This window comes from Gasterosteus aculeatus, chromosome 21 (assembly GCF_964276395.1).
Source record: "Gasterosteus aculeatus chromosome 21, fGasAcu3.hap1.1, whole genome shotgun sequence".
NCBI lineage: Eukaryota > Metazoa > Chordata > Actinopteri > Perciformes > Gasterosteidae > Gasterosteus > Gasterosteus aculeatus.
The window spans coordinates 1,655,694-2,630,868 of record NC_135708.1 but is presented as its reverse complement, the minus strand read 5'-3'; the positions used below and the strand labels follow the sequence as shown (position 1 = coordinate 2,630,868).

The 975,175-nt window shown below is 45.2% G+C and overlaps 23 protein-coding genes, 14 long non-coding RNA genes and 1 pseudogene across 62 annotated transcripts in view; 9 read left to right on the top strand and 29 right to left on the bottom strand.

Annotated features, from left to right (window-relative positions):
- The first annotated feature begins 243 nt into the window (after nt 1-243).
- Nucleotides 244-442,758, top strand: LOC144390310 (dual specificity calcium/calmodulin-dependent 3',5'-cyclic nucleotide phosphodiesterase 1C-like). Of its 3 annotated transcripts, XM_078096801.1 has the most exons (14): nt 244-1,229; nt 77,689-77,739; nt 78,225-78,374; nt 78,946-79,054; nt 79,885-80,067; nt 171,756-171,822; nt 172,714-172,830; nt 403,915-404,055; nt 405,273-405,373; nt 405,581-405,709; nt 406,119-406,220; nt 406,363-406,483; nt 441,945-442,026; nt 442,334-442,758. In XM_078096801.1, the coding sequence occupies exons 1-14, from the start codon at nt 965-967 to the stop codon at nt 442,456-442,458; spliced, it is 1,743 nt and encodes a 580-aa protein (XP_077952927.1). In that variant the 5' UTR covers nt 244-964; the 3' UTR covers nt 442,459-442,758. The 3 variants fall into 3 exon arrangements, 1 of the variants encoding a protein (XP_077952927.1); XR_013454341.1 differs by lacking the exons at nt 244-1,229; nt 77,689-77,739; nt 171,756-171,822; ... (6 more) ...; nt 441,945-442,026; nt 442,334-442,758 and having other exon boundaries at nt 77,769-78,369; nt 78,946-80,623; XR_013454340.1 differs by lacking the exons at nt 244-1,229; nt 77,689-77,739; nt 171,756-171,822; ... (6 more) ...; nt 441,945-442,026; nt 442,334-442,758 and having other exon boundaries at nt 77,769-79,054; nt 79,151-80,623.
- LOC120813551 (protein NLRC3-like) lies at nt 44,037-282,390 on the bottom strand. Of its 3 annotated transcripts, none has more exons than XM_078096703.1 (9): nt 282,091-282,390; nt 281,889-282,002; nt 280,063-280,176; nt 278,006-278,084; nt 243,592-243,802; nt 241,634-243,434; nt 203,171-203,344; nt 45,597-45,770; nt 44,037-45,260 (listed from the first exon to the last, which is right to left on the bottom strand). In XM_078096703.1, exons 1-9 carry the CDS (start codon nt 282,177-282,179, stop codon nt 44,999-45,001), a joined length of 3,018 nt encoding a protein of 1,005 aa, XP_077952829.1. In that variant the 5' UTR covers nt 282,180-282,390; the 3' UTR covers nt 44,037-44,998. The 3 variants fall into 3 exon arrangements, 2 of the variants coding, with proteins under 2 accessions (XP_077952829.1, XP_077952830.1); XR_013454320.1 differs by lacking the exons at nt 44,037-45,260; nt 45,597-45,770; nt 203,171-203,344 and adding exons at nt 236,164-237,460; nt 237,607-241,014; nt 241,370-241,543 and having other exon boundaries at nt 282,091-282,387; XM_078096704.1 differs by lacking the exons at nt 44,037-45,260; nt 45,597-45,770; nt 203,171-203,344; ... (4 more) ...; nt 281,889-282,002; nt 282,091-282,390 and adding exons at nt 150,798-155,654; nt 156,002-156,175; nt 156,799-156,972; ... (3 more) ...; nt 160,170-162,102; nt 162,191-162,975.
- On the bottom strand, nt 45,897-49,667 carry LOC144390307 (NLR family CARD domain-containing protein 3-like). The gene is made up of 2 exons (XM_078096798.1): nt 47,780-49,667; nt 45,897-47,689 (listed from the first exon to the last, which is right to left on the bottom strand). Exons 1-2 carry the CDS (start codon nt 49,300-49,302, stop codon nt 47,506-47,508), a joined length of 1,707 nt encoding a protein of 568 aa, XP_077952924.1. The 5' UTR covers nt 49,303-49,667; the 3' UTR covers nt 45,897-47,505.
- Nucleotides 49,671-52,768, bottom strand: LOC120813195 (uncharacterized). Its single transcript, XM_078096833.1, has 4 exons — nt 52,632-52,768; nt 52,143-52,256; nt 50,104-50,182; nt 49,671-49,950 (listed from the first exon to the last, which is right to left on the bottom strand). Exons 1-4 carry the CDS (start codon nt 52,697-52,699, stop codon nt 49,699-49,701), a joined length of 513 nt encoding a protein of 170 aa, XP_077952959.1. The 5' UTR covers nt 52,700-52,768; the 3' UTR covers nt 49,671-49,698.
- LOC144390458 (protein NLRC3-like) lies at nt 96,919-99,691 on the bottom strand. Its single transcript, XM_078096954.1, has 4 exons — nt 99,524-99,691; nt 99,160-99,370; nt 97,199-99,002; nt 96,919-97,108 (listed from the first exon to the last, which is right to left on the bottom strand). The coding sequence occupies exons 1-4, from the start codon at nt 99,614-99,616 to the stop codon at nt 96,919-96,921; spliced, it is 2,298 nt and encodes a 765-aa protein (XP_077953080.1). The 5' UTR covers nt 99,617-99,691.
- LOC144390374 (uncharacterized) lies at nt 101,089-103,102 on the bottom strand. Its single transcript, XR_013454408.1, has 3 exons — nt 102,720-103,102; nt 102,518-102,631; nt 101,089-102,145 (listed from the first exon to the last, which is right to left on the bottom strand). It is a non-coding gene; the product is annotated as an uncharacterized LOC144390374 (long non-coding RNA).
- Nucleotides 130,587-139,113, bottom strand: LOC144390323 (uncharacterized). The gene is made up of 5 exons (XM_078096832.1): nt 138,393-139,113; nt 133,559-133,883; nt 133,070-133,183; nt 131,025-131,103; nt 130,587-130,871 (listed from the first exon to the last, which is right to left on the bottom strand). The coding sequence occupies exons 2-5, from the start codon at nt 133,624-133,626 to the stop codon at nt 130,620-130,622; spliced, it is 513 nt and encodes a 170-aa protein (XP_077952958.1). The 5' UTR covers nt 133,627-133,883; nt 138,393-139,113; the 3' UTR covers nt 130,587-130,619.
- Nucleotides 167,455-169,919, top strand: LOC144390373 (uncharacterized). Its single transcript, XR_013454407.1, has 3 exons — nt 167,455-167,915; nt 168,403-169,183; nt 169,280-169,919. It is a non-coding gene; the product is annotated as an uncharacterized LOC144390373 (long non-coding RNA).
- LOC144390352 (uncharacterized) lies at nt 188,815-201,820 on the bottom strand. Its single transcript, XR_013454378.1, has 2 exons — nt 201,495-201,820; nt 188,815-190,239 (listed from the first exon to the last, which is right to left on the bottom strand). It is a non-coding gene; the product is annotated as an uncharacterized LOC144390352 (long non-coding RNA).
- LOC120815236 (tRNA (cytosine(38)-C(5))-methyltransferase) lies at nt 219,301-224,049 on the bottom strand. 2 transcript variants are annotated; one of them, XM_078096815.1, is made up of 11 exons: nt 223,914-224,049; nt 222,713-222,822; nt 222,514-222,590; nt 221,845-221,916; nt 221,473-221,538; nt 221,280-221,349; nt 221,120-221,200; nt 220,471-220,796; nt 220,287-220,344; nt 220,023-220,152; nt 219,301-219,761 (listed from the first exon to the last, which is right to left on the bottom strand). In XM_078096815.1, the coding sequence occupies exons 1-11, from the start codon at nt 224,032-224,034 to the stop codon at nt 219,661-219,663; spliced, it is 1,212 nt and encodes a 403-aa protein (XP_077952941.1). In that variant the 5' UTR covers nt 224,035-224,049; the 3' UTR covers nt 219,301-219,660. The 2 variants fall into 2 exon arrangements, with proteins under 2 accessions (XP_077952941.1, XP_077952942.1); XM_078096816.1 differs by having other exon boundaries at nt 220,471-220,751.
- Nucleotides 224,480-233,874, bottom strand: LOC120815230 (collagen alpha-1(XXI) chain-like). Of its 4 annotated transcripts, XM_078096805.1 has the most exons (12): nt 233,730-233,797; nt 231,090-231,162; nt 230,858-230,941; nt 229,494-229,611; nt 229,204-229,340; nt 228,839-228,958; nt 227,813-227,929; nt 227,399-227,585; nt 226,733-226,898; nt 226,436-226,655; nt 225,605-225,778; nt 224,980-225,301 (listed from the first exon to the last, which is right to left on the bottom strand). In XM_078096805.1, the coding sequence occupies exons 4-12, from the start codon at nt 229,570-229,572 to the stop codon at nt 225,050-225,052; spliced, it is 1,452 nt and encodes a 483-aa protein (XP_077952931.1). In that variant the 5' UTR covers nt 229,573-229,611; nt 230,858-230,941; nt 231,090-231,162; nt 233,730-233,797; the 3' UTR covers nt 224,980-225,049. The 4 variants fall into 4 exon arrangements, with proteins under 4 accessions (XP_077952930.1, XP_077952931.1, XP_077952928.1 ...); XM_078096804.1 differs by lacking the exons at nt 230,858-230,941; nt 231,090-231,162; nt 233,730-233,797 and adding exons at nt 224,480-224,551; nt 230,720-230,749 and having other exon boundaries at nt 225,224-225,301; XM_078096802.1 differs by lacking the exons at nt 231,090-231,162; nt 233,730-233,797 and having other exon boundaries at nt 224,986-225,301; nt 230,720-230,859.
- On the bottom strand, nt 259,573-261,572 carry LOC120813270 (uncharacterized). The gene is made up of 2 exons (XR_013454427.1): nt 260,826-261,572; nt 259,573-260,628 (listed from the first exon to the last, which is right to left on the bottom strand). It is a non-coding gene; the product is annotated as an uncharacterized LOC120813270 (long non-coding RNA).
- LOC144390391 (uncharacterized) lies at nt 283,735-287,446 on the bottom strand. Its single transcript, XR_013454429.1, has 2 exons — nt 286,877-287,446; nt 283,735-286,037 (listed from the first exon to the last, which is right to left on the bottom strand). It is a non-coding gene; the product is annotated as an uncharacterized LOC144390391 (long non-coding RNA).
- Nucleotides 295,057-296,488, bottom strand: LOC144390389 (uncharacterized). Its single transcript, XR_013454426.1, has 2 exons — nt 295,785-296,488; nt 295,057-295,391 (listed from the first exon to the last, which is right to left on the bottom strand). It is a non-coding gene; the product is annotated as an uncharacterized LOC144390389 (long non-coding RNA).
- LOC144390259 (protein NLRC3-like) lies at nt 313,261-380,346 on the bottom strand. Of its 4 annotated transcripts, XM_078096721.1 has the most exons (9): nt 357,922-358,407; nt 357,433-357,546; nt 321,453-321,531; nt 321,089-321,299; nt 319,128-320,931; nt 318,186-318,359; nt 317,652-317,825; nt 314,649-314,695; nt 313,261-314,504 (listed from the first exon to the last, which is right to left on the bottom strand). In XM_078096721.1, exons 1-9 carry the CDS (start codon nt 357,987-357,989, stop codon nt 313,909-313,911), a joined length of 3,267 nt encoding a protein of 1,088 aa, XP_077952847.1. In that variant the 5' UTR covers nt 357,990-358,407; the 3' UTR covers nt 313,261-313,908. The 4 variants fall into 4 exon arrangements, with proteins under 4 accessions (XP_077952847.1, XP_077952848.1, XP_077952849.1 ...); XM_078096722.1 differs by lacking the exons at nt 357,433-357,546; nt 357,922-358,407 and adding an exon at nt 323,467-324,259; XM_078096723.1 differs by lacking the exons at nt 321,453-321,531; nt 357,433-357,546; nt 357,922-358,407 and adding an exon at nt 354,725-354,947.
- LOC144390233 (uncharacterized) lies at nt 412,522-557,994 on the bottom strand. Its single transcript, XM_078096675.1, has 14 exons — nt 557,783-557,994; nt 427,211-427,352; nt 427,009-427,122; nt 425,650-425,769; nt 425,161-425,274; nt 424,266-424,344; nt 423,902-424,112; nt 421,947-423,747; nt 421,680-421,853; nt 420,943-421,116; nt 420,159-420,332; nt 419,643-419,816; nt 413,919-413,965; nt 412,522-413,774 (listed from the first exon to the last, which is right to left on the bottom strand). Exons 2-14 carry the CDS (start codon nt 427,297-427,299, stop codon nt 413,170-413,172), a joined length of 3,876 nt encoding a protein of 1,291 aa, XP_077952801.1. The 5' UTR covers nt 427,300-427,352; nt 557,783-557,994; the 3' UTR covers nt 412,522-413,169.
- Nucleotides 431,074-439,946, top strand: LOC120814081 (uncharacterized). The gene is made up of 5 exons (XR_013454373.1): nt 431,074-431,237; nt 434,620-435,939; nt 436,036-437,295; nt 439,200-439,316; nt 439,475-439,946. It is a non-coding gene; the product is annotated as an uncharacterized LOC120814081 (long non-coding RNA).
- Nucleotides 455,768-462,611, bottom strand: LOC144390285 (NLR family CARD domain-containing protein 3-like). Of its 3 annotated transcripts, XM_078096769.1 has the most exons (9): nt 462,318-462,609; nt 462,128-462,229; nt 461,539-461,752; nt 461,311-461,445; nt 459,914-459,992; nt 459,550-459,760; nt 457,589-459,392; nt 457,325-457,498; nt 455,768-456,991 (listed from the first exon to the last, which is right to left on the bottom strand). In XM_078096769.1, exons 4-9 carry the CDS (start codon nt 461,367-461,369, stop codon nt 456,718-456,720), a joined length of 2,601 nt encoding a protein of 866 aa, XP_077952895.1. In that variant the 5' UTR covers nt 461,370-461,445; nt 461,539-461,752; nt 462,128-462,229; nt 462,318-462,609; the 3' UTR covers nt 455,768-456,717. The 3 variants fall into 3 exon arrangements, with proteins under 3 accessions (XP_077952895.1, XP_077952893.1, XP_077952894.1); XM_078096767.1 differs by lacking the exons at nt 461,311-461,445; nt 461,539-461,752 and having other exon boundaries at nt 462,318-462,611; XM_078096768.1 differs by having other exon boundaries at nt 461,311-462,229.
- On the bottom strand, nt 478,727-489,366 carry LOC120811372 (protein NLRC3-like). The gene is made up of 7 exons (XM_078096772.1): nt 488,817-489,366; nt 488,325-488,438; nt 486,168-486,246; nt 485,804-486,014; nt 483,846-485,646; nt 483,582-483,755; nt 478,727-483,204 (listed from the first exon to the last, which is right to left on the bottom strand). The coding sequence occupies exons 1-7, from the start codon at nt 488,882-488,884 to the stop codon at nt 482,931-482,933; spliced, it is 2,721 nt and encodes a 906-aa protein (XP_077952898.1). The 5' UTR covers nt 488,885-489,366; the 3' UTR covers nt 478,727-482,930.
- LOC144390377 (uncharacterized) lies at nt 524,259-525,706 on the top strand. The gene is made up of 2 exons (XR_013454413.1): nt 524,259-524,895; nt 524,975-525,706. It is a non-coding gene; the product is annotated as an uncharacterized LOC144390377 (long non-coding RNA).
- A 21,130-nt stretch (nt 557,995-579,124) lies between the features above and the next one.
- On the bottom strand, nt 579,125-580,395 carry LOC144390457 (stonustoxin subunit beta-like; the record flags this gene model as incomplete). Its single annotated transcript, XM_078096953.1, has 1 exon — nt 579,125-580,395. A coding segment is annotated over one exon (624 nt), but the record flags the coding sequence as incomplete, so codon positions are not given.
- LOC144390289 (protein NLRC3-like) lies at nt 579,125-623,384 on the bottom strand. 3 transcript variants are annotated; one of them, XM_078096776.1, is made up of 8 exons: nt 622,915-623,384; nt 594,896-595,338; nt 592,929-594,738; nt 592,664-592,837; nt 592,135-592,308; nt 587,861-588,034; nt 587,333-587,506; nt 579,125-580,555 (listed from the first exon to the last, which is right to left on the bottom strand). In XM_078096776.1, the coding sequence occupies exons 2-8, from the start codon at nt 594,930-594,932 to the stop codon at nt 580,462-580,464; spliced, it is 2,637 nt and encodes an 878-aa protein (XP_077952902.1). In that variant the 5' UTR covers nt 594,933-595,338; nt 622,915-623,384; the 3' UTR covers nt 579,125-580,461. The 3 variants fall into 3 exon arrangements, with proteins under 3 accessions (XP_077952902.1, XP_077952903.1, XP_077952904.1); XM_078096777.1 differs by lacking the exons at nt 587,333-587,506; nt 587,861-588,034 and having other exon boundaries at nt 622,915-623,383; XM_078096778.1 differs by lacking the exons at nt 592,135-592,308; nt 592,664-592,837 and having other exon boundaries at nt 622,915-623,382.
- Nucleotides 615,246-621,610, bottom strand: LOC144390299 (protein NLRC3-like). Of its 3 annotated transcripts, XM_078096787.1 has the most exons (4): nt 619,809-621,610; nt 619,544-619,717; nt 618,747-618,920; nt 615,246-618,398 (listed from the first exon to the last, which is right to left on the bottom strand). In XM_078096787.1, exons 1-4 carry the CDS (start codon nt 621,329-621,331, stop codon nt 618,125-618,127), a joined length of 2,145 nt encoding a protein of 714 aa, XP_077952913.1. In that variant the 5' UTR covers nt 621,332-621,610; the 3' UTR covers nt 615,246-618,124. The 3 variants fall into 3 exon arrangements, with proteins under 3 accessions (XP_077952913.1, XP_077952914.1, XP_077952915.1); XM_078096788.1 differs by lacking the exon at nt 618,747-618,920 and having other exon boundaries at nt 616,730-618,398; XM_078096789.1 differs by lacking the exon at nt 619,544-619,717 and having other exon boundaries at nt 616,730-618,398.
- A 26,947-nt stretch (nt 623,385-650,331) lies between the features above and the next one.
- Nucleotides 650,332-892,809, bottom strand: LOC144390308 (NLR family CARD domain-containing protein 3-like). Of its 2 annotated transcripts, XM_078096799.1 has the most exons (6): nt 891,005-892,809; nt 890,741-890,914; nt 888,822-888,995; nt 888,313-888,486; nt 687,923-687,969; nt 650,332-651,571 (listed from the first exon to the last, which is right to left on the bottom strand). In XM_078096799.1, exons 1-6 carry the CDS (start codon nt 891,460-891,462, stop codon nt 650,979-650,981), a joined length of 1,620 nt encoding a protein of 539 aa, XP_077952925.1. In that variant the 5' UTR covers nt 891,463-892,809; the 3' UTR covers nt 650,332-650,978. The 2 variants fall into 2 exon arrangements, with proteins under 2 accessions (XP_077952925.1, XP_077952926.1); XM_078096800.1 differs by lacking the exons at nt 650,332-651,571; nt 687,923-687,969 and adding an exon at nt 883,876-885,308.
- LOC144390281 (protein NLRC3-like) lies at nt 654,191-666,217 on the bottom strand. 2 transcript variants are annotated; one of them, XM_078096763.1, is made up of 8 exons: nt 665,885-666,217; nt 665,689-665,796; nt 665,200-665,313; nt 662,093-662,171; nt 661,732-661,942; nt 659,771-661,574; nt 659,507-659,680; nt 654,191-659,150 (listed from the first exon to the last, which is right to left on the bottom strand). In XM_078096763.1, exons 1-8 carry the CDS (start codon nt 665,971-665,973, stop codon nt 658,877-658,879), a joined length of 2,853 nt encoding a protein of 950 aa, XP_077952889.1. In that variant the 5' UTR covers nt 665,974-666,217; the 3' UTR covers nt 654,191-658,876. The 2 variants fall into 2 exon arrangements, with proteins under 2 accessions (XP_077952889.1, XP_077952890.1); XM_078096764.1 differs by lacking the exons at nt 665,200-665,313; nt 665,689-665,796; nt 665,885-666,217 and adding an exon at nt 664,032-664,201.
- On the bottom strand, nt 670,191-671,948 carry LOC144390399 (uncharacterized). Its single transcript, XR_013454437.1, has 2 exons — nt 671,397-671,948; nt 670,191-671,308 (listed from the first exon to the last, which is right to left on the bottom strand). It is a non-coding gene; the product is annotated as an uncharacterized LOC144390399 (long non-coding RNA).
- On the top strand, nt 673,908-675,666 carry LOC144390412 (uncharacterized). The gene is made up of 2 exons (XR_013454450.1): nt 673,908-674,852; nt 674,930-675,666. It is a non-coding gene; the product is annotated as an uncharacterized LOC144390412 (long non-coding RNA).
- On the bottom strand, nt 690,998-809,568 carry LOC144390277 (protein NLRC3-like). Of its 3 annotated transcripts, XM_078096756.1 has the most exons (8): nt 698,828-700,468; nt 698,339-698,452; nt 697,558-697,636; nt 697,194-697,404; nt 695,233-697,036; nt 694,968-695,141; nt 694,171-694,344; nt 690,998-693,822 (listed from the first exon to the last, which is right to left on the bottom strand). In XM_078096756.1, exons 1-8 carry the CDS (start codon nt 698,893-698,895, stop codon nt 693,549-693,551), a joined length of 2,898 nt encoding a protein of 965 aa, XP_077952882.1. In that variant the 5' UTR covers nt 698,896-700,468; the 3' UTR covers nt 690,998-693,548. The 3 variants fall into 3 exon arrangements, with proteins under 3 accessions (XP_077952882.1, XP_077952884.1, XP_077952883.1); XM_078096758.1 differs by lacking the exons at nt 694,171-694,344; nt 698,339-698,452; nt 698,828-700,468 and adding an exon at nt 809,344-809,568; XM_078096757.1 differs by lacking the exons at nt 697,194-697,404; nt 697,558-697,636; nt 698,339-698,452; nt 698,828-700,468 and adding exons at nt 806,793-807,003; nt 807,154-807,265.
- LOC144390455 (protein NLRC3-like) lies at nt 794,309-806,639 on the bottom strand (the record flags this gene model as incomplete). Its single annotated transcript, XM_078096952.1, has 5 exons — nt 794,309-795,538; nt 795,683-795,729; nt 798,740-798,913; nt 804,567-804,740; nt 804,832-806,639. Coding segments are annotated over 5 exons (2,787 nt in total), but the record flags the coding sequence as incomplete, so codon positions are not given.
- On the bottom strand, nt 829,441-847,456 carry LOC144390254 (protein NLRC3-like). Its single transcript, XM_078096714.1, has 11 exons — nt 847,068-847,456; nt 841,816-841,941; nt 841,614-841,727; nt 841,127-841,240; nt 838,442-838,520; nt 838,078-838,288; nt 836,117-837,920; nt 835,248-835,421; nt 834,719-834,892; nt 830,828-830,874; nt 829,441-830,683 (listed from the first exon to the last, which is right to left on the bottom strand). Exons 2-11 carry the CDS (start codon nt 841,902-841,904, stop codon nt 830,088-830,090), a joined length of 3,402 nt encoding a protein of 1,133 aa, XP_077952840.1. The 5' UTR covers nt 841,905-841,941; nt 847,068-847,456; the 3' UTR covers nt 829,441-830,087.
- LOC144390405 (uncharacterized) lies at nt 875,638-876,092 on the top strand. Its single transcript, XR_013454444.1, has 2 exons — nt 875,638-875,869; nt 876,019-876,092. It is a non-coding gene; the product is annotated as an uncharacterized LOC144390405 (long non-coding RNA).
- Nucleotides 882,437-883,221, top strand: LOC144390102 (uncharacterized). Its single transcript, XR_013454171.1, has 2 exons — nt 882,437-882,998; nt 883,149-883,221. It is a non-coding gene; the product is annotated as an uncharacterized LOC144390102 (long non-coding RNA).
- A 9,213-nt stretch (nt 892,810-902,022) lies between the features above and the next one.
- On the top strand, nt 902,023-902,988 carry LOC144390411 (uncharacterized). Its single transcript, XR_013454449.1, has 2 exons — nt 902,023-902,091; nt 902,675-902,988. It is a non-coding gene; the product is annotated as an uncharacterized LOC144390411 (long non-coding RNA).
- Nucleotides 902,989-903,492: 504 nt separating this feature from the next.
- On the top strand, nt 903,493-908,680 carry LOC144390229 (uncharacterized). Of its 4 annotated transcripts, XM_078096666.1 has the most exons (4): nt 903,493-903,673; nt 903,760-906,651; nt 906,718-908,359; nt 908,498-908,680. In XM_078096666.1, the coding sequence occupies exons 2-4, from the start codon at nt 904,003-904,005 to the stop codon at nt 908,599-908,601; spliced, it is 4,395 nt and encodes a 1,464-aa protein (XP_077952792.1). In that variant the 5' UTR covers nt 903,493-903,673; nt 903,760-904,002; the 3' UTR covers nt 908,602-908,680. The 4 variants fall into 4 exon arrangements, with proteins under 4 accessions (XP_077952792.1, XP_077952790.1, XP_077952789.1 ...); XM_078096664.1 differs by having other exon boundaries at nt 903,493-903,621; nt 903,760-908,359; nt 908,498-908,679; XM_078096663.1 differs by having other exon boundaries at nt 903,760-908,359; nt 908,498-908,679.
- Nucleotides 908,681-918,748: 10,068 nt separating this feature from the next.
- LOC144390305 (NLR family CARD domain-containing protein 3-like) lies at nt 918,749-934,381 on the bottom strand. The gene is made up of 10 exons (XM_078096796.1): nt 934,254-934,381; nt 934,052-934,165; nt 933,563-933,676; nt 931,526-931,604; nt 931,162-931,372; nt 929,264-931,005; nt 929,000-929,173; nt 927,081-927,254; nt 926,552-926,725; nt 918,749-920,201 (listed from the first exon to the last, which is right to left on the bottom strand). The coding sequence occupies exons 6-10, from the start codon at nt 930,427-930,429 to the stop codon at nt 920,108-920,110; spliced, it is 1,782 nt and encodes a 593-aa protein (XP_077952922.1). The 5' UTR covers nt 930,430-931,005; nt 931,162-931,372; nt 931,526-931,604; nt 933,563-933,676; nt 934,052-934,165; nt 934,254-934,381; the 3' UTR covers nt 918,749-920,107.
- An 18,059-nt stretch (nt 934,382-952,440) lies between these two features.
- On the bottom strand, nt 952,441-963,370 carry LOC144390249 (protein NLRC3-like). Its single transcript, XM_078096708.1, has 9 exons — nt 962,769-963,370; nt 962,405-962,615; nt 960,445-962,248; nt 960,181-960,354; nt 959,305-959,478; nt 958,429-958,602; nt 957,902-958,075; nt 953,518-953,564; nt 952,441-953,373 (listed from the first exon to the last, which is right to left on the bottom strand). Exons 1-9 carry the CDS (start codon nt 962,859-962,861, stop codon nt 952,775-952,777), a joined length of 3,450 nt encoding a protein of 1,149 aa, XP_077952834.1. The 5' UTR covers nt 962,862-963,370; the 3' UTR covers nt 952,441-952,774.
- Nucleotides 963,371-964,631: 1,261 nt separating this feature from the next.
- LOC144390369 (uncharacterized) lies at nt 964,632-966,024 on the bottom strand. Its single transcript, XR_013454403.1, has 3 exons — nt 965,328-966,024; nt 965,126-965,239; nt 964,632-964,750 (listed from the first exon to the last, which is right to left on the bottom strand). It is a non-coding gene; the product is annotated as an uncharacterized LOC144390369 (long non-coding RNA).
- Nucleotides 966,025-972,335: 6,311 nt separating this feature from the next.
- Nucleotides 972,336-975,175, bottom strand: part of LOC120812006 (tRNA (cytosine(38)-C(5))-methyltransferase-like) — a 5,229-nt pseudogene continuing 2,389 nt past the window's right edge. The window contains exons 5-11 of the transcript XR_013454344.1: nt 974,880-974,945; nt 974,685-974,754; nt 974,525-974,605; nt 973,479-973,804; nt 973,317-973,374; nt 973,053-973,182; nt 972,336-972,799 (exon numbers count right to left, since the gene is read on the bottom strand). The product of XR_013454344.1 is annotated as a tRNA (cytosine(38)-C(5))-methyltransferase-like (transcript). The remainder of the gene's footprint in view (nt 972,800-973,052; nt 973,183-973,316; nt 973,375-973,478; nt 973,805-974,524; nt 974,606-974,684; nt 974,755-974,879; nt 974,946-975,175) is intronic.

The following is a 975,175-nucleotide window of genomic DNA, read 5'->3' as shown; positions in this document are numbered from 1 at the left end:
CGAGCCCGTCTGGATTCACATCACATCTGCGTTCAATTCCAAACAAACCTCCTTCTGTTTTATATTAACCATTATATGGTTTAAAGGATTCATGGGTTCATGCATTAGCATCATCAACAGAGGTGTCAAGTAACCAAGTACAAATACTTTGCTACTGTACTCAAGTAGAAATGTTGGGTATCTATACTTTACTGCAGTATTTCTTTTTCAGACCACTTTTTACTTCAAGTCTTTACACTTTCACGCAAATATCTGTACTTTCTACTCCTCACATTTTAAAAACAGCCTCGTTACTTCCGGCTTGTCGCAGTTCAACAACACAAAGACAAAAAAACGAGATAAATCCAGATAAACGTCGCTATGCGGACAGTGAGTGTGATTGTGGTTGGATGAGAATATAAACATTTAGCATCCAGACACCCGGTTGGTTTTCTCCTCCTCCTCTTCCTCCTCCTCTTCCTCACGCAGAGTCCATGTAACGTTAGATGAGCATCTTCATGACCGTGGGTTTGTCCTAAATGTTTGATTGAGAGTCCGGCACAACACAGCGACTTGCAAGCAGCGTATTAAATAAAGTGACGTGTGTCTTAATGCGGCTTTGGAAATGAACACAAAGGGATTCTGTATTTGCTCGTGAAGCCTGAACATTCTGCTTATGTTGTAAACTTGTAAATATAGTCAAGAAGAGTGCTTTGCAAAGGCATCTGTTCTCTAATCTCTGTGCTGCTGAGGGAGAAGAACACACTGGGCTACTGGACCATTCTGAGGTGCGACGGCTTTCACGGGGAACTACGCAAATCTATTGGGGAGTTTTTACTTTTCCAAAAGCGCACAGAGCTGGCTGCACTTTTCACTGACAATGTGTCACCAAACTTTCATATCTTGCTGACGTTTTCGCTGAGTTGAACCAACTAAACAGTTCCATGCAAGGTGGCAATACACACGGCATCAGCTGTGTGACAGAATGGAAGGCTTTCTCATCGGGGAGGGAATATCTTCCATGTTTCTGTCAGTGGATGAGCTGGGGGATTCTGCTGTGCTCTCGCCTCCCGCAACACGCGCAGTTCTTGTGGAGGCGCTGGAAGGACAATGTGGGAAGTACTTTTCTGAGGCTGACTCCCGGCGCAGGGACAAGGCTTGGATACAGTTTCCATCCAGAGACAACGCAGCAGACGGCACACGCCTGACAGTGACAGAGGAGGATCAGCTCATCCAACTATCCACTGACCGTACGTTCAGAAACATTTACCAAACCACACAGTTCTGGATCTCTGGCCACAAAGACTTTCCACAACCAAAAGCAATGATGAGCCTTTTGCCCTTTGCAACAACTTATCTTTGCCAAAGTGGATTTTCCTCCCTCACCTACCTGACAAACCAATCCAATCTAATAGTGATGAGATGTCGACTAATTCATGATTGACAGACTATGCAGACAACCCCCCCCAGAGACAACAACAACAACAAGTCAAGAGTCAGAATCTCCCGCAGTGGAGGAGGAGAAAAGCTGGAAGGAGAAGGCGTCCAATCACAGATGAATACTGGCGAGGCGCAGTAGAAGGAAACAAAGGGCCCCTTGCAGCAGACTCAGAACACACTGTGTGATACGCGGCGTAACGCAGTGTGTGTTCATCTGCAGCTACACTTTGGGCTCCGACGTCTTGGTCCAGGGCTCTGTTCCGCCGGAAATCCACAACCATCTCCACTGTCTTTAGAGCGTTGAGCTCCAGGTTGTTCTGGCTGCACCACGACACCAGATGGTCAGACTCCCACCTGTAGGCGGACTCGTCCCCACCAGAGTTTAGTCCAATGAGGGTGGTGTCATCCGCAAACTTCAGGAGCTCGACGGACTGGTGGCTGGAGGTGCAGCTGTTGGTGTACTGGGAGAAGAGTAGAGGGGAAAGAACGCAGCCTTGAGGGGAACCGGTACTGATGGTCCGAGAGGCTGAGACATGTTTCCCCAGCTTCACGTGCTGCTTCCTGTCAGACAGGAAGTCTGTGATCCACTTGCTTAAGGTACTTAAGGTATTCATTTGTGTTTGTTTAAAGTAGAAAGGTTATGATCACTTATTCATCAATTCATGACATAAAATGTACTCATACATGTTTAAAATATGTTTTTATACACATTAATGATGAGTTTTAAGATCAATCCACGAGTTTAGAGGTGGAAGATCACATGACCAAGAGTATGTTGTTTTGATTTAAAAGCATGACTCGCTGATTATATCTCTGAGGGTGTAATGGTCTGCCTAGAATCTCTGTCCTCACACTCAAACAGTCACTGCTGCCACTTGGATTTGTTTGGGATTTCTGCTTGCAGTCTATGCTGTCACTCAAAAACACTTAAAGTCTAACAAGCTGGCTGGACTCGTCTCACTTACATACAAGATAGATACAATTGAGTATCGTCAGCATAACAATGGAAGTGTATGCAGTGTTTTCTGCCTAAAGAAAGAACATACAAGGGAAATAAAATTGGTCCAAGTACAAAACCCTGTGGGACTCCGTGATCAACATTGGTCGTCATCAAGGTTTCAGTAACATATAAACTGATCTCAACACACAAATCCATAGATTTTGCAGGTGCAGGATAACAAAAGAAGCTAGAATTCAATAACGAGTTCCCAGTTGTTAAAATCTATATCAGTACAAAATCCTCCAGACTAAATTGTAACTGGTGTGTTTATGTTTTCTTTTCGATGGTACCTTAACAAAGGAATCCTAGAAATGAACAGTTGAACCGATATGTGGACATTCACATGCTAATAAAGCTTCTGTGTGTCTTTTCTAGAATGTGGACATGTGGTCTTTTGATGTGTTTGCACTGAACGATGCTAGTGGGGACCACGCTCTGAAATTTGTCTTCTATGAGCTATTTACCAGATATGACTTGATCAACCTTTTCAAGGTATGTTCATTTTGACAAGACGCTGTGTATGTAATGAGCACAATGTCAGTGACAGCAGAACTAAGTATTGATGGGAACGTACTGGGTTCAACAGAACAAACTTCTCTGTATTGCTTCTACAATTCTGCAAAGCAACTGGTTGTTCCTTGTCAGTTGAAGGTCCCTGTTTGTGCCCTCATATCCTTCGTGGACTCGTTGGAAGTGGGCTACAGCAAACACAAGAATCCCTATCACAACCTGACGCATGCGGCTGATGTCACACAGACCATTCATTACCTGCTCCTCAAGACCGGCATGGTGGTACGTTCAGGGTTGGGTAAAAGCACAATGCAATACGCTTTTCAAAAGTGCCTGCAGACTTCCTCAGTGGATCTTACAAGTCACTCATCACAGCTTTCCTACCACAAAATCCAATCGGGACGGGATGAATGATGACTGACAGGTAGATAATAATGATGCAATAGCAAAGTTAGTGTTGTCTCTTACTGTAAATGGATGAAAGGCTGCATGACAAACTGGAGCTTTAAGTGACTTTGATGACTTTTATTGATGTAGGTTGTTACAGCAAAGAAAGAACAACAGAAGAAAGAGTTCAGTGAATCAGTAAAGTAAAGACAAAACATAGATTTAAATCATGGTTAAAACCTAAATGAGACTCCTTCTCAGGTAACCAAGGCCGCAATAAACAGAGGATCCTCCCCCAAGCACAAGCACCACCCAACTTAATTTGTGTTGAAATAATGCATCAACAATCCCTCATGACGGCTGTCTAGGGACTATAGCAGCACCACATGTACAATGCAGACATTGTGTTGTTAAAAGGTACAAGCCCCGCCTCCACGTGCCTTTGGGTCACTACGGGGGTCAGAAAGCTGCATGGGGGCAAGGCCGGGGCTGGATGGGACTCGCCGTGAGTCTACATGTGCTTTGTGGACGGAGAAGGCTTTTGACTCTCCAGTTGGTGACTTTCATGGACAGGATATCTAGGCGCACCCGGGGGTGGAGGACCTCGGGTCGGGGGGTCTCCATCTCCTCTCTGCTGGTGCTGATGTGATGTTGTCCTGTTGGCCTCCTCGCACAGTGACCTCCAGCACTCAGTGAGGCACTTTGCACCAGATCCTCTTGGTGAAGAGCTCTATTTGCTTTCATTTGAATTAAGGTGCTACTGGAAAACAACCGAGGTGGTTCAGGCACACTGACAACTGGCAAAGAGACTCTGTGCTGGTTCACTTCCAGCAGGAGAACCGCACAACGTTAAGCTGGACGGTTTTTGATCTTCATCTCCCGATTGACACGTTCCTCCTCGTCTGTCTGCCTCTCTCCTTCAGCACTGGCTCAGTGAGTTGGAGATCTTTGCCATCATTTTTGCAGCTGCCATTCATGACTACGAGCACACAGGGACCACCAATAACTTCCATATTCAGACAAGGTAATTCCCACGTAGCATCGTTTGTAGCATTTCAATCCCTGCAGTCTCTGAGGACAGTGGACAACACTGGAGCATGAAGAGATATCTAACAGGTGACCTAATAAAAAGCCTACTATGAATGATAGCAGCTTTACCTCATACATTGTTGGCATTATCACGATGACGGTGAGGGTGATCATTCCTGAAGTAGCCGTGTCGCATTCGCAGGTCAGACACCGCCATGTTGTACAATGACCGAGCTGTTCTGGAGAACTACCACGTCAGTGCTGCATATCGCCTTTTACAGCACAGTGATGACATGAACATTCTGTCTAATCTCTCCAAAGACGAGTGCAGGTAAGAGAAGAGCGCTGCAGCTGAAGGGACGTCCTTTTTTACCGCTGTTTCCATTCAATGACTTCAAATAATAATTCACTGTACAATACAACCCCCAGATTACAGTGCAAGTCATTGCTTCTAAAATACTGCCTCCTACTGCTGCTTAGAGGGAGCTACAGCTGATGATACCAGGGAGTAACACATCACCTTATTTTACAGTCAAGCAGAATCAAATGACTCTCATTTTAGGGACAAGTTGAGTAGTTTGGGGCAGAGTTGCATCGATCTGGCACTGCATTGCTGCAGAAATATAGAAGTGACAGCAACAGGATGAAAGCATCTCAGTCTCCTCTGATTAAACTTTCCCCAAGCTTCATCTAAGATTCCTTCTGTAGGGAGCATGAATGTTTTACTGCCTGCCCTCTTTCAGAGAGCTTCGGGCTCTGGTGGTGGAGATGGTGTTGGCCACAGACATGTCCTGCCACTTCCAGCAGATCAACGGGATGAAAAGCCACCTGCAGCAACATGAGGCGTGAGTGTTTCACGTCTGGGTCCGTCCCGCCTCATGCTGCCAGTCACTCCAGTCCTTCACAATGCTGAAACTATCAAACCATGATTGTTTCTGCTTTACAACCCTTCACGCGCCGCGTCCACTAACTGGACTGGACTTGCAGGCCCGTCAAAGCAAAGGCCTCGTCCCTGCTACTGCACACTGCTGACATCAGCCACCCTGCCAAACGCTGGGACCTCCATCATCGCTGGACCACATCCCTTCTGGAGGAGTTCTTTAGACAGGTGACCGCTTTGAATCAATGAGCGGCCTTTTCATTTATGCAGTACTCCACATGGCTCTGCACTAGTGACGAATAAGAAGAAGACAAAGTTTGGACCTAGTTTGTTTTCAGAGGTAAAATAAGCAGACGAGTACTCTGGGTGTAACATCAGATAAACCAGCGCTGCCGCTCGCAGCTCACCACCTGCTAACAATAGTTGATTGTATACATTCATTAGAATAAGGTTTAGTCTTTGTACATGTGAATTAGTAATGAGGTAGTAGAAGACGCTCAGCACCTTCTGGTGGACTTGTCCTCCAGTAGCAGGCAGTCAGTGGTTGTTCATGTGAGACAATGACTTAGGAGGAAGGCGTGTAGGGAGGGGAGGAGATGAACTGTGGCTGAAAACATGTCGACAGTCCGAATACACTCAGCGAGGAAACATTACAACAACAGGATGATTGTACATGTAGTCTGAAGTGCTGAAGCAGCCATGTGGGTCCAGATAAGATCATTGGTCACACTGAGACCATCTTAAGTACAAAAGGAAGAGATACTAACTAATAACGCTGCGGAAGTGCTACTGAAGTGACATGTACTACATGTAAAGGCAAATCCACATTCTATGTACAAATGACACACTAGTGTAAGAAAGGAATAAGAAATGAGCAAACAGATGGTGACGTGTTGTGTTGGTGAGCCTTGATGGCAGCACCTTGTAACGCTGCTTTGTCTACTCGTTTTTAGGGGGATAAAGAAGCGGAGTTGGGTCTACCGTTCTCTCCTCTCTGTGACCGCAAACCCACCACGATGGATTTGCGGTCTGCAGTCTGCTCCAGTGTACCTCTGTTATGGAAACCGTTGTCCCAGTATATCAATTCATTTGGGAGAAAAGTTCAGATGTTTATACGCTGGACCAACATTCGTATCTAGTTGTTGTGCGTGTGGAAGTAGCATAAAAACTAAGTGATTATTTAGTTACTATCAAATAGTAAAAACATGTCAACACAAATTAGAATCAACAAGGTGAAGTGAATCTGTTAAGTGGGCGTGTCTTCCGTATCCGGCAGGATTCATTGACCTCATGGTGGAACCAACATTTACAGTGCTGACAGAAATGATGGAGAAAACTGTGACTCCGCTTGTTGAGGAGGCATCGCGATCTGGAACGGCTGCCTTCAGACGCTGGAGGTGACAAACAGAAGATTACAAACACTTATTTCAGATGATCCTGTGGTGTAGATCAGCCGTCCCCAACCTGCTCCCGTCTTCCCCTCACGGACCATCGGCTGACGTCCTCATCTCATCAGATCGCACCTACCAAGACAGGAAGTCACAGATAGAAACTAAAACAGACCTTCAAAAGCCCCAATTCCAAGTGTTTCCATGTGTCCATTCTGGGCCACCGTAGGAACATGACCACCCCTCCCTAGATAGTTTTAACACTATTAAAAACCAGCATATAGTAAGAATCTATTCAATTTCCATCATCAGATCCCCGATACGCTACACACTGTTTATTTAAGGAAACTAGTACTTTAATACACTATAACCTTAAGCATGAACAGCACAGCTGCATTATCATCTAAACACGCTAGGAAACAATATTTACAACACGTTGATGCTTTTACTTTGAAGGGTAATGTTGACGGCGTTGCTTTGTCCAATAAGAGGCACCAGCTTTCTACCTCAACACGTCTGACAGGTCGTGTGTTTGTGTGCACATGTCTACACTGTCCACAGTGACCACAGTGTCAGTGGCAGTGATGGAAAGAGGTCCAGTGTGAAGAGTACAGGCTCAGAGGGCAGCTGCTCTCTGACCACGGTGGACTTCAAGGGCTTGAAGGTCACATGGAACAAGGAGATTCACCACAACAGGGAGACGTGGAAGAACCAGGCAACCAAAGGTGCCCATACTTACCACCTGGTATCATCTGTCACTCTCTACAGGGCTCCTTCCAGTCCGGGGGGCCACATTATCAAACACACATCTGAGAAGCAGCTAAGCGTATTAGCTGTGAGAAGACATTGTAGCACTGCTTACTTTATCATGTCCTTATTTAATACATGCATGTCCATGGACTAATTACCTTCTGACAAATACAGGTACAGTCTGGGTTTTACTTCCTTCTGATAATCATGTGAATCAGCCTGTGAGCAGCAGCAGCTTCATCCTAAAGTCTTCTGAGTGCTGCAGTGATGTCAAATGAAGCAACATCATAGAGAATATTGCTTTTGTTAATGCGTGTTGGTGTTCTGGGAGACCTGGAGGAAAAGGTCCAGAAGGAGGCAGGGGAGAGTGGCCGGCAAGAGAAGGACACAGCAGAGGAGACACAGCCAAAGGGACACAATTCAGGGCAGGAGATGAAGACAGAGGTGGAGGGTCAGGTGGTGTTGGAGAGCAGGGTGCAGCAGGAGGTACAAACGCCCAAAGAGGAGGAAGGAGGAAACAATCCAGGTGGACCTTCAGCATCAGGCCCAATGAACACAGAGGCAAAGCCTGAGGAGCACACTGAGAAGCAGCCGTGCCACAATGGTCAGCATCCCCACAGTGTACTTAGTAGTACTGTGCTCAGGTACACTAAAACTAGTAGGACTATACTTTGACTCATTTTCACAGTATGTATTTGTTCATTCAGGAAATTAGTAAAAAATACTGTAAAAAGGTATCAAACTAATTTGTAGTTCAATATTCAACATTTACACACAAATGTGGTGAATAAAAGTGTAACAATCTTATTTGTTATCAAATTATCACACATTATTAAAGTTAAAAAGCAATGGCACCTGTTGACATCTGGCAGGTTCCAGCTTATCAGCAGGTAGAAACGTTAAATTAATCAAATTAATAGTATTTAATAAATAATAACGGGGCACCACCCTGGGATCAGGGGCCAATAACCAGACTATAAATGAGTTGTCTCACTGTTGGTGTTCACCCAATGTGTCAATAGTCAAAGTTCTGTTTGAAGGTTTGAATTCGAGCACCAGATCGTCATCAGAACAGTGCAATTTAATTCAAGCCACATCCTGATAAAAGATGATTATTGTATCAGGGGGATGAAGGACTGCTGGAGAAGAGCTTCTACTTCATTCCTGCTCCACTAGTGATGGACAAATAGATGCTCTGCAGAGACCTTTATAGTTCTCACAGAAAATCTAAACTGATGAACCATTTCAACTATAGCACAGAGTTCTCTCGCCAGCCCTTCATCCACCTGAAGGAATCTTACCCCAGAACCCATTAACCACCTTAATTAGACCAGAGACCTGGACGGTCCCACATCGGATTCCCACCGGCAGAGACTGTGTCTCGTAGAAGAGTTTATTGATATCCATAATAACCGCTTGTCCCCAAAGCATGAAAGATCTATAAAAAGACACCTATGAAGTGATTAGGAACATTTTATTAATCTAGTGTTATGCTTTTCTCCATCGACGTTGATTCTCTCTACACCAACGTAGAGACCCAACTGGGTCTGAAAGCGATAAGGGACATTAGAAAATATCCTCATCCCACTGGGCCGGATGAGGGCCTCCTCACCCGTTCTACCAGAGAGGACTTTGTGTGGGTTTGTAGTTTCCTGCCTCTTGTGTCCCTGGGTTAGCTTCACTTCCTGCCCTGCGATTGTCCGCTGTGTCCCTGATTGTGTCCACCTGTATTTCCACCTGTGTCCAATCACCTGCGCCTTCCCTGTGTGTTTAAAGCACGTGTGTCTCTTGTCGTTACGTTGAATGTGTTTTGTATGTCGGCCTCGTAGTGCGTGCACGTCTTTTGATTGGATTACCAATATTGAGAGGCGGGTCCTATGTGAGCAGGTCCATGCAGAACCTCAGAACTAGGAAACTGAATTAATTTGTGTACTACTATTAAATCTTAATTCCAATGAACAGTTTAGTAGTCTACTAAGCTGTTTTTCTAACCCACAATGGCAGAAGGAGGAGAAGATACCGATTTGATACCGAGAGGTCGCCCGATGTCGACGCTACAAAGCCCGTCACAGGCGGGAAAGGGGTTCGTTCGCCACTTTCTTCGTTCCAACTACGAGCGCCATCAACGGCTCACAGGCCCCGAGAAGCTCTGCAAACTGGACTGCTGGGAATGCCTGTTATTTGCCAGTGATGGAGTTGGTGTTTGGAGCCACACTGGCTTTGCTAACTTGAGTTGTCTAACCAAGGCAGCAACCAGACACCAAAGTACGGCTGGACACTTACAAGCAACGGTGCTTTTCAAAACCTTCAGGGACACCCGAGTGGATGTACAGCTCAACGAACCAGCGCGCAGGGCAACGGAGCTGCACCATGAAGAGGGGAAGAAAAATAGGGAAATATTGAAAAGACTCGTTGATCGTGACGTTCATTTAGGGGACACAATGAAAGTGTGACTCCACAAACAAAGGGAACTACGTGGAGCTTCTTTCTTTCTTTTCTGAAAGCAACACAGATTTACGATAGCACCTGTCCACTAAGCAAGTCTTCATTGGGACGTCAGGCAAAATGCAAAATGACCTAATTCATGCTATTGCTGAAGTGATGGGAGAAGAGATCAGAATGGGGATTAAAAAGCTCCCTTTGTGGCTGTTATGGAGGACCAGACAACAGATGTGAGAAATGCAGCACAGCTCCCACTCGTCCTGCGTTATGAGACGGACACAGGAGTCAAGGAGCGATTCATCCCATTTCAAGATGTGACAAGCGGCCAGCGGGCTGATGACATTGCCGCTCTTATTTTCCGTTTCTTGGAGGGAAATGAATGTAGTGTGGATAAAGTTGTGGCACAGTGTTTTGATGGCGCAGCAGTCGTGGCATCTGGCCTCAATGGGGTGCAGGCTAAAGTTAAGGAGAGGGCACCGATGGCCTTATTCATTCACTGCTATGCACATCGATTCCATTTAGCACTGACTCACGGAGCCTCAGAGCTTAAAGAAGGTCTTCCTGGCCAACCTCAACGGCCTTGCGGCCTTTCTCTCACGATCCCCTAAGCGCACACAGCTGCTGGATGACATCTGCAAGCGCCGTCTTCCTAAGGCTGCACCAACGAGGTGGCAATGTTCATCTAGACTGGTCAATGCCGTCTTTGAAAAGAGAGCTGCCCTAAAGGAGCCCTTTACCCACTTACTGGAACACCATGACGACCACGACGGGGACGGGTCCTCGTGGCGCAGGGGGTACAGCGGGAGTGCTGCGAAGCGCAAGGTTGGAGGTTTGAGTCCTGGCTGCCCCGTGTCTCAAGGCAAAGTGTCCCTGAGCAAGATACCTGACCCCTCATTGCTCCCCGGGCCAAATGTAAAGAAGAAAGTGTAACGTAAGTCGCTTTGGATAAAAGCGTCTGCTAAATGACCTGTAATGTAAATACTGTGCTTATGGCTGATGGATTTAACATCTGGATGAGTTTGAGTTTTGTTTCTTGCTTGAAACATTCAATGGGATTTTTTATTATTCGGATGTGCTTTTTGGAATCCTACAGAAACAAACTGGATGTACAATTCTGCCCGACAAGGTGAAGGTGTTTTGTGACACGATTGAGCGAGAGAGGCGCAGGTTCAGTCCGATCTACGATGACACAGCGTCTCCAGTTCACCCAGCACAAGGAGACCGCACGTACCGCCAACAACTCCACAGCAATATTCTGGACAACATTCTTATACGAAACCGGTTTCAAGACCACGAAAAATGAATGTTCCTCTCCCTCCTGGACCCCCAGCACTTCCAGACCTACCGGAAGAAATCCCCGCAAACGGCCTCCTCCAGCTTAACAGGGAGACACGGAACACTGTTCGACCTGTCCAAGCTAAAAACAGAAGTGACTGTAATGTGCGCTGTTACTCATTTTGAAGGGAAAAGTCCGTCTGATCTCCTTGATTTCCTTAAGCAGAAACATCTGAATGAGGACACGGGGCGACTTCACACACTGGCATGTGTGACAGTGACTATCTGTGTCCACGGCTTCTGTCGAGCGCTCATTCTCCGCCTCAAAGCAAATCAAACCGTATTCCAGAAATGCTGCTGGACAGACTGGGCTTTCAGCATCAACCTCCATGTCGAGAGAAAAGGACTTATTGGTGGAACTAAACGCACTGATAGAGTCATTGAAGTCTTCTTGAGGAAAGAAAGGAGGATGGATTTTGTGTTCAAATACTCAGTCTTTGGTGAGTAGGCATACAATGCATTTTATTTTTTATTAAATGTGTATGTATGTTTTATTTCGTTCATATTAAATAGCCTATATATTAACAAAATAAAATGGCAAATAGCCTACGTTGCAAATGATTTATTTTCTTTTTTATTTCCAGTGAATAGTTGTGTGTCTTTATCATCACGGTGAAACTGCTTTGGGTGCGACAATAAATATTTATTTATTTTTGGATTTAAAATATAAATCATTGACTTGTTCAAGTCAATGTCAGATCCATGCTGAGCTCCTTTGACTTTCCCATTGTAGCGTTTGTGGGCGTTTGTATCCAATGAGCTCTATTTAAATGCCTCAGAGTCACCAGCTGTAGTCACTCATAAGCACTCACAAGAGGTTAAGAGGCCATGAAGCTCATTGCATTGACACAACGTTCTAAGGCACCAAAACTGCTAATTCATGTTGCTGTATGTATATTTTACACCCAGCAGATTTGATCACTTTTATTTATATATATATTTCTGTCCAACACACACTTTCAATACTCCACTTTGTGAGGAGATAAACTCCACCCTGTTATCAAATGTGTGCTTGTGCTTTGTGTGTTTTTGTTGGTGACTTAAGTGTGATATTTGGTGCAGAATGAAAGCTTCAAGTTGCACCTGAAGTAGCGAGCTCAGTAGTTTGTGTTGTTGTGAGACGGCTCTGCGTGAAGGTTAATAAGGTTAATAAAGCAACTTATTCATTACTCATTTCTTTATTTACTCACTTCCTTCTTCAACATGCTGCACCACCAATGTTTCCTCTGTGCTATTGACACAGCAACAGGGCTGTAGAATAAATACAGATATTATGGAGGAAATAGTACAAAAGTCAATAGTACAGCATCTTTAAAAAGGATCAGAGTATTTCATGTCAAAAGAAATAACACAGCGTGTTGAAAGCATCTTTATTTGATGGCCTGTTTAAACATGTACAGTTGTTTCCAATAAAAGTCATTTATTAACATTAGAGCCAAACAATTCTATTTCTGTTAAAGTAACACATGGAGTAAATGTTGTAAATGACATTATAGGGAATAAAAACACAAGTAACACATATTCAATATTTCCTTGAGAGGTTTGCTGAACCATTAAAAAGCTTCTTGTTCAAAACAAAGCTGATTATGTGAAATTAGATTTGATTTCACTCAACAGATTTAGAAAGATTTGAAGTTAAAATGGGCTCAAAAAGAATTACACATTCATATTTTCCTTCTTCACCTTGTTTTTATTATTGCTGATGAAGCGCACACACACATAAGGACACATTTGTCTCATATGGGGGGACAGATAAAAGACGGTCTTATAAAATGTCTTCTTGAACACATAAAGATGAAGATTAAAGCCTAATTAGGAGCCAACATCTAAATGATCATCTATTGATTGAAGGAGCACAGCAGCATTAAGCTGAGCTCTTTCACACTTCCATCTGAGTCCCAGAGAGCTGTGGACCCCCCAGAGTCCAGACCAGCTCAGGTACCCCTCACCTGCTCCACCTGCATCTACACCCACATGAACCACCATCAGCTGTACAGACTGAACTATGTGGTGAGCAGAGAGGAAGGTTCTCCACCAGGAGGAGACTCTCCCTCCTGAAGAGGACACAGAGACACTGAGGAACCAGGAGGCCTGAACCTGAACCCAGGATAAAGAGGTTCAGTGAATGTGGTGCTGAAGGTGTGGAGGTGGATCAGTGTGTCAGAGGAGACTCTGTAGAAGGACAGAGAGCCAGCAGGACAGTCAACATACACTGCTACTCTACCAGAGGAGGAGGAGGAGGAGGAGGAGGTGATGAATCTTACTGTCTTATTGTGACGGACAAAGTAACCTTTATCAGAGCACATCAGACTCCAGGACTGATCATTGTATCCAAACAAACAGTCACTGTTTCCTTTCCTCCTGATTCCTCTGTAACTCACTGATAAATTAACGTCTCCTCTCCACTCGACCTCCCAGTAACAGCGACCAGTCAGACCAGTTCTACACAGCAGCTGAGGCCTGTAGTCAAATCTGTCTGGATGATCAGGATATGACTGATCCTCCTCCTCATATGTCACCTTCCTGTTGTTGTCAGACAGTTTGAGTTGTGTGTTTACTGTGTTTGTGTCGATTGTGAGTTCACAGGAATCTGATGAGAGAACAAGACACAATACAGCTGCAGTTATTAATCATGTGTTCATCTACTGACACGTTGATGATGACGTCACAGAGGTGAATGAGTGATGTCACAGTGTGAAGATGGTTGAATCTTCATGAATCAAAGCACACTTACACTTCCTCAGACCTGGTCTCAACCATCGGACTCCATCAGGCTCCACCCTGAAAGGAGGAGGGGGGTCAGAGCAGCATGGAGACATGGACATTACATCACTCTCACACACAGCTTTGTCCTTCATGTCCACATGGAGCACCTCTTCTTCTTCTACCACTACTTACAGACGACCACAGACTGTCAGTCAGGCGTCACACAGCGACGAGGTGCTGGAATATATTCATGAAGAAGATGAATGGATAACAAATAAGAAATGGACCTGTCACTGTACTTTCACCAGATGTGAATTCAAACGGGAGAAATGACGTCATGCTACAGATCAAGCTTCATGGGACGTGTGCAAAGGAACATTCACATTAAACTGTTTCATAAAGATAAAGCAGATACAGACCATTCAGTATTCACACAATGTGCATGTTTCCATGTTTCAAAATGAACAATGAACCAACAACACATGTACTATGAACACAAACAAGCAGAAGAAACGCACTAGTTAGTTTATTTAGTTCCCTGTTTGGTTTTTCACACCACAGAGGCACCGACTGCTGACGTCACGTTCTGCATTATTACTTTGATATTACAGAACATCCTTATGTAAATGCATTCAACCATCTTCAAATGGATCCCTGTTGTTTTCATCATGAGACTCTAATCCATGAAGCTCTGTGATCCTCATCGCTGCTGTGAGATGCATGTACTGGTAAAATATGTTATAACATTGTTTGTGCTAAAGCCGTGTCTCAAGTGTCCTGTATTTGACCCTGATGTGCAAAGAGCAGCATGATACAAAATGTTGCTTTGCAGCTGTGTCCTGAGAAGGGAGGACGGTCAACTCGATCTCATAGACGCTTCAAAACAAAGGACTTCTGTTCATGGCCTTGGTTCATATCTTATTCGGTACGAAAGTTCCGGATCCACGTTTTTACTTTATGTCAATTAATAATGATTTGCACCGGCCACTGAGGAGGATCTTGTGTGTGTGTGTGTGTGTGTGTGTGTGTGTGTGTGTGTGCTACGCACACTATGCACTTATTGTACGTCGCTTTGGATAAAAGCGTCCGCTAAATGACATGTAATGTAATGTAATGCTGCCCTCAGCTTCACCTGGGTTCTTATCTCAACCTGCTTTGTAGCTTCTCGTAACTGGCACGGAGAATGTTCTTCACATGTGTATAAAAACTCAGCGTTTTTACTGCTCGGAGACGTCATTACGCCGAGCGCTGAGATACGTGCTGCTGTGTTGGACCTCCTGCTTGCAAGCAAACAGGATGAATAAATGTTAACTTTTTGACTTTAATTGATCAACGTGTTGCGATCCTTCTCATCAGCCAACTCGGGGGGATCGGAGATCCTGACACTGCTCTAACAACTCGCTCAAACTGCGTCGCAGAATGTCGACTTTCTCTCTGCTGTTTTCTCTCTCTGAGCTGCTTGTGAACCAACGGGTGTCGCTGCTGAGACGCCAACTGGCACCCAGCTGCCACTAAGGTGCCACCAAGGTGCCACTAAGGTGCCAAAGACCAGCCGTTATGTGCCAGTGAGCGCGAGCCAGCAGCACGGCACCAAGACGTGAATCCTCTAAAGTGGAAGTGAAGCTCAGGGAGAATGGTGGTGTGATGGAAGTTGTGCCGTTAACTCGGCCGATGTTAGCTTGCTCTTCACAGATGAGGTAACGTTCCCTACGAGCTAGCCGAGCTAACGTTAGCTAGCTAAATGCCCAACATTGAGACCGTATGAGTCAAATATCGTCGTCATGGAGATGATGTAATTCAACATGTCAGCCGCAGTCACTTGGTGACAATCGATGAGCACGCTATCCATGGTGGAAGCTGTAAAGAGGGAAATCTAACATGCAGGCAAAGCTTTATGAAATATAAATATCAGAATCAGGCTCAGGAGATCACTCTCTCAGCAGCACCTTCTCCTGCTGATACTCAGACAGATGTTCTGCAGATGCTGCACAGTGAGACCATCATAGACGCTGTTCTGCTCTCCTTGTGCGTATTTAGCTCGCTACACAATTCAGCAGTAAGACAAACTCCTTTTAAACGAATACGGGAGTCAGGACATAGCGTCCAAGCTCCAGATGCACTGAACTTTGACAGAATTTACTAATGGAGAAAATAGGACTAAAATAGGACTTCTATGCTAAACAAATACTTGCAGACTTTTGAAGGCTTTAACACATGAAGGACGGCAGCAGATGAATTTCCTGAGAACTTCCTCTTTAGAGCCAATGTCGGGAACATTCATTTTGAAAGGGGCAGTGTGGAGTCCACAGTGTTGAGATGCTACAGTAAATGGACACCCACCTATATTCCATTATTTATGTATTTGATTTTCTAATTATTTGTTCATTAAACTAGCATATGTTCTTTTGCGAAGAGATACTCTGTAAATCTGTTGGTAAGTGAGAATGAGTTATGCTCAAACAAGCACTGAGGTCACCTAAGGGGTCCTTGTTTTAGGAGTCAAGCGGGAGATGATTTCGCGCGCTTGGGAGAAGTAAGGAAAGAAGGAAAATAGTGAGCTGAAGTTTACCTGTGTATCTGATCTGATTCTTACCTGTTCTTACGGAGAAATAAAGCACTTCTTAAAAACTAACGCACGCCTCACGTTTGTCCATGTGTGCTACATTCCTACTGTGATGATCCTTCAAGACACTTTGAACAGATTGTTTCTTTTTGTTGTTTATTAACCAACATGCTGTCTGTTTGATTGTTGTTACTGTTAATTAATAGGACAACACACACTGGGGGAAGATGACGAGCAACTAACCATCCAATAGCCTTTCATCAAAATGTTTCTTATTGTCCACCATATGCTCATGTTATAATCATGTCTAGGGAATTTTGCAAGTAGGGATATAGCTATATTTATATATCCAGGTAGTAATAATTTGTGTTCTATGGGTGTGTGTTACTAAATGTCCCTGGTCTGTGAGGATGTGATGTGAATGGTTAAAAACTACGAATAAATGAATCAACATCATTGATTAGGCTCATTAAGGCTAATGTTCCCTATCTACTTCTGTCTGTATTTAAGGTCTGATGTGGGACACAAACAGTTTGATGAGTCTCTGGTAGTTTGAGGTCAGCTTGGTGTGTCTGGGTCACATTAACCAGGCTGAGAGTTTGACAGAGAAAAGGTTTCCAGCTCTACCTCCTTTAACAGACTCATGGTATGTGACTGCAGCAGGCCTCTTCATACCTGAGAGTCTCCAGTGTGCAGTGTGGACTCTCCAGTCCAGCAGACAGCAGCTTCACTCCTGAACGCTGCAGGTGGTTGTTACTCAGATCCAGCTCTCTCAGACTAGAGGACTGGGAGCTGAGAACTGAGGACAGAGCGTCACAGCTTCTCTCTGAGAGGTTACAGCCATCCAGTCTGAAGAGAGAACAATCAACAAGAAGAAAGATAACATTATTGTTATGAAATGAAATCTTCTTTGATGTATTTGAACTAAAATAAAATCAGTAGGACGAAAGAAAATGTAATTAGCTCCATATTAAACAAGAGGAACAATTTACAGTAAGTACTGTAGTATCAATATCAGGATGAGGCAGGGATAGTTATTGTTGTTGTTAATGTTTATTAGAACCTAAATACAGAATTAGGCTTCTCTATCCTCTATTTGACTTCTTTTAAAGAAAGATGAAGAGAGAGAACAAAGTGAGTGTTAATGAGAAATTAATCTTTTTTGTGTGATCTTGTGTTTTTTACATCCTTAATTACAAATAAACAACCATCAGACAAAAAAGTATTGAGTCCTACTCTACTATTATCCTTTTCATCCATTAAATACATCAAAACAAAACATAACAAAGCTTGAGAGGAACAACAGGATGTACCTGTGATGTTGATTTGTGAAGGAACATTGTCTTTCAGACTGTCTATTTTTTAAGCTACTGAATTTGTTTTGTCTAACAGGTTCTTGTAATGTCAGGGAAACAAACATACATTCACAAAAAGGGCCAAAGTTTTGTCCCTGAGATTACTTCCTCTGTTTACAAAGTTCTGGTTTATTTCCTGAAGAAAAAGATTTTTATGAAACCTGAAATCTTAAACAAACAATTTTAAGAAGGGAGCTGATAGTTTAGACCCACATTTAAATCATTGAAGACAAACCCATTTTTCTCAATTAGTGATATTATCACGTAGCATAAATAAGAAGATTAATAGGATGACCCTGTTATGTTTTATTGTGAATGAACATTGTGTTTCAATTCCATGTAGCATGGATGTAAATAAAGACACCAAGTGGACATTAATTGGATCCTGACCTGAGAGTCTCCAGTTCACAGTGTGGACTCTTCAATCCAGCAGACAGCAGCGTCACTCCTGAATCCTGCAGGTGGTTGTTACTCAGATCCAGCTCTCTCAGACTAGAGGACTGGGAGCTGAGAACTGAGGACAGAGCGTCACAGCTTCTCTCTGAGAGGTTACAGCCACTCAGTCTGAAGAGAGGGATGAAGAACAAGCAGTAAGTATAAAAGATGGCAGAATATTTAAGTTCTGATGTATGAATCTTATTCTCTCTGTACTTACAGAACTTTGTGGCAGGCTTTGACCACTGGCAGCAGCCTCAGAAGAGCCTCCTCTGAAGCAGAGTATTTCTTCAGGTCAAACACCTCCAGATCTTCTTCTGATGACAGTAAGATGAAGACCAGAGCTGACCACTGAGCAGGAGACAGTTCTTCTGTGGAGAGACTTCCTGATCTAAGGGACTGTTGGATCTCCTCCACTAGAGAACCATCATTCAGTTCATTCAGACAGTGGAACATATTGATGCTTTTCTCTGGAGACACATCCTCACTGATCCTCTCCTTGATGTACTGGACTGTTCTCCGATTGGTCTGTGAGCGACTTCCTGTCTCTGTCAGCAGGCCGCGTAGGAGAGTCTGATTGGTCTCAAGGGAAAGACCCAGGAGGAAGCGGAGGAACAAGTCCAGGTGTCCATTAGGACTCTGTAAGGCCTCGTCCACAGCACTCTGGTAGAGACGCATTGGTTTAGGATTGGGTTTAGAGCGTTTAGACCACCGGGAGGTTGTTTGTTGTTCTGACAGCAGATTGACACCAGAGCTGAAGAAGGTCAGATGGACATGAAGAGCAGCCAGAAACTCCTGAACACTCAGATGGACGAAGCAGAACACCTTGTCCTGGTACAGTCCTCTCTCCTCTCTGAAGATCTGAGTGAACACTCCTGAGTACACTGAGGCTGCTCTGATATCGATGCCACACTCTGTCAGGTCGGATTCATAGAAGATCAGGTTGCCTTTCTGCAGCTGATCAAAGGCCAGTTTTCCCAGAGACTCGATCATCTTCCTGCTCTCTGGACTCCAGTGTGGATCCGTCTCAGCTCCTCCATCGTACTTGACCTTCTTCACTTTGGACTGAACCACCAGGAAGTGGATGTACATCTCAGTCAGGGTCTTGGGCAGCTTTCCTCTCTTTATGGTCTTCAACACCTCCTCCAGAACTGTAGCAGTGATCCAGGAGAAGACTGGGATGTGGCACATGATGTGGAGGCTTCGTGAGGTCTTGATGTGAGAGATGATCCTGCTGGCCTGCTCCTCATCTCTGAACCTCTTCCTGAAGTACTCCTCCTTCTGGGGGTCAGTGAACCCTCTGACCTCTGTCACCATGCCAACACACTCAGGAGGGATCTGTTTGGCTGCTGCAGGTCGTGTGGTGATCCAGAGGCGAGCAGAGGGAAGCAGCTTCCCCCTGATGAGGTTTGTGAGGAGCACATCCACTGAGGCCGACTCTGTGACATTAGTCAGGATCTCATTGTTGTGGAAGTCCAGAGGAAATCGACACTCATCCAGACCGTCAAAGATGAACACAATCTGGAACTTCTCAAACCTGCAGATTCCTGCTGCTCTGGTTTCACTGAAGAAGTGATGAACAAGTCCCACCAAGCTGAACTTCTTCTCTCTCAGCACATTCAGCTCTCTGAAGGTGAATGGAAATGTGAACTGTATGTCCTGGTGATCTTTGTCTTCAGCCCAGTCCAGAGTGAACTTCTGTGTTAAAACGGTTTTCCCGATGCCAGCCACTCCCTTAGTCATCACTGTTCTGATTGGTTCCTCTCCTCCAGCTGAGGCTTTGAGGAGGTCTTCTCGTCTGATGGTTGTTTCTGGTCTGGCTGGTCTCCTGGATGCTGTTTCAATCTGTCTGACCTCATGTTCTTCATTGACCTCTGCAGTCCCTCCCTCTGTGATGTAGAGCTCTGTGTAGATCTCATTCAGTAGGGTTGGGTTTCCTGCTTTAGCGATCCCCTCAAACACACACTGGAACTTCTTCTTCAGGTTGGATTTGAGTTCACGCTGACAAACTGCAGCAAGAAGTCCTGAATGAAGACAACAAAGAAGATCAATGAGTCAAAGAATAGATTTCAACATGTCCTTTCCTCAGAGAATGACTATGAATATATTCTGTCCATCTCTTGAGACATTAGTGAAGGTCTCATGTATCAGCATGGTAAGTCTGTAGAGAAATCCTCTTACTGCTCTGCAGACGCTCAGCCAGCTGCTCCTGCTTCATTCTCCTCAGGAAGTGCACTGAGATCTTCACAACGGCCTCTCTGCTCCTCCTCTGCTCTTCATCCAGCACCTCCTCATCCTCTTTCTCTAAGCATTCTGGGTAATCTGAACTCACAACCTTCTGGATCTTCTTCAGCTCGTTCTTCACAAAAGTGAGGATGTTCTCTTCCAGCAGCTGGAACAGAACATTCTATGAATGACACCAACTAGAACATGGAAGCCACCATCAGGTCCATGTTGGACAGACGGACAATCCACTGGTCTACAAAGTGCAGCATGGAGATGATGGTAACCTGAGAGATGTTAAAGTAGTTGTTCATGTACACACCATGAAGATGGAGTCCAGGTGTGTTTGATGCTGCTGGGCAGACGGACCTGTGGGAACCTCTGAGCTCTCCTGGTCCTCTCTGTGGAGGTACATGAACCATCAGCTCACATGATGTTTGGACCATCAACACCAATACAACATTAGTTAAAGATATTGGCATCTGTCATGATGGATCATGATGAAAACCAGATGCTGAAGACTGTCGATGATGACGGACAGTTTATTAGTTGAGTGACAGTTAGTCACCAGTTTCATCTGGTTTTAGTTCTTACTGTGGGTCATAAAAACAACGTGTGCAGACCTCTGCATCTGGTACAAAGTCCTATGGAACTCCTCCAAACCTCTTTAGTCCGTCCCCTAACCTCTAGCAGTCTCCTTAGATCTTCTGAAACTAGTCTTTGGACCTTTTCACAGAGTCTACTGACGATACTTTGTCCAAACCTCTGCATGGAGTCAAGAGACCACGTCAGCTGGTCCACAGAGCACTGAGTTTATTCATATCACATGTTCAGTCCCAGTCATCTGTCTCCAGAAACCTGAGGCTGTCTCCAGATGTGACCTCTGCTGATCCTGATGTGGAGGAACTAGCTCACATTGTGTTTACATCTGAGGATGTTTACAGTTAATGATTCACACAAAAACACACACAGACCAGTTAGATGAAGATAATGAGTTCTGTCATGAAGACAACACTTTAAACAATGAAAAAACATTTATGTAATTCATGGCTGAGGATCAGAACAGTTCTTCATCTGTTTAAGAACTTACTCTGTGTCATAAGAACGGCGTCCATCTTTGAAGTCAATATATCGATCAATAGACTGATCACTCTTCATGGACAAACATCTGGGTTCAGGAGACTTTCCTCTCTGCTGATGTGAACTGAAAGAAACACTGAGATTACATCATCACGTCATCATCTAATCATGAAGCATCAGCTCACATGGTGTCCGTCCTCACAGAGACCAAAACAAGGTAAAGGTCCATGACGTGAGGCCTGGATGTGGACCACATGACTCCCTGTAGTGGTTTAGGTCTACTGGTCCTGCTGGTCCCACTGAGAATCAACAGCTCAGTCTTTCAGCTCACTGTTTTTTTCACCAGTCAGTTTGGTTTAGTCCCAACAGGTCTCACCAAGTCCTCCATGGAGCTCTCCCTCCCTCACTGGACACTGCTGAAGGGCCCTGGAGCAAGAAACCCAGAACCTCCACCAGAGAGTCTGGTAGAAACACCTCATCATCAGCCTGAGACCCTCACCTTGCATCAACAGAGGGACCAACGTCTTTGAATTTTAGAGGAGGATCCATAGACTGGTTACTCTTCATGGACACACAGCTGGGTCCAGGTCCAGGTCCAGGTCCTGGTCTCTGATGGATCCTGGGTCACACATAAAGAGTCAGAGTCTGTCCAACAGAAAGTCTGATGGAAACATCTGGGCTCTTTCTCAATATGCGGCCTGTTCTCGGGGAGTCTTCTTGAAATGACCCGCTGGTATTCAAGTTATACATGAGATGAAACTATACTATAATTCAGCTTATACACATACAGTATATATGTATATATACACATGAGATATAGACTATAACTAGGCTGCGTGTTCATAACGTTTAATCTGTTGTCAGACTGATGTTCGTTCACCAGTAACGTTTCGTCTCTTTGAGATCAGAGTTTAGATTCATATCTGTTTAAATTAAACTTTAACATCTTGTCTGTATGCAGCTTGTTATTGTCTATTATTGTGCATTCAAAGGGACTCTGAGCTGTAATAATAATAAACGCATTTTTTCCAAATATGAATTATTGAGTATTTCTCCGTAAGATCTTTCACGTGTGGTCATCTACATGCAATGAAGTGAAAATATTTCTAGTTGTTTCCTTGTTTGACCGTGTAAGTGTTCCCCTGAGGTTAATCACTAATGATGTCCCCCATCTTACTGCAGCCTCATTGATCACTGTATCATAGACATTAAATACTATGAGGTTAATCACTATTGATGTGGACACACAGACGAGGTTCAGCTACAATTTAAATAAAACTTACATTCATTTACAGTTGTGTGTTTGTGCATTTAACTGGACGAGGACACTGATTATCACCCTCTTCATGTTTGAACTGTAGGTTATATTAACTAAAAGAACATTAATTGATTCATTGTTGTTGCTCAAACCGTCTCTGTACTTTATGAAACATTTATAAAGCTGATGCAGTGTGATGTGATACATCATCATCCGTCATCATCCGTCTCAGGTATTGAGGAAGGACCCTCATCATCAGCCTGAGACCCTCACCTTGCATCAACAGAGGGACCAACATCTTTGAAGTCTGGAGGAAGATTCATAGACCGGTTACTCTTCATGGACACACAGCTGGGTCCAGGTCCAGGTCCTGGTCTCTGATGGGTCCTGGTCACACATGTAGAAGCAGAGTCAGTGAGTCAGAGACGTTGGGACATGGAGACGAGTGGAGGACAGTTGGAGATGGTCCTCTCACCTCTGAGCTTTGGTCTGGCTGTCATGTTCCCCACACAGAGGGGCTTCAGAGGGAGGGACTCCGTCCTCTGGGTCCTCAGCCTGATTCATAGCAGAGTCCACACCTTCACACCTTCACACCAACCTGCTGGCAGAGCTCACACGTTATTATCTTCATCAGGACAAACACACAGAGCTCATTCACCTCAACACTAAAACTCTCATGGGACACTTTGTGTTGTTGTCTTGAGACAACGTGTCAAGAGACGTCATTTTAAATTCTCATCCTATAAATGTCGTGTTTCTTTTAAGCGCTTTCCTTTGGCAGGAGGCAGCGGTCCATCAGGACGTTATTTATGTTAAATCACTATATAGGCTACTAAAACTCAGCATGCAGAATGACAACATGAGATATGTATAGTTTTATAATATCAATATTATAAGTAAGTATAGGTGGAAGGGAACCAAAAGTGTGGTGCAAAGATCAGTCCTGTAAAACCAAACAAAAGGTTGTTTATACTCAAACCATACAACATATTTTATATTAGTAAGATTTCTATTATAGACCTTGTATACATATATATATATATATATATATATATATATATATATATATATATATATATATATATACGGTCACACAGAGTTGAACAACGTCTCACTGAGCAGCTATTAAACCAGGAAGTGTGAATGTGTGAATATATTTCCAACTTTAGCGAAGTGTAACCGTCGTACGTTCGATACCCGCTCACTCCTCTCTCATAACAAACAAGACGTCCGACTTTTAGCGGAGTCTAAATTATCTTCCGTATTTCCGAGTCCGAAATAAATCGAACTTCTAGGGAGATAAAATACGTTCCGGGTGGTATTTATTACGTAGTTATCGTGATTAGTAACGATTGAAAAGTTCTTCTCTCTTTATTGAACCAGTATTGGCAATTTCTCAACGAGGAGAGACGCTGCAGAATCGGCGGCGGCTTTGCGCATGCGCGCGTTGATTTCAGCCTGCACGTGACGTGTGTCTCCTCTGACTGCAGCTGGACTGCTGCGAGCCGCCGGGTTCCTGCTTCAGTGACGTCACGCCACGTCAGACACCACAGAAGTCTCCAATAAAACCAGATAAGGTCGCTGGTCGCTTTTGACCAGAAGTCGCCAAGAGGGTTTATAAAGTCAACGTACCAAACAACGAAGGAGCCTGCGCATGCGCACATCTCAAGTCATAATGTCGACTTTCTAACTCTTTTTTGTGGCGGAAATGGACTTCCATAAAAATCACCGTAACTAGCAGAAAGAAACCTGTCAGCGGACCTGACAAGCGCCGCTTCAAGCCTTTGCGCATTAACTCTGCGCAGACATGATCCCCTTGAGTACCGCGACGTGCTAGTTTAGCCGCTACAACAACAACTAGCCAGTAACCGCAGATTCCATTTCAACAATAAAGATACAAACTTCTCAGTAGTAAATGAATTCACGTTTCAACTGCTCTATGCTGTGTTTACTCAGGTCGGTGATGTTTTAACGTGTGTGGTGGAATAAATAAAACATATTCCGGTGGTGGCTGTGTGGCAACGAACAACACTCTGAACGGCGGCCGCCATTTTGTTATGCGCACACGCCGTCTGCGCATACATGCCCCTTCCCACGTGATCCCGTTTTTCCTTCAGCAGGAAAAGTAGAAGGCAAAAATGCCACCTAAGAAAAAGATGAAACCTCTCGCTGACCAGAAGACTATTGCATCTGTATGTTCTGCTCCATGTGCCTCTGCACCCTCCCTGACTTTGATCCGCCTCCCGACAGTTCTGCTTAGTATTAAAATATAAACACGCACACTTAAGCCTAGTTCATGCTTCTGCGTTTCAGTTTGTTGTCTGTTCAAGTTTAGACTTCTGGAGAAAGACAAACTTCCTTTTACCTTTTTAAACTCTGTTAAAATGCTCATCCTATAAATGTAGTGTTTTACAAGATGAATGTTATCACTCTTCTTCCAGCAGGTGGAGCTGTGCTGTTTCTCCTCTTCAGAGTCCAGAAGTCAGTAAAACACAGACCAGTAAGGTGACCTGTAGCTGTCCTGATGGGAACACTGTGGTTTCCATGGTAACATGGGGAAGCTTTCTCCTGATGGGATGCTTCACTTCACCATGTGATCAGTTAGTAAAAGGTCGACTACAACCTGCTGATCAATGAGAGAAAAACTGAAGACTAAAGAAAACAAACACAGTCAAACACTAAAAAGTGACTAAATGTGTTTAAAGCAGATGAAGAAATGAACATGAAGCTTTGTGGACTTAAAGGACTGAAGCAGCAGGTGAGACAAACAGAGCGTCTCTCAGGTGTGTTTCAGGAACAAAGGCCCAGGTGAGCTCTGTGGTCCCTGCTGGGTCCTAGTGCCCCTCCGTCTGCTACCTTCCCCTCCTCATCAGTAACAGTCCTCACAGACCCCAGATCAGACTGAGCTCCTCTTCTTCATCACAGCGTCATCATTCAGACTAACAGCAGCTTCTCTCTGCCTGCTCACACAGGCGCCATCTTGTTTCCCAGCTTTAAACAATCACACCTTCACGACCATCAATGATGTCATTCAACCAATCACAGCTGCACTTACTGAGCTCGTAGACATGAACTTCCTCAGTGAGCAGCTCTCTTCTGTCCTCAGCAGGTCCGTGTAGAAAAGGAGCTCCGTGCTTCACTTCAGCTTTCACCAGACAGAGTGAAGTGTTGCAGCTTGTTAGAGCTTGTTGTCCTTCATCAGAGAGGGTGTGTCCTCACGTCACCATCAAAGTATGCAGCTCAGACTGCTTGACTCAGTCTGAGCTGTTTTAACAGGGTCAAAGGTCTTCCCCTTCAGGGACTCGCGGTGCGTGCTGTACTCTGTAATCACACCCTAGGAAGTAAAATGTAAATATGTGTTCACAGTAAAATAACACAACTCTTCCCAGACATTTATCGCTGTTGAATTAAATCTGACTTTACTTTTGAAACACAACAATATCTGCAACAAAAGTCGCGATGTTAGCCTCGTTGTCGAGACTTAAAAGAGCCCGACTGTTCCCCCCAAAAGTGCTTCTAGGAGCCCAAGAGGTGAGGAGCGCTTGGTTTTGTCGCTGCCTTCGGGTCAGCAGAGGGTCAAAAAGTGAAGACCCCCGCAGAACATTTTTCAGTCAGATGTGTCTGAAAGTTCAGTGTCGTCTCCTGTGAGGCTCCAGACAGGGTTTCTAAAAACTGTAAAGCAAGAATGACTTCAACCAAGACGACAGGAAACTTTCCCATTAAAGAGAAGGTTATCGTGGGGGGGTAGAGAAGGTGCTGGGAAGCACAAGGTTGGTGGTTCGAGTCCTGACTGCCTCATGTTCCATGTCGAAAGTGTTCCTGAGCAAGACACATAACCTCTAATTGTTCCCTGGGCAAAATGTTAAAAGCCATGGGTTAAAAATGTATCGTAAGTCGCTTTGGATAAAAGCGTCAGCTAAATGACCTGTAATGTAAAAGATCGCAATGCCCAAATCAGAATTCAGAGACAATAAAAGAAGCCTTTATTAGTAAGGCTTTTACTGTTGAGCGCAGCAGGTTGCTAGGCAACGGGAGCGGTGGAGGTACAGCTGATGACGCAGGCAGGAAGTCCCCCGTAGGACACTCTGTCCCCTTTCAGAGGCCGCTGGGTTCAGCCTATGCGGCTGTTGAAGGACCAGAAGGCTGGAGCCTACGATCCTTTTAACAATAACCAAGAAACCAACAGATATCTTACAAAGAGGTATTCTTCACTTTATGTGCAATTTTGTACAAAAGTCCAACAAATCATTAAATACACTAAGGGTTTTAAAAATAAACTTTACAGTAAAAGATCCTTTCTGATGCCGACTCTGATTCTGTGCATCATCAGTTGTGGCTAAAAGTCGGATGATCTAATTTACTAAAGTGGAGGTCTTTTTTTTTTTTACCATGATCCATATCTTTAGAGTGTCCACTCACTGTGACAATAGTGATATATTAATATTATTCTGGGTAATGTAAAGTGTGTTGATGTGGTTTCAGAACACACACACATGCCTGCTTCTAAAAACCACAGTAAAGTTACTCTGAGGATCCTCTCAGAGACCAACATGAGATGTTTAAATGTTTGTGCGATCTTCTTGTAGCTCTAGCTGGTGCACCGATCTTTCTCTGTCCCTCCTCTTCATGTAGCCCTTCTCCTTTGACCGTATGACATGTACATGCAGCAGATGTGGCACTGCTGACAGAAAGCAGGACATTTGTGGCGTGGCTGCCTCCACAGTTTGTAATGGATTTTGCATCACGTTGGCCTGCTTGAGGTTCAAGTCTCGACCTGTTGTGCCAAACACGGGAGTTTGGCTGAATTGCTCAACAGCGGCAGCTGTTTGGGGCTGGACTAGAGCCTTGTTACTCTCCTCAGGCATATCATATATGCAGAGATTGTAGTAGCTTTGTTCAGGGTTAATTCACTGCAGCAAAGCCTTTCTCATACAGTCATTTCTGATACCACACTATTCTGTCACAAATCAGTTCATCTGTCAGATCTCCAAAGTGACAACTTTTAGCTGTGATCCTCACGTCACTGATGTAGGATTCAATAGTCTCGCCTTGCTTTTGATTTGGTGAGTGGACCTTGTGTCTCTACGTAGTCTGGTTTTTGTGGAGTCCGGGTCGGTTCGCTCCACACGCCGCATCTGGTCGGCGCGTGTCCGCTGTGCCTCGTGCACGTTGTAAACACCGACCAGGATGAATGAAGCAAACTCACGGGGAGTAAAAGGGTTTACGGTTGATGTGGAAGGATTCCACATCAGGAGAACAGTGTTGTAGGATCACCGTTACGTTGCACCAGCTGCTGTTGCGTTGGAGAGAAAGATGCCCGACATCGAGGACACACGCTTGTGGAGTCGCACCAACGAGCCCGTGTTCCTCTCCTCACCGCGTGAGTAAAGGTGTAAAAGGAGTAAAGTGAATCCCCAGCAGCCTCCTCCTGCCTGATCCCACAACGTCCTAAAACCTCTCAACAGTTTCTACTGGGTGTCGCTGCCGACCTGGACTTTCTCGCCTGGAATCGCCTGTTCCTTTGAAAAGCAAAACAGAGTTAACAATTGTCATGCACATATATGTGAGAGAAAATGTTGAAGCGAATTGTCTCATTGTGAAATGATGCTTTCATTCAAACCGTATGCGATTCTTAAACTTGGTGGAGAGGAAATGCAACCTGTGGATGGATTTATTGGCTCCAACACGTCCCCAAGATACCAGTTGTTGTTTTAGGGAGTCCTGCTTACTCCCTCCTCGACCACGACTCGTCTTCACCTTTGACCTCTGTATCTCCTGCATCTGCTTATTGTTCCTTCACAGAGAGCTAAACACTCCACAAAGTCCTCCTTTGTCCTGGCTCCCAAATGGTGGGAGGAGTTCCCTAATGATATCAGTTAGAATGAAGCCTGTAGAGCTAAACACACATATCTACCCACTATAGCTGAAGTAATTAGCACGTGGATGACACTCGTGAATGTTGCTTTCTCAAAAGAAAAATCCCTTCTGCTGCTTCTGTTCCCTCTTGTTTGAATTCACTTACTGCAAGTCGCTTTATATTAGAACATCTAGAAAAATGTGATGCATGTGATATAAAGAATGCCTCTGCATATCTTTATCTGCCCCTACAGTATTTACCTACTGCTTTGTAAATTCTCAACCAGACTCGTTTCCAACGGGTTTGAGGAGCCATTCATTCCTGTCAAATCACAAACAGGGAACACAGATGTTGTCTTGATGTCCCGATGTTCTCTGTGCGTTCTCACTTGTAAGTCTCATCCTCATGGTGTCATATGACGGTTCCATGTCTTCATCAACTAATTCATCAAGTTCTCTTTGTTATAGAGATATAAGTAATATATATATATAAGATATATAAGTAATAGATCCGCTCACGCCAGGATTACACACAAATACGCCCTCACATTTCTCCACCCGTACAGTTAATTCTTTCTCCTTTTGCCTTCAGGCTGTCTGCGCTGTCATGATATGTGATCATCTGTTAGAAAACTGTGCATTACTGTTTGACTCTTCAACCTCTTTTTCCATCTTTACACTTCCACTTACCCTCTGTCATACTTTTAAACACTTTCTTTTCACTTCTTTGTTTACTTCTCTCTTCCTTTCCCATCAAAATAAACCATCTGATGGCCTCACTGAGGGCCTCCATCACTACAGTCACTTCATGCTGACCTTTGTAAAGTACCGTCCCAAGTTGTGTCAGTCATCATAGACTAAAAGCTAGAGCTTTAAACAGTAGATCAGAATGTTAACCTCAAACCCGCTGATGTAAACAAAAGCTTCTCCAAACACTAAGTAAGGGCTCATAAAGCAACAATGAAGAGTGAGAGTCCGTTGATCCTGAACACAACCAGAAGATAATAAATTAAACCCCACTTCTTTCCCCGTCCGCCTGAGTGTTAATCTCCACTTTTATTGCTCTTCAGCCCAAAAGCAAAGTTCTGTTAGCTGCCAACACAAACTCAGCTCATGTTTAACTTATGATCAAGTACATTCATTCATTCATTCATAACAACACTGATAGATCACCAACCTCTCATGTTTAACTTATGATCTAGTACATTCATTCATTCATTCATTCATAACAACACTGATAGATCACCAACCTCTCATGTTTAGCGTATACAAATGTATGTGTGTACTACTTGTTGTACCATTACAGGATGACCGTCTGTAACAAGTTTCCTATTTCATGTACTGCTGCTATCAATGTTCCTTTGATCAGACGTTTGCTTCCATCATCCAGATACTGTATCAAGTGTATCGTGCACTTTACACTCAATAGCAGCACTCAAATATTTACAGCCCATCTCTGAGTTTAGGAGGAGACTAAAAAACTACAAACATTAACACAAAAAACTGACACTATTATCACGATTGTCACCGTGGTTTGTATTTTTCTGTCTCGTCTTGTCTGTACCAAGTAGGCTGTCTGGCCCTGTGGACTGAAGCCCCGCCTACTTCCTGGTTTCGGTGGAGCTCTGTCAGGTTCACTCCAGCTCCACCCATTGGTCCACCCTGTCCCAGCGCACCCAATGGCTCGTCACCACCTCAGCCTTACCTCCAGCTCTTAAGGAGAGCCCACCAGTGGCTCGCATGGCCAGTTGACTCGTGTGCCTTCTGTGTGTGTATTTGTGTGCAACTGAGTGAAGTACTGCGTTTTGGTCCTCGTGTGTTTTTACCAGCACGGGGCTGACAAAAGGGGGGAGTTGGGGCAAGAGTCTGTACTGATTCACCACACATAGTTTCTGTGCCTGTTAGCTTCATAGGTGTAGTGGGTGCTGTGCTCTTTGTGTTTTTTGGTAAGCGCCTACTGTTTGTTTAAATGTATATTCGGGCATAGTCCTCCTTTTGGGGATCTCTTTTATTTACCTTGGTTTGTCTTTTTCACAGCACCCTCATCCACCCTCCTTTTGTTTGTTGTTACCTGCCTGTCTACCTCTGGTTCGCAATAAACAGTACCTTTTACAAGCGACCAGGTTCTGCCCATATGTTTATGGTCCCCTCACCCCTAGACCATCCGGGGGTCGTAACACTATGTACAACAATTCTCATCACCTTCATTCCTCATTTAAATCTTTCACAACCTTGTTTCATTTTTACTGACAGTTTCCCTCTATTAGTAAATCAATGTTTCGTACTGTTTTGGTCGTCTGCCTCTGCGCGGTGGGGGCTACTGGAGACCCATTGAACGGTCTCTCCTTGCTGGATATTTGTCCTCTGGGGGGACGGGGTATTGGGGCTGTTTGTCTCTCACCTGCAATCGTCTCCTGTCTTGCTGTCTCTTGTTTGCTTCTGCTGCTGCAGACATCAGAGAATGTCTATGAGGAGGACGTCCTCCAACAGCAGCTTCTCCTCCTTCGCCGTGGTTTGGATGGGTTCTCTGCACAAGTGGTTTGATGGACAGGAGTCCTGATGTGATGGACAGCTCTTCTGTGGCCCCCTGGTGTTCATGTTCACAGCTACCTGCTTCCTCTTCCTCTTCTCCTATTTCCACCACCACGCCCTCGTGACCCTCATGTGATGATGTCATCTTTTCTAAGTTGTTTCCCTCAGGCTCATCTTCTCCATCGCTCACGACTTCCCCCGTTCCTCCTCTCAGATGGAACAGAGGTTCTTGTTCTGGATGCTGGGTTTCACAAAGGGACTGTTTGAAGTTCTCCTTTTCTCTGCATGTGGCGGGAAGGACCTGGCCTCTCCTGTGCAGCTGCTGTCATTTCTGGGTACAGCTGAGGGGGGGCATGGGTGTCTGCACTGAGAGGGGTGACATCTTGACCGGGCTCACAATCTGCTTCTTCTTCCTCTGCCAGTCCAACAGCAGGTTCGGGGGTGTTTGGGTGGACTGCCCTCCAGTAGGCGAGCAGCCGCTTGGTGCAGACACGTCTCTTCTTACTTATCTAAGCGGCCGGCTCCCACATAAGCCGTAGTGGCTTGGTTTCCTGCTGCTACAGTCTCCCTCCACACCTTGCACCTGTCTTCACCCACAGGTGGTGACCTGGTTGGGAACCACCCATTCTTCTGCCATCTTCTCAAGCATCTCTTCATCCTCCTCCACTCCCTTTCTCTTTCTTTGGGCTCCATCTGATCTTCATCTGCTCTCTGGTCCTTGTAAAAGTAACCATGATGCAACCTGGTGTATCTAAAGAACCCTGAGCTGTCCCTTTTGTCCCAGGAGCTATTGTGTCACTGACTATGAGGAGACAAATGATGTAAAGTCTAAACTAATGAAACGTACAAAACATGTTGAATCAGATTGACAACTGAAATCAGCAATGCAAAGTAAACTACTGGATCTGAAAGTGAGACAGTCAATGAAAACGCTGAGTCAAAGTAATAACTACAATACAGGTCAAAACGCTATCAACACAGGTCAAATTATCCAAAAAAATCTCAAACTGCTCCAAGAAAATCAAACCAGTTATGACTTGAGCAAATTCAAAATAAAAGTCCAACTCAATGAAACCTGAGATTAAACTTATACAATACGGCGTAAACACTTCCACAGGAGAGAGAAGAGGAAACCCCAAAAACCCATCATCTTAAGGTAAAATCCCTAAAGTCATAATTAAATTCAAACTAAAAAGCCAATTAAGAAAGTAAAAGTCTAAGCCTGTAATGATAATCGATCAGGAATTAAATCCTTATATGTTTAAACGTTGAATGTGTCTGGCCGTCTTGCTTAGGGAGGTTTTGACTTGGGATTTGAACCACCAACCCTGCGGTTTGCAGCACACCCTCTGTACTCCATGTGCCACGGTCACAATGATGGAAATCACAACAAACTCTGATTTTAAAATGTAAGTTGTATCTTTTACCTTCACTCTGTATATCAGTGTTGAACTAAAGAGAAAGTGAAACTGTTCTCTCTCCCTTTGACTCTACATCATGTTCTTACTCCTCCAAACCATATGAGGCTGTTAACAGCTGATGATCTAACAGTTTTTCCCCACAGAGGAAGTAACTCACTCTGAGCACATGGGAGGTAGAAATGCTGTGCTGCTCAGGTCTTAACGTTACATTGTGGCTGTTCATGTGTACAGTAATTATATGACACAAATGACTATTGTGTTTGATTCATATTACAACTATTTTATTAAACATGCTAATTGTAGTGGCCGTTTGTCCTTGTTACCAACACATCTTTGAATCAAAGGGTCACTGCTGCACCTAGTTTTTGTTTTCTGTCACGCAGTAAGAAAGCGGATTGTCTGGCCGATCTTTTCCTTTGTTTCGCCTTTATTCCACAGGATCCACAACACATACGATACAACTTGTCTGCCTTCCTATGCAGTGCTCTGTCTCACTGTCTCACTGCTAAACACTATTAGTCACCCAGGTGCATGCTGGTCCCACCTGGCTGTGCCCCTAAGTAACCTCCAGGTGCAATTAGTGATCCAATTACCCAAACAATTAATCCAACTATATTCAAGAATAAATAACTAAATAATAGCTCCCACATCAAGCTGACGATAAACCTGAATGAGCATTAATGCAACATCCTGAAATGAAAATAGATGAACACTAACAATCAGATGCATCTACTCAATTCACATGTGGCCCCCTGGACATGTCTTCATTTAGTGTGTAACACTCACTAAATGACTTCAGCGCTGGAGTCACATTCTAATACTTCCTTCTGCATGACAACAGGAACTTGTTCTTTGCTCCTAAAAAGCCCAGAAATATCTTATGGAGATAAATATTGAAGGTTACCCAAACTCTGTTATATACATACATATGACACAGATACATATGAAGTGTGCATTAGTGTCACGGAAGTCCAAATATAATATGTAATACTGTCCCATGTGAGCTTGTTTTGAGCATTAATCAGTCAGTAGCATTTATTCATAGAGAGATTGATCCCGATCGTCCTCTCATTGAATCATCTTCATGAATCCATTTCACTGACGACACAAATTAAAAGCATTCACCTCAAAAAGAGAAGCATCCGGAAGCTTCCCATCAGGGAGCCAGGAAGTAGTCGGTGACGGTCCTCATGCGTTTGTGCGTGAGGAGGTCAAGCCGAGCCATGAAACCTGGAGAAACGTCCACATAGAATCACCTTGGACCTTCATATCAGCCCTGGACATGGCTGGAGATCAAAGTGACCTACGATGAGTTTGACACACCTGCTTTAGAGCAGAATGAGGATGTACTTTATTGTAATCATTTCTTTCAGCTACAATAACCATGTTATTAAGAGATGGAAAGTTAAAGCCGTTCCTCTTTCTGTCCACGCTGCACAACGCGTGTTTTATTGCATTTAGTGGCAATGCTGCTGCTGTTTGTCTTTTATTTTGGCGGGAAATCCCATTTAACACTTTCAATACTCCACTTTGTGAGGAGATAAACTCCACCCTGTTATCAAATGTGTGCTTGTGCTTTGTGTGTTTTTGTTGGTGACTTAAGTGTGATATTTGGTGCAGAATGAAAGGTTCAAGTTGCACCTGAAGTAGCGAGCTCAGTAGTTTGTGTTGTTGTGAGACGGCTCTGCGTGAAGGTTAATAAGGTTAATAAAGCAACTTATTCATTACTCATTTCTTTATTTACTCACTTCCTTCTTCAACATGCTGCACCACCAATGTTTCCTCTGTGCTATTGACACAGCAACAGGGCTGTAGAATAAATACAGATATTATGGAGGAAATAGTACAAAAGTCAATAGTACAGCATCTTTAAAAAGGATCAGAGTATTTCATGTCAAAAGAAATAATACAGCGTGTTGAAAGCGTCTTTATTTGATGGCCTGTTTAAACATGTACAGTTGTTTCCAATAAAAGTCATTTATTAACATTAGAGCCAAACAATTCTATTTCTGTTAAAGTAACACATGGAGTAAATGTTGTAAATGACATTATAGTGAATAAAAACACAAGTAACGCATATTCAATATTTCCTTGAGAGGTTTGCTGAACCATTAAAAAGCTTCTTGTTCAAAACAAACCTGATTATGTGAAATTAGATTTGATTTCACTCAACAGATTTAGAAAGATTTGAAGTTAAAATGGGCTCAAAAAGAATTACACGTTAGTATTTTCCTTCTTCACCTTGTTTTTATTATTGCTGATGAAGCGCACACACACATAAGGACACATTTGTCTCATATGGGGGGACAGATGAAAGAGCGTCTTATAAAATGTCTTCTTGAACACATAAAGATGAAGATTAAAGCCTCATTAGGAGCCAATATCTAAATGATCCTCTATTGATTGAAGGAGCACAGCAGCATTAAGCTGAGCTCTTTCACACTTCCATCTGAGTCCCAGAGAGCTGTGGACCCCCCAGAGTCCAGACCAGCTCAGGTACCCCTCACCTGCTCCACCTGCATCTACACCCACATGAACCACCATCAGCTGTACAGACTGAACTATGTGGTGAGCAGAGAGGAAGGTTCTCCACCAGGAGGAGACTCTCCCTCCTGCAGAGGACACAGAGACACTGAGGAACCATAAGACCCGAACCGGAACCAGAACCCAGGATAAAGAGGTTCAGTGAATGTGGTGCTGAAGGTGTGGAGGTGGATCAGAGTGTCAGAGGAGACTCTGTAGAAGGACAGAGAGCCAGCAGGACAGTCCACATACACTGCTACTCTACCAGAGGAGGAGGAGGAGGAGGAGGAGGAGGAGGAGGTGATGCGTGTTTCTGTCTTATTGTGACGGACAGAGTAACCTTCATATGAGCATCTCAGACTCCAGGACTGATCATTGTATCCAAACACATCATCATTACTGTTTCCTTTCCTCCTGATTCCTCTGTAACTCACTGATGCAGTAACTCTTCCTCTCCACTCGACCTCCCAGTAACAGCGACCAGTCAGACCAGTTCTACACAGCAGCTGATGAAAGAAGTCAAATCTGTCTGGATGATCAGGATGTGACTGATCCTCCTCCACAAGTGTCACCTTCCTGTTGTTGTCAGACAGTTTGAGTCGTTTGTGTACTGTGTTTGTGTCGATTGTGAGTTGACAGGAATCTGATGAGAGAACAAGACACAATACAGCTGCAGTTATTAATCATGTGTTCATCTACTGACATGTTGATGATGACGTCACAGAGGTGAATGAGTGATGTCACAGTGTGAAGATGGTTGAATCTTCATGAATCAAAGCACACTTACACTTCCTCAGACCTGGTCTCAACCATCGGACTCCATCAGGCTCCACCCTGAAAGGAGGAGGGGGGTCAGAGCAGCATGGAGACATGGACATTACATCACTCTCACACACAGCTTTGTCCTTCATGTCCACATGGAGCACCTCTTCTTCTTCTACCACTACTTACAGACGACCACAGACTGTCAGTCAGGCGTCACACAGCGACGAGGTGCTGGAATATATTCATGAAGAAGATGAATGGATAACAAATAAGAAATGGACCTGTCACTGTACTTTCACCAGATGTGAATTCAAACGGGAGAAATGACGTCATGCTACAGATCAAGCTTCATGGGACGTGTGCAAAGGAACATTCACATTAAACTGTTTCATAAAGATAAAGCAGATACAGACCATTCAGTATTCACACAATGTGCATGTTTCCATGTTGTCCCCATTTGTGGACAATGTCTCTCCCTTTGGTTCGCTGGAGTCCCAAAACTTTACAAATGGCTTTGTCACCTTTTCCACACTGATGGATCTCAATGACTTTGTTCCTCATTTGTTCCTGAATGTCTTTGGATCGCAGCCTGATGTCTCGCTTGTGAGGATCTTGTGGTCTACTTCACTTTGTGAGGCAGCTCCTATTTAAGTGATTTCTAGATTGAGAACGGCTGTGGCTGGAGAAATGGAACTGGGCTTTCCAAAGATGTGATGAACCTCACTTCATTTATGTTTTTATCACTTTTTCACACAGGGCCATTTAGGTTTGGATTCTTTTCTCCCCTTAATGATACAAACTGCATTTTGTGTTTACTTGCGTTATCTGTGTCTAATATTTACATTAGTTTGATGATCTGAAACATGTAAGTGTGACATGCAGGCATGAAAACGGGTCACGGGTGAAAAAGGTGAGACGGATGTTTCCCCTCTAGGGGTTTTCAGCTGGTTTTGTCCCAGGGACCAACATTCTGAATAGAAAGTCACTGGCCTGTAACCGCCCCCCCACATATTCCGCCTGTAGCACTTGTCAGTGGAATCTCTTCCATATTCTTCTGGATATTCAAGTGACTGAATGTCTTCAGCTGGACGCATCGGTCTTAATGTGCCGGTAATGATGGTAAATGATGCTTGTAGCTGGTTGTCATCTACGCTCCACTACGGTTACATAAAGGTGGCGTTTGTGTTTTCACAACGTTTTATCTCATAATTTAGACTTTCTATCCCCTTTCTTCAGTGCGGAAATGGGCTTCTATAGTTGTGTGAATGCATCACTCCAGCCAATCCAAAGACGGTTTGTAGCCAATCAGGTGTAGAGACCATGGTGACTGGCTCCTCCCCCTTACTGTCAAAAAGAACAACAGCGAGCGCGTAGAAAACTCCTTCGAGCGCGAGCAGAGATTCTCCTCGCGAGCAACGAAGTTCACGTTCAAAAGTCCGTCTCACGAGAGATATTTATTTATTAATTTATTTATTTATTTATTTGCTCGCGGATGTTTGATTTACGCATCAACCTGATTTGCGCTCTGGAATTTTGGAAGTGATTTGCTGCCATACCCCCCCCCAAAAAAAAGGTGAGGGATTTTCATGCCTGAACATGAAAGAAATGAGGAATCAGGAAGGCAGCAAACACTTTATCACACAACTGTAACACATAAAAGCAGAAGCCATTTTCCAGTGAGGCTGAATGAGGCGAGTCGGAGGACGTCCACGTTGTCCCATTGATCAGGTGGACTGTAGTGTCTCCCCGTTGTACTACTTCATGGGGGGGCACCCCTGTTATAATGATGGAAACACTGAACTGGCTTCGGTCGCTTATCAAAACATCGGCCAAATAAGCCGTTTTTCAGACTTTATGAGCAAATACAGAATCCCTTTGTGTTCATTTCTAAAGCCGCATAAAGACACACGTAACTTTATTTAAGGCGCTGCGCTACTTGCAAGTCGCTGTGTTGTGGCAGATTCTCCATAAAGGTAGAAAACAACAAACTCATGGTCATGAAGGTCCTCATGTAACGTTACATGGAATCTGCATGAGGAGGAGGAGGAGGAGGGTCCATGTCGCTAAATACCAACTGAGATCGGCTTGTGGCTTCTGACAAAGGATCCTTCCACCGACCACTTTTCACACCCGCCGTCGCTCTGATCTGCAGGCGCATGGCGGAGAAAACCAATCGGGTGTCTGGATGCTAAATGTTCATACTTCTGTTGGGCCTCCACCCTGCTAATGAACCTCACCACGTGTTTCTTCACTGAGGACAAAGGAAGAACACAAACATATAGGGGTCCCCCGTGGCCTGATGCCAGGGGCTGATAACAGGACCCCTGCAGCTCTCAGGACCCCCTTGGCCATAAAAAGAGGACGTACCAAAGAACACCGAGCGCTCCCATTGGCCGAGGACAGTGACATTTATTTATGGACCTCAAGTTCATAGGAAGAGATTGCGCCAAAGGATCGATCTCTTTCGCCTGACTTCCCGTTAGTGACAGATCGAGACAACACAACGTTGTTTTGTTTCTTTTCTTTCCCTCCAATTCCCAAGTTTCAGTCTTAATCTCGCTGGACGAACTCAAGACTCGCGCTCCACTACGTCCCGCTTCCTTTTCCCTTTTGATTTCATTCCTGTTGACTCCAGAGGACCGGAGAGACAGCTGCTCTCTGACCCCCCGCCGCCTCTGTTCCCAACGAGAAGTTCGGACCCCACGGCCGAAATCGCCTTCATCCACTGAGTTTCCCTACGCGGAGCTCAACTGTCCTCAGTCAGCTGGAAGCTGATGACCAACGCCCATCAAACAGTAACACTGGTTTTCTGGGCAGACTAATTTAGCGTGTTGATATGAACTTGATGTTTATTTGATTTGTTCAGTCATAACGTGGTACGATAGAGTCCGGATCAACGAATCCGCTACCTTTGATTTATGTATGAATGTGTACCTGCAAATGTCGTAATGTCCCCTGTTGATCTGATGCTGTGATACGTTTGCTGTAAGAGAGTGAAAGCGCCGACTGTGTTACGCTGCTGAATGATGTCTCATGGTCAGAATAGTTCCTTATTTTCTTTTCTTTTCCCGGGTCGCCGCCGTGAGATCCGTTTGCCTGTGGTTTCATTTCGTATCGCCAGCCACATCGTTGGTTCTGTAACTGCACACACATGGATCCGACCATCCTGATTCACGTTGCTGATCTACGTTCCGCTGGTCGCGGGACAGAATCTCCTCGCGCCGCGTCTAAGTATCCCCCCCCTCCTTCGTCCAAGCCGTAGTCCCTAGCAACAGATAGCGTTGCCATAGCAGTGCAACTGTCGTCTTCCTCGTTGCTTTAATACAGGGGTGTCCAAAGTACGGCCCGCAAGCCAACTGCGGCCCGGGATCAATTTTTTATTGGCCCGCAGCAAATTATAAAAATAGAATGGAATGTGGCCCACACATGAAACTTGCCCTTGACTGTATTGTAGTTCTTAGTTTGACCAGTAGGTGGAGCTACTCACTAGCTGCAGTCCTAATGCAGCTTTTCCACAAAAAAAATGTTTCAAATAAAAAAATTCCGCGACGACAAAATGGCAGAAGCAAAGAAACGCAAGATAGCAAGTGAATGCAGAACATTTCAAACACGGTGGGAAAATGAATATTTCTTCAAAGAAGTCAAGGAGAAGTGTGTCTGTTTGATTTGCAATGAAACGGTTGCAGTGATGAAAGAGTCCAATGTACGACGACACTACGAAACCAAGCATCCGACCTTCACGTCCTACACTGCTGCTGAGCGAGAGGACAAAGTCCAGCACATGGCAGCTAACCTGCAGGCTCAACAACAGTACTTTTACCCTGCTAACAACACACAAGAAAACGCTACAATAGCTAGCTATGAGGTAGCTCAACTCATAGCGCGCCGCGGGAAAGCTTTCTCAGACGGTGACTTGGTTAAACAGTGCCTCATTAAAGTCGCTGGAATAATGTGCCCGGAAAAGATGCAGGAATTCAACAACGTGAGCATGTCCACAAACACAATTGTGCGTTGAATCGAAGACTTGTCAGCTAACATACAGAATCAAGTGTCACATAAAGCTTGTGCTTTTGACTTTTACTCCATTGCATGTGATGAAAGATGCAACAGACGCCGCACAACTGTTCATTTCTTTGCAGGGAGTTGACGATAACTTTTGCATCACGGAGGAGCTGCTTGATCTTCGGAGTCTAAAGGGCACAACAACGGGTGAGGACATTTTTGAAGCCGCGTCAGGTGCAATTGACAAGATGGAACCTAAATGGGACGAGCTGTGTGGAGTTGCAACGGACGGGGCTCCCGCTATGACAGGCGAGCCCAAAGGAATGGCATCTATGGTGTGCGCCAAGGTGCCAGAGAGTGGAGGCGAGGCTGTAAAATTGCACTGTATCATCCACCAAGAAGCTCTCTGTGCCAAGACAGTCCAGCTTGGCGATGTGATGACCACAGTTGTGAAAACTGTCAACATAATTCGAGCACGAGGGCTCTACCACAGAGAATTAAGCTTTCCTATCTGATGTCGATGCTGAATACGGGGACGTACTCTATCATTGTGACGTGCGCTGGCTTAGTCGTGGCTCCGTGCTGAAGCGGTTTTATTCCCTTATTGCCTTTCTAGTTGATCTTACTGGTCATCTGAACTCACTGAACAAGAGCCTACAAGGCAAAGACCAGCTTGTACCACAACTTTCTGTGCGAAGCTTCGTCTTTTTGAGACACAACTACGCAACTTCAACCTTGCGCACTTCCCTACGCTGTCCGAAATCAAACGTGCTCATCCAAAGGCCGACCTCTCTGCTAAAAAGGGGAAATATGTTTCTGTGATCACAACTCTTATGACACAATTCAATCAGCGCTTCCAAGATGTTTCTGTCATTGAGAAAGAAATCAAGCTGTTCTCAACTCCCTTCCTGCTGGATGCAGAAGAAGTGGAAGAGAGTCTGCAATTAGAAGTCATCGAGATGCAGCTCCTCTCCCTACCCGACTTCTACCGGAGCTTGGAAAAGGCCAAGTTTCCTCTGATGCGACGCCACGCAAAAAGAATGACCAGTCTGTTTGGCACAACATACATATGCGAGCAAACATTTTCTCTGTGAACTCTGAACAAAAGCAGATTGAGAACCAAAATGAGCGACAGCCATCTCTGTGATGTCCTTCACATCTCAACCAGCAAACTTACTCGTGACCTGCCAGCCGTCCTTCAGTCCAGAGCAGCATCACTGCTCCCATTAAGTGCAACACTGTTCCCATTGTAGGCGAGTTCAAATATATTACACACTATTCATGTGTTCAAAAGCCCAATTACTTAATAAATGCAGTCAATTAAAGTTGATAACATTTTCTAAAACACGTTAGCTGATGAATGATTTGCATAAGTAGGTTAAATAAAGCCTTCCCTCTTTATACAGGGCTGTGAAGGGGGTCCCCATCCTGACGAAGAAGCAATCTGAGGATGAGCTGCCAACCCTTTTTGTAAAAAAAATGAAAACCCATTAATGGAGAGATGTGATTTATGCAGTTTTTTCTGTAAGTCTAATAAATTATCAAGCATAATTTACCTAGATTTGATTGATTGATTTGTATTACTGTTAATACACTAGAGGTGATATACCTTAACTTTAGTGAGCGGCTCAACCTTTCACATATTTTTCTGTCTGTGGCCCTCAGTGAAAAAAGTTTGGACCCTCCTGCTTTAATACGTGGAACACTTCCTGCATCTCGCTCTCGCTCGCCCCTCGTGTCCAGTAGTCGTATTACACTGGCCGTTTCTCAATATGCGTTCTTGTGTGGACTTTTGTTCTCGTGGACTCGTGAAACGTCATCAGTCACAGCCCGAGTACTGTTCCAATTCTCAAGTCCGCATCTGGCCGAGAACGGTCATAATACCCGGATGTGACTCGCCCCGCCCATTTTCCCGGGCATGCATCGAAGCAGGCTCGTCTGTTCTTGTGAGAGACATATATCCCAGAATGCATTTCACCTCAGCAAGCTGCGATGGCAGATGAGAAAACGCACAACTGTAAGTCGTCTTTTATTAACCACTATTATACCACTTTTGTTAATTAACGGAATGTGATGTGAACACTTTTTAAGGATACAAGTTAGCGGTTTAAGCAACACATGTGTGGTCAACATTCAGCCTATTTAATAAAAATGCCTCCAAATCTAACGGAGCCGTTATAACGTAACCTCTCGCGCACCGGGCGGTCAGCGCTCATTCCAGCCGCCTATTCTCGAGAATCATCTTCTAATGTGATGCTGGTATTAAAGTAGCAGTTAAACATGACACATACAATTCGTTTTGCTTTGTATGACGTCTACTGTTAGTTTATTTTTCGGTCATTTAACGTTCGTTAAATATGTTAAAGTACGGAGTTTAGATTCATAGCGGCATGTTTAAATTGAACTTCATGGTCTTTATATCTTAGACCAAATTGTTTGGCTGTCTATCCATATTGTGCAGGCTTGTAATAATGGGTGTCATTGTGCATTTGAACTAATATGACCGTGATATCTTCAATAAGGGACAACTGAGGAAACCCAAGCCCTCATAGAGTGGCGTGCGGGCAACGAAAGCCTGTTCACAGGCCAACGAAACTCCAGCAAGACTGGATGGGAGTGAGTATTGAGCTTCTATCAGTGTGTAATTATGAGGAGGGCCAGGGTCTTGGGCCATCTCCATCTGAAATATTGATGGGGACATCATTCTTCATCACAGCATATTTAGTAACAGGATGTTTGTTCTGTAATAAACAAATGCAACAACTGTATTAATATTGTTAAATTGGTTATTCAGTTCGTAATATTAAAGAGATGCTGCATTTTACGATTATGCTTTGACTATTTCATATAGTTAATAAAAACGTTTCCATGGATTCCATAATGAATGAGGTCTTGCTGCGTTTTGCAGTAACGCATAATGATGTTTATGCCTCTGTCCATCTGAATACCAACCTCTTAATGTTTGAATACCAAGACGACCATTGGGTGTGTATGCTTTAGTAGGCTAATCGATGGTCAGATGCTGTTACTGTATCAAACCTCCTCTGTACCTGGTGGTTTATTAGGCCTGGATTAAGCTAACCTTGATACACATAACAACTGCCCTATCATTAATAACATCTGTAGGTTTCGTATGTAAAAGGTATCTTTTCTGTAATGTGCCTTTGAGGGCATTGCTCCAAACAATCTGTATTACAACCACCTTGCAGTATCAGCCACAACAGTCAAACAGCAGAGAAAACCACAGCTGACATTAATATAAATGATTACATATCATCAATGCTTTATACTGAATTAAACTTACAAAGAAAGCGAGACATGCTATTATGGCACGTCTCCTCGCCATCCTTCGCCTCATCTTGGATTTTCGCTTGCGTATGTTTCTCCTGAGTTGGGCAGCCTCCTCTTCAGCTTCTATATACAGTTTGCCGACCGCAACAGCAATATGTATCGGATCCATGTAGTTACTACTCAAATTAATGAATTATTAAATATAATAATACCAATATGTTTTTATTGTGCTCTTCGTTGCCAGCTACTCAGTCAGAATACTTTTGCAATTTCAACAAACACCTTCCACAACCGTTAACACGCTGCTGGCTTTTTATACATTTCCACTTGCGTGCGTAAACAAAGACCGCCTACTGTGGTGACGTCATCAAGTCAGCTGCTGTTCCGATTGCGGAAATGTCCGTTCTCCGTTCTCCCGTACCCGTGAGTCAGGACTCCCGAGTCTGTCTCCCGAGTCTATTCTCGCGGGAACGCGAGTCCGTTCTCGCCGTCTTAGGTATTGAGAAACGGCCTTTGTTTAACGTTCCCGTCTTCCTCGGTGGTTTGATTTAACGGTCTCACTTCCGCCCGCTGCTCTCGCTCGCCCCCTAGTGTGATAACCGGCACTCCGCTTGTTGTTGCGCGCAACCGCACCGCCGTTCCTTCCTTGCACCCCCCTCGCCTCCCCCCCTCTCTCTCTCTCTCTCACCCCCTCTGTGCTCACACACACACACACACACACACACACACACACACACACACACACACACACACACACACACACACACACAGCTTGTTTAGTGAGTAGGTTTAAAATAAGTGTTATGGGGATTGTTGGTTGCAGTTATAGGTGATCTTGATCGGTGTTCCTGTGAGTTAATAAACCCTGTTATACTTTAAAGAACCGTTTTCCTGTGTTTACTTGTGCATTTATATGGTGGTGACCGTTGACATACATCGCCAGTGCTCGAACTTAACTCCTTCCAACATCTTCACCCTCAAGGAGTGAATATCAATTATGAGACTTGATTTATAGTATTGGTTATTGGTCCCTGTTAGCTCAGGGTGGTGCCCCGTTATTTATTCATTCTGAGAAGTATCTTAGTGATTATTAATAATTCTATTAATGTCCATAAGTTAGTTCCTCATTTGCTAGTAACCTAATACGACCCCCTAGCCGCTCCCAACACTTCTCATCCAACCACAATCACAATCACTCCATCCGGATGGCAACATTTATCTGGATAGGGTTTTTTTGGTATGTTCTGTTCATTTCTACGATATAGTTGATACTAATTCCAGGTCCACCATCAGCTGTTGGTTCTTCACTGAGCATCTGTGGCCGACTGTCACCTGTAGCTTCAACAAGTCCACTCTTATCATCCAGGGAACCGTCTCTCAGTGCAAAGCACCAAAAGCAGGTGAAGCTGAACTCCTTTAAAACACCAAACGTTCCTCCTGTGATGATCCATCAAGACGCTTTGAACAGATTGTTTCTCTGACTGTTTGTCTCTTAATAATAATGTCTGGACTAAAGGACAAACACACACTGGAGGCAGAGGACCAGCATCTAAACATCCAAGTGTTGTTTGAGTTGTTAAGAGCCCACAAACCTGCAGCGTGACCACGTTGACTCATATCAACCCACCATGATGCCGTCAACGTGTCAGGAGACACTGTCCTCTCTTATAACGTGGAGACAAGACAAAGCTCCAGAGAAACAAGGTTTTCATCACCTTCCTCCCTGTTCAGGCTCATCCTGGCTACTGTTCCTCACTACTTCTGTCTGTGTTGATGGTCTCATGTGGGACACAAACAGTTTGATGAGTCTCTGGTAGTTTGAGGTCAGCTGGGTGTGTCAGGGTCTTATTAACCAAGCTGACAGTGGGACAGAGAAAAGGTTTCCAGCTCTACCTCCTCTACAGACTGATGGTCTGTGGCTGCAGCCTCTTCATACCTGAGAGTGTCCAGTCTCCAGTGAGGGTCCTCCAGTCCAACAGACAGCAGCTTCACTCCTGAGTGTCCTGGATGATTGTAGCTCAGGTCCAGCTCTCTCAGATGGGAGGGGTTGGAGCTCAGAGCTGAGGCCAGAGAAGCACAGCCTTCCTCTGTGATCAGACAGCCTGACAGCCTGCAGACACACAGAATAAGAACACATGTCACATGATCTGAGGGAGCTGTGAGGGCTGGAAGGTCACTGCAGTACTGAGATCCTATCAGGTACAGAGGGGTCACATTAACATGGTTACTGACTGGTTTCCAGTCACAACTAAACACCCACTAATGTACATCAACAACCTGATAACATTACTACTAACTCTATAATGTCAAATATTTACATTATATTGAATATAAACACATTTTATGGAAAGAGTTGGAAAATACATATTTGATTTAAATCATGCAAGCAGAAAGAATCTTATGGATGTAAATAAAGACACCAAGTGGACTTTAATTGAATCCTGACCTGAGAGTCTCCAGTTCACAGTGTGGACTCTTCAATCCAGCAGACAGCAGCTTCACTCTTGAATCCTGCAGGTTGTTGTTACTCAGATTCAGCTCTCTCAGACTAGAGGACTGGGAGCTGAGAACTGAGGACAGAGCGTCACAGCTTCTCTCTGAGAGGTTACAGACACTCAGTCTGAAGAGACAACAATCAACAAGAAAAATAACATTAATGTTAAAATTAAATCCTATTTCATATAAAATCAGTTAAGTGTTTATACAAGTACTAGTGTAGAATAGACTATTAAAACAGGAAAGTGATTAAAAAGGATCTTTATTTGCTAATTTAATGTCAGTTACCATCTACACCTTAAATGAGCAACCATCAAACTCCAAGCAGATTGTCACCGAAGCGCCAGAAATCCAAGTTTCAGTCTCTTTTACACCTCTGCTTTTCCCATTTTCCTCAATGAACCATATTAAAATAACATCACGCAGCATGAATAAGAGGATTAATAGGACGGCCCTGTGATGATTTATCGTGAGCCAACATTGTGTTTTAATTCCCTCCGTATCAAATGTGTTGGTTCCACAAGGATCCGATGATGTGATGGAAACATAAACAGATTGTTGTCCATAGTTTAGTCTCTTAGCTTATGGCTCCATAGATAAGGTTCATCTTCTGGTGGAAAAAGGTTTTTATGAAGTCGGAAATCCTGATGAACAATGATGATGTTTATGCTGTGGAGTAATTGACTTTGAAATTAATATAAAAATATTTATGATGCGGCACATTAGTTATGTGAAACATTAATTGATGAAGCACAAACAATTTAAACGGACAGATTAATAAAACAATAAGGCTCTCGCTGGAAACGGCTGCTCTTGTCCGCCTGTCGTTGGTCAACAAACGGGGCGCCCTCTTCTAGTATTAAAGTCAATATACCGCATTGTCCGCACTCCAAGGGGCAGTTAAAAGGCTTTAATTTCCTCACAAACGACAGTGCCTTATAATCCGGAGCGCCTTATATATATATGGATCAATTGGTTAATCGGTTGATCCATACACGGCGCTCAAGACGCTTTGCCAAACACGCCAAAGCTCGTCTACGACGGCGAGATGCTGAGCGGCGCTCAAGCGCGTGAGATATGGAGCTGCTTTCAGGGCGCGTCGGAGAAACAAAGCTGTCGTTCTCACCGAGCACTTTATGAGATTAAAGAGCGAGAGACGGCGCCCTTTTCTCTACAGTAGCTGAACCATCTTAACGGGGCAAATAAGTTATTCTAAAAGCAGCCGAAGATTTAAGGCGTGGATGGCGAGGGGGGCAGCGGGAGCGGACGCACCTCGCAGCATCGATCGGACCCTGAATGCACTTTCTATCCCCTTTCTTCAGTGCGGAAATAGGCTTCTATAGTTGTGTGAATGCATCACTCCAGCCAATCCAAAGACGGGGTTTGTAACCAATCAGGTGTAGAGACCATGGTGACTGGCTCCGCCCCCTTACAGTCAGAAAGAACAACAGCGAGCGCGAGCAGAGACTAACCTTGCGAGCGAGGAAGTTCACGCTCCGCGAGAGAGCAAATATCTCACGTGAGACAGACTTTTGACTGCGGATGTCTGATTTACTCGAGCGCATCGACCTGATTTGCGCTCTCGAATTTTGTGTCAGTCGATGAGCCATAAACTGCAGTATCTTATGCGCCTTATTGTGCGGAAAACACGGCACATGAGCTCCGGAGAAAATGGTATACAAAACATACATTGTCGGTTAAAACATTTACGTTTGGTTAAATTATTAAGGTCATTTAATCATTATGTTTTGATCAGAGTTGTAATTAAAGGTTTAGGTGGCCCGCAAAAGATTTTCAAATTGGGTCACGGCATTCTGGAGGTTGGGAAGCGCTGGTTTAAGACATTCAGACAAACTAAATTAATTTGACCTCAGAGTCTCCAGTTCACAGTGTGGACTCTTCAATCCAGCAGACAGCAGCTTCACTCTTGAATCCTGCAGGTGGTTGTTACTCAGATCCAGCTCTCTCAGACTAGAGGACTGGGAGCTGAGAACTGAGGACAGAGCGTCACAGCTTCTCTCTGAGAGGTTAAAGCCACTCAGTCTGAAGAGAAGGATGAAGAAGAAGCAGTAAGTATAAAAGATGGCAGCATATTTAAGTTCTGATGTATGAATTTACTCTCTCTGTACTTACAGAACTTTTTTGGAGGCTTTGACCACTGGCAGCAGCCTCAGAAGAGCCTCCTCTGAAGCAGAGTATTTCTTCAGGTCAAACACCTCCAGATCTTCTTCTGATGACAGTAAGATGAAGACCAGAGCTGACCACTGAGCAGGAGACAGTTCTTCTGTGGAGAGACGTCCTGAACTAAGGAACCATTGGATCTCCTTCACTAGAGAAGCATCATTCAGTTCATTCAGACAGTGAAACAGATTGATGCTTTTCTCTGGAGACACATCCTCACTGATCTTCTCCTTGATGTACTGGACTGTTCTCCGATTGGTCTGTGAGCGACTTCCTGCCTGTGTCAGCAGACCTCGTAGGAGACTCTGATTGGTCTCTAGGGAAAGACCCAGGAGGAAGCGGAGGAACAAGTCCAGGTGTCCATTAGGACTCTGTAAGGCCTTGTCCACAGCACTCTGGTAGAGACGCTTTGGTTCAGGTTCGTCTTTAGAGACTTTAGACACCGCCGAGGTTGTTTGTTCTTCTGACAGCAGATTGACACCAGAGCTGAAGAAGGTCAGATGGACATGAAGACCAGCCAGAAACTCCTGAACACTCAGATGGACGAAGCAGAACACGTTGTCCTGGTACAGTCCTCTCTCCTCTCTGAAGATCTGAGTGAACACTCCTGAGTACACTGAGGCTGCTCTGATATCGATGCCACACTCTGTCAGGTCGGATTCATAGAAGATCAGGTTTCCTTTCTGCAGCTGATCAAAGGCCAGTTTTCCCAGAGACTCGATCATCATCCTGCTCTCTGGACTCCACACTGGATCCGTCTCAGCTCCTCCACCGTACTTGACCTTCTTCACTTTGGACTGAACCACCAGGAAGTGGATGTACATCTCAGTCAGGGTCTTGGGCAGCTCTCCTCCCTCTCTGGTCTTCAACACCTCCTCCAGAACTGTAGCAGTGATCCAGCAGAAGACTGGGATGTGGCACATGATGTGGAGGCTTCGTGAGGTCTTGATGTGAGAGATGATCTTGCTGGCCTGCTCCTCATCTCTGAACCTCTTCCTGAAGTACTCCTCCTTCTGGGGGTCAGTGAACCCTCTGACCTCTGTCACCATGCCAACACACTCAGGAGGGATCTGATTGGCTGCTGCAGGTCGTGTGGTTATCCAGAGGCGAGCAGAGGGAAGCAGCTTCCCCCTGATGAGGTTTGTGAGGAGCACATCCACTGAGGAGATCTCTGTGACATCAGTCAGGATCTCATTGTTGTGGAAGTCCAGAGGAAGTCGACACTCATCCAGACCGTCAAAGATGAACACGACCTGAAACTCTTCAAACCTGCAGATTCCTGCTGCTCTGGTTTCACTGAAGAAGTGATGAACAAGTCCCACCAAGCTGAACTTCTTCTCTTTCAGCACATTCAGCTCTCTGAAGGTGAATGGAAATGTGAACTGTATGTCCTGGTGGTCTTTGTCTTCAGCCCAGTCCAGAGTGAACTTCTGTGTTAAGACTGTTTTCCCAATGCCAGCCACTCCCTTAGTCATCACGGTTCTGATTGGTTCCTCTCCTCCAGTTGAGGCTTTGAGGAGGTATTCTTGTCTGATGGTTGTTTCTGGTCTGGCTGGTTTCCTGGATGCTGTTTCAATCTGTCTGACCTCATGTTCTTCATTGACCTCTGCAGTCCCTCCCTCTGTGATGTAGAGCTCTGTGTAGATCTCATTCAGAAGGGTTGGGTTTCCTGCTTTAGCGATCCCCTCAAACACACACTGGAACTTCTTCTTCAGGTTGGATTTGAGTTCACGCTGACAAACTGCAGCAGGAATTCCTGAATGAAGACAACAAAGAAGATCAATGAGTCACAGAATAGATTTCAACATGTCTTTCCTCAGAGAATGACTATGAATATATTCTGTCCATCTCTGGAGACATTAGTGAAGGTCTCATGTATCAGCATGGTAAGTCTGTAGAGAAATCCTCTTACTGCTCTGCAGACGCTCAGCCAGCTCCTCCTGCTTCATTCTCCTCAGGAAGTGCACTGAGATCTTCACAAAGGCCTCTCTGCTCCTCCTCTGCTCTTCATCTAGCACCTCCTCATCCTCTTTCTCTAAGCATTCTGGGTAATCTGAACTCATGAACTTCTGGATCTTCTTCAGCTCGTTCTTCACAAATGTGAGGATGTTCTCCTCCAGCAGCTGGAAAAGAACATTCTATGAATGACACCAACTAGAACATGGAAGCCACCATCAGGTCCATGTTGGACAGGCGGACAATCCACTGGTCTACAAAGTGCAGCATGGAGATGATGGTGAACTGAGAGATGTAAAAGTAGTTGTACATGTACACACCATGAAGATGGAGTCCAGGTGTGTTTGATGCTGCTGGGCAGACGGACCTGTGGGAACCTCTGAGCTCTCCTGGTCCTCTCTGTGGAGGAACATGAACCATCAGCTCACATGGTGTTTGGACCATCAACACCAATACAACATTAGTTAAAGATATTGGCATCTGTCATGATGGATCATGATGAAAACCAGATGCTAAAGACTGTCGATGATGACGGACAGTTTATTAGTTGAGTGACAGTTAGTCATCAGTTTCATCTGGTTTTAGTTCTTACTGTGGGTCATAACAACGTCAGCAGATCTCTGCATCTGGTCCAAAGTCCTATGGAACTACTCCAAACCTCTTTAAAACGTCCCCTGACCTCTAGAAGTCTCCTTAGACCTTCTGAAACTAGTCTTTGGACCTTTTCACAGAGTCTACTGACGATACTTTGTCCAAGCCTCTGCATGGAGTCCAGAGACCACGTCAGCTGGTCCACAGAGCACTGAGTTTATTCTAATCACATGTTCAGTCCCAGTCATCTGTCTCCAGAAACCTGCAGCTGTCTCCAGATGTGACCTTTGCTGATCCTGATGTGGAGGAACCAGCTCACATTGTGTTTACATCGGAGGATGTTTACAGTTATTGATTCACACTTAAACACACACAGACCAGTTAGATGATGGGTGTCTAACTCAAGGCCCGAGGGCCAAATCTGGTCTGCGGGGGTCCAGTGCAGCCCGCTGGATGACTTTACTATTGTGAGAATTACACAAAGACACAAATAGCTTTTCTATAAAAGTAGCTGCTATTCCTAATCAGTCCACTGGGGGTCGCACTCTGTGAGTGAGCGCATGTGTTGGACCAGGGGGACCAGGGGCCTCATTTATAAAAGCTTGCGTAGGATTTGCTCCAGAAGTGTCGTACGGATGAAACGTAGGACATGCGTACGCACAGAAATATTCAGACTTATAAAACGTCCTACGCAGTTTTCCCTTAATAAATCACAATCACTTCTAAATGCAGCGCAGCTGTTGCGGCTTCGTGTCACGCCCATAGTTGCCCATATATAGTCTGTGGAACGCCCACAAATGAATATTCATCGATTGGGAAATCATGACAAACACTGAGAGGAAAACGAAGAAACGTAACTTCACTCAGTGTGATGTGGAGATGATCATTGGGAGGTGGGAAGGAGAAGTAAGATGCTCTTTGGAGGACACAGTGTGGACATCACTGATGCCAACAAGGCACCTGAGGGGCAAAAGGTTGCAGAGCAACGCTGCAGCTTCACGACCTCGGACCCAAATAAAGAAAAACTGGTCTGACATCAAAGTGGAAGCAAAAAAGCGTTTAGCCATCGCCAAGGTGTGTCTGCCCGGGTGGGAAAGGGACACCGGAGCTGTCCCCTCCTGATGAGAGACTGGCGGCAGTGATTGGGGATCGGGGACAGGGTCTGGGCCAACATCGGCGTCAGGGGGTCGAGGCACGTTTGGAAGCTGAGCCACATCATGTAGCACAGCACACGCAGCACGATGTTTCACACCTTTTCAGGAGTAAACAACAACCTCCCTCCAGTGCAGTCGAGGCAGCGCCATCTGCCCTTAAACAGGCCGATGGTGCGCTGCACTACATCGCCAATCCTTCCATGTGCCACGTCTTCTAAGAGCGCAAGATCAGCCATCAGCGTCATCACGCATTGTGACGGCATCATGGCGTTTTATTACCGTCCATCTGATTGCATCTGACAAGCAACAGCTGTGTTTAGAGGATGAATTTAATAACATGCCGATATTATTGCAGAACATATTACCACCTTTATTATATAACCAGATGTGACCTCTGCTGATCCTGATGTGGAGGAACTAGCTCACATTGTGTTTACATCTGAGGATGTTTACAGTTAATGATTCACACTTAAACACACACAGACCAGTTAGATGAAGATAATGAGTTCTGTCATGATGGATTGTCATGGAAACAACACGTTAAACACTGAACAAACATTTATGTAATTCATGACTGAGGATCAGAACAGTTCTTCATCTGTTTAAGAACTTACTCTGGGTCATAAGAACGGCGTCCATCTTTGAAGTTAATCCCAGCATCTTTAGACCGATCACTCTTCATGGACAAACATCTGGGTTCAGGAGACTTTCCTCTCTGCTGATGTGAACTGAAAGAAACACTGAGATTACATCATCACATCACCATCTAATCATGAAGCATCAGCTCACATGGTGTCCGTCCTCACAGAGACCAAAACGAGGTAAAGGTCCATGACGTGAGGTCTGGATGTGGACCACATGACTCCCTGTAGTGGTTTAGGTCTACTGGTCCTGCTGGTCCCACTGAGAATCAACAGCTCAGTCTTTCAGCTCACTGTTTTCTTCACCAGTCAGTTTGGTTTAGTCCCAACAGGTCTCACCAAGTCCTCCATGGAGCTCTCCCTCCCTCACTGGACACTGCTGAAGGGCCCTGGAGCAAGAAACCCAGAACCTCCACCAGAGAGTCTGGTAGAAACACCTCATCATCAGCCTGAGACCCTCACCTTGCATCAACAGAGGGACCAACGTCTTTGAAGACGAGAGGAAGCCCCATAGACTGGTTACTCTTCATGGACACACAGCTGGGTCCAGGTCCTGGTCTCTGATGGGTCCTGGTCACACATGTAGAAGCAGAGTCAGTGAGTCAGAGACGTTGGGACATGGAGACGAGTGGAGGACAGTTGGAGATGGTCCTCTCACCTCTGAGCTTTGGTCTGGCTGTCATGTTCCCCACACAGAGGGGCTTCAGAGGGAGGGACTTCGTCCTCTGGGTCCTCAGCCTGATTCATAGCAGAGTCCACACCTTCACACCTTCACAACAACCTGCTGGCAGAGCTCACACGTTATTATCTTCATCAGGACAAACACACAGAGCTCATTCACCTCAACACTAAAACTCTCATGGGACACTTTGTGTTGTTGTCTTGAGACAACGTGTCAAGAGACGTCATTTTAAATTCTCATCCTATAAATGTCGTGTTTCTTTTAAGCGCTTTCCTTTGGCAGGAGGCAGCGGTCCATCAGGACGTTATTTATGTTAAATCACTATATAGGCTACTAAAACTCAGCATGCAGGATGACAACATGAGATATGTATAGTTTTATAATATCAATATTATAAGTAAGTATAGGTGGAAGGGAACCAACAGTGTGGTGCAAAGATCAGTCCTGTAAAACCACTTAAAAACCACTTACCTACTCAAACCATACAACATATTTTATATTAGTAAGATTTATATTATAGACCTTGTGTATATATGTATATATATATACAAGGTCTATATATATATATATATATATATATATATATATATTATATGTATACGGTCACACAGAGTTGAACAACGTCTCACTGAGCAGCTATTAAACCAGGAAGTGTGAATGTGTGAATATATTTCCAACTTTAGCGAAGTGTAAACGTCGTACGTTCGATACCCGCTCACTCCTCTCTCATAACAAACAGGGACGTCCGACTTTTAGCGGAGTCTAAATTATCTTCCGTATTTCCGAGTCCGAAATAAATTGAACTTCTAGGGAGATGAAATACGTTCCGGGTGGTATTTATTACGTAGTTATCGTGATTAGTAACGATTGAAAAGTTCTTCTCTCTTTATTGAACCAGTATTGGCAATTTCTCAACGAGGAGAGACGCTGCAGAATCGGCGGCGGCTTTGCGCATGCGCGCGTTGATTTCAGCCTGCACGTGACGTGTGTCTCCTCTGACTGCAGCTGGACTGCTGCGAGCCGCCAGCTTCCTGCTTCAGTGACGTCACGCCACGTCAGACACCACAGAAGTCTCCAATAAAACCAGAGAAGGTCGCTGGTCGCTTTTGACCAGAAGTCGCCAAGAGGGTTTATAAAGTCAATGTACCAAACAACGAAGGAGCCTGCGCATGCGCACATCTCAAGTCATAATTTCGACTTTTTAACTCTTTTTAGTGGCGGGAATGGACTTCCATAAAAATCACCGTAACTAGCAGAAAGAAACCTGTCAGCGGACCTGACAAGCGCCGCTTCAAGCCTTTGCGCATTAACTCTGCGCAGACATGATCCCCTTGAGTATCGCGACGTGCTAGTTTAGCCGCTACAACAACAACTAGCCAGTAACCGCAGATTCCATTTCAACAATAAAGATACAAACTTCTCAGTAGTAAATGAATTCACGTTTCAACTGCTCTATGCTGTGTTTACTCAGGTCGGTGATGTTTTAACGTGTGTAGTGGAATAAATAAAACATATTCCGGTGGTGGCTGTGTGGCAACGCACAACACTCTGAACGGCGGCCGCCATTTTGTTATGCGCACACGCCGTCTGCGCATACATGCCGCTTCCCACGTGATCCCGTTTTTCCTCCAGCAGGAAAAGTAGAAGGCAAAAATGCCACCTAAGAAAAAGATGAAACCTCTCGCTGACCAGAAGACTATTGCATCTGTATGTTCTGCTCCATGTGCCTCTGCACCCTCCCTGACTTTGATCCGCCTCCCGACAGTTCTGCTTAGTATTAAAATATAAACACGCACACTTAAGCCTAGTTTATGCTTCTGCGTTTCAGTTTGTTGTCTGTTCAACTTTAGACTTCTGGAGAAAGACAAACTTCCTTTTACCTTTTTAAACTCTGTTAAAATGCTCATCCTATAAATGTAGTGTTTTACAAGATGAATGTTATCACTCTTCTTCCAGCAGGTGGAGCTGTGCTGTTTCTCCTCTTCAGAGTCCAGAAGTCAGTAAAACACAGACCAGTAAGGTGACCTGTAGCTGTCCTGATGGAAACACTGTGGTTACCATGGTAACATGGGGAAGCTTTCTCCTGATGGGATGCTTCGCTTCACCATGTGATCAGTTAGTAAAAGGTCGACTACAACCTGCTGATCAATGAGAGAAAAACTGAAGACTAAAGAAAACAAACACAGTCAAACACTAAAAAGTGACTAAATGTGTTTAAAGCAGATGAAGAAATGAACATGAAGCTTTGTGGACTTAAAGGACTGAAGCAGCAGGTGAGACAAACAGAGCGTCTCTCAGGTGTGTTTCAGGAACAAAGGCCCAGGTGAGCTCTGTGGTCCCTGCTGGGTCCTAGTGCCCCTCCGTCTGCTACCTTCCCCTCCTCATCAGTAACAGTCCTCACAGACCCCAGATCAGACTGAGCTCCTCTTCTTCATCACAGCGTCATCATTCAGACTAACAGCAGCTTCTCTCTGCCTGCTCACACAGGCGCCATCTTGTTTCCCAGCTTTAAACAATCACACCTTCACGACCATCAATGATGTCATTCAACCAATCACAGCTGCACTTACTGAGCTCGTAGACATGAACTTCCTCAGTGAGCAGCTCTCTTCTGTCCTCAGCAGGTCCGTGTAGAAAAGGAGCTCCGTGCTTCACTTCAGCTTCCATCAGACGGAGTGAAGTGTTGCAGCTTGTTAGAGCTTGTTGTCCTTCATCAGAGAGGGTGTGTCCTCACGTCACCATCAAAGTATGCAGTCTGACTGGTTGACTGAGTCTCAGTCTGAGCTGTTAACAGGGTCAAAGGTCCTCGTGAACAGAATCCTCCTCACGGCTCAACAAGAGTCTTTCAGGATGAAAACCAGCATCTGTGGAACGATCCTTCCACCTTGTAAAGAGTTGCTATGACAACAGACTGGATGCTGTTGTTGGACCAGATGGTTCAGAGGACCCGTGCACGCCCCTCTTTGTCACCTGGTCTTCTTCTACATGTAGACTAGTAGGGAACACGTGATGAAGCAGAAACCTTTGTAAGAAATGTAGTGAAGAGTTTATATTGAATAAAAACATCCACTAAGACAACAGAGTCTGAGCTGAGAGTGTTTTTATTCTTCACTCCACTTTGATGATCAGGTTGAACCTGTTGGGGCGGAACAACTTCCCCACGTATCAGTCTGAAGCCGCCTGCCAAATCACAAAGGACATGTTGTTACATGCAGTGTTCTACTTAACGCACCACAAGAGACCAGAGTGAACTCAAGCGCAGAGCGCAGTTTTATTAGCGGGGTACAGACAAGGATGAGGCGTGGTAGGGTCCGGTGAACAGGCAGGGGTCGAAAGCCGGGAGCGCGGAGGTAGGCAGAGGTACCGTCGGGGGTCAGGCAGGCGTGAACGAGGTCTGGGACAAAGGAGAGGTCAATAACAGGTAGGCAGAAACAGGATAGCAAGAGACCGCTCAGAATGTGATGGAAACATGCACAAGACTTCGCACCGGCCTCTGAGACTTCGGGAGCTTAAATGCCCAACCTCTCCTGATGAGAGACGAGCCACAGGTGCGTTGGTGGGAGTGGCCGTGAGCGCTCAGTGGGCTGATCCTGACTGGCCCAAACCATTGTCACGTGCCACAGAGGGGTGACTGGGATCCCGAGCTTCGGACCTTAGTACTCCGGAGACGGGGAACGTCTGTTTGTGACAACATGGCACCTTGAACCCTCTGGCTCATATACCTGCTGTGCAAAGGATTGTGGGTAAGAACAGCCAGTAAAGCAGCCTGCTTGCACACAGTAAGATGTGACTGAATGTAGAACACAAACTGTAATTCCTCCAGCTTCTGTCATTGATCATCATGAAAACCAGATGCTGAAGACTGTCGATGGACAGTTTATTAGTTGAGTGACAGTTAGTCATCAGTTTCATCTGTTTTTACTTCTTACTGTGGGTCAGAAAAACAACGTCTGCAGACCTCTGCATCGAAAATACAAATTGTAATGAAAGTACTGCAAAGCTCTTCAGACGGTCCTCTGACCTGTAGAAGTCTCCTTAGATCTTCAAACGAGCTCAGAGAGGATTTCCTCCTCCGGTTCCCCAGAGTCTCGCAGCTTCCTCCTGCATCGTCTTCCTCGTGAGACATCAGAGACCACTTCCTGTCTTAGTTTGACCTTCAGTGCTGTTTGTTCGTCCTTTTGTGTGATTGTTGAAACGGCAAAATGTGTCTTTGATGCTTTGTGTTTGCAGAGGGCTTGTTCACATGTGACCATGACGTTCTCAGGAGAAGACAACCCTGTAGGTCCCAAGTCCGTCTCCTACGCAGTCAATCAATCAATCAATCAATCCATCAATCAATCAATCAATCCATCAATCAATCAATCAATCAATCAATCAATCGCTCCATCCATCGATCCATCAATCAATCAATAAATCCATCCATCGCTCCATCCATCTCAATCTGTTGGTTTATAGCTGCTTTTAGCTGCTTGGACAATAAGAGCCTTGTGAATACGTCCATTTCTTACTGCATTAAACAATAGAATGATTTCATTCAGGAAACCTTTAGTTTTTGCAGCCGCTGAGATCTCATGAAGAAACGTCACATTTCTTCCTGCGTTTTTACAGATGTTGATATTTCTGCGCTGCACACTGATGATGTCATAGTGACGTTTATTTAATCCATCACAAGCTCGTCCTCTTCTTCTTCTCCTCTTCTTCTTCTTAAGCGTCTTTGGGTACCAAGAAAAGTGCTATAAAAAGTAAAGTATTATTATTTCTCATGAACTTTGCTGCCTGATCATTTGATGATGAAAGTAATCAATCACACGCGTCCTGATTAACAGCACAAACTAATTGTTACGTTTTGGGGGTGTTTGTGTTGGTTTGTGTCCTGTTTCTCCATGTACAGGAAATCTGCAGGCAAGATGGCTACCCTTCACCCAAGGTGCAGCCGATTGGACACGACCGACCTGGACTCCTCCCCTTGGGGAGGAGTCGCTGTGGGTCTCCTGCAGAAAGACAATGTCTAACCTCTTTTGTTTGATTATTTCTGCAGTGACCGCTCTCTTCTGGCGGTCCCTCCCACCATTTATGTTTAAAGAGCCCAAAATCACCTTGTGCATTAGAAAGAGAAAAGAAGCAGTGACGCAGACAAAAACAGGAAACTGTAACACAAAAAAGGAGTGCAGCACATTCATCCCAAAATCAATCACTGGTCCTCAGCCTCTTGGAACCCTTCACTCCGTCTCTCTCCATTATCTTCCTGAGAATAGTTACATGCTTCTTCAGTCTGAAGCGCTTTTTCTTATCCAGAGAGTTATTATCATAAACTCTCTGCAAAAGCACAGCAGTTCTGATGAATTTAGCACCGTCTGGGAAATAATCTAAAACCTTGATGGACTTCCCAAACGTGTCATCCAGGAAGCTGTTTATCTCTTCCAAAGAGTACACGTCTCCATCTGCAGACATGGAGCCCGAGTCAGAGAGGTTATCTGATTCACTGTCGCAGTCCATCGCCTCCTCCTCTTTCTCGGGCGGTGCCCCTCCACCCATTCCACCTGGGGGGTCAGCGCTGCTGCCTACTTCACCTGCTCTGTTACAGTGTGCAACACCTTCAGTCTCTGCCCCCTCTTCCCCCACACAGTTCTTTTCCTCAGCCTTTTTCCCATCATCCTTTTTTCCTTCTCTCTGCTCCCACCTATTGTTTGTTTTCTGAGACTCTTCCTTTCCCTCCTCACTGGTCTTGTCCTCAGCTCCAAGTCTCATCTCCACTCCTGTCCTGTCATCTTCACTCGTTGTTTTGGCCTCTTGATTCTCATCCTCTTCTGCTCCTCTGCCTTCCTCTCTGCACTTTGTGCTTATTCCCTCTGCCACACCTCTCTCCTCCTCCCCTGTCGTTTCCACTGCAACGTTCAGCTCCTCTGCTCTTGTATTTTCTATCTCCCTTTCCCCGTTTTTCACTCCCTCCCTAACTTCCGTCCTGTCTTCCGCTCCTGTTTCCTCTGCTCCTTCCTTCTCCTCCACCCCCCTCCTTTCTGCTGTATTAATACCGGTAGTTGGGCTCTGATCCCTCTCATGTGAGCCCACCTGTCTGCCGTGACTCACCTCCACTCCTGTCTCAGCCGGCGGCGCATCGCCTCCCGCTGGCTCGTCATCCATCGGCGCCCCGGCGTCACCGAGCCCTTCTGCCGGTGCGGGCTCCGATTCTGCGCGCTCTTCGGCGGGCTTGTGAGGACAAGCGTCACGCTTGTGCCCCATTCCCCCGCACAGAAAACACTTAATGCTGCCCGTATTTGCGTAGATCATATAGTGACCCTCGCCGTGCTTCACTCTGAAGGACACCTCTAGCGTCTGTGAAGGACATGTGAGGAACATGGACACTTGTCTCCTGAAGGATTGGACATGTTTAAGTTTATCGCTCTTGCAGCCCAGTCCCACGGACCGGAAACCACTCGCGAGTTTTCCGAAGCGCAGTAGCTCGCGCTCCAGCACCTGGTTGGGTATGAAGGGGGGGACACCTGACAAGGTAACCCGCGTAGAGGGCACCGCGAGCGGTGACACCTGCAGGTACACCCCGTCTACGGTTACGCCGCTTGCCACTAGCTCCGCCACCAGCCGCTCCTCCTTCAGGAACACCAGCAACCCCCGGTTCATGCGGGAGGCGTGGGACAGGTTAGCGTGCCCCACGCACTCCCCGATGGCCAGCAAGACAGCTTCTACCGGGACGCCGGGGTCGGGCTGGACCCGAACCCCATGCCTCAGAGACGGCGTCTCGGAGGACGCCATTCCCGACACGAGGCACGGTCCTCCGTCCCCTAATCACCACCAAAACCCCAGAACCACTACAGACTACCGTTACTCACTCACCCTGTGAAATAAGAGGAAACGTAGAAAGACAGTCCTAGAAAAGTCACCAAACTCTCCACCAAACTCACCAGCTCACCACGCACCCAACCGCCATAGAGAGAGAGAGAGAGAGAGAGAGAGAGAGAGAGAGAGAGAGAGAGAGAGAGAGAGAGAGAGAGAGATTTGATTTCAAAGGGTCTTTTATTACATCATTTCGGTTAAAATTAAACGGTTACATATAAACGGTCAATGAGGATCTACAACAAGCCTAAATCATGTGAAGAGAACAACATAAATCACAGATGGATGACCAGAGCGTTCTCGCTGACTGAACACAGGAGGTTCTCCAGACCCCAAATGGTAACAAAGAGTTCGGTGTTGTTGGTCAGTTTGTAGTAGCCAAACTCCACCCTGAGCCGAGCGGCCAGCAGCCCTGTCAGCATCAGATTTGCGTCCTCCGACCCTCCACCACGCACACGGTTCTGTCTCGTTTTCCAAATGGCCAGTTTGGACATTCCTGAAAGGAAGTTTAGCAGAGTGTGAACGTTCTTCTTGCGAGCAGAATATTTTGGTCCGTAAATAAATAGAGGTAGAGAGAATTGTTCCCCTAAGCCCCGAAACCATGCCTGTAAACGTTTGAATAGTCCCTTCAGTCTGGAGCACTCAGCAAACAGGTGGTAGACGGTTTCTGGCAGAGGACAGAAAGGACACTTGTCCCCCCCTCCCGGGTCCAGGTGTACCAGATATTTGTTGGTAGCTATGGCTCCATGCACAACCCTCCACTGGAGGTCCCCTGTCCGTTTGTCCACAGGAGGCTTGTACAGAGACCGCCAGCAGCCCCCCGGGGAGCACTTCCTGCCAAAAAAGTCGACCCACCTTGACACCTTCACCCCCGTTAGAGAGCGCAAGTTTGAGACCTTCACGGAGACCTGGTATACTGCCTTTCTCCCCAGAGACTCAAAGTCACCCAGTTGTGGTGTCTTCAGGGACAGCAGGGTATCCTCACCTGCTGTCCACTGTCCTGCAGCCGCAGAGACATCAAGGGGGGGGAAGGCGTACTCACACCCACCGTCCCATTGGTCAGAGAGTGATCGGTCTTTTACAAATGACCTGAAACCTTCTGGCAGGGAAGCACAGACCTCCTCCACCAGCCTGAGCAGGAGCCTGTTGGAACGGATGTGGGTCAGCTCTGCCAGGTGAGGGATGGAGATCTTCACCAAGTGACCCAGTTTCACACAGCCGGCCTCTCTCAGTCGGGTTCTTAAGCTGACGGATGTCAGGGCTTGGGATGTGATGAGCTTGCCCCCAAGCAGCGGCTCCTCAAAAAGCCACATCCCTGGTGTTGTCTCACCACTCCGCTTGTGAGTGAGAACCTGCCACGCCTGGAGGACGGACTCGTAGAACACTGTCAGACCAGTTATATCTACTAGCTGGGGCTCAAGCAGGAAAAGATGCTTATCATACCCCATGCGTCCAGCCCTCCTTAGTAGTACACATGCAGCATCAGTCCATGGCAGGCCGGAACTGTAGAGCAGTCTCTGGGCGGTCAGTAGTCTAAAAGCTGTCACCCGTGAGGCGATGTCCACCAGGCCTTGACCCCCCTCCTGGATCGGTAAATACAGCACAGCAGCTTTCAACCAGTGAAGGCCTGACCAGAAGAAGTCCACAACGGTCCTCTGGATCTCAGCAATCAGGTCCCGGGGTGGAGTTAGAGCCGCCAGCCTGTGCCAAAGGGCCGAGGCGACCAGGTTGTTGACAACAAGGACCCTCCCCCTGTAGGACAGCCGAGGCAGCAGCCACCTCCACCTCGACAGTCTAGCGCGCACTCTGTCCAAAGCCCCTTCCCAGTTCTGTTTCTGAAACTCCTCAGTTCCTAGAAAAACACCCAAAACCTTTAACCCCTGCCTACCCCATCTGAGGTTGCCCGGTAGTTTTGGTGCTTCTCCATTGGCCCATTGACCAACCTGCAAGGCCTCACTCTTCCCCCAGTTCACTTTGGCTGAAGAAGCCCTCTCGTAAGTGTTAATACAGCTGCTTAGGAGCAGGATATCCCTCTGATCCTTCACAAACACGTTTACGTCATCAGCATATGCTGACACCATCAGGGGGGGGCGCTGAGGCAGTCCAGGCAACACGACTCCAGACAGACGAGATCTTAAAGTGTTGAGGAGTGGTTCAATGGCTATGGAGTACAGCTGCCCAGAGACGGGACATCCCTGTCTGATGCCTCTCTCGACCTGAACTGGACCGCTCAGCGCGCCCCCCGCCTTCACCAGACAAGCGGCTTTTTTGTACATCGCACCCAACAGTGACATAAACCCTTCACCAAAACCAAAAGCTCTTAAAGTGGAAAAAAGAAAATCATGGTCCACCCTGTCAAAGGCCTTCTCCTGATCTAGGGCAATGACACCAAAATCAATATTACACAGTTTACCAATGTCCAACAGGTCCCTCATAAGAAATATATTGTCCATTATGGATCTGTCTGGCACGCAGTAGGACTGGTCTCTGTGAATAATACAGGCGAGACATTTTTTAAGCCGGTTGGCGAGCACCTTAGAGAAAAGTTTGTAGTCTGTGCACAACAACGCCACCGGTCTCCAGTTCTTCAACAAGGACAGATCTCCCTTCTTAGGTAGCAGGGAGAGTACTGCGTTTCGGCACGATGTTGGTAGCAGGCCTGTCTGCGAGCTCTCCTGCAGCACCTGCCACAGGTCGGCTCCCAAACAGTCCCAGAAGTGTTTATAAAAGTCTGCAGGCAGTCCGTCGAGTCCAGGGGCCTTACCAGCAGCCATCTGACCCGCCGCAACAGTCAGCTCCGCCAGGGAGATGTCAGCATCTAGGAAGGCCTTGTCTTCTGGGCCCAACTGTGGGAGACCTTGAAGCAGTTCTGCAGCACTCTCGCAGTGGTCGGCCTCTTTCCTGTAGAGGGCGCTGTAGAAGGCGACGGCGTGCTGCCTCATCTCAGTCGGATCAGCTGTCATCTTGCCGTCAGGGAGGCGGAGACACACCATTTGTTTGGCCCGAGAGACAGACCGCTCCAGGTTAAAGAAAAAGGATGTAGGGGCATCCATGTCCCTCACACTTATAAACCTTGATCTGACTAGAGCACCTTTAGCCTGTTCCTTTAGGAAGGACCCCAGTCTGTCTTTTTTCTGCTGAAGCTTGTGGGCATCTGTGCTAGTGTGGGGGAAAAAGCTGTGCTCCATGTCCCTGATCTCCTTCTCTAAACACTCAGTGACTTTCTTGACTTTGTAGGTGGAGCCGCTAGTGTACTGCTGCACAAAGACTCGAATGTGGGCCTTTCCCACATCCCACCACAGACTAAGTGACTGAAATTCGCTCTTCCTCTTCCCCCAGATCCCCCAGAAAATCTTAAATTTCTCACAGAAGTCCCTGTCCTGCAACAGCTTCACATTAAAGTGCCAGTAGGAGTTGGATTTTTTGGTTGGTGAGATATGGAAGTCTAGGGTGACCAGGTGATGGTCTGTGAAACCCACTGGGAGAATGTGGCAGTTTAATAGGCGATTACCATAACTGGAGGACACGTAAACCCTGTCCAGCCTGGCTGCTCTGATGTTCCCCTCCAACATTTTCACCCACGTGTACTGCCTCGCCCGAGGATGTTTGACCCTCCATGCATCCTCCACACCTGCCTCAGCAATCACCCGGGACAGAGTGGCAGATGACTGATGGTGAGGCTCCTCCCCTGTCCTGTCTAAAAAAAAGTTAACAGTACAGTTCCAGTCTCCCCCCATCACTATACACTCGTCTTGGTCGTAGTGCAGCAGGGCATCCCTTAATTTGAGGAAGAGGTCTGTTCTAAGAGGGCCTTGATTCGGGGCATATACGTTAATGAACACAAAAATGATGCCAGCTATGGATGCTTTGACCACTAGTGCCCTGCCCGCCTCCACTTCTGTAGAGGAGAGGATGCTAACGTCCAGCCCAGGTGAGAAGAGGACGGCCACACCTGCAGACAGGTTGGTCCCATGAGACAGGACATACTGCCCCCCCCACCACAGACCCCAGTCCACCTCGTTGTGAGGGTCGCTGTGGGTCTCCTGCAGAAAGACAATGTCTAACCTCTTTTGTTTGATTATTTCTGCAGTGACCGCTCTCTTCTGGCGGTCCCTCCCACCATTTATGTTTAAAGAGCCCAAAATCACCTTGTGCATTAGAAAGAGAAAAGAAGCAGTGACGCAGACAAAAACAGGAAACTGTAACACAAAAAAGGAGTGCAGCACATTCATCCCAAAATCAATCACTGGTCCTCAGCCTCTTGGAACCCTTCACTCCGTCTCTCTCCATTATCTTCCTGAGAATAGTTACATGCTTCTTCAGTCTGAAGCGCTTTTTCTTATCCAGAGAGTTATTATCATAAACTCTCTGCAAAAGCACAGCAGTTCTGATGAATTTAGCACCGTCTGGGAAATAATCTAAAACCTTGATGGACTTCCCAAACGTGTCATCCAGGAAGCTGTTTATCTCTTCCAAAGAGTACACGTCTCCATCTGCAGACATGGAGCCCGAGTCAGAGAGGTTATCTGATTCACTGTCGCAGTCCATCGCCTCCTCCTCTTTCTCGGGCGGTGCCCCTCCACCCATTCCACCTGGGGGGTCAGCGCTGCTGCCTACTTCACCTGCTCTGTTACAGTGTGCAACACCTTCAGTCTCTGCCCCCTCTTCCCCCACACAGTTCTTTTCCTCAGCCTTTTTCCCATCATCCTTTTTTCCTTCTCTCTGCTCCCACCTATTGTTTGTTTTCTGAGACTCTTCCTTTCCCTCCTCACTGGTCTTGTCCTCAGCTCCAAGTCTCATCTCCACTCCTGTCCTGTCATCTTCACTCGTTGTTTTGGCCTCTTGATTCTCATCCTCTTCTGCTCCTCTGCCTTCCTCTCTGCACTTTGTGCTTATTCCCTCTGCCACACCTCTCTCCTCCTCCCCTGTCGTTTCCACTTCAACGTTCAGCTCCTCTGCTCTTGTATTTTCTATCTCCCTTTCCCCGTTTTTCACTCCCTCCCTAACTTCCGTCCTGTCTTCCGCTCCTGTTTCCTCTGCTCCTTCCTTCTCCTCCACCCCCCTCCTTTCTGCTGTATTAATACCGGTAGTTGGGCTCTGATCCCTCTCATGTGAGCCCACCTGTCTGCCGTGACTCACCTCCACTCCTGTCTCAGCCGGCGGCGCATCGCCTCCCGCTGGCTCGTCATCCATCGGCGCCCCGGCGTCACCGAGCCCTTCTGCCGGTGCGGGCTCCGATTCTGCGCGCTCTTCGGCGGGCTTTTGAGGACAAGCGTCACGCTTGTGCCCCATTCCCCCGCACAGAAAACACTTAATGCTGCCCGTATTTGCGTAGATCATATAGTGACCCTCGCCGTGCTTCACTCTGAAGGACACCTCTAGCGTCTGTGAAGGACATGTGAGGAACATGGACACTTGTCTCCTGAAGGATTGGACATGTTTAAGTTTATCGCTCTTGCAGCCCAGTCCCACGGACCGGAAACCACTCGCGAGTTTTCCGAAGCGCAGTAGCTCGCGCTCCAGCACCTGGTTGGGTATGAAGGGGGGGACACCTGACAAGGTAACCCGCGTAGAGGGCACCGCGAGCGGTGACACCTGCAGGTACACCCCGTCTACGGTTACGCCGCTTGCCACTAGCTCCGCCACCAGCCGCTCCTCCTTCAGGAACACCAGCAACCCCCGGTTCATGCGGGAGGCGTGGGACAGGTTAGCGTGCCCCACGCACTCCCCGATGGCCAGCAAGACAGCTTCTACCGGGACGCCGGGGTCGGGCTGGACCCGAACCCCATGCCTCAGAGACGGCGTCTCGGAGGACGCCATTCCCGACACGAGGCACGGTCCTCCGTCCCCTAATCACCACCAAAACCCCAGAACCACTACAGACTACCGTTACTCACTCACCCTGTGAAATAAGAGGAAACGTAGAAAGACAGTCCTAGAAAAGTCACCAAACTCTCCACCAAACTCACCAGCTCACCACGCACCCAACCGCCATAGAGAGAGAGAGAGAGAGAGAGAGAGAGAGAGAGAGAGAGAGAGAGAGAGAGAGAGAGATTTGATTTCAAAGGGTCTTTTATTACATCATTTCGGTTAAAATTAAACGGTTACATATAAACGGTCAATGAGGATCTACAACAAGCCTAAATCATGTGAAGAGAACAACATAAATCACAGATGGATGACCAGAGCGTTCTCGCTGACTGAACACAGGAGGTTCTCCAGACCCCAAATGGTAACAAAGAGTTCGGTGTTGTTGGTCAGTTTGTAGTAGCCAAACTCCACCCTGAGCCGAGCGGCCAGCAGCCCTGTCAGCATCAGATTTGCGTCCTCCGACCCTCCACCACGCACACGGTTCTGTCTCGTTTTCCAAATGGCCAGTTTGGACATTCCTGAAAGGAAGTTTAGCAGAGTGTGAACGTTCTTCTTGCGAGCAGAATATTTTGGTCCGTAAATAAATAGAGGTAGAGAGAATTGTTCCCCTAAGCCCCGAAACCATGCCTGTAAACGTTTGAATAGTCCCTTCAGTCTGGAGCACTCAGCAAACAGGTGGTAGACGGTTTCTGGCAGAGGACAGAAAGGACACCTGTCCCCCCCTCCCGGGTCCAGGTGTACCAGATATTTGTTGGTAGCTATGGCTCCATGCACAACCCTCCACTGGAGGTCCCCTGTCCGTTTGTCCACAGGAGGCTTGTACAGAGACCGCCAGCAGCCCCCCGGGGAGCACTTCCTGCCAAAAAAGTCGACCCACCTTGAGACCTTCACCCCCGTTAGAGAGCGCAAGTTTGAGACCTTCACGGAGACCTGGTATACTGCCTTTCTCCCCAGAGACTCAAAGTCACCCAGTCGTGGTGTCTTCAGGGACAGCAGGGTATCCTCACCTGCTGTCCACTGTCCTGCAGCCGCAGAGACATCAAGGGGGGGGAAGGCGTACTCACACCCACCGTCCCATTGGTCAGAGAGTGATCGGTCTTTTACAAATGACCTGAAACCTTCTGGCAGGGAAGCACAGACCTCCTCCACCAGCCTGAGCAGGAGCCTGTTGGAACGGATGTGGGTCAGCTCTGCCAGGTGAGGGATGGAGATCTTCACCAAGTGACCCAGTTTCACACAGCCGGCCTCTCTCAGTCGGGTTCTTAAGCTGACGGATGTCAGGGCTTGGGATGTGATGAGCTTGCCCCCAAGCAGCGGCTCCTCAAAAAGCCACATCCCTGGTGTTGTCTCACCACTCCGCTTGTGAGTGAGAACCTGCCACGCCTGGAGGACGGACTCGTAGAACACTGTCAGACCAGTTATATCTACTAGCTGGGGCTCAAGCAGGAAAAGATGCTTATCATACCCCATGCGTCCAGCCCTCCTTAGTAGTACACATGCAGCATCAGTCCATGGCAGGCCGGAACTGTAGAGCAGTCTCTGGGCGGTCAGTAGTCTAAAAGCTGTCACCCGTGAGGCGATGTCCACCAGGCCTTGACCCCCCTCCTGGATCGGTAAATACAGCACAGCAGCTTTCAACCAGTGAAGGCCTGACCAGAAGAAGTCCACAACGGTCCTCTGGATCTCAGCAATCAGGTCCCGGGGTGGAGTTAGAGCCGCCAGCCTGTGCCAAAGGGCCGAGGCGACCAGGTTGTTGACAACAAGGACCCTCCCCCTGTAGGACAGCCGAGGCAGCAGCCACCTCCACCTCGACAGTCTAGCGCGCACCCTGTCCAAAGCCCCTTCCCAGTTCTGTTTCTGAAACTCCTCAGTTCCTAGAAAAACACCCAAAACCTTTAACCCCTGCCTACCCCATCTGAGGTTGCCCGGTAGTTTTGGTGCTTCTCCATTGGCCCATTGACCAACCTGCAAGGCCTCACTCTTCCCCCAGTTCACTTTGGCTGAAGAAGCCCTCTCGTAAGTGTTAATACAGCTGCTTAGGAGCAGGATATCCCTCTGATCCTTCACAAACACGTTTACGTCATCAGCATATGCTGACACCATCAGGGGGGGGCGCTGAGGCAGTCCAGGCAACACAACTCCAGACAGACGGGATCTTAAAGTGTTGAGGAGTGGTTCAATGGCTATGGAGTACAGCTGCCCAGAGATGGGACATCCCTGTCTGATGCCTCTCTCGACCTGAACTGGACCGCTCAGCGCGCCCCCCGCCTTCACCAGACAAGTGGCTTTTTTGTACATCGCACCCAACAGTGACATAAACCCTTCACCAAAACCAAAAGCTCTTAAAGTGGAAAAAAGAAAATCATGGTCCACCCTGTCAAAGGCCTTCTCCTGATCTAGGGCAATGACACCAAAATCAATATTACACAGTTTACCAATGTCCAACAGGTCCCTCATAAGAAATATATTGTCCATTATGGATCTGTCTGGCACGCAGTAGGACTGGTCTCTGTGAATAATACAGGCGAGACATTTTTTAAGCCGGTTGGCGAGCACCTTAGAGAAAAGTTTGTAGTCCGTGCACAACAACGCCACCGGTCTCCAGTTCTTCAACAAGGACAGATCTCCCTTCTTAGGTAGCAGGGAGAGTACTGCGTTTCGGCACGATGTTGGTAGCAGGCCTGTCTGCGAGCTCTCCTGCAGCACCTGCCACAGGTCGGCTCCCAAACAGTCCCAGAAGTGTTTATAAAAGTCTGCAGGCAGTCCGTCGAGTCCAGGGGCCTTACCAGCAGCCATCTGACCCGCCGCAACAGTCAGCTCCACCAGGGAGATGTCAGCATCTAGGAAGGCCTTGTCTTCTGGGCCCAACTGTGGGAGACCTTGAAGCAGTTCTGCAGCACTCTCGCAGTGGTCGGCCTCTTTCCTGTAGAGGGCGCTGTAGAAGGCGACGGCGTGCTGCCTCATCTCAGTCGGATCAGCTGTCATCTTGCCGTCAGGGAGGCGGAGACACACCATTTGTTTGGCCCGAGAGACAGACCGCTCCAGGTTAAAGAAAAAGGATGTAGGAGCATCCATGTCCCTCACACTTATAAACCTTGATCTGACTAGAGCACCTTTAGCCTGTTCCTTTAGGAAGGACCCCAGTCTGTCTTTTTTCTGCTGAAGCTTGTGGGCATCTGTGCTAGTGTGGGGGAAAAAACTGTGCTCCATGTCCCTGATCTCCTTCTCTAAACACTCAGTGACTTTCTTGACTTTGTAGGTGGAGCCGCTAGTGTACTGCTGCACAAAGACTCGAATGTGGGCCTTTCCCACATCCCACCACAGACTAAGTGACTGAAATTCGCTCTTCCTCTTCCCCCAGATCCCCCAGAAAATCTTAAATTTCTCACAGAAGTCCCTGTCCTGCAACAGCTTCACATTAAAGTGCCAGTAGGAGTTGGATTTTTTGGTTGGTGAGATATGGAAGTCTAGGGTGACCAGGTGATGGTCTGTGAAACCCACTGGGAGAATGTGGCAGTTTAATAGGCGATTACCATAACTGGAGGACACGTAAACCCTGTCCAGCCTGGCTGCTCTGATGTTCCCCTCCAACATTTTCACCCACGTGTACTGCCTCGCCCGAGGATGTTTGACCCTCCATGCATCCTCCACACCTGCCTCAGCAATCACCCGGGACAGAGTGGCAGATGACTGATGGTGAGGCTCCTCCCCTGTCCTGTCTAAAAAAAAGTTAACAGTACAGTTCCAGTCTCCCCCCATCACTATACACTCGTCTTGGTCGTAGTGCAGCAGGGCATCCCTTAATTTGAGGAAGAGGTCTGTTCTAAGAGGGCCTTGATTCGGGGCATATATGTTAATGAACACAAAAATGATGCCAGCTATGGATGCTTTGACCACTAGTGCCCTGCCCGCCTCCACTTCTGTAGAGGAGAGGATGCTAACGTCCAGCCCAGGTGAGAAGAGGACGGCCACACCTGCAGACAGGTTGGTCCCATGAGACAGGACATACTGCCCCCCCCACCACAGACCCCAGTCCACCTCGTTGTGAGGGTCGCTGTGGGTCTCCTGCAGAAAGACAATGTCTAACCTCTTTTGTTTGATTATTTCTGCAGTGACCGCTCTCTTCTGGCGGTCCCTCCCACTATTTATGTTTAAAGAGCCCAAAATCACCTTGTGCATTAGAAAGAGAAAAGAAGCAGTGACGCAGACAAAAACAGGAAACTGTAACACAAAAAAGGAGTGCAGCACATTCATCCCAAAATCAATCACTGGTCCTCAGCCTCTTGGAACCCTTCACTCCGTCTCTCTCCATTATCTTCCTGAGAATAGTTACATGCTTCTTCAGTCTGAAGCGCTTTTTCTTATCCAGAGAGTTATTATCATAAACTTTCTGCAAAAGCACAGCAGTTCTGATGAATTTAGCACCGTCTGGGAAATAATCTAAAACCTTGATGGACTTCCCAAACGTGTCATCCAGGAAGCTGTTTATCTCTTCCAAAGAGTACACGTCTCCATCTGCAGACATGGAGCCCGAGTCAGAGAGGTTATCTGATTCACTGTCGCAGTCCATCGCCTCCTCCTCTTTCTCGGGCGGTGCCCCTCCACCCATTCCACCTGGGGGGTCAGCGCTGCTGCCTACTTCACCTGCTCTGTTACAGTGTGCAACACCTTCAGTCTCTGCCCCCTCTTCCCCCACACAGTTCTTTTCCTCAGCCTTTTTCCCATCATCCTTTTTTCCTTCTCTCTGCTCCCACCTATTGTTTGTTTTCTGAGACTCTTCCTTTCCCTCCTCACTGGTCTTGTCCTCAGCTCCAAGTCTCATCTCCACTCCTGTCCTGTCATCTTCACTCGTTGTTTTGGCCTCTCGATTCTCATCCTCTTCTGCTCCTCTGCCTTCCTCTCTGCACTTTGTGCTTATTCCCTCTGCCACACCTCTCTCCTCCTCCCCTGTCCTTTCCACTTCAACGTTCAGCTCCTCTGCTCTTGTATTTTCTATCTCCCTTTCCCCGTTTTTCACTCCCTCCCTAACTTCCGTCCCGTCTTCCGCTCCTGTTTCCTCTGCTCCTTCCTTCTCCTCCACCCCCCTCCTTTCTGCTGTATTAATACCGGTAGTTGGGCTCTGATCCCTCTCATGTGAGCCCACCTGTCTGCCGCGACTCACCTCCACTCCTGTCTCAGCCGGCGGCGCATCGCCTCCCGCTGGCTCGTCATCCATCGGCGCCCCGGCGCCACCGAGCCCTTCTGCCGGTGCGGGCTCCGATTCTGCGCGCTCTTCGGCGGGCTTGTGAGGACAAGCGTCACGCTTGTGCCCCATTCCCCCGCACAGAAAACACTTAATGCTACCCGTATTTGCGTAGATCATATAGTGACCCTCGCCGTGCTTCACTCTGAAGGACACCTCTAGCGTCTGTGAAGGACATGTGAGGAACATGGACACTTGTCTCCTGAAGGATTGGACATGTTTAAGTTTATCGCTCTTGCAGCCCAGTCCCACGGACCGGAAACCACTCGCGAGTTTTCCGAAGCGCAGTAGCTCGCGCTCCAGCACCTGGTTGGGTATGAAGGGGGGGACACCTGACAAGGTAACCCGCGTAGAGGGCACCGCGAGCGGTGACACCTGCAGGTACACCCCGTCTACGGTTACGCCGCTTGCCACTAGCTCCGCCACCAGCCGCTCCTCCTTCAGGAACACCAGCAACCCCCGGTTCATGCGGGAGGCGTGGGACAGGTTAGCGTGCCCCACGCACTCCCCGATGGCCAGCAAGACAGCTTCTACCGGGACGCCGGGGTCGGGCTGGACCCGAACCCCATGCCTCAGAGACGGCGTCTCGGAGGACGCCATTCCCGACACGAGGCACGGTCCTCCGTCCCCTAATCACCACCAAAACCCCAGAACCACTACAGACTACCGTTACTCACTCACCCTGTGAAATAAGAGGAAACGTAGAAAGACAGTCCTAGAAAAGTCACCAAACTCTCCACCAAACTCACCAGCTCACCACGCACCCAACCGCCATAGAGAGAGAGAGAGAGATTTGATTTCAAAGGGTCTTTTATTACATCATTTCGGTTAAAATTAAACGGTTACATATAAACGGTCAATGAGGATCTACAACAAGCCTAAATCATGTGAAGAGAACAACATAAATCACAGATGGATGACCAGAGCGTTCTCGCTGACTGAACACAGGAGGTTCTCCAGACCCCAAATGGTAACAAAGAGTTCGGTGTTGTTGGTCAGTTTGTAGTAGCCAAACTCCACCCTGAGCCGAGCGGCCAGCAGCCCTGTCAGCATCAGATTTGCGTCCTCCGACCCTCCACCACGCACACGGTTCTGTCTCGTTTTCCAAATGGCCAGTTTGGACATTCCTGAAAGGAAGTTTAGCAGAGTGTGAACGTTCTTCTTGCGAGCAGAATATTTTGGTCCGTAAATAAATAGAGGTAGAGAGAATTGTTCCCCTAAGCCCCGAAACCATGCCTGTAAACGTTTGAATAGTCCCTTCAGTCTGGAGCACTCAGCAAACAGGTGGTAGACGGTTTCTGGCAGAGGACAGAAAGGACACCTGTCCCCCCCTCCCGGGTCCAGGTGTACCAGATATTTGTTGGTAGCTATGGCTCCATGCACAACCCTCCACTGGAGGTCCCCTGTCCGTTTGTCCACAGGAGGCTTGTACAGAGACCGCCAGCAGCCCCCCGGGGAGCACTTCCTGCCAAAAAAGTCGACCCACCTTGAGACCTTCACCCCCGTTAGAGAGCGCAAGTTTGAGACCTTCACGGAGACCTGGTATACTGCCTTTCTCCCCAGAGACTCAAAGTCACCCAGTCGTGGTGTCTTCAGGGACAGCAGGGTATCCTCACCTGCTGTCCACTGTCCTGCAGCCGCAGAGACATCAAGGGGGGGGAAGGCGTACTCACACCCACCGTCCCATTGGTCAGAGAGTGATCGGTCTTTTACAAATGACCTGAAACCTTCTGGCAGGGAAGCACAGACCTCCTCCACCAGCCTGAGCAGGAGCCTGTTGGAACGGATGTGGGTCAGCTCTGCCAGGTGAGGGATGGAGATCTTCACCAAGTGACCCAGTTTCACACAGCCGGCCTCTCTCAGTCGGGTTCTTAAGCTGACGGATGTCAGGGCTTGGGATGTGATGAGCTTGCCCCCAAGCAGCGGCTCCTCAAAAAGCCACATCCCTGGTGTTGTCTCACCACTCCGCTTGTGAGTGAGAACCTGCCACGCCTGGAGGACGGACTCGTAGAACACTGTCAGACCAGTTATATCTACTAGCTGGGGCTCAAGCAGGAAAAGATGCTTATCATACCCCATGCGTCCAGCCCTCCTTAGTAGTACACATGCAGCATCAGTCCATGGCAGGCCGGAACTGTAGAGCAGTCTCTGGGCGGTCAGTAGTCTAAAAGCTGTCACCCGTGAGGCGATGTCCACCAGGCCTTGACCCCCCTCCTGGATCGGTAAATACAGCACAGCAGCTTTCAACCAGTGAAGGCCTGACCAGAAGAAGTCCACAACGGTCCTCTGGATCTCAGCAATCAGGTCCCGGGGTGGAGTTAGAGCCGCCAGCCTGTGCCAAAGGGCCGAGGCGACCAGGTTGTTGACAACAAGGACCCTCCCCCTGTAGGACAGCCGAGGCAGCAGCCACCTCCACCTCGACAGTCTAGCGCGCACTCTGTCCAAAGCCCCTTCCCAGTTCTGTTTCTGAAACTCCTCAGTTCCTAGAAAAACACCCAAAACCTTTAACCCCTGCCTACCCCATCTGAGGTTGCCCGGTAGTTTTGGTGCTTCTCCATTGGCCCATTGACCAACCTGCAAGGCCTCACTCTTCCCCCAGTTCACTTTGGCTGAAGAAGCCCTCTCGTAAGTGTTAATACAGCTGCTTAGGAGCAGGATATCCCTCTGATCCTTCACAAACACGTTTACGTCATCAGCATATGCTGACACCATCAGGGGGGGGCGCTGAGGCAGTCCAGGCAACACAACTCCAGACAGACGGGATCTTAAAGTGTTGAGGAGTGGTTCAATGGCTATGGAGTACAGCTGCCCAGAGATGGGACATCCCTGTCTGATGCCTCTCTCGACCTGAACTGGACCGCTCAGCGCGCCCCCCGCCTTCACCAGACAAGTGGCTTTTTTGTACATCGCACCCAACAGTGACATAAACCCTTCACCAAAACCAAAAGCTCTTAAAGTGGAAAAAAGAAAATCATGGTCCACCCTGTCAAAGGCCTTCTCCTGATCTAGGGCAATGACACCAAAATCAATATTACACAGTTTACCAATGTCCAACAGGTCCCTCATAAGAAATATATTGTCCATTATGGATCTGTCTGGCACGCAGTAGGACTGGTCTCTGTGAATAATACAGGCTGTAGGTCACATTGTTAAAACTGTTTCCCCCCCAGGACCAAACATGAGGACGCTTTCACCAACAGCACCTTCATTTTATTGTTTTAGTACCAAATGTTCATTGTGTGAAGTGAGGAATAATGGAAGAATGAAGCAGATCTTTTCTCCAGCTCTCTGATACATGGAGCATATGTCTTAGTTTCTTAGTTAAATATTATATAAGTGATGCATGAAAGGAAAAGGGTGAGAACGTGAACGTTTGAAGCTGTGAAGATTATCTGATGAATAAAACCTGTAAGATTGTGTCACGTTCCAATTAATGAGAAGCAGCCAATCGTGACGCAGCAAAGTCCCAGCTAGAGGAGGACACGCAAACCCGTGAAGCGTTCCTCATTGTCTTTAGTTATTAATTATGATTTTCTATGGTTATTAAACCATTAAAGACGTTGTGACTTGTGGTGAAACGGCGCCACCGCGGCCGCTGTCGGTACTGCAGCAGCAGAGCGGCGTCTCCCTGTGAGTTAAAGTCTTTATTAAACCTGTCCAACCTCAACGGACACCACTGTCTTCTGAATAATAAACGTGTCTGTCCTCATCCCTTCATAATGAGAGTCTCTGTCCTCTCCACCAGACCTCCTTGTAGAAACATCTCGTTTTAGCAGCTCCGTTCACCGGAATATGGAGGAGAAACACACAGAAACGGAAGCGAAAAGACTCCGAAGGCTCGTGTTGCTGTAAACGTCTTCCGGATGTAAGTTAGTTCAACGTGAGAGCCGATAAACCGCTACGGTCTCCTGATGAGACAACATGTCCAAAGGGCTCAGAGTGGGATTGTTATCAGACACGTTGGTTCTTCAGGTGATTCCGTGTTGCCGAATAACAGATGAGCTCCGCGTGGTTCACAAAGGCTCTTCTACTTGATGTTAGTGGTGATGTTTGGGCCGGTTAGGCAGCAGCGTTTGTTTAATTCAACCCTTTCTGAACAGAGTTCTGCAGCACACGTCACCGTCAGGCTGAGCGCTTATAAGCAGCTGCTTGGTTTGCCCACGTGGGGGCGCTGTGGCCCACAGAGCCACCGGTTAGTTCTGTGACGTCACATAAGTGCGTTTTAAGTGTTGAAAAGACACTAGAACACAACACACTGAACTAAACCAGAGACGTGTGTGGGACAACGTCCTGTAAGAGGACAACGAGGGAACTCGTGTTGATGTCCAGCAAGGGGACGTTGTCCCTCCAGATGTTAGTCCATCGTGTCCAGAGGCGCTGACGTTCTCAGTGAACTACAAGCAGGAAGTGAACTAATCCCACATGTGCTGCTGCTCGATGACTGAACCCGTTGTTGTGAACAAGAAGAGGCTCTTTAGTCACCAAAGAACAACAGTTACTTCATTATCGTGGCTCCACTGACCTGTGATTGACAGGTGACATCACGTCACTACCTGAGTTAAGACCATGACGTCACTACAAGGCTCACCGCTACTTGAGCTTCTCTGCATGGCCTCAGCGCGCTGCATCGTGCCGCCTTCATTCACGTGTCATTCAACATGATTGACAGCTGTATGAACAGCAGCTGAGGGGCGCGGAGACGTTCCTGCAGCAGGAAGAACGGAGAGAACTCAGAGCACCAGTAAAGGTCTTCAGGGAGCCCCGGTGGTGGAGCTCAGTGGTTCCATTAGCGCCTCGGTCCAGGGGAAGCTTCAGGAGAACGGCTGGTCATGGACGGGTAATAAGCAGCAACAGAAACATACGAGAAGACTGTCCACAGCTGCATCATGAGGGACCTCTGTCCTCGTGTCCCCTGTTGACTGGACGACACGTGGAAGCAGCTGAAGGTCCTGATCTCCACGCTGCTCGTATTAACCTCCCAACGTGGGGCCCTTTCTCAACGATGGGACGCAGAGGACGGACTTGCGTTCTGGGGAGAACAGACTCGGGGGTCCTGACTCACGGGGACAACAGAGGACGCTCATTTCATGGGACAGCAGCTGCCTCGATGACGTCAGCTGCTCTGAAACATTTGAATACGCTTCTTGACTGTCGGGTGTTGAACTATCACGCTTTTGTTTGCTTCTCATTTCAAATAGAAACGCTGTGTGTGACGGAGCAGCAGAGGAAACTAATTCACAGTAAATATAAATATCAGACATGAAAGTGTCTCAATGGAGCAGATCAGAGTTGTTAGAGCCTCGAGGGGCGAAGAGCAAAGAGGAAAAGGGCGGCGTTTACCCTGAACACCCGTCCACAGCAGCACAGAGAGAACGGCCCCCCCTCACCCACTGAGGGACACCGTGCACATCAGGAGCCCAACGACACGACCAACGTCCAACAAACAGGCGTTTAAAAAGGGCGGCAGTGCTACTTTCTGCACGGACGCTTCAGCTTCACCATTGGTGAGATGCTCTGTGTTTCAGTGTGTGTGTGTTACTCAGCTTCATTGTGTTCTATTTGTAGCCGTTTACCTGCTTCATCTTCCTCCGTCTGGATGTAGCGTGTCCTTCAAGACAAACACACAAAGTGAAACTATGTCTTTGTGATGACGGCTTTAAAGCAACATTTAGTGACTTCAATGAAACGTCTCACTGTCTCTTGACTGTAGAACACGAGACATAATCTACACGTCCACAAGGAGACACGTCCTGGCTCGACTGCTTTCTGTCCCGACATGTTTTACTGCTCATCAGTAGCTGAAACATGCCTCTGAAACAGCTCATAGGATGTTTAGATCAGACGGTTTGGTTGTCAACGTGTCACTGGCAGTGATTGACAGCTGTGTTGGAGACTCCAGGCTCTGATTGGTGGCTTTCCTTTGGGCGCAGTGAAACGTGCCAAAGGCCATTAGGAGCACTAAGCGCAGGCCGAGCATCCTGATCAGCATCACTTTTGCCTTGTTGACAAGTCGTCTTTTCCTCCTGCAACCAGCTGACAGCAGCTCCGAGAGGAAACGCTTCCCCACTTTGTGTCTCCTTGTTTGTCCCCGATGGCACGGCCGCAGTAGGAACTGCTCCAGGAGACATCGGGATGGACTGAAGTCCACAGCCGGCCTCATCACAGCCGACGTAGCCCGGCCCACTGTGAAGAGGGCGTAGTTACTGTCTGATGGAGTCCATGTGATGAGTACGGAGAACAGCACACAGCGTCGTGTTTACAGGCTGCTGTCTCCACGGCAACCAGGAGACTGGGAGGTGACGTCATGTCGACTGGTGTGTCGTCAGTTGTTGGGCAGCGGAGCTCAGGGAGTCATTGTCACTAATGAAGTGGCTGCTTCTTGATGTCCTCCTTCACTTCCTGATTCCAGCTGCACCCCCATGACGCACACACACACACACACACACACACACACACACGCACACACACACACACTCTGATCCTCTGACCAGTGGCTCTGGGTTGGGAAGGTCAGGTGTTATGTTTCCTTTTACTGATTCTATTCTTGTTCTTATCACTTGGTTGGAAACACGTTTCACACACAAGCAAGTTTACTTCCACGAGCGGCTGAACAACACAAACAAAACGTGGGGCTGCAGGTTGGCGTCTGTGACTAAACACAGGTTGGGTAGAAGTATCCTGGGAATGAACGAGGTCACTAAAGTGGACGTGACTTTAGAGACGAACGTCCCCACACTGTACCAGGTGGACCAGGAGAGTAAGCACAGTGTGTGTCCCCAGCACCGCGCCGTCATTGGACAATAGAAGTCATGCTTATTGGACCCAAATGACCAGTAAGAATGTCAAAGGACAGAAATTCTCCTTCTTTTGTCCAGTTGCCAACGAGGCGGCGCCGAGCTCCCGCTTTCCACCGGCCCACTTGGCACGTGAGTTCATCCAACTTGTGTTTCAAACAGCGACCTCTGTAATGCAGGTAAATACCGTGTGACGGGGTCTTCTGTCCACACGTGAGGGGCACATGCACATGTGACCCGCCATGAATACGTCCCCTGCAGAAGGGGACACTGAGCCGGCTGTCAGTCCAAACAGTCGCACAACTGGAGGCAACAACAACTCAGAAAACTCTACTGATTCTGTTCAGACTTCATTCTTTAACTATCCCCACTTTCTTTGTGCAGCATCAGGATTTGCTCCTCTGACGTGTGTGTTTTCCAGCAGTGGGTCTAAGCCTCCTTTGTAGTTGACACATCTTTTTCCTTCAACTGTGTTCACTCCTCCGTGTCCATTCAAACACGTCCTCGTCTCTCCGTCTTACGGCCGACTGCGTCAATGACTTTGGTCCCTGATGGATTAAAACATGGACGCTGCACACGTGGAAATGCTAGCAGGCGCTTTTGTGTCCATCGTTCAGGCTCACGGTCCCAGAATGCACTGCGCACTGCCGTCCCAGCGGCTGTTGGCATCACTGAATACAAAGGAGTTCAGAATGAAGAGATCCTGAAGGATGAGCTGCCGGTCCTTGGTGCCCCGGACACCATGGAGAAGACTGCCAGCAGGTCACACACACACACACACACACACACACACACACACACACACACACACACACACACACACACACACACACACACACACACAGCGGCCTGTGCTTCATGTAAATGTATCATTCACATGCCAAATGAAGCTGTGATGAAGGGAAACGTGGAAGAGGAGCTTTGCTTGCTGCCTTTGCTAAACAGATGGTGTCCTTTACTTTAAGTTTTACTCGCCACACATAGAACAGGCTTTACACTTCCTGTCATGGCGTTCTAGCCAATTGTTTAGAAGGTGCTTTGAGACGGGACTTCACCCCACAATCTACGTCCACTGAGTGAGACAGGACCCAGTTAGAAAAGAGCGCTGCAGCTTTCTTTGCAGTGACATTAACTGTGAAACTGCTGATTTGACTTTGACATTACCAACTGCACTGCCATGTAATATGGGCGCACGTATTATACAGCCCAGATTGTGCTAATCACTCCCAAACCATCTGTGGGAGATATATTCTATCTACAGATTGTACAGCTCCCCAATCCAGCGTTTGGGACGGTCTGAATGGAGGGCAGATGCTGCTGGGCCTCTATGTGTTGCAGGTTGTCTTGTGAAGCAGCTGGAAAGGGGGGAGGCATCTGTGGTGGAGCTGAAGAGAAACCTGGACTACGCCGCCTCAGTCCTAGAAGCTCTGTGCATTGAGGAAGCCAGGCGAGAGATTTCACTTCTGCTTTTCTCAAATAATCCATGAACATGAAGAAAAAGGGATTTTAAAATGATTTTCTTGAATTCTTTCACGATCGGCAGCTAAATAGACCTTTGAGCAGAGGTGGAGGAGCACGTAGAGAAATGGCCAAACGCAAACGTTTGTCTTAAAAAACCAACCTGTGGAGCAGAGGAGTCCACAAAAGGTACAACAATCCAAAGAATCCAAGGGGAAACATTGAAGTGTAAAAGGATAATTACAACATACATTATCATTTATTCATATTATTTTACTACTAATTAGTATTTAAATGATTCCATTAAGTCTATGTGTATGTTAGTAATATATTTAATTTAATGAGTAACTCGTGGCTCAATACGGTTTCCAAGTTTCTAACCCAGAATTGTTTAAATTCTTGCTGCACAATGTTGCGAGCCTTATTCCTTATAGGACAGTGGGACCCTGCACATGAATACAGGAGACCAGCAGGCAGTTACTAGTTAGTTACACAAAAGATGGTCGACCTGAAGGTAAACCAGTAGTCAACTCTCGTCTTGTGGAAGTTGTAACAAAATGACGGCAGGACGTTTCAGTTAAATGTGAATGTGTCTGAACGCTGGTAAATACGCGTCACATCAGCCACGTGGTCAACGTGTGACACAATCGGTTGGGAAAATCTGACAAGCCGCGTTCTACACAATAATTGAATTGTGTGCTCATCGAGTAGTGAATAAGACAATCCTTCAATTTGTTGATGAAGATCATCAATCAGCAGCTTTGGCGAGAAGGTGTGATCTTTTTTCTGGCTTTTAGTCTGATGCGTGTCTCCTTGCAGGCGGCTGGTGGATCCAGAGGACCAGCTGGGTGACATCCGGTCGGACTCGGTGCCGTCAGAGGTTCGGGACTGGCTGGCTTCCACTTTCACCCGGCAGACGGTTGTGATGCTGCGCCGTAACGAGGACAAGCCACGCTTCCGCAGCATCGTTCACGCAGTGCAGGCCGGCATCTTTGTGGAGAGGTTTGGCTTGTTTGGTGTATTTGATGCAACAGTCATGTGGAATATTTGGCCCTTCATAGTGGTTTAGTCATGATGTGTGATGTTTGTTTCAAGGTTTTCCCATTTAACATGAATGATATAACACAGATAACATAAAGGGTTCATTGGTAATAATAATAAAACTCTGCATTATCCTCGTAGCTGAATAGGGTACAAACATGGTGGACTCCACTGGGTGATTGTTTGCTGTTGATGGTCAAAGCCAGCAGGGATACGCGTTACTTGTACGTGGTGCAACTAAGCCAATCAAATGTCCTCTTAGCTCAAACTAACCCGCTGACTGAAACCATGCTAGCTGATCCAGCTTAATGTCATTAACTGGAACCAGACATCAGTCATCAGGATAATTGTGTGTCCGCGTCCTACTTCAAAAGGGGGAAGAGTCGATCAAATCAACTCAAAGGAAGAGGCTCTTTTTTCTCCGCTGACGAGCAGGAGGGGATCATGAACGCACCATATAGAACCAGGAGTTTGAATATGTGTGTGTGAATCAGCATGTATGTGTGTATTCCCTCTATTCTTATCTTTGCCATCATTTTTGCAGCTGCCATTCATGACTACGAGCACACAGGGACCACCAATAACTTCCATATTCAGACAAGGTAATTCCCACGTAGCATCGTTTGTAGCATTTCAATCCCTGCAGTCTCTGAGGACAGTGGACAACACTGGAGCATGAAGAGATATCTAACAGGTGACCTAATAAAAAGCCTACTATGAATGATAGCAGCTTTACCTCATACATTGTTGGCATTATCACGATGACGGAGAGGGAGATCATTCCTGAAGTAGCCGTGTCGCATTTGCAGGTCAGACACCGCCATGTTGTACAATGACCGAGCTGTTCTGGAGAACTACCACGTCAGTTCTACAGCACAGTGATGACATGAACATTCTGTCTAATCTCTCCAAAGACGAGTGGAGGTAAGAGAAGAGCGCTGCAGCTGAAGGGACGTCCTTTTTTACCGCTGTTTCCATTCAATGACTTCAAATAATAATTCACTGTACAATACAACCCCCAGATTACAGTGCAAGTCATTGCTTCTAAAATACTGCCTCCTACTGGTGCTTAGAGGGAGCTACAGCTGATGATACCAGGGAGTAACACATCACCTTATTTTACAGTCAAGCAGAATCAAATGACTCATTTTAGGGACAAGTTGAGTAGTTTGGGGCAGAGTTGCATCGATCTGGCACTGCATTGCTGCAGAAATATAGAAGTGACAGCAACAGGATGAAAGCATCTCAGTCTCCTCTGATTAAACTTTCCCCAAGCTTCATCTAAGATTCATTCTGCAGGGAGCATGAATGTTTTACTGCCTGCCCTCTTTCAGAGAGCTTCGGGCTCTGGTGGTGGAGATGGTGTTGGCCACAGACATGTCCTGCCACTTCCAGCAGATCAACGGGATGAAAAGCCACCTGCAGCAACATGAGGCGTGAGTGTTTCACGTCTGGGTCCGTCCCGCCTCATGCTGCCAGTCACTCCAGTCCTTCACAATGCTGAAACTATCAAACCATGATTGTTTCTGCTCTACAACCCTTCATGCGCCGCGTCCACTAACTGGACTGGACTTGCAGGCCCGACAAAGCAAAGGCCTCGTCCCTGCTACTGCACACTGCTGATATCAGCCACCCTGCCAAACGCTGGGACCTCCATCATCACTGGACCACATCCCTTCTGGAGGAGTTCTTTAGACAGGTGACCACTTTGAATCAATGAGCGGCCTTTTCATTTACGCAGTACTCCACATGGCTCTGCACTAGTGACGAATAAGAAGAAGACAAAGTTTGGACCTAGTTTGTTTTCAGAGGTAAAATAAGCAGATGAGTACTCTGGGTGTAACATCAGATAAACCAGCGCTGCCGCTCGCAGCTCACCGCCTGCTAACAATAGTTGATTGTATACATTCATTAGAATAAGGTTTAGTCTTTGTACATGTGAATTAGTAATGAGGTAGTAGAAGACGCTCAGCACCTTCTGGTGGACTTGTCCTCCAGTAGCAGGCAGTCAGTGGTTGTTCATGTGAGACAATGACTTAGGAGGAAGGCGTGTAGGGAGGGGAGGAGATGAACTGTGGCTGAAAACATGTCGACAGTCCGAATACACTCAGCGAGGAAACATTACAACAACAGGATGATTGTACATGTAGTCTGAAGTGCTGAAGCAGCCATGTGATTGTCTGATTGTTTCCACCTGTGTCCAATGACCTGCACCTCCCGAGTGTATTTAAGCCATGTGTGTCACTTGTCGCGTCATTGTTGAATGTCCGGAAGTCCATGTCTGAGTTTCCCTGGTTCCTGTCGCCGGTCTTGCCATTTTTTGCTTTTGGAATTTTTGACCATTAATGTCTCTTTGTTTTTTGAAACTCTGCGTTTGAGTCCTGCCTTTCCCGCCATCCTGACAGAATGACGTGACCTTTCAAGGACTCAGCAGAGTTTGTTCCCCAGAACCAGTTGTGGGGAACTCGTGGGAGAACGCCAGCTGGCTTCCTGGCAGACGCAGTCGGCTCTCCTAGCGTCCCGGGAAGGTGTTCGGGTCGCCATTCTCGCCGCCCGTCACGACAAGCTTAGCCTAACCAGAAATGACTTTGACATTAATGGCCAACAGTACCTACAGATTAGTGGAGCAGCCATGGCAAGACATTTGCCCCAGCCTATGCAGATATTTACATGGCCACTTGGGAAGAATCCATTCTCCCTTTGCCAAACGTCCCAGTCCTTACTACAGCTATTTGGATGAAGTCTGGGTCTGGCCTCACTCAGGAAAGGAGTTTGACTTCTTCCTCCAGACCTTCAATTCACACCACCCGGTCCTTAAACTTACAGCCGTCACCAACTAATTGGAGCTTTTTGGACTTTTTCACTTCAAGGGCCCCAACTTCTCATTGTCTCCCTTTAAATGAAAGTGTTTTTGTTTTTTAAACCAACAGATTCACACATATTGCTATATCGCACCGGTAACCATCACCCTCACAACTTCATTCTGAAGTCCCAATTATTGAGGTTTGAACGGATCTGCTCACGGGCGCAGGACTGAGGCTCGGCCACACAGATCTTATTCAAGGCCTGAGGAGAGAGGGGCTACTCCCGATCCCTTCTTAGAAAAGTTAGAAAGGAGGTTTGTGCAATATCTCCGCCGTTGAACCCCCGCTCTCCCAGGGGGGCAGGACAACACTTTGATCCGCTTCATTAAAACTTACAGCCGCTTTTCAGCATGAACGACCAGGAACACCAGAAGGAGCTTTGACCGGCTCTTGGGTCCCACATCACTGTTTCCGTTGTTGGACATTGTCTCGGCCCACGTGAGAAACACAAACTGGATGCAGGATGCATTGGTACACCTCTACCAGAACCGCAAGTCACCACCAGGAACCCATTGATCAAAATCCCAAAGGACATCATGTTGCGACACAAAAACTGGTTTTAACAGATCGGTTGTACCGGTGTGGTGACAGATGGCTGTCACCACACCGGTACAAGTCCTCAACTCCTGGTGTCACACTTCACAAGGCATGGGGTGCACAAACTATTCCTCCAGGACCCGGCAAACCGACCCAACTAGTCCACATCTGAAAGAAGGATGGAACGTCAGCGGATAGCTTACCTGCTTTCGGTCCACCCACATGGCCTTAATCTGGGGGTCTTCTAAAGACGCTCGGGAACACGTTAAACCTCTGGGGGCGCGAATTATCCCCCAAAACATAATTACCATGGGAATTGTTAAATTACTATTGATTAGATTGAACAGGATTTGTTCAGTAGCGGCGGATGTCGAGTTGGCCACAAGGATCCTCTTCCGGGTAAATGTCGTGTCCTCAATGAGTCTACAGCATTAAGTATGCAGAACTGGATCGAAAGAGACAAAATGTACAGAATAGAAAAATGAAACGTAGTGACAAACAAGAATACAAACAAAAATGCATCAAAATTTGGAGAGCTACCAGAATGCATGTGCCCTGCCTCTGCAGTAGAATATAACTTCCATTTCTCCGTCCCAGCAGGGCCTCAGCCTGACCGCCCTCTGATGCATTACACCAAGAGACCCAGCTACTCCCGGATGGTCAGGTCAAAGGTCAATGAGATGCGGCCCATTGATGCCAGGGGGAAAGCTAGGAGACTGCAGCGCATCTCTCTGCGTCGCCGGAAATGAGCCCACGGTATAAAGTCCTCAATCCAACGGGTCTCCTTCATTTCAAACACGTATCCTTAACTGTTTCTGCATCACCCACTTTGTTCTGCTGACGTCCCTCTCCTTTTTTCCCTTTTGGGGACCTGCTGCTCTTAAATGACTTCTCACATCATTTCCTTATGTATTTTTGGTTTTATTATTTAAATGTACGTTGATGAAATTAACGTATAATACTGTACATATTATTCTGTATATAGTAGGCTTTCCTATTGTTTTTCCTGTTCAGTAATATTCTCATTTTGTGTCACTGCTGAATCTTCTCTCCTGATATTGTCTGAAATCATCTTGTCTAAATAACTCATTACAATGTTAACAGAGTATATTGTGGTTATATGATAATCAAATGTTTACATCTGATCTCCATCAGTTTACTGTAAAGATCCTGTAGTTGTACACAATGTGTCAGTAAACAGCTGGCTCTGCTAATTGTATTTAAAAACTTTGATGTGATTTATGATGTAGAGAGAGAATGTAGAATAGGAGATGATAACAAGAACTGTGCCAGTGGGCCTCCAGCAAAGTGCCTGTGACAGAGCCAGTGATGAGGTGGCGTGACAGGAAATCAGCTACGCTCATCAACGGCCTCACATGTGGATATCAGGACAGCATGAAGCCTGTAGAGCTAAACACACATATCTACCCACTACAGCTGTGGTCAAACGTTTACATACACTTGTAAAGAACATGATGTCATGGCTCTCCTTGAGTTTCCCCTTATTCCTACAAGTCTGATTTTCCTCTGAAAGAAGAATCTGTTCCAATCACTCGGTCACAAAAACATTCATGAGGTTTGGTTCTTTTAGAACTTAATTATGGGTTAACAGAGAACATGACAGAATCAGCTGGGTCATAAATATACATACAGCAGTGATAATATTTGGTCACATGTCCTTTGGCCATTATCACTTCTATTAGGCGCTTTTGGTGGCCGTCCACAAGCTTCTCGTTGAATCTTTGACCGCTCCTCTGGACAACAGAATTGGTGCTGTTCAGTTAGATGTGATGGCTCTCTGACATGGACTTGTTTCTTCAGCATTGTTCACATCCACCAGCACCAGATCCACTGGCAGCATAATACTACCACCACCGTGCTTGGCGGTAGACATGGGGGGTATTCCAGAAAGGAGGTTCAACAAACTCTGAGTCTATCCCTGAACTCCGAGTTGACTTACTCTGAGTATCCGCTTCCAGAACAGCTGATCTGCGTTAGTTCATTCATTTTTTGGTTTCGTCTGACCACAGAACTTTCCTCCAGAAGGTCTCATCTTGGTCCACGTGATCAGCAGCAAACTTCAGTCGAGCCTTAAGGTGGCGCTTTTGGAGCAAGAGCTTCCTTCCTGCACGGCAGCCTCTCCGTCCATGGAGATGCCAAACACGACTGTGGACATGGACACTGTGTTCCAGCAGCTTCTACTTCTTGGCAGATCTGCATTTTGGTGGTTCTCTGTTAACTCTTCCCCCTCCTGACCAATGTTCTCTCAGCAGCAGGTGATAGCTTGTGTTTTCTTCCTGATGGTGACAAAACAGCGTCTTGCACTTTATACTTACAAACTACTGTTTGCACTGTTGCTCTTGGGACCTGCAGCTGCTTTGAAATGGCTCCAAGTCACTTTCCAGACTTGTTCAAGTCAATGATTTGCTTTGTCAGATCCATGCTGAGCTCCTTTGACTTTCCCATTGTAGCGTTTGTGGGCGTTTGTATCCAATGAGCTCTATTTAAATGGCCTCAGAGTCACCAGCTGTAGTCACTCATAAGCACTCACAAGAGGTTAAGAGGCCATGAAGCTCATTGCATTGACACAACGTTCTAAGTCACCAAAATTGCTAATTCATGTTGCTGTATGTATATTTTACACCCAGCAGATTTGATCACTTTTATTTATATATATATATTTCTGTCCAACACACACTTTCAATACTCCACATTTGATGGCCTGTTTAAACATGTACAGTTGTTTCCAATAAAAGTCATTTATTAACATTAGAGCCAAACAATTCTATTTCTGTTAAAGTAACACATGGAGTAAATGTTGTAAATGACATTATAGGGAATAAAAACACAAGTAACGCATATTCAATATTTCCTTGAGAGGTTTGCTGAACCATTAAAAAGCTTCTTGTTCAAAACAAACCTGATTATGTGAAATTAGATTTGATTTCACTCAAGAGATTTAGAAAGATTTGAAGTTAAAATGGGCTCAAAAAGAATTACACATTCATATTTTCCTTCTTCACCTTGTTTTTATTATTGCTGATGAAGCGCACACACACGTAAGGACACATTTGTCTCATATGGGGGGACAGATGAAAGAGCGTCTTATAAAATGTCTTCTTGAACACATAAAGATGAAGATTAAAGCCTAATTAGGAGCCAATATCTAAATGATCATCTATTGATTGAAGGAGCACAGCAGCATTAAGCTGAGCTCTTTCACACTTCCATCTGAGTCCCAGAGAGCTGTGGACCCCCCAGAGTCCAGACCAGCTCAGGTACCCCTCACCTGCTCCACCTGCATCTACACCCACATGAACCACCATCAGCTGTACAGACTGAACTATGTGGTGAGCAGAGAGGAAGGTTCTCCACCAGGAGGAGACTCTCCCTCCTGAAGAGGACACAGAGACACTGAGGAACCAGGACTGAACCTGAACCAGAACCCAGGATAAAGAGGTTCAGTGAATGTGGTGCTGAAGGTGTGGAGGTGGATCAGTGTGTCAGAGGAGACTCTGTAGAAGGACAGAGAGCCAGCAGGACAGTCCACATACACTGCTACTCTACCAGAGGAGGAGGAGGAGGAGGAGGAGGAGGAGGAGGTGCGTGTTACTGTCTTATTGTGACGGACATAGTAACCTCCATCAGAGCAGATCAGACTCCAGGACTGATCATTGTATCCAAACCAACAGTCTCCACTGTATCCTTTCCTCCCGATTCCTCTGTAACTCACTGATACATAAACGTCTCCTCTCCACTCGACCTCCCAGTAACAGCGACCAGTCAGACCAGTTCTACACAGCAGCTGAGGTTCGGAGTCAAATCTGTCTGGATGATCAGGATATGACTGATCCTCCTCCACACGTGTCACCTTCCTGTTGTTGTCAGACAGTTTGAGTTGTTTGTTTACTGTGTTTGTGTCGATTGTGAGTTCACAGGAATCTGATGAGAGAACAAGACACAATACAGCTGCAGTTATTAATCATGTGTTCATCTACTGACACGTTGATGATGACATCACAGAGGTGAATGAGTGATGTCACAGTGTGAAGATGGTCGAATCTTCATGAATCAAAGCACACTTACACTTCCTCACAGCTGGTCTGAACCATCGGACTCCATCAGGCTCCACCCTGAAAGGAGGAGGGGGGTCAGAGCAGCATGGAGACATGGACATTACATCACTCTCACACACAGCTTTGTCCTTCATGTCCACATGGAGCACCTCTTCTTCTTCTACCACTACTTACAGACGACCACAGACTGTCAGTCAGGCGTCACACAGCGACGAGGTGCTGGAATATATTCATGAAGAAGATGAATGGATAACAAATAAGAAATGGACCTGTCACTGTACTTTCACCAGATGTGAATTCAAACGGGAGAAATGACGTCATGCTACAGATCAAGCTTCATGGGACGTGTGCAAAGGAACATTCACATTAAACTGTTTCATAAAGATAAAGCAGATACAGACCATTCAGTATTCACACAATGTGCATGTTTCCATGTTTCAAAATGAACAATGAACCAACAACACATGTACTATGAACACAAACAAACAGAAGAAACGCACTAGTTTATTTCGTTCCCTGTTTGGTTTTTCACACCACAGAGGCACCGACTGCTGACGTCACGTTCTGCATTATTACTGTGATATTACAGAACATCCTTATGTAAATGCATTCAACCATCTTCAAATGGATCCCTGTTGTTTTCATCATGAGACTCGAATCCATGAAGCTCTGTGATCCTCATCGCTGCTGTGAGATGCATGTACTGGTAAAATATGTTATAACATTGTTTTGTGCTAAAGCCGTGTCTCAAGTGTCCTGTATTTGACCCTGATGTGCAAAGAGCAGCATGATACAAAATGTTGCTTTGCAGCTGTGTCCTGAGAAGGGAGGACGGTCAACTCGATCTCATAGACGCTTCAAAACAAAGGACTTCTGTTCATGGCCTTGGTTCATATCTTATTCGGAGCTTTCGTTCCGGATCCACGTTTTTACTTTATGTCAATTAATAATGATTTGCAGCGGCCACTGAGGAGGATCTTGTGTGTGTGTGTGTGCTACCCTCAGCTTCACCTAGGTTCTTATCTCAACCTGCTTTGTAGCTTCTCGTAACTGGCACGGAGAATGTTCTTCACATGTGTATAAAAACTCAGCGTTTTCACTCAAAGAAACATGATGATGTGGAGCACACGGGACACGCGGTGAGAAAGGCGCTGGTTTGGCGGATAGAGCGTCACTGAGACTAGAGATTATAGACTGCTGAGAGTGTCAGCTGAAATTAGACTTAAAATCGTAGGAGAGATTGATTTACTAAAAAGAGGGGAAACGGGCATTGAAAATTAAGAGATGAGAAATAAGGAGAATTGTTGTATATAGGGTCCGATTTCTGTATTAATGTTTGTAGTTTTTTGAGTCTTCTAAACTCAGATGGGCTGTAAATTGTTGAGTGCTGCTATTGAGTGTAAAGTGCACGATACACTTGATACAGTATCTTGATGATGGGAGCAAACGTCTGATCAAAGGAACATTGATAGCAAAATGTGAGAAGGTGAATGTTTGGGGAAAAAGGAAACTTCACAAAGAAATTGACAAAATAGAGGACTTGAGGTCCGTATGGTTTTCGTGTTGGATAAAAAGTAAAGCGTAGACAAAAACTGTGATGTCACAAGAGGCTCGGTCTTGGGAGGGAGATGCGTTCACCGGCGATGGCTGTAACCACTATGGCTCCATCTGCTGGTGGAGTTAGAAACTCCACCCCAAAACCCCGAAAGAGCATTCCCCTCATGCCTGAAACCCACCAGGGTGTGACGACCTGGAGGCCTCCATGAGGGCGGAAGACACACCGCTGAGGGAGGAGAGACGAGCTGCAGAAGAGCAGACCAAGACAGAAGGATTCCCGGAGGCAGGAGAGACCGAGAGGTTTTCCGTTTCCCCTCCAAAGACAAGACATTAGTTAAGTTTTACCGGCACAGATCGACCGAAGCCTGAGTTACTCCCTGTTTTGACTGTTTTCTGTTGAATCTGAAGGACGTAAATTAAAACCTTTGTTTACATTTTGAACCCGGTGTCGTCGCACTATTTGAACTACCCCGGAGAGAGCGGCGGCGCCTCTCGTGAGATCACACAACCAAGAACGGTGTAATTTGGAAAAACCGCCTCCATACGAGGGTAGAAAAAAAAAAAAAGGAGAGACTGATTCTCAAACAACAAGCCTGCTGCTGCAGAGGCTTTTTTTTAAGCTCTCCAAGCTATTACTAAGCTTTTGATTTAAAAATAGTAGAATTGTAGACATGCATTGAAGAAAGAAAAAGAAGATTTAAAGTCTTTAAAGCAACAACGGCTAGAATAAGCGTAATTTATCTCTGTTGAAGCAGCGGGGGTTTTATGGGAGTAAAAAGGTCACAGCAGTGAGAAGATGTGTGGAAGCAACGGTGGAGGCCAATAAGGTTTTATACCTCCTCACTTTAAGAAGCTCACACACATACTGTTGAATAAAGTCAATCCTGAGTGCCATCATTTAGTGATATAATTAGGTTTATGAATCTTTCTTGAATACCATGATATATAAAGAATAAAGAATAGATAAATGGTCCGTTTGCTTTTCAGTTTAGAAGAATAAGCTCATCATTACTGGGCTGTCAAAGGTCGGCCAAAAACCTTTACATGAACAAGCGGGTTGTAGGGGGGATTTTATGAAATCAACTAACAGGTTGATGAGACATTGCAACTTTTAGTTTCGCTGAACTACTTTCTTTTTAAGTGTAACACTTGAATCAAGGATTTAAAATATGATGAAAAATTATTAGAACAAATAGAAATAAACATGAAAACAAATTCAGCGCAGCAGGAAAGAAAGTTGTTTTGGGGAAAAACACAGCGCGCTTATTTGGACGAATGTAAGGAAACATGGGTGAAACACACAGGTCGTCACCCAGGCACTGCGGGAGTGCACAGGGAATGGTTTAGACAGGCGGTACTGGAGGGCGTACCAGAGAGTGTGAAAGCTAAAATGATGACTAACACAGACCTGCCAGGTAGTGACTCTGCTGTGTGGGAGAGACATTTGCTACACCATTTACAAGACGCGACAGAAGAAGCGACAGGAGAAGATAAACAGTTAAAGGAGCTGCAGGCTCGACTGCTGAAGCTCCAGCTCGCCAAAGTAAGACAGGAAGTGAGCGACAAGGAGCAGAAAGGGAAAGACGAGCGATAGATGGTTGCACAGGCTGCCCCAGCTGGAGGTAACGCCCCTGATTTGTATCCACTCCCACCATGGGAGGAGACGTCGTATGGGACAGCCCAAGGGGGTGGTTACAGGGGAGGCTATGGAGGTAACTGCTGGGGAGGAGAGTGTTGAGGAGGTCCATATGCAGGGGGAGGAGGAAGAGGCAGACGCAGATGGGGAAGAGGTAGTTTCCACTGTGGTATGGAGGGGCACCAGGTTAAGGAGTGTCCTGGTAAAAGAAGACAGGGGAGGGGTAGAGGTGTCCCACCCCAGGAAGCATGGGCTCCCAACGCACATGCTGCACCGCCCCCTGGAGGACAGTACCCCACACTGGAGGACTGGGGCTATGAGGCAGATGCCTCTCAGTGACACACCCCCGAGAGAGACCTGGACAGCAGGGGCAGGGCAGACCCCATGCTGTCACTCACGGTACTACAACAACAACTGCAAAAAAAACAAAATGGATGGAACGGTTCTGCATTGCAATGACAATGGACAAACGAATGGTCAGTGGGTGGTGCAGCCACGAGACTTGAGAACTCCAACAGTATGGTGGCCAAGGGAAACCAGGCAGCGGACCAAGCTGCAAAACAGGCTGCAGGTTACCAAATTGGGCTCCAAACGGTAAGTGCAGAAGATGAGGGACAGTTGGGGCCACAACTTAACGAGGAACAAATTAAGGAAGCCCAAAAGGGGGCGTGTCCTCAGGAGAAAACGGTGTGGAAGCAAAGAGGGGCTACAGAGGTTGGAGGCCTCTGGAGGTCCCCTGATGGTCGCCCAGTAATGCCGCCGGGCATCAGAAACAAGTGTTCACAGGAGGCACATGGGATGGCTCATGTGGGGTACAAACAAAAATTGGCTAAAATCTGTGCACAGACAAATTTAACCTGGGTTCAAGCGCTCCCACTCGAGTTAATGGCCATTAGAAGATCAGTAAATCAGGGTACGAACTGACCACCGGGAGACAGTTCCCTGGACCCAGTGCTGGCCTGAAGATTAGGCCCAACCCGGAAGCTCCACCAGGTGAGTATGCATGTCGTATAACGATCTACGAGCTCCTGTTTCAGATTTTGCGGACCAGGTGTGAGACAAAACGGGATCAGAACGCCCACAACCCCCAGACGGAAGCCTGGGTCCTCCTGAGGGTGATAAAGAGGAAGTGGTCAGAGCCGCGGTGGACAGGACCATACCAGGTGGAGGAGAGATCCTCACATGCAGTGAAGCTGAGAGGGAAAGGTGATACCTGGTACCACTGGAGCCAGTGCGCCACCGCAGAGGAACCTGCTCGCACTCTCCAGGACGTCCTGAAGGATCAGGAGAAAGAGGCGGCAACGGTCCCCAAACGCACTCTCAACGGGCAGTTGACTGACAGACACCCAGAGCATGGTGATCTGTGTCGACTGTCTACAACCAAGAAGACCAAGAATAAGTGTATAACTATCCTCTCCTCTGTTCTATCTTTCTCAATTCTCCGCTTTAGTTTAGCAAAAAAAAAAACCCAAGAACAAGACACGATCCCATTATTGGCCTGGAAAGGAGGCAAGATGAGGTGGCTGATCCGGCAGACGTTCTCCAGTAGCTGGGGTGATCTCTGAAGAGATCAAAAGGGGGAATTGTGAGATGCATGTACTGATAAAATATATTATAACACTGTTTTGTGCTAAGGCCTTGTCTCACGTGTCCTGTATTTGACCCTGATGTGCAAAGAGCAGCATGATACAAAATGTTAGTTTGTTTAGTTAGCTGTGTCCTGAGAAGGGAGGACGGTTAACTCGATCTCATAGACTCTTCAAAACAAAGGACTTCTGTTCATGGCCTTAGTTCATATCTTATTCGGTACGAAAGTTCTGGATCCACGTTTTTACTTTATGTCAATTAATTATGATTTGCACCGGCCACTGAGGAGGATCTTGTGTGTGTGTGTGTGTGTGTAATGTAATGCTACCCTCAGCTTCACCTAGGTTCTTATCTCAACCTGCTTTGCAGCTTCTCGTAACTGGCACGGAGAATGTTCTTCACATGTGTATAAAAACTCAGCGTTTTTACTGCTCGGAGACGTCATTACGCCGAGCGCTGAGATACGTGCTGGTGTGTTGAACCTCCTGCTTGCAAGCAAGCAGGATAAATAAATGTTAACTTTTTGACTTTAATTGATCAACGTGTTGCGATCCTTCTCATCAGCCAACTCGGGGGGATCGAAGATCCTGACACTGCTCTAACAGCTCGCTCAAACTGCGTCGCAGAATGTCAACTTTCTCTCTGCTGTTTTCTCTCTCTGAGCTGCTGTGACGCCAACTGGCACCCAGCTGTCACTAAGGTGCCACCAAGGTGCCACTAAGGTGCCAAAGACCAACCGTTATGTGCCAGTGAGCGCGAGCCAGCAGCACGGCACCAAGACGTGAATCCTCTAAAGTGGAAGTGAAGCTCAGGCAGAATGGTGGTGTGATGGAAGTTGTGCCGTTTACTCGGCCGATGTTAGCTTGCTCTTCACAGATGAGGTAACGTTCCCTACGAGCTAGCCGAGCTAACGTTAGCTAGCTAAATGTCCAACATTGAGACCGTAGTGATCCGGTCAAATATCGTCGTCATGGAGATGATGTAATTCAACATGTCAGCCGCAGTGACTTGGTGACAATCGATGAGCACGCTATCCATGGTGGAAGCTGTAAAGAGGGAAATCTAACATGCAGGCAAAGCTTTATGAAATATAAATATCAGAATCAGGCTCAGGAGATCACTCTCTCAGCAGCACCTTCTCCTGCTGATACTCAGACAGATGTTCTGCAGATGCTGCACAGTGAGACCATCATAGACGCTGTTCTGCTCTCCTTGTGTGTATTTAGCTCGCTACACAATTCAGCAGAAAGACAAACTCCTTTTAAATGAATACAGGAGTCAGGACGTAGCGTCCAAGCTCCAGATGCACTGAACTTTGACAGAATATACTAATGGAGAAAATAGGACTAAAATAGGACTTCTATGCTAAACAAATACTTGCAGACTTTTGAAGGATTTAACACATGAAGGACGGCAGCAGATAAATTGACTGAGAACTTTCTCTTTAGAGCCAATGTCGGGTCAACATTCATTTTGAAAGGGACAGTGTGGAGTCCACAGTGTTGAGATGCTACAGTAAATGGACACCCACCTATATTCCATTATTTATGTATTTGATTTTCTAATTATTTGTTCATTAAACTAGCATGTGTTCTTTTGCGAAGAGATACTCTGTAAATCTGTTGGTAAGTGAGAATGAGTTATGCTCAAACAAGCACTGAGGTCACCTAAGGGGTCATTGTTTTAGGAGTCAAGCGGGAGATGATTTCGCGCGCTTGGGAGAAGTAAGGAAAGAAGGAAAATAGTGAGCTAAAGTGTACCTGTGTATCTGATCTGATTCTTACCTGTTCTTACGGAGAAATAAAGCACTTCTTAAAAACTAACGCACGCATCACGTCTGTCCACGTGTGCTACATTCCTACTGTGATGATCCTTCAAGACGCTTTGAACTGATTGTTTCTTTTTGTTGTTTATTAACCAACATGCTGTCTGTTTGATTGTTGTTACTGTTAATTAATAGGACAACACACACTGGTGGCAGATGACGAGCAACTAACCGTCCAATAGCCTTTCATCAAGATGTTTCTTATTGTCCACCATATGCTCATGTTATAATCATGTCTAGGGAATTTTGCAAGTAGGGATATAGCTATATTTATATATCCAGGTAGTAACAATTTGTGTTCTATGGGTGTGTGTTACTAAATGTCCCTGGTCTGTGAGGATGTGATGTGAATGGTTAAAAACTACGAATAAATGAATCAACATCATTGATTAGGCTCATTAAGGCTAATGTTCCCTATCTACTTCTGTCTGTATTTAAGGTCTGATGTGGGACACAAACAGTTTGATGAGTCTCTGGTAGTTTAAGGTCAGCTTGGTGTGTCAGGGTCACATTAACCAGGCTGAGAGTTTGACAGAGGAAAGGTTTCCAGCTCTACCTCCTTTAACACACTCATGGTATGTGACTGCAGCAGGCCTCTTCATACCTGAGAGTCTCCAGTGTGCAGTGTGGACTCTCCAGTCCAGCAGACAGCAGCTTCACTCCTGAATCCTGCAGGTGGTTGTTACTCAGATCCAGCTCTCTCAGACTAGAGGACTGGGAGCTGAGAACTGAGGACAGAGCGTCACAGCTTCTCTCTGAGAGGTTACAGCCATCCAGTCTGAAGAGAGAACAATCAACAAGAAGAAAGATAACATTATTGTTATGAAATGAAATCTTCTTTGATGTATTTGAACTAAAATAAAATCAGTAGGACGAAAGAAAATGTAATTAGCTTCATATTAAACAAGAGGAACAATTTACAGTAAGTACTGTAGTATCAATATCAGGATGAGGCAGGGATAGTTAATGTTGTTGTTAATGTTTATTAGACCTAAATACAGAATTAGGCTTCTCTATCCTCTATTTGACTTCTTTTAAAGAAAGATGAAGAGAGAGAACAAAGTGAGTGTTAATGAGAAATTAATCTTTTTGTGTGATCTTGTGTTTTTTACATCCTGAATTGCAAATAAACAACCATCAGACAAAAAAGTATTGAGTCCTACTCTACTATTATCCTTTTCATCCATTAAATACATCAAAACAAAACATAACAAAGCTTGAGAGGAACAACAGGATGTACCTGTGATGTTTTTTTGTGAAAGAACATTGTCTTTCAGACTCTCTATTTTTTAAGCTACTGAATTTGTTTTGTCTAAAAGGTTCTTGTAATGTCAGGGAAACAAACATACATTCACAAAAAGGGCCAACGTTTTGTCCCTGAGATTACTTCCTCTGTTTACAAAGTTCTGGTTTATTTCCTGGTGAAAAAGATTTTTATGAAACCTGAAATCCTAAACAAACAATTTTAAGAAGGGAGCTGATAGTTTACACACATTTAAATCATTGAAGACAAACCCATTTTCCTCAATTAGTGATATTATCACGTAGCATAAATAAGAAGATTAATAGGATGACCCTGTTATGTTTTATTGTGAATGAACATTGTGTTTCAATTCCATGTAGCATGGATGTAAATAAAGACACCAAGTGGACATTAATTGGATCCTGACCTGAGAGTCTCCAGTTCACAGTGTGGACTCTTCAATCCAGCAGACAGCAGCTTCACTCCTGAATCCTGCAGGTGGTTGTTACTCAGATCCAGCTCTCTCAGACTAGAGGACTGGGAGCTGAGAACTGAGGACAGAGCGTCACAGCTTCTCTCTGAGAGGTTACAGCCATCCAGTCTGAAGATAGAACAATCAACAAGAAGAAAGATAACATTATTGTTATGAAATGAAATCTTCTTTGATGTATTTGAACTAAAATAAAATCAGTAGGACCAAAGAAAATGTAATTAGCTTCATATTAAACAAGAGGAACAATTTACAGTAAGTACTGTAGTATCAATATCAGGATGAGGCAGGGATAGTTAATGTTGTTGTTAATGTTTATTAGACCTAAATACAGAATTAGGCTTCTCTATCCTCTATTTGACTTCTTTTAAAGAAAGATGAAGAGAGAGAACAAAGTGAGTGTTAATGAGAAATTAATCTTTTTTGTGTAATCTTGTGTTTTTTACATCCTGAATTACAAATAAACAACCATCAGACAAAAAAGTATTGAGTCTCTTTTCCTACTCTACTATTATCCTTTTCATCCATTAAATACATCAAAACAAAACATAACAAAGCTTGAGAGGAACAACAGGATGTACCTGTGATGTTTTTTTGTGAAGGAACATTGTGTTTCAGACGGTCTATTTTTTAAGCTACTGAATTTGTTTTGTCTAAAACGTTCTTGTAATGTCAGGGAAACAAACATACATTCACAAAAAGGGCCAAAGTTTTGTCCCTGAGATTACTTCCTCTGTTTACAAAGTTCTGGTTTATTTCCTGGTGAAAAAGATTTTTATGAAACCTGAAATCTTAAACAAACAATTTTAAGAAGGGAGTTGATAGTTTAGACACACATTTAAATCATTGAAGACAAACCCATTTTTCTCAATTAGTGATATTATCACGTAGCATAAATAAGAAGATTAAAAGGATGACCCTGTTACGTTTTATTGTGAATGAACATTGTGTTTCAATTCCATGTAGCATGGATGTAAATAAAGACACCAAGTGGACATTAATTGGATCCTGACCTGAGAGTCTCCAGTTCACAGTGTGGACTCTTCAATCCAGCAGACAGCAGCTTCACTCCTGAATCCTGCAGGTGGTTGTTACTCAGATCCAGCTCTCTCAGACTAGAGGACTGGGAGCTGAGAACTGAGGACAGAGCGTCACAGCTTCTCTCTGAGAGGTTACAACCACTCAGTCTGAATAGAGGGATGAAGAAGAAGCAGTAAGTATAAAAGATGGCAGCATATTTAAGTTCTGATGTATGAATTAACTCTCTCTGTACTTACAGAACTTTGTTGGAGGCTTTGACCATGGGCAGCAGCCTCAGAAGAGCCTCCTCTGAAGCAGAGTATTTCTTCAGGTCAAACACCTCCAGATCTTCTTCTGATGACAGTAAGATGAAGACCAGAGCTGACCACTGAGCAGGAGACAGTTTCTTTTTGGAGAGACGTCCTGATCTAAGGGACTGTTGGATCTCCTCCACTAGAGAACCATCATTCAGTTCATTCAGACAGTGGAACAGATTGATGCTTTTTTCTGGAGACACATTCTTACTGATCTTCTTCTTGATGTACTGGACTGTTCTCTGATTGGTCTGTGAGCAACTTCCTGTCTGTGTCAGCAGACCTCGTAGGAGAGTCTGATTGGTCTCCAGAGAAAGACCCAGGAGGAAGCGGAGGAACAAGTCCAGGTGTCCATTAGGACTCTGTAAGGCCTCGTCCACAGCACTCTGGTAGAGAGGCTTTGGTTCAGGTTTGACTCTAAAGACTTTAGACACCAGGGAGGTTGTTTGTTCTTCTGACAGCAGATTGACACCAGAGCTGAAGTAGGTCAGATGGACATGAAGAGCAGCCAGAAACTCCTGAACACTCAGATGGACGAAGCAGAAGACCTTGTCCTGGTACAGTCCTCTCTCCTCTCTGAAGATCTGAGTGAACACTCCTGAGTACACTGAGGCTGCTCTGATATCGATGCCACACTCTGTCAGGTCGGATTCATAGAAGATCAGGTTGCCTTTCTGCAGCTGATCAAAGGCCAGTTTTCCCAGAGACTCGATCATCTTCCTGCTCTCTGGACTCCAGTGTGGATCCGTCTCAGCTCCTCCATCGTACTTGACCTTCTTCACTTTGGACTGAACCACCAGGAAGTGGATGTACATCTCAGTCAGGGACTTGGGCAGCTCTCCTCGCTCTCTGGTCTTCAACACCTCCTCCAGAACTGTAGCAGTGATCCAGCAGAAGACTGGGATGTGGCACATGATGTTTAGGCTTCGTGAGGTCTTGATGTGAGAGATGATCCTGCTGGCCTGCTCCTCATCTGTGAACCTCTTCCTGAAGTACTCCTCCTTCTGGGGGTCAGTGAACCCTCTGACCTCTGTCACCATGCCAACACACTCAGGAGGGATCTGATTGGCTGCTGCAGGTCGTGTGGTTATCCAGAGACGAGCAGAGGGAAGCAGCTTCCCCCTGATGAGGTTTGTGAGGAGCACATCCACTGAGGAGGTCTTTGTGACATCAGTCAGGATCTCATTGTTGTGGAAGTCCAGAGGAAGTCGACACTCATCCAGACCGTCAAAGATGAACGCAACCTGGAACTCTTCAAACCTGCAGATTCCTGCTGCTCTGGTTTCACTGAAGAAGTGATGAACAAGTTCCACCAAGCTGAACTTCTTCTCTCTCAGCACATTCAGCTCTCTGAAGGTGAATGGAAATGTGAACTGTATGTCCTGGTGGTCTTTGTCTTCAGCCCAGTCCAGAGTGAACTTCTGTGTTAAGACTGTTTTCCCTATGCCAGCCACTCCCTTAGTCATCACTGTTCTGATTAGTTCGTCTCCTCCAGCTGAGGCTTTGAGGAGGTCTTCTTGCCTGATGGTTGTTTCTGGTCTGGCTGGTCTCCTGGATGCTGTTTCAATCTGTCTGACCTCATGTTCTTCATTGACCTCTGCAGTCCCTCCCTCTGTGATGTAGAGCTCTGTGTAGATCTCATTCAGAAGGGTTGGGTTTCCTGCTTTAGCGATCCCCTCAAACACACACTGGAACTTCTTCTTCAGGTTGGATTTGAGTTCACGCTGACAAACTGCAGCAAGAAGTCCTGAATGAAGACAACAAAGAAGATCAATGAGTCAAAGAATAGATTTCAACATGTCCTTTCCTCAGAGAATGACTATGAATATATTTTGTCCATCTCTTGAGACATCAGTGAAGGTCTCATGTATCAGCATGGTGAGTCTGTAGAGAAATCCTCTTACTGCTCTGCAGACGCTCAGCCAGCTCTTCCTGCTTCATTCTCCTCAGGAAGTGCACTGAGATCTTCACAAAGGCCTCTCTGCTCCTCCTCTGCTCTTCATCCAGCTCCTCCTCATCCTCCTTCTCTAAGCATTCTGGGTCATCTGAACTCACAACCTTCTGGATCTTCTTCAGCTCGTTCTTCACAAAAGTGAGGATGTTCTCCTCCAGCAGCTGGAACAGAACATTCTATGAATGACACCAACTAGAACATGGAAGCCACCATCAGGTCCATGTTGGACAGACGGACAATCCACTGGTCTACAAAGTGCAGCATGGAGATGATGGTGAACTGAGAGATGTTAAAGTAGTTGTTCATGTACACACCATGAAGATGGAGTCCAGGTGTGTTTGATGCTGCTGGGCAGACGGACCTGTGGGAACCTCTGAGCTCTCCTGGTCCTCTCTGTGGAGGAACATGAACCATCAGCTCACATGGTGTTTGGACCATCAACACCAATACAACATTAGTTAAAGATATTGGCTTCTGTCATGATTGATCATGATTGAAACCAGATGCTGAAGATTGTTGATGATGACGGACAGTTTATTGGTTCAGTGACAGTTAGTCATCAGTTTCATCTGGTTTTAGTTCTTACCAGTGCTGTAGTGGTAAAATTAGAGGTGGGTAAACTCTGAATTTTGTGATCATACAGACCTCGACGCGCTGCGAAGCAACGCAACACAAAGCGTCGCGACTCTGTAAGGCTGTCCTGGCTATATTGCATTATGTTATCAGTAAAAGTCATATACAATTACATTACAGGTCATTTAGCAGACGCTTTTATCCAAAGCGACTTACATTAGTCGCACACTGTAAACCCATGGCTTTTTCACATTTTTGCCTGGGGAGCAATTAGGGGTTAGGTGTCTTGCTCAGGGACACTTCGACATGGAACATGGGGCAGCCTGGAATCAAACCACCAACCTTGTGCTTCCCAGCACACCTTCTCTAACCCTTGCGCCACGACGACCCAATATATTGCATTACAAATTCTTTTATTTTTATTACAGGTCATTTAGCAGACGCTTTTATCCAAAGCGACTTACATTACACTTTAAACCCATGGCTTTTTCCCAGCACACCTTCTCTAACCACGACGCCCCCCAAGAACAACGATTGTGTGAACGCACATAGAGAATGGATGTTGATGTTTTCCTTCAGCAGTCCAACGTCCCATTCGTCCTTTCCAAATAGAGTGATGACGCCCAACCTGGGGCTCGAACCTAAGAGTCTCATGCTCTACCGACTGAGCTAGCCAGGCACTGTACAATCAATGCGATATACAATCAATGACAATGAATACATGTGTTAGTAGTTTGTAGTTTATTAAATTTAAGAAAACAGTAAAGAAAAGTATGTCAACACAACACAACAACACAATTGCAGATTAAGAACTATCTGCATACGGAGTCTCATTTTTACAGTAGTGCCCAGAGGGCCTCCCTGTCCTCCACGTCAGGTCCTGCCTTGCACAGAAGAGCCATGAACCATGAGCCATGGCTCCTCTGTGCTTCTCTCTCTATTGGACTTGGTGTTTCTCCTCTCCCTGTGCTCTCTGCATCATTGCCTGTCCTCTCACTGCCTGAAAAAATATGTTGAATTTAAGAGTTAACCAGTTAAGCAGCCTGTCAATTACACTGACAGCATAAGCTAAAGGAACACTCATGTACTACCTATGTCATCATAAATAGCCTATACAGCATGTTTTTTTCACATTGAGAACTGACTTGTTTTCTACTCTACGCGTCACCAGGCGTTTTTCTTGTCCTTTTACCGTGCACGACCAGCGAACACAGAGCGCGCGACTACTACCCCCCCCCCGTCGGTCGTTCCGCCCGCAACGACGACTACCCCCCCCCGTCAGTCGTTCCGCCCGCAACGACTACTACACCCCCCCCCCGTCGGACCTTCTCGACCGGTCCGCGAAATATTGTCTGACATGAAACCGGTCCGTGAGGTAAAAAAGGTTGGGGACCTCTGGGCTGATCCACAACGTGGATCCTGAGTGGTCGCTGCTGCAGCCGCAAGGCGCTGATTGGATGCTCACAGACCGTAATACAGCGCAGATGAAAATTATTCAGACTATGGCGTTTATATGTTCAACAATAGGAAACGTAGTCTTAGCTGTTTTAAAATTACACCAAGTTTATTTGGGATTATTCCAACGGAAGAATACAAGGCGCAGGGAACTTTGAGGTGCGTAAACGCCACTTAGAGGTGCGTAAACGCTATTTATAGGTGCGTAAACGCTATTTCCAAATTCTAGAGGTGCGTAAACGGCGTTTACGTGCGTTTACCCTCCACTACAGCCCTGGTTCTTACTGTGGGTCATAAAAACAACGTCTGCAGACCTCTGCATCTGGTACAAAGTCCTATGGAACTACTCCAAACCTCTTTAGTCCGTCCCCTGACCTCTAGAAGTCTCCTTAGATCTTCTGAAACTAGTCTTTGGACCTTTTCACAGAGTCTACTGACGATACTTGGTCCAAACCTCTGCATGGAGTCCAGAGACCACGTCAGCTGGTCCACAGAGCACTGAGTTTATTCTAATCACATGTTCAGTCCCAGTCATCTGTCTCCAGAAACCTGCAGCTGTCTCCAGATGTGACCTCTGCTGATCCTGATGTGGAGGAACTAGCTCACATTGTGTTTACATCTGAGGATGTTTACAGTTAATGATTCACACTAAAACACACACAGACCAGTTAGATGAAGATAATGAGTTCTGTCATGATGGATCGTCATGGAAACAACACTTTAAACAATGAACAAACATTTCTGTGATTCATGACTGAGAATCAGAACAGTTCTTCATCTGTTTAAGAACTTACTCTGTGTCATAAGAACGGCGTCCATCTTTGAAGTCAATATATCGATCAATAGACTGATCACTCTTCATGGACAAACATCTGGGTTCAGGAGACTTTCCTCTCTGCTGATGTGAACTGAAAGAAACACTGAGATTACATCATCACATCATCATCTAATCATGAAGCATCAGCTCACATGGTGTCCGTCCTCACAGAGACCAAAACAAGGTAAAGGTCCATGACGTGAGGTCTGGATGTGGACCACATGACTCCCTGTAGTGGTTCAGGTCTACTGGTCCTGCTGGTCCCACTGAGAATCAACAGCTCAGTCTTTCAGCTCACTGTTTTCTTCACCAGTCCAATTGGTTTAGTCCCAACAGGTCTTACCAAGTCCTCCATGGAGCTCTCCCTCCCTCACTGGACACTGCTGAAGGGCCCTGGAGCAAGAAACCCAGAACCTCCACCAGAGAGTCTGGTAGAAACACCTCATCAGCCTGAGACCCTCACCTTGCATAAACAGGGGGACCAACATCTTTGAAGACGAGAGGAGGCTCCATGGACCAGTTACTCTTCATGGACACACAGCTGGGTCCAGGTCCTGGTCCTGGTCTCTGATGGATCCTGGTCACACACATAGAAGCAGAGTCAGTGAGTCAGAGACGTTGGGACATGGAGACGAGTGGAGGACAGTTGGAGATGGTCCTCTCACCTCTGAGCTTTGGTCTGGCTGTCATGTTCCCCACACAGAGGGGCTTCAGAGGGAGGGACTCCGTCCTCTGGGTCCTCAGCCTGATTCATAGCAGAGTCCACACCTACACACCTTCACACCAACCTGCTGGCAGAGCTCACACATTATTATCTTCATCAGGACAAACACACAGAGCTCATTCACCTCAACACTGAAACTCTCATGGGACACTTTGTGTTGTTGTCTTGAGACAACGTGTCAAGAGACGTCATTTTAAATTCTCATCCTATAAATGTCGTGTTTCTTTTAAGCGCTTTCCTTTGGCAGGAGGCAGCGGTCCATCAGGACGTTATTTATGTTAAATCACTATATAGGCTACTAAAACTCAGCATGCAGAATGACAACACGAGATATGTATAGTTTTATAATATCAATATTATAAGTAAGTATAGGTGGAAGGGAACCAAAAGTGTGGTGCAAAGATCAGTCCTGTAAAACCAAACAAAAGGTTGTTTATACTCAAACATATTTTATATTAGTAATATTTCTATCATAGACCTTATATATATATATATGTATGTATATGTATCCATGCGTCCTGAATGCATGAAAAATGAAAATAGGATAGTGAAATGATGACTTAAGAAAGTGGAAATTATGAGATAAAAAGTGATAAGAAATGATGACTTGGTTGGTGACTACGTGTATGGTATATATATATATATATATATATATATATATATATATATATATATATATATATACGGTCACACAGAGTTGAACAACGTCTCACTGAGCAGCTATTAAACCAGGAAGTGTGAATGTGTGAATATATTTCCAACTTTAGCGAAGTGTAACCGTCGTACGTTCGATACCCGCTCACTCCTCTCTCATAACAAACAGGGACATCCGACTTTTAGCGGAGTCTAAATTATCTTCCGTATTTCCGAGTCCGAAATAAATCGAACTTCTAGGGAGATAAAATACGTTCCGGGTGGTATTTATTACGTAGTTATCGTGATAAGTAGCGATTGAAAAGTTCTTCTCTCTTTATTGAACCAGTATTGGCAATTTCTCAACGAGGAGAGACGCTGCAGAATCGGCGGCGGCTTTGCGCATGCGCGCGTTGATTTCAGCCTGCACGTGACGTGTGTCTCCTCTAACTGCAGCTGGACTGCTGCGAGCCGCCAGGTTCCTGCTTCAGTGACGTCACGCCACGTCAGACACCACAGAAGTCTCCAATAAAACCAGATAAGGTCGCTGGTCGCTTTTGACCAGAAGTCGCCAAGAGGGTTTATAAAGTCAATGTACCAAACAACGAAGGAGCCTGCGCATGCGCATATCTCAAGTCATAATGTCGACTTTCTAACTCTTTTTTTTGTGGCGGAAATGGACTTCCATAAAAATCACCGTAACTAGCAGAAAGAAACCTGTCAGCGGACCTGACAAGCGCCGCTTCAAGCCTTTGCGCATTAACTCTGCGCAGACATGATCCCCTTGAGTATCGCGACGTGCTAGTTTAGCCGCTACAACAACAACTAGCCAGTAACCGCAGATTCCATTTCAACAATAAAGATACAAACTCAGTAGTAAATGAATTCACGTTTCAACTGCTCTATGCTGTGTTTACTCAGGTCGGTGATGTTTTAACGTGTGTGGTGGAATAAATAAAACATATTCCGGTGGTGGCTGTGTGGCAACGAACAACACTCTGAACGGCGGCCGCCATTTTGTTATGCGCACACGCCGTCTGCGCATACATGCCGCTTCCCACGTGATCCCGTTTTTCCTTCAGCAGGAAAAGTAGAAGGCAAAAATGCCACCTAAGAAAAAGATGAAACCTCTCGCTGACCAGAAGACTATTGCATCTGTATGTTCTGCTCCATGTGCCTCTGCACCCTCCCTGACTTTGATCCGCCTCCCGACGGTTCTGCTTAGTATTAAAATATAAACACGCACACTTAAGCCTAGTTTATGCTTCTGCGTTTTCAGTTTGTTGTCTGTTCAAGTTTAGACTTCTGGAGAAAGTCAAACTTCCTTTTACCTTTTTAAACTCTGTTAAAATGCTCATCCTATAAATGTAGTGTTTTACAAGATGAATGTTATCACTCTTCTTCCAGCAGGTGGAGCTGTGCTGTTTCTCCTCTTCAGGGTCCAGAAGTCAGTAAAACACAGACCAGTAAGGTGACCTGTAGCTGTCCTGATGGAAACACTGTGGTTACCATGGTAACATGGGGAAGCTTTCTCCTGATGGGACGCTTCACTTCACCATGTGATCAGTTAGTAAAAGGTCGACTACAACCTGCTGATCAATGAGAGAAAAACTGAAGACTAAAGAAAACAAACACAGTCAAACACTAAAAAGTGACTAAATGTGTTTAAAGCAGATGAAGAAATGAACATGAAGCTTTGTGGACTTAAATGACTGAAGCAGCAGGTGAGACAAACAGAGCGTCTCTCAGGTGTGTTTCAGGAACAAAGGCCCAGGTGAGCTCTGTGGTCCCTGCTGGGTCCTAGTGCCCTTCTGTCTGCTACCTTCCCCTCCTCATCAGTAACAGTCCTCACAGACCCCAGATCAGACTGAGCTCCTCTTCTTCATCACAGCGTCATCATTCAGACTAACAGCAGCTTCTCTCTGCCTGCTCACACAGGCGCCATCTTGTTTCCCAGCTTTAAACAATCACACCTTCACGACCATCAATGATGTCATTCAACCAATCACAGCTGCACTTACTGAGCTCGTAGACATGAACTTCCTCAGTGAGCAGCTCTCTTCTGTCCTCAGCAGGTCCGTGTAGAAAAGGAGCTCCGTGCTTCACTTCAGCTTCCATCAGACGGAGTGAAGTGTTACAGCTTGTTAGAGCTTGTTGTCCTTCATCAGAGAGGGTGTGTCCTCACGTCACCATCAAAGTATGCAGTCTGACTGGTTGACTGAGTCTCAGTCTGAGCTGTTCACAGGGTCAAAGGTCCTCGTGAACAGAATCCTCCTCACGGCTCAACAAGAGTCTTTCAGGATCAAAACCAGCATCTGTGGAACGATCCTTCCACCTTGTAAAGAGTTGCTATGACAACAGACTGGATGCTGTTGTTGGACCAGATGGTTCAGAGGACCCGTGCACGCCCCTCTTTGTCACCTGGTCTTCTTCTACATGTAGACTAGTAGGGAACACGTGATGAAGCAGAAACCTTTGTAACAAATGTAGTGAAGAGTTTATATTGAATAAAAACATCCACTAAGACAACAGAGTCTGAGCTCAGAGTGTTTTTATTCTTCACTCCACTTTGATGATCAGGTTGAACCTGTTGGGGCGGAACAACTTCCCCACGTATCAGTCTGAAGCCGCCTGCCAAATCACAAAGGACATGTTGTTACATGCAGTGTTCTACTTCCTCATCACATGGCACCTTGAACCCTCTGGCTCATATACCTGCTGTGCAAAGGATTGTGGGTAAGAACAGCCAGTAAAGCAGCCTGCTTGCACACAGTAAGATGTGACTGAATGTAGAAGACAAACTGTAATTCCTCCAGCTTCTGTCATTGATCATCATGAAAACCAGATGCTGAAGACTGTCGATGGACAGTTTATTAGTTGAGTGACAGTTAGTCATCAGTTTCATCTGTTTTTACTTCTTACTGTGGGTCAGAAAAACAACATCTGCAGACCTCTGCATTGAAAATACAAATTGTAATGAAAGTACTGCAAAGCTCTTCAGACGGTCCTCTGACCTGTAGAAGTCTCCTTAGATCTTCTGAAACTAGACGTTGGACCTTTCACAGAGCTGCTGGCAGTGACGTGCGGTGAGGTTGGTGGCTGGAGGCTCTGACTCTTTCAAAGTCAGATTCACAAACATATGAATTCAACAAAGTAGCATAAATTCACCATCAACTGGCTGCTTGCACTTGGACTACTGGTTATGTTTCATGTCCCGTGTCGTATATTCTTTTATAATACGGGTGAAATCAAGCGCTCTGATTGGTGGAGAGTGAGTCACGAGCTGCACTGAATTGAGCCATAATGTGATGTTACCTGTTTACATCGACCTGAGCGTTCATATCAGTGCGGTGATCTAAATAACAGCTGGACTTTGAGCGACCGTTGGTTCTCATTTCAGTCTTTAGCTCGGTGGCGATCGACTAAAAACAGCGCGGAAACGCCGCTAATGAGCAGTTTCAGGCAATGCGAGCTTTCCCAACCGATTTAGGTCACTTTTTAGCCAAAGAGGAACATTCAGGTGGACGTCATGAGCCAAGTGAATGAATGAGACGGTGTGACATCGAGCAGGGAGACCTGCCATGTTTTCACACCACAAATGAATGTGAAATCCCTCACTGACATCACAGTATATTTTGGCCCAATCTATGATTATGAAATGTTGAACCAATAAATCATCTAATAAACACATGGATTCCTATATGAATAAAACTATTGTTTTCAGGTTTGACTTGTGTCCTTGTTTGTGTATTTCAATTCTCTGTACATTAACAAGAAGTGGAACACACACTTATCTATGTCTTTCTGCACCTTTGTGCATCATATACATACTAATATATACAAACAAAATATATATATATATATATATACAAACCTTTACCCGAAGGACAGAAAGCACAAGACCCACCAGAGAGTCACCAAATAGCGCTTAACTACTACCGGACTAGGAGAACACCAAAATAGCCGGGGCTACAATTAGCGTAAACAAAACGCTAATCCTCTTCTCGCCTCCTCTGATTGTGCTTCCTTTCCTCTTGGTCTTTCCTCATTGCTCGAGTCACGCTGACACGCTGCCCGGAGCTTTCGGGCCTTTCGTATCGGGCGAGCAATGGCGCTCTGACGCCGGTGTCAAGTCTCTGACGGCGTCGGACCCTCTTCTTTGGGATGCGCCCTTTGGATGAGGACGTTTTGTCCCAAGAGCTTTCATCGTCATCTACACATGAGGAACAACAGAAGGGAACATTTGTAGTGAACTAAAGCCACCGGCTGCGTTAAATGGTCTTATTTCATCCTTTCATGGCTCAGACACAAAAGACACCGTAAGAAAAAGGTCCCAACAGCGTGAATCAGAGGTTTATCTCCAGGTACCCACTTCTCCACCTGACAAGTCCAGTAAACCACCAACACCAGTTAATGCAGACGTCTGTCTGGATTCCCCACTTACCTCGAGTCCTTTTAGGGCCACAGAGTCATTGTGGCCTTTTCTCAATGTTCGCCCACTGCAAAAAACCTGTGTGCAGTTCCAAGGCTGCTAACTACCTGACCCGCGAGTGTTCTTAAGCTGTGGAGAACGGAACATGGACATGGAAGTTAGAACACGGAAGGTGGAACGTGGAGAGTCAGTGAGGCCTTCTGGAATATGCAAATGACCATTCAGAGTGAGTTATTTTATGGAGAGGTATAACTTTATTTGCATTGCTCTAAAAAATATGGCTGTACGTTTCATTTGTTTTTAGCTGATGGAGCCATCTGCTTACTTGAATTATGTTTTTGTTTCTTTATTTGAAAAAACATAGATGGAGGAGCCACAAAATTCAACATGGACCATTTTGTTGGGGCATCAACGTCTTTTTTCACATTTCCAAAGTACTCATGGACACGCAGCCCTTCAGTATTGTGGATGATTCAGGGCATTTGTGTCCAAACTGGATCCTCATCATGTTCTCCCTACAAGGCAGGTATGTGTGGGTGCATGAAACACATGAGTACTTCATTGTCTCACAGTTCAGCACTAGATGTGTTTTCCTTTAGGCTCTGCAGGCCGTGGTGGAGGCTGAGTAGGAGTCAGCTAAGGAGAAGGCTAAAGTGGAAAAGGTGGCTGCTGTTAGCCTTACTTCTGACATGTGGACATCCATCAGTATGGATGCCTACCTGGCTGTAAGGTGCCACTTTGTGGGGGAGAAAACCACACTGGGTTCAGTGCTTCCCCCGATCACACACTGCTGAACATATAGGTCGTGTGAAAGCCTCCCTGATGGAGGAATGGGGAATCGATCATAAGGTGACGTGTGTGGTCACTGATGGTGCTCCCAATATGGTTTCCTGTGTGAGAGCTGAAGCTCCGGCACCATATTTTATGTTGCACACTGAATCTGACAGTGAAGAAGGGACCTGAGCAGCAGCCGGTGCTCTCTGGCATCCGGGCCAAAGCACGGAAGCTGGTTGGCTTCTTTAGGAGCAGCACCACTGCTAAGGTTGTGCTACGGAGATGGACAAATACCTAAACACATGCACCCCCCCCCCCCCCCCCCCCCACACACACACACACACACAGGAATGTGCCCTGTTCTTCCTCCTTTCATGTGAGTAGCGCTGCACTGCTCTCTGATGGAGGCGGATACTGAAACTCCTCTTGTGCCTTGTAGATATTTACAGTTTAGTTCCCACAGATCTTCACTCGTCTGATGCATCGGACCGGAGAGGAACACCAGCATGATCTTCGCTAAAATACCTTCTCTATTTAGTTAAAGTATAAATGAACGTGTTGTCCGTCTCCAGCTCCCAGCAGCATCGGGTCCGACCTCTGTCTCCACGGGTTCAGCCTCGTGTACCAGAGCACGCCGACGGCCTTCAGCCCAGAGACACCAGGTACACACATGAACTACAAGCAGACGACACGAGCAGGAACATCCATGTTTCACTTTCACAATCCCTTGATGATCTTTAGTTCATGTGCCGTGGCAGTGACGGGGACCCTCACCGGCTGTATGAGCCGGATGTCTTTGCGTACGACTTGTACAGCCGCCTCGGCCCGTACGCCTCTGTTCCGCTGTTAGTGGCCCACAAACCAGACCGGACTTTGGGTGTTCTGGCTGAACGCCTGAGACGCTTGTTAACGTGGGTCACAGCGTGTCGGCTCCTCGGGCGAGTATTGTTCCTGTGTGCTTCTCATACAGTATCTGGTCCTCGGTCAGAGAGCTTCTTCTTTCAGCTGCGTAGTTCATCCCGTTTGTGTGACTGGGAACGATTGATCCGTCCTGCAGACTTTGCTGCTGCTTTTTGTCCTCCTGCTGGCAAACAGCCAATAAACCCGTTTATTACTACATTTATGTTGGAAAACATATAGAAATGCACATTTAACCACTTTACAAACCCCTCCCTCTCTAAGCACGGCCAAACTCCCCCACTGAAGACGAGGCGCATGGAGCCACAGACTGACAGAAAGAGGTGTGATGGACAGCGTGGTTCTGCTCGGGCCCGGTCCACAGCAGCTGTTCACCCAGTACACAATATATTGGACTATTTGCATGTGGAAAGAAACCCCCCACAACAGGATTAGATAAGGATGATAAGGACGCAGCGTCAGATATCAGGTTGTTTACTGTTTATTGTGTCTTGTATGTTGCAAATTACACACATTAATGAGAAGGAACACGATGCTTTCTGTATCACTTCCCCTCTTAGTTTGTTTCTGCACATGTTGACAATATTCACATGATCCATAAGTCACGGCTACTCGTCTCTCCTCCCTCTCTCAGGATATCAAGCCCCGCCCCCTTTGTTTCCTCTCGGGTACCACCAGAGCCGCTGGATCTACGACGAAGAGGCTGACGTGAAGGCTGTGGACGCTGGATTCGACCGCCACGACATCCCGTGCGACGTTATCTGGATGGATATCGAGCACACGGAGGGGAAGCGTTACTTCACCTGGGACGCCGCGCTTTCCCCCCAACCGGCCAACCTGCAGCGCCACCTGGAGGAGAGGAAGAGGAAGGTGAGCTTCTAGCGTACATTGTCGGCCTTGTTTGTTTTTGGGTGTCACGAATCATTATGGTGCATTTTTTTCTTCTCTGTCAGCTGGTCGTGATAACCGATCCTCACATCAAGATTGACCCCGGTTGGTGTTTGTCTAATGAGGCCAGAGATGGGGGGCACTTCATCAAGAACAGAGACGGGCAGATCTATGAGGGGTCTCGTTGGCCTGGTAATGTTTCTCTGACTGAATAGAGTTTATGTCTAAAATGGTCAAATGAAAGTAGAGTTGCTGCCAATGAGGGACTTTGGTGCTGTAACATTGGACTGGAATGTTCTGTCCCGGTGTCAAACTGTTGAGTGGTTGAGGCCTCTCTCTTGCAGACATTTTAGGCCCTTTATAAAAACGTTCCAGAACTCTGCTGTGGTGGTGGCCGTGGCTTTTGCTCGTCTGCAGAGGGGGGAGAGAGAGGGGGAGGGGCTCAGGGAACGTGGCAGGTGGAGGCAATCGGCCTCAGCTGAGCTGAATGTGTTTTGATGGTGTTGGTCTGGTTTTAAAATGCAGTAAGGGCGATCAGGAGGAGAGAGCCGCAGAGCGAGCGAGACGCCGGGAGCTCTCGCTGCGTTGACAACTGAAGCAACGAAATAAAAGGATTGTCTACCAAACCTGCTGTGTCCTGCCTGTACCCCAAAGAACATACACCGTGACATCTGCATTTCTGCAGACGTGGTCTCAGGGAACTGCAGCAATGTGACATTAAACACAGGTTCATTCATCTAAGCCGGAGACCGATGAGGACAGATCAACAAAGAGGATATAAACAAGTAAATACATTCTCTTCTTGTGAGGCGAGAGCCTAATCAGGCAGGAAAGAATATACAATAAACCCTGACGATTCTACATGCGATATTGTCGAGGTAACACAGCAAAGTGCTCTCTCTTTGCGGCCTGAGGGGGGCGCTGGTCTTGGGCCGATGCCTCACCTGGCGTGCAACGTGACCCGGAGCCGGAGATGCTGCCGCGCTGGAAGCAGGCGGCCGCCCTGCAGCCGTTCTTCAGAGGTCACTCTGCAAAGGGGACGAAGCTGTTTGGGGAGAAAGTCACCGCCGCCATCCGCACTGCGATCCAACAGAGCTTCTCTGACTGTTTCAGTCAAATGAGTCACAGCCATTTGGATCCACCAGGAACGACTGCTTTCCCTTAATGAATATCATCTCCTAGGTCTTTTTTCAATTAGCGTGAAAAAACAATAAACATGATGAATCGTCAAAATGTGTCTTAGTGGACAAAGAGGAGGTGGCCTTGTTAAATATCAGCGTGGACGTGCACAGTCCTCTTTGTTCAGTGTGTAATGATCCGAGTGTTGCCTCTTGTGCCCTCAGGTCCTGTTTGCTGCCTTACTGGTTCACTCTGTTCCACCTGGCTCACACCTCCGTCTGCCTCCCTCTGCTGCCCAGTGGAAGTACTGCAGGCTGTTTGTCCACTTTACCTTCTGCTTTCTGACACTAGAGCTCCATGTTTGTCATGTTTTAAGTTGGTCATTAAAACATCAGTAGATCCACTTTTTAAGAAGAGCTTATGGAAATGCTTGTTTTATTCAAACGCGCACAGACCTCTCTGGGTGGAGTTCCCAGGAGAACAGAGCACCTTCGCTGTGGACCACCAGTATATGATTGGTGATAAATACCTTTTTTTACTGGGTGAAGTTCTCACTTTTATGATCTTAACTGTCTTTGATTGTATGTAGGTGGAGCACTGCTGGCCAGTCCTGTAACCAAGCCGCGTGTTCAAGCTGTGCGAGTCCTTCTTCCTGGATCTGGTGAGGTAAATCAAGCAGCAGGTAACAAACGTCTTCTAGTGACTCACAAGTCACCTCATGGCGCCTGTTACATGAAGGGCTGTTTGTGTTTTAGGTTTGGTTTGACGTCCTCACTGCAAAGGCGCATAAAGGAGGCCGGACTCTGGGTCTGCCCGTCACCCTGGACACAGTTAGTGTTAAAGTCTCAATTCACACAGCGAGGGTTACTTCCTATGTCATATTCTATATGAAACTTGTGTTTTCCTCTCAGGTTTGTGTGTTCCAGCGTGGCGGCTCGGTGGTCTGCAGGTCAACAGGAAGTGGTTCCTGCACAGCCGAACAGCAGCAGCTCCCCCTCTCTATCACGGTGGCCCTGAACTCTGAGGTGAGCATCAAAGGGTTTCAGGTAGGCAAATTAAATACAGGTGACTTTCTGACCAATAGTGATACAGAACAATGTCATTCAATGTCTTGTATTAAAGTCTTTGTTAATGGCTGAAATTTTAGAGACGTTGTTGAACGTGCTGCTTATGAGATGTGTGTATATACATATTTTACTGTGCGCCGTGTTTGTACCCCGTCTCCATGGTGACGGAATGCTCGCCCCACATGAGTGTGTATTATTCCAACATTCATTTGCATACGGAATCAGAATATTTGCAAACGGAATCAGATGTTTCTGTTCATTGTCTTACTGAGTTCAGAGGGAGCAGTTCAGATATTTTCTCCAGAGAATTTATCAGCGACATCTGTCCGTTACAGAGTTAAGTAGCCTTTTGAAAGATTAACACCCTTTTTCACAGACCACATTCAGTCAGTCATTTACCATCAAAACAAAACCCTTTTTCAAGGATCTTAGCCTTTTTACAGGCTTTCCACCGGTCTTTTTAAAGACTACACTGAGTCTTTTACCGTCTATCAAACGCCTTTTTACAGGCTTTCCACAAGTCTTTTTATTGATATTCACCATGTACCACGGAAACAACCGGAGACCCGGAGCTGGCGCTTCACTGCTCTGGACTCCTCCGACAGGATACAACGTGAATATGGCACTTTCTCGTGCCCCCAATGAAGAGCACTACCTGAAAAGGCCAGTGAGCGAGCTGCACGCCTTCATTGACACTGAGGCCAATATGTGCCGCCGGTTACAAGATCAAGAGCCGGCCTACGATCGCATGGTTTGTGAGCACACAACAATGCTTTCAGACCACAAGATTCACACCACTAGCTGTGTCCTGAGAAGGGAGGGCGGTCGACTCGATCTCATAGACGGTTCACATCTTGTTTGGTATTCATATCCGCGTTTCTTCTTTTTTGGTCTATTAATTATAATTTGCACCTGCCACTGAGGATGGCCTTCACATGTGTATAAAAACTCTTACTGCTCGGAACAAATTCCATCCAGGATTTTAAAAAGGGTCTCCGAAAGACTTTCGACCAAGTCTCAACGGAGTGAGAAAGGGAAAGAGAGCTGAGTGGGCTGAAACAAGGACGACCATCTGTTTGTTTACGCCATTCGCTTCCAGTGTGTACTACTTGTTGTACCATTACAGGATGACCGTCTAACAAGTTTCCCTATTTCATGTACTGCTGCTATCAATGTTCCTTTGATCTGACGTTTGCTTCCATCATCCAGATACTGTATCAAGTGTATCGTGCACTTTACACTCAATAGCAGCACTCAACAATTTACAGCCCATCTCTGAGTTTAGGAGGAGACTAAAAAACTACAAACATTGATACAAAAAACTGACACTATGAACAACAATTCTCATCACCTTCATTCCTCATTTAAATCTTTCACAACCGTGTCTCATTGTTACTGACAGTTTCCCTCTATTAGTAAATCAATGTTTCGTACTGGTTGTAAATCTATTTTCTGACACTCTCAATAGTCTGTACTCTCTATTCTCCCTTCTTCTACCTGGAATGTGAGTCGTAAACTGGGGAGACTAAGGCTGCTTATCTGGGCTGTTGGGAAGCAGTGGGCGTCGGTGTGTCACCAGTTAGTTGTTATGGGGGTTGTATGAGGGGGGAGGTGGACCCGTCCTCTGGTTCTGCCGGGCTGCGTTGTATAGAACAGCCGTGGTGGAGCGTTTGGTCTCATGTCCCTTTCATAACTCCTGGGACACTCTCTGCACCAATGGTCCTCCTGTCCACATATATAACATCCATGTCCTCTATTGTCCCCACGTTGTCTGCTGGAGACCCATTGAACGGTCTCTACCTGCTGGATATTTGTCCTCTGGGGGGGACGGGGTATTGGGGCTGTTTGTCTCTCACCTGCAGTCGTCTCCTGTCTCGCTGTCTCTTGTTTGCTTCTGCTGCTGCAGATATCTGAGAATGTCTATGAGGAGGACGTCCTCCAACAGCAGCTTCTCCTCCTTCGCCGTGGTTTGGATGGGTTCTCTGCACATGTGGTTTGATGGACATGTGATGGTCCATAGGCGTAACCACGCATTCTTTTGGGGGGTCGTGTCCCCCCCAATATTGAAAAGGTACCAATCTGTCCCCCCCCAATATACAGCAGAAAATATGTAAAATATATCTATGTACATACATCGACGTACCGCCGGCCGGTCGGATCGTCACCGCCACCCTTCCCTATCATGTTAATGGTTTGGCCCGCGTTCGGTCGAAGTGGGCAGCACGAGTCGCTGTTTTTCTGATAAAATGACATGTGGTCACAATGCAGGCGTCACAGAGACGGGGAAAGAGACAGGCAAGTTAAAAGCAGTGGCCACACAGGGACAAGCTCTGGACATGCAGATGATCAGGTGAGAAATTAATGTGAAATGAATGCAATTTAGTGTTGCACATAGACAGTCATTTTAAGTATGTAGCTAAGTAAGGCATTGCAGGTACCTGCATCTTGTGTATGATTTCTTGGTGGTTTTTCCAACGCTACATGTTACGTACATATATTTCAGGAGACTGACCGGGAAAGAGAGACAGAACCAGGCACAGGAGGCAGTGGTTTAGATCAGCGTGAGGAGGAGCTCGGTACCTGCCCACACCAGCCCAATACCCACTTTATTGAAACTCAGTCCCTGAAAAAAAAGACACTCAGATTTCAGGACAATTGGTTTAGGCAGTACAAATGGCTTCATTACAGTCCCTCACTTAAGGGGAAGAAAAAAAAACATAGTACAAGTGTTTCAACTGTGACGGCCAAAATAGTTTTATTTATTGCTGTGGACTACAAATGTAAAAAATAAAAACACTTTCAGGATCTGTAAAAATTGAGGCATATAAAGTGCATGATAAAACTGAGGTAGATTATCATTATTTAATTCCTCTGAACATTTAACGGTTTAACTTTTCTTTAAAACATGGTCCATCAGCACAACATCAAGTCATGGACGGCATCTAGATATTTCCCAGTAAAATCACCATGTGCTTTCCTGTATTCTGATCTCTAAACTCAGCAAACCTTTTCAGGGGCAGCAATGGAAATGAAACTGTGATCCACTCCCACTATTTAGCCTCCATTGTAGCCTACACCCTGTACCTGTTAGCTACATCATGTAGTGTCCTACCTAGAGGACCGTCTCTGTGTTCCTGCTTAGCCATTGAGTCCCTCTATAAGACAAAGATGGTCAGACACAAAGCATTCGCTTTGATTACCTCTTTGCCTCCAAACTTGCTCCTTAATGCTACGCCTCTTTCTATGTGCTGTGTGTGGGCACCTGTTTGGGCATCTACATGCCACCTTGCATGATTCAGTCATATGATTGTAGCCAAGTGCATGCAGGGAACGATAAGCACGCCATTCATCACTAATGATGTTTGATCCTATCCTGACATGATGTGCATTCAGTGGGACAAGGTCCTCTTCTTTCTACAAGGCGCAGCACCGGCTTCGCTCTCTTGCTCCTCTGCTGCTGCACACCAAGCACGCCGAAGACCCATTTCCGTCTTCTCCATGCCACCCATTCTTCCTCTCCATACTGTTAAAAAACAATGCAAAGAAACATAAACAGCTCATGTGGTGTATTGACCAACTACATGATGACCTGTGATGAACTAAATGTAAGAAATCAATGTATTTTTACTTTTTGCAGTGTCATCATATACAAATTACATGATAACGACAAAGGTTGTTTTCTTTTTCATATATGAAAAACAATATGAGAATACTTATACATGCAGACTGAAAGTAGACTGAGAGCGAAAGCTTTATGGTACAAGAAACCAAAAACATTCATTTTAATGAAAATGCTGTCCAGCCACTAATTGAGATGGTGTTTTATCACTTAGCATCACAAACCATTTACAGCAAGCCTTTTATTGCAGCTCTACACACCTTTCTCTTATGGCGGAAAGGACTCATCAATTACAACAAATTGCCGCCGTCCACCGATGAGCTGTCCTTTTTGTCCTTTTTGTCGTCTCGTCCTCTCAACAGCCCGTCTGCAGACCTTCCTTAGTTTTGTGCCCATCTTGGAGAGGGTTGCAGCAATATCGTCCTCCACCATATCAACCTGTCTGAGACGAAGGCCCTGTGCAAATCTATAGAATACGTCACACACACATCATGAGTTTACTTACATTGTTTTCAACAAAGCTTTTCCTAAGTAATGTAGCACTTTGAGATGTATCACCTATAAATGAACTGCATCCACTGAGAGAGTGAAAGTGTGGACTTGCTGAAAAGAGATTTGTCCCTAATTGATTTCACTGTCTTGGTCCTTAATAAGAGCACACGGTAAATAAACAGGTTATTGATCTGATTGAGAGAATATCATTACTGTGCATCAATCACTGTAAATGTTACACACACATACGGCAAGTGGATGTTCACATTGTACAAGGCATTGAATAGATGACTGTGTGTTTGGCTGGTAAGTGAAGGAAATGTCACTTGCATATTTCACCAGCATTTGGCTGATCGCTGGTTTAATTGTGTGCACTAAATGCATCCAACAAATATGTTGGTTTAGGATCCGTCTTCCAAATCTATTTGCATCCCTTATAATGGCTGCTAAATAATGAGAGAATAAGCACAAAACTGCTCAGTCAATAGCGCTGTTTTATAAAAATAGTTAAAAGGTTATTACCAGCTGTAATGGTCTCTGTCCTCCTTCTTTGTCAACTTCATCCTCTGCTGACAGATGCGGCATTACGCATTTTTTTCTGAAGGAATTTAATTAGCATCAAAGTTTTTCTCCAATTGAACAACCTTCAAAAATCAGTTTTCTGACTCTGTCTTGGAGTGACATCCTGCTAAACTCACTTATTTGTCCTCTTCCTTCTCTTTCCGCTGCTTTAGAAGGCTTTTGACTCTCCAGTTGGTGACTTTCATGGACAGGATATCTAGGCGCACCCGGGGGTGGAGGACCTCGGGTCGGGGGTCTCCATCTCCTCTCTGCTGGTGCTGATGTGATGTTGTCCTGTTGGCCTCCTCGCACAGTGACCTCCAGCACTCAGTGAGGCACTTTGCACCAGATCCTCTTGGTGAAGAGCTCTATTTGCTTTCATTTGAGTTGAGGTGCTACTGGAAAACAACCGAGGTGGTTCAGGCACACTGACAACTGGCAAAGAGACTCTGTGCTGGTTCACTTCCAGCAGGAGAACCGCACAACGTTAAGCAGGACGGTTTTTAATCTTCATCTCCCGATTGACACGTTCCTCCTCGTCTGTCTGCCTCTCTCCTTCAGCACTGGCTCAGTGAGTTGGAGATCTTTGCCATCATTTTTGCAGCTGCCATTCATGACTACGAGCACACAGGGACCACCAATAACTTCCATATTCAGACAAGGTAATTCCCACGTAGCATCGTTTGTAGCATTTCAATCCCTGCAGTCTCTGAGGACAGTGGACAACACTGGAGCATGAAGAGATATCTAACAGGTGACCTAATAAAAAGCCTACTATGAATGATAGCAGCTTTACCTCATACATTGTTGGCATCATCACGATGACGGTGAGGGAGATCATTCCTGAAGTAGCCGTGTCGCATTCGCAGGTCAGACACCGCCATGTTGTACAATGGCCGAGCTGTTCTGGAGAACTACCACGTCAGTGCTGCATATCGCCTTCTACAGCACAGTGATGACATGAACATTGCGTCTAATCTCTCCAAAGACGAGTGGAGGTAAGAGAAGAGCGCTGCAGCTGAAGGGACGTCCTTTTTTACCGCTGTTTCCATTCCATGACTTCAAATAATAATTCACTGTACAATACAAACCATGATTGTTTCCACTAACTGGACTGGACTTGCAGGCCCGACAAAGCAAAGGCCTCGTCCCTGCTACTGCACACTGCTGACATCAGCCACCCTGCCAAACGCTGGGACCTCCATCATCGCTGGACCACATCCCTTCTGGAGGAGTTCTTTAGACAGGTGACCACTTTGAATCAATGAGCGGCCTTTTCATTTATGCAGTACTCCACATGGCTCTGCACTAGTGACGAATAAGAAGACGACAAAGTTTGGACCTAGTTTGTTTTCAGAGGTAAAACAAGCAGATGAGTACTCTGGGTGTAACATCAGATAAACCAGCGCTGCCGCTCGCAGCTCACCACCTGCTAACAATAGTTGATTGTATACATTCATTAGAATAAGCTTTAGTCTTTGTACATGTGAATTAGTAATGAGGTAGTAGAAGACGCTCAGCACCTTCTGGTGGACTTGTCCTCCAGTAGCAGGCAGTCAGTGGTTGTTCATGTGAGACAATGACTTAGGAGGAAGGCGTGTAGGGAGGGGAGGAGATGAACTGTGGCTGAAAACATGTCGACAGTCCGAATCCACTCAGCGAGGAAACATTACAACAACAGGATGATTGTACATGTAGTCTGAAGTGCTGAAGCAGCCATGTGGGTCCAGATAAGATCATTGGTCACACTGAGACAATCTTCAGTACAAAAGGAAGAGATACTAACTAATAACGCTGCGGAAGTGCTACTGAAGTAACATGTACTACATGTAAAGGCAAATCCACATTCTATGTACAAATGACACACTAGTGTAAGAAAGGAATGAGAAATGAGCAAACAGATGGTGACGTGTTGTGTTGGTGAGCCTTGATGGCAGCACCTTGTAACGCTGCTTTGTCTACTCGTTTTTAGGGGGATAAAGAAGCGGAGCTGGGTCTACCGTTCTCTCCTCTCTGTGACCGCAAACCCACCACGGTGGCACAGTCTCAGATTGGTAAGATAGAATAAGAATCATTTACACCACAAAGCTGCTTGTTTGTTTATCTGCTATCTAATGAACAGTCTGCTCCAGTGTACCTCTGTTATGGAAACCGTTGTCCCAGTATATCGATTCATTTGGGAGAAAAGTTCAGATGTTTATACGCTGGACCAACATTCGTATCTAGTTGTTGTGCGTGTGGAAGTAGCATGAAAACTAAGTGATTATTTAGTTACTATCAAATAGTAAAAACATGTCAACACACATTAGAATCAACAAGGTGAAGTGAATGTGTTAAGTGGGCGTGTCTTCCGTATCCGGCAGGATTCATTGACTTCATGGTGGAACCAACATTTACAGTGCTGACAGAAATGATGGAGAAAACTGTGACTCCGCTTGCTGAGGAGGCATCGCGATCTGGAACGGCTGCCTTCAGACGCTGGAGGTGACAAACAGAAGATTACAAACACTTATTTTAGATGATCCTGTGGTGTAGATCAGCCGTCCCCAACCTGCTCCCGTCTTCCCCTCACGGACCATCGGCTGACGTCCTCATCTCATCAGATCGCTACTACCAAGACAGGAAGTCACAGATAGAAACTAAAACAGACCTTCAAAAGGCCCAATTTCAATTGTTTCAATGTGTCCATTCTGGGCCACCGTAGGAACATGACCACCCCTCCCTAGATAGTTTTAACACTATTAAAAACCAGCATATAGTAAGAATCTATTCAATTTCCACCAACAGATCCCCAATACGCTACACACTGTTTATTTAAGGAAACTAGTACTTTAATACACTATAACCTTAAGCATGAACAGCACAGCTGCATTATCATCTAAACACGCTAGGAAACAATATTTACATCCATTTACATGTCAACACGTTGATGCTTTTACTTTGAAGGGTAATGTTGAAGGCGTTGCTTTGTCCAATAAGAGGCAATGTAAGCAATAAACCAATGTTTCCTCTGTGCTATTGACACAGCAACAGGGCTGTAGAATAAATACAGATATTATGGAGGAAATAGTACAAAAGTCAATAGTACAGCATCTTTAAAAAGGATCAGAGTATTTCATGTCAAAAGAAATAATACAGCGTGTTGAAAGCATCTTTATTTGATGGCCTGTTTAAACATGTACAGTTGTTTCCAATAAAAGTCATTTATTAACATTAGAGCCAAACAATTCTATTTCTGTTAAAGTAACACATGGAGTAAATGTTGTAAACGACATTATAGGGAATAAAAACACAAGTAACGCATTTTCAATATTTCCTTGAGAGGTTTGCTGAACCATTAAAAAGCTTCTTGTTCAAAACAAACCTGATTATGTGAAATTAGATTTGATTTCACTCAACAGATTTAGAAAGATTTGAATTTAAAATGGGCTCAAAAAGAATTACACATTCATATTTTCCTTCTTCACCTTGTTTTTATTATTGCTGATGAAGCGCACACACACATAAGGACACATTTGTCTCATATGGGGGGACAGATGAAAGAGCGTCTTATAAAATGTCTTCTTGAACACATAAAGATGAAGATTAAAGCCTAATTAGGAGCCAATATCTAAATGATCATCTATTGATTGAAGGAGCACAGCAGCATTAAGCTGAGCTCTTTCACACTTCCATCTGAGTCCCAGAGAGCTGTGGACCCCCCAGAGTCCAGACCAGCTCAGGTACCCCTCACCTGCTCCACCTGCATCTACACCCACATGAACCACCATCAGCTGTACAGACTGAACTATGTGGTGAGCAGAGAGGAAGGTTCTCCACCAGGAGGAGACTCTCCCTCCTGAAGAGGACACAGAGACACTGAGGAACCAGAACCAAGCAAGAACCCAGGATAAAGAGGTTCAGTGAATGTGGTGCTGAAGGTGTGGAGGTGGATCAGTGTGTCAGAGGAGACTCTGTAGAAGGACAGAGAGCCAGCAGGACAGTCCACATACACTGCTACTCTACCAGAGGAGGAGGAGGAGGAGGAGGAGGAGGAGGAGGTGATGGGTGTTACTGTCTCATTGTGACGGACATAGTAACCTTCATATGAGCATCTCAGACTCCAGGACTGATCATTGTATCCAAACAAACAGTCTCTACTGTTTCCTTTCCTCCTGATTCCTCTGTAACTCACTGATACATTAACGTATCCTCTCCACTCGACCTCCCAGTAACAGCGACCAGTCAGACCAGTTCTACACAACAGCTGAGACCAGGAGTCAAATCTGTCTGGATGATCAGGATATGACTGATCCTCCTTCACAAGTGTCACCTTCCTGTTGTTGTCAGACAGTTTGAGTTGTGTGTTTACTGTGTTTGTGTCGATTGTGAGTTCACAGGAATCTGATGAGAGAACAAGACACAATACAGCTGCAGTTATTAATCATGTGTTCATCTACTGACACGTTGATGATGACATCACAGAGGTGAATGAGTGATGTCACAGTGTGAAGATGGTTGAATCTTCATGAATCAAAGCACACTTACACTTCCTCAGACCTGGTCTCAACCATCGGACTCCATCAGGCTCCACCCTGAAAGGAGGAGGGGGGTCAGAGCAGCATGGAGACATGGACATTACATCACTCTCACACACAGCTTTGTCCTTCATGTCCACATGGAGCACCTCTTCTTCTTCTACCACTACTTACAGACGACCACAGACTGTCAGTCAGGCGTCACACAGCGACGAGGTGCTGGAATATATTCACGAAGAAGATGAATGGATAACAAATAAGAAATGGACCTGTCACTGTACTTTCACCAGATGTGAATTCAAACGGGAGAAATGACGTCATGCTACAGATCAAGCTTCATGGGACGTGTGCAAAGGAACATTCACATTAAACTGTTTCATAAAGATAAAGCAGATACAGACCATTCAGTATTCACACAATGTGCATGTTTCCATGTTGTCCCCATTTGTGGACAATGTCTCTCCCTGTGGTTCGCTGGAGTCCCAAAACTTTACAAATGGCTTTGTCACCTTTTCCACACTGATGGATCTCAATGACTTTGTTCCTCATTTGTTCCTGAATGTCTTTGGATCGCAGCCTGATGTCTCGCTTGTGAGGATCTTGTGGTCTACTTCACTTTGTCAGGCAGCTCCTATTTAAGTGATTTCTAGATTGAGAACGGCTGTGGCTGGAGAAATGGAACTGGGCTTTCCAAAGATGTGATGAACCTCACTTCATTTATGTTATCACTTTTTCACACAGGGCCATTTAGGTTTGGATTCTTTTCTCCCCTTAATGATACAAACTGCATTTTGTGTTTACTTGCGTTATCTGTGTCTAATATTTACATTAGTTTGATGATCTGAAACATTTAAGTGTGACATGCAGGCATGAAAACGGGTCACGGGTGAAAAGGTGAGAAGGATGTTTCCCCTCTAGGGGTTTTCAGCTGGTTTTGTCCCAGGGACCAACATTCTGAATAGAAAGTCACTGGCCTGTAACCGCCCCCCCACATATTCCGCCTGTAGCACTTGTCAGTGGAATCTCTTCCATATTCTTCTGGATTTTCAAGTGACTGAATGTCTTCAGCTGGACGCATCGGTCTTAATGTGCCGGTAATGATGGTAAATGATGCTTGTAGCTGGTTGTCATCTACGCTCCACTACGGTTACATAAAGGTGGCGTTTGTGTTTTCACAACGTTTTATCTCATAATTTAGACTTTCTATCCCCTTTCTTCAGTGCGGAAATGGGCTTCTATAGTTGTGTGAATGCATCACTCCAGCCAATCCAAAGACGGGGTTTGTAACCAATCAGGTGTAGAGACCATGGTGACTGGCTCCGCCCCCTGCACAGCGAGCGCGTAGAAAACTCCTTCGAGCGCGAGCAGAGATTCTCCTCGCGAGCAACGAAGTTCACGTTCGAAAGTCCGTCTCACGAGAGACATTTATTTATTTATTTGTTTATTTATTTATTTATTTGCTCGCGGATGTTTGATTTACGCATCAACCTGATTTGCGCTCTGGAATTTTGGCAGTGATTTGCTGCCATACCCCCCCCCCCCAAAAAAGGTGAGGGATTTTCATGCCTGAACATGAAAGAAATGAGGAATCAGGAAGGCAGCAAACACTTTATCACACAACTGTAACACATAAAAGCAGAAGCCATTTTCCAGTGAGGCTGAATGAGGCGAGTCGGAGGACGTCCACGTTGTCCCATTGATCAGGTGGACTGCAGTGTCTCCCCGTTGTACTACTTCATGGGGGGGCACCCCTGTTATAATGATGGAAACACTGAACTGGCTTCGGTCGCTTATCAAAACATCGGCCAAATAAGCCGTTTTTCAGACTTTATGAGCAAATACAGAATCCCTTTGTGTTCATTTCTAAAGCCGCATAAAGACACACGTGACTTTATTTAAGGCGCTGCGCTACTTGCAAGTCGCTGTGTTGTGGCAGATTCTCCATAAAAGTAGAAAACAACAAACTCATGGTCATGAAGGTCCTCATGTAACGTTACATGGAATCTGCATGAGGAGGAGGAGGAGGGTCCATGTCGCTAAATACCAACTGAGATCGGCTTGTGGCTTCTGACAAAGGATCCTTCCACCGACCACTTTTCACACCCGCCGTCGCTCTGATCTGCAGGCGCATGGCGGAGAAAACCAATCGGGTGTCTGGATGCTAAATGTTCATACTTCTGTTGGGCCTCCACCCTGCTAATGAACCTCACCACGTGTTTCTTCACTGAGGACAAAGGAAGAACACAAACATATAGGGGTCCCCCGTGGCCTGATGCCAGGGGCTGATAACAGGACCCCTGCAGCTCTCCAGACCCCCTTGGCCATAAAAAGAGGACGTACCAAAGAACACCGAGCGCTCCCAATGGCCGAGGACAGTGACATTTATTTATGGACCTCAAGTTCATAAGAAGAGATTGCGCCAAAGGATCGATCTCTTTCGCCTGACTTCCCGTTAGTGACAGATCGAGACAACACAACGTTGTTTGGTTTCTTTTCTTTCCCTCCAATTCCCAAGTTTCAGTCTTAATCTCGCTGGACGAACTCAAGACTCGCGCTCCACTACGTCCCGCTTCCTTTTCCCTTTTGATTTCATTCCTGTTGACTCCAGAGGACCGGAGAGACAGCTGCTCTCTGACCCCCCGCCGCCTCTGTTCCCAACGAGAAGTTCGGACCCCACGGCCGAAATCGCCTTCATCCACTGAGTTTCCCTACGCGGAGCTCAACTGTCCTCAGTCAGCTGGAAGCTGATGACCAACGTCCATCAAACAGTAACACTGGTTTTCTGGGCAGACTAATTTAGCGCGTTGATATGAACTTGATGTTTATTTGATTTGTTCAGTCATAACGTGGTACGATAGAGTCCGGATCAACGAATCCGCTACCTTTGATTTATGTTTGAATGTGTACCTGCAAATGTCGTAATGTCCCCTGTTGATCTGATGCTGTGATACGTTTGCTGTAAGAGAGTGAAAGCGCCAACTGTGTTACGCTGTTGAATGATGTCTCATGGTCAGAATAGTTCCTTATTTTCTTTTCTTTTCCCGGGTCTCCGCCGTGAGATCCGTTTGCCTGTGGTTTCATTTCGTATCGCCAGCCACATTGTTGGTTCTGTAACTGCACACACATGGATCCGACCATCCTGATTCACGTTGCTGATCTACGTTCCGCTGGTCGCGGGACAGAATCTCCTCGCGCCGCATCTAAGTATCCCCCCCCTCCTTCGTCCAAGCCGTAGTCCCTAGCAACAGATAGCGTTGCCATAGCAGTGCAACTGTCGTCTTCCTCGTTGCTTTAATACAGGGGTGTCCAAAGTATGGCCCCCGGGCCAACTGCGGCCCGGGATCCATTTTTTATTGGTCCGCAGCAAATTATAAAAATAGAATGGAATGTGGCCCACACATGAAACTTGCCCTTGACTGTATTGTAGTTCTTAGTTTGACCAGTAGGTGGAGCTACTCACTAGCTGCAGTCCTAATGCAGCTTTTCCACAAAAAAAATGTTTGAATAAAAAATTTCCGCGACGACAAAATGGCAGAAGCAAAGAAACGCAAGATAGCAAGTGAATGCAGATTTCAAACACGGTGGGAAAATGAATATTTCTTCAAAGAAGTCAAGGAGAAGTGTGTCTGTTTGATTTGCAATGAAACGGTTGCAGTGATGAAAGAGTCCAATGTACGACGACACTACGAAACCAAGCATCCGACCTTCACGTCCTACACTGCTGCTGAGCGAGAGGACAAAGTCCAGCACATGGCAGCTAACCTGCAGGCTCAACAACAGTACTTTTACCCTGCTAACAACACACAAGAAAACGCTACAATAGCTAGCTATGAGGTAGCTCAACTCATAGCGCGCCGCGGGAAAGCTTTCTCAGACGCTGACTTGGTTAAACAGTGCCTCATTAAAGTCGCTGGAATAATGTGCCCGGAAAAGATGCAGGAATTCAACAACGTGAGCATGTCCACAAACACAATTGTGCGTTGAATGGAAGACTTGTCAGCTAACATACAGAATCAAGTGTCACATAAAGCTTGTGCTTTTGACTTTTACTCCATTGCAAGTGATGAAAGATGCAACAGACGCCGCACAACTGTTCATTTCTTTGAGGGGAGTTGACGATAACTTTTGCATCACGGAGGAGCTGCTTGATCTTCAGAGTCTAAAGGGCACAACAACGGGTGAGGACATTTTTGAAGCCGCGTCAGGTGCAATTGACAAGATGGAACTTAAATGGGACGAGCTGTGTGGAGTTGCAACGGACGGGGCTCCCGCTATGACAGGCGAGCCCAAAGGAATGGCATCTATGGTGTGCGCCAAGGTGCCAGAGAGTGGAGGCGAGGCTGTAAAATTGCACTGTATCATCCACCAAGAAGCTCTCTGTGCCAAGACAGTCCAGCTTGGCGATGTGATGACCACAGTTGTGAAAACTGTCAACATAATTCGAGCACGAGGGCTCTACCACAGAGAACTAAGCTTTCCTATCTGATGTCGATGCTGAATACGGGGACGTACTCTATCATTGTGACGTGCGCTGGCTTAGTCGCGGCTCCGTGCTGAAGCGGTTTTATTCCCTTATTGCCTTTCTAGTTGATCTTACTGGTCATCTGAACTCACTGAACAAGAGCCTACAAGGCAAAGACCAGCTTGTACCACAACTTTCTGTGCGAAGCTTCGTCTTTTTGAGACACAACTACGCAACTTCAACCTTGCGCACTTCCCTACGCTGTCCGAAATCAAACGTGCTCATCCAAAGGCCGACCTCTCTGCTAAAAAGGGGAAATATGTTTCTGTGATCACAACTCTTATGACACAATTCAATCAGCGCTTCCAAGATGTTTCTGTCATTGAGAAAGAAATCAAGCTGTTCTCAACTCCCTTCCTGCTGGATGCAGAAGAAGTGGAATAGAGTCTGCAATTACAACTCATCGAGATGCAGCTCCTCTCCCTACCCGACTTCTACCGGAGCTTGGAAAAGGCCAAGTTTCCTCTGATGCGACGCCACGCAAAAAGAATGACCAGTCTGTTTAGCACAACATACATATGCGAGCAAACATTTTCTCTCCCTTTTGGTTAATGGAGAGATGTGATTTATGCATATTTATGCAGTTTTTTTTCTTTAAGTTTATTCAATTATCAAGCATATTTTACCTACATTTGATTGATTTTATTTGAAAATAGATAAATGAAAACCCAAACATAGAAATATGTGATGTATGCAGTTTTTTCTGTCAGTATAATAAATTATCAAGCATCATTTACCTACATTTGATTGATTGATTTGTATTACTGTTAATACACTAGAGGTGATATACCTTAACTTTAGTGAGCGGCTCAACCTTTCGCATATTTTTCTGTCTGTGGCCCTCAGTGAAAAAAGTTTGGACCCCCCTGCTTTAATACGTGGAACACTTCCTGCATTTCGCTCTCGCTCGCCCCTCGCGTCCAGTAGTCTACACTGTTTAACGTTCCCGTCTTCCTCGGTGGTTTGATTTAACGGTCTCACTTCCGCCCCGCTGCTCTCGCTGCGGAACCGTCTCTCAGTGCAAAGCACCAAAAGCAGGTGAAGCTGAACCCCTTTAAAACACCAAACGTTCCTCCTGTGATGATCCATCAAGACGCTTTGAACAGATTGTTTCTCTGACTGTTTGTCTCTTAATAATAATGTCTGGACTAAAGGACAAACACACACCGGAGGCAGAGGACCATCATCTAAACATCCAAGTGTTGTTTGAGTTGTTAAGAGCCCACAAACCTGCAGCGTGACCACGTTGACTCATATCAACCCACCATGATGCCGTCAACGTGTCAGGAGACACTGTCCTCTCTTATAACGTGGAGACAAGACAAAGCTCCAGAGAAACAAGGCTTTCATCACCTTCCTCCCTGTTCAGGCTCATCCTGGCTACTGTTCCTCAATACTTCTGTCTGTGTTGATGGCCTCATGTGGGACACAAACAGTTTGATGAGTCTCTGGTAGTTTGAGGTCAGCTTGGTGTGTCAGGGTCTTATTAACCAGGCTGACAGTGGGACAGAGAAAAGGTTTCCAGCTCTACCTCCTCTACCAGACTGATGGTCTGTGGCTGCAGCCTCTTCATACCTGAGAGTCTCCAGTCTCCAGTGAGGATCCTCTAGTCCAGCAGACAGCAGCTTCACTCCTGAGTCTCCTGGATGATTGTAGCTCAGGTCCAGCTCTCTCAGATGGGAGGGGTTGGAGCTCAGAGCTGAGGCCAGAGAAGCACAACCTTCCTCTTTGATCAGACAGCCTGACAGCCTGCAGACACACAGAATAAGACACATGTCACATGATCTGAGGGAGCTGTGAGGGCTGGAAGGTCACTGCAGTACTGAGATACTATCAGGTACAGAGGGGTCACATTCACATGGTTACTGACTGGTTTCCAGTCACAACTAAACACCCACTAATGTACATCAACAACCTGATAACATTACTACTAACTCTATAATGTCAAATATTTACATTGGAAAAATGTAAAAAGAAAGAAACACATTTACCTGAAAATATTTGGAAAATACATTTTTGATTTAAATCATGGAAGCAGAAAGAATCTTATGAAAGTCATTAATGTACCATGGATGTAAATAAAGACACCAAGTGGAGTTTAATTGAATCCTGACCTGAGAGTCTCCAGTTCACAGTGTGGACTCTTCAGTCCAGCAGAAAGCAGCTTCACTCCTGAATCCTGCAGGTGGTTGTTACTCAGATCCAGCTCTCTCAGACTAGAGGACTGGGAGCTGAGAACTGAGGACAGAGCGTCACAGCTTCTCTCTGAGAGGTTACATTCACTCAGTCTGAAGAGAAGGATGAAGAAGAAGCAGTAAGTATAAAAGATGGCAGCATATTTAAGTTCTGATGTATGAATCTAACTCTCTCTTTACTTACAGAACTTTGTTGGAGGCTTTGACCACTGGCAGCAGCCTCAGAAGAGCCTCCTCTGAAGCAGAGTATTTCTTCAGGTCAAACACCTCCAGATCTTCTTCTGATGACAGTAAGATGAAGACCAGAGCTGACCACTGAGAAGGAGACAGTTCTTCTGTGGAGAGACGTCCTGATCTAAGGGACTGTTGGATCTCCTCCACTAGAGAACCATCATTCAGTTCATTCAGACAGTGGAACAGATTAATGCTTTTCTCTGGAGACACATCCTCATTGATCTTCACCTTGATGTACTGGACTGTCTCCTGATTGGTCTGTGAGCGACTTCCTGTCTGTGTCAGCAGACCTCGTAGGAGAGTCTGATTAGTCTCCAGGGAAAGACCCAGGAGGAAGCGGAGGAACAAGTCCAGGTGTCCATTAGGACTCTGTAAGGCCTCGTCCACAGCACTCTGGTAGAGACACTTTGGGTCAGGATTGACTCTAAAGACTTTAGACACCAGGGAGGTTGTTTGTTGTTCTGACAGCAGATTGACACCAGAGCTGAAGAAGGTCAGATGGACATAAAGACCAGCCAGAAACTCCTGAACACTCAGATGGACGAAGCAGAACACCTTGTCCTGGTACAGTCCTCTCTCCTCTCTAAAGATCTGAGTGAACACTCCTGAGTACACTGAGGCTGCTCTGATATCGATGCCACACTCTGTCAGGTCGGATTCATAGAAGATCAGGTTGCCTTTCTGCAGCTGATCAAAGGACAGTTTTCCCAGAGACTCGATCATCTTCCTGCTCTCTGGACTCCAGTGTGGATCCGTCTCAGCTCCTCCATCGTACTTGACCTTCTTCACTTTGGACTGAACCACCAGGAAGTGGATGTACATCTCAGTCAGGGTTTTGGGCAGCTCTCCTCCCTCTCTGGTCTTCAACACCTCCTCCAGAACTGTAGCAGTGATCCAGCAGAAGACTGGGATGTGGCACATGATGTGGAGGCTTCGCGAGGTCTTGATGTGAGAGATGATCCTGCTGGCCTGCTTCTTGTCTCTGAACCTCTTCCTGAAGTGCTCCTCCTTCTGGGGGTCGGTGAACCCTCTGACCTCTGTCACCATGCCAACACACTCAGGAGGGATTTGATTGGCTGCTGCAGGTCGTGTGGTGATCCAGAGGCGAGCAGAGGGAAGCAGCTTCCCCCTGATGAGGTTTGTGAGGAGCACATCCACTGAGGCCGACTCTGTGACATCAGTCAGGATCTCATTGTTGTGGAAGTCCAGAGGAAGTCGACACTCATCCAGACCGTCAAAGATGAACACAACCTGGAACTCTTCAAACCTGGAGATTCCTGCTGCTCTGGTTTCACTGAAGAAATGATGAACAAGTCCCACCAAGCTGAACTTCTTCCCTCTCAGCACATTCAGCTCTCTGAAGGTGAATGGAAATGTGAACTGTATGTCCTGGTGGTCTTTGTCTTCAGCCCAGTCCAGAGTGAACTTCTGTGTTAAGACTGTTTTCCCAATGCCAGCCACTCCCTTAGTCATCACGGTTCTGATTGGTTCCTCTCCTCCAGCTGAGGCTTTGAGGAGGTCTTCTAGTCTGATGGTTGTTTCTGGTCTGGCTGGTCTTCTGGATGCTGTTTCAATCTGTCTGACCTCATGTTCTTCATTGACCTCTGCAGTCCCTCCCTCTGTGATGTAGAGCTCTGTGTAGATCTCATTCAGAAGGGTTGGGTTTCCTGCTTTAGCGATCCCCTCAAAGACAAACTGGAACTTCTTCTTCAGGTTGGATTTGAGTTCACGCTGACAATCTGTAGGAAGAAGTCCTGAATGAAGACAACAAAGAAGATCAATGAGTCACATAATAGATTTCATCATGTCCTTTCCTCAGAGAATGACTATGAATATATTCTGTTCATCTCTGGAGACATTAGTGAAGGTCTCATTTATCAGCATGGTAAGTCTGTAGAGAAATCCTCTTACTGCTCTGCAGACGCTCAGCCAGCTCCTCCTGCTTCATTCTCCTCAGGAAGTGCACTGAGATCTTCACAAAGGCCTCTCTGCTCCTCCTCTGCTCTTCATCCAGCTCCTTCTCATCCTCCTTCTCTAAGCATTCTGGGTAATCTGAACTCACAACCTTCTGGATCTTCTTCAGCTCGTTCTTCACAAAAGTGAGGATGTTCTCCTCCAGCAGCTGGAACAGAACATTCTATGAATGACACCAACTAGAACATGGAAGCCACCATCAGGTCCTTGTTGGACAGACGGACAATCCACTGGTCTACAAAGTGCAGCGTGGGGATGATGGTGAACTGAGAGATGTTAAAGTAGTTGTACATGTACACACCATGAAGATGGAGTCCAGGTGTGTTTGATGCTGCTGGGCAGACGGACCTGTGGGAACCTCTGAGCTCTCCTGGTCCTCTCTGTGGAGGAACATGAACCATCAGCTCACATGGTGTTTGGACCATCAACACCAATACAACATTAGTTAAAGATATTGGCTTCTGTCATGATGGATCATGATGGAAACCAGATGCTGAAGACTGTCGATGATGACGGACAGTTTATTAGTTGAGTGACAGTTAGTCATCAGTTTCATCTGGTTTTAGTTCTTACTGTGGGTCATAAAAACAACGTCTGCAGACCTCTGCATCTGGTACAAAGTCCTATGGAACTACTCCAAACCTCTTTAGTCCGTCCCCTGACCTCTAGAAGTCTCCTTAGATCTTCTGAAACTAGTCTTTGGACCTTTTCACAGAGTCTACTGACGATACTTTGTCCAAACCTCTGCATGGAGTCCAGAGACCACGTCAGCTGGTCCACAGAGCACTGAGTTTATTCCAATCACATGTTCAGTCCCAGTCATCTGTCTCCAGAAACCTGCAGCTGTCTCCAGATGTGACCTCTGCTGATCCTGATGTGGAGGAACTAGCTCACATTGTGTTTACATCTGAGGATGTTTACAGTTAATGATTCACACTTAAACTCACACAGACCAGTTAGACGATGGATGTCTAACTCAAGGCCCGAGGGCCAAATCTGGTCTGCGGGGGGTCCAGTGCAGCCCGCTGGATGACTTTACTATTGTGAGAATTACAGAAAGACACAAATAGCTTTTCTATAAAAGTAGCTGCTATTCCTAATCAGTCCACTGGGGGTCGCACTCTGTGAGTGAGCGCATGTGTTAGACCAGGGGGACCAGGGGCCTCATTTATAAAAGCTTGCGTAGGATTTGCTCCAGAAGTGTCGTACGGATGAAACGTAGGACGTGCGTACGCACAGAAACATTCAGACTTATAAAACGTCCTACGCAGTTTTCCCTTAATAAATCACAATCACTTCTAAATGCAGCGCAGCTTTTGCGGCTTCATGTCACGCCCATAGTTGCCCATATATAGTCTGTGGAACGCCCACAAATTAATATTCATCGTTTGCAAAATCATGACAAACACTAAGAGGAAAACGAAGAAACGTAACTTCACTCAGTGTGAAGTGGAAATGATCATTGGGAGGTGGGAAGGAGAAGTAAGATGCTCTTTGGAGGACACAGTGTGGACATCACTGATGCCAACAAGGCACCTGAGGGGCAAAAGGTTGCAGAGCAACGCTGCAGCCTCACGACCTCGGACCCAAATAAAGAAAAACTGGTCTGACATCAAAGTTGATGCAAAAAAGCGTTTAGCGCGCCATCGCCAAAGTGTGTCCCCACGGGGGGGAAGGGACACCGGAGCTGTCCCCTCCCGATGAGAGACTGGCGGCAGTGATTGGGGATCGGGGACAGGGTCTGGGCCAACATCGGCGTCAGGGGGTCGAGGCGCGTTTGGAAGCTTTGCCACATCATGTAGCACAGCACACGCAGCACGATGTTTCACACCTTTTCAGGAGTAAACAACAACCTCCCTCCAGTGCAGTCGAGGCAGCGCCATCTGCCCTTAAACAGGCCGATGGTGCGCTGCACTACAGCGCCAATCCTTCCATGTGCCACGTCTTCTAAGAGCGAAGATCAGCCATCAGCGTCATTACGCATTGTGACGGCATCATGGCGTTTTATTACCGTCCATCTGATTGCATCTGACAAGCAACAGCTGTGTTTAGAGGATGAATTTAACAACATGCCGATATTATTGCAGAACATATTACCACCTTTATTATATAACCAGATGTGAGCTCTGCTGATCCTGATGTGGAGGAACTAGCTCACATTGTGTTTACATCTGAGGATGTTTACAGTTAATGATTCACACTTAAACACACACAGACCAGTTAGATGAAGATAATGAGTTCTGTCATGATGGATCGTCATGGAAACAACACGTTAAACACTGAACAAACATTTATGTAATTCATGACTGAGGATCAGAACAGTTCTTCATCTGTTTAAGAACTTACTCTGGGTCATAAGAACGGCGTCCATCTTTGAAGTTAATCCGATGACCCATAGACCGATCACTCTTCATGGACAAACATCTGGGTTCAGGAGACTTTCCTCTCTGCTGATGTGAACTGAAAGAAACACTGAGATTACATCATCACATCATCATCTAATCATGAAGCATCAGCTCACATGGTGTCCGTCCTCACAGAGACCAAAACAAGGTAAAGGTCCATGACGTGAGGTCTGGATGTGGACCACATGACTCCCTGTAGTGGTCTAGGTCTACTGGTCCTGCTGGTCCCACTGAGAATCAACAGCTCAGTCTTTCAGCTCACTGTTTTCTTCACCAGTCAGTTTGGTTTTGTCCCAACAGGTCTCACCAAGTCCTCCATGGAGCTCTCCCTCCCTCACTGGACACTGCTGAAGGGCCCTGGAGCAAGAAACCCAGAACCTCCACCAGAGAGTCTGGTAGAAACACCTCATCATCAGCCTGAGACCCTCACCTTGCATCAACAGAGGGACCAACATCTTTGAATTTTTGAGGATGATCCATAGACCGGTTACTCTTCATGGACACACAGCTGGGTCCAGGTCCAGGTCCTGGTCTCTGATGGATCCTGGTCACACATGTAGAAGCAGAGTCAGTGAGTCAGAGACGTTGGGACATGGAGACGAGTGGAGGACAGTTGGAGATGGTCCTCTCACCTCTGAGCTTTGGTCTGGCTGTCATGTTCCCCACACAGAGGGGCTTCAGAGGGAGGGACTCCGTCCTCTGGGTCCTCAGCCTGATTCATAGCAGAGTCCACACCTTCACACCTTCACACCAACCTGCTGGCAGAGCTCACACATTATTATCTTCATCAGGACAAACACACAGAGCTCATTCACCTCAACACTAAAACTCTCATGGGACACTTTGTGTTGTTGTCTTGAGACAACGTGTCAAGAGACGTCATTTTAAATTCTCATCCTATAAATGTCGAGTTTCTTTTAAGCGCTTTCCTTTGGCAGGAGGCAGCGGCCCATCAGGACGTTATTTATGTTAAATCACTATATAGGCTACTAAAACTCAGCATGCAGAATGACATGAAAAAGTTACGAAAGTGAGTGTCAACAGGAAACGCAGCAAAATCTGGACACATGTCAATGACATTGATCCATCTAATGCAGAATGTAGAGTCTGCAAGACTAAAATCTCTATCTTCTCCAAAACAGGGCAGATAATTTCAGAGAGAAGAAACAGGATCAGCCCCTCAAAGCGGAGCCACTTGGTCTCAATGTAAATCTTCCCTGAAGGACAAAACTCTGCATGCTGATTGTTTTTTCTTTTTGTTTTACACATTTTAATTTATATTTTGTTGTGTGATTCTGTAAGCTTCTGTATGTTGTTTCACTTTAAATTTGTTAAGTATTAAAAAGTTTAAAACAATTAAAAGTGAGTTAAGTTTATTTGTAAATAGTTAAACGTTTGTTTTTGCACTAATTTATTTTTTATCACTCTGTAGAGTGAATAAATAATAGTGTATTTATATAAAAACATTTGACAGTGTTTTTTTAAATTAGTAATTCATATTGCGCATAATTTTACATTATTGTTGGTGATAAATTAATTTAAGCACCAAAAAAATCAGAGGAGCCATTTGGGAGCCGAAAGAGCCGATTCTCTAAAAAGAGGCGTAATTCCCATCACTACCGGGTAAAAGAGGACGTCTGCTTTGTCTCAGACTTCTGGCCCTGATCTGCTTAGAGGGCGTGGCATCACGTGAGGGGCGTGTCCTCAACTGTGTTGCTTTCAGGAAACGTCGGCACTGTGAGAACTATGAATCCACACTTTCTATCCACCATGTTCTATTTCAACTTTGATAAACACGACCTTTTTAAACAGATGTGAGGAAAGAGAAGAACGTTTAATCTCACAGAACCAAAACACGTGATGGTGGGCTCGACATGTGGACGTAAAACCGGACCAGAACCAGTACCGGTGTTACGTGCCTACTGGTTTTTGAACCTACTGGTTTGTCTACGTTGTTTGTTTCCCTCTACAGCGGCAGATGTTTTCCGCCTCAGTCACCTGATTCGTCACACCTTCGCAAACATATTGCTGAAAATGTTCAAAAGTCATCACATATCCATTGCAGCGATTACGATCGTATAAGTGAGCACTACGTCACTGCCACGTATGAAGAAATACATTGAAGAAAATAAATTTATTAAAAGATCGCCGCAACCTGGATTCGATCCCCCGCGAGCAAAATGACAAAACGTCACAAGACGGACGCGTTACGCCGTCGGCCCCTCGAGCTCACTGATGTCGCCGCTGTTTCCTGTACCTATCATCACATTGTACATCGGCAGTGGCTAGAAAACCATTTGGTTCAGAGGGAACCAAGACAACTGGTTTTGGTGGCGTATCGTTCAACTCTCCCAAACATGTGTATCGATACTTTTTCGCGAGGCTGCAGCTTCCACCACCGACACATTTGGACAAAAGGGGGGATTCTGCTCGGACGGTCATCGTGCATCACAGCCACTTAAGAACCTCATTTAAGAAAATATAGATTAAAATATATTTTAATGAAAGATCGCCACAACCTGGATTCGAACCGTGTCGAACAAAATAACAAAGTTTCGGGACGTCTGCTCTAAGCGGTGGGCCACTCGAGCTTGATAATTGATGTTGAAAATTTCCTTATTATTTTATTAAATTGTATACAGTTGTAAACCTCTTGGTTCAAGGTGGACCAAGACAACTGGTTTTTGATGGCGTGTTGTGGAACACTTCCAAACATGTGTGTTGGTGCTTTTTTGCGATGCTTGATACAGTTATTTACACATTACACCCACACCGTTAAAAAATGTGCTTTACAGACGTGAAATCCGAAAATACTTCGGGGATTAAGCAATCACGTTAATTAGCAACATCAGTATGGGAGAATTGCAAAGTTGGTGCGACCTCTGCTCAGTAGAAATATATCTTGAAAAGCTTTTGAACAAAAAGAGCACCGATGGACCCTCCCAAAGTGAACGATTTTTTTTGTCATATGCATTTAGATGTTATTGAGAAAGTAATCAGACTTGTGTGCTAGAAAACCTGACAGAACTATGTAGAGAATGTGGGGATGCACAGCAAAGTCCAGGGACAAAGGTCATAGGCAAGATTAAACTGACAGTTCTGTAATCTTACAAATATAATATATTACTCGTCAATGCTTCTTCTCAGATCCAGTGTACAACATCTGAACATCTCCTTCCCATTGGCAAAACTGAGACAATCCAATCAACAAGGGTGCTAATGAACGTTTGAACGTTTGAACGAATGCGTTTCCTCCGAGCGACCACCCCCCCGATACGTCTCACCTCTGATAATCATCTTGCTGAAAACATGGTGTCCTAAAACATTAGTCTTATCCGGGTGGAATTGAAAGGGTCTAAATACAGATAAGTCTAACATTACAAACAGGGAGATAAGTCATATTGTAAACGTAATAATACGGTGGAAATTTGCCATCACTGCTCCCACTGTCCACTCTGCACCTACTGCATGCCAGCCTCAGTCTTTGTGCTTTGTGTCCTCACAGGTCACCATGGATCATGGGTCTGTCTGGACCCTGGTCTTGCCTCTGTGGTTCTGTGCATTGACTGTTTTGTAGCTCTTATGATGATCATTCTGTACATCTATTGCACTTCTGTCCATCTTGGGAGGAGGATCCCTCCGGGTTTGCTCTCCCACAGGTTTCTTCCTCTTTTCTCTGTTAAAAGGGTTTTAGGGGAATTTTTCCTGTTTCGATGTGAGAGTCCTGGGACAGAGGATGTCGTAAAGCCCTCTAATGCTAAAATTTGTTTTTGGGATGGACAAAATAAATGTAATCCAATTATAATTGCTCCTGAGTTTTTGCTCTTGTAGATATTCAGGCATGGTGATTTTTTTATTTGTTGACAAATTGTGAGCCATCAAACAATTACTTATAAGACGATTAAGGCCTTAAGGTTTCTACAAAAACTCTAATCAAGCAGTGTTTACATTGGCTGTAAATCTTGACGTCCATTTCTTCATTTTGTGGATAGAACATTACTAATATTACATCCTTCTGTGCTTAGTGTTAATAATTATTGAGTATTTTCACAGTATAAAGCATCACGAAAAAGCCCCCACAAAGTGTTCAACGATACGCCACCAAAACCAGTTGTCTTGGTTCCCTCTGAACCAAATGGTTTTCTAGCCGCTGCCGATGTACAATGTGATGACAGGTGCAGGAAACGGAAGTGACATCAGTGAGCTCCAGGGGCCGACGGCGTAACGCGTCCGTCTTGTGACGTTTTGCCATTTTGCTCGCGGGGGATCGAATCCAGGTTGCGGCGAACTTTTAATAAATCTATTTTCTTCAATGTATTTCTTCATACGTGGCAGTGACGTAGTGCTCACTTATACGACCGTAATCGCTGCAATGGATATGTGATGACTTTTGAACATTTTCAGCAATATGTTTGCGAAGGTGTGACGAATCAGGTGACTGAGGCGGAAAACATCTGCCGCTGTAGAGGGAAACAAACAACGTAGACAAACCAGTAGGTTCAAAAACCAGTAGGCACGTAACACCGGAGCCACCAGACCAGCTGAGAACCACTGCTTTAAATAGTCGTATTCTGCCCCCTAGTGGTGGAGATGTGAACACGTTTACTCTCCTTAAAGTGTCTCTGAGCACTGAAGCAACACAACAATACTGGAAATAAATATCAGAGCCAACAGCAACGAGTCTGCCACCACAAACTGTGTTATTACCTACAGTAATAAATGTGTTGTTACTATATTAATAACTATATTGCATCAAACAGCGCACAGATGAATGAGTATCTGTGTACGTGGATGAATGTAAATGTGTCTGCGTGTAGTCAACTGCTGTTGTTAACACACGATGACGTTTCATATTCATTCTTCTAATGTTACTCTGCTATATTATAGATATTGTTGCGTCACAGACGGATTTCTATCGTACAAACGTTCTATTGCGTTTTACTGTTAAAATGTGCGCACTTCCGGTTTAGCGGCTGCGCTTCGGTTTCGTTTTAAAAGGAACAAACAAAAAGGGATTTACAGAAAAACAGATCGGTCGTTTTTTCGTGTTTGGATTTGGACAGAAAAGGACATTTACTCCTTTGGTTTGAAGCAAAAAAACTAAAATAAAACGGTGTTATTTCCGTATTTTCGTTTTATTTCCGTATTTTCGTTTTATTTCCGTATTTTTCGTCTAAACGGTAAAGGAACTTTGCGAAGGTTGACGGCCCGTTAACACACAAACACACAGTAAACACACGCTGTGTGCCACGGGACATACTCACACGATGTGAACACTTTAAGACGTTAAAGTGAAGCTTGGTGACTTTCTACGCGTCTCCCGCGCTTCTTCTTCTTCTTCTTCTTCTTCTTCCGGTTTGTGCTGGCGGGTCGCAACCAGCGTCACGTGACCAGGTGCATCGCGCCACCTGCTGGACCGGAGTGTGCAGGTTCAGGGTTTATTGCTCAGCCTGCCGCTGTTACCTGGATCCTACGACCTGGTCCCGTCTCTTCTATGAGACGCATCAGGGGTCTAAAGCAGTCGGGCCCACCCTGCTCCACTGACACGACTCCCTCCACACTCCACTTCCGTCCCCGGTGGACAATTTGAGCCTCCAATCGGTTTCTTTCGTTATTGTATTTTGACCCTTCGTAACGACGCGCTCCACATCTTCAGTTTCGTTGCCATTACGAACAGAGTTGAGTTCAGACCTGTGTGACTGAGTCGTGATATGATGACCTCCTCTCTCCGCGTACAGCAGGGATCCAACATCTCTTCCAGCATCCATAAAAAATGTCATTAATCATAATATTATAGTAATATTACAATTACGTTTGTCCTCTGAATAATAACCATGTCTGTCCTCATCCCTTCATAATGAGAGTCTCTGTCCTCTCCACCAGACCTCCTTGTAGAAACATCTCGTTTTAGCAGCTCCGTTCACCGGAATATGGAGGAGAAACACACAGAAACGGAAGCGAAAAGACTCCGAAGGCTCGTGTTGCTGTAAACGTCTTCCGGATGTAAGTTAGTTCAACGTGAGAGCCGATAAACCGCTACGGTCTCCTGATGAGACAACATGTCCAAAGGGCTCAGAGTGGGATTGTTATCAGACACGTTGGTTCTTCAGGTGATTCCGTGTTGCCGAATAACAGATGAGCTCCGCGTGGTTCACAAAGGCTCTTCTACTTGATGTTAGTGGTGATGTTTGGGCCGGTTAGGCAGCAGCGTTTGTTTAATTCAACCCTTTCTGAACAGAGTTCTGCAGCACACGTCACCGTCAGGCTGAGCGCTTATAAGCAGCTGCTTGGTTTGCCCACGTGGGGGCGCTGTGGCCCACGTGGTCACCGGTTAGTTCTGTGACGTCACATAAGTGCGTTTTAAGTGTTTAAAAGACACTAGAACACAACACACTGAACTAAACCAGAGACGTGTGTGGGACAACGTCCTGTAAGAGGACAACGAGGGAACTCGTGTTGATGTCCAGCAAGGGGACGTTGTCCCTCCAGATGTTAGTCCATCGTGTCCAGAGGCGCTGACGTTCTCAGTGAACTACAAGCAGGAAGTGAACTAATCCCACATGTGCTGCTGCTCGATGACTGAACCCGTTGTTGTGAACAAGAAGAGGCTCTTTAGTCACCAAAGAACAACAGTTACTTCATTATCGTGGCTCCACTGACCTGTGATTGACAGGTGACATCACGTCACTACCTGAGTTAAGACAATGACCTCACTACAAGGCTCACCGCTACTTGAGCTTCTCTGCATGGCCTCAGCGCGCTGCATCGTGCCGCCTTCATTCACGTGTCATTCAACATGATTGACAGCTGTATGAACAGCAGCTGAGGGGCGCGGAGACGTTCCTGCAGCAGGAAGAACGGAGAGAACTCAGAGCACCAGTAAAGGTCTTCAGGGAGCCCCGGTGGTGGAGCTCAGTGGTTCCATTAGCGCCTCGGTCCAGGGGAAGCTTCAGGAGAACGGCTGGTCATGGACGGGTAATAAGCAGCAACAGAAACATACGAGAAGACTGTCCACAGCTGCATCATGAGGGACCTCTGTCCTCGTGTCCCCTGTTGACTGGACGACACGTGGAAGCAGCTGAAGGTCCTGATCTCCACGCTGCTCGTATTAACCTCCCAACGTGGGGCCCTTTCTCAACGACAGGACGCAGAGGACGGACTTGCGTTCTGGGGAGAACAGACTCGGGGGTCCTGACTCACGGGGACAACAGAGGACGCTCATTTCATGGGACAGCAGCTGCCTCGATGACGTCAGCTGCTCTGAAACATTTGAATACGCTTCTTGACTGTCGGGTTTAAAAAGGGCGGCAGTGCTACTTTCTGCACGGACGCTTCAGCTTCACCATTGGTGAGATGCTCTGTGTTTCAGTGTGTGTGTGTTACTCCGCTTCATTGTGTTCTATTTGTAGCCGTTTACCTGCTTCATCTTCCTCCGTCTGGATGTAGCGTGTCCTTCAAGACAAACACACAAAGTGAAACTATGTCTTTGTGATGACGGCTTTAAAGCAACATTTAGTGACTTCAATGAAACGTCTCACTGTCTCTTGACTGTAGAACACGAGACATAATCTACACGTCCACAAGGAGACACGTCCTGGCTCGACTGCTTTCTGTCCCAACATGTTTTACTGCTCATCAGTAGCTGAAACATGCCTCTGAAACAGCTCATAGGATGTTTAGATCAGACGGTTTGATTGTCAACGTGTCACTGGCAGTGATTGACAGCTGTGTTGGAGACTCCAGGCTCTGATTGGTGGCTTTCCTTTGGGCGCAGTGAAACGTGCCAAAGGCCATTAGGAGCACTAAGCGCAGGCCGAGCATCCTGATCACCATCACTTTTGCCTTGTTGACAAGTCGTCTTTTCCTCCTGCAACCAGCTGACAGCAGCTCCAAGAGGAAACGCTTCCCCACTTTGTGTCTCCTTGTTTGTCCCCGATGGCACGGCCGCAGTAGGAACTGCTCCAGGAGACATCGGGATGGACTGAAGTCCACAGCCGGCCTCATAACAGCCGACGTAGCCCGGCCCACTGTGAAGAGGGCGTAGTTACTGTCTGATGGAGTCCATGTGATGAGTACGGAGAACAGCACACAGCGTCGTGTTCACAGGCTGCTGTCTCCATGGCAACCAGGAGACTGGGAGGTGACGTCATGTCGACTGGTGTGTCGTCAGTTGTTGGGCAGCGGAGCTCAGGGAGTCATCGTCACTAATGAAGTGGCTGCTTCTTGATGTCCTCCTTCACTTCCTGATTCCAGCTGCACCCCCATGACGCACACACACACACACACACACGCACACACACACACACACACACACACACACACACACCCTGATCCTCTGACCAGTGGCTCTGGGTTGGGAAGGTCAGGTGTTATGTTTCCTTTCACTGATTGTATTCTTGTTCTTATCACTTGGTTGGAAACACGTTTCACACACAAGCAAGTTTACTTCCACGAGCGGCTGAACAACACAAACAAAACGTGGGGCTGCAGGTTGGCGTCTGTGACTAAACACAGGTTGGGTACAAGTATCCTGGGAATGAACGAGGTCACTAAAGTGGACGTGACTTTAGAGACGAACGTCCCCACACTGTACCAGGTGGACCAGGAGAGTAAGCACAGTGTGTGTCCCCAGCACCGCGCTGTCATTGGACAATAGAAGTCATGCTTATTGGACCCAAATGACCAGTAAGAATGTCAAAGGACAGAAATTCTCCTTCTTTTGTCCAGTTGCCAACGAGGCGGCGCCGAGCTCCCGCTTTCCACCGGCCCACTTGGCACGTGAGTTCATCCAACTTGTGTTTCAAACAGCGACCTCTGTAATGCAGGTAAATACCGTGTGACGGGGGCTTCTGTCCACACGTGAGGGGCACATGCGCATGTGACCCGCCATGAATACGTCCCCTGCAGAAGGGGACACTGAGCCGGCTGTCAGTCCAAACAGTCGCACAACTGGAGGCAACAACAAGTCGGCCAGAAAACTCTACTGATTCTGTTCAGACTTCATTCTTTAACTATCCCCACTTTCTTTGTGCAGCATCAGGATTTGCTCCTCTGACGTGTGTGTTTTCCAGCAGTGGGTCTAAGCCTCCTTTGTAGTTGACACATCTTTTTCCTTCAACTGTGTTCACTCCTCCGTGTCCATTCAAACACGTCCTCGTCTCTCCGTCTTACGGCCGACTGCGTCAATCACTTTGGTCCCTGATGGATTAAAACATGGACGCTGCACACGTGGAAATGCTAGCAGGCGCTTTTGTGTCCATCGTTCAGGCTCACGGTCCCAGAATGCACTGCGCACTGCCGTCCCAGCGGCTGTTGGCATCACTGAATACAAAGGAGTTCAGAATGAAGAGATCCTGAAGGATGAGCTGCCGGTCCTTGGTGCCCCGGACACCATGGAGAAGACTGCCAGCAGGTCACACACACACACACACACACACACACACACACACACACACACACACACACAGCGGCCTTTGCTTCATGTAAATGTATCATTCACATGCCAAATGAAGCTGTGATGAAGGGAAACGTGGAAGAGGAGCTTTGCTTGCTGCCTTTGCTAAACAGATGGTGTCCTTTACTTTAAGTTTTACTCGCCACACATAGAACAGGCTTTACGCTTCCTGTCATGGCGTTCTAGCCAATTGTTTAGAATGTGCTTTGAGACGGGACTTCAACCCACAATCTACGTCCACTGAGTGAGACAGAACCCAGTTAGAAAAGAGCGCTGCAGCTTTCTTTGCACTGACATTAACTGTGAAACTGCTGATTAGACTTTGACATTACCAACTGCACTGCCATGTAATATGGGCGCACGTATTATACAGCCCAGATTGTGCTAATCACTCCCAAACCATCTGTGGGAGATATATTCTATCTATAGATTGTACAGCTCCCCAATCCAGCGTTTGGGACGGTCTGAATGGAGGGCAGATGCTGCTGGGCCTCTATGTGTTGCAGGTCGCGCTGTCTTGTGAAGCAGCTGGAAAGGGTGGAGGCATCTGTGGTGGAGCTGAAGAGAAACCTGGACTACGCCGCCTCAGTCCTAGAAGCTCTGTGCATTGAGGAAGCCAGGCGAGAGATTTCACTTCTGCTTTTCTCAAATAGTCCATGAACATGAAGAAAAAGGGATTTTAAGATGATTTTCTTGAATTCTTTCACGATCGGCAGCTAAATAGACCTTTGAGCAGAGGTGGAGGAGCACGTAGAGAAATGGCCAAACGCAAACGTTTGTCCTAAAAAACAAACCTGTGGAGCAGAGGAGTCCACAAAAGGTACAACAATCCAAAGAATCCAAGGGGAAACATTGAAGTGTAAAAGCAGAAAGCAGGTGAGGTTCAGGTTAACACATCATCCTCATGCACGCAGGACTTTATGGACACAAAGGGTTTCTTCCCGTCGGCAGTCGCTCATCAACAGAGCGCGGCTCCCCCAGCGTTTTAATGGCACACGGTACTGGGCCATTCCAGTAGCACGGTGGCTTCCTCACTCATTTATAAACCACAACGGGATCGTTTACACACAAGCTACATCGTCTTAAGCATTTTGAAGCTAAAGTAAAGCACTCTAAATATCTTAAGACTATATTAACGGCAATACCCCCTAAATTGGTGAAAGGCAATTAAATATTGTATGTTAGTAAGTAAGATCGTCCATGGATGATAAATAAATGATAATTACATTATCATTCATTCATATTATTTTACTACTAATTAGTATTTAAATGATTCCATTAAGTCTGTGTGTATGTTAGTAATATATTAATTTAATGAGTAACTCGTGGCTCAATACGGTTTCCAAGTTTCTAACCCAGAATTGTTTAAATTCTTGCTGCACAATGTTGCGAGCCTTATTCCTTATAGGACAGTGGGACCCTGCACATGAATACAGGAGACCAGCAGGCAGTTACTAGTTAGTTACACAAAAGATGGCCGACCTGAAGGTAAACCAGTAGTCAACTCTCGTCTTGTGGAAGTTGTAACAAAATGACGGCAGGACGTTTCAGTTAAATGTGAATGTGTCTGAACGCTGGTAAATACGCGTCACATCAGCCACGTGGACGTGTGACACAATCGGCTGGGAAAATCTGACAAGCCGTGTTCTACACAATAATTGAATTGTGTGCTCATCGAGTAGTGAATAAGACAATCCTTCAATTTGTTGATGAAGACAGAGGTTTGGCTTGTTTGGTGTATTTGATGCAACAGTCATCTGGAATATTAGGCCCTTCATAGTTGTTTAGTCATGATGTCTGATGTTTGTTTCAAGGTTTTCCCATTTAACATGAATGATATAACACAGATAACATAAAGGGTTCATTGGTAATAATAATAAAACTCTGCATTATCCTCGTAGCTGAATAGGGTACAAACATGGTGGACTCCACTGGGTGATTGTTTGCTGTTGATGGTCAAAGCCAGCAGGGATACGCGTTACTTGTACGTGGTGCAACTAAGCCAATCAAATGTCCTCTTAGCTCAAACTAACCCGCTGACTGAAACCATGCTAGCTGATCCAGCTTAATGTCATTAACTGGAACCAGACGTCAGTCATCAGGATAATTGTGTGTCCGCGTCCTACTTCAAAAGGGGGAAGAGTCGATCAAATCAACTCAAAGGAAGAGGCTCTTTTTTCTCCGCTGACGAGCAGGAGGGGATCATGAACGCACCATATAGAACCAGGAGTTTGAATATGTGTGTGTGAATCAGCATGTGTGTGTGTATTCCCTCTATTCTTAACATGAGTCCACCTTAATCATATTCTATAAAGATGATAACGGGATGAATGATGACTGACAGGTAGATAATAATGATGCAATAGCAAAGTTAGTGTCTCTGACTGTAAATGGATGAAAGGCTGCATGACAAACTGGAGCTTTAAGTGACTTTGGTGACTTTTATTCATGTAGGTTGTTACAGCAAAGAAAGAACAACAGAAGAAAGAGTTCAGTGAATCAGTAAAGTAAAGACAAAACATTTACATCATGGTTAAAACCTAAATGAGACTCCTTCTCAGGTAACCAAGGCCGCAATAAACAGAGGCCCACGGGGCCTTTTTCAAGCCCCTCCCCCAAACACAAGCACCACCCAACTTAATTTGTGTTGAAATAATGCATCAACAATCCCTCATGCCGGCTGTCTAGGGACTATAGCAGCACCACATGTACAATGCAGACATTGTGTTATTAAAAGGTACAAGCCCCGCCTCCACGTGCCTGTGGGTCACTACGGGGGTCAGAAAGCTGCATGGGGGCAAGGCCGGGGCTGGATGGGACTCGCCGTGAGTCTACATGTGCTTTGTGGACGGAGAAGGCTTTTGACTCTCCAGTTGGTGACTTTCATGGACAGGATATCTAGGCGCACCCGGGGGTGGAGGACCTCGGGTCGGGGGTCTCCATCTCCTCTCTGCTGGTGCTGATGTGATGTTGTTCTGTTGGCCTCCTCGCACAGTGACCTCCAGCACTCAGTGAGGCACTTTGCACCAGATCCTCTTGGTGAAGAGCTCTATTTGCTTTCATTTGAGTTGAGGTGCTACTGGAAAACAACCGAGGTGGTTCAGGCACACTGACAACTGGCAAAGAGACTCTGTGCTGGTTCACTTCAAGCAGGAGAACCGCACAACGTTAAGCAGGACGGTTTTTAATCTTCATCTCCTGATTGACACCTTCCTCCTCGTCTGTCTGCCTCTCTCCTTCAGCACTGGCTCAGTGAGTTGGAGATCTTTGCCATCATTTTTGCAGCTGCCATTCATGACTACGAGCACACAGGGACCACCAATAACTTCCATATTCAGACAAGGTAATTCCCACGTAGCATCGTTTGTAGCATTTCAATCCCTGCAGTCTCTGAGGACAGTGGACAACACTGGAGCATGAAGAGATATCTAACAGGTGACCTAATAAAAAGCCTACTATGAATGATAGCAGCTTTACCTCATACATTGTTGGCATTATCACGATGGCGGTGAGGGTGATCATTCCTGAAGTAGCCGTGTCGCATTTGCAGGTCAGACACCGCCATGTTGTACAATGGCCGAGCTGTTGGAGAACTACCACGTCAGTGCTGCATATCGCCTTCTACAGCACAGTGATGACATGAACATTCTGTCTAATCTCTCCAAAGACGAGTGGAGGTAAGAGAAGAGCGCTGCAGCTGAAGGGACGTCCTTTTTTACCGCTGTTTCCATTCAATGACTTCAAATAATAATTCACTCTACAATACAACCCCCAGATTACAGTGCAAGTCATTGCTTCTAAAATACTGCCTCCTACTGGTGCTTAGAGGGAGCTACAGCTGATGATACCAGGGAGAAACACATCACCTTATTTTACAGTCAAGCAGAATCAAATGACTCATTTTAGGGACAAGTTGAGTAGTTTGGGGCAGAGTTGCATCGATCTGGCACTGCATTGCTGCAGAAATATAGAAGTGACAGCAACAGGATGAAAGCATCTCAGTCTCCTCTGATTAAACTTTCCCCAAGCTTCATCTCAGATTCCTTCTGTAGGGAGCATGAATGTTTTACTGCCTGCCCTCTTTCAGAGAGCTTCGGGCTCTGGTGGTGGAGATGGTGATGAAAAGCCACCTGCAGCAACATGAGGCGTGAGTGTTTCACGTCTGGGTCCGTCCCGCCTCATGCTGCCAGTCACTCCAGTCCTTCACAATGCTGAAACTATCAAACCATGATTGTTTCTGCTTTACAACCCTTCACGCGCCGCGTCCACTAACTGGACTGGACTTGCAGGCCCGACAAAGCAAAGGCCTCGTCCCTGCTACTGCACACTGCTGACATCAGCCACCCTGCCAAACGCTGGGACCTCCATCATCACTGGACCACATCCCTTCTGGAGGAGTTCTTTAGACAGGTGACCGCTTTGAATCAATGAGCGGCCTTTTCATTTATGAGGTACTCCACATGGCTCTGCACTAGTGACGAATAAGAAGAAGACAAAGTCTGGACCTAGTTTGTTTTCAGAGGTAAAATAAGCAGATGAGTACTCAGGGTGTAACATCAGATAAACCAGCGCTGCCGCTCGCAGCTCACCACCTGCTAACAATAGTTGATTGTATACATCCATTAGAATAAGGTTTAGTCTTTGTACATGTGAATTAGTAATGAGGTAGTAGAAGACGCTCAGCACCTTCTGGTGGACTTGTCCTCCAGTAGCAGGCAGTCAGTGGTTGTTCATGTGAGACAATGACTTAGGAGGAAGGCGTGTAGGGAGGTGAGGAGATGAACTGTGGCTGAAAACATGTCGACAGTCCGAATCCACTCAGCGAGGAAACATTACAACAACAGGATGATTGTACATGTAGTCTGAAGTGCTGAAGCAGCCATGTGATTGTCTGATTGTTTCCACCTGTGTCCAATGACCTGCACCTCCCGAGTGTATTTAAGCCATGTGTGTCACTTGTCACTTGTCGCGTCATTGTTGAATGTCCGGAAGTCCATGTCTGAGTTTCCCTGGTTCCTGTCGCCGTTTTTGCCCCTTTTTTGCTTTTGGATTTTTTTGAACATTAATGTCTCTTTGTTTTTTGAAACTCTGCGTTTGAGTCCTGCCTTTCCCGCCATCCTGACAGAATGACGCGACCTTTCAAGGACTCAGCAGAGTTTGTTCCCCTGAACCAGTTGTGGGGAACTCGTGGGAGAACGCCAGCTGGCTTCCTGGCAGACGCAGTCGGCTCTCCTAGCGTCCAGGGAAGGCGTTCGGGTCGCCGTTATCGCCGCCCGTCATGACAAGCTTAGCCTAACCGTAAATGACTTTGACATTAATGGCCAACAGTACCTACAGATTAGTGGAGCAGCCATGGCAAGACATTTGCCCCGGCCTATGCAGATATTTACATGGCCACTTGGGAAGAATCCATTCTCCCTTTGTGCGCCAAACGTCCCAGTCATTACTACAGCTATTTGGATGAAGTCTGTGTCTGGCCTCACTCAGGAAAGGAGTTTGACTTCTTCCTCCAGACCTTCAATTCACACCACCCGGTCATTAAACTTACAGCCGTCACCAACTAATGGGAGCTTTTTGGACTTTTTCACTTCAAGGGCCCCAACTTGTCATTGTCTCCCTTTAAATTAAAGTTTTTTTTTTTTTTAAACCAACAGATTCACACTTATTGTTATATCGCACCGGTAACCATCACCCTCACGACTTCATTCTGAAGTCCCAATTATTCTCAGCCTGACCGCCCTCTGATGCATTACACCAAGAGACCCAGCTACTCCCGGATGGTCAGGTCAAAGGTCAATGAGATGCGGCCCATTGGTGCCAGGGGGAAAGCTAGGAGACTGCAGCGCGTCTCTCTGCGTCGCCGGAAATGAGCCCATGGTATAAAGTCCTCAATCCAACGGGTCTCCTTCATTTCAAACACGTATCCTTAACTGTTTCTGCATCACCCACTTTGTTCTGCTGACGTCCCTCTCCTTTTTTCCCTTTTGGAGACCTGCTACTCTTAAATGACTTCTCACATTATTTCCTTATGTGTTTTTGGTTTTATTATTTAAATGTACATTGATGAAATTAACGTATAATACTGTACATATTATTCTGTATATAGTAGGCTTTCCTATTGTTTTTCCTATTCAGTAATATTCTCATTTTGTGTCACTGCTGAATCTTCTCTCCTGATATTGTCTGAAATCATCTTGTCTAAATAACTCATTACAATGTTAACATTGAGTATTTTGTGGTTATATGATAATCAAATGTTTACATCTGATCTCCATCAGTTTACTGTAAAGATCCTGTAGTTGTACACAATGTGTCAGCAAACAGCTGGCTCTGCTAATTGTATTTAAAAACTGTGATGTGATTTATTATGTAGAGAGAGAATGTAGAATAGGAGATGATAACAAGAACTGTGCCAGTGGGCCTCCAGCAAAGTGCCTGTGACAGAGCCAGTGATGAGGTGGCGTGACAGGAAATCAGCTACGCTCATCAACGGCCTCACATGTGGATATCAGGACAGCATGAAGCCTGTAGAGCTAAACACACATATCTACCCACTACAGCTGTGGTCAAACGTTTACATACACTTGTAAAGAACATGATGTCATGGCTCTCCTTGAGTTTCCTCTTATTCCTACAAGTCTGATTTTCCTCTGATAGAAGAATCTGTTCCAATCACTCTGTCACAACAACATTCATGAGGTTTGGTTCTTTTAGGACTTAATTATGGGTTAACAGAGAACATGACAGAATCTGCTGGGTCATAAATATACATACAGCAGTGATAATATTTGGTCACATGTCCTTTGGCCATTTTCACTTCTATTAGGTGCTTTTGGTGGCCGTCCACAAGCTTCTCGTTGAATCTTTGACCGCTCCTCTGGACAACAGAATTGGTGCTGTTCAGTTAAATGTGAAGGCTCTCTGACATGGACTTGTTTCTTCAGCATTGTTCACATCCACCAGCACCAGATCCACTGGCAGCATAATACTACCACCACCGTGCTTGGCGGTAGACATGGGGGGTATTCCAGAAAGGAGGTTCAACAAACTCTGAGTCTATCCCTGAACTCCGAGTTGACTTACTCTGAGTATCCGCTTCCAGAACAGCTGATCTGCGTTAGTTCATTCATTTTTTGGTTTCGTCTGACCACAGAACTTTCCTCCAGAAGGTCTCATCTTGGTCCACGTGATCAGCAGCAAACTTCAGTCGAGCCTTAAGGTGGCGCTTTTGGAGCAAGAGCTTCCTTCCTGCACGGCAGCCTCTCCGTCCATGGAGATGCCAAACACGACTGTGGACATGGACACTGTGTTCCAGCAGCTTCTACTTCTTGGCAGATCTGCATTTTGGTGGTTCTCTGTTGACTCTTCCCCCTCCTGACCAATGTTCTCTCAGCAGCAGGTGATAGCTTGTGTTTTCTTCCTGATGGTGACAAAACAGCGTCGTGCTCTTTATACTTACAAACTACTGTTTGCACTGTTGCTCTTGGGACCTGCAGCTGCTTTGAAATGGCTCCAAGTCACTTTCCAGACTTGTTCAAGTCAATGATTCGCTTTGTCAGATCCATGCTGAGCTCCTTTGACTTTCCCATTGTAGCGTTTGTGGGCGTTTGTATCCAATGAGCTCTATTTAAATGCCTCAGAGTCACCAGCTGTAGTCACTCATAAGCACTCACAAGAGGTTAAGAGGCCATGAAGCTCATTGCATTGACACAACGTTCTAAGACACCAAAATTGCTAATTCATGTTGCTGTATGTATATTTTACACCCAGCAGATTTGATCACTTTTATTTATATATATATTTCTGTCCAACACACTTTCAATACTCCACTTTGTGAGGAGATAAACTCCACCCTGTTATCAAATGTGTGCTTGTGCTTTGTGTGTTTTTGTTGGTGACTTAAGTGTGATATTTGGTGCAGAATGAAAGCTTCAAGTTGCACCTGAAGTAGCGAGCCCAGTAGTTTGTGTTGTTGTGAGACGGCTCTGCGTGAAGGTTAATAAGGTTAATAAAGCAACTTATTCATTACTCATTTCTTTATTTACTCACTTCCTTCTTCAACATGCTGCACCACCAATGTTTCCTCTGTGCTATTGACACAGCAACAGGGCTGTAGAATAAATACAGATATTATGGAGGAAATAGTACAAAAGTCAATAGTACAGCATCTTTAAAAAGGATCAGAGTATTTCATGTCAAAAGAAATAATACAGCGTGTTGAAAGCATCTTTATTTGATGGCCTGTTTAAACATGTACAGTTGTTTCCAATAAAAGTCATTTATTAACATTAGAGCCAAACAATTCTATTTCTGTTAAAGTAACACATGGAGTAAATGTTGTAAATGACATTATAGGGAATAAAAACACAAGTAACGCATATTCAATATTTCCTTGAGAGGTTTGCTGAACCATTAAAAAGCTTCTTGTTCAAAACAAACCTGATTATGTGAAATTAGATTTGATTTCACTCAACAGATTTAGAAAGATTTGAAGTTAAAATGGGCTCAAAAAGAATTACACATTCATATTTTCCTTCTTCACCTTGTTTTTATTATTGATGATGAAGACACATAAGGACACATTTGTCTCATATGGGGGGACAGATGAAAGAGCGTCTTATAAAATGTCTTCTTGAACACATAAAGATGAAGATTAAAGCCTAATTAGGAGCCAATATCTAAATGATCATCTATTGATTGAAGGAGTACAGCAGCATTAAGCTGAGCTCTTTCACACTTCCATCTGAGTCCCAGAGAGCTGTGGACCCCCCAGAGTCCAGACCAGCTCAGGTACCCCTCACCTGCTCCACCTGCATCTACACCCACATGAACCACCATCAGCTGTACAGACTGAACTATGTGGTGAGCAGAGAGGAAGGTTCTCCACCAGGAGGAGACTCTCCCTCCTGAAGAGGACACAGAGACACTGAGGAATCAGAACCAGACCAGAACCCAGGATAAAGAGGTTCAGTGAATGTGGTGCTGAAGGTGTGGAGGTGGATCAGTGTGTCAGAGGAGACTCTGTAGAAGGACAGAGAGCCAGCAGGACAGTCCACATACACTGCTACTCTACCAGAGGAGGAGGAGGAGGAGGTGGTGATGCGTGTTTCTGTATTATTGTGACGGACATAGTAACCTCCATAAGAGCAGTTCAGACTCCAGGACTGATCATTCCATCCAAACAAACAGTCTCTACTGTTTCCTTTCCTCCTGATTCCTCTGTAACTCACTGATACATTAACTCCTCCTCTCCACTCGACCTCCCAGTAACAGCGACCAGTCAGACCAGTTCTACACAGTAGCTGAGACCAGTAGTCAAATCTGTCTGGATGATCAGGATATGACTGATACTCCTTCACACGTGTCACCTTCCTGTTGTTGTCAGACAGTTTGAGTTGTTTGTTTACTGTGTTTGTGTCGATTGTGAGTTCACAGGAATCTGATGAGAGAACAAGACACAATACAGCTGCAGTTATTAATCATGTGTTCATCTACTGACACGTTGATGATGACATCACAGAGGTGAATGAGTGATGTCACAGTGTGAAGATGGTTGAATCTTCATGAATCAAAGCACACTTACACTTCCTCAGACCTGGTCTCAACCATCGGACTCCATCAGGCTCCACCCTGAAAGGAGGAGGGGGGTCAGAGCAGCATGGAGACATGGACATTACATCACTCTCACACACAGCTTTGTCCTTCATGTCCACATGGAGCACCTCTTCTTCTTCTACCACTACTTACAGACGACCACAGACTGTCAGTCAGGCGTCACACAGCGACGAGGTGCTGGAATATATTCATGAAGAAGATGAATGGATAACAAATAAGAAATGGACCTGTCACTGTACTTTCACCAAATGTGAATTCAAACGGGAGAAATGACGTCATGCTACAGATCAAGCTTCATGGGACGTGTGCAAAGGAACATTCACATTAAACTGTTTCATAAAGATAAAGCAGATACAGACCATTCAGTATTCACACAATGTGCATGTTTCCATGTTGTCCCCATTTGTGGACAATGTCTCTCCCTGTGGTTCGCTGGAGTCCCAAAACTTTACAAATGGCTTTGTCACCTTTTCCACACTGATGGATCTCAATGACTTTGTTCCTCATTTGTTCCTGAATGTCTTTGGATCGCAGCCTGATGTCTCGCTTGTGAGGATCTTGTGGTCTACTTCACTTTGTCAGGCAGCTCCTATTTAAGTGATTTCTAGATTGAGAACGGCTGTGGCTGGAGAAATGGAACTGGGCTTTCCAAAGATGTGATGAACCTCACTTCATTTATGTTTTCATCACTTTTTCACACAGGGCCATTTAGGTTTGAATTCTTTTCTCCCCTTAATGATACAAACTGCATTTTGTGTTTACTTGCGTTATCTGTGTCTAATATTTACATTAGTTTGATGATCTGAAACATTTAAGTGTGACATGCAGGCATGAAAACGGGTCACGGGTGAAAAAGGTGAGAAGGATGTTTCCCCTCTAGGGGTTTTCAGCTGGTTTTGTCCCAGGGACCAACATTCTGAATAGAAAGTCACTGGCCTGTAACCGTCCCCCCACATATTCCGCCTGTAGCACTTGTCAGTGGAATCTCTTCCACATTCTTCTGGATATTCAAGTGACTGAATCTCTTCAGCTGGACGCATCGGTCTTAATGTGCCGGTAATGATGGTAAATGATGCTTGTAGCTGGTTGTCATCTACGCTCCACTACGGTTACATAAAGGTGGCGTTTGTGTTTTCACAACGTTTTATCTCATAATTTCTAAAAATTTCTAAAAAATAAATTGTCTGTTTGATTTGCAATGAAACGGTTGCAGTGATGAAAGAGTCCAATGTACGACGACACTACGAAACCAAGCATCCGACCTTCACGTCCTACACTGCTGCTGAGCGAGAGGACAAAGTCCAGCACATGGCAGCTAACCTGCAGGCTCAACAACAGTACTTTTACCCTGCTAACAACACACAAGAAAACGCTACAATAGCTAGCTATGAGGTAGCTCAACTCATAGCGCGCCGCGGGAAAGCTTTCTCAGACGCTGACTTGGTTAAACAGTGCCTCATTAAAGTCGCTGGAATAATGTGCCCGGAAAAGATGCAGGAATTCAACAACGTGAGCATGTCCACAAACACAATTGTGCGTTGAATGGAAGACTTGTCAGCTAACATACAGAATCAAGTGTCACATAAAGCTTGTGCTTTTGACTTTTACTCCATTGCATGTGATGAAAGATGCAACAGACGCCGCACAACTGTTCATTTCTTTGCGGGGAGTTGACGATAACTTTTGCATCACGGAGGAGCTGCTTGATCTTCGGAGTCTAAAGGGCACAACAACGGGTGAGGACATTTTTGAAGCCGCGTCAGGTGCAATTGACAAGATGGAACTTAAATGGGACGAGCTGTGTGGAGTTGCAACGGACGGGGCTCCCGCTATGACAGGCGAGCCCAAAGGAATGGCATCTATGGTGTGCGCCAAGGTGCCAGAGAGTGGAGGCGAGGCTGTAAAATTGCACTGTATCATCCACCAAGAAGCTCTCTGTGCCAAGACAGTCCAGCTTGGCGATGTGATGACCACAGTTGTGAAAACTGTCAACATAATTCGAGCACGAGGGCTCTACCACAGAGAATCAAGCTTTCCTATCTGATGTCGATGCTGAATACGGGGACGTACTCTATCATTGTGACGTGCGCTGGCTTAGTCGCGGCTCCGTGCTGAAGCGGTTTTATTCCCTTATTGCCTTTCTAGTTGATCTTACTGGTCATCTGAACTCACTGAACAAGAGCCTACAAGGCAAAGACCAGCTTGTACCACAACTTTCTGTGCGAAGCTTCGTCTTTTTGAGACACAACTACGCAACTTCAACCTTGCGCACTTCCCTACGCTGTCCGAAATCAAACGTGCTCATCCAAAGGCCGACCTCTCCGCTAAAAAGGGGAAATATGTTTCTGTGATCACAACTCTTATGACACAATTCAATCAGCGCTTCCAAGATGTTTCTGTCATTGAGAAAGAAATCAAGCTGTTCTCAACTCCCTTCCTGCTGGATGCAGAAGAAGTGGAGAGAAGTCTGCAACTAGAAGTCATCGAGATGCAGCTCCTCTCCCTACCCGACTTCTACCGGAGCTTGGAAAAGGCCAAGTTTCCTCTGATGCGACGCCACGCAAAAGAATGACCAGTCTGTTTGGCACAACATACATATGCGAGCAAACATTTTCTCTGTTAACTCTGAACAAAAGCAGATTGAGAACCAAAATGAGCGACAGCTATCTCTGTGATGTCCTTCAAATCTCAACCAGCAAACTTACTCGTGACCTGCCAGCCGTCCTTCAGTCCAGAGCAGCATCACTGCTCCCATTAAGTGCAACACTGTTCCCATTGTAGGCGAGTTCAAATATATTACACAGTATTCATGTGTTCAAAAGCCCAATTACTTAATAAATGAAGTCAATTAAAGTTGATAACATTTTCTAAAACACGTTTGCTGATAAATGATTTGCATAAGTAGGTTAAATAAAGCCTTCCCTCTTCCCTCTAAAACCTGCAGCGTGACCACGTTGACTCATATCAACCCACCATGATGCCGTCAACGTGTCAGGAGACACTGTCCTCTCTTATAACGTGGAGACAAGACAAAGCTCCAGAGAAACAAGATTTTCATCACCTTCCTCCCTGTTCAGGCTCATCCTGGCTACTGTTCCTCACTACTTCTGTCTGTGTTGATGGTCTCATGTGGGACACAAACAGTTTGATGAGTCTCTGGTAGTTTGAGGTCAGCTTGGTGTGTCAGGGTCTTATTAACCAGGCTGACAGTGGGACAGAGAAAAGGTTTCCAGCTCTACCTCCTCTACCATACTGATGGTCTGTGGCTGCAGCCTCTTCATACCTGAGAGTCTCCAGTCTCCAGTGAGGATCCTCCAGTCCAGCAGACAGCAGCTTCACTCCTGAGTCTCCTGGATGATTGTAGCTCAGGTCCAGCTGTCTCAGATGGGAGGGGTTGGAGCTCAGAGCTGAGGCCAGAGAAGCACAGCCTTCCTCTGTGATCAGACAGCCTGACAGCCTGCAGACACACAGAATAAGACACATGTCACATGATCTGAGGGAGCTGTGAGGGCTGGAAGGTCACTGCAGTACTGAGATACTATCAGGTACAGAGGGGTCACATTAACATGGTTACTGACTGGTTTCCAGTCACAACTAAACACCCACTAATGTACATCAACAACCTGATAACATTACCACTAACTCCATACTCCAAATATTTACATTATATTGAAAATAAACACATTTTATGGAAATAGTGGAAATTACATATTTGATTTAAATCATGCAAGCAGAAAGAATCTTATGTACGTCATAAATGTACCATTGATGTAAATAAAGACACCAAGTTTAACTTAATCTGACCTGAGAGTCTCCAGTTCACAGTGTGGACTCTTCAATCCAGCAGAAAGCAGCTTCACTCCTGAATCCTGCAGGTGGTTGTTACTCAGATCCAGCTCTCTCAGACTAGAGGACTGGGAGCTGAGAACTGAGGACAGAGCATCACAGCTTCTCTCTGAGAGGTTACAGACACTCAGTCTGAAGAGAAAACAATCAACAAGAAAAATAACATTGGTGTTAAAATTAAATCCTATTTCATATGAAACCAGTTAAGTGTTTATACAAGTACTAGTGTAGAATAGACTACTAAAAAAGGAAAGTGATTAAAAGTGATCTTTATTTGCTAATTTAATGTCAGTTACCATCTACACCTTAAATGAGCAACCATCAAACTCCAAGCAGATTGTCACTGAAGCGCCAGAAATCCAAGTTTCAGTCTCTTTTACACCTCTGCTTTTCCCATTTCCCTCAATGAACCATGTTAAAATGACATCACACAGCATGAATAAGAGGATTAATAGGACGACCCTGTGATGATTTATCGTGAGCCAACATTGTGTTTTAATTCCCTCCGTATCAAATGTGTTGTTTCCACAAGGATCCGTTGATGTGATGGAAACATACAGATTTTTGTCCCTAGTTTAGTCTCTTAGATTAGATCTTCTGGCTCCATAGATAAGGTTCATCTTCTGGTGGAAAAAGGTTTTTATGAAGTCTGAAATCCTGATGAACAATGATGATGTTCATGCTGTTCATGATGTTCATGAAATGTACCATGGATGTAAATAAAGACACCAAGTGGACATTAATTGAATCCTGACCTGAGAGTCTCTAGTTCACAGTGTGGACTCTTCAATCCAGCAGACAGCAGCTTCACTCCTGAATCCTGCAGGTGGTTGTTACTCAGATCCAGCTCTCTCAGATTAGAGGACTGGGAGCTGAGAACTAAGGACAGAGCGTCACAGCTTCTCTCTGAGAGGTTACAGCCACTCAGTCTGAAGAGAGGGACGAAGAAGAAGCAGTGAGTATAAAAGATGGCAGCATATTTAAGTTCTGATGTATGAATCTAACTCTCTCCGTACTTACAGAAATTTGTTGGAGGCTTTGACCACTGGCAGCAGCCTCAGAAGAGCCTCCTCTGAAGCAGAGTATTTCTTCAGGTCAAACACCTCCAGATCTTCTTCTGATGACAGTAAGATGAAGACCAGAGCTGACCACTGAGAAGGAGACAGTTCTTCTGTGGAGAGAGGTCCTGATCTAAGGAACCATTGGATCTCCTCCACTAGAGAAGCATCATTCAGTTCATTCAGACAGTGGAACAGATTGATGCTTTTCTCTGGAGACACATCCTCATTGACCTTCACCTTGATGTACTGGACTGTTCTCTGATTGGTCTGTGAGCGACTTCCTGTCTGTGTCAGCAGACCTCGTAGGAGAGTCTGATTAGGTTCCAGGGAAAGACCCAGGAGGAAGCGGAGGAACAAGTCCAGGTGTCCAATAGGACTCTGTAAGGCCTTGTCCACAGCACTCTGGTAGAGACACATTGGGTCAGGATTGGGTTTAAAGCGTTTAGACACCAGGGAGGTTGTTTGTTCTTCTGACAGCAGATTGACACCAGAGCTGAAGAAGGTCAGATGGACATGAAGAGCAGCCAGAAACTCCTGAAAACTCAGATGGACGAAGCAGAACACCTTGTCCTGGTACAGTCCTCTCTCCTCTCTAAAGATCTGAGTGAACACTCCTGAGTACACTGAGGCTGCTCTGATATCGATGCCACACTCTGTCAGGTCGGATTCATAGAAGATCAGGTTGCCTTTCTGCAGCTGATCAAAGGCCAGTCTTCCCAGAGACTCGGTAATCTTCCTGCTCTCTGGACTCCAGTGTGGATCCGTCTCAGCTCCTCCATCGTACTTGACCTTCTTCACTTTGGACTGAACCACCAGGAAGTGGATGTACATCTCAGTCAGGGTCTTGGGCAGCTCTCCTCCCTCTCTGGTCTTCAACACCTCCTCCAGAACTGTAGCAGTGATCCAGCAGAAGACTGGGATGTGGCACATGATGTGGAGGCTTCGTGAGGTCTTGATGTGAGAGATGATCCTGCTGGCCTGCTCTTCATCTGTGAACCTCTTCCTGAAGTACTCCTCCTTCTGGCGGTCAATGAACCCTCTGACCTCTGTCACCATGCCAACACACTCAGGAGGGATCTGATTGGCTGCTGCAGGTCGTGTGGTGATCCAGAGGCGAGCAGAGGGAAGCAGCTTCCCCCTGATGAGGTTTGTGAGGAGCACATCCACTGAGGAGATCTCTGTGACATCAGTCAGGATCTCATTGTTGTGGAAGTCCAGAGGAAGTCGACACTCATCCAGACCGTCAAAGATGAACACAACCTGGAACTCTTCAAACCTGCAGATTCTTGCTGCTCTGGTTTCACTGAAGAAGTGATGAACAAGTCCCACCAAGCTGAACTTCTTCTCTCTCAGCACATTCAGCTCTCTGAAGGTGAATGGAAATGTGAACTGTATGTCCTGGTGGTCTTTGTCTTCAGCCCAGTCCAGAGTGAACTTCTGTGTTAAGACTGTTTTCCCAATGCCAGCCACTCCCTTAGTCATCACGGTTCTGATTGGTTCCTCTCCTCCAGCTGAGGCTTTGAGGAGGTCTTCTTGTCTGATGGTTGTTTCTGGTCTGGCTGGTCTCCTGGATGCTGTTTCAATCTGTCTGACCTCATGTTCTTCATTGACCTCTGCAGTCCCCCCCTCTGTGATGTAGAGCTCTGTGTAGATCTCATTCAGAATGGTTGGGTTTCCTGCTTTAGCGATCCCCTCAAACACACACTGGAACTTCTTCTTCAGGTTGGATTTGAGTTCACGCTGACAAACTGCAGCAGGAAGTCCTGGATGAAGACAACAAAGAAGATCAATGAGTCACAGAATAGATTTCAACATGTCCTTTCCTCAGAGAATAACTATGAATATATTCTGTCCATCTCTGGAGACATTAGTGAAGGTCTCATGTATCAGCACGGTAAGTCTGTAGAGAAATCCTCTTACTGCTCTGCAGACGCTCAGCCAGCTCCTCCTCCTTCATTCTCCTCAGGAAGTGCACTGAGATCTTCACAAAGGCCTCTCTGCTCCTCCTCTGCTCTTCATCCAGCACCTCCTCATCCTCTTTCTCTAAGCATTCTGGGTAATCTGAACTCATAAACTTCTGGATCTTCTTCAGCTCGTTCTTCACAAAAGTGAGGATGTTCTCCTCCAGCAGCTGGAACAGAACATTCTATGAATGACACCAACTAGAACATGGAAGCCACCATCAGGTCCATGTTGGACAGACGGACAATCCACTGGTCTACAAAGTGCAGTATGGAGATGATGGTGAACTGAGAGATGTTAAAGTAGTTGTACATGTACACACCATGAAGATGGAGTCCAGGTGTGTTTGATGTGGCTGGGCAGACGGACTTGTGGGAACCTCTGAGCTCTCCTGGTCCTCTCTGTGGAGGAACATGAACCATCAGCTCACAGGGCGTTTGGACCATCAACACCAATACAACATTAGTTAAAGATATTGGCTTCTGTCATGATTGATCATGATGGAAACCAGATGCTGAAGACTGTCGATGATGACGGACAGTTTATTAGTTGAGTGACAGTTAGTCATCAGTTTCATCTGGTTTTAGTTCCTACTGTGGGTCATAAAAACAACGTCTGCAGACCTCTGCATCTGGTCCAAAGTCCTATGGAACTACTCCAAACCTCTTTAGTCCGTCCCCTGACCTCTAGAAGTCTCCTTAGATCTCCTGAAACTAGTCTTTGGACCTTTTCACAGAGTCTAATGACGATACTTTGTCCAAACCTCTGCATGGAGTCCAGAGACCACGTCAGCTGGTCCACAGAGCACTGAGTTTATTCTAATCATATGTTCAGTCCCAGTCATCTGTCTCCAGAAACCTGCAGCTGTCTCCAGATGTGACCTCTGCTGATCCTGATGTGGAGGAACTAGCTCACATTGTGTTTACATCTGAGGATGTTTATGGTTAATGATTCACACTTAAACACACACAGACCAGTTAGATGAAGATAATGAGTTCTGTCATGATGGATCGTCATGGAAACAACACTTTAAACAATGAAAAAACATTTATGTAATTCATGACTGAGGATCAGAACAGTTCTTCATCTGTTTAAGAACTTACTCTGTGTCATAAGAACGGCGTCCATCGTTGAAATTAATCCAATGACCTTTAGACCGATCACTCTTCGTGGACAAACATCTGGGTTCAGGAGACTTTCCTCTCTGCTGATGTGAACTGAAAGAAACACTGAGATTACATCATCACGTCATCATCTAATCATGAAGCATCAGCTCACATGGTGTCCGTCCTCACAGAGACCAAAACAAGGTAAAGGTCCATGACGTGAGGTCTGGATGTGGACCACATGACTCCCTGTAGTGGTTTAGGTCTACTGGTCCTGCTGGTCCCACTGAGAATCAACAGCTCAGTCTTTCAGCTAACTGTTTTCTTCACCAGTCAGTTTGGTTTAGTCCCAACAGGTCTCACCAAGTCCTCCATGGAGCTCTCCCTCCCTCACTGGACACTGCTGAAGGGCCCTGGAGCAAGAAACCCAGAACCTCCACCAGAGAGTCTGGTAGAAACACCTCATCATCAGCCTGAGACCCTCACCTTGCATCAACAGAGGGACCAACGTCTTTGAATTTTAGAGGAGGATCCATAGACTGGTTACTCTTCATGGACACACAGCTGGGTCCAGGTCCAGGTCCAGGTCCTGGTCTCTGATGGATCCTGGGTCACACATAAAGAGTCAGAGTCTGTCCAACAGAAAGTCTGATAGAAACATCTGGGCTCTTTCTCAATATGCGGCCTGTTCTCGGGGAGTCTTCTTGAAATGACCCGCTGGTATTCAAGTTATACATGAGATGAAACTATACTATAATTCAGCTTATACACATACAGTATATATGTATATATACGCATGAGATATAGACTATAACTAGGCTGCGTGTTCATAACGTTTAATCTGTTGTCAGACTGATGTTCGTTCACCAGTAACGTTTTGTCTCTTTGAGATCAGAGTTTAGATTCATATCTGTTTAAATTAAACTTTAACATCTTGTCTGTATGCAGCTTGTTATTGTCTATTATTGTGCATTCAAAGGGACTCTGAGCTGTAATAATAATAAACGCATATTTTCCAAATATGAATTATTGAGTATTTCTCCGTAAGATCTTTCACGTGTGGTCATCTACATGCAATGAAGTGAAAATGTTTCTAGTTGTTTCCTTGTTTGAGCGTGTAAGTGTTCCCCTGAGGTTAATCACTAATGCTGTCCCCCATCTTACTGCAGCCTCATTGATCACTGTATCATAGACATTAAATACTATGAGGTTAATCACTATTGATGTGGACACACAGACGAGGTTCAGCTACAATTTAAATAAAACTTACATTCATTTACAGTTGTGTGTTTGTGCATTTAACGGGACGAGGACACTGATTATCACCCTCTTCATGTTTGAACTGTAGGTTATATTAACTAAAAGAACATTAATTGATTCATTGTTGTTGCTCAAACCGTCTCTGTACTTTATGAAACATTTATAAAGCTGATGCAGTGTGATGTGATACATCATCCCTCAATTAAATGTTTACCTCAGTAACGTTTTGATGGGTTTCTTCCATCCAATAATATATTAGATCTACACCTGTCAGTGTGATCCAGTAACGTTCAGCAGCACCACAAACTGCAGCTGGTCCTCTTCATCATTAGGAAGATGTTCGATTGGACATATATATATATACATATATACACGCACAATCAGACATACAATTAGCTCAAATATCTCAGTTATCAGATCAGACTTGCTGTCCAATCAATAAACAACTCAGCTGCTGTTCCACATGTGGAAATGAACGTTCTCTTGTACCTGTGAGTCCGTTCTCTCCGTCTCAGGTATTGAGGAAGGACCCTCATCATCAGCCTGAGACCCTCACCTGGCATCAAAAGAGGGACCAACATCTTTGAAGTTTCGAGGAGGACTCATAGACCGGTTACTCTGCATGGACACACAGCTGGGTCCAGGTCCAGGTCCTGGTCTCTGATGGGTCCTGGTCACACATGTAGAAGCAGAGTCAGTGAGTCAGAGACGTTGGGACATGGAGACGAGTGGAGGACAGTTGGAGATGGTCCTCTCACCTCTGAGCTTTGGTCTGGCTGTCATGTTCCCCACACAGAGGGGCTTCAGAGGGAGGGACTCCGTCCTCTGGGTCCTCAGCCTGATTCATAGCAGAGTCCACACCTTCACACCTTCACACCAACCTGCTGGCAGAGCTCACACGTTATTGACAAACCAACAATTTGGGTTTTTCCTATGAAGCCAAATGGAAGCGCAGCAGATAAACCAGAAGTGCACATTTTCACAGTAAAAGTCCTGGAATGGAAGGTTTGTAGGGTATAAATGCGTCAGTGATCCAGCGTATAGCAGGGTAGCATATGAAGAAACGTTAGCTAGTGAATATAAATGGATCTCGGTTATTACAGATGTTTTTGTAGCCCAATTCAGTCCAAAGGTTTGGACACTTTCTCATTGAATTGAATGAGTAAACGTGTCCAAACGTTTGACTGTTCATCTCATTTAAGAACCAATCAGTGTGGTTGAGGTTTGGGCTTTGGGCCGTTTTACAACACGAATGCTTTGATGTGAACTATTCCATTGTAGCCCAGGCTGCATGTTTAGGCTCATTGTCCTCTTGTCCTCTATTTGGCTCCGTCCATCTTCCCCTCATTCATTGTCTCCTGGTCCTGCATGTCAGTTTGGGTGGACTTCCTCCTCTTGGCAGGTTTGTGGCTGTTTAATCCTTCATGGACTTGAAAGCTAAAGAAGTACTGCAGGTGTTGAGGAGCAGGGGGTGTCAGACCCAACTGCTCTGTGGAGGAACCGAACATGTTGAGGGAAAGAGGATGTTACGCTCAGCTAGTGTGGAGACACTCGTCTACAAGTATTTGTAGCTGTAAAACATTTGCCATATGAAACTCATAGAGGTGGATTTGACTTTGTTACCTTGAAGCTAAAGGAGGGGAATGATTCTGCTTTCATAGAAGCACAAGCACTCACTACCTGGAAGGGGATCAGATCATTGAAGCCTCTATTAAGGCCACCACAGTGTTCTCAGGATCAATGGACCTTTGACAGCTGATGAGAGGAAACTAATCAAAAGTACGCTGTGCATCCGCCCACAGCTCCAGAGGTCCCTCTGAGGTCACAGGTCACATGGCAGCACAGAAGGAAAGAGAACCAATCCTTCTCTTTTCTGCTCTCGTCTCGTGACATTTGGGAAAATGTGTCAAATGTTCTAGAGTCCAAATGTCTGAAGGCCGTAAAGTCACACGAGTCATTTTCTTTAGACCAACATTATATCTTCTCATCTTGGACCTTTGAGCTCTTTGGTCTACAGCTTGATTTAGGATGGAAGTGTGACAAACAAAGAGACGTCTCTATTTTTATATATTGATCCATGAACAACACGTGTTCACTCCTCCACGACATCAACATACATGATGTTTACGACTAAGCATGAAAATCAAATGAAGGAAACACAAGCATTCAATGCATCTGTCCCAGAAACAACAACCGTTCAATATGATTCAATCTGTGGTTTGAATCAGTGGTTCTCAACTGGTGGGTCGCGGACCCCTTTTTAATGGCCTGGGAATTGGCGTTTTCCCCTTTGCCTGGGAAATAAAAATTATAATTAAAAATAAAATTGGGGAGACTTTGGGTTTTTGGGATAATTAAACCTCCTACTTAGTTTGAAAAAAGATCTCTGTGTGGGCAAGTCATGCTTCCAGAAGCCGACTCGACGTGTTCCCCAATGCCTGTCATGAGGGACAGCAGCTGGACACGGCAGACAAGAACGTACTGGAGAAACAATCACGGTGCATCTGAATAAACTTCTGGAGCCGTTTAACGAATACTTTCCCCAGAAACAGAGGGACGACCACTGGATACGTGACCCGCTTGGAATCCACATAGAAAGTGTCACGTTGCCAAGCAACGGAGAGTCAGCTGATGGAGCGGTCATGTGACCGTACGCGGAGGTGAGCCCCTCCCAGTTGTGGTGCAGCAGCGTGATCAGCGAGTGTCCTTCCCTCGCCACTCGAGCAGTCAAAGTGCTGCTACCCTTCAGCACTGCCTGTCTCTGTGAGTGCGTCTCAGCTCTGGTTCAGCTGGAGACTAAACACAGGAAGAGACTGGACATCGAGCTTGACCTCAGACTGGCCTTGTCCACTAGAACTCCAGACTTTGAGACTCTTGCCAAGAGCAAAAAACATGCCCAGTTCTCCCAGTAGAAATTCCTCCAGACTCAAGTCACTTTTCACCTCAGGTTGAAGTGAGTGCTGCTTAATTTCTGTAAAGCACAAAGTTTTTCAGGATTTACCTCCTGATGAGGTAATCACAAGAAACGCTCATTTTCTATATCTGAATCCTTTTGAATTGCACTTTTTATTTAATTTATTTTGCATTTGTGCAAAAGCTCCTCAAGACACAGTGTTTGTCGTATCTGTTAAAGTCATTTGAGTCTTTTTTGTTTGAAATGGCTGAAGATTCTTAATTGTTGTATGTTGTAATACCTCGTGTCCTTAAGATGCACTTTGGGGTTTTAGCTACTTTAGTGTAAAGGGAATAGTTCCCTCTCTAGCGTCGCTACCAGCTGGCTGTTTTCTCATTAAACTTGTTTTTGTGTGGTCATACGTGTTCTGTCTCCACACTCTCTCAGGTTCAAACTGCACCATATTTTCATTAAATACATCTGAGAAGTGAAGGATGTCCCTCGATTTGGGTCGGTTGTCATTGAGGGGTGATGGTGGGTCCCGGAGCCACCAGACCAGCTGAGAACCACTGCTTTAAATAGTCGTATTCTGCCCCCTAGTGGTGGAGATGTGAACACGTTTACTCTCCTTAAAGTGTCTCTGAGCACTGAAGCAACACAACAATACTGGAAATAAATATCAGAGCCAACAGCAACGAGTCTGCCACCACAAACTGTGTTATTACCTACAGTAATAAATGTGTTGTTACTATATTAATAACTATATTGCATCAAACAGCGCACAGATGAATGAGTATCTGTGTACGTGGATGAATGTAAATGTGTCTGCGTGTAGTCAACTGCTGTTGTTAACACACGATGACGTTTCATATTCATTCTTCTAATGTTACTCTGCTATATTATAGATATTGTTGCGTCACAGACGGATTTCTATCGTACAAACGTTCTATTGCGTTTTACTGTTAAAATGTGCGCACTTCCGGTTTAGCGGCTGCGCTTCGGTTTCGTTTTAAAAGGAACAAACAAAAAGGGATTTACAGAAAAACAGATCGGTCGTTTTTTCGTGTTTGGATTCGGACAGAAAAGGACATTTACTCTTTTGGTTTAAAGCGAAAAAACTCAAATAAAACGGTGATATTTACGTATTTTCGTTTTATTTCCGTATTTTTCGTCTAAACGGTGAAAGGAACTTTGCAAAGGTTGACGGCCCGTTAACACACAAACACACAGTAAACACACGCTGTGTGTCACGGGACATACTCACAGGATGTGAACACTTTAAGACGTTAAAGTGAAGCTTGGTGACTTTCTACGCGTCTCCCTCACGTCTTCTTCTTCTTCTTCTTCTTCTTCTTCTTCTTCCGGTTTGTTCTGACGGGTCGCAACCAGCGTCACGTGACCAGGTGCATCGCGCCACCTGCTGTACCGGAGTGTGCAGGTTCAGGGTTTATTGCTCAGCCTGCCGCTGTTACCTGGATCCTACGACCTGGTCCCGTCTCTTCTATGAGACGCATCAGGGGTCTAAAGCAGTCGGGCCCACCCTGCTCCACTGACACGACTCCCTCCACACTCCACTTCCGTCCCCGGTGGACAATTTGAGCCTCCAATCGGTTTCTTTCGTTATTGTATTTTGACCCTTCGTAACGACGCGCTCCACATCTTCAGTTTCGTTGCCATTACGAACAGAGTTGAGTTCAGACCTGTGTGACTGAGTCGTGATATGATGACCTCCTCTCTCCGCGTACAGCAGGGATCCAATATCTCTCCCAGCATCCATAAACATGTCATTAATCATGATATTATAGTAATATTACAATTACGTTTGTCCTCTGAATAATGAACACGTCTGTCCTCATCCCTTCATAATGAGAGTCTCTGTCCTCTCCACCAGACCTCCTTGTAGAAACATCTCGTTTTAGCAGCTCCGTCCACCGGAATATGGAGGAGAAACACACAGAAACGGAAGCGAAAAGACTCCGAAGGCTCGTGTTGCTGTAAACGTCTTCCGGATGTAAGTTAGTTCAACGTGAGAGCCGATAAACCGCTACGGTCTCCTGATGAGACAACATGTCCAAAGGGCTCAGAGTGGGATTGTTATCAGACACGTTGGTTCTTCAGGTGATTTCGTGTTGCCGAATAACAGATGAGCTCCGCGTGGTTCACAAAGGCTCTTCTACTTGATGTTAGTGGTGATGTTTGGGCCGGTTAGGCAGCAGCGTTTGTTTAATTCAACCCTTTCTGAACAGAGTTCTGCAGCACACGTCACCGTCAGGCTGAGCGCTTATAAGCAGCTGCTTGGTTTGCCCACGTGGGGGCGCTGTGGCCCACAGAGTCACCGGTTAGTTCTGTGACGTCACATAAGTGCGTTTTAAGTGTTTAAAAGACACTAGAATACGTCACACTGAACTAAATCAGAGACATCAGGAGACACGTCCTGGCTCGACTGCTTTCTGTCCCAACATGTTTTACTGCTCATCAGTAGCTGAAACATGCCTCTGAAACAGCTAATAGGACGTTTAGATCAGACGGTTTGATTGTCAACGTGTCACTGGCAGTGATTGACAGCTGTGTTGGAGACTCCAGGCTCTGATTGGTGGCTTTCCTTTGGGCGCCGTGAAACGTGCCAAAGGCCATTAGGAGCACTAAGCGCAGGCCGAGCATCCTGATCACCATCACTTTGGCCTTGTTGACAAGTCGTCTTTTCCTCCTGCAACCAGCTGACAGCAGCTCCAAGAGGAAACGCTTCCCCACTTTGTGTCTCCTTGTTTGTCCCCGATGGCACGGCCGCAGTAGGAACTGCTCCAGGAGACATCGGGATGGACTGAAGTCCACAGCCGGCCTCATAACAGCCGACGTAGCCCGGCCCCCTGTGAAGAGGGCGTAGTTACTGTCTGATGGAGTCCATGTGATGAGTACGGAGAACAGCACACAGCGTCGTGTTTACAGGCTGCTGTCTCCATGGCAACCAGGAGACTGGGAGGTGACGTCATGTCGACTGGTGTGTCGTCAGTTGTTGGGCAACGGAGCTCAGGGAGTCATTGTCACTAATGAAGTGGCTGCTTCTTGATGTCCTCCTTCACTTCCTGATTCCAGCTGCACCCCCATGACACACACACACACACACACACACACACACACACTGATCCTCTGACCAGTGGCTCTGGGTTGGGAAGGTCAGGTGTTATGTTTCCTTTTACTGATTCTATTCTTGTTCTTATCACTTGGTTGGAAACACGTTTCACACACAAGCAAGTTTACTTCCACGAGCGGCTGAACAACACAAACAAAACGTGGGGCTGCAGGTTGGCGTCGGTGACTAAACACAGGTTGGGTAGAAGTATCCTGGGAATGAACGAGGTCACTAAAGTGGACGTGACTTTAGAGACGAATGTCCCCACACTGTACCAGGTGGACCAGGAGAGTAAGCACAGTGTGTGTCCCCAGCACCGCGCTGTCATTGGACAATAGAAGTCATGCTTATTGGACCCAAATGACCAGTAAGAATGTCAAAGGACAGAAATTCTCCTTCTTTTGTCCAGTTGCCAACGAGGCGGCGCCGAGCTCCCGCTTTCCACCGGCCCACTTGGCACGTGAGTTCATCCAACTTGTGTTTCAAACAGCGACCTCTGTAATGCAGGTAAATACCGTGTGACGGGGGCTTCTGTCCACACGTGAGGGGCACATGTACATGTGACCCGCCATGAATACGTCCCCTGCAGAAGGGGACACTGAGCCGGCTGTCAGTCCAAACAGTCGCACAACTGGAGGCAACAACAAGTCGGCCAGAAAACTCTACTGATTCTGTTCAGACTTCATTCTTTAACTATCCCCACTTTCTTTGTGCAGCATCAGGATTTGCTCCTCTGACGTGTGTTTTCCAGCAGTGGGTCTAAGCCTCCTTTGTAGTTGACACATCTTTTTCCTTCAACTGTGTTCACTCCTCCGTGTCCATTCAAACACGTCCTCGTCTCTCCGTCTTACGGCCGACTGCGTCAATCACTTTTGTCCCTGATGGATTAAAACATGGACGCTGCACACGTGGAAATGCTAGCAGGCGCTTTTGTGTCCATCGTTCAGGCTCACGGTCCCAGAATGCACTGCGCACTGCCGTCCCAGCGGCTGTTGGCATCACTGAATACAAAGGAGTTCAGAATGAAGAGATCCTGAAGGATGAGCTGCCGGTCCTTGGTGCCCCGGACACCATGGAGAAGACTGCCAGCAGGTCACACACACACACACACACACACACAGCGGCCTTTGCTTCATGTAAATGTATCATTCACATGCCAAATGAAGCTGTGATGAAGGGAAACGTGGAAGAGGAGCTTTGCTTGCTGCCTTTGCTAAACAGATGGTGTCCTTTACTTTAGGTTTTACTCGCCACACATAGAACAGGCTTTACACTTCCTTTCATGGCGTTCTAGCCAATTGTTTAGAATGTGCTTTGAGACGGGACTTCAACCCACAATCTACGTCCACTGAGTGAGACAGAACCCAGTTAGAAAAGAGTCCTGCAGCTTTCTTTGCAGTGACATTAACAGTGAAACTGCTGATTTGACTTTGACATTACCAACTGCACTGCCATGTAATATGGGCGCACGTATTATACAGCCCAGATTGTGCTAATCACTCCCAAACCATCTGTGGGAGATATATTCTATCTGTAGATTGTACAGCTCCCCAATCCAGCGTTTGGGACGGTCTGAATGGAGGGCAGATGCTGCTGGGCCTCTATGTGTTGCAGGTCGCGCTGTCTTGTGAAGCAGCTGGAAAGGGTGGAGGCATCTGTGGTGGAGCTGAAGAGAAACCTGGACTACGCCGCCTCAGTCCTAGAAGCTCTGTGCATTGAGGAAGCCAGGCGAGAGATTTCACTTCTGCTTTTCTCAAATAATCCATGAACATGAAGAAAAAGGGATTTTAAAATTATTTTCTTGAATTATTTCACGATCGGCAGCTAAATAGACCTTTGAGCAGAGGTGGAGGAGCACGTAGAGAAATGGCCAAACGCAAACGTTTGTCTTAAAAAACAAACCTGTGGAGCAGAGGAGTCCACAAAAGGTACAACAATCCAAAGAATCCAAGGGGAAACATTGAAGTGTAAAAGCAGAAAGCAGGGTGAGGTTCAGGTTAACACATCATCCTCATGCACGCAGGACTTTATGGACACAAAGGGTTTCTTCCCGTCGGCAGTCGGCTCATCAACAGAGCGCGGCTCCCCCAGCGTTTTAATGGCACCCGGTACTGGGCCATTCCAGTAGCACGGTGGCTTCCTCACTCATTTATAAACCACAACGGGATCATTTACACACAAGCTACGTCGTCTTTAGCATGTTGAAGCTAAAGTAAAGCACTCTAAAGATCTTAAGACTATATTAACTGCAATACCCCGTAAATTGGTGAAAGGCAATTAAATATTGTATGTTAGTAAGTAAGATCGTCCATGGATGATAAATAAATGACAATTACATTATAATTCATTCATATTATTTTACTACTAATTAGTATTTAAATGATTCCATTAAGTCTATGTGTATGTTAGTAATATATTTAATTTAATGAGTAACTCGTGGCTCAATACGGTTTCCAAGTTTCTAACCCAGAATTGGCTTGTAGCAAGGTTTGGCTTGTTTGGTGTATTTGATGCAACAGTCATGTGGAATATTAGGCCCTTCATAGTTGTTTAGTCATAATGTGTGATGTTTGTTTCAAGGTTTTCCCATTTAACATGAATGATATAACACAGATAACATAAAGGGTTCATTGGTAATAATAATAAAACTCTGCATTATCCTCGTAGCTGAATAGGGTACAAACATGGTGGACTCCACTGGGTGATTGTTTGCTGTTGATGGTCAAAGCCAGCAGGGATACGTGTTACTTGTACGTGGTGCAACTAAGCCAATCAAATGTCCTCTTAGCCAGCTCAAACTAACCCGCTGACTGAAACCATGCTAGCTGATCCAGCTTAATGTCATTAACTGGAACCAGACGTCAGTCATCAGGATAATTGTGTGTCCGCGTCCTACTTCAAAAGGGGGAAGAGTCGATCAAATCAACTCAAAGGAAGAGGCTCTTTTTTCTCCGCTGACGAGCAGGAGGGATCATGAACGCACCGTATAGAACCAGGAGTTTGAATATGTGTGTGTGAATCAGCATGTATGTGTGTATTCCCTCTATTCTTATCATGAGTCCACCTTAATCATATTCTATAAAGATGATAAGCTGCGTAATGGATAGTGATAGGAACGCCTTTTCAATAAGTGATGAAACACCGAATGACTCAATTACCTGCAGTTCCATAAAAGCCCTCTTTGATTGCACTTACTGGGACATCGGCAGGGAATGTAATGAACCATCCAGAAGTTTCTCAAGCGCCAAATAAACTTCAGGAACAGCGCGGCGTGCAGCGGCTCTCCCCATGTTCTCCGCATCCCAACAATGTACACAAATGCACCGTTGAGACACATCGTCCTGCCTGGAATGCAAGGACTCGATTGGTCGATTGGTATCACGTGGGACGACTTAACTCTGGACATAATGGCGAGGGACACTTGTTAGGATTTTATCAGCTACTGTCCATACTGCTTATCGGTCAGGTTCCTTATTGATACTATATGAATTATTTAGTCACTAATAGAAGATAATAAAAAATCCACATGCTTAATTGATTCCCTGTTGCTGGTAGCGTGAAGGGACTTGATGTGGGACCAGGAACGGTAGAGGGGGGGTTGGACGTGCTGGGTCATAGCTGCAGCCTCAGCCCAAAAACTCTCCATCACCAAAGCCATTATCTTAAGTTCCTCTCTAAGTTTGTTTGTCTTATACAGAGAACTCTTCCCTTGAACTCAGCCGTCCACCTTTTAAAGCATGTCCACAAAAATAATAAGAAAACAGTATCCAGTTCAGCAAAAAAGGGACAAGTTGTGAGACGCTGTAAGAACACGGAGTCAAGGACACAATGCTCAAACATAGATATTCAGATTATATTAAAAGCCCCAGTGGGTGATATTCCACTGGAGTCAGTGGAAGTGGTGGTGGATGGTTAGAAGTCTTAGAAGTTTACAATCAGCCAATTAAACGTTAAACATTGAACCGTCCAAAACCGATGCTCAAAAGGAACTTAAAGCATCATCATTTTAGGCTTCCTCTAACACACTAAGGAAGCTTATTATTTGACTATAATAAGCAAGAATATGTGCACTGTGTATTTTAAAGCTCAGCCAATGTGGTCTCCAGCTTCTTGCTGTACAGAAATAGGACTGTGACATGAAATAAACAATCATCCAGAAACTCAGAAGACTGAAAATGTGAGCAGAGTTATTGTGACAAGACCCACTGCTTACGTATAACCTATTGCTAATGTAAAGTCTGCAGAGAGGAGACTGTGACACTGTGTTATGGAATGTGTCTGTGTTATATCTCTGTGACAGGATGTACAGACGGACCTCCAACATCGTCGGTCTTAGTTATCCACAAGATGTCATCACTGTTCTTAAGGTATTCATTTGTGTTTGTTTAAAGTAGAAAGGTTATGATCACTTATTCATCAATTCATCAATGACATAAAATGTACTCATACATGTTTAAAATATGTTTTTATAAACATTTAATGATGAGTTTTAAGATCAATCCATGAGTTTAGAGGTGGAAGGTCGCATGACCTTATTCAAGAGTATGTTTTGTTTTGATTTAAAAGCATGACTCTCTGATTATATCTCTTATGGTGTAATGGTCTGCCTAGAATCTCTGTCCTCACACTCAAACAGTCACTGCTGCCACTTGGATTTGTTTGGGATTTCTGCTTGCAGTCTATGCTGTCACTCAAAAACGCTTGAAGTCTAACAAGCTGGCTGGACTCGTCTCACTTACATACAAGATGGATACAATTGAGTATCGTCTGCATAACAATGGAGGTGTATGCAGTGTTTTCTGCCTAAAGAAAGAACATACAAGGGAAATAAAATTGGTCCAAGTACAAAACCTTGTGGGACTCCGTGAGCAACATTGGTGGTCATCAAGGTTTCACCGTTTACAAACACAAACTGGGATCGATCTGATAAATACGACATAAACCAGCCGAGTGTGGTTCCATTCGTGTGGAATATTGCTATATTTCTTCAGCAGTAACATATAAACTGATCTCAACACACAAATCCATTTTGCAGGTGCAGGATAAAAAAAGAAGTCCCCACACACACTGCTAGAATTCAATAACGAGTTCCCAGTTGTTAAATTCTATATCAGTACAAAATCCTCCAGACTAAATTGTAACTGGTGTTTTTATGTTTTCTTATCGATGGTACCTTAACAAAGGAATCCTATAAATGAACAGTTGAACCGTTATGTGGACATTCGCGTGCTAATAAAGCTTCTGTGTGTCTTTTCTAGCATGTGGACATGTGGTCTTTTGATGTGTTTGCACTGAACGATGCTAGTGGGGACCACGCTCTGAAATTTGTCTTCTATGAGCTATTCACCAGATATGACTTGATCAACCGTTTCAAGGTATGTTCATTTTGACAAGACGCTGTGTATGTAATGAGCACAATGTCAGCTCAGCTCAGCTCAGCGCAGTAGCTCTGCTCGTGTTGTCCAGCAAACTCCTGCTCTGTAGTTCTTTCTGTCTGACTTCAGTTCCTCTGTGCACATTCTGCTGTTTACTAGTGACGGCCAGATGAAGCCAGATGAAGCAGTGAAGCTTCATGAAGCTTTATGAAGCAGTGAAGCTCTATGAAGCTTTATGAAGCAGTGAAGCTTTATGAAGCAGTGAAGCTTTATGAAGCAGTGAAGCTTTCCAGCCAATCGTATCGTAAAAAGGTTCATTCATTCAATGCATCTCAAACTCTATGATGACGTCTGCTGTTGAAAACTTGTAGTGCAAATGTATCGAACAGCCCACCAGTATATTTTGGCCCAATCTCTGATTATGAAAAGTTGAACCAATAAATCATCTAATAAACACATGGATTCCCATATGAATAAAACTATTGTTTTCAGGTTTGACTTGTGTCCTTGTTTGTGTATTTCAATTCTCTGTACATTAACAAGAAGTGGAACACACACTTATCTATGTCTTTCTGCACCTTTGTGCCTTATATACATACTAATATATACAAAACAATATATATATATATACAGGAAGCTGTTTTTAACAAAAGTTAATGATCTTTTAGATGGCTGTGCCCCGGAGGATTTTTTATTCTTGGGGGGGGATTTTAACTGCACAGAAGATGCGACCATAGACCGCAACCACGCAGAGCCACATCCAGCTTCCCAGCGCGCTCTGAGGCAGCTGGTCCGGTCTCATGGCCTCATGTGTGGAGAAGGATGCATGCAGACTGCCGACAGTACACGTGGTCCCACCTCAGAGAAGGTAGAATCTCCTCAGCCAGGCTTGATCGGTTTTATGTTTTTCGGGTAAAGCTTTGTATATATATATATATATATATATATATATATATATATATACAAAGCTTTACCCGAAGTACAGAAAGCACAAGACCCACCAGAGAGTCACCAAATAGCGCTTAACTACTACCGGACTAGGAGAACACCAAAATAGCCGAGGCTACAATTAGCGTAAACAAAGCGCTAATCCTCTTCTCGCCTCCTCTGATTGTGCTTCCTTTCCTCTTGGTCTTTCCTCATTGCTCGAGTCACGCTGACACGCTGCCCGGAGCTTTCGGGCCTTTCGTATCGGGCGAGCAATGGCGCTCTGACGCCGGTGTCAAGTCTCTGACGCCGTCGGACCCTCTTCTTTGGGATGCGCCCTTTGGATGAGGACGTTTTGTCCCAAGAGCTTTCATCGTCATCTACACATGAGGAAAAACAGAAGGGAACATTTGTAGTGAACTAAAGCCACCGGCTGCGTTAAATGGTCTTATTTCATCCTTTCACGGCTCAGACACAAAAGACACCGTAAGAAAAAGGTCCCAACAGCGTGAATCAGAGGTTTATCTCCAGGTACCCACTTCTCCACCTGACAAGTCCAGTAAACCACCAACACCAGTTAATGCAGACGTCTGTCTGGATTCCCCACTTACCTCGAGTCCTTTTAGGGCCACAGAGTCATTGTGGCCTTTTCTCAATGTTCGCCCACTGCAAAAAACCTGTGTGCAGTTCCAAGGCTGCTAACTACCTGACCCGCGAGTGTTCTTAAGCTGTGGAGAACGGAACATGGACATGGAAGTTAGAACACGGAAGGTGGAACGTGGAGAGTCAGTGAGGCCTTCTGGAATATGCAAATGACCATTCAGAGTGAGTTATTTTATGGAGAGGTATAACTTTATTTGCATTGCTCTAAAAAATATGGTTGTACGTTTCATTTGTTTTTAGCTGATGGAGCCATCTGCTTACTTGAATTATGTTTTTGTTTCTTTATTTGAAAAAACATAGATGTAGGAGCCACAAAATTCAACATGGACCATTTTGTTGGGGCATGAACGTCTTTTTTCACATTTCCAAAGTACTCATGGACACGCAGCCCTTCAGTATTGTGGATGATTCAGGGCATTTGTGTCCAAACTGGATCCTCATCATGTTCTCCCTACAAGGCAGGTATGTGTGGGTGCATGAAACACATGAGTACTTCATTGTCTCACAGTTCAGCACTAGATGTGTTTTCCTTTAGGCTCTGCAGGCCGTGGTGGAGGCTGAGTAGGAGTCAGCTAAGGAGAAGGCTAAAGTGGAAAAGGCACGGTTCGACCTTTTTACTGTTGTTTTTATTGATGTGCTCCAACAATCGGTGCAGAGAGGAAGCTGTTTTTAACAAAAGTTAATGATCTTTTAGATGGCTGTGCCCCGGAGGATTTTTTATTCTTGGGGGGGGATTTTAACTGCACAGAAGATGCGACCATAGACCGCAACCACGCAGAGCCACATCCAGCTTCCCAGCGCGCTCTGAGGCAGCTGGTCCGGTCTCATGGCCTCATGTGTGGAGAAGGATGCATGCAGACTGCCGACAGTACACGTGGTCCCACCTCAGAGAAGGTAGAATCTCCTCAGCCAGGCTTGATCGGTTTTATGTTTTTAAGCAACATTTTAATATTTTCAAAATGTGTACCATTGTACCGGCTGTTTTTTCAGATCATTCCCTGCTAGTGTGTAATGTTTTTATTAGGAACATTTTGCCAAAAAGCGCGTATTGCCATTTTAACTCCGGTTTAACATTTGGAGGAGACTCTCCCTCCTGAAGAGGACACAGAGACACTGAGGAACCAGACCTGAACCAGAACCAGAACCCAGGATAAAGAGGTTCAGTGAATGTGGTGCTGAAGGTGTGCAGAGGAGACTCTGTAGAAGGACAGAGAGCCAGCAGGACAGTCCACATACACTGCTACTCTACCAGAGGAGGAGGTGATAGGTGATTCTGTCTTATTGTGAAGGACAGAGTAACCTTCATCAGAGCAGATCAGACTCCAGGACTGATCATTGTGTCCAAACACACAGTCTAAACTGTTTCCTTTCCTCCTGATTCCTCTGTAACTCACTGATACATAAACGTCTCCTCTCCACTCGACCTCCCAGTAACAGCGACCAGTCAGACCAGTTCTACACAGCAGCTGATGAAAGAAGTCAAATCTGTCTGGATGATCAGGATATGACTGATCCTCCTTCACACGTGTCACCTTCCTGTTGTTGTCAGACAGTGTGAGGTGTTTGTTTACTGTGTTTGTGTCGATTGTGAGTTCACATGTTCTGACAGCATGGTTGTACATTTTGTTTTAGTTTGACTTCGCAACCTGGTTTACTTGAAATGGATTACAATTTTTCCATTATTTGAAAAAGCAAAATGTCGTTTTAGTAAAAATAAAATGTACAATTTGGTTGGGGCGGTGGGGCGTGAAAATGTATTTTCCTGTGGGTGGTAACAGAAAAAGTTTGATAACTCCGGTTACCAAGCAGTACCACTGCTACTACTACAGTACCAATCAAAAATTAAGACACATTTTCTGTCTTAATGCCGATTGTCAACTGTGAGGCCAGTGAGGTCACATGTTCTTCTGAGGTCTTTTATGCACTCCTGGATGAGTCGTTGATGTGCTCTTGGAGTAACTTTGGAAGGCCAGCGCCTCCTGGGAAGGTTCACCACTCTTTTCTCCATTTGTGGATGACGTCTCTCAGCATGGTTAGCTTCAAAGTTTTTGAAATGGCTTTTTGGCCAATGGTCTTTTAGCCTACTTCACTCAGACAGGTTCACATTTTCTCATTCAATTCTATGCAAAAGTGTGTCCAAATATTTGGCTGGTACTGTGTAGGCTTCGTTTAGGCAATATAATGTAAAACCACCGCTGTGGATGATCCTATTTGTGTTACTGTGTGGAAGTGTGGGGTAATACCTACAAAAGCACCCTACAGGCAATATGCACAATTAAAAAAAAAGCAATACGGATAGTTAATAAGGTGGGGTACTATGAACACATACACGTACCCTGTCTATCGCCCGAAGTTGGCTGGGATGGACTCCAGCCCCCCCGCGACCCTGTGTGCAGGATAAGCGGCTTGACAATGGATGGATGGATGGATGGACTATGAACACACAAACACATTATTTCTGAAATTAAATATATTAAAATGTATGGACTTAAAAGATTTTAAAACGTTACAGATTGTATTTAAAGCAAGAAACAGCCTACTCTCAGGAAACATTCAAAGTAGGTTTAGCGACAGACTAGGAGACTATAATTTAAGAGGGAGACTGAAACTGAGGCAACCAAAGGTGCACTCTACACTCAAAAGCAGGTGCATATCGGTCTGTGGGGTGAAGTTGTGGAACAACTTACCAGATAAGATCAAAGATTGTTAACATATTGCACAGTTCAAAAAACATCTTAAATTATACACATTAGGCAAATATGAGATCTGTGAAAATATTCAGTGACGGAAATTTAAATTGTATTTATTTGTGCGTGTGAGTATGCGTGCGTGTGTGTGGGTGAGAGAGTGTGTGTGAGAGAGTGTGTGTATGTATGTATGATATCAATCTTCAAAGTAATATACTGTATTTTAAAAATTTTAAAATCAACATAGACATAGACCACAAAATTAGAAAAGTCACCTTTTGTTCAAGAAAAGGAGTAGAAGGAAGCAAAAGCTTATAGATACCCACCCCTATCTTATCCATATTCTCAATTAGTATACAGTATATTACTTTGAAGATTGATATCATACATACATACACACACTCTCTCACACACTGTTCTTCCCAGGTGTGGTGAGTTGCTGCTGACGATGCAGGCGTGGCCAGCTGTTCCTCCAGCCAATCCAGCTCTCAGCTCTGCTCCTTTAAAAATGTTTGTGTGTGAGAGCTTGAAAAAAAGAGGGGGGCTTGTGTTTTGGGAGAGATTGAGAGTGACATTGATTTAGATATTGAAAGAATATATGGTTTATGTTGTTTGTTAAACTGTGGTCTATTGTACACCCAGGTCTGTGTTTATGTACTTACCCCAAGAGCGCTGTGGAGCAGGGCTAGGTAAGATACCCTGGGGTCTACATACACCCGTAGGGAAAACCTCTGTTAGATAAACTAGATTAGAAGCCAGTGGCTGTCACCCAGTGTATTGTAGCAGTGAGGTAAGTGGTGTGATAGGTTAGATTGTGGTAGGTAGGTTTAGAGGATTAGGGAAGCTCAGGGTCCTTTGTTTTGTTTCTTTGCTTTGACAGACCGCTGGCACCCCCCTACTCCACAGGCCTTGCTACCTGTTAGTCCTCCTATCCCGTGTCTTTGTACTTGTGTGTAATTGTTTGTTGAAATGTTTGTGTTGTTATTGTAGGGGAAATAAACCCACCATAGCCATCAATTGTAGTAGTGTCCTTTACTTATTGTGGTAGCAAGCTGGGGCCTTCGCACACGGGTTCAGAATCATCCAGAGGGCGTGGTCTTGGGCAGTTACGCCTTCCTCCTCTCCCGAGCCGGGGTGGAGGCGTAACAGATGCCATTTCAGCTATCAGGCCTTTGCTCTGTTGGGGCCAGTGAGAGAAACGGTGGTCCTGACTCAGTTGTGCCTGGGGGAAGTGGTTATTTTCCTTTTGTTACGGATGGGTTAGTTTCACTGGTGGGTAGTTCCAACCAAGTGCCAGTTAAGATACTTAGGGACACAGGTGCGTCAGTCTTTTATCTTGGAGTCTGTATTGCCCTTTTCTGCAGACTCTAGTACTGGGAACAATGTTTTAGTCCGGGGGATTGGGTTGCAAGTTGTCTCTGTTCCATTGCACAGGATTAATCTGCAGTCGGATTTAGTGCAAGGGGATGTAAAAATAGCAGTTTGCCCTTCTTTACCAATAGAGGGCGTCCATCTTCTTTTAGGTAACAACCTGGCTGGAGAACGTGTCTGGCGTGATGTACTGCCCCCTGTAATTGTTAACGGTCCTTCAATTCCAGCCGACAGTGACGTTGGTGGTCAGAATTTGACTGTCTTTACAGCTTGTGCCGTGACACGTGCTATGAGTCGTGCCTCTAATGATGATGTTTCTCAGAGTAGAGAGTTTAAGTCTGTTGTTGTGCCTAATTTACCACCATCTCTCTCTCATAGTGATTTTGTTGCAGCTCAAAAGGAGGATGCAACATTGAAAGATCTGTTCGTTGGGGTGTTAACGCCTGTGGAGTTGCGAAATGCATCGTGAGGGTATTTTATTCAGGAGGGGTTGTTGATCCGGAAGTGGTCCTCTCACACTGACGACGGGGTTGATGATCCAGTGTTTCAAGTGATAGTACCATGTAAGTTTAGAGACCTGGTCCTACAGACAGCTCATGGGAATGTAGCTGGGCACTTGGGGGTTAGAAAAACCTATGACCGTCTTATGAAGTACTTCTATTGGCCTCGCATAAAGAAGGATGTGGCAGCCTTCATTAAGACGTGTCATGTATACCAATTGACGGGGAAGCCAAATCAGGTGTTATAGCCAGCTCCACTTTACCCTATTCCAGCTCTAGGGAAACCATTTGAAAATGTGTTAATTGATTGTGTAGGACCATTGCCTTCATCTAAGTCAGGGGGTGTTTACCTGCTGACGGTAATGTGTCAGTCTACCCGGTATCCCGCTGCCTATGCGTTGCGTACAATCACAACTAGGTCGGTGGTGAAAGCCCTTTCACAGTTTATTTCCATCTTTGGTATCCCTCACACTATACAGAGTGATGGAGGCTCTAACTTTACGTCACGCATGTTCAGAGAGGTGCTCGAGCAGTTGCGTGTGAAACATCAGCGTAGTAGTGCCTATCACGCCCAGAGCCAAGGTGCTCTGGAGCGTTTTCATCAGACACTGAAGTCGCTTCTCAGGGGTTATTGTGTCGAGCTTAACAGAGACTGGGAAGAGGGACTCCCATGGTTGATGTTGGCGGCACGAGAGGTAACCCAGGAGAGCACGGGTTTCTCGCCTAATGATCTGGTCTTTGGACATAGAGTTCGGGGGCTGAAATGTCCTGAGTCTCCTGTTAATTTGTTGGACTACGCAAATGGTTTTCGTCGTAGGTTGTTTTTAGCCTGTGAGATGGCGACAGACAAACTTACAAAAACCCAACAGAAAATGAAGAGTTGGTATGACCGTCGAGCTGAGCCAATGGTGTTCAGTCCTGGGGATCAGGTATTAGCATTATTACCGATAGCAGATTCTCCGTTCCTTGCAAAATATACAGGTCCTTATAAGATTGTTCGAAAAGTGTCAGACCTCAATTATTTACTTTTTACACCCAATCTTAGGCGTTCCACTCAGCTCTGTCACATAAATCTGTTGAAGTCCTACTACAGCAGGTTTCCAGTCTCTGCGGCAGCAGAGTCTAGTGACCTGGTTATTCCAGTTTCTTTAGCCGCAGTTGTCGGAGCTCCTAGGGCCATTGAGACTCCCTACATGGGGGGCAGAAAGTAGTGGTGAGGATGTGGTAGGACCTGATGACTGTGTGCTGAAACCTCGTCTGAGGAACTCTGAGAAACTGGCAGAGTTAAATACATTGTTTGGACATTTGCCAGGGGAGCGTGCATCAGAACTGTCGTCTTTGTTGTCTGATTTTCCTTCTCTATTTTCAGATACACCATCATGTACTCATTTAATTGAGCATAATATTGATGTTGGTGATGCAGAACCAATAAGACAGCGGTTCTATCGGGTGTCACAAGACAAACAGCGACACCTAGAGGCAGAGGTGAAGTACCTGTTGGAAAATGGTTTGGCTAAGCCTTCCTATTCAAGTTGGGCTTCACCCTGTATATTGGTCAGTAAACCTGATGGGACTAATAGATTCTGTACCGATTATCGTAAATTGAATAACATCACAAAATCAGATTCTTTTCCACTCCCAAGGGTTGAAGATTGTGTTGATCGGGTAGGATCAGCAAAGTTTGTGAGTAAATTTGACCTATTGAAAGGATATTACCAAGTCCCATTGTCATCTCGAGCTCAGGAAGTTTCAGCCTTTATAACACCATCTGGGTTATATTCCTATTCGGTTATGAGTTTCGGGTTACGAAATGCTCCAGCCACATTTCAACGACTTATGAACCGTGTTGTTTCTGGGTTGCAGGGATGCGCTGTGTACCTCGATGATGTGGTTGTGTATAGCGAGGAGTGGTCTGAACATCTGGACCGTATTCGGGCTCTCTTTTCAAGGCTTGTTGATGCTCGCCTCACTGTAAATCTAGCCAAGTGTGAGTTTGCCCAGGCTACAGTTGCATACTTGGGGAAGATCGTAGGGCAGGGGCAAGTGAAGCCGGTCCATGCTAAGGTGGTGGCTATTGAGAAGTTTCCTGTCCCTACCAACAAAACAGAGTTGCGGCGGTTTTTGGGCATGGTAGGGTATTACCGCAGCTTTTGTTCAAACTTTTCTACAGTAGTAGCCCCTTTGACTAATCTGTTAAAAGATAAAGTGAAGTTTGAATGGACTGTGACCTCTCAAACTGCTTTTGATAATGTCAAGTTGTTGATGACTTCTGCCCCAGTTTTGATGGCACCCCGTTTTGATCAGCCTTTCCAGATGCAGGTTGACGCAAGCCATGTGGGGGCTGGTGCGGTGCTCCTGCAGAGTGATGAGCAGGGGGTGGATAGGCCAACATGTTACTTCTCAAGAAAGTTTAATTGTCATCAGTTGAATTATTCGACTATTGAGAAGGAAACATTGGCGTTAATCTGGGGTCTACAGCAGTTTGATGTGTATCTAGCTGGGGGCGCTTTTCCTATCACTGTCTACTCGGATCACAATCCACTGACATTCCTCCACACTTTAAAGAGTCCTAGTCAGCGCCTTATGCGTTGGGCTTTATTTTTTGCAGCCATACAATTTGCACATACGGCACATTCGGGGCGTGGACAATGTCATGGCTGACGCTTTGTCCCGTGCTCCGGGTGGGCTGGAGTGAATGCTTTGCCTTGGCCTCTATCTCTCTCTCTTCCTGTTTCTCCACTCTTCTTCCGCTTAATCTCCTTAAATGTAGCTTTCCAGGTACCGGGATTTGCGGGAGCTCTTGGTAAGCGGGAGGGTGATTGGAGCTGCTGGAGAGTAGAGTGGTTTTTGGCCTGTGGACAAAAGGGTTCCTGTGTCCAGTCCATGTGAATGGGCTGTCAACATACCGAAACGAAAGTTAAGTGCTCATTTTGAGTTTATAGAAATCATTTAAAAAAAAATTAAGAATGTTTTGTTATTTTGTTGTGTGGGGTTTCGAACATTTTTTTTGCAGAGGCCTTTAGGAGCCTCTGTCTTAAGGGAGGGGGTGTTACGGACCTGCCGGCTCCTCCTCCTCGTTTTGTCTATTTGCATCTCCCCTACAGGTGAGCGGAGCACAGGTGTGACGGGTTTCCTATGATTCCTTCCAGGAACACCTGGGATGGCTTTTTGTATCCTGAGGGGTTTAAAAGCTGGGGAGACCTGGTGGAAGGAGGGCTGCCGCTTCTCCTTCTCTCCCGCACCGTTTTGCTGATTTTGTTTCCTTTTACATGACTTTTCATATACCCTGATTTCATACGCTTTCAGTTTTCCTGACTAACACTTATACTGACTTTATTTACTTTACGTTGCTCATTCGTTGTCCTTAATAAACGGTATTTTCTTTCAATCAACTCATCCGCGTGGTCTTCCCTCTCTGTTGCATGGCCAGGCACAGGCAGAATGTAACACATGTTTTAAGTTGGTCATTAAAACATCAGTAGATCCACTTTTTAAGAAGAGCTCATGGAAACTCTTGTTTTATTCAACGCGCACAGACCTCTCTGGGTGGAGTTCCCAGGAGAACAGAGCACCTTCGCTGTGGACCACCAGTATATGATTGGTGATAAATACCTTTTTTTACTGGGTGAAGTTCTCACTTTTATGAGCTTAACTGTCTTTGATTGTATGTAGGTGGAGCACTGCTGGCCAGTCCTGTAACCAAGCCGCGTGTTCAAGCTGTGCGAGTCCTTCTTCCTGGATCTGGTGAGGTAAATCAAGCAGCAGGTAACAAACGTCTTCTAGTGACTCACAAGTCACCTCATGGCGCCTGTTACATGAAGGGCTGCTTGTGTTTTAGGTTTGGTACGACGTCCTCACTGCAAAGGCGCATAAAGGAGGCCGGACTCTGGGTCTGCCCGTCACCCTGGACACAGTTAGTGTTAAAGTCTCAATTCACACAGCGAGGGTTACTTCCTATGTCATATTCTATATGAAACGTGTGTTTTCCTCTCAGGTTTCTGTGTTCCAGCGTGGCGGCTCGGTGGTCTGCAGGTCAACAGGAAGTGGTTCCTGCACAGCCGAACAGCAGCAGCTCCCCTTCTCTATCACGGTGGCCCTGAACTCTGAGGTGAGCATCAAAGGGTTTCAGGTAGGCAAATTAAATACAGGTGACTTTCTGACCAATAGTGATACAGAACAATGTCATTCAATGTCTTGTATTAAAGTCTTTGTTAATGGCTGAAATTTTAGAGACGTTGTTGAACGTGCTGCTTATGAGATGTGTATATACATATTTTACTGTGCGGCGTGTTTGTACCCCGTCTCCATGGTGACGGAATGCTCGCCCCACATGAGTGCGTATTATTCCAACATTCATTTGCATACGGAATCAGAATATTTGCAAACGGAATCAGATGTTTCTGTTCATTGTCTTACTGAGTTCAGAGGGAGCGGTTCAGATATTTTCTCCAGAGAATTTATCAGCGACATCTGTCCGTTACAGAGTTAAGTAGCCTTTTGAAAGATTCAACACCCTTTTTCACAGACCACAATACAGGATGACCGTCTAACAAGTTTCCCTATTTCATGTACTGCTGCTATCAATGTTCCTTTGATCAGACGTTTGCTTCCATCATCCAGATACTGTATCAAGTGTATCGTGCACTTTACACTCAATAGCAGCACTCAACAATTTACAGCCCATCTCTGAGTTTAGGAGGAGACTAAAAAACTACAAACATTAATACAAAAAACTGACACTATGTACTATTCTCATCACCTTCATTCTTCATTTAAATCTTTCACAACCGTGTCTCATTGTTACTGACAGTTTCCCTCTATTAGTAAATCAATGTTTCGTACTGGTTGTAAATCTATTTTCTGACACTCTCAATAGTCTGTACTCTCTATTCTCCCTTCTACCTGGAATGTGAGTCGTAAACTGGGGAGACTAAGGCTGCTTATCTGGGCTGTTGGGAAGCAGTGGGCGTCGGTGTGTCACCAGTTAGTTGTTATGGGGGTTGTATGAGGGGGGAGGTGGACCCGTCCTCTGGTTCTGCCGGGCTGCGTTGTATAGAACAGCCGTGGTGGAGCGTTTGGTCGCATGTCCCTTTCATAACTCCTGGGACACTCTCTGCACCAATGGTCCTCCTGTCCACATATATAACATCCATGTCTGTTGCGTCAATCTCCGGTCACAAGCCGCACAGAGAACTCAAGGCCCATGTCCACCCTGGACAGTCGGAGCGCACCCAGACTGCAGGGGGCGACGATGCGGCTAATGGAGATTCCACCCACAGGAAGTGTCTGCGTACGAACAGGAAGCGCATGGCATGAAATGTTTGTGGAGAGCTCAGATGGCCCTCTCACTCGGCCCTGAGGAAAAGGACACTGTGGCCACGGCTCCTAATCTCCCAGAGATGCAACTGGTAGGACAGTATGATTTATTGTTTGTTCATGCTTTGCTTTACTTAGTGAAATGTGTCATTTAAATTAAGTAATGGGGACTTATCCTAGGTTTATCTGAATAATTTGGGTTTGGTTTGGGAATTCAGTCGCATTTATTTATTATTACTTTAAGAAAGTGATTATCGAAATGTACTCGACTAATTCATGGGTTTTGCTTTGTCTGAAAGGTTATCAACCTGCTCTGTTCTTTGTCTGATCCACCAAACCACCCTTAAGAGGAATAAAGGATCATAAAATAAACAGTTCTCGAGTTGTCCTTTGTGTCCACCGGAGAGAAAGCTCTTTTCAAGTTTGGGCAGAGCCGTGATTAATCAGAAAAACACACGAAACTTGACAATGTCCTCTATTGTCCCCACGTTGTCTGCTGGAGACAGATTGAACGGTCTCTACCTGCTGGATATTTGTCCTCTGGAGGGACGGGGTATTGGGGCTGTTTGTCTCTCACCTGCAGTGGTCTCTTGTCTTGCTGTCCCTTGTTTGCTTCTGCTGCTGCAGATATCTGAGAAGGTCTATGAGGAGGACGTCCTCCAACAGCAGCTTCTCCTCCTTCGCCGTGGTTTGGATGGGTTCTCTGCACATGTGGTTTGATGGACAGGAGTCCTGATGTGATGGACAGCTCTTCTGTGGCCCCCTGGTGTTCATGTTCACAGCTACCTGCTTCCTCTTCCTCTTCTATTTCCACCACCACGCTCTCGTGACCCTCATGTGAAGATGTCATCTTTTGTTGTTTCCCCCAGGCTCATCTTCTCCATCGCTCACGACTTCCCCCGTTCCTCCTCTCAGATGGAACAGAGGTTCTTGTTCTGGATGCTGGGTTTCACAAAGGGACTGTTTGAAGTTCTCCTTTTCTCTGCATGTGGCGGGAAGGACCTGGCCTCTCCTGTGCAGCTGCTGTCATTTCTGGGTACAGCTGAGGGGGGGCATGGGTGTCTGCACTGAGAGGGGTGACATCTTGACCGGGCTCACAATCTGCTGCTTCTTCTTCTGCCAGTCCAACAGCAGGTTTGGGGGTGTTTGGGTGGACTGCCCTCCAGTAGGCGAGCAGCCGCTTGGTGCAGTCAAAGTAATAACTACAATACAGGTCAAATTATCCCAAAAAAATCTCAAACTGCTCCAAGAAAATCAAACCAGTTATGACTTGAGCAAATTCAAAATAAAAGTCCAACTCAATGAAACCTGAGATTAAATTTATACAATACGGCGTAAACACTTCCACAGGAGAGAGAAGAGGAAACCCCCAAAACCCAATCATCTTAAGGTAAAATCCCTAAAGTCATAAAGCCAATTAAGAAAGTAAAAGTCTAAGCCTGTAATGATAATCGATCAGGAATTAAATCCGTATATGTTTAAACGTTGAATACCATTCAAACGTTAACTAGTAGTGATGCTGTAACCTTAACTCAAAGCATGATGCAATAATAACTACCTTAGATCAAATCAACATAAGGGCGCCTGGGGAGCAGTTAGGGGTTTGGCCGTCTTGCTTAGGGACGTTTTGACTTGGGATTTGAACCACCAACCCTGCGGTTTGCAGCACACCCTCTGTACTCCATGTGCCACGGTCACAATGATGGAAATCACAACAAACTCTGATTTTAAAATGTAAGTTGTATCTTTTACCTTCACTCTGTATATCAGTGTTGAACTAAAGAGAAAATGAAACTGTTCTCTCTCCCTTTGACTCTACATCATGTTCTTACTCCTCCAAACCATATGAGGCTGTTAACAGCTGATGATCTAACAGTTTTTCCCCACAGAGGAAGTAACTCACTCTGAGCACATGGGAGGTAGAAATGCTGTGCTGCTCAGGTCTTAACGTTACATTGTGGCTGTTCATGTGTTCAGTAATTATATGACATAAATGACTATTGTGTTTGATTGATATTACAACTGTTTTATTAAACATTCTAATTGTAGCGGCCATTTGTCCTTGTTACCAACACATCTTTGAATCAAAGGGTCACTGCTGCACCTAGTTTTTGTTTTCTGTCACGCAGTAAGAAAGCGGATTGTCTGGCCGATCTTTTCCTTTGTTTCGCCTTTATTCCACAGGATCCACAACACATACGATACAACTTGTCTGCCTTCCTATGCAGTGCTCTGTCTCACTGTCTCACTGCTAAACACTATTAGTCACCCAGGTGCATGCTGGTCCCACCTGGCTGTGCCCCTAAGTAACCTCCAGGTGCGCACAGCATCAGCCAATTAGTGATCCAATTACCCAAACAATTAATCCAACTATATTCAAGAATAAGTAACTAAATAATAGCTCCCACATCAAGCTGACGATAAACCTGAATGAGCATTAGTGCAGTGGTCCTGCTGTGCGCCTGGCTTACTACTCACAATTACTTGAATCATTTCTGTCATAGGAATTGCATGTATTATACATTGTTCATTCTGTACACATGGCATCCATTGTAGTCTGTCCATCCCGGGAGTGGGATCCCTCCTCTGACGTTCTCCCTAAGGTTTCTTCCCTTTTTTTCCCTCTTGTAAGGGTTTTTTCATTTTTTGGGGAGTTTTTCCTGTGCCGATGGTGGGTTTTGGGGCAGAGGATGTCGTATGTGTACAGACTGTAAAGCCCTCTGAGGCAAATTTGTAATTTGCGATTCTGGGCTATACAAAATAAAATGACTTGACTTGACTTGACATTAATGCAACATCCTGAAATGAAAATAGATGAACACTAACAATCAGATGCATCTACTCAATTCACATGTGGCCCCCTGGACATGTCTTCATTTAGTGTGTAACACTCACTAAATGACTTCAGCTTTGGAGTCACATTCTAATACTTTCTTCTGCATGACAACAGGAACTTGTTCTTTGCTCCTAAAAAGCCCAGAAATATCTTATGGAGATAAATATTGAAGGTCACCCAAACTCTGTTATATACATACATATGACACAAATACATATGAAGTGTGCATTAGTGTCACGGAAGTCCAAATATAATATGTAACACTGTCCCATGTGAGCTTGTTTTGAGCATTAATCAGTCAGTAGCATTTATTCATAGAGAGATTGATCCCGATCGTCCTCTCATTGAATCATCTTCATGAATCCATTTCACTGACGACACAAATTAGAAGCATTCACCTCAAAAAGAGAAGCATCCGGAAGCTTCCCATCAGGGAGCCAGGAAGTAGTCGGTGACGGTCCTCATGCGTTTGTGCGTGAGGAGGTCAAGCCGAGCCATGAAACCTGGAGAAACGTCCACATAGAATCACCTTGGACCTTCATATCAGCCCTGGACATGGCTGGAGATCAAAGTGACTGTAAATGACCACTAGCAGTGTTCTTTTATTTTGATGATCCTGTTTCCTACTTCGATTTTATGTAACTTTTATTTTGACATCATGTTATCCGCTCACGTGATTAATCGCCCGCGCTCGTGCTCACATCTGTTTAATAGAAGACACGAGAAGCTAGCTAGCAACTTAATACATTAAGCTAATGGCGGCGGACTTCCCTGGATTACCACTTTTTAGCACCCTTTGATATGCGGAGCGAGGTATGTGGTTCATTTGTAATTGTATTTCATGAAAATTCATTTTATATAATGACTGTTGCCTGCTATGCGGTTATCCATGTATGCTAAAGTGCATTTGTCAAAGGATTATTTTGTATCTGGCTAAATTGCCTTTGTTATTTCCCTTTTTAGTTTTCACGGTGTTGATGTTGGTGCTATGCACACTCATCTGAATTAAAGTACACCCGTCTGGAAAAACTCCCAAGCCTGTTTATTCCAAGTTGAAGGGATGCTACAGTGACCTACGATGAGTTTGACACACCTGCTTTAGAGCAGAATGAGGATGTACTTTATTGTAATCATTTCTTTCAGCTACAATAACCATGTTATTAAGAGATGGAAAGTTAAAGCCGTTCCTCTTTCTGTCCACGCTGCACAACGCGTGTTTTATTGCATTTAGTAGCAATGCTGCTGCTGTTTGTCTTTTATTTTGGCGGGAAATCCCATTTAACACTTTCAATACTCCACTTTGTGAGGAGATAAACTCCACCCTGTTATCAAATGTGTGCTTGTGCTTTGTGTGTTTTTGTTGGTGACTTAAGTGTGATATTTGGTGCAGAATGAAAGCTTCAAGTTGCACCTGAAGTAGCGAGCTCAGTAGTTTGTGTTGTTGTGAGACGGCTCTGCGTGAAGGTTAATAAGGTTAATAAAGCAACTTATTCATTACTCATTTCTTTATTTACTCACTTCCTTCTTCAACATGCTGCACCACCAATGTTTCCTCTGTGCTATTGACACAGCAACAGGGCTGTAGAATAAATACAGATATTATGGAGGAAATAGTACAAAAGTCAATAGTACAGCATCTTTAAAAAGGATCAGAGTATTTCATGTCAAAAGAAATAATACAGCGTGTTGAAAGCATCTTTATTTGATGGCCTGTTTAAACATGTACAGTTGTTTCCAATAAAAGTCATTTATTAACATTAGAGCCAAACAATTCTATTTCTGTTAAAGTAACACATGGAGTAAATGTTGTAAATGACATTATAGGGAATAAAAACACAAGTAACGCATATTCAATATTTCCTTGAGAGGTTTGCTGAACCATTAAAAAGCTTCTTGTTCAAAACAAACCTGATTATGTGAAATTAGATTTGATTTCACTCAACAGATTTAGAAAGATTTGAAGTTAAAATGGGCTCAAAAAGAATTACACGTTCATATTTTCCTTCTTCACCTTGTTTTTATTATTGCTGATGAAGCGCACACACACATGAGGACACATTTGTCTCATATGGGGGGACAGATGAAAGAGCGTCTTATAAAATGTCTTCTTGAACACATAAAGATGAAGATTAAAGCCTAATTAGGAGCCAATATCTAAATGATCATCTATTGATTGAAGGAGCACAGCAGCATTAAGCTGAGCTCTTTCACACTTCCATCTGAGTCCCAGAGAGCTGTGGACCCCCCAGAGTCCAGACCAGCTCAGGTACCCCTCACCTGCTCCACCTGCATCTACACCCACATGAACCACCATCAGCTGTACAGACTGAACTATGTGGTGAGCAGAGAGGAAGGTTCTCCACCAGGAGGAGACTCTCCCTCCTGAAGAGGACACAGAGACACTGAGGAACCAGAACCAGACCAGAACAAGAACCCAGGATAAAGAGGTTCAGTTAATGTGGTGCTGAAGGTGTGGAGGTGGATCAGTGTGTCAGAGGAGACTCTGTAGAAGGACAGAGAGCCAGCAGGACAGTCCACATACACTGCTACTCTACCAGAGGAGGAGGAGGAGGAGGAGGTGATGAATGTTACTGTCTTATTATGACAGACATAGTAACCTCCATCATAGCACATCAGACTCCAGGACTGATCATTGTATCCAAACAAACAGTCACTGTCTCCTTTCCTCCTGATTCCTCTGTAACTCACTGATACATAAACGTTTCCTCTCCACTCGACCTCCCAGTAACAGCGACCAGTCAGACCAGTTCTACACAGCAGCTGAGGCCGGTAGTCAAATCTGTCTGGATGATCAGGATGTGACTGATCCTCCTCCACACATGTCACCTTCCTGTTGTTGTCAGACAGTTTGAGTTGTGTGTTTACTGTGTTTGTGTCGATTGTGAGTTCACAGGAATCTGATGAGAGAACAAGACACAATACAGCTGCAGTTATTAATCATGTGTTCATCTACTGACACGTTGATGATGACATCACAGAGGTGAATGAGTGATGTCACAGTGTGAAGATGGTTGAATCTTCATGAATCAAAGCACACTTACACTTCCTCAGACCTGGTCTCAACCATCGGACTCCATCAGGCTCCACCCTGAAAGGAGGAGGGGGGTCAGAGCAGCATGGAGACATGGACATTACATCACTCTCACACACAGCTTTGTCCTTCATGTCCACATGGAGCACCTCTTCTTCTTCTACCACTACTTACAGACGACCACAGACTGTCAGTCAGGCGTCACACAGCGACGAGGTGCTGGAATATATTCATGAAGAAGATGAATGGATAACAAATAAGAAATGGACCTGTCACTGTACTTTCACCAGATGTGAATTCAAACGGGAGAAATGACGTCATGCTACAGATCAAGCTTCATGGGACGTGTGCAAAGGAACATTCACATTAAACTGTTTCATAAAGATAAAGCAGATACAGACCATTCAGTATTCACACAATGTGCATGTTTCCATGTTGTCCCCATTTGTGGACAATGTCTCTCCCTGTGGTTCGCTGGAGTCCCAAAACTTTACAAATGGCTTTGTCACCTTTTCCACACTGATGGATCTCAATGACTTTGTTCCTCATTTGTTCCTGAATGTCTTTGGATCGCAGCCTGATGTCTCGCTTGTGAGGATCTTGTGGTCTACTTCACTTTGTCAGGCAGCTCCTATTTAAGTGATTTCTAGATTGAGAACGGCTGTGGCTGGAGAAATGGAACTGGGCTTTCCAAAGATGTGATGAACCTCACTTCATTTATGTTTTCATCACTTTTTCACACAGGGCCATTTAGGTTTGGATTCTTTTCTCCCCTTAATGATACAAACTGCATTTTGTGTTTACTTGTGTTATCTGTGTCTAATATTTACATTAGTTTGATGATCTGAAACATTTAAGTGTGACATGCAGGCATGAAAACGGGTCACGGGTGAAAAAGGTGAGACGGATGTTTCCCCTCTAGGGGTTTTCAGCTGGTTTTGTCCCAGGGACCAACATTCTGAATGGAAAGTCACTGCGGCCTGTAACCTGGACCTCAAGTTCATAAGAAGAGATTGCGCCAAAGGATCGATCTCTTTCTCCTGACTTCCCGTTAGTGACAGATCGAGACAACACAACGTTGTTCTGTTTCTTTTCTTTCCCTCCAATTCCCAAGTTTCAGTCTTAATCTCGCTGGACGAACTCAAGACTCGCGCTCCACTACGTCCCGCTTCCTTTTCCCTTTTGATTTCATTCCTGTTGACTCCAGAGGAGCGGAGAGACAGCTGCTCTCTGACCCCCCGCCGCCTCTGTTCCCAACGAGAAGTTCGGACCCCACGGCCGAAATCGCCTTCATCCACTGAGTTTCCCTACGCGGAGCTCAACTGTCCTCAGTCAGCTGGAAGCTGATGACCAACGCCCATCAAACAGTAACACTGGTTTTCTGGGCAGACTAATTTAACGTGTTGATATGAACTTGATGTTTATTTGATTTGTTCAGTCATAACGTGGTACGATAGAGTCCGGATCAACGAATCCGCTACCTTGGATTTATGTTTGAATGTGTACCTGCAAATGTCGTAATGTCCCCTGTTGATCTGATGCTGTGATACGTTTGCTGTAAGAGAGTGAAAGCGCCGACTGTGTTACGCTGTTGAATGATTTCATGGTCAGAATAGTTCCTTATTTTCTTTTCTTTTCCCGGGTCTCCGCCGTGAGATCCGTTTGCCTGTGGTTTCATTTCGTATCGCCAGCCACATCGTTGGTTCTGTAACTGCACACACATGGATCCGACCATCCTGATTCACGTTGCTGATCTACGTTCCGCTGGTCGCGGGACAGAATCTCCTCGCGCCGCGTCTAAGTATCCCCCCCCTCCTTCGTCCAAGCCGTAGTCCCTAGCAACAGATGGCGTTGCCATAGCAGTGCAACTGTCGTCTTCCTTGTTGCTTTAATACAGGGGTGTCCAAAGTACGGCCCGCGGGCCAACTGCGGCCCGGGATCCATTTTTTATTGGCCCAGCAAATTATAAAAATAGAATGGAATGTGGCCCACACATGAAACTTGCCTTTGACTGTATTGTAGTTCTTAGTTTGACCAGTAGGTGGAGCTACTCACTAGCTGCAGTCCTAATGCAGCTTTTCCACAAAAAAAATGTTTCAAATAAAAAATTTCCGCGAAGAACAAAATGGCAGAACCAAAGAAACGTAAGATAGCAAGTGAATGCAGAACATTTAAAACACGGTGGGAAAATGAATATTTCTTCCCTGCTAACAACACACAAGAAAACGCTACAATAGCTAGCTATGAGGTAGCTCAACTCATAGCGCGCCGCGGGAAAGCTTTCTCAGGCGGTGACTTGGTTAAACAGTGCCTCATTACAGTCACTGGAATAATGTGCCTGGAAAAGATGCAGGAATTCAACAACGTGAGCATGTCCACAAACACAATTGTGCGTTGAATGGAAGACTTGTCAGCTAACATACAGAATCAAGTGTCACATAAAGCTTGTGCTTTTGACTTTTACTCCATTGCATGTGATGAAAGATGCAACAGACGCCGCACAACTGTTCATTTCTTTGTGGGGAGTTGACGATGACTTTTGCATCACGGAGGAGCTGCTTGATCTTCGGAGTCTAAAGGGCACAACAACGGGTGAGGACATTTTTGAAGCCGCGTCAGGTGCAATTGAGAAGATGGAACTTAAATGGGACGAGCTGTGTGGAGTTGCAACGGACGGGGCTCCCGCTATGACAGGCGAGCCCAAAGGAATGGCATCTATGGTGTGCGCCAAGGTGCCAGAGAGGGGAGGCGAGGCTGTAAAATTGCACTGTATCATCCACCAAGAAGCTCTCTGTGCCAAGACAGTCCAGCTTGGCGATGTGATGACCACAGTTGTGAAAACTGTCAACATAATTCGAGCACGAGGGCTCTACCACAGAGAACTAAGCTTTCCTATCTGATGTCGATGCTGAATACGGGGACGTACTCTATCATTGTGACGTGCGCTGGCTTAGTCGCGGCTCCGTGCTGAAGCGGTTTTATTCCCTTATTGCCTTTCTAGTTGATCTTACTGCTCATCTGAACTCACTGAACAAGAGCCTACAAGGCAAAGACCAGCTTGTACCTCAACTTTCTGTGCGAAGCTTCGTCTTTTTGAGACACAACTACGCAACTTCAACCTTGCGCACTTCCCTACGCTGTCCGAAATCAAACGTGCTCATCCAAAGGCCGACCTCTCTGCTAAAAAGGGGAAATATGTTTCTGTGATCACAACTCTTATGACACAATTCAATCAGCGCTTCCAAGATGTTTCTGTCATTGAGAAAGAAATCAAGCTGTTCTCAACTCCCTTCCTGCTGGATGCAGAAGAAGTGAAAGAGAGTCTGCAATTAGAACTCATCGAGATGCCGCTCCTCTCCCTACCCGACTTCTACCGGAGCTTGGAAAAGGCCAAGTTTCCTCTGATGCGACGCCACGCAAAAAGAATGACCAGTCTGTTTGGCACAACATACATATGCGAGCAAACATTTTCTCTGTTAACTCTGAACAAAAGCAGATTGAGAAGCAAAATGAGCGACAGCCGTCTCTGTGATGTCCTTCACATCTCAACCAGCAAACTTACTCGTGACCTGCCAGCCGTCCTTCAGTCCAGAGCAGCATCACTGCTCCCATTAAGTGCAAAACTGTTCCCATTGTAGGCGAGTTCAAATATATTACACAGTATTCATGTGTTCAAAAGCCCAATTACTTAATAAATGCAGTCAATTAAAGTTGATAACATTTTCTAAAACACGTTAGCTGATGAATGATTTGCATAAGTAGGTTAAATAAAGCCTTCCCTCTTTATACAGGGCTGTGAAGGGGGTCCCCATCCTGACGAAGAAGCAATCTGAGGATGAGCTGCCAACCCTTTTGTAAAAAAAAAGAAAACCCATTAATGGAGAGATGTGATTTATGCAGTTTTTTCTTTAAGTTAATTCAATTATCAAGCTTAATTGACCTACATTTGATTGATTGATTTGTATTACTGTTAATACACTAGAGGTGATATACCTTAACTTTAGTGAGCGGCTCAACCTTTCGCATATTTTTCTGTCTGTGGCCCTCAGTGAAAAAAGTTTGGACCCCCCTGCTTTAATACGTGGAACACTTCCTGCATTTCGCTCTCGCTCGCCCCTCGCGTCCAGTAGTCGTATTACACTGTTTAACGTTCCCGTCTTCCTCGGTGGTTTGATTTAACGGTCTCACTTCCGCCCCGCTGCTCTCGCTCGCCCCCTAGTGTGATAACCGGCACTCCGCTTGTTGTTACGCAACCGCACCGCCGTCCTTCTCTGCACCCCCCTCGTCTCCCCCCCTCTCTCTCTCACCCCCTCTGTGCTCACACACACACACACACACACACACACACACACACACACACTGATTGCTTGTTTAGTGAGTAGGTTTAAAATAAGTGTTATGGGGATTGCTGGTTGCAGTTATAGGTGATCTTGATCGGTGTTTCTGTGAGTTAATAAACCCTGTTATTAGGGATGCACCGATCCACATTTTTTTACTTCCGATCCCGATACCTAAATTTGGATATCGGCCGATACAGATAATATTCCGATACCAGAGCTGTGTTTCAGAAAGAATTCTGAAAACAAATTTGAAACTAAGGGTTTCAGATTGATTGTTATGTCAATATTTATTTAATTTCATAAATGTCATATACTTGAGTCTTAAAAATTTAGTGTGCAAGTGCACACACACACATACACACTTGACACCAAGTCTCACTCACTCGTTCACAAAAATAATAAACAAGTAAACTGACTCTTGTATCATGAACAACATGTCAAATATCTGAAGAAAAGTGCAATAAAATAACTGTAAACATCTTACACACATACACACTTGACACAGTCTCACTCACTCATTCACACACGCAAACACACTTACTCTCTTTCTCACACACACACACGCACACACACACAAAATAAGTTTTAAAACAGTGTGCATCAGAACAGCACTTAAGATGACCTGGAATAAACTAAACACCAGAGTCTAACTATTCTTTAAAAGAAAACCTCAGAGTCAACTTTGAGACAAATGAATGTCTCAAAGTTGACTCTGAGGAAGTGATGTAGTGTTCAACAAATCTTACATCGGCAGGTTCTTCTTGAGGAAGATGAGCATTTCTGCTCTCTGCAGTTAGACGCTTCCTTTTTTCATCCACGATATTGGCTGCCGTGCTAAACAGTCTAGCCTCAGCGCTAGCCTGCTATCCTGCTAGCCTGCTAGCTGGCTGCAAACTGTGGAATGAATTCCTGAACGGATGCGCGGCTCAATGAGACAGTTATGAGACACGTTCAGGAAATCCGTTCCACAGTTTGCAGCCAGCTAGCAGACTAGCAGGCTAGCAGGCGGGGATCACCTTTGGAGTCATTTCAGCAGACGACGTTAAAGCGCAGACATGGCTCATTGATATCGGGAATCTCCAAAGGTTGAATCGGAAAATCCGATACCCGAATTTCTCTTCTATCGGGTCCCGATACCGATACTGGATCGGATCGGCCCCATCGGAACGGCCCCTACCTGTTATACTTTAAAGAACCGTTTTCCTGTGTTTACTTGTGCATTTATATCGTGGTGACCGTTGACATAAGTATCTTATGGACATTAATAGAATTATTAATAATCACTAAGTTAGTTCCTCATTTGCTAGTAACCTAATACGACCCCCTAGCCGCTCCCAACACTTCTCATCCAACCACAATCACATTCACTCCATCCGGATGGCAACATTTATCTGGATGTTTTTTTTTTGGTATGTTCTGTTCATCTCTTCTACAAGGCCACCAGACATCCAGGCGACCTGAAATCGGACTAAGTATCTCTTTCTTTAAACCAAGCTAGTCTGCTAAATTTGCTGTTGATTCTAGTGTCTTAAGTTAATTTGATTGCTGATTTGCTTTAGTTTTTTGTCGTCTCACGACCAGTTCTCTTTGTTTGAAGTTATCTTGGTTGCTAGTTTGCTCAAGCTCTTTCAGTCTTTTAGTGCCAGTTTGTGTTCTAGATTCTACTATTAAGTTAACTGCCAGTGTGCCCTCCTAACTCTGCTAGGTTTTGACCTGATCTAAGTCTGTCTTGCCTTGTTTTCTGAAGCAAATAAGACTTGTATCCTTAAACTCTCATTTTGTCAAAAGACCACATGGTGTTTGTTCACTGATTAGGGTGTCAAGCTATTGGTGCTTTGCATTTTGAGGAGTTTCTGTCGAGGCCAATCGACCTTTTGTCTCCTAAACGACGGGGGAGCGGCCAGCGCAGCCGTTCAGAGGTTAAATTCCCCTTCCCAGACCTGAACTAGCCAGTGTGCATCTCTTCTACAAGGCCACCAGACATCCAGGCGACCTGAAATCGGACTAAGTATCTCTTTCTTTAAACCAAGCTAGTCTGCTAAATTTGCTGTTGATTCTAGTGTCTTAAGTTAATTTGATTGCTGATTTGCTTTAGTTTTTTGTCGTCTCACGACCAGTTCTCTTTGTTTGAAGTTATCTTGGTTGCTAGTTTGCTCAAGCTCTTTCAGTCTTTTAGTGCCAGTTTGTGTTCTAGATTCTACTATTAAGTTAACTGCCAGTGTGCCCTCCTAACTCTGCTAGGTTTTGACCTGATCTAAGTCTGTCTTGCCTTGTTTTCTGAAGCAAATAAGACTTGTATCCTTAAACTCTCATTTTGTCAAAAGACCACATGGTGTTTGTTCACTGATTAGGGTGTCAAGCTATTGGTGCTTTGCATTTTGAGGAGTTTCTGTCGAGGCCAATCGACCTTTTGTCTCCTAAACGACGGGGGAGCGGCCAGCGCAGCCGTTCAGAGGTTAAATTCCCCTTCCCAGACCTGAACTAGCCAGTGTGCATCTCTTCTACAAGGCCACCAGACATCCAGGCGACCTGAAATCGGACTAAGTATCTCTTTCTTTAAACCAAGCTAGTCTGCTAAATTTGCTGTTGATTCTAGTGTCTTAAGTCAATTTGATTGCTGATTTGCTTTAGTTTTTTGTCGTCTCACGACCAGTTCTCTTTGTTTGAAGTTATCTTGGTTGCTAGTTTACTCAAGCTCTTTCAGTCTTTTAGTGCCAGTTTGTGTTCTAGATTCTACTATTAAGTTAACTGCCAGTGTGCCCTCCTAACTCTGCTAGGTTTTGACCTGATCTAAGTCTGTCTTGCCTTGTTTTCTGAAGCAAATAAGACTTGTATCCTTAAACTCTCATTTTGTCAAAAGACCACATGGTGTTTGTTCACTGATTAGGGTGTCAAGCTATTGGTGCTTTGCATTTTGAGGAGTTTCTGTCGAGGCCAATCGACCTTTTGTCTCCTAAACGACGGGGGAGCGGCCAGCGGAGCCGCAGCCGACTTCCACTAACGAGGGAGTATTTAGCTAGAAATCGTGGGAAGCGTTAGCTTCAGCTTATCCTCGCAGCACGAAGACGAGCAGAACAAAGACAAGGGAGTCTTTCGTGGCAGTCTTCGGGGCGGCTGAATGCGGCGCCTTCTTCTGCTATTTTTAATAATGTGTTTGACCCCTTCACCCGTGCCTGTTCGAATCTCTTCCCGCAGATACTACAGGCCTCGGGCTCGATCTGCTCTCTATCGTAACCTCTCCTCTCTCTCCTATCCCACCCGCTCCTCACACGTCCAGCACCTCGTCACAGGAGGTCTCTGGAACTGCCAGTCAGCGACTCGCAAGGCTGACTTCATCTCCGGCTTTGCTATCCAGCAGTCACTCGACTTCCTCGCTCTGACCGAGACCTGGATCACACCCGAGAACACATCCACCCCAGCCGCTCTCTCCTCCGCCTTCTCCTTCAGCCACACTCCCAGGCCCACTGGTAGGGGTGGTGGCACAGGTCTACTCATTTCACCCAAATGGAGCTTTTCTCTCTACCCTCTACCACCAGCCACCCCATTGTCCTTTGAATTCCATGCTGTAACAATCACTCACCCGGTACAATTAACCATCATTGTCCTCTACCGTCCGCCAGGCTCCTTAGGTCATTTTTTGGAAGAATTGGACATTCTCCTGTCTAATTTCCCCGAAAATGGTCCTCCGGTCATCCTCCTGGGTGACTTCAACATCCAGACAGAGAAGTCATCTGACCTCTTACACCTACTTTCTTCCTTCGCTCTGTCACGCACTCCCTCTCCTCCTACTCACAAAGCCGGCAATCACCTTGACTACATCTTTACTAGAAACTGCTCTACCACTAACCTCTCTGTAACTCCACTTCATGTGTCTGATCACTTCTTCATCTCTTACTCCCTTCCACTCTCTATAACTAACAAACCTCCTTCATTGACTAACTCTATACCGGCTCGTCGCAATATTCGCTCCCTCTCTCCCTCCTCGCTGGCATCCTCTGTTCTATCAGCTCTCCCTTCAACTGACTCCTTCTCACTCTTGCATCCGAACGCTGCTGCAGAGACTCTCCTCTCATTTCTTTCCTCCTCTCTAGACTCTCTCTGCCCTCTTACGACACGACGGACTGGCAAATCCCCTCCGGCTCCGTGGCTGTCTCAACCGGTCCGTGCCATGAGAGCCACCATGCGAGCGTCGGAAAGGAGATGGCGTAAATATAAACGACCTGACGACCTGCTTGAATTTCAATCTCTCCTCTCCTCGTTCTCTGCCTCTATCTCTGCTGCCAAAAGCTCTTTCTACCAGTCCAAAATCGAATCCTCATTCTCTAACCCCAAAAAACTCTTCTCGATCTTCTCCAATCTCCTCGAACCCCCTACCCCTCCTCCCCCCTCCACCCTTCTTCCGGGAGACTTTGTCAACTACTTCACCAAGAAAATAGCTGACATACGCTCCTCCTTCTCAAACCCACCACCTACTTCTCGCGTCCCACCGACCTCACCTCTTTCGCCCTCACTTCCCTCTTTCACCGCCCTCTCTCCTAACCAAATTCTTACCCTAGTAACCTCTGCCCGTCCGACCACCTGCCCTCTTGACCCCATTCCATCACATCTTCTACAATCTATCGCACCTGACCTTCTTCCGTTCCTTACCTTTCTCATCAACAACGCTCTGTTATCTGGCTGTTTTCCCAATTCTCTGAAGGAGGCAAGAGTCAACCCTCTCCTGAAGAAACCCACCCTCAACCCTTCTGAAGAAAACAACTACAGACCGGTCTCTCTTCTTCCCTTCTTGTCCAAAACCCTTGAACGTGCTATCTTTAATCAACTCTCCTCTTATCTCCACTGTAACAACCTCCTTGACCCCCACCAGTCAGGTTTCAAGGCAGGCCACTCTACAGAGACTGCTCTCCTTGCTGTCTCTGAGCAACTCCACACTGCTAGAGCCGCCTCTCTCTCCTCTGTCCTCATCCTTCTGGACCTCTCTGCTGCATTTGACACGGTCAACCACCAGATCCTTATTTCCTCCCTTCAAGAACTCGGTGTCACAGGCTCTGCTCTCTCCCTTCTCTCGTCCTACCTCGATGGCCGCACCTACCGGGTAACCTGGCGAGGATCTGTGTCGGAACCGTGTCCTCTTACTACTGGAGTTCCTCAGGGTTCCGTGCTGGGTCCCCTCCTGTTTTCGCTTTACACCAACTCTCTTGGCGCTGTCATTCGCTCGCATGGCTTCTCTTACCACAGCTATGCCGATGACACCCAACTAATTCTCTCCTTCCCTCGCTCGGACACCCAGGTGGCGGCTCGGATCTCTGCCTGTCTAACTGACATCTCTCAGTGGATGTCCGCCCACCATCTGAAAATCAACCCCGACAAGACTGAACTACTTCTCTTTCCCGGAAAAGATTCGCTTACCCAGGACCTGACAGTCAACTTTGGAAACTCTGTGCTAACGCCCACTTCGACTGCTAAGAACCTCGGCGTCACACTCGACAACCAACTCTCCCTGACTCCCAACATCACTGCGACAACGCGATCCTGTAGATACACGCTCTACAACATCAGGAGAATACGTCCCCTTCTCACTCAGAAGGCAGCGCAGGTACTGATTCAGGCTCTTGTCATCTCCCGCCTGGACTACTGCAACTCCCTCCTGGCAGGTCTCCCTGCCACCGCCATTCGACCTCTGCAGCTCATTCAGAATGCAGCAGCTCGACTGGTCTTCAACCTTCCGAAATTCTCCCACACTACTCCACTCCTCCGCTCTCTTCACTGGCTACCGGTGGCCGCCCGCATCCAGTTCAAAACACTGGTGCTCACGTACCATGCTGTGAATGGATCGGGTCCAGCTTACATCCAGGACATGGTCAAACCCTACATCCCACCCCGCACTCTCCGCTCTGCATCTGCAAAACTACTCGTCCCTCCCTCACTGAGAGCAAAACACTCGACTAGGTCTCGACTCTTCGCTGTCCTTGCGCCGAAATGGTGGAACGCGCTCTCTGAAGACATCAGGACCGCAGAGAGCCTTCACATCTTCCGCCGCAAACTAAAGACACACCTCTTCAGACTCTACCTCGACTAAAGACTAACAAATTGCAGCACTTAAATTGTACTTGTGACGTCACTCATCTATAGCAAATTGTAAATTCGCTTATTTGAGGAAATTGCACTTTCTTGTTTCTTGTTCTCCTGAGTTTGTACCCTATGGTTGAATGCACTTATTGTACGTCGCTTTGGATAAAAGCGTCAGCTAAATGACATGTAATGTAATGTAATGTAATGTAATCTCTACGATATAGTTGATACTAATTCCAGGTCCACCATCAGCTGTTGGTTCTTCACTGAGCGTCTGTGGGCGACTGTCACCTGTAGCTTCAACAAGTCCACTCTTATCATCCAGGGAACCGTCTCTCAGTGCAAAGCACCAAAAGCAGGTGAAGCTGAACTCCTTTAAAACACCAAACGTTCCTCCTGTGATGATCCATCAAGACGCTTTGAACAGATTGTTTCTCTGACTGTTTGTCTCTTAATAATAATGTCTGGACTAAAGGACAAACACACACTGGAGGCAGGGGACCAGCATCTAAACATCCAAGTGTTGTTTGAGTTGTTAAGAGCCCACAAACCTGCAGCGTGACCACGTTGACTCATATCCACCCACCATGATGCCGTCAACGTGTCAGGAGACACCGTCCTCTCTTATAACGTGGAGACAAGACAAAGCTCCAGAGAAACAAGGCTTTCATCACCTTCCTGCCTGTTCAGGCTCATCCTGGCTACTGTTCCACTACTACTACTTCTGTCTGTGTTGATGGTCTCATGTGGGACACAAACAGTTTGATGAGTCTCTGGTAGTTTGAGGTCAGCTTGGTGTGTCAGGGTCTTATTAACCAGGCTAACAGTGGGACAGAGAAAAGGTTTCCAGCTCTACCTCCTCTACCAGACTGATGGTCTGTGGCTGCAGCCTCTTCATACCTGAGAGTCTCCAGTCTCCAGTGAGGATCCTCCAGACCAGCAGACAGCAGCTTCACTCCTGAGTCTCCTGGATGATTGTAGCTCAGGTCCAGCTCTCTCAGATGGGAGGGGTTGGAGCTCAGAGCTAAGGCCAGAGAAGCACAGCCTTCCTCTGTGATCAGACAGCCTGACAGCCTGCAGACACACAGAATAAGACACATGTCACATGATCTGAGGGAGCTGTGAGGACTGAAAGGTCACTGCAGTACTGAGATACTATCAGGTACAGAGGGGTCACATTAACATGGTTACTGACTGGTTTCCAGTCACAACTAAACACCCACTAATGTACATCAACAACCTGATAACCTTACTACTAACTATAATGTCAAATATTTACATTGTAACATTATATTGAAAATAAACACATTTTTATGGGAATATTTGGAAAATACATTTTGATTTAAAACATGCAAGCAGAAAGAATTTTATGGAAATCAGAAATGTTCCATGGATGTAAATAAAGACACCAAGTGGACACCTTAAATGAGGAACCATCAAACTCCAAGCAGATTGTCACTGAAGCGCCAGAAATTCAAGTTTTCAGTCTCTTTGACACCTCTGCTTTTCCCATTTTCCTCAATTAACAATAATAAAATAACATCACACAGCATAATAAGAGAATCCGTAGGATGACCCTGTGATGTTTTATTGTGAACAAACATTGTGTTTTAATTCCCTCCTTATCAAATGTGTCTGTTACACAAGGATCCTATGATGTGATGGAAACAAAATTATTTTTTGTCCCTAGTTTAGTCTCTTAGATTAGATCTTCTGGCTCCATAGATAAGGTTGATTTTCTGGTGAAAAAAGTTTTTTATGAATTCTGTATTCCTGATGAACAAAGATGATGTTCATGCTGTGGAGTAGATAGTTTAAGACATTTATAACATTTCAGACTAACTAACATAATCTGACCTGAGAGTCTTCAGGTGACAGTGTGGACTCTCCAGTCCAGCAGACAGCAGCGTCACTCCTGAATCCTGCAGGTGGTTGTTACTCAGGTCCAGCTCTCTCAGACTAGAGGACTGGGAGCTGAGAACTGAGGACAGAGCGTCACAGCTTCTCTCTGAGAGGTTACAGCCACTCAGTCTGAAGAGACACCAATCAACAAGAAGAAAAATAACATTTGGGTTAACTAATTCTACATGAAATAGAATTTCATTTTAAGTGTTTATACAGATACCAGTGTAGACTAGACTACTAAAAAAGGGAATTCATTAAAAAGGATCTTTATTTGCTAATTTAATGTCAGTTACCATCTACACCTTAAATGAGCAACCATCAGAAATTCAAGTTTTTCAGACTTTTTTACATCTCTGCTTTTCCCGTTTCCCTCAACTGACACATAGCATAAATAAGAGGATTAATAGGATGACCCTGTGATGTTTCATTGTGAACGAACATTGTGTTTTAATTCCCTCTGTATCATATGTTTCGGTTTCACAAGAATCCTATGATGTGATGGAAACAAAATTATTTTTGTCTCTTAGATTAGATCCATAGATAAGTCGGATTTTCTGCTGAAAAGGGGTTTTATGAAGTCTGAAATCCTGATGAACAAGGATTTTGTTCATGCTATGGAGTAGATTGTCTGAAATTTCATAAATGTCTTAAACTAACTAACTTAATCTTACCTGAGAGTCTGCAGTTCACAGTGTGGACTCTCCAGTCCAGCAGCCAGCCACCTCACTCTTGAATCCTGCAGGTTGTTGTTACTCAGATCCAGCTCTCTCAGACCAGAGGACTGGGAGCTGAGAACTGAGGACAGGGCGTCACAGCTTCTCTCTGAGAGGTTACAGCCACTCAGTCTGAAAAGGGGGATGAAGAAGAAGCAGTAAGTATAAAAGATGGCAACCCATTTAAGTTCTGATGTATGAATTAACTCTCTCTGTACTCACAGAACTTTGTTGGAGGCTTTGACCACTGGCAGCAGCCTCAGAAGAGCCTCCTCTGAAGCAAAGTATTTCTTCAGGTCAAACACCCCCAGATCTTCTTTTGATGACAGTAAGATGAAGACCAGAGCTGACCACTGAGCAGGAGACAGTTTATCTGTGGAGAGACATCCTGATCTAAGGGACTGTTGAATCTCCTCCACTAGAGAACCATCATTCAGTTCATTCAGACAGTGGAACAGATTGATGCTTTTCTCTGGAGACACAATCTCACTGATCTTCTTCTTGATGTACTGGACTGTTCTCCAATTGGTCTGTGAGCAACTTCCTGTCTGTGTCAGCAGACCTCGTAGGAGAGTCTGATTGGTCTCCAGGGAAAGACCCAGGAGGAAGCGGAGGAACAAGTCCAGGTGTCCATTAGGACTCTGTAAGGCCTCGTCTACAGCACTCTGGTAGAGACGCATTGGGTCAGGATTGGGTTTAAAGCGTTTAGACACCAGGGAGGTTGTTTGTTCTTCTGACAGCAGATTGACACCAGAGCTGAAGAAGGTCAGATGGACATGAAGAGCAGCCAGAAACTCCTGAACACTCAAATGGACGAAGCAGAAGACCTTGTCCTGGTACAGTCCTCTCTCCTCTCTGAAGATCTGAGTGAACACTCCTGAGTACACTGAGGCTGCTCTGATATCGATGCCACACTCTGTCAGGTCGGATTCATAGAAGATCAGGTTGCCTTTCTGCAGCTGATCAAAGGCCAGTTTTCCCAGAGACTCGATCGTCTTCCTGCTCTCTGGACTCCAGTGTGGATCCGTCTCAGCTCCTCCATCGTACTTGACCTTCTTCACTTTGGACTGAACCACCAGGAAGTGGATGTACATCTCAGTCAGGGTCTTGGGCAGCTCTCCTCCCTCTCTGGTCTTCAACACCTCCTTCAGAACTGTAGCAGTGATCCAGCAGAAGACTGGGATGTGGCACATGATGTGGAGGCTTCGTGAGGTCTTTATGTGAGAGATGATCCTGCTGGCCTGCTCCTCATCTGTGAACCTCCTCCTGAAGTACTCCTCCTTCTGGGGGTCAGTGAACCCTCTGACCTCTGTCACCATGCTAACACACTCAGGAGGGATCTGATTGGCTGCTGCAGGTCGTGTGGTGATCCAGAGGCGGGCAGAGGGAAGCAGCTTCCCCCTGATGAGGTTTGTGAGGAGCACATCCACTGAGGCCGACTCTGTGACGTCAGTCAGGATCTCATTGTTGTGGAAGTCCAGAGGAAGTCGACACTCATCCAGACCGTCAAAGATGAACACGACCTGGAACTTCTCAAACCTGCAGATTCCTGCTGCTCTGGTTTCACTGAAGAAGTGATGAACAAGTCCCACCAAGCTGAACTTCTTCTCTCTCAGCACATTCAGCTCTCTGAAGGTGAATGGAAATGTGAACTGTATGTCCTGGTGGTCTGTGTCTTCAGCCCAGTTCAGAGTGAACTTCTGTGTTAGGACTGTTTTCCCAATGCCAGCCACTCCCTTAGTTATCACTGTTCTGATTGGTTCCTCTCCTCCAGCTGAGGCTTTGAGGAGGTCTTCTTGTCTGATGGTTGTTTCTGGTCTGGCTGGTCTTCTGGATGCTGTTTCAATCTGTCTGACCTCATGTTCTTCATTGACCTCTGCAGTCCCTCCCTCTGTGATGTAGAGCTCTGTGTAGATCTCATTCAGAAGGGTTGGGTTTCCTGCTTTAGCGATCCCCTCAAACACACACTGGAACTTCTTCTTCAGGTCGGATTTGAGTTCACGCTGACAAACTGCAGCATGAAGTCCTGGATGAAGACAACAAAAAAGATCCATGAGTCAAAGAACATATTTCAACATGTCCTTTCCTCAGAGAATGACTATGAATATATTCTGTCCATCTCTGGAGACATCAGTGAAGGTCTCATTTATCAGCATGGTAAGTCTGTAGAGAAATCCTCTTACTGCTCTGCAGACAGTCAGCCAGCTCCTCCTGCTTCATTCTCCTCAGGAAGTGCACTGAGATTTTCACAAATGCCTCTCTGCTCCTCCTCTGCTCTTCATCCAGCACCTCCCCATCCTCTTTCTCTAAGCATACTGGGTAATCTGAACTCACAACCTTCTGGATCTTCTTCAGCTCGTTCTTCACAAAAGTGAGGATGTTCTCCTCCAGCAGCTGGAACAGAACATTCTATGAATGACACCAACTAGAACATGGAAGCCACCATCAGGTCCATGTTGGAAAGACGGACAATCCACTGGTCTATAAAGTGCAGCATGGAGATGATGGTGAACTGAGAGATGTAAAAGTAGTTGTTCATGTACACACCATGAAGATGGAGTCCAGGTGTGTTTGATGCTGCTGGGCAGACGGACTTGTGGGAACCTCTGAGCTCTCCTGGTCCTCTCTGTGGAGGAACATGAACCATCAGCTCACATGGTGTTTGGACCATTAACACCAATACAACATTAGGTAAAGATATTGGCTTCTGTCATGATTGATCATGATGAAAACCAGATGCTGAAGACTGTCGATGATGACGGACAGTTTATTAGTTGAGTGACAGTTAGTCATCAGTTTCATCTGGTTTTACTGTGGGTCATAAAAACAACGTGTGGAGAACTCTGCATCTGGTAGAAAGTCCAATGGAACTACTCCAAACCTCTTTAGTCCGTCCCCTGACCTCTAGTCTCCTTAGATCTTCTGAAACTAGTCTTTTCACAGAGTCTACTGACGATACTTTGTCCAAACCTCTGCATGGAGTCCAGAGACCACGTCAGCTGGTCCACAGAGCACTGAGTTTGTTCTAATCACATGTTCAGTCCCAGTCATCGGTCTCCAGAAACCTGCAGCTGTCTCCAGATGTGACCTCTGCTGATCCTGATGTGGAGGAACTAGCTCACATTGTGTTTATATCTGAGGATGTTTACAGTTAATGATTCACACTTAAACACACACAGACCAGTTAGATGATGGGTGTCTAACTCAAGGCCCGGGGGCCAAATCTGGTCTGCTGGGGGGTCCAGTGCAGCCCGCTGGATGACTTTACTATTGTGAGAATTACAGAAAGACACAAATAGTTTTTCTATAAAAGTAGCTGCTATTCCTAATCAGTCCACTGGGGGACCAGGGGCCTCATTTATAAAAGCTTGCGTAGGATTTGCTCCAGAAGTGGCGTACGGATGAAACGTAGGACATGCGTACGCACAGAAATATTCAGACTTATAAAACGTCCTACGCAGTTTTCCCTTAATAAATCACAATCACTTCTAAATGCAGCCCAGCTTTTGCGGCTTCGTGTCACGTCCATAGTTGCCCATATATAGTCTGTGGAACGCCCACAAATTAATATTCATCGATTGCGAAATCATGACAAACACTGAGAGGAAAACGAAGAAACGGAACTTCACTCAGTGTGAAGTGGAAATGATCATTGGGAGGTGGGAAGGAGAAGTAAGATGCTCTTTGGAGGACACAGTGTGGACATCACTGATGCCAACAAGGCACCTGAGGGGCAAAAGGTTGCAGAGCAACGCTGCAGCCTCACGACCTCGGACCCAAATAAAGAAAAACTGGTCTGACATCAAAGTGGATGCAAAAAAGCGTTTAGCCATCGCCAAGGTGTGTCTCCACGGGGGGGAAAGGGACACCGGAGCTGTCCCCTCCTGATGAGAGACTGGCGGCAGTGATTGGGGATCGGGGACAGGGTCTGGGCCAACATCGGCGTCAGGGGGTCGAGGCGCGTTTGGAAGCTGTGCCACATTATGTAGCACAGCACATGCAACACGATGTTTCACACCTTCTCAGGAGTAAACAACAACCTCCCTCCAGTGCAGTCGAGGCAGCGCCATCTGCCCTTAAACAGGGCGATGGTGCGCTGCACTACAGCGCCAATCCTTCCATGTGCCACGTCTTCTAAGAGTGCAAGATCAGCCATCAGCGTCATTACGCATTGTGGCGGCATCACGGCGTTTTATTACCGTCCATCTGATTGCATCTGACAAGCAACAGCTGTGTTTAGAGGATGAATTTAACAACATGCCGATATTATTGCAGAACATATTACCACCTTTATTATATAACCAGATGTGAGCTCTGCTGATCCTGATGTGGAGGAACTAGCTCACATTGTGTTTACATCTGAGGATGTTTACAGTTAATGATTCACACTTAAACACACACAGACCAGTTAGATGAAGATAATGAGTTCTGTCATGATGGATCGTCATGGAAACAACACGTTAAACAATGAACAAACATTTATGTAATTCATGACTGAGGATCAGAACAGTTCTTCATCTGTTTAAGAACTTACTCTGTGTCATAAGAACGGCGTCCATCTTTGAAGTTAATATATCGACCTTTAGACTGATCACTCTTCATGGACAAACATCTGGGTTCAGGAGACTTTCCTCTCTGCTGATGTGAACTGAAAGAAACACTGAGATTACATCATCACATCATCATCTAATCATGAAGCATCAGCTCACATGGTGTCCGTCCTCACAGAGACCAAAACAAGGTAAAGGTCCACGACGTGAGGTCTGGATGTGGACCACATGACTCCCTGTAGTGGTTCAGGTCTACTGGTCCTGCTGGTCCCACTGACAATCAACAGCTCAGTCTTTCAGCTCACTGTTTTCTTCACCAGTCAGTTTGGTTTAGTCCCAACAGGTCTCACCAAGTCCTGCATGGAGCTCTCCCTCCATCACTGGACACTGCTGAAGGGCCCTGGAGCAAGAAACCCAGAACCTCCACCAGAGAGTCTGGTAGAAACACCTCATCATCAGCCTGAGACCCTCACCTCGCATCAACAGAGGGACCAACATCTTTGAAGTTTCGAAGAGGACTCATAGACTGGTTACTCTTCATGGACACACAGCTGGGTCCAGGTCCAGGTCCTGGTCTCTGATGGGTCCTTGTCACACACATAGAAGCAGAGTCAGTGAGTCAGAGACGTTGGGACATGGAGACGAGTGGAGGACAGTTGGAGATGGTCCTCTCACCTCTGAGCTTTGGTCTGGCTGTCATGTTCCCCACACAGAGGGGCTTCAGAGGGAGGGACTCCGTCCTCTGGGTCCTCAGCCTGATTCATAGCAGAGTCCACACCTTCACACCTTCACACCAACCTGCTGGGAGAGCTCACACGTTATTATCTTCATCAGGACAAACACACAGAGCTCATTCACCTCAACACTAAAACTCTCATGGGACACTTGGCACACACTGTGTTGTTGTCTTGAGACAACGTGTCAAGAGACGTCATTTTAAATTCTCATCCTATAAATGTCGTGTTTCTTTTAAGCGCTTTCCTTTGGCAGGAGGCAGCAGTCCATCAGGACGTTATTTATGTAAAATCACTATATAGGCTACTAAAACTCAGCATGCAGAATGACAACATGAGATGTGTATCATATATCGCTACGTTTAGCCGCTAGCAAGACACCTCGTTAGCAATGTTAATAAGCTTGTTCTAGCACGCTCGTACATTGATGCTAGTATTAAGGGCTCTCGCGATGGCTTCTTTGTAATGTTACTGTGAGCTACAGAGCTGACACTTTTTCACTATACCTTGGAGTGAGATGTTGTCAGGGATGAAGCTGCAGCCGACAGCAGAAACATGAACATGCAAAACAACCTACAATCTCACTCATGTGGGCCTTTATGATCATGAGGTCAGAATGCACACAATTGTACCAAATACACACCTGATGCAATAGGCTACAAGCGACTAGATCACCACTCTTTGCTGTCCTGCTCCTAAATGGTGGAAGGAGGTCTCTGAAGACATCAGGACCACAGAGAGCCTTCACATCTTCAGACTAAAGACACACCTCTTCAGACTCTACCTCCACTAACACACTAACTAACTGTACCACTTACATTGGACTTATAATGGTTCTTATCTACAGCAAGTTGTAAAGCGGCTTATTTGATGAAAGTGCACTTTGTTGTTTCTTGTTCTTCTGGGTTTGTGTCCTTATAGTTGAAACGCTCTTATTGTAAGTGGCTTTGGATAAAAGCGTCTGCTAAATGACATGTAATGATTTAAAAGATGAACATTAGCACTCATCTTCCAGCAGATGGAGCTGTGCTGTTTCTCCTCTTCATCTCCTTCAGAGTCCAGAAGTCAGTAAAACAGTCCAGTATCACATGACATGTGTCATGGTCAAATATGTTAGAACATAATGATCACTTTTAGCATAAGATTGTCTATATTGAAGCTTGACGTGTGAAAAGCAGAATGACCCAACGTTTCCATTTGCAGCGGAGTCTAAAGAAAGGAGGGCGAGTCAACTTGCTCTCACTCAAACGCTGGAACAAAGGAACTGTCTGTTACTTCATCTCAACCTTCATATCTCACTTCGCAATTTGTCATACTGGCCACTGGAGACGACCTTCATGTGTGTGTATAAAAGCTCAGCGCTGCTCGGAGACGCGTCTCCACAGAGCTCTGTAATACGTGCGCGTGTATTTGACCTCCTGCTAGCAAGAAATCAATTGACTTTTACAACTTTGATCATTCATCAAGACTTTGTTTTTATTAGATAACCATAGAAATAAATGATTCTCTTCTCCCGAACTAGTTACAATGAAATATTCCACAAGAGTGTTGCTCGGTGTACCGGCACTAGAAATACTAGCGACGTGTCGGTCGCCAACGAACCGGCTCTGAGAGCGACTCTTTGACGCGAACGACGGGAGCCGCGTTGTTTCTCTCTCTCTCTCTCAAGCCGCATTTGATTGGTCAATATGTGTGGGGGCGTGTCCCTCTCTCTCAAGCCGCATTTGATTGGTCAATATATGTAGGGCTCTCTCTCTCTCTCTCTCTCTCTCTCTCTCTCTCTATTTGATTGGTCAATATGTGTGGGGGCGTGTCTCGCACTCAAGCCGCATTTGATTGGTCAATATGTGCGCTGAGCAAAAGTTACGAAAGTGAGTGTCAACAGGAAACGCAGCAAAATCTGGACACATGTCAATGACATTGATCCATCTAATGCAGATTGTAGAGTCTGCAAGACTAAAATCTCTATCTTCTCCAAAACAGGGCAGATAATTTCAGAGAGAAGAAACAGGATCAGCCCCTCAAAGCGGAGCCACTTGGTCTCAATGTAAATCTTCCCTGAAGGACAAAACTCTGCATGCTGATTTTTTTTCTTTTTGTTTTACACATTTTAATTTATATTTTGTTGTGTGATTCTGTAAGCTTCTGTATGTTGTTTCACTTTAAATTTGTTAAGTATTAAAAAGTTTAAAATAATTAAAAGTTAGTTAAGTTCATTTTTAAATAGTTAAACGTTTGTTTTTGCACTAATTTATTTTTTTATCACTCTGTAGAGTGTATAAATAAAAGTGTATTTATATAAAAACATTTGACAGCGTTTTTTTTACATTAGTAAATCATATTGCGCATAATTTTACATTATTGTTGGTGATAAATTAATTTAAGCACCAAAAAAATCAGAAGAGCCATTTGGGAGCCGGAATAGCCGGTTCTCTAAAAAGAGGCGTAATTCCCATCACTACCGGGTAAAAGAGGACGTCTGCTTTGTCTCAGACTTCTGGCCCTGATCTGCTTAGAGGGCGTGGCATCACGTGAGGGGCGTGTCCTCAACTGTGTTGCTTTCAGGAAACGTCGGCACTGTGAGAACTATGAATCCACACTTTCTATCCACCATATTCTATTTCAACTTTGATAAACACGACCTTTTTAAACAGATGTGAGGAAAGAGAAGAACGTTTAATCTCACAGAACCAAAACACGTGATGGTGGAATCGACATGTGGACGTAAAACCGGACCAGAACCAGTACCGGAAACCATTATTTAGGGTATATATCATGATAAAATACATCAACGCATTATCTTTTTTTAATTCGGCAGAGTCCTGACTACAATAAGCTGGAATCCACATTAAAATACTCCAAACACACCTTCAGCTGGTGGGGAAGAGTCACATATGACGTGCAGGTTTGTCCACAACCTTTGGACCGAGTGGGACATTTTGTCGGTGCTTGAAGCTCGCGGACGTTGGAGCCAAAGAACAGCAGCGAATCGGTGGATTATGAATCATTGAGTGAGACAAAGCCTGCAGAGTTACTGTGAAACACACAGCGAGCCAGCAAAGACACACACACACACACACACACACACACACACACACACACACACACACACACACACACACACACACACACACACACACACACACACACACACACACACACGTCTTACCTCAGCCGCTTCTCACGGGAATTATGGATTTAATCTGCTGTTTCTGCAGTGAGGAAAGTCCCCGAGCCGCTTCACCTCCTGCTTCAGGTGTGAGACGTGAAACCGCCTCTTTCTCATGACGCGCTCATGTGTGGACTTTTGTCCTCGTGGACTAATGGAACCATTTCTACCACACAAACAAGAAGGGTCAAAGTCCAAATGATAAAGAGTGGAAGTTATGACTTGAGATATGCGCAGTAGTGATGGGAAGTTCGGATCATTTTACTGACTCGGTTTTTTGAATCTCGTTCAGTAAAACGAACTAATCTTTTTTCCAGTCATTCGGTCATTTCGGGGGGGGTGGTAAGATAAATTCCTGCATTAAAATAATGTATCATGACAGTCTGGATGATTTGAAGTGATCCTTTTTTTCACACTAGCATTCAATTATCACGGCATAATGTGGTAGAAGATTTTGCACAGACAATCGTTAAGTAAGAGACAAAGGCTCTGAGTCAAGTATGTCTTTTCTCCGTTTATTTCCTTGCAAGGGAAAAAGGGTCACAACAGCTACGTGGTCAGTAGACTGTCAAGAACCTCCTTATTCTTCCCAACACATCGAGGCAGTTCTTATACCTAAGTTTAGATATCGGTGGCGTCAACAGAAACCTTTGACCATCTTGTTGAGTATCTATAGCCAGGGTACTGGGAACACCTTGTCCATGTGAGACACGTCAGTTCTTTGACCGTGTCCCTGCTCTCCCAACATGCTAAAACAAAGGTGGTCATAGACATAACAAACACTTTGTTCAGTCTCTACAGCTATGACGCTGGAAACATCTAATCCAAGAGGGAGACATCAGTTCTTATGTCAGGGCCTTTGTGACCTAAGCACTTGCAACTAATAAACTGGTTATACGAATGAAGCATTTAAAAGGGTCACATATCATTTTCCCATTACATTCCACTCTTTTGATTACATAATAATCACAAACTATGCATCAATTTAGAATGACTACTCTAAAAATGTACCATCTGATATTTACCTCATCAAATATCACAAACATGAACATCTGGACATCGCTCACAAAACTTTGCCTGCCACAGAACAAAAACTCCCTAAAAAACCCTCCGAAATGGGAAAATAGGAAGAAATCTGTTAGGAGAAGAAGACTGGAAACCTTCTCACAGGATTTGAGCGTTACACCCCAGATGTCATGTGTACAGTATTGAAATAAAAAAGAAATGAAAACATGTTTAAATCACAATACGGGAACTTGATTCCTTTCACACCTTGCACCACTCTTTAGGCAGCGGACTACGGAATCACAAAAAGATGCTGAGATACAATGAAACTGAAGCAAACAATAATATGAATAAAACTGTCGTGGCACAAACGACTACTGTGTCTATGTGGAGGGGTCCTGGCTTTACTGTAATTCCACTACTTTTAGCGGTAACGAGCATGTAACGAAATATTTTAAATACATTTAAGTTAAATTTAAGTTACATCCATCCATCATCAAACCGCTTATCCTGCACACAGGGTCGCGGGGGGGCTGGAGTCCATCCCAGCCAACTTCGGGCGATAGACAGGGTACATCCTGGATTGGTCGCCAGCCAATCGCAGGGCTACACAGAGACGCACAACCATTCACACTCACATTCACACATCTACGGGCAATTTAAAGTCCCCAATGAACCTGATCCCCAGAGCATGTCTTTGGACTGTGGGAGGAAGCCGGAGAACCCGGAGAGAACCCACGCAGACACGGGGAGAACATGCAGACTCCACACAGAAAGGCCACTGGGCGGAATCGAACCCAGGACCTTCTTGCTGTGAGGCAACAGTGCTAACCACCACGCCACCGTGCCGCCCTAACGCAGTTACAATTACTGAGATTGAAACGAGTTTGTTACTCGCGTTACTCTGTTTTGTGACGCGAAGCGGAGGGCGAATAGTAAGTAAACAGCTGCCTGTCAGCACTAAATAGTTGTGGCCACCAAACGTTGTGTGTCACAGAAAAGTCGCGTACGTGCACGTAAACCGCATCGCGTCGCTCATGATGAAAGAGCGCAGGATGCTGCATGTTGTGACTTTATGCTACATGTACAATCACTGTTATAGTCGTATCCTATACGCGGGTTATCTAAATGGATACAAATGCACGGAGACGAGGATGCAGTACACGTTAGCCCAGTGAGCACAAGACGTAATTTCAACGTTGAAATATGGTTGAAATCGGGTTGAAATGAGGTCTGAACGTCTAAGACCTCATTTCAACGTCTTTTCAACCGGCTAAAAATGGGATGAAACATCAACGTGCCAGAAAACGTCAATTTGTTGATAAATGTGTCATGTTGTAACGTAAGGTTGAACGACAGACGATATTGATGTTAAGATTTTCATAATAATTTGATTAGACCCGTTTTCAACGTGATTTATAATATCGGTGGTAAACTTACAAATGTGGACGTAGTTTCTTTTTAACCCTCCAAAATAATGATAGAGCACACAAGAGAGGACGAAATATTACCGTATTAAAAAATCACGTTGAAATGTGGTCTAAACAAACATCTTTTCAACGTCTACGAATAGACGTTGAAACAACTTTCACTTTTGAACCAATTTGCAACGTGTTTTCAACGTCGGGCCACAGACGTCTTTTAAACGGTGTTTCAACGGATAAATTGCTCGCTGGAAACTTACAAGTTACAGACTTAGTCACAGTTGTCATGTTAACAGCCCTTAACAAGGAGAAACACATTTTTTTATTAATTTGCATTTATTATAAATATAACACTATACATATAACACTTTCCCTAATTAAAAACAATACAAAAATAAAATATATATTTCAGGGAAATGAACTATGGATTTAAAAGTGCAGAAACAACATTTCTGTGTTCAACAACAACAATTCTGTGTTTGTAGACCATTTTTCGGAATTATTGGATCTTAATTTTCAGATTCTGTAACAAGATGTGGCTGTGAGTCACTTGAGTTGGGATAGTATACCTGAAATCATCTCCCTCATCCTCACTTGAGGATTCTTTGTGTAAAGGGAGTCAGAGTGCAGAGAACACCCCTCAATTGCAGATTCCTCTGGTCAACGTGTTTATTCAATTCAAATCATTTTATTTTGTTCAGCTTTGCAATCTGTAAACATGCAACATCCTGTCCCCTAAACCCCAAAATGTAAAAAACCTTCAACCTGGAGAAACTTGAGGGGAAAACAGCAGGGAAGTAGGTGTGTAGAGTATGAACAACTTAAAGATGTACAGTGCTTTCAAATCCTTTGACAGAAATGATTCTAATATTGAGAGTAGTAAGCCAGGTGTAAGGCAGGACCACTGCAGGCACAACCTCCATCAGATGTAACCTCCGTCAGATGCAACCACCACCCACAGAAACCTGTGAGGAGGGAAAGCACAAAGACTTCAAAGAAAAGGCAAAGTTGGTCATTTGGGTTTATGATGACAGTAATAAACTAGTAATAATAACAGCAGCAGGTGTGTTAGAACCCTCATTTATAGATGGTTTACTTATTACATTATAAACAAGATAACAATTCATCTGCAACTTATGGTATTTCTGGAGTAACATGTCCAGGTATATTACACAGTATCATGCTTTAAGCAGCAGTAACTTACAATGTGTTGGCCTCTTGTTTACAGAGCACAACTTGTTGAATTCAGCCCTTCACCCTTGCAATCTGTATTTAGCCCCATTGCTTTAAAAACGTATCTTCAGTGTGAAATGCAATAATATTTATGGGTACAGCAACAATCTAACGCATTAGCAACACCAAACACACGAAAAATATTCTGGGATGTTTACTTTTGGTCCAGGTCATCATGCTGCACGCTAGCATGCTCCAAGCTGGCATGCTAACTAGCAAACTACCTGCGCTAACGCTAACTAGCTTAACAAAAAGGACCGTCTTTCCTGTATCGGGTGGGCAGCACAAGTAAAACACCCGGTTATAGTTCCATGTGTTCTTCATCCAAACACTCCCGTACTTACAGAGCAGTGGAGCCGGTAGTCGTGGTTCTATCAGCCCGTTCATGTCGCTCCGCTGCCGTAACTTCGCCTCGTGCTGCGTCCGCTCGGAGCTCTGCAGTCGTCTAAGAACTCGCGCATGCGCGTTACAGATGTGAGTGGAGTCACGTGTTTAGTAAAGTAAAGTAATGTTTGAACCTGCCCGCATTATTATGTCTTAAACGCATCTTATTAACAGCACGCAGTCCGTAGTTTCATATTCATGACGTTTTAAGTGAAATATTAAATACGTTGAAATTACGTCTTCGCGTAATTTCAACGTATTTCGCCGACCAGTTCATTAATTATTATGAAAATCTTAGCATTAATATCGTCTATCTCTCAACCTAACGTTACATCATGACACATTTGTCAACAAATTGACGTTTTCTGGCACGTTGATGTTTCATCCCATTTTTAGCCGGTTGAAAAGACGTTGAAATGAGATCTTAGACGTTCAGACCTCATTTCAACCCGATTTCAAACATATTTCAACGTTGAAATGACGTCGTGCTCACTGGGTGATGCATCCTGTCAACTGTCGAGTCAGTTGCCTCAAACAGTGACTTTTGTATTAAGTTAAGTATTAAAAAGGACTTTTGTACTACTGCTTGATTTGAAGGCCTGTTGCCCCGTTGATTACAATAAATAGGTCTATAAAATATGTTTATTGAGCACAAAAGTCCACACAGCTCATGTGTGGACTTTTGTCCTCGTGGACTTATGGAACCATTTCCGCCACACAAACAAGAAGGGTCAAAGTCCCAATGATGAGATAAAGAGTGGAAGTCATGTTGACTTCTTGAGGTGTGCGCATGCGCAGGCTCCCTGGTCGTTTGGTACAGTGACGTCATGAACCCTGTCGGTGTCTTCTTGTCAAAGCGACCAGCGACCTTATCTGGTTTCACTGGAGACTTTTGTGGCGTCTGACGTGAAAGCTCGTGTTGTTCTGCAGTTTCTGTCCTCAGAGTCTCACAGGAAGTCCGCATCTGGCCGAGAACGGTCTTACTACCCGGATGTGACTCGCCCCGCCCATTTCACCCACAATGCATCGCGGCAGGCTTGTCCGCGCTTGTGAGCGCCAAATATCCCAGAATGCATTTCACCTCAGCAACAGGCAGCGACGCCAGAGGGAAATAATACAACGTTATATTTAATCCACGTGATGTGACTTTGGGACTTTTCAGGCAGCGAGTCAGTTGTTTGAGCGACTCGTCTGTAGTCAGTTTGTCCACATTGAGAACTATGACCTCCAGCAGGTGGGAGATGTGACGCGCGGCTCCAGACGGACCGTCTACCAGCTTACTGGTGCGTCTTCATTCAGCCGCACACACGTTCTCCCTCGCGCCGCCTTTAACGACACAATGTCACGGTCATTTGTTGATCACGCGCCATATTCATTCATATATATATACTATGTAAATCATTTAAAACAAGCATGAGGTGTCGGTGAATAATACAGGTTATAGTTGAAGCACAATTATACTGTATATTAAAATCTAATGAAAAATGTTTAAAGTGCTTCACTGCTGCCAAAGTAAAACATTTTACCCAAATGACACATTTCAAAGTGCTTCCCTGAGCTGAGAGCTAACATCTCATGTCTTACTGCAGGTCCCCCCTTGCTGTCTGGGTTCAATGTGTCGGCTATTAACACAATAAACTGGGCGCGTGCAACGTCACTGCTGTGCGTCGGTTTTTCTCCATGAGAACTATTTCTGGTCTAAACTGTGATTGAGCTGTTGAGGGTGAATGAATGCATGTAGTTCTATTTGTTCAGCCTTATATGTCATTGAGTCACGTGTGACTGAACTTTACCACTAAAATAAACCTCGTGTTTGGGCCCATTGACCCGAGTCGGATGGTTCCCCGCGTTTCTGCACAGACCAACGTAAGTGAAGGCCGTCACGTAGCAGAGCCGTTTCCGTGGCCTCGTATGGAGGACGGTGCAGACCGTATGGGTGCAGATACCTACGTCACAACGCTGGACCTGCTGGAGGGACACTGGCAGGTCCCTCTTACGTCCAGAGCTTCTGACGTCTCTGCTTCTGTCCCACCTGATGCCTTTTGGCTGCGCAAGGCCTCAGACACTTTTCAGAGACTCATGAGCCTGCTACTGGCTCGGGCGGCCAAAACTGCTCAAACACGACATAAAAACACATTCTAATATATTAAAATATCTGGTTGAGCATCAGACACGTCAATAACTGGACAAATGGAAACAACGGGACACAACTACTTGTAAAGATCATTTAAGTTGAAACATATTACCTACACAAAAATAAGTGAATGAACTGAAGACCGCAGATCTCTCACAAACGCGCTGATCAAGAGTCGTGATTCTTGTCCCTCATGCGTCAGGCTTCATTCAGTCATTGAAACTGAAGGTTTCACAGTACCCACATCGAACGCTCCGAGCGAGCTGTGCTGTAATGGTAGTGGTGTACTCCTCCTGCTGGACCGACCACAGATACCCCAACAACTGTGTTTGCCAAGCCAGCTCAAGCATCGCTGACTTGAACCTGGCAGAATGGGAGTTTGGAAAGGCTGTGGTGACCTATGTGGGAAAGTCGCCCTGTGACGGCAGGTGCTCTCCTGTCCTACCCGGCACCCTCCACCACACGGGGACTCCGGCGGTTTCTAGGACTGGTCGGGTATTACCGACATGTTTCTGTGCTAGTAGCACCTCTCACTCGTCTGTGGGGTGCAAAGCAACGTCTTGCATGGACGTCTGACTGTCAACATGCCAGAACCTCCCCTCTGCAGCGCTCCGGTACTGACTTCACCAAACCCCTCAACATCCAGGTGGACCCAAGTGCTGCTGGAGCTGATGACATCAGCCATCCAGTCTCGTACCACTCGGTCAAGTTCACAATATTCTAATTTGAGATGTAGAATTTGGGGTTTTCATAAGCTGTATGCCATAATCATCCAAAATGATATCAAATAAAGGCTTGAAATATCCCACTTTGCTTGTAATACGTCTATATATTAGTTTCACCTTTTAAGTTGAATTACTGAAAGCAATGAGCTTTGATATTCTAATTTTTCAAGTTTCACCTGTATTTGTCAAGAATAACCAAAATGTGACAAAGCACAAAATACAAGACAACAGATTAAAAAATGAATGGAATAAAAGATCGTCTATCAGGAGAAAGACGATGACTTGAATAAATCTCGGTTTTATTTGTAAAAAGGTCCCTGGTCCTTTAACGTAGATGAATAAACGCAACCCAATCAACCACCTGTCCCCCCAACGGTCAACGTCCTCTAACGTTTGTGGTCCTGTCAAATCAACCTGCTCCAGGTGGCACCAGGTGTACGGGTGACACCCATTACGACAGACCCCTCCCCCCTATACTTGGTCCAACCCGATGATGTCACCGCTGACACCCTCCCCTGTATAAACGGAACGGACTCCCGACTCACGGGACCAGGAGAACGGTCATTGCCACAAGAGCAGCCGACTCGATGGCGTCGCCACGTCAGCTTGACTGAGCCCAGAGGCCGGCGCAGCCCCCCCTCTGTGGGTCAGGCACGCTGATGATGCCCCCGGTACCTCCTGCTGTCCTACAGAGAAGGTCCTCTTCAGGTGAACACCCCCAACAACAACGGACGCCACAGATTCTTTATTTGGATTCATAGGACAATATTCAATTGGGTTTACGATAAATAACCATTTATGGCAGTTTGGGTTCGTGGATTAGGGTAATAAATGGTTCTGGTTTAGCCAGATGATCTTCACACATGAACAGAACCTGTAGCAGGACACACGAGGACAAGGACTCCTCGTCTCTGATTGGACTCTTAACTGAAGGTCTTATTGGGTCTCTCGCACGCGGCCTGAGAGCAGCGATGTGTCACCACCACCAGGTCCAAAACCACAGGAAGCGCTGCGTTGACCCGGGGCGGGTCCTCCTGCATGGTTCCTGGTTAGATGTCGCCTTACACGCGGTCCACGAGGGCTCGAGGTGCTAGGAGACGAGCAGCCGGAGCAGCCGGGCCACCACCACCACGTTGAGGCTGTTTCCCAGAACTCTGTACTGCTGCTTGGTGCTGATCTGCTGCGGGAAGGCTGCAGAAGAACCAGAAGATCCAATTCACCTGGAGGAGAACCGCTTCCCTGCTTCTGCACATCAGTCATCCCGCCTTTAGTCCCGCCTACTTTCCTATTCTCCACCTCCATCAGAAGCATTAAACTCTCTGCTGAACAACACGACTCCTTTAGGGTCACACACACACACACATCTACATATACACACCTACACACACCTACACACACCCCTACCCCCCCCCCACACACACACACACACACACACAGCAGGGAGTCACTCACAGAAGCTCTGAGGGAAGCCCATGAGGTTGGCCACCTCTCGGGGGCTGAAGTAACGCAGCTTGAGCTTCAGCAGCTGCTGGAGTTTGTCGTCTTCAGACATCTGGTCCAGACCTGCAAACACGCTCTCCATCTGGAGGACGCACAGCAGAAGAGCTTCTGCTCTGATGATGTCACCCAGGAGGTCGTGAAGCACGTTCTCACCATGAAGCAAGCACACACCTTCTTTCCTTCATCTACGCCCAATACCCTCCATGACAAACCTACCTCCGTCTCCACGCAGCACTGCAGCACTGAGCCCGTCCCCTCCACGTAGCGGCCGTAGCTACGGAGAGAAGACATGACACCATCACTAAGGACTCGTCCTCACAGCGTCCTCCAACGGTAGTCCAAACAACAAACAACCCTTTACCCCACAGTCGGGTGACTGTGGGGTAAAGGGTGTCCTTACCCTTTAGTGAAGCACACGGACCTCCTGCAGGTGGGCTGAACGATGTCCAGCAGCAGGGAATATCTCAGCAGGGTGCCGGGGGGCAGGAGGTAGTGCTCCATGTTCACGTCCCCTGGCGGTTCCAGGAAGTCCCGGATGCGCCTGACGGACAGGTCCTGGTTCTGACTGGTCTTCCGCTGGGCCTCCCTCTCGGTCTCTTGCTTATAGAGGACATGACCCCCCTGCGTGTCCTCGTCTGGCCGTCCCGTAGCTGCACTGGGAGGACTGGAGACGACGGTGTGCTGGTGAGGAGAAGCACCAGCAGGATGTGGGAAGGCCTCTGGAATCTGAGACGACATGAACACCACCAGTCCTGTGAGGTCCTGACCTCCAAACACTTAGGGACGCGCAGGCCGAGGGGACGCGCCGGCCGAGGGGACGCGCAAGATGACGCGCAGGCCGAGGGGACGCGCAAGATGACGCGCAGGCCGAGGGGACGAGCAGGCCGAGGGGACGCGCAGGCCGAGGGGACGCGCAGGCCGAGGGGACGTGGCTTCTGCCCAACTTCTCCAGGGTTGGAGATGGTGCAGAGCGACCATTAGTGTCTTTGTGTGTCCTCAGAGCCCTGTTGGGTCAGCTGGTTTATTCCCTTAGATGATGCAGGACTCACCTTTGAACTCTGGCTGCTTTCGTTAGCTGTTGACAACTTAGCAGTCAGGAAATAGCGCAGCCTGGAATTCGGGATCCCGACCTGGATTCATGGACAGAACAGTGAGACAAGCACAACTCGTAGGGCGGGTGCATCCCAGGACGCCGCCGGTCTTTCTTACACTTGTGGGTGAGATCATGGTTTCCTGGAAAGTGTAGCCGCATTCCACGAGTGTCTCCACCAGGCGCTGCCTAGAGAGCACACGCAACACGAGGTGAGACCACGCGTTCCCGCACTGAGAGCAGCAGAACACGTCAACGAGACCAAGCAGTCAAGTGTCTTCTGCGTGCACGCTGTCCCCCCCCCCTGGTTACCTGGCAGAGGACACCTCGAAGCCCTTCACATTCTCCAGCAGGATGAAGCGGGGCCGCCGGCACAGCCTGCAGAGGAGGGGGGTTACGGACTCAGAGGATCGCATACATCCTCCCTGCGCACAAACACTACTGAAGACTTATGACGCCGCCTCACATTGCTAACTGAAGAGCTTTAATAAAGACCGGATGAAAGCGGTTTATTTTGGGTGCACACAAGGTGACCTGCTCCACCTGTTCCATAGGGTGAAATAAATGATGTTCTATGCAAAGGTCAATGAGGTACTTTCACCCAAAGACGTCGTCTTCTGTTCTTTAAATAGCTTCCGTTCAGGCTGAAATCAGGGCTTCATGTTTCATGTGCAGACTAAACACCTGGGCAGGAGGTGGAGGATGTGCAGGAAGCTCTTGGTTCTGGAGTCGGCGATGTCCCCCTGAAGTCCGACCCTAAAGAACACAAACAAAGTCATTCACCTTCGAGCGCTTGTCGGGGTCAGGGGTCAGGGGTCGGGGGGGCAACAGTTGCATCAGGGACCCCAAAGTCAAAGAGACGTCCCTGTAACTGGGCTCTATACATCTCCATCTGCTCTGTTGCTTACAGTACATCAGTGTTGGTCGCTTCCAACGGATTGTCTAAATGTTTGAGTCGTGGTGACGCTGTAATTCACACCTCCATAAGTTCTGCTTCCTGTCACCCTGTTCTCTCTGAACGCTCTTAACTAGTGCGAAAGACTCATGACACGGGTTCAGACCGGCCTTTGCCTTAAACTAATAAAAACTAATTATCCAACTGCATATTCCTCCAGTGATGACATGAATCCCTATCATCACCATTCCAAGTCATATCTCTATCATTCAGTGACTTAATGAAGAGTCTTTTGAGTCAGATCAAGTATCATCTGAGACATATACACTATCTTCTTCTTACTGTTGGTTTTTAACACAGAACGTTGAAGTAAGGATCAGACAGGGTAAACGCTGTTACTCATCCATTCATAAGAGAGTAACGGTGACGTTGTGTGACTGCTAAACAAGGAGACGTACCTGGTGAAAGGCTGGCATGGAGGGCTCATCACAATCATGTCGACGGGTAATTTATCAAAGTCATCTAGAGTTATGCCCTGAAGATACACAAAGGGAACACGTTGCAGAGGGAAACGTGATTATCTGTGAATAGAGTCAGTATATTCAGAGGATGTTGGTCTGACGCTCCGGTCGACTGGTCCCCCCAGACAGCACCCACCTCAATGGTCTTGTTCCAGAGGGTGGTGTCGGGGAAGTTGTGCCTGTAGATTTGATTGGCCGTCGTGTTGACGTCGATGGCAGCCACCACCTGGGCAGGTATGCCGCTCTCTAGAGGAAGATAAACACGTTAGCCGCTAAACATGTTAGCCGCTCTCTAGAGGAAGATAAACATGTTAGCCGCTCTCTAGAGGAAGATAAACATGTTAGCCGCTCTCTAGAGGAAGATAAACATGTTAGCCGCTCTCTAGAGGAAGATAAACATGTTAGCCGCTAAACATGTTAGCCGCTCTCTGGAGGAAGAGAAACACGTCAGCCGCTCTCTGGAGGAAGATAAATACGGACTTAGAGAGAGGTCAAAGAGCTCAGACGTCTGAAGGGAAGTCAGAGTGCAGCCACTGCTGCTTCACCTTGAAACGCCTCCTTTTTGACTTTTTACGGGCGAGTCCAACTGGTAAGATGCCCGAGGTGGGCCGAGAACATACTGGAGGAACTACGTATCTGGTCAAGACGCAGCAACTTAGAGATCCCCAGAAGAGCTGGAAAGTGTTGCAGAGGTGAGCGGCATCCTCGACCTGCCTACATGATGACCTCTGACCTGGATGAGCAGATAGATATTTCTACCTAAAAGCTGCTTATACAATAAACATCACTTGATTACGCTAAATTGTTGAAATGGACGGTGTGTTTCAGTACTTCATATTCAAGGAACTCACCATAAAGTACACCAGGAGATTCCAAATACCTCTCTGGGTGAACATTAGAAGTGCATCACTCACAGCAACTAGATGTCCTTAGAGGCCATTGGAGGACAGAAGTTGAGGTTGGGAAAAGTACTTTTCTGCTATGAAGCAGCATGTTTTCTAGTTTCCTGTGTTCCATTTGAGGATTTGTCTTCCTCTCCATATACTGTACGTCAGTACATTCCAGTTTGTACATAAACACTAGTGGTTATGATAACCTCCATTTGAATGATGCAGCATTGACTCCAATAGGAGCGGATGTATTATTGCCACAAAAGAAATGTGTGCACGTTGTGCAAGAACTGCATTCCGTTCCGTCATTTCAAGAGTTATTTTTTATCTGAATACTCTAATAACAAAGTAACAATAGCTGTGGTTGTATCAGTACTGTCCATTATCTCCTTCAGGTGACGTGTGGGTGCACGAGTACACGAGTGAGGACGTGTGCGCACGTCTTACCATGGGACCGGGCGCCCCACGCTGCCCTTGTGGTCCAGTCTTCTTTGTCCGCGGTGGCTGTTCGATTCAGAGGACACTGAGGAGACACAGTCCAAGCTTCATCGTGAGGACAATAAAGCATCAGGAGGACACCAACAGGAAGACTTATGGAGTCATTTCCACTCTGCACTCACCTTTGCTTCACACGATCAGAAAAACAGTGTTGTTGTTTTGCCGAGGAGAGTTTTAGATGTATTATATTAGGATTTATTTGTTGATATAAGAACTAGTGCAGGTCGATTTTTATGCACAAAATTCAAATGAATTCAAAAGTAGTGCACTTTTGTTAAAAAGTACTACTTTATGAACAAAAGTTGAAATTAATAGAATAATTTGGTTTTAAACAGCAGTATTACTTTTACACTGTAGCAGCTCAAATATTTATTGTACATCCCAATTGAAACATTAATGCAATCAAATCAAATATAAAACCTGCATCAATACTGATTGACGTGGGTGACATCCAGCCTTCATAAGAACACATTCATATTCCTCCCCGTATCATTATTAATGAGCTCTTCTCGTTTTCTTTATCCAGCATGTCAGTAATTTGCAGAAGGAGAACAGAGGACAGACACTGCACTTACCCTTTCATCGTCCTGCATGAGACAGAGGACAAGAGAAAAAAGTGATTCTCATTATCATCATTGTAGCCTCTCACACGCAGATACATGCAGAAGTACACAATGTGACCTTTACAGGGCAGATTACAGTGGATAAGAACGCATTCATCTCTTGATCTGTGGCGCTCTGGTTCCCCTCCAGCAGGATACAGGGACAGCTCGTCACTGTCCACTCCTTAGCTGGTCTCACTTCAGCGGCTGCGTCCTCACGAGGACCGAAGATCACCTTCTCTATCTGCATGTTATACATTTTTGTTATGAGGCTTTTACTGTCAAGGCAACGGGGGCAGTGGAGGTAAAGTACCCCCTCAGGACAGACCGTCCCGTTTCAGGGCCGCTCTGTTCGGCCTATGCGGCCGTTGGAGGACCAGACCAGATCTACCGTGAAGGCTGGGAAAACGTCCTTCTTCAGAGGACATTCGGTTATGGCGTCATGGAAGGACAAATGCCTTTGGTGGGCGTGAACTTGACTGACTAATGAGCCACGAGGGTCACATGACTTCCATCAGTCACGACTGTGAGACAGCTGTGTGCTGTGTGGACCGTGTGGCTCTGGATTGGACGCCGGCAGGTGGGTGAGGACCGCTGCAAGGCCGTGTGCTGCACACCGAGGGGCCTACATGTGGTGGGAGGTGATAGTTGTCTCACCACAGAGTAGATCTCACACGCCGTTTCTCTCTCGCTCTGATGAGGGTCACAGTACAGACGAAGCTTCTGAATCTCCACCTGAATAAAAAGACAAGTGGTCAGAAAAATGGAAATGTGGTTTGGGTAAGAAGTAGTGGATTATTAATGAAATGACTTCATTATTATGAGAGCCAAACAGATGAGCTACAGAAGGACAAATAAGAGATTTCACCTATTTCATCACAGACTAGTCAGTTATTCACTTTGTATAATATTATCTAATTTCCTCAGTTTAAATGTTGCTTGATACACCTGAATCCGTCCCTCTGATTGACTCCTCCGTGAGTCAGACACACGTGTCCCGTGCACTTTGAGTCAAAACGTTGGCTCGTTTGTACTCACGGCCACAGGGAGGTCGGTTCCCCGTCTCTTAGCAACCTGGGTCTCCCCATTTATGTAGATGGGCTCCACCGGCTCCAGCAGTTCTTCCTGGATCAGCAGATCGTCCAGGAAACTGCTGACCTGACGTGGTCTCACCAGGACTTTGAGCTGATGCCACTTTCCGTCATAAAGAGTCTGAGATGAGGCACAGATATTTCATAAATACATTATTTCTTAAGGTCCTCTCAAGTACAACAAATCCTTAACTGGGAGTCATTTCATCTGAAGACTGAAAGGAGCTGAGACATAATATGCTGGGATACCTGGCTTAACAAGACCCTTCAAAATCATACGCGCTACGTCCAAAATACTGTACATTTTGAAGTAATACATTAGAATAATTTGAGTGATTTAGACGATCGGGTTTGATTCATGCATCAAACAGACCGTATAATACAGCACGACTCATAATACATACTGATTGAAGGATCCTACCACAATGCTGCCACAGTGTTTGGGCTTTCCTCTTTTAGTTCCTATTTCCCTGCCTTGTGTTCCTGGCTTAACTTCCCTTGCTGGAGGAACTGTAGCTTTCTTCCTTCCTCCTCCAGCTCTGACTGGAGAGGGAACCACAGCTTCATCACAGGCTTCTGCTGCCCAAAGGTCACGTATGTGACGAATGAATATTCGGGGAAGACGTAATATATTACTACATTTTGTCAGAGGACCGTTGACATAAAATAAAAAAATGACATGCAACGGATATTACAATACTTTATTACTTCATCGTTCAGTAACATGTTTTGTGTTTCTGGTATTTTGTCGTATTTATAAACTCCACCCGACACCAACCTGGACGCCTCTGAAGGTGACTCTCTGCTCCTCTGCAGTTAAGCTAGTGGTGGTAAAGACGACACTTTTGTCCTTTCCACTCAGTGTCACTGCGACCTGTATCTCCTTATCCTTGGACAGCACCCTCCAAAGGTCAAAGGTCAGCCGGCTAGAAGTCCCCTTTAGACGCAGGGTGGCTATGAACACGTAGGAAGGAGGGAGGCCTTCTGGGAAGATGTCCCTGGTACGAGGAAGAGGTCGACATACTAAATACACACAACAGTTGATGGAGTAAACTGATAGATTTGTAAATTCTACCTGGTGTCCTCAGTAATGTCGGTGGAGGCCGTCAGAGCGTAAGCGGCCTCCGAAATCAAAGAGCCAGGGATCTTCTTGGCCTTCTTCTGAATGTTCATGCCCAGCAGCAGCTCAAAGCCTTTCTCATCCCGAGAGGCCACCGGGATTCGTGTTGGACAAACAGACTCTAGAAAGAAGAGAGGTCATTCGGTCAGCTACGCAAACCTCACGCCAAAGCCTGAGCTCAACCCATGACGCAAACATGGAACGTCCAGGGAAAGCAAGAAGATGAAGCCCTTATTGATGTCAAGTCCTGCTTCTCCTACATGGGGACACAATGTCTGCAGCTACTCTCTGCTTCCCTCTGCTCTTCCCTCAAGTCAGTGAGAACTTAGAACATATTGACCTAATGCAAGCGGACGAGGTACATGATTAAGTGCTTGTTAAAGGAATTAACACACGCATAGTAATGTAGTGTAATGGGAAGTGGGAGGAACTACCAGGTACCCAGCGCTCCTCAAGTCCCTTATGACTAAACTCATTGACTCAACTTCAACCTGCATGATGGAATGTATCTGTCAAGTCACATCGAGGTTATTGTTTGAAGAAAGGCGTGAACTTGTAACACAGAGAATTGAGAAGAGTCCTTATAGACATGTCAAGTACAGAGAGGGACTAGATATCAACCTTCACAGAGCTTCTGCTCCATGGAACCTTGAATGAGGTCAATGGTGGTGTAATCTTCGGCGTATAGGACATAGGCAGATGACGGCCTGTTGGCGATGGATACCAGCTCTGAGGTGGTGATCTCACTGCCGACTCCAACAGCAAACACTGTAATGCCCTGAGCTCGGGCCTCCACACTGGCATCCACCTAAGGAGACACAGGCAGCAGTGAATGGTGGAGAGGCTTCCATTTAGACCGTAGAGTGGATGCTGGAAAAACAGTGCCAGAGATGTAATATTAATAATATTACAGCTTTCCCCAACATGCTGGGAGCTGCTCCCTCCTTGAGGTTCCATGGCTTACAAATATGGGTCACCCAAATAACCATGACTTGGTTTCACTGAGGCACCTGAACGCAGCAATGGGACATTTACCACGTCGTCCTGAGATTTGCCATCAGTGACCACGACGGCAATGCGATTTTTGACCTGCCTGGCTCTGTTGGAGGAGGCGAAGACGTGGTCCACGGCAAACTTGATGGCCCTGCCAGTCTGGGAGACAGTCAGAGAACAGTGAGGACCTGGTAGAACCGACGGAAAAACCCACAACGCTGTGAGGGATTGTGTGTGTGTGTAAACTGGTATGCTCACCGGTTCCCACCCATTGACAGCTGCATCACATCAGAGTACAAATACAATTATAAGGACACAAAAATGCTTTTAAAAGTCTCCGTAGGAACAGCACAACCTGTAAACAAGTGCTTGTGGTATCGCTGTGTGGTGCACCTGTGGTGACTGAATGTTTGCACCCTTTGACCTGCTCGAGTGGAGTCGCTCCTTTTTAGAATGTTTTACAAGTAGCTCGCTGTCCGTCTTCTGCATGCGAGGCCCCGATCAACCCGGGGAGGCAATTGTTGCAGCTACCAGCTCATTGAGGACATATGCACATATATTGCGTCAAGTGTCAAATATCAATTGAAATAAGTAGTATTATTCATTGTCATGAAATGTTTTAATTATATTAATCATCTAAATGTAATAATTGCATTTTTTAAAGCCATTGTGATATTTTTCATACAATTATATACTATGTAAATCTTTCCATTCCCCAAAGAGCCAGAAATTGTACCATTTTGCCACCAGGTCCAAATTTGCTTCAAAGCCGCGTACTTCTCCTCAGGACTCGACCTCATAAGTCGCAACGAATGTGCGAATTATTTAATTATTTAAACAATTAATAATTGTTTTGATAATAAAACGGTTTCACAGTCCATGAACACTGTCCAGCTGTGGTTTTTCCTTTCTTATCCCTTAGTGTGATTTATTCATCAGCCCTTAAACAATGTGTCAAATCTGTTTTTATCCAGAAGACTGGAGCCCAACACTTCCTGATTGTAGAATATTCTTCTAACACCTGCATGCAGATGGGCACAGAGGTGCAGAGAGAGCATGCTGTCCTGCCTGTGTGTTTCCTCCCAGGTAGCTGATGCTCTGTATGGCCTGGATGAGCTTCGCTCCGCTCTGGTGTTGCCCCAGAGGAATCTCCATTCGAGGCGTGTCACTGTACTGGATCACAGCCACCTGCAGCAGACACAAACAAACCCGATATTGCTCCGAGGCGCTGGGAACGCGACCACGACGGAGCAATGGAATGTTTTTATCCATCAAAGCTAACAACCGAAACAGAATGACAGTGTTCCTGATTCGACAGGAGAAGACAATCCATTGAGCAACCGTAAGCAAACTGAGAGTTAAAGGAAGGTTACCGCTAAATGTTAATTGCAATAACAATCTTGTCACAAGGTTTTCCACATGGTTTAAATGACCTGTGTGTAGTGGGAGCTGACGTCAAACCGCCTGGTGATGTTGATGAGCCACTGCTTGGCCGTGTCAAAGTCAGAGAAGCCGACACTCCATGAGCCATCGACAATATAGACCAGGTCATTGACAGCTGTGCTACAGCCTACACACACACACACACACACACACACACACACACACACACACACACATACACAGTGTAATCAAAGACACATCTTAACAATGCAGGGACAGATGATCAACATTTCAGACTCAAGAGTTGAGTGTCTAACGCGTAATAATAAGTGAACTCTACCTGCTCGGACATTGTCCTCCTCTGCAGCTTCAAGGGGGACCAGCAGCAATATCGCACTCCACAGTGACCACAGCAACATCACTGCATAGGACAGCCGTCTACCTTGGTCCAGTCCAACCTTGCAAAAAACAAGAATTTCAAAAATGGCCTTAAGACGTTTTATTCCGCCCCCATGAGGCTGACCTTTCCAACTGACCAAACCTTTCATTGATAATGTCTTTGACCAATGGTCAAAATAAAATACAATCACTTCAAATGAGTCCTTTAGCAGACTCCCCCTGCCAGCCGGCTCCTGGCTAATATCCAGTCACAGGACAACTCGGGCGCCCCCGAGAACAGGAGGTCGGTGCCCACGTCTTCTCAGAGACCTGGCCGGTTAGTTAAATATATTAAATATGGTTATTGCTGTGCACTGACTGTCTCAGACTCGTTTGGTCTGCAGAACATTTGAAAGCTGCTTGTTTTAAACCTCATAGCAAACCTCACCTCAGTGACTCCACCACTTGCTACAAGTCTGTTGAGTTGTGTGGAAGTAAGCGTACAACGGTCACACTGGAAGTGGTACACATGAAATGGGCTCAGACCATGTTGCTACGTGGATTTGAATGGAAATGTCCCTTCTACGCCAACACTTGTGGATACCCAACCTAACCTATGTAAAACTGTACCCTGTTGTTCGGTTAGACAAAACAAGGTACTCTGCTTGTGTCAAGTTATTCTTCATGACAATAGAGATGTGATAAACTGTCTCTGCTCTGACCCGACTGAGAGGTATTGATAGTTAGAGAGGGAGGGGGGGGCCAGGCCCCCATCAGGAGTGCGTTGACACTAGAGGACAAACAATAGTAGGCAGTCGTCCATTGGCTCCAGCTCTCCCTTTGGTTCTCCAACATGTCCTGGGCGGGTCTGGGCTTGTCTCTCAGCCACCTGGCTCTGTCCCACAGGGAGGTCTGCAGGGTCTGCTGGAGTTATGAAGAACTACACATTTTTCCCCAGATATTTCTCGTGGCCTTACATTTTTGTTAGACTTCCTGTATTTTAAATTACAGTTGGTTTCTTGCCTTTTAAAATCATCAAGTGCGTTTGATAATGAAATAGCATGAAAAATGGTAAAAAACGTTCAGTGGCTTGGAAGGCTCTCCTTCAGCGCCGGTCTAGTTCCTAGTGCCGGTTAGAGTCCTAGCTAGGCTAACGTTATCCTGGAAGGGTATAGCCAGTCAGCTTACCGTAGGGGGGGTCATAGACACGAAAAGAGGGTCACTTCTTTTCTCTCCTACATACAACGGTCAGTTCATACGGCCATGACCCCGATAGGACTTGCCAAGCCAAGTCGGCCTATATCTGGTATCTCCATCGATTGTCACCTTCTTAGTCTTGATGACACATCCCAACGCCTGGCTCTCCGAAAAGTTGCAAAGACCCAGATGGTCGGTGGTGCTGAGACGGGCCTGGGCAAGGAGGCAGAGGAGACAGTTAGCGGCAGGCGACGCTAGAGAGCACCTCCCTCTCCATGAAAGTGGCCACTCCCTTTGTTCTGTAGAACTAATGAATACGCTGCGTTGAAGCTTTGACTTGTCGCATTTAATATAGGAATACCTTGTAAAAGCCTTTTCCAAGCTTCCATATTGTGCCACGCAACGTATGGTCAGCAGCGTAGTGCGTTTTCTCCCTGTGTTCATTTTGAAGCACAAACATGGTTCCACAGACCACAAGGTTAGGCCGGAAAATACCAACGTGAGCACTATGCTGGGATGGGAAACGGAAAATATAAGCAATGCAGAGAGGGCTGCAGTGTCTGGCAAAGGCTTTAAAGACAGGGGAGGATCAGTCAGCTGAAGAGAGAACAGCCACCACAACCTTTCTGTGACAGTCTCCTCCCAGCTCGCTCTCTCTCTCTAGAGTCACATTACACCAAGCTGCTTCTATTTCTGAATTCATTTGTTTCCTCCAAAACAATTAGTTAACAGTATAAAGCAAACGTCTCAATGGGAAAAGACTGCAGTTGAAATAATACAAAACCTGTTGAGAATGGTTTCCTGCTTATAAGTGCATTAAGAAACTAAATAAATGAATTTATGAATGATATCAGGTAATGTTGGTGACCACTGCCTAGATGTGGTGAATAAATCTATAACACCAACTATCTTTGTCATTGTAGTGTCTAAATGCACAGTCAACCTGCTCCCTCACAAATTGCATGTGGCTAAGATGGGCTTTAAACAGGTGAACAGTGAGGCCCCCACAGGGCCGAACTGCAGCCTGTGTGCACGACTGAGGGACCATATGTGCTCAAAATGGGATGATTGAATGGACCCCTACTGGGTTTTATGTGTTTTAAGGACGTGTTGGAAGATGATTGACAGTGACTCGGTTTCCATCCACTTGTTACTGCCCCTAAAATTCAAATAAAGCTGTGAAGAAATCTTCCACATGTATGTTTCTATCCCTCCAGTACCGTCATGCAATTATTTGCAGTAGGTCCTTTGAGATGAGCCATTTTAATCCACCACTATTTGAGATGACATGAGCAGAGCACAAACCTCAGTGGATGTTGAAGTCACATGATCAGTTCCTTTGACTCTCTACCTCAGCCAAGCGTTATTTCTGAGTCCATATCATTTTCTCTCGGGTCTTTTCCATGCGTGTGTGTCGCAGGTGGATGGAAACACACTTTGTGTCTTTGGTTGAGTAGCATTTAGCATTTAGCTCGCCCTCTGAATTGGCCCCAATGACACACTCTAAAACTATAAACCGTGTGTGAGAAATGGACGTGGTTGTCGTGGCGTGTTTGTGGTTTTCTTCTTCTTCTTGACTTCTTTAGGTCTCAGTGCAACACACCGTCCTCCAAGTGTCACATGAGAGCTTGGAAAACAGAACTTGTGCTCCTGAAAAGTCACATGTCCTCTGGTTGGTATCCAGTGTCTCCTACAGGTGTTTGTTGCAGGACAGATGGGTCCCAGTGTGAGAGGAGAACATGGTGTAAAGCAGCAGGAGGCCCAAAGAACAACACTGAGACAACACAGGAGAACCTTTTCTACAAATGTCTCCAGCAGGATCCTTCCTTTGATCCATCTCCACGTCCTCTCCTCAGCGCCCCACTCTTTCATTTTAAAGCAGGCTGCTTTTCTAAATACACACAGTGGGGATCTGCAGGTAGTGAACCCAAGTTCTTCCAAACCACAAGTGCAGCACAGCAACCACATCCAGCATCCCCGCTGGCTGCAGCACCACACAGCGTTCCTCCTGCACACATGTTGGTGGGATTGCTCAACGCCTTTGCTGGCTTCACAGAACAAAGAGGACTAAACATTTATTCCTCACATGTATTTCTGACTGACGCCTGAGAAGATCCTTTGGTCCTTGTGGTGCATTAGAAGATGTACGGTCCGTCAGGATATTACTGTGTGATCGTAGTCAAATTGAGTCCAATACCTTTTCAAAAGATCCGTGTTGTTGCAGGTTGAAGCTTGTTTACTGTCATTTACACCGTTCTTTAGATGATGCTGTGATTTCACAACTTGTATTTGTCACAGATGACAGTTTGAAGGGTGAGTGAAATGTTCTGTCCTTAAACCGTGTGACGATATGCACGTAACATGTTGACGCACATCACCTATAACTGATGCTAGAGGGGTAAGAAGTGGCTCCATCGTACTTTCTGTCTGTATTCCATTCATTTCATCAAGCTCAGAATGACAAAGTACATCCTGTACACATGCGACATCCTATTGGCCAGACAGAACTATGCGTCCTGTAGCAAAAACAGGTCCACTTCTAACATCGTCTCCATCCTCTCCAACTAGTTCAGTCGTTGAACAGTTATTTCAGACTACACACTTAAGGAACAGCAGAGCTTGAAAATGGCAAAACACACAGAGAGACACTGAGGCAGACAACTCGCTGACCCATAATCACAGGCCCTATACTGTATATTTAGCCTTCTCTTTGTGCTGATGGACAGTCACTGGTGGACAGACCAATGGCGCGCTGACATGAAGTCCAGAACAGGCTACTAAACACATACATGTCACACGCGTCATACACGTCATACATGCAGCAGCATGTCAATCAAACAACAACCGACGTAACAAGTGTCCAAACTCTGTATTAGCCATATAACTTTGATACTGACGAGCCTGAGATGTTATTTTGTGCTGGATACATGCGTACAGTTTATATAACATCTAGGTCTTCACAGCAGCACATACAGTGAAGTAAAGGATGGCAAAGCCTTACCTTCCTCTGTCAGCCCGCAGCAGCAACCGTGAGGGAGAGTGAGGAGGGTGAAGTCCTGCCTCTGGTTGGCAGTGGGAGGGGTGGGAGGCTCCAGCCAAGCATTACAAATGGTGGAGGGGACGCCACTGAGAGTAGCACCTCATGTGGACGCACACGTCCAATGTGTGGGCGGAGCACAGCGTTGAAATGCAAAAGGCTTTTAAAGAGTTTTCAGCCTTTTCGATCACTGTTCACTTGAGCCCTTTAATTATCCCAACACACAGGAATAGTAGTCACATGGTCAGGTGGCACTGCAGGAGTTTAACTAACGCGGCGACACCCGACAGAGCATTTGTCGCACACGTTGGACCTCTGACACACTCCAGGATGAAGCCTTGACTGAAACACCAGCGTTTGCAGTGACAGGTGAGATGGTCCTGCCTGCACGTAGAACACGCTTCAACTAAATGAAACTTCTCTGCATCGTCTAACCAGCGGAAAGGATGTTCACAGCTCCATATTGTCTTCTATTGTTTGTATCTTCTGCTGAGGGACTTCATTCAGGCAATGAACTGTCATGAGCCTGGTCACCATCCTGGTAAATTGGGAGAATTATGGAGGCGTTATTTTACAAATGTCTTCTTGACAAACTAATCTCAAGAGAAGACACAAAATGATGAAGGTGTCCTACCAGCAAGAGTCGTGTGTTTCTTATGTGTGAGATATGTTCTTCGTACAGCACTTGCTCCTCCAGATGTTCTCGTTCCATCATTTGTCTCAATGACGTGTGAGCACAGGGACAAGGCGCCCCCTGCTGGAGCTGCTCAAATTGTACTTGTAACGTCACTCATCTATAGCAAATTGTAAATTGGCTTATTTGAGGAAATTGCACTTTCTTGTTTCTTGTTCTCCTGAGTTTGTACCCTATGGTTGAATGCACTTATTGTACGTCGCTTTGGATAAAAGCTTCCGCTAAAAGACATGTAATGTAATGTAATGTAATGTGGAGGTGACCAGTAGGAGCTGATCCAGCGCCCCCACACCTCCCCCAAGGACAGAGATGTTTGTCACCTTAGACTATATAACTTGAAGACTTGTACATGTCAACTCTGCAAGCGTTTAATGAACGTCATGTTCAATGATTTTACCGGCGTTGAGTGAAACGTTTTCTAACAATGGTGGAGCAAATCCATCAAAGTTCTTGCACATTCGTCACTTGTGCCTGGTATCAAAACGAAGAGGAAAGTTGGTTGATTCTTTCAACTTTTAGATGACGCAAGCAGGAAGTCCCCCGTAGGACAGACCGTCCCATCTCAGAGGCCGCTCGGTTCAGCCTACGCAATTGTTGGAGGACCAGACCAGGTAGACCAGAAGACTGCTGAAGGCTGCAGGCTACAAGGATGCAGCCTTTGAGACACACACACTTATCTTTCTGTTTGTCTCCACCCTGATGACCTCACAAAGGTCCTCTAGCTCCACCTTGTGGTCGCACTGCAGGTTTAAACACACACACGGCGGTCATGCGTCACGGGGGGTTCTCATAAACAGCCCTGGCAACAGGCGGATGCTAGCGTGCATCGCCATGGTAACCACTTTACTGGTGAGAGTGAGAGATGTAAGAAGTAGAAGCAGAATGAGCTTCTTGTCGGTCAGGTGAGCAGCAGAGGGGCTGTTCATCAGCTTCAGGTGTTGATGGAACAAACAACAACAAGGTCACTAGAGGATCAACAATGAGACGACCCCCCAAACAGGACTGGTTTCTCCCTCTGGATCTCTGACTGGTTTCCCACCAGTTGTCTTCATCTAGAGTCACCACCACTACTGGAGAGAGGACACCTCTGCACATTATGTTTGGTCCATCAGACCTGTTATCTGTCTCCTACATTATCAACATCAACATTTGTTTGAATTAATCACACAATAAAGTGCAGCACCTTTTAGAAATCTGACATTTCTTCATTCATCTGGACTTTATTTAAATAATCTTTTGGGTTTTTTTAAAAACGTGATTTTCTTTTTTTAACTTTTATGTTTTTAATCTTTTGGTCAGTAAATCTAATGTATATTTACATGTTTTTGTGTATGTTTTATTTTTTTATTTGGATTAAAGTATAATCCACCTTTACCTGTTTGGTTTAAATCACCATGTGAGGTTCATGTGCAGCATTCTGACTGAGATGTTGCTTCATATTTATTTCATGACAAACTCAACGATTGTTGTGAGTCTATTTTATTTGATGTTGCGATGAAGAATTCACTGACACATTCAGATTCCTGTGGATTTGAAGCTTGGGAGAACTTCCTTAAATAGACGCTGTGAGGTCAAAGGTCGTCACGTTTGGTTAAAGGTTGAGAGAGAAAAGAGGGAGAGTCGTGTGAAAGCACTTGTTCCTGTTTGTGTTCAGTACGACATCAACAAGTTATTATCACAAAGAAATGAACATGAACGTCTCTGTTGGTGTTATTTGGTCTTTATTATATTCACACTGTGATACGTGTTGGGAATATGAATCATGTTTACTGGTTTAATCCCATCGCTGACGTCCCCCTGCTGGCCCGGACCAGTCACTGCACCACATGTTGTTTCCAATAAAAGTCATTTATTCACATTACAAACATACAATTATATTCCTGTGAAGCCAAAGTAACACATGGAGGCACTAAACGTTGTACTATTATATACTAACGGTAATAAAAACACAAGTACCTGATATTATCTGTCATTAAACCTTCTTCAGAGGTTTGCTGAAGCTTTCAAAAGCTTTTTGTTCACAACAAACCTGATTACGTGGAATTAGATTTCACACCAACAATCCTTGAAAAAGCAACGCCTTGATTTTATTAGAATGAATGCTAATGAAGCCCACACACAGATAAGGACAATTTATCATCAGAGACATTTGTCTTATATGGGGGGACAGATGAAAGACGTCTTATAAAATGTCTTCTTGAACACATAAAGATTAAGATTAAAGCCTAATTAGGAGCCAATATCTAAATGATCATCTATTGATTGAAGGAGCACAGCAGCATTAAGCTGAGCTCTTTCACACTTCCATCTGAGTCCCAGAGAGCTGTGGACCCCCCAGAGTCCAGACCAGCTCAGGTACCCCTCACCTGCTCCACCTGCATCTACACCCACATGAACCACCATCAGCTGTACAGACTGAACTATGTGGTGAGCAGAGAGGAAGGTTCTCCACCAGGAGGAGACTCTCCCTCCTACAGAGGACACAGAGACACTGAGGAACCAGAACCAGACCAGGACCCAAACCCAGGATAAAGAGGTTCAGTGAATGTGGTGCTGAAGGTGTGGAGGTGGATCAGTGTGTCAGAGGAGACTCTGTAGAAGGACAGAGAGCCAGCAGGACCGTCCACATACACTGCTACTCTACCAGAGGAGGAGGAGGTGATGTGTGTTGCTGTCTTATTGTGACGGACATAGTAACCTTCATCAGAGCATCGCAGACTCCAGGACTGATCATTCAATCCAAACCAACAGTCATCACTGTCTCCTTTCCTCCTGATTCCTCTGTAACTCACTGATACATTAACGTATCCGCTCCACTCGACCTCCCAGTAACAGCGACCAGTCAGACCAGTTCTACACAGCAGCTGAGGCCTGAAGTCAAATCTGTCTGGATGATCAGGATATGACTGATCCTCCTCCACACGTGTCACCTTCCTGTTGTTGTCAGACAGTTTGAGGTGTTTGTTTACTGTGTTTGTGTCGATTGTGAGTTGACAGGAATCTGATGAGAGAACAAGACACAATACAGCTGCAGTTATTAATCATGTGTTCATCTACTGACACTTGATGATGATGACATCACAGAGGTGAATCAGTGATGTCACAGTGTGAAGATGGTGGAATCTTCATGAATCAAAGCACACTTACACTTCCTCAGACCTGGTGTCAACCATCGGACTCCATCAGGCTCCACCCTGAAAGGAGGAGGGGGGTCAGAGCAGCATGGAGACATGGACATTACATCACTCTCACACACAGCTTTGTCCTTCATGTCCACATGGAGCACCTCCAAGAAGCATACAATTGCCTTGAATGCACCATTTGTCACGGTGTGGTTCACGTCCGCTCTTATTTTGTAGTTTTCTGCCACTCGTGTCCCCGGGTAACTTCACTTCCTGCCTTGTCCTGTCGTCCCCTGTGATTGTCTGAGCATTTCCACCTGTGTCCAATCACCTGCACCTCCCTAGTGTATTTAAGCCGTGTGTCTCTTGTGTCACTTGTCGCGTCATTGTCGAATGTCCTGGATGTGTCTAGTTCGTGCCTGCTTTTTTGCCCTGGTTCGTGTGTGTTTTTTTCCCCTTGGCCTTTTACTTTTGGTATTTTTGACTATTAAAGTCGTCTTTTGTTACTTGAACTCTGCATTTGAGTCCTGCCTTCCCACGCACCCCAGACACCAATTGCAGAGCTTTCCATTGCTGCCCCTGAAAAGTTTGCGGAGTTTACCTCACCTCTTCTTCTTCCACAGCTCATCATCTTCACTCATTCATCACCAGCATCATACTGACCATCATCTTCATTTCACACTCAGCTTCCTTCAGCAGTCAGTCAATCAAATGTTTTAACCTGCATCAAGTGGTTTCTTTGTCCACTTGTGCTTAAACACAACATGTGACATGTGATCATCTTCTACAGTAGTTCTGTGGAACATGAGATCAAGCAGCTGCTTCCACATCCAGCAGGTCCACGTCCACATGATGGTCCATCAGGAGTCTCTGTGTCTCCTGATGGATGAAGTCCACTATTCTCTGTGGTTCATCTCCACCACAGTCAGCTGATCCGTGGTCACTGTAGAAGTATTGATTGTTGGACCTCTTGTGTTGGTTTAATAAGGACTGTTGTCTCTCTGAAGTAAAGGAGAAAGTATCCTGAGATCACTACAGCACCACAAAGGTTTGGACTAAAGGACAAAGACACACTGGAGGCAGATGACTAGCATCTACACATCCAGGTGTTGACAGGTGGTGTCTTTCAGGAAAGAAGTGGGTTTATTCGAGTGCTGTTGCTCCAATAAGTGTCTGAAGTGAAGGATGAGATGTGCAGTGTGTTCTGTGTGTTACTGAGAGTCCCTGTGAGGACGCGTGGGTCCTCATCACCAGTCAGATAAAGTCACAGTTAAATAGTTCAAATAGGAAGAAATGAATCCACCACATCTGGCGAGCTACCAGCGACCACGAGCCGGACCGACACCGGAGCTGCTGCTCCTCTCCTCTCACCGACCCAACGCCAAGACCTCATCAGAGGGAAGCAGGGAGACCTTTTCTAGTCCTCTGCAGTGGTGCTGTCGGTCTGTGAGGGACGAGGAGTGCTGCTGAGGGTGGACGTTGTCCCACAGGAACCTTCCAGAGGACCATGGACGTGAAGGACGGTGTTTGTGTGAAGTAACTGTTTGTGACCCCAAAGACGTAAGTACGAGTAATGCTGCTCAGTGATTGTCATCGCAACGGACGATGCCACTGATTACGTGACATCTTCACAGGGGAAATATACCATGTGTGAGCACACTATGCTGTGCGTAAAGGGCTCGGGGTCAGAGCCATTGAAATCCCCGTTAGTGGGCTGAAAGTGGCAGCAAATGTCCCGGCGACAGATACCTCCTCCAGCAGGAACAACAACCTCTAGGATTGAAAAGGGAGAAGCTGATCAACGACTTTCCAACGCGATGGAACAGCACATATGAAACGATCTGCGGCGCATCGGAGCAGCAAGCAGCTGTGTCTGCTGTCATCTTTGAGAAGAAACTGTCAAGAATGGAGCTGAGCACAAGCCAACGGTCCCTAATGGAAAAGGTGAGCAGAGTGTATGAAATATGTACCGTGACAGGCTGGACAAATGCAAACGGTCCTAACAATAGGTAGAAGGACGGCCCCCATTTATTTACTGTGTGTCAATATTATTAACACATGGATAAATGCAAACCTGTCAATCTAATATCAACGCATATTATATTCACTTATTCATTGCAGGTACAAGAGGTCCTTCAACCCTTTAAAGGGGCAACAGAAGCACTTTTAACTGACAAATGTCAAACTGCCTTTAAAACATGTTGTGAACAAGACAACGCAGGAGAACCAGAACCAGATGAAGACATAGACCATCACAGATGTGGAGAAGCGGTACAGCGAGGAAAAGGATGCATTTAAGCTGCTTAACAAAGCCAGTTATCTGGATCCAGGCTTTCATGGCCACATTCATTTAAAAGAGCAGCAGGTGGCTCTACTGGTGGAGATGAAACCAGTGAATGTGGCAGGCAGTGAACCCCGTGATCAGCAACCCGCTGAGAAAACTGCTTCAACTGCTGTGGGGTGTCTCTTTGGAGACACGTCCTGCAGGGACAGCCCAGACCAGGTCATCAATCTGCTGCTTCAAAAAGAGAGTCTCCAATAGCTGCTCAACTAAATCCTCTCATGTGGTGCAAAGCTTTGGGCTGTGGGAGATCCCCTCACGTCGCCCAGATGGAAAGAAATATCTCTCCATCCCCTGATCCGCAGTCCGCTCTGAACGCTGAAATTTAGTCAATAAAAAGAGGTCAGCACTCGCCCCTTCAAATGTGGACGGCAAAGAGAGAGAGAGAGGACAAGGTCTTGGCCATTAGTTCATTTACTTATTTTTGTGTAGGTAATGTGTTAAATATGTTTAATCTTAAATAAATTAACTATACATGTATTTCTGTCTCTTATTCATATGTCCTGTTATTGACGTGTCTAATGTGCAACCAGATATTCAAATATATGTGTTTTTTTAAAGGGAATATTCAAAGATCATTTTTGAGCATTTTGACGGCCTTAGTGGACATTGTTTGTGGACAATAAGGACGCGACCATGAGAGTTTAATTCTAGTGTCAGGGGCAGCGTTGAGGCCAAAGCTCTGAAGACTGAGGATTATTTAAAGGAAAAGGAGAAAAGTGTCAATCCAGGTGGACAGAGCTGTGATAAGTGCACGTCCACGGCTTTCTTAAGTGGACCACGGTGTCCATCACAGATCTACTGACGCACAAATGGAGCGCGCAGCATATTTTGTCAGGGTCTTATTAACCAGGCTCACAATGTGAGGGAGAGAAAAGGTTTCCAGCTCGTTGGTCTGTGGCTGCAGCCTCTTCATACCTGAGAGTCTCCAGTCTCCAGTGAGGATCCTCCAGTCCAGCAGACAGCAGCTTCACTCCTGAGTCTCCTGGATGATTGTAGCTCAGGTCCAGCTCTCTCAGATGGGAGGGGTTGGAGCTCAGAGCTGAGGCCAGAGAAGCACAACCTTCCTCTGTGATCAGACAGCCTGACAGCCTGCAGACACACAGAATAAGACACATGTCACATGATCTGAGGGAGCTGAGAGGACTGAAAGGTCACTGCAGTACTGAGATACTATCAGGTAAAGAGGGGTCACATTAACATGGTTACTGACTGGTTTCCAGTCACAACTAAACACCCACTAATGTACATCAACAATCTGATAACATTACTACTAACTCTATAATGTCAAATATTTACATTATATTTAAAATAAACACATTTTATGGAAATAGTTGCAAAATACATATTTGATTTAAATCATGGAAGCAGAAAGAATCCTATGAAGGTCAGAAATGTACCATGGATGTAAATAAAGACACCAAGTGGACTTTAATTGAATCCTGACCTGAGAGTCTCCAGTTCACAGTTTGGACTCTTCAGTCCAGCAGACAGCAGCTTCACTCCTGAATCCTGCAGGTGGTTGTTACTCAGATCCAACTCTCTCAGACTAGAGGACTGGGAGCTGAGAACTGAGGACAGAGCGTCACAGCTTCTCTCTGAGAGGTTACAGCCACTCAGTCTGAAGAGAGGGATGAAGAAGAAGCAGTAAGTATAAAAGATGGCAGCATGTTTAAGTTCTGATGTATGAATTAACTCTCTCTGTACTTACAGAACTTTGTTGGAGGCTTTGACCACTGGCAGCAGCCTCAGAAGAGCCTCCTCTGAAGCAGAGTATTTCTTCAGGTCAAACACCTCCAGATCTTCTGATGACAGTAAGATGAAGACCAGAGCTGACCACTGAGCAGGAGACAGTTTATCTGAGGAGAGACTTCCTGAACTAAGGGACTGTTGGATCTCCTCCACTAGAGAAACATCATTCAGTTCATTCAGACAGTGGAACAGATTGATGCTTTTCTCTGGAGACACATCCTCACTGATCTTCTTCTTGATGTACTGGACTGTCTCCTGATTGGTCTGTGAGCGACTTCCTGTCTGTGTCAGCAGACCTCGTAGGAGAGTCTGATTGGCCTCCAGGGAAAGACCCAGGAGGAAGCGGAGGAACAAGTCCAGGTGCCCATTAGGACTCTGTAAGGCCTCGTCCACAGCACTCTGGTAGAGACACTTTGGTTTAGGTTTGTCTCTAAAGACTTTAGACACCAGGGAGGTTGTTTGTTCTTCTGACAGCAGATTGACACCAGAGCTGAAGAAGGTCAGATGGACATGAAGAGCAGCCAGAAACTCCTGAACACTCAGATGGACGAAGCAGAACACCTTGTCCTGGTACAGTCCTCTCTCCTCTCTGAAGATCTGAGTGAACACTCCTGAGTACACCGAGGCTGCTCTGATATCGATGCCACACTCTGTCAGGTCGGATTCATAGAAGATCAGGTTGCCTTTCTGCAGCTGATCAAAGGCCAGTTTTCCCAGAGACTCGATCATCTTCCTGCTCTCTGGACTCCAGTGTGGATCCGTCTCAGCTCCTCCATCGTACTTGACCTTCTTCACTTTGGACTGAACCACCAGGAAGTGGATGTACATCTCAGTCAGGGTCTTGGGAAGCTCTCCTCCCTCTCTGGTCTTCAACATCTCCTCCAGAACTGTAGCAGTGATCCAGCAGAAGACTGGGATGTGGCACATGATGTGGAGGCTTCGTGAGGTCTTGATGTGAGAGATGATCCTGCTGGCCTGCTCCTCATCTCTGAACCTCTTCCTGAAGTACTCCTTCTTCTGGGGGTCAGTGAACCCTCTGACCTCTGTCACCATGCCAACACACTCAGGAGGGATCTGATTGGCTGCTGCAGGTCGTGTGGTGATCCAGAGGCGAGCAGAAGGAAGCAGCTTCCCCCTGATGAGGTTTGTGAGGAGCACATCCACTGAGGCCGACTCTGTGACATCAGTCAGGATCTCATTGTTGTGGAAGTCCAGAGGAAGGCGACACTCATCCAGACCGTCAAAGATGAACACGACCTGGAACTCTTCAAACTTGCAGATTCCTGCTGCTCTGGTTTCACTGAAGAAGTGATGAACAAGTCCGACAAAGCTGAACTTCTTCTCTCTCAGCACATTCAGCTCTCTGAAGGTGAATGGAAATGTGAACTGTATGTCCTGGTGGTCTTTGTCTTCAGCCCAGTCCAGAGTGAACTTCTGTGTTAAGACGGTTTTCCCAATGCCAGCCACTCCCTTAGTCATCACTGTTCTGATTGGTTCCTCTCCTCCAGCTGAGGCTTTGAGGAGGTCTTCTTGTCTGATGGTTGTTTCTGGTCTGGCTGGTTTCCTAGATGCTGTTTCAATCTGTCTGACCTCATGTTCTTCATTGACCTCTGCAGTCCCTCCCTCTGTGATGTAGAGCTCTGTGTAGATCTCATTCAGAAGGATTGTGTTTCCTGCTTTAGCGATCCCCTCAAACACACACTGGAACTTCTTCTTCAGGTTGGATTTGAGTTCACTCTGACAATCTGCAGGAAGAAGTCCTGAATGAAGACAACAAAGAAGATCAATGAGTCACAGAATATGTTTCAACATGTCCTTTCCTCAGAGAATGACTATGAATATATTCTGTCCATCTCTGGAGACATTAGTGAAGGTCTCATTTATCAGCATGGTAAGTCTGTAGAGAAATCCTCTTACTGCTCTGCAGACGCTCAGCCAGCTCCTCCTCCTTCATTCTCCTCAGGAAGTGCACTGAGATCTTCACAAGGGCCTCTCTGCTCCTCCTCTGCTCTTCATCCTGCACCTCCTCATCATCTTTCTCTAAGCATTCTGGGTAATCTGAACTCATAACCTTCTGGATCTTCTTCAGCTCGTTCTTCACAAAAGTGAGGATGTTCTCCTCCAGTAGCTGGAACAGAACATTCTATGAATGACACCAACTAGAACACGGAAGCCACCATCAGGTCCATGTTGGACAGACGGAGAATCCACTGGTCTACAAAGTGCAGCATTGAGATGATGGTGAACTGAGAGATGTTAAAGTAGTTGTACGTGTACACACCATGAAGATAGAGTCCAGGTGTGTTTGATGCTGCTGGGCAGACGTATCTGTGGGAACCTCTGAGCTCTCCTGGTCCTCTCTGTGGAGGAACATGAACCATCAGCTCACATGGTGTTTGGACCATCAACACAACATTAGTTAAAGATATTGGCTTCTTTTATGATTGATCATGAAAAACCAGATGCTGAAGACTGTCGATGATGACGGACAGTTTATTAGTTGAGTGATAGTTAGTCATCAGTTTCATCTGGTTTTAGTTCTTACTGTGGGTCAGAAAAACAACGTCTGCAGACCTCTGCATCTGGTACAAAGTCCTATGGAACTACTTTAAACCTCTTTAGTCCGTCCCCTGACCTCTAGAAGTCTTAGATCTTCTGAAACTAGTCTTTGGCCTTTTTCACAGAGTCTATTGACGATACTTTGTCCAAACCTCTGCATGGATTCCAGAGACCACGTCAGCTGGTCCACAGAGCACTGAGTTTATTCTAATCACATGTTCAGTCCCAGTCATCTGACTCCAGAAACCTGCAGCTGTCTCCAGATGTGACCTCTGCTGATCCTGATGTGGAGGAACTAGCTCACATTGTGTTTACATCTGAGGATGTTTACAGTTAATGATTCACACTTAAACACACACAAACCAGTTAGATGATGGATGTCTAACTCAAGGCCCGAGGGCCAAATCTGGTCTGCTGGGGGTCCAGTGCAGCCCGCTGGATGACTTTACTATTGTGAGAATTACAGAAAGACACAAATAGCTTTTCTATAAAAGTAGCTGCTATTCCTAATCAGTCCACTGGGGGTCGCACTCTGTGAGTGAGCGCATGTGTTAGACCAGGGGGACCAGGGGCCTCATTTATAAAAGCTTGCGTAGGATTTGCTCCAGAAGTGGCGTACGGATGAAACGTAGGACATGCGTACGCACAGAAACATTCGGACTTATAAAATGTCCTACGCAGTTTTCCCTTAATAAATCACAATCACTTCTAAATGCAGCGCAGCTTTTGCGGCTTCATGTCAGGCTAATAGTTGCCCTTAAATAGTCTGTGGAACGCCCACAAATGAATATTCATCGATTGCGAAATCATGACAAACACTGCGAGGAAAACGAAGAAACGTAACTTCACTCACTGTGAAGTGGAGATGATCATTGGGAGGTCGGAAGGAGAAGTAAGATGCTCTTTGGAGGACACAGTGTGGACATCACTGATGCCAACAAGGCACCTGAGGGGCAAAAGGTTGCAGAGCAACGCTGCAGCCTCACGACCTCGGACCCAAATAAAGAAAAACTGGTCTGACATCAAAGTGGATGCAAAAAAGCGTTTAGCGCGCCATCGCCAAAGTGTGTCTTCACGGGGGGGAAAGGGACACCGGAGCTGTCCCCTCCTGATGAGAGACTGGCGGCAGTGGTTGGGGATCGGTGACAGGGTCTGGGCCAACATCGGCGTCAGGGGGTCGAGGCACGTTTGGAAGCTGTGCCACATCATGTAGCACAGCACATGCAGCACGTTGTTTCACACCTTTTCAGGAGTAAACAACAACCTCCCTCCAGTGCAGTCGAGGCAGCGCCATCTGCCCTTAAACAGGCCGATGGTGCGCTGCACTACAGCGCCAATCCTTCCATGTGCCACGTCTTCTAAGAGCGAAGATCAGCCATCAGCGTCATTACGCATTGTGACGGCATCATGGCGTTTTATTACCGTCCATCTGATTGCATCTGACAAGCAACAGCTGTGTTTTGAGGATGAATTTAATAACATGCCGATAATATTGCAGAACATATTTCACTTTTCTTTTTGAAAATGTGTTAAATTCTATTTCTGTTTGTTTTACGCTGCAGATCGATCAAACGGGTGTTTGTGTTATTTATAAGAGAAAGTATTGGCATTTCTTTTACAACAGTCTAGTTTTACACACTTTCACACACGTTTTGTGTGTTTCTTGGATTTGCCGACGGTTCTCATTTCACCCGTTTTTGTGCGTACGCATCGGTCCGAGCTTCCGTCAAGTTTGCTTTTTATAAATACCAATTATTGCGTAGAGAGCGGCATACGCCTTCTTTTGTGCGTACGCAACATTTATAAATGAGGCCCCTGGTCCTTCACCAACGCAGTGCAGGTAGATCACCGAACATTGAAGAAAGAACCACGTCAGGGGACCACGCATGCATCAGTGCAAGTCATGGAGTGAGGTAACGACCAAGAACGTCTGCAGTAACTTATTGTTGCTTGTTTCTTTACATGGATTCGTTTTGTGTTCTCCCGGTCTGCAGCGATGTTGTTGCCTTGGTTACCGCTAATGCTCGTTGTCATTATTTGGGCGATCGCCATGACTTGGATTGAAGCGTTGATGACAAGTAGCTTGCGAGCTGATAAAGTGTGGGCTCCCCTGTGTTAGACCTTTTAGACCACAGCGTTCCTCCAGGCAGCAGCGCCCGCTTGGAAATGACGGCCCCCCTGTCACGGTGTGGTTTCACTTCCTGTTGTATTTTGTAGTTTTCTGCCACTCGTGTCCCCGGGTAACTTCACTTCCTGCCTTGTCCCGTCATCCCCTGTGATCGTCTAATAGTTTCCACCTGTGTCCAATCACCTGCACCTCCCTTGTGTATTTAAGCCATGTGTCTCCTGTGTCACTTGTCGCGTCATTGTCTTTTGCCACGCATGTCCTTGTTTTTCGTCGCGGAGTTTCCTGCCTGCTGTTTTTCCCCCGGATCCTGTGTGTTTTTGCCCCTTGGACTTTGCTTTAACGTTTTGACAATTAAAGTCCCTTTTTGTTTTAAAACTCTGCATCTTGAGTCCTGCCTCCCACACGCACCCTCTGACAGAATGACGCGACCAAGAAAGGACTCAGCAGAGTTTTTTCCCTTGGACGAGTTCAGGGGAACCCGTCTGGCAATGGGCGGTCCACGGAGTCTCCAGCGGGCTGCCCGTAGTGGGGGAACGGTCCTCCCGGGGGTTCCAGCTGGGTACTTGTACTACTCCGTCTCCCCATCTGGAGCCCTCAGCAGGCATCTGGGTCACCATCCACCGCCCACCACATGGTCCCCAGAAGAGGAGGCCATTTCGTGGTCGTCCGGCGGCGATTCTTCCTGGGAGCGGGTGATGGACCTTGCGGTCCGGCTCCAGGCTACCTACGGTCCCCACGCGCGGCCGCAGCGCACAGTGTCCAGCACTGGGCCGCGACGACGTTCCGACCCTGCTCGGTCGCAGCGCACAGTGTCCAGCGCTGGGCCGCGACGACGTTCCTACCCTGCTCGGTCGCAGCGCACAGTGTCCAGCGCTGGGCCGCAGCAACATCCCGACCCTGCTCGGTCGCAGCGCACGATGTCCAGCGCTGGGCCGCAGCAACATCCCGACCCTGCTGGGTCGCAGCGCACAACGTCCAGCGCTGGGCCGCAGCAGATTCCCGTCCCGGCCTCCCGACTCAAGCCCATGACCCCTGATCCGACGCCCCGATCCATGCCCCCGACCCTCGAGCCTGCGCCACGATCCATGCCCCCGGTACCAGTGCCACGATCCATGCCCCCGGTACCAGTGCCACGATCCATGCCCCCGGTACCAGTGCCACGATCCATGCCCCCGGTACCAGTGCCACGATCCATGTCCCCGACCCGACCAGTACCGGCCCCACGTTCCATGTCCCCGACCCGACCAGTACCGGCCCCACGTTCCATGTCCCCGACCCGACCAGTACCGGCCCCACGTTCCACGTCCCCGACCCGACCAGTACCGGCCCCACGTTCCACGTCCCCGACCAGTACCGGCCCCACGTTCCACGCCCCCGACCCGACCAGTACCGGCCCCACGTTCCACGCCCCCGACCCGACCAGTAGTGGCCCCACGTTCCACGACCCCGACCCGACCAGTACCGGCCCCACGTTCCATGACCCCGACCCGACCAGTACCGGCCCCACGTTCCATGACCCCGACGCGGCCAGTCCCCGCTCCGAGACTCTCGACCCCGACGCGGCCAGTCCCCGCTCCGAGACTCTCGACCCCGACGCGGCCAGTCCCCGCTCCGAGACTCTCGACCCCGACGCGGCCAGTCCCCGCTCCGAGACTCAGGCTCCCTCCCTCCCGTCCCATGGTCCTCACCCACCCTCCCGTTGGTGATTTGAGGGCTGTCTGGGATCCAGCCCTTGAGGGGGGGGCCATGGGGTGGGTTATGGGGGGGGCTGAGCCGCCGCCGACTGCGGAGGTGTTCCGTGTCCCCGAGCCGGAGCCGACTGCGGAGGTGTTCCGTGTCCCCGAGCCGGAGCCGACTACCCCGGAGGTGTTCCGTGTCCCCGAGCCGGAGCCGACTACCCCGGAGGTGTTCCGTGTCCCCGAGCCGACTACCCCGGACGTTTCCCGTGTCCCCGAGCCGACTACCCCGGACGTTTCCCGTGTCCCCGAGCCGACTACCCCGGACGTTTCCCGTGTCCCCGAGCCGACTACCCCGGACGTTTCCCGTGTCCCCGAGCCGACTACCCCGGACGTTTCCCGTGTCCCCGAGCCGACTGCCCCGGACGTTTCCCGTGTCCCCGAGCCGACTACCCCGGACGTTTCCCGTGTCCCCGAGCCGACTACCCCGGACGTTTCCCGTGTCCCCGAGCCGACTACCCCGGACGTTTCCCGTGTCCCCGAGCCGACTACCCCGGACGTTTCCCGTGTCCCCGAGCCGACTACCCCGGACGTTTCCCGTGTCCCCGTGCCTCCAATTCCAGAGAGGTGTTCCGTGTCACCGAGCCGACTACCCCGGACGTTTCCCGTGTCACCGAGCCGACTACCCCGGACGTTTCCCGTGTCCCCGAGCCGACTACCCCGGACGTTTCCCGTGTCCCCGAGCCGACTACCCCGGACGTTTCCCGTGTCCCCGTGCCTCCAATTCCAGAGAGGTGTTCCGTGTCACCGAGCCGACTACCCCGGACGTTTCCCGTGTCACCGAGCCGACTACCCCGGACGTTTCCCGTGTCCCCGTGCCTCCAATTCCAGAGAGGTGTTCCGTGTCCCCGAGCCTCCAATTCCAGAGAGGTGTTCCGTGTCACCGAGCCGACTACCCCGGACGTTTCCCGTGTCCCCGAGCCGACTACCCCGGACGTTTCCCGTGTCCCCGTGCCTCCAATTCCAGAGAGGTGTTCCGTGTCCCCGAGCCTCCAATTCCAGAGAGGTGTTCCGTGTCACCGAGCCGACTACCCCGGACGTTTCCCGTGTCCCCGTGCCTCCAATTCCATAGAGGTGTTCCGTGTCCCCGAGCCTCCAATTCCAGAGAGGTGTTCCGTGTCACCGAGCCGACTACCCCGGACGTTTCCCGTGTCACCGAGCCGACTACCCCGGACGTTTCCCGTGTCACCGAGCCGACTACCCCGGACGTTTCCCGTGTCACCGAGCCGACTACCCCGGACGTTTCCCGTGTCACCGAGCCGACTACCCCGGACGTTTCCCGTGTCACCGAGCCGACTACCCCGGACGTTTCCCGTGTCCCCGTGCCTCCAATTCTAGAGAGGTGTTCCGTGTCCCCGAGCCGACTACCCCGGACGTTTCCCGTGTCCCCGAGCCGACTACCCCGGACGTTTCCCGTGTCCCCGTGCCTCCAATTCCAGAGAGGTGTTCCGTGTCCCCGAGCCGACTACCCCGGACGTTTCCCGTGTCCCCGAGCCGACTACCCCGGACGTTTCCCGTGTCCCCGAGCCGACTACCCCGGACGTTTCCCGTGTCCCCGAGCCGACTACCCCGGACGTTTCCCGTGTCCCCGAGCCGGAGCAGACTACCCCGGACGTTTCCCGTGTCCCCGAGCCGGAGCAGACTACCCCGGACGTTTCCCGTGTCCCCGAGCCGGAGCCGACTACCCCGGACGTTTCCCGTGTCCCCGAGCCGGAGCCGACTACCCCGGACGTTTCCCGTGTCCCCGAGCCGGAGCCGACTACCCCGGACGTTTCCCGTGTCCCCGAGCCGGAGCCGACTACCCCGGACGTTTCCCGTGTCCCCGAGCCGGAGCCGACTACCCTGGACGTTTCCCGTGTCCCCGAGCCGGAGCCGACTACCCCGGAGGTGTTCCGTGTCCCCGAGCCGACTACCCCGGACGTTTCCCGTGTCCCCGAGCCGACTACCCCGGACGTTTCCCGTGTCCCCGAGCCGACTACCCCGGACGTTTCCCGTGTCCCCGAGCCGACTACCCCGGACGTTTCCCGTGTCCCCGAGCCGACTACCCCGGACGTTTCCCGTGTCCCCGAGCCGACTGCCCCGGACGTTTCCCGTGTCCCCGAGCCGACTACCCCGGACGTTTCCCGTGTCCCCGAGCCGACTACCCCGGACGTTTCCCGTGTCCCCGAGCCGACTACCCCGGACGTTTCCCGTGTCCCCGAGCCGACTACCCCGGACGTTTCCCGTGTCCCCGAGCCGACTACCCCGGACGTTTCCCGTGTCCCCGAGCCGACTACCCCGGACGTTTCCCGTGTCCCCGTGCCTCCAATTCCAGAGAGGTGTTCCGTGTCACCGAGCCGACTACCCCGGACGTTTCCCGTGTCACCGAGCCGACTACCCCGGACGTTTCCCGTGTCCCCGTGCCTCCAATTCCAGAGAGGTGTTCCGTGTCCCCGTGCCTCCAATTCCAGAGAGGTGTTCCGTGTCCCCGAGCCTCCAATTCCAGAGAGGTGTTCCGTGTCACCGAGCCGACTACCCCGGACGTTTCCCGTGTCACCGAGCCGACTACCCCGGACGTTTCCCGTGTCCCCGAGCCGACTACCCCGGACGTTTCCCGTGTCCCCGAGCCGACTACCCCGGACGTTTCCCGTGTCCCCGAGCCGACTACCCCGGACGTTTCCCGTGTCCCCGTGCCTCCAATTCCAGAGAGGTGTTCCGTGTCCCCGAGCCTCCAATTCCAGAGAGGTGTTCCGTGTCACCGAGCCGACTACCCCGGACGTTTCCCGTGTCCCCGAGCCGACTACCCCGGACGTTTCCCGTGTCCCCGAGCCGACTACCCCGGACGTTTCCCGTGTCCCCGTGCCTCCAATTCCAGAGAGGTGTTCCGTGTCCCCGAGCCTCCAATTCCAGAGAGGTGTTCCGTGTCACCGAGCCGACTACCCCGGACGTTTCCCGTGTCACCGAGCCGACTACCCCGGACGTTTCCCGTGTCACCGAGCCGACTACCCCGGACGTTTCCCGTGTCCCCGTGCCTCCAATTCCAGAGAGGTGTTCCGTGTCCCCGAGCCGACTACCCCGGACGTTTCCCGTGTCCCCGAGCCGACTACCCCGGACGTTTCCCGTGTCCCCGTGCCTCCAATTCCAGAGAGGTGTTCCGTGTCCCCGAGCCGACTACCCCAGACGTTTCCCGTGTCCCCGAGCCGACTACCCCGGACGTTTCCCGTGTCCCCGAGCCGACTACCCCGGACGTTTCCCGTGTCCCCGAGCCGACTACCCCGGACGTTTCCCGTGTCCCCGAGCCGACTACCCCGGACGTTTCCCGTGTCCCCGTGCCTCCAATTCCAGAGAGGTATTCCGTGTCCCCGAGCCTCCAATTCCAGAGAGGTGTTCCGTGTCACCGAGCCGACTACCCCGGACGTTTCCCGTGTCCCCGTGCCTCCAATTCCATAGAGGTGTTCCGTGTCCCCGAGCCTCCAATTCCAGAGAGGTGTTCCGTGTCACCGAGCCGACTACCCCGGACGTTTCCCGTGTCACCGAGCCGACTACCCCGGACGTTTCCCGTGTCACCGAGCCGACTACCCCGGACGTTTCCCGTGTCACCGAGCCGACTACCCCGGACGTTTCCCGTGTCACCGAGCCGACTACCCCGGACGTTTCCCGTGTCCCCGTGCCTCCAATTCTAGAGAGGTGTTCCGTGTCCCCGAGCCGACTACCCCGGACGTTTCCCGTGTCCCCGAGCCGACTACCCCGGACGTTTCCCGTGTCCCCGTGCCTCCAATTCCAGAGAGGTGTTCCGTGTCCCCGAGCCGACTACCCCGGACGTTTCCCGTGTCCCCGAGCCGACTACCCCGGACGTTTCCCGTGTCCCCGAGCCGGAGCAGACTACCCCGGACGTTTCCCGTGTCCCCGAGCCGGAGCAGACTACCCCGGACGTTTCCCGTGTCCCCGAGCCGGAGCCGACTACCCCGGACGTTTCCCGTGTCCCCGAGCCGGAGCCGACTACCCCGGACGTTTCCCGTGTCCCCGAGCCGGAGCCGACTACCCCGGACGTTTCCCGTGTCCCCGAGCCGGAGCCGACTACCCCGGACGTTTCCCGTGTCCCCGAGCCGGAGCCGACTACCCCGGACGTTTCCCGTGTCCCCGAGCCGGAGCCGACTACCCCGGACGTTTCCCGTGTCCCCGAGCCGACTACCCCGGACGTTTCCCGTGTCCCCGTGCCTCCAATTCCAGAGACGTTCCGGAGCCGGCCAAATGGCCGTCCGCCGGGCCGACCACCGGAGGCTCCCCGGCAGTGTGCCTGTCCGCCGGGCCGACCACCGGAGGCTCCCTGGTCGCCTGGCCGCCCGCCGGGCCGCCCGCCAGAGTTTCTCGGGTGGTCCGACCAACGTCTCGGGTTTCCCTCCCCCCCACCCCTTGTTTTGCTCTAGTGTGAGCCGCCTGGAAGTCGGCCCTTGAGGGGGGGGGTACTGTCACGGTGTGGTTTCACTTCCTGTTGTATTTTGTAGTTTTCTGCCACTCGTGTCCCCGGGTAACTTCACTTCCTGCCTTGTCCCGTCATCCCCTGTGATCGTCTAATAGTTTCCACCTGTGTGCAATCACCTGCACCTCCCTTGTGTATTTAAGCCATGTGTCCCCTGTGTCACTTGTCGCGTCATTGTCTTTTGCCACGCATGTCCTTGTTTTTCGTCGCGGAGTTTCCTGCCTGCTGTTTTTCCCCCGGATCCTGTGTGTTTTTGCCCCTTGGACTTTGCTTTAACGTTTTGACAATTAAAGTCCCTTTTTGTTTTAAAACTCTGCATCTTGAGTCCTGCCTCCCACACGCACCCTCTGACACCCCCGTCGACCGGACCATCGCCTAAGATTTTAGAAACACTTCATCAGCCTGAGACCCTCACCTTGCATCAACAGGGGGACCAACATCTTTGAAGGCTAGAGGAGGATTCATAGACCAGTTACTCTTCATGGACACACAGCTGGGTCCAGGTCCTGGTCTCTGATGGATCCTGGTCACACACATAGAAGCAGAGTCAGTGAGTCAGAGACGTTGGGACATGGAGACGAGTGGAGGACAGTTGGAGATGGTCCTCTCACCTCTGAGCTTTGGTCTGGCTGTCATGTTCCCCACACAGAGGGGCTTCAGAGGGAGGGACTCCGTCCTCTGGGTGCTCAGCCTGATTCATAGCAGAGTCCACACCTTCACACCAACCTGCTGGGAGAGCTCACATATTATCTTCATCAGGACAAACACACAGAGCTCATTCACCTCAACACTAAAACTCTCATGGGACACTTTGTGTTGTTGTCTTGAGACAACGTGTCAAGAGACGTCATTTTAAATTCTCATCCTATAAATGTCGTGTTTCTTTTAAGCGCTTTCCTTTGGCAGGAGGCAGCGGTCCATCAGGACGTTATTTATGTTAAATCACTATATAGGCTACTAAAACTCAGCATGCAGAATGACAACACGAGATATGTATCATATATCGCTACGTTTAGCCGCTAGCAAGACACCTCGTTAGCAATGTTAATAAGCTTGTTATAGCACGCTCGTACATTGATGCTAGTATTAAGGGCTCTCGCGATGGCTTCTTTGTAATGTTACTGTGAGTTACAGAGCTGACACTTTTTCACTAAACCTTGGAGTGAGATGTTGTCAGGGATGAAGCTGCAGCCGACAGCAGAAACATGAACATGCAAAACAACCTACAATCTCACTCATGTGGGCCTTTATGATCATGAGGTCAGAATGCACACAATTGTACCAAATACACACCTGATGCAATACGCTACAAGCGACTAGATCACCACTCTTTGCTGTCCTGCTCCTAAATGGTGGAAGGAGGTCTCTGAAGACATCAGGACCACAGAGAGCCTTCACATCTTCAGACTAAAGACATACCTCTTCAGACTCCACCTCCACTAACACACTAACTAACTGTACCACTTACACTGGACTTATAATGGCTCTTATCTACAGCAAGTTGTAAAGTGGCTTATTTGATGAAAGTGCACTTTGTTGTTTCTTGTTCTTCTGGGTTTGTGTCCTTATGGTTGAAACGCTCTTATTGTAAGTGGCTTTGGATAAAAGCGTCAGCTAATTGACATGTAATGATTTAAAAGATGAACATTAGCACTCATCTTCCAGCAGATGGAGTTGTGCTGTTTCTCCTCTTCATCTCCTTCAGAGTCCAGAAGTCAGTAAAACAGTCCAGTATCACATGACATGTGTCATGGTCAAATATGTTAGAACATAATGATCACTTTTAGCATAAGATTGTCTATATTGAAGCTTGACGTGTGAAAAGCAGAATGACCCAACGTTTCCATTTGCAGCGGAGTCTAAAGAAAGGAGGGCGAGTCAACTTGCTCTCACACAAACGCTGGAACAAAGGAACTGTCTGTTACTTCATCTCAACCTTCATATCTCACTTCGCAATTTGTCATACTTGCCACTGGAGACGACCTTCGTGTGTGTATAAAAGCTCAGCGCTGCTCGGAGACGCGTCTCCACAGAGCTCTGTAATACGTGCGCGTGTATTTGACCTCCTGCTAGCAAGAAATCAATTGACTTTTACAACTTTGATCATTCATCAAGACTTTGTTTTTATTAGATAACCATAGAAATAAATGATTCTCTTCTCCCGAACTAGTTACAATGAAATATTCCACAAGAGTGTTGCTCGGTGTACCGGTACTAGAAATACTAGCGACGTGTCGGTCGCCAACGAACCGGCTCTGAGAGCGACTCTTTGACGCGAACGACAGGAGCCGCTTTGTTTTTCTCTCTCTCTCGAGCCGCATTTGATTAGTCAATACGTGTGGGGGCGTGTCTTTCTCAAGCCACATTTGATTGGTCAATATGTGTGGGGGCGTGTCTCTCCCTCAAGCCGCATTTGATTGGTCAATATGTGTGGGGGCGTGTCTGCGCTGAGCACAGGGCGGAGGGGCGGGACTTACACACACAGCAGCGAACAGGAGGGAGGAAAATATGTAAATAGTAAAACGTTTGTTTTTGCACTAATTTATTTTTTTATCACTCTGTAGAGTGTATAAATAAAAGTGTATTTATATAAAAACATTTGACAGTGTTTTTTTTACATTAGTAATTCATATTGAGCATAATTTTACATTATTGTTGGTGATAAATTAATTTAAGCACCAAAAAATCAGAAGAGCCATTTGGGAGCCGAAAGAGCCGGTTCTCTAAAAAGAGCCGTAATTCCCATCACTACCGGGTAAAAGAGGACGTCTGCTTTGTCTCAGACTTTTGGCCCTGATCTGGTTAGAGGGCGTGGCATCAAGTGAGGGGCGTGTCCTCAACTGTGTTGCTTTCAGGAAACGTCGGCACTGTGAGAACTATGAATCCACACTTTCTATCCACCATGTTCCATTTCAACTTTGATAAACACGACCTTTTTAAACAGATGTGAGGAAAGAGAAGAACGTTTAATCTCACAGAACCAAAATACGTGATGGTGGGCTCGACATGTGGACGTAAAACCGGACCAGAACCAGTACCGGAAACCATTATTTAGGGTATATATCATGATAAAATACATCAACGCATTATCTTTTTTTTATTCGGCAGAGTCCTGACTACAATAAGCTGGAATCCACATTAAAATACTCCAAACACACCTTTAGCTGGTGGGGAAGAGTCACATATGACGTGCAGGTTTGTCCACAACCTTTGGACAGAGTGGGACATTTAGTCGGTGCTTGAAGCTCGCGGACGTTGGAGCCAAAGAACAGCAGCGAATCGGTGGATTATGAATCATTGAGTGAGACAAAGCCTGCAGAGTTACTGTGAAATACACAGCGAGCCAGCAGAGACACACACACACACACACACGTCTTACCTCTGCCGCTTCTCACGGGAATTATGGATTTAATCTGCTGTTTCTGCAGTGAGGAAAGTCCCCGAGCCGCTTCACCTCCTGCTTCAGGTGTGAGACGTGAAACCGCCTCTTTCTCATGACGCGCTCATGTGTGGACTTTTGTCCTCGTGGACTTATGGAACCATTTCTACCACACAAACAAGAAGGGTCAAAGTCCAAATGATAAAGAGTGGAAGTTATGACTTGAGATATGCGCAGTAGTGATGGGAAGTTCGGATCATTTTACCGACTCGGCTTTTTGAATCTCGTTCAGTAATAATGTGGTGAAAGACTTTGCACAGACAATCGTTAAGTAAGAAACAAAGGCTCTGAGTCAAGTGTGTCTTTTCTCTGTTTATTTCCTTGCAAGGGAAAAAGGGTCACAACAGCTACGTGGTCAGTAGACTGTCAAGAACCTCCTTCTGCCCCCAACACATCGAGGCAGTTCTTATACCTAAGTTTAGATATCGGTGGCGTCAACAGAAACCTTTGACCATCTTGTTGAGTATCTACAGCCAGGGTACTGGGAACATCTTATCCATGTGAGACACGTCAGCTCTTTGACCGTGTCCTTGCTCTCCCAACATGCTAAAACAAAGGTGGTCATAGACATAACAAACACTTTGTTCAATCTCTACAGCTATGACGCTGGAAACATCTAATCCAAGTGGGAGACATCAGTTCTTATGTCAGGGCCTTTGTGACCTAAGCACTTGCAACTAATAAACTGGTTATACAAATGAAGCATTTAAAAGGGTCACATATCATTTTCCCATTACATTCCACTCTTTTGATTACATAATAATCACAAACATTCAATTTAGAATACCTACTCTAAAAATGTACCATCTGATATTTACCTCATCAAATATCACAAACATGAACATCTGGACATCGCTCACAAAACTTTGCCTGCCACAGAACAAAAACTCCCTAAAAAACCCTCCGAAATGGGAAAATAGGAAGAAATCTGTTAGGAGAAGAAGACTGGAAACCTTCTCACAGGATTTGAGCGTTACACCCCAGATGTCATGTGTACAGTATTGAAATAAAAAAGAAATGAAAACATGTTTAAATCACAATACCGGAACTTGATTCCCTTTCACACCTTGCACCACTCTTTAGGCAGCGGACTACGGAATCACAAAAAGATGCTGAGATACAATGAAACTGAAGCAAGCAATAATATGAATAAAACTGTCGTGGCACAAAGACTACTTTGTCTATGTGGAGGGGTCCTGGCTTTACTGTAATTCCACTACTTTTAGCGGTAACGAGCATGTAACAAAGTATTTTTTTAAATAAATGAATAAAGTTACAATTACTGAGATTGAAACGAGTTTGTTACTCGCGTTACTCTGTTTTGTGACGCGAAGCGGAGGGCCGGCAAATAGTAAGTAAACAGCTGCCTGTCAGCACTAAATAGTTGTGGCCACCAAACGTTGTGTGTCACAGAAAAGTCGCGTACGTGCACGTAAACCGCACCGCGCCGCTCATGATGAAAGAGCGCAGGATGCTGCATGTTGTGACTTTATGCTACATGTACAATCACTGTTATAGTCGTATCCTATACGCGGGTTGTCTAAATCGATACAAATGCACGGAGACGAGGATGCAATACAAGTTAGCCCAGTGAAAACAAGACGTAATTTCAACGTTGAAATATGGTTGAAATTGGGTTGAAATGAGGTCTGAACGTCTAAGACCTCATTTCAACGTCTTTTGAACCGGCTAAAAATGGGATAAAACATCAACGTGCCAAAATACCGTCAATTTGTTGACAAATGTGTCATGATGTAACGTAAGGTTGAAAGATAGACGATATTAACGTTAAGATTTTCATAATAATTAATGAACTGGTCGGCGAAATTTGGACTACGCAAAAACGTAATTTCAACGTATTTAATATTTTACTTAAAACGTCATGAATATGAAACTACGGACTGCGTCCTGTTAATAAGATGCGTTTAAGACATACTAATGCGGGCAGGTTCAAACATTACTTGTAAACACGTAACTCCGCTCACATCTGTAACGCGCATGCGCGAGTTCTTAGACGCCTGCAGAGCTCCGAGCGGACGCAGCACGAGGCGAAGTTACGGCAGCAGAGCGACATGAACGGGCTGATAGAACCACGACTACCGGCTCCACTGCTCTGTAAGTACGGGAGTGTTTGGATGAAGAACACCTGGAACTATAACCGTGTGTTTTACTTGTGCTGCCCACCCGATACAGGAAGGACAGCCCTTTTTGTTAAGCTAGTTAGCGTTAGCGCAGGTAGTTTGCTAGTTAGCATGCTAGCGTGCATCATGATGACCTGGACCAAAAGTAAACATCCCAGAATATTTTTCGTGTGTTTGGTGTTGCTAATGCGTTAGATTGTTGCTGTACCCAGAAATGTTATTGCATTTCACACTGAAGATACGTGTTTAGAGCAATGGGGGCTAAATACAGATTGCAAGGGTGAAGGGCTGAATTCAACAAGTTGTGCTCTGTAAACAAGAGGCCGACACATTGTAAGTTACTGCTGCTTAAAGCATGATACTGTGTGATATACCTGGACATGTTACTCCAGAAATACCATAAGTTGCAGATGAATTGTTATCTTGTTTATAATGTAATAAGTAAACCATCTATAAATGAGTGTTCTAACACACCTGCTGCTGTTATTATTACTAGTTTATTACTGTCATCATTAACCCAAATGACCAACTTTGCCTTTGTGCTTTCCCTCCTCACAGGTTTCTGTGGGTGGTGGTTGCATCTGATGGAGGTTACATCTGACGGAGGTTACGTCTGATGATGGTTGTCCCTGCACTGGTCCTGCCTTACCCCTGGCTTAGTAATCCACAATATTAGAATCATTTCTGTTGTAGGAATTGGATGTTCTGTACATCTGTAAGTTGTTCATACTCTACACACCTACTGCCTTGCTGTTTTCTCCTCAGGTTTCTCCAGGTTGAAGGTTTTTTAGATTTTGGGGTTTAGGATATTGCATGTTTACAGATTGCAAAGCTGAACAAAATAAAATGATTTGAATTGAATAAACACGTTGACCAGAGGAATCTGCAATTGAGGGGTGTTCTCTGCACTCTGACTCCCTTTACACAAAGAATCCTCAAGTGAGGATGAGGGAGACGCAGCTGATTTCAGGTATACTATCCCAACTCAAGTGACTCACAGCCACATCTTGTTACAGAATCTAAAAATGAAGTTCAAATAATTCAGAAAAATGGTCTACAAACACAGAATTGTTGTTGTTGAACAAAGAACTGTTGTTTCTGCACTTTTAAATCCATAGTTCATTTCTCTGAAATATATATTTTACTTTTGTATTGTTTTTATTTAGGAAAAAGTTTACCACCGATATTATAAATCACGTTGAAAACGGGTCTATACGTGAACGTCTTTTCAACGTCTACAAATAGACGTTGAAACAACTTTCACTTTTAAACCATTTTGCAACGTCTTTTCAACGTCGGGCCACAGACGTCTTTTAAACGTTGTTTCAACGGATAAATTGCTCGCTGGAAACTGGAAAAGTTACATACTTGTACATACATAGTCACAGTTGTCATGTTAACAGCCCTTAACAAGGACAAACACATTATTTTATTAATTTGTATTTATTATAAATATAACACTATACATATAACAACACTTTTCCTAATTAAAAACAATACAAAAATAAAATATATATTTCAGGGAAATAAACTATGGAATTAAAAGTGCAGAAAAAACATGGACAGGTTAGTTAGCCAGTGTGCATCTCTTCTACAAGGCCACCAGACATCCAGGCGACCTGAAATCGGACTAAGTATCTCTTTCTTTAAACCAAGCTAGTCTGCTAAACTTGTTGTTGATTCTAGTGTCTTAAGTTAATTTGATTGCTGATTTGCTTTAGTTTTTGTCGTCTCACGGCCAGTTCTCTTTGTTTGAAGTTATCTTGGTTGCTAGTTTGCTCAAGCTCTTTCAGTCTTTTAGTGCCAGTTTGTGTTCTAGATTCTACTATTAAGTTAACTGCCAGTGTGCCCTCCTAACTCTGCTAGGGTTTGACCTGATCTAATTAGATCAGGTCAAATTGTAAGTGGCTTTGGATAAAAGCATCAGCTAAATGACATGTGATGTGATGTAATGTCTCAAGTCGAAGTGTCCCTGAGCAAGACACATAACCCCTCATTGCTCCCCGGGCCAAATGTAAAAAAGAAAGTGTAACGTAAGTGACTTTGGATAAAAGCGTCTGCTAAATGACCTGTAATGTAACAGTGGAGGTTTTTACACAGTAACACTTTAATTGGTTTCCTTCCTTTTAGGCAGCAATTACTGTCAGTTCATTTCTATGAAACACAACTTGCAAAGACTTCAGGACAACCATGTCTGAGCAGTACTTGCTTATGCAGTGATGTCGGTTTAACTTAAAGGGAGGAAACCAGTGATCAATAAGTAACTTCACTTTAACCAAAGTCTGCATGAGAGTAGAAAACGCATGTCATTTCTGAGAAAGTCACTAGTGTGAGTTCACGGGGTCACTGACCTGTGGTGTGCGCTGTACATCACATGCTCTTGGAAAGAGGAGGGGAATTGTGTCTTTCCTCTCAGTTAGCAAAGGCCAGATCAGCGTCTCTTTTAAGCCCCTTCGTAACTGTTTAACCCGTCTTGAGCTTCTTCCAAGTTCCTGCAAATCATTTGCATTACGAAAAGGAAAGCCGCCTTACTAATCTTTAACTACTTAACTAGCGCGAAACAATCAACTCACCAACATCTGTGTGAAGCACAAAAAAGACACAATGTGAACATTGTGAGTGTGAACTTCAACGCTCATTTGTCTGTCTGGTTGAAATGATCTGTTAAAGTACAGATGAGAATACTCACTGCGTGGAGCATCAGCTTGTCCAGCAGCATCTTCTGTTCTCACATGTGACTTGAGGCAAATCCCAAGACAGTGACAACTCATTAGTATTGTTCTTTCCTTCAGATGACAATTCTTCTGTACCCTCCAGCTAATAAGGACCATTAGAATAGATTGTCTCATTTCTCAAGATTTGCATTATATTCAGAATCTATAGAATAAATTGCGATAGAACAACTTGTCAATAACCTTCAATTACACGGCTGACAACAGCCTGAGATCTTAAACCACATGTAAAATAATCTCATTTCTCGTCACATCCTCAAAAAACACATTTTACTTAATTATCAGTCACTATAATTACGTGCTTTAAATATTGCTTCAGCACGCTGGTTTAAATGAGCAAACAGTGTGATTTTAGTGTTATATATCTGACATCCAGTATTACTTGCCCCAAATCGGTATCATTCCAATCTTTCTGTAAAAATGTACATTACCACTTTGACTGTCTTGCGGATATCGAGGTCAGCACAGTCCTTGATATTTTCATCATGACTTCTTCTGGGCTTCCACCAAAGAGCACATGCAGAACAGCTGGGCTGAGTCCTCCAAGGCCCGGCCCATCATGGAGGAACGAATGAGCAATCATTCAGCCAGCAGCAACAAAGAAGTCACTCTCCAAAAGGCACCGCGAGGTGGAGGAATCAGGTGATCTTGTTCACCCTCAGAAAGAAGAGCTCCTCCTGGTACTTAAATGAGAAGAGAAAAGGAGCATCGAAAAGGGCAGAATGTAAAGAACATCTATATTCAAACTAATTTAATGTTCGGGGTCAGTAGACAGATCAGTTATCAGCCTGATAGCTGACAACCACCCATCGGTCAAATAGAATCTTCACCTGCCAAAATTGATCTCAAAACCATATTGAAGTTTGGACATGATGGTTGCAAAGAAACGTCGAGTCACGCCATCACCAATTGCTGGATTCCTGAAAAATGAAAATACACAGTATCAGTTAGATTCATATATGATACTTTCTATCTTTAGTTGTGTCTGTAACCAAATTCACCCTGGAGTGTGCATGTCAAGGGCCGCGCCCACTCAACATTGGCCACCTTATAAAAAGAAAGCAACGCCCTTTCCCCGTCCTCTGCGTGTCTCCCACATCCATGGTCAGATATAAAGACTTTCCAGTTGCACGCTGCCTTAAAATGTCCTCTTTGAAGGTCTTTGCTGCATCACTGGGATTTGAAAGAACTTTCCAATCTATAAAAAGTTTTGAAGTTGTTCAAATGAACACTGGATGAATTGACGATGAATGTAGAGACCAACGTGTGTGTTGCAGTACATTGTTGCATGTTTAAATGATGTAACACACCTGGGAAGCCTCTCTCCTCACTGGGAACTAGGTGGACTCTCTCAGGAGCAGCCACATGTCCCTGAGGTGGAGTAGTTTGTGCTGCTGGCCCTGGTTGTCTCACTTCTGTGCTCTCGTCAACATGCTCACAAATCTACCTTCACTTTCTGTGGTGGTCGCCCCAATGGCCGCCTCATCATTGCTCTGTGAAGTTGGGTCATTGGGGCTATTGATGTCATATTACACGTCGACAAAAAGATCACATAAATAGAATAAATCCATTCATATACAACTTTCCCCTGAAGACCAATATTTAGGATGATATCCTCTATATTATTATGCATTATTAAGATAACAAATAGGTCCCATAATTAAGACCCATCAGACGTCTTTTCATGTTTGCACTGCATTTTTACTGTTGTCTTCACCTCGTAGCAAAACGTATGTGCTTTAGTGCAAGTAGTGGTAAAGAGGACAAGAAAGGCTGTAGACAGGTACAGTGTGTTTACCACCAGCACGTCATTATAAAGAGTCATTGTAAAATGCAAAGGACAGTGCTGAAGACAAATTGAATCACGAATAAAAGTCCAATCAAGCTTTCGATAATGATCTATGACTCACTGGAATGAGTCACACAACGTTCCTCCCGTCCTCAGTGGACATGCTGACCCTACAGCTCTGTTTCGCCCCCCACGAGACCCTGGAGGAAGTCATGTCACATTATCATGGACCCTGGTCATGAAGGAACTTTGAAGCTCACCCATATTATAGGAGCACACTTCTAAATGAGTGCCATGTGTTCTACATGTACTTACTACTCAGTGATGACTGTTTCTAATTGAGCTCCACAGAAGTCTTTACCTAGAACGGTAACGCTGTGTATTAAGGTCCTTGTAATGACCGTTAATTAATAGGTAATAAGGCCCTTGTAAGTCCTTACAAGATGCTTATTAACATTTATAAGCCTGTATAAGTGTTAATAATGGCATTATAATACAATTAATAGCAGGCTATAACACATTTATAAGCATCTTTGCCATGCCTTTATTAATCCTATTTTGTTTGCTTATTGATATTAAAATAAACTTTATTGCTCGTCTATTATAAGTTAACAATGCACTTGTTAACAGTTAACTATTCTTTTTACAGCTACCAGATCTAAAGCGAGAACAAGCCTCATTAAGGCTAATACATATTTTATTACGTGTTAATTACTGGTTAATAATTTTCACAACCTCCACATCTAAAATGTGGTCGAGGCTGATATAATGGGAAGAAAAAAAACATAGTACAAGTGTTTCAACTGTGACGGCCAAAATAGTTTTATTTATTGCTGTGGACTACAAATGTAAAAAATAAAAACACAGGATCTGTAAAAATCGAGGCAAAAACATTGAAATGACCTTAAAGTGCATGATAAAACTGAGGTAGATCATCATTATTTAATTCCTCTGAACATTTAACGGTTTAACTTTTTTTTAAAACATGGTCCATCAGCACAACATCAAGTCATGGACAGCATCTAGATATTTCCCAGTAAAATCACCATGTGCTTTCCTGTATTCTGATCTCTAAACTCAGCAAACCTTTTCAGGGGCAGCAATGGAAATGAAACTGTGATCCACTCCCACTATTTAGCCTCCATTGTAGCCTCCACCCTGTACCTGTTAGCTACATCATGTAGTGTCCTACCAAGAGGACTGTCTCTGTGTTCCTGCTTAGCCATTGAGTCCCTCTATAAGACAAAGATGGTCAGACACAAAGCATTCGCTTTGATCACCTCTTTGCCTCCACACTTGCTCCTTAATGCTACGCCTCTTTCTATGTGCTGTGTGTGGGCACCTGTTTGGGCATCTACAGGCCACCTTGCATGATTCAGTCATATGATTGTAGCCAAGTGCATGCAGGCAACGATAAGCACGCCATTCATCACTAACGATGTTTGATCCTATCCTGACATGATGTGCATTCAGTGGGACAAGGTCCTCTTCTTTCTACGAGGCGCAGCACCGGCTTCGCTCTCTTGCTCCTCTGCTGCTGCACACCAAGCACGCCGAAGACCCATTTCCGTCTTCTCCATGCCACCCACTCTTCCTCTCCCATACTGTTAAAAAACATGTTGTACAATGACCGAGCTGTTGGAGAACTACCACGTCAGTGCTGCATATCTCCTTCTACAGCACAGTGATGACATGAACATTCTGTCTAATCTCTCCAAAGACGAGTGGAGGTAAGAGAAGAGCGCTGCAGCTGAAGGGACGTCCTTTTTTACCGCTGTTTCCATTCAATGACTTCAAATAATAATTCACTGTACAATACAACCCCCAGATTACAGTGCAAGTCATTGCTTCTAAAATACTGCCTCCTACTGGTGCTTAGAGGGAGCTACAGCTGATGATACCAGGGAGAAACACATCACCTTATTTTACAGTCAAGCAGAATCAAATGACTCATTTTAGGGACAAGTTGAGTAGTTTGGGGCAGAGTTGCATCGATCTGGCACTGCATTGCTGCAGAAATATAGAAGTGACAGCAACAGGATGAAAGCATCTCAGTCTTCTCTGATTAAACTTTCCCCAAGCTTCATCTAAGCTTCTGCAGGGAGCATGAATGTTTTACTGCCTGCCCTCTTTCAGAGAGCTTCGGGCTCTGGTGGTGGAGATGGTGTTGGCCACAGACATGTCCTGCCACTTCCAGCAGATCAACGGGATGAAAAGCCACCTGCAGCAACATGAGGCGTGAGTGTTTCACGTCTGGGTCCGTCCCGCCTCATGCTGCCAGTCACTCCAGTCCTTCACAAGGCTGAAACTATCAAACCATGATTGTTTCTGCTTTACAACCCTTCACGCCGCGTCCACTAACTGGACTGGACTTGCAGGCCCGACAAAGCAAAGGCCTCGTCCCTGCTACTGCACACTGCTGACATCAGCCACCCTGCCAAACGCTGGGACCTCCATCATCGCTGGACCACATCCCTTCTGGAGGAGTTCTTTAGACAGGTGACCGCTTTGAATCAATGAGCGGCCTTTGCATTTATGCAGTACTCCACATGGCTCTGCACTAGTGACGAATAAGAAGAAGACAAAGTTTGGACCTAGTTTGTTTTCAGAGGTAAAATAAGCAGACGAGTACTCTGGGTGTAACATCAGATAAGCCAGCGCTGCCGCTCGCAGCTCACCGCCTGCTAACAATAGTTGATTGTATACATTCATTAGAATAAGGTTTAGTCTTTGTACATGTGAATTAGTAATGAGGTAGTAGAAGACGCTCAGCACCTTCTGGTGGACTTGTCCTCCAGTAGCAGGCAGTCAGTGGTTGTTCATGTGAGACAATGACTTAGGAGGAAGGCGTGTAGGGAGGGGAGGAGATGAACTGTGGCTGAAAACATGTCGACAGTCCGAATCCACTCAGCGAGGAAACATTACAACAACAGGATGATTGTACATGTAGTCTGAAGTGCTGAAGCAGCCATGTGATTGTCTGATTGTTTCCACCTGTGTCCAATGACCTGCACCTCCCGAGTGTATTTAAGCCGTGTGTGTCACTTGTCGCGTCATTGTTGAATGTCCGGAAGTCCATGTCTGAGTTTTCCTGGTTCCTGTCGCCGTTTTTGGCCCTTTTTTGCTTTTGGGATTTTTGACCATTATTGTCTCTTTGTTTTGTGAAACTCTGCGTTTAAGTCCTGCCTTTCCCGCCATCCTGACAGAATGACGCGACCTTTCAAGGACACAGAGTTTGTTCCCCAGAACCAGTTGTGGGGAACCAGTCATGACAAGCTTAGCCTAACCGGAAATGACTTTGACATTAATGGCCAACAGTACCTACAGATTAGTGGAGCAGCCATGGCAAGACATTTGCCCCAGCCTATGCAGATATTTACATGGCCACTTGGGAAGAATTCATTCTCCCTTTGTGCGCCAAACGTCCCAGTCATTACTACAGCTATTTGGATGAAGTCTGGGTCTGGCCTCACTCAGGAAAGGAGTTTGACTTCTTCCTCCAGACCTTCAATTCACACCACCGGTCATTAAACTTACAGCCGTCACCAACTAATGGGAGCTTTTTGGACTTTTTCACTTCAAGGGCCTCAACTTCTCATTGTCTCCCTTTTAAATTAAAGTTTTTTGTTTTTTTTAAACCAACAGATTCACACTTATTGCTATATCGCACCGGTAACCATCACCCTCACGACTTCATTCTGAAGTCCCAATTATTGAGGTTTGAACGGATCTGCTCACGGGCGCAGGACTGAGGCTCGGCCACACAGATCTTATTCAAGGCCTGAGGAGAGAGGGGCTACCCCCGATCCCTTCTTAGAAAAGTTAGAAAGGAGGTTTATGGGATATCTCCGCCGTTGAACCCCCGCTCTCCCAGGGGAGCAGGACAACACTTTGATCCGCTTCATTAAAACTTACAGCCGCTTTTCAGCATGGGCGACCAGGAACACCAGAAGGAGCTTTGACCGGCTCTTGGGTCCCACATCACTGTTTTCGTTGTTGGACATTGTCTCGGCCCACGTGAGAAACCCAAACTGGATCCAGGATGCATTGGTACACCTCTACCAGAACCGCAAGTCACCCCCAGGAACCCATTGATCAAAATCCCCAAGGACATCATGTTGCGACACAAAAACTGGTTTTAACAGATTGGTTGTACCGGTGTGGTGACAGATGGCTGTCACCACACCGGTAGAAGTCCTCAACTCCTGGTGTCACACTTCACGAGGCATGGGGTGCACAAACTATTCCTCCAGGGCCCGGCAAACCGACCCAACTGGTCCACATCTGAAAAAAGGATGGAACGTCAGCGGATAGCTTACCTGCTTTCGGTCCACCCACATGGCCTCAATCTGGGGGTCTTCTAAAGACGCTCGGGAACACGTTGAGCCTCTGGGGGCGCGAGTTATCACCCAAAACATAATTACCATGGGAATTGTTAAATTACTATTGATTAGATTGAACAGGATTTGTTCAGTAGCGGCGGATGTCGAGTTGGCCACAAGGATCCCCTTCCGGGTAAATGTTGTGTCCTCAATGAGTCCACGGCATTACGTATGCAGAACTGGATCGAAAGAGACAAAATGTACAGAATAGAAAAATGAAACGTAATGACAAGAATACCAACAAAAATGCATCAAAATTTGGAGAGCTACCAGAATGCATGTGCCCTGCCTCTGCAGGAGAATATAACTTCCATTTCTCCGTCCCAGCAGGGCCTCAGCCTGACCGCCCTCTGATGCATTACACCAAGAGACCCAGCTACTCCCAGATGGTCAGGTCAAAGGTCAATGAGATGCGGCCCATTGATGCCAGGGGGAAAGCTAGGAGACTGCGGCGCATCTCTCTGCGTCCCCGGAAATGAGCCCATGGTATAAAGTGCTCAATCCAACGGGTCTCCTTCATTTCAAACACGTATCCTTAACTGTTTCTGCATCACCCACTTTGTTCTGCTGACGTCCCTCTCCTTTTTTCCCTTTTGGAGACCTGCTACTCTTAAATGACTTCTCACATCATTTCCTTATGTGTTTTTGGTTTTATTATTTAAATGTACGTTGATGAAATTAACGTATAATACTGTACATATTATTCTGTATATAGTAGGCTTTCCTATTGTTTTTCCTATTCAGTAATATTCTCATTTTGTGTCACTGCTGAATCTTCTCTCCTGATATTGTCTGAAATCATCTTGTCTAAATAACTCATTACAATGTTAACATTGAGTATTTTGTGGTTATATGATAATCAAATGTTGACATCTGATCTCCATCAGTTTACTGTAAAGATCCTGTAGTTGTACACAATGTGTCAGAAAACAGCTGGCTCTGCTAATTGTATTTAAAAACTTTGATGTGATTTATGAGGTAGAGAGAGAATGTAGAATAGGAGATGATAACAAGAACTGTGCCAGTGGGCCTCCAGCAAAGTGCCTGTGACAGAGCCAGTGATGAGGTAACGTGACAGGAAATCAGCTACGCTCATCAACGGCCTCACATGTGGATATCAGGACAGCATGAAGCCTGTAGAGCTAAACACACATATCTACCCACTACAGCTGTGGTCAAACGTTTACATACACTTGTAAAGAACATGATGTCATGGCTCTCCTTGAGTTTCCCCTTATTCCTACAAGTCAGATTTTCCTCTGATAGAAGAATCTGTTCCAATCACTCTGTCACAAAAACATTCATGAGGTTTGGTTCTTTTAGGACTTAATTATGGGTTAACAGAGAACATGACAGAATCTGCTGGGTCATAAATATACATACAGCAGTGATAATATTTGGTCACATGTCCCTTGGCCATTTTCACTTCTATTAGGCGCTTTTGGTGGCCGTCCACAAGCTTCTCGTTGAATCTTTGACCGCTCCTCTGGACAACAGAATTGGTGCTGTTCAGTTAAATGTGATGGACTCTGACATGGACTTGTTTCTTCAGCATTGTTCACATCCACCAGCACCAGATCCATTGGCAGCATAATACTACCACCACCGTGCTTGGCGGTAGACATGGGGGGTATTCCAGAAAGGAGGTTCAACAAACTCTGAGTCTATCCCTGAACTCCGAGTTGACTTACTCTGAGTATCCGCTTCCAGAACAGCTGATCTGCGTTAATTCATTCATTTTTTGGTTTCGTCTGACCACAGAACTTTCCTCCAGAATGTCTCATCTTGGTCCACGTGATCAGCAGCAAACTTCAGTCGAGCCTTAAGGTGGCGCTTTTGGAGCAAGAGCTTCCTTCCTGCACGGCAGCCTCTCCGTCCATGGAGATGCCAAACACGACTGTGGACATGGACACTGTGTTCCAGCAGCTTCTACTTCTTGGCAGATCTGCATTTTGGTGGTTCTCTGTTGACTCTTCCCCCTCCTGACCAATGTTCTCTCAGCAGCAGGTGATAGCTTGTGTTTTCTTCCTGATGGTGACAAAACAGCGTCGTGCTCTTTATACTTACAAACTACTGTTTGCACTGTTGCTCTTGGGACCTGCAGCTGCTTTGAAATGGCTCCAAGTCACTTTCCAGACTTGTTCAAGTCAATGATTTGCTTTGTCAGATCCATGCTAAGCTCCTTTGACTTTCCCATTGTAGCGTTTGTGGGCGTTTGTACCCAATGAGCTCTATTTAAATGGCCTCAGAGTAAACAGCTGTAGTCACTCATAAGCACTCACAAGAGGTTAAGAGGCCATGAAGCTCATTGCATTGACACAACGTTCTAAGGCACCAAAATTGCTAATTCATGTTGCTGTATGTATATTTTACACCCAGCAGATTTGATCCCTTTTATTTATATATATATTTCTGTCCAACACACACTTTCAATACTCCACTTTGTGAGGAGATAAACTCCACCCTGTCATCAAATGTGTGCTTGTGCTTTGTGTGTTTTTGTTGGTGACTTAAGTGTGATATTTGGTGCAGAATGAAAGCTTCAAGTTGCACCTGAAGTAGCGAGCTCAGTAGTTTGTGTTGTTGTGAGACGGCTCTGCGTGAAGGTTAATAAGGTTAATAAAGCAACTTATTCATTACTCATTTCTTTATTTACTCACTTCCTTCTTCAACATGCTGCACCACCAATGTTTCCTCTGTGCTATTGACACAGCAACAGGGCTGTAGAATAAATACAGATATTATGGAGGAAATAGTACAAAAGTCAATAGTACAGCATCTTTAAAAAGGATCAGAGTATTTCATGTCAAAAGAAATAATACAGCGTGTTGAAAGCATCTTTATTTGATGGCCTGTTTAAACATGTACAGTTGTTTCCAATAAAAGTCATTTATTAACATTAGAGCCAAACAATTCTATTTCTGTTAAAGTAACACATGGAGTAAATGTTGTAAATGACATTATAGGGAATAAAAACACAAGTAACGCATATTCAATATTTCCTTGAGAGGTTTGCTGAACCATTAAAAAGCTTCTTGTTCAAAACAAACCTGATTATGTGAAATTAGATTTGATTTCACTCAACAGATTTAGAAAGATTTGAAGTTAAAATGGGCTCAAAAAGAATTACACATTCATATTTTCCTTCTTCACCTTGTTTTTATTATTGCTGATGAAGCGCACACACACAAAAGGACACATTTGTCTCATATGGGGGGACAGATGAAAGAGCGTCTTATAAAATGTCTTCTTGAACACATAAAGATTAAGATTAAAGCCTAATTAGGAGCCAATATCTAAATGATCATCTATTGATTGAAGGAGCACAGCAGCATTAAGCTGAGCTCTTTCACACTTCCATCTGAGTCCCAGAGAGCTGTGGACCCCCCAGAGTCCAGACCAGCTCAGGTACCCCTCACCTGCTCCACCTGCATCTACACCCACATGAACCACCATCAGCTGTACAGACTGAACTATGTGGTGAGCAGAGAGGAAGGTTCTCCACCAGGAGGAGACTCTCCCTCCTGAAGAGGACACAGAGACACTGAGGAACCAGGAGACCTGAACCAGAACCCAAACCCAGGATAAAGAGGTTCAGTGAATGTGGTGCTGAAGGTGTGGAGGTGGATCAGTGTGTCAGAGGAGACTCTGTAGAAGGACAGAGAGCCAGCAGGACAGTCCACATACACTGCTAGTCTACTGGAGGAGGAGGAGGAGGAGGAGGAGGAGGTGATGCGTGTTACTGTCTTATTGTGAAGGACAGAGTAACCTTCATCAGAGCAGCTCAGACTCCAGGACTGATCATTGTATCCAAACAAACAGTCTAAACTGTTTCCTTTCCTCCTGATTCCTCTGTAACTCACTGATACATCAACTCCTCCTCTCCACTCGACCTCCCAGTAACAGCGACCAGTCAGACCAGTTCTACACAGCAGCTGATCCCAGTAGTCAAATCTGTCTGGATGATCAGGATACGACTGATCCTCCTCCACACGTGTCACCTTCCTGTTGTTGTCAGACAGTTTGAGTTGTGTGTTTACTGTGTTTGTGTCGATTGTGAGTTCACAGGAATCTGATGAGAGAACAAGACACAATACAGCTGCAGTTATTAATCATGTGTTCATCTACTGACACGTTGATGATGACGTCACAGAGGTGAATGAGTGATGTCACAGTGTGAAGATGGTTGAATCTTCATGACTCAAAGCACACTTACACTTCCTCAGACCTGGTCTCAACCATCGGACTCCATCAGGCTCCACCCTGAAAGGAGGAGGGGGGTCAGAGCAGCATGGAGACATGGACATTACATCACTCTCACACACAGCTTTGTCCTTCATGTCCACATGGAGCACCTCTTCTTCTTCTACCACTACTTACAGACGACCACAGACTGTCAGTCAGGCGTCACACAGCGACGAGGTGCTGGAATATATTCATGAAGAAGATAAATGGATAACAAATAAGAAATGGACCTGTCACTGTACTTTCACCAGATGTGAATTCAAACGGGAGAAATGACGTCATGCTACAGATCAAGCTTCATGGGACGTGTGCAAAGGAACATTCACATTAAACTGTTTCATAAAGATAAAGCAGATACAGACCATTCAGTATTCACACAATGTGCATGTTTCCATGTTTCAAAATGAACAATGAACCAACAACACATGTACTATGAACACAAACAAGCAGAAGAAACGCACTAGTTAGTTTATTTCGTTCCCTGTTTGGTTTTTCACACCACAGAGGCACCGACTGCTGACGTCACGTTCTGCATTATTACTGTGATATTACAGAACATCCTTATGTAAATGCATTCAACCATCTTCAAATGGATCCCTGTTGTTTTCATCATGAGACTCTAATCCATGAAGCTCTGTGATCCTCATCGCTGCTGTGAGATGCATGTACTGATAAAATATGTTCTAACAATGTTTTGTGCTAAAGCCGTGTCTCAAGTGTCCCGTATTTGACCCTGATGTGCAAAGAGCAGCATGATACAAAATGTTAGTTTGCAGCTGTGTCCTGAGAAGGGAGGACGGTCAACTCGATCTCATAGACTCTTCAAAACAAAGGACTTCTGTTCATGGCCTTAGTTCATATCTTATTCGGTACGAAAGTTCTGGATCCACGTTTTTACTTTATGTCAATTAATTATGATTTGCACCGGCCACTGAGGAGGATCTTGTGTATGTGTGTGTGTGTGTAATGTAATGCTACCCTCAGCTTCACCTAGGTTCTTATCTCAACCTGCTTTGCAGCTTCTCGTAACTGGCACGGAGAATGTCCTCCACATGTGTATAAAAACTCAGCGTTTTTACTGCTCGGAGACGTCATTACGCCGAGCGCTGAGATACGTGCTGGTGTGTTGAACCTCCTGCTTGCAAGCAAACAGGATAAATAAATGTTAACTTTTTGACTTTAATTGATCAACGTGTTGAGTTCCTTCTCATCAGCCAACTCGGGGGGATCGGAGATCCTGACACTGCTCTAACAACTCGCTCAAACTGCGTCGCAGAATGTCGACTTTCTCTCTGCTGTTTTCTCTCTGAGCTGCTGTGACGCCAACTGGCACCCAACTGTCACTAAGGTGCCACCAAGGTGCCACTAAGGTGCCAAAGACCAGCCGTTACGTGCCAGTGAGCGCGAGCCAGCAGCACGGCACCAAGACGTGAATCCTCTAAAGTGGAAGTGAAGCTCAGGGAGAATGGTGGTGTGATGGAAGTTGTGCCGTTTACTCGGCCGATGTTAGCTTGCTCTTCACAGATGAGGTAACGTTCCCTACGAGCTAGCAGAGCTAACGTTAGCTAGCTAAATGTCCAACATTGAGACCGTAGTGATCCGGTCAAATATCGTCGTCATGGAGATGATGTAATTCAACATGTCAGCCGCAGTCACTTGGTGACAATCGATGAGCACGCTATCCATGGTGGAAGCTGTAAAGAGGGAAATCTAACATGCAGGCAAAGCTTTATGAAATATAAATATCAGAATCACTCTCTCAGCAGCATCTTCTCCTGCTGATACTCAGACAGATGTTCTGCAGATGCTGCACAGTGAGACCATCATAGACGCTGTTCTGCTCTCCTTGTGTGTATTTAGCTCGCTACACAATTCAGCAGTAAGACAAACTCCTTTTAAACGAATACGGGAGTCAGGACGTAGCGTCCAAGCTCCAGATGCACTGAACTTTGACAGAATATACTAATGGAGAAAATAGGACTAAAATAGTACTTCTATGCTAAACAAATACTTGCAGACTTTTGAAGGATTTAACACATGAAGGACGGCAGCAGATGAATTTCCTGAGAACTTTCTCTTTAGAGCCAATGTCGGGAACATTCATTTTGAAAGGGACAGTGTGAAGTCCACAGTGTTGAGATGCTACAGTAAATGGACACCCACCTATATTCCATTATTTATGTATTTGATTTTCTAATTATATGTTCATTAAACTAGCATATGTTCTTTTGCGAAGAGATACTCTGTAAATCTGTTGGTAAGTGAGAATGAGTTATGTTCAAACAAGCACTGAGGTCACCTAAGGGGTCATTGTTTTAGGAGTCAAGCGGGAGATGATTTCGCGCGCTTGGGAGAAGTAAGGAAAGAAGGAAAATAGTGAGCTAAAGTTTACCTGTGTATCTGATCTGATTCTTACCTGTTCTTACGGAGAAATAAAGCACTTCTTAAAAACTAAAGCACGCCTCACGTCTGTCCACGTGTGCTACATTCCTACTGTGATGATCCTTCAAGACGCTTTGAACTGATTGTTTCTTTTTGTTGTTTATTAACCAACATGCTGTCTGTTTGATTGTTGTTACTGTTAATTAATAGGACAACACACACTGGGGGCAGATGACGAGCAACTAACCGTCCAATAGCCTTTCATCAAAATGTTTCTTATTGTCCACCATATGCTCATGTTATAATCATGTCTAGGGAATTTTGCAAGTAGGGATATAGCTATATTTATATATCCAGGTAGTAACAATTTGTGTTCTATGGGTGTGTGTTACTAAATGTCCCTGGTCTGTGAGGATGTGATGTGAATGGTTAAAAACTACGAATAAATGAATCAACATCATTGATTAGGCTCATTAAGGCTAATGTTCCCTATCTACTTCTGTCTGTATTTAAGGTCTGATGTGGGACACAAACAGTTTGATGAGTCTCTGGTAGTTTGAGGTCAGCTTGGTGTGTCAGGGTCACATTAACCAGGCTGAGAGTTTGACAGAGAAAAGGTTTCCAGCTCTACCTCCTTTAACAGACTCATGGTATGTGACTGCAGCAGGCCTCTTCATACCTGAGAGTCTCCAGTGTGCAGTGTGGACTCTCCAGTCCAGCAGACAGCAGCTTCACTCCTGAACGCTGCAGGTGGTTGTTACTCAGATCCAGCTCTCTCAGACTAGAGGACTGGGAGCTGAGAACTGAGGACAGAGCGTCACAGCTTCTCTCTGAGAGGTTACAGCCATCCAGTCTGAAGAGAGAACAATCAACAAGAAGAAAGATAACATTATTGTTATGAAATGAAATCTTCTTTGATGTATTTGAACTAAAATAAAATCAGTAGGACCAAAGAAAATGTAATTAGCTCCATATTAAACAAGAGGAACAATTTACAGTAAGTACTGTAGTATCAATATCAGGATGAGGCAGGGATAGTTAATGTTGTTGTTAATGTTTATTAGACCTAAATACAGAATTAGGCTTCTCTATCCTCTATTTGACTTCTTTTAAAGAAAGATGAAGAGAGAGAACAAAGTGAGTGTTAATGAGAAATTAATCTTTTTTTGTGTGATCTTGTGTTTTTTACATCCTGAATTACAAATAAACAACCATCAGACAAAAAAGTATTGAGTCCTACTCTACTATTATCCTTTTCATCCATTGAATACATCAAAACAAAACATAACAAAGCTTGAGAGGAAAAACAGGATTTACCTGTGCTGTTTATTTGTGAAGGAACATTGTCTTTCAGACTGTCTATTTTTTAAGCTACTGAATTGGTTTTGTCTAAAAGGTTCTTGTAATGTCAGGAAAACAAACATACATTCACAAAAAGGGCCAAAGTTTTGTCCCTGAGATTACTTCCTCTGTTTACAAAGTTCTGGTTTATTTCCTGGTGAAAAAGATTTTTATGAAACCTGAAATCTTAAACAAACAATTTTAAGAAGGGAGCTGATAGTTTAGACACACATTTAAATCATTGAAGACAAACCCATTTTCCTCAATTAGTGATATTATCACGTAGCATAAATAAGAAGATTAATAGGATGACCCTGTTATGTTTTATTGTGAATGAACATTGTGTTTCAATTCCATGTAGCATGGATGTAAATAAAGACACCAAGTGGACATTAATTGGATCCTGACCTGAGAGTCTCCAGTTCACAGTGTGGACTCTTCAATCCAGCAGACAGCAGCTTCACTCCTGAATCCTGCAGGTGGTTGTTACTCAGATCCAGCTCTCTCAGACTAGAGGACTGGGAGCTGAGAACTGAGGACAGAGCGTCACAGCTTCTCTCTGAGAGGTTACAGCCACTCAGTCTGAAGAGAGGGATGAAGAACAAGCAGTAAGTATTAAAGATGGCAGAATATTTAAGTTCTGATGTATGAATCTTATTCTCTCTGTACTTACAGAACTTTGTTGGAGGCTTTGACCACTGGCAGCAGCATCAGAAGAGCCTCCTCTGAAGCAGAGTATTTCTTCAGGTCAAACACCTCCAGATCTTCTTCTGATGACAGTAAGATGAAGACCAGAGCTGACCACTGAGCAGGAGACAGTTCTTCTGTGGAGAGACGTCCTGATCTAAGGGACTGTTGGATCTCCTCCACTAGAGAACCATCATTCAGTTCATTCAGACAGTGAAACAGATTGATGCTTTTCTCTGGAGACACATTCTTACTGATCTTCTTCTTGATGTACTGGACTGTTCTCTGATTGGTCTGTGAGCGACTTCCTGTCTGTGTCAGCAGACCTCGTAGGAGAGTCTGATTGGTCTCCAGGGAAAGACCCAGGAGGAAGCGGAGGAACAAGTCCAGATGTCCATTAGGACTCTGTAAGGCCTTGTCAACAGCACTCTGGTAGAGACGCTTTGGTTCAGGTTTGACTCTAAAGACTTTAGACACCAGGGAGTTTTTTTGTTCTTCTGACAGCAGATTGACACCAGAGCTGAAGAAGGTCAGATGGACATGAAGAGCAGCCAGAAACTCCTGAACACTCAGATGGACGAAGCAGAACACCGTGTCCTGGTACAGTCCTCTCTCCTCTCTGAAGATCTGAGTGAACACTCCTGAGTACACTGAGGCTGCTCTGATTTCGATGCCACACTCTGTCAGGTCGGATTCATAGAAGATCAGGTTGCCTTTCTGCAGCTGATCAAAGGCCAGTTTTCCCAGAGACTCGATCATCTTCCTGCTCTCCGGACTCCAGTGTGGATCCGTCTCAGCTCCTCCATCGTACTTGACCTTCTTCACTTTGGACTGAACCACCAGGAAGTGGATGTACATCTCAGTCAGGGTCTTGGGCAGCTCTCCTCCCTCTCTGGTCTTCAACACCTCCTCCAGAACTGTAGCAGTGATCCAGCAGAAGACTGGGATGTGGCACATGATGTGGAGGCTTCGTGAGGTCTTGATGTGAGAGATGATCCTGCTGGCCTGCTCCTCATCTCTGAACCTCTTCCTGAAGTACTCCTCCTTCTGGGGGTCAGTGAACCCTCTGACCTCTGTCACCATGCCAACACACTCAGGAGGGATCTGATTGGCTGCTGCAGGTCGTGTGGTTATCCAGAGGCGAGCAGAGGGAAGCAGCTTCCCCCTGATGAGGTTTGTGAGGAGCACATCTACTGAGGAGGTCTCTGTGACATCAGTCAGGATCTCATTGTTGTGGAAGTCCAGAGGAAGTCGACACTCATCCAGACCGTCAAAGATGAACACAACCTGGAACTCTTCAAACCTGCAGATTCCTGCTGCTCTGGTTTCACTGAAGAAGTGATGAACAAGTTCCACCAAGCTGAACTTCTTCTCTCTCAGCACATTCAGCTCTCTGAAGGTGAATGGAAATGTGAACTGTATGTCCTGGTGGTCTTTGTCTTCAGCCCAGTCCAGAGTGAACTTCTGTGTTAAGACTGTCTTCCCAATGCCAGCCACTCCCTTAGTCATCACTGTTCTGATTGGTTCCTCTCCTCCAGCTGAGGCTTTGAGGAGGTCTTCTTGTCTGATGGTTGTTTCTGGTCTGGCTGGTTTCCTGGATGCTGTTTCAATCTGTCTGACCTCATGTTCTTCTTTGACCTCTGCAGTTCCTCCCTCTGTGATGTAGAGCTCTGTGTAGATCTCATTCAGAAGGGTTGGGTTTCCTGCTTTAGCGATCCCCTCAAACACACACTGGAACTTCTTCTTCAGGTTGGATTTGAGTTCACGCTGACAAACTGCAGCAAGAAGTCCTGAATGAAGACAACAAAGAAGATCAATGAGTCACAGAATAGATTTCAAAATGTCCTTTCCTCAGAGAATGACTATGAATATATTCTGTCCGTCTCTTGAGACATCAGTGAAGGTCTCATTTATCAGCATGGTAAGTCTATAGAGAAATCCTCTTACTGCTCTGCAGACGCTCAGCCAGCTCCTCCTTTTTCATTCTCCTCAGGAAGTGCACTGAGATCTTCACAAATGCCTCTCTGCTCCTCCTCTGCTCTTCATCCAGCAACTCCTCGTCCTCATTTTCTAAGCATTCTGGGTAATCTGAACTCACTACCTTCTGGATCTTCTTCAGCTCGTTCTTCACAAAAGTGAGGATGTTCTCCTCCAGCAGCTGGAACAGAATATTCTATGAATGACATCAACTAGAACATGGAAGCCACCATCAGGTCCATGTTGGACAGACGGACAATCCACTGGTCTACAAAGTGCAGCGTGGAGATGATGGTGACCTGAGAGATGTTAAAGTAGTTGTTCATGTACACACCATGAAGATGGAGTCCAGGTGTGTTTGATGCTGCTGGGCAGACGGACCTGTGGGAACCTCTGAGCTCTCCTGGTCCTCTCTGTGGAGGAACATGAACCATCAGCTCACATGGTGTTTGGACCATCAACACCAATACAACATTAGTTAAAGATATTGGCTTCTGTCATGATTGATCATTATGGATACGAGATGCTGAAGACTGTCGATGATGACAGACAGTTTATTAGTTGAGTGACAGTTAGTCATCAGTTTCATCTGGTTTTAGTTCTTACTGTGGGTCATAAAAACAACGTCTGCAGACCTCTGCATCTGGTACAAAGTCCTATGGAACTACTCCAAACCTCTTTAGTCCGTCCCCTGACCTCTAGAAGTCTCCTTAGATCTTCTGAAACTAGTCTTTGGACCTTTTCACAGAGTCTACTGACGATACTTTGTCCAAACCTCTGCATGGAGTCCGGAGACCACGTAAGCTGGTCCACAGAGCACTGAGTTTATTCTAATCACATGTTCAGTCCTAGTCATCTGACTCCAGAAACGTGCAGCTGTCTCCAGATGTGACCTCTGCTGATCCTGATGTGGAGGAACTAGCTCACATTGTGTTTACATCTGAGGATGTTTACAGTTAATGATTCACACTTAAACACACACAGACCAGTTAGATGATGGGTGTCTAACTCAAGGCCCGAGGGCCAAATCTGGTCTGCCGGGGGGTCCAGTGCAGCCCGCTGGATGACTTTACTATTGTGAGAATTAGGCAAAGACACAAATACTACAATATACTTTTCTATAAAAGTAGCTGCTATTCCTAATTAGTCCACTGGGGGTCGCACTCTGTGAGTGAGCGCATGTGTTAGACCAGGGGGACCAGGGGCCTCATTTATAAAAGCTTGCGTAGGATTTGCTCCAGAAGTGGCGTACGGATGAAACGTAGGACGTGCGGACGCACAGAAATATTCACACTTATAAAACGTCCTACGCAGTTTTCCCTTAATAAATCACAATCACTTCTAAATGCAGCGCAGCTTTTGCGGCTTCATGTCACGCCCATAGTTGCCCATATATAGTCTGTGGAACGCCCACAAATTAATATTCATCGATTGCGAAATCATGACAAACACTGAGAGGAAAACGAAGAAACGTAACTTCACTCAGTGTGAAGTGGAAATGATCATTGGGAGGTGGGAAGGAGAAGTAAGATGCTCTTTGGAGGACACAGTGTGGACATCACTGATGCCAACAAGGCACCTGAGGGGCAAAAGGTTGCAGAGCAACGCTGCAGCCTCACGACCTCGGATCCAAATAAAGAACAACTGGTCTGACATCAAAGTGGAAGCAAAAAAGCGTTTAGCGCGCCATCACCAAGGTGTGTCCCCACGGGGGGGAAAGGGACACCGGAGCTGTCCCCTCCTGATGAGAGACTGGCGGCAGTGATTGGGGATCGGGGACAGGGTCTGGGCCAACATCGGCGTCAGGGGGTCGAGGCACGTTTGGAAGCTTTGCCACATTATGTAGCACAGCACATGCAGCACGATGTTTCACACCTTTTCAGGAGTAAACAATAACCTCCCTCCAGTGCAGTCGAGGCAGCGCCATCTGCCCTTAAACAGGCCGATGGTGCGCTGCACTACAGCGCCAATCCTTCCATGTGCCACGTCTCCTAAGAGCGCAAGATCAGCCATCAGCGTCATTACGCATTGTGACGGCATCATGGCGTTTTATTACCGTCCATCTGATTGCATTTGACAAGCAACAGCTGTGTTTAGAGGATGAATTTAATAACATGCCGATATTATTGCAGAACATATTACCACCTTTATTATATAACCAGATGTGACCTCTGCTGATCCAGATGTGGAGGAACTGGCTCACATTGTGTTTACATCTGAGGATGTTTACAGTTAATGATTCACACTTAAACACACACAGACCAGTTAGATGAAGATAATGAGTTCTGTCATGATGGATCGTCATGGAAACAAAACGTTAAACAATGAACAAACATTTATGTAATTCATGACTGAGGATCAGAACAGTTCTTCATCTGTTTAAGAACTTACTCTGGGTCATAAGAACGGCGTCCATCTTTGAAGTTAATCCGACGACCTTTAGACCGATCACTCTTCATGGACAAACATCTGGGTTCAGGAGACTTTCCTCTCTGCTGATGTGAACTGAAAGAAACACTGAGATTACATCATCACATCATCATCTAATCATGAAGCATCAGCTCACATGGTGTCCGTCCTCACAGAGACCAAAACAAGGTAAAGGTCCGTGACGTGAGGTCTGGATGTGGACCACATGACTCCCTGTAGTGGTTTAGGTCTACTGGTCCTGCTGGTCCCACTGAGAATCAACAGCTCAGTCTTTCAGCTTACTGTTTTCTTCACCAGTCAGTTTGGTTTAGTCCCAACAGGTCTCACCAAGTCCTCCATGGAGCTCTCCCTCCCTCACTGGACACTGCTGAAGGGCCCTGGAGCAAGAAACCCAGAACCTCCACCAGAGAGTCTGGTAGAAACACCTCATCATCAGCCTGAGACCCTCACCTTGCATCAACAGGGGGACCAACGTCTTTGAAGAGTAGAGGATGATCCATAGACCGGTTACTCTTCATGGACACACAGCTGGGTCCAGGTCCAGGTCCAGGTCTCTGATGAGTCCTGGGTCACACATAAAGAGTCAGAGTCTGTCCAACAGAAAGTCTGATAGAAACATCTGGGCTCTTTCTCAATATGCGGCCTGTTCTCGGGGAGTCTTCTTGAAATGACCCGCTGGTATTCAAGTTATACATGAGATGAAACTATACTATAATTCAGCTTATACACATACAGTATATATGTATATATACACATGAGATATAGACTATAACTAGGCTGCGTGTTCATAACGTTTAATCTGTTGTCAGACTGATGTTTGTTCACCAGTAACGTTTCGTCTCTTTGAGATCAGAGTTTAGATTCATATCTGTTTAAATTAAACTTTAACATCTTGTCTGTATGCAGCTTGTTATTGTCTATTATTGTGCATTCAAAGGGCCTCTGAGCTGTAATAATAATAAACGCATATTTTCCAAATATGAATTATTGAGTATTTCTCCGTAAGATCTTTCACGTGTGGTCATCTACATCCAATGAAGTGAAAATGTTTCTACTTGTTTCCTTGTTTGACCGTGTAAGTGTTCCCCTGAGGTTAATCACTAATGATGTCCCCCATCTTACTGCAGCCTCATTGATCACTGTATCATAGACATTAAATACTATGAGGTTAATCACTATTGATGTGGACGCACAGACGAGGTTCAGCTACAATTTAAATAAAACTTACATTAATTTACAGTTGTGTGTTTGTGCATTTAACTGGACGAGGACACTGATTATCACCCTCTTCATGTTTGAACTGTAGGTTATATTAACTAAAAGAACATTAATTGATTCATTGTTGTTGCTCAAACCGTCTCTGTACTTTATGAAACATTTATAAAGCTGATGCAGTGTGATGTGATACATCATCCCTCAATTAAATGTTTACCTCAGTAACGTTTTGATGGGTTTCTTCCATCCAATAATATATTAGATCTACACCTGTCAGTGTGATCCAGTAACGTTCAGCAGCACCACAAACTGCAGCTGCTCCTCTTCATCATTAGGAAGATGTTCAATTGGACATATATATATACATATATATATATATATATATATATATATATATATATATACATACATACATACATACATACATACATACATACACGTTGCTGTCCAATCAATAAACAACTCAGCTGCTGTTCCACATGTGGAAATGAACGTTCTCTTGTACCTGTGAGTCCGTTCTCTCCGTCTCACGTATTGAGGAAGGACCCTCATCATCAGCCTGAGACCCTCACCTTGCATCAACAGAGGGACCAACATCTTTGAAGTTTCGAGGAGGATCCATAGACTGGTTACTCTTCATGGACACACAGCTGGGTCCAGGTCCAGGTCCTGGTCTCTGATGGGTCCTGGTCACACACATAGAAGCAGAGTCAGTGAGTCAGAGACGTTGGGACATGGAGACGAGTGGAGGACAGTTGGAGATGGTCCTCTCACCTCTGCGCTTTGGTCTGGCTGTCATGTTCCCCACACAGAGGGGCTTCAGAGGGAGGGACTCCGTCCTCTGGGTCCTCAGCCTGATTCATAGCAGAGTCCACACCTTCACACCTTCACACCAACCTGCTGGCAGAGCTCACACGTTATTATCTTCATCAGGACAAACACACAGAGCTCATTCACCTCAACACTAAAACTCTCATGGGACACTTTGTGTTGTTGTCTTGAGACAACGTGTCAAGAGACGTCATTTTAAATTCTCATCCTATAAATGTCGTGTTTCTTTTAAGCGCTTTCCTTTGGCAGGAGGCAGCGGTCCATCAGGACGCTATTTATGTTATTTAGCCACTAGCAAGACACCTCGTTAGCAATGTTAATAAGCTTGTTAAAGCACGCTCGTACATTGATGCGAGTATTAAGGGCTCTCGCGATGGCTTCTTTGTAATGTTACTGTGAGCTACAGAGCTGACACTTTTTCACTAAACCTTGGAGTGAGATGTTGTCAGGGATGAAGCTGCAGCCGACAGCAGAAACATGAACATGCAAAACAACCTACAATCTCACTCATGTGGGCCTTTATGATCATGAGGTCAGAATGCACACAATTGTACCAAATACACACCTGATGCAACAGGCTACAAGCGACTAGATCACCACTCTTTGCTGTCCTGCTCCTAAATGGTGGAAGGAGGTCTCTGAAGACATCAGGACCACAGAGAGCCTTCACATCTTCAGACTAAAGACACACCTCTTCAGACTCTACCTCCACTAACACACTAACTACCTGTAGCACTTACATTGGACTTATAATGGTTCTTATCTACAGCAAGTTGTAAAGTGGCTTATTTGATGAAAGTGCACTTTGTTGTTTCTTGTTCTTCTGGGTTTGTGTCCTTATGGTTGAAACGCTCTTATTGTAAGTGGCTTTGGATAAAAGCGTCAGCTAAATGACATGTAATGATTTAAAAGATGAACATTAGCACTCATCTTCCAGCAGATGGAGCTGTGCTGTTTCTCCTCTTCATCTCCTTCAGAGTCCAGAAGTCAGTAAAACAGTTCAGTATCACATGACATGTGTCATGGTCAAATATGTTAGGACATAATGATCACTTTTAGCATAAGATTGTCTATATTGAATCTTGACGTGTGAAAAGCAGAATGACCCAACGTTTCCATTTGCAGCGGAGTCTAAAGAAAGGAGGGCGAGTCAACTTGCTCTCACACAAACGCTGGAACAAAGGAACTGTTTGACGCGAACGACGGGAGCCGCTTTGTTTCTCTCTCTCTCTCAAGCCGCATTTGATTGGTCAATATGTGTGGGGGCGTGTCTGCGCTGAGCACAGGGCGGAGGGGCGGGACTTACACGCAGCAGCAGCGAACAGGAGGGAGGAGTCAAGTGAGACACAGAGCGGTAAAATAAAAGTTAATAAAGTGAGTGTCAACAGGAAACGCAGCAAAATCTGGACACATGTCAATGACATTGATCTATCTAATGCAGAATGTAGAGTCTGCAAGACTAAAATCTCTATCTTCTCCAAAACAGGGCAGATAATTTCAGAGTGAAGAAACAGGATCAGCCCCTCAAAGCGGAGCCACTTGGTCTCAATGTAAATCTTCCCTGAAGGACAAAACTCTGCATGCTGATTTTTTTTCTTTTTGTTTTACACATTTAATTTATATTTTGTTGTGTGATTCTGTAAGCTTCTGTATGTTGTTTCACTTTAAATTTGTTAAGTATTAAAAAGTTTAAAATAATTAAAAGTTAGTTAAGTTCTTGTAAATAGTTAAACGTTTGTTTTTGCACTATTTTTTTTTTAACACTCTGTAGAATGTATAAATAATAGTGTATTTATATAAAAACATTTGACAGTGCTTTTTTTACATTAGTAATTCATAATGCGCATAATTTTACATTATTGTTGGTGATAAATTAATTTAAGCACCAAAAAATCAGAAGAGCCATTTGGGAGCCGAAAGAGCCGGTTCTCTAAAAAGAGGCGTAATTCCCATCACTACCGGGTAAAAGAGGACGTCTGCTTTGTCTCTGACTTCTGGCCCTGATCTGCTTAGAGGGCGGGGCATCACGTGAGGGGCGTGTCCTCAACTGTGTTGCTTTCAGGAAACGTCGGCACTGTGAGAACTATGAATCCACACTTTCTATCCACCATATTCACATTTCAACTTTGATAAACACGACCTTTTTAAACAGATGTGAGGAAAGAGAAGAACGTTTAATCTCACAGAACCAAAACACGTGATGGTGGGCTCGACATGTGGACGTAAAACCGGACCAGAACCAGTACCGGAAACCATTATTTAGGGTATATATCATGATAAAATACATCAACGCATTATCTTTTTTTTATTCGGCAGAGTCCTGACTACAATAAGCTGGAATCCACATTAAAATACTCCAAACACACCTTTAGCTGGTGGGGAAGAGTCACATATGACGTGCAGGTTTGTCCACAACCTTTGGACCGAGTGGGACATTTTGTCGGTGCTTGAAGCTCGCGGACGTTGGAGCCAAAGAACAGCAGCGAATCGGTGGATTATGAATCATTGAGTGAGACAAAGCCTGCAGAGTTACTGTGAAACACACAGCGAGCCAGCAGAGACACACACACACACACACACACACACACACACACACACACGTCTTACCTCTGCCGCTTCTCACGGGAATTATGGATTTAATCTGCTGTTTCTGCAGTGAGGAAAGTCCCCGAGCCGCTTCACCTCCTGCTTCAGGTGTGAGACGTGAAACCGCCTCAGGAGTCTGGCAGGTGTTTTTTGAGCCAATCAGAAAGCTTGAGCGTCATGTGACCGGTTTTTCCTGCCTGGGGAAGCTGGCGATCGTGTGCGTTACACAGTTCAGTGACATGTCTTCTTTATTTTGGCTACAAAGATGATGAGATGACTATTGAAACAAGGAACATCCTTGTTTCAATAGTATATGACACTCAAAATGCCCTTTGTTATTAACATGACTAAAAAGTAGTCAAATGTTTCATATTTTGTTCATCATTTTGGAAATTATATTTGACTAAATTATATTTTTAAAAGCTAACCTCACCTTTTATTTTCCAAATAATAACATACACTCTTACCAGCGGTCAAAACAATGCCATTTACTGCTTTTAATATAGAAATAAAGTGTATATTGCATAATTAAACATTACAAAAAGAGTTCAAAAAAATGCATAGTAATAATGGGTGAAGGCCGCTTAAAGGCCGGATGGCACGAACAACATGTATTTCAAGTTACAAAACCAGCACACGAACATGTTGAAAAGAGATGCAGCACTATCTGGATCAAATGCAGTCCAACTGGAACCACCTGTTCCCCTTTCTAAGAATAACATGTCCACACCTAGAACTACGCCTAGCGCTCATATGCAAATCATCATGCACACATCTGCCAAACATCCTGATAAGAAGAACTCATGAACAACGGAGGCGTGATGATCCGAGAGCCCAGAGGGATGGACGTCCCTGTGCTCCAATGAGGCTCTCTGAAGGTTCTAAGCAGGAGCCGCCTCCATCTTAATAACCAATCAAAATGCTCTTAGAGACCATATAATACGAGCGCACTTTGTATTATGCGCCTTTTTTCATGTCGTTGTTGAACTGCCTGAAACAGGTCCGTGCACGTATGACTGCAGGACACAATACTCCTTGGGTTAAAATAAAGTATCCGCTTTGACTTTAAACATTCAGCTGTAGTTATTTTTGTCTGTCTCAACACTACCGTCCCCCTTCAGCACAGCAGACACACTACGCAATAAGCATCAGGAAAGCCGCTGCTCCAGGGTCAGTGAGGCCGGGGGCAAAAAGTGGTCGGTGGAAGGTTCCCTTTTCGGATCGGCAGGTTTCATTGGTCGGTGGTCGCTTCTTCCGGTGGTCGGTGGAAGGATCCTTTTTCACTAGAGACATGGACCCGCCTCCTAAAGTTAGTTAGTAAAAATGACTTACGGCAAACCCATGGTCGTGAAGATACTCATTAACATGTCATTTGCATGAGGAGGAGGCGGGTCCATGTCTCTACTGAAGAAGGATCCTTCCACCGACCTCCGGAAGAACCGACCAATGCAACCTGCCGCTCTGAAAAGGGAACCTGCCACCGACCACCAGAACCTGCCGTCCGGACAAAGGAAGCTTCCACCGACCACTTTTCGCACCGGGCGTCACTCTCCAGTGTTTAAAACCAGAGAGGAACGTATGAGGGGCCGTGGGGGACATTAGTCACAATACCCTCTCACACACACACACATGTGTAATGTGCTCATACACACAACTGCAATGCTCTCGCATGATAATGTGGAATATAACGGTTCAGTGGAGAATACGAACATTACAATTAAAAAGGAAGGACTTCCTTTCAACTGCAGGAAACAGGAAGTCCACACCAGGAAGTGCATGTGCTTTTACTGGATTTGAAGTAGTACTTCAACCACAATGCATGTTCACCTGATCCTCCTCATCCAAACTTTATTCTTTGAGGTGAGAGGCAATGAAAGTCAAGTCAAGCAGAGGTGCCTTTGACATCTCGAGGTCCTCAAGGGTTTTACTGTCAGATACCGAGCATCACACGGAGTATAAGGAAAAACAACGAGGGAAATACACTTTACCGTCTACAGCAATAGTGGAGGAATTCAAACTATAGGAAGTGAGCATTTAGCAATGAGCAGACTGGGCTGGATTGGTTCTCCCTCTCAAAACGCCAAGAGAATATTGTAATGTGACCTAATTCTAATGCAGGATAACAGTTAAACTACCAACTGACCTTGTGACTCTTTGTCTTGTAGCTCTGGTTTTGCTGAAGCATCAACCAGAAGAGAAAATCCTGTTGGTGAGAGGAGGTTTGTTGGCGGAGCGCCATGTACCAAGCTTACAGCAATGGCTCTGCCAGCTGTGTCGTACCGTCCCCTCTTAGAGCTTCAAACAGGATAAAAGGAAATGTGATATTGATAAAGACATAAAGACCCACTACCACATCACATCATGGCTTTCATTGTGTTGTGGCTCAGCTGCCTTTTTCCCTTCCTGTGTGTTTGTATCTTTTCCCCTGTGTGTCTTTCTGTGCTGTTTGTCTCCACCTGCAAGGGGCGTGTCTAGAGGAAGCAGGTGAGGAGGCGTGGCCGTTCATCCTGCTCCATTCCTACACAGCTGATCCACATTCCATGATCCACCCCTGCAGTATTTAGAGCCGGGCTGTTCACCTCTCCAGTGGCACCTTGTTAATACTCCTACGTGGTAACGTGGCTCAGTAGCTCTGCTCGTGTTGTCCAGCAAACTCCTGTTCTGTAGTTCCATAGATATATATATAAAGGCTAGATGTCTCGTCTGCGTTGCCAGCCAACGCAGTCGAACCGCCACACGTGGCGGCCATCTTGCCACAGTCAGCTCGCTCACCTAACGTTGTTGTTGTTCCTTGCATTGCTGTAGGCCTTTTAACAACACTCCTGGGGCCTGTTTCAGAAAGGAGGTTAAGTGAAAACTCTGAGTATGTTAACCCTGAAATGAGGGAAACTCTGAGTTTTCTGTTTCAGAATGGGAGGTATGTTAAACCTGAGAAAGCAGAGTAAGTCAAGCCTGTTTCAGAAAGAGAGGTAACTTATACTCAGAGTCAGTTACCATGACAACTTACTCTGTGAACCTAACCTGGTCGGGAGCAGGTTTTCTTCGGGAAACCCAGAGTTTATTTCGTCTCCTCCCCTTTTTTAAAGAGGAAGTGGTATTTAATCACCTCATTCATTCTTTCGGTATTCATTCATTGCGCACATTTCAGTCACGCAGAGCGCATCAAATCGACACTGGATGCTATTTAGTTATTTACATGTCAAATGTTTGTAAAGTCAGGTAGACTACAACCATGATATGTTCAAGCCTTACCTGATTGAATTATGTTTTTATATTTCATTTTCAGCTGCTGCCATGTTCTTTTAATGCCTGCAGGATTGCACCTACATGAAAATTAAAATTAGGTTGAATAACACACTGTTCTTCCAGTTTCACTTCTGATATTATAACAGTTGGGCAAGTCACTTATATTACTAACTACAACTGGCTTCTTCAACAGTGTAATTAGATTAATGTAATAATGACTATCTCTAGAAAGTATTGGTCTACTTATTACTAATTACTTTCTAAATCCCATATCAACCTCAACCACTTGAACAATACAAGGAGAGACAAGAAACTGCACTTTTAATGCTTTCAAATAAACATTATACAATTGCATGAATTATTCTTGAAAAAATATATCTTTTAAAATTTGATGTTAAATCCACTATTGTTTTATACAGAATTGCTTTATAGTTTATGCAGCATTTAATGCAATTACATCAGATTTTACTTTAAATTACGGAATTAAATTACAGTTTTTAGATTACATAGAAATTAATTACACACAACACTGTATAACAGTAATTCAAATGTAAACTTACGCATTGACTCGAGCAGCTATTTTCTCCCAAGCTCTGTCCTTCGCCGCTGCAGCCGTGTTGCTTTTTTTTTTAAATATATGTTCGTACTCTCCATATGCTTGCATAAGCACATCCAGTTCTGCTGGTGAAAAATATGAAGACCTCTTTTTGTCTGGCGCTGTTGCCATGGTGTCTCGTAATATCTGCGCTCCATTGATAATGGCTTTTTATAGTTGTGGTGCACGCGCTTAACTCAGGGTAGGTCAACTCAGAGTTGATTGAACTAACTAATTTCAGCTGTTCTGTAACCGAAAACTCAGAGTTTCCCATCTCAGGGTAAGTCAACTCAGAGTTCAAGTTTTAACTCAGAGTTGGTTGAACCTCCTTATTGAAACAGGCCCCAGCTGTAGTCACTCATAAGCACTCACAAGAGGTTAAGAGGCCATGAAGCTCATTGCATTGACACAACGTTCTAAGGCACCAAAATTGCTAATTCATGTTGCTGTATGTATATTTTACACCCAGCAGATTTGATCCCTTTTATTTATATATATATTTCTGTCCAACACACACGTTCAATACTCCACTTTGTGAGGAGATAAACGTCCGGGTTACGTATGTAACCCTAGTTCCCCGAAGGGACGGACGCTGCGTGTAATCGCAGTGGGAACGCCCTCAGCGTGACGCGTCTGAAGCATGAATGAAATCAGTCAATGGAGAGAAAGAGCGTACGGCGAGTGACGTCATCGACCAGGAAGCTATAAATATCCCCAGAGCACACAACACGCCAGCTTAAAAGTTACTGAAGCAGCGACCCAAGGGGATGCCGAGAGTATGGCAGGACACGCAGCGTCCGTCCCTTCGGGGAACGTCCGGGTTACTTACGTAACCCGGACGTTCCCCTTCAGGGACTACCGCTGCGTGTAATCGCAGTGGGAACGCAATACCCACATCCCCATACGACCAAATCCCCGTTGTGTGTCATCAGGAGACACAAACCGACGAGAGAACCTGAGCCCCTGGAGTGGAGCTAAGGTCAAGGGAATAAAATCTGACGAAAGTGTGCGGTGAGGACCAGCCTGCCGCATCACAGCAGAGCTATAGGTCCAACCAAATTGGTTGGCACCTTAGGAACATAACCTGGTCTCGGACAGAGAAAGGCCTTAACCATACCAGGAGCAAATTCCAGACACGAGGGAGCCACCGAAAGTGCTTGAATATCACCAATCCTTTTTAGAGATGAAGGATAGTCTTAAGAGTAAGAAACTTTTCCGAAACTTCCTCGATGGGCTCGAAAGGAGCAAGGGAGAGACCTCCTAATACGATGGCCAGATCCCAAGCTGGTACCCTCGTGCGAACTGCAGGCCTCAGCCTCAGGGTGCCACGAAGGAAGCGAGATATAAGTGGGTGTCTCCCAAGGGAACCTCCACTTGAAGGGGCGTGGTAAGCAGCTAAGGCCGCCACATACACCTTCAGTGTGGAGTGGGATAACCCTGTGGAGAGACGGTCCTGCAGAAAATCCAGCACTGTACCAACCGGGCAGTTGACTGGGTCCTGCTGGCGCTCTCCACACCAAGAGGTGAAAAGTTTCCACCTCGCGGCATATAACTTCCTCGTGGAGGGAGCTCTGGATTGGAGGATGGTCCCAACGACCTCAGCCGAGAGACCAGAATCTATGAGCTGGCCCCCTCAGGGGCCAAGCCCACAGCCTCCATAGCTCTGGACGGGGGTGAAGGATCGACCCACTCGCCTGAGAGAGCAGATCTCTCCTGATCGGTATCTCTAGGGGAGAGCCGTCGAGGAGAGATACTAGGTCCGAAAACCATACTCGGGCCGGCCAGAACGGGGCTATAAGCAGGAGACTGAGCCCGTCCCGGCGAACCCTCTCCAGAACTCCTGGGAGCAGAGCGATCGGGGGAAAAGCGTACAGGCGTGACCTCTGCCACGGATGTACCATAGCATCCAACCCCAGTGGGGCTGGCTGGCTGAGAGAGAACCACAGTGGACAGTGTGATGTCTCTCGGGACGCAAATAGGTCAACCTCGGCACGACCGAAATGTCCCCATAGGAGCTCCACCACCTCGGGGTGAAGACTCCACTCCCCGGGCCTCGGCCCCTGCCTCGACAGGATGTCTGCCTCCTGATTCAAATACCCCGGGAGATAAATAGCTCTGAGAGAGAGAATTTTCCCCTGGGACCACAGAAGGATCTGACGTGCCAGCCTGTAAAGCGGGCGAGAACGCAGACCCCCCTGGTGGTTGATATAGGAGACCACCGATGTGTTGTCTGTCCGGACAAGAACATGGTGGCCTCTTAGGTCCGGGAGGAAATGTTTCAGGGCCTGAAACACTGCCAACATCTCTAGACAATTTATGTGCCATAGACGGTGATGGTCCTCCCACAGACCCTGAGCGGGGCGACCGCTCATGATCGCCCCCCAACCCGTGAGAGAAGCATCTGTCGTTAGCATTACGCGACGACAAGGAGCTCCCAACACAGGGCCTTGGGACAGAAACCAAGGATCTTTCCACATAACCAGGGCGCGATGACACCGTCGCGAACTCATGATCATGCGAAGCGGATTTCCCCTCGGGGAGAATCCTCTGGTTCTGAGCCACCACTGTAACGGTCTCATGTGCAGGAGGCCAAAAGGTATCACGTTGGACGCAGCCGCCATGAGACCAAACAGTCTCTGGAACTGTTTTACAGTGGATGACCGGCCTAGCTTGACTTGATGTACTGCGGCGAGAATCGAAGCAACACGAGCAGGTGACAATTGTGCCTGCATCGTCGTCGAATCCCACACTACACCGAGAAAAGTGGTTCTCTGTAATGGAGAAAGAACACTCTTCTTGGCGTTGAGTCTCAACCCCAACCTCTTGATGTGAGCAAGAACGACATCTCGATGCCGAACCGCCAGATGTTCCGATTGAGCTAGAACTAACCAATCGTCTATATAGTTCAGAATACGGATGCCCTGCAGCCTGAGCGGAGCTATAGCTGCATCCATATACTTCGTGAACGTGCGGGGTGACAGTGCTAGGCCAACTCTCTTCTTATTCTTTTTCTCTCTGACCCACTGAGAAACATTGGGAAGCATTTCCCATTCCGCCATGAACTCTACTAAGGGAACCAGCCTCTCGAGGCTGGCCTCTGGATGAACATCCCGAGTGACAGACACAGCGCCCTGTAACATACTGGCAGGAAACAGCTGGTCTGAATACTCCACAACCCTCCTCGGAGGGGGCGAGCGTCCCTCGGGAAATCGCTCGCCGAGCCTCTCTACGCCCTGTGTAGGCAGGGTTAGTAGAACAGACCCCTGAGGGCATCGGGAAAGACAGGGCACCGTGTTCTTGTGCGGTGAACTCAAGTCTCTCCCGATGGGGACCACCCTCAGAGTCCTGACGTTCAGCCCGTCAGGACTTTTTCGACGCGGCCTTCCTGGCGACAATGACTGTCCTCAGATCAGTCCTGCCCCGAGAAGGCCGTCTCTCTAGATGGAAGAGCCGGTGCTTTAAGTGAAACCGAAGAAGCAGGAGAGAGATAGCTCGCGAGCGTCTCCTCCGCCTTCGGCATTGTCACATAACCAGCAGATTTTGCACCAAAAAAATGTTTTTTTTTTTTTTTTTCATAAGCATTATTTTGATTCGTGCAAATTCTGCTAGAAACCGGTCTAACCCAGGTCCTTGAAACCTCATCATGAAGGTCTGGGAAGAACGGTAAGCACCGGCGAGAAGGTTGAGGTCGTGCAGACAGAAATCTATCATCAAGTTTGCTTCTAATTTTAGAATCCTGTCTATCAGCTGGCCACTCGATACTGAGCTTTTCAACAGCGCGAGATAACACATCCATCAAACCTTCTTCATTCGCAGTATAATGTGAGACACTAGTTTCCTCTGATGCAAAACTTTCGACATCCAGATCCTCAGAACTGGATAATCTCAATTCAACATCATCATGTGCCTCCACCTGGGCAGAAGTAACCGCCGCAGCGCGTGCTTCCGAAACCGGGTGAAAGGCACTGGATCCCGCCGGAGAAGGCTGAGATAGGGCGGGGCCCGTCTCAACATCGCCGGTGAGATCCATCTGCGAACCCCAAGACAAGCGCCGCCGCTCTGCCTCAACAGAAGCGGGACCCGAGCCTTGGGGAGCTCGCAGCATACCACTCTCCTCAAAGAGCGATCGCCGCGAGCGCAGAGTTCTAAGAGGAAAGCGTTCGCATGAATCCCCACCCGTGATATATCGAGTACAGGGAGGAACACACTTCTTATACTGCTCGCTCATATTGGTTTTTTTATATATATATAAATATATAGTGATAAACTCCTGACAGAACAGACAAACACAAACGACAGATTCAGACACACATACCGAGCTGCTGAAGTAAAAAAAGCTGGCGTGTTGTGTGCTCCGGGGATATTTATAGCTTCCTGGTCGATGACGTCACTCGCCGTACGCTCTTTCTCTCCATTGACTGATTTCATTCATGCTTCAGACGCGTCACGCTGAGGGCGTTCCCACTGCGATTACACGCAGCGGTAGTCCCTGAAGGGGAACTTACAAATGTGGACGTAGTTTCTTTTTAACCCTCCAAACTAATGATATAGCACACAAGAGAGGACGAAATATTACCGTATTAAAAAATCACGTTGAAATGTGGTCTAAACAAACGTCTTTTCAACGTCTACGAATAGACGTTGAAACAACTTTCACTTTTGAACCAATTTGCAACGTGTTTTCAACGTCGGGCCACAGACGTCTTTTAAACATTGTTTCAACGGATAAATTGCTCGCTGGAAACTTACAAGTCACATACTTAGTCACAGTTGTCATGTTAACAGCCCTTAACAAGGACAAACACATTATTTTATTAATTTGCATTTATTATAAATATAATGTTACGACCCCCTGGATGGTCTAGGGGTGGGGGGACCATAAACATATGGGCAGAACCTGGTCGGGTGTAAAAGGGTAGGATTTATTGGCAACCAGAGGTAAACAGGCACGTAACAACAAACAAAAGGAGGGTGGATGAGGGTGCTGTGAAAAGACAAACTAAGTAAAATAAAAGAGATCCCCAAAAGGAGGACTATGCCTGAATATACGTTTAAACAAACAGTAGGCGCTTACCAGAAAAAAACACAAAGAGCACAGCACCCACTACACCTATGAAACTAACAGACACAGAACTACGTGTGGTGAAATCAGTACAGACTCTGGCCCTAACTCACCCCCTTTTGTCAGCTCCGTGCTGGTAAAAACACACAGAACCAAAGCACAGTACTCTACCCAGGTGCACTCAATCACAAACACAACAGGCACACAAGTCCACTGGCCAAGACAAGCTGCCTCGAGCCACTGGTGGGCTCTCCTTAAGAGCTGGAGGTAAGGCTGAGGTGGTGACGAGCCATTGGGCGCGCTGGGACAGGGTGGACCAATGGGTGGAGCTGGAGTGAACCTGTGGGGCTCCACCGAAACCAGGAAGTAGGCGGGGCTTCAGTCCACAGGGCCACACAGCCTACTTGGTACAGACAAGACAGAAATACAGACCACGGTGACAGCCGTAACAATAACACTATACATATAACACTTTTCCTAATTAAAAACAATACAAAAATAAAATATATATTTCAGGGAAATAAACTATGGATTTAAAAGTGCAGAAACAACATTTCTGTGTTCAACAACAACAATTCTGTGTTTGTAGACCATTTTTCGGAATTATTGGAACTTAATTTTCAGATTCTGTAACAAGATGTGGGTCTGAGTCACTTGAGTTGGGATAGTATACCTGAAATCATCTCCCTCATCCTCACTTGAGGATTCTTTGTGTAAAGCAGGGGTCTCAATCGGCCCGCGGGCCAATTGCGGCCCTCGGGCCGATATTTTGTGGCCCCATCCTTAATATGAAAGTGTAATGTTAGTGCGGCCCGCAAGTTTTATACTGTAACCCCACTATCAGCTGCTGTGTGGGACATGTTATGATGTTCTGGTTTCCTACTGTGTGCTTGTCCAGTGAACGTGGCATGCATGTGACTGACATGGGGGCGGGTCGTGTGTGTCGGCCGAGGTGCAGAGAGCAGGAGGGTGAAATTCAGTTTCCTGCCCTCTTTCGCGCAGGTGATCATGTGACTAACCGTTAGCATCGCTCGTTTAATAAAGTTTTCCTTTACGACTCACACTAACAACACATGAAGCATCTGACGTCACCGACGAGCGTCTCCGTCCATTACTACGCAGCTTCGATTCACGTAACTTCACGTTTGGCTATAAAGGAATTCCACGGTCACATGACCTTAGGTCTCCCCCGCTGAGTTAAAGGAGGACTAGTGTTGTAGTCTCATTCGGACCGATCCCCCAGGGTGGGGTTCAATGACTGCTTTTGAAAGTGAGTGTTAAGTTGTGTTATTGTCGACCATGCCGTTCGGACGCTAGTCTGGCCCGCGTTCGGTTGAAGTGGGCTGCATCTGGCCCGCAGCTGATTTGAGTTTGAGACCCCTGGTGTAAAGGGAGTCAGAGTGCAGAGAACACCCCTCAATTGCAGATTCCTCTGGTCAACATGTTTATTCAATTCAAATCATTTTATTTTGTTCAGCTTTGCAATCTGTAAACATGCAACATCCTGTCCTACAACCCCCAAAATGTAAAAAACCTTCAACCTGGAGAAACCTGAGGAGAAAACAGCAAGGCAGTAGGTGTGTAGAGTATGAACAACTTAAAGATGTAGTGCTTTCAAATCCTTTGACAGAAATTATTCTAATATTGAGAGTAGTAAGCCAGGTGTAAGGCAGGACCACTGCAGGCACAACCTCCATCAGACGTAACCTCCATCAGATGTAACCTCCGTCAGATGCAACCACCACCCACAGAAACCTGTGAGGAGGGAAAGCACAAAGACTTCAAAGAAAAGGCAAAGTTGGTCATTTGGGTTTATGATGACAGTAATAAACTAGTAATAATAACAGCAGCAGGTGTGTTAGAACCCTCATTTATAGATGGTTTACTTATTACATTATAAACAAGGTAACAATTCATCTGCAACTTATGGTATTTCTGGAGTAACATGTCCAGGTATATTACACAGTATCATGCTTTAAGCAGCAGTAACTTACAATGTGTTGGCCTCTTGTTTACAGAGCACAACTTGTTGAGTTCAGCTCTTCACCCTTGCAATGCAACTTAGCCACCATTGCTTTAATGGGCAGCACAAGTAAAACACCCGGTTATAGTTCCAGGTGTTCTTCATCCAAACACTCCCGTACTTACAGAGCAGTGGAGCCGGTAGTCGTGGTTCTATCAGCCCGTTCATTTTCGCTCTGCTGCCGTAACTTCGCTTCGTGCTGCGTCCGCTCGGAGCTCTGCAGGCGTCTAAGAACTCGCGCATGCGCGTTACAGATGTGAGCGGAGTCACGTGTTTACAAGTAATGTTTGAACCTGCCCGCATTATTAGGTCTTAAACGCATCTTATTAACAGCACGCAGTCCGTAGTTTTATATTCATGAAGTTTTAAGTGAAATATTAAATACGTTAAAATTACGTCTTCGCGTAGACCAAATTTCGCCGACCAGTTCATTAATTATTATGAAAATCTTAACGTTAATATCGTCTATCGTTCAACCTTACGTTACAACATGACACATTTATCAACAAATTGACGTTTTCTGGCACGTTGATGTTTCATCCCATTTTTATCCGGTTGAAAAGACGTTGAAATGAGGTCTTAGACGTTCAGACCTCATTTCAACCCGATTTCAACCATATTTCAACGTTGAAATGACGTCGTGCTCACTGGGTGATGCATCCTGTCAACTGTCGAGTCAGTTGCCTCAAACAGTTATTTTGTATTAAGTTAAGTATTAAAAAGGACTTTTGTACTACTGCTTGATTTGAAGGCCTGTTGCCCCGTTGATTACAATAAATAGGTCTATAAAATATGTTTATTGCGTTTGACTGTTCAGTACCATTTAGCACAAAAGTCCACACAGCGCATGTGTCCTCGTGGACTTATGGAACCATTTCTGCCACACAAACAAGAAGGGTCAAAGTCCCAATGATAAAGAGTGGAAGTTATGACTTGAGATATGCGCAGTAGTGATGGGAAGTTCGGATCATTTTACCGACTCGGTTTTTTGAATCTCGTTCAGTAATAATGTGGTGGAAGACTTTGCACAGACAATCGTTAAGTAAGAAACAAAGGCTCTGAGTCAAGTATGTCTTTTCTCCGTTTATTTCCTTGCAAGGGAAAAAGGGTCACAACAGCTACGTGGTCAGTAGACTGTCAAGAACCTCCTTCTGCCCCCAACACATCGAGGCAGTTCTTAGATCAAGTTTAGATATCGGTGGCGTCAACAGAAACCTTTGACCATCTTGTTGAGTATCTACAGCCAGGGTACTGGGAACATCTTGTCCATGTGAGAGACGTCAGCTCTTTGACCGTGTCCTTGCTCTCCCAACATGCTTAAACAAAGGTGGTCATAGACATAACAAACACTTTGTTCCATCTCTACAGCTATGACGCTGGAAACATCTAATCCAAGAGGGAGACATCAGTTCTTATGTCAGGGCCTTTGTGACCTAAGCACTTGCAACTAATAAACTGGTTATACAAATGAAGCATTTAAAAGGGTCACATATCATTTTCCCATTACATTAGTGAGGTGTTTGAGGCCTCTCCAAACCGAAGCAGAGTCACTTGCTGAGAACTGGTGTTGGAGTTTCTCAGAGTACAGTCGTTTAGCGTCTCTCACCGCCTTGCTAAACTTGTATTTTGCCTCTGTGTACAAGTCTTTGTAGTAGTAGTAGTGTTCTGAGCTCTGCTGTGAACCAGGGTTTGTCGTTGTTGTAACTCACCCTGGTGCATGATGGTACACAGCTGTCCTCACAGAAGCCGATGTAGGAAGTTACAGCCTCTGTGAACTCATCCAGACTGTCAGTAGCCGTCCTGAAAACATCCCAGTCTGTGCAGTCAAAGCACGCCCGAAGATCCTCCAGCGCCTCACTGGTCCACTTCTTGAATTCCCTCACCACAGGTTTGCAGAGCTTTAGTTTCTGCCTGTATGCAGGAATCAGATGGACCATGACGTGGTCAGAGTGTCCCAGTGCAGCACGAGGGACGGCGTGATGAGCCCTGCTTACTGTGGTGTAACAGTGATCCAGCGTGTTCTCCTCTCTGGTGGGCATTTAATAAACTGTCTGTATTTAGGAAGTTCATGGCTGAGATTTCCTTTGTTAAAGTCCCCGAGGACAATAACTAAAGAGTCCGGGTTGGTCCGCTCCACACGCCGTATCTGGTCGGCGAGTGTCCGCTGAGCCTCGTGCACGTTGCCCGCCGGCGGCATGTAAACACCGACCAGGATGAATGAAGCAAACTCACGGGGGGAATAAAAAGGTTTGCAGTGGATGAAGAAAGTTTCCAGATGAGGAGAACAGTGTTGTAGGATCACCGTTACGTCGTTGCATTCTGGATCACACTCACTGTTTGAGTTCCTTTGCTCTCAGTGAGGAGGAACAAGCAGTTTATCACATGCAGAGCGGAGAGTGCGGGTCGGGATGTCGGGTTGGACCAGGTCCTGGATGTAAGCTGGACCCCATCCATTCACAGCACAGTACGTGAGCACCATGTTTAGAGGACTTAGGAAGGTTAAAGAGCAGTGGAGCTGCTGCATTGTGGATGAGCTGCAGAGGTGGAATGGTGGTAGCAGGAGACCTGCAGGAGAGAGTTACAGTAGTCAGACTGACGACGCTTCATGAATGAGACCAATGGATAAAATGCATTTAGTGTCCACCAGGATACAGCCCTGATTCTGACACTATGTGATCAATAAAGACATGAGAATAGTGGGACACCGCTGTCATGTTGACACTAATCAATAGAATAACACCAATGCACAGCTATGATTGTGTTCAATGTAATGTAACCAATCAAAATGCATTCATGTAATACTTTGCACCACTTATATTGACCCAGAGAGTTACAGTGAACGCGCCATCCAATGTAATACCTCATTGCACCACTATATTCTGTAAATAACTAGTCAACTTGAACGCACCAGGAGGCGTCACGTGTCCAGGGGTGTGGACACTGCTTCTCACACCTTTACTGAACTCTATAAATATCTGTAAGCACCCATTGTTCTTGATTGGTTGGTGGAAGCAAGAGGCGGTCACTATGTGATAGTCAATGAGCTCCTCTGTGGCCTGTTGATGCACAAACCAGCGGATCCTCAGCTGAGATCTTCTTTTTAGCACAACACCTTTTCTTTTATTAAAGGCTTTTCATTTGAAATTTTCAGTCCAACATGTCTTCTGTCTGTCCGGAGTTTGAACACAAGTGAGTGCGGTGCGTCACTGGGAGTCACTGGGAGTCACTGGGAGTCTCTGGGGGTCACTGGGGGTCACTGGGGGCTCCTGAAGGTTCCCAGCTCGTGTGAAAAAGTGAAAAACGTCTACAACACTGTCTAGTTCCTTTGTCAGCGTTTATGTTCTAAGTATCTTTGCATCAGCAGATGAGAAGATTCAAATCCAACTGCCTGCTGTGGTCGACCCATTGCCCTGAACATCATGATGCACAAGACTGTCGGACTTTGGCAAAGACAACAAATGTTATGGTAAAATGATGAATGATGAAACGTCAGGTCCTGATGAAAGACACGAGTGCACAGCCACAACAAAGGCTCAGCAGCATCCCTCTATGGTGGAAAGGGTAGTAGAGTCCATCTGCTGTATTCTGACTCTGCAGGGACCCTGAACCCCCCACATTGAACACTGAGCCTTTATACACACGCTACAACTTCCTTTGCATTCTCATTTTCAGGAGATGCTAAATTTGATCTGCTGGCAGAATAATGCACAAGTTATTAATGAAAATAGCCACAGTTAAGCTGCAAATAAATAATACCATGTCTTTGGTTACCTTTGAATTATGTTAACTAAAACGTGTTATTATACATATTGCAAACATCTCACAAAAACCAAGATATTAAAATTTAGAAATGAAGACATTTATAAACAAGATATAAAAATGCATCATTTGTGTGTAACTCATAACTGAGGTGTTGAAATGTAGCACATACTTGGTGCTTTCCTTCTGTGGAGCATCACATACGTGCCGTGATCAACAAATAAGGTTTTCACACATCAGCTCAAGGACAGAGGGATCAAGGGGGGAGGAAGAGGAGAGGAGGAAGCGTGACAGGAAACTACAGTAAAGACACAGCGAGCTGAAACTGACGTCCAGATGAGGTGATGTCACTGAATCAATGCAGCAGGTTTTTGCATCTTAGAGTTGAGAAGTTCCCACACCAGAGACAACGTTTATTACTGCGTGGGGACCAAAGTGGAGCATTTAGCAGCTAGAGAGACAGAACAAAAAGCAGAGTGAATATTGGACAAAGCATCCGGTTGACTGGAACAGGACACTAGTGGACACTTAGTGTTGGTGTTGCTCTTTGGCTCAGGTGTGTACTGACTGGCAACCGTTTGGCTTTCATACCTATCAATGTTTTCTTTACAGCTCGTCACACTGTGGCCCAAAAACCCAGTGATGCACTTTTCTCCATCCTACATTTGTGTTGTGGCCAAAGTAATAATAAGAATAAGAATAAGAAGAAGTGACGCTGCATTCATCCCACATACAACATCACAGGACGAACACGGCAAGACTCACAACACACAACTCCTCACAATGACATGATCAGAAAATATGACACAATCACACCAGCTCAAAGTAATAAGCAACATATGTGCAACAGTCCATCTTACTCCAGTGTCCCTGAATCATAGGAAAATGATACAATGCATGAACGTAACCGTTTATCGCTCTAAACAAGAAATAAAATACATGAAACCTGAGAGACAAAATGTCTTAAAGTCTCTGTAGCTGCAAAGAAGTTCTTCCTCCTTTCATGTGAGTAGCGCTGCACTGCTCTCTGATGGAGGCGGATACTGAAACTCCTCTTGTGCCTTGTAGATATTTACAGTTTAGTTCCCACAGATCTTCACTCGTCTGATGCATCGGACCGGAGAGGAACACCAGCATGATCTTCGCTAAAATACCTTCTATATTTAGTTAAAGTATAAATGAACGTGTTGTCCGTCTCCAGGTCCCAGCAGCATCGGGTCCGACCTCTGTCTCCACGGGTTCAGCCTCGTGTACCAGAGCACGCCGACGGCCTTCAGCCCAGAGACACCAGGTACACACATGAACTACAAGCAGACGACACGAGCAGGAACATCCATGTTTCATTTTCACAATCCCTTGATGATCTTTAGTTCATGTGCCGTGGCAGTGACGGGGACCCTCACCGGCTGTATGAGCCGGATGTCTTTGCGTACGACTTGTACAGCCGCCTCGGCCCGTACGCCTCTGTTCCGCTGTTAGTGGCCCACAAACCAGACCGGACTTTGGGTGTTCTGGCTGAACGCCTGAGACGCTTGTTAACGTGGGTCACAGCGTGTCGGCTCCTCGGGCGAGTATTGTTCCTGTGTGCTTCTCATACAGTATCTGGTCCTCGGTCAGAGAGCTTCTTCTTTCAGCTGCGTAGTTCATCCCGTTTGTGTGACTGGGAACGATTGATCCGTCCTGCAGACTTTGCTGCTGCTTTTTGTCCTCCTGCTGGCAAACAGCCAATAAACCCGTTTATTACTACATTTATGTTGGAAAACATATAGAAATGCACATTTAACCACTTTACAAACCCCTCCCTCTCTAAGCACGGCCAAACTCCCCCACTGAAGACGAGGCGCATGGAGCCACAGACTGACAGAAAGAGGTGTGATGGACAGCGTGGTTCTGCTCGGGCCCGGTCCACAGCAGCTGTTCACCCAGTACCAGTGTGCAGCACACAATATATTGGACTATTTGCATGTGGAAAGAAACCCCCCACAACAGGATTAGATAAGGATGATAAGGATGCAGCGTCAGATATCAGGTTGTTTACTGTTTATTGTGTCTTGTATGTTGCAAATTACACACATTAATGAGAAGGAACACGATGCTTTCTGTATCACTTCCCCTCTTAGTTTGTTTCTGCACATGTTGACAATATTCACATGATCCATAAGTCACGGCTACTCGTCTCTCCTCCCTCTCTCAGGATATCAAGCCCCGCCCCCTTTGTTTCCTCTCGGGTACCACCAGAGCCGCTGGATCTACGACGAAGAGGCTGACGTGAAGGCTGTGGACGCTGGATTCGACCGCCACGACATCCCGTGCGACGTTATCTGGATGGATATCGAGCACGCGGAGGGGAAGCGTTACTTCACCTGGGACGCCGCGCTTTTCCCCCCAACCGGCCAACCTGCAGCGCCACCTGGAGGAGAGGAAGAGGAAGGTGAGTTTCTAGCGTACATTGTCGGCCTTGTTTGTTTTTGGGTGTCACGAATCATTATGGTGCATTTTTTTCTTCTCTGTCAGTTGGTCGTGATAACCGATCCTCACATCAAGATCGACCCCGGTTGGTGTTTGTCTAATGAGGCCAGAGATGGGGGGCACTTCATCAAGAACAGAGACGGGCAGATCTATGAGGGGTCTTGTTGGCCTGGTAATGTTTCTCTGACTGAATAGAGTTTATGTCTAAAATGGTCAAATGGAAGTAGAGTTGCTACCAATGAGGGACGTTGGTGCTGTAACATTGAACTGGAATGTTCTGTCCCGGTGTCAAACTGTTGAGTGGTTGAGGCCTCTCTCTCGCAGACATTTTAGGCCCTTTATAAAAACGTTCCAGAACTCTGCTGTGGTGGTGGCCGTGGTTTTTGCTCGTCTGCAGAGGGGGGAGAGAGAGGGGGAGGGGCTCAGGGAACGTGGCAGGTGGAGGCAATCGGCCTCAGCTGAGCTGAATGTGTTTTGATGGTGTTGGTCTGGTTTTAAAATGCAGTAAGGGCGATCAGGAGGAGAGAGCCGCAGAGCGAGCGAGACGCCGGGAGCTCTCGCTGCGTTGACAACTGAAGCAACGAAATAAAAGGATTGTCTACCAAACCTGCTGTGTCCTGCCTGTACCCCAAAGAACATACACCGTGACATCTGCATTTCTGCAGACGTGGTCTCAGGGAACTGCAGCAATGTGACATTAAACACAGGTTCATTCATCTAAGCCGGAGACCGATGAGGACAGATCAACAAAGAGGATATAAACAAGTAAATACATTCTCTCCTTGTGAGGCGAGAGCCTAATCAGGCAGGAAAGAATATACAATAAACCCTGACGATTCTACATGCGATATTGTCGAGGTAACACAGCAAAGTGCTCTCTCTTTGCGGCCTGAGGGGGGCGCTGGTCTTGGGCCGATGCCTCACCTGGCGTGCAACGTGACCCGGAGCCGGAGATGGTGCCGCGCTGGAAGCAGGCGGCCGCCCTGCAGCCGTTCTTCAGAGGTCACTCTGCAAAGGGGACGAAGCTGTTTGGGGAGAAAGTCACCGGCGCCGTCCGCACTGCGATCCAACAGAGCTTCTCTGACTGTTTCAGTCAAATGAGTCACAGCCATTTGGATCCACCAGGAACGACTGCTTTCCCTTAATGAATATCATCTCCTAGGTTTTTTTTCAATTAGCGTGAAAAAACAATAAACAGGACGAATCGTCAAAATGTGTCTTAGTGGACAAAGAGGAGGTGGCCTTGTTAAATATCAGCGTCGACGTGCACAGTCCTCTTTGTTCAGTGTGTAATGATCCGAGTGTTGCCTCTTGTGTCCTCAGGTCCTGTTTGCTGCCTTACTGGTTCACTCTGTTCCACCTGGCTCACATCTCCGTCTGCCTCCCTCTGCTGCCCAGTGGAAGTACTGCAGGCTGTTTGTCCACTTTACCTTCTGCTCTCTGACACTAGAGGTCCATGTTTGTCATGTTTTAAGTTGGTCATTAAAACATCAGTAGATCCACTTTTTAAGAAGAGCTTATGGAAATGCTTGTTTTATTCAAACGCGCACAGACCTCTCTGGGTGGAGTTCCCAGGAGAACAGAGCACCTTCGCTGTGGACCACCAGTATATGATTGGTGATGAATACCTTTTTTTACTGGGTGAAGTTCTCACTTTTATGAGCTTAACTGTCTTTGATTGTATGTAGGTGGAGCACTGCTGGCCAGTCCTGTAACCAAGCCGCGTGTTCAAGCTGAGTCCTTCTTCCTGGATCTGGTGAGGTAAATCAAGCAGCAGGTAACAAACGTCTTCTAGTGACTCACAAGTCACCTCATGGCGCCTGTTACATGAAGGGCTGTTTGTGTTTTAGGTTTGGTACGACGTCCTCACTGCAAAGGCGCATAAAGGAGGCCGGACTCTGGGTCTGCCCGTCACCCTGGACACAGTTAGTGTTAAAGTCTCAATTCACACAGCGAGGGTTACTTCCTCTGTCATATTCTATATGAAACTTGTGTTTTCCTCTCAGGTTTCTGTGTTCCAGCGTGGCGGCTCGGTGGTCTGCAGGTCAACAGGAAGTGGTTCCTGCACAGCCGAACAGCAGCAGCTCCCCCTCTCTATCACGGTGGCCCTGAACTCTGAGGTGAGCATCAAAGGGTTTCAGGTAGGCAAATTAAATACAGGTGACTTTCTGACCAATAGTGATACAGAACAATGTCATTCAATGTCTTGTATTAAAGTCTTTGTTAATGGCTGACATTTTAGAGACGTTGTTGAACGTGCTGCTTATGAGATGTGTATATACATATTTTACTGTGCGCCGTGTTTGTACCCCGTCTCCATGGTGACGGAATGCTCGCCCCACATGAGTGTGTATTATTCCAACATTCATTTGCATACGGAATCAGAATATTTGCAAACGGAATCAGATGTTTCTGTTCATTGTCTTACTGAGTTCAGAGGGAGCAGTTCAGATATTTTCTCCAGAGAATTTATCAGCGACATCTGTCCGTTACAGAGTTAAGTAGCCTTTTGAAAGATTCAACACCCTTTTTCACAGACCACATTCAGTCAGTCATTTACCATCAAAACAAAACCCTTTTTACAGGCTTTCCACCGGTCTTTTTAAAGACTACACTGAGTCGTTTACCGTCTATCAAACGCCTTTTTACAGGCTTTCCACCGGTCTTTTTATTGATATTCACCATGTACCACGGAAACAACCGGAGACCCGGAGCTGGCGCTTCACTGCTCTGGACTCCTCCGACAGGATACAACGTGAATATGGCACTTTCTCGTGCCCCCAATGAAGTGCACTACCTGAAAAGGCCAGTGAGCGAGCTGCATGCCTTCATTGACACTGAGGCCAATATGTGCCGCCGGTTACAAGATCAAGAGCCGACCTACGATCGCATGGTTTGTGAGCACACAACAATGCTTTCAGACCACAAGATTCACACCACTAGCTGTGTCCTGAGAAGGGAGGGCGGTCGACTCGATCTCATAGACGCTTCACATCTTGTTTGGTATTCATATCCGCGTTTCTTCTTTTTTGGTCTATTAATTGTAAATTGCACCTGCCACTGAGGATGGCCTTCACATGTGTGTATAAAAACTTTTACTGCTCGGAACAAATTCCATCCAGGATTTTAAAAAGGGTCTCCGAAAGACTTTCGACCAAGTCTCAACGGAGTGAGAAAGGGAAAGAGAGCTGAGTGGGCTGAAACAAGGACGACCATCTGTTTGTTTACGCCATTCGCTTCCAGTGTGTACTACTTGTTGTACCATTACAGGATGACCGTCTAACAAGTTTCCCTATTTCATGTACTGCTGCTATCAATGTTCCTTTGATCAGACGTTTGCTTCCATCATCCAGATACTGTATCAAGTGTATCGTGCACTTTACACTCAATAGCAGCACTCAACAATTTACAGCCCATCTCTGAGTTTAGGAGGAGACTAAAAAACTACAAACATCAATACAAAAAACTGACACTATGTACTACAATTCTCATGACCTTCATTCCTCATTTAAATCTTTCACAACCGTGTCTCATTGTTACTGACAGTTTCCCTCTATTAGTAAATCAATGTTTCGTACTGGTTGTAAATCTATTTTCTGACACTCTCAATAGTCTGTACTCTCTATTCTCCCTTCTTCTACCTGGAATGTGAGTCGTAAACTGGGGAGACTAAGGCTGCTTATCTGGGCTGTTGGGAAGCAGTGGGCGTCGGTGTGTCACCAGTTAGTTGTTATGGGGGTTGTATGAGGGGGGGGAGGTGGACCCGTCCTCTGGTTCTGCCGGGCTGCGTTGTATAGAACAGCCGTGGTGGAGCGTTTGGTCGCATGTCCCTTTCATAACTCCTGGGACACTCTGCACCAATGGTCCTCCTGTCCACATATATAACATCCATGTCCTCTATTGTCCCCACGTTGTCTGCTGGAGACCCATTGAACGGTCTCTACCTGCTGGATATTTGTCCTCTGGGGGGGACGGGGTATTGGGGCTGTTTGTCTCTCACCTGCAGTTGTCTCCTGTCTTGCTGTCTCTTGTTTGCTTCTGCTGCTGCAGATATCTGAGAATGTCTATGAGGAGGACGTCCTCCAACAGCAGCTTCTCCTCCTTCGCCGTGGTTTGGATGGGTTCTCTGCACATGTGGTTTGATGGACATGTGATGGTCCATAGGCGTAACCACGCATTCTTTGGGGGGGGGTCGTGTCCCCCCCAATATTGAAAAGGTACCAATCTGTCCCCCCCAACATACAGCAGACAATATGTAAAATATTTCTATATACATACATCGACCTTACCGCCGGCCGGTCGGATCGTCACCGCCACCCTTCCCCATCATGTTAATGGTTCGGCCCGCGTTCGGTCGAAGTGGGCAGCACGAGTCGCTGTTTTTCTGATAAAATGACATGTGGTCACAATGCAGGCGTCACAGAGAGACGGGGAAAGAGACAGGCAAGATGAAAGCAGTGGCCACACAGGGACAAGCTCTGGACATGCAGATGATCAGGTGAGAAATTAATGTGAAATGAATGCAATTAGTGTTGCACATAGACAGTCATTTTAAGTATGTAGCTAAGTAAGGCATTGCAGGTACCTGCATCTTGTGTATGATTTCTTGGTGGTTTTTCCAACGCTACATGTTATATACATATATTTCAGGAGACTGACAGGGAAAGAGAGACAGAACCAGGCACAGGAGGCAGTGGTTTAGATCAGCGTGAGGAGGAGCTCGGTACCTGCCCAGACCAGCCCAATACCCACTTTATTGAAACTCAGTCCCTGAAAAAAAAGACACTCAGATTTCAGGACAATTGGTTTAGGCAGTACAAATGGCTTCATTACAGTCCCTCACTTAATGGGAAGAAAAAAAAACATAGTACAAGTGTTTCAACTGTGACGGCCAAAATAGTTTTATTTATTGCTGTGGACTACAAATGTAAAAAATAAAAACACTTTCAGGATCTGTAAAAATCAAGGCATATTATCAAAAACATTGAAATGACCTTAAAGTGCATGATAAAACTGAGGTAGATTATCATTATTTAATTCCTCTGAACATTTAACGGTTTAACTTTTTTTTAAAACACGGTCCATCAGCACAACATCAAGTCATGGACGGCATCTAGATGTTTCCCAGTAAAATCACCATGTGCTTTCCTGTATTCTGATCTCTAAACTCAGCAAACCTTTTCAGGGGCAGCAATGGAAATGAAACTGTAATCCACTCCCACTATTTAGCCTCCATTGTAGCCTCCACCCTGTACCTGTTAGCTACATCATGTAGTGTCCTACCAAGAGGACCGTCTCTGTGTTCCTGCTTAGCCATTGAGTCCCTCTATAAGACAAAGATGGTCAGACACAAAGCATTCGCTTTGATTACCTCTTTGCCTCCACACTTGCTCCTTAATGCTACGCCTCTTTCTATGTGCTGTGTGTGGGCACCTGTTTGGGCATCTACATGCCACCTTGCATGATTCAGTCATATGATTGTAGCCAAGTGCATGCAGGGAACGATAAGCACGCCATTCATCACTAATGATGTTTGATCCTATCCTGACATGATGTGCATTCAGTGGGACAAGGTCCTCTTCTTTCTACAAGGCGCAGCACCGGCTTCGCTCTCTTGCTCCTCTGCTGCTGCACACCAAGCACGCCGAAGACCCATTTCCGTCTTCTCCATGCCACCCATTCTTCCTCTCCCATACTGTTAAAAAACAATGGAAAGAAACATAAACAGCTCATGTGGTGTATTGACCAACTACATGATGACCTGTGATGAACTAAATGTATTTTTACTTTTTAGAGTGTCATCAAATACAAATTACATGATAACGACAAAGGTTGTTTAGTTTTTCATATATGAAAAACCATATGAGAATACTTATACATGCAGACTGAAAGTAGACTGAGAGCGAAAGCTTTATGGTACAAGAAACCAAAAACATTCATTTTAATAAATTCTGTCCAGCCACTAATTGAGATGGTGTTTTATCACTTAGCATCACAAACCATTTACAGCAAGCCTTTTATTGCAGCTCTACACACCTTTCTCTTATGGCGGAAATGACTCATCAATTACAACAAATTGCCGCCGTCCACCGATGAGCTGTCCTTTTTGTCCTTTTTGTCGTCTCGTCCTCTCAACAGCCCGTCTGCAGACCTTCCTTAGTTTTGTGCCCATCTTGCAGAGGGTTGCAGCAATATCGTCCTCCACCATATCAACCTGTCTGAGACGAAGGCCCTGTGCAAACTATAGAATACGTCACACACACGTCATCCTGCTAAACTCACTTATTTGTCCTCTTCTCTTTCCGCTGCTTTTGGCGTCCGCTTCTTTTCCCGCTACTGAGCTTTTATTTTGAAGGCAGACAGTAAAACCGAAGAATCCGGTTTAAGGTAGCGGGCGGCTAGGGCACCCTCCCTAGATAGTTTTAACACTATTAAAAACCAGCATATAGTAAGAATCTATTCAATTTCCATCAACAGATCCCCGATACGCTACACACTGTTTATTTAAGGAAACTTTGTGTACTTTAATACACTATAACCTTAAGCATGAACAGCACAGCTGCATTATCATCTAAACACGCTAGGAAACAATATTTACATCCTGTTTACATGTCAACACGTTGATGCTTTTACTTTGAAGGGTAACGTTGACGGCGTTGCTTTGTCCAATAAGAGGCACCAGCTTTCTACCTCAACACGTCTGACAGGATGTGTGTTTGTGTGCACGTGTCTACACTGTCCACAGTGACCACAGTGTCAGTGGCAGTGATGGAAAGAGGTCCAGTGTGAAGAGTACAGGCTCAGAGGGCAGCTGCTCTCTGACCACGGTGGACTTCAAGGGCTTCAAGGTCACATGGAACAAGGAGATTCACCACAACAGGGAGACGTGGAAGAACCAGGCAACCAAAGGTGCCCATACTTACCACCTGGTATCATCTGTCACTCTCTACAGGGCTCCTTCCAGTCCGGGGGGCCACATTATCAAACACACATCTGAGAAGCAGCTAAGCGTATTAGCTGTGAGAAGACATTGTAGCACTGCTTACTTTATCATGTCCTTATTTAATACACGCATGTCCTGTTGACATCTGGCAGGTTCCTGTTTATCAGCAGGTAGAAACATTAAATTAATCAAATTAATAGTATTTAATAAATAATAACGGGGCACCACCCTGGGATCAGGGGCCAATAACCAGACTATAAATGAGTTGTCTCACTGTTGGTGTTCACCCAATGTGTCAATAGTCAAAGTTCCGTTTGAAGGTTTGAATTCGAGCACCAGATCGTCATCAGAACAGTGCAACTTAATTCAAGCCACATCCTGATAAAAGATGATTATTATATCAGGGGGATGAAGGACTGCTGGAGAAGAGCTTCTACTTCATTCCTGCTCCACTAGTGATGGACAAATAGATGCTCTGCAGAGACCTTTATAGTTATCACAGAAAATCTAAACTGATGAACCATTTCAACTATAGCACAGAGTTCTCTCGCCAGCCCTTCATCCACCTGAAGGAATCTTACCCCAGAACCCATTAACCACCTTAATTAGACCAGAGACCTGGACGGTCCCACATCGGACTCCCACCGGCAGAGACTGTGTCTCGTAGAAGAGTTTATTGATATCCATAATAACCGCTTGTCCCAAGAGCATGAAAGATATATGAAAAGACACCTATGAAGTGATTAGGAACATTTTATTAATCTAGTGTTATGTTTTTCTCCACCGACGTTGATTCTCTCTACACCAACGTAGAGACCCAACTGGGTCTGAAAGCGATAAGGGACATTAGAAAATATCCTAATCCCACTGGGCCGGATGAGGGCCTCCTCACCCGTTCTACCAGAGAGGACTTTGTGTGGGTTTGTAGTTTCCTGCCTCTTGTGTCCCTGGGTTAGCTTCACTTCCTGCCCTGCGATTGTCCGCCGTGTCCCTGATTGTGTCCACCTGTATTTCCACCTGTGTCCAATCACCTGCGCCTTCCCTGTGTGTTTAAAGCACGTGTGTCTCTTGTCGTTACGTTGAATGCGTTTTGTATGTCGGCCTCGTAGTGCGTGCACGTCTTTTGATTGGATTACCAATATTGAGAGGCGGGTCCTATGTGAGCAGGTCCATGCAGAACCTCAGAACTAGGAAACTGAATTAATTTGTGTACTACTATTAAATCTTAATTCCAATGAACAGCTTAGTAGTCTACTAAGCTGTTTTTCTAACCCACAATGGCAGAAGGAGGAGAAGATACCGATTTGATACCGAGAGGTCGCCCGAGGCCGATGCTACAAAGCCCGTCACAGGCGGGAAAGGGGTTCGTTCGCCACTTTCTTCGTTCCAACTACGAGCGCCATCAACGGCTCACAGGCCCCGAGAAGCTCTGCAAACTGGACTGCTGGGAATGCCTGTTATTTGCCAGTGATGGAGTTGGTGTTTGGAGCCACACTGGATTTGCTAACTTGAGTTGTCTAACCAAGGCAGCAACCAGACACCAAAGTACGGCTGGACACTTACAAGCAACGGTGCTTTTCAAAACCTTTAGGGACACCCGAGTGGATGTACAGCTCAACGAACCAGCGCGCAGGGCAACGGAGCTGCACAATTAAGAGGTGAAGAAAAATAGGGAAATATTGAAAAGACTCGTTGATCGTGACGTTCATTTAGGGGACACGATGAAAGTTTGACTCCACAAACAAAGGGAACTACGTGGAGCTTCTTTCTTTCTTTTCTGAAAGCAACACAGATTTACGATAGCACCTGTCCACTAAGCAAGTCTTCATTGGGACGTCAGGCAAAATACAAAATGACCTAATTCATGCTATTGCTGAAGTGATGGGAGAAGAGATCAGAATGGGGATTAAAAAGCTCCCTTTGTTGCTGTTATGGAGGACCAGACAACAGATGTGAGAAATGCAGCACAGCTCCCACTCGTCCTGCGTTATGTGACGGACACAGGAGTCAAGGAGCGATTCATCCCATTTCAAGATGTGACAAGCGGCCAGCGGGCTGATGACATTGCCGCTCTTATTTTCCGTTTCTTGGAGGGAAATGAATGTAGTGTGGATAAAGTTGTGGCAGTGTTTTGATGGCGCAGCAGTCTTGGCATCTGGCCTCAATGGGGTGCAGGCTAAAGTTAAGGAGAGGGCACCGATGGCCTTATTTATTCACTGCTATGCACATCGATTCCATTTAGTACTGACTCAAGGAGCCTCAGAGCTTAAAGAAGGTCTTCCTGGCCAACCTCAACGGCCTTGCAGACTTTCTCTCACGATCCCCTAAGCGCACACAGCTGCTGGATGACATCTGCAAGCGCCGTCTTCCTAAGGCTGCACCAACGAGGTGGCAATGTTCATCTAGATTGGTCAATGCCGTCTTTGAAAAGAGAGCTGCCCTAAAGGAGCCCTTTACCCACTTACTGGAACACCATGACGACCACGACGGGGACGGGGCGTCATGGTGCAGGGGGTACAGCGGGAGTGCTGGGAAGCGCAAAGTTGGAGGTTTGAGTCCCGCGCCCCCGTGTCTCAAGTCAAAGTGTCCCTGAGCAAGACACCTAACCCCTCATTGCTCCCCGGGCCAAATGTAAAAGAGAAAGTGTAACGTAAGTCGCTTTGGGTAAAAGCGTCTGCTCAATGACCTGTAATGTAAATACTGTGCTTATGGCTGATGGATTTAACGTCTGGATGAGTTTGAGTTTGAGTTTTGTTTCTTGCTTGAAACATTCAATGGGATTTTTCATTATTCGGATGTGCTTTTTGGAATCCCACAGAAACAAACTGTGGATGTACAATTCTGCCCGACAAGGTGACGGAGTTTTGTGACACGATTGAGCGAGAGAGGCGCAGGTTCAGTCCGATCTACGATGACACAGCGTCTCCAGTTCACCCAGCACAAGGAGACCGCACGTACCACCAACAACTCCACAGCAATATTCTGGACAACATTCTTATACGAAACCGGTTTCAAGACCACGAAAAATGAATGTTCCTCTCCCTCCTGGACCCCCAGCACTTCCAGACCTACCGGAAGAAATCCCCGCAAACGGCCTCCTCCAGCTTAACAGGGAGACACGGAACACTGTTCGACCTGTCCAAGCTAAAAACAGAAGTGACTGTAATGTACGCTGTTACTCATTTTGAAGGGAAAAGTCCGTCTGATCTCCTTGATTTCCTTAAGCAGAAACATCTGAATGAGGACACGGGGCGACTTCACACACTGGCATGTGTGACAGTGACTATCTGTGTCCACGGCTTCTGTCGAGCGCTCATTCTCCGCCTCAAAGCAAATCAAACCGTATTCCAGAAATGCTACTGGACAGACTGGGCTTTCAGCATCAGCCTCCATGTCGAGAGAAAAGGACTTATTGGTGGAACTAAACGCACTGATAGAGTCATTGAAGTCTTCTTGAGGAAAGAAAGGAGGATGGATTTTGTGTTCAAATACTCAGTCTTTGGTGAGTAGGCATACGATGCATTTTATTTATTATTAAATGTGTATGTATGTTTTATTTTGTTCATATTAAATAGCCTATATATTAACAAAATAAAATGGCAAATAGCCTACGTTGCAAATGATTTATTTTCTTTCTTTTATTTCCAGTGAATAGTTGTGTGTCTTTATCATCACGGTGAAACTTCTTTGGGTGCGACAATAAATATTTATTTATATTTGGATTTAAAATAAAAATCATTGACTTGTTCAAGTCGATGATTCGCTTTGTCAGATCCATGCTGAGCTCCTTTGACTTTCCCATTGTAGCGTTGGTGGGCGTTTGTATCCAATGAGCTCTATTTAAATGCCTCAGAGTCACCAGCTGTAGTCACTCATAAGCACTCACAAGAGGTTAAGAGGCCATGAAGCTCATTGCATTGACACAACGTTCTAAGGCACCAAAACTGCTAATTCATGTTGCTGTATGTATATTTTACACCCAGCAGATTTGATCACTTTTATTTATATATATATTTCTGTCCAACACACACTTTCAATACTCCACTTTGTGAGGAGATAAACTCCACCCTGTTATCAAATGTGTGCTTGTGCTTTGTGTGTTTTTGTTGGTGACTGAAGTGTGATATTTGGTGCAGAATGAAAGCTTCAAGTTGCACCTGAAGTAGCGAGCTCAGTAGTTTGTGTTGTTGTGAGACGGCTCTGCGTGAAGGTTAATAAGGTTAATAAAGCAACTTATTCATTACTCATTTCTTTATTTACTCACTTCCTTCTTCAACATGCTGCACCACCAATGTTTCCTCTGTGCTATTGACACAGCAACAGGGCTGTAGAATAAATACAGATATTATGGAGGAAACAGTACAAAAGTCAATAGTACAGCATCTTTAAAAAGGATCAGAGTATTTCATGTCAAAAGAAATAATACAGCGTGTTGAAAGCATCTTTATTTGAAGGCCTGTTTAAACATGTACAGTTGTTTCTAATAAAAGTCATTTATTAACATTAGAGCCAAACAATTCTATTTCTGTTAAAGTAACACATGGAGTAAATGTTGTAAATGACATTATAGGGAATAAAAACACAAGTAACGCATATTCAATATTTCCTTGAGAGGTTTGCTGAACCATTAAAAAGCTTCTTGTTCAAAACAAACCTGATTATGTGAAATTAGATTTGATTTCACTCAAAAGATTTAGAAAGATTTGAAGTTAAAATGGGCTCAAAAAGAATTACACATTCATATTTTCCTTCTTCGCCTTGTTTTTATTATTGCTGATGAAGCGCACACACACATAAGGACACATTTGTCTCATATGGGGGGACAGATGAAAGAGCGTCTTATAAAATGTCTTCTTGAACACATAAAGATGAAGATTAAAGCCTAATTAGGAGCCAATATCTAAATGATCATCTATTGATTGAAGGAGCACAGCAGCATTAAGCTGAGCTCTTTCACACTTCCATCTGAGTCCCAGAGAGCTGTGGACCCCCCAGAGTCCAGACCAGCTCGGGAAACCCCTCACCTGCTCCACCTGCATCTACACCCACATGAACCACCATCAGCTGTACAGACTGAACTATGTGGTGAGCAGAGAGGAAGGTTCTCCACCAGGAGGAGACTCTCCCTCCTGAAGAGGACACAGAGACACTGAGCAACCAGGACTGAACCAGAACCTGAACCCAGGATAAAGAGGTTCAGTGAATGTGGTGCTGAAGGTGTGGAGGTGGATCAGTGTGTCAGAGGAGACTCTGTAGAAGGACAGAGAGCCAGCAGGACAGTCCACATACACTGCTACTCTACCAGAGGAGGAGGAGGAGGAGGAGGAGGAGGTGATGAATGTTCTTGTCTCATTGTGACGGACAGAGTAACCTCTATCAGAGCAGATCAGACTCCAGGACTGATCATTGTATCCAAACACACAGTCTCTACTGTCTCCTTTCCTCCTGATTCCTCTGTAACTCACTGATACATCAACGTCTCCTCTCCACTCGACCTCCCAGTAACAGCGACCAGTCAGACCAGTTCTACACAGCAGCTGAGGACAGTAGTCAAATCTGTCTGGATGATAAGGATATGACTGATCCTCCATCACACTTGTCACCTTCCTGTTGTTGTCAGACAGTTTGAGTTGTGTGTTTACTGTGTTTGTGTCGATCGTGAGTTCACAGGAATCTGATGAGAGAACAAGACACAATACAGCTGCAGTTATTAATCATGTGTTCATCTACTGACACGTTGATGATGACATCACAGAGGTGAATGAGTGATGTCACAGTGTGAAGATGGTTGAATCTTCATGAATCAAAGCACACTTACACTTCCTCAGACCTGGTCTCAACCATCGGACTCCATCAGGCTCCACCCTGAAAGGAGGAGGGGGGTCAGAGCAGCATGGAGACATGGACATTACATCACTCTCACACACAGCTTTGTCCTTCATGTCCACATGGAGCACCTCTTCTTCTTCTACCACTACTTACAGACGACCACAGACTGTCAGTCAGGCGTCACACAGCGACGAGGTGCTGGAATATATTCATGAAGAAGATGAATGGATAACAAATAAGAAATGGACCTGTCACTGTACTTTCACCAGATGTGAATTCAAACGGGAGAAATGACGTCATGCTACAGATCAAGCTTCATGGGACGTGTGCAAAGGAACATTCACATTAAACTGTTTCATAAAGATAAAGCAGATACAGACCATTCAGTATTCACACAATGTGCATGTTTCCATGTTGTCCCCATTTGTGGACAATGTCTCTCCAAATGCTACAATAGCTAGCTATGAGCTAGCTCAACTCATAGCGCGCCGCGGGAAAGCTTTCTCAGACGGTGACTTGGTTAAACAGTGCCTCATTAAAGTCGCTGGAATAATGTGCCCGGAAAAGATGCAGGAATTCAACAACGTGAGCATGTCCACAAACACAATTGTGCGTTGAATGGAAGACATGTCAGCTAACATACAGAATCAAGTGTCACATAAAGCTTGTGCTTTTGACTTTTACTCCATTGCATGTGATGAAAGATGCAACAGACGCCGCACAACTGTTCATTTCTTTGCGGGGAGTTGACGATAACAAAAAGAATGACCAGTCTGTTTGGCACAACATACATATGCGAGCAAACATTTTCTCTGTTAACTCTGAACAAAAGCAGATTGAGAACCAAAATGAGCGACAGCCATCTCTGTGATGTCCTTCACATCTCAACCAGCAAACTTACTCGTGACCTGCCAGCCGTCCTTCAGTCCAGAGCAGCATCACTGCTCCCATTAAGTGCAACACTGTTCCCATTGTAGGCGAGTTCAAATATATTACTCAGTATTCATGTGTTCAAAAGCCCAATTACTTAATGAATGCAGTCAATTAAAGTTGATAACATTTTCTAAAACACGTTAGCTGATAAATGATTTGCATAAGTAGGTTAAATAAAGCCTTCCCTCTTTATACAGGGCTGTGAAGGGGGTCCCCATCCTGACGAAGAAGCAATCTGAGGATGAGCTGCCAACGCTTTTTGTAAAAAAAATGAAAACCCATCAATGGAGACATGTGATTTATGCAGTTTTTTTTCTTTAAGTTTATTCAATTATCAAGCATAATTTACCTACATTTGATTGATTTTATTTGAAAATAGATAAATGAAAACCCAAACATAGAAAGATGTGATGTATGCAGTTTTTTCTGTAAGTATAATAAATTATCAAGCATAATTGACCTACATTTGATTGATTGATTTGTATTACTGTTAATACACTAGAGGTGATATACCTTAACTTTAGTGAGCGGCTCAACCTTTCGCATATTTTTCTGTCTGTGGCCCTCAGTGAAAAACGTTTGGACCCCCCTGCTTTAATACGTGGAACACTTCCTGCATTTCGCTCTCGCTCGCCCCTCGCGTCCAGTAGTCGTATTACACTGTTTAACGTTCCCGTCTTCCTCGGTGGTTTGATTTAACGGTCTCACTTCCGCCCCGCTGCTCTCGCTCGCCCCCTAGTGTGATAACCGGCACTCCGCTTGTTGTTGCGCGCAACCGCACCGTCGTTCCTTCCCTGCACCCCCCTCGTCTCCCCCCCCTCTCTCTCTCTCACCCCCCTCTGTGCTCACACACACACACACACACACACACACACACACACACACACTCTGGTTTTGATTGCTTATTTAGTGAGAAGGATTAAAATAAGTGTTATGGGGATTGTTGGTTGCAGTTATAGGTGATCTTGATCGGTGTTCCTGTGAGTTAATAAACCCTGTTATACTTTAAAGAACCGTTTTCCTGTGTTTACTTGTGCATTTATATGGTGACCGTTGACATACATCGCCAGTGCTCGAACTTAACTCCTTCCAACATCTTCACTCTCAAGGAGTGAATATCAATTATGAGACTTGATTTATAGTATTGGTTATTGGTCCCTCTTAGCTCAGGGTGGTGTCCCGTTATTTATTCATTCTGAGAAGTATCTTAGTGATTATTAATAATTCTATTAATGTCCATAAGTTATTTCCTCATTTGCTAGTAACCTAATACGACCCCCTAGCCGCTCCCAACACTTCTCATCCAACCACAATCACATTCACTCCATCCGGATGGCAACATTTATCTGGATAGGGTTTTTTTGGTATGTTCTGTTCATTTCTACGATATAGTTGATACTAATTCCAGGTCCACCATCAGCTGTTGGTTCTTCACTGAGCGTCTGTGGCCGACTGTCACCTGTAGCTTCAACAAGTCCACTCTTATCATCCAGGGAACCGTCTCTCAGTGCAAAGCACCAAAAGCAGGTGAAGCTGAACTCCTTTAAAACACCAAACGTTCCTCCTGTGATGATCCATCAAGACGCTTTGAACAGATTGTTTCTCTGACTGTTTGTCTCTTAATAATAATGTCTGGACTAAAGGACAAACACACACTGGAGGCAGATGACCAGCATCTAAACATCCAAGTGTTGTTTGAGTTGTTAAGAGCCCACAAAGCTGCAGCGTGACCACGTTGACTCATATCAACCCACCATGATGCCGTCAACGTGTCAGGAGACACTGTCCTCTCTTATAACGTGGAGACAAAGCTCCAGAGAAACAAGGTTTTCATCACCTTCCTCCCTGTTCAGGCGCATCCTGGCTACTGTTCCTCACTACTTCTGTCTGTGTTGATGGTCTCATGTGGGACACAAACAGTTTGATAAGTCTCTGGTAGTTTGAGGTCAGCTTGGTGTGTCAGGGTCTTATTAACCAGGCTGACAGTGGGACAGAGAAACGGTTTCCAGCTCTACCTCCTCTACCAGACTGATGGTCTGTGGCTGCAGCCTCTTCATACCTGAGAGTCTCCAGTCTCCAGTGAGGATCCTCCAGTCCAGCTGACAGCAGCTTCACTCCTGAGTCTCCTGGATGATTGTAGCTCAGGTCCAGCTCTCTCAGATGGGAGGGGTTGGAGCTCAGAGCTGAGGCCAGAGAAGCACAGCCTTCATCTGTGATCAGACAGCCTGACAGCCTGCAGACACACAGAATAAGACACATGTCACAAGTCACATGATCTGAGGGAGCTGTGAGGGCTGGAAGGTCACTGCAGTACTAAGATACTATCAGGTACAGAGGGGTCACATTAACATGGTTACTGACTGGTTTCCAGTCACAACTAAACACCCACTAATGTAAATCAGCAATCTGATAACATTACTACTAACTCTATAATGTAAATATTTACATTATATTGAAAATAAACATATTTTATGGAAAGAGTTGGAAAATACATATTTGATTTAAATCATGGAAGCAGAAAGAATCTTATGAAAGTCAGAAATGTACCATGGATGTAAATAAAGACACCAAGTGGACTTAATTGAATCCTGACCTGAGAGTCTCCAGTTCACAGTGTGGACTCTTCACTCCAGCAGACAGCAGCTTCACTCCTGAATCCTGCAGGTGGTTGTTACTCAGGTCCAGCTCTCTCAGACTAGAGGACTGGGAGCTGAGAACTGAGGACAGAGCGTCACAGCTTCTCTCTGAGAGGTTACAGCCACTCAGTCTGAAGAGACAATAATAAACAAGAAAAATAACATTTGAATTCATATTGAATCATCTGATGATGAGTTTGGACTAAAATACGATCAGTTAGAACGTGAAAAAACATGTTCAGTGAAAGTGTTTACAATTATTTTTGTTCTACATAGAACAAGGAGGTTTATTGTGCTCTACTGTTTACAGGAATTACTGTGGTATTAATATCAGGATGAGGCAGGGATATTTATTGTTGTTTATTAGTTAAATTCAAAGTTAAGCTTCTCTATCCTCCTTCTGACTCCTTCCATAGAAAGAAAGAGAGAACAAAGTGAGTGTAAATGTGGAATGAATCTTCATCAAATCAGAAATAATCAACCATCACTCAGCAGATCATCACTGTAGAGACACACATTAAAATCTTCAGTCTCTTCCCACCTCTGCTTTTCATTCATTCATTATATGAAACAGGACATCATAAAGCCTGAATAACAGGAACAACAGGATGAACATGTGATGTTTTATCGTGAAAGAACATTGTGTTTCAGACGGTCTATTTTCAAGCTACTATGTGGTAAATATGCCTTGTCTACAAGGTTCTTGTGATGTGATGGAAACACACATATTAATTCACAAAAAGGACGTTTAGCCCCATGTTTTGTCTCTAACAAACAACTTCTCTCTGAGAGGTTACAGCCACTCAGTCTGAAGACAGGGATGAAGAAGAAGCAGTAAGTATAAAAGATGGCGGCATGTTTCAGTTCTGATGTATGAATCTAACTCTCTCTGTACTTACAGAACTTTGTTGGAGGCTTTGACCACTGGCAGCAGCCTCAGAAGAGCCTCCTCTGAAGCAGAGTATTTCTTCAGGTCAAACACCTCCAGATCTTCTTCTGATGACAGTAAGATGAAGGCCAGAGCTGACCACTGAGCAGGAGACAGTTCCTCTGTGGAGAGAGGTCCTGATCTAAGGGACTGTTGGATCTCCTCCACTAGAGAAATATCATTCAGTTCATTCAGACAGTGGAACAGATTGATGCTTTTCTCTGGAGACACATTCTCACTGATCGTCTTCTTGATGTACTGGACTGTCTCCTGATTGGTCTGTGAGCGACTTCCTGTCTGTGTCAGCAGACCTCGTAGGAAAGTCAGATTGGTCTCCAGGGAAAGACCCAGGAGGAAGCGGAGGAACAAGTCCAGGTGTCCATTAGGACTCTGTAAGGCCTTGTCCACAGCACTTTGGTAGAGACGCTTTGGTTCAGGTTTGTCTCCAAAGACTTTAGACCACAGGGAGGTTGTTTGTTCTTCTGACAGCAGATTGACACCAGAGCTGAAGAAGGTCAGATGGACATGAAAAGCAGCCAGAAACTCCTGAACACTCAGATGGACGAAGCAGAAGACCTTGTCCTGGTATAGTCTTCTCTCTTCTCTAAAGATCTGAGTGAACACTCCTGAGTACACTGAGGCTTCTCTGATTTCGATGCCACACTCTGTCAGGTCGGATTCATAGAAGATCAGGTTGCCTTTCTGCAGCTGATCAAAGGCCAGTTTTCCCAGAGACTCGATCATCTTCCTGCTCTCTGGACTCCAGTGTGGATCCGTCTCAGCTCCTCCATCGTACTTGACCTTCTTCACTTTGGACTGAACCACCAGGAAGTGGATGTACATCTCAGTCAGGGTCTTGGGCAGCTCTCCTCCCTCTCTGGTCTTCAACACCTCCTCCAGAACTGTAGCAGTGATCCAGCAGAAGACTGGAATGTGGCACATGATGTGGAGGCTTCGTGAGGTCTTGATGTGAGAGATGATCCTGCTGGCCTGCTCCTCATCTCTGAACCTCTTCCTGAAGTACTCCTCCTTCTGGGGGTCGGTGAACCCTCTGACCTCTGTCACCATGCCAACACACTCAGGAGGGATCTGATTGGCTGCTGCAGGTCGTGTGGTTATCCAGAGGCGAGCAGAGGGAAGCAGCTTCCCCCTGATGAGGTTTGTGAGGAGCACATCCACTGAGGCCAACTCTGTGACGTCAGTCAGGATCTCATTGTTGTGGAAGTCCAGAGGAAGTCGACACTCATCCAGACCGTCAAAGATGAACACAATCTGGAACTCTTCAAACCTGCAGATTCCTGCTGCTCTGATTTCACTGAAGAAGTGATGAACAAGTCCCACCAAGCTGAACTTCTTCCCTCTCAGCACATTCAGCTCTCTGAAGGTGAATGGAAATGTGAACTGTATGTCCTGGTGGTCTTTGTCTTCAGCCCAGTCCAGAGTGAACTTCTGTGTTAAGACTGTCTTCCCAATGCCAGCCACTCCTTTAGTCATCACTGTTCTGATTGGTTCCTCTCCTCCAGCTGAGGCTTTGAGGAGGTCTTCTTGTCTGATAGTTGTTTCTGGTCTGGCTGGTTTCCTGGATGCTGTTTCAATCTGTCTGACCTCATGTTCTTCATTGACCTCTGCAGTCCCTCCCTCTGTGATGTAGAGCTCTGTGTAGATCTCATTCAGAAGGGTTGGGTTTCCTGCTTTAGCGATCCCCTCAAACACACACTGGAACTTCTTCTTCAGGTTGGATTTGAGTTCACGCTGACAAACTGCAGCAGGAAGTCCTGAATGAAGACAACAAAGAAGATCCATTAGTCAAAGAACAGATTTAAACATGTCCTTTCCTCAGAGGATGACTATGAATATATTCTGTCCGTCTCTGGAGACATTAGTGAAGGTCTCATGTATCAGCATGGTAAGTCTATAGAGAAATCCTCTTACTGCTCTGCAGACGCTCAGCCAGCTCCTCCTGCTTCATTCTCCTCAGGAAGTGCACTGAGATCTTCACAAATGCTTCTCTGCTCCTCCTCTGCTCTTCATCCAGCACCTCCTCGTCCTCATTCTCTAAGCATTCTGGGTAATCTGAACTCATTACCTTCTGGATCTTCTTCAGCTCGTTCTTCACAAAAGTGAGGATGTTCTCCTCCAGCAGCTGGAACAGAACATTCTATGAATGACATCAACTAGAACATGGAAGCCACCATCAGGTCCATGTTGGACAGACGGACAATCCACTGGTCTACAAAGTGCAGCATGGAGATGATGGTGACCTGAGAGATGTTAAAGTAGTTGTTCATGTACACACCATGAAGATGGAGTCCAGGTGTGTTTGATGCTGCTGGGCAGACGGACCTGTGGGAACCTCTGAGCTCTCCTGGTCCTCTCTGTGGAGGAAAATGAACCATCAGCTCACATGGTGTTTGGACCATCAACACCAATACAACATCAGTTAAAGATATTGGCTTCTGTCATGATGGATCATGATGGAAACCAGATGCTGAAGACTGTCGATGATGACAGACAGTTTATTAGTTGAGTGACAGTTAGTCATCAGTTTCATCTGGTTTTAGTTCTTACTGTGTGTCATAAAAACAACGTCTGCAGACCTCTGCATCTGGTACAAAGTCCTATGGAACTACTCCAAACCTCTTTAATCCGTCCCCTGACCTCCAGAAGTCTCCTTAGATCTTCTGAAACTAGTCTTTGGACCTTTTCACAGAGTCTACTGACGATACTTTGTCCAAACCTCTGCATGGAGTCCAGAGACCACGTCAGCTGGTCTACAGAGCACTGAGTTTATTCTAATCACATGTTCAGTCCCAGTCATCTGACTCCAGAAACCTGCAGCTGTCTCCAGTTGTGACCTCTGCTGATCCTGATGTGGAGGAACTAGCTCACATTGTGTTTACATCTGAGGATGTTTACGGTTAATGATTCACACTTAAACACACACAGACCAGTTAGATGATGGGTGTCTAACTTAAGGCCCGAGGGCCAAATCTGGTCTGCGGGGGTCCAGTGCAGCCCGCTGGATGACTTTACTATTGTGAGAATTACAGAAAGACACAAATAGCTTTTCTATAAAAGTAGCTGCTATTCCTAATCAGTCCACTGGGGGTCGCACTCTGTGAGTGAGCGCATGTGTTAGACCAGGGGGACCAGGGGCCTCATTTATAAAAGCTTGCGTAGGATTTGCTCCAGAAGTGGCGTACGGATGAAACGTAGGACGTGCGGACGCACAGAAATATTCAGACTTATAAAACGTCCTACGCAGTTTTCCCTTAATAAATCACAATCACTTCTAAATGCAGCGCAGCTTTTGCGGCTTCATGTCACGCCCATAGTTGCCCATATATAGTCGATTGCGAAATCATGACAAACACTGAGAGGAAAACAAAGAAACGTAACTTCACTCAGTGTGAAGTGGAAATGATCATTGGGAGGTGGGAAGGAGGAGTGAGATGCTCTTTGGAGGACACAGTGTGGATCACTGATGCCAACAAGGCACCCGAGGGGCAAAAGGTTGCAGAGCAACGCTGCAGCCTCACGACCTCGGACCCAAATAAAGAAAAACTGGTCTGACATCAAAGTGGATGCAAAAAAGCGTTTAGCGCGCCATCGCCAAGGTGTGTCTCCACGGAGGGCAAAGGGACACCGGAGCTGTCCCCTCCTGATGAGAGACTGGGGGCAGTGATTGGGGATCGGGGACAGGGTCTGGACCAACATCGACGTCAGGGGGTCGAGGCACGTTTGGAAGCTGTGCCACATCATGTAGCACAGCACATGCAGCACGATGTTTCACACCTTTTCAGGAGTAAACAATAACCTCCCTCCAGTGCAGTCGAGGCAGCGCCATCTGCCCTTAAACAGGCCGATGGTGCGCTGCACTACAGCGCCAATCCTTCCATGTGCCACGTCTTCTAAGAGCGAAGATCAGCCATCAGCGTCATTACGCATTGTGACGGCATCATGGCGTTTTATTACCGTCCGTCTGATTGCATCTGACAAGCAACAGCTGTGTTTAGAGGATGAATTTAATAACATGCCGATATTATTGCAGAACATATTACCACCTTTATTATATAACAAGATGTGACCTCTGCTGATCCTGATGTGGAGGAACTGGCTCACATTGTGTTTACATCTGAGGATGTTTACAGTTAATGATTCACACTTAAACTCACACAGACCAGTTAGATGAAGATAATGAGTTCTGTCATGATGGATCGTCATGGAAACAACACTTTAAACAATGAACAAACATTTATGTAATTCATGACTGAGGATCAGAACAGTTCTTCATCTGTTTAAGAACTTACTCTGGGTCATAAGAACGGCGTCCATCTTTGAAGTTAATCCGACGACCTTTAGACCGATCACTCTTCATGGACAAACATCTGGGTTCAGGAGACTTTCCTCTCTGCTGATGTGAACTGAAAGAAACACTGAAATTACATCATCACATCATCATCTAATCATGAAGCATCAGCTCACATGGTGTCCGTCCTCACAGAGACCCAAACAAGGTAAAGGTCCATGACGTGAGGTCTGGATGTGGACCACATGACTCCCTGTAGTGGTTTAGGTCTACTGGTCCTGCTGGTCCCACTGACAATCAACAGCTCAGTCTTTCAGCTCACTGTTTTCTTCACCAGTCAGTTTGGTTTAGTCCCAACAGGTCTCACCAAGTCCTCCATGGAGCTCTCCCTCCCTCACTGGACACTGCTGAAGGGCCCTGGAGCAAGAAACCCAGAACCTCCACCAGAGAGTCTGGTAGAAACACCTCATCATCAGCCTGAGACCCTCACCTTGTATCAACAGAGGGACCAACATCTTTGAATTTTAGAGGAGGATCCATAGACCAGTTACTCTTCATGGACACACAGCTGGGTCCAGGTCCAGGTCTGTGATGAGTCCTGGGTCACACATAAAGAGTCAGAGTCTGTCCAACAGAAAGTCTGATAGAAACATCTGGGCTCTTTCTCAATATGCGGCCTGTTCTCGGGGAGTCTTCTTGAAATGACCCGCTGGTATTCAAGTTATACATGAGATGAAACTATACTATAATTCAGCTTATACACATACAGTATATATGTATATATACGCATGAGATATAGACTATAACTAGGCTGCATGTTCATAACGTTTAATCTGTTGTCAGACTGATGTTCGTTCACCAGTAACGTTTTGTCTCTTTGAGATCAGAGTTTAGATTCATATCTGTTTAAATTAAACTTTAACATCTTGTCTGTATGCAGCTGGTTATTGTCTATTATTGTGCATTCAAAGGGACTCTGAGCTGTAATAATAATAAACGCATATTTTCCAAATATGAATTATTGAGTATTTCTCCGTAAGATCTTTCACGTGTGGTCATCTACATGCAATGAAGTGAAAATGTTTCTAGTTGTTTCCTTGTTTGACCGTGTAAGTGTTCCCCTGAGGTTAATCACTAATGATGTCCCCCATCTTACTGCAGCCTCATTGATCACTGTATCATAGACATTAAATACTATGAGGTTAATCACTATTGATGTGGACACACAGACGAGCTTCAGCTACAATTTAAATAAAACTTACATTCATTTACAGTTGTGTGTTTGTGCATTTAACTGGACGAGGACACTGATTATCACCCTCTTCATGTTTGAACTGTAGGTTATATTAACTAAAAGAACATTAATTGATTCATTGTTGTTGCTCAAACCGTCTCTGTACTTTATGAAACATTTATAAAGCTGATGCAGTGTGATGTGATACATCATCCCTCAATTAAATGTTTACCTCAGTAACGTTTTGATGGGTTTCTTCCATCCAATAATATATTAGATCTACACCTGTCAGTGTGATCCAGTAACGTTCAGCAGCACCACAAACTGCAGCTGCTCCTCTTCATCATTAGGAAGATGTTCGATTGGACACACACATCTATATATATATATATATATATACATATATATATATATATATATATATACATATACATATATATATATATACATCTAATTATATATATATATATATATATATATATATATATATATATATATATATATATATACACACACACAATCAGACATACAATTGGCTCAAATATCTCAGTTATCAGATCAGACTTGCTGTCCAATCAATAAACAACTCAGCTGCTGTTCCACATGTGGAAATGAACGTTCTCTTGTACCTTTGAGTCCGTTCTCTCCGTCTCAGGTATTGAGGAAGGACCCTCATCATCAGCCTGAGACCCTCACCTTGCATCAACAGAGGGACCAACATCTTTGAAGACGAGAGGAAGCCCCATAGACCGGTTACTTTTCATGGACACACAGCTGGGTCCAGGTCCAGGTCCTGGTCTCTGATGGGTCCTGGTCACACACGTAGAAGCAGAGTCAGTGAGTCAGAGACGTTGGGACATGGAGACGAGTGGAGGACAGTTGGAGATGGTCCTCTCACCTCTGAGCTTTGGTCTGGCTGTCATGTTCCCCACACAGAGGGGCTTCAGAGGGAGGGACTCGGTCCTCTGGGTCCTCAGCCTGATTCATAGCAGAGTCCACACCTTCACACCTTCACACCAACCTGCTGGCAGAGCTCACACGTTATTATCTTCATCAGGACAAACACACAGAGCTCATTCACCTCAACACTAAAACTCTCATGGGACACTTTGTGTTGTTGTCTTGAGACAACGTGTCAAGAGACGTCATTTTAAATTCTCATCCTATAAATGTCGTGTTTCTTTTAAGCGCTTTCCTTTGGCAGGAGGCAGCGGTCCATCAGGACGTTATTTATGTAAAATCACTATATAGGCCACTAAAACTCAGCATGCAGAATGACAACATGAGATGTGTATAGTTTTATAAAATCAATATTATAAGTAAGTATAGGTGGAAGGGAACCAAAAGTGTGGTGCAAAGATCAGTCCTGTAAAACCAAACAAAAGGTTGTTTATACTCAAACCATACAACATATTTTATATTAGTAATATTTCTATTAAAGACCTGTGAATGTGAGTGTGAATGGTTGCGTGTCTCTGTGTAGCCCTGGGATTGGCTGGCGACCAATCCAGGATGTACCCTGTCTAAAGTGATAAGAAATGATGACTTGGTTGGTGACTACGGTCACACAGAGTTGAACAACGTCTCACTGAGCAGCTATTAAACCAGGAAGTGTGAATGTGTGAATATATTTCCAACTTTAGCGAAGTGTAAACGTCGTACGTTCGATACCCGCTCACTCCTCTCTCATAACAAACAGGGACGTCCGACTTTTAGCGGAGTCTAAATTATCTTCCGTATTTCCGAGTCCGAAATAAATCGAACTTCTAGGGAGATAAAATACGTTCCGGGTGGTATTTATTACGTAGTTATCGTGATTAGTAACGATTGAAAAGTTCTTCTCTCTTTATTGAACCAGTATTGGCAATTTCTCAACGAGGAAAGACGCTGCAGAATCGGCGGCGGCTTTGCGCATGCGCGCGTTGATTTCAGCCTGCACGTGACGTGTGTCTCCTCTGACTGCAGCTGGACTGCTGCGAGCCGCCAGCTTCCTGCTTCAGTGACGTCACGCCACGTCAGACACCACAGAAGTCTCCAATAAAACCAGATAAGGTCGCTGGTCGCTTTTGACCAGAAGTCGCCAAGAGGGTTTATAAAGTCAATGTACCAAACAACGAAGGAGCCTGCGCATGCGCACATCTCAAGTCATAACTTCGACTTTCTAACTCTTTTTTTGTGGCGGAAATGGACTTGGATAAAAATCACCGTAACTAGCAGAAAGAAACCTGTCAGCGGACCTGACAAGCGCCGCTTCAAGCCTTTGCGCATTAACTCTGCGCAGACATGATCCCCTTGAGTATCGCGACGTGCTAGTTTAGCCGCTACAACAACAACTAGCCAGTAACCGCAGATTCCATTTCAACAATAAAGATACAAACTTCTCAGTAGTAAATGAATTCACGTTTCAACTGCTCTATGCTGTGTTTACTCAGGTCAGTGATGTTTTAACGTGTGTAGTGGAATAAATAAAACATATTCCGGTGGTGTCTGTGTGGCAACGAACAACACTCTGAACGGCGGCCGCCATTTTGTTATGCGCACACGCCGTCTGCGCATACATGCCGCTTCCCACGTGATCCCGTTTTTCCTTCAGCAGGAAAAGTAGAAGGCAAAAATGCCACCTAAGAAAAAGATGAAACCTCTCGCTGACCAGAAGACTTTTGCATCTGTATGTTCTGCTCCATGTGCCTCTGCACCCTCCCTGACTTTGATCCGCCTCCCGACAGTTCTGCTTAGTATTAAAATATAAACACGCACACTTAAGCCTAGTTTATGCTTCTGCGTTTCAGTTTGTTGTCTGTTCAAGTTTAGACTTCTGGAGAAAAACAAACTTCCTTTTACCTTTTTAAACTCTGTTAAAATGCTCATCCTATAAATGTAGTGTTTTACAAGATGAATGTTATCACTCTTCTTCCTGCAGATGGAGCTGTGCTGTTTCTCCTCTTCAGAGTCCAGAAGTCAGTAAAACAGACCAGTAAGGTGACCTGTAGCTGTCCTGATGGAAACACTGTGGTTACCATGGTAACATGGGGAAGCTTTCTCCTGATGGGATGCTTCACTTCACCATGTGATCAGTTAGTAAAAGGTCGACTACAACCTGCTGATCAATGAGAGAAAAACTGAAGACTAAAGAAAACAAACACAGTCAAACATTAAAAAGTGACTAAATGTGTTTAAAGCAGACAAAGAAATGAACATGAAGCTTTGTGGACTTAAAGGACTGAAGCAGCAGGTGAGACAAACAGAGCGTCTCTCAGGTGTGTTTCAGGAACAAAGGCCCAGGTGAGCTCTGTGGTCCCTGCTGGGTCCTAGTGCCCCTCCGTCTCCTACCTTCCCCTCCTCATCAGTAACAGTCCTCACAGACCCCAGATCAGACTGAGCTCCTCTTCTTCATCACAGCGTCATCATTCAGACTAACAGCAGCTTCTCTCTGCCTGCTCACACAGGCGCCATCTTGTTTCCCAGCTTTAAACAATCACACCTTCACGACCATCAATGATGTCATTCAACCAATCACAGCTGCACTTACTGAGCTCGTAGACATGAACTTCCTCAGTGAGCAGCTCTCTTCTGTCCTCAGCAGGTCCGTGTAGAAAAGGAGCTCCGTGCTTCACTTCAGCTTCCATCAGACGGAGTGAAGTGTTGCAGCTTGTTAGAGCTTGCTGTCCTTCATCAGAGAGGGCGTGTCCTCACGTCACCATCAAAGTATGCAGTCTGACTGGTTGACTGAGTCTCAGTCTGAGCTGTTAACAGGGTCAAAGGTCCCCGTGAACAGAATCCTCCTCACGGCTCAACAAGAGTCTTTCAGGATCAAAACCAGCATCTGTGGAACGATCCTTTCACCTTGTAAAGAGTTGCTATGACAACAGACTGGATGCTGTTGTTGGACCAGATGGTTCAGAGGACCCGTGCACGCCCCTCTTTGTCACCTGGTCTTCTTCTACATGTAGACTAGTAGGGAACACGTGATGAAGCAGAAACCTTTGTAACAAATGTAGTGAAGAGTTTATATTGAATAAAAACCTCCACTAAGACAACAGAGTCTGAGCTGAGAGTGTTTTTATTCTTCACTTTACTTTGATGATCAGGTTGAACCTGTTGGGGCGGAACAACTTCCCCACGTATCAGTCTGAAGCCGCCTGCCAAATCACAAAGGACATGTTGTTACATGCAGTGTTCTACTTCCTCATCACATGGCACCTTGAACCCTCTGGCTCATATACCTGCTGTGCAAAGGATTGTGGGTAAGAACAGCCAGTAAAGCAGCCTGCTTGCACACAGTAAGATGTGACTGAATGTAGAACACAAACTGTAATTCCTCCAGCTTCTGTCATTGATCATCATGAAAACCAGATGCTGAAGACTGTCGATGGACAGTTTATTAGTTGAGTGACAGTTAGTCATCAGTTTCATCTGTTTTTACTTCTTACTGTGGGTCAGAAAAACAACGTCTGCAGACCTCTGCATGGAAAATACAAATTCTAATGAAAGTACTGCAAAGCTCTTCAGACGGTCCTCTGACCTGTAGAAGTCTCCTTAGATCTTCTGAAACTAGACGTTGGACCGTTCACAGAGCTGCTGGCAGTGACGTGCGGTGAGGTTGGTGGCTGGAGGCTCTGACTCTTTCAAAGTCACATTCACAAACATATGAATTCAACAAAGTAGCATAAATTCACCATCAACTGGCTGCTTGCACTTGGACTACTGGTTATGTTTCATGTCCCGTATCGCATATTCTTTTATAATACGGGTGAAATCAAGCGCTCTGATTGGTGGAGAGTGAGTCACGAGGTGCACTGAATTGAGCCATAATGTGATGTTACCTGTCTCAAGCGATTTAGAGCACTTTTTAGCCAAAGAGGAACATTCAGGTGGACGTCATGAGCCAAGTGAATGAATGAGACGGTGCGACATCGAGCAGGGAGACCTGCCATGTTTTCACACCACAAATGAATGTGAAATCCCTCACTGACATCAATCCATATTCACTTAATGTTACAATACAACCAATCATCATGTTCTTCATCTGGTTCTTCTGTTCAAGAGCTTAGTGAGGCTCATAAGAACCACGTCCATCTTTGAAGTCAGTCGACCTTTAGACCGATCACTCTTCATGGACACACAGCTGGGTCCAGGTCCAGGTCCTGGTCTCTGATGGATCCTGGTCACACATGTAGAAGCAGAGTCAGTGAGTCAGAGACGTTGGGACATGGAGACGAGTGGAGGACAGTTGGAGATGGTCCTCTCACCTCTGAGCTTTGGTCTGGCTGTCATGTTCCCCACACAGAGGGGCTTCAGAGGGAGGGACTCCGTCCTCTGGGTCCTCAGCCTGATTCATAGCAGAGTCCACACCTTCACACCTCCATTACATCACATGTCAATTAGCTGACGCTAATAAGACGCTTTACAACTGTAGTAGATAAGTAGTAGATACAACTGCTGTAGATAAGAACCATTATAAGTCCAATGTAAGTGCTACAGTTAGTTAGTGTGTTAGTGGAGGTAGAGTCTGGAGAGGTGTGTCTTTAGTCTGAAGATGTGAAGGCTCTCTGTGGTCCTGATGTCTTCAGAGACCTCCTTCCACCATTTAGGAGCAGGACAGCAAAGAGTGGAGATCTAGTCGAGTGTTTTGCTCTCAGGGAGGAGGAACAAGCAGTTTATCACATGCAGAGCGGAGAGTGCGGGTCGGGATGTCGGGTTGGACCAGGTCCTGGATGTAAGCTGGACCCCATCCATTCACAGCACGGTACGTGAGCACCATGTTTAGAGGACTTAGGAAGGTTAAAGAGCAGTGGAGCTGCTGCATTGTGGATGAGCTGCAGAGGTGGAATGGTGGTAGCAGGAGACCTGCAGGAGAGAGTTACAGTAGTCAGACTGACGACGCTTCATGAATGAGACCAATGAATAAAATGCATTTAGTGTCCACCAGGATACAGCCCTGATTCTGACACTATGTGATCAATAAAGACATGAGAATAGTGTGACACCGCTGTCATGTTGACACTAATCAATAGAATAACACCAATGCACAGCTATGATCGTGTTCAATTCAATGATGAAAACCCCAGTGACATTGAACGCACCATCCAGTGTGATACCTCATTGCACCACGATGCTCCTCTTAATGTAGTGATGAAGTGGTGATCCAGAGGTTCTACAGAGGTCTTCACCTCCTTCAGAGACTCATTTATTACATGTAGTAATAAAAACATCTGATCTTTTTATGGAGGTAAAAAGACGGAAGAGAAGCAGAGTTGTTGTTTGACACTAAACTCAAATCTCACTTTTAAACCTTCAAACGAGCTCAGAGAGGATTTCCTCCTCCGGTTCCCCAGAGTCTCTGTTATAGATGAAGTATGCTGATGTCCTCCTGTCTTGGAAATGAGTAGAATAAGTATGGTGGCTTGATGGGGGATGGGCGGATGTGCGTGCACAATATTCACATAGTTAGTAACATGTGTTATCAGAAATGTCTGTGACCTTTTAATGCAAAGGGGATGTTGGGCCTCCACCCTGCTAATGAACCTCACCACGTGTTTCTTCACTGAGGACAAAGGAAGAACACAAACATATAGGGGTCCCCCGTGGCCTGATGCCAGGGGCTGATAACAGGACCCCTGCAGCTCTCCAGACCCCCTTGGCCATAAAAAGAGGACGTACCAAAGAACACAGAGCGCTCCCATTGGCCGAGGACAGTGTCATTTATTTATGGACCTCAAGTTCATAAGAAGAGATTGCGCCAAAGGATCGATCTCTTTCGCCTGACATCCCGTTAGTGACAGATCGAGACTACACAACGTTGTTTGGTTTCTTTTCTTTCCCTCCAATTCCCAAGTTTCAGTCTTAATCTCGCTGGACAAATTCAAGACTCGCGCTCCACTACGTCCCGCTTCCTTTTCCCTCTTGATTTCATTCCTGTTGACTCCAGAGGACCGGAGAGACAGCTGCTCTCTGACCCCCCGCCGCCTCTGTTCCCAACGAGAAGTTCGGACCCCACGGCCGAAATCGCCTTCATCCACTGAGTTTCCCTACGCGGAGCTCAACTGTCCTCAGTCAGCTGGAAGCTGATGACCAACGCCCATCAAACAGTAACACTGGTTTTCTGGGCAGACAAATTTAGCGTGTTGATATGAACTTGATGTTTATTTGATTTGTTCAGTCATAACGTGGTACGATAGAGTCCGGATCAACGAATCCGCTACCTTTGATTTATGTTTGAATGTGTACCTGCAAATGTCGTAATGTCCCCTGTTGATCTGATGCTGTGATACGTTTGCTGTAAGAGAGTGAAAGCGCCGACTGTGTTACGCTGCTGAATGATGTCTCATGGTCAGAATAGTTCCTTATTTTCTTTTCTTTTCCCGGGTCTCCGCCGTGACATCTTCACTCTCAAGGAGTGAAGATCAATTATGAGACTTGATTTATAGTATTGGTTATTGGTCCCTGTTAGCTCAGGGTGGTGCCCCGTTATTTATTCATTCTGGAAGGATGCCCAGACATATAACTGTTATCAGAAAGTAGTTTACAATGGGGGGGGGGGGGGGGGTGAGAGTGTGGCAGAGAATCTGGGTGCTACATCTGCTGAACAAGGTCTGGCTTAAATACAATGTAGAGATTGGTTATGGCTGTCAGACAAATAATCCCAGTCAGAAAAAACATCCTTGTTTGGAGCAATGCGACTGCTTCTACCAACTACACTTTGAACCGATAATGAAAAGTTTGCATATCCGCCGTCTCCCTGTTTATGGCTGTGGATCATCTTCATGTCGACTAGTACCACATCCAGGAGGCTGCGGAAGTTCTTTTAAACCATCTGAATTATGTGGACAATGCGTATGATACCATCCAAAAAATGTATGAGACAATGGACGGGGAAGACAGACAAAATGAATCAACTAACAAAGCTTGACAAGTGGTGGGAAGAAGTACGAGAGCAGAAGGAGGAGTGGGAGGTACCCGATGATGATGAGACTGACGTCGACGTGTAAAAACCAAACATGCTGAGAGAAAAAATGAAGTGAACATCTTGAGTGTCCTGTAACATGATTTTAAAAACGAATGTTATTCTTCAGACTGCCGCTGATATGTTTTGTATAACAGAAATAAAACACATTTGTGCTCATTGGTACTTTGACACTATCATGGAAGGGACGCTGCAGATGTATTATGATCCAGCACATCCCGAAGGATTGGGCAGTGTGGCTGAACTGCCGTTAGAGAAGGAACCGGGGCGACGCCGTCAATGTCCGCGGTGAATTCATTTTTATTGGAGCAGGACGCGTATCCGCTGCACGCTGAGGCAGCCGTACATTGTCCGAGGAACAGGGTGTTGGTCAGCGGTATCGACAGACAGTTTCAGATGGATCCTGTTGATATGGGAGAATATGCAGAGTATCGATATATTTTCCAAATACGTGTGAGTTAGATGTCTTTCTAACAAATCAGGCTCCACTGTCGCCAGAGCCTCTAAAGACATTCTGAGTGAGGGCCGTATACCAGTGAGACTGCAAACTGACCAAGGGACAGAGTCTTATAATAAGCCGTTTAGGAGACTGTTGGATCCACATAAAATGACACATTTTTCAACCTCAAACGAGACCAAAGCAAGTGTGGTGGACATACAAGACACGAATGTGGAGATATTTAACATCTGTTCACTCAGATATGTGGACGTGGTTCTAGATCTTGTAGACGTGTAGAACAACTCTCATCACAGATCTATAGAAATGGCTCCATCGGCTGTAAACAAAGACAATGAAAAGGTTGTTAGCTTCAAATTAAAGGGGGACACCGTGAGAATATCAAAACTCTGAGGTGTTTAGGAAGGGTTATAAACTAACATTCCCCGATGAGCATTTTATAATACCAGTGTATGGCCAGAGATGCACCAGTTTATAAGCTTACACACTGTGCGGGTGAGTCTGTGAAAGGGGCGTTTTACGAGAGGGAGCTGCAAAAGGTAATTATAGGTAAAAACAAAGTCTTTAAAATAGAAAAAATCCTGGACAGAAGTTAAGAAGCAGGTGATGGTAAAATGGAGAGGCTGGCCGGATAAGTTTAATACGTGTGTCTTAGAAAAAGACATTGTGGACGTGTGATTAAAAAGACAAACGCACACACCGTAAGAGGTCACTCTTTATGTCACGCTACCAAGTAACGCCTCATTCCAGGTATATCCTAAGAATGAGATATGGAATTATAGGTGGGGTGGGGGTTTGTGACTCTATACAGGCAATAACTAAAGCGATTCATTTACCACTTAGTAGTTACCCTCCTCTGGCGGGTGTATCGATGCATTATAGCCGTGTTATAAATCCCATCTACTTCCTGCGAGTGGCGTCGGAGTCAACTATGACCTTTGAAGGACATCTGGCGGCAATACTGGGCTTTAAACACAGGGAACCTTTTCCATTACCCTCAAATACCAAATCCCTTTTTGCCCCATTCCCAGCAGACGTTCATGCAGCTTGTTACACTTTATACGTATTCTCTCTGATGACTGCGGCAGCTGCACACTAGAAAGACAGACGGCTGGCAGTAACACGGAATGACTTTGGCCACCGATACTCCCTGTTCTGTTTTAATCTGGAGCCTGGCGACGGCCACTCGGGGAACGGGTCACTAATTAAGACAGGAAATGTTCGATTGGAGGTCCGTTTGAGAACAGCTCTGCCCCGGACTATAAATCTCATTTGTTATTCTGTTTTTGACTCATGGAGATATTAAACCAGCGACCAGTGTTGATAGATAACTTCTAAAAAACCCAACGAACACCGTAGAGTTGACAAGCGTTGGTAATGGCACAGATTTTATGGGAGTTCTAGCTTGTGATCCACTTCCTAAACGTGCATTGCACAAGTATCCGGCTATGATGATTGTAAACACGCACCAGGTTGGCTCTTTATATCACAAAGCACATGCACGGTTTTTCTTTGATAGTTTTGGAAACCCTCCAAATTATGAAGCATTCCCGCATGAAATAGTTAATTTTCTCAATTATAACTGCACAGACGTGTCTTATTCTAGAATAATCTTGCTACGGAATCTTGTACGGACATAATTTAGTTAATAACGATGCAATGGTCTGTCATTTTGTTCTCAAAATACACCCCTCTGTGTGCTGTGGGGATACTTTTTCATGTCTACAATGTGCGATCTAATGTCGAAATATAATTTTATTCATTTTATCAGTCTTGTTGCCGATATAATACAATACATAAAACAAAAAAATGTGGATTAAGTATATTCAAAAGTGGCATAAAACACAATAATAGGCATTCACTACATTTGTTATAAAAAAACAACACAATTACACGTCAAAGAATAATTAAATCTTAAAGGTTTAACCATGAATAACCCATCAGCCAATGAGATTTAGCCTTTTTGGCCTTTGGGGTCCTAAAGGTTCTGCTATCTAGAGACCGACTAGTCTAAGACCTCGGACTGAATGAGGCCTGAAGGGGTGTTTTTATACAAAACCTCCACCCGATGGGTGTAGAAGGGTCTAAAACATTATACAGTGACACTTTTCACCAGGTCATACAAACGTTGCCTTTGATCGTTTGATCACTGATGATAATCTCGCCCTCGTCTGTCCATTATGTGCATTCAGCATGTTTCCTACTTTTTTTAGGCACGTGTCGGATGACATTACTCCAAATCACATCTCTTCTGAGCCCTTCATCAACATCTGTTGAGGCACAGCTGCTTTCATGGGGTGGTAGTGATGGAGACAATACGCCCGTCTCCCGCTCGCCCTGTCGCACCACAGACAAGTGTCTCTGTAAAATACCACCATGTGTTTGGGCCTTTTCATACATGTCGGCGTCAGGTTGCTTCAATACATCGGTTCATTTTGCACGGCCGGTCTTATAGAGCTGCGCTGCTCATGTTGCTGCTGCTTCATCCATTCAATCTGCTGCAGGGGACCAGAGACATTATTTGAGCGTGCTCCATTTGACTTCCCCCGGTTGACGAGGTTAATTATAAAAGTAACGGTAATAAAAATCCCCCCGTCTGATTGAGCCTCTTTTCCTTCTTGTTGAGTCGGATCTTTTTATCGGCTACCAGTCTGATGAGATTCTTCTTCTTCTTTAAAAGCACAAACTGTTTGTCGGTCAACGGGATCTGACCTCTTAACACGTTGATCTCACACAGTGCATTAATCCAATGTCTGTTTGCATCAGCCACAATGACTCTCCTCACACGGGGAGAGGATTCATACATGGATTCTAACAGAGTCACATTCCTCCACATGCGTGACCACATTCTGTGTCTGAGCGACAAAATGAGATAGTTAGTGTTTAAACTAATAGTGCGGCTAACTTCACCCTGAATAAATACATTCTGCACTAAATACATACAGCTGAGATTTCTATGATGTACGTATTTGGTAAAAACATTTTGAACTTCTATATCATTACTGCTGGCATTCATTAAATGGTCTCTGATGAGTCGGTTGTCTTTGTCCTGTGGTAGTAAAACATCATCACAGAGACTCTGGTAAGCCCTCTACAACGTATATAAAGGCTGCCAACATGAATAAATGTGCACCATGTTATCAAAACGCTGTGAAATATTCTTGATAAAGAGTCTTTGCTGGATTCGATGGTCCTCACTACCAAACTAAAGGGATGTTGTAGCCGCGCATCAAACCCTTGATCCCCATTAGTAGCCAGAGGGCAGCGTGGTGTAATCGGGCAACACCCGCCGCTTATTGTTCACCACTTGGACTTTCCTTTTTAAGACGGAACCTCTTCTTGTCCCGTTTGATGGTTTCAGACAGTCAACGTATGTGTGCTGTGATTGGCTACAGCAGATGGAACGAGACCAATCAGCGCGTGGGGCGGGACAACAGCCGCGTCACGGCCATTTAACGCGACGCCTTTGCATGTGACGCTGGTTTTACCTTGTAGCGTGTCGTGTGCGTAACATACAAACTGTGTGACGTCGTCTTCTTCGGCCCGGACACACACATCACATGTTTAGTTGGTCAGTCACCAAGATGTGGCCCGAGGGGGGGAACCCGATCGCCGGCCCCTGATGTAAAGACAACGCTGTCTGTGTCGCAGTACAACAGCCTCTCCTGCAGCTTATCTAGCAAGTCGTAAAGCATCAACCTGGCGTGGGCCGTTGTCATGGCTCCTGTGAAGACATTTACGTCTCTTACAGCAGAGTTGCTGCTGTCTGCATGACGCCGCTGCACCAAAGCCGCCTCATCTGGGATCAAACAGAATTGTCTCACATCAAACTGGTCGTGAACATGAACTGTGATCAGCTCACATGTTACTCCTCATGCTAAACCGGCCCCACAGAGAGTTTGTTACAGCTCCTCATGGCTTTGTGGACACACATTTAGTCTGGGTTTAGCTGAATGTCCTCCTTTTTTTTCTCCCCATCAGCCTGTGTTTTGACGTGGCCCCGATAGCCTGATGCCTCCTGCTTGCATTTCATGAACGTCTTCACATGTCCACTAAACAATGTGCTTGTTTTGTTGGGAGAATGCCAGACTTCATGGGTGGACACAATCCGCTGACCCTTTTCCACAGACGTCTGTAGCTCCAGGGACCCGAACCCCAGACAGCTGCCTCTCTCTCTCACTGTGAACACACTCACAAGGTTGGTTCAAAGTGTCAGCACACAACCCGCACAGCGGGAACATGAGCTTTCCATGACATCTGTACGGCAAGACGGGGAGAAACAGCCCTCGGGGGGGGGGGGGGCACTGTGCACTCTATGAAGCCGTAGTAATTATCCATGGACTCAGAATCCCTGGCGATAATCTGGAGGTGGCCGACGGGATGCTGTTTGTTTCTCTGTACAGTTGGATACAGACTTGTAAAGTCCTAGTATCTGATTTTTTCATCATCGCAGACCTTGTGGTACAACTTCATAGCATCTGTACGCCGGCCAAAGAGCCTTTGTAGGATCCAGACGTTTGTGCTGTTTGTACGTGGCCATAAAGGCCTGTACAGAAGCGCTGGATGGTTCTGATGAGGCCCACTCACACTCCCACATCAGCACAACGTTCAAACCCTGTTGTTTCTGCAGGGCATCTGTTCTCTCCATAAGCGCCTTGTGTTGTTACCATACGGGACTTTGGTGACGGGGTTCATGTCGCTCTGTACGCGACATTTGACACATCCGGGAAAAAAACAACCGGCCGATTCATAACAAGCGAATTCTAACCGTCCACATAGAACGGAGCAGACTGGTGCTCCCCGTGGTTGAGTGCATGTCTGATGTCAATATTCTCCGTGTGGGACACGTATTCAGGCCACTGCATGGAAACATCACAATACGTCTTCTTGTGTCTTGTGGAGCCCCTCGTGTGTCAGAGCCACCGTGTCCCGCGGGAGGAACAAGGTTCTGAACACACCCAAACAGCTGGATGGCAAAGTGGTGAGAGGAACAGGGTGGAGCTGCGTGCGTTCTAGGAATGTTCCACCATGAATGGAGCACGCGCTCCACAACGCCTCTACGTCATTGACACAGCAGGCTGAGCTCTGCCTGGAAATCACATTTCTCTCCACAAACTGTGCTGCACCACCTCATGAATGGAGTTTGTTCAGTGTCACACGTCTCGTACCCGTAGTAAGACGGGTCGGGGTCTCTGCCAACGTCGTATTCATTCACCCTCGTGTTGAACTTGTGTGGAAAATAACCTTTTTCCACATCCTCAAACCCCAACGCCGCGGGTGTTTGTGCCAAACGCATGCGTAGAAAACTAAGTGAGTCTTCTGATGTCTGCAGGTCTGCGTTGTCATACATCAGCGTGACTCCCACTCATGACCACCGTGGGCCGGATCTTCTGTTTTACAAGATACTCCAGGATGATAGAGTTGTCAAACCAGATGCATTGTGGGCTATGGATGTATAAGCTGTGTTTTCTGGTCTTGTGTCGTTCCTCACAAGGTGCTTACCGTTATGAACGCGTGTCTCACAGTCATACAACATGTGTGCTGTTTGAGGCTCTTTCTTTTCACTGGGTTGAATGAAGCATTCATGCTCGTCCTCAGCCTCCATTTGTGGCTCCACAGTGGAAACACACGTCGGCTTGCATGTGTGCGCTTTTTACCGCCTCTGTGTGTTTCTCCACACGCCTCACAGTATTTCATAGCGTCACACGGTACGACAGCGTGTACTGCTTCTGGACGCTTGTGCTGATCAAAACCATATTTAGATTCACATCTGCGTTCACAGTCGCTGCGTTTCTGTGTGTTGGTTGTGTGTGTTGGACATTGTGTTGTATAACAGCTGTTTCCAGTGAGCCGGGTCTCATATGTCTGGTACCAATACTGACATACACATGTAGCCCAAACAATCCGGTCTTATTTCCAATCCTGTGCTGGTGCTCATTGTATAGATGGAGCCACACTGTCTGCAGGTGGGGTGTGTCGTGTGTTCTGAAGCCCTGCAGGCGTTTACGACCTGTCACATGGTGGAAGATGATGACCTTCAGCCCCAGATACCTTTCAAAAGCCGCTACATCGGCATGTGTTCATTTAGAAGGAGCGTCCTTGTCTGGGCGGATGAAACGTGCTAAACACAGATTGTTATCCCTGTTGTTTGCTGCGTACAGAAGACAATATCTGATCATAGGGGATGTTTCCTAGTTTTAAACGGGCCCCACCGCCTCCGCTTCCATTTCCTGCCACGGAGACCACGATGTCCAGTTCATGGTCCGTTACAGAGTCATCGTCACTTTGCAGCACATGAACAGATCTACATGGTACGAGTCGTCTGCGTGGAGAACGGTTTGCACGTCGCTGGCCAACGACGCTCCATGTGACACAACATGGCGAACGCCGCCTTCATCAACACGGACTGACTCTGACGTTCCACCGCTCACTTTATTTCTCACCTCACTCGTCACTTTCTGTTGGCTGGTGTACTTTATCTTAAAGTTGAAATGTAACTTTTATTCCTTTATGTTTAAACTAACCCATCGCCTTATAGGCTGTACTTCATCCTCCAATGATGGAGCAGTTCTCCGCTGCGCGTCGGGCCTAACAACGCCCCCCAACTCTTACATTATTGGAGATAAAGTGCTGCTTTTATAATACGGTTACCAGCCACATTATGAATAGTAAGTAAATAGCTGCTTTCAGCACTAAACAGTTGTAGCCAACAAACGTTGTGTGTCTCATTTCAGGAGTCTAGAGACAAAATAGTCCCCGTACGTGCAGGTAAACAGCATCGGGTGCTGCAGCGTCTCCTTCATTCACACCGCTCATGACGTCCACCTTCATTGTCCGGTTGTGGAAGCTCGCGTTGACCCAAACTGATCATTTGTGGGATTTCTGGTCTCTTCTCGGCGATCGCCACTGAGCTGAACACTGAAATGTCAACGAACGGCACAAAATCTGACCTGTTACTTTGTGTGCAGTGATACGGAACGCTCGGGTCAATGTGACCAGCAACTGTACATTATGGCTCAATAATGCACCGCGACTCACTCTCAACCAATCAGAGCGCTGCATTTCATCTACCCGTATTATAATATGCTACAAGCTGCTAGAGGTTTAGAGCTTAACAACAGGAATCCAAAGGGATGCATTTTACTTCAGGAGAACCTGAACGTGTTTCTATTTAGTCTCTAAAAAATGTCTTGTCTTCTATGAGGTCAAACACTACGTTGTGTTACCAGAACCTGCTGCAAACCCACAACTGGTTAATTACTATATGTTCTGTCTGAGTCAATTGAAGGTATAAGGGCCCATTATAAATGCCTCTCATCCTCTCATCAGCAGATCTCATGTCATGGGAGGAATAGGTGCATGGGAGTCCTCACTGAATGATGTATGATCAGTGTGTACAAATACATAAAATGAGAATTCGCTGCCTTTTAGGCATTAGGCTTTTATTTTGTACAAGCTTTTATTCTGAAATGGTTTCATGCCTTAGGAGTTCCGGGGTTAGTTTCCTGTTAGTGGTTAGAGAAAGATGGTAGAATTAGCCAACATGCTTTCGTCATCCATGGCAATCCACATCGTAAATGCTGCAGAAGCAACGTCGTAAGTTGATCATTTCATTGTTTTAATTGTAATGTAAAAGTTAAGATGCATATTTACAGTAAAAGGGGATTTGATGACTGTAATTAAAAACGTTTTATTCACATATGTCTACGTAGGACTAAACTATTGTGTACCTGGTGTTTGTTACAGTTTTTCACTCTTCTGTCTGTGACATGATATAAAGAGCCACAGTAAACAGCTTGAGAAGCTACTACGACTCAACGCGTCATTTGGAGGAAGAGTTTAGCTAGTTGAATAGCCGCGGTTGCTACACCGTAGCGAAGACAACATAGAGCATATTGGATACAGTTATACAGTATATTCATTAGGTATTTATAGACCTCTTCACGGATGACGTCACAGGAAAATGTGCGTAGTGCGTAGTGCGCATGTCAGGGTCAGAAAGTTCCGTGAACTTCCAGCGGTCGTGTGTAAACGAAACATTTTCTCTTCAAAATCCTGCTTGCGTCGTGGACGGCTAATTGACATTGCAGGTCTTTGGTCTCTTTGGCTGATGTTCCCGTTTATTACTCTTCACAAATGACAAAACCACTCGATGTGACTTGGCTTCCTGGTCTGGCTCGGTGTGTCTGCAGTAAAAACGCTGTGATCTCCCCGTCAGCCATGCATCATTACCTGAGTCAGCACTTTAGTTGGGAGTGAAAAGCTACGGAAAGGTGACAGCAGGAGAAGTGACAGGAGGCCAGCCGGTAGTTGATGTGCTCCACGTAGCGTGTGAAGGGAGTGGTGTGTTTGGCTGCTATGAAGTGGACACAAGCAGACTGCAGCTGCACAGAGAACACGTACTAGTTAACTAAAAGTCATTTCACTCACTTACACTTTCATATAAAAGACTGAAAAGACATGAACTAAATACACTTTCAGCTGAAATACGTGTGTGTGTCACAGACAGACAGCAACGGTCTCACATGTTTTCACCAGGTCGCTGACGGTCAACCACCTTAATCACATTATTTAAACAAAGTGACCTGTTCAAACTATTTAAGAGAAGCGCTTCAATTTCTACCTTCTACACGTTATTTATTGTAATCAAATCCTCTGCAGTTCATCGGTTGGTGTTTGTCAGCCTCTGTGGCTGTAACACACTCGTCTTACCAACTTAATAACACAAGTTGACCAATGGTTGGGGACCATTTAGTGGCCTTCATTAGTCTCTGGATACTTGGGGCACATTAGTATTTATAAAGCCCATCCTTGGCCTGCTCTCCTCTTTTCTTACTAGCTACTATATGTTCTCCCCTAGAAATCCATCAAAGTAGCATGAAAGCCTTGGGAGTTCAGTCTGTAGTGACCCTGAGTATATGAACCATGAATGTAGACCTTGTGACGGCACCACAAGAAGAGATTTTGGACATTCAGTCATTAGCGTTGCCAGGCAACAGCCTTGTTCTCACAGATGGTTTGTGTCATGTGACAGTGTTTGGTTGTTTTGGTGGGGACCAATAATTGGGACTATCGTCGTCATCCACACACACCTGGTACAGACACCTGTGTCCTCCCATGGTGCAGCCAGCCATGGTTCTCCACATGTTAGTCTGTGACAGCAGGGATTCATAAACCACTCTGCAAGGTGTCCCAAAGTACCTGCGTGAGAAAATACAGCACCGTGCTCACTGAACGTGTGTTTAGGTGCACGGGACCACTCGGCTTGTCAACACGCAACACTCCATCCATCCATCCATCTTCAACCGCTTATCCGGGGTCGGGTCGCGGGGGCAACAGCTCCAGCAGGGGACCCCAAACTTCCCTTTCCCGGGCCACATCTACCAGCTCTGACTGGGGGATCCCAAGGCGTTCCCAGGCCAGTGCAGAGATATAATCTCTCCACCTAGTCCTGGGTCTTCCCCGGGGCCTCTTCCCAGCTGGCCGTGCCTGAAACACCTCCCTAGGGAGGCGCCCAGGGGGCATCCTCACCAGATGCCCAAACCACCTCAACTGGCTCCTTTCGACGCAAAGGAGCAGCGGCTCTACTCCGAGCTCCTCGCGAATGGCTGAGCTTCTCACCCTATCCCTAAGGGAGACGCCAGCCACTCTCCTGAGGAAACCCATTTCGGCCGCTTGTACCCGTGACCTAGTTCTTTCGGTCATGACCCATCCTTCATGACCATAGGTGAGGGTAGGAACGAAGATTGACCGGTAGATCGAGAGCTTTGCCTTCCGGCTCAGCTCTCTTTTCGTCACAACGGTGCGGTAAAGCGAGTGCAATACCGCCCCCGCTGCTCCGATTCTCCGGCCAAACTCACACTCCATCTTCCCCTCATTCGTGAACAAGACCCCGAGGTACTTGAACTCCTTCACTTGGGGTAAGGACACATTCCCTACCTGGAGTAGGCAATCCATCGGTTTCCTGCTGAGAACCATGGCCTCAGATTTAGAGGTGCTAATCCTCATCCCGACCGCTTCACACTCGACTGCGAAACGCTCCAGTGAGAGTTGGAGGTCACAGACGGAAGATGCCATCAGGACCACATCATCTGCAAAAAGCAGCGATGAGATCCGCAGCCCCCCGAACTGTAGACCCTCCTCCCCCCGACTACGCCTCGATATCCTGTCCATGAAGACCACAAACAAGATTGGTGACAAGGCGCAGCCCTGGCGAAGGCCAACCCCCACCGGAAACGCCTTCGACTTACTGCCGAGCACCCGAACACAGCTCTCGCTTTGGGCGTACAAGGATTGGATGGCCCCAAGCAAGGACCCCCTCACCCCGTACTCCTGCAGCACCTCCCACAGTATCTCTCGGGGGACCCGGTCATACGCCTTCTCCAAGTCCACAAAACACATGTAGACTGGTTGAGCATACTCCCAAGCCCCCTCTATGATCCTGGAAAGAGTGAAGAGCTGGTCCGTTGTTCCACGACCAGGACGAAAACCGCATTGTTCCTCTTCAATCCTTGGTTCGACTATCGGCCGAACCCTCCTTTCCAGCACCTTAGAGTAGACTTTACCCGGGAGGCTGAGTAGTGTGATACCCCTGTAATTGGCACACACTCTCTGGTCCCCCTTTTTAAAGAGGGGTACCACCACCCCGATCTGCCACTCTTTTGGCACTGTCCCAGACTTCCACGCAATGTTGAAGAGGCGTGTCATCCAAGACAACCCCCCAACACCCATTGCCTTTAGCATCTCTGGACGGATCTCATCAATCCCCGGGGCTTTGCCACTGCGGAGTTGTTTGACTACCTCAGTGACTTCCACCAGGCTAATTGACGATGATCCCTCCTCCGCCTCCAGCTCCGCCTCCACCACAGAGGGCGTAGTAGTTGGATTCAGGAGTTCCTCAAAGTGTTCCTTCCACCGCCCGATAACCTCCTCAGTCGCGGTCAACAGGGTCCCATCCTTACTGTACACAGCTTGGATGGTTCCCCGTTTCCCCCTCCTGAGGTGCCGGATGGTCTTCCAAAAACACTTTGGTGCCGACCGAAAGTCCTTCTCCATAGTTACCCCGAACTCCTCCCATACTCGCTGCTTTGCCTCCATCACGGCAGAGGCTGCTGCCCTTCGAGCCTGTCGGTACACTGCAACTGCCTCTGGAGTCCCACCGGATATCATAACCCGGAAGGCCTCCTTCTTCAGTCGGACGGCTTCCCTGACCACCGGTGTCCACCACGGAGTTCGAGGGTTACCGCCCCTTGATGCACCTAAGACCTTGAGGCCACAACTCACCGCCGCGGCTTCAGCAATGGAGGTTTTGAACATAGACCACTCTGGTTCAATGTCCCCTGCCTCCACAGGAATGTGAGAGAAGCTCCGCCGGAGGTGTGAGTTGAAAATCTTTTGGACCGGGGCCTCCTCCAGACGTTCCCAGTTCACCCTCACTACACGCTTGGGTTTACCGGGTCTGTCCCGAGTCTTCCCCCATCCTCTGACCCAGCTCACAACCAGATGGTGATCAGTTGACAGCTCTGCCCCTCTCTTTACCCGAGTGTCCAGAACATGCGGCCTCAGATCAGACGATACGATTACAAAATCGATCATTGATCTTTGGCCTAGGGTGCTCTGGTACCACGTACACTTATGAACATCCTTATGTTCGAACGCAACACTGCAGCTTGCAAATGAAACGGCGCCATCTAGTGGACATTAGCTGTACATGTTGGTCTGAGGCTTCATGACAACTGTGTCTCATCTTTATTAGGAAGCCTTTAAAGGCTACAGGTCACATTCTAGTCACAACACAACATATATGTATATATATATATATATATATATATATGTTCAATTCTGTTCGGCTTCCAAACTCTCAGCCAATGAGTGTCAACAGAAGACGACATGTCCCACCACATGTCCCTTCTGTCTCAGGGACTGTGAGAAGAATGAAGATCACAGTTAAACTCTTTCTCCCTGTCGCCCTTCACTCATGTGTCCCTCAACAAAACATCTCATGGTGGAGCTGAATAAGAATTCACTTCATTATTCTGATGTTACCAACGATGGCTTGACAGAGAAGCACCATCTTCTCCAGTATGGTCTGGTATGTATGCTCCAGAGTCCAATCTCACATGTTGTACTAATGGACACTAGAAGACCACATGTACATTACATAGCTCTTAATCCATGGACAGGATGAGACGTTTCACCATTTCCATCTTCATCAACATCATCGTCGTCATCGTCTCGATCTTCATCATCTCCAATTCATCTCCAATTCTTGGACGTCTGGTTCCACTTCATCTAAAGAAAAGCATGTTTGATGAGCACACTCACCCCGTCACACTGCTTGGTTGTTGAATTTATCTTCCTGTAATTCTCTTTGTAACCATTTTTAAAATAACCAATAAAGTTCATAAATCTGGTAGATGCCTTCGATCTCAATCTCCTCAAGAGATTTTCCTTCTTCCAAGAGATCCTTTCTCCATTGGCAGGAGAAGCTTTGAGATTTTTGACTTTTTCTCAGACACCCTGAAAAGACAGAAGTGTCCTCTGACGGGTAGAAACACACCATCAGCTTGTGTTTGTCCTCCAGTGTGGAGAAGTATAAAGTGAATGTGAGACAGTCGTGTACTACTGTATTCTCCCAATGAGCCACATGTAGCGTCTCGCTGTGTGAAAGAAGAATACTTTCTAACTCACATGATTGACACAAAATGCACCCAAAGCATCTTCTGCTGTTGGAGCAGCTAAATACAGAAGGTCAAATGGCTCTGCTTCACTTTCACTGGGACTTTAAGGGCCGGTTAACTTGTAAAAACACACATATGGGGAATAAAAGGGAACATAAAGGCACCATTGAGCGCCACGGCCAACAAGAATCCCCATATTGTACGTTATCTCCTGGCCTGAACATCTCTCCTTCACAGCAAACAGGCACACGTGTGGCCTTCCTTTGACACTCATGTTTGTAACTCTGCAGCTGCTTCATGTGCTGGAGGAAGGAGGATCATCCAGAAGTTCTACATTCAGGCTGCCTGTAGTATTGTCACTAACTTCTTTGTTCCCCACATGTCACACTTGCTGATTGACTGAGCTTCAGATGCACGGACTCACTGTGGAACTCAGGCCCACATGGGCAATGAGTTCTTTCAGTTTGGATGCTTATTGAGAGGAAACAGCAGAGAGCCGGTTAGCTGAGCCGTGAGGCACAGGCTGAAGTTCTGTACCACAGCCTCACCAGACACCGACTTTGGTTTACATCCATAGGTTGGCCTTTCCCTGCCATTGCACATCTGGATGAGCAGATGTACCAAAGGCATTACATCAAGTTGGATAATCAGTGTAAAAGCATCACTACAGAATATAGTGCAGTGAAGGAGCAGCAGGATGCACAAACCTACATATCCATGAGAGATGGATCTCACAGGTTAGTCGGCCTTTAAAGGTCAGTTACCTTTAACTCTTCAAGAACGTTGCAAACCAGCATCCGGAAGCTTCCCATCAGGGAGCCAGGAAGTAGTTGGTGACGGTCCTCATGCGTTTGTGCGTGAGGAGGTCAAGCCGAGCCATGAAACCTGGAGAAACGTCCACATAGAATCACCTTGGACCTTCATATCAGCCCTGGACATGGCTGGAGATCAAAGTGACCTACGATGAGTTTGACACACCTGCTTTAGAGCAGAATGAGGATGTACTTTATTGTAATCATTTCTTTCAGCTACAATAACCATGTTGTTAAGAGATGGAAAGTTAAAGCCGTTCCTCTTTCTGTCCACGCTGCACAACGCGTGTTTTATTGCATTTAGTGGCAATGCTGCTGCTGCTTTTATTTTGGCGGGAAATCCCATTTAACACTTTCAATACTCCACTTTGTGAGGAAATAAACTCCACCCTGTTATCAAATGTGTGCTTGTGCTTTGTGTGTTTTTGTTGGTGACTTAAGTGTGATATTTGGTGCAGAATGAAAGCTTCAAGTTGCACCTGAAGTAGCGAGCTCAGTAGTTTGTGTTGTTGTGAGACGGCTCTGCGTGAAGGTTAATAAGGTTAATAAAGCAACTTATTCATTACTCATTTCTTTATTTACTCACTTCCTTCTTCAACATGCTGCACCACCAATGTTTCCTCTGTGCTATTGACACAGCAACAGGGCTGTAGAATAAATACAGATATTATGGAGGAAATAGTACAAAAGTCAATAGTACAGCATCTTTAAAAAGGATCAGAGTATTTCATGTCAAGAGAAATAATACAGCGTGTTGAAAGCATCTTTATTTGATGGCCTGTTTAAACATGTACAGTTTTTTCTGTACATGTTTAAAAATGGGCTCAAAAAGAATTACACATTCATATTTTCCTTCTTCACCTTGTTTTTATTATTGCTGATGAAGCGCACACACACATAAGGACACATTTGTCTCATATGGGGGGACAGATGAAAGAGCGTCTTATAAAATGTCTTCTTGAACACATAAAGATGAAGATTAAAGCCTAATTAGGAGCCAATATCTAAATGATCATCTATTGATTGAAGGAGCACAGCAGCATTAAGCTGAGCTCTTTCACACTTCCATCTGAGTCCCAGAGAGCTGTGGACCCCCCAGAGTCCAGACCTGCTCAGGTACCCCTCACCTGCTCCACCTGCATCTACACCCACATGAACCACCATCAGCTGAACAGACTGAACTATGTGGTGAGCAGAGAGGAAGGTTCTCCACCAGGAGGAGACTCTCCCTCCTGAAGAGGACGCAGAGACACTGAGGAACCAGAAGACCAGGACCTGAACCCAAACCCAGGATAAAGAGTTTCAGTGAATGTGGTGCTGAAGGTGTGGAGGTGGATCAGTGTGTCAGAGGAGACTCTGTAGAAGGACAGAGAGCCAGCAGGACAGTCCACATACACTGCTACTCTACCAGAGGAGGAGGAGGAGGAGGAGGAGGTGATGTGTGTTACTGTGTTATTGTGACGGACACAGTAACCTCCATCAGAGCAGATCAGACTCCAGGACTGATCATTGCATCCAAACACACAGTCTAGACTGTTTCCTTTCCTCCTGATTCCTCTGTAACTCACTAATACATGAACTCTTCCTCTCCACTCGACCTCCCAGTAACAGCGACCAGTCAGACCAGTTCTACACAGCAGCTGATCCCAGCAGTCAAATCTGTCTGGATGATCAGGATATGACTGATCCTCCTCCACATGTGTCACCTTCCTGTTGTTGTCAGACAGTTTGAGTTGTTTGTTTACTGTGTTTGTGTCGATTGTGAGTTCACAGGAATCTGATGAGAGAACAAGACACAATACAGCTGCAGTTATTAATCATGTGTTCATCTACTGACACGTTGATGATGACGTCACAGAGGTGAATGAGTGATGTCACAGTGTGAAGATGGTTGAATCTTCATGAATCAAAGCACACTTACACTTCCTCAGACCTGGTGTCAACCATCGGACTCCATCAGGCTCCACCCTGAAAGGAGGAGGGGGGTCAGAGCAGCATGGAGACATGGACATTACATCACTCTCACACACAGCTTTGTCCTTCATGTCCACATGGAGCACCTCTTCTTCTTCTACCACTACTTACAGACGACCACAGACTGTCAGTCAGGCGTCACACAGCGACGAGGTGCTGGAATATATTCATGAAGAAGATGAATGGATAACAAATAAGAAATGGACCTGTCACTGTACTTTCACCAGATGTGAATTCAAACGGGAGAAATGACGTCATGCTACAGATCAAGCTTCATGGGACGTGTGCAAAGGAACATTCACATTAAACTGTTTCATAAAGATAAAGCAGATACAGACCATTCAGTATTCACACAATGTGCATGTTTCCATGTTGTCCCCATTTGTGGACAATGTCTCTCCCTGTGGTTCGCTGGAGTCCCAAAACTTTACAAATGGCTTTGTCACCTTTTCCACACTGATGGATCTCAATGACTTTGTTCCTCATTTGTTCCTGAATGTCTTTGGATCGCAGCCTGATGTCTCGCTTGTGAGGATCTTGTGGTCTACTTCACTTTGTCAGGCAGCTCCTATTTAAGTGATTTCTAGATTGAGAACGGCTGTGGCTGGAGAAATGGAACTGGGCTTTCCAAAGCTGTGATGAACCTCAGTTCATTTATGTTTTCATCCCTTTTTCACACAGGGCCATTTAGGTTTGGATTCTTTTCTCCCCTTAATGATACAAACTGCATTTTGTGTTTACTTGCGTTATCTGTGTCTAATATTTACATTAGTTTGATGATCTGAAACATTTAAGTGTGACATGCAGGCATGAAAACGGGTCACGGGTGAAAAAGGTGAGACGGATGTTTCCCCTCTAGGGGTTTTCAGCTGGTTTTGTCCCAGGGACCACCATTCTGAATAGAAAGTCACTGCGGCCTGTAACCTGGACCTTAAGTTCATAAGAAGAGATTGCGCCAAAGGATCGATCTCTTTCGCCTGACTTCCCGTTAGTGACAGTTCGAGACAACACAACGTTGTTTGGTTTCTTTTCTTTCCCTCCAATTCCCAAGTTTCAGTCTTAATCTCGCTGGACGAACTCAAGACTCGCGCTCCACTACGTCCCGCTTCCTTTTCCCTTTTGATTTCATTCCTGTTGACTCCAGAGGACCGGAGAGACAGCTGCTCTCTGACCCCCCGCCGCCTCTGTTCCCAACGAGAAGTTCGAAACCCACGGCCGAAATCGCCTTCATCCACTGAGTTTCCCTACGCGGAGCTCAACACAGTATTCATGTGTTCAAAAGCCCAATTACTTAATAAATGCAGTCAATTAAAGTTGATAACATTTTCTAAAGCACGTTAGCTGATGAATGATTTGCATAAGTAGGTTAAATAAAGCCTTCCCTCTTTATACAGGGCTGTGAAGGGGGTCCCCATCCTGACGAAGAAGCAATCTGAGGATGAGCTGCCAACCCTTTTTGTAAAAAAAATGAAAACCCATTAATGGAGACATGTGATTTATGCAGTTTTTTTCTTTAAGTTCATTCAATTATCAAGCATAATTTACCTACATTTGATTGATTGATTTGTATTACTGTTAATACACAAGAGGTGATATACCTTAACTTTAGTGAGCGGCTCAACCTTTCGCATATTTTTCTGTCTGTGGCCCTCAGTGAAAAAAGTTTGGACCCCCCTGCTTTAACACGTGGAACATTTCGGGCGGCACGGTGGCGTGGTGGTTAGCACTGTTGCCTCACAGCAAGAAGGTCCTGGGTTCGATTCCGCCCAGTGGCCTTTCTGTGTGGAGTCTGCATGTTCTCCCCGTGTCTGCGTGGGTTCTCTCCGGGTTCTCCGGCTTCCTCCCACAGTCCAAAGACATGCTCTGGGGATCAGGTTAATTGGGGACTTTAAATTGCCCGTAGATGTGTGAATGGTTGTATGTCTCTGCGATTGGCTGGCGACCAATCCAGGGTCTATCGCCCGAAGTTGGCTGGGATGGACTCCAGCCCCCCCGCGACCCTGTGTGCAGGATAAGCGGTTTGACAATGGATGGATGGATGGACTTCCTGCATTTCGCTCTTGCTCGCCCCACGCGTCCAGTAGTCGTATTACAGTTGTTTAACGTTCCCGTCTTCCTCGGTGGTTTGATTTGATCGCTCTCGCTCGCCCCCTAGTGTGATAACCGGCACTCCGCTTGTTGTTGCGCGCAACCGCACCGCCGTTCCTTCCCTGCACCCCCCTCTCTCTCTCACCCCCTCTGTAACCTAATACGACCCCCTAGCCGCTCCAAACACTTCTCATCCAATCACATCCACTCCATCCGGATGGCAACATTTATCTGGATAGGGTGTTTTTGGTATGTTCTGTTCATTTCTACGATATAGTTGATACTAATTCCAGGTCCACCATCAGCTGTTGGTTCTTCACTGAGCGTCTGTGGCCGACTGTCACCTGTAGCTTCAACAAGTCCACTCTTATCATCCAGGGAACCGTCTCTCAGTTTAAAGCACCAAAAGCAGGTGAAGCTAAACTCCTTTAAAACACCAAACGTTCCTCCTGTGACGATCCATCAAGACGCTTTGAACAGATTGTTTCTCTGACTGTTTGTCTCTTAATGATAATGTCTGGACTAAAGGACAAACACACACTGGAGGCAGGGGACCAGCATCTAAACATCCAAGTGTTGTTTGAGTTGTTAAGAGCCCACAAACCTGCAGCGTGACCACGTTGACTCATATCAACCCACCATGATGCCGGCAACGTGTCAGGAGACACTGTCCTCTCTTATAACGTGGAGACAAGACAAAGCTCCTCCCTGTTCAGGCTCATCCTGGCTACTGTTCCTCACTATTTCTGTCTGTGTTGATGGCCTCATGTGGGACACAAACAGTTTGATGAGTCTCTGGTAGTTTGAGGTCAGCTTGGTGTGTCAGGGTCTTATTAACCAGGCTGACAGTGGGACAGAGAAAAGGTTTCCAGCTCTACCTCCTCTACCAGACTGATGGTCTGTGGCTGCAGCCTCTTCATACCTGAGAGTCTCCAGTCTCCAGTGAGGATCCTCCAGTCCAGCAGACAGCAGCTTCACTCCTGAGACTCCTGGATGATTGTAGCTCAGGTCCAGCTCTCTCAGATGGGAGGGGTTGGAGCTCAGAGCTGAGGCCAGAGAAGCACAGCCTTCCTCTGTGATCAGACAGCCTGACAGCCTGCAGACACACAGAATAAGACACATGTCACATGATCTGAGGGAGCTGTGAGGGCTGGAAGGTCAATGCAGTACTGAGATACTATCAGGTACAGAGGGGTCCCATTCACATGGTTACTGACTGGTTTCCAGTCACAACTAAACACCCACTAATGTACATCAACCACCTGATAACATTACTACTAACTCTATAATGTCAAATATTTACATTGGAAAATTGTAAAAAGAAAGAAACACATTTACCTGAAAATATTTGGAAAATACATATTTGATTTAAATCATGGAAGCAGAAAGAATCTTATGAAAGTCATTAATGTACCATGGATGTAAATAAAGACACCAAGTGGACTTTAATTGAATCCTGACCTGAGAGTCTCCAGTTCACAGTGTGGACTCTTCAGTCCAGCAGAAAGCAGCTTCACTCCTGAATCCTGCAGGTGGTTGTTACTCAGATCCAGCTCTCTCAGACTAGAGGACTTGGAGCTGAGAACTGAGGACAGAGCGTCACAGCTTCTCTCTGAGAGGTTACAGACACTCAGTCTGAAGAGAAGGATGAAGAAGAAGCAGTAAGTATAAAAGATGGCAGCATATTTAAGTTCTGATGTATGAATTAACTCTCTCTGTACTTACAGAACTTTGTTGGAGGCTTTGACCACTGGCAGGAGCCTCAGAAGAGCCTCCTCTGAAGCAGAGTATTTCTTCAGGTCAAACACCTCCAGATCTTCTTCTGATGACAGTAAGATGAAGACCAGAGCTGACCACTGAGAAGGAGACAGTTCTTCTGTGGAGAGACGTCCTGATCTAAGGGACCGTTGGATCTCCTCCACTAGAGAAACATCATTCAGTTCATTCAGACAGTGGAACAGATTGATGCTTTTCTCTGGAGACACATCCTCATTGATCTTCACCTTGATGTACTGGACTGTCTCCTGATTGGTCTGGGAGCGACTTCCTGTCTGTGTCAGCAGACCTCGTAGGAGAGTCTGATTAGTCTCCAGGGAAAGACCCAGGAGGAAGCGGAGGAACAAGTCCAGGTGTCCATTACGACTCTGTAAGGCCTTGTCCACAGCACTCTGGTAGAGACGCTTTGGGTCAGGATTGGGTATAAAGCGTTTAGACACCAGGGAGGTTGTTTGTTGTTCTGACAGCAGATTGACACCAAAGCTGAAGAAGGTCAGATGGACATGAAGAGCAGCCAGAAACTCCTGAACACTCAGATGGACGAAGCAGAACACCTTGTCCTGGTACAGTCCTCTCTCCTCTCTAAAGATCTGAGTGAACACTCCTGAGTACACTGAGGCTGCTCTGATATCGATGCCACACTCTGTCAGGTCAGATTCATAGAAGATCAGGTTGCCTTTCTGCAGCTGATCAAAGGCCAGCTTTCCCAGAGACTCGATCATCTTCCTGCTCTCTGGACTCCAGTGTGGATCCGTCTCAGCTCCTCCATCGTACTTGACCTTCTTCACTTTGCACTGAACCACCAGGAAGTGGATGTACATCTCAGTCAGGGTTTTTGGCAGCTCTCCTCCCTCTCTGGTCTTCAACACCTCCTCCAGAACTGTAGCAGTGATCCAGCAGAAGACTGGAATGTGGCACATGATGTGGAGGCTTCGCGAGGTCTTGATGTGAGAGATGATCCTGCTGGCCTGCTTCTTATCTGTGAACCTCTTCCTGAAGTACTCCTCCTTCTGGCGGTCAGTGAACCCTCTGACTTCTGTCACCATGCAAACGCACTCAGGAGGGATCTGATTGGCTGCTGCAGGTCGTGTGGTGATCCAGAGGCGAGCAGAGGGAAGCAGCTTCCCCCTGATGAGGTTTGTAAGGAGCACATCCACTGAGGCCGACTCTGTGACATCAGTCAGGACGTCATTGTTGTGGAAGTCCAGAGGAAGTCGACACTCATCCAGACCGTCAAAGATGAACACAACCTGGAACTTCTCAAACCTGCAGATTCCTGCTGCTCTGGTTTCACTGAAGAAATGATGAACAAGTCCCACCAAGCTGAACTTCTTCCCTGTCAGCACATTCAGCTCTCTGAAGGTGAATGGAAATGTGAACTGTATGTCCTGGTAGTCTTTGTCTTCAGCCCAGTCCAGAGTGAACTTCTGTGTTAAGACTGTTTTCCCAATGCCAGCCACTCCCTTAGTCATCACTGTTCTGATTGGTTCCTCTCCTCCAGCTGAGGCTTTGAGGAGGTCTTCTAGTCTGATGGTTGTTTCTGGTCTGGCTGGTCTTCTGGATGCTGTTTCAATCTGTCTGACCTCATGTTCTTCATTGACCTCTGCAGTCCCTCCCTCTGTGATGTAGAGCTCTGTGTAGATCTCATTCAGAAGGGTTGGGTTTCCTGCTTTAGCGATCCCCTCAAACACACACTGGAACTTCTTCTTCAGGTTGGATTTGAGTTCACGCTGACAATCTGTAGGAAGAAGTCCTGAATGAAGACAACAAAGAAGATCAATGAGTCACAGAATAGATTTCATCATGTCCTTTCCTCAGAGAATGACTATGAATATATTCTGTCCATCTCTTGAGACATTAGTGAAGGTCTCATTTATCAGCATGGTAAGTCTGTAGAGAAATCCTCTTACTGCTCTGCAGACGCTCAGCCAGCTCCTCCTGCTTCATTCTCCTCAGGAACTGCACTAAAAATCTTCACAAAGGCCTCTCTGCTCCTCCTCTGCTCTTCATCCAGCTCCTCCTCATCCTCTTTCTCTAAGCATTCTATGTAATCTGAACTCACAACCTTCTGGATCTTTTTCAGCTCGTTCTTCACAAAAGTGAGGATGTTCTCCTCCAGCAGCTGGAACAGAACATTCTATGAATGACACCAACTAGAACATGGAAGCCACCATCAGGTCCATGTTGGACAGACGGACAATCCACTGGTCTACAAAGTGCAGCATGGAGATGATGGTGAACTGAGAGATGTTAAAGTAGTTGTTCATGTACACACCATGAAGATGGATTCCAGGTGTGTTTGATGCTGCTGGGCAGACGGACCGGTGGGAACCTCTGAGCTCTCCTGGTCCTCTCTGTGGAGGAACATGAACCATCAGCTCACATGGTGTTTGGACCATCGACACCAATACAACATTAGTTAAAGATATTGGCTTCTGTCATGATTGATCATGATGAAAACCAGATGCTGAAGACTGTCGATGATGACGGACAGTTTATTAGTTGAGTGACTGTTAGTCATCAGTTTCATCTGGTTTTAGTTCTTACTGTGGGTCATAAAAACAACGTCTGCAGACCTCTGCATCTGGTACAAAGTCCTATGGAACTACTACAAACCTCTTTTGTCCGTCCCCTGACCTCTAGAAGTCTCCTTAGATTTTCTGAAACTAGTCTTTGGACCTTTTCACAGAGTCTACTGACGATACTTTATCCAAACCTCTCCATGGAGTCCAGAGATCACGTCAGCTGGTCCACAGAGCACTGAGTTTATTCTAATCACATGTTCAGTCCCAGTCATCGGTCTCCAGAAACCTGCAGCTGTCTCCAGATGTGACCTCTGCTGATCCTGATGTGGAGGAACTAGCTCACATTGTGTTAACATCTGAGGATGTTTACGGTTAATGATTCACACTTAAACACACACAGACCAGTTAGATGATGGGTGTCTAACTCAAGGCCAGAGGGCCAAATCTGGTCTGCTGGGGGTCCAGTGCAGCCCGCTGGATGACTTTACTATTGTGAGAATTACAGAAAGACACAAATAGCTTTTCTATAAAAGTAGCTGCTATTCCTAATCAGTCCACTGGGGGTCGCACTCTGTGAGTGAGCGCATGTGTTAGACCAGGGGGACCACGGGCCACATTTATAAAAGCTTGCGTAGGATTTGCGCCAGAAGTGGCGTACGGATGAAACGTAGGACGTGCGTACGCACAGAAACATTCAGACTCATAAAACGTCCTACGCAGTTTTCCCTTAATAAATCACAATCACTTCTAAATGCAGACAGCTTTTGCGGCTTTATGTCAAGCCCATAGTTGCCCATATATAGTCTGTGGAACGCCCACAAATTAATATTCATCGATTGCGAAATCATGACAAACACTGAGAGGAAAACGAAGAAACGTATAACTTCACTCAGAGTGAAGTGGAAATGATCATTGGGAGGTGGGAAGGAGAAGTCTGATGCTCTTTGGAGGACACAGTGTGGACATCACTGATGCCAACAAGGCACCTGAGAGGCAAAAGGTTGCAAAGCAACGCTGAAGCCTCACAACCTCGGACCCAAATAAAGAAAAACTGGTCTGACATCAAAGTGGATGCAAAAAAGCGTTTAGCGCGCCATCGCCAAGGTGTGTCTCCACGGGGGGGAAAGGGACACCGGAGCTGTCCCCTCCTGATGAGAGACTGGTGGCAGTGATTGGGGATCGGGGACAGGGTCTGGGCCAACATCGGCGTCAGGGGGTCGAGGCACGTTTGGAAGCTGTGCCACATTATGTAGCACAGCACATGCAGCACGATGTTTCACACCTTTTCAGGAGTAAACAACAACCTCCCTCCAGTGCAGTCGAGGCAGCGCCATCTGCCCTTAAACAGGCCGATGGTGCGCTGCACTACAGCGCGAATCCTTCCATGTGCCACGTCTCCTAAGAGCGAAGATCAGCCATCAGCGTCATTACGCATTGTGACGGCATCGTGGCGTTTTATTACCGTCCATCTGATTGCATCTGACAAGCAACAGCTGTGTTTAGAGGATGAATTTAATAACATGCCGATATTATTGCAGAACATATTTCACTTTTCTTTTTGAAAATGTGTTAATTTGTATTTCTGTTTGTTTTACGCTGCAGATCGATCAAACGGGTGTTTGTGTTATTTATGAGAGGCAGTATTGGCATTTCTTTTACAACAGTCTAGTTTTACACACTTTCACACACGTTTGCGTGTTTCTTGTGTTTGCCGACGGTTCTCATTTCACCTGTTTTTGTGCGTACGCGTGGGTCCGAGCTTGCGTGAAGGACATTTTTCCGTCAAGTTTGCTTTTTATAAATACCAATTATTGCGTAGAGAGCGGCGTACGCCTTCTTTTGTGCGTACGCAACGTTTATAAATGAGGCCCCTGGTCCTTCACCAACGCAGTGCTGGTAGATCACCTAACATTGAAGAAAGAACCACGTCAGGTCACCACGCATGCATCAGTGCAAGTCATGGAGTGAGGTAAAGACCAAGAACGTCTGCAGTAACTTATTGTTGCTTGTTTCTTTACATGGATTCGTTTTGTCTCCCGGTCTGCAGCGCTGTTGTTCCCTTGGTTACCGCTGCTGCTCGTTGTCATTATTCGGGCGATCGCCACGACTTGGATTGAAGCGTTGATGACAAGTAGCTTGCGAGCTAATAAAGTGTGGGCTCCCCTGTGTTAGACCTTTTAGACCACAGCGTTCCTCCAGGCAGCAGCGCCCGCTTGGAAATGACGGCCCCCCGTCGACCGGACCATCGCCTAAGATTTTACTGGTCCGGCCCACTTGAGATCAAAGTGGACAGTATCTGACCCAAACCTAAGATGAGTTTGACACCCTGGAGTTAGATGAAGATAATGAGTTCTGTCATGATGGATCGTCATGGAAACAACACGTTAAACAATGAACAAACATTTATGTAATTCATGACTGAGGATCAGAACAGTTCTTCATCTGTTTAAGAACTTACTCTGGGTCATAATAACGGCGTCCATCTTTGAAGTCAATCCATCGACCAATAGACCAATCACTCTTCATGGACAAACATCTGGGTTCAGGAGACTTTCCTCTCTGCTGATGTGAACTGAAAGAAACACTGAGATTACATCATCACATCATCATCTAATCATGAAGCATCAGCTCACATGGTGTCCGTCCTCACAGAGACCAAAACAAGGTAAAGGTCCATGACGTGAGGTCTGTATGTGGACCACATGACTCCCTGTAGTGGTTCAGGTCTACTGGTCCTGCTGGTCCCACTGAGAATCAACAGCTCAGTCTTTCAGCTCACTGTTTTCTTCACCAGTCAGTTTGGTTTAGTCCCAACAGGTCTCACCAAGTCCTCCATGGAGCTCTCCCTCCCTCACTGGACACTTCTGAAGAGCCCTGGAGCAAGAAACCCAGAACCTCCACCAGAGAGTCTGGTAGAAACACCTCATCATCAGCCTGAGACCCTCACCTTGCATCAACAGAGGGACCAACGTCTTTGAAGGCTATAGGAGGCTCCATAGACTGGTTACTCTTCATGGACACACAGCTGGGTCCAGGTCCTGGTCTCTGATGGGTCCTGGTCACACATGTAGAAGCAGAGTCAGTGAGTCAGAGACGTTGGGACATGGAGACGAGTGGAGGACAGTTGGAGATGGTCCTCTCACCTCTGAGCTTTGGTCTGGCTGTCATGTTCCCCACACAGAGGGGCTTCAGAGGGAGGGACTCCGTCCTCTGGGTCCTCAGCCTGATTCATAGCAGAGTCCACACCTTCACACCTTCACACCAACCTGCTGGGAGAGCTCACACGTTATTATCTTCATCAGGACAAACACACAGAGCTCATTCACCTCAACACTAAAACTCTCATGGGACACTTTGTGTTGTTGTCTTGAGACGACGTGTCAAGAGACGTCATTTTAAATCCTCATCCTATAAATGTTGTGTTTCTTTTAAGCGCTTTCCTTTGGCAGGAGGCAGCGGTCCATCAGGACGTTATTTATGTTAAATCACCATATAGGCTACTAAAACTCAGCATGCAGAATGACAACATGAGATGTGTATCATATATCGCTACGTTTAGCCGCTAGCAAGACACCTCGTTAGCAATGTTAATAAGCTTGTTATAGCACGCTTGTACATTGATGCTAGTATTAAGGGCTCTCGCGATGGCTTCTTTTTAATGTTACTGTGAGCTACAGAGCTGACACTTTTTCACTAAACCTTGGAGTGAGATGTTGTCAGGGATGAAGCTGCAGCCGACAGCAGAAACATGAACATGCAAAACAACCTACAATCTCACTCATGTGGGCCTTTATGATCATGAGGTCAGAATGCACAATATCAGAATGCAATAGGCTACAAGCGACTAGATCTCCACTCTTTGCTGTCCTGCTCATAAATGGTGGAAGGAGGTCTCTGAAGACATCAGGACCACAGAGAGCCTTCACATCTTCAGACTAAAGACACACCTCTTCAGACTCTACCTCCACTAACACACTAACTGTAGCACTTACATTGGACTTATAATGGTTCTTATCTACAGCAAGTTGTAAAGTGGCTTATTTGATGACATTGCACTGGGTTTGTGTCCTTATGGTTGAAACGCTCTTATTGTAAGTGGCTTTGGATAAAAGCGTCAGCTAAATGACATGTAATGATTTAAACGATGAACATTAGCACCCATCTTCCAGCAGATGGAGCTGTGCTGTTTCTCCTCTTCATCTCCTTCAGAGTCCAGAAGTCAGTAAAACAGTCCAGTATCACATGACATGTGTCGTGGTCAAATATGTTAGAACATAATGATCACTTTTAGCATAAGATTGTCTATATTGAAGCTTGACGTGTGAAAAGCAGAATGACCCAACGTTTCCATTTGCAGCGGAGTCTAAAGAAAGGAGGGCGAGTCAACTTGCTCTCACACAAACGCTGGAACAAAGGAACTGTCTGTTACTTCATCTCAACCTTCATATCTCACTTCGCAATTTGTCATACTGGCCACTGGAGACGACCTTCATGTGTGTGTATAAAAGCTCAGCGCTGCTCGGAGACGCGTCTCCACAGAGCTCTGTAATACGTGCGCGTGTATTTGACCTCCTGCTAGCAAGAAATCAATTGACTTTTACAACTTTGATCATTCATCAAGACTTTGTTTTTATTAGATAACCATAGAAATAAATGATTCTCTTCTCCCGAACTAGTTACAATGAAATATTCCACAAGAGTGTTGCTCGGTGTACCGGTACTAGAAATACTAGCGACGTGTCGGTCGCCAACGAACCGGCTCTGAGAGCGACTCTTTGACGCGAACGACGGGAGCCGCTTTGTTTTTCTCTCTCTCTCAAGCCGCATTTGATTGGTCAATATGTGTGGGGGCGTGTCTCTCCCTCTCAAGCCACATTTGATTGGTCAATATGTGTGGGGGCGTGTCTCTCTCTCAAGTCGCATTTGATTGGCCAATATGTGTGGGGGCGTGTCTGCGCTGAGCACAGGGCGGAGGGGCGGGACTTACACACAGCAGCAGCGAACAGGAGGGAGGAGTCAAGAGAGAAACAGAGCGGTAAAAAAAAGTTAAGAAAGTGAGTGTCAACAGGAAACGCAGCAAAATCTGGACACATGTCAATGACATTGATCCATCTAATGCAGAATGTAGAGTCTGCAAGACTAAAATCTCTATCTTCTCCAAAACAGGGCAGATAATTTCAGAGAGAAGAAACAGGATCAGCCCCTCAAAGCGGAGCCACTTGGTCTCAATGTAAATCTTCCCTGAAGGACAAAACTCTGCATGCTGATTTTTTCTTTTTGTTTTACACATTTTAATTTATATTTTGTTGTGTGATTCTGTAAGCTTCTGTATGTTGTTTCACTTTAAATTTTTTAAGTATTAAAAAGTTTAAAATAATTAAAAGTTAGTTAAGTTCATTTTTAAATAGTTAAACGTTTGTTTTTGCACTAGTTTATTTTTTATCACTCTGTAGAGTGAATAAATAAAAGTGTATTTATATAAAAACATTTGACAGCGTTTTTTTTACATTAGTAATTCATATTGCGCATAATTTTACATTATTGTTGGTGATAAATTAATTTAAGCACCAAAAAAATCAGAAGAGCCATTTGGGAGCCGAAAGAGCCGGTTCTCTAAAAAGAGCCGTAATTCCCATCACTACCGGGTAAAAGAGGACGTCTGCTTTGTCCCTGACTTCTGGCCCTGATCTGCTTAGAGGGCGTGGCGTCACGTGAGGGGCGTGTCCTCAACTGTGTTGCTTTCAGGAAACGTCGGCACTGTGAGAACTATGAATCCACACTTTCTATCCACCATATTCACATTTCAACTTTGATAAACACGACCTTTTAAAACAAATGTGAGGAAAGAGAAGAACGTTTAATCTCACAGAACCAAAACACGTGATGGTGGGCTCGACATGTGGACGTAAAACCGGACCAGAACCAGTACCGGAAACCATTATTTAGGGTATATATCATGATAAAATACATCAACGCATTATCTTTTTTTTATTCGGCAGAGTCCTGACTACAATAAGCTGGAATCCACATTAAAATACTCCAAACACACCTTTAGCTGGTGGGGAAGAGTCACATATGACGTGCAGGTTTGTCCACAACCTTTGGACCGAGTGGGACATTTTGTCGGTGCTTGAAGCTCGCGGACGTTGGAGCCAAAGAACAGCAGCGAATCGGTGGATTATGAATCATTGAGTGAGACAAAGCCTGCAGAGTTACTGTGAAACACACAGCGAGCCAGCAAAGACACACACACACACACACACACACGTCTTACCTCTGCCGCTTCTCACGGGAATTATGGATTTAATCTGCTGTTTCTGCAGTGAGGAAAGTCCCCGAGCCGCTTCACCTCCTGCTTCAGGTGTGAGACGTGAAACCGGCCCTTTCTCATGACGCGCTTATGTGTGGACTTTTGTCCTCGTGGACTAATGGAACCATTTCTACCACACAAACAAGAACGGTCAAAGTCCAAATGATAAAGAGTGGAAGTTATGACTTGAGATATGCGCAGTAGTGATGGGAAGTTCGGATCATTTTACTGACTCGATTTTTTGAATCTCGTTCAGTAATAATGTGGTGGAAGATTTTGCACAGACAATCGTTAAGTAAGAATCAAAGGCTCTGAGTCAAGTATGTCTTTTCTCCGTTTATTTCCTTGCAAGGGAAAAAGGGTCACAACAGCTACGTGGTCAGTAGACTGTCAAGAACCTCCTTCTGCCCCCAACACATCGAGGCAGTTCTTATACCTAAGTTTAGATATCAGTGGCGTCAACAGAAACCTTTAACCATCTTGTTGAGTCTCTACAGCCAGGGTACTGGGAACATCTTATCCATGTGAGACACGTCAGTTCTTTGACCGTGTCCTTGCTCTCCCAACATGCTTAAACAAAGGTGGTCATAGACATAACAAACACTTTGTTCAGTCTCTACAGCTATGACGCTGGAAACATCTAATCCAAGAGGGAGACATCAGTTCTTATGTCAGGGCCTTTGTGATCTAACCACTTGCAACTAATAAACTGGTTATACAAATGAAGCATTTAAAAGGGTCACATATCATTTTCCCATTACATTCAACTCTTTTGATTACATGATAATCACAAACTATGCAATCAATTTAGAATGACTACTCTAAAAATGTACCATCTGATATTTACCTCATCAAATATCACAAACATGAACATCTGGACATCGCTCACAAAACTTTGCCTGCCACAGAACAAAAACTCCCTCAAAAAAACCTCCGAAATGGGAAAATAGGAAGAAATCTGTTAGGAGAAGAAGAAGACTGGAAACCTTCTCACAGGATTTGAGCGTTACACCCCAGATGTCATGTGTACAGTATTTAAATAAAAAAGAAATGAAAACATGTTTAAATCACAATACCGGAACTTGATTCCCTTTCACACCTTGCACCACTCTTTAGGTAGTGGACTACGGAATCACAAAAAGATGCTGAGATACAATGAAACTGAAGCAAACAATAATATGAATAAAACTGTCGTGGCACAAACAACTACTGTGTCTATGTGGAGGGGTCATGGCCGTGTTACAAAGTAACGCTTTACTGTAATTCCACTACTTTTAGCGGTAACGAGCATGTAACGAAGTATTTTTATAAATAAATTAACGGAGTTACAATTACTGAGATTGAAACGAGTTCAGTACTCGCGTTACTCTGTTTTGTGACGCGAAGCGGAGGGCCGGCGAATAGTAAGTAAACAGCTGCCTGTCAGCACTAAATAGTTGTGGCCACCAAACGTTGTGTGTCACAGAAAAGTCGCGTACGTGCACGTAAACCGCATCGCGTCGCTCATGATGAAAGAGCGCAGGATGCTGCATGTTGTGACTTTATGCTACATGTACAATCACTGTTATAGTCGTATCCTATACGTGGGTTATCTAAATCGATACAAATGCACGGAGACGAGGATGCAGTACAAGTTAGCCCGGTGAGCACAAGACGTAATTTCAACGTTGAAATATGGTTGAAATCGGGTTGAAATGAGGTCTGAACGTCTAAGACCTCATTTTAACGTCTTTTCAACCGGCTAAAAATGGGATGAAACATCAACGTGCCAGAAAACGTCAATTTGTTGATAAATGTGTCATGTTGTAACGTAAGATAGATAATATTAACGTTAAGATTTTCATAATAATTAATGAACTGGTCGGCGAAATTTGGTCTACGCGAAGACGTAATTTCAACGTATTTAATATTTTACTTAAAACGTCCTAAATATGAAACTACGGACTGCGTGCTGTTAATAAGATGCGTTTAAGACATAATAATGCGGGCGGGTTCAAACATTACTTGTAAACACGTGACTCCGCTAACATCTGTAACGCGCATGCGCGAGTTCTTAGACGCCTGCAGAGCTCCGAGCGGACGCAGCACGAGGCGAAGTTACGGCAGCAGAGCGACATGAACGGGCTGATAGAACCACGACTACCGGCTCCACTACTCTGTAAGTACGGGAGTGTTTGAATGAAGCTTTTTGTTAAGCTAGTTAGCGTTAGCGCAGGTAGTTGGCTAGTTAGCATGCTGGCTTGGAGCATGATGACCTGGACCAAAAGTAAACATCCCAGAATATTTTTTGTGTGTTTGGTGTTACTTGTGCGTTAAATTGTTGCTGTACCCATAAATATTATTGCATTTCACATTGAAATATGTTTTTAAAGCAATGGGGGCTAAATACAGATTGCAAGGGTGAAGGGCTGAACTCAACAAGTTGTGCTCTGTAAACAAGAGGCCAACACAATAATTTCTGTTGTAGGAATTGGATGTTCTGTACATCTTTAAATTGTTCATACTCTACACACCTACTGCCTTGCTGTTTTCCCCTCAGGTTTCTCCAGGTTGAAGGTTTTTTACATTTTGGGGTTTAGGATGTTGCATGTTTACAGATTGCAAAGCTGAACAAAATAAAATGATTTGAATTGAATAAACATGTTGACCAGAGAAATCTGCAATTGAGGGGTGTTCTCTGCACTCTGACTCCCTTTACACAAAGAATCCTCAAGTGAGGGTGAGGGAGATGCAGCTGATTTCAGGTATACTATCCCAACTCAAGTGACTCACAGCCACATCTTGTTACAGAATCTAAAAATGAAGTTCAAATAATTCAGAAAAATGGTCTACAAACACAGAATTGTTGTTGTTGAACACAGAAATGTTGTTTCTGCACTTTTAAATCCATAGTTCATTTCCCTGAAATATATATTTTACTTTTGTATTGTTTTTATTTAGGACAAAGTTTACCACCGATATTATAAATCACGTTGAAAACGGGTCTATACGTGAACGTCTTTTCAACGTCTACGTATAGACGTTGAAACAACTTTTTTGCAACGTCTTTTCAACGTCGGGCCATGGATGTCTTTTAAACGTTGTTTCAACGGATAAATTGCTCGCTGGAAACTGGAAAAGTTACATACTTGTACATACATAGTCACAGTTGTCATGTTAACAGCCCTTAACAAGGACAAACACATTATTTTATTAATTTGTATTATATATTATTAGTATTATACTAAAAATATATATATTAAAAATGTGTGTATAACACTATACATATAACAACACTTTTCCTAATTGAAAACAATACAAAAATAAAATATATATTTCAGGGAAATAAACTATGGAATTAAAAGTGCAGAAAAAACATGGACAGGTTAGTTAGCCAGTGTGCATCTCTTCTACAAGGCCACCAGACATCCAGGCGACCTGAAATCGGACTAAGTATCTCTTTCTTTAAACCAAGCTAGTCTGCTAAACGTGTTGTTGATTCTAGTGTCTTAATTTGATTGCTGATTTGCTTTAGTTTTTGTCGTCTCACTGCCAGTTCTCTTTGTTTGAAGTTATCTTTGTTGCTAGTTTGCTCAAGCTCTTTCAGTCTTTTAGTGCCAGTTTGTGTTCTAGATTCTACTATTAAGTTAACTGCCAGTGTGCCCTCCTAACTCTGCTAGGGTTTGACCTGATCTCTGTCTGTTTTGCCTTGTCTTCTGAAGCAAATAAGACTTGTATCCTTAAACTCTCATTTTGTCAAAACACCACATGGTGATTGTTCATTGATTAGGGTGTCAAGCTATTGGTGTTTTGCATTTTGAGGAGTTTCAGCCGACTTCCACTAACGAGGGAGTATTTAGCTAGAAATCGTGGGAAGCGTTAGCTTCAATGTTTGCATATCCTCGCAGCACGAAGACGAGCGGAACAAAGACAAGGGAGTCTTTCGTGGAGTCAAGACGAGCAGAACAAAGACAAGGCAGTCTTTCGTGGAGTCAAGACGAGCGGAACAAAGACAAGGGAGTCTTTCATGGAGTCAAGACGAGCGGAACAAAGACAAGGGAGTCTTTCGTGGAGTCAAGACGAGCGGAACAAAGACAAGGGAGTCTTTCGTGGAGTCTTCGGGGCGGCTGAATGCGGCGCCTTCTTCTGCTATTTTTAATAATGTGTTTGACCCCTTTACTCGTGCCTGTTCGAATCTCTTCCCGTAGATACTACAGGCCCCGGACTAGATCTGCTCTCTATCGTAACCTCTCGTCTCTCACCGATCCCACCCGCTCCACACATGTCCAGCACCTCGTCACAGGAGGTCTCTGGAACTGCCAGTCAGCGACTCGCAAGGCTAACTTCATCTCGGCTTCGCTATCCAGCAGTCATTCGACTTCCTCGCTCTCACCGAGACCTGGATCACACCTGAGAACACATCTACCCCAGCCGCTCTCTCCTCCGCCTTCTCCTTCAGCCACACTCCCAGGCCCACTGGTAGGGGTGGTGGCACAGGTCTACTTATTTCACCCAAATGGAGCTTTTCTCTCTACCCTCTTCCACCATCCACCCCATTGTCCTTTGAATTCCATGCTGTAACAGTCACTCACCCGGTACAATTAACCATCATTGTCCTCTACCGTCCGCCAGGCTCCTTAGGTCATTTCTTGGAAGAACTGGACATTCTCCTGTCTAATTTCCCCGGAAATGGACCTCCGCTCATCCTCCTGGGTGACTTCAACATCCAGACAGAGAAGTCATCTGACCTCTTACACCTACTTTCTTCCTTCGCTCTGTCACTCAGTCCCTCTCCTCCTACTCACAAAGCCGGCAATCACCTTGACTACATCTTCACTAGAAACTGCTCTACCACTAACCTCTCTGTAACTCCACTTCATGTGTCTGATCACTTCTTCATCTCTTACTCCCTTCCACTCTCTATTGCTAACAAACCTCCCTCATTGACTAACTATACCGGCTCGTCGCAATATTCGCTCCCTCTCTCCCTCCTCGCTGGCATCCTCTGTTCTATCCTTCTGGACCTCTCTGCTGCATTTGACACGGTCAACCACCAGATTCAGATTCCTCCCTTCAGGAACTTGGTGTCACAGGCTCTGCTCTCTTCCTTCTCTCGTCCTACCTCGACGGCCGCACCTACCGGGTAACCTGGCGAGGATCTGTGTCGGAACCTTGTTCTCTTACTACTGGAGTTCCTCAGGGTTCCGTGCTGGGTCCCCTCCTGTTTTTGCTTTACACCAACTCTCTTGGTGCTGTCATTCGCTCGCATGGCTTCTCTTACCACAGCTATGCCGATGACACCCAACTAATTCTCTCCTTCCCTCACTCGGACACCCAGGTAGCGGCTCGGATCTCTGCCTGTCTAACTGACATCTCTCAGTGGATGTCCGCCCACCATCTGAAAATCAACCCCGACAAGACTCAACTACTTCTCTTTCCCGGAAAAGATTCGCTTACCCAGGACCTGACAGTCAACTTTGGGAACTCCGTACTAACGCCCACTTTGACCGCTAAGAACCTCGGCGTCACACTCGACAGCCAACTCTCCCTGACTCCCAACATCACTGCGACAACGCGATCCTGTGGATACACGCTCTACAACATCAGGAGAATACGTCCCCTTCTCACTCAGAAGGCAGCGCAGGTACTGATTCAGGCTCTTGTCATCTCTCGCCTGGACTACTGCAACTCCCTCCTGGCAGGTCTCCCTGCCACCGCCATTCGACCTCTGCAGCTCATTCAGAATGCAGCAGCTCGACTGGTCTTCAACCTTCCGAAATTCTCCCACACTACTTCACTCCTCCGCTCTCTTCACTGGCTACCGGTGGCCGCCCGCATCCAGTTCAAAACATTGGTGCTCACGTACCATGCTGTGAATGGATCGGGTCCAGCTTACATCCAGGACATGGTCAAACCCTACATCCCAACCCGCACTCTCCGCTCTGCATCTGCAAAACTACTCGTCCCTCCCTCACTGAGAGCAAAACACTCGACTAGATCTGGACTCTTCGCTGTCCTTGCGCCGAAATGGTGGAACGAGCTCTCTGAAGACATCAGGACCACAGAGAGCCTTCACATCTTCCGCCGCAAACTAAAGACACACCTCTTCAGACTCTACCTCGACTAAAGACTAACAAATTGTAGCACTTAAATCGTACTTGTAACGTCACTCATCTATAGCAAATTGTAAATTGGCTTATTTGAGGAAATTGCACTTTCTTGTTTCTTGTTCTCCTGAGTTTGTACCCTATGGTTGAATGCACTTATTGTACGTCGCTTTGGATAAAAGCGTCAGCTAAATGACATATAATGTAATGTAATGTAATAATCCGATGTGCCACATGATCAGAAGCTCAGAACTGAATTTCTTTCACTGCGATCAGCAGTTTAAATACAAAGATCAGAAATCCATTGGACCAGCAGAATGATAATATATATATATTTGTATATTTGGCTATTTGTTATTTAGTGTTACTTTCGACCAAATTTGAAACGCCGACAGTCCCCATGTGCATGGCTAGCTATGCCGCGTTAGCGTTAGCTAACGTTAAGTTGTCTCCTTTTGCAACCTGCCAGATAACCTGCCGATGTGAACGGTGAGTTATTGTTAATGACGAGGTAATGTGTTAGCAATATATTCCATGGTGTTCACGACTAGCTAACGTTTACTAAGAAATAAATGCTAATGCTGTTAGCATACTCTTTGTAGAGTCCAATTAGCGTGCTGCCGCTTAGCTAAACTGCTGAATTTGAATGAAAATAAATGACTAAGCACGCGTTTCAATATTTCACTGTGTTGTCTTCATACAGGATCAATAAACACCAACATGAGAAATGATGCACTGAAGCATCTGTTGAATCAGCTTCTCATTTATCTGGATCTTCTGAGTCAAGTTCTTTATCCTCTACCAACCCCTCCTCAGACTCTTCTTCCTCTCCAAGCTCCTCAAGCTCGAAGAATGGAAAGAAGAAGATGAAGAAGTCAAAGAAGAAGAAGAAGGGAAAGAAAGTAACAAGGGAGAGAGGAAGCAAAAAGATCAGATGGAGCCGTGTTTCAAGGGGTAATTTATGTAAATGAAAACTCAGATTCAGAAGATAGTTACTGGCTTCACCATCAGCACGTGGTCCAGATGAGGCCTACAAGAAGAAGCATACAATTGCCTTGAATGCACCAATTGTCACGGTGTGGTTCACGTTGTAGGATATTAGAAACAAATATACGATCCGGTTCATAAAATTAATAAAAATGCATATAGTGTACACCAGAATACAGCCATGATTCTGAAAGTAATGACAATATTGTAAAACCACTGTAATTCTGCAACTGTAATAGAATAATACCAATGCAGTTATGATTGTATTTAATGTAATGTAATCAACTGGAATGCATACATGTAATACTTGCACAACCACTGATATTGACTAAGGATCATTCGAAATCCGAGTTACATTGAACTCACCAGAAGACTCCCAGAGGTGTGGACACTGACTTTCACACCTTTAAGCATTGTTATAAATACCTGTAGGAACCATTGTTCTGGAGTTCGCTGGTGGAGGCGACAGACGGGCACTAGGGATGGTCAAAGGACTGACCTGGGGCCTGTTGGTTGCTGAGACCAGCGGCTCCTCAGCTGAGATGTTCTTTTTACTACAACGCCATCTAATTTATTAAATACATTTGATTTAACCTTTTGATCAGCGATGACCTCTGTCCGTCCGGCGATTCTTCATTTTTCAACACAACAACGTCCTGTCTTATTTTTTAGTTTTCTGCCACTCGTGTCCCCGGGTAACTTCACTTCCTGCCTTGTCCTGTCATCCCCTGTGATTGTCTGATCGTTTCCACCTGTGTCCAATCACCTGCACCTCCTTAGTGTATTTAAGCCGTGTGTCACTTGTCGCGTCATTGTCGAACGTCCTGGATGTGTCTAGTTCGTGCCTGCTTTTTTGCCCTGGTTCGTGTGTGTTTTTGCCCCTTGGCCTTTTACTTTTGGTATTTTTGACTATTAAAGTCTTCTTTTGTTACTCGAACTCTGCATTTGAGTCCTGCCTTCCCACGCATCCCAGACACCAATTGCAGAGCTTTCCATTGCTGCCCCTGAAAAGTTTGCGAAGTTTAAGGATCAGCATACAACAAAGCACAAGCTCTGTAGGATTTCACTGGGAAATGTCGAGATGCCATGCGTGACTGTCCAGATATTGGTGACACAGTTCGGGCACTGAAGGAATCAGGGAAACTGTATCAACCTTGACCACATTAGATGTGGAGGTTGTGAAAATCATTAACCAGTAATTAACACGTAATGAAATATTTATTAGCCTTAATAAGGCTTGTTCTCGCTTTAGATCCGGTAGCAGTAAAAAGAATAGTTAACTGTTAACAAGTGCATAGTTAACTTATAATAGATGAGCAATAAAGTATATTTTATATTCAATAAGCAAACAAAAAAAGATTAATAAAGGCATGGCAAAGAAGCTTATAAATGTATTATAGCCTGATATTAATTGTATTACAATACATTATTAACACTTATATAGGCTTATAAATGTTAATAAGCATCTTGTAAGGACTTAAAAGGGCCTTATAACCTATTAATTATTGGTTATTACAAGGACCTTACCGATTTCTTTATTTATGTGGACTTTTCTTTATTTAAATAAATTTTTTGGATTTGTTTAGAACAGATTTTTCTTGTTTTCTCTTTCGTTTTAATTTTTTTGGTCAGTAAATTTAATGTATATTTACATGTTTTTGTGTATGTTTTATTTTTTAGTTGGATTAAAGTATAATCCACCTTTACCTGTTTGGTTTAAATCACCATGTGAGGTTCATGTGCAGCATTCTGACTGAGATGTTGCTTCATATTTATTTCATGACAAACTGAACGATTGTTGTGAGTCTATTTTATTTGATGTTGCGATGAAGAATTCACTGACACATTCAGATTCCTGTGGATTTGAAGCTTGGGAGAACTTCCTTAAATAGACGCTGTGAGGTCAAAGTTCGTCACGTTTGGTTAAAGGTTGAGAGAGAAAAGAGGGAGAGTCGTGTGAAAGCACTTGTTCCTGTTTGTGTTCAGTACGACATCAACATGTTATTATCACAAAGAAATGAACATGAACGTCTCTGTTGGTGTTATTTGGTCTTTATTATATTCACACTGTGATACGTGTTGGGAATATGAATCATGTTTACTGGTTTAATCCCATCGCTGACGTCCCCCTGCTGGCCAGGACCAGTCACTGCACCACATGTTGTTTCCAATAAAAGTCATTTATTCACATTACAAACATACAATTATATTCCTGTGAAGCCAAAGTAACACATGGAGGCACTAAACGTTGTACTATTATATACTAACGGTAATAAAAACACAAGTACCTGATATTATCTGTCATTAAACCTTCTTCAGAGGTTTGCTGAAGCTTTCAAAAGCTTTTTGTTCACAACAAACCTGATTACGTGGAATTAGATTTCACACCAACAATCCTTGAAAAAGCAACGCCTTGATTTTATTAGCATGAATGCTAATGAAGCACACACACAGATAAGGACAATTTATCCTCAGAGACATTGATCTCATATGGGGGGACAGATGAAAGAGCGTCTTATAAAATGTCTTCTTAAACACATAAAGATGAAGATTAAAGCCTAATTAGGAGCCAATATCTAAATGATCATCTATTGATTGAAGGAGCACAGCAGCATTAAGCTGAGCTCTTTCACACTTCCATCTGAGTCCCAGAGAGCTGTGGACCCCCCAGAGTCCAGACCAGCTCAGGTACCCCTCACCTGCTCCACCTGCATCTACACCCACATGAACCACCATCAGCTGTAAAGACTGAACTATGTGGTGAGCAGAGAGGAAGGTTCTCCACCAGGAGGTGTCTCTCCCTCATGAAGAGGACACAGAGACACTGAGGAACCAGGCCAGAAACTGAACCCAGGATAAAGAGGTTCAGTGAATGTGGTGCTGAAGGTGTGGAGGTGGATCAGTGTGTCAGAGGAGACTCTGTAGAAGGACAGAGAGCCAGCAGGACAGTCCACATACACTGCTACTCTACCAGAGGAGGAGGAGGAGGAGGAGATGAATGTTTTTGTCTTATTGTGACGGACAGAGTAACCTCCATCAGAGCACAACAGACTCCAGGACTGATCATTGCATCCAAACACACAGTCTTCACTGTCTCCTTTCCTCCTGATTCCTCTGTAACTCACTGATACATGAACTTCTCCTCTCCACTCGACCTCCCAGTAACAGCGACCAGTCAGACCAGTTCTACACAGCAGCTGAGGCCAGAAGTCAAATCTGTCTGGATGATCAGGATATGACTGATCCTCCATCACAAGTGTCACCTTCCTGTTGTTGTCAGACAGTTTGACGTGTTTGTTTACTGTGTTTGTGTTGATTGTGAGTTGACAGGAATCTGATGAGAGAACAAGACACAATAGAGCTGCAGTTATTAATCATGTGTTCATCTACTGACACGTTGATGATGACATCACAGAGGTGAATGAGTGATGTCACAGTGTGAAGATGGTTGAATCTTCATGAATCAAAGCACACTTACACTTCCTCAGACCTGGTCTCAACCATCGGACTCCATCAGGCTCCACCCTGAAAGGAGGAGGGGGGTCAGAGCAGCATGGAGACATGGACATTACATCACTCTCACACACAGCTTTGTCCTTCATGTCCACATGGAGCACCTCTTCTTCTTCTACCACTACTTACAGACGACCACAGACTGTCAGTCAGGCGTCACACAGCGACGAGGTGCTGGAATATATTCATGAAGAAGATGAATGGATAACAAATAAGAAATGGACCTGTCACTGTACTTTCACCAGATGTGAATTCAAACGGGAGAAATGACGTCATGCTACAGATCAAGCTTCATGGGACGTGTGCAAAGGAACATTCACATTAAACTGTTTCATAAAGATAAAGCAGATACAGACCATTCAGTATTCACACAATGTGCATGTTTCCATGTTGTCCCCATTTGTGGACAATGTCTCTCCCTGTGGTTCGCTGGAGTCCCAAAACTTTACAAATGGCTTTGTCACCTTTTCCACACTGATGGATCTCAATGACTTTGTTCCTCATTTGTTCCTGAATGTCTTTGGATCGCAGCCTGATGTCTCGCTTGTGAGGATCTTGTGGTCTACTTCACTTTGTCAGGCAGCTCCTATTTAAGTGATTTCTAGATTGAGAACGGCAGTGGCTGGAGAAATGGAACTGGGCTTTCCAAAGATGTGATGAACCTCACTTCATTTATGTTTCCAGCACTTTTTCACACAAGGCCATTTAGGTTTGGATTCTTTTCTCCCCTTAATGATAAAAACTGCATTTTGTGTTTACTTGCGTTATCTGTGTCTAATATTTACATTTGTTTGATAATCTGAAACATGTAAGTGTGACATGCAGGCATGAAAACGGGTCAAGGGTGAAAAATTTGAGAAGGATATTTCCCCTCTAGGGGTTTTCAGCTGGTTTTGTCCCAGGGACCACCATTCTGAATAGAAAGTCACTGCGGCCTGTAACCGTCCCCCCACATATTACGCCTGTAGCACTTGTCAGTGGAATCTCTTTGATATTTTTCTCGATATTCAGTGACTGAATCTTTTCAGCTGGACGCATCGGTCTTAATGTGCCGGTAATGATGGTAAATCAGGGGGGCACCCCTGTTATAATGATGGAAACACTTAACTGGCTTCGGTCGCTTTTTAAAACATCGGCCAAATAACCCGTTTTTCAGACTCTATGAGCAAATACAGAATCCCTTAGCCCGTTTTTTGTCTCTCAGTGCAAAGCACCAAAAGCAGGTGAAGCTGAACTCCTTTAAAACACCAAACGTTCCTCCAGTGATGATCCATCAAGACGCTTTGAACAGATTGTTTCTGACTGTTTGTCTCTTAATAATAATGTCTGGACTAAAGGACAAACCCACACTGGAGGCAGAGGACCAGCATCTAAATATCCAAGTGTTATTTGAGTTGTTAAGAGCCCACAAACCTGCAGCGTGACCACGTTGACTCATATCAACCCACCATGATGCCGTCAATGTGTCAGGAGACACTGTCCTCTCTTATAACGTTGGAGACAAGACAAAGCTCCAGAGAAACAAGCCTTTCATCACCTTCCTCCCTGTTTAGGCTCATCCTGGCTACTGTTCCTCACTACTTCTGTCAGTGTTGATGGTCTCATGTGGGACACAAACACTTTGATGAGTCTATGGTAGTTTGAGGTCAGCTTGGTGTGTCAGGGTCTTATTAACCAGGCTGACAGTGGGACAGAGAAAAGGTTTCCAGCTTTACCTCTTCTACCAGACTGATGGTCTGTGGCTGCAGCCTCTTCATACCTGAGAGTCTCCAGTCTCCAGTGAGGATCCTCCAGTCCAGCAGACAGCAGCTTTACTCCTGAGTCTCCTGGATGATTGTAGCTCAGGTCCAGCTCTCTCAGATTGGAGGGGTTGGAGCTCAGAGCTGAGGCCAGAGAAGCACAGCCTTCCTCTGTGATCAGACAGCCTGACAGCCTGCAGACACACAGAATTAGACACATGTCACATGATCTGAGGGAGCTGTGAGGGCTGGAAGGTCACTGCACTACTGAGACGCTATCAGGTACAGAGGGGTCACATTAACATGGTTACTGACTGGTTTCCAGTCACAACTAAACACCCACTAATGTACATCAACAATCTGATAACATTACTACTAACTCTATAATGTCAAATACTTCAATTGGAACATTATATTGAAAATAAACACATTTTATGTAAATAGTTGAAAAATACATATTTGATTTAAACCATGCAAGCAGAAAGAAATCCAAGTTTCAGTCTCTTTTACAACTCTGCTTTTCCCATTTTCCTCAATGAACCATATTAAAATAACATCACACAGCATGAATAAGAGGATTAATAGGACGACCCTGTCATGATATATCGTGAGCAAACATTGTGCTTTACTTCCCTCCGTATCAAATGTGTTGGCTCCACAAGGATCCGATGATGTGATGGAAACATAAACAGATTTTCAACACACTTTTCTACATTAGACACAGAAATTTTAGATGATGTCACTTAATTGCCTTTTTAGACACTGCCTTAAAAAACGCCACAAATGTGAACACACTGATCAAACTCGGGCGACATTGAGAGGCTGGACAGAGAGTTCAGCTCAACCTCAGCCGATTTACTGTTCAACATCAGTAATACGGACATTTCGCCAAGAGCACAGGTGAGAATCACTTTTCTCTACTGTCTACAGTACAGTAAAATGCAGCTTATAGGCACTACATCAGTATTGTTTGTACCCATTCACTGCAGTCCATGATTGAAACAATGCCTAGAAGTCTGGCCTGTGACATTTTACATTTTGATTGTTTGACACAGGACTGAGGCCTGACAACGTCATGGAGGAAGGGGCCGAATATTCTCAGACGAACAAGAGACAGAGATCATAAACATGGTTTTAGCCAATAATGACAAACATCCACAATGACCAAGCGCTTTTCAGTAAGGTCAACCAGGTCTCCATATCAACACTGAATCCTTAAGAAACATCATGTACGGATGAAACCATTGTACAAAGTGCCATTTGAAAGAAATTCGGAGAGCATGAAAAACCTGCGTGGTTAATATGTTGAGGTAAGTACAGAAATGTACACTTTTGGTGGGTTTTTCACCGGGTGCGTTCAATGTGGATGCAGTACAGTTACAGATGTTTTTTGTTCAAACTAACTACTACAGTGTGGTAGTACAAAGTGTGGGCCGCGAAGGTACTGCAGGTGGACCGCGATAGGTCATTTACAATAAATAAATAAAGTTTTTAATTTTCAATTTTGAAAAGTTTGAAATTAATATAAAAATATTCATGATGCGGCACATTAGTTATGTGAAACATTAGTTGATGAAGCACAAACAATTTAAATGGACAGATTAATAAAACAATAAGGCTCTCGCTCGAAACGGCTGCTCTTGTCCGCCTGTCGTTGTTGAACAAACGAGGCGCCCTCTTGTGGTATTAAAGTAAATATACCACATTTTCCGCACTCCAAGGCGCACTTAAAACGCTTTAATTTCCTCACAAAACGACAGTGCCTTATAATCCGGAGCATTATATGTGAATCAATTGGTTAACCGGTTGACTGGTTGTACGCACCTCGCAGCATCGATTGGACCCTGAAAGCACCGTCTCCACCCCCCCACATCCCCCATCCACCCGCCCCGACACCAAACGTTTGACTGCTACGGCGGCAAATCACCTGCCGGTCTGCGAGCTGGACGCATCGGTCTTAATGTGCCGGTAATGATGGTAAATGATGCTTGTAGCTGGTTGTCATCTACGCTCCACTACGGTTACATAAAGGTGGCGTTTGTGTTTTCACAACGTTTTATCTCATAATTTAGACTTTCTATCCCCTTTCTTCAGTGCGGAAATGGGCTTCTATAGTTGTGTGAATGCATCACTCCAGCCAATCCAAAGATGGGGTTTGTAACCAATCAAGTCTAGAGACCATGGTGACTGGCTCCGCCCCCTTACTGTCAAAAAGAACAACACCGAGCGCGTAGAAAAATCCTTCAAGCGCGAGCAGAGACTCTCCTCGCGAGTAACGAGTAAGTTCACGTTTCGCAAGCGAGCAAATATCTTGCACGAGACAGACTTTTGCTGGCGGAAACGGGCTTTTGTCTGCGGATGTTTGATTTTCACGCGCGCATCAACCTGATTTGCACTCTTGAATTTTGTGTCAGTCAGTGATTTGCCGCCATAAACTGCAGTATCTTATGCGCCTTATTGTGCGGAAAACACGGCACATGAGCTACGGAGAAAATGGTATACAAAACATACATTGTCGGTTAATACATTTTAATTGGTTAAAAAGGTCATTTAATCATTATGTTTTGATCAGAGTTGTAATTAAACGACCTGACGACCTGCTTAAATTTCCATCTCTTCTCTCTTTTTCTACTTCTATCTCAAGTTCAAGTTCTTTCTACCAATCCAGAATCGAATCTTCATTTTCTAACCCCAAAAAACTTGATCTTTTTTCGACCACCTCGAACCCCCTAGTCCTCCTCCCCCCTCCACCCTTCTTTTTCAAAATAGCTGACATACGCTCCTCTTTCTCAAACCCACCTCCTACTTCTTGCATCCCACTGGCTTCACCTCTATCACCCTCACTTTCCTCTTTCACCCCCCTGTCTCCTAACCAAATTCTTACCCTAGTAACCTCTGCCCGTCCGACCACCTGCCCTCTTGACCCCATTCCATCACATCTTCTACAATCTATCGCACCTGACCTTCTGCCTTTCCTCACCTGTCTCATCAACAACGCTCTGATATCTGTCGGTTTTCCGAATTCTCTAAAGGAGGCAAGAGTTAACCCTCTCATGAAGAAAAATACCCTCAACCCTTCTGAAGAACACAACTACAGACCGGTCTCTCTCCTTCGTGGCTTCCACTACCACAGCTATGCCGATGACACACAACTAATTTTCTCCTTCCCTCACTCGGATCTCTGCCTGTCTGACGGACATCTCTCAGTGGATCCGCCCACCATCTGAAAATCAACCCGACAAGACTGAACTACTTCTCTTTCTGGTAAAAAGATTCTCCGAACCAGGACCTGACGGTCAACTTTGGCAACTCCGTGTTAACGGCCACTTTAACTGCTAGGAACCTCGGCGTCACACTCGACAGCCAACTCTCCCTGACTCCCAACATCACTGCGACAAAACGATCCTGTAGATACACGCTCTACAACATCAGGAGAATACGTTCTCTTCTCCCTCAGAAGGCTGCCCAGGTACTTATTAAGGCTCTTGTCAACTCACGCCTGGACTACTGCAACTCCCTTCTGGCAGGTCTCCCTGCTACCGCCATTCGACCTCTGCAGCTCATCCAGAATGTAGCAGCTCCACTGGTCTTTAACCTTCCTTAGTTATCCCACAATCCTCCACTCCTCCGCTCTCTTCACTGGCTACCGGTGGCTCATCCAGTTCTAAACACTGGTGCTCACGTACCATACTGTGAATGGATGGGGTCCAGCTCACAACCCGGACATGGTGAAACCCTACATCTCGACCCGCACTCTCTGCTCGGTATCTGCAAAACTGCTCATCCCTCACTCACTTAGAGCAAAACACTCGACTAGATCTCCACTCTTTGCTGTCCTTGCTCCAAAATGGTGGAAAAAGCTCTCTGAAGACAACAGGACCACAGAGAGCCTTCGCATCTTTAGACTAAAGACACACCTCTTCAGACTCTACCTCCACTAAAGACTAACAAATTGTAGCACTTAAATTGTACTTATAACGCCACTCATCTATAGCAAATTGTAAATTGGCTTATTTGATGAAATTGAACTTTGTTATTTCTTGTTCTTTTGGGTTTGTATCATTATGGTTGAATGCACTTATTGTAAGTCGCTTTGGATAAAAGCGTCAGCTAAATTACATGTAATTTAATGTAAAGGTTTAGGTGGGCCGCAAAAGTTTTTCAAATGATTCCTGATGAACAAAGATGATGTTCATGCTGTGGAGTAGATAGTTTAAGACATTTATAACATTTCAGACTAACTAACTTAATCTGACCTGAGAGTCTCCAATTCACAGTGTGGATTCTTCAATCCAGCAGACAGCAGCTTCACTCCTGAATCCTTAAGGTGGTTGTTACTCAGATCCAGCTCTCTCAGACTAGAGGACTGGTAGCTGAGAACTGAGGACAGAGCGTCACAGCTTCTCTCTGAGAGGTTACAGCCACTCAGTCTGAAGAGAGGGATGAAGAAGAAGCAGGAAGCATAAAAGATGGCAGCATACTTAAGTTCTTATGTATGAATCTTATTCTCTCTGTACTTACAGAACTTTGTTGGAGGCTTTGACCACTGGCAGCAGCCTCAGAAGAGCCTCCTGTGAAGCAGAGTATTTCTTCAGGTCAAACACCTCCAGATCTTCTTCTGATGACAGTAATATGAAGACCAGAGCTGACCACTGAGCAGGAGACAGTTTTTCTGTGGAGAGACGTCCTGATCTAAGGGACTGTTGAATCTCCTCCACTAAAGAACCATCATTCAGTTCATTCAGACAGTGGAAAAGATTGATGCTTTTCTCTGGAGACTCATTCTCACTGATCTTCTCCTTGATGTACTGGACTGTTCTCTGATTGGTCTGTGAGCGATTTCCTGTCTGTGTCAGAAGACCTCGTAGGAGAGTCTGATTGGTCTCCAGGGAAAGACCCAGGAGGAAGCGGAGGAACAAGTCCAGGTGTCCATTAGGACTCTGTAAGGCCTTGTCCACAGCACTCTGGTAGAGGCGCTTTGGTTTAGGTTTGTCTCTAAAGACTTTAGACCTCAGGGAGGTTGTTTGTTCTTCTGACAGCAGATTGACACCAGAGCTGAAGAAGGTCAGATGGACATGAAGAGCAGCCAGAAACTCCTGAACACTCAGATGGACGAAGCAGAACACCTTGTCCTGGTACAGTCCTCTCTCCTCTCTGAAGATCTGAGTGAACACTCCTGAGTACACTGAGGCTGCTCTGATATCGATGCCACACTCTGTCAGGTCGGATTCATAGAAGATCAGGTTGCCTTTCTGCAGCTGATCAAAGGCCAGTTTTCCCAGAGACTCGATCATCTTCCTGCTCTCTGGACTCCAGTGTGGATCCGTCTCAGCTCCTCCATCGTACTTGACCTTCTTCACTTTGGACTGAACCACCAGGAAGTGAATGTACATCTCAGTCAGGGTCTTGGGCAGCTCTCCTCCCTCTCTGGTCTTCAACACCTCCTCCAGAACTGTAGCAGTGATCCAGCAGAAGACTGGGATGTGGCACATGATGTGGAGGCTTCGTGAGGTCTTGATGTGAGAGATGATCCTGCTGGCCTGTTCCTCATCTCTGAACCTCTTCCTGAAGTACTCCTCCTTCTGGGGGTCAGTGAACCCTCTGACATCTGTCACCATACCAATACACTCATGAGGGATCTGATTGGCTGCTGCAGGTCGTGTGGTGATCCAGAGGCGAGCAGAGGGAAGCAGCTTCCCCCTGATGAGGTTTGTGAGGAGCACATCCACTGAGGCCGACTCTGTGACATCAGTCAGGATCTCATTGTTGTGGAAGTCCAGAGGAAGTCGACACTCATCCAGACCGTCAAAGATGAACACAACCTGGAACTCTTCAAACCTGCAGATTCCTGCTTCTCTGGTTTCACTGAAGAAGTGATGAACAAGTCCCAACAAGCTGAACTTCTTCTCTCTCAGCACATTCAGCTCCCTGAAGGTGAATGGAAATGTGAACTGTATGTCCTGGTGGTCTTTGTCTTCAGCCCAGTCCAGAGTGAACTTCTGTGTTAAGACTGTTTTCCCAATGCCAGCCACTCCTTTAGTCATCACTGTTCTGATTGGTTCCTCTCCTCCAGCTGAGGCTTTGAGGAGGTCTTCCTGTCTGATGGTTGTTTCTGCTGTGGCTGGTTTCCTGGATGCTGTTTCAATCTGTCTGACCTCATGTTCTTCATTGACCTCTGCAGTCCCTCCCTCTGTGATGTAGAGCTCTGTGTAGATCTCATTCAGAAGGGTTGGGTTTCCTGCTTTAGCGATCCCCTCAAACACACACTGGAACTTCTTCTTCAGGTTGGATTTGAGTTCACGCTGACAAACTGCAGCATGAAGTCCTGAATGAAGACAACAAAGAAGATCAATGAGTCAAAGAATATGTTTCAACATGTCCTCTCCTCAGAGAATGACTATAAATATATTCTGTCCATCTTCTGAGACATTAGTGAATGGCTCATTTATCAGCATGGTAAGTCTGTAGAGAAATCCTCTTACTGCTCTGCAGACGCTCAGCCAGCTCCTCCTGCTTCATTCTCCTCAGGAAGTGCACTGAGATCTTCACAAATGCCTCTCTGCTCCTCCTCTGCTCTTCATCCAGCACCTCCTCATCGTCTTTCTCTAAGCATTCTGGGTAATCTGAACTCAAAACCTTCTGGATCTTCTTCAGCTCGTTCTTCACAAAAGTGAGGATGTTCTCCTCCAGCAGCTGGAACAGAACATTCTATGAATGACACCAACTAGAACATGGAAGCCACCATCAGGTCCATGTTGGACAGACGGACAATCCACTGGTCTACAAAGTGCAGCATGGAGATGATGGTGACCTGAGAGATGTTAAAGTAGTTGTTCATGTACACACCATAAAGATGGAGTCCAGGTTTGTTTGATGCTGCTGGGCAGACGGACCTGTGGGAACCTCTGAGCTCTCCAGGTCCTCTCTGTGGAGGAACATGAACCATCATCTCACATGGGGTTTGGACCTCCAACACCAATACAACATTAGTTAAAGATATTGGATTCTGTCATGATTGATCATGATGGAAACCAGATGCTGAACACTGTTGATGATGACGGACAGTTTATTAGTTGAGTGACAGTTAGTCATCAGTTTCATCTGGTTTTAGTTCTTACTGTGGGTCATAAATACAACGTCTGCAGACCTCTGCATCTGGTACAAAGTCCTATGGAACTACTCCAAACCTCTTTAGTCCGTCCCCTGACCTCTAGAAGTCTCCTTAGATCTTCTGAAACTAGTCTTTGGACCTTTTCACAGAGTCTACTGACGATACTTTGTCCAAACCTCTGCATGGAGTCCAGAGACCACGTCAGCTTGTCCACAGAGCACTGAGTTTATACTAATCACATGTTCAGTCCCAGTCATCTGTCTCCAGAAACCTGCAGCTGTCTCCAGATGTGACCTCTGCTGATCCTGATGTGGAGGAACTAGCTCACATTGTGTTTACATCTGAGGATGTTTACAGTTAATGATTCACACTTAAACACAAACAGACCAGTTAGATGATGGGTGTCTAACTCAAGGCCCGAGGGCCAAATCTGGTCTGGGGATCCAGTGCAGCCCGCTGGATGACTTTACTATTGTGAGAATTGCTTTTCTATAAAAGTAGCTGCTATTCCTAATCAGTCCACTGGGGGTCGCACTCTGTGAGTGAGCGCATGTGTTAGACCAGGGGGACCAGGGGCCTCATTTATAAAAGTGGCGCACGGATGAAACGTAGGACTTGCGTATGCACAGAAATATTCAGACTTATAAAACGTCCTACACAGTTTTCCGTTAATAAATCACAATCACTTCTTAATGCAGCGCAGCTTTTGCGGCTTCATGTCACGCCCATAGTTGCCCATATATAGTCTGTGGAACGCCCACAAATGAATATTCATCGATTGCGAAATCATGACAAACACTGAGAGGAAAACGAAGAAACGTAAACACTCAGTGTGAAGTGGAAATGATCATTGGGAGGTGGAGAGGAGAAGTAAAATGCTCTTTGGAGGGCACAGTATGGACATCACTAATGCCAAAAAGGCACCTGAGTGGCAAAAGGTTACAGAGCAACGCTGCAGCCTCACAACCTCGGACCGAAATAAAGAAAAAATTGTCTGACATCAAAGTGGATGCAAAATAGCGTTTAGCGCGCCATCGCCAAAGTGTGTCTCCACGGGTGGGAAAGGGACACCGAAGCTGTCCCCTCCTGATGAGAGACTGGGGGCAGTGATCGGGGATCGGGGACAGGGTCTGGGCCAACATCGGCGTCAGGGGGTCGAGGCACGTTTGGAAGCTGTGCCACATGATGTAGCACAGCACATGCAGCACGATGTTTCACACCTTTTCAGGAGTAAACAATAACCTCCCTCCAGTGCAGTCGAGGCAGCGCCATCTGCCCTTAAACAGGCCGATGGTGCGCTGCACTACAGCGCCAATCCTTCCATGTGCCACGTCTTCTAAGAGCGCAAGATCAGCGTCATTACGCATTGTGACGGCATCATGGCGTTTTATTACCATCCGTCTGATTGCATCTGACAAGCAACAGCTGTGTTTAGAGGATGAATTCAATAACATGCCGATATTATTGCAGAACATATTTCACTTTTCTTTTAACAATGTGTTAATTTGTATTTCTGTTTGTTTTACGCTGCAGATCGATCAAACGGGTGTTCGTGTTATTTATGAGAGGCAGTATTGGCATTTCTTTTACAACAGTCTAGTTTTACACACTTTCACACACGTTTGCGTGTTTCTTGAATTTGCCGACGGTTCTCATTTCACCCGTTTTTGTGCGTACGCATGGGTCCGAGCTTGCGTGAAGTACCGCACATTTTTCCGTCAAGTTTGCTTTTTATGAATACCAATTATTGCGTGGAGAGCGGCGTACGCCTTCTTTTGTGCGTACGCAACGTTTATAAATGAGGCCCTTGGTCCTTCACCAACGCAGTGCTGGTAGATCACCTAACATTGAAGAAAGAACCACGTCAGGTCACCACGCATGCATCAGTGCAAGTCATGGAGTGAGGTAACGACCAAGAACGTCTGCAGTAACTTGTTGTTGCTTGTTTCTTTATATGGATTCGTTTTGTGCTCCCGGTCTGCAGCGCTGTTGTTCCCTTGGTTACCGCTGCTGCTCGTTGTTATTATTCGGGCGATCGCCATGACTTGGATTGAAGCGTTGATGACAAGTAGCTTGCGAGCTGATAAAGTGTGGGCTCCCCTGTGTTAGACCTTTTAGACCACAGCGTTCCTCCAGGCAGCAGCGCCCGCTTGGAAATGACGGCCCTCCGTCGACCGGACCATCGCCTAAGATTTTACTGGTCCGGCCCACTTGAGATCAAAGTGGACAGTATCTGACCCATACCTAAGATGAGTTTGACACCCTGGAGTTAGATAAAGATAATGAGTTCTGTCATGATGGATCGTCATGGAAACAACACTTTAAACAATGAACAAACATTGGCCTGGCCTGGCAGCTCTGCAAATCATTCTCAATTGTGACATTACATTACATTACATTACATGTCATTTAGCGGACGCTTTTATCCAAAGCGACGTACAATAAGTGCATTCAACCATAGGGTACAAACTCAGGAGAACAAGAAACAAGAAAGTGCAATTTCCTCAAATAAGCCAATTTACAATTTGCTATAGATGAGTGACGTTACAAGTACAATTTAAGTGCTACAATTTGTTAGTCTTTAGTCGAGGTAGAGTCTGAAGAGGTGTGTCTTTAGTTTGCGGCGGAAGATGTGAAGGCTCTCTGCGGTCCTGATGTCTTCAGAGAGCTCGTTCCACCATTTCGGCGCAAGGACAGCGAAGAGTCGAGACCTAGTCGAGTGTTTTGCTCTCAGTGAGGGAGGAACGAGTAGTTTTGCAGATGCAGAGCGGAGAGTGCGGGTTGGGATGTAGGGTTTGACCATGTCCTGGATGTAAGCTGGACCCGATCCATTCACAGCATGGTACGTGAGCACCAATGTTTTGAACTGGATGCGGGCGGCCACCGGTAGCCAGTGAAGAGAGCGGAGGAGTGGAGTAGTGTGGGAGAATTTCGGAAGGTTGAAGACCAGTCGAGCTGCTGCATTCTGAATGAGCTGCAGAGGTCGAATGGCGGTGGCAGGGAGACCAGCCAGGAGGGAGTTGCAGTAGTCCAGGCGGGAGATGACAAGAGCCTGAATCAGTACCTGCGCTGCCTTCTGAGTGAGAAGGGGACGTATTCTCCTGATGTTGTAGAGCGTGTATCTACAGGATGTGTATGACATGGATGAGATCTGCCTGCTAGAAAGAGAAGATGGGTGCGCTTCCTCATCGCAAGGAGTTTGTGGAAGCTAAGGCTCCGAGTTGCACTTGAAATTGAAGTTTACAATGTTTTTGATATTTCCACCAAAGTTAAGTTGAATTTTCAAAATGTTTTATTGTTTACTGCACGGCTGTTGCAATTGTTATGCACCTTTGTTAGTAGATATTGACAGGACTATTCTTACTTAGTTTGATCTTACAAAGAACTAACGGCATTTTTTGGTTAGTCATGTATTTTGTTTAATTTAAAACAACAAATCTTATTTTTTTTTGAATGACTGTTCTGTTTGGACACAAGAAAATATATTGCCATGTTTTTATCATGCAGCATGTTTTTGCCTGAAATAAGGTTCTATGTATGGAAGTTTTCAGTTTTAACTGAATATATTGTCTACATTTTCTTAATTCATTGTCTCTGCGTAAAACTTTAAAAACCAAATTCTCAAAAATTAAAAGACAAAAAAAAATTGTGGGGAAAATTAAACCGGAATTTGAGAAAAAATGAAACAGATTTTATAGGGCCCTACTTACTCTGTGTCATAAGAACGGCGTCCGTCTTTGAAGTCAATATATCGACCAATAGACTGATCACTCTTCATGGACACACATCTGGGTTCAGGAGACTTTCCTCTCTGCTGATGTGAACTGAAAGAAACACTGAGATTACATCATCACATCATCATCTAATCATGAAGCATCAGCTCACATGGTGTCCGTCCTCACAGAGACCAAAACAAGGTAAAGGTCCATGAAGTGAGGTCTGGATGTGGACCACATGACTCCCTGTAGTGGTTTAGGTCTACTGGTCCTGCTGGTCCCCCATCACTGTTTTCTTCACCAGTCAGTTTGGTTTAGTCCCAACAGGTCTCACCAAGTACTCCATGGAGCTCTCCCTCCCTCACTGGACACTGCTGAAGGGCCCTGGAGCAAGAAACCCAGAACCTCCACCAGGGAGTCTGGTAGAAACACCTCATCATCAGCCTGAGACCCTTACCTTGCATGTACAGAGGGACCAACATCTTTGAAGTTTAGAGGATAATCCATAGACCGGTTACTCTTCATGGACACACAGCTGGGTCCAGGTCCAGGTCCTGGTCTCTGATGGATCCTGGTCACACACATAGAAGCAGAGTCAGTGAGTCAGAGACGTTGGGACATGGAGACGAGTGGAGGACAGTTGGAGATGGTCCTCTCACCTCTGAGCTTTGGTCTGGCTGTCATGTTCCCCACACAGAGGGGCTTCAGAGGGAGGGACTCCGTCCTCTGGGTCCTCAGCCTGATTCATAGCAGAGTCCACACCTTCACACCTTCACACCAACCTGCTGGGAGAGCTCACACGTTATTATCTTCATCAGGACAAACACACAGAGCTCATTCACCTCAACACTAAAACTCTCATGGGACACTTTGTGTTGTTGTCTTGAGACAACGTGTCAAGAGACATCATTTTAAATTCTCATCCTATAAATGTCGTGTTTCTTTTAAGCGCTTTCCTTTGGCAGGAGGCAGCGGTCCATCTGGACGTTATTTATGTTAAATCACTATATAGGCTACTAAAACTCAGCATGCAGAATGACAACACGAGATATGTATAGTTTTATAATATCAATATTATAAGTAAGTATAGGTGGAAGGGAACCAAAAGTGTGGTGCAAAGATCAGTCCTGCAAAACCAAACAAAAGGTTGTTTATACTCAAACCATACAACATATTTTATATTAGTAATATTTCTATTATAGACCTTGTGTGTATATATATATATACGGTCGGAGTTTAACAACGTCTCACTGAGCAGCTATTAAACCAAGAAGTGTGAATGTGTGAATATATTTCCAACTTTAGCGAAGTGTAAACGTCGTACGTTCGATACCCGCTCACTCCTCTCTCATAACAAACAGGGACGTCCGACTTTTAGCGGAGTCTAAATTATCTTCCGTATTTCCGAGTGCGAAATAAATCGAACTTCTAGGGAGATAAAATACGTTCCGGGTGGTATTTATTACGTAGTTGTCGTGATTAGTAACGATTGAAAAGTTCTTCTCTCTTTATTGAACCAGTATTGGCAATTTCTCAACGAGGAGAGACGCTGCAGAATCGGCGGCGGCTTTGCGCATGCGCGCGTTGACTTCAGCCTGCACGTGACGTGTGTCTCCTCTGACTGCAGCTGGACTGCTGCGAGCCGCCAGGTTCCTGCTTCAGTGACGTCACGCCACGTCAGACACCACAGAAGTCTCCAATAAAACCAGATAAGGTCGCTGGTCGCTTTTGACCAGAAGTCGCCAAGAGGGTTTATAAAGTCAATGTACCAAACAACGAAGGAGCCTGCGCATGCGCACATCTCAAGTCATAATGTCGACTTTCTAACTATTTTTAGTGGCGGAAATGGACTTCCATAAAAATCACCGTAACTAGCAGAAAGAAACCTGTCAGCGGACCTGACAAGCGCCGCTTCAAGCCTTTGCGCATTAACTCTGCGCAGACATTATCCCCTTGAGTATCGCGACATGCTAGTTTAGCCGCTACAACAACTAGCCAGTAACCGCAGATTCCATTTCAACAATAAAGATACAAACTTCTCAGTAGTAAATGAATTCACGTTTCAACTGCTCTATGCTGTGTTTACTCAGGTCGGTGATGTTTTCTTCTTCTTCTTCTTCTTCTTCTTCTTTTTCGTGTACTGGCAGATCGCACCAACTTAAAGGTGCATATACCGCCACCTACTGCACTGGAGTGTGAGGCCGGTCACGGCCTCCCTTCTATATCCTGCTGTACAGCCCCGTGTTCCTAAGAAAAAAAAATACTGCCTTCATTACTGCCTCCTTCCCTTTTCCACCCCCAAGCACCCCACCTAAGTCCCAGCCCCGCTTTGTCTCCCTGACACTATCATACAACACCACCCCTTCCTTATCATACCTCCCACAGACAAACAGTACATGCTCAACTGTTTCCACCACCTCACATCTATCACACAAACCTGTGTCATGTTTTGCCACCACTCTCAGCGTGCCATTCAACCCTGTGTGCCCATACCTTAACCTACTCCACACTACCTCTTCCCTCCTGCACCTCATCATTCCCCCAACCTCCTTCACTGACCTATTTATACCCCGGAAGTGCCTCCCTTTACCACCTTCACCCCACTGTCTCTCCCACTCCGCAATCCCTGCTTCCCGTATCAACGACTTAACCTCCCTGCGCCTTAACGACACCCTTACATCCACCTGAGTCCTCCTTACAGCACTCTTTGCCACCATGTCAGCCACCTCATTACCCTCCACTCCAGCATGCGCAGGAACCCAGCAGAACCTCACCTCTACTCCCTGTCTCTCCAACCCCAGCAATATCCCCATCAATTCTCCCAGTAGGTCTTCCCTGTCAGACCTACCATCCATAACACTGCTTAACACTGCTGCTGAGTCTGAACATATCAGCACCCTACATGGTGTCACATCCTCCACCCATCTCAACCCAATGATCATAGCCACCATCTCTGCTGTATACACCGACACATTATCAGTGACTCTTTGACAGATACTCACACTGAACTCAGGAACATGCACTCCTGCACCCACTCTACCACCATTCACTACCTTAGATCCATCAGTATACACCCTTACAAAACCATAAAACCGTTTACAGACATACCTCTCCACACACAGACTCACGTCCCCCTTGCCCCACTCCCTCCATCTCCTCCAAGCCATACTCTATCACTTTCTGCCCAATTGTCCACCCATACATCCTCAAACTACTCTTGTCCCTCTCCCAACACTCCCAAGTTGCCACAACCGCCATGTGGCTTTCAGCACACCCCTTCAGCCTGCCCCAATACGCCAGCCCCAACTTGTCCCTCCTCAAGCTCAGTGGCAATTCCCCTGTGTCCACCTGCAACACCACTACAGCCTCAGTGCTCGTGATTGCACCCTGCCCAATCGCTGTATCACCGTCTTGGCCGCAGCTCCATAAATAAAACACCCATAGTCTATCGTGGATCTAACCAGTGCCTGATACATACACAACAGTGTCCTCCAATCTGCCCCCCAGTCTACACCTGCCACAGCCCTCATCAGATTCAGCACCTTCCTGCACTTCTGTTCTATAAACTCCACATGTTTCCTCCACGTGAGCCTTTCGTCAAACCATAATCCCAAATATTTAAACTCTAACACCCTTCCCAATTCCTGTCCATACATATGTAACCGAACCTCCCCCACCCTCCTTCTCGAGTACACCATGAAACACGATTTAGTCACCGGCAACCTAAAACCCCATCTCTTGGACCATTCCTCCACCACATCCACCGCCTCTTGCATCTTCCTCATTACAAACTTCTCATTCTTACCTCTCTTCCACAAAGCCCCATCATCTGCATATAGTGCCATACCCATACCTCTACCTACATGCCTAAACACATCGTCTATCATGATTGTAAACAACACAGGGCTAATCACACTGCCCTGTGGGGTGCCATTAGCAACCTCATACCTCTCTGACAATATTGTCCCAACCCTCACCTGTATGTACCTGTCAAACAAGAAATCCAGAATCCAATTATACATTCTGCCGTCAACTCCCAATGCACTTAACTTCATTAACACCCCCTCTCTCCACATAGTGTCATACGCCTTCTCTATATCAAAGTACACCACCACCATCTTCTCCTTCATAGCAAGTGCCTTGGCTATCTCTGTGCTAACCACCACCAGTGCATCCATAGTAGACCTTCCTCTCCTGAACCCACTCTGTGCTTCACTCATCAATCCCTTACTTTCCAGGTAGAATATCAATCTTTTCACTATCATCTTTTCCATCAGTTTACATAGGTTTGAGGTCAACGCTATTGGTCTATAACTATCCACCTTCCCTGGATCTTTTCCCGGTTTAGCAAACAGCAGTACTACCGCCTGCTTCCACCCGTCCGGCAGCACCCCAGTCCTCCACACCTTGTTAAACAGCCCTACTATAGCTTCCATTACATTATCAGGTGCCTTTTTCACCATCTCATAGCCTACCCTGTCCTCTCCCCGTGCCGAACGCCTGCATCCTACCAGTGCCTTCGTCAGCTCAAACTTAGTGAATTCCGCATCCATCACTTCCTCCGTCCTTGCCTTCTTATGCAACACATCTCCCTTTTGTTTTATTATCTCACATCTCCTCCTCTTACTCTCCTCACATAGGTGCTCGCCACTGTGAACCTTCGCAAATGCTACCCCCAACGCATCCGCCTTTTTCTTACCTGTCATAGCAATTGCATCCCCCACCACCAACACTGGTATTTCCGCATTTTCCTCCTTTCCCCAACATTTTCCGGAACATTTTCCACACCCTGCCAATGTCCGTCCCCCTCCCAATGGTAGAGCAGAACTCCCACCATGCTTCCCTTTTAGCTCTCTTTATTGTTCTCACTCCCTCCTTGTATTGATCACTCCCTACAGTGGAGTCTCTCATCACTCGCCACTCACACCTCCCTGCCATAGCCGCAGACACCCACATTAGATCTAAACAGGACTCAGTCCCTTTCCCTATATTTACCCTAGTACCGCCCCCCTCATTAACACATACCATCCCACAACCCTCCATATATTCCTCCACCACTGCCCCATTACCATCCGTGTGTCCACTTCCCCATATCTAATTATGTGCATTAAAGTCCCCACACCAAATCATCTTTCCACCCCCACCACACTTACCCATTACATCTAACTGCTCTGCACTTAGAGGCTTACACGGGTTGTAAAAATTTAACACCACTATGCCGCCTTCCTTCCTGCACACCTCTATCCCGACACACTCTGCATCATTTACCTCCACTACTCTGTATGCCAGTCCGTCCTCAACAAACGTAGCACATCCCCCACCTACACCCTCTATCCTATCCTTCCTTACCGCATGAAACCCTGGAATTGCAAACTCTAGCATTGGTTTTAGCCACTTTTCCTGCACACAAATTACATTTGGCACTACATCTAACCCATATACATATCTCTTAAAGTCCTGCCCGTTAGCTACTAAGCTTCTTGCATTCCATTGTAACACCACCAGTGACATCATTTACTACTGCTATCCATATCCCCACTCTTGGGCTGTGCCAACATCCCATGTAACATCTCCCCTGTTACTTCCATAATCCCCATAAACTCCTTAGCAGCCCTAACAACCATCTCAATCCGTGCCGACTTTATCTTCACCTGTTCACTCATATTAAGAATACGACACATAAATGCCAAAAAATCCACCGGTTTCACCACCAGTGTCTCTTCTGTAACTGAGCATCCCCCATGACTACACTTCTTATCTCCCCCCTCAACCACCTGCCCCTCCCCTCTCCCTGTGATCACTCCTGGCTGTTCCTGGGCTCTTATTTCTTGTTCCCTCCTGCTGCCTTGGCTTTTCCTTGCTGCCTCTGCATATGTTACCTTATTTACTATCTTGTATCTCTGTACTTCTGCCTCTTTTCTCTGCACAATACACCCCCCATATGCCGCACTATGTTCCCCGCCGCAGTTACAACACCTTATTTTAGCCTGTGCTTCACATTTCCCATACTCATGTGGGCCCCCACATTTAGCACACCGACACTGCCCCTTACACACACTGGCCACATGCCCCATGCGTTGACACTTGAAGCACCTTAGTGGCGCCGGCACATACTCCCTCACAAAGTAGCTCACATACCCCAGACACACTCTACTGGGTATATGCCCATCAAACTCCACCATCAAAGTAGGGCTCTCCTCTCCGTTCCCTTTGTTTTTATTTGTCATTCGTTTTGCCTCCACTACCCGTCCTCCCTTTACTTCTTTCTTGAATTCCTCCATTGTTATATCCAGCGGTACCCCCGTAATCACCCCCCTGCTCTTAGCCCTTCCACCCGGTACGTGACACTTCACCTTCGCTCCATTCAGCGACGTCAACGCCATTAACTTGCCTTGCTGCGCCCAATTAACAGCAAAAATCAACACTCTCCCATGCCCAACACACCTCGCATCTCTAACATGTCCCACCTCTGCTTCAATAGCTTTAGATAATGCTATCGGGTTCAATACTTTCCTCGTAGGCTCATCGAACACAGCCATAACTTTCCATTCCTCCACCTGCTCTCGCCTCTTATGTCTTCTCATTCTCTCCGCATCCCTCTGGTCTTCCCCATCCGACATTGACTCCCCGTCTTTCCTATTACGTTTCTTCTCATTCCTCACTTTCCACTTTACCTTATTACCCGCATGCATTTCTCCCTCCTCATTGTCCGACCTCTCACTGCCCTCCCGCATATCCACCTCGCTTCCACCCGAACTACCCGCCATGCCAACCTCAGTCACAGCGCAGCTGTGCAATCAACCAACTCTGGACACTAGCAAAGTCATCACAGCACTCGTCCACAGTCCTCCAGCTAGTCGCTTCGCAGCCTCATGTGTGGAACTCGCTCATCCCCTCGGTGATGTTTTAACGTGTGTAGTGGAATAAATAAAACATATTCCGGTGGTGGCTGTGTGGCAATGAACAACACTCTGAACGGCGGCCGCCATTTTGTTATGCACACACGCCGTCTGCGCATACATGCCGCTTCCACGTGATCCCGTTTTTCCTTCAGCAGGAAAAGTTGAAGGCAAAAATGCCACCTAAGAAAAAGATGAAACCTCTCGCTGACCAGAAGACTATTGCATCTGTATGTTCTGCTCCATGTGCCTCTGCACCCTCCCTGACTTTGATCCGCCTCCCGACAGTTCTGCTTAGTATTAAAATATAAACACGGACACTTAAGCCTAGTTTATGCTTCTGCGTTTCAGTTTGTTGTCTGTTCAAGTTTAGACTTCTGGAGAAAGACAAACTTCCTTTTACCTTTTTAAACTCTGTTAAAATGCTCATCCTATAAATGTAGTGTTTTACAAGATGAATGTTATCACTCTTCTTCCAGCAGATGGAGCTGTGCTGTTTCTCCTGAGTCCAGAAGTCAGTAAAACACAGACCAGTAAGGTGACCTGTAGCTGTCCTGATGGAAACACTGTGGTTACCATGGTAACATGGGGAAGCTTTCTCCTGATGGGATGCTTCACTTCACCATGTGATCAGTTAGTAAAAGGTCGACTACAACCTGCTGATCAATGAGAGAAAAACTGAAGACTAAAGAAAACAAATACAGTCAAACACTAAAAAGTGACTAAATGTGTTTAAAGCAGATGAAGAAATGAACATGAAGCTTTGTGGACTTAAAGGACTGAAGCAGCAGGTGAGACAAACACAGCGTCTCTCAGGTGTGTTTCAGGAACAAAGGCCCAGGTGAGCTCTGTGGTCCCTGCTGGGTCCTAGTGCCCCTCCGTTTGCTACCTTCCCCTCCTCATCAGTAACAGTCCTCACAGACCCCAGATCAGACTGAGCTCCTCTTCTTCATCACAGCGTCATCATTCAGACTAACAGCAGCTTCTCTCTGCCTGCTCACACAGGCGCCATCTTGTTTCCCAGCTTTAAACAATCACACCTTCACAACCATCAATGATGTCATTCAACCAATCACAGCTGCACTTACTGAGCTCGTAGACATGAACTTCCTCAGTGAGCAGCTCTCTTCTGTCCTCAGCAGGTCCGTGTAGAAAAGGAGCTCCGTGCTTCACTTCAGCTTCCATCAGACTGAGTGAAGTGACTTCTTATCAGCTTCTTATCTTTTATCACAGAGGGTGTGTCCTCACGTCAAGTCCAAAGTCGACTGGTTGACTGAGTCTCAGTCTGAGCTGTTCACAGGGTCAAAGGTCCTCGTGAACAGAATCCTCCTCACGGCTCAACAAGAGTCTTTCAGGATGAAAACCAACATCTGTGGAATGATCCTTTCACCTTGTAAAGAGTTGCTATGACAACAGACTGGATGCTGTTGTTGGACCAGATGGTTCAGAGGACCCGTGCACGCCCCTCTTTGTCACCTGGTCTTCTTCTACATGTAGACTAGTAGGGAACACGCGATGAAGCAGAAACCTTTGTAACAAATGTAGTGAAGAGTTTATATTGAATAAAAACATCCACTAAGACAACAGAGTCTGAGCTGAGAGTGTTTTTATTCTTCTCTCCACTTTGATGATCAGGTTGAACCTGTTGGGGCGGAACAACTTCCCCACGTATCAGTCTGAAGCCGCCTGCCAAATCACAAAGGACATGTTGTTACATGCAGTGTTCTACTTCCTCATCACATGGCACCTTGAACTCTGGCTCATATACCTGCTGTGCAAAGGATTGTGGGTAAGAACAGCCAGTAAAGCAGCCTGCTTGCACACAGTAAGATGTGACTGAATGTAGAACACAAACTAATTCCTCCAGCTTCTGTCATTGATCATCATGACAACCAGATGCTGAAGACTGTCGATGGACAGTTTATTAGTTGAGTGACAGTTAGTCATCAGTTTCATCTGGTTTTACTTCTTACTGTGGGTCAGAAAAACAACGTCTGCAGACCTCTGCATCGAAAATACAAATTCTAATGAAAGTACTGCAAAGCTCTTCAGACGGTCCTCTGACCTGTAGAAGTCTCCTTAGATCTTCTGAAACTAGACGTTGGACCTTTCACAGAGCTGCTGGCAGTGACGTGCGGTGAGGTTGGTGGCTGGAGGCTCTGACTCTTTCAAAGTCACATTCACAAACATATGAATTCAACAAAGTAGCATAAAAACACAACTGGCTGCTTGCACTTGGACTACTGGTTATGTTTCATGTCCCGTATCGCATATTCTTTTATAATACGGGTGAAATCAAGCGCTCTGATTGGTGGAGAGTGAGTCACGAGGTGCACTGAATTGAGCCATAATGTCATGTCACCTGTTTACATCGACCTGAGCGTTCATATCAGTGCGGTGATCTAAATAACAGCTGGACTTTGTGCGACCGTTGGTTGTGATTTCAATCTTTATCTCGGTGGCGATCGACTAAAAACAGCCCGGAAACGCCGCCAATGAGCGAATGAATAAGACGGTGCGACATCGAGCAGGGAGACCTGCCATGTTTTCACACCACAAATGAATGTGAAATCCCTCACTGACATCAATCCATATTCACTTAATGTTACAATACAACCAATCATCATGTTCTTCATCTGGTTCTTCTGTTCAAGAGCTTAGTGAGGCTCATAAGAACCACGTCCATCTTTGAAGTCAGTCGACCTTTAGACCGATCACTCTTCATGGACACACAGGTCCAGGTCCAGGTCCTGGTCTATGTTGGATCCTGGTCACACATGTAGAAGCAGAGTCAGTGAGTCAAAGACGTTGGGACATGGAGACGAGTGGAGGACAGTTGGAGATGGTCCTCTCACCTCTGAGCTTTGGTCTGGCTGTCATGTTCCCCACACAGAGGGGCTTCAGAGGGAGGGACTCCGTCCGCTGAGTCATCAGCCTGATTCATAGCAGAGTCCACACCTTCACACCTTCATTACGTCAATTGGCTAACGCTAATAAGCGGCTTTACAACTTGCTGTAGATAAGAACCATTATAAGTCCAATGTAAGTGCTACAGCTAGTTAGTGTGTTAGTGGAGGTAGAGTCTGAAGAGGTGTGTCTTTAGTCTGAAGATGTGAAGGCTCTCTGTGGTCCTGATGTCTTCAGAGAGCTCCTTCCACCATTTAGGAGCAGGACAGCAAAGAGTGGAGATCTAGTCGAGTGTTTTGCTCTCAGTGAGGAGGAACAAGCAGTTTATCACATGCAGAGCGGAGAGTGCGGGTCGGGATGTCGGGTTGGACCAGGTCCTGGATGTAAGCTGGACCCCATCCATTCACAGCACGGTACGTGAGCACCATGTTTAGAGGACTTAGGAAGGTTAAAGAGCAGTGGAGCTGCTGCATTGTGGATGAGCTGCAGAGGTGGAATGGTGGTAGCAGGAGACCTGCAGGAGAGAGTTACAGTAGTCAGACTGACGACGCTTCATGAATTAGACCAATGAATAAAATGCATTTAGTGTCCACCAGGATACAGCCCTGATTCTGACACTATGTGATCAATAAAGACATGAGAATAGTGTGACACCGCTGTCATGTTGACACTAATCAATAGAATAACACCAATGCACAGCTATGATTGTGTTCAATGTAATGTAACCAATCAAAATGCATTCATGTAATACTTTGCACCACTTATATTGACCCAGAGAGTTACAGTGAACGCGCCATCCAATGTAATACCTCATTGCACCACTATATTCTTTAAATAACTAGTCAACTTGAACGCACCAGGAGGCGTCACGTGTCCAGGGGTGTGGACACTGCTTCTCACACCTTTACTGAACTCTATAAATATCTGTAAGCACCCATTGTTCTTGATTGGTTGGTGGAAGCAAGAGACGGTCACTATGTGATAGTCAATGAGCTCCTCTGTGGCCTGTTGATGCACAAACCAGCGGATCCTCAGCTGAGATCTTCTTTTTAGCACAACACCTTTTCTTTTATTAAAGGCTTTTCATTTGAACTTTTCAGTCCAACATGTCTTCTGTCTGTCCATGGTTTCTTCATTTTTTGAACACAAGTGGGTGCGGTGCGTCCCTGGGAGTCACTGGGGGTCACTGGGGGTCACTGGGGGCTCCTGAAGGTTCCCAGCTCGTGTGAAAAAGTGAAAAACGTCTACAACACTGTCTAGTTCCTTTGTCAGCGTTTATGTTCTAAGTATCTTTGCATCAGCAGATGAGAAGATTCAAATCCAACTGCCTGCTGTGGTCGACCCATTGCCCTGAACATCATGATGCACAAGACTGTCGAACTTTGGCCAAGACAACAAATGTTATAGTAAAATGATGAATGATGAAATGTCAGGTCCTGATGAAAGACACGAGTGCACAGCCCAACAAAGGCTCAGCAGCATCCCTCTGTGGTGGAAAGGGTAGTAGAGTCCATCTGCTGTATTCTGACTCTGCAGGGACCCTGAACCCCCACATTGAACACTGAGCCTTTATACACACGCTACAACTTCCTTTGCATTCTCATTTTCAGGAGATGCTAAATTTGATCTGCTGGCAGAATAATGCACAAGTTATTGATGAAAATAGCCACAGTTAAGCTGCAAATAAATAAAACCATGTCTTTAGTTACCTTTGAATTATGTTAACTAAAACGTGTTATTATACATATTGCAAACATCTCACAAAAAGCCAAGATATTAACATTTAGAAATGAAGACATTTATAAACAAAATAGAAAAATGCATCATTTGTGTGTAACTCATAACGGAGGTGTTGAAATGTAGCACATACTTGGTGCTTTCCTTCTGTGGAGCATCACATACGTGCAACAACAAATAAGGTTTTCACACATCAGCTCAAGGACAGAGGGATCAAGGGGGGAGGAAGAGGAGAGGAGGAAGCGTGACAGGAAACTACAGTAAAGACACAGCGAGCTGAAACTGACGTCCAGATGAGGTGATGTCACTGAATCAATGCAGCAGGTTTTTGCATCTTAGAGTTGAGAAGTTCCCACACCAGAGACAACGTTTATTACTGCGTGGGGACCAAAGTGGAGCATTTAGCAGCTAGAGAGACAGAACAAAAAGCAGAGTGAATATTGGACAAAGCATCCGGTTGACTGGAACAGGACACTAGTGGACACTTAGTGTTGGTGTTGCTCTTTGGCTCAGGTGTGTACTGACTGGCAACCGTTTGGCTTTCATACCTATCAATGTTTTCTTTACAGCTCGTCACACTGTGGCCCAAAAACCCAGTGATGCACTTTTCTCCATCCTACATTTGTGTTGTGGCCAAAGTAATAATAAGAACAAGAAGAAGAAGAAGTGACGCTGCATTCATCCCACATACAACATCACAGGACGAACACGGCAAGACTCACAACACACAACTCCTCACAATGACATGATCAGAAAATATGACACAATCACACCAGCTCAAAGTAATAAGCAACATATGTGCAACAGTCCATCTTACTCCAGTGTCCCTGAATCATAGGAAAATGATACAATGCATGAACGTACCCGTTTATCGCTCTAAACAAGAAATAAAATACATGAAACCTGAGAGACAAAATGTCTTAAAGTCTCTGTAGCTGCAAAGAAGTTCTTCCTCCTTTCATGTGAGTAGCGCTGCACTGCTCTCTGATGGAGGCGGATACTGAAACTCCTCTTGTGCCTTGTAGATATTTACAGTTTAGTTCCCACAGATCTTCACTCGTCTAATGCATCGGACCGGAGAGGAACACCAGCATGATCTTCGCTAAAATACCTTCTATATTTAGTTAAAGTATAAATGAACGCGTTGTCCGTCTCCAGGTCCCAGCAGCATCGGGTCCGACCTCTGTCTCCACGGGTTCAGCCTCGTGTACCAGAGCACGCCGACGGCCTTCAGCCCAGAGACACCAGGTACACACATGAACTACAAGCAGACGACACGAGCAGGAACATCCATGTTTCATTTTCACAATCCCTTGATGATCTTTAGTTCATGTGCCGTGGCAGTGACGGGGACCCTCACCGGCTGTATGAGCTGGATGTCTTTGCGTACGACTTGTACAGCCGCCTCGGCCCGTACGCCTCTGTTCCGCTGTTAGTGGCCCACAAACCAGACCGGACTTTGGGTGTTCTGGCTGAACGCCTGAGACGCTTGTTAACGTGGGTCACAGCGTGTCGGCTCCTCGGGCGAGTATTGTTCCTGTGTGCTTCTCATACAGTATCTGGTCCTCGGTCAGAGAGCTTCTTCTTTCAGCTGCGTAGTTCATCCCGTTTGTGTGACTGGGAACGATTGATCCGTCCTGCAGACTTTGCTGCTGCTTTTTGTCCTCCTGCTGGCAAACAGCCAATAAACCCGTTTATTACTACATTTATGTTGGAAAACATATAGAAATGCACATTTAACCACTTTACAAACCCCTCCCTCTCTAAGCACGGCCAAACTCCCCCACTGAAGACGAGGCGCATGGAGCCACAGACTGACAGAAAGAGGTGTGATGGACAGCGTGGTTCTGCTCGGGCCCGGTCCACAGCAGCTGTTCACCCAGTACCAGTGTGGATTAGATAAGGATGATAAGGACGCAGCGTCAGATATCAGGTTGTTTACTGTTTATTTGTCACACCTGTATGTCAAGTTGCGTTTTTGTCCTGTCTCCAGTTGTTTTTTGACTTCCTGTTTTATTTTGGAAACTAACTCCCTCTCGTTTCAGGTCCCTTGCCCTTCCTCATGTGTCACCAGTCTGATTGTCTCCCCTGATTCCTGATTGTGTCCACCTGTTCCCACAACTCCCTCATGGGTACTTATAGTCTGCGTCGCCCCTTGTCCTGTGCCAGTGTGTCTTGTTGTTTTGCCCTGCACACCAGCCCTCACGTCACGAGTCAAGTCAAGTCCGATAACGTTTGTCACGTCCTTTTGATCCCTGTTACATTTCCTCGTTTAAGAGAGATTTTGAGTTTTTGCCTTTTGAATTTTGATCTCAACCTTTTTCCTCATTAAGAGAGATTTTGAGTTTTTTCCTTTTGAACTTTGATCGCGACCTTTGTTTCCTCGTTAAGAGAGATTTTCAGTTTTTTCTTGTTATTAATAAAAAGCAATATCAGCTGAACCCTCTGCATCCGAGTCCTCCTCCTTCCTGCCTGACAGTACACACTGGCCAGAATGGACTCGGCAGAGAAGGACCAGCTGACGGAGGCGCTGCGCGCTCAAGCATCAAGACTGGCGCAGCATGAAGACCTTGTTGCTGACCTCGATCGAGGGGTTCGGGGACTTGCTCAAAGCCAGGAGGGATTTAAGACTGCCATGACCACGCAGGTGGGACTCCTAAACAGTCAGGTAGAACAAATTCTCACCTTGCTCTCCAGGAACCCCGCGGCTTCTCCCGAACAACCCCCCACGCCGTCTGAGCCCCCTCCCGTAGCCACACCAGCAGATGCGTGCACGAGGCTGGCACCTCCGGAACGATACTCCGGAACCATCGGACAAAGTAGGTCCTTCATCATTGAATGTGAAATGCACTTCGAGCACTCTCCGATGCACTTTCCCACAGAACGGTCCAAGGTTGCCTTCATGATGTCCCATCTCACGGGAAGGGCCAAGGCATGGGCCACCGCTGAGTGGGCTAGGAGTTCGGCAGTTTGCTCATCACCAAAGAAGTTTGCCGACGCTCTCAGACTTGTTTTTGACCCTGTGGCAACAGACCGAGAAAGGGCTCGTGAGCTCAGTCAGATAAAGCAAGGTGGACAGTCCGTTTGTGAATACGCCATACGTTTTCGCACCCTGGCGATGGAGAGTGGGTGGAACACCACGTCCCTCTACGATGTTTTTCTGAGTGGGCTCTCCGACCAGATCCAGGACCTCTTGGTCCCATTGGACCTGCCTCTGGACCTCGATTCCCTCATCGCCCTCGCCATCCGCACCGACAACCGCCTACAGGAACGGAGGCGGCAGCGTGGGTCCAGAGGGACACCCGCTGCACCTGGCTCTTCCCCGACGCTCTGGGGCGCCGCATCGCGTCAAACCTCCCCTGAGCGACTCTCAAGAACCCGTGCCGGAGGCGAGGAGGAGCCCATGCAGATGGGGAGGGCCCGGCTCTCTCAAGAGGAACGACAGCGACGCTACCAGGAGGGCAGATGCTTTTACTGCGGCGAGCGTGGCCACCTCATCACCGCCTGTCCAGTAAAGGCCAACCAGTCGGTGAGTCAAGTCGCCGAAGTAACTCCTACTCCACGCCGATTGACCACAGTGAGGATTAAGCACCGGGATAAGAACCTAGAGCTGGGGGTATTGATTGACTCAGGGGCAGATGAGAGCCTAATCGACTGGGGGTTAGCACAAAGACTGGGGCTTCGGGTTGACCCATTGAGTAAACCGGTTAAAGCGAGCGCACTTAATGGAAGTGCATTGTTCACTATAACCCATGTTACAGAACCGGTGGAGCTTCGCATCACCAATCACTGGGAGCGCATACAGCTGTATTTAATACACTCACCTCTGCACCATCTCATCCTCGGGTTCCCATGGTTAATTCATCACAACCCACACATAAACTGGCGCACCGGGGACATTATGGTATGGGGGGAGGGTTGTAGGACCCAATGTCGGGAATCATGCCCCCAAGGGAAGAACCCCACGCTAAACCGTGTCGCCACTCACCCTGTCACAGACTCGGAGATCACCAATCTGACTCAAGTTCCAAGCTGCTACCACCACCTCGCTGAGGTTTTTAGTAAGAGCAAGGCCACAGCTCTACCACCTCATCGCCCGTTCGACTGCGCCATTGACCTTCTGCCCGGCTCCACCATCCCGAAGGGCCGTCTTTACTCTGTTTCCGGGCCCGAGAGGCAGGCCATGAAGGACTACATCGAATCCTCCCTGAGGGCGGGGTTGATCCGACCTTCCTCGTCCCCAGCAGGGGCAGGTTTTTTCTTTGTGGGAAAGAAGGATGGAACCCTTCGCCCCTGCATTGACTACAGCCCGCTCAACGACATAACCGTTAAGAACAGATACCCTCTACCTCTCATGACCTCAGTATTCGACCAGCTTCAACAGGCGCAGATTTTTACCAAACTGGACTTACGCAACGCCTATCACCTGGTTCGCATTAGGGAAGGGGATGAGTGGAAAACGGCATTCAACACGCCGTCTGGACATTATGAATACCTGGTCATGCCCTTTGGTCTCACAAACGCCCCAGCAGTTTTTCAAGCGATGATAAACGATGTGTTAAGAGACTTTTTAGACCAGTTTGTGTATGTGTATTTAGATGACATTCTGATTTATTCCCCCGACCTAAACACCCATAGGAACCATGTTGAACTCGTCCTGCAACGTCTCTTAGACAACGGGTTATATGTGAAGGCGGAAAAGAGTGAATTTCATGCCGATACTGTCGCCTTCCTGGGCTTTATCGTAGCCCCTGGGAGGGTTCAGATGGATCCGGCTAAAGTAAGCGCGGTAGTAGAGTGGCCAACTCCTGATAGCCGCAAGAAGGTACAGCAATTTCTCGGTTTTGCTAACTTTTACAGGCGGTTTATCAGAGGCTTCAGCGCGACAGCAGCCCCGCTCCATGCTCTTACCTCCCCGCAGGTGGCGTTTCACTGGTCCGCCGAGGCAGACGCAGCCTTCCAGGAGCTTAAGCGGCGCTTCACTACAGCACCCATCCTCACGCTCCCTGATCCGGCTCGCCAGTTTGTGGTGGAGGTGGACGCCTCCAATAATGGGATCGGGGCCATTCTCTCCCAGCGAGCAGAGTCTGACAACAAGCTTCATCCTTGTGCCTTCCTGTCGCGACGACTGACTGCAGCGGAGCGGAACTACGACGTGGGAGATCGTGAGCTGCTGGCAGTGAAGGCGGCGCTGGAGGAGTGGCGGCACTGGCTCGAGGGGGCACAGCACCCTTTTTTGGTTTGGACAGACCACAAGAACCTGCAGTACATCAAGAAGGCCAAGCGTTTGAATTCCCGTCAAGCCCGCTGGTCCTTGTTTTTTAACCGTTTTGATTTTTCCCTTTCCTACAGACCGGGATCAAGAAATACCAAGCCTGACGCCTTATCCCGTCTTTTCAGCCCGGAGCCCGTGGCCAGGGAACCTGAGCCCATCCTCCCACTACACTGTGTGGTTGGAGCGGTTACCTGGCCTATAGAGACCAAGGTGAAGCAGGCCAACGGTGAGACCCCCCCACCTCGTGGGTGCCCAGATAATCGTCTGTTTGTCCCTATTAATCTGCGCCCACAGGTGATCCACTGGGCTCACTCGTCTTTGCTCACCTGCCATCCGGGCGTACGTCGGACCATGTTCGCCATCACGCAGAGGTTCTGGTGGCCGTCCATGGAGCCGGAGGTCAGGGAGTACGTTGAGGCATGCTCCGTCTGCGCCAGGAACAAGAACTCCTCCAGAGCCCGCACAGGCTTGCTACAGCCGCTGCCCATCCCGTCCCGGCCGTGGGCAGAGATCTCGATGGATTTTGTCACGGGGCTACCGACCTCCAAGGGGAACACCACGGTGTTGACCGTGGTGGATAGATTTTCAAAGATGGCACACTTCCTAGCCCTACCCAAGCTGCCCACCGCTAAAGAGACCGCTATCTGCATGATGAACAACGTGTTTAGGATCCACGGGTTCCCCAGAGACATTGTGTCCGATAGGGGGCCCCAGTTTGTCTCGCGGTTCTGGCAGGAGTTCTGTAAGCTCATCGGAGCCACAGCTAGCCTCACATCGGGGTACCATCCCGAGGCCAACGGACAGACGGAGCGCCTCAATCAACAACTGGAAACCAGCCTCCGGTGCCTGGTGGCCCAGAGCCCTGCGTCATGGAGCGAACACCTGACGTGGGTAGAGTACGCCCATAACTCCCTTCCCACCTCCGCCACTGGCATGTCTCCCTTCCATTGCGTTTTTGGTTACCAACCCCCTGTGTTTTCCGAGTCCGAACCAGAGGTGTCTGTGCCCTCCGCCCAGGCCTTGGTCCGCCGCTGCCGCCGCATCTGGGCAGCGGCACGCCAGACGCTGATCAGACAAGGGGACAGAGTGAAGAAAGCAGCGGACCGCAGGAGGAGACCGGCCCCAGTGTACCAGCCCGGCCAGCGAGTATGGCTCTCAGCCAAGGACCTACCCTTGCAGGTCGAATCACGAAAGCTGGCCCCTCGCTTTGTCGGCCCGTTCCCCATCTCGAGGATTATCAATCCAGCAGCTGTGCGCCTCCGTCTGCCCCGGTCCCTGAGGGTACACCCAACTTTTCATGTCAGCAAAATCAAACCAGCGAAGGAGAGCGCAATGGTGCCAAACCCCAAGCCACCCCCACCCCCTCGAATGGTCGAGGGGGGGCCGGTCTACACGGTGAGGAAACTGCTGGCGGTACGTAAGCGGGGACTGGGCAGGCAGTTCCTCGTGGACTGGGAGGGCTACGGCCCAGAGGAACGACAATGGGTCTCGTCTAGCTTCATAGTGGACCCGGATCTCATTCGAGATTTTTATAGAGCACACCCGGACATTCCAAGGCCGCCTGGTATTCGGCCTTGAGGGGGGGGTAATGTCACACCTGTATGTCAAGTTGCGTTTTTGTCCTGTCTCCAGTTGTTTTTTGACTTCCTGTTTTATTTTGGAAACTAACTCCCTCTCGTTTCAGGTCCCTTGCCCTTCCTCATGTGTCACCAGTCTGATTGTCTCCCCTGATTCCTGATTGTGTCCACCTGTTCCCACAACTCCCTCATGGGTACTTATAGTCTGCGTCGCCCCTTGTCCTGTGCCAGTGTGTCTTGTTGTTTTGCCCTGCACACCAGCCCTCACGTCACGAGTCAAGTCAAGTCCGATAACGTTTGTCACGTCCTTTTGATCCCTGTTACATTTCCTCGTTTAAGAGAGATTTTGAGTTTTTGCCTTTTGAATTTTGATCTCAACCTTTTTTCCTCATTAAGAGATTTTGAGTTTTTTCCTTTTGAACTTTGATCGCGACCTTTGTTTCCTCGTTAAGAGAGATTTTCAGTTTTTTCTTGTTATTAATAAAAAGCAATATCAGCTGAACCCTCTGCGTCCGAGTCCTCCTCCTTCCTGCCTGACAGAATATTTCTTCAGCAGTAACATATAAACTGATCTCAACACACAAATCCATAGATTTTGCAGGTGCAGGATAACAAAAGAAGCTAGAATTCAATAACGAGTTCCCATTTTTTAAATTCTATATCAGTACAAAATCCTCCAGACTAAATTGTAACTGGTGTTTTTATGTTTTCTTATCGATGGTACCTTAACAAAGGAATCCTAGAAATGAACAGTTGAACCGTTATGTGGACATTCACGTGCTAATAAAGCTTCTGTGTGTCTTTTCTAGCATGTGGACATGTGGTCTTTCGATGTGTTTGCACTGAACGATGCTAGTGGGGACCACGCTCTGAAATTTGTCTTCTATGAGCTATTCACCAGATATGACTTGATCAACCGTTTCAAGGTATGTTCATTTTGACAAGACGCTGTGTATGTAATGAGCGCAATGTCAGCGACAGCAGAACTATTGATGGGAACGTACTGGGTTCAAAAGAACAACTTCTCTGTATTGCTTCTACAATTCTGCAAAGCAACTGGTTGTTCCTTGTCTTCTGTTGAAGGTCCCTGTTTGTGCCCTCATATCCTTCGTGGAATCGTTGGAAGTGGACTACAGCAAACACAAGAATCCCTATCACAACCTGACGCATGCGGCTGATGTCACACAGACCATTCATTACCTGCTCTTCAAGACCGGCATGGTGGTACGTTCAGGGTGGGGTAAAAGCACAATGCAATACGCTTTTCAAAAGTGCCTGCAGACTTCCTCAGTGGATCTCACAAGTCACTCATCACAGCTTTCCTACCTCAAAATCCAATCGGGACGGGATGAATGATGACTGACAGGTAGATAATAATGATGCAATAGCAAAGTTAGTGTTGTCTCTGACTGTAAATGGATGAAAGGCTGCATGACAAACTGGAGCTTTAAGTGACTTTGGTGACTTTTATTGATGTAGGTTGTTACAGCAAAGAAAGAACTGAAGAAAGAGTTCAGTGAATCAGTAAAGTAAAGACAAAACATAGATTTAAATCATGGTTAAAACCTAAATAAGACTCCTTCTCAGGTAACCAAGGCCGCAATAAACAGAGGCCCCTCCCTCAAGCACAAGCACCACCCAACTTAATTTGCGTTGAAATAATGCATCAACAATCCCTCATGCCGGCTGTCTAGGGACTATAGCAGCACCACATGTACAATGCAGACATTGTGTTATTAAAAGGTACAAGCCCCGCCTCCACGTGCCTGTGGGTCACTACGGGGGTCAGAAAGCTGCATGGGGGCAAGGCCGGGGCTGGATGGGACTCGCCGTGAGTTGCTGAAGGGGATATCACACTTTCACCTTTCTGGGGAAAGACTATGCTGGGGAGGCAGTGACTCATATCACAGCATATGGAACCTTGGACTCAAGCAGAGTAGTGCTCATTCCGTCCCGGTCTTGGACCAGTGGACCAGCTCTTTACCCTCCCGAGACTACTGGGGGGGTCCTGGCAGTTTGCCCAACCAGTCTACATGTGCTTTGTGGACGGAGAAGGCTTTTGACTCTCCAGTTGGTGACTTTCATGGACAGGATATCTAGGCGCACCCGGGGGTGGAGGACCTCGGGTCGGGGGTCTCCATCTCCTCTCTGCTGGTGCTGATGTGATGTTGTCCTGTTGGCCTCCTCGCACAGTGACCTCCAGCACTCAGTGAGGCACTTTGCACCAGATCCTCTTGGTGAAGAGCTCTATTTGCTTTCATTTGAGTTGAGGTGCGACTGGAAAACAACCGAGGTGGTTCAGGCACACTGACAACTGGCAAAGAGACTCTGTGCTGGTTCACTTCCAGCAGGAGAACCGCACAACGTTAAGCAGGACGGGTTTTTAATCTTCATCTCCCGATTGACACGTTCCTCCTCGTCTGTCTGCCTCTCTCCTTCAGCACTGGCTCAGTGAGTTGGAGATCTTTGCCATCATTTTTGCAGCTGCCATTCATGACTACGAGCACACAGGGACCACCAATAACTTCCATATTCAGACAAGGTAATTCCCACGTAGCATCGTTTGTAGCATTTCAATCCCTGCAGTCTCTGAGGACAGTGGACAACACTGGAGCATGAAGAGAGATCTAACAGGTGACCTAATAAAAAGCCTACTATGAATGATAGCAGCTTTACCTCATACATTGTTGGCATTATCACGATGACGGTGAGGGAGATCATTTCTGAAGTAGCCGTGTCGCATTTGCAGGTCAGACACCGCCATGTTGTACAATGACCGAGCTGTTCTGGAGAACTACCACGTCAGTGCTGCATATCTCCTTCTACAGCACAGTGATGACATGAACATTCTGTCTAATCTCTCCAAAGACGAGTGGAGGTAAGAGAAGAGCGCTGCAGCTGAAGGGACGTCCTTTTTTACCGCTGTTTCCATTCAATGACTTCAAATAATAATTCACTGCACAATACAACCCCCAGATTACAGTGCAAGTCATTGCTTCTAAAATACTGCCTCCTACTGGTGCTTAGAGGGAGCTACAGCTGATGATACCAGGGAGAAACACGTCACCTTATTTTACAGTCAAGCAGAATCAAATGACTCATTTTAGGGACAAGTTGAGTAGTTTGGGGCAGAGTTGCATCGATCTGGCACTGCATTGCTGCAGAAATATAGAAGTGACAGCAACAGGATGAAAGCATCTCAGTCTCCTCTGATTAAACTTTCCCCAAGCTTCATCTAAGATTCCTTCTGTAGGAGCATGAATGTTTTACTGCCTGCCCTCTTTCAGAGAGCTTCGGGCTCTGGTGGTGGAGATGGTGTTGGCCACAGACATGTCCTGCCACTTCCAGCAGATCAACGCGATGAAAAGCCACCTGCAGCAACATGAGGCGTGAGTGTTTCACGTCTGGGTCCGTCCCGCCTCATGCTGCCAGTCACTCCAGTCCTTCACAATGCTGAAACTATCAAACCATGATTGTTTCTGCTTTACAACCCTTCACGCGCCGCGTCCACTAACTGGACTGGACTTGCAGGCCCGACAAAGCAAAGGCCTCGTCCCTGCTACTGCACACTGCTGACATCAGCCACCCTGCCAAACGCTGGGACCTCCATCATCGCTGGACCACATCCCTTCTGGAGGAGTTCTTTAGACAGGTGACCGCTTTGAATCAATGAGCGGCCTTTTCATTTATGCAGTACTCCACATGGCTCTGCACTAGTGACGAATAAGAATCATTTACACCACAAAGCTGCTTGTTTGTTTATCTGCTATCTAATGAACAGTCTGCTCCAGTGTACCTCTGTTATGGAAACCGTTGTCCCAGTATATCGATTCATTTGGGAGAAAAGTTCAGATGTTTATACGCTGGACCAACATTCGTATCTAGTTGTTGTGCGTGTGGAAGTAGCTTGAAAACTAAGTGATTATTTAGTTACTATCAAATAGTAAAAACATGTCGACACAAATTAGAATCAACAAGGTGAAGTGAATCTGTTAAGTGGGCGTGTCTTCCGTATCCGGCAGGATTCATTGACTTCATGGTGGAACCAACATTTACAGTGCTGACAGAAATGATGGAGAAAACTGTGACTCCGCTTGTTGAGGAGGCATCGCGATCTGGAACGGCTGCCTTCAGACGCTGGAGGTGACAAACAGAAGATTACAAACACTTATTTTAGATGATCCTGTGGTGTAGATCAGCCGTCCCCAACCTGCTCCCGTCTTCCCCTCACGGACCATCGGCTGACGTCCTCATCTCATCAGATCGCTACTACCAAGACAGGAAGTCACAGATAGAAACTAAAACAGACCTTCAAAAGGCCCAATTTCAATTGTTTCCATGTGTCCATTCTGGGCCACCGTAGGAACATGACCACCCTCCCTAGATAGTTTTAACACTATTAAAAACCAGCATATAGTAAGAATCTATTCAATTTCCATCAACAGATCCCCGATACGCTACACACTGTTTATTTAAGGAAACTAGTACTTTAATACACTATAACCTTAAGCATGAAGAGCACGGCTGCATTATCATCTAAACACGCTAGGAAACAATATTTACATCCATTTACATGTCAACACGTTGATGCTTTTACTTTGAAGGGTAACGTTGACGGCGTTGCTTTGTCCAATAAGAGGCACCAGCTTTCTACCTCAACACGTCTGACAGGATGTGTGTTTGTGTGCACGTGTCTACACTGTCCACAGTGACCACAGTGTCAGTGGCAGTGATGGAAAGAGGTCCAGTGTGAAGAGTACAGGCTCAGAGGGCAGCTGCTCTCTGACCACGGTGGACTTCAAGGGCTTCAAGGTCACATGGAACAAGGAGATTCACCACAACAGGGAGACGTGGAAGAACCAGGCAACCAAAGGTGCCCATACTTACCACCTGGTATCATCTGTCACTCTCTACAGGGCTCCTTCCAGTCCGGGGGGCCACATTATCAAACACACATGTGAGAAGCAGCTAAGCGTATTAGCTGTGAGAAGACATTGTAGCACTGCTTACCTTATCATGTCCTTATTTAATAAATGCATGTCCATGGACTAATTACCTTCTGACAAATACAGGTACAGTCTGGGTTTTACTTCCTTCTGATAATCATGTGAATCAGCCTGTGAGCAGCAGCAGCTTCATCCTAACGTCTTCTGAGTGCTGCAGTGATGTCAAATGAAGCAACATCATAGAGAATATTGCTTTTGTTAATGCGTGTTGGTGTTCTGGAAGACCTGGAGGAAAAGGTCCAGAAGGAGGCAGGGGAGAGTGGCCGGCAAGAGAAGGACACAGCAGAGGAGACACAGCCAAAGAGACACAATTCAGGACAGGAGATGAAGACAAATGTGGAGGGTCAGGTGGTGTTGGAGAGCAGGGTGCAGCAGGAGGTACAAACGCCCAAAGAGGAGGAAGGAGGAAATAATCCAGGTGGACCTTCAGCATCAGGCCCAAAGAACACAGAGGCAAAGCCTGAGGAGCACACTGAGAAGCAGCCGTGCCACAGTGGTCAGCATCCCCACAATGTACTTAGTAGTACTGTGCTCAGGTACACTAAAACTAGTAGGACTATACTTTGACTCATTTTCACAGTATGTATTTGTTCATTCAGGAAATTAGTAAAAAATACTGTAAAAAGGTATCAAACTAATTTGTGGTTCAATATTCAACATTTACACACAAATGTGGTGAATAAAAGTGTAATAAGCTTATTTGTTATCAAACTATCACACATTATTAAAGTTAAAAAGCAATGGCACCTGTTGACATCTGGCAGGTTCCTGTTTATCAGCAGGTAGAAACATTAAACTATTCAAATTAATAGTATTTAACAAATAATAACGGGGCACCACCCTGGGATCAGGGGCCAATAACCAGACTATAAATGAGTTGGTGTTCACCCAATGTGTCAATAGTCAAAGTTCTGTTTGAAGGTTTGAATTCGAGCACCAGATGGTCATCAGAACAGTGCAATTTAATTCAAGCCACATGCTGATAAAAGATGATTATTATATCAGGGGGATGAAGGACTGCTGGAGAAGAGCTTCTACTTCATTCCTGCTCCACTAGTGATGGACAAATAGATGCTCTGCAGAGACCTTTATAGTTATCACAGAAAATCTAAACTGATGAACCATTTCAACTATAGCACAGAGTTCTCTCGCCAGCCCTTCATCCACCTGAAGGAATCTTACCCCAGAACCCATTAACCACCTTAATTAGACCAGAGACCTGGACGGTCCCACATCGGATTCCCACCGGCAGAGACTGTGTCTCGTAGAAGAGTTTATTGATATCCATAATAACCGCTTGTCCCAAAAGCATGAAAGATATATAAAAAGACACCTATGAAGTGATTAGGAACATTTTATTAATCTAGTGTTATGCTTTTCTCCATCGACGTTGATTCTCTCTACACCAACGTAGAGACCCAACTGGGTCTGAAAGCGATAAGGGACATTAGAAAATATCCTAATCCCACTGGGCCGGATGAGGGCCTCCTCACCCGTTCTACCAGAGAGGACTTTGTGTGGGTTTGTAGTTTCCTGCCTCTTGTGTCCCTGGGTTAGCTTCACTTCCTGCCCTGCGATTGTCCGCCGTGTCCCTGATTGTGTCCACCTGTATTTCCACCTGTGTCCAATCACCTGCGCCTTCCCTGTGTGTTTAAAGCACGTGTGTCTCTTGTCGTTACGTTGAATGTGTTTTGTATGTCGGCCTCGTAGTGCGTGCACGTCTTTTGATTGGATTACCAATATTGAGAGGCGGGTCCTATATGAGCTGGTCCATGCAGAACCTCAGAACTAGGAAACTGAATTAATTTGTGTACTACTATTAAATCTTAATTCCAATGAACAGCTTAGTAGTCTACTAAGCTGTTTTTCTAACCCACAATGGCAGAAGGAGGAGAAGATACCGATTTGATACCGAGAGGTCGCCCGAGGCCGACGCTACAAAGCCCGTCACAGGCGGGAAAGGGGTTCGTTCGCCACTTTCTTCGTTCCAACTACGAGCGCCATCAACGGCTCACAGGCCCCGAGAAGCTCTGCAAACTGGACTGCTGGGAATGCCTGTTATTTGCCAGTGATGGAGTTGGTGTTTGGAGCCACACTGGCTTTGCTAACTTGAGTTGTCTAACCAAGGCAGCAACCAGACACCAAAGTACGGCTGGACACTTACAAGCAACGGTGCTTTTCAAAACCTTTAGGGACACCCGAGTGGATGTACAGCTCAACGAACCAGCGCGCAGGGCAACGGAGCTGCACCATGAAGAGGTGAAGAAAAATAGGGAAATATTGAAAAGACTCATTGATCGTGACGTTCATTTAGGGGACACGAGGAAAGTTTGACTCCACAAACAAAGGGAACTACGTGGAGCTTCTTTCTTTCTTTTCTGAAAGCAACACAGATTTACGATAGCACCTGTCCACTAAGCAAGTCTTCATTGGGACGTCAGGCAAAATACAAAATGACCTAATTCATGCTATTGCTGAAGTGATGGGAGAAGAGATCAGAATGGGGATTAAAAAGCTCCCTTTGTTGCTGTTATGGAGGACCAGACAACAGATGTGAGAAATGCAGCACAGCTCCCACTCGTCCTGCGTTATGTGACGGACACAGGAGTCAAGGAGCGATTCATCCCATTTCAAGATGTGACAAGCGGCCAGCGGGCTGATGACATTGCCGCTCTTATTTTCCGTTTCTTGGAGGGAAATGAATGTAGTGTGGATAAAGTTGTGGCAGTGTTTTGATGGCGCAGCAGTCGTGGCATCTGGCCTCAATGGGGTGCAGGCTGAAGTTAAGGAGAGGGCACCGATGGCCTTATTCATTCACTGCTATGCACATCGATTCCATTTAGGACTGACTCAAGGAGCCTCAGAGCTTAAAGAAGGTCTTCCTGGCCAACCTCAACGGCCTTGCAGCCTTTCTCTCACGATCCCCTAAGCGCACACAGCTGCTGGATGACATCTGCAAGCGCCGTCTTCCTAAGGCTGCACCAACGAGGTGGCAATGTACATCTAGATTGGTCAATGCCGTGTTTGAAAAGAGAGCTGCCCTAAAGGAGCCCTTTACCCACTTACTGGAACACCATGACGACCACGACGGGGACGGGTCCTCGTGGTGCAGGGGGTACAGCGGGAGTGCTGCGAAGCGCAAGGTTGGAGGTTTGAGTCCCGGCTGCCCCGTGTCTCAAGTTGAAGTGTCCCTGAGCAAGACACCGCACGTACCACCAACAACTCCACAGCAATATTCTGGACAACATTCTTATACGAAACCGGTTTCAAGACCACGAAAAATGAATGTTCCTCTCCCTCCTGGACCCCCAGCACTTCCAGACCTACCGGAAGAAATCCCCGCAAACGGCCTCCTCCAGCTTAACAGGGAGACACGGAACACTGTTCGACCTGTCCAAGCTAAAAACAGAACTGACTGTAATGTACGCTGTTACTCATTTTGAAGGGAAAAGTCCGTCTGATCTCCTTGATTTCCTTAAGCAGAAACATGTGAATGAGGACACGGGGCGACTTCACACACTGGCATGTGTGACAGTGACTATCTGTGTCCACGGCTTCTGTCGAGCGCTCATTCTCCGCCTCAAAGCAAATCAAACCGTATTCCAGAAATGCTACTGGACAGACTGGGCTTTCAGCATCAGCCTCCATGTCGAGAGAAAAGGACTTATTGGTGGAACTAAACGCACTGATAGAGTCATTGAAGTCTTCTTGAGGAAAGAAAGGAGGATGGATTTTGTGTTCAGATACTCAGTCTTTGGTGAGTAGGCATACAATGCATTTAATTTTTTATTAAATGTGTCTGTATGTTTTATTTCGTTCATATTAAATAGCCTATATATTAACAAAATAAAATGGCAAATAGCCTACGTTGCAAATGATTTATTTTCTTTCTTTTATTTCCAGTGAATAGTTGTGTGTCTTTATCATCACGGTGAAACTGCTTTGGGTGCGACAATAAATATTTATCTATATTTGGATTTAAAATAAAAATCATTGACTTGTCAAGTCGATGATTCGCTTTGTCAGATCCATGCTGAGCTCCTTTGACTTTCCCATTGTAGCGTTTGTGGGCGTTTGTATCCAATGAGCTCTATTTAAATGCCTCAGAGTCACCAGCTGTAGTCACTCATAAGCACTCACAAGAGGTTAAGAGGCCATGAAGCTCATTGCATTGACACAACGTTCTAAGGCACCAAAACTGCTAATTCATGTTGCTGTATGTATATTTTACACCCAGCAGATTTGATCACTTTTATTTATATATATATTTCTGTCCAACACACACTTTCAATACTCCACTTTGTGAGGAGATAAACTCCACCCTGTTATCAAATGTGTGCTTGTGCTTTGTGTGTTTTTGTTGGTGACTTAAGTGTGATATTTGGTGCAGAATGAAAGCTTCAAGTTGCACCTGAAGTAGCGAGCTCAGTAGTTTGTGTTGTTGTGAGACGGCTCTGCGTGAAGGTTAATAAGGTTAATAAAGCAACTTATTCATTACTCATTTCTTTATTTACTCACTTCCTTCTTCAACATGCTGCACCACCAATGTTTCCTCTGTGCTATTGACACAGCAACAGGGCTGTAGAATAAATACAGATATTATGGAGGAAACAGTACAAAAGTCAATAGTACAGCATCTTTAAAAAGGATCAGAGTATTTCATGTCAAAAGAAATAATACAGCGTGTTGAAAGCATCTTTATTTGATGGCCTGTTTAAACATGTACAGTTGTTTCCAATAAAAGTCATTTATTAACATTAGAGCCAAACAATTCTATTTCTGTTAAAGTAACACATGGAGTAAATGTTGTAAATTACATTATAGGGAATAAAAACACAAGTAACGCATATTCAATATTTCCTTGAGAGGTTTGCTGAACCATTAAAAAGCTTCTTGTTCAAAACAAACCTGATTATGTGAAATTAGATTTGATTTCACTCAACAGATTTAAAAAAGATTTGAAGTTAAAATGGGCTCAAAAAGAATTACACATTCATATTTTCCTTCTTCACCTTGTTTTTATTATTGCTGATGAAGCGCACACACACATAAGGACACATGTGTCTCATATGGGGGGACAGATGAAAGAGCGTCTTATAAAATGTCTTCTTGAACACATAAAGATGAAGATTAAAGCCTAATTAGGAGCCAATATCTAAATGATCATCTATTGATTGAAGGAGCACAGCAGCATTAAGCTGAGCTCTTTCACACTTCCATCTGAGTCCCAGAGAGCTGTGGACCCCCCAGAGTCCAGACCAGCTCAGGTACCCCTCACCTGCTCCACCTGCATCTACACCCACATGAACCACCATCAGCTGTACAGACTGAACTATGTGGTGAGCAGAGAGGAAGGTTCTCCACCAGGAGGAGACTCTCCCTCCTGAAGAGGACACAGAGACACTGAGGAATCAGAACCAGACCAGGACCCAAACCCAGGATAAAGAGGTTCAGTGAATGTGGTGCTGAAGGTGTGGAGGTGGATCAGTGTGTCAGAGGAGACTCTGTAGAAGGACAGAGAGCCAGCAGGACAGTCCACATACACTGCTACTCTACCAGAGGAGGAGGAGGAGGAGGAGGAGGAGGAGGAGGAGGTGATGAATGTTTCTGTCTTATTGTGACGGACAGAGTAACCTCTATCATAGCATCTCAGACACCAGGACTGATCATTGTATCCAAACAAACAGTCTCTACTGTCTCCTTTCCTCCTGATTCCTCTGTAACTCACTGATACATTAACTCTTCCTCTCCACTCGACCTCCCAGTAACAGCGACCAGTCAGACCAGTTCTACACAGCAGCTGAGGACAGTAGTCAAATCTGTCTGGATGATCAGGATATGACTGATCCTCTATCACATATGTCACCTTCCTGTTGTTGTCAGACAGTTTGAGTCGTTTGTTTACTGTGTTTGTGTCGATTGTGAGTTCACAGGAATCTGATGAGAGAACAAGACACAATACAGCTGCAGTTATTAATCATGTGTTCATCTACTGACACGTTGATGATGACGTCACAGAGGTGAATGAGTGATGTCACAGTGTGAAGATGGTTGAATCTTCATGAATCAAAGCACACTTACACTTCCTCAGACCTGGTCTCAACCATCGGACTCCATCAGGCTCCACCCTGAAAGGAGGAGGGGGGTCAGAGCAGCATGGAGACATGGACATTACATCACTCTCACACACAGCTTTGTCCTTCATGTCCACATGGAGCACCTCTTCTTCTTCTACCACTACTTACAGACGACCACAGACTGTCAGTCAGGCGTCACACAGCGACGAGGTGCTGGAATATATTCATGAAGAAGATGAATGGATAACAAATAAGAAATGGACGTGTCACTGTACTTTCACCAGATGTGAATTCAAACGGGAGAAATGACGTCATGCTACAGATCAAGCTTCATGGGACGTGTGCAAAGGAACATTCACATTCAACTGGTTCATAAAGATAAAGCAGATACAGACCATTCAGTATTCACACAATGTGCATGTTTCCATGTTGTCCCCATTTGTGGACAATGTCTCTCCCTGTGGTTCGCTGGAGTCCCAAAACTTTACAAATGGCTTTGTCACCTTTTCCACACTGATGGATCTCAATGACTTTGTTCCTCATTTGTTCCTGAATGTCTTTGGATCGCAGCCTGATGTCTCGCTTGTGAGGATCTTGTGGTCTACTTCACTTTGTCAGGCAGCTCCTATTTAAGTGATTTCTAGATTGAGAACGGCTGTGGCTGGAGAAATGGAACTGGGCTTTCCAAAGATGTGATGAACCTCACTTCATTTATGTTTTCATCACTTTTTCACACAGGGCCATTTAGGTTTGGATTCTTTTCTCCCCTTAAAGATACAAACTGCATTTTGTGTTTACTTGCGTTATCTGTGTCTAATATTTACATTAGTTTGATCATCTGAAACATTTAAGTGTGACATGCAGGCATGAAAACGGGTCACGGGTGAAAAAGGTGAGACGGATGTTTCCCCTCTAGGGGTTTTCAGCTGGTTTTGTCCCAGGGACCAACATTCTGAATAGAAAGCCACTGGCCTGTAACCGCCCCCCCACATATTCCGCCTGTAGCACTTGTTAGTGGAATCTCTTCCATATTCTTCTGGATATTCAAGTGACTGAATGTCTTCAGCTGGACGCATCGGTCTTAATGTGCCGGTAATGATGGTAAATGATGCTTGTAGCTGGTTGTCATCTACGCTCCACTACGGTTACATAAAGGTGGCGTTTGTGTTTTCACAACGTTTTATGTCATAATTTAGACTTTCTATCCCCTTTCTTCAGTGCGGAAATGGGCTTCTATAGTTGTGTGAATGCATCACTCCAGCCAATCCAAAGACGGGGTTTGTAACCAATCAGGTGTAGAGACCATGGTGACTGGCTCCGCCCCCTTACTGTCAGAAAGAACAACAGCGAGCGCGTAGAAAACTCCTTCGAGCGCGAGCAGAGATTCTCCTCGCGAGCAACGAAGTTCACGTTCAAAAGTCCGTCTCATGAGAGTGAATGCAGAACATTTCAAACACGGTGGGAAAATGAATATTTCTTCAAAGAAGTCAAGGAGAAGTGTGTCTGTTTGATTTGCAATGAAACGGTTGCAGTGATGAAAGAGTCCAATGTACGACGACACTACGAAACCAAGCATCCGACCTTCACGTCCTACACTGCTGCTGAGCGAGAGGACAAAGTCCAGCACATGGCAGCTAACCTGCAGGCTCAACAACAGTACTTTTACCCTGCTAACAACACACAAGAAAACGCTACAATAGCTAGCTATGAGGTAGCTCAACTCATAGCGCGCCGCGGGAAAGCTTTCTCAGACGGTGACTTGGTTAAACAGTGCCTCATTAAAGTCGCTGGAATAATGTGCCCGGAAAAGATGCAGGAATTCAACAACGTGAGCATGTCCACAAACACAATTGTGCGTCGAATGGAAGACTTGTCAGCTAACATACAGAATCAAGTGTCACATAAAGCTTGTGCTTTTGACTTTTACTCCATTGCATGTGATGAAAGATGCAACAGACGCCGCACAACTGTTCATTTCTTTGAGGGGAGTTGACGATAACTTTTGCATCACGGAGGAGCTGCTTGATCTTCGGAGTCTAAAGGGCACAACAACGGGTGAGGACATTTTTGAAGCCGCGTCAGGTGCAATTGACAAGATTGAACCTAAATGGGACGAGCTGTGTGGAGTTGCAACGGACGGGGCTCCCGCTATGACAGGCGAGCCCAAAGGAATGGCATCTATGGTGTGCGCCAAGGTGCCAGAGAGTGGAGGCGAGGCTGTAAAATTGCACTGTGTCATCCACCAAGAAGCTCTCTGTGCCAAGACAGTCCAGCTTGGCGATGTGATGACCACAGTTGTGAAAACTGTCAACATAATTCGAGCACGAGGGCTCTACCACAGAGAATCAAGCTTTCCTATCTGATGTCGATGCTGAATACGGGGACGTACTCTATCATTGTGACGTGCGCTGGCTTAGTCGCGGCTCCGTGCTGAAGCGGTTTTATTCCCTTATTGCCTTTCTAGTTGATCTTACTGCTCATCTTAACTCACTGAACAAGAGCCTACAAGGCAAAGACCAGCTTGTACCACAACTTTCTGTGCGAAGCTCCGTCTTTTTGAGACACAACTACGCAACTTCAACCTTGCGCACTTCCCTACGCTGTCCGAAATCAAACGTGCTCATCCAAAGGCCGACCTCTCTGCTAAAAAGGGGAAATATGTTTCTGTGATCACAACTCTTATGACACAATTCAATCAGCGCTTCCAAGATGTTTCTGTCATTGAGAAAGAAATCAAGCTGTTCTCAACTCCCTTCCTGCTGGATGCAGAAGAAGTGGAAGAGAGTCTGCAATTAGAACTCATCGAGATGCAGCTCCTCTCCCTACCCGACTTCTACCGGAGCTTGGAAAAGGCCACGTTTCCTCTGATGCGACGCCACGCAAAAAGAATGACCAGTCTGTTTGGCACAACATACATATGCGAGCAAACATTTTCTCTGTTAACTCTGAACAAAAGCAGATTGAGAACCAAAATGAGCGACAGCCATCTCTGTGATGTCCTTCACATCTCAACCAGCAAACTTACTCGTGACCTGCCAGCCGTCCTTCAGTCCAGAGCAGCATCACTGCTCCCATTAAGTGCAACACTGTTCCCATTGTAGGCGAGTTCAAATATATTACACAGTATTCATGTGTTCAAAAGCCCAATTACTTAATAAATGCAGTCAATTAAAGTTGATAACATTTTCTAAAACACGTTAGCTGATGAATGATTTGCATAAGTAGGTTAAATAAAGCCTTCCCTCTTTATACGGGGCTGTGAAGGGGGTCCCCATCCTGACGAAGAAGCAATCTGAGGATGAGCTGCCAACCCTTTTTGTAAAAAAAATGAAAACCCATTAATGGAGACATGTGATTTATGCAGTTTTTTTTCTCTAAGTTTATTTAATTATCAAGCATAATTTACCTACATTTGATTGATTGATTTGTATTACTGTTAATACACTAGAGGTGATATACCTTAACTTTAGTGAGCGGCCCAACCTTTCGCATATTTTTCTGTATGTGGCCCTCAGTGAAAAAGTTTGGACATGAAATTTAAGCTGGTCATCAGGTCGTTTATATTTACGCCATCTCCTTTCCGATGCTCGCATGGTGGCTCTCATGGCACGGACCGGTTGAGACAGCCACGGAGCCGGAGGGGATTTTCCAGTCTGTCGTGTCGTAAGAGGGCAGAGAGAGTCTAGAGAGGAGGAAAGAGTTGAGAGGAGAGTCTCTGCAGCAGCGTTCGGATGCAAGAGTGAGAAGGAATCAGTTGAAGGGAGAGCTGATAGAACAGAGGATGCCAGCGAGGAGGGAGAGAGGGAGCGAATATTGCGACGAACCGGTACAGAGTTAGTCAATGAGGGAGGTTTGTTAGTTATAGAGAGTGGAAGGGAGTAAGAGATGATTCCTTCCCTGCACCTCCCTGGTCTCCCCCCCTCTCTTTCACCCCCTTTGTGCTCACACCCACACACACCTGTGTTCCTGTGAGTTAATAAACCTTGATATACTTTAAAGAACCATTTTCCTGCGTGTACTTGTGCATTTATATGGTGGTGACCGTTGACATACATTGCCAGTGCTCAAACTTAACTCCTTTGAACATCTTCACTCTCAAGGAGTGAATACCAATTATGAGACTTGATTTATAGTATTGGTTATTGGTCCCTGTTAGCTCAGGGTGGTGCCCCGTTATTTATTTATTCTGAGATGTATCTTAGTGATTATTAATAATTCTATTAATGTGCATAAGTGAGTTCCTCATTTGCTAGTAACCTAATACGACCCCCTAGCCGCTCCCAACACTTCTCATCCAACCACAATCACATTCACTCCATCCGGATGGCAACATTTATCTGGATAGGGTTTTTTTGGTATGTTCTGTTCATTTCTACGATATAGTTGATACTAATTCCAGGTCCACCATCAGCTGTTGGTTCTTTACTGAGCGTCTGTGGCCGACTGTCACCTGTAGCTTCAACAAGTCCACTCTTATTATTAAATCTTATTATTAAGATTTTAATTTATAATTTTATTTGCTGTTTTTAATTGTCTTAATTCCTGCATTTTATTTCACTTTATTGTATGTGAAGCACTTTGAGTCTGCCTTTTGTATGAAAAGCGCAATACAAATAAAATGGCCTTGCCTTGCCTTATCATCCAGGGAACCGTCTGCAGAGCATCAAATGCAGGTGAAGCTGAACTCCTTTAAAACACCAAACGTTCCTCCTGTGATGATCCATCAAGACGCTTTAAACAGATTGTTTCTGACTGTTTGTTGTTGGGGGAAAATTGTTGAGCCTGCTGGGGTGAGGCTCTACGGAATGTGACCTTTGATGTGAGCCGGTGACTTAAGGCAGTCCAGGGTGAGATAAGACACAGATGAAACCATACGTGCCCTGACTGACCTTTTAGATGTTGTTGATTGTCTGGGTCCATAAAGGGAGGGTCACGGGGTCACCCCTACATCATCTGGTACTTTTCCAACACTCCTCTTTGAGGGTGGGCTCTCCTGTGCTAAGGCAGCACAAACCTCCCTGAAGTGTATATAAGCTCCTGTTCTCCTCTTCAACTTTGTCAGATCTTCCTGCTCCTTTTGGGGGAAGGAACATCTGTCCCTTTTCAGCTGAATTGTAGTCATTTGACTTCTGTCTGTGCTTACAACTTGTGCTGATGATTTCTGTATTCTTTATCTTTTTTCTATATTCTAGTTAGTGATATATACTTAATCACAAAGCAAGCTCAAGGTAATTTTGATTTCTCACATGGGCTAAATCCACAAATTTACACCACATTTGTCTCTTAATAATAATGTCTGGACTAAAGGACTAACACACACTGGAGGCGGAGGACCAGCATCTAAACATTCAAGTGTTGTTTGAGTTGTTAAGAGCCCACAAACCTGCAGCGTGACCACGTTGACTCATATCAACCCACCATGATGCCGTCAACGTGTCAGGAGACACTGTCCTCTCTTATAACGTGGAGACAAGACAAAGCTCCAGAGAAACAAGGTTTTCATCACCTTCCTCCCTGTTTAGGCTCATCCTGGCTACTGTTCCTCACTAGTTCTGTCTGTGTTGATGGTCTCATGTGGGACACAAACAGTTTGATGAGTCTCTGGTAGTTTGAGGTCAGCTTGGTGTGTCAGGGTCTTATTAACCAGGCTGACAGTGGGACAGAGAAAAGGTTTCCAGCGCTACCTCCTCTACCAGACTGATGTTCTGTGGCTGCAGCCTCTTCATACCTGAGAGACTCCAGTCTCCAGTGAGGATCCTCCAGTCCAGCAGACAGCAGCTTCACTCCTGAGTCTCCTGGATGATTGTAGCTCAGGTCCAGCTCTCTCAGATGGGAGGGGTTGGAGCTCAGAGCTGAGGCCAGAGAAGCACAGCCTTCCTCTGTGATCAGACAGCCTGACAGCCTGCAAAAACACAAAATAAGACACATGTCACAAGATCTGAGAGAGCTGTGAGGACTGAAAGGTCACTGCAGTACTGAGATACTACCAGGTACAGAGGGGTCACATTAACATGGTTTCCAGTCACAACTAAACGCCCACTAATGTACATCAACAATCTGATAACATTACTACTAACTCTATAATGTCAAATATTTCAATTATTGAAAATAACCACATTTTCACGGAAATATTTGGAAAATACATTTTGATTTAAATCATGCAAGCATAAATAATTTTATGGAAATCAGAAATGTTCCATGGATGTAAATGAAGGCAACAAATGGACATTAGTTTAATCCTGACCTGAGAGTCTCCAGTTCACAGTGTGGACTCTCCAGTCCAGCAGACAGCAGCTTCACTCCTGAATCCTGCAGGTGGTTGTTACTCAGATCCAGCTCTCTCAGACTAGAGGACTGGGAGCTGAGAACTGAGGACAGAGCGTCACAGCATCTCTTTGAGAGATTACAGCCACTCAGTCTGAAGAGACAACAACAAACAAGAAAAATAACATTTGTGTTAACTAATTCTATATGAAATAGAATTTAATTTTGAGTGTTTATACAAGTACTTGTGTAGACTAGACTAGTAAAAAAGGAAAGTGATTAGAAATGATCTTTTTTTGCTAATTTAATGTCAGTTACCATCTACACCTTAAATGAGGAACCATCAAACTCCAAGCAGATTGTCACTGGAGCGCCAGAAATTCAAGTTTTCAGTCTCTTTGACACCTTTGCTTTTCCCATTTTCCTCAATTAACAATATTAAAATAACATCACACAGCATAATAAGAGAATCCATAGGATGACCCTGTGATGTTTCATTGTGAACAAACATTGTGTTTTAATTCCCTCCTTATCAAATGTGTCTGTTACACAAGGATCCTATGATGTGATGTAAAAAAATAATATTTTTTGTCCCTAGTTTAATCTCTTAGATAAGATCTTCTGGCTCCATAGATGAGGTTGATTTTCTGGTGAAAAATGTTTTTGTGAATTCTATAATCCTGGTGAACAAAGATGATGTTCATGCTGTGGAGTAGATAGTTTAAGACATTTATAACATTTCAGACTAACTAACTTAATCTGACCTGAGAGTCTTCAGGTGACAGTGTGGACTCTCCAGTCCAGCAGACAGCAGCTTCACTCCTGAATCCTGCAGGTGGTTGTTACTCAGGTCCAGCTCTCTCAGACTAGAGGACTGGGAGCTGAGAACTGAGGACAGAGCGTCACAGCTTCTCTCTGAGAGGTTACAGCCACTCAGTCTGAATAGACAACAATCAACAAGAAGAAAAATAACATTTGTGTTAACTAATTCACATGAAATAGGATTTAACTTGAGGTGTTTATACAGATACCAGTATAGACTAGACTACGAAAAAAGGGAAGTCATTAAAAAGGATGTTTATTTGCTAATTTAATGTCAGTTACCATCTACACCTTAAATCAGCAACCATCAGAAATTCAGAAGTTTTTCACTCTTTTTTACATCTCTGCTTTTCCCATTTCCCTCAACTAATGATATTAAAATAACATCACATAGCATAAATGAGAGGATTAAAAGGATGACCCTGTGATGTTTCATTGTGAACGAACATTGTGTTTTAATTCCCTCTGTATCATATGTTTTGGTTTCACAAGAATCTTATGATGTGATGGAAACAAAATAATTTTTGTCTCTTAGATTAGATCCATAGATAAGTCGGATTTTCTGCTGAAAAGGGGTTTTATGAAGTCTGAAATCCTGATGAACAAGGATAGTGTTCATGCTATGGAGTAGATTGTCTGAAATTTCATAAATGTCTTAAACTAACTAACTTAATCTTACCTGAGAGTCTGCAGTTCACAGTGTGGACTCTCCAGTCCAGCAGCCAGCCACCTCACTCTTGAATCCTGCAGGTTGTTGTTACTCAGATCCAGCTCTCTCAGACTAGAGGACTGGGAGCTGAGAATTGAGGACAGAGCGTCACAGCTTCTCTCTGAGAGGTTACAGCCACTCAGTCTGAAGGGATAGGGATGAAGAAAAAGCAGTAAGTATAACAGATGGCAGCATATTTAAGTCATGATGTAGGAATCTAACTCTCTCTGTACTTACAGAGCTTTATTGGAGGCTTTGACCACTGGCAGCAGCCTCAGAAGAGCCCCCTCTGAAGCAGAGTATTTCTTCAGGTCAAACACCTCCAGATCTTCTTCTGATGACAGTAAGATGAAGACCAGAGCTGACCACTGAGCAGGAGACAGTTCCTCTATGGAGAGATGTCCTGAACTAAGGGACTGTTGGATCTCCTCCACTAGAGAAACATCATTCAGTTCATTCAGACAGTGGAAAAGATTGATGCTTTTCTCTGGAGAAACATTCCCGTTGATCTTCTCCTTGATGTACTGGACTGTTCTCTGAATGGTGCGTGAGCGACTTCCTGCCTGTGTCAGCAGACCTCGTAGGAGAGTCTGATTGGTCTCCAGGGAAAGACCCAGGAGGAAGCGGAGGAACAAGTCCAGGTGTCCATTAGGACTCTGTAAGGCCTTGTCCACAGCACTCTGGTAGAGACGCATTGGTTCAGGATTGGGTTTAGAGCGTTTAGACTGCCGGGAGGTTGTTTGTTCTGACAGCAGATTGACACCAGAGCTGAAGAAGGTCAGATGAACATGAAGAGCAGCCAGAAGCTCTTGAACACTCAGATGGACGAAGCAGAACACCTTGTCCTGGTACAGTCCTCTCTCCTCTCTAAAGATCTGAGTGAACACTCCTGAGTACACTGAGGCCGCTCTGATATCGATGCCACACTCTGTCAGGTCGGATTCATAGAAGATCAGGTTGCCTTTCTGCAGCTGATCAAAGGCCAGTTTTCCCAGAGACTCGATCATCTTCCTGCTCTCTGGACTCCAGTGTGGATCCGTCTCAGCTCCTCCATCGTACTTGACCTTCTTCACTTTGGACTGAACCACCAGGAAGTGGATGTACATCTCAGTCAGGGTCTTGGGCAGCTCTCCTCCCTCTCTGGTCTTCAACACCTCCTCCAGAACTGTAGCAGTGATCCAGCAGAAGACTGGGATGTGGCACATGATGTGGAGGCTTCGTGAGGTATTGACGTGAGAGATGATCCTGCTGGCCTGCTCCTCATCTGTGAACCTCTTCCTGAAGTACTCCTCTTTCTGGGGGTCAGTGAACCCTCTGACCTCTGTCACCATGCCAACACACTCAGGAGGGATCTGATTGGCTGCTGCAGGTCGTGTGGTTATCCAGAGGCGAGCAGAGGGAAGCAGCTTCCCCCTGATGAGGTTTGTGAGGAGCACATCCACTGAGGAGGTCTCTGTGACATCAGTCAGGATCTCATTGTTGTAGAAGTCCAGAGGAAGTCGACACTCATCCAGACCGTCAAAGATGAACAGAACCTGGAACTCTTCAAACCTGCAGATTCCTGCTGCTCTAGTTTCACTGAAGAAGTGATGAACAAGTCCCACCAAGCTGAACTTCTTCTCTCTCAGCACATTCAGCTCTCTGAAGGTGAATGGAAATGTGAATTGTATGTACTGGTGGTCTTTGTCTTCAGCCCAGTCCAGAGTGAACTTCTGCGTTAAGACTGTTTTCCCAATGCCAGCCACTCCCTTAGTCATCACTGTTCTGATTGGTTCCTCTCCTCCAGCTGAGGCTTTGAGGAGGTCTTCTAGTCTGATGGTTGTTTCTGGTCTGGCTGGTTTCCTGGATGCTGTTTCAATCTGTCTGACCTCATGCTCTTCATTGACCTCTGCAGTCCCTCCCTCTGTGATGTAGAGCTCTGTGTAGATCTCATTCAGAAGGGTTGGGTTTCCTGCTTTAGCGATCCCCTCAAACACACACTGGAACTTCTTCTTCAGGTTGGATTTGAGTTCACGCTGACAAACTGCAGCATGAAGTCCTGAATGAAGACAACAAAGAAGATCAATGAGTCAAAGAACAGATATAAACATGTCTTTCCTCAGAATGACTATGAATATATTCTGTCCATCTCTGGAGACATTAGTGAAGGTCTCATGTATCAGCATGGTAAGTCTGTAGAGAAATCCTCTTACTGCTCTGCAGACGCTCAGCCAGCTGCTCCTGCTTCATTCTCCTCAGGAAGTGCACTGAGATCTTCACAACGGCCTCTCTGCTCCTCCTCTGCTCTTCATCCAGCACCTCCTCATCCTCTTTCTCTAAGCATTCTGGGTAATCTGAACTCACAACCTTCTGGATCTTCTTCAGCTCGTTCTTCACAAAAGTGAGGATGTTCTCCTCCAGCAGCTGGAACAGAACATTCTATGAATGACACCAACTAGAACATGGAAGCCACCATCAGGTCCATGTTGGACAGACGGACAATCCACTGGTCTACAAAGTGCAGCATGGAGATGATGGTAACCTGAGAGATGTTAAAGTAGTTGTTCATGTACACACCATGAAGATGGAGTCCAGGTGTGTTTGATGCTGCTGGGCAGACGGACCTGTGGGAACCTCTGAGCTCTCCTGGTCCTCTCTGTGGAGGTACATGAACCATCAGCTCACATGATGTTTGGACCATCAACACCAATACAACATTAGTTAAAGATATTGGCATCTGTCATGATGGATCATGATGGAAACCAGATGCTGAAGATTATCGATGATGGACAGTTTATTAGTTGAGTGACAGTTAGTCATCAGTTTCATCTGGTTTTAGTTCTTACTGTGGGTCATAAAAACAACGTCTGCAGATCTCTGCATCTGGTCCAAAGTCCTATGGAACTACTCCAAACCTCTTTAGTCCGTCCCCTGACCTCTAGAAGTCTCCTTAGATCTTCTGAAACTAGTCTTTGGACCTTTTCACAGAGTCTACTGACAATACTTTGTCCAAACCTCTGCATGGAGTCCAGAGACCACGTCAGCTGGTCCACAGAGCACTGAGTTTATTCTAATCACATGTTCAGTCCCAGTCCCACGTCAGGTCACCACGCATGCATCAGTGCAAGTCATGGAGTGAGGTAACGACCAAGAACGTCTGCAGTAACTTGTTGTTGCTTGTTTCTTTACATGGATTCGTTTTGTGCTCCCGGTCTGCAGCGCTGTTGTTCCCTTGGTTACCGCTGCTGCTCGTTGTTATTATTCGGGCGATCGCCATGACTTGGATTGAAGCGTTGATGACAAGTAGATTGCGAGCTGATAAAGTGTGGGCTCCCCTGTGTTAGACCTTTTAGACCACAGCGTTCCTCCAGGCAGCAGTCATGTATTTTGTTTAATTTAAACCAACAAATCTGATTTTTTTTTAAATGACTGTTCTGTTTGGACACTTAAGAAAAAAAAAATGCCTACTTACTCTGTGTCATAAGAAGGGCGTCCATCTTTGAAGTCAATCCAATGCTCAATAGACCGATCACTCTTCATGGACACACATCTGGGTTCAGGAGACTTTCCTCTCTGCTGATGTGAACTGAAAGAAACACTGAGATTACATCATCACATCATCATCTAATCATGAAGCATCAGCCCACATGGTGTCTGTCCTCACAGAGACCAAAACAAGGTAAAGGTTCATGACGTGAGGTCTGGATGTGGACCACATGACTCCCTGTAGTGGTTTAGGTCTACTGGTCCTGCTGGTCCCACTGAGAATCAACAGCTCAGTCTTTCAGCTCACTGTTTTCTTCACCAGTCAGTTTGGTTTAGTCCCAACAGGTCTCACCAAGTCCTCCATGGAGCTCTTCCTCCCTCACTGGACACTGCTGAAGGGCCCTGGAGCAAGAAACCCAGAACCTCCACCAGAGAGTCTGGTAGAAACACCTCATCATCAGCCTGAGACCCTCACCTTGCATCAACAGGGGGACCAACATCTTTGAAGTTTAGAGGAGGATCCATAGACCAGTTACTCTTCATGGACACACAGCTGGGTCCAGGTCCAGGTCCTGGTCTTGGTCTCTGATGAGTCCTGGGTCACACATAAAGAGTCAGAGTCTGTCCAACAGAAAGTCTGATAGAAACATCTGGGCTCTTTCTCAATATGCGGCCTGTTCTCGGGGAGTCTTCTTGAAATGACCCGCTGGTATTCAAGTTATACATGAGATGAAACTATACTATAATTCAGCTTATACACATACAGTATATATGTATATATACGCATGAGATATAGACTATAACTAGGCTGCGTGTTCTTAACGTTTAATCTGTTGTCAGACTGATGTTCGTTCACCAGTAACGTTTCGTCTCTTTGAGATCAGAGTTTAGATTCATATCTGTTTAAATTAAACTTTAACATCTTGTCTGTATGCAGCTTGTTATTGTCTATTATTGTGCATTCAAAGGGACTCTGAGCTGTAATAATAATAAACGCATATTTTCCAAATATGAATTATTGAGTATTTCTCCGTAAGATCTTTCACGTGTGGTCATCTACATGCAATGAAGTGAAAATGTTTCTAGTTGTTTCCTTGTTTGACCGTGTAAGTGTTCCCCTGAGGTTAATCACTAATGATGTCCCCCATCTTACTGCAGCCTCATTTATCACTGTATCATAGACATTAAATACTATGAGGTTAATCACTATTGATGTGGACACACAGATGAGGTTCAGCTACAATTTAAATAAAACTTACATTCATTTACAGTTGTATGTTTGTGCATTTAACTGGACGAGGACACTGATTATCACCCTCTTCATGTTTGAACTGTAGGTTATATTAACTAAAAGAACATTAATTGATTCATTGTTGTTGCTCAAACCGTCTCTGTACTTTATGAAACATTTATAAAGCTGATGCAGTGTGATGTGATACATCATCCCTCAATTAAATGTTTACCTCAGTAACGTTTTGATGGGTTTCTTCCATCCAATAATATATTAGATCTACACCTGTCAGTGTGATCCAGTAACGTTCAGCAGCACCACAAACTGCAGCTGCTCCTCTTCATCATTAGGAAGATGTTCGATTGGACACACACATATATAATATATATATATATATATATATATATATACATATATACATGCACAATCAGACATACAATTAGCTCAAATATCTCAGTTATCAGATCAGACTTGCTGTCCAATCAATAAACAACTCAGCTGCTGTTCCACATGTGGAAATGAACGTTCTCTTGTACCTGTGAGTCCGTTCTCTCCGTCTCAGGTATTGAGGAAGGACCCTCATCATCAGCCTGAGACCCTCACCTTGCATCAACAGGGGGACCAACATCTTTGAATTCTGGAGGATAATCCATAGACCGGTTACTCTTCATGGACACACAGCTGGGTCCAGGTCCAGGTCCTGGTCTCTGGTGGGTCCTGGTCACACATGTAGAAGCAGAGTCAGTGAGTCAGAGACGTTGGGACATGGAGACAAGTGGATGACAGTTGGAGATGGTCCTCTCACCTCTGAGCTTTGGTCTGGCTGTCATGTTCCCCACACAGAGGGGCTTCAGAGGGAGGGACTCCGTCCTCTGGGTCCTCAGCCTGATTCATAGCAGAGTCCACACCTTCACACCTTCACACCTTCACACCTTCACACCAACCTGCTGGCAGAGCTCACACGTTATTGACAAACCACCAATTTGGGTTTTTCCTATGAAGCCAAATGGAAGCGCAGCAGCTAAACCAGAAGTGCACATTTTCACAGTAAAAGTCCTGGAATGGAAGGTTTGTAGGGTATAAATGCGTCAGTGATCCAGCGTATAGCAGGGTAGCATATGAAGAAACGTTAGCTAGTGAATATAAATGGATCTCGGTTATTACAGATGTCTTTGTAGCCCAATTCAGTCCAAAGGTTTGGACACTTTCTCATTGAATCGAATGAGTAAACGTGTCCAAACGTTTGACTGTTCATCTCATTTAAGAACCAATCGGTGTGGTTGAGGTTTGGGCTTTGGGCCGTTTTACAACATGAATGCTTTGATGTGAACTATTCCATTGTAGCCCAGGCTGTATGTTTAGGCTCATTGTCCTCTTGTCCTCTATTTGGCTCCGTCCATCTTCCCCTCATTCATTGTCTCCTGGTCCTGCTTGTCAGTTCGGGTGGACTTCCTCCTCTTGGCAGGTTTGTGGCTGTTTAATCCTTCATGGACTTGAAAGCTAAAGAAGTTCTGCAGGTGTTGAGGAGCAGGGGGTGTCAGACCCAACTGCTCTGTGGAGGAACCGAACATGTTGAGGGAAAGAGGATGTTACGCTCAGCTAGTGTGGAGACACTCGTGGTGCTCTACAAGTATTTGTAGCTGTAAAACATTTGCCATATGAAACTCATAGAGGTGGATTTGACTTTGTTACCTTGAAGCTAAAGGAGGGGAATGATTCTGCTTTCATAGAAGCACAAGCACTCACTACCTGGAAGGGGATCGGATCATTGAAGCCTCTATTAAGGCCACCACAGTGTTCTCAGGTTAAATGGACCTTTGACAGCTGATGAGAGGAAACTAATCAAAAGTACGCTGTGCATCCGCCCACAGCTCCAGAGGTCCCTCTGAGGTCACAGGTCACATGGCAGCAAAGAAGGAAAGAGAACCAATCCTTCTCTTTTCTGCTCTCGTCTCGTGACATTTGGGAAAATGTGTCAAATGTTCTAGAGTCCAAATGTCTGAAGGCCGTAAAGTCACACGAGTCATTTTCTTTAGACCAACATTATATCTTCTCATCTTGGACCTTTGAGCTCTTTGGTCTACAGCTTGATTTAGGATGGAAGTGTGACAAACAAAGAAACGACTCTATTCTTATTTATTGATCCATGAACAACACGTGTTCACTCCTCCACGACATCAACATACATGATGTTTACAACTAAGCATGAATATCAAATGAAGGAAACACAAGCATTCAATGCATCTGTCCCAGAAACAACAACCGTTCAATATGATTCAATCTGTGGTTTGAATCAGTGGTTCTCAACTGGTGGGTCGCGGACCCCTTTTTAATGGCCTGGGAATTCGCGTTTTCCCCTTTGCCTGGAAAATAAAAATTATAATTAAAAGAAAATTGGGGAGACTTTGGGTTTTTGGGATAATTAAACCTACTTAGTTTTCTAATTAAACATGGCGAAACGGAAGTACGACACCGACTACGTTAGATGTGGGTTTTCTTATATTGAGGACAAAACAGGGCAAAAACCTCAGCGCGTTCTGTGCAGCGAGGTTCTGGCACAAGAAGCATGAAGCCGTCCAAACTGAAGCGGCATTTGGAAAGTAAGCGCTCTTCTCACAAAGAGACCTGTGGAGCCCTTTAAACGGATTAAATCTGTCTCTGCAGCGGAAGGGGAACAACATTCATCAACAGCAGGACAAAATCAATGCTTTCAGAAAAAAGATCTCTGTGTGGGCAAGTCATGCTTCCAAAAGCCGACTCGACGTGTTCCCCAATGCCTGTCATGAGGGACAGCAGCTGGACACGGCAGACAAGAACGTACTGGAGGAACAATCACGGCACATCTGAATAAACTTCTGGAGCCGTTTAACGAATACTTTCCCCAGAAACAGAGGGACGACCACTGGATACGTGACCCGCTTGGAATCCACATAGAAAGTGTCACGTTGCCAAGCAACGGAGAGTCAGCTGATGGAGCGGTCATGTGACCGTACGCGGAGGTGAGCCCCTCCCAGTTGTGGTGCAGCAGCGTGATCAGCGAGTGTCCTTCCCTCGCCACTCGAGCAGTCAAAGTGCTGCTACCCTTCAGCACTGCCTGTCTCTGTGAGTGCGTCTCAGCTCTGGTTCAGCTGGAGACTAAACACAGGAAGAGACTGGACATCGAGCTTGACCTCAGACTGGCCTTGTCCACTAGAACTCCAGACTTTGAGACTCTTGCCAAGAGCAAAAAACATGCCCAGTTCTCCCAGTAGAAATTCCTCCAGACTCAAGTCAGTTTTCACCTCAGGTTGAAGTGAGTGCTGCTTAATTTCTGTAAAGCACAAAGTTTTTCAGGATTTACCTCCTGATGAGGTAATCACAAGAAACGCTCATTTTCTACATCCGAATCCTTTTGAATAAACTTTTTATTTAATTTATTTTGCATTTGTGCAAAAGCTCCTCAAGACACAGTGTTTGTCGTATCTGTTAAAGTCATTTGAGTCTTTTTTGTTTGAAATGGCTGAAGATTCTTAATTGTTGTATGTTGTAATACCTCGTGTCCTTAAGATGCACTTTGGGGTTTTAGCTCATTTAGTGTAAAGGGAATAGTTCCCTCTCTAGCGTCGCTACCAGCTGGCTGTTTTCTCATTAAACTTGTTTTTGTGTGGTCATACGTGTTCTGTCTCCACACGCTCTCAGGTTCAAACTGCACCATATTTTCATTAAATACATCTGAGAAGTGAAGGATGTCCCTCGATTTGGGTCGGTTGTCATTGAGGGGTGATGGTGGGTCCCGGAGCCACCAGACCAGCTGAGAACCACTGCTTTAAATAGTCGTATTCTGCCCCCTAGTGGTGGAGATGTGAACACGTTTACTCTCCTTAAAGTGTCTCTGAGCACTGAAGCAACACAACAATACTGGAAATAAATATCAGAGCCAACAGCAACGAGTCTGCCACCACAAACTGTGTTATTACCTACAGTAATAAATGTGTTGTTACTATATTAATAACTATATTGCATCAAACAGCGCACAGATGAATGAGTATCTGTGTACGTGGATGAATGTAAATGTGTCTGCGTGTAGTCAACTGCTGTTGTTAACACACGATGACGTTTCATATTCATTCTTCTAATGTTACTCTGCTATATTATAGATATTGTTGCGTCACAGACGGATTTCTATCGTACAAACGTTCTATTGCGTTTTACTGTTAAAATGTGCGCACTTCCGGTTTAGCGGCTGCGCTTCGGTTTCGTTTAAAAGGAACAAAAAGGGATTTACAGAAAAACAGATCGGTCGTTTTTTCGTATTTGGACAGAAAAGGACATTTACTCCTTTGGTTTGAAGCAAAAAAACTAAAATAAAACGGTGTTATTTCCGTATTTTCGTTTTATTTCCGTATTTTCGTTTTATTTCCGTATTTATCGTCTAAACGGTAAAGGAACTTTGCAAAGGTTGACGGCCCGTTAACACACAAACACACAGTAAACACACGCTGTGTGTCACGGGACATACTCACACGATGTGACACTTTAAGACGTTAAAGTGAAGCTTGGTGACTTTCTACGCGTCTCCCTCACGTCTTCTTCTTCTTCTTCTTCTTCTTCGTCTTCTTCCGGTTTGTTCTGGCGGGTCGCAACCAGCGTCACGTGACCAGGTGCATCGCGCCACCTGCTGTACCGGAGTGTGCAGGTTCAGGGTTTATTGCTCAGCCTGCCGCTGTTACCTGGATCCTACGACCTGGTCCCGTCTCTTCTATGAGACGCATCAGGGGTCTAAAGCAGTCGGGCCCACCCTGCTCCACTGACACGACTCCCTCCACACTCCACTTCCGTCCCCGGTGGACAATGTGAGCCTCCAATCGGTTTCTTTCGTTATTGTATTTTTGTCCCTTCGTAGTTAATACCTGTGTGACTGAGTCGTGATATGATGACCTCCTCTCTCCGCGTACAGCAGGGATCCAACATCTCTTCCAGCATCCATAAACATGTCATTAATCATGATATTATAGTAATATTACAATTACGACTGTCCTCTGAATAATAAACGTGTCTGTCCTCATCCCTTCATAATGAGCGTCTCTGTCCTCTCCACCAGACCTCCTTGTAGAAACATCTCGTTTTAGCAGCTCCGTTCACCGGAACATGGAGGAGAAACACACAGAAACGGAAGCGAAAAGACTCCGAAGGCTCGTGTTGCTGTAAACGTCTTCCGGATGTAAGTTAGTTCAACGTGAGAGCCGATAAACCGCTACGGTCTCCTGATGAGACAACATGTCCAAAGGGCTCAGAGTGGGATTGTTATCAGACACGTTGGTTCTTCAGGTGATTCCGTGTTGCCGAATAACAGATGAGCTCCGCGTGGTTCACAAAGGCTCTTCTACTTGATGTTAGTGGTGATGTTTGGGCCGGTTAGGCAGCAGCGTTTGTTTAATTCAACCCTTTCTGAACAGAGTTCTGCAGCACACGTCACCGTCAGGCTGAGCGCTTATAAGCAGCTGCTTGGTTTGCCCACGTGGGGGCGCTGTGGCCCACAGAGCCACCGGTTAGTTCTGTGACGTCACATAAGTGCGTTTTAAGTGTTTCAAAGACACTAGAACACAACACACTGAACTAAACCAGAGACGTGTGTGGGACAACGTCCTGTAAGAGGACAACGAGGGAACTCGTGTTGATGTCCAGCAAGGGGACGTTGTCCCTCCAGATGTTAGTCCATCGTGTCCAGAGGCGCTGACGTTCTCAGTGAACTACAAGCAGGAAGTGAACTAATCCCACATGTGCTGCTGCTCGATGACTGAACCCGTTGTTGTGAACAAGAAGAGGCTCTTTAGTCACCAAAGAACAACAGTTACTTCATTATCGTGGCTCCACTGACCTGTGATTGACAGGTGACATCACGTCACTACCTGAGTTAAGACCATGATGTCACTACAAGGCTCACCGCTACTTGAGCTTCTCTGCATGGCCTCAGCGCGCTGCATCGTGCCGCCTTCATTCACGTGTCATTCAACATGATTGACAGCTGTATGAACAGCAGCTGAGGGGCGCGGAGACGTTCCTGCAGCAGGAAGAACGGAGAGAACTCAGAGCACCAGTAAAGGTCTTCAGGGAGCCCCGGTGGTGGAGCTCAGTGGTTCCATTAGCGCCTCGGTCCAGGGGAAGCTTCAGGAGAACGGCTGGTCATGGACGGGTAATAAGCAGCAACAGAAACATACGAGAAGACTGTCCACAGCTGCATCATGAGGGACCTCTGTCCTCGTGTCCCCTGTTGACTGGACGACACGTGGAAGCAGCTGAAGGTCCTGATCTCCACGCTGCTCGTATTAACCTCCCAACGTGGGGCCCTTTCTCAACGATGGGACGCAGAGGACGGACTTGCGTTCTGGGGAGAACAGACTCGGGGGTCCTGACTCACGGGGACAACAGAGGACGCTCATTTCATGGGACAGCAGCTGCCTCGATGACGTCAGCTGCTCTGAAACATTTGAATACGCTTCTTGACTGTCGGGTGTTGAACTATCACGCTTTTGTTTGCTTCTCATTTCAAATAGAAACGCTGTGTGTGACGGAGCAGCAGAGGAAACTAATTCACAGTAAATATAAATATCAGACATGAAAGTGTCTCAATGGAGCAGATCAGAGTTGTTAGAGCCTCGAGGGGCGAAAAGCAAAGAGGAAAAGGGCGGCGTTTACCCTGAACACCCGTCCACAGCAGCGCAGAGAGAACGGCCCCCCCTCACCCACTGAGGGACACCGTGCACATCAGGAGCCCAACGACACGACCAACGTCCAACAAACAGGCGTTTAAAAAGGGCGGCAGTGCTACTTTCTGCACGGACGCTTCAGCTTCACCATTGGTGAGATGCTCTGTGTTTCAGTGTGTGTGTGTTACTCAGCTTCATTGTGTTCTATTTGTAGCCGTTTACCTGCTTCATCTTCCTCCGTCTGGATGTAGCGTGTCCTTCAAGACAAACACACAAAGTGAAACTATGTCTTTGTGATGACGGCTTTAAAGCAACATTTAGTGACTTCGATGAAACGTCTCACTGTCTCTTGACTGTAGAACACGAGACATAATCTACACGTCCACAAGGAGACACGTCCTGGCTCGACTGCTTTCTGTCCCAACATGTTTTACTGCTCATCAGTAGCTGAAACATGCCTCTGAAACAGCTCATAGGATGTTTAGATCAGACGGTTTGATTGTCAACGTGTCACTGGCAGTGATTGACAGCTGTGTTGGAGACTCCAGGCTCTGATTGGTGGCTTTCCTTTGGGCGCAGTGAAACGTGCCAAAGGCCATTAGGAGCACTAAGCGCAGGCCGAGCATCCTGATCACCATCACTTTTGCCTTGTTGACAAGTCGTCTTTTCCTCCTGCAACCAGCTGACAGCAGCTCCAAGAGGAAACGCTTCCCCACTTTGTGTCTCCTTGTTTGTCCCCGATGGCACGGCCGCAGTAGGAACTGCTCCAGGAGACATCGGGATGGACTGAAGTCCACAGCCGGCCTCATAACAGCCGACGTAGCCCGGCCCACTGTGAAGAGGGCGTAGTTACTGTCTGATGGAGTCCATGTGATGAGTACGGAGAACAGCACACAGCGTCGTGTTTACAGGCTGCTGTCTCCACGGCAACCAGGAGACTGGGAGGTGACGTCATGTCGACTGGTGTGTCGTCAGTTGTTGGGCAGCGGAGCTCAGGGAGTCATTGTCACTAATGAAGAGGCTGCTTCTTGATGTCCTCCTTCACTTCCTGATTCCAGCTGCACCCCCATGACACACACACACACACACACACACACACACACACACACACACACACACACACACACTCTGATCCTCTGACCAGTGGCTCTGGGTTGGGAAGGTCAGGTGTTATGTTTCCTTTTACTGATTCTATTCTTGTTCTTATCACTTGGTTGGAAACACGTTTCACACACAAGCAAGTTTACTTCCACGAGCGGCTGAACAACACAAACAAAACGTGGGGCTGCAGGTTGGCGTCGGTGACTAAACACAGGTTGGGTAGAAGTATCCTGGGAATGAACGAGGTCACTAAAGTGGACGTGACTTTAGAGACGAACGTCCCCACACTGTACCAGGTGGACCAGGAGAGTAAGCACAGTGTGTGTCCCCAGCACCGCGCTGTCATTGGACAATAGAAGTCATGCTTATTGGACCCAAATGACCAGTAAGAACGTCAAATGACAGAAATTCTCCTTCTTTTGTCCAGTTGCCAACGAGGCGGCGCCGAGCTCCCGCTTTCCACCGGCCCACTTGGCACGTGAGTTCATCCAACTTGTGTTTCAAACAGTGACCTCTGTAATGCAGGTAAATACCGTGTGACGGGGGCTTCTGTCCACACGTGAGGGGCACATGGACATGTGACCCGCCATGAATACGTCCCCTGCAGAAGGGGACACTGAGCCGGCTGTCAGTCCAAACAGTCGCACAACTGGAGGCAACAACCAGTCGGCCAGAAAACTCTACTGATTCTGTTCAGACTTCATTCTTTAACTATCCCCACTTTCTCTGTGCAGCATCAGGATTTGCTCCTCTGACGTGTGTGTTTTCCAGCAGTGGGTCTAAGCCTCCTTTGTAGTTGACACATCTTTTTTCTTCAACTGTGTTCACTCCTCCGTGTCCATTCAAACACGTCCTCGTCTCTCCGTCTTACGGCCGACTGCGTCAATCACTTTGGTCCCTGATGGATTAAAACATGGACGCTGCACACGTGGAAATGCTAGCAGGCGCTTTTGTGTCCATCGTTCAGGCTCACGGTCCCAGAATGCACTGCGCACTGCCGTCCCAGCGGCTGTTGGCATCACTGAATACAAAGGAGTTCAGAATGAAGAGATCCTGAAGGATGAGCTGCCGGTCCTTGGTGCCCCGGACACCATGGAGAAGACTGCCAGCAGGTCACACACACACACACACACACACACACACAGCGGCCTTTGCTTCATGTAAATGTATCATTCACATGCCAAATGAAGCTGTGATGAAGGGAAACGTGGAAGAGGAGCTTTGCTTGCTGCCTTTGCTAAACAGATGGTGTCCTTTACTTTAAGTTTTACTCGCCGCACATAGAACAGGCTTTACGCTTCCTTTCATGGCGTTCTAGCCAATTGTTTAGAATGTGCTTTGAGACGGGACTTCAACCCACAATCTACGTCCACTGAGTGAGACAGAACCCAGTTAGAAAAGAGCGCTGCAGCTTTCTTTGCAGTGACATTAACTGTGAAACTGCTGATTTGACTTTGACATTACCAACTGCACTGCCATGTAATATGGGCGCACATATTATACAGCCCAGATTGTGCTAAACACTCCCAAACCATCTGTGGGAGATATATTCTATCTATAGATTGTACAGCTCCCCAATCCAGCGTTTGGGACGGTCTGAATGGAGGGCAGATGCTGCTGGGCCTCTATGTGTTGCAGGTTGTCTTGTGAAGCAGCTGGAAAGGGGGGAGGCATCTGTGGTGGAGCTGAAGAGAAACCTGGACTACGCCGCCTCAGTCCTAGAAGCTCTGTGCATTGAGGAAGCCAGGCGAGAGATTTCACTTCTGCTTTTCTCAAATAATCCATGAACATGAAGAAAAAGGGATTTTAAAATGATTTTCTTGAATTCTTTCACGATCGGCAGCTAAATAGACCTTTGAGCAGAGGTGGAGGAGCACGTAGAGAAATGGCCAAACGCAAACGTTTGTCCTAAAAAACAAACCTGTGGAGCAGAGGAGTCCACAAAAGGTACAACAATCCAAAGAATCCAAGGGGAAACATTGAAGTGTAAAAGCAGAAAGCAGGTGAGGTTCAGGTTAACACATCGTCCTCATGCACGCAGGACTTTATGGACACAAAGGGTTTCTTCCCGTCGGCAGTCGGCTCATCAACAGAGCGCGGCTCCCCCAGCGTTTTAATGGCACACGGTACTGGGCCATTCCAGTAGCACGGTGGCTTCCTCACTCATTTATAAACCACAACGGGATCATTTACACACAAGCTACGTCGTCTTAAGCATTTTGAAGCTAAAGTAAAGCACTCTAAATATCTTAAGACTATATTAACTGCAATACCCCGTAAATTGGTGAAAGGCAATTAAATATTGTATGTTAGTAAGTAAGATCGTCCATGGATGATAAATAAATGACAATTACATTATCATTCATTCATATTATTTTACTACTAATTAGTATTTAAATGATTCCATTAAGTCTGTGTATGTTAGTAATATATTTAATTTAATGAGTAACTCGTGGCTCAATACGGTTTCCAAGTTTCTAACCCAGAGTTGTTTAAATTCTTGCTGCACAATGTTGCGAGCCTTATTCCTTATAGGACAGTGGGACCCTGCACATGAATACAGAAGACCAGCAGGCAGTTACTAGTTAGTTACACAAAAGATGGCCGACCTAAAGGTAAACCAGTAGTCAACTCTCGTCTTGTGGAAGTTGTAACAAAATGACGGCAGGACGTTTCAGTTAAATGTGAATGTGTCTGAACGCTGGTAAATACGCGTCCCATCAGCCACGTGGTCAACGCGTGACACAATCGGCTGGGAAAATCTGACAAGCCGTGTTCTACACAATAATTGAATTGTGTGCTCATCGAGTAGTGAATAAGACAATCCTTGAATTTGTTGATGAAGATCATCAATCAGCAGCTTTGGCGAGAAGGTGTGATCTTTTTTCTGGCTTTTAGTCTGATGCGTGTCTCATTGCAGGCGGCTGGTGGATCCAGAGGACCAGCTGGGTGACATCCGGTCGGACTCGGTGCCGTCAGAGGTTCGGGACTGGCTGGCTTCCACTTTCACCCGGCAGACGGCTGTGATGCTGCGCCGTAACGAGGACAAGCCACGCTTCCGTAGCATCGTTCATGCAGTGCAGGCCGGCATCTTTGTGGAGAGGTTTGGCTTGTTTGGTGTATTTGATGCAACAGTCATGTGGAATATTAGGCCCTTCATAGTTGTTTAGTCATGATGTGTGATGTTTGTTTCAAGGTTTTCCCATTTAACATGAATACTATAACACAGATAACATAAAGGGTTCATTGGTAATAATAATAAAACTCTGCATTATCCTCGTAGCTGAATAGGGTACAAACATGGTGGACTCCACTGGGTGATTGTTTGCTGTTGATGGTCAAAGCCAGCAGGGACACGCGTTACTTGTACGTGGTGCAACTAAGCCAATCAAATGTCCTCTTAGCTCAAACTAACCCGCTGACTGAAACCATGCTAGCTGATCCAGCTTAATGTCATTAACTGGAACCAGACGTCAGTCATCAGGATAATTGTGTGTCCGCGTCCTACTTCAAAAGGGGGAAGAGTCGATCAAATCAACTCAAAGGAAGAGGCTCTTTTTTCTCCGCTGACGAGCAGGAGGGGATCATGAACGCACCATATAGAACCAGGAGTTTGAATATGTGTGTGTGAATCAGCATGTATGTGTGTATTCCCTCTATTCTTATCATGAGTCCACCTTAATCATATTCTATAAAGATGATAAGCTCCGTAATGAATAGTGATAGGAACGCCTTTTCAATAAGTGATGAAACACTGAATGACTCAATTACCTGCAGTTCCATAAAAGCCCTCTTTGATTGCATTTACTGGGACATCGGCAGGGAATGTAATGAACCATCCAGAAGTTTCTCAAGCGCCAAATAAACTTCAGGAACAGCGCGGCGTGCAGCGGCTTTCCCCATGTTCTCCGCATCCCAACAATGTACACAAATGCACCGTTGAGACACATCGTCCTGCCTGGAATGCAAGGACTCGATTGGTCGATTGGTATTACGTGGGACGACTTAACTCTGGACATAATGGCGAGGGACACTTGTTAGGATTTTATCAGCTACTATCCATACTGCTTATCGGTCAGGTTCCTTATTGATACTATATGAATTATTTAGTCACAAATAGAAGATAATAAAAAATCCACATGCTTAATTGACTCCCTGTTGCTGGTAGCGTGAAGGGACTTGATGTGGGACCAGGAACGGTAGAGGGGGGGTTGGACGTGCTGGGTCATAGCTGCAGCTTCAGCCCAAAAACTCTCCATCACCAAAGCCATTATCTTCCTCTCTAAGTTTTTTGTCTTATACAGAGAACTCTTCCCTTGAACTCAGCCGTCCACCTTTTAAAGCACGTCCACAAAAATAATGAGAAAACTGTATCCAGTTCAGCAAGAAAGGGACAAGTTGTGAGACGCTGTAAGGACACAGAGTCAAGGACATAATGCTCAAACATAGATATTCAGATTATATTAAAAGCCCCAGTGGGCGATATTCCACTGGAGTCAGTGGAAGTGGTGGTGGATGGTTAGAAGTCTTGTGAGTTTACAATCAGCCAATTAAACGTTAAACATTGAACCGTCCAAAACCGATGCTCAAAAGGAACTTAAAGCATCATCATTTTAGGCTTCCTCTAACACACTAAGGAAGCATCGCTATTTGACCAGTAATAAGCAAACACAAACTGGGATCGATCTGATAAATACGACATAAACCAGCTGAATGTGGTTCCATTTGTGTGGAATATTGCTATATTTCTTCAGCAGTAACATATAAACTGATCTCAACACACAAATCCATAGATTTTGCAGGTGCAGGATAACAAAAGAAGCCAGAATTCAATAACAAATTCCCAGTTGTTAAATTCTATATCAGTACAAAATCCTCCAGACTAAATTGTAACTGGTGTTTTTATGTTTTCTTATCGATGGTACCTTAACAAAGGAATGCTAGAAATGAGTTGAACCGTTATGTGGACATTCACGTGCTAATAAAGCTTCTGTGTGTCTTTTCTAGCATGTGGACATGTGGTCTTTTGATGTGTTTGCACTGAACGATGCTAGTGGGGACCACGCTCTGAAATGTGTCTTCTATGAGCTATTCACCAGATATGACTTGATCAACCGTTTCAAGGTATGTCCATTTTGACAAGACGCTGTGTATGTAATGAGCACAATGTCAGCGACAGCAGAACTAAGTATTGATGGGAACGTACTGGGTTCAACAGAACAACTTCTCTGTATTGCTTCTACAATTCTGCAAAGCAACTGGTTGTTCCTTGTCTGTTGAAGGTCCCTGTTTGTGTCCTCATATCCTTCGTGGACTCGTTGGAAGTGGGCTACAGCAAACACAAGAATCCCTATCACAACCTGACGCATGCGGCTGATGTCACACAGACCATTCATTACCTGCTCCTCAAGACCGGCATGGTGGTACGTTCAGGGTTGGGTAAAAGCACAATGCAATACGCTTTTCAAAAGTGCCTGCAGACTTCCTCAGTGGATCTCACAAGTAACTCATCACAGCTTTCCTACCTCAAAATCCAATCGGGACGGGATGAATGATGACTGACAGGTAGATAATAATGATGCAATAGCAAAGTTAGTGTTGTCTCTGACTGTAAATGGATGAAAGGCTGCATGACAAACTGGGGCTTTAAGTCACTTTGGTGACTTTTATTGATGTAGGTTGTTACAGCAAAGAAAGAACAAATCAAGAAAGAGTTCAGTGAATCAGTAAAGTAAAGACAAAACGTAGATTTAAATCATGGTTAAAACCTAAATGAGACTCCTTCTCAGGTAACCAAGGCCGCAATAAACAGAGGCCCGCGGGGCCTTTTTAAGCCCCTCCCCCAAACACAAGCACCACCCAACTTAATTTGCGTTGACATAATGCATCAACAATTGCATTAGTTACATTACATTACAAGTGCTACTGGAAAACAACCGAGGTGGTTCAGGCACACTGACAACGGGCAAAGAGACTCCCTGCAGTCTCTGAGGACAGTGGACAACACTGGAGCATGAAGAGATATCTAACAGGTGACCTAATAAAAAGCCTACTATGAATGATAGCAGCTTTACCTCATACATTGTTGGCATTATCACGATGACGGTGAGGGAGATCATTCCTGAAGTAGCCGTGTCGCATTCGCAGGTCAGACACCGCCATGTTGTACAATGACCGAGCTGTTCTGGAGAACTACCACGTCAGTGCTGCATATCTCCTTCTACAGCACAGTGATGACATGAACATTCTGTCTAATCTCTCCAAAGACGAGTGGAGGTAAGAGAAGAGCGCTGCAGCTGAAGGGACGTCCTTTTTTACCGCTGTTTCCATTCAATGACTTCAAATAATAATTCACTGTACAATACAACCCCCAGATTACAGTGCAAGTCATTGCTTCTAAAATACTGCCTCCTACTGGTGCTTAGAGGGAGCTACAGCTGATGATACCAGGGGGTAACACATCACCTTATTTTACAGTCAAGCAGAATCAAATGACTCATTTTAGGGACAAGTTGAGTAGTTTGGGGCAGAGTTGCATCGATCTGGCACTGCATTGCTGCAGAAATATAGAAGTGACAGCAACAGGATGAAAGCATCTCAGTCTCCTCTGATTAAACTTTCCCCAAGCTTCATCTCAGATTCATTCTGTAGGGAGCATGAATGTTTTACTGCCTGCCCTCTTTCAGAGAGCTTCGGGCTCTGGTGGTGGAGATGGTGTTGGCCACAGACATGTCCTGCCACTTCCAGCAGATCAACGGGATGAAAAGCCACCTGCAGCAACATGAGGCGTGAGTGTTTCACGTCTGGGTCCGACCCGCCTCATGCTGCCAGTCACTCCAGTCCTTCACAATGCTGAAACTATCAAACCATGATTGTTTCTGCTTTACAACCCTTCACGCGCCGCGTCCACTGACTGGACTGGACTTGCAGGCCCGACAAAGCAAAGGCCTCGTCCCTGCTACTGCACACTGCTGACATCAGCCACCCTGCCAAACGCTGGGACCTCCATCATCGCTGGACCACATCCCTTCTGGAGGAGTTCTTTAGACAGGTGACCACTTTGAATCAATGAGCGGCCTTTTCATTTATGCAGTACTCCACATGGCTCTGCACTAGTGACGAAGAAGAAGACGACAAAGTTTGTTTTCAGAGGTAAAACAAGCAGACGAGTACTCTGGGTGTAACATCAGATAAACCAGCGCTGCCGCTCGCAGCTCACCACCTGCTAACAATAGTTGATTGTATACATTCATTAGAATAAGGTTTAGTCTTTGTACATGTGAATTAGTAATGAGGTAGTAGAAGACGCTCAGCACCTTCTGGTGGACTTGTCCTCCAGTAGCAGGCAGTCAGTGGTTGTTCATGTGAGACAATGACTTAGGAGGAAGGCGTGTAGGGAGGGGAGGAGATGAACTGTGGCTGAAAACATGTCGACAGTCCGAATACACTCAGCGAGGAAACATTACAACAACAGGATGATTGTACATGTGGTCTGAAGTGCTGAAGCAGCCATGTGGGTCCAGATAAGATCATTGGTCACACTGAGACCATCTTAAGTACAAAAGGAAGAGATACTAACTAATAACGCTGCGGAAGTGCTACTGAAGTAACATGTACTACATGTAAAGGCAAATCCACATTCTATGTACAAATGACACAGGAATGAGAAATGAGCAAACAGATGGTGACATGTTGTGTTGGTGAGCCTTGATGGCAGCACCTTGTAACGCTGCTTTGTCTACTCGTTTTTAGGGGGATAAAGAAGCGGAGCTGGGTCTACCGTTCTCTCCTCTCTGTGACCGCAAACCCACCACGGTGGCACAGTCTCAGATTGGTAATAGAATAAGAATCATTTACACCACAAAGCTGCTTGTTTGTTTATCTGCTATCTAATGAACAGTCTGCTCCAGTGTACCTCTGTTATGGAAACCGTTGTCCCAGTATATCGATTCATTTGGGAGAAAAGTTCAGATGTTTATACGCTGGACCAACATTCGTATCTAGTTGTTGTGCGTGTGGAAGTAGCATGAAAACTAAGTGATTATTTAGTTACTATCAAATAGTAAAAACACGTCGACACAAATTAGAATCAACAAGGTGAAGTGAATCTGTTAAGTGGGCGTGTCTTCCGTATCCGGCAGGATTCATTGACTTCATGGTGGAACCAACATTTACAGTGCTGACAGAAATGATGGAGAAAACTGTGACTCCGCTTGTTGAGGAGGCATCGCGATCTGGAACGGCTGCCTTCAGACGCTGGAGGTGACAAACAGAAGATTACAAACACTTATTTTAGATGATCCTGTGGTGTAGATCAGCCGTCCCCAACCTGCTCCCGTCTTCCCCTCACGGACCATCGGCTGACGTCCTCATCTCATCAGATCGCTACTACCAAGACAGGAAGTCACAGATAGAAACTAAAACAGACCTTCAAAAGGCCCAATTTCAATTGTTTCCATGTGTCCATTCTGGGCCACCGTAGGAACATGACCACCCCTCCCTAGATAGTTTTAACACTATTAAAAACCAGCATATAGTAAGAATCTATTCAATTTCCATCATCAGATCCCCGATACGCTACACACTGTTTATTTAAGGAAACTAGTACTTTAATACACTATTACCTTAAGCATGAACAGCACAGCTGCATTATCATCTAAACACGCTAGGAAACAATATTTACATCCTGTATACATGTCAACACGTTGATGCTTTTACTTTGAAGGGTAACGTTGACGGCGTTGCTTTGTCCAATAAGAGGCACCAGCTTTCTACCTCAACACGTCTGACAGGATGTGTGTTTGTGTGCACGTGTCTACACTGTCCACAGTGACCACAGTGTCAGTGGCAGTGATGGAAAGAGGTCCAGTGTGAAGAGTACAGGCTCAGAGGGCAGCTGCTCTCTGACCACGGTGGACTTCAAGGGCTTCAAGGTCACATGGAACAAGGAGATTCACCACAACAGGGAGACGTGGAAGAACCAGGCAACCAAAGGTGCCCATACTTACCACCTGGTATCATCTGTCACTCTCTACAGGGCTCCTTCCAGTCCGGGGGGCCACATTATCAAACACACATCTGAGAAGCAGCTAAGCGTATTAGCTGTGAGAAGACATTGTAGCACTGCTTACTTTATCATGTCCTTATTTAATACACGCATGTCCATGGACTAATTACCTTCTGACAAATACAGGTACAGTCTGGGTTTTACTTCCTTCTGATAATCATGTGAATCAGCCTGTGAGCAGCAGCAGCTTCATCCTAACGTCTCCTGAGTGCTGCAGTGATGTCAAATGAAGCAACATCATAGAGAATATTGCTTTTGTTAATGCGTGTTGGTGTTCTGGAAGACCTGGAGGAAAAGGTCCAGAAGGAGGCAGGGGAGAGTGGCCGGCAAGAGAAGGACACAGTAGAGGAGACACAGCCAAAGGGACACAATTCAGGACAGGAGATGAAGACAGAGGTGGAGGGTCAGGTGGTGTTGGAGAGCAGGGTGCAGCAGGAGGTACAAACGCCCAAAGAGGAGGAAGGAGGAAATAATCCAGGTGGACCTTCAGCATCAGGCCCAAAGAACACAGAGGCAAAGCCTGAGGAGCACACTGAGAAGCAGCCGTGCCACAATGGTCAGCATCCCCACAGTGTACTTAGTAGTACTGTGCTCAGGTACACTAAAACTAGTAGGACTATACTTTGACTCATTTTCACAGTATGTATTTGTTCATTCACTAAATTAGTAAAAAAATACTGTAAAAAGGTATCAAACTAATTTGTAGTTCAATATTCAACATTTACACACAAATGTGGTGAATAAAAGTGTAACAATCTTATTTGTTATCTAATTATCACACATTATTAAAGTTAAAAAGCAACGGCACCTGTTGACATCTGGCAGGTTCCTGTTTATCAGCAGGTAGAAACATTAAATTATTCAAATTAATAGTATTCAACAAATAATAACGGGGCACCACCCTGGGATCAGGGGCCAATAACCAGACTATAAATGAGTTGTCTCACTGTTGGTGTTCACCCAATGTGTCAATAGTCAAAGTTCTGTTTGAAGGTTTGAATTCGAGCACCAGATCGTCATCAGAACAGTGCAATTTAATTCAAGCCACATCCTGATAAAAGATGATTATTATATCAGGGGGATGAAGGACTGCTGGAGAAGAGCTTCTACTTCATTCCTGCTCCACTAGTGATGGACAAATAGATGCTCTGCAGAGACCTTTTTAGTTATCACAGAAAATCTAAACTGATGAACCATTTCAACTACAGCACAGAGTTCTCTCGCCAGCCCTTCATCCACCTGAAGGAATCTTACCCCAGAACCCATTAACCACCTTAATTAGACCAGAGACCTGGACGGTCCCACATCGGATTCCCACCGGCAGAGACTGTGTCTCGTAGAAGAGTTTATTGATATCCATAATAACCGCTTGTCCCAAAAGCATGAAAGACATATAAAAAGACACCTATGAGTGATTAGGAACATTTTATTAATCTAGTGTTATGCTTTTCTCCATCGACGTTGATTCTCTCTACACCAACGTAGAGACCCAACTGGGTCTGAAGCGATAAGGGACATTAGAAAATATCCTCATCCCACTGGGCCGGATGAGGGCCTCCTCACCCGTTCTACCAGAGAGGACTTTGTGTGGGTTTGTAGTTTCCTGCCTCTTGTGTCCCTGGGTTAGCTTCACTTCCTGCCCTGCGATTGTCCGCCGTGTCCCTGATTGTGTCCACCTGTATTTCCACCTGTGTCCAATCACCTGCGCCTTCCCTGTGTGTTTAAAGCACGTGTGTCTCTTGTCGTTACGTTCAATGTGTTTTGTATGTCGGCCTCGTAGTGCGTGCACGTCTTTTGATTGGATTACCAATATTGAGAGGCGGGTCCTATATGAGCAGGTCCATGCAGAACCTCCGAACTAGGAAACTGAATTAATTTGTGTACTACTATTAAATCTTAATTCCAATGAACAGCTTAGTAGTCTACTAAGCTGTTTTTCTAACCCACAATGGCAGAAGGAGGAGAAGATACCGATTTGATACCGAGAGGTCGCCCGAGGCCGACGCTACAAAGCCCGTCACAGGCGGGAAAGGGGTTCGTTCGCCACTTTCTTCGTTCCAACTACGAGCGCCATCAACGGCTCACAGGCCCCGTGAAGCTCTGCAAACTGGACTGCTGGGAATGCCTGTTATTTGCCAGTGATGGAGTTGGTGTTTGGAGCCACACTGGCTTTGCTAACTTGAGTTGTCTAACCAAGGCAGCAACCAGACACCAAAGTACGGCTGGACACTTACAAGCAACGGTGCTTTTCAAAACCTTTAGGGACACCCGAGTGGATGTACAGCTCAACGAACCAGCGCGCAGGGCAACGGAGCTGCACCATGAAGAGGGGAAGAAAAATAGGGAAATATTGAAAAGACTCGTTGATCGTGACGTTCATTTAGGGGACACGATGAAAGTGTGACTCCACAAACAAAGGGAACTACGTGGAGCTTCTTTCTTTCTTTTCTGAAAGCAACACAGATTTACGATAGCACCTGTCCACTAAGCAAGTCTTCATTGGGACGTCAGGCAAAATACAAAATGACCTAATTCATGCTATTGCTGAAGTGATGGGAGAAGAGATCAGAATGGGGATTAAAAAGCTCCCTTTGTTGCTGTTATGGAGGACCAGACAACAGATGTGAGAAATGCAGCACAGCTCCCACTCGTCCTGCGTTATGTGACGGACACAGGAGTCAAGGAGCGATTCATCCCATTTCAAGATGTGACAAGCGGCCAGCGGGCTGATGACATTGCCGCTCTTATTTTCCGTTTCTTGGAGGGAAATGAATGTAGTGTGGATAAAGTTGTGGCACAGTGTTTTGATGGCGCAGCAGTCGTGGCATCTGGCCTCAATGGGGTGCAGGCTAAAGTTAAGGAGAGGGCACCGATGGCCTTATTCATTCACTGCTATGCACATCGATTCTATTTAGCACTGACTCAAGGAGCCTCAGAGCTTTAAGAAGGTCTTCCTGGCCAACCTCAACGGCCTTGCAGCCTTTCTCTCACGATCCCCTAAGCGCACACAGCTGCTGGATGACATCTGCAAGCGCCGTCTTCCTAAGGCTGCACCAACGAGGTGGCAATGTTCATCTAGACTGGTCAATGCCGTCTTTGAAAAGAGAGCTGCCCTAAAGGAGCCCTTTACCCACTTACTGGAACACCATGACGACCACGACGGGGACGGGTCCTCGTGGTGCAGGGGGTACAGCGGGAGTGCTGGGAAGCGCAAGGTTGGAGGTTTGAGTCCCGGCTGCCCCGTGTCTCAAGTCAAAGTGTCCCTGAGCAAGACACCTGACCCCTCATTGCTCCCCGGGCCAAATGTAAAAAAGAAAGTGTAACGTAAGTCGCTTTGGGTAAAAGCGTCTGCTAAATGACCTGTAATGTAAATACTGTGCTTATGGCTGATGGATTTAACGTCTGGATGAGTTTGAGTTTTGTTTCTTGCTTGAAACATTCAATGGGATTTTTCATTATTCGGATGTGCTTTTTGGAATCCTACAGAAACAAACTGGATGTAAAATTCTGCCCGACAAGGTGACGGAGTTTTGTGACACGATTGAGCGAGAGAGGCGCAGGTTCAGTCCGATCTACGATGACACAGCGTCTCCAGTTCACCCAGCACAAGGAGACCGCACGTACCGCCAACAACTCCACAGCAATATTCTGGACAACATTCTTATACGAAACCGGTTTCAAGACCACGAAAAATGAATGTTCCTCTCCCTCCTGGACCCCCAGCACTTCCAGACCTACCGGAAGAAATCCCCGCAAACGGCCTCCTCCAGCTTAACAGGGAGACACGGAACACTGTTCGACCTGTCCAAGCTAAAAACAGAAGTGACTGTAATGTGCGCTGTTACTCATTTTGAAGGGAAAAGTCCGTCTGATCTCCTTGATTTCCTTAAGCAGAAACATCTGAATGAGGACACGGGGCGACTTCACACACTGGCATGTGGGACAGTGACTATCTGTGTCCACGGCTTCTGTCGAGCGCTCATTCTCCGCCTCAAAGCAAATCAAACCGTATTCCAGAAATGCTACTGGACAGACTGGGCTTTCAGCATCAGCCTCCATGTCGAGAGAAAAGGACTTATTGGTGGAACTAAACGCACTGATAGAGTCATTGAAGTCTTCTTGAGGAAAGAAGGAGGATGGATTTTGTGTTCAAATACTCAGTCTTTGGTGAGTAGGCATACAATGCATTTTATTTTTTATTAAATGTGTATGTATGTTTTATTTCGTTCATATTAAATAGCCTATATATTAACAAAATAAAATGGCAAATAGCCTACGTTGCAAATGATTTATTTTCTTTCTTTTATTTCCAGTGAATAGTTGTGTGTCTTTATCATCACGGTGAAACTGCTTTGGGTGCGACAATAAATATTTATTTATATTTGGATTTAAAATAAAAATCATTGACTTGTTCAAGTCAATGATTCGCTTTGTCAGATCCATGCTGAGCTCCTTTGACTTTCCCATTGTAGCGTTTGTGGTCGTTTGTATCCAATGAGCTCTATTTAAATGCCTCAGAGTCACCAGCTGTAGTCACTCATAAGCACTCACAAGAGGTTAAGAGGCCATGAAGCTCATTGCATTGACACAACGTTCTAAGGCACCAAAACTGCTAATTCATGTTGCTGTATGTATATTTTACACCCAGCAGATTTGATCACTTTTATTTATATATATATTTCTGTCCAACACACACTTTCAATACTCCACTTTGTGAGGAGATAAACTCCACCCTGTTATCAAATGTGTGCTTGTGCTTTGTGTGTTTTTGTTGGTGACTTAAGTGTGATATTTGGTGCAGAATGAAAGCTTCAAGTTGCACCTGAAGTAGCGAGCTCAGTAGTTTGTGTTGTTGTGAGACGGCTCTGCGTGAAGGTTAATAAGGTTAATAAAGCAACTTATTCATTACTCATTTCTTTATTTACTCACTTCCTTCTTCAACATGCTGCACCACCAATGTTTCCTCTGTGCTATTGACACAGCAACAGGGCTGTAGAATAAATACAGATATTATGGAGGAAATAGTACAAAAGTCAATAGTACAGCATCTTTAAAAAGGATCAGAGTATTTCATGTCAAAAGAAACAATACAGCGTGTTGAAAGCATCTTTATTTGATGGCCTGTTTAAACATGTACAGTTGTTTCCAATAAAAGTCATTTATTAACATTAGAGCCAAACAATTCTATTTCTGTTAAAGTAACACATGGAGTAAATGTTGTAAATGACATTATAGGGAATAAAAACACAAGTAACGCATATTCAATATTTCCTTGAGAGGTTTGCTGAACCATTAAAAAGCTTCTTGTTCAAAACAAACCTGATTATGTGAAATTAGATTTGATTTCACTCAACAGATTTAGAAAGATTTGAAGTTAAAATGGGCTCAAAAAGAATTACACATTCATATTTTCCTTCTTCACCTTGTTTTTATTATTGCTGATGAAGCGCACACACACATAAGGACACATTTGTCTCATATGGGGGGACAGATGAAAGAGCGTCTTATAAAATGTCTTCTTGAACACATAAAGATGAAGATTAAAGCCTAATTAGGAGCCAATATCTAAATGATCATCTATTGATTGAAGGAGCACAGCAGCATTAAGCTGAGCTCTTTCACACTTCCATCTGAGTCCCAGAGAGCTGTGGACCCCCCAGAGTCCAGACCAGCTCAGGTACCCCTCACCTGCTCCACCTGCATCTACACCCACATGAACCACCATCAGCTGTACAGACTGAACTATGTGGTGAGCAGAGAGGAAGGTTCTCCACCAGGAGGAGACTCTCCCTCTTGAAGAGGACACAGAGACACTGAGGAACCAGACCAGGACCAGAACCAGAACCCAGGATAAAGAGGTTCAGTGAATGTGGTGCTGAAGGTGTGGAGGTGGATCAGTGTGTCAGAGGAGACTCTGTAGAAGGACAGAGAGCCAGCAGGACAGTCCACATACACTGCTACTCTACCAGAGGAGGAGGAGGAGGTGATGAGTGTTTCTGTCTCATTGTGATAGACAGAGTAACCTCTATCAGAGCATCTCAGACTCCAGGACTGATCATTGTATCCAAACAAACAGTCTCCACTGTCTCCTTTCCTCCTGATTCCTCTGTAACTCACTGATACATAAACTCTTCCTCTCCACTCGACCTCCCAGTAACAGCGACCAGTCAGACCAGTTCTACACAGCAGCTGAGGCCAGGAGTCAAATCTGTCTGGATGATCAGGATATGACTGATCCTCCTCCACACGTGTCACCTTCCTGTTGTTGTCAGACAGTTTGAGTCTTTTGTTTACTGTGTTTGTGTCGATTGTGAGTTCACAGGAATCTGATGAGAGAACAAGACACAATACAGCTGCAGTTATTAATCATGTGTTCATCTACTGACACGTTGATGATGACATCACAGAGGTGAATGAGTGATGTCACAGTGTGAAGATGGTTGAATCTTCATGAATCAAAGCACACTTACACTTCCTCAGACCTGGTCTCAACCATCGGACTCCATCAGGCTCCACCCTGAAAGGAGGAGGGGGGTCAGAGCAGCATGGAGACATGGACATTACATCACTCTCACACACAGCTTTGTCCTTCATGTCCACATGGAGCACCTCTTCTTCTTCTACCACTACTTACAGACGACCACAGACTGTCAGTCAGGCGTCACACAGCGACGAGGTGCTGGAATATATTCATGAAGAAGATGAATGGATAACAAATAAGAAATGGACCCGTCACTGTACTTTCACCAGATGTGAATTCAAACGGGAGAAATGACGTCATGCTACAGATCAAGCTTCATGGGACGTGTGCAAAGGAACATTCACATTAAACTGTTTCATAAAGATAAAGCAGATACAGACCATTCAGTATTCACACAATGTGCATGTTTCCATGTTGTCCCCATTTGTGGACAATGTCTCTCCCTGTGGTTCGCTGGAGTCCCAAAACTTTACAAATGGCTTTGTCACCTTTTCCACACTGATGGATCTCAATGACTTTGTTCCTCATTTGTTCCTGAATGTCTTTGGATCGCAGCCTGATGTCTCGCTTGTGAGGATCTTGTGGTCTACTTCACTTTGTCAGGCAGCTCCTATTTAAGTGATTTCTAGATTGAGAACGGCTGTGGCTGGAGAAATGGAACTGGGCTTTCCAAAGATGTAATGAACCTCACTTCATTTATGTTTTCATCACTTTTTCACACAGGGCCATTTAGGTTTGGATTCTTTTCTCCCCTTAATGATACAAACTGCATTTTGTGTTTACTTGCGTTATCTGTGTCTAATATTTACATTAGTTTGATGATCTGAAACATTTAAGTGTGACATGCAGGCATGAAAACGGGTCACGGGTGAAAAAGGTGAGACGGATGTTTCCCCTCTAGGGGTTTTCAGCTGGTTTTGTCCCAGGGACCAACATTCTGAATAGAAAGTCACTGGCCTGTAACCGCCCCCCCACATATTCCGCCTGTAGCACTTGTCAGTGGAATCTCTTCCATATTCTTCTGGATATTCAAGTGACTGAATGTCTTCAGCTGGACGCATCGGTCTTAATGTGCCGGTAATGATGGTAAATGATGCTTGTAGCTGGTTGTCATCTACGCTCCACTACGGTTACATAAAGGTGGCGTTTGTGTTTTCACAACGTTTTATCTCATAATTTAGACTTTCTATCCCCTTTCTTCAGTGCGGAAATGGGCTTCTATAGTTGTGTGAATGCATCACTCCAGCCAATCCAAAGACGGGGTTTGTAACCAATCAGGTGTAGAGACCATGTGACTGGCTCCGCCCCCTTACTGTCAGAAAGAACAACAGCGAGCGCGTAGAAAACTCCTTCGAGCGCGAGCAGAGATTCTCCTCGTGAGCAACGAAGTTCACGTTCAAAAGTCCGTCTCACGAGAGATATTTATTTATTTATTCATTTGCTCGCGGATGTTTGATTTACGTGCATCAACCTGATTTGCGCTCTGGAATTTTGGCAGTGATTTGCTGCCATACCCCCCCCCCCAAAAAAAGGGTGAAGGATTTTCATGCCTGAACATGAAAGAAATGAGGAATCAGGAAGGCAGCAAACACTTTATCACATTTTCCACTTTATCACATTCCACATTTTCCAGTGAGGCTGAATGAGGCGAGTCGGAGGACGTCCACGTTGTCCCATTGATCAGGTGGACTGCAGTGTCTCCCCGTTGTACTACTTCATGGGGGGGCACCCCTGTTATAATGATGGAAACACTGAACTGGCTTCGGTCGCTTATCAAAACATCGGCCAAATAAGCCGTTTTTCAGACTTTATGAGCAAATACAGAATCCCTTTGTGTTCATTTCTAAAGCCGCATAAAGACACACGTGACTTTATTTAAGGCGCTGCGCTACTTGCAAGTCGCTGTGTTGTGGCAGATTCTCCATAAAGGTAGAAAACAACAAACTCATGGTCATGAAGGTCCTCATGTAACGTTACATGGAATCTGCATGAGGAGGAGGAGGAGGAGGGTCCATGTCGCTAAATACCAACTGAGATCGGCTTGTGGCTTCTGACAAAGGATCCTTCCACCGACCACTTTTCACACCCGCCGTCGCTCTGATCTGCAGGCGCATGGCGGAGAAAACCAATCGGGTGTCTGGATGCTAAATGTTCATACTTCTGTTGGGCCTCCACCCTGCTAATGAACCTCACCACGTGTTTCTTCACTGAGGACAAAGGAAGAACACAAACATATAGGGGTCCCCCGTGGCCTGATGCCAGGGGCTGATAACAGGACCCCTGCAGCTCTCCAGACCCCCTTGGCCATAAAAAGAGGACGTACCAAAGAACACCGAGCGCTCCCATTGGCCGAGGACAGTGACATTTATTTATGGACCTTAAGGTCATAAGAAGAGATTGCGTCAAAGGATCGATCTCTTTCGCCTGACTTCCCGTTAGTGACAGATCGAGACAACACAACGTTGTTTGGTTTCTTTCCCTCCAATTCCCAAGTTTCAGTCTTAATCTCGCTGGACGAACTCAAGACTCGCGCTCCACTACGTCCCGCTTCCTTTTCCCTTTTGATTTCATTCCTGTTGACTCCGGAGGAGCGGAGAGACAGCTGCTCTCTGACCCCCCGCCGCCTCTGTTCCCAACGAGAAGTTCGGACCCCACGGCCGAAATCGCCTTCATCCACTGAGTTTCCCTACGCGGAGCTCAACTGTCCTCAGTCAGCTGGAAGCTGATGACCAACGCCCATCAAACAGTAACACTGGTTTTCTGGGCAGACTAATTTAGCGTGTTGGTATAAACTTGATGTTTATTTGATTTGTTCAGTCATAACGTGGTACGATAGAGTCCGGATCAACGAATCCGCTACCTTTGATTTATGTTTGAATGTGTACCTGCAAATGTCGTGATGTCCCCTGTTGATCTGATGCTGTGATACGTTTGCTGTAAGAGAGTGAAAGCGCCGACTGTGTTACGCTGCTGAATGATGTCTCATGGTCAGAATAGTTCCTTATTTTCTTTTCTTTTCCCGGGTCTCCGCCGTGAGATCCGTTTGCCTGTGGTTTCATTTCGTATCGCCAGCCACATCGTTGGTTCTGTAACTGCACACACATGGATCCGACCATCCTGATTCACGTTGCTGATCTACGTTCCGCTGGTCGCGGGACAGAATCTCCTCGCGCCGCGTCTAAGTATCCCCCCCCTCCTTCGTCCAAGCCGTAGTCCCTAGCAACAGATAGCGTTGCCACAGCAGTGCAACTGTCGTCTTCCTTGTTGGTTTAATACAGGGGTGTCCAAAGTACGGCGCGCGGGCCAACTGCGGCCCGGGATCCATTTTTTATTGGCCCAGCAAATTATAAAAATAGAATGGAATGTGGCCCACACATGAAACTTGCCCTTCACTGTATTGTAGTTCTTAGTTTGACCAGTAGGTGGAGCTACTCACTAGCTGCAGTCCTAATGCAGCTTTTCCACAAAAAAAATGTTTAAATAAAAAAATTCCGCGACGACAAAATGGCAGAACCAAAGAAACGCAAGATAGCAAGTGAATGCAGAACATTTCAAACACGGTGGGAAAATGAATATTTCTTCAAAGAAGTCAAGGAGAAGTGTGTCTGTTTGATTTGCAATGAAACGGTTGCAGTGATGAAAGAGTCCAATGTACGACGACACTACGAAACCAAGCATCCGACCTTCACGTCCTACACTGCTGCTGAGCGAGAGGACAAAGTCCAGCACATGGCAGCTAACCTGCAGGCTCAACAACAGTACTTTTACCCTGCTAACAACACACAAGAAAACGCTACAATAGCTAGCTATGAGGTAGCTCAACTCATAGCGCGCCGCGGGAAAGCTTTCTCAGACGCTGACTTGGTTAAACAGTGCCTCATTAAAGTCGCTGGAATAATGTGCCCGGAAAAGATGCAGGAATTCAACAACGTGAGCATGTCCACAAACACAATTGTGCGTTGAATGGAAGACTTGTCAGCTAACATACAGAATCAAGTGTCACATAAAGCTTGTGCTTTTGACTTTTACTCCATTGCATGTGATGAAAGATGCAACAGACGCCGCACAACTGTCCATTTCTTTGCGGGGAGTTGACGATGACTTTTGCGTTACGGAGGAGCTGCTTGATCTTCGGAGTCTAAAGGGCACAACAACGGGTGAGGACATTTTTGAAGCCGTGTCAGGTGCAATTGACAAGATGGAACTTAAATGGGACGAGCTGTGTGGAGTTGCAACGGACGCGGCTCCCGCTATGACAGGCGAGCCCAAAGGAATGGCATCTATGGTGTGCGCCAAGGTGCCAGAGAGTGGAGGCGAGGCTGTAAAATTGCACTGTGTCATCCACCAAGAAGCTCTCTGTGCCAAGACAGACCAGCTTGGCGATGTGATGACCACAGTTGTGAAAACTGTCAACATAATTCAAGCACGAGGGCTCTACCACAGAGAATCAAGCTTTCCTATCTGATGTCGATGCTGAATACGGGGACGTACTCTATCATTGTGACGTGCGCTGGCTTAGTCGCGGCTCCGTGCTGAAGCGGTTTTATTCCCTTATTGCCTTTCTAGTTGATCTTACTGGTCATCTGAACTCCCTGAACAAGAGCCTACAAGGCAAAGACCAGCTTGTACCACAACTTTCTGTGCGAAGCTTCGTCTTTTTGAGACACAACTACGCAACTTCAACCTTGCGCACTTCCCTACGCTGTCCGAAATCAAACGTGCTCATCCAAAGGCCGACCTCTCTGCTAAAAAGGGGAAATATGTTTCTGTGATCACAACTCTTATGACACAATTCAATCAGCGCTTCCAAGATGTTTCTGTCATTGAGAAAGAAATCAAGCTGTTCTCAACTCCCTTCCTGCTGGATGCAGAAGAAGTGGAAGAGAGTCTGCAATTAGAACTCATCGAGATGCAGCTCCTCTCCCTACCCGACTTCTACCGGAGCTTGGAAAAGGCCAAGTTTCCTCTGATGCGACGCCACGCAAAAAGAATGACCAGTCTGTTTGGCACAACATACATATGCGAGCAAACATTTTCTCTGTGAACTCTGAACAAAAGCAGATTGAGAACCAAAATGAGCGACAGCCATCTCTGTGATGTCCTTCACATCTCAACCAGCAAACTTACTCGTGACCTGCCAGCCGTCCTTCAGTCCAGAGCAGCATCACTGCTCCCATTAAGTGCAACACTGTTCCCATTGTAGGCGAGTTCAAATATATTACACAGTATTCATGTGTTCAAAAGCCCAATTACTTAATAAATGCAGTCAATTAAAGTTGATAACATTTTCTAAAACACGTTAGCTGATAAATGATTTGCATAAGTAGGTTAAATAAAGGCTTCCCTCTTTATACAGGGCTGTGAAGGGGGTCCCCATCCTGACGAAGAAGCAATCTGAGGATGAGCTGCCAACCCTTTATGTAAAAAAAATGAAAACCCATTAATGGAGAGATGTGATTTATGCAGTTTTTTCTCTTTAACTTTATTCAATTATTAATATTAATTTACCTACATTTGATTGATTGATTTGTATTACTGTTAATACACTAGAGGTGATATACCTTAACTTTAGTGAGCGGCTCAACCTTTCGCATATTTTTCTGTCTGTGGCCCTCAGTGAAAAAAGTTTGGACCCCCCTGCTTTAATACGTGGAACACTTCCTGCATTTCGCTCTCGCTCGCCCCTCGCGTCCAGTAGTCGTATTACACTGTTTAACGTTCCCGTCTTCCTCGGTGGTTTGATTTAACGGTCTCATTTCCGCCCCGCTGCTCTCGCTCGCCCCCTAGTGTGATAACCGGCACTCCGCTTGTTGTTGCGCGCAACCCCACCGCCGTCCTTCCCTGCACCCCCCTCGTCTCCCCCCCTCTCTCTCTCTCACCCCCTCTGTGCTCACACACACACACACTGATTGCTTGTTTAGTGAGTAGGTTTAAAATAAGTATTATGGGGATTGTTGGTTGCAGTTATAGGTGATCTTGATCGGTGTTCCTGTGAGTTAATAAACCCTGTTATACTTTAAAGAACCGTTTTCCTGTGTTTACTTGTGCATTTATATGGTGGTGACCGTTGACATACATCGCCAGTGCTCGAACTTAACTCCTTCCAACATCTTCACTCTCAAGGAGTGAATATCAATTATGAGACTTGATTTTTAGTATTGGTTATTGGTCCCTGTTAGCTCAGGGTGGTGCCCCGTTATTTATTCATTCTGAGAAGTATCTTAGTGATTATTAATAATTCTATTAATGTCCATAAGTTAGTTCCTCATTTGCTAGTAACCTAATACGACCCCCTAGCCGCTCCCAACACTTCTCATCCAACCACAATCACATTCACTCCATCCGGATGGCAACATTTATCTGGATAGGGTTTTTTTGGTATGTTCTGTTCATTTCTACAATATAGTTGATACTAATTCCAGGTCCACCATCAGCTGTTGGTTCTTCACTGAGCGTCTGTGGGCGACTGTCACCTGTAGCTTCAACAAGTCCACTCTTATCATCCAGGGAACCGTCTCTCAGTGCAAAGCACCAAAAGCAGGTGAAGCTGAACTCCTTTAAAACACCAAACGTTCCTCCTGTGATGATCCATCAAGACGCTTTGAACAGATTGTTTCTCTGACTGTTTGTCTCTTAATAATAATGTCTGGACTAAAGGACAAACACACACTGGAGGCAGAGGACCAGCATCTAAACATCCAAGTGTTGTTTGAGTTGTTAAGAGCCCACAAACCTGCAGCGTGACCACGTTGACTCATATCAACCCACCATGATGCCGTCAACGTGTCAGGAGACACTGTCCTCTCTTATAACGTGGAGACAAGACAAAGCTCCAGAGAAACAAGCCTTTCTTCACCTTCCTCCCTGTTCAGGCTCATCCTGCTACTGTTCCTCACTACTTCTGTCTGTGTTGATGGTCTCATGTGGGACACAAACAGTTAGATGAGTCTCTGGTAGTTTGAGGTCAGCTTGGTGTGTTAGGGTCTTATCAACCAGGCTGGCAGTGGGACAGAGAAAAGGTTTCCAGCTCTACCTCCTCTACCAGACTGATGGTCTGTGGCTGCAGCCTCTTCATACCTGAGAGTCTCCAGTCTCCAGTGAGGGTCCTCCAGTCCAGCAGACAGCAGCTTCACTCCTGAGTCTCCTGGATGATTGTAGCTCAGGTCCAGCTCTCTCAGATGGGAGGGGTTGGAGCTCAGAGCTGAGGCCAGAGAAGCACAGCCTTCCTCTGTGATCAGACAGCCTGACAGCCTGCAGACACACAGAATAAGACACGTCACATGATCTGAGGGAGCTGTGAGGGCTGGAAGGTCACTGCAGTACTGAGATACTATCAGGTACAGAGGGGTCACATTAACATGGTTACTGACTGGTTTCCAGTCACAACTAAACACCCACTAATGTACATCAACAATCTGATAACATTACTACTAACTCTAGAATGTCAAATATTTACATTATATTGAATATAAACACATTTTATGGAAAGAGTTGGAAAATACATATTTGATTTAAATCATGCAAGCAGAAAGAATCTTATGGATGTAAATAAAGACACCAAGTGGACTTTAATTGAATCCTGACCTGAGAGTCTCCAGTTCACAGTGTGGACTCTCCAGTCCAGCAGAAAGCAGCGTCACTCCTGAATCCTGCAGGTTGTTGTTACTCAGATCCAGCTCTCTCAGACTAGAGGACTGGGAGCTGAGAACTGACGACAGAGCGTCACAGCTTCTCTCTGAGAGGTTACAGCCACTCAGTCTGAAGAGAAGGATGAAGAAGAAGCAGTAAGTATAAAAGATGGCAGCATATTTAAGTTCTGATGTATGAATTTACTCTCTCTGTACTTACAGAACTTTTTTGGAGGCTTTGACCACTGGCAGCAGCCTCAGAAGAGCCTCCTCTGAAGCAGAGTATTTCTTCAGGTCAAACACCTCCAGATCTTCTTCTGATGACAGTAAGATGAAGACCAGAGCTGACCACTGAGCAGGAGACAGTTTATCTGTAGAGAGACGTCCTGAACTAAGAGACTGTTGGATCCCCTCCACTAGAGAAAAATCATTCAGTTCATTCAGACAGTGGAACAGATTGATGCTTTTCTCTGGAGACACATCCTCACTGATCTTCTTCTTGATGTACTGGACTGTCTCCTGATTGGTCTGTGAGTGACTTCCTGTCTGTGTCAGCAGACCTCGTAGGAGACTCTGATTGGTCTCTAGGGAAAGACCCAGGATGAAGCGGAGGAACAAGTCCAGGTGTCCATTAGGACTCTGTAAGGCCTTGTCCACAGCACTCTGGTAGAGACGCTTTGGTTCAGGTTCGTCTTTAGAGACTTTAGACACCGGCGAGGTTGTTTGTTCTTCTGACAGCAGATTGACACCAGAGCTGAAGAAGGTCAGATGGACATGAAGACCAGCCAGAAACTCCTGAACACTCAGATGGATGAAGCAGAACACCTTGTCCTGGTACAGTCCTCTCTCCTCTCTGAAGATCTGAGTGAACACTCCTGAGTACACTGAGGCTGCTCTGATATCGATGCCACACTCTGTCAGGTCGGATTCATAGAAGATCAGGTTGCCTTTCTGCAGCTGATCAAAGGCCAGTTTTCCCAGAGACTCGATCATCATCCTGCTCTCTGGACTCCACACTGGATCCGTCTCAGCTCCTCCACCGTACTTGACCTTCTTCACTTTGGACTGAACCACCAGGAAGTGGATGTACATCTCAGTCAGGGTCTTGGGCAGCTCTCCTCCCTCTCTGGTCTTCAACACCTCCTCCAGAACTGTAGCAGTGATCCAGCAGAAGACTGGGATGTGGCACATGATGTGGAGGCTTCGTGAGGTCTTGATGTGAGAGATGATCTTGCTGGCCTGCTCCTCATCTCTGAACCTCTTCCTGAAGTACTCCTCCTTCTGGGGGTCAGTGAACCCTCTGACCTCTGTCACCATGCTGACACACTCAGGAGGGATCTGATTGGCTGCTGCAGGTCGTGTGGTTATCCAGAGGCGAGCAGAGGGAAGCAGCTTCCCCCTGATGAGGTTTGTGAGGAGCACATCCACTGAGGAGATCTCTGTGACATCAGTCAGGATCTCATTGTTGTGGAAGTCCAGAGGAAGTCGACACTCATCCAGACCGTCAAAGATGAACACGACCTGGAACTCTTCAAACCTGCAGATTCTTGCTGCTCTGGTTTCACTGAAGAAGTGATGAACAAGTTCCACCAAGCTGAACTTCTTCTCTCTCAGCACATTCAGCTCTCTGAAGGTGAATGGAAATGTGAACTGTATGTCCTGGTGGTCTTTGTCTTCAGCCCAGTCCAGAGTGAACTTCTGTGTTAAGACTGTTTTCCCAATGCCAGCCACTCCCTTAGTCATCACGGTTCTGATTGGTTCCCCTCCTCCAGCTGAGGCTTTGAGGAGGTCTTCTCGTCTGATGGTTGTTTCTGGTCTGGCTGGTCTCCTGGATGCTGTTTCAATCTGTCTGACCTCATGTTCTTCATTGACCTCCGCAGTCCCTCCCTCTGTGATGTAGAGCTCTGTGTAGATCTCATTCAGAAGGGTTGTGTTTCCTGCTTTAGCGATCCCCTCAAACACACACTGGAACTTCTTCTTCAGGTTGGATTTGAGTTCACGCTGACAAACTGCAGCAGGAAGTCCTGGATGAAGACAACAAAGAAGATCAATGAGTCACAGAATAGATTTCAACATGTCCTTTCCTCAGAGAATGACTATGAATATATTCTGTCCATCTCTGGAGACATTAGTGAAGGTCTCATTAATCAGCATGGTAAGTCTGTAGAGAAATCCTCTTACTGCTCTGCAGACGCTCAGCCAGCTGCTTCTGCTTCATTCTCCTCAGGAAGTAAACTGAGATCTTCACAAAGGCCTCTCTGCTCCTCCTCTGCTCTTCATCCAGCACCTCCTCATCCTCTTTCTCTAAGAATTCTGGGTAATCTGAACTCACAACCTTCTGGATCTTCTTCAGCTCGTTCTTCACAAAAGTGAGGATGTTCTCCTCCAGCAGCTGGAACAGAACATTCTATGAATGACACCAACTAGAACATGGAAGCCACCATCAGGTCCATGTTGGACAGACGGACAATCCACTGGTCTACAAAGTGCAGCATGGAGATAATGGTGAACTGAGAGATGTTAAAGTAGTTGTACATGTACACACCATGAAGATGGAGTCCAGGTGTGTTTGATGCTGCTGGGCAGACGGACCTGTGGGAACCTCTGAGCTCTCCTGGTCCTCTCTGTGGAGGAACATGAACCATCAGCTCACATGGTGTTTGGACCATCAACACCAATACAACATTAGTAAACGATGTTTACAGTCAATGATTCACACTTAAACACACACAGACCAGTTAGATGATGGGTGTCTAACTTAAGGCCCGAGGGCCAAATCTGGTCTGCGGGGGGGTCCAGTGCAGCCCGCTGGATGACTTTACTATTGTGAGAATTACACAAAGACACAAATTGCTTTTCTATAAAAGTAGCTGCTATTCCTAATCAGTCCACTGGGGGTCGCACTCTGTGAGTGGGCGCATGTGTTAGACCAGGGGGACCAGGGGCCTCATTTATAAAAGCTTGCGTAGGATTTGCTCCAGAAGAAGCGTACGGATGAAACGTAGGACGTGCGTACGCACAGAAACATTCAGACTTATAAAACGTCCTACGCAATTTTCCCTTAATAAATCACATTCACTTCTAAATGCAGCGCAGCTTTTGCGGCTTCATGTCACACCCATAGTTGCCCATATATAGTCTGTGGAACGCCCACAAATTAATATTCATCTATTGCGAAATCATGACACTGAGAGGAAAACAAAGAAACGTAACTTTACTCAGTGTGAAGTGGAAATGATCATTGGGAGGTGGGAAGGAGAAGTAAGATGCTCTTTGGAGGACACAGTGTGGACATCACTGATGCCAACAAGGCACCTGAGGGGCAAAAGGTTGCAGAGCAACGCTGCAGCCTCACGACCTCGGACCCAAATAAAGAAAAAGTGGTCTGACATCAAAGTGGATGCAAAAAAGCGTTTAGCGCGCCATCGCCAACGTGTGTCTCCACGGGGGGGAAAGGGACACCGGAGCTGTCCCCTCCTGATGAGAGACTGGGGGCAGTGATTGGGGATCGGGGACAGGGTCTGGGCCAACATCGGCGTCAGGGGGTCGAGGCGCGTTTGGAAGCTGAGCCACATCATGTAGCACAGCACATGCAGCACGATGTTTCACACCTTTTCAGGAGTAAACAATAACCTCCCTCCAGTGCAGTCGAGGCAGCGCCATCTGCCCTTAAACAGGCCGATGGTGCGCTGCACTACAGCGCCAATCCTTCCATGTGCCACGTCTTCTAAGAGCGAAGATCAGCCATCAGCGTCATTACTCATTGTGACGGCATCATGGCGTTTTATTACCGTCCATCTGATTGCATCTGACAAGCAACAGCTGTGTTTAGAGGATGAATTTAATAACATGCCGATATTATTCCCGCTTGGAAATGACGGCCCCCCCGTCGACCGGACCATCGCCTAAGACAAGAAACAGATTTTATAGGGCCCTACTTACTCTGTCATAAAAAAGGTGTCCATCTTTGAAGTCAATCCATCGAGCAATAGACCGATCATCTTTGAAGTTAATCAGATGACCAATAGACTGATCACTCTTCATGGACACCGTGGTGGAGGGGCGTGGTTAGCTCAGCTGCAGGGGGGAGAGCGGGGGAGTGGTTCAGGGGACGGTGCTGGTAGGTGAGGAGTAAGCAGGTGGGAATAATCTGCACCGATTGTCTCTTACAAAAGCAGTGAGCAGGATCCAGGTCGGGGGAACGTGAGCAGAGCGCGCACGACGAGCGACCTCATTCCTGCTCACTGCCCTCCCCTTTTGAGAATAAAGACTGGTTACTCTCATCGTGTGTCCGTGCGTCTTTACGGAACCCGCCGGTGGTAGCGCTATCACGGCTACAGACACACATCTGGGTTCAGGAGACTTTCCTCTCTGCTGATGTGAACTGAAAGAAACACTGAGATTACATCATCACGTCATCATCTAATCATGAAGCATCAGCTCACATGGTGTCCGTCCTCACAGAGACCAAAACAAGGTAAAGGTCCATGACGTGAGGTCTGGATGTGGACCACATGACTCCCTGTAGTGGTTCAGGTCTACTGGTCCTGCTGGTCCCACTGAGAATCAACAGCTCAGTCTTTCAGCTCACTGTTTTCTTCACCAGTCAGTTTGGTTTAGTCCCAACAGGTCTCACCAAGTCCTCCATGGAGCTCTCCCTCCCTCACTGGACACTGCTGAAGGGCCCTGGAGCAAGAAACCCAGAACCTCCACCAGAGAGTCTGGTAGAAACACCTCATCATCAGCCTGAGACCCTCACCTTGCATCAACAGAGGGACCAACATCTTTGAAGAGTGGAGGAGGACTCATAGACCGGTTACTCTTCATGGACACACAGCTGGGTCCTGGTCTCTGATGGATCCTGGTCACACATGTAGAAGCAGAGTCAGTGAGTCAGAGACGTTGGGACATGGAGACGAGTGGAGGACAGTTGGAGATGGTCCTCTCACCTCTGAGCTTTGGTCTGGCTGTCATGTTCCCCACACAGAGGGGCTTCAGAGGGAGGGACTCCGTCCTCTGGGTCCTCAGCCTGATTCATAGCAGAGTCCACACCTTCACACCTTCACACCAACCTGCTGGGAGAGATCACACGTTATTATCTTCATCAGGACAAACACACAGAGCTCATTCACCTCAACACTAAAACTCTCATGGGACACTTTGTGTTGTTGTCTTGAGACAGCGTGTCAAGAGACGTCATTTTAAATCCTCATCCTATAAATGTCGTGTTTCTTTTAAGCGCTTTCCTTTGGCAGGAGGCAGCGGTAAGGGAAAAGGGTAAGGGACATTGATCTATCTAATGCAGAATGTAGAGTCTGCAAGACTAAAATCTCTATCTTCTCCAAAACAGGGCAGATAATTTCTGAGAGAAGAAACAGGATCAGCCCCTCAAAGCGGAGCCACTTGGTCTCAATGTAAATCTTCCCTGAAGGACAAAACTCTGCATGTTGATTTTTTTTCTTTTTGTTTTACACATTTAATTCATATTTTGTTGTGTGATTCTGTAAGCTTCTGTATGTTGTTTCACCTTAAATTTGTTAAGTATTAAAAAGTTTAAAATAATTAAAAGTTAGTTAAGTTCATTTGTAAATAGTTAAACGTTTGTTTTTGCACTAATTTATTTTTTTATCGCTCTGTAGAGTGAATAAATAAAAGTGTATTTATATAAAAACATTTGACAGTGTTTTTTTTACATTAGTAATTCATATTGCGCATAATTTTACATTATTGTTGGTGATAAATTAATTTAAGCACCAAAAAATCAGAAGAGCCATTTGGGAGCCGAAAGAGCCGATTCTCTAAAAAGAGGCGTAATTCCCATCACTACCGGGTAAAAGAGGACGTCTGCTTTGTCTCAGACTTCTGGCCCTGATCTGCTTAGAGGGCGGGGCGTCACGTGAGGGGCGTGTCCTCAACTGTGTTGCTTTCAGGAAACGTCGGCACTGTGAGAACTATGAATCCACACTTTCTATCCACCATATTCACATTTCAACTTTGATAAACACGACCTTTTTAAACAGATGTGATGAAAGAGAAGAACGTTTAATCTCACAGAACCAAAACACGTGATGGTGGGCTCGACATGTGGACGTAAAACCGGACCAGAACCAGTACCGGAAACCATTATTTAGGGTATATATCATGACAAAATTATCTTCAACGCATTATCTTTTTTTTATTCGGCAGAGTCCTGACTACAATAAGCTGGAATCCACATTAAAATACTCCAAACACACCTTTAGCTGGTGGGGAAGAGTCACATATGACGTGCAGGTTTGTCCACAACCTTTGGACCGAGTGGGACATTTTGTCGGTGCTTGAAGCTCGCGGACGTTGGAGCCAAAGAACAGCAGCGAATCGGTGGATTATGAATCATTGAGTGAGACAAAGCCTGCAGAGTTACTGTGAAACACACAGCGAGCCAGCAAAGACACACACACACACACACACACACACACACACACACACACACACACACACACACACACGTCTTACCTCTGCCGCTTCTCACGGGAATTATGGATTTAATCTGCTGTTTCTGCAGTGAGGAAAGTCCCCGAGCCGCTTCACTTCCTGCTTTATGTGTGAGACGTGAAACCGCCTCTTTCTCATGAAGAGTGGAAGTTATGTTGACTTCTTGAGGTGTGCGCATGCGCAGGCTCCCTGGTCGTTTGGTGCAGTGACGTCATGAACCCTGTCGGTGTCTTCTTGTCAAAGCGACCAGCGACCTTATCTGGTTTCACTGGAGACTTTTGTGGCGTCTGACGTGAAAGCTCGTGTTGTTCTGCAGTTTCTGTCCTCAGAGTCTCACAGGAAGTCCGCATCTGGCCGAGAACGGTCTTACTACCCGGATGTGACTCGCCCCGCCCATTTCACCCACAATGCATCGCGGCAGGCTCGTCCGCGCTTGTGAGCGCCAAATATCCCAGAATGCATTTCACCTCAGCAGCAGGCAGCGACGCCAGACGGAAATAATACAACGTTATATTTAATCCACGTGATGTGACTTTGGGACTTTTCGGGCAGCGAGTCAGTTGTTTGAGCGACTCGTCTGTGGTCAGTTTGTCCACATTGAGAACTATGACCTCCAGCAGGTGGGAGATGTGACGCGCGGCTCCAGACGGACCGTCTACCAGCTGACTGGTGCGTCTTCATTCAGCCGCACGCACGTTCTCCCTCGCGCCGCCTTTAACGCCACAATGTCACGGTCATTTGTTGATCACGCGCCATATTCATTCATATATATATACTATGTAAATCATTTAAAACAAGCATGAGGTGTCGGTGAATAATACAGCTTATAGTTGAAGCACAATTATACTGTACAGGACTGTCTCAGAAAATTATATTGTGATAAAGTTCTTTATTTTCTGTAATGCAATTAAAAAAACAAAAATGTCATGCATTCTGGATTCATTACAAATCAACTGAAATATTGCAAGCCTTTTATTCTTTTAATATTGCTGTTTATGGCTTACAGCTTAAGAAAACTCAAATATCCTATCTCTAAATATTAGAATATCATGCAAAAGTATACTAGTAGGGTATTCAACTAATCACTTGAATCGTCTAATTAACTCAACACCTGCAAGGGTTTCCTGAGCCTTGAAAAACACTCAGCTTGGTTCAGTAAACTAAATCACAAGTATGGGGAAGACTGCTGATCTGACTGCTGTCCAGAGGACCATCATTGACACCCTCCATCAGGAGGGTAAGACACAAAAAGACATTTCTCAAAGAGCAAGCTGATCACAGAGTGCAGTTTCAAAGCACAAAAGTCTGTTGGAAGGTGAAATGTGGCAGGAAACGCTGCACAACCAAGAGAGACGACCGCAGCCGTAACAGCATTGTGAAGAAGAGTCGCTTCCAGAATCTGGGGGAGCTTCAAAGACAGTGGACTGAAGCTGGAGTCCAGGTATCAAAAGCCACTGTTCGCAGACGTGTCGGGAAATGGGCTCCAATAGCCGTGTTCCCGTGGTCAAGCCACCTCTGAACTCAAGACAACGGAAGAAGCGTCTGACTTGGGCTGTGGAAAAGAAGCACCGGACAGTTGCAGAGTGGTCCAAAGTCCTCTTTTCAGACGAAAGCAAGTGTTCATTTGGAAGTCAAGGCGCCAGAGGCTGGAGAAAGGCTGGAGAGGAGCAAAATCCAAGTTGCTTGAAATCCAGTGTGAAGTTCCCACAGTCAGTGATGGTTTGGGAGCCATGTCAGCTGCTGGTGTTGGTCCACTGTGTTTCATCAAGTCCAGAGTAAATGCAGATGTGTACCAAGAGATTTTAGAGCACTACATGCTTCCGTCTGCTGAAAAGCTCTGTGGAGATGAGGATTTCATTTTCCAGCATGATCTGGCACCTGCCCACAGTGCCAAAACCACCAGTAACTGGTGTACTGACCATGGCATTACTGCCCTCGATTGGCCTGCCAATTCCCCTGACCTGAACCCCATAGAGAATTTGTGGGGTTTTGTGAAGAAGAAGCTGAAAGACACCAGACCCAACAATGCAAATGAGCTGAAGGCCGCTATTGAAGAATCCATAAAACTGCCTCTTGGATTGCCTCCATGCCACGCCGCATTGATGCAGTAATCCGTGCAAAAGGATTCCCAACCAAGTACTGAGTGCATTAATGGACATTTTCAAATGTTTGATTTTGTTTTGCTGTTATAAATCTTTTTTTTTACTTGGTCTGAGGAAATATTCTAATATTTAGAGATATTAATATATTTGAGTTTTCTTAAGCTGTAAGCCATAATCAGCAATATTAAAAGAATAAAAGGCTTGCAATATTTTAGTTGATTTGTAATGAATCCAGAATGCATGACATGTTTTTTTTTTTTAATTGCATCACAGAAAATAAAGAACTTTATCACAATATTCTAATTTTCTGAGACAGTCCTGTATATTAAAACCTAATGAAAAATGTTTAAAGTGCTTCACTGCTGCCAAAGTAAAACATTTTACCCCAAATGACACATTTCAAAGTGCTTCCCTGAGCTGAGAGCTAACATCTCATGTCTTACTGCAGGTCCCCCCTTGCTGTCTGGGTTCAATGTGTCGGCTATTAACACAATAAACTGGGCGCGTGCAACGTCACTGCTGTGCGTCGGTTTTTCTCCATGAGAACTATTTCTGGTCTAAACTGATTGAGCTGTTGAGGGTGAATGAATGCATGTAGTTCTATTTGTTCAGCCTTATATGTCATTGAGTCACGTGTGACTAAACTTTACCACTAAAATAAACCTCGTGTTTGGGCCCATTGACCCGAGTCGGATGGTTCCCCGCGTTTCTGCACAGACCGACGTAAGTGAAGGCCGTCACGTAGCAGAGCCGTTTCCGTGGCCTCGTATGGAGGACGGTGCAGACCGTATGGGTGCAGCTACCTACGTCACAACGCTGGACCTGCTGAAGGGACACCGGCAGGTCCCTCTTACGTCCAGAGCTTCTGACGTCTCTGCTTCTGTCCCACCTGATGCCTTTTGGCTGCGCAAGGCCTCAGACACTTCTCAGAGACTCATGAACCTGCTACTGGCTCGGGCGGCCAAAACTGCTCAAACACGACATAGAAACACATATTCTAATATGTTCAAATATCTGGTTGAGCATCAGACACGTCAATAACTGGACAAATGAAAACAACGGGACACAACTACTTGTAAATGTCATTTAAGTTGAAACATATTACTTACACAAAAATAAGTAAATGAACTGAAGACCGCGGATCTCTCACAAACGCGCTGATCAAGAGTCGTGATTCTTGTCCCTCATGCGTCAGGCTTCATTCAGTGATTGAAACTGAAGGTTTCACAGTACCCACATTAGGGCTGCAACTAACGATTATTTTGGTAATCGACTAGTTTTCCGATTAATCGACTAATCTAATGATTATTTCCCCCCCCCAAAAAATATTGACTTCAATGTAGAAATATGAATTCAAATGTATTTGAGTAACAAGTTGTGTAAACATCATTATAAATAAACAAAATAGTAATACAAATTAAAGTGCAAATATGCTTTTAAAAGTAAAGTGCAAATAAAGTTTTAAAAGTAACTCAAAATAACAATCAAGCCTCTGCAAGTGCAAAATAACTCTAACATTCAAAGTCCAAAACTAAAAAAAATAGTCCATCCTTCCCGACAATTAAAGTGCAAGTAAGGGTTTAAAAGTAAATCCAAATGACTTCAGGGGAACACACCATTCATACACGTTTCAAATTGTAATGTAACAGGTGAGCATATTGAGATGCTCTGGACTGAGGCTGGCTCTCTTCTTGGAGGCGATGTTCCCAGCTGCTGAGAAGAGCCGCTCAGAGGGAGTAGACGTAGCTGGAATGCACAAGAATGATTTGGCTAGTGATGCCAGAGCTGGAAACCTTGCCTCATTCTTCCCCTCCACCCTGGCTTGACTGCCACACCCTCCTCCAGCCACTGAACATTTGACTGTTATTGCATATCCATTTCTTACTGTTCATTATGCATAACTATTTCTTCCTGTACATATCTATCTATTCACTTATTACACTTTACATGTGCACATACTCTGAACTTTTTGCTATTTTGCACTTCTGGTTGGATGTTAAACTGCATTTCGTTGCCTCGGTACTTGTACCCTGTGCAATGACAATAAAGTTGAATCTAATCTAATCTCATTCGACTTCCACCAAGACAGGAGACTTTCTGTCTTTGACAGAGGCTGCTCTCCAAAATACATCAGCACCTCATCACGGATCTTTTGGTTGTGCGCGTCCTCTTTACTGTCGTCATTGTCACAGTCTGTGGAGTCTGATCCAAGCAGTGAATCCAGTACTGAACAGTCCTCCTATTTGGAGATCCCTTTTCAGCTGATGCTGTGGCATCTTGGTTCCCAGTACTCCTATCCATGTGCTGTAGTGCCAGAGCTTGTACCTTGTTTTGAACACTGAACCTCTCCTCTGGTGTCAGGAATTTCAGTTGTAGAAATCGTGGGTCAAGTGCGGCTGCAATGATCTGTCTGCTCTGTTTGTCATCGGTGAAGGTGACCTCTCCTGACCACCGTGCAGTGGTTTCCTTTGAAGCAGCTGCCTGGAAGGCCTGCACAGGTCTCATAAGAAGTGTGGGTGGACTTCAGAAGCCCTTTGACCAGAGGAGGCAGTGCAGAGACTGTCACATAACTCTCACCACTCAAGTACACAGTGGCACATTCAAAGGCCTGGAGAGCTTGGGCCAGTTCTTGGAGAAGGGTCCACTGATCGCTTTTGAGGTCAGGTATCGTTTCCCTCTCTGTGTTGCCGGGTCAGAAAGGGCTGCAGTGACTGGCCACCTCTGTTCCAGTAGGCGACTAATCATGTGATAGGTGCTGTTCCACCTGGTACTGACATCTTGGACAAGTTTGTGTTCAGGAGTCCCCATTTGTTTTTGCTTCAATTTTAGGTCGCTTGCAGCCAGTTCACTTCTTTTAAAGTGCTCAACGAGACTTCTTGAAGCTCCAAGTGCTTTGCTGATCTGTGGGTTTTTCAGCGCATGATTTATTACTAATTGCAAAGTGTGGCCTGCGCAGCGGACAGACACCCACCCATTTTTTTCTTGGATGTTTGCAGCCAGCGCAACATTGGAGCCATTGTCATGAACTACCGCCACGATTTTGCTTGTAGGGATCTCAAATCTTTCCACAGCCTGCTCAACCCATGCAGCAATGTTGGGTCCAGTGTGCCTCTCTTCAAGTGGCATGGTGGTGAGGCAGAAGCTAGTGAGCTCCCAGCCATCACTTATAAAGTGACATGTGATGCCAAGATATGCCTCTGTGGCAACACTGGTCCAAGCATCAGTTGTGAGGGCAATCTTGTTCTCAGTTGCAGATGTTTCAGAGCATCTTTAACCTTGGCAAGTGAAGTTTCATACTTTTGCTCCATGAGCTTTGTAAAATGAGTTCTGGAAGGTAAGGTGTAACCTGGATGAGATGTGTTGACCATCTGCATAAAGCCCTCATCCTCTACCATTGATAGAGGTCTCATGTCATTGACAAGCATGTTGAGGATGCTCTCCGTCAAGACTCCTGCCATCTGAGGGGCGCATGAGCGCCTCTTCAGGACAAACTCGTCCACGCGCCTTTGCTTAGTGCTAAAAGAGAAAGAGAAAACACCACAAAGCTTTAATTATCACGTTGTAGGATATAGTATCACAGTTTTGTATAATGCTAGAGTAGATCTCTCGTAATTGTGTTAAATTACTATTTTTCCACAATATTTAGTCTGAAGAATGCTAAGTGGAGGAGGTTAACTCTTCAGAACGAACAAGGCTACTGTGATAATTCACTACATGGCACGTAACATAACTGAAGTCGCGTTAGCAGGCATCCTCCATGAGACGATCTGTTTTCCAACATGTAAGCGTGAACCTTACGATAAGTTAACAAGGCTAACGTTACTCAGGCAGTTAACTTACCCATCAGCAGGAGAAGACGTGGTGGCTCCAGGAGGCCTCTGTTTCAAATGCTCATGCGTTGCCGTGGTGCTGGAATGAAATGCTAATTTCATTTTGCAGATTTTTACTCAAATACTTTTTTATTTTGTTTGCTGGTAAAATATTCCCAGACTTTTGAAGCTCTCGGTCGAGCTCTGTTCCGCCGTGATTCAAAATCGTTCTTCTTCTTTGCCTTGGTGTAAGTATGTCTATGCCTTGGTGCATATAGACAATGTAAGCCATACTGCCCCCTGCACTTCCGGTAGTGCATTGCAATGCTGAATGAAAATTACCGGCAGCTCTGACATAAAATATATGACACGTCAACGTTAAAAATCCACGTCGACAATTTTTCACAATCGACGTAGTCGATTTAGTCGACTATACATTGCAGCTCTAAAGTGCACATACAAAGTGTTATCTTGATGGACAGTGTCCTTAGACCAACCCAAACACAGTGTCCTACAAGTAGCAGCAAGAAGGTCCATTTCAGAGGGGCAGTAGTCTTTGTACTGGAAGCTTCAGCTGGTGGAAGCAGGTGGAGGAAGTGGAGAAGTTGCTCTCCACCACGCTGATATCCAGCTGGTGTCTGGGGAGCACATTCCATCCTATCCACAACTGTAGGAGTTTCCCAAGGATGCTGACAGATGCTAAACAGAAAAGACAATATTTATTTTACTGCAGAGAAGGACTTTAATTGGGGAAAAAGGTTCATTTCTGCTTTGAGTTGTTCAGAATTCATAGTTAAAAAGAAAAGTAGAGTATCCGCTAAATAACCTATGGAGACCTTTCAAAAGGTTCTATTCATTTACATTCTCAATAAATGAGCGAAGGAATCCTGTGGTCCGACATGTATCCTCCAAATAGACGTCACTGTCTTCGTCGTCGTCCTGTGTTGGACACTTTATCTTCTCCAAGACCATCTGACGGATTGATTTTATACTAAGAGCTTTGGGTAAAAGCGTCTGCTAAATGACCTGTAATGTAACAGTGGAGGTTTTTACACGGTAACACTTTAATTGGTTTCCTTCCTTTCAGGCAGCAATTACTGTCAGTTCATTTCTATGAAACACAACTTGCAAAGACTTCAGGACAACCATGTCTGAGCAGTACTTGCTTATGCAGTGATGTAGGTTTAACTTAAAGGGAGGAAACCAGTGATCAAAAGCTGAATGTGATTATTTCCCTGCAACCCGTTTCAGATCCCAAAAGGTTCCTGTTTATTGTAAGTAACTTCACTTTAACCAAAGTCTGCATGAGAGTAGAAAACGCATGTCATTTCTGAGAAAGTCACTAGTGTGAGTTCACGGGGTCACTGACCTGTGGTGTGCGCTGTACATCACATGCTCTTGGAAAGAGGAGGGGAATTGTGTCTTTCCTCTCAGTTAGCAAAGGCCAGATCAGCGTCTCTTTTAAGCCCCTTCGTAACTGTTTAACCCGTCTTGAGCTTCTTCCAAGTTCCTGCAAAGCATTTGCATTACGAAAAGGAAAGCCGCCTTACTAATCTTTAACTACTTAACTAGCGCGAAACAATCAACTCACCAACATCTGTGTGAAGCACAAAAAAGACACAACGTGAACATTGTGAGTGTGAACTTCAACGCTCATTTGTCTGTCTGGTTGAAATGATCTGTTAAAGTACAGATGAGAATACTCACTGCGTGGAGCATCAGCTTGTCCAGCAGCATCTTCTGTTCTCACATGTGACTTGAGGCAAATCCCAAGACAGTGACAACTCATTAGTATTGTTCTTTCCTTCAGATGACAATTCTTCTGTACCCTCCAGCTAATAAGGACCATTAGAATAGATTGTCTCATTTCTCAAGATTTGCATTATATTCAGAATCTATACAATAAATTGCGATAGAACAACTTGTCAATAACCTTCAATTACACGGCTGACAACACCCTGAGATCTTAAACCACATGTAAAATAATTTCATTTCTCGTCACATCCTCAAAAAACCCATTTTACTTAATTATCAGTCACTATAATTACATGCTTTAAATATTGCTTCAGCACGCTGGTTTAAATGAGTAAACAGTGTGATTTTAGTGTTATATATCTGACATCAGGTATTTCTTGCCCCAAATCGGTATCATTCCAATCTTTCTGTAAAAATGTACATTACCACTTTGACTGTCTTGCGGATATCGAGGTCAGCACAGTCCTTGATATTTTCATCATGACTTCTTCTGGGCTTCCACCAAAGAGCACATGCAGCTGGGCTGAGTCCTCAAGGCCCGGCCCATCATGGAGGAACGAATGAGCAATCATTCAGCCAGCAGCAACAAAGAAGTCACTCTCCAAAAGGCACCGCGAGGTGGAGGAATCAGGTGATCTTGTTCACCCTCAGAAAGAAGAGCTCCTCCTGGTACTTAAATGAGAAGAGAAAAGGAGCATCGAAAAGGGCAGAATGATTCAGTTGATTCAGCACCTGTTTGGGCATCTACAGGCCACCTTGCATGATTCAGTCATATGATTGTAACCAAGTGCATGCAGGGAACGATAAGCACGCCATTCATCACTAATGATGTTTGATCCTATCCTGACATGATGTGCATTCAGTGGGACAAGGTCCTCTTCTTTCTACAAGGCGCAGCACCGGCTTCGCTCTCTTGCTCCTCTGCTGCTGCACACCAAGCACGCCGAAGACCCATTTCCGTCTTCTCCATGCCACCCATTCTTCCTCTCCCATACTGTTAAAAAACAATGGAAAGAAACGTAAATAGCTCATGTGGTGTATTGACCAACTACATGATGACCTGTGATGAACTAAATGTATTTTTACTTTTTGCAGTGTCATCATATACAAATTACATGATAACAACAATGGTTGTTTAGTTTTTCATATATGAAAAACAATATGAGAATACTTATACATGCAGACTGAAAGTAGACTGAGAGCGAAAGCTTTATGGTACAAGAAACCAAAAACATTCATTTTAATGAAAATTCTGTCCAGCCACTAATTGAGATGGTGTTTTATCACTTAGCATCACAAACCATTTACAGCAAGCCTTTTATTGCAGCTCTACACACCTTTCTCTTATGGCGGAAATGACTCATCAATTACAACAAATTGCCGCCGTCCACCGATGAGCCGTCCTTTTTGTCCTTTTTGTCGTCTCGTCCTCTCAACAGCCCGTCTGCAGACCTTCCTTAGTTTTGTGCCCATCTTGGAGAGGGTTGCAGCAATATCGTCCTCCACCATATCAACCTGTCTGAGACGAAGGCCCTGTGCAAATCTATAGAATACGTCACACACACATCATCCTGCTAAACTCACTTATTTGTCCTCTTCCTTCTCTTTCCGCTTCTTTTCCCGCTACTGAGCTTTTACTTTGAAGGCAGACAGTAAAACCGAAGAATCCGGTTTAAGGTAGCGGGCGGCTGACAGCTTACACCTGCTTACACACACACACATACACACCCACACACCGACACACACACACACACACACACACACACAGAACACAGACAAGACCGGGGGTCGTTGACGATGACGGTGAGGGTGATCATTCCTGAAGTAGCCGTGTCGCATTCGCAGGTCAGACACCGCCATGTTGTACAATGACCGAGCTGTTCTGGAGAACTACCACGTCAGTGCTGCATATCGCCTTCTACAGCACAGTGATGACATGAACATTCTGTCTAATCTCTCCAAAGACGAGTGGAGGTAAGAGAAGAGCGCTGCAGCTGAAGGGACGTCCTTTTTTACCGCTGTTTCCATTCAATGACTTCAAATAATAATTCACTGTACAATACGACCCCCAGATTACAGTGCAAGTCATTGCTTCTAAAATACTGCCTCCTACTGGTGCTTAGAGGGAGCTACAGCTGATGATACCAGGGAGAAACACGTCACCTTATTTTACAGTCAAGCAGAATCAAATGACTCATTTTAGGGACAAGTTGAGTAGTTTGGGGCAGAGTTGCATCGATCTGGCACTGCATTGCTGCAGAAATATAGAAGTGACAGCAACAGGATGAAAGCATCTCAGTCTCCTCTGATTAAACTTTCCCCAAGCTTCATCTAAGATTCCTTCTGTAGGGAGCATGAATGTTTTACTGCCTGCCCTCTTTCAGAGAGCTTCGGGCTCTGGTGGTGGAGATGGTGTTGGCCACAGACATGTCCTGCCACTTCCAGCAGATCAACGGGATGAAAAGCCACCTGCAGCAACATGAGGCGTGAGTGTTTCACGTCTGGGTCCGTCCCGCCTCATGCTGCCAGTCACTCCAGTCCTTCACAATGCTGAAACTATCAAACCATGATTGTTTCTGCTTTACAACCCTTCACGCGCCGCGTCCACTAACTGGACTGGACTTGCAGGCCCGACAAAGCAAAGGCCTCGTCCCTGCTACTGCACACTGCTGACATCAGCCACCCTGCCAAACGCTGGGACCTCCATCATCGCTGGACCACATCCCTTCTGGAGGAGTTCTTTAGACAGGTGACCACTTTGAATCAATGAGCGGCCTTTTCACTTATGCAGTACTCTACATGGCTCTGCACTAGTGACGAATAAGAAGAAGACAAAGTTTGGACCTAGTTTGTTTTCAGAGGTAAAATAAGCAGATGAGCACTCTGGGTGTAACATCAGATAAACCAGCGCTGCCGCTCGCAGCTCACCACCTGCTAACAATAGTTGATTGTATACATTCATTAGAATAAGGTTTAGTCTTTGTACATGTGAATTAGTAATGAGGTAGTAGAAGACGCTCAGCACCTTCTGGTGGACTTGTCCTCCAGTAGCAGGCAGTCAGTGGTTGTTCATGTGAGACAATGACTTAGGAGGAAGGCGTGTAGGGAGGGGAGGAGATGAACTGTGGCTGAAAACATGTCGACAGTCCGAATACACTCAGCGAGGAAACATTACAACAACAGGATGATTGTACATGTAGTCTGAAGTGCTGAAGCAGCCATGTGATTGTCTGATTGTTTCCACCTGTGTCCAATGACCTGCACCTCCCGAGTGTATTTAAGCCATGTGTGTCACTTGTCACTTGTCGCGTCATTGTTGAATGTCCGGAAGTCCATGTCTGAGTTTCCCTGGTTCCTGTCGCCGTTTTTGCCCCTTTTTTGCTTTTGGATTTTTTTGAACATTAATGTCTCTTTGTTTTTTGAAACTCTGCGTTTGAGTCCTGCCTTTCCCGCCATCCTGACAGAATGACGCCACCTTTCAAGGACAGAGTTTGTTCCCCAGAACCAGTTGTGGGGAACTCGTGGGAGAACGCCAGCTGGCTTCCTGGCAGACGCAGTCGGCTCTCCTAGAGTCCCGGGAAGGTGTTCGGGTCGCCGTTATCGCCGCCCGTCATAACAAGCTTAGCCTAACCAGAAATGACTTTGACATTAATGGCCAACAGTACCTACAGATTAGTGGAGCAGCCATGGCAAGACATTTGCCCCAGCCTATGCAGATATTTACATGGCCACTTGGGAAGAATCCATTCTCCCTTTGTGCGCCAAACGTCCCAGTCATTACTACAGCTATTTGGATGAAGTCTGGGTCTGGCCTCACTCAGGAAAGGAGTTTGACTTCTTCCTCCAGACCTTCAATTCACACCACCCGGTCATTAAACTTACAGCCGTCACCAACTAATGGGAGCTTTTTGGACTTTTTCACTTCAAGGGCCCCAACTTGTCATTGTCTCCCTTTTAAATGAAAGTGTTTTTTGTTTTTTAAACCAACAGATTCACACTTATTGCTATATCGCACCGGTAACCATCACCCTCACGACTTCATTCTGAAGTCCCAATTATTCAGGTTTGAACGGATCTGGTCACAGGCGCAGGACTGAGGCTCGGCCACACAGATCTTATTCAAGGCCTGAGGAGAGAGGGGCTACCCCCGATCCCTTCTTAGAAAAGTTAGAAATGAGGTTTATGGGATATCTCCGCCGTTGAACCCCCGCACTCCCAGGGGGGCAGGACAACACTTTGATCCGCTTCATTAAAACTTACAGCCGCTTTTCAGCACGGGCGACCAGGAACACCAGAAGGAGCTTTGACCGGCTCTTGGGTCCCACATCACTGTTTCCGTTGTTGGACATTGTCTCGGCCCACGTGAGAAACCCAAACTGGATGCAGGATGCATTGGTACACCTCTACCAGAACCGCAAGTCACCCCCAGGAACCCATTGATCAAAATCCCAAAGGACATCATGTTGCGACACAAAAACTGGTTTTAACAGATCGGTTGTACCGGTGTGGTGACAGATGGCTGTCACCACACCGGTACAAGTCCTCAACTCCTGGTGTCACACTTCACGAGGCATGGGGTGCACAAACTATTCCTCCAGGGCCCGGCAAATCGACCCAACTTGTCCACATCTGAAAGAAGGATGGGACGTCAGCGGATAGCTTACCTGCTTTCGGTCCACCCACATGGCCTCAATCTGGGGGTCTTCTAAAGACGCTCGGGAACACGTTGAGCCTCTGGGGGCGCGAGTTATCACCCAAAACATAATTACCATGGGAATTGTTAAATTACTATTGATTAGATTGAACACGATTTGTTCAGTTGCGGCGGATGTCGAGTTGGCCACAAGGATCCTCTTCCGGGTAAATGTCGTGTCCTCAATGAGTCTACAGCATTAAGTATGCAGAACTGGATCGAAAGAGACAAAATGTACAGAATAGAAAAATGAAACGTAATGACAAGAATACAAACAAAAATTGATGCCAGGGGGAAAGCTAGGAGACTGCAGCGCATCTCTCTGCATCGCCGGAAATGAGCCCATGGTATAAAGTCCTCAATCCAACGGGTCTCCTTCATTTCAAACACGTATCCTTAACTGTTTCTGCATCACCCACTTTGTTCTGCTGACGTCCCTCTCCTTTTTTCCCTTTTGGGGACCTGCTAATCTTAAATGACTTCTCACATCATTTCCTTATGTGTTTTTGGTTTTATTATTTAAATGTACGTTGATGAAATTAACGTATAATACTGTACATATTATTCTGTATATAGTAGGCTTTCCTATTGTTTTTCCTATTCAGTAATATTCTCATTTTGTGTCACTGCTGAATCTTCTCTCCTGATATTGTCTGAAATCATCTTGTCTAAATAACTCATTACAATGTTAACATTGAGTATTTTGTGGTTATATGATAATCAAATGTTTACATCTGATCTCCATCGGTTTACTGTAAAGATCCTGTAGTTGTACACAATGTGTCAGAAAACAGCTGGCTCTGCTAATTGTATTTAAAAACTTTGATGTGATTTATTATGTAGAGAGAGAATGTAGAATAGGAGATGATAACAAGAACTGTGCCAGTGGGCCTCCAGCAAAGTGCCTGTGACAGAGCCAGTGATGAGGTGGCGTGACAGGAAATCAGCTACGCTCATCAACGGCCTCACATGTGGATATCAGGACAGCATGAAGCCTGTAGAGCTAAACACACATATCTACCCACTACAGCTGTGGTCACACGTTTACATACACTTGTAAAGAACATGATGTCATGGCTCTCCTTGAGTTTCCCCTTATTCCTACAAGTCTGATTTTCCTCTGATAGAAGAATCTGTTCCAATCACTCTGTCACAACAACATTCATGAGGTTTGGTTCTTTTAGGACTTAATTATGGGTTAACAGAGAACATGACAGAATCCGCTGGGTCAAAAATATACATACAGCAGTGATAATATTTGGTCACATGTCCCTTGGCCATTTTCACTTCTATTAGGCGCTTTTGGTGGCCGTCCACAAGCTTCTCGTTGAATCTTTGACCGCTCCTCTGGACAACAGAATTGGTGCTGTTCAGTTAAATGTGATGGCTCTCTGACATGTACTTGTTTCTTCAGCATTGTTCACATCCACCAGCACCAGATCCACTGGCAGCATAATACCACCACCACCGTGCTTGGCGGTAGACATGGGGGGTATTCCAGAAAGGAGGTTCAACAAACTCTGAGTCTATCCCTGAACTCCGAGTTGACTTACTCTGAGTATCCGCTTCCAGAACAGCTGACCTGCGTTAGTTCATTCATTTTTTGGTTTCGTCTGACCACAGAACTTTCCTCCAGAAGGTCTCATCTTGGTCCACGTGATCAGCAGCAAACTTCAGTCGAGCCTTAAGGTGGCGCTTTTGGAGCAAGAGCTTCCTTCCTGCATGGCAGCCTCTCAGTCCATGGAGACGCCAAACACGACTGTGGACATGGACACTGTGTTCCAGCAGCTTCTACTTCTTGGCAGATCTGCATTTTGGTGGTTCTCTGTTGACTCTTCCCCCTCCTGACCAATGTTCTCTCAGCAGCAGGTGATAGCTTGTGTTTTCTTCCTGATGGTGACAAAACAGCGTCGTGCTCTTTATACTCACAAACTACTGTTTGCACTGTTGCTCTTGGGACCTGCAGCTGCTTTGAAATGGCTCCAAGTCACATTCCAGACTTGTTCAAGTCGATGATTCGCTTTGTCAGATCCATGCTGAGCTCCTTTGACTTTCCCATTGTAGCGTTTGTGGGCGTTTGTATCCAATGAGCTCTATTTAAATGGCCTCAGAGTCACCAGCTGTAGTCACTCATAAGCACTCACAAGAGGTTAAGAGGCCATGAAGCTCATTGCATTGACACAACGTTCAATGCAATGAACGTGGTGACTTAAGTGTGATATTTGGTGCAGAATGAAAGCTTCAAGTTGCACCTGAAGTAGCGAGCTCAGTAGTTTGTGTTGTTGTGAGACGGCTCTGCGTGAAGGTTAATAAGGTTAATAAAGCAACTTATTCATTACTCATTTCTTTATTTACTCACTTCCTTCTTCAACATGCTGCACCACCAATGTTTCCTCTGTGCTATTGACACAGCAACAGGGCTGTAGAATAAATACAGATATTATGGAGGAAATAGTACAAAAGTCAATAGTACAGCATCTTTAAAAAGGATCAGAGTATTTCATGTCAAAAGAAATAATACAGCGTGTTGAAAGCATCTTTATTTGATGGCATGTTTAAACATGTACAGTTGTTTCCAATAAAAGTCATTTATTAACATTAGAGCCAAACAATTCTATTTCTGTTAAAGTAACACATGGAGTAAATGTTGTAAATGACATTATAGGGAATAAAAACACAAGTAACGCATATTCAATATTTCCTTGAGAGGTTTGCTGAACCATTAAAAAGCTTCTTGTTCAAAACAAACCTGATTATGTGAAATTAGATTTGATTTCACTCAACAGATTAAGAAAGATTTGAAGTTAAAATGGGCTCAAAAAGAATTACACATTCATATTTTCCTTCTTCACCTTGTTTTTATTATTGCTGATGAAGCGCACACACACATAAGGACACATTTGTCTCATATGGGGGGACAGATGAAAGAGCGTCTTATAAAATGTCTTCTTGAACACATAAAGATGAAGATTAAAGCCTAATTAGGAGCCAATATCTAAATGATCATCTATTGATTGAAGGAGCACAGCAGCATTAAGCTGAGCTCTTTCACACTTCCATCTGAGTCCCAGAGAGCTGTGGACCCCCCAGAGTCCAGACCAGCTCAGGTACCCCTCACCTGCTCCACCTGCATCTACACCCACATGAACCACCATCAGCTGTACAGACTGAACTATGTGGTGAGCAGAGAGGAAGGTTCTCCACCAGGAGGAGACTCTCCCTCCTGCAGAGGACACAGAGACACTGAGGAACCAGGACTGAACCAGAACCTGAACCCAGGATAAAGAGGTTCAGTGAATGTGGTGCTGAAGGTGTGGAGGTGGATCAGTGTGTCAGAGGAGACTCTGTAGAAGGACAGAGAGCCAGCAGGACAGTCCACATACACTGCTAGTCTACCAGAGGAGGAGGAGGAGGAGGAGGTGATGAATGTTACTGCATTATTGTGACGGACAGAGTAACCTCCATCAGAGCAGATCAGACTCCAGGACTGATCATTGTATCCAAACAAACAGTCATAACTGTTTCCTTTCCTCCTGATTCCTCTGTAACTCACTGATACATTAACTCTTCCTCTCCACTCGACCTCCCAGTAACAGCGACCAGTCAGACCAGTTCTACACAGCAGCTGAGGACAGTAGTCAAATCTGTCTGGATGATCAGGATATGACTGATCCTCCTCCTTCAGATGTGTCACCTTCCTGTTGTTGTCAGACAGTTTGAGTTGTGTGTTTACTGTGTTTGTGTCGATTGTGAGTTCACAGGAATCTGATGAGAGAACAAGACACAATACAGCTGCAGTTATTAATCATGTGTTCATCTACTGACACGTTGATGATGACGTCACAGAGGTGAATGAGTGATGTCACAGTGTGAAGATGGTTGAATCTTCATGAATCAAAGCACACTTACACTTCCTCAGACCTGGTCTCAACCATCGGACTCCATCAGGCTCCACCCTGAAAGGAGGAGGGGGGTCAGAGCAGCATGGAGACATGGACATTACATCACTCTCACACACAGCTTTGTCCTTCATGTCCACATGGACCACCTCTTCTTCTTCTACCACTACTTACAGACGACCACAGACTGTCAGTCAGGCGTCACACAGCGACGAGGTGCTGGAATATATTCATGAAGAAGATGAATGGATAACAAATAAAAAATGGACCTGTCACTGTACTTTCACCAGATGTGAATTCAAACGGGAGAAATGACGTCATGCTACAGATCAAGCTTCATGGGACGTGTGCAAAGGAACATTCACATTAAACTGTTTCATAAAGATAAAGCAGATACAGACCATTCAGTATTCACACAATGTGCATGTTTCCATGTTGTCCCCATTTGTGGACAATGTCTCTCCCTGTGGTTCGCTGGAGTCCCAAAACTTTACAAATGGCTTTGTCACCTTTTCCACACTGATGGATCTCAATGACTTTGTTCCTCGTTTGTTCCTGAATTTCTTTGGATCGCAGCCTGATGTCTCGCTTGTGAGGATCTTGTGGTCTACTTCACTTTGTCAGGCAGCTCCTATTTAAGTGATTTCTAGATTGAGAACGGCTGTGGCTGGAGAAATGGAACTGGGCTTTCCAAAGACGTGATGAACCTCACTTCATTTATGTTTTCATCACTTTTTCACACAGGGCCATTTAGGTTTGGATTATTTTCTCCCCTTAATGATAAAAACTGCATTTTGTGTTTACTTGCGTTATCTGTGTCTAATATTTACATTCGTTTGATGATCTGAAACATTTAAGTGTGACATGCAGGCATGAAAACGGGTCACGGGTGAAAAAGGTGAGACGGATGTTTCCCCTCTAGGGGTTTTCAGCTGGTTTTGTCCCAGGGACCAACATTCTGAATAGAAAGTCACTGGCCTGTAACCGTCCCCCCACATATTCCGCCTGTAGCACTTGTCAGTGGAATCTCTTCCATATTCTTCTGGATATTCAAGTGACTGAATGTCTTCAGCTGGACGCATCGGTCTTAATGTGCCGGTAATGATGGTAAATGATGCTTGTAGCTGGTTGTCATCTACGCTCCACTACGGTTACATAAAGGTGGCGTTTGTGTTTTCACAACGTTTTATCTCATAATTTAGACTTTCTATCCCCTTTCTTCAGTGCGGAAATGGGCTTCTGAAGTTGTGTGAATGCATCACTCCAGCCAATCCAAAGACGGGGTTTGTAACCAATCAGGTGTAGAGACCATGTGACTGTCTCCGCCCCCTCACTGTCAGAAAGAACAACAGCGAGCGCGTAGAAAACTCCTTCGAGCGCGAGCAGAGATTCTCCTCGTGAGCAACGAAGTTCACGTTTAAATGTCCGTCTCAAGAGAGACATTTATTTATTTATTTATTTGCTCGCGGATGTTTGATTTACGCATCAACCCGATTTGCGCTCTGGAATTTTGACAGTGATTTGCTGCCATACCCCCCCCCCCCAAAAAAGGTGAGGGATTTTCATGCCTGAACATGAAAGAAATGAGGAATCAGGAAGGCAGCAAACACTTTATCACACAACTGTAACACATAAAAGCAGAAGCCATTTTCCAGTGAGGCTGAATGACGCCAGTCGGAGGACGTCCACGTTGTCCCATTGATCAGGTGGACTGCAGTGTCTCCCCGTTGTACTACTTCATGGGGGGGCACCCCTGTTATAATGATGGAAACACTGAACTGGCTTCGGTCGCTTATCAAAACATCGGCCAAATAACCCGTTTTTCAGACTCTATGAGCAAATACAGAATCCCTTTGTGTTCATTTCTAAAGCCACATAAAGACCCACGTCACTTTATTTAAGGCGCTGCGCTACTTGCAAGTCTCTGTGTTGTGGCAGATTCTCTTTAAAGTAGAAAACAACAAACACATGGTCATGAAGGTCCTCATGTAACGTTACATGGAATCTGCATGAGGAGGAGGAGGAGGGTCCATGTCGCTAAATACCAACTGAGATCGGCTTGTGGCTTCTGACAAAGGATCCTTCCACCGACCACTTTTCACACCCGCCGTCGCTCTGATCTGCAGGCGCATGGCGGAGAAAACCAATCGGGTGTCTGGATGCTAAATGTTCATACATCTCATCCGACCACAATCACATTCACTCCATCCGGATGGCAACATTTTTCTGAATGTTTTTTTTGGTATGTTCTGTTCATTTCTACGATATAGTTGATACTAATTCCAGGTCCACCATCAGCTGTTGGTTCTTCACTGAGCGTCTGTGGCCAACTGTCACCTGTAGCTTCAACAAGTCCACTCTTATCATCCAGGGAACCGTCTCTCAGTGCAAAGCACCAAAAGCAGGTGAAGCTGAACTCCTTTAAAACACCAAACGTTCCTCCTGTGATGATCCACCGAGACGCTTTGAACTGACTGTTTGTCTCTTAATAATCATTTCTGGACTAAAGGACAAACATACACTGGAGGCAGGGGACCAGCATCTAAACATCCAAGTGTTGTTTGAGTTGTTAAGAGCCCACAAACCTGCAGCGTGACCACGTTGACTCATATCAACCCACCATGATGCCACCAACGTGTCAGGAGACACTGTCCTCTCTTATAACGTGGAGACAAGACAAAGCTCCAGAGAAAAAAGGCTTTCATCACCTTCCTCCCTGTTCAGGCTCATCCTGGCTACTGTTCCTCACTACTTCTGTCTGTGTCGATGGTCTCATGTGGGACACAAACAGTTAGATGAGTCTCTGGTAGTTTGAGGTAAGCTTGGTGTGTCAGGGTCTTATTAACCAGGCTGACAGTGGGACAGAGAAAAGGTTTCCAGCTCTACCTCCTCTACCAGACTGATGGTCTGTGGCTGCAGCCTCTTCATACCTGAGAGTCTCCAGTCTCCAGTGAGGGTCCTCCAGTCCAGCAGACAGCAGCTTCATTTTTGAGTCTCTTGGATGATTGTAGCTCAGGTCCAGCTCTCTCAGATGGGAGGGGTTGGAGCTCAGAGCTGAGGCCAGAGAAGCACAGCCTTCCTCTGTGATCAGACAGCCTGACAGCCTGCAGACACACAGAATAAGACACATGTCACATGATCTGAGGGAGCTGTGAGGGCTGGAAGGTCACTGCAATACTGAGATCCTATCAGGTACAGAGGGGTCACATTAACATGGTTACTGACTGGTTTCCAGTCACAACTAAACACCCACTAATGTATATCAACAACCTGATAACATTACTACTAACTCTATAATGTCAAATATTTACATTGGAAAATTGTCAAAAAAAAAGTTTAAAAAAATAAACACATTTCCCTGAAAATATTTGGAAAATACATATTTGATTTAAATCATGGAAGCAGAAAGAATCTTATGAAAGTCATTAATGTACCATGGATGTAAATAAAGACACCAAGTGGACATTAATTGAATCCTGACCTGAGAGTCTCTAGTTCACGGTGTGGACTCTTCAGTCCAGCAGAAAGCAGCTTTACTCCTGAATCCTGCAGGTGGTTGTTACTCAGATCCAGCTCTCTCAGACTAGAGGACTGGGAGCTGAGAACTGAGGACAGAGCGTCACAGCTTCTCTCTGAGAGGTTACAGTCACTCAGTCTGAAGAGAAGGATGAAGAAGAAGCAGTAAGTATAAAAGATGGCAGCATATTTAAGTTCTGATGTATGAATTAACTCTCTCTGTACTTACAGAACTTTGTTGTAGGCTTTGACCACTGGCAGCAGCCTCAGAAGAGCCTCTTCTGAAGCAGAGTATTTCTTCAGGTCAAACACCTCCAGATCTTCTTCTGATGACAGTAAAATGAAGACCAGAGCTGACCACTGAGCAGGAGACAGTTTATCTGTGGAGAGACGTCCTGATCTAAGGAACTGTTGGATCTCCTCCACTAGAGAACCATCATTCAGTTCATTCAGACAGTGGAACAGATTGATGCTTTTCTCTGGAGATACATCCTCACTGATCTTCCCCTTGATGTACTGGACGGTCTCCTGATTGGTCTGTGAACTTCCTGTCTGTGTCAGCAGACCTCGTAGGAGAGTCTGATTGGTCTCCAGGGAAAGACCCAGGAGGAAGCGGAGGAACAAGTCCAGGTGTCCATTAGGACTCTGTAAGGCCTCGTCCACAGCCCTCTGGTAGAGACGCTTTGGTTCAGGTTCGTCTTTAGAGACTTTAGACACCGGCGAGGTTGTTTGTTCTTCTGACAGCAGATTGACACCAGAGCTGAAGAAGGTCAGATGGACATGAAGACCAGCCAGAAACTCCTGAACACTCAGATGGACGAAGCAGAAGACCTTGTCCTGGTACAGTCCGCTCTCCTCTCTAAAGATCTGAGTGAACACTCCTGAGTATACTGAGGCTGCTCTGATATCGATGCCACACTCTGTCAGGTCGGATTCATAGAAGATCAGGTTGCCTTTCTGCAGCTGATCGAAGGCCAGTTTTCCCAGAGACTCGATCATCTTCCTGCTCTCTGGACTCCAGTGTGGATCCGTCTCAGCTCCTCCATCGTACTTGACCTTCTTCACTTTGGACTGAACCACCAGGAAGTGGATGTACAGCTCAGTCAGGGTCTTGGGCAGCTCTCCTCCCTCTCTGGTCTTCAACACCTCCTCCAGAACTGTAGCAGTGATCCAGCAGAAGACTGGGATGTGACACATGATGTGGAGGCTTCGCGAGGTCTTGATGTGAGAGATGATCCTGCTGGCCTGCTTCTTATCTGTGAACCTCTTCCTGAAGTACTCCTCCTTCTGGCGGTCAGTGAACCCTCTGACCTCTGTCACCATGCAAACGCACTCAGGAGGGATCTGATATGCTGCTGCAGGTCGTGTGGTTATCCAGAGGCGAGCAGAGGGAAGCAGCTTCCCCCTGATGAGGTTTGTGAGGAGCACATCCACTGAGGCCGACTCTGTGACATCAGTCAAGATCTCATTGTTGTGGAAGTCCAGAGGAAGTCGACACTCATCCAGACCGTCAAAGATGAACACGACCTGGAACTCTTCAAACCTGCAGATTCCTGCTGCTCTGGTTTCACTGAAGAAATGATGAACAAGTTCCACCAAGCTGAACTTCTTCCCTCTCAGCACATTCAGCTCTCTGAAGGTGAATGGAAATGTGAACTGTGTGTCCTGGTGGTCTTTGTCTTCAGCCCAGTCCAGAGTGAACTTCTGTGTTAAGACTGTTTTCCCAATGCCAGCCACTCCCTTAGTCATCACTGTTCTGATTGGTTCCTCTCCTCCAGCTGAGGCTTTGAGGAGGTCTTCTAGTCTTATGGTTGTTTCTGGTCTGGCTGTTCTTCTGGATGCTGTTTCAATCTGTCTGACCTCATGTTCTTCATTGACCTCTGCAGTCCCTCCCTCTGTGATGTAGAGCTCTGTGTAGATCTCATTCAGAAGGGTTGGGTTTCCTGCTTTAGCGATCCCCTCAAACACACACTGGAACTTCTTCTTCAGTTTGGATTTGAGTTCATGCTGACAATCTGCAGGAAGAAGTCCTCAATGAAGACAACAAAGAAGATCAATAAGTCACAGAATAGATTTCAACATGTCCTTTCCTCAGAGAATGACTATGAATATATTCTGTCCATCTCTTGAGACATTAGTGAAGGTCTCATTTATCAGCATGGTAAGTCTGTAAAGAAATCCTCTTACTGCTCTGCATACGGTCAGCCAGCTCCTCCTGCTTCATTCTCCTCAGGAAGTGCACCAAGATCTTCACAAAGGCCTCTCTGCTCCTCCTCTGCTCTTCATCCAGCTCCTCCTCATCCTCTTTCTCTAAGCATTCTGGGTAATCTGAACTCAAAACCTTCTGGATCTTCTTCAGCTCGTTCTTCACAAAAGTGAGGATGTTCTCCTCCAGCAGCTGGAACAGAACATTCTATGAATGACACCAAGTAGAACATGGAAGCCACCATCAGGTCCATGTTAGACGGACGGACAATCCACTGGTCTACAAAGTGCAGCATGGAGATGATGGTGAACTGAGAGATGTTAAAGTAGTTGTTCATGTACACACCATGAAGATGGAGTCCAGGTGTGTTTGATGCTGCTGGGCAGACGGACTTGTGGGAACCTCTGAGCTCTCCTGGTCCTCTCTGTGGAGGAACATGAACCATCAGCTCACATGGTGTTTGGACCATCAACACCAATACAACATTAGGTAAAGATATTGGCTTCTGTCTTGATTGATCATGATGGAAACCAGATGCTGCAGACTGTCGATGATGACGGACAGTTTATTAGTTGAGTGACAGTTAGTCATCAGTTTCATCTGGTTTTAGTTCTTACTGTGGGTCATAAAAACAACGTCTGCAGACCTCTGCATCTTGTCCAAAGTCCTATGGAACTACTCCAAACCTCTTTAGTCCGTCCCCTGACCTCTAGAAGTCTCCTTAGATCTTCTGAAACTAGTCTTTGGACCTTTTCACAGAGTCTACTGACGATACTGTGTCCAAACTTCTGCTTGGAGTCCAGAGACCACGTCAGCTGGTCCACAGAGCACTGAGCTTATTCTAATCACATGTTCAGTCCCAGTCATCTGTCTCCAGAAACCTGCAGCTGTCTCCAGATGTGACCTCTGCTGATCCTGATGTGGAGGAACTCGCTCACATTGTGTTCACATCTGAGGATGTTCACAGTCAATGATTCACACTTAAACACACCCCCCCCTGGAGTCCAGTTAGATGATGGGTGCGTACAGAAACAATCAGACTTATAAAACGTCCTACGCAGTTTCCCTTAATAAATCACAATCAATTCTAAATGCAGCGCCGCTTTTGCGGCTTCAGTGGAAATGATCATTGGGAGGTGGGAAGGAGAAGTAAGATGCTCTTTGGAGGACACAGTGTGGACATCACTGATGCCAACAAGGCACCTGAGGGGCAAAAGGTTGCAGAGCAACGCTGCAGCCCCACAACCTCGGACCCAAATAAAGAAAAACTGGTCTGACATCAAAGTGGATGCAAAAAAGCGTTTAGCGCGCCATCGCCAAGGTGTGTCTCCACGGGGGGTAAAGGGGACACCGGAGCTGTCCCCTCTTGATGAGAGACTGGCAGCAGTGATTGGGGATCGGGGACAGGGTCTGGGCCAACATCGGCGTCAGGGGGTCGAGGCGCGTTTGGAAGCTGTGCCACATTATGTAGCACAGCACACGCAGCACGATGTTTCACACCTTTTCAGGAGTAAACAACAACCTCCCTCCAGCGCAGTCGAGGCAGCGCCATCTGCCCTTAAACAGGCCGATGGTGCGCTGCACTACAGCGCCAATCCTTCCATGTGCCACGTCTTCTAAGAGCGAAGATCAGCCATCAGCGTCATTACGCATTGTGACGGCATCATGGCGTTTTATTACCGTCCGTCTGATTCCATCTGACAAGCAACAGCTGTGTTTAGAGGATGAATTTAATAACATGCCGATATTATTGCAGAACATATTTCACTTTTCTTTTTGAAAAAGTGTTAATTTGTATTTCTGTTTGTTTTACGCTGCAGATCAAACGGGTGTTTGTGTTATTTATGAGAGGCAGTATTTGCATTTCTTTAACAACAGTCTAGTTTTACACACTTTCACACACGTTTGCGTGTTTCTTGCATTTGCCGACGGTTCTCATTTCACCCGTTTTTGTGCGTACGCGTGGGTCCGAGCTTGCGTGAAGGACATTTTTCCGTCAAGTTTGCTTTTTATAAATACCAATTATTGCGTAGAGAGCGGCGTACGCCTTCTTTTGTGCGTACGCAACGTTTATAAATGAGGCCCCTGGTCCTTCACCAACGCAGTGCTGGTAGATCACCTAACATTGAAGAAAGAACCACGTCAGGTCACCACGCATGCATCAGTGCAAGTCATGGAGTGAGGTAACGACCAAGAACGTCTGCAGTAACTTATTGTTGCTTGTTTCTTTACATGGATTCGTTTTGTGCTCCCGGTCTGCAGCGCTGTTGTTCCCTTGGTTACCGCTGCTGCTCGTTGTTATTATTCGGGCGATCGCCATGACTTGGATTGAAGCGTTGAATGACAAGTAGCTTGCGAGCTGATAAAGTGTGGGCTCCCCTGTGTTAGACCTTTTAGACCACAGCGTTCCTCCAGGCAGCAGCGCCCGCTTGGAAATGACGGCCCCCCGTCAACCGGACCATCGCCTAAGACAAGAAACAGATTTTATAGGGCCCTACTTACTCTGTGTCATAAGAACGGCGTCCATCTTTGAAGTTGATCCAATGACCAATAGACCGATCACTCTTCATGGACAAACATCTGGGTTCAGGAGACTTTCCTCTCTGCTGATGTGAACTGAAAGAAACACTGAGATTACATCATCACATCATCATCATCTAATCATGAAGCATCAGCTCACATGGTGTCCGTCCTCACAGAGACCAAAACAAGGTAAAGGTCCATGACGTGAGGTCTGGATGTGGACCACATGACTCCCTGTAGTGGTTTAGGTCTACTGGTCCTGCTGGTCCCACTGAGAATCAACAGCTCAGTCTTTCAGCTCACTGTTTTCTTTACCAGTCAGTTTGGTTTAGTCCCAACAGGTCTCACCAAGTCCTCCATGGAGCTCTCCCTCCCTCACTGAACACTGCTGAAGGGCCCTGGAGCAAGAAACCCAGAACCTCCACCAGAGAGTCTGGTAGAAACACCTCATCATCAGCCTGAGACCCTCACCTTGCATCAACAGGGGGACCAACATCCTTGAAGTCTAGAGGACGATCCATAGACCGGTTACTCTTCATGGACACACAGCTGGGTCCAGGTCCAGGTCCTGGTCTCTGATGGGTCCTGGTCACACATTTAGAAGCAGAGTCAGTGAGTCAGAGACATTGGGACATGGAGACGAGTGGAGGACAGTTGGAGGTGGTCCTCTCACCTCTGAGCTTTGGTCTGGGTGTCATGTTCCCCACACAGAGGGGCTTCAGAGGGAGGGACTCCGTCCTCTGGGTCCTCAGCCTGATTCATAGCAGAGTCCACACCTTCACACCTTCACACCAACCTGCTGGGAGAGCTCACACATTATTATCTTCATCAGGACAAACACACAGAGCTCATTCACCTCAACACTAAAACTCTCACGGGACACTTTGTGTTGTTGTCTTGAGACAACGTGTCAAGAGACGTCATTTTAAATTCTCATCCTATAAATGTCGTGTTTCTTTTAAGCGCTTTCCTTTGGCAGGAGGCAGCGGTCCATCAGGACGTTATTTATGTTAAATCACTATATAGGCCACTAAAACTCAGCATGCAAAATGACAACATAAAAAAGTTACGAAAGTGAGTGTCAACAGGAAACGCAGCAAAATCTGGACACATGTCAATGACATTGATCCATCTAATGCAGAATGTAGAGTCTGCAAGACTAAAATCTCTATCTTCTCCAAAACAGGGCAGATAATTTCAGAGAGAAGAAACAGGATCAGCCCCTCAAAGCGGAGCCACTTGGTCTCAATGTAAATCTTCCCTGAAGGACAAAACTCTGCATGCTGACTTTTTTTCTTTTTGTTTTACACATTTTAATTTATATTTTGTTGTGTGATTCTGTAAGCTTCTGTATGTTGTTTCACTTTAAATTTGTTAAGTATTAAAAAGTTTAAAATAATTAAAAGTTAGTTAAGTTCATTTGTAAATAGTTAAACGTTTGTTTTTGCACAAAAAAATTTTTTATCACTCTGTAGAGTGAATAAATAATAGTGTATAGTCGATGGACTGTTTTTTTTACATTACTAATTCATATTGCGCATAATTTTACATAATTGTTGGTGATTAATTAATTTAAGCACCAAAAAATCAGAGGAGCCATTTGGGAGCCGAAAGAGCCGATTCTCTAAAAAGAGGCGTAATTCCCATCACTACCGGGTAAAAGAGGACGTCTGCTTTGTCTCTGACTTCTGGCCCTGATCTGCTTAGAGGGCGTGGCATCAAGTGGGGGGCGTGTCCTCAACTGTGTTGCTTTCAGGAAACGTCGGCACTGTGAGAACTATGAATCCACACTTTCTATCCACCATATTCACATTTCAACTTTGATAAACACGACCTTTTTAAACAGATGTGAGGAAAGAGAAGAACTTTTAATCTCACAGAACCAAAACACGTGATGGTGGGCTCGACATGTGGACGTAAAACCGGACCAGAACCAGTACCGGAAACCATTATTTAGGGTATATATCATGATAAAATACATCAACGCATTATCTTTTTTTTATTCGGCAGAGTCCTGACTACAATAAGCTGGAATCCACATTAAAATACTCCAAACACACCTTTAGCTGGTGGGGAAGAGTCACATATGACGTGCAGGTTTGTCCACAACCTTTGGACCGAGTGGGACATTTTGTCGGTGCTTGAAGCCAAAGAACAGCAGCGAATCGGTGGATTATGAATCATTGAGTGAGACAAAGCCTGCAGAGTTACTGTGAAACACACAGCGAGCCAGCAAAGACACACACACACACACACACACACACACACACACACACACACACGTCTTACCTCTGCCGCTTCTCACGGGAATTATGGATTTAATCTGCTGTTTCTGCAGTGAGGAAAGTCCCCGAGCCGCTTCACCTCCTGCTTTATGTGTGACAGGTGAAACCGCCTCTTTCTCATGACGCGCTCATGTGTGGACTTTTGTCCTCGTGGACTTATGGAACCATTTCTACCACACAAACAAGAAGGGTCAAAGTTCAAATGATAAAGAGTGGAAGTTATGACTTGAGATATGCGCAGTAGTGATGGGAAATTCGGATCATTTTACCGACTCGGTTTTTTGAATCTCGTTCAGTAATAATGTGGTGGAAGATTTTGCACAGACAATCGTTAAGTAAGAAACAAAGGCTCTGAGTCAAGTATGTCTTTTCTCCGTTTATTTCCTTGCAAGGGAAAAAGGGTCACAACAGCTACGTGGTCAGTAGACTGTCAAGAACCTCCTTCTGCCCCCAACACATCGAGGCAGTTCTTATACCTAAGTTTAGATATCGGTGGCGTCAACAGAAACCGTTAACCATCTTGTTGAGTATCTACAGTCAGGGTACTGGGAACATCTTGTCCATGTGTGACACGTCAGTTCTTTGACCGTGTCCTTGCTCTCCCAACATGCTAAAACAAAGGTGGTCATAGACGTAACAAACACTTTGTTCAATCTCTACAGCTATGCCGCTGGAAACATCTAATCCAAGTGGGAGACATCAGTTCTTATGTCAGGGCCTTTGTGACCTAAGCACTTGCAACTAATAAACTGGTTATACAAATGAAGCATTTAAAAGGGTCACATATAATTTTCCCATTACATTCCACTCTTTTGATGACATAATAATCACAAACTATGCATCAATTTAGAATGACTACTCTAAAAATGTACCATCTGATATTTACCTCATCAAATATCACAAACATGAACATCTGGACATCGCTCACAAAACCTTTCCTGCCACAGAACAAAAACTCCCTAAAAAACCCTCCGAAATGGGAAAATAGGAAGAAATCTGTTAGGAGAAGAAGACTGGAAAACTTCTCACAGGATTTGAGCGTTACACCCCAGATGTCATGTGTACAGTATTGAAATAAAAAAGAAATGAAAACATGTTTAAATCACAATACGGGAACTTGATCCCCTTTCACACCTTGCACCACTCTTTAGGCAGCGGACTATGGAATCACAAAAAGATGCTGAGATACAATGAAACTGAAGCAAACAATAATATGAATAAAACTGTCGTGGCACAAACAACTACTGTGTCTATGTGGAGGGGTCCTGGCCGTGTTACAAAGTAACGCTTTACTGTAATTCCACTACTTTTAGCGGTAACGAGCATGTAACAAAGTATTTTTATAAATAAATTAACGGAGTTACAATTACTGAGATTGAAACGAGTTCGTTACTCGTGTTACTCTGTTTTGTGACGCGAAGCGGAGGGCCGGCGAATAGTAAGTAAACAGCTGCCTGTCAGCACTAAATAGTTGTGGCCACCAAACGTTGTGTGTCACAGAAAAGTTGCGTACGTGCACGTAAACCGCATCGCGTCGCTCATGATGAAAGAGCGCAGGATGCTGCATGTTGTGACTTTATGCTACATGTACAATCACTGTTATAGTCGTATCCTATACGCGGGTTATCTAAATCGATACAAATGCACGGAGACGAGGCTGCAGTACAAGTTAGCCCGGTGAGCACAAGACGTAATTTCAACGTTGAAATATGGTTGAAATCGGGTTGAAATGAGGTCTGAACGTCTAAGACCTCATTTCAACGTCTTTTCAACCGGCTAAAAATGGGATGAAACATCAACGTGCCAGAAAACGTCAATTTGTTTGCATATGTGTCATGATGTAACGTAAGGTTGAAATATGGACGATATTAACGTTAAGATTTTCATAATAATTAATGAAGTGGTCGGCGAAATTTGGACTACGCGAAGGTGTAATTTCAACGTATTTAATATTTCACTTAAAACGTCATAAATATGAAACTACGGACTGCGTGCTGTTAATAAGATGCGTTTAAGACATAATAATGCGGGCAGGTTCAAACATTACTTGTAAACACGTAACTCCGCTGACATCTGTAACGCGCATGCGCGAGTTCTTAGACGCCTGCAGAGCTCCGAGCGGACGCAGCACGAGGCGAAGTTACGGCAGCAGAGCGACATGAACGGGCTGATAGAACCACGACTACCGGCTCCACTGCTCTGTAAGTACGCGAGTGTTTGGATGAAGAACACCTGGAACTATAACCGGGTGTTTTACTTGTGCTGCCGACTCGATACGGGAAAGACGGCCCTTTTTGTTAAGCTAGTTAGCGTTAGCGCAGGTAGTTTTCTAGTTAGCATGCTAGCTTGCAGCATAATGACCTGGACCAAAAGTAAACATCCCAGAATATTTTTCGTGTGTTTGGTGTTGCTAATGCGTTAGATTGTTGCTGTACCCATACAGTGGTTTCTGCGGGTGGTGGTTGCATCTGACGGAGGTTACGTCTGATGATGGTTGTCCCTGCACTGGTCCTGCCTTACCCCTGGCTTAGTAATCCACAATATTAGAATAATTTCTGTCGTAGGAATTGGATGTACTGTACATCTTTAAATTGTTCATACTCTACACACCTACTTCTCTGCTGTTTTCCCCTCAGGTTTCTCCCGGTTGAAGGTTTTTTACATTTTGGGGTTTGGGGACAGGATGTTGCATGTTTACAGATTGCAAAGCTGAACAAAATAAAATGGTTTGAATTGAATAAACACGTTAACCAGAGGAATCTGCAATTGAGGGGTGTTCTGTGCACTCTGACTCACTTTACACAAAGAATCCTCAAGTGAGGATGAGGGAGACGCAGCTGATTTCAGGTATACTATCCCAACTCAAGTGACTCACAGCCACATCTTGTCACAGAATCTGAAAATTAAGATCCAATAATCCAGAAAAATGGTCTACAAACACAGAAATGTTGTTTCTGCACTTTTAAATCCATAGTTCATTTCCCTGAATAATGTATTTTATTTTTGTATTGTTTTTAATTAGGAAAAGTGTTTTATGTATAGTGTTATATTTATAAAAAATGAAAATTAATAAAATAATGTGTTTGTCCTTGTTAAGGGCTGTTAACATGACAACTGTGACTATGTATGTACAAGTATGTAACTTGTAAGTTTCCAGCGAGCAATTTATCCGTTGAAACAACGTTTAAAAGACGTCTATGCCCGACGTTGAAAAGACGTTGCAAAATGGTTTAAAAGTGAAAGTTGTTTCGGGGGAGCGGCCAGCGCAGCCGCAGCCGACTTCCACTAACGAGGGAGTATTTAGCTAGAAATCGTGGGAAGCGTTAGCTTATCCTCGGAGCACGAAGACGAGCAGAACAAAGACCGGGGAGTCTTTCGTGGAGTCAAGATGAGCGGAACAAAGACAAGGGAGTCTTTCGTGGAGTCAAGACGAGCGGAACAAAGACAAGGGAGTCTTTCGTGGGGTCTTCGGGGCGGCTGAATGCGGCGCCTTCTTCTGCTATTTTTAATAATGTGTTTGACCCCTTTACCCGTGCCTGTTTGAATCTCTTCCCGCAGATACTACAGGCCTCGGGCTAGATCTGCTCTCTATCGTAACCTCTCCTCTCTCTCCCATCCCACCCGCTCCACACATGTCCAGCACCTCGTCACAGGAGGTCTCTGGAACTGCCAGTCAGCGACTCGCAAGGCTGACTTCATCTCGGCTTCGCTATCCAGCAGTCACTCGACTTCCTCGCTCTGACCGAGACCTGGATCACACCTGAGAACACATCTACCCCAGCCGCTCTCTCCTCCGCCTTCTCCTTCATCCACACTCCCAGGCCCACTGGTAGGGGTGGTGGCACAGGTCTACTCATTTCACCCAAATGGAGCTTTTCTCTCTACCCTCTTCCACCATCCACCCCATTGTCCTTTGAATTCCATGCTGTAACAATCACTCACCCGGTACAATTAACCATCGTTGTCCTCTACCGTCCGCCAGGCTCCTTAGGTCATTTCTTGGAAGAACTGGACATTCTCCTGTCTAATTTCACCGAAAATGGACCTCCGCTCATCCTCCTGGGTGACTTCAACATCCAGACAGAGAAGTCATCTGACCTCTTACACCTACTTTCTTTCTTCGCTCTTTCACTCAGTCCCTCTCCTCCTACTCACAAAGCCGGCAATCACCTTGACTACATCTTTACTAGAAACTGCTCTACCACTAACCTCTCTGTAACTCCACTTCATGTGTCTGATCACTTCTTCATCTCTTACTCCCTTCCACTCTCTATAACTAACAAACCTCCCTCATTGACTAACTCTATACCGGCTCGTCGCAATATTCGCTCCCTCTCTGCCTCCTCCCTAGCATCCTCTGTTCTATCAGCCCTCCCTTCAACTGATTCCTTCTCACTCTTGCATCCGAACGCTGCTGCAGAGACTCTCCTCTCAACTCTTTCCTCCTCTAGACTCTCTCTGCCCTCTTACAACACGACGGACTGGCAAATCCCCTCCGGCTGCGTGGCTGTCTCAACCGGTCCGTGCCATGAGAGCCACCATGCGAGCGTCGGAAAGGAGATGGCGTAAATATAAACGACCTGACGACCTGCTTAAATTTCAATCTCTCCTCTCCTCGTTTTCTGCTTCTATCTCTGCTGCCAAAATCTCCTCGAACCCCCTACCCCTCCTCCCCCCTCCACCCTTCTTCCGGGAGACTTTGTCAACTACTTCACCAAGAAAATAGCTGACATACGCTCCTCCTTCTCAAACCCACCTCCTACTTCTCGCGTCGCACTGACCTCACCTCTTTCGCCCTCACTTTCCTCTTTCACCGCCCTCTCTCCTAACCAAATTCTTACCCTAGTAACCTCTGCCCGTCCGACCACCTGCCCTCTTGACCCATTCCATCACATCTTCTACAATCTATCGCACCTGACCTTCTTCCGTTCCTCACCTGTCTCATCAACAACGCTCTGTTATCTGGCTGTTTTCCCAATTCTCTGAAGGAGGCAAGAGTCAACCCTCTCCTGAAGAAACCCACCCTCAACCCTTCTGAAGAAAACAACTACAGACCGGTCTCTCTTCTTCCCTTTTTGTCCAAAACCCTTGAACGTGCTATCTTTAATCAACTCTCCTCTTATCTCCACTGTAACAACCTCCTTGACCCCCACCAGTTCAACCTGGAGAAACCTGAGGGGAAAACAGCAGGGAAGTAGGTGTGTAGAGTATGAACAACTTAAAGATGTACAGTGCTTTCAAATCCTTTGACAGAAATTATTCTAATATTGAGAGTAGTAAGCCAGGTGTAAGTCAGGACCACTGCAGGCACAACCTCCATCAGATGTAACCTCCGTCAGATGCAACCACCACCCGCAGAAACCTGTGAGGAGGGAAAGCACAAAGACTTCAAGGAAAAGGCAAAGTTGGTCATTTGGGTTTATGATGACAGTAATAAACTAATAATAATAACAGGTTTCAAGGCAGGCCACTCCACAGAGACTGCTCTCCTTACTGTCTCTGAGCACCTCCACACTGCTAGAGCCGCTTCTCTCTCCTCTGTCCTCATCCTTCTGGACCTCTCTGCTGCATTTGACACGGTCAACCACCAGATCCTTATTTCCTCCCTTCAGGAACTTGGTGTCACAGGCTCTGCTCTCTCCCTTCTCTCGTCCTACCTCGACGGCCGCACCTACCGGGTAACCTGGCGAGGATCTGTGTCGGAACCTTGTCCTCTTACTACTGGAGTTCCTCAGGGTTCCGTGCTGGGTCCCCTCCTGTTTTCGCTTTACACCAACTCTCTTGGCGCTGTCATTTGCTCGCATGGCTTCTCCTACCACAGCTATGCCGATGACACCCAACAAATTCTCTCCTTCCCTCACTCGGACAACCAGGTAGCGGCTCGGATCTCTGCCTGTCTAACTGATATCTCTCAGTGGATGTCCGCCCACCATCTGAAAATCAACCCCGACAAGACTGAAATACTTCTCTTTCTCGGAAAAGATTCGCTTACCCAGGACCTGACAGTCAACTTTGAGAACTCAGGAGAATACGTCCCCTTCTCACTCAGAAGGCAGCGCAGGTACTGATTCAGGCTCTTGTCATCTCCCGCCTGGACTACTGCAACTCCCTCCTGGCTGGTCTCCCTGCCACCGCCATTCGACCTCTGCAGCTCATTCAGAATGCAGCAGCTCGACTGGTCTTCAACCTTCCGAAATTCTCCCACACTACTCCACTCCTCCGCTCTCTTCACTGGCTACCGGTGGTCGCCCGCATCCAGTTCAAAACATTGGTGCTCACGTACCATGCTGTGAATGGATCGGGTCCAGCTTACATCCAGGACATGGTCAAACCCTACATCCCAACCCGCACTCTCCGCTCTGCATCTGCAAAACTACTTGTCCCTCCCTCACTGAGAGCAAAACACTCGACTAGATCTCGACTCTTCGCTGTCCTTGCGCCGAAATGGTGGAACGAGCTCTCTGAAGACACCAGGACCGCAGAGAGCCTTTACATCTTCCGCCGCAAACTAAAGACACACCTCTTCAGACTCTACCTCGACTAAAGACTAACAAATTGTAGCACTTAAATTGTACTTGTAACGTCACTCATCTATAGCAAATTGTAAATTGGCTTATTTGAGGAAATTGCACTTTCTTGTTTCTTGTTCTCCTGAGTTTGTACCCTATAGTTGAATGCACTTATTGTACGTCGCTTTGGATAAAAGCGTCCGCTAAATGACATGTAATGTAATGTAATGTTAGTTTAGAATTTGTGTTTCTAGCCCATTTTTCTGGATTATTGGAACTTAATTTTCAGATTCTGTAACAAGATGTGGCTGTGAGTCACTTGAGTTGGGATAGTATACCTGAAATCAGCTGCGTCTCCCTCATCCGCACTTGGGGATTCTTTGTGTAAAGGGATTCAGAGTGCAGAGAACACCCCTCAATTGCAGATTCCTCTGGTCAACATGTTTATTCAATTCAAATCATTTTATTTTGTTCAGCTTTGCAATCTGTAAACATGCAACATCCTGTCCCCAAACCCCAAAATGTAAAAAACCTTCAACCTGGAGAAACCTGAGGGGAAAACAGCAGGGAAGTAGGTGTGTAGAGTATGAACAACTTAAAGATGTACAGTGCTTTCAAATCCTTTGACAGAAATTATTCTAATATTGAGAGTAGTAAGCCAGGTGTAAGTCAGGACCACTGCAGGCACAACCTCCATCAGATGTAACCTCCGTCAGATGCAACCACCACCCGCAGAAACCTGTGAGGAGGGAAAGCACAAAGACTTCAAGGAAAAGGCAAAGTTGGTCATTTGGGTTTATGATGACAGTAATAAACTAATAATAATAACAGCAGCAGGTGTGTTAGAACCCTCATTTATAGATGGTTTACTTATTACATTATAAACAAGATAACAATTCATCTGCAACTTATGGTATTTCTGGAGTAACATGTCCAGGTATATCACACAGTATCATGCTTTAAGCAGCAGTAACTTACAATGTGTTGGCCTCTTGTTTACAGACCACAACTTGTTGAATTCAGCCCTTCACCCTTGCAATCTGTATTTAGCCCCCATTGCTTTAAAAACGTATTTTCAATGTGAAATGCAATAATATTTATGGGTACAGCAACAATCTAACGCATTAGCAACACCAAAGACACGAAAAATATTCTGGGATGTTTACTTTTGGTCCAGGTCATCATGCTGCACGCTAGCATGCTGCAAGCTAGCAAGCTGCAAGCTAGCATGCTAACTAGCAAACTACCTGCGCTAACGCTAACTAGCTTAACAAAAAGGGCCGTCTTTCCTGTATCGAGTCGGCAGCACAAGTAAAACACCCGGTTATAGTTCCATGTGTGCTTCATCCACACACTCGCGTACTTACAGAGCAGTGGAGCCGGTAGTCGTGGTTCTATCAGCCCGTTCATGTCGCTCTGCTGCCGTAACTTCGCCTCGTCCGCTCGGAGCTCTGCAGGCGTCTAAGAACTCGCGCATGCGCGTTACAGATGTGAGCGGAGTCACGTGTTTACAAGTAATGTTTGAACCTGCCCGCATTATTATGTCTTAAACGCATCTTATTAACAGCACGAAGTCCGTAGTTTCATATTCATGACGTTTTAAGTGAAATATTAAATACGTTGAAATTACGTCTTTGCGTAGTCCAAATTTCGCCAACCAGTTCATTAATTATTATCAAAATCTTGACGTTAATATCGTCTATCGTTAACCTTACGTTACATCATGACACATTTATCAACAAATTGACGTTTTCTGGCACGTTGATGTTTCATCCCATTTTTAGCCGGTTCAAAAGACGTTGAAATGAGGTCTTAGACGTTCAGACCTCATTTCAACCCGATTTCAACCATATTTCAACGTTGAAATGACGTCGTGCTCACTGGGTGATGCATCCTGTCAACTGTCGAGTCAGTTGCCTCAAACAGTTATTTTGTATTAAGTTAAGTATTAAAAAGGACTTTTGTACTACTGCTTGATTTGAAGGCCTGTTGCCCCGTTGATTACAATAAATAGGTCTATAAAATATGTTTATTGCGTTTGACTGTTCAGTACCATTTAGCACAAAAGTCCACACAGCTCATGTGTGGACTTTTGTCCTCGTGGACTTATGGAACCATTTCCGCCACACAAACAAGAAGGGTCAAAGTCCCAATGATGAGATAAAGAGTGGAAGTCATGTTGACTTCTTGAGGTGTGCGCATGCGCAGGCTCCCTGGTCGTTTGGTGCAGTGACGTCATGAACCCTGTCGGTGTCTTCTTGTCAAAGCGACCAGCGACCTTATCTGGTTTCACTGGAGACTTTTGTGGCGTCTGACGTGAAAGCTCGTGTTGTTCTGCAGTTTCTGTCCTCAGAGTCTCACAGGAAGTCCGCATGTGGCCGAGAACGGTCTTACTACCCGGATGTGACTCGCCCCGCCCATTTCACCCACAATGCATCGCGGCAGGCTTGTCCGCTCTTGTGAGCGCCAAATATCCCAGAATGCCTTTCACCTCAGCAACAGGCAGCGACGCCAGAGGGAAATAATACAACGTTATATTTAATCCACGTGATGTGACTTTGGGACTTTTCAGGCAGCGAGTCAGTTGTTTGAGCGACTCGTCTGTAGTCAGTTTGTCCACATTGAGAACTATGACCTCCAGCAGGTGGGAGATGTGACGCGCGGCTCCAGACGGACCGTCTACCAGCTTACTGGTGCGTCTTCATTCAGCCGCACACACGTTCTCCCTCGCGCCGCCTTTAACGCCACAATTTCACGGTCATTTGTTGATCACGCGCCATATTCATATATATTATATACTATGTAAATCATTTAAAACAAGCATGAGGTGTCGGTAAATAATACAGCTTATAGTTGAAGCACAATTATACTGTATATTAAAATCTAATGAAAAATGTTTAAAGTGCTTCACTGCTGCCAAAGTAAAACATTTTACCCAAATGACACATTTCAAAGTGCTTCCCTGAGCTGAGAGCTAACATCTCATGTCTTACTGCAGGTCCCCCCTTGCTGTCTGGGTTCAATGTGTCGGCTATTAACACAATAAATTGGGCGCGTGCAACGTCACTGCTGTGCGTCGGTTTTTCTTCATGAGAACTATTTCTGGTCTAAACTGTGATTGAGCTGTTGAGGGTGAATGAATGCATGTAGTTCTATTTGTTCAGCCTTATATGTCATTGAGTCACGTGTGACTGAACTTTACCACTAACATAAACCTCGTGTTTGGGCCCATTGACCCGAGTCGGATGGTTCCCCGCGTTTCTGCACAGACCGACGTAAGTGAAGGCCGTCACGTAGCAGAGCCGTTTCCGTGGCCTCGTATGGAGGACGGTGCAGACCGTATGGGTGCAGCTACCTACGTCACAACGCTGGACCTGCTGAAGGGACACTGGCAGGTCCCTCTTACGTCCAGAGCTTCTGACGTCTCTGCTTCTGTCCCACCTGATGCCTTTTGGCTGCGCAAGGCCTCAGACACTTCTCAGAGACTCATGAGCCTGCTACTGGCTCAGGCGGCCAAAACTGCTCAAACACGACATAAAAACACATATTCTAATATATTCAAATATCTGGTTGAGCATCAGACACGTCAATAACTGGACACATGAAAACAACGGGACACAACTACTTGTAAAGATCATTTAAGTTGAAACATATTACCTACACAAAAATAAGTAAATGAACTGAAGACCGCAGATCTCTCACAAACGCGCTGATCAAGAGTCGTGATTCTGGTCCCTCATGCGTCAGGCTTCATTCAGTGGTTGAAACTGAAGGTTTCACAATACCGACATTAGGGCTGCAACTAACGATTATTTTGGTAATCGACTATTTTTCCGATTAATCGACTAATCTAATGATTATTTCCCCCCCCAAAGAAATATTGACTTCAATGTAGAAATTTGAATTCAGATGTATTTGAGTAACAAGTTGTGTAAACATCATTATAAATAAACAAAATAGTAATACAAATTAAAGTGCAAATATGCTTTTAAAAGTAAAGTGCAAATAAAGTTTTAAAAGTAACTCAAAATAACAATCAAGCCTCTGCAAGTGCAAAATAACTCTAACATTCAAAGTCCAAAACAAAAAAAAATCCATCCTTCCCGACAATTAAAGTGCAAGTAAGGGTTTAAAAGTAAATCCAAATGACTTCAGGGGAACACACCATTCATACACGTTTCAAATTGTAATGTAACAGGTGAGCATATTGAGATGCTCTGGACTGAGGCTGGCTCTCTTCTTGGAGGCGATGTTCCCAGCTGCTGAGAAGAGCCGCTCAGAGGGAGTAGACGTAGCTGGAATGCACAAGAATGATTTGGCTAGTGATGCCAGAGCTGGAAACCTTGCCTCATTCTCCCCCCTCCACCCTGGCTTGACTGCCACACCCTCCTCCAGCCACTGAACATTTGACTGTTATTGCATATCCATTTCTTACTGTTCATTATGCATAACTATTTCTTCCTGTACATATCTATCTATTCACTTAATACACTTTACATGTGCACATACTCTGAACTTTTTGCTATTTTGCACTTCTGGTTGGATGTTAAACTGCATTTTGTTGCCTCGGTACTTGTACCCTGTGCAATGACAATAAAGTTGAATCTAATCTAATCTCATTCGACTTCCACCAAGACAGGAGACTTTCTGTCTTTGACAGAGGCTGCTCTCCAAAATACATCAGCACCTCATCACGGATCTTTTGGTTGTGCGCGTCCTCTTCACTGTCGTCATTGTCACAGTCTGTGGAGTCTGATCCAAGCAGTGAATCCAGTACTGAAACAGTCCTCCTATTTGGAGATCCCTTTTCAGCTGATGCTGTGGCATCTTGGTTCCCAGTACTCCTTTCCATGTGCTGTAGTGCCAGAGCTTGTACCTTGTTTTGAACACTGAACCTCTCCTCTGGTGTCAGGAATTTCAGTTGTAGAAATCGTGGGTCAAGTGCGGCTGCAATGATCTGTTTGCTCTGTTTGTCATCGGTGAAGGTGACCTCTCCTGACCACCGTGCAGTGGTTTCCTTTGAAGCAGCTGCCTGGAAGGCCTGCACAGGTCTCATAAGAAGTGTGGGTGGACTTCAGAAGCCCTTTGACCAGAGGAGGCAGTGCAGAGACTGTCACATAACTCTCACCACTCAAGTACACAGTGGCACATTCAAAGGCCTGGAGAGCTTGGGCCAGTTCTTCGAGAAGGGTCCACTGATCGCTTTTGAGGTCCAGGTATTGTTTCCCTCTCTGTGTGGCCGGGTCAGAAAGGGCTGCAGTGACTGGCCACCTCTGTTCCAGTAGGCGACTAATCATGTGATAGGTGCTGTTCCACCTGGTACTGACATCTTGGACAAGTTTGTGTTCAGGAGTCCCCATGTTTTTGCTTCAATTTTAGGTTGCTTGCAGCCAGTTCACTTCTTTTAAAGTGCTCAACGAGACTTCTTGAAGCTCCAAGTGCTTTGCTGATCTGTGGGTTTTATTACTAATTGCGAAGTGTGGCCTGAGCAGCGGACAGACACCCACCCATTTTTTTCGTGCAAGATGTTTGCAGCCAGCACAACATTGGAGCCATTGTCATGAACTACCGCCACGATTTTGCTTGTAGGGATCTCAAATCGTTCCACAGCCTGCTCAACCCATGCAGCAATGTTGGGTCCAGTGTGCCTCTCTTCAAGTGGCATGGTGGTGAGGCAGAAGCTAGTGAGCTCCCAGCCATCACTTATAAAGTGACATTCGATGCCGAGATATGCCTCTGTGGCAACACTGGTCCAAGCATCAGTTGTGAGGGCAATCTTGTTCTCAGTTGCTTTCAGAGCATCTTTAACCTTGGCAAGTGAAGTTTCATACTTTTGCTCCATGAGCTTTGTAAAATGAGTTCTGGAAGGTAAGGTGTAACCTGGATCAAATGTGTTGACCATCTGCATAAAGCCCTCATCCTCTACCATTGATAGAGGTCTCATGTCATTGACAAGCATGTTGAGGATGCTCTCCGTCAAGACTCCTGCCATCTGAGGGGTGCATGAGCGCCTCTTCAGGACAAACTCGTCCACACGCCTTTGCTCAGTGCTAAAAGAGAAAAAGAAACCCCCACAAAGCTATAATTATCACGTTGTAGGCTATAGTATCACAATTTTGTATAATGCTAGAGTAGATCTCTCGTAATTGTGTTGATATGAAATCATGCGTTGCCGTGGTGCTGGAATGAAATGCTAATTTCATTTTGCAGATTTTTACTCAAATACTTTTTTATTTTGTTTGCTGGTAAAATATTCCCAGACTTTTGCAGCTCTCGGTCGAGCTCTGTTCCGCCGTGATTCAAAATCGTTCTTCTTCTTTGCCTTGGTGTAAGTATGTCTATGCCTTGGTGCATATAGACAATGTAAGCCATACTGCCCCCTGCACTTACGGTAGTGCATTGCAATGCTGAATGAAAATTACCGGCAGCTCTGACATAAAATATATGACACGAAAGTGTTATCTTGATGGACAGTGTCCTTAGACCAACCCAAACACAGTGTCCTACAAGTAGCAGCAAGAGGGTCCATTTCAGAGTGGCAGTAGTCTTTGTACTGGAAGCTTCAGCTGGTGGAAGCAGGTGGAGGAAGTGGAGAAGTTGCTCTCCACCACGCTGATATCCAGCTGGTGTCTGGGGAGCACATTCCATCCTATCCACAACTGTAGGAGTTTCCCAAGGATGCTGACAGATGCTAAACAGAAAAGACAATATTTACTTTACTGCAGAGAAGGACTTTAATTGGGGAAAAAGGTTCATTTCTGCTTTGAGATGTTCAGACTTCATAGTTAAAAAGAAAAGTAGAGTATCCGCTAAATAACCTATGGAGACCTTTCAAAAGGTTCTATTCATTTACATTCTCAATAAATGAGCGAAGGAATCCTGTGGTCCGACATGTATCCTCCAAAGAGACGTCACTGTCTTCGTCGTCATCCTGTGTTGGACACTTTATCTTATCCAAGACCATCTGACGGATTGATTTTATACTAAGAGTTGACACTTGTTTCCAAACAAGAGAATTGAAAGCACAATATAACAGCGGAAAGGTAATTGAGACATTTTCAATTATAATAATACAACTTTTATTCAATTAGGACATTGTTGTTATTTTAAATAAGCATAGTGGAGTCGTCGTGGCGCAGGGGGGTAGAGCGGGTGTGCTGGGAACCGCAAGGTTGGTGGTTCGAGTCCCGGCTGCCCCATTACTGAAAAGACTCTCCGACCCAGGACTTGACTTTCAACTTTGGCAACTCCGTGTTAACGCCCACTTTGACTGCAGGAACCTCGGCGTGACACTCGACAGCCGACTCTCCCTGACTCCCACCATCACTGACAACACCATCCTGTAGATACGCTCTACAACATCAGGAGAACACGTCCTCTTCTCACTCAGAAGGTACTGATTCAGGCTCTTGTCGTCTCCCTCCTGGACTACTGCAACTCTCTCCTGCAGGTCTCCTGCTACCACCATTCCACCTCTGCAGATCATCCACAATGCAGCAGCTCCACTGCTCTTTAACCTTCCTAAGTCCTCTAAACATGGTGCTCACGTACCGTGCTGTGAATGGATCGGGTCCAGCTTACATCCAGGACCTGGTCCAACCCGACATCCCGACCCGCACTCTCCGCTCTGCATGTGATAAACTGCTTGTTCCTCCTCACTGAGAGCAAAACACTCGACTAGATCTCCACTCTTTGCTGTCCTGCTCCTAAATGGTGGAAGGAGGTCTCTGAAGACATTAGGACCACAGAGAGCCTTCACATCTTCAGACTAAAGACACACCTCTTCAGACTCTACCTCCACTAACACACTAACTACCTGTAGCACTTACATTGGACTTATAATGGTTCTTATCTACAGCAAGTTGGAAATTGGCTTATTTGATGAAATTGCACTTTGTTGTTTCTTGTTCTTCTGAGTTTGTGTCCTTATGGTTGAAACGCACTTATTGTAAGTGGCTTTGGATAAAAGCGTCTGCTAAATGACCTGTAATGTAACAGTGGAGATTTTTACACGGTAACACTTTAATTGGTTTCCTTCCTTTTAGGCAGCAATTACTGTCAGTTCATTTCTATGAAACACAACTTGCCAAGACTTCAGGACAACCATGTCTGAGCAGTACTTGCTTATGCAGTGATGTAGGTTTAACTTAAAGGGAGGAAACCAGTGATCAAAAGCTGAATGTGATTATTTCCCTGCAACCCGTTTCAGATCCCAAAAGGTTCCGTTTATTGTAAGTAACTTCACTTTAACCAAAGTCTGCATGAGAGTAGAAAACGCATGTCATTTCTGAGAAAGTCACTAGTGTGAGTTCACGGGGTCACTGACCTGTGGTGTGCGCTGTACATCACATGCTCTTGGAAAGAGGAGGGGAATTGTGTCTTTCCTCTCAGGTAGCAAAGGCCAGATCAGCGTCTCTTTTAAGCCCCTTCGTAACTGTTTAACCCGTCTTGAGCTTCTTCCAAGTTCCTGCAAAGCATTTGCATTACGAAAAGGAAAGCCGCCTTACTAATCTTTAACTACTTAACTAGCGCGAAACAATCAACTCATCAACATCTGTGTGCAGCACAAAAAAGACACAATGTGAACATTGTGAGTGTGAACTTCAACGCTCATTTGTCTGTCTGGTTGAAATGATCTGTTAAAGTACAGATGAGAATACTCACTGCGTGGAGCATCAGCTTGTCCAGCAGCATCTTCTGTTCTCACATGTGACTTGAGGCAAATCCCAAGACAGTGACAACTCATTAGTATTGTTCTTTCCTTCAGATGACAATTCTTCTGTACCCTCCAGCTAATAAGGACCATTAGAATAGATTGTCTCATTTCTCAAGATTTGCATTATATTCAGAATCTATAGAATAAATTGCGATAGAACAACTTGTCAATAACCTTCAATTACACGGCTGACAACAGCCTGAGATCTTAAACCACATGTAAAATAATCTCATTTCTCGTCACATCCTCAAAAAACACATTTTACTTAATTATCAGTCACTATAATTACGTGCTTTAAATATTGCTTCAGCACGCTGGTTTAAATGAGCAAACAGTGTGATTTTAGTGTTATATATCTGACATCCAGTATTACTTGCCCCAAATCGGTATCATTCCAATCTTTCTGTAAAAATGTACATTACCACTTTGACTGTCTTGCGGATATCGAGGTCAGCACAGTCCTTGATATTTTCATCATGACTTCTTCTGGGCTTCCACCAAAGAGTCCTCCAAGGCCCGGCCCATCATGGAGGAATGAATGAGCAATCATTCAGCCAGCAGCAACAAAGAAGTCACTCTCCAAAAGGCACCGCGAGGTGGAGGAATCAGGTGATCTTGTTCACCCTCAGAAAGAAGAGCTCCTCCTGGTACTTAAATGAGAAGAGAAAAGGAGCATCGAAAAGGGCAGAATGTAAAGAACATCTATATTCAAACTAATTTAATGTTCGGGGTCAGTAGACAGATCAGTTATCAGCCTGATAGCTGACAACCACCCATCGATCAAATAGAATCTTCACCTGCCAAAATTGATCTCAAAACCATATTGAAGTTTGGACATGATGGTTGCAAAGAAACGTCGAGTCACGCCATCACCAATTGCTGGATTCCTGAAAAATGAAAATACACAGTATCAGTTAGATTCATATATGATACTTTCTATCTTTAGTTGTGTCTGTAACCAAATTCACCCTGGAGTGTGCATGTCAAGGGCCGCGCCCACTCAACATTGGCCACCTTATAAAAAGAAAGCAACGCCCTTTCCCCGTCCTCTGCATGTCTCCCACATCCATGGTCAGATATAAAGACTTTCCAGTTGCACGCTGCCTTAAAATGTCCTCTTTGAAGGTCTTTGCTGCATCACTGGGATTTGAAAGAACTTTCCAATCTATAAAAAGTTTTGAAGTTGTTCAAATGAACACTGGATGAATTGACGATGAATGTAGAGACGAACGTGTGTGTTGCAGTACATTGTTGCATGTTTAAATGATGTAACACACCTGGGAAGCCTCTCTCCTCACTGGGAACTAGGTGGACTCTCTCAGGAGCAGCCACATGTCCCTGAGGTGGAGTAGTTTGTGCTGCTGGCCCTGGTTGTCTCACTTCTGTGCTCTCGTCAACATGCTCACAAATCTACCTTCACTTTCTGTGGTGGTCGCCCCAATGGCCGCCTCATCATTGCTCTGTGAAGTTGGGTCATTGGGGCTATTGATGTCATATTACACGTCGACAAAAAGATCACATAAATAGAATAAATCCATTCATATACAACTTTCCCCTGAAGACCAATATTTAGGATGATATCCTCTATATTATTAAGCATTATTAAGATAACAAATAGGTCCCATAATTAAGACCCATCAGACGTCTTTTCATGTTTGCACTGCATTTTTACTGTTGTCTTCACCTCGTAGCAAAACGTATGTGCTTTAGTGCAAGTAGTGGTAAAGAGGACAAGAAAGGTTGTAGACAGGTACAGTGTGTTTACCACCAGCACGTCTTTATAAAGAGTCATTGTAAAATGCAAAGGAAAGTGCTGAAGACAAATTGAATCACGAATGAAAAGTCCAATCAAGCTTTCGATAATGATCTATGACTCACTGGAATGAGTCACACAACGTTCCTCCCGTCCTCAGTGGACATGCTGACCCTACAGCTCTGTTTCGCCGCCCACGAGACCCTGGAGGAAGTCATGTCACATTATCATGGACCCTGGTCATGAAGGAACTTTGAAGCTCACCCATATTATTGGGAGCACACTTCTAAATGAGTGCCATGTGTTCTACATGTACTTACTACTCAGTGATGACTGTTTCTAATTGAGCTCCACAGAAGACTTTTACCTAGAACGGTAACGCTGTATATTAAGGTCCTTGTAATGACCGTTAATTAATAGGTAATAAGGCCCTTGTAAGTCCTTACAAGATGCTTATTAACATTTATAAGCCTGTATAAGTGTTAATAATGGCATTATAATACAATTAATAGCAGGCTATAACACATTTATAAGCATCTTTGCCATGCCTTTATTAATCCTATTTTGTTTGCTTATTGATATTAAAATAAACTTTATTGCTCGTCTATTATAAGTTAACAATGCACTTGTTAACAGTTAACTATTCTTTTTACAGCTACCAGATCTAAAGCGAGAACAAGCCTCATTAAGGCTAATACATATTTTATTACGTGTTAATTACTGGTTAATAATTTTCACAACCTCCACATCTAAAATGTGGTCGAGGCTGATATAATGGGAAGAAAAAAAACATAGTACAAGTGTTTCAACTGTGACGGCCAAAATAGTTTTATTTATTGCTGTGGACTACAAATGTAAAAAATAAAAACACAGGATCTGTAAAAATCGAGGCAAAAACATTGAAATGACCTTAAAGTGCATGATAAAACTGAGGTAGATTATCATTATTTAATTCCTCTGAACATTTAACGGTTTAACTTTTTTTTAAAACATGGTCCATCAGCACAACATCAAGTCATGGACGGCATCTAGATATTTCCCAGTAAAATCACCATGTGCTTTCCTGTATTCTGATCTCTAAACTCAGCAAACCTTTTCAGGGGCAGCAATGGAAATGAAACTGTGATCCACTCCCACTATTTAGCCTCCATTGTAGCCTCCACCCTGTACCTGTTAGCTACATCATGTAGTGTCCTACCAAGAGGACCGTCTCTGTGTTCCTGCTTAGCCATTGAGTCCCTCTATAAGACAAAGATGGTCAGACGCAAAGCATTCGCTTTGATCACCTCTTTGCCTCCACACTTGCTCCTTAATGCTACGCCTCTTTCTATGTGCTGTGTGTGGGCACCTGTTTGGGCATCTACATGCCACCTTGCATGATTCAGTCATATGATTGTAGCCAAGTGCATGCAGGGAACGATAAGCACGCCATTCATCACTAATGATGTTTGATCCTATCCTGACAGGATGTGCATTCAGTGGGACAAGGTCCTCTTCTTTCTACAAGGCGCAGCACCGGCTTCGCTCTCTTGCTCCTCTGCTGCTGCACACCAAGCACGCCGAAGACCCATTTCCGTCTTCTCCATGCCACCCATTCTTCCTCTCCCATACTGTTAAAAAACAATGCAAAGAAACGTAAATAGCTCATGTGGTGTATTGACCAACTACATGATGACCTATGATGAACTAAATGTAAGAAATCAATGTATTTATACTTTTTGCAGTGTCATCATATACAAATTACATAATAACGACAAAGGTTGTTTAGTTTTTCATATATGAAAAACAATATGAGAATACTTATACATGCAGACTGAAAGTAGACTGAGAGCGAAAGCTTTATGGTACAAGAAACCAAAAACATTCATTTTAATGAAAATTCTGTCCAGCCACTAATTGAGATGGTGTTTTATGACTTAGCATCACAAACCATTTACAGCAAGCCTTTTATTGCAGCTCTACACACCTTTCTCTTATGGCGGAAATGACTCATCAATTACAACAAATTGCCGCCGTCCACCGATGAGCCGTCCTTTTTGTCCTTTTTGTCGTCTCGTCCTCTCAACAGCCCGTCTGCAGACCTTCCTTAGTTTTGTGCCCATCTTGGAGAGGGTTACAGCAATATCGTCCTCCACCATATCAACCTGTCTGAGACGAAGGCCCTGTGCAAATCTATAGAATACATCACACACACATCATGAGTTTACTTACATTGTTTTCAACAAAGCTTTTCCTAAGTAATGTAGCACTTTGAAATGTATCACCTATAAATGAACTGCATCCACTGAGAGAGTGAAAGTCTGGACTTGCTGAAAAGAGATTTGTCCCTAATTGATTTCACTGTCTTGGTCCTTAATAAGAGCACACGGTAAATAAACAGGTTATTGATCTGATTGAGAGAATATCATTACTGTGCATCAATCACTGTAAATGTTACACACATACGGCAAGTGAATGTTCACATTGTACGAGGCATTGAATAGATGACTGTGTGTTTGGCTGGTAAGTGAAGGAAATGTCACTTGCATATTTCACCAGCATTTGGCTGATCGCTGGTTTAATTGTGTGCACTAAATGCATCCAACAAATATGTGGGTTTAGGATCCATCTTCCAAATCCATTTGCATCCCTTATAATGGCTGCTAAATAATGAGAGAATAAGCACAAAACTGCTCAGTCAATAGCGCTGTTTTATAAAAATAGTTAAAAGGTTATTACCAGCTGTAATGGTCTCTGTCCTTCTTCTTTGTCAACTTCATCCTCTGCTGACAGATGCGGCATTACGCATTTTTTTCTGAAGGAATTCAATTAGCATCAAAGTTTTTCTCCAATTGAACAACCTTCAAAAATCAGTTTTCTGACTCTGTCTTGGAGTGAAATCCTGCTAAACTCACTTATCTGTCCTCTTCCTTCTCTTTCCGCTGCTTTAGAAGGCTTTTGACTCTCCAGTTGGTGACTTTCATGGACAGGATATCTAGGCGCACCCGGGGGTGGAGGACCTCGGGTCGGGGGTCTCCATCTCCTCTCTGCTGGTGCTGATGTGATGTTGTCCTGTTAGCCTCCTCGCTCAGTGACCTCCAGCACTCAGTGAGGCACTTTGCACCAGATCCTCTTGGTGAAGAGCTCTATTTGCTTTCATTTGAGTTGAGGTGCTACTGGAAAACAACCGAGGTGGTTCAGGCACACTGACAACTGGCAAAGAGACTCTGTGCTGGTTCACTTCCAGCAGGAGAACCGCACAACGTTAAGCAGGACGGTTTTTAATCTTCATCTCCCGATTGACACGTTCCTCCTCGTCTGTCTGCCTCTCTCCTTCAGCACTGGCTCAGTGAGTTGGAGATCTTTGCCATCATTTTTGCAGCTGCCATTCATGACTACGAGCACACAGGGACCACCAATAACTTCCATATTCAGACAAGGTAATTCCCACGTAGCATCGTTTGTAGCATTTCAATCCCTGCAGTCTCTGAGGACAGTGGACAACACTGGAGCATGAAGAGATATCTAACAGGTGACCTAATAAAAAGCCTACTATGAATGATAGCAGCTTTACCTCATACATTGTTGGCATTATCACGATGACGGTGAGGGAGATCATTCCTGAAGTAGCCGTGTCGCATTTGCAGGTCAGACACCGCCATGTTGTACAACGACCGAGCTGTTCTGGAGAACTACCACGTCAGTGCTGCATATCGCCTTCTACAGCACAGTGATGACATGAACATTCTGTCTAATCTCTCCAATGACGAGTGGAGGTAAGAGAAGAGCGCTGCAGCTGAAGGGACGTCCTTTTTTACCGCTGTTTCCATTCAATGACTTCAAATAATAATTCACTGTACAATACAACCCCCAGATTACAGTGCAAGTCATTGCTTCTAAAATACTGCCTCCTACTGGTGCTTAGAGGGAGCTACAGCTGATGATACCAGGGAGAAACACATCACCTTATTTTACAGTCAAGCCGAATCAAATGACTCATTTTAGGGACAAGTTGAGTAGTTTGGGGCAGAGTTGCATCGATCTGGCACTGCATTGCTGCAGAAATATAGAAGTGACGGCAACAGGATGAAAGCATCTCAGTCTCCTCTGATTAAACTTTCCCCAAGCTTCATCTAAGATTCCTTCTGTAGGGAGCATGAATGTTTTACTGCCTGCCCTCTTTCAGAGAGCTTCGGGCTCTGGTGGTGGAGATGGTGTTGGCCACAGACATGTCCTGCCACTTCCAGCAGATCAACGGGATGAAAAGCCACCTGCAGCAACATGAGGCGTGAGTGTTTCACGTCTGGGTCCGTCCCGCCTCATGCTGCCAGTCACTCCAGTCCTTCACAATGCTGAAACTATCAAACCATGATTGTTTCTGCTTTACAACCCTTCACGCGCCGCGTCCACTAACTGGACTGGACTTGCAGGCCCGACAAAGCAAAGGCCTCGTCCCTGCTACTGCACACTGCTGACATCAGCCACCCTGCCAAACGCTGGGACCTCCATCATCGCTGGACCACATCCCTTCTGGAGGAGTTCTTTAGACAGGTGACCACTTTGAATCAATGAGCGGCCTTTTCATTTATGCAACCCTCCACATGGCTCTGCACTAGTGACCAATAAGAAGGAGACAAAGTTTGGACCTAGTTTTTTTTCAGAGGTAAAATAAGCAGATGAGTACTCTGGGTGTAACATCAGATAAACCAGCGCTGCCGCTCGCAGCTCACCACCTGCTAACAATAGTTGATTGTATACATTCATTAGAATAAGGTTTAGTCTTTGTACATGTGAATTAGTAATGAGGTAGTAGAAGACGCTCAGCACCTTCTGGTGGAGATGGTGACGTGTTGTGTTGGTGAGCCTTGATGGCAGCACCTTGTAACGCTGCTTTGTCTACTCGTTTTTAGGGGGATAAAGAAGCGGAGCTGGGTCTACCGTTCTCTCCTCTCTGTGACCGCAAACCCACCACGGTGGCACAGTCTCAGATTGGTAATAGAATAAGAATCATTTACACCACGAAGCTGCTTGTTTGTTTATCTGCTATCTAATGAACAGTCTGCTCCAGTGTACCTCTGTTATGGAAACCGTTGTCCCAGTATATCGATTCATTTGGGAGAAAAGTTCAGATGTTTATACGCTGGACCAACATTCGTATCTAGTTGTTGTGCGTGTGGAAGTAGCTTGAAAACTAAGTGATTATTTAGTTACTATCAAATAGTAAAAACATGTCAACACAAATTAGAATCAACAAGGTGAAGTGAATCTGTTAAGTGGGCGTGTCTTCCGTATCCGGCAGGATTCATTGACTTCATGGTGGAACCAACATTTACAGTGCTGACAGAAATGATGGAGAAAACTGTGACTCCGCTTGTTGAGGAGGCATCGCCATCTGGAACGGCTGCCTTCAGACGCTGGAGGTGACAAACAGAAGATTACAAACACTTATTTTAGATGATCCTGTGGTGTAGATCAGCCGTCCCCAACCTGCTCCCGTCTTCCCCTCACGGACCATCGGCTGACGTCCTCATCTCATCAGATCGCTACTACCAAGACAGGAAGTCACAGATAGAAACTAAAACAGACCTTCAAAAGGCCCAATTTCAATTGTTTCCATGTGTCCATTCTGGGCCACCGTAGGAACATGACCACCCCTCCCTAGATAGTTTTAACACTATTAAAAACCAGCATATAGTAAGAATCTATTCAAGTTCCATCATCAGATCCCCGATACGCTACACACTGTTTATTTAAGGAAACTAGTGCTTTAATACACTATAACCTTAAGCATGAACAGCACAGCTGCATTATCATCTAAACACGCTAGGAAACAATATTTACAACACGTTGATGCTTTTACTTTGAAGGGTAACGTTGACGGCGTTGCTTTGTCCAATAAGAGGCACCAGCTTTCTACCTCAACACGTCTGACAGGATGTGTGTTTGTGTCCACATGTCTACACTGTCCACAGTGACCACAGTGTCAGTGGCAGTGATGGAAAGAGGTCCAGTGTGAAGAGTACAGGCTCAGAGGGCAGCTGCTCTCTGACCACGGTGGACTTCAAGGGCTTCAAGGTCACATGGAACAAGGAGATTCACCACAACAGGGAGACGTGGAAGAACCAGGCAACCAAAGGTGCCCATACTTACCACCTGGTATCATCTGTCACTCTCTACAGGGCTCCTTCCAGTCCGGGGGGCCACATTATCAAACACACATCTGAGAAGCAGCTAAGCGTATTAGCTGTGAGAAGACATTGTAGCACTGCTTACTTTATCATGTCCTTATTTAATACACGCATGTCCATGGACTAATTACCTTCTGACAAATACAGGTACAGTCTGGGTTTTACTTCCTTCTGATAATCATGTGAATCAGCCTGTGAGCAGCAGCAGCTTCATCCTAACGTCTTCTGAGTGCTGCAGTGATGTCAAATGAAGCAACATCATAGAGAATATTGCTTTTGTTAATGCGTGTTTGTGTTCTGGAAGACCTGGAGGAAAAGGTCCAGAAGGAGGCAGGGGAGAGTGGCCGGCAAGAGAAGGACACAGCAGAGGAGACACAGCCAAAGAGACACAATTCAGGACAGGAGATGAAGACAGAGGTGGAGGGTCAGGTGGTGTTGGAGAGCAGGGTGCAGCAGGAGGTAAAAAACGCCCAAAGAGGAGGAAGGAGGAAATAATCCAGGTGGACCTTCAGCATCAGGCCCAAAGAACACAGAGGCAAAGCCTGAGGAGCACACTGAGAAGCAGCCGTGCCACAATGGTCAGCATCCCCACAGTGTACTTAGTAGTACTGTGCTCAGGTACACTAAAACTAGTAGGACTATACTTTGACTCATTTTCACAGTATGTGTTTGTTCATTCAGGAAATTAGTAAAAAATACTGTTAAAAGGTATCAAACTAATTTGTAGTTCAATATTCAACATTTACACACAAATGTGGTGAATAAAAGTGGAACAATCTTATTTGTTATCAAATTATCACACATTATTAAAGTTAAAAAGCAATGGCACCTGTTGACATCTGGCAGGTTCCTGTTTATCAGCAGGTAGAAACGTTAAATTATTCAAATTAATAGTATTTAATAAATAATAACGGGGCACCACCCTGGGATCAGGGGCCAATAACCAGACTATAAATGAGTATTCTCACTGTTGGTGTTCACCCAATGTGTAAATAGTCAAAGTTCTGTTTGAAGGTTTGAATTCGAGCACCAGATCATTATCAGAAACTTTAATAGTAAAAAGACGCTCTTCCTTTGCGTTTATTTGCCGTTATACTGTTAAAATATCCTGGTTTTGGTGATCGACCCTTCTGACGTAGGACGTGCACGCGCGATTATCCTGATCACTGACATCTGGGTAAAGGAACCTCAGCTACCAAACAAGGCTCTTACCTGTCTTCTACGGACACCCCTCGTAAGACACTTTTATTTTTTACCTAAGATCCACAAGCCACCGAAATCAGGGCCCGTTCCCCACAGAATGCCTCCAGGCCGCCTGTAGTCTCTGACTGTAACGATGAAAGCTATCGTGTGGCGTATTGCCTGGATCACTACCTAAACCCCCCCCAAATAACCTCCATGCCAGCTACCTCATGGACACTTATGATTTCCTCCAGAATGTCCGTAACATCTCTTTGGACGGCAAATCCCTTCACCATGGATATGCACAGTCTCTATACAAACATCGACACAACAATGCGGCTGGCAGCAGTTAAGATTCTGCTACAATTCCCTGAACAATCCAAACCAGACCAGGAGATCCTGAAGCTTTTTCACGGTTTGGTTCACGTCCTGTTTTATTTTGTAGTTTTCTGCCTCTTGTATCCGTAGATAACTTCACTTCCTGCCTTGTCCTGTCATCCCCTGTGATTGTCAGATTTTTTCCACCTGTGTCCAATCACCTGCACCTCCCTAGTGTATTTAAGCCATGTGTGTCTCTTGTCACTTGTTGCGTCATTGTTGAATGTCCGGAAGTCCATGTCTGAGTTTTCCTGGTTCCTGTCGCCGTTTTTGCCCCTTTTATGCTTTTGGAATTTTTGACCATTAATGTCTCTTTGTTTTTTGAAACTCTGCGTTTGAGTCCTGCCTTTCCCGCCATCCTGACAGAATGACACAACCTTTCAAGGACTCAGCAGAGTTTGTTCCCCAGAACCAGTTGTGGGGAACTCGTGGGAGAACGCCTGCCCTCGATCGCCAGCTGGCTTCCTGGCAGACGCAGTCGGCTCTCCTAGAGTCCCGGGAAGGCGTTCGGGTCACCGTTATCGCCGCCCGTCATGACAAGCTTAGCCTAACCAGAAATGACTTTGACATTAATGGCCAACAGTACCTACAGATTAGTGGAGCAGCCATGGCAAGACATTTGCCCCAGCCTATGCAGATATTTACATGGCCACTTGGGAAGAATCCATTCTCCCTTTGTGCGCCAAACGTCCCAGTCCTTACTACAGCTATTTGGATGAAGTCTGGGTCTGGCCTCACTCAGGAAAGGAGTTTGACTTCTTCCTCCAGACCTTCAATTCACACCACCCGGTCATTAAACTTACAGCCGTCACCAACTAATGGGAGCTTTTTGGACTTTTTCACTTCAAGGGCCCCAACTTCTCATTGTCTCCCTTTTAAATTAATTTTTTTTTTTTTTTAAACCAACAGATTCACACTTATTGCTATATCGCACCGGTAACCATCACCCTCACGACTTCATTCTGAAGTCCCAATTATTCAGGTTTGAACTGATCTGCTCACGGGCGCAGGACTGAGGCTCGGCCACACAGATCTTATTCAAGGCCTGAGGAGAGAGGGGCTACCCACGATCCCTTCTTAGAAAAGTTAGAAAGGAGGTTTATGGGATATCTCCGCCTTTGAACCGCCGCTCTCCCAGGGGACCAGGACAACACTTTGATCCGCTTCATTAAAACTTACAGCCGCTTTTCAGCATGGGCGACCAGGAACACCAGAAGGAGCTTTGACCGGCTCTTGGGTCCCACATCACTGTTTCCGTTGTTGGACATTGTCTCTGCCCACGGAAGAAACACAAACTGGATGCAGGATGCATTGATCCACCTCTACCAGAACCGCAAGTCACCACCAGGAACCCATTGATCAAAATCCCAAAGGACATCATGTTGCGACACAAAAACTGGTTTTAACAGATCGGTTGTACCGGCCAGGAGTTGAGGATTTGTACCGGTGTTGTGACAGATGGCTGTCACAACACCGGTACAAGTCCTCAACTCCTGGTGTCACACTTCACGAGGCATGGGGTGCACAAACTATTCCTCCAGGGCCCGGCAAACCAACCCAACTAGTCCACATCTGAAAGAAGGATGGAACGCCAGCGGATAGCTTACCTGCTTTCGGTCCACCCATATGGCCTCAATCTGGGGGTCTTCTAAAGACGCTCGGGAACACGTTGAGCCTCTGGGGGCGCGAGTTATCACCCAAAACATAATTACTATGGGAATTGTTAAATTACTATTGATTAGATTGAACAGGATTTGTTCAGTAGCGGCGGATGTCGAGTTGGCCACAAGGATCCTCTTCCGGGTAAATGTCGTGTCCTCAATGAGTCTACAGCATTAAGTATGCAGAACTGGATCGAAAGAGACAAAATGTACAGAATAGAAAAATGAAACGTAATGACAAGAATACAAACAAAAATGCATCAAATTTGGAGAGCTACCAGAATGCATGTGCCCTGCCTTTGCAGTAGAATATAACTTCCATTTCTCCGTCCCAGCAGGGCCTCAGCCTGACCGCCGTCTGATGCATTACACCAAGAGACCCAGCTACTCCCGGATGGTCAGGTCAAAGGTCAATGAGATGCGGCCCATTGATGCCAGGGGGAAAGCTAGGAGACTGCAGCGCATCTCTCTGCGTCGCCGGAAATGAGCCCATGGTATAAAGTCCTCACATCACATCGGCGTGATGTATTTGACTGGTTTTCCAACGGGTCTCCTTCATTTCAAACACGTATCCTTAACTGTTTCTGCATCACCCCCTTTGTTCTGCTGACGTCCCTCTCCTTTTTTCCCTTTTGGGGACCTGCTACTCCTAAATGACTTCTCACATCATTTCCTTATGTGTTTTTGGTTTTATTATTTAAATGTACGTTGATGAAATTAACGTATAATACTGTACATATTATTCTGTATATAGTAGGCTTTCCTATTGTTTTTCCTATTCAGTAATATTCTCATTTTGTGTCACTGCTGAATCTTCTCTCCTGATATTGTCTGAAATCATCTTGTCTAAATAACTCATTACAATGATAACATTGAGTATTTTGTGGTTATATGATAATCAAATGTTTACATCTCCATCAGTTTACTGTAAAGATCCTGTAGTTGTACACAATGTGTCAGAAAACAGCTGGCTCTGCTAATTGTATTTAAAAACTGTGATGTGATTTATTATGTAGAGAGAGAATGTAGAATAGGAGATGATAACAAGAACTGTGCCAGTGGGCCTCCAGCAAAGTGCCTGTGACAGAGCCAGTGATGAGGTGGCGTGACAGGAAATCAGCTACGCTCATCAACGGCCTCACATGTGGATATCAGGACAGCATGAAGCCTGTAGAGCTAAACACACATATCTACCCACTACAGCTGTGGTCAAACGTTTACATACACTTGTAAAGAACATGATGTCATGGCTCTCCTTGAGTTCTCCCTTATTCCTACAAGTCTGATTTTCCTCTGATAGAAGAATCTGTTCCAATCACTCTGTCACAACAACATTCATGAGGTTTGGTTCTTTTAGGACTTAATTATGGGTTAACAGAGAACATGACAGAATCTGCTGGGTCATAAATATACATACAGCAGTGATAATATTTGGTCACATGTCCTTTGGCCATTTTCACTTCTATTAGGCGCTTTTGGTGGCCGTCCACAAGCTTCTCGTTGAATCTTTGACCGCTCCTCTGGACAACAGAATTGGTCCTGTTCAGTTAAATGTGATGGCTCTCTGACATGGACTTGTTTCTTCAGCATTGTTCACATCCACCAGCACCAGATCCATTGGCAGCATAATACTACCACCACCGTGCTTGGCGGTAGACATGGGGGGTATTCCAGAAAGGAGGTTCAACAAACTCTGAGTCTATCCCTGAACTCCGAGTTGACTTACTCTGAGTATCCGCTTCCAGAACAGCTGATCTGCGTTAGTTCATTCATTTTTTGGTTTCGTCTGACCACAGAACTTTCCTCCAGAAGGTCTCATCTTGGTCCACGTGATCAGCAGCAAACTTCAGTCGAGCCTTAAGGTGGCGCTTTTGGAGCAAGAGCTTCCTTCCTGCACGGCAGCCTCTCCGTCCATGGAGATGCCAAACACGACTGTGGACATGGACACGGTGTTCCAGCAGCTTCTACTTCTTGGCAGATCTGCATTTTGGTGGTTCTCTGTTGACTCTTCCCCCTCCTGATCAATGTTCTCTCAGCAGCAGGTGATAGCTTGTGTTTTCTTCCTGATGGTGACAAAACAGCGTCGTGCACTTTATACTTACAAACTACTGTTTGCACTGTTGCTCTTGGGACCTGCAGCTGCTTTGAAATGGCTCCAAGTCACTTTCCAGACTTGTTCAAGTCGATGATTCGCTTTGTCAGATCCATGCTGAGCTCCTTTGACTTTCCCATTGTAGCGTTTGTGGGCGTTTGTGTCCAATGAGCTCTATTTAAATGCCTCAGAGTCACCAGCTGTAGTCACTCATAAGCACTCACAAGAGGTTAAGAGGCCATGAAGCTCATTGCATTGACACAACGTTCTAAGGCACCAAAACTGCTAATTCATGTTGCTGTATGTATATTTTACACCCAGCAGATTTGATCACTTTTATTTATATATATATTTCTGTCCAACACACACTTTCAATACTCCACTTTGTGAGGAGATAAACTCCACCCTGTTATCAAATGTGTGCTTGTGCTTTGTGTGTTTTTGTTGGTGACTTAAGTGTGATATTTGGTGCAGAATGAAAGCTTCAAGTTGCACCTGAAGTAGCGAGCTCAGTAGTTTGTGTTGTTGTGAGACGGCTCTGCGTGAAGGTTAATAAGGTTAATAAAGCAACTTATTCATTACTCATTTCTTTATTTACTCACTTCCTTCTTCAACATGCTGCACCACCAATGTTTCCTCTGTGCTATTGACACAGCAACAGGGCTGTAGAATAAATACACATATTATGGAGGAAATAGTACAAAAGTCAATAGTACAGCATCTTTAAAAAGGATCAGAGTATTTCAAAAGAAATAATACAGCGTGTTGAAATAATCTTTATTTGATGGCCTGTTTAAACATGTACAGTTGTTTCCAATAAAAGTCATTTATTAACATTAGAGCCAAACAATTCTATTTCTGTTAAAGTAACACATGGAGTAAATGTTGTAAATGACATTATAGTGAATAAAAACACAAGTAACGCATATTCAATATTTCCTTGAGAGGTTTGCTGAACCATTAAAAAGCTTCTTGTTCAAAACAAACCTGATTATGTGAAATTAGATTTGATTTCACTCAACAGATTTAGAAAGATTTGAAGTTAAAATGGGCTCAAAAAGAATTACACATTCATATTTTCCTTCTTCACCTTGTTTTTATTATTGCTGATGAAGCGCACACACACATAAGGACACATTTGTCTCATATGGGGGGACAGATGAAAGAGCGTCTTATAAAATGTCTTCTTGAACACATAAAGATGAAGATTAAAGCCTAATTAGGAGCCAACATCTAAATGATCATCTATTGATTGAAGGAGCACAGCAGCATTAAGCTGAGCTCTTTCCCACTTCCATCTGAGTCCCAGAGAGCTGTGGACCCCCCAGAGTCCAGACCAGCTCAGGTACCCCTCACCTGCTCCACCTGCATCTACACCCACATGAACCACCATCAGCTGTACAGACTGAACTATGTGGTGAGCAGAGAGGAAGGTTCTCCACCAGGAGGAGACTCTCCCTCCTGAAGAGGACACAGAGACACTGAGGAACCATAAGACCAGAACCAGAACCAGAACCCAGGATAAAGAGGTTCAGTGAATGTGGTGATGAAGGTGTGGAGGTGGATCAGTGTGTCAGAGGAGACTCTGTAGAAGGACAGAGAGCCAGCAGGACAGTCCACATACACTGCTACTCTACCAGAGGAGGAGGAGGAGGTGATGGGTGTTCTTGTCTTATTGTGATAGACAGAGTAACCTCTATCATCGCTCATCAGACTCCAGGACTGATCATTGGATCCAAACCAACAGTCATCACTGTTTCCTTTCCTCCTGATTCCTCTGTAACTCACTTATACAGTAACGTCTCCTCTCCACTCGACCTCCCAGTAACAGCGACCAGTCAGACCAGTTCTACACAGCAGCTGAGGCCAGGAGTCAAATCTGTCTGGATGATCAGGATATGACTGATCCTCCTTCACACGTGTCACCTTCCTGTTGTTGTCAGACAGTTTGAGTTCTCTGTTTACTGTGTTTGTGTCGATTGTGAGTTCACAGGAATCTGATGAGAGAACAAGACACAATACAGCTGCAGTTATTAATCATGTGTTCATCTACTGACACGTTGATGATGACATCACAGAGGTGAATGAGTGATGTCACAGTGTGAAGATGGTTGAATCTTCATGAATCAAAGCACACTTACACTTCCTCAGACCTGGTCTCAACCATCGGACTCCATCAGGCTCCACCCTGAAAGGAGGAGGGGGGTCAGAGCAGCATGGAGACATGGACATTACATCACTCTCACACACAGCTTTGTCCTTCATGTCCACATGGAGCACCTCTTCTTCTTCTACCACTACTTACAGACGACCACAGACTGTCAGTCAGGCGTCACACAGCGACGAGGTGCTGGAATATATTCATGAAGAAGATGAATGGATAACAAATAAGAAATGGACCTGTCTTTTGAACACATGAAGGACGGCAGCGGATGATTTTCATGAGACCATCTACCTAAAACTTCCACTTCATGTCACAAATATATGCAAACTAGCAACCCAAGTTGAAGGGGCCAGGAGGGGGCGCCACTTCCCCGTCCTGAGGGCAGAACAGACGTGTAGCAGAAAAGAGCTGCTGCACAAACTATCAGAGACGTCAAAAGTCTTCACATTCATTACTCAACTACAAGTATAGATACTCGGCTTTAAAAAGAGTGTCGACTCAAGCTTTTTACTTCAGTAAAAGTATGAAAGTACTGGTTTCAAAAGTACTTAAAGTGTAAAAGTGAATGTAAGGGAAGAAATGTCCATCAAGGACAAACTCTTAATGTGTGACCTCGCTCACAGAACATGTCAGTATGTTACAATATGATCGAAGCTGCCTTCAGATCACATGACCTGCCGTTCAGATGATGGAAACATGGCGACATTCAGAGAGGAGACGCTGAGACAACAGAGGGACAAATGTGTCCACCCGCATGCTGCAGAACCTAAACACATAAAAGCAGAAGTTTCCAGTGAGGCTGAATTAGGCGAGTCGGAGGACGTCCACGTTGTCCCATTGATCAGGTGGACTGCAGTGTCTCCCCGTTGTACTACTTCATGGGGGGGCACCCCTGTTATAATGATGGAAACACTGAACTGGCTTCGGTCGCTTATCAAAACATCGGCCAAATAAGCCGTTTTTCAGACTTTATGAGCAAATACAGAATCCCTTTGTGTTCATTTCTAAAGCCGCATAAAGACACACGTGACTTTATTTAAGGCGCTGCGCTACTTGCAAGTCGCTGTGTTGTGGCAGATTCTCCATAAAGGTAGAAAACAACAAACTCATGGTCATGAAGGTCCTCATGTAACGTTACATGGAATCTGCATGAGGAGGAGGAGGAGGGTCCATGTCGCTAAATACCAACTGAGATCGGCTTGTGGCTTCTGACAAAGGATCCTTCCACCGACCACTTTTCACACCCGCCGTCGCTCTGATCTGCAGGCGCATGGCGGAGAAAACCAATCGGGTGTCTGGATGCTAAATGTTCATACTTCTGTTGGGCCTCCACCCTGCTAATGAACCTCACCACGTGTTTCTTCACTGAGGACAAAGGAAGAACACAAACATATAGGGGTCCCCCGTGGCCTGATGCCAGGGGCTGATAACAGGACCCCTGCAGCTCTCCAGACCCCCTTGGCCATAAAAAGAGGACGTACCAAAGAACACCGAGCGCTCCCATTGGCCGAGGACAGTGACATTTATTTATGGACCTCAAGTTCATAAGAAGAGATTGCGCCAAAGGATCGATCTCTTTCGCCTGACTTCCCGTTAGTGACAGATCGAGACAACACAACGTTGTTTGGTTTCTTTTCTTTCCCTCCAATTCCCAAGTTTCAGTCTTAATCTCGCTGGACGAACTTAAGACTCGCGCTCCACTACGTCCCGCTTCCTTTTCCCTTTTGATTTCATTCCTGTTGACTCCAGAGGACCGGAGAGACAGCTGCTCTCTGACCCCCCGCCGCCTCTGTTCCCAACGAGAAGTTCGGACCCCACGGCCGAAATCGCCTTCATCCACTGAGTTTCCCTACGCGGAGCTCAACTGTCCTCAGTCAGCTGGAAGCTGATGACCAACGCCCATCAAACAGTAAGACTGGTTTTCTGGGCAGACTAATTTAGCGTGTTGATATGAACTTGATGTTTATTTGATTTGTTCAGTCATAACGTGGTACGATAGAGTCCGGATCAACGAATCCGCTACCTTTGATTTATGTTTGAATGTGTACCTGCAAATGTCGTAATGTCCCCTGTTGATCTGATGCTGTGATACGTTTGCTGTAAGAGAGTGAAAGCGCCGACTGTGTTACGCTGCTGAATGATGTCTCATGGTCAGAATAGTTATTTTCTTGTCTTTTCCCGGGTCTCCGCCGTGAGATCCGTTTGCCTGTGGTTTCATTTCGTATCGCCAGCCACATCGTTGGTTCTGTAACTGCACAACTGTTGTTGAGCGCAACCCCACCGCCGTTCCTTCCCTGCACCCCCCTCGTCTCCCCCCCTCTCTCTCACCCCCCTCTGTGCTCACACACACACACACACACACACACACACACACACACACACTCTGGTTTTGATTGCTTGTTTAGTGAGTAGGTTTAAAATAAGTGTTATGGGGATTGTTGGTTGCAGTTATAGGTGATCTTGATCGGTGTTCCTGTGAGTTAATAAACCTGTTATACTTTAAAGAACCGTTTTCCTGTGTTTACTTGTGCATTTATATGGTGGTGACCGTTGACATACATCGCCAGTGCTCAAACTTAACTCCTTCCAACATCTTCACTCTCAAGGAGTGAATATCAATTATGAGACTTGATTTATAGTATTGGTTATTGGTCCCTGTTAGCTCAGGGTGGTGCCCCGTTATTTATTCATTCTGGAAGGATGCCCAGACATATAACTGTTATCAGAAAGTAGTTTACAATGGGGGGGTGAGAGTGTGGCAGAGCACCCCCCTACAGAAAATACACCACAACAGACGACAGGATGATTTCTATGACTGCCTGCGAAGACCGCGAGCAAATGGTGGCTAATAGAGGCCGTAAGAGCAGGAGAGAACAGCCGTACCCTCTTACAGACTGCGATGTCACGAGAGGCTCGGTCTTGGAAGGGAGCTACGTTCACCGGAGATGGCTGTAACTACTATGGCTCCATCTGCTGGTGGAGGTAGGAACTCCACCCCGAAACTCAGAGCATTCCCCTCACACCTGAAACCCATCAGGGTGTGACGACCTGGAGGCCTCCATGAGGGCGGAAGACACACCGCTGAGGGAGGAGAGACGAGCTGCAGATTGGGCCCGCGGCAGAAGAGCAGACCAAGACAGAAGGATTCCCGAATGCAGGAGAGACCGAGAGGACGGTGTTCTCTCTTTAAAGAAGTGGATTTCCGTTTCCCCTCCAAAGACAAGACATTTGTTAAGTTTTACTGGCGAAGATCGACCGAAGCCTGAGTTACTCCCTGTTTTGACTGTTTTCTGTTTAATCTGAAGGACGTAAATTAAAACCTTTGTTTGCATTTTTGAACTCTGTCCTCGCACTATTTGAACTACCCCGGAGAGAGCGGCGGCGCCTCTCGTGACGTCACAAGACAAAGCGTAGAACACGTGGTTCCCGCTCATTTCCTTTGTTCAGTGGTGTGACTGGCCCGCTTTGCTAAAAGGGTTTAGTCAAATTGACGAAGCGATCAAGAGAGACAGAGTCAGGCTTACGGGGTTGTTAGAAAACGTCTTGTTTACGACAATACACCGGTTGCTATGCAACTTGGTATGCCGGCTACCTTGTGTAGACCGACAATCATCCAACCCTTGATCATCTAAAAGAACGACAGGTGTGTTGTTCAATTGTTCTGTGTAGATCTGTAACCGGGGTTCAATCATGCAGAATCCTAAAAATGTTTTTACTTTCAGACGCTTAAAACGTCAGCGTCCCTCCAATGAACTCCCCCCTCTTCTCCACCACCTCCATCTCTGATTCACACACTCCCACAGCCAGGGCCTATGAACACACAGGAAGAGAAGGCCTGTGAACCTCACCAGGTGTTTAAGGATTCTGGAATATGTTAGAATCTGGGTGCTACATCTGCTGAACAAGGTCTGGCTTAAATACAATGTAGAGATTGGTTATGGCTGTCAGACAAATAATCCCAGTCAGAAAAAACATCCTTGTTTGGAGCAATGCGACTGCTTCTACCAACTACACTTTGAACCGATAATGAAAAGTTTGTGGAATGAGAACTTCATATCCGCCGTCTCCCTGTTTATGGCTGTGGATCATCTTCATGTCGACTGGTACCACATCCAGGAGGCTGCGCAAGTTCTTTTAAACCATCTGAATTATGTGGACAATGCGTATGATACCATCCAAAACATGTATGAGACAATGGACGGGGAAGACAGACAAAATGAATCAACTAACAAAGCTTGACAAGTGGTGGGAAGAAGTACGAGAGCAGAATGAGGAGTGGGAGGTACCCGATGATGATGAGACTGACGTCGACGTGTAAAAACCAAACATGCTGAGAGAAAAAATGAAGTGAACATCTTGAGTGTCCTGTAACGTGATTTTAAAAACGAATGTTATTCTTCAGACTACCGCTGATATGTTTTGTATAACAGAAATAAAACACATTTGTGCTCATTGGTACTTTGACACTATCATGGAAGGGACGCTGCAGATGTATTATGATCCAGCACATCCCGAAGGATTGGGCAGTGTGGCCGAACTGCCGTTAGAGAAGGAACCGGGGCGACGCCGTCAATGTCCGCGGTGAATTCATTTTTATTGGAGCAGGACGCGTATCCGCTGCACGCTGAGGCAGCCGTACATTGTCCGAGGAACAGGGTGTTGGTCAGCGGTATCGACAGACAGTTTCAGATGGATCCTGTTGATATGGGAGAATATGCAGAGTATCGATGTATCTTCCAAATACGTGTGAGTTAGATGTCTTTCTAACAAATCGGGCTCCACTGTCGCCAGAGCCTTTAAAGACATTCTGAGTGAGGGCCGTATACCAGTGAGACTGCAAACTGACCAAGGGACAGAGTCTTATAATAAGCCGTTTAGGAGACTGTTGGATCCACATAAAATGACACATTTTTCAACCTCAAACGAGACCAAAGCAAGTGTGGTGGACATACAAGACACGAATGTGGAGATATTTAACATCTGTTCACTCCGATATGTGGACGTGGTTCTAGATCTTATAGACGTGTAGAACAACTCTCATCACAGATCTATAGAAATGGCTCCATCGGCTGTAAACAAAGACAATGAAAAGGTTGTTGGCTTCAAATTAAAGGGGGACACCGTGAGAATATCAAAACTCTGAGGTGTTTAGGAAGGGTTATAAACTAACATTCCCCGATGAGCATTTTATAATACCAGTGTATGGCCAGAGATGCACCAGTTTATAAGCTCACACACTGTGCGGGTGAGTCTGTGAAAGGGGCGTTTTACGAGAGGGAGCTGCAAAAGGTAATTATAGGTCAAAACAAAGTCTTTAAAATAGAAAAAATCCTGGACAGAAGTTAAGAAGCAGGTGATGGTAAAATGGAGAGGCTGGCCGGATAAGTTTAATACGTGTGTCTTAGAAAAAGACATTGTGGACGTGTGATTAAAAAGACAAACGCACACACCGTAAGAGGTCACTCTTTATGTCACGCTACCAAGTAACGCCTCATTCCAGGTATATCCTAAGAATGAGATATGGAATTATAGGTGGGGTGGGGGTTTGTGACTCTATACAGGCAATAACTAAAGCGATTCATTTACCACTTAGTAGTTACCCTCCTCTGGCGGGTGTATCGATGCATTATAGCCGTGTTATAAATCCCATCTACTTCCTGCGAGTGGCGTCGGAGTCAACTATGACCTTTGAAGGACATCTGGCGGCAATACTGGGCTTTAAACACAGGGAACCTTTTCCATTACCCTCAAACACCAAATCCCTTTTTGCCCCATAGCAGACATTCATGCAGCTTGTTACACTTTATACGTATTCTCTCTGATGACTGCGGCAGCTGCACACTAGAAAGACAGACGGCTGGCAGTAACACGGAATGACTTTGGCCACGGATACTCCCTGTTCTGTTTTAATCTGGAGCCTGGCGACGGCCACTCGGGGAACGGGTCACTAATTAAGACAGGAAATGTTCGATTGGAGGTCCGTTTGAGAACAGCTCTGCCCCGGACTATAAATCTCATTTGTTATTCTGTTTTTGACTCATGGAGATATTAAACCAGCGACCAGTGTTGATAGATAACTTCTAAAAAACCCAACGAACACCGTAGAGTTGACAAGCGTTGGTAATGGCACAGATTTTATGGGAGTTCTAGCTTGTGATCCACTTCCTAAATGTGCATTGCACAAGTATCCGGCTATGATGATTGTAAACACGCACCAGGTTGGCTCTTTATATCACAAAGCACAAGCACGGTTTTTCTTTGATAGTTTTGGAAACCCTCCAAATTATGAAGCATTCCCGCATGAAATAGTTAATTTTCTCAATTATAACTGCACAGACGTGTCTTATTCTAGAATAATCTTGCTACGGAATCTTGTATGGACATAATTTAGTTAATAACGATGCAATGGTCTGTCATTTTTTTCACAAAATACACCCCTCTGTGTGCTGTGGGGATACTTTTTCATGTGTACAATGTGCGATCTAATGTCGAAATATAATTTTATTCATTTTATCAGTCTTGTTGCCGATATAATACAATACATAAAACAAAAAAATGTGGATTAAGTATATTCAAAAGTGACATAAAACAAAATAATAGGCATTCACTACATTTGTTATAAAAAAACAACACAATTACATGTCAAAGAATAATGAAATCTTAAAGGTTTAACCATGAATAACCCATCAGCCAATGAGATTTAGCCTTTTTGGCCTTTGGGGTCTCAAAGGTTCTGCTATCTAGAGACCGACTAGTCTAAGACCTCGGACTGAATGAGGCCTGAAGGGGTGTTTTTATACAAAACCTCCACCCGATGGGTGTAGAAGGGTCTAAAACATTATACAGTGACACTTTTCACCAGGTCATACAAACGTGTGCCTTTGATCATTACATTACATGTTATTTAGCAGACGCTTTTATCCAAAGCGACTTACATTACACTTTTTTTTAAACCCATGGCTTTTTCACATTTTTGCCCGGGGAGCAATTAGGGGTTAGGTGTCTTGCTCAGGGACACTGCGACGTGGAACATGGGGCAGCCTGGAATCGAACCAACAACCTTGTGCTTCGCAGCACACCTTCTCTAACCCCTGCGCCACGACGACCCCCATCAGTGATCATTTGATCACTGATGATAATCTCGCCCTCGTCTGTCCATTATGTGCATTCAGCATGTTTCCTACTTTTTTTAGCCATGTGTCGGATGACATTACTCCAAATCACATCTCTTCTGAGCCCTTCATCAACATCTGTTGAGGCACAGCTGCTTTCATGGGGTGGTAGTGATGGAGACAATACGCCCGTCTCCCGCTCGCCCTGTCGCACCACAGACAAGTGTCTCTGTAAAATACCACCATGTGTTTGAGATTTCTATGATGTACGTATTTGGTAAAAACATTTTGAACTTCTATATCATTACTGCTGGCATTCATTAAATGGTCTCTGATGAGTCGGTTGTCTTTGTCCTGTGGTAGTAAAACATCATCACAGAGACTCTGGTAAGCCCTCTACAACGTATATAAAGGCTGCCAACATGAATAAATGTGCACCATGTTATCAAAACGCTGTGAAATATTCTTGATAAAGAGTCTTTGCTGGATTCGATGGTCCTCACTACCAAACTAAAGGGATGTTGTAGCCGCGCATCAAACCCTTGATCCCCATTAGTAGCCAGAGGGCAGCGTGGTGTAATCGGGCAACACCCGCCGCTTATTGTTCACCACTTGGACTTTCCTTTTTAAGACGGAACCTCTTCTTGTCCCGTTTGATGGTTTCAGACGGTCAACGTATGTGTGCTGTGATTGGCTACAGCAGATGGAACGAGACCAATCAGCGCGTGGGGCGGGACAACAGCCGCGTCACGGCCATTTAACGCGACGCCTTTGCATGTGACGCTGGTTTTACCTTGTAGCGTGTCGTGTGCGTAACATACAAACTGTGTGACGTCGTCTTCTTCGGCCCGGACACACACATCACATGTTTAGTTGGTCAGTCACCAAGATGTGGCCCAAGGGGGGGAACCCGATCGCCGGCCCCTGATGTAAAGACAACGCTGTCTGTGTCGCAGTACAACAGCCTCTCCTGCAGCTTATCTAGCAAGTCGTAAAGCATCAACCTGGCGTGGGCCGTTGTCATGGCTCCTGTGAAGACATTTACGTCTCTTACACCAGAGTTGCTGCTGTCTGCATGACGCCACTGCACCAAAGCCGCCTCATCTGGGATCAAACAGAATTGTCTCACATCCAACTGGTCGTGAACATGAACTGTGATCAGCTCACATGTTACTCCTCATGCTAAACCGGCCCCACAGAGAGTTTGTTACAGCTCCTCATGGCTTTGTGGACACACATTTAGTCTGGGTTTAGCTGAATGTCCTCCTTTTATTTCTCCCCATCAGCCTGTGTTTTGACGTGGCCCCGATAGCCTGATGCCTCCTGCTTGCATTTCATGAACGTCTTCACATGTCCACTAAACAATGTGCTTGTTTTGTTGGGAGAATGCCAGACTTCATGGGTGGACACAATCCGCTGACCCTTTTCCACAGACGTCTGTAGCTCCAGGGACCCGAACCCCAGACAGCTGCCTCTCTCTCTCACTGTGAACACACTCACAAGGTCGGTTCAAAGTGTCAGCACACAACCCGCACAGCGGGAACATGAGCTTTCCATGACATCTGTACGGCAAGACGGGGAGAAACAGCCCTCGGGGGGCACTGTGCACTTTATGAAGCCGTAGTAATTATCCATGGACTCAGAATCCCTGACGATAATCTGGAGGTGGCCGACGGGATGCTGTTTGTTTCTCTGTACAGTTGGATACAGACTTGTAAAGTCCTAGTATCTGATTTTTTCATCATCGCAGACCTTGTGGTACAACTTCATAGCATCTGTACGCCGGCCAAAGAGCCTTTGTAGGATCCAGACGTTTGTGCTGTTTGTACGTGGCCATAAAGGCCTGTACAGAAGCGCTGGATGGTTCTGATGAGGCCCACTCACACTCCCACATCAGCACAACGTTCAAACCCTGTTGTTTCTGCAGGGCATCTGTTCTCTCCATCAGCGCCTTGTGTTGTTACCATACGGGACTTTGGTGACGGGGTTCATGTCGCTCTGTACGCGACATTTGACACATCCGGGAAAAAAACAACCGGCCGATTCATAACAAGCGAATTCTAACCGTCCACATAGAACGGAGCAGACTGGTGCTCCCCGTGGTTGAGTGCATGTCTGATGTCAATATTCTCCGTGTGGGACACGTATTCAGGCCACTGCATGGAAACATCAGAATACGTCTTCTTGTGTCTTGTGGAGCCCCTCGTGTGTCAGAGCCACCGTGTCCCGCGGGAGGAACAAGGTTCTGAACACACCCAAACAGCTGGATGGCAAAGTGGTGAGAGGAACAGGGTGGAGCTGCGTGCGTTCTAGGAATGTTCCACCATGAATGGAGCACGCGCTCCACAACGCCTCTACATCATTGACTCAGCAGGCTGAGCTCTGCCTGGAAATCACATTTCTCTCCACAAACTGTGCTGCACCACCTCATGGAGGAAGTTTGTTCAGTGTCACACGTCTCGTACCCGTAGTAAGACGGGTCGGGGTCTCTGCCAACGTAGTATTCATTCGCCCTCGTGTTGAACTTGTGTGGAAAATAACCTTTTTCCAGATCCTCAAACCCCAACGCCGCGGGTGTTTGTGCCAAACGCATGCGTAGAAAACTAAGTGAGTCTTCTGATGTCTGCTGGTCTGCGTTGTCATACATCAGCGTGACTCCCACTCATGACCACCGTGGGCCGGATCTTCTGTTTTACAAGATACTCCAGGATGATAGAGTTGTCAAACCAGATGCATTGTGGGCTCTGGATGTATAAGCTGTGTGTTCTGGTCTTGTGTCGTTCCTCACAAGGTGCTTACCGTTATGAACGCGTGTCTCACAGTCATACAACATGTGTGCTGTTTGAGGCTCTTTCTTTTCACTGGGTTGAATGAAGCATTCATGCTCGTCCTCACCCTCCATTTGTGGCTCCACAGTGGAAACACACGTCGGCTTGCATGTGTGCGCTTTTTACCGCCTCTGTGTGTTTCTCCACACGCCTCACAGTATTTCACAGCGTCACACGGTACGACGGCGTGTACTGCTTCTGGACGCTTGTGCTGATCAAAACCATATTTAGATTCACATCTGCGTTCACAGTCGCTGCGTTTGTGTGTGTTGGACATTGTGTTGTATAACAGCTGTTTCCAGTGAGCCGGGTCTCATATGTCTGGTACCAATACTGACATACACATGTAGCCCAAACAATCCGGTCTTATTTCCAATCCTGTGCTGGTGCTCATTGTATAGATGGAGCCACACTGTCTGCAGGTGGGGTGTGTCGTGTGTTCTGAAGCCCTGCAGGCGTTTACGACCTGTCACATGGTGGAAGATGATGACCTTCAGCCCCAGATACCTTTCAAAAGCCGCCACATCGGCATATGTTCATTTAGAAGGAGCGTCCTTGTCTGGGCGGATGAAACGTGCTAAACACAGATTGTTATCCCTGTTGTTTGCTGCGTACAGAAGACAATATCTGATCACAGGGGATGTTTCCTAGATTTAAACGGGCCCCACCGCCTCCGCTTCCATTTCCTGCCACGGAGACCACGATGTCCAGTTCATGGTCCGTTATAGAGTCACCGTCACTTTGCAGCACATGAACAGATCTACATGGTACGAGTCGTCTGCGTGGAGAACGGTTTGCACGCCGCTGGCCAACGACGCTCCATGTGACACAACATGGAGAACGCCGCCTTCATCAACACGGACTGACTCTGACGTTCCACCGCTCACTTTATTTCTCACCTCACTCGTCACTTTCTGTTGGCTGGTGTACTTTATCTTAAAGTTGAAATGTAACTTTTATTCCTTTATGTTTAAACTAACCCATCGCCTTATAGGCTGTACTTTATCCTCCAATGATGGAGCAGTTCTCCGCTGCGCGTCGGGCCTAACAACGCCCCCCAACTCTTACATTATTGAAGATAAAGTGCTGCTTTTATAATACGGTTACCAGCCACATTATGAACAGTAAGTAAATAGCTGCTTTCAGCACTAAACAGTTGTAGCCAACAAACGTTGTGTGTCTCATTTCAGGAGTCTAGAGACAAAATAGTCCCCGTACGTGCAGGTAAACAGCATCGGGTGCTGCAGCGTCTCATTCATTCACATCGCTCATGACGTCCACCTTCATTGTCCGGTTGTGGAATCTCGCGTTGACCCAAACTGATCATTTGTGGGATCTCTGGTCTCTTCTCGGCGATCGCCACTGAGCTGAACACTGAAATGTCAACGAACGGCACAAAATCTGACCTGTTACTTTGTGTGCAGTGATACGGAACGCTCGGGTCAATGTGACCAGCAACTGTACATTATGGCTCAATAATGCACCGCGACTCACTCTCAACCAATCAGAGCGCTGCATTTCATCTACCCGTATTATAATATGCTACAAGCTGCTAGAGGTTTAGAGCTTAACAACAGGAATCCAAAGGGATGCATTTTACTTCAGGAGAACCTGAACGTGTTTCTATTTAGTCTCTAAAGAATGTCTTGTCTTCTATGAGGTCAAACACTACGTTGTGTTACCAGAACCTGCTGCAAACCCACAACTGGTTAATTACTATTTGTTCTGTCTGAGTCAATTGAAGGTATAAGGGCCCATTATAAATGCCTCTCATCCTCTCATCAGCAGATCTCATGTCATGGGAGGAATAGGTGCATGGGAGTCCTTACTGAATGATGTATGATCAGTGTGTACAAATACATGAAATGAGCATACTGGGTACAGTTATACAGTATATTCATTAGGTATTTATTCCTCAAAGGAAACAGAACAAACTCCCAAATACAACAGTAACAAGCAGCATGTTGATGTATAAGCTGAATATCAGTTAGCAGAGGAGCGTTGGGGACACAGGAAGTCACTGGTGACCTCTCTGTGACCTCTAGCTTGGGTTAGACCACTTCCTGTTCAACAAAGGAGACGGCGGTATGAGGATCATCAGACTGTGTGGTTAATGCTGCTAATCACCACTCTCATTCATTCACATTGATTTATTATTAACATTATTGTTTAATGTTTCTTTTGTAAAATGGGACATGAGGTGTTTCTCCTAAACAACCTCCATCAGTCCATGTATGAATGTGATGTGATTTCCTCTGAGCATAATACTAATAACTCTGTAGTACCTTGGATGAGCTCGTAGATGTTGCAGTAGTTGGTGCCGTGGTCTTTAACGGCATACCAGGTCTCAGAGATGGACATGGCCTGCAGACAGTTACAGCTCTGTGTTAAATGAAAGAGAAAGAGACACTGTGCTTCTCCTGCAGCCACTCGGCTGGCTGCAGGAGAAGATCCTCTTCCTTACTCCCTTTCACAAAGACATTGCAGGTCTTTGGTCTCTTTGGCTGATGTTCCCGTTTATTACTCTTCACAAATGACAAAACAACTCGATGTGACTTGGCTTCCTGGTCTGGCTCGGTGTGTCTGCTTTGCAGTAAAAACGCTGTGATCTCCCCGTCAGCCATGCATCATTACCTGAGTCAGCACTTTAGTTGGGAGTGAAAAGCTACGGAAAGGTGACAGCAGGAGAAGAAGTGACAGGAGGCCAGCCGGTAGTTGATGTGCTCCACGTAGCGTGTGAAGGGAGTGGTGTGTTTGGCTGCTATGAAGTGGACACAAGCAGACTGCAGCTGCACAGAGAACACGTACTAGTTAACTAAAAGTCATTTCACTCACTTACACTTTCATATAAAAGACTGAAAAGACATGAACTAAATACACTTTCAGCTGAAATACGTGTGTGTGTCACAGACAGACAGCAACGGTCTCACATGTTTTCACAAGGTCGCTGACGGTCAACCACCTTAATCACATTATTTAAACAAAGTGACCTGTTCAAACTATTTAAGAGAAGCGCTTCAATTTCTACCTTCTACACGTTATTTATTGTAATCAAATCCTCTGCAGTTCATTGGTTGGTGTTTGTCAGCCTCTGTGGCTGTAACACACTCGTCTTACCAACTTAATAACACAAGTTGACCAATGGTTGGGGACCATTTAGTGGCCTTCATTAGTCTCTGGATACTTGGGGCACATTAGTATTTATAAAGCCCGTCCTTGGCCTGCTCTCCTCTTTTCTTACTAGCTACTATATGTTCTCCCCTAGAAATCCATCAAAGTAGCATGAAAGCCTTGGGAGTTCAGTCTGTAGTGACCCTGAATATATGAACCATGAATGTAGACCTTGTGACGGCACCACAAGAAGAGTTTGTGGACATTCAGTCATTAGCGTTGCCAGGCAACAGCCTTGTTTGCACAGATGGTTTGTGTCATGTGACAGTATTTGGTTGTTTTGGTGGGGACCAATAATTGGGACTATCGTTGTCATCCACACACACCTGGTACAGACACCTGTGTCCTCCCATGGTGCAGCCAGCCATGGTTCTCCACATGTTAGTCTGTGACAGCAGGGATTCATAAACCACTCTGCAAGGTGTCCCAAAGTACCTGCGTGAGAAAATACAGCACCGTGCTCACTGAACGTGTGTTTAGGTGCACGGGACCACTCGGCTTGTCAACACGCAGCACTGCAGCTTGCAAATGAAACGGCGCCATCTAGTGGACATTAGCTGTACATGTTGGTCTGAGGCTTCATGACAACTGTGTCTCATCTTTATTAGGAAGCCTTTAAAGGCTACAGGTCACATTCTAGTCACAACACAACATATATGTATATATATATGTTCAATTCTGTTTGGCTTCCAAACTCTCAGCCAATGAGTGTCAACAGAAGACGACATGTCCCACCACATGTCCCTTCTGTCTCAGGGACTGTAAGAAGAATGAAGATCAGTTAAACTCTTTCTCCCTGTCGCCCTTCACTCATGTTTCCCTCAACAAAACATCTCATGGTGGAGCTGAATAAGAATTCACTTCATTATTCTGATGTTACCAACGATGGCTTGACAGAGAAGCACCATCTTCTCCAGTATGGTCTGGTATGTATGCTCCAGAGTCCAATCTCACATGTTGAACTAATGGACACTAGAAGACCACATGTTCATTACATAGCTCTTAATCCAGGGACAGGATGAGACGTTTCACCATTTCAATCGTCGTCATCGTCATCATCTCGATCTTCATCATCTCCAATTCGTCTCCAATTCTTGGACGTCTGGTTCCACTTCATCTAAAGAAAAGCATGTTTGATGAGCACACTCACCCCGTCACACTGCTTGGTTGTTGAATTTATCTTCCTGTAATTCTCTTTGTAACCATTTTTAAAATAACCAATAAAGTTCATAAATCTGGTAGATTCCTTCAATCTCAATCTCCTCAAGAGATTTTCCTTCTTCCAAGAGACCCTTTCTCCATTGCCAGGAGAAGCTTTGAGATTTTTGACTTTTTCTGAGACACCCTGAAAAGACAGAAGTGTCCTCTGACGGGTAGAAACATGCCATCAGCTTGTGTTTGTCCTCCAGTGTGGAGAAGTATAAAGTGAATGTGAGACAGTCGTGTACTACTGTATTCTCCCAATGAGCCACATGTAGAGTCTCGCTGTGTGAAAGAAGAATACTTTCTAACTCACATGATTGACACAAAATGCACCCAAAGCATCTTCTGCTGTTGGAGCAGCTAAATACAGAAGGTCAAATCTCTCTTCTTCACTTTTACTGGGACTTTAAGGGCCGGTTAACTTGTAAAAACCCACATATGGGGAATAAAAGGGAACATAAAGGCACCATTGAGCGCCACGGCCAACAAGAATCCCCATATTGTACGTTATCTCCTGGCCTGAACATCTCTCCTTCACAGCAAACAGGCACACGTGTGGCCTTCCTTTCACACTCATGTTTGTAACTCTGCAGCTGCTTCATGTGCTGGAGGAAGGAGGATCATCCAGTAGTTCTACATTCAGGCTGCCTGTAGTATTGTCACTAACTTCTTTGTTCCCCACATGTCACACTTGCTGATTGACTGAGCTTCAGATGCACGGACTCACTGTGGAACTCAGGCCCACATGGGGAATGAGTTCTTTCAGTTTGGATGCTTATTGACAGGAAACAGCAGAGAGCCGGTTAGCTGAGTCGTGATGCACAGGCTGAAGTTCTGTACCACAGCCTCACCAGACACCGACTTTGGTTTACATCCATAGATTGGCCTTTCCCTGCCATTGCACATCTGGATGAGCAGATGTACCAAAGGCATTACATCAAGTTGGATAATCAGTGTAAAAGCATCACTACAGAATATAGTGCAGTGAAGGAGCAGCAGGATGCACAAACCTACATATCCATGAGAGATGGATCTCACAGGTTAGTCGGCCTTTAAAGGTCAGTTACCTTTAACTCTTCAAGAACGTTGCAAACCAGCATCCGGAAGCTTCCCATCAGGGAGCCAGGAAGTAGTCGGTGACGGTCCTCATGCGTTTGTGCGTGAGGAGGTCAAGCCGAGCCATGAAACCTGGAGAAACGTCCACATAGAATCACCTTGGAGCTTCATATCAGCCCTGGACATGGCTGGAGATCAAAGTGACCTACGATGAGTTTGACACACCTGCTTTAGAGCAGAATGAGGATGTACTTTATTGTAATCATTTCTATCAGCTACAATAACCATGTTATTAAGAGATGGAAAGTTAAAGCCGTTCCTCTTTCTGTCCACGCTGCACAACGCGTGTTTTATTGCATTTAGTGGCAATGCGGCTGCTGTTTGTCTTTTATTTTGGCGGGAAATCCCATTCAACACTTTCAATACTCCACTTTGTGAGGAGATAAACTCCACCCTGTTATCAAATGTGTGCTCGTGCTTTGTGTGTTTTTGTTGGTGACTTAAGTGTGATATTTGGTGCAGAATGAAAGCTTCAAGTTGCACCTGAAGTAGCGAGCTCAGTAGTTTGTGTTGTTGTGAGACGGCTCTGCGTGAAGGTTAATAAGGTTAATAAAGCAACTTATTCATTACTCATTTCTTTATTTACTCACTTCCTTCTTCAACATGCTGCACCACCAATGTTTCCTCTGTGCTATTGACACAGCAACAGGGCTGTAGAATAAATACACATATTATGGAGGAAATAGTACAAAAGTCAATAGTACAGCATCTTTAAAAAGGATCAGAGTATTTCATGTCAAAAGAAATAATACAGCGTGTTGAAAGCATCTTTATTTGATGGCCTGTTTAAACATGTACAGTTGTTTCCAATAAAAGTCATTTATTAACATTAGAGCCAAACAATTGTATTTCTGTTAAAGTAACACATGGAGTAAATGTTGTAAATGACATTATAGGGAATAAAAACACAAGTAACGCATATTCAATATTTCCTTGAGAGGTTTGCTGAACCATTAAAAAGCTTCTTGTTCAAAACAAACCAGATTATGTGAAATTAGATTTGATTTCACTCAACAGATTTAGAAAGATTTGAAGTTAAAATGGGCTCAAAAAGAATTACACATTCATATTTTCCTTCTTCACCTTGTTTTTATTATTGCTGATGAAGCGCGCACACACACATAAGGACACATTTGTCTCATATGGGGGGACAGATGAAAGAGCGTCTTATAAAATGTCTTCTTGAACACATAAAGATGAAGATTAAAGCCTAATTAGGAGCCAATATCTAAATGATCATCTATTGATTGAAGGAGCACAGCAGCATTAAGCTGAGCTCTTTCACACTTCCATCTGAGTCCCAGAGAGCTGTGGACCCCCCAGAGTCCAGACCAGCTCAGGTACCCCTCACCTGCTCCACCTGCATCTACACCCACATGAACCACCATCAGCTGTACAGACTGAACTATGTGGTGAGCAGAGAGGAAGGTTCTCCACCAGGAGGAGACTCTCCCTCCTGAAGAGGACACAGAGACACTGAGGAACCAGACCAGAAACTGAACCCAAACCCAGGATAAAGAGGTTCAGTGAATGTGGTGCTGAAGGTGTGGAGGTGGATCAGTGTGTCAGAGGAGACTCTGTAGAAGGACAGAGAGCCAGCAGGACAGTCCACATACACTGCTACTCTACCAGAGGAGGAGGAGGACGAGGTGATGTGTGTTTCTGTCTTATTGTGATAGACATAGTAACCTTCATCAGAGCAGCTCAGACTCCAGGACTGATCCTTGTATCCAAACACACAGTCGTCACTGTCTTCTTTCCTCCTGATTCCTCTGTAACTCACTGATACATCAACTCCTCCTCTCCACTCGACCTCCCAGTAACAGCGACCAGTCAGACCAGTTCTACACAGCAGCTGATAACAGATGTCAAATCTGTCTGGATGATCAGGATATGACTGATCCTCCTTCACATCTGTCACCTTCCTGTTGTTGTCAGACAGTTTGAGTTGTGTGTTTACTGTGTTTGTGTCGATTGTGAGTTCACAGGAATCTGATGAGAGAACAAGACACAATACAGCTGCAGTTATTAATCATGTGTTCATCTACTGACACGTTGATGATGACGTCACAGAGGTGAATGAGTGATGTCACAGTGTGAAGATGGTTGAATCTTCATGAATCAAAGCACACTTACACTTCCTCACAGCTGGTCTGAACCATCGGACTCCATCAGGCTCCACCCTGAAAGGAGGAGGGGGGTCAGAGCAGCATGGAGACATGGACATTACATCACTCTCACACACAGCTTTGTCCTTCATGTCCACATGGAGCACCTCTTCTTCTTCTACCACTACTTACAGACGACCACAGACTGTCAGTCAGGCGTCACACAGCGACGAGGTGCTGGAATATATTCATGAAGAAGATGAATGGATAACAAATAAGAAATGGACCTGTCACTGTACTTTCACCAGATGTGAATTCAAACGGGAGAAATGACGTCATGCTACAGATCAAGCTTCATGGGACGTGTGCAAAGGAACATTCACATTAAACTGTTTCATAAAGATAAAGCAGATACAGACCATTCAGTATTCACACAATGTGCATGTTTCCATGTTTCAAAATGAACAATGAACCAACAACACATGTACTATGAACACAAACAAACAGAAGAAACGCACAAGTTAGTTTATTTCGTTCCCTGTTTGGTTTTTCACACCACAGAGGCACCGACTGCTGACGTCACGTTCTGCATCATTACTGTGATATTACAGAACATCCTTATGTAAATGCATTCAACCATCTTCAAATGGATCCCTGTTGTTTTCATCATGAGACTCTAATCCATGAAGCTCTGTGATCCTCATCGCTGCTGTGAGATGCATGTACTGGTAAAATATGTTATAACATTGTTTTGTGCTAAAGTCGTGTCTCAAGTGTCCTGTATTTGACCCTGATGTGCAAAGAGCAGCATGATACAAAATGTTGCTTTGCAGCTGTGTCCTGAGAAGGGAGGACGGTCAACTCGATCTCATAGACGCTTCAAAACAAAGGACTTCTGTTCATGGCCTTGGTTCATATCTTATTCGGTACGAAAGTTCCGGATCCACGTTTTTACTTTATGTCAATTAATAATGATTTGCAGCGGCCACTGAGGAGGATCTTGTGTGTGTGTGTGTGTGTGTGTGTGTGTGTGTGTGCTGCCCTCAGCTTCACCTGGGTTCTTATCTCAACCTGCTTTGTAGCTTCTCGTAACTGGCACGGAGAATGTTCTTCACATGTGTATAAAACTCAGCGTTTTCACTGCTCGGAGACGTCATTACGCCGAGCGCTGAGATACGTGCTGCTGTGTTGGACCTCCTGCTTGCAAGCAACAGTTAGAGCCAGATGTCTGCGGAGAATTGCTCATGTAATCTTTCTCTCTTCTAAATAAATGTTAAATTTTGACTTTAATTGATCAACGTGCTGCGATTCTTCTCATCAACCAACTCGGGGGGATCGGAGATCCTGACAATTTGGGGGCTCGTCCGGGATGAGAGGTTTTCCTGCACAGGCGGATTCGATCTAAAACGCTTACACCTGCTGAACGCGACGTACTCCCAGGTCGGCCTCAAAACAAGGTAAGCAGAAAGCTGTTACATCTAATTCTGCATATTGCATAAGCTAAAGTAAGGAGTACGTTGTGAGAGTTGTAAGAGAGAGGAGTGATTTAATAAATAAATAAATGTGTGGAGAAATGCACTTAAAGAAATAAGTTTTGGAAGTACGTTCTAAGGAATTGAGAACGCAGACAGACCGAAAGGTTAAAGCATAAACTCGCGGTAATGATTGAGTCTGAGAGGTTAACATAAACTCACAGACGCATTGACTCCGGAAGGTTAGTATAAACTTTCAGAACACAGCTGTCTGCTCCGGTAAAATACATCCGAACTGGTTGACGGCTGTTAAATGGAAGGTGAATTTGATGGAGAAGTGGAGGACGGCGGCTGGGAGCCAGCGCCGCGGTATCGATGGAAAATAATAAATGACCAACTGAGGATGTGTTGGTGGCGGTGAGCGGAGACACCACTGAGATAAAGAACCATGATGTTGTGGAGCACACGGGACACGCGGTGAGAAAGGCGTTGGTTTGGCAGATAGAGCGTCACTGAGACCAGAGATTATAGACTGCTGAGAGTGTCAGCTGAAATTAGACTTAAAACCGTAGGAGAGATTGATTTACTAAAAAGAGGGGAAACAGGCATTGAAAATGAAGAGATGAGAAATAAGGAGAATTGTTGTATATAGGGTCCGATTTCTGTATTAATGTTTGTAGTTTTTGAGTCTTCTCCTAAACTCAGATAGGCTGTAAATTGTTGAGTGCTGCTATTGAGTGTAAAGTGCACGATACACTTGATACAGTGTCTTGATGATGGGAGCAAACGTCTGATCAAAGGAACATTGATAGGAAAATGTGAGAAGGTGAATGTTTGGGGAAAAAGGAAACTTCACAAAGAAATTGACAAAATAGAGGACTTGAGGTCCGTATGGTTTTCGTGTTGGATAAAAAGTAAAGCGTAGACAAAAACTGTGATGTCACGAGAGGCTCGGTCTTGGAAGGGAGCTACGTTCAGCGGCGATGGCTGTAACTACTATGGCTCCATCTGCTGGTGGAGGTAGGAACTCCACCCCGAAACTCAGAGCATTCCCCTCACACCTGAAACCCACCAGGGTGTGACGACCTGGAGGCCTCCATGAGGGCGGAAGACCCACCGCTGAGGGAGGAGAGACGAGCTGCAGAAGAGCAGACCAAGACAGAAGGATTCCCGGAGGCAGGAGAGACCGAGAGGACGGTGTTCTCTCTTTAAAGAAGTGGGTTTCCGTTTCCCCTCCAAAGACAAGACATTAGTTAAGTTTTACCGGCGAAGATCGACCGAAGCCTGAGTTACTCCCTGTTTTGACTGTTTTCTGTTGAATCTGAAGGACGTAAATTAAAACCTTTGTTTACATTTTGAACCCGGTGTCGTCGCACTATTTGAACTACCCCGGAGAGAGCGGCGGCGCCTCTCGTGACGTCACACAACCAAGAACGGTGTAATTCAGAAAAACCGCCTCCATTCGAGGGTAGAAAAAAAAAAAAAAAGGAGAGACTGATTCTCAAACAACAAGTCTGCTGCTGCAGAGCCTTTTTTTAAGCTCTCCAAGCTATTACTAAGCTTTTGATTTAAAAATAGTAGAATTGTAGACATGCATGTAGACATGCATTGAAGAAAGAAAAAGAAGATTTAAAGTCTTTAAAGCAACAACGGCTAGAATAAGCGTAATAAATCTCTGTTGAAGCAGCGGGGGTTTTATGGGAGTAAAAAGGTCACAGCAGTGAGAAGATGTGTGGGAGCAACGGTGGAGGCCAATAAGGTTTTATACCTCCTCACACACATACTGTTGAATAAAGTTAATCCTGAGTGCCATCATTTAGTGATATAATTAGGTTTATGCATCTTTCTTGAATACCATGATATATAAAGAATAAAGAGGATAAATGGTCCTTTTGCTTTTCAGTTCAGAAGAATAAGCTCATCATTACTGGGCTGTCAAAGGTCGGCCAAAAACCTTTACATGAACAAGCGGGTTGTAGATTTTATGAAATCAACTAACAGGTTGATGAGACATTGCAACTTTTAGTTTCGCTGAACTACTTTCTTTTAAAGTGTAACACTTGAATCAAGGATTTAAAATATGATGAAAAATTATTAGAAGAAATAGAAATAAACATGAAAACAAATTCAGCGCAGCAGGAAAGAAATTTGTTTTGGGGAAAAACACAGCGCGCTTATTTGGACGAATGTAAGGAAACATGGGTGAAACACACAGGTCATCACCCAGGCACTGCGGGAGTGCACAGGGAAGGGTTTAGACAGGCGGTACTGGAGGGCGTACCAGAGAGTGTGAAAGCTAAAATGATGACTAACCCAAGACCTGCCAGGTAGTGACTCTGCTGTGAGGGAGAGACATTTGTTACACCATTTACAAGACGCGACAGAAGAAGCGTCAGGAGAAGATAAACAGTTAAAGGAGCTGCAGGCTCGACTGCTGAAGCTCCAGCTCGCCAAAGTAAGACAGGAAGTGAGCGACAAGGAGCAGAAAGGGAAAGACGAGCGATAGATGGTTGCACAGGCTGCCCCAGCTGGAGGTAACGCCCCTGATTTGTATCCACTCCCACCATGGGAGGAGACGGCGTATGGGACAGCCCAAGGGGGTGGTTACAGGGGAGGCTATGGAGGTAACTGCTGGGGAGGAGCGTGTTGAGGAGGTCCATATGCAGGGGGAGGAGGAAGAGGCGGACGCAGATGGGGAAGAGGTTGTTTCCACTGTGGTATGGAGGGGCACCGTGTTAAGGAGTGTCCTGGTAAAGGAAGACAGGGGAGGGGTAGAGGTGTCCCACCCCAGGAAGCATGGGGTCCCAACGCACATGCTGCACCGCCCCCTAGAGGACAGTACCCCACACTGGAGGACTGGGGCTATGAGGCAGATGCCTCTCAGTGACACACCCCCGAGAGAGACCCGGACAGCAGGGGCAGGGCAGACCCCATGCTGTCACTCACGGTACTACAACAACAACTGCAAAAAAAACAAAATGGATGGAACGGTTCTGCATTGCAATGACAATGGACAAACGAATGGCCAGTGGGTGGTGCAGCCACGAGACTTGAGAACTCCAACAGTATGGTGGCCAAGGGAGACCAGGCAGCGGACCAAGCTGCAAAACAGGCTGCAGGTTACCTGGGCTCCAAATGGTAAGTGCAGAAGATGAGGGATAGTTGGGGCCACAACTTAACGAGGAACAAATTAAGGAAGCCCAAAAGGGGGCGTGTCCTCAGGAGAAAACGGTGTGGAAGCAAAGAGGGGCTACAGAGGTTGGAGGCCTCTGGAGGTCCCCTGATGGTCGCCCAGTAATGCCGCCGGGCATCAGAAACAGGTGTTTACAGGAGGCACATGGGATGGCTCATGTGGGGCACAAACAAAAATTGGCTAAAATCTGTGCACAGACAAATTTAACCTGGGTTCAAGCGCTCCCACTCGCGTTAATGGCCATTAGAAGCTCAGTAAATCAGGGTACGAACTGACCACCGGGAGACAGTTCCCTGGATCCAGTGCCGGCCTGAAGCTTAGGCCCAACCCGGAAGCTCCACCAGGTGAGTATGCATGTCGTATAACGATCTACGAGCTCCTGTTTCAGATTTTGCGGACCAGGTGTGAGACAAAACAGGGGATCAGAACGCCCACAACCCCCACACGGCAGCCTGGGTCCTCCTGAGGGTGATAAAGAGGAAGTGGTCAGAGCCGCGGTGGACAGGTCCATACCAGGTGGAGGAGAGATCCTCACATGCAGTGAGGCTGAGAGGGAAAGGTGATACCTGGTACCACTGGAGCCAGTGCGCCACCGCAGAGGAACCTGCTCGCACTCTCCAGGACGTCCTGAAGGATCAGGAGAAAGAGGCGGCAACGGTCCCCAAACGGTCCCCAAACGCACTCTCAACGGGCAGTTGACTGACAGACACCCAGAGCATGGTGATCTGTGTCGATTGTCTACAACCAAGAAGACTAAGAATAAGTGTATAACTATCCTCTTATCTGTTCTATCTTTCTCAATTCTCCGCTTTAGTTTAGCAAAAAAAAAAAAACCAAGAACAAGACACTATCCCATTATTGGCCTGGAAAGGAGGCAAGATGAGGTGGCTGATCCGGCAGACGTTCTCCAGTAGCTGGGGTGATCTCTGAAGAGATCAAAAGGGGGAATTGTGAGATGCATGTACTGATAAAATATATTATAACACTGTTTTGTGCCAAGGCCTTGTCTCACGTGTCCTGTATTTGACCCTGATGTGCAAAGAGCAGCATGATACAAAATGTTAGTTTGTTTAGTTAGCTGTGTCCTGAGAAGGGAGGAGAGTCGACTCGATCTCATAGACTCTTCAAAACAAAGGACTTCTGTTCATGGCCTTAGTTCATATCTTATTCGGTACGAAAGTTCTGGATCCACGTTTTTACTTTATGTCAATTAATTATGATTTTCACCGGCCACTGAGGAGGATCTTGTGTATGTGTGTGTGTGTGTGTAATGTAATGCTACCCTCAGCTTCACCTAGGTTCTTATCTCAACCTGCTTTGCAGCTTCTCGTAACTGGCACGGAGAATGTCCTCCACATGTGTATAAAAACTCAGCGTTTTTACTGCTCGAAGACGTCATTACGCCGAGCGCTAGGATACGTGCTGGTGTGTTGGACCTCCTGCTTGCAAGCAAACAGGATAAATAAATGTTAACTTTTTGACTTTAATTGATCAACGTGTTGAGTTCCTTCTCATCAGCCAACTCGGGGGGATCGGAGATCCTGACACTGCTCTAACAACTCGCTCAAACTGCGTCGCAGAATGTCGACTTTCTCTCTGCTGTTTTCTCTCTCTGAGCTGCTGTGACGCCAACTGGCACCCAACTGTCACTAAGGTGCCACCAAGGTGCCACTAAGGTGCCAAAGACCAACCGTTATGTGCCAGTGAGCGCGAGCCAGCAGCACGGCACCAAGACGTGAATCCTCTAAAGTGGAAGTGAAGCTCAGGCAGAATGGTGGTGTGATGGAAGTTGTGCCGTTTACTCTGCCGATGTTAGCTTGCTCTTCACAGATGAGGTAACGTTCCCTACGAGCTAGCCGAGCTAACGTTAGCTAGCTAAATGCCCAACATTGAGACCGTAGTGATCCGGTCAAATATCGTCGTCATGGAGATGATGTAATTCAACATGTCAGCCGCAGTCACTTGGTGACAATCGATGAGCACGCTATCCATGGTAGAAGCTGTAAAGAGGGAAATCTAACATGCAGGCAAAGCTTTATGAAATATAAATATCAGAATCACTCTCTCAGCAGCATCTTCTCCTGCTGATACTCAGACAGATGTTCTGCAGATGCTGCACAGTGAGACCATCATAGACGCTGTTCTGCTCTCCTTGTGTGTATTTAGCTCGCTACACAATTCAGCAGTAAGACAAACTCCTTTTAAATGAATACGGGAGTCAGGACGTAGCGTCCAAGCTCCAGATGCACTGAACTTTGACAGAATATACTAATGGAGAAAATAGGACTAAAATAGGACTTCTATGCTAAACAAATACTTGCAGACTTTTGAAGGCTTTAACACATGAAGGACGGCAGCAGATAAATTTCCTGAGAACTTCCTCTTTAGAGCCAATGTCGGGCCAATGTCAACATTCATTTTAAAAGGGACAGTGTGGAGTCCACAGTGTTGAGATGCTACAGTAAATGGACACCCACCTATATTCCATTATTTATGTATTTGATTTTCTAATTATTTGTTCATTAAACTAGCATATGTTCTTTTGCGAAGAGATACTCTGTATATCTGTTGGTAAGTGAGAATGAGTTATGCTCAAACAAGCACTGAGGTCACCTAAGGGGTCATTTTAGGAGTCAAGCGGGAGATGATTTCGCGCGCTTGGGAGAAGTAAGGAAAGAAGGAAAATAGTGAGCTAAAGTTTACCTGTGTATCTGATCTGATTCTTACCTGTTCTTACGGAGGAATAAAGCACTTCTTAAAAACTAAAGCACGCCTCACGTCTGTCCACGTGTGCTACATTCCTACTGTGATGATCCTTCAAGACGCTTTGAACTGATTGTTTCTTTTTGTTGTTTATTAACCAACATGCTGTCTGTTTGATTGTTGTTACTGTTAATTAATAGGACAACACACACTGGGGGCAGATGACGAGCAACTAACCGTCCAATAGCCTTTCATCAAAATGTTTCTTATTGTCCACCATATGCTCATGTTATAATCATGTCTAGGGAATTTTGCAAGTAGGGATATAGCTATATTTATATATCCAGGTAGTGACAATTTGTGTTCTATGGGTGTGTGTTACTAAATGTCCCTGGTCTGTGAGGAAGTGATGTGAATGGTTAAAAACTCCGAATAAATTAATCAACATCATTGATTAGGCTCATTAAGGCTAATGTTCCCTATCTACTTCTGTCTGTATTTAAGGTCTGATGTGGGACACAAACAGTTTGATGAGTCTCTGGTAGTTTGAGGTCAGCTTGGTGTGTCAGGGTCACATTAACCAGGCTGAGAGTTTGACAGAGAAAAGGTTTCCAGCTCTACCTCCTTTAACAGACTCATGGTATGTGACTGCAGCAGGCCTCTTCATACCTGAGAGTCTCCAGTGTGCAGTGTGGACTCTCCAGTCCAGCAGACAGCAGCTTCACTCCTGAACGCTGCAGGTGGTTGTTACTCAGATCCAGCTCTCTCAGACTAGAGGACTGGGAGCTGAGAACTGAGGACAGAGCGTCACAGCTTCTCTCTGAGAGGTTACAGCCATCCAGTCTGAAGAGAGAACAATCAACAAGAAGAAAGATAACATTATTGTTATGAAATGAAATCTTCTTTGATGTATTTGAACTAAAATAAATCAGTAGGACCAAAGAAAATGTAATTAGCTCCATATTAAACAAGAGGAACAATTTACAGTAAGTACTGTAGTATCAATATAAGGATGAGGCAGGGATAGTTAATGTTGTTGTTAATGTTTATTAGACCTAAATACAGAATTAGGCTTCTCTATCCTCTATTTGACTTCTTTTAAAGAAAGATGAAGAGAGAGAACAAAGTGAGTGTTAATGAGAAATTAATGTTTTTTGTGTGATCTTGTGTTTTTTACATCCTGAATTACAAATAAACAACCATCAGACAAAAAAGTATTGAGTCCTACTCTACTATTATCCTTTTCATCCATTAAATACATCAAAACAAAACATAACAAAGCTTGAGAGGAAAAACAGGATTTACCTGTGATGTTTTTTTGTGAAGGAACATTGTCTTTCAGACTGTCTATTTTTTAAGCTACTGAATTGGTTTTGTCTAAAAGGTTCTTGTAATGTCAGGAAAACAAACATACATTCACAAAAAGGGCCAAAGTTTTGTCCCTGAGATTACTTCCTCTGTTTACAAAGTTCTGGTTTATTTCCTGGTGAAAAAGATTTTTATGAAACCTGAAATCTTAAACAAACAATTTTAAGAAGGGAGCTGATAGTTTAGACACACATTTAAATCATTGAAGACAAACCCATTTTCCTCAATTAGTGATATTATCACGTAGCATAAATAAGAAGATTAATAGGATGACCCTGTTATGTTTTATTGTGAATGAACATTGTGTTTCAATTCCATGTAGCATGGATGTAAATAAAGACACCAAGTGGACATTAATTGGATCCTGACCTGAGAGTCTCCAGTTCACAGTGTGGACTCTTCAGTCCAGCAGACAGCAGCTTCACTCCTGAATCCTGCAGGTGGTTGTTACTCAGATCCAGCTCTCTCAGACTAGAGGACTGGGAGCTGAGAACTGAGGACAGAGCGTCACAGCTTCTCTCTGAGAGGTTACAGCCATCCAGTCTGAAGAGAGAACAATCAACAAGAAGAAAGATAACATTATTGTTATGAAATGAAATCTTCTTTGATGTATTTGAACTAAAATAAAATCAGTAGGACCAAAGAAAATGTGATTAGCTCCATATTAAACAAGAGGAACAATTTACAGTAAGTACTGTAGTATCAATATAAGGATGAGGCAGGGATAGTTAATGTTGTTGTTAATGTTTATTAGACCTAAATACAGAATTAGGCTTCTCTATCCTCTATTTGACTTCTTTTAAAGAAAGATGAAGAGAGAGAACAAAGTGAGTGTTAATGAGAAATTAATCTTTTTTGTGTGATCTTGTGTTTTTTAAATCCTGAATTACAAATAAACAACCATCAGACAAAAAAGTATTGAGTCCTACTCTACTATTATCCTTTTCATCCATTAAATACATCAAAACAAAACATAACAAAGCTTGAGAGGAAAAACAGGATTTACCTGTGATGTTTTTTTGTGAAGGAACATTGTCTTTCAGACTGTCTATTTTTTAAGCTTCTGAATTGGTTTTGTCTAAAAGATTCTTGTAATGTCAGGGAAACAAACATACATTCACAAAAAGGGCCAAAGTTTTGTCCCTGAGATTACTTCCTCTGTTTACAAAGTTCTGGTTTATTTCCTGGTGAAAAAGATTTTTATGAAACCTGAAATCTTAAACAAACAATTTTAAGAAGGGAGCTGATAGTTTAGACACACATTTAAATCATTGAAGACAAACCCATTTTCCTCAATTAGTGATATTATCACGTAGCATAAATAAGAAGATTAATAGGATGACCCTGTTATGTTTTATTGTGAATGAACATTGTGTTTCAATTTCATGTAGCATGGATGTAAATAAAGACACCAAGTGGACATTAATTGGATCCTGACCTGAGAGTCTCCAGTTCACAGTGTGGACTCTTCAATCCAGCAGACAGCAGCTTCACTCCTGAATCCTGCAGGTGGTTGTTACTCAGATCCAGCTCTCTCAGACTAGAGGACTGGGAGCTGAGAACTGAGGACAGAGCGTCACAGCTTCTCTCTGAGAGGTTACAGACACTCAGTCTGAAGAGAGGGATGAAAAAGAAGCAGTAAGTATAAAAGATGGCAGCATGTTTAAGTTCTGATGTAGGAATCTAACTCTCTCTGTACTTACAGAACTTTGTTGGAGGCTTTGACCACTGGCAGCAGCCTCAGAAGAGCCTCCTCTGAAGCAGAGTATTTCTTCAGGTCAAACACCTCCAGATCTTCTTCTGATGACAGTAAGATGAAGACCAGAGCTGACCACTGAGCAGGAGACAGTTCTTCTGTGGAGAGACGTCCTGATCTAAGGGACTGTTGGATCTCCTCCACTAGAGAACCATCATTCACTTCATTCAGACAGTGAAAAAGATTGATGCTTTTCTCTGGAGACACATTCTCACTGATCTTCTTCTTGATGTACTGGACTGTTCTCTGATTGGTCTGTGAGCGACTTCCTGTCTGTGTCAGCAGACCTCGTAGAAGAGTCTGATTGGTCTCCAGGGAAAGACCCAGGAGGAAGCGGAGGAACAAGTCCAGGTGTCCATTAGGACTCTGTAAGGCCTTGTCAACAGCACTCTGGTAGAGACGCTTTCGTTCAGGTTTGACTCTAAAGACTTTAGACACCAGGGAGTTTTTTTGTTCTTCTGACAGCAGATTGACACCAGAGCTGAAGAAGGTCAGATGGACATGAAGAGCAGCCAGAAACTCCTGAACACTCAGATGGACGAAGCAGAACACATTGTCCTGGTACAGTCCTCTCTCCTCTCTGAAGATCTGAGTGAACACTCCTGAGTACACTGAGGCTGCTCTGATTTCGATGCCACACTCTGTCAGGTCGGATTCATAGAAGATCAGGTTGCCTTTCTGCAGCTGATCAAAGGCCAGTTTTCCCAGAGACTCGATCATCTTCCTGCTCTCTGGACTCCAGTGTGGATCCGTCTCAGCTCCTCCATCGTACTTGACCTTCTTCACTTTGGACTGAACCACCAGGAAGTGGATGTACATCTCAGTCAGGGTCTTGGGCAGCTCTCCTCCCTCTCTGGTCTTGAACACCTCCTCCAGAACTGTAGCAGTGATCCAGCAGAAGACTGGGATGTGGCACATGATGTGGAGGCTTCGTGAGGTCTTGATGTGAGAGATGATCCTGCTGGCCTGCTCCTCATCTCTGAACCTCTTCCTGAAGTACTCCTCCTTCTGGGGGTCGGTGAACCCTCTGACCTCTGTCACCATGCCAACACACTCAGGAGGGATCTGATTGGCTGCTGCAGGTCGTGTGGTTATCCAGAGGCGAGCAGAGGGAAGCAGCTTCCCCCTGATGAGGTTTGTGAGGAGCACATCTACTGAGGAGGTCTCTGTGACATCAGTCAGGATCTCATTGTTGTGGAAGTCCAGAGGAAGTCGACACTCATCCAGACCGTCAAAGATGAACACAACCTGGAACTCTTCAAACCTGCAGATTCTTGCTGCTCTGGTTTCACTGAAGAAGTGATGAACAAGTTCCACCAAGCTGAACTTCTTCTCTCTCAGCACATTCAGCTCTCTGAAGGTGAATGGAAATGTGAACTGTATGTCCTGGTGGTCTTTGTCTTCAGCCCAGTCCAGAGTGAACTTCTGTGTTAATACTGTTTTCCCAATGCCAGCCACTCCCTTAGTCATCACTGTTCTGATTGGTTTCTCTCCTCCAGCTGAGGCTTTGAGGAGGTCTTCTTGTCTGATGGTTGTTTCTGGTCTCGCTGGGTTCCTGGATGCTGTTTCAATCTGTCTGACCTCATGTTCTTCGTTGACCTCTGCAGTCCCTCCCTCTGTGATGTAGAGCTCTGTGTAGATCTCATTCAGAAGGGTTGGGTTTCCTGCTTTAGCGATCCCCTCAAACACACACTGGAACTTCTTCTTCAGGTTGGATTTGAGTTCACGCTGACAAACTGCAGCAAGAAGTCCTGAATGAAGACAACAAAGAAGATTAATGAGTCAAAGAATAGATTTCAACATGTCCTTTTCTCAGAGAATGACTATGAATATATTCTGTCCATCTCTGGAGACATTAGTGAAGGTCTCATTTATCAGCATGGTAAGTCTGTAGAGAAATCCTCTTACTGCTCTGCAGACACTCAGCCAGCTCCTCCTGCTTCATTCTCCTCAGAAAGTGCAATGAGATCTTCACAAAGGCCTCTCTGCTCCTCCTCTGCTCTTCATCCAGCTGCTCCTCATCCTCCTTCTCTAAGCATTCTGGGTAATCTGAACTCACAACCTTCTGGATCTTCTTCAACTCGTTCTTCACAAAAGTGAGGATGTTCTCCTCCAGCAGCTGGAACAGAACATTCTATGAATGACACCAACTAGAACATGGAAGCCACCATCAGGTCCATGTTGGACAGACGGACAATCCACTGATCTACAAAGTGCAGTATGGAGATGATGGTGAACTGAGAGATGTAAAAGTAGTTGTACATGTACACACCATGAAGATGGAGTCCAGGTGTGTTTGATGCTGCTGGGCAGACGGACCTGTGGGAACCTCTGAGCTCTCCTGGTCCTCTCTGTGGAGGAACATGAACCATCAGCTCACATGGTGTTTGGACCATCAACACCAATACAACTGGCTTCTGTCATGATTGATCATGATGAAAACCAGATGCTGAAGACTGTTTATGATGACGGACAGTTTATTAGTTGAGTGACAGTTAGTCATCAGTTTCATCTGGTTTTAGTTCTTACTGTGGATCATAAAAACAACGTCTGCAGACCTCTGCATCTGGTACAAAGTCCTATGAAACTCCTCCAAACCTCTTTAGTCCGTCCCCTGACCTCTAGAAGTCTCCTTAGATCTTCTGAAACTAGTCTTTGGACCTTTTCACAGAGTCTACTGACGATACTTTGTCCAAACCTCTGCATGGAGTCCAGAGACCACGTCAGCTGGTCCACAGAGCACTGAGTTTATTCAAATCACATGTTCAGTCCCAGTCGTCTCCAGAAACCTGCAGCTGTCTCCAGATGTGACCTCTGCTGATCCTGATGTGGAGGAACTACCTCACATTGTGTTTACATCTAAAGATGTTTACAGTTAATGATTTACACTTAAACACACACAGACCAGTTAGATGATGGGTGTCTCAACTCAAGGCCCGAGGGCCAAATTTGGTCTGCTGGGGGGTCCAGTGCAGCCCGCTGGATGACTTTACTATTGTGAGAATTACACAAAGACACAAATTGCTTTTCTATAAAAGTAGCTGCTATTCCTAATCAGTCCACTGGGGGTCGCACTCTGTGAGTGAGCGCATGTGTTAGACCAGGGGGACCAGGGGCTTCATTTATAAAAGCTTGCGTAGGATTTGCTCCAGAAGTGGCGTACGGATGAAACGTAGGACGTGCGTACGCACAGAAATATTCAGACTTATAAAACGTCCTACGCAGTTTTCCCTTAATAAATCACAATCACTTCTAAATGCAGCGCAGCTTTTGCGGCTTCATGTCACGCCCATAGTTGCCCTTATATAGTCTGTGGAACGCCCACAAATTAATATTCATCGATTGCGAAATCATGACACTGAGAGGAAAACGAAGAAACGTAACTTCACTCAGTGTGAAGTGGAAATGATCATTGGGAGGTGGGAAGGAGAAGTAAGATGCTCTTTGGAGGACACAGTGTGGACATCACTGATGCCAACAAGGCACCTGAGGGGCAAAAGGTTGCAGAGCAACGCTGCAGCCTCACGACCTCGGACCCAAATAAAGAAAAACTGGTCTGACATCAAAGTTGATGCAAAAAAGCGTTTAGCCATCGCCAAAGTGTGTCCCCACGGGGGGGAAGGAGACACCGGAGCTGTCCCCTCCTGATGAGAGACTGGCGGCAGTGATTGGGGATCGGGGACAGGGTCTGGGCCAACATCGGCGTCAGGGGGTCGAGGCACGTGTGGAAGCTGTGCCACATCATGTAGCACAGCACACGCAGCACGATGTTTCACACTTTTTCAGGAGTAAACAACAACCTCCCTCCAGTGCAGTCGAGGCAGCGCCATCTGCCCTTAAACAGGCCGATGGTGCGCTGCACTACAGCGCCAAGCCTTCCATGTGCCACGTCTTCTAAGAGCAAAGATCAGCCATCAGCGTCATTACGCATTGTGACGGCATCATGGCGTTTTATTACCGTCCATCTGATCGCATCTGACAAGAAACAGCTGTGTTTAGAGGATGAATTTAATAACATGCCGATATTATTGCAGAACATATTTCACTTTTCTTTTTGAAAATGTGTTAATTAGTATTTCTGTTTGTTTTACGCTGCAGATCGATCAATCGGGTGTTCGTGTTATTAATGAGAGGCAGTATTAGTATTTCTTTTACAACAGTCTAGTTTTACACACTTTCACACACGTTTGCGTGTTTCTTGCATTTGCCGACGGTTCTCATTTCACCCGTTTTTGTGCGTACGCGTGGGTCCGAGCTTGCGTGAAGGACATTTTTCCGTCAAGTTTGCTTTTTATAAATACCAATTATTGCGTAGAGAGCGGCGTACGCCTTCTTTTGTGCGTACGCAACGTTTATAAATGAGGCCCCTGGTCCTTCACCAACGCAGTGCTGGTAGATCACCTAACATTGAAGAAAGAACCACGTCAGGTCACCACGCATGCATCAGTGCAAGTCATGGAGTGAGGAAACGACCAAGAACGTCTGCAGTAACTTATTGTTGATTGTTTCTTTACATGGATTCGTTTTGTGCTCCCGGTCTGCAGCGCTGTTGTTCCCTTGGTTACCGCTGCTGCTCGTTGTTATTATTCGGGCGATCGCCATGACTTGGATTGAAGCGTTGATGACAAAAAGCTTGCGAGCTGATAAAGTGTGGGCTCCCCTGTGTTAGACCTTTTAGACCACAGCGTTCCTCCAGGCAGCAGCGCCCGCTTGGAAATGACGGCCCCCCGTCGACCGGACCATCGCCTAAGATTTTACTGGTCCGGCCCACTTGAGATCAAAGTGGACAGTATCTGACTCAAACCTAAGATGAGTTTGACACCCTGGAGTTAGATGAAGATAATGAGTTCTGTCCTGATGGATCGTCATGGAAACAACACGTTAAACAATGAACAAACATTTATGTAATTCATGACTGAGGATCAGAACAGTTCTTCATCTGTTTAAGAACTTACTCTGGGTCATACGAACGGCGTCCATCTTTGAAGTTAATCACAGCATCTTTAGACCGATCACTCTTCATGGACAAACATCTGGGTTCAGGTCCAGATTGCAGACCAGGTTCAGGATCAGGTCCAGCTCCAGGTCCTGGTCTCTGATGGATCCTGGTTACACATGTATGTATTAAATGTATTGATCACAACATTAAAGCTACTCTCACATCGGGAATTAAGAATTAAAGCAATTAAAGCGTCTGTCTATGTCTAGCTGTATCTCACCCTTTTGTTGTGACACAATACTAATCATGGTTATTATTATTTTTTATCTTTCATCGTAGGCGTTGGACAACAGTACTTTCTGATTGATGTTGTCTTCATGGACAGATGTGAATACTTCCAAAGCCATTCTATTGTCTGTCAATCACAACAATGTGAGCGTGATGATGTCTGGGCCGTGGTGACTGATAATGCTGCTCACTGTCTGAAGGAATACAGGAGGCTCTGAGAGGAGTGTTGCCCAACAGCGTACATGTAACCTGCCTCTGCCATGTCATCACGCTGGTGGGTGAGACCTGGCAGCTCTGCAAATCATTCTCTATTGTGACATGGATGAGATCTGCCTGCTAGAAAGAGAAGATGGGTGCGCTTCCTCATCAGCAAGGAGTTTGTGCAAGCTAAGGCTCCGAGTTGCACTTGGAATTGAAGTTTACAATGTTTTTGATATTTCCACCAAAGTTAAGTTGAATTTTCAAAATGTTTAATTGTTTACTGCACGGGCTGTTGCAATTGTTATGCACCTTTGTTAGTAGATATTGACAGGACTATTCTTACTTAGTTTGATCTTACAAAGAACTAACGGCATTTTTTGCTCAGTCATGTATTTTGTTTAATTTAAACCAACAAATCTGAATTTTTTTTGAATGACTGTTCTGTTTGGACCCAAGAAAAGATATTGCCATGTTTTTATCATGCAGCATGTTTTTGCCTGAAATAAGGTTCTATGTATGGAAGTTTTCAGTTTTAACTGAATATATTGTCTACATTTCAGTTCTTAATTCACTGTCTCTGCGTGAAATGTTAAAAACCAAATTCTCAAAAATTAAAAAACAAAGAATTTGTGGGAAAAATTAAACCTGAATTTGAGAAAAATGAAACAGATTTTATAGGACCCTACTTACTCTGTGTCATAAGAACGGCGTCCATCGTTGAAGTTAAACCATCGACCCATAGAATGATCACTCTTCATGGACAAACATCTGGGTTCAGGAGACTTTCCTCTCTGCTGATGTGAACTGAAAGAAACACTGAGATTACATCATCACGTCATCATCTAATCATGAAGCATCAGCTCACATGTTGTCCGTCCACAGAGACCAAAACAAGGCAAAGGTCCATGACGTGAGGTCTGAATGTGGACCACATGACTCCCTGTAGTGGTTTAGGTCTACTGGTCCTGCTGGTCCCACTGACAATCAACAGCTCAGTCTTTCAGCTCACTGTTTTCTTCACCAGTCAGTTTGGTTTCGTCCCAACAGGTCTCACCAAGTCCTCCATGGAGCTCTCCCTCCCTCACTGGACACTGCTGAAGGGCCCTGGAGCAAGAAACCCAGAACCTCCACCAGAGAGTCTGGTAGAAACACCTCATCATCAGCCTGAGACCCTCACCTTGCATCAACAGAGGGACCAACATCTTTGAATTTTAGAGGAGGATTCATAGACTGGTTACTCTTCATGGACACACAGCTGGGTCCAGGTCCAGGTCCTGGTCTCTGATGGGTCCTGGTCACACATGTAGAAGCAGAGTCAGTGAGTCAGAGACGTTGGGACATGGAGACGAGTGGAGGACACTCGTCTCCTCTCACCTCTGAGCTTTGGTCTGGCTGTCATGTTCCCCACACAGAGGGGCTTCAGAGGGAGGGACTCCGTCCTCTGGGTCCTCAGCCTGATTCATAGCAGAGTCCACACCTTCACACCTTCACACCAACCTGCTGGGAGAGCTCACACGTTATTATCTTCATCAGGACAAACACACAGAGCTCATTCACCTCAACACTAAAACTCTCATGGGACACTTTGTGTTGTTGTCTTGAGACAACGTGTCAAGAGACGTCATTTTAAATTCTCACCCTATAAATGTCGTGTTTCTTTTAAGCGCTTTCCTTTGGCAGGAGGCAGCGGCCCATCAGGACGTTATTTATGTTAAATCACTATATAGGCCACTAAAACTCAGCATGCAGGATGACAACACGAGATATGTATAGTTTTATAATATCAATATTATAAGTAAGTATAGGTGGAAGGGAACCAAAAGTGTGGTGCAAAGATCAGTCCTGTAAAACCAAACAAAAGGTTGTTTAGATCTTATATACATATTGCTAGGTATTCATGCGTCCTGAACGCATGAATAATGAAAATAGGATAGTGAAATGATGACTTAAGAAAGTGGAAATTATGTGATAAAAAGTGGTAATAAATGATGACTTGGTTGGTGACTATGGTCACACAGAGTTGAACAACGTCTCACTGAGCAGCTATTAAACCAGGAAGTGTGAATGTGTGAATATATTTCCAACTTTAGCGAAGTGTAACCGTCGTACGTTCGATACCCGCTCACTCCTCTCTCATAACAAACAGGGACGTCCGACTTTTAGCGGAGTCTAAATTATCTTCCGTATTTCCGAGTCCGAAATAAATTGAACTTCTAGGGAGATAAAATACGTTCCGGGTGGTATTTATTACGTAGTTATCGTGATTAGTAACGATTGAAAAGTTATTCTCTCTTTATTGAACCAGTATTGGCAATTTCTCGCGCAGAATTGGCGGCGGCTTTGCGCATGCGCGCGTTGATTTCAGCCTGCACGTGACGTGTGTCTCCTCTGACTGCAGCTGGACTGCTGCGAGCCGCCGGGTTCCTGCTTCAGTGACGTCACGCCACGTCAGACACCACAGAAGTCTCCAATAAAACCAGATAAGGTCGCTGGTCGCTTTTGACCAGAAGTCGCCAAGAGGGTTTATAAAGTCAATGTACCAAACAACGAAGGAGCCTGCGCATGCGCACATCTCAAGTCACCATTTTGACTTTCTTTTTTTTGTGGCGGAAATGGACAAAAATCACCGTAACTAGCAGAAAGAAACCTGTCAGCGGAAAAACTGAAGACTAAAGAAAACAAACACAGTCAAACACTAAAAAGTGACTAAATGTGTTTAAAGCAGATGAAGAAATAAACATGACGCTTTGTGGACTTAAAGGACTGAAGCAGCAGGTGAGACAAACAGAGCGTCTCTCAGGTGTGTTTCAGGAACAAAGGCCCAGGTGAGCTCTGTGGTCCCTGCTGGGTCCTAGTGCCCCTCCGTCTGCTACCTTCCCCTCCTCATCAGTAACAGTCCTCACAGACCCCAGATCAGACTGAGCTCCTCTTCTTCATCACAGCGTCATCATTCAGACTAACAGCAGCTTCTCTCTGCCTGCTCACACAGGCGCCATCTTGTTTCCCAGCTTTAAACAATCACACCTTCACGACCATCAATGATGTCATTCAACCAATCACAGCTGCACTTACTGAGCTTGTAGACATGAACTTCCTCAGTGAGCAGCTCTCTTCTGTCCTCAGCAGGTCCGTGTAGAAAAGGAGCTCCGTGCTTCACTTCAGCTTCCATCAGACGGAGTGAAGTGACTTCTTATCAGCTTCTTATCTTTTATCACAGAGGGTGGGTCCTCACGTCAAGTCCAAAGTCTGACTGGTTGACTGAGTCTCAGTCTGAGCTGTTAACAGGGTCAAAGGTCCTCGTGAACAGAATCCTCCTCACGGCTCAACAAGAGTCTTTCAGGATCAAAACCAGCATCTGTGGAACGATCCTTCCACCTTGTAAAGAGTTGCTATGACAACAGACTGGATGCTGTTGTTGGACCAGATGGTTCAGAGGACCCGTGCACGCCCCTCTTTGTCACCTGGTCTTCTTCTACATGTAGACTAGTAGGGAACACGTGATGAAGCAGAAACCTTTGTAACAAATGTAGTGAAGAGTTTATATTGAATAAAAACATCCACTGAGACAACAGAGTCTGAGCTGAGAGTGTTTTTATTCTTCTCTCCACTTTGATGATCAGGTTGAACCTGTTGGGGCGGAACAACTTCCCCACGTATCAGTCTGAAGCCGCCTGCCAAATCACAAAGGACATGTTGTTACATGCAGTGTTCTACTTCCTCATCACATGGCACCTTGAACCCTCTGGCTCATATACCTGCTGTGCAAAGGATTGTGGGTAAGAACAGCCAGTAAAGCAGCCTGCTTGCACACAGTAAGATGTGACTGAATGTAGAAGACAAACTGTAATTCCTCCAGCTTCTGTCATTGATCATCATGAAAACCAGATGCTGAAGACTGTCGATGGACAGTTTATTAGTTGAGTGACAGTTAGTCATCAGTTTCATCTGGGTTTTACTTCTTACTGTGGGTCAGAAAAACAACGTCTGCAGATCTCTGCATCGAAAATACAAAGTCTAATGAAAGTACGGCAAAGTTCTTCAGACGGTCCTCTGACCTGTAGAAGTCTCCTTAGATCTTCTGAAACTAGACGTTGGACCTTTCACAGAGCTGCTGGCAGTGACGTGCGGTGAGGTTGGTGGCTGGAGGCTCTGACTCTTTCAAAGTCACATTCACAAACATATGAATTCAACAAAGTAGCATAAATTCACCATCAACTGGCTGCTTGCACTTGGACTACTGGTTATGTTTCATGTCCCGTATCGTATATTCTTTTATAATACGGGTGAAATCAAGCGCTCTGATTGGTGGAGAGTGAGTCACGAGGTGCACTGAACTGAGCCATAATGTATTGTTACCTGTTTACATCGACCTGAGCGTTCATATCAGTGCGGTGATCTAAATAACAGCTGGACTTTGTGCGACCGTTGGTTGTCATTTCAGTCTTTAGCTCGGTGGCGATCGACTAAAAACAGCGCGGAAACGCCGCTAATGAGCAGTTTCAGGCAATGCGAGCTTTCCCAACCGATTTAGGGCACTTTTTAGCCAAAGAGGAACATTCAGGTGGACGTCATGAGCCAAGTGAATGAATGAGACGGTGCGACATCGAGCAGGGAGACCTGCCATGTTTTCACACCACAAATGAATGTGAAATTCCTCACTGACATCAATCCATATTCACTTAATGTTACAATACAACCAATCATCATGTTCTTCATCTGTTTAAGAGCTTAGTGAGGCTCATAAGAAACAGGAAAGATTTATTGCCATAATATGTCAGACATACAAGGAATTTGACTTGGCGGTTGGTGCGTGACAGTGGACAGTGTAACAATGGACAACAAGACACGAGTGCACAAAGAATGAAATTAAAAATAATGCTATGGGTTAGTGAGAGGGATCGGCCGCGATCTTTTTAGCTCGCTTCAGGGTCCTAGAAGCGAACAAGTCCTGCAGGGACGGCAGATTGCAGCCTGCCCTTGTCCTTGGCTGTGGCTGCAGCGTACCAGACGGTGATGGAGGAGCAGAGGATGGACTCGATGATGGCCGTGTAGAAGTGGACCATCATCGTCTTTGGCAGGTTGAATTTCTTCAGCTGCCTCAGGAAGAACAACCTCTGCTGAGCCTTCTTGGTGATGGAGCTGATGTTCAGCTCCCACTTGAGGCCCTGGGTGATGATGGAGCCCAGGAAATGGAAGGAATCCACAATAGTGACGGGGGAGTCCCACAGGGTGATGGGGGAGGGTGGGGCTCTGTTCCGCCAGAAATCCACAACCATCTCCACTGTCTTTAGAGCGTTGAGCTCCAGGTTGTTGTGGCTGCACCACGACACCAGATGGTCAGACTCCCACCTGTAGGCGGACCCGTCCCCACCAGAGATCAGTCTAATAAGGGTGGTGTCATCCGCAAACTTCAGGAGCTTGACGGACTGGTGACTGGAGGTGCAGCTGTTGGTGTACAGGGAGAAGAGCAGAGGGGAAAGAACGCAGCCTTGGGGGGAACCGGTGCTGATTGTCCGAGAGGCTGAGGGAAGGGGAAGGTAATATAGATGAAGAGGCGTGAGCCCCTGATGGGCTGGGGGAGGGGGCGGTGGGCGACTGCAGCAGGTGGGTGGAGCTGTGGGGGATGGGATCAGGACATTCAGCGTGGTTACATGGATTCGAATAACTGGCTTAGTCGGACTGAAATCAAATTATCCGTTTAATGTAAACACCTTTGTCCGACTACGTGCGGTCCGACTACGATCCGACTAACACCCCTGGATAACTCGATCCGATCCAGGTGATAGTTCGACTATTGCGGCATGTAACGGTGAATCAGATAAGGAACTGGACTCTGCGTCTTTGCGCATGCTTGAGATCCCGACGGCGTCTTCTCTCCGTTATCAAATCAGCCAATAGCGCCATTCGCATTCGCTGTGCTCCTATTAACATCATGCAGACAGTAGAGGGATGTAGCTTCACCTTGCTCTCTGTTCGCCATCTTTCTCGTAATGTTGATGTTGTTGTTGTTGTTAGTAGTGGTGAAGCGGTCAACCTGAAATGGCTGTATCACAACTAGCTGTAATGAAAACATCGCCACCTATCGTATCGGAAATGACATGCTTTCGGCCAATAATTCGATTTATTCACTGCCATGTATATTGGGATAATAGCACCTCCCCCCGAAAGATAGCATAGTCCGACTGAGCAAAGATTCCAATTATACCATCATGTAAACACACTGAGTGTCTTTTGAATCTGCAGTAGAACTCATTGAGCTCGTCTGCCAGGCGGAGGTCATTCATGGAGTGGGGGGTTTTTGGCTTGTAGTTGGTGAGGTGTTTGAGGCCTCTCCAAACCGAAGCAGAGTCACTTGCTGAGAACTGTTGTTGGAGTTTCTCAGAGTACAGTCGTTTAGCGTCTCTCACCGCCTTGCTAAACTTGTATTTTGCCTCTGTGTACAAGTCTTTGTCCCCGCTCCTAAATGCCTGATCCTTCTGCAGGCGTAGTGTTCTGAGTTCCGCTGTGAACCAGGGTTTGTCGTTGTTGTAACTCACCCTGGTGCATGATGGTACACAGCTGTCCTCACAGAAGCCGATGTAGGAAGTTACAGCCTCTGTGAACTCATCCAGACTGTCAGTAGCTGAAAACATCCCAGTCTGTGAGAGCCTTGTGAATACGTCCATTTCTTTTACTGCATTAAACAATAGAATGATTTCATTCAGGAAACCTTTAGTTTTTGCAGCCGCTGAGATCTCATGAAGAAACGTCACATTTCTTCCTGCGTTTTTACAGATGTTGATATTTCTGCGCTGCACACTGATGATGTCATAGTGACGTTTATTTAATCCATCACAAGCTCGTCCTCTTCTTCTTCTCCTCTTCTTCTTCTTAAGCGTCTTTGGGTACCAAGAAAAGTGCTATAAAAAGTAAAGTATTATTATTTCTCATGAACTTTGCTGCCTGATCATTTGATGATCAAAGTAATAAATCACACATGTATTAGTTTCTTAGTTAAATATTATATAAGTGATGCATGAAAGGAAAAGGGTGAGAACGTGAACGTTTGAAGCTGTGAAGATTATCTGATGAATAAAACCTGTAAGATTGTGTCACGTTCCAATTAATGAGAAGCAGCCAATCGTGACGCAGCAAAGTCCCAGCTAGAGGAGGACACGCAAACCCGTGAAGCGTTCCTCATTGTCTTTAGTTATTAATTATGATTTTCTATGGTTATTAAACCATTAAAGACGTTGTGACTTGTGGTGAAACGGCGCCACCGCGGCCGCTGTCGGTACTGCAGCAGCAGAGCGGCGTCTCCCTGTGAGTTAAAGTCTTTATTAAACCTGTCCAACCTCAACGGACACCACTGTCTTCTGAATAATAAACATGTCTGTCCTCATCCCTTCATAATGAGAGTCTCTGTCCTCTCCACCAGACCTCCTTGTAGAAACATCTCGTTTTAGCAGCTCCGTTCACCGGAATATGGAGGAGAAACACACAGAAACGGAAGCGAAAAGACTCCGAAGGCTCGTGTTGCTGTAAACGTCTTCCGGATGTAAGTTAGTTCAACGTGAGAGCCGATAAACCGCTACGGTCTCCTGATGAGACAACATGTCCAAAGGGCTCAGAGTGGGATTGTTATCAGACACGTTGGTTCTTCAGGTGATTCCGTGTTGCCGAATAACAGATGAGCTCCGCGTGGTTCACAAAGGCTCTTCTACTTGATGTTAGTGGTGATGTTTGGGCCGGTTAGGCAGCAGCGTTTGTTTAATTCAACCCTTTCTGAACAGAGTTCTGCAGCACACGTCACCGTCAGGCTGAGCGCTTATAAGCAGCTGCTTGGTTTGCCCACGTGGGGGCGCTGTGGCCCACAGAGTCACCGGTTAGTTCTGTGACGTCACACAAGTGCGTTTTAAGTGTTTAAAAGACACTAGAACACAACACACTGAACTAAACCAGAGACGTGTGTGGGACAACGTCCTGTAAGAGGACAACGAGGGAACTCGTGTTGATGTCCAGCAAGGGGACGTTGTCCCTCCAGATGTTAGTCCATCGTGTCCAGAGGCGCTGACGTTCTCAGTGAACTACAAGCAGGAAGTGAACTAATCCCACATGTGCTGCTGCTCGATGACTGAACCCGTTGTTGTGAACAAGAAGAGGCTCTTTAGTCACCAAAGAACAACAGTTACTTCATTATCGTGGCTCCACTGACCTGTGATTGACAGGTGACATCACGTCACTACCTGAGTTAAGACAATGACGTCACTACAAGGCTCACCGCTACTTGAGCTTCTCTGCATGGCCTCAGCGCGCTGCATCGTGCCGCCTTCATTCACGTGTCATTCAACATGATTGACAGCTGTATGAACAGCAGCTGAGGGGCGCGGAGACGTTCCTGCAGCAGGAAGAACGGAGAGAACTCAGAGCACCAGTAAAGGTCTTCAGGGAGCCCCGGTGGTGGAGCTCAGTGGTTCCATTAGCGCCTCGGTCCAGGGGAAGCTTCAGGAGAACGGCTGGTCATGGACGGGTAATAAGCAGCAACAGAAACATACGAGAAGACTGTCCACAGCTGCATCATGAGGGACCTTTGTCCTCGTGTCCCCTGTTGACTGGACGACACGTGGAAGCAGCTGAAGGTCCTGATCTCCACGCTGCTCGTGTTAACCTCCCAACGTGGGGCCCTTTCTCAACGATAGGACGCAGAGGACGGACTTGCGTTCTGGGGAGAACAGACTCGGGGGTCCTGACTCACGGGGACAACAGAGGACGCTCATTTCATGGGACAGCAGCTGCCTCGATGACGTCAGCTGCTCTGAAACATTTGAATACGCTTCTTGACTGTCGGGTGTTTAACTATCACGCTTTTGTTTGCTTCTCATTTCAAATAGAAACGCTGTGTGTGACGGAGCAGCAGAGGAAACTAATTCACAGTAAATATAAATATCAGACATGAAAGTGTCTCAATGGAGCAGATCAGAGTTGTTAGAGCCTCGAGGGGCGAAGAGCAAAGAGGAAAAGGGCGGCGTTGACCCTGAACACCCGTCCACAGCAGCACAGAGAGAACGGCCCCCCCTCACCCACTGAGGGACACCGTGCACATCAGGAGCCCAACGACACGACCAACGTCCAACAAACAGGCGTTTAAAAAGGGCGGCAGTGCTACTTTCTGCACGGACGCTTCAGCTTCACCATTGGTGAGATGCTCTGTGTTTCAGTGTGTGTGTGTTACTCAGCTTCATTGTGTTCTATTTGTAGCCGTTTACCTGCTTCATCTTCCTCCGTCTGGATGTAGCGTGTCCTTCAAGACAAACACACAAAGTGAAACTATGTCTTTGTGATGACGGCTTTAAAGCAACATTTAGTGACTTCAATGAAACGTCTCACTGTCTCTTGACTGTAGAACACGAGACATAATCTACACGTCCACAAGGAGACACGTCCTGGCTCGACTGCTTTCTGTCCCAACATGTTTTACTGCTCATCAGTAGCTGAAACATGCCTCTGAAACAGGACGTTTAGATCAGACGGTTTGATTGTCAACGTGTCACTGGCAGTGATTGACAGCTGTGTTGGAGACTCCAGGCTCTGATTGGTGGCTTTCCTTTGGGCGCAGTGAAACGTGCCAAAGGCCATTAGGAGCACTAAGCGCAGGCCGAGCATCCTGATCACCATCACTTTTGCCTTGTTGACAAGTCGTCTTTTCCTCCTGCAGGAAATCCATATGGAGTGTGTTGGAATGAGTGCGAGCTCCAGTTTTGACAGGAGACGCTCCAACGTTTGAGGCCGGAGGACATGCTGTGGAGAACCATGATGTCCACTTTAGGAAAAAGATATTCATTGACTGCTGTAAAACGTCTCTCTAGCGTGTTGTGGGGGATATTAGCTTATAAAAACAACAACATGTGAAGATAGTTCTTTCAATCTTGTGTCAAATCAAAACTGAATCAGTTTGACTGCAAACCCTTGATGCTGCTTTTAATATTACATGTATTTGTAAAGAAAGTTTAATTCAGTAGATATTTAGCTAACTTTTAAATATTTTCCTATGATGAGTTTATTCAGTTATGACATCATAGCATTATTATTATTATTATCTCATCAGAACTTTGATTGGACTCTGCAGTGTTTTTTAAAGGTTGTTAACAGAAAACGCTGATACCGGCTATCTAATGGCAGCTAATGTGCTACTCAGCTAACGGTGATTTACAGCAATGACTCATAGTGAAAGTAAAACGGAAGTGACATAGATCTCACGTGAGGGGTTTCCACAGCCATTTGTGAAGAAGACAGAGAGGGACATTGTCTGTCTTCATGTACCACTTGCACACCTCAGGTACCGTTAATCCGATCCGTTCATCCTGCTCCATCAGTTCTGGGGATTCACAACGGTCAACGGGGACGAAATCCAGCCAATCCAAGGACGAAAAGTGGAACCAATCAGACGTGGAGATGCCGGTGACTGGCTCTGCCCCCTTGCTGTCAATAACAACAACAGCGAGCGCGAGCAGAGACTAACCTCGCGAGCGAGGAAGTTCACGTCCACGATGTTTGATTCACGCGCATCAACTGGATTTGCCGCCAAACTCTTTGTCTTGTAGCTCTGGTTTTGCTGAAGCATCAACCAGAAGAGAAAAGGGGCGTGTCTAGAGGAAGCAGGTGAGGAGGCGTGGCCGTTCATCCTGCTCCATTCCTACACAGCTGATCCACATTCCATGATCCACCCCTGCAGTATTTAGAGCCGGGCTGTTCACCTCTCCAGTGGCACCTTGTTAATACTCCTACGTGGTAACGTGGCTCAGTAGCTCTGCTCGTGTTGTCCAGCAAACTCCTGTTCTGTAGTTCTTTCTGTGTGACTTCAGTTCCTCTGTGCACATTCTGCTGTTTACTAGTGACGGCCAGATGAAGCCAGATGAAGCTCTATGAAACTTCATGAAGCAGTGAAGCTTTCCAGCCAATCGTATCGTAAAAAGGTTCATTCATTCAATGCATCTCAAACTCTATGATGACGTCTGCTGTTGAAAACTTGTAGTGCAAATGTATCGAACAGCCCACCAGTATATTTTGGCCCAATCTCTGATTATGAAAAGTTGAACCAATAAATCATCTAATAAACACATGGATTCCTATATGAATAAAACTATTGTTTTCAGGTTTGACTTGTGTCCTTGTTTGTGTATTTCAATTCTCTGTACATTAACAAGAAGTGGAACACACACTTATCTATGTCTTTCTGCACCTTTGTGCATTATATACATACTAATATATACAAACAATATATATATATATATATATATATATATATATATATATATTACAATCTTTTACCCCAAGTACAGGAAGCACAAGACCCACCAGAGAGTCACCAAATAGCGCTTAACTACTACCGGACTAGGAGAACACCAAAATAGCCGAGGCTACAATTAGCGTAAACAAAACGCTAATCCTCTTCTCGCCTCCTCTGATTGTGCTTCCTTTCCTCTTGGTCTTTCCTCATTGCTCGAGTCACGCTGACACGCTGCCCGGAGCTTTCGGGCCTTTCGTATCGGGCGAGCAATGGCGCTCTGACGCCGGTGTCAAGTCTCTGACGGCGTCGGACCCTCTTCTTTGGGATGCGCCCTTTGGATGAGGACGTTTTGTCCCAAGAGCTTTCATCGTCATCTACACATGAGGAAAAACAGAAGGGAACATTTGTAGTGAACTAAAGCCACCGGCTGCGTTAAATGGTCTTATTTCATCCTTTCACGGCTCAGACACAAAAGACACCGTAAGAAAAAGGTCCCAACAGCGTGAATCAGAGGTTTATCTCCAGGTACCCACTTCTCCACCTGACAAGTCCAGTAAACCACCAACACCAGTTAATGCAGACGTCTGTCTGGATTCCCCACTTACCTCGAGTCCTTTTAGGGCCACAGAGTCATTGTGGCCTTTTCTCAATGTTCGGCCACTGCAAAAAACCTGTGTGCAGTTCCAAGGCTGCTAACTACCTGACCCGCGAGTGTTCTTAAGCTGTGGAGAACGGAACATGGACATGGAAGTTAGAACACGGAAGGTGGAACGTGGAGAGTCAGTGAGGCCTTCTGGAATATGCAAATGACCATTCAGAGTGAGTTATTTTATGGAGAGGTATAACTTTATTTGCATTGCTCTAAAAAATATGGTTATACTTTTGTTTTTAGCTGATGGAGCCATCTGCTTACTTGAATTATGTTTTTGTTTCTTTATTTGAAAAAAAACAGATGGAGGAGCCACAAAATTCAACATGGACCATTTTGTTGGGGCATGAACGTCTTTTTTCACATTTCCAAAGTCCTCATATTATCTGTCAAAGGTCACAGCAGCTATTTATTATATAGCTGCTGTGACCTTTTTACAACTGACAAGTAATTCTGTTTACGTGTTTGTTGTATTTATGTTTAACACTAATAATCTATATGTTTCTATATGTTCATATATTACTCAGTTGGTGATGGGGGAAGGCAGAGGCAGCACCCAGACGCAGAGCTTGAAAACAAAAAGACTTTAATAGTCAAAATTAGTGACGTTACCAGATGTGCCGACGCCTCACGCGTGTCGAGTAACTGAGGGGGCGTGTCCTCGCAGCGCGTACCGAGGCTCGCTTCATTTAGGGGAGGAGCCATAAACGATGGCGTCCGAAGCCTCGCTGCCCGGCGGGACCACGTGACGCTTCGGGAAGGGCTTCAGATTTACTTCCATGTATAAACCCCTCAGGCTCCATTCAAGATGTGGGTTGTTGGTGGAGAGTTGGTCAGTTAGAGTTTGGATGGTTCGGATAGTTTATATCGTTTGGAGAGTTTAGAGAGAGATAGTTGAGAGTGAGGAGAGAAGGACAGGTGATAAGATGGAGCCAGCTGGGAAGAGGAGGACTTCCTCTGTGATTAGATCACTCCTAATAAGGTGAGCTGAATCTCACTCTATTTCAGACACATTAGGTTTGCTTATCAAGAACTGTATTTTTCAGTTTCTTATTTGATTCAAAGGTGAGGTGTTAATTGTGCTCCGAGGAGTTTGGGTGCAATAACAGCACCTCCTCCATGCTGAGGCCCCACCGTGCCTTGCATGAGAATAAGGAGGAAACTGGAGCTTCACCCAGCCAAGGTAAGTCATTACAACATTACAAAGGCACCAACATGACATGAAGTCCTGTTTCCAATCCTGACACACTGAGGCCTGCCAGTCAAAGTCAGACAGCCAGTCACAGAGGGTGGGGTGCAGACCGAGTGTGGAGAGTTCATGGATGAGTTTGTGGGGGTCGACCGTGTTGAAAGCGGAGCTGTAGTCGACAAAGAGCCTCCTAATGTAGGAGTCCTTGTTTTCTAGGTGGGAGAGGGAGTAGTGGAGGGCAGCAGCTGGGGCGTCTGAGGTGGACCTGTTGCGCCTGTAGGCGTACTGCTGGGGATCCAGGGTGTCCGGTATGCTGCTCTGAATGTGGGACAGAATCACTCTCTCAAAGCACTTGATGATGATTGGAGTGAGTGCTACTGGCCTGTAGTCATTCAGGCAGGTGGGTGGGCTCTTTTGGTGGAGGGGAATGATGGTCGTGGTCTTGAAGCAGGTGGGGACGGTGCTCATGCTGAGGGAGAGGTTGAAGATGGAGGTGAGAACATCAGTCAGCTCATTTGCACATGCTCTCAGGGCACGCCCAGGGATGTTGTCTGGCCCTGCTGCCTTTCGGGGGTTGATCTTCCTGAGAGCTCTGCGTACCTGGCCTGATGAGACTGTTGGGGGAGGGGGGGGGGTTTGGTGATCCCGGTGTGTGTGTGCCATTCTGTGCTGGAGCTGGAGGTCTCGAAGCAGGTGTAGAAGGCGTTGAGGTCCTCCAGCAGGCTGTCTGTGGTGCTGATGGAGCTGGTGGTGGTCCTGTAGTCGGTGGTGTGCTGTAGGCCACATCTGCCTGGAGTCAGCGGTGGAGTAGAAGCCATCCAGCTTCTCTCTGTACTGCCTCTTTGCCGCTGTGACGGCTTTTCTCAGTCGGTACTTAGCAGCTTTGTACTCCGTCTCAATGCCTGATCTGAATGCAGCAGAGCGAGACGTACCTGTCTGTTAATCCAGGGCTTCTGGTTGGTGAACTTCCTGACCGGTATGGTGGGCACAATGTTGTCTACACAAGTGTAGATGTACCCGGTCACATACTCTTCGTAGTCCTGTACGCTAACAGAAGAGTCCTCCCTTGTGGCTGCAGCTTTGAACACATCCCAGTCTGTTTGAGCAAAACCGTCCTGCAGGATTCCCTCAGTCTCTGTGGTCCGAAGCTTAACTGACTTGGTGACAGGGTTGGATTGTTTCAGTTTTTGTTTGTAGGCTGGATACAGGAACAGTGAGATGTGGTCAGAGTGTCCGACGTGTGGGCGGGGAGCTGCCCTGTATGCACCGCGTATGTTGCTGTACACGTGATCCAGGGTGGGGATGTGGATGTGTTGGTAATATTTGGGAAATACAGTCCGTAAATTACACTGGTTGAAGTCTCCAGCGTCGATAAGGACGACCTCGGGGTGAGCGGTTTCTACCGCGCTGATGGCGTCATGGGGTTTGCTGAGCGCAGCTGTGGCGTCGGCTCGCGGGGGATGTAACCAGCAGCCTGAGACACAGCAGTGAATTCCCTCGGTAGAGAGTAGGGACGACCTTTCAGCAGCAAAAACCCCACGTCTGGTGAACAGCGTCTATAAACAGTCTGTAAATCTCCACAAGTATTGACATACTTGATGCACATCTCATGTGTTGATTCTTAAACACGTATGGACTCTTAAATAATCACATTAAAGCACAGTGAATAGATAGTTGTGTGTTTATTCACGTTATAATGAGGTGGCATAAAAAGCTGTGATATAAAATGATTCTGGAACATTGTTTTACTAAAGAATAGACAAACAAAGAATGAGCACAAGTTAAACACGTTACATCACAGAACGATGCTCTTGCCAACAACTATTTCACTTATTTATCACACTCCTATCGAGTCCTGCAGCATACGTAATGTCAGTTTGCAGGAGTGTTTAACATATTCATAATGTGTGTGTACTTGGAGCGTGATGGTGTGTGTGCACGCAGTGACACGTGGTAACACACAGTGTGGTTACGCATGATGTTCAGACACAAATGAGACCATTTCACAGTGAGTCTGAATGCTTGCCCATCTTCCAGAAGCAGATGTGTGTGAGCTTCACCGTCATCTGCTGGATTACTGAGGCTACAGTCAAAGCCTCTTCTGTCCCCATCAGGTTGTGCATCTGGAAGAGAAATAAAAACCTCTCCAGTCATTTTATGCAAACAGTTAAATATAATGCTCATTGCGACAGTCATATGCTGTAGAATCAGGGTGGAAATCTAAACTTTCCATCAATTAAATGAATAGTTGGACACAGCAGAAGTTCTAGGAGGAGATGCTCAATTACAGGACAGTTGATTGCACTGCTGCCATCAGGATAAAAACCAGACTGATGAGACATTTAACTGTCTCAGTGACATGAGGGCACGTCTGGCCCTTTCAGTGTGCACTGAGGATCTGTCCATCACCCGACTCGGTCCCTGCCTTTGTCCCTGAGGTTCTTCAGGTGACAGGAGATGTGGTGCAGCCTCTGTAGCTTCACGTGCATCGTACTTCTGTGTGCCTTTGATCGTTTGATCACTGATGATAATCTCGCCCTCGTCTGTCCATTATGTGCATTCAGCATGTTTCCTACTTTTTTTAGGCATGTGTCGGATGACATTACTCCAAATCACATCTCTTCTGAGCCCTTCATCAACATCTGTTGAGGCACAGCTGCTTTCATGGGGTGGTAGTGATGGAGACAATACGCCCGTCTCCCGCTCGCCCTGTCGCACCACAGACAAGTGTCTCTGTAAAATACCACCATGTGTTTGGGCCTTTTCATACATGTCGGCGTCAGGTTGCTTCAACACATCGGTTCATTTTGCACGGCCGGTCTTATAGAGCTGCGCTGCTCATGTTGCTGCTGCTTCATCCATTCAATCTGCTGCAGGGGACCAGAGACATTATTTGAGCGTGCTCCATTTGACTTCCCCCGGTTGACGAGGTTAATTATAAAAGTAACGGTAATAAAAATACCCCCGTCTGATTGAGCCTCTTTTCCTTCTTGTTGAGTCTGATCTTTTTATCGGCTACCAGTCTGATGAGATTCTTCTTCTTCTTTAAAAGCACAAACTGTTTGTCGGTCAACGGGATCTGACCTCTTAACACGTTGATCTCACACAGTGCATTAATCCAATCTCTGTTTGCATCAGCCACAATGACTCTCCTCACACGGGGAGAGGATTCATACATGGATTCTAACAGAGTCACATTCCTCCACATGCGTGACCACATTCTGTGTCTGAGGGACAAAATGAGATAGTTAGTGTTTAAACTAATAGTGCGGCTAGTTTTACCCTGAATAAATACATTCTGCACTAAATACATACAGCTGAGATTTCTATGATGTACGTATTTGGTAAAAACATTTTGAACTTCTATATCATTACTGCTGGCATTCATTAAATGGTCTCTGATGAGTCGGTTGTCTTTGTCCTGTGGTAGTAAAACATCATCACAGAGACTCTGGTAAGCCCTCTACAACGTATATAAAGGCTGCCAACATGAATAAATGTGCACCATGTTATCAAAACGCGGTGAAATATTCTTGATAAAGAGTCTTTGCTGGATTCGATGGTCCTCACTACCAAACTAAAGGGATGTTGTAGCCGCGCATCAAACCCTTGATCCCCATTAGTAGCCAGAGGGCAGCGTGGTGTAATCGGGCAACACCCGCCGCTTATTGTTCACCACTTGGACTTTCCTTTTTAAGACGGAACCTCTTCTTGTCCCGTTTGATGGTTTCAGACAGTCAACGTATGTGTGCTGTGATTGGCTACAGCAGATGGAACGAGACCAATCAGCACGTGGGGCGGGACAACAGCCGCGTCACGGCCATTTAACGCGACGCCTTTGCATGTGACGCTGGTTTTACCTTGTAGCGTGTCGTGTGCGTAACATACAAACTGTGTGACGTCGTCTTCTTCGGCCCGGACACACACATCACATGTTTAGTTGGTCAGTCACCAAGATGTGGCCCAAGGGGGGGAACCCGATTGCCGGCCCCTGATGTAAAGACAACGCTGTCTGTGTCGCAGTACAACAGCCTCTCCTGCAGCTTATCTAGCAAGTCGTAAAGCATCAACCTGGCGTGGGCCGTTGTCATGGCTCCTGTGAAGACATTTACGTCTCTTACACCAGAGTTGCTGCTGTCTGCATGACGCCGCTGCACCAAAGCCGCCTCATCTGGGATCAAACAGAATTGTCTCACATCAAACTGGTCGTGAACATGAACTGTGATCAGCTCACATGTTACTCCTCATGCTAAACCGGCCCCACAGAGAGTTTGTTACAGCTCCTCATGGCTTTGTGGACACACATTTAGTCTGGGTTTAGCTGAATGTCCTCCTTTTATTTCTCCCCATCAGCCTGTGTTTTGACGTGGCCCCGATAGCCTGATGCCTCCTGCTTGCATTTCATGAACGTCTTCACATGTCCACTAAACAATGTGCTTGTTTTGTTGGGAGAATGCCAGACTTCATGGGTGGACACAATCCGCTGACCCTTTTCCACAGACGTCTGTAGCTCCAGGGACCCAAACCCCAGACAGCTGCCTCTCTCTCTCACTGTGAACACACTCACAAGGTTGGTTCAAAGTGTCAGCACACAACCCGCACAGCGGGAACATGAGCTTTCCATGACATCTGTACGGCAAGACGGGGAGAAACAGCCCTCGGGGGGGGGGGCACTGTGCACTTTATGAAGCCGTAGTAATTATCCATGGACTCAGAATCCCTGACGATAATCTGGAGGTGGCCGACGGGATGCTGTTTGTTTCTCTGTACAGTTGGATACAGACTTGTAAAGTCCTAGTATCTGATTTTTTCATCATCTTAGACCTTGTGATACAACTTCATAGCATCTGTACGCCGGCCAAAGAGCCTTTGTAGGATCCAGACGTTTGTGCTGTTTGTACGTGGCCATAAAGGCCTGTACAGAAGCGCTGGATGGTTCTGATGAGGCCCACTCACACTCCCACATCAGCACAACGTTCAAACCCTGTTGTTTCTGCAGGGCATCTGTTCTCTCCATCAGCGCCTTGTGTTGTTACCATACGGGACTTTGGTGACGGGGTTCATGTCGCTCTGTACGCGACATTTGACACATCCGGGAAAAAAACAACCGGCCGATTCATAACAAGCGAATTCTAACCGTCCACATAGAACGGAGCAGACTGGTGCTCCCCGTGGTTGAGTGCATGTCTGATGTCAATATTCTCCGTGTGGGACACGTATTCAGGCCACTGCATGGAAACATCACAATACGTCTTCTTGTGTCTTGTGGAGCCCCTCGTGTGTCAGAGCCACCGTGTCCCGCGGGAGGAACAAGGTTCTGAACACACCCAAACAGCTGGATGGCAAAGTGGTGAGAGGAACAGGGTGGAGCTGCGTGCGTTCTAGGAATGTTCCACCATGAATGGAGCACGCGCTCCACAACGCCTCTACGTCATTGACTCAGCAGGCTGAGCTCTGCCTGGAAATCACATTTCTCTCCACAAACTGTGCTGCACCACCTCATGGAGGAAGTTTGTTCAGTGTCACACGTCTCGTACCCGTAGTAAGACGGGTCGGGGTCTCTGCCAACGTAGTATTCATTCGCCCTCGTGTTGAACTTGTGTGGAAAATAACCTTTTTCCACATCCTCAAACCCCAACGCCGCGGGTGTTTGTGCCAAATGCAAAACCATATTTAGATTCACATCTGCGTTCACAGTCGCTGCGTTTCTGTGTGTTGGTTGTGTGTGTTGGACATTGTGTTGTATAACAGCTGTTTCCAGTGAGCCGGGTCTCATATGTCTGGTACCAATACTGACATACACATGTAGCCCAAACAATCCGGTCTTATTTCCAATCCTGTGCTGGTGCTCATTGTATAGATGGAGCCACACTGTCTGCAGGTGGGGTGTGTCGTGTGTTCTGAAGCCCTGCAGGCGTTTACGACCTGTCACATGGTGGAAGATGATGACCTTCAGCCCCAGATACCTTTCAAAAGCCGCCACATCGGCATATGTTCATTTAGAAGGAGCGTCCTTGTCTGGGCAGATGAAACGTGCTAAACACAGATTGTTATCCCTGTTGTTTGCTGCGTACAGAAGACAATATCTGATCATAGGGGATGTTTCCTAGTTTTAAACGGGCCCCACCGCCTCCGCTTCCATTTCCTGCCACGGAGACCACGATGTCCAGTTCATGGTCCGTTACAGAGTCATCGTCACTTTGCAGCACATAAACAGATCTACATGGTACGAGTCGTCTGCGTGGAGAACGGTTTGCACGTCGCTGGCCAACGACGCTCCATGTGACACAACATGGAGAACGCCGCCTTCATCAACACGGACTGACTTTGACGTTCCACCGCTCACTTTATTTCTCACCTCACTCGTCACTTTCTGTTGGCTGGTGTACTTTATCTTAAAGTTGAAATGTAACGTTTATTCCTTTATGTTTAAACTAACCCATCGCCTTATAGGCTGTACTTTATCCTCCAATGATGGAGCAGTTCTCCGCTGCGCGTCGGGCCTAACAACGCCCCCCAACTCTTACATTATTGGAGATAAAGTGCTGCTTTTATAATACGGTTACCAGCCACATTATGAGTAGTAAGTAAATAGCTGCTTTCAGCACTAAACAGTTGTAGCCAACAAACGTTGTGTGTCTCATTTCAGGAGTCTAGAGACAAAATAGTCCCCGTACGTGCAGGTAAACAGCATCGGGTGCTGCAGCGTCTCCTTCATTCACATCGCTCATGACGTCCACCTTCATTGTCCGGTTGTGGAAGCTCGCGTTGACCCAAACTGATCATTTGTGGGATTTCTGGTCTCTTCTCGGCGATCGCCACTGAGCTGAACACTGAAATGTCAACGAACGGCACAAAATCTGACCTGTTACTTTGTGTGCAGTGATACGGAACGCTCGGGTCAATGTGACCAGCAACTGTACATTATGGCTCAATAATGCACCGTGACTCACTCTCAACCAATCAGAGCGCTGCATTTCATCTACCCGTATTATAATATGCTACAAGCTGCTAGAGGTTTAGAGCTTAACAACAGGAATCCAAAGGGATGCATTTTACTTCAGGAGAACCTGAACGTGTTTCTATTTAGTCTCTAAAAAATGTCTTGTCTTCTATGAGGTCAAACACTACGTTGTGTTACCAGAACCTGCTGCAAACCCACAACTGGTCAATTACTATTTGTTCTGTCTGAGTCAATTGAAGGTATAAGGGCCCATTATAAATGCCTCTCATCCTCTCATCAGCAGATCTCATGTCATGGGAGGAATAGGTGCATGGGAGTCCTTACTGAATGATGTATGATCAGTGTGTACAAATACATGAAATGAGCATGTGCTGCCTTTTAGGCATTAGGCTTTTATTTTGTACAAGCTTTTATTTTGAAATGGTTTCATGCCGTAGGAGTTCCGGGGTTAGTTTCCTGTTAGTGGTTAGAGAAAGATGGTAGAATTAGCCAACATGCTTTCGTCATCCATGGCAATCCACATCGTAAATGCTGCAGAAGCAACGTTGTAAGTTGATCATTTCATTGTTTTAACTGTAATGTAAAAGTTAAGATGCATATTTACAGTAAAAGGGGATTTGATGACTGTAATTAAAAACGTTTTATTGACATATGTTTACGTAGGACTAAACTATTGTGTACCTGGTGTTTGTTACAGTTTTCACTCTTCTGTCTGTGACATGATATAAAGAGCCACAGTAAACAGCTTGAGAAGCTACTACGACTCAACGCGTCATTTGGAGGAAGAGTTTAGCTAGTTGAATAGCCGCGGTTGCTACACCGTAGCGAAGACAACATAGAGCATATTGGGTACAGTTATACAGTATATTCATTAGGTATTTATAGACCCCTTCACGGATGACGTCACAGGAATATTTGAAGTGCGTAGTGCGAATGTCGGGGTCAGAAAGTTCCGTGAACTTCCAGCGATCGTGTGTAAACGAAACATTTTCTCTTCAAAATGCCGACTTGTTGCGTCGTGGACGGCAAATCGCACCAGTTGTGGACTCAAGTTTTTTAGGGTTCCTGCAGGATCTCATCCTTTTCAAAAAAATAGACGACGTCTGTGGCTTTAAACGGGCAGACTGGGACAATGCTACGATCAAAGAAGCTCGTGTTTGCAGTGTTCACTTCATATCAGGTAAAGTCATCCTTTATCACCCCTTTCTGTTAGATTAAACTCCAAAGCCAGGATTGTGTGAACAATTTTCTGTACACTAGAATAAATTCAAATGAGTGTCCGAGAATAGTGTGCCGTACTCGGACATCTGCCGGGATTTCCCGCTCTATGGAACTGTGTATTTCCTTCATCCACGGCACCCACTGTTCTGCCATCAGTGTCCGAGACCATTAAAATACGTTGAGAAAGTGTCCGGTTGATCCATATTTTTATGGTTTGAATTTGATGTTACCGCTTCTGTCCCCGTTCATTCCTCAATTCCTGTGGTCGCAAACCCTGGTCTATTAACGTTAAGCACGCAACGTTTTCTGACCCCAGGCTGCGCGCCCACCTACCCGTTCTACCGGATGATTACAAACATTGAAGGGGTCTATTCCTCAATGGAAACAGAACAAACTCCCAAATACAACAGTAACAAGCAGCATGTTGATGTATAAGCTGAATATCAGTTAGCAGAGGAGCGTTGGGGACACATGAAGTCACTGGTGACCTCTCTGTGACCTCTGGCTTGGGTTAGACCACTTCCTGTTCAACAAAGGAGACGGCGGAATGAGGATCATCAGACTGTGTGGTTAATGCTGCTAATCACCACTCTCATTCATTCACATTGATTTATTATTAACATTATTGTTTAATGTTTCTTTTGTAAAATGGGACATGAGGTGTTTCTCCTAAACAACCTCCATCAGTCCATGTATGAATGTGATGTGATTTCCTCTGAGCATAATACTAATAACTCTGTAGTACCTTGGATGAGCTCGTAGATGTTGCAGTAGTTGGTGCCGTGGTCTTTAACGGCATACCAGGTCTCAGAGATGGACATGGCCTGGTCTTTCTCCCTGTCGCCCTTCACTCATGTGTCCCTCAACAAAACATCTCATGGTGGAGCTGAATAAGAATTCACTTCATTATTCTGATGTTACCAACAATGGCTTGACAGAGAAGCACCATCTTCTCCAGTATGGTCTGGTATGTATGCTCCAGAGTCCAATCTCACATGTTGTACTAATGGACACTAGAAGACCACATGTTCATTACATAGCTCTTAATCCATGGACAGGATGAGACGTTTCACCATTTCCATCTTCATCAACATCATCGTCGTCATCGTCTCGATCTTCATCATCTCCAATTCGTCTCCAACTCTTGGACGTCTGGTTCCACTTCATCTAAAGAAAAGCATGTTTGATGAGCACACTCACCCCGTCACACTGCTTGGTTGTTGAATTTATCTTCCTGTAATTCTCTTTGTAACCATTTTTAAAATAACCAATAAAGTTCATAAATCTGGTAGATGCCTTCAATCTCAATCTCCTCAAGAGATTTTCCTTCTTCCAAGAGATCCTTTCTCCATTGCCAGGAGAAGCTTTGAGATTTTTGACTTTTTCTCAGACACCCTGAAAAGACAGAAGTGTCCTCTGACGGGTAGAAACACGCCATCAGCTTGTGTTTGTCCTCCAGTGTGGAGAAGTATAAAGTGAATGTGAGACAGTCGTGTACTACTGTATTCTCCCAATGAGCCACATGTAGCGTCTCGCTGTGTGAAAGAAGAATACTTTCTAACTCACATGATTGACACAAAATGCACCCAAAGCATCTTCTGCTGTTGGAGCAGCTAAATCCAGAAGGTCAAATGGCTCTGCTTCACTTTTACTGGGACTTTAAGGGCCGGTTAACTTGTAAAAACCCACATATGGGGAATAAAAGGGAACATAAAGGCACCATTGAGCGCCACGGCCAACAAGAATCCCCATATTGTACGTTATCTCCTGGCCTGAACATCTCTCCTTCACAGCAAACAGGCACACGTGTGGCCTTCCTTTCACACTCATGTTTGTAACTCTGCAGCTGCTTCATGTGCTGGAGGAAGGAGGATCATCCAGAAGTTCTACATTCAGGCTGCCTGTAGTATTGTCACTAACTTCTTTGTTCCCCACATGTCACACTTGCTGATTGACTGAGCTTCAGATGCACGGACTCACTGTGGAACTCAGGCCCACATGGGGAATGAGTTCTTTCAGTTTGGATGCTTATTGACAGGAAACAGCAGAGAGCCGGTTAGCTGAGCCGTGATGCACAGGCTGAAGTTCTGTACCACAGCCTCACCAGACACCGACTTTGGTTTACATCCATAGATTGGCCTTTCCCTGCCATTGCACATCTGGATGAGCAGATGTACCAAAGGCATTACATCAAGTTGGATAATCAGTGTAAAAGCATCACTACAGAATATAGTGCAGTGAAGGAGCAGCAGGATGCACAAACCTACATATCCATGAGAGATGGATCTCACAGGTTAGTCGGCCTTTAAAGGTCAGTTACCTTTAACTCTTCAAGAACGTTGCAAACCAGCATCCGGAAGCTTCCCATCAGGGAGCCAGGAAGTAGTCGGTGACGGTCCTCATGCGTTTGTGCGTGAGGAGGTCAAGCCGAGCCATGAAACCTGGAGAAACGTCCACATAGAATCACCTTGGACCTTCATATCAGCCCTGGACATGGCTGGAGATCAAAGTGACCTACGATGAGTTTGACACACCTGCTTTAGAGCAGAATGAGGATGTACTTTATTGTAATCATTTCTTTCAGCTACAATAACCATGTTATTAAGAGATGGAAAGTTAAAGCCGTTCCTCTTTCTGTCCACGCTGCACAACGCGTGTTTTATTGCATTTAGTGGCAATGCTGCTGCTGTTTGTCTTTTATTTTGGCGGGAAATCCCATTTAACACTTTCAATACTCCACTTTGTGAGGAGATAAACTCCACCCTGTTATCAAATGTGTGCTTGTGCTTTGTGTGTTTTTGTTGGTGACTTAAGTGTGATATTTGGTGCAGAATGAAAGCTTCAAGTTGCACCTGAAGTAGCGAGCTCAGTAGTTTGTGTTGTTGTGAGACGGCTCTGCGTGAAGGTTAATAAGGTTAATAAAGCAACTTATTCATTACTCATTTCTTTATTTACTCACTTCCTTCTTCAACATGCTGCACCACCAATGTTTCCTCTGTGCTATTGACACAGCAACAGGGCTGTAGAATAAATACAGATATTATGGAGGAAATAGTACAAAAGTCAATAGTACATCATCTTTAAAAAGGATCAGAGTATTTCATGTCAAAAGAAATAATACAGCGTGTTGAAAGCATCTTTATTTGATGGCCTGTTTAAACATGTACAGTTGTTTCCAATAAAAGTCATTTATTAACATTAGAGCCAAACAATTCTATTTCTGTTAAAGTAACACATGGAGTAAATGTTGTAAATGACATTATAGGGAATAAAAACACAAGTAACGCATATTCAATATTTCCTTGAGAGGTTTGCTGAACCATTAAAAAGCTTCTTGTTCAAAACAAACCTGATTATGTGAAATTAGATTTGATTTCACTCAACAGATTTAGAAAGATTTGAAGTTAAAATGGGCTCAAAAAGAATTACACGTTCATATTTTCCTTCTTCACCTTGTTTTTATTATTGCTGATGAAGCGCACACACACATAAGGACACATTTGTCTCACATGGGGGGACAGATGAAAGAGCGTCTTATAAAATGTCTTCTTGAACACATAAAGATGAAGATTAAAGCCTAATTAGGAGCCAATATCTAAATGATCATCTATTGATTGAAGGAGCACAGCAGCATTAAGCTGAGCTCTTTCACACTTCCATCTGAGTCCCAGAGAGCTGTGGACCCCCCAGAGTCCAGACCAGCTCAGGTACCCCTCACCTGCTCCACCTGCATCTACACCCACATGAACCACCATCAGCTGTACAGACTGAACTATGTGGTGAGCAGAGAGGAAGGTTCTCCACCAGGAGGAGACTCTCCCTCCTGAAGAGGACACAGAGACACTGAGGAACCAGGAGACCAGGACCCGAACCCAGGATAAAGAGGTTCAGTGAATGTGGTGCTGAAGGTGTGGAGGTGGATCAGTGTGTCAGAGGAGACTCTGTAGAAGGACAGAGAGCCAGCAGGACAGTCCACATACACTGCTAGTCTACCAGAGGAGGAGGAGGAGGAGGAGGAGGAGGTGATGCGTGTTACTGTCTTATTGTGCCAGACAGAGTAACCTCCATCAGAGCACATCAGACTCCAGGACTGATCATTGCATCCAAACAAACAGTCATCACTGTTTCCTTTCCTCCTGATTCCTCTGTAACTCACTGATACATAAACTCCTCCTCTCCACTCGACCTCCCAGTAACAGCGACCAGTCAGACCAGTTCTACACAGCAGCTGAAGCCTGAAGTCAAATCTGTCTGGATGATCAGGATATGACTGATCCTCCTTCACACGTGTCACCTTCCTGTTGTTGTCAGACAGTTTGAGTTGTTTGTTTACTGTGTTTGTGTCGATTGTGAGTTCACAGGAATCTGATGAGAGAACAAGACACAATACAGCTGCAGTTATTAATCATGTGTTCATCTACTGACACGTTGATGATGACGTCACAGAGGTGAATGAGTGATGTCACAGTGTGAAGATGGTTGAATCTTCATGAATCAAAGCACACTTACACTTCCTCAGACCTGGTCTCAACCATCGGACTCCATCAGGCTCCACCCTGAAAGGAGGAGGGGGGTCAGAGCAGCCTGGAGACATGGACATTACATCACTCTCACACACAGCTTTGTCCTTCATGTCCACATGGAGCACCTCTTCTTCTTCTACCACTACTTACAGACGACCACAGACTGTCAGTCAGGCGTCACACAGCGACGAGGTGCTGGAATATATTCATGAAGAAGATGAATGGATAACAAATAAGAAATGGACCTGTCTTTTGAACACATGAAGGACGGCAGCGGATGATTTTCCTGAGACCATCTACCTAAAACTACCACATCATTTCACAAATATATGCAAACTAGCAACCCAAGTTGATCGGCTGCAATCTGCCGTCCCTGCAGGACTTGTTCGCTTCCAGGTCTCTGAAGCGAGCTAAAAAGATCGTGGCCGACCCCTCCCACCCCGGACATAAACTGTTTGTGCCCCTTCCATCTGGCAGGAGGCTGAGGTCCATCAGGACTACGACCTCCCGCCACACGAACAGTTTCTTCCCGTCGGCAGTCGGGCTCATCAACAGAGCCGGTCCCCCACTGCCTGACTATAACACTCCACCGGTCACTCCCCCTCACACTGCACATGCCACTTTAACTGCAATTCATCACTTTGTCACTTTGTTTCTTGTCTGTTACTTGTTTGTTAGTACACTTTATGCTTAATATTTTTCTTCTTTACTTTTTAATATTTACATTTTTATTAACTTTATTCTCTTGTTTTATACTAACCCATAGCCTTAGCCTTATTCTACTAACACATTGCATTAGCATTTCATTCCACTTTATTTTATTACTTGTGCACTGTTGTCTTGTCTGTCTACTGTCGCGCACTAACCGCCAAGACAAATTCCTTGTATTTTTGACATATTTTGGCTAATAAATGTTTCCTGATTCCTGATTCCGGAAGTTGAAGGGGCCAGGAGGGGGCGCCACTTCCCCGTCCTGAGGGCAGAACAGACGTGTAGCAGAAAAGAGCTGCTGCACAAACTACCAGAGACGTCAAAAGTCTTCACATTCATTACTCAAGTACAAGTATAGATACTCGGCTTTAAAAAGAGGATCGACTCAAGCTTTTTACTTCAGTAAAAGTATAAAAGTACTGGTTTCAAAACTACTTAAAGTGTAAAAGTGAAAGTAAGGGAAGAAAATGTACATCAAGGACAAACTCTTAATGTGTGACCTCGCTCACAGAACATGTCAGTCCGTTACAATATGATCGAAGCTGCCTTCAGATCACATGACCTGCCGTTCAGATGATGGAAACATGGCGACATTCAGAGAGGAGACGCTGAGACCACAGAGGGACAAATGTGTCCACCCGCATGCTGCAGAACCTAAACACATAAAAGCAGAAGCCATTTTCCAGTGAGGCTGAATGAGGCGAGTCGGAGGACGTCCACGTTGTCCCATTGATCAGGTGGACTGCAGTGTCTCCCCGTTGTACTACTTCATGGGGGGGCACCCCTGTTATAATGATGGAAACACTGAACTGGCTTCGGTCGCTTATCAAGACATCGGCCAAATAAGCCGTTTTTCAGACTTTATGAGCAAATACAGAATCCCTTTGTGTTCATTTCTAAAGCCGCATAAAGACACACGTCACTTTATTTAAGGCGCTGCGCTACTTGCAAGTCGCTGTGTTGTGGCAGATTCTCCATAAAGGTAGAAAACAACAAACTCATGGTCATGAAGGTCCTCATGTAACGTTACGTGGAATCTGCATGAGGAGGAGGAGGAGGGTCCATGTCGCTAAATACCAACTGAGATCGGCTTGTGGCTTCTGACAAAGGATCCTTCCACCGACCACTTTTCACACCCGCCGTCGCTCTGATCTGCAGGCGCATGGCGGAGAAAACCAATCGGGTGTCTGGATGCTAAATGTTCATACTTCTGTTGGGCCTCCACCCTGCTAATGAACCTCACCACGTGTTTCTTCACTGAGGACAAAGGAAGAACACAAACATATAGGGGTCCCCCGTGGCCTGATGCCAGGGGCTGATAACAGGACCCCTGCAGCTCTCCAGACCCCCTTGGCCATAAAAAGAGGACGTACCAAAGAACACCGAGCGCTCCCATTGGCCGAGGACAGTGACATTTATTTATGGACCTCAAGTTCATAGGAAGAGATCGCGCCAAAGGATCGATCTCTTTCGCCTGACTTCCCGTTAGTGACAGATCGAGACAACACAACGTTGTTTGGTTTCTTTTCTTTCCCTCCAATTCCCAAGTTTCAGTCTTAATCTCGCTGGACGAACACAAGACTCGCGCTCCACTACGTCCCGCTTCCTTTTCCCTTTTGATTTCATTCCTGTTGACTCCAGAGGAGCGGAGAGACAGCTGCTCTCTGACCCCCCGCCGCCTCTGTTCCCAACGAGAAGTTCGGACCCCACGGCCGAAATCGCCTTCATCCACTGAGTTTCCCTACGCGGAGCTCAACTGTCCTCAGTCAGCTGGAAGCTGATGACCAACGCCCATCAAACAGTAACACTGGTTTTCTGGGCAGACTAATTTAGCGTGTTGGTATGAACTTGATGTTTATTTGATTTGTTCAGTCATAACTTGGTACGATAGAGTCCGGATCAACGAATCCGCTACCTTTGATTTGTGTTTGAATGTGTACCTGCAAATGTCGTAATGTCCCCTGTTGATCTGATGCTGTGATACGTTTGCTGTAAGAGAGTGAAAGCGCCGACTGTGTTACGCTGTTGAATGATTTCATGGTCAGAATAGTTCCTTATTTTCTTTTCTTTTCCCGGGTCTCTGCCGTGAGATCCGTTTGCCTGTGGTTTCATTTCGTATCGCCAGCCACATCGTTGGTTCTGTAACTGCACACACATGGATCCGACCATCCTGATTCACGTTGCTGATCTACGTTCCGCTGGTCGCGGGACAGAATCTCCTCGCGCCGCGTCTAAGTATCCCCCCCTCCTTCGTCCAAGCCGTAGTCCCTAGCAACAGATAGCGTTGCCATAGCAGTGCAACTGTCGTCTTCCTCGTTGCTTTAATACAGGGGTGTCCAAAGTACGGCCCGCGGGCCAACTGCGGCCCGGGATCCATTTTTTATTGGTCCGCAGCAAATTATAAAAATAGAATGGAATGTGGCCCACACATGAAACTTGCCCTTGACTGTATTGTAGTTCTTAGTTTGACCAGTAGGTGGAGCTACTCACTAGCTGCAGTCCTAATGCAGCTTTTCCACAAAAAAAATGTTTAAATAAAAAAATTCTGCGACGACAAAATGGCAGAACCAAAGAAACGCAAGATAGCAAGTGAATGCAGAACATTTCAAACACGGTGGGAAAATGAATATTTCTTCAAAGAAGTCAAGGAGAAGTGTGTCTGTTTGATTTGCAATGAAACGGTTGCAGTAATGAAAGAGTCCAATGTACGACGACACTACGAAACCAAGCATCCGACCTTCACGTCCTACACTGCTGCTGAGCGAGAGGACAAAGTCCAGCACATGGCAGCTAACCTGCAGGCTCAACAACAGTACTTTTACCCTGCTAACAACACACAAGAAAACGCTACAATAGCTAGCTATGAGGTAGCTCAACTCATAGCGCGCCGCGGGAAAGCTTTCTCAGACGCTGACTTGGTTAAACAGTGCCTCATTAAAGTCGCTGGAATAATGTGCCCGGAAAAGATGCAGGAATTCAACAACGTGAGCATGTCCACAAACACAATTGTGCGTTGAATGGAAGACTTGTCAGCTAACAAACAGAATCAAGTGTCACATAAAGCTTGTGCTTTTGACTTTTACTCCATTGCATGTGATGAAAGATGCAACAGACGCCGCACAACTGTTCATTTCTTTGCGGGGAGTTGACGATGACTTTTGCATCACGGAGGAGCTGCTTGATCTTCGGAGTCTAAAGGGCACAACAACGGGTGAGGACATTTTTGAAGCCGCGTCAGGTGCAATTGACAAGATGGAACTTAAATGGGACGAGCTGCGTGGAGTTGCAACGGACGGGGCTCCCGCTATGACAGGCGAGCCCAAAGGAATGGCATCTATGGTGTGCGCCAAGGTGCCAGAGAGTGGAGGCGAGGCTGTAAAATTGCACTGTATCATCCACCAAGAAGCTCTCTGTGCCAAGACAGTCCAGCTTGGCGATGTGATGACCACAGTTGTGAAAACTGTCAGCATAATTCGAGCACGAGGGCTCTATCACAGAGAACTAAGCTTTCCTATCTGATGTCGATGCTGAATACGGGGACGTACTCCATCATTGTGACGTGCGCTGGCTTAGTCGCGGCTCCGTGCTGAAACGGTTTTATTCCCTTATTGCCTTTCTAGTTGATCTTACTGGTCATCTGAACTCACTGAACAAGAGCCTACAAGGCAAAGACCAGCTTGTACCACAACTTTCTGTGCGAAGCTTCGTCTTTTTGAGACACAACTACGCAACTTCAACCTTGCGCACTTCCCTACGCTGTCCAAAATCAAACGTGCTCATCCAAAGGCCGACCTCTCTGCTAAAAAGGGGAAATATGTTTCTGTGATCACAACTCTTATGACACAATTCAATCAGCGCTTCCAAGATGTTTCTGTCATTGAGAAAGAAATCAAGCTGTTCTCAACTCCCTTCCTGCTGGATGCAGAAGAAGTGGAAGAGAGTCTGCAATTAGAACTCATCGAGATGCAGCTCCTCTCCCTACCCGACTTCTACCGGAGCTTGGAAAAGGCCAAGTTTCCTCTGATGCGACGCCACGCAAAAAGAATGACCAGTCTGTTTGGCACAACATACATATGCGAGCAAACATTTTCTCTGTTAACTCTGAACAAAAGCAGATTGAGAACCAAAATGAGCGACAGCCATCTCTGTGATGTCCTTCACATCTCAACCAGCAAACTTACTCGTGACCTGCCAGCCGTCCTTCAGTCCTGAGCAGCATCACTGCTCCCATTAAGTGCAACACTGTTCCCATTGTAGGCGAGTTCAAATATATTACACAGTATTCATGTGTTCAAAAGCCCAATTACTTAATAAATGCAGTCAATTAAAGTTGATAACATTTTCTAAAACACGTTAGCTGATGAATGATTTGCATAAGTAGGTTAAATAAAGCCTTCCCTCTTTATACAGGGCTGTGAAGGGGGTCCCCATCCTGACGAAGAAGCAATCTGAGGATGAGCTGCCAACCCTTTTGTAAAAAAAATGAAAACCCATTAATGGAGACATGTGATTCATGCAGTTTTTTCTGTAAGTATAATAAATTATCAAGCTTAATTTACCTACATTTGATTGATTTATTTGTATTACTGTTAATACACTAGAGGTGATATACCTTAACTTTAGTGAGCGGCTCAACCTTTCACATATTTTTCTGTATGTGGCCCTCAGTGAAAAAAGTTTGGACCCCCCTGCTTTAATACGTGGAACACTTCCTGCATCTCGCTCTCGCTCGCCCCTCGCGTCCAGTAGTCGTATTACACCGTTTAACGTTCCCGTCTTCCTCGGTGGTTTGATTTAACGGTCTCACTTCCGCCCCGCTGCTCTCGCTCGCCCCCTAGTGTGATAACCGGCACTCCGCTTGTTGTTGCACGCAACCGCACCGCCGTTCCCGTACACACACACGCACACACGCACACACTCTGGTTTTGATTGCTTAATCAGTGAGTAGGTTTAAAATAAGTGTTATGGGGATTGTTGGTTGCAGTTATAGGTGATCTTGATCGGTGTTCCTGTGAGTTAATAAACCCTGTTATACTTTAAAGAACCGTTTTCCTGTGTTTACTTGTGCATTTATATGGTGGTGAACGTTGACATACATCGCCAGTGCTCGAACGTAACTCCTTCCAACATCTTCACCCTCAAGGAGAGAAGATCAATTATGAGACTTGATTTATAGTATTGGTTATTGGTCCCTGTTAGCTCAGGGTGGTGCCCCGTTATTTATTCATTCTGAGAAGTATCTTAGTGATTATTAATAATTCTATTAATGTCCATAAGTTAGTTCCTCATTTGCTAGTAACCTAATACGACCCCCCTAGCCGCTCCCAACACTTCTCATCCAACAACAATCACATTCACTCCATCCGGATGGCAACATTTATCTGGATAGGGTTTTTTTGGTATGTTCTGTTCATTTCTACGATATAGTTGATACTAATTCCAGGTCCACCATCAGCTGTTGGTTCTTCACTGAGCGTCTGTGGCCGACTGTCACCTGTAGCTTCAACAAGTCCACTCTTATCATCCAGGGAACCGTCTCTCAGTGCAAAGCACCAAAAGCAGGTGAAGCTGAACTCCTTTAAAACACCAAACGTTCCTCCTGTGATGATCCATCAAGACGCTTTGAACAGATTGTTTCTCTGACTGTTTGTCTCTTAATAATAATGTCTGGACTAAAGGACAAACACACACTGGAGGCAGAGGACCATCATCTAAACATCCAAGTGTTGTTTGAGTTGTTAAGAGCCCACAAACCTGCAGCGTGACCACGTTGACTCATATCAACCCACCATGATGCCGTCAACGTGTCAGGAGACACTGTCCTCTCTTATAACGTGGAGACAAGACAAAGCTCCAGAAAAACAAGGTTTTCATCACCTTCCTCCCTGTTCAGGCTCATCATGGCTACTGTTCCTCACTACTTCTGTCTGTGTTGATGGTCTCATGTGGGACACAAACAGTTTGATGAGTCTCTGGTAGTTTGAGGTCAGCTTGGTGTGTCAGGGTCTTATTAACCAGGCTGACAGTGGGACAGAGAAAAGGTTTCCAGCTCTACCTCCTCTACCAGACTGATGGTCTGTGGCTGAAGCCTCTTCATACCTGAGAGTCTCCAGTCTCCAATGAGGATCCTCCAGTCCAGCAGACAGCAGCTTCACTCCTGAGTCTCCTGGATGATTGTAGCTCAGGTCCAGCTCTCTCAGATGGGAGGGGTTGGAGCTCAGAGCTGAGGCCAGAGAAGCACAGCCTTCCTCTGTGATTAGACAGCCTGACAGCCTGCAGACACACACAATAACACACATGTCACATGATGTGAGGGAGCTGTGAGGGCTGGAAGGTCACTGCAGTACTGAGATACTATCAGGTACAGAGGGGTCACATTAACATGGTTACTGACTGGTTTCCAGTCACAACTAAACACCCACTAATGTACATCAACAACCTGATAACATTACTACTAACTCTAAATGTCAAATATTTACATTATATTGAAAATAAACACATTTTATGGAAATAGTTGGAAAATACATATTTGATTTAAATCATGGAAGCAGAAAGAATCTTATGAAGGTCAGAAATGTACCATGGATGTAAATAAAGACACCAAGTGGACTTTAATTGAATCCTGACCTGAGAGTCTCCAGTTCACAGTGTGGACTCTCCAGTCCAGCAGAAAGCAGCTTCACCCCTGAATCCTGCAGGTGGTTGTTACTCAGATCCAGCTCTCTCAGACTAGAGGACTGGGAGCTGAGAACTGAGGACAGAGTGTCACAGCTTCTCTCTGAGAGGTTACAACCACTCAGTCTGAAGAGACAACAATCAACAAGAAAAATAACATTGGTGTTAAAATGAAATCCTATTTCATATGAAACCAGTTAAGTGTTTATACAAGTACTAGTGTAGAATAGACTACTAAAAAAGGAAAGTGATTAAAAAGGATCTTTATTTGCTAGTTTAATGTCAGTTACCATCTACACCTTAAATGAGCAACCATCAAACTCCAAGCAGATTGTCACCGAAGCCCCAGAAATCCAAGTTTCAGTCTCTTTTACACCTCTGATTTTCCCATTTCCCTCAATGAACCATATTAAAATGACATCACACAGCATGAATAAGAGGATTAATAGGACGACCCTGTGATGATTTATCGTGAGCCAACATTGTGTTTTAATTCCTCCATATCAGACGTGTTGGTTCCACAAGGATCCGATGATGTGATGGAAACAAACAGATTTTTGTCCCTAGTTTAGTCTCTTAGATTAGATCTTCTGGCTCCATAGATAAGGTTCATCTTCTGGTGAAAAAATGTTTTTATAAAGTCTGAAATCCTGATGAACAATGATGATGTTCATGCTGTGGAGTAGATAGTTTAAGACATTGATTCCCAAAGTGTGGGCCGCGGCCCCCTGGTGGGCCGCGTGAGGTTATTTACAGTAAATAAATAAAACGTTTTTAATTTTCAATTTTGAAAAGTTTGAAATTAATATAAAAATATTTATGATGTGGCACATTAGTTATGTGAAACATTAATTGATGAAGCACAAACAATTTAAACGGACGGATTAATAAAACAATAAGGCTCTCGCTGGAAACGGCTGCTCTTGTCCACCTGTCGTTGTTCAACAAACGCGGCGCCCTCTTGTAGTATTAAAGTCAATATACCGCATTGTCCGCACTCCAAGGGGCAGTTAAAAGGCTTTAATTTCCTTACAAAACGACAGTGCCTTATAATCCGGAGCGCCTTATATATATGGATCAATTGGTTAATCGGTTGATCCATACTGGTTGTACACGGCGCTCAAGGCGCTCTGCCAAACACGCCTAAGCTCGTCTACGACGGCGAGATGCTGAGCGGCGCTCAAGCGCGTGAGATGTGGAGCTGCTTTCATGACCTTCATTTTCTCTACAGTAGCTGTACCATCTTAACGGGGAACATAAGTTATTCTAAAAGCAGTCGAAGATTTAAGGCGTGGATGGCGAGGGGGGCGGTGGGAGCAGACGCACCTCGCAGCATCCATCGGACCCTGAAAGCACCGTCTCCACCTCCCTACCCCCCATCCACCCGCCCCGACGCCAAACGTTGGACTGCTATGGCGGCAAATCACCAGCCGGTCTGCGAGCTGGACGCATCGGTCTTAATGTGCCGGTAATGATGGTAAATGATGCTTGTAGCTGGTTGTCATCTACGCTCCACTACGGTTACATAAAGGTGGCGTTTGTGTTTTCACAACGTTTTATCTCATAATTTAGACTTTCTATCCCCTTTCTTCAGTGCGGAAATGGGCTTCTATAGTTGTGTGAATGCATCACTCCAGCCAATCCAAAGACGGGGTTTGTAACCAATCAGGTGTAGAGACCATGGTGACTGACTCCGCCCCCTTACTGTCAGAAAGAACAACAGCGAGCGCGTAGAAAACTCCTTCGAGCGCGAGCAGAGATTCTCCTCACGAGCAACGAAGGTCACGTTCAAAAGTCCGTCTCACGAGAGATATTTATTTATTCATTCATTCATTCATTCATTCATTCATTTGCTCGCGAATGTTTGATTTTCGCATCAACCTGATTTGCGCTCTGGAATTTTGGCAGTGATTTGCTGCCATACCCCCCCCCCCAAAAAAAGGTGAGGGATTTTCATGCCTGAACATGAAAGAAATGAGGAATCAGGAAGGCAGCAAACACTTTATCACACAACTGTAACACATAAAAGCAGAAGCCATTTTCCTGTCAGGCTGAATGAGGCGAGTCGGAGGACGTCCACGTTGTCCCATTGATCAGGTGGACTGCAGTGTCTCCCCGTTGTACTACTTCATGGGAGGGCACCCCTGTTATAATGATGGAAACACTGAACTGGCTTCGGTCGCTTATCAAAACATCGGCCAAATAAGCCGTTTTTCAGACTTTATGAGCAAATACAGAATCCCTTTGTGTTCATTTCTAAAGCCGCATAAAGACACACGTGACTTAATTTAAGGCGCTGCGCTACTTGCAAGTCGCTGTGTTGTGGCAGATTCTCCATAAAGGTAGAAAACAACAAACTCATGGTCATGAAGGTCCTCATGTAACGTTACATGGAATCTGCATGAGGAGGAGGAGGAGGGTCCATGTCGCTAAATACCAACTGAGATCGGCTTGTGGCTTCTGACAAAGGATCCTTCCACCGACCACTTTTCACACCCGCCGTCGCTCTGATCTGCAGGCGCATGGCGGAGAAAACCAATCGGGTGTCTGGATGCTAAATGTTCATACTTCTGTTGGGCCTCCACCCTGCTAATGAACCTTCTCACGTGTTTCTTCACTGAGGACAAAGGAAGAACACAAACATATAGGGGTCCCCCGTGGCCTGATGCCAGGGGCTGATAACAGGACCCCTGCAGCTCTCCAGACCCCCTTGGCCATAAAAAGAGGACGTACCAAAGAACACCGAGCGCTCCCATTGGCCGAGGACAGTGACATTTATTTATGGACCTCAAGTTCATAAGAAGAGATTGCGCCAAAGGATTGATCTCTTTCGCCTGACTTCCCGTTAGTGACAGATCGAGACAACACAACGTTGCCCCGCTGCTCTCGCTCGCCCCCTAGTGTGATAACCGGCACTCCGCTTGTTGTTGCGCGCAACCGCACCGCCGTTCCTTCCCTGCACCCCCCTCGTCTCCCCCCCTCTCTCTCTCTCTCACCCCCCTCTGTGCTCACACACACACACACACACACACACACACACACACACACTCTGGTTTTGATTGCTTGTTTAGTGAGTAGGTTTAAAATAAGTGTTATGGGGATTGTTGGTTGCAGTTATAGGTGATCTTGATCGGTGTTCCTGTGAGTTAATAAACCCTGTTATACTTTAAAGAACCGTTTTCCTGTTTTTACTTGTGCATTTATATGGTGGTGACCGTTGACATACATCGCCAGTGCTCGAACTTAACTCCTTCCAACATCTTCACTCTCAAGGAGTGAATATCAATTATGAGACTTGATTTATAGTATTGGTTATTGGTCCCTGTTAGCTCAGGGTGGTGCCCCGTTATTTATTCATTCTGAGAAGTATCTTAGTGATTATTAATAATTCTATTAATGTGCAAGTTAGTTCCTCATTTGCTAGTAACCTAATACGACCCCCTAGCCGCTCCAAACACTTCTCATCCAACCACAATCACATTCACTCCATCCGGATGGCAACATTTATCTGGATAGGGTTTTTTTGGTATGTTCTGTTCATTTCTACGATATAGTTGATACTAATTCCAGGTCCACCATCAGCTGTTGGTTCTTCACTGAGCGTCTGTGGCCAACTGTCACCTGTAGCTTCAACAAGTCCACTCTTATCATCCAGGGAACCGTCTCTCAGTGCAAAGCACCAAAAGCAGGTGAAGCTGAACTCCTTTAAAACACCAAACGTTCCTCCTGTGATGATCCATCAAGACGCTTTGAACAGATTGTTTCTCTGACTGTTTGTCTCTTAATAATAATGTCTGGACTAAAGGACAAACACACACTGGAGGCAGAGGACCAGCATCTAAACATCCAAGTGTTGTTTGAGTTGTTAAGAGCCCACAAACCTGCAGCGTGACCACGTTGACTCATATCAACCCACCATGATGCCGTCAACGTGTCAGGAGACACTGTCCTCTCTTATAACTTGGAGACAAGACAAAGCTCCAGAGAAACAAGGTTTTCATCACCTTCCTCCCTGTTCAGGCTCATCCTGGCTACTGTTCCTCACTACTTCTGTCTGTGTTGATGGCCTCATGTGGGACACAAACAGTTTGATGAGTGTCTGGTAGTTTGAGGTCAGCTTGGTGTGTCAGGGTCTTATTAACCAGGCTGACAGTGGGACAGAGAAAAGGTTTCCAGCTCTACCTCCTCTACCAGACTGATGGTCTGTGGCTGCAGCCTCTTCATACCTGAGAGTCTCCAGTCTCCAGTGAGGATCCTCTAGTCCAGCGGACAGGAGCTTCACTCCTGAGTCTCCTGGATGATTGTAGCTCAGGTCCAGCTCTCTCAGATGGGAGGGGTTGGAGCTCAGAGCTGAGGCCAGAGAAGCACAGCCTTCCTCTGTGATCAGACAGCCTGACAGCCTGCAGAAACACAGAATAAGACACATGTCACATGATCTGAGGGAGCTGTGAGGGCTGGAAGGTCACTGCAGTACTGAGATCCTATCAGGTACAGAGGGGTCACATTAACATGGTTACTGACTGGTTTCCAGTCACAACTAAACACCCACTAATGTACATCAACACTCTGATAACATTACTACTAACTCTATAATGTCAAATATTTACATTATATTGAAAATAAACACATTTTATTGGAAATAGTTGGAAAATACATATTTGATTTAAATCATGCAAGCAGAAAGAATCTTATGAAGGTCAGAAATGTACCATGGATATAAATAAAGACACCAAGTGGACTTTAACTTAATCTGACCTGAGAGTCTCCAGTTCACAGTGTGGGATCTTCAGTCCAGCAGAAAGCAGCTTCACTCCTGAATCCTGCAGGTGGTTGTTACTCAGATCCAGCTCTCTCAGACTAGAGGACTGGGAGCTGAGAACTGAGGACAGAGCGTCACAGCTTCTCTCTGAGAGGTTACAGCCACTCAGTCTGAAGAGAGGGATGAAGAAGAAGCAGTAAGTATAAAAGATGGCAGCATATTTAAGTTCTGATGTATGAATCTTATTCTCTCTGTACTTACAGAACTTTGTTGGAGGCTTTGACCACTGGCAGCAGCTTCAGAAGAGCCTCCTCTGAAGCAGAGTATTTCTTCAGGTCAAACACCTCCAGATCTTCTTCTGATGACAGTAAGATAAAGACCAGAGCTGACCACTGAGCAGGAGACAGTTTATCTGTGGAGAGACATCCTGATCTAAGGGACTGTTGGATCTCCTCCACTAGAGAAATATCATTCAGTTCATTCAGGCAGTGGAACAGATTGATGCTTTTCTCTGGAGACACATTCTCACTGATCGTCTTCTTGATGTACTGGACTGTCTCCTGATTGGTCTGTGAGCGACTTCCTGTCTGTGTCAGCAGACCTCGTAGGAGAGTCTGATTGGTCTCCAGGGAAAGACCCAGGAGGAAGCGGAGGAACAAGTCCAGGTGTCCATTAGGACTCTGTAAGGCCTTGTCCACAGCACTCTGGTAGAGACGCATTGGTTCAGGTTTGTCTCCAAAGACTTTAGACCACAGGGAGGTTGTTTGTTGTTGTTCTTCTGACAGCAGATTGACACCAGAGCTGAAGAAGGTCAGATGGACATGAAGACCAGCCAGAAACTCCTGAACACTCAGATGGACAAAGCAGAACACGTTTTCCTGGTACAGTCCTCTCTCCTCTCTGAAGATCTGAGTGAACACTCCTGAGTACACTGAGGCTGCTCTGATGTCGATGCCACACTCTGTCAGGTCGGATTCATAGAAGATCAGGTTGCCTTTCTGCAGCTGATCAAAGGCCAGTTTTCCCAGAGACTCGATCATCTTCCTGCTCTCTGGACTCCACACTGGATCCGTCTCAGCTCCTCCACCGTACTTGACCTTCTTCACTTTGGACTGAACCACCAGGAAGTGGATGTACATCTCAGTTAGGGTCTTGGGCAGCTCTCCTCCCTCTCTGGTCTTCAACACCTCCTCCAGAACTGTAGCAGTGATCCAGCAGAAGACTGGGATGTGGCACATGATGTGGAGGCTTCGTGAGGTCTTGATGTGAGAGATGATCTTGCTGGCCTGCTCCTCATCTCTGAACCTCTTCCTGAAGTACTCCTCCTTCTGGGGGTCAGTGAACCCTCTGACCTCTGTCACCATGCCAACACACTCAGGAGGGATCTGATTGGCTGCTGCAGGTCGTGTGGTTATCCAGAGGCGAGCAGAGGGAAGCAGCTTCCCCCTGATGAGGTTTGTGAGGAGCACATCCACTGAGGCCGACTCTGTGACATCAGTCAGGATCTCATTGTTGTGGAAGTCCAGAGGAAGTCGACACTCATCCAGACCGTCAAAGATGAACACGACCTGGAACTCTTTAAACCTGCAGATTCCTGCTGCTCTGGTTTGACTGAAGAAGTGATGAACAAGTCCCACCAAGCTGAACTTCTTCTCTCTCAGCACATTCAGCTCTCTGAAGGTGAATGGAAATGTGAACTGTATGTCCTGGTGGTCTTTGTCTTCAGCCCAGTCCAGAGTGAACTTCTGTGTTAAGACTGTTTTCCCAATGCCAGCCACTCCCTTAGTCATCACTGTTCTGATTGGTTCCTCTCCTCCAGCTGAGGCTTTGAGGAGGTCTTCTTGTCTGATGGTTGTTTCTGGTCTGGCTGGTCTTCTGGATGCCTTTTCAATCTGTCTGACCTCATGTTCTTCATTGACCTCTGCAGTCCCTCCCTCTGTGATGTAGAGCTCTGTGTAGATCTCATTCAGAAGGGTTGGGTTTCCTGCTTTAGCGATCCCCTCAAACACACACTGGAACTTCCTCTTCAGGTCGGATTTGAGTTCACGCTGACAAACTGGAGCAAGAAGTCCTGAATGAAGACAACAAAGAAGATCAATGAGTCACAGAATAGATTTCAACATGTCCTTTCCTCAGAGAATGACTATGAATATATTCTGTCCATCTCTGGAGACATTAGTGAAGGTCTCATTTATCAGCATGGTAAGTCTGTAGAGAAATCCTCTTACTGCTCTGCAGACACTCAGCCAGCTCCTCCTGCTTCATTCTCCTCAGGAAGTGCACTGAGATCTTCACAAAGGCCTCTCTGCTCCTCCTCTGCTCTTCATCCAGCACCTCCTCATCCTCTTTCTCTAAGCATTCTGGGTAATCTGAACTCACAACCTTCTGGAGTTTCTTCAGCTCGTTCTTCACAAAAGTGAGAATGTTCTCCTCCAGCAGCTGGAACAGAACTTTCTATGAATGACACCAACTAGAACATGGAAGCCACCATCAGGTCCATGTTGGACAGACGGACAATCCACTGGTCTACAAAGTGCAGCATGGAGATGATGGTGAACTGAGAGATGTTAAAGTAGTTGTTCATGTACACACCATGAAGATGGAGTCCAGGTGTGTTTGATGCTGCTGGGCAGACGGACCTGTGGGAACCTCTGAGCTCTCCTGGTCCTCTCTGTGGAGGAACATGAACCATCAGCTCACATGGTGTTTGGACCATCAACACCAATACAACATTAGTTAAAGATATTGGCTTCTGTCATGATTGATCATGATGAAAACCAGATGCTGAAGACTGTCGATAATGACGGACAGTTTATTAGTTGAGTGACAGTTATTCATCAGTTTCATCTGGTTTTAGTTCTTACTGTGGGTCATAAAAACAACGTGTGCAGCTCTCTGCATCTGGTCCAAAGTCCTATGGAACTACTCCAAACCTCTTTAGTACGTCCCCTGACCTCTAGAAGTCTCCTTAGATCTTCTGAAACTAGTCTTTGGACCTTTTCACAGAGTCTACTGACGATACTTTGTCCAAACCTCTGCATGGAGTCCAGTGACCACGTCAGCTGGTCCACAGAGCACTGAGTTTATTCTAATCACATGTTCAGTCCCAGTCATCTGTCTCCAGAAACCTGCAGCTGTCTCCAGATGTGACCTCTGCTGATCCTGATGTGGAGGAACTAGCTCACATTGTGTTTACATCTGAGGATGTTTACAGTTAATGAGTCACACTTAAACACACACAGACCAGTTAGATGATGGGTGTCTAACTCAAGGCCCGAGGGCCAAATCTGGTCTGCCGGGGGGTCCAGTGCAGCCCGCTGGATGATTTTACTATTGTGAGAATTACACAAAGACACAAATAGCTTTTCTATAAACGCAGCTGCTATTCCTAATCAGTCCACTGGGGGTCGCAGTGGTCGCCAGCCAATCGCAGGGAGGAAGCCGGAGAACCTGGAGAGAACCCACGCAGACACGGGGAGAACATGCAGACTCCACACAGAAAGGCCACTTGGCAGAATCGAACCCAGGACCTTCTTGCTGTGAGGCGAGTGCTAACCACCACACCACCGTGCCGCACAATACTAATCATGGTTATTATTATTTTTTATCTTTCATCGTAGGCGTTGGACAACAGTACTTTCTGATTGATGTTGTCTTCGTGGACAGATGCGAATACTTCCAAAGCCATTCTATTCTCTCTCAATCACAACAATGTGAGCGTGATGATGTCTGGGCCGTGGTGACTGATAATGCTGCTCACTGTCTGAAGGAATACAGGAGGCTCTGAGAGGAGTGTTGCCCAACAGCGTACATGTAACCTGCCTCTGCCATGTCATTACGCTGGTGGGTGAGACCTGGCAGCTCTGCAAATCATTCTCAATTGTGACATGGATAAGATCTGCCTGCTAGAAAGAGAAGATGGGTGCGCTTCCTCATCATCAAGGAGTTTGTGCAAGCTAAGGCCCCGGGTTGCACTTGGAATTGAAGTTTACAATGTTTTTGATATTTCCACCAAAGTTAAGTTGAAATTCCAAAATGTTTTATTGTTTACTGCACGGGCTGTTGCAATTGTTATGCACCTTTGTTAGTAGATATTGACAGGACTATTCTTACTTAGTTTGATCTTACAAAGAACTAACGGGATGTTTTGTTTAGTCATGTATTTTGTTTAATTTAAACCAATAAACCTGAATTCTTTTTTGAATAACTGTTCTGTTTGGACACACAAGAAAAGATATTGCCATGTTTTTATCATGCAGCATGTTTTTGCCTGAAATAAGGTTCTATGTATGGAAGTTTTCAGTTTTAACTGAATATATTGTCTACATTTCAGTTCTTAATTCACTGTCTCTGCGTAAAATGTTAAAAACCGAATTATCAAAAATTAAAAAACAAAGAGAATTTGTGGGAAAAATTAAACTGGAATTTGAGAAAAATGAAACAGATTTTATATGGCCCTACTTACTCTGTGTCATAAGAACGGCGTCCATCTTTGAAGTCAATATATCGATCAATAGACTGATCACTCTTCATGGACACACATCTGGGTTCAGGAGACTTTCCTCTCTGCTGATGTGAACTGAAAGAAACACTGAGATTACATCATCACATCATCATCTAATCATGAAGCATCAGCTCATATGGTGTCCGTCCTCACAGAGACCAAAACAAGGTAAAGGTCCATGACGTGAGGTCTGGATGTGGACCACATGACTCCCTGTAGTGGTTCAGGTCTACTGGTCCTGCTGGTCCTGATGGTCCCACTGAGAATCAACAGCTCAGTCTTTCAGCTCACTGTTTTCTTCACCAGTCAGTTTGGTTTAGTCCCAACAGGTCTCACCAAGTCCTCCATGGAGCTCTCCCTCCCTCACTGGACACTGCTGAAGGGCCCTGGAGCAAGAAACCCAGAACCTCCACCAGAGAGTCTGGTAGAAACACCTCATCATCAGCCTGAGACCCTCACCTTGCATCAACAGGGGGACCAACGTCTTTGAAGTTTAGAGGAGGCTCCATAGACCGGTTACTTTTCATGGACACACAGCTGGGTCCAGGTCCAGGTCCTGGTCTCTGATGGGTCCTGGTCACACACATAGAAGCAGAGTCAGTGAGTCAGAGACGTTGGGACATGGAGACGAGTGGAGGACAGTTGGAGATGGTCCTCTCACCTCTGAGCTTTGGTCTGGCTGTCATGTTCCCCACACAGAGGGGCTTCAGAGGGAGGGATTCCGTCCTCTGGGTCCTCAGCCTGATTCATAGCAGAGTCCACACCTTCACACCTTCACAGCAACCTGCTGGGAGAGCTCACACATTATTATCTTCATCAGGACAAACACACAGAGCTCATTCCCCTCAACACTAAAACTCTCATGGGACACTTTGTGTTGTTGTCTTGAGACAACGTGTCAAGAGACGTCATTTTAAATTCTCATCCTATAAATGTCGTGTTTCTTTTAAGCGCTTTCCTTTGGCAGGAGGCAGCGGCCCATCAGGACGTTATTTATGTTAAATCACTATATAGGCTACTAAAACTCAGCGAGCAGAATGACAACATGAAAAAGTTACGAAAGTGAGTGTCAACAGGAAACGCAGCAAAATCTGGACACATGTCAATGACATTGATCTATCTAATGCAGAATGTAGAGTCTGCAAGACTAAAATCTCTATCTTCTCCAAAACAGGGCAGATCATTTCAGAGAGAAGAAACAGGATCAGCCCCTCAAAGCGGAGCCACTTGGTCTCAATGTAAATCTTCGCTGAAGGACAAAACTCTGTATGCTGATTTTTTCTTTTTGTTTTACACATTTTAATTCATATTTTTTTGTGTGATTCTGTAAGCTTCTGTAAGTTGTTTCACCTTAAATTTGTTAAGTATTAAAAAATGTAAAATAATTAAAAGTTAGTTAAGTTCATTTGTAAATAGTTAAACGTTAGTTTTTGCACTAATTAAATTTTATCACTCTGTAGAGTGTATAAATGAAAGTGTATTTATATAAAAACATTTGAAAGTGTTTTTTTTACATTAGTAATTCATATTGCGCATAATTTTACATTATTGTTGGTGATAAATTAATTTAAGCACCAAAAAAATCAGAAGAGCCATTTGGGAGCCGAAAGAGACGATTCTCTAAAAAGAGGCGTAATTCCCATCACTACCGGGTAAAAGAGGACGTCTGCTTTGTCTCAGACTTCTCGCCCTGATCTGCTTAGAGGGCGTGGCATCACGTGAGGGGTGTGTCCTCAACTGTGTTGCTTTCAGGAAACGTCGGCACTGTGAGAACTATGAATCCACACTTTCTATCCACCATATTCACATTTCAACTTTGATAAACACGACCTTTTTAAACAGATGTGAGGAAAGAGAAGAACGTTTAATCTCACAGAACCAAAACACGTGATGGTGGGCTCGACATGTGGACCTAAAACCGGACCAGAACCAGTACCGGAAACCATTATTTAGGGTATATATCATGATGAAATACATCAACGCATTATCTTTTTTTTATTCGGCAGAGTCCTGACTACAATAAGCTGGAATCCACATTAAAATACTCCAAACACACCTTTAGCTGGTGGGGAAGAGTCACATATGACGTGCAGGTTTGTCCACAACCTTTGGACCGAGTGGGACATTTTGTCGGTGCTTGAAGCTCGCGGACGTTGGAGCCAAAGAACAGCAGCGAATCGGTGGATTATGAATCATTGAGTGAGACAAAGCCTGCAGAGTTACTGTGAAACACACAGCGAGCCAGCAGAGACACACACACACACACACACACACACACACACACGTCTTACCTCTGCCGCTTCTCACGGGAATTATGGATTTAATCTGCTGTTTCTGCAGTGAGGAAAGTCCCCGAGCCGCTTCACCTCCTGCTTTATGTGTGAGACGTGAAACCGCCCCTTTCTCATGACGCGCTCATGTGTGGACTTTTGTCCTCGTGGACTAATGGAACCATTTCTACCACACAAACAAGAAGGGTCAAAGTCCAAATGATAAAGAGTGGAAGTTATAACTTGAGATATGCGCAGTAGTGATGGGAAGTTCGGATCATTTTACCGACTCGTTTTTTTTAATCTCGTTCAGTAATAATGTGGTGGAAGACTTTGCACAGAAAATCGTTAAGTAAGAATCAAAGGCTCTGAGTCAAGTATGTCTTTTCTCCGTTTATTTCCTTGCAAGGGAAAAAGGGTCACAACAGCTACGTGGTCAGTAGACTGTCAAGAACCTCCTTTTGCCCCCAACACATCGAGGCAGTTCTTATACCTAAGTTTAGATATCGGTGGCGTCAACAGAGACCGTTAACCATCTTGTTGAGTCTCTACAGCCAGGGTACTGGGAACATCTTGTCCATGTGAGACACGTCAGTTCTTTGACCGTGTCCTTGCTCTCCCAACATGCTTAAACAAAGGTGGTCATAGACATAACAAACACTTTGTTCATTCTCTACAGCTATGACGCTGGAAACATCTAATCCAAGTGGGAGACATCAGTTCTTATGTCAGGGCCTTTGTGACCTAAGCACTTGCAACTAATAAACTGGTTATACGAATGAAGCATTTAAAAGGGTCACATATCATTTCCCATTACATTCCACTCTTTTGATTACATAATAATCACAAACTATGCAATCAATTTAGAATGACTACTCTAAAAATGTACCATCTGATATTTACCTCATCAAATATCACAAACATGAACATCTGGACATCGCTCACAAAACTTTGCCTGCCACAGAACAAAAACTCCCTAAAAAAAACCTCCGAAATGGGAAAATAGGAAGAAATCTGTTAGGAGAAGAAGACTGGAAACCTTCTCACAGGATTTGAGCGTTACACCCCAGATGTCATGTGTACAGTATTGAAATAAAAAGAAATGAAAACATGTTTAAATCACAATACGGGAACTTGATTCCCTTTCACACCTTGCACCACTCTTTAGGTAGCAGACTACGGAATCACAAAAAGATGCTGAGATACAATGAAACTGAAGCAAACAATAATATGAATAAAACTGTCGTGGCACAAACGACTACTGTGTCTATGTGGAGGGGTCCTGGCCGTGTTACAAAGTAACGCTTTACTGTAATTCCACTACTTTTAGCGGTAACGAGCATGTAACGAAGTATTTTTATAAATAAATTAACGGAGTTACAATTACTGAGATTGAAACGAGTTCGTTACTCGCGTTACTCTGTTTTGTGACGCGAAGCGGAGGGCCGGCAAATAGTAAGTAAACAGCTGCCTGTCAGCACTAAATAGTTGTGGCCACCAAACGTTGTGTGTCACAGAAAAGTTGCGTACGTGCACGTAAACCGCATCGCGTCGCTCATGATGAAAGAGCGCAGGATGCTGCATGTTGTGACTTTATGCTACATGTATAATCACTGTTATAGTCGTATCCTATACGCGGGTTATTTAAATCGATACAAATGCACGGAGACGAGGATGCAGTACAAGTTAGCCCAGTGAGCACAAGACGTAATTTCAACGTTGAAATATGGTTGAAATCGGGTTGAAATGAGGTCTGAACGTCTAAGACCTCATTTCAACGTCTTTTCAACCGGCTAAAAATGGGATGAAACATCAACGTGCCAGAAAACGTCAATTTGTTGATAAATGTGTCATGTTGTAACGTAAGGTTGAACGATAGACGATATTGATGTTAAGATTTTCATAATAATTTGATTAGACCCGTTTTCAACGTGATTTATAATATCGGTGGTAAACTTACAAATGTGGACGTAGTTTCTTTTTAACCCTCCAAACTAATGATATAGCACACAAGAGAGGACGAAATATTACCGTATTAAAAAATCACGTTGAAATGTGGTCTAAACAAACGTCTTTTCAACGTCTACGAATAGACGTTGAAACAACTTTCACTTTTAAACCATTTTGCAACGTGTTTTCAACGTCGGGCCACAGACGTCTTTTAAACGTTGTTTCAACGGATAAATTGCCCGCTGGAAACTTACAAGTTACATACTTAGTCACAGTTGTCATGTTAACAGCCCTTAACAAGGAGAAACACATTATTTTGTTCATTTGCATTTATTATAAATATAACACTATACATATAACAACACTTTTCCTAATTAAAAACAATACAAAAATAAAATATATATTTCAGGGAAATGAACTATGGATTTAAAAGTGCAGAAACAACATTTCTGTGTTTGTAGACCATTTTTCGGAATTATTGGAACTTAATTTTCAGATTCTGTAACAAGATGTGGCTGTGAGTCACTTGAGTTGGGATAGTATACCTGAAATCAGCTGCGTCTCCCTCATCCTCACTTGAGGATTCTTTGTGTAAAGGGAGTCAGAGTGCAGAGAACACCCCTCAATTGCAGATTCCTCTGGTCAACATGTTTATTCAATTCAAATCATTTTATTTTGTTCAGCTTTGCAATCTGTAAACATGCAACATCCTGTCCCCTAAACCCCAAAATGTAAAAAACCTTCAACCTGGAGAAACCTGAGGGGAAAACAGCAGAGAAGTAGGTGTGTAGAGTATGAACAACTTAAAGATGTACAGTGCTTTCAAATCCTTTGACATAAATGATTCTAATATTGTGGATAAGTAAGCCAAGTGTAAGGCAGGACCACTGCAGGCACAACCTCCATCAGATGTAACCTCCGTCAGATGCAACCACCACCCACAGAAACCTGTGAGGTGGGAAAGCACAAAGGCAAAGTTGGTCATTTGGGTTTATGATGACAGTAATAAACTAGTAATAATAACAGCAGCAGGTGTGTTAGAACCCTCATTTACAGATGGTTTACTTATTACATTATAAACAAGATAACAATTCATCTGCAACTTATGGTATTTCTGGAGTAACATGTCCAGGTATATTACACAGTATCATGCTTTAAGCAGCAGTAACTTACAATGTGTTGGCCTCTTGTTTACAGAGCACAACTTGTTGAATTCAGCCCTTCACCCTTGCAATCTGTATTTAGCCCCATTGCCCTAAAAACGTATCTTCAGTGTGAAATGCAATAATATTTATGGGTACAGCAACAACCTAACGCATTAGCAACACCAAACACACAGAAAATATTCTGGGATGTTTACTTTTGGTCCAGGTCATCATGCTGCACGCTAGCATGCTAACTAGCACACTACCTGCGCTAACGCTAACTAGCTTAACAAAAAGGGCCGTCTTTCCTGTATCGAGTCGGCAGCACAAATAAAACACCCGGTTATAGTTCCAGATGTTCTTCATCCAAACACTCGCGTACTTACAGAGTAGTGGAGCCGGTAGTCGTGGTTCTATCAGCCCGTTCATGTCGCTCTGCTGCCGTAACTTCGCCTCGTCCGCTCGGAGCTCTGCAGGCGTCTAAGAACTCGCGCATGCGCGTTCCAGATGTGAGTGGAGTCACGTGTTTAGTAAAGTAAAGTAATGTTTGAACCTGCCCGCATTATTATGTCTTAAACGCATCTTATTAACAGCACGCAGTCCGTAGTTTCATATTTATGACGTTTTAAGTGAAATATTAAATACGTTGAAATTACGTCTTCGCGTAGTCCAAATTTTGCCGACCAGTTCATTAATTATTATCAAAATCTTAGCGTTAATATTGTCTATCTTTCAACCTTACGTTACATCATGACACATTTGTCAACAAATTGACGTTTTCTGGCACGTTGATGTTTCATCCCATTTTTATCCGGTTGAAAAGACGTTGAAATGAGGTCTGAGATGTTCAGACCTCATTTCAACCCGATTTCAACCATATTTCAACGTTGAAATTACGTCGTGCTCACTGGGTGATGCATCCTGTCAACTGTCGAGTCAGTTGCCTCAAACAGTGACTTTTGTACTACTGCTTGATTTGACCATTTCCGTAGTATTGGTTATTGGTCCCTGTTAGCTCAGGGTGGTGCCCCGTTATTTATTCATTCTGGAAGGATGCCTAGACATATAACTGTTATCAGAAAGTAGTTTACAATGGGGGGGTGAGAGTGTGGCAGAGCACCCCCCTACAGAAAATACACCACAACAGACGACAGGATGATTTCTATGACTGCCTGAGAAGACCGCGAGCAAATGGTGGCTAATAGAGGCCGTAAGAGCAGGAGAGAACAGCCGTACCCTCTTACAGACTGTGATGTCACGAGAGGCTCGGTCTTGGAAGGGAGCTACGTTCACCAGAGATGGCTGTAACTACTATGGCTCCACCTGCTGGTGGAGGTAGGAACTCCACCCCGAAACTCAGAGCATTCCCCTCACACCTGAAACCCACCAGGGTGTGACGACCTGGAGGCCTCCATGAGGGCGGAAGACACACCGCTGAGGGAGGAGAGACGAGCTGCAGATTGGGCCCGCGGCAGAAGAGCAGACCAAGACAGAAGGATTCCCGAATGCAGGAGAGACCGAGAGGACGGTGTTCTCTCTTTAAAGAAGTGGATTTCCGTTTCCCCTCCAAAGACAAGACATTAGTTAAGTTTTACCGGCGAAGATCGACCGAAGCCTGAGTTACTCCCTGTTTTGACTGTTTTCTGTTTAATCTGAAGGACGTAAATTAAAACCTTTGTTTGCATTTTTGAACTCTGTGTCCTCGCGCTATTTGAAAATGAAAATGTGGATCAAGTATATTCAAAAGTGACATAAAACAAAATAATAGGCATTCAGACATTTGTTATAAAAAAACAACACAATTACACGTCAAAGAATAATGAAATCTTAAAGGTTTAACCATGAATCACCCATCAGCCAATGAGATTTAGCCTTTTTGGCCTTTGGGGTCTTAAAGGTTCTGCTATCTAGAGACCGACTAGTCTAAGACCTCGGACTGAATGAGGCCTGAAGGGGTGTTTTTATACAAAACCTCCACCCGATGGGTGTAGAAGGGTCTAAAACATTATACAGTGACACTTTTCACCAGGTCATACAAACGTGTGCCTTTGATCATTTGATCACTGATGATAATCTCGCCCTCGTCTGTCCATTATGTGCATTCAGCATGTTTCCTACTTTTTTTAGCCATGTGTCGGATGACATTACTCCAAATCACATCTCTTCTGAGCCCTTCATCAACATCTGTTGAGGCACAGCTGCTTTCATGGGGTGGTAGTGATGGAGACAATACGCCCGTCTCCCGCTCGCCCTGTCGCACCACAGACAAGTGTCTCTGTAAAATACCACCATGTGTTTGGGCCTTTTCATACATGTCGGCGTCAGGTTGCTTCAATACATCGGTTCATTTTGCACGGCCGGTCTTATAGAGCTGCGCTGCTCATGTTGCTGCTGCTTCATCCATTCAATCTGCTGCAGGGGACCAGAGACATTATGTGAGCGTGCTCCATTTGACTTCCCCCGGTTGACGAGGTTAATTATAAAAGTAACGGTAATAAAAATCCCCCCGTCTGATTGAGCCTCTTTTCCTTCTTGTTGAGTCGGATCTTTTTATCGGCTACCAGTCTGATGAGATTCTTCTTCTTCTTCAAAAGTACAAACTGTTTGTCGGTCAACGGGATCTGACCTCTTAACACGTTGATCTCACACAGTGCATTAATCCAATCTCTGTTTGCATCAGCCACAATGACTCTCCTCACACGGGGAGAGGATTCATACATGGATTCTAACAGAGTCACATTCCTCCACATGCGTGACCACATTCTGTGTCTGAGCGACAAAATGAGATAGTTAGTGTTTAAACTAATAGTGCGGCTAACTTTACCCTGAATAAATACATTCTGCACTAAATACATACAGCTGAGATTTCTATGCTGTACGTATTTGGTAAAAACATTGATAACTTCTATATCATTACTGCTGGCATTCATTAAATGGTCTCTGATGAGTCGGTTGTCTTTGTCCTGTGGTAGTAAAACATCATCACAGAGACTCTGGTAAGCCCTCTACAACGTATATAAAGGCTGCCAACATGAATAAATGTGCACCATGTTATCAAAACGCTGTGAAATATTCTTGATAAAGAGTCTTTGCTGGATTCGATGGTCCTCACTACCAAACTAAAGGGATGTTGTAGCCGCGCATCAAACCCTTGATCCCCATTAGTAGCCAGAGGGCAGCGTGGTGTAATCGGGCAACACCCGCCGCTTATTGTTCACCACTTGGACTTTCCTTTTTAAGACGGAACCTCTTCTTGTCCCGTTTGATGGTTTCAGACAGTCAACGTATGTGTGCTGTGATTGGCTACAGCAGATGGAACGAGACCAATCAGCGCGTGGGGCGGGACAACAGCCGCGTCACGGCCATTTAACACGACGCCTTTGCATGTGACGCTGGTTTTACCTTGTAGCGTGTCGTGTGCGTAACATACAAACTGTGTGACGTCGTCTTCTTCGGCCCGGCCACACACATCACATGTTTAGTTGGTCAGTCACCAAGATGTGGCCCAAGGGGGGGAACCCGATCGCCGGCCCCTGATGTAAAGACAACGCTGTCTGTGTCGCAGTACAACAGCCTCTCCTGCAGCTTATCTAGCAAGTCGTAAAGCATCAACCTGGCGTGGGCCGTTGTCATGGCTCCTGTGAAGACATTTACGTCTCTTACACCAGAGTTGCTGCTGTCTGCATGACGCCGCTGCACCAAAGCCGCCTCATCTGGGATCAAACTGAATTGTCTCACATCAAACTGGTCGTGAACATGAACTGTGATCAGCTGACATGTTACTCCTCATGCTAAACCGGCCCCACAGAGAGTTTGTTACAGCTCCTCATGGCTTTGTGGACACACATTTAGTCTGGGTTTAGCTGAATGTCCTCCTTTTATTTCTCCCCATCAGCCTGTGTTTTGACGTGGCCCCGATAGCCTGATGCCTCCTGCTTGCATTTCATGAACGTCTTCACATGTCCACTAAACAATGTGCTTGTTTTGTTGGGAGAATGCCAGACTTCATGGGTGGACACAATCCGCTGACCCTTTTCCACAGACGTCTGTAGCTCCAGGGACCCAAACCCCAGACAGCTGCCTCTCTCTCTCACTGTGAATACACTCACAAGGTTGGTACAAAGTGTCAGCACACAACCCGCACAGCGGGAACATGAGCTTTCCATGACATCTGTACGGCAAGACGGGGAGAAACAGCCCTCGGGGGGGGGGCACTGTGCACTTTATGAAGCCGTAGTAATTATCCATGGACTCAGAATCCCTGAGGATAATCTGGAGGTGGCCGACGGGATGCTGTTTGTTTCTCTGTACAGTTGGATGCAGACTTGTAAAGTCCTAGTATCTGATTTTTTCATCATCGCAGACCTTGTGGTACAACTTCATAGCATCTGTACGCCGGCCAAAGAGCCTTTGTAGGATCCAGACGTTTGTGCTGTTTGTACGTGGCCATAAAGGCCTGTACAGAAGCGCTGGATGGTTCTGATGAGGCCCACTCACACTCCCACATCAGCACAACGTTCAAACCCTGTTGTTTCTGCAGGGCATCTGTTCTCTCCATAAGCGCCTGGTGTTGTTACCATACGGGACTTTGGTGACGGGGTTCATGTCGCTCTGTACGCGACATTTGACACATCCGGGAAAAAAACAACCGGCCGATTCATAACAAGCGAATTCTAACCGTCCACATAGAACGGAGCAGACTGGTGCTCCCCGTGGTTGAGTGCATGTCTGATGTCAATATTCTCCGTGTGGGACACGTATTCAGGCCACTGCATGGAAACATCACAATACGTCTTCTTGTGTCTTGTGGAGCCCCTCGTGTGTCAGAGCCACCGTGTCCCGCGGGAGGAACAAGGTTCTGAACACACCCAAACAGCTGGATGGCAAAGTGGTGAGAGGAACAGGGTGGAGCTGCGTGCGTTCTAGGAATGTTCCACCATGAATGGAGCACGCGCTCCACAACGCCTCCACATCATTGACACAGCAGGCTGAGCTCTGCCTGGAAATCACATTTCTCTCCACAAACTGTGCTGCACCACCTCATGAATGAAGTTTGTTCAGTGTCACACGTCTCGTACCCGTAGTAAGACGGGTCGGGGTCTCTGCCAACGCAGTATTCATTCGCCCTCGTGTTGAACTTGTGTGGAAAATAACCTTTTTCCTGATCCTCAAACCCCAACGCCGCGGGTGTTTGTGCCAAACGCATGCGTAGAAAACTAAGTGAGTCTTCTGATGTCTGCTGGTCTGCGTTGTCATACATCAGTGTGACGCCCACTCATGACCACCGTGGGCCGGATCTTCTGTTTTACAAGATACTCCAGTATGATAGAGTTGTCAAACCAGATGCATTGTGGGCTATGGATGTATAAGCTGTGTGTTCTGGTCTTGTGTCGTTCCTCACAAGGTGCTTACCGTTATGTCTTATTTCCAATCCTGTGCTGGTGCTCATTGTATAGATGGAGCCACACTGTCTGCAGGTGGGGTGTGTCGTGTGTTCTGAAGCCCTGCAGGCGTTTACGACCTGTCACATGGTGGAAGATGATGACCTTTAGCCCCAGATACCTTTCAAAAGCCGCCACATCGGCGTATGTTCATTTAGAAGGAGCGTCCTTGTCTGGGCGGATGAAACGTGCTAAACACAGATTGTTATCCCTGTTGTTTGCTGCGTACAGAAGACAATATCTGATCATAGGGGATGTTTCCTAGTTTTAAACGGGCCCCACCGCCTCCGCTTCCATTTCCTGCCACGGAGACCACGATGTCCAGTTCATGGTCCGTTATAGAGTCATCGTCACTTTGCAGCACATGAACAGATCTACATGGTACGAGTCGTCTGCGTGGAGAACGGTTTGCACGCCGCTGGCCAACGACGCTCCATGTGACACAACATGGAGAACGCCGCCTTCATCAACACGGACTGACTCTGACGTTCCACCGCTCACTTTATTTCTCACCTCACTCGTCACTTTCTGTTGGCTGGTGTACTTTATCTTAAAGTTGAAATGTAACTTTTATTCCTTTATGTTTAAACTAACCCATCGCCTTATAGGCTGTACTTCATCCTCCAATGATGGAGCAGTTCTCCGCTGCGCGTCGGGCCTAACAACGCCCCCCAACTCTTACATTATTGAAGATAAAGTGCTGCTTTTATAATACGGTTACCAGCCACATTATGAATAGTAAGTAAATAGCTGCTTTCAGCACTAAACAGTTGTAGCCAACAAACGTTGTGTGTCTCATTTCAGGAGTCTAGAGACAAAATAGTCCCCGTACGTGCAGGTAAACAGCATCGGGTGCTGCAGCGTCTCCTTCATTCACATCGCTCATGACGTCCACCTTCATTGTCCGGTTGTGGAAGCTCGCGTTGACCCAAACTGATCATTTGTGGGATTTCTGGTCTCTTCTCGGCGATCGCCACTGAGCTGAACACTGAAATGTCAACTAACGGCACAAAATCTGACCTGTTACTTTGTGTGCAGTGATACGGAACGCTCGGGTCAATGTGACCAGCAACTGTACATTATGGCTCAATAATGCACCGTGACTCACTCTCAACCAATCAGAGCGCTCCATTTCATCTACCCGTATTATAATATGCTACAAGCTGCTAGAGGTTTAGAGCTTAACAACAGGAATCCAAAGAGATGCATTTTACTTCAGGAGAACCTGAACGTGTTTCTATTTAGTCTCTAAAAAATGTCTTGTCTTCTATGAGGTCAAACACTACGTTGTGTTACCAGAACCTGCTGCAAACCCACAACTGGTTAATTACTATTTGTTCTGTCTGAGTCAATTGAAGGTATAAGGGCCCATTATAAATGCCTCTCATCCTCTCATCAGCAGATCTCATGTCATGGGAGGAATAGGTGCATGGGAGTCCTCACTGAATGATGTATGATCAGTGTGTACAAATACATGAAATGAGCATGTGCTGCCTTTTAGGCATTAGGCTTTTATTTTGTACAAGCTTTTATTCTGAAATGGTTTCATGCCGTAGGAGTTCCGGGGTTAGTTTCCTGTTAGTGGTTAGAGAAAGATGGTAGAATTAGCCAACATGCTTTGGTCATCCATGGCAATCCACATCGTAAATGCTGCAGAAGCAACGTCGTAAGTTGATCATTTCATTGTTTTAATTGTAATGTAAAAGTTAAGATGCATATTTACAGTAAAAGGGGATTTGATGACTGTAATTAAAAACGTTTTATTGACATATGTTTACGTATGACTAAACTATTGTGTACCTGGTGTTTGTTACAGTTTTCACTCTTCTGTCTGTGACATGATATAAAGAGCCACAGTAAACAGCTTGAGAAGCTACTACGACTCAACGCGTCATTTGGAGGAAGAGTTTAGCTAGTTGAATAGCCGCGGTTGCTACACCGTAGCGAAGACAACATAGAGCATATTGGGTACAGTTATACAGTATATTCATTAGGTATTTATAGACCTCTTCACGGATGACGTCACAGGAGAATTCGAAGTGCGTAGTGCGCATGTCGGGGTCAGAAAGTTCCGTGAACTTCCAGCGATCGTGTGTAAACGAAACATTTTCTCTTCAAAATGCCCACTTGTTGCGTCGTGGACGGCAAATCGCACCAGTTGTGGACTCAAGTTTTTTAGGATTCTTGCAGGATCTCATCCTTTTCAAAAAATAGACGACGTCTGTGGCTTTAAACGGGCAGACTGGGACAATGCTACGATCAAAGAAGCTCGTGTTTGCAGTGTTCACTTCATATCAGGTAAAGTCATCCTTTATCACCCCCAAGGGGTCTATTCCTCAATGGAAACAGAACAAACTCCCAAATACAACAGTAACAAGCAGCATGTTGATGTATAAGCTGAATATCAGTTAGCAGAGGAGCGTTGGGGACACAGGAAGTCACTGGTGACCTCTCTGTGACCTCTGGCTTGGGTTAGACCACTTCCTGTTCAACAAAGGAGACGGCGGTATGAGGATCATCAGACTGTGTGGTTAATGCTGCTAATCACCACTCTCATTCATTCACATTGATTCATTATTAACATTATTGTTTAATGTTTCTTGGTAAAATGGGACATGAGGTGTTTCTCCTAAACAACCTCCATCAGTCCATGTATGAATGTGATGTGATTTCCTCTGAGCATAATACTAATAACTCTGTAGTACCTTGGATGAGCTCGTAGATGTTGCAGTAGTTGGTGCCGTGGTCTTTAACGGCATACCAGGTCTCAGAGGTGGACATGGCCTGCAGACAGTTACAGCTCTGTGTTAAATGAAAGAGAAAGAGACACTGTGCTTCTCCTGCAGCCACTCGGCTGGCTGCAGGAGAAGATCCTCTTCCTTACTCCCTTTCACAAAGACATTGCAGGTCTTTGGTCTCTTTGGCTGATGTTCCCGTTTATTACTCTTCACAAATGACAAAACAACTCGATGTGACTTGGCTTCCTGGTCTGGCTCGGTGTGTCTGCAGTAAAAACGCTGTGATCTCCCCGTCAGCCATGCATCATTACCTGAGTCAGCACTTTAGTTGGGAGTGAAAAGCTACGGAAAGGTGACAGCAGGAGAAGAAGTGACAGGAGGCCAGCCGGTAGTTGATGTGCTCCACGTAGCGTGTGAAGGGAGTGGTGTGTTTGGCTGCTATGAAGTGGACACAAGCAGACTGCAGCTGCACAGAGAACACGTACTAGTTAACTAAAAGTCATTTCACTCACTTACACTTTCATATAAAAGACTGAAAGACATGAACTAAATACACTTTCAGCTGAAATACGTGTGTGTGTCACAGACAGACAGCAACGGTCTCACATGTTTTCACAAGGTCGCTGACGGTCAACCACCTTAATCACATTATGTAAACAAAGTGACCTGTTCAAACTATTTAAGAGAAGCGCTTCAATTTCTACCTTCTACACGTTATTTATTGTAATCAAATCCTCTGCAGTTCATCGGTTGGTGTTTGTCAGCCTCTGTGGCTGTAACACACTCGTCTTACCAACTTAATAACACAAGTTGACCAATGGTTGGGTACCATTTAGTGGCCTTCATTAGTCTCTGGATACTTGGGGCACATTAGTATTTATAAAGCCCGTCCTTGGCCTGCTCTCCTCTTCTCTTACTAGCTACTATATGTTCTCCCCTAGAAATCCATCAAAGTAGCATGAAAGCCTTGGGAGTTCAGTCTGTAGTGACCCTGAATATATGAACCATGAATGTAGACCTTGTGACGGCACCACAAGAAGAGTTTGTGGACATTCAGTCATTAGCGTTGCCAGGCAACAGCCTTGTTCTCACAGATGGTTTGTGTCACGTGACAGTGTTTGGTTGTTTTGGTGTGGACCAATAATTGGGACTATCGTTGTCATCCACACACACCTGGTACAGACACCTCTGTCCTCCCATGGTGCAGCCAGCCATGGTTCTCCACATGTTAGTCTGTGACAGCAGGGATTCATAAACCACTCTGCAAGGTGTCCCAAAGTACCTGCGTGAGAAAATACAGCACCGTGCTCACTGAACGTGTGTTTAGGTGCACGGGACCACTCGGCTTGTCAACACGCAACACTGCAGCTTGCAAATGAAACGGCGCCATCTAGTGGACATTAGCTGTACATGTTGGTCTGAGGCTTCATGACAACTGTGTCTCATCTTTATTAGGAAGCCTTTAAAGGCTACAGGTCACATTCTAGTCACAACACAACATATATGTATATATATATATATATGTTCAATTCTGTTTGGCTTCCAAACTCTCAGCCAATGAGTGTCAACAGAAGACGACATGTCCCACCACATGTCCCTTCTGTCTCAGGGACTGTAAGAAGAATGAAGATCACAGTTAAACTCTTTCTCCCTGTCGCCCTTCACTCATGTGTCCCTCAACAAAACATCTCATGGTGGAGCTGAATAAGAATTCACTTCATTATTCTGATGTTACCAACGATGTCTTGACAGAGAAGCACCATCTTCTCCAGTATGGTCTGGTATGTTTGCTCCAGTGTCCAATCTCACATGTTGTACTAATGGACACTAGAAGACCACATGTTCATTACATAGCTCTTAATCCATGGACAGGATGAGACGTTTCACCATTTCCATCTTCATCAACATCATCGTCGTCATCTTCTCGATCTTCATCATCTCCAATTCGTCTCCAGTTCTTGGACGTCTGGTTCCACTTCATCTAAAGAAAAGCATGTTTGATGAGCACACTCACCCCGTCACACTGCTTGGTTGTTGAATTTATCTTCCCGTAATTCCCTTTGTAACCATTTTTAAAATAACCAATAAAGTTCATAAATCTGGTAGATGCCTTCAATCTCAATCTCCTCAAGAGATTTTCCTTCTTCCAAGAGATCCTTTCTCCATTGCCAGGAGAAGCTTTGAGATTTTTGACTTTTTCTGAGACACCCTGAAAAGACAGAAGTGTCCTCTGGCGGGTAGAAACACGCCATCAGCTTGTGTTTGTCCTCCAGTGTGGAGAAGTATAAAGTGAATGTGAGACAGTCGTGTACTACTGTATTCTCCCAATGAGCCACATGTAGCGTCTCGCTGTGTGAAAGAAGAATACTTTCTAACTCACATGATTGACACAAAATGCAACCAAAGCATCTTCTGCTGTTGGAGCAGCTAAATACAGAAGGTCAAATGGCTCTGCTTCACTTTTACTGGGACTTTAAGGGCCGGTTAACTTGTAAAAACACACATATGGGGAATAAAAGGGATCATAAAGGCAGCATTGAGCGCCACGGCCAACAAGAATCCCCTTATTGTACGTTATCTCCTGGCCTGAACATCTCTCCTTCACAGCAAACAGGCACACGTGTGGCCTTCCTTTCACACTCATGTTTGTAACTCTGCAGCTGCTTCATGTGCTGGAGGAAGGAGGATCATCCAGAAGTTCTACATTCAGGCTGCCTGTAGTATTGTCACTAACTTCTTTGTTCCCCACATGTCACACTTGCTGATTGACTGAGCTTCAGATGCACGGACTCACTGTGGAACTCAGGCCCACATGGGGAATGAGTTCTTTCAGTTTGGATGCTTATTGACAGGAAACAGCAGAGAGCCAGTTAGCTGAGCCGTGATGCACAGGCTGAAGTTCTGTACCACAGCCTCACCAGACACCGACTTTGGTTTACATCCATAGATTGGCCTTTCCCTGCCATTGCACATCTGGATGAGCAGATGTACCAAAGGCATTACATCAAGTTGGATAATCAGTGTAAAAGCATCACTACAGAATATAGTGCAGTGAAGGAGCAGCAGGATGCACAAACCTACATATCCATGAGAGATGGATCTCACAGGTTAGTCGGCCTTTAAAGGTCAGTTACCTTTAACTCTTCAAGAACGTTGCAAACCAGCATCCGGAAGCTTCCCATCAGGGAGCCAGGAAGTAGTCGGTGACGGTCCTCATGCGTTTGTGCGTGAGGAGGTCGAGCCGAGCCATGAAACCTGGAGAAACGTCCACATAGAATCACCTTGGACCTTCATATCAGCCCTGGACATCATTATTTGATGGCCTGTTTAAACATGTACAGTTGTTTCCAATAAAAGTCATTTATTAACATTAGAGCCAAACAATTCTATTTCTGTTAAAGTAACACATGGAGTAAATGTTGTAAATGACATTATAGGGAATAAAAACACAAGTAACGCATATTCAATATTTCCTTGAGAGGTTTGCTGAACCATTAAAAAGCTTCTTGTTCAAAACAAACCTGATTATGTGAAATTAGATTTGATTTCACTCAACAGATTTAGAAAGATTTGAAGTTAAAATGGGCTCAAAAAGAATTACACATTCATATTTTCCTTCTTCACCTTGTTTTTATTATTGCTGATGAAGCGCACACACACATAAGGACACATTTGTCTCATATGGGGGGACAGATGAAAGAGCGTCTTATAAAATGTCTTCTTGAACACATAAAGATGAAGATTAAAGCCTAATTAGGAGCCAATATCTAAATGATCATCTATTGATTGAAGGAGCACAGCAGCATTAAGCTGAGCTCTTTCACACTTCCATCTGAGTCCCAGAGAGCTGTGGACCCCCCAGAGTCCAGACCAGCTCAGGTACCCCTCACCTGCTCCACCTGCATCTACACCCACATGAACCACCATCAGCTGTACAGACTGAACTATGTGGTGAGCAGAGAGGAAGGTTCTCCACCAGGAGGAGACTCTCCCTCCTGAAGAGGACACAGAGACACTGAGGAACCAGAACTGAACCAGAACCCAGGATAAAGAGGTTCAGTGAATGTGGTGCTGAAGGTGTGGAGGTGGATCAGTGTGTCAGAGGAGACTCTGTAGAAGGACAGAGAGCCAGCAGGACAGTCCACATACACTGCTACTCTACCAGAGGAGGAGGAGGAGGAGGAGGAGGAGGAGGTGATGGATGTTTCTGTCTTATTGTGACAGACAGAGTAACCTCCATCAGAGCAGATCAGACTCCAGGACTGATCATTGCATCCAAACACACAGTCACAACTGTTTCCTTTCCTCCTGATTCCTCTGTAACTCACTGATACATAAACTCTTCCTCTCCACTCGACCTCCCAGTAACAGCGACCAGTCAGACCAGTTCTACACAGCAGCTGAGGCCAGAAGTCAAATCTGTCTGGATGATCAGGATGTGACTGATCCTCCTCCACATGTGTCACCTTCCTGTTGTTGTCAGACAGTTTGAGTTGTGTGTTTACTGTGTTTGTGTCGATTGTGAGTTCACAGGAATCTGATGAGAGAACAAGACACAATACAGCTGCAGTTATTAATCATGTGTTCATCTACTGACACGTTGATGATGACATCACAGAGGTGAATGAGTGATGTCACAGTGTGAAGATGGTTGAATCTTCATGAATCAAAGCACACTTACACTTCCTCAGACCTGGTCTCAACCATCGGACTCCATCAGGCTCCACCCTGAAAGGAGGAGGGGGGTCAGAGCAGCATGGAGACATGGACATTACATCACTCTCACACACAGCTTTGTCCTTCATGTCCACATGGAGCACCTCTTCTTCTTCTACCACTACTTACAGACGACCACAGACTGTCAGTCAGGCGTCACACAGCGACGAGGTGCTGGAATATATTCATGAAGAAGATGAATGGATAACAAATAAGAAATGGACCTGTCACTGTACTTTCACCAGATGTGAATTCAAACGGGAGAAATGACGTCATGCTACAGATCAAGCTTCATGGGACGTGTGCAAAGGAACATTCACATTAAACTGTTTCATAAAGATAAAGCAGATACAGACCATTCAGTATTCACACAATGTGCATGTTTCCATGTTGTCCCCATTTGTGGACAATGTCTCTCCCTGTGGTTCGCTGGAGTCCCAAAACTTTACAAATGGCTTTGTCACCTTTTCCACACTGATGGATCTCAATGACTTTGTTCCTCATTTGTTCCTGAATGTCTTTGGATCGCAGCCTGATGTCTCGCTTGTGAGGATCTTGTGGTCTACTTCACTTTGTCAGGCAGCTCCTATTTAAGTGATTTCTAGATTGAGAACGGCTGTGGCTGGAGAAATGGAACTGGGCTTTCCAAAGATGTGATGAACCTCACTTCATTCATGTTTTCATCACTTTTTCACACAGAGCCATTTAGGTTTGGATTCTTTTCTCCCCTTAATGATAAAAACTGCATCACTACGAAACCAAGCATCCGACCTTCACGTCCTACACTGCTGCTGAGCGAGAGGACAAAGTCCAGCACATGGCAGCTAACCTGCAGGCTCAACAACAGTACTTTTACCCTGCTAACAACACACAAGAAAACGCTACAATAGCTAGCTATGAGGTAGCTCAACTCATAGCGCGCCGCGGGAAAGCTTTCTCAGACGGTGACTTGGTTAAACAGTGCCTCATTAAAGTCGCTGGAATAATGTGCCCTGAAAAGATGCAGGAATTCAACAACGTGAGCATGTCCACAAACACAATTGTGCGTTGAATCGAAGACTTGTCAGCCAACATACAGAATCAAGTGTCACATAAAGCTTGTGCTTTTGACTTTTACTCCATTGCATGTGATGAAAGATGCAACAGACGCCGCACAACTGTTCATTTCTTTGTGGGGAGTTGACGATGACTTTTGCATCACGGAGGAGCTGCTTGATCTTCGGAGTCTAAAGGGCACAACAACGGGTGAGGACATTTTTGAAGCCGCGTCAGGTGCAATTGACAAGATGGAACTTAAATGTGACGAGCTGTGTGGAGTTGCAACGGACGGGGCTCCCGCTATGACAGGCGAGCCCAAAGGAATGGCATCTATGGTGTGCGCCAAGGTGCCAGAGAGTGGAGGCGAGGCTGTAAAATTGCACTGTATCATCCACCAAGAAGCTCTCTGTGCCAAGACAGTCCAGCTTGGCGATGTGATGACCACAGTTGTGAAAACTGTCAACATAATTCGAGCACGAGGGCTCTACCACAGAGAACTAAGCTTTCCTATCTGATGTCGATGCTGAATACGGGGACGTACTCTATCATTGTGACGTGCGCTGGCTTAGTCGCGGCTCCGTGCTGAAGCGGTTTTATTCCCTTATTGCCTTTCTAGTTGATCTTACTGGTCATCTGAACTCACTGAACAAGAGCATACAAGGCAAAGACCAGCTTGTACCACAACTTTCTGTGCGAAGCTTCGTCTTTTTGAGACACAACTACGCAACTTCAACCTTGCGCACTTCCCTACGCTGTCCGAAATCAAACGTGCTCATCCAAAGGCCGACCTCTCTGCTAAAAAGGGGAAATATGTTTCTGTGATCACAACTCTTATGACACAATTCAATCAGCGCTTCCAAGATGTTTCTGTCATTGAGAAAGAAATCAAGCTGTTCTCAACTCCCTTCCTGCTGGATGCAGAAGAAGTGGAAGAGAGTCTGCAATTAGAACTCATCGAGATGCAGCTCCTCTCCCTACCCGACTTCTACCGGAGCTTGGAAAAGGCCAAGTTTCCTCTGGTGCGACGCCACGCAAAAAGAATGACCAGTCTGTTTGGCACAACATACATATGCGAGCAAACATTTTCTCTGTGAACTCTGAACAAAAGCAGATTGAGAACCAAAATGAGCGACAGACATCTCTGTGATGTCCTTCGCATCTCAACCAGCAAACTTACTCGTGACCTGCCAGCCGTCCTTCAGTCCAGAGCAGCATCACTGCTCCCATTAAGTGCAACACTGTTCCCATTGTAGGCGAGTTCAAATATATTACACAGTATTCATGTGTTCAAAAGCCCAATTACTTAATAAATGCAGTCAATTAAAGTTGATAACATTTTCTAAAACACGTTTGCTGATAAATGATTTGCATAAGTAGGTTAAATAAAGCCTTCCCTCTTCCCTCTAAAACCTGCAGCGTGACCACGTTGACTCATATCAACCCACCATGATGCCGTCAACGTGTCAGGAGACACTGTCCTCTCTTATAACGTGGAGACAAGACAAAGCTCCAGAGAAACAAGATTTTCATCACCTTCCTCCCTGTTCAGGCTCATCCTGGCTACTGTTCCTCACTACTTCTGTCTGTGTTGATTGTCTCATGTGGGACACAAACAGTTTGATGAGTCTCTGGTAGTTTGAGGTCAGCTTGGTGTGTCAGGGTCTTATTAACCAGGCTGACAGTGGGACAGAGAAAAGGTTTCCAGCTCTACCTCCTCTACCAGACGGATGGTCTGTGGCTGCAGCCTCTTCATACCTGAGAGTCTCCAGTCTCCAGTGAGGATCCTCCAGTCCAGCAGACAACAGCTTCACTCCTGAGTCTCCTGGATGATTGTAGCTCAGGTCCAGCTCTCTCAGATGGGAGGGGTTGGAGCTCAGAGCTGAGGCCAGAGAAGCACAGCCTTCCTCTGTGATCAGACAGCCTGACAGCCTGCAGACACACAGAATAAGACACATGTCACATGATCTGAGGAAGCTGTGAGGGCTGGAAGGTCACTGCAGTACTGAGATACTATCAGGTACAGAGGGGTCACATTAACATGGTTACTGACTGGTTTCCAGTCACAACTAAACACCCACTAATGTACATCAACAACCTGATAACATTACCACTAACTCCATAATGTCAAATATTTACATTATATTGAAAATAAACACATTTTATGGAAATAGTGGAAATTACATATTTGATTTAAATCATGCAAGCAGAAAGAATCTTATGTACGTCATAAATGTACCATTGATGTAAATAAAGACACCAAGTTTAACTTAATCTGACCCGAGAGTCTCCAGGTCACAATGTGGACTCTTCAATCCAGCAGAAAGCAGCTTCACTCCTGAATCCTGCAGGTGGTTGTTACTCAGATCCAGCTCTCTCAGACTAGAGGACTGGGAGCTGAGAACTGAGGACAGAGCATCACAGCTTCTCTCTGAGAGGTTACAGACACTCAGTCTGAAGAGAAAACAATCAACAAGAAAAATAACATTGGTGTTAAAATTAAATCCTATTTCATATGAAACCAGTTAAGTGTTTATACAAGTACTAGTGTAGAATAGACTACTAAAAAAGGAAAGTGATTAAAAATGATCTTTATTTGCTAATTTAATGTCAGTTACCATCTACACCTTAAATGAGCAACCATCAAACTCCAAGCAGATTGTCACTGAAGCGCCAGAAATCCAAGTTTCAGTCTCTTTTACACCTCTGCTTTTCCCATTTCCCTCAATGAACCATGTTAAAATGACATCACACAGCATGAATAAGAGGATTAATAGGACGACCCTGTGATGATTTATCGTGAGCCAACATTGTGTTTTAATTCCCTCCGTATCAAATGTGTTGTTTCCACAAGGATCCGTTGATGTGATGGAAACATACAGATTTTTGTCCCTAGTTTAGTCTCTTAGATTAGATCTTCTGGCTCCATAGATAAGGTTCATCTTCTGGTGGAAAAAGGTTTTTATGAAGTCTGAAATCCTGATGAACAATGATGATGTTCATGCTGTTCATTATGTTCATGAAATGTACCATGGATGTAAATAAAGACACCAAGTGGACATTAATTGAATCCTGACCTGAGAGTCTCTAGTTCACAGTGTGGACTCTTCAATCCAGCAGACAGCAGCTTCACTCCTGAATCCTGCAGGTGGTTGTTACTCAGATCCAGCTCTCTCAGATTAGAGGACTGGGAGCTGAGAACTAAGGACAGAGCGTCACAGCTTCTCTCTGAGAGGTTACAGCCACTCAGTCTGAAGAGAGGGACGAAGAAGAAGCAGTGAGTATAAAAGATGGCAGCATATTTAAGTTCTGATGTATGAATCTAACTCTCTCCGTACTTACAGAACTTTGTTGGAGGCTTTGACCACTGGCAGCAGCCTCAGAAGAGCCTCCTCTGAAGCAGAGTATTTCTTCAGGTCAAACACCTCCAGATCTTCTTCTGATGACAGTAAGATGAAGACCAGAGCTGACCACTGAGAAGGAGACAGTTCTTCTGTGGGGAGAAGTCCTGATCTAAGGAACCATTGGATCTCCTCCACTAGAGAAGCATCATTCAGTTCATTCAGACAGTGGAACAGATTGATGCTTTTCTCTGGAGACACATCCTCATTGATCTTCCCCTTGATGTACTGGACTGTCTCCTGATTGGTCTGTGAGCGACTTCCTGTCTGTGTCAGCAGACCTCGTAGGAGAGTCTGATTAGGTTCCAGGGAAAGACCCAGGAGGAAGCGGAGGAACAAGTCCAGGTGTCCAATAGGACTCTGTAAGGCCTTGTCCACAGCACTCTGGTAGAGACACATTGGGTCAGGATTGGGTTTAAAGCGTTTAGACACCAGGGAGGTTGTTTGTTCTTCTGACAGCAGATTGACACCAGAGCTGAAGAAGGTCAGATGGACATGAAGAGCAGCCAGAAACTCCTGAAAACTCAGATGGACGAAGCAGAACACCTTGTCCTGGTACAGTCCTCTCTCCTCTCTAAAGATCTGAGTGAACACTCCTGAGTACACGGAGGCTGCTCTGATATCGATGCCACACTCTGTCAGGTCGGATTCATAGAAGATCAGGTTGCCTTTCTGCAGCTGATCAAAGGCCAGTCTTCCCAGAGACTCGGTAATCTTCCTGCTCTCTGGACTCCAGTGTGGATCCGTCTCAGCTCCTCCATCGTACTTGACCTTCTTCACTTTGGACTGAACCACCAGGAAGTGGATGTACATCTCAGTCAGGGTCTTGGGCAGCTCTCCTCCCTCTCTGGTCTTCAACATCTCCTCCAGAACTGTAGCAGTGATCCAGCAGAAGACTGGGATGTGGCACATGATGTGGAGGCTTCGTGAGGTCTTGATGTGGGAGATGATGCTGCTGGCCTGCTCCTCATCTCTGAACCTCTTCCTGAAGTACTCCTCCTTCTGGGGGTCAGTGAACCCTCTGACCTCTGTCACCATGCTGACACACTCAGGAGGGATCTGATTGGCTGCTGCAGGTCGTGTGGTGATCCAGAGGCGAGCAGAGGGAAGCAGCTTCCCCCTGATGAGGTTTGTGAGGAGCACATCCACTGAGGAGATCTCTGTGACATCAGTCAGGATCTCATTGTTGTGGAAGTCCAGAGGAAGTTGACACTCATCCAGACCGTCAAAGATGAACACAACCTGGAACTCTTCAAACCTGCAGATTCTTGCTGCTCTGGTTTCACTGAAGAAGTGATGAACAAGTCCCACCAAGCTGAACTTCTTCTCTCTCAGCACATTCAGCTCTCTGAAGGTGAATGGAAATGTGAACTGTATGTCCTGGTGGTCTTTGTCTTCAGCCCAGTCCAGAGTGAACTTCTGTGTTAAGACTGTTTTCCCAATGCCAGCCACTCCCTTAGTCATCACGGTTCTGATTGGTTCCTCTCCTCCAGCTGAGGCTTTGAGGAGGTCTTCTTGTCTGATGGTTGTTTCTGGTCTGGCTGGTCTCCTGGATGCTGTTTCAATCTGTCTGACCTCATGTTCTTCATTGACCTCTGCAGTCCCTCCCTCTGTGATGTAGAGCTCTGTGTAGATCTCATTCAGAAGGGTTGGGTTTCCTGCTTTAGCGATCCCCTCAAACACACACTGGAACTTCTTCTTCAGGTTGGATTTGAGTTCACGCTGACAAACTGCAGCAGGAAGTCCTGGATGAAGACAACAAAGAAGATCAATGAGTCACAGAATAGATTTCAACATGTCCTTTCCTCAGAGAATAACTATGAATATATTCTGTCCATCTCTGGAGACATTAGTGAAGGTCTCATGTATCAGCACGGTAAGTCTGTAGAGAAATCCTCTTACTGCTCTGCAGACGCTCAGCCAGCTCCTCCTGCTTCATTCTCCTCAGGAAGTGCACTGAGATCTTCACAAAGGCCTCTCTGCTCCTCCTCTGCTCTTCATCCAGCACCTCCTCATCCTCTTTCTCTAAGCATTCTGGGTAATCTGAACTCATAAACTTCTGGATCTTCTTCAGCTCGTTCTTCACAAAAGTGAGGATGTTCTCCTCCAGCAGCTGGAACAGAACATTCTATGAATGACACCAACTAGAACATGGAAGCCACCATCAGGTCCATGTTGGACAGACGGACAATCCATTGGTCTACAAAGTGCAGTATGGAGATGATGGTGAACTGAGAGATGTTAAAGTAGTTGTACATGTACACACCATGAAGATGGAGTCCAGGTGTGTTTGATGTGGCTGGGCAGACGGACTTGTGGGAACCTCTGAGCTCTCCTGGTCCTCTCTGTGGAGGAACATGAACCATCAGCTCACATGGCGTTTGGACCATCAACATCAATACAACATTAGTTAAAGATATTGGCTTCTGTCATGATTGATCATGATGGAAACCAGATGCTGAAGACTGTCGATGATGACGGACAGTTTATTAGTTGAGTGACAGTTAGTCATCAGTTTCATCTGGTTTTAGTTCCTACTGTGGGTCATAAAAACAACGTCTGCAGACCTCTGCATCTGGTCCAAAGTCCTATGGAACTACTCCAAACCTCTTTAGTCCGTCCCCTGACCTCTAGAAGTCTCCTTAGATCTCCTGAAACTAGTCTTTGGACCTTTTCACAGAGTCTACTGACGATACTTTGTCCAAACCTCTGCATGGAGTCCAGAGACCACGTCAGCTGGTCCACAGAGCACTGAGTTTATTCTAATCATATGTTCAGTCCCAGTCATCTGTCTCCAGAAACCTGCAGCTGTCTCCAGATGTGACCTCTGCTGATCCTGATGTGGAGGAACTAGCTCACATTGTGTTTACATCTGAGGATGTTTATGGTTAATGATTCACACTTAAACACACACAGACCAGTTAGATGAAGATAATGAGTTCTGTCATGATGGATCGTCATGGAAACAACACTTTAAACAATGAAAAAACATTTATGTAATTCATGACTGAGGATCAGAACAGTTCTTCATCTGTTTAAGAACTTACTCTGTGTCATAAGAACGTCGTCCATCGTTGAAATTAATCCAATGACCTTTAGACCGATGACTCTTCATGGACACACATCTGGGTTCAGGAGACTTTCCTCTCTGCTGATGTGAACTGAAAGAAACACTGAGATTACATCATCACGTCATCATCTAATCATGAAGCATCAGCTCACATGGTGTCCGTCCTCACAGAGACCAAAACAAGGTAAAGGTCCATGACGTGAGGTCTGGATGTGGACCACATGACTCCCTGTAGTGGTTTAGGTCTACTGGTCCTGCTGGTCCCACTGAGAATCAACAGCTCAGTCTTTCAGCTCACTGTTTTCTTCACCAGTCAGTTTGGTTTAGTCCCAACAGGTCTCACCAAGTCCTCCATGGAGCTCTCCCTCCCTCACTGGACACTGCTGAAGGGCCCTGGACCAAGAAACCCAGAACCTCCACCAGAGAGTCTGGTAGAAACACCTCATCATCAGCCTGAGACCCTCACCTTGCATCAACAGAGGGACCAACATCTTTGAATTTTAGAGGAGGATCCATAGACCGGTTACTCTTCATGGACACACAGCTGGGTCCAGGTCCAGGTCCAGGTCCTGGTCTCTGATGGATCCTGGGTCACACATAAAGAGTCAGAGTCTGTCCAACTAAGTCTGATAGAAACATCTGGGCTCTTTCTCAATATGCGGCCTGTTCTCGGGGAGTCTTCTTGAAATGACCCGCTGGTATTCAAGTTATACATGAGATGAAACTATACTATAATTCGGCTTATACACATACAGTATATATGTATATATACACATGAGATATAGACTATAACTAGGCTGCGTGTTCTTAACGTTTAATCTGTTGTCAGACTGATGTTCGTTCACCAGTAACGTTTCGTCTCTTTGAGATCAGAGTTTAGATTCATATCTGTTTAAATTAAACTTTAACATCTTGTCTGTATGCAGCTTGTTATTGTCTATTATTGTGCATTCAAAGGGACTCTGAGCTGTAATAATAATAAACGCATTTTTTCCAAATATGAATTATTGAGTACAGTAATCCCTCGTTTATCGCGGGGGTTACGTTCCGAAAATGACCCGCGATAAGTGAAATCCGCGAAATAGAAAACTTTTTTTTTTTTTACAATTAGCAACTATTACATGTATACAAATACAGTGACTCGCGTGTAGGCCGTTTCACTGCTCTTCAGACTGGGCCGCTGCATCCTGACTGCGCTCTGCAGTGTTCTCTTCTTCTGAAGCCCGCGGTGCAGGTGTGTTTGTTCGGGAGAAGAACATAGTGATAGGCAGCTGTTGTCGCTCTTTTTTCTTCTTTGCAAAAAGATCCTTGTACACCGACATGCCACCATCGATTACGTTGGAGAACTGTAATGAACGGCTCGGGAGTGAGTTTTTAGCGAATCAGAATGCAGAGCACAATGCACCAAAAAAAAAAAAATGCAATATGAAAATCCGCGAAATAGCGAATCCGCGATAAGTGAACCGCGAAGTGGCGAGGGATCACTGTATTTCTCCGTAAGATCTTTCACGTGTGGTCATCTACATGCAATGAAGTGAAAATGTTTCTAGTTGTTTCCTTGTTTGACCGTGTAAGTGTTCCCCTGAGGTTAATCACTAATGATGTCCCCCATCTTACTGCAGCCTCATTGATCACTGTATCATAGACATTAAATACTATGAGGTTCATCACTATTGATGTGGACACACAGACGAGCTTCAGCTACAATTTAAATAAAACTTACATTCATTTACAGTTGTGTGTTTGTGCATTTAACTGGACGAGGACACTGATTATCACCCTCTTCATGTTTGAACTGTAGGTTATATTAACTAAAATAACATTAATTGATTCATTGTTGTTGCTCAAACCGTCTCTGTACTTTATGAAACATTTATAAAGCTGATGCAGTGTGATGTGATACATCATCATCCGTCATCATCCGTCTCAGGTATTGAGGAAGGACCCTCATCATCAGCCTGAGACCCTCACCTTGCATCAACAGAGGGACCAACATCTTTGAAGACGAGAGGAAGCCCCATAGACCGGTTACTCTGCATGGACACACAGCTGGGTCCAGGTCCTGGTCCTGGTCTCTGATGGATCCTGGTCACACACATAGAAGCAGAGTCAGTGAGTCAGAGACGTTGGGACATGGAGACGAGTGGAGGACAGTTGGAGATGGTCCTCTCACCTCTGAGCTTTGGTCTGGCTGTCATGTTCCCCACACAGAGGGGCTTCAGAGGGAGGGACTCCGTCCTCTGGGTCCTCAGCCTGATTCATAGCAGAGTCCACACCTTCACACCTTCACACCAACCTGCTGGCAGAGCTCACACGTTATTATCTTCATCAGGACAAACACACAGAGCTCATTCACCTCAACACTAAAACTCTCATGGGACACTTTGTGTTGTTGTCTTGAGACAACATGTCAAGAGACGTCATTTTAAATTCTCATCCTATAAATGTCGTGTTTCTTTTAAGCGCTTTCCTTTGGCAGGAGGCAGCGGTCCATCAGGACGTTATTTATGTTAAATCACTATATAGGCCACTAAAACTCAGCATGCAGAATGACTACATGAGATATGTATCATATATCGCTACGTTTAGCCGCTAGCAAGACACCTCGTTAGCAATGTTAATAAGCTTGTTATAGCACGCTCGTACATTGATGCTACTATTAAGGGCTCTCGCGATGGCTTCTTTGTAATGTTACTGTGAGCTACAGAGCTGACACTTTTTCACTAAACCTTGGAGTGAGATGTTGTCAGGGATGAAGCGGCAGCCGACAGCAGAAACATGAACATGCAAAACAACCTACAATCTCACTCATGTGGGCCTTTATGATCATGAGGTCAGAATGCACACAATTGTACCAAATACACACCTGATGCAATAGGCTACAAGCGACTAGATCACCACTCTTTGCTGTCCTGCTCCTAAATGGTGGAAGGAGGTCTCTGAAGACATCAGGACCACAGAGAGCCTTCACATCTCCAGACTACAGACACACCTCTTCACACTCTACCTCCACTAACACACTAACTACCTGTAGCACTTACATTGGACTTATAATGGTTCTTATCTACAGCTGTAAAGTTGTAAAGTGGCTTATTTGATGAAAGTGCACTTTGTTGTTTCTTGTTCTTCTGGGTTTGTGTCCTTATGGTTGAAACGCTCTTATTGTAAGTGGCTTTGGATAAAAGCGTCAGCTAAATGACATGTAATGATTTAAAAGATGAACATTAGCACTCATCTTCCAGCAGATGGAGCTGTGCTGTTTCTCCTCTTCATCTCCTTCAGAGTCCAGAAGTCAGTAAAACAGTCCAGTATCACATGACATGTGTCGTGGTCAAATATGTTAGAACATAATGATCACTTTTAGCATAAGATTGTCTATATTGAAGCTTGACGTGTGAAAAGCAGAATGACCCAACGTTTCCATTTGCAGCGGAGTCTAAAGAAAGGAGGGCGAGTCAACTTGCTCTCACACAAACGCTGGAACAAAGGAACTGTCTGTTACTTCATCTCAACCTTCATATCTCACTTTGCAATTTGTCATACTGGCCACTGGAGACGACCTTCATGTGTGTGTATAAAAGCTCAGCGCTGCTCGGAGACGCGTCTCCACAGAGCTCTGTAATACGTGCGCGTGTATTTGACCTCCTGCTAGCAAGAAATCAATTGACTTTTACAACTTTGATCATTCAGCAAGACTTTGTTTTTATTAGATAACATAGAAATAAATGATTCTCTTCTCCAGAACTAGTTACAATGAAATATTCCACAAGAGTGTTGCTCGGTGTACCGGTACTAGAAATACTAGCGACGTGTCGGTCGCCAACGAACCGGCTCTGAGAGCGACTCTTTGACGCGAACGACGGGAGCCGCTTTGTTTCTCTCGCTCTCAAGCCGCATTTGATTGGTCAATATGCGTGGGGGCGTGTCTCTCTCAAGCTGCATTTGATTAGTCAATATATGTAGAGGCGTGTCTCTCTCTCTCTCCAGCCACATTTGATTGGTCAATATGTGCCCTGAGCACAGGGCGGAGGGGCGGGACTTACACACACAGCAGCAGCAAACAGGGAGGAGTCAACAGAGAAACAGAGCGGTAAAATAAAAGTTACGAAAGTGTGTCAACAGGTAACGCAGCAAAATCTGGACACATGTCAATGACATTGATCCATCTAATGCAGAATGTAGAGTCTGCAAGACTAAAATCTCTATCTTCTCCAAAACAGGGCAGATCATTTCAGAGAGAAGAAACAGGATCAGCCCCTCAAAGCGGAGCCACTTGGTCTCAATGTAAATCTTCCCTGAAGGACAAAACTCTGCATGCTGACTTTTTTTCTTTTTGTTTTACACATTTAATTTATATTTTGTTGTGTGAATCTGTAAGCTTCTGTATGTTGTTTCACTTTAAATTTGTTAAGTATTAAAAAGTTTAAAATAATTAAAAGTTAGTCAAGTTCATTTGTAAATAGTTAAACATTTGTTTTTGCACTAATTTATTTTTTATCACTCTGTAGAGTGAATAAATGTTTATATAAAAACATTTGATAAGTGTTTTTTTTACATTAGTAATTCATTTTGCGCATAATTTTACATTATTGTTGGTGATAAATTAATTTAAGCACCAAAAAAAATCAGAAGAGCCATTTGGGAGCCGAAAGAGCCGATTCTCTAAAAAGAGGCGTAATTCCCATCACTACCGGGTAAAAGAGGACGTCTGCTTTGTCTCTGACTTCTGGCCCTGATCTGCTTAGAGGGCGTGGCGTCACGTGAGGGGCGTGTCCTCAACTGTGTTGCTTTCAGGAAACGTCGGCACTGTGAGAACTATGAATCCACACTTTCTATCCACCATATTCACATTTCAACTTTGATAAACACGACCTTTTTAAACAGATGTGAAGAAAGAGAAGAACGTTTAATCTCACAGAACCAAAACACGTGATGGTGGGCTCGACATGTGGACGTAAAACCGGACCAGAACCAGTACCGGAAACCATTATTTAGGGTATATATCATGATGAAATACATCAACGCGTTATCTTTTTTTTATTCGGCAGAGTCCTGACTACAATAAGCTGGAATCCACATTAAAATACTCCAAACACACCTTTAGCTGGTGGGGAAGAGTCACATATGACGTGCAGGTTTGTCCACAACCTTTGGACCGAGTGGGACATTTTGTCTGTGCTTGAAGCTCGCGGACGTTGGAGCCAAAGAACAGCAGCGAATCGGTGGATTATGAATCATTGAGTGAGACAAAGCCTGCAGAGTTACTGTGAAACACACAGCGAGCCAGCAGAGACACACACACACACACACACACACACACACACACACACACACACACACACACACACACACACACACGTCTTACCTCTGCCGCTTCTCACGGGAATTATGGATTTAATCTGCTGTTTCTGCAGTGAGGAAAGTCCCCGAGCCGCTTCACTTCCTGCTTTATGTGTGAGACGTGAAACCGCCTCTTTCTCATGAAGAGTGGAAGTCATGTTGACTTCTTGAGGTGTGCGCATGCGCAGGCTCCCTGGTCGTTTGGTACAGTGACGTCATGAACCCTGTCGGTGTCTTCTTGTCAAAGCGACCAGCGACCTTATCTGGTTTCACTGGAGACTTTTGTGGCGTCTGACGTGAAAGCTCGTGTTGTTCTGCAGTTTCTGTCCTCAGAGTCTCACAGGAAGTCCGCATCTGGCCGAGAACGGTCATACTACCCGGATGTGACTCGCCCCGCCCATTTCACCCACAATGCATCGGAGCAGACACTTGTGAGCGCCAAATATCCCAGAATGCATTTCACCTCAGCAACAGGCAGCGACGCCAGAGGGAAATAATACAACGTTATATTTAATCCACGTGATGTGACTTTGGGACTTTTCAGGCAGCGAGTCAGTTGTTTGAGCGACTCGTCTGTAGTCAGTTTGTCCACATTGAGAACTAGAGCTTGTGAGATGCATGAACTGGTAAAATATATTATAACATTGTTTTGCGTTAAAGCCGTTCTCCAGTGTCCTGTATTTGACCCTGATGTGCAACGAACAACATGTTACAGAATGATAGTTTGCAGCTGTGTCCTGAGAAGGGAGGGTGGTCGCCTCGATCTCATAGACCAGCGATTCCCAAAGTGTGGGCCGCGGCCCCCTGGTGGGCCGCGAAGGTACTGCAGGTGGGCCGCGAGAGGTCATTTACAATAAATAAATAAAAAATGTAATTTTCAATTTTGAAAAGTTTGAAATTAATATTAAATATTTATGATGCGGCACATTAGTTATGTGAAACATTAATTGATGAAGCACAAACAATTTAAATGGACAGATTAATAAAACAATAAGGCTCTCGCTGGAAACGGCTGCTCTTGTCTGCCTGTCGTTGGTCAACAAACGGGGCGCCCTCTTGTGGTATTAAAGTAAACATACCGCATTGTCCGCACTCCAAGGCGCACTTAAAAGGCTTTAATTTCCTCACAAAACCACAGTGCCTTATAGTCCGGAGCGCCTTATATATATGGATCAATTGGTTAATCGGTTGATCCATACTGGTTGTACACGGCGCTCAAGGCGCTCTGCCAAACATGCCAAAGCTCGTCTACGACGGCGAGATGCTGAGCGGCGCTCAAGCGCGTGAGATATGGAGCTGCTTTCAGGGCGCGTCGGAGAAACAAAGCTGTCGTTCTCGCCGAGCACTTCATGAGATTAAAGAGCGAGAGACGGCGCCCTTTTCTCTACAGCAGCTGAACCATTTTAACGGGTTTAATAAGTTATTCTAAAAGCAGCCGAAGATTTAAGGCGTGGATGGCGAGGGGGGCGGCGGGAGCAGACGCACCTCGCAGCATCGATCGGACCCTGAAAGCACCGTCTCCACCTCCCTACCCCCCATCCACCCGCCCCGACGCCAAACGTTTGACTGCTATGGCGGCAAATCACCAGCCGGTCTGCGAGCTGGACGCATCGGTCTTAATGTGCCGGTAATGATGGTAAATGATGCTTGTAGCTGGTTGTCATCTACGCTCCACTACGGTTACATAAAGGTGGCGTTTGTGTTTTCACAACGTTTTATCTCATGATTTAGACTTTCTATCCCCTTTCTTCAGTGCGGAAATGGGCTTCTATAGTTGTGTGAATGCATCACTCCAGCCAATCCAAAGACGGGGTTTGTAACCAATCAGGTGTAGAGACCATGTGACTGGCTCCGCCCCCTTACTGTCAGAAAGAACAACAGCGAGCGCGTAGAAAACTCCTTCGAGCGCGAGCAGAGATTCTCCTCGCGAGCAACGAAGCTCACGATTCGCACATGACTAATTCAGCTTCTTTCCGGGAGTTTTTTGTGCTTTCTCCCCTATCAGGTCTCCGTAGATCGTAGTTCCTTCTGGACCCTGGTCCTGACAGCTACCGTGGCCCTGCTGACGCGTGTTGTTGCCATCATCATCATTATTATTTTAGATATTAATCATGTTACTGTACTCGTAAACCAACATTACCCTCTCCTAAAATCTCTGTGCTCTCCCTCCCCACAGGCTTCTGTAGATGGTGGTTCTATGTGATGGTGGTTCTATCTGATGGTGGTTCTATGATGGTGGTTCTATGTGATGGTGGTTCTATGTGATGGTGGTTGTCCCTGCAGTGGTCCTGCTGTGCGTCTGGTTTACTACTCACAGTTACTTGAATCATTTCTGTCATATAGTCTCATGTATTATACATTGTTCATTCTGTACACATGACATCATTGTAGTCTGTCCATCAGGAGACGGATCCTCCTCTGACGTTCTCACTAAGGTTTCTTCCCTTTTTCCCTCTTGGAAGGGTTTTTTCATTTTTTGGGGAGTGTTTCAGGATCAGGACGCCTCGTATTTATTTTGTCAGATGTAGCGCACCAGTTTGCATGTTAATGTCCTGCAGTGTCAGACCCACGGAGTACACGTGACTCGTTTTAATCAGACTCTGGTTATGGTGTCGGGCCTCGGGTTTCCACACCAGAACTGCTTTATCCCCTGACAGACGTCGGTGGAGTTTCCCTCCCGACTCCAGTTGAGCCCGAAGAGCACTTTCTGTTCCCCTTTTGACTATTTGCCTTGTTTGTTTTTTTCTTTTTCCCTTCCCAGGTCGTATGGGAAATACAATCATTGGCTACAAATCAAACTGCTGTGCTTGTGCATTTGGGTCGACCTACTACTCCCCCTAACATGGACGTAACGGATCGGAGGAGAACACACAGAGAATGAGGAAGGACACCAGGAGAACAGAACGCACTGTAGAGCAAACGCTCATATTTATTTTACCCAGTAAGTATTAGGAAGTCTGTCTGGAGACGGAAATTTGTCATTCCAGCAGTAAAATACTTTCACTTCACTTTTCAATTCACTGCTGATGCATTTGGACCTGACAGTGTGTCTCATGTAGGCTGAGCTGCTCTTGACACTGTGGAAGTACAGAGTGGGAACATTAGACTGCAAACTGAGAAATCCACTTTTATCTGTCTCAAGTGTCACAAACAAGACTACACAACTCGGTCTCAACACACACGCGCATTGTCTAAACCCTATTTGGATAGGAGAAGATGCACGCCTCAGTGAGCTAATCTATTCCTTGAATGCTCCTCATCTGGTGGTGTTGTTATCAAATTGTGGATTTCAAGGAATAATACATCCTTCTGCAGAAGGCTTCAGCACTCACCCACCTGGAGGTGTCACCTCATCGAGGCAGGGTGTCACGGTTTGGGTTCTGTTTTATTTTGTAGTTTTGGGCCTCTGGGTAACTTCCAGTGTGAATTTCGTCGCCGAAAACTATGGCGAAAATTTTTCGTTAACGAAGCTTTTTTCCATGACTAAGACGAGACGAAAACGATCTTAAAAAATAAAAACTATGACTAAATCTATTCTAACTTTTCTTAACGAGACGAACATGTTGGTGGTTGACAAAGTCACGATACTTTTTCCCCCTAAATCTGCACGCAGCCGACAGACAGACAAAGTACAGCGGATATTAACGCGTCATGATGACGTCATCCACCAACCCAGAACGCGCGCAGCGGTGCTTCTTGTGCACCGACTACGGACCGCGACAACTATTTTACGCTTCGGCGAGTTTGAACGTGGCTTCCTTAGTTTAGCTCGGCTGTCTCGGGTTAGCTGCCTGTTAGCTGACTGTTAGCTGACTGTTAGCTGACTGTTAGCAGACTGTTAGCAGGCTGAAGCCGCGCTGCTTCACAGAAACATGAAGACGCGTTTAAAGACTGTCGGACCTTTCTGCTCTGTTCTCTGGCGACGGCAGGCAGCGTTTCCTCGCTGGATGAGACGCTCCGTCACAAACGCGTCTAACGTAATAAACTCATTGCGGGTTCTGAAGCCTCACGCGTTTCTACTGTAGTTCACGCGCCACATCGTGAGAAGACGTTAAACCGTCTCGGCCACCGTACGTTCGTTACTAAGCAACATAGAGGCGCCACACACGTGACCGGTGGCCGTGTCAAAAGCGTTGCAAGTAAACAGACAAAGACAACAGAGTGCTGTGTTTAGATCCCTGGTCCTCATGAAGTTGTTACACCTTTGCCAATTTGTTAAATTGCCTTGCAAATAAATGCTTTGCTATTTGTAAAATCCAAATCTTTTCACTTCCACCATTTGTTCTTGGCCCGGCTCCTCCGTCACATTTTACAACCGAGTCAAAACGTTTGCCGACCTGCTGTAGACCTGTCCTAGGAGGGACGTCTATAGACCTGTCCTAGGAGGGACATCTATAGGCCTGTCCTATGAGGGACATCTATAGACCTGTCCTAGGAGGGACATCTGATGGACAACCAAGTACTGCAAGCTAGACGATTATGCAGTTGTAGACACAACACAGGGGTCCCTGGGCCTGAGAAGGGAAGAAAATGAGTTTAATAAAGCTATTAAATGGGACTAAAACTAGACTAAAACTAAGAAGGATTAAAATGACTAAATGTGACTAAAACTAATGTGCATTTTTCGTCGAAAGACTAAGACTAAATCAAAAATAGCTGCCAAAATTAACACTGGTAACTTCACTTCCTGCCTTGTCCTGTGATTGGCTGCGTGTCATGATTGTTTCCACCTGTGTCCAATCACCTGCACCTCCCAGTGTATTTAAGCCGTGTGCGTCTCGTGTCACGTCATTGATGAATGTTCTGGAAGTTCAAGTCTGAGGCCACATTTACACATATTTACAGTATTTACAGAAACAAATATTTCTGTTTCTGTTCATATGAACCCGCATGAATACGTCCCCGGGCGCCATCATAACTACGCCAAACCTGTAGTCGGCAGTGTAACGAGAAGGATAAAGACAAACCAATCAGAATTCTCAAAACCAACAACAAGTCGCATACTGTGACGTTTAAAAACCTAAAACTCCGTTGGACCGAGTTCACGCGCAAACACAAAATCTGAGTTTTCAGAAATCTCCACTTTGGCCGTAGTTTTTAGAAACGATCGTTTTCCGTGATAAAACCTCAGTTTTTGTGTAAATGAAACAAACGTTTCCCCATCGTGTCAACGGGGTCTGAGGGTTCCTGGTTCCTGTCTGCATTTTTATCCCTTGGCCTTTTTTTGATTTGAAGTCTTGACTATCAGTCTTTTAGTTTCTCAAAGCTCTGCGTCTGGGTCCTGCCTTCCCCGCCACGTGACACACGGCTGGGAGGCTTGAAGCTGCCGTTTTGACGCCAGCCCGGTCGGCTCGGATGTCACCTTGTGGCCGACTACAGCTTTTCGCTCAAAGGGGGCGGCACGCCCGCTGCCAACCAACCTATCCAGCTGTCCCAGTTTGACCCTCCATCGGGGGGGAGACTACTGTACCCGGTTGCGCTCTAAGGGCTTAGATACCGTAGGACTGATCTCAGGACGACACCAGAACTTCTAGCCTGTGGAGGTCACCTGAGGTCACAGGTGACTTTGCTGTTATAAAATACTCAACCTGCGCAGCCACGAGACAAAAGACATGTGGTCATCCAGGATTCAGAGAACCGTAGTTACTCACGTAACTTTTGTTTTGTATTGATATCATCTTCATTCCAGTTGTTGTGACTTTATCAGAAGAACTGACAGATGTTGAGATTAAATACAACTCGAGTTCCAACCACTATTTAGCTGCTTGTAAGTGATGGGTGGAGATGTTCTTGCCATCCATTGGTCCTTGTAACTCACTGCACACCTGCACATATATTTCAAACACAGAACTGAATCTCAACATTGAAAAAAGCTTCACTGCCACCCAGTGGGGGGAGTGCAAATCTACACTCACAGGTACACCGGGAGTCCCTGGATCTCCATCTGTGCCTCGCTCCCCCTGCAGAGACATACATCATGATTAGACGTTTTTTTGCACACGTGCTGGTTTGGCTTTGCGTGAAAAGGTCATGATTACTACTATCAGCCAATAGGAGCGGCCCGGGGAGGGACAGGGGGGGAATTGGCTACTGGTGACCTTTAACAAGCCGGACTTTCCATCTCTTTTCCTGCAGCACTGTCACACAGCGCTCCTTCCTCTGCTCCTGACGCCTCTTTTCAATTACAGCGCGTAAGAAGGAAGCGACTGAGTAACGGAGCTCATCGCTTCCTCTGTGTTGATGCTCAGACGTTTGATGTCTTAATGATGTGAGATGGACTTTATGTAGTATATCTACTGTCAGTCTCTTAATATAAGGTATGATATGACAATGGAAGATTATACAAAGCCATTGAGACCCTTAAGTCCACACAGCTGTAAAGGGATTACTGTAATTATGTTTAAACAGGCCGAGTGTCATAATGTGTCTGTTTACAGAGGAGGTATTATTTTATTGTATTGTGTGTGTGTGTACTGTACCTGATTTAGTTGTGGTTTAATTAAGGACATGATTCTACCCTGTCAGCCGCATGGGGAGTGACCAGAGACGCACAGGACGCCGGCAAAGCCACCAATCAGGATCAGGGCGCCTCCTATTTATCAGCTTTCACGCACGGCTTTTGAAGTGAGACGGACGACCTTCAGCACCATTGAAATGAATCATGTCATCTAAGCAACGTATGAACAAGTACATATCATAGCAGCCATTACTATCTACAGTCCAACATGCAAACGAAGGCTATAAATCATTCATAGTGTCGTCTGTTACCATTCGTTCTAAACCATCCAGGTGTTATTTGAAATGGTGCATGTACCATAATAGAGGACTTTCACCTTGTGACCTTTGAACCCAGACAGTCCCGCGGCACCCGGCAGCCCTGGAAACCCCGACTCCCCTGCCGAGCCCTGTAGAAGTGAGAGTGTAAATCAATGGCTGCCATCGAAGAAACCACAGTGGTGCTGTTCTGCTGTGTTCCTCAAACTGGCCCATTTCACCCCACGTGTCCCACCATCATGTCCAAAGAGGAAGCACATACAGGGGAAAATAACGCTGGAGTTCTTTCCAGGTGTGTCTCTCCTATTGTGTGTAGAAACTTGCCAGCTGCTTCAGGGTCAGGGGTCGCCCTAAAGGTCACCGAGCCAGAAGCGACTTCCAACAGGAACAATCTGTACCCGTCACCAACCGATACAGGAACGCTTCACACTGTTCGTTAGTAAACGTATGTTCTGCAAATGAGTCCAGATAACTTTTTCCATCGAAGCTAGAAGCTAAAAACCCAAAACCCCAAAACCAATCGGTAGCACAGACGACGCTGAATGCAGCTGTACGGCGTTGGGGGGGTTCTAAGCCCATTGTCACTTCATCGCACTGCATGAAAAGTGGGATTTTCGTCAGTATGCGGCACTGTAAATTGTCGTGGAATTTCAGGTTTTTGTTTTCACAGACTAATCTCGCCTCATAATGAGGCGGTGACCTCGTATTTGCTCCGGGAAAAGTCCAGATTTAGACGACGTCATTGTGTGTAAGTGACACTGTTTCTCCTTCCTTGTTAAATGTTACTGTGACTTGAGTTTTTTGTATTCATACCACACTCATTTAATTGTTTTCCAGCCGCCTGTGAGACGTATTGTGAGACGGGACGCAGGAGCTTCAGGTTCAGGCGGAACACTCATTGCGAGCGGAAGCTGCGAAGGATTCAGAGCGGAGTCGAGCGAGAAGAAAGAGGGTCAGAGTTTATTTGCTGACTTGTTTCAGGTGCATTGATCGATGTGTTGTGTCCGTACGCATCGCACAGTACTGATTCATTGTTGTTTTTACAGCTGCTGGAATCGAGACAAAGTGCTGGCTGATGACGAGGTGGAACGCTGGAAATCCGCCACCGTGGAGCTTAATATGAATATATAAATAAAATGAGGCGGGTGACCAATAGCGACAGATCTGCCAACCAATCACGAGTGATTGAAAGTTGTTTTTATCCAATCATAAACAAGGAAACTCAAGCCTGGTCTGCCCACGTGTGGTTTTGCTGCCAATCACGAGTGATTTTATTTGTTAGTACGTTGTGGTTTCCTCCAATAAGGAGTAAGGATATTCAAGCCGCTCCGCTCGGCCACCCGCGGCTTCGCTGCATTCATATGCTAATTCGGGCCATTCGCACCTCCGCCAGCTCTCCACCTACGTCATGGTTCGTTTCCGACAATTTGTGGCACAGACAAACGCGACGTGCGCGGGTTGCAAATTGTCGGAAACTGTCGGAAATTAGGGAGATTTACGGGCGTTTACGGGGACGAAAATCTCACTTTTCATGCAGTGATCGGATATGACATGCTGTCGGACAATCAGTGCTGTAGTGGTAAAATCAGAGGTGGGTAAACTCTGAATTTTGTGATCATTCAGACCTCGACGCGATGCGAAGCAACGCAACACAAAGCGTTGCGACTCTGTAAGGCTGTCCTGGCTATACTGCATTATGTTATCAGTAAAAGTCATATACAATCAATGACAATGAATACATGTGTTAGTAGTTTGTAGTTCATTAAATTTAAGAAAACAGTAAAGAAAAGTATGTCGACACAACACAACACAATAGCAGATTAAGAACTATCTACATACGGAGTCTCCTTGTCCTCCACGTCAGGTCCTGCCTCGCACAGAGGAGCCATGAACCCCAGAACACGCGTGTTCTGTGCTCCTCTCTCTATTGGACCTGGTGTTTCTCTCCCTGTGCTCTCTGCATCATTGCCTGTCCTCTCACTGCCTGATCAAATATGTTGAATTAAGAGTTAACCAGTTAAGCAGCCTGTCAATCACACTGACAACATAAGTTAAAGGAACACTCATGTACTACCTGTGTCATCATAAATAGCCTACAGCATGTTTTTTTTCACATTGAGAACTGACTTGTTTTCTAATCTATGTTTACAGTGTATTTGGCTTACAGGCTACTCTACACCTTTCATGACTTCAAATAATTGATTAAGCATAGAGGCCTATTCAGTGAAGCAACAGCTTTGCTCACGTTTTCTATGCGAGGGCAGGACATGATGACATCATCATGAAATTAAAAAACTAATATATTTGACTTTGACCGCGAAATTTGAAGATTCTATAGCTAAACTAAAACCTTTCACTTAGCATTTCTCTTAGCTATGTCTAACTGTCTTGCACATAATCTGTCGACAATTTTTCAATGAATTAGCCTAATCTGCAGCAATACGCGTGAGGATAATTACTCATTTTATTAGGCCTATTTAGACGGGACCGGGAAGGCTGGCTTGTTACCTGCATCATCGTATTTGAAAGCACGTTGTTAATAGCGTTTGTCTCCGTCTTAATGCGATGTTGTGCGAACCAAAACAACGTTTAAAAACGTGAATTGATCTTCTTCAGTCTTACTTTGTACTTGAGGCCTTGGGGCCTCTGTGGGAGTGGGAGCACTCGATGGTCTCTTCAAATATCGCCTGATATCCATTGCTAACTACCGGCGGTAATCCATTCCGAACAGCTAGGCAGGCAGGCTAATCCAGAGGTCCCCAACCGGTACCGGTCCGTGGGCCGTTTGGTACCGGGCCGCACCGATGAAAGCTTATATATATATATTTTTTTTTAATGGAAATTGTTTTATTTTGAAAATTTTCTCCTAATTATGTGCGCGCGTCACCAGGCGTTTTTCTTGTCCTTTTACCGTGCACGACCCGCGAACACAGAGCGCGCGACTACACCCCCCTTCCGCCCGCAACGACTACCCCCACCCCCCCCCCCCCCGTCTGGTCTCGACCGGTCCGCGACATATTGTCTGACATGAAACCGGTCCGTGATGTAAGAAAGGTCGGGGACCGCTGGCTGATCCACAACGTGTGTTTACACACCTCCTGGATCCTGATATGTTTAACAATAGCAAACGTAGTCTTAGCTGTACCACTTGCACACCTCAGGTACCGTTAATCCGATCCGTTCATCCTGCTCCATCAGTTCTGGGGATTCACAACGGTCAACAGGGACGAAATCCAGCCAATCCAAGGACGAAAAGTGGAACCAATCAGACGTGGAGATGCCGGTGACTGGCTCCGCCCCCTTACTGCCAATAACAACAACAGCGAGCGCGAGCAGAGATTAACCTCGCGAGCGAGGAAGTTCACGTCCACGATGTTTTAATAGTGACTTTAATAGTCACAATTAGTGACGTTACCAGATGTGCCGACGCCTCGCGCGTGTCGAGTGACTGAGGGGGCGTGTCCTCGCAGCGCGTACCGAGGCTCGCTTCATTTAGGGGAGGAGCCATAAATGATGGCGTCCGAAGCCTCGCTGCCCGGCGGGACCACGTGACGCTTCGGGAAGGGCTTCAGATTTACTTCCATGTATAAACCCCTCAGGCTCCATTCAAGATGTGGGTTGTTGGTGGAGAGTTGGTCAGTTAGAGTTTGGGTGGTTCGGATAGTTTATATCGTTTGGAGAGTTTAGAGAGAGATAGTTGAGAGTGAGGAGAGAAGGACAGGTGATAAGATGGAGCCAGCTAGGAAGAGGAGGACTTCCTCTGTGATTAGATCACTCCTAATAAGGTGAACTGAATCTCACTCTATTTCAGACACATTAGGTTTGCTTATCAAGAACTGTATTTTTCACTTTCTTATTTGATTCAAAGGTGAGGTGTTTATTGTGCTCCGAGGAGTTTGGGTGCAATAACAGCACCTCCTCCATGCTGAGGCCCCACCGTGCCTTGCATGAGAATAAGGAGGAAACTGGAGCTTCACCCAGCCAAGGTAAGTCATTACAACATTACAAAGGCACCAACATGACATGAAGTCCTGTTTCCAATCCTGACAGACTGAGGCCTGCCAGTCAAAGTCAGACAGCCAGTCACAGAGGGTGGGGTGCAGAGCGAGTGTGGAGAGTTCATGGATGAGTTTGTGGGGGTCGACCGTGTTGAAAGCGGAGCTGTAGTCGACAAAGAGCCTCCTAATGTAGGAGTCCTTGTTTTCTAGGTGGGAGAGAAAGTAGTGGAAGGCAGCAGCTGGGGCGTCTGAGGTGGACCTGTTGCGCCTGTAGGCGTACTGCTGGGGATCCAGGGTGTCCGGTATGCTGCTCTGAATGTGGGACAGAATCACTCTCTCAAAGCACTTCATGAGGATTGGAGTGAGTGCTACTGGCCTGTACTCATTCAGGCAGGTGGGTGGGCTCTTTTGGGGGAGGGGAATGATGGTTGTGGTCTTGAAGCAGGTGGGGACGGTGCTCATGCTGAGGGAGAGGTTGAAGATGGAGGTGAGAACATTAGTCAGCTCATTTGCACATGCTCTCAGGGCACGCCCAGGGGTGTTGTCTGGCCCTGCTGCCTTTCGGGGGTTGATCTTCCTGAGAGCTCTGCGTACCTGGCCTGATGAGACTGGGGGAGGGGGGGGGGGGGGGGGGGGGGTGTGCCTCTTTGTGCTGGAGCTGGGAGGTGTAGAAGGCGTGGAGGTCCTCCAGCAGGCTGTCTGTGGTGCTGATGGAGCTGGTGGTGGTCCTGTAGTCGGTGGTGTGCTGTAGGCCACATCTGCCTGCAGTCAGCAGTGGAGTAGAAGCCATCCAGCTTCTCTCTGTACTGCCTCTTTGCCGCTGTGACGGCTTTTCTTAGTCGGTACTTAGCAGCTTTGTACTCCGTCTCAATGCCTGATCTGAATGCAGCAGAGCCAGACGTACCTGACTGTTAATCCAGGGCTTCTGGTTGGGGAACTTCCTGACCTGTATGGTGGGCACAATGTTGTCTACACAAGTGCAGATGTACCTGGTCACATACTCTGCGTAGTCCTGTACGCTAACAGAAGAGTCCTCCCTTGTGGCTGCAGCTTTGAACACATCCCGGTCTGTTTGAGCAAAACCGTCCTGCAGGATTCCCTCAGTCTCTGTGGTCCAAAGCTTAACTGACTTGGTGACAGGGTTGGATTGTTTCAGTTTTTGTTTGTAGGCTGGATACAGGAACAGTGAGATGTGGTCAGAGTGTCCGACGTGTGGGCGGGGAGCTGCCCTGTATGCACCGCGTATGTTGCTGTACACGTGATCCAGGGTGGGGATGTGGATGTGTTGGTAATATTTGGGAAATACAGTCCGTAAATTACACTGGTTGAAGTCTCCAGCGTCGATAAGGACGACCTCGGGGTGAGCGGTTTCTACCGCGCTGATGGCGTCATGGGGTTTGCTGAGCGCAGCTGTGGCGTCGGCTCGCGGGGGATGTAACCAGCAGCCTGAGACACAGCAGTGAATTCCCTCGGTAGAGAGTAGGGACGACCTTTCAGCAGCAAAAACCCCACGTCTGGTGAACAGCGTCTATAAACAGTCTGTAAATCTCCACAAGTATTGACATACTTGATGCACATCTCATGTGTTGATTCTTAAACACGTATGGACTCTTAAATAATCACATTAAAGCACAGTGAATAGATAGTTGTGTGTTTATTCACGTTATAATGAGGTGGCATAAAAAGCTGTGATATAAAATGATTCTGGAACATTGTTTTACTAAAGAATAGACAAACAAAGAATGAGCACAAGTTAAACACGTTACATCACAGAACGATGCTCTTGCCAACAACTATTTCACTTATTTATCACACTCCTATCGAGTCCTGCAGCATACGTAATGTCAGTTTGCAGGAGTGTTTAACATATTCATAATGTGTGTGTACTTGGAGCGTGATGGTGTGTGTGCACGCAGTGACACGTGGTAACACACAGTGTGGTTACGCATGATGTTCAGACACAAATGAGACCATTTCACAGTGAGTCTGAATGCTTGCCCATCTTCCAGAAGCAGATGTGTGTGAGCTTCACCGTCATCTGCTGGATTACTGAGGCTACAGTCAAAGCCTCTTCTGTCCCCATCAGGTTGTGCATCTGGAAGAGAAATAAAAACCTCTCCAGTCATTTTATGCAAACAGTTAAATATAATGCTCATTGCGACAGTCATATGCTGTAGAATCAGGGTGGAAATCTAAACTTTCCATCAATTAAATGAATAGTTGGACACAGCAGAAGTTCTAGGAGGAGATGCTCAATTACAGGACAGTTGATTGCACTGCTGCCATCAGGATAAAAACCAGACTGATGAGACATTTAACTGTCTCAGTGACATGAGGGCACGTCTGGCCCTTTCAGTGTGCACTGAGGATCTGTCCATCACCCGACTCGGTCCCTGCCTTTGTCCCTGAGGTTCTTCAGGTGACAGGAGATGTGGTGCAGCCTCTGTAGCTTCACGTGCATCGTACTTCTGTGTGCCTTTGATCGTTTGATCACTGATGATAATCTCGCCCTCGTCTGTCCATTATGTGCATTCAGCATGTTTCCTACTTTTTTTAGGCATGTGTCGGATGACATTACTCCAAATCACATCTCTTCTGAGCCCTTCATCAACATCTGTTGAGGCACAGCTGCTTTCATGGGGTGGTAGTGATGGAGACAATACGCCCGTCTCCCGCTCGCCCTGTCGCACCACAGACAAGTGTCTCTGTAAAATACCACCATGTGTTTGGGCCTTTTCATACATGTCGGCGTCAGGTTGCTTCAACACATCGGTTCATTTTGCACGGCCGGTCTTATAGAGCTGCGCTGCTCATGTTGCTGCTGCTTCATCCATTCAATCTGCTGCAGGGGACCAGAGACATTATTTGAGCGTGCTCCATTTGACTTCCCCCGGTTGACGAGGTTAATTATAAAAGTAACGGTAATAAAAATACCCCCGTCTGATTGAGCCTCTTTTCCTTCTTGTTGAGTCTGATCTTTTTATCGGCTACCAGTCTGATGAGATTCTTCTTCTTCTTTAAAAGCACAAACTGTTTGTCGGTCAACGGGATCTGACCTCTTAACACGTTGATCTCACACAGTGCATTAATCCAATCTCTGTTTGCATCAGCCACAATGACTCTCCTCACACGGGGAGAGGATTCATACATGGATTCTAACAGAGTCACATTCCTCCACATGCGTGACCACATTCTGTGTCTGAGGGACAAAATGAGATAGTTAGTGTTTAAACTAATAGTGCGGCTAGTTTTACCCTGAATAAATACATTCTGCACTAAATACATACAGCTGAGATTTCTATGATGTACGTATTTGGTAAAAACATTTTGAACTTCTATATCATTACTGCTGGCATTCATTAAATGGTCTCTGATGAGTCGGTTGTCTTTGTCCTGTGGTAGTAAAACATCATCACAGAGACTCTGGTAAGCCCTCTACAACGTATATAAAGGCTGCCAACATGAATAAATGTGCACCATGTTATCAAAACGCGGTGAAATATTCTTGATAAAGAGTCTTTGCTGGATTCGATGGTCCTCACTACCAAACTAAAGGGATGTTGTAGCCGCGCATCAAACCCTTGATCCCCATTAGTAGCCAGAGGGCAGCGTGGTGTAATCGGGCAACACCCGCCGCTTATTGTTCACCACTTGGACTTTCCTTTTTAAGACGGAACCTCTTCTTGTCCCGTTTGATGGTTTCAGACAGTCAACGTATGTGTGCTGTGATTGGCTACAGCAGATGGAACGAGACCAATCAGCACGTGGGGCGGGACAACAGCCGCGTCACGGCCATTTAACGCGACGCCTTTGCATGTGACGCTGGTTTTACCTTGTAGCGTGTCGTGTGCGTAACATACAAACTGTGTGACGTCGTCTTCTTCGGCCCGGACACACACATCACATGTTTAGTTGGTCAGTCACCAAGATGTGGCCCAAGGGGGGGAACCCGATTGCCGGCCCCTGATGTAAAGACAACGCTGTCTGTGTCGCAGTACAACAGCCTCTCCTGCAGCTTATCTAGCAAGTCGTAAAGCATCAACCTGGCGTGGGCCGTTGTCATGGCTCCTGTGAAGACATTTACGTCTCTTACACCAGAGTTGCTGCTGTCTGCATGACGCCGCTGCACCAAAGCCGCCTCATCTGGGATCAAACAGAATTGTCTCACATCAAACTGGTCGTGAACATGAACTGTGATCAGCTCACATGTTACTCCTCATGCTAAACCGGCCCCACAGAGAGTTTGTTACAGCTCCTCATGGCTTTGTGGACACACATTTAGTCTGGGTTTAGCTGAATGTCCTCCTTTTATTTCTCCCCATCAGCCTGTGTTTTGACGTGGCCCCGATAGCCTGATGCCTCCTGCTTGCATTTCATGAACGTCTTCACATGTCCACTAAACAATGTGCTTGTTTTGTTGGGAGAATGCCAGACTTCATGGGTGGACACAATCCGCTGACCCTTTTCCACAGACGTCTGTAGCTCCAGGGACCCAAACCCCAGACAGCTGCCTCTCTCTCTCACTGTGAACACACTCACAAGGTTGGTTCAAAGTGTCAGCACACAACCCGCACAGCGGGAACATGAGCTTTCCATGACATCTGTACGGCAAGACGGGGAGAAACAGCCCTCGGGGGGGGGGGCACTGTGCACTTTATGAAGCCGTAGTAATTATCCATGGACTCAGAATCCCTGACGATAATCTGGAGGTGGCCGACGGGATGCTGTTTGTTTCTCTGTACAGTTGGATACAGACTTGTAAAGTCCTAGTATCTGATTTTTTCATCATCTTAGACCTTGTGATACAACTTCATAGCATCTGTACGCCGGCCAAAGAGCCTTTGTAGGATCCAGACGTTTGTGCTGTTTGTACGTGGCCATAAAGGCCTGTACAGAAGCGCTGGATGGTTCTGATGAGGCCCACTCACACTCCCACATCAGCACAACGTTCAAACCCTGTTGTTTCTGCAGGGCATCTGTTCTCTCCATCAGCGCCTTGTGTTGTTACCATACGGGACTTTGGTGACGGGGTTCATGTCGCTCTGTACGCGACATTTGACACATCCGGGAAAAAAACAACCGGCCGATTCATAACAAGCGAATTCTAACCGTCCACATAGAACGGAGCAGACTGGTGCTCCCCGTGGTTGAGTGCATGTCTGATGTCAATATTCTCCGTGTGGGACACGTATTCAGGCCACTGCATGGAAACATCACAATACGTCTTCTTGTGTCTTGTGGAGCCCCTCGTGTGTCAGAGCCACCGTGTCCCGCGGGAGGAACAAGGTTCTGAACACACCCAAACAGCTGGATGGCAAAGTGGTGAGAGGAACAGGGTGGAGCTGCGTGCGTTCTAGGAATGTTCCACCATGAATGGAGCACGCGCTCCACAACGCCTCTACGTCATTGACTCAGCAGGCTGAGCTCTGCCTGGAAATCACATTTCTCTCCACAAACTGTGCTGCACCACCTCATGGAGGAAGTTTGTTCAGTGTCACACGTCTCGTACCCGTAGTAAGACGGGTCGGGGTCTCTGCCAACGTAGTATTCATTCGCCCTCGTGTTGAACTTGTGTGGAAAATAACCTTTTTCCACATCCTCAAACCCCAACGCCGCGGGTGTTTGTGCCAAATGCAAAACCATATTTAGATTCACATCTGCGTTCACAGTCGCTGCGTTTCTGTGTGTTGGTTGTGTGTGTTGGACATTGTGTTGTATAACAGCTGTTTCCAGTGAGCCGGGTCTCATATGTCTGGTACCAATACTGACATACACATGTAGCCCAAACAATCCGGTCTTATTTCCAATCCTGTGCTGGTGCTCATTGTATAGATGGAGCCACACTGTCTGCAGGTGGGGTGTGTCGTGTGTTCTGAAGCCCTGCAGGCGTTTACGACCTGTCACATGGTGGAAGATGATGACCTTCAGCCCCAGATACCTTTCAAAAGCCGCCACATCGGCATATGTTCATTTAGAAGGAGCGTCCTTGTCTGGGCAGATGAAACGTGCTAAACACAGATTGTTATCCCTGTTGTTTGCTGCGTACAGAAGACAATATCTGATCATAGGGGATGTTTCCTAGTTTTAAACGGGCCCCACCGCCTCCGCTTCCATTTCCTGCCACGGAGACCACGATGTCCAGTTCATGGTCCGTTACAGAGTCATCGTCACTTTGCAGCACATAAACAGATCTACATGGTACGAGTCGTCTGCGTGGAGAACGGTTTGCACGTCGCTGGCCAACGACGCTCCATGTGACACAACATGGAGAACGCCGCCTTCATCAACACGGACTGACTTTGACGTTCCACCGCTCACTTTATTTCTCACCTCACTTGTCACTTTCTGTTGGCTGGTGTACTTTATCTTAAAGTTGAAATGTAACGTTTATTCCTTTATGTTTAAACTAACCCATCGCCTTATAGGCTGTACTTTATCCTCCAATGATGGAGCAGTTCTCCGCTGCGCGTCGGGCCTAACAACGCCCCCCAACTCTTACATTATTGGAGATAAAGTGCTGCTTTTATAATACGGTTACCAGCCACATTATGAGTAGTAAGTAAATAGCTGCTTTCAGCACTAAACAGTTGTAGCCAACAAACGTTGTGTGTCTCATTTCAGGAGTCTAGAGACAAAATAGTCCCCGTACGTGCAGGTAAACAGCATCGGGTGCTGCAGCGTCTCCTTCATTCACATCGCTCATGACGTCCACCTTCATTGTCCGGTTGTGGAAGCTCGCGTTGACCCAAACTGATCATTTGTGGGATTTCTGGTCTCTTCTCGGCGATCGCCACTGAGCTGAACACTGAAATGTCAACGAACGGCACAAAATCTGACCTGTTACTTTGTGTGCAGTGATACGGAACGCTCGGGTCAATGTGACCAGCAACTGTACATTATGGCTCAATAATGCACCGTGACTCACTCTCAACCAATCAGAGCGCTGCATTTCATCTACCCGTATTATAATATGCTACAAGCTGCTAGAGGTTTAGAGCTTAACAACAGGAATCCAAAGGGATGCATTTTACTTCAGGAGAACCTGAACGTGTTTCTATTTAGTCTCTAAAAAATGTCTTGTCTTCTATGAGGTCAAACACTACGTTGTGTTACCAGAACCTGCTGCAAACCCACAACTGGTCAATTACTATTTGTTCTGTCTGAGTCAATTGAAGGTATAAGGGCCCATTATAAATGCCTCTCATCCTCTCATCAGCAGATCTCATGTCATGGGAGGAATAGGTGCATGGGAGTCCTTACTGAATGATGTATGATCAGTGTGTACAAATACATGAAATGAGCATGTGCTGCCTTTTAGGCATTAGGCTTTTATTTTGTACAAGCTTTTATTTTGAAATGGTTTCATGCCGTAGGAGTTCCGGGGTTAGTTTCCTGTTAGTGGTTAGAGAAAGATGGTAGAATTAGCCAACATGCTTTCGTCATCCATGGCAATCCACATCGTAAATGCTGCAGAAGCAACGTTGTAAGTTGATCATTTCATTGTTTTAACTGTAATGTAAAAGTTAAGATGCATATTTACAGTAAAAGGGGATTTGATGACTGTAATTAAAAACGTTTTATTGACATATGTTTACGTAGGACTAAACTATTGTGTACCTGGTGTTTGTTACAGTTTTCACTCTTCTGTCTGTGACATGATATAAAGAGCCACAGTAAACAGCTTGAGAAGCTACTACGACTCAACGCGTCATTTGGAGGAAGAGTTTAGCTAGTTGAATAGCCGCGGTTGCTACACCGTAGCGAAGACAACATAGAGCATATTGGGTACAGTTATACAGTATATTCATTAGGTATTTATAGACCCCTTCACGGATGACGTCACAGGAATATTTGAAGTGCGTAGTGCGAATGTCGGGGTCAGAAAGTTCCGTGAACTTCCAGCGATCGTGTGTAAACGAAACATTTTCTCTTCAAAATGCCGACTTGTTGCGTCGTGGACGGCAAATCGCACCAGTTGTGGACTCAAGTTTTTTAGGGTTCCTGCAGGATCTCATCCTTTTCAAAAAAATAGACGACGTCTGTGGCTTTAAACGGGCAGACTGGGACAATGCTACGATCAAAGAAGCTCGTGTTTGCAGTGTTCACTTCATATCAGGTAAAGTCATCCTTTATCACCCCTTTCTGTTAGATTAAACTCCAAAGCCAGGATTGTGTGAACAATTTTCTGTACACTAGAATAAATTCAAATGAGTGTCCGAGAATAGTGTGCCGTACTCGGACATCTGCCGGGATTTCCCGCTCTATGGAACTGTGTATTTCCTTCATCCACGGCACCCACTGTTCTGCCATCAGTGTCCGAGACCATTAAAATACGTTGAGAAAGTGTCCGGTTGATCCATATTTTTATGGTTTGAATTTGATGTTACCGCTTCTGTCCCCGTTCATTCCTCAATTCCTGTGGTCGCAAACCCTGGTCTATTAACGTTAAGCACGCAACGTTTTCTGACCCCAGGCTGCGCGCCCACCTACCCGTTCTACCGGATGATTACAAACATTGAAGGGGTCTATTCCTCAATGGAAACAGAACAAACTCCCAAATACAACAGTAACAAGCAGCATGTTGATGTATAAGCTGAATATCAGTTAGCAGAGGAGCGTTGGGGACACATGAAGTCACTGGTGACCTCTCTGTGACCTCTGGCTTGGGTTAGACCACTTCCTGTTCAACAAAGGAGACGGCGGAATGAGGATCATCAGACTGTGTGGTTAATGCTGCTAATCACCACTCTCATTCATTCACATTGATTTATTATTAACATTATTGTTTAATGTTTCTTTTGTAAAATGGGACATGAGGTGTTTCTCCTAAACAACCTCCATCAGTCCATGTATGAATGTGATGTGATTTCCTCTGAGCATAATACTAATAACTCTGTAGTACCTTGGATGAGCTCGTAGATGTTGCAGTAGTTGGTGCCGTGGTCTTTAACGGCATACCAGGTCTCAGAGATGGACATGGCCTGGTCTTTCTCCCTGTCGCCCTTCACTCATGTGTCCCTCAACAAAACATCTCATGGTGGAGCTGAATAAGAATTCACTTCATTATTCTGATGTTACCAACAATGGCTTGACAGAGAAGCACCATCTTCTCCAGTATGGTCTGGTATGTATGCTCCAGAGTCCAATCTCACATGTTGTACTAATGGACACTAGAAGACCACATGTTCATTACATAGCTCTTAATCCATGGACAGGATGAGACGTTTCACCATTTCCATCTTCATCAACATCATCGTCGTCATCGTCTCGATCTTCATCATCTCCAATTCGTCTCCAACTCTTGGACGTCTGGTTCCACTTCATCTAAAGAAAAGCATGTTTGATGAGCACACTCACCCCGTCACACTGCTTGGTTGTTGAATTTATCTTCCTGTAATTCTCTTTGTAACCATTTTTAAAATAACCAATAAAGTTCATAAATCTGGTAGATGCCTTCAATCTCAATCTCCTCAAGAGATTTTCCTTCTTCCAAGAGATCCTTTCTCCATTGCCAGGAGAAGCTTTGAGATTTTTGACTTTTTCTCAGACACCCTGAAAAGACAGAAGTGTCCTCTGACGGGTAGAAACACGCCATCAGCTTGTGTTTGTCCTCCAGTGTGGAGAAGTATAAAGTGAATGTGAGACAGTCGTGTACTACTGTATTCTCCCAATGAGCCACATGTAGCGTCTCGCTGTGTGAAAGAAGAATACTTTCTAACTCACATGATTGACACAAAATGCACCCAAAGCATCTTCTGCTGTTGGAGCAGCTAAATCCAGAAGGTCAAATGGCTCTGCTTCACTTTTACTGGGACTTTAAGGGCCGGTTAACTTGTAAAAACCCACATATGGGGAATAAAAGGGAACATAAAGGCACCATTGAGCGCCACGGCCAACAAGAATCCCCATATTGTACGTTATCTCCTGGCCTGAACATCTCTCCTTCACAGCAAACAGGCACACGTGTGGCCTTCCTTTCACACTCATGTTTGTAACTCTGCAGCTGCTTCATGTGCTGGAGGAAGGAGGATCATCCAGAAGTTCTACATTCAGGCTGCCTGTAGTATTGTCACTAACTTCTTTGTTCCCCACATGTCACACTTGCTGATTGACTGAGCTTCAGATGCACGGACTCACTGTGGAACTCAGGCCCACATGGGGAATGAGTTCTTTCAGTTTGGATGCTTATTGACAGGAAACAGCAGAGAGCCGGTTAGCTGAGCCGTGATGCACAGGCTGAAGTTCTGTACCACAGCCTCACCAGACACCGACTTTGGTTTACATCCATAGATTGGCCTTTCCCTGCCATTGCACATCTGGATGAGCAGATGTACCAAAGGCATTACATCAAGTTGGATAATCAGTGTAAAAGCATCACTACAGAATATAGTGCAGTGAAGGAGCAGCAGGATGCACAAACCTACATATCCATGAGAGATGGATCTCACAGGTTAGTCGGCCTTTAAAGGTCAGTTACCTTTAACTCTTCAAGAACGTTGCAAACCAGCATCCGGAAGCTTCCCATCAGGGAGCCAGGAAGTAGTCGGTGACGGTCCTCATGCGTTTGTGCGTGAGGAGGTCAAGCCGAGCCATGAAACCTGGAGAAACGTCCACATAGAATCACCTTGGACCTTCATATCAGCCCTGGACATGGCTGGAGATCAAAGTGACCTACGATGAGTTTGACACACCTGCTTTAGAGCAGAATGAGGATGTACTTTATTGTAATCATTTCTTTCAGCTACAATAACCATGTTATTAAGAGATGGAAAGTTAAAGCCGTTCCTCTTTCTGTCCACGCTGCACAACGCGTGTTTTATTGCATTTAGTGGCAATGCTGCTGCTGTTTGTCTTTTATTTTGGCGGGAAATCCCGTTTAACACTTTCAATACTCCACTTTGTGAGGAGATAAACTCCACCCTGTTATCAAATGTGTGCTTGTGCTTTGTGTGTTTTTGTTGGTGACTTAAGTGTGATATTTGGTGCAGAATGAAAGCTTCAAGTTGCACCTGAAGTAGCGAGCTCAGTAGTTTGTGTTGTTGTGAGACGGCTCTGCGTGAAGGTTAATAAGGTTAATAAAGCAACTTATTCATTACTCATTTCTTTATTTACTCACTTCCTTCTTCAACATGCTGCACCACCAATGTTTCCTCTGTGCTATTGACACAGCAACAGGGCTGTAGAATAAATACAGATATTATGGAGGAAATAGTACAAAAGTCAACAGTACAGCATCTTTAAAAAGGATCAGAGTATTTCATGTCAAAAGAAATAATACAGCGTGTTGAAAGCATCTTTATTTGATGGCCTGTTTAAACATGTACAGTTGTTTCCAATAAAAGTCATTTATTAACATTAGAGCCAAACAATTCTATTTCTGTTAAAGTAACACATGGAGTAAATGTTGTAAATGACATTATAGGGAATAAAAACACAAGTAACGCATATTCAATATTTCCTTGAGAGGTTTGCTGAACCATTAAAAAGCTTCTTGTTCAAAACAAACCTGATTATGTGAAATTAGATTTGATTTCACTCAACAGATTTAGAAAGATTTGAAGTTAAAATGGGCTCAAAAAGAATTACACATTCATATTTTCCTTCTTCACCTTGTTTTTATTATTGCTGATGAAGCGCACACACACATAAGGACACATTTGTCTCATATGGGGGGACAGATGAAAGAGCGTCTTATAAAATGTCTTCTTGAACACATAAAGATGAAGATTAAAGCCTAATTAGGAGCCAATATCTAAATGATCATCTATTGATTGAAGGAGCACAGCAGCATTAAGCTGAGCTCTTTCACACTTCCATCTGAGTCCCAGAGAGCTGTGGACCCCCCAGAGTCCAGACCAGCTCAGGTACCCCTCACCTGCTCCACCTGCATCTACACCCACATGAACCACCATCAGCTGTACAGACTGAACTATGTGGTGAGCAGAGAGGAAGGTTCTCCACCAGGAGGAGACTCTCCCTCCTGAAGAGGACACAGAGACACCGAGGAACCATAAGACCTGAAACTGAACCCAGGATAAAGAGGTTCAGTGAATTTGGTGCTGAAGGTGTGGAGGTGGATCAGTGTGTCAGAGGAGACTCTGTAGAAGGACAGAGAGCCAGCAGGACAGTCCACATACACTGCTACTCTACCAGAGGAGGAGGAGGAGGAGGAGTAGGAGGTGGTGCGTGTTACTGTCTTATTGTGACGGACAGAGTAACCTCCATTAAAGCATCTCAGACTCCAGGACTGATCCTTGTATCCAAACAAACAGTCATAACTGTTTCCTTTCCTCCTGATTCCTCTGTAACTCGCTGATACATCAACTCTTCCTCTCCACTCGACCTCCCAGTAACAGCGACCAGTCAGACCAGGACTACACAGCAGCTGAGCCCAGTAGTCAAATCTGTCTGGATGATCAGGATGTGACTGATCCTCCTCCACATATGTCACCTTCCTGTTGTTGTCAGACAGTTTGAGTTGTTTGTTTACTGTGTTTGTGTCGATTGTGAGTTGACAGGAATCTGATGAGAGAACAAGACACAATACAGCTGCAGTTATTAATCATGTGTTCATCTACTGACACGTTGATGATGACATCACAGAGGTGAATGAGTGATGTCACAGTGTGAAGATGGTTGAATCTCCATGAATCAAAGCACACTTACACTTCCTCAGACCTGGTCTCAACCATCGGACTCCATCAGGCTCCACCCTGAAAGGAGGAGGGGGGTCAGAGCAGCATGGAGACATGGACATTACATCACTCTCACACACAGCTTTGTCCTTCATGTCCACATGGAGCACCTCTTCTTCTTCTACCACTACTTACAGACGACCACAGACTGTCAGTCAGGCGTCACACAGCGACGAGGTGCTGGAATATATTCATGAAGAAGATGAATGGATAACAAATAAGAAATGGACCCGTCACTGTACTTTCACCAGATGTGAATTCAAACGGGAGAAATGACGTCATGCTACAGATCAAGCTTCATGGGACGTGTGCAAAGGAACATTCACATTAAACTGTTTCATAAAGATAAAGCAGATACAGACCATTCAGTATTCACACAATGTGCATGTTTCCATGTTGTCCCCATTTGTGGACAATGTCTCTCCCTGTGGTTCGCTGGAGTCCCAAAACTTTACAAATGGCTTTGTCACCTTTTCCACACTGATGGATCTCAATGACTTTGTTCCTCATTTGTTCCTGAATGTCTTTGGATCGCAGCCTGATGTCTCGCTTGTGAGGATCTTGTGGTCTACTTCACTTTGTCAGGCAGCTCCTATTTAAGTGATTTCTAGATTGAGAACGGCTGTGGCTGGAGAAATGGAACTGGGCTTTCCAAAGATGTGATGAACCTCACTTCATTTATGTTTTCATCACTTTTTCACACAGGGCCATTTAGGTTTGGATTCTTTTCTCCCCTTAATGATAAAAACTGCATTTTGTGTTTACTTGCGTTATCTGTGTCTAATATTTACATTAGTTTGATGATCTGAAACATTTAAGTGTGACATGCAGGCATGAAAACGGGTCACGGGTGAAAAAGGTGAGAAGGATGTTTCCCCTCTAGGGGTTTTCAGCTGGTTTTGTCCCAGGGACCAACATTCTGAATAGAAAGTCACTGGCCTGTAACCGCCCCCCCACATATTCCGCCTGTAGCACTTGTCAGTGGAATCTCTTCCATATTCTTCTGGATATTCAAGTGACTGAATGTCTTCAGCTGGACGCATCGGTCTTAATGTGCCGGTAATGATGGTAAATGATGCTTGTAGCTGGTTGTCATCGACGCTCCACTACGGTTACATAAAGGTGGCGTTTGTGTTTTCACAACGTTTTATCTCATAATTTAGACTTTCTATCCCCTTTCTTCAGTGCGGAAATGGGCTTCTATAGTTGTGTGAATGCATCACTCCAGCCAATCCAAAGACGGGGTTTGTAACCAATCAGGTGTAGAGACCATGTGACTGGCTCCGCCCCCTTACTGTCAGAAAGAACAACAGCGAGCGCGTAGAAAACTCCTTCGAGCGCGAGCAGAGATTCTCCTCGAGAGCAACGAAGGTCACGTTCAAAAGTCCGTCTCACCAGAGATATTTATTTATTTATTTGCTCGCGGATGTTTGATTTACGCATCAACCTGATTTGCGCTCTGGAATTTTGGCAGTGATTTGCTGCCATACCTTCCCCCCCAAAATAAGGTGAGGGATTTTCATGCCTGAACATGAAAGAAATGAGGAATCAGGAAGGCAGCAAACACTTTATCACACAACTGTAACACATAAAAGCAGAAGCCATTTTCCAGTGAGGCTGAATGAGGCGAGTCGGAGGACGTCCACGTTGTCCCATTGATCGGGTGGACTGCAGTGTCTCCCCGTTGTACTACTTCATGGGGGGGCACCCCTGTTATAATGATGGAAACACTGAACTGGCTTCGGTCGCTTATCAAAACATCGGCCAAATAAGCCGTTTTTCAGACTTTATGAGCAAATACAGAATCCCTTTGTGTTCATTTCTAAAGCCGCATAAAGACACACGTGACTTTATTTAAGGCGCTGCGCTACTTGCAAGTCGCTGTGTTGTGGCAGATTCTCCATAAAGGTAGAAAACAACAAACTCATGGTCATGAAGGTCCTCATGTAACGTTACATGGAATCTGCATGAGGAGGAGGAGGAGGGTCCATGTCGCTAAATACCAACTGAGATCGGCTTGTGGCTTCTGACAAAGGATCCTTCCACCGACCACTTTTCACACCCGCCGTCGCTCTGATCTGCAGGCGCATGGCGGAGAAAACCAATCGGGTGTCTGGATGCTAAATGTTCATACTTCTGTTGGGCCTCCACCCTGCTAATGAACCTCACCACGTGTTTCTTCACTGAGGACAAAGGAAGGACACAAACATATAGGGGTCCCCCGTGGCCTGATGCCAGGGGCTGATAACAGGACCCCTGCAGCTCTCCAGACCCCCTTGGCCATAAAAAGAGGATGTACCAAAGAACACCGAGCGCTCCCATTGGCCGAGGACAGTGACATTTATTTATGGACCTCAAGTTCATAAGAAGAGATTGTGCCAAAGGATCGATCTCTTTCGCCTGACGTCCCGTTAGTGACAGATCGAGACAACACAACGTTGTTTGGTTTCTTTTCTTTCCCTCCAATTCCCAAGTTTCAGTCTTAATCTCGCTGGACGAACTCAAGACTCGCGCTCCACTACGTCCCGCTTCCTTTTCCCTTTTGATTTCATTCCTGTTGACTCCAGAGGACCGGAGAGACAGCTGCTCTCTGACCCCCCGCCGCCTCTGTTCCCAACGAGAAGTTCGGACCCCACGGCCGAAATCGCCTTCATCCACTGAGTTTCCCTACGCGGAGCTCAACTGTCCTCAGTCAGCTGGAAGCTGATGACCAACGCCCATCAAACAGTAACACTGGTTTTCTGGGCAGACTAATTTAGCGTGTTGATATGAACTTGATGTTTATTTGATTTGTTCAGTCATAACGTGGTACGATAGAGTCCGGATCAACGAATCCGCTACCTTTGATTTATGTTTGAATGTGTACCTGCAAATGTCGTAATGTCCCCTGTTGATCTGATGCTGTGATACGTTTGCTGTAAGAGAGTGAAAGCGCCGACTGTGTTACGCTGTTGAATGATGTCTCATGGTCAGAATAGTTCCTTATTTTCTTTTCTTTTCCCGGGTCTCCGCCATGAGATCCGTTTGCCTGTGGTTTCATTTCGTATCGCCAGCCACATCGTTGGTTCTGTAACTGCACACACATGGATCCGACCATCCTGATTCACGTTGCTGATCTACGTTCCGCTGGTCGCGGGACAGAATCTCCTCGCGCCGCGTCTAAGTATCCCCCCCCTCCTTCGTCCAAGCCGTAGTCCCTAGCAACAGATAGCGTTGCCATAGCAGTGCGACTGTCGTGTTCCTCGTTGCTTTAATACAGGGGTGTCCAAAGTACGGCCCGCGGGCCAACTGCGGCCCGGGATCCATTTTTTATTGGCCCAGCAAATTATAAAAATAGAATGGAATGTGGCCCACACATGAAACTTGCACTTGACTGTATTGTAGTTCTTAGTTTGACCAGTAGGTGGAGCTACTCACTAGCTGCAGTCCTAATGCAGCTTTTCCACAAAAAAAATGTTTAAATAAAAAATTTCCACGACGACAAAATGGCAGAACCAAAGAAACGCAAGATAGCAAGTGAATGCAGAACATTTCAAACACGTTGGGAAAATGAATATTTCTTCAAAGAAGTCAAGGAGAAGTGTGTCTGTTTGATTTGCAATGAAACGGTTGCAGTGATGAAAGAGTCCAATGTACGACGACACTACGAAACCAAGCATCCGACCTTCACGTCCTACACTGCTGCTGAGCGAGAGGACAAAGTCCAGCACATGGCAGCTAACCTGCAGGCTCAACAACAGTACTTTTACCCTGCTAACAACACACAAGAAAACGCTACAATAGCTAGCTATGAGGTAGCTCAACTCATAGCGCGCCGCGGGAAAGCTTTCTCAGACGGTGACTTGGTTAAACAGTGCCTCATTAAAGTCGCTGGAATAATGTGCCCGGAAAAGATGCAGGAATTCAACAACGTGAGCATGTCCACAAACACAATTGTGCGTCGAATGGAAGACTTGTCAGCTAACATACAGAATCAAGTGTCACATAAAGCTTGTGCTTTTGACTTTTACTCCATTGCAAGTGATGAAAGATGCAACAGACGCCGCACAACTGTTCATTTCTTTGCGGGGAGTTGACGATAACTTTTGCATCACGGAGGAGCTGCTTGATCTTCGGAGTCTAAAGGGCACAACAAAGGGTGAGGACATTTTTGAAGCCGCGTCAGGTGCAGTTGACAAGATGGAACTTAAATGGGACGAGCTGTGTGGAGTTGCAACGGACGGGGCTCCCGCTATGACAGGCGAGCGCAAAGGAATGGCATCTATGGTGTGCGCCAAGGTGCCAGAGAGTGGAGGCGAGGCTGTAAAATTGCCCTGTATCATCCACCAAGAAGCTCTCTGTGCCAAGACAGTCCAGCTTGGCGATGTGATGACCACAGTTGTGAAAACTCAACATAATTTGAGCACGAGGGCTCTACCACAGAGAATTAAGCTTTCCTATCTGATGTCGATGCTGAATACGGGGACGTACTCTATCATTGTGACGTGCGCTGGCTTAGTCGCGGCTCCGTGCTGAAGCGGTTTTATTCCCTTATTGCCTTTCTAGTTGATCTTACTGCTCATCTGAACTCACTGAACAAGAGCCTACAAGGCAAAGACCAGCTTGTACCACAACTTTCTGTGCGAAGCTTCGTCTTTTTGAGACACAACTACGCAACTTCAACCATGCGCACTTCCCTACGCTGTCCGAAATCAAACGTGCTCATCCAAAGGCCGACCTCTCTGCTAAAAAGGGGAAATATGTTTCTGTGATCACAACTCTTATGACACAATTCAATCAGCGCTTCCAAGATGTTTCTGTCATTGAGAAAGAAATCAAGCTGTTCTCAACTCCCTTCCTGCTGGATGCAGAAGAAGTGGAAGAGAGTCTGCAATTAGAACTCATCGAGATGCAGCTCCTCTCCCTACCCGACTTCTACCGGAGCTTGGAAAAGGCCAAGTTTCCTCTGATGCGACGCCACGCAAAAAGAATGACCAGTCTGTTTGGCACAACATACATATGCGAGCAAACATTTTCTCTGTGAACTCTGAACAAAAGCAGATTGAGAACCAAAATGAGCGACAGCCATCTCTGTGATGTCCTTCACATCTCAACCAGCAAACTTACTCGTGACCTGCCAGCCGTCCTTCAGTCCAGAGCAGCATCACTGCTCCCATTAAGTGCAACACTGTTCCCATTGTAGGCGAGTTCAAATATATTACACAGTATTCATGTGTTCAAAAGCCCAATTACTTAATAAATGCAGTCAATTAAAGTTGATAACATTTTCTAAAACACGTTAGCTGATGAATGATTTGCATAAGTAGGTTAAATAAAGCCTTCCCTCTTTATACAGGGCTGTGAAGGGGGTCCCCATCCTGACGAAGAAGCAATCTGAGGATGAGCTGCCAACCCTTTTTGTAAAAAAAATGAAAACCCATCAATGGAGAGATGTGATTTATGCAGGTTTTTTTTCTTTAAGTTTATTCAATTTTCAAGCATAATTTACCTACATTTGATTGATTTTATTTGAAAATAGATAAATGAAAACCCATACGTAGAAAGATGTGATTTATGCAGTTTTTTCTGTAAGTATAATAAATTATCAAGCATAATTGACCTACATTTGATTGATTGATTTGTATTACTGTTAATACACTAGAGGTGATATACCTTAACTTTAGTGAGCGGCTCAACCTTTCGCATATTTTTCTGTCTGTGGCCCTCAGTGAAAAAAGTTTGGCCCCCCCTGCTTTAATACGTGGAACACTTCCTGCATTTCGCTCTCACTCGCCCCTCGCGTCCAGTAGTCGTATTACACTGTTTAACGTTCCCGTCTTCCTCGGTGGTTTGATTTAACGGTCTCACTTCCGCCCCGCTGCTCTCGCTCGCCCCCTAGTGTGATAACCGGCACTCCGCTTGTTGTTGCGCGCAACCGCACCGCCGTTCCTTCCCTGCACCCCCCTCGTCTCCCCCCCCTCTCTCTCTCTCACCCCCCTCTGTGCTCACACACACACACACACACACACACACACACACACACACACACACACACACACACACACACACACACACACTCTGGTTTTGATTGCTTGTTTAGTGAGTAGGTTTAAAATAAGTGTTATGGGGATTGTTGGTTGCAGTTATAGGTGATCTTGATCGGTGTTCCTGTGAGTTAATAAACCCTGTTATACATTAAAGAACCGTTTTCCTGTGTTTACTTGTGCATTTATATGGTGGTGACCGTTGACATACATTGCCAGTGCTCGAACTTAACTCCTTCCAACATCTTCACTCTCAAGGAGTGAATAACAATTATGAGACTTGATTCATAGTATTGGTTATTGGTCCCTGTTAGCTCAGGGTGGTGCCCCGTTATTTATTCATTCTGAGGAGTATCTTAGTGATTATTATTAATTCTATTAATGTCCATAAGTTAGTTCCTCATTTGCTAGTAACCTAATATGACCCCCTAGCCGCTCCCAACACTTCTCATCCAACAACAATCACATTCACTCCATCCGGATGGCAACATTTATCTGGATAGGGTTTTTTTGGTATGTTCTGTTCATTTCTACGATATAGTTGATACTAATTCCAGGTCCACCATCAGCTGTTGGTTCTTCACTGAGCGTCTGTGGCCGACTGTCACCTGTAGCTTCAACAAGTCCACTCTTATCATCCAGGGAACCGTCTCTCAGTGCAAAGCACCAAAAGCAGGTGAAGCTGAACTCCTTTAAAACACCAAACGTTCCTCCTGTGATGATCCATCAAGACGCTTTGAACAGATTGTTTCTCTGACTGTTTGTCTCTTAATAATAATGTCTGGACTAAAGGACAAACACACACTGGAGGCAGGGTACCAGCATCTAAACATCCAAGTGTTGTTTTCAGTTGTTAAGAGCCCACAAACCTGCAGCGTGACCACGTTGACTCATATCAACCCACCATGATGCCATCAACGTGTCAGGAGACACTGTCCTCTCTTATAACGTGGAGACAAAGCTCCAGAGAAACAAGGTTTTCATCACCTTCCTCCCTGTTCAGGCTCATCCTGGCTACTGTTCCTCACTACTTCTGTCTGTGTTGATGGTCTCATGTGGGACACAAACAGTTTGATGAGTCTCTGGTAGTTTGAGGTCAGCTTGGTGTGTCAGGGTCTTATTAACCAGGCTGACAGTGGGACAGAGAAAAGGTTTCCAGCTCTACCTCCTCTACCAGACTGATGGTCTGTGGCTGCAGCCTCTTCATACCTGAGAGTCTCCAGTCTCCAGTGAGGGTCCTCCAGTCCAGCAGACAGCAGCTTCACTCCTGAGTCTCCTGGATGATTGTAGCTCAGGTCCAGCTCTCTCAGATGGGAGGGGTTGGAGCTCAGAGCTGAGGCCAGAGAAGCACAGCCTTCCTCTGTGATCAGACAGCCTGACAGCCTGCAGACACACAGAATAAGACACATGTCACATGATCTGAGGGAGCTGTCAGGGCTGGAAGGTCACTGCAGTACTGAGATACTATCAGGTACAGAGGGGTCACATTAACATGGTTACTGACTGGTTTCCAGTCACAACTAAACACCCACTAATGTACATCAACACTCTGATAACATTACTACTAACTCTATAATGTCAAATATTTACATTATATTGAAAATAAACACATTTTATTGGAAATAGTTGGAAAATACATATTTGATTTAAATCATGCAAGCAGAAAGAATCTTATGAAAGTCAGAAATATACCATGGATGTAAATAAAGACACCAAGTGGACTTTAATTAAATCCTGACCTGAGAGTCTCCAGTTCACAGTGTGGACTCTCCAGTCCAGCAGAAAGCAGCTTCACTCCTGAATCCTGCAGGTGGTTGTTACTCAGGTCCAGCTCTCTCAGACTAGAGGACTGGGAGCTGAGGACTGAGGACAGAGCGTCACAGCTTCTCTCTGAGAGGTTACAGCCACTTAGTCTGAAGAGAAGGATGAAGAAGAAGCAGTAAGTATAAAAGATGGCAGCATATTTAAGTTCTGATGTATGAATTAACTCTCTCTGTACTTACAGAACTTTGTTGGAGGCTTTGACCACTGGCAGCAGCCTCAGAAGAGCTTCCTCTGAAGCAGAGAATTTCTTCAGGTCAAACACCTCCAGATCTTCTTCTGATGACAGTAAGATGAAGACCAGCGCTGACCACTGAGCAGGAGACAGTTCCTCTGTGGAGAGACGTCCTGATCTAAGGGACTGTTGGATCTCCTCCACTAGAGAAACATCATTCAGTTCATTCAGACAGTGGAACAGATTGATGCTTTTCTCTGGAGACACATTCTTACTGATCTTCTTCTTGATGTACTGGACTGTTCTCTGATTGGTCTGTGAGCGACTTCCTGTCTGTGTCAGCAGACCTCGTAGGAGAGTCTGATTAGTCTTTAGGGAAAGACCCAGGAGGAAGCGGAGGAACAAGTCCAGGTGTCCATTAGGACTCTGTAAGGCCTTGTCAACAGCACTCTGGTAGAGATGCTTTGGTTCAGGTTTGACTCTAAAGACTTTAGACACCAGGGAGTTTTTTTGTTCTTCTGACAGCAGATTGACACCAGAGCTGAAGAAGGTCAGCTGGACATGAAGAGCAGCCAGAAACTCCTGAACACTCAGATGGACGAAGCAGAACACATTGTCCTGGTACAGTCCTCTCTCCTCTCTAAAGATCTGAGTGAACACTCCTGAGTACACTGAGGCTGCTCTGATATCGATGCCACACTCTGTCAGGTCGGATTCATAGAAGATCAGGTTGCCTTTCTGCAGCTGATCAAAGGCCAGTTTTCCCAGAGACTCGATCATCTTCCTGCTCTTTGGACTCCAGTGTGGATCCGTCTCAGCTCCTCCATCGTACTTGACCTTCTTCACTTTGGACTGAACCACCAGGAAGTGGATGTACATCTCAGTCAGGGTCTTGGGCAGCTTTCCTCTCTTTATGGTCTTCAACACCTCCTCCAGAACTGTAGCAGTGATCCAGCAGAAGACTGGGATGTGGCACATGATGTGGAGGCTACGTGAGGTCTTGATGTGAGAGATGATGCTTCTGGCCTGCTTCTTGTCTCTGAACCTCTTCCTGAAGTACTCCTCCTTCTGGGGGTCAGTGAACCCTCTGACCTCTGTCACCATGCCAACACACTCAGGAGGGATCTGATTGGCTGCTGCAGGTCGTGTGGTTATCCAGAGGCGAGCAGAGGGAAGCAGCTTCCCCCTGATGAGGTTTGTGAGGAGCACATCCACTGAGGCCGACTCTGTGACATCAGTCAGGATCTCATTGTTGTGGAAGTCCAGAGGAAATCGACACTCATCCAGACCGTCAAAGATGAACACAACCTGGAACTCTTCAAACCTGCAGATTCCTGCTGCTCTGGTTTCACTGAAGAAGTGATGAACAAGTCCCACCAAGCTGTACTTCTTCTCTCTCAGCACATTCAGCTCTCTGAAGGTGAATGGAAATGTGAACTGTATGTCCTGGTGGTCTTTGTCTTCAGCCCAGTCCAGAGTGAACTTCTGTGTTAAGACGGTTTTCCCAATGCCAGCCACTCCCTTAGTCATCACTGTTCTGATTGATTCCTCTCCTCCAGCTGAGGCTTTGAGGAGGTCTTCTTGTCTGATGGTTGTTTCTGGTCTGGTTTGTCTTTTGGATGCTGTTTCAATCTGTCTGAACTCATGTTCTTCATTGACCTCTGCAGTCCCTCCCTCTGTGACGTAGAGCTCTGTGTATATCTCATTCAGAAGGGTTGGGTTCCCTGCTTTAGCGATCCCCTCAAACACACACTGGAACTTCTTCTTCAGGTTGGATTTGAGTTCACGCTGACAAACTGCAGCATGAAGTTCTGAATGAAGACAACAAAGAAGATCCATGAGTCACAGAATAGATTTCAACATGTCCTTTCCTCAGAGAATGACTATGAATATATTCTGTCCGTCTCTTGAGACATCAGTGAAGGTCTCATGTATCAGCATGGTAAGTCTGTAGAGAAATCCTCTTACTGCTCTGCAGACGCTCAGCCAGCTCCTCCTGCTTCATTCTCCTCAGGAAGTGCACTGAGATCTTCACAAAGGCCTCTCTGCTCCTCCTCTGCTCTTCATCCAGCACCTCCTCATCCTCTTTCTCTAAGCATTCTGGGTAATCTGAACTCATAAACTTCTGGATCTTCTTCAGCTCGTTCTTCACAAAAGTGAGGATGTTCTCCTCCAGCAGCTGGAACAGAACATTCTATGAATGACACCAACTAGAACATGGAAGCCACCATCAGGTCCATGTTGGACAGACGGACAATCCACTGGTCTACAAAGTGCAGCATGGAGATGATGGTGAACTGAGAGATGTTAAAGTAGTTCATGTACACACCATGAAGATGGCGTCCAGGTGTGTTTGATGCTGCTGGGCAGACGGACCTGTGGGAACCTCTGAGCTCTCCTGGTCCTCTCTGTGGAGGAACATGAACCATCCTCTCACATGGTGTTTGGACCATAAACAACAATAAAACATTAGTTAAAGATATTGGCTTCTGTCATGATTGATCATGATGAAAACCAGATGCTGAAGACTGTCGATGATGACGGACAGTTTATTAGTTGAGTGACAGTCATCAGTTTCATCTGGTTTTAGTTCTTACTGTGGGTCATAAATTTATAAAAGCTTGCGTAGGATTTGCTCCAGAAGTGGCGTACGGATGAAACGTAGGACATGCGTACGCACAGAAATATTCAGACTTATAAAACGTCCTACGCAGTTTTCCCTTAATAAATCACAATCACTTCTAAATGCAGCGCAGCTTTTGCGGATTCGTGTCACGCCCAAAGTTGCCCATATATAGTCTGTGGAACGGCCACAAATTAATATTCATCGATTGCGAAATCATGACAAACACTGAGAGGAAAACGAAGAAAGGTAACTTCACTCAGTGTGAAGTGGAAATGATCATTGGGAGGTGGGAAGCAGAAGTAAGATGCTCTTTGGAGGACACAGTGTGGACATCACTGATGCCAACAAGGCACCTGAGGGGCAAAAGGTTGCAGAGCAACGCTGCAGCCTCACGACCTCGGACCCAAATAAAGAAAAACTGGTCTGACATCAAAGTGGATGCAAAAAAGTGTTTAGGGCGCCATCGCCAAGGTGTGTCTCCCCGGGGGGGAAAGGAGACACCGGAGCTGTCCCCTCCTGATGAGAGACTGGCGGCAGTGGTTGGGGATCGGGGACAGGGTCTGGGCCAACATCGGCGTCAGGGGGTCGAGGCACGTTTGGAAGCTGAGCAACATTATGTAGCACAGCACATGCAACACGATGTTTCACACCTTTTCAGGAGTAAACAACAACCTCCCTCCAGTGCAGTCGAGGCAGCGCCATCTGCCCTTAAACAGGCCGATGGTGCGCTGCACTACAGCGCCAATCCTTCCAATGTGCCACGTCTTCTAAGAGCGCGAGATCAGCCATCAGCGTCATTACGCATTGTGACGGCATCATGGCGTTTTATTACCATCCATCATTTCTTTTACAACAGTCTAGTTTTACACACTTTCACACACGTTTGCGTGTTTCTTGCATTTGCCGACGGTTCTCATTTCACCCGTTTTTGTGCGTACGCGTGGGTCCGAGCTTGCATTTTTCCGTCAAGTTTGCTTTTTATAAATACCAATTATTGCGTGGAGAGCGGCGTACGCCTTCTTTTGTGCGTACGCAACGTTTATAAATCAGGCCCCTGGTCCTTCACCAACGCAGTGCTGGTAGATCACCTAACATTGAAGAAAGAACCACGTCAGGTCAACACGCATGCATCAGTGCAAGTTACGGAGTGAGGTAACGACCAAGAACGTCTGCAGTAACTTATTGTTGCTTGTTTCTTTACATGGATTCATTTTGTGCTCCCGGTCTGCAGCGCTGTTGTTCCCTTGGTTACCGCTGCTGCTCGTTGTTATTATTCGGGCGATCGCCATGACTTGAATTGAAGCGTTGATGACAAGTAGCTTGCGAGCTGATAAAGTGTGGGCTCCCCTGTGTTAGACCTTTTAGACCACAGCGTTCCTCCAGGCAGCAGCGCCCGCTTGGAAATGACGGCCCCCCGTCGACCGGACCATCGCCTAAGATTTTACTGGTCCGGCCCACTTGAGATCAAAGTGGACAGTATCTGACCCAAACCTAAGATGAGTTTGACACCCTGGAGTTAGATGAAGATAATGAGTTCTGTCATGATGGATCGTCATGGAAACAACACGTTAAACAATGAACAAACATTTATGTAATTCATGACTGAGGATCAGAACAGTTCTTCATCTGTTTAAGAACTTACTCTGGGTCATAAGAACGGCGTCCATCTTTGAAGTTAATCCATTGATCATTAGACTGATCGCTCTTCATGGACACACATCTGGGTCCAGGTCCAGATTGCAGACCAGGTTCAGGATCAGGTCCAGCTCCAGGTCCTGGTCTCTGATGGATCCTGGTTACACATGTATGTATTAAATGTATTGATCACAACATTAAAGCTACTCTCACATCGTGAATTAAGATTTAAAGCAAATAAAGCGTCTGTCTATGTCTAGCTGCATCTCACCCTTTTGTTGTGACACAATACTAATCATGGTTATTATTATTTTCTATCTTTCATCGTAGGCGTTGGACAACAGTACTTTCTGATTGATGTTGTCTTCATGGACAGATGCGAATACTTCCAAAGCCATTCTATTCTCTGTCAATCACAATAATGTGAGCGTGATGATGTCTGGGCCGTGGTGACTGATAATGCTGCTCACTGTCTGAAGGAATACAGGAGGCTCTGAGAGGAGTGTTGCCCAACAGCGTACATGTAACCTGCCTCTGCCATGTCATCACGCTGGTGGGTGAGACCTGGCAGCTCTGCAAATCATTCTCCATTGTGACATGGATGAGATCTGCCTGCTAGAAAGAGAAGATGGGTGCGCTTCCTCATCAGCAAGGAGTTTGTGCAAGCTAAGGCTCCGAGTTGCACTTGGAATTGAAGTTTACAATGTTTTTGATATTTACACCAAAGTTAAGTTGAATTTCCAAAATGTTTTATTGTTTACTGCACGGGCTGTTGCAATTGTTATGCACCTTTGTTAGTAGATATTGACAGGACTATTCTTACTTAGTTTGATCTTACAAAGAACTAATGGCATTTTTTGTTGAGTCATGTATTTTGTTTAATTTAAACCAATAAACCTGAATTTTTTTTTGAATAACTGTTCTGTTTGGACACACAAGAAAAGATATTGCCATGTTTTTATCATGCAGCATGTTTTTGCCTGAAATAAGGTTCTATGTATGGAAGTTTTCAGTTTTAACTGAATATATTGTCTACATTTCAGTTCTTAATTCACTGTCTCTGCGTAAAATGTTAAAAAACGAATTCTCAAAAATTAAAAAACAAAGAGAATTTGTGGGAAAAATTAAACTGGAATTTGAGAAAAATGAAACAGATTTTATAGGGCCCTACTTACTCTGGGTCATAAGAACGGCGTCCATCGTTGAAGTCAATATATCGATCAATAGACTGATCACTCTTCATGGACAAACATCTGGGTTCAGGAGACTTTCCTCTCTGCTGATGTGAACTGAAAGAAACACTGAGATTACATCATCACATCATCATCTAATCATGAAGCATCAGCTCACATGGTGTCCGTCCTCACAGAGACCAAAACAAGGTAAAGTTCCATGACGTGAGGTCTGGATGTGGACCACATGACTCCCTGTAGTGGTTTAGGTCTACTGGTCCTGCTGGTCCCACTGACAATCAACCGCTCAGTCTATCAGCTCACTGTTTTCTTCACCAGTCAGTTTGGTTTAGTCCCAACAGGTCTCACCAAGTCCTCCATGGAGCTCTCCCTCCCTCACTGGACACTGGTGAAGGGCCCTGGAGCAAGAAACCCAGAACCTCCACCAGAGAGTCTGGTAGAAACACCTCATCATCAGCCTGAGACCCTCACCTTGCATCTACAGAGGGACCAACATCTTTGAAGTCTAGAGGAGGACTCATAGACCAGTTACTCTTCATGGACACACAGCTGGGTCCAGGTCCTGGTCTCCGATGGATCCTGGTCACACATGTAGAAGCAGAGTCAGTGAGTCAGAGACGTTGGGACATGGAGACGAGTGGAGGACAGTTGGAGATGGTCCTCTCACCTCTGAGCTTTGGTCTGGCTGTCATGTTCCCCACACAGAGGGGCTTCAGAGGGAGGGACTCCGTCCTCTGGGTCCTCAGCCTGATTCATAGCAGAGTCCACACCTTCACACCTTCACACCAACCTGCTGGCAGAGCTCACACGTTATTATCTTCATCAGGACAAACACACAGAGCTCATTCACCTCAACACTAAAACTCTCATGGGACACTTTGTGTTGTTGTCTTGAGACAACGTGTCAAGAGACGTCATTTTAAATTCTCATCCTATAAATGTTGTGTTTCTTTTAAGCGCTTTCCTTTGGCAGGAGGCAGCGGCCCATCAGGACCTTATTTATGTTAAATCACTATATAGGCTACTAAAACTCACCATGCAGAATGACAACACGAGATATGTATAGTTTTATAATATCAATATTATAAGTAAGTATAGGTGGAAGGGAACCAAAAGTGTGGTGCAAAGATCAGTCCTGTAAAACCAAACAAAAGGTTGTTTATACTCAAACCATACAACATATTTTATATTAGTATTAAACCAGGAAGTGTGAATGTGTGAATATATTTCCAACTTTAGCGAAGTGTAAACGTCGTACGTTCGATACCCGCTCACTCCTCTCTCATAACAAACAGGGACGTCCGACTTTTAGCGGAGTCTAAATTATCTTCCGTATTTCCGAGTCCGAAATAAATCGAACTTCTAGGGAGATAAAATACGTTCCGGGTGGTATTTATTACGTAGTTATCGTGATTAGTAACGATTGAAAAGTTCTTCTCTCTTTATTGAACCAGTATTGGCAATTTCTCAACGAGGAGAGACGCTGCAGAATCGGCGGCGGCTTTGCGCATGCGCGCGTTGATTTCAGCCTGCACGTGACGTGTGTCTCCTCTGACTGCAGCTGGACTGCTGCGAGCCGCCAGCTTCCTGCTTCAGTGACGTCACGCCACGTCAGACACCACAGAAGTCTCCAATAAAACCAGATAAGGTCGCTGGTCGCTTTTGACCAGAAGTCGCCAAGAGGGTTTATAAAGTCAATGTACCAAACAATAGTGATGGCAAAGTGCAGCTTTCTGAACCAGTGAAGCTTTCCAGCCAATCGTATCGTAAAAAGGTTCATTCATTCAATGCATCTCAAACTCTATGATGACGTCTGCTGTTGAAAACTTGTAGTGCAAATGTATCGAACAGCCCACCAGTATATTTTGGCCCAATCTCTGATTATGAAAAGTTGAACCAATAAATCATCTAATAAACACATGGATTCCTATATGAATAAAACTATTGTTTTCAGGTTTGAATTGTGTCCTTGTTTGCGTATTTCAATTCTCTGTACATTGGAAAGAAGTTTAACAAACACTTATCTATGTCTTTCTGCACCTTTGTGCATGTATGTTTGTGATCATACTAGCAGAATAATTAATAGAAGATTTTATATATATATATATATATATATATATATATATATATATATATATATATATATAGCATGTAAGCAATATCATTTAAAAAATCAGCAAGTGCTTCCTACTGTGCAGTTCATGGCAGTCATAGGGACTTATGTGAATTGTTTGAATGTGGGAAGTGATTTGCAGAGGAAAGGTCAGTGGGGCAGTGATTGTGCTTTTGGACAGTTTCTTATGACAGGATATTGAAGTGCTTGTGGACACATGGGATGGGGCATGAAGTTATTATTGATTTTTATTGAGAAACACAATTTTCTCCACAGAATTGGGGTTGAGTCGGTTTCTTAGATACTATTTCCCCTGCCTTACAAAAAAGGCGCTTACACGACATGATGAGGCAGGAATGCTCAAAAGATTACGTGCTGAATACAAATAGATGTGGGTACACATGTTTGTGTTTGACCCAATATTTTAGCGGGTCTTCACTCACGTGGAATGTTTGATTCAGCCAAATATCGGGTGGTCTCCACAATAAAAATAAACATCCATAATTACACAATACAAATGACAGACTTTGTCTGCCTATTACAAACCTTGTTAGAGGAAATCAAATTGAAGAGCTCCCACATCTCGGAGCGACCTCTCTCTGCCACAGGTTCCATTGTAAATTTGCTACTACTACTACTACTACAACTACTACTACTACTACTACTACTACTACAACAATGACTTTGACTGTATCAAACAGACAAGCCCCGACCCTGTTTCGCGCCCATTTGAATCAATTCGAAGCTGTCACGTGACTGTGCGCCGGAACGAAACTTCGGACGTCACTGATGACGTCACTGAGGCGGAGCGAAGCTTCGGACGTCACTGATCACGTGATCAGCAGCGAACGAACCGAGCACCGATACAATTGCTTTGCCCTGCACTGGTTCACATTTCGACACAAGCTTCGAAGCAGGAGGGTGGGAGGTAACAACACTACCAAACAACGAAGGAGCCTGCGCATGCGCATATCTCAAGTCATAATGTCGACTTTCTAACTCTTTTTTTGTGGCGGAAATGGACTTCCATAAAAATCACCGTAACTAGCAGAAAGAAACCTGTCAGCGGACCTGACAAGCGCCGCTTCAAGCCTTTGCGCATTAACTCTGCGCAGACATGATCCCCTTGAGTATCGCGACGTGCTAGTTTAGCCGCTACAACAACAACTAGCCAGTAACCGCAGATTCCATTTCAACAATAAAGATACAAACTTCTCAGTAGTAAATGAATTCACGTTTCAACTGCTCTATGCTGTGTTTGCTCAGGTCGGTGATGTTTTAACGTGTGTAGTGGAATAAATAAAACATATTCCGGTGGTGGCTGTGTGGCAACGAACAACACTCTGAACGGCGGCCGCCATTTTGTTATGCGCACACGCCGTCTGCGCATACATGCCGCTTCCCACGTGATCCCGTTTTTCCTCCAGCAAGAAAAGTAGAAGGCAAAAATGCCACCTAAGAAAAAGATGAAACCTCTCGCTGACCAGAAGACTATTGCATCTGTATGTTCTGCTCCATGTGCCTCTGCACCCTCCCTGACTTTGATCCGCCTCCCGACAGTTCTGCTTAGTATTAAAATATAAACACGCACACTTAAGCCTAGTTTATGCTTCTGCGTTTCAGTTTGTTGTCTGTTCAAGTTTAGACTTCTGGAGAAAGACAAACTTCCTTTTACCTTTTTAAACTCTGTTAAAATGCTCATCCTATAAATGTAGTGTTTTTCAAGATGAATGTTATCACTCTTCTTCCAGCAGATGGAGCTGTGCTGTTTCTCCTCTTCAGAGTCCAGAAGTCAGTAAAACACAGACCAGTAAGGTGACCTGTAGCTGTCCTGATGGAAACACTGTGGTTACCATGGTAACACGGGGAAGCTTTCTCCTGATGGGATGCTTCACCATGTGATCAGTTAGTAAAAGGTCGACTACAACCTGCTGATCAATGAGAGAAAAACTGAAGACTAAAGAAAACAAACACAGTCAAACACTAAAAAGTGACTAAATGTGTTTAAAGCAGATGAAGAAATGAACATGAAGCTTTGTGGACTTAAAGGACTGAAGCAGCAGGTGAGACAAACAGAGCGTCTCTCAGGTGTGTTTCAGGAACAAAGGCCCAGGTGAGCTCTGTGGTCCCTGCTGGGTCCTAGTGCCCCTCCGTCTGCTACCTTCCCCTCCTCATCAGTAACAGTCCTCACAGACCCCAGATCAGACTGAGCTCCTCTTCTTCATCACAGCGTCATCATTCAGACTAACAGCAGCTTCTCTCTGCTCACACAGGCGCCATCTTGTTTCCCAGCTTTAAACAATCACACCTTCACGGCCATCAATGATGTCATTCAACCAATCACAGCTGCACTTACTGAGCTCGTAGACATGAACTTCCTCAGTGAGCAGCTCTCTTCTGTCCTCAGCAGGTCCGTGTAGAAAAGGAGCTCCGTGCTTCACTTCAGCTTCCATCAGACGGAGTGAAGTGACGCAGCTTGCTGTCCTTCATCAGAGAGGGTGTGTCCTCACGTCACCATCAAAGTATGCAGTCTGACTGGTTGACTGAGTCTCAGTCTGAGCTGTTAACAGGGTCAAAGGTCCTCGTGAACAGAATCCTCCTCACGGCTCAACAAGAGTCTTTCAGGATAAAAACCAGCATCTGTGGAACGATCCTTCCACCTTGTAAAGAGTTGCTATGACAACAGACTGGATGCTGTTGTTGGACCAGATGGTTCAGAGGACCCGTGCACGCCCCTCTTTGTCACCTGGTCTTCTTCTACATGTAGACTAGTAGGGAACACGTGATGAAGCAGAAACCTTTGTAACAAATGTAGTGAAGAGTTTATATTGAATAAAAACATCCACTAAGACAACAGAGTCTGAGCTGAGAGTGTTTTTATTCTTCACTCCACTTTGATGATCAGCTTGAACCTGTTGGGGCGGAACAACTTCCCCACGTATCAGTCTGAAGCCGCCTGCCAAATCACAAAGGACATGTTGTTACATGCAGTGTTCTACTTCCTCATCACATGGCACCTTGAACCCTCTGGCTCATATACCTGCTGTGCAAAGGATTGTGGGTAAGAACAGCCAGTAAAGCAGCCTGCTTGCACACAGTAGGATGTGACTGAATGTAGAACACAAACTGTAATTCCTCCAGCTTCTGTCATTGATCATCATGAAAACCAGATGCTGAAGACTGTCGATGGACAGTTTATTAGTTGAGTGACAGTTAGTCATCAGTTTCATCTGGTTTCACTTCTTACTGTGGGTCAGAAAAACAACGTCTGCAGACCTCTGCATCGACAATACAAGATCTAATGAAAGTACTGCAAAGCTCTTCAGACGGTCCTCTGACCTGTAGAAGTCTCCTTAGATCTTCTGAAACTAGACGTTGGACCTTTCACAGAGCTGCTGGCAGTGACGTGCGGTGAGGTTGGTGGCTGGAGGCTCTGACTCTTTCAAAGTCACATTCACAAACATATGAATTCAACAAAGTAGCATAAATTCACCATCAACTGGCTGCTTGCACTTGGACTACTGGTTATGTTTCATGTCCCGTATCGTATATTCTTTTATAATACGGGTGAAATCAAGCGCTCTGATTGGTGGAGAGTGAGTCACGAGGTGCACTGAATTGAGCCATAATGTGATGTTACCTGTCTCAAGCGATTTAGGTCACTTTTTAGCCAAAGAAGAACATTCAGGTGGACGTCATGAGCCAAGTGAATGAATGAGACGGTGCGACATCGAGCAGGGAGACCTGCCATGTTTTCACACCACAAATGAATGTGAAATCCCTCACTGACATCAATCCATATTCACTTAATGTTACAATACAACCAATCATCATGTTCTTCATCTGGTTCATCTGTTCAAGAGCTTAGTGAGGCTCATAAGAACAACGTTCATCTTTGAAGTCAGTCGACCTTTAGACCGATCACTCTTCATGGACACACAGCTGGGTCCAGGTCCAGGTCCTGGTCTCTGATGGGTCCTGGTCACACATGTAGAAGCAGAGTCAGTGAGTCAGAGACGTTGGGACATGGAGACGAGTGGAGGACAGTTGGAGATGGTCCTCTCACCTCTGAGCTTTGGTCTGGCTGTCATGTTCCCCACACAGAGGGGCTTCAGAGGGAGGGACTCCGTCCTCTGGGTCCTCAGCCTGATTCATAGCAGAGTCCACACCTTCACACCTTCATTACATCACATGTCAATTAGCTGACGCTAATAAGCCGCTTTACAACTTGCTGTAGATAAGAACCATTATAAGTCCAATGTAAGTGCTACAGTTAGTTAGTGTGTTAGTGGAGGTAGAGTCTGAAGAGGTGTGTCTTTAGTCTGAAGATGTGAAGGCTCTCTGTGGTCCTGATGTCTTCAGAGACCTCCTTCCACCATTTAGGAGCAGGACAGCAAAGAGTGGAGATCTAGTCGAGTGTTTTGCTCTCAGTGAGGAGGAACAAGCAGTTTATCACATGCAGAGCGGAGAGTGCGGGTCGGGATGTCGGGTTGGACCAGGTCCTGGATGTAAGCTGGACCCCATCCATTCACAGCACGGTACGTGAGCACCATGTAAGAGCAGTGGAGCTGCTGCATTGTGGATGAGCTGCAGAGGTGGAATGGTGGTAGCAGGAGACCTGCAGGAGAGAGTTACAGTAGTCAGACTGACGACGCTTCATGAATGAGACCAATGGATCAAATGCATTTAGTGTCCACCAGGATACAGCCCTGATTCTGACACTATGTGATCAATAAAGACATGAGAATAGTGGGACACCGCTGTCATGTTGACACTAATCAATAGAATAACACCAATGCACAGCTATGATTGTGTTCAATAAAATGATGAAAACCCCAGAGACATTGAACACACCATCCAGTGTGACACCTCATTGCACCACGATGCTCCTCTTAATGTAGTGATGAAGTGGTGATCCAGAGGTTCTACAGAGGTCTTCACCTCCTTCAGAGACTCATTTATTACATGTAGTAATAAAAACATCCGATCTTTTTATGGAGGTAAAAAGACGGAAGAGAAGCAGAGTTGTTGTTTGACACTAAACTCAAATCTCACTTTTAAACCTTCAAACGAGCTCAGAGAGGATTTCCTCCTCCGGTTCCCCAGAGTCTCTGTTTATAGATGAAGTATGCTGATGTCCTCCTGTCTTGGAAATGAGTAGAATAAGTATGGTGGCTTGAGGGGGGATGGGCGGATGCGCGCGCACAATATTCACATAATTAGTAACATGTGTTATCAGAAACAAACAAATGTCTGTGACCTTTTAATGCAAAGGGGATGTTGGGCCTCCACCCTGCTAATGAACCTCACCACGTGTTTCTTCACTGAGGACAAAGGAAGGACACAAACATATAGGGGTCCCCCGTGGCCTGATGCCAGGGGCTGATAACAGGACCCCTGCAGCTCTCCAGACCCCTTTGGCCATAAAAAGAGGACGTACCAAAGAACACCGAGCGCTCCCATTGGCCGAGGACAGTGACATTTATTTATGGACCTCAAGTTCATAAGAAGAGATTGCGCCAAAGGATCGATCTCTTTCGCCTGACTTCCCGTTAGTGACAGATCGAGACAACACAACGTTGTTTGGTTTCTTTTCTTTCCCTCCAATTCCCAAGTTTCAGTCTTAATCTCGCTGGACGAACTCAAGACTCGCGCTCCACTACGTCCCGCTTCCTTTTCCCTTTTGATTTCATTCCTGTTGACTCCAGAGGACCGGAGAGACAGCTGCTCTCTGACCCCCCGCCGCCTCTGTTCCCAACGAGAAGTTCGGACCCCACGGCCGAAATCGCCTTCATCCACTGAGTTTCCCTACGCGGAGCTCAACTGTCCTCAGTCAGCTGGAAGCTGATGACCAACGCCCATCAAACAGTAACACTGGTTTTCTGGGCAGACTAATTTAGCGAGTTGATATGAACTTGATGTTTATTTGATTTGTTCAGTCATAACGTGGTACGATAGAGTCCGGATCAACGAATCCGCTACCTTTGATTTATGTTTGAATGTGTACCTGCAAATGTCGTAATGTCCCCTGTTGATCTGATGCTGTGATACGTTTGCTGTAAGAGAGTGAAAGCGCCGACTGTGTTACGCTGCTGAATGATGTCTAATGGTCAGAATAGTTCCTTATTTTCTTTTCTTTTCCCGGGTCTCCGCCGTGAGATCCGTTTGCCTGTGGTTTCATTTCGTATCGCCAGCCACATCGTTGGTTCTGTAACTGCACAACTGTTGTTGCGCGCACACACATACACACACACACACACACACACTGACTGCTTGTTTAGTGAGTAGGTTTAAAATAAGTGTTATGGGGATTGTTGGTTGCAGTTATAGGTGATCTTGATCGGTGTTCCTGTGAGTTAATAAACCCTGTTATACTTTAAAGAACCGTTTTCCTGTGTTTACTTGTGCATTTATATGGTGGTGACCGTTGACATACATCGCCAGTGCTCGAACTTAACTCCTTCCAACATCTTCACCCTCAAGGAGTGAAGATCAATTATGAGACTTGATTTATAGTATTGGTTATTGGTCCCTGTTAGCTCAGGGTGGTGCCCCGTTATTTATTCATTCTGGAAGGATGCCCAGACATATAACTGTTATCAGAAAGTAGTTTACAATGGGGGGGTGAGAGTGTGGCAGAGCACCCCCCTACAGAAAATACACCACAACAGACGACAGGATGATTTCTATGACTGCCTGCGAAGACCGCGAGCAAATGGTGGCTAATAGAGGCCGTAAGAGCAGGAGAGAACAGCCGTACCCTCTTACAGACTGTGATGTCACGAGAGGCTCGGTCTTGGAAGGGAGCTACGTTCACCGGAGATAGCTGTAACTACTATGGCTCCATCTGCTGGTGGAGGTAGGAACTCCACCCCGAAACTCAGAGCATTCCCCTCACACCTGAAACCCATCAGGGTGTGACGACCTGGAGGCCTCCATGAGGGCGGAAGACACACCGCTGAGGGAGGAGAGACGAGCTGCAGATTGGGCCCGCGGCAGAAGAGCAGACCAAGACAGAAGGATTCCCGAATGCAGGAGAGACCGAGAGGACGGTGTTCTCTCTTTAAAGAAGTGGATTTCCGTTTCCCCTCCAAAGACAAGACATTAGTTAAGTTTTACCGGCGAAGATCGACCGAAGCCTGAGTTACCCCCTGTTTTGACTGTTTTCTGTTTAATCTGAAGGACGTAAATTAAAACCTTTGTTTGCATTTTTGAACTCTGTGTCCTCGCGCTATTTGAACTACCCCGGAGAGAGCGGCGGCGCCTCTCGTGACGTCACAAGACAAAGCGTAGAACACGTGGTTCCCGCTCATTTCCTTTGTTCAGTGGTGTGACTGGCCCGCTTTGCTAAAAGGGTTTAGTCAAATTGACTAAGCGATCAAGAGAGACAGAGTCAGGCTTACGGGGTTGTTAGAAAACCTCTTGTTTACGACAATACGCCGGTTGCTATGCAACTTGGTATGCCTGCTACCTTGTGTAGACCGACAATCATCCAACCCTTGATCATCTAAAAGAACGACAGGTGGGTTGTTCAATTGTTCTGTGTAGATCTGTAACCGGGGTTCAATCATGCAGAATCCTAAATGTTTTTACTTTCAGACGCTTAAAACGTCAGCGTCCCTCCAATGAACTCCCCCCCTCTTCTCCACCACCTCCATCTCTGACTCACACACTCCCACAGCCAGGGCCTATGAACACACAGGAAGAGAAGGCCTGTGAACCTCACCAGGTGTTTAAGGATTCTGGAATATGTTAGAATCTGGGCGCTACATCTGCTGAACAAGGTCTGGCTTAAATACAATGTAGAGATTGGTTATGGCTGTCAGACAAATGATCCCAGTCAGAAAAAACATCCTTGTTTGGAGCAATGCGACTGCTTCTACCAACTACACTTTGAACCGATAATGAAAAGTTTGTGGAATGAGAACTTCATATCCGCCGTCTCCCTGTTTATGGCTGTGGATCATCTTCATGTTGACTGGTACCACATCCAGGAGGCTGCGGAAGTTCTTTTAAACCATCTGAATTATGTGGACAATGCGTATGATACCATCCAAAAAATGTATGAGACAATGGACGGGGAAGACAGACAAAATGAATCAACTAACAAAGCTTGACAAGTGGTGGGAAGAAGTACGAGAGCAGGATGAGGAGTGGGAGGTACCCGATGATGATGAGACGGACGTCGACGTGTAAAAACCAAACATGCTGAGAGAAAAAATGAAGTGAACATCTTGAGTGTCCTGTAACGTGATTTTAAAAACGAATGTTATTCTTCAGACTACCGCTGATATGTTTTGTATAACAGAAATAAAACACATTTGTGCTCATTGGTACTTTGACCCTATCATGGAAGGGACGCTGCAGATGTATTATGATCCAGCACATCCCGAAGGATTGGGCAGTGTGGCTGAACTGCCGTTAGAGAAGGAACCGGGGCGACGCCGTCAATGTCCGCGGTGAATTCATTTTTATTGGAGCAGGACGCGTATCCGCTGCACGCTGAGGCAGCCGTACATTGTCCGAGGAACAGGGTGTTGGTCAGCGGTATCGACAGAGAGTTTCAGATGGATCCTGTTGATATGGGAGAACATGCAGAGTATCGATGTATTTTCCAAATACGTGTGAGTTAGATGACTTTCTAACAAATCAGGCTCCACTGTCGCCAGAGCCTCTAAAGACCTTCTGAGTGAGGGCCGTATACCAGTGAGACTGCAAACTGACCAAGGGACAGAGTCTTATAATAAGCCGTTTAGGAGACTGTTGGATCCACATAAAATGACACATTTTTCAACCTCAAACGAGACCAAAGCAAGTGTGGTGGACATACAAGACACGAATGTGGAGATATTTAACATCTGTTCACTCAGATATGTGGACGTGGTTCAAGATCTTGTAGACGTGTAGAACAACTCGCATCACAGATCTATAGAAATGGCTCCATCGGCTGTAAACAAAGACAATGAAAAGGTTGTTAGCTTCAAATTAAAGGGGGACACCGTGAGAATATCAAAACTCTGAGGTGTTTAGGAAGGGTTATAAACTAACATTCCCTGATGAGCATTTTATAATACCAGTGTATGGCCAGAGATGCACCAGTTTATAAGCTTACACACTGTGCGGGTGAGTCTGTGAAAGGGGCGTTTTACGAGAGGGAGCTGCAAAAGGTAATTATAGGTCAAAACAAAGTCTTTAAAATAGAAAAAATCCTGGACAGAAGTTAAGAAGCAGGTGATGGTAAAATGGAGAGGCTGGCCGGATAAGTTTAATACGTGTGTCTTAGAAAAAGACATTGTGGACGTGTGATTAAAAAGACAAACGCACACACCGTAAGAGGTCACTCTTTATGTCACGCTACCAAGTAACGCCTCATTCCAGGTATATCCTAAGAATGAGATATGGAATTATAGGTGGGGTGGGGGTTTGTGACTCTATACAGGCAATAACTAAAGCGATTCATTTACCACTTAGTAGTTACCCTCCTCTGGCGGGTGTATCGATGCATTATAGCCGTGTTATAAATCCCATCTACTTCCTGCGAGTGGCGTCGGAGTCAACTATGACCTTTGAAGGACATCTGGCGGCAATCTGGGCTTTAAACACAGGGAACCTTTTCCATTACCCTCAAATACCAAATCCCTTTTTGCCCCATAGCAGACATTCATGCAGCTTGTTACACTTTATACGTATTCTCTCTGATGACTGCGGCAGCTGCACACTAGAAAGACAGACGGCTGGCAGTAACACGGAATGACTTTGGCCACCGATACTCCCTGTTCTGTTTTAATCTGGAGCCTGGCGACGGCCACTCGGGGAACGGGTCACTAATTAAGACAGGAAATGTTCGATTGGAGGTCCGTTTGAGAACAGCTCTGCCCCGGACTATAAATCTCATTTGTTATTCTGTTTTTGACTCATGGAGATATTAAACCAGCGACCAGTGTTGATAGATAACTTCTAAAAAACCCAACGAACACCGTAGAGTTGACAAGCGTTGGTAATGGCACAGATTTTATGGGAGTTCTAGCTTGTGATCCACTTCCTAAATGTGCATTGCACAAGTATCCGGCTATGATGATTGTAAACACGCACCAGGTTGGCTCTTTATATCACGAAGCACAAGCACGGTTTTCTTTGATAGTTTTGGAAACCCTCCAAATTATGAAGCATTCCCGCATGAAATAGTTAATTTTCTCAATTATAACTGCACAGACGTGTCTTATTCTAGAATAATCTTGCTACGGAATCTTGTACGGACATAATTTAGTTAATAACGATGCAATGGTCTGTCATTTTGTTCACAAAATACACCCCTCTGTGTGCTGTGGGGATACTTTTTCATGTGTACAATGTGCGATCTAATGTCGAAATATAATTTTATTCATTTTATCAGTCTTGTTGCCGATTTAATACAATACATAAAACAAAAAAATGTGGATTAAGTATATTCAAAAGTGACATAAAACAAAATAATAGGCATTCACTACATTTGTTATAAAAAAACAACACAATTACATGTCAAAGAATAATGAAATCTTAAAGGTTTAACCATGAATCACCCATCAGCCAATGAGATTTAGCCTTTTTGGCCTTTGGGGTCTTAAAGGTTCTGCTACCTAGAGACCGACTAGTCTAAGACCTCGGACTGAATGAGGCCCGAAGGGGTGTTTTTATACAAAACCTCCACCCGATGGGTGTAGAAGGGTCTAAAACATTATACAGTGACACTTTTCACCAGGTCATACAAACGTGTGCCTTTGATCATTTGATCACTGATGATAATCTCGCCCTCGTCTGTCCATTATGTGCATTCAGCATGTTTCCTACTTTTTTTAGGCACGTGTCGGATGACATTACTCCAAATCACATCTCTTCTGAGCCCTTCATCAACATCTGTTGAGGCACAGCTGCTTTCATGGGGTGGTAGTGATGGAGACAATACGCCCGTCTCCCGCTCGCCCTGTCGCACCACAGACAAGTGTCTCTGTAAAATACCACCATGTGTTTGGGCCTTTTCATACATGTCGGCGTCAGGTTGCTTCAATACATCGGTTCATTTTGCACGGCCGGTCTTATAGAGCTGCGCTGCTCATGTTGCTGCTGCTTCATCCATTCAATCTGCTGCAGGGGACCAGAGACATTATTTGAGCGTGCTCCATTTGACTTCCCCCGGTTGACGAGGTTAATTATAAAAGGAACGGTAATAAAAATCCCCCCGTCTGATTGAGCCTCTTTTCCTTCTTGTTGAGTCTGATCTTTTTATCGGCTACCAGTCTGATGAGATTCTTCTTCTTCTTTAAAAGTACAAACTGTTTGTCGGTCAACGGGATCTGACCTCTTAACACGTTGATCTCACACAGTGCATTAATCCAATCTCTGTTTGCATCAGCCACAATGACTCTCCTCACACGGGGAGAGGATTCATACATGGATTCTAACAGAGTCACATTCCTCCACATGCGTGACCACATTCTGTGTCTGAGCGACAAAATGAGATAGTTAGTGTTTAAACTAATAGTGCGGCTAACTTTACCCTGAATAAATACATTCTGCACTAAATACATACAGCTGAGATTTCTATGATGTACGTATTTGGTAAAAACATTGATAACTTCTATATCATTACTGCTGGCATTCATTAAATGGTCTCTGATGAGTCGGTTGTCTTTGTCCTGTGGTAGTAAAACATCATCACAGAGACTCTGGTAAGCCCTCTACAACGTATATAAAGGCTGCCAACATGAACAAATGTGCACCATGTTATCAAAATGCTGTGAAATATTCTTGATAAAGAGTCTTTGCTGGATTCGATGGTCCTCACTACCAAACTAAAGGGATGTTGTAGCCGCGCATCAAACCCTTGATCCCCATTAGTAGCCAGAGGGCAGCGTGGTGTAATCGGGCAACACCCGCCGCTTATTGTTCACCACTTGGACTTTCCTTTTTAAGACGGAACCTCTTCTTGTCCCGTTTGATGGTTTCAGACGGTCAACGTATGTGTGCTGTGATTGGCTACAGCAGATGGAACGAGACCAATCAGCGCGTGGGGCGGGACAACAGCCGCGTCACGGCCATTTAACGCGACGCCTTTGCATGTGACGCTGGTTTTACCTTGTAGCGTGTCGTGTGCGTAACATACAAACTGTGTGACGTCGTCTTCTTCGGCCCGGACACACACATCACATGTTTAGTTGGTCAGTCACCAAGATGTGGCCCAAGGGGGGGAACCCGATCGCCGGCCCCTGATGTAAAGACAACGCGGTCTGTGTCGCAGTACAACAGCCTCTCCTGCAGCTTATCTAGCAAGTCGTAAAGCATCAACCTGGCGTGGGCCGTTGTCATGGCTCCTGTGAAGACATTTACGTCTCTTACACCAGAGTTGCTGCTGTCTGCATGACGCCGCTGCACCAAAGCCGCCTCATCTGGGATCAAACAGAATTGTCTCACATCAAACTGGTCGTGAACATGAACTGTGATCAGCTCACATGTTACTCCTCATGCTAAACCGGCCCCACAGAGAGTTTGTTACAGCTCCTCATGGCTTTGTGGACACACATTTAGTCTGGGTTTAGCTGAATGTCCTCCTTTTATTTCTCCCCATCAGCCTGTGTTTTGACGTGGCCCCGATAGCCTGATGCCTCCTGCTTGCATTTCATGAACGTCTTCACATGTCCACTAAACAATGTGCTTGTTTTGTTGGGAGAATGCCAGACTTCATGGGTGGACACAATCCGCTGACCCTTTTCCACAGACGTCTGTAGCTCCAGGGACCCGAACCCCAGACAGCTGCCTCTCTCTCTCACTGTGAACACACTCACAAGGTTGGTTCAAAGTGTCAGCACACAACCCGCACAGCGGGAACATGAGCTTTCCATGACATCTGTACGGCAAGACGGGGAGAAACAGCCCTCGGGGGGCACTGTGCACTTTATGAAGCCGTAGTAATTATCCATGGACTCAGAATCCCTGAGGATAATCTGGAGGTGGCCGACGGGATGCTGTTTGTTTCTCTGTACAGTTGGATGCAGACTTGTAAAGTCCTAGTATCTGATTTTTTCATCATCGCAGACCTTGTGGTACAACTTCATAGCATCTGTACGCCGGCCAAAGAGCCTTTGTAGGATCCAGACGTTTGTGCTGTTTGTACGTGGTCATAAAGGCCTGTACAGAAGCGCTGGATGGTTCTGATGAGGCCCACTCACACTCCCACATCAGCACAACGTTCAAACCCTGTTGTTTCTGCAGGGCATCTGTTCTCTCCATAAGCGCCTTGTGTTGTTACCATACGGGACTTTGGTGACGGGGTTCATGTCGCTCTGTACGCGACATTTGACACATCCGGGAAAAAAACAACCGGCCGATTCATAACAAGCGAATTCTAACCGTCCACATAGAACGGAGCAGACTGGTGCTCCCCGTGGTTGAGTGCATGTCCGATGTCAATATTCTCCGTGTGGGACACGTATTCAGGCCACTGCATGGAAACATCACAATACGTCTTCTTGTGTCTTGTGGAGCCCCTCGTGTGTCAGAGCCACCGTGTCCCGCGGGAGGAACAAGGTTCTGAACACACCCAAACAGCTGGATGGCAAAGTGGTGAGAGGAACAGGGTGGAGCTGCGTGCGTTCTAGGAATGTTCCACCATGAATGGAGCACGCGCTCCACAACGCCTCTACGTCATTGACACAGCAGGCTGAGCTCTGCCTGGAAATCACATTTCTCTCCACAAACTGTGCTGCACCACCTCATGAATGGAGTTTGTTCAGTGTCACACGTCTCGTACCCGTAGTAAGACGGGTCGGGGTCTCTGCCAACGTAGTATTCATTTGCCCTCGTGTTGAACTTGTGTGGAAAATAACCTTTTTCCACATCCTCAAACCCCAACGCCGCGGGTGTTTGTGCCAAACGCATGCGTAGAAAACTAAGTGAGTCTTCTGATGTCGGCTGGTCTGCGTTGTCATACATCAGCGTGACTCCCACTCATGACCACCGTGGGCCGGATCTTCTGTTTTACAAGATACTCCAGGATGATAGAGTTGTCAAACCAGATGCATTGTGGGCTATGGATGTATAAACTGTGTGTTCTGATCTTGTGTCGTTCCTCACAAGGTGCTTACCGTTATGTCTTATTTCCAATCCTGTGCTGGTGCTCATTGTATAGATGGAGCCACACTGTCTGCAGGTGGGGTGTGTCGTGTGTTCTGAAGCCCTGCAGGCGTTTACGACCTGTCACATGGTGGAAGATGATGACCTTCAGCCCCAGATACCTTTTAAAAGCCGCTACATCGGCATGTGTTCATTTAGAAGGAGCGTCCTTGTCTGGGCGGATGAAACGTGCTAAACACAGATTGTTATCCCTGTTGTTTGCTGCGTACAGAAGACAATATCTGATCATAGGGGATGTTTCCTAGTTTTAAACGGGCCCCACCGCCTCCGCTTCCATTTCCTGCCACGGAGACCACGATGTCCAGTTCATGGTCCGTTACAGAGTCACCGTCACTTTGCAGCACATGAACAGATCTACATGGTACGAGTCGTCTGCGTGGAGAACGGTTTGCACGCCGCTGGCCAACGACGCTCCATGTGACACAACATGGAGAACGCCGCCTTCATCAACACGGACTGACTCTGACGTTCCACCGCTCACTTTATTTCTCACCTCACTCGTCACTTTCTGTTGGCTGGTGTACTTTATCTTAAAGTTGAAATGTAACTTTTATTCCTTTATGTTTAAACTAACCCATCGCCTTATAGGCTGTACTTTATCCTCCAATGATGGAGCAGTTCTCCGCTGCGCGTCGGGCCTAACAACGCCCCCCAACTCTTACATTATTGAAGAAAAATGCTGCTTTTATAATACGGTTACCAGCCACATTATGAATAGTAAGTAAATAGCTGCTTTCAGCACTAAACAGTTGTAGCCAACAAACGTTGTGTGTCTCATTTCAGGAGTCTAGAGACAAAATAGTCCCCGTACGTGCAGGTAAACAGCATCGGGTGCTGCAGCGTCTCCTTCATTCACATCGCTCATGACGTCCACCTTCATTGTCCGGTTGTGGAAGCTCGCGTTGACCCAAACTGATCATTTGTGGGATTTCTGGTCTCTTCTCGGCGATCGCCACTGAGCTGAACACTGAAATGTCAACGAACGGCACAAAATCTGACCTGTTACTTTGTGTGCAGTGATACGGAACGCTCGGGTCAATGTGACCAGCAACTGTACATTATGGCTCAATAATGCACCGCGACTCACTCTCAACCAATCAGAGCGCTGCATTTCATCTACCCGTATTATAATATGCTACAAGCTGCTAGAGGTTTAGAGTTTAACAACAGGAATCCAAAGGGATGCATTTTACTTCAGGAGAACCTGAACGTGTTTCTATTTAGTCTCTAAAGAATGTCTTGTCTTCTATGAGGTCAAACACTACGTTGTGTTACCAGAACCTGCTGCAAACCCACAACTGGTTAATTACTATTTGTTCTGTCTGAGTCAATTGAAGGTATAAGGGCCCATTATAAATGCCTCTCATCCTCTCATCAGCAGATCTCATGTCATTGGAGGAATAGGTGCATGGGAGTCCTTACTGAATGATGTATGATCAGTGTGTACAAATACATGAAATGAGCATGTGCTGCCTTTTAGGCATTAGGCTTTTATTTTGTACAAGCTTTTATTCTGAAATGGTTTCATGCCGTAGGAGTTCCAGGGGTTAGTTTCCTGTTAGTGGTGAGAGAAAGATGGTAGAATTAGCCAACGTGCTTTCGTCATCCATGGCAATCCACATCGTAGGGGATTTGATGACTGTAATTAAAAACGTTTTATTCACATATGTTTACGTAGGACTAAACTATTGTGTACCTGGTGTTTGTTACAGTTTTCACTCTTCTGTCTGTGACATGATATAAAGAGCCACAGTAAACAGCTTGAGAAGCTACTACGACTCAACGCGTCATTTGGAGGAAGAGTTTAGCTAGTTGAATAGCCGCGGTTGCTACACCGTAGCGAAGACAACATAGAGCATATTGGGTACAGTTATACAGTATATTCATTAGGTATTTATAGACCTCTTCACGGATGACGTCACAGGAAATTCGAAGTGCGTAGTGCGCATGTCGGGGTCAGAAAGTTCCGTGAACTTCCAGCGATCGTGTGTAAACGAAACATTTTCTCTTCAAAATGCCGACTTGTTGCGTCGTGGACGGCAAATCGCACCAGTTGTGGACTCAAATTTTTTAGGATTCCTGCAGGATCTCATCCTTTTCAAAAAAATAGACGACGTCTGTGGCTTTAAAAGGGCAGACTGGGACAATGCTACGATCAAAGAAGCTCGTGTTTGCAGTGTTCACTTCATATCAGGTAAAGTCATCCTTTATCACCCCCAAGGGGTCTATTCCTCAATGGAAACAGAACAAACTCCCAAATACAACAGTAACAAGCAGCATGTTGATGTATAAGCTGAATATCAGTTAGCAGAGGAGCGTTGGGGACACAGGAAGTCACTGGTGACCTCTCTGTGACCTCTGGCTTGGGTTAGACCACTTCCTGTTCAACAAAGGAGACGGCGGTATGAGGATCATCAGACTGTGTGGTTAATGCTGCTAATCACCACTCTCATTCATTCACATTGATTTATTATTAACATTATTGTTTAATGTTTCTTTTGTAAAATGGGACATGAGGTGTTTCTCCTAAACAACCTCCATCAGTCCATGTATGAATGTGATGTGATTTCCTCTGAGCATAATACTAATAACTCTGTAGTACCTTGGATGAGCTCGTAGATGTTGCAGTAGTTGGTGCCGTGGTCTTTAACGGCATACCAGGTCTCAGAGATGGACATGGCCTGGTCTTTCTCCCTGTCGCCCTTCACTCATGTGTCCCTCAACAAAACATCTCATGGTGGAGCTGAATAAGAATTCACTTCATTATTCTGATGTTACCAACGATGGCTTGACAGAGAAGCACCATCTTCTCCAGTATGGTCTGGTATGTATGCTCCAGAGTCCAATCTCACATGTTGTACTAATGGACACTAGAAGACCACATGTTCATTACATAGCTCTTAATCCATGGACAGGATGAGACGTTTCACCATTTCCATCTTCATCAACATCATCGTCGTCATCTTCTCGATCTTCATCGTCTCCAATTCTTGGACGTCTGGTTCCACTTCATCTAAAGAAAAGCATGTTTGATGAGCACACTCACCCCGTCACACTGCTTGGTTGTTGAATTTATCTTCCTGTAATTCTCTTTCTATCCATTTTTAAAATAACCAATAAAGTTCACAAATCTGGTAGATGCCTTCAATCTCAATCTCCTCAAGAGATTTTCCTTCTTCCAAGAGATCCTTTCTCCATTGCCAGGAGAAGCTTTGAGATTTTTGACTTTTTCTGAGACACCCTGAAAAGACAGAAGTGTCCTCTGACGGGTAGAAACACGCCATCAGCTTGTGTTTGTCCTCCAGTGTGGAGAAGTATAAAGTGAATGTGAGACAGTCGTGTACTACTGTATTCTCCCAATGAGCCACATGTAGCGTCTCGCTGTGTGAAAGAAGAATACTTTCTAACTCACATGATTGACACAAAATGCACCCAAAGCATCTTCTGCTGTTGGAGCAGCTAAATACAGAAGGTCAAATGGCTCTGCTTCACTTTTACTGGGACTTGAAGGGCCGGTTAACTTGTAAAAACACACATATGGGGAATAAAAGGGAACATAAAGGCACCATTGAGCGCCACGGCCAACAAGAATCCCCATATTGTACGTTCTCTCCTGGCCTGAACATCTCTCCTTCACAGCAAACAGGCACACGTGTGGCCTTCCTTTCACACTCATGTTTGTAACTCTGCAGCTGCTTCATGTGCTGGAGGAAGGAGGATCATCCAGAAGTTCTACATTCAGGCTGCCTGTAGTATTGTCACTAACTTCTTTGTTCCCCACATGTCACACTTGCTGATTGACTGAGCTTCAGATGCACGGACTCACTGTGGAACTCAGGCCCACATGGGGAATGAGTTCTTTCAGTTTGGATGCTTATTGACAGGAAACAGCAGAGAGCCGGTTAGCTGAGCCGTGATGCACAGGCTGAAGTTCTGTACCACAGCCTCACCAGACACCGACTTTGGTTTACATCCATAGATTGGCCTTTCCCTGCCATTGCACATCTGGATGAGCAGATGTACCAAAGGTATTACATCAAGTTGGATAATCAGTGTAAAAGCATCACTACAGAATATAGTGCTGTGAAGGAGCAGCAGGATGCACAAACCTACATATCCATGAGAGATGGATCTCACAGGTTAGTCGGCCTTTAAAGGTCAGTTACCTTTAACTCTACAAGAACGTTGCAAACCAGCATCCGGAAGCTTCCCATCAGGGAGCCAGGAAGTAGTCGGTGACGGTCCTCATGCGTTTGTGCGTGAGGAGGTGAAGCCGAGCCATGAAACCTGGAGAAACGTCCACATAGAATCACCTTGGACCTTCATATCAGCCCTGGACATGGCTGGAGATCAAAGTGACCTACGATGAGTTTGACACACCTGCTTTAGAGCAGAATGAGGATGTACTTTATTGTAATCATTTCTTTCAGCTACAATAACCATGTTATTAAGAGATGGAAAGTTAAAGCCGTTCCTCTTTCTGTCCACGCTGCACAACGCGTGTTTTATTGCATTTAGTGGCAATGCTGCTGCTGTTTGTCTTTTATTTTGGCGGGAAATCCCATTTAACACTTTCAATACTCCACTTTGTGAGGAGATAAACTCCACCCTGTTATCAAATGTGTGCTTGTGCTTTGTGTGTTTTTGTTGGTGACTTAAGTGTGATATTTGGTGCAGAATGAAAGCTTCAAGTTGCACCTGAAGTAGCGAGCTCAGTAGTTTGTGTTGTTGTGAGACGGCTCTGCGTGAAGGTTAATAAGGTTAATAAAGCAACTTATTCATTACTCATTTCTTTATTTACTCACTTCCTTCTTCAACATGCTGCACCACCAATGTTTCCTCTGTGCTATTGACACAGCAACAGGGCTGTAGAATAAATACAGATATTATGGAGGAAATAGTACAAAGTCAATAGTACAGCATCTTTAAAAAGGATCAGAGTATTTCATGTCAAAAGAAATAATACAGCGTGTTGAAAGCATCTTTATTTGATGGCCTGTTTAAACATGTACAGTTGTTTCCAATAAAAGTCATTTATTAACATTAGAGCCAAACAATTCTATTTCTGTTAAAGTAACACATGGAGTAAATGTTGTAAATTACATTATAGTGAATAAAAACACAAGTAACGCATATTCAATATTTCCTTGAGAGGTTTGCTGAACCATTAAAAAGCTTCTTGTTCAAAACAAACCTGATTATGTGAAATTAGATTTGATTTCACTCAACAGATTTAGAAAGATTTGAAGTTAAAATGGGCTCATAAAGAATTACACATTCATATTTTCCTTCTTCACCTTGTTTTTATTATTGCTGATGAAGCGCACACACACATAAGGACACATTTGTCTCATATGGGGGGACAGATGAAAGAGCGTCTTATAAAATGTCTTCTTGAACACATAAAGATTAAGATTAAAGCCTAATTAGGAGCCAATATCTAAATGATCATCTATTGATTGAAGGAGCACAGCAGCATTAAGCTGAGCTCTTTCACACTTCCATCTGAGTCCCAGAGAGCTGTGGACCCCCCAGAGTCCAGACCAGCTCAGGTACCCCTCACCTGCTCCACCTGCATCTACACCCACATGAACCACCATCAGCTGTACAGACTGAACTATGTGGTGAGCAGAGAGGAAGGTTCTCCACCAGGAGGAGACTCTCCCTCCTACAGAGGACACAGAGACACTGAGGAACCAGAACTGAACCAGGACCTGAACCCAGGATAAAGAGGTTCAGTGAATGTGGTGCTGAAGGTGTGGAGGTGGATCAGTGTGTCAGAGGAGACTCTGTAGAAGGACAGAGAGCCAGCAGGACAGTCCACATACACTGCTACTCTACCAGAGGAGGAGGAGGAGGAGGAGGAGGTGATGTGTGTTACTGTCTTATTGTGACAGACATAGTAACCTCCACCAATACCAGAGGAGGAGGAGGAGGAGGAGGTGCGTGTTCCTGTGTTATTGTGACAGACAGAGTAACCTTCATCAGAGCATCTCAGACACCAGGACTGATCATTGAATCCAAACAAACAGTCATCACTGTTTCCTTTCCTCCTGATTCCTCTGTAACTCACTGATACATAAACGTCTCCTCTCCACTCGACCTCCCAGTAACAGCGACCAGTCAGACCAGTTCTACACAGCAGCTGAGGACAGGAGTCAAATCTGTCTGGATGATCAGGATGTGACTGATCCTCCTCCACACGTGTCACCTTCCTGTTGTTGTCAGACAGTTTGAGGTGTTTGTTTACTGTGTTTGTGTCGATTGTGAGTTCACAGGAATCTGATGAGAGAACAAGACACAATACAGCTGCAGTTATTAATCATGTGTTCATCTACTGACACGTTGATGATGACGTCACAGAGGTGAATGAGTGATGTCACAGTGTGAAGATGGTTGAATCTTCATGAATCAAAGCACACTTACACTTCCTCAGACCTGGTGTCAACCATCGGACTCCATCAGGCTCCACCCTGAAAGGAGGAGGGGGGTCAGAGCAGCATGGAGACATGGACATTACATCACTCTCACACACAGCTTTGTCCTTCATGTCCACATGGAGCACCTCTTCTTCTTCTACCACTACTTACAGACGACCACAGACTGTCAGGCGTCACACAGCGACGAGGTGCTGGAATATATTCATGAAGAAGATGAATGGATAACAAATAAGAAATGGACCTGTCACTGTACTTTCACCAGATGTGAATTCAAACGGGAGAAATGACGTCATGCTACAGATCAAGCTTCATGGGACGTGTGCAAAGGAACATTCACATTAAACTGTTTCATAAAGATAAAGCAGATACAGACCATTCAGTATTCACACAATGTGCATGTTTCCATGTTGTCCCCATTTGTGGACAATGTCTCTCCCTGTGGTTCGCTGGAGTCCCAAAACTTTACAAATGGCTTTGTCACCTTTTCCACACTGATGGATCTCAATGACTTTGTTCCTCATTTGTTCCTGAATGTCTTTGGATCGCAGCCTGATGTCTCGCTTGTGAGGATCTTGTGGTCTACTTCACTTTGTCAGGCAGCTCCTATTTAAGTGATTTCTAGATTGAGAACGGCTGTGGCTGGAGAAATGGAACTGGGCTTTCCAAAGATGTGATGAACCTCACTTCATTTATGTTTTTATCACTTTTTCACACAGGGCCATTTAGGTTTGGATTCTTTTCTCCCCTTAATGATAAAAACTGCATTTTGTGTTTACTTGCGTTATCTGTGTCTAATATTTACATTAGTTTGATGATCTGAAACATTTAAGTGTGACATGCAGGCATGAAAATGGGTCACGGGTGAAAAAGGTGAGAAGGATGTTTCCCCTTTAGGGGTTTTCAGCTGGTTTTGTCCCAGGGACCAACATTCTGAATAGAAAGCCACTGGCCTGTAACCGCCCCCCCACATATTCCGCCTGTAGCACTTGTCAGTGGAATCTCTTCCATATTCTTCTGGATATTCAAGTGACTGAATGTCTTCAGCTGGACGCATCGGTCTTAATGTGCCGGTAATGATGGTAAATGATGCTTGTAGCTGGTTGTCATCTACGCTCCACTACGGTTACATAAAGGTGGCGTTTGTGTTTTCACAACGTTTTATCTCATAATTTCGACTTTCTATCCCCTTTCTTCAGTGTGGAAATGGGCTTCTATAGTTGTGTGAATGCATCACTCCAGCCAATCCACAGACGGGGTTTGTAACCAATCAGGTGTAGAGACCATGGTGACTGGCTCCGCCCCCTTACTGTCAGAAAGAACAACAGCGAGCGCGTAGAAAACTCCTTCAAGCGCGAGCAGAGATTCTCCTCGCGAGCAACGAAGGTCACGTTCAAAAGTCCGTCTCACAATAGATATTTATTTATTTATTTATTCATTTATTTGCTCGCGGATGTTTGATTTACGCGCATCAACCTGATTTGCGCTCTGGAATTTTGGCAGTGATTTGCTGCCATACCCCCCCCAAAAAAAGGTGAGGGATTTTCATGCCTGAACATGAAAGAAATGAGGAATCAGGAAGGCAGCAAACACTTTATCACACAACTGTAACACATAAGAGCAGAAGCCATTTTCCAGTGAGGCTGAATGAGGCGAGTCGGAGGACGTCCACGTTGTCCCATTGATCAGGTGGACTGCAGTGTCTCCCCGTTGTACTACTTCATGGGGGGGCACCCCTGTTATAATGATGGAAACACTGAACTGGCTTCGGTCGCTTATCAAAACATCGGCCAAATAAGCCGTTTTTCAGACTTTATGAGCAAATACAGAATCCCTTTGTGTTCATTTCTAAAGCCGCATAAAGACACACGTGACTTTATTTAAGGCGCTGCGCTACTTGCAAGTCGCTGTGTTGTGGCAGATTCTCTATAAAAGGTAGAAAACAACAAACTCATGGTCATGAAGGTCCTCATGTAACGTTACATGGAATCTGCATGAGGAGGAGGAGGAGGGTCCATGTCGCTAAATACCAACTGAGATCGGCTTGTGGCTTCTGACAAAGGATCCTTCCACCGACCACTTTTCACACCCGCCGTCGCTCTGATCTGCAGGCGCATGGCGGAGAAAACCAATCGGGTGTCTGGATGCTAAATGTTCATACTTCTGTTGGGCCTCCACCCTGCTAATGAACCTCACCACGTGTTTCTTCACTGAGGACAAAGGAAGGACACAAACATATAGGGGTCCCCCGTGGCCTGATGCCAGGGGCTGATAACAGGACCCCTGCAGCTCTCCAGACCCCCTTGGCCATAAAAAGAGGACGTACCAAAGAACACCGAGCGCTCCCATTGGCCGAGGACAGTGACATTTATTTATGGACCTCAAGTTCATAAGAAGAGATCGCGCCAAAGGATCGATCTCTTTCGCCTGACTTCCCGTTAGTGACAGATCGAGACAACTCAACGTTGTTTGGTTTCTTTTCTTTCCCTCCAATTCCCAAGTTTCAGTCTTAATCTCGCTGGACGAACTTAAGACTCGCGCTCCACTACGTCCCGCTTCCTTTTCCCTTTTGATTTCATTCCTGTTGACTCCAGAGGACCGGAGAGACAGCTGCTCTCTGACCCCCCGCCGCCTCTGTTCCCAACGAGAAGTTCGGACCCCACGGCCGAAATCGCCTTCATCCACTGAGTTTCCCTACGCGGAGCTCAACTGTCCTCAGTCAGCTGGAAGCTGATGACCAACGCCCATCAAACAGTAAGACTGGTTTTCTGGGCAGACTAATTTAGCGTGTTGATATGAACTTGATGTTTATTTGATTTGTTCAGTCATAACGTGGTACGATAGAGTCCGGATCAACGAATCCGCTACCTTTGATTTATGTTTGAATGTGTACCTGCAAATGTCGTAATGTCCCCTGTTGATCTGATGCTGTGATACGTTTGCTGTAAGAGAGTGAAAGCGCCGACTGTGTTACGCTGTTGAATGATCTCATGGTCAGAATAGTTCCTTATTTTCTTTTCTTTTCCCGGGTCTCCGCCGTGAGATCCGTTTGCCTGTGGTTTCATTTCGTATCGCCAGCCACATCGTTGGTTCTGTAACTGCACACACATGGATCCGACCATCCTGATCCACGTTGCTGATCTACGTTCCGCTGGTCGCGGGACAGAATCTCCTCGCGCCGCGTCTAAGTATCCCCCCCCTCCTTCGTCCAAGCCGTAGTCCCTAGCAACAGATAGCGTTGCCATAGCAGTGCACTTGTCGTCTTCCTCGTTGCTTTAATACAGGGGTGTCCAAAGTACGGCCCGCGGGCCAACTGCGGCCCGGGATCCAATTTTTATTGGCCCGCAGCAAATAATAAAAATAGAATGGAATGTGGCCCACACATGAAACTTGCCCTTGACTGTATTGTAGTTCTTAGTTTGACCAGTAGGTGGAGCTACTCACTAGCTGCAGTCCTAATGCAGCTTTTCCACAAAAAAAATGTTTCAAATAAAAAATTTCCGCGAAGAACAAAATGGCAGAACCAAAGAAACGCAAGATAGCAAGTGAATGCAGAACATTTCAAACACGGTGGGAAAATGAATATTTCTTCAAAGAAGTCAAGGAGAAGTGTGTCTGTTTGATTTGCAATGAAACGGTTGCAGTGATGAAAGAGTCCAATGTACGACGACACTACGAAACCAAGCATCCGACCTTCACGTCCTACACTGCTGCTGAGCGAGAGGACAAAGTCCAGCACATGGCAGCTAACCTGCAGGCTCAACAACAGTACTTTTACCCTGCTAACAACACACAAGAAAACGCTACAATAGCTAGCTATGAGGTAGCTCAACTCATAGCGCGCCGCGGGAAAGCTTTCTCAGACGCTGACTTGGTTAAACAGTGGCTCATTAAAGTCGCTGGAATAATGTGCCCGGAAAAGATGCAGGAATTCAACAACGTGAGCATGTCCACAAACACAATTGTGCGTTGAATGGAAGACTTGTCAGCTAACATACAGAATCAAGTGTCACATAAAGCTTGTGCTTTTGACTTTTACTCCATTGCATGTGATGAAAGATGCAACAGACGCCGCACAACTGTTCATTTCTTTGCGGGGAGTTGACGATGACTTTTGCATCACGGAGGAGCTGCTTGATCTTCGGAGTCTAAAGGGCACAACAACGGGTGAGGACATTTTTGAAGCCGCGTCAGGTGCAATTGACAAGATTGAACCTAAATGGGACGAGCTGTGTGGAGTTGCAACGGACGGGGCTCCCGCTATGACAGGCGAGCCCAAAGGAATGGCATCTATGGTGTGCGCCAAGGTGCCAGAGAGTGGAGGCGAGGCTGTAAAATTGCACTGTGTCATCCACCAAGAAGCTCTCTGTGCCAAGACAGTCCAGCTTGGCAATGTGATGACCACAGTTGTGAAAACTGTCAACATAATTCGAGCACGAGGGCTCTACCACAGAGAACTAAGCTTTCCTATCTGATGTCGATGCTGAATACGGGGACGTACTCTATCATTGTGACGTGCGCTGGCTTAGTCGCGGCTCCGTGCTGAAGCGGTTTTATTCCCTTATTGCCTTTCTAGTTGATCTTACTGGTCATCTGAACTCACTGAACAAGAGCCTACAAGGCAAAGACCAGCTTGTACCACAACTTTCTGTGCGAAGCTTCGTCTTTTTGAGACACAACTACGCAACTTCAACCTTGCGCACTTCCCTACGCTGTCCGAAATCAAACGTGCTCATCCAAAGGCCGACCTCTCTGCCAAAAAGGGGAAATATGTTTCTGTGATCACAACTCTTATGACACAATTCAATCAGCGCTTCCAAGATGTTTCTGTCATTGAGAGAGAAATCAAGCTGTTCTCAACTCCCTTCCTGCTGGATGCAGAAGAAGTGGAAGAGAGTCTGCAATTAGAACTCATCGAGATGCAGCTCCTCTCCCTACCCGACTTCTACCGGAGCTTGGAAAAGGCCAAGTTTCCTCTGATGCGACGCCACGCAAAAAGAATGACCAGTCTGTTTGGCACAACATACATATGCGAGCAGACATTTTCTCTGTGAACTCTGAACAAAAGCAGATTGAGAACCAAAATGAGCGACAGCCATCTCTGTGATGTCCTTCACATCTCAACCAGCAAACTTACTCGTGACCTGCCAGCCGTCCTTCAGTCCAGAGCAGCATCACTGCTCCCATTAAGTGCAACACTGTTCCCATTGTAGGCGAGTTCAAATATATTACACAGTATTCATGTGTTCAAAAGCCCAATTACTTAATAAATGCAGTCAATTAAAGTTGATAACATTTTCTAAAACACGTTTGCTGATAAATGATTTGCATAAGTAGGTTAAATAAAGCCTTCCCTCTTCCCTCTAAAACCTGCAGCGTGACCACGTTGACTCATATCAACCCACCATGATGCCGTCAACGTGTCAGGAGACACTGTCCTCTCTTATAACGTGGAGACAAGACAAAGCTCCAGAGAAACAAGATTTTCATCACCTTCCTCCCTGTTCAGGCTCATCCTGGCTACTGTTCCTCACTACTTCTGTCTGTGTTGATGGTCTCATGTGGGACACAAACAGTTTGATGAGTCTCTGGTAGTTTGAGGTCAGCTTGGTGTGTCAGGGTCTTATTAACCAGGCTGACAGTGGGACAGAGAAAAGGTTTCCAGCTCTACCTCCTCTACCAGACTGATGGTCTGTGGCTGCAGCCTCTTCATACCTGAGAGTCTCCAGTCTCCAGTGAGGATCCTCCAGTCCAGCAGACAACAGCTTCACTCCTGAGTCTCCTGGATGATTGTAGCTCAGGTCCAGCTCTCTCAGATGGGAGGGGTTGGAGCTCAGAGCTGAGGCCAGAGAAGCACAGCCTTCCTCTGTGATCAGACAGCCTGACAGCCTGCAGACACACAGAATAAGACACATGTCACATGATCTGAGGGAGCTGTGAGGGCTGGAAGGTCACTGCAGTACTGAGATACTATCAGGTACAGAGGGGTCACATTAACATGGTTACTGACTGGTTTCCAGTCACAACTAAACACCCACTAATGTACATCAACAACCTGATAACATTACCACTAACTCCATAATGTCAAATATTTACATTATATTGAAAATAAACACATTTTATGGAAATAGTGGAAATTACATATTTGATTTAAATCATGCAAGCAGAAAGAATCTTATGTACGTCATAAATGTACCATTGATGTAAATAAAGACACCAAGTTTAACTTAATCTGACCTGAGAGTCTCCAGTTCACAGTGTGGACTCTTCAGTCCAGCAGAAAGCAGCTTCACTCCTGAATCCTGCAGGTGGTTGTTACTCAGATCCAGCTCTCTCAGACTAGAGGACTGGGAGCTGAGGACTGAGGACAGAGCGTCACAGCTTCTCTCTGAGAGGTTACAGACACTCAGTCTGAAGAGAAAACAATCAACAAGAAAAATAACATTGGTGTTAAAATTAAATCCTATTTCATATGAAACCAGTTAAGTGTTTATACAAGTACTAGTGTAGAATAGACTACTAAAAAAGGAAAGTGATTAAAAATGATCTTTATTTGCTAATTTAATGTCAGTTACCATCTACACCTTAAATGAGCAACCATCAAACTCCAAGCAGATTGTCACTGAAGCGCCAGAAATCCAAGTTTCAGTCTCTTTTACACCTCTGCTTTTCCCATTTCCCTCAATGAACCATGTTAAAATGACATCACACAGCATGAATAAGAGGATTAATAGGACGACCCTGTGATGATTTATCGTGAGCCAACATTGTGTTTTAATTCCCTCCGTATCAAATGTGTTGTTTCCACAAGGATCCGTTGATGTGATGGAAACATACAGATTTTTGTCCCTAGTTTAGTCTCTTAGATTAGATCTTCTGGCTCCATAGATAAGGTTCATCTTCTGGTGGAAAAAGGTTTTTATGAAGTCTGAAATCCTGATGAACAATGATGATGTTCATGCTGTTCACGATGTTCATGAAATGTACCATGGATGTAAATAAAGACACCAAGTGGACATTAATTGAATCCTGACCTGAGAGTCTCTAGTTCACAGTGTGGACTCTTCAATCCAGCACACAGCAGCTTCACTCCTGAATCCTGCAGGTGGTTGTTACTCAGATCCAGCTCTCTCAGATTAGAGGACTGGGAGCTGAGAACTAAGGACAGAGCGTCACAGCTTCTCTCTGAGAGGTTACAGCCACTCAGTCTGAAGAGAGGGACGAAGAAGAAGCAGTGAGTATAAAAGATGGCAGCATATTTAAGTTCTGATGTATGAATCTAACTCTCTCCGTACTTACAGAACTTTGTTGGAGGCTTTGACCACTGGCAGCAGCCTCAGAAGAGCCTCCTCTGAAGCAGAGTATTTCTTCAGGTCAAACACCTCCAGATCTTCTTCTGATGACAGTAAGATGAAGACCAGAGCTGACCACTGAGAAGGAGACAGTTCTTCTGTGGGGAGAAGTCCTGATCTAAGGAACCATTGGATCTCCTCCACTAGAGAAGCATCATTCAGTTCATTCAGACAGTGGAACAGATTGATGCTTTTCTCTGGAGACACATCCTCATTGATCTTCACCTTGATGTACTGGACTGTCTCCTGATTGGTCTGTGAGCGACTTCCTGTCTGTGTCAGCAGACCTCGTAGGAGAGTCTGATTAGGTTCCAGGGAAAGACCCAGGAGGAAGCGGAGGAACAAGTCCAGGTGTCCAATAGGACTCTGTAAGGCCTTGTCCACAGCACTCTGGTAGAGACACATTGGGTCAGGATTGGGTTTAAAGCGTTTAGACACCAGGGAGGTTGTTTGTTCTTCTGACAGCAGATTGACACCAGAGCTGAAGAAGGTCAGATGGACATGAAGAGCAGCCAGAAACTCCTGAAAACTCAGATGGACGAAGCAGAACACCTTGTCCTGGTACAGTCCTCTCTCCTCTCTAAAGATCTGAGTGAACACTCCTGAGTACACTGAGGCTGCTCTGATATCGATGCCACACTCTGTCAGGTCGGATTCATAGAAGATCAGGTTGCCTTTCTGCAGCTGATCAAAGGCCAGTCTTCCCAGAGACTCGGTAATCTTCCTGCTCTCTGGACTCCAGTGTGGATCCGTCTCAGCTCCTCCATCGTACTTGACCTTCTTCACTTTGGACTGAACCACCAGGAAGTGGATGTACATCTCAGTCAGGGTCTTGGGCAGCTCTCCTCCCTGTCTGGTCTTCAACACCTCCTCCAGAACTGTAGCAGTGATCCAGCAGAAGACTGGGATGTGGCACATGATGTGGAGGCTTCGTGAGGTCTTGATGTGGGAGATGATGCTGCTGGCCTGCTCCTCATCTCTGAACCTCTTCCTGAAGTACTCCTCCTTCTGGGGGTCAGTGAACCCTCTGACCTCTGTCACCATGCTGACACACTCAGGAGGGATCTGATTGGCTGCTGCAGGTCGTGTGGTGATCCAGAGGCGAGCAGAGGGAAGCAGCTTCCCCCTGATGAGGTTTGTGAGGAGCACATCCACTGAGGAGATCTCTGTGACATCAGTCAGGATCTCATTGTTGTGGAAGTCCAGAGGAAGTCGACACTCATCCAGACCGTCAAAGATGAACACAACCTGGAACTCTTCAAACCTGCAGATTCTTGCTGCTCTGGTTTCACTGAAGAAGTGATGAACAAGTCCCACCAAGCTGAACTTCTTCTCTCTCAGCACATTCAGCTCTCTGAAGGTGAATGGAAATGTGAACTGTATGTCCTGGTGGTCTTTGTCTTCAGCCCAGTCCAGAGTGAACTTCTGTGTTAAGACTGTTTTCCCAATGCCAGCCACTCCCTTAGTCATCACGGTTCTGATTGGTTCCTCTCCTCCAGCTGAGGCTTTGAGGAGGTCTTCTTGTCTGATGGTTGTTTCTGGTCTGGCTGGTCTCCTGGATGCTGTTTCAATCTGTCTGACCTCATGTTCTTCATTGACCTCTGCAGTCCCTCCCTCTGTGATGTAGAGCTCTGTGTAGATCTCATTCAGAATGGTTGGGTTTCCTGCTTTAGCGATCCCCTCAAACACACACTGGAACTTCTTCTTCAGGTTGGATTTGAGTTCACGCTGACAAACTGCAGCAGGAAGTCCTGGATGAAGACAACAAAGAAGATCAATGAGTCACAGAATAGATTTCAACATGTCCTTTCCTCAGAGAATAACTATGAATATATTCTGTCCATCTCTGGAGACATTAGTGAAGGTCTCATGTATCAGCACGGTAAGTCTGTAGAGAAATCCTCTTACTGCTCTGCAGACGCTCAGCCAGCTCCTCCTGCTTCATTCTCCTCAGGAAGTGCACTGAGATCTTCACAAAGGCCTCTCTGCTCCTCCTCTGCTCTTCATCCAGCACCTCCTCATCCTCTTTCTCTAAGCATTCTGGGTAATCTGAACTCATAAACTTCTGGATCTTCTTCAGCTCGTTCTTCACAAAAGTGAGGATGTTCTCCTCCAGCAGCTGGAACAGAACATTCTATGAATGACACCAACTAGAACATGGAAGCCACCATCAGGTCCATGTTGGACAGACGGACAATCCACTGGTCTACAAAGTGCAGTATGGAGATGATGGTGAACTGAGAGATGTTAAAGTAGTTGTACATGTACACACCATGAAGATGGAGTCCAGGTGTGTTTGATGTGGCTGGGCAGACGGACTTGTGGGAACCTCTGAGCTCTCCTGGTCCTCTCTGTGGAGGAACATGAACCATCAGCTCACATGGCGTTCGGACCATCAACATCAATACAACATTAGTTAAAGATATTGGCTTCTGTCATGATTGATCATGATGGAAACCAGATGCTGAAGACTGTCGATGATGACGGACAGTTTATTAGTTGAGTGACAGTTAGTCATCAGTTTCATCTGGTTTTAGTTCTTACTGTGGGTCATAAAAACAACGTCTGCAGACCTCTGCATCTGGTCCAAAGTCCTATGGAACTACTCCAAACCTCTTTAGTCCGTCCCCTGACCTCTAGAAGTCTCCTTAGATCTCCTGAAACTAGTCTTTGGACCTTTTCACAGAGTCTACTGACGATACTTTGTCCAAACCTCTGCATGGAGTCCAGAGACCACGTCAGCTGGTCCACAGAGCACTGAGTTTATTCTAATCATATGTTCAGTCCCAGTCATCTGTCTCCAGAAACCTGCAGCTGTCTCCAGATGTGACCTCTGCTGATCCTGATGTGGAGGAACTAGCTCACATTGTGTTTACATCTGAGGATGTTTATGGTTAATGATTCACACTTAAACACACACAGACCAGTTAGATGAAGATAATGAGTTCTGTCATGATGGATCGTCATGGAAACAACACTTTAAACAATGAACAAACATTTATGTAATTCATGACTGAGGATCAGAACAGTTCTTCATCTGTTTAAGAACTTACTCTGTGTCATAAGAACGGGGTCCATCGTTAAAATTAATCCAATGACCTTTAGACCGATCACTCTTCATGGACAAACATCTGGGTTCAGGAGACTTTCCTCTCTGCTGATGTGAACTGAAAGAAACACTGAGATTACATCATCACGTCATCATCTAATCATGAAGCATCAGCTCACATGGTGTCCGTCCTCACAGAGACCAAAACAAGGTAAAGGTCCATGACGTGAGGTCTGGATGTGGACCACATGACTCCCTGTAGTGGTTTAGGTCTACTGGTCCTGCTGGTCCCACTGAGAATCAACAGCTCAGTCTTTCAGCTCACTGTTTTCTTCACCAGTCAGTTTGGTTTAGTCCCAACAGGTCTCACCAAGTCCTCCATGGAGCTCTCCCTCCCTCACTGGACACTGCTGAAGGGCCCTGGAGCAAGAAACCCAGAACCTCCACCAGAGAGTCTGGTAGAAACACCTCATCATCAGCCTGAGACCCTCACCTTGCATCAACAGAGGGACCAACATCTTTGAAGAGTGGAGGTGGATTCATAGACCGGTTACTCTTCATGGACACACAGCTGGGTCCAGGTCCAGGTCCTGGTCTCTGATGGATCCTGGTCACACATGTAGAAGCAGAGTCAGTGAGTCAGAGACGTTGGGACATGGAGACGAGTGGAGGACAGTTGGAGATGGTCCTCTCACCTCTGAGCTTTGGTCTGGCTGTCATGTTCCCCACACAGAGGGGCTTCAGAGGGAGGGACTCCGTCCTCTGGGTCCTCAGCCTGATTCATAGCAGAGTCCACACCTTCACACCTTCACACCAACCTGCTGGCAGAGCTCACACGTTATTATCTTCATCAGGACAAACACACAGAGCTCATTCACCTCAACACTAAAACTCTCATGGGACACTTTGTGTTGTTGTCTTGAGACAACGTGTCAAGAGACGTCATTTTAAATTCTCATCCTATAAATGTCGTGTTTCTTTTAAGCGCTTTCCTTTGGCAGGAGGCAGCGGTCCATCAGGACGTTATTTATGTTATTTAGCCACTAGCAAGACACCTCGTTAGCAATGTTAATAAGCTTGTTATAGCACGCTCGTACATTGATGCTAGTATTAAGGGCTCTCGCGATAGCTTCTTTGTAATGTTACTGTGAGCTACAGAGCTGACACTTTTTCACTAAACCTTGGAGTGAGATGTTGTCAGGGATGAAGCTGCAGCCGACAGCAGAAACATGAACATGCAAAACAACCTACAATCTCACTCATGTGGGCCTTTATGATCATGAGGTCAGAATGCACACAATTGTACCAAATACACACCTGATGCAATAGGCTACAAGCGACTAGATCTCCACTCTTTGCTGTCCTGCTCCTAAATGGTGGAAGGAGGTCTCTGAAGACATCAGGACCACAGAGAGCCTTCACATCTTCAGACTAAAGACACACCTCTTCAGACTCTACCTCCACTAACACACTAACTAACTGTACCACTTACATTGGACTTATAATGGTTCTTATCTACAGCAAGTTGTAAAGCGGCTTATTTGATGAAAGTGCACTTTGTTGTTTCTTGTTCTTCTGGGTTTGTGTCCTTATGGTTGAAACGCTCTTATTGTAAGTGGCTTTGGATAAAAGCGTCAGCTAAATGACATGTAATGATTTAAAAGATGAACATTAGCACTCATCTTCCAGCAGATGGAGCTGTGCTGTTTCTCCTCTTCATCTCCTTCAGAGTCCAGAAGTCAGTAAAACAGTCCAGTATCACATGACATGTGTCATGGTCAAATATGTTAGAACATAATGATCACTTTTAGCATAAGATTGTCTATATTGAAGCTTGACGTGTGAAAAGCAGAATGACCCAACGTTTCCATTTGCAGCGGAGTCTAAAGAAAGGAGGGCGAGTCAACTTGCTCTCACACAAACGCTGGAACAAAGGAACTGTCTGTTACTTCATCTCAACCTTCATATCTCACTTCGCAATTTGTCATACTGGCCACTGGAGACGACCTTCATGTGTGTGTATAAAAGCTCAGCGCTGCTCGGAGACGCGTCTCCACAGAGCTCTGTAATACGTGCGCGTGTATTTGACCTCCTGCTAGCAAGAAATCTATTGACTTTTACAACTTTGATCATTCATCAAGACTTTGTTTTTATTAGATAACATAGAAATAAATGATTCTCTTCTCCCGAACTAGTTACAATGAAATATTCCACAAGAGTGTTGCTCGGTGTACCGGTACTAGAAATACTAGCGACGTGTCGGTCGCCAACGAACCGGCTCTGAGAGCGACTCTTTGACGCGAACGACGGGAGCCGCTTTGTTTCTCTCTCTCTCAAGCCGCATTTGATTGGCCAATATGTGTGGGGGCGTGTCTGCGCTGAGCACAGGGCGGAGGGGCGGGACTTACAGCTGGAATCCACATTAAAATACTCCAAACACACCTTTAGCTGGTGGGGAAGAGTCACATATGACGTGCAGGTTTGTCCACAACCTTTGGACCGAGTGGGACATTTTGTCGGTGCTTGAAGCTCGCGGACGTTGGAGCCAAAGAACAGCAGCGAATCGGTGGATTATGAATCATTGAGTGAGACAAAGCCTGCAGAGTTACTGTGAAACACACAGCGAGCCAGCAAAGACACACACACACACACACACACACACACACACACACACACACACACACACACACACACACACACACACACGTCTTACGTCTGCCGCTTCTCACGGGAATTATGGATTTAATCTGCTGTTTCTGCAGTGAGGAAAGTCCCCGAGCCGCTTCACTTCCTGCTTTATGTGTGAGACGTGAAACCGCCTCTTTCTCATGAAGAGTGGAAGTTATGTTGACTTCTTGAGGTGTGCGCATGCGCAGGCTCCCTGGTCGTTTGGTGCAGTGACGTCATGAACCCTGTCGGTGTCTTCTTGTCAAAGCGACCAGCGACCTTATCTGGTTTCACTGGAGACTTTTGTGGCGTCTGACGTGAAAGCTCGTGTTGTTCTGCAGTTTCTGTCCTCAGAGTCTCACAGGAAGTCCGCATCTGGCCGAGAACGGTCTTACTACCCGGATGTGACTCGCCCCGCCCATTTCACCCACAATGCATCGCGGCAGGCTCGTCCGCGCTTGTGAGCGCCAAATATCCCAGAATGCATTTCACCTCAGCAACAGGCAGCGACGCCAGAGGGAAACTAGAAAATGCATTTCCTGCTGAAAATGCGTTGGAATGCAAAAAGCTGAAAGCTGAAATGAACTTTTTAAAATAGCTGAAAATACAGAAAGTTGAAGGGAATTTGAATACATTTGCTGAAATTATAGATATTAGAAAAGCTGAAATGAATTTGAAATTGCTGAAAATACAGAAATGGGAGAAGCTGAAAGGAATTTCAATAGATTTGCTGAAAAAGCAGAAATGAAAACAGCTGAAATAAATTTGAAATATTGCAAAAAAATACAGAAATGAATATTGAAAAATTGCTGTTGATAGAGGCATAATAGCTGAAATTATTTTAAAGAACTGCTGAAAATACAGGAAGTGGGGAAGCTGAATTTCAATAGATTTTCTAAAAACAGAAGTTGCAGGAGCTTAAATTTGTTTAAAATTGTTTGTAGTAATATTAGTAGTAGTATTAGTTATAATTGTGGTATTAGTAGTACTAGCAGTAATAGTAGGTTTAGTATCAATAGCAGTAGAAACAGCTGTAATACTATTAGCCATAGTCGTATTTGTAATAACATTAGTAGTAGTTGTAGTATTAATAGCAGTAGAAATACTAGTAGTATGGTAGTAGAAGTATCAGTTGTAGTACTAGAAGTACGAGTAATATTCGTAGTGGGAGACAGAATGTTTGTTATTCAAACTAAGAAGTTTTTAATTAATAGGCCTCATCACAAACATTACAGTAAAAATTCCCTCCATGTGGCTTTTATTTTGAAATGATTGGATTGGGTGGGTTGGGGGGGTGTAGATAGAGGGAGGGAGGGTGAGAGGGTGAGGAAGGGAGGGGTGGTGAGGAAGAGATAGAGGGAGAGAGAGAGGAGGAGAAATAGACAGACATACTGACTGACTGAGTGATTAACAGTAAGTAGAGGTCAGGGTGGAGGGGGGAGGGGGGCGAGTGTCTTTATCATATTGGTCTGTTGACAGAAAGCATAGCTGCGTCATGTGACTCCACTAATCAGGTCACAAGGAGCAGCTGTGAGCCACAGACAGATCCTGCAGCGTGTGAGTGCTCGTAACCACGACAACGACGCACCTGTGCGGCTGCAAAAGTGCAGACACAGGACAGCGAGTTACACAGAATCCACACCTCAAACAAATGAGAACCAGCGCAAAACTATAACAGCTATCTAAAAAATACGGCGTTTGTATGAGACCCAAGACTCTACCGAACGCGTGGATGTGTTTTTATGTCTGTCCGGTAATAAATACGGCTCCTATGGCCGTTTACAAAACGTGTACCTTGTGGATTTTTGTGAGAAATATGTCGGCAGATTTGTATTGGAGCCTATGGGGCTTTTGGCAGAGGTTGTGTCACTCAAACACTCCTTGCGCCAAAACTAAAAAACTCTGGGATTCCATTAACGCATTAATCCAATCAGCACAACCATACCCTCATTAATCTGAAGAAATGAAGCCTCTAGAGTGTATACTTTGGCTGCAAGGACAAAAGTTCCATACTTTTTTAACCAGATTTCTGCGCTGCTTCAGCCTCTAGCCCGCGAGCTCTCCACTCTAGCAGACGCAATACACACTCATGTAAAAGTCAGAAACGGAGCGAAAAACTAGTGAAACATAATCAGTGATTATGAAAAAAGTACAATAGATATCAAGAAGCAGTTTTTTTCATAAAATAGTTGAGACTTGTGTGAACATTTGAGAGTTGAAATGGTGTCTGTAGCTGAAAGATTGGCGAAGCTGAAAAATCTGAAAGTTGAAGAAGTTGAAGAGGATTTGAAAAGCAAACTCCATTTGAAAACCATGTTAAAATATTAACGATTATTGATTTATATAAATTCAAGCTTAAGAGGTAGAAAGCTGAAAAGTCATAGCCCGGAAGCCAGAAAGAAGCTGAACATTTTAATATTTGAAGGATTTTAATAGCTGAAAGTGTGAAGGAGTTGAAAGGTGCCACGGAAGAAATAGAAGAACTAGAAAAGGCATTTCCTGCTGAAAATGCGTTGGAATGCAAAAAGCTGAAAGCTGAAATGAATATTTGAAAATAGCTGAAAATACAGAAAGTTGAAGGGAATTTGAATACATTTGCTGAAAAGCTGAAATGAATTTGAAATTGCTGAAAATACAGAAATGGGAGAAGCTGAAAGGAATCAATAGATTTGCTGAAAAAGCAGAAATGAAAACAGCTGAAATAAATTTGAAATATTGCAAAAAAATACAGAAATGAATATTAAAAAATTGCTGTTGATAGAGGCATAAGAATAGCTGAAATTATTTTAAAGAACTGCTGAAAATACAGGAAGTGGGGAAGCTGAATTTCAATAGATTTTCTAAAAACAGAAGTTGCAGGAGCTTAAATTTGTTTAAAATTGTTTGTAGTAATATTAGTAGTAGTATTAGTTATAATTGTGGTATTAGTAGTACTAGCAGTATAAGCAGTAATAGTAGGTTTAGTATCAATAGCAGTAGAAACAGCTGGAATACTATTAGCCATAGTAGTATTTGTAATAACATTAGTAGTAGTTGTAGCATTAATAGCAGTAGAAATACTAGTAGTATGGTAGTAGAAGTATCAGTTTTAGTGTAGAAGTACTAGTAATATTCGTAGTGGTTGTAGTAGTATTTGAAAGAGCAATACGTATTTCAACGAAACCGCTTCATGGTTAAGGTACAGATAATCATTGAGGCTTTTAGTTTGTAATGATGGAATTGGGTGAGGGGGGGGTTGGGAGACAGAATGTTTGTTATTCAAACTAAGAAGTTTTTAATTAATAGGCCTCATCACAAACATTACAGTAAAAATTCCCTCCATGGGGCTTTTATTTTGAAATTATTGGATTGGGTGGGGTGGGGGGGTGTAGATAGAGGGAGGGAGGGTGAGAGGGTGAGGAAGGGAGGGGTGGTGAGGAAGAGATAGAGGGAGAGAGAGAGAGAGGAGAGATAGACAGACATACTGACTGACTGAGTGATTAACAGTGAGCAGAGGTCAGGGTGGAGGGGGGAGGGGGGGCGAGTGTCTTTATCATATTGGTCTGTTGACAGAAAGCATAGCTGCGTCATGTGACTCCACTAATCAGGTCACAAGGAGCAGCTGTGAGCCACAGACAGATCCTGCAGCATGTGAGTGCTCGTAACCACGACAACGCCGCACCTGTGCGGCTGCAAAAGACAGAGACATGGCAGCGAGTTACACAGAATCCACACCTCAAACAAATGAGAACCAGCGCAAAACTATAACAGCTATCTAAAAAAGACTACGTTTGTATGAGACCCAAGACTCTACCGAACGCGTGGATGAGCTTTTTATGTCTGTCCGGTAATAAATACGGCTCCTATGGCCGTTTACAAAACGTGTACCTTGTGGATTTTTGTGAGAAATATGTCGGCAGATTTGTATTGGAGCCTATGGGGCTTTTGGCAGAGGTTGTGTCACTCAAACACTCCTTGCGCCAAAACTAAAAAACTCTGGGATTCCATGAACACATTAATCCAATCAGCACAACCATACCCTCATTAATCTGAAGAAATGAAGCCTCTAGAGTGTATACTTTGGCTGCAAGGACAGAAGTTCCATATTTTTTTTACCAGATTCCTGCGATGCCCCACACTCTAGCCTCGAGCTCTCCACTCTAGCAGACGCAATACACACTCATGTAAAAGTCAGAAACGGAGCGAAGAACTAGTGAAACATAATCAGTGATTATGAAAAAAGTAGAATAGATATCAAGAAGCAGTTTTTTTCATAAAATAGTTGAGAACTGTGTCAACATTTGAAAGTTGAAATGGTGTCTGTAGCTGAAAGATTGGCGGAGCTGAAATATCAGAAAGTTGAAGAAGTTTAAGGAGGATTTGAAAACAATTTCCATTGGAAAACCATGTTAAAATATTTATGATTATTGATTTATATAAATTCAAGCTTAAGAGGTAGAAAGCTGAAAAGTCATAGCCTTAAAGCCAGAAAGAAGCTGAACATTTTAATATTTGAACGGTTTAAATAGCTGAAAATGTGAAGGAGTTGAAAGGTCGCGCGGAAGAAATAGAATAATAACTAGAAAATGCATTTCCTGCTGAAAATGCGTTGGAATGCAAAAAGCTGAAAGCTGAAATGAACTTTTTAAAATAGCTGAAAATACAGAAAGTTGAAGGGAATTTGAATACATTTGCTGAAATTATAGATATTAGAAAAGCTGAAATGAATTTGAAATTGCTGAAAATACAGAAATGGGAGAAGCTGAAAGGAATTTCAATAGATTTGCTGAAAAAGCAGAAATGAAAACAGCTGAAATAAATTTGAAATATTGCAAAAAAATACAGAAATGAATAGTGAAAAATTGCTGTTGATAGAGGCATAAGAATAGCTGAAATTATTTTAAAGAACTGCTGAAAATACAGGAAGTGGGGAAGCTGAATTTCAATAGATTTTCTAAAAACAGAAGTTGCAGGAGCTTAAATTTGTTTAAAATTGTTTGTAGTAATATTAGTAGTAGTATTAGTTATAATTGTGGTATTAGTAGTACTAGCAGTAATAGTAGGTTTAGTATCAATAGCAGTAGAAACAGCTGTAATACTATTAGCCATAGTCGTATTTGTAATAACATTAGTAGTAGTTGTAGTATTAATAGCAGTAGAAATACTAGTAGTATGGTAGTAGAAGTATCAGTTGTAGTACTAGAAGTACGAGTAATATTCGTAGTGGGAGACAGAATGTTTGTTATTCAAACTAAGCAGTTTTTAATTAATAGGCCTCATCACAAACATTACAGTAAAAATTCCCTCCATGTGGCTTTTATTTTGAAATTATTGGATTGGGTGGGTTGGGGGGGTGTAGATAGAGGGAGGGAGGGTGAGAGGGTGAGGAAGGGAGGGGTGGTGAGGAAGAGATAGAGGGAGAGAGAGAGGAGGAGAAATAGACAGACATACTGACTGACTGAGTGATTAACAGTGAGAAGAGGTCAGGGTGGAGGGGGGAGGGGGGGCGAGTGTCTTTATCATATTGGTCTGTTGACAGAAAGCATAGCTGCGTCATGTGACTCCACTAATCAGGTCACAAGGAGCAGCTGTGAGTCACAGACAGATCCTGCAGCATGTGAGTGCTCGTAACCACGACAACGACGCACCTGTGCGGCTGCAAAAGTGCAGACACAGGACAGCGAGTTACACAGAATCCACACCTCAAACAAATGAGAACCAGCGCAAAACTATAACAGCTATCTAAAAAATACGGCGTTTGTATGAGACCCAAGACTCTACCGAACGCGTGGATGTGTTTTTATGTCTGTCCGGTAATAAATACGGCTCCTATGGCCGTTGACAAAACGTGTACCTTGTGGATTTTTGTGAGAAATATGTCGGCAGATTTGTATTGGAGCCTATGGGGCTTTTGGCAGAGGTTGTGTCACTCAAACACTCCTTGCGCCAAAACTAAAGAACTCTGGGATTCCATGAACACATTAATCCAATCAGCACAACCATACCCTCATTAATCTGAAGAAATGAAGCCTCTAGAGTGTATACTTTGGCTGCAAGGACAGAAGTTCCATATTTTTTTTACCAGATTCCTGCGATGCCCCACACTCTAGCCGTCGAGGTCCCCCTCTAGCAGACGCAATACACACTCATGTAAAAGTCAGAAACGGAGCGAAGAACTGGTGAAACATAATCAGTGATTATGAAAAAAGTACAATAGATATCAAGAAGCAGTTTTTTTCATAAAATAGTTAAGACTTGTGTCAACATTTGAAAGTTGAAATGGTGTCTGTAGCTGAAAGATTTGCGAAGCTGAAAAATCTGAAAGTTGAAGAAGTTTAGGAGGATTTGAAGGCAAACTCCATTTGAAAACCATGTTAAAATACTAATGATTATTGATTTATATAAATTCAAGCATAAGATGTAGAAAGCTGAAAAGTCATAGCCCTCAAGCCAGAAAGGAGCTGAACATTTTAATATTTGAAGGATTTTAATAGCTGAAAATGTGAAGGAGTTGAAAGGGGGCGCGGAAGAAATAGAAGAAGTTGAAGAAACTAGAAAAGGCATTTCCTGCTGAAAATGCGTTGGAATGCAAAAAGCTGAAAGCTGCACTGAATATTTGAAAATAGCTGAAAATACAGAAAGTTGAAGGGAATTTGAATACATTTGCTGAAAAGCTGAAATGAATTTGAAATTGCTGAAAATACAGAAATGGGAGAAGCTGAAAGGAATCAATAGATTTGCTGAAAAAGCAGAAATGAAAACAGCTGAAATAAATTTGAAATATTGCAAAAAAATACAGAAATGAATATTAAAAAATTGCTGTTGATAGAGGCATAAGAATAGCTGAAATTATTTTAAAGAACTGCTGAAAATACAGGAAGTGGGGAAGCTGAATTTCAATAGATTTTCTAAAAACAGAAGTTGCAGGAGCTTAAATTTGTTTAAAATTGTTTGTAGTAATATTAGTAGTAGTATTAGTTATAATCGTGGTATTAGTAGTACTAGCAGTATGAGCAGTAATAGTAGGTTTAGTATCAATAGCAGTAGAAACAGCTGGAATACTATTAGCCATAGTAGTATTTGTAATAACATTAGTAGTAGTTTTAGTATTAATAGCAGTAGAAATACTAGTAGTATGGTAGTAGAAGTATCAGTTGTAGTACTAGAAGTACGAGTAATATTCGTAGTGGGAGACAGAATGTTTGTTATTCACACTTAAAAGTTTTTAATTAATAGGCCTCATCACAGACATTACAGTAAAAATTCCCTCCATGGGGCTTTTATTTTGAAATTATTGGATTGGGTGGGGTGGGGGGGAGTAGATAGAGGGAGGGAGGGTGAGAGGGTGAGGAAGGGAGGGGTGGTGAGGAAGAGATAGAGGGAGAGAGAGAGAGGAGAAATAGACAGACATACTGACTGAGAGTGATTAACAGTGAGCAGAGGTCAGGGTGGAGGGGGGAGGGGGGGCGAGTGTCTTTATTATATTGGTCTGTTGACAGAAAGCATAGCTGCGTCATGTGACTCCACTAATCAGGTCACAAGGAGCAGCTGTGAGCCACAGACAGATCCTGCAGCATGTGAGTGCTCGTAACCACGACAACGGCGCACCTGTGCTCATTAACGAGCTGCTGCAAAAGACAGAGACATGGCAGCAAGTTACACAGAATCCACACCTCAAACAAATGGGAACCAGCGCAAAACTATAACAGCTATCTAAAAAATACGGCGTTTGTATGAGACCCAAGACTCTACCGAACGCGTGGATGTGTTTTTATGTCTGTCCGGTAATAAATACGGCTCCTATGGCCGTTTACAAAACGTGTACCTTGTGGATTTTTGTGAGAAATATGTCGGCAGATTTGTATTGGAGCCTATGGGGCTTTTGGCAGAGGTTGTGTCACTCAAACACACCTTGCGCCAAAACTAAAGAACTCTGGGATTCCATGAACACATTAATCCAATCAGCACAACCATACCCTCATTAATCTGAAGAAATTAAGCCTCTAGAGTGTATACTTTGGCTGCAAGGACAAAAGTTCCATATTTTTTTAACCAGATTCCTGCGATGCCCCACACTCTAGCCTCGAGCTCTCCACTCTAGCAGACGCAATACACACTCATGTAAAAGTCAGAAACGGAGCGAAGAACTAGTGAAACATAATCAGTGATTATGAAAAAAGTACAATAGATATCAAGAAGCAGTTTTTTTCATAAAATAGTTGAGACTTGTGTCAACATTTGAAAGTTTAAATGGTGTCTGTAGCTGAAAGATTGGGGAAGCTGAAAAGTCTGAAAGTTGAAGAAGTTTAAGGAGGATTTGAAAACAATTTCCATTGGAAAACCATGTTAAAATATTTATGATTATTGATTTATATAAATTCAAGCATAAGTGGTAGAAAGCTGAAAAGTCATAGCCTTAAAGCCAGAAAGGAGCTGAACATTTTAATATTTGAACGGTTTAAATAGCTGAAAATGTGAAGGAGTTGAAAGGTCGCGCGGAAGAAATAGAATAACTAGAAAAGGCATTTCCTGCTGAAAATGCGTTGGAATGCAAAAAGCTGAAAGCTGAAATGAACTTTTTAAAATAGCTGAAAATACAGAAAGTTGAAGGGAATTTGAATACATTTGCTGAAATTATAGATATTAGAAAAGCTGAAATGAATTTGAAATTGCTGAAAATACAGAAATGGGAGAAGCTGAAAGGAATTTCAATAGATTTGCTGAAAAAGCAGAAATGAAAACAGCTGAAATAAATTTGAAATATTGCAAAAAAATACAGAAATGAATAGTGAAAAATTGCTGTTGATAGAGGCATAAGAATAGCTGAAATTATTTTAAAGAACTGCTGAAAATACAGGAAGTGGGGAAGCTGAATTTCAATAGATTTTCTAAAAACAGAAGTTGCAGGAGCTTAAATTTGTTTAAAATTGTTTGTAGTAATATTAGTAGTAGTATTAGTTATAATTGTGGTATTAGTAGTACTAGCAGTAATAGTAGGTTTAGTATCAATAGCAGTAGAAACAGCTGTAATACTATTAGCCATAGTCGTATTTGTAATAACATTAGTAGTAGTTGTAGTATTAATAGCAGTAGAAATACTAGTAGTATGGTAGTAGAAGTATCAGTTGTAGTACTAGAAGTACGAGTAATATTCGTAGTGGGAGACAGAATGTTTGTTATTCAAACTAAGAAGTTTTTAATTAATAGGCCTCATCACAAACATTACAGTAAAAATTCCCTCCATGTGGCTTTTATTTTGAAATTATTGGATTGGGTGGGTTGGGGGGGTGTAGATAGAGGGAGGGAGGGTGAGAGGGTGAGGAAGGGAGGGGTGGTGAGGAAGAGATAGAGGGAGAGAGAGAGGAGGAGAAATAGACAGACATACTGACTGACTGAGTGATTAACAGTAAGAAGAGGTCAGGGTGGAGGGGGGAGGGGGGGCGAGTGTCTTTATCATATTGGTCTGTTGACAGAAAGCATAGCTGCGTCATGTGACTCCACTAATCAGGTCATTGGAGCAGCTGTGAGTCACACACAGAGATACTGCAGCGTGTTTACGAGTAACCACGGCAACGGCGCACGTATTGCATTGGGTGGGGTGGGGGGGTGTAGATAGAGGGAGGGAGGGTGAGAGGGTGAGGAAGGGAATGGTGGTGAGGAAGAGAGGGAGAGGGGAGGAGAATTAGACTGACTGAGAGTGATTAACAGTAAGTAGAGGTCAGGGGGGAGGGGGGAGGGGGGGCTAGTGTCTTTATCATATTGGTCTGTTGACAGAAAGCATAGCTGCGTCATGTGACTCCACTAATCACGTCATTGGAGCAGCTGTGAGTCACACACAGAGATACTGCAGCGTGTTTACGAGTAACCACGGCAACGGCGCACCTATTGGATTGGGTGGGGTGGGGGGGTGTAGATAGAGGGAGGGAGGGTGAGAGGGTGAGGAAGGGAATGGTGGTGAGGAAGAGAGGGAGAGGGGAGGAGAATTAGACTGACTGACTGACTGAGAGTGATTAACAGTAAGTAGAGGTCAGGGTGGAGGGGGGAGGGGGGGCTAGTGTCTTTATCATATTGGTCTGTTGACAGAAAGCATAGCTGCGTCATGTGACTCCACTAATCAGGTCATAGGAGCGAGCAGCTGTGAGTCACAGACAGATCCTGCAGCATGTGAGTGCTCGTAACCACGACAACGGCGCACCTGTGCTCATTAACGGCTGCAAAATGCAGAGACATGGCAGCAAGTTACACAGAATCCACACCTCACACAAATGAGAACCAGCGCAAAACTATAACAGCTATCTAAAAAATACGGCGTTTGTATGAGACCCAAGACTCTACCGAACGCGTGGATGTGCTTTTTATGTCTGTCCGGTAATAAATACGGCTCCTATGGCCGTTTACAAAACGTGTACCTTGTGGATTTTTGTGAGAAATATGTCGGCAGATTTGTATTGGAGCCTATGGGGCTTTTGGCAGAGGTTGTGTCACTCAAACACTCCTTGCGCCAAAACTAAAAAACTCTGGGATTCCATGAACACATTAATCCAATCAGCACAACCATACCCTCATTAATCTGAAGAAATGAAGCCTCTAGAGTGTATACTTTGGCTGCAAGGACAGAAGTTCCATATTTTTTTAACCAGATTCCTGCGATGCCCCACACTCTAGCCCGCGAGCTCTCCACTCTAGCAGACGCAATACACACTCATGTAAAAGTCAGAAACGGAGCGAAGAACTAGTGAAACATAATCAGTGATAATGAAAAAAGTACAATAGATATCAAGAAGCAGTTTTTTTCATAAAATAGTTGAGACTTGTGTGAACATTTGAGAGTTGAAATGGTGTCTGTAGCTGAAAGATTTGCGAAGCTGAAAAATCTGAAAGTTGAAGAAGTTGAAGAGGATTTGAAAAGCAAACTCCATTTGAAAACCATGTTAAAATATTAACGATTATTGATTTATATAAATTCAAGCTTAAGAGGTAGAAAGCTGAAAAGTCATAGCCCTCAAGCCAGAAAGAAGCTGAACATTTTAATATTTGAAGGATTTTAATAGCTGAAAGTGTGAAGGAGTTGAAAGGTGGCGCGGAAGAAATAGAAGTTGAAGATGAAGAAATAAAGATTCGAAGAACAATACTTGGAATGCATCGTTAATGCATTCCAACAACTAGAAAAGGCATTTCCTGCTGAAAATGCGTTGGAATGCAAAAAGCTGAAAGCTGCACTGAATATTTGAAAATAGCTGAAAATACAGAAAGTTGAAGGGAATTTGAATACATTTGCTGAAAAGCTGAAATGAATTTGAAATTGCTGAAAATACAGAAATGGGAGAAGCTGAAAGGAATCAATAGATTTGCTGAAAAAGCAGAAATGAAAACAGCTGAAATAAATTTGAAATATTGCAAAAAAATACAGAAATGAATATTAAAAAATTGCTGTTGATAGAGGCATAAGAATAGCTGAAATTATTTTAAAGAACTGCTGAAAATACAGGAAGTGGGGAAGCTGAATTTCAATAGATTTTCTAAAAACAGAAGTTGCAGGAGCTTAAATTTGTTTAAAATTGTTTGTAGTAATATTAGTAGTAGTATTAGTTATAATCGTGGTATTAGTAGTACTAGCAGTATGAGCAGTAATAGTAGGTTTAGTATCAATAGCAGTAGAAACAGCTGGAATACTATTAGCCATAGTAGTATTTGTAATAACATTAGTAGTAGTTTTAGTATTAATAGCAGTAGAAATACTAGTAGTATGGTAGTAGAAGTATCAGTTGTAGTACTAGAAGTACGAGTAATATTCGTAGTGGGAGACAGAATGTTTGTTATTCACACTTAAAAGTTTTTAATTAATAGGCCTCATCACAGACATTACAGTAAAAATTCCCTCCATGGGGCTTTTATTTTGAAATTATTGGATTGGGTGGGGTGGGGGGGAGTAGATAGAGGGAGGGAGGGTGAGAGGGTGAGGAAGGGAGGGGTGGTGAGGAAGAGATAGAGGGAGAGAGAGAGAGGAGAAATAGACAGACATACTGACTGAGAGTGATTAACAGTGAGCAGAGGTCAGGGTGGAGGGGGGAGGGGGGGCGAGTGTCTTTATTATATTGGTCTGTTGACAGAAAGCATAGCTGCGTCATGTGACTCCACTAATCAGGTCACAAGGAGCAGCTGTGAGCCACAGACAGATCCTGCAGCATGTGAGTGCTCGTAACCACGACAACGGCGCACCTGTGCTCATTAACGAGCTGCTGCAAAAGACAGAGACATGGCAGCAAGTTACACAGAATCCACACCTCAAACAAATGGGAACCAGCGCAAAACTATAACAGCTATCTAAAAAATACGGCGTTTGTATGAGACCCAAGACTCTACCGAACGCGTGGATGTGTTTTTATGTCTGTCCGGTAATAAATACGGCTCCTATGGCCGTTTACAAAACGTGTACCTTGTGGATTTTTGTGAGAAATATGTCGGCAGATTTGTATTGGAGCCTATGGGGCTTTTGGCAGAGGTTGTGTCACTCAAACACACCTTGCGCCAAAACTAAAGAACTCTGGGATTCCATGAACACATTAATCCAATCAGCACAACCATACCCTCATTAATCTGAAGAAATTAAGCCTCTAGAGTGTATACTTTGGCTGCAAGGACAAAAGTTCCATATTTTTTTAACCAGATTCCTGCGATGCCCCACACTCTAGCCTCGAGCTCTCCACTCTAGCAGACGCAATACACACTCATGTAAAAGTCAGAAACGGAGCGAAGAACTAGTGAAACATAATCAGTGATTATGAAAAAAGTACAATAGATATCAAGAAGCAGTTTTTTTCATAAAATAGTTGAGACTTGTGTCAACATTTGAAAGTTTAAATGGTGTCTGTAGCTGAAAGATTGGGGAAGCTGAAAAGTCTGAAAGTTGAAGAAGTTTAAGGAGGATTTGAAAACAATTTCCATTGGAAAACCATGTTAAAATATTTATGATTATTGATTTATATAAATTCAAGCATAAGTGGTAGAAAGCTGAAAAGTCATAGCCTTAAAGCCAGAAAGGAGCTGAACATTTTAATATTTGAACGGTTTAAATAGCTGAAAATGTGAAGGAGTTGAAAGGTCGCGCGGAAGAAATAGAATAACTAGAAAATGCATTTCCTGCTGAAAATGCGTTGGAATGCAAAAAGCTGAAAGCTGAAATGAACTTTTTAAAATAGCTGAAAATACAGAAAGTTGAAGGGAATTTGAATACATTTGCTGAAATTATAGATATTAGAAAAGCTGAAATGAATTTGAAATTGCTGAAAATACAGAAATGGGAGAAGCTGAAAGGAATTTCAATAGATTTGCTGAAAAAGCAGAAATGAAAACAGCTGAAATAAATTTGAAATATTGCAAAAAAATACAGAAATGAATAGTGAAAAATTGCTGTTGATAGAGGCATAAGAATAGCTGAAATTATTTTAAAGAACTGCTGAAAATACAGGAAGTGGGGAAGCTGAATTTCAATAGATTTTCTAAAAACAGAAGTTGCAGGAGCTTAAATTTGTTTAAAATTGTTTGTAGTAATATTAGTAGTAGTATTAGTTATAATTGTGGTATTAGTAGTACTAGCAGTAATAGTAGGTTTAGTATCAATAGCAGTAGAAACAGCTGTAATACTATTAGCCATAGTCGTATTTGTAATAACATTAGTAGTAGTTGTAGTATTAATAGCAGTAGAAATACTAGTAGTATGGTAGTAGAAGTATCAGTTGTAGTACTAGAAGTACGAGTAATATTCGTAGTGGGAGACAGAATGTTTGTTATTCAAACTAAGAAGTTTTTAATTAATAGGCCTCATCACAAACATTACAGTAAAAATTTCCTCCATGTGGCTTTTATTTTGAAATTATTGGATTGGGTGGGGTGGGGGGGTGTAGATAGAGGGAGGGAGGGTGAGAGGGTGAGGAAGGGAGGGGTGGTGAGGAAGAGATAGAGGGAGAGAGAGAGGAGGAGAAATAGACAGACATACTGACTGACTGAGTGATTAACAGTAAGAAGAGGTCAGGGTGGAGGGGGGAGGGGGGGCGAGTGTCTTTATCATATTGGTCTGTTGACAGAAAGCATAGCTGCGTCATGTGACTCCACTAATCAGGTCATTGGAGCAGCTGTGAGTCACACACAGAGATACTGCAGCGTGTTTACGAGTAACCACGGCAACGGCGCACGTATTGCATTGGGTGGGGTGGGGGGGTGTAGATAGAGGGAGGGAGGGTGAGGAAGGGAATGGTGGTGAGGAAGAGAGGGAGAGGGGAGGAGAATTAGACTGACTGACTGACTGAGAGTGATTAACAGTAAGTAGAGGTCAGGGTGGAGGGGGGAGGGGGGCTAGTGTCTTTATCATATTGGTCTGTTGACAGAAAGCATAGCTGCGTCATGTGACTCCACTAATCACGTCATTGGAGCAGCTGTGAGTCACAGACAGATCCTGCAGCGTGTGAGTGCTCGTAACCACGACAACGGCGCACCTGTGCTCATTAACGATCTGCTGCAAAAGACAGAGACATGGCAGCAAGTTACACAGAATCCACACCTCACACAAATGAGAACCAGCGCAAAACTATAACAGCTATCTAAAAAATACGGCGTTTGTATGAGACCCAAGACTCTACCGAACGCGTGGATGTGCTTTTTATGTCTGTCCGGTAATAAATACGGCTCCTATGGCCGTTGACAGAACGTGTACCTTGTGGATTTTTGTGAGAAATATGTCGGCAGATTTGTATTGGAGCCTATGGGGCTTTTGGCAGAGGTTGTGTCACTCAAACACACCTTGCGCCAAAACTAAAGAACTCTGGGATTCCATGAACACATTAATCCAATCAGCACAACCATACCCTCATTAATCTGAAGAAATGAAGCCTCTAGAGTGTATACTTTGGCTGCAAGGACAAAAGTTCCATATTTTTTTAACCAGATTCCTGCGATGCCCCACACTCTAGCCGTCGAGCTCTCCACTCTAGCAGACGCAATACACACTCATGTAAAAGTCAGAAACGGAGCGAAGAACTAGTGAAACATAATCAGTGATTATGAAAAAAGTACAATAGATATCAAGAAGCAGTTTTTTTCATAAAATAGTTGAGACTTGTGTCAACATTTGAAAGTTTAAATGGTGTCTGTAGCTGAAAGATTGGGGAAGCTGAAAAGTCTGAAAGTTGAAGAAGTTTAAGGAGGATTTGAAAACAATTTCCATTGGAAAACCATGTTAAAATATTTATGATTATTGATTTATATAAATTCAAGCATAAGTGGTAGAAAGCTGAAAAGTCATAGCCTTAAAGCCAGAAAGGAGCTGAACATTTTAATATTTGAACGGTTTAAATAGCTGAAAATGTGAAGGAGTTGAAAGGTCGCGCGGAAGAAATAGAATAATAATAACTAGAAAAGGCATTTCCTGCTGAAAATGCGTTGGAATGCAAAAAGCTGAAAGCTGCACTGAATATTTAAAAATAGCTGAAAATACAGAAAGTTGAAGGGAAGTTGAATACATTTGCTGAATATTTAAAAATAGCTGAAAATACAGAAAGTTGAAGGGAATTTGAGTACATTTGCTGAATATTTAAAAATAGCTGAAAATACAGAAACTCGAAGGGAATTTGAATACATTTGCTGAAATAAAAGATATTAGAAAAGCTGAAATTAATTTTAAATAGCTGAAAATACAGAAATGGGAGAAGCTGAAAGGAATTTCAATAGATTTGCTGAAAAAGCAGAAATGAAAACAGCTGAAATAAATGTGAAATATTGCAAAACAGAAGTTGCAGGAGCTTAAATGAATTTTAAAAAGTACAGAAATAACAAAAGCTGAGATGAATAAAAAGAGGTTTAAAATTGTTTGTAGTAATGTTAGTCGTAATTTGGGTATTAGTACTAGCAGTAGAAGTCGGTTTAGTATCAATAGCAGTAGAAACAGCTGGAATACTGATACTATTAGCCATAGTAGTATTTGTAATAACATTAGTAGTAATTGTAGTATTAATAGCAGTAGAAATACTAGCAGTATGGTAGTAGAAGTATCAGTTGTAGTACTAGAAGTACGAGTAATATTCGTAGTGGGAGACAGAATGTTTGTTATTCACACTTAAAAGTTTTTAATTAATAGGCCTCATCACAGACATTACAGTAAAAATTCCCTCCATGGGGCTTTTATTTTGAAATTATTGGATTGGGTGGGGTGGGGGGGTGTAGATAGAGGGAGGGAGGGTGAGAGGGTGAGGAAGGGAATGGTGGTGACGAAGAGATAGAGAGGGAGAGGGGAGGAAAATTAGACATACTGACTGACTGAGTGATTAACAGTGAGAAGAGGTCAGGGTGGAGGGGGGAGGGGGGCGAGTGTCTTTATCATATTGGTCTGTTGACAGAAAGCATAGCTGCGTCATGTGACTCCACTAATCAGGTCACAAGGAGCAGCTTTGAGCCACAGACAGAGATCCTGCAGCGTGTGAGCGAGTAACCACGACAACGGCGCACCTATTGGATTGGGTGGGGTGGGGGGGTGTAGATAGAGGGAGGGAGGGTGAGGGGGTGAGGAAGGGAATGGTGGTGAGGAAGAGAGAGAGGGAGAGGGGAGGAGAATTAGACAGACTGACTGACTGAGAGTGATTAACAGTGAGAAGACGTCAGGGTGGAGGGGGGAGGGGGGGCGAGTGTCTTTATCATATTGGTCTGTTGACAGAAAGCATAGCTGCGTCATGTGACTCCACTAATCAGGTCACAAGGAGCGAGCAGCTGTGAGCCACAGACAGATCCTGCAGCGTGTGAGTGCTCGTAACCACGACAACGCCGCACCTGTGCGGCTGCAAAATGCAGAGACATGGCTGCAAGTTACACAGAATCCACACCTCAGACAAATGGGAACCAGCGCAAAACTATAACAGCTATCTAAAAATTACGGCGTTTGTATGAGACCCAAGACTCTACCGAACGCGTGGATGTGTTTTTATGTCTGTCCGGTAATAAATACGGCTCCTATGGCCGTTGACAAAACGTGTACCTTGTGGATTTTTGTGAGAAATATGTCGGCAGATTTGTATTGGAGCCTATGGGGCTTTTGCCAGAGGTTGTGTCACTCAAACACTCCTTGCGCCAAAACTAAAAAACTCTGGGATTCCATGAACACATTAATCCAATCAGCACAACCATACCCTCATTAATCTGAAGAAATGAAGCCTCTAGAGTGTATACTTTGGCTGTAAGGACAGAAGTTCCATATTTTTTTAACCAGATTTTCGCGCTGCCCCACACTCTAGCCTGCGAGGTCCCCCTCTAGCAGACGCAATACACACTCATGTAAAAGTCAGAAACGGAGCGAAGAACTAGTGAAACATAATCAGTGATTATGAAAAAAGTACAATAGATATCAAGAAGCAGTTTTTTTCATAAAATAGTTGAGACTTGTGTGAACATTTGAGAGTTGAAATGGTGTCTGTAGCTGAAAGATTGGCGAAGCTGAAAAATCTGAAAGTTGAAGAAGTTGAAGAGGATTTGAATACAAACTCCATTTGAAAACCATGTTAAAATATTAATGATTATTGATTTATATAAATTCAAGCTTAAGAGGTAGAAAGCTGAAAAGTCATAGCCCCCAAGCCAGAAAGAAGCTGAACATTTTAATATTTGAATGGTTTTAATAGCTGAAAGTATGAAGGAGTTGAAAGGTGCGGCGGAAGAAATAGAGGAATAAGTCGGAATAAAGATTAGAAGAACAATACTTGGAATGCTTAAAGCATTCCAACTAATAAGTCGGAAATAAAGATTCGAAGAACAATACTTGGAATGCATCGTTAATGCATTCCAACAATAACTAGAAAATGCATTTCCTGCTGAAAATGCGTTGGAATGCAAAAAGCTGAAAGCTGAAATGAACTTTTTAAAATAGCTGAAAATACAGAAAGTTGAAGGGAATTTGAATACATTTGCTGAAATTATAGATATTAGAAAAGCTGAAATGAATTTGAAATTGCTGAAAATACAGAAATGGGAGAAGCTGAAAGGAATTTCAATAGATTTGCTGAAAAAGCAGAAATGAAAACAGCTGAAATAAATTTGAAATATTGCAAAAAAATACAGAAATGAATAGTGAAAAATTGCTGTTGATAGAGGCATAAGAATAGCTGAAATTATTTTAAAGAACTGCTGAAAATACAGGAAGTGGGGAAGCTGAATTTCAATAGATTTTCTAAAAACAGAAGTTGCAGGAGCTTAAATTTGTTTAAAATTGTTTGTAGTAATATTAGTAGTAGTATTAGTTATAATTGTGGTATTAGTAGTACTAGCAGTAATAGTAGGTTTAGTATCAATAGCAGTAGAAACAGCTGTAATACTATTAGCCATAGTAGTATTTGTAATAACATTAGTAGTAGTTGTAGTATTAATAGCAGTAGAAATACTAGTAGTATGGTAGTAGAAGTATCAGTTGTAGTACTAGAAGTACGAGTAATATTCGTAGTGGGAGACAGAATGTTTGTTATTCAAACTAAGAAGTTTTTAATTAATAGGCCTCATCACAAACATTACAGTAAAAATTCCCTCCATGTGGCTTTTATTTTGAAATTATTGGATTGGGTGGGTTGGGGGGGTGTAGATAGAGGGAGGGAGGGTGAGAGGGTGAGGAAGGGAGGGGTGGTGAGGAAGAGATAGAGGGAGAGAGAGAGGAGGAGAAATAGACAGACATACTGACTGAGAGTGATTAACAGTGAGAAGAGGTCAGGGTGGAGGGGGGAGGGGGGGCGAGTGTCTTTATCATATTGGTCTGTTGACAGAAAGCATAGCTGCGTCATGTGACTCCACTAATCAGGTCATAGGAGCAGCTGTGAGCCACAGACAGATCCTGCAGCATGTGAGTGCTCGTAACCACGACAACGACGCACCTGTGATCATTAACGATCTGCTGCAAAAGACAGAGACATGGCAGCAAGTTACACAGAATCCACACCTCACACAAATGAGAACCAGCGCAAAACTATAACAGCTATCTAAAAAAATACGGCGTTTGTATGAGACCCAAGACTCTACCGAACGCGTGGATGTGCTTTTTATGTCTGTCCGGTAATAAATACGGCTCCTATGGCCGTTGACAAAACGTGTACCTTGTGGATTTTTGTGAGAAATATGTCGGCAGATTTGTATTGGAGCCTATGGGGCTTTTGGCAGAGGTTGTGTCACTCAAACACTCCTTGCGCCAAAACTAAAGAACTCTGGGATTCCATGAACACATTAATCCAATCAGCACAACCATACCCTCATTAATCTGAAGAAATGAAGCCTCTAGAGTGTATACTTTGGCTGCAAGGACAGAAGTTCCATATTTTTTTAACCAGATTCCTGCGATGCCCCACACTCTAGCCGTCGAGCTCTCCACTGTAGCAGACGCAATACACACTCATGTAAAAGTCAGAAACGGAGCGAAAAACTAGTGAAACATAATCAGTGATTATGAAAAAAGTACAATAGATATCCACAAGCAGTTTTTTTCATAAAATAGTTTAGACCTGTGTCAACATTTGAAAGTTTAAATGGTGTCTGTAGCTGAAAGATTTGCGAAGCTGAAAAATCTGAAAGTTGAAGAAGTTTAGGAGGATTTGAAAGCAAACTCCATTTGAAAACCATGTTAAAATATTAATGATTATTGATTTATATAAATTCAAGCATAAGAGGTAGAAAGCTGAAAAGTCATAGCCCTCAAGCCAGAAAGGAGCTGAACATTTTAATATTTGAACGGTTTTAATAGCTGAAAGTGTGAAGGAGTTGAAAGGTGCCGCGGAAGAAATAGAAGATGAAGAATAAAGATTCGAAGAACAATACTTGGAATGCATCTCAATGCATTCCAACAACTAGAAAAGGCATTTCCTGCTGAAAATGCGTTGGAATGCAAAAAGCTGAAAGCTGCACTGAATATTTGAAAATAGCTGAAAATACAGAAAGTTGAAGGGAATTTGAATACATTTGCTGAAATGACAGATATTTGAAAAGCTGAAATGAATTTGAAATTGCTGAAAATACAGAAATGGGAGAAGCTGAAAGGAATTTCAATAGATTTGCTGAAAAAGCAGAAATGAAAACAGCTGAAATAAATTTGAAATATTGCAAAAAAATACAGAAATGAATATTAAAAAATTGCTGTTGATAGAGGCATAAGAATAGCTGAAATTATTTTAAAGAACTGCTGAAAATACAGGAAGTGGGGAAGCTGAATTTCAATAGATTTTCTAAAAACAGAAGTTGCAGGAGCTTAAATTTGTTTAAAATTGTTTGTAGTAATATTAGTAGTAGTATTAGTTGTAATTGTGGTATTAGTAGTACTAGCAGTAGAGCAGTAATAGTAGGTTTAGTATCAATAGCAGTAGAAACAGCTGTAATACTATTAGCCATAGTAGTATTTGTAATAACATTAGTAGTAGTTGTAGTATTAATAGCAGTAGAAATACTAGTAGTATGGTAGTAGAAGTATCAGTTGTAGTACTAGAAGTACGAGTAATATTCGTAGTGGGAGACAGAATGTTTGTTATTCAAACTAAGAAGTTTTTAATTAATAGGCCTCATCACAAACATTACAGTAAAAATTCCCTCCATGGGGCTTTTATTTTGAAATTATTGGATTGGGTGGGGTGGGGGGTGTAGATAGAGGGAGGGAGGGTGAGAGGGTGAGGAATGGAGGGGTGGTGAGGAAGAGATAGAGGGAGAGAGAGAGGAGGAGAAATAGACAGACAGACTGGCTGATTAACAGTGAGAAGAGGTCAGGGTGGAGGGGGGAGGGGGGGCGAGTGTCTTTATCATATTGGTCTGTTGACAGAAAGCATAGCTGCGTCATGTGACTCCACTAATCAGGTCATAGGAGCAGCTGTGAGCCACAGACAGATCCTGCAGCATGTGAGTGCTCGTAACCACGACAACGACGCACCTGTGCGGCTGCAAAGGGGCAGACACAGGACAGCGAGTTACACAGAATCCACACCTCAAACAAATGAGAACCAGCGCAAAACTATAACAGCTATCTAAAAAATACGGCGTTTGTATGAGACCCAAGACTCTACCGAACGCGTGGATGTGTTTTTATGTCTGTCCGGTAATAAATACGGCTCCTATGGCCGTTGACAAAACGTGTACCTTGTGGATTTTTGTGAGAAATATGTCGGCAGATTTGTATTGGAGCCTATGGGGCTTTTGGCAGAGGTTGTGTCACTCAAACACTCCTTGCGCCAAAACTAAAAAACTCTGGGATTCCATGAACACATTAATCCAATCAGCACAACCATACCCTCATTAATCTGAAGAAATGAAGCCTCTAGAGTGTATACTTTGGCTGCAAGGACAGAAGTTCCATACTTTTTTAACCAGATTTCTGCGCTGCTTCACACTCTAGCCCGCGAGCTCTCCACTCTAGCAGACGCAATACACACTCATGTAAAAGTCAGAAACGGAGCGAAGAACTAGTGAAACATAATCAGTGATTATGAAAAAAGTACAATAGATATCAAGAAGCAGTTTTTTTCATAAAATAGTTGAGACCTATGTCAACATTTGAAAGTTTAAATGGTGTCTGTAGCTGAAAGATTGGCGAAGCTGAAGAATCTGAAAGTTGAAGAAGTTGAAGAGGATTTGAAAAACGATCTCCATTGGAAAACCATGTTAAAATATTAATGATTATAGATTTATATAAATTCAAGCTTAAGAGCTAAAAAGCTGAAAAGTCATAGCACCCCTCTCCTGAAGGAGCTGAATAATTTAATATTTGAATGGTTTTAATAGCTGAAAGTGTGAAGGAGTTGAAAGGCGGCGCGGAAGAAATAGAAGAAACATAATAAGTCGGAACTAGAAAATGCATTTCCTGCTGAAAATGCGTTGGAATGCAAAAAGCTGAAAGCTGAAATGAACTTTTTAAAATAGCTGAAAATACAGAAAGTTGAAGGGAATTTGAATACATTTGCTGAAATTATAGATATTAGAAAAGCTGAAATGAATTTGAAATTGCTGAAAATACAGAAATGGGAGAAGCTGAAAGGAATTTCAATAGATTTGCTGAAAAAGCAGAAATGAAAACAGCTGAAATAAATTTGAAATATTGCAAAAAAATACAGAAATGAATATTGAAAAATTGCTGTTGATAGAGGCATAAGAATAGCTGAAATTATTTTAAAGAACTGCTGAAAATACAGGAAGTGGGGAAGCTGAATTTCAATAGATTTTCTAAAAACAGAAGTTGCAGGAGCTTAAATTTGTTTAAAATTGTTTGTAGTAATATTAGTAGTAGTATTAGTTATAATTGTGGTATTAGTAGTACTAGCAGTAATAGTAGGTTTAGTATCAATAGCAGTAGAAACAGCTGTAATACTATTAGCCATAGTCGTATTTGTAATAACATTAGTAGTAGTTGTAGTATTAATAGCAGTAGAAATACTAGTAGTATGGTAGTAGAAGTATCAGTTGTAGTACTAGAAGTACGAGTAATATTCGTAGTGGGAGACAGAATGTTTGTTATTCAAACTAAGAAGTTTTTAATTAATAGGCCTCATCACAAACATTACAGTAAAAATTCCCTCCATGTGGCTTTTATTTTGAAATTATTGGATTGGGTGGGTTAGGGGGGTGTAGATAGAGGGAGGGAGGGTGAGAGGGTGAGGAAGGGAGGGGTGGTGAGGAAGAGATAGAGGGAGAGAGAGAGGAGGAGAAATAGACAGACATACTGACTGACTGAGTGATTAACAGTAAGAAGAGGTCAGGGTGGAGGGGGGAGGGGGGGCGAGTGTCTTTATCATATTGGTCTGTTGACAGAAAGCATAGCTGCGTCATGTGACTCCACTAATCAGGTCATTGGAGCAGCTGTGAGTCACACACAGAGATACTGCAGCGTGTTTACGAGTAACCACGGCAACGGCGCACCTATTGCATTGGGTGGGGTGGGGGGGTGTAGATAGAGGGAGGGAGGGTGAGAGGGTGAGGAAGGGAATGGTGGTGAGGAAGAGAGGGAGAGGGGAGGAGAATTAGACTGACTGACTGACTGAGAGTGATTAACAGTAAGTAGAGGTCAGGGTGGAGGGGGGCTAGTGTCTTTATCATATTGGTCTGTTGACAGAAAGCATAGCTGCGTCATGTGACTCCACTAATCACGTCATTGGAGCAGCTGTGAGTCACACACAGAGATACTGCAGCGTGTTTACGAGTAACCACGGCAACGGCGCACCTATTGGATTGGGTGGGGTGGGGGGGTGTAGATAGAGGGAGGGAGGGTGAGAGGGTGAGGAAGGGAATGGTGGTGAGGAAGAGAGGGAGAGGGGAGGAGAATTAGACTGACTGACTGACTGAGAGTGATTAACAGTAAGTAGAGGTCAGGGTGGAGGGGGGCTAGTGTCTTTATCATATTGGTCTGTTGACAGAAAGCATAGCTGCGTCATGTGACTCCACTAATCAGGTCACAAGGAGCAGCTGTGAGTCACAGACAGATCCTGCAGCGTGTGAGTGCTCGTAACCACGACAACGCCGCACCTGTGCGGCTGCAAGAGGGCAGACACAGAACAGCAAGTTACACAGAATCCACACCTCAAACAAATGAGAACCAGCGCAAAACTATAACAGCTATCTAAAAAATACGGCGTTTGTATGAGACCCAAGACTCTACCGAACGCGTGGATGTGCTTTTTTTGTCTGTCCGGTAATAAATACGGCTCTTATGGCCGTTTACAAAACGTGTACCTTGTGGATTTTTGTGAGAAATATGTCGGCAGATTTGTATTGGAGCCTATGGGGCTTTTGGCAGAGGTTGTGTCACTCAAACACTCCTTGCGCCAAAACTAAAAAACTCTGGGATTCCATGAACACATTAATCCAATCAGCACAACCATACCCTCATTAATCTGAAGAAATTAAGCCTCTAGAGTGTATACTTTGGCTGCAAGGACAGAAGTTCCATACTTTTTTAACCAGATTTCTGCGATGCCCCACACTCTAGCCTGCGAGGCCCCGCCTCTAGCAGACGCAATACACACTCATGTAAAAGTCAGAAACGGAGCGAAAAACTAGTGAAACTTAATCAGTGATTATGAAAAAAGTACAATAGATATCAAGAAGCAGTTTTTTTCATAAAATAGTTGAGACTTGTGTGAACATTTGAGAGTTGAAATGGTGTCTGTAGCTGAAAGATTCGCGAAGCTGAAAAATCTGAAAGTTGAAGAAGTTTAGGAGGATTTGAAAGCAAACTCCATTTGAAAACCATGTTAAAATATTAACGATTATTGATTTATATAAATTCAAGCTTAAGAGGTAGAAAGCTGAAAAGTCATAGCCCTCAAGCCAGAAAGGAGCTGAACATTTTAATATTTGAAGGATTTTAATAGCTGAAAGTGTGAAGGAGTTGAAAGGTGCCGCGGAAGAAATAGAAGAAGATGAAGTTGAAGAACTAGAAAATGCATTTCCTGCTGAAAATGCGTTGGAATGCAAAAAGCTGAAAGCTGAAATGAACTTTTTAAAATAGCTGAAAATACAGAAAGTTGAAGGGAATTTGAATACATTTGCTGAAATTATAGATATTAGAAAAGCTGAAATGAATTTGAAATTGCTGAAAATACAGAAATGGGAGAAGCTGAAAGGAATTTCAATAGATTTGCTGAAAAAGCAGAAATGAAAACAGCTGAAATAAATTTGAAATATTGCAAAAAAATACAGAAATGAATAGTGAAAAATTGCTGTTGATAGAGGCATAAGAATAGCTGAAATTATTTTAAAGAACTGCTGAAAATACAGGAAGTGGGGAAGCTGAATTTCAATAGATTTTCTAAAAACAGAAGTTGCAGGAGCTTAAATTTGTTTAAAATTGTTTGTAGTAATATTAGTAGTAGTATTAGTTATAATTGTGGTATTAGTAGTACTAGCAGTAATAGTAGGTTTAGTATCAATAGCAGTAGAAACAGCTGTAATACTATTAGCCATAGTCGTATTTGTAATAACATTAGTAGTAGTTGTAGTATTAATAGCAGTAGAAATACTAGTAGTATGGTAGTAGAAGTATCAGTTGTAGTACTAGAAGTACGAGTAATATTCGTAGTGGGAGACAGAATGTTTGTTATTCAAACTAAGAAGTTTTTAATTAATAGGCCTCATCACAAACATTACAGTAAAAATTCCCTCCATGTGGCTTTTATTTTGAAATTATTGGGTTGGGGGGGTGTAGATAGAGGGAGGGAGGGTGAGAGGGTGAGGAAGGGAGGGGTGGTGAGGAAGAGATAGAGGGAGAGAGAGAGGAGGAGAAATAGACAGACATACTGACTGACTGAGTGATTAACAGTGAGAAGAGGTCAGGGTGGAGGGGGGAGGGGGGGCGAGTGTCTTTATCATATTGGTCTGTTGACAGAAAGCATAGCTGCGTCATGTGACTCCACTAATCAGGTCATTGGAGCAGCTGTGAGTCACACACAGAGATACTGCAGCGTGTTTACGAGTAACCACGGCAACGGCGCACGTATTGCATTGGGTGGGGTGGGGGGGTGTAGATAGAGGGAGGGAGGGTGAGAGGGTGAGGAAGGGAATGGTGGTGAGGAAGAGAGGGAGAGGGGAGGAGAATTAGACTGACTGAGAGTGATTAACAGTAAGTAGAGGTCAGGGTGGAGGGGGGAGGGGGGGCTAGTGTCTTTATCATATTGGTCTGTTGACAGAAAGCATAGCTGCGTCATGTGACTCCACTAATCACGTCATTGGAGCAGCTGTGAGTCACACACAGAGATACTGCAGCGTGTTTACGAGTAACCACGGCAACGGCGCACCTATTGGATTGGGTGGGGTGGGGGGGTGTAGATAGAGGGAGGGAGGGTGAGAGGGTGAGGAAGGGAATGGTGGTGAGGAAGAGAGGGAGAGGGGAGGAGAATTAGACTGACTGACTGACTGAGAGTGATTAACAGTAAGTAGAGGTCAGGGTGGAGGGGGGAGGGGGGAGGGGGGGCTAGTGTCTTTATCATATTGGTCTGTTGACAGAAAGCATAGCTGCGTCATGTGACTCCACTAATCAGGTCATAGGAGCGAGCAGCTGTGAGTCACAGACAGATCCTGCAGCATGTGAGTGCTCGTAACCACGACAACGGCGCACCTGTGCTCATTAACGGCTGCAAAATGCAGAGACATGGCAGCAAGTTACACAGAATCCACACCTCACACAAATGAGAACCAGCGCAAAACTATAACAGCTATCTAAAAAATACGGCGTTTGTATGAGACCCAAGACTCTACCGAACGCGTGGATGTGCTTTTTATGTCTGTCCGGTAATAAATACGGCTCCTATGGCCGTTTACAAAACGTGTACCTTGTGGATTTTTGTGAGAAATATGTCGGCAGATTTGTATTGGAGCCTATGGGGCTTTTGGCAGAGGTTGTGTCACTCAAACACTCCTTGCGCCAAAAATAAAAAACTCTGGGATTCCATGAACACATTAATCCAATCAGCACAACCATACCCTCATTAATCTGAAGAAATGAAGCCTCTAGAGTGTATACTTTGGCTGCAAGGACAGAAGTTCCATACTTTTTTAACCAGATTTCTGCGCTGCCCCACACTCTAGCCCGCGAGCTCTCCACTCTAGCAGACGCAATACACACTCATGTAAAAGTCAGAAACGGAGCGAAGAACTAGTGAAACATAATCAGTGATAATGAAAAAAGTACAATAGATATCAAGAAGCAGTTTTTTTCATAAAATAGTTGAGACTTGTGTGAACATTTGAGAGTTGAAATGGTGTCTGTAGCTGAAAGATTTGCGAAGCTGAAAAATCTGAAAGTTGAAGAAGTTGAAGAGGATTTGAAAAGCAAACTCCATTTGAAAACCATGTTAAAATATTAATGATTATTGATTTATATAAATTCAAGCATAAGAGGTAGAAAGCTGAAAAGTCATAGCCCTCAAGCCAGAAAGGAGCTGAACATTTTAATATTTGAACGGTTTAAATAGCTGAAAGTGTGAAGGAGTTGAAAGGTGCCGCGGAAGAAATAGAAGAAGAAGCTGAAGAACTAGAAAATGCATTTCCTGCTGAAAATGCGTTGGAATGCAAAAAGCTGAAAGCTGAAATGAACTTTTTAAAATAGCTGAAAATACAGAAAGTTGAAGGGAATTTGAATACATTTGCTGAAATTATAGATATTAGAAAAGCTGAAATGAATTTGAAATTGCTGAAAATACAGAAATGGGAGAAGCTGAAAGGAATTTCAATAGATTTGCTGAAAAAGCAGAAATGAAAACAGCTGAAATAAATTTGAAATATTGCAAAAAAATACAGAAATGAATAGTGAAAAATTGCTGTTGATAGAGGCATAAGAATAGCTGAAATTATTTTAAAGAACTGCTGAAAATACAGGAAGTGGGGAAGCTGAATTTCAATAGATTTTCTAAAAACAGAAGTTGCAGGAGCTTAAATTTGTTTAAAATTGTTTGTAGTAATATTAGTAGTAGTACTAGAAAAAGCATTTCCTGCTGAAAATGCGTTGGAATGCAAAAAGCTGAAAGCTGCACTGAATATTTAAAAATAGCTGAAAATACAGAAAGTTGAAGGGAATTTGAATACATTTGGTGAAAAGATTAGAAAAGCTGAAATGAATTTGAAATTGCTGAAAATACAGAAATGGGAGAAGCTGAAAGGAATTTCAATAGATTTGCTGAAAAAGCAGAAATGAAAACAGCTGAAATAAATGTGAAATATTGCAAAACAGAAGTTGCAGGAGCTTAAATGAATTTTAAAAAGTACAGAAATAACAAAAGCTGAGATGAATAAAAAGAGGTTTAAAATTGTTTGTAGTAATGTTAGTTGTAATTTGGGTATTAGTACTAGCAGTAGAAGTCGGTTTAGTATCAATAGCAGTAGAAACAGCTGGAATACTGATACTATTAGCCATAGTAGTATTTTTAATAACATTAGTAGTAGTTGTATTAATAGCAGTAGAAATACTAGTAGTATGGTAGTAGAAGTATCAGTTGTAGTTCTACTAGAAGTACTAGTAATATTCGTAGTGGTTATAGTAGTATTTGAAAGAGCAATGCGTATTTCAACGAAACCGCTTCATGGTTAAGGTACAGATAATCATTCAGGCTTTTAGTTTGTAATGATGGAATTGGGTGAGGGGGGGTTGGGAGACAGAATGTTTGTTATTCAAACTAAGAAGTTTTTAATTAATAGGCCTCATCACAAACATTACAGTAAAAATTCCCTCCATGTGGCTTTTATTTTGAAATTATTGGATTGGGTGGGTTGGGGGGGTGTAGATAGAGGGAGGGAGGGTGAGAGGGTGAGGAAGGGAGGGGTGGTGAGGAAGAGATAGAGGGAGAGAGAGAGGAGGAGAAATAGACAGACATACTGACTGACTGAGTGATTAACAGTGAGAAGAGGTCAGGGTGGAGGGGGGAGGGGGGGCGAGTGTCTTTATCATATTGGTCTGTTGACAGAAAGCATAGCTGCGTCATGTGACTCCACTAATCAGGTCATTGGAGCAGCTGTGAGTCACACACAGAGATACTGCAGCGTGTTTACGAGTAACCACGGCAACGGCGCACGTATTGCATTGGGTGGGGTGGGGGGGTGTAGATAGAGGGAGGGAGGGTGAGAGGGTGAGGAAGGGAATGGTGGTGAGGAAGAGAGGGAGAGGGGAGGAGAATTAGACTGACTGACTGACTGAGAGTGATTAACAGTAAGTAGAGGTCAGGGTGGAGGGGGGAGGGGGGCTAGTGTCTTTATCATATTGGTCTGTTGACAGAAAGCATAGCTGCGTCATGTGACTCCACTAATCAGGTCACAAGGAGCAGCTTTGAGCCACAGACAGAGATCCTGCAGCGTGTGAGCGAGTAACCACGACAACGGCGCACCTATTGGATTGGGTGGGGTGGGGGGGTGTAGATAGAGGGAGGGAGGGTGAGAGGGTGAGGAAGGGAATGGTGGTGAGGAAGAGAGAAAGGGAGAGGGGAGGAGAATTAGACAGACTGACTGACTGACTGAGTGATTAACAGTGAGAAGAGGTCAGGGTGGAGGGGGGAGGGGGGGCGAGTGTCTTTATCATATTGGTCTGTTGACAGAAAGCATAGCTGCGTCATGTGACTCCACTAATCAGGTCATAGGAGCGAGCAGCTGTGAGCCACAGACAGATCCTGCAGCATGTGAGTGCTCGTAACCACGACAACGGCGCACCTGTGATCATTAACGATCTGCTGCAAAAGACAGAGACATGGCAGCAAGTTACACAGAATCCACACCTCAAACAAATGGGAACCAGCGCAAAACTATAACAGCTATCTAAAAAATACGGCGTTTGTATGAGACCCAAGACTCTACCGAACGCGTGGATGTGCTTTTTATGTCTGTCCGGTAATAAATACGGCTCCTATGGCCGTTTACAAAACGTGTACCTTGTGGATTTTTGTGAGAAATATGTCGGCAGATTTGTATTGGAGCCTATGGGGCTTTTGGCAGAGGTTGTGTCACTCAAACACTCCTTGCGCCAAAACTAAAAAACTCTGGGATTCCATGAACACATTAATCCAATCAGCACAACCATACCCTCATTAATCTGAAGAAATGAAGCCTCTAGAGTGTATACTTTGGCTGCAAGGACAGAAGTTCCATATTTTTTTAACCAGATTTCTGCGCTGCTTCAGCCTCTAGCCTCGAGCTCTCCACTCTAGCAGACGCAATACACACTCATGTAAAAGTCAGAAACGGAGCGAAAAACTAGTGAAACATAATCAGTGATTATGAAAAAAGTACAATAGATATCAAGAAGCAGTTTTTTTCATAAAATAGTTAAGACTTGTGTCAACATTTGAAAGTTGAAATGGTGTCTGTAGCTGAAAGATTGGCGGATCTGAAATATCTGAAAGTTGAAGAAGTTTAAGGAGGATTTGAAAACAATCTCCATTTGAAAACCATGTTTAAATATTAGTGATTATTGATTTATATAAATTCAAGCTTAAGAGGTAGAAAGCTGAAAAGTCATAGCCCTCAAGCCAGAAAGGAGCTGAACATTTTAATATTTGAAGGATTTTAATAGCTGAAAGTGTGAAGGAGTTGAAAGGTGCCGCGGAAGAAATAGAAGAAGATGAAGTTGAAGAACTAGAAAATGCATTTCCTGCTGAAAATGCGTTGGAATGCAAAAAGCTGAAAGCTGAAATGAACTTTTTAAAATAGCTGAAAATACAGAAAGTTGAAGGGAATTTGAATACATTTGCTGAAATTATAGATATTAGAAAAGCTGAAATGAATTTGAAATTGCTGAAAATACAGAAATGGGAGAAGCTGAAAGGAATTTCAATAGATTTGCTGAAAAAGCAGAAATGAAAACAGCTGAAATAAATTTGAAATATTGCAAAAAAATACAGAAATGAATAGTGAAAAATTGCTGTTGATAGAGGCATAAGAATAGCTGAAATTATTTTAAAGAACTGCTGAAAATACAGGAAGTGGGGAAGCTGAATTTCAATAGATTTTCTAAAAACAGAAGTTGCAGGAGCTTAAATTTGTTTAAAATTGTTTGTAGTAATATTAGTAGTAGTATTAGTTATAATTGTGGTATTAGTAGTACTAGCAGTAATAGTAGGTTTAGTATCAATAGCAGTAGAAACAGCTGTAATACTATTAGCCATAGTCGTATTTGTAATAACATTAGTAGTAGTTGTAGTATTAATAGCAGTAGAAATACTAGTAGTATGGTAGTAGAAGTATCAGTTGTAGTACTAGAAGTACGAGTAATATTCGTAGTGGGAGACAGAATGTTTGTTATTCAAACTAAGAAGTTTTTAATTAATAGGCCTCATCACAAACATTACAGTAAAAATTCCCTCCATGTGGCTTTTATTTTGAAATTATTGGATTGGGTGGGTTGGGGGGGTGTAGATAGAGGGAGGGAGGGTGAGAGGGTGAGGAAGGGAGGGGTGGTGAGGAAGAGATAGAGGGAGAGGAGGAGAAATAGACATACTGACTGACTGAGTGATTAACAGTAAGTAGAGGTCAGGGTGGAGGGGGGAGGGGGGGCGAGTGTCTTTATCATATTGGTCTGTTGACAGAAAGCATAGCTGCGTCATGTGACTCCACTAATCAGGTCATAGAAGCAGCTGTGAGTCACACACAGAGATACTGCAGCGTGTTTACGAGTAACCACGGCAACGGCGCACCTATTGCATTGGGTGGGGTGGGGGGGTGTAGATAGAGGGAGGGAGGGTGAGAGGGTGAGGAAGGGAATGGTGGTGAGGAAGAGAGGGAGAGGGGAGGAGAATTAGACTGACTGACTGACTGAGAGTGATTAACAGTAAGTAGAGGTCAGGGTGGAGGGGGGAGGGGGGGCGAGTGTCTTTATCATATTGGTCTGTTGACAGAAAGCATAGCTGCGTCATGTGACTCCACTAATCAGGTCACAAGGAGCAGCTGTGAGCCACAGACAGATCCTGCAGCGTGTGAGTGCTCGTAACCACGACAACGCCGCACCTGTGCGGCTGCAAAGGGGCAGACACAGGACAGCGAGTTACACAGAATCCACACCTCAAACAAATGAGAACCAGCGCAAAACTATAACAGCTATCTAAAAAATACGGCGTTTGTATGAGACCCAAGACTCTACCGAACGCGTGGATGTGCGTTTTATGTCTGTCCGGTAATAAATACGGCTCCTATGGCCGTTGACAGAACGTGTACCTTGTGGATTTTTGTGAGAAATATGTCGGCAGATTTGTATTGGAGCCTATGGGGCTTTTGGCAGAGGTTGTGTCACTCAAACACTCCTTGCGCCAAAACTAAAAAACTCTGGGATTCCATGAACACATTAATCCAATCAGCACAACCATACCCTCATTAATCTGAAGAAATGAAGCCTCTAGAGTGTATACTTTGGCTGCAAGGACAGAAGTTCCATACTTTTTAAACCAGATTTCTGCGATGCCCCACACTCTAGCCTGCGAGGCCCCGCCTCTAGCAGACGCAATACACACTCATGTAAAAGTCAGAAACGGAGCGAAAAACTAGTGAAACTTAATCAGTGATTATGAAAAAAGTACAATAGATATCAAGAAGCAGTTTTTTCATAAAATAGTTGAGACTTGTGTGAACATTTGAGAGTTGAAATGGTGTCTGTAGCTGAAAGATTTGCAAAGCTGAAAAATCTGAAAGTTGAAGAAGTTTAGGAGGATTTGAAAGCAAACTCCATTTGAAAACCATGTTAAAATATTAATGATTATTGATTTATATAAATTCAAGCATAAGAGGTAGAAAGCTGAAAAGTCATAGCCCTCAAGCCAGAAAGGAGCTGAACATTTTAATATTTGAAGGATTTTAATAGCTGAAAATGTGAAGGAGTTGAAAGGGGGCGCGGAAGAAATAGAACTAGAAAAGGCATTTCCTGCTGAAAATGCGTTGGAATGCAAAAAGCTGAAAGCTGCACTGAATATTTGAAAATAGCTGAAAATACAGAAAGTTGAAGGGAATTTGAATACATTTGCTGAAATGACAGATATTTGAAAAGCTGAAATGAATTTGAAATTGCTGAAAATACAGAAATGGGAGAAGCTGAAAGGAATTTCAATAGATTTGCTGAAAAAGCAGAAATGAAAACAGCTGAAATAAATTTGAAATATTGCAAAAAAATACAGAAATGAATATTAAAAAATTGCTGTTGATAGAGGCATAAGAATAGCTGAAATTATTTTAAAGAACTGCTGAAAATACAGGAAGTGGGGAAGCTGAATTTCAATAGATTTTCTAAAAACAGAAGTTGCAGGAGCTTAAATTTGTTTAAAATTGTTTGTAGTAATATTAGTAGTAGTATTAGTTATAATTGTGGTGTTAGTAGTACTAGCAGTATAAGCAGTAATGGTAGGTTTAGTATCAATAGCAGTAGAAACAGCTGGAATATTATTAGCCATAGTAGTATTTGTAATAACATTAGTAGTAGTTGTAGTATTAATAGCAGTAGAAATACTAGTAGTATGGTAGTAGAAGTATCAGTTGTAGTTCTACTAGAAGTACTAGTAATATTCGTAGTGGTTATAGTAGTATTTGAAAGAGCAATGCGTATTTCAACGAAACCGCTTCATGGTTAAGGTACAGATAATCATTGAGGCTTTTAGTTTGTAATGATGGAATTGGGTGAGGGGGGGTTGGGAGACAGAATGTTTGTTATTCAAACTAAGAAGTTTTTAATTAATAGGCCTCATCACAAACATTACAGTAAAAATTCCCTCCATGGGGCTTTTATTTTGAAATTATTGGATTGGGTGGGGTGGGGGGGTGTAGATAGAGGGAGGGAGGGTGAGAGGGTGAGGAATGGAGGGGTGGTGAGGAAGAGATAGAGGGAGAGAGAGAGGAGGAGAAATAGACAGACATACTGACTGAGAGTGATTAACAGTGAGAATAGGTCAGGGTGGAGGGGGGAGGGGGGGCGAGTGTCTTTATCATATTGGTCTGTTGACAGAAAGCATAGCTGCGTCATGTGACTCCACTAATCAGGTCACAAGGAGCAGCTGTGAGCCACAGACAGATCCTGCAGCGTGTGAGCGAGTAACCACGACAACGGCGCACCTAATGGATTGGGTGGGGGGGTGTAGATAGAGGGAGGGAGGGTGAGAGGGTGAGGAAGGGAATGGTGGTGAGGAAGAGAGAGAGGGAGAGGGGAGGAGAATTAGACAGACTGACTGACTGAGAGTGATTAACAGTAAGTAGAGGTCAGGGGGGAGGGGGGGCTAGTGTCTTTATCATATTGGTCTGTTGACAGAAAGCATAGCTGCGTCATGTGACTCCACTAATCACGTCATTGGAGCAGCTGTGAGTCACACACAGAGATACTGCAGCGTGTTTACGAGTAACCACGGCAACGGCGCACCTATTGGATTGGGTGGGGTGGGGGGGTGTAGATAGAGGGAGGGAGGGTGAGAGGGTGAGGAAGGGAATGGTGGTGAGGAAGAGAGGGAGAGGGAGAGGGGAGGAGAATTAGACAGACTGACTGACTGAGAGTGATTAACAGTAAGTAGAGGTCAGGGTGGAGGGGGGAGGGGGGCTAGTGTCTTTATCATATTGGTCTGTTGACAGAAAGCATAGCTGCGTCATGTGACTCCACTAATCAGGTCATAGGAGCGAGCAGCTGTGAGCCACAGACAGATCCTGCAGCGTGTGAGTGCTCGTAACCACGACAACGCCGCACCTGTGCGGCTGCAAAAGGGGAGACACAGGACAGCGAGTTACACAGAATCCACACCTCAAACAAATGAGAACCAGCGCAAAACTATAACAGCTATCTAAAAAACACGGCGTTTGTATGAGACCCAAGACTCTACCGAACGCGTGGATGTGTTTTTATGTCTGTCCGGTAATAAATACGGCTCCTATGGCCGTTGACAGAACGTGTACCTTGTGGATTTTTGTGAGAAATATGTCGGCAGATTTGTATTGGAGCCTATGGGGCTTTTGGCAGAGGTTGTGTCACTCAAACACTCCTTGCGCCAAAACTAAAAAACTCTGGGATTCCATGAACACATTAATCCAATCAGCACAACCATACCCTCATTAATCTGAAGAAATGAAGCCTCTAGATTGTATACTTTGGCTGCAAGGACAGAAGTTCCATATTTTTTTAACCAGATTTCTGCGCTGCCCCACACTCTAGCCCGCGAGGTCCCCCTCTAGCAGACGCAATACACACTCATGTAAAAGTCAGAAACGGAGCGAAGAACTAGTGAAACATAATCAGTGATTATGAAAAAAGTACAATAGATATCAAGAAGCAGTTTTTTTCATAAAATAGTTGAGACTTGTGTGAACATTTGAGAGTTGAAATGGTGTCTGTAGCTGAAAGATTGGCGAAGCTGAAAAATCTGAAAGTTGAAGAAGTTGAAGAGGATTTGAATACAAACTCCATTTGAAAACCATGTTAAAATATTAATGATTATTGATTTATATAAATTCAAGCTTAAGAGGTAGAAAGCTGAAAAGTCATAGCCCCCAAGCCAGAAAGAAGCTGAACATTTTAATATTTGAATGGTTTTAATAGCTGAAAGTATGAAGGAGTTGAAAGGTGCGGCGGAAGAAATAGAGGAATAAGTCGGAATAAAGATTAGAAGAACAATACTTGGAATGCTTAAAGCATTCCAACTAATAATAAGTCGGAACTAGAAAAGGCATTTCCTGCTGAAAATGCGTTGGAATGCAAAAAGCTGAAAGCTGCACTGAATATTTGAAAATAGCTGAAAATACAGAAAGTTGAAGGGAATTTGAATACATTTGCTGAAAAGCTGAAATGAATTTGAAATTGCTGAAAATACAGAAATGGGAGAAGCTGAAAGGAATCAATAGATTTGCTGAAAAAGCAGAAATGAAAACAGCTGAAATAAATTTGAAATATTGCAAAAAAATACAGAAATGAATATTAAAAAATTGCTGTTGATAGAGGCATAAGAATAGCTGAAATTATTTTAAAGAACTGCTGAAAATACAGGACGTGGGGAAGCTGAATTTCAATAGATTTTCTAAAAACAGAAGTTGCAGGAGCTTAAATTTGTTTAAAATTGTTTGTAGTAATATTAGTAGTAGTATTAGTTATAATTGTGGTATTAGTAGTACTAGCAGTATAAGCAGTAATAGTAGGTTTAGTATCAATAGCAGTAGAAACAGCTGGAATACTATTAGCCATAGTAGTATTTGTAATAACATTAGTAGTAGTTGTAGTATTAATAGCAGTAGAAATACTAGTAGTATGGTAGTAGAAGTATCAGTTTTAGTGTAGAAGTACTAGTAATATTCGTAGTGGTTGTAGTAGTATTTGAAAGAGCAATACGTATTTCAACGAAACCGCTTCATGGTTAAGGTACAGATAATCATTGAGGCTTTTAGTTTGTAATGATGGAATTGGGTGAGGGGGGGTTGGGAGAAAGAATGTTTGTTATTCAAACTAAGAAGTTTTTAATTAATAGGCCTCATCACAAACATTACAGTAAAAATTCCCTCCATGGGGCTTTTATTTTGAAATTATTGGATTGGGTGGGGTGGGGGGGTGTAGATAGAGGGAGGGAGGGTGAGAGGGTGAGGAAGGGAGGGGTGGTGAGGAAGAGATAGAGGGAGAGAGAGAGAGGAGAAATAGACAGACATACTGACTGACTGAGTGATTAACAGTGAGAAGAGGTCAGGGTGGAGGGGGGAGGGGGGGCCAGTGTCTTTATCATATTGGTCTGTTGACAGAAAGCATAGCTGCGTCATGTGACTCCACTAATCAGGTCATATAAGCAGCTGTGAGCCACACACAGATCCTGCAGCGTGTGAGTGCTCGTAACCACGACAACGACGCACCTGTGATCATTAACGAGCGGCTGCAAAAGGCAGAGACATGGCAGCAAGTTACACAGAATCCACACCTCAAACAAATGAGAACCAGCGCAAAACTATAACAGCTATCTAAAAAAGACTACGTTTGTATGAGACCCAAGACTCTACCGAACGCGTGGATGTGCTTTTTTTGTCTGTCCGGTAATAAATACGGCTCCTATGGCCGTTTACAAAACGTGTACCTTGTGGATTTTTGTGAGAAATATGTCGGCAGATTTGTATTGGAGCCTATGGGGCTTTTGGCAGAGGTTGTGTCACTCAAACACTCCTTGCGCCAAAACTAAAAAACTCTGGGATTCCATGAACACATTAATCCAATCAGCACAACCATACCCTCATTAATCTGAAGAAATGAAGCCTCTAGAGTGTATACTTTGGCTGCAAGGACAGAAGTTCCATATTTTTTTAACCAGATTCCTGCGATGCCCCACACTCTAGCCTCGAGCTCTCCACTCTAGCAGACGCAATACACACTCATGTAAAAGTCAGAAACGGAGCGAAGAACTAGTGAAACATAATCAGTGATTATGAAAAAAGTACAATAGATATCAAGAAGCAGTTTTTTTTATAAAATAGTTGAGACTTGTGTCAACATTTGAAAGTTGAAATGATGTCTGTAGCTGAAAGATTGGCGAAGCTGAAGAATCTGAAAGTTGAAGAAGTTTAAGAGGATTTGAAAAACGATCTCCATTGGAAAACCATGTTAAAATATTAATGATTATAGATTTATATAAATTCAAGCTTAAGAGCTAAAAAGCTGAAAAGTCATAGCACCCCTCTCCTGAAGGAGCTGAATAATTTAATATTTGAATGGTTTTAATAGCTGAAAGTGTGAAGGAGTTGAAAGGCGGCGCGGAAGAAATAGAAGAAACATAATAAGTCGGAATAAAGATTCGAAGAACAATACTTGGAATGCATCTCAATGCATTCCAACAACTAGAAAAAGCATTTCCTGCTGAAAATGCGTTGGAATGCAAAAAGCTGAAAGCTGCACTGAATATTTAAAAATAGCTGAAAATACAGAAAGTTGAAGGGAATTTGAATACATTTGCTGAATATTTAAAAATAGCTGAAAATACAGAAAGTTGAAGGGAATTTGAGTACATTTGCTGAATATTTGAAAATAGCTGAAAATACAGAAAGTTGAAGGGAATTTGAATACATTTGCTGAAATAAAAGATATTAGCAAAGCTGAAATTAATTTGAAATAGTTGAAAATACAGAAATGGGAGAAGCTGAAAGGAATTTCAATAGATTTGCTGAAAAAGCAGAAATGAAAACAGCTGAAATAAATGTGAAATATTGCAAAACAGAAGTTGCAGGAGCTTAAATGAATTTTAAAAAGTACAGAAATAACAAAAGCTGAGATGAATAAAAAGAGGTTTAAAATTGTTTGTAGTAATGTTAGTTGTAATTTGGGTATTAGTACTAGCAGTAGAAGTCGGTTTAGTATCAATAGCAGTAGAAACAGCTGGAATACTGATACTATTAGCCATAGTAGTATTTTTAATAACATTAGTAGTAGTTGTATTAATAGCAGTAGAAATACTAGTAGTATGGTAGTAGAAGTATCAGTTGTAGTTCTACTAGAAGTACTAGTAATATTCGTAGTGGTTATAGTAGTATTTGAAAGAGCAATGCGTATTTCAACGAAACCACTTCATGGTTAAGGTACAGATAATCATTGAGGCTTTTAGTTTGTAATGATGGAATTGGGTGAGGGGGGGTTGGGAGACAGAATGTTTGTTATTCAAACTAAGAAGTTTTTAATTAATAGGCCTCATCACAAACATTACAGTAAAAATTCCCTCCATGGGGCTTTTATTTTGAAATTATTGGATTGGGTGGGGTGGGGGGGTGTAGATAGAGGGAGGGAGGGTGAGAGGGTGAGGAAGGGAGGGGTGGTGAGGAAGAGATAGAGGGAGAGAGAGAGAGAGGAGAAATAGACAGACATACTGACTGAGTGAGTGATTAACAGTGAGCAGAGGTCAGGGTGGAGGGGGGAGGGGGGGCGAGTGTCTTTATCATATTGGTCTGTTGACAGAAAGCATAGCTGCGTCATGTGACTCCACTAATCAGGTCACAAGGAGCAGCTGTGAGCCACAGACAGACCCTGCAGCATGTGAGTGCTCGTAACCACGACAACGCCGCACCTGTGCGGCTGCAAGAGGGCAGACACAGAACAGCAAGTTACACAGAATCCACACCTCACACAAATGAGAACCAGCGCAAAACTATAACAGCTATCTAAAAAATACGGCGTTTGTATGAGACCCAAGACTCTACCGAACGCGTGGATGTGCTTTTTATGTCTGTCCGGTAATAAATACGGCTCCTATGGCCGTTTACAAAACGTGTACCTTGTGGATTTTTGTGAGAAATATGTCGGCAGATTTGTATTGGAGCCTATGGGGCTTTTGGCAGAGGTTGTGTCACTCAAACACTCGTTGCGCCAAAACTAAAAAACTCTGGGATTCCATGAACACATTAATCCAATCAGCACAACCATACCCTCATTAATCTGAAGAAATGAAGCCTCTAGAGTGTATACTTTGGCTGCAAGGACAGAAGTTCCATACTTTTTTAACCAGATTTCTGCGCTGCTTCACCCTCTAGCCCGCGAGGTCCCCCTCTAGCAGACGCAATACACACTCATGTAAAAGTCAGAAACGGAGCGAAGAACTAGTGAAACATAATCAGTGATTATGAAAAAAGTACAATAGATATCAAGAAGCAGTTTTTTTCATAAAATAGTTTAGACCTGTGTCAACATTTGAAAGTTTAAATGGTGTCTGTAGCTTAAAGATTCGCGAAGCTGAAAAATCTGAAAGTTGAAGAAGTTGAAGACGATTTGAAAAGCAAACTCCATTTGAAAACCATGTTAAAATATTAATGATTATTGATTTATATAAATTCAAGCTTAAGAGGTAGAAAGCTGAACATACATAGCCCTCAAGCCAGAAATAAGCTGAATATTTTAAAATTTGAACGGTTTAAATAGCTGAAAATGGGAAGCAGTTGAAAGGGGGCGCGGAAGAAATAGAATAATAATAATAAGTTTAACTAGAAAAAGCATTTCCTGCTGAAAATGCGTTGGAATGCAAAAAGCTGAAAGCTGCACTGAATATTTAAAAATAGCTGAAAATACAGAAAGTTGAAGGGAATTTGAATACATTTGCTGAATATTTAAAAATAGCTGAAAATACAGAAAGTTGAAGGGAATTTGAGTACATTTGCTGAATATTTGAAAATAGCTGAAAATACAGAAAGTTGAAGGGAATTTGAATACATTTGCTGAAATAAAAGATATTAGAAAAGCTGAAATTAATTTGAAATAGTTGAAAATACAGAAATGGGAGAAGCTGAAAGGAATTTCAATAGATTTGCTGAAAAAGCAGAAATGAAAACAGCTGAAATAAATGTGAAATATTGCAAAACAGAAGTTGCAGGAGCTTAAATGAATTTTAAAAAGTACAGAAATAACAAAAGCTGAGATGAATAAAAAGAGGTTTAAAATTGTTTGTAGTAATGTTAGTTGTAATTTGGGTATTAGTACTAGCAGTAGAAGTCGGTTTAGTATCAATAGCAGTAGAAACAGCTGGAATACTGATACTATTAGCCATAGTAGTATTTTTAATAACATTAGTAGTAGTTGTATTAATAGCAGTAGAAATACTAGTAGTATGGTAGTAGAAGTATCAGTTGTAGTTCTACTAGAAGTACTAGTAATATTCGTAGTGGTTATAGTAGTATTTGAAAGAGCAATGCGTATTTCAACGAAACCGCTTCATGGTTAAGGTACAGATAATCATTCAGGCTTTTAGTTTGTAATGATGGAATTGGGTGAGGGGGGGTTGGGAGACAGAATGTTTGTTATTCAAACTAAGAAGTTTTTAATTAATAGGCCTCATCACAAACATTACAGTAAAAATTCCCTCCATGTGGCTTTTATTTTGAAATTATTGGATTGGGTGGGTTGGGGGGGTGTAGATAGAGGGAGGGAGGGTGAGAGGGTGAGGAAGGGAGGGGTGGTGAGGAAGAGATAGAGGGAGAGAGAGAGGAGGAGAAATAGACAGACATACTGACTGACTGAGTGATTAACAGTGAGAAGAGGTCAGGGTGGAGGGGGGAGGGGGGGCGAGTGTCTTTATCATATTGGTCTGTTGACAGAAAGCATAGCTGCGTCATGTGACTCCACTAATCACGTCATTGGAGCAGCTGTGAGTCACACACAGAGATACTGCAGCGTGTTTACGAGTAACCACGGCAACGGCGCACCTATTGAATTGGGTGGGGTGGGGGGGTGTAGATAGAGGGAGGGAGGGTGAGAGGGTGAGGAAGGGAATGGTGGTGAGGAAGAGAGGGAGAGGGGAGGAGAATTAGACTGACTGACTGACTGAGAGTGATTAACAGTAAGTAGAGGTCAGGGTGGAGGGGGGAGGGGGGCTAGTGTCTTTATCATATTGGTCTGTTGACAGAAAGCATAGCTGCGTCATGTGACTCCACTAATCAGGTCACAAGGAGCAGCTTTGAGCCACAGACAGAGATCCTGCAGCGTGTGAGCGAGTAACCACGACAACGGCGCACCTATTGGATTGGGTGGGGTGGGGGGGTGTAGATAGAGGGAGGGAGGGTGAGAGGGTGAGGAAGGGAATGGTGGTGAGGAAGAGAGAGAGGGAGAGGGGAGGAGAATTAGACAGACTGACTGACTGACTGAGTGATTAACAGTGAGAAGAGGTCAGGGTGGAGGGGGGAGGGGGGGCGAGTGTCTTTATCATATTGGTCTGTTGACAGAAAGCATAGCTGCGTCATGTGACTCCACTAATCAGGTCATAGGAGCGAGCAGCTGTGAGCCACAGACAGATCCTGCAGCATGTGAGTGCTCGTAACCACGACAACGGCGCACCTGTGATCATTAACGATCTGCTGCAAAAGACAGAGACATGGCAGCGAGTTACACAGAATCCACACCTCACACAAATGGGAACCAGCGCAAAACTATAACAGCTATCTAAAAAATACGGCGTTTGTATGAGACCCAAGACTCTACCGAACGCGTGGATGTGTTTTTATGTCTGTCCGGTAATAAATACGGCTCCTATGGCCGTTTACAAAACGTGTACCTTGTGGATTTTTGTGAGAAATATGTCGGCAGATTTGTATTGGAGCCTATGGGGCTTTTGGCAGAGGTTGTGTCACTCAAACACTCCTTGCGCCAAAACTAAAGAACTCTGGGATTCCATGAAAGCATTAATCCAATCAGCACAACCATGTCCTCATTAATCTGAAGAAATGAAGCCTCTAGGGTGTATACTTTGGCTGCAAGGACAGAAGTTCCATATTTTTTTAACCAGATTCCTGCGATGCCCCACACTCTAGCCTGCGAGGTCCCGCCTCTAGCAGACGCAATACACACTCATGTAAAAGTCAGAAACGGAGCGAAGAACTAGTGAAACATAATCCGTCATTATAAAAAAAGTACAATAGATATGAAGAAGCAGTTTTTTTCATAAAATAGTTGAGACTTGTGTGAACATTTGAGAGTTGAAATGGTGTCTGTAGCTGAAAGATTTGCGAAGCTGAAAAATCTGAAAGTTGAAGAAGTTGAAGAGGATTTAAACACGATCTCCATAGGAAAACCATTAGACGAAATATTCATGATTACTGATTTATATAAATTCAAGCTTAAGAGGTAGAAAGCTGAACATACATAGCCCTCAAGCCAGAAATAAGCTGAATATTTTAAAATTTGAACGGTTTAAATAGCTGAAAATGGGAAGCAGTTGAAAGGTGGCACGGAAGAAATAGAATAAGAATAAGTTGAAATAAAGATTAGAAGAACAATACTTGGAATGCTTAAAGCATTCCAACTAACTAGAAAATGCATTTCCTGCTGAAAATGCGTTGGAATGCAAAAAGCTGAAAGCTGAAATGAACTTTTTAAAATAGCTGAAAATACAGAAAGTTGAAGGGAATTTGAATACATTTGCTGAAATTATAGATATTAGAAAAGCTGAAATGAATTTGAAATTGCTGAAAATACAGAAATGGGAGAAGCTGAAAGGAATTTCAATAGATTTGCTGAAAAAGCAGAAATGAAAACAGCTGAAATAAATTTGAAATATTGCAAAAAAATACAGAAATGAATAGTGAAAAATTGCTGTTGATAGAGGCATAAGAATAGCTGAAATTATTTTAAAGAACTGCTGAAAATACAGGAAGTGGGGAAGCTGAATTTCAATAGATTTTCTAAAAACAGAAGTTGCAGGAGCTTAAATTTGTTTAAAATTGTTTGTAGTAATATTAGTAGTAGTATTAGTTATAATTGTGGTATTAGTAGTACTAGCAGTAATAGTAGGTTTAGTATCAATAGCAGTAGAAACAGCTGTAATACTATTAGCCATAGTCGTATTTGTAATAACATTAGTAGTAGTTGTAGTATTAATAGCAGTAGAAATACTAGTAGTATGGTAGTAGAAGTATCAGTTGTAGTACTAGAAGTACGAGTAATATTCGTAGTGGGAGACAGAATGTTTGTTATTCAAACTAAGAAGTTTTTAATTAATGGGCCTCATCACAAACATTACAGTAAAAATTCCCTCCATGTGGCTTTTATTTTGAAATGATTGGATTGGGTGGGTTGGGGGGGTGTAGATAGAGGGAGGGAGGGTGAGAGGGTGAGGAAGGGAGGGGTGGTGAGGAAGAGATAGAGGGAGAGAGAGAGGAGGAGAAATAGACAGACATACTGACTGACTGAGTGATTAACAGTGAGAAGAGGTCAGGGTGGAGGGGGGAGGGGGGGCGAGTGTCTTTATCATATTGGTCTGTTGACAGAAAGCATAGCTGCGTCATGTGACTCCACTAATCACGTCATTGGAGCAGCTGTGAGTCACACACAGAGATACTGCAGCGTGTTTACGAGTAACCACGGCAACGGCGCACCTATTGCATTGGGTGGGGTGGGGGGGTGTAGATAGAGGGAGGGAGGGTGAGAGGGTGAGGAAGGGAATGGTGGTGAGGAAGAGAGGGAGAGGGGAGGAGAATTAGACTGACTGACTGACTGAGAGTGATTAACAGTAAGTAGAGGTCAGGGGGGAGGGGGGAGGGGGGGCTAGTGTCTTTATCATATTGGTCTGTTGACAGAAAGCATAGCTGCGTCATGTGACTCCACTAATCACGTCATTGGAGCAGCTGTGAGTCACACACAGAGATACTGCAGCGTGTTTACGAGTAACCACGGCAACGGCGCACCTATTGGATTGGGTGGGGTGGGGGGGTGTAGATAGAGGGAGGGAGGGTGAGAGGGTGAGGAAGGGAATGGTGGTGAGGAAGAGAGGGAGAGGGGAGGAGAATTAGACTGACTGACTGACTGACAGTGATTAACAGTAAGTAGAGGTCAGGGTGGAGGGGGGAGGGGGGCTAGTGTCTTTATCATATTGGTCTGTTGACAGAAAGCATAGCTGCGTCATGTGACTCCACTAATCAGGTCACAAGGAGCAGCTGTGAGCCACAGACAGATCCTGCAGCGTGTGAGTGCTCGTAACCACGACAACGACGCACCTGTGCGGCTGCAAAAGTGCAGACACAGGACAGCGAGTTACACAGAATCCACACCTCAAACAAATGAGAACCAGCGCAAAACTATAACAGCTATCTAAAAAATACGGCGTTTGTATGAGACCCAAGACTCTACCGAACGCGTGGATGTGCTTTTATGTCTGTCCGGTAATGAATACGGCTCCTATGGCCGTTGACAGAACGTGTACCTTGTGGATTTTTGTGAGAAATATGTCGGCAGATTTGTATTGGAGCCTATGGGGCTTTTGGCAGAGGTTGTATCACTCAAACACTCCTTGCGCCAAAACTAAAAAACTCTGGGATTCCATGAACACATTAATCCAATCAGCACAACCATACCCTCATTAATCTGAAGAAATGAAGCCTCTAGAGTGTATACTTTGGCTGCAAGGACAGAAGTTCCATATTTTTTTAACCAGATTCCTGCGATGCCCCACACTCTAGCCTCGAGCTCTCCACTGTAGCAGACGCAATACACACTCATGTAAAAGTCAGAAACGGAGCGAAGAACTAGTGAAACATAATCAGTGATTATGAAAAAAGTACAATAGATATCCACAAGCAGTTTTTTTCATAAAATAGTTTAGACCTGTGTCAACATTTGAAAGTTTAAATGGTGTCTGTAGCTGAAAGATTTGCGAAGCTGAAAAATCTGAAAGTTGAAGAAGTTTAGGAGGATTTGAAAGCAAACTCCATTTGAAAACCATGTTAAAATATTAATGATTATTGATTTATATAAATTCAAGCATAAGAGGTAGAAAGCTGAAAAGTCATAGCCCTCAAGCCAGAAAGGAGCTGAACATTTTAATATTTGAACGGTTTTAATAGCTGAAAGTGTGAAGGAGTTGAAAGGTGCCGCGGAAGAAATAGAAGAAGCTGAAGAATAAAGATTCGAAGAACAATACTTGGAATGCATCTCAATGCATTCCAACAATAAAGATTAGAAGAACAATACTTGGAATGCTTAAAGCATTCCAACTAATAAAGATTCGAAGAACAATACTTGGAATGCATCGTTAATGCATTCCAACAACTAGAAAATGCATTTCCTGCTGAAAATGCGTTGGAATGCAAAAAGCTGAAAGCTGAAATGAACTTTTTAAAATAGCTGAAAATACAGAAAGTTGACAGGAATTTGAATACATTTGCTGAAATTATAGATATTAGAAAAGCTGAAATGAATTTGAAATTGCTGAAAATACAGAAATGGGAGAAGCTGAAAGGAATTTCAATAGATTTGCTGAAAAAGCAGAAATGAAAACAGCTGAAATAAATTTGAAATATTGCAAAAAAATACAGAAATGAATAGTGAAAAATTGCTGTTGATAGGAGGCATAAGAATAGCTGAAATTATTTTAAAGAACTGCTGAAAATACAGGAAGTGGGGAAGCTGAATTTCAATAGATTTTCTAAAAACAGAAGTTGCAGGAGCTTAAATTTGTTTAAAATTGTTTGTAGTAATATTAGTAGTAGTATTAGTTATAATTGTGGTATTAGTAGTACTAGCAGTAATAGTAGGTTTAGTATCAATAGCAGTAGAAACAGCTGTAATACTATTAGCCATAGTCGTATTTGTAATAACATTAGTTGTAGTTGTAGTATTAATAGCAGTAGAAATACTAGTAGTATGGTAGTAGAAGTATCAGTTGTAGTACTAGAAGTACGAGTAATATTCGTAGTGGGAGACAGAATGTTTGTTATTCAAACTAAGAAGTTTTTAATTAATAGGCCTCATCACAAACATTACAGTAAAAATTCCCTCCATGTGGCTTTTATTTTGAAATTATTGGATTGGGTGGGTTGGGGGGGTGTAGATAGAGGGAGGGAGGGTGAGAGGGTGAGGAAGGGAGGGGTGGTGAGGAAGAGATAGAGGGAGAGAGAGAGGAGGAGAAATAGACAGACATACTGACTGACTGAGTGATTAACAGTGAGAAGAGGTCAGGGTGGAGGGGGGAGGGGGGGCGAGTGTCTTTATCATATTGGTCTGTTGACAGAAAGCATAGCTGCGTCATGTGACTCCACTAATCACGTCATTGGAGCAGCTGTGAGTCACACACAGAGATACTGCAGCGTGTTTACGAGTAACCACGGCAACGGCGCACCTATTGGATTGGGTGGGGTGGGGGGGTGTAGATAGAGGGAGGGAGGGTGAGAGGGTGAGGAAGGGAATGGTGGTGAGGAAGAGATAGAGAGGGAGAGGGGAGGAGAATTAGACAGACTGACTGACTGAGAGTGATTAACAGTGAGAAGAGGTCAGGGTGGAGGGGGGAGGGGGGGCGAGTGTCTTTATCATATTGGTCTGTTGACAGAAAGCATAGCTGCGTCATGTGACTCCACTAATCAGGTCACAAGGAGCAGCTGTGAGTCACACACAGATCCTGCAGCATGTGAGTGCTCGTAACCACGACAACGGCGCACCTGTGCTCATTAACGAGCTGCTGCAAAAGGCAGACCCATGGCAGCGAGTTACACAGAATCCACACCTCAAACAAATGGGAACCAGCGCAAAACTATAACAGCTATCTAAAAAATACTACGTTTGTATGAGACCCAAGACTCTACCGAACGCGTGGATGTGTTTTTATGTCTGTCCGGTAATAAATACGGCTCCTATGGCCGTTGACAAAACGTGTACCTTGTGGATTTTTGTGAGAAATATGTCGGCAGATTTGTATTGGAGCCTATGGGGCTTTTGGCAGAGGTTGTGTCACTCAAACACTCCTTGCGCCAAAACTAAAAAACTCTGGGATTCCATGAACGCATTAATCCAATCAGCACAACCATACCCTCATTAATCTGAAGAAATGAAGCCTCTAGAGTGTATACTTTGGCTGCAAGGACAGAAGTTCCATCTTTTTTAACCAGATTCCTGCGATGCCCCACACTCTAGCCCTGGAGCTCTCCACTCTAGCAGACGCAATACACACTCATGTAAAAGTCAGAAACGGAGCGAAGAACTAGTGAAACATAATCAGTGATTATGAAAAAAGTACAATAGATATCAAGAAGCAGTTTTTTTCATAAAATAGTTAAGACTTGTGTCAACATTTGAAAGTTTAAATGGTGTCTGTAGCTGAAAGATTTGCGAAGCTGAAAAATCTGAAAGTTGAAGAAGTTTAGGAGGATTTGAATACAAACTCCATTTGAAAACCATGTTAAAATATTAATGATTATTGATTAATATAAATTCAAGCATAAGAGGTAGAAAGCTGAAAAGTCATAGCCCTCAAGCCAGAAAGGAGCTGAACATTTTAATATTTGAACGGTTTTAATAGCTGAAAGTGTGAAGGAGTTGAAAGGTGCCGCGGAAGAAATAGAAGAAGTTGAAATAAAGATTCGAAGAACAATACTTGGAATGCATCGTTAATGCATTCCAACAACTAGAAAATGCATTTCCTGCTGAAAATGCGTTGGAATGCAAAAAGCTGAAAGCTGAAATGAATATTTAAAAATAGCTGAAAATACAGAAAGTTGAAGGGAATTTGAATACATCTGAACTTACAGATATTAGAAAAGCTGAAATTAATTTGAAATTGCTGAAAATACAGAAATGGGAGAAGCTGAAAGGAATTTCAATAGATTTGCTGAAAAAGCAGAAATGAAAACAGCTGAAATAAATTTGAAATATTGCAAAAAAATACAGAAATGAATATTAAAAAATTGCTGTTGATAGAGGCATAAGAATAGCTGAAATTATTTTAAAGAACTGCTGAAAATACAGGAAGTGGGGAAGCTGAATTTCAATAGATTTTCTAAAAACAGAAGTGGCAGGAGCTTAAATTTGTTTAAAATTGTTTGTAGTAATATTAGTAGTAGTATTAGTTATAATTGTGGTATTAGTAGTACTAGCAGTATAAGCAGTAATAGTAGGTTTAGTATCAATAGCAGTAGAAACAGCTGGAATACTATTAGCCATAGTAGTATTTGTAATAACATTAGTAGTAGTTGTAGTATTAATAGCAGTAGAAATACTAGTAGTATGGTAGTAGAAGTATCAGTTGTAGTACTAGAAGTACGAGTAATATTCGTAGTGGGAGACAGAATGTTTGTTATTCACACTTAAAAGTTTTTAATTAATAGGCCTCATCACAGACATTACAGTAAAAATTCCCTCCATGGGGCTTTTATTTTGAAATTATTGGATTGGGTGGGGTGGGGGGGAGTAGATAGAGGGAGGGAGGGTGAGAGGGTGAGGAAGGGAGGGGTGGTGAGGAAGAGATAGAGGGAGAGAGAGAGAGAGGAGAAATAGACAGACATACTGACTGAGAGTGATTAACAGTGAGCAGAGGTCAGGGTGGAGGGGGGAGGGGGGGCCAGTGTCTTTATCATATTGGTCTGTTGACAGAAAGCATAGCTGCGTCATGTGACTCCACTAATCAGGTCACAAGGAGCAGCTGTGAGTCACACACAGATCCTGCAGCGTGTGAGTGCTCGTAACCACGACAACGGCGCACCTGTGATCATTAACGATCTACTGCAAAAGACAGAGACATGGCAGCAAGTTACACAGAATCCACACCTCAAACAAATGGGAACCAGCGCAAAACTATAACAGCTATCTAAAAAATACGGCGTTTGTATGAGACCCAAGACTCTACCGAACGCGTGGATGTGTTTTTATGTCTGTCCGGTAATAAATACGGCTCCTATGGCCGTTGACAAAACGTGTACCTTGTGGATTTTTGTGAGAAATATGTCGGCAGATTTGTATTGGAGCCTATGGGGCTTTTGGCAGAGGTTGTGTCACTCAAACACACCTTGCGCCAAAACTAAAGAACTCTGGGATTCCATGAACACATTAATCCAATCAGCACAACCATACCCTCATTAATCTGAAGAAATGAAGCCTCTAGAGTGTATACTTTGGCTGCAAGGACAAAAGTTCCATATTTTTTTAACCAGATTCCTGCGATGCCCCACACTCTAGCCTCGAGCTCTCCACTCTAGCAGACGCAATACACACTCATGTAAAAGTCAGAAACGGAGCGAAGAACTAGTGAAACATAATCAGTGATTATGAAAAAAGTACAATAGATATCAAGAAGCAGTTTTTTTCATAAAATAGTTGAGACTTGTGTGAACATTTGAGAGTTGAAATGGTGTCTGTAGCTGAAAGATTTGCAAAGCTGAAAAATCTGAAAGTTGAAGAAGTTTAGGAGGATTTGAAAGCAAACTCCATTTGAAAACCATGTTAAAATATTAATGATTATTGATTTATATAAATTCAAGCATAAGAGGTAGAAAGCTGAAAAGTCATAGCCCTCAAGCCAGAAAGGAGCTGAACATTTTAATATTTGAACGGTTTTAATAGCTGAAAGTGTGAAGGAGTTGAAAGGTGCCGCGGAAGAAATAGAAGAAGAAGATGAAGTTGAAGAATAAAGATTCGAAGAACAATACTTGGAATGCATCTCAATGCATTCCAACTAATAAGTTGAAACTAGAAAATGCATTTCCTGCTGAAAATGCGTTGGAATGCAAAAAGCTGAAAGCTGAAATGAACTTTTTAAAATAGCTGAAAATACAGAAAGTTGAAGGGAATTTGAATACATTTGCTGAAATTATAGATATTAGAAAAGCTGAAATGAATTTGAAATTGCTGAAAATACAGAAATGGGAGAAGCTGAAAGGAATTTCAATAGATTTGCTGAAAAAGCAGAAATGAAAACAGCTGAAATAAATTTGAAATATTGCAAAAAATACAGAAATGAATATTGAAAAATTGCTGTTGATAGAGGCATAAGAATAGCTGAAATTATTTTAAAGAACTGCTGAAAATACAGGAAGTGGGGAAGCTGAATTTCAATAGATTTTCTAAAAACAGAAGTTGCAGGAGCTTAAATTTGTTTAAAATTGTTTGTAGTAATATTAGTAGTAGTATTAGTTATAATTGTGGTATTAGTAGTACTAGCAGTAATAGTAGGTTTAGTATCAATAGCAGTAGAAACAGCTGTAATACTATTAGCCATAGTCGTATTTGTAATAACATTAGTAGTAGTTGTAGTATTAATAGCAGTAGAAATACTAGTAGTATGGTAGTAGAAGTATCAGTTGTAGTACTAGAAGTACGAGTAATATTCGTAGTGGGAGACAGAATGTTTGTTATTCAAACTAAGAAGTTTTTAATTAATAGGCCTCATCACAAACATTACAGTAAAAATTCCCTCCATGTGGCTTTTATTTTGAAATGATTGGATTGGGTGGGTTGGGGGGGTGTAGATAGAGGGAGGGAGGGTGAGAGGGTGAGGAAGGGAGGGGTGGTGAGGAAGAGATAGAGGGAGAGAGAGAGGAGGAGAAATAGACAGACATACTGACTGACTGAGTGATTAACAGTGAGAAGAGGTCAGGGTGGAGGGGGGAGGGGGGGCGAGTGTCTTTATCATATTGGTCTGTTGACAGAAAGCATAGCTGCGTCATGTGACTCCACTAATCACGTCATTGGAGCAGCTGTGAGTCACACACAGAGATACTGCAGCGTGTTTACGAGTAACCACGGCAACGGCGCACCTATTGCATTGGGTGGGGTGGGGGGGTGTAGATAGAGGGAGGGAGGGTGAGAGGGTGAGGAAGGGAATGGTGGTGAGGAAGAGAGGGAGAGGGGAGGAGAATTAGACTGACTGACTGACTGAGAGTGATTAACAGTAAGTAGAGGTCAGGGGGGAGGGGGGAGGGGGGGCTAGTGTCTTTATCATATTGGTCTGTTGACAGAAAGCATAGCTGCGTCATGTGACTCCACTAATCACGTCATTGGAGCAGCTGTGAGTCACACACAGAGATACTGCAGCGTGTTTACGAGTAACCACGGCGACGGCGCACCTATTGGATTGGGTGGGGTGGGGGGGTGTAGATAGAGGGAGGGAGGGTGAGAGGGTGAGGAAGGGAATGGTGGTGAGGAAGAGAGGGAGAGGGGAGGAGAATTAGACTGACTGACTGACTGACAGTGATTAACAGTAAGTAGAGGTCAGTGTGGAGGGGGGAGGGGGGGCGAGTGTCTTTATCATATTGGTCTGTTGACAGAAAGCATAGCTGCGTCATGTGACTCCACTAATCAGGTCACAAGGAGCAGCTGTGAGCCACAGACAGATCCTGCAGCGTGTGAGTGCTCGTAACCACGACAACGGCGCACCTGTGCGGCTGCAAAAGTGCAGACACAGGACAGCGAGTTACACAGAATCCACACCTCAAACAAATGAGAACCAGCGCAAAACTATAACAGCTATCTAAAAAATACGGCGTTTGTATGAGACCCAAGACTCTACCGAACGCGTGGATGTGTTTTTATGTCTGTCCGGTAATGAATACGGCTCCTATGGCCGTTGACAGAACGTGTACCTTGTGGATTTTTGTGAGAAATATGTCGGCAGATTTGTATTGGAGCCTATGGGGCTTTTGGCAGAGGTTGTGTCACTCAAACACTCCTTGCGCCAAAACTAAAAAACTCTGGGATTCCATGAACACATTAATCCAATCAGCACAACCATACCCTCATTAATCTGAAGAAATGAAGCCTCTAGAGTGTATACTTTGGCTGCAAGGACAGAAGTTCCATATTTTTTTAACCAGATTCCTGCGATGCCCCACACTCTAGCCTCGAGCTCTCCACTGTAGCAGACGCAATACACACTCATGTAAAAGTCAGAAACGGAGCGAAGAACTAGTGAAACATAATCAGTGATTATGAAAAAAGTACAATAGATATCCACAAGCAGTTTTTTTCATAAAATAGTTTAGACCTGTGTCAACATTTGAAAGTTTAAATGGTGTCTGTAGCTGAAAGATTTGCGAAGCTGAAAAATCTGAAAGTTGAAGAAGTTTAGGAGGATTTGAAAGCAAACTCCATTTGAAAACCATGTTAAAATATTAATGATTATTGATTTATATAAATTCAAGCATAAGAGGTAGAAAGCTGAAAAGTCATAGCCCTCAAGCCAGAAAGGAGCTGAACATTTTAATATTTGAACGGTTTTAATAGCTGAAAGTGTGAAGGAGTTGAAAGGTGCCGCGGAAGAAATAGAAGAAGCTGAAGAATAAAGATTCGAAGAACAATACTTGGAATGCATCTCAATGCATTCCAACAATAAAGATTAGAAGAACAATACTTGGAATGCTTAAAGCATTCCAACTAATAAAGATTCGAAGAACAATACTTGGAATGCATCGTTAATGCATTCCAACAACTAGAAAATGCATTTCCTGCTGAAAATGCGTTGGAATGCAAAAAGCTGAAAGCTGAAATGAACTTTTTAAAATAGCTGAAAATACAGAAAGTTGACAGGAATTTGAATACATTTGCTGAAATTATAGATATTAGAAAAGCTGAAATGAATTTGAAATTGCTGAAAATACAGAAATGGGAGAAGCTGAAAGGAATTTCAATAGATTTGCTGAAAAAGCAGAAATGAAAACAGCTGAAATAAATTTGAAATATTGCAAAAAAATACAGAAATGAATAGTGAAAAATTGCTGTTGATAGGAGGCATAAGAATAGCTGAAATTATTTTAAAGAACTGCTGAAAATACAGGAAGTGGGGAAGCTGAATTTCAATAGATTTTCTAAAAACAGAAGTTGCAGGAGCTTAAATTTGTTTAAAATTGTTTGTAGTAATATTAGTAGTAGTATTAGTTATAATTGTGGTATTAGTAGTACTAGCAGTAATAGTAGGTTTAGTATCAATAGCAGTAGAAACAGCTGTAATACTATTAGCCATAGTCGTATTTGTAATAACATTAGTTGTAGTTGTAGTATTAATAGCAGTAGAAATACTAGTAGTATGGTAGTAGAAGTATCAGTTGTAGTACTAGAAGTACGAGTAATATTCGTAGTGGGAGACAGAATGTTTGTTATTCAAACTAAGAAGTTTTTAATTAATAGGCCTCATCACAAACATTACAGTAAAAATTCCCTCCATGTGGCTTTTATTTTGAAATTATTGGATTGGGTGGGTTGGGGGGGTGTAGATAGAGGGAGGGAGGGTGAGAGGGTGAGGAAGGGAGGGGTGGTGAGGAAGAGATAGAGGGAGAGAGAGAGGAGGAGAAATAGACAGACATACTGACTGACTGAGTGATTAACAGTGAGAAGAGGTCAGGGTGGAGGGGGGAGGGGGGGCGAGTGTCTTTATCATATTGGTCTGTTGACAGAAAGCATAGCTGCGTCATGTGACTCCACTAATCACGTCATTGGAGCAGCTGTGAGTCACACACAGAGATACTGCAGCGTGTTTACGAGTAACCACGGCAACGGCGCACCTATTGGATTGGGTGGGGTGGGGGGGTGTAGATAGAGGGAGGGAGGGTGAGAGGGTGAGGAAGGGAATGGTGGTGAGGAAGAGAGGGAGAGGGGAGGAGAATTAGACTGACTGAGAGTGATTAACAGTAAGTAGAGGTCAGGGTGGAGGGGGGAGGGGGGCGAGTGTCTTTATCATATTGGTCTGTTGACAGAAAGCATAGCTGCGTCATGTGACTCCACTAATCAGGTCATAGGAGCGAGCAGCTGTGAGCCACAGACAGATCCTGCAGCATGTGAGTGCTCGTAACCACGACAACGACGCACCTGTGCGGCTGCAAAAGTGCAGACACAGGACAGCGAGTTACACAGAATCCACACCTCAAACAAATGAGAACCAGCGCAAAACTATAACAGCTATCTAAAAAAATACGGCGTTTGTATGAGACCCAAGACTCTACCGAACGCGTGGATGTGCTTTTTATGTCTGTCCGGTAATAAATACGGCTCCTATGGCCGTTTACAAAACGTGTACCTTGTGGATTTTTGTGAGAAATATGTCGGCAGATTTGTATTGGAGCCTATGGGGCTTTTGGCAGAGGTTGTGTCACTCAAACACTCCTTGCGCCAAAACTAAAGAACTCTGGGATTCCATGAACACATTAATCCAATCAGCACAACCATACCCTCATTAATCTGAAGAAATGAAGCCTCTAGAGTGTATACTTTGGCTGCAAGGACAGAAGTTCCATATTTTTTTTACCAGATTCCTGCGATGCCCCACACTCTAGCCGTCGAGGTCCCCCTCTAGCAGACGCAATACACACTCATGTAAAAGTCAGAAACGGAGCGAAGAACTAGTGAAACATAATCAGTGATTATGAAAAAAGTACAATAGATATCAAGAAGCAGTTTTTTTCATAAAATAGTTGAGACTTGTGTCAACATTTGAAAGTTGAAAGGGTGTCTGTAGCTGAAAGATTTGCGAAGCTGAAAAATCTGAAAGTTGAAGAAGTTTAGGAGGATTTGAAGGCAAACTCCATTTGAAAACCATGTTAAAATATTAATGATTATTGATTTATATAAATTCAAGCATAAGATGTAGAAAGCTGAAAAGTCATAGCCCTCAAGCCAGAAAGGAGCTGAACATTTTAATATTTGAAGGATTTTAATAGCTGAAAATGTGAAGGAGTTGAAAGGGGGCGCGGAAGAAATAGAAGAAGTTGAAGAAATAAAGATTCGAAGAACAATACTTGGAATGCATCTCAATGCATTCCAACAACTAGAAAATGCATTTCCTGCTGAAAATGCGTTGGAATGCAAAAAGCTGAAAGCTGAAATGAATATTTAAAAATAGCTGAAAATACAGAAAGTTGAAGGGAATTTGAATACATCTGAAATGAATTTGAAATTGCTGAAAATACAGAAATGGGAGAAGCTGAAAGGAATTTCAACAGATTTGCTGAAAAATCAGAAATGAAAACAGCTGAAATAAATGTGAAATATTGCAAAAAAATAATATAGAAATGAATATTAAAACATTGCTGTTAATAGAGGCATAAGAAAAACTGAAATTATTTTAAAGAATTGCTGAAAATACAGGAAGTGGGGAAGCTGAATTCCATCAGATTTTATAAGAAGTTGCAGGAGCTTAATTGAATTTTAAACAGTACAGAAATAACAAAAGCTGAGATGAATAAAAAGAGGTTTAAAATTGTTTGTAGTAATATTAGTAGTAGTAGTTATAGTTGTAATTGTGGTATTAGTAGTACTAGCAGTAGAGCAGTAATAGTAGGTTTAGTATCAATTGCAGTAGAAACAGCTGTAATACTATTAGCCATAGTAGTATTTGTAATAACATTAGTAGTAGTTGTAGTATTAATAGCAGTAGAAATACTAGCAGTATGGTAGTAGAAGTAATCAGTTGTAGTACTAGAAGTACTAGTAATATTTGTAGTGGTTGTAGTAGTATTTGAAAGAGCAATACGTATTTCAACGAAACCGCTTCATGGTTAAGGTACAGATAATCATTGAGGCTTTAATTTTGTAATGAAGGAATTGGGTGAGGGGGGGTTGGGAGACAGAATGTTTGTTATTCAAACTAAGAAGTTTTTAATTAATAGGCCTCATCACAAACATTACAGTAAAAATTCCCTCCATGGGGCTTTTATTTTGAAATTATTGGATTGGGTGGGGTGGGTGGGTGTAGATAGAGGGAGGGAGGGTGAGAGGGTGAGGAAGGGAGGGGTGGTGAGGAAGAGATAGATGGAGAGAGAGAGAGAGGAGAAATAGACAGACAGACTGGCTGACTGAGTGATTAACAGTGAGAAGAGGTCAGCGTGGAGGGGGGAGGGGGGGCGAGTGTCTTTATCATATTGGTCTGTTGACAGAAAGCATAGCTGCGTCATGTGACTCCACTAATCAGGTCATAGGAGCAGCTGTGAGTCACAGACAGAGATACTGCAGCGTGTTTACGAGTAACCACGGCAACGGCGCACCTATTGGATTGGGTGGGGTGGGGGGGTGTAGATAGAGGGAGGGAGGGTGAGAGGGTGAGGAAGGGAATGGTGGTGAGGAAGAGATAGAGAGGGAGAGGGGAGGAGAATTAGACAGACTGACTGACTGAGAGTGATTAACAGTGAGAAGAGGTCAGGGTGGAGGGGGGAGGGGGGGCGAGTGTCTTTATCATATTGGTCTGTTGACAGAAAGCATAGCTGCGTCATGTGACTCCACTAATCAGGTCACAAGGAGCAGCTGTGAGTCACACACAGATCCTGCAGCATGTGAGTGCTCGTAACCACGACAACGGCGCACCTGTGCTCATTAACGAGCTGCTGCAAAAGGCAGACCCATGGCAGCGAGTTACACAGAATCCACACCTCAAACAAATGGGAACCAGCGCAAAACTATAACAGCTATCTAAAAAATACTACGTTTGTATGAGACCCAAGACTCTACCGAACGCGTGGATGTGTTTTTATGTCTGTCCGGTAATAAATACGGCTCCTATGGCCGTTGACAAAACGTGTACCTTGTGGATTTTTGTGAGAAATATGTCGGCAGATTTGTATTGGAGCCTATGGGGCTTTTGGCAGAGGTTGTGTCACTCAAACACTCCTTGCGCCAAAACTAAAAAACTCTGGGATTCCATGAACGCATTAATCCAATCAGCACAACCATACCCTCATTAATCTGAAGAAATGAAGCCTCTAGAGTGTATACTTTGGCTGCAAGGACAGAAGTTCCATCTTTTTTAACCAGATTCCTGCGATGCCCCACACTCTAGCCCTGGAGCTCTCCACTCTAGCAGACGCAATACACACTCATGTAAAAGTCAGAAACGGAGCGAAGAACTAGTGAAACATAATCAGTGATTATGAAAAAAGTACAATAGATATCAAGAAGCAGTTTTTTTCATAAAATAGTTAAGACTTGTGTCAACATTTGAAAGTTTAAATGGTGTCTGTAGCTGAAAGATTTGCGAAGCTGAAAAATCTGAAAGTTGAAGAAGTTTAGGAGGATTTGAATACAAACTCCATTTGAAAACCATGTTAAAATATTAATGATTATTGATTAATATAAATTCAAGCATAAGAGGTAGAAAGCTGAAAAGTCATAGCCCTCAAGCCAGAAAGGAGCTGAACATTTTAATATTTGAACGGTTTTAATAGCTGAAAGTGTGAAGGAGTTGAAAGGTGCCGCGGAAGAAATAGAAGAAGTTGAAATAAAGATTCGAAGAACAATACTTGGAATGCATCGTTAATGCATTCCAACAACTAGAAAATGCATTTCCTGCTGAAAATGCGTTGGAATGCAAAAAGCTGAAAGCTGAAATGAATATTTAAAAATAGCTGAAAATACAGAAAGTTGAAGGGAATTTGAATACATCTGAACTTACAGATATTAGAAAAGCTGAAATTAATTTGAAATTGCTGAAAATACAGAAATGGGAGAAGCTGAAAGGAATTTCAATAGATTTGCTGAAAAAGCAGAAATGAAAACAGCTGAAATAAATTTGAAATATTGCAAAAAAATACAGAAATGAATATTAAAAAATTGCTGTTGATAGAGGCATAAGAATAGCTGAAATTATTTTAAAGAACTGCTGAAAATACAGGAAGTGGGGAAGCTGAATTTCAATAGATTTTCTAAAAACAGAAGTGGCAGGAGCTTAAATTTGTTTAAAATTGTTTGTAGTAATATTAGTAGTAGTATTAGTTATAATTGTGGTATTAGTAGTACTAGCAGTATAAGCAGTAATAGTAGGTTTAGTATCAATAGCAGTAGAAACAGCTGGAATACTATTAGCCATAGTAGTATTTGTAATAACATTAGTAGTAGTTGTAGTATTAATAGCAGTAGAAATACTAGTAGTATGGTAGTAGAAGTATCAGTTGTAGTACTAGAAGTACGAGTAATATTCGTAGTGGGAGACAGAATGTTTGTTATTCACACTTAAAAGTTTTTAATTAATAGGCCTCATCACAGACATTACAGTAAAAATTCCCTCCATGGGGCTTTTATTTTGAAATTATTGGATTGGGTGGGGTGGGGGGGAGTAGATAGAGGGAGGGAGGGTGAGAGGGTGAGGAAGGGAGGGGTGGTGAGGAAGAGATAGAGGGAGAGAGAGAGAGAGGAGAAATAGACAGACATACTGACTGAGAGTGATTAACAGTGAGCAGAGGTCAGGGTGGAGGGGGGAGGGGGGGCCAGTGTCTTTATCATATTGGTCTGTTGACAGAAAGCATAGCTGCGTCATGTGACTCCACTAATCAGGTCACAAGGAGCAGCTGTGAGTCACACACAGATCCTGCAGCGTGTGAGTGCTCGTAACCACGACAACGGCGCACCTGTGATCATTAACGATCTACTGCAAAAGACAGAGACATGGCAGCAAGTTACACAGAATCCACACCTCAAACAAATGGGAACCAGCGCAAAACTATAACAGCTATCTAAAAAATACGGCGTTTGTATGAGACCCAAGACTCTACCGAACGCGTGGATGTGTTTTTATGTCTGTCCGGTAATAAATACGGCTCCTATGGCCGTTGACAAAACGTGTACCTTGTGGATTTTTGTGAGAAATATGTCGGCAGATTTGTATTGGAGCCTATGGGGCTTTTGGCAGAGGTTGTGTCACTCAAACACACCTTGCGCCAAAACTAAAGAACTCTGGGATTCCATGAACACATTAATCCAATCAGCACAACCATACCCTCATTAATCTGAAGAAATGAAGCCTCTAGAGTGTATACTTTGGCTGCAAGGACAAAAGTTCCATATTTTTTTAACCAGATTCCTGCGATGCCCCACACTCTAGCCTCGAGCTCTCCACTCTAGCAGACGCAATACACACTCATGTAAAAGTCAGAAACGGAGCGAAGAACTAGTGAAACATAATCAGTGATTATGAAAAAAGTACAATAGATATCAAGAAGCAGTTTTTTTCATAAAATAGTTGAGACTTGTGTGAACATTTGAGAGTTGAAATGGTGTCTGTAGCTGAAAGATTTGCAAAGCTGAAAAATCTGAAAGTTGAAGAAGTTTAGGAGGATTTGAAAGCAAACTCCATTTGAAAACCATGTTAAAATATTAATGATTATTGATTTATATAAATTCAAGCATAAGAGGTAGAAAGCTGAAAAGTCATAGCCCTCAAGCCAGAAAGGAGCTGAACATTTTAATATTTGAACGGTTTTAATAGCTGAAAGTGTGAAGGAGTTGAAAGGTGCCGCGGAAGAAATAGAAGAAGAAGATGAAGTTGAAGAATAAAGATTCGAAGAACAATACTTGGAATGCATCTCAATGCATTCCAACTAATAAGTTGAAACTAGAAAATGCATTTCCTGCTGAAAATGCGTTGGAATGCAAAAAGCTGAAAGCTGAAATGAACTTTTTAAACTAGAAAAGGCATTTCCTGCTGAAAATGCGTTGGAATGCAAAAAGCTGAAAGCTGAAATGAACTTTTTAAAATAGCTGAAAATACAGAAAGTTGAAGGGAATTTGAATACATTTGCTGAAATTATAGATATTAGAAAAGCTGAAATGAATTTGAAATTGCTGAAAATACAGAAATGGGAGAAGCTGAAAGGAATTTCAATAGATTTGCTGAAAAAGCAGAAATGAAAACAGCTGAAATAAATTTGAAATATTGCAAAAAAATACAGAAATGAATAGTGAAAAATTGCTGTTGATAGAGGCATAAGAATAGCTGAAATTATTTTAAAGAACTGCTGAAAATACAGGAAGTGGGGAAGCTGAATTTCAATAGATTTTCTAAAAACAGAAGTTGCAGGAGCTTAAATTTGTTTGTAGTAATATTAGTAGTAGTATTAGTTATAATTGTGGTATTAGTAGTACTAGCAGTAATAGTAGGTTTAGTATCAATAGCAGTAGAAACAGCTGTAATACTATTAGCCATAGTCGTATTTGTAATAACATTAGTAGTAGTTGTAGTATTAATAGCAGTAGAAATACTAGTAGTATGGTAGTAGAAGTATCAGTTGTAGTACTAGAAGTACGAGTAATATTCGTAGTGGGAGACAGAATGTTTGTTATTCAAACTAAGAAGTTTTTAATTAATAGGCCTCATCACAAACATTACAGTAAAAATTCCCTCCATGTGGCTTTTATTTTGAAATTATTGGATTGGGTGGGTTGGGGGGGTGTAGATAGAGGGAGGGAGGGTGAGAGGGTGAGGAAGGGAGGGGTGGTGAGGAAGAGATAGAGGGAGAGAGAGAGGAGGAGAAATAGACAGACATACTGACTGACTGAGTGATTAACAGTAAGAAGAGGTCAGGGTGGAGGGGGGAGGGGGGGCGAGTGTCTTTATCATATTGGTCTGTTGACAGAAAGCATAGCTGCGTCATGTGACTCCACTAATCAGGTCATTGGAGCAGCTGTGAGTCACACACAGAGATACTGCAGCGTGTTTACGAGTAACCACGGCAACGGCGCACGTATTGCATTGGGTGGGGTGGGGGGGTGTAGATAGAGGGAGGGAGGGTGAGAGGGTGAGGAAGGGAATGGTGGTGAGGAAGAGAGGGAGAGGGGAGGAGAATTAGACTGACTGAGAGTGATTAACAGTAAGTAGAGGTCAGGGGGGAGGGGGGAGGGGGGGCTAGTGTCTTTATCATATTGGTCTGTTGACAGAAAGCATAGCTGCGTCATGTGACTCCACTAATCACGTCATTGGAGCAGCTGTGAGTCACACACAGAGATACTGCAGCGTGTTTACGAGTAACCACGGCAACGGCGCACCTATTGGATTGGGTGGGGTGGGGGGGTGTAGATAGAGGGAGGGAGGGTGAGAGGGTGAGGAAGGGAATGGTGGTGAGGAAGAGAGGGAGAGGGGAGGAGAATTAGACTGACTGACTGACTGAGAGTGATTAACAGTAAGTAGAGGTCAGGGTGGAGGGGGGAGGGGGGAGGGGGGGCTAGTGTCTTTATCATATTGGTCTGTTGACAGAAAGCATAGCTGCGTCATGTGACTCCACTAATCAGGTCATAGGAGCGAGCAGCTGTGAGTCACAGACAGATCCTGCAGCATGTGAGTGCTCGTAACCACGACAACGGCGCACCTGTGCTCATTAACGGCTGCAAAATGCAGAGACATGGCAGCAAGTTACACAGAATCCACACCTCACACAAATGAGAACCAGCGCAAAACTATAACAGCTATCTAAAAAATACGGCGTTTGTATGAGACCCAAGACTCTACCGAACGCGTGGATGTGCTTTTTATGTCTGTCCGGTAATAAATACGGCTCCTATGGCCGTTTACAAAACGTGTACCTTGTGGATTTTTGTGAGAAATATGTCGGCAGATTTGTATTGGAGCCTATGGGGCTTTTGGCAGAGGTTGTGTCACTCAAACACTCCTTGCGCCAAAACTAAAAAACTCTGGGATTCCATGAACACATTAATCCAATCAGCACAACCATACCCTCATTAATCTGAAGAAATGAAGCCTCTAGAGTGTATACTTTGGCTGCAAGGACAGAAGTTCCATATTTTTTTAACCAGATTCCTGCGATGCCCCACACTCTAGCCCGCGAGCTCTCCACTCTAGCAGACGCAATACACACTCATGTAAAAGTCAGAAACGGAGCGAAGAACTAGTGAAACATAATCAGTGATAATGAAAAAAGTACAATAGATATCAAGAAGCAGTTTTTTTCATAAAATAGTTGAGACTTGTGTGAACATTTGAGAGTTGAAATGGTGTCTGTAGCTGAAAGATTTGCGAAGCTGAAAAATCTGAAAGTTGAAGAAGTTGAAGAGGATTTGAAAAGCAAACTCCATTTGAAAACCATGTTAAAATATTAACGATTATTGATTTATATAAATTCAAGCTTAAGAGGTAGAAAGCTGAAAAGTCATAGCCCTCAAGCCAGAAAGAAGCTGAACATTTTAATATTTGAAGGATTTTAATAGCTGAAAGTGTGAAGGAGTTGAAAGGTGGCGCGGAAGAAATAGAAGTTGAAGATGAAGAAATAAAGATTCGAAGAACAATACTTGGAATGCATCGTTAATGCATTCCAACAAATAGCTGAAAATACAGAAAGTTGAAGGGAATTTGAATACATTTGCTGAAATTATAGATATTAGAAAAGCTGAAATGAATTTGAAATTGCTGAAAATACAGAAATGGGAGAAGCTGAAAGGAATTTCAATAGATTTGCTGAAAAAGCAGAAATGAAAACAGCTGAAATAAATTTGAAATATTGCAAAAAAATACAGAAATGAATAGTGAAAAATTGCTGTTGATAGAGGCATAAGAATAGCTGAAATTATTTTAAAGAACTGCTGAAAATACAGGAAGTGGGGAAGCTGAATTTCAATAGATTTTCTAAAAACAGAAGTTGCAGGAGCTTAAATTTGTTTAAAATTGTTTGTAGTAATATTAGTAGTAGTATTAGTTATAATTGTGGTATTAGTAGTACTAGCAGTAATAGTAGGTTTAGTATCAATAGCAGTAGAAACAGCTGTAATACTATTAGCCATAGTCGTATTTGTAATAACATTAGTAGTAGTTGTAGTATTAATAGCAGTAGAAATACTAGTAGTATGGTAGTAGAAGTATCAGTTGTAGTACTAGAAGTACGAGTAATATTCGTAGTGGGAGACAGAATGTTTGTTATTCAAACTAAGAAGTTTTTAATTAATAGGCCTCATCACAAACATTACAGTAAAAATTCCCTCCATGTGGCTTTTATTTTGAAATGATTGGATTGGGTGGGTTGGGGGGGTGTAGATAGAGGGAGGGAGGGTGAGAGGGTGAGGAAGGGAGGGGTGGTGAGGAAGAGATAGAGGGAGAGAGAGAGGAGGAGAAATAGACAGACATACTGACTGACTGAGTGATTAACAGTGAGAAGAGGTCAGGGTGGAGGGGGGAGGGGGGGCGAGTGTCTTTATCATATTGGTCTGTTGACAGAAAGCATAGCTGCGTCATGTGACTCCACTAATCACGTCATTGGAGCAGCTGTGAGTCACACACAGAGATACTGCAGCGTGTTTACGAGTAACCACGGCAACGGCGCACCTATTGCATTGGGTGGGGTGGGGGGGTGTAGATAGAGGGAGGGAGGGTGAGAGGGTGAGGAAGGGAATGGTGGTGAGGAAGAGAGGGAGAGGGGAGGAGAATTAGACTGACTGACTGACTGAGAGTGATTAACAGTAAGTAGAGGTCAGGGGGGAGGGGGGAGGGGGGGCTAGTGTCTTTATCATATTGGTCTGTTGACAGAAAGCATAGCTGCGTCATGTGACTCCACTAATCACGTCATTGGAGCAGCTGTGAGTCACACAGAGATACTGCAGCGTGTTTACGAGTAACCACGGCAACGGCGCACCTATTGGATTGGGTGGGGTGGGGGGGTGTAGATAGAGGGAGGGAGGGTGAGAGGGTGAGGAAGGGAATGGTGGTGAGGAAGAGAGGGAGAGGGGAGGAGAATTAGACTGACTGACTGACTGACAGTGATTAACAGTAAGTAGAGGTCAGTGTGGAGGGGGGAGGGGGGGCGAGTGTCTTTATCATATTGGTCTGTTGACAGAAAGCATAGCTGCGTCATGTGACTCCACTAATCAGGTCACAAGGAGCAGCTGTGAGCCACAGACAGATCCTGCAGCATGTGAGTGCTCGTAACCACGACAACGACGCACCTGTGCGGCTGCAAAAGTGCAGACACAGGACAGCGAGTTACACAGAATCCACACCTCAAACAAATGAGAACCAGCGCAAAACTATAACAGCTATCTAAAAAATACGGCGTTTGTATGAGACCCAAGACTCTACCGAACGCGTGGATGTGTTTTTATGTCTGTCCGGTAATGAATACGGCTCCTATGGCCGTTGACAGAACGTGTACCTTGTGGATTTTTGTGAGAAATATGTCGGCAGATTTGTATTGGAGCCTATGGGGCTTTTGGCAGAGGTTGTGTCACTCAAACACTCCTTGCGCCAAAACTAAAAAACTCTGGGATTCCATGAACACATTAATCCAATCAGCACAACCATACCCTCATTAATCTGAAGAAATGAAGCCTCTAGAGTGTATACTTTGGCTGCAAGGACAGAAGTTCCATATTTTTTTAACCAGATTCCTGCGATGCCCCACACTCTAGCCTCGAGCTCTCCACTGTAGCAGACGCAATACACACTCATGTAAAAGTCAGAAACGGAGCGAAAAACTAGTGAAACATAATCAGTGATTATGAAAAAAGTACAATAGATATCCACAAGCAGTTTTTTTCATAAAATAGTTTAGACCTGTGTCAACATTTGAAAGTTTAAATGGTGTCTGTAGCTGAAAGATTTGCGAAGCTGAAAAATCTGAAAGTTGAAGAAGTTTAGGAGGATTTGAGAGCAAACTCCATTTGAAAACCATGTTAAAATATTAATGATTATTGATTTATATAAATTCAAGCATAAGAGGTAGAAAGCTGAAAAGTCATAGCCCTCAAGCCAGAAAGGAGCTGAACATTTTAATATTTGAAGGATTTTAATAGCTGAAAATGTGAAGGAGTTGAAAGGGGGCGCGGAAGAAATAGAAGAAACATAATAACTAGAAAAGGCATTTCCTGCTGAAAATGCGTTGGAATGCAAAAAGCTGAAAGCTGAAATGAACTTTTTAAAATAGCTGAAAATACAGAAAGTTGAAGGGAATTTGAATACATTTGCTGAAATTATAGATATTAGAAAAGCTGAAATGAATTTGAAATTGCTGAAAATACAGAAATGGGAGAAGCTGAAAGGAATTTCAATAGATTTGCTGAAAAAGCAGAAATGAAAACAGCTGAAATAAATTTGAAATATTGCAAAAAAATACAGAAATGAATAGTGAAACATTGCTGTTGATAGAGGCATAAGAATAGCTGAAATTATTTTAAAGAACTGCTGAAAATACAGGAAGTGGGGAAGCTGAATTTCAATAGATTTTCTAAAAACAGAAGTTGCAGGAGCTTAAATTTGTTTAAAATTGTTTGTAGTAATATTAGTAGTAGTATTAGTTATAATTGTGGTATTAGTAGTACTAGCAGTAATAGTAGGTTTAGTATCAATAGCAGTAGAAACAGCTGTAATACTATTAGCCATAGTCGTATTTGTAATAACATTAGTAGTAGTTGTAGTATTAATAGCAGTAGAAATACTAGTAGTATGGTAGTAGAAGTATCAGTTGTAGTACTAGAAGTACGAGTAATATTCGTAGTGGGAGACAGAATGTTTGTTATTCAAACTAAGAAGTTTTTAATTAATAGGCCTCATCACAAACATTACAGTAAAAATTCCCTCCATGTGGCTTTTATTTTGAAATTATTGGATTGGGTGGGTTGGGGGGGTGTAGATAGAGGGAGGGAGGGTGAGAGGGTGAGGAAGGGAGGGGTGGTGAGGAAGAGATAGAGGGAGAGAGAGAGGAGGAGAAATAGACAGACATACTGACTGACTGAGTGATTAACAGTGAGAAGAGGTCAGGGTGGAGGGGGGAGGGGGGGCGAGTGTCTTTATCATATTGGTCTGTTGACAGAAAGCATAGCTGCGTCATGTGACTCCACTAATCACGTCATTGGAGCAGCTGTGAGTCACACACAGAGATACTGCAGCGTGTTTACGAGTAACCACGGCAACGGCGCACCTATTGCATTGGGTGGGGTGGGGGGGTGTAGATAGAGGGAGGGAGGGTGAGAGGGTGAGGAAGGGAATGGTGGTGAGGAAGAGAGGGAGAGGGGAGGAGAATTAGACTGACTGAGAGTGATTAACAGTAAGTAGAGGTCAGGGGGGAGGGGGAGGGGGGGCTAGTGTCTTTATCATATTGGTCTGTTGACAGAAAGCATAGCTGCGTCATGTGACTCCACTAATCACGTCATTGGAGCAGCTGTGAGTCACACACAGAGATACTGCAGCGTGTTTACGAGTAACCACGGCAACGGCGCACCTATTGGATTGGGTGGGGTGGGGGGGTGTAGATAGAGGGAGGGAGGGTGAGAGGGTGAGGAAGGGAATGGTGGTGAGGAAGAGAGGGAGAGGGGAGGAGAATTAGACTGACTGACTGACTGAGAGTGATTAACAGTAAGTAGAGGTCAGGGTGGAGGGGGGGCTAGTGTCTTTATCATATTGGTCTGTTGACAGAAAGCATAGCTGCGTCATGTGACTCCACTAATCAGGTCATATAAGCAGCTGTGAGTCACAGACAGATCCTGCAGCATGTGAGTGCTCGTAACCACGACAACGGCGCACCTGTGCTCATTAACGGCTGCAAAATGCAGAGACATGGCAGCAAGTTACACAGAATCCACACCTCACACAAATGAGAACCAGCGCAAAACTATAACAGCTATCTAAAAAATACGGCGTTTGTATGAGACCCAAGACTCTACCGAACGCGTGGATGTGCTTTTTATGTCTGTCCGGTAATAAATACGGCTCCTATGGCCGTTTACAAAACGTGTACCTTGTGGATTTTTGTGAGAAATATGTCGGCAGATTTGTATTGGAGCCTATGGGGCTTTTAGCAGAGGTTGTGTCACTCAAACACTCCTTGCGCCAAAACTAAAGAACTCTGGGATTCCATGAACACATTAATCCAATCAGCACAACCATACCCTCATTAATCTGAAGAAATGAAGCCTCTAGAGTGTATACTTTGGCTGCAAGGACAGAAGTTCCATATTTTTTTTACCAGATTCCTGCGATGCCCCACACTCTAGCCGTCGAGGTCCCCCTCTAGCAGACGCAATACACACTCATGTAAAAGTCAGAAACGGAGCGAAGAACTAGTGAAACATAATCAGTGATTATGAAAAAAGTACAATAGATATCAAGAAGCAGTTTTTTTCATAAAATAGTTAAGACTTGTGTGAACATTTGAAAGTTGAAATGGTGTCTGTAGCTGAAAGATTTGCGAAGCTGAAAAATCTGAAAGTTGAAGAAGTTTAGGAGGATTTGAAAGCAAACTCCATTTGAAAACCATGTTAAAATATTAATGATTATTGATTTATATAAATTCAAGCATAAGATGTAGAAAGCTGAAAAGTCATAGCCCTCAAGCCAGAAAGGAGCTGAACATTTTAATATTTGAAGGATTTTAATAGCTGAAAGTGTGAAGGAGTTGAAAGGTGCCGCGGAAGAAATAGAAGAAGTTGAAATAAAGATTCGAAGAACAATACTTGGAATGCATCTCAATGCATTCCAACAACTAGAAAAGGCATTTCCTGCTGAAAATGCGTTGGAATGCAAAAAGCTGAAAGCTGCACTGAATATTTAAAAATAGCTGAAAATACAGAAAGTTGAAGGGAATTTGAATACATTTGCTGAATATTTAAAAATAGCTGAAAATACAGAAAGTTGAAGGGAATTTGAGTACATTTGCTGAATATTTGAAAATAGCTGAAAATACAGAAAGTTGAAGGGAATTTGAATACATTTGCTGAAATAAAAGATATTAGAAAAGCTGAAATTAATTTGAAATAGTTGAAAATACAGAAATGGGAGAAGCTGAAAGGAATTTCAATAGATTTGCTGAAAAAGCAGAAATGAAAACAGCTGAAATAAATGTGAAATATTGCAAAACAGAAGTTGCAGGAGCTTAAATGAATTTTAAAAAGTACAGAAATAACAAAAGCTGAGATGAATAAAAAGAGGTTTAAAATTGTTTGTAGTAATGTTAGTTGTAATTTGGGTATTAGTACTAGCAGTAGAAGTCGGTTTAGTATCAATAGCAGTAGAAACAGCTGGAATACTAATACTATTAGCCATAGTAGTATTTTTAATAACATTAGTAGTAGTTGTATTAATAGCAGTAGAAATACTAGTAGTATGGTAGTAGAAGTATCAGTTGTAGTTCTACTAGAAGTACTAGTAATATTCGTAGTGGTTATAGTAGTATTTGAAAGAGCAATGCGTATTTCAACGAAACCACTTCATGGTTAAGGTACAGATAATCATTGAGGCTTTTAGTTTGTAATGATGGAATTGGGTGAGGGGGGGTTGGGAGACAGAATGTTTGTTATTCAAACTAAGAAGTTTTTAATTAATAGGCCTCATCACAAACATTACAGTAAAAATTCCCTCCATGGGGCTTTTATTTTGAAATTATTGGATTGGGTGGGGTGGGGGGGTGTAGATAGAGGGAGGGAGGGTGAGAGGGTGAGGAAGGGAGGGGTGGTGAGGAAGAGATAGAGGGAGAGAGAGAGGAGGAGAAATAGACAGACATACTGACTGACTGAGTGATTAACAGTAAGTAGAGGTCAGGGTGGAGGGGGGAGGGGGGCGAGTGTCTTTATCATATTGGTCTGTTGACAGAAAGCATAGCTGCGTCATGTGACTCCACTAATCAGGTCACAAGGAGCAGCTGTGAGCCACAGACAGATCCTGCAGCATGTGAGTGCTCGTAACCACGACAACGCCGCACCTGTGCGGCTGCAAGAGGGCAGACACAGAACAGCAAGTTACACAGAATCCACACCTCACACAAATGAGAACCAGCGCAAAACTATAACAGCTATCTAAAAAATACGGCGTTTGTATGAGACCCAAGACTCTACCGAACGCGTGGATGTGCTTTTTATGTCTGTCCGGTAATAAATACGGCTCCTATGGCCGTTTACAAAACGTGTACCTTGTGGATTTTTGTGAGAAATATGTCGGCAGATTTGTATTGGAGCCTATGGGGCTTTTGGCAGAGGTTGTGTCACTCAAACACTCCTTGCGCCAAAACTAAAAAACTCTGGGATTCCATGAACACATTAATCCAATCAGCACAACCATACCCTCATTAATCTGAAGAAATGAAGCCTCTAGAGTGTATACTTTGGCTGCAAGGACAGAAGTTCCATATTTTTTTAACCAGATTCCTGCGATGCCCCACACTCTAGCCTGCGAGGCCCCGCCTCTAGCAGACGCAATACACACTCATGTAAAAGTCAGAAACGGAGCGAAGAACTAGTGAAACATAATCAGTGATTATGAAAAAAGTACAATAGATATCAAGAAGCAGTTTTTTTCATAAAATAGTTGAGACCTGTGTCAACATTTGAAAGTTGAAATGGTGTCTGTAGCTGAAAGATTGGCGGAGCTGAAATATTTGAAAGTTGAAGAAGTTGAAGGAGGATTTGAAAACAATCTCTATTTGAAAACCATGTTAAAATATTAATGATTATTGATTTATATAAATTCAAGCTTAAGAGGTAGAAAGCTGAAAAGTCATAGCCCGGAAGCCGGAAAGAAGCTGAACATTTTAATATTTGAAGGATTTTAATAGCTGAAAGTGTGAAGGAGTTGAAAGGTGCCACGGAAGAAATAGAAGAATAAGTCGGAAATAAAGATTCGAAGAACAATACTTGGAATGCATCTAATGCATTCCAACAATAAGTCGGAATAAAGATTCGAAGAACAATACTTGGAATGCATCTCAATGCATTCCAACAATAAAGATTAGAAGAACAATACTTGGAATGCTTAAAGCATTCCAACTAATAAGTCGGAAATAAAGATTCGAAGAACAATACTTGGAATGCATCGTTAATGCATTCCAACAATAAGTCGGAAATAAAGATTCGAAGAACAATACTTGGAATGCATCGTTAATGCATTCCAACAACTAGAAAATGCATTTCCTGCTGAAAATGCGTTGGAATGCAAAAAGCTGAAAGCTGAAATGAACTTTTTAAAATAGCTGAAAATACAGAAAGTTGAAGGGAATTTGAATACATTTGCTGAAATTATAGATATTAGAAAAGCTGAAATGAATTTGAAATTGCTGAAAATACAGAAATGGGAGAAGCTGAAAGGAATTTCAATAGATTTGCTGAAAAAGCAGAAATGAAAACAGCTGAAATAAATTTGAAATATTGCAAAAAAATACAGAAATGAATAGTGAAAAATTGCTGTTGATAGAGGCATAAGAATAGCTGAAATTATTTTAAAGAACTGCTGAAAATACAGGAAGTGGGGAAGCTGAATTTCAATAGATTTTCTAAAAACAGAAGTTGCAGGAGCTTAAATTTGTTTAAAATTGTTTGTAGTAATATTAGTAGTAGTATTAGTTATAATTGTGGTATTAGTAGTACTAGCAGTAATAGTAGGTTTAGTATCAATAGCAGTAGAAACAGCTGTAATACTATTAGCCATAGTCGTATTTGTAATAACATTAGTAGTAGTTGTAGTATTAATAGCAGTAGAAATACTAGTAGTATGGTAGTAGAAGTATCAGTTGTAGTACTAGAAGTACGAGTAATATTCGTAGTGGGAGACAGAATGTTTGTTATTCAAACTAAGCAGTTTTTAATTAATAGGCCTCATCACAAACATTACAGTAAAAATTCCCTCCATGTGGCTTTTATTTTGAAATTATTGGATTGGGTGGGTTGGGGGGGTGTAGATAGAGGGAGGGAGGGTGAGAGGGTGAGGAAGGGAGGGGTGGTGAGGAAGAGATAGAGGGAGAGAGAGAGGAGGAGAAATAGACAGACATACTGACTGACTGAGTGATTAACAGTGAGAAGAGGTCAGGGTGGAGGGGGGAGGGGGGGCGAGTGTCTTTATCATATTGGTCTGTTGACAGAAAGCATAGCTGCGTCATGTGACTCCACTAATCACGTCATTGGAGCAGCTGTGAGTCACACACAGAGATACTGCAGCGTGTTTACGAGTAACCACGGCAACGGCGCACCTATTGGATTGGGTGGGGTGGGGGGGTGTAGATAGAGGGAGGGAGGGTGAGAGGGTGAGGAAGGGAATGGTGGTGAGGAAGAGAGGGAGAGGGGAGGAGAATTAGACTGACTGACTGACTGAGGTGATTAACAGTAAGTAGAGGTCAGGGGGGAGGGGGGAGGGGGGGCTAGTGTCTTTATCATATTGGTCTGTTGACAGAAAGCATAGCTGCGTCATGTGACTCGACTAATCACGTCATTGGAGCAGCTGTGAGTCACACACAGAGATACTGCAGCGTGTTTACGAGTAACCACGGCAACGGCGCACCTATTGGATTGGGTGGGGTGGGGGGGTGTAGATAGAGGGAGGGAGGGTGAGAGGGTGAGGAAGGGAATGGTGGTGAGGAAGAGAGGGAGAGGGGAGGAGAATTAGACTGACTGACTGACTGAGAGTGATTAACAGTAAGTAGAGGTCAGGGTGGAGGGGGGAGGGGGGCTAGTGTCTTTATCATATTGGTCTGTTGACAGAAAGCATAGCTGCGTCATGTGACTCCACTAATCAGGTCACAAGGAGCAGCTGTGAGCCACAGACAGATCCTGCAGCATGTGAGTGCTCGTAACCACGACAACGACGCACCTGTGATCATTAACGATCTGCTGCAAAAGACAGAGACATGGCAGCAAGTTACACAGAATCCACACCTCACACAAATGAGAACCAGCGCAAAACTATAACAGCTATCTAAAAAATACGGCGTTTGTATGAGACCCAAGACTCTACCGAACGCGTGGATGTGCTTTTCATGTCTGTCCGGTAATAAATACGGCTCCTATGGCCGTTGACAGAACGTGTACCTTGTGGATTTTTGTGAGAAATATGTCGGCAGATTTGTATTGGAGCCTATGGGGCTTTTGCCAGAGGTTGTGTCACTCAAACACTCCTTGCGCCAAAACTAAAAAACTCTGGGATTCCATGAACACATTAATCCAATCAGCACAACCATACCCTCATTAATCTGAAGAAATGAAGCCTCTAGAGTGTATACTTTGGCTGCAAGGACAGAAGTTCCATACTTTTTTAACCAGATTCCTGCGCTGCTTCAGCCTCTAGCCCGCGAGCTCTCCACTCTAGCAGACGCAATACACACTCATGTAAAAGTCAGAAACGGAGCGAAAAACTAGTGAAACATAATCAGTGATTATGAAAAAAGTACAATAGATATCAAGAAGCAGTTTTTTTCATAAAATAGTTGAGACTTGTGTGAACATTTGAGAGTTGAAATGGTGTCTGTAGCTGAAAGATTGGCGAAGCTGAAAAATCTGAAAGTTGAAGAAGTTGAAGAGGATTTGAAAAGCAAACTCCATTTGAAAACCATGTTAAAATATTAACGATTATTGATTTATATAAATTCAAGCATAAGAGGTATAAAGCTGAAAAGTCATAGCCCTCAAGCCAGAAAGGAGCTGAACATTTTAATATTTGAACGGTTTTAATAGCTGAAAGTGTGAAGGAGTTGAAAGGTGGCGCGGAAGAACTAGAAAATGCATTTCCTGCTGAAAATGCGTTGGAATGCAAAAAGCTGAAAGCTGAAATGAACTTTTTAAAATAGCTGAAAATACAGAAAGTTGAAGGGAATTTGAATACATTTGCTGAAATTATAGATATTAGAAAAGCTGAAATGAATTTGAAATTGCTGAAAATACAGAAATGGGAGAAGCTGAAAGGAATTTCAATAGATTTGCTGAAAAAGCAGAAATGAAAACAGCTGAAATAAATTTGAAATATTGCAAAAAAATACAGAAATGAATAGTGAAAAATTGCTGTTGATAGAGGCATAAGAATAGCTGAAATTATTTTAAAGAACTGCTGAAAATACAGGAAGTGGGGAAGCTGAATTTCAATAGATTTTCTAAAAACAGAAGTTGCAGGAGCTTAAATTTGTTTAAAATTGTTTGTAGTAATATTAGTAGTAGTATTAGTTATAATTGTGGTATTAGTAGTACTAGCAGTAATAGTAGGTTTAGTATCAATAGCAGTAGAAACAGCTGTAATACTATTAGCCATAGTCGTATTTGTAATAACATTAGTAGTAGTTGTAGTATTAATAGCAGTAGAAATACTAGTAGTATGGTAGTAGAAGTATCAGTTGTAGTACTAGAAGTACGAGTAATATTCGTAGTGGGAGACAGAATGTTTGTTATTCAAACTAAGAAGTTTTTAATTAATAGGCCTCATCACAAACATTACAGTAAAAATTCCCTCCATGTGGCTTTTATTTTGAAATTATTGGATTGGGTGGGTTGGGGGGGTGTAGATAGAGGGAGGGAGGGTGAGAGGGTGAGGAAGGGAGGGGTGGTGAGGAAGAGATAGAGGGAGAGAGAGAGGAGGAGAAATAGACAGACATACTGACTGACTGAGTGATTAACAGTGAGAAGAGGTCAGGGTGGAGGGGGGAGGGGGGGCTAGTGTCTTTATCATATTGGTCTGTTGACAGAAAGCATAGCTGCGTCATGTGACTCCACTAATCAGGTCATTGGAGCAGCTGTGAGTCACACACAGAGATACTGCAGTGTGTTTACGAGTAACCACGGCAACGGCGCACCTATTGCATTGGGTGGGGTGGGGGGGTGTAGATAGAGGGAGGGAGGGTGAGAGGGTGAGGAAGGGAATGGTGGTGAGGAAGAGAGGGAGAGGGGAGGAGAATTAGACTGACTGACTGACTGAGAGTGATTAACAGTAAGTAGAGGTCAGGGTGGAGGGGGGAGGGGGGGCTAGTGTCTTTATCATATTGGTCTGTTGACAGAAAGCATAGCTGCGTCATGTGACTCCACTAATCAGGTCATAGGAGCGAGCAGCTGTGAGCCACAGACAGATCCTGCAGCATGTGAGTGCTCGTAACCACGACAACGGCGCACCTGTGCTCATTAACGGCTGCAAAATGCAGAGACATGGCAGCAAGTTACACAGAATCCACACCTCACACAAATGAGAACCAGCGCAAAACTATAACAGCTATCTAAAAAATACGGCGTTTGTATGAGACCCAAGACTCTACCGAACGCGTGGATGTGCTTTTTATGTCTGTCCGGTAATAAATACGGCTCCTATGGCCGTTTACAAAACGTGTACCTTGTGGATTTTTGTGAGAAATATGTCGGCAGATTTGTATTGGAGCCTATGGGGCTTTTGGCAGAGGTTGTGTCACTCAAACACTCCTTGCGCCAAAACTAAAAAACTCTGGGATTCCATGAACACATTAATCCAATCAGCACAACCATACCCTCATTAATCTGAAGAAATGAAGCCTCTAGAGTGTATACTTTGGCTGCAAGGACAGAAGTTCCATATTTTTTTAACCAGATTCCTGCGATGCCCCACACTCTAGCCTGCGAGGTCCCACTCTAGCAGACGCAATACACACTCATGTAAAAGTCAGAAACGGAGCGAAGAACTAGTGAAACATAATCAGTGATTATGAAAAAAGTACAATAGATATCAAGAAGCAGTTTTTTTCATAAAATAGTTGAGACCTGTGTCAACATTTGAAAGTTGAAATGGTGTCTGTAGCTGAAAGATTGGCGGAGCTGAAATATTTGAAAGTTGAAGAAGTTGAAGAAGTTGAAGGAGGATTTGAAAACAATCTCTATTTGAAAACCATGTTAAAATATTAATGATTATTGATTTATATAAATTCAAGCTTAAGAGGTAGAAAGCTGAAAAGTCATAGCCCGGAAGCCGGAAAGAAGCTGAACATTTTAATATTTGAAGGATTTTAATAGCTGAAAGTGTGAAGGAGTTGAAAGGTGCCACGGAAGAAATAGAAGAACTAGAAAAAGCATTTCCTGCTGAAAATGCGTTGGAATGCAAAAAGCTGAAAGCTGCACTGAATATTTAAAAATAGCTGAAAATACAGAAAGTTGAAGGGAATTTGAATACATTTGCTGAAAATATTAGAAAAGCTGAAATTAATTTGAAATAGCTGAAAATACAGAAATGGGAGAAGCTGAAAGGAATTTCAATAGATTTGCTGAAAAAGCAGAAATGAAAACAGCTGAAATAAATGTGAAATATTGCAAAACAGAAGTTGCAGGAGCTTAAATGAATTTTAAAAAGTACAGAAATAACAAAAGCTGAGATGAATAAAAAGAGGTTTAAAATTGTTTGTAGTAATGTTAGTTGTAAATTGGGTATTAGTACTAGCAGTAGAAGTCGGTTTAGTATCAATAGCAGTAGAAACAGCTGGAATACTGATACTATTAGCCATAGTAGTATTTTTAATAACATTAGTAGTAGTTGTATTAATAGCAGTAGAAATACTAGTAGTATGGTAGTAGAAGTATCAGTTGTAGTTCAACTAGAAGTACTAGTAATATTCGTAGTGGTTATAGTAGTATTTGAAAGAGCAATGCGTATTTCAACGAAACCACTTCATGGTTAAGGTACAGATAATCATTGAGGCTTTTAGTTTGTAATGATGGAATTGGGTGAGGGGGGGTTGGGAGACAGAATGTTTGTTATTCAAACTAAGAAGTTTTTAATTAATAGGCCTCATCACAAACATTACAGTAAAAATTCCCTCCATGGGGCTTTTATTTTGAAATTATTGGATTGGGTGGGGTGGGTGGGTGTAGATAGAGGGAGGGAGGGTGAGAGGGTGAGGAAGGGAGGGGTGGTGAGGAAGAGATAGAGGGAGAGAGAGAGGAGGAGAAATAGACAGAAATACTGACTGACTGAGTGATTAACAGTGAGAAGAGGTCAGGGTGGAGGGGGGAGGGGGGGCGAGTGTCTTTATCATATTGGTCTGTTGACAGAAAGCATAGCTGCGTCATGTGACTCCACTAATCAGGTCATAGGAGCAGCTTTGAGCCACAGACAGAGATCCTGCAGCGTGTTTACGAGTAACCACGGCAACGGCGCACCTATTGGATTGGGTGGGGTGGGGGGGTGTAGATAGAGGGAGGGAGGGTGAGAGGGTGAGGAAGGGAATGGTGGTGAGGAAGAGATAGAGAGGGAGAGGGGAGGAGAATTAGACATACTGACTGACTGAGTGATTAACAGTGAGAAGAGGTCAGGGTGGAGGGGGGAGGGGGGGCGAGTGTCTTTATCATATTGGTCTGTTGACAGAAAGCATAGCTGCGTCATGTGACTCCACTAATCAGGTCACAAGGAGCAGCTGTGAGTCACACACAGAGATACTGCAGCGTGTGAGTGCTCGTAACCACGACAACGGCGCACCTGTGATCATTAACGGCTGCAAAATGCAGAGACATGGCAGCGAGTTACACAGAATCCACACCTCAAACAAATGAGAACCAGCGCAAAACTATAACAGCTATCTAAAAAATACGGCGTTTGTATGAGACCCAAGACTCTACCGAACGCGTGGATGTGCTTTTTATGTCTGTCCGGTAATAAATACGGCTCATATGGCCGTTTACAAAACGTGTACCTTGTGGATTTTTGTGAGAAATATGTCGGCAGATTTGTATTGGAGCCTATGGGGCTTTTGGCAGAGGTTGTGTCACTCAAACACTCCTTGCGCCAAAACTAAAAAACTCTGGGATTCCATGAACACATTAATCCAATCAGCACAACCATACCCTCATTAATCTGAAGAAATGAAGCCTCTAGAGTGTATACTTTGGCTGCAAGGACAGAAGTTCCATATTTTTTTAACCAGATTCCTGCGATGCCCCACACTCTAGCCCGCGAGCTCTCCACTCTAGCAGACGCAATACACACTCATGTAAAAGTCAGAAACGGAGCGAAGAACTAGTGAAACATAATCAGTGATTATGAAAAAAGTACAATAGATATCAAGAAGCAGTTTTTTTCATAAAATAGTTGAGACTTGTGTGAACATTTGAGAGTTGAAAGGGTGTCTGTAGCTGAAAGATTTGCAAAGCTGAAAAATCTGAAAGTTGAAGAAGTTTAGGAGGATTTGAAAGCAAACTCCATTTGAAAACCATGTTAAAATATTAATGATTATTGATTTATATAAATTCAAGCATAAGAGGTAGAAAGCTGAAAAGTCATAGCCCTCAAGCCAGAAAGGAGCTGAACATTTTAATATTTGAACGGTTTTAATAGCTGAAAGTGTGAAGGAGTTGAAAGGTGGCGCGGAAGAAATAGAAGAAGTTGAAGATGAAGAAATAAAGATTCGAAGAACAATACTTGGAATGCATCGTTAATGCATTCCAACAATAAGTCGGAAATAAAGATTCGAAGAACAATACTTGGAATGCATCTAATGCATTCCAACAACTAGAAAATGCATTTCCTGCTGAAAATGCGTTGGAATGCAAAAAGCTGAAAGTTGAAATGAATATTTAAAAATAGCTGAAAATACAGAAAGTTGAAGGGAATTTGAATACATCTGAACTTACAGATATTAGAAAAGCTGAAATTAATTTGAAATTGCTGAAAATACAGAAATGGGAGAAGCTGAAAGGAATTTCAATAGATTTGCTGAAAAAGCAGAAATGAAAACAGCTGAAATAAATTTAAAATATTGCAAAAAAATACAGAAATGAATATTAAAAAATTGCTGTTGATAGAGGCATAAGAATAGCTGAAATTATTTTAAAGAACTGCTGAAAATACAGGAAGTGGGGAAGCTGAATTTCAATAGATTTTCTAAAAACAGAAGTTGCAGGAGCTTAAATTTGTTTAAAATTGTTTGTAGTAATATTAGTAGTAGTATTAGTTATAATTGTGGTGTTAGTAGTACTAGCAGTATAAGCAGTAATGGTAGGTTTAGTATCAATAGCAGTAGAAACAGCTGGAATATTATTAGCCATAGTAGTATTTGTAATAACATTAGTAGTAGTTGTAGTATTAATAGCAGTAGAAATACTAGTAGTATGGTAGTAGAAGTATCAGTTGTAGTACTAGAAGTACGAGTAATATTCGTAGTGGGAGACAGAATGTTTGTTATTCACACTTAAAAGTTTTTAATTAATAGGCCTCATCACAGACATTACAGTAAAAATTCCCTCCATGGGGCTTTTATTTTGAAATTATTGGATTGGGTGGGGTGGGGGGGAGTAGATAGAGAGAGGGAGGGTGAGAGGGTGAGGAAGGGAGGGGTGGTGAGGAAGAGATAGAGGGAGAGAGAGAGAGAGGAGAAATAGACAGACATACTGACTGAGAGTGATTAACAGTGAGCAGAGGTCAGGGTGGAGGGGGGAGGGGGGGGCAGTGTCTTTATCATATTGGTCTGTTGACAGAAAGCATAGCTGCGTCATGTGACTCCACTAATCAGGTCATAGGAGCGAGCAGCTGTGAGTCACAGACAGATCCTGCAGCATGTGAGTGCTCGTAACCACGACAACGCCGCACCTGTGCTCATTAACGAGCTGCTGCAAAAGACAGAGACATGGCAGCAAGTTACACAGAATCCACACCTCAAACAAATGGGAACCAGCGCAAAACTATAACAGCTATCTAAAAAATACGGCGTTTGTATGAGACCCAAGACTCTACCGAACGCGTGGATGTGTTTTTATGTCTGTCCGGTAATAAATACGGCTCCTATGGCCGTTGACAAAACGTGTACCTTGTGGATTTTTGTGAGAAATATGTCGGCAGATTTGTATTGGAGCCTATGGGGCTTTTGGCAGAGGTTGTGTCACTCAAACACACCTTGCGCCAAAACTAAAGAACTCTGGGATTCCATGAACACATTAATCCAATCAGCACAACCATACCCTCATTAATCTGAAGAAATGAAGCCTCTAGAGTGTATACTTTGGCTGCAAGGACAAAAGTTCCATATTTTTTTAACCAGATTCCTGCGATGCCCCACACTCTAGCCTGCGAGGTCCCGCCTCTAGCAGACGCAATACACACTCATGTAAAAGTCAGAAACGGAGCGAAGAACTAGTGAAACATAATCAGTGATTATGAAAAAAGTACAATAGATATCAAGAAGCAGTTTTTTTCATAAAATAGTTGAGACTTGTGTGAACATTTGAGAGTTGAAATGGTGTCTGTAGCTGAAAGATTTGCAAAGCTGAAAAATCTGAAAGTTGAAGAAGTTTAGGAGGATTTGAAAGCAAACTCCATTTGAAAACCATGTTAAAATATTAATGATTATTGATTTATATAAATTCAAGCATAAGAGGTAGAAAGCTGAAAAGTCATAGCCCTCAAGCCAGAAAGGAGCTGAACATTTTAATATTTGAACGGTTTTAATAGCTGAAAGTGTGAAGGAGTTGAAAGGTGCCGCGGAAGAAATAGAAGAAGAAGATGAAGTTGAAGAATAAAGATTCGAAGAACAATACTTGGAATGCATCTCAATGCATTCCAACTAACTAGAAAAGGCATTTCCTGCTGAAAATGCGTTGGAATGCAAAAAGCTGAAAGCTGCACTGAATATTTAAAAATAGCTGAAAATACAGAAAGTTGAAGGGAATTTGAATACATTTGCTGAATATTTAAAAATAGCTGAAAATACAGAAAGTTGAAGGGAATTTGAATACATTTGCTGAAATAAAAGATATTAGAAAAGCTGAAATTAATTTGAAATAGCTGAAAATACAGAAATGGGAGAAGCTGAAAGGAATTTGAATAGATTTGCTGAAAAAGCAGAAATGAAAACAGCTGAAATAAATGTTAAATATTGCAAAACAGAAGTTGCAGGAGCTTAAATGAATTTTAAAAAGTACAGAAATAACAAAAGCTGAGATGAATAAAAAGAGGTTTAAAATTGTTTGTAGTAATGTTAGTTGTAATTTGGGTATTAGTACTAGCAGTAGAAGTCGGTTTAGTATCAATAGCAGTAGAAACAGCTGGAATACTGATACTATTAGCCATAGTAGTATTTTTAATAACATTAGTAGTAGTTGTATTAATAGCAGTAGAAATACTAGTAGTATGGTGGTAGAAGTATCAGTTGTAGTTCTACTGAGGTACTAGTAATATTCGTAGTGGTTATAGTAGTATTTGAAAGAGCAATGCGTATTTCAACGAAACCGCTTCATGGTTAAGGTACAGATAATCATTGAGGCTTTTAGTTTGTAATGATGGAATTGGGTGAGGGGGGGGTTGGGAGACAGAATGTTTGTTATTCAAACTAAGAAGTTTTTAATTAATAGGCCTCATCACAAACATTACAGTAAAAATTCCCTCCATGGGGCTTTTATTTTGAAATTATTGGATTGGGTGGGGTGGGGGGGTGTAGATAGAGGGAGGGAGGGTGAGAGGGTGAGGAAGGGAATGGTGGTGAGGAAGAGAGGGAGAGGGGAGGAGAATTAGACAGACTGACTGACTGACTGAGTGATTAACAGTGAGAAGAGGTCAGGGTGGAGGGGGGAGGGGGGCGAGTGTCTTTATCATATTGGTCTGTTGACAGAAAGCATAGCTGCGTCATGTGACTCCACTAATCAGGTCATAGGAGCAGCTGTGAGCCACAGACAGATCCTGCAGCGTGTGAGTGCTCGTAACCACGACAACGCCGCACCTGTGATCATTAACGAGCGGCTGCAAAAGGGAGAGACATGGCAGCAAGTTACACAGAATCCACACCTCACACAAATGAGAACCAGCGCAAAACTATAACAGCTATCTAAAAAATACGGCGTTTGTATGAGACCCAAGACTCTACCGAACGCGTGGATGTGCTTTTTATGTCTGTCCGGTAATAAATACGGCTCATATGGCCGTTTACAAAACGTGTACCTTGTGGATTTTTGTGAGAAATATGTCGGCAGATTTGTATTGGAGCCTATGGGGCTTTTGGCAGAGGTTGTGTCACTCAAACACTCCTTGCGCCAAAACTAAAAAACTCTGGGATTCCATGAACACATTAATCCAATCAGCACAACCATACCCTCATTAATCTGAAGAAATGAAGCCTCTAGAGTGTATACTTTGGCTGCAAGGACAGAAGTTCCATACTTTTTTAACCAGATTTCTGCGCTGCCCCACACTCTAGCCCTGGAGCTCTCCACTCTAGCAGACGCAATACACACTCATGTAAAAGTCAGAAACGGAGCGAAGAACTAGTGAAACATAATCAGTGATTATGAAAAAAGTACAATAGATATCAAGAAGCAGTTTTTTTCATAAAATAGTTGAGACCTGTGTCAACATTTGAAAGTTGAAATGGTGTCTGTAGCTGAAAGATTTGCAAAGCTGAAAAATCTGAAAGTTGAAGAAGTTTAGGAGGATTTGAAAGCAAACTCCATTTGAAAACCATGTTAAAATATTAATGATTATTGATTTATATAAATTCAAGCATAAGAGGTAGAAAGCTGAAAAGTCATAGCCCTCAAGCCAGAAAGGAGCTGAACATTTTAATATTTGAAGGATTTTAATAGCTGAAAGTGTGAAGGAGTTGAAAGGTGCCGCGGAAGAAATAGAAGAAGAAGATGAAGATGAAGAATAAAGATTCGAAGAACAATACTTGGAATGCATCTAATGCATTCCAACAATAATACAACGTTATATTTAATCCACGTGATGTGACGTTGGGACTTTTCAGGCAGCGAGTCAGTTGTTTGAGCGACTCGTCTGTAGTCAGTTTGTCCACATTGAGAACTATGACCTCCAGCAGGTGGGAGATGTGACGCGCGGCTCCAGACGGACCGTCTACCAGCTGACTGGTGCGTCTTCATTCAGCCGCACACACGTTCTCCCTCGCGCCGCCTTTAACGACACAATGTCACGGTCATTTGTTGATCACGCGCCATATTCATTCATATATATATACTATGTAAATCATTTAAAACAAGCATGAGGTGTCGGTGAATAATACAGGTTATAGTTGAAGCACAATTATACTGTATATTAAAATCTAATGAAAAATGTTCAAAGTGCTTCATTGCTGCCAAAGTAAAACATTTTACCCAAATGACACATTTCAAAGTGCTTCCCTGAGCTGAGAGCTAACATCTCATGTCTTACTGCAGGTCCCCCCTTGCTGTCTGGGTTCAATGTGTCGGCTATTAACAGACTCATGAACCTGCTACTGGCTCGGGCAGCCAAAACTGCTCAAACACGACATAAAAACACATATTCTAATATATTCAAATATCTGGTTGAGCATCAGACACGTCAAAAACTGGACAAATGGAAACAACGGGACACAACTACTTGTAAAGGTCATTTAAGTTGAAACATATTACCTACACAAAAATAAGTAAATGAACTGAAGACCGCAGATCTCTCACAAACGCGCTGATCAAGAGTCGTGATTCTTGTCCCTCATGCGTCAGGCTTCATTCAGTGATTGAAACTGAATGTTTCACAGTACCGACATTAGGGCTGCAACTAACGATTATTTTGGTAATCGACTATTTTTCCGATTAATCGACTAATCTAATGATTATTTCCCCCCCCAAAGAAATATTGACTTCAATGTAGAAATTTGAATTCAGATGTATTTGAGTAACAAGTTGTGTAAACATCATTATAAATAAACAAAATAGTAATACAAATTAAAGTGCAAATATGCTTTTAAAAGTAAAGTGCAAATAAAGTTTTAAAAGTAACTCAAAATAACAATCAAGCCTCTGCAAGTGCAAAATAACTCTAACATTCAAAGTCCAAAACAAAAAAAAATCCATCCTTCCCGACAATTAAAGTGCAAGTAAGGGTTTAAAAGTAAATCCAAATGACTTCAGGGGAACACACCATTCATACACGTTTCAAATTGTAATGTAACAGGTGAGCATATTGAGATGCTCTGGACTGAGGCTGGCTCTCTTCTTGGAGGCGATGTTCCCAGCTGCTGAGAAGAGCCGCTCAGAGGGAGTAGACGTAGCTGGAATGCACAAGAATGATTTGGCTAGTGATGCCAGAGCTGGAAACCTTGCCTCATTCTCCCCCCTCCACCCTGGCTGCCACACCCTCCTCCAGCCACTGAACATTTGACTGTTATTGCATATCCATTTCTTACTGTTCATTATGCATAACTATTTCTTACTGTTCATATCTATCAATTCACTTAATACACTTTACATGTGCACATACTCTGAACTTTTTGCTACTTTGCACTTCTGGTTGGATGTTAAACTGCATTTTGTTGCCTCGGTACTTGTACCCTGTGCAATGACAATAAAGTTGAATCTAATCTAATCTCATTCGACTTCCACCAAGACAGGAGACTTTCTGTCTTTGACAGAGGCTGCTCTCCAAAATACATCAGCACCTCATCACGGATCTTTTGGTTGTGCGCGTCCTCTTCACTGTCGTCATTGTCACAGTCTGTGGAGTCTGATCCAAGCAGTGAATCCAGTACTGAAACAGTCCTCCTATTTGGAGATCCCTTTTCAGCTGATGCTGTGGCATCTTGGTTCCCAGTACTCCTATCCATGTGCTGTAGTGCCAGAGCTTGTACCTTGTTTTGAACACTGAACATCTCCTCTGCTGTCAGGAATTTCAGTTGTAGAAATCGTGGGTCAAGTGCGGCTGCAATGATCTGTTTGCTCTGTTTGTCATCGGTGAAGGTGACCTCTCCTGACCACCGTGCAGTGGTTTCCTTTGAAGCAGCTGCCTGGAAGGCCTGCACAGGTCTCATAAGAAGTGTGGGTGGACTTCAGAAGCCCTTTGACCAGAGGAGGCAGTGCAGAGACTGTCACATAACTCTCACCACTCAAGTACACAGTGGCACATTCAAAGGCCTGGAGAGCTTGGGCCAGTTCTTCGAGAAGGGTCCACTGATCGCTTTTGAGGTCCAGGTATTGTTTCCCTCTCTGTGTGGCCGGGTCAGAAAGGGCTGCAGTGACTGGCCACCTCTGTTCCAGTAGCCGACTAATCATGTGATAGGTGCTGTTCCACCTGGTACTGACATCTTGGACAAGTTTGTGTTCAGGAGTCCCCATGTTTTTGCTTCAATTTTAGGTTGCTTGCAGCCAGTTCACTTCTTTTAAAGTGCTCAACGAGACTTCTTGAAGCTCCAAGTGCTTTGCTGATCTGTGGGTTTTATTACTAATTGCGAAGTGTGGCCTGAGCAGCGGACAGACACCCACCCATTTTTTTCGTGCAAGATGTTTGCAGCCAGCACAACATTGGAGCCATTGTCATGAACTACCGCCACGATTTTGCTTGTAGGGATCTCAAATCGTTCCACAGCCTGCTCAACCCATGCAGCAATGTTGGGTCCAGTGTGCCTCTCTTCAAGTGGCATGGTGGTGAGGCAGAAGCTAGTGAGCTCCCAGCCATCACTTATAAATTGACATGTGATGCCGAGATATGCCTCTGTGGCAACACTGGTCCAAGCATCAGTTGTGAGGGCAATCTTGTTCTCAGTTGCTTTCAGAGCATCTTTAACCTTGGCAAGTGAAGTTTCATACTTTTGCTCCATGAGCTTTGTAAAATGAGTTCTGGAAGGTAAGGTGTAACCTGGATGAAATGTGTTGACCATCTGCATAAAGCCCTCATCCTCTACCATTGATAGAGGTCTCATGTCATTGACAAGCATGTTGAGGATGCTCTCCGTCAAGACTCCTGCCATCTGAGGGACGCATGAGCGCCTCTTCAGGACAAACTCGTCCACGCGCCTTTGCTTAGTGCTAAAAGAGAAAGAGAAACCCCCACAAAGCTTTAATTATCACGTTGTAGGCTATAGTATCACAGTTTTGTATAATGCTAGAGTAGATCTCTCGTAATTGTGTTGATATGAAATCATGCGTTGCCGTGGTGCTGGAATGAAATGCTAATTTCATTTTGCAGATTTTTACTCAAATACTTTTTTATTTTGTTTGCTGGTAAAATATTCCCAGACTTTTGCAGCTCTCGGTCGAGCTCTGTTCCGCCGTGATTCAAAATCGTTCTTCTTCTTTGCCTTGGTGTAAGTATGTCTATGCCTTGGTGCATATAGACAATGTAAGCCATACTGCCCCCTGCACTTACGGTAGTGCATTGCAATGCTGAATGAAAATTACCGGCAGCTCTGACATAAAATATATGACACGAAAGTGTTATCTTGATGGACAGTGTCCTTAGACCAACCCAAACACAGTGTCCTACAAGTAGCAGCAAGAGGGTCCATTTCAGAGTGGCAGTAGTCTTTGTACTGGAAGCTTCAGCTGGTGGAAGCAGGTGGAGGAAGTGGAGAAGTTGCTCTCCACCACGCTGATATCCAGCTGGTGTCTGGGGAGCACATTCCATCCTATCCACAACCGTAGGAGTTTCCCAAGGATGCTGACAGATGCTAAACAGAAAAGACAATATTTACTTTACTGCAGAGAAGGACTTTAATTGGGGAAAAAGGTTCATTTCTGCTTTGAGATGTTCAGACTTCATAGTTAAAAAGAAAAGTAGAGTATCCGCTAAATAACCTATGGAGACCTTTCAAAAGGTTCTATTCATTTACATTCTCAATAAATGAGCGAAGGAATCCTGTGGTCCGACATGTATCCTCCAAAGAGACGTCACTGTCTTCGTCGTCATCCTGTGTTGGACACTTTATCTTCTCCAAGACCATCTGACAGATTGATTTTATACTAAGAGTTGACACTTGTTTCCAAACAAGAGAATTGAAAGCACAATATAACAGCGGAAAGGTAATTGAGACATTTTCAATTATAATAATACAACTTTTATTCAATTAGGACATTGTTGTTATTTTAAATAAGCATAGTGGAGTCGTCGTGGCGCAGGGGGGTAGAGCGGGTGTGCTGGGAACCGCAAGGTTGGTGGTTCGAGTCCCGGCTGCCCCATTACTGAAAAGACTCTCCGACCCAGGACTTGACTTTCAACTTTGGCAACTCCGTGTTAACGCCCACTTTGACTGCAGGAACCTCGGCGTGACACTCGACAGCCGACTCTCCCTGACTCCCAAGATCACTGACAACACCATCCTGTAGATACGCTCTACAACATCAGGAGAACACGTCCTCTTCTCACTCAGAAGGTACTGATTCAGGCTCTTGTTATCTCCCTCCTGGACTACTGTAACTCTCTCCTGCAGGTCTCCTGCTACCACCATTCCACCTCTGCAGCTCATCCACAATGCAGCAGCTCCACTGCTCTTTAACCTTCCTAAGTTCTCCCTCACTCCTCCACTGCTCCGCTCTCTTCACTGGTACCAGTGGCCCATCCAGTTCTAAACATAGTGCTCACGTACCGTGCTGTGAATGGATGGAGTCCAGCTTACATCCAGGACCTGGTCCAACCCGACATCCCGACCCGCACTCTCCGCTCTGCATGTGATAAACTGCTTGTTCCTCCTCACTGAGAGCAAAACACTCGACTAGATCTCCACTCTTTGCTGTCCTGCTCCTAAATGGTGGAAGGAGGTCTCTGAAGACATCAGGACCACAGAGAGCCTTCACATCTTCAGACTAAAGACACACGTCTTCAGACTCTACCTCCACTAACACACTAACTAACTGTAGCACTTACATTGTACTTATAATGGTTCTTATCTACAGCAAGTTGTAAAGCGGCTTATTTGATGAAATTGCACTTTGTTCTTCTGGGTTTGTGTCCTTATGGTTGAAACGCTCTTATTTTAGGTGGCTTTGGATAAAAGCGTCTGCTAAATGACCTGTAATGTAACAGTGGAGGTTTTTACACAGTAACACTTTAATTGGTTTCCTTCCTTTTAGGCAGCAATTACTGTCAGTTCATTTCTATGAAACACAACTTGCAAAGACTTCAGGACAACCATGTCTGAGCAGTACTTGCTTATGCAGTGATGTAGGTTTAACTTAAAGGGAGGAAACCAGTGATCAAAAGCTGAATGTGATTATTTCCCTGCAACGCGTTTCAGATCCCAAAAGGTTCCTGTTTATTGTAAGTAACTTCACTTTAACCAAAGTCTGCATGAGAGTAGAAAACTTATGTCATTTCTGAGAAAGTCACTAGTGTGAGTTCACGGGGTCACTGACCTGTGGTGTGCGCTGTACATCACATGCTCTTGGAAAGAGGAGGGGAATTGTGTCTTTCCTCTCAGGTAGCAAAGGCCAGATCAGCGTCTCTTTTAAGCCCCTTCGTAACTGTTTAACCCGTCTTGAGCTTCTTCCAAGTACCTGCAAAGCATTTGCATTACGAAAAGGAAAGCCGCCTTACTAATCTTTAACTACTTAACTAGCGCGAAACAATCAACTCATCAACATCTGTGTGCAGCACAAAAAAGACACAATGTGAACATTGTGAGTCTGAACTTCAACGCTCATTTGTCTGTCTGGTTGAAATGATCTGTTAAAGTAGAGATGAGAATACTCACTGCGTGGAGCATCAGCTTGTCCAGCAGCATCTTCTGTTCTCACATGTGACTTGAGGCAAATCCCAAGACAGTGACAACTCATTAGTATTGTTCTTTCCTTCAGATGACAATTCTTCTGTACCCTCCAGCTAATAAGGACCATTAGAATAGATTGTCTCATTTCTCAAGATTTGCATTATATTCAGAATCTATACAATAAATTGCGATAGAACAACTTGTCAATAACCTTCAATTACACGGCTGACAACAGCCTGAGATCTTAAACCACATTTAAAATAATCTCATTTCTCGTCACATCCTCAAAAAAGCCATTTTACTTAATTATCAGTCACTATAATTAGATGCTTTAAATATTGCTTCAGCACGCTGGTTTAAATGAGCAAACAGTGTGATTTTAGTGTTATATATCTGACATCAGGTATTACTTGCCCCAAATCGGTATCATTCCAATCTTTCTGTAAAAATGTACATTACCACTTTGACTGTCTTGCGGATATCGAGGTCAGCACAGTCCTTGATATTTTCATCATGACTTCTTCTGGGCTTCCACCAAAGAGCACATGCAGAACAGCTGGGCTGAGTCCTCAAGGCCCGGCCCATCATGGAGGAACGAATGAGCAATCATTCAGCCAGCAGCAACAAAGAAGTCACTCTCCAAAAGGCACCGCGAGGTGGAGGAATCAGGTGATCTTGTTCACCCTCAGAAAGAAGAGCTCCTCCTGGTACTTAAATGAGAAGAGAAAAGGAGCATCGAAAAGGGCAGAATGATTCAGTTGATTCAGCACCTGTTTGGGCATCTACATGCCACCTTGCATGATTCAGTCATATGATTGTAGCCAAGTGCATGCAGGGAACGATAAGCACGCCATTCATCACTAATGATGTTTGATCCTATCCTGACATGATGTGCATTCAGTGGCACAAGGTCCTCTTCTTTCTACAAGGCGCAGCACCGGCTTCGCTCTCTTGCTCCTCTGCTGCTGCACACCAAGCACGCCGAAGACCCATTTCCGTCTTCTCCATGCCACCCATTCTTCCTCTCCCATACTGTTAAAAAACAATGCAAAGAAACGTAAACAGCTCATGTGGTGTATTGACCAACTACATGATGACGTATGATGAACTAAATGTAAGAAATCAATGTATTTTTACTTTTTACAGTGTCATCATATACAAACTACATGATAACGACAAAGGTTGTTTAGTTTTTCATATATGAAAAACCATATGAGAATACTTATACATGCAGACTGAAAGTAGACTGAGAGCGAAAGCTTTATGGTACAAGAAACCAAAAACATTCATTTTAATGAAAAGGTCTGCAGACCTTCCTTAGTTTTGTGCCCATCTTGGAGAGGGTTGCAGCAATATCGTCCTCCACCATATCAACCTGTCTGAGACGAAGGCCCTGTGCAAATCTATAGAATACGTCACACACACATCATCCTGCTAAACTCACTTATCTGTCCTCTTCCTTCTCTTTCCGCTTCTTTTCCCGCTACTGAGCTTTTACTTTGAAGGCAGACAGTAAAACACACATACACACCCACACACCGACACACACACACACCCACACACACACACACACAGACAAGACCGGGGGTCGTTGACGATGACGGTGAGGGAGATCATTCCTGAAGGAGCCGTGTCGCATTTGCAGGTCAGACACCGCCATGTTGTACAATGACCGAGCTGTTCTGGAGAACTACCACGTCAGTGCTGCATATCGCCTTCTACAGCACAGTGATGACATGAACATTTTGTCTAATCTCTCCAAAGACGAGTGGAGGTAAGAGAAGAGCGCTGCAGCTGAAGGGACGTCCTTTTTTACCGCTGTTTCCATTCAATGACTTCAAATAATAATTCACTGTACAATACAACCCCCAGATTACAGTGCAAGTCATTGCTTCTAAAATACTGCCTCCTACTGGTGCTTAGAGGGAGCTACAGCTGATGATACCAGGGAGAAACACGTCACCTTATTTTACAGTCAAGCAGAATCAAATGACTCTCATTTTAGGGACAAGTTGAGTAGTTTGGGGCAGAGTTGCATCGATCTGGCACTGCATTGCTGCAGAAATATAGAAGTGACAGCAACAGGATGAAAGCATCTCAGTCTCCTCTGATTAAACTTTCCCCAAGCTTCATCTCAGATTCCTTCTGTAGGGAGCATGAATGTTTTACTGCCTGCCCTCTTTCAACGGGATGAAAAGCCACCTGCAGCAACATGAGGCGTGAGTGTTTCACGTCTGGGTCCGTCCCGCCTCATGCTGCCAGTCACTCCAATCCTTCACAATGCTGAAACTATCAAACCATGATTGTTTCTGCTTTACAACCCTTCACGCGCCGCGTCCACTGACTGGACTGGACTTGCAGGCCCGAAAAAGCAAAGGCCTCGTCCCTGCTACTGCACACTGCTGACATCAGCCACCCTGCCAAACGCTGGGACCTCCATCATCGCTGGACCACATCCCTTCTGGAGGAGTTCTTTAGACAGGTGACCGCTTTGAATCAATGAGCGGCCTTTTCATTTATGCAGTACTCCACATGGCTCTGCACTAGTGACGAATAAGAAGAAGACAAAGTCTGGACCTAGTTTGTTTTCAGAGTCCATGTCTGAGTTTCCCTGGTTCCTGTCGCCGGTTTTGCCCCTTTTTTGCTTTTGGAATTTTTGACCATTAATTAGTGATGGCAAAGTGAAGCTTTATGAAGCAGTGAAGCTTTCCAGCCAATCGTATCGTAAAAAGGTTCATTCATTCAATGCATCGCAAACTCTATGATGACGTCTGCTGTTGAAAACTTGTAGTGCAAATGTATCGAACAGCCCACCAGTATATTTTGGCCCAATCTCTGATTATGAAAAGTTCAACCAATAAATCATCTAATAAACACATGGATTCCTATATGAATAAAACCATTGTTTTCAGGTTTGAATTGTGTCCTTGTTTGTGTATTTCAATTCTCTGTACATTAACAAGAAGTGGAACACACACTTATCTATGTCTTTCTGCACCTTTGTGCATGTATGTTTGTGATCATACTAGCAATATAATTAATAGAAGATATATAATATATATAGATGGATATATAATATATATAATAGAAGATTATATATATATATATTTTTTATATATATATATTTTATATATAAAATAAAAAATATTTTATATATATATATATAGCATGTAAGCAATACAATTTAAAATATCAGCAAGTGCTTCCTACTGTGCAGTTCATAGATGTGGGTACACATGTTTGTGTTTGATTCAATATTTTAGCGGTTCTTCACTCTGTGGAATGTTTGATTCAGCCAAATATCTGGTGGTCTCCACAATAAAAATAAACATCCATAATTACACAATACAAATGACAGACTTTGTCTGCCTATTACAAACCTTGTTAGAGGAAATCAAATTGAAGTGCTGCCACATCTCGGAGCGACCTCTCTTTGCCACAGGTTCCATTGTAAATTTGCTAATACTACTACAACAACACTGACTTTGACTGTATCAAACAGACAAGCCCCAACCCTGTTTCGCGCCCATTTGAATCAATTTGAAGCGGTCACGTGACTGTGCGCCGGAACGAAGCTTCGGACGTCACTGATCACGTGATCAGCAGCAAACGAACCGAGCACCGATACTTTTGCTTCGCCTGAACTGGTTCATATTTCGACACAAGCTTCGAAGCAGGAGGGTCGGAGGTAACAACACTACCATTAATGTCTCTTTGTTTTTTGAAACTCTGCGTTTGAGTCCTGCCTTTCCCGCCATCCTGACAGAATGACGCGACCTTTCAAGGACTCAGCAGAGTTTGTTCCCCAGAACCAGTTGTGGGGAACTCGTGGGAGAACGCCTGCTGGCTTCCTGGCAGACGCAGTCGGCTCTCCTAGCGTCCCGGGAAGGTGTTCGGGTCGCCGTTCTCGCCGCCCGTCATGCCAAGCTTAGCCTAACCAGAAATGACTTTGACATTAATGACCAACAGTACCTACAGATTAGTGGAGCAGCCATGGCAAGAAATTTGCCCCAGCCTATGCAGATATTTACATGGCCACTTGGGAAGAATCCATTCTCCCTTTGTGCGCCAAACGTCCCAGTCATTACTACAGCTATTTGGATGAAGTCTGGGTCTGGCCTCACTCAGGAAAGGAGTTTGACTTCTTCCTCCAGACCTTCAATTCACACCACCCGGTCATTAAACTTACAGCCGTCACCAACTAATGGGAGCTTTTTGGACTTTTTTACTTCAAGGGGCCCAACTTCTCATTGTCTCCCTTTAAATGAAAGTGTTTTTTTTTAAACTAACAGATTCACACTTATTGCTATATCGCACCGGTAACCATCACCCTCACGACTTCATTCTGAAGTCCCAATTATTCTCAGCCTGACCGCCCTCTGATGCATTACACCAAGAGACCCAGCTACTCCCGGATGGTCAGGTCAAAGGTCAATGAGATGCGGCCCATTGATGCCAGGGGGAAAGCTAGGAGACTGCAGCGCATCTCTCTGCGTCGCCGGAAATGAGCCCATGGTATAAAGTCCTCAATCCAACGGGTCTCCTTCATTTCAAACACGTATCCTTAACTGTTTCTGCATTACCCACTTTGTTCTGCTGACGTCCCTCTCCTTTTTTCCCTTTTGGAGACCCGATACTCTTAAATGACTTCATCATTTCCTTATGTGTTTTTGGTTTTATTATTTAAATGTACACTGATGAAATTAACGTATAATACTGTACATATTATTCTGTATATAGTAGGCTTTCCTATTGTTTTTCCTATTCAGTAATATTCTCATTTTGTGTCACTGCTGAATCTTCTCTCCTGATATTATCTGAAATCATCTTGTCTAAATAACTCATTACAATGTTAACATTGAGTATTTTGTGGTTATATGATAATCAAATGTTTACATCTGATCTCCATCAGTTTACTGTAAAGATCCTGTAGTTGTACACAATGTGTCAGAAAACAGCTGGCTCTGCTAATTGTATTTAAAAACTGTGATGTGATTTATTATGTAGAGAGAGAATGTAGAATAGGAGATGATAACAAGAACTGTGCCAGTGGGCCTCCAGCAAAGTGCCTGTGACAGAGCCAGTGATGAGGTGGCGTGACAGGAAATCAGCTACGCTCATCAACGGCCTCACATGTGGATATCAGGACAGCATGAAGCCTGTAGAGCTAAACACACATATCTACCCACTACAGCTGTGGTCAAACGCTTACATACACTTGTAAAGAACATGATGTCATGGCTCTCCTTGAGTTTCCCCTTATTCCTACAAGTCTGATTTTCCTCTGAAAGAAGAATCTGTTCCAATCACTCTGTCACAACAACATTCATGAGGTTTGGTTCTTTTAGGACTTAATTATGGGTTAACAGAGAACATGACAGAATCTGCTGGGTCATAAATATACATACAGCAGTGATAATATTTGGTCACATGTCCTTTGGCCATTTTCACTTCAATTAGGTGCTTTTGGTGGCCGTCCACAAGCTTCTCGTTGAATCTTTGACCGCTCCTCTGGACAACAGAATTGGTGCTGTTCAGTTAAATGTGATGGACTCTGACATGGACTTGTTTCTTCAGCATTGTTCACATCCACCAGCACCAGATCCATTGGCAGCATAATACTACCACCACCGTGCTTGGCGGTGGACATGGGGGGTATTCCAGAAAGGAGGTTCAACAAACTCTGAGTCTATCCCTGAACTCCGAGTTGACTTACTCTGAGTATCCGCTTCCAGAACAGCTGATCTGCGTTAGTTCATTCATTTTTTGGTTTCGTCTGACCACAGAACTTTCCTCCAGAAGGTCTCATCTTGGTCCACGTGATCAGCAGCAAACTTCAGTCGAGCCTTAAGGTGCCGCTTTTGGAGCAAGAGCTTCCTTCCTGCACGGCAGCCTCTCAGTCCATGGAGATGCCAAACACGACTGTGGACATGGACACTGTGTTCCAGCAGCTTCTACTTCTTGGCAGATCTGCATTTTGGTGGTTCTCTGTTGACTCTTCCCCCTCCTGACCAATGTTCTCTCAGCAGCAGGTGATAGCTTGTGTTTTCTTCCTGATGGTGACAAAACAGCGTCGTGCACTTTATACTTACAAACTACTGTTTGCACTGTTGCTCTTGGGACCTGCAGCTGCTTTGAAATGGCTCCAAGTCACTTTCCAGACTTGTTCAAGTCAATGATTCGCTTTGTCAGATCCATGCTTAGCTCCTTTGACTTTCCCATTGTAGCGTTTGTGGGCGTTTGTATCCAATGAGCTCTATTTAAATGCCTCAGAGTCACCAGCTGTAGTCACTCATAAGCACTCACAAGAGGTTAAGAGGCCATGAAGCTCATTGCATTGACACAACGTTCTAAGGCACCAAAATTGCTAATTCATGTTGCTGTATGTATATTTTACACCCAGCAGATTTGATCACTTTTATTTATATATATATTTCTGTCCAACACACACTTTCAATACTCCACTTTGTGAGGAGATAAACTCCACCCTGTTATCAAATGTGTGCTTGTGCTTTGTGTGTTTTTGTTGGTGACTTAAGTGTGATATTTGGTGCAGAATGAAAGGTTCAAGTTGCACCTGAAGTAGCGAGCTCAGTAGTTTGTGTTGTTGTGAGACGGCTCTGCGTGAAGGTTAATAAGGTTAATAAAGCAACTTATTCATTACTCATTTCTTTATTTACTCACTTCCTTCTTCAACATGCTGCACCACCAATGTTTCCTCTGTGCTATTGACACAGCAACAGGGCTGTAGAATAAATACAGATATTATGGAGGAAATAGTACAAAAGTCAATAGTACAGCATCTTTAAAAAGGATCAGAGTATTTCATGTCAAAAGAAATAATACTGCGTGTTGAAAGCATCTTTATTTGATGGCCTGTTTAAACATGTACAGTTGTTTCCAATAAAAGTCATTTATTAACATTAGAGCCAAACAATTCTATTTCTGTTAAAGTAACACATGGAGTAAATGTTGTAAATGACATTATAGGGAATAAAAACACAAGTAACGCATATTCAATATTTCCTTGAGAGGTTTGCTGAACCATTAAAAAGCTTCTTGTTCAAAACAAACCTGATTATGTGAAATTAGATTTGATTTCACTCAACAGATTTAGAAAGATTTGAAGTTAAAATGGGCTCAAAAAGAATTACACATTCATATTTTCCTTCTTCACCTTGTTTTTATTATTGCTGATGAAGCGCACACACACATAAGGACACATTGTCTCATATGGGGGGACAGATGAAAGAGCGTCTTATAAAATGTCTTCTTGAACACATAAAGATGAAGATTAAAGCCTAATTAGGAGCCAATATCTAAATGATCATCTATTGATTGAAGGAGCACAGCAGCATTAAGCTGAGCTCTTTCACACTTCCATCTGAGTCCCAGAGAGCTGTGGACCCCCCAGAGTCCAGACCAGCTCAGGTACCCCTCACCTGCTCCACCTGCATCTACACCCACATGAACCACCATCAGCTGTACAGACTGAACTATGTGGTGAGCAGAGAAAAAGGTTCTCCACCAGGAGGATACTCTCCCTCCTGTAGAGGACACGGAGACACTGAGGAACCATAAGACCAGAACCTGAACCCAGGATGAAGAGGTTCAGTGAATGTGGTGCTGAAGGTGTGGAGGTGGATCAGTGTGTCAGAGGAGACGCTGTAGAAGGACAGAGAGCCAGCAGGACAGTCCACATACACTGCTACTCTACCAGAGGAGGAAGAGGAGGAGGAGGTGATGCGTGTTACTGTCTCATTGTGACGGACACAGTAACCTTTATCAGAGCATCTCAGACTCCAGGAGTGATCATTGAATCCAAACAAACAGTCTCTACTGTCTCCTTTCCTCCTGATTCCTCTGTAACTCACTGATACATTAACGTATCCTCTCCACTCGACCTCCCAGTAACAGCGACCAGTCAGACCAGTTCTACACAGCAGCTGACAGGAGTCAAATCTGTCTGGATGATCAGGATATGACTGATCCTCCTCCACACATGTCACCTTCCTGTTGTTGTCAGACAGTTTGAGGTGTTTGTTTACTGTGTTTGTGTCGATTGTGAGTTCACAGGAATCTGACGAGAGAACAAGACACAATACAGCTGCAGTTATCAATCATGTGTTCATCTACTGACACGTTGATAATGACATCACAGAGGTGAATGAGTGATGTCACAGTGTGAAGATGGTTGAATCTTCATGAATCAAAGCACACTTACACTTCCTCAGACCTGGTCTCAACCATCGGACTCCATCAGGCTCCACCCTGAAAGGAGGAGGGGGGTCAGAGCAGCATGGAGACATGGACATTACATCACTCTCACACACAGCTTTGTCCTTCATGTCCACGTGGACTTTAGACTTTCTATCCCCTTTCTTCAGTGTGGAAATGGGCTTCTATAGTTGTGTGAATGCATCACTCCAGCCAATCCAAAGACGGGGTTTGTAACCAATCAGGTGTAGAGACCATGGTGACTGGCTCTGCCCCCTTACTGTCAAAAAGAACAACAGCGAGCGCGAGAAGAGACTGTCCTCGCGTGCAGTTCACGTTCAGCGAGCAAATAAATATATCATTCAAACAATGAATAAATATCTCTCGTGAGACAGACTTTTGCTCGCGGATGTTTGATTTACGCGCTCATCAGTCGGAGGACGTACACGTTGTCCCATTGATCAGGTTGCAGTGTCTCCCCGTTGTACTACTTCATGGGGGGGCACCCCTGTTATAATGATGGAAACACTGAACTGGCTTCGGTCGCTTATCAAAACATCGGCCAAATAACCCGTTTTTCAGACTTTATGAGCAAATACAGAATCCATTTGTGTTCATTTCTAAACCCGCATAAAGACACACATCACTTCATTTAAGGCGCTGCGCTACTTGCAAGTCGCTGTGTTGTGGCAGATTCTCTATAAAGGTAGAAAACAACAAACTCATGGTCATGAAGGTCCTCATGTAACGTTACATGGAATCTGCATGAGGAGGAGGAGGAGGGTCCATGTCGCTAAATACCAACTGAGATCGGCTTGTGGCTTCTGACAAAGGATCCTTCCACCGACCACTTTTCACACCCGCCGTCGCTCTGATCTGCAGGCGCATGGCGGAGAAAACCAATCGGGTGTCTGGATGCTAAATGTTTATACTTCTGTTGGGCCTCCACCCTGCTAATGAACCTCACCACGTGTTTCTTCACTGAGGACAAAGGAAAAACACAAACATATAGGGGTCCCCCGTGGCCTGATAACAGGACCCCTGCAGCTCTCCAGACCCCCTTGGCCATAAAAAGAGGACGTACGAAAGAACACCGAGCGCTCCCATTGGCCGAGGACTGTGACATTTATTTATGGACCTCAAGTTCATAAGAAGAGATTGCGCCAAAGGATCGATCTCTTTCGCCTGACTTCCCGTTAGTGACAGATCGAGTCAACACAACGTTGTTTGGTTTCTTTTCTTTCCCTCCAATTCCCAAGTTTCAGTCTTAATCTCGCTGGACGAACTCAAGACTCGCGCTCCACTACGTCCCGCTTCCTTTTCCCTTTTGATTTCATTCCTGTTGACTCCAGAGGACCGGAGAGACAGCTGCTCTCTGACCCCCCGCCGCCTCTGTTCCCAACGAGAAGTTCGGACCCCACGGCCGAAATCGCCTTCATCCACTGAGTTTCACTACGTGAAGCTCAACTGTCCTCAGTCAGCTGGAAGCTGATGACCAACGCCCATCAAACAGTAAGACTGGTTTTCTGGGCAGACTAATTTAGCGTGTTGATATGAACTTGATGTTTATTTGATTTGTTCAGTCATAACGATACGATAGAGTCCGGATCAACAAATCCGCTACCTTTGATTTATGTTTGAATGTGTACCTGCAAATGTCGTAATGTCCCCTGTTGATCTGATGCTGTGATACGTTTGCTGTAAGAGAGTGAAAGCGCCAACTGTGTTACGCTGTTGAATGATGTCTCATGGTCAGAATAGTTCCTTATTTTCTTTTCTTTTCCCGGGTCTCCGCCGTGAGATCCGTTTGCCTGTGGTTTAATTTCGTATCGCCAGCCACATCGTTGGTTCTGTAACTGCACACACATGGATCCGACCATCCTGATTCACGTTGCTGATCTACGTTCCGCTGGTCGCGGGACAGAATCTCCTCGCGCCGCGTCTAAGTATCCCCCCCCTCCTTCGTCCAAGCCGTAGTCCCTAGCAACAGATAGCGTTGCCATAGCAGTGCAACTGTCGTCTTCCTCGTTGCTTTAATACAGGGGTGTCCAAAGTTCGGCCCGCGGGCCAACTGCGCATGACGTTAGAGTTAAAACACTCAACGAAGCCCCATTATTAATGAACATGGCTGAAATCCAGTCATCATATTCGACAAGCCGAAATTGTATTGGGGCGCTCGCTCCTTTTGCTTGACGCACGCTCCCGATCTTGAATCTAGAATCGATTGCTCTTCCTTGGGTTGCCGGATGTTGCGGTTCAAATTTTTTTGCATTGAATTTTTGCATTGAATTTTTTTGCATTGAATTGTTCTTGCATTGAATTTTTTGCGTTTGAATTTTTTGCAGTTGAATATTTTAACGTTAAAAAACATTCAGATACATGATTTCAATGCATAAATATTCAGTGCTAGAAATTCAATCACCTTTTTCTTTCAAAATCCGATGACACAGATTCACTTCCATAGAAGTGTGTCTGTTTGATAGCCGACTGTCACCTGTAGCTTCAAAAAGTCCACTCTTATCATCCAGGGAACCGTCTCTCAGTGCAAAGCACCAAAAGCAGGTGAAGCTGATCTCCTTTAAAAAAACAAACGTTCTTCCTGTGATGATCCATCAAGACGCTTTGAACAGATTGTTTCTCTGACTGTTTGTCTCTTAATAATAATGTCTGGACTAAAGGACAAACACACACTGGAGGCAAAGGACCAGCATCTAAACATCCAAAGTGTTGTTTGAGTTGTTAAGAGGCCACAAACCTGCAGCATGACCACGTTGACTCATATCAACCCACCATGATGCCGTCAACATGTTAGACAAAGCTCCAGAGAAACAAGGCTTTCATCACCTTCCTCCCTGTTCAGGCTCATCCTGGCTACTGATCCTCACTACTTCTGTCTGTGTTGATGGTCTCATGTGGGACACAAACAGTTTGATGAGTCTCTGGTAGTTTGAGGTCAGCTTGGTGTGTCAGGGTCTTTAACCAGGCTGACAGTGGGACAGAGAAAAGGTTTCCAGCTCTACCTCCTCTACCAGACTGATGGTCTATAGCTGCAGCCTCTTCATACCTGAGAGTCTCCAGTCTCCAGTGAGGATCCTCCAGTCCAGCAGACAGCAGCTTCACTCCTGAGTCTCCTGGATGATTGTAGCTCAGGTCCAGCTCTCTTATATGGGAGGGGTTGGAGCTCAGAGCTGAGGCCAGAGAAGCACAGCCTTCCTCTGTGATCAGACAGCCTGACAGCCTGCAGACACACAGAATAAGACACATGTCACATGATCTGAGGGAGCTGTGAGGGCTGGAAGGTCACTGCAGTACTGAGATCCTATCAGGTACAGAGGGGTCACATTAACATGGTTACTGACTGGTTTCCAGTCACAATTAAACACCCACTAATGTACATCAACAATCTGATAACATTACTACTAATCTATAATGTAAATTATTTACATTGTATTGAAAATAAACATTTTATGGAAATATTTGGAAAATACATCCATCCATCCATCCATCCATTGTCAAACCGCTTATCCTGCACACAGGGTCGCGGGGGGGCTGGAGTCCATCCCAGCCAACTCCGGGCGACAGACAGGGTACACCCTGGATTGGTCACCAGCCAATCGCAAGGCTAACACAGAGAAACACAACCATTCACACTCACATTCACACATCTATGGGCAATTTAAAGTCCCCAATTAACCTGATCCCCAAAGCATGGCTTTGGACTGTGGGAGGAAGCTGGAGAACCCAGAGAGAACCCACGCAGACACGGGGAAATCATGCAGACTCCACACAGAAAGGCCACTGGGCGGAATCGAACCCAGGACCTTCTTGCTGTGAGGCGACAGTGCTAACCACCGCACCACGGTGCCGGAAAATACATCCATCCATCCATCCATTGTCAAACCGCTCATCCTGCACACAGGGTCGCGGGGGGGCTGGAGTCCATCCCAGCCAACTTCGGGCGATAGACAGGGTACATCCTGGATTGGTCGCCAGCCAATCGCAGGGCTACACAGAGACACACAACCATTCACTCTCACATTGACACATCTACGGGCAATTTAAAGTCCCCAATTAACCTGATCCCCAGAGCATGTCTTTGGACTGTGGGAGGAAGCTGGAGAACCCAGAGAGAGCCGGAAAATACATATTTGATTTAAATCATGGAAGCAGAAAGAATCTTATGAAAGTCAGAAATGTACCATTGATGTAAATAAAGACACCCAGTGGACATTAATTGAATCCTGACCCGAGAGTCTCCAGTTCACAGTGTGGACTCTTCAATCCAGCAGACAGCAGCTTCACTCCTGAATCCTGCAGGTGGTTGTTATTCAGATCCAGCTCTCTGAGACTAGAGGACTGGGAGCTGAGAACTGAGGACAGAGCGTCACAGCTTCTCTCTGAGAGGTTACAGCCACTCAGTCTGAAGAGACAACAATCAACAAGAAAAATAACATTGCTGTTAAAATGAAATCCTATTTCATATAAAACCAGTTAAGTGTTTATACAAGTACTAGTGTAGACTAGACTATTAAAAAGGGAAAGTGACTAAAAAGGATCTTTATTTTCTAATTTAATGTCAGTTACCATCTACACCTTAAATGAGCAACCATCACACTCCAAGCAGATTGTCACTGAAGTTTCCCATTTTCCTCAATGAACCATATTAAAATAACATCACACAGCATGATTAAGAGGAATAATAGAACGACCCATTGATGATTTATCGTGAGCCAACATTGTGTTTTAATTACCTCGTATCAAATGAGTTGGTTTGATAAGGATCAAATGATGTGATGGAAACATAAACAGATTTTTGTCACTAGTTTAGTCTGTTAGATTAGATCTTATGGCTCCATAGATAAGGTTCATCTTCTGGTGAAAAAATGTTTTTATGAAGTCTGAAATCCTGATGAACAATGATGATGTACATGGTGTGGAGTAGATAGTTTAAGACAGTGATTCCCAAAGTGTGGGCCGCGAGAGGTCATTTACAGTAAATGAATAAAAAGTTTTTAATTTTCAATTTTGAAAAGTTTGAAATTAATATAAAAATATTTATGATGCGGCACATTAGTTATGTGAAACATTAGTTGATGAGGCACAAACAATTTAAACGGACAGATTAATAAAATAATAAGTGCTCTCGCTGGAAACGGCTGCTCTTGTCCGCCTGTCGTTGTTAAACAAACGGGGCGCCCTCTTCCAGTATTAAAGTAAATATACCGCATTGTCCGCACTCCAAGGCGCACTTAAAAGCCTTTAATTTCCTCACAAAACGACAGTGCCATATAATCCGGAGCGCTTTGTATATATGGATCAATTGGTTAATCGGTTGATCCATACTGGTCGTACACGGCGCTCAAGGCGCTCTGCCAAACATGCCAAAGCTCGTCTTCGACTGCGAGATGCTGAGCGGCGCTCAAGCGCGTGAGATATGGAGCTTGTTTCAGGGTACGTCGGAAAAACAAAGCTGTTGTTCTCTCCGAGCACTTCATGAGATTAAAGAGCGAGAGACGGCGCCCTTTTCTCTACAGTAGCTGAACCATCTTAACGGGAAACATAAGTTATTCTAAAAGCAGCCGAAGATTTAAGGCGTGGATGGCAAGGGGGGCGGTGGGACCGGACGCACCTCGCAGCATTGATCGGACCCTGAAAGCACCGTCTCCACCAGTGCGGTGCGGAAATGGGCTTCTATAGTTGTGTGAATGCATCACTCAAACCAATCCAAAGACGGGGTTTGTAACCAATCAGGTGTAAAGACCATGGTGACTGGCTCCACCCCCTTACTGTCAAAAAGAACAACAGCGAGCGCGTAGAAAACTCCTTCGAGCGCGAGCAGAGATTCTCCTCGCTTCAAGTTCACGTTTCGCAAGCGAGCAAATATCTCGCGCGAGACAGACTTTTGCCTGCGGATCTTTGATTTACACGCGCGCATCAACCTGATTTGCCCCCTGTCTCCTAACCAAAGTCTTACCCTAGTAACCTCTGCCCGTTCGACCATCTGCCCTCTTGACTCAATCACATCTTCTACAATCTATCGCACCTGACCTTCTTCCTTTCCTCACCTGTCTCATCAACAATGCTCTGTTATCTGGCTGTTTTCCCAATTCTCGGAAGGAGGCAAGAGTCAACCCCTTCCTGAAGAAACCTACCCTCAAAGCTTCCGAAGAAAACAACTACAGACCGGTCTCTCTTCTTCCCTTTTTCTCCAAAACTCTTGATCGTGCGATCTTTAACCAACTCTCCTCCCATCCATAACAACCTCCTTGACCCCCACCAGTCAGCCTTCAAGGCCATTCCACAGAGACTGCTCTCCTTGCTGTCTCAGAGCAACTTCACACTGCTAGAGCCGCCTCTCTCTCCTCTTTCCTCGTCCTTCTGGACCTCTCTGCTGCATTTAACAGTCAACCACCAGATCCTTATTTCCTCCCTTCAGGAACTTGGTATCTCAGGCTCTGCTCTCTCCCTTCTCTCGTCCTACCTCGACGGCCGAACCTACCGGGTAGCCTGGCGAGGATCTGTGTCGGAACCTTGTCCTCTTACTACGGGAGTTCCTCAGGGTTCCGTCCTGGGTCCCCTTTTCTTCTCGCTCTACACCAACTCTCTCGGCACTGTCATTCGCTCGCATGGCTTCTCCTACCACAGCTATGCTGATGACACCAACTAATCCTCTCCTTCCCTCACTCAGATCTCTGCCTGTCTGACTGACATCTCTCAGTGGATGTCCGCCCACCACCTGAAAATCAACCCGACAAGACAGAACTACTTCTCTTTCCAGGAAAAGACTCTCCGACCCAGGACTTGACTGTCAACTTTAGCAACTCTGTGTTAACGCCCACTGTAACAGGTTGGTCCTCTGGGGGATCTTGGAATGACGAGCACGAGGCAGTCGGGTCCATTGTAAATGTTTTTATTTATTGGTTCACACCAAAAACGCCACCGGCTCCAGCCTCCTCGCCTCGCTCTCCTGCTGTCGCCGGATCTCTCCTACTGAACAGAATATTGATTGCTGATTAACATCAGCTGAGGCCAATTGCCTCGCCCAGCACCGTTTCCTGAACCACTCCCTTTTCAGTCCCCCCCTGCAGCCGAGCCAAACCACGCCCGCCACCACACCGACTTTAACTGCTAGGAATCTCGGCGTCACAATCGACAGGCAACTCTCCCGATCCTCCTCAATCCTGTAGATACACACTCTACAACATCAGGAGAATACGTCCTCTTCTCACTCCGAAGGCAGCACAGGTACTTATCCAGGCTCTTGTCATCTCCCACCTGGACTACTGTAACTCTCTCCTGCAGGTCTCCTGCTACCACCATTCCACCTCTGCAGCTCATCCAGAATACAGCAGCTCCACTGGTCTTTGAACTTCCTAAGTTCTCCCACACTACTCCACTCCTCCGCTCTCTTCACTGGCTACCGGTGGCTGCCCGCATCCAGTTTAAAAGATTGTTGCTCACGTATCATGCTGTGAATAGATGGGGTCCAGCTTACATCCAGGACATGGTCCAACCCGACATCCCGACCCACACTCTCTGCATCTGATAAACTGCTTGTTCCTCCTAACTGAGAGCAAAACACTCGACCACATCATCACTCTTTGCTGTCCTGCTCCTAAATGGTGGAAGGAGCTCTCTGAAGACATCAGGACCACAGAGAGCCTTCACATCTTCAGACTTAAGACACACCTCTTCAGACTCTACCTCCACTAACACACTAACTAACTGTACCACTTGCATTGTACTTATAACGTTACTCATCAATAGCAAATTATAAATTGGCTTATTTGAGGAAATTGCACGTTCTTGTTTCTTGTTCTTCCGGGTTTGTGTCCTTATGCTTGAAATGCACTTATTGTAAGTCACTTTGGATAAAAGCCTCAGCTAAGTGACATGTAATGTAATGTAAAGGTTTAGGTGGGCCGCAAAAGATTTTCAAATTGGGCCACGGCATTCTTGAGTTTGGGAACCGCTGGTTTAAGACATTCAGACAAACTAACTTAATCTAACCTGAGAGTCTCCAGGTGACATTGTGGACTCTTCAATCCAGCAGACAGCAGCTTCAGTCCTGAATCCTGCAGGTGGTTGTTAATCAGATCCAGCTCTCTCAGACTAGAGGACTGGGAGCTGAGAACTGAGGACAGAGTGTCACAGCTTCTCTCTGAGAGGTTACAGCCACTCAGTCTGAAGAGACAACAATCAACAAGAAAAATAACATTTGTATTCATATTAAATCCTGTGATGATGAGTTTGGACTAAAATACGATCAGTAAGAACATAAAAAAAAACACGTTCAGTGAAAGTGTTTACAATTATTTTTGTTCTACATAGGAGAAGGAGGTTTATTGTGATCTACTGTTAACAGGAATTACCGTGGTATTATTATCAGGATGAGGCAGGGATATTTATTGTTGTTTATTGGCTAAATTCAAAGTTAGGCTTCTCTATCCTCCTTCTGACTCCTTCCATAGAAAGAAAGAGAGAACAAAGTGAGTGTAAATGTGGAATGAATCTTCATCAAATCAGAAATAATCAACCATCACTCAGCAGATCATCACTGTAGAGACACACATTAAAATCTTCAGTCACTTCCCACCTGTGATTTTCATTCATTTATTATATGAAACAGGACATCATAAAGCCTGAATAACAGGAACAACTGGATGAACATGTGATGTTTTATCGTGAAAGAACATTGTGTTTCAGACGGTCTATTTTCAAGCTACTATGTAGTAAATATGTCTTGTCTACAAGGTTCTCATGATGTGATGGAAACACAGATATTAATTCACAAAAGAGACGTTTAGCCCCAAGTTTTGTCTCTAAGATTAGATCCTCTGGTTCCAGAGTTCCCTAGACGCATCATTGAAGACAAACTAACTTAATCTGACCTGAGCGTCTCCAGTTCACAGCGTGGACTCTTCAATCCAGCAGACAGCAGCTTCACTCCTGAATCCTGCAGGTGGTTGTTACTCAGATCCAGCTCTCTCAGACTAGAGGACTGGGAGCTGAGAACTGAGGACAGAGCGTCACAGCTTCTCTCTGAGAGGTTACAGCCACTCAGTCTGAAGAGAGGGATGAAGAAGAAGCAGTAAGTATAAAAGAAGGCAGCATATTTAAGTTCTGATGTATGAATCTAACTTTCTCTGTACTTACAGAACTTTGTTGGAAGCTTTGACCACTGGCAGCAGCCTCAGAAGACCCTCCTCTGAAGCAGAGTATTTCTTCAGGTCAAACACCTCCAGATCTTCTTCTGATGACAGTAAAATAAAGACCAGAGCCGACCACTGAGCAGGAGACAGTTTCTTTTTCGAGAGACGTCCTGATCTAAGGAACTGTTGGATCTCCTTCACTAGAGGAACATCATTCAGTTCATTCAGACAGTGGAACAGATTGATGCTTTTCTCTGGAGACACATCCTCACTGATCTTCTCCTTGATGTACTGGACTGTCTCCTGATTGGTCTGTGAGTGACTTCCTGTCTGTGTCAGCAGACCTCGTAGGAGAGTCTGATTGGTCTCCAGGGAAAGACCCAGGAGGAAGCGGAGGAACAAGTCCAGGTGTCCATTAGGACTCTGTAAGGCCTCGTCCACAGCTCTCTGATAGAGACACTTTGGTTCAGGTTCGTCTTTAGAGACATTAGACACCAGGGAGGTCGTTTGTTGTTCTGACAGCAGATTGACACCAGAGCTGAAGAAGGTCAGATGGACATGAAGAGCAGCCAGAAACTCCTGAACACTCAGATGGATGAAGCAGAAGACCATGTCCTGGTACAGTCCTCTCTCCTCTCTAAAGATCTGAGTGAACACTCCTGAGTACACTGAGGCTGCTCTGATATCGATGCCACACTCTGTCAGGTCGGATTCATAGAAGATCAGGTTGCCTTTCTGCAGCTGATCAAAGGCCAGTTTTCCCAGAGACTCGATCATCTTCCTGCTCTCTGGACTCCAGTGTGGATCCGTCTCAGCTCCTCCATCGTACTTGACCTTCTTCACTTTGGACTCAACCACCAGGAAGTGGATGTACATCTCAGTCAGGGTCTTGGGCAGCTCTCCTCCCTCTCTGGTCTTTAACACCTCCTCCAGAACTGTAGCAGTTATCCAGCAGAAGACTGGAATGTGGCACATGATGTGGAGGCTTCGTGAGGTCTTGATGTGAGAGATGATCCTGCTGGCCTGCTCCTCATCTCTGAACCTCTTCATGAAGTACTCCTCCTTCTGGGGGTCAGTGAACCCTCTGACCTCTGTCACCATGCCAACACACTCAGGAGGGATCTGATTGGCTGCTGCAGGTCGTGTGGTGATCCAGAGGCGAGCAGAGGGAAGCAGCTTCCCCCTGATGAGGTTTGTGAGGAGCACATCCACTGAGGCCGACTCTGTGACATGAGTCAGGATCTCATTGTTGTGGAAGTCCAGAGGAAGTCGACACTCATCCAGACCGTCAAAGATGAACACAACCTGGAACTCTTCAAACCTGCAGATTCCTGCTGCTCTGGTTTCACTGAAGAAGTGATGAACAAGTCCCACCAAGCTGAACTCCTTCTCTCTCAGCACATTCAGCTCTCTGAAGGTGAATGGAAATGTGAACTGTATGTCCTGGTGGTCTTTGTCTTCAGCCCAGTCCAGAGTGAACTTCTGTGTTAAGACTGTTTTCCCAATGCCAGCCACTCCCTTAGTCATCACGGTTCTGATTGGTTCCTCTCCTCCAGCTGAGGCTTTGAGGAGGTCTTCTTGTCTGATGGTTGTTTCTGGTCTGGCTGGTTTCCTGGATGCTGTTTCAATCTGTCTGACCTCATGCTCTTCATTGACCTCTGCAGTCCCTCCCTCTGTGATGTAGAGCTCTGTGTAGATCTCATTCAGAAGGGTTGGGTTTCCTGCTTTAGCGATCCCCTCAAACACACACTGGAACTTCCTCTTCAGGTTGGATTTGAGTTCACGCTGACAAACTGGAGCAAAAAGTCCTGAATGAAGACAACAAAGAAGATCAATGAGTCACAGAATAGATTTCAACGTGTCCTTTCCTCAGAGAATGACTATGAATATATTCTGTCCATCTCTTGAGACATTAGTGAAGGTCTCATGTATCAGCATGGTAAGTCTGTGGAGAAATCCTCTTACTGCTCTGCAGACGCTCAGCCAGCTCCTCCTGCTTCATTCTCCTCAGAAAGTGCACTGAGATCTTTACAAAGGCCTCTCTGCTCCTCCTCTGCTCTTCATCCAGCACCTCCTCATCCTCCATCTCTAAGCATTCTGGGTAATCTGAACTCAAAACCTTCTGGATCTTCTTCAGCTCGTTCTTCACAAAAATGAGGATGTTCTCCTCCAGCAGCTGGAACAGAACATTCTATGAATGACAACTAGAACATGGAAGCCACCATCAGGTCCATGTTGGACAGACGGACAATCCACTGGTCTACAAAGTGCAGCATGGAGATGATGGTGAACTGAGAGATTTTAAAGTAGTTGTACATGTACACACCATGGAGATGGAGTCCAGGTGTGTTTGATGCTGCTGGGCAGACGGACCTGTGGGAGCCTCTGAGCTCTCCTGGTCCTCTCTGTGGAGGAACATGAACCATCAGCTCACATGGTGTTTGGACCATCAACACCATTGCAACATTAGTTAAAGATACTGGCTTCTGTCATGATAGATCATGATGAAAACCAGATGCTGAAGACTGTCGATGATAACGGACGGTTTATTAGTTGAGTGACATTTAGTCATCAGTTTCATCTGGTTTTAGTTCTTACTGTGGGTCATAAAAACAACATCTGCAGACCTCTGCATCTGGTACAAAGTCCTATGGAACTACTCCAAACCTCTTTAGTCCGTCCGCTGTCCTCTAGAAGTCTCCTTAGATCTTCTCCAACTAGTCTTTGGACATTTTCACAGAGTCTACTGACTATATTTTGTCCAAACCTCTGCAAGGAGTCCAGAGACCACGTCGGCTGGTCCACAGAGTACTGAGTTTATTCCAATCACAAGTTCAGTTCCAGTCATCTGTCTCCAGAAACCTGCAGCTGTCTCCAGATGTGACCTCTGCTGATCCTGATGTGGAGGAACTAGCTCACATTGTGTTTACATCTGAGGATGTTTACAGTCAATGATTCACACATAAACTCACACAGACCAGTTAGATGATGGGTGTCTAACTCAAGGCCCAAATCTGGTCTACCAGAGCGCAGCCCGCTGGATGACTTTACTATTGTGAGAATTACAAAAAGACAGAAATTTCTTTTCTATAAAAGTAGCTGCTATTCCTAATCAGTCCACTGGGGGTCGCACTCTGTGAGTGAGCGCATGTGTTAGACCAGGGGGACCAGGGGCCTCATTTATAAAAGCTTGCGTAGGATTTGCTCCAAAAGTGGCATACGCATGAAACGTAGGACGTGCGTACGCACAGAAATATTCAGACTTATAAAACGTCCTACGCAGTTTTCCCTTAATATATCACAATCACTTCTAAATGCAGCGCAGCTTTTGCGGCTTTATGTCACGCCCATAGTTGCCCATACATAGTCTGTGGAACGCCCACAAATCAATATTCATCGATTGCGAAATCATGACAAACACTGAGAGGAAAACAAAGAAAATTCACTCAGTGTGAAGTGGAAATGATCATTGGGAGGTGAAAAGGAGAAGTAAGATGCTCTTTGGAGGACGCAGTGTGGACATCACTAATGCCAACAAGGCACCTGAGTGACAAAAGGTTGCAGAGCAACGCTGCAGCCTCACAACCTCATACCAAAATAAAGAAAAACTGGTCTGACATCAAAGTTGGTGCAAAGAAGCGTTTAGCGCGCCATCGCCAAGGTGTGTCTCTAAGGGTGGGAAATAGACACCGGAGCTGTCCCCTCTTGATGAGAGACTGGGGGCAGTGATTGGGGATCGGGGACAGGGTCTGGGCCAACATCGGCGTCAGGGGGTCGAGGCACGTTTGGAAGCTGTGCCACATCATGTAGCACAGCACATGCAGCAATATGTTTCACACCTTTTCAGGAGTAAACAACATCCTCCCTCCAGTGCAGTCGAGGCAGCGCCATCTGCCCTTAAACAGGCCGATGGTGCGCTGCACTACAGCACCAATCCTTCCATGTGCCACGTCTTCTAAGAGCGAAGATCAGCCATCAGCGTCATTATACATTGTGACGGCATCGTGGCGTTTTATTACCATCCATCTGATTGCATCAGACAAGCAACAGCTGTGTTTTGAGGATGAATTTAATAACATGCCGATATTATTCCAGAACATTTTTTACTTTTCTTTTTGAAAATGTGTTAATTTGTATTTGTATTTATTCGGGCGATCGCCATGACTTGGATTGAAACGTTGAATGACAAGTAGCTTGCGAGCTGATAAAGTGTGGGCTCCCTTGTGTTAGACCTTTTAGACCACAGCGTTCCTCCAGGCAGCAGCGCCCGCTTGGAAATGACGGCCCCCCGTCGACCGGACCATCGCCTAAGATTTTACTGGTCCGGCCCACTTGAGATCAAAGTGGACAGTATCTGACCCAAACCTAAGATGAGTTTGACACCCTGGAGTTAGATGAAGATAATGAGTTCTGTCCTGATGGATCGTCATGGAAACAACACTTTAAACAATGAACAAACATTTATGTAATTCATGACTGAGGATCAGAACAGTTCTTCATCTGTTTAAGAACTTACTCTGGGTCATTAGAACGGCGTCCATCTTTGAAGGTAATCCATCGACCAATAGACTGTTTACTCTTCATGGACACACATCTGGGTTCAGGTCCAGATTGCAGACCAGGTTCAGGATCAGGTCCAGCTCCAGGTCCTGGTCTCTGATGGATCCTGGTTACACATGTATGTATTAAATGTATTGATCACAACATTAAAGCTACTCTCACATCGGGAATTAAGAATTAAAGCAAATAAAGAGTCTCTCTATGTCTAGCTGTATCTTAACATTACATTACATTACATTACAGGTCATTTAGCAGACGCTTTTATCCAAAAAGGTTGTGTCACAACCTTTTGTTGTGACACAATACTAATCATGGTTATTATTATTTTTTATCTTTCATCGTAGGCGTTGGACAACAGTACTTTCTGATTGATGTTGTCTTCATGGACAGATGCGAATACTTCCAAACCCATTCTATTCTCTGTCAATCACAACGATGTGAGCGTGATGATGTCTTGGCCGAGGTGACTGATAATGCTGCTCACTGTCTGAAGGAATACAGGAGGCTCTGAGAGGAGTGTTGCCCAACAGCGTACATGTAACCTGCCTCTGCCATGTCATCACGCTGGTGGGTGAGACCTGGCAGCTCTGCAAATCATTCTCCATTGTGACATGGATGAGATCTGCCTGCTAGAAAGAGAAGATGGGTGCGCTTCCTCATCAGCAAGGCGTTTGTGCAAGCTAAGGCTCCGAGTTGCACTTGGAATTGAAGTTTACAATGTTTTTGATATTTCCACCAAAGTTAAGTTAAATTTCCAAAATGTTTTATTGTTTACTGCACGGGCTGTTGCAATTGTTATGCACCTTTGTTAGTAGATATTGACAGGACTATTCCTACTTAGTTTGGTCTTACAAAGAACTAACGGCATTTTTTGTTTACTCATGTATTTTGTTTAATTTAAACCAACAAATCTGATTTTTTTTTGAATGACTGTTCTGTTTGGACACACAAGAAAAGATATTGCCATGTTTTTATCATGCAGCATATTTTTTGCCTGAAATAAGGTTCTATGTAAGGAAGTTTTCAGTTTTAACTCAATATATTGTCTACATTTCAGTTCTTAATTCACTGTCTCTGCGTAAAACGTTAAAAACCAAATTTTCATAAACTAAAAAAAAAAAAAATTGTGGGAAAAATGTAACCGAAATTTGGGAAAAAATGAAACAGATTTCATAGGGCCCTACTTACTCTGTGTCATCATAAGAATGGCGTCCATCTTTGAAGTCAATATATCGATCAATAGACTGATCACTCTTCATGGACAAACATCTTGGTTCACGAGACTTTCCTCTCTGCTGACGTGAACTGAAAGAAACACTGAGATTACATCATCACATCATCTAATCATGAAGCATCAGCTCACATGGTGTCCTGTGTCATGTGGACCACATGACTCCCTATAGTGGTTTAGGTCTACTGGTCCTGCTGGTCCCACTGAGAAGCTCAGTCTTTCAGCTCACTGTTTTCTTCACCAGTCAGTTTGGTTTAGTCCCAACAGGTCTCACAAAGTCCTCCATGGAGCTCTCCCTCCCTCACTGGACACTGCTGAAGGGCCCTGGAGCAAGAAACCCAGAACCTCCACCAGAGAGTCTGGTAGAAACACCTCATTAGCAGCCTAAGACCCTCACCTCGCATCAACAGAGGGACCAACATCTTTGAAGAGTAGAGGATAATCCATAGACCGGTTACTCTTCATGGACACACAGCTGGGTCCAGGTCCAGGTCCTGGTCTCTGATGGATCCTGGTCACACATGTAGAAGCAGAGTCAGTGAGTCAGAGACGTTGGGACATGGAGACGAGTGGGGGACAGTTGGAGATGGTCCTCTCACCTCTGAGCTTTGGTCTGGCTGTCATGTTCCCCACACAGAGGGGCTTCAGAGGGAGGGACTCCGTCCTCTGGGTCCTCAGCCTGATTCATAGCAGAGTCCACACCTTCACACCTTCACACCAACCTGCTGGGAGAGCTCACACATTATTAACTTCATCAGGACAAACACACAGAGCTCATTCACCTCAACACTAAAACTCTCATGGGACACTTTGTGTTGTTGTCTTGAGACAACGTGTCAAGAGACGTCATTTTAAATTCTCATCCTATAAATGTCGTGTTTCTTTTAAGCGCTTTCCTTTGGCAGGAGGCAGCGGTCCATCAGGACGTTATTTATGTTAAATCACTATATAGGCTACTAAAACTCAGCATGCAGAATGACAACACGAGATATGTATAGTTTTATAACATCAATATTATAAGTAAGTATAGGTGGAAGGGAACCAAAAGTGTGGTGCAAAGATCAGTCCTGTAAAACCAAACAAAAGGTTGTTTATACTCAAACCATACAACATATTTTAAATTAGTAATATTTATATTATAGATTTATATTATATTTATATTTATATTTATATTATATATTATATTTATATTATAGACCATGTATATATATATATATATATATATATATATATATATATATATATATATATATATATATATATATATATATATATATATATATATATATATAGGGAATTGACAACAACTAATAGGGGACAAGTCATTAAATACTCGTCATGCAATATATTGCATTGCATATCGTGTGTGCTGGTCAACTAGTCTAATTAACTTTAGACAAATGTTTGCGTAGTTTAGAGACAAATCGTACCAGCGTACTTTGAACAGGTTGGCAGGTCTGCTTTTTGATAGAACGGTGGAGCACTTTACCTTCTGCCTCGTCAGTCCCCTCACCTCAACATCTACCTCCTCAAAAACGCTACCGTTAGCTACCGGAGCTTTAGCTAGCTGGCCAACGTCGCATTAATGATTTTCATTTTTTCATGCCTGAACGCATGAATAATGAAAATAGGTGAAATGGTGACTTAATAAAGTGGAAATTATGAGATAAAAAGTGATAAAAAATGATGACCTGGTTGGTGACTACGGTCACACAGAGTTGAACAACGTCTCACTGAGCAGCTATTAAACCAGGAAGTGTGAATGTGTGAATATATTTCCAACTTTAGCGAAGTGTAAACGTCGTACGTTCGATACCCGCTCACTCCTCTCTCATAACAAACAGGGACGTCCGACTTTTAGCGGAGTCTAAATTATCTTCCGTATTTCAGAGTCCGAAATAAATCAAACTTCTAGGGAGATAAAATACGTTCCGGGTGGTATTATTATTATTACATAGTTATCATAATCAGTAACGATTGCAAAGTCTCTCTTCATTGAACCTGTGGTAACTTCAGTATTTAAAAGACTAAACCACTCTTGATAATCATAGTTAGTATTTATTTAGTGCAACGTGACAGGGTATCTTCACAGCGGGTTATTCTTCTTCTGAACAGTATCTAACAACTAACGTGCCTAATGACCGTGAAGGTCAACTAACCCTCTTGTGGTGTGGACCAATGAATAAAATGCATTTAGTGTACACCAGGATACAGCCCTGATTCTGACACTATGTGATCAATAAAGACATGAGAATAGTGTGACACCGCTGTCATGTTGACTCTAATCAATAGAATAACACCAATGCACAGCTATTATTGTGTTCAATGTAATGTAACCAATCAAAATGCATTCATGTAATACTTTGCACCACTTATATTGACCCAGAGAGTTACAGTGAACGCGCCATCCAATGTAATACCTCATTGCACCACTATATTCTGTAAATAACTACTCAACATGAACGCACCAGGAGGCGTCACGTGTCCAGGGGTGTGGACACTGCTTCTCACACCTTTACTGAACTCTATAAATATCTGTAAGCACCCATTGTTCTTGATTGGTTGGTGGAAGCAAGAGACGGTCACTATGTGATAGTCAATGAGCTCCTCTGTGGCCTGTTGATGCACAAACCAGCGGATCCTCAGCTGAGATCTTCTTTTTAGCACAACACCTTTTCTTTTATTAAAGGCTTTTCATTTGAACTTTTCAGTCCAACATGTCTTCTGTCTGTCCGGAGTTTCTTCCTTTTTTAAACACAAGTGAGTGCGGTGCGTCACTGGGAGTCACTGGGGGTCACTGGGGGTCACTGGGGGTCACTGGGAGTCACTGGGAGTCACTGGGGGTCACTGGGAGTCACTGGGGGTCACTGGGGGCTCCTGAAGGTTCCCAGCTCGTGTGAAAAAGTGAAAAACGTCTACAACACTGTCTAGTTCCTTTGTCAGCGTTTATGTTCTAAGTATCTTTGCATCAGCAGACGAGAAGATTCAAATCCAACTGCCTGCTGTGGTCGACCCATTGCCCTGAACATCATGATGTACAAGACTGTCGGACTTTGGCCAAGACAACAAATGTTATGGTAAAATGATGAAATGATGAAATGTCAGGTCCTGATGAAAGACACGAGTGCACAGCCCAACAAAGGCTCAGCAGCATCCCTCTGTGGTGGAAAGGGTAGTAGAGTCCATCTGCTGTATTCTGACTCTGCAGGGACCCTGAACCCCCACATTGAACACTGAGCCTTTATACACACGCTACAACTTCCTTTGCATTCTCATTTTCAGGAGATGCTAAATTTGATCTGCTGGCAGAATAATGCACAAGTTATTGATGAAAATAGCCACAGTCAAGCTGCAAATAAATAATACCATGTCTTTGGTTACCTTTGAATTATGTTAACTAAAAACGTGTTATTATACATATTGCAAACATCTCACAAAAAGCCAAGATATTAAAATGTAGAAATTAAGACATTTATAAACAAAATAGAAAAATGCATCATTTGTGTGTAACTCATAACTGAGGTGTTGAAATGTAGCACATACTTGGTGCTTTCCTTCTGTGGAGCATCACATACGTGCCGTGATCAACAAATAGGGTTTTCACACATCAGCTCAAAGACAGAGGGATCAAGGGGGGAGGAAGAGGAGAGGAGGAAGCGTGACAGGAAACTACAGTAAAGACACAGCGAGCTGAAACTGACGTCCAGATGAGGTGATGTCACTGAATCAATGCAGCAGGTTTTTGCATCTTAGAGTTGAGAAGTTCCCACACCAGAGACAACGTTTATTACTGCGTGGGGACCAAAGTGGAGCATTTAGCAGCTAGAGAGACAGAACAAAAAGCAGAGTGAATATTGGACAAAGCATCCGGTTGACTGGAACAGGACACTAGTGGACACTTAGTGTTGGTGTTGCTCTTTGGCTCAGGTGTGTACTGACTGGCAACCGTTTGGCTTTCATACCTATCAATGTTTTCTTTACAGCTCGTCACACTGTGGCCCAAAAACCCAGTGATGCACTTTTCTCCATCCTACATTTGTGTTGTGGCCAAAGTAATAATAAGAATAAGAAGAAGAAGAAGTGACGCTGCATTCATCCCACATACAACATCACAGGACGAACACGGCAAGACTCACAACACACAACTCCTCACAATGACATGATCAGAAAATATGACACAATCACACCAGCTCAAAGTAATAAGCAACATATGTGCAACAGTCCATCTTACTCCAGTGTCCCTGAATCATAGGAAAATGATACAATGCATGAACGTAACCGTTTATCGCTCTAAACAAGAAATAAAATACATGAAACCTGAGAGACAAAATGTCTTAAAGTCTCTGTAGCTGCAAAGAAGTTGTTCCTCCTTTCATGTGAGTAGCGCTGCACTGCTCTCTGATGGAGGCGGATACTGAAACTCCTCTTGTGCCTTGTAGATATTTACAGTTTAGTTCCCACAGATCTTCACTCGTCTGATGCATCGGACCGGAGAGGAACACCAGCATGATTTTCGCTAAAATACCTTCTATATTTAGTTAAAGTATAAATGAACGTGTTGTCCGTCTCCAGGTCCCAGCAGCATCGGGTCCGACTTCTGTCTCCACGGGTTCAGCCTCGTGTACCAGAGCACGCCGACGGCCTTCAGCCCAGAGACACCAGGTACACACATGAACTACAAGCAGACGACACAAGCAGCAACATCCATGTTTCATTTTCACAATCCCTTGATGATCTTTAGTTCATGTGCCGTGGCAGTGACGGGGACCCTCACCGGCTGTATGAGCCGGATGTCTTTGCGTACGACTTGTACAGCCGCCTCGGCCCGTACGCCTCTGTTCCGCTGTTAGTGGCCCACAAACCAGACCGGACTTTGGGTGTTCTGGCTGAACGCCTGAGACGCTTGTTAACGTGGGTCACAGCGTGTCGGCTCCTCGGGCGAGTATTGTTCCTGTGTGCTTCTCATACAGTATCTGGTCCTCGGTCAGAGAGCTTCTTCTTTCAGCTGCGTAGTTCATCCCGTTTGTGTGACTGGGAACGATTGATCCGTCCTGCAGACTTTGCTGCTGCTTTTTGTCCTCCTGCTGGCAAACAGCCAATAAACCCGTTTATTACTACATTTATGTTGGAAAACATATAGAAATGCACATTTAACCACTTTACAAACCCCTCCCTCTCTAAGCACGGCCAAACTCCCCCACTGAAGACGAGGCGCATGGAGCCACAGACTGACAGAAAGAGGTGTGATGGACAGCGTGGTTCTGCTCGGGCCCGGTCCACAGCAGCTGTTCACCCAGTACCAGTGTGCAGCACACAATATATTGGACTATTTGCATGTGGAAAGAAACCCCCCACAACAGGATTAGATAAGGATGATAAGGATGCAGCGTCAGATATCAGGTTGTTTACTGTTTATTGTGTCTTGTATGTTGCAAATTACACACATTAATGAGAAGGAACACGATGCTTTCTGTATCACTTCCCCTCTTAGTTTGTTTCTGCACATGTTGACAATATTCACATGATCCATAAGTCACGGCTACTCGTCTCTCCTCCCTCTCTCAGGATATCAAGCCCCGCCCCCTTTGTTTCCTCTCGGGTACCACCAGAGCCGCTGGATCTACGACGAAGAGGCTGACGTGAAGGCTGTGGACGCTGGATTCGACCGCCACGACATCCCGTGCGACGTTATCTGGATGGATATCGAGCACGCGGAGGGGAAGCGTTACTTCACCTGGGACGCCGCGCTTTTCCCCCCAACCGGCCAACCTGCAGCGCCACCTGGAGGAGAGGAAGAGGAAGGTGAGTTTCTAGCGTACATTGTCGGCCTTGTTTGTTTTTGGGTGTCACGAATCATTATGGTGCATTTTTTACTTCTCTGTCAGCTGGTCGTGATAACCGATCCTCACATCAAGATCGACCCCGGTTGGTGTTTGTCTAATGAGGCCAGAGATGGGGGGCACTTCATCAAGAACAGAGACGGGCAGATCTATGAGGGGTCTCGTTGGCCTGGTAATGTTTCTCTGACTGAATAGAGTTTATGTCTAAAATGGTCAAATGGAAGTAGAGTTGCTACCAATGAGGGACTTTGGTGCTGTGACATTGAACTGGAATGTTCTGTCCCGGTGTCAAACTGTTGAGTGGTTGAGGCCTCTCTCTTGCAGACATTTTAGGCCCTTTATAAAAACGTTCCAGAACTCTGCTGTGGTGGTGGCCGTGGTTTTTGCTCGTCTGCAGAGGGGGGAGAGAGAGGGGGAGGGGCTCAGGGAACGTGGCAGGTGGAGGCAATCGGCCTCAGCTGAGCTGAATGTGTTTTGATGGCGTTGGTCTGGTTTTAAAATGCAGTAAGGGCGATCAGGAGGAGAGAGCCGCAGAGCGAGCGAGACGCCGGGAGCTCTCGCTGCGTTGACAACTGAAGCAACGAAATAAAAGGATTGTCTACCAAACCTGCTGTGTCCTGCCTGAACCCCAAAGAACATACACCGTGACATCTGCATTTCTGCAGACGTGGTCTCAGGGAACTGCAGCAAAGTGACATTAAACACAGGTTCATTCATCTAAGCCGGAGACCGATGAGGACAGATCAACAAAGAGGATATAAACAAGTAAATACATTCTCTTCTTGTGAGGCGAGAGCCTAATCAGGCAGGAAAGAATATACAATAAACCCTGACGATTCTACATGCGATATTGTCGAGGTAACACAGCAAAGCGCTCTCTCTTTGCGGCCTGAGGGGGGCGCTGGTCTTGGGCCGATGCCTCACCTGGCGTGCAACGTGACCCGGAGCCGGAGATGCTGCCGCGCTGGAAGCAGGCGGCCGCCCTGCAGCCGTTCTTCAGAGGTCACTCTGCAAAGGGGACGAAGCTGTTTGGGGAGAAAGTCACCGCCGCCATCCGCACTGCGATCCAACAGAGCTTCTCTGACTGTTTCAGTCAAATGAGTCACAGCCATTTGGATCCACCAGGAACGACTGCTTTCCCTTAATGAATATCATCTCCTAGGTCTTTTTTCAATTAGCGTGAAAAAACAATAAACATGACGAATCGTCAAAATGTGTCTTAGTGGACAAAGAGGAGGTGGCCTTGTTAAATATCAGCGTCGACGTGCACAGTCCTCTTTGTTCAGTGTGTAATGATCCGAGTGTTGCCTCTTGTGCCCTCAGGTCCTGTTTGCTGCCTTACTGGTTTACTCTGTTCCACCTGGCTCACACCTCCGTCTGCCTCCCTCTGCTGCCCAGTGGAAGTACTGCAGGCTGTTTGTCCACTTTACCTTCTGCTCTCTGACACTAGAGGTCCATGTTTGTCAGGTTTTAAGTTGGTCATTAAAACATCAGTAGATCCACTTTTTAAGAAGAGCTTATGGAAATGCTTGTTTTATTCAAACGCGCACAGACCTCTCTGGGTGGAGTTCCCAGGAGAACAGAGCACCTTCGCTGTGGACCACCAGTATATGATTGGTGATAAATACCTTTTTTTACTGGGTGAAGTTCTCACTTTTATGATCTTAACTGTCTTTGATTGTATGTAGGTGGAGCACTGCTGGCCAGTCCTGTAACCAAGCCGCGTGTTCAAGCTGTGCGAGTCCTTCTTCCTGGATCTGGTGAGGTAAATCAAGCAGCAGGTAACAAACGTCTTCTAGTGACTCACAAGTCACCTCATGGCGCCTGTTACATGAAGGGCTGTTTGTGTTTTAGGTTTGGTACGACGTCCTCACTGCAAAGGCGCATAAAGGAGGCCGGACTCTGGGTCTGCCCGTCACCCTGGACACAGTTAGTGTTAAAGTCTCAATTCACACAGCGAGGGTTACTTCCTATGTCATATTCTATATGAAACGTGTGTTTTCCTCTCAGGTTTCTGTGTTCCAGCGTGGCGGCTCGGTGGTCTGCAGGTCAACAGGAAGTGGTTCCTGCACAGCCGAACAGCAGCAGCTCCCCCTCTCTATCACGGTGGCCCTGAACTCTGAGGTGAGCATCAAAGGGTTTCAGGTAGGCAAATTAAATACAGGTTACTTTCTGACCAATAGTGATACAGAACAATGTCATTCAATGTCTTGTATTAAAGTCTTTGTTAATGGCTGAAAGTTTAGAGACGTTGTTGAACGTGCTGCTTATGAGATGTGTGTATATACATATTTTACTGTGCGCCGTGTTTGTACCCCGTCTCCATGGTGACGGAATGCTCGCCCCACATGAGTGTGTATTATTCCAACATTCATTTGCATACGGAATCAGAATATTTGCAAACGGAATCAGATGTTTCTGTTCATTGTCTTACTGAGTTCAGAGGGAGCAGTTCAGATATTTTCTCCAGAGAATTTATCAGCGACATCTGTCCGTTACAGAGTTAAGTAGCCTTTTGAAAGATTCAACACCCTTTTTCACAGACCACATTCAGTCAGTCATTTACCATCAAAACAAAAACCTTTTTACAGGCTTTCCACCGGTCTTTTTAAAGACTACACTGAGTCGTTTACCGTCTATCAAACGCCTTTTTACAGGCTTTCCACAAGTCTTTTTATTGATATTCACCATGTACCACGGAAACAACCGGAGACCCGGAGCTGGCGCTTCACTGCTCTGGACTCCTCCGACAGGATACAACGTGAATATGGCACTTTCTCGTGCCCCCAATGAAGTGCACTACCTGAAAAGGCCAGTGAGCGAGCTGCATGCCTTCATTGACACTGAGGCAATATGTGCCGCCGGTTACAAGATCAAGAGCCGGCCTACGATCGCATGGTTTGTGAGCACACAACAATGCTTTCAGACCACAAGATTCACACCACTAGCTGTGTCCTGAGAAGGGAGGGCGGTCGACTCGATCTCATAGACGGTTCACATCTTGTTTGGTATTCATATCCGCGTTTCTTTTTGGTCTATTAATTATAAATTGCACCTGCCACTGAGGATGGCCTTCACATGTGTGTGTAAAAACTCTTACTGCTCGGAACAAATTCCATCCAGGATTTTAAAAAGGGTCTCCGAAAGACTTTCGACCAAGTCTCAACGGAGTGAGAAAGGGAAAGAGAGCTGAGTGGGCTGAAACAAGGACGACCATCTGTTTGTTTACGCCATTCGCTTCCAGTGTGTACTACTTGTTGTACCATTACAGGATGACCGTCTAACAAGTTTCCCTGTTTCATGTACTGCTGCTATCAATGTTCCTTTGATCAGACGTTTGCTTCCATCATCCAGATACTGTATCAAGTGTATCGTGCACTTTACACTCAATAGCAGCACTCAACAATTTACAGCCCATCTCTGAGTTTAGGAGGAGACTAAAAAACTACAAACATTAATACAAAAAACTGACACTATGTACAACAATTCTCATCACCTTCATTCCTCATTTAAATCTTTCACAACCGTGTGTCATTGTTACTGACAGTTTCCCTCTATTAGTAAATCAATGTTTCTGTCATGACCCTGGCTTCCTCTTCCCTCCTTGTCCCCTGTCTCCCTCTTGTGGTACTCTCAGGCAAACACCCCCTGCCCTTGCTCTCTCTCTCCCCTCATTATCCCTCACAGCTGATTCCCCTCGTCCTCATCATTGTCTCACCTGAAACCTCTTCCACCTGATTTTGCCTGCTTCTTATTCCCTCCCTCTAGCCTTGTCTTGTTGTCGGATTATTCCATGAATGTAGGCACACGCGTCAGCACTCGTCTCGTCCTGTCTTGCCCTGCACCTTCACCGTCCGCGTATTTGTGACTGTGCCTTTCCAGAGTGCCCGACCGGCGCGCTCCCCCGGCAGCTCATCTGCTTTCACCTCTCTGCTGGATCCGGCTGGTAGGGAGCACCCCGGGATCCCCGAACGCTGTCCTCACGGGAGTAATCCTTATGCCCCTAAGTTCCTGATTTCCCCTGTCTGCTTTTGTTATGTTTCCGGTCAACGCCAGAGGACTTTGAGTTTATTCATTATTGGGGACTGTTTTTCCTTTTGACCATTAAAAGACTCTTTACCGCATCTCGCTCCTGGTTTCCCATCATTCCATCGTAACAGAATAATCCGACCCGAAGATGGACCAGGCGAGTGGCAATCATCTCCACCAGGCCGTCGAACTTCAGGGAGCCCTCTTGGGCAAACACGAAGAGGACCTATCTTCCGCAAGACGGACCATTGACTCCCTGACCGCCCAGATCTTGGACCTCACCCAGCAGTTCCACCTCCATCGCCTCGAGGCTACTGGGTCGACCGGGGCGCGCACCTCATCTGAGCCGCGAATTAACAACCCGCCTTGCTACTCGGGTGAGCCAAAACAGTGTCGAGCTTTCCTCACCCAATGCGAGGTTGTTTTTTCTCTCCAGCCGTCCACTTATGCCAGGGAGAGGTCCAGAGTGGCCTACGTTATTTCCCTTCTCGACGGGCGCGCAAGAGAGTGGGCGGTGGCCAACTGGGAGGTAGAGGCAGACTGCATGTCTGAGTTTTCCCTCTTCAAGGGAGAGATGATCAGAGTTTTCGACCGGTCTGCACACGGAGATGAAGCATCCCGCCTCCTATCGACGCTGCGCCAAGGAGGAAGATCTGTTACGGACTTCTCTATTGAATTCCGCACCCTGGCCACCACTAGTGGTTGGAACGAGACGGCCCTCGTCGCCCGTTTCCTCGAGGGCCTTAACCCTGAGCTCAAGGATGAGATCCTTGCCCGTGAGGTTCCCGATGCCCTCGATGCCCTCGTCGATTTGGCTCTCCGCATAGAGAGGCGTTTCGAGACACGACGGAGGACCCGCAGGATGGACCTTCCGCCATTTCCGGCCTCTGCAGCAGCACCCCCTCCGCAACCATCTCCTGCTGATCCTGAGCCAATGCAGCTGGGGGGGCTCCGTATATCTCCACAAGAACGACAGCGCAGGATTATGAACCGCCTGTGCATGTACTGTGCTGCGGCTGGCCATTTTGCCTCAAAGTGCCCAGTAAAAGCCACCGCTCGTCAGTAGGCGGAGGGTTGCTGACGAGCGCTTCATTCGGGTCCTCTCCTTCTAAGTCCTGCACCTCTCTTCCAGTACATCTCCAGTGGCTGGGATCATCTGCCTCCTGCGCCGCATTGGTTGACTCAGGAGCAGAGGGGAACTTCATTGACGAGACTTGGGCTCTAGAACAGGGTATTCCCCTCGCAGACCTGCATGACCCCACCCCCCTGTTCGCTCTTGATGGTAGCTCCCTTCCCATGGTGCAGAGAAAGACCCTACCACTCACTCTCACTGTTTCAGGAAATCATAGAGAGACTATAGACTTCCTGATTTTCCGTTCCCCCTATACTCCGGTGGTATTAGGCCACCCATGGCTAGTCCTTCATAACCCCCAGATTAACTGGGCTAACGGCTCTGTAATCTCGTGGAAACTGTCGTGTCATGTTGATTGTCTGTCCTCTGCCGTGCCCCCTGTCTCTTCTGCTGCTGTTTTTCAGGAGGAGCCAGGTGATTTGTCAGGAGTACCGGAGGAGTATCATGATTTGCGGGAGGTGTTCAGTCGTTCCCGGGCCACTTCTCTCCCCCCTCACCGCCGGTATGACTGCAGTATAGACCTTCTCCCGGGCACAACGCCCCCGCGGGGTAGACTATACTCCTTATCCGCTCCCGAACGCGAGGCGCTCGAGAGGTACCTGTCCGACTCACTCAACGCCGGCACCATCGCTCCCTCCGCGTCCCCCGCAGGGGCCGGTTTCTTCTTCGTTAGGAAGAAAGACGGTTCGTTGCGTCCTTGCATAGACTATCGGGGCTTAAATGACATCACGGTCAAGAACCGTTACCCCCTACCACTGATGTCATCAGCTTTCGAGGTGTTGCAGGGAGCTAGATTTTTCACCAAGCTTGATTTACGCAACGCCTACCACCTTGTGCGTATAAGGGAGGGGGACGAGTGGAAGACTGCGTTTAACACTCCCCTCGGACATTTCGAATACCGGGTTCTCCCGTTCGGCTTAGTAAACGCTCCCGCGGTTTTTCAAGCCTTAATCAATGACGTCCTACGGGATATGCTTAACATCTTCGTCTTCGTCTACCTCGACGATATTTTGATCTTTTCACCATCGCTCCAGGTGCACGTCCAACAGGTTCGTCGTGTCCTCCAGCGCCTTCTAGAGAACAAACTCTATGTTAAAGCCGAGAAATGTTCTTTCCACGCCTCCTCCGTCACATTTCTGGGTTCTGTCATCTCTGCCGAGGGGATTAGTATGGACCCGGCCAAGGTTCAGGCGGTCACTGACTGGCCCGTACCAGACTCCCGTGTCGCGCTACAACGTTTTCTCGGGTTTGCGAACTTTTACCGTCGCTTTATAAGAGGTTTCAGCCAAGTCGCCGCCCCCCTTACCGCGCTAACCTCAGTCAAGTCCCGTTTCAGGTGGTCAGAGTCCGCGCAGAGGGCGTTTGATGTCCTTAGGGGCCTCTTTACTACCGCGCCCATCCTCCTCACTCCTGACTGCACTAAACAATTTATAGTTGAGGTCGACGCATCCGAGGTTGGTGTCGGGGCTATACTCTCCCAGCGCTCCGTTACTGATGGTCAGATACACCCCTGCGCGTTTTTTTCCCACCGCCTATCCCCCGCTGAGCGCAATTACGATGTCGGAAACCGCGAACTACTAGCCATTCGCCTGGCTTTAGGCGAATGGCGACAATGGCTGGAGGGAGCCCACGTACCGTTTATTGTATGGACGGACCACCGAAACTTGGAGTACATCCGGGAGGCCAAGAGACTCAACGCTCGCCAAGCCCGCTGGGCTCTATTCTTCACTCGTTTTAACTTCACCATCTCGTACCGCCCGGGGTCTAAGAACATCAAGCCGGACGCGCTATCCCGTCTCTTTGACTCCTCTCCCCCGAATACCCCGGAGGAGATTGTTCCCCCGGGTCGTGTGGTCGGCATGGTCGTCTGGGGGATTGAGAAGCTGGTTAAGCGTTCTCTTGCGCGAGCCGTAACCCCTCGGAACTGCCCTAAGGGACTCCTGTTTGTCCCCGCGTCAACGCGCCGGGCGGTCCTACTGTGGGGACACTCCTCTAAATTTGCTGCCCACCCCGGCGTTCGGGGCACCCTCGCGGTAATTCGTCAGCGCTTCTGGTGGCCCTCCGTGGAACAAGACACACGTCGGTTTATTACCTCCTGTGTCACGTGCGCGCAGACCAAGGCCGGCAATTCCCCCCCAGCCGGCCTGCTCCGTCCGTTACCCATCCCCACCCGCCCTTGGTCACATTTAGCTCTCGACTTCATCACCGGGCTTCCACCCTCGGCGGGCTACACCGTAATTCTAACTGTGGTCGATCGCTTCTCTAAGTCAGCCCATTTCGTTCCGCTCGCTAAACTCCCCTCCGCCAAGGAGACCGCCCAGATCATGGTTGATAATGTTTTTAGGTTACACGGTCTGCCGACGGATATCGTTTCGGATAGGGGCCCCCAGTTCTCTTCCCAATTCTGGAAGGAGTTCTGCCGCCTTATTGGGGCATCCGCTAGTCTGTCGTCCGGGTTCCACCCCCAGACTAACGGCCAGGCTGAGCGAACCAATCAGATCGTCGCCCGCATCCTTCGCAGCCTCACCCATCAGAACCCCTCGTCATGGTCGCAACAACTATCCTGGGCCGAATACGCCCACAATTCCCTTCCCACCGCGAGTACCGGTCTCTCGCCCTTCCACTGCTGTTTTGGCTACCAACCTCCGCTGTTTACGTCCCAAGACTCGGATTCCAACGTCCCGTCCGCACAGTCCTTTATCAGCCGTTGCAAACGCACCTGGAGGAGAGTGCGATCGGCCCTTTGTCGAGCAGGTAGACGCATGTCAGTCGCGGCCAACAGACGCAGAATCAAGAGTCCGCGTTACACTTGTGGTCAGAGGGTTTGGTTATCCACCTCTAACTTACCTCTCCGGTCAGAGTCACGGAAATTATCGAACCGTTTCATAGGACCTTTCCGTATCACTAAGATCATTAACCCAGTCGCAGTGAAGCTCCGTCTCCCGCCTAAGTTTCGCCGTGTCCACCCTGTGTTTCATGTCTCCTGTATCAAACCCGCCATTCGCCCCCCCCCTCGTCCTGTTCGATCGCCTAGTCTTGTCGAAGACGCTCCTGCCTACAGGGTTCGCCGTATTCTCGATGTGCGCCGCCGGGGTCGCGGTCATCAATATCTCATCGACTGGGAGGGGTACGGTCCAGAGGAGAGAAGTTGGACCCCCTCCCGGGACATCCATCCCGCACTGATCGATGACTTCCGCCGGACCCGCCGACTATCCCAGGGAGCGCCTGGGGGCGCTCATTGAGAGGGGGGGTACTGTCATGACCCTGGCTTCCTCTTCCCTCCTTGTCCCCTGTCTCCCTCTTGTGGTACTCTCAGGCAAACACCCCCTGCCCTTGCTCTCTCTCTCCCCTCATTATCCCTCACAGCTGATTCCCCTCGTCCTCATCATTGTCTCACCTGAAACCTCTTCCACCTGATTTTGCCTGCTTCTTATTCCCTCCCTCTAGCCTTGTCTTGTTGTCGGATTATTCCATGAATGTAGGCACACGCGTCAGCACTCGTCTCGTCCTGTCTTGCCCTGCACCTTCACCGTCCGCGTATTTGTGACTGTGCCTTTCCAGAGTGCCCGACCGGCGCGCTCCCCCGGCAGCTCATCTGCTTTCACCTCTCTGCTGGATCCGGCTGGTAGGGAGCACCCCGGGATCCCCGAACGCTGTCCTCACGGGAGTAATCCTTATGCCCCTAAGTTCCTGATTTCCCCTGTCTGCTTTTGTTATGTTTCCGGTCAACGCCAGAGGACTTTGAGTTTATTCATTATTGGGGACTGTTTTTCCTTTTGACCATTAAAAGACTCTTTACCGCATCTCGCTCCTGGTTTCCCATCATTCCATCGTAACAGTTTCGTACTGGTTGTAAATCTATTTTCTGACACTCTCAATAGTCTGTACTCTCTATTCTCCCTTCTTCTACCTGGAATGTGAGTCGTAAACTGGGGAGACTAAGGCTGCTTATCTGGGCTGTTGGGAAGCAGTGGGCGTCGGTGTGTCACCAGTTAGTTGTTATGGGGGTTGTATGAGGGGGGAGGTGGACCCGTCCTGGTTCTGCCGGGCTGCATTGTATAGAACAGCCGTGGTGGAGCGTTTGGTCGCATGTCCCTTTCATAACTCCTGGGACACTCTCTGCACCAATGGTCCTCCTGTCCACATATATAACATCCATGTCCTCTATTGTCCCCACGTTGTCTGCTGGAGACCCATTGAACGGTCTCTACCTGCTGGATATTTGTCCTCTGGGGGGGACGGGGTATTGGGGCTGTTTGTCTCACCTGCAGTGGTCTCCTGTCTTGCTGTCTCTTGTTTGCTTCTGCTGCTGCAGATATCTGAGGATGTCTATGAGGAGGACGTCCTCCAACAGCAGCTTCTCCTCCTTCGCCGTGGTTTGGATGGGTTCTCTGCACATGTGGTTTGATGGACAGGAGTCCTGATGTCATGGACAGCTCTTCTGTGGCCCCCTGGTGTTCATGTTCACAGCTACCTTCTTCCTCTTCTTCTATTTCCACCACCACGCCCTCGTGACCCTCATGTGACGATGTCATCTTTTGTTGTTTCCCTCAGGCTCATCTTCTCCATCGCTCACGACTTCCCCCGTTCCTCCTCTCAGATGGAACAGAGGTTCTTGTTCTGGATGCTGGGTTTCACAAAGGGACTGTTTGAAGTTCTCCTTTTCTCTGCATGTGGCGGGAAGGACCTGGCCTCTCCTGTGCAGCTGCTGTCATTTCTGGGTACAGCTGAGGGGGGGCATGGGTGTCTGCACTGAGAGGGGTGACATCTTGACCGGGCTCACAATCTGCTTCTTCTTCTTCTGCCAGTCCAACAGCAGGTTTGGGGGTGTTTGGGTGGACTGCCCTCCAGTAGGCGAGCAGCCGCTTGGTGCAGACACGTCTCTTCTTACTTATCTAAGCGGCCGGCTCCCACATAAGCCGTAGTGGCTTGGTTTCCTGCTGCTACAGTCTCCCTCCACACCTTGCGCCTGTCTTCACCCACAGGTGGTGACCTGGTTGGGAACCACCCATTCTTCTGCCATCTTCTCAAGCATCTCATCCTCCTCCACTCCCTTTCTCTTTCTTTGGGCTCCATCTGATCTTCATCTGCTCTCTGGTCCTTGTAAAAGTAACCATGATGCAACCTGGTGTATCTAAAGAACCCTGAGCTGTCCCTTTTGTCCCAGGAGCTATTGTGTCACTGACTATGAGGAGACAAATGATGTAAAGTCTAAACTAATGAAACCTACAAAACATGTTGAATCAGATCGACAACTGAAATCAGCAATGCAAAGTAAACTACTGGATCTGAAAGTGAGACAGTCAATGAAAACGCTGAGTCAAAGTAATAACTACAATACAGGTCAAAACGCTATCAATACAGGTCAAATTATCCAAAAAAATCTCAAACTGCTCCAAGAAAATCAAACCAGTTATGACTTGAGCAAATTCAAAATAAAAGTCCAACTCAATGAAACCTGAGATTAAACTTATCCAATACGGCGTAAACACTTCCACAGGAGAGAGAAGAGGAAACCCCAAAAACCCATCATCTTAAGGTAAAATCCCTAAAGTCATAATTAAATTCAAACTAAAAAGCCAATTAAGAAAGTAAAAGTCTAAGCCTGTAATGATAATCGATCAGGAATTAAATCCTTATATGTTTAAACGTTGAATACCATTCAAACGTTAACTAGTAGTGATGATGTAACCTTAACTCAAAGCATGATGCAATTATAACTTCCTTAGATCAAATCAACATAAGGGCGCCTGGGGAGCAGTTAGGGGTTTGGCCGTCTTGCTTAGGGACGTTTTGACTTGGGATTTGAACCACCAACCCTGCGGTTTGCAGCACACCCTCTGTACTCCATGTGCCACGGTCACAATGATGGAAATCACAACAAACTCTGATTTTAAAATGTAAGTTGTATCTTTTACCTTCACTCTGTATATCAGTGTTGAACTAAAGAGAAAGTGAAACTGTTCTCTCTCCCTTTGACTCTACATCATGTTCTTACTCCTCCAAACCATATGAGGCTGTTAACAGCTGATGATCTAACAGTTTTTCCCCACAGAGGAAGTAACTCACTCTGAGCACATGGGAGGTAGAAATGCTGTGCTGCTCAGGTCTTAACGTTACATTGTGGCTGTTCATGTGTACAGTAATTATATCACATAAATGACTATTGTGTTTGATTCATATTACAACTATTTTATTAAACATGCTAATTGTAGTGGCCGTTTGTCCTTGTTACCAACACATCTTTGAATCAAAGGGTCACTGCTGCACCTAGTTTTTGTTTTCTGTCACGCAGTAAGAAAGCGGATTGTCTGGCCGATCTTTTCCTTTGTTTCGCCTTTATTCCACAGGATCCACAACACATACGATACAACTTGTCCGCCTTCCTATGCAGTGCTCTGTCTCACTGTCTCACTGCTAAACACTATTAGTCACCCAGGTGCATGCTGGTCCCACCTGGCTGTGCCCCCAAGTAACCTCCAGGTGCAATTAGTGATCCAATTACCCAAACAATTAATCCAACTATATTCAAGAATAAGTAACTAAATAATAGCTCCCACATCAAGCTGACGATAAACCTGAATGAGCATTAATGCAACATCCTGAAATGAAAATAGATGAACACTAACAATCAGACGCATCTACTCAATTCACATGTGGCCCCCTGGACATGTCTTCATTTAGTGTGTAACACTCACTAAATGACTTCAGCTCTGGAGTCACATTCTAATACTTCCTTCTGCATGACAACAGGAACTTGTTCTTTGCTCCTAAAAAGCCCAGAAATATCTTATGGAGATAAATATTGGAGGTTACCCAAACTCTGTTATATACATACATATGACACAAATACATATGAAGTGTGCATTAGTGTCACGGAAGTCCACATATAATATGTAATACTGTCCCATGTGAGCTTGTTTTGAGCATTAATCAGTCAGTAGCATTTATTCATAGAGAGATTGATCCCGATCGTCCTCTCATTGAATCATCTTCAGAAATCCATTTCATTGACGACACAAATTAAAAGCATTCACCTCAAAAAGAGAAGCATCCGGAAGCTTCCCATCAGGGAGCCAGGAAGTAGTCGGTGACGGTCCTCATGCGTTTGTGCGTGAGGAGGTCAAGCCGAGCCATGAAACCTGGAGAAACGTCCACATAGAATCACCTTGGACCTTCATATCAGCCCTGGACATGGCTGGAGATCAAAGTGACCTACGATGAGTTTGACACACCTGCTTTAGAGCAGAATGAGGATGTACTTTATTGTAATCATTTCTTTCAGCTACAATAACCATGTTATTAAGAGATGGAAAGTTAAAGCCGTTCCTCTTTCTGTCCACGCCGCACAACGCGTGTTTTATTGCATTTAGTGGCAATGCTGCTGCTGTTTGTCTTTTATTTTGGCGGGAAATCCCATTTAACACTTTCAATACTCCACTTTGTGAGGAGATAAACTCCACCCTGTTATCAAATGTGTGCTTGTGCTTTGTGTGTTTTTGTTGGTGACTTAAGTGTGATATTTGGTGCAGAATGAAAGCTTCAAGTTGCACCTGAAGTAGCGAGCTCAGTAGTTTGTGTTGTTGTGAGACGGCTCTGCGTGAAGGTTAATAAGGTTAATAAAGCAACTTATTCATTACTCATTTATTTACTCACTTCCTTCTTCAACATGCTGCACCACCAATGTTTCCTCTGTGCTATTGACACAGCAACAGCGCTGTAGAATAAATACAGATATTATGGAGGAAATAGTACAAAGTCAATAGTACAGCATCTTTAAAAAGGATCAGAGTATTTCATGTCAAAAGAAATAATACAGCGTGTTGAAAGCATCTTTATTTGATGGCCTGTTTAAACATGTACAGTTGTTTCCAATAAAAGTCATTTATTAACATTAGAGCCAAACAATTCTATTTCTGTTAAAGTAACACATGGAGTAAATGTTGTAAATGACATTATAGGGAATAAAAACACAAGTAACGCATATTCAATATTTCCTTGAGAGGTTTGCTGAACCATTAAAAAGCTTCTTGTTCAAAACAAACCTGATTATGTGAAATTAGATTTGATTTCACTCAACAGATTTAGAAATATTTGAAGTTAAAATGGGCTCAAAAAGAATTACACATTCATATTTTCCTTCTTCACCTTGTTTTTATTATTGCTGATGAAGCGCACACACACATAAGGACACATTTGTCTCATATGGGGGGACAGATGAAAGAGCGTCTTATAAAATGTCTTCTTGAACACATAAAGATGAAGATTAAAGCCTAATTAGGAGCCAGTATCTAAATGATCATCTATTGATTGAAGGAGCACAGCAGCATTAAGCTGAGCTCTTTCACACTTCCATCTGAGTCCCAGAGAGCTGTGGACCCCCCAGAGTCCAGACCAGCTCAGGTACCCCTCACCTGCTCCACCTGCATCTACACCCACATGAACCACCATCAGCTGTACAGACTGAACTATGTGGTGAGCAGAGAGGAAGGTTCTCCACCAGGAGGAGACTCTCCCTCCTGAAGAGGACACAGAGACACTGAGGAACCAGAACCAGGCCAGAACCAGAACCCAAACCCAGGATAAAGAGGTTCAGTGAATGTGGTGCTGAAGGTGTGGAGGTGGATCAGTGTGTCAGAGGAGACTCTGTAGAAGGACAGAAAGCCAGCAGGACAGTCCACATACACTGCTACTCTACCAGAGGAGGAGGAGGAGGAGGAGGAGGTGATGTGTGTTACTGTGTTATTGTGACGGACATAGTAACCTCCACCAGAGCAGATCAGACTCCAGGACTGATCCTTGTATCCAAACACACAGTCATCACTGTCTCCTTTCCTCTGGATTCCTCTGTAACTCACTGATACATAAACGTCTCCTCTCCACTCGACCTCCCAGTAACAGCGACCAGTCAGACCAGTTCTACACAGCAGCTGACAGGAGTCAAATCTGTCTGGATGATCAGGATATGACTGATCCTCGATCACACGTGTCACCTTCCTGTCGTTGTCAGACAGTTTGAGGTGTTTGTTTACTGTGTTTGTGTCGATTGTGAGTTCACAGGAATCTGATGAGAGAACAAGACACAATACAGCTGCAGTTATTAATCATGTGTTCATCTACTGACACGTTGATGATGACGTCACAGAGGTGAATGAGTGATGTCACAGTGTGAAGATGGTTGAATCTTCATGAATCAAAGCACACTTACACTTCCTCAGACCTGGTCTCAACCATCGGACTCCATCAGGCTCCACCCTGAAAGGAGGAGGGGGGTCAGAGCAGCATGGAGACATGGACATTACATCACTCTCACACACAGCTTTGTCCTTCATGTCCACATGGAGCACCTCTTCTTCTTCTACCACTACTTACAGACGACCACAGACTGTCAGTCAGGCGTCACACAGCGACGAGGTGCTGGAATATATTCATGAAGAAGATGAATGGATAACAAATAAGAAATGGACCTGTCACTGTACTTTCACCAGATGTGAATTCAAACGGGAGAAATGACGTCATGCTACAGATCAAGCTTCATGGGACGTGTGCAAAGGAACATTCACATTAAACCGTTTCATAAAGATAAAGCAGATACAGACCATTCAGTGTTCACACAATGTGCATGTTTCCATGTTGTCCCCATTTGTGGACAATGTCTCTCCCTGTGGTTCGCTGGAGTCCCAAAACTTTACAAATGGCTTTGTCACCTTTTCCACACTGATGGATCTCAATGACTTTGTTCCTCATTTGTTCCTGAATGTCTTTGGATCGCAGCCTGATGTCTCGCTTGTGAGGATCTTGTGGTCTGCTTCACTTTGTCAGGCAGCTCCTATTTAAGTGATTTCTAGATTGAGAACGGCTGTGGCTGGAGAAATGGAACTGGGCTTTCCAAAGATGTGATGAACCTCACTTCATTTATGTTTTCATCACTTTTTCACACAGGGCCATTTAGGTTTGGATTCTTTTCTCCCCTTAATGATAAAAACTGCATTTTGTGTTTACTTGCGTTATCTGTGTCTAATATTTACATTAGTTTGATGATCTGAAACATTTAAGTGTGACATGCAGGCATGAAAACGGGTCACGGGTGAAAAAGGTGAGAAGGATGTTTCCCCTCTAGGGGTTTTCAGCTGGTTTTGTCCCAGGGACCAACATTCTGAATAGAAAGCCACTGGCCTGTAACCTGGACCTCAAGTTCATAGGAAGAGATTGCGCCAAAGGATCGATCTCTTTCGCCTGACTTCCCGTTAGTGACAGATCGAGACAACACAACGTTGTTTGGTTTCTTTTCTTTCCCTCCAATTCCCAAGTTTCAGTCTTAATCTCGCTGGACAAACTCAAGACTCGCGCTCCACTACGTCCCGCTTCCTTTTCCCTTTTGATTTCATTCCTGTTGACTCCAGAGGAGCGGAGAGACAGCTGCTCTCTGACCCCCCGCCGCCTCTGTTCCCAACGAGAAGTTCGGACCCCACGGCCGAAATCGCCTTCATCCACTGAGTTTCCCTACGCGGAGCTCAACTGTCCTCAGTCAGCTGGAAGCTGATGACCAACGCCCATCAAACAGTAACACTGGTTTTCTGGGCAGAATAATTTAGCGTGTTGATATGAAGTTGATGTTTATTTGATTTGTTCAGTCATAACGTGGTACGATAGAGTCCGGATAAACGAATCCGCTACCTTTGATTTATGTTTGAATGTGTACCTGCAAATGTCGTAATGTCCCCTGTTGATCTGATGCTGTGATACGTTTGCTGTAAGAGAGTGAAAGCGCCGACTGTGTTACGCTGTTGAATGATGTCTCATGGTCAGAATAGTTCCTTATTTTCTTTTCTTTTCCCGGGTCTCCGCCGTGAGATCCGTTTGCCTGTGGTTTCATTTCGTATCGCCAGCCACATCGTTGGTTCTGTAACTGCACACACATGGATCCGACCATCCTGATTCACGTTGCTGATCTACGTTCCGCTGGTCGCGGGACAGAATCTCCTCGCGCCGCGTCTAAGTATCCCCCCCTCCTTCGTCCAAGCCGTAGTCCCTAGCAACAGATAGCGTTGCCATAGCAGTGCGACTGTCGTCTTCCTCGTTGCTTTAATACAGGGGTGTCCAAAGTACGGCACGCGGGCCAACTGCGGCCCGGGATCCATTTTTTATTGGCCCGCAGCAAATTATAAAAATAGAATGGAATGTGGCCCACACATGAAACTTGCCCTTGACTGTATTGTAGTTCGTAGTTTGACCAGTAGGTGGAGCTACTCACTAGCTGCAGTCCTAATGCAGCTTTTCCACAAAAAAAATGTTACAAATTTCCGCGACGACAAAATGGCAGAACCAAAGAAACGCAAGATAGCAAGTGAATGCAGAACATTTCAAACACGGTGGGAAAATTAATATTTCTTCAAAGAAGTCAAGGAGAAGTGTGTCTGTTTGATTTGCAATGAAACGGTTGCAGTGATGAAAGAGTCCAATGTACGACGACACTACGAAACCAAGCATCCGACCTTCACGTCCTACACTGCTGCTGAGCGAGAGGACAAAGTCCAGCACATGGCAGCTAACCTGCAGGCTCAACAACAGTACTTTTACCCTGCTAACAACACACAAGAAAACGCTACAATAGCTAGCTATGAGGTAGCTCAACTCATAGCGCGCCGCGGGAAAGCTTTCTCAGACGGTGACTTGGTTAAACAGTGCCTCATTAAAGTCGCTGGAATAATGTGCCCAGAAAAGATGCAGGAATTCAACAACGTGAGCATGTCCACAAACACAATTGTGCGTTGAATGGAAGACTTGTCAGCTAACATACAGAATCAAGTGTCACATAAAGCTTGTGCTTTTGACTTTTACTCGATTGCATGTGATGAAAGATGCAACAGACGCCGCACAACTGTTCCTTTCTTTGCGGGGAGTTGACGATGACTTTTGCATTACGGAGGAGCTGCTTGATCTTCGGAGTCTAAAGGGCACAACAACGGGTGAGGACATTTTTGAAGCCTGATCTTGATCGGTGTTCCTGTGAGTTAATAAACCCTGTTATACTTTAAAGAACCGTTTTCATGTGTTTACTTGTGCATTTATATGGTGGTGACAGTTGACATACATTTCCAGTGCTCAAACTTAACTCCTTCCAACATCTTCACTCTCAAGGAGTGAATATCAATTATGAGACTTGATTTATAGTATTGGTTATTGGTCCCTATTAGCCCAGGGTGGTGCCCCGTTATTTATTCATTCTGAGAAGTATCTTAGTTATTATTAATAATTCTATTAATGTCCATAAGTTAGTTCCTCATTTGCTAGTAACCTAATACGACCCCCTAGCCGCTCCCAACACTTCCCATCCAACCACAATCACATTCACTCCATCCGGATGGCAACATTTATCTGGATAGGGTTTTTTTGGTATGTTCTGTTCATTTCTATGATATAGTTGAAACTAATTCCAGGTCCACCATCAGCTGTTGGTTCTTCACTGAGTGTCTGTGGCCGACTGTCACCTGTAGCTTCAACAAGTCCACTCTTATCATCCAGGGAACCGTCTCTCAGTGCAAAGCACCAAAAGCAGGTGAAGCTGAACTCCTTTAAAACACCAAACGTTCCTCCTGTGATGATCCATCAAGACGCTTTGAACAGATTGTTTCTCTGACTGTTTGTCTCCTAATAATAATAATGTCTGGACTAAAGGACAAACACACACTGGAGGCAGAGGACCAGCATCTAAACATCCAAGTGTTGTTTGAGTTGTTAAGAGCCCACAAACCTGGAGCGTGACCACGTTGACTCATATCAACCGACCATGATGCCGTCAACGTGTCAGGAGTCACTGTCCTCTCTTATAACGTGGAGACAAGACAAAGCTCCAAAGAAACAAGGCTTTCATCACCTTCCTCCCTGTTCAGGCTCATCCTGGCTACTGTTCCTCACTACTTCTGTCTGTGTTGATGGTCTCATGTGGGACACAAACAGTTTGATGAGTCTCTGGTAGTTTGAGGTCAGCTTGGCGTGTCAGGGTCTTATTAACCAGGCTGACAGTGGGACAGAGAAAAGGTTTCCAGCTCTACCTCCTCTACCAGACTGATGGTCTGTGGCTGCAGCCTCTTCATACCTGAGAGTCTCAAGTCTCCAGTGAGGGTCCTCCAGTCCAGCAGACAGCAGCTTCACTCCTGAGTCTCCTGGATGATTGTAGCTCAGGTCCAGCTCTCTCAGATGGGAGGGTTTGGAGCTCAGAGCTGAGGCCAGAGAAGCACAGCCTTCCTCTGTGATCAGACAGCCTGACAGCCTGCAGACACACAGAATAAGACACATGTCACATGATCTGAGGGAGCTGTGAGGGCTGGAAGGTCACTGCAGTACTGAGATCCTATCAGGTACAGAGGGGTCACATTAACATGGTTACTGACTGGTTTCCAGTCACAACTAAACACCCACTAATGTACATCAACAACCTGATAACATTACTACTAACTCCATAATGTCAAATATCTACATTATATCGAAAATAAACACATTTTATGGAAATAGTTGGAAAATACGTATTTGATTTAAATCATGGGAGCAGAAAGAATCTTATGAAGGTCAGAAATGTACCATGGATGTAAATAAAGACACCAAGTGGACTTTAATTGAATCCTGACCTGAGAGTCTCCAGTTCACAGTGTGGACTCTTCATTCCAGCAGAAAGCAGCTTCACTCCTGAATCCTGCAGGTGGTTGTTACTCAGATCCAGCTCTCTCAGACTAGAGGACTGGGAGCTGAGAACTGAGGACAGAGCGTCACAGCTTCTCTCTGAGAGATTACAGCCACTCAGTCTGAAGAGACAACAATCAACAAGAAAAATAACATTTGTATTCATATTGAATCCTCTGATGATGAGTTTGGACTAAAATACGATCAGTGAGAACATGAAAAAACATGTTTAGTGAAAGTGTTTACAATTGATTTTGTTCTACATAGAACAAGGAGGTTTGTTGTGCTCTACTGTTTACAGGCATTACTGTGGTATTTATATCAGGATGAGGCAGGGATATTTATTGTTGTTTATTAGTTAAATTCAAAGTTAGGCTTCTCTATCCTCCTTCTGACTCCTTACATAGAAAGAAAGAGAGAACAAAGTGAGTGGAAATGTGGAATAAATCTTCATCAAATCTGAGATAATCAACCATCACTCAGCAGATCATCACTGTAGAGACACACATTAAAATCTTCAGTCTCTTCCCATCTCTGCTTTTCATTCATTCATTATATGAAACAGGACATCATAAAGCCTGAATAACAGGAACAACAGGATGAACATGTGATGTTTTATCGTGAAAGAACATTGTGTTTCAGACAGTCTATTTTCAAGCTACTATGTGGTAAATATGTCTTGTCTACAAGGTTCTCGTGATGTGATGGAAACACAGATATTAATTCACAAAAAGAGGGATGAAGAAGAAGCAGAAAGTATAAAAGATGGCAGCATATTTAAGTTCTGATGTATGAATCTAACTCTCTCTGTACTTACAGAACTTTGTTGGAGGCTTTGACCACTGGCAGCAGCCTCAGAAGACCCTCCTCTGAAGCAGAGTATTTCTTCAGGTCAAACACCTCCAGATCTTCTTCTGATGACAGTAAGATGAAGACCAGAGCTGACCACTGAGCAGGAGACAGTTTATCTGTGGAGAGACGTCGTGATCTAAGGGACTGTTGGATCTCCTCCACTAGAGAAACATCATTAAGTTCATTCAGACAGTGGAACAGGTTGATGCTTTTCTCTGGAGACACATCCTCACTGATCTTCTCCTTGATGTACTGGACTGTCTCCTGATTGGTCTGTGAGCAACTTCCTGTCTGTGTCAGCAGACCTTGTAGGAGAGTCTGATTGGTCTCCAGGGAAAGACCCAGGAGGAAGCGGAGGAACAAGTCCAGGTGTCCATTAGGACTCTGTAAGGCCTCGTCCACAGCACTCTGGTAGAGACGCATTGGCTCAGATTTGTCTTTAGAGACTTTAGACACCAGGGAGGTTGTTTGTTCTTCTGACAGCAGATTGACACCAGAGCTGAAGAAGGTCAGGTGGACATGAAGAGCAGCCAGAAACTCCTGGACACTCAGATGGATGAAGCAGAAGACCTTATCCTGGTACAGTCCTCTCTCCTCTCTGAAGATCTGAGTGAGCACTCCTGAGTACACTGAGGCTGCTCTGATATCGATCCCACACTCTGTCAGGTCGGATTCATAGAAGATCAGGTTGCCTTTCTGCAGCTGATCAAAGGCCAGTTTACCCAGTGACTTGATCATCTCCCTGCTCTCTGGACTCCAGTGTGGATCCGTCTCAGCTCCTCCATCGTACTTGACCTTCTTGACTTTGGACTGAACCACCAGGAAGTGGATGTACATCTCAGTCAGGGTCTTGGGCAGCTCTCCTCCCTCTCTGGTCTTCAACATCTCCTCCAGAACTGTAGCAGTGATCCAGCAGAAGACCGGGATGTGGCACATGATGTGGAGGCTTCGTGAGGTCTTGATGTGAGAGATGATCCTGCTGGCCTGCTCCTCATCTGTGAACCTCTTCCTGAAGTACTCCTCCTTCTGGGGGTCAGTGAACCCTCTGACCTCTGTCACCATGCCAACGCACTCAGGAGGGATCTGATTGGCGGCTGCAGGTCGTGTGGTGATCCAGAGGCGAGCAGAGGGAAGCAGCTTCCCCCTGATGAGGTTTGTGAGGAGCACATCCACTGAGGCCGACTCTGTGACATCAGTCAGGATCTCATTGTTGTGGAAGTCCAGAGGAAGTCGACACTCATCCAGACCGTCAAAGATGAACACAACCTGGAACTCTTCAAACCTGCAGATTCCTGCTGCTCTGGTTTCGCTGAAGAAGTGATGAACAAGTCCCACCAAGCTGAACTTCTTCTCTCTCAGCACATTCAGCTCTCTGAAGGTGAATGGAAATGTGAACTGTATGTCTTGGTGGTCTTTGTCTTCAGCCCAGTCCAGAGTGAACTTCTGTGTTAAGACTGTTTTCCCAATGCCAGCCACTCCCTTAGTCATCACTGTTCTGATTGGTTCCTCTCCTCCAGCTGAGGCTTTGAGGAGGTCTTCTTGTCTGATGGTTGTTTCTGGTCTGGCTGGTTTCCTGGATGCTGTTTCAATCTGTCTGATCTCATGTTCTTCATTGACCTCTGCAGTCCCTCCCTCTGTGATGTAGAGCTCTGTGTAGATCTCATTCAGAAGGGTTGGGTTTCCCGCTTTAGCGATCCCCTCAAACACACACTGGAACTTCTTCTTCAGGTTGGATTTGAGTTCACGCTGACAAACTGCAGCAGGAAGTCCTGAATGAAGACAACAAAGAAGATCAATGAGTCACAGAATAGATTTCAACATGTCCTTTCCTCAGAGAATGACTATGAATATATTCTGTCCATCTCTTGAGACATTAGTGAAGGTCTCATTTATCAGCATGGTAAGTCTGTAGAGAAATCCTCTTACTGCTCTGCAGACGCTCAGCCAGGTCCTCCTGCTTCATTCTCCTGAGGAAGTGCACTGAGATCTTCACAAATGCCTCTCTGCTCCTCCTCTGCTCTTCATCCAGCTCCTCTTCATCCTCTTTCTCTAAGCATTCTGGGTAATCTGAACTCACAACCTTCTGGATCTTCTTCAGCTCGTTCTTCACAAAAGTGAGGATGTTCTCCTCCAGCAGCTGGAACAGAACATTCTATGAATGACACCAACTAGAACATGGAAACCACCATCAGGTCCATGTTGGACAGACGGACAATCCACTGGTCTACAAAGTGCAGCATGGAGATGATGGTGACCTGAGAGATGTTAAAGTAGTTGAACATGTACACACCATGAAGATGGAGTCCAGGTGTGTTTGATGCTGCTGGGCAGACGGACCTGTGGGAACCTCTGAGCTCTCCTGGTCCTCTCTGTGGAGTAACATGAACCATCAGCTCACATGGTGTTTGGACCATCAACACCAATACAACATTAGTTAAAGATATTGGCTCCTGTCATGATGGATCATGATGGAAACCAGATGCTGAAGACTGTCGATGATGACGGACAGTTTATTAGTTGAGTGACAGTTAGTCATCAGTTTCATCTAGTTTCAGTTCTTACTGTGGGTCATAAAAACAACGTCTGCAGACCTCTGCATCTGATACAAAGTCCTATGGAACTCCTCCAAACCTCTTTAGTCCGTCCCCTGACCTCTAGAAGTCTCCTTAGATCTTCTGAAACTAGTCTTTGGTCCATTTCAGAGTCTACTGACGATACTTTGTCCAAACCTCTGCATGGAGTCCAGAGACCACGTCAGCTGGTCCACAGAGCACTGAGTTTGTTCTAATCACATGTTCAGTCCCAGTCATCTGACTCCAGAAACCTGCAGCTGTCTCCAGATGTGATCTCTGCTGATCCTGATGTGGAGGAACTAGCTCACATTGTGTTTACATCTGAGGATGTTTACAGTTAATGATTCACACTTAAACACACACAGACCAGTTAGATGATGGGTGTCTAACTCAAGGCCCGAGGGCCAAATCTGGTCTGCGGGGGGTCCAGTGCAGCCCGCTGGATGACTTTACTATTGTGAGAATTACACAAAGACACAAATAGCTTTTCTATAAAAGTAGCTGCTATTCCTAATCAGTCCACTGGGGGTCGCACTCTGTGAGTGAGCGCATGTGTTAGACCAGGGGGACCAGGGGCCTCATTTATAAAAGCTTGCGTAGGATTTACTCGGATGAAACGTAGGACGTGCGGACGCACAGAAATATTCAGACTTATAAAACGTCCTACGCAATTTTCCCTTAATAAATCACAATCACTTCTAAATGCAGCGCAGCTTTTGCGGCTTCATGTCACGCCCATAGTTGCCCATATATAGTCTGTGGAACGCCGACAAATGAATATTCATCGATTGCGAAATCATGACAAACACTGAGAGGAAAACGAAGAAACGTAACTTTACTCAGTGTGAAGTGGAAATGATCATTGGGAGGTGGGAAGGAGAAGTAAGATGCTCTTTGGAGGACACAGTGTGGACATCACTGATGCCAACAAGGCACCTGAGGGGCAAAAGGTTGCAGAACAACGCTGCAGCCTCACGACCTCGGACCCAAATAAAGAAAAAATAGTCTGACATCAAAGTGGATGCAAAGAAGCGTTTAGCGCGCCATCGCCAACGTGTGTCTCCACGGGGGGGGAAAGGAACACCGGAGCTGTCCCCTCCTGATGAGAGACTGGCGGCAGTGATTGGGGATCGGGGACAGGGTCTGGGCCAACATCGGCGTCAGGGGGTCGAGGCACGTTTGGAAGCTGTGCCACATCATGTAGCACAGCACATGCAGCACATGTTTCACACCTTTTCAGGAGTAAACAACAACCTCCCTCCAGTGCAGTCGAGGCAGCGCCATCTGCCCTTAAACAGGCCGATGGTGCGCTGCACTACAGCGCCAATCCTTCCATGTGCCAGGTCTCCTAAGAGTGAAGATCAGCCATCAGCATCATTACGCATTGTGACGGCATCATGGCGTTTTATTACCGTCCATCTGATTGCATCTGACAAGCAACAGCTGTGTTTAGAGGATGAATTTAATAACATGCCGATATTATTGCAGAACATATTTCACTTTTCTTTTTGAAAATGTGTTATTTTGTATTTGTTTTTTTTACTTTCAGATTGATCAAACGGGTGTTCGTGTTATTTATGAGAGGCAGTATTGACATTTCTTTTACAACAGTCTAGTTTTACACACTTTCACACACGTTTGCGTGTTTCTTGCATTTGCCGACGGTTCTCATTTCACCGTTTTTGTGCGTACGCGTGGGTCCGAGCTTGCGTGAAGGACATTTTTCCGTCAAGTTTGCTTTTTATAAATACCTATTATTGCGTAGAGAGCGGTGTACGCCTTCTTTTGTGCGTACGCAACGTTTATAAATGAGGCCCCTGGTCCTTCACCAACGCAGTGCTGGTAGATCACCTAACATTGAAGAAAGAACCACGTCAGGTCACCACGCATGCATCAGTGCAAGTCATGGAGTGAGGCAACGACCAAGAACGTCTGCAACTTATTGTTGCTTGTTTCTTTATATGGATTCGTTTTGTGCTCCCGGTCTGCAGCGCTGTTGTTGCCTTGGTTACCACTGCTGCTCGTTGTTATTATTCGGGCGATCGCCATAACTTGGATTGAAGCGTTGATGACAAGTAGCTTGCGAGCTGATAAAGTGTGGGCTCCCCTGTGTTAGACCTTTTAGACCACAGCGTTCCTCCAGGCAGCAGCGCCCGCTTGGAAATGACGGCCCCCCGTCGACCGGACCATCGCCTAAGATTTTACTGGTCCGGCCCACTTGAGATCAAAGTGGACAGTATCTGACCCAAACCTAAGATGAGTTTGACACCCTGGAGTTAGATGAAGATAATGAGTTCTGTCATGATGGATCGTCATGGAAACAACGCGTTAAACAATGAACAAACATTTCTGTAATTCATGACTGAGGATCAGAACAGTTCTTCATCTGTTTAAGAACTTACTCTGGGTCATAAGAACGGCGTCCATCGTTGAAGTTAAACCATTGACCCATAGAATGATCACTCTTCATGGACAAACATCTGGGTTCAGGAGACTTTCCTCTCTGCTGATGTGAACTGAAAGAAACACTGAGATTACATCATCACATCATCATCTAATCATGAAGCATCAGCTCACATGGTGTCCGTCCTCACACAGACCAAAACAAGGTAAAGGTCCATGACGTGAGGTCTGGATGTGGACCACATGACTCCCTGTAGTGGTTTAGGTCTACTGGTCCTGCTGGTCCCACTGAGAATCAACAGCTCTCTTTCAGCTCACTGTTTTCTTCACCAGTCAGTTTGGTTTAGTCCCAACAGATCTCACCAAGTCCTCCATGGAGCTCTCCCTCCCTCACTGGACACTGCTGAAGGGCCTTGGAGCAAGAAACCCAGAACCTCCACCAGAGAGTCTGGTAGAAACACCTCATCATCAGCCTGAGACCCTCACCTTGCATCAACAGAGGGACCAACATCTTTGAAGTCTGGAGGAGGACTCATAGACCGGTTACTCTTCATCGACACACAGCCGGGTCCAGGTCCAGGTCCTGGTCTCTGATGGATCCTGGTTTCACACATAGAAGCAGAGTCAGTGAGTCAGAGACGTTGGGACATGGAGACGAGTGGAGGACAGTTGGAGATGGTCCTCTCACTTCTGAGCTTTGGTCTGGCTGTCATGTTCCCCACACAGAGGGGCTTCAGAGGGAGGGACTCCGTCCTCTGGGTCCTCAGCCTGATTCATAGCAGAGTCCACACCTTCACACCTTCACACCAACCTGCTGGGAGAGCTCACACATTATTATCTTCATCAGGACAAACACACAGAGCTCATTCACCTCAACACTAAAACTCTCATGGGACACTTTGTGTTGTTGTCTTGAGACAACGTGTCAAGAGACGTCATTTTAAATCCTCATCCTATAAATGTCGTGTTTCTTTTAAGCGCTTTCCTTTGGCAGGAGGCAGCGGTCCATCAGGACGTTATTTATGGTTTATAGTGTTAAATCACTATATAGGCCACTAAAACTCAGCATGCAGAATGACAACATGAGATGTGTATCATATATCGCTACGTTTAGCCGCTAGCAAGACACCTCGTTAGCAATGTTAATAAGCTTGTTATAGCACGCTCGTACATTGATGCTAGTATTAAGGGCTCTCGCGATGGCTTCTTTGTAATGTTACTGTGAGCTACAGAGCTGACATAAAAGCGTCAGCTAAATGACATGTAATGATTTAAAAGATGAACATTAGGACTCATCTTCCAGCAGATGGAGCTGTGCTGTTTCTCCTCTTCATCTCCTTCAGAGTCCAGAAGTCAGTAAAACAGTCCAGTATCACATGACATGTGTCATGGTCAAATATGTTAGAACATAATGATCACTTTTAGCATAAGATTGTCTATATTGAAGCTTGACGTGTGAAAAGCAGAATGACCCAACGTTTCCATTTGCAGCGGAGTCTAAAGAAAGGAGGGCGAGTCAACTTGCTCTCACACAAACGCTGGAACAAAGGAACTGTCTGTTACTTCATCTCAACCTTCATATCTCACTTCGCAATTTGTCATACTTGCCACTGGAGACGACCTTCATGTGTGTGTATAAAAGCTCAGCGCTGCTCGGAGACGCGTCTCCACAGAGCTCTGTAATACGTGCGCGAGTATTTGACCTCCTGCTAGCAAGAAATCAATTGACTTTTACAACTTTGATCATTCATCAAGACTTTGTTTTTATTAGATAACATAGAAATAAATGATTCTCTTCTCCCGAACTAGTTACAATGAAATATTCCACCAGAGTGTTGCTCGGTGTACCGGTACTAGAAATACTAGCGACGTGTCGGTCGCCAACGAACCGGCTCTGAGAGCGACTCTTTGACGCGAACGACGGGAGCCGCTTTGTTTCTCTCTCAAGCCGCATTTGATTGGTCAATATGTGTGGGGGCGTGTCTCTCTATCAAGCCGCATTTGATTGGCCAATATGTGTGGGGGCGTGTCTCTCTCTCAAGTCGCATTTGATTGGTCAATGTGTGGGGGCGTTTCTGCGCTGAGCACAGGGCGGAGGGGCGGGACTTACACACAGCAGCAGCGAACAGGAGGGAGGAGGCGGGTCAAGAGAGAAACAGAGCGGTAAAATAAAAGTTACGAAAGTGAAACGCAGCAAAATCTGGACACATGTCAATGACATTGATCTATCGAATGCAGAATGTAGAGTCTGCAAGACTAAAATCTCTATCTTCTCCAAAACAGGGCAGATAATTTCAGAGAGAAGAAACAGGATCAGCCCCTCAAAGCGGAGCCACTTGGTCTCAATGTAAATCTTTCCTGAAGGACAAAACTCTGCATGCTGACTTTTTTTCTTTTTGTTTTACACATTTTAATTTATATTTTGTTGTGTGATTCTGTAAGCTTCTGTATGTTGTTTCACTTTAAATTTGTTAAGTATTGAAAAGTTAAAAATAATTAAAAGTTAGTTAAGTTCATTTGTAAATAGTTAAACGTTTGTTTTTGCACTAATTTATTTTTTATCACTCTGTAGAGTGTATAAATAATAGTGTATTTATATAAAAACATTTGACAGTGTTTTTTTTACATTAGTAATTCATATTGCGCATAATTTTACATTATTGTTGGTGATTAATTAATTTAAGCACCAAAAAATCAGAAGAGCCATTTGGGAGCCGAAAGAGCAGGTTCTCTAAAAATAGGCGTAATTCCCATCACTACCGGGTAAAAGAGGACGTCTGCTTTGTCTCTGACTTCTGGCACTGATCTGCTTAGAGGGCGTGGCATCAAGTGAGGGGCGTGTCCTCAACTGTGTTGCTTTCAGGAAACGTCGGCACTGTGAGAACTATGAATCCACACTTTCTATCCACCATGTTCACATTTCAACTTTGATAAACACGACCTTTTTAAACAGATGTGAGGAAAGAGAAGAACGTTTAATCTCACAGAACCAAAACACGTGATGGTGGGCTCGACATGTGGACGTAAAACCGGACCAGAACCAGTACCGGAAACCATTATTTAGGGTATATATCATGATAAAATACATCAACGCATTATCTTTATTTTATTCGGCAGAGTCCTGACTACAATAAGCTGGAATCCACATTAAAATACTCCAAACACACCTTTAGCTGGTGGGGAAGAGTCACATATGACGTGCAGGTTTGTCCACAACCTTTGGACCGAGTGGGACATTTTGTCGGTGCTTGAAGCTCGCGGACGTTGGAGCCAAAGAACAGCAGCGAATCGGTGGATTATGAATCATTGAGTGAGACAAAGCCTGCAGAGTTACTGTGAAATACACAGCAAGCCAGCAAAGAAAGACACACACACACACACACACACACACACACACACACACACACACGTCTTACCTCTGTCGCTTCTCACGGGAATTATGGATTTAATCTGCTGTTTCTGCAGTGAGGAAAGTCCCCGAGCCGCTTCACCTCCTGCTTCAGGTGTGACAGGTGAAACCGCCTCAGGAGTCTGGCAGGTGTTTTTTGAGCCAATCAGAAAGCTTGAGCGTCATGTGACCGGTTTTTCCTGCCTGGGGAAGCTGGCGATGGTGTGTGTTAAGTGACATGTCTTGTTTATTTTGGCTACAAAGATGATGTGATGACTATTGAAACAAGGAACATCCTTGTTTCAATAGTATATGAAACTCAAAATGCCCTTTGTTATTAACGTGACTGAAAACTAGTCAAATGTTTCATATTTTGTTCATCATTTTGAAAATTATACTTGACTAAATTATATTTTTGAAAGCTAACCTAACCTTTTAATTTACAAATAATAACATACACTCTTACCAGCGGTCAAAACAATGCCATTTACTGCTTTTAATATAGAAATAAAGTGTATATTGCATAATTAAACATTACAAAAAGAGTTCAAAAAAATGCATAGTAATAATGGGTGAAGGCCGCGTAAAGGCCGGATGGCACGAACAACATGTATTTCAAGTCACAACACCAGCACACGAACATGTTGAAAAGAAATGCAGCACTATCTGGGTCAAATGCAGTGTTTGACTTTGTATTATGCGCCTTTTTTCATGTCGTTGTTAAACTGCCTGAAACAGGTCCGTGCACGTATGACTGCAGGACACAATACTCCTTGGGTGCGAAAAGTGCAACGAGTTTGCGTTCTTTTATACTGATAAAATTGAAGGCATCAGACGCCCCATTAATATCTCAAACAAAAATGTTGGATCACCACCCTATTTAGGCAAAAGTAACACAGCAATGATGACAAGCTTTAATGCCATAGACTCTCAAACTCTAGTGCAAACGGTGACAAATTTAAAACCATCCAGCTGCTGTCTTGATGCTCTACCTACCAACTTCTTTTAGAATTTTTTTGACTTCCTAGCAACAGACGTATTGCAAATAGTTAATAACTCTATTCAGACAGGCCATTTCCCAAAAGCTTTGAAAACTGCAGTTATTAAACCTCTCCTAAAAAAGCGGAGCCTAGATGCCTCTATTATCAACAACTACAGACCAATTTCAAATCTACCTTTTATAAGTAAAATAATTGAGAAAGTTGTCCTACAACAACTTAATCACTTCCTGGCTTCAACTGGCTGCCACGACAACTTCCAGTCAGGATTTCGACCTCTTCATAGCACCGAGACGGCCTTATTAAAGTAGTAAATGACATCCGTCTTAACACACTCTGGCAAAACTTCAACATTATTGGTATTAGACCTCAGTGCTGCATTTGATACTGTCAACCAGTCAATACTTTTGGACAGGTTGGAAAACTGGGTGGGGCTCTCAGGCACAGTCTAGTGATTCCCAGAGTAAATACAAATCATGGGAAAGCATCATTTAGTTACTACGCAACAAACAGCTGGAATAAACTTCCTGAAGATTTAAGACTTGCCCCAACTCTGACCACGTTTAAAACAAGACTGAAAACTTTTATGTTCAGCTTCACCTTCTGATAAATTTGACCTACATTGCACTTTTTACCTCTGCCTTTAATTGAACAATTTAAATAAGATTTTAATCTATAATTTTATTTGCTGTTTTTAATTGTCTTTTAATTCCTGCATTTTATTTCACTTTATTGTATGAAATGGTATAATGTGAAGCACTTTGAGTCTGCCTTGTGTATGAAAAGTGCTATACAAATAAAATTGCCTCGCCTTAAAGGACAAGTCAAGTTTTGACTTCTGGAGAAAGACAAACTTCCTTTTACCTTTTTAAACTCTGTTAAAATGCTCATCCTATCAATGTAGTGTTTTACAAGATGAATGTTATCACTCTTCTTCCAGCAGATGGAGCTGTGCTGTTTCTCCTCTTCAGAGTCCAGAAGTCAGTAAAACACAGACCAGTTAGGTGACCTGTAGCTGTCCTGATGGAAACACTGTGGTTACCATGGTAACATGGGGAAGCTTTCTCCTGATGGGACGCTTCACTTCACCATGTGATCAGTTAGTAAAAGGTCGACTACAACCTGCTGATCAATGAGAGAAAAACTGAAGACTAAAGAAAACAAACACAGTCAAACACTAAAAAGTGACTAAATGTGTTTAAAGCAGACGAAGAAATGAACATGAAGCTTTGTGGACTTAAAGGACTGAAGCAGCAGGTGAGACAAACAGAGCGTCTCTCAGGTGTGTTTCAGGAACAAAGGCCCAGGTGAGCTCTGTGGTCCCTGCTCGGTCCTAGTGCCCCTCCGTCTGCTACCTTCCCCTCCTCATCAGTAACAGTCCTCACAGACCCCAGATCAGACTGAGCTCCTCTTCTTCATCACAGCGTCATCATTCAGACTAACAGCAACTTCTCTCTGCCTGCTCACACAGGCGCCATCTTGTTTCCCAGCTTTAAACAATCACACCTTCACAACCATCAATGATGTCATTCAACCAATCACAGCTGCACTTACTGAGCTTGAAGACATGAACTTCCTCAGTGAGCAGCTCTCTTCTGTCCTCAGCAGGTCCGTGTAGAAAAGGAGCTCCGTGCTTCACTTCAGCTTCCATCAGACGGAGTGAAGTGTTGCAGCTTGTTAGAGCTTGTTGTCCTTCATCGGAGAGGGTGTGTCCTCACGTCACCATCAAAGTATGCAGTCTGACTGGTTGACCGACTAGTAGGGAACACGTGATGAAGCAGAAACCTTTGTAACAAATGTAGTGAAGAGTTTATATTGAATAAAAACATCCACTAAGACAACAGAGTCTGAGCTGAGAGTGTTTTTATTCTTCTCTCCACTTTGATGATCAGGTTGAACCTGTTGGGGCGGAACAACTTCCCCACGTATCAGTCTGAAGCCGCCTGCCAAATCACAAAGGACATGTTGTTACATGCAGTGTTCTACTTCCTCATCACATGGCACCTTGAAAACCTCTGGCTCATATACCTGCTGTGCAAAGGATTGTGGGTAAGAACAGCCAGTAAAGCAGCCTGCTTGCACACAGTAAGATGTGACTGAATGTAGAAGACAAACTGTAATTCCTCCAGCTTCTGTCATTGATCATCATGGAAACCAGATGCTGAAGACTGCTGAAGCAGAGCGGCGTCTCCCTGTGAGTTAAAGTCTTTATTAAACCTGTCCAACCTCAACGGACACCACTGTCTTCTGAATAATAAACGTGTCTGTCCTCATCCCTTCATAATGAGAGTCGCTGTCCTCTCCACCAGACCTCCTTGTAGAAACATCTCGTTTTAGCAGAGTCACTAGAACACAACACACTGAACTAAACCAGAGACGTGTGTGGGACAACGTCCTGTAAGAGGACAACGAGGGAACTCGTTTGATGTCCAGCAAGGGGACGTTGTCCCTCCAGATGTTAGTCCATCGTGTCCAGAGGCGCTGACGTTCTCAGTGAACTACAAGCAGGAAGTGAACTAATCCCACATGTGCTGCTGCTCGATGACTGAACCCGTTGTTGTGAACAAGAAGAGGCTCTTTAGTCACCAAAGAACAACAGTTACTTCATTATCGTGGCTCCACTGACCTGTGATTGACAGGTGACATCACGTCACTACCTGAGTTAAGACAATGACGTCACTACAAGGCTCACCGCTACTTGAGCTTCTCTGCATGGCCTCAGCGCGCTGCATCGTGCCGCCTTCATTCACGTGTCATTCAACATGATTGACAGCTGTATGAACAGCAGCTGAGGGGCGCGGAGACGTTCCTGCAGCAGGAAGAACGGAGAGAACTCAGAGCACCAGTAAAGGTCTTCAGGGAGCCCCGGTGGTGGAGCTCAGTGGTTCCATTACCGCCTCGGTCCAGGGGAAGCTTCAGGAGAACGGCTGGTCATGGACGGGTAATAAGCAGCAACAGAAACATACGAGAAGACTGTCCACAGCTGCATCATGAGGGACCTCTGTCCTCGTGTCCCCTGTTGACTGGACGACACGTGGAAGCAGCTGAAGGTCCTGATCTCCACGCTGCTCGTATTAACCTCCCAACGTGGGGCCCTTTCTCAACGACGGGACGCAGAGGACGGACTTGCGTTCTGGGGAGAACAGACTCGGGGGTCCTGACTCACAGGGACAACAGAGGACGCTCGTTTCATGGGACAGCAGCTGCCTCGATGACGTCAGCTGCTCTGAAACATTTGAATACGCTTCTTGACTGTCGGGTGTTTAACTATCACGCTTTTGTTTGCTTCTCATTTCAAATAGAAACGCTGTGTGTGACGGAGCAGCAGAGGAAACTAATTCACAGTAAATATAAATATCAGACATGAAAGTGTCTCAATGGAGCAGATCAGAGTTGTTAGAGCCTCGAGGGGCGAAGAGCAAAGAGGAAAAGGGCGGCGTTGACCCTGAACACCCGTCCACAGCAGCACAGAGAGAACGGCCCCCCCTCACCCACTGAGGGACACCGTGCACATCAGGAGCCCAACGACACGACCAACGTCCAACAAACAGGCGTTTAAAAAGGGCGGCAGTGCTACTTTCTGCACGGACGCTTCAGCTTCACCATTGGTGAGATGCTCTGTGTTTCAGTGTGTGTGTGTTACTCAGCTTCATTGTGTTCTATTTGTAGCCGTTTACCTGCTTCATCTTCCTCCGTCTGGATGTAGCGTGTCCTTCAAGACAAACACACAAAGTGAAACTATGTCTTTGTGATGACGGCTTTAAAGCAACATTTAGTGACTTCGATGAAACGTCTCACTGTCTCTTGACTGTAGAACACGAGACATAATCTACACGTCCACAAGGAGACACGTCCTGGCTCGACTGCTTTCTGTCCCAACATGTTTTACTGCTCATCAGTAGCTGAAACATGCCTCTGAAACAGCTCATAGGATGTTTAGATCAGACGGTTTGATTGTCAACGTGTCACTGGCAGTGATTGACAGCTGTGTTGGAGACTCCAGGCTCTGATTGGTGGCTTTCCTTTGGGCGCAGTGAAACGTGCCAAAGGCCATTAGGAGCACTAAGCGCAGGCCGAGCATCCTGATCACCATCACTTTTGCCTTGTTGACAAGTCGTCTTTTCCTCCTGCAGGAAATCCATATGGAGTGTGTTGGAATGAGTGCGAGCTCCAGTTTTGACAGGAGACGCTCCAACGTTTGAGGCCGGAGGACATGCTGTGGAGAACCATGATGTCCACTTTAGGAAAAAGATATTCAATGACTGCTGTAAAACGTCTCTCTAGCGTGTTGTGGGGGATATTAGCTTATAAAAACAACAACATGTGAAGATAGTTCTTTCAATCTTGTGTCAAATCAAAACTGAATCATTTTGACTGCAAACCCTTGATGCTGCTTTTAATATTACATGTATTTGTAAAGAAAGTTTAATTCAGTAGATATTTAGCTAACTTTTAAATATTTTCCTATGATGAGTTTATTCAGTTATGACATCATAGCATTATTATTATTATTATTATCTCATCAGAACTTTGATTGGACTCTGCAGTGTTTTTTAAAGGTTGTTAACAGAAAACGCTGATACCAGCTATCTAATGGCAGCTAATGTGCTACTCAGCTAACGGTGATTTACAGCAATGACTCATAGTGAAAGAAAAACGGAAGTGACATAGATCTCACGTGAGGGGTTTCCACAGCCATTTGTGAAGAAGACAGAGAGGGACATTGTCTGTCTTCATGTACCACTTGCACACCTCAGGTACCGTTAATCCGATCCGTTCATCCTGCTCCATCAGTTCTGGGGATTCACAACGGTCAACAGGGACGAAATCCAGCCAATCCAAGGACGAAAAGTGGAACCAATCAGACGTGGAGATGCCGGTGACTGGCTCCGCCCCCTTGCTGCCAATAACAACACCTTCGAGCGCGAGCAGAGACTAACCTCGCGAGCGAGGAAGTTCACGTCCACGATGTTTGATTCACGCGCATCAACCGGATTTGCCGCCAAACTCTTTGTCTTGTAGCTCTGGTTTTGCTGAAGCATCAACAGAAGAGAAAAGGGGCGTGTCTAGAGGAAGCAGGTGAGGAGGCGTGGCCGTTCATCCTGCTCCATTCCTACACAGCTGATCCACATTCCATGATCCACCCCTGCAGTATTTAGAGCCGGGCTGTTCACCTCTCCAGTGGCACCTTGTTAATACTCCTACGTGGTAACGTGGCTCAGTAGCTCTGCTCGTGTTGTCCAGCAAACTCCTGTTCTGTAGTTCTTTCTGTGTGACTTCAGTTCCTCTGTGCACATTCTGCTGTTTACTAGTGACGGCCAGATGAAGCCAGATGAAGCTTTATGAAGCTTTATGGAGCTTTATGAAGCAGTGAAGCTTTATGAAGCAGTGAAGCTTTCCAGCCAATCGTATCGTAAAAAGGTTCATTCATTCAATGCATCTCAAACTCTATGATGACGTCTGCTGTTGAAAACTTGTAGTGCAAATGTATCGAACAGCCCACCAGTATATTTTGGCCCAGTCTCTGATTATGAAAAGTTGAACCAATAAATCATCTAATAAACACATGGATTCCTATATGAATAAAACTATTGTTTTCAGGTTTGACTTGTGTCCTTGTTTGTGTATTTCAATTCTCTGTACATTAACAAGAAGTGGAACACACACTTATCTATGTCTTTCTGCACCTTTGCGCATTATATACATACTAATATATACAAACAATACATATATATATATATATATATATATATATATATATATATATATATATATATATAAACAAACCTTTACCCGAAGTACAGAAAGCACAAGACCCACCAGAGAGTCACCAAATAGCGCTTAACTACTACCGGACTAGGAGAACACCAAAATAGCCGAGGCTACAATTAGCGTAAACAAAACGCTAATCCTCTTCTCGCCTCCTCTGATTGTGCTTCCTTTCCTCTTGGTCTTTCCTCATTGCTCAAGTCACGCTGACACGCTGCCCGGAGCTTTCGGGCCTTTCGTATCGGGCGAGCAATGGTGCTCTGACGCCGGTGTCAAGTCTCTGACGGCGTTGATAATCAAAAGTTATTTTCATGGGCTTAGTTGGGGGTTTTGCTGTCTTGTCTTGATTTAAGAATTAAGTAAGGGGGTAAGCAGGATCTGCCAAGCAGGCAGACACGAGTCCGACAGGATGGGGAGTCAGTTTCTGTCCTGGCTGAGGAATGTAAGGTCTGCGGGTCAACTAGAAGATTTACCAGCCAAAGGGGGGTTAGAGACACACCAACACTATTCAACATACACACTCTGTTTACGATGTTTACGTTAAGTCAGGAGTCTGGACATTGGATGTGACCGGATCTTAGATGCGGGAGGTGGAAGGTCCTCCTCTACGCCAGTTTAGGGCCAATAGAAATATTTCCTTCTCTGTCTTTCAAGGGTTATAAAACATGATGTTCTTGCTGATGTTAGTTAGTTGTTCTTCCGGCCTGTGTGCTGCCTGAACTGCTCCTGCCTTTGCAAACGCAGCGCTGATACTTGACCTGTGATCTGACAAATAAATTTTCCAGAACGAGAGAAGTCATTCGGCTGAATTTTTGATAACCCCGACCAGGCTCCAAATCTTGAACACGTATTCTTACAATTTGGTGACCCCGACGTGATTTGCTGACCTGGACAAAGAAAGACGGGGACGTCCGTTTTCCGGACCGAGCCGAAAGGACCAGCGGCGTGGTTCAGCATTGACAACAGGCGCGCAAACAGAATCAGGTGAGCAGACAACCTTTTGTTCTAAATGAATAAAATGTCTGTGATTGGATACTTCTAAAAAGATTTGTTGTCAACTGCAGAATTCGTCTCTGTCCATTGACTGAATAAGGTCGTTATAAGACCATTAAATTTAAAACTAAATTTGAAAATTTCCTGTTGATCACATGTAAAGTATAAGCACATACTCACACTGAATTCAACGATAGGGAAAGTGAATAAGTGTCCATAGGTTTAGGGATTTAGGTAAAAATATATATAATCTTAGTCGGTAGAAATCCAAGTTACAATCCGTGTGGTACGTAGATACCTCTGGTAACTGCAGTCCCACGTTTGCATGCAGTGGACTGGCAGTTTAGAATAGTGTAGGGATTTAGGTAGGGACTTAGGTAAATACATGAAGAGTTTAAAAAGGAATGACGGGGCTCACTTGAGTTCCCTGAGGTCGACTCTTAGTCTGTAGAAATCCAAGTTGCAATCCGTGTGGTACGTAGATACCTCTGGTAACTGCAGTCCCACGTTTGCATGCAGTGGACTGGCAGTTTAGACAGTGTAGGGGTTTAGGTTTAGGTTTAGGTTTAGGGACTTAGGTAAATATATGAGGAGTTTAAAAAGGAATGACGGGGCTCACTTGAGTTCCCTGAGGTCGACTCTTAGTCTGTAGAAATCCAAGTTACAATCCGTGTGGTACGTAGATACCTCTGGTGACTGGGGTCCCACGTTTGCATGCAGTGGGCTGGCAGTTTAGAATAGAGCAGGGATTTATGTTAATCTTAGTCTGTAGAAATCCAAGTTGCAATCCGTGTGGTACGTAGATACCTCTGGTCCTGCAGTCCTACTCGTGTGATTCTTGGACTGGCAGGTTAGAATATTAGATGAAGAAATAAGGACACAGGGAAAGATTTGTTGTTTTTCATACTGGGAAATGTGTGGGTGGTTGGTGTAACTCCTGGTGTTTTACCGAACCTGGAAGCTGTGCGTATCAGGACTTGAAAAAGGACTGAGAATCCGACAGTGAAAAGTGTTTGACCGGATTACACATCTGTGGGGATATGTATTAAAGGGTAAAAGGGAAAATCATAGTTAAATGATGGTGGTATAAATACGAGAGAAATAAAACAATACGAGTGAACTGGTGTTATAAGCCTCAACAATCGAGCGCTGTATTCCTCTAATACAGTAGAAGGTTCTTGATTGGGTTCACAGTATTGGGCATTGAGTCCTTTCTCTTGTGTTCAAAAACCACGTGTGAATAAATAAATAACCTGTGATGAAAATGGAGGAAACCATAACGATATGGGAGAGGTGTAAAGAAGGCACTCTGGGTTTCGCCCTATTTAAGACTTATAAGAGACATATGGATAAAACCCTAGAAAAAGATAGGAAATGTGTAACAAAAATATGTGAAGTGGGTTGCACAGATGCAGGAAAGAGGAATGTTTGGAAGGGAGACAGATTCTCAACCAACAGGCGAGCAGCTGCAGGACCATCTTAGGATGGCGATAAGAGGAAAAGACCAAGCGCATGCGCTCCTTGCCGTTAAGGGGAGATTTTGTGGAAAAGAGAAGGAAAGTGCAGAAAAGGCAGATGAGTTCTTAGCGGACTGTAGAACATTTCTGGGAGAAATAAATGCGGTATTCATGAGTAAGACGGCAATGCAGTTGCCGCAAACCAAAGCAGGAGAAGAGAAAGTGCATGAGACCGGTTGTAAATCTAGTGCGCCTCCTCCCTACTCGACAGGCTTATATGCGGAGGCTAATCGGTTGTTAAATGAACCACATCAGATGCCACTGAGGCAAGGGAAAGCTACTAATCCAGGAGAATCTCAGGTTTTGGTAGTTCAAAAAGGGTTGTTAAAGGTAACCCCATATCCACATGAAGAGAATGATGGGGTGGAGAAGGTTTCTGCTTTTCTCTCAGAGACGCTACAATATTTGGAGGACAGGCCCCAGTTGGAGCCTGTCGATTGGAGTAATCCAAACACAACACAGGGTCACTCGACAGTCGTAAAGAAGCGGCAACCCGAGCACAGACCTATGACCTCATTTAATGTAGGGGGAGGAAGAGTTGCAGGAGAAGAAACTTTGTTAGTCATATCCCAGGCAGAGCGGCAATCAATCACCCGGCGTGGACAGGATGAGCGGGGGAGGCAGGTTGAGTCAGAGGAAGATGAGCCTGTCCCTGCAGATGATTGGGAAGAGGAATTTCAGGAGCATGGAGCAGCGCTAGAGTCACAAAAACCACAGTCATCTACTCCGATGGAGCGCCATGAGACAGGGGTTAAGAGGTAATAGGAACAGATATTATCAGGGGAATGCAGCCAGAGCGAATGTGCATCAATGTAATGATTTGAAGTCAAAAATCAGACGGGATGCTCAGGCCTCTCATCAACTACCACTGTTAACGGCTATTTGTGGAGACGGAAGTGAAAAAACAACATATGCGCCACTCGCATTGTCAGACCTAAGCATGATGAAGCTCGCATTACCTAAAATAGAGAAGGGTGGTGCAGCGTGGATTCGTGGGCTCCTTGCTCAGTGTGCGGGTAGTGTTCCCGGTTTGGGGGATCTTAGAAGAATTTTTGTGGCGTGTGCCTCACTAGCTGACCTCCAGAAGTTAGAGGGGGAAGCCAGGACCTCTGACCTCCCTGACGGGGAGCCTCTGGCAAATTGGGTGTCAGTGCTCTGGCCAAAGCTCAGACTCCAATATCCTGTGAAGGTGGCTACCACAGAACTCACTTATGTTCCCCCACACGACAGTGAGGGTGGAAATAGTTATTTAAGGAGAGTCAGAGAATTATGGGACAACAAGTTAGGGGAAGATGTCATGGATGATCACAGAACCAAGCTTCTTTTTCGCGGCGCCATAGAGTCATCTGTCTCGGAGACAATGAAGAACCAACTAAGAGGAATAGTGGGGTTGTCTGTCATGAATTTTGATGCTTGGTCCTCACAGATTAAACACTATGTGGACCGGAGCAAAGAAAAATATGATAAGGAAAAGGGTGAATAAAACAATATTCAGTTACAATTGGCAAAAACACAGCTGAAGGAAAGCAGAGAGAAGGTGAACCAGGGCAAGAGTGAAGCCAAACAGATGACCCAAACAACAGCGCCATCTCAGGGGGGAAGGGCCACCTCAATATGACCCTCATCCAGACCCCCCTCCCTTCCCATGTGCGCCAGCCTGCCAGCAACCACAACAGGCCGCGTACACTCCTCCACAGGCTTACTATCCCCAACCTTATGCCCCGCAACCACAACACATGATGGGGGCCCCACTGTACGGTGGCTTCAGGCAACCGAAAAGACAGTGGGGAGGGGGAAATCGTGGCCGAGTTCCAAACAACGGAGGGCAGTTTAGACAACGACAGAATACTTGTTTCAGCTGTGGGCAGCTTGGACATTGGTCCGACGCATGCCCCCATCCACCTCAGGGTCAGAGGCCTCAGTCCAACCCAGCTCAATACCCTTACGATATCTATCCACCACAAGCACCACATACACCACAACAGGGTAATAGCCTGCGGCATCAGGCCCCAGGTCATCAGCAAATGCCATAGGGGTTCCCAGATCCGACGGCTGACGGTAACCTGTTTCCAGAACCCATGGTGACTCTGACAATCAACGGAAGAGATTACAGATGTATGCTGGACTCAGGTGCTAGGTATTCCACAATAAACACGCCACTGCCACCATCAAGGAATACTGTGCCAGTTATGCAAATGACGAAGGGATGTATCACTGTAACATTCCCGGATGGGACACAGCAACGATGTGCCACACCCCACTCTTATGGCCACCAGTTGCTGCAAGCTGAAGTTCAACAGACGCTGAATGACGAAGCAGAGGTCTGGTGGGGGAGAGTGGAGGACTATGATGGAACTGTTCTGCATGAGACTGTCCGCCGTTGGGGCCCATGGTTCAAGGTATTACACCCGACTGAACCACCTGCGGATCCTCCTCATTGCACGATGAACTATTCGCTGTCTCCTGATGAGAACTATGACACCCTGTGGAGTGGACTTGAGTTTGAAAGCGAGGTCCATGGACATCCTGCTGTTAAGGTCCGAGAGATCTATGTGGGGAAACAAGGTGTGGCAGCTGCGGTGGAACTAACCTCTGAGTTACAAGTTCTATATGCGCTACAAGAGACCTCTGCTCCTCACATCACCTTGCTCATCCAAAGCGGAGGAGAAGCCGAGAACATGGGGCCGATGGTTAAAGCGGGGGTTGATGCCACGGACTGGGTGCCCACACAAAATGTTAACTTACATTACTCTCAGGCTAATGACATGTACCGTATTGCACATACCTCAGAAGTAAAACTTATACCAGAGAGACACATGCTAAGCCGCACACATGGTAGGGAAAATACTGACCATGAGAACACACAGCTCATGCTAGTTGATTTTCCTGATACATTTTGGACAAAAGGGGGAGCTGATGTGGGATTGATTCCAATGGCCCCAGTGGTAATTGAATTAAGAACCGGAACGGTCCCAATTTACCGTCCTCAGTACCCCTTAAGGGAGGAACAAATCGCAGGGATAGAAAAAACAATTGAAGTGTTGCTGCAGGCAGGTGTATTGGAGAGGACGGGGTCCCCCTGGAATACCCCGATTAACCCGGTCCCTAAACCCGGAAAGCCTGACTATAGAATGGTGCATGATTTGAGGCTCGTCAACAAAGTTGTAGTACCAACTCACTATGGCACCCCAAATCCTTATACAATGTTAAATGCAATAGGCCCTGATAAAAGATGGTTCACCTGCATTGACCTGGCGAATGCTTTTTTCTGTGTCCCTCTAGCTGTGCGCTCGAGACAAATGTTTGCGTTTACGTATAAGGGGCGCCAATATACATATACGCGGTTACCACAGGGTTATGTGGACTCACCATCGATTTTTAACCATGTTCTGGAGACCATTTTGGCCGAGTTGGAACTACCAGAAGGAGTTGTTTTACTACAATATGTGGATGACATCCTGCTAGCAGGGACTAGTTCAGAAACGATTATGTCCGCTACCAGAACGGTTCTGCAGTGGTTACAGGAAAATGGCTTCAAAGTGTCTAAATTGAAATTGCAGATTGGGAGACAGAAGGTGAATTTTCTGGGGAGAATTGTGTCACCATCAGGGCAAGCTATGACTGACACACAGAAGTCGTCCATTTTGCAACATCCTCGGCCCACGACGGTTAGAGAAATGATGAAATTCTTAGGACTTGTAACATGGAGCTAGAATATTATACCTGATTTCTCGGTGCAGGTGGCTCCCTTGAGGGCGCTAATATTGGGTGCAGGCTATAAAACTACTCAAAGCCTTTGGTGTGGACCCGGGAGGCGGAGACTGCATTTATTGCCACCAAGCAGGCCATGGCCAGCGCAGCCACGTTGCGCCCCCCTGACTACTCGAGACCCTTCCATCTGGATGTTGATGAAAAGAACGGATTTGTGAATTCCGTTCTGTTTCAGAAGGGGGAGGGTAACACAGATCGTAAGGTTTTGATGTACTATAGTGGTAAGCTGGATAACGTGGAAATAGGGCATCCCTCGTGTGTCAGAAACGTAGCTGCTATTGGAAGAGCGTTGATTAAAACGGCCCATATAACAATGGAACACCAGACTGTTGTGCACACATCGCATGGAATAGTTGCGTTCTTACAGTCAAACGCGTTCACACTTTCCACGGCAAGACAATCAGTCATTGAAAATTAAGAGATAAGGTTGTGTAAGATTTAAATGAGGAATGAAGGTGATAAGGAATTAGGAGAGTTGTTGTATATATTGTCCATTTTTTGGATTAATGTTTGTAGTTTTTCGAGTTTTCTCCTAAATTCAGAGATGGGCGGTAAATTGTTGAGTGCTGCTATTGAGTGTATAGTGCACGATACACTTGATACAGTATCTTGATGATGGAAGCAAATGTCTGATCAAAGGAACATTTATGGCACCAGTACACGAAATATGGAAACTTGTTACAGACGGTCATCCTGTAATGTTCAACAAGTAGTACACCCTTACATTTGGATACGCTAACCATGAGAGGTTGGTGATCTATCAGTAATGAATGAATGAATTGGATCAAACTGAGCATGAGCTGAGTTGTATCTGCAAGTAACAGACATGTCTCCCACCCTCTGCTTTGCTTTTGGGCTGAAGAGCAATAAAAGTGGAGATTAACACTGAAGGCTGGACTTGGAAGTTTCCCTGCCCCTATGGCACCATGGAAAGAGGTGGTAATTGACTTCACAGACATGGGAATGAAGAATCGAGTTGAGGGCAAGAGGTATTTGTTGGTATGCGTTGATCCTTTTTCTAGGTGGGTGGAGGTGATCCCCACAAAATCAGAAAGAGCAGCAGACGTAGTAAAATGGCTGACCAGAGAACTAATACCCAGATTTGGTATTCCAGAAGTCATACGATCGGATAATGGTTCACACTTCTCGAACGCTGAACTACAAGAAATAGAGAAAACGTTTGGGATCAAGCATAAATTTGGGGCAGTTTATCATCCTCAGTCTCAAGGGCTAGTTGAGAGAGCTAACAGAACCATAAAGGAAGGTCTGGATAAAGTCTGTGCTGAAACGAAGCTGACGTGGGTTGCAGCCCTGCCAATAGTGCTGTATGGGATAAGATCATGTCCTAACTCTAAGTTAGGGATAAGCCCCCATGAGGTATGAACGGGAAGAAAGATGCCTTGTCCGTTAACAACCACTTTGCCTACCACTGTCAGCCCATTGCAGTACCAACATGTGGAAATATCTTACTATATGAGAATGTGTAATAATACTGTGATGAGTATCTCTCAACAGGTGACAGAGATCCTTTCTGAAGAAGAAGGAGAGTGTGCACCAGTGGAGGTGGATGACTGGGTACTACGTAAAGTAGCCAGATTCAGTTGGACTGATCCCCGCTAGGAAGGTCCATACAATGTTGCAGAAGTAACCACGCACTGTGTGATAGTGTGCCGAGAGGGGTACCTGATCAATACAAGTTAACGGATCAGATAGCGGCCGGATGGGAATCATTGCTCCCTTTTTATAACTGTAAACAAAAATGTGGATCGACTAAATTATGTACATTTCAATATCCAGCGGCTCACCGATATGACAAGAGATGCTCTGGAAGGGGTGCACAGCCAACTATCGGCCACCTCATTGATGACTTACCAGAACCGGATGGCTTTGGATATGTTATTAGCTGAAAAAGGAGGAGTGTGTGCGATGTTTGGCCAAGCGTGCTGCACTTTTATCCCCAATAACACCCAGATGGATCCTTTACTAGACCATTACACGGACTAAGAGCCATGTCTGTTGAATTAGCTGAACACTCTGGTATAGACGGCACCGTCGGTAATTGGTTTGGTAAATACTTTGGACAATGGAAGGGCTTCTTCCTGTCAGTTTTTCTGACCTTAGTAATCGCAATAGTGGTTTTTGCCCTTTGTGGATGCTGCTGCATCCCCTTTATCAGACAACTATGTCTCCGACGCATCACCTCTGCAATAGATGCTAAAATACCCCTGCCATACCAGATGGCTTTGTTACATGAAAGGATCCAATTGTTAGGGCCGGAGGAGATAGGTATGGTAAGAACCGACTTCGAGGGACCCGAAGAAGAAATCCTTTTAGGTTCAACATTCCTGTCCGCGTGATCTGCTAACTGTTGCACACATCATATATAGTGGATGCATACACGTAGATGGTGTGATATTTCTAGGCTAGGATGTATTCTGTGTCTATTATACTCGGTTTAGATTTTTTGTACTGTTTAGGGATTTCCATGACTGCTGCATTCACCCGTATTCACTGATATAGATATTTAGCGTTTAGATTGGTGGTTTCTTTTGATTTTTTTTGGTTTACATAATGAATTATGTAAAAAGGGGGAATTGATAATCAAAAGTTATTTTCATGGGCTTAGTTGGGGGTTTGCTGTCTTGTCTTGATTTAAGAGTTAGGTAAGGGGGAAGCAGGATCTGCCAAGCAGGCAGACACGAGTCTGACAGGATGGGGAGTCAGTTTGTGTCCTGGCTGAGGAATGTAAGGTCTGCGGGTCAACTAGAAGATTTACCAGCCAAAGGGGGGTTAGAGACACACCAACACTATTCAACATACACACTCTGTTTACGATGTTTACGTTAAGTCAGGAGTCTGGACATTGGATGTGACCGGATCTTAGATGCGGGAGGTGGAAGGTCCTCCTCTACGCCAGTTTAGGGCCAATAGAAATATTTCCTTCTCTGTCTTTCAAGGGTTATAAAACATGATGTTCTTGCTGATGTTAGTTAGTTGTTCTTCCGGCCTGTGTGCTGCCTGAACTGCTCCTGCCTTTGCAAACGCAGCGCTGATACTTGACCTGTGATCTGACAAATACATTTTCCAGAACGAGAGAAGTCGTTCGGCTGAATTTTTGATAACCCCGACCAGGCTCCAAATCTTGAACACGTATTCTTACACCCAGGCTGTATGTTTAGGCTCATTGTCCTCTTGTCCTCTATTTGGCTCCGTCCATCTTCCCCTCATTCATTGTCTCCTGGTCCTGCTTGTCAGTTTTGGTGGACTTCCTCCTCTTGGCAGGTTTGTGGCTGTTTAATCCTTCATGGACTTGAAAGCTAAAGAAGTTCTGCAGGTGTTGAGGAGCAGGGGGTGTCAGACCCAACTGCTCTGTGGAGGAACCGAACATGTTGAGGGAAAGAGGATGTTACGCTCAGCTAGTGTGGAGACACTCGTGGTGCTCTACAAGTATTTGTAGCTGTAAAACATTTGCCATATGAAACTCATAGAGGTGGATTTGACTTTGTTACCTTGAAGCTAAAGGAGGGGAATGATTCTGCTTTCATAGAAGCACAAGCACTCACTACCTGGAAGGGGATCGGATCATTGAAGCCTCTATTAAGGCCACCACAGTGTTCTCAGGATCAATGGACCTTTGACTGCTGATGAGAGGAAACTAATCAAAAGTACGCTGTGCATCCGCCCACAGCTCCAGAGGTCCCTCTGAGGTCACAGGTCACATGGCAGCAAAGAAGGAAAGAGAACCAATCCTTCTCTTTTCTGCTCTCGTCTCGTGACATTTGGGAAAATGTGTCAAATGTTCTAGAGTCCAAATGTCTGAAGGCCGTAAAGTCACACGAGTCATTTTCTTTAGACCAACATTATATCTTCTCATCTTGGACCTTTGAGCTCTTTGGTCTACAGCTTGATTTAGGATGGAAGTGTGACAAACAAAGAAACGTCTCTATTCTTATTTATTGATCCATGAACAACACGTGTTCACTCCTCCACGACATCAACATACATGATGTTTACAACTAAGCATGAATATCAAATGAAGGAAACACAAGCATTCAATGCATCTGTCCCAGAAACAACAACCGTTCAATATGATTCAATCTGTGGTTTGAATCAGTGGTTCTCAACTGGTGGGTCGCGGACCCCTTTTTAATGGCCTGGGAATTGGCGTTTTCCCCTTTGCCTGGGAAATAAAAATTATAATTAAAAAGAAAATTGGGGAGACTTTGGGTTTTTGGGATAATTAAACCTCCTACTTAGTTTTCTAATTAAACATGGCGAAACGGAAGTACGACACCGACTACGTTAGATGTGGGTTTATTTTGCATTTGTGCAAAAGCTCCTCAAGACACAGTGTTTGTCGTATCTGTTAAAGTCATTTGAGTCTTTTTTGTTTGAAATGGCTGAAGATTCTTAATTGTTGTATGTTGTAATACCTCGTGTCCTTAAGATGCACTTTGGGGTTTTAGCTCATTTAGTGTAAAGGGAATAGTTCCCTCTCTAGCGTCGCTACCAGCTGGCTGTTTTCTCATTAAACTTGTTTTTGTGTGGTCATACGTGTTCTGTCTCCACACGCTCTCAGGTTCAAACTGCACCATATTTTCATTAAATACATCTGAGAAGTGAAGGATGTCCCTCGATTTGGGTCGGTTGTCATTGAGGGGTGATGGTGGGTCCCGGAGCCACCAGACCAGCTGAGAACCACTGCTTTAAATAGTCGTATTCTGCCCCCTAGTGGTGGAGATGTGAACACGTTTACTCTCCTTAAAGTGTCTCTGAGCACTGAAGCAACACAACAATACTGGAAATAAATATCAGAGCCAACAGCAACGAGTCTGCCACCACAAACTGTGTTATTACCTACAGTAATAAATGTGTTGTTACTATATTAATAACTATATTGCATCAAACAGCGCACAGATGAATGAGTATCTGTGTACGTGGATGAATGTAAATGTGTCTGCGTGTAGTCAACTGCTGTTGTTAACACACGATGACGTTTCATATTCATTCTTCTAATGTTACTCTGCTATATTATAGATATTGTTGCGTCACAGACGGATTTCTATCGTACAAACGTTCTATTGCGTTTTACTGTTAAAATGTGCGCACTTCCGGTTTAGCGGCTGCGCTTCGGTTTCGTTTTAAAAGGAACAAACAAAAAGGGATTTACAGAAAAACAGATCGGTCGTTTTTTCGTGTTTGGATTTGGACAGAAAAGGACATTTACTCTTTTGGTTTAAAGCGAAAAAACTCAAATAAAACGGTGTTATTTCCGTATTTCCGTATTTTTCCGTATTTTTCGTCTTAACGGTAAAGGAACTTTGCGAAGGTTGACGGCCCGTTAACACACAAACACACAGTAAACACACGCTGTGTGTCACGGGACATACTCACACGATGTGACACTTTAAGACGTTAAAGTGAAGCTTGGTGACTTTCTACGCGTCTCCCTCACGTCTTCTTCTTCTTCTTCGTCTTCTTCCGGTTTGTTCTGGCGGGTCGCAACCAGCGTCACGTGACCAGGTGCATCGCGCCACCTGCTGTACCGGAGTGTGCAGGTTCAGGGTTTATTGCTCAGCCTGCCGCTGTTACCTGGATCCTACGACCTGGTCCCGTCTCTTCTATGAGACGCATCAGGGGTCTAAAGCAGTCGGGCCCACCCTGCTCCACTGACACGACTCCCTCCACACTCCACTTCCGTCCCCGGTGGACAATGTGAGCCTCCAATCCGTTTCTTTCGTTATTGTATTTTGACCCTTCGTAACGACGCGCTCCACATCTTCAGTTTCGTTGCCATTACGAACAGAGTTGAGTTCAGACCTGTGTGACTGAGTCGTGATATGATGACCTCCTCTCTCCGCGTACAGCAGGGATCCAATATCTCTTCCAGCATCCATAAACATGTCATTAATCATGATATTATAGTAATATTACAATTATGTTTGTCCTCTGAATAATAAACGTGTCTGTCCTCATCCCTTCATAATGAGCGTCTCTGTCCTCTCCACCAGACCTCCTTGTAGAAACATCTCGTTTTAGCAGCTCCGTTCACCGGAATATGGAGGAGAAACACACAGAAACGGAAGCGAAAAGACTCCGAAGGCTCGTGTTGCTGTAAACGTCTTCCGGATGTAAGTTAGTTCAACGTGAGAGCCGATAAACCGCTACGGTCTCCTGATGAGACAACATGTCCAAAGGGCTCAGAGTGTGATTGTTATCAGACACGTTGGTTCTTCAGGTGATTCCGTGTTGCCGAATAACAGATGAGCTCCGCGTGGTTCACAAAGGCTCTTCTACTTGATGTTAGTGGTGATGTTTGGGCCGGTTAGGCACCAGCGTTTGTTTAATTCAACCCTTTCTGAACAGAGTTCTGCAGCACACGTCACCGTCAGGCTGAGCGCTTATAAGCAGCTGCTTGGTTTGCCCACGTGGGGGCGCTGTGGCCCACAGAGCCACCGGTTAGTTCTGTGACGTCACATAAGTGCGTTTTAAGTGTTTAAAAGACACTAGAACACAACACACTGAACTAAACCAGAGACGTGTGTGGGACAACGTCCTGTAAGAGGACAACGAGGGAACTCGTGTTGATGTCCAGCAAGGGGACGTTGTCCCTCCAGATGTTAGTCCATCGTGTCCAGAGGCGCTGACGTTCTCAGTGAACTACAAGCAGGAAGTGAACTAATCCCACATGTGCTGCTGCTCGATGACTGAACCCGTTGTTGTGAACAAGAAGAGGCTCTTTAGTCACCAAAGAACAACAGTTACTTCATTATCGTGGCTCCACTGACCTGTGATTGACAGGTGACATCACGTCACTACCTGAGTTAAGACAATGACGTCACTACAAGGCTCACCGCTACTTGAGCTTCTCTGCATGGCCTCAGCGCGCTGCATCGTGCCGCCTTCATTCACGTGTCATTCAACATGATTGACAGCTGTATGAACAGCAGCTGAGGGGCGCGGAGACGTTCCTGCAGCAGGAAGAACGGAGAGAACTCAGAGCACCAGTAAAGGTCTTCAGGGAGCCCCGGTGGTGGAGCTCAGTGGTTCCATTACCGCCTCGGTCCAGGGGAAGCTTCAGGAGAACGGCTGGTCATGGACGGGTAATAAGCAGCAACAGAAACATACGAGAAGACTGTCCACAGCTGCATCATGAGGGACCTCTGTCCTCGTGTCCCCTGTTGACTGGACGACACGTGGAAGCAGCTGAAGGTCCTGATCTCCACGCTGCTCGTATTAACCTCCCAACGTGGGGCCCTTTCTCAACGATGGGACGCAGAGGACGGACTTGCGTTCTGGGGAGAACAGACTCGGGGGTCCTGACTCACGGGGACAACAGAGGACGCTCATTTCATGGGACAGCAGCTGCCTCGATGACGTCAGCTGCTCTGAAACATTTGAATACGCTTCTTGACTGTCGGGTGTTTAACTATCACGCTTTAGTTTGCTTCTCATTTCAAATAGAAACGCTGTGTGTGACGGAGCAGCAGAGGAAACTAATTCACAGTAAATATAAATATCAGACATGAAAGTGTCTCAATGGAGCAGATCAGAGTTGTTGGAGCCTCGAGGGGCGAAGAGCAAAGAGGAAAAGGGCGGCGTTGACCCTGAACACCCGTCCACAGCAGCGCAGAGAGAACGGCCCCCCCTCACCCACTGAGGGACACCGTGCACATCAGGAGCCCAACGACACGACCAACGTCCAACAAGCAGGCGTTTAAAAAGGGCGGCAGTGCTACTTTCTGCACGGACGCTTCAGCTTCACCATTGGTGAGATGCTCTGTGTTTCAGTGTGTGTGTGTTACTCAGCTTCATTGTGTTCTATTTGTAGCCGTTTACCTGCTTCATCTTCCTCCGTCTGGATGTAGCGTGTCCTTCAAGACAAACACACAAAGTGAAACTATGTCTTTGTGATGACGGCTTTAAAGCAACATTTAGTGACTTCGATGAAACGTCTCACTGTCTCTTGACTGTAGAACACGAGACATAATCTACACGTCCACAAGGAGACACGTCCTGGCTCGACTGCTTTCTGTCCCAACATGTTTTACTGCTCATCAGTAGCTGAAACATGCCTCTGAAACAGCTCATAGGACGTTTAGATCAGACGGTTTGATTGTCAACGTGTCACTGGCAGTGATTGACAGCTGTGTTGGAGACTCCAGGCTCTGATTGGTGGCTTTCCTTTGGGCGCAGTGAAACGTGCCAAAGGCCATTAGGAGCACTAAGCGCAGGCCGAGCATCCTGATCACCATCACTTTTGCCTTGTTGACAAGTCGTCTTTTCCTCCTGCAGGAAATCCATATGGAGTGTGTTGGAATGAGTGCGAGCTGCAGTTTTGACAGGAGACGCTCCAACGTTTGAGGCCGGAGGACACGCTGTGGAGAACCATGATGTCCACTTTAGGAAAAAGATATTCATTGACTGCTGTAAAACGTCTCTCTAGCGTGTTGTGGGGGATATTAGCTTATAAAAACAACAACATGTGAAGATAGTTCTTTGACTTCTTCGTTCTTCTTCTTCTTCGTTCTTAGTTCTTCGATAGTTATGTTCGATAGTTAAGTATCTTTGCATCAGCAGATGAGAAGATTCAAATCCAACTGCCTGCTGTGGTCGACCCATTGCCCTGAACATCATGATGCACAAGACTGTCGGACTTTGGCCAAGACAACAAATGTTATGGTAAAATGATGAATGATGAAACGTCAGGTCCTGATGAAAGACACGAGTGCACAGCCACAACAAAGGCTCAGCAGCATCCCTCTGTGGTGGAAAGGGTAGTAGAGTCCATCTGCTGTATTCTGACTCTGCAGGGACCCTGAACCCCCCACATTGAACACTGAGCCTTTATACACACGCTACAACTTCCTTTGCATTCTCATTTTCAGGAGATGCTAAATTTGATCTGCTGGCAGAATAATGCACAAGTTATTGATGAAAATAGCCACAGTTAAGCTGCAAATAAATAATCACTGAATGTCACTGAATCAATGCAGCAGGTTTTTGCATCTTAGAGTTGAGAAGTTCCCACACCAGAGACAACGTTTATTACTGCGTGGGGACCAAAGTGGAGCATTTAGCAGCTAGAGAGACAGAACAAAAAGCAGAGTGAATACTGGACAAAGCATCCGGTTGACTGGAACAGGACACTAGTGGACACTTAGTGTTGGTGTTGCTCTTTGGCTCAGGTGTGTACTGACTGGCAACCGTTTGGCTTTCATACCTATCAATGTTTTCTTTACAGCTCGTCACACTGTGGCCCAAAAACCCAGTGATGCACTTTTCTCCATCCTACATTTGTGTTGTGGCCAAAGTAATAAGAAGAAGAAGAAGAAGAAGAAGTGACGCTGCATTCATCCCACATACAACATCACAGGACGAACACGGCAAGACTCACAACACACAACTCCTCACAATGACATGATCAGAAAATATGACACAATCACACCAGCTCAAAGTAATAAGCAACATATGTGCAACAGTCCATCTTACTCCAGTGTCCCTGAATCATAGGAAAATGATACAATGCATGAACGTAACCGTTTATCGCTCTAAACAAGAAATAAAATACATGAAACCTGAGAGACAAAATGTCTTAAAGTCTCTGTAGCTGCAAAGAAGTTCTTCCTCCTTTCATGTGAGTAGCGCTGCACTGCTCTCTGATGGAGGCGGATACTGAAACTCCTCTTGTGCCTTGTAGATATTTACAGTTTCGTTCCCACAGATCTTCACTCGTCTAATGCATCGGACCGGAGAGGAACACCAGCATGATCTTCGCTAAAATACCTTCTATATTTAGTTAAAGTATAAATGAACGTGTTGTCCGTCTCCAGGTCCCAGCAGCATCGGGTCCGACCTCTGTCTCCACGGGTTCAGCCTCGTGTACCAGAGCACGCCGACGGCCTTCAGCCCAGAGACACCAGGTACACACATGAACTACAAGCAGACGACACGAGCAGGAACATCCATGTTTCATTTTCACAATCCCTTGATGATCTTTAGTTCATGTGCCGTGGCAGTGACGGGGACCCTCACCGGCTGTATGAGCCGGATGTCTTTGCGTACGACTTGTACAGCCGCCTCGGCCCGTACGCCTCTGTTCCGCTGTTAGTGGCCCACAAACCAGACCGGACTTTGGGTGTTCTGGCTGAACGCCTGAGACGCTTGTTAACGTGGGTCACAGCGTGTCGGCTCCTCGGGCGAGTATTGTTCCTGTGTGCTTCTCATACAGTATCTGGTCCTCGGTCAGAGAGCTTCTTCTTTCAGCTGCGTAGTTCATCCCGTTTGTGTGACTGGGAACGATTGATCCGTCCTGCAGACTTTGCTGCTGCTTTTTGTCCTCCTGCTGGCAAACAGCCAATAAACCCGTTTATTACTACATTTATGTTGGAAAACATATAGAAATGCACATTTAACCACTTTACAAACCCCTCCCTCTCTAAGCACGGCCAAACTCCCCCACTGAAGACGAGGCGCATGGAGCCACAGACTGACAGAAAGAGGTGTGATGGACAGCGTGGTTCTGCTCGGGCCCGGTCCACAGCAGCTGTTCACCCAGTACCAGTGTGCAGCACACAATATATTGGACTATTTGCATGTGGAAAGAAACCCCCCACAACAGGATTAGATAAGGATGATAAGGATGCAGCGTCAGATATCAGGTTGTTTACTGTTTATTGTGTCTTGTATGTTGCAAATTACACACATTAATGAGAAGGAACGCGATGCTTTCTGTATCACTTCCCCTCTTAGTTGGTTTCTGCACATGTTGACAATATTCACATGATCCATAAGTCACGGCTACTCGTCTCTCCTCCCTCTCTCAGGATATCAAGCCCCGCCCCCTTTGTTTCCTCTCGGGTACCACCAGAGCCGCTGGATCTACGACGAAGAGGCTGACGTGAAGGCTGTGGACGCTGGATTCGACCGCCACGACATCCCGTGCGACGTTATGTGGATGGATATCGAGCACACGGAGGGGAAGCGTTACTTCACCTGGGACGCCGCGCTTTTCCCCCCAACCGGCCAACCTGCAGCGCCACCTGGAGGAGAGGAAGAGGAAGGTGAGTTTCTAGCGTACATTGTCGGCCTTGTTTGTTTTTGGGTGTCACGAATCATTATGGTGCATTTTTTTCTTCTCTGTCAGCTGGTCGTGATAACCGATCCTCACATCAAGATCGACCCCGGTTGGTGTTTGTCTAATGAGGCCAGAGATGGGGGGCACTTCATCAAGAACAGAGACGGGCAGATCTATGAGGGGTCTTGTTGGCCTGGTAATGTTTCCCTCACTGAATAGAGTTTATGTCTAAAATGGTCAAATGGAAGTAGAGTTGCTCCCAATGAGGGACTTTGGTGCTGTAACATTGGACTGGAATGTTCAGTCCCGGTGTCAAACTGTTGAGTGGTTGAGGCCTCTCTCTTGCAGACATTTTAGGCCCTTTATAAAAACGTTCCAGAACTCTGCTGTGGTGGTGGCCGTGGTTTTTGCTCGTCTGCAGAGGGGGGAGAGAGGGGGAGGGGCTCAGGGAACGTGGCAGGTGGAGGCAATCGGCCTCAGCTGAGCTGAATGTGTTTTGATGGCGTTGGTCTGGTTTTAAAATGCAGTAAGGGCGATCAGGAGGAGAGAGCCGCAGAGCGAGCGAGACGCCGGGAGCTCTCGCTGCGTTGACAACTGAAGCAACGAAATAAAAGGATCGTCTACCAAACCTGCTGTGTCCTGCCTGTACCCCAAAGAACATACACCGTGACATCTGCATTTCTGCAGACGTGGTCTCAGGGAACTGCAGCAATGTGACATTAAACACAGGTTCATTCATCTAAGCCGGAGACCGATGAGGACAGATCAACAAAGAGGATATAAACAAGTAAATACATTCTCTTCTTGTGAGGCGAGAGCCTAATCAGGCAGGAAAGAATATACAATAAACCCTGACGATTCTACATGCGATATTGTCGAGGTAACACAGCAAAGTGCTCTCTCTTTGCGGCCTGAGGGGGGCGCTGGTCTTGGGCCGATGCCTCACCTGGCGTGCAACGTGACCCGGAGCCGGAGATGCTGCCGCGCTGGAAGCAGGCGGCCGCCCTGCAGCCGTTCTTCAGAGGTCACTCTGCAAAGGGGACGAAGCTGTTTGGGGAGAAAGTCACCGCCGCCATCCGCACTGCGATCCCACAGAGCTTCTCTGACTGTTTCAGTCAAATGAGTCACAGACATTTGGATCCACCAGGAACGACTGCTTTCCCTTAATGAATATCATCTCCTAGGTCTTTTTTCAATTAGCGTGAAAAAACAATAAACATGACGAATCGTCAAAATGTGTCTTGGTGGACAAAGAGGAGGTGGCCTTGTTAAATATCAGCGTGGACGTGCACAGTCCTCTTGGTTCAGTGTGTAATGATCCGAGTGTTGCCTCTTGTGCCCTCAGGTCCTGTTTGCTGCCTTACTGGTTCACTCTGTTCCACCTGGCTCACACCTCCGTCTGCCTCCCTCTGCTGCCCAGTGGAAGTACTGCAGGCTGTTTGTCCACTTTACCTTCTGCTTTCTGACACTAGAGGTCCATGTTTGTCATGTTTTAAGTTGGTCATTAAAACATCAGTAGATCCACTTTTTAAGAAGAGCTTATGGAAATGCTTGTTTTATTCAAACGCGCACAGACCTCTCTGGGTGGAGTTCCCAGGAGAACAGAGCACCTTCGCTGTGGACCACCAGTATATGATTGGTGATAAATACCTTTTTTTACTGGGTGAAGTTCTCACTTTTATGATCTTAACTGTCTTTGATTGTATGTAGGTGGAGCACTGCTGGCCAGTCCTGTAACCAAGCCGCGTGTTCAAGCTGTGCGAGTCCTTCTTCCTGGATCTGGTGAGGTAAATCAAGCAGCAGGTAACAAACGTCTTCTAGTGACTCACAAGTCACCTCATGGCGCCTGTTACATGAAGGGCTGTTTGTGTTTTAGGTTTGGTACGACGTCCTCACTGCAAAGGCGCATAAAGGAGGCGGGACTCTGGGTCTGCCCGTCACTCTGGACACAGTTAGTGTTAAAGTCTCAATTCACACAGCGAGGGTTACTTCCTATGTCATATTCTATATGAAACGTGTGTTTTCCTCTCAGGTTTCTGTGTTCCAGCGTGGCGGCTCGGTGGTCTGCAGGTCAACAGGAAGTGGTTCCTGCACAGCCGAACAGCAGCAGCTCCCCCTCTCTATCACGGCGGCCCTGAACTCTGAGGTGAGCATCAAAGGGTTTCAGGTAGGCAAATTAAATACAGGTTACTTTCTGACCAATAGTGATACAGAACAATGTCTTCAATGTCTTGTATTAAAGTCTCTGTTATTGGCTGAAATTTTAGAGACGTTGTTGAACGTGCTGCTTATGAGATGTGTATATATATACATATTTTACTGTGCGCCGTGTTTGTACCCCGTCTCCATGGTGACGGAATGCTCGCCCCACATGAGTGTGTATTATTCCAACATTCATTTGCATACGGAATCAGAATATTTGCAAACGGAATCAGATGTTTCTGTTCATTGTCTTACTGAGTTCAGAGGGAGCAGTTCAGATATTTTCTCCAGAGAATTTATCAGCGACATCTGTCCGTTACAGAGTTAAGTAGCCTTTTGAAAGATTCAACACCCTTTTTCACAGACCACATTCAGTCAGTCATTTACCATCAAAACAAAAACCTTTTTACAGGATTTGAGCCTTTTTACAGGCTTTCCACCGGTCTTTTTAAAGACTACACTGAGTCGTTTACCGTCTATCAAACGCCTTTTTACAGGCTTTCCACAAGTCTTTTTATTGATATTCACCATGTACCACGGAAACAACCGGAGACCCGGAGCTGGCGCTTCACTGCTCTGGACTCCTCCGACAGGATACAACGTGAATATGGCACTTTCTCGTGCCCCCAATGAAGTGCACTACCTGAAAAGGCCAGTGAGCGAGCTGCATGCCTTCATTGACACTGAGGCCAATATGTGCCGCCGATTACAAGATCAAGAGCCGGCCTACGATCGCATGGTTTGTGAGCACACAACAACGCTTTCAGACCACAAGATTCACACCACTAGCTGTGTCCTGAGAAGGGAGGGCGGTCGACTCGATCTCATAGACGGTTCACATCTTGTTTGGTATTCATATCCGCGTTTCTTCTTTTTTGGTCTATTAATTATAATTTGCACCTGCCACTGAGGATGGCCTTCACATGTGTGTATAAAAACTCTTACTGCTCGGAACAAATTCCATCCAGGATTTTAAAAAGGGTCTCCGAAAGACTTTCGACCAAGTCTCAACGGAGTGAGAAAGGGAAAGAGAGCTGAGTGGGCTGAAACAAGGACGACCATCTGTTTGTTTACGCCATTCGCTTCCAGTGTGTACTACTTGTTGTACCATTACAGGATGACCGTCTAACAAGTTTCCCTATTTCATGTACTGCTGCTATCAATGTTCCTTTGATCAGACGTTTGCTTCCATCATCCAGATACTGTATCAAGTGTATCGTGCACTTTACACTCAATAGCAGCACTCAACAATTTACAGCCCATCTCTGAGTTTAGGAGGAGACTAAAAAACTACAAACATTAATACAAAAAACTGACACTAAGTACTACAATTCTCATCACCTTCATTCCTCATTTAAATCTTTCACAACCGTGTCTCATTGTTACTGACAGTTTCCCTCTATTAGTAAATCAATGTTTCGTACTGGTTGTAAATCTATTTTCTGACACTCTCAATAGTCTGTACTCTCTATTGTCCCTTCTACCTGGAATGTGAGTCGTAAACTGGGGAGACTAAGGCTGCTTATCTGGGCTGTTGGGAAGCAGTGGGCGTCGGTGTGTCACCAGTTAGTTGTTATGGGGGTTGTATGAGGGGGGGGGGGGGAGGTGGACCCGTCCTCTGGTTCTGCCGGGCTGCGTTGTATAGAACAGCCGTGGTGGAGCGTTTGGTCGCATGTCCCTTTCATAACTCCTGGGACACTCTCTGCACCAATGGTCCTCCTGTCCACATATATAACATCCATGTCCTCTATTGTCCCCACATTGTCTGCCGGAGACCCATTGAACGGTCTCTACCTGCTGGATATTTGTCCTCTGGGGGGGACGGGTATTGGGGCTGTTTGTCTCTCACCTGCAGTCGTCTCCTGTCTCGCTGTCTTTGTTTTGCTGCTGCAGATATCTGAGAATGTCTATGAGGAGGACGTCCTCCAACAGCAGCTTCTCCTCCTTCGCCGTGGTTTGGATGGGTTCTCTGCACATGTGGTTTGATGGACAGGAGTCCTGATGTGATGGACAGCTCTTCTGTGGCCCCCTGGTGTTCATGTTCACAGCTACCTGCTTCCTCTTCTATTTCCACCACCACGCTCTCGTGACCCTCATGTGACGATGTCATCTTTTGTTGTTTCCCTCAGGCTCATCTTCTCCATCGCTCACGACTTCCCCCGTTCCTCCTCTCAGATGGAACAGAGGTTCTTGTTCTGGATGCTGGGTTTCACAAAGGGACTGTTTGAAGTTCTCCTTTTCTCTGCATGTGGCGGGAAGGACCTGGCCTCTCCTGTGCAGCTGCTGTCATTTCTGGGTACAGCTGAGGGGGGGCATGGGTGTCTGCACTGAGAGGGGTGACATCTTGACCGGACTCACAATCTGCTGCTTCTTCTTCTGCCAGTCCAACAGCAGGTTTGGGGGTGTTTGGGTGGACTGCCCTCCAGTAGGCGAGCAGCCGCTTGGTGCAGACACGTCTCTTCTTACTTATCTAAGCGGCCGGCTCCCACATAAGCCGTAGTGGCTTGGTTTCCTGCTGCTACAGTCTCCCTCCACACCTTGCGCCTGTCTTCACCCACAGGTGGTGACCTGCTTGGGAACCACCCATTCTTCTGCCATCTTCTCAAGCATCTCTTCATCCTCCTCCACTCCCTTTCTCTTTCTTTGGGCTCCATCTGATCTTCATCTGCTCTCTGGTCCTTGTAAAAGTAACCATGATGCAACCTGGTGTATCTAAAGAACCCTGAGCTGTCCCTTTTGTCCCAGGAGCTATTGTGTCACTGACTATGAGGAGACTAATGATGTAAAGTCTAAACTAATGAAACCTACAAAACATGTAGAATCAGATTGACAACTGAAATCAGCAATGCAAAGTAAACTACTGGATCTGAAAGTGAGACAGTCAATGAAAACGCTGAGTCAAAGTAATAAGTACAATACAGGTCAAAACGCTATCAATACAGGTCAAATTATCCCAAAAAATCTCAAACTGCTCCAAGAAAATCAAACCAGTTATGACTTGAGCAAATTCAAAATAAAAGTCCAACTCAATGAAACCTGAGATTAAACTTATACAATACGGCGTAAACACTTCCACAGGAGAAAGAAGAGGAAACCCCAAAAACCCGATCATCTTAAGGTAAAATCCCTAAAGTCATAATTAAATTCAAACTAAAAAGCCAATTAAGAAAGTAAAAGTCTAAGCCTGTAATGATAATCGATCAGGAATTAAATCCTTATATGTTTAAACGTTGAATACCATTCAAACGTTAACTAGTGATGATGTAACCTTAACTCAAAGCATGATGCAATAATAACTTCCTTAGATCAAATCAACATAAGGGCGCCTGGGGAGCAGTTAGGGGTTTGGCCGTCTTGACTTGGGATTTGAACCACCAACCCTGCGGTTTGCAGCACACCCTCTGTACTCCATGTGCCACGGTCACAATGATGGAAATCACAACAAAGTCTGATTTTAAAATGTAAGTTGTATCTTTTACCTTCACTCTGTATATCAGTGTTGAACTAAAGAGAAAATGAAACTGTTCTCTCTCCCTTTGACTCTACATCATGTTCTTACTCCTCCAAACCATATGAGGCTGTTAACAGCTGATCATCTAACAGTGTTTCCCCACAGAGGAAGTAACTCACTCTGAGCACATGGGAGGTAGAAATGCTGTGCTGCTCAGGTCTTAACGTTACATTGTGGCTGTTCATGTGTACAGTAATTATATGACATAAATGACTATTGTGTTTGATTCATATTACAACTATTTTATTAAACATGCTAATTGTAGTGGCCATTTGTCCTTGTTACCAACACATCTTTGAATCAAAGGGTCACTGCTGCACCTAGTTTTTGTTTTCTGTCACGCAGTAAGAAAGCGGATTGTCTGGCCGATCTTTTCCTTTGTTTCGCCTTTATTCCACAGGATCCACAACACATACGATACAACTTGTCTGCCTTCCTATGCAGTGCTCTGTCTCACTGTCTCACTGCTAAACACTATTAGTCACCCAGGTGCATGCTGGTCCCACCTGGCTGTGCCCCCAAGTAACCTCCAGGTGTGCACAGCATCAGCCAATTAGTGATCCAATTACCCAAACAATTAATCCAACTATATTCAAGAATAAGTAACTAAATAATAGCTCCCACATCAAGCTGACGATAAACCTGAATGAGCATTAATGCAACATCCTGAAATGAAAATAGATGAACACTAACAATCAGATGCATCTACTCAATTCACATGTGGCCCCCTGGACATGTCTTCATTTAGTGTGTAACACTCACTAAATGACTTCAGCTTTGGAGTCACATTCTAATACTTCCTTCTGCATGACAACAGGAACTTGTTCTTTGCTCCTAAAAAGCCCAGAAATATCTTATGGAGATAAATATTGAAGGTTACCCAAACTCTGTTATATACATACATACGACACAAATACATATGAAGTGTGCATTAGTGTCACGGAAGTCCAAATATAATATGTAATACTGTCCCATGTGAGCTTGTTTTGAGCATTAATCAGTCAGTAGCATTTATTCATAGAGAGATTGATCCCGATCGTCCTCTCATTGAATCATCTTCAGAAATCCATCTCACCGACGACACAAATTAAAAGCATTCACCTCTAAAAGAGAAGCATCCGGAAGCTTTCCATCAGGGAGCCAGGAAGTAGTCGGTGACGGTCCTCATGCGTTTGTGCGTGAGGAGGTCATGCCGAGCCATGAAACCTGGAGAAACGTCCACATAGAATCACCTTGGACCTTCATATCAGCCCTGGACATGGCTGGAGATCAAAGTGACTGTAAATGACCACTAGCAGTGTTCTTTTATTTTGATGATCCTGTTTCCTACTTAGATTTTATGTGACTTTTATTTTGACATCATGTTATCCGCTCACGTGATTAATCGCCCGCGCTCGTGCTCACATCTGTTTAATAGAAGACACGAGAAGCTAGCTAGCAACTTAATACATTAAGCTAATGGCGGTGGACTTCCCTGGATTACCACTTTATAGCACCCTTTGATATGCGGAGCGAGGTATGTGGTTCATTGTAATTGTATTTCATGAAAATTCATTTTATATAATGACTGTTGCCTGCTATGCTGTTATCCATGTATGCTAAAGTGCATTTGTCAAAGGATTATTTTGTATCTGGCTAAATTGCCTTTGTTATTTCCCTTTTTAGTTTTCACGGTGTTGATGTTGGTGTTGGTGCTATGCACACTCATCTGAATTAAAGTACACCCGTCTGGAAACACTCCCAAGCCTGTTTATTCCAAGTTGAAGGGATGCTACAGTGAAAACTCGTCCATGATGTGGAGTGAAAATTCAACTCAACGTTAGAAGGATTGCCGTCCGCCATTTGTGTACAAGACTGCCACCTGCTGTTCAAACGCCCTCACTTCAACCGGCACCCAGGCAAGATCGGTCCTCTTTGTTTGCTGATTGCTGCATCCAACTTCCAACAACTACAACTACAACAAACAACTAATCTTTGATTACGAACAGTGATGTTTGTGTGGGGGACTGAAGTCACCTTTTATGAACAATGTACTGTATATTAGATGCTCTAAGCTAATCGTACATTTGAAAGGTGCATTTAAAGATACAGAAAGGCAACTTAAAAAAAAAAAAAAAATTGAACAAATTGAACCTGTCAAATGTAAATTCTTTCATGGGTAAATCTGTATGATAGCATTCTTTGCTAAGCTGTTTGTGTGTTAGCCTACATTTTCTGTTGATGATAATCGCCCCAGTGCATGTTTGATATTAAGTCTATTTCAGTAATTGAACTGTAGTGTAGTAGTTCAAGATAACCAAACCGCAACACAACTTCAACAAAAATGACACTTAATGGAGAGGAGGTAGCTAGCACACATGATCCACCGATGGAAACGGATAACCCAAAGCCAGTCAGGTCTAGTTCACGTGAAAGAACGTTTACAGAAAGGGGATTAGAGATGCACAAGCAGGAAGCCATTAAACACAAGAAAGAATTCATGAAAGCTTATGGCCACTGGAAAGAAGTTGCAGGAGAGATTAGGACCGCACTAAAATCATTCTGTTCTCAAGATGAACTAAATAACATCAGAGAAGGAATCCAAAGTCGACACAGTGCAGTAAGTGAATGTTATGAGCCCATTCAGCGCAACCATGATGCCACACCAGACATTGTACCGAAAATGGATGCTTGTATAGCACTCACTGCAGAGATCAGCGAAATAATAGAGAAGCGGCTTGAAACTGTAGATGAGGTCTTCAATCCAGAACTTGAGAAACTACGAGTGAGGATGGCACTTAAGAAGGATGAGTATGGATCTATCTTCGGACACACAAAGACAGATACTGTACTCTCTCTGGCAGAAAATTCCATCCACTCCCAGGGCTCAAGCAAACATCTAGATGCAGGAGCAGAACTCGCAGCGCAACAAGAAAAGGCTAAAGCAGTATATCAAATACAAGCTCAAGAAGAAGTTCTTAGCAAGTTAGAAGAAGAGAAGCAGCTAGTTCTCAAAAGGTTAGAAGATGAAAGGCAAGTAGCTCTTAAAAGGATAGAGGCAAATATGCGTCAGGAAAAGAAAAGACTACAGCAAATTCAAGCAGAGTCAGAAGTAAGAATAGCAGAGGCGAGAGTAAACGCATACGAGAGCTTTGAACATGACTTCAGAGACTGTCTAAAAGAGACTGATCTCACAGTTGAATCCAAAAGCCAGCTTAATCCAATGGCCAACGCATACCAGCCTCCACAAGCGCACGCCAAAGCGCTAGCATCTCATGAGAAAGATAGCCTTACTCAAGCTCTGATTAACTCACTCAGTATGAATCGCCTGCCTGCTCCTGAGCCACCAAAGTTCTCTGGCGAAGCCCTAAAGTATGTAGACTGGAAGATGTCCTTCATGGCCCTCATAGACCATCAGCCTCTCCCCACTCATGAAAAAATGTTTTACTTAAAAAACTATCTGAGTGGAGAAGCACGTAAAGCTGTAGAGGGATTCTTCTATAGAAACTCAGAAGAAGCATATCATGGGGCCTTAAAGGTCCTGGAAGAAAGGTACGGAAACCACTTCATTGTGCAAAAGGCTTTTAGAGACAAGCTCATGAAGTGGCCCAAGGTTGGTACCAGTGATCCTGCTGCACTTCGAGAGTTTGCTGACTTCCTGCAAGGATGCGTTGAAGCGATGCCTCATGTGAAAGGATTGGCCATCTTGGATGACTGTGAAGAGAACCACAAGCTGCTGAAGAAATTACCTGACTGGATCACACGAAGATGGAGCAGAGTCGTCACGGAAAGGTTGGACGAATCCGGGGATTACCCAAGCTTTTCCTGTTTCACAAGGTTCATCCAGAAGGAGGCTCGGATAGCGTGTAACCCTGTCGCCTCTCCACTTCTGATCAAGGCCACAGATGACAGGCAGCCCAAGAGACCTAGAGCATTTCACACAAACACTAAAAGAAACAATCCCACAGAAAATGTCGAGAAAGTGTTCAGCACCAAGTCGAAGCCACCTTGTCCTATCTGCAAAGATGAGATGCACGGCGTCGTAAAGTGCCCTACATTTGCAGCAAAATCTCTGGAAGATAAGAAAGCCTTCATACGGGAAAACAATTTGTGCTACGGATGTTTGAGAAAGGGACATAACAGTAAGGATTGCAAAACGCGACACACTTGTGTCATATGCAGCAGACGTCACCCCACCTGTCTACATGAAGAGAGAGAGAACCGATCTGTGGAAGCAAAAGAGAAACAGTCCACTTCCACAGATAAAGACGTTAGTCAGGAAGAAATCAAAGTGACGTCCCATGCAGTGACGCAGCGCGTCTTTGCCACATCAAGCATCGTTCCTGTTTTCATGTCATCTGCAAATGAACCACAGAAAGAAGTTATAACGTACGCTCTTCTAGACACGCAGAGTGATTCGACATTCGTCTTGGAAGACCTACTCGAAGAGCTGAACGTGGAGACAAAACCAGTACAGCTTAAACTGAGCACCATGACAGCTGTTGACACACCCATAGCAAGCAAAAGTGTCTGCAGTCTACAAGTTCGAGGACTACAGTCTGGAAAACAGATTCAGCTGCGCCAAGCCTATACTCGTGGTTTCATCCCGGTCGACAAGTCCTACATTCCGACTTCCGAAACAGCGCTGCTCTGGCCTCATCTAAAGCATCTAGCAAACAGACTTCCACTGCTGAAGGACTGTGAGGTGGAACTGTTAATTGGAAATGATTGCCCGTTGGCGCTAGCCCCCCAGGAAGTCGTCATAGGAGGCGAAAATGATCCATTCGCCCAGAGAACGGAACTCGGCTGGAGCATCGTAGGCTCATCCAATCCACATCTGGATCGCCAGGGAAACCAGAGGTTCGTCCATCGAGTGACAGTGAAGGAAATACCAGCGCCATCAACCAATGACGTGCTGAAGGTCTTGGAATCAGACTTCAATGAAAGGAAGTATGCAGATAAAGACAAGTATGTGTCACAAGACGACGTTCGCTTCATTCAGCTCCTGAGTGACAACATAACTCAAAGGAAAGATGGACACTATTAAATGCCCCTTCCTTTCAAGAGCACAGAGCCACCTCTGCTACCAGACAACAAGAAGCTGGCAACAGATCGACTGCAGCACCTAAAGAAAAGATTGAAAAATAACGAGCGGTATGAAGAACAGTACAAAGCCTTCATGAAGGATATGATAAAGAAAGGCGACGCAGAGCCAGCCTCTCCTGCGACAGAACAGCAGACTACGTGGTACATACCACACCATGGGGTGTTCCACCCCAAGAAGCCAGAGAAGCTAAGGGTCGTCTTTGACTGTTCAGCGAAGTTCCGTGGTGTCTCACTAAATGATACATTGCTAACAGGTCCTGACCTGATCAACTCTCTCCTTGGAGTGCTCTGTCGTTTCAGGAAAGAGGCTGTAGCCATCATATGCGACATCGAGAAAATGTTCCATCAGTTTTACGTTTCTCCTGAATTACGGAACTACTTACGGTTTCTCTGGTGGGAGGATGGAAACCTCAAAGCAGAACCTCAAGAGTATCAAATGGCTGTCCACCTATTTGGTGCCGCTTCGTCACCCGGATGTGCCAACTTTGGCCTGAAGTACTTGGCACGTCAACACAAGGAAGATTATCCATCAGCATCAGCCTTTGTTGAAAAGAACTTCTACGTCGATGATGGGCTTATCAGCGTCCCCTCCGTAGAAGAAGCAAAGGAGTTAATTGCTGAAGCACAAGAGTTGTGCAAGAAAGGAGGTTTGCGTCTACACAAGTTCAACTCAAACGAAAGATCAGTTCTGGACTCTGTGGACCCAACTGAGAGAGCAGTCACATCTGAACCCCTAAATCTGGACCTAAATGCAGCTCCAGCAGAACGTGCTCTTGGTGTCCATTGGTCCCTTGAACACGACACCTTCAGCTTTAATGTAAACCCACAACCCAGGCCATCCACACGTCGTGGAATCCTATCCGTCATTGCTTCTTTGTACGATCCAGTCGGATTCGTGGCTCTGTTTATCTTAACTGGAAAGTGCATCCTCCAGGAACTGTGTCGTCGAGGCATTGACTGGGATGACCCACTTCCTGAAGACTTAAGTCGACGGTGGGAGAGTTGGAGGAGCGACCTACAAAGGCTGAAGGAAGTCTCAATACCGAGATGCTACCAACCACAAGGCTTCTGCAAAACTGTCACAAGGGAACTGCACCACTTTTCCGATGCCAGCAATATAGGATATGGCTCGTGTTCCTATCTGAGAAGCAAAAATGAAGATGGTGAAGTTCACTGCAGCCTTGTGATGGCAAAGGCTAGAGTTGCGCCTACAAAACTCACAAGCATTCCAAGATTGGAACTTTCGGCAGCAGTGGTCGCTGCAAGATCAAGTGTCATGCTGAGAAACGAGCTTGAAATGCCGATCCATGCAGAATTCTTCTGGACTGACTCCCAAGTTGTCCTGGCTTATATCAGTAATGAAGCAAGAAGGTTCCATGTCTTCGTTGCCAATCGTGTGCAAATGATCAGAGAGCACACCAGCCCCAGCCAATGGCACTACATAGACACAACAGAAAACCCTGCTGACCATGCGTCGAGAGGTCTAAACGCAGTGGACATCTCCTCAACAAACTGGCTATCAGGACCCAAGTTCCTGTGGGAACAAGAAATACATCCAGAGTCTCGCCTCACTCCTGAATTGCTTGTCGGTGATCTTGAGGTCAGGTCAATGCAGGCGTTCACAACTAAGGTTGAAGCTTCCGAGTCAGACTTTCTTACCCGTCTAAATCGATTCTCCTCCTGGTCAAAACTCCTGAAAGTCATTGCAAGAATCAAGAGGCTGAACTCAAAGCAAAATCATCCTGGCAAACCTGTGAGTGTAGAAGAACGCGAAAGAGCTGCCAAATCGGTAGTGAAGCTTGTACAAGAAGAAGCATTCTCCCAAGAGATGGAGACACTTCAAAAGGGAAAAAGTCTTCAAAACCCCAGCCCTCTGTTTTGCTTGAATCCCATCTTAGAAGGAGGAGCACTTCGTATTGGTGGAAGACTGGATCAGTCATCCTTAAGCCTAGAAGTCAAACACCCTTTGATTCTACCCAAAGGAGAACACATTACCAAGTTGATTTTGACCCACTGCCACGAGAGGATCTGTCACCAAGGACGTAATCAAACTCTAACAGAACTTCGAGCCAATGGGTTTTGGGTCATTGGTGGAAGTAATTCAGTTGCTAAGCTGATACACAGATGTGTGAAGTGCAGAAGACTCAGACGGCCTGTAGAAGAACAACGCATGGCAGAGCTTCCTAAGGAACGTGTGGAAGTCTCTGCTCCCTTCACATACTGTGGCATCGATTGCTTCGGCCCATTCATCACTAAGAAAGCCCGCAAAGAGCAAAAGCGCTTTGGCATAATCTTCACTTGCCTTGCCTCTCGATCTGTTCACATTGAGATGCTTGAGGATCTATCCACAGATGCATTTATCAACGCCCTAAGATGCTTCATTAGTCTCAGAGGAGCTGTTCGTCAAATCCATTGCGATCAAGGAACCAATTTTGTGGGAGCTACAAATGAGTTCCAAGAGTCACTGAAACAATGTGACACCAAAACAATCGATAGCTTCCTCGCAGAAAAGCAGTGTGAGTTCATCTTCAATGCTCCTTCAGCAAGTCACGCTGGCGGCGTGTGGGAGCGCCAGATTCGGACTGTCCGTAATGTCTTAAATGCCACACTCTGTCAATACTTAGGCAGACTCGACGACTCTTCCCTTCGAACTCTGTTCTATGAGGCGATGGCCATTGTGAACAGCCGCCCGTTAACTGTAAACGGAGTAAATGATCCTACCTCACTCGAACCATTAACTCCAAACCATCTCATACTGATGAAGTCCAAGATTGCACTTCCACCGCCTGGCAAATTTGAGAAGGAGGATGTGTATGCAACTAAAAGGTGGCGAAGAGTCCAGTACCTTGTTGAACAGTTCTGGAGCCAGTGGAAGAGAGAATATCTCATGAACATCTCCACACGCCAAAAGTGGCATACGACTCGACGCAGCCTTAAGGTAGACAACTTAGTCATTATAAGGGAAGACACCCCTAGAAATCAGTGGCACCTTGGACGAGTGGTTGAAACCACAAAGGGGAGCGATGGTCTAGTGCGTCGCGTCAAGGTGTTAGTAGGGGAAAGAACATCAGCAAAACAAGATCGCCCTACCAAACCTTTGATCATAGAAAGACCCATTCAGAAACTAGTTCTCCTCCTCGAGAGTGAGTAATCAGTCTTGTTGTCTGCACCTTTTATTTCCTCATGACAGTCTATTCTCTCCTAGAAATTAAGTAATACTCACCTACACACATCTAGAAATACTGATACAGACAGGACTCAAGTATGATCCGTTCAGCCAGGTTGACCCTTGTCTTCACTCTTCATAACATGAGTGGTGGGAGTGTAAATGACCACTAGCAGTGTTCTTTTATTTTGATGATCCTGTTTCCTACTTAGATTTTATGTGACTTTTATTTTGACATCATGTTATCCGCTCACGTGATTAATCGCCCGCGCTCGTGCTCACATCTGTTTAATAGAAGACACGAGAAGCTAGCTAGCAACTTAATACATTAAGCTAATGGCGGCGGACTTCCCTGGATTACCACTTTATAGCACCCTTTGATATGCGGAGCGAGGTATGTGGTTCATTTGTAATTGTATTTCATGAAAATTCATTTTATATAATGACTGTTGCCTGCTATGCTGTTATTCATGTATGCTAAAGTGCATTTGTCAAAGGATTATTTTGTATCTGGCTAAATTGCCTTTGTTATTTCCCTTTTTAGTTTTCACGGTGTTGATGTTGGTGTTGGTGCTATGCACACTCATCTGAATTAAAGTACACCCGTCTGGAAACACTCCCAAGCCTGTTTATTCCAAGTTGAAGGGATGCTACAGTGACCTACGATGAGTGTGACACACCTGCTTTAGAGCAGAATGAGGATGTACTTTATTGTAATCATTTCTTTCAGCTACAATAACCATGTTATTAAGAGATGGAAAGTTAAAGCCGTTCCTCTTTCTGTCCACGCTGCACAACGCGTGTTTTATTGCATTTAGTGGCAATGCTGCTGCTGTTTGTCTTTTATTTTGGCGGGAAATCCCATTTAACACTTTCAATACTCCACTTTGTGAGGAGATAAACTCCACCCTGTTATCAAATGTGTGCTTGTGCTTTGTGTGTTTTTGTTGGTGACTTAAGTGTGATATTTGGTGCAGAATGAAAGCTTCAAGTTGCACCTGAAGTAGCGAGCTCAGTAGTTTGTGTTGTTGTGAGACGGCTCTGCGTGAAGGTTAATAAGGTTAATAAAGCAACTTATTCATTACTCATTTCTTTATTTACTCACTTCCTTCTTCAACATGCTGCACCACCAATGTTTCCTCTGTGCTATTGACACAGCAACAGGGCTGTAGAATAAATACAGATATTATGGAGGAAATAGTACAAAAGTCAATAGTACAGCATCTTTAAAAAGGATCAGAGTATTTCATGTCAAAAGAAATAATACAGCGTGTTGAAAGCATCTTTATTTGATGGCCTGTTTAAACATGTACAGTTGTTTCCAATAAAAGTCATTTATTAACATTAGAGCCAAACAATTCTATTTCTGTTAAAGTAACACATGGAGTAAATGTTGTAAATGACATTAAAGGGAATAAAAACACAAGTAACGCATATTCAATATTTCCTTGAGAGGTTTGCTGAACCATTAAAAAGCTTCTTGTTCAAAACAAACCTGATTATGTGAAATTAGATTTGATTTCACTCAACAGATTTAGAAAATTTGAAGTTAAAATGGGCTCAAAAAGAATTACACATTCATATTTTCCTTCTTCACCTTGTTTTTATTATTGCTGATGAAGCGCACACACACATAAGGACACATTTGTCTCATATGGGGGGACAGATGAAAGAGCGTCTTATAAAATGTCTTCTTGAACACATAAAGATGAAGTTTAAAGCCTAATTAGGAGCCAATATCTAAATGATCATCTATTGATTGAAGGAGCACAGCAGCATTAAGCTGAGCTCTTTCACACTTCCATCTGAGTCCCAGAGAGCTGTGGACCCCCCAGAGTCCAGACCAGCTCAGGTACCCCTCACCTGCTCCACCTGCATCTACACCCACATGAACCACCATCAGCGGAACAGACTGAACTATGTGGTGAGCAGAGAGGAAGGTTCTCCACCAGGAGGAGACTCTCCCTCCTGAAGAGGACACAGAGACACTGAGGAACCAGAACCAGGCCAGAACCAGAACCCAGGATAAAGAGGTTCAGTGAATGTGGTGCTGAAGGTGTGGAGGTGGATCAGTGTGTCAGAGGAGACTCTGTAGAAGGACAGAGAGCCAGCAGGACAGTCCACATACACTGCTACTCTACCAGAGGAGGAGGAGGAGGAGGAGGAGGAGGTGATGGATGTTTCTGTCTTATTGTGACAGACAGAGTAACCTCCATCAGAGCAGATCAGACTCCAGGACTGATCATTGCATCCAAACACACAGTCACAACTGTTTCCTTTCCTCCTGATTCCTCTGTAACTCACTGATACATAAACTCTTCCTCTCCACTCGACCTCCCAGTAACAGCGACCAGTCAGACCAGTTCTACACAGCAGCTGAGGCCAGAAGTCAAATCTGTCTGGATGATCAGGATATGACTGATCCTCCTTTACACGTGTCACCTTCCTGTTGTTGTCAGACAGTTTGAGTTGTGTGTTTACTGTGTTTGTGTCGATTGTGAGTTCACAGGAATCTGATGAGAGAACAAGACACAATACAGCTGCAGTTATTAATCACGTGTTCATCTACTGACACGTTGATGATGACGTCACAGAGGTGAATGAGTGATGTCACAGTGTGAAGATGGTTGAATCTTCATGAATCAAAGCACACTTACACTTCCTCAGACCTGGTCTCAACCATCGGACTCCATCAGGCTCCACCCTGAAAGGAGGAGGGGGGTCAGAGCAGCATGGAGACATGGACATTACATCACTCTCACACACAGCTTTGTCCTTCATGTCCACATGGAGCACCTCTTCTTCTTCTACCACTACTTACAGACGACCACAGACTGTCAGTCAGGCGTCACACAGCGACGAGGTGCTGGAATATATTCATGAAGAAGATGAATGGATAACAAATAAGAAATGGACCTGTCACTGTACTTTCACCAGATGTGAATTCAAACGGGAGAAATGACGTCATGCTACAGATCAAGCTTCATGGGACGTGTGCAAAGGAACATTCACATTAAACTGTTTCATAAAGATAAAGCAGATACAGACCATTCAGTATTCACACAATGTGCATGTTTCCATGTCTTCCCCATTTGTGGACAATGTCTCTCCCTGTGGTTCGCTGGAGTCCCAAAACTTTACAAATGGCTTTGTCACCTTTTCCACACTGATGGATCTCAATGACTTTGTTCCTCATTTGTTCCTGAATGTCTTTGGATCGCAGCCTGATGTCTCGCTTGTGAGGATCTTGTGGTCTACTTCACTTTGTCAGGCAGCTCCTATTTAAGTGATTTCTAGATTGAGAACGGCTGTGGCTGGAGAAATGGAACTGGGCTTTCCAAAGATGTGATGAACCTCACTTTATTTATGTTTTCATCACTTTTTCACACAGGGCCATTTAGGTTTGGATTCTTTTCTCCCCTTAATGATAAAAACTGCATTTTGTGTTTACTTGCGTTATCTGTGTCTAATATTTACATTAGTTTGATTATCTGAAACATTTAAGTGTGACATGCAGGCATGAAAACGTGTCACGGGTGAAAAAGGTGAGACGGATGTTTCCCCTCTAGGGGTTTTCAGCTGGTTTTGTACCAGGGACCAACATTCTGAATAGAAAGTCACTGGCCTGTAACCGCCCCCCCACATATTCCGCCTGTAGCACTTGTCAGTGGAATCTCTTCCATATTCTTCTGGATATTCAAGTGACTGAATCTCTTCAGCTGGACGCATCGGTCTTAATGTGCCGGTAATGATGGTAAATGATGCTTGTAGCTGGTTGTCATCTACGCTCCACTACGGTTACATAAAGGTGGCGTTTGTGTTTTCACAACGTTTTATCTCATAATTTAGACTTTCTATCCCCTTTCTTCAGTGCGGAAATGGGCTTCTATAGTTGTGTGAATGCATCACTCCAGCCAATCCAAAGACGGGGTTTGTAACCAATCAGGTGTAGAGACCATGGTGACTGGCTCCGCCCCCTTACTGTCAGAAAGAACAACAGCGAGCGCGTAGAAAACTCCTTCGAGCGCGAGCAGAGATTCTCCTCGCGAGCAACGAAGGTCACGTTCAAAAGTCCGTCTCACCAGAGATATTTGTTTATATATTTATTGATTTGCTCGCGGATGTTTGATTTACGCATCAACCTGATTTGCGCTCTGGAATTTTGGCAGTGATTTGCTGCCATACCCCCCCCCCAAAAAAAGGTGAGGGATTTTCATCCCTGAACATGAAAGAAATGAGGAATCAGGAAGGCAGCAAACACTTTATCACACAACTGTAACACATAAAAGCAGAAGCCATTTTCCAGTGAGGCTGAATGAGGCGAGTCGGAGGACGTCCACGTTGTCCCATTGATCAGGTGGACTGCAGTGTCTCCCCGTTGTACTACTTCATGGGGGGGCACCCCTGTTATAATGATGGAAACACTGAACTGGCTTCGGTCGCTTATCAAAACATCGGCCAAATAAGCCGTTTTTCAGACTTTTTGACTTTCAGACTTTTTCAGACTTTTTTCTTTCAGACACACACACACACTCTGGTTTTGATTGCTTGTTTAGTGAGTAGGTTTAAAATAAGTGTTATGGGGATTGTTGGTTGCAGTTATAGCTGATCTTGATCGGTGTTCCTGTGAGTTAATAAACCCTGTTATACTTTAAAGAACCGTTTTCCTGTGTTTACTTGTGCATTTATATGGTGGTGACCGTTGACATACATCGCCAGTGCTTGAACTTAACTCCTTCCAACATCTTCACTCTCAAGGAGTGAATATCAATTATGAGACTTGATTTATAGTATTGGTTATTGGTCCCTGTTAGCTCAGGGTGGTGCCCCGTTATTTATTCATTCTGAGAAGTATCTTAGTGATTATTAATAATTCTATTAATGTCCATAAGTTCGTTCCTCATTTGCTAGTAACCTAATACGACCCCCTAGCCGCTCCCAACACTTCTCATCCAACCACAATCACATTCACTGCATCCGGATGGCAACATTTATCTGGATAGGGTGTTTTTGGTATGTTCTGTTCATTTCTACGATATAGTTGATACTAATTCCAGGTCCACCATCAGCTGTTGGTTCTTCACTGAGCGTCTGTGGCCGACTGTCACCTGTAGCTTCAACAAGTCCACTCTTATCATCCAGGGAACCGTCTCTCAGTGCAAAGCACCAAAAGCAGGTGAAGCTGAACTCCTTTAAAACACCAAACGTTCCTCCTGTGATGATCCATCAAGACGCTTTGAAAAGATTGTTTCTCTGACTGTTTGTCTCTTAATAATAATGTCTGGACTAAAGGACAAACACACACTGGAGGCACCAGCATCTAAACATCCAAGTTTTGTTTGAGTGGTTAAGAGCCCACAAACCTGCAGCGTGACCACGTTGACTCATATCAACCCACCATGATGCCGTCAACGTGTCAAGAGACACTGTCCTCTCTTATAACGTGGAGACAAGACAAAGCTCCAGAGAAACAAGCCTTTCATCACCTTCCTCCCTGTTCAGGCTCATCCTGGCTACTGTTCCTCACTACTTCTGTCTGTGGCGATGGTCTCATGTGGGACATAAACAGTTTGATGAGTCTCTGGTAGTTTGAGGTCAGCTTGGTGTGTCAGGGTCTTATTAACCAGGCTGACAGTGGGACAGAGAAAAGGTTTACAGCTCTACCTCCTCTACCAGACTGATGGTCTGTGGCTGCAGCCCCTTCATACCTGAGAGTCTCCAGTCTCCAGTGAGGATCCTCCAGTCCAGCAGACAGGAGCTTCACTCCTAAGTCTCCTGGATGATTGTAGCTCAGGTCCAGCTCTCTCAGATGGGAGGGGTTGGAGCTCAGAGCTGAGGCCAGAGAAGCACAGCCTTCCTCTGTGATCAGACAGCCTGACAGCCTGCAGACACACAGAATAAGACACATGTCACATGATCTGAGGGAGCTGTGAGGGCTGGAAGGTCACTGCAGTACTGAGATACTATCAGGTACAGAGGGGTCACATTAACATGGTTACTGACTGGTTTCCAGTCACAACTAAACACCCACTAATGTACATCAACAATCTGATAACATTACTACTAACTCTAGAATGTCAAATATTTACATTATATTGAATATAAACACATTTTATGGAAAGAGTTGGAAAATACATATTTGATTTAAATCATGGAAGCAGAAAGAATCTTATGGATGTAAATAAAGAAACCAAGTGGACTTTAATTGAATCCTGACCTGAGAGTCTCCAGTTCACAGTGTGGACTCTCCAGTCCAGCAGAAAGCAGCTTCACTCCTGAATCCTGCAGGTTGTTGTTACTCAGATCCAGCTCTCTCAGACTAGAGGACTGGGAGCTTAGGACTGAGGACAGAGCGTCACAGCTTCTCTCTGAGAGGTTACAGTCACTCAGTCTGAGGAGACAAGAATCAACAAGAAAAATAACATTGATGTTAAAATTAAATCCTATTTCATATAAAATCAGTTACGTGTTTATACAAATACTAGTGTAGAATAGACTACTAAAACAGGAAAGTGATTAAAAAGGATCTTTATTTGCTAATTTAATGTCAGTTACCATCTACACCTTAAATGAGGAACCATCAAACTCCAAGCAGATTGTCACCGAAGCGCCAGAAATGCAAGTTTCAGTCTCTTTTACACCTCTGCTTTTCCCATTTTCCTCAATGAACCATATTAAAATAACATCACGCAGCATGAATAAGAGGATTAATAGGACGACCCTGTGATGATTTATCGTGAGCCAACATTGTGTTTTAATTCCCTCCGTATCAAATGTGTTGGTTCCACAAGGATCCGATGATGTGATGGAAACATAAACAGATTGTTGTCCATAGTTTAGTCTCTTAGCTTATGGCTCCATAGATAAGGTTCATCTTCTGGTGGAAAAAGGTTTTTATGAAGTCGGAAATCCTGATGAACAATGATGATGTTTATGCTGTGGAGTAATTGACTTTGAAATTAATATAAAAATATTTATGATGCGGCACATTAGTTATGTGAAACATTAATTGATGAAGCACAAACAATTTAAACGGACAATAAGGCTCTCACTGGAAACGGCTGCTCTTGTCCGCCTGTCGTTGGTCAACAAACGGGGCGCCCCCTTGTAGTATTAAAGTAAATATACCGCATTGTCCGCACTCCAAGGGGCAGTTAAAAGGCTTTAATTTCCTCACAAAACGACATTGCCTTATAATCCGGAGCGCCTTATATATATGGATCAATTGGTTAATCGGTTGATCCATACTGGTTGTACGCGGCACTCAAGGCGCTCTACCAAACACGCCAAAGCTCGTCTACGACGGCGAGATGCTGAGCGGCGCTCAAGCGGGTGAGATATGGAGCTGCTTTCAGGGCGCGTCGGAGAAACAAAGCTGTCGTTCTCGCAGAGCACTTCATGAGATTAAAGAGCGAGAGACGCCGCCCTTTTCTCTACAGTAGCTGAACCATCTTAACGGGGAAATAAGTTATTCTAAAAGCAGTCGAAGATTTAAGGCGTGGATGGCGAGGGGGGCAGCGGGAGCGGACGCACCTCGCAGCATTGATCGGACCCTGAATGCACTTTCTATCCCCTTTCTTCAGTGCGGAAATGGGCTTCTATAGTTGTGTGAATGCATCACTCCAGCCAATCCAAAGACGGGGTTTGTAACCAATCAGGTGTAGAGACCATGGTGACTGGCTCCGCCCCCTTACTGTCAGAAAGAACAACAGCGAGTGCGAGCAGAGACTAACCTCGCGAGCGAGGAAGTTCACGCTCCGCGAGAGAGCAAATATCTCGCGCGAGACAGACTTTTGACTGCGGATGTTTGATTTACGTGAGTGCATCGACCTGATTTGCGCTCTCGAATTTTGTGTCAGTCAATGACTTGCCGCCATAAACTGCAGTATCTTATGAGCCTTATTGTGCGGAAAACACGGCACATGAGCTCCAGAGAAAATGGTATACAAAACATACATTGTCGGTTAATACATTTACATTTGGTTAAATTATTAAGGTCATTTAATCATTATGTTTTGATCAGAGTTGTAATTAAAGGTTTAGGTGGCCCGCAAAAGATTTTCAAATTGGGTCACGGCATTCTGGAGGTTGGGAAGCGCTGGTTTAAGATATTCAGACAAACTAAATTAATCTGACCTCAGAGTCTCCAGTTCACAGTGTGGACTCTTCAATCCAGCAGACAGCAGCTTCACTCTTGAATCCTGCAGGTGGTTGTTACTCAGATCCAGCTCTCTCAGACTAGAGGACTTGGAGCTGAGAACTGAGGACAGAGCGTCACAGCTTCTCTCTGAGAGGTTACAGCCACTCAGTCTGAAGAGAGGGATGAAGAAGAAGCAGTAAGTATAAAAGATGGCAGCATATTTAAGTTCTGATGTATGAATTTACTCTCTCTGTACTTACAGAACGTTGTTGGAGGCTTTGACCACTGGCAGCAGCCTCAGAAGAGCCTCCTCTGAAGCAGAGTATTTCTTCAGGTCAAACACCTCCAGATCTTCTTCTGATGACAGTAAGATGAAGACCAAAGCCGACCACTGAGAAGGAGACAGTTCTTCTGTGGAGAGACGTCCTGATCTAAGGGACTGTTGGATCTCCTTCACTAGAGAAACATCATTCAGTTCATTCAGACAGTGGAACAGATTGATGCTTTTCTCTGGAGACACATCCTCACTGATCTTCTCCTTGATGTACTGGACTGTCTCCTGATTGGTCTGTGAACGACTTCCTGTCTGTGTCAGCAGACCTCGTAGGAGAGTCTGATTGGTCCCCAGGGAAAGACCCAGGAGGAAGCGGAGGAACAAGTCCATGTGTCCATTAGGACTCTGTAAGGCCTTGTCCACAGCACTTTGGTAGAGACACATTGGTTCAGGTTCGTCTTTAGAGGCTTTAGACACCGGCGAGGTTGTTTGTTCTTCTGACAGCAGATTGACACCAGAGCTGAAGAAGGTCAGATGGACATGAAGACCAGCCAGAAACTCCTGAACACTCAGATGGACGAAGCAGAACACCTTGTCCTGGTACAGTCCTCCCCTCCTCTCTGAAGATCTGAGTGAACACTCCTGAGTACACTGAGGCTGCTCTGATATCGATGCCACACTCTGTCAGGTCGGATTCATAGAAGATCAGGTTGCCTTTCTGCAGCTGATCAAAGGCCAGTTTTCCCAGAGACTCGATTATCTTCCTGCTCTCTGGACTCCAGTGTGGATCCGTCTCAGCTCCTCCATCGTACTTGACCGTCTTTACTTTGGACTGAACCACCAGGAAGTGGATGTACATCTCAGTCAGGGTCTTGGGCAGCTTTCCTCTCTTTATGGTCTTCAACACCTCCTCCAGAACTGTAGCAGTGATCAAGCAGAAGACTGGGATGTGGCACATGATGTGGAGGCTTCGTGAGGTCTTGATGTGAGAGATGATGCTTCTGGCCTGCTTCTTGCCTCTGAACCTCTTCCTGAAGTACTCCTCCTTCTGGGGGTCAGTGAACCCTCTGACCTCTGTCACCATGCCAACACACTCAGGAGGGATCTGATTGGCTGCGGCAGGTCGTGTGGTGATCCAGAGGCGAGCCGAGGGAAGCAGCTTCCCCCTGATGAGGTTTGTGAGGAGCACATCCACTGAGGCCGACTCTGTGACATCAGTCAGGATCTCATTGTTGTAAAAGTCCAGAGGAAGTCGACACTCATCCAGACCGTCAAAGATGAACACAACCTGGAACTCTTCAAACCTGCAGATTCCTGCTGCTCTGGTTTCACTGAAGAAGTGATGAACAAGTCCCACCAAGCTGAACTTCTTCTCTCTCAGCACATTCAGCTCTCTGAAGGTGAATGGAAATGTGAACTGTATGTCCTGGTGGTCTTTGTCTTCAGCCCAGTCCAGAGTGAACTTCTGTGTTAATACTGTTTTCCCAATGCCAGCCACTCCCTTAGTCATCACTGTTCTGATTGGTTTCTCTCCTCCAGCTGAGGCTTTGAGGAGGTCTTCTTGTCTGATGGTTGTTTCTGGTCTCGCTGGGTTCCTGGATGCTGTTTCAATCTGTCTGACCTCATGTTCTTCATTGACCTCTGCAGTCCCTCCCTCTGTGATGTAGAGCTCTGTGTAGATCTCATTCAGAAGGGTTGGGTTTCCTGCTTTAGCAATCCCCTCAAACACACACTGGAACTTCTTCTTCAGGTTGGATTTGAGTTCACGCTGACAATCTGTAGGAAGAAGTCCTGAATGAAGACAACAAAGAAGATCAATGAGTCACAGAATAGATTTCAACATGTCCTCTCCTCAGAGAATGACTATGAATATATTCTGTGCATCTCTTGAGACATTAGTGAAGGTCTCATGTATCAGCATGGTAAGTCTGTAGAGAAATCCTCTTACTGCTCTGCAGACGCTCAGCCAGCTCCTCCTGCTTCATTCTCCTCAGGAAGTGAACTGAGATCTTCACAAATGCCTCTCTGCTCCTCCTCTGCTCTTCATCCAGCTCTTCCTCATCATCTTTCTCTAAGCATTCTGGGTAATCTGAACTCATAAACTTCTGGATCTTCTTCAGCTCGTTCTTCACAAAAGTGAGGATGTTCTCCTCCAGCAGCTGGAACAGAACATTCTATGAATGACACCAACTAGAACATGGAAGCCACCATCAGGTCCATGTTGGACAGACGGACAATCCACTGGTCTACAAAGTGCAGTATGGAGATGATGGTGAACTGAGAGATGTTAAAGTAGTTGTACATGTACACACCATGAAGATGGAGTCCAGGTGTTTTTGATGCTGCTGGGCAGACGGACCTGTGGGAACCTCTGAGCTCTCCTGGTCTTCTCTGTGGAGGAACATGAACGATCAGCTCACATGGTGTTTGGACCATCAACACCAATACAACATTAGTTAACGATATTGGCTTCTGTCATGATGGATCATGATGAAAACCAGATGCTGAAGACTGTCGATGATGACGGACAGTTTATTAGTTGAGTGACAGTTAGTCATCAGTTTCATCTGGTTTTAGTTCTTACTGTGGGTCATAAAAACAACATCTGAAGACCTCTGCATCTGGTCCCAAGTCCTATGGAACTACTCCAAACCTCTTTAGTCCGTCCCCTGACCTCCAGAAGTCTCCTTAGATCTTCTGAAACTAGTCTTTGGACCTTTTCACAGAGTCTACTGATGATACTTTGTCCAAACCTCTGCATGGAGTCCAGAGACCACGTCAGCTGGTCCACAGAGCACTGAGTTTATTCTAATCACATGTTCAGTCCCAGTCATCGGTCTCCAGAAACCTGCAGCTGTCTCCAGATGTGACCTCTGCTGATCCTGATGTGGAGGAACTAGCTCACATTGTGTTAACATCTGAGGATGTTTACGGTTAATGATTCACACTTAAACTCACACAGACCAGTTAGATGATGGGTGTCTAACTCAAGGCCAGAGGGCCAAATCTGGTCTGCTGGGGGTCCAGTGCAGCCCGCTGGATGACTTTACTATTGTGAGAATTACAGAAAGACACAAATAGCTTTTCTATAAAAGTAGCTGCTATTCCTAATCAGTCCACTGGGGGTCGCACTCTGTGAGTGAGCGCATGTGTTAGACCAGGGGGACCACGGGCCACATTTATAAAAGCTTGCGTAGGATTTGCGCCAGAAGTGGCGTACGGATGAAACGTAGGACGTGCGTACGCACAGAAACATTCAGACTTATAAAACGTCCTACGCAGTTTTCCCTTAATAAATCACAATCACTTCTAAATGCAGACAGCTTTTGCGGCTTCATGTCAAGCCCATAGTTGCCCATATATAGTCTGTGGAACGCCCACAAATTAATATTCATCGATTGCGAAATCATGACAAACACTGAGAGGAAAACGAAGAAACGTATAACTTCACTCAGAGTGAAGTGGAAATGATCATTGGGAGGTGGGAAGGAGAAGTAAGATGTTCTTTGGAGGACACAGTGTGGACATCACTGATGCCAACAAGGCACCTGAGAGGCAAAAGGTTGCAAAGCAACGCTGAAGCCTCACAACCTCGGACCCAAATAAAGAAAAACTGGTCTGACATCAAAGTGGATGCAAAAAAGCGTTTAGCGCGCCATCGCCAAGGTGTGTCTCCACGGGGGGGAAAGGGACACCGGAGCTGTCCCCTCCTGATGAGAGACTGGTGGCAGTGATTGGGGATCGGGGACAGGGTCTGGGCCAACATCGGCGTCAGGGGGTCGAGGCACGTTTGGAAGCTGTGTCACATCATGTAGCACAGCACATGCAGCACGATGTTTCACACCTTTTCAGGAGTAAACAACAACCTCCCTCCAGTGCAGTCGAGGCAGCGCCATCTGCCCTTAAACAGGCCGATGGTGCGCTGCACTACAGCGCCAATCCTTCCATGTGCCACGTCTCCTAAGAGCGAAGATCAGCCATCAGCGTCATTACGCATTGTGACGGCATCATGGCGCTTTATTACCGTCCATCTGATTGCATCTGACAAGCAACAGCTGTGTTTAGAGGATGAATTTAATAACATGCCGATATTATTGCAGAACATATTTCACTTTTCTTTTTGAAAATGTGTTAATTTGTATTTCTGTTTGTTTTACGCTGCAGATCAAACGGGTGTTTGTGTTATTTATGAGAGGCAGTATTGGCATTTCTTTAACAACAGTCTAGTTTTACACACTTTCACACACGTTTGCGTGTTTCTTGTGTTTGCCGACGGTTCTCATTTCACCTGTTTTTGTGCGTACGCGTGGGTCCGAGCTTGCGTGAAGGACATTTTTCCGTCAAGTTTGCTTTTTATAAATACCAATTATTGCGTAGAGAGCGGCGTACGCCTTCTTTTGTGCGTACGCAACGTTTATAAATGAGGCCCCTGGTCCTTCACCAACGCAGTGCTGGTAGATCACCTAACATTGAAGAAAGAACCACGTCAGGTCACCACGCATGCATCAGTGCAAGTCATGGAGTGAGGTAACGACCAAGAACGTCTGCAGTAACTTATTGTTGCTTGTTTCTTTACATGGATTCGTTTTGTCTCCCGGTCTGCAGCGCTGTTGTTCCCTTGGTTACCGCTGCTGCTCGTTGTCATTATTCGGGCGATCGCCATGGCTTGGATTGAAGCGTTGATGACAAGTAGCTTGCGAGCTGATAAAGTGTGGGCTCCCCTGTGTTAGACCTTTTAGACCACAGCGTTCCTCCAGGCAGCAGCGCCCGCTTGGAAATGACGGCCCCCCGTCGACCGGACCATCGCCTAAGATTTTACTGGTCCGGCCCACTTGAGATCAAAGTGGACAGTATCTGACCCAAACCTAAGATGAGTTTGACACCCTGGAGTTAGATGAAGATAATGAGTTCTGTCATGATGGATCGTCATGGAAACAACACGTTAAACAATGAACAAACATTTATGTAATTCATGACTGAGGATCAGAACAGTTCTTCATCTGTTTAAGAACTTACTCTGGGTCATAAGAACGGCGTCCATCTTTGAAGTCAATCCATCGACCAATAGACCAATCACATTTCATGGACACACATCTGGGTTCAGGAGACTTTCCTCTCTGCTGATGTGAACTGAAAGAAACACTGAGATTACATCATCACATCATCATCTAATCATGAAGCATCAGCTCACATGGTGTCCGTCCTCACAGAGACCAAAACAAGGTAAAGGTCCATGACGTGAGGTCTGTATGTGGACCACATGACTCCCTGTAGTGGTTCAGGTCTACTGGTCCTGCTGGTCCCACTGAGAATCAACAGCTCAGTCTTTCAGCTCACTGTTTTCTTCACCAGTCAGTTTGGTTTAGTCCCAACAGGTCTCACCAAGTCCTCCATGGAGCTCTCCCTCCCTCACTGGACACTTCTGAAGAGCCCTGGAGCAAGAAACCCAGAACCTCCACCAGAGAGTCTGGTAGAAACACCTCATCATCAGCCTGAGACCCTCACCTTGCATCAACAGAGGGACCAACGTCTTTGAAGGCTATAGGAGGCTCCATAGACTGGTTACTCTTCATGGACACACAGCTGGGTCCAGGTCCTGGTCTCTGATGGGTCCTGGTCACACATGTAGAAGCAGAGTCAGTGAGTCAGAGACGTTGGGACATGGAGACGAGTGGAGGACAGTTGGAGATGGTCCTCTCACCTCTGAGCTTTGGTCTGGCTGTCATGTTCCCCACACAGAGGGGCTTCAGAGGGAGGGACTCCGTCCTCTGGGTCCTCAGCCTGATTCATAGCAGAGTCCACACCTTCACACCTTCACACCAACCTGCTGGCAGAGCTCACACGTTATTATCTTCATCAGGACAAACACACAGAGCTCATTCACCTCAACACTAAAACTCTCATGGGACACTTTGTGTTGTTGTCTTGAGACGACGTGTCAAGAGACGTCATTTTAAATCCTCATCCTATAAATGGTGTGTTTCTTTTAAGCGCTTTCCTTTGGCAGGAGGCAGCGGTCCATCAGGACGTTATTTATGTTAAATCACTATATAGGCTACTAAAACTCAGCATGCAGAATGACAACACGAGATGTGTATCATATATCGCTACGTTTAGCCGCTAGCAAGACACCTCGTTAGCAATGTTAATAAGCTTGTTATAGCACGCTTGTACATTGATGCTAGTATTAAGGGCTCTCGCGATGGCTTCTTTGTAATGTTACTGTGAGCTACAGAGCTGACACTTTTTCACTAAACCTTGGAGTGAGATGTTGTCAGGGATGAAGCTGCAGCCGACAGCAGAAACATGAACATGCAAAACAACCTACAATCTCACTCATGTGGGCCTTTATGATCATGAGGTCAGAATGCACAATATCAGAATGCAATAGGCTACAAGCGACTAGATCTCCACTCTTTGCTGTCCTGCTCCTAAATGGTGGAAGGAGGTCTCTGAAGACATCAGGACCACAGAGAGCCTTCACATCTTCAGACTAAAGACACACCTCTTCAGACTCTACCTCCACTAACACACTAACTGTAGCACTTACATTGGACTTATAATGGTTCTTATCTACAGCAAGTTGTAAAGTGGCTTATTTGATGACATTGCACTGGGTTTGTGTCCTTATGGTTGAAACGCTCTTATTGTAAGTGGCTTTGGATAAAAGCGTCAGCTAAATGACATGTAATGATTTAAAAGATGAACATTAGCACTCATCTTCCAGCAGATGGAGCTGTGCTGTTTCTCCTCTTCATCTCCTTCAGAGTCCAGAAGTCAGTAAAACAGCCCAGTATCACATGACATGTGTCGAGGTCAAATATGTTGTAACATAATGATCACTTTTAGCATAAGATTGTCTATATTGAAGCTTGACGTGTGAAAAGCAGAATGACCCAACGTTTCCATTTGCAGCGGAGTCTAAAGAAAGGAGGGCGAGTCAACTTGCTCTCACACAAACGCTGGAACAAAGGAACTGTCTGTTACTTCATCTCAACCTTCATATCTCACTTCGCAATTTGTCATACTGGCCACTGGAGACGACCTTCATGTGTGTGTATAAAAGCTCAGCGCTGCTCGGAGACGCGTCTCCACAGAGCTCTGTAATACGTGCGCGTGTATTTGACCTCCTGCTAGCAAGAAATCAATTGACTTTTACAACTTTGATCATTCATCAAGACTTTGTTTTTATTAGATAACCATAGAAATAAATGATTCTCTTCTCCCGAACTAGTTACAATGAAATATTCCACCAGAGTGTTGCTCGGTGTACCGGTACTAGAAATACTAGCGACGTGTCGGTCGCCAACGAACCGGCTCTGAGAGCGACTCTTTGACGCGAACGATGGGAGCCGCTTTGTTTCTCTCTCTCTCTCAAGCCGCATTTGATTGGTCAATATGTGTGGGGGCGTGTCTCTCTCTCAAGCTGCATTTGATTGGTCAATATGTGTGGGGGCGTGTCTCTCCCTCTCAAGCCACATTTGATTGGTCAATATGTGTGGGGGCGTGTCTCTCTCTCAAGTCGCATTTGATTGGCCAATATGTGTGGGGGCGTGTCTGCGCTGAGCACAGGGCGGAGGGGCGGGACTTACACACACAGCAGCGAACAGGAGGGAGGAGTCAAGAGAGAAACAGAGCGGTAAAAAAAAGAGAGTGAGTGTCAACAGGAAACGCAGCAAAATCTGGACACATGTCAATGACATTGATCTATCTAATGCAGAATGTAGAGTCTGCAAGACTAAAATCTCTATCTTCTCCAAAACAGGGCAGATAATTTCAGAGAGAAGAAACAGGATCAGCCCCTCAAAGCGGAGCCACTTGGTCTCAATGTAAATCTTCCCTGAAGGACAAAACTCTGCATGCTGATTTTTTCTTTTTGTTTTACACATTTTAATTTATATTTTGTTGTGTGATTCTGTAAGCTTCTGTATGTTGTTTCACTTTAAATTTTTTAAGTATTAAAAAGTTTAAAATAATTAAAAGTTAGTTAAGTTCATTTTTAAATAGTTAAACGTTTGTTTTTGCACTAGTTTATTTTTTATCACTCTGTAGAGTGAATAAATAAAAGTGTATTTATATAAAAACATTTGACAGCGTTTTTTTTACATTAGTAATTCATATTGCGCATAATTTTACATTATTGTTGGTGATAAATTAATTTAAGCACCAAAAAAAATCAGAAGAGCCATTTGGGAGCCGAAAGAGCCGGTTCTCTAAAAAGAGCCGTAATTCCCATCACTACCGGGTAAAAGAGGACGTCTGCTTTGTCTCTGACTTCTGGCCCTGATCTGCTTAGAGGGCGTGGCGTCACGTGAGGGGCGTGTCCTCAACTGTGTTGCTTTCAGGAAACGTCGGCACTGTGAGAACTATGAATCCACACTTTCTATCCACCATATTCACATTTCAACTTTGATAAACACGACCTTTTTAAACAGATATGAGGAAAGAGAAGAACGTTTAATCTCACAGAACCAAAACACGTGATGGTGGGCTCGACATGTGGACGTAAAACCGGACCAGAACCAGTACTGGAAACCATTATTTAGGGTATATATCATGATGAAATACATCAACGCATTATCTTTTTTTTATTCGGCAGAGTCCTGACTACAATAAGCTGGAATCCACATTAAAATACTCCAAACACACCTTTAGCTGGTGGGGAAGAGTCACATATGACGTGCAGGTTTGTCCACAACCTTTGGACCGAGTGGGACATTTTGTCGGTGCTTGAAGCTCGCGGACGTTGGAGCCAAAGAACAGCAGCGAATCGGTGGATTATGAATCATTGAGTGGGACAAAGCCTGCAGAGTTACTGTGAAACACACAGCGAGCCAGCAAAGACACACACACACACACACACACACACACACACACGTCTTACCTCTGCCGCTTCTCATGGGAATTATGGATTTAATCTGCTGTTTCTGCAGTGAGGAAAGTCCCCGAGCCGCTTCACCTCCTGCTTCAGGTGTGACAGGTGAAACCGCCTCTTTCTCATGACGCGCTCATGTGTGGACTTTGTCCTCGTGGACTAATGGAACCATTTCTACCACACAAACAAGAACGGTCAAAGTCCAAATGATAAAGAGTGGAAGTTATGACTTGAGATATGCGCAGTAGTGATGGGAAGTTCGGATCATTTTACTGACTCGATTTTTTGAATCTCGTTCAGTAATAATGTGGTGGAAGATTTTGCACAGACAATCGTTAAGTAAGAATCAAAGGCTCTGAGTCAAGTATGTCTTTTCTCCGTTTATTTCCTTGCAAGGGAAAAAGGGTCACAACAGCTACGTGGTCAGTAGACTGTCAAGAACCTCCTTCTGCCCCCAACACATCGAGGCAGTTCTTATACCTAAACTTAGATATCGGTGGCATCAACAGAAACCGTTAACCATCTTGTTGAGTCTCTACAGCCAGGGTACTGGGAACATCTTATCCATGTAAGACACGTCAGCTCTTTGACCGTGTCCTTGCTCTCCCAACATGCTAAAACAAAGGTGGTCATAGACATAACAAACACTTTGTTCAATCTCTACAGCTATGACGCTGGAAACATCTAATCCAAGTGGGAGACATCAGTTCTTATGTCAGGGCCTTTGTGACCTAAGCACTTGCAACTAATAAACTGGTTATACGAATGAAGCATTTAAAAGGGTCACATATCATTTCCCATTACATTCCACTCTTCTGATTACATAATAATCACAAACTATGCATCAATTTAGAATGACTACTCTAAAAATGTACTATCTGATATTTACCTCATCAGATATCACAAACATGAACATCTGGACATCGCTCACAAAACTTTTCCTGCCACAGAACAAAAACTCCCTAAAAAAACCCTCCGAAATGGGAAAATAGGAAGAAATCTGTTAGGAGAAGAAGACTGGAAACCTTCTCACAGGATTTGAGCGTTACACCCCAGATGTCATGTGTACAGTATTGAAATAAAAAAGAAATGAAAACAAGTTTAAATCACAATACGGGAACTTGATTCCCTTTCACACCTTGCACCACTCTTTAGGCAGCGGACTACGGAATCACAAAAAGATGCTGAGATACAATGAAACTGAAGCAAGCAATAATATGAATAAAACTGTCGTGGCACAAACGACTACTGTGTCTATGTGGAGGGGTCCTGGCCGTGTTACAAAGTAACGCTTTACTGTAATTCCACTACTTTTAGCGGTAACAAGCATGTAACAAAGTATTTTTAAAAATAAATTAACGGAGTTACAATTACTGAGATTGAAACGAGTTCGTTACTCGCGTTACTCTGTTTTGTGACGCGAAGCGGAGGGCCGGCAAATAGTAAGTAAACAGCTGCCTGTCAGCACTAAATAGTTGTGGCCACCAAACGTTGTGTGTCACAGAAAAGTTGCGTACGTGCACGTAAACCGCATCGCGTCGCTCATGATGAAAGAGCGCAGGATGCTGCATGTTGTGACTTTATGCTACATGTACAATCACTGTTATAGTCGTATCCTATACGCGGGTTATCTAAATGGATACAAATGCACGGAGACGAGGATGCAGTACACGTTAGCCCAGTGAGCACAAGACGTAATTTCAACGTTGAAATATGGTTAAAATCGGGTTGAAATGAGGTCTGAACGTCTAAGACCTCATTTCAACGTCTTTTCAACCGGCTAAAAATGGGATGAAACATCAACGTGCCAGAAAACGTCAATTTGTTGACAAATGTGTCATGATGTAACGTAAGGTTGAAATATGGACGATATTAACGTTAAGATTTTCATAATAATTAATGAACTGGTCAGCGAAATTTGGACTACGCGAAGGTGTAATTTCAACGTATTTAATATTTCACTTAAAACGTCATGAATATGAAACTACGGACTGCGTGCTGTTAATAAGATGCGTTTAAGACATAATAATGCGGGCAGGTTCAAACATTACTTGTAAACACGTGACTCCGCTCACATCTGTAACGCGCATGCGCGAGTTCTTAGACGCCTGCAGAGCTCCGCGCGGACGAGGCGAAGTTACGGCAGCAGAGCGACATGAACGGGCTGATAGAACCACGACTACCGGCTCCACTACTCTGTAAGTACGCGAGTGTTTGGATGAAGAACACCTGGAACTATAACCGGGTGTTTTACTTGTGCTGCCCACCCGATACGGGAAAGACGGCCCTTTTTGTTAAGCTAGTTAGCGTTAGCGCAGGTAGTTTGCTAGTTAGCATGCTAGCGTGCAGCATGATGACCTGGACCAAAAGTAAACATCCCAGAATATTTTTCGTGTGTTTGGTGTTGCTAATGCGTTAGATTGTTGCTGTACCCATAAATATTATTGCATTTCACACTGAAGATACGTTTTTAAAGCAATGGGGCTAAATACAGATTGCAAGGGTGAAGGGCTGAACTCAACAAGTTGTGCTCTGTAAACAAGAGGCCAACACATTGTAAGTTACTGCTGCTTAAAGCATGATACTGTGTAATATACCTGGACATGTTACTCCAGAAATACCATAAGTTGCAGATGAATTGTTATCTTGTTTATAATGTAATAAGTAAACCATCTATAAATGAGGGTTCTAACACACCTGCTGCTGTTATTATTACTAGTTTATTACTGTCATCATTAACCCAAATGACCAACTTTGCCTTTGTGCTTTCCCTCCTCACAGGTTTCTGCGGGTGGTGGTTGCATCTGACGGAGGTTACGTCTGATGATGGTTGTCCCTGCACTGGTCCTGCCTTACCCCTGTCTTAATAATCCACAATATTAGAATCATTTCTGTTGTAGGAATTGGATGTTCTGTACATCTGTAAGTTGTTCATACTCTACACACCTACTGCCTTGCTGTTTTCTCCTCAGGTTTCTCCAGGTTGAAGGTTTTTTACATTTTGGGGTTTGGGGACAGGATGTTGCATGTTTACAGATTGCAAAGCTGAACAAAATAAAATGATTTGAATTGAATAAACATGTTGACCAGAGGAATCTGCAATTCAGGGCTGTTCTCTGCACTCTGACTCCCTTTACACAAAGAATCCTCAAGTGAGGATGAGGGAGACGCAGCTGATTTCAGGTATACTATCCCAACTCAAGTGACTCACAGCCACATCTTGTTACAGAATCTAAAAATGAAGTTCAAATAATTCAGAAAAATGGTCTACAAACACAGAATTGTTGTTGTTGAACACAGAAATGTTGTTTCTGCACTTTTAAATCCATAGTTCATTTCTCTGAAATATATATTTTACTTTTGTATTGTTTTTATTTAGGACAAAGTTTACCACCGATATTATAAATCACGTTGAAAACGGGTCTATACGTGAACGTCTTTTCAACGTCTACAAATAGACGTTGAAACAACTTTCACTTTTAAACCATTTTGCAACGTCTTTTCAACGTCGGGCCACAGACGTCTTTTAAACGTTGTTTCAACGGATAAATTGCTCGCTGGAAACTGGAAAAGTTACATACTTGTACATACATAGTGTGGCAACCCACGGGTGCAGGTCCCTAGGAGCACCAATCAGCACCAAGGTCAGGTGACTAAAAGGGGATACGCCCCGCCCCCCCCCCGGGAGACAACGAGCGGCACAGCTGCGGCTCATGAGGCTGATGAAGGTGAGCCCCACTATAAAGGACCAACCGTTCCAACAGCCAGGCAGAACTAGACGTGAGTAGGAGCTGACGTCAGGCCGAGGCCTGCGCTAAACACATATGCGTTAACCCCTAAGGACTTTTCTTCTGTTTTCCCTGCAGTGAGGAGATCGAGTGCTGGACCGTCGAGCGGGACCGAAGGACCCAAACCCTCCAAAGAGGAAGAACTTACTTTGGCTTTTTTTTCCTTTTGTTTGGACGTTTAGAAATAAATCAAACCTTTTTTGTGCAACCACTCGTGACTCCCAGCAGATTCTTTTTGCCCACACCCGTGGATTGCCACATATGGTGGAGGATGCGGGCGATTCTTTAGTTCCACCGCCGTAACCCCGAAAGCAGGAGACTATGGGAGAAGCAATGGAGGCCGCGATGGCCAGGCTTCTCCAAGCCCAGGCGCAGCAGGTGCAGAGCATGGCAGCCCTTCAGGGGACATTCGACCGGCTGGCTGAGAACTTAACCCCAAGGGCCCCTCACGCGTCCCCAACAGCTCTACTCACAAAGCAGACCCCCGGAGACGATGTGGAGGCCTTCCTTGAGGTCTTCGAACGAACGGCAGAACGTGAAGGCTGGCCGGAAGACAGGTGGGCACACATTCTGGCGCCTTTTCTGACAGGGGACGCCCAGAGGGCGTACCAAGACCTCGGGACCAGGGAGGCTACAGACTACCCAACGCTGAAGGGGGCCATCCTGGCCCACTATGGGCACAATTTAGCCGGCCGCGCCCAGCGGGTCCACGATTGGGTGTACGACCCCCAGGGTCCCGTGCGGAGCCAGGTGGTGCGCCTGGGGAGGCTTACCCGTAGCTGGTTGGTGACCGGGGAGGGTCCAGCTGCCATCGACCGCGTCGTTATGGACCGCTGCATCCGGGCCCTGCCTCTCGACGCCAAGCGATGGGCAGCCCAGAACCACCCCGCGTCGGTGGACGAGCTGATTAACCTACTGGAGAACCATCGGGTCAGCCAGCAGATGACGGCGGGGACATGCCCTGCTCCCCGAGGCCTTGAGGGACGGGCTCCGATCCGGCCATCAGCAACCCTTCTTCGCCCGGCTCCGAGAACCGCTCCGCGCCCAACACCCGACAGGTCTGAGTGGAGATGTTTTTCGTGCGGCCAGTTAGGACATATTGCCCGGCAGTGCCCTGCGGGCGATGTGCCCATGCCCTCCGCCAGCACGGAGGAACAGCACCGCCCAGGGAGGTGCCTCATGACTACCTGTTGGACCCCCCCAATACCCGGCGCCGCAACTGTGCCGGTTCGGGTCGGGAACCAGGACACCTCAGCCCTGATAGATTCGGGTAGTGTGGTTACCCTGATCCGCCCTGAGTGGGCGGAAGGAGAAGAGGGGCCACGCATCGAGGTGACCTGCGTCCATGGGGACCTCAAGGCATATCCAACGAGATGGATCCAGGTGTGTACCCCCCGGGGATCTTTTTCCATACGGGCTGGGCTGGTTCCCGACCTCCCGGTCCCCATGATCATTGGACGCGACTGCCCCATTTTTGAGAGATTTTGGGGTCTGCGACCGAGGGGAGGGCACGATAGGGCCTCCCAGCCAAGACCCATCCGACGCGGGAGACCCAGGGCTGCCTGTGCGGCCCACGCTCCGTCCGGTTCGTCCGACGAGGGCCCCCCGGAAGAGGCAAGACCCCTTCCCCCCTCGCCTTCGACTGCACCAGGAGGCTCCAACCGGGCGGGGGGCCGAACCCCCGATACGGACACCGCTACGGAGGGATCCCAAATCCCCAGAGGGGGGGAGGGCGGGAGCCTTACGGAGTTCTCAGAATTCCCCTTAGTCGCGGACGGGATGGGGAACAGAAAGGGCCAGTTTGCTACAGCCCAGAAAGAAGACGACACCCTGAAACACGCCTGGGCTCGGGTGCTCGCCCACGACGGACAGCCCATCGACCCGGTGAGTGCCTTGTCTTACCCCTTCTTTGTTACAAAAAATTCATTGCTGTATAGGATGTGCCAGAAAGGAGGGCAGACAGTCGAACAGTTAGTAGTCCCTCGCCCCTACACCAGTAAGGTATTGTATCTGGCCCACTCCCACCTTATGGGCGCTCACCTAGGGATGGATAAGACACGGGAGAGGATAGAAACCCGGTTTTACTGGCCCGGCATGAAAAGGGCAGTCGTGGATTATTGCGCCGGCTGCCCAGAGTGCCAACTAGTGGCCCCCCGGCCCTCAGTGAGGCACCCGCTAATCCCCCTGCCAATTATCGAAGAACCATTCGAGCGACTTGCCATGGACATTGTAGGTCCACTGCCCAAAACTAGTAGGGGTCATCGATACATCCTAGTGATCATAGACTATGCAACCAGATACCCGGAAGCTCTACCACTGCGAGCTGCCACCGCCAAAGCGGTGGGTAAAGAATTGTTCTTATTGTTCAGTAGGGTAGGAATAGCAAAGGAAATCCTCACTGACCAGGGCACTTGTTTCATGTCAAGGGTTTTAAAAGAAATGTTAAGACTGCTACAGGTGAAGCAACTACGAACATCAGTTTATCACCCCCAAACGGACGGCCTGGTAGAACGGTTCAACCAGACGCTAAAACGGATGCTTAAGAAGGTAATGGAGGCCGATGGGAAGAACTGGGACCAATTGCTACCCTACGTTCTGTTTGGGGTAAGAGAAGTGCCTCAGGCGTCCACAGGGTTCTCCCCGTTCGAGCTGCTGTACGGGAGAAGACCCCGCGGACTTTTAGACGTCGCTAAGGAAGCCTGGGAGAGTCAGCCTTCACCCCATCGCACCATCATCGAGCACGTGGACCAAATGAGGACCCGGATGGCCCAAGTCTGGCCAGTAGTGAGGGAACACCTGCAACAGGCACAGCAGGCCCAAGCCAGAGTGTACAATCGGGGTGCCCAGGTACGTGCCTTCCAACCAGGAGAACGTGTTCTTGTGTTGGTCCCCAGCGCAGACTGCAAGTTCCTGGCTAAGTGGCAGGGACCCTATGAGGTGGTGACACGGGTCAATGAAGCCAACTATCAGGTACGTCAGCCTGGCCGGCGCAGGCCCCTACAACTCTACCATGTTAACCTTCTTAAAAAATGGCAGAGTCTTCCAGGACCGCCGGCGCAACCCACCCCGGCCCTTACCGCTCGGATCCCGTTACCGAATGTGCCCATGGGAGACCATCTCAGCCCGAGTCAGCTGCAAGACCTACGTGAGGTAGTGTGGCAGCACCTGGATGTCTTCTCCGACCTGCCGGGCAGGACCGCCGTGGCCACCCATGACATAAGGACCGAGCCAGGAGTAACGGTTCGGGTGAAGCCGTATCGTGTCCCCGAGGCGAGGAGAGAGGCCATCAGGCAGGAGGTGAGTAGAATGCTCCAGCTGGGGGTCATTGAGGAGTCCCACAGTGCCTGGTCCAGCCCAGTGGTACTGGTGCCCAAGCCAGATGGCTCTTACCGTTTTTGCAATGACTTTCGTAGACTCAATGACGCCTCCCAGTTCGATGCCTATCCTATGCCCAGGGTGGATGAACTGATAGACCGGCTGGGAACGGCCCGTTTCATCTCCACCTTGGACCTCACCAAAGGCTACTGGCAGGTGCCGCTGACAACTCGGGCCAGAGAGAAGACGGCCTTCGCCACCCCCGAAGGCCTATATCAGTACACCGTGTTGCCCTTTGGTGTCCATGGAGCCCCCGCCACATTCCAGCGGTTAATGGACAAGATTCTCCGGCCGCACCAAGGGTATGCCGCAGCCTATATCGATGACATTGTAATTCACAGCGACGACTGGGAGACTCACCTGAGCCGACTGAGAGCTGTTCTGGGGGCCCTTCGCGGGGCAGGCCTCACGGCAAACCCAAAGAAGTGCCGGCTGGGCCTAGAGGAAGCTTCTTACCTGGGCTACCGCATAGGACGGGGCAACGTGCGACCCCAGGATGCCAAGGTAGAGGCCATTCTCAGCTGGCCAAGACCCAAGACCAAGCGCCAGGTCAAATCATTCCTAGGTTTGGTGGGGTATTACCAGAGGTTCATTCCCCGCTACGCAACTATGGCAGCCCCCTTGCATGACCTGACGAGAAAACGGGGGCCGGACAAGGTCAAATGGAACACCGAAGCTAACGGGGCCTTTGAGTGCCTACGACAGGCTTTGTGCACCAAACCGGTGCTAGTAACGCCTGCCTTCTCTCTCCCATTCCTAGTCCACACAGATGCGTCGGAAGTGGGACTGGGCGCAGTACTATCTCAGGTACGAGACGGAGAGGAGCACCCGGTGATGTATATCAGCCGAAAGTTTCTGCCAAACGAACGCGCTTACTCTACTGTGGAGAAGGAGGCGCTCGCCATAAAATGGGCACTGGACAAGCTTCGCTACTACCTCCTGGGGCGGAGTTTCACCCTGGTGACCGACCATGCCCCCCTGAAATGGATGGCGCAGGCAAAGGACTCCAACGCCAGGGTCACCCGCTGGTTCCTGACCCTCCAGGACTATAAATTCACGGTGGAGCACCGACCAGGGAAGGAACATGCTAACGCGGATGCACTGTCCCGGCGGGACGTTTGTATGTGGGCGGGACGGCGGGGTCCCGGCTTTCTGCTGGGGTGGGGGAGTTGTGGCAACCCACGGGTGCAGGTCCCTAGGAGCACCAATCAGCACCAAGGTCAGGTGACTAAAAGGGGATACGCCCCGCCCCCCCCCCGGGAGACAACGAGCGGCACAGCTGCGGCTCATGAGGCTGATGAAGGTGAGCCCCACTATAAAGGACCAACCGTTCCAACAGCCAGGCAGAACTAGACGTGAGTAGGAGCTGACGTCAGGCCGAGGCCTGCGCTAAACACATATGCGTTAACCCCTAAGGACTTTTCTTCTGTTTTCCCTGCAGTGAGGAGATCGAGTGCTGGACCGTCGAGCGGGACCGAAGGACCCAAACCCTCCAAAGAGGAAGAACTTACTTTGGCTTTTTTTTCCTTTTGTTTGGACGTTTAGAAATAAATCAAACCTTTTTTGTGCAACCACTCGTGACTCCCAGCAGATTCTTTTTGCCCACACCCGTGGATTGCCACAATAGTCACAGTTGTCATGTTAGCCCTTAACAAGGACAAACACATTATTTTATTAATTTGTATTTATTATAAATATAACACTATACATATAACAACACTTTTCCTATTTAAAAACAATACAAAAATAAAATATATATTTCAGGGAAATAAACTATGGAATTAAAAGTGCAGAAAAAACATGGACAGGTTAGTTAGCCAGTGTGCATCTCTTCTACAAGGCCACCAGACATCCAGGCGACCTGAAATCGGACTAAGTATCTCTTTCTTTAAACCAAGCTAGTCTGCTAAACTTGCTGTTGATTCTAGTGTCTTAAGTTAATTTGATTGCTGATTTGCTTTAGTTTTTGTCGTCTCACGGCCGGTTCTCTTTGTTTGAAGTTATCTTGGTTGCTAGTTTGTTCAAGCTCTTTCAGTCTTTTAGTGCCAGTTTGTGTTCTAGATTCTACTATTAAGTTAACTGCCAGTGTGCCCTCCTAACTCTGCTAGGGTTTGACCTGATCTAATTAGATCAGGTCAAATTGTAAGTGGCTTTGGATAAAAGCGTCAGCTAAATGACATGTGATGTGATGTGATGTCTCAAGTCGAAGTGTCCCTGAGCAAGACACATAACCCCTCATTGCTCCCCGGGCCAAATGTAAAAAAGAAAGTGTAATGTAAGTGGCTTTGGATAAAAGCGTCTGCTAAATGACCTGTAATGTAACAGTGGAGGTTTTTACACAGTAACACTTTAATTGGTTTCCTTCCTTTTAGGCAGCAATTACTGTCGGTTCATTTCTATGAAACACAACTTGCAAAGACTTTAGGACAACCATGTCTGAGCAGTACTTGCTTATGCAGTGATGTCGGTTTAACTTAAAGGGAGGAAACCAGTGATCAATAAGTAACTTCACTTTAACCAAAGTCTGCATGAGAGTAGAAAACGCATGTCATTTCTGAGAAAGTCACTAGTGTGAGTTCACGGGGTCACTGACCTGTGGTGTGCGCTGTACATCACATGCTCTTGGAAAGAGGAGGGAATTGTGTCTTTCCTCTCAGGTAGCAAAGGCCAGATCAGCGTCTCTTTTAAGCCCCTTCGTAACTGTTTAACCCGTCTTGAGCTTCTTCCAAGTTCCTGCAAATCATTTGCATTACGAAAAGGAAAGCCGCCTTACTAATCTTTAACTACTTAACTAGCGCGAAACAATCAACTCATCAACATCTGTGTGAAGCACAAAAAAGACACAATGTGAACATTGTGAGTGTGAACTTCAACGCTCATTTGTCTGTCTGGTTGAAATGATCTGTTAAAGTACAGATGAGAATACTCACTGCGTGGAGCATCAGCTTGTCCAGCAGCATCTTCTGTTCTCACATGTGACTTGAGGCAAATCCCAAGACAGTGACAACTCATTAGTATTGTTCTTTCCTTCAGATGACAATTCTTCTGTACCCTCCAGCTAATAAGGACCATTAGAATAGATTGTCTCATTTCTAAAGATTTGCATTATATTCAGAATCTATAGAATAAATTGCGATAGAACAACTTGTCAATAACCTTCAATTACACGGCTGACAACAGCCTGAGATCTTAAACCACATGTAAAATAATCTCATTTCTCATCACATCCTCAAAAAACCCATTTTACTTAATTATCAGTCACTATAATTACATGCTTTAAATATTGCTTCAGCACGCTGGTTTAAATGAGTAAACAGTGTGATTTTAGTGTTATATATCTGACATCAGGTATTACTTGCCCCAAATCGGTATCATTCCAATCTTTCTGTAAAAATGTACATTACCACTTTGACTGTCTTGCGGATATCGAGGTCAGCACAGTCCTTGATATGTTCATCATGACTTCTTCTGGGCTTCCACCAAAGAGCACATGCAGAACAGCTGGGCTGAGTCCTCAAGGCCCGGCCCATCATGGAGGAACGAATGAGCAATCATTCAGCCAGCAGCAACAAAGAAGTCACTCTCCAAAAGGCACCGCGAGGTGGAGGAATCAGAGGATCTTGTTCACCCTCAGAAAGAAGAGCTCCTCCTGGTACTTAAATGAGAAGAGAAAAGGAGCATCGAAAAGGGCAGAATGATTCAGTTGATTCAGCACCTGTTTGGGCATCTACATGCCACCTTGCATGATTCAGTCATACGATTGTAGCCAAGTGCATGCAGGGAACGATAAGCACGCCATTCATCACTAATGATGTTTGATCCTATCCTGACATGATGTGCATTCAGTGGGACAAGGTCCTCTTCTTTCTACAAGGCGCAGCACCGGCTTCGCTCTCTTGCTCCTCTGCTGCTGCACACCAAGCACGCCGAAGACCCATTTGCGTCTTCTCCATGCCACCCATTCTTCCTCTCCCACACTGTTAAAAAACAATGGAAAAAAACATAAACAGCTCATGTGGTGTATTGACCAACTACATGATGACCTATGATGAACTAAATGTAAGAAATCAATGTATTTTTACTTTTTGCAGTGCGATCATATACAAATTACATGATAACGACAAAGGTTGTTTAGTTTTTCATATATGAAAAACAATATGAGAATACTTATACATGCAGACTGAAAGTAGACTGAGAGCGAAAGCTTTATGGTACAAGAAACCAAAAACATTCATTTTAATGAAAAGGTCTGCAGACCTTCCTTAGTTTTGTGCCCATCTTGGAGAGGGTTGCAGCAATATCGTCCTCCACCATATCAACCTGTCTGAGACGAAGGCCCTGTGCAAATCTATAGAATACGTCACACACACATCATCCTGCTAAACTCACTTATCTGTCCTCTTCCTTCTCTTTCCGCTTCTTTTCCCGCTACTGAGCTTTTACTTTGAAGGCAGACAGTAAAACCGAAGAATCCGGTTTAAGGTAGCGGGCGGCTGACAGCTTACACCTGCTTACACACACACATACACACCCACACACCGACACACACACCCACACACACACAGAACACAGACAAGACCGGGGGTCGTTGACGATGACGGTGAGGGTGATCATTCCTGAAGTAGCCGTGTCGCATTTGCAGGTCAGACACCGCCATGTTGTACAATGACCGAGCTGTTCTGGAGAACTACCACGTGACGAATAAGAAGAAGACAAAGTTTGTTTTCAGAGGTAAAATAAGCAGACGAGTACTCTGGGTGTAACATCAGATAAACCAGCGCTGCCGCTCGCAGCTCACCGCCTGCTAACAATAGTTGATTGTATACATTCATTAGAATAAGGTTTAGTCTTTGTACATGAGAATTCGTAATGAGGTAGTAGAAGACGCTCAGCACCTTCTGGTGGACTTGTCCTCCAGTAGCAGGCAGTCAGTGGTTGTTCATGTGAGACAATGACTTAGGAGGAAGACGTGTAGGGAGGGGAGGAGATGAACTGTGGCTGAAAACATGTCGACAGTCCGAATCCACTCAGCGAGGAAACATTACAACAACAGGATGATTGTACATGTAGTCTGAAGTGCTGAAGCAGCCATGTGGGTCCAGATAAGATCATTGGTCACACTGAGACCATCTTAAGTACAAAAGGAAGAGATACTAACTAATAACGCTGCGGAGGTGCTACTGAAGTAACATGTACTACATGTAAAGGCAAATCCACATTCTATGTACAAATGACACAGGAATGAGAAATGAGCAAACAGATGGTGACGTGTTGTGTTGGTGAGCCTTGATGGCAGCACCTTGTAACGCTGCTTTGTCTACTCGTTTTTAGGGGGATAAAGAAGCGGAGCTGGGTCTACCGTTCTCTCCTCTCTGTGACCGCAAACCCACCACGGTGGCACAGTCTCAGATTGGTAATAGAATAAGAATCATTTACACCACAAAGCTGCTTGTTTGTTTATCTGCTATCTAATGAACAGTCTGCTCCAGTGTACCTCTGTTATGGAAACCGTTGTCCCAGTATATCGATTCATTTGGGAGAAAAGTTCAGATGTTTATACGCTGGACCAACATTCGTATCTAGTTGTTGTGCGTGTGGAAGTAGCTTGAAAACTAAGTGATTATTTAGTTACTATCAAATAGTAAAAACACGTCGACACAAATTAGAATCAACAAGGTGAAGTGAATGTGTTAAGTGGGCGTGTCTTCCGTATCCGGCAGGACTCATTGACTTCATGGTGGAACCAACATTTACAGTGCTGACAGAAATGATGGAGAAAACTGTGACTCCGCTTGTTGAGGAGGCATCGCCATCTGGAACGGCTGCCTTCAGACGCTGGAGGTGACAAACAGAAGATTACAAACACTTATTTTAGATGATCCTGTGGTGTAGATCAGCCGTCCCCAACCTGCTCCCGTCTTCCCCTCACGGACCATCGGCTGACGTCCTCATCTCATCAGATCGCTACTACCAAGACAGGAAGTCACAGATAGAAACTAAAACAGACCTTCAAAAGGCCCAATTTCAATTGTTTCCATGTGTCCATTCTGGGCCACCGTAGGAACATGACCACCCTCCCTAGATAGTTTTAACACTATTAAAAACCAGCATATAGTAAGAATCTATTCAAGTTCCATCATCAGATCCCCGATACGCTACACACTGTTTATTTAAGGAAACTAGTACTTTAATACACTATAACCTTAAGCATGAACAGCACGGCTGTATTATCATCTAAACACGCTAGGAAACAATATTTACATCCATTTACATGTCAACACGTTGATGCTTTTACTTTGAAGGGTAACGTTGACGGCGTTGCTTTGTCCAATAAGAGGCACCAGCTTTCTACCTCAACACGTCTGACAGGATGTGTGTTTGTGTGCACATGTCTACACTGTCCACAGTGACCACAGTGTCAGTGGCAGTGATGGAAAGAGGTCCAGTGTGAAGAGTACAGGCTCAGAGGGCAGCTGCTCTCTGACCACGGTGGACTTCAAGGGCTTCAAGGTCACATGGAACAAGGAGATTCACCACAACAGGGAGACGTGGAACAACCAGGCAACCAAAGGTGCCCATACTTACCACCTGGTATCATCTGTCACTCTCTACAGGGCTCCTTCCAGTCCGGGGGGCCACATTATCAAACACACATGTGAGAAGCAGCTAAGCGTATTAGCTGTGAGAAGACATTGTAGCACTGCTTACTTTATCATGTCCTTATTTAATACACGCATGTCCATGGACTAATTACCTTCTGACAAATACAGGTACAGTCTGGGTTTTACTTCCTTCTGATAATCATGTGAATCAGCCTGTGAGCAGCAGCAGCTTCATCCTAACGTCTTCTGAGTGCTGCAGTGATGTCAAATGAAGCAACATCATAGAGAATATTGCTTTTGTTAATGCGTGTTAGTGTTCTGGAAGACCTGGAGGAAAAGGTCCAGAAGGAGGCAGGGGAGAGTGGCCGGCAAGAGAAGGACACAGCAGAGGAGACACAGCCAAAGAGACACAATTCAGGACAGGAGATGAAGACAGAGGTGGAGGGTCAGGTGGTGTTGGAGAGCAGGGTGCAGCAGGAGGTACAAACGCCCAAAGCGGAGGAAGGAGGAAATAATCCAGGTGGACCTTCAGCATCAGGCCCAAAGAACACAGAGGCAAAGCCTGAGGAGCACACTGAGAAGCAGCCGTGCCACAATGGTCAGCATCCCCACAGTGTACTTAGTAGTACTGTGCTCAGGTACACTAAAACTAGTAGGACTATACTTTGACTCATTTTCACAGTATGTATTTGTTCATTCAGTAAATTAGTAAAAAATACTGTAAAAAGGTATCAAACTAATTTGTAGTTCAATATTCAACATGTACACACAAATGTGGTGAATAAAAGTGTAACAATCTTATTTGTTATCAAATTATCACACATTATTAAAGTTAAAAAGCAACGGCACCTGTTGACATCTGGCAGGTTCCTGTTTATCAGCAGGTCGAAACATTAAACTATTAAAATTAATAGTATTTAATAAATAATAACGGGGCACCACCCTGGGATCAGGGGCCAATAACCAGACTATAAATGAGATGTCTCACTGTTGGTGTTCACCCAATGTGTCAATAGTCAAAGTTCTGTTTGAAGGTTTGAATTCGAGCACCAGATCGTCATCAGAACAGTGCAATTTAATTCAAGCCACATCCTGATAAAAGATGATTATTATATCAGGGGGATGAAGGACTGCTGGAGAAGAGCTTCTACTTCATTCCTGCTCCACTAGTGATGGACAAATAGATGCTCTGCAGAGACCTTTATAGTTATCACAGAAAATCTAAACTGATGAACCATTTCAACTATAGCACAGAGTTCTCTCGCCAGCCCTTCATCCACCTGAAGGAATCTTACCCCAGAACCCATTAACCACCTTAATTAGACCAGAGACCTGGACGGTCCCACATCGGATTCCCACCGGCAGAGACTGTGTCTCGTAGAAGAGTTTATTGATATCCATAATAACCGCTTGTCCCAAAAGCATGAAAGATATATAAAAAGACACCTATGAAGTGATTAGGAACATTTTATTAATCTAGTGTTATGCTTTTCTCCATCGACGTTGATTCTCTCTACACCAACGTAGAGACCCAACTGGGTCTGAAAGCGATAAGGGACATTAGAAAATATCCTAATCCCACTGGGCCGGATGAGGGCCTCCTCACCCGTTCTACCAGAGAGGACTTTGTGTGGGTTTGTAGTTTCCTGCCTCTTGTGTCCCTGGGTTAGCTTCACTTCCTGCCCTGCGATTGTCCGCCGTGTCCCTGATTGTGTCCACCTGTATTTCCACCTGTGTCCAATCACCTGCGCCTTCCCTGTGTGTTTAAAGCACGTGTGTCTCTTGTCGTTACGTTGAATGTGTTTTGTATGTCGGCCTCGTAGTGCGTGCACGTCTTTTGATTGGATTACCAATATTGAGAGGCGGGTCCTATATGAGCAGGTCCATGCAGAACCTCAGAAATAGGAAACTGAATTAATTTGTGTACTACTATTAAATCTTAATTCCAATGAACATCTTAGTAGTCTACTAAGCTGTTTTTCTAACCCACAATGGCAGAAGGAGGAGAAGATACCGATTTGATACCGAGAGGTCGCCCGAGGCCGACGCTACAAAGCCCGTCACAGGCGGGAAAGGGGTTCGTTCGCCACTTTCTTCGTTCCAACTACGAGCGCCATTAACGGCTCACAGGCCCCGAGAAGCTCTGCAAACTGGACTGCTGGGAATGCCTGTTATTTGCCAGTGATGGAGTTGGTGTTTGGAGCCACACTGGCTTTGCTAACTTGAGTTGTCTAACCAAGGCAGCAACCAGACACCAAAGTACGGCTGGACACTTACAAGCAACGGTGCTTTTCAAAACCTTTAGGGACACCCGAGTGGATGTACAGCTCAACGAACCAGCGCGCAGGGCAACGGAGCTGCACCATGAAGAGGGGAAGAAAAATAGGGAAATATTGAAAAGACTCGTTGATCGTGACGTTCATTTAGGGGACACGATGAAAGTGTGACTCCACAAACAAAGGGAACTACGTGGAGCTTCTTTCTTTCTTTTCTGAAAGCAACACAGATTTACGATAGCACCTGTCCACTAAGCAAGTCTTCATTGGGACGTCAGGCAAAATACAAAATGACCTAATTCATGCTATTGCTGAAGTGATGGGAGAAGAGATCAGAATGGGGATTAAAAAGCTCCCTTTGTGGCTGTTATGGAGGACCAGACAACAGATGTGAGAAATGCAGCACAGCTCCCACTCGTCCTGCGTTATGTGACGGACACAGGAGTCAAGGAGCGATTCATCCCATTTCAAGATGTGACAAGCGGCCAGCGGGCTGATGACATTGCCGCTCTTACTTTCCGTTTCTTGGAGGGAAATGAATGTAGTGTGGATAAAGTTGTGGCAGTGTTTTGATGGCGCAGCAGTCGTGGCATCTGGCCTCAATGGGGTGCAGGCTAAAGTTAAGGAGAGGGCACCGATGGCCTTATTCATTCACTGCTATGCACATCGATTCCATTTAGTACTGACTCAAGGAGCCTCAGAGCTTAAAGAAGGTCTTCCTGGCCAACCTCAACGGCCTTGCAGCCTTTCTCTCACGATCCCCTAAGCGCACACAGCTGCTGGATGACATCTGCAAGCGCCGTCTTCCTAAGGCTGCACCAACGAGGTGGCAATGTACATCTAGACTGGTCAATGCCGTCTTTGAAAAGAGAGCTGCCCTAAAGGAGCCCTTTGCCCACTTACTGGAACACCATGACGACCACGACGGGGACGGGTCCTCGTGGTGCAGGGGGTACAGCGGGAGTGCTGCGAAGCGCAAGGTTGGAGGTTTGAGTCCCGGCTGCCCCGTGTCTCAAGGCAAAGTGTCCCTGAGCAAGACACCTGACCCCTCATTGCTCCCCGGGCCAAATGTAAAAAAGAAAGTGTAACGTAAGTGGCTTTGGGTAAAAGCGTCTGCTCAATGACCTGTAATGTAAATACTGTGCTTATGGCTGATGGATTTAACGTCTGGATGAGTTTGAGTTTTGTTTCTTGCTTGAAACATTCAATGGGATTTTTCATTATTCGGATGTGCTTTTTGGAATCCTACAGAAACAAACTGTGGATGTACAATTCTGCCCGACAAGGTGACGGAGTTTTGTGACACGATTGAGCGAGAGAGGCGCAGGTTCAGTCCGATCTACGATGACACAGCGTCTCCAGTTCACCCAGCACAAGGAGACCGCACGTACCACCAACAACTCCACAGCAATATTCTGGACAACCTTCTTATACGACACCGGTTTCAAGACCACGAAAAATGAATGTTCCTCTCCCTGCTGGACCCCCAGCACTTCCAGACCTACCGGAAGAAATCCCCCCAAACGGCCTCCTCCAGCTTAACAGGGAGACACGGAACACTGTTCGACCTGTCCAAGCTAAAAACAGAACTGACTGTAATGTGCGCTGTTACTCATTTTGAAGGGAAAAGTCCGTCTGATCTCCTTGATTTCCTTAAGCAGAAACATCTGAATGAGGACACGGGGCGACTTCACACACTGGCATGTGTGACAGTGACTATCTGTGTCCACGGCTTCTGTCGAGCGCTCATTCTCCGCCTCAAAGCAAATCAAACCGTATTCCAGAAATGCTACTGGACAGACTGGGCTTTCAGCATCAGCCTCCATGTCGAGAGAAAAGGACTTATTGGTGGAACTAAACGCACTGATAGAGTCATTGAAGTCTTCTTGACGAAAGAAAGGAGGATGGATTTTGTGTTCAGATACTCAGTCTTTGGTGAGTAGGCATACAATGCATTTTATTTTTTATTAAATGTGTATGTATGTTTTATTTCGTTCATATTAAATAGCCTATATATTAACAAAATAAAATGGCAAATAGCCTACGTTGCAAATGATTTATTTTCTTTTATTTCCAGTGAATAGTTGTGTGTCTTTATCATCACGGTGAAACTGCTTTGGGTGCGACAATAAATATTTATCTATATTTGGATTTAAAATAAAAATCATTGACTTTGACTTTCCCATTGTAGCGTTTGTGGGCGTTTGTATCCAATGAGCTCTATTTAAATGCCTCAGAGTCACCAGCTGTAGTCACTCATAAGCACTCACAAGAGGTTAAGAGGCCATGAAGCTCATTGCATTGACGCAACGTTCTAAGGCACCAAAATTGCTAATTCATGTTGCTGTATGTATATTTTACACCCAGCAGATTTGATCCCTTTTATTTATATATATATTTCTGTCCAACACACACTTTCAATACTCCACTTTGTGAGGAGATAAACTCCACCCTGTTATCAAATGTGTGTTTGTGCTTTGTGTGTTTTTGTTGGTGACTTAAGTGTGATATTTGGTGCAGAATGAAAGCTTCAAGTTGCACCTGAAGTAGCGAGCTCAGTAGTTTGTGTTGTTGTGAGACGGCTCTGCGTGAAGGTTAATAAGGTTAATAAAGCAACTTATTCATTACTCATTTCTTTATTTACTCACTTCCTTCTTCAACATGCTGCACCACCAATGTTTCCTCTGTGCTATTGACACAGCAACAGGCCTGTAGAATAAATACAGATATTATGGAGGAAATAGTACAAAAGTCAATAGTACAGCATCTTTAAAAAGGATCAGAGTATTTCATGTCAAAAGAAATAATACAGCGTGTTGAAAGCATCTTTATTTGATGGCCTGTTTAAACATGTACAGTTGTTTCCAATAAAAGTCATTTATTAACATTAGAGCCAAACAATTCTATTTCTGTTAAAGTAACACATGGAGTAAATGTTGTAAATGACATTATAGTGAATAAAAACACAAGTAACGCATATTCAATATTTCCTTGAGAGGTTTGCTGAACCATTAAAAAGCTTCTTGTTCAAAACAAACCTGATTATGTGAAATTCGATTTGATTTCACTCAACAGATTTAGAAAGATTTGAAGTTAAAATGGGCTCAAAAAGAATTACACATTCATATTTTCCTTCTTCACCTTGTTTTTATTATTGCTGATGAAGCGCACACACACATAAGGACACATTTGTCTCATATGGGGGGACAGATGAAAGAGCGTCTTATAAAATGTCTTCTTGAACACATAAAGATGAAGATTAAAGCCTAATTAGGAGCCAAACATCTAAATGATCATCTATTGATTGAAGGAGCACAGCAGCATTAAGCTGAGCTCTTTCACACTTCCATCTGAGTCCCAGAGAGCTGTGGACCCCCCAGAGTCCAGACCAGCTCAGGTACCCCTCACCTGCTCCACCTGCATCTACACCCACATGAACCACCATCAGCTGTACAGACTGAACTATGTGGTGAGCAGAGAGGAAGGTTCTCCACCAGGAGGAGACTCTCCCTCCTGAAGAGGACACAGAGACACTGAGGAACCAAAAAAAAAGAACCCGAACCCAGGATAAAGAGGTTCAGTGAATGTGGTGCTGAAGGTGTGGAGGTGGATCAGTGTGTCAGAGGAGACTCTGTAGAAGGACAGAGAGCCAGCAGGACAGTCCACATACACTGCTACTCTACCAGAGGGGGAGGAGGAGGAGGAGGAGGAGGAGGAGGAGGAAGAGGAGGAGGTGATGCGTGTTTCTGTCTTATTGTGATAGACAGAGTAACCTCCATCATAGCAGCTCAGACTCCAGGACTGATAATTGTATCCAAACAAACAGTCTCCACTGTCTCCTTTCCTCCTGATTCCTCTGTAACTCACTGATACATCAACGTCTTCTCTCCACTCGACCTCCCAGTAACAGCGACCAGTCAGACCAGTTCTACACAGCAGCTGAAGACAGTAGTCAAATCTGTCTGGATGATCAGGATGTGACTGATCCTCCATCACAAGTGTCACCTTCCTGTTGTTGTCAGACAGTTTGAGTTGTTTGTTTACTGTGTTTGTGTCGATTGTGAGTTGACAGGAATCTGATGAGAGAACAAGACACAATACAGCTGCAGTTATTAATCATGTGTTTATCTACTGACACGTTGATGATGACGTCACAGAGGTGAATGAGTGATGTCACAGTGTGAAGATGGTTGAATCTTCATGAATCAAAGCACACTTACACTTCCTCAGACCTGGTCTCAACCATCGGACTCCATCAGGCTCCACCCTGAAAGGAGGAGGGGGGTCAGAGCAGCATGGAGACATGGACATTACATCACTCTCACACACAGCTTTGTCCTTCATGTCCACATGGAGCACCTCTTCTTCTTCTACCACTACTTACAGACGACCACAGACTGTCAGTCAGGCGTCACACAGCGACGAGGTGCTGGAATATATTCATGAAGAAGATGAATGGATAACAAATAAGAAATGGACCTGTCACTGTACTTTCACCAGATGTGAATTCAAACGGGAGAAATGACGTCATGCTACAGATCAAGCTTCATGGGACGTGTGCAAAGGAACATTCACATTAAACTGTTTCATAAAGATAAAGCAGATACAGACCATTCAGTATTCACACAATGTGCATGTTTCCATGTTGTCCCCATTTGTGGACAATGTCTCTCCCTGTGGTTCGCTGGAGTCCCAAAACTTTACAAATGGCTTTGTCACCTTTTCCACACTGATGGATCTCAATGACTTTGTTCCTCATTTGTTCCTGAATGTCTTTGGATCGCAGCCTGATGTCTCGCTTGTGAGGATCTTGTGGTCTACTTCACTTTGTCAGGCAGCTCCTATTTAAGTGATTTCTAGATTGAGAACGGCTGTGGCTGGAGAAATGGAACTGGGCTTTCCAAAGATGTGATGAACCTCACTTCATTTATGTTTTCATCACTTTTTCACACAGGGCCATTTAGGTTTGGATTCTTTTCTGACAGTGATTTGCTGCCATACCCCCCCCCCAAAAAAAAGGTGAGGGATTTTCATGCCTGAACATGAAAGAAATGAGGAATCAGGAAGGCAGCAAACACTTTATCACACAACTGTAACACATAAAAGCAGAAGCCATTTTCCAGTGAGGCTGAATGAGGCGAGTCGGAGGACGTCCACGTTGTCCCATTGATCAGGTGGACTGCAGTGTCTCCCCGTTGTACTACTTCATGGGGGGGCACCCCTGTTATAATGATGGAAACACTGAACTGGCTTCGGTCGCTTATCAAAACATCGGCCAAATAAGCCGTTTTTCAGACTTTATGAGCAAATACAGAATCCCTTTGTGTTCATTTCTAAAGCCGCATAAAGACACACGTGACTTTATTTAAGGCGCTGCGCTACTTGCAAGTCGCTGTGTTGTGGCAGATTCTCCATAAAGGTAGAAAACAACAAACTCATGGTCATGAAGGTCCTCATGTAACGTTACATGGAATCTGCATGAGGAGGAGGAGGAGGGTCCATGTCGCTAAATACCAACTGAGATCGGCTTGTGGCTTCTGACAAAGGATCCTTCCACCGACCACTTTTCACACCCGCCGTCGCTCTGATCTGCAGGCGCATGGCGGAGAAAACCAATCGGGTGTCTGGATGCTAAATGTTCATACTTCTGTTGGGCCTCCACCCTGCTAATGAACCTCACCACGTGTTTCTTCACTGAGGACAAAGGAAGAACACAAACATATAGGGGTCCCCCGTGGCCTGATGCCAGGGGCTGATAACAGGACCCCTGCAGCTCTCCAGACCCCCTTGGCCATAAAAAGAGGACGTACCAAAGAACACCGAGCGCTCCCATTGGCCGAGGACAGTGACATTTATTTATGGACCTCAAGTTCATAAGAAGAGATTGCGCCAAAGGATCGATCTCTTTCGCCTGACTTCCCGTTAGTGACAGATCGAGACAACACAACGTTGTTTGGTTTCTTTTCTTTCCCTCCAATTCCCAAGTTTCAGTCTTAATCTCGCTGGACGAACTCAAGACTCGCGCTCCACTACGTCCCGCTTCCTTTTCCCTTTTGATTTCATTCCTGTTGACTCCAGAGGAGCGGAGAGACAGCTGCTCTCTGACCCCCCGCCGCCTCTGTTCCCAACGAGAAGTTCGGACCCCACGGCCGAAATCGCCTTCATCCACTGAGTTTCCCTACGCGGAGCTCAACTGTCCTCAGTCAGCTGGAAGCTGATGACCAACGCCCATCAAACAGTAACACTGGTTTTCTGGGCAGACTAATTTAGCGTGTTGATATGAACTTGATGTTTATGTGATTTGTTCAGTCATAACGTGGTACGATAGAGTCCGGATCAACGAATCCGCTACCTTTGATTGATGTTTGAATGTGTACCTGCAAATGTCGTGATGTCCCCTGTTGATCTGATGCTGTGATACGTTTGCTGTAAGAGAGTGAAAGCGCCGACTGTGTTACGCTGTTGAATGATGTCTCATGGTCAGAATAGTTCCTTATTTTCTTTTCTTTTCCCGGGTCTCCGCCGTGAGATCCGTTTGCCTGTGGTTTCATTTCGTATCGCCAGCCACATCGTTGGTTCTGTAACTGCACACACATGGATCCGACCATCCTGGTTCACGTTGCTGATCTACGTTCCGCTGGTCGCGGGACAGAATCTCCTCGCGCCGCGTCTAAGTATCCCCCCCCTCCTTCGTCCAAGCCGTAGTCCCTAGCAACAGATAGCGTTGCCATAGCAGTGCAACTATCGTCTTCCTCGTTGCTTTAATACAAGGGTGTCCAAAGTACGGCCCGTGGGCCAACTGCGGCCCGGAATCCATTTTTTATTGGCCCAGCAAATTATAAAAATAGAATGGAATGTGGCCCACACATGACACTTGCACTTGACTGTATTGTAGTTCTTAGTTTGACCAGTAGGTGGAGCTACTCACTAGCTGCAGTCCTAATGCAGCTTTTCCACAAAAAAAATGTTTTTAAAATAAAAGATTTCCACGACGACAAAATGGCAGAACCAAAGAAACGCAAGATAGCAAGTGAATGCAGAACATTTCAAACACGGTGGGAAAATGAATATTTCTTCAAAGAAGTCAAGGAGAAGTGTGTCTGTTTGATTTGCAATGAAACGGTTGCAGTGATGAAAGAGTCCAATGTACGACGACACTACGAAACCAAGCATCCGACCTTCACGTCCTACACTGCTGCTGAGCGAGAGGACAAAGTCCAGCACATGGCAGCTAACCTGCAGGCTCAACAACAGTACTTTTACCCTGCTAACAACACACAAGAAAACGCTACAATAGCTAGCTATGAGGTAGCTCAACTCAGACGGTGACTTGGTTAAACAGTGCCTCATTAATGTCGCTGGAATAATGTGCCCGGAAAAGATGCAGGAATTCAACAACGTGAGCATGTCCACAAACACAATTGTGCGTTGAATCGAAGACTTGTCAGCTAACATACAGAATCAAGTGTCACATAAAGCTTGTGCTTTTGACTTTTACTCCATTGCCTGTGATGAAAGATGCAACAGACGCCGCACAACTGTTCATTTCTTTGCAGGGAGTTGACGATAACTTTTGCATCACGGAGGAGCTGCTTGATCTTCGGAGTCTAAAGGGCACAACAACGGGTGAGGACATTTTTGAAGCCGCGTCAGGTGCAATTGACAAGATGTAACTTAAATGGGACGAGCTGTGTGGAGTTGCAACGGACGGGGCTCCCGCTATGACAGGCGAGCCCAAAGGAATGGCATCTATGGTGTGCGCCAAGGTGCCAGAGAGTGGAGGCGAGGCTGTAAAATTGCACTGTATCATCCACCAAGAAGCTCTCTGTGCCAAGACAGTCCAGCTTGGCGATGTGATGACCACAGTTGTGAAAACTGTCAACATAATTCGAGCACGAGGGCTCTACCACAGAGAACTAAGCTTTCCTATCTGATGTCGATGCTGAATACGGGGACGTACTCTATCATTGTGACGTGCGCTGGCTTAGTCGCGGCTCCGTGCTGAAGCGGTTTTATTCCCTTATTGCCTTTCTAGTTGATCTTACTGGTCATCTGAACTCACTGAACAAGAGCCTGCAAGGCAAAGACCAGCTTGTACCACAACTTTCTGTGCGAAGCTTCGTCTTTTTGAGACACAACTACGCAACTTCAACCTTGCGCACTTCCCTACGCTGTCCGAAATCAAACGTGCTCATCCAAAGGCCGACCTCTCTGCTAAAAAGGGGAAATATGTTTCTGTGATCACAACTCTTATGACACAATTCAATCAGCGCTTCCAAGATGTTTCTGTCATTGAGAAAGAAATCAAGCTGTTCTCAACTCCCTTCCTGCTGGATGCAGAAGAAGTGGAAGAGAGTCTGCAATTAGAACTCATCGAGATGCAGCTCCTCTCCCTACCCGACTTCTACCCGACTTGGAAAAGGCCAAGTTTCCTCTGATGCGACGCCACGCAAAAAGAATGACCAGTCTGTTTGGCACAACATACATATGCGAGCAAACATTTTCTCTGTGAACTCTGAACAAAAGCAGATTGAGAACCAAAAGGAGCGACAGCCATCTCTGTGATGTCCTTCACATCTCAACCAGCAAACTTACTCGTGACCTGCCAGCCGTCCTTCAGTCCAGAGCAGCATCACTGCTCCCATTAAGTGCAACACTGTTCCCATTGTAGGCGAGTTCAAATATATTACACAGTATTCATGTGTTCAAAAGCCCAATTACTTAATAAATGCAGTCAATTAAAGTTGATAACATTTTCTAAAACACGTTAGCTGATGAATGATTTGCATAAGTAGGTTAAATAAAGCCTTCCCTCTTTATACAGGGCTGTGAAGGGGGTCCCCATCCTGACGAAGAAGCAATCTGAGGATGAGCTGCCAACCCTTGTTGTAAAAAAAATGAAAACCCATTAATGGAGACATGTGATTTATGCAGTTTTTTCTGTAAGTATAATAAATTATCAAGCATAATTTACCTACATTTGATTTATTTTATTTGAAAATAGATAAATGAAAACCCAAACATAGAAAGATGTGATGTATGCAGTTTTTTCTGTAAGTTTAATGAATTATCAAGCATAATTTACCTACATTTGATTGATTGATTTGTATTACTGTTAATACACTAGAGGTGATATACCTTAACTTTAGTGAGCGGCTCAACCTTTCACATATTTTTCTGTCTGTGGCCCTCAGTGAAAAAAGTTTGGACCCCCCTGCTTTAATACGTGGAACACTTCCTGCATTTCGCTCTCGCTCGCCCCTCGCGTCCAGTAGTCGTATTACACTGTTTAACGTTCCCGTCTTCCTCGGTGGTTTGATTTAACGGTCTCACTTCCGCCCCGCTGCTCTCGCTCGCCCCCTAGTGTGATAACCGGCACTCCGCTTGTTGTTGCTCGTCTCCCCCCTCTCTCTCTCAACCCCCTCTGTGCTCTCACACACACACACACACACACACACACACTCTGGTTTTGATTGCTTGTTTAGTGAGTAGGTTTAAAATAAGTGTTATGGGGATTGTTGGTTGCAGTTATAGGTGATCTTGATCGGTGTTCCTGTGAGTTAATAAACCCTGTTATACTTTAGAAACCGTTTTCCTGTTTCCTGACCGTTGACATACATCCCCAGTGCTCGAACTTAACTCCTTCCAACATCTTCACTCTCAAGGAGTGAATATCAATTATGAGACTTGATTTATAGTATTGGTTATTGGTCCCTGTTAGCTCAGGGTGGTGCCCCGTTATTTATTCATTCTGAGAAGTATCTTAGTGATTATTAATAATTATATTAATGTCCATAAGTTAGTTCCTCATTTGCTAGTAACCTAATACAACCCCCTAGCCGCTCCCAACACTTCTCATCCAACCACAATCACATTCACTCCATCCGGATGGCAACATTTATCTGGATGTTTTTTTGGTATGTTCTGTTCATTTCTACGATATAGTTGATACTAATTCCAGGTCCACCATCAGCTGTTGGTTCTTTACTGAGCGTCTGTGGCCGACTGTCACCTGTAGCTTCAACAAGTCCACTCTTATCATCCAGGGAACCGTCTCTCAGTGCAAAGCACCAAAAGCAGGTGAAGCTGAACTCCTTTAAAACACCAAACGTTCCTCCTGTGATGATCCATCAAGACGCTTTGAACAGATTGTTTCTCTGACTGTTTGTCTCTTAATAATAATGTCTGGACTAAAGGACAAACACACACTGGAGGCAGAGGACCAGCATCTAAACATCCAAGTGTTGTTTGAGTTGTTAAGAGCCCACAAACCTGCAGCGTGACCACGTTGACTCATACCAACCCACCATGATGCCGTCAACGTGTCAGGAGACACTGTCCTCTCTTATAACGTGGAGACAAGACAAAGCTCCAGAGAAACAAGGCTTTCATCACCTTCCTCCCTGTTTAGGCTCATCCTGGCTACTGTTCCTCACTACTTCTGTCTGTGTCGATGGTCTCATGTGGGACACAAACAGTTTGATGAGTCTCTGGTAGTTTGAGGTCAGCTTGGTGTGTCAGGGTCTTATTAACCAGGCTGACAGTGGGACAGAGAAAAGGTTTCCAGCTCTACCTCCTCTACCAGACTGATGGTCTGTGGCTGCAGCCTCTTCATACCTGAGAGTCTCCAGTCTCCAGTGAGGGTCCTCCAGTCCAGCAGACAGCAGCTTCACCCCTGAGTCTCCTGGATGATTGTAGCTCAGGTCCAGCTCTCTCAGATGGGAGGGGTTGGAGCTCAGAGCTGAGGCCAGAGAAGCACAACCTTCCTCTGTGATCAGACAGCCTGACAGCCTGCAAGCACACAGAATAAGACACATGTCACGTGATCTGAGGGAGCTGTGAGGGCTGGAAGGTCACTGCAGTACTGAGATCCTATCAGGTACAGAGGGGTCACATTAACATTGTTACTGACTGGTTTCCAGTCACAACTAAACACCCACTAATGTACATCAACAACCTGATAACATTACTACTAACTCTATAATGTCAAATGTTTACATTATACTGAAAATAAACACATTTTATGGAAATAGTTGGAAAATACATATTTGATTTAAATCATGCAAGCAGAAATAATCTTATGAAGGTTAGAAATGTACCATGGATGTAAATAAAGACACCAAGTGGACTTTAATTGAATCCTGACCTGAGAGTCTCCAGTTCACAGTGTGGACTCTTCAATCCAGCAGACAGCAGCTTCACTCTTGAATCCTGCAGGTTGTTGTTACTCAGATCCAGCTCTCTCAGACTAGACGACTGGGAGCTGAGAACTGAGGACAGAGCGTCACAGCTTCTCTCTGAGAGGTTACAGACACTCAGTCTGAAGAGACAACAATCAACAAGAAAAATAACATTAATGTTAAAATTAAATCCTATTTCATATAAAATCAGTTAAGTGTTTATACAAGTACTAGTGTAGAATAGACTATTAAAACAGGAAAGTGATTAAAAAGGATCTTTATTTGCTAATTTAATGTCAGTTACCATCTACACCTTAAATGAGCAACCATCAAACTCCAAGCAGATTGTCACCGAAGCGCCAGAAATCCAAGTTTCAGTCTCTTTTACACCTCTGCTTTTCCCATTTTCCTCAATGAACCATATTAAAATAACATCACGCAGCATGAATAAGAGGATTAATAGGACGGCCCTGTGATGATTTATCGTGAGCCAACATTGTGTTTTAATTCCCTCCGTATCAAATGTGTTGGTTCCACAAGGATCCGATGATGTGATGGAAACATAAACAGATTGTTGTCCATAGTTTAGTCTCTTAGCTTATGGCTCCATAGATAAGGTTCATCTTCTGGTGGAAAAAGGTTTTTATGAAGTCGGAAATCCTGATGAACAATGATGATGTTTATGCTGTGGAGTAATTGACTTTGAAATTAATATAAAAATATTTATGATGCGGCACATTAGTTATGTGAAACATTAATTGATGAAGCACAAACAATTTAAACGGACAGATTAATAAAACAATAAGGCTCTCGCTGGAAACGGCTGCTCTTGTCCGCCTGTCGTTGGTCAACAAACGGGGCGCCCTCTTCTAGTATTAAAGTCAATATACCGCATTGTCCGCACTCCAAGGGGCAGTTAAAAGGCTTTAATTTCCTCACAAACGACAGTGCCTTATAATCCGGAGCGCCTTATATATATATGGATCAATTGGTTAATCGGTTGATCCATACACGGCGCTCAAGACGCTTTGCCAAACACGCCAAAGCTCGTCTACGACGGCGAGATGCTGAGCGGCGCTCAAGCGCGTGAGATATGGAGCTGCTTTCAGGGCGCGTCGGAGAAACAAAGCTGTCGTTCTCACCGAGCACTTTATGAGATTAAAGAGCGAGAGACGGCGCCCTTTTCTCTACAGTAGCTGAACCATCTTAACGGGGCAAATAAGTTATTCTAAAAGCAGCCGAAGATTTAAGGCGTGGATGGCGAGGGGGGCAGCGGGAGCGGACGCACCTCGCAGCATCGATCGGACCCTGAATGCACTTTCTATCCCCTTTCTTCAGTGCGGAAATAGGCTTCTATAGTTGTGTGAATGCATCACTCCAGCCAATCCAAAGACGGGGTTTGTAACCAATCAGGTGTAGAGACCATGGTGACTGGCTCCGCCCCCTTACTGTCAGAAAGAACAACAGCGAGCGCGAGCAGAGACTAACCTTGCGAGCGAGGAAGTTCACGCTCCGCGAGAGAGCAAATATCTCACGTGAGACAGACTTTTGACTGCGGATGTCTGATTTACTCGAGCGCATCGACCTGATTTGCGCTCTCGAATTTTGTGTCAGTCGATGAGCCATAAACTGCAGTATCTTATGCGCCTTATTGTGCGGAAAACACGGCACATGAGCTCCGGAGAAAATGGTATACAAAACATACATTGTCGGTTAAAACATTTACGTTTGGTTAAATTATTAAGGTCATTTAATCATTATGTTTTGATCAGAGTTGTAATTAAAGGTTTAGGTGGCCCGCAAAAGATTTTCAAATTGGGTCACGGCATTCTGGAGGTTGGGAAGCGCTGGTTTAAGACATTCAGACAAACTAAATTAATTTGACCTCAGAGTCTCCAGTTCACATTGTGGACTCTTCAATCCAGCAGACAGCAGCTTCACTCTTGAATCCTGCAGGTGGTTGTTACTCAGATCCAGCTCTCTCAGACTAGAGGACTGGGAGCTGAGAACTGAGGACAGAGCGTCACAGCTTCTCTCTGAGAGGTTAAAGCCACTCAGTCTGAAGAGAAGGATGAAGAAGAAGCAGTAAGTATAAAAGATGGCAGCATATTTAAGTTCTGATGTATGAATTTACTCTCTCTGTACTTACAGAACTTTTTTGGAGGCTTTGACCACTGGCAGCAGCCTCAGAAGAGCCTCCTCTGAAGCAGAGTATTTCTTCAGGTCAAACACCTCCAGATCTTCTTCTGATGACAGTAAGATGAAGACCAGAGCTGACCACTGAGCAGGAGACAGTTCTTCTGTGGAGAGACGTCCTGAACTAAGGAACCATTGGATCTCCTTCACTAGAGAAGCATCATTCAGTTCATTCAGACAGTGAAACAGATTGATGCTTTTCTCTGGAGACACATCCTCACTGATCTTCTCCTTGATGTACTGGACTGTCTCCTGATTGGTCTGTGAGCGACTTCCTGTCTGTGTCAGCAGACCTCGTAGGAGACTCTGATTGGTCTCTAGGGAAAGACCCAGGAGGAAGCGGAGGAACAAGTCCAGGTGTCCATTAGGACTCTGTAAGGCCTTGTCCACAGCACTCTGGTAGAGACGCTTTGGTTCAGGTTCGTCTTTAGAGACTTTAGACACCGCCGAGGTTGTTTGTTCTTCTGACAGCAGATTGACACCAGAGCTGAAGAAGGTCAGATGGACATGAAGACCAGCCAGAAACTCCTGAACACTCAGATGGACGAAGCAGAACACGTTGTCCTGGTACAGTCCTCTCTCCTCTCTGAAGATCTGAGTGAACACTCCTGAGTACACTGAGGCTGCTCTGATATCGATGCCACACTCTGTCAGGTCGGATTCATAGAAGATCAGGTTTCCTTTCTGCAGCTGATCAAAGGCCAGTTTTCCCAGAGACTCGATCATCATCCTGCTCTCTGGACTCCACACTGGATCCGTCTCAGCTCCTCCACCGTACTTGACCTTCTTCACTTTGGACTGAACCACCAGGAAGTGGATGTACATCTCAGTCAGGGTCTTGGGCAGCTCTCCTCCCTCTCTGGTCTTCAACACCTCCTCCAGAACTGTAGCAGTGATCCAGCAGAAGACTGGGATGTGGCACATGATGTGGAGGCTTCGTGAGGTCTTGATGTGAGAGATGATCTTGCTGGCCTGCTCCTCATCTCTGAACCTCTTCCTGAAGTACTCCTCCTTCTGGGGGTCAGTGAACCCTCTGACCTCTGCCACCATGCCAGGGAAGCAGCTTCCCCCTGATGAGGTTTGTGAGGAGCACATCCACTGAGGAGATCTCTGTGACATCAGTCAGGATCTCATTGTTGTGGAAGTCCAGAGGAAGTCGACACTCATCCAGACCGTCAAAGATGAACACGACCTGAAACTCTTCAAACCTGCAGATTCCTGCTGCTCTGGTGTCACTGAAGAAGTGATGAACAAGTCCCACCAAGCTGAACTTCTTCTCTTTCAGCACATTCAGCTCTCTGAAGGTGAATGGAAATGTGAACTGTATGTCCTGGTGGTCTTTGTCTTCAGCCCAGTCCAGAGTGAACTTCTGTGTTAAGACTGTTTTCCCAATGCCAGCCACTCCCTTAGTCATCACGGTTCTGATTGGTTCCTCTCCTCCAGTTGAGGCTTTGAGGAGGTATTCTTGTCTGATGGTTGTTTCTGGTCTGGCTGGTTTCCTGGATGCTGTTTCAATCTGTCTGACCTCATGTTCTTCATTGACCTCTGCAGTCCCTCCCTCTGTGATGTAGAGCTCTGTGTAGATCTCATTCAGAAGGGTTGGGTTTCCTGCTTTAGCGATCCCCTCAAACACACACTGGAACTTCTTCTTCAGGTTGGATTTGAGTTCACGCTGACAAACTGCAGCAGGAATTCCTGAATGAAGACAACAAAGAAGATCAATGAGTCACAGAATAGATTTCAACATGTCTTTCCTCAGAGAATGACTATGAATATATTCTGTCCATCTCTGGAGACATTAGTGAAGGTCTCATGTATCAGCATGGTAAGTCTGTAGAGAAATCCTCTTACTGCTCTGCAGACGCTCAGCCAGCTCCTCCTGCTTCATTCTCCTCAGGAAGTGCACTGAGATCTTCACAAAGGCCTCTCTGCTCCTCCTCTGCTCTTCATCTAGCACCTCCTCATCCTCTTTCTCTAAGCATTCTGGGTAATCTGAACTCATGAACTTCTGGATCTTCTTCAGCTCGTTCTTCACAAATGTGAGGATGTTCTCCTCCAGCAGCTGGAAAAGAACATTCTATGAATGACACCAACTAGAACATGGAAGCCACCATCAGGTCCATGTTGGACAGGCGGACAATCCACTGGTCTACAAAGTGCAGCGTGGGGATGATGGTGAACTGAGGGATGTTAAAGTAGTTGTACATGTACACACCATGAAGATGGAGTCCAGGTGTGTTTGATGCTGCTGGGCAGACGGACCTGTGGGAACCTCTGAGCTCTCCTGGTCCTCTCTGTGGAGGAACATGAACCATCAGCTCACATGGTGTTTGGACCATCAACACCAATACAACATTAGTTAAAGATATTGGCTTCTGTCATGATTGATCATGATGAAAACCAGATGCTAAAGACTGTCGATGATGACGGACAGTTTATTAGTTGAGTGACAGTTAGTCATCAGTTTCATCTGGTTTTAGTTCTTACTGTGGGTCATAACAACGTCAGCAGATCTCTGCATCTGGTCCAAAGTCCTATGGAACTACTCCAAACCTCTTTAAAACGTCCCCTGACCTCTAGAAGTCTCCTTAGACCTTCTGAAACTAGTCTTTGGACCTTTTCACAGAGTCTACTGACGATACTTTGTCCAAGCCTCTGCATGGAGTCCAGAGACCACGTCAGCTGGTCCACAGAGCACTGAGTTTATTCTAATCACATGTTCAGTCCCAGTCATCTGTCTCCAGAAACCTGCAGCTGTCTCCAGATGTGACCTTTGCTGATCCTGATGTGGAGGAACCAGCTCACATTGTGTTTACATCGGAGGATGTTTACAGTTATTGATTCACACTTAAACACACACAGACCAGTTAGATGATGGGTGTCTAACTCAAGGCCCGAGGGCCAAATCTGGTCTGCGGGGGTCCAGTGCAGCCCGCTGGATGACTTTACTATTGTGAGAATTACACAAAGACACAAATAGCTTTTCTATAAAAGTAGCTGCTATTCCTAATCAGTCCACTGGGGGTCGCACTCTGTGAGTGAGCGCATGTGTTGGACCAGGGGGACCAGGGGCCTCATTTATAAAAGCTTGCGTAGGATTTGCTCCAGAAGTGTCGTACGGATGAAACGTAGGACATGCGTACGCACAGAAATATTCAGACTGATTAAACGTCCTACGCAGTTTTCCCTTAATAAATCACAATCACTTCTAAATGCAGCGCAGCTGTTGCGGCTTCGTGTCACGCCCATAGTTGCCCATATATAGTCTGTGGAACGCCCACAAATGAATATTCATCGATTGGGAAATCATGACAAACACTGAGAGGAAAACGAAGAAACGTAACTTCACTCAGTGTGATGTGGAGATGATCATTGGGAGGTGGAAGGAGAAGTAAGATGCTCTTTGGAGGACACAGTGTGGACATCACTGATGCCAACAAGGCACCTGAGGGGCAAAAGGTTGCAGAGCAACGCTGCAGCTTCACGACCTCGGACCCAAATAAAGAAAAACTGGTCTGACATCAAAGTGGAAGCAAAAAAGCGTTTAGCCATCGCCAAGGTGTGTCTGCCCGGGTGGGAAAGGGACACCGGAGCTGTCCCCTCCTGATGAGAGACTGGGGGCAGTGATTGGGGATCGGGGACAGGGTCTGGGCCAACATCGGCGTCAGGGGGTCGAGGCGCGTTTGGAAGCTGTGCCACATCATGTAGCACAGCACATGCAGCACGATGTTTCACACCTTTTCAGGAGTAAACAACAACCTCCCTCCAGTGCAGTCGAGGCAGCGCCATCTGCCCTTAAACAGGCCGATGGTGCGCTGCACTACATCGCCAATCCTTCCATGTGCCACGTCTTCTAAGAGCGAAGATCAGCCATCAGCGTCATCACGCATTGTGACGGCATCATGGCGTTTTATTACCGTCCATCTGATTGCATCTGACAAGCAACAGCTGTGTTTAGAGGATGAATTTAATAACATGCCGATATTATTGCAGAACATATTACCACCTTTATTATATAACCAGATGTGACCTCTGCTGATCCTGATGTGGAGGAACTAGCTCACATTGTGTTTACATCTGAGGATGTTTACAGTTAATGATTCACACTTAAACACACACAGACCAGTTAGATGAAGATAATGAGTTCTGTCATGATGGATCGTCATGGAAACAACACGTTAAACACTGAACAAACATTTATGTAATTCATGACTGAGGATCAGAACAGTTCTTCATCTGTTTAAGAACTTACTCTGGGTCATAAGAACGGCGTCCATCTTTGAAGTCAATCCATCGACCAATAGACTGATCACTCTTCATGGACAAACATCTGGGTTCAGGAGACTTTCCTCTCTGCTGATGTGAACTGAAAGAAACATTGAGATTACATCATCACATCATCATCTAATCATGAAGCATCAGCTCACATGGTGTCCGTCCTCACAGAGACCAAAACAAGGTAAAGGTCCATGACGTGAGGTCTGGATGTGGACCACATGACTCCCTGTAGTGGTTTAGGTCTACTGGTCCTGCTGGTCCCACTGAGAATCAACAGCTCAGTCTTTCAGCTCACTGTTTTCTTCACCAGTCAGTTTGGTTTAGTCCCAACAGGTCTCACCAAGTCCTCCATGGAGCTCTCCCTCCCTCACTTGACACTGCTGAAGGGCCCTGGAGCAAGAAACCCAGAACCTCCACCAGAGAGTCTGGTAGAAACACCTCATCATCAGCCTGAGACCCTCACATTGCATCTACAGAGGGACCAACATCTTTGAAGAGTAGAGGATGACTCATAGACCGGTTACTCTTCATGGACACACAGCTGGGTCCAGGTCCAGGTCCTGGTCTCTGATGGGTCCTGGTCACACATGTAGAAGCAGAGTCAGTGAGTCAGAGACGTTGGGACATGGAGACGAGTGGAGGACAGTTGGAGATGGTCCTCTCACCTCTGAGCTTTGGTCTGGCTGTCATGTTCCCCACACAGAGGGGCTTCAGAGGGAGGGACTCCGTCCTCTGGGTCCTCAGCCTGATTCATAGCAGAGTCCACACCTTCACACCTTCACACCAACCTGCTGGCAGAGCTCACACATTATTATCTTCATCAGGACAAACACACAGAGCTCATTTACCTCAACACTAAAACTCTCATGGGACACTTTGTGTTGTTGTCTTGAGACAACGTGTCAAGAGACGTCATTTTAAATTCTCATCCTATAAATGTCGTGTTTCTTTTAAGCGCTTTCCTTTGGCAGGAGGCAGCGGTCCATCAGGACGTTATTTATGTTAAATCACTAAATAGGCTACTAAAACTCAGCATGCAGGATGACAACATGAGATATGTATAGTTTTATAATATCAATATTATAAGTAAGTATAGGTGGAAGGGAACCAAAAGTGTGGTGCAAAGATCAGTCCTGTAAAACCAAACAAAAGGTTGTTTATACTCAAACCATACAACATATTTTATATTAGTAAGATTTATATTATAGACCTTGTGTATATACAAGGGACGTCCGACTTTTAGCGGAGTCTAAATTATCTTCCGTATTTCCGAGTCCGAAATAAATCGAACTTCTAGGGAGATAAAATACGTTCCGGGTGGTATTTATTACGTAGTTATCGTGATTAGTAACGATTGAAAAGTTCTTCTCTCTTTATTGAACCAGTATTGGCAATTTCTCAACGAGGAGAGACGCTGCAGAATCGGCGGCGGCTTTGCGCATGCGCGCGTTGATTTCAGCCTGCACGTGACGTGTGTCTCCTCTGACTGCAGCTGGACTGCTGCGAGCCGCCGGGTTCCTGCTTCAGTGACGTCACGCCACGTCAGACACCACAGAAGTCTCCAATAAAACCAGATAAGGTCGCTGGTCGCTTTTGACCAGAAGTCGCCAAGAGGGTTTATAAAGTCAATGTACCAAACAACGAAGGAGCCTGCGCATGCGCACATCTCAAGCCATAATGTCGACTTTCTTTTTTTTTGTGGCGGAAATGGACTTCCATAAAAATCACCGTAACTAGCAGAAAGAAACCTGTCAGCGGACCTGACAAGCGCCGCTTCAAGCCTTTGCGCATTAACTCTGCGCAGACATGATCCCCTTGAGTACCGCGACGTGCTAGTTTAGCCGCTACAACAACAACTAGCCAGTAACCGCAGATTCCATTTCAACAATAAAGATACAAACTTCTCAGTAGTAAATGAATTCACGTTTCAACTGCTCTATGCGGTGTTTACTCAGGTCGGTGATGTTTTAACGTGTGTAGTGGAATAAATAAAACATATTCCGGTGGTGGCTGTGTGGCAACGAACAACACTCTGACCGGCGGCCGCCATTTTGTTATGCGCACACGCCGTCTGCGCATACATGCCGCTTCCCACGTGATCCCGTTTTTCCTTAAGCAGGAAAAGTAGAAGGCAAAAATGCCACCTAAGAAAAAGATGAAACCTCTCGCTGACCAGAAGACTATTGCATCTGTATGTTCTGCTCCATGTGCCTCTGCACCCTCCCTGACTTTGATCCGCCTCCCGACAGTTCTGCTTAGTATTAAAATATAAACACGCACACTTAAGCCTAGTTTATGCTTCTGCGTTTCAGTTTGTTGTCTGTTCAAGTTTAGACTTCTGGAGAAAGACAAACTTCCTTTTACCTTTTTAAACTCTGTTAAAATGCTCATCCTATAAATGTAGTGTTTTACAAGATGAATGTTATCACTCTTCTTCCAGCAGATGGAGCTGTGCTGTTTCTCCTCTTCAGAGTCCAGAAGTCAGTAAAACACAGACCAGTAAGGTGACCTGTAGCTGTCCTGATGGAAACACTGTGGTTACCATGGTAACATGGGGAAGCTTTCTCCTGATGGGATGCTTCACTTCACCATGTGATCACTTAGTAAAAGGTCGACTACAACCTGCTGATCAATGAGAGAAAAACTGAAGACTAAAGAAAACAAACACAGTCAAACACTAAAAAGTGACTAAATGTGTTTAAAGCAGATGAAGAAATGAACATGAAGCTTTGTGGACTTAAAGGACTGAAGCAGCAGGTGAGACAAACAGAGCGTCTCTCAGGTGTGTTTCAGGAACAAAGGCCCAGGTGAGCTCTGTGGTCCCTGCTGGGTCCTAGTGCCCCTCCGTCTGCTACCTTCCCCTCCTCATCAGTAACAGTCCTCACAGACCCCAGATCAGACTGAGCTCCTCTTCTTCATCACAGCGTCATCATTCAGACTAACAGCAGCTTCTCTCTGCTCACACAGGCGCCATCTTGTTTCCCAGCTTTAAACAATCACACCTTCACAACCATCAATGATGTCATTCAACCAATCACAGCTGCACTTACTGAGCTTGTAGACATGAACTTCCTCAGTGAGCAGCTCTCTTCTGTCCTCAGCAGGTCCGTGTAGAAAAGGAGCTCCGTGCTTCACTTCAGCTTCCATCAGACGGAGTGAAGTGACTTCTTATCAGCTTCTTATCTTTTATCACAGAGGGTGGGTCCTCACGTCAAGTCCAAAGTCTGACTGGTTGACTGATTCTCAGTCTGAGCTGCGTTCACAGGGTCAAAGGTCCTCGTGAACAGAATCCTCCTCACGGCTCAACAAGAGTCTTTCAGGATCAAAACCAGCATCTGTGGAACGATCCTTTCACCTTGTAAAGAGTTGCTATGACAACAGACTGGATGCTGTTGTTGGACCAGATGGTTCAGAGGACCCGTGCACGCCCCTCTTTGTCACCTGGTCTTCTTCTACATGTAGACTAGTAGGAAACACGTGATGAAGCAGAAACCTTTGTAACAAACGTAGTGAAGAGTTTATATTGAATAAAAATATCCACTAAGACAACAGAGTCTGAGCTGAGAGTGTTTTTATTCTTCACTCCACTTTGATGATCAGGTTGAACCTGTTGGGGCGGAACAACTTCCCCACGTATCAGTCTGAAGCTGCCTGCCAAATCACAAAGGACATGTTGTTACATGCAGTGTTCTACTTCCTCATCACATGGCACCTTGAACCCTCTGGCTCATATACCTGCTGTGCAAAGGATTGTGGGTAAGAACAGCCAGTAAAGCAGCCTGCTTGCACACAGTAAGATGTGACTGAATGTAGAACACAAACTGTAATTCCTCCAGCTTCTGTCATTGATCATCATGAAAACCAGATGCTGAAGACTGTCGATGGACAGTTTATTAGTTGAGTGACAGTTAGTCATCAGTTTCATCTGTTTTTACTTCTTACTGTGGGTCAGAAAAACAACGTCGGCAGACCTCTGCATCGGAAATACAAATTCTAATGAAAGTACTGCAAAGCTCTTCAGACGGTCCTCTGACCTGTAGAAGTCTCCTTAGATCTTCTGAAACTAGACGTTGGACCTTTCACAGAGCTGCTGGCAGTGACGTGCGGTGAGGTTGGTGGCTGGAGGCTCTGACTCTTTCAAAGTCACATTCACAAACATATGAATTCAACAAAGTAGCATAAATTCACCATCAACTGGCTGCTTGCACTTGGACTACTGGTTATGTTTCATGTCCCGTATCGTATATTCTTTTATAATACGGGTGAAATCAAGCGCTCTGATTGGTGGAGAGTGAGTCACGAGGTGCACTGAATTGAGCCATAATGTGATGTTACATCAACCTGAGCGTTCATATCAGTGCGGTGATCTAAATAACAGCTGGACTTTGTGCGACCGTTGGTTGTCATTTCAGACTAAAAACAGCGCGTAAACGCCGGTAATGAGCAGTTTCAGGCAATGCGAGCTTTCCCAACCGATTTAGGGCACTTTTTAGCCAAAGAGGAACATTCATGTGGACGTCATGAGCCAAGTGAATGAATGAGACGGTGCGACATCCAGCAGGGAGACCTGCCATGTTTTCACACCACAAATGAATGTGAAATCCCTCACTAAGCCTCAGCTTTATTATTTATTGCCATAATATGTCAGACATACAAGGAATTTGGCTTGGCGGTTGGTGCGTGACAGTGGACAGTGTAACAATGGACAACAAGACAAGAGTGCACGAGGAATGAAATAAAAAATAATGCTAGTGGGTTAGTGAGAGGGGTCGGCTACGATCTTTTTAGCTCGCTTCAGGGTCCTAGAAGCGAACAAGTCCTGCAGGGACGGCAGATTGCAGCCGATCACCCTCTCTGCAGAGCGGATGACACGCTGCAGCCTTCCCTTGTCCTTGGCTGTGGCTGCAGCGTACCAGACGGTGATGGAGGAGCAGAGGATGGACTCCATGATGGCCGTGTAGAAGTGGACCATCATCGTCTTTGGCAGGTTGAATTTCTTCAGCTGCCTCAGGAAGAACAACCTCTGCTGAGCCTTCTTGGTGATGGAGCTGATGTTCAGCTCCCACTTGAGGTCCTGAGTGATGATGGAGCCCAGGAAACGGAAGGAATCCACAATAGTGACGGGGGAGTCACACAGGGTGATGGGGGTGGGTGGGGCTCTGTTCCGCCGGAAATCCACAACCATCTCCACTGTCTTTAGAGCGTTGAGCTCCAGGTTGTTGTGACTGCACCACGACACCACATGGTCAGACTCCACCTGTAGGCGGACTCATCCCCACCAGAGATTAGTCCAATGAGGGTGGTGTCATCCGCAAACTTCAGGAGCTTGACGGACTGGTGACTGGAGGTGCAGCTGTTGGTGTACAGGGAGAAGAGCAGAGGGGAAAGAACGCAGCCTTGGGGGGAACCGGTGCTGATGGTCCGAGAGGCTGAGGGAAGGGGAAGGTGATATAGATGAAGAGGCGTGAGCCCCTGATGGGGGAGGGAGGGGTGGGGGACTGCAGCAGGTTGGTGGAGCTGTGGGGGATGGGATCAGGACATTCAGCGTGGTTACATGGATTCGAATAACTGGCTTAGTTGGACTGAAATCAAATTATCCGTTTCATGTAAACACCTTTGTCCAACTATGTGCGGTTCGACTACAATCCGACTAACACCCCTGGATAACTCGATCCGATCCAGGTGATAGTTCGACTATTGCGGCATGTAACGGTGAATTGGATGAGGAACTGGACTTTGCGTCTTTGCGCATGCTTGAGATCGCGACGGCGTCTTTTCTCCGTTATCAAATCAGCCAATAGCGCCATTCGCATTCGCTGTGCTCCTATTAACATCATGCACACATAGTAGAGGGATGTAGCTTCACCTTGCTCTCTGCTCGCCATCTTTCTCGTAATGTTGATGTTGTTGTTGTTGGTTGTTGGTAGTGGTGAAGCGGTCAACCTGAAATGGCTGTATCACAACTAGCTGTAATGAAAACAGCGCCACCTATCGTATCGGATATGACATGCTTTCGGCCAATAATTCGATTTATTCACTGCCATGTATGTTGGGATAATAGCACCTCCCCCCAAAAGATAGCATAGTCCGACTAAGCAAAGATTCCAATCATACCATCATGTAAACACACTGAGTGTCTTTTGAATCTGCAGTAGAACTCATTCAGCTCGTCTGCCAGGCGGAGGTCATTCATGGAGTGGGGTTTTTTTTTGGCTTGTAGTTGGTGAGGTGTTTGAGGCCTCTCCAAACCGAAGCAGAGTCACTTGCTGAGAACTGTTGTTGGAGTTTCTCAGAGTACAGTCGTTTAGCATCTCTCACCGCCTTGCTAAACTTGTATTCTGCCTCTGTGTACAAGTCTTTGTCCCCACTCCTAAATGCCTGATTCTTCTGCAGGCGTAGTGTTCTGAGCTCCGCTGTGAACCAGGGATTGTCGTTGTTGTAACTCACCCTGGTGCATGATGGTACACAGCTGTCCTCACAGAAGCCGATGTAGGAAGTTACAGCCTCTGTGAACTCATCCAGACTGTCAGTAGCCGTCCTGAAAACATCCCAGTCTGTGCAGTCAAAGCACGCCCGAAGATCCTCCAGCGCCTCACTGGTCCACTTCTTGAATTCCCTCACCACAGGTTTGCAGAGCTTTAGTTTCTGCCTGTATGCAGGAATCAGATGGACCATGACGTAGTCAGAGTGTCCCAGTGCAGCACGAGGGACGGCGTGATAAGCCCTGCTTACTGTGGTGTAACAGTGATCCAGCGTCTTCTCCTCTCTGGTGGGCATTTAATAAACTGTCTGTATTTAGGAAGTTCATGGCTGAGATTTCCTTTGTTAAAGACGTGGGTGCGAGGACCCTGTAGCTAAAAAGTTAGTCTGCTGCAGGGTGTGTAACTGGTAAGTTGGCTGTAGAAAGTCCCCTTAAAAAGGCAAATTGCTAAATTCAACTAGCTCATGTGTTTCATTCTGTTTGGCAGTTATGATGCCAAGAGGTTCCTTCTGAGGACTTAACTTCTGTGTGTTCGCCAGGTGTCTTAACGTCACACAATAAACGGCCGATACGAGCCGAATGTGGTTCGTGTCCTGGTGGTGATTTTAACAACACAACGCAAGAAAGAGTACAACCGCTACATAAAGAGTCCGGGTTGGTCCGCTCCACACGCCGTATCTGGTCGGCGAGTGTCCGCTGTGCCTCGTGCACGTTGCCCGCCGGCGGCATGTAAACACCGACCAGGATGAATGAAGCGAACTCACGGGGGGAATAAAAGGGTTTGCAGTGGATGAAGAAAGTTCCCAGATCAGGAGAACAGTGTTGTAGGATCACCGTTACGTCGTTGCGTTCTGGATCACACTCACTGTTTGAGTTCCTTTGCTCTCAGTGAGGAGGAACAAGCAGTTTATCACATGCAGAGCGGAGAGTGCGGGTCGGGATGTCGGGTTGGACCAGGTCCTGGATGTAAGCTGGACCCCATCCATTCACAGCACGGTACGTGAGCACCATGTTTAGAGGACTTAGGAAGGTTAAAGAGCAGTGGAGCTGCTGCATTGTGGATGAGCTGCAGAGGTGGAATGGTGGTAGCAGGAGACCTGCAGGAGAGAGTTACAGTAGTCAGACTGACGACGCTTCATGAATGAGACCAATGGATAAAATGCATTTAGTGTCCACCAGGATACAGCCCTGATTCTGACACTATGTGATCAATAAAGACATGAGAATAGTGGGACACCGCTGTCATGTTGACACTAATCAATAGAATAACACCAATGCACAGCTATGATTGTGTTCAATGTAATGTAACCAATCAAAATGCATTCATGTAATACTTTGCACCACTTATATTGACCCAGAGAGTTACAGTGAATACCTCATTGCACCACTATATTCTGTAAATAACTAGTCAACTTGAACGCACCAGGAGGCGTCACGTGACCAGGGGTGTGGACACTGCTTCTCACACCTTTACTGAACTCTATAAATATCTGTAAGCACCCATTGTTCTTGATTGGTTGGTGGAAGCAAGAGACGGTCACTATGTGATAGTCAATGAGCTCCTCTGTGGCCTGTTGATGCACAAACCAGCGGATCCTCAGCTGAGATCTTCTTTTTAGCACAACACCTTTTCTTTTATTAAAGGCTTTTCATTTGAACTTTTCAGTCCAACATGTCTTCTGTCTGTCCGGAGTTTCTTCATTTTTTGAACACAAGTGGGTGCGGTGCGTCACTGGGAGTCACTGGGGGTCACTGGGAGTCACTGGGGGTCACTGGGGGCTCCTGATGGTTCCCAGCTCGTGTGAAAAAGTGAAAAACGTCTACATCACTGTCTAGTTCCTTTGTCAGTGTTTATGTTCTAAGTATCTTTGCATCAGCAGATGAGAAGATTCAAATCCAACTGCCTGCTGTGGTCGACCCATTGCCCTGAACATCATGATGCACAAGACTGTCGAACTTTGGCCAAGACAACAAATGTTATGGTAAAATGATGAATGATGAAACGTCAGGTCCTGATGAAAGACACGAGTGCACAGCCACAACAAAGGCTCAGCAGCATCCCTCTGTGGTGGAAAGGGTAGTAGAGTCCATCTGCTGTATTCTGACTCTGCAGGGACCCTGAACCCCCACATTGAACACTGAGCCTTTATACACACGCTACAACTTCCTTTGCATTCTCATTTTCAGGAGATGCTAAATTTGATCTGCTGGCAGAATGATGCACAAGTTATTGATGAAAATAATACCATGTCTTTGGTTACCTTTGAATTATGTTAACTAAAACGTGTTATTATACATATTGCAAACATCTCACAAAAAGCCAAGATATTAAAATGTAGAAATGAAGACATTTATAAACAAAATAGAAAAATGCATCATTTGTGTGTAACTCATAACTGAGGTGTTGAAATGTAGCACATACTTGGTGCTTTCCTTCTGTGGAGCTTCACATACGTGCCGTGATCAACAAATAAGGTTTTCACACATCAGCTCAAAGACAGAGGGATCAAGGGGGGAGGAAGAGGAGAGGAGGAAGCGTGACAGGAAACTACAGTAAAGACACAGCGAGCTGAAACTGACATCCAGATGAGGTGATGTCACTGAATCAATGCAGCAGGTTTTTGCATCTTAGAGTTGAGAAGTTCCCACACCAGAGACAACGTTTATTACTGCGTGGGGACCAAAGTGGAGCATTTAGCAGCTAGAGAGACAGAACAAAAAGCAGAGTGAATATTGGACAAAGCATCCGGTTGACTGGAACAGGACACTAGTGGACACTTAGTGTTGGTGTTGCTCTTTGGCTCAGGTGTGTACTGACTGGCAACCGTTTGGCTTTCATACCTATCAATGTTTTCTTTACAGCTCGTCACACTGTGGCCCAAAAACCCAGTGATGCACTTTTCTCCATTTGTTTATCGCTCTAAACAAGAAATAAAATACATGAAATCTGAGAGACAAAATGTCTTAAAGTCTCTGTAGCTGCAAAGAAGTTGTTCCTCCTTTCATGTGAGTAGCGCTGCACTGCTCTCTGATGGAGGCGGATACTGAAACTCCTCTTGTGCCTTGTAGATATTTACAGTTTAGTTCCCACAGATCTTCACTCGTCTAATGCATCGGACCGGAGAGGAACACCAGCATGATCTTCGCTAAAATACCTTCTCTATTTAGTTAAAGTATAAATGGACGTGTTGTCCGTCTCCAGGTCCCAGCAGCATCGGGTCCGACCTCTGTCTCCACGGGTTCAGCCTCGTGTACCAGAGCACGCCGACGGCCTTCAGCCCAGAGACACCAGGTACACACATGAACTACAAGCAGACGACACGAGCAGGAACATCCATGTTTCATTTTCACAATCCCTTGATGATCTTTAGTTCATGTGCCGTGGCAGTGACGGGGACCCTCACCGGCTGTATGAGCCGGATGTCTTTGCGTACGACTTGTACAGCCGCCTCGGCCCGTACGCCTCTGTTCCGCTGTTAGTGGCCCACAAACCAGACCGGACTTTGGGTGTTCTGGCTGAACGCCTGAGACGCTTGTTAACGTGGGTCACAGCGCGTCGGCTCCTCGGGCGAGTATTGTTCCTGTGTGCTTCTCATACAGTATCTGGTCCTCGGTCAGAGAGCTTCTTCTTTCAGCTGCGTAGTTCATCCCGTTTGTGTGACTGGGAACGATTGATCCGTCCTGCAGACTTTGCTGCTGCTTTTTGTCCTCCTGCTGGCAAACAGCCAATAAACCCGTTTATTACTACATTTATGTTGGAAAACATATAGAAATGCACATTTAACCACTTTACAAACCCCTCCCTCTCTAAGCACGGCCAAACTCCCCCACTGAAGACGAGGCGCATGGAGCCACAGACTGACAGAAAGAGGTGTGATGGACAGCGTGGTTCTGCTCGGGCCCGGTCCACAGCAGCTGTTCACCCAGTACCAGTGTGCAGCACACAATATATTGGACTATTTGCATGTGGAAAGAAACCCCCCACAACAGGATTAGATAAGGATGATAAGGACGCAGCGTCAGATATCAGGTTGTTTACTGTTTATTGTGTCTTGTATGTTGCAAATTACACACATTAATGAGAAGGAACACGATGCTTTCTGTATCACTTCCCCTCTTAGTCTGTTTCTGCACATGTTGACAATATTCACATGATCCATAAGTCACGGCTACTCGTCTCTCCTCCCTCTCTCAGGATATCAAGCCCCGCCCCCTTTGTTTCCTCTCGGGTACCACCAGAGCCGCTGGATCTACGACGAAGAGGCTGACGTGAAGGCTGTGGACGCTGGATTCGACCGCCACGACATCCCGGATATCTGGATGGATATCGAGCACACGGAGGGGAAGCGTTACTTCACCTGGTACGCCGCGCTTTTCCCCCCAACCGGCCAACCTGCAGCGCCACCTGGAGGAGAGGAAGAGGAAGGTGAGTTTCTAGCGTACATTGTCGGCCTTGTTTGTTTTTGGGTGTCACGAATCATTATGGTGCATTTTTTTCTTCTCTGTCAGCTGGTCGTGATAACCGATCCTCACATCAAGATCGACCCCGGTTGGTGTTTGTCTAATGAGGCCAGAGATGGGGGGCACTTCATCAAGAACAGAGACGGGCAGATCTATGAGGGGTCTCGTTGGCCTGGTAATGTTTCTCTGACTGAATAGAGTTTATGTCTAAAATGGTCAAATGGAAGTAGAGTTGCTACCAATGAGGGACTTTGGTGCTGTAACATTGAACTGGAATGTTCTGTCCCGGTGTCAAACTGTTGAGTGGTTGAGGCCTCTCTCTTGCAGACATTTTAGGCCCTTTATAAAGACGTTCCAGAACTCTGCTGTGGTGGTGGCCGTGGTTTTTGCTCGTCTGCAGAGGGGGGGAGAGAGAGGGGGAGGGGCTCAGGGAACGTGGCAGGTGGAGGCAATCGGCCTCAGCTGAGCTGAATGTGTTTTGATGGTGTTGGTCTGGTTTTAAAATGCAGTAAGGGGGATCAGGAGGAGAGAGCCGCAGAGCGAGCGAGACGCCGGGAGCTCTCGCTGCGTTGACAACTGAAGCAACGAAATAAAAGGATTGTCTACCAAACCTGCTGTGTCCTGCCTGTACCCCAAAGAACATACACCGTGACATCTGCATTTCTGCAGACGTGGTCTCAGGGAACTGCAGCAGTGTGACATTAAACACAGGTTCATTCATCTAAGCCGGAGACCGATGAGGACAGATCAACAAAGAGGATATAAACAAGTAAATACATTCTCTTCTTGTGAGGCGAGAGCCTAATCAGGCAGGAAAGAATATACAATAAACCCTGACGATTCTACATGCGATATTGTCGAGGTAACACAGCAAAGTGCTCTCTCTTTGCGGCCTGAGGGGGGCGCTGGTCTTGGGCCGATGCCTCACCTGGCGTGCAACGTGACCCGGAGCCGGAGATGCTGCCGCGCTGGAAGCAGGCGGCCGCCCTGCAGCCGTTCTTCAGAGGTCACTCTGCAAAGGGGACGAAGCTGTTTGGGGAGAAAGTCACCGCCGCCATCCGCACTGCGATCCAACAGAGCTTCTCTGACTGTTTCAGTCAAATGAGTCACAGCCATTTGGATCCACCAGGAACGACTGCTTTCCCTTAATGAATATCATCTCCTAGGTCTTTTTTCAATTAGCGTGAAAAAACAACATGACGAATGGTCAAAATGTGTCTTAGTGGACAAAGAGGAGGTGGCCTTGTTAAATATCAGCGTCGACGTGCACAGTCCTCTTTGTTCAGTGTGTAATGATCCGAGTGTTGCCTCTTGTGCCCTCAGGTCCTGTTTGCTGCCTTACTGGTTTACTCTGTTCCACCTGGCTCACACCTCCGTCTGCCTCCCTCTGCTGCCCAGTGGAAGTACTGCAGGCTGTTTGTCCACTTTACCTTCTGCTTTCTGACACTAGAGGTCCATGTTTGTCATGTTTTAAGTTGTTCATTAAAACATCAGTAGATCCACTTTTTAAGAAGAGCTTATGGAAATGCTTGTTTTATTCAAACGCGCACAGACCTCTCTGGGTGGAGTTCCCAGGAGAACAGAGCACCTTCGCTGTGGACCACCAGTATATGATTGGTGATGAATACCTATTTTTACTGGGTGAAGTTCTCACTTTTATGATCTTAACTGTCTTTGATTGTATGTAGGTGGAGCACTGCTGGCCAGTCCTGTAACCAAGCCGCGTGTTCAAGCTGTGCGAGTCCTTCTTCCTGGATCTGGTGAGGTAAATCAAGCAGCAGGTAACAAACGTCTTCTAGTGACTCACAAGTCACCTCATGGCGCCTGTTACATGAAGGGCTGTTTGTGTTTTAGGTTTGGTACGACGTCCTCACTGCAAAGGCGCATAAAGGAGGCGGGACTCTGGGTCTGCCCGTCACCCTGGACACAGTTAGTGTTAAAGTCTCAATTCACACAGCGAGGGTTACTTCCTCTGTCATATTCTATATGAAACGTGTGTTTTCCTCTCAGGTTTCTGTGTTCCAGCGTGGCGGCTCGGTGGTCTGCAGGTCAACAGGAAGTGGTTCCTGCACAGCCGAACAGCAGCAGCTCCCCCTCTCTATCACGGTGGCCCTGAACTCTGAGGTGAGCATCAAAGGGTTTCAGGTAGGCAAATTAAATACAGGTTACTTTCTGACCAATAGTGATACAGAACAATGTCATTCAATGTCTTGTATTAAAGTCTTTGTTAATGGCTGACATTTTAGAGACGTTGTTGAACGTGCTGCTTATGAGATGTGTATATATACATATTTTACTGTGCGGCGTGTTTGTACCCCGTCTCCATGGTGACGGAATGCTCGCCCCACATGAGTGCGTATTATTCCAACATTCATTTACATACGGAATCAGAATATTTGCAAACGGAATCAGATGTTTCTGTTCATTGTCTTACTGAGTTCAGAGGGAGCAGTTCAGATATTTTCTCCAGAGAATTTATCAGCGACATCTGTCCGTTACAGAGTTAAGTAGCCTTTTGAAAGATTCAACACCCTTTTTCACAGACCACATTCAGTCAGTCATTTACCATCAAAACAAAACCCTTTTTCAAGGATTTGAGCCTTTTTACAGGCTTTCCACCGGTCTTTTTAAAGACTACACTGAGTCGTTTACCGTCTATCAAACGCCTTTTTACAGGCTTTCCACAAGTCTTTTTATTGATATTCACCATGTACCACGGAAACAACCGGAGACCCGGAGCTGGCGCTTCACTGCTCTGGACTCCTCCGACAGGATACAACGTGAATATGGCACTTTCTCGTGCCCCCAATGAAGTGCACTACCTGAAAAGGCCAGTGAGCGAGCTGCACGCCTTCATTGACACTGAGGCCAATATGTGCCGCCGGTTACAAGATCAAGAGCCGGCCTACGATCGCATGGTTTGTGAGCACACAACAATGCTTTCAGACCACAAGATTCACACCACTAGCTGTGTCCTGAGAAGGGAGGGCGGTCGACTCGATCTCATAGACGGTTCACATCTTGTTTGGTATTCATATCCGCGTTTCTTCTTTTTTGGTCTATTAATTATAATTTGCACCTGCCACTGAGGATGGCCTTCACATGTGTGTATAAACACTTTTACTGCTCGGAACAAATTCCATCCAGGATTTTAAAAAGGGTCTCCGAAAGACTTTCGACCAAGTCTCAACGGAGTGAGAAAGGGAAAGAGAGCTGAGTGGGCTGAAACAAGGACGACCATCTGTTTGTTTACGCCATTCGCTTCCAGTGTGTACTACTTGTTGTACCATTACAGGATGACCGTCTAACAAGTTTCCCTATTTCATGTACTGCTGCTATCAATGTTCCTTTGATCAGACGTTTGCTTCCATCATCCAGATACTGTATCAAGTGTATCGTGCACTTTACACTCAATAGCAGCACTCAACAATTTACAGCCCATCTCCGAGTATAGGAGGAGACTAAAAAACTACAAACATTAATACAAAAAACTGACACTATGAACTACAATTCTCATCGCCTTCATTCCTCATTTAAATCATTCACAACCGTGTCTCATTGTTACTGACAGTTTCCCTCTATTAGTAAATCAATGTTTCGTACTGGTTGTAAATCTATTTTCTGACACTCTCAATAGTCTGTACTCTCTATTCTCCCTTCTTCTACCTGGAATGTGAGTCGTAAACTGGGGAGACTAAGGCTGCTTATCTGGGCTGTTGGGAAGCAGTGGGCGTCGGTGTGTCACCAGTTAGTTGTTATGGGGGTTGTATGAGGGGGGAGGTGGACCCGTCCTCTGGTTCTGCCGGGCTGCGTTGTATAGAACATCCGTGGTGGAGCGTTTGGTCGCATGTCCCTTTCATAACTCCTGGGACACTCTCTGCACCAATGGTCCTCCTGTCCACATATATAACATCCATGTCCTCTATTGTCCCCACGTTGTCTGCTGGAGACCCATTGAACGGTCTCTACCTGCTGGATATTTGTCCTCTGGGGGGACGGGGTATTGGGGCTGTTTGTCTCTCACCTGCAATCGTCTCCTGTCTTGCTGTCTCTTTTTTGCTTCTGCTGCTGCAGACATCAGAGAATGTCTATGAGGAGGACGTCCTCCAACAGCAGCTTCTCCTCCTTCGCCGTGGTTTGGATGGGTTCTCTGCACATGTGGTTTGATGGACAGGAGTCCTGATGTGATGGACAGCTCTTCTGCGGCCCCCTGGTGTTCATGTTCACAGCTACCTGCTTCCTCTTCCTCTTCTCCTATTTCCACCACCACGCCCTCGTGACCCTCATGTGACGATGTCATCTTTTGTTGTTTCCCTCAGACTCATCTTCTCCATCGCTCACGACTTCCCCCGTTCCTCCTCTCAGATGGAACAGAGGTTCTTGTTCTGGATGCTGGGTTTCACAAAGGGACTGTTTGAAGTTCTCCTTTTCTCTGCATGTGGCGGGAAGGACCTGGCCTCTCCTGTGCAGCTGCTGTCATTTCTGGGTACAGCTGAGGGGGGGCATGGGTGTCTGCACTGAGAGGGGTGACATCTTGACCGGGCTCACAATCTGCTTCTTCTTCTTCTGCCAGTCCAACAGCAGGTTTGGGGGTGTTTGGGTGGACTGTCCTCCAGTAGGCGAGCAGCCGCTTGGTGCAGACACGTCTCTTCTTACTTATCTAAGCGGCCGGCTCCCACATAAGCCGTAGTGGCTTGGTTTCCTGCTGCTACAGTCTCCCTCCACACCTTGCACCTGTCTTCACCCACAGGTGGTGACCTGGTTGGGAACCACCCATTCTTCTGCCATCTTCTCAAGCATCTCTTCATCCTCCTCCACTCCCTTTCTTTCTTTGGGCTCCATCTGCTCTTCATCTGCTCTCTGGTCCTTATAAAAGTAACCATGATGCAACCTGATGTATCTAAAGAACCCTGAGCTGTCCCTTTTGTCCCAGGAGCTATTGTGTCACTGACTATGAGGAGACAAATGATGTAAAGTCTAAACTAATGAAACGTACAAAACATGTTGAATCAGATTGACAACTGAAATCAGCAATGCAAAGTAAACTACTGGATCTGAAAGGGAGACAGTCAATGAAAACGCTGAGTCAAAGTAATAACTACAATACAGGTCAAAACGCTATCAACACAGGTCAAATTATCCAAAAAAATCTCAAACTGCTCCAAGAAAATCAAACCAGTTATGACTTGAGCAAATTCAAAATAAAAGTCCAACTCAATGAAACCTGAGATTAAACTTATACAATACAGCGTAAACACTTCCACAGGAGAGAGAAGAGGAAACCCCAAAAACCCGATTATCTTAAAGTAAATTCCCTAAAGTCATAATTAAATTAAAACTAAAAAGCCAATTAAGAAAGTAAAAGTCTAAGCCTGTAATGATAATCGATCAGGAATTAAATCCTTATATGTTTAAACGTTGAATACCATTCAAACGTTAACTAGTAGTGATGATGTAACCTTAACTCAAAGCATGATGCAATAATAACTTCCTTAGATCAAATCAACATAAGGGCGCCTGGGGAGGAGTTAGGGGTTTGGCCGCCTTGCTTAGGGACGTTTTGACTTGGGATTTGAACCACCAACCCTGCGGTTTGCAGCACACCCTCTGTACTCCATGTGCCACGGTCACAATGATGGAAATCACAACAAACTCTGATTTTAAAATGTAAGTTGTATCTTTTACCTTCACTCTGTATATCAGTGTTGAACTAAAGAGAAAATGAAACTGTTCTCTCTCCCTTTGACTCTACATCATGTTCTTACTCCTCCAAACCATATGAGGCTGTTAACAGCTGATGATCTAACAGTTTTTCCCCACAGAGGAAGTAACTCACTCTGAGCACATGGGAGGTAGAAATGCTGTGCTGCTCAGGTCTTAACGTTACATTGTGGCTGTTCATGTGTACAGTAATTATATGACATAAATGACTATTGTGTTTGATTCATATTACAACTATTTTATTAAACATGCTAATTGTAGTGGCCATTTGTCCTTGTTACCAACACATCTTTGAATCAAAGGGTCACTGCTGCACCTAGTTTTTGTTTTCTGTCACGCAGTAAGAAAGCGGATTGTCTGGCCGATCTTTTCCTTTGTTTCGCCTTTATTCCACAGGATCCACAACACATACGATACAACTTGTCTGCCTTCCTATGCAGTGCTCTGTCTCACTGTCTCACTGCTAAACACTATTAGTCACCCAGGTGCATGCTGGTCCCACCTGGCTGTGCCCCTAAGTAACCTCCAGGTGCAATTAGTGATCCAATTACCCAAACAATTAATCCAACTATATTCAAGAATAAGTAACTAAATAATAGCTCCCACATCAAGCTGACGATAAACCTGAATGAGCATTAATGCAACATCCTGAAATGAAAATAGATGAACACTAACAATCAGATGCATCTACTCAATTCACATGTGGCCCCCTGGACATGTCTTCATTTAGTGTGTAACACTCACTAAATGACTTCAGCTTTGGAGTCACATTCTAATACTTCCTTCTGCATGACAACAGGAACTTGTTCTTTGCTCCTAAAAAGCCCATGAAATATCTTATGGAGATAAATATTGAAGGTTACCCAAACTGTTATATACATACATATGACACAAATACATATGAAGTGTGCATTAGTGTCACGGAAGTCCAAATATAATATGTAATACTGTCCCATGTGAGCTTGTTTTGAGCATTAATCAGTCAGTAGCATTTATTCATAGAGAGATTGATCCCGATCGTCCTCTCATTGAATCATCTTCATGAGTCTATTTCACTGACGACACAAATTAAAAGCATTCACCTCAAAAAGAGAAGCATCCGGAAGCTTCCCATCAGGGAGCCAGGAAGTAGTCGGTGACGGTCCTCATGCGTTTGTGCGTGAGGAGGTCAAGCCGAGCCATGAAACCTGGAGAAACGTCCACATAGAATCACCTTGGACCTTCATATCAGCCCTGGACATGGCTGGAGATCAAAGTGACCTACGATGAGTTTGACACACCTGCTTTAGAGCAGAATGAGGATGTACTTTATTGTAATCATTTCTTTCAGCTACAATAACCATGTTATTAAGAGATGGAAAGTTAAAGCCGTTCCTCTTTCTGTCCACGCTGCACAACGCGTGTTTTATTGCACTTAGTGGCAATGCTGCTGCTGTTTGTCTTTTATTTTGGCGGGAAATCCCGTTTAACACTTTCAATACTCCACTTTGTGAGGAGATAAACTCCACCCTGTTATCAAATGTGTGCTTGTGCTTTGTGTGTTTTTGTTGGTGACTTAAGTGTGATATTTGGTGCAGAATGAAAGCTTCAAGTTGCACCTGAAGTAGCGAGCTCAGTAGTTTGTGTTGTTGTGAGACGGCTCTGCGTGAAGGTTAATAAGGTTAATAAAGCAACTTATTCATTATTCATTTCTTTATTTACTCACTTCCTTCTTCAACATGCTGCACCACCAATGTTTCCTCTGTGCTATTGACACAGCAACAGGGCTGTAGAATAAATACAGATATTATGGAGGAAATAGTACAAAAGTCAATAGTACAGCATCATTAAAAAGGATCAGAGTATTTCATGTCAAAAGAAATAATACAGCGTGTTGAAAGCATCTTTATTTGATGGCCTGTTTAAACATGTACAGTTGTTTCCAATAAAAGTCATTTATTAACATTAGAGCCAAACAATTCTATTTCTGTTAAAGTAACACATGGAGTAAATGTTATAAATGACATTATAGTGAATAAAAACACAAGTAACGCATATTCAATATTTCCTTGAGAGGTTTGCTGAACCATTAAAAAGCTTCTTGTTCAAAACAAACCTGATTATGTGAAATTAGATTTGATTTCACTCAACAGATTTAGAAAGATTTTAGAAGAAGTTAAAATGGGCTCAAAAAGAATTACACATTCATATTTTCCTTCTTCACCTTGTTTTTATTATTGCTGATGAAGCGCACACACACATAAGGACACATTTGTCTCATATGGGGGGACAGATGAAAGAGCGTCTTATAAAATGTCTTCTTGAACAAATAAAGATTAAGATTAAAGCCTAATTAGGAGCCAATATCTAAATGATCATCTATTGATTGAAGGAGCACAGCAGCATTAAGCTGAGCTCTTTCACACTTCCATCTGAGTCCCAGAGAGCTGTGGACCCCCCAGAGTCCAGACCAGCTCAGGTACCCCTCACCTGCTCCACCTGCATCTACACCCACATGAACCACCATCAGCTGTACAGACTGAACTATGTGGTGAGCAGAGAGGAAGGTTCTCCACCAGGAGGAGACTCTCCCTCCTGAAGAGGACACAGAGACACTGAGGAACCAGAACCAGACCAGGACCTGAACCCAAACCCAGGATAAAGAGGTTCAGTGAATGTGGTGCTGAAGGTGTGGAGGTGGATCAATGTGTCAGAGGAGACTCTGTAGAAGGACAGAGAGCCAGCAGGACAGTCCACATACACTGCTACTCTACCAGAGGAGGAGGAGGAGGAGGAGGTGATGATGCGTGTTACTGTCTCATTGTGACAGACATGGTAAACTCCACCAGAGCAGTCCAGACTCCAGGACTGATCATTGTATCCAAACACACAGTCTCCACTGTCTCCTTTCCTCCTGATTCCTCTGTAACTCACTGATACATCAATGTATCCTCTCCACTCGACCTCCCAGTAACAGCGACCAGTCAGACCAGTTCTACACAGCAGCTGAGGATCGTAGTCAAATCTGTCTGGATGATCAGGATATGACTGATCCTCCTTCACATCTGTCACCTTCCTGTTGTTGTCAGACAGTTTGAGGTGTTTGTTTACTGTGTTTGTGTCGATTGTGAGTTCACAGGAATCTGATGAGAGAACAAGACACAATACAGCTGCAGTTATTAATCATGTGTTCATCTACTGACACGTTGATGATGACGTCACAGAGGTGAATGAGTGATGTCACAGTGTGAAGATGGTTGAATCTTCATGAATCAAAGCACACTTACACTTCCTCAGACCTGGTCTCAACCATCGGACTCCATCAGGCTCCACCCTGAAAGGAGGAGGGGGGTCAGAGCAGCATGGAGACATGGACATTACATCACTCTCACACACAGCTTTGTCCTTCATGTCCACATGGAGCACCTCTTCTTCTTCTACCACTACTTACAGACGACCACAGACTGTCAGTCAGGCGTCACACAGCGACGAGGTGCTGGAATATATTCATGAAGAAGATGAATGGATAACAAATAAGAAATGGACCTGTCACTGTACTTTCACCAGATGTGAATTCAAACGGGAGGAATGACGTCATGCTACAGATCAAGCTTCATGGGACGTGTGCAAAGGAACATTCACATTAAACTGTTTCATAAAGATAAAGCAGATACAGACCATTCAGTATTCACACAATGTGCATGTTTCCATGTTGTCCCCATTTGTGGACAATGTCTCTGCCTGTGGTTCGCTGGAGTCCCAAAACTTTACAAATGGCTTTGTCACCTTTTCCACACTGATGGATCTCAATGACTTTGTTCCTCATTTGTTCCTGAATGTCTTTGGATCGCAGCCTGATGTCTCGCTTGTGAGGATCTTGTGGTCTACTTCACTTTGTCAGGCAGCTCCTATTTAAGTGATTTCTAGATTGAGAACGGCTGTGGCTGGAGAAATGGAACTGGGCTTTCCAAAGATGTGATGAACCTCACTTCATTTATGTTTTCATCACGTTTTCACAGAGGGCCATTTAGGTTTGGATTCTTTTCTCCCCTTAATGATATAAACTGCATTTTGTGTTTACTTGCGTTATCTGTGTCTAATATTTACATTAGTTTGATGATCTGAAACATTTAAGTGTGACATGCAGGCATGAAAACGGGTCACGGGTGAAAAAGGTGAGAAGGATGTTTCCCCTCTAGGGGTTTTCAGCTGGTTTTGTCCCAGGGACCAACATTCTGAATAGAAAGTCACTGGCCTGTAACCCCCCCCACATATTCCGCCTGTAGCACTTGTCAGTGGAATCTCTTCCATATTCTTCTGGATATTCAAGTGACTGAATCTCTTCAGCTGGACGCATCGGTCTTAATGTGCCGGTAATGATGGTAAATGATGCTTGTAGCTGGTTGTCATCTACGCTCCACTACGGTTACATAAAGGTGGCGTTTGTGTTTTCACAACGTTTTATCTCATAATTTAGACTTTCTATCCCCTTTCTTCAGTGCGGAGATGGGCTTCTATAGTTGTGTGAATGCATCACTCCAGCCAATCCAAAGACGGGGTTTGTAACCATCAGGTGTAGAGACCATGGTGACTGGCTCCGCCCCCTTACTGTCAGAAAGAACAACAGCGAGCGCGTAGAAAACCCCTTTCGAGCGCGAGCAGAGATTCTCCTCGCGAGCAACGAAGGTCACGTTCAAAAGTCCGTCTCACCAGAGATATTTATTTGTTTGCTCGCGGATGTTTGATTTACGCGCATCAACCTGATTTGCGCTCTGGAATTTTGGCAGTGATTTGCTGCCATACCCCCTCCAAAAAAAGGTGAGGGATTTTCATGCCTGAACATGAAAGAAATGAGGAATCAGGAAGGCAGCAAACACTTTATCACACAACTGTAACACATAAAAGCAGAAGCCATTTTCCAGTGAGGCTGAATGAGGCGAGTCGGAGGACGTCCACGTTGTCCCATTGATCAGGTGGACTGCAGTGTCTCCCCGTTGTACTACTTCATGGGGGGGCACCCCTGTTATAATGATGGAAACACTGAACTGGCTTCGGTCGCTTATCAAAACATCGGCCAAATAAGCCGTTTTTCAGACTTTATGAGCAAATACAGAATCCCTTTGTGTTCATTTCTAAAGCCGCATAAAGACACACGTGACTTTATTTAAGGCGCTGCGCTACTTGCAAGTCGCTGTGTTGTAGCAGATTCTCTATAAAGGTAGAAAACAACAAACTCATGGTCATGAAGGTCCTCATGTAACGTTACATGGAATCTGCATGAGGAGGAGGAGGAGGGTCCATGTCGCTAAATACCAACTGAGATCGGCTTGTGGCTTCTGACAAAGGATCCTTCCACCGACCACTTTTCACACCCGCCGTCGCTCTGATCTGCAGGCGCATGGCGGAGAAAACCAATCGGGTGTCTGGATGCTAAATGTTCATACTTCTGTTGGGCCTCCACCCTGCTAATGAACCTCACCACGTGTTTCTTCACTGAGGACAAAGGAAGAACACAAACATATAGGGGTCCCCCGTGGCCTGATGCCAGGGGCTGATAACAGGACCCCTGCAGCTCTCCAGACCACCTTGGCCATAAAAAGAGGACGTACCAAAGAACACCGAGCGCTCCCATTGGCCGAGGACAGTGACATTTATTTATGGACCTCAAGTTCAAAGACCAGCTTGTACCACAACTTTCTGTGCGAAGCTTCGTCTTTTTGAGACAACTACGCAACTTCAACCTTGCGCACTTCCCTACGCTGTCCGAAATCAAAGGTGCTCATCCAAAGGCCGACCTCTCTGCTAAAAAGGGGAAATATGTTTCTGTGATCACAACTCTTATGACACAATTCAATCAGCGCTTCCAAGATGTTTCTGTCATTGAGAAATAAATCAAGCTGTTCTCAACTCCCTTCCTGCTCGATGCAGAAGAAGTGGAAGAGAGTCTGCAATTAGAACTCATCGAGATGCAGCTCCTCTCCCTACCCGACTTCTACCGGAGCTTGGAAAAGGCCAAGTTTCCTCTGATGCGACGCCACGCAAAAAGAATGACCAGTCTGTTTGGCACAACATACATATGCGAGCAAACATTTTCTCTGTTAACTCTGAACAAAAGCAGATTGAGAACCAAAATGAGCGACAGCCATCTCTGTGATGTCCTTCACATCTCAACCAGCAAACTTACTCGTGACCTGCCAGCCGTCCTTCAGTCCAGAGCAGCATCACTGCTCCCATTAAGTGCAACACTGTTCCCATTGTAGGCGAGTTCAAATATATTACACAGTATTCATGTGTTCAAAAGCCCAATTACTTAATAAATGCAGTCAATTAAAGTTGATAACATTTTCTAAAACACGTTAGCTGATGAATGATTTGCATTAGTAGGTTAAATAAAGCCTTCCCTCTTTATACAGGGCTGTGAAGGGGGTCCCCATCCTAACGAAGAAGCAATCTGAGGATGAGCTGCCAACCCTTTTTGTAAAAAAAATGAAAACCCATTAATGGAGACATGTGATTTATGCAGTTTTTTCTGTAATTTTAATAAATTATCAAGCATAATTTACCTACATTTGATTGATTGATTTGTATTACTGTTAATACACTAGAGGTGATATCTTAACTTTAGTGAGCGGCTCAACCTTTCGCATATTTTTCTGTCTTTGGCCCTCAGTAAAAAAAGTTTGGACCCCCCTGCTTTAATACGTGGAACACTTCCTGCATTCCGCTCTCGCTCGCCCCTCGCGTCCAGTAGTCGTATTACACTGTTTAACGTTCCCGTCTTCCTCGGTGGTTTGATTTAACGGTCTCACTTCCGCCCCGCTGCTCTCGCTCGCCCCCTAGTGTGATAACCGGCACTCCGCTTGTTGTTGCGCGCAACCGCACCGCCGTTCCTTCCCTGCACCCCCCTCGTCTCCCCCCCCTCTCTCTCACCCCCCTCTGTGCTCACACACACACACACACACACACACACACTCTGGTTTTGATTGCTTGTTTAGTGAGTAGGTTTAAAATAATTGTTATGGGGATTGTTGGTTGCAGTTATAGGTGATCTTGATCGGTGTTCCTGTGAGTTAATAAACCCTGTTATACTTTAAAGAACCGTTTTCCTGTGTTTACTTGTGCATTTATATGGTGACCGTTGACATACATCGCCAGTGCTCGAACTTAACTCCTTCCAACATCTTCACTCTCAAGGAGTGAATATCAATTATGAGACTTGATTTATAGTATTGGTTATTGGTCCCTGTTAGCTCAGGGTGGTGCCCCGTTATTTATTCATTCTGAGAAGTATCTTAGTGATTATTAATAATTCTATTAATGTCCATAAGTTAGTTCCTCATTTGCTAGTAACCTAATACGACCCACCATGATGCCGTCAACGTGTCAGGAGACACTGTCCTCTCTTATAACGTGGAGACAAGACAAAGCTCCAGAGAAACAAGGCTTTCATCACCTTCCTGTTCAGGCTCATCCTGGCTACTGTTCCTCACTACTTCTGTCTGTGTTGATGGTCTCATGTGGGACAAAAACAGTTTGATGAGTCTCTGGTAGTTTGAGGTCAGCTTGGTGTGTCAGGGTCTTATTAACCAGGCTGACAGTGGGACAGAGAAAAGGTTTCCAGCTCTACCTCCTCTACCAGACTGATGGTCTGTGGCTGCAGCCTCTTCATACCTGAGAGTCTCCAGTCTCCAGTGAGGATCCTCCAGTCCAGCAGACAGCAGCTTCACTCCTAAGTCTCCTGGATGATTGTAGCTCAGGTCCAGCTCTCTCAGATGGGAGGGGTTGGAGCTTAGAGCTGAGGCCAGAGAAGCACAGCCTTCCTCTGTGATCAGACAGCCTGACAGCCTGCAGACACACAGAATAAGACACATGTCACATGATCTGAGGGAGCTGTGAGGGCTGGAAGGTCACTGCAGTACTGAGATACTATCAGGTACAGAGGGGTCACATTCACATGGTTACTGACTGGTTTCCAGTCACAACTAAACACCCACTAATGTACATCAACACTCTGATAACATTACTACTAACTCTATAATATCAAATATTTACATTATATTGAAAATAAACACATTTTATGGAAATAGTTGGAAAATACATATTTGATTTAAATCATGCAAGCAAAGAATCTTATGAAAGTCAGAAATGTACCATGGATGTAAATAAAGACACCAAGTGGACTTCAATTGAATTCTGACCTGAGAGTTTCCAGTTCACAGTGTGGACTCTTCAGTCCAGCAGACAGCAGCTTCACTCCTGAATCCTGCAGGCGGTTGTTACTCAGATCCAGCTCTCTCAGACTAGAGGACTGGGAGCTGAGAACTGAGGACAGAGCGTCACAGCTTCTCTCTGAGAGGTTACAGACACTCAGTCTGAAGAGACAACAATAAACAAGAAAAATAACATTTGTATTTATATTGAATCCTCTGATGATGAGTTTGGACTAAAATATCATCAGTTAGAACATGAAAAAACATGTTCAGTGAAAGTGTTTACAATTATTTTTCTTCTACATAGAACAAGGAAGTTTATTGTGCTCTGTTTACAGGAATTACTGTGGTATTAATATCAGGATGAGGCAGGGATATTTATTGTTGTTTATTAGTTAAATTCAAACTTAGGCTTCTCTATCCTCCATCTGACTCCTTCCATAGAAAGAAAGAGAGAACAAAGTGAGTGGAAATGTGGAATGAATCTTCATCAAATCAGAAATAATCAACCATCACTCAGCAGATCATCACTGTAGAGACAGACATTAAAATCTTCAGTCTCTTCCCATCTCTGCTTTTCATTCATTCATTATATGAAACAGGACATCATAAAGCCTGAATAACAGCAACAACAGGATTAACATGTGAAGTTTTATCGTGAAAGAACATTGTGTTTCAGACGGTCTATTTTCAAGCTACTATGTGGTAAGTAAGTCTTGTCTACAAGGTTCTCGTGATGTGATGGAAACACAGATATCAATTCACAATAAAGACGTTTAGCCCCAGGTTTTGTCTCTAAGATTAGATCCTCTGGTTCCAGAGTTCCCTAGACGCATTATTGAAGACAAACTAACTTAATCTGACCTGAGAGTCTCCAGTTTACAGTGTGGACTCTTCAATCCAGCAGACAGCAGCTTCACTCCCGAATCCTGCAGGCGGTTGTTACTCAGATCCAGCTCTCTCAGACTATAGGACTGGGAGCTGAGAACTGAGGACAGAGCGTCACAGCTTCTCTCTGAGAGGTTACAGACACTCAGTCTGAAGAGACAACAATAAACAAGAAAAATAACATTTGTATTTATATTGAATCCTCTGATGATGAGTTTGGACTAAAATATCATCAGTTAGAACATGAAAAAACATGTTCAGTGAAAGTGTTTACAATTATTTTTCTTCTACATAGAACAAGGAAGTTTATTGTGCTCTGTTTACAGGAATTACTGTGGTATTAATATCAGGATGAGGCAGGGATATTTATTGTTGTTTATTAGTTAAATTCAAACTTAGGCTTCTCTATCCTCCATCTGACTCCTTCCATAGAAAGAAAGAGAGAACAAAGTGAGTGGAAATGTGGAATGAATCTTCATCAAATCAGAAATAATCAACCATCACTCAGCAGATCATCACTGTAGAGACAGACATTAAAATCTTCAGTCTCTTCCCATCTCTGCTTTTCATTCATTCATTATATGAAACAGGACATCATAAAGCCTGAATAACAGCAACAACAGGATTAACATGTGAAGTTTTATCGTGAAAGAACATTGTGTTTCAGACGGTCTATTTTCAAGCTACTATGTGGTAAATAAGTCTTGTCTACAAGGTTCTCGTGATGTGATGGAAACACAGATATTAATTCACAAAAAAGACGTTTAGCCCCAAGTTTTGTCTCTAAGATTAGATCCTCTGGTTCCAGAGTTCTCTAGACGCATTATTGAAGACAAACTAACTTAATCTGACCTGAGAGTCTCCAGTTTACAGTGTGGACTCTTCAATCCAGCAGACAGCAGCTTCACTCCTGAATCCTGCAGGCGGTTGTTACTCAGATCCAGCTCTCTCAGACTAGAGGACTGGGAGCTGAGAACTGAGGACAGAGCGTCACAGCTTCTCTCTGAGAGGTTACAGCCACTCAGTCTGAAGAGAGGGATGAAGAAGAAGCAGTAAGTATAAAAAATGGCAGCATATTTAAGTTCTGATGTATGAATGAACTCTCTCTGTACTTACAGAACTTTGTTGGAGGCTTTGACCACTGGCAGCAGCCTCAGAAGAGCTTTCTCTGAAGCAGAGAATTTCTTCAAGTCAAACACCTCCAGATCTTCTTCTGATGACAGTAAGATGAAGACCAGAGCTGACCACTGAGCAGGAGACAGTTTATCTGTGGAGAGACGTCCTGATGTAAGGGACTGTTGGATCTCCTCCACTAGAGAAACTTCATTCAGTTCATTCAGACAGTGGAACAGATTGATGCTTTTCTCTGGAGACACATTCTCACTGATCTTCTCCTTGATGTAGTGGACTGTTCTCCGATTGGTCTGTGAGTGACTTCCTGTCTGTGTCAGCAGACCTCGTAGGAGAGTCTGATTGGTCTCCAGGGAAAGACCCAGGAGGAAGCGGAGGAATAAGTCCAGGTGTCCATTAGGACTCTGTAAGGCCTCGTCCACAGCACTCTGGTAGAGACGCTTTGGTTCAGGTTCGTCTTTAGAGACTTTAGACACCGGGGAGGTTGTTTGTTCTTCTGACAGCAGATTGACACCAGAGCTGAAGAAGGTCAGATGGACATGAAGAGCAGCCAGAAACTCCTGAACACTCAGATGGATGAAGCAGAACACCTTGTCCTGGTACAGTCCTCTCTCCTCTCTGAAGATCTGAGTGAACACTCCTGAGTACACTGAGGCTGCTCTGATATCGATGCCACACTCTGTCAGGTCGGATTCATAGAAGATCAGGTTGCCTTTCTGCAGCTGATCAAAGGCCAGTTTTCCCAGAGACTCGATCATCTTCCTGCTCTCTGGACTCCAGTGTGGATCCGTCTCAGCTCCTCCATCGTACTTGACCTTCTTCACTTTGGACTGAACCACCAGGAAGTGGATGTACATCTCAGTCAGGGTCTTGGGCAGCTCTCCTCCCTCTCTGGTCTTCAACACCTCCTCCAGAACTGTAGCAGTGATCCAGCAGAAGACTGGGATGTGGCACATGATGTGGAGGCTTCGTGAGGTCTTGATGTGGGAGATGATGCTGCTGGCCTGCTCCTCATCTCTGAACCTCTTCCTGAAGTACTCCTCCTTCTGGCGGTCAGTGAACCCTCTGACCTCTGTCACCATGCTGACACACTCAGGAGGGATCTGATTGGCTGCTGCAGGTCGTGTGGTGATCCAGAGGCGAGCAGAGGGAAGCAGCTTCCCCCTGATGAGGTTTGTGAGGAGCACATCCACTGAGGCCGACTCTGTGACATCAGTCAGGATCTCATTGTTGTGGAAGTCCAGAGGAAGTCGACACTCATCCAGACCGTCAAAGATGAACACAACCTGGAACTCTTCAAACTTGCAGATTCTTGCTGCTCTGGTTTCACTGAAGAAGTGATGAACAAGTTCCACCAAGCTGAACTTCTTCTCTCTCAGCACATTCAGCTCTCTGAAGGTGAATGGAAATGTGAAATGTATGTCCTGGTGGTCTTTGTCTTCAGCCCAGTCCAGAGTGAACTTCTGTGTTAAGACTGTTTTCCCAATGCCAGCCACTCCCTTAGTCATGACTGTTCTGATTGGTTCCTCTCCTCCAGCTGAGGCTTTGAGGAGGTCTTCTTGTCTGATGGTTGTTTCTGGTCTGGCTGGTTTCCTGGATGCTGTTTCAATCCGTCTGACCTCATGCTCTTCATTGACCTCTGCAGTCCCTCCCTCTGTGATGTAGAGCTCTGTGTAGATCTCATTCAGAAGGGTTGGGTTTCCTGCTTTAGCGATCCCCTCAAACACACACTGGAACTTCTTCTTCAGGTTGGATTTGAGTTCACGCTGACAAACTGCAGCAGGAAGTCCTGGATGAAGACAACAAAGAAGATCAATGAGTCACAGAATAGATTTCAACATGTCTTTCCTCAGAGAATGACTATGAATATATTCTGTCCATCTCTGGAGACATTAGTGAAGGTCTCATTTATCAGCATGGTAAGTCTGTAGAGAAATCCTCTTACTGCTCTGCAGACGCTCAGCCAGCTCCTCCTGCTTCATTCTTCTCAGGAAGTGCACTGAGATCTTCACAAAGGCCTCTCTGCTCCTCCTCTGCTCTTCATCCAGCTCCTCCTCATGCTCTTTCTCTAAGCATTCTGGGTAATCTGAACTCACTACCTTCTGGATCTTCTTCAGCTCGTTCTTCACAAAAGTGAGGATGTTCTCCTCCAGCAGCTGGAACAGAACATTCTATGAATGACACCAACTAGAACATGGAAGCCACCATCAGGTCCATGTTGGACAGACGGACAATCCACTGGTCTACAAAGTGCAGCATGGAGATGATGGTGAACTGAGAGATGTTAAAGTAGTTGTTCATGTACACACCATGAAGATGGAGTCCAGGTGTGTTTGATGCTGCTGGGCAGACGGACCTGTGGGAACCTCTGAGCTCTCCTGGTCCTCTCTGTGGAGGAACATGAACCATCAGCTCACATGGTGTTTGGACCATCAACACCAATACAACATTAGGTAAAGATATTGGCTTCTGTCATGATGGATCATGATGAAAACCAGATGCTGAAAACTGTCGATGATGACGGACAGTTTATTAGTTGAGTGACAGTTAGTCATCAGTTTCATCTGGTTTTAGTTCTTACTGTGGGTCATAAAAACAACGTCTGCAGACCTTTGCATCTGGTCCAAAGTCCTATGGAACTATTCCAAACCTCTTTAGTCCGTCCCCTGACCTCTAGAAGTCTCCTTAGATCTTCTGAAACTAGTCTTTGGACCTTTTCACAGAGTCTACTGACGATACTTTGTCCAAACCTCTGCATGGAGTCCAGAGACCACGTCAGCTGGTCCACAGAGCACTGAGTTTATTCTAATCACATGTTCAGTCCCAGTCATCTGTCTCCAGAAACCTGCAGCTGTCTCCAGATGTGACCTCAGCTGATCCTGATGTGGAGGAACTAGCTCACATTGTGTTTACATCTGAGGATGTTTACAGTTAATGATTCACACTTAAACACACACAGACCAGTTAGATGATGGGTGTCTAACTCAAGGCCCGAGGGCCAAATCTGGTCTGCGGGGGGTCCCACTGGTCGCCAGCCAATCGCAGGGCCAACACAGAGACACACAATCATTCACACTCACATTCACACATCTACGGGAAATTTAGAGTCCCCAATTAATCCCAGAGCATGTCTTTGGACTGTGGGAGGAAGCCGGAGAACCCGGAGAGAACCCAAGCAGACACAGGGAGAACATGCAGACTCCACACAGAAAGGTCACTTGGCAGAATCAAACCCAGGACCTTCTTGCTGTGAGGCGACAGTGCTAACCACCACGCCACCGTGCCGCACAATACTAATCATGGTTATTATTATTTTTTATCTTTCATTGTAGGCGTTGGACAACAGTACTTTCTGATTGATGTTGTCTTCATGGACAGATGCGAATACTTCCAAAGCCATTCTATTCTCTGTCAATCACAACGATGTGAGCGTGATGACGTCTGGGCCGTGGTGACTGATAATGCTGCTCACTGTCTGAAGGAATACAGGAGGCTCTGAGAGGAGTGTTGCCCAACAGCGTACATGTAACCTGCCTCTGCCATGTCATCACGCTGGTGGGTGAGACCTGGCAGCTCTGCAAATCATTCTCCATTGTGACATGGATGAGATCTGCCTGCTAGAAAGAGAAGATGGGTGCGCTTCCTCATCAGCAAGGAGTTTGTGCAAGCTAAGGCTCCGAGTTGCACTTGGAATTGAAGTTTACAATGTTTTTGATATTTCCACCAAAGTTAAGTTGAATTTCCAAAATGTTTTATTGTTTACTGCACGGGCTGTTGCAATTGTTATGCACCTTTGTTAGTAGATATTGACAGGACTATTCTTACTTAGTTTGATCTTACAAAGAACTAATGGCATTTTTTGTTGAGTCATGTATTTTGTTTAATTTAAACCAATAAACCTGAATTTTTTTTTGAATGACTGTTCTGTTTGGACACACAAGAAAAGATATTGCCATGTTTTTATCATGCAGCATGTTTTTGCCTGAAATAAGGTTCTATGTATGGAAGTTTTCAGTTTTAACAGAATATATTTTCTACATTTCAGTTCTTAATTCACTGTTTCTGCGTAAAATGTTAAAAACCGAATTCTCAAAAATTAAAAAACAAAGAGAATTTGTGGGAAAAATTAAACTGGAATTTGAGAAAAATTAAACAGATTTTATAGGGCCCTACTTACTCTGTGTCATAAGAACGGCGTCCATCTTTGAAGTTAATCCATTTACCCATTGAATGATCACTCTTCATGGACAAACATCTGGGTTCAGGAGACTTTCCTCTCTGCTGATTTGAACTGAAAGAAACACTGAGATTACATCATCACATCATCATCTAATCATGAAGCATCAGCTCACATGTTGTCCGTCCTCACAGAGACCAAAACAAGGTAAAGGTCCATGACGAGGGGTCTGGATGTGGACCACATGACTCCCTGTAGTGGTTTAGGTCTACTGGTCCTGCTGGTCCCACTGAGAATCAACAGCTCAGTCTTTCAGCTCACTGTTTTCTTCACCAGTCAGTTTGGTTTAGTCCCAACAGGTCTCACCAAGTCCTCCATGGAGCTCTCCCTCCCTCACTGGACACTGCTGAAGGGCCCTGGAGCAAGAAACCCAGAACCTCCACCAGAGAGTCTGGTAGAAACACCTCATCATCAGCCTGAGACCCTCACCTTCCATCAACAGAGGGACCAACATCTTTGAAGTATATAGGAGGATCCATAGACTGGTTACTCTTCATGGACACACAGCTGGGTCCAGGTCCAGGTCCTGGTCTCTGATGGGTCCTGGTCACACACATAGAAGCAGAGTCAGTGAGTCAGAGACGTTGGGACATGGAGACGAGTGGAGGACAGTTGGAGATGGTCCTCTCACCTCTGAGCTTTGGTCTGGCTGTCATGTTCCCCACACAGAGGGGCTTCAGAGGGAGGGACTCCGTCCTCTGGGTCCTCAGCCTGATTTATAGCAGAGTCCACACCTTCACACCTTCACACCAACCTGCTGGCAGAGCTCACACGTTATTATCTTCATCAGGACAAACACACAGAGCTCATTCACCTCAACACTAAAACTCTCATGGGACACTTTGTGTTGTTGTCTTGAGACAACGTGTCAAGAGACGTCATTTTAAATTCTCATCCTATAAATGTCGTGTTTCTTTTAAGCGCTTTCCTTTGGCAGGAGGCAGCGGCCCATCAGGACGTTATTTATGTTAAATCACTATATAGGCTACTAAAACTCAGCATGCAGAATGACAACATGAGATGTGTATCATATATCGCTACGTTTAGCCGCTAGCAAGACACCTCGTTAGCAATGTTAATAAGCTTGTTATAGCACGCTCGTACATTGATGCTAGTATTAAGGGCTCTCGCGATGGCTTCTTTGTAATGTTACTGTGAGCTACAGAGCTTTGGATAAAAGCGTCAGCTAAATGACATGTAATGATTTAAAAGATGAACATTAGCACTCATCTTCCAGCAGATGGAGCTGTGCTGTTTCTCCTCTTCATCTCCTTCAGAGTCCAGAAGTCAGTAAAACAGTCCAGTATCACATGACATGTGTCATGGTCAAATATGTTACAACCTAATGATCACTTTTAGCATAAGATTGTCTATATTGAAGCTTGACGTGTGAAAAGCAGAATGACCCAACGTTTCCATTTGCAGCGGAGTCTAAAGAAAGGAGGGCGAGTCAACTTGCTCTCACACAAACGCTGGAACAAAGGAACTGTCTGTTACTTCATCTCAACCTTCATATCTCACTTCGCAATTTGTCATACTGGCCACTGGAGACGACCTTCATGTGTGTGTATAAAAGCTCAGCGCTGCTCGGAGACGCGTCTCCACAGAGCTCTGTAATACGTGCGCGTGTATTTGACCTCCTGCTAGCAAGAAATCAATTGACTTTTACAACTTTGATCATTCATCAAGACTTTGTTTTAATTAGATAACCAAAGAAATAAATGATTCTCTTCTCCCGAACTAGTTACAATGAAATATTCCACAAGAGTGTTGCTCGGTGTACCGGTACTAGAAATACTAGCGACGTGTCGGTCGCCAACGAACCGGCTCTGAGAGCGACTCTTTGACGCGAACGACGGGAGCCGCTTTGTTTCTCTCTCGCTCTCAAGCCGCATTTGATTGGTCAATATGTGTGGGGGCGTGTCTCTCTCTCAAGACGCATTTGATTGGTCAATATGTGTGAGGGCGTGTCTGCGCTGAGCACAGGGCAGAGGGGCGGGACTTACACACACAGCAGCGAACAGGAGGGAGGAGGCGGGTCAAGAGAGAAACAGAGCGGTAAAATAAAAGTTACGAAAGTGAGTGTCAACAGGAAACGCAGCAAAATCTGGACACATGTCAATGACATTGATCCATCTAATGCAGAATGTAGAGTCTGCAAGACTAAAATCTCTATCTTCTCCAAAACAGGGCAGATAATTTCAGAGAGAAGAAACAGGATCAGCCCCTCAAAGCGGAGCCACTTGGTCTCAATGTAAATCTTTGCTGAAGGACAAAACTCTGCATGCTGATTGTTTTTTCTTTTTGTTTTACACATTTTAATTTATATTTTGTTGTGTGTTTCTGTAAGCTTCTGTATGTTGTTTCACTTTAAATTTGTTAAGTATTAAAAAGTTTAAAATAATTAAAAGTTAGTTAAGTTAATTTGTAAATAGTTAAACGTTTGTTTTTGCACTAATTAATTTTTTTATCACTCTGTAGAGTGTATAAATAAAAGTGTATTTATATAAAAACAAACAAACAACATCACTACCGGGTAAAAGAGGACGTCTGCTTTGTCTCAGACTTCTGGCCCTGATCTGCTTAGAGGGCGTGGCATCACGTGAGGGGCGTGTCCTCAACTGTGTTGCTTTCAGGAAACGTCGGCACTGTGAGAACTATGAATCCACACTTTCTATCCACCATATTCACATTTCAACTTTGATAAACACGACCTTTTTAAACAGATGTGAGGAAAGAGAAGAACGTTTAATCTCACAGAACCAAAACACGTGATGGTGGGCTCGACACGTGGACGTAAAACCGGACCAGAACCAGTACCGGAAACCATTATTTAGGAATCCACATTAAAATACTCCAAACACACCTTTAGCTGGTGGGGAAGAGTCACATATGACGTGCAGGTTTGTCCACAACCTTTGGACCGAGTGGGACATTTTGTCGGTGCTTGAAGCTCGCGGACGTTGGAGCCAAAGAACAGCAGCGAATCGGTGGATTATGAATCATTGAGTGAGACAAAGCCTGCAGAGTTACTGTGAAACACACAGCGAGCCAGCAAAGACACACACACACACACACACACACACACACACACACACACACACGTTTTACCTCTGCCGCTTCTCACGGGAATTATGGATTTAATCTGCTGTTTCTGCAGTGAGGAAAGTCCCCGAGCCGCTTCACTTCCTGCAAAAAGTTGTGGCCACCAAACGTTGTGTGTCACAGAAAAGTTGCGTACGTGCACGTAAACCGCATCGCGTCGCTCATGATGAAAGAGCGCAGGATGCTGCATGTTGTGACTTTATGCGACATGTACAATCACTGTTATAGTCGTATCCTATACGCGGGTTATCTAAATCGATACAAATGCACGGAGGCTGCAGTACACGTCAGGTCTTTCCCAGTGAGCGTTTTTTGGTTGAAAAGACGTTTAAAAGACGTCTGTGCCCGACGTTGAAAAGACGTTTGTTTAGACCACATTTCAACGTGATTTTTTATACGCTAATATTTCGTCCTCTCTTGTGTGCTATATTATTATTTTGGAGGTTTAAAAAGAAACTACGTCCACATTTGTAAGTTTACCACCGATATTATAAATCACGTTGAAAACGGGTCTAAACAAACGTCTTTTCAACGTCTACGAATAGACGTTGAAACAACTTTCACTTTTGAACCAACTTGCAACGCGTTTTCAACGTCGGGCCACAGACGTCTTTTAAACGTTGTTTCAACGGATAAATTGCTCGCTGGAAACTTACAAGGTGCAGACTTAGTCACAATTGTCATGTTAACAGCCCTTAACAAGGACAAACACATTATTTTGTTCATTTGCATTTATTATAAATATAACACTATACATATAACAACACTTTTCCTAATTAAAAACAATACAGAAATAAAATTTATATATTTCAGGGAAATAAACTATGGAATTAAAAGTGCAGAAAAAAACATGGACAGGTTAGTTAAGAATTCGTGTTTCTTGCCCATTTTTCTGGATTATTGGAATTTAATTTTCAGATTCTGTAACAAGATGTGGCTGTGAGTCACTTGAGTTGGGATAGTATACCTGAAATCATCTCCCTCATCCGCACTTGAGGATTCTTTGTGTAAAGGGAGTCAGAGTGCAGAGGACACCCCTCAATTGCAGATTCCTCTGGTCAACATGTTTATTCAATTCAAATCATTTTATTTTGTTCAGCTTTGCAATCTGTAAACATGCAACACCCTGTCCCCTAAACCCCAAAATGTAAAAAACCTTCAACCGGGAGAAACCTGAGGGGAAAACAGCAGAGAAGTAGGTGTGTAGAGTATGAACAATTTATATTATTGTGGATTATTAAACCAGGGTTAAGGCAGGACCAGTGCAGGGACAACCATCATCAGATGTAACCTCCGTCAGATGCAACCACCACCCGCAGAAACCTGTGAGGAGGGAAAGCACAAAGGCAAAGTTGGTCATTTGGGTTTATGATGACAGTAATAAACTAGTAATAATAACAGCAGCAGGTGTGTTAGAACCCTCATTTATAGATGGTTTACTTATTACATTATCAACAAGATAACAATTCATCTGCAACTTATGGTATTTCTGGAGTAACATGTCCAGGTATATTACACAGTGCTCATGCTTTAAGCAGCAGTAACTTACAATGTTTCGGCCTCTTGTTTAGAGACCACAACTTGTTGAATTCAGCTCTTCACCCTTGCAATCTGTATTTAGCCCCATTGCTCTAAAAACGTATTTTCAATGTGAAATGCAATAATATTTATGGGTACAGCAACAATCTAACGCATTAGTAACACCAAACACACACAAAGGTATGAGGTGTGCGCATGCGCAGGCTCCCTGGTCGTTTGGTGCAGTGACGTCATGAACCCTGTCGGTGTCTTCTTGTCAAAGCGACCAGCGACCTTATCTGGTTTCACTGGAGACTTTTGTGGCGTCTGACGTGAAAGCTCGTGTTGTTCTGCAGTTTCTGTCCTCAGAGTCTCACAGGAAGTCCGCATCTGGCCGAGAACGGTCATACTACCCGGATGTGACTCGCCCCGCCCATTTCACCCACAATGCATCGCGGCAGGCTCGTCCGCGCTTGTGAGCGCCAAATATCCCAGAATGCATTTCACCTCAGCAACAGGCAGCGACGCCAGAGGGAAATAATACAACGTTATATTTAATCCACGTGATGTGACTTTGGGACTTTTCAGGCAGCGAGTCAGTTGTTTGAGCGACTCGTCTGTAGTCAGTTTGTCCACATTGAGAACTATGACCTCCAGCAGGTGGGAGATGTGACGCGCGGCTCCAGACGGACCGTCTACCAGCTTACTGGTGCGTCTTCATTCAGCCGCACACACGTTCTCCCTCGCGCCGCCTTTAACGCCACAATTTCACGGTCATTTGTTGATCACGCGCCATATTCATTCATATATATATACTATGTAAATCATTTAAAACAAGCATGAGGTGTCGGTAAATAATACAGGTTATAGTTGAAGCACAATTATACTGTATATTAAAATCTAATGACAAATGTTTAAAGTGCTTCACTGCTGCCAAAGTAAAACATTTTACCCAAATGACACATTTCAAAGTGCTTCCCTGAGCTGAGAGCTAACATCTCATGTCTTACTGCAGGTCCCCCCTTGCTGTCTGGGTTCAATGTGTCGGCTATTAACACAATAAACTGGGCGCGTGCAACGTCACTGCTGTGCGTCGGTTTTTCTCCATGAGAACTATTTCTGGTCTAAACTGTGATTGAGCTGTTGAGGTGAATGAATGCATGTAGTTCTATTTGTTCAGCCTTATATGTCATTGAGTCACGTGTGACTGAACTTTACCACTAAAATAAACCTCGTGTTTGGGCCCATTGACCCGAGTCGGATGGTTCCCCGCGTTTCTGCACAGACCAACGTAAGTGAAGGCCGTCACGTAGCAGAGCCGTTTCCGTGGCCTCGTATGGAGGACGGTGCAGACCGTATGGGTGCAGCTACCTACGTCACAACGCTGGACCTGCTGAAGGGACACTGGCAGGTCCCTCTTACGTCCAGAGCTTCTGACGTCTCTGCTTCTGTCCCACCTGATGCCTTTTGGCTGCGCAATGCCTCAGACACTTCTCAGAGACTCATGAGCCTGCTACTGGCTCGGGCGGCCAAAACTGCTCAAACACGACATAAAAACACATATTCTAATATATTCAAATATCTGGTTGAGCATCAGACACGTCAATAACTGGACAAATGGAAACAACGGGACACAACTACTTGTAAAGGTCATTTAAGTTGAAACATATTACCTACACAAAAATAAGTAAATGAACTGAAGACCGCAGATCTCTCACAAACGCGCTGATCAAGAGTCGTGATTCTGGTCCCTCATGCGTCAGGCTTCATTCAGTGATTGAAACTGAAGGTTTCACAGTACCGACATCGAACGCTCCGAGCGAGCTGTGCTGTAATGGTAGTGGTCTACTCCTCCTGCTGGACCGACCACATAGATACCCCAACAACTGTGTTTGCCAAGCCAGCTCAAGCATCGCTGACTTGAACCTGGCAGAATGGGAGTTTGGAAAGGCTGTGGTGACCTATGTGGGAAAGTCGCCCTGTGACGGCAGGTGCTCTCCTGTCCTACCCGGCACCCTCCACCACACGGGAACTCCGGCGGTTTCTAGGACTGGTCGGGTATTACCGACATGTTTCTGTGCTAGTAGCACCTCTCACTCGTCTGTGGGGTGCAAAGCAACGTCTTGCATGGACGTCTGACTGTCAACATGCCAGAACCTCCCCTCTGCAGCGCTCCGGTACTGACTTCACCAAACCGCTCAAGATCCAGGTGGACGCAAGTGCTGCTGGAGCTGATGACATCAGCCATCCAGTCTCGTACCACTCGGTCAAGTTTCACAATATTCTAATTTGAGATGTAGAATTTGGGGTTTTCATGAGCTGTATGCCATAATCATCCAAAATGATATCAAATAAAGGCTTGAAATATCCCACTTTGCTTGTAATACGTCTATATATTAGTTTCACCTTTTAAGTTGAATTACTGAAAGCAATGGGCTTTGATATTCTAATTTTTCAAGTTTCACCTGTATTTGTCAAGAATAACCAAAATGTGACAAAGCACAAAATACAAGACAACAGATTGAAAAATGAATGGAATAAAAGATCTTCTATCAGGAGACAGGTGATGACTTGAATAAATCTCGGTTTTATTTGTAAAAAGGTCCCTGGTCCTTTAACCTAGATGAATAAACGCAACCCAATCAACCACCTGTCCCCCCCAACGGTCAACGTCCTCTAACGTTTGTGGTCCTGTCAAATCAACCTGCTCCAGGTGGCACCAGGTGTGCGCGTGACACCCATTACGACAGACCCCTCCCCCCTATACTTGGTCCAACCCGATGATGTCACCGCTGACACCCTCCCCTGTATAAACGGAACGGACTCCCGACTCACGGGACCAGGAGAACGGTCATTGCCACAAGAGCAGCCGACTCGATGGCGTCGCCACGTCAGCTTGACTGAGCCCAGAGGCCGGCGCAGCCCCCCCTCTGTGGGTCAGGCACGCTGATGATGCCCCCGGTACCTCCTGCTGTCCTACAGAGAAGGTCCTCTTCAGGTGAACACCCCCAACAACAACGGACGCCACAGATTCTTTATTTGGATTCATAGGACAATATTCAATTGGGTTTACGATAAATAACCATTTATGGCAGTTTGGGTTCGTGGATTAGGGTAATAAATGGTTCTGGTTTAGCCAGATGATCTTCACACATGAACAGAGCCTGTAGCAGGACACACGAGGACAAGGACTCCTCGTCTCTGATTGGACTCTAACTGAAGGTCTTATTGGGTCTCTCGCACGCGGCCTGAGAGCAGCGATGTGTCACCACCACCAGGTCCAAAACCACAGGAAGCGCTGCGTTGACCCGGGGCAGGTCCTCCTGCATGGTTCCTGGTTAGATGTTGCCTTACACGCAGTCCACGAGGGCTCGAGGTGCTAGGAGACGAGCAGCCGGAGCAGCCGGGCCACCACCACCACGTTGAGGCTGTTTCCCAGAACTCTGTACTGCTGCTTGGTGCTGATCTGCTGCGGGAAGGCTGCAGAAGAACCAGAAGATCCAATTCACCTGGAGGAGAACCGCTTCCCTGCTTCTGCACATCAGTCATCCCGCCTTTAGTCCCGCCTACTTTCCTATTCTCCACCTTCACCATCAGAAGCATTAAACTCTCTGCTGAACAACACGACTCCTTTAGGGTCACACACACACACACACACACACACACACAGACAGACACACAGACAGACACACAGACAGACACACACTCACACTCACAGAAGGGAGTCACTCACAGAAGCTCTGAGGGAAGCCCATGAGGTTGGCCACCTCTCGGGGGCTGAAGTAACGCAGCTTGAGCTTCAGCAGCTGCTGGAGTTTGTCGTCTTCAGACATCTGGTCCAGACCTGCAAACACGCTCACCATCTAGAGGACGCACAGCAGAAGAGCTTCTGCTCTGATGATGTCACCCAGGAGGTCGTGAAGCACGTTCTCACCATGAAGCAAGCACACACCTTCTTTCCTTCATCTACGCCCAATACCCTCCATGACAAACCTACCTCCGTCTCCACGCAGCACTGCAGCACTGAGCCCGTCCCCTCCACGTAGCGGCCGTAGCTACGGAGAGAAGACATGACACCATCACTAAGGACTCGTCCTCACAGCGTCCTCCAACGGTAGTCCAAACAACAACCCGACTGTGGGGTAAAGGGTGTCCTTACCCTTTAGTGAAGCACACGGACCTCCTGCAGGTGGGCTGAACGATGTCCAGCAGCAGGGAATATCTCAGCAGGGTGCCGGGGGGCAGGAGGTAGTGCTCCATGTTCACGTCCCCTGGCGGTTCCAGGAAGTCCCGGATGCGCCTGACGGACAGGTCCTAGTTCTGACTGGTCTTCCTCTGGGCCTCCCTCTCGGTCTCTTGCTTATAGAGGACCTGACCCCCCTGCGTGTCCTCGTCTGGCCGGCCCGTAGCTGCACTGGGAGGACTGGAGACGACGGTGTGCTGGTGAGGAGAAGCACCAGCAGGATGCGGGAAGGCCTCTGGAATCTGAGACCACATGAACACCACCAGTCCTGTGAGGTCCTGACCTCCAAACACTTTGGGACGCGCAGGCCGAGGGGACGCGCAGGCCGAGGGGACGCGCAGGCCGAGGGGACGCGCAGGCCGAGGGGACGCGCAGGCCGGGGGGACGCGCAGGCCGAGGGGACGCGCCGGCCGAGGGGACGCGCCGGCCGAGGGGACACGCAAGATGACGCGCAGGCCGAGGGGACGTGCAGGCCGAGGGGACGCGCAGGCCGAGGGGACGCGCAGGCCGAGGGGACGCGCAGGCCGAGGGGACGCGCAAGATGACGCGCAGGCTGAGGGGACGTGCCGATGAGGGGACGAGGGGACGTGCAGATGAGGGGACGTGCAGATGAGGGGACGCGCAGGCCGAGGGGACGCGCAGGCCGAGGGGACGTGCAAGATGACCCCCCAGGCTGAGGGGACGTGCCGATGAGGGGACGAGGGGACGTGCCGATGAGGGGACGTGCAGATGAGCGGACGCGCAGATGAGGGGACGCGCAGGCCGAGGGGACGCGCAGGCCGAGGGGACGCGCAGGCCGAGGGGACGCGCAGGCCGAGGGGACGCGCAGGCTGAGGGGACGTGGCTTCTGCCCAACTTCTCCAGGGTTGGAGATGGTGCAGAGCGACCATTAGTGTCTTTGTGTGTCCTCAGAGCCCTGTTGGGTCAGCTGGTTTATTCCCTTAGATGATGCCAGGACTCACCTTTGAACTCTGGCTGCTTTCGTTAGCTGTTGACAACTTAGCAGTCAGGAAATAGTGCAGCCTGGAATTCGGGATCCCGACCTGTATTGATGGACAGAACAGTGAGACAAGCACAACTCGTAGGGCGGGTGCATCCCAGGACGCCGCCGGTCTTTCTTACACTTGTGGGTGAGATCATGGTTTCCTGGAAAGTGTAGCCGCATTCCACGAGTGTCTCCACCAGGCGCTGCCTAGAGAGCACACGCGCAACACGAGGTGAGACCACGCGTTCCCGCACTGAGAGCAGCAGAACACGTGAACGAGACCAAGCAGTCAAGTGTCTTCTGCGTGCACGCTGTCCTCCCCCCCAGGTTACCTGGCAGAGGACACCTCGAAGCCCTTCACATTCTCCAGCAGGATGAAGCGGGGCCGCCGGCACAGCCTGGAGAGGAGGGGGGGTTACGGACTCAGAGGATCGCATACATCCTCCCTGCGCACAAACACTACTGAAGACTTATGACGCCGCCTCACATTGCTAACTGAAGAGCTTTAATAAAGACTGGATGAAAGCGGTTTATTTTGGGTGCACACAAGGTGACCTGCTCCACCTGTTCCATAGGGTGAAATAAATGATGTTCTATGCAAAGGTCAATGAGGTACTTTCACCCAAAG

Coding starts and splice junctions, on each gene's coding strand:
- LOC144390307 (XM_078096798.1), bottom strand. CDS start 49,302: ATGACTAAGGGAGTGGCTGGCATTGGGAAAACAGTCTTAACACAGAAG. Junction 47,690..47,779: donor AAAGCCTCCAAAAAAGTTCT/GTAAGTACAGAG, acceptor CCTTCTCTTCAG/ACTGAGTGGCTTTAACCTCT.
- LOC144390323 (XM_078096832.1), bottom strand. CDS start 133,626: ATGAAGAGTAACCGGTCTATGGATCATCCTCAAAAATTCAAAGATGTT. Junction 133,184..133,558: donor GGTCCCTCTGTTGATGCAAG/GTGAGGGTCTCA, acceptor TGTTTCTTTCAG/TTCACATCAGCAGAGAGGAA. Junction 131,104..133,069: donor CGCCGTTCTTATGACCCAGA/GTAAGTTCTTAA, acceptor GTTCCTCCACAG/AGAGGACCAGGAGAGCTCAG.
- LOC144390281 (XM_078096763.1), bottom strand. CDS start 665,973: ATGAATCAGGCTGAGGACCCAGAGGACGGAGTCCCTCCCTCTGAAGCC. Junction 661,943..662,092: donor ACCTGGACGCCATCTTCATG/GTGTGTACATGA, acceptor GTTCTGTTCCAG/CTGCTGGAGGAGAACATCCT. Junction 659,681..659,770: donor AAAGCCTCCAACAAAGTTCT/GTAAGTACAGAG, acceptor CCTTCTCTTCAG/ACTAAGTGGCTGTAACCTCT.
- LOC144390285 (XM_078096767.1), bottom strand. CDS start 462,406: ATGAATCAGGCTGAGGACCCAGAGGACGGAGTCCCTCCCTCTGAAGCC. Junction 459,393..459,549: donor GGCTGAGCGTCTGCAGAGCA/GTAAGAGGATTT, acceptor GTCTTCATCCAG/GACTTCCTGCTGCAGTTTGT. Junction 457,499..457,588: donor AAAGCCTCCAAAAAAGTTCT/GTAAGTACAGAG, acceptor CCTTCTCTTCAG/ACTGAGTGGCTGTAACCTCT.
- LOC144390277 (XM_078096756.1), bottom strand. CDS start 698,895: ATGAAGAGTAACCGGTCTATGAATCCACCTCCACTCTTCAAAGATGTT. Junction 697,637..698,338: donor CCCCGTTCTTATGACACAGA/GTAAGTTCTTAA, acceptor GTTCCTCCACAG/AGAGGACCAGGAGAGCTCAG. Junction 697,405..697,557: donor ACCTGGACTCCATCTTCATG/GTGTGTACATGT, acceptor GTTCTGTTCCAG/CTGCTGGAGGAGAACATCCT.
- LOC120813551 (XM_078096703.1), bottom strand. CDS start 282,179: ATGAATCAGGCTGAGGACCCAGAGGACGGAGTCCCTCCCTCTGAAGCC. Junction 45,771..203,170: donor TGTGAACTGCAGACTCTCAG/GTAAGATTAAGT, acceptor TTGTCTCTTCAG/ACTGAGTGTCTGTAACCTCT. Junction 45,261..45,596: donor TGTGAACTGGAGACTCTCAG/GTCAGGATTCAA, acceptor GTGTGTCTGCAG/GCTGTCAGGCTGTCTGATCA.
- LOC144390254 (XM_078096714.1), bottom strand. CDS start 841,904: ATGAATCAGGCTGAGGACCCAGAGGACGGAGTCCCTCCCTCTGAAGCC. Junction 834,893..835,247: donor TGTGAACTGGAGACTCTCAG/GTCAGGATTCAA, acceptor GTGTGTCTGCAG/GCTGTCAGGCTGTCTGATCA. Junction 830,684..830,827: donor GAGACCAGGTCTGAGGAAGT/GTAAGTGTGCTT, acceptor TTCTCTCATCAG/ATTCCTGTGAACTCACAATC.
- LOC144390229 (XM_078096664.1), top strand. CDS start 904,003: ATGGGAGAAGCAATGGAGGCCGCGATGGCCAGGCTTCTCCAAGCCCAG. Junction 908,360..908,497: donor GGCTCATGAGGCTGATGAAG/GTGAGCCCCACT, acceptor TTTTCCCTGCAG/TGAGGAGATCGAGTGCTGGA.
- LOC144390249 (XM_078096708.1), bottom strand. CDS start 962,861: ATGTTCCTCCACAGAGAGGACCAGGAGAGCTCAGAGGTTCCCACAGGT. Junction 959,479..960,180: donor TGTAAACTGGAGACTCTCAG/GTCAGATTAAGT, acceptor TTGTCTCTTCAG/ACTGAGTGTCTGTAACCTCT. Junction 953,565..957,901: donor TGGAGACTGGAGACTCTCAG/GTATGAAGAGGC, acceptor TCCTCCTTTCAG/GGTGGAGCCTGATGGAGTCC.
- LOC120815230 (XM_078096802.1), bottom strand. Junction 226,899..227,398: donor GGAGCAGAAGCTCTGTGAAG/GTTGATATCTAG, acceptor TCTTCTTTCTAG/AGTCTGTTTGTCCAACACGA. Junction 225,302..225,604: donor GAACCGACCTCCCTGTGGCC/GTGAGTACAAAC, acceptor CTTTTTATTCAG/GTGGAGATTCAGAAGCTTCG.
- LOC144390259 (XM_078096721.1), bottom strand. CDS start 357,989: ATGAAGAGTAACCAGTCTATGGAGCCTCCTATAGCCTTCAAAGACGTT. Junction 321,300..321,452: donor ACCTGGACTCCATCTTCATG/GTGTGTACATGA, acceptor GTTCTGTTCCAG/CTGCTGGAGGAGAACATCCT. Junction 314,696..317,651: donor TGGAGACTGGAGACTCTCAG/GTATGAAGAGGC, acceptor TCCTCCTTTCAG/GGTGGAGCCTGATGGAGTCC.
- LOC144390310 (XM_078096801.1), top strand. CDS start 965: ATGGAAGGCTTTCTCATCGGGGAGGGAATATCTTCCATGTTTCTGTCA. Junction 79,055..79,884: donor CTGTGCATTGAGGAAGCCAG/GCGAGAGATTTC, acceptor GTCTCCTTGCAG/GCGGCTGGTGGATCCAGAGG. Junction 172,831..403,914: donor ACTTGATCAACCGTTTCAAG/GTATGTTCATTT, acceptor CTTCTGTTGAAG/GTCCCTGTTTGTGCCCTCAT.
- LOC120815236 (XM_078096815.1), bottom strand. CDS start 224,034: ATGCTTTATTGTCCTCACGATGAAGCTTGGACTGTGTCTCCTCAGTGT. Junction 221,350..221,472: donor TTCGAGGTGTCCTCTGCCAG/GTAACCAGGGGG, acceptor TGTGCTCTCTAG/GCAGCGCCTGGTGGAGACAC. Junction 220,345..220,470: donor TCCGTGTGCTTCACTAAAGG/GTAAGGACACCC, acceptor TTCTCTCCGTAG/CTACGGCCGCTACGTGGAGG.
- LOC144390458 (XM_078096954.1), bottom strand. CDS start 99,616: ATGTTCCTCCACAGAGAGGACCAGGAGAGCTCAGAGGTTCCCACAGGT. Junction 99,371..99,523: donor ACCTGGACTCCATCTTCATG/GTGTGTACATGA, acceptor GTTCTGTTCCAG/CTGCTGGAGGAGAACATCCT. Junction 97,109..97,198: donor AAAGCCTCCAACAAAGTTCT/GTAAGTACAGAG, acceptor CCCTCTATTCAG/ACTGAGTGGTTGTAACCTCT.
- LOC144390233 (XM_078096675.1), bottom strand. CDS start 427,299: ATGAATCAGGCTGAGGACCCAGAGGACGGAGTCCCTCCCTCTGAAGCC. Junction 419,817..420,158: donor TGTGAACTGGAGACTCTCAG/GTCAGGATTAAA, acceptor GTGTTTTTGCAG/GCTGTCAGGCTGTCTGATCA. Junction 413,775..413,918: donor GAGACCAGGTCTGAGGAAGT/GTAAGTGTGCTT, acceptor TTCTCTCATCAG/ATTCCTGTGAACTCACAATC.
- LOC144390289 (XM_078096776.1), bottom strand. CDS start 594,932: ATGAAGCAGGAGGAGCTGGCTGAGTGTCTGCAGAGCA. Junction 592,309..592,663: donor TGTGAACTGGAGACTCTCAG/GTCAGATTAAGT, acceptor GTGTTTCTGCAG/GCTGTCAGGCTGTCTGATCA. Junction 580,556..587,332: donor TGGAGACTGGAGACTCTCAG/GTATGAAGAGGC, acceptor TCCTCCTTTCAG/GGTGGAGCCTGATGGAGTCC.
- LOC144390299 (XM_078096787.1), bottom strand. CDS start 621,331: ATGACTAAGGGAGTGGCTGGCATTGGGAAAACAGTCTTAACACAGAAG. Junction 619,718..619,808: donor AAAGCCTCCAACAAAGTTCT/GTAAGTACGGAG, acceptor CCCTCTCTTCAG/ACTGAGTGGCTGTAACCTCT. Junction 618,399..618,746: donor TGTGACCTGGAGACTCTCGG/GTCAGATTAAGT, acceptor GTGTGTCTGCAG/GCTGTCAGGCTGTCTGATCA.
- LOC144390305 (XM_078096796.1), bottom strand. CDS start 930,429: ATGTCACAGAGATCTCCTCAGTGGATGTGCTCCTCACAAACCTCATCA. Junction 929,174..929,263: donor AAAGCCTCCAAAAAAGTTCT/GTAAGTACAGAG, acceptor CCTTCTCTTCAG/ACTGAGTGGCTTTAACCTCT. Junction 926,726..927,080: donor TGTGAACTGGAGACTCTCAG/GTCAGGATTCAA, acceptor GTGTGCTTGCAG/GCTGTCAGGCTGTCTGATCA.
- LOC144390308 (XM_078096799.1), bottom strand. CDS start 891,462: ATGTGTCTCTACCAAAGTGCTGTGGACAAGGCCTTACAGAGTCCTAAT. Junction 890,915..891,004: donor AAAGCCTCCAACAACGTTCT/GTAAGTACAGAG, acceptor CCCTCTCTTCAG/ACTGAGTGGCTGTAACCTCT. Junction 651,572..687,922: donor GACACCAGGTCTGAGGAAGT/GTAAGTGTGCTT, acceptor TTCTCTCATCAG/ATTCCTGTCAACTCACAATC.
- LOC120811372 (XM_078096772.1), bottom strand. CDS start 488,884: ATGAAGAGTAACCGGTCTATGGATCGTCCTCTAGACTTCAAGGATGTT. Junction 486,247..488,324: donor CGCCGTTCTTATGACACAGA/GTAAGTAGGGCC, acceptor GTTCCTCCACAG/AGAGGACCAGGAGAGCTCAG. Junction 483,756..483,845: donor AAAGCCTACAACAAAGTTCT/GTAAGTACAGAG, acceptor CCTTCTCTTCAG/ACTGAGTGACTGTAACCTCT.
- LOC120813195 (XM_078096833.1), bottom strand. CDS start 52,699: ATGAAGAGTAACCAGTCTATGGGGCTTCCTCTCGTCTTCAAAGACGTT. Junction 52,257..52,631: donor GGTCCCTCTGTTGATGCAAG/GTGAGGGTCTCA, acceptor TGTTTCTTTCAG/TTCACATCAGCAGAGAGGAA. Junction 49,951..50,103: donor ACCTGGACTCCATCTTCATG/GTGTGTACATGT, acceptor GTTCTTTTCCAG/CTGCTGGAGGAGAACATCCT.